This window comes from Schistocerca americana, chromosome 4, assembly GCF_021461395.2.
Source record: "Schistocerca americana isolate TAMUIC-IGC-003095 chromosome 4, iqSchAmer2.1, whole genome shotgun sequence".
Taxonomy (NCBI): Eukaryota; Metazoa; Arthropoda; class Insecta; order Orthoptera; family Acrididae; genus Schistocerca; species Schistocerca americana.
Genome location: NC_060122.1, coordinates 449888785 through 451042217, shown reverse-complemented (window position 1 = coordinate 451042217; position 1153433 = coordinate 449888785). Strand labels below are relative to the sequence as shown.

The 1153433-nt window shown below is 42.8% G+C and overlaps 4 protein-coding genes across 6 annotated transcripts; 2 read left to right on the top strand and 2 right to left on the bottom strand.

The window, feature by feature from the left end:
- Window positions 1-25917: 25917 nt before the first annotated feature.
- On the top strand, window positions 25918-184466 carry LOC124613541 (photoreceptor-specific nuclear receptor-like). Its single transcript, XM_047142253.1, has 7 exons — window positions 25918-26363; window positions 56985-57088; window positions 126309-126423; window positions 149994-150094; window positions 158700-158968; window positions 167601-167844; window positions 183281-184466. Exons 1-7 carry the CDS (start codon window positions 25918-25920, stop codon window positions 183517-183519), a joined length of 1518 nt encoding a protein of 505 aa, XP_046998209.1. The 3' UTR covers window positions 183520-184466.
- Window positions 184467-286966: 102500 nt separating this feature from the next.
- Window positions 286967-681895, bottom strand: LOC124612299 (putative glycerol kinase 5). The gene is made up of 11 exons (XM_047140412.1): window positions 681562-681895; window positions 667234-667327; window positions 525333-525502; window positions 481641-481730; window positions 408134-408448; window positions 374995-375121; window positions 359150-359254; window positions 333878-333972; window positions 319890-320053; window positions 312644-312777; window positions 286967-288684 (listed from the first exon to the last, which is right to left on the bottom strand). Exons 1-11 carry the CDS (start codon window positions 681661-681663, stop codon window positions 288524-288526), a joined length of 1557 nt encoding a protein of 518 aa, XP_046996368.1. The 5' UTR covers window positions 681664-681895; the 3' UTR covers window positions 286967-288523.
- On the top strand, window positions 593055-1067365 carry LOC124612298 (endoplasmic reticulum metallopeptidase 1-like). Of its 3 annotated transcripts, XM_047140410.1 has the most exons (15): window positions 762945-763076; window positions 824555-824767; window positions 986195-986741; window positions 1004597-1004724; window positions 1011944-1012075; window positions 1012481-1012601; window positions 1012681-1012986; window positions 1013550-1013779; window positions 1015800-1015980; window positions 1019633-1019817; window positions 1021402-1021557; window positions 1044931-1045145; window positions 1045362-1045477; window positions 1058309-1058484; window positions 1059548-1067365. In XM_047140410.1, exons 2-15 carry the CDS (start codon window positions 824765-824767, stop codon window positions 1059707-1059709), a joined length of 2658 nt encoding a protein of 885 aa, XP_046996366.1. In that variant the 5' UTR covers window positions 762945-763076; window positions 824555-824764; the 3' UTR covers window positions 1059710-1067365. The 3 variants fall into 3 exon arrangements, with proteins under 3 accessions (XP_046996365.1, XP_046996364.1, XP_046996366.1); XM_047140409.1 differs by lacking the exons at window positions 762945-763076; window positions 824555-824767 and adding an exon at window positions 593055-593102; XM_047140408.1 differs by lacking the exon at window positions 824555-824767 and having other exon boundaries at window positions 762942-763076.
- Window positions 705417-762485, bottom strand: LOC124612300 (trimeric intracellular cation channel type 1B.1). Its single transcript, XM_047140413.1, has 8 exons — window positions 762239-762485; window positions 749629-749785; window positions 745598-745693; window positions 741235-741323; window positions 738964-739051; window positions 738178-738298; window positions 730957-731122; window positions 705417-706144 (listed from the first exon to the last, which is right to left on the bottom strand). The coding sequence occupies exons 1-7, from the start codon at window positions 762357-762359 to the stop codon at window positions 730967-730969; spliced, it is 828 nt and encodes a 275-aa protein (XP_046996369.1). The 5' UTR covers window positions 762360-762485; the 3' UTR covers window positions 705417-706144; window positions 730957-730966.
- Window positions 1067366-1153433: the final 86068 nt, after the last annotated feature.

Here is a 1153433-nt window from a genome sequence, read left to right as displayed (position 1 = left end):
TAAGTCACAAGCAAAAAACACACATTTGTCCTTCCGCAAGCGAAGACCATTTTGTCGCAATACCTGAAATAATGTTCGTAGGTGTGCTAAATGCTCGTCTGCCGTCTTTCCGGAGATCACAATATCGTCCAGATAGTTCGCAGCAGTAGGGACCGACGCACAAACAGTTTGTAAATATTGCTGAAACAATGCAGGGGCGGATGCACACCCGAATGGCAGTCTTTTGAATCGGTACAAACCAAGATGCGTGTTAACCACCAAGACGCACTGGGATTCGGCGTCCACTGGGATTTGCACGTACGCATCTGCTAGGTCCAACTTCGAAAAGTATTTACCCGGGCACAGTTTATCAAAAAGATCTTCCGGGTGGGGTAAGGGAAAAGTTACAATCACGAGTTGTGGATTCACTGTTGCCTTGAAGTCCACACAAAGTCTCGTTTTCCGGAAGGTTTTGGCAAAATTACTAAGGGTGAGGCCCAGTCAGAAGCTTGCACACGTTCAATTACACCTTGTGATTCTAAATCGTGTAATGTTCTTGCGACCTCATCACGCAATGCGTGAGGAACATTGCGCGCTCTGAAAAATTTCGGTTGCACGTTGACTTTCAGTTCCAAATGTGCTTCATAGTTCTGAGCGCAACCTAAGCCCGGTGCAAAAATGTCTGCAAATTCTTCACACAGGCGAGAAACACTGTCTGAAGGCACAGTCTGATTCACTGATAGGACCTGATTTACTATAGACATGTTAAACAATTGAAATAAATCAAAACCAAACAAGTTCACTGCAGTAGAAGGACGAAGAACGTAAAATGACACAGGTTTTGTTTGTCCCTTGTATGTTGCAAGAAGAGTGCACTGTCCTAACACAGGGATATTCTGACCTGAATAACTATTTAACTTAACATTTGCGGCACGCAACGGAGGTTTGCCCAGTTGTTTGTACGTGTTGTGATTGAGCAATGAAACTGCAGCTCCGGTATCGAGCTGGAATGGTATGACCTTGCCATTAAAGTCCAAATCTACAAAAAGTTTATTGTCCTGCCGACGACAAGAGCGACTGTCTCGTGCAATTTGAACCGACACTGGTACAGAAGCACTTGCGACTTGACGCTAGTTCCGGCGACGTCGACGCACAGTATTTGTGGGACGAACACAGTCACTGTTAGAGACGGTGGCACTGGACGAAGTGGAATTAACTACATGAATGTCCATGGGCGAAGTTTCACGAGCCTGAGTATTCGTGGTTCGATTCCGGCGCGAAGCAAAGGGCCTGGAATGGTTGTGATTGTCTGATCGGAGCTTTTTCTGGCAAACACTTTGACCATGTCCTTTTTTATTACAGTAAAAACAAATAGCTTGGCGTGACGGGCAAGTGTCACGCGAATGTCTAGTAGCACACCGCGGGCATGATTTCACTGCATTTGTATGCTGACGCGGCACACCTGGTTTAGAGTGTGGCGGCAGCTGTGTGGACGTGCGCGAGGGCAGTTTACCGGTCCGCGCAGCGCGCCCGGCGCGCCAGTTAATGTTACACACGGCTGGCGAAGTTGCAAATGATTCCTGAGCAAAGTCAAGCGTGTCTTGTCTATCCAATATGTCTATCACTTGTTGAAGGGAGGGATTGACGAGTTTCAAAATCTGTTCCCGTATGTGAACATCAGAAACGTTCTGTGCTATTGCATCATGTACCATAGTATCTGAATAATGGAGTCCACATTCACACTCAAAAGCACAATCCCTTGTAAGGCCTTGCAATGTTGCAACCCACTCCCTATTAGTTTGACCGGCCGTACGTTTTGTACGAAAGAAAGTATACCTTTTTGCCACTACATTAACTGTTTCCTTGAAATAGGCATCTAAAGCAGACAAAATTTCTTCGTAGGACAGAGTCGCTACGTCGCGTCGGAGAAATAATTTCACTATCGCACGGTACGTTTGCACCCCTACACACGCCAATAAATGAGGCTGCCGCTCGTTACCTTGAATTCTGTAGGCAGCGAGATGAAATCCAAACTGGCGTGACAACTCCGTCCATGTTTCCTTAGCTGGGTCAAATTGCCTGAACGTGGGTGCAACTGCATCTTGTGGCTGCGGTAGTGAAGCGGCGGCGGCCGCATCGTTTTGCATTGCACGTTGACCCTGGACGAGCTGTCCAAGGGCATCCAATAACGCCTGCGTCTGCTGATTCTGCAAGCGATAAAATTCGGACAGTACATCTGGCGAATCCATGACACAAGTAAATGTAAGCAATGAGAAAGAACAAGACCCTTTGTTGACTCGTCGCCAAAAAATGTTGTGTCTAGACAAGACAGCCTAGACACAATGAGAGGAAGCCGAAAGGCACGCTCTAATTTAAAGCAGGATGGCGTGAGGTCTGAAACAGGATACGTAATGAATGCTATAAAGAAAAGTACGTATCTTCTGGAATACTTAACTTTAATCCATCCTTTTGGTACATCTGGAGATTGTGGCGATACAAGTGAGACTCTTTAGATACATGCAATGTTACTAATGGCGCCTTGCTAGGTCGTAGCCATTGACTTAGCTGAAGGCTATTCTAACTATCTGCTCGGCAAAGGAGCGAGGCTTCGTCAGTGTAGTCGCTAGCAAAGTCGTCCGTACAACTGGGGCGAGTGCTATTCCGTATCTCGAGACCTGCCTTGTGGTGGCGCTCGGTCTGCGATCACACAGTGGCGACACGCGGGTCCGACATGTACTAATGGACCGCGGCCGATTTAAAACTACCACCTAGCAAGTGTGGTGTCTGGCGGTGACACCACAGGTAGAGTCATGGGTCGTAACACACCTGAAATGTAACGTCCATTGTTCAAAGTGCCGTCAATGCGATCAAGAGGTGACCGAGACGTGTAACCAATGGCACCCCATACCATGACGCCAGGTGATACGCCAGTATGGCAATGACGAATACACACTTCCAATGTGCGTTCACCGCGATGTCGCCAAACACGGATGCGACCATCATGATGCTGTAAACAAAACCTGGATTCATCGGAAAAAATGACGTTTTGCCATTCGTGCAACAAGATTCGCCGTTGGGTACTCCATAGCAGGCGCTCCTGTCTGTGATGCAGCGTCAAGGGTAACCGCAGCCATGGTCTCCGAGCTGAAAGTTCATGCTGCTGCAAACGTCGTCGAACCGTTCGTGCAGATGGTTGTTGTCTTGCAAACGTCCCCATCTGTTGACTCAGGGATCGAGACGTGGCTGCACGATCCGTTACAGCCATGGGGATAAGGTGCCTGTCGTCTCGAATGCTAGTGATACGAGGCCGTTGGGATCCAGCACGGCGTTCCATGTTACCCTCCTGAACCCACCGATTCCATAGTCTGCTAACAGTCATTGGAACTTGACCAACGCGAGCAGCAATGTCGCGATACGATAAACCGCAATAGCGATAGGCTACAATCCGACCTTTATCAAAGTCGGAAACGTGATGGTACGCATTTCTCCTCCTTACACGAGGCATCACAACAACGTTTCACCAGGCAACGCGGGTCAACTGATGTTTGTGTATGAAAAATCGGTTGGAAATTTTCCTCATGTCAGCACGTTGTAGGTGTCGTCACTGGCGCCAACCTTGTGTGAATGCTCTGAAAAGGTAATCATTTGCATATCACCGCATCGTCTTCCTCTCGGTTAAACTCCTCGTCTGTAGCACGTCATCTTCGTGGTGTAGCAATTTTAATGGCCAGTAGTGTAATTGTGTTTTGCTAATGTTGATGTTTGTTGATAAAAAAGAATTAAGACTTGTCTGTCCTCAGACGAGAATACATTAAGGAAAGTGTCTGTATGTCCATGCATCATATTGGAGTTTTGAGCGACTTCGGTCGTTCACTTATGTAATGAAGCGGAACACATACAGCCGTCCTTACGATTTTATTTATTGTATGGCTACCAGTTTCGGTGCTTCAGTGCACCATCTGCAGGCCTTAACTGATGCTGATGGGGTTAATTCCAGTCGTATAACGATTGCAGTTAATCCCATCACCCTCACTTAAGGACTGAAGATGGTGCACTGAAGCACCGGAACTGGTAGCCATATAATAAATAACATTGTAAGGACGGCTGTAGGTATTGCACTTCACTACATCAGAAAAAGCGTTTTCATTGTCCCAGGCAGCCTCCCGGAGTTTGTTAGATTAATTAATTTTCATCCAGAGGAAACTCCCTCTACTGGTTTAAGAAATCCTCATCGGTAAACGGGAAAAACGCTTGCTTAGTTGTCTCGTGCAACCTCCCAGAGTTTGTCGGTTGAAATAATTTTCACATTGTATAGTCGGATTCACGAACGAAGGATGCCCGCACAGGACCGGCCCATCTAATACGTCCACAATTAATCTTCTCTGCCCTACTGTAAAATCCACATGCTTGTTCGCACACAAGAAGTTTACCTGCCGTCTGCAGAAAACGAAGCAGACGTTACACCCCTGACCAACCACACCACACCTGTTCCACCGTTTTCTGCTTCGGACTTGAAGAAAGCGTATATTCTGTAACTTACGTCTCTCTCTTGTTTATGTGGAATTTGTCGCTTAGCCATGACAACTCGCAACAAACGAAATCAAATGTTCACTAACGCGCTATGATCACGTTTAATGCTCGCACTGTCTACGATTTACGCCGCGGAGCGCTGAGAAAACTAATAAATGCTCACTGGCTATCAGAGAATTCGTGATGTCAGATGCGCAAAACGAGCCTTCGCTCATCACTTCGATTACAACAGCGTGATTAAAGTTAGAGTGATAAAAGTTTGTTATCGTATACGCAGCCAACTCGTACAACCTTTAGTGTTCGTTGATTTATTTTGGAATGTCGCTTCTGTCGTGTGAGGGCCATCATCGCTCAGAGAACTGAAGCAGAGGGACGGCCTCTGGCTGGGAACAATGTGTCAGTTGTGCGTCGTCCTCACAGGCGGGTGATCTCCCCAGCGCCAGGGCGGCAGCGGCAAACCTCGTTAGGTGTGCCGGAGTGGAGCGCAGCTGTCGCCGGCACTCTGCTAAAACGTGTCACAGCCGCGGGCGGCGGGCGCCCGTGTCGTGACCTCGCGCAACTCTCGCACGCCACAATTGCGAAAACAAGTGCCCACTGCTGCAGCCCAGCCCGTCACTTGTCAAAGCAAATATCAGCTAAGCGGAGCGAAACTGGTCACACACACCGAGGGAACGGCCTGTGCTGTAATTGTAGAAGAGTAGTAGACCGATTACCTCATCAGTATGGTGGAGATACGATCCTGGAGAAATGACCAATGGACGGTGTCAATAAAAACACGAATATTTAATAAAATAAATGTGAACGTTTGCACTCGGGAAGCTGCTCAAGTCTCGGCTTCCACTGAGGTCCACGAAGATCTACAGGCCTGTAATACAACCTGTGATCCCATACAGAACAGAGACTCTGACCCAAAATGTTGAAAGAAAGCTCCATACATTTGAGAATGCTATTCTGATATTGATTTTAGGAGCAGTGAAGGATGGAGACGACTGGAGAAAAAAGGAAAAACCGCAAAGTGCAGGATTTGTACAAATCGCTGGGCATTAAAGAGACGAGTCCGAAGTTTTCTGGGCACGCGATGTGTAGACCACCAGGGCGGGTGGTGGAAGGAGACATTATCTAGGCGCTCAGTCCGGAACCGCGCGACTGCTACGGTCGCAGGTTCGAATCCTGCCTCGGGCATGGGTGTGTGTGATGTCCTTAGGTTCTACATCTACATTGATACTCCGCAAGCCACCCAACGGTGTGTGGCGGAGGGCACTTTACGTGCCACTGTCATTACCTCCCTTTCCTGTTCCAGTCGCGTATGGTTCGCGGGAAGAACGACTGTCTGAAAGCCTCCGTGCGCGCTCTAATCTCTCTAATTTTACATTCGTGATCTCCTCGGGAAGTATAAGTAGGGGGAAGCAATATATTCGATACCTCATCCAGAAACGCACCCTCTCGAAACCTGGCGAGCAAGCCACACCGCGATGCAGAGCGCCTCTCTTGCAGAGTCTGCCACTTGAGTTTATTAAACATCTCCGTAACGCTATCACGGTTACCAAATAACCCAGTGACGAAACGCGCCGCTCTTCTTTGGATCTTCTCTATCTCCTCCGTCAACCCGACCTGGTACGGATCCCACACTGATGAGCAATACTCAAGTATAGGTCGAACGAGTGTTTTGTGTTAGGTTTAAGTAGTTCTAAGCTCTAGGGGACTGATGACCACAGATGTTAAGTCCCATAGTGCTCAGAGCCATTTGAACCATTTTTTGAAGGAGACATTAGTGGTAACAGACCGAGAGGAAGACAAAGGCTGAGATGGATTGACGGGACCGGAGAGGGCGTGCGAACTATGTAGCTAGCTGGAGATGAATGTATGGATCGAGAAAGATGGATCAGGCTGATTGGCGAGGTCAAAGACGTACTGCGGTTTTCGTGGCAAACCTAGTAAGTGCCTAAGTAAGTAAACTAATGTGGCCACGAAGATAATTCGAGATGGGAGGAAGTGGATGGGGGGTTGGCCGTGGATATACTTGTCATCAACAATTTCAAACATATTAAACTCTGGAAACTACTGAATCGCCCTTGGAGAAAAGAGCCTTTCCTTCATCTTGTACCTACACAACAAAAGGTTGGTTATTACTCATTCGTTGGCTTCACCAACTCACAATCGAACCATGACCTTTCAATCTAACCTAAACCTCGAGTTAAGCTAAAGATCAATGTGTCACCACAACCTACGTTTAAAACATTTTGACGATTCTGCCATCACTGGTGAAAGCGGAGAATAGTACCGCGATCTTCAGTACATCTGCCATCTCTAATAGATCTATAAAGAGCGATTGTTCTAAATGGAGACAAACTGCAGGATACGATCCCTGAGAGGATAGAGAGAAAAAAAAGGATACATGGCCGGAAGCGCGTTCCAAAGCGAGTCCATCGTCTTGAATTTGGAGATAAAAGATCTTTGACAGTATTGGTTCCAGTTATTGAAAGCACACGCAAGAATGCACCAGGCAAATGGGAATATTCTCTATGTACTAGTGTTTCAGTAGTAACGTGACAGCGAACCATCATCACCCATTCAGCATCAATGTGTGGTCAGGGTAGATGTCGAGGAAGTGAGCTGGAACGCTATCATGCAGAGCCACGTTACCCTTCGTGCTACCAAAGGCACGCCTTCCAGCAGAGAAAACAGGGTTACCTGCAGAATGTGCAGATATGCCTCACCTCTGAGGCGTTGTCGGAAGATGTCTGGTCCCACGAGGTGGTGACCGATAATTCCCGCCCACACATTGACGCTAAACTGTTGCTGACGGTTCGGTGCCATCGTACGACTAAAATACTACTACAGAGAGAAAATTCCCGCCTGTCTGATGTGTTCGCACGTATGCTTTCAATCACTGGAACCTACACTGTCAAAGATCTTTTATCTCCACTTTCAAGTGGATGTAGCTCCCATGGAACGTATTTCCGGCCATATGTCCATATGACCTTTTTTGCTCATCATTCTTTCAGGGATCGTTTCCCACAGTTTGTTTCCATTTAGGAAGATCAAGCTGTGTACATCTAACATGCAACACGATCCAAGCGATCGCCTCCTTAGTGGATCGTCATCTCCACGAGAAACAAAAAGTGTAGTAACCAACGTCATGCAAGGCACCAACCACAATATGTATACAAAACAATCGAAGATCATCTTCAAAGGCTATATACAACCATTACCGACGCAGACGCCATGACCTCATGCTTTGAAGTATGTATCGACGGTTCGTGATCTTCACTAGGTTAATTAGATTCAAAAGTCTCGTTGACAGTAAGGTTATGACAGGAGTAGCGCTGGCTCACTTGAGGGACAATGAGGACTCGGTTGGGCTGTAATCTTATCAAAGAAAGAATCCTGTCATTTTCCGAATTTTTCCTGATCACGATGGTCAGACAGGGATTTTAACTCCACTCTTGCGGACTACAAAAATAGCATCACTAGCTTAATAATCTTTCAGGTATAGCGCAGACTTGGGTTTGGCAGGCATACTGAAGAAAATCGGTCGAAAGCGCTTCCTGTATTCACTTGCACTGATTTACAGGAACAGTGAAAAACCTGCGCGGGTGGAATGAAAGTGTAAAATACCGAATTTTTACTTGAAATAATGCACATTAGGATGTAGCTGCCTTTTAGGACAACGCACTTTCTCGACCGTTTTTCCACCAGGTCGTCCTGTCTCTGAAATGTAATTCTGAAAGATATACTAAATACTTAACTCTGGCCACCATTACTCCCGATTTCAGTTGGTAAGAGCTGACTGGAGGGTTCAAGTGTGACGAAGCTACGGACCCAAGTTCTCAACAAGACACAGTGTAAGCTGATGGTGATTCCATAATGGTGTGCGGCCGTATTTACACGGAATCGACTGGGTTCCCTGGTCCAGATGAACCGATCATTGACTGGAAATGGTTATATTCGGATACTCGGAGGCCGTTTGCAGCCATTCATGTTCCCAAACAACAATGGAACTTTTACGAATGAGACTGCGCCATGTCATCAGGACACAACTGTTCACGATTGGTTTGAAGAACACACTGGACAGTTCGAGCGAATGGTTTGGCTACCCAGATCGCCCGACATGGATCTCGTCGAACATTTACGCGATATAATCGAGAGGTCAGTTCGTGCCCAAAATCATGCACCGGCAACACTTTCGTATTTATGGACGGTTATAGAGTCAGCATGGCTCAATATTTTTCCAAAGCACTTCCAGCGACTTGTTCAGTCCATGCCACGTCGAGTTGCTGCACTACCCTGTGCAAAAGGATGACCGACGCGATATTAGGAGGTATCCTATGACTTTCGTCACCTGAGTAGGTGGTAATCACAGTCGATCGCAGGGCCTAATTATCCTACCAATGTAGTTCTGTACCCGAAAATTGGCAGCCAGCACGAATTCGTACTTCAAGCAGCACGACCCTAGTGAGTTTCAAATTTATGGCTTTGGTCACTTGCAACCGTTATTGCTGCATCTCAGTATCGTTCATGTTCTACATGTGATCGTGGTGTGTGTGTGTGTGTGTGTGTGTGTGTATGTGTGTCTGCGTGAGTGTGCATGCGTGCTCTGGCGACTTAGCAGCGCAGGTGCGCCCCTAACGGCGCAATCGGAAAGTAATTAGCAGGCGGCACGCTAAAAACTGCGCCTGCAGCGAGCCCCTGCTTCATAATTACACACGCGCAGCGCTCCCTGCTGGAAATTCCATTATACACGACGCTTCGGCGAAACCACAGTTAATTAAATCTTTATAGCCTTTTTTTTTTACAAGTAACAAAAATGTATGTATAAAACTGCAGCGCTGCCGGTCGAGAATGCCACGTGTTGAACGACGCTGTAGGATGCTGCAGGACATTCGTTTAACAAATTTAACATCGCCAGTAGTGCCACACAGGAAGCCTCAGTGTTCTCAAACATGTCAAAATGTATACAAAAAATCTTTTACGGCATAATAATATTTTTATTGTTGTTTATCTTGAATTTTCTGTTTAAAGTGAGGCGGTGTAGACAGAACGCCAACGAAGAGACCACAGCAAGTGCCATAACCCGATTTCCCAGAAACTTCGCTCATTTGAGGGACGGATCAAATTAAGCGAACACATGTCTCGGCTTGTCCGTAGATACTCGATTCTTTATGGGAAAATGACAGTCAAAGTTTTCAAGATATTTTCCAGGTATTGCCTGTTCCCTATAGAGCGCGATATCGTCATAAAAAATGGTAGCACAGTGATTGGCATCGCGGCTTCTTAATTTTGCGCCCCGTGTTCAAAACCCGATTGTTATTTTTGTTTTTCATTTATATACCCATATCAGTGGAAGGTTAGGCCGCGCAGGGTAGCCGAGCGGTCTATGGCGCCTTGCACGGTTCGCGCGGCTCTCCCCGTCGGAGGTTCGAATCCTCCCTCGGGCATGGGTGTATGTGTATTCTCCTTAGAGTAGGTTAGTTTAACTTAGATTAAGCGTAAGCTTACGAACCGATGACCTCAGCAGTTTGGTCCCACAGGACCGTACCACAAATTTCCAATTTTTTTCTGTGGAAGGTTACCACACGTTCTCCTTATTCGTCTACTGACTGACAGATTAATGAATTTAAAAAAAAGAGAAAATTGTTTGAATTTTGGAGAAATTCCTGTAGTGTATTTTGATTTATTGTCAATTGCAAACTCCAGTTCTCGGAAAAGTGATCCGTTATGCATCGTTTGCAATCAAATTATTGCCAACACGAGAAATCTTCTCTTGTGTTAACGAGGCTTCTCCCCGAGTGAGACTCATACCAAGAAATGTGGCAGACCTGTTCGGAGTATCTGTGGTTCCAATGTTTCTACGATCGATATCATTTACATCTACATCTACGTGATTACTCTGCTATTCACAATAAAGTGCCTGGCAGAGGGTTAAATGAACCACCTTCAAGCTGTCTCTACCGTTCCACTCTCGTCAGGCACGCAGGAAGAACGAGTACTTAAATTGTTCTGTGCGAGACCTGATTTCTCTTATTTTATCGTGATGATCATTTCTCCCTATGAAGGTGGGTGACAATAGAATTTTTTCATAATCGGATGAGTGAACTGGTGATTGAAATTTCACGAGAAGATTCCGTCGCAACGAAAAACGCCTTTGTTTTAATGATTTCCACTCCAATTCACGTAACTTGTCTGTGGCACTATCTCCTCTTTTTCGCGATAATACAAAAGAGCTGCCCTTCTTTGAACTTTTTCGATGTCATCCGTCAGTCCCACCTGACGCAGATCCCATACCGCACAGCAATACTCCAGAATAGGGCGGACAGGCGTGGTGTAAGCAGTCTCTTTAATAGACCTGTTGCACCTTCTAAGTGTTCTGCCAATGAATCGCAGTCTTTGGTTTGCTCTACCCACAACATTATCTATGTGATCGTTCCAATTTAAGTTATTTGTAATTGCAATTTCTAAGTATTTTGTTGAATTTACAGCCTTCAGATTTGTGTGACTTACCGCATAGTCGAAATTTAGCGGATTTCTTTTCTTACTCATGTGAATAACTTCACACTTTTCTTTATTCACGGTCAATTGTCACTTTTCGCACCATACAGATATCTTACCTAAATCGTTTTGCAATTCGTTTTGGTTATCTGATGACTTTACATGACGGTAAATGACAGCATCATCTGCAAACAACCTAAGAGGGCTACTTAGATTTTGTCCTATGTCGTTAATATAAATCAGGAACAACTCCTTGGGGAACGCCGGATATTATTTCTGTTTTATTCGATGACTTTCCGTCTATTACTACGAACTGTGACCTTTCTGACAGGAAATCACGAATACAGTCGATTCCATAGGCACCCAGTTTGGTTAGAAGGCGCTTGTGAGGAACGGCGTCAAAAGAGTTCTGGAAATCTAAAAATATAGAATTAATTTGACATCCCCTGTCTGAGGTACTCATTACTTGATGAGTATAAAAAGCTAGTTGTGTTTCACAAGAACGGTATTTTCTGAATCCGTGCTGACTATGTGTCAATAAATCGTTTTATTCGAGGTACTTCATAATGTTCGAACATAGTATATGTTCCAAAACCCCACTGCAAATCTACGTTAGTGATATGTGCCAGTAATTCAGCGGATTACTCCTACTTCCCTTTTAGGGTATTGGTGTGACTTGAGCAATTTTCCGGTCTTTTGGTACGGGTCTTTCTGTGAGCGAGAGATTGTTTATAATTGATAAATATGGAGCTATTGTATCAGCATACTCTGAAAGGAATTTGACTGCTATACAATCTGGACTGGAAGCCTTGCCTTTATTTAGTGATTTAAGCTCCTTTGGGGGTTTCGGAAAACCGTGTTAATCTAAGGGAATGCGCTAAATCTTCCTGAAGAATAAACATACGAATAAAATATAAGAATTGATATGAGAATGAAAATCAGGAAATGAGAACTTAAAGAGATTGTAGTTCTTAGCCACATCGTACACATATACATAATCCAATAAATGTAGGACATTTGTTGTGAAACACAGCTGCAATTTTATAATTAATATAACGCCCTTGTCTCCCCAACTTTGATCAGAAGCAGTCTTGTAGTAACATTCTACGGACATGAGCAGATAACGAAAACAAAATAAAATTAAATAAAATAAAAACGATAACAGGATTTCGAACACGGGGCACAAAATCAGAAAGCCACGATGCTGACCATTGAGCCACTATTTTGCCTGGTAAACGGTATATAAAGTAGCTCGAAAATACCTTGAAATCTTTGACCGTCGTTATCTATGGATAAGCCGAGACACTTGTTCGCTTATTTTGACTCCTCTTCCAATGAGCGAAATTGGGTGACAGCAGTTGGTGTGTTCTCCTCGTAAGTCTTTCTTGACAACAGTGTATTGACATAGCCGTGCCACCGCCTATAATTACAGTGCTACAGAACGCAGAAATAAGCTGCGCTTGTTCTTTTTTCTTATGTATACCTATGCATCGCCAGTTGCCACTGAAAGTAACACAAGTTGCGAAAAAAAACAAATTTACAGATGATTCAATCATAGCTGCATTTAATTAGAGAAAGAAATAGCTTACCGCAAGGACAGCAGTCTGGAAATAAGGAAACGGATCATGAAAGCATCTCTTTGGCGTGTGGGCCGATATCAGTGTGAAACCTGGACAATAGAGAAGACGTCTAGATGCGCTGGAGATCTGCTGATTCAGATGAAGATCAACTGGCGAAATAAAGTTACCAGTGAAGAGGAACTGAGACGAGTACAGAAGATCAGATCTCTATGGATGCACACGTAAGTAAGACCACCTTTTAAGACACAATAACATCACTGGAAGAATAGTATACTCAGCTGCTGAGGGAAGGAATCGCTAGGAACGACCAAGGACGTCATTCATGCAGCAGATTATAATGACGTGGGGTGAGCTACGTATGCGGAAATGAAGAGGGAGGCAGGCAGAAGAGTGGAATGGCATATTGCAGCTGCAAACCATCCCCTGGGGTTGAGCACTGAAGAAGAAGAAGTAGCAAGCGCACTTTAGAAGAGTTGGGTTAACCAGTGGCAGAATGTGACAGAGTCAAGAAAGAGTGGTAGTGAAGAGTTTCAGATGTAATGTTACAGAAGTCTGAAAATAAATGGACTGACAAGATAAGAAATGAGAAGGTTCTCCACAGAAACGACGATGAAACGAATACGAGGAAAAGCATGATTAGAAGAAGGGCCAGGTTGCTAGGACGTGTGCTAAGAGGTAACTAAATAGCTTCCATGGTACTACAATGAGCCGCAGAAGGCAAAAAACTGTAGGGGAACAGAGATGGGAATAATTGAGAACGTTGGATGAATGAAATTAATGCGTTGGCAGAGGAGATAAACGACTAGCGCGCCGCAATCAGGCCACATTGGAAAAAATTGGCAGTATAGGTTTTTAATGGTAATAACACACATTCCGAGGCAGGTTGCAAAAACTTCAGGTCGATGTCGGCGTTATTAGAGACCGCACACTCACTTAGAACATGTAAAGAACCAAAACACTATGACCACTGCCCACCACGAATCTGAATGCCACCTGAAGGCATTGCGGACACACGACGCGGTAAGGAAATAACAGAATCGGGGGAGAGGCGCATTCTAGCGACGATACGAGCTGCAAATTCAGAAATTCACTGACATAAATGATTTTGACTAAGGCCAGATTACCAGGGCCCTGCGTATGGGAATTATCATGTCAGAAAGGGCTAGCCGGTCGGCTGTTTGCGTGCTACTATCGCGAACATCTACGGAAAGCGATTGAAAGCCGGCAATTCCACGAGTGTGCGACAAAGTGATGGACGTCCGCGCCGCATCAGCTTGATCGCTCTGTGAAGCACACAATGTCAAAATCTGTGGGAGCTCTCGTGACTGAGTACAGCGCTGGTGCACACACAAGTGCTTTGGAGTACACCGTAAAGCGCACAGTGTTGAACAAGGGACTCCGCCGTTGAGCACCCCTACGTGTTCGCTTGTTGATCCAACAGCATCGTTAATTACGACTCAGTGGGCATGGGATCATGGGGGTTGGAACGCAGGTCAATGGTGACATGTCGCCTGACCGGATGAATCACGTTTCTTGTTACACGAGGTCAATGGTAGTTTCTGGATAAACATTTGTCTAGGCAAACGGCTGCTCGAAACACGCGACGCACCACTGACGCAGGACGTTGGAGGGCAGTATTATACCGAGGGAGACATTCACGGGGGGGTTCCATGTCACCTGTGGTACCAAACAAAGGCACCAGGGCAGCTGTGAACTACGTGAATATTTTTGTGGACCACCTGCATTCTCTCAAGGGGATCTGCGAACAGGACAGCCGTCCGTGTCACAGTCCCAGAGTCGTGCTTCAGTGGTTTGAACAGCATGCGGGTGAGTTCGAGGTGACGTCTTGGGAACCTAATTAGCGTAATTTGAACGCGATGGAAAACATCGGATATTAAGAAACCTATTCGTAGACCTCTGGTTCTACACACCTCCGGAAATCTGCCAAGGACTTGTCGAATCCATGCCACACCGAATCACTGCTGTATTGCGTTCTATATGTTGAGCAACACGTAATTAAGCAGGTAGTCATACTATTTCGTCTTATCAGTGTATATTCCGCAAGCAACTGTACAATGAGTACATTATATCTCAAGATAACCTCATCAGAACTGCAACCAGTATCTGCTGCCCAGTTAAATAAAAGAAGAAAAAACAATTATAACATCCATCACGGTAGTCTCAAAAACGACAATAATGTGGTATTTTACGGTAATGACCTCACTGTCGACGGGATGTTAAGCCACAATCTATAGAACAACATCAAGCCGTCTAAAATACATTTTACACAATGAATGAATCAACAATGGTCTAATTTGAAATTTGAATGTACAAATAACCTGTAAACTGGTGAGATTCTGAGGGTATAATAGCCAGGCCTATATAAAAGCCAGCACGCTAGCGAACTTCAACTTTGGAGCCAGAAGAAGTATTTCATATTCATGTTTTGAGCTCAGTTCCCGTGCTTGCGTAAAAATAATAATTAATTAAGAATGGTTTCGCTTTTTTGCAAATACACAAATTATTGTTTTGTTTTGTCACCCAAACACGTTACACCACAGTTGTGGCATCCTCAGTGGGTTTTCTAATTTTACTTTCCTGAAATACATACATACAGATTATGTTTTGGTTAGAGAACATGATACCTCAGATTTTGTTGTTATTCAAATTATACATGCACTTTACCTTCTATTTCAAATTGTGTGTGTCTTGTGGCCGCCAACCAAAATGTCTAAATTAGTACACCGCATGTCTAAATTAGTACACCATGTTATCTGCAAACATAAGGGATGTTAGAAAGTCGACTGAATTCAATTTTTTTTTATTATCCAATCTTTAGAATGTATGTTCTGGTGAAACTCGTGACATATGCCCGTTTTTGGCCTTGTCATTGTAGTATTTGGCTAGTCCTGAGCTGTGACAAGTTTGTTTTTATGTACTAAACGTGTTTTTGTGTAGTTCAGCTGAACCTGTAGACATCGGTAAAAGTTTTGGTAGCTCAGGTATGGCGAACTAGTTCATGTACTTTGTTAATCATGGATTATGTTTCGTATTTTGGCAGTGTTTATGAGCAGCGGAAAACTGAGCCATTCAGGCAAGACTCACGGTCTACATTCACAGCGTCCGGTCCGCCACGCACAGGTTAAGTCAGACAGGAAATTTTGAAACAACGCACACCCAGATGCTGAGTGAAAGATTCGTTCTGTAAGCAAGTGGCTAAACCATTTCGCCGTTTTTCAGGAGACCAGGAAGGTTGAAGGAGAAGTTCTGCGAAGTGTAGGGTGTAGAGGAGAGAGATGAGCAGAAGTAAAGCTGAGAGTGCGGGTCGCGAACCTCTACATATTCTGTATTAACTACTGAAGTTCTGTTGTTTAATTTCTTTAACTTACACGTAGAACCAGTTCAAACAATATACAAGTATAGCACAAAGGAAACGTTCTGCAAGAAATATTTGCTTACTGTAAACAATTTCAAGAATGTGTTGGTAATGATTACGCTTTGCATCAACATTAGTGCAACGATGAAGTTCACTGCATTTCAATGCAATAAAAGACCTGAAAAAATTGCGCGGTTGGTAAAAGGATTGACCACGAAAAGCGAGGCTCCGGGTTCGAGTACCAGTCCGCCACATAATTTTAATCAGTCAGGAAGTTTTCAGAGTTGAATTTACTCTCTCTTTGTTCTCCGCTACTTCAGCAAACACATTAGTCACTGCTTGCTTACTTCAGATCTGTCTCATCGTTTTTCTTTTGTGTGTTTTTCCCACTTTACTGATACGTTCAGAATTCTTTTGGTACCTGAAATTGCAATTACGAGTCAATAAAAATGACAGCAAATTGATGTTTTAATATTTGTGGGGTTTAGTAAATCAATGAGTAAAATAAATGCGGGACCATTCAAAACAGCTGAGGCCACGTAGCTATTGTACGAATAATTACATGCATCTATGTATATATTTCGTAACATCTGACGCCATCTTTGTTTGGTAAGCGTCGCCACCGCTATCTACGTATTTATTTCGTAACTTATTACATCATCTTCGTTTTGAATGCGACGTCAGTGTGTGGGGAAGCAAGCACCTTAGCTGGCCAGCAATCGTTGTGAGTTAGAGAAAGAGTGCTTCCCCTACTTTACCACCGAACCCTTAGTTCAGGCCTAGCGGGCAACCTGCTTATTCGTGCGGTTGACAAAGGGTTATGCCATTCCGTAACATGAAATTTTGATACTGTTATAACAATGTAATTTGTTAGTAGAAGGATGTAAAGTATGTAAAAGTAAGGGGCCCAGAGTCTGAACATTACCAGATAAAGTTTCCCCAAAACTTGATACTTTACGAAATTATACATCCGGCTTGATTTAAAGATCTTGGCTCTGGCTCTGAGCACTATGGGACTTAACATCTGTGGTCATCAGTCCCCTAGAACTTAGAACTACTTAAACTTAACTAACCTAAGGACATCACACACATCCATGCCCGACGCAGGATTCGAACCTGCGACCGTAGCAGTCCCTCTGTTCCGGACTGAGCGCCTAGAACCGCTAGACCACCGCGGCCGGCTTAAAGATCTTGATTATGATAATTTGTTGTTAGGACAAGTTTTATAAAGTTTTTGCCAATAATTTTCGAGCTTTTAAAAGAAATGTAAAGTTCGGACTAGAAGTAAGAAAAAGATAACAAATCAGCCACTATTTAGGAACAAGCTAGAATGTGGAGGTTACAGTAGCATATTCTGTTTAGTCAATGGTTCCGAGGTATCTAGTTTCAAAGAGATTATTTTCTTTAAAAAGGGTACAGCGACGACTGAACGGACAGTTCATGGGGCAAAGATCACTTAAGTTCCATTTAAATATAGTATCAATTATACTTATTAAGATACAGAAATGAAACGGAAATGAAATGTTCTTTAACATAGATCTACGACAGAAAAATTAGAGAAGCCAAAGAAAACGCAATTGCGAAAATTATCAGTGATTTAGTGTGCCGAGAGGGCGCTTTTAGAGCACTCAGGCAGGTGCGCTGGGAGTTTACAAGTCCCGTTTCGTACCGAGGCTGCCTCGAGGACTCATTCCCTCACTGGCTTTTGCTGCCGTCGTTCAGCAAGTTGTACCGAGCTTTGCGATGGACTGCGCGATGCCCGATTGATTAGCAGCAATCGTAAACGGGAGGCTTGGACGGATGTGTACGCAAACCTTCTGAGAGATCGTGAGAAACTTTATTACAGCTGTCAGGAATGGAGCTTCCGTGTGAGCTGCAAGTACACTACTGGCCATTAAAATTGCTACATCACGAAGATGACGTGCTACAGACACGAAATTTAACCGACAGGAAGAAGATGCAGTGATATGCAAATGATTAGCTTTTCAGAGAATTCACACAAGGTTGGCGCCGGTGCCGACACCTACAACGTGCTGGCATGAGGAAAGTTTCCGACCGATGTCTCATACACAAACAGCAGCTGACCGGCGTTGCCTGGTGAAACGTTGTCGTGATGACTCGTGTAATGAGGAGAAATGCGTACCATCACGTTTCCGACTTTGATAAAGGTCGGATTGTAGCCTATCGCGATTGCGGTTTATCGTATCGCGACATTGCTGTTCGCGTTGGTCGAGATCCAATGACTGTTAGCAGAATATGGAATCGGTGGATTCAGGAGGGTAATACGGAACGCCGAGCTCGATCCCAACGGCCTCGTATCGCTAGCAGTCGAGATGACAGGCATCTTATCCGCATGGCTGTAACGGATCGTGAAGCCACGTCTCGATCCCTGAGTCAACAGGTGGGGACGTATGAAAGACAACAACCATCTGCACGAACAGTTCGACGACGTTTGCAGCAGCATGGACTATCAACTCGGAGACCACGACTGCGGTTACCCTTGACGCAGCATCACAGACAGGACCGCCTACGATGGTGTACTCAACGACAAACCTGGGTGCACGAATGGCAAAACGTCATTTTTTCGGATGAATCCAGGTTTTGTTTACAGCATCATGATGGTCGCATCCGTGTTTGGCGACATCGCGGTGAACGCACATTGGAAGCGTGTATTCGTCATCGCCATACTGGCGTATCACCTGGCTTGATGGTATGGGGTGCCATTGGTTACACGTGTCGGTCACCTCTTGTTCGCACTGACGGCATTTGAACAGTGGATGTTACATATCAGATGTGTTATGACCCGTGACTCTACACTTCATTCGATCCCCTATGTTTCAGCAGGATAATGCACGACCGCATGTTGCAGGTCCTGTACGGTCCTTTCTGGATACAGAAAATGTTCGACTGCTGCCCTGGCCAGCACATTCTCCACATCTCTCACCAATTGAAAACTTCTGGTCAATGGTGGCCGAGCAACTGGCTCGTCACAATACGACAGTCACTGCTGTTGATTAACTGTGGTATCGTGTGGAAGCTGCATGGGCAGCTGTACCTGTACACCCCATCCAAGCTCTGTTTGGCTCAATGCCCAGTCGTATCAAGGCCGTTATTACGGCCAGAGGTGGTTGTTCTGGGTACTGATTTCTCAGGATCTATGGACCCAAATTGCGTGAAAATGTCAGTTCTAGTATAATATATTTGTCCAATGAATACCCGTTTATCATCTGCATTTATTCTTGGTGTAGCAATTTTAATGGCCAGTAGTGTAGTGAAACTTCTCATCCGTTTCGGTCTAGCATGTTTCGTGCGCCGTCCGCATTCTAAATCCGCGTGGTGAGACGAGTATTAAAACTTTCCAATTTTAGGCGAGTTAAAATGTCTTTTAAAATACGCGAACAATTTGTCCCAGGAAAGGAGTTTACCAATAATGGAGCTTTGAGGAGATTTAGATTCTGAACTATGTGGAGGGCTGAGGAGATTATTTACATTTTTGTGATATGTGAAGAAGATGTGCGTGTTAAATAATAGATTTCTGAATATACATAATTCGTACAAGGAATGAACTTTAAATCTCCCTTGAAGAAGGAATTTATTGTTGAGCCACAGCGAGCTGAAATGTGGATATGGTTCAAATGGCTCTGGGCACTATGGGACTTAACTTCTGAGGTCATCAGTCCCCTAGAACTTAGAACTAGTTAAACCGAACTAACCTAAGGACATCACACACATCCATGCCCGAGGCAGGATTCGAACCTGCGACCGTAGTGGTCGCGCGGTTCCAGACTGTAAAATGTGGATAAGCGGACTGCGAATTGCCACTAACACACTTAGGACTAATTGCGAGTTGTTCATTTATATAATTTATAGGACACCATGGCGCAGATGAACTTCCGTTGTACGAACTCGACGAAGTATAAACAAATAAAAAGTAAAAGTAAATAGCGGCCTCCCCACAACCGTCACCCTCTTTGCTATTTCGAAACCAAGGAGTCACCTCGCTCTCCAGAGACGTCACGTGTGTTACATCGGCCTTGGCTGCTTTTTTTTCCGTACACCGACGACCGCCTCGTCAGGAGCCTGCTCCGGCGTGTTCCAGGGCAGGCGCCACCTGAGCCGCGCCGCTTGTCGGATTAGGCGGGGCGGCGCCGCGTCGCTGCTCTCGCGCAGGAGCCGAGCCGAGCGGGAAGGAGCAATTTGCGAAATTTCATTAGCATATCTATTACCGGCTAACGCCCCCGGCCGCCCAGAGGGGAAAGAGCGAGCCGCGAGCCCTGCCCCCCACCCCACCCCACTCGCCGCGCTTCCGGCTTGATTAAATGCTGGCCCGACAGAGTGCGCGGGGGAGCGCGGAACCCCATTGGGGATAATTAATTTTCGATTGCCCTCCAATCTTGGCACATGCACCGCAAATAAAGCGGAGCGCGCTGCGTTAGGGCGGCAAGTGCCGTGCGCTACTGCACGCACGCCTTCCCACTGCACTTGGGCAGCGACGTGCAGCGTTATTCGCCACCAATGCACAGCCCGTCGACTTGCTGGTTAGTCGTATTTTCCTCACGAGCTGAAGCACTGATTCCGAAGAAGAAGGAAGGGAGGAACATTAAGCTTAATGTCCCGTCGGCGACTAGGTCATTACAGATGGAGCACAAGCTCGGTCGGATTGGGGAAGGATGGAACAGAAAATCGGTCTTGTTCTTTCAAAGGAACCACGCCGGCATTCGCCTCCAAATGCGATTTAGGAAAATCAAGGATAACCTAAACCTGGATGGCCAGACAACGATCTGGACCGTAGCCCTCCCAAATACTGTGCCACCTTGCTCTGTGGTTTAGAAGTGACATAACGTCATCACAGTGTGTAATATTCTGCAAAATGTATAGATAAGTATGGCTATGACCAAGTCGAAATCCGTGTAACAGATTCAATTCTCCCATTCCTTCTCTCTCTCTCTCTCTCTCTCTCTCTCTCTCTCTCTCTCTCTGCCTGTCTCCCTCCCCCCCCCCTCCCACACACACACATACCGCACACAAAGAGAGACGGAGAGGTATAGTAAATGTGTTCCTAAACTATAACTAACATCGGGAAGAGAGAATGGGGCGCCAGTGTTTCCTATAACCAAAATGATAGACAATGTTCGTACTAACGTATGACGCACAAAGCGTTGTTACAGAGTTACATCCTACAGTGTTACAGGACGAAGCGTGACGACACCACACTACATGCTCAAAAAGATAAAGTCGCCTGTATTTGATTACTGGGAAACCCCCGAAGTGTTCTTTAGTCGCTTTTTCCTTAATCGCTCAAGATGGCACATTACCCTCGCGAAATTTATGTGTCGTGTCTTATTTAGTGGGTCCAGTGTATGTGACTTAGGTAAGCGCTTGTCTACAGTTTCAATTCAATTGAATGCATTGCCATAAATTTTGAATTTGTTATCCATAAAAATTAAAGAGGTCGTACATATTCAGTAACCATGATAACATTCAATACTTTATGTTTTATATAGCCTGTCAAACAACATGAAGCACCCATACGACATGCTCTGATGTTCATCTAACTTTACAGAAGTACACAGCATCGGCGGATATTAGAGTTGTAATCCTCTGTGACAGTAGAACGGCCACCAGAGTGCATTAGTCTCGTTACCGTTTAGTGTTGTTATCAGGCCTGGTGAGGTATATAATGGGCGTGAACATCGTCAAATGTTGGCTGATCATTGTGAAAAACACAGAGATGCCGTGTAGCCGTTGGACATAGCTTTAACTACACCTGACTTACTTTGAAACGGGCCTTATTGTGGATCTACAACTAGTTGGTTTGGCGAGTCGTGCAATATCCACATTTGTGGGACAATCGTATATAAGGGGCAGTGGCCGATGTTAAACTCTATGGGAACACGAAGGCAGCCACAGTCACCATCGAAATTCTGGTCGACCACGTCCAACAAACTTAAGGGTGGATCGCACCAAGCACTAAGCACATCTTAACCCGTTCACGTCTTCGCCTGCCATCCGAGATCGAGTAATGGACTCGCTGCAACATTCTGTATCATCCCGCGCCGTTGGTCGGAGATAGGCAGTAGCTGGACCAGGAAATTACCATCCAACGCGTAGAACGCCGTTAACACCACGTCACAATCGGCTGTGTTTCCAGTGATTCCGTGACTGGGAAACATGGACTACTAATGAACATTGTCGCAGAGTGTTCAGTGATGAATCGCAATTCTGCGCTATCCCAGATGACCACCGTCGGAGTGTATGGCGGCGATCTGGGGAGTGGTCTCAGTCTTCGAGTAGTATTTTGTAGATGTTATTTTGTGATGATATTCATGGCGTCACGGTCTCGGGAGCCATCGGATATGTCTTCAGGTCACGGCTGGTACTGACTAAGGCAACTATGACGGCACGAGGGAACGTCATGGACATCCTCCGTCCTCATGTGATTCCTCTCATGCGATAGTATCGCGGTACCATTTTTCGGTGCTTGTCCAAACCTGGCAAGTGTCGCTATTAGCTGTCTGCGTGATGTTGAGGTACTCCCGCGGCCATCAGTCACCGAACGTGTTTCCATTGACCAACAGTCCATGCTTCCTGATCACCGCACCACTTCATATGTAGCCATATGAGTTGTGGTGTTAACGTCAGCCTACGCGGGGACCGTAATTCCTTAGTCCGGCTGCTGGTAGTGTCCGATCTACGGTGCAGTATGACAGAGAATGTTGCAGGGAGTTCATTACTTGCCGTCGGATGGTAAGCGATGTGAAAGAGTTACGATATGCCTGATGGCTTGTGGCGGTCGGAGGTAGTCGAGGAGAACTTTAATGACAGGTATACCTGTCCTCACGTTCTTATGCATTCCAACATCGGACGACTGGCACATCCGAATCCCCCCAAAATATGGATATTACACAATTCGACGAACTGGTCAAGTGGAGGTCCACAATGAGGCCCCCTTTCAGAATCAGTCATTTGCTGACAACGTTGTCTCCCAATAGTATGTGTTAACTCCGTGACCTTCACAGCGATCACTCAACTTCTGACGCTGTTCACACGCTTTATACTGTATATCTTACCAGGTATGGTAATAACACTATACACGAACAACACTGGTGGACGCTGGTTGCCGTTCTATCTGTCACAGGGAATTGCAATTCTAATCACATACAAATCCGCGGATGCTGTGTGCGTGTACGAAGTTGCTTTGACAGCCGGCTGTGTCTTCTGGGTGCTTCACTCACAACTGTACCAACATATAGACCTATTGCCACCACAATATTCGTATAGCCCCACTGGTATGTGTGCACCTCGGCAGTCTTCACGCATATGCAAGCCCAAGCCAGTGACCATTTTTTTTGGTATAGTTTGTCAAGTAGAAAACCACAATATGCGGTAACAAGAGAGAAAATAGAGATGATTATATTACTTCAGCGAAACACGTCTGGATAAAAAGAAAATAAATGTGTTTGCTGAAGGCGGAACATATTCAATAACAAAATTTATTTGCATGCAAACACGGACACAGTAGTGAGCTCAATCTCAAGATGATGATTATTATTATTATTATTATTATTATTATTATTATTATTATATTGCTCAGGTACCATATAAGTTGTAATGTTTACTCACAGAAGAAGTCTAATTAGGAGTGAGAGAGAGCCTGAAGGCCCTTATGTTACCAGATGAAATAAACGAATAAGTAAGTAAATCATAGTCTACTTCCCTCGAACAGAAGCTAAGAGGTCCTCCCGCTTAACTTTCTCATCCAAAGGACGCGTCATCGTTGTACAGGGACACACACTTTCTTTTCATGAGATACGTCAGAGAGGTTCGAGATTTAAACAAGGGCACTGACGCAAGTTCTGGTGATCCGAAACTGTACGCTAGCAACTGTATCACACTGTCACTCACGTAATGGTTATGAAAGTTCTTTCACTACCAGGATTCGAAGCGGCCATCTCATTGTGAGCGGCATTGCAGAAGCGCAGTGTCGCCCATGGGCAACAGTCCATTTGTGGCGTCACCTTATTATAGAGATCTGCAGACCAACAAGATGACACCTGGATCTAGACGAACACCCGAACAAGCGTTATGGATACACTATTTCACGTCGTTGATGTCTTAACTGGAGTTTTCACATCTCTCGACAATTATCGATACAGTTCAATTAAGTCTGGAAACCATGCAGGCCAATGTAATCGATCTCCACATTTCATCTACAGTCTACTGACGTTATCACCTATAAAGTCGGTATACGTATAACTTGAAAAGCACTGTGGTCCAATCATGCCCGATCCACCTGGTGTAGCTTAATGCCGACGACCCATTTTCCAATAGTTCAGACAGTCTTTGTCACAAGCTCTTCCATGCACTCGCTGGGATAGATCTGGTAACAAAGGATAAGAACACACCAAACACTGAGTCAAAATCTGTGTTTATCATTAGTGACAAACGTACAATGATGATTAACACCTACCCGTTTGTGAGTGTTATATACGTTTATGATACCATTCGGTCCAAATATAGCCTCTTCTTCCGTCTTTTGGAGGTGGGATCTTACCTAGTTATAGAAAATGCGTGTGCTGCGTCTACCGAGAAGAACATTCCTGATGCTGTAGCCAAATTTGTTTCGTCCAGCTAAACATAAAATCTGTTGCACTGGAAATGTAGAAACATTACTGTATGAGACTTTATAACGCAACAGGCCCACGTAGCTTACAGTCGTCAATATCACATTCAGACGTGATGTTCAGTATGTCCCGATAATGGCAAGCAGGTGTCTGTCAGAAAATACGCACATATCAAGGACTTTTTTTTAAGGCATCGCTATGTAAAACAGCTCTGATACGATTTAGTGTGAGAAAGAATAAATCAACAATAGTTTTATGTTATACGTATTGATGAAAAGCTCATCTGTGAAAGATATACATTGTTGAATCTTCAGCCCTGACGATTACAGTACATTACTTAACTGGAGACTATTCGAGTACATTCTTCTTCAACAAATTTTCTGTGTTTTCTGTGTACCTTGAAACAGAGTGTACAATATCTTATCTCCATAACTACTTCCAACGTTCTACATTTTGTCGACTTCCAAAACATTAAACAGCATGAACTGATTTGCTGTGACAAGAGATTTATAGAGAGACTAATCCCAACAATATCCTTCAACGTTTCTAGAGAACCTCGGAAATCAGTTGCTCGAGATGATTATTCCTCCTAGATAAAGTTATAACTTCTACACTGCAGGGCTACACGGCTTTTTAGTCCAGCTGGGGGGCCGAACCACACATTAACCAAGGGTTCTGTGTGGGGCGGCGGTGGGGTGGGTGGACTGCTGTGACCTGTTGTGGGGTTGTGGACCACTGAGGGCTACGGCAGGACGAAGCCTTTCCTTCATTTATGGGCCCCTGGTTCGATACACAATACACAATCTCAACCACTGCGCCTCTGCCTGCGTAGATGAGGCGTCTGTCGCGATGGCCCTCGACTCAAAGGCAGTCCGTTTGAATCCTGGTGGACGAAATTGTCAACACCAGTATTTAGCCGGCAAGGGGAGAAGAGTTGGTGACGTAAGGTTCTTTTGCGTCAGTATCTCTCAGCACTGTGTCATGGACTAAGAGCACTGTTGACACCGAGGTGAAGAGGTTATGCTTTGCAGCCGCTTGTAGGGTGTCACCTATCTTCTCTCTCATCATCACACAATACAACCACACACACTGCGAGTAAAGGGACCACTGTGCACGGGGGAAGAAAACCGTTTTCGATTAGGCTTCTGACCTAGTCCGCGATGACAACCTACTATAGTCCGCGAGTCTTTCTTTCCATACCAATACGCCGCCTAACTCTGTTGTTGATGTCTTGTTACTACGCGCAGAAGACTGAAGTACGGCCAGGACCATAGAGAATGGTCATTCCACGCCCGAATGCCGCGCATTGAGCTTTGCCCTTCGGTACCGGCGCTGCTGCATGAGCGCGTGTCGTGTTTGGTGCGCAGACGGAGGGCGGTCGCCGAGCCCCGCAGGCGCGGCCGCGGCCTCGGCCTCCGTGTCGGCGCAGGTGGCCGCCCACGCCGCCGCCGCCCACGCCGCCCACGCCGCCCACGCGGCCGCGGTGCACGCGGCGCACGCAGCCGGCGTCTACTCGCCTCCGCCGCTCGCGCTGTGCCTGGCGCCGCCCGCCTCCGCGGGGGCCGACCAGCCTCCGGGGCCGCCCGCGCCGCCCCCGCAGCAGCAGCCGCCGCCGGGCCCGCCGCCCAGCTACCTGCTGGGGCCCTGCAAGCCGGGCAAGGCGGCGCTCGGCCTCACCTGCGTCGTCTGCGGCGACACCAGCTCGGGCAAGCACTACGGAATCCTCGCCTGCAACGGCTGCAGCGGATTCTTTAAGCGTTCCGTTCGCCGGAAGCTCATCTACAGGTACGTGCCTCGTCTGTCACACCGTTCACAGCTCTACAGGCTCTTCGTCGGTGATGCTCCTGCCACTATCTTCAGTGGCATCACCCAGTCTGTATAATATTTCTCTGTTCCCAAATAGCTTCAAATTCCGCTAGTTCCATCTATAAAAAGGCGCTTCGGGAATGGGTCGTTTAACACAAACATGTGAAGCATGTGTATAAAACGTCCAAACTACTTAGGGGGATGCAGCCGGGTGACGCCTTTGACGATAGCTGGTATTTCGGCAGATGAACACTATGTGATTTTCAGGGTAAGAATGCAATCACAGAACTCTCTGCACGTAAATTTAAAATCTCAGTATGCACTCGCGTTCTTGTGTCTGATTTGTTATGGTTAACTGAGGTTGGGTTTGGTGTTGAATTAACGAACCTATTTCGATATGTGTTCACTTCTACTTACTTTTTATCCAATGATCAGTCCTGTGAACAGAACTGGAGTTACGATGGGGAACATTTTGAATTTTTTTATCTATTGTTGGCAATCTACCTGTGTAACATTTCGAGGAACGTACCCTGGTGTTGATGAAATTGAAACTTGCATGTTTTTCTTGATATATACACGAGGCTTTTGTGTTTAGGCTCATGAAAGTGAGAATCTTTTTAGAACATATGAATACAATCCATCCGAATATTCGCTTCACAGTTGAGTTGGAAATGGATGATTGCCTTCCCTTGTTTGGTCAAGAGGAAGGTCGACCGTAGTTGGGCTGGGCCCTTTATAGAAAGTCTACTCGCCCCGATTTATACCTTCACGCTGATAGTAGACACAGTCTGACTTTAGGACCGATGTACTGAGCATAATAATCACAGACGCACACAATAGCCGAGCGAATCTGCTATTACATTGGTCTTTCTATGGGGAAGAACAGGGAGATTGCGGCATGCATTTCAAGTTTGTGGGACAGTGTTACTAAGGACGCAACTGAAATTGAATTTGCAAATGACTATATTATTAAAGTCGGAGATTTTTGCTTCAATTCTGCTTGTAATTGTGCACTCAAAAAAATGTTCAAATGTGTGTGAAATCTTATGGGACTTAACTGCTAAGGTCATCAGTCCCTAAGCTTACACACTACTTAACCTAAATTATCCTAAGGACAAACACACACACCCATGTCCAACGGAGGGCTCGAACCTCCGCCGGGACCAGCCGCACAATCCGTGACTGCAGCGCCCAAGACCGCTCGGCTAATCACGCGCGGCTCTGCCCTCAGAATTAATGCTACCACATGCGCTGGTAATTAATATTCACTATCAATATCGCCTGATATTGGTCATCTTTTTTGTGGTGGCACCAATGTTTACCGTGTTCGGGACCACGCGCACATGTGTGTGTGTGTGTGTGTGTGTGTGTGTGTGTGTGTGGATTCATTGCCTAAATTTTGGATGTGAAATAAGAATAAAGTTAGTGACTGTTCAGAAAATTTAATTAATTTGCCCTAAATAACAGAGCAGGTATTGAATTGTCTTCACTGTTCTTAAACGTGTGTGTTGGGGTCGTACCTGCCGGCTCGAGTTATTATGTGGAACGCTTATTTTCTTGGAGGTTGGTGTACTGATGCTACTGGACACAGTTCCGAGCCATACAAGGTGACTGGAAGTGTGAACAGGCGCCAGAGTCGCAATTTACAGTACATGATTAGCCCTTTGCCTATAATGAGAGGGTTCAGTCGAAATAAGAGCGCGCAACATTTTTTTGCAGCATTGACCATGTCTTTGTTCCAGGTATATTGTAGATCTGTTTGTAGGCCTAGCCGGACGGGGTGGCCGAGCGGTTCTAGGCGCTTCAGTCCGGAACCGCGCAACTGCTACGGTCGCAGGTTCGAATCCTGCCTCGGGAATGGATGTGTGTGATGTCCTTGGGTTAGTTAGGATTAAGGGGCTCCGGAACGCCCTATACTTGCAATGATAAAATAACGCTTATAAATTACATCTTTCCTCACAAAGTATTTGAGGTAGGAAGTTGAACTTTTTACAGATTATTTATTGGAATATGGGCTACAACTTAACACAGGGATTTTACAAAATTTTAGTTCAGTTATTAAAGATGATTTTTTTTCAATTGTAATGAAAATTCACAACATTTTTTTGCAATTTTTTATTTATATATTCAAAAATATAGAGTTTTTTGGAAAATGGCTGTGTTAAATTATGCAGAAGGTACTGTGTAACATTTACTGAAAGTTTGAAACAAATCTGTTTGGAAGATCCTTAGAAAACATGTAATTAGTATGAGAAAATAAAAGTTTTGGGAATCGAGCGACAAAGATTGGATTAACTTTTTAGTGCATTCCAGTTCCATAGGATGGATTATCTTCATCCTCTGCAAACTCCTCCTCCAGCTTCCTCTTGTTCCCCCTCCTGTTTACTCTTGCTTGTATTTCTAGACTCTTTACAGCCCTGTCTGCAGCCCGAAGGCGTTCCTTGTCTAAAGCAAGCATCGCTCGTTGTTGTGTTCGTAGATTTTGCTACCATTTTCTTCAGTTGCAGTTACTGCAACACTGTTCCAAAAGGTGGTCATGTATGAACACTTATCACATTTCAGTTGTATTTCACTAGCAAGTTCTACGTGCTTTATTATGGAGAGTTCCAGACTAATTTCACTACAATGAATACATCTTACACAGTTTGAAAAAATTCCTTTGAGAACCGACATATCAAATATTTCATTCACATCCGATTCGCCCATAAAACATTCATAGTTTTCACTCATTGAACCAAGCTTCTTCTTTGATGTATTTTCTTTCCCACTTTGACTGCTATGGGCAGGTGTACTTGAGAGGTTAGGTTCACTCACTTGGTTATCGTCTTTATTGTTTACAGTAATAACACATACCTTTGGCTTTCCAACATTTCTCCTTTTCTTAAAAGCCTTCAGAGGATTTCTAATAACTTTACTTTTACTCATTATTATACTTCAACATAACAGAGACTCAAGAAACAGAATTAATTACGAATATTTTCGAGATAACGACAGAGTAAATAAACATGAAACAAACGACAATCACACCAGCGATATATATTGAACCATCACAGGTTAGCCACAACACATACTTTATCTCACATCACTAAAATCTACCTGATGAACACGGACGTTAATAATAACACCATTTGACAGCAGTTTAACAGCGTCACAGTGGATCACGCCCATGTAGAACACATTTCAAAAAAAATTTAAAAATATTTGTAGTCTTCGGAATTGAATAAATTATATATCTATTAAAAGGTAATAGTCTGCAGATTCAGAAAACGCAAAAAAGTAAAAATTGAACTTTTCATGATTTTGAGCCTTTCCGGAGCCCCTTAAGTAGTTCTAAGTTCTAGGGGACTGATGACCTCAGATGTTAAGTCCCATGATGCTGAGAGCCATTTGAACCATTTTTTTGTAGGCCTAAATACGTTGACGAATTACGAAAAAGCGAATCCCGGCCACCAGCGGAGAACTAGTGGTCAGAAAGATTGTGCTTAACCATAAAATATGTGGCTTGGCATTTAGTCAGATTAATTTTGATATTATACGTGTAGGACGGCTGCGTAATTTGATCTAAATGCTGCTACAATTGTCGATGAATGAATACTGTTGAGTACAGACTGTTGGATGATTCTTACAGCGTTTGACAAATTCTGCTGGAGTAATCATGAGCGAGTAACAACTCCGTATTCTAACTTGACTGGTTCTCTGCGTTACATATTCAAACACCTCGTCGTATTCCTAAGCAACTGACGTCATCCTGTCAGAAGCCATGTGTAACCTCTATAAGGGATTCATGTAAGGACTGCCGTTAACAAGCACTAATTAGGAATGCTTATTTTTTTTACTAGCGGAGAAGCCCGGCGTTGCCTAGGAATTTATTAACATCTGTGCAGTCACGGCATGAACAATGGGAAAGTGGAAACTGATAAAAAAAAATTGCCTTTCATCTTTGGGAAGGGGACGTCAGCGATAAGAAATTCTTGAAAGTTTGAAATTATGTTGGAAGTCGCTAAACGCTCTCATTCTGCAATATTGGATGAATAAAGTCCGAGAATTCATGCGTCGCGTATTACGCTTACCCAACCATCCAGGGATCAAAATCTATCCAGAAGGTTAGGAGATATTGAACACATACACTCACGCGCACACACACACACACACACACACACACACACATACACACACACACACACACACACACATTCCTGCATGCATGCATACATAGATACATACATACACAAATACATACATTTTTATAATATGTATATATTTTCTCACTCAAACACACATGTAGAGTATAATACAGATCTGAAAGTTCGATGACACATCACTGCCAAAGATAAATATATTGAGATTTTAAAGTACTCTTCACACACTCCATAAAATGCCTATTATTCGTAGAAGTATACAGGCGCTCACGGTGAACTATAAGAAGCACGAAGTACCAGTGTGGTAACTACAATATAATCGTCTCACACAGACTCGTTGTACTATCGTTTCTAATCTTTGTTACTTAGTACAGTCGTAAAAGTAACTGCTGTAAACGTGTTATTACGAGCTTGGAGTACCGTGCGAGGGAAGATGCAGAAAATTATTGGCTAGAGCTAAAGACGACGTCAGTCTCGTTATTTGCAAACAGAAGCATCAAAATTAATGTGAGCTCTAATTACAGACAATGAAGTTGTACATCAACTACAATTACGAAAGCACCAGGAAAAGACATGGAGAGGAACTACAAGATGTTATAAAGAAAGAATATAAGAAAGAAGGGTGTCCACGTTGGCCTGAACAAACGTTGAATTTTTTGTCGGCCGTTAAACAAGTACAGACTCGCAATCATCACCTATTGCAGTTTCTCAACCATAATAGGGCCAAACTGTGGTTTTAGTTTTAAAAGGTAATTAACACATAGAACAAAGGTGATCAAGGAAAATAATGGACTCACAAAACGCATAGTTCGCGATATAGCCCCATGTGCTTGTTGTGAGGCGACCATAAAAATTCTTTAGTAACTACGTGTTCTTATCGCAAGAAAACGCAATATTTACATTCTCCTATTAAAGGATAGGTAGGCTGAAGGCCATTCGCAACATATGTATTGAATAGTAAAGATTCTAAATAGCAAGTTCACAGGTCGCTGCACTGCTCGGGACAGCTCTCCTCTACCACGGCTACCGAAAGAGTGAATGGGTGCTTGTAATCGTATATAAACCCATCTTTAATAATAAAAAGGAGACATGTACACAGTCAGAGCTAACGGTTATACCATTAACTACTGAATTAGAGATAATTCTTTTCTTAAGAAGTGTGTCCCCCTGCTGCCACATCAAATGGGATATTTTGGGGAATCATTTGGTTAGAACGTCATCAAACCTCTACTGCCTGTCGGAATGGCAGTCTAGAGCGGAATTGGCAAGAACCGCTTTATCAGCCCAGTTTATCGCAGCCAGATAGGGGGTTGGACCGTATGGGAACTTCATCCTGGCCGTGCAAGCACTGAGCTTTTAATGTACCACCGTGACAAGGGTGTACCGTGAGTAATTCGACTAGAGGAACGCCGTCGCCTTCAGAGTCAACTGAAGCGGACAACAACAGGTTGATGACGAAGACTGTCATCGACTATCGCAATTATAACAAATCACTCAGTAGTTCAAAGCCAGACATCAACAACAAGGGAGTATGCATATTATGCAGAACCAGTTCCTCACTGTGTTGTACAGAAGTCACCGCCCCACACGCGTACCTCTGCTCGGGACACGTCACAGAGCTCTAAGATAAACTTGGGCGCAGAGACATTGCCATTGGACGTCAGAAGACACGTTGGTACACGCCGATGACAGAATACCAGTGTCGAAAACCACATGCTGTAATCCACCCCGCTTTCTATGCGCGTGCCCTGAAGACAGGCAGTGAAAATATTCTCGTCTAGAGGATTATTAGCGATTAGAATCAGACTGCTGATACGTCTGCCGTAGTTCTTCTCCTGTGAACGTTGTAGGAACCTATTGTCCGAATAAATGCATCTGTTCACTTCTGATCCATTTGGTCCCACATTGTGTCAGGTTTGAGGGACATTCCACGTATAATGCCATGTGTATAGGGATCCTTGTGTGGCCCTCGAGTCATCTTATCTCAGCTCAGTTCATAAGACTGTGACGCCAAGTAGCGAGATGTGCACAGCTTTGATCCAGCTCTGATCAATCTCATAATTTGTGAGCAGCGACTAAACTGCCGTGAATCAGTCAGCCGTGCAGTGTCGGTGCCGTCGGTGAGAACAAAAGGGGTGATGTTACACGCCAACTATAGTACAATTTAAGTTAGTTGGCATCTGAAATATAAGGCCCGAAACCATGACGCCTCACAAGTACTGTATGCAAGAAGTCACCGCAGCGCTCCGGTCTCCTCGACGATGCAAAAGTGCTTTAAAGTCTCTATCTCCTACAAAAATCGCGTTATAATGTGAAATTCACCTATGGTACATGCTATATCTCTGTCATTCGACAGCAACATCGATACCCTGCGATGTCCGTTATCAGCGACTCCGTCAGCGGAGGGTAGGAGGTACCAGCGGTTCGTCACACAGGCCTGGTCGCTGACGTCGAGCCGGAGATAAAATTCCACCACCGGACGGCTGCAAGACACTTCGAATCCAGCTGGAGATAAAATTCCACCGCCGAACGTCTGCAAGACACTTCGAATCCTGTTGTGCTAAGATCTCTAATCCTGTTGTGCTAAGATCTCTACGTCACTTAACGCCATACATCCGTGTCTTGGTGCTTTACTGGATTTCATGTGGAATGCGTTTGTATTGCTGCGCTACGACTTACTGATAGATTTGCTTGATCCTGGACGATCTCAGTTACTCTTTTGGTGTGCTCTACAACTTATCGCGACCCTACACGGACTAGATTTATGAAATATCAAGCGATTACAGTGCATCCGTATCATCTGTGTAAAAACGAGTATGCTGCACTGTAACACTAGTAAGTTGGCAATGAGGATTCGAAATTGACATTCGTGTGGGGATAACAGACTAAGCAGAGGGATCATGAATCCGCAATTCATGGAACTGTGGCAGCAACAGCGGCAACTCCAAATGCAACAGCAGGCACAACAAGAAGAACAACGAAATCAACTATCGCTACTTCAGAAGCAAATTCTGGAACCACAACAGCAGCTCATCAAGCAAGAACAGTAACATCATCAACATTCGTCCCATTTCATCCAGAAGACGAAGACTGGAACTCATATTAAGATGTCCGCATCTTAGCTTTTAGATGAGTAGCATAACCGACGTTACTGAACAGAGTGCTTTCTGCTAACCCGCAAACATTGTGTCTTCTACAAAAATTACGTACTCCCACCAAACCTGAGTGTTTAGGTTTGTCTTAAATCCATACTTTTCTCTCTGAAAAACAAAAGCTCTTATGACTTTGATGGTATTTCAAAGGTTAAAACATGGATTTATTAAACTACTTCATAGTAAATGTGAAAAGATAGACTTAAGCAGTTATCGTCCAATTTCCTTACTGACATCCGTTTCCAAAATATTCGAAAACGTAATTTTACCTAGCATATCACAGTTTGATTCCAGAAAGCTTGCTCGACTGACAATGCTATTTATACATTCACTCATGAAATAGTACAAGTCTTAAATAATAATACATCGGCAGTTGGTGCCTTTTGTGACCTTTCCAAGGCCTTCGATTGTGTATATCCTGAAAAGCTCGTAGAAAAATTCATTTTCATGGAACTGATGGCTTTAAACATAGCTGACTTGAATTAAACTTGACAAACAGAATGCAAAGGATTGTGCTGAATAATTCAATGTCGGAAAGGTAGAAAATTTTATTGACTGGGATGAAATCACAAAGTAATTCCTACATGGCTCAATTCTGGTTCCACTACCCTTCCTTATATGTGTGAATGACCTTCCACTTAACAAACAACGAGCAAAATTAGTACTTTTTGCAGACCATACGTGTGGTATAATAAATCCCATTAGAAAGAAAGCAACAAAGAGTTAGTAAATGATATTTTTCAAAGAATTATTAAGTGCTTCTTTGAAAATGGACTTTCCATAAATTAAAAAAAAAACACACTACATTCAGTTCTGTACAACAAATAACGTCATAGCAACAATTGATGCAGGACATGAGCAGGAGTCAGTAAGTAAGTAGGGTAGAATGCTCCAGATTTTTGGGTGTACATGTTGATGAAAACTTGAACTGAGCTTCTCAATCAGTTAAGTTCAGCTTTTGTCATCGCATAATTGCTAACCTTGGAAACAAACGTATCAACCTCCTCACACATTCTACATATCTCCACACAATAATGTCGTAGAGAATAATTTTCTGGGGTAAATCATCACTTACACAGAAAGTATTGATTGCATAAAAGCGAGTACTAAGAATAATATGTGATGTTCACCTACGGAAGTTTTGTTGGTACGTCTTCTAGTAGCTAGGCATTTTAACAGCGTCGTCACAATACGTATTATGGCTAATAAAATTCGTCATAAATAATCCATCACAATTTGAGAAGAACAGTGAAGTACATAACTACAACACTAGAGGGAAAAATGAGCTTTTTACCCATTGTTAAAGTTGTTAAGTGGCTCAGACAGGAGATCAACATGAAGCAAAAACGTTTTTGATCATGTGTCCAATAATATAAAATATCTGACAGGTAGCGAAGCAAGTTTTAAATCTAATTTAAAATCACTTCTCTTGGACAACATCTTCTATTCCATTAACGAATTCCTACTTAAAAACTGGTAACCAGTAAAAAAATTGAAATTGTAGTTGCATGAGTAGGAATAAAATGATAATATATTCATTAATGATAGTGTTAATCATGTATACATATCCTGTAAACATCATTTCGATAAAAACATCGTTCAAATACTCTATGGAACATGTCACTAACTAACTAAGCTCTACGAGCAGCAAACACGGGCTGTAGAGAACAGACTCGCTTTTCTTCGTTGTCGCAAGAAGTCCCATCAGTCAAATGTTGCATGGGCAACTGATCTCAGACGATTGATCATGAAATGTCGATTGTTCCCTGAAAATTAAAACTATAAACAGTCCCACGCTCAGTCATTAGTGGGTGATATAATATTTACGTATGCACCCGACAAACATGTTTGAGCACAGGCACTGATATTATCAAATCCTGCTCCCGAAGAAGTGTTATCGATAGCAAAATCTTTTAAAATGTCGAATGTAGCACAGCACCTTTCCAGGAAAGCTGTGTATTTTCTGTAAAACCGCTTAAAATACCGAACACAGCACTGCAAAATTTTGAACAAAGTGAGACTGATTTCGTTAACCGGCATTCCTAGTCACACCATAGTAAGCGTGACCGGCACTCATCAAGTTCATCTTCGTGTTCCGCTTACATGGTAACGCTGATGTATTCCCCAAACTGCGATAAGGGCTGTAGGGTATATCATTCCTTCCCGGACATCAGGAAACGTTTGAGACTGAGCCATACCAATTCCAATGGTTGACTTTCTGACAGGTCACGGTCTTTACCGTGCGCTTTTACACCCCGTAGGCCGTACATGTGGGGAACATGGATCCCCAGAACACATCCTCGTTCACTGCCGCCGACACAAAGCAGCACACCAGACACTAACGCAATACGACAATGACATGGTACGGGCAATAAGAGACAAAGACGAGTGGGAGATAATAAATAAAATCGCTGATGGTGTCTCAAGGACATTACATGACGAATAAAGGCAAACATGGCTGTATAACAGAACACTGCAACAAACACGAAGCACGTAAGACAGTTCCAGTTCGTACACCAAGACAGACAGCAGTACCAGTACACAAACTCACTCAAACGGCAAAAACTTTCATCAACACGTACCGCAGACAACCTACACAACATCTAAAACAATTAAATTGTATTAGAATAAAACGCAAAGCAATCAACTCTGTAAACATGTTCTAATTTAAGAATAAACAGCAGGCATATCCATCCCGTGGTTATTATACCGCTGTTAGGATGTAACACTTGTAACTAAACACTTAGTATACGAGCGACGGAATTGTAAAATTCAAGACACATAATACAGGCTAGAAGTAGTTTCGAGGCTTTCAGTGTAGACTAACTGAAACAGGGTAATATTTCTCTTTCTCTCTTTCAATCCAAATCTTTCGTATCATCTAGCATCATATCTTCATAAAGTCTGAACATTTTTGTGTTTTTCTTTTAATTTCTAATGTACTTTTATATTATTATTACCTTCATTGTAAATGCTGAAAACTATAATTGCTGTTTGTAATATGAAATATGTTTTTTAATCAACATGAGAAGCTGTAAAATGAATGACCTGTCGTAAAATGTAAGGCAACAGGTCTCTAAATGAGCAGTAAATCAAATTCAAAATATTCGTATTACCTATGGGTCGGCCCCTCATTTGAATCTTGGGATACAATGTGCTTCCCAATCGTCGACAGCTTATAAAACTACCTCCAAGAGTTTCTTATCATTACATTTGTAACTGAGAGGGATACATATGGACGATGAAGACTGCTCGGTTATCATCTCGCCGCTACTGCACCGGTGTGTCATAAACTTTCTGCACCCTTACTACTGGGCGATGACAACATGCAATTGGAATGTATAAAGATTGGGACATTGTACGGGCACAGCTGAGCACCCCATAAACCAAACATAATCATATAACAACATGTATGGAGGCACTCGCAAGGCGTGCGCCTACTGCCTCGGCATCACGCAAGACATCGAGAGGATAGCCCAGTCCTACGAGACCTTCGCGTCGACGTGTACCCCCGCAACGTTACCTCGCATGACGAACGTCGCAGCGCCCATGGGCGTGCTCGGTGTGAACTTCGCTAGCCCCTTCCTCAGAAAATGTCACACACTCATTTTCCAAGACTCCTTACATATTGAACATGTCATGTATCACAGAAAGGGAGACAATAAGCATGTTGCAGAAAATTTTCACCCTTTCAAGTGGTGCCAGAAACAATCGTTTTGGACCATGGTCTTTCATCCAGTATGTTTCAGGAATTCTGCTCTCGGGACGCCATAATGCACCTGACAACGACTCAGCTGCACCCAGCTTCCAATGGTGAAACCGAGAGATTCATCCGCATCTTTAAGGTGTAGATGCGGAAGATGTTATCAGCCACACCCAAGGCCGAAGTCCCAGTTACCAGCCTCCTACAGGACCAAGTCGATACGGGGCCGCACACCGGCGAAACTGATCACTGGCCACCGACACTGGACACCGGACCCTAAGATCTACAACATGCCCATATCAGTGCAACCTTCGCCCTGGCTACTCGCTAGACTCAAAGGTTTGGGCTCCCACCTTCTAAGGGGGCCCAAGATGGGTACTAGGAGTCATCAGAGCCACCCAGGGACGACAAATGCTCACAGTGGACGCCATGCTGAAACGACACGCCAACGAGCTGCACCCACGCCCACCGGGTTCCTCCTCGAGACAACTACTGCTGCGCCCGTAGCTGGCTCAAAACAATTCAGATATCTGGTTCAGAGCTGGTCCCTCATGGCCGTCTTCAGTTATCAATTTCCAGCACGAAGCCACACACCAGCTCCAGCCGACTCTTACACCAGCACCACACACCCGGCACAAGCAGAGGGCTCAGCGACATCAGACTTCGAGATGGACTGCGAATGTTTAGTTGGCTTGTCCACAAGTAAGAAGCGCCAGCGGGATGCCACATAGGCCTGGTCGCTGAAGTCCAGCTGGAGATAAAAACCGAGTGTTGGGTGGGTGCAAGACACTTAGAATCATGCAGTACTAAAGGCTCTACCACCCTTACACCCTATTTTCGTGACCTACCTGTTCATTGGCTTTCAATGGACTACGTTTGTATTGCTGTGCTACGGATTATTTAGGGAATTGCTTGATCTTGGGCGACCTGAATTATTCTTTTAGTGTGTTCTTCAATTTACCATGATCTAACGTGTACTGTAATCGAAAACCATCAAGTGATTATAGTATATCCACATTTTCTGTGTAAGTAAGAGTGTGTTGCATCGTAGCAGTTGTACAAGGCTTACCATCTCTGTAGCGTCCTTAAACAAGTCAAAAATATGTTCTTAATTTTAATTAGGGATAGAGTCATTGTTCTTGAAATAGGCGAAATTTGAAGAGCACTTTGGGCCGGCATCTTTAAATTAGCTGTTTATGAGTATCAATGCGTAACAACTAACTGAATAAGTGAACGCAAATGGCCGAGATGCTAAATTCCAGTTGGGGAGAAGTGAGGGTCAAATCCACTCCCGGCTATTTAACTCACACCAGTTTTGTCCGATGGACAGCTGTGTGGCGGTTCATTCCACAAGGTTATGACCAACTTTTTTCCCAGTCCTTGACTAATTGATCATGTGCTCCTTCTTCAACGACCTTGAGTTTACCTAGGCATCATACCGACGCTTGCATAATTTAATATGGATGCATATTTTTTATTACGGGTACAGTTACCGTCGATAACAGTTTATTTCTCCCTCCGTCTACCTGATGTTAGCTCGAATTCTAACGTTTTGATCCTTTCACGGTTGTTGTCGAAACTTACAGAAATGCCGATGTCCTCTTCTCAGTCCTACCCTTAAATATCTTAAATATCTTGCCTATACAAATGTATTCCCGAAATTTCATTACATTACATTAAGTACTTTTTGGTGTAACTATTTTCTTCGATCAGTGTATCATTTATATCTGATAGTTACTAGAATATAAATCTACTATGCATCCGAGTATGACCATTAATTATTAGGTAAAAGTTTGTGTATTTCCAGAGTGAATACTTCACTCTGCAGCGGAATGCACGCTGTTATAAGACTGTAAATAGTTCCTAGACTCCAGCTGAGCCATTTCTTCCTCAACTCCTTTCTGTCAGGAGTTAAAACCAAGCGAGATATGCAGGAAACGTTCTGTAGGATTTGCAAGGTAGAAAGGAGGTAAAATGGATTCAGCCACTGTAACTCATTTAATTGTCAGTGAATGGATAGGTTCTGGGTTAGAGTGCCAGTACAGTACATATTCGTAGTTTCAGTCTTTCAGGAAGATTTATTTGTGTTTACATTGTTATGTGTAAGGAGTCTGTTCTGGCGTAAGAGAGAGCCAACAGGTCCTAATAAAGCGAATAAATAAAAGAAAAATATTTCGATCTGCTATTCCTGAGCCAAGTGTCGACTCGCTAGCATACATTACCGAACTCAGTTCTGGATATTAGTGGATACCACAGACGTTGCCTGGTTACTCATTTTTCGTGATCATTTATTAGATAGAAAAGAAAGTACTTCAGTCGGTTTTCGATTATTTTGACCTGTCCCCTCTTCATTCTCATACTCCACCCCTACACCAAACGACTTTTTTCCCCAGGCAGTAGTACAAGTTGGGCTGAAATTGCTCCAAATGTTCCAGAGTTATGTTTACTTATCCACCCCTTCCACACAAATAGGGATGTGTTACTCTGACACCAATATTTCATACATAATAATCCGTATGTGTAATACATGTGGAAGAAATTTCTCCGTGCATGACACCCTCTTCCCTTGCCTACCCCCAGCAGCATTCCGAGGAGTGCCAGTCGCCTCCTAGACCTATAGCGTTTTTTCTCAGTCATATGGATACCAAGCTTTGCTGAAATCATGCCACTCCTTCACATCATCTCCCTCTGCACATTGCTGTTACCATTCAGTTCAGAACCCCTAACAAACTGTGGATTCGATTATTTTTACATCCCCTTCACTCTCTTAGCTCAGCTGCCCCTCCGGCTAAGTATATCAGACGTATCTTACTCAAACATTGATTTTCCTATGTAGTAAGGCATGCACACTGATGAGCCAAATCCACTTTTACAACGTATTACAGCAGCGATTCTGCGTGGCATGGCTTTCACAATTCTCCGATAGCTTTCCACGGATATGTAGCAGCAGATGTTTACGCACAAGTCACTTAGTTCTCGTAAATTTTGCGCCAGTTGTTTGTATGTGCGTAAGAGGTGTATTCCGTAGGAGTTAAAATCCGACGAATTTAGTGTAGAAGATATCAACATCAGTTTACTAACACTCTTCTCGAAGCATTGTGGTATTATTCTGGCCCTGTGATACGGACAGTTATCCTCTTGAAAGATGTCATCACTATCGCAGAAGACATCAAGCATGAAGTGATGCAGATGCTCTGGAATAATGCTCACGTAGTACACAGCTGTCATGGTGCATTCGATTACTCTCACAGGTCCCGTGGAAGTAGGCAGTGATCATAAGGTTTTGGTTCATGAATGTAGGTATCAAGTTTGCTACAAATTGTTCCACGCGCTCCACAGTTATGTTTACATATTACCAGTTTCAAGTGCAGTCCTAAAAATTAAATACTACTGGTGATGTCTTACCCCTACGGTAATATTTCCTGTTACGTAAGCCAAATTGCACCAAGTTTGGTTGGAATTACTACAGGAATTCCAAAACTATGCTGGGAAAAACACGCACCTCCATTTCTACCATACACCCAAAGTCTTTAAAAAATGTACCTTATATTCCTTTAGGAGGTAGTGGTGGCAAAAAGTAGAAAAAAACCAGCGTTCCATCCCTGCTTTGCCAGGGTAGCACTAATCATCTACGGCCAGACGATTTGTCTGGCTCGGCGGTAACACTCGTAAACTATACACACCAAACCTTCCTCGTGAATCAGTCTATCTGTTGGTCAAAACTATATCAAAATCCCTTCATTACCGTGGTCCCTGAGGTTAGTCTTCATATACAGACAGAAAAAACGCGGCAGGGGGCCTTAATTTAGAAATATGTATAGATATCCCATGAATAAATGTATAAATATTTATTGAAAAACGCGCCATACTGGCTTATGACAGAACCTGTTGACACCACAGGTGATTTTCGGTGTGGTTAGCACTCACTCTTACACTTTCTGCAGGCCTTCGTCTCAAAGAATCTTAAACAACCCCGCTGCCATCAGATCTGGTTGCATGTGTAGGGACTCGTGATGCTACAAAGTGTGCACGTAGTCTGTCGGTGTTGGATAATCAATGCCTTTAAATGTCCGCATAACCAGAAATGTGTGGTTTTGCTCGTAATGGCAGATGGTTCAAAAATGGTTCAAATGGCTCTGAGCACTAGGGGACTGAACATCTGAGGTCATCAGTCCCCTAGAACTTAGAAGTACTTAAACCTAACTAACCTAAGGACGTCACACACATCCATGCCCGAGGCAGGATTCGAACCTGCGACCGTAGCAGTCGCGCGGTTCCAGACTGAAGCGCCTAGAACCGCTCGGCCACCGCTGCCGGCAATGGCAGATGAACACGCAGGCTATGCTACTTGATCTCATCCACCAGTCCATCCCTCACTAAACGTTTGTGTTAAGTACCGTCGTACAAAAAGTAGAACATCGTGGTGCCCCGTCCCAGGTAGCAGAATGCCACGACTGCCATTTTCCACGTAGAACGCTAATAGTCCATTTCACCGTTCACATTATTCACTGTCCACAGAATCACTAATCATATCCTGATGCCAATAACCTCAGAAAGACACGTACGGAAAGATTGACATAGGAGATGGCTATAAATGCTATGTCAAGCCTGAGAAATGAGTACAGTGACAAACCCAAAAAAGAAATGAGCAAAGAACGTTAACACAATGACAGCAAAAAAATGTTCAAATGTGTGTGAAATCTTACGGGACTCAACTGCTGTCAGCAGTCCCTAAGCTTACACACTACTTAACCTAAATTATCCAAAGGACAAACACACACACCCATGCCCGAGGGAGAACTCGAACCTCCGCCGGGACCAACCGCACAGTCCATGACCACAATGACAGCCTATACTACTCGACCACTAGGCACAGGTAAAAAGGCCCATATCTGAACAAGCGTTTGTTTCCGATCATATGCTTGTAGGTCTTTTTCTACTTTCAACGAGTACAATTCCTGTATAAAAATGAGACACCTACTTTGGACACTGTGTAAATACATTGGTTGGACAAAAACATAGAAAACCGCGAGAAATGCATGCTTGAATATAAATGCAGATACCTGCGGCTGGCGCTGTTGTGTTTGACCACGAAGAGCACCTGTGCCATGCCCGGAATACGTTGCAAGTGTCTGTTGTACTCAGAGCGGCGTTGTGTGTAACTATGAGTGCATTATGTCTGAGCTAAGTGAATTTGAATTGTTGGTGCTCGTGTGGAGGGTCCTTCCGTAAGCAATGTAGACTAAGTCTTTGGTATTTCAAAAGGCACCGTATCGAAGATTTATACCGCATACAGGAAAAGCGGAAAACGTCATCCGCTAAGTCACAATGCAGACGAAAGTGTGTATTGAGCGGTTGTAACAGATGGTCATTGAAGAGGACTGTGATGAAAAATGGAGAACGTCAGCTGTGAAAGTCAGCACTGAAGTGAATGTCGCAGTCGCAAACGCTGTCACCAGCAAAACAGTACTAAGGGAATTCCATAAACTGGGAATCGCAGGGCGAGCTGGAATTACTAATTCAAATTCCCGTAACAGGAAAACCTGGTGCTGAAGTAATAAAGCCTGGATACACGGCAATGCAAGAAAGTCATTTTGTTGGATGAGTTTTGTTTCACAGTGTTTTCAACTTATCGGCGAGTTTACATTACAAGAGTGAAACGTGGTAGGAGTTCGATAATGATTTGGGCAGCCATACCGTAGTATTCCATGGGCCTCCTGGTTACTCTGAAAGGTCACGTTTCTGAAAAAGATCATGCGTCGAATTTAGCTAACGAAGTCCATCCAATGGTACAATATTTATTCCCTAACGGCGATACTGTGTTGCAAGACGACAGGGCCCCAACATTGGCACTGGTATTCTGGATACGAGAATGAATTGTGCTTCTCCCCTGGCCGCCACAATTACTAGATCTCAGTATTATTGAGCCTTTGTGGTCCACTTTGGAGAGAAGGTTGCGTGAACGCTCCCACCTTCATCATCGTTACCTGAACTTGCCACTATTTTGCAGGAAGAATAGCGTAAGATTCGCTTGGAAACCACACAGGACGTGTATTTATACATTCCGAGACGACTGGAAGGTGTTTTGAATGCTGACAGTTTCCCTACACCGTATTAGCCATGGTAATGTGTTTTTGATGTTTACATATATTTGTCCACTCCCTTTATATGTGGTGTACCATAATTAACAGCGAAAACTGACTCGTCTGAAAGTACGCGATAATATAAGCGCAAATGTTCCAGTACACATGGGTTCGCAGACGAACCCTTTGCAAGTTAACCACGAATGTGTGGTTACGAGCAGCCATTGACTTCTGTATGAAATATCGTTCTACTTAGTAAAAATGATTAGAAATTTAAAATTTTCCATTTAGTATCTGCCTTATTGGCCTCAATTTTCATTAGCGTCCTGCCTTAACTAGACATACAATACTACTTCAGCACATTACAGAGTTAAGATATAGTGTACCTAACAAAGGAGGTATTGGAGTGAGTGACAATTATTTCGAACACTCCTGGATCATGTCGTAAAGCTTGCCAAGACTACAATTCGCTGCTTCAGTTCTTCACCCGTATCAACTGGATTACTGTTCGCTTCACCTTTTAGATGACCGCAATCAGAAAACTCCAGAGGTGCCAGACTAGATGAATCTGGAGCCATCACAGACCATATTGGCGCGATGTATGTCGTCTGACATCGGTTACCGAGCGAGGTGACGCAGTGGTTAACACATTGGACTCGCATTTGGGAGGACGGCGGTTCAATCCCGCGTCTGGCCACCCTGATTTAGGTTTCCCGTAATTTCCCTAAATCGCTCCAGGCAAATGCCGCGATGGTCCCTCTGAAAGGGCACGGCCGACTTCCTTCCCCATCCTTCCTTAATCCGGTGAGACCGATGACCCCGCTGTCTGGTCTCCTCCCTCAAACAACCTAACCTAACCTGACATCGGCAGCAACATGTGCTGGTGCCCCATCATACATCAGTCATATTCACCACCATAAACCATGGGTGAAATTTTAGCCCAGATAGATGGGGACTTGACCGTGAAGTTTACGTTTCAAATACATTTGTAGTAACTAGGTCAATGTTTCCTACTGCAGTCAGTGGCAGCTTGTAATCACTCACCCGTAGTGATCTAGCAAACGACTCGTTAGTGGATCTACGTTTACTGAATCATTTTTGCTTCTAGTATGTCTATCATGCAGGTAGAAACCAATGTTATTCATCTTTTCTATTTGAGTGTCCTTGTTTTTAAGTAAACATTCGATACAGTTCCCCACAGTCATTTAATGGACTATCAGACCAATTGTGTGATTGGATTGAAGAGTTCCTAGATAACAGAACGCAGCATGTCATTCTCAATGGAGAGAAGTCTTCCGAAGTAAGAGTGATTTCAGGTGTGCCGCAGGGGAGTGTCCTAGGACCGTTGCTATTCACAATATATATAAATGACCTTGTGGATGACATCGGAAGTTCACTGAGACTTTTTGCAGGTGATGCTGTGGTGTATCGAGAGGTTGTAACAATGGAAATTGTACTGCAATGCAGGATGATCTGCAGCGAATTGACGCATGGTGCAGGGAATGGCAATTGAATCTCAATGTAGACAACTGTAATGTGCTGCGAATACATAGAAAGATAGAGCCCTTATCATTTAGCTACAAAATAGCAGGTCAGCAACTGGAAGCAGTTAATTCCATAAATTATCTGGGAGTACGCATTAGGAGTGGTTTAAAATGGAATGATCATATAAAGTTGATTGTCGGTAAATCAGATGCCAGACTGAGATTCATTGGAAGAATCTTAAGGAAATACGATCCGAAAACAAAGGAAGTAGGTTACAGTACGCTTGTTCGCCCACTGCTTGAATACTGTTCAGCAGTGTGGGATCCGTACCAGATAGGGTTGATAGAAGAGATAGAGAAGATCCAACGGAGAGCAGCGCGCTTCGTTACAGGATCATTTAGTAATCGCGAAAGCGTTACGGAGATGATTGATAAACTCCAGTGGAAGACTCTGCAGGAGAGACGTTCAGTAGCTCGGTAAGGGCTTTTGTTAAAGTTTCGAGAACATACCTTCACCGAAGAGTCAAGCAGTATATTGCTCCCTCCTACGTATATCTCGCGAAGAGACCATGAGGATAAAATCAGAGAGATTAGAACCCACATAGAGGCATACCGACAATCCTTCTTTCCACGAACAATACGAGACTGGAATAGAAGGGAGAACCGATAGAGGCACTCAAGGTACCCTCCGCCACACACCGTCAGGTGGCTTGCGGAGTATGCATGTAGATGTAGATGTAAACACGTTTCGCCTGTTCATTCTAGACATCATCAGTGGTTTATATAAGAAAGAAAATTATGTCAGTATACAAATGAGTCCGCAGCTCGTGGTCGTGCGGTAGCGTTCTCGCTTCCCACGCCCGGGTTCCTGGGTTCGATTCCCGGCGGGGTCAGGGATTTTCTCTGCCTCGTGATGACTGGGTGTTGTGTGCTGTCCTTAGGTTAGTTAGGTTTAAGTAGTTCTAAGTTCTAGGGGACTGATGACCATAGATGTTAAGTCCCATAGTGCTCAGAGCCAGTATACAAATGAAATCGCAGTGTTTCTTGACAGCGGATTTAAATAATGTAACTATTTAAAGTTACAGAGTTGCGATTTGTCACTTGCTTTCATTATTTTCATGTATACATTCGTTCTTCTGTAGGACTACACGCACACAGTACCAGTTTCCAATTGGTAGTAGGTTGCTTTTACACATTTCACTATACACAACCTTTCCCTCTGTATACTGAAAATGACTTTGCTAACTTGCTGTAGGACTGACTGAGGGATCGTGGGAGCTGCAGAGGGTGAGAGTGGAGTGGCAGGTTGGATGGGGATGGACGGAGGGTGGGTGATCTGGTAACAAGGATAGTCTCTCTCTCTCTCTCTCTCTATCTCTCTCTGTGTGTATGTGTGTGTGTGTGTGCGCGCGCGCGCGCGTTTGTTTGCAAGGACAATGTTCTCAGTTACTCATGCTACTACAAAAAGATTATACAAAAAATTGTTTTAAAAATTATACATAAAAGAATAAAACACACACACGCACACAAACAGGGACTAACACACCTCCTTTACTCCCGTCCCAACCCATCCCTCCATTGTCAAAGTTACAGTTCCCATGATCCCTCACTCAACCCAACAGAAAGTGAGCAAGGCCATGTGCAGTGTACAGGAGGAAAAGCTTTCTATGTTCAAAAATGTTCAAATGTCTGTGAAATCTTATGGGACTTAACTGCTTACACACTACTTAACCTAAATTATACTAAGGACAAACCCACACACCCATGCCCGAGGGAGGACTCGAACTTCCGCCGGGACCAGCCGCACAGTCCATGACTGCAGCGCCTAAGACCGCTCGGCTAATCCCGCGCGGCGGAAAGTTTTCTATACTGAAATGGTAAGTGTGATATGCTGTCAGCTGGAAATCTATATTGTGGACACCCAGTGCCTACAGAAGAGCCAATCGAGACGTGAAAAGAGTAGATACATGAAAGTAAGTGATAAATTAGAACGACATAATTGTAAATAGTTGCATTATTGAAAACTCCTGCCACGAAACACTACATATATCCTAATAAAACATGTACACTTATACATTTTTATGTAGACTGCTGATGATGTCTAGTACAAATAGGAGAATCATGTTTAGTTGAAAACAAACGAAAGAATCAGTTTTAAAAGACGTAAGACACTTGTTTCTGTCGATGCGCTAAACATCATTGAAGTAGCAACTGAGTAAAATGGCTGCAGATATTAACAGTAATGCTTCCGCTGTCAGTTATAAGACAGCCCGTATGTTGCTGCAGCCACATTAAAATGAAGCCGTCACTCGGCACGGCAGCAGGACAGGACAAGACACGCGGCCCTGACGGCTGCTGTGATCGCACCGCGCCGGTCCCTGGCCCGCAGCGGCGCGCCGGGTGGGGCCGCCTTGTGGCGCAGTCATTAAAGCGAGTCCCTCGGCGTAATCCCGGCGCTCTCGAGCCGCGACCCGAGTGTGAAACCCAAATCAATTAGGGAGCGGGGGCCTAATCCGTAAGCCGGTTACGCTGACGCTTGACGTGAATCACTGCACGCTAAACGGGCGCGCCGCAGCCGGCCGCACAAAGCGATCGGCCCGGCCCGGTCCGGGGAAGGAGAAGCAATCGGCCGCCGCCAGCGGCGCAGATGAATTTCGAAAAGGCGGGATTTGGCGGTGTGGCGCGGCGCGGCGCGGCGAGGTCCCGGCTCCCGAGGGACGGCCATAATACGGCCGCCGGGATCCCGCGCTGAGCCGCGCCAGACACGCACAGCTGCCGCCCCATCGGATCGCGGCCGCCGGCGCCAATCCGCCTCCTCCCGATACTCGGCGCGGCGAGGCGCGGGGGAGCGTCGGAGATGAGATGAGATGGTATCCCTCAAGACGCTGCTGCTTCCTGGCTGCGGATAATGTCCGGTCCCCGAGCTCACTCCCAAATCACCTCCGTCCATTCCCTTCTCTCTTTCGTAAGCAGAACCCTCCACGGCATCATTAAATCACGTTAGCTGGACGTGGCGCATACGAATGTGTGTGTGTGTGTGTGTGTGTTCGTTCCACATCTCCTCGTAAACCACTCGAACGATTTCAACCAAATTTGGTACACATATTACGTACTATCTGGAAAGAAATGCTGCGAGGATGACAACCAGCACCCTCTTATTGGAATGGAAGTGTGATAGCGTGGAAAGAGAAGGGCGAGGAAAAAAGGACAGGCAGAGAGGGGAAACGAGAAGAGGGACAAAGATATGGGGGTGGAGGAGACGGACAGAGAAAGGGGGAGGGAAAATGGCAATGGAAGAGAAGAAGAGGAGATGGTTAGGGAAGTAGGAGAGGGAGATAGACAGAGGAAAGAAACAGGAGGAGATTAACAGACAGAGGGGGAGCAGGAGATGGACTGAGAGAGGATGAAAGAGGAAATGGACAGAAATAGGATGAGGAGAAAATGGACAGAGATAGGGGAGAGAAGAAACGGATGTAGAAAGGGAAGAGAAGAGGGGAGTAGGAGATGGACAAAGAGAGGAAGGGGAGGAGATGGACATACAGAATGGATGAAGGGATGAGGAGATGGATAGACAAGAGTAGCGAGGAGCAGATCGACAGAGAGAGCAGTCGAGCAGCAGATCGACAGAGAGGAGGGCAAGAGGAGATAGAGAGAGTGGGGAAGGAGGAGGTGGACAAAGAGAGAGGGGGGAGAAGGAGGTAGACAGTGAGGACGGCAGAGAAAATGGACAAAGAGAGGAAAAGGAGGAGGTAGGATAATAGAACTAGAGTAGACTGGTGAGCCAAAGCATTATGACCACCTGCTTAATAACTTGTTTGTCCGTCTTTCGAACGAAATACATCACTGATTCTGAGTATCAGGTTGATAGGTTAGTGGAGGTATATGGAATTAGATGCCTACGCACAGGTCATGCAATGTGCGTAAATGACGGGGCGCTGATTTGCGTACGCGGTGATGGCGGCTGACAGCGACCCAGATAGGTTCCATGGGATTTGCATATCACTATAATCCTCCTCAAAACACTGTAAGCACGATTCTGGCTCCGAGACACGAACAATTACACTGCTGAAAGATGACATCGCCGCCGGGGAAGACATCAAATATGAAGAGATGCAGGTGGTCCGCAGCTGTCAATGTGTCTTCGATTACTACCACACGCCCTATGCAAAGCGCAGGAGAATGTCTCCCATACCATAATACTGCACCCACCAGCCTGCGTCCGTGAGGCGCTACACGTTTCGAGCCATCGTTCACGTCGATGATGGCGTTTGTGGAGACGTCCATAGACGTAGTCTAGCAAAAATATCATTCACCCGAAGAGCCGACACGTTTCCAGTGATCGACGGTCGAATCCCGATAGTCCCGTGCCCACTGCAATCGTAATTACAATGTCCTTGGTTCACCATGTGGACACAGAGGCCGGCCGCGGTGGCCGAGCGGTTCTAGGCGCTCAGTCCGGAACCGCGCGACTGCTACGGTCGCAGGTTCGAATCCTGCCTCGGGCATGGATGTGTGTGATGTCCTTAGGTTAGTTAGGTTTAAGTAGTTCTAAGTTCTAGGGAACTGATGACCCCAGACGTTAAGTCCCATAATGCTCAGAGCCATTTGATTTTGAACACAGAGGGTGGTCTACTGTGGAGCTCCATGTTCAACAGTGTACGGTGAACGGTGTGCTCAGAAACACTTAGGCGTGAACTAGCATTCTGCTCCTTCCGAAGAGATGCCACAGATCATCATGTATCCTACTTTAGACAGCAGACAAGCCTCCGAATCCCACGTTCTGTAAAGAGTCGTGGATGTCCAACCATTTAGCGCCTAGTGGTTGTTACAGTCCTTATACCGCTTTCCGATGATGCTCAAGACAATAGCACCTGAACATTCGACCAGCTTCGTCATTTTCGAAATACTCGTTCGTAGGCTCTGTGTAATAATAATCTGCCTGTTGTGAAAGTCGCTTATCTCAGTGGGTTTCCCCATTTGCAACCCAGATCTTCGCTAGGGTGATGCCCCGTTCGTGTCTGCTCCACTTACATACTTTTCGTACCGCGTCACATGACTGCAACGCCACCAGGCGGCATCCAACGAGGCTGTGGGTAGTGGTCATAGTGTTGTGGCTTACCAGTGTAAATACATATCCGGGCAAGACTGGGCAATCAGCCACTGTATTATGAGTCGTAAGGCACTTTTTCTGTGGTATTTCTGAAGATACTTACAATTACGCGGTTTCGGTGTGTATCTTAGTCAGCCCAAACAAATGTTGCTCATCACGTCCTTCATGCGACGGGAAGTTTCAGTTTGTTTTCAATTACAAACACAATGATTTTTAAAGGGGGTTTTACATGCGCAGCCGATACAGTGGACCCAGATTAGTCTAGTGCGACGTTTATTTCATCAGTATATACACTACTGGCCATTAAAATTGCTACACCAAGAATGCAGATGATAAACGGGTATTCATTGGACAAATATATTATACTAGAACTGACATGTGATTACATTTTCACGCAATTTGGGTGAATAGATCCTGAGAAACCAGTACCCACAACAACCACATCTGGCCGTAATAACGGCCTTGGCACGCCAGGGCATTGACTCAAACAGAGCTTGGATGGCGTGAACAGGCACAGCTGCCCATGCAGCTTCAACACGATACCACAGTTCATCAACACTAGTGACTGGTGTATTGTGATGAACCAGTTGCTCGGGCACCATTGACCAGACGTTTTCAGTTGGTGAGAGGTCTGGAGAATGTGCTGGCCAGGGCAGCAGTCAAACATTTTCTGTATCCAGAAAGGCCCGTACAAGACCTGCAACATGCGGTCGTGCATTATCCTGCTGAAATGAATACACAGGGATCGAATGAAGGGTAGCGCCACGGATCGTAACACATCTGAAATGTAACGTCCATTGTTCAAAGTGCCGTCAATGCGAACAAGAGGTGACCGAGACGTGTAACCAATGGCACCACATGCCATCACGCCGGGTGATACGCCAGTATGGCGTTGACGAATACACCCTTCCAATGTGCGTTTACCGCGATGTCGCCAAACACGGATGCGACCATCATGATACTGTAAACAGAATCTGGATTCATCCGAAAAAATGACGTTTTGCCTTTCGTGCACCCAGATTCGTCGCTGAGTACACCATCGCAGGCGCTCCTGACTGTGATGGAGCGTCAAGGGTAACCGCAGCCATGGTCTCCGAGCTGATAATCCAAACTGCTGCAATCGTCGTCGAACTGTTCGTGCAGACGGTTGTTGTCTTGTTGACTCAGAGATCGAGACGTGGCTGCACGATCCGTTACAGCCTGTCATCTCGACTGCCACTGATACGAGGCCGTTGGGATCCAGCACGGTGTTCCGTATTACCCTCTTGAACCCACCGATTCCATATTCTGCTAACAGTCATTGGATCTCGACCAACGCGAGCAGCAATGTCGCGATACGACAAACCGCAATCGCGATAGGCTACAATCCGAGCTTTTATCAAAGTCGGAAACGTGATGGTACGCATTTCTCCTCCTTACAGAAGGCACCACAACAGCGTTTCGCCAGGCAACGCCGGTCAACTCCTGTTTGTGTATGAGAAATCGGTTGGAAACTTTCCTCATGTCAGCACGTTGTAGGTGTCGCCACCGGCGCCAACCTTGTGTGAATGCTCTGGAAAGCTAATCATTTGCATATCACAGCATCTTCTTCCTGACGGTTAAATTTCCCGTCTGTAGCACGTCATCTTCGTGGTGTAGCAATTTTAATGGCCAGTAGTGTATTAACAGGGGCAGTAAAACGCGACGAATAACCAGTACTCCAGCAGCGACAGCGTTGCTCTGGCCCGCGCTGACTGCCACTGTCACGCAGTAGTGCTGCTCAGTCGCTGATGGAGTACTGGTTATTCGTCGCGTTTTACTGCCCCTGTTAGTATATACTGACGAAATAAATATCGCACTAGACTAATTTGGAATCACTCTAACCAATAGGCACATAAAATTCCGCTTCCTGACAACACTGGGCGTCACATGAGAGATGTGGGCTGGCTCCAGCTACAAATCGCAAACGCGAAATTGTAGATATCCGCCGAAACATCAGAGTATATAATGATCCATTCGTCTTCGAAACTCTAGTTTCTCCAAAGCATTACGCGTAAAAATATGATCGATGCATGAATAGAACCATAAAATCCCCAAGTTTAAATTTTACTATGAGTACCCATGTGGTCACACGACACACGTCCTAGCGGTAGTCAAATTCGTTCCACGCCTTGTGTACCAACATCCTGTCAATGCTCATCACAGCAGACTTCATAGCACTGGGTAAACGTGTATTCCCCCAAAGGAAAGAGACACAAGGCATTAGGCCAGGCGACCTATGGATGGGGGAGTAAGCAGAGCCACATTATTGCACCACTACGGCCAATACAACGATGAGGAAGCTCGTCGTTTAGGTGGCAACAAACATCGATGCTCCAATGAGGGGGAGCCCCGTCTAGTTGGAAGATGAAATTCTGGGAATCATCAGTCAGTTGTGGAAACAACCACAAATGCAACATGTCTAGATAAGAGGCACACGTCACAATCTTCTCACAGGAGAGAAACGGCCCATGCAGCTTCGCCTGTGACATTGAACAGAAAGACTGGCCTTCGGCGAATTTTGTTTATGCTCCACAGTTTCAAGAGTATGTTCAACGCCCCAGTCTCTCACATTGTGGCTATTAAACTTTCCAAATCAATGGAAGTTTGGTTCGTCGCTGAATGTCGGGTTGGAGGTGCCACTAGAGTCGGTTCAAGAAAGCTTTATAAAGAATTATATAAGTAATTGGAGGAAGTGAGATTCCTCTGTATATGTTCCCATCTGTATTTCTCCTTTCTTATAAACTGGGCGTACAAGGCACTCTCCCATTATTTTGCGATTTTCTCTGGTTTTTTAGACTTTTGGTATGATTATGCCGCCCCCCCCCCCCCCCCCCCATGAACCATGGACCTTGCCGTTGGTGGGGAGGCTTGCGTGCCTCAGCGATACAGATAGCCGTACCGTAGGTGCAACCACATCGGACGGGTATCTGTTGAGAGGCCAGACAAACGTGTGGTTCCTGAAGAGGGGCAGCAGCCTTTTCAGTAGTTGCAAGGGCAACAGTCTGGATGATTGACCGATCTGGCCTTGTAACAATAACCAAAACGGCCTTGCTGTGCTGGTACTGCGAACGGCTGAAAGCAAGGGGAAACTACGGCCGTAATTTTTCCCGAGGGCATGCAGCTTTACTGTACGGTTAAAATGATGATGGCGTCCTATGGGTAAAATATTCCGGAGGTAAAATAGTCCCCCATTCGGATCTCCGGGCGGGGACTACTCAAGAGGATGTCGTTATCAGGAGAAAGAAAACTGGCGTTCTACGGATCGGAGCGTGGAATGTCAAATCACTTAATCGGGCAGGTAGGTTAGAAAATTTAAAAAGGGAAATGGATAGGTTAAGGTTAGATATAGTGGGGATTAGTGAAGTTCGGTGGCAGGATGAACAAGACTTCTGGTCAGGTGACTACAGGGTTATAAACACAAAATCAATTAGGGGTAATGCAGGAGTAGGTTTAATATTGAATAGGAAAATAGGAATGCGGGTAAGCTACTACAAACAGCATAGTGAACGCATTATTGTGGATAAGATAGATACGAAGCCCACATCTACTACAGTAGTACAAGTTTATATGCAAACTAGCTCTGCAGATGACGAAGAAATTGAAGAAATGTATGATGAAATAAAAGAAATTATTCAGATAGTGTAAGGTGACGAAAATTTGATAGTCATGGGTGACTGGAATTCGGTAGTAGGAAAAGGGAGAGAAGGAAATGTAGTAGGTGAATATGGATTGGGGCTAAGAAATGAAAGAGGAAGCCGCCTGGTAGAATTTTGCACAGAGCACAACTTAATCATAGCTAACACTTGGTTTAAGAATCATGAAAGAAGGTTGTATACATGGAAGAACTCTGGAGATACTAAAAGGTATCAGGAATGGTAAGACAGAGATTTAGGAACCAGGTTTTAAATTGTAAGACATTTCCAGGGGCAGATGTGGACTCTGACCACAATCTATTGGTTATGGCCTGTAGATTAAAACTGAAGAAACTGCTAAATGGTGGGAATTTAAGGAGATGGGACCTGGATAAACTGAAAGAACCAGAGGTTGTACAGAGCTTCAGGGAGAGCATAAGGGAACAATTGACAGGAATGGGGGAAAGAAATACAGTAGAAGAAGAATGGGTAGCTTTGAGGGATGAAGTAGTGAAGGCAGCAGAGGATCAAGTAGGTAAAAAGACGAGGGCTAGTAGAAATCCTTGGGTAACAGAAGAAATATTGAATTTAATTGATGAAAGGAGAAAATATAAAAATGCAGTAAATGAAGAAGGCAAAAAGGAATACAAACGTCTCATAAATGAGATCGTCAGGAAGTGCAAAATGGCTAAGCAGGGATGGCTAGAGGACAAATGTAAGGATGTAGAGCCTTATCTCACTAGGGGTGAGATAGATACTGCCTACAGGAAAATTAAAGAGACCTTTGGAGATAAGAGAACCACTTGTATGAACATCAAGAGCTCAGATGGAAACCCAGTTCTAAGCAAAGAAGGGAAAGCAGGAAGGTGGAAGGAGTATATAGAGGGTCTATACAAGGGCGATGTACTTGAGGACAATATTATGGAAATGGAAGAGGGTGTAGATGAAGATGAAATGGGAGATACGATACTGCGTGAAGAATTTGACAGAGCACTGAAAGACCTGAGCCGAAACAAGGCCCCCGGAGTAGACAACATTCCATTGGAACTACTGACGGCCTTGGGAGAGCCAGTCCTGACAAAACTCTACCATCTGGTGAGCAAGATGTATGAAACAGGCGAAATACCCTCAGACTTCAAGAAGAATACAATAATTCCAATCCCAAAGAAAGCAGGTGTAGACAGATGTGAAAATTACCGAACAATCAGTTTAATAAGCCACAGCTGCAAAATACTAACACGAATTCTTTACAGACGAATGGAAAAACTAGTAGAAGCCGACCTCCGGGAAGATCAGTTTGGATTCCGTAGAAATACTGGAACACGTGAGGCAATACTGACATTACGGCTTATCTTAGAAGAAAGATTAAGGAAAGGCAAACCTACGTTTCTAGCATTTGTAGACTTAGAGAAAGCTTTTGACAATGTTGACTGGAATACTCCCTTTCAAATTCTAAAGGTGGCAGGGGTAAAATACAGGGAGCGAAAGGCTATTTACAGTTTGTACAGAAACCAGATGGCAGTTATAAGAGTCGGGGTACACGAAAGGGAAGCAGTTGTTGGGAAGGGAGTAAGACAGGGTTGTAGCCTCTTCCCGATGTTATTCAATCTGTATATTGAACAAGCAGTAAAGAAAACAAAAGAAAAATTCGCAGTAGGTATTAAAATCCATGGAGAAGAAACAAAAACTTTGAGGTTCGCCGATGACATTGTAATTCTGTCAGAGACAGCAAAGGACTTGGAAGAGCAGTTGAATGGAATGGATAGCGTCTTGAAAGGAGGATATAAGATGAACATCAACAAAAGCAAAACGAGGATAATGGAATGTAGTCGAATTAAGTCGGGTGATGCTGAGGGAATTAGATTAGGAAATGAGACACTTAAAGTAGTAAAGGAGTTTTGCTATTTGGGGAGCAAAGTAACTGATGATGGTCGAAGTAGAGAGGATATGAAATGTAGACTGGCAATGGCGAGGAAAGCGTTTCTGAGGAAGAGAAATTTGCTAACATCGAGTATAGATTTAAGTGCCAGGAAGTCATTTCTGAAAGCATTTGTGTGGAGTGTAGCCATGTATGGAAGTAAAACATGGACGATAAATAGTTTGGACAAGAAGAGAATAGAAGCTTTCTAAATGTGGTGCTACAGAAGAATGCTGAAGATCAGATGGGTAGATCACATAACTAATGAGGAGGTATTGAATAGGATTGGGGAGAAGAGAAGTTTGTGGCACAACTTGACCAGAAGAAGGGATCGGTTGGTAGGACATGTTCTGAGGCATCAAGGAATCACCACTTTAGAATTAGAGGGCAGCGTGGAGGGTAAAAATCGTAGAGGGAGACCAAGAGATGAATACACTAAGCAGATTCAGAAGGATGTAGGTTGCATTAGGTACTGGGAGATGAAGAAGCTTGCACAGGATAGATTAGCATGGAGAGCTGCATCAAACCAGTCTCAGGACTGAAGACCACAACAACAACATGCCGCTTTTAGGTGTTAGGTCTTCGTGGTCCAATTTCCATAACTCTGACATAATCTCATCTTCGCCAGGTGCTCTATTGATTTTCAGTGATCGATTATGTACACTATTTCTTCGTGTGAGGGGGAAGCGAATCAGAATTTGGTGCTGGTTTTGTGAATCGGAGTTGTTCAGATGGTGCTTCGCAATTGATGAGTGTACTGAAATATTTGGCTAGAATTTCACATTTATTTTTTGTATTAATTTGCAAGAATCATCACCTACATATAAATCTACATACATACTACGGAAGCTGCCTTAGGTGCATAGCGGGGGGTACCTTGCTGCGCTACTAGCGATTATCTTTCCTGTTACACTCCCAAATGGGGAGAGGGGAAAACGACCATCTATGTGCCTCCGTACGATCCCTAATTTCTCGTATCTTCGTGATTTCTGCGCGAAATGTGCCCTGGCGGCAGTAGATACGTTCTGCTGCCACTCTGAAGTGCCTGTTTCTGTATTTTCTCAACAGTATCTCGCGAAAAGAACGTCGTCTTTCCTGCAGGAATTCGCATTTGAGTTCACGAGGCGCCGTTTTACGTACGTGTTGACCGAACTTACCGGTAAGAAATCGAGCAACACGCCTTTGAATTGCTTCGATGCATGTGCTAAAATACTTCTGTGTTCCTTTTCTTTTCTTTCTTGTCGACCAGTGTAGATTTTACATCTCTTAGCAAATAAGTAGCTTAGGTGGCTCGTGCTGCATTGTTTCCTACTGCGCTGGCATGCGCCCTGAGCAGTGTTTGTGTCGTGTTTGCGCAGGTGCCAGGCGGGGACGGGCCGCTGCGTGGTCGACAAGGCGCACCGCAACCAGTGCCAAGCATGCCGCCTCCGCAAGTGCCTGCAGATGGGCATGAATAAAGACGGTCAGTACACGCGCATGCGCAAACCTTTCTTTGTACGCCTTAGGCGCTCTACGCTGGAGGTAACGATTCAGCCGTGCCGAATATCTCGCATTCACTTAGCGATCACATTTGCTCTTCAGTATTCCAATTGACTAGTTCCTGTGGCATTACCGCTAGGCAAGAGTTATCTCAGTGTCTTTAATCCTGGAGGGACGGTACGTCAGCTCGATGGCGGCCAAGGTGTCACCACCGTCGCGAGTGCGAGGGGAGAGACGAATTGTGCGATCTCACCACCGAGTCAGGATTCTGTTACCAGAGCAATATCTGTCGAGACATCCTTTCTGATGGTCAAATGAAGCTGAAAAGTAACAAATCTTTTTAACTAGAGACAGGCGGGAATCCAGAAAGGGGAGTGAGGCTTAGGGGGTCATGAGATCTCCTCCTCCCAAGCGTTCATATTTTTACATATTCCAATCCCAAATTTCTCATCTAACTTTTGAAGAATAAAATAGTTTGAAAACTAAGAGTCTCCGTAATGGCAAGGGGTTCTACAAAATTACAAGCAACACTATGTGATAATAAGTATTCGGACACCCTTCTGTAATGTGGAATTGACCACTAGACATCACGAGAGGCGGTCCTGACAGTATAATAGGAGGTGGGGAGTACTGTGTTGTCAATAGACACGCAGTAACAGCAGAATGAGTCAGTCATGACAGCTCAGTGACTTCGAACGTGGAGTAGTAATCGGATGTCACCGGACTAACAGACCAATCAAGGACCTTTCGCCGGCCGAAGTGGCCGCGCGGTTCTGGCGCTGCAGTCTGGAACCGCGAGACCACTACGGTCGCAGGTTCGAATCCTGCCTCGGGCATGGATGTGTGTGATGTCCTTAGGTTAGTTAGGTTTAACTAGTTCTAAGGACCTTTCAGCCCATCTAAAGCTGCTCAAGTCGACTGTTGGTGATGTGATTGTGAGGCGGAAACGCAAAGGCACGACAACAGACTTCATGTACTGGCGGACAGGAACCGTTGAACATTGCGGAAGGTAGTTTTTAAAAAATTGCATGAAGTGAACAGAAAGAATCACTCGCGGTTTTCAGAGCACCACCACAAGTCCAGCTAGTGTGCTTAGGGATTTAAAACGAATGGGGTATAACATTCGAGCAGCTCCTCATGAACCACATATTTCTGTTGTCAGTGCTAAATGAAGGGCTTATTTCAATAGTGTTACAAGTCAATTTTTGTTCATTTTGAGATACAGAGTCCTAAAGTTAAATGAGAGCTGAAAAATCTGCAGTTGAGATACTAGACATATTCAAGCATATGGCTTCTTGATAGAGATGAACCTTTCTCTCTGTTCAGAAGCATTATAGGCAGAAAAGTGGAGGTAAAGGACTTGTACCACTATTGAAATATGCCCTTCAAATGACGCCTGAGGTGGTGTAAAGAGTGACGCACCGGAGTGATCCAGTATGCTATACACTGTGGAAATGCGGTGGAAGGGTTTGGGCTACCTGCTGTCATGTTTAGTGTCAACAACGAATTAAGGAGGTTCAAATGGCTCTGAGCACTATAGGACTTAACATCTTAGGTCATCAGTCCCCTAGAACTTAGAACTACTTAAACCTAACTAACCTAAGGACATCACACACATCCATGCCCGAGGCAGGATTCGAACCTGTGACCGTAGCAGTCGCGCGGTTCCGGACTGAGCGCCTAGAACCACGAGACCACCGCGGCCGGCAATTAAGGAGGAGGTGGTGTTACGACATGTAGGTGTTTCTCATAGTTCGGTTGTGGACCCTTATTGCGGTTCAGAAAACGCTAAATGCGAAAGGAGTTCAAAGAGTCGTTTGCTGCGTACAGTAGGGGAACAGTTCGTAGGCGACGACTGATTGTATCAGCGTGACTGTGCACCCTATCACAAAGCAGAATCTGTGAGGCAATGGACAGTGGACAACAACATTCCCGAAATGGACTGGCTTACCCGGAGTCCCGACATGAGCCGTTGCCAGTCCTTCACAGACATTTAGACACACCGCTGAAACTGTCCCCAGTACAGGTCAAGCCGCCATAAAGGCGAAGGGTGGACAAACCCGATATGAATGCCCACTACTAGGTGTCCGAATAGTTTTGGCCACATAGCGCACGTTCAACACAGCTAAACCGCTGCAGATAATATTACAGCCAGGTGAAGGCGCAATACGCAGGGTGAGCGTATTTACTGCGTACAACAAATCCGATACGGTTTGTGAGTCTACAGGGTACAACCTGCAACCACAGGAAGCTAAGAAGTGCAAGACAAAAGCGGAAAGACCCTCCACTACGATGGAAATACCACAAACTCTAAATTCCCGCACTCAGGTGGAAATTATGGAAACAGCATTCTCCTGATTTACACCCGCGTATAGTCATAGTCTACAGTCTGCTATGATACGAGGGGACTTCAAAAAGTGAGTTACATAGAATTATGGCAGGCCAAATAATTTTTATTAAATGCTACATTCACTTTAAAGAGACACAGATACAGGCCACTAGTTTTCAGCGTAGTCACCAAGTCTCTGTAAAGAAAAGTCTGAACATTCTACCAATCGTTCGATTCCTCGACCTTAGAAATCTGTCTTTCGTCAAGTAGCCACTTGATAGCGTGCTGGGACATGTATAGCTTACTTCCTGAAGTACCGATATCGGTGAGCGCACATCTCGATTTTCTATCGTGTAAATTAGTTGTTATCAAAGTTGTTAGAAATTTTTTGCTGTTTTTGTTCTTAAATAAATTGTGTGACACATTTACTTCTCAAATTTTCGGGCAAATGCTTCTTAAATTATGTATTTCCCTGCCTTGCAATTTCTTGGAAGTTACGCTAAAAAAAAAAAACACTGATGTACGCAAACGATTATTTTTTTATTGGTTTGGCCTACTGAGGACCACATGAAATAACTTATGTCTTTTATCTTTTCTCCTTCCTCCTTTTTTCCTTGTTGATCTTTTCTTTCTTTTGTCTATAAAGCGCCGGTGTTTTTCTTTGTCTTCTCCTGGAAGCCCCTGAGACTTAACTTTTACTATGAAACTTTCTCTTTCTCGTATTTCTTCCTTCATTTTTTCCATTTAACGCAGGCCTCTCTTAACTTCTTTGAATCGTATCATTGATGTTTTGGGTTTTTACAAAAAAGTTAAAATTTCTTTTCGTTTATCATTTTTCATTTAGGCCCTTAGATGTCCATAGAATACAACTCTTCTCTTCCTCATTGTGTCTAACATTCGATTTATTCTCTCATGAACTACTTCATTACTTCCAGTTTTTCCAGTTTCCACCGTCATATTTTGTTCCCAAGACTTTCCTGATTATTTTATTTCCCTCTTTTCTGTGTCACCTAACTGTATGTCTGCATAAGGCTTGAAGGCATTCTGCCCTAATGACAGTGTTTTAGTGTCGAAGTTTAGCGTTAATTCAGAAACATTTCTTGTTATAAAGGTTTTTTGTTAACAGAAAAACAACTTCCAGTTTCCTTGCTCTTGCTATGTTAGCGTCTTTGGCCAAAGCAAGTCGTTGTGTTATTTCACCGAGCTATTTAAATCTTGCTGCCCTTTTTATACTTCCATAATCAATTTCCACATATTTCGGTGCCTCCTCTGAATATGTCATATACTCTGTTGTTTCAAAAGGCCTGCTGTTGAAGCTTATTTTTGTTAGGAGATTGATCTGTGTTCTAGCATCTTCTATAGATTCGGTTAAAATGGCAAGATCGTTGAAAAAGCCGAACAATCAATTCTCAGTCTATCCCCTTTTCTCCAAACTATAATTTTTAAAATTCCTTCTTCTTCTGTTCTTTTCCCCATTTTCTGTTTACCTTTTCTAGTACACAATTGAACAGCAGTGGAAATAATCCATCTCTTTGTCTTATAGCAGTTTTAATCACAAAAGCCTTGGAGGTTTCACATAAAAATTTAATTTTGCATTTTGTTTATGTTATTGTTTATTTTATGATCTTTGTGATGTTATTACCATTATTATAACAACCTAGGCATATGTGGTACGATAAAAGTGGGCTACCGAAAATTTATACTTGGGGAGGCGTACAACAATAAGCTTTTAAACCTTCTCCCCGCCCCTGTTCCATCCTTTTAGAACCGAACCTCTTGCCCGCACCTTACTTGGGAGTTCTGCAGCTTGCACCTACAAAGCACACACTCAAAGACGACACGGTAATGGAGAACATCAAATGTACCAATTTCAAATAATGAACTCATAAATCGTTGGTTACACGGGGTCAAACGAGTTGTGGAGTAATTCATCCAATGGTATACGATAGAATTCGAATTGTTGTCTTTATGACGTAATAAATTCAGGCGAAAGCCTGAATAACACTGTAAGGCACATTTTGTAGAATGTTGCTTTTCTGGTTTAACAGCGCTATTTACGAGATTCTCTTACGTTATTGGTAATAGTTCTCACGTTAATCGTGCAGGTGCAGCGCTATAAGCGATGTCAGTCAGGTGTTTTACGCGCTATCCGCTGGAACAACGCTGGATACCGGAACATGACTGACTGCAGGAATGTGGGTCTCACTCCTCGTAACATAAAACGTGTAAATGACGTTCGATAAAGGAAAATTAACCCTGACCAGTGGAAAGGAATTAAAAGGAAAAGAGTGCGGGATTCTGATTTTGAACACGCGTCAGGACATCGGAAGTCAGCCGCGGTAGTTGCGCGGTCAGCGTGGCGGATTGCTAAGCGAAGGGCTTGGGTTCGAGTGTCGTGTGGGGTGAAGATGACTGAATAGGCTGGTCTGAAAGCCAATAAATAGGAAAAAAAGTGGGAATTTGGTCTCGACGAAACATTGTCTAACAAAGGCTTGTGGAATATTGCTTTATATGATGATTGTAATGATTTTATTCGTATTATAAATTTGTGTAATGCAGCAGACAGATACTGCACGCTTTGTAAAGAACACAGCAAATACCTACATACATGTAAGACCCTAACTTGAACATAACTGCAAGAGAGAAAAGTAATAAAACAGACATTGATACGAGATCGCGTTAACTTCTCCGCGTGCATGAAAACAAAACAAATAAATTACATCCGTTTCGAAGCTTGGTGGAACTCTTATTTCATTTGCGGTTTCGGGATTGAACCTGAAATCCTACTAACTGCTTCGAAATTCTATTTGAAGATACAACCTTGGAAGCTAAGTTACATACAGCAAATAACGTGTTAACATTTGTTTCGTTTTGGTGCAGTAAAACTGGAAGAATTAAGCTACCGACAATCGGCACTACTACGTCCCTTACAAAAATGGCGTGACAGGAACAAGTTGACTGTGTATCTAACGCCATATCGCTGTATTCGACAATAAGAAATATGGAAAAATCCTGTGTCCACGATTTGTTCCAGATCTCGAATGAAACGATATGTTTACTGTTACCAGTCAGTTTCATTCGATTTCAATAGTAGTCACGACAAAGGCTTCCAAAAAATATCCTCTTTTAAAATTCTACTATTACCATTTTATACCAAGAATATGTGACAGCAAAACGTTGCTATTGAACAGTTTAAGAGTAGAAATGAAGTGGAAAGCTTTCCAAGTGCCAAACCTCATATTTGTCCAGAGCATCAAAAAAAATCTACACTGGTGTACAAAATTAAAACAACAAATATCTGTTTCCCAGTCCTGCGTCTAATTCACGATATAATCATACAGATTGTTAATCAGATGTCCTTACGATCGTGTTCTGCACGGAATATCATGCCATTATAGTCATCAGACAACCATGACAACGATGACGTCAGAGCACGCATGAAACGGGGTAGTGTTTGCCAGGTAGACCCATATCCACAATCGCTGTGAACGCAGTCATAGGCGTGCAGTACGGCACAGCGAAGATGCCTACCAGACTCCCTGCGGTGGAGGGCCATAGAAAGAAAGGAAGCAGGACAGTCTCAAATTTATTTGGCCCGATGGCTTAATGGGAATCGTTCTATTATTTTTCGCATGTGTCGACAGTTTATTGAGACCGAAACTGTATCCCGAAGACTAGGGCATGCCCGACCACGTTTGACTTCAGAAGCGAGGACCGTTATTTGGCTGTAAGGGCACGACGGCACCGCCTTAGTCCTCCACGGCAACTGGCATATAAGATTTCAATATCCACTGGACGTGTTGTATCGCGGCAGACGGTGTGCAGAACTCTTCGGTAGAGTGGCCTTTATTGTCGGAGACCTGCTGTGTGTCTACCTCTAACGCGTCTTCACAGAAGAGAAGGTCTAGATTGGAGTCATTAACTTGCCACCTCGACGGTCGAACAGTGGGCCAATGTTGTTTTCACAGATGAGCCCCGATTTGGTACGGAGAGTGATTCTCGATGGATTCGCATTTGGAGGGAACGTGGAACACGATTTCGGGACCCAAACATTGTAGGAAGTGACCGATATCGGGGAGGATCCTTAATGGCGTGGGCAATGCTTACCACTCGCACCTCTCTTCATGAAATTGTACGAAAGAATCGGCAAGGTTTAACTGCTGTCAGGTACCGTGACGAGATCTTTGGACCTCATTTACTGTTGTTGCTATGTGCTGTCGGCCCAGACTTCGTAATGATGGACGATAATGCCCAAACTTATAGAGCACGAGAAGTTGATGTTTTTTTTGGAAAAGGAAGATATTGCACGCATGGCGTGGCCAGCTCGCTCTCCATGGAATCCCATAGAGCATGTCTGGAATACACTAGGGAGACGGCTTGCATCACATTGGCATCCACTAATCACTGTCCAAGACGGCGAGCAGCTCTGCAGGAAGAATGGGCATTGTTGCCTGAACATGAGACCGATGACATTATTCACAGCATGTCCCGTCGTTGTCGCTGCCAGATGTGGTCGCACCCTATACGGAGCACATTAACCAGTTGTCGCTGCCAGATGTGGTCGCACCCTATACTGAGCACATTAACCAGATGTCGGAATGTGTGTACAAATCCGTTAATTTGGAAAAACATAGAGCATTTTCGTCTACCTTTATGGATGTTGCAGTTGTTTAAGTTCTTCATTCTATACATTGTTTCTACTTTACTATCACCTATTTATACTGTTTTGTGGCAAAATAAAGGAAATCTTGCAGAATTTCCGTTTCTTGTTTTAATTTAGGACACCAATGTATACCTTTTTCCAACTAAGTTATTAGTATCCAAAAAATTGAGAAAGTATTCTGATACAAGAGAATTATGCTACCCACCTCATCATTGCAAAAAAAAGAGACAAAGTAGAAAATAAATAATTTATTAAGTTCTGACACAGCAGGAAACTGGCTGGTTCTATGTGCCAGTAGGAAAGTTTTTGTTTCTGTTGTCACTGATACAGAGGCGCTTCGTTTTGTTTGTGATAATACTACTATAGAAATACAATAGTAATATTTTGAATAGTAGAAATGACATCAACAGAAATCATTTCTCAGGTATTTTAGATTTTTTGCAACAGAATAACAAAATTAAATTAATGAAAAATATCTCAGTACTGACTAATTTCTTACACGACCCCACTCATGGGATCAGAGTATATTTTGCTGCTGACGAAGAAATGGCAACATCGTAAACAGGTGTGTCTGTTTTGCAACTGATAAACGTTGCTGGTCTTTCAGGAGCCCCGGGTTCCCGGGTTCGATTCCCGGCGGGGTCAGGGATTTTCTCTGCCTCGTGATGGCTGGGTGTTGTGTGCTGTCCTTAGGTTAGTTAGGTTTAAGTAGTTCTAAGTTCTAGGGGACTGATGACCATAGATGTTAAGTCCCATAGTGCTCAGAGCCATTTTTTTTTCTTTCAGGAGAACCACGGCATGCCGTACTCCTGCCATAGGCCTTCCTATTTTGAATATAATGACCGTCTTTCATTCTTCTGCTTCAGAGTAAAGCAGAGGTATCGGGCTGTAGGAGGTGGGTACAGCGTCGACGTTCCGCACAACCTTGTTGAACCGTACGTAAACTGCGGTGTGATACGCGACTAACCACACTGGCAGGGAATCACACACACGTCTGCGTTCCGTAGAACAGCGTCATCTTTCACAGACAATCCAAACGTTTCTATCTTTGCGCTGGCGGAAAAATAACGTTGATTTTATGTTTAGAGCGGATACGAGATATTTTAGGAGAAAGATTTCCTATGATAGGTAGAAAGGCTATGGATTCGAACCTTCCCTCTTCTGGTTATGAGGTTGTATTCTCACTTTTGGTTTGAACTACAAAGCCTTGCGGATCTTCCATGGTGCATAGCCCTTAACTTCAAAAGCTTTTTGGAGATGTTCATGTTATTCTTGTATATGGTCCTTATTAGCCACCATACATGCCTATACAAGCGTAATCAGCACACCACCGGCCTGCGCAGGATGACGATACCTGTCCGAATGCAGATACAGATAGTAGTACCGGCTTGCGAAACACACCATGTCGCAGGGTTATGTCGGTTTTACCATGCACCAAGACATCCAAGAATGGGAAATATTGGTCCTTTTCCAGCTCAACTGCATTTGGATTTTGCCTGAATGGAATTTAGAGGATTTAAGAATTCATAAAGGTTCTCCCCGCCATGAAGACACACTGCAAAAGTGTCATGGGCGTACCTCCAAAAGCTGACAGGCTTACAACATGCAGAGTCCAAGGTCTTCTCCCCAAAATCTTCTACATGGAATCTGGCCACGAAGCGTGGTAAGGTCTTCCACAGCAACGCTGACAGTTTAATGATCATATTCGTTATTGCATAAAAAAATAAGTTGAGGGGAGCAATTGCTGAAACAAGATCGTACACTGAAGTGACAAAAGTTGTGGGATACCTCCTAATATCGTGTCGGACCCCCTCTGGCCCGACATAGTGCATCATCTCAACCTGGCAGTGACTCAACAACTCGTTATTGAGCCATGGTGCCTCAGTAGCTGCCCATAATTGCGAAAGTATTGCCGGTGCAGGATTTTGTGCACGAACTGACCTCTCGATTATGTCCCATAAATGTTCGACGGGACTCATATCGGGCGATATGGGTGGCCAAATCATTCGCTCTAACTGTCCAGAATGTTATTCAAACCAGTCAAGAACAACTGTGGCTCGGTGACATGGCGCATTCTCGTCCATAAAACTTCCATTGTTGTTTGGGAACATGAAGTCCGTGAATGGCTGCAAATGGTCTCCAGGTAGCCGATCATAACCATTTACAGTGCATTATCAGTCCCATTGGACCATGTGACCTAGTCCACGGCACATAAACACACCCCACACAATTATGGAGCCACCACCATCCTGCACAGTGCCTTCTTGACAATCTGGGTCCATGGCCTCGTGGGGTCTGCGCCACACTTGATCCCTACCATCAGCTCTTACCAACTGAGATCGGGACTCATCCGAGCAGCTCACAGTTTTCCAGTCGTCTAGGATCCAACCGATATTCTCAGTATTTCAAGAGAGACGTTGCAGTGGATGTCATGTTGTTACCAAAGGTACTCGCGTTGGTTTTCTGCTGCCATAGCCCATTAACGCCAGATTACTCCGCACTGCCCTAACGGATACATTCGTTGTACGTCACACATTGATTTAACCGCAAGCAAGCGCCGCTGCTCTCGGTCGTTAAGTGAAGGCCGTCCACCACTGCGTTGTACGCGGTGAGAGGTATTGTCTGAAATTTGGTATTCTCGGCACACTCTTGATACTGTGGATCTCGGATCACTGAATTCCGTAATGATTTCCGAAAGTGAATGTTCCATGCCTCTAGCTCCAACTACCGTTCCGCTTTCAATTTCTGTTAATTCCCGTCGTGTGGCCTTAATCACATCGGAAACCTTTTCACATGAATCACTCGAGTACATATGACAGTTCCGCTAATTCACTATCCTTTCACATTTATACATGAGCATATCGCTATTCCACGACTTTCACCTCAGTGTAAACAAGTCACTTGATGTGAGGGGCAACTACAGCTGTGCTAACATATTTTAACTGATGACAACCGCAACAGTCTGTATTAAAACGATCTATTAATCACGACTAGTTTCATGACATTATAGTCATAAGTGTTGACCTTTCGACACATAATGTCCTTAAAATCTCCGTACAGGGAAATAATAGAAGTCCCCTGTCTTCCTGCACAAACTGGGTTCATTACTTAGGCCCCTGCAACAGCTCTGCAAGAGGCGCCTGCCGGTTCACTGCCCTATCTCCAGGTCACTCCTCGTGCACACACACAACAACATCAGTTGAATAATTTTTCATTCCCCAGCCAGATTTAGAGCCTAGTTCCTCTTCATTTTATGAACTATTTCAGCCACATCTTAGTCTATGACTGCACTATTATTGTGAGAGTTTTGCTGCTACAATTACTTATATCCACTGTCCTTGTTTTCACCGCCGTCTGTGAGATGATTATGAAGCTGCGCTTCTGTAGATTCCTTCGAACTTCTCGTTATGGTACCCTCCTGTATTGTGGAGAGAGAACAATTTAAAATCCTATTTTCACTGAAACGTTTTTATAGGACGCATCCCAAGACCTCGATTCCAGGTTCTCTTGAATGATGGATTATATCTCTCTGTTTCATACTGCTCTTTTACTTGCTTTTATAACAAGAGTATAGTTTTCTAGTTTGTTTTCCAACGACTTCGCATTGTTAGTGAAAGCTGAATAACTTTATGGTCGTTGGTTGTCTTTCCTGTGGTAATTTCCAATTCTGAATGGATCTATAAAGCTGACCTGCTTATTACGTAACATCTGTAACAAAGCTCCCTCCCGCCTTGTTTTAGGCAAGTGAATTTCTAATCGAATTCTTTACAAATAGTTGAAGCGCAATAATCGGTATTCCGGTTCAATGTCTCCATTGCCTGTTGTATCTTTGTGTCTTAGGACAGCGTTTGCATTCGCATTAACTTTGGATACAGTGAATTCGCTGTAACGAACTTTACAGATGTACGTTATGTTTTCAATGTGTGTCGCTATATTTTCAAGTAATAAAAAGCTTTTATGAACAATGTGAATAAATCCAAGGAAGACAACAATATTTCCACATAAGCCATTGATTTAGGGAAAATATTTTTGTTTCATTCTGACCTACCGATCGGTTTCGGCTTTTTCAGTAGTCTTAGGTGCACTTATAACGACGTACTCACGCAGGAAAAAGTCACAAAAAACATAATACTGTAATATTAAGACAAAAATGAGATCCTGTCCCTTTTGCCCGCTTTAATACTGCAAAATTGCATTCAAACTTAATAAATATTTTGACAGCCGAAATGTGTTGACCATTCTCAAATATTTCTATATCTTCTTCTATCTCTCTAAGACTCACTGAGTAGATTAGCTCAAATACCAGAGAATGGCACTACTAGTTCGACGTACAGCACACAGCATTTTTTTTTTTTTTTAAGCGACGCAATCTTTGAAAAAGTAATCGTACATTCCGTCTATTCTGCATTAAACTACAGTTTCGAAATTAAGTATTTTTAAAGTACATCTTTCGGAAAAGAATTGCTGCTCAGAATTATGTGAACGCCCTTCCTCGTCGCGAGTCCACATAGAATATATCGATCAGTAATCCTACAACAGCTCTGTGCTATTTTCTTCTCACTACTTCCGCGTTTGTAGTCGGCGTCAAATAAAAGTCTCTGGGGAAACCGACACTCAAGTGAGAGACGGCGAATTTTTTCTGGTGGAATCGTAAAAAGTTTCCCTAGCTGCTAGAGTTACTTTTACGCTGCTAGTTCTCGCTGAAGCTACTGGCACGAAACTGCTGTCAGTCTAGCAGAACGTTCGCTAAGCTGCAGAGATCTAGAGGGTAGCGGTTTCGTTGCTGTACGCAATGAGCGAATCTACAAGAACTCTAAGGGGAAAGATGGTTTACTTTGTAACCAGGAGCAGATCCCAGGGGGGTAGGGAACGAGAAGGGTGTCATGGAGGACATGATGTCTCTCCCCCTCCCCTTCAAAAAAAATTGTACGCTAGAATAATTAAAATTTTTAGATATTTCAGTTTCCAAGTTGTACAGTCGAGTTTCATAAAACAAAAAATCTCGAAAGTGTCAAGGAATTCTAAAATATTTCAAGTTGTTTCAATACATGACACTACCAAGTTACGTGCTTGAGGCCTTGCTCATACGGATGGTCTTGAGGTCTTGTAAGGTGTCAGGCAAATCCAACACCTTCCATGAAAACCCTGACATGATAAGCAAATCCAGCAGTATGTCACATAGCTCCAAATAAATCCTGACATTAAATTAACCAAAGTAATACGATCAACGAGTGAGCAAATGGAATACCACAGACTAACACAAGAACGCCTAAATGCATGTCATACCTTCCCACCGTGAAACAGACGCAGTTCCGAGGGGAGAAACGAGAACAGAAGCCGAGAGCAGAATCGTGTAGGCTAGGAGGCCCTACGATAAGGGACGAACACCCACGTCGCCAGCTGACCGCCAAAACCACCCCCCAGCCCATGTTAAAAGATAGAGCCCTCCAGACGAACAGTATAGATCTTACGATAACACTAAAAGGGCCACACCAGCTGCAAGTTTTAGCGTGAGACTTTTTCGCGTCTCTGTTACGTTGCAAACGTAAAAAACATTGCCCCACCACGAAAAGTATAACGTTTCTCATTGGACAGACAGAATTTTGTAGGCGGAGATTAAGGTTAACATTGAGACCCTGATTGGTCAGTTGAAAACACAGCCAGATAGCTTTTTTTAGACCAACTTCGGTAAATTGTAGTAAGGAGAAGTTAGAAGAGAGTTACTTCAGAGACGGCGAGGTGTGAGGAGCTGCGCAGCCCGCCGCCCCCTGACGCTGCCAAAACACCGACAAGGTAATGAACGCACGTGATGCCGCATTTTTGAGCGCATAAGGCTTCACTCAGAACTGCAGAAGTCTCATCTGTTACACCCCCGTTTTGCGTAATACTAGTGTCGATCGTCAATTAAAGCTCATGGTATTCACATTTGCTATGTGAAATTAAAATCTGAAACGCGATGATTTTTCTGTTATATAATTATTGAGAAGCCACATCAGCCACTGTAATTTACGACAAGTTAGATAAGTAATTAAAGATAATTGAGGGTCACTGTAGACCATTTTGATAGTTTTCTCTTTTATGAAACTTAACTTAAATCTAGATTATAGAGTGATATGTAGAACTTGGAAACCCATTCAGGGAATATTCGTTCACATTTTTGTTGAACGCAGTTGGTTTTTATCATCCTGTATTAAAATATTTCCTTTTATCAATAGTGCAATTTATAAACAATGTTTTATGAGTAGAATAAAATTTCCAATGGTAAACTTAACTGCTTTTTCGACGTTATTTTACCAGCTAACTAAGAATAGGAAAGCCTTGAACCCCTTCCACTAAATTTGGTTAGTATTAAGATTCTCTTACAGGGAGTGCAGTGGAGCTGACGCTGAAATCATTAAGTATTTGGTTATATCATCGCTAGTCTCACTGAACTCTTCTGAATTCTACATGTCATGTGTGGTCTGGCGTCTCCTTACCAGCAACAGGTCCCAGTTTCAAACTAGTCAATTCCCTAAAAAACATGCTCAGAGCGTCGTTGCGCGAAAGTGGTAGGGAGACACGACTTAGAACAAACAATCGCAGAAACCACGCAGAATATTAGAGTCTAAGCAAAAGAAAACTTTACAGATAAAAGCGCCTATCCACTAGCAGTCCGTACCAGATTCCAAAAACAAATTCGACGACGGTTCGCTAGTGTTCGATCGTCCATAGATAAAACCAGCAAACTTGAGGAAACTGGACTAGGCGAGACATAAGGGGACGATGCTTCTACGACAAAAAAATATATGTACATAAACTTTTACTGAACGTTTTCATCCGTGATTGCAGTTTTCTTCAGTGAATAATATTCAAGAGAAGTGGAGCCAGTTCAGCTGAAAATAAAGGAGCAGGCTTCTTATACATCTTCACGAACTTTGGGTAGCGATAAAACACCGAAACGGAAGTATTTTACTGCAGCATATAATTCCGATTCTTACACAAGAACAAAAAGCAGACACATCGTCTTCCGGACTGTATGACGTGGTCGAAAAAATGTTTCTACTCCTGATATTCCGTCCAGAGCTACGCTGCACGTCTTCAGAGGTGCTCCTAGTGACGCTAAGTCTTGCCGACTGACGAGTCGGACGGCGGAAAGCGACATAAATACCGTGTAAAGTGAACGTGGTCGATTTTACACGTGATCAGCATAGATAATTTTTGTCACAGGTAAAACTTAACTATCGACCGTCGCCTCTCAAGGACAGTTTTTATCTATGGATTCTGCAGAGCCACTGTTCACATATCACTAAGTTTTATGGCTTCTTCTTTTCTGTTAAAATTATCACTATGCTTATATATTTCGATGGCCTCCTTCTGTAGTCGTGGATAATAGTTTATCATAGAAGACAAAATTTTGATTTCGGAAAACTTCACATCATGATTTCCTGACTGAAGAGCATGCTCTGTTACAGCAGATTTTTGTGTTTTCCCTAGTCGAAAATAGAGCGGAGCCCCTCCACGTCACACCGGCATGATGGCCAACACAAAAGGTCGACTGCCATATCTGCATATTGGTTACTTTTTACTGAGTGAGGCCTCGCAGGTTCTGGGTACTGGGATGTTTGCATACGTCTGGTTATGATTAACCATTAATACGTGCTCATCTGGAGATAGATTGGGTCGAAAGTTGAATAAAGGGTAGCGGTTTGAAGGGCAAGGCAAGAACCAAGGGAGTAAAACCTCTGTGGTAGTTGGGTCGGCTTGTAAGAGCAATAGCGTATTCCGTGCTGCCTGCGACAGGTCACGCAAAGGTAGGTTCTGTTAGTAGTGGGTATCATGCAGGTACCTTTGACGTTGTGAGGCGTTGTTACTCGGCGGCTGCAGTTGGGTACCGGTGTTGGCATTAGCATTCCTGTAACAGTTGGGTTCATCATCGATTAGTGTCCGATAGGTCTCACATCGGATTCACAGTGTAGGGTAGTGTTGGCGGTTTGTTTGTGCGTTGGTATGCGAGCTTGTCGGTTTCCTCGCTGTAGCCTGTTGATCGGCTCTGATAGCAGCTGGCATATCCAGTCAGTGTTGCTGATGTGCAGGGGCTTGCCGATACTGTCGCTTGTGAGCGTATGTTAGCTCGCCATAGCTGGTTATGTCCTAGTTAGTAGTGGCCCTAGTCGGCAAAGATTTTTATATTCTTTCAGTCTTGTATTCACACTAACCGTGGTAGTTCCAATGTAAAGGAGGAGGAGGAGGAGGAGATAAGTGTTTAACTCCCCGTCGACAACGAGGTCATTAGAGACGGGCCATAAGCTCGGATTATGAAAGGACGGAGAAGGTAATCAGCCGTGCCCTATCGAAGGAACCATCCCGGCATTTGTCTGAAGAGATTTAGGGAAATCACGGAAAACCTAAATCAGGATGGCCGGAGACAGGTTTAAACAGTCGTCCTCCCGAATGCAAGTCCAGTGTGTTAAGCACTGCGCCACCTCCTTCGGTCCCAATAGAAAGCTTTCCACATACGGTATATTATATACTCCACTTGCTGATGCAGGAAGGCGTTTCTTCTTTACAGATCGGAATGCTTGACATATTTCCTTAGTTGGTCTAAAAATCGGTCTGATATCATGTTTTTGTAGAATCTTGCGACTTAATCAGCTGCTTTTTTGATAAAACGAAGAGAAACCGTATTCTTCCTTTGCTGTGTTTAATCCTGGTCCTTTTTCCTACTGATATTCGGCCGCAGAACCCTATTTACTCCCTTTTCTGATTTGTCTGAATAGCCATTCTTCTACTAAGCACGCTTCAGATGTTTTTATTCGGCGTCCAGGTGTTCCAGCGTGCAAATTCTTTTGGCTCTGTCAGCAAGACTTTTAATGGCTCCTCTCTTTTGTTGTGGAAGATGGTTGGAATTCTTATGAACATATCTATCCGTATTTGTGAGTTTCCGAAAACTTATATGTTTCAACCTTCCATCAGCCTGCCTCATAATTAAAAGATAAAAGGATATTGTCTTTTTTCCATCTCCACAGTAAACTGGATTCTTGGATTTATACCATTGAAATAACAAACGAATTCTTCTAAACCTTTTTTGCCGTACGACCAAACCATGTATGTATAATCGAAAAATCGATACCATCGACATGGTTTCTTATTTGCATTTTCAAGAACTAACTGTTCGAATTTTTCCGCATAAAAACTAGCGATCGCATTACTTAATGATTTACCCATTGTAAGCAAGCTGATTGTGTCACGATGGGTACTTTAAAGGCGACGTTAGCTACACTGTTCCATGGAATGACGTAAATTATTGCGCCGTATATATATCCTAACATAGGAAAAATGAAATTCCATTTACATAATTGAGCGATATATACCAACATAACGACAGCAAAAGTTCATTGAGTCACATTCATTTCTGAACTATTCTGAGAAGTTTTAGCCTTGTCTTCGAAAGTCTAATGTTTGTCGATTATTATCGTCGACAGTGGGGCCCCTAGTGAAAGAACTTGCGGGGATATGATGGTCCACCACCGGCCCGGGTGCGCTCAACTCTGGCGGAGCTCAAAAAAGTTGCGATGGTCCGGCGGGCAGATAATGCTGGCGGCGAGGGAGCACGGGATTAGGGGCCGCAACTTGGGAGGCGCCACCGTAAATTACCCCGGCTTAACCTCCCCCGAACTCCGCCGCGGAATAACAACAGCCGCCCCGCAAAAAGGTGGCCGCATTTTTGGTCCGCAGATTACGACGCGCGGCTCTAAAACGCATTAATCAGCCGGGTCGGCTCCGCATAAATCCTTCCCGCAGGAGGCCAAGTTGCGACAGGGCCTTCGATTTATCGTCGCGGCACGCAGCCGCCCACGAATTGACTCCGGGGACCTCCGGCGCGCGCCCCGCGGCTCGTAAATAAGACGCGCCAAAGCAAACGGAGAACCCGAATGTCGCACCGCGCCGCAACACACTCGCGTCGACTTGCTTGTTATTCATCCGCCTATGTCTTTGTGTCACTGTCTTCGGTAGGAGGGTTCGGTCAGCTCTCTTCGACTTTGTAACGACTCTTCCATGGTCATGAGGTTCACTGTTGGGTTTTTTAGTCCGCTGTTTCCTCTGCAGTTTATTTGTAATTCAGCTTTGTGGCCGGATGAACTATCTGCCTTATCAGTCGTCCAACAACCCACGAGTGGTAGTCATAAAGTTTTAATTGCCATCTCGAAGAAATAAACGTACTTACACTACTGGTCATTATAATTCCTACACCACGAAGATGACATACTACAGACGCGAAATTTAACCGACAGGAAGAAGATGCTGTGATATGAAAATGATTAGCTTTCCAGAGCATTCACACAAGGTTGGCGCCGGTGGCGACACCTACAACGTGCTGACATGAGGAAGTTTCCAACCGATTTCTCATACACAAACAGCAGTTGACCGGCGTTGCCTGGTGAAACGTTGTTGTGATGCCTCATATAAGGAGGAGAAATGCGTACCATCACATTTCCGACTTTGATAAAGGTCGGATTGTAGCCTATCGCGATTGCGGTTTATCGCATCGCGACATTGCTGCTCGCGTTGGTCGAGATCCAAAGACTGATAGCAAAATATGGAATCGGTGGGTTCAGGAGGGTAATACGGAACGCCGTGCTGGATCCTAATGGCCTCGTATCACTATCAGTCGAGATGACAGGCATCTTATCCGTATGGCTGTAACGGATCGTGCAGCCACATCTCGATCCCTCAGTCAACAGATGGGGACGTTTGCAAGACAACAACCATCTGCACAAACAGTTCGACGACGTTTGCAGCAGCATGGACTATCAGCTCGGAGACCATGGCTGCAGTTACTCTTGACGCTGCATCACAAACAGGAGCGCCTGCGATGGTGTACTCAACGACGAACCTGGGTGCACGAATAGCAAAACGTCATTTTTTCGAATGAATCCAGGTTCTGTTTACAGCATCATGATGGTCGCATCCGTGTTTGGTGACATCGCGGTGTACGCACATTGGAAGGGTGTGTTCGTCATCGCCATACTGGCGTATCACCCGGCGTGATGGTATGGGGTACCATTGGTTACACGTCTCGGTCACCTCTTGTTCGCATTGACGGCACTTTGAACAATGGACGTTACATTTCAGATGTGTTACGACCCGTGGCTCTACCCTTCATTCGAGCCCTGCGAAACCCTACATTTCAGCAGGATAATGCACGACCGCATGTTCCAGGTCCTGTACGGGCCTTTCTGGATACAGAAAATGTTCGACTGCTGCCCTGGATAGCACATTCTCCAGATCTCTCACCAATTGAAAACGTTTGGTCAATGGTGGCCGAGCTATTGGCTCGTCACAATACGCCAGTCACTACTCTTGATGAACTGTGGTATCGTGTTGAAGCTGCATGGGCAGCTGTACCTGTACACGCCATTCAAGCTCTGTTTGACTCAATGCCCAGGCGTATCAAGGCCGTTATTACGGCCAGAGGTAGTTGTTCTGGGTACTGATTTCTCAGGATCTATGCACCCAAATTGCGTGAAAATGTAATCACATGTCAGGTCTAGTATAATATGTTTGTCCAATGAATACCCGTTTATCATCTGCATTTCTTCTGGGTGTAGCAATTTTAATGGCCAGTAGTGTAATAACTTGTTATCTTCGGAAAATTCATTCTGGATACAATCCCTCAGGCTATAGCTGAGCCAATTATCCGCAGTATTCTTTCTTCTAGGATTGCTCGTCCTGCGAGATGTACAGGAGAAGTGCCGGGTTGGCAAAATAGGAGACAGGCAATGGCGGGAGTAAAGCATTCAGGGCGCGTCGTGAGTAATGAATGGATAGCTCACCATCTCTGATGACAGCGCTGTCAACAAGACGTTAAACTGTATCTTTCTTCCCTTTCTTTCGGATAGTTTAGGCGATGAGAGCGTTACCTGCGGAAATGAAGGTTCCTGGTTCGTGCTCCGATCCGGCACACAATTTTAATCTCCCAAGAAGTCTCAATGTTTTAGGGTTCCGTGCCTCAATCTGTAAAAACGGAGCCCTTATAGGGCTGCTTCATTGTGTGCCTGCCTGTCTCTCCGACCGTTAAGAACAGTTCTTGTCAGGAACAGATAGACACGTCAGACAAAATTTATATCACATAGTAAGATGTAAAAATTTCAAGTTTCTCAGTCACTTCAGTCAAAAGGTAAGGCCATTTATGGTAGATATTTTGATACTCGAAAACTCATTCATCAAAATATGTATGGTACTTCTCTTCGACCTAAAATTATGAAATTTGGCAAGGAGCAAGGTTTCACAGTACAAGTAAAGCAAAAACCCTGAAACTTGTTGTTTATATCAGCGCACACTCCGCTGCAGAGTGAAAATTTCATTCTAGAAACATCCCCCAGGCTGTGGCTAAGCCATGTCTCCGCAATATCCTTTCTTCAGGGAGTGCTAGTTCTGCAAGGTTCGCAGGAGAGCTTCTGTGAAGTTTGGAGGGTAGGAGACGAGATACTGGCGGAATTACAGTTGTGAGGACGGGGCGTGAGTCGTGCTTGGGTAGCTCAGTCGGTAGAGCACTTTCCCGCGAAAGGCAAAGGTCCCGAGTTCGAGTCTCGGTCCGGCACACAATTTTAATCTGCCAGGAAGTTTCAAATTGTTGTTTGTTTGCAGTTCTTGTCTGCAATCTTGGTACACACTGAAATATCCGCGCCATTGTACCGTAGTGCTCCGCTACAGTAGCCGCTGTTGTAAGGAGTACTATGGTACTATTTCAGTGATTCCCAGGACTGCTGAAATATTCTTGCAAAAAAAGTTTCATTTTCTGAGGTGATAACTCGAACATTAAGAGTTCCTCTCGTGTACTGTCGGTTAATAACGTTGGAGCGTTAGCGACTTATTACGAGGGCGTGCTGAAAAGTAATACCTTCTCATTTTTTATGTGAAAACTCTTAAAGTTTTTGAAATAAAACAAACTTTATTAACATTCTACATCTATATTCTTCATCTCTACATAATATTTATTTCCCAACGTAGTCATCCTGGCGACGAACACACTGTTTCGCTTCATTGACGGAGTCACAACCTCACCTCCGCTTACGCCACTTCTTCACTATCAAAGTGGACTCTTTAAATTTTGGAAGCAAGTGAAAATCGGATGGGACCATGTCGGGACTCTATTCAGGATCATCGATGACAGTGAACAGGGCGTCGCACTGCTACAGATGCCTCAATACTCGTGTGTGGTCTGTCATTGTCAGGCCGAAGGAGATAATGCTCCACGTGTGGGCGAATTCGTCGAATTCGTGATTTCAGTCTTCGCTGGGTCTCGCAGTACACCGACATAGTTACGTTACACACCGCCATGTTACAGCCTGCAAATCTGACCCGTCTACCGGCAGAGGGCTACAACTTGCATCAGCAAATCGGAAAAGTCGACCGGGTAACATGCATGACATGTAGTACTTAAACTGATCTTGTGAATAGAATAACTAATACGGAGGAATTACATTCCAGCACGCCCTCGTCGTTATTCATTCTTTCGCAAATTATGACGGAAAAGTCGAACTGAGCATACGCCAATATGTAAGTTATCACAACAAAGATGCGATCTATAGGGTGAACCGAGACACCGCCGACAAATTTTCAAAGGTTGTTCAGCAATAACGTCTGAATATTTTAATATAAGCGATGTGAGAGTACAAGCTTTGGCGGGAAATTACAGCGGCAGTTTCCCGCCGCAGAGCACGTGGCTGGCGGTTGCTACGGGGCCGTGGCGAGCGGCTAGCGTGTTCGCGGCGTTGGATAAACCTGAGTCGACGCTTGGCAGTGGCGCATATGGCCGTGTTGGCACGCTTGGAGAAACTTATATGCTAGAGAAGAATTGATAATAACAGAAGTAATAGTGACACGGAGGTGCGAGTTGGCACTCATGGACAGAAAAATATGTAAAACTAAATTATCTAGAGGCGCCAAAAAATTATATAATAGTTTAAAAGTTATTGTCGTCTTAAAAATTGTAAATTTATGGAAGTTCAAAAGCTAATATCTCGGCAATACTTTGGCCGATTAATAAGGAAAAAGCGTTTGCGGATGCGGCTAGTAGAGCTGCATCGAGCAAACATAGCCGATTTAGCTGAATATGTACCATTTTTTAATGCGAGGTCGGAATATTGGATTAGAATGAGAGAAACTGTGTTTTTGGTTATAGATAAATTTAAAGAGACGAAACTAGTGGCAACATTCTAGCGTTTATAAAGAGCTAGACGAGTAATTAAGTATGAATTTTTATTTGTTTATTTATGTTTAGTATCAAAGAATCCGGGAAAAGCAAAATCACGCCACAAGAACATTATTTGTGAAAAAACAATGGCAGATACAGAAAACTGGACTTTAAATTGTTATTGCCTGGAAATTTTCCATATTTTTCAATGTCTCATATGTGTTTTTGTGTTTAGTTTTAGAATATTCGTAATTCTTTTTGTCAAGCATTGTTTTGAGTTAGGCAGTAGTTTAGAGGGTGCATAGGGTGGCCATCTTCGGGCACAGTTGGTTTGAGCGACGCTAAGAGACGGACGTACGCCCATCTGGGGGTAGGAGTGGGTTGGTAGCTACGTTCGGGGACAAGTATGCATTTAGCGACGTTCGAAAGCGATCACGTGGAACGCAATATAGTGGTTTAGAAAAGCAGACAAGAGTGTATGTTGTGAATTGTGAACGGACTGTCGAGTGCCGTGATCGCGACATATGAATTTTACAGTCAAGTGTTGTAGCATCAGTTGTTAACGGCCGCCCTTTCGTAAGAGCCCCTCAGACTACATTTTAAGTGTTTAGTTAATATAGTGAAGAAAAATAAACTACTTGTTCAAATTATAAATCAACGTGAGTGACTCAATATTTTAAATTTCACCGCAATATCTGCCTGCATTTTTTTTTATATTCTATTTCAGCTTAAAAATTGGGTTTACCACAGGTGTGAGCTGGCACCCTATGTCTAAAAACGTAGTCAAACATTGAGACCAGCCACATCTCTGGGCCGCTCGAGTAAGCTGAGTGTAACAAATGTATATTCGTGCCATAGCACATGGGGGCTCGAGCCAATCTCTTCACAGTTGTAGGGACCAACGGTCTGCGGGGTCACATTATACAGCAAGACAGTGAGGCGAGAAAAGTCATAGGAAATGAAATGAGCGCATGGCATCGTTGGCCGGGAGGCCCCTAGCGGGAAGTTCGGCCGCCAAGTGCAAGACTTATTTCAAGCCGCGAGGAGTGGCCGCGCGGTTTGAGGCGCCATAGGACGGACTGCGCGGCCCCTCCCGTCAAAGATTCGACTCCGCCCTCGGGCATGGGTGTGTGTGTGTTGTTCTTAGCATGAGTTAGTTTAAGTAGTGTGTAAGTCTAGGGACGGATGACCTCAGCAGTTTGGCCTCTTAGGAATTCACACACACACTCTTATTTCAATCGACCTGCGCGCCGGTGATGAGGATGAAATGATGATGAGGACAACACAACACCTAGTCCCCGAGTGGAGAAAATCTCCAACTCAGCTGGGAATCGAACCCGGGTCCCCTTGCATGGGAGGCGTGCACGTTACCACCCAGCTAAGTAGGCGGACAAGTCACGAGATAGTGATATCCACATAAACACATGACAGTAATATCGTGTATACAAAATACGAAAGGGCAGTGCATTGACAGTGCTCTCATTTGTGCTCGGGTGATTCGTGTGAAAAGGGGTCCGGCGTAATTACGGTCGAACGACGAGAACCAACCGACTTTCAACGCGGAATGGTAGTTGGAGATAGACGCATGGGACATTACATTTCGGAAATCGTTAGAGAAATCAGTATTCCGAGATCCACAGTGTCAAGAGCGCGCCGAAAATACCAAATTTCAGGCATGACCTGTCACCACAGACAGAGCAGTGACCGAGGGCCTTCACTTAACGACCGAGAACAGCAGCTTTTGTCTAGAGTTGTCGGCTCTAACACACGAGCAGAAATTAATGTGGGATGTGCTATGAACGTATTTGTTAGGACAGTGCAGAGAAATCTGTCGTGAAAGGGCTATGGCAGCAGACGACCAACGCGAGTGCCTTTGCTAACAACACAATATCGCCTGCGACCATTCTCCTGGGCTCGTGACTATATCCGCTGGACGACTGGAAAACCGTGTCCTGGTCAGATGAGCGCCGATTTCAGCTGGTAAGAGCTGATGGTAGGGTTAGAGTGTGGTGAAGACCCCCTGAAACCACGGACAAAATTGTCAACAAGGCACCTTGCAAGCTGGTGGTGGCTTCATAATGGCGTGGACTATGCTTAAATGATATGGACTGGGTGCTCTGCATGTTCGGCTACTTGGAGAACATTGCAGCCATTCGTGGACTTCATGTTCCCAAACGACAATGGAATTTTTATGGATGCCAATGCGCCATGCAACAGGCCACAACAGTTCACGATGGATTTAAAGAATATACTAGAACACTTCGAGCGAATGATTTTGGCAGCCACCGAACATTTATGGGACGTAATCTAGAGGTCAATTCGAGCATAAAATCCTGTACTGGCAACACTTTCGCAATTATGGCCGGCTATAGAGGCAGCATGACTCAGCATTGCTGCAGGGGACGTCGAACGACTTGTTGAATCAACGGCACACCGAGTTGCTGTGCTACACCGGGCAAAAGGAGGTCCGACACGATATTAGGAGGCATCCCGTGACATTTGTCACCACAGCGTGACGTTATAATGACTTATTCGGTTTTTTCAGCAATTACGCTTATTTCTGTGAAAATACATTCAAAACAGTAATAACCAAAACAGAACACAGAGTAATGCAATAACCCTCAGACCCAACACTCCACCGTGATGTCGTTGCCGCCGCTGAAAGAACAGTTCAGCATAACGTCGCAATGGGCATTTCCATTGCATTCACTGATCCATACGCGAAATGCGTAACGGCCATCCCTTCTTCAGGAACTAAGCACACAGCTGTGTATTACGGTTAACGTACTACTAACGCTGCCGAAAAAAAACTCGAGACAGAACCGAGAAGTACTCAACACAAACTCGAAGTCGAAGATTAAAATGGGTACGATGGTTGTCAATAGCAGGCACCATGAGAGCATGGAAACAAGACACTTACCATCGAAATTTTCACTGTTGTGCACTATGATCAGTACAATAAAGATGCAAAGCTAATTGGGGCAGAAACCAAATGAAATTTAATAACTTTGTAACGAGTACCCGGAGGCCTCGAGTCGGTTATACGAGAATACTCAGAAGCTATCCCTGCAAAACATCTGAAAGTTTGTCGGTGGAGTTCTGGTTCACCATATACGTCCAGAACACCTTGTTTCAAACTGTTGGGTCTATGAAAGCTACTGTCACTGCCTGTCTGTCTTATAATTATTTTGTATACCTTTTAATTTGATGGGTGTTCAGTAAATAATGCAACACAGCTTGGTTTTATTCAGGATTCCAATACATAATATTATTACGAACTCTTTTGGCTACAAAAACCTGTTTTTCAACATAATCTCTGTTCAATCCGACGGTCTTGCGCCATCTTACTGGAAGGGGCTGTGTGCCTGCATGTACCAGTCTACTGGTCGAAGTCCGAACCAACGTCTTGCTGCGTCAATAACCTCCCCATCATACAGGTACTCGTTCCCGCGTAGTGCATCCTTCATTGGGACAAACAGATTGAAGTCGGAAGGTGCGAGTTCCGGGCTGTAGAGTGGATGAGGAAGAACGGTCCAGTGAAGCTTTGTGAGCTCCTTTCGGGTGCGCAGACGTGTGTGAAGCCTTGCGTTGTCGTGGAGAAGGAGAAGTTCGTTTGCATTTCTGTAGCGACGAACACGCTGAAGTCGATTCTGCAATTCCCTGTGGGTAGCACAATACACTTTAGAGTTGATCGTTGCACCGTAAGGGAGTAGATTAAACAGAATAACTCCTTCAGAGTCCCAGTAAACCATTGCCATGACTTTACCGGCTGAGACCGCGGTTCTGAACTTTTTCTTCGGAGGAGAGGTGGTGATTACCTCGCATGAGAGTGTCCGCACGTTCCAACACTGCAGGAGTCAGTTGTGTGGGGCTGGCCGGCAAGCGGGAAATAGGACAGATTTGCGCGACCTTGTCACGGTGATGAAAGCCGCCTCGCTCAACAACTCACCGTCGTTTTGTTCACTGCCAGGTCCCTGTAGTCATTCTACAGTCACCTATGAACATCTACGATACTCTGATTTTTCGCCAAAAGAAATTAAGTGACAGCTCTGTACCTGGGATACACCTCCGTTACAGACGCCAGGGTTCAAATGGTTCAAATGGCTATGAGCACTATGGGACGTAACAGCTATGATCATCAGTCCCCTAGAACTTAGAACTACTTAAACCTAACTAACCTAAGGACATCACACAACACCCAGTCATCACGAGGCAGAGAAAATCCCTGACCCCTCCGGGAATCGAACCCGGGAACCCGGGCGTGGGAAGCGAGAACGCTACCGCACGACCACGAGCTGCGGACGGTACGTATCGGAACCTGATAAAACTACAGGGGTTGAAGCGGGAATATTCCATCGATGCCCCACAACAATTTCCACATTATTTCACGTCAAATTGGCCGAGGAAAAGTGTGTTGCATTACTTACTGAACGCCTCTCCTACATACTCGTACTTCAGCTATCAGACTGGGTGCGACTATATTAATAAACTACTTATCTTTTCGAGGTGATGATTAAAATTTTTGTGACTACCCGTCGTAAAGCCTGTTTTGCACGAACAACTTTCTTCCATAAATCGGGTGCTCGTGATTTACGAGCTTGTAAAATTATTCGCCAAATATGTCGTGAATACGTCTGTGACGTTAATGATCAAGACACTGTGTCGACCGTAGACTTTCAGAATGCCGAATATGGCAAAGACTGAGCATGCGGAGAGGCAAAGAATGATAGCGTCGTCTACAAATGTCAGAATTTAACCAATTCTCGCCTCGCTCGCTCTTGTTATATTAATGGATTTTGTGTCTTCATGATCTTTATTTTATTGTGTGCTTTATTTCAGTGACAGAATGCAAAGGCTGCATGGCGATTTGATTACTTCCCTATTAGAGAGACCAAATATTTGAAACCAAAAATTATCTATGTTTTGCTCTACTTGACCGAAGAGAAAGCCAACACTGCGCATAAATAAGAACGTAAAGAGATGAAAGCTGTATCTTTTCTGAAATTGTATCCATAGTGAAGAAGTCAGCTACCTATACTGGGCACAAAAATAGTTCTAGCTATTATTTAACAGTGCCGGCCGGGGTGGCCAAGCGGTTCTAGGCGCTACTGTTTGGAACCGCGCGACCGCTACGGTCGCAGGTTCGAATCCTGCTTCGGGCATGGATGAGTGTGATGTCCTTAGGTTGGTTAGGTTTAAGTAGTACTAAGTTCTAGGGGACTGATGACCTCTGAAGTTAAGTCCCATAGTGCTCAGAGCCATTTGAACCATTTTTTTTTATTTAACACTCAAAAAGAACAATAACACCAATGATAAAGGAAAAAAGCAATACACAGTGCCTTCTCAGAGGTGTTTGATGTATTTGTTTCAATATACTCGATTTTCTAAAGCAAATCGATGTTGATTTTTGAAATGTTTGGACGACATTTTCGTTATTTCAGTTGTCAGTAAGGAGGAGAATTTACGATACGCTCTTTACCAGGAAGATTCCCTATGAATTTCCCTTTCGTCATTAATAAACTCCACTATCATTATTAATTCATCAATGCTGTTACTACGTTTGACTTCGTGTAAACAGGACTTCCCCTTATAATCTCACTTTCACCGTTCAGGGACCAAACAGCACAACAGATCGCATTCAGGAACAGAGGTCTACAAATTCTCCTTCCAGCCTGCCTGCCCATATCTCCGCCACAACCATTAAAGCACCTCAACCTGTCGCAACGGAGACACAAGAGTGTGTGGGTACTAATAATAATGGCGTGTGACGAGGCCCTCCCGTCGGGTAGACCGCTCGCCTGGTGCAAGTCTTTCGATTTGACGCCACTTCGGCGACTTGCGCGTCGATGGGGATGAAATGATGATGAGTAGGACAACACAACACCCAGTCCCTGAGCGGAGAAAATCTCCGACCCAGCCGGGAATCGAACCCGGGCCCTTAGGATTAACAGTCGGTCGCGCTGACCACTCACCTACCGGGGGCGTACTGTGTGGGTACTAAAGCATAGCGGTCAAAGCAGGCCAGCATGGATTTCCCGCAAGCCTGGCAATCTTCAAGGGACCTGTTCAGCCTGCTGCATATGACAACAGGTTGCGCTATCAATCCAACATGACTACAGGATAGCGAGGCATATGTTCGCCCTGATAGTTGCACTGCAGCTCAGCTATCTTAGAGGTGGGAGCAGGAAAATGAAGAAAAAGGAGATTGAGGAGGTATGAAGAATTGGAGAATGTATACACAAACAGAGCCCAAGTCCAGCATGGGAAAAGTTTGCGTGTGAATATGATGCAGCTTCAAATAAACCGGTAGGTCTCTCGCAATGCAAATTGTATAAAAAGCTACTAAACACTACTTCGGGAACCTCGAGTTATGTTAAGACATGTTTGTAAATTTCACCAGTAGTTTCCTCACTTCATAATCTATTTTAACGAGGCAAAGGCGTAGAGGCTTACAAGAATGTGCAAATGCATGCTAAGGACTTGAAACCATTTGGGAACACATACGCTTTCTAAGTTTATGGCTCAAGTCACACCAATACCAAAAATGGAAGTAGGAGTAAACCGCTGAATTACAGGCCCACATCACTAACGTCGATTTGCAGTAGGGTTTTGGAACATATACTGTGTTCGAACATTATGACGTACCTCGAAGAAAACGATTTATTGACACATAGTCAGCACGGATTCAGAAAATATCGTTCTTGCGAAACACAACTAGCTCTTTATACTCATGAGGTAATGAGTGCTATCGACAGGAGATGTCAATTTGATTCCATATTTTAAGATTTCCAGAAGGCTTTTGACACCGTTCCTCACAAGCGTCTTCTAACCAAACTATGTGCCTATGGAATCATCTCAGTTGTGCGACTGGATTCGTGATTTACTGTCAGGAAGGTCACAGTTCGCAGTAATAGACCGAAAGTCATCGAGTAAAGCAGAAGTAATATCCGGCGTTCCCCAAGGAAGTGTTAAAGGCCCTCTATTGTTCCTTATCTATATTAAAGGAGACAATTTGAGTAGCCGTCTTAGATTATTTGCAGATGATGCTGCCATTTACAGCCTCGTAAAGTTCATCAGATGACCAAAATGAATTGCAAAATGATTTAAATAAGATATCTGTGTGGTGCGAAAAGTGGCAGTTGACTCTGAATAAACAAAAGTGTGAAGCTATTCACAAGAGTACTAAAGGAAATACGCTAAATTTCGATTACGCGATAAGTCACACAAATCTGAAGGCTGTAAATTCAACTAAATACTTAGAGATTACAATTACAAATAACCTAAATTGGAACGATCACATAGATAACGTTGTGGGTAGAGCAAACCAAAGACTGCGATTCATTGGCAGAACACTTAGAAGGTGCAACAGGTCTTCTAAAGAGACTGCTTATACCACGCTTGTCTACCCTACTCTGGAGTATTGCTGTGCGTTGTGGGATCCGCATCACGTGGAACTAACGGATGACATCGAAAAAGTACAAAGAAGGGCAGCTCATTCTGTATTATCGGGAAATAGGGGAGACAGTGCCACAGGCATGGTACGTGAATTGGAGTGGCAATCATTAAAACAAAGGCGTTTTTCGTTGCGACGAGATCTTCTCATGAAATTTCAATCACCAGTTTTCTCCTCCGATTGCGACATTCTGTTGGCACTCACCTACATAGGTAAAATGATCATCACGATGAAATAAGAGAAATCAGTGCTCGCACAGTAAAATTTAAGTGCTCGTTTTTCCCTCGCGCCGTTCGAGAGTGGAACGGTAGAGAGACAGCTTGAAGGTGGTTCATTGAATCCTCTGCTAGGCACTTTATTGTGAATTGCAGAGTAATCGCGTAGATGTAGCGCAAACTTTGATTGAAATAAGAAAAATATATGGGTCAGTATATATTAAATACCACATTCTGGTGGTATGTATCGTAGGGTGAATAGAGCTTAGTATGAAAGAAAAACCCCCTTCTTTCAGACATGTACTGTTTAGATTAACATAATATAAAAAACGAATTTCATATTTACTAAAATGCATTTGCGGAATTTAGAAAATGCTGAAATGTATCTGAATTCCTAAGAGACCAAACCCCTGACGACATCGGTCCATAGACTTGCACACTGTTTAAACTAACTTAAACTAACCTATGCTAAGAACAACACACACACATACACCCATGCCCGAGGGAGGATTCGAACCTCCGGCAGTAGGGACCGCGCAATCCGCGACATGGAGCCTCAAACCGCGCGGCCACTCCGCGCGGCGAAGAATTTAGAATGATCTGTATTGGTCATTTAGAATGAATTCAGTGAACCCACAATACACATCCTGGAAAACTAATTAAAATTGTTATAACTGGCTTCATACTTGGCTGAAATACAGGTTACAGAAATTTAGACTTCCAAAACCTTACTGTAGTTGACATTGCAGTATAATACACATCTTCAGGCTCTTAAATGCAAAGAATCACGACGTTCTGAGATGGTTCTGCTTATTAGCTTATTACAAAAAACATTTATTAGAGGTGACCTGGTGATGACCAGAATTGAGAATGGCCAGTACTAGTCGAGAGGGTGAAGGTGCAGAGAAAACCGTTCATATGGAAGTAAATAAATAAGCTCGCAATATGCCGAAAAGGAAAAAAAAGGGAGAAATAAAATCCTCAAGTTTCTGGGCTACAAAGACCGAAAATAAATATATACAGTATTGCGTCTCTTCTAGCGATACTCGAGTAAAAAACGGCCGAACTCTATGCATAACACTACAGCGAAAGCGTACGGAATTAACTGCTTCGTAGCGTACCAGAGCGGGAAGAAGGGCAGGCAGGCAGGCAGGCAAGCAACATGCCTTTAGCTTCTTGGGTCAGGCGTAGCTTGGATTGGATGTGAGTAAAGCAGCCTGCCCGTTCGGCTGACAACATGCGGCAGCTTCCCTGCTTCGCTACCAGGCAAGCATGGGCAGGATAAAAGCTCTGCTCAGAACATACTCAGTCTTGATCTCATCTTGTAAACACAAACGAAGTAACAAGCGAGTTTTAGCACTGGAATAGTAGCTTCACTAAGGGCACTGTTGATACTCACTTGCCGGCCGAGGTGGCCGAGAGGTTCTAGGCGCTACAGTCTGGAACCGCGCGACCGCTACGGTCGCAGGTTCGAATCCTGCCTCGGGCATGGACGTGTGTGATGTCCTTAGGTTGGTTAGGTTTAAGTAGTTCTAAGTTTTAGGGGTCAGATGACCTCAGAAGTTAAGTTCCATAGTGCTCACAGCCATTTGAGCCATTTGATACTCACTTGTCACAAGCAGTCAACTGAAACAATAAAGTTGGTCGTCTAAAAGAGGCTTAGGGAGGAAAGACGAGTGTGCCACAAACCATGTACTATGTACAGTTCGTTCTGTGCTTTGTACTTTAAGCAGTCTGTGAATAGAGTTTTGCAAGATGGGAACTGGGAACCATCCTGTCAATTGCCTAAGCAAGCGTGGAAAACAGGTTAAGAACGGCTCTCGGACTGGTCGGCGAATTTGTAAGCTACCTCGTTGTCTGATCTGGAAGTATGCTATCGGCCCTTTGATCCGAAATGAATTAACTAGACAACCGCTACAACAATGGATTAGGAATTGAATCACTACTAAATAAAACAATAATCACCGTTTATTCGGTTTATTACGATGAAGTAATTCATAAATAATCTGACAAGCAATAATAATACTAAAGTACAGCCTTGGCGCATCTCCCGAAAGGATCTGGGGTGAGATTCTAGTAATCGCACACAAAATGAAACAAATGCAAGCGCGAAATTGTGCCGTGATTGTCGTGATATTAATACAAAAGTCAGACACCACTGGAGAAGGGAATGCATTGCGTCTGTGGCCGGAGTTGGCTCATTTGAATCTGAAAATAAGACTTCAGAGTGAAGCTTGATACCGATCTCGCCCGCGGAAGAAATGCGTGAGAGAGAGAGAGAGAGCTAGGCGCTGAAGAATTTTGTGGCTATCGCAAAACTTCGTAAGTAAGAAACAATGTTCATGATGCGTAAATTAATGGATGCATCTGAAGATGGCGTGAGGTTAAATGAATTTAATCTAAAAAACGCACTCATGTTTTGAGGCATATTTTATCGGCGTGACGTGTCAGGAAAGGGGTGCCATTCATATCGGTGCCTTACCCCATAAACATTAACGCCACGTACGCTGTAGTTTTGCATACATCCGCTAACAGCGCTGCTGTTGCCTTTCGTGATGAGGGGGCCCGTGAGCTGAAGTAAGTAAGTGAAATCAGGCCCGCGGGTCACCAAAGTTTGCCCATTCCTGAGCTGCATAATAGAGAAAAGTGCTGTCTGCTTTTTTTTTTTTTTTTTTTTTTTTTTTTTTTTTAAGTAACCTGTGCAGCAACTCTGTGGAAAATAACTAAATAAACTGTGTTAGTGACTCTACATAAAGAGAAATGTTTCCTACGTTTTCCTGTAGGTACTCCCGAAGCCATTTTTACATCTGACGACGTGTTTTACCATCGCACATGAAAAGATATTCCCCAGGGTTGTCCACAGCTGGTGGTCTAGTGGTTAGCATCGTTACCTCTACAGTGTGGGTTCCCCGATTCGATTCCTAGCCGAATCGGATATTTTCATCAGTCATGACTTGGATATTTGTATTGTCCCAATCATTTCATCTCAATTTCATCGCAAGGAAATGCAAGTCGCTGAAGTGCCGTCGAAAAGGAAGACTTGCACCAGACAGCCGAACGACGCCAGAGAGGGTCTCCTGGCCAATAAAGCTATACGACCATTTCTTTTCATTATGGGTTGGGCGCTGCTTCTGCTAATCCTTTACCGCTCAAGACAAGGGACATCCTCCATCCATAAATTTAGACAACATTATCTGTGGAAGGCAGTGATCTGATGCTATAGTCAGGTGCTGCCACGTGATACCGCGATCGTACACCAAACCGAGGAGCCGCCAGCACCAGCCATAGGGGGCCAAAAATTCTGAAGATGGCTTTGACATAAACTGAAAACGGTAGCTAAACAAATATTATTGAGACCTCGACTGTTCAGTTTAAAAGCTACGACTCCCCACGTACATCTACATCTATATAACAAGCTGTGTGACAGAGGATACCCTGGAACCAAGTTCATTTTCTCCGTTTCCTCTTCCGTTCAAGATACGTGCGCAGAACGACAGACCGTGTGTCACAACTCCATACGATCTCGAATGTTGAAAGAATGGGTTATATCCATTGTGATCGTATGTCAGCTTCTGCTTCGCTTTACGCCGACGATAAAGTGCTGTTCACCTGCAGCAAGAATGTCCAGGTGATGCGATGCCACCTCCAGATCTGGTCCACAGAGTGTCACTTGAAATTCGACGCAGTGAAGAGCCAGGCAGTAATCTTCACCCGAAGGATGCTGTCGCAAGATATGCCGTCTGTCAAGATCCTGTGAGGCCCCATCTCGTGGACGAAGACTGCGAAATAATGACCGTCAATCACAGACTTAGGTGGACTTTGCATCTACGTGATGTCAGCAGCAGAGCAGTAGGGAGCTAATGGTTCAAATGGCTCTGAGCACTATGGGACTTAACATTTGTGGTCATCAGTCCCCTAGAACTTGGAACTCCTTAAACCTAACTACCTAAGGACATCACACACATCCATGCCCGAGGCAGGATTCGAACCTGCGACCGTAGCGGTCACGCGGTTCCAGATTGAAGCGCCTAGAACCGCACGGCCACACCGGCCGGCCAGTAGGGAGCCTCGGCGCATTGTATACTATGATTAATCCTAAGTCATTGCTGCCTCCGCGCTACAGTATTACGCTCTGCCTAACCCTGGTCAGATCGGCGTTAGACTACGTGGCCGTGGTGTGGAAAAGCCGCCGACACTCACACCGCAGCGCTGCAGAGGATGCAGAATCGGGATCTTACAGTCGTTCTACGGCTCCCTAGGCTATATTCAACTCTTCTGCTGCACGAACAACAGTCATCCTGCTACTGCAGAACAGATTCCTGCAGACTGCTCGTGCTTTGTACGAGAAGGCGAGTCAATCCCGCAATCAGCTCATCCTGAAACTGGGCTACCAAAAACACCGCAGGCTGACAAGACGTCGGCCGGATCCGCTGCGAAAAGAATTTTCTGCGCAGCAGCTTGAGGAAAAAGACCTTCACGCCAACTAAGGCCAATCCAGCATGTCAAGTAATCATAGCACCACCGCAAGAGGTTCAGCAGAAATCACATTTTAATGTCTAACCTGTACACACGACGAGCAACGAATGCTCGCCAGATAAGCGACTAGCTACTACGTCACTAACCATTCGATGAATAAAGGCCGTTCGGTCCTGACTGCGGTGGAGCCCTCCACCCAATTAGGGAGGAGCAGGTTGGGAAGCTTAGCGGCTGAGGTGCAGAAAGTCCCCGTGGTTCCGGCGGGTGACGCGCGGCCGGAGGTTTTGCGTTTGGCGGTCGCCGGTCGTCGCTCGTTTAACCCTTCCGCGCCGGCGGGCGTGCCGCAGTAATTACGGGGCGGAGGTTGCGCCCACTCGGCCGCTCATTGGCCTCGTTAGCGCAAGACAGGAGGCGGCAGCTCGCGGCGACGCGCCGCCTCCACAAAGGAGCCGCCGCCCCCACCGCCCCCGGCGCCGTCTTCCCCGCCTGCGGTTGCCCAACTTCAAAACTGCGACCCGCGGCAGGGCACGCTCGATAATAGCCGTCTCCGGGGAGACGCGGAACACGCTAACAATGGCTTCTCGCGGGACAGCGGCGTGAACAGCCAGGGCAACCACATGCCGCGTGTCCGCGCCCAGGGGCGCACCCTCTCTCCCTCTGTCATAGAATTCCACACCCTCGCTGTCTGCTATGCCCTTCTCTCGGAGACCAGACGAAACTGGAATACCTACTAACATTACTCCAAAATTAACACTCTGGTATTGGATCACTCAACATATACATCTACACTACTGGCCATTAAAATTGCTACACCAAGAAGAAATGAAGATGATAAACGGGTATTCATTGGACAAATATATTATACTAGAACTGACATGTGATTACATTTTCACGCAATTTGGGTGCATAGATCCTGAGAAATCAGTACCCAGACAACCACGTCTGTCCCTAATAACGGCCTTGATACGCCTGGGCATTGAGTCAGACAGAGCTTGGATGGAGTGTACAGGTACAGCTGCCCATGTAGCTTCAACACGATATGACAGTTCATAAAGAGTAGTGACTGGCGTATTGTGATGAGCCAGTTGCTCGACCACCATTGACTAGACGTTTTCAATTGGTGAGAGATCTGGACAATGTGCTGGCCAGGGCAGCAGTCGAACATTTTCTGTATCCAGAAAGGCCCGTACAGGACCTGGAACATGCGGTCGTGCATTATTCTGCTGAAATGTAGAGTTTCGCAGGGATCGAATGAAGGGTAGAGCCACGGGTCGTAACACATCTCAAATGTAACGTCCACTGTTCAAAGTGCCGTCAATGCGAACAAGAGGTGACCGAGACGTGTAACCAATGGCACCGCATACCATCACGCCGGATGATACGCCAGTATGGCGATGACGAGTACACGCTTCCAATGTGCGTTCACCGCGATGTCGCCAAACACGGATGCGACCATCATGATGCTGTAAACAGAACCTGGAATCATCCGAAAAATGACGTTTTGCCATTCGTGCACCCAGGTTCGTCGTTGAGTACACCATCGCAGGCGCTCCTGTCTGTGACGCAGCGTCAAGGGTAACCGCAGCTTTGGTCTCCGAGCTGATAGTCCATGCTGCTGCAAACGTCGTCGAACTGTTCGTGCAGATGGTTGTTGTTTTGCAAACGTCCCCATCTGTTGACTCAGGGTATGCGTGTAACATGCCTGTCATCTCGACTGCTAGTGATACGAGGCCGTTGGGATCCAGCACGGCGTTCCGTATTACCCTCCTGAACCCACCGATTCCGTATTCTGCTAACAGTCATTGGATCTCGACCAACGCGAGCAGCAATGTCGCGATACGATAAACCGCAATCGCGATAGGCTACAATCCTACCTTTATCAAAGTCGGAAACCTGGTGGTACGCATTTCTCCTCCTTACACGAGGCATCACAATAACGTTTCACCAGGCAACGCCGGTCAACTGCTGTTTGTGTATGAGAAATTGGTTGGAAACTTTCCTCACGTCAGCACGTTGTAGGTGTCGCCACCGGCGCCAACCTTGTGTGAATGCTCTGAAAAGCTAATAATTTGCATATCACAGCATCTTCTTCCTGTCGCTTATATTTCGCGTCTGTAGCACGTCATCTTCGTGGTGTAGCAATTTTAATGGCCAGTAGTGTACATCCTACTCTGCAAGTCACGTTATTCTGTATGATGGAGGGTACTTCCTGTACCACTGTCACTTTTCTTCTTTCCAATTCCTGTCCGATTAGTCGGCTGCAAGAACGATTGTTGGTAAGCCTCTGTGTGAAATCACAGTAGCTGACAACCAGTACAATACCTTAAAGTACTGAAGGATTAAATTTAAATATTAATGCAAATATACTAATTTCCTCTGAAATGATACTGCTGTACAATCGCCTGTGTAAGCAGTATGTACCCTGTCTCATCGAAGTTGTACGGAACGTTCTATCTAAGCAAAACCGATCACGAGATGTCAGTATAAAAGGAGATGGGGAGTACTGTGTTTCCAGTAGAGACGCAGTAACAGCAGAATCGGTGGGTTAAGAGAGCTGAGTGACTTGGAACGTGGTCTAGTGCCTCGGATGTCACCTGACTAACATGTCCATTAGTTACATTTCAACCATTCTGAAGCTGACACAGGTCGGCTGTCCGCAATGTGATTGTGAAGTGAAAACGCTAAGGAACAACCATAGCTAAGCCAAGACCAGACAGACATCATGTACTGACAGAGCATTGCGCAGGGTGGTTGTAAAATTCGCACGAAATGAGCGGAAGGAATCATTCGTGAGTTCCAAAGTGCTTCCAGCATTCCAGTTAGCAGTATGACGGTACGAAGGGAGTTAATTAGGAAGGGGTACAATGATGGAGCAGCTCCTCATAGGCCACACATTTTTGTAGTCAAAGCTAAAAAACGCTTTAGTTGGTGTAAAGAGTGACGCCACTGGAAACGAGTGAACTGGAGTAATGAATCACGCTATACCCCATGGCAGTCCGATGGAAGGGTTTGGGTTTGGCGAATGCGTCGAGAACGTTACCTGCCATCGTATGCAGTGACAACAGTGATGTACGGAGGTGGTGTTACGGTATGGGGGAGTTTTTCGCTATTAAGAAAACGAGTAATGTGGAAGGATTTGAACACATTTTACAGCATTTTGCGCTGTGTACAGTAGAGGAACAGATCGAAGACAGTGATTGTACGCATCAGCATGACAATGCAATTTGTCATAAACCAGTGTCTTTGAGGCATTGGTTTGAGGACATCAACATTCTGAAAAGAACTGGCCTGCCCAGAACTCTGATCTGAACGCAATGGAACATCTCTGATGTGAATTAGAACGCCGAAGTCTCTCCAGACTTTAGCGTCCATCATAAGTATCTTCTCTGGTTTCGTCTCTTGAAGTAGAATGGCCTGCCGCATTCAGAAACCTCACTGAATTTGTCACCAGAAGACTTCAACCCGTCATAAAGGCGAAGGGTGGACACTCCCCATACTAATGTCCACTAAACGAATCCAGATACTTTTGATCAGTAGCCGTTCGAATTCTTCCACCAAGGAAATATTCTATGCAGTACTGGAAGGTGCCTCTGGGTCCTTCGCATGGCAATCACACTTGTTGATCACTCAGAGTATTCGTGTCGTTCTCTTTACGAACACTACAGTTGTATCAGTTCTACTCGTATGTCTGCTGTACTACTACTATTTTAATTACAATAAAACTGATACATTTTGAAAAAATTCTCATCCCCGAGCCGCAGTACGCACTACGTCGATACAGGAGCCTATTAAAATGGTGCATTGCAGTACTATTCTGGAAATGGGCTGCGTCTGCTTTTCTTGGCTACCCCAACAGCGTTCTATTGTATGTCACCGACTTGCACCAATATAAATCTTATATATGCAAGATTAATTATGTTCTCACTCTGCACTGCAAAGGCAGGCGACTGGAATGGTTGATGACCGTGACGTAATTCAAATACGTGTTGTCATAAGACGCGTTGATTCTTCCTCCGTGGCACTACCAATACTATAAGGGGCAATGAAAAAGTTCCCGTTTGAGAATATTGCTGCAGTGTATATGCAATGTAGCGCCACTCCGATGCGGGTATATAAGCACCGACGTCTATGCAAGGGATAAATGTGGCATTTCCGTCTTTCCGACGTGCATATGGTAAATGCATAAATGTGAACTATGGCGACATTACTACCAAATTCTTCCAATCGGGACCACACTTTTCTTGGCTGCCGAAGGATGAACACCGGAAGACATCAATCGGAGAATGAAGAATGTGATGGGGCAGCATGTCTGTCGAAAAACATCGACGAGGAGCACTGATGCTTCGTGATAACGCACCTCCCCATAGCGTAACAGTCGCAACGCGGAACTTACGCCAACTCAAGTGGAAGACACTCGAGCACCCGACCTATAGCATCGATCTCTGCCCATGCCATTGACACGCCCTCGTTCCCTTACAAAGACCCTGAAGGGTAGACGATTTCCGTAGGGCAAGGATGTGCAGTAGGCAGCTGCGGACTTCTTCAGGCAGCAGGACACGATGTTTTTTTCAACCGTTATCTTCAACCTGGTGCGTTGGTGCGATGATTGCCTCAATGCTCACGGCGACTTTGCCTGATTGGCATACCGACTATGGACGGTACGGCCTTCGAACAGAAACTCTTTGATCGCCGCTTGCAGAAATAGAGGATGATTATAATTAAACTTTCGCTGCTTGAGAGCGCACCCATGAAAAACGATTAATCGTAAGACAATGATACTTAATGGAAATATTTGTAAGGACATGCGGAATAATATAGCGAATATCCCATTGAAAGAACCACATTTTAATTTCCAGATGAGAGTGTAAAATTTGTTAATTTTGTGCCGAGCCTACAATCCAGGTTCCAAACATATCTCAGTATGACGATCCTCTGCATCCACGACAGCATGGAATTATGTACGGATACCATTTCACAATTGTTCGGAGCGCTTTTCGAACGGTGGACCGTGGAATGTTCAGCTGTCGTGACACAGCTCGTCCAGTGCTTGGAGATCGCACATTGCAAATCAAATGGTTCAAATGGCTCTGAGCACTATGGGACTTAACGTCTAAGGTCATCAGTCCCCTAGAACTTAGAACTAATTAAACCTAACTAACCTAACGACATCACACACATCCATGCCCGAGACAGGATTCGAACCTGAGACCATAGCGGTCGCTCGGCTCCAGACTGTAGCGCCTAGAACCGCACGGCCACTCCGGGCGGCTCGCACATTGCGTTCGCAATTCTCGGCCATGGCAACAGTTACTTCTTCAACAATTAGTGGTCCTTTCCCAGAAGCAGTTCCCAAATCGCTAGTTAATTCGAACTTCCGAATCATGGTCTTCAACCACGTTTCGAGAAGAGGACCTCTCCGCATTCCTTTAATGCGTCGATACAGCCGAAGAGCAGCAGTACTATTGCTGTTGTTTTGATAAAACAGCCTGCTCACCTTGTCTAAAAGTTGACTGTCTGTAATTGTAATGCATACTGGTGCTTGTGTTTCAACCCTACGTCGCCGTATCAGTACCGGCGCCTAACGGTCATAAGACTAATGCAACTAAAACGCAGATACTGCATCACAGTGTCTGAAAATCATTCCTATATAATTGGAAAACCGTAGGGTAATTAGTTTTCCGTCTACACTAGCTCAAGTAGCGAAAGTTTATTTACATCCATTCCGTATTATAATGTTCAATCAAGTACAACGCAACAGTTTCACGTGGAGGGTATGAGTGCTATTCTACTATTCAAAGTAATACAGTTCTCGTAGAACTTGATCTGTTCGAAAAAGTTACTTCAGGCTGTGCTGTTCACAAATTAATATTGTATACAGACTATAACCTCACTCACAACCAGAGCACATAAGTGAAGACTCATTTCTCATGAGCATAACCTCTCAATTCAACTTAAGTTATCACGATAATAAGTTGGCGATCAGCATACATCGCTCAGCACGATACTTTCGCGATTAAACCTCGAGGTCCAGTTTACGTTTCGATGGACATCGCGTAGTCAAGACACCGCGCGAAATGTTTTCAAAAGAAACACGGAAGTGCGTTGCCTGTCTCTTTCCGTGGCGTACTCGTATGCGCACCGGTTATTAATTACCCACTATCGCTCCAATAAAAAACTTTTCGACCACGCTCTGCACTATGTTCCGATGATCGAGCCAAGTCCCACAGGCTTTTTTTGCGCGGCTACCTTCTCCAAGCCCGCACAAACGACAAAAGCCTCGCTACCGGTGAAATATCGATAGGAGCGTACGACGACTACAAACAGCTCACTGGTAAGGTGGTGTGGGGATTTCAATGTATACCAGGACTGTAGACACTACATAAGTGCCGGGTCGGGGATTTTCTCCGCGCCAGGGACTGGGTGTTTGTGTTATCCTCACCATTTCATCATCATTCAGGAACGAGACTGGACAGTGCAGAGATAGGGAATTTGTCCGGGCGCTGATAACCACGCCGTTGAGCGCCTCCAAAACAAATTCATCATCATCATCATCATCATCATCGACATTCAGACGACGACGACGACGACGAAGATAATGATAATTGTAATGAAAACGACGATGACGATAATGACGATATTTGTCATATAATTTTGTAACCGACTACTGAAACAAAGTCAGTCACGATACATACAACAAACTTTTTTGGACCTAACCAAAAATTTATATCAAGTTAATTCAAATTCTGACCGATGCAGACTTTTTAAACAAAAGTGCCTGTTCTACGAGGATTTCTGCGAAACGTAAAATACGCACAGAGGAAAATTAGTCAGTGGTTCTCGGGACTACTAATCGCTGGTTCGAATGTCGTTTCCGTAATTATTTTTTTCTTTGTTTTTTCCATTCAATTCGAGTACCTACGCCATTTAAATATAAAATTCATCGAATATATACTACTTAACAGATATCTAATTATGACTGTTATGACAAATGCACGTCTTCTTATTTCTAATTATATATAGCACACAAAAATCCAGTTTTCACAGCAAAAATAAATTCTTAATTACCAATCTCTCATATAAAATTTTTGAATTTAAAAAAAAAATTACAAATTAAATGTTCTTCATCTTTATGTATTTTACTCCTCACGGAATACTAGTGGAACTTGAATTTTTGTTTACAAATTTATCACAGCTGGGAACTGAACGTGTGCTGCCCACAAGGAAGGCAAGGATTCTATCACAGAGCTAGACGGTCTATCGGAAAAAAGCTGAATTTAGGATATTTAAGGCGCTCGAAGAACTTCGAAGTCGATTTCCTCGGGAGTTTCTGAGAGTTGCTTTCCGTGAGTAATGCAATATCTAGTATCGTTGGTCTGGCCACCTGTCAAAAGGCTCAATAATCACCTTTTGCAGCACCGATCTGCCTAAAGAGAGTCAGTGAAGTTCTGGAAGCTACCGACAATGTTGTGGACCCATAGCGACTGCAGTGGCCACTTGTGCTCGGTCTCTTGACTGAGGATCCACGACGTAAACAGCCCGATCAAGGTGGTCTCACATATTTTCGACCGCGTTCAAATCTGAGGAGTTTGGTGGCCAGAGGAGTACGGGAAACTCATCCTGGCGCTCTTTGAACCACGCGCGTAGACTGCGAGCTGTGTGACACGTTGCATTGTCCTGCTAGTAGATGCCACCGCGCTGAGGAAAAAGAAACTGCATGCAAGGGCGGACACGGTCCCCAGGGATAGATGCATACTTGCGTTAGTTTATTGTGCCTTCCAGAATGATGAGATCACCCAGGAAATGCTACAAAAACATTCCCCAGACCATACCGCTACCTCCTCCGGCCTGGATCCTTGCAACGATTGTTGCAGGGTGTTTACCATCAGTCATACGGAGAATAAAACGTGATTCATCTGAAAAGGCCACCTGTCGCCACACAGTGGACGTCCAGTTGCGGCATTAGCGTGTAAATTACAGACTTCGTCGCCGATGAACTCAGCCATAATGAGTGCATGGACCAGGCGCCTGCTGCAGAGGCCCATACGCAGAAACGTTCGCTTAACGGTCTTGAAGAGACGCTGTTGGTAGCCCCTTGGTTCATCCGGGCGGTCAGTTACCCAACAGTTGTACGTCCATTCGCCCGTACGCGACTCCGCAGCCGTCGTTCACCCCTGGCATCTATGGCCCATGGTACGCCACAGTTGCCTCGGCAAGTTTTGGATAGCGCTATTTTGCCATGCACGGTATAAACCACGTTGGCACGCGAACAGTTTACAGACTTCGGCGTTTCGGAAATGCTTCCACCCTCAGCCCGAAAGCCAATGATCATGCCCTTTTGGAGGTCAGATACATCGCCCCGTTTCCACATGATGACAACGGCTGCATTGTTTTCCGCATCCCCGCAATACGCTTTATTACCCTCCACTGCTAGTGCTGCCATTTGCCGTCTGTGAATGGTTACTGCACGTTCACATCGAACAGAGGCGGTAGCCACATTACTGTGACTGAACCATGTATCTGAGTTTTGAATTTCATGTACCATAAATATAAAAAAATAGAAAAGTCCAGTTGCTGTGTGGTCTCTTTATACTGTTATCTGTGCGAATCTGGGGCGTGTCGCTAGTACCGACATAAACGAAAATGGAGCTAGGCGTCAGGGAGCTTACTTCTATCAGTAAATACATTTTTAAACTTTTTGTGACATCACGCCCTTTAAACTGGTGGGGAGAGGGATTTCTTGAAATAGGTTTTGGACAGATTCCTGGTGTGATCTGAGAGTGAGTCGACGTTTTAGTCAGTTACCCAGACCCGCAGTACTTTTAGTTCAAAAAAATGTTCAAATGTGTGTGAAATCTTATGGGACTTACTGCTAAGGTCATCAGTCCCCAAGCTTACACACTACTTAACCTAAATTATCCTAAGGATAAACACGCACACCCATGCCCGAGGGAGGACTCTAACCTCCGCCGAGACCAGCCGCGCAGCCCATGACTGTAACGCCCTAGACCGCTCGGCTAATCCTGCGCGGCCAGTAGTTTTAGTATTTGTGAATATGGACCAAGTGCATTGTTTTCTCTATTTTAATTATTGTCTTTTAGGACGTACCCATACAGCCATCTGAATAGCAGAATGTCAATTACGACGATAGAAACGTGAAAACGTGAGGTCAAGACAATCCCCACTCTCCGAGCGGAAAAAAATCTCCAACATGGCCAGAAATCGATCCCGGGCCAATTTGGTTAGCAATCCGCTGCGCTGACAGCGGAGTCACCGAGGCAGGCGCCCAAGCAAACGTAGGTTAGAAATTGTAAAATGATGTCCAATGTCAGTCGTAAGGGACCCCTGTGAGGTGTTTAGATAATAAGTGCTGAGCTATAGAGACATTTCTCGATTTATAATTATTTAAGTTGCACGTAGCTACAAAACTCGACAGCATAAGTGATTGTCGGGATCAGGGATCGACTGCTGCCATCATACTACACTAACGAAATCCACTAGTTGTATATGTGGAGTACTTGTGCTATATTGATTGGGGGCTCGATCCATTTATCGACTGCCGGCCGAAGTGGCCGTGCGCTTCTAGGCGCTGCAGTCTGGAACCGCGAGACCGCTACGGTCGCAGATTCGAATCCTGCCTCGGGCATGGAAGTGTGTGATGTCCTTAGGTTAGTTAGGTTTAACTAGTTCTAACAAGGGAACCTCACCATCGCAACCAGCTCAGATTTAGTTGTAAGTTTTCACAGTGGATAGCCCTTGAAAAACTGAACACAGATCAATCCAGAAAACAGGAAGAAGTTGTGTGGAACTATGAAAAAAATAAGTAAAATATAGAAACTGAGTAGTCCATGAGTAAGGTAGGCAGCATCAAGGTCGACGTCAGCTCAGGAGCGCTGTGGTCCCGTGGTTAGCGTGAGCGGCTCCGGAACGAAAGGTTCTTGGTTCAAGTCTTCCCTCGAGTGAACAGTTTAATTTTTTATTTTCAGACAATTCATTTGTTGCAGTTCATGTGACAAACTCAAATGTTTTCATCACTTTTTTGGGAGTGATTATCACATCCACAAGAAAACCTAAATAGGGCAAGGTAGAAGAATCTTTTTACCCATTCGCGAAGTGTACAAGTTAGGTGGGTCGTCAATATATTCCTGTCATGTGACGCACATGCCGTCACCAGTGTCGTATAGAATATATCAGATGTGTTTTCCTGTGGAGGAATCGGTTGACCTATGACCTTGCGATCAAATGTTTTCGGTTCCCATTGGAGAGGCACGTCCTTTCGTCTACTAATCGCACGGTTTTGCGGTGCGGTCGCAAAACACAGACACTAAACTTATTAAAGTAAACAGAGACGTCAATGAACGAACGGACAGATCATAACTTTGTGAAAATAAACTTTTCACTCGAGCGAAGACTTGAACCAAGGACGTTTCGTTCCGCAGCTGCTCACAGTAACCACGGGACCACAGCGCTCCTGAGCTCACACTCTCCTTGATGCTGCATATCTTGCACATGGATTACTCAGTTTGTATATTTTGCTTATTTTCTTCATAGTTCCACACAACTTCTTCCTGTTTTCTCGATTGATCTGTGTTCAGATTTTCAAGGCCTATCCACTGTGCCAACTTATAACTATATCTGAGGGGGTGCGATGGGGAGGTTCCCTTGTAAGTTCTAGGGGACTAATGACCTCAAAAGTTGAGTCCCATAGTGCTCAGATCCATTTGAACTATTTTTTTATCGACTACATAAACAGATAACGCCACTCCGTTCGAGTGCTTGTTGTGTCACAAACTCTGTTACGGGGAGTGACGAAGGCTGTGGTGTAGCGTCCAGTTGGCACCGACGTCATTATAACCAGGCACGGTGCTTGGGCAGTAGTGGACGGCGAGATTCGCACGTCCGAGACGGCGGCACGCGGCGCTTAACGAGAGCGGCAGACGGCGGCTGCGGCGACGGCGGGCGCCCGCCGCGGGCAGAGCGCGCCGCGGCTGGCCGCAGTTTAGCGGCCGGGCCGCGCGGCGCCTTCGTTAGGCGCTCATTTGCATGCGCGTGTGACGCTAACAAGCGCCGCGGCCGCCTCGCTCGGACAATTGGCCGCCCCCACGCCTCCGGCGCCCCCAGCGCGCACGCGCTCGCACACCGGCCGCCGCCGGCAGATGCGCGCCGCACTTTTTAACTCTTTGAGGTTCGGCGGCTCATAAAAATGTGTCTCCTGGTGACGCGAGCGGCTGGAAGAACCGCGTTAGCTGCCTCACGCGCCGCCGGCCGCCCCACTGCTCCGCTTCCGCCAGCTCGGCTCCCGTGACCGGGTTCTACTTTTCCAGCTCCACTTCTCCAAAGAATTAGCGGAAAACATTTTCGAACATTGACGGGTTGACTGCAGACCTCTGCTGAGTGACAGTCCTTTCTTAAAGGTCAGAAATTAAAGGCTAGAAAAATAAGGTTACGCGGCATCAAATTGATTATTAGCAATGTGATGGTAAAGCACTGTCGAAAAACCTTCACTTCCACCAAGGTCACATCTGTACATTCTACGAGGGGCGTTCAATAAATAATGCAACACATTTATGTCTCCGTCAATTTCGGTTGAAAAAAATGCTAAATTTGTTGTGATACAATGTGGAATATTCCCGCTTCAGCGCCTACGGTTTCCTATAGGTGGTGGCGCTATATGTAGCCTTCAAAATGGTCTCTGCAACGGAGGTGCGTTCCAAGCCGAGAGCTGCCATTTATTTCTTATAGTGGAAAAACAAAGCATCGCAGAATGTCTAAGGAGACCTAGCAGAGAACAAAAGCACGGCGAGGCGATGGGCGAGGCATCTGCCACCATCGCAACAAGATCGCGCATACCTGTCCCAGCTGCCTCAGGAAATTATACAAACAACCGCAGCATGTTCGTCTCCACAAGAATGCAATCGAATTACTTCTCCATGCCAACGCAAAGCGTTACATAAGTCTGTGCATCAGAGAGGAGCTGACAAACGTTCATTCGTTTGTTCTTCCTCATTCACCCGGATCTCGCTTCTTCCAACTTTCTGTTTGCCTCAATGAAGGATTCACTCTGCGGGAACCAGTACACGGATGATGGGGAAGTTATGGATGCAGCAAGACGTTGGCTCCGACCAGCATAGTAATACCATCCTGGCATTCAGGAACTCCCAAGAAGGCGGCGTAACGCCGTCGCATTGAACGGAGGTTATGCTGAAAAATAAGGTTTCGTAGCCAAGAGAGCGGGAAATAATATGCTGTATTGGAATCCTGGACAAAAGCAACCTCTTTCAGAAAAAAATGTCTTGCGTTACTTATTGAACGCACCACGAATAATAAGCTCGCCGGAAAAAACATTACTAAACTCCTTAATAGGCACACTAGTCCCTTTGGAGTGAAGTTGATGTTCCTGAACTGGTAGAAGGCATTCGTGTGACCCTCTCCTGGTGAGAAGTTACGGCAGTAAAGTAAAGTCGTATGGCATGAATGGCTGGGAAACTCCAAAAAAGAGCAGGTTTAGCCGCCTAATTGGACACGTTTTTCCATTCTTCGCACCTGCAGGCGCTTTCCCTTCGCAAAGTATGAGAGCCGCGTGCGTGAGTGTACCTGTTAATCGTAGGTCACTGTAATGTGTGTGTGTGTGTGTGTGTGTGTGTGTGTATGTGTAGTGCTGGCATGTTCCTGTTGGAAAAGATGGGAAATTATGAAAGAAGGGAGAAAGTGAAACATGGTGCTAGCACGTAGCCTAATCCTCTCAAAAAGCACGAAGAGGCAACCAAGTTTAACGTCCCTGAGATAGTGCGGAGAAATTTGCAATTGAATCCAGAACATTGACGCAAAGACTGGTGACCAGAAACTTTACGCCATCACATTTCCACCCCTTGATGGCCAAATACTGGCAGTGAAAATTTCATCCACGACCACGACTCGAACCAGCTTACCTCCGAATTGAGCGCCACCGTACAGGCGTGCGTTAGCGACCTCGGCTACAGAGTCACGGCGGAGAAATAGTGTGTATGCGCAGTCAGTAGTATGGTATCAGCGATGTAAGGTGGGTCGACTTGCAGACTTTACAAAATGTCAGGAAGGACCTACAGTTTTTCAAATGGTTCAAATGGCTCTGAGCAGTAAGGGACTTAACAACTGAGGTCATCAGTTCCCTAGAACTTAGAACTACTTGAATCTAACTAACCTAAGGACATCACACACATCCATGCCCGAGGCAGGATTCGAGCCTGCGACACTAGCGGTTGCGCGGTTCCAGACTGAAGCGCCTAGAACCACTCCGTCACAGCGGTCGGCGCTGTAGTTTTTAGACGCACTCACGCCTACACCGAGAATGAAGTTGCCCCATCCGTTGTATAGCAACGCAGATTCCCCAACGTGTCTTCAAGAACAGTTGATAACATTGTCTCAGACAAAAGCCAAAAAAGTCCCAATCCCCCAGTGCCGACGAAAGTAATCGTCCCAGACGTAATCCAGAATAGTCCCAATCCCCCAGTCCCGACGAAGGTAATCGCGCGGTTTCCCTCGGTTATCAAACGAATGCCGCACCTGTAAGTCCCTCCCAAACTTCGCAATTGGGATTCCCTCCATCCCATTCCCTGTCTACTGCACATTTGGCTACGTAGAACCACTCCTCTTCAATAGACTGGATCTCAAACATCTCTTTCTGGTCTTTGGAGTAGAGAATTTAAAAAAAAGACCTAACCTGCAGGAAGTGCAAATGAGTGTCATGTCTTTAACGCTGGTTCCAAAACTGACAGAAATTGCTGATGTTAGTGAATGCAGGTACACATCAACCAGTTTCCGAGAGAACATGGAGGCGGAAACGGCATCCAATGAATATTTGAAGTCGGGTACCTCACAGCAGGCAACTGCTCAAGATGCCACATAAAGCCTCACTTCTTCAATGGGCCGAACAGCACAGAAATTGGTCAGTAATTGGAGGCCTGTAGTGTGATTCGAAGAGTCGTGACTTTGCCTATTCACAAATGATTCTAGATGTAGACTGCACCGAAGGCCCAATGGGGTGCTTATTCCACAGAATCGGGAAACAATATCACAGGCTGCAGATGGACCTGTGATGGTTTGTGAGTGTTTTTGTACCATGACAGGGGCCCACTCATTCAAGCTACCGAGAACACGATTTAGGATGTTTATTTCACCAGTCTCGTCCTTTCTTCTACAGCTTCATGATGAGTACACTATTGATCTCCCTAGATTACGACAAGATGTTCGTATAGCTACACGCACACGTTCCTGACGTGAGCGCTCAACCCACCGTATCGCACTTCGACTGGCTCACTATATCACTCACCGGTAACCGTATGCAAACGTTCAAGATTATTTGGAATCGTGGGTGAAACCTAGTAATCAGCATCCCAGTAGCTCTAAGGGATCTAATCACCAGTGACTGACTTCAGCTAGGTATGGTCAAAATCAAATGATCAAATGCGTGTGAATTCCTAAGTGACCAAACTGCTGAGGTCATCGGTCCCTAGACTTTCACAATACTTAAACAAACTTATGCTAAGAACAACATACACACACTCATGCCCGAGGGAGGACTCGAACCTCCGGCGGGAGTGGTCGCGCAATCGGTAACATGGCGCATCAAACTGCACGGCCACTCCGCGGGGCGCTAGGTATGGCATATATGAAGAAATCGGTAGACTTTCTTCCTTGTCGAAGCTAGAGACGGTGTTAGTCCACGCTAGAGACGGTGTTACACGGTATCGTGTGAATAGTGTTAGATTCAATAGGACGAAATTAATCAGCAACAAATGTCAGTCGTCGATAAGACCGCAGATTTTGGTCGACTCTTTGCACGATTTCACCGCACTGGATACTGAGCCTCCCGTTACACTCTTCATGACCCATATTTGTCAGTCACTTTTCAGATTAGGATACCACTGTTTAACATTTTCTTTTTTCGTTTCCTTAGGTCCATAAAAATTAGGCAAAACCCCTAATGAATTTGAACTGCTTCGTGAATCGTTTTGCACTCAAATCAATAACAAGCAGTTCGAAACTGGCGGAAACAACGATTTTCGAAGCCATTTTGCTGCTTTCACGCACAGTCAGTCTCCTACTGAGGCGAATGAAACAAAATAATGATTTCTGTGGCTTAAAAAATCAATAGATGACACCGTGTTCATACTATTTCGTTCTCATCTGCCATTTTCGATCCTCTAGTTTGTATCTTCTTGTATTTCTGTATCTATACATATACTGGGTGTTTTGCGAATGACGTTTTAAAAATTTGAGTACGGATTCCTTACACCAAAACAAGAACAAATGTCCAGTATGCATGCGCTCTAAAATGCATACCTTAAGAGCTATGAGCACTTCTTTATCCTCGATATTGTGGAACATATCACTTCTATTGCAAGCTGTTTGCTTTCCGTATTTTGAGAGGTGGGCTCTAAAGTGTATACTTAGGAACTACACTCCTGGAAATTGAAATAAGAACACCGTGAATTCATTGTCCCAGGAAGGGGAAACTTTATTGACACATTCCTGGGGTCAGATACATCACATGATCACACTGACAGAACCACAGGCACATAGACACAGGCAACAGAGCATGCACAATGTCGGCACTAGTACAGTGTATATCCACCTTTCGCAGCAATGCAGGCTGCTATTCTCCCATGGAGACGATCGTAGAGATGCTGGATGTAGTCCTGTGGAACGGCTTGCCATGCCATTTCCACCTGGCGCCTCAGTTGGACCAGCGTTCGTGCTGGACGTGCAGACCGCGTGAGACGACGCTTCATCCAGTCCCAAACATGCTCAATGGGGGACAGATCCGGAGATCTTGCTGGCCAGGGTAGTTGACTTACACCTTCTAGAGCACGTTGGGTGGCACGGGATACATGCGGACGTGCATTGTCCTGTTGGAACAGCAAGTTCCCTTGCCGGTCTAGGAATGGTAGAACGATGGGTTCGATGACGGTTTGGATGTACCGTGCACTATTCAGTGTCCCCTCGACGATCACCAGTGGTGTACGGCCAGCGTAGGAGATCGCTCCCCACACCATGATGCCGGGTGTTGGCCCTGTGTGCCTCGGTCGTATGCAGTCCTGATTGTGGCGCTCACCTGCACGGCGCCAAACACGCATACGACCATCATTGGCACCAAGGCAGAAGCGACTCTCATCGCTGAAGACGACACGTCTCCATTCGTCCCTCCATTCACGCCTGTCGCGACACCACTGGAGGCGGGCTGCACGATGTTGGGGCGTGAGCGGAAGACGGTCTAACGGTGTGCGGGACCGTAGCCCAGCTTCATGGAGAGGGTTGCGAATGGCCCTCGCCGATACCCCAGGAGCAACAGTGTCCCTAATTTGCTGGGAAGTGGCGGTGCGGTCCCCTACGGCACTGCGTAGGATCCTACGGTCTTGGCGTGCATCCGTGCGTCGCTGCGGTCCGGTCCCAGGTCGACGGGCACGTGCACCTTCCGCCGACCACTGGCGACAACATCGATGTACTGTGGAGACCTCACGCCCCACGTGTTGAGCAATTCGGCGGTACGTCCACCCGGCCTCCCGCATGCCCACTATACGCCCTCGCTCAAAGTCCGTCAACTGCACATACGGTTCACGTCCACGCTGTCGCGGCATGCTATCAGTGTTAAAGACTGCGATGGAGCTCCGTATGCCACGGCAAACTGGCTGACACTGACGGCGGCGGTGCACAAATGCTGCGCAGCTAGCGCCATTCGACGGCCAACACCGCGGTTCCTGGTGTGTCCGCTGTGCCGTGCGTGTGATCATTGCTTGTACAGCCCTCTCGCAGTGTCCGGAGCAAGTATGGTGGGTCTGACACACCGGTGTCAATGTGTTCTTTTTTCCATTTCCAGGAGTGTATGAGGATTTGTTCGTCTTCGTTGGTGAACAAGTGTTCACAGCTCTTAAGGTATGTACGTTAGAGCCCGAGTTTGCTGGAGACTTTTTTCTCGTTTTGATATAATAAAGCTATCTTTAAATTTTGGAAAGTCATTCTGGAACACACTGTGTAAATTATAGCCCCTCGCCCTGGATTCTATCTGTATGCGAAGACTAATCTAGGAACTGCTGCAGGGATTTTGATACTATTTTCAATAACAGAAAGACTGACTCACGAGAAAGATTTGTGACGCATACTGTCCAATCCAGCGCCAAGTTGGCGTGAGCTACTACTACTAGGAGCCGAGTGTGAGCTCCCACCAATTGCTAAATGATCTAAGATGCAAATCGTATCACACATTATATCGATAAAAATGATTTTTGGCACAGTGGTAGTGTTTAAGAGGTGTGGAGAGAGATACAGTTAAAGATCACCCAGAAAATTGAGCTCGTGCCAGACTGGGGCTGGAGTCGGGTGACCACCATGTGGTTGTGGCTCCGGCCAAACTGATGTCACTGTCAGGAGGACTGGCTGGGGCTGTAGCTCGCAGCTCCCGTCATTGCCATGAGATGTCACTCAAAATGTCAATGGCATATAAGCATGGCTAGATGCGTCTCACATGTTCCATTAGGATCGCACAGAGCAATGTACCCTGTGCCATTCTGGAACCGATTTCTGCAGGGTGAGTCAGTCGGCAATTAGCTCTTCACCGGACTGCAGGTAGAGAGAGGGCTCACACCAGCAGCGGCAAACACACGTGCGCATGGCCCAGAGAACGCCTTGGTGCTTATTTAGATAGACATTTGATGTCAGTATAACACTCAAAGAACTTTAACTGTAGAGGTAACTTCGACATTCCGTCCACGGCACTCCTGCACTGGCTTGCATCCAGCAGTGGCTTGCAGCAGCATCGATGCGCATGTGCCCTTGGAGCATCTGCACTCTGCAAATAGCTCCAGTCACATCAGCAACACTGCCCAGGTAATTACGTATTTCGAGAGAAATTTCTCAGGTGTCAAGTATGAAAGGGATGCCGCCGTCTCATGCTTGAGGGACTCAAATGGACACCTGTGTATGGATAGGCCGCCTGTGTGGTAGCCTCCTGCGCAGTCCAGTGGACATGGGGTGGTGGGCTGTGTAGTTTACAGGTCTGTAGGCTGTGTGGTATGATCCCAAGCATGTCAGAGTGTGTGTTCAGTATCAGTGTGATAAATATACTATCTCAAATACATCCCTAAATAAATTGTCCCAAAATAAGTATATTACCTCCTGTCTCCAGCAGCCCAGCGCAGGCTGAGTTATTTTCTCCTCCAGATAGTGATCTTGGGTTATGTCATGGAATGGACGACATCACCCTCTGGTGGCAGTACTGTGTACTAGGTCAGATGGACTCTAGACCTTGTGGTAGACACACTGCCTGCAAAATAAAGGCTTATGTCCAGCACAGGCTGAGTCCTTTTCTGCCACTCTCCCCCACCATCTTGGGTTATATCACGGAACAGACAACAGCACCCTCTGGTGGCAGTACTGTGTACTAGGTCCAGATCTCGTGGGGAACACTGTTTCCCGACAAAATCCACCATCTTGGATAACAATACTTGCATCATCAGCTGATGTCATGGCCAACATCTTGGATTTCGTCATGGAATGGAATGGATGGTAGTGCCCTCTGGTGGTGGTACTGTGTACTAGGTCAGTTGGACTGTGGACCTCATGGCAAACACAATGGATGGCAGTAGTGCCTCAAATAGTTTAAATAAGAACTGGTGTATGATTTTGACAGTTGATGCTTAGCAAGCATGTTTTGCAGTCTTTTAGATGGATTATTATTTTGACAATTTTTACGAGTTGTTTGGCTCTCTGTTCAAAAATGTATTGCATTATTTATGAGTGATTTGCACGTCTGTAGGCTGTGTGGCATGACCCCAAGCATGTCAGAGTGTGTGTTCTGTATCACTGTGATAAATATACTACCTCTCAAAATCCATCCCTAAATAAATTGTCCCAAGGTAAATAGAGTACACTCCTTCCTCTCTCCAGCAGCCCAGTGCAGGCTGATTCATTTTCCCACCATTCTCTAAGAAGAGGTGGTGGTTGGGTGACTTAGGCTAGTGGAGGTAGCACAAGTGACCTATCTTCCCGCCATTTTCTTAGGCTAGTAGAGGTGTGTTGCATTGTCCTGATGGAATTTGAACTTCCCACCATTTTCTGTGGGAGGGGTAGGGATGGGGGGGTTAGGTTAGTGTAGGTAGCCCAATTGACCTAGCTTCCCACCAAAATTCAAACTTCCCGCCAAAATCCGCCATCTTGGATTACATCATCACATGACGTTACGGCCGACATCATCGATGACGTCATCACTGCCATCTTGGATATGAGGCCATAACCGCCATGCCCCCCCTACTAGTGTAAACTTTGTCAATACAGCATACGCCCATGAGTGAGTTTTTTTCCACAATACGACAGTTCCTGCAGTCATACAGGATTCATCCTTTTTTTTTGTTAAATGACAGACACAGTACAATACCGAAATTTGCAACGATCTTACAAGCATTTCTATAACAGTGTATTAGGTCGACAAATTAATCTGAAAACATTGTAGATACAAATGGTTAAACATTAAGACATATTCTAAAATCTGTTTTGTACAAATACTGCGAGGACTGTTGATTTTTTTATAAGCCTTTATAAACAGTCTAAGGTCCTCATAACAAGTTAAGTTTAAGTGTTTCTAGGTACAATTTCTGAATTTAAGACTGTAAAAGCTTTTATTGGTGGACTTATGAAAATGTGCAATTGACGCTCACCTCAGAAATTGTGCAGTCCGCTTGACGAGTTTTACCCTCATTGTTTATATTTTTTTTTTTTTTAAAAAAAAAAGAAACGCTATCATACTGGAAAATCGGCTTTCAGCTTATTACAACGACGTAGACAGCGAGTAACTGACTATCGGCGCCAAAGGCATTAGTATGCCTAGGCTGTTGGTACGTCAGAAGCCCTGAATATTTATTTACTTCCACTGGCACTTGAGGTACATACTACGTAGGCAACATCTTATTACATAGATGATTCATCCGATGGTTAACAAAATTTATGACGTGCAGAGCACTTTTAGAAGATACTTTCATGCTACGTTAGAAATTCTATGTTACTGCAGAGTAAAAGTGATCTTTGACAGAAAACAAAAACGGAGATAAAACGACCTAAGAAAAATATGAAACAAACATATAGAAAGAGCTCCATACACGAGTGATGGGTCGCAATGATCCATCGCATGGGTTGATCGCTGATCGCCCGAAAATGCTAGGCAGTCCAATGAATCACATGTGATTCGTGTACGCATTGTGGCTGGTTAGCAGCGGCCTGCAGCAATATGGCTGCGATTAGATTCTCTGTTTACTAAGCGTGGTGTGCAGTTTTGTTTCGTTTTGCTTTCCCCACGTTGAGTAAGAAATTAACATTAGAATTTATTGTTGTCCAAGATCCATGAACTACGATGAGAAGTTAGGTGGAACCCAACGTTACCATTTATACTAAGAAGTAATACAAAATACACCCTCCGATTTTGCAGTTATTAGCATTTTGAAGCTTGTGCTATGGAAGTGGAATTGATGGGATATTCATAGTGAAGCGGTCTAAGGCGCTCCAGTCATGGACTGTGCGGCTGGTCCCGGTGGAGGTTTGAGTCCTCCCTCGGGCATGGGTGTGTGTGTTTGTCCTTAGGATAATTTAGGTTAAGTAGTGTGTAAGCTTAGGGACTGCTGACCTTAGCAGTTAAGTCCCATAAGATTTCACACATATTTCAACATTTTTTAAATTCATAGTGACAGTCACGATACAGTGGTCTTTATCCTATGATTTTGAGTTATTTATGAAATAATTAAACGGATTATTAAAGTTTTAAACTTATAAACAGAATGACATACTGGCAGGTATCCATTGTGATGCTAAGACCACTTTTCCATTTAAATATTCAGGGAAAATCTGTTATACTGTTATAATCAAGTCCCTTGTCATTTCATATTGTCTAATTGTTCTGCATACAGTTTATAACAAAAGTTACAGTAATGAGTAGTGCTGCTATTGCCAACACCTCCATAGACATATCGAGTAAATTGATTAAATATTTGCAGTTAAATTATAATGCTAAAGAATAAAAAAGAAATTGATGACTAATAAATGTAAAACGAATTGTATTGGCACTCTTGGAAGTTTTACACAACCCGTTTGATGTCAGAGAAAAATGTAACATTTTCTCACAAAATAACCTACAGTTCCCAATAAAAGCATTTCAAAACAAGTTTAATGAATTATAATTTCCGATGATTTTAAATTTACGTTTTGCAAGTATTCGTGTGGATATGGAAATCAGATGGAACTGCTGCTAGACATAACAGTTAATTTTCCACGGCAAAACTTCTCGAAACAGTGACGTGTATAATATTGATCGAAATTGCTTGACAAATCGCTCGTCTGTGAATATAGAGGCGAGTGACCGATTGCACGCGATATCGCGTGCGACGGATCGCTGCGATTCTTCGCTCGTGTATGGCACTTAACATAGACAAATTTGAGTAGTGGGACTATACGCTGAGGTTACTTTGACTTCTACACGTACTTGTTTCACCGGTGTAAGATTACTTTCGTTCGCAAGAGAATAACACTTCGATTGCAAAATCTATAATTTGAAATTTTATTTTATTGTTGACCTGCACGATAAAGCCTTTCGAAAAAAACGTCAAATCACGCCTAGTGCCGATGTTGTCAGTTGAAAGTTGTTTCATAAAATAAGCAATTCCAGAGAAACACTGATAAATTTTTTATTTTGAATTTCTAAATTATGAACGCAATTTGTGAGCAGCGAACTATTTAACTGTTTATCTTTTTCCCCGCCGTTAATATGCCACAACTAAAGAACGTTATGCAGCTGTGATTATATGTCACCTAATAATGTTTTGTGTTGTATAGTGCTGTGCTTGAGCACGGCTGCAACTGCTCAAGCAATTTGACGTCACAACTCTTGAAACTTCGAATTCTCCTAGACCTTTCGATCGGCCCACAATCTAATGACTTTTCTTTGTACTGTCACCACGATCTGCGTTTTTAACGCTCTCCGTTTTTAACGCTCTACGCATTTTAACGATAAAAATAACTGTGAAACAGGGACTGAAATCTCTTGTATGGTTCAGGTTATATGTCACAAAGTAAACTAATAAAAAAAGATTGCAATCATAATTCTGTCCAACGCTCGAGCTTTTCCTCGTCCTGTGACCCACTGACGTCTGATGGCACTTCTTTCTTTCTTTCACTGGTGCTATGTCCCACACTGACGCAGGGTCGGCATTATCAGGAACGGATTTGGCAAGGTTAGTATGAAGGGGTGGCCGGATGCCCTTCCTGCCGCTACCCCGTACCCCCTGGGACGGAATTAGTGTGCCCCAGCTGTCTGCGTCTAGTGTAATTCATGGAATAGTGCGAACGTGTTCAGATGTCAGCGAATCGTGTAACCGAGGTGGAACGTGGGGACCAGCCCCATATTGACCTAGCGGCATGTGGAAAACCGCCTAAAAACCACATCCAGGCTGGCCGGCACACCGGCCCTCGTCGTTAATTCGCTGGGCGGATTCGATCCGGGGCCGGCACGCCTACCCGAGTCCAGGAAGCAGCGCGTTAGCGCTCTCGGCTATTCGAGAATAAGTAATGGGCCATCCCGCACTACTGGTCGGTGACTAGCAGGAGTCGGACTAGGCAATTGCCGTCCCATGCGTAGACTGCCGAAAACACCATAACATAAATGGCTGCGTTTGGAGTGGTACTGTGACCGGAAAACATGGACTGTTGATGAATGGCGTCGCATTGTTTTGTCCGGTGAGCTTGTAAAGCTACCAGTTAAAGATACAAAATCAGCTATTTAGTATAACTGTGGTAGCTTTCTTCAATGCAACGGATTCCCAAACAAGTTCCTTCAGTTGGCGTAAGCCAAGCAGTGTTAAGCAACACAGAAAAAAATTGTCTTCAATATGGTTTTCTAAGACCTGCACCCCTTGGTTATTGTATACTAAGACTTGTTCCTGCAAGTTCTCCTTCTCGATACGATCTGCATTACAGAATGAATGAAAGTACGGAATACGGATAAATTGACATCAACAACTGTTTATTGCATCCCGTGTGTCCTACTTAATTCCAACAACCAACACTATTAAGCCCGGGCCAAATGATCAATAAAAAAAAAGAACGTGAGAGTTGTCAGATTTTACCGACAAATGGGCACGCACCCTCTATCGCATCCTGTCTGTGTGGATCACCGGTTAAGCCTCCTACGCACGCAAGACGCCGCGAGCAACACAGTCTGCTGCTCTCTTCCGCCTCGCATATGTAACCTGCACTACCGATGCATTTCTTTTCTCAGTTTCAGCCTGTTCCCTGCGTGGAAAGCTGAGTACACACAAGTGTCAGACACTTGGCGGATAATTCCATCAGGTGAGACCTGCACTGATGAGGAAGGAACTTTTGACTCGCTGTTGACACTGCAAAGTCGTGGCTGATTGTGACGAGTCAGCTGTTGTTCCATTTCCGAGCGAAAAGTGCAGCTGCGTAAAGAAGCCGAGCGGTTCTAGGCGCTTCAGTTTGGAACCTTAGGTTAGTTAGGTTTAAGTAGTTCTAACTTCTAGGGGACTGATGACCTCAGATGTTAAGTCCCATAGTGCTCAGAGCCATTTGAACCATTTGATTAACGAGTCATACGGCAAATTCACTTTCTTTTAACTTCGTGGCTGGATGCCTGTCCTTTCGCCAGAGTCGGCAGTTCTCTAAGGAGGGTGGGGGAGGGAGGGAGGGAGGGAGGGGAGGGGAAGAGGAGGGAAGAAGGTCGCGTGAGCCATCTGCCTGTGACATGTTTACATTTTTTTGTGCGTATTATAGTATTTTAAGCGTGCCGATTTTCTGAGACGGAGCGTAGAAAACGGCCTAAAAACCACACCAAGCAATTCAGTGCACCAGATCGACGATCATTACTCAGCCTCAAGGATGTTCGAGAATAATCGAAAAGACAAAAACGGCAACTACGTGTCTGTAAGTGGAATAAATCAACTCATCGGCAAACGTCGAACATTCTTATTACGTTTCGTCATAATTCCGTCGCGTAAAAAGTGTAACAAAATAAATTCGGTAGCTTAATTATTTAATCGAATTATTTTTATAGTAAGCAAAAGTTAACTTCGTGACTCTATTCTTCCACAGGTCACTGGCCCATTGGTCAACTTTTGCTACACCCTCTTTCTTGTTCGTCATCGAATGTCAGCGTTGTGTGTATACTCGTATGTGGTGAGTGCAACGCTTCCATGGTCGTTAATGTCAGTTTTGCAGTCAGTTAGCTTCTCCGTTGTCTCCATGAGGCTAACTGGAAGCCGTTCGACTCCATCCACAGGGGAAAAATCCCTGACGGTACCAGGGATCGAATGCGGCCCTTTCGTGTAGCAGTTAGGCATAACGAACGTTCAGCAAAGTAGGCTGGCGTTCTTAGTGCAACTGCGACAAACTCCCTCGTCTTCCTTGCTTCGGTGATCCTATAATTTTTACTAAAGGTCATCTTATATATTTTTATTAATTTATGAAATCTTTGACAGATTAATTAAGTCATATAGCAGCAAAATTAAAAAGCTGTTGCTCACACATTATCTAATGAAAACTATTCGACTGACTGTGACAATACCTCTGCGCAACATCAATATCTGGATGGGAGCGTTAAGCAAGAAGTAGAAAACTGTTACCAAGATTATAAACAATAAGGGAGAATGGTACAAAATCACAAAAGGAAGGCCACTAGAACAGGTTTGTAACTTAGCGAAAGTGTCCGGCTCCTACGCTGCCTGCTTAATGCATCCAAACGGAACTTCTCCAGCAAGAGAGATATCGAAAGGAGCAAAGTCAGCGGGATGTATACTGACGGTTCAAATGGCTCTGAGCACTATGGGACTTAACTTCTGAGGTCATCAGTCCCCTAGATGGCTCTGAGCACTATGGGACTTAACATCTTAGGTCATCAGTCCCCTAGAACTTAGAACTACTTAAACCTAACTAACCTAAGGACGTCACACACATCCATGTCCGAGGCAGGATTCGAACCTGCGACCGTAGCGGTCGCACGGTTCCAGACTGTAGCGCCTAGAACCGCTCGGCCACCACGGCCAGTCCCCTAGAACTTAGAACTACTTAAACCTAACTAACCTAAGGACATCACACACATCCATGCCCGAGGCAGGACTCGAACCTGCAACCGTAGCGGTCGCGCGGTTCCAGGCTGAAGCGCCTAGAAGCGCTCGGCCACAACGGCCGGCCTGAGACAGAAAGTTTTACAAGATGAAGAACAAGTATCATATTTATCATTTACCATTTCTGTGGACATTTCTCACTCATTTCTGAACATCGTAAGATCAGCAACAAACACCTGACAAGGGTCTTCTAGAGGATGCAACAAGCTCTTCACGCCGGAATTTTTTCCCTTTTAAATACGAAATCTTTGTCCAAATGTCCAAATGTGTGTGAAATCGTATGGGACTTAACTGCTAAGGTCATCAGTCCCTAAGCTTACACACTACTTAACCTAAATTATCCTAAGGACAAACACACACACCCATGCCCGAGGGAGGACTCGAACTTCCGCCGGGACGAAATCTTTCGCAGATCTTGCAACAGAGGGCGAATCTGCGCGGGTTTGTACGAGTCCAGTATCTTAACGACATTCCAGTCATAAACATTCAAATCATTCAAAAAACGATGTTCCGTTTAAGGAGACGGTGATTGATTATTATAAGGTTTGTCACTTTTTGCCAGAATCAGTTTTTTGATTCAGTCATAACGGTTTCGGCCAGCAATTTCCATACTCAGATGCTACAATCTAGAAAGGAAGAGCTTACAGTAAGACCTGAAACAAGTGCAAATGTTTCCACTACGTCACTTGCGAGCCAACTGAAGTGCTATTAATATCCAATGGTTCGTACTTATATGCGGCATTTGGTGGAACAAAAGTTCACGCGTTGTCAACTAAACATATTATCGGAAAAAATGGAATTAAGTACATAAAACTAAGTGCACTTTTCCTTCCTTACTCTTTACGCTAGATGCACGCATCCTCTATAAGACAATCTTCAGTCCTGAAAACCATAAGGTGTGACAAATATTACAATAACATTTCGTTCAGTTAGACATAAAATATGGAAGTAGATTACCAGTCGTTAAAACAGTAAAACTCATATAACCTTAGATTAATAAACACTCGTAAAATTTACGTTTGCAGTAGGGTATAAAACATAATCCCCTAAGTAACATACCATTGGAGACCTAATAACTGTAATCAATCAATGCATAACCTATAAATTATGACATTCTTTGAATAAATTTGGAGCAACAATTTACGATGGGTGTAGTACCAATGTAACATTTCCCCACCTTTAGTGTTCTAGGGTTAAACAGAGTGAGATCTTTACAGTAAAAAGACAGGGTAGCAATCTTTATAGTACTTATTTCCAATCCTTGATGTTACGCCACCGTCTATACGCTTACGAGCCCCACGAGAAAGACAGGCCGTGACTAGTACGTCACACCACGTGACACCGCAGGTCTGACGAGTGCCAGCAGCCGTGTCCGGTGGAAAGCGAGTAACTATTTCAGACGAGTTTAATAATTCTTGATTGCGTGTTTAAATGCATGGAAGCTCTCGATAGCACACAACAAATTTAAGACCTTTTGTGGCTACTTTTTCAATTAAATATTGATTTCCCGTGTGTCCTGCACGGGGCCGAGCGCTCGCTCGGAAGAGCCAACTAGTGTGACTTCACAAGTTCGTTGTAGGGCCTGTGTACCTCGTTGTCCCCAGTAAGCTTGGGATAGACGACGCGAAATTGACGACCAGGGCAGTTACCTGTCACAGCTCGCTGGTAAGCCTTCTTCCGGCTGCGAGGTGTTTACGTTAGCTGAGCAGATGTCAGGAAGTGCAGACGCGTCCCGGACGGCACACTGCGGCACTCGTTCGCAGGGAGACCTATCACCAGCTGCATGCAGAACACAGTGATTACGTCAACTAGGAAAATTGTGATAAATATTAAAACCTGCATTAGTTGCAAACTCTTGTTGTTCATTTAAGACTTAACCTGGTTCCTTGCGTTTCGTAATGTAAATCTCTTGTTCTTTGACAATATCTTAACTGTTTACTTTTTTCAACATTAAGTAAATTTGTAGAATATTATGTCCCCCCCCCCCCCTTTGGCGTATATGCGTAACCTTGAAGTTGTTTTGTTGCTGACGTAGGTGTGCTCTACACTTCCCAACGTCTGTCCCGCTAAGTAAGAACCACGCTGCTGGAAGAGGAGTACCAGCGAGCTGCAACAGGGAACTGCCGTGGTCGTCCATTCCGTATCGTCTCTCCTCTGCTTATGGAAGTCAGCGGCGTAACAGTCTGTGTGCAGCGCCAGCAAAGATTGGAAATACCGGGTGATCAAAAAGTCAGTATAAATTTGAAAACTGAGTAAATCACGGGATAATGTAGATAGAGAGGTAAAAATTGACACACATGCTTTGAATGACATGGGGTTTTATTAGAACAAAAAAAACGAAGTTCACAAAATGTCCGACAGATGGCGCTGGACAGCAAATCGTCAGTGACTGCGAATGACAATCGTGTATAGCAAATCGTCAGTGACTGCGTATGACAGTCGTGTATAAAAGGGCCTGTAATGAGAGAGAGAATCAGATGCGCCAGCAGTCACAGCATGTTGACGTTACCTGAAAAGGCGCTTTTAGTGAAGCTGTATTATCAGGGTGCTAGTTCAGCGTTACGATCCTATCGCCATAGGAAGGGGATTCGAACGGGTAAAGGTCCGTTGACAAATGCAGAAGTGGCGAGAATGATTCCGAAGTTCGAAGCCACGGGTTGTTTGGACGGCAGATCTCGTAGTGGCCGACCGAGCACAAGGCGTAATGCTGCTGAGACAGTTCAGGAAGAAATGGAGACTGTAGCGGGTTCGTCTATGCACGGGGAAGTCAGCGATCGTGCAGTCGCACGTCGCACCGGCATTCCATACACTACTGTTTGGTTGTCACTTAGGCGTACCCTCCAATGCTATCCGTATAAAATCCATCGGCATCATGAACTGTTACCTGGCTTTGGGGTTACCTGAAGTCGCAACTGTATCGTGATCGACCGACATCTCTAGGGATGCTGAAAGACAACATCCGACGCCAATGGCTCACCATAACTCCGCACATGCTTTACAGTGGTGTTTACAACATTATTCCTCGACTACAGCTATTGTTGAGGAATGATGGTGGATATACTCAGCATTTCCTGTAAAGAACATCATCTTTGCTTTGTCTTACTTTGTTATGCTAATTATTGCTATTCTGATCAGATGAAGCGCCATCTGTCGGACATTTTTTGAGCTTTTGTATTGTTTTGGTTCTAATAAAACCCCATGTCATTCCAAGCATGTGTGCCAATTTTTACCTCTCTCTCTACATTATTCCGTGATTTATTCAGTTTTCAAATTTATACCGACTTTTTTATCACCCGGTATGTACCAGAAGGCTTTCCATTGTAAGATGTCACTCTGCTTAACCCTAGTACACTAAAGGGAGAGGGAGTTACAATGCTACTAAACCATCGTAAATTGTACGACTCCAACTTCATTAAAAGAAATTCATAATTTATACGCTATGCATTAGTTAATTTCAAAAAATAGTTCTCTAATGGTATGTTAAATACGGAATTAAGTACAAAATATCCTGTTTTATAGGCTACAACAATAATAAATTTCACAAGTGTTTAATAATGTAGGGTTATATGGGTTTCGCTGCTCGATTTTCTTTCATATTTTATGACTATCTGACCGAAATATTAGTGCAGTATTTGTCACACTTTATGGTTATCAAGCGTGAAGATTGCCTTATAGAGGACGTGTGCATCTAGCACAGAGAGTAAGGAGGGAAAAGTGCACTTAGTTTTATGTACAAAATTTCATGTTTTCTCATATTATGTTTAGTTGACAACATGTGAACTTTTGTTCCACCAAATGTCGCCTAAAGTATGAACCATTAGATATTAATAGCACTTTAGTTGGTTCACAAGTGAACGTATTGAAAATATTTGTACTTGTTACAGGTCTTAATGTAAGCTTTTCCTTCCTAGATTGCAGCATCTGTGGATGGACAGTGTATGCCGAAACCGATTATGATTGTATGATAAAAAGTGATTGTGGCGAAATTTAAAATACCTCATTCAGATAACTTCTTCGTAACGACTACGTGGAAGGATCGCAGCGCCGCTGGTTTTGCGTGGTAGTGGTAGTTTAGTGCTCTGTCATCATTTGTGCCAATAGCTTCATATTCTGCAGTGTTGTTCAGAGTCCGAGTTAAAGAAGCAGCCTCACCTCTTCTTTTAATTATATACGCATATCTTTTCTTTACTCTTCCTCCTTCTTTTTTTCCACAAGACCAGTGGCTGAATTCTATAAAACATTCCTCGGAGTTTCACGACTCTTATGGATTAGATAGCTAACGACAGCAAGCCTTCCATAAATTGAAGTCTCCCGCCCAGTTAGTAACATATTCCGGAAGCTTAATTTCAACAAGCTACTTAATCAGGCTGGCTCGGAAACTTTAAACCTGTTCCACGATGCTGGCGTTACTGTACCTAATTTCTTAACTGCTTGGAGACAGCAGATTTACTTTACGTGCTCTTGTTGCTCATATCTTTGATTATCTTCATACGACGTGTCATATCGCCACGATGAGCAGTATACTTTTTCAGAATTCTGTGTCGTCTTTAGCATTGTAAAGTAATACCTAAATCGTTGGTGAAAAGGTAGATATACTAAACGCCATGTTGTGTTCGTAGTCTATAAATTTTTCCGGTTTTTAGGCAGATATACGACTCCTACTTTTTCTCCTCGATCTGTCTGAAGCGTTGGTGGTTTTGCTCCAACGGCCGCTCGATATGGCGAACTGAATATCCATGCTTTTGGAAAACCGCTCTTAGATGTTGCAGTTCTTCGTCGCGATTTTTCTTATCTATCAGCGAATGAACCACAATACCCAGAAAGGAATTTTCCATGCTTTCTGTCAACGCAGCCACTTAAGAGGAGCCACTTGATTTGGGTGCGGAGGGGGGGGGGGGGGGGCATATAGCGAGGTCATCGGTCAATCTGATTAGGGAAGGATAGGGAAGGAAGTCGGTTGTGCCCTTTCTAAGGAACCATCCCGGAATTTGCCTGAAGCGATTTAGTGAAATCACGGAAAACCTAAATCAGGATGGCCGGACGCTGGTATGAACCGTCGTCCTCCCGAATGCGAGTCCAGTGTGCTAACCACTGCGCCACCTCCCTCGGTGGGAATATCATTGCAGATGAGACTTGTTATTAGAGCTTCTGCCCATGATGAGTTACACGTCGACCGTCTACCATTCTTTCATTCACTCTCTACTTTACGGAACCGAAAGTGGTGGCACCTTGATAAGACTTTGGACTCTTATTCGGGAGGACAGTGATTCAAAGCCCCTTGCTGTCACCCAGATTGAACTTTTTTGGGATTCCCCTTGACGGCTCGAGGCTAAAGCCGGAATGGTTCTTTTCAAATGGTACGGCCGATTTGGTCCTCTATTCATCCTTAAATCGTTCATGTGCTCTGTCTCCAACGACTTCGTTGTTAACGATACGTAAAATCCTAAACTTCCTTCCTTCTATTTTCTATAATCCCGTCGGGGCTTCGGGAAACAAATGCACTGTACACATAAAATAAAAAATAAAATACGATCGAGACCAGGTATCAAACATGGATATAAATAGCGTCGCGTTGCCAACAGTAGCTCACAGTCTAATTGGAGTCCAGACAGTGGAGACGTCTAAGACAATCGCTTGCAGTATCTAAGGAAAATTACTAGGTCGGTCATCAAATTAACGTATAGAATAATGAAATATTTAATGGAAATGGACAAATGCTACATCTCCAAGTACCCCGTAAATCCAGGAAGTTTCGAGACTGGATCAATAAAAAAAATATAGATATTTTAAGATGGTAGTTTTAATGGTTCAGGTATTCTACATTTTCTCTTTCTCCTCTCCCTACTCGGATGTCGTTCAACCAGGGTGTCATATGGGCTTGAATTTCGGTTATTTCGTCAAAGCGTTGACCCTTCATGTGACTTTTATGGGCTTTGTCGTTGTGTGGTAGGTTCGTTTTAATAACACCAAGTCTCGCCACCCGTGAGGAATTTTTACGGAAAACAACTATCCGCGTTAGCATTTCAATTGCGTCGCGGCAGGCGTCCATGCGTCATTGGTTTTGGCCTGGAGTCAAGGTGCGCGAAACAAACTTTCCACGCACTTTTCTCTTCTCCAAAACATTCTGGAGACTGTACTGAACACTTGATTTAGACGGGTTCAGTTCATTGTACCAGTGCGGTATGCGGCACAACAATGTTAACACATTACAGCCGTACGTACATTGATAAACACTGCTTGCTCACAACTGACTGGTTGAACGTTCATCGTAGTTGAAGCAGTCTCCGTAATTACTGCACCTACGTCACTTACACGCCAGGGGTAAAATCAGTCTCGGAACATTTTGGACGGACGGTTTCTGTACACACTGCACAAGACACTGTGCAGTACCCGACAGTTGATGCTTTGTACCATTGCTAATACTCAGTTCCACTCACAACTAGAGAGATGGGTAAATGATTGCACGTATGCCTCTGTACAAGCTCAAATCTCCTTTATTTTTCCCTTATATCTCCACACGAGATGAAAGTTGGAAGCAGTAGCATCGTTCAGGTGTCTGTCTCTAACGGTGCCCCTCTGAACTTTTGCGAAAATATCGCCTTCTTCTCACCAAGCACTCTCATCAAAATTCATGTGGCATTTACGTAGTACTAGCTTGCTGATCGAACCGACAGGCAAGAAATCCAGCTACAAGGATCTGTATTGCTTCGGTGCCCTTCTTTAAGTTCACCTCGTAGGAATCACAAACACTGAAGCAATATTCGAGAATGGCTCCCACAAACTTCCTGTATGCGGTCTCCTCAGAAGTCTTCCCTACAACTGATCTTACGTGCTCGTTCCATTTCACGTAATTATGCAACGTGACGCCTAGATATACAGGACAAACTGTAGGGACGGATTCCTGACTGGAAGACGAGGAAAAAAGGTCCTACGACCATGTGTCCGGAAATGCATCGCTACCACGATAGATGGCGCTGAAAGTTATTCTAACCACGTGCCGTGTCTTCCTTGTGTACTGTAAACAGCAGAATGGCCCGGTAATCATGTCGGGAACAAGTCAACATGGTGTTTGTGCCAGGCCAAGCAGATGGAAACAGTTGAGAGGCAGCATGGCTATAACAGAACAAGTACCCTCACATCCACAACCCACACCACACAGCATTTCAAGCCATTTTTGGGCGTTTGTGTAATCATGCGTCCTTTCATACAGACACCCAGAAATGGCTTGAAATGTTATGAGATGTGGTTGGTGTCTGTGAGGATACTTGTTTTGGTGTAGCCTCTCGACTGTTTCCATCTGCTTCGCCGTACTGAAACACCAACTCGACTTGTTCCCGACATAAATGCCAGACCATTCTGCTGCTTACAGTACGCTACGGCAAACACACAGCCTGCAACACACAAGGAACACATGGCACGTGCTCAGAGGAACTTCCACTTGTCAGCGCTATCTACCGAGGGAATGATGCATTTCCGGACACATGTACATAGAACCCTTCCACCTTCATTTTCAGTTTGTCGGTTTTATTAATGTTCGCCCTGTATAACTTACGACAGGGAATCAAGCAGCACACTATTAATATTGTAACAGAACATTACAAGATTATTTCTTCCACATGTCCGCATCAGCTTCAATTTATTCACATTTAAAGCAACCACATCACACAGACATTCTATTGAAGTCGTCACAGACCACCTACAGACTCTCGATGACGTCAGTTTCTTGTGAACAACCGTCTCATCAACAAATAGTCTCATTATCAGTTTACTGCTCTCCCTATCCAATAGACTTTACACACACAAAGAACAGTCACAGTTCTGTCACACATGCCTGGGGATGAGGTCTCTATACAGCAGATTTGCAACTGTAATAGCATGTGAACGTCAGCTTTACCTGACCCTCAGTAGGACATAGACGTTCTGTTTATAATAACAACAACAACAACAACAGAGACGCTTGAATATTGATTGCAATTAAATGGAAGAAAATGTACGAGGGAGTGCTGAAACGTAATGCCTCCGAATTTTTTATGTGAAAGCTCTTAAAGTTTTTTATATAAAAGAAACGTTATTAACATTCTACATCTTTATTTTCATCTACATACTTGCAGCCGTCTGCCGCTACAGGTCTCCGAATCCGAATTGTAGCGTCTAACAGAGCAGTGCGTTACGTAACTATGTCGGTGCGTAAGAAACAGCATGCTGCAAGCGATTTTCGAATTAGAAGAGTTCTTTCACACATGCAGCATCCTCTCGTTCAACATGACAATGCCAGACCACACACGAGCCCTGCGACATCTGTAACAATCCGATGCCTTCGGTTCACTCTCATCGATCATCCTCTATGCAGTTCAAACTTGGTTCCATCCGATTTTCATCTGTTTCCAAAACGTAAGGAACACCTTCCACGATTTTCTTTTGATGGTGATGAACTCGTGGAAGGAGACGTGAGATTGTGGCTCCGTCAACAAAATCAAACACTCTTCAGTGACGGTGTTAACAAACTGAACTCTCGTTGGGAGAAGTGTGTTAGTCGCCAGGATGACTAAGTTAGGAAATAAATATGTGAACATAGAGCATAAATATGTAGAATGTTAAAACGTTTGTTTCATTTAAAAAGCTTTAAGAGTTTTCACACAAAAAATTCGGAGGTATTACTTTTCAGAGCGCCCTCGTACCAATCACATAGTCAGTGTGACAAGATAGGCTTCACCAGGGAAGACGAAAGCCAGACTGTTTCTATCTTCTGGAAAGCTCGTCTACACGCAGTCTTCACTTGGTCAGCTAGTATGACATATTGTTTTTTTGTTACTTAATTGTGATGTGATCAACAACACCAGTATGCACATTGGATCTACAGGCAAATTTCGTGGCACGTCATATTGAAAACAAGTTATACGGCCAAATAAACCGTGACTTTTTCATGCAATGCTATGATTTGCTGGGGAATATTTCCTCATACCCCATCCACTCCCTTCCCCCACCCCCCTCCCCCCAACGCGCCACTCATCCCCTAGAGTCCCATAGTACCATGTCCCATTCGCAGAGGAAGCTGTTTCTTGTTTCTTGTGTGACTGTGCTTTCAACATGACGTATTGTGAAAGAAATTGTTACAATATTGGTTTAAAGAGGGGGGAAGGGACCAAACTGCTAGGTCATCGGTTCCGTTACAATATTGTTATTATCACACGTGACTTTGCTCTTAGATACTGGAATACGAAATACGGCCTCTTATTACTAGTACCTCAGCAAAAAAGGCGACAATTATGTAGAAACGTAGTCGTATGCAGTTAAAAATTAATCTTTATATTCTGTGTTCTTACAATTTTAACACTGCCCTCCAATAGAATCATTATATGAAAAACCGTACAGCGAACAGCGACTTGCGGAGTGGTACAGGGGATCCAAATTTGTACGCTATCTGATCGAAAGTATCCGAACACCTATTAATGGACAATAATAAGGGTGCGTCCACTCCTTGCCTTTAAGACGGCTTGCAGTCTGTTGGGGACACTTTCAATGAGGTGCCTGAATGTCTCTGGAGGAATGGCAGCCCATTTTTCCTAAAGAGCCGAAACCACAGAAGGCAGTGATGTTGGACCGTGACGTTTGGAGCGAAGTCGACGTTGCAGCTCATCCCAAAGGTGTTCCACTGTTTTCAAGACGAGACTCTGACCAGATCAATATATTTCAGGAATGTTATTGTCCATAAGATCGCCTCACAGATGCTTTATGAAACAGAGCATTGTCACGCTGATACAAACAATTATCATGTCAAGTGTTGCTCTAATGGGTGCAGTATGCAATGCTGTAAAGTGTGTTCATATACTTGCTCGTGTAGCGTTTTCTCGAGTGCAATAAGGGAATCAGACCATAACCACGAAAAACACCCATATTCCGAACACCACCTCCTCCGTACTGCACTGTTAGCACTGCAGATGATGGCAGGTAACGTTCTCCAGCCATTCGTCTCACCCAAACTCTTCAGTCGGATTGCCACAACACATAGCGTAATTCAGAGCTGTAAGTCACTTGTTACCAGTCACCCATTGCTCTTTACACCATCACAAATATCGCTTTTCACTGACCACAGAAATGTGTACTTCTGAGGAGCTGCTCGTCCGTGATATCGCTTTTCTTGACTCCCTGAGCATAGTCAGTGTGCTATCCGGACTGCTGATAGAACTTTGGAACACACGAGTGATTCCTTCCGCAGATTTCATTCGTTTTTTTTATAATCGCCGTCCGAAATACCAGACGGTACGTGTCCGTCAATGCTGGTCTCGGTTTAGCTGTGGTTGTTCCTTCGTGTTTCCGCTTCACAATCCAATCATCAATAGTCGACTTGGACACTTTTAGATGGGTTGAAATATCTCTGATGAATCTGTTACTCAGGTGACATCCAGTGACTCGTCCACAGTCGAAATGAGTAAGCTCTCCTGACCGACCGCTTCTGCTGTTACTGATTCACTCCTGACAACGCAACAGTCCCCGTCTGTTTTTATTCTGGTAGGGCCGCCGCTCGTGACATATAGTACCCAATTCCGAATTACATAGTGATACATAAGTACGATCAAACAGTGTACTCCCATTTTGTGTCATCAGACTGTGACTGTGTCTTTATCTTTTGTGGACCACTATGCTTAGGTCCGGAAACTGACGCTGATGAGTGTAGTGTGTTGTGTTGAGACGGTTAGAGTTGAAGGCGCGCTGCAGCGCTGGTGTGCCTGTCTGTGTGCGCAGCCGTGCAGAACGAGCGGCAGCCGCGCAACACGGCCACCATCCGGCCCGAGGCGCTCGTCGAGATGGACCAGGAGCGCGCCCTCAGGGAGGCCGCCGTCGCCGTCGGCGTCTTTGGGTGAGTACCGCCTCCCGCTCTCTCGCTCTTGCCTATCGGACGCGCTGCGAGACATTTGTGTAGCAATGCTCGGATGTGCACCAAATATCTAGCATACTGCCAGTAGAGTTAAGTATGACAGATTGGTCCAGAAACAGCCACACACCGAAACATTTGGTTTGATGATCAAAATAACTAAAGTTGAAGAACAGGACATCATTTCGATAAAAAACGAACTTCGTTTCGTTCTTACCATACCTCTCACTTGACGCTGCTCACATCCTGTATCTTCTCTTGGTACATTGTGGCCATCAGGTAGTCCTATTGGAAGATGTCGAGGGGGCCGAACTCTGTGAAGTGTGGAGACCGTTAAATTGATCCATGTTGGCTAATCCAATGGACAGAACACTCAACATCCAAACTGTCATTCACCCTCGTTGCTGGTTGAGTGGGAGCTGTCTCTATGTTGGTGGAGGTGCTCATTAATGTGTCAACTAGAGTCAGAACTCTAAGTGTAGCCGTTTTACTCAATATGTCTAGATACAAGTCGCCGTTCATTGTGCACTCACTGCAGATGACACCAGTCATGGGGGGATGATAAATTTTTGGGGGATATGATAAAAGTCCGTAACTCATTCAATGCTGTTGTATACAACATGCTGACTTTTTCAAAAAATCATTAATAGTGTTTGACAATTAGCTGTCAGTAATTAGCACCAGATTTTAATTTGCGAGTTATTGTGCCACCTTGATCGCTAATAGTATGTGTAAAATATGTACGTGTGTCGCGTCGACGAATGTGATGATCGTTTGTCCTGAGTAGTGTTCTATTTGTGTCGTAGTGCATACAGTCGAAATGAAATGAAGGGAGAGGATAAAATGAGGTACCGGCATATAGTTTCCCCTCTCAAATAGTTCGAAAGTGGCTGCAGGGCAAGAGGTCCCCTACCCTACGAACGCACCACCAATGTCAAATGGCCCAGTGCATGAGTCACTAGTTCAAAAGTTTCGGATTTAGCGCCGGGCATTGACAAAAGGCTACCACTACACAGCCACCTCTTCGTCCTCCCTGTCTGGTCACATACTGGCGATGAAAATTTCTTTCACACAAGGATTATATTCGCCTGCCTCTGTGTCGAGAGTTGCCAGTTAAACGCCTACATCTACATCGGTCCTTACGTGAAATGTACGTCTACTCTCCGCAGATTACCATGCAGTGTGTGTCAGAGGGTACTTCTGGTTCCACTATGTTTTCGCCGTTGCCGTTCGATTCGCGAGTGGCGAGTGGTAAATGATGGTCGGTAAATCTCCGTATTAGCCCAAAGTTTCTATTTGTGGTCATTTCGCGAAACGTTTGCGGGACGAAGTAGTACGTTGTCCGACTCTTTCCGGAACTTACCCTCTAGGAATTTCAATAGTAAACCTCTCCGCGATCCGCAACGTCTCCCCTGTAGCGTCTGCCACTGGAATTTGTTGAGTATCTGCGCAATTCTCTCGGGCCGACTAAATGATTACGTGATGAAACGTGCCGCTCTTCGCTAGGTACTCTCCGTCGTCTTCATTAACTCTTCTTGGTAAGAGTCCCAAACTGATGAACGGTACTCAAGAACTGGTCAAAAAGTATTTTGTAAGCAACTTTTTTCGTAGATGGCTTAAGTTTTCTTGAGATTCTCCCAATTAATCACACCCGGGCATCTACTTTTCCCACTGTTTGTTTCATGTGGTCGTTCCACGTTAGGTCGCTCCTGGCGATCACTCCTAGCTATTTTATTATAGTTGCTGCTTCCCTTGATCTGCCATCAAGATTGACATCGACTAGTTGTCTATTTCTTCACCTATTTATGCGGAGTACGTTACACTTATTTACGTCCAAGCGTCAGTTGTCAGTCCTTGCACAAACATCTGCTCCTCTGGAGATCTTCCTGCAATTGTCTACAGTCTTCTGATGTAGCAACCTTCCTACAGACGACAGCATTGTGTACCAACAGACTCGTGGTGCTTCCGACGTTATGCACTACTCACTTGCTATACACCGTTGTCTAACGGTACAAATTTAAAAAGGGGGCGTAGCGCCTTTGACAAGTGATAGAAACGTCCTCGGTCTCGGTTTCGATCCCAGCCATTGCTTAAATTTTGAATAAAAAGCATTAGCAATGGCGGCCAAAGACTTCCGACGTAAGCAGTCCCTCATCTTTCTGCGAACTTTCTTGTCAAAGAGGCGCAGGAGCGGAAAGAAACTCTGGGCACCCTCTTACTCGTGAAGTGGGAAACTGCACTTAGAAGGCGGAAGAATCGGCAGTGACCGACGGAATGATCTCACAGAAGACAGTGGAAACTACTGCATAAAAAGCTATGTGTATCAACAGTGACCTGTACTTGAAAAGGTGACACGAAGATCTCTCCATTAACAAAAAATTCCGAATTAGTGCCCCATTCGGATCTCCGGGACAGGACTGTCAAAGTGGAGGTTACCATGAGAAAAAGATTGAAAAACCAAACAAAGGGTAACAATCTACGACTCAGAGCGTGGAATATCAGAAATTTGAATGTGGTACGGGAGCTAGAAAATCTGAAATGCATAGGCACAATCTAAACACAGTTGGAATCAGCGGAATGAAATGGAAAGACGATAAGGATTTCTGGTGGGACGAATATGGGAAGAATTAGCTATAAATAGGAAGGTAGTGCAGAATGTGAGTTACTTTGAACATTTCAGTGGTACGGCAGGATATTGCAGCGCCTGTGTTATTCTGATTACAATACAAAGTTCCTTTGGACATGCGCGCACGCATGCATTGCGTCGACTACTGCCGTTATGAAGTACATTAAATGTACACGCAATTGCGAATAAGGACAACCATCTGCTGTAGAATGGAATGACGACAACGAAAATTTGTGCCGAAACTGGAACTCGGATTTACCGCTTATCGCGAGCGGTCGCCTTACCATTTGGCTATCCGTGCGCTACTCACGGCCAGATCCAAACTTCCACACGTCGTCAATCAACTCGCCGCAGTGACTGTCCTTCTGACATGCATATATTTCCGAAGGAACACTGCATCAAACTTCTGAAACAACACAGGCACTGCAATATCATATTCTATCGTAGTTATTCATGGTGGTGAGTTGACTGTATGAGACTAGAGACATAGCACCCGACTATCGGAAATACATCATCCACACAAGCCCGAAGATAGCAAGAGTGGATCTGTGTAAAAACCATCGTACAATCAGCATCAAAATTTTAGACAAGAATAATACACAACAGAGTGGAAAATAAAACTGAGGATCGGTTTTACCAGGATCAGATTGGCTTTAGGAATAGTAAAGGCACCAGAGAAGCAATTATGACGTTGCGCTTGATAATCGACGCAAGATTTCAGAAAAATCAAGGTACATTCATTAGATTTGTCGACCTAAAAATAGTGTTTACAATCTAAAATTGTGCAAAATGTTCGACATTCTTAGAAAAATAGGATTAAGCTACAGGAAAATACGGGTAATAGACGACACTGCCGCACATGTGATATAACATAGCTGTTAGCGTCGCTAGTTGCCGTGTTGTGAGTGGCCAGTCCATGCCAGACAACCAACAGTTATTTGTTACTCAGTATTTTTCATTTCTGGACGGTTCCATAAATATCTTATGTTTGTAGTGTTTGTATATTCTATTCAATGTTTGCATAAACAGTTGCGCTCTCCGCCCAGGAGGTCAGATCTGTTCTGGGTGCATGTTTGTGTCGGTAATAAATGTGTTTCAGTTTTAAATGTTGTACTTCATTGACGACCCTGTCTTTACATTTGGATTTGATTGTGATTTTGACATGAAAATATGTATAAGAACAAAGAAGGGACAATAAGAATGGAAAACCAAGAACAAAGCACTCTGATTATAAAGGGTGTATTACAAGGATACAGCCTGTCTCCCTTACTGTTCAATCTGTACATCGAAGAAGCAATGATGGAAATAAATCATAGGTTCAAGAGTTGCATTAAAATTAGTGATGAAATAATATCAACAATTAGATTCGCCGATGACATTGTTATCCTCAGTAGAAGCAAGAAAGAACTAGAAGACATACTGAACGAAATGAACAGTCTGTTGAGCACATGGTATTGGCTGACATTAAATCGCAAAAAGACGAAAACGATGGGGAGAATCAGAAATAAGATTAGTGCTGAAATTAACAAAACACCTGGGGACCACGAAGTAGACGAAGTGTAGAAACTCTGCTGCTTTGGAAGTAAGATAACTCATGGCGGATGAGGCAAGGTGGACATAAAAAGCAGACTACCACAGGCAAAGAGGGTATTCTCGGCCAAAGGAAGGCTACCAGTATCAAACATTGTTCTTACATTGCGGAAATAACTTCCGAGAATGTACGTCTGGGGCACAGCATTATATGGTAGTGAATCATGGACTATGGGGAAAGCTGAGAAGGAGAGAATCGAAGTGGTCGGCGTGTGATGCTACAGAAGGATACTGAAAATTAGGTGGAATGGTTTAATGAGAAATGAGGAAGTTCCACGCTGAATCGGCGAAAATATAAACATGTAGAAAATATTGGCTAGAAGAAGGGACAGGACGATAGAATGTGTGGTAAGACACCATGAGTAACCTCCATGGTACTAGAAGGAGCAGTGGAGGGTAAAGTGCTACTCTGAGATGAATGTATTGGCGGGCCGCATGAAACCAGTCATTAAACTGAAGACACCTCCTAAAAAAAAGTATCGTATAAAGGAACGCCGTACCACACTTCCTTGAGGAACTTCTGAAATTAGCTTAATATGTATCGCTTTTATTCGATTTTACGTTGATGGCCACGAATACGATGATAAGATGTACATCTTTGGTAAATGGGAGAGGAATAGGGATGAATCGTGTTGGTATTAACCCTCTATGAGCAAGTTCGACAAATTTGTAACGCTTACGATGCGTTGCTGCATCTGCATAGCGGGGTGCGCATTCTCGCCGTCGTCGTGCGTAGCAGATTCATAAAGCTTCAGACTAAAATTATAGGAAGTGCACTGCGAGAATTATCTGGAGACAAAATCATTATTGTAGACATTATTCCGTAATTTGTGAGACTTTCTTTAAACGTTCCAAATTTGGCAATTTAGGCATTCTCAAGCAAACTGTTCTTTTTTTAGATGATGAATCCTGCAGTGTATTATGGAAAGAAGAGGAGTGTTGCCGGTCGTGAGACCACGATGACTGTTTCATCAGTGCCTCTTCTAGTGATACCACTAATTAAGCTCAACAGAAAGGACAGAAGGCCGAAGAACAACCTCAAGTTCTCTGTCCATCAATTTTTCTTCTCTACAAAGAGTGGATGTTTTAGATTCACTAATTGCATTATACAGAATCAACATCAGGCCAAAGAAGTGCGGTTCCTTGATATGATGGTAGTAAATGCATGGCTGTTGCACAGGAGGCACTGACTCTCTTCGTGTACCCAAAAATATGGCGAGGCCTCTTCGTCAGTTCAAAGCTGAAAAGCTGATGCCCTGTGCAAAATTAACAAGGACGTAAGTGGGAGAGAGAAAGATTCAAAAATGGCTCTAAGCACGATTGGACTTAACATCTGAGGTCATCAGTCCCCTAAGACTTAGAACTACTTAAACCTAACTAACCTAAGGACATCACACACATCCATGCCAGAGGCAGGATTCAAACCTGCGACCGCAGCAGCAGCGTGATTCCGGACTGAAGCGCCTAGAATCGCTCGGTCACAGCGGCCGGCAGAGAGAAGGGAAGATCTTCAAGTGTAGATGCTGAATATCCAAAGAAGAAGAAAATACGGCATGCATCAAATCCAATTACCCAAAAGGTTGTTCGTCAGGGCAATGTTGCACATTGGCCAGTTGTGTCTGAAAAGAGAGGTACGTGGAAGATGGCAAACTGCAAAGGAAGTCATCAATTATCTACGAGAAATGTAATGTTAATTTGTGCATCGAGAATAAAATGAACTCTTTACTGGACTTTCATAAAGAACAAATGCTATGAAGATCAAAAGTTTCAAATTCTTAAATATTTTTATATGTCAGAAAAGTATATATGTAATTATTCACAAGCCAAAATTTAATTCATTTATATCCTTAAATGCCTAACGTAAGAAAATATATGACATAAACATGATTAATGTATTATTTATCAATGTATGTTTATTGCGACCCTAAAGTAACACAAATGTAACATTTATAATTTTTTGTCTTTATTGCTTCATAATTGTGTCCATAGAGAGTGTTGGTATTAAATTATCCGCGAAAAGTTGAAAACGTAATGCGCGGCTCCCGATGTCGCGCCGCCGGCTGTTGTCAGACGGCGAGGCGCGAGCCAGACAGGTGCAGAGCTATTGATTCAGCTGGCCCATTGACGTCAGCGGCAACATTTGCCACGGTGCTTGTTGACGCGGCGTCAAAGATGTCGCGGGCTGGCCGGCTGGAAAACGGACGCGCGCCACGCGTCAGCGACCAAAGGCACTCTTCAAGCCGACCTGTCTGCCTGTCGCGGCTTTAAGCGACGCCGACAAACACGGCGCCGCTGCCAGCTCTTAGCCGTGGCACGCGCTGATACTGCCTCCTCGGGTTACGAGTTTGGGCGTACCCAGAGGAGGGGCTGGGGGTGGGGACAGCTGACCCATCCCAGAGAATAATGATCTTCACAGACCGAACTCGAATCCTGCCTCGACACACAGATGGGCGTATCACTTCAGTATCAGTTTCCAGAAACGCCTACCCTATATTGGATGTTGACTAGTAGCAGCTGTTCCCAGAACATTTTGTCGTGAAGAGGTATGCCCCTCCCTCTACCCCCTCATCACACACACACCCTTCCCACCATCCGGCTCATCCGTCTACCCTAGTGCAGATCCTCAGTACACTCTTTGCTGTGAGCCAGGTGCTTTGTATCTGTGGTATGCACACCTGCCTAGCTCTAGTATCCATCCTTGTTGCTGTAATCATCAGTCCGAAAACTGATCTCCTCCAACTCTTCACAGTAGTCTACCTTGTGCAATTGTTTTCATATCTGTATAACTACCGCACGCTGCCGCCATCTGAAACTGTTTACTGTATTCACCCCTTAATCTCTATCTACAACGTTTTTTAATCCTCGTCCATCGTGTCCCCGCAACTACACACACTTATCTCCCTTCAATAACAAATTCTCTATTCCTTGTGGCCTATGATGTGCCTTTCAAAATATCCTTTCCATTATGCACGTTAGACCGCCTCTGTAGCCAAATGGTTAGCATCGTTGCTTTTGGTTCGGAAGGACTCCGGTTCGATTCCCGGTTCCTCTTTCGATTTTCTCTGAAGTAGAGAGTTCTGAGGTCTGGAACAGGGTCCACTCAACATCATGGGGACAAATAAGGGGCTGTTTCAATAAAAAGGCAGCGGCACCATGAGGATTCACCTATAGGCAATAAGGACTAGAGGATTAGCGACATGCTGGTCACCTGCCCCACTATCACAGATGACTCCCCGTACTGCCTTGAAGGCGGCAGTCGGCCATTCGGAACAGATCTAATCCGTGAGTAGTGTTTATTAGGCTAGTTTTACCATAAAGCTTTTACCCCACTCCCACAGTTCAATACAATTCAGTACTTGTCCATTATTTACTCTTCTATGCATCTAATCTTCAGCATTCTTCCTATGGCACTAGATTGCAAAAGCTTCTACTCTCTTCTTGTTTGAACTGTTAATCGTCCACGTTGCAGTTCCATACAAGGTTGCACTCCAAAGGAATATTTTCATAAAAGACTTCCTGACACGTAAATTTGCATTCGATGTTAAATAAATGTCTGTTTTTTCAGGAGAGCTTTTCTTGCTATTTCCAGTTGTTTACACCCTCTTTACTTCTTCCGTCGTCAGTCACTTTTCTCCCCAAATTACAAAACTGTTCCACTAAGTTCTATGTCATACTTTCTAGTTTCCCACGCATCACCTGATTTAAATCCACTACTCAGCGTTACGTTTATTTTACTTTTCTTGGCGTTCGTCTTATACTTCCTTTCAAGACAGTATCCGTTCCGTCCAACTAGTCTTAGTAGTTCTTTATCGTATCTCACTGAACTGCAGTGTCATCGGCGAACCTCAAAGCTTTTCCCTTCCGTGAACTTCAGTTCCCTTTATAGATTTATTTACTATTTTCCTTTGCTGCTTGCTCAGTTTACAGACTAAATAATATGGGAATTTTTAACCCTCTATATAAAGGGCAGTCAAGTGAAAACGACACGGAAAACAATAAGTAAACTGTCAATTATTTCAGGAGTAATCATCATAATTGTTAACACAGTTATCACTGTGAGACTTGATAGTCGGCGCCTTCATGGAAAAATATTTGCGGCTGCTACGGAACCATGGCTGTATCCAGGCATGCGCCTCTTCGTTTGACTCAAATCGACAGTTACGAATGTCTTTCTTTACGGCTCCAAAAATATGGATATCAAATAGAGAGAAATCGGGACTGTGTGAAGGATGTGCAAGGCCTTTCAAAGAAACTTTTGTAGCGTAGATGAAAAATCTTGGCAATCTGTGAGCAATGTCTTTCTTCAGGGCACCAAAAGTACGACAATGGCATGGGGAGAGGTGGAGAGGTGGAGACTACATGTCAATGATGATGAAATGATAATGAGGACAATACAATACTCAGTCTCCGAGCGGAGAAAAACTCCGACCCGGCCACGGATCGAACGTGGACCCGCTGCGTGGCAGTCAGACGCGCTGACCACTTAGTTAAGGAGGCGGACTTTGTGTTGGTACCCACTCTGATCAAAAGTAGCGGGTCACCCCTAAAGTGGATAGTCGTATGTATGGTGCCATTTCAATACCATCTTTATGCCTCCAAAGCGACAGATGTGCACTATAATATCTTATCCGTTGAGCTTATTAGCTTTCTTTTGGCCACATGACTTTCTCATTCGTTCCATAAACGTTTTCGTGGCTTTGTACGATATAAACTCTGGTCGATTCGCTCCAATGCATTTGGCACACTTTGCGTTAGTGTGATTATGCATTGCAGAAGAACGTTATACAAACGTGTGAAGTTGGTTAGGTTCGTCAGTTTACTCTTGTGTTGTTATCAATATTCTGCATAAAATTAAAAAAGTAGAGACGCTTCCTCTCACTGTCGTCTCTTCGATTTCGGTTAACATTGCCGCTGAAGTAGATCCAGGGAATCAGTCGTGCAGGATACTGCTCTTGGCCTATAAAAGAACTTGTCGTTAATCTGGCTGATACAGGACTTCCCCTGTTTTTCTCTTTTTTTGGGTCTAACTTGAGTTTTAAATCTACAGAATATATTTGTTTGTATGAGAAGCCTTTTTAAACAGTATTTTGTATTCCATATTAAAGTTTATTAAGTAGCTTCGTCCTCTTTTATCAAATTATAAATTACTTGGTTTACAGAAAAACAACGATTTGTACATTATAACAACTCCCCATTTAGTGTACTAACTTCATACACTGACGGAAAAAATTGCAACACTAAGAAATAATTAATGTAGAGTAACGAAATTTCGGGAATATATTTGTCTAGGTAACATATTTAGGTGATTAACATTGCAAGATCAAAGGTTAATTTAAACGCGATGTAAGCCGTTGCAAATGTGAAATGCTGGTACATTAATAACCGGTGTAACTGCCAGAATATTGAATGCAAGCATGCAAATCTGCATGCATTATGTTGAACAAGTGTCGGATCTCAGTTTGTGGAATGGTGGTGATCCATGCCTGTTGCACTTGCTCGATTGGAGACAGATCTGGTGATCGAGCAGGCCAAGGCAATACGTCGACACACTGTAGAGCATGTTTGGTTACGACAGCCTTGTGTGGGCGAGCGTTATCCTGTTGGAAAACACCCCAGGAATTATGTTCATGAATTCAGTCGGATCACCAGCCTAATCACCAGATTAACGTACAAATATGCAGTCAGGGTGCGTGGGATAACAATGAGAGTTATCCTGTTGGAAAACACCCCTGGAATGCTGTTATGAATGCAGTCGGATCACCAGCTTAATCACCAGATTAACGTACAAATATGCAGTCAGGGTGCGTGGGATAACAATGAGAGTGCTTCTGCTCTCATACGAAATCGCAGCCCAGACCATAACTCTAGGTGTAAGCCCGGTGTGCCTACCACACAGACAGGTTCGTTGCAGGATCTCAAGGGGCCTCCATCTAGCCAACACACTGCCATCACCGGCACCGAGGCAGAAAAAGCTTTCATCACAAAACACGAGACCTCCACCCTGCCCTCCAACGGGCTCTCGCTTGACACCAGTGAAGTCGCAAACGGCGGTGATTTGGTACCGATTTATGACAGTTCGTTGTGTTACTGTGGTGCCAACTGCTGCTCAAACTGATGCAGCACGATGCGCCAGAGCCATACAGCGAACACGATGATCTTCCTTCTCGGTAGTGCCAAGTTGCCGTCCGGAGCCCGATCTTCTTGTAGCCGTACATTCTCGTGATCACCATTGCCAGCAGTCATGTACAGTGGCTACATTCTTGCCAAGTCTTTCTGCAACATCGGAGGAGGAACCTGCAGCTTCTCATAGCCCAGTTACATGACCACGTTCAATATCAGTGAGGTGTTGATAAGGGTGTCTTTGTCGCCTTAAAGGCATTCTCGACAAAGATCAACCCACCACGACCAGTCTCAGCGCTCAAGACCGTTACAGCGTGTATTTAAGGCAAACCAATAGCGCCACTCTCGTTGGACTGGCGCGAAATTTGAATAGACATAATCTTTCAGATGTAGAAACACGCCTACGAACTTTCGTTTATGTCGCACTACTCCCGTGCTTCCAGGCGCTGTTGGTACTCACAACAGACTCAAAAGCTCGACAAAATGATCCCGTTCGGCTCAGTTCCTAAATGGATACTTTTGTCTCTTCTTGGTCTGGCACCTTTTTCCGTCAGTGTACTACGTGTTTCGAAGCTTCATACGTCATCACGAGGTGCATGTTTTCTGCAGCTCCTGCTTTCGTGTTCGTACGCGCGATAGAGTTTTGATATGGTAGTTTTGTAAGACTCAATTCCTGCACTGCCGTAGGAATGTATTCAGGCTTCCCGTGCAAAACACGGCTGTTGAGGGCTGTCTGCTGCGACGTTAAAGGGAAGAGCACCTGCAGGCGTGACCTTGTCGCTACACGGCTGCAGTCTCCACGCCGCATCGGTCCCATAAGTGAATAGTCGAGTGGTTGCACTGAACTCGGTACTGTTTCGTCAAACATTGAGTTGTTGATTCACTTTTTGCTTCTTAACTAAAACTTCTTATTTGGCAAATGTAATTACTAAGATGGTGTGTAGATCGAGCCATTCCTCACTGAAACAGCGTGACTTCCCAAACTCGTACCTTATTTTACCATCATTTGCCCAAATTATTATATGAAATAATTACTACAAGCCCAGGATATTTCCTCCCAAAGAATTATGTGACCTATTTAAAAATCAGTTATGAAATCTGCATCAAAGGAATATAATGAAACTAGACGACGTTCCTTCCGCAATATATCTAATTTGAATGGAGACAGATCTTAAACGAATTACAAATTCCAGCAAAGCAGGAAGTGCAGTATAAATTAATTGGTTAATTACTTTAATTAAATATGCATTAAAGAGCTGTTATATTAGTTAAACATAGGTTTTTGTCATTCGGTAAGTGTGCTTGGTTAAATTTAAACCTGCAGTAATAGTGCTCGATTTTAATAACCCAGAGAGTGGTGCAATGGAAAAACAATCGACTCACTCGGGAGATTAGCAGTTCTAATCCCCGTCCGCCCATACAGATTTAGGTCCTTAGATCACTTAAAAGCAAAGTACTGGATGGTTCCTTTAAAAAGGGATACGGCCGAGTTCGTCCACCAATTTGAGCTTGTACCCGGTCACCAACGATCTTGTCATCAACAGGACATTAAACCTAATCTTCCTCCCTCCTCCTTTTTATTAGCAGTAGACACCCACAGTCCATTAAGTATTTGCTTAGGACAACTTATTCTCATATATACGTCAAAACAAGCAAGAAAACGTAGCTTAAATATGAGGTATGGGAACGGCAGCTAGTATGGGCCACTTAGGCGATAATTTGCTTAAAACTTCTGCTGTTGTTTGGAAGTCAGGTATAAGTCCATAAAATGTCTGCTCCAGTATTTGTATTTGTGTAAATGAGGAGAAAAGATTTATAACCAAACCGACACAAAGCGAGAAAACAAAGGAACATCACCAACTTAACCTCATAATTTAAGGAGAAGATAGCACACTTCCAAGATTTTAGCTCCAGCAATCGATCCAGCGCGAAAATTTGCGCTATAATTCTGATAGTACGCAGTTATGACCCGAAAGCACAGCTATTAAAACTTTTGCGCACACCGGTTGTTGGTTATTCGCTCCGAAACACTGTAGCCACCTGACGCCCCAGCGCAAAGTACTGACTGTACACCAGAGTGACAATCCGCGCCCTCCTATTCACGGAACGTTGAAGGCAAAGGAACAGGAGGACTTAGGGGGTATGAACCCGTTTGTACAACGCGTTATGAAATCTTGTTCGAGAAATACAAGTTATTTTACGCGAAAAAGAATTAAGTTCATTGAGTACATAATATATCAACCTCACACGCACATGCTTTCAATATGAAGCCAATGATTTTCGTTTAACAACTTAATCAAGTCAATCACGCTACAGAACAGAGCGTCCCCTGCAAATGCACTTCACCTTAACAATGCCGGTCCGGAGTGGTCGAGCGGTTCTAGGCACTTCAGTCTGGAACCGCGCGACCGCTACGGTCGCAGGTTCGAATCCTGCCTCGGGCATGGATGTGTGTGATGTTCTTAGGATAGTTAGGTTTAAGTAGTTCTAAGTTCTAAGCGACTGATGACCTCAGATGTTAAGTCCCATAGTGCTCAGAGCCATTTGAACAGTGCCGGCTTTAAAATTCAAAGAAAATAAACCGCAACAGAGGTATTAGTAACTAAATAGCGCTAAGCTACTTTTTAATAACGCAATCATTTCACTAATTTACACTGTATTTCTGAATCGCAACATGAAAGTGTTCAAAACAATGAGATTACCGGCAGCAGCTACAGGCTACAAACTGTGCACTTTGTCACAGTGAACTAAACATTATCGCTTGTTGGTTCACGGACATTATGAGCAAGAACCTCTTAATGCACTCCAATGTACAGCATTTCGCGCTCGGCAATAGGCGGTTGTGGTGGCGTGGGGTGAATGACCAACAACCGGGCACACGGATGTTTTAAAACTGTACTTTCACAAGCTCATAACTGCATTGTGTCGGAATAATGGGCCAGATTTTGGCGTGAGATCGATTGCTGGGGCTGATATCTTGCAGGTATGCTGTTTTTCTCCTTAAACTATCTGGTCAAGGTGGTGATGTCTCAATGTAAAACAAAATTCGAGATTGATTGGCGACTCCATGGAGTGTTCTGTGTACCACGACCAAATAGTGGATAGAACTGGAAGGAGAATCAGCATTGGCCGTATTTTTGTTTTTTGTTTTATTATCCGCAAAATCGATTTTCGGTCACTTAGTGACCATCCTCAGTGCTCAGCGCTCTAAGCTTGTTGATACCAGTGCCTACCAATTGTAATTGTATATTACAGCACTGAGGAGGGTCACTAAGTGACCGAAAATCGATTTTGCGGATAATAAAACAAAAAAATACGGCCAATGCTGATTCTCCTTCCAAAATTCGAGATGTTACGAAAACTGTTGCGTAGTAGAAACTATACGACAAACTACAGGTTTTTAAATAAAAAAGTTGCTTCTGTGGTTCACAAACGGGTTAATCTGTATGATTCTTCAGTTTCTCCCGGCGTATTTCATGCTCGAACAGTCCACGGATGTACTGCCGGTCCATAGTGTCCAACGGGCACAATATTTCGGCGATCAGACATGTCGCCATCGTCAGGTGCGCTGACGAACTGAGCTTCTGAGGGTGGGCGGCCGTCCTAAATCCCCTCCCCCTGCGAGGCGCTCTCTTTGCGGTCCGCACCCGCGGCCGCGCGTCGGCGGTCGCTGAGAGGCTGGCGTCGGCGTCTGTGGTGACGTCGGTGTAACTGCCTCGTCCGCCCTGGTCGCCCGTTCGTTTTCTTTGCTGAGCGTCTTTTTAATTAGACTCAATGCTGGTCCCCATCCCTTGCTGAGGTTATAGCCGCAATCTCGGTTAATGCGTCCGTCCCTAGTATTAAATTCAATAGCCTCTCTAACGACGCTGTCCCAGTATTTAGATGTCTATGCCAAGATCCTGGTATGTTCAAACAGTGCTCTGCGACCGCCGACTTGTTGGGGTACCTAAGTCGAGTGTGCCTCTGATGTTCTCGGCGACGATCTTCGATGGTGCGCACTGTCTGTCCAATATAAGTCTTCCTACACTGACACGGAATCTGGTATATGCCGGGCTTCTGCAAACCAAGATCGTCTTTGACACTTCCCAATAATGCTCGTGTTTTATTGGGTGGGCAAAAGACAGTTCCTACTCGGGGAAAATAGGACGAATATTGAGGAAACACCGAGTAGGAACTGTCTTTCACACACCCGATACTATTAGTAAAGGCATGAAGACTGTCATAGTGTTTCCAACAGCACAGATTCGATATTTATTGCGAAAGGCGAAACACGTTTAATGGAGCAGTTAAGTCATTAAAAATAAGAGCATTTTCTTCTGAATAATGTACTTCGTTCACGAGACAACATGACTGACATAAGGGGGCAACAAAGTTAACTTGGTAACATTTCAGTATTTTGTTGCTCTGTTACTACACGTTGCCTTCAAAAAGATCAGTAAGAACAAAAGTTATTTAAAAGTGTACTAAGTTCTTTTATTTATATCTATCTGACAACGGAAATAAAGTGTACAGAACAATTCAGTCTATTTACAACAATTATTACAATTATTTCGAAAGGTTTCACACACAAAAATATACGCTTATTAATGTTTAACTATGTATTACAGTACTTTATACACTTTTTTCGCTTTCAGTCACGTCATGTAATTTTATTAATCTTCTCTGGAAATAACAATCACACAGCTAAAGTTTATTTTTTATTTGAAGTAAATATAAATTCATTTTAAACACAAATAAAACAATGTTATGAAACCGCTGTTTTCGGAAAAATACTGTATCATCTGTGCACTGATACATAAAATACTCCTTCTAAAATGGTGGAGGAAGCCATGAGAAATATTTCCATCACTTTATAATACATATGACAGAAAACGTTCCTCATGATACGTTAATTGTAAGGTTACGTAAAGGACCACGCATTGGTCTCCAAACTGTCACCTACCTAAAAATTAATGGTACGCTCAGGAAAATTAGTTGTTTGCAATACTTTTATGAATTTATTGCTTTAAAGGATATAAAAGCTTGTAACTGGGATGAGTGATATTATCCACAAACAACGTTTATCATCACGTCACTGCAGTCATGGACTGTGCGGCTGATCCCGGCGGAGGTTCGAGTCCTCCCTCGGGCATGTGTGTGTGTGTGTGTGTGTGTGTGTGTGTTTGTCCTTAGGATAATTTAGGTTAAGTAGTGTGAAAGCGTAGGGGCTGATGACCTTAGCAGTTAAGTCCCATAAGATTTCACACACATTTGATTATTTTCATTACGTCACAGCGCAAGAGAAAATGAAAACTGCAGCACGCTGTCTTCCCCACAATGTCACGGTATGCTAAGCAATAGCAAAGGAAAGAGAGAGAAAGAAAGACTGGCAGCACCCTCAGTCATATGAAAATCACACAACTGACGTGGAAGACATGGGGACATTCCATCAAGTTGTAGCTCGTTTCGGTTTACCATTTGTTATTTTTTATACTGGTCTCTATCACTGTCACAACAGAGGTAACGTGAAAGCTTTTATACGGTTCAACATCTTCTGACTCGATTATGCCAGTAAACCATCACAGCCGATTTTTTAAATAATCGAGATTCCACGTGTAAAACGCCAAATCTCCGAAATCAGGTGTTGTACAATGATATAATTTTACCCGTACGTTCTGTAGCATATGTGGATACTGTCTGGAAAATGTGTTACGAAATTAGTAGTAAACTAGTAATAAATTAAAACGTCATGACTGATGCTGCAGTTTTACTGCATGAACAGCGAAAATGTGGTGCGCTGTGTCTTTATTTTGTGAGGGATGTCAGCGAGAGAGAGTTTTGTAAAGATTTTAAATTACGTCTAAGGTTTTTTGGAAGTCGCTAAGTGCTCTCATTCTAAAATCCTGGATGAAAAAGTCTTCCTAATTTGCGCGCCTTGCATTATGCAGCCTCAAGACACACACACAGTTTCTAACTGTAATACTTAACTTGACTTTTAACACGAGGATTCGCTCTTACCACATTATGGCAGCATTCTAAATTTTTAAATTAGCTCAATAATTGCACGATACGCCGGAAATCAGATTTTTGATGCCCCTGGAAGCGTTACACAATGAGGTGACAAAAGTCATGGGCTACTTAATACTATCGTGTAAGACCTCCCTTTGCCCGGCGTAGTGCAGCACCTCGTCATGGCATGGACACATTAATTCGTTGGCAGTCCCCTGCAAGAATATTGACACAGGTTGCCTCTATAGCCGCCCGTAATTGCGAAGGTGTTGCCTGGGCAGGCTTTATTGACCTTTCGATTATGTCCCATAAATGTTCGATGGGATTCACGTTGGGCGATCTGGGTGGCCAAATAATTCGCTCGAATTGTCCAGAACGTTCTTCAAACCAGTCGCGAAGAATTGTATCCCGGTGGCCTACTGCAGTGTCCTCCACTAAAAAACCAGTTTTTATTTGGGATCATGAAGTCCATGAATGACTACATATGGTTTCCAAATAGCCGAACATAACCATTTCCAGTTAACGACCGGTTTATTTGGACAAGAGGGCCTAGTCCATTCCATGTAAAGATAGTCCACACTATTATGAAGTCACTATCAGCTTGGGCAGTGCCTTGTTGACAACTTGGGTCAGGGCTTCATAGGGTCTGCGCCACACTCGAACCTTACCATCAGCTCTGAAACGGAACTCATCTGACCAGGCCACGGTTTTCCAGTCGTCTAGGGTTCAACCGATATGGTCACGAGCCCGGGAGTGGCGCTGCAGGCGATGACGCGCATCGGTAGTCTGCTGCCGTCGCCCATTAACTCCAAATTTCGCCGCTCTGTCCCAGTGGAAGATCGTCGAACGTCCTACATTGTTTTCCGCGGTTATTTTGTGCAATGCTGCTTGTCTGTTAGCACTGTCACATTTATGCAGACGCAGTTGCTCTCGGTCGTTAAGTGAAGGCCGTCTGCCACTGCGTTGTCCGTGGTGATAGATAGTGCTTGAAATATCGTATTCACGGCACGCTCTTGACAATGGCCGCGCGGGATTAGCCGAGCGGTCTGAGGCGCTGCAGTCATGGACTGTGCGGCTGGTCCCGGCAGAGGTTCGAGTCCTCCCTCGGGCATGGAAGTGTGTGTTCGTCCTTAGGCTAATTTAGGTTAAGTAGTGTGTAAGCTTAGGGACTGATGACCTTAGCAGTTAAGTCCCATAAGATTTCACACACATTTGAACATTATTTCTTGACACTGTGAATCTCGAAATGTTGAATTCCCTAACGATTTCCTAAATGGAGGCTCCCATGCGGCTAGCTCCAGCTACCATTCTGCCTTCAGAGTCTGTTAATTCACGTCGTGCATTCATAATCACTTCGGACACCTTTTCACACATGTCACCTGAGTACAAATGACAGCTTCGCCCATGCACTCCTTTTATATCTTGTTTATGCGATACTACATCCTTTTGTATATGTGGATATCGCTATTCCACGACTTTTGTCAATTCAGTGTATAGGTAACCCGGGTTATACCTTTAATATCATAGATGACTTGGAAAGAGAGGAAACTTCCAGTTTAACGTCCCATTGTTGATGATTTCAGTAAAATTGGCGCGAAAGCTCGAAATGAGACATAGATGTGGAGGAAAAAAATCACCCAAATTCTTTTAAAAGGAACCGCCGCGGAATTCAGGCTAAGCAGTTCATGAAAACTATTGAAAATCTAATGGATCGCCCATCGGGATATGAAGCCCGCCCCCCACGAATAAGTTCTTAGAGCCTTTATCATCACGACCTCGTTCGGTCTGTACTACCAGGGGGAGAGGTGTACGTTTGTATAACTAACACGACCGCACACGCTTATATTAATACAGAAAGGTCGACCGTATGCGGAGAAATACCCACAATAGCCAAGTCAACATACTGCCTTGCTCACACAAACAAATGGAAATATATGTAAAAATCTTCTGCAGTCGTAATAATACGCACTTGGGTGAGGGCAAACGGCGTAATCCCCGACGTCACAAAGGCAGTGAGGTATTGGCGAGCGCGATATTAATCTTGCACTTACGACACGCTGATCCTCGCGCGGCTTGGGCGTGCCTGCAGAATTACGCGTGTCACAACTGCAGGAAGAATAACCGCCCCCGCCCCCGGCCGCTGCTAGGGGGAGACATGTGGGCTCACCAGCAGCCACCAGCCACCAGCTGCGGCCTCATCTGGCGCCGGGCCGGCTTACGCCGCCACCCCTGCCAGATCAAGCGGCCCTTGTCATGCTAATCGCCGCTAATGGCTGCACAATGGCCTTCGCACCCAGCACTCTGTGCGTCCTAGCATCGGTCAGCACCTATCCTTTGGCCGTTCTCCCACGTAAATCGATATCAAACTATTGGGAACGTCTTTCATGCTCTGGATACTACAACACTTTCGATTTTCGCGCTTGCAAAGAGAGTATCAATGAAAACTCCACTTTGCACAAGTACATTGTTTCTTTTAACTTTACCCATTTGTGCGATTTTGCGATAGAGTTGTCACCTTTCAGTTTGGGTCATGTTAACTGGACGTATGTACTACCCCCCCGCCCCCCCAAAAGTAAAGCATCCGAAAGGAAGGGGGTAGGAGGGAGAAACATAGAGAATCTTCATCGGTTGAAAGGCTATGTGATGGTATTTCATTGATTACAAAATCAAGTCAGATTTACAGAGAAATCGGATATGAGCCCACTTATCAGTATGACCGTGTACCCTGTCTGGCATGGGCGGATGCACGGATTCTGTTGGAAAGGGTGACATAAATTCATTGTATCCTCTCATAAGGCAAGCTGACCACAAGTGTTACAACTAGTCCTCGAGATCCTGGATACTAACACCTGGATAGAGCTGTCATCCGAGTTGGTCGTAGTACACATGTTCTGTTGGGGACAGACCTGGCGATCTTGCTGGCCACAGGAGTACTTCACCATCTGGCAGACAGTTCATAGCGACACGTGCCAAGTATGGACAGCATTGTCCACTTCAAAAATGACACCATAGTTCTGTCGCATGAGAGGTAACACACGAAAACGCAGAATGACCACGAAGTACGTTGTGCTGTCAACGTTCCCTCAATCACTACCAGCCGTGACCTGGTATCACACCCGATGACACCCCACTCCATGGCGTCAGGACTAACGCGGCTGTGCCCATCCAAAACAGTTCGAGAACAGGACCTCTCCCCAAGTCGCTGCCGTAATGGTCACCGATGGTCATTTTGGGGTAGTGCAGAATCGCGGTTCATCGGGAACACAATGCGACGCCGTTCATCGGTAGTCCATGTTTCCCGATCATAGCACCACCTCGAACGCAACCACTTGTGTTGTGGTTTTAACAGCAGCCTACGCATGGGATGTCGTGTGACTAGGGCCTCCCGTCGGGTAGACCGTTCGCCGGGTGCAAGTCTTTCGATTTGGCGCCACTTCGGCGACTTGCCCGTCGATGGGGATGAAATGATGATGATTAGGACAACACAACACCCAGTCCCTGAGCGAAGAAAATCTCCGACCCAGCCAGGAATCGAACCTGGGCCCTTACGATTCTGTCGCGCTGACCACTCAGCTACTGGGGGCGAACTATGCATGGGATAGCAGTCCCTTAGTCCGGCTGCTGATAGACCCTGACCAGTGGTGCGGGATGACACAGAATATTGATGGGAGTCCATTACGTGTTCTCGGATGGCGGGAGCAGATGCGAAGGGGCTATGAAGTGTTTGGTGCAAAACACGGCGACTGGAACCTTGACGACTCGTATACGTGCCTCACGTTCCCACGCAGTCCAACAGGTTCCCACAGTCACATCCGAATGCCCCACAAATCTGGATATTGCATGATCCGACCAGCCGGCCTCCTGGAGACCCCACTTAGGCATCTTTCAAAGTCTGTCAGGTACTAATCACGGGTCTCACACAAGAGTGGGGGAATCTCCATGTCCTTCATAGTGATCACTCAATATCTAACGCTCTTCATAGAAATACACAAATATGAGAACAGCTTCAACAAGAAAAAAGAAAGCCTCAAAGTGAACGGATCCTGGATTCCCGTGCTGCAGCGAACGACTGTTACACGTAGCAAGGGGAGAGCCGCACCGGAAACCACCACGGAAAAGCCTGTGGATTCAAAATGGCTCTGAGCACTATGGGACTTAACATCTATGGTCATCAGTCCCCTAGAACTTAGAACTACTTAAACCTAACTAACCTAAGGACATCACACAACACCCAGCCATCACGAGGCAGAGAAAATTCCTGACCCCGCCGGGAATCGAACCCGGGAACCCGGGCGTGGGAAGCGAGAACGCTACCGCACGACCACGAGATGCGGGCAAAAGCCTGTGGACATTGGGCTTCAGGTACATATAGTCTGCGGCCACGAGCTCGACTCCAATCCACCACCAGCAATGAAGGGTGAAGTTTTGACAATGACAGCCACCCGTGCTGACGAAACGTTGGAAAAAGCATCAAACGAACGTCGGCCGAAGAACGGGATACAGCAGCCCACAGGCAGTGAACAACAAGTGGCCACGAAAGCCTTAAGAATTTTGAATTACAAGTCCAATCCTTTATTCCCTATGTACCCGCCGATCGTGTGTTCGGGTGCGGTTTTACATTGACATCCGACCATATTTTCTGAGTGCTTCTCTATTTTTTGTCAGGCAGTGCGATTTCAGTTAGGAATAGCTTCTAGATCTAATCAGTTAAATTGCGATACAACGTATCTAACAACATGACCGCATACAAGCATTACGAGATTTTTGCACACTACAGCGCGTCTGCTGCAACAAACTGCAAAGAAATTGTAAGGAGATTTCTAAGCTTCTAGGGAATGGCAAGCGATATTTATCACTCTGGAAGTGAACATCTTCTGTAACTCAAAAACACATACTTATATTCTTCGATGTAGTCCTTTTCAGGTTAAGTCCGCAGCTCTCGGTCTAGTGGGTAGCTTTGCTGCCTCTGGATCACAGGGTCCCGGGTTCGATGCCCGGTAGGTCGGGGATTTTCTCCGTCCGGGGACTGGGTGTTTGTGTTGTCCTCATCATTTCATCATCATTCAAGAAAATTCCGAGACAGGACAATGAAAATATTGGGAATTTGTTTGGGCGCTAATAACCACGCCGTCGACAGCCCCACAAACCAAACATAATTATCGTCGTCATTTTTCATGTCAATGTACTTTCTCTCACCTTATGCCACTCAGCACATTCCATCCCCAAAGAGCGATTCTGGATGACGTGCGAAATACTCATCTACGACTGTCTCGTCGTTTGGCTGAAAGCCTTTTCCGGGTATAAATTTCTTCGAATGTGAGAGTAGGAAAAGTTGAAGGCCGAATGTCAAAGAACATTCAGCTCTCAGTTTTGGGATTAATAAGGGGCCTTTGTGGTTAGGTTTTGTCCCCATGAAAGATGTTTTGTTCTTTTGCAATAAAGGTATCTTGTCGCGTAATTTTCTCATTTGGTACAGGTTATTGGCGTAGTATTCAGTATTTGCTGTTAAACTCTTCGCAAACCAACGAATAAAAAGTAGCCATATTGCTCCGTAGAAAACAGTGACCGTAACATTTCCGGCAGATAGAACTGGCTTTGCTTTTTCGTGGTCTCGTGATTTCTGATCGTTGTTTCGTTTGCTTCATTCTCATATAAACCCGTATGGTCTAAAGCACACCATGCCTACCTCTGCTCACATGTGAATGGCGTAAGGTATCCATGAAGAGCAAAACGCTCTTCAAACTGTACTGCGTGGCCCATGGACTTTGGAAATACATTAAGTATGTTCAGTGACCACATCAACTGTGTCATGGAATCGTTAGTCCACTGGACATTGGGGTACGATTGAAAAGAAATTGAAACAGGAAGCGTGAGAAAGGAATGTTCCAGCACTTTCCATCTCAAAAATATTGTTCCCTTCTTTAAGCGTCCGTTACTAAATAAAAGTAAGGAAGATCGTGGAGAGGATACCACCGCAAGTGCTACAAACGTTTCCGCGTCAAAAATGTTCAGCTTCAAGAGCTCTATTAAACGATGACTTTTCTTGCATCTACCCATGTTAAATTCTGAGATGATCTCATTTGCTTCAGTCAGAAAAATTACCAGTAACGATACATTTCCCATTAATTCGTCCTTAATGGTTCATCTAAAACGCACATTGCCCCGAAAGATCTCTGCACTATTGTTTACGAAAAGGTAAGGCTCACACAAACTGTATACAGAGTATGCCTCGATTATCAATACATACTTCATTCTGCAGTCGTATTTTAGATTTTCATTGTTCCATTACTCTTTTAAATGAGTTTAGGAAGTGACAAATCAATGGATTTTAGTGTGTGAGCAGTACTCGTGCATGCATGTGTGTGTGTGTGTGTGTGTGTGTGTGTGTGTGTGTGTGTGTGTGTGCGTGTGCGTGTGGATGCACGTTTTTACGCCATCGGTTTTTGGGATCAGAGATCCCGTAGTTTTTCGAATTTTTCGCCTTTAACCTCTGTGCCTCATAACTAATATTTATGGGTGCACTAAAGACATAGTGTCGTTCGCCCCATCAGACATATCATTATCGTTATCATCATCATCATCATCATCACTATCATGACCATCATCAAGAGCATGATCATCACCATCTTCGTTATTTGTTAGGGCGGATACATGTCGGGACGAATTTCATGGTTGAGTAGTGGCAGAGTTGAACTTATGGAGGGAGACGGTGGACAACGCATATTTGTGCGTGAGAGGTGGGATATGAGTCTAATGCCAGGGTACTTAGATTGAAACTAAGAGGGTAGGATAAGGGGTCCTGGGATTGAATTATCCGGTTTTCGTAGCGGATTCAAAAGTGCTGTAGAAAGACTGAGAAGTGAATGAGCTGGTATAGGTTGCGAGTGGGGACACCAAGCATGGCATCAATTAGAAAAAAGGCTGCAACAGACTGTGAACCACACAATCTCACTTTCGTGTCTGTCTGTGGAAGTGTATAATGGTAATCGTGGAATATCCAGTACAGTAGCACACAGCAGTAATTGTGGTGTGTCATCCAGAGCCCTGCAGACTTGAATCTCCTCACCCGCTGACTCCTCTCGCTCCATTTCCACTTGCATTTCACGCTGCTGCAGGCAGTGCTGGCGCTGGCGAGGTTTCTGTAGTTTAGCGAAGTGCTCTGGCGTGGCTCGCGGCTGCTGGCACGGTGAGTGCCGAGTACAGCGTGAGGCAGCGTGTACTTGTGTTGCAGGCCGCCGGTGTCGCTGGCGATGGGGCTGTCCCCGCGCTACCACGGCGCCGCCATGCTGGGCTCGCCCGCCGAGGTGCCGGCCAAGCAGGAGGCAGACGACGGTACGTACCTCACCCCACCCCACTGCTCCCTAACTACACGCATACCCATTTCAGTAACCTACACTCAACAGATACACTTGCGCACACAGCTCCCTTATCTCCCGAAGGGAAGGTGCCTGCGCGCGTGAATGATAGGAAAAACTTTCCAATTAGGCAGCTGAACCTGCCCGCCCCCCTTTTTTTTTAATCTCATTTTGTTCGTTTTCGTTCGTTGTATCTGCTCGGGGCGGACGTCGCAAGAAGACACCCGTTTCAGTTCGTCGTTGATCCATTAACTCAGTTTTTTTATTACAGAGGGCAGTTAACCCTCTGACCGAACACGCTGAGTTACCGTGCCGGCGTAAAATGAAATGGATTAAGAACACATATTAAATACGTGTGGCGCGACTAAGTGTAGCAGAGCCACGTTAAGGGATAAATTATGTTCTGGAGATGGTGAGTGAGGAGTGGGGAGTGGGGGGGGGGGGGAGGGTACTTCGAAATTAAACATAATGAGCCAAACGGATTCGATTAATAACAGAAGGGAAACGATTTTAGTGACCGGACGTGAAAAGTTATGGGGGGGAAGGGATTGGGTGGGAATGTTGGCCGGAGCCATCGAAAGGGTGCAGTCCCGGCATTTGCCTGGAGTGACTTAGGAAACCACGGAAACCTCAGTCAAGACTATCGGACTGGGAATTTAACCCAGGTCTTCCAGAATGCGCCTTTCGTGGTCACCTAGGCACTCATGCCACAAGACTTTAGTTTTCTTTTTTACCTCCACTTGTAAGTGGAGTTGAGGACGTCATACTGATACTGATACTAAGACTAGATCATGAAATGGAATGGACCGTGGATCAAAGGTGTTGAGGTATGTAGGGGATGAAGAATCTCAAAAATGGAAAAGCAGTGGGTTGTAATAAAATAACAGCTGAAGCTATAAAAGCCTTCGAAAACAGATTAAACTAATCTGGTTCATTTAGAAAAGAAATATAACAGTAAATAATGCGAGACCTATAGGACAATTAATTTCATATATCACTTTATAAAGGCCGTGAGCAGCCTCTCACTCAGAAAATTAGAAAGAAAAAACTGAACAGAACACTGGACGGAGTACCCGATTAAAATGCCCACAGTACGGTAGAAAGAGAGGAAAAGGAAGGAGTAGTTGAGAAGGAATTGAGACGCGGTTGTAGCCGCTCTCCAATGTTATTCAATCTGTACACTGAGGTAAGTGTCAAGCAAACCAACGAGAAATTTTCAAAGGGAATACAAATTCAAGGAGATGAAAAAAGGCTGATGAGATGGCAAATTTGTCAGAGACAGCAAAAGACTTACAAGAGCAGAAATCACACCGAACAGTACCTTTAGATGAGGTTATAACGTGAATATTAACAAAAGGATATCAAGAGTAATGAAATGTAATCTAATAAAATCATTTATTTATTTATTTATATGCTGATAGATTTAGAATACGAAATGAGATACTAAAAGCAGTAGATGAGTTTCGCTGTTTGGGCAGAAAAACTAACTGATGATGACCAAGAAAGGTCATAAAATGCAGACTGGCAATAACAAAAAAAGCGCTTCTGAGAAAGAGAAATTTTTAACATCGAACAAAAAGTCTTTTCTGAAGGTATTTTGTCTGGAGTGTAACCTTGTTAGGAAGTGATATGTGGGCCATAATAAGTTCAGGCAAAAAGAAAATCGAAGCTTTTGAAATGTAGTGCTACAGAAGAATATTGCAAGATTAGATTCGTAGATCGAATAACTAATGAGGAGATAGTGAATAGAATGAGGAAAAAAGAAATTTGTGACACAACTTTACCAAACGAAGGAATCGGTTGCTAGGACATATTCTGAGGCACCAAGGTTTCGTCACTTTGGCTATGGAGGGAAATGTTACGTCAGTTGTAGACAATGCAGATGGTCTATTTTTTATTTCTAGAACTCTAGGAAAGTGTAACTCATTTATAAAAGAGACCGCGTATGGAACTCTTGTGCAGCCCATTCTTGACTACCGCTCCAGCGTTTGGGATCCTCACCAGGTCGGATTAAAGGAAGACATCGAACAATTCAGAGGCCTACTGCTAGATTTCTTACCGACAGATTCGATCAACATGAGAGTATTACGGAAATGCTCAATGGGAATCCGAGGAGGGAAGACGACGTCCTTTTCGCGAAATATTATTGAGAAAGTTTAGAGAACCAGCATTTGCGTCTGCAGACCGATTCTGCTGCCACCAACGCGCATCTCGCATAAGAACAACGAAGCCAATACGAGAAAAATTAGGGCTAGTATGGAGGCAGACAGTTAGTCATGAAGCAGAAAAGGAAATTACTAGCAGAGGTACAAGGTACCGTCCGCCATGCACCATATGGTGGCTTGCTGAGTGTTATGAGAGTAGACTAAGATAAGAACTGCATTTGGAGACGAAGTCCGAATACAGCAAGCCCTTTCAAGTGTATGTAGGTCGCAGTAGCTTTGCAAAGATGAAGGGGGCTTGCACAGGATAGACTCCGATTGAAGACCACCATAACAGCAATAGGAAAAATAGAAGAGGCATGACAAAAAATACTAGAGTTATTCAGGTCGCTGTCCGCTTCCCTTTCTCTAGGTAAAGGTAAAGGTGAGACACCTACGCCCGGTATCGCTAGCTACGGTGGCACTGGGAGATTATGTGCCGTGGCGTGACAAGTGAAGCGGTCGCTCGCTCGAATTACCTCGGCTGTTCCCTCGTCTGCACACAATTAGCGTGCTGCCACCTCGCAGTATTTCCCCACCTCTCGCAGCTCGCCTTAGCTCTGAGACGTCTGCCTCTTCGCTCGAACTGGTGCGTAATTAGGGAGCTTCAAGTTGAGTCTGCGCGCCATATTTCGCGCAGCTTCTTAACAAGCAAAGTTGAGGGAGCGCGAGCGCTTCAATTAGCTACCCGCAACCTTCGTCGCGCATCAATTAGTGTACATAATCCGGCCCCCGCTTGGTTCTTCCTTGCTCTTAATTAAAATAACGCAGAATTTTAATTACTCTCTTTGATTAATTCGGTGGGCGCGAAAAGAAGGGGAGGTAAGAAGAGAGGTTAAGGACTGAAGCTACGACGCAACGGACGTAACACGCTAAGCTAGTCTGCTGCAGAGACATAGGTTTTTCCTGCCTTGTTTTCCAGTACAAGCGTGTAGTGAGCTAAACAATACACTGTTTTCCAGACAGCAGTGAAAGTGAAAACCACTGACATTAATTATCACGAGGACAATCCAGAAACCGACTCCTGTTTCCGTATTACACACCAACAAGGATTTCTTAGTGACATCTACTGCTCGATAAACATAGCACACTTCAACTTATTTTCTATAACGCCTGGTGGGTTATGCGTTAGTATGTAACATGAGTATTATTGCTTGTGTGAGTCACACACATGTAGGAAATTGCGAATTTTAAAGAAACCAGTTACAGGGACTTAGGAATTATGAACCGTATTTCGGCATTTCAGATGTTACAAGTTATTCAGAAACAAATAATTTTTAGCTTCGTCAGAATTTCGGAATAGGGTTGATCCAATGAGGGAAAATACTGGTTTATGTGCCTCCAAATTGAAAGCTGATTGTTATGTTGGGATTCAGGCAACCAGAAGCGAGAAATCTAGCACGCTTTAGGACTGGATGCGGGATTACGAGCTGGAGTCAAGAAGTCGAAGTCGGTGCTTAGCTCTTGTGACGATCGGAGGATTTGTTGCAATCAACTCTATAATAGTACCTAATCCTCAATAATCGCGAGGTTTAGGACATTTTGATGTGTCAGTAAACTTTTAAGAAGGTACGTGAAAAAAAGTTACGGAAATTCCGTATTTTTTCCTGTGTAAACTTTGATTTTATTTTGAAGATCAAAATTCCACGTGGCGTGCTGTGCAATCATAACCGATAAACTTCCTAAGTCTGAAACGAAAATGTGCAAACCGTATATGCGAGGATTCGAATCATTAAAATTAATATGTTTTCTTGGGATCGGGTCAGTGTCAAAACCTCAAACCTGCTACTAAAAACTGATTACTGTTTGTGCTGGTAGTACGAATGAATTAATACAGACTGTGTAAGGTTTCGTGCTTCATGCTGAAACTCATAAACTAGTGCGGACTTGGTAGCGGATATTTGTAAATAAAAGTTACAATATAACGGACATTTCATTCACTGACTTCCGCTCATTTGGTGGTTAGACATACCCAGAGCTTAAACTGTCTTGCACTCTTTAGAAGCGTATAGAACTACTACATTTTTTACAGTTTTTTATATTCAAGAACCACGCCAGGATTGGCGAGTGTCCGAATAGGCCACCAAAGATGGGAGAACTTCCTAATTTAGGACGGCAGATAGTACTGCCGCACGTACCTTGGCGGGATTACTAAAACTCGCTAAGAAGTGAGCTACCAGCAGTAGAAGTAGTAGTAGTAGTAGTAGTAGTAGTAGCAGCTTTATTAGTTTTATTCGTGCATAAATCTCTTTTACAACGATACTGGACATGTCGTGGTATCACAATTTAAGGACAAAAATGATAAAGTAATTCACATATTTAGATATTTACGTACTTACAGCTCTAGTATGACAATCATGGGTCTTATAGCAGGAACCATCCCGGCATCTGCCCGAAGTAATTTACAGAAAACACGGAAAACCTATATCAGGATGACTAGGTGAAGACTGTGGTCCGAATACAAGGTCACTCTATTGAAACCAGTGCTACCTCATTCAGTTTATTCCTACTACACAATAGTTTTTACAGAGAGGTTATTTAATAATGAAAAAGGTTAATGGTAGATTGTTCATTCATTTCTCACTCCCAGTCGCTACACACACGACACCCACTATACACACGTTGTTTCATAACACTACATACACAATACTGCATTAAATTTAATAGTGTCAATTTTCCTCTTCAAACTGAAATTCATGGCAAGATTTTTCCTTATGTTCAGTGTCACTTTATTGCTTATTGTCCAACTGACCAATTCCTTCACTGCTTCATTTGTGTTTTCTACTAGGAGTCCTCTATTTCCTCAGAGACTATAATAGCGTTGCCATCAGCAAAGCGAATTTTTTCTGCACTGTTAACACTAGTGTGAAACTCATTTATATATATCAGAAACAGTACTGGTCCAAAAATGCTACTCTGAGGAACTCCTATATTTATGTATTTTGGTTCTGATAAATGTTTTAGTGGAAGTATAGACGATGAATGTATGTCCTATAATTACCAGATTGATAGACGAAGATGAATAGGGAATATGCCCTCAAATTCACCAAATACCATCTTTTCTGTAACTACACTCACGGAAAAAAATCGCAGCCCCATAAAATACTTCATGTAGAGTAATGAAACTTCAGGAAAATATCAAGATAATACGTGTATTTAAGTGATTAACACTGCGATATCACAAGATAATGTACGCGCAGGACAAGCCATTGCAAATAGTAATGCTAGTACATTAATAATCAATGAAACCGCCTGAACGTTGAATGCAGCGTTGCAAAGCTGCATGCATTGAGTTGTACAGGAGCCGCATGTCAGTATTTGGGATGGAGTTCCATGCCTGTTTCTCTTGGTCGGTCAATAGGGGGACGGCTAAGGCTGTAGTGGATTACGTTGAAGTTGTCCGATGGTGTCTTACATGTGCTCGATTGAAGATAGATCTAGTGATCGAACAGGCCAAGGCAACATGTTAACACTGTGTAGAGCATATTGGTTACAACATGCGATCACTGGTACCGAGGCGAAACGAATTGTCATCGCCAGCCGTTGTGACCGAGCGGTTTTAGGCGCTTCAGTCCGGAACCGCACTGCTGCTACGGTCGCAGTTTCGAATCCTGCCTAGGCCATGGATGTGTGTGATGTCCTTAGGTTAGTTAGGTTTAAGTAGTACTAAGTCTAGGGGACTGATGACCTCAGATGTTAAGTCCCATAGTGCTTAAAGCCATTTGAACCAATTGAACGAGCTGACATCAAAAACACAAGAGGCCTTCACCCTGTCCTCCAATGAGCTCTCGTTTGAAAGCACTGAAATCGCAAATGGCAGTAGTTTGGGATCAATGGAATGCTACAGGGCATCTGTCTCGGCGCAGTCCTTGAAGTAACCGATTTGTAACAGTTCGTTGTGTCACCGTGCTGCCAACTGCTGCTCAATTGCTGCTGCAGATGCAATACGATGCGCCAGTGCCATAGGGCGAACACGATGGTTTTCGCTCTCGGTAGTGCCACGTGGCCATCCGAGGGCCGGTCTTCTTGTGACCTTATATCTCGTGACCACTCTGCCAGCTTCTCCAGCATCTCGTAGCCCAATCACAAGACCTCGTTCAAACGTACTGAGGTGTTGATTATGTTGCCTTTGCAGCCTTACAGGCATTCTAGGCTAACATCTACTCACTACATCCAGTCTGGAAGGTACACTAGTGGCCATTAAAATTGCTACACCACGAAGATGACGTGCTACAGACGCGAAATTTAACCGACAGGAACAAGAGGCTGTGATATGAAAATGATTAGCTTTTCAGAGCAGTCACACAAGGTTGGCGTCGGTGGCGACACCTACAACGTGCTGACATGACGAAAGTTTCCAACCGATTTCTCATACACAAACAGCAGTTGACCGTCATTGCCTGGTGAAACGCTGTTGTGATGCCTCGTGTAAGGAGGAGGAATACGTACCATCACGTTTCCGACTTTGATAAATGTCGGAATGTAGCCTATCGCGACTGATGTTTATCGTATCGCAACATTGCTGCTCGCGTTGGTCGAGATCCAATGACTGTTAGCAGAATATGGAATCGGTGGATTCAGGAGGGTAATACGGAACGGCCTCGTGTTACTAGCAGTCGAGACTACAGGCATATTATCCGCATGGCTGTAACGGATCGTGCAGGCACGTCTCGATCCCTGAGTCAGCATATGGGAACGTTTGCAAGACAACAACCATCTGCACGAATAGTTCGACGACGTTTGCAGCAGCATGGACTATCAGCTCGGAGACCATGGCTGCGGTTACCCTTGACGCTGCATCACAGACAGGAGCGCTTGAGATGGTGTACTCAACGACGAACCTGGGTGCACGAATGGCAAAACGTCATTTCTTCGGATGAATCCAGGATCTGTTTAAAGCATCATGATGGTCGCATCCGTGTTTGGCGACATAGCCGTGAACGCACATTGGAAGCGTGTATTCGTCATCGATACACTGGCGTAGCACCCAGCGTGATGGTATGGGGTGTCATTGGTTACACGTCTCGGTCAGCTCTTATTCGCATTGACAGCACTTTGAACAAGTGGCCGTTACATTTCAGATGTGTTACACCCGTGGCTCTACCCTTCATTCGATCCCTGCGAAACCCTACATTTCAGCAGGATAATGCACGACCGCATGTTGCAGTTCCTGTACGGGCCTTTCTGAATACAGAAAATGTTCGACTGCTGCCCTGGCCAGCACATTCTCCATATGTCTCACCAATTGCAAACGTGTAGTCAATGGTGGCTTGTCACAATACGCCAGTCGGCGGCCGATGTGGCCGAGCGGTTCTAGGCGCTTCAGTCTGGAACCGCGCGACCGCTACGGTCGCAGGTTCGAATCCTGCCTCGGGCATGGATGTGTGTGCTGTCCTTAGGTTAGTTAGGTAGTTCTAGGGGACTGATGACCTCAGATGTTAAGTCCCATAGTGCTCAGAGCTATTTGAGCCAATACGCCAGTCACTACTCTTGATGAACTGTGGTATCGTGTTGAAGCTGCATGGGCAGCTGTACACGCCATCCAAGCTCTGTTTGACTCAATGCCCAGGGGTATCAAGGCCGTTATTTCGGCCAGAGGTGGTTGTTCTGGGTACTGATTTCTCAGGATCTATGCACCCAAATTGCGTGAAAATGTAATCACATGTCAGTTCTAGTATAATATATTTGTCCAATGAATACCCATTCACCATCTGCATTTCTTCTGGGTGTAGCAATTTTAATGGCCAGTAGTACAACTACTGCTCACGACCGCTACAAAAAAATGGTTCAAATGGTTCTGAGCACTATGGGACTCAACTGCTGAGGTCATTAGTCCCCTAGAACTTAGAACTAGTTAAACCTAACTAACCTAATGACACCACAAACATCCATGCCCGAGGCAGGATTCGAACCTGTGACCGTAGCGGTCCCGCGGTTCCAGGCTGCAGCGCCTTTAACCGCACGGCCCGACCGCTACAGCGTGTATAAAGCAAACACGCTACTAGCGCCACTTTTGCGCGACTGTAGAAACACGCTTACCAACTTTCCGCACACCTCTTCTCGGTGTCACGATTTTTTTTTTTTTTTTTTTTTTACGTCAGTGCGCATGGCCCTCCTTCGTCTTTTATAGTCCGAATGGAGGTCAGTGTGGCTCGAGTAAACCTGTCGACACGTCGGTGGACGCCGCGTTTCAACATCTGTCAGCACTTTCCATTGTCTAACGCTTTTTCTAGACCCACAAATCCTACGTAAATGTCACGATTTTTCTTAGGTCTTGTCTCCATTACCAGTCGTAGGTTTTCGAATAACCCACGTAATCTGTAGTACTGCGACGCGATCTGCCTCTACCCGCCTGTGAAGGTTGTCGGCGCGCTGTTGCAGAGGACAGCATCGACGTGACGAACGAGGAGTCGCTGCCGCCGCTGTGCGGGAGTGCGGGGCCGGGCGCGGGCCCCACGAGCGCGGGGGGCGGCGGGGGCGGCGGGGGCGGCCTGCAGGCGCCGATGGGCCCGCGGCCGCCCGAGCCGGCGCCGGCGCTCTACCCGCCCGTGCACGAGACGCTGCACGAGACGGCGGCGCGCCTGCTCTTCATGGCCGTCAAGTGGGCCAAGAACCTGCCCTCCTTCGCCAGCCTGCCCTTCAGGGACCAGGTAAGATACTGTCGGAACTTCCGTGCCGCTTTTCGCGGATGATGCTGTAGTATACAGAGAAGCTGCAGCATTAGAAAACTGCAGCGGACAGGCACTTGGTGCAGGGAATGGCAACTGACCCTTAACATAGACAAATGTGATGTATTGCGAATACGTAGAAAGAAGGATCCTTTATTGTATGATTATATGATGGCGGAACAAACACTGGTAGCAGTTACTTCCGTAAAATATCTGGGAGTGTGCGTGCGGAACGATTTGAAGTGGAATGATCATATAAAATTAATTGTTGGTAAGGGGGGTACCAGGTTGAGATTCATTGGGAGAGTCCTTAGAAAATGTAGTCCATCAACAAAGGAGGTGGCTTACAAAACACTCGTTCGACCTATACTTGAGTGTTGCTCATCAGTATGGGATCCGTACCAGGTCGGGTTGACAGAGGAGATCGAGAAGATCCAAAGAAGAGCGGCGCGTTTCGTCACAGGATTATTTGGTAAGCGTGATAGCGTTACGGAGATGTTTAGTAAACTCAAGTGGCAGACTCTGCAAGAGAGGCGCTCTGCATCGCGGTGTAGCTTGCACGAATGTAAAATCAGAGAGATTCGAGCGCGCACGGAGGCTTTCCGGCAGTCGTTCTTCCCGCGAACCATGCGCGATTGGAACAGGAAAGGGAGGTAATGACAGTGGCACGTAAAGTGCCCTCCGCCACACACCGTTGAGTGGCTTGCGGAGTATAAATGTAGATGTAGATGCAGATGTAGTCCCATCATCAACTGCGGCGTTCACTGTCTTACACGAATTGTCAACAGAACAATGGAATAACTGATATAAGCTGACCTCGGGAAAAATATTTGTGTTACAGAGAAATACAGGATGTTTAAAAGGAGCAGTATTCGTCAAAACGGGACGAAAGTTAATGAGAAGCATACGTCCAAAGTAGTATATGCTGAGATATGGACCAATCTGTCTTTTCATTCCAATCGTCACGTAAAGGCAGACTATATGGGCAATGCTGCGTGTGATTATCACTCACCCTCGCACCTCCTCGGAGTGAATCATGCACTCTTTCAGATACATCTGACTCCATTCGGATGGCGTCACATGCACTGCTCACACATTCCTGTAACATCTGCACACTGTTGGTAGGCTGAGCATACGTCAATGCCTTTAAATGTTCCCACAGTCCGAAATCCAACACAGGGTGATTCGTTTCTACATCTACATGGATACTCTGCAAATCACATTTAAGTGCCTGGCAGAGGGTTCATCGAACCACCTTCATAATTCTCTATTATTCCAATCTCGTATAGCGCGCGGAAAGAATGAACACCGATATATTTCCGTACGAGCTCTGATTTCCCTTATTTTATCGTGGTGATCGTTCCTCCCTATGTAGGTCGGTGTCAACAAAATATTTTCGCATTCGGAAGAGAAAGTTGATGATTGAAATTTCGTGAGAAGATTCCGTCGCAACGAAAAACGCCCAGCCCAAATCCTGCATCATTTCTGTGACCCTCTCTCCCATGTTTCGCGATAATATAAAACGTGCTGCCTTTCTTTGAACTTTTTCGATGTACTCCGTCAGTTGAGATGTCAGAAAAGTAAAATGTTATGTACAAGAAACTACGCAAATTTACTGCTTGTTAACCGTACATACAAGCTTAGGAGAGTCTGGAGTTTGTGTCTAAAGTTTGCGTCGCAATACATAAGCGCTCAACATGTCCGCCATTGCGAATACGGCACATATCATACCTAGCGTCCACGTTGCGCCACATGCCACACAGAATTTTTACAATTATTTGCTGAAAGGCCGCTGTGACCTGTCTCCATAAATCGGCCCGATTCTGTGGACTTTGTGCATACACTGTTGATTCCTCGTAGCCCCACGCGATAAATTCCGTAGGCGTTAGGTGGGGTCTGTTAGGAGGCCGTGAGATAGGTTCACCACGGCCGGACCAGCGAGCACTGAATGTCTGGTTTGTTTCCGCACTATTTAAGCCCAATGCGGTGGAGCCCTGTCCTATTGAGAGAAAAAAAAATGGTTCAAATGGCTCTGAGCACTATGGGACTCAACTGCTGAGGTCATAAGTCCCCTAGAACTTATAACTAGTTAAACCTAACTAACCTAAGGACATCACAAACATCCATGCCCGAGGCAGGATTCGAACCTGCGACCGTAGCGGTCTTGCGGTTCCAGACTGCAGCGCCTTTAACCGCACGGCCACTTCGGCCGGCCCTATTGAGAGACAATGCTGTCCAGTAGCCCATCTTGCTGTAATTGAGGGACCATACACTGCTCGATCATTTCAAGGTAACTGACTGCACGAACATTTTCACTTAACGATCGAGACATATTGAGCGCGATAACTTTTGTCACATCCGTACAATGTGTTTCTGACATCTGGTCTTTGTGCTGTGAACTACGGGATTTGGCTTAACTCCCGGAGCATGGTCGCTCACTGTTAACTCACATGATTCTCGCGTACATTGCATAAAATTCCTCAGAGATATATAAATTAGCTTAATAAATATAACATTATACCTTTCTAATATCTCAAATGGATAACCCTATAGATTCAGGTTCGGTGAACGGGCAGTCCACGCTATTGGATCTTCTGGACGAATCCATCTCTCTGGAAGGGTAAAGTTCTGCTTTAGAGTTGATAACTCATCATACATAAATTGGTGATACACACCGTGTGTTAATCTCTTCGTTACAGTGTATACTCGTTTTAGTCCCTCGTTGACAATTCCTGCCCATGCATTAATACCCAAACGATCCTCATACCTCAACTCCATGATTGCTCGACGATTTGCATTTGTCCATGCGTTCGCACAGGTGTCATTTATTATGTATCTCTTGTCAATCACGCTTCATCTGTAAATACTACACGTTTCTCGTCACAAGTAAAACGACTGATATCCTGACAGCGTTGTGTTCGACATCGTACATAACGGTAAGGAGAGGTAGGCTACAGAATGATGTGGCAATTCCGTTACTAACTTTGATGCCTGTGGGGTGATATGAATATGTGATACCACAAACAGGTACTGGTTTCCAGTCATATAGTTATAGCACCTTTTCTTATATTTTCGACCAATATTACCTTCTGCAGGAATATGTGACACTCTTTTTTAAACACCCTGCTTAGGAATACCTGGTACTTTACTGATCCTGTGCATTATGTTATATTAGCTGTTACACAGAGCTGTGCTAACTTAACAGTAGTTTTGTTATTATGAGTTATGATGAGTGATGATGAGTAAGTAAGCTATTGTACACGCAATAGCGTCGTCTACCCTCACGCATCTGCCTGTTCGGATAAGCATAGCTCAAGATATGCCAACCCTCCCCCCTCTCAAGTTGTTTCAATGCACGATGCAGCAGCAATGCTGTCAAACAGTGCGTACAAAGATGCTTAGGCAGGAGTGTGTATTTATGCACTGTGCTACTGAAGTAGCTCTATGTTACAAAACATGTACATTATGCAACAAATTTATAATTTTTTAACATGGTTTATGTTCACAGATGAAGAATTGTGTCACATTCCCTACTTCACCTCAAAGGTGTCGACGTTTGTATACTTACTAAAATAGCCCGTGCTCGATCTCAGGATTCAATCTCCACACCAAACTTCATCCAAATCGGTTCAGCAGTTTAGTTGTGAAAACGTAACAAACAGACTTACTTTCGCATTTATTATATAAGTACCGATAAAACTTTACATTATGACATATTTTTTACATGATCCGATTTTGATGAAAAAAGCCTTATTGTTGCCCTGAGCTACGTTCAAGTTACCTGTGGAAACCCCATGAAAATTCGTCTAATAGTTTTGGAGATTAGTATGTTCAAACGGACAAACAGAGTGACACAACTATTTTAGATAAAACTTAAAATTACGATTCTTCTCGTGATACGACTTTCATGAAGCCTATATGTTACCCCAAGCTACGCTCAAGTTGCTTGTGACAACACCCTGAAAATTCCTCTAGTAGTTTCGGAGATCAGCGTGCTCAAATAGACAGACAGACAACTTCGACGGTTTTACATATTTATTATCAATGTAGATACAGATATTCATATAGAAGTAGGTTGAAGAAAGGCAAACCTATGTTGATACTATTTGTAGATTTAATTAAAGCTTTGGACAAAGCTGACTCGAAACCAGTCTTTGAAACTCTGAAGCTACCAGAGAGAATATAAAAAGAGCGAAGAGTTGTCTTGAACTTGCACAGAAACAACGCTGCAGCTGTAAGAACCGAAGGTCGTAAAACGGTAAATCAGTCATTGAGGAGGGAGTGAGATAAGTTTGTCGCCTTTTCCCGACGCCACTGAGTCTTTATATTGAGCAAGGTGTAATCCAAACCAAGCAGAACGTTGGAAAGGGAACTAAAGTTCGGGGAGAAGAAATAAAAACTTTAAGGTTTGCCGATGACATTGTCATTGTCAGAGGCGGCAAAAGTCTTGGAAGAGCAGTTAAACCGGGTGGATAGATTTCGAGAGGAGGTTATAACGTGAACATAGATAAAAGTTGAACAAGGGTAATTAAAAAAATGGGTCAAATGGCTCTGAGCACTATGGGACTTAACATCTGAGGTCATCAGTCCCCTAGAACTTAGAACTACCTAAACCTAACTAACCTAAGGGCATTATATACATTCACGCCCGAGGCAGGATTCGAACCTGCGACCGTAGCGGTCGCGCGGTTCCAGACTAAAGCGCCTAGAGCCGCTCGGCCACTTCGGCCGGCGGTAATTAAATGTAGTCCAGTTATATCATGTTATGATTGGTGGATTACATTAGGAAAGGAGACACAAAAAGTAGTCGATGATTTTTGCCATTTACGCATATGAGTAGCCTTACACGGAAGTACAACGTGGACGATAAACTGTTCGGAGAAGAAGAAAACAGAAACTTTTCAAATGAACTGCTACAGGACAGTTTTGAACGTTAGATGGGTGGATACGATAACTAATGAGGAGTTAGTGTATCGAACTGAAGAAGAAAGAAATTTATGGCACAACTTTACTAAAAGAACGGATCGGTTGATAGGACATACTGTAGCACCAAGGAAGCGTCTGTTTGGTAACAGATGGAAGTGAATGCGCGCGCGTGTGTGTGTGTGTGTGTGTGTGTGTGTGTGTGTGTGTGTGTGTGTGTGTGTGTGTGTGTGAGTGGATGGGGTGGAATGAATTCAATGATGAAGAGAGAGATCGTGGTTTGACTAAGGAAACACGTTGATGCAAGTTACAATATTTGTGCAAAAAGCAAGAGCCTGCACACGATAAACTAGCTTGGAGAGCTGCATCAAACCAGTCTTCGGACAGAAGACCACAACAACAACAACAGCGGCGTTGTAGCGTCGGCGGCTGTTTAATTGTTGTTCTCTAAATAATTACGGTACAGGCGAACTGAGCGTATAGTGAAACGTGTCATGATAAGACAGTGGCGATCTATAATCATCATGCCTTGGCACAAATTATCACACGTATGAAACCAATCGTCAGTACCTGCGTGTCTACTAACAAAGCCGAAACTTTCTAAATGAAAGTAGCTTATTCTTGTCTATTTTGATTGGCTATATTCTAATGTAAAAACACAATAGCTGTATCATCCCTCGTTCTGTACGAGTAATAGTCAATATTTAAAAAATTGATTTAACCATGTATACAGGGTGATTTCGTTAAATGGGAACAAACTTCACGAAAGGATTCCTGAAAGAATAACGAGCAAAAAAGGTGCATGGACATTTGGCCCGAAATGCGTTCCAGTGGTGGTATACGCACTTAAAGGTGGAGATGAAGGATGTCTGACACTGTATGTGTCAGTGATTGAAAACACACATGAGAACACACCAGGAAGGTGGGAATGATATGTTTGTACTAGTGTTGCAACTCCACGCTCAAGAGGGCAAAATGCTGTCAATGAGAGCAGCGCCTTCACACATAGGTACTAGAGGGCATCGGCCTCATTGCAGCTGTGACTCACTCTGGTGCAGACATGTATCATGCAGTGCAGTGCTCAGATATGATAGCCCGGTATACAAACCAGGAACAGACTGACATGATCTTTGCACATGGGCAGGTAAATGGCAAAGGCCGGGCGATAAGAGAAAAGTATCACGCCGATAGCAGCCGATCCATAAAGTGTATGCAACAGTGTTTCGTCGTTTGTCTAAGATAGACTTGTTTATGGGAAATGGCAACCATGAGGACGGGTGCGCCCAGTATGTATAAAGGCCTTGGAAGAACAAACACAGTAAAATGTGACCTCAGTGTCAGTACTGAATTGGTGGGGCACCTGCATGGCATGAGCTGAGGACCATGTGGAACATACTCCTTGATAACTGTCATTATCCATATCACTTACAAAGTGTGCAAGTCTTATTTGTTATGGACTTGCCTTGTAGCTGGTTCGTCACAAACACCATCATGGTGGTAGGATATTTGTCATCCAGCCCATCTGTGGACTACGAAGAAACCCCATGGTATGGCGGCAACGAGACATCGACACTGGTTCGGCTTCAGAGTGTGGGCGGTATTTATTGGTGACCGCCTTGTGGGACAAGTCATCCTTAACGACACCTCACAGGCGAAGTATATCTGAACTTCCTACATGTGACCCCATCTCCCCTGCCAAAGACGACATGCCTTTGTACCGCTAAAGGGTAATGTGGTGGCTACTACATGATTGTGCTCCAGTTCACTTCCGCACTTCCTTGCGGAGGCATCTCGACAGCATCTAACCCGGCCGACAGATCGGACGAAGTGGTCTAGTTGCGTAGCCTGCCCTGTTACCCGGTCTTAACGCTTTAGAATTCTACCTGTAGGGAGACCTGAAAGAATTTGCATGGGCGGAACCCATCCCGGACGTGCTTACAATGGGACAATGCATTCATGCTGCCTGTAGCGCTATTCGATTGCAGGATGGCAGTGAACGTGTGCGGTAGTCGTTGCTGCATCGTGTGCGCACACACTTAGAGGCCTGTGGGGGCCACTTAAATCACCTTTGCCAACCGTGGTCTCGTCACAGCATGTAGTGCACTGCATTGTACTTTACAGAACTGATGAACTAATGAAGACTCTGTAGTACAAACACCATGCATTTTCGGCCATACGTTCATACGATTCTTTTCGCTCCTTACCATCTCGGGGATCGTGTTTAGCAGTTTAACCTGTATGATTCAGATAACTGATCTAAGACCCACACACATTAGTACAGCATTCAATAAACGGACACAAAAGTGGAACACCTGAGATTCATCTACATCTACATGTACATGTAATGTATTGCGAATACATAGAAAGAAGGATCCTTTATTGTATGATTATATGATAGCGGAACAAACACTGGTAGCAGTTACTTCTGTAAAATATCTGGGAGTATGCGTACGGAACGATTTGAAGTGGAATGATCATATAAAACTAATTGTTGGTAAGGCGGGTACCAGGTTGAGATTCATTGGGAGAGTGCTTAGAAAATGTAGTCCATCAACAAAGGAGGTGGCTTACAAAACACTCGTTCGACCTATACTTGAGTATTGCTCATCAGTGTGGGATCCGTACCAGGTCGGGTTGACGGAGGAGATAGAGAAGATCCAAAGAAGAGCGGCGCGTTTCGTCACTGGGTTATTTGGTAACCGTGATAGCGTTACGGAGATGTTTAATAAACTCAAGTGGCAGACTCTGCAAGAGAGGCGCTCTGCATCGCGGTGTAGCTTGCTCGCCAGGTTTCGAGAGGGTGCGTTTCTGGATGAGGTATCGAATATATTGCTTCCCCCTACTTATACTTCCCGAGGAGATCACGAATGTAAAATTAGAGAGATTAGAGCGCGCACCGAGGCTTTCAGACAGTCGTTCTTCCCGCGAACCATACGCGACTGGAACAGGAAAGGGAGGTAATGACAGTGGCACGTAAAGTGCCCTCCGCCACACACCGTTGGGTGGCTTGCGGAGTATCAATGTAGATGTAGATGTAGATGTACATCTACATTTATACTCCGCAAGCCACCCAACGGTGTGTGGCGGAGGGCACTTTACGTGCCACTGTCATTACCTCCCTTTCCTGTTCCAGTCGCGTATGGTTCGCGGGAAGAACGAGTGCCGGAAAGCCTACGTGCGCGCTCGAATCTCTCTAATTTTACATTCGTGATCTCCTCGGGAGGTATAAGTAGGGGGAAGCAATATATTCGATACCTCACCCAGAAACGCACCCTCTCGAAACCTGGACAGCAAGCTACACTGCCATGCAGAGCGCCTCTCTTGCAGAGTCTGCCACTTTAGTTTGCTAAACATCTCGGTAACGCTATCACGCTTACGAAATAACCCTGTGACGAAACGCGCCGCTCTTCTTTGGATCTTCTCTATCTCCTCTGTCAACCCGATCTGGTACGGTTCCCACACTGATGAGCAATACTCAAGTATAGGTCGAACGAGTGTTTTGTAAGCCACCTCCCTTGGATTACATTTTCTAAGGACTCTCCCAATGAATCTCAACCTAGCACCCGCCTTACCAACAATTAATTTTATACGATCACTCCACTTCAAACCGTTCCGCACGCATACTCCCAGATATGTTACAGAAGTAACTGCTTACAAGGAGCAGTTCGGATGAGGTGGTTCGCGTGTGCAGGTGATCCTGCTGGAGGAGTCGTGGGCGGAGCTGTTCCTGCTGAACGCGGTGCAGTGGTGCATGCCCCTGGACGGCAGCCCGCTCTTCTCGGCGCAGGAGCACGCGGCTGCCGTGCCCAACGGCAAGGCGGCGCAGGTGGCGGCTGACGTGCGCGCCCTGCACGACACGCTGCTGCGCTTCAAGGCCGTCGGCGTCGACCCCGCCGAGTTCGCCTGCCTTAAGGCCATCGTGCTCTTCCGCTCAGGTGAGGCCCCTGACGTGTAAGGAGGGGCAGCTCTCTCCTGTCATACTTTATATGGAGTTTGTATTTCAGACAGCCTTGTTTCCTTGTGTGTGTGTGTGAGCGAGGGCGGGGGTCATCAGTCTGGTTCGATGCGGCACGCAGTTTCACCTGAAATATGACTCATCACACCTGTTGGAATATAGCAGACGGGTCACTTGTTCCCTACAATCCTATAGCAGTCACCGTTGATGATTTGCGAGGCCCTGTGGAAAAAAAAAAAAAAAAAAAAAAAAAAAAAAAAAAAAAAAAAAAAAAAAAAAAAACGTGGAGGGATATTCCATTGTGACATATCATGCCCTCTATGATGCCATAGAACCCCGTTTGGAGTCTCTTATTAGAGCATATTTAAAAATGTTACTGTAATGTTAAGCTGGCCGCGGTGGCCGAGCGGTTCTAGGCGCTTCAATCCGGAACCGCGCGACTGCTACGGTCGCAGGTTCGGGCATGGATGTGTATGATTTCCTTAGGTTTGTTAGGTTTAAGGAGTTCTAAGTTCTAGGGGACTGATGACCTCAGATGTTAAGTTCCATAGTGCTCAGAGCCATTTGAACCACTTGAATTTCAACTGTAATGTTAGAATTTTCCCTTGAACAAAGCAATGGTTCATCTCTCCCCTATTATTATGAATGAAACCTACACAACACTGGTGTAATATTCCACAATATTTATTGTTTGTTGCACGAACCCCATTCAGGCTCTCATGCCATCATCAGGTACATAGATAACTATATGGTTCAGTAAAATTTTCTTGGATCAAAGATTTTAAACTAGCGCATCTACAGAAAATGTTAATGTTAAAATGAGGAATAAAACAAGAGGGTTTATTTCAGTGCAAATGAGATGTATGACTAATTACCAACGATAAAATACAGGGTGACAGTTATTGAACTAAAAGAACGCAAATTAGTTACAAACTACGCCGTGCACACACTTTATTCAACATGTAAAAGTCTCTACAGATATTCTGATTTAGATAATGACATGTTCGATATGTCTGCCATCATTAGCGATGATGTGGCGCAAACGAATAGCGAAATTCTGCATGACCCGCTGAAGTGTCGGAACATCGATGCTGTCGATGACCTTCTGAATGGCTATTTTCAGCTCGGCAATGGTTTTGGAGTTATAGCTGCACACCTTGTCTTTAATATATCCCCATAAAAACGAGTCGCAAGTGTTCAGATCCGGAGAATATGGCGGCCAATCTAGGCCCACGCCAGTGGGCTCTGGGTACCCCACAGCCAGAATGCGGTCCCAAAAGTGCTCCGCCACGACATCAAACACTCTCCTGCTTCGATGGGGTCGAGCTCCGTCTTGTACGAACCACACCTTGTCAAAATCAGTGTCACTTTGGATAATGGAGATGAAATAATCTTTCCAAACCTTATTTTACCGTTCGTTATTCACCGTTCCATCAAGGAATGTCGCACCGATTATTCCGTGATTGGACACTGCACGCCACACTGTCACCCGTTGAGGTTGAAGAGACTTCTCGAACGTGAAATGCGAATTCTCAGTCCCCCAAATGCACCGATTTTCCTGATTGACGAATCCATCCAAATGGTAGTGGGCTTCATCGCTAAACCAAACCATACAGCGCATACTAATTCCAACAATAGACAAATTACAACAGTTGCACATAGAAGAAAGTAAATTGAATAATACACTTTGGTGACAACCAAAGACGTGGCTGAACAAAACAATCCTGTCTTTAATAGGTTCTAAATTACAAACAGGTAAGATATAATAGTGATATTAACCAGGTGGATGAAACAGCTGTGATTATACAAAGCAAAAATTGTTTGACACAACAAGAGAAATTACAGTAATTGAAATAAGGGAAAATGGGACATATGAGTAAGAAGGATAATTTACAACAGGCCTGGACGGGATTATGAGTAATATATGCAGGGTGGCGAGTAAGGGAACTGTTTCTGGTCATTCAGTACTAAGCTTGGGTTGATGGACATGTGTTTATTAATTTCCATTATTTCAAGACAATTCATCTTCCTTCCTTTACAGCCTACTTCAAGCAGGTAGCCTGCAAAACTAGAGTCTCCTTCGCTAAGTTTGCAACTTCCGTTGTGTTCCTTCGAGCGGGTGCCTATTGCCCTTCCAGGCTGACCTATATAGAATTTGCCACAATCGCAAGTGATTTTATATATTCCAATCTTTGCCAAATCTGGAACGCTGTTTTTACCATTGGACAATAAGTATGCAACAGTATTATGCATATATAATGATCTTTTTACGTTCTTGGATGTAAACTTTCTGTCTACATCCAGTGATACTTTTCCTATGTGTGGAATTGTGCACCATTATTGCGTTCTTGAGGTGGTGGTCAAGGACAGAGTAGCCTGATGTTTCCGCTTTTTATGCATTATGGAGTTCACTAAGGTAAGAGGATAGCTGTTTGGCTGACCGCATTTAATTCCATTTGGAAGTTGTCTTCACTCATGGGGATGGACATTAGATGATGTAGCACTAAATGAAACACGGGTCATTACTCCAATATTGTCACAAGGGCTGAAAGAACATGGTTCCTCCTCAGCAATAAAACGTCAGTAAAAGCACATACTATGACGTTTTCTAACTAAATGGGTTTGGAAGAAAGATTTTCCAGCTGCCTCTTGTCGTTACCGGATTTCAGTAGTTTTTCTTTGGATGGAACTATGAATGCCAAATGTACACGGCGTTCTCTTGCAACTAGCTCTCAGCAAAAAAAGACAACGAAATGTTGTGTGACATTGTTTTTTGGGACACTCCGAAGAGGAACGTTGGACAGCCTGATTAATTTAGTGTAAATATTTTAAAGTGCAAATTATGGTCAAAAAAGAATGGAAAAGGGTTCTGAAAATACATACAAAAATATGCAAAACAGGTGCTATTGAAACTACTTATTTGGGTTTAAACTAGCCCCCATGAAGCATGGACCTTGCCTTTGGTGTGGAGGCATGCGTGCCTCAGCGATACAGATAGCCGTACCGTAGGTGCAACCACAACGGAGGGGTATCTGTTGAGAGGCCAGACAAACGTGTGGTTCCTGAAGAGGGGCAGCAGCCTTTTCAGTAGTTGCAGGGGCAACAGTCTGAATGATTGACTGATCTGGCCTTGTAACATTAACCAAAACGGCCTTGCCGTGCTGGTACTGAAAACAACTAAAAGCAAGGGGGAAATTACAGCCATAATTTTGCCCGAGGGCATGCAGCTTTAGTGTATGGATGGTTAAATGATGGTGGCGTCCTCTTGGGTAAAATATTCCGGAAATAAAATAGTCCCTCATTCGGATTTCCGGGCGAGGTCTACTTAGGAGGACGTCGTTATCAGGAGAAACAAAACTGGCGTTCTAATGTCAGATCCCTTAATCGGGCAGGTAGATTAGGAAATTTAAAACGGGAAATGGGTAGGTTAAAGTTAGATGTAGTGGGCATTAGTGAAGTTCGATGACAGGAGGAACAAGACTTCTGGTCAGGTGAATACAGGGTTATAAATACAAAATCAAATAGGGGTAATGCAGGAGTCGGTTTAATAATGAATAAAAAAAGAGGAGCGCTGGTAAGCTACTACGAACAGCATAGTGAACGCATTATTGTAGCCAAGATAGACACGAAGACCACGCCTACCACAGTAGTACAAGTTTATATGCCATCTAGCTCCGCAGGTGACGAAGAGATTGAAGAAACGTATGATGAGATAAAAGAAATTATTCAGACAGTGAAAGGAGCCGAAAATTTAATAGTCATGGGGGACTGGAATTCGATAGTAGGAAAAGGAAGAGAAGCAAAAGTAATAGGTGAATATGGAATGAGGGTAAGGAATGAAAGAGGATGCCGCCTGGTAGCATTTTGCACAGAGCATAGCTTAATCATAACTATCACTTGGTTTAAGAATGATAAAAGAAGGTTGTATACGTGGAAGAGGCCTGGAGACACTGGAATATTTCAGACAGATTATATAATGATAAGATAGAGATTTACGAACCAGATTTTAAATTGTAAGACATTGCCAGGGACAGATATGGACTCTGATCACGATCTATTGGTTATGAGCTGTGGATTAAAACTGAAGAAACTGCAAAGAGATGGGAATTTAAGGAGATGGGACCTGGATAAACTGAAAGAACCAGAGGTTGTACAGAGTTTCAGGGAGGGCATAAGGGAACAATTGACAGGAATGGGGGAAAGAAATACAGTGGAAGAAGAATGGGTAGCTTTGAGGGATGAAGTAGTGAAGGCAGCAGAGGATCAAGTAGGTAAAAAGACGAGAGCTAGTAGAAATCCTTGCGTAACAGATCAGATATTGAATTCGATTGATGAAAGGAGAAAACATAAATATGCAGTAAATGAAGCAGGCAAAAAGGAATACAAACGTCTCAAAACTGAGATCGACAGGAAATGCACAATGGCTAAGCAGGGATGGCTACAGGACAAACGTAAGGATGTAGAGACATATATCACTAGGGGTAAGATAGATACTGCCTACAGGAAAATGAAAGAGACCTTTGAAGAAAATAGAACCACTTGTATGAGTATCAAGGACTCGGATGGAAATCCAGTTAAGCAAAGAAGGGAAAGCAGAAAGGTGGCAGGAGTATGTAGAGGATCTGTGCAAGGGCGATGTACTCGAAGGAATATTATGGAAATGGAAGAGGACGTAGATGAAGATGAAATGGGAGATATGATACTGTGTGAAGAATTTGACAGAGCACTGAAGGACCTAAGTCGAAGCAAGGCCTCAGGAGTAGACAACATTCCATTAGAACTAGTGATAGCCTTGCGATAGCCAGCCCTGGCAAAACTGTACCATCTGGTGAGCAAGATGTAAGAGACAGGCGAAATACCCTCAGACTTCAAGAATAATATGATAATTCCAATACCAAAGAAAGTAGATATTGACAAGTGTGAAAATTACCGAACTATCAGTTTAATAAGTCACGGCTGCAAAATACTGACACGAATTCTTTACAGCCGAATGGAAAAACTGGTAGAAGCCAACCTCGGGGAGGATCAGTTTGTATTCCGTAGAAGTCTTGAAACACGTGAGACAATGCTGACCCTACGACTTATCTTAGAAAATAGATTAAGGAAAGGCAAACCTACGTTTCTAGCATTTCTAGACTTAGAGAAAGCTTTTGACTATGTTGACTGGAATACTCTCTTTCAAATTCTGGGTCATGTACAGGCAGCGTAAAGCTATTTACAATTTGTACAGAAAACAGATGGCAGCTGTAACAGTCGAGGGGCATGAAAGTGAAGCAGTGGTTGAGAAGGGAGTGAGACAGGGTCGTAGCCTATCCCCGATGTTATTCAATCCGTATATTGAGCAAGCAAGTAAAGGAAACAAAAGAAAAATTTGAAGTAGGAATTAAAATCCATGGAGAAGAAATAAAAACTTTGATGTTTGCCGATGATAGTCTAATTCTGTCAGAGACAGCAAAGGACATGAAAGAGCAGTTGAACGGAATGGACAGTGTCGTCATAGGAGGATATAAGACGAACATCAAAAAAAGCAAAATGAGGATAATGGAATGTAGTCTAATTAAATCAGATTGTGCTGAGGGAATTAGAGTAGGAAAAAATGAAATGAGCGCATGGCATCGTTAGCCGGGAGGTCCCATCCGGGGAAGATCGGCCACCATGTGCAAGTCTTATTACAGTCGACGCCACATTGTGCGACTTGCGTGCCGATGGTGAGGATGAAATGATGATGAGAACTAAATGAGACACTTGAAGTAGTATATGAGTTTTTCTATTTAGGGAGCAAAATAACTGATGATGGTCGAAGTAGAGAGGATACAAAATTTAGACTGGCAATGGTGAGAAAAACGTTTCTGAAGAAGAGGAATTTACTAACGTCGAGTATAGATTTCAATGTCAGCAAGTCTTTTCTGAAAGTATTTGTATGGAGTGTAGCCATGAATGGAAGTGAAACATGGACGATAAATAGTTTAGACAAGATGAGAATATAAGCTTTCGAAATGTGATGCTACAGAAGAATGCTGAAGATTACATGGGTAGATTACCCAACTAATAAGGAGATACTGAATAGAATTGGGGGAAGAGGAATTTGTGGCACAACATGACTAGAAGAAGGGATCGGTTGGTAGGACATGTTCTGACGCATCGAGGGATCATCAATTTAGTATTGGAGGACAGCGCGGAGGGTAAATATCGTAGAGGGAGACTAAGAGATGAATGCGCTAAACATATTCAGAAGGATGTAGGTTGCAGTAGTTACTCGGAGATGAAGCTTGCACAGGACAGAGTAGCATGGAGAGCTGCATCAAACCAGTCTCTGGGATGAAGACCACCACCATCACAACAACAACAGCAACATTAACTTTCTTTGTTCCATTTACAAGGTTCTGTTATACTGCATTAGATACATAATTTCTATGTTTTTTTGTACTAATTCGCTGGTGCTTTGAGCTAAATAGCGCCTTATATATGAAGAAACTCCGCTCTACATCTACAGAAACCAATGGAGCATATATTGCAGCACGCTTAAAGGAAGTTGAGTCAAAGTTGCTAAGGTTTCCACATCTGGACTGTTCTCCAAATTTAATTCGAATTTGTGTTTAGTAATTCCAGCAAGGGTGTCCCTAACACTGATCAACTTCTTCCGCTGTTCCTTCTTCTCCCTACCTTCTTTTTCCAAACTCTGAATCACACCAAGAAAATAATTGTTGCAAACAGTTCGAACTCTAAGTCTTTGTTGTTGACGAATTGTTGGGCCTGAGCCGGCCGCGGTGGTCTCGCGGCTCTAGGCGCGCAGTCCGGAACCGCGCGACTGCTACGGTCGCAGGTTCAAATCCTGCCTCGGGCATGGATGTGTGTGATGTCCTTAGGTTAGTTAGGTTTAAGTAGTTCTACGTTCTAGAGGACTGATGACCACAGCTGTTAAGTCCAATAGTGCTCAGAGCCATTTGAACCATTTTGTTGGGCCTGCTTGATGGTTGCTGCGTTCGTTGACTGTAGGGTGCTGACGAAGTGTTTGATTTTTTCAAAGTTTTCACACAAGAAAAGTGCACATCTTATCCAAGTATCCCATCTTGTGATGACATGAAACTGTGGAAGATGGAGCCCTGTCATTTCTTGATATAAAACTTGAAGACTGGGATCCTTTACTAGAATCTTTTTCAGAGTAGCAATGAAGTCACTCACCCTGCAGGAATTCTCCCTCATACTTTCTCAAACTCTGTGTAGACCAGGTGCAATGTATGCCATATGGTTGAGGTTGAGGTACACTCGCTTCTATTGTTGGAAAGCCAAAAGCATGTAGCGTACTTGATCAGTCACCACAAGCCCGACATTTTCGTATAGTATGTCTCCTGGCCACAGGTTCATACATGATTCACTGAATAATTGTATTATCGTGCAGGCATTTGTATTTTAGGGTTGTTACATTTTAAAAATTATAGATTTTACCCGTTCACCAAACAATGGAAAAACCAACACATTCAAAATATATCTTTGCAGCACGTCAGTAGTTCCATCCAAAACGAGTCCCGATTCACGTTTACCGACCGCCTCTTCTATTTTCTCTAAAACGTTCTGATAAATTGGCTGTACATAACTTTTTCTCAGAATGCTCTCATCAGGTATTGACCTAGCTGTGTACTTCTCAAGAAATGATTTAAATGCAGGATTGTTTACCTTTTCGACAGGAATTCCTGATTGAATGCTACGGCAAGATCCGAACTAAACTCATTCGGTGACAGCTGCTTTTCAGAGCCTGAAGCGAAGGCGTTCGTCACAATGGTTTCCTTAGGTTTCCACTTGCGAAGTTCAATGTTCTTTAAATGTTTGCACTGGTTTATTCTGTTTCTTTGTTACTTGTCATCGATTGCAATATTACCTTCGCAGACGACACATTGCAGAATGATGCCAGTTTCAATAAACGGAGCCTTGAATTCTTCTGAAAGAGCACACAACTTCTCCTTCTTAGTTTCTCACACGATGTTAAAGTTGTGTTTAAACATTAACATGACCAGCAAGACAGTAACAGTCGATAGATAGGAACCGTTAAATTCGTATCAGCACGAACTGAATTTAGATTTCAACTGTTGCAGCAGCGTTGTTTAAATTTTATTTGATTTTACAGCTGCAGGTTGGCCATTGTTATAGAGGCTGACTTTTGTTGTTTAGGTTGGCTATTGTTTCTGGGGTTATGAATAATTATTGGTCTTCCCATAAATTATATTTTAATATTTAATTTTAATATTTATTACCCATTTTTTACTTTTGATTAAACAAAATCTTAAAATCCCTGTCAAGAGCAGAAAAAAATGCTGTCGAATCTACTAAAAACGCGGGTAAAAATTGGGGAAACGGTGCTTAAGCATGGAATAAAAGAGAAAATGTACTAATCCCACAAAAAGGTGCAACAAATTGCGCTTATTTTTCTTCATCTCATAGTCCCAAATGTATATATTGACCTATCTGTGTGAAAATAGCTACGTTTTTGGCACCTTAAAATCCCTTCTTTACTTATTATTAAAGTTCCCTTGCATCGCACATGATGACACTTTTCTTTCACGAAGTGAGGATATCGTCTCTTCAACGTATTCGTTGAGTATAGATGGCTGTGATGAAGCACATGTAGACTTGTGTGTTGCTGAGAGAGAGTGGGGGCAGGGAGGGGGGGGGGGGGGGGGGGATGTGAATCGAGGTGCTGGCACACAGTCTACTACTTGAGACATTTTGTAGATGTTCGGAATTTAACTCAGCGTAAAATCTAATTATCAAGAATTGTAAATCACAGCCTCTCCTCACTCTGCCGGCCAAACGCTGGGGATTAAAATTCCTTTTGCCACCAGGATTCGCATCAGCCATCTCCTCGTCAAGTGTTTTCATCCTCGAATATAGAAGAGGGTACAGTCAGTAGAAACCCACATTATGATGTTTCCCAAGTGAATGTCTTTGAAAAGAGAGACTGTCAAGCTACTCTAGCTTGGCATCCTATTCAGTTTGTAACGTGGCTGTCAAGAGTAACAGATGGAGAAATCGAGTATGGTGCTACGCCAAACAACGGTTCTGCAGACGCTTTCCGGAATGCAGTTGCAGATGCTGGTCTGAGGCATACGAACCTGCGCTTGTTGTTTCCCTCTACATCGGAACTAAATAGTACAAAGGAGACTGTCGAAGGACTCCTGTAAGCTGACGATTCGTCGGGACAAATATTGGCAAACTGAACATCTCTCGAGATAGAGGAAGAACACCTTCAGAGTCGGACATTCTCGACTAGTGTCTTAGTATGGGAATAATACAATTGTAACGAATGTTGCTACCATTAATTCGATTGGTGAGGCGAATAATCCGAGATGTCCAATCAGATTTAGTGATTTAGGAGAATGCAAGGGTCGACTTCGCAGCTAGGTTTCATGAGAGAAATTTCGCTACTAGGTCTGATGTTAGACATGGCAATAACTGCTCGGAGGCTGCTCAGTATTTTAGACTGTCTAGCAAGTGCCGTCAGTTCTCATAACCATTCCCATCCGGAAACAATATGGATAAAAACACCCAAGCAAAGGTCTATCTGCTCAAGTTCCAAGTTATAACTGAAACCCAGGAGAAGCAGCCCCTAAATACTTGTTAACACGATGGACAAATGATATTTTGCTTTCTTTAACTGTAGAACTGAAAAGACATTAATTGCATCATGCTAAGTATTCTAAAGACTAACTGCAATTAATATATCGGCGGTCAAAACACACGTATTTTTGTAAATAAAACAACTGAAACGTAGTCTATTTATAACGCTGCAAATGGTTCAAATGGCTTTGAGCACTATGGGACTTAACTTCTCAGGTCATCAGTCCCCTAGAACTTAGAACTACTTAAACCTAACTAACCTAAGGACATCACACACACCCATGCCCGAGGCAGGATTCGAACCTGCGACCGCAGCGGTCGCGCGGTTCCAGACTGTAGCGCCTAGAACCGCTCGGCCACACCGGTCGGCTATAACGCTGCAAATTGTGAACCTAATCCTTTTATTTGTTATAACTGCAAATGCCGCTCTTGGGTGCAATTGTTTCTTTTTTAATACATGTAAGGAACATTAATTAGCTTTACGCCATAGCGGACTAAACAGATAGCACCACTGCAAGTTTATTTGTTGAGTTTACTAAAGAGTAGACCTCTTCAGCATATTGTACTCATACCAGCTTCGACTTTATCGACCTTCTCCTCAGAGCACCAAACAGGCCGAAGTATCTAACATCTCTACACAGTCTGCGTCATATGTTGTGAAACCAGCTTAGAAATGTCTCAGTGCTGAGAATTTTACGCACCAGCTGACAAACGTGTGGCACATTTATCACATGTTTTGCGGCTACGTTACCCCATTACTAAGTATTTAAAACTTCCATGCCATTAGGCACCGTCAACGGTAAAATGCCAGCAGCTAACATGGATTATAAAACATAAAACTTTCCTTTGCATATCTCGTGATGGCCATCAAACTTGCACAAGGCTCAGCTGTAAACTGAGATCTTTTATGTTTGACAATGCATGTTTGCTGCTGTCTTTATACTCTTGACAACGCCTAATGGTAGAAGCTTCAGCACTTGATAATGGCATAACGAAGTCCAGAAATATGGTATGATACATACGTATTTCACACATTTGACAACCGGGGTAAAATTCTTAGCATTGACACTCCATGTCTTTTCCTCGGGGTAATTTCAAATGCCTTCTTCTCCTAGATCATGAAAGTATTCCTGAGATCTAACCACCCCATAAATTATAACCTACCCTGTGTATTCCTTTTTCCAAATGAAGACTCTATGCCACACTTTACCTGCACAACAGCAACCCGTCTGTTACCACCCCAAAACTCATCCTCTGTATTTTCTCAAAGCGTTTCCTTTACATTCCCATACGCATCCAAATCTGAGGCACAGAAACCATTACCAGGTGCCAACTCACAGCATCCTTCACTTTCAGGCCACATGCATCCACATCTCACTGAATTGTGATAACACTTTTTTACTCGCATCAGAATATTTTTTATTGTGCTCATTAAAAGCTGTAGAGTGGCAACTTGGCCGCTCCTAGCCGCTCCCCGCATACTGCTTCCTAATGGAGAATACAAATAACAATTAAAAAAAAAACAGCACAACGGAAGAAGATTAGGGTTTAACATCCCGTCGACATCGAAGTCATTAGTAATGAAATATGAGCTCGGAATGATACAAGGGCAGAAAAGGAAATCGTTCGTGTCTTTTCAAAGGAAGCATCCCGTCATTTGCCTGAAGAAATTTACGGAAATCACAGAAAACCTAAATCAGGATGGTCGGACGCGGATTCAAACTGCCGTTCTCCCGAATGCGAGTCAATTGTGCTAACCACGGCGCAACCTCGTTCGGTAAAACACAGTACACCTGCAGTTGGTGGGTATACTGTACAAGCAGAGGAATGCACTGAGTTGGTATATACGCAAACAGATACTCAAACATGCAACAAATCGTTCGCATTTTTTCTGTCCACGGCGAATGTTTTCGAGAAGTTTCTTTTGGTTGCCAGGCCAATACCAGAACTGGATATTCCCTCCCAAATATTTTCTGGGGTCACCTCTGCCTCACCAATCATCCTGCTAACTGCCTGAAAGGAAATGGATTCTTCAGTCTTTTTATATTTTTTACTATACTGCGATCTTCTTCAAAACTAACTCTTTATTAGCTTACAAATACACGAGTATTCACAAAATCATAGCATATTTCAGTCTTATAAATTGCTCAAAAAACAGCTATTAATGTAGTATTGCCACTTGAACTGTAATTTTTGTCTGCTACCACTTGCCCCGACTGAAGTTACCACTTGTGCGATGTTAGAACGGAGTACCCATTAGAATTTTCGTCTTGGCTGCTGCGGTGTTGTCTTCACTTGCTTTCTCAGCAAATTCTGCTGGTTTTTCTCGGTTCAGCATAGAATGTTTAAAAACATGTTCACTTGTGGCCTTCCTAGTTTCGGCTAGTGACCGCTCACAAGTATCAATGCCACAGCGTAAGCGATGAAAAACATCAACTTACCAAACTGATCAGGCACGGGCATGTCGCGCCCACCTCAAGTACTTCATTTATTTTCCTACGCAGCACGACGTCATAGATATTGCGCCCAAATTCAATGGAGGAACTACCAGCAGCAGTCAACCACATAGAAACTGCAAAGCAGCATTCTTGTTTTTATACGTTCCTTTTTTCTCTGCTTTAAGGGTTCTGTGCCTCAGTCTGTAAAAACGGAACCATTATAGGATCGCCTTGTTATCTGTTTGCTCGGCTGTTAAGAACGCTTTTTCTCAGTAATGTATAGATGTATCAATTTCAAATTTATGTCACGTATTAAGGTCTATGGCTCCTTGGCTGTGTAAACATTTTAAACTTCTAAGTCAATTCAGTCAAAAGATAAGCTCATTTATGTCACATATTTTAATGGTCGAGAATACACCATAGGGTACTTCCTGCTGACATAAAAACTATGATATTTGGCACGAAGCAAAGTTATACACTACAAATAAACGAAAAAATATGAAAATCGTTAATTTGTAATTACATGGCAAGAAAAAATATTTTTGTCATTTTTTAAACGTCTTGTGTTTGTCTGTCCGACCGTCAAAAACCTTTTTCTCTGGAACATTTTGGTGTATCAAGTTTCACGTCACATACTATGGTCTATAGTGCCTTCGCAGCGTAGTTAGTGTAAGCTTTGAAGTCAATGTAATCAGAAGTTACGATCGTCTGTTAAGGCATCTTCTTCGCAGGGACAGGTAGAGGTATGAAGTTGAAATTTATGCCAAATACTGAGGTCTACGGTCCTTAGGCGTGTAAAAAATTTAAGCTTCTAAATCAGTGCAGCCAATTATGTCACATATTTCGATACTCGCGAACTCATCCATCGGAACCTATAGGTGAAATATTTATATACACAATTAAGTTGGTACGGAACCCTCACAGCGAGAGACCTACTCGCAGTTGTACGGTTTTTTTCTTGTTTTCTTTTCTCTTCCTTCAATGGGTCGAATGTGAAAAATCAGGCCAGCCTTCCAGGCTAGAAAATGAATCGTATAAGGGATAGTCAAATGAAAATGAGACAGATGGAAAAAAGTAAATGAGCTGTTTTTAATTTGAAAAGTAGTCACCATAACGGTTAATACATTTATCTCAGTGCCTTCACGGAAAATTGTTTGCGTTTGCGTGCGGGACCATGATTGTCCCAGCCGAAGCAAATCGACGGTCACTAATGTCTTTCTTCAGGGTTCGAAGAACATGGATATCGCATGGAGAGAGATCAGGACTACACTACAGGCCATTAAAATTGGTACACCAAGAAGAAATGCAGATGATAAACGGGTATCATTGCACAAATATATTATACTAGAATTGACATGTGATTACATTTTCACGCAATTTTGGTGCATAGATCCTGAGAAATCAGTACCCAGAACAACCACGTCTGTCCGTAATAACGGCCTTGATACGCCTGGGCACTGAGTCAAACAGAGATTGGATCGCGTGTACAGGTACAGCTGCCCACGCAACTTCAACACGATATGACGAGCCAGTTGCTCGGCCACCATTGACCAGACGTTTTCAATTGGTGAGAGATCTGGAGAATGTACTGCCCAGGGCAGCAGTCGAGCATTTTCTGTATCCAGAAAGGCCCGTGTAGGACCTGCAACATGCGGTCGTGCATTATCCTGCTGGAATGTAGGGTTTCGCAGGGATCGAATGAAGGGTAGAGCCACGGGTCGTAACACATCTTAAATGTAATGTCCACTGTTCAAAGTGCTGTCAGTGCGAACAAGAGGTGACCGAGACGTGTAACAGTGGCATCCCATACCATCACGCCGGGTTATACGCCAGTATGGCGATGACGAATACACGCTTCCAATGTGCGTTCACCGCGATGTCGCCAAACACGGATGCGACCATCATGATGCTGTAAACAGAACCTGGATTCATCCCAAAAAATGACGTTTTGCCATTCGTGCACCCAGGTTCGTCGCTGAGTACACCATCGCAGGCGCTCCTGTCTGTGATGCAGCGTCAAGGGTAACCGCAGCCATGGTCTCCGAGCTGATAGTCCGTGCTGCTGCAAACGTCGTCGAACTGTTCGTACAGATGTTGTCCCGCAAACGTCCCCATCTGTTGATTCAGGGATCGAGACGTGGCTGCACGATCCGTTACAGCCATGCGGATAAGATGCCTGTCACCTCGACTGCTAGTGATACGAGGCCGTTGGGATCCAGCACGGCTTTCCGTGTTACCCTCCTGAACCCACCGATTCCATATTCTGCTAACAGTCATTGGATCTCGACCAACGCGATAGGCTACAATCCGACCTTTATCAAAGTCGGAAACGTGATGGTACGCATTTCTCCTCCTTACACGAGGCATCACAACAACGTTTCACCAGGCAACGCCGGTCAACTGCTGTTTGTGTATGAGAAATCGGTTGGAAACTTTCGTCATGTCAGCACGTTGTATGTGTCGCCACCGGCGCCAACCTTGTGTGAATGCTCTGAAAAGGTAATTATTTGCATATCACAGCATCTTCTTCTTGTCGGTTAAGTTTCGCATCTGTAGCACGTCATCTTCGTGGTGTACCAATTTTAATGGCCAGTAGTGTATTTGGAAGGTCTTAAGGGCTTTCCACCGAAACGTCTACATCGAAGTCGAAACAACAGGCACCCAACTCTGGGAAAGTCATGATGGCCTTTGTGTTTGAGTGGATGGGCCTGTTGCTCAATGACTTGCTTAAACACGGCGTCACAATTAAAGCACAGCGGCACGTGGACACTTCGCAAAAATCGAAGGGCGCCGTCAAGTGGAAACGTCCAGGAATGTTGACGGACGTAATCATTCTGCAGGATAATGCACGTACCCGTTGCTAACGTCTGCGAAGCCCTTCCTACAGCCCCGATCTCTCCGCATGCTATGTGCATATATTTTGGAGCTCTGAAGAAAAACATTCGCGACCGTCGATTTGCTTCTGACGAGCAGGTCCACGCTTGGGTTAATCTTGGCTCCGTAGGCACCCGGACACATTTATTGCATGAAGACACTCACCGTGTTTTCTAAAAGAACAGTTATAATGATTACTTTTGAAATAATGAACACTTTTACTCACTGTATGGTAATGCAGGATTTCTCGACGAATTTCGCTGATGAAGACTTCTTGCGTTATTAGCCGGGTCAAGGCGTCGTTCTGCGCCAACGTTTCTACAAGTTTCCTACTCGAAACGTTGCTGCAGAACGACGCCTTGACTCAGCTGGTAATACGAGAAGGCCACGTCAGTTTACATACTTCCACCTCTCTCGTGTTCATTTGCCTGCCCCTTATAATACAGAAGAAAGGAAGGGCACGGTGAAGTGTGGAACGGCGCGGTGTTGCAGAGACGCGCGGCCTGAAGGACCCGGGGCAGGTGGAGAACCTGCAGGACCAGGCGCAGGTGATGCTGGGCCAGCACACGCGCGGGCAGCACCCCGGGCACCCGCCGCGCTTCGGCCGCCTGCTGCTGATGCTGCCGCTGCTGCGATCCGTCTCCACGGCGCGCATCGAGCAGATCTTCTTCCAGCGCACCATCGGCAACACGCCCATGGAGAAGGTGCTCTGCGACATGTACAAGAACTAGGCCGCCGCCGCCGTCTGCCCCAACAGTGCTTTCTTCTGTCGCGCGGTGAGACGGAGTCACATGTAGTCGCGAATCATCCGTTTCTTCGGAGCATGAACTTGACAGCATTTTCCTTGAACGCATCAGATGTACATTGACCATAACCCTCTCCAGGAGCATCTCACGTCTCACAAACTCATTTCTCTTCATAGTACCTCGAATCAGGAACGAAATCTTGGATACATTGACCAGCACAGGTTCTCATCCCCTACAGTCCTATTTAAATCAGTTGGCATTTGACAGCGAAGGCGCTGGACTATACTCACTGTGTTGCCCAAAGCGTTGTGCCTGTTATTTCTCAAGTTCGAAGCTTCTCCCTACGTGAAACTTAGCATATTTCAAATAAAAAAAATTATGTCCGGCCCTAATCAAAATTAAGAACAAATTTTTGACGTATTTGAAAACACTATACACATCATACGTGAATTTCAGAATTTTCTTGTGATTTTTGTGTGAGTCGGAGACTTTAAACTTCACATTTATTACGAGTTACATATTGAACAAATTGCAGAAATTACCGTTCTCCGAAGCTTATACAGCGTGTAACTAAATTCGCTTTGTAGACTTTGAGCACACTTTCCTTACACCAAACAAGAAAAAATAATCTAGTAAACGTAGCTTCTAAAATGCATACCTAAACTATCGGCATTTGTTGATCTTCGATACTATAAAGCACATCTCTTCTATTGCAAGTATTTTGACTTACATATTTTGGGAGGAGCTAGTACGGACCAAATAAAGAAAAAAATGTCCAGTAAACATGGGCTCTACACCGCACACTTAAAGAACTGTGAGTACTTTATCAATAGAAGAGATGTGTTCCACAATAGCGAAGACGAGTAAGTGCTCATAGCTCTTAAAGCACGTATTTTACAGCTCATGTTTATGGATATTTTTTGTTGTTTTGGTCCATACTGACTCATTCTAAAATATGGAAAGCAAAGAGCTTCCTGTTGGAGAGATTTGTTTCACAGTATCGAAGACGAACAAGTGCTCGTATCTCTTAAGGTATACATTTTAGAGCCAATGTTTAGCGGACATTTATTTCTTGTTTTGCTATAAGAAACGTGTTTTCAAAGTCTGTAATGTGATATTCATTACACCTTGTACATATATAAAATACAGAGCGATACGAAATTTTGATAAGATCCGACGGTAAGAGAAATATTTTAGAAATCAATGAAAAATAATCTTGTTCCAGTCAAAGTAGTTGTTTTCGAGAAATGAAGTGTAAAAGAAATATGTTTTGAAACTAATATATCTTAAATGTTTCGAGTAGGTGACGCCTTACTACTCGTGAATTTTCGTGAGCGTGTACAGCAGATAGCGCTGAAATGTATTTCATGCTTCCTCTCCTTTGGTGTACAGGACACATGATAATGGACTGAAGCCTGAAACTGGCTGTAATGAAGTAGTTCATTTAGCAGCTGTTGGTGGTGAACTACGACGTTTCCTACAGTTTAAAATAGTTTCCCGGGCGGGAAAATTTCATCCGTTTCAGAAAAAATTATCATGACTCTTTACCTAATAAGCATTAACATCAGATGTTTTCCACCCTTTCAGAGCCTCCGCTTGATCTTTGTACGAGATAGAGACTTGAAGACCAATTTAAATCGTGGGAACTCTGTGTTCCCTGGCAGTAGACAGTAGTCGACGCAACAACATAGCAACTTCTGTCCTTAAATATCAAATGCCAATTAATTTAAATTATACTATAAGATAACTCTAAAACATAGCAATAAAGCACTCGTGCCACGTGAACTACAGACAAATCTTGTGCAATTCTTCTTTTCCTCCTCGAAGAAATATCTCACAGCCCAAGCTGAAAATTTTTGACATACCCAAAGACAGCTTCCCAACATCACCATCGTTGATTTTAGTGGTTGAGACAAAGAAAATAAGAAGCCCCTTTGCTCTCCTACTACTAGCTGGAGTTGTCTCAAACCACTTAATTCCTTGATACTTACGCTATCCATTAACTTCACCTATTATACTGTGTCTTTTTTTCTGAATTTCAATCTGTGGGAAACGTAGCACAAAAATAAATGTAAAATTCAGGTTTTCAACACGAATAGCCACAAGCGGACGAGATCTTTCCTATTTTGAGTATCCATTTGATAAATAATGTATAACAAATATTCACTGTCGCCATTAATTCCTGGTGAGGTGACTGCGACAGGTATTGTTCGGCTACTTCTTAATCCAACACTTCATGTCATTGTTTGATAAAAAGTAAGCAAATATATTTAAACATCGGTGATTCTCGATGAACGTTAAAAATAAGCGTTCATTGTACACTCGCACAGCCAATTAATGATGATTTTCTTCTGGACTGCAACGCATTTCAGAGAAATATCTCGCTCTCTGTAGGTTAAAACATGAACGTGAAAGATTATCTGTTGGTCAGAACTATTCTCACAAGCTTTCAGACCAACTGAGAGTTGCAGTAGCATGAATAACTAGGGCTTTTACCTATTTCTTTTATTGTCCATGATAATTTTTAAGAATTCAGTGGCTGATAACAAAATTATAGACAGTAATTTCCCATACTTGTTCAAGAAACTTTGTTTCTAATTTCGCGTTACATCCATATGTTTGTCTGGAGCGTATGGCTTACCAAGAAGATCTGCGCAGAGATGCAAACATGATTTCCACAAACTTTGTGATACTGCAGGTGATGGCCAACGCTAGCATAGGTCAATGAAAACCGCTGAGTTTCAAGGGCAGTTGCTACTAATGCAGAGTCCTTAGCGGCTGAAGTCGATTACTGCAAAACCATGACAGGCTCTTAACACATGGTTTCGCTCGTGGTGCTCCTACATCCTGTACCGAGAATTATCTCTTTTCGCCTTCCATGGCATTTGATTATGATGAAGTGCTAAATATGCGCACGCCTCACTGTCGTTCCTAGTGCAAAACTGAAAACATTGTCCCGATACCACTTGTTTCTATTACAGAAATGAGGTCGTGAGTTATTCTCTACAGCACAAAGTGAAAATCTCATAAATTATTCATGGTTCTTATGCAGTTAACGTATGTTACCAAGCAAATATTTTGTATTATGTGTAGTTAACTACATTTTCTGGTTCATCATTTTCTCATTTTCGATTAATAATTAACGAACTGGACTCTGGTTTTACTCCTTGTTTGGGCTGTCAGTGGCGTAGAATATAAACAGTGCACGAAGGCCCCGTACAGAAGGCAGGAACGCTTTGGTGAAGTGCTTGATTTTGATCTTCCGCGAATGTCAAGTGCTTGTGCAAGGGACAGAGAGTCCCGTGAACCTTCCAGTGGCGCTAGTGTAGCATAGGAAGCCGACTTTATCAGCATCTTTGATGTACAACAAATTTTGGATACAAGCGAGCATTTCTCTTCATGTAATATAGATCTTTTGCATTCGACGCACATATTTAAAAATGTTTCCAGGAGTTTTAGTACTGTAATTCACAATATCGTATGACATTTTTCATTACACAGATTTTCTGTAATTCTTTTAGGAATACTCTGACATGAGCAATGTGTTTAGCTGCACTGCATGCAAATTTCAGACGACTGTATCATCTGTAAATAACATTTATGTCGATTTTTGTCACTGTGAATCACTGTACCTCAAAAATAGAATCTCCGGCTTAAATTTCTGTATGTGCTATCTTTTGTATTTAAATTTTAATAAAGTGTTATATTTATCACGTTTCAGTTATGTCATTAACCTTACCTTCCTATGCAACTGAATATTACCCTTGGACATGGTACGATTGTTGCATTTCCAACTTTAATACGACTCAAGAATTTTTATACACGGCATACATAAGACACTTGCATACGTTATGTGCGTTCTCGTGTTTTGTTTTATTTCATTTCAAATGAGTCCTGGCAATGGCCAAAATAACCAGGTACAAAATCCAGAAACATAAGGCAAAACTACATTGCGGTTTCTGCTCACAAAAGACCTGAAATTTTTAGCATTTGTACACTTTGTTTTCGTGAATACCAAAACATTGATCACCCTGTCATTCAAAGTTATAACTTACCAAAAGCTACGAAACTAAGAAACCAACCGGGTGATCAGTAAAAACTTTAAGTATCATTAAAGATTTATAGGTATGGTAGTTAAAGAACTTCGAACTAAGCGCAGTGAGACATAATCAACAATTTTTAGGGTTTTCGCCACTTGTGCACCCCACAATAAAAAAATGCAACATATTCAACTTTACTGTAATCGCATTTTGGAGAGGGTATTCACTTTAGCACTTTGTCTCATTCTGTTGTTTGCCACAGTCTGCTAGTAGTGACGATCTTCTTCCGACGAAGGCCAGAATTAAGAGACCATGGGAGATGAGATGTGCTGTTGGTTAGCCCAGTACAAAGTACCTTTCCAGACAACGTCCTAACTACATAACGATGACCATCCTTCTTTTACCTTAAGTACAAGCCCTTGATAGTGATCAGAGAACGGAAAGGAATATTCTAATGCTTGGCAGTTGTTTGTTTTAGGCAAGCTTGTAAGTGCGTTGGTTGTCCGATATCCGCTGGAAACAGATCGATTTGTGGAGACATTCGGATCTCCTAAAATGTCTTACGATGTCCTGCGCTAGAGGGCCCGCAGCTTATCCCAAAGTTGTTATACGAGGGAGAACAGAGCAAGCATGGAATCGATACTTATCACTATTCTGTTGACTCTTAACTATGTTCTTCCCTCATACGAGAAGATCACATGTGAGAAACTCTCAGAATCCGGCCTCTAATTCATTTTAGTAAGAACTGCAGAATCATTTAAGTAAACCCAATCGCTATGTAAACTTCCAGAACTTTTTTTAATAGCAGTCGTCATCTTATCTGCACGTAATTGTAATCGTCACTGCGTTTCCTATGAAGCGAAAATTGCTTTTAAATAGCAATAAGAAACATCAACGTAATTTCATTACAAAACAATAACGTTCCCAGAAATTGGTACCAACAGGGCTTCCTGTGTCATCTCCAATTAATGAAAATAAACATCTTATCAAAACAGAGCCAAATGTTACAAACATAACTGAAAATATCAGTTTACGCCCCTATCAGCAATAGCAGGCGCGCTATAGATATCTCAACAACAGCCACAACTTAACAGATCTTACTTCAATAACTAACCCATGAAAAGGCATTAATGAAATACTCAGAATCTATAACCAAATAAAATTTTTTAGAATGATCCAAATGCGCACATAGTCAACGGAACGATAAATAAGACATCAAGGAAAATATTACATTTAATACATCGTGGAAGTTTGCAATTTGGTATTTCTGTTACTGAGTCAAACGAAAATTGAGAGTATTCTGAAGTTAATTATCACTTCTCGGAGATAGAATGAAAAGATTTATATACTTCTGCTGTCAGTATGACTTAAGTGTCTTCATAGAGCTACGGTCGCAGGTTCGAATCCTGCCTCGGGCATGGATGTGTGTGATGTCCTTAGGTTAGTTAGGTTTAAGTAGCTCTAAGTTGAACGGGACTGATGACCTCAGAAGTTAAGTCCCATAGTGCTCAGAGCCATTTGAACTATTTTTGTCTTCATAGATTATCAAGGAAAAAGGTTGCTGTTTCTGTCACACTCGCTAGTGAAACACAGCACACTCCTTGATGGGCGCTTTGCATTTTACGCAATTTCCTATCTCAAATTTAACATGTAATGCACAAACTCCTCCTCATATTTCGTCTTTGCTACATGTTATTTGTTGTCTGTGCTGAAGATAAAGATCACAGCGCATAATCAGTTTTTAGATAGCAATCGGAAAATTCACGTTAACACTTACGTAACGCTAGGCAACGACTGTCAGTTAAATTCGAGAAAGTACACCACTATGTATCGTACATGTTGAAACTATTATCTCGAAGGGTCCTTTTACCACAAAAATACTTAGCTCCAAATCCTTTTTTTGGTACTTTCTCTGAAATATGAACGGACTACAAAACAGTTTCTTAAGTTTGTATAGATCTAAGATTCCCCCAGCAAGGCACTATTGCGTGCGACATGTACGTAATTGTTCATCCACTAGGAATTGCGTCTGCACAGTAGCAAATTCCAGGAACTTCTACCACCATGCCAAGCTTCGACAACAATATTTCTGTAGCGCCTCTATTCACGTTTCCGGTACGTCTGCCTCCAAACGACTTAGGCCAAAGTCTCTGATGGATGACTACCAACCTAAGAACAAATATATAAGTACTACATTTTATGATCTTAACATGATCTCTGTAGTATTATTCATACAAATAGTTACGGCTTCTATTTACATTGCAGTTCACATATTTAATAATAGTACAAATTCTTAAGAAGGAAAGTAAGTAGTAGATATATGGCCAGATAGCAATTTAGTTGGCCAATGCCTCTTGCAGATCGTATTTTTTAAGTAACAGATGGCAGACTGAAGCACTATGCCGCAGTGTTATCAATGAATACGTAGTGACAGCTGAAAATTTGTGCCACTCTGATTCGAACACGGATTTCCTGATAACCGCAAGCAGTTGGGTTGTTTGGGGGAAGAGACCAAACAGCGAAGTCATCGGTCTCATCGGATTAGGGAAGGACGGGGAAGGAAGTCGGCCGTGCCGTTTGAAAGGAACCACCCCGGCATTTGCCTGGAGCGATTTAGGGAAATCACGGAAAACCTGAATCAGGATGGCCGGACGCGGGATTGAACCGTCGTCCTCCCGAATGCGAGTACAGTGTGTTAATGACTGCACCATCTCGGTCGGTCATCTTTAACTATTTCCTGTATCTTATGGAGGGGGGCCTACATCATCCCCGTACAGCGCTGCCTTCGCTTGCCAAAATCACCTTCATCGGGGTCGGCTGCTTCTACCACGGGACCTATTTCCAGCGGAGTACACGCAACAAAAAAAGAAAGAAAAAAAGAACTGCGCTCCACGATGGAATTTTCCGAATGGAACAAAATCGTTAGATATGATGTACATGTACAGTTGTACAGACAAACAGATGACTGCAATTTCTGAAAAATGGATGATTTATTCAAGAGAAAGTGCCTCACAAACTGGCGCTTATGCAAGCAGTTATTCGGCTTGGCATTGATTGATTCAGTTGTTAGAGGTCCTCCTGGGGGCTACAGCGCCAAATTCTGTGCAACTGGCGCGTTATATCGTCAGAATCCCGAGCTGATTGGACGGACCTGCCCATAATGTTCCAAACGTTGTCCACTGGGAAGAGATCCGTTGACCTTGCCGGCCAAAGTAGGGTTTGGCAAACACGAAGACAAGCAATAGCAACTCTCGTAGCGTGCGTGCGGGCATTGCCTTTCTGAATTGCAAGCCCAGGATCTCTTGCAATGAAGGGCAACAAAACGGGGCATCGTCAACGTACCGCTGTACCGTAAGGGTGCCGCGGATCGCAACCAAAGGGACTTTCTATGAAAATAAATGGTACCACAGACCATCACTTCTGCTTGTCGGATCGTATGGAGGGGACAATCGGGATGGCATCCTGCTGCTGTCCGGGGAGTCTCCAGACACGTCTTCGCCGGTCATCGAAGCGGGACTCATCACTGAAGACAATTCTACTCCAGTCAATGAGACTCCAGGCCGAAGATGTACATGGAAACGCCCCGGACAGCAATGGATACCCCGTCTGATTGTCGCCCGCCATGCGAACCGACAATGAGGAGCCATGGTCTGGTGTATCATTTCTTTTCATAGCAGGATCCCTTTGGTTGTCATCATCGGCACCCTTGCTGCACAGCGTTGCTTCGACGATATTCTACGCCCCGTTTTGTTGCCCCTCATTGCAAGCCATCCTGAGCTTACAGTTCAGCAAGATAATGTCCGTCAACACAAGGGGAGAGTTTCTACTGCTTGTCTTCTTACTTCCCAAACCCTACTTTGGCCGACAAGGTCACCGGGTCTCTCCCCAGTTGACCACTTCGGGATTTTGACGATCTAACGCGTCTATTGGACAGAATTTGGCTCTATATCCCTCAGGAGGATATCCATCAACTTGGCAATGAATGACAAACCGAATAACTGCTTGCAAAGAGCCAGATGTGGACCAACGCGTTACTGATTTGCTCAATTTGTGAAGCACTTTCTCTTGAATAAACAATACAATTTTTCTGAAATTGTAGTCATTTGTTCGTCTGTACATGTGCATCACATCTACTGATTTCGTCTCATTCGGTTAATTCCATTGGGTTGCGTCGTTTTTTTTTCTTTTGTCTTAAAGCGTATTTGCCTACGTTATTTAAGACTAAATTGTTAATCGTATCATATGCTGGAAAATAAAATTAATTGACAATATAAAATCTTTTGGGTATTAGGCTACGCCATTACAAAATATTAAAACAACTGAAATGCGGCCTTTCGACCGACTTTACAGCGGTCTTCTTCAGGGCGACTAACTTAGTCGAATCGTCGCATTTTAGTGTCTTATAATGATACCACCCTAATACGAAAAATTATTTTATTCAAATTGATAATGGCCTTGGAAACCTACGATCTTAAATTAAGAAAATAACGGAACTTTCTCTACCCTGAAAAGCTGAATAATTCTCTTTCTAAAGGAGCAAGACGATTTATTCAAAAAATGGTTCAAATGGCTCTGAGCACTATGGGACTCAACTGCTGTGGTCACAAGTCCCCTAGAACTTAGAACTACTTAAACCTAACTAACCTAAGGACAGCACACAACACCCAGCCATCACGAGGCAGAGAAAATCCCTGACCCCGCCGGGAATCGAACCCGGGAACCCGGGCGTGGGAAGCGAGAACGCTACTGCACGACCACGAGATGCGGGCAGACGATTTATTCTTATATAAATCATTAGGTTACCCGAGCACGCCTCTAAGCCTGACTCAAACTTTCATTGCGACTTACGTTTCCGACAAGGACTTCCGTAGCGAAACAAGTTCTACAAAAAGTAATTTAGAAGTAATTTAATTTAAAAAAATAGCATGGGCCTCTCGTTTATGCGTAAAAAACTTCGAATAACAGTGCACGATTCAAATTATAGGTCACAAGTGAGAACTAGTTCGAAACCTGTGTAGTCCTGTAATTACAGTGCCTGTCGCCTACCATCGAGTTAACTGAGCACGAAAAGACAATTATAAGTGCACTTCATGGTTCAGATAGAAGGTGAATAGGTAATCTTGAACGCCAAAGAAGAAATAACGCAGCTATCATAACGCCGTCAATTTAATGCGACCACGGTTTAGAAGAGACCACCAACTACTGAGTGTCTTAAAGTAATGGAAACATGATTTAGTTTTGAATTCATAACTTCTATAAGTTATTAACGGTGCAATTATTAACAGTTCGTCTACTGTTTTACAAGTGTAAAGTTCGTGTGGCGTCACTGATTGTGGTATCCCCTGTGCATGGAGCCACAGGAATCGGTACATCTTTCTTCCTTCACACCAGTTAGACATCTATCCGTTTTCAAAGCGTGAGTGCAATGTGACGACCTGACATTCCACTCCTTTTCTCTATCGTCAGAGCGCTGGCCGTTGTGGCCGAACTGCTCTAGGCGCTTCAGTCCGGAACCGCGCTGCTCCTACGGTCGCAGGTTCGAATCTTGCCTCGGGCGTGGATGTGTGTGATGTCCTTAGGTTAGTTAGGTTTAAGTAGTTCTAAGTCTAGGGGAGTGATGACCTCAGATGTTAAGTCCCATAGTGCTTATTTCTTACTACTACATCTTGAAGTTGGCCAACATTACGACAAATCATCCGATTCCGGTTCTAAGTTAGGTACTATTTAAGATGACAATCAATTCTATGGAGGATGGTTAGTTTTTGTGACAAGTTGAGCAAAAGATTACTCAAGGGTGCTCGAGTTCACAGTGGATGCCATCTAGTGAACCAACAAGTTTACGCCTCTGATGGCGGTATTTACCTTAGCTACAATGCCCTGTCGGCTGTATGGCTGCTCTCGTCCTCTGAAAGTCCTAAAAAAGCTAATCAAAATCTTTACTGATTTTATCAGCAGAAAATGTCCTATGTTTCTCGTTAGGCGAGAAAACGTGGACTCATCCCTAGTCTTGAAATATGGCGATATGCACGGGTATGGATGGAGCAGCATGCGTGTTACAAAGCCCTCTGAGTTCTCGCAAGAACAATTAACTGCATGGCTGTTTCGTTTCTCTGCTGTTGGAGCTCAATGACGCTACAGCTAATATCTGGCTGAAAGTCAGCCGAAGTGAACACAGTGTTCACACAAAATTCCTCCTTTGCATCGTACAGAGCTGTTCTGCACTTGACGCTTGTTCAGAGGAGAGTCCTCGAAATTTTCGGTCTTGTGTCTCTCATACCAAAACTGTCCTCCACCTGGGTCCTTTCGTGCTCCACGTCACGGCTTTTTCCAACCAATAGGAGCATTCCTTTCATCTTGTGGAAAGTATCTCTGCCAATCGCAAAAGGGCCTACCATCAAACTGCGTCGAAATTTCGGCACTTTACTCCATCCTAGTTCATTTCAGCCAATCGGACATTTTGTGCCCACTCCACACGCCTAAAAGTTACATGCGCACACCCTCCACGAGCGTACCACGCGCCTTTCACGTGATCAACTGTGTCACTGGTCTATTTGTGTCCACCTGGAAATTCCCCAATGCAGTTTTCTAAAGATTCTTTCTGTAGCACGCAGCGCTGGCCCGCTACCTGTTCTTCTCCATGCGTCGCCCAGCGCGTTCGTTGTTCGTCCGCATGGGTCGCCTTAAGAGCGTTTTCTTGTACTCGGACAGTGATGGCGCAACTCACGTCTGCCCCCACACTAAAACGTTTCCCCCAGCAGCTTTTCTCACCTCTTGCTCATTGACATGCAGGATTTAGGTTTGGTGTGTTAATATCGTTGACTGAGTGTCTTCCCTTTGCATTGCATAGAGTACATTTTAATAGGCAAATCTGCTTATTTTCGGCGAAGTATGTCAGGTGACATATTCTTCTTTTCGTTATGATGTATAAAATCTTTCATGTAAGGTGCGAAATTGACATTCATTTAATCTGCCACCTTACAACAGTTTCAGTGTAGGTATCTGCGATGGATGTGTTTGAAGTGTACCCTCGATTTTGTGTTGTTGTCGTAGATGATGATAGTTACAAAGAGAGACATATTATTGTCTTTATGTCGCGTTTTAATAGCCATTTCAGATGACTCATTTGGAACTCGAAAGTAAATGTGCAATTCATGTAATATAAAATTGTGTCAAGTAAGGTACCAGTAAAACAGTAACGCTCTTGGATTTGGTAGCTTCCAGCACCATTTGGTCTTACTCGATTACTGTTATTTTGAAGGAAATTAAGCATGAAATACAAGTTCAAAATTATGAAGCGAATAACAATTGAAAATTAATTGACAGTTATTTATGAATCTTGCTGAAGCCTACAGTTTGTAAACAACAATTAAACGTTAAAATTATATTAATTAGTTTTCACTCTGTCCATTCACCGGATAATGACTAAAAATTCATGCTTATAAATACATCTAAGTTTTTATTTTCGTCTGCGGGAAGAAATGTTACGGTTAAACGTCCCAGGTTAACCTGGGATAACCCAGGAAAGGAAATCGGCGGTATCCTGTTCAAATGAATCGTCCAGGCATTTGCTTTAAATGATTTAGGGAAATCATGGAAAACCGAAGTCTGTATCAATGACCATACGAATACGATCCCGTTGTCGAAGCACTATGACACCTCACTCACATCGTCTGCAGAAGGCTTTGTGTTAAGAACTCCGAGGATGGCCGTAACAGTTGCTAGCCGGACTTACGCAGAAGACTCTTAGGCGTGTTGATCATCGCCAGTACCAGCTCCACTAACTCAGGGCTTCCCAAAGTATGATCCACGGACCCCTTAGGAGTCCGCCGGCTCCTTCTAGGGGGTCGGCGGTCACCCGTCACCAAATCGTGTAAAATAATGAGTAAAATTATTGAATAAAAATGTAAAAATCAAATTCATCACTATTTTTTTCGTGTGAAAAACATGTGTACTTTTACTTCAGGTCGCTTTCCCAAGCAGCCTTTGCGATTCCTAAGTGAGAACGCATACACAGTTTAGTGCCGGAGAGTGCGGGTTCTCTGATCAGCTGTTTCGTAACAATACGGGGGTCAAGAAACTTCCTGGCAGATTAAAACTGTGTGCCCGACCGAGACTCGAACTCGGGACCTTTGCCTTTCGCGGGCAAGTGCTCTACCATCTGAGCTACCCAAGCACGACTCACGCCCGGCCCTCACAGCCTTACTTCTGCCAGTACCTCGTCTCCTACCTTCCAAACTTTGCAGAAGCTCTCCTGCAAACCTTGCAGAACTACCACTCGTGAAAGAAAGGGTATTGCGGAGACATGGCTTAGCCACAGCCTGGGAGATGTTTCCAGAATGAGATTTTCACTCTGCAGCGGAGTGTGCGCTGATATGAAACTTCCTGGCAGATTAAAACTGTGTGCCCGACCAAGACTCGAACTCGGGACCTTTGCCTTTCGCGGGCAAGTGCTCTACCAACTGAGCTACCCAAGCACGACTCACGCCCGGCCCTCACAGCCTTACTTCTGCCAGTACCTCGTCTCCTACCTTCCAAACTTTGCAGAAGCTCTCCTGCAAACCTTGCAGAACTACCACTCGTGAAAGAAAGGGTATTGCGGAGACATGGCTTAGCCACAGCCTGGGAGATGTTTCCAGAATGAGATTTTCACTCTGCAGCGGAGTGTGCGCTGATATGAAACTTCCTGGCAGATTAAAACTGTGTGCCCGACCAAGACTCGAACTCGGGACCTTTGCCATTCGCAGGCAAGTGCTCTACCATCTGAGCTACCCAAGCACGACTCACGCCCGGCCCTCACAGCCTTACTTCTGCCAGTACCTCGTCTCCTACCTTCCAAACTTTACAGAAGCTCTCCTGCAAACCTTGCAGAACTAGCACTCGTGAAAGAAAGGATATTACGGAGACATGGCTTAGCCACAGCCTGGGGGATGTTTCCAGAATGAGATTTTCACTCTGCAGCGGAGTGTGCGCTGATATGAAACTTCCTGGCAGATTAAAACTGTGTGCCCGACCAAGACTCGAACTCGGGACCTTTGCCTTTCGCGGGCAAGTGCTCTACCATCTGAGCTACCCAAGCACGACTCACGCCCGGCCCTCATAGCTTACTTCTGCCAGTACCTCGTCTCCTACCTTCCAAACTTTACAGAAGCTCTCCTGCAAACCTTGCAGAACTAGCACTCGTGAAAGAAAGGATATTGCGGAGACATGGCTTAGCCACAGCCTGGGAGATGTTTCCAGAATGAGATTTTCACTCTGCAGCGGAGTGTGCGCTGATACGGGGGTCGTTTGTGCGCCAGCTCATGGCGGTATATGCGCTGAAACCTTTTACGCATGCGCGGAGCGAGCTTTGTCGACCAATCACAGCGCTCGCTGGTACGTATGCGGTCCCAGGCATCATTAAATGTTAATCTTGCTTTGTCAGTGCACTACCTATTTCATACGTCGATTTTTGACCTTCAAGATTTTTTCATTCATCTCTAAACCAAAGACTATTGATACTTGGGGGAGGGGGGGGGGGGGGGAAGGAGGGTCACTGTGAACATGGAATTTGCATTAAGAACCTTTCAGTTCCCATGGGTTTTTCTCTAAAATTTAAAGTTACTGTGCACTTGACTGACTAGGGATCCGCCATGGATTTTCGACTGAAGAAGGGGCCCACCAGCTGAAAAGGTTGGGAAGCCCTGCACTAACTCATTCAGACTCTGTGTAACAAATACATCGCAGTATGGCTTCCGAACTAGTTCAGTGTTTACTCTTGACACTTCTATCCAGTCTTTTGACAATAAGCGCTGACGTGGTGGTGTTCGATATCGATCCAAACACTCATGAACATGAGAGCTGCAGTGTTGGATGGAGAGCGAGAGAGTGAGAGAGAGAGAGATAGAGAGAGAGCTCCTGTCGCCACCCTAAATGGAGCAGTTCGGCGTGGCACGTGGCTGATATGTCGTCCGGCCTAGAGTTGTCACTCGGCGTAACCGTCGAGTAATTGGCCGCAGTCAGACCGTTTGATGCCTGACGTCTGGGCCACTTGAGGTCACACAGTCATGGGGCTCTTCAGCTGCCATCATATCGAGTGTATTTCATATACCTCTGTTGCCACAGTTAACTGCCGTGGTCAACAGGTTTTTGTTAATAGAGGTCGTCGTCGAATATACGAGTACATTATCTGATCAAAAGTATCTGGACACCTATTAGTGGGCATTAATCAGGATGAGTCCATCCTTCATCTTCATGACTACCTCATCTTTGCTGCGAACACTTTCAGTGAGTTGGAGGAATGGCAACCCATTTTTCCTCAAGAGCCGAAACAAGGGCAGGCAGTGATGATGGACGCTGGTGCCTGCAACGAAGTCCAAGAACCATTGCCTCACATTTACTGGTTTATGATTATGACAGGGTGCGTTGTCATGCTGATACAAACAATCTTCGTCTCCCAACTGTTACCCTACTGGACGCAGTACAAAATGCCATAAAATGTGTTCGTATACTTAAGCATTTAGTGCTCGCTTCAGCGCAATAAGAGGATCACACCATGACCATGAAAAACATCCTGATACGCCAACACCACCTCCTCCATACTTCAGTGTTGGCAGAACACGTGATGGCTGGCCTAACCCAAAGCCTTCCATCGGTTTGCCACAGAGTATAGCGCCATTCGTCGCTCCAAATAACTCGTTTCCAGTCATCCACTTGTCCAGTGGCGTCACTTAACTCCATCCGCACGGTCATTGTGTTAGCTGGACTGCTGGTAACACCTTGGAACTCGGGCGTGAGTCCTTATGCTGAGTTCTTGCGATGTTTTGCGAACACCCTCCGCAATGCTCGAAATCGCTGTCTTCTGTACATGAGGTATGCCTGGGCTTGGTTTAGCTGTGGTTGTTCCTTCGTGTTTTCTCCTCAAAATCACATGATCAGCTGTAGACGTTTTTAGCTTTTCAAGGGTTGAAATGCTCCTGATGGAGTTGTTACTGAAGTGACATCCACATTCTAAGCCACTGAGGTCCCCTGATCGACCCATTCTGCTGTTACTAGTTCTCTGCTGACAACACAAAACTCCCACCTCCTTTTATACCTGAGTGTTAGCGTGTCGTGACATCGAGTGGTCAATTCCGCATTATGTAGGAGCGTTTCGATATTTCTGATCAGATAGTGTACCAAACTGTAACAGCGGATAGGGAGCTGCAACGCATCAAATCATTCGATAATGAAATGCGAGTAGTCCTAAAGTTTTGGCACCTTGAGGAAATCTGTTCTCCTCTACATATCCACCCTTCAGTGCCACACATTTTTTTTTCCAACGATGAGTGACTTGATGGAGATAAGCATTTCTGGCTCTTGGTGATATTATTTTATTCATAAACACTACACGTGAACTGAGCGAGGCTTTACTAACAGACAAATGACGTCAAAAAATGCAATGAGGCAACAATGACAAACGCTGCTAGAATAATGCAGCAATTGTGGGAATCTGCTCGAAAAGAAACTATTTGCGCTCTGATTGGCTGCTGTAGTGAGAGTTTGAGGTGATTATCCGTATATTAATAATCTTCAGACATACTCCTAAATAGTATGGGAGAACAAGTCAGTGCCTTACTATTATAACGTATTTAGAGAATCATGTTTATTTTAGATAAACATTTGACAAGAGTCATTCTCCATGCAGGCTGACTTTGCTAAACGTGGAAATCATACTTGTCAATAAACGCGCCAGAGCAATGCGATCTGCTAGATACCCAACGACACACTCACTCACTGCCACGCATTCTATTCCACAACACCTGCTTGAAGCAGGTGTGCGCCGTACTAAGACCATTTATTGGGACCAGAAACAAACAGCTCCACACTCAATAGGGCAGTGAGCTCGAGCCCCGTCAAATAGTGGCCACATTACCCTTCGTACCACCAAATACAGGTCTCCAGCAGGTGAGGCATGGTCATCCGCAGGTACGTCTCGCCTTTGAGGCACTGCGGAAGGATCACTGGTCACACATTGCGGTTGCCAACAACGCAAGCCCGCACACTGATGCTGGACTGGTGCTGATCATTTGCTGTCACCATACATGGGGATTCTCAGCGCCCACAGGTGGGTGTTGTGAAGATTGACGATATCGCCTCTCGTAAAGATAGGATGGATGCAAGTAATCCCAGCACAATGGTAGCCCCTGTGACGAACTAGTTCGTTAGTTAGCTACATGTTCCATAGATGATTTGAAAGATTTGAAATCACTGTTGTTCCCAAATTTTGATGAACTATTTATGACCAATTTCATTAGCGACTATATGTATTGTGTCGGTGCAGTTAAAATCTCTAGCTCCTTGAAGAGATACCCATATGAGGTCCGTGGATCAGCACCACATACTACGCTTACTACTCGCTTTTGTTCAATCAATACTTCCTAAGTAAGTTACCAGAAAATTATTCCATAAGACATTACTGAATGCCGCGCGAAGTGGCCCCGCGGTTTGAGGCGCCATGTGACGTACTGCGCGGCCCCTCCCGCCGGAGGATCGAGTCCTCCCTCGGGCGTGTGTGTGTGTGTGTGTGTGTGTGTGTGTGTGTGTGTATGTGTGTGTGTGTTGTTCTTAGCATATGTTAGTTTACGTTAGTCTAGGCACCGATGACCTCAGCTGTTTGGTCCCTTAGGAATTCACACACGTCTGAACATTATTGAGTGCAAATATGCAAAATATGTCAGAAGGTTAATTCGTTTGTTTCCGAGATTAGCAATAACATGAAGAGCAAAAGTAGCTGAACTTGGCTTTTGAGAATCTCAGTAACATGTTTCTTCTAGCTTAAGTTTTCATCAATATGTACACCCAAAAATTTCGAGCATTCTGCACTGTTTACTGAATTCTGCTCATGTGTTACATAAATTGGTATGACTATTTATTGTACAGAACTGTACACGGTGTGTTTTTCCAAAATTTAGGGATAGTCCATTCTCTGAGAACCATTTCATAATTCTTTGAAAAATATCATGTAGCATCTTCCTTTGATTTCTCCCTAACGGGATTTAACACAGCATTAGTGTCGTCAGCGAAAAGTACCACTTCTACAAGTTGAATGTTAAGTGAAAGGCACTTAAGTGTCCCAGAAACGTTGCGAAAAAATTGAGGGGTTGTAGAAGACGTCTTGAGAAACAAATCGAGGATAGGAACCCGTGTTCGGAAACGTCGTCCAACGACGCTACGGAGTGTCGATGTTATAAGCGTCGGCGCCCGTCATTAGGCCACCCCTTCAGCAGCAAACTTGAGTTTGTACGCTAATGGACCGTAGGTGGAACGTCTTGCAATGTTGTCTGTTATTCAGTGATCGCGACTGGTTCAGTGGAGAAGATGGGTCTAGTTATTGCATAGTAAGGCCTTGTCCGCTAGGAATGCGATGCGTCGGTGGATGACGGTTTCAGACACAGGTTCCCGTATGCAGTTTATTTTTCTCCTGGAACTCTCCAAAATCTCCGATGTTTTTCGAGATATAGGACAAAAATAAACTCCAGATGGAAACTCGTGTCCGAAACCATCATTTACCGAGGCAACAGAGCTTGACATTCATAGGAGACAAGGCCTGTCTACGGCAGCAGCTCGCTCCATCTTCTCCACGGGTGGGAATCAGTAAGCTACAATGCGAGACGTTCCGCCTACTATCCGTCAGGTACAAAGTCACGTTTTCTGCCCAATGGGTGGCGTAGTGACAGATGCCGGCATCTAAAACTTCAAAGCTCTGTAGCGTCGTCGGATGATGTTTTTGCACATGAATCTCCATCCTCTATTTGTTCATCGAGATACCATCTACAACACCTCGAATTTGTAATAATATTTCTGGGATACACAATACAAGGAATAGGAGTGGACTCAAAATTGAACACTGTGGGATACATTTAGTGATTTGTCACCAGTCACTTAAATATTCTGCACTTCCGACATTGCTTGAATTATTCAGCAGAACCTTCTTGATTCTGTTTGTTACGTATGATTCAAACCAGCTGTGCGTAAAGCCACACTTCCATAGAACTTGAGTTTTTGTAGCACAGTAATATGATCGCCAAAATCAAACGACTTGGAAAGATCCCTAAAAACACCAACTGGCGACATTTTAATTTTGTAAGGCTTGTAAACAGCATTCTCAGTCGAGCGATCAAACCGCCGCCGTGGAGCCAAGTCTGCAGATAATAAGGTCTAAATATACTGTATGTGCCAGTTGCGAAAAATCGTCGTCTGGCTTATCTCACACTGACGGCCAATCTGCCTTGTACTGATACTGGATCACTGTGCAACATTTTTTTCTCCATCATTTCCAGCCACATGTCCATTTGACGTTTATTGCTGCTTTCCCTCTCAGGGATAGTTTTCCGCTGTTTGTCCCCATTTAGAAAAACAGCCATGTTCAACGAACTACCGCCCACTGAAATGGTTCACGCGAACTATGCTGTCTAAAGTACGATGGCATCGGATTATGACGTGTGCGCTTAGGCTCGGTCATCTGTGAGCAAAGCAGAATATATTTAAGGGTTTAGGAATGTCTAAATTAATACGTGCTGTCCAGTAAGAAAGTGAAAAAGGACAAGATTTTGGCTTATGTGACTGTCAGATGATTTATCGTGTGACCTTATTACACGCACGCATTCCTACACAACACTGTAGAAGTTAGTCTGCTATTTTCTCTGACGATATATATTTATAATAAAATTATCTGGTATCAGTATAAGTTACCGATTCCATTATTTAGATGAAATAAAAGCCTTAGCCCGCTTCACTGTAGTTCCATACAGTCTCTTATCAAAAGCAACGGACTCAAGACGTGCGTGCTACTTCTGTGGTGGGACAACAACAGCACATGAAGACGCCAGGCTGGTGGAGCTATCAGAACTTCAGCATATTCTTCTGATGCAGCTAGGCTCCTGACACTTCCTGCTACGTCAGTACAAATGGTGGCAGTTGCCTGCGATCTGTAGTAAAACAGAGAAGGGAATAGCACATTGTTTCCATAGTCAGCAACGATTCATTATACATACATTTAATCTCTGCTGGGAAATGCTGTACTATTTATTCTGTACGAGACCTTGGTCGTAGAAGTTTGCTGTTCAGGACACATTCCGTCTCTAAAATCACATCGCCCTTAGTCTGTAAATGCGTCACGCAACGATTTCTTCACCCGCGGAAAGAAGTGACTTCGCGCCATATCAGGAGAATGCAGTGGCGAGGGAAAATTCGGTACTCCAAAGAAGCAGCAACTGAGACTGTGTCATGTTCAAAATAAGCTGGGTGGTTGCCGTGGAGAAAAAACATACACCTAGACAGATTTCTGCGATGCTTCGTCTTGACAGCATCCTGTAACCTTGTCAAAAGATTTCGGCAGTGCACTCCTGTGACGGTTTGTCCCTTACGAGCATAATCTGTCAGTATTACCGAGGCAGCCCCAAAAAAAATCTCAGCATCAACTTGACCGACGATGGCTGGATCTTCGCTTTTGTACGCGGTGGTGAATCCACGTACTTCCACATCGCGGCGTCGTTGTGATTCATCCGGCACTCTTTGACCATGCTGTTAGACGGCTGAAAACGTTACCTAGATTGTCCTGCATGGGTTGCAACATTTCCGCTGTAGCCTCGGTTCGGGAGACTTTGTGAATGGATATGAGCAGTCACGGAATCCAGCGGTAGGAGACTTCTATTGTGTTCAAAATGTCGTGCAAGATGTTGAAAACTGAGTCATGACTCCTGGATTGTAGTACGCCGGTCAGTGAACACCACGGCCCTGATCTTCACACAGATAAAGCCTTCCACTTCTTTCTGCGTCACTCAAACTTGTAGAACGGTTGACAACAGAGCAAGCATCTACATCACATAACCACTGTGTCATATAATGGTTATTTGCATCGTGCAGGTCCATCATATCAGGAAGGCTTTTTGCATCATTGCTCCCCTTCAAATGCAGAAAACGAAACACCGCACGATACCTTACTTTCTCAGTGGGATGCACAATTTTGTTTCGGCTGCTCTAGCGGCGTGCTGCTACACTATGGTGCGGGGATTTTAATGTGTACCACACTACAGATACACACATTCAGACAATCAAACAAAATAAAACTAGCCCTTGCACTGGGGCAGCCTGTGAGCAGTCGTAACATCCAGAACCACCTCCTCGATCTCACGTACGTCAGCAACTCGTTGCAGTGCACAAAGTTTGGCATAGGTGGAAGAAAAAGGTCACTGGGCCATCGAAAAAATCAAATGGCTCTGAGCACTATGGGACTTAACATCTAAGGTCATCAGTCCCCTAGAACTTAGAACTACTTAAACCTAACTAACCTAAGGACATCACACACATCCATGCCCGAGGCAGGATTCGAACCCGCTCGGCCACACACTGGGCCATCGAAGCACGGAAAAAGTTTTCCAGGAGAACCGCTGCACACATTGCTAAATGCCGATGGCAGCATACGAAATGTGTCGAAAACGACTCGCAGTTTATTCGACTTCCCAAAACACCATCGTTTAAGCAGGTGGTAGAGGCATTCTCGTGCGGCGATTTTTACTTGAGATAAAACGAGAGCCTTGCTACGCCTGCCAATTTTACCACCAGCAATGGATACAGGAACCGGCTGCCCTTCCATGTACACGTTCTTCTTTGCCTGTATCACCTTGAAGGTGTACTTCTGTTTCCGCGTTACTCTAGATCGCCCTCTGAATTGATAATGAGAGACTTCGCAAATGAGAGACTTTTCCAATACACAAACGCATCCACGTAGAGACGTGACAACGATCATTTCGTTCAGCCTTACAAAGAAAATTATGTGAGATAGTTAAATAATTTAAAATCCAAGTAAAGATTCGGATTGTAACAGAGATGAAAAATCGAATGACTGTAATAACGGGTTGATTGCACGCATATTTGTAACAATTAAGTCTGTAAACGAACTGCAAGTCTTCATTAATAGCCTTCGGCAAATTATAAATGTGCGATGGGCGGAAGTAATATCCAATTATGAATTGTGGGAGAGCAAACCACCGACCAGTACGTGTGCAGATAAAGGAAAGGAAATGGAGATGGATTGATCACACAATACGCAAACAACATGGAGCTTTTGAAATGACAGAACTGAATTGGGACCAACAAGAACACGTAGACGCAGCCGCCACGAAAAAGACCTGGAAAAGAACGATGGAAGTAGAAGCTCTGAAAACTGGTAAAACATGGAGTGAAGTGAAATGTTTGGCTGCCAACAGAACGAGATGGAAGGTTTTTTTGCAGCCCTATGATCCTTCGGGAACAGCAGGTAATAAGTCAAGTCAGACAAGCATGTATAATTAATGAACTGATAAATTCTAAAGGAAATTTTCACTTAATTCTCACAGCAGTTCTGAAACGATCGATGCTTTCTATTATATTTCCAATAAAAAGTAGTCAGAATAAAGATGAGTTGTTAAATTGCATTGCGCCTCAGAATACTTATTGTTATGAGGTGAGAATATCACAAAGGCTGCAGTGGGAGTGAAAATGATTTGTTTAGCTTTCAATTAAGAGATGATTTGAGCAAACTCCCACTGGAATGATCATATAAAACTAATTGTTGGTAAGGCGGGTACCAGGTTGAGATTCATTGGGAGAGTGCTTAGAAAATGTAGTCCATCAACAAAGGAGGTGGCTTACAAAACACTCGTTCGACCTATACTTGAGTATTGCTCGTCAGTGTGGGATCCGTACCAGGTCGGGTTGACGGAGGAGATAGAGAAGATCCAAAGAAGAGCGGCGCGTTTCGTCACTGGGTTATTTGGTAACCGTGATAGCGTTACGGAGATGTTTAATAAACTCAAGTGGCAGACTCTGCAAGAGAGGCGCTCTGCATCGCGGTGTAGCTTGCTCGCCAGGTTTCGAGAGGGTGCGTTTCTGGATGAGGTATCGAATATATTGCTTCCCCCTACTTATACTTCCCGAGGAGATCACGAATGTAAAATTAGAGAGATTAGAGCGCGCACGGAGGCTTTCAGACAGTCGTTCTTCCCGCGAACCATACGCGACTGGAACAGGAAAGGGAGGTAATGACAGTGGCACGTAAAGTGCCCTCCGCCACACACCGTTGGGTGGCTTGCGGAGTATCAATGTAGATGTAGATGTAGATGTAGCGGATTCTGCTCGTGTTCTGTTATTTTCCCCGTTATGATGAAAACTGGTCTAGAGATCGGTGCAGGAGAACGATAGGATGGGTGTTCGTTGACCGTGTTTAAATGTAGCACAATGCGATGAAATATATCGCTGCACACAGCAAGAGTATTCGGACTTCGTATTGCAAACAATTTAGACTATAGGTTCTAAGAGAAATGGTGCACACGTTTGGTAGCGCGCTGATAGCGCGTAATCGTCAAAGCAACAAACTTTCGCTTCCCGGAGGAATTACGCAGCTGAACCACGTAACAAGCTTGTACAGACAGTTAGTGATATTCAAGATACATATTCAATAAATAGTAAGTCATTCTAACTCAAGGCCAAGATTATTATTCATATTTAACTTAAATACATAAATTGGCGATCTTACGTTTGTCTAGACAGAAGAAGGAGTGGGAAGTACAGGGCTATTACACATGATTGAAGCAATTTCATAAATTCACTGTAGCTCCATTAATTGACATACGGTCACGACACACTACAGATACGTAGAAAAACTCATAAAGTTTTGTTCGGCTGAAGCCGCACTTCAGGTTTCTGCCGCCAGAGCGCTCGAGAGCGCAGTGAGACAAAATGGCGACAGGAGCCGAGAAAGCGTATGTCGTGCTTGAAATGCACTCACATCAGTCAGTCATAACAGTGCAACGACACTTCAGGACGAAGTTCAACAAAGATCCACCAACTGCTAACTCCATTCGGCGATGGTATGCGCAGTTTAAAGCTTCTGGATGCCTCTGTAAGGGGAAATCAACGGGTCGGCCTGCAGTGAGCGAAGAAACGGTTGAACGCGTGCGGGCAAGTTTCACGCGTAGCCCGCGGAAGTCGACGAATAAAGCAAGCAGGGAGCTAAACGTACCACAGCTGACGGTTTGGAAAATCTTACGGAAAAGGCTAAAGCAGACGCCTTACCGTTTACAATTGCTACAAGCCCTGACACCCGATGACAAAGTCAAACGCTTTGATTTTTCGGCGCGGTTGCAACAGCTCATGGAAGAGGATGCGTTCAGTGCGAAACTTGTTTTCAGTGATGAAGCAACATTTTTTCTTAATGGTGAAGTGAACAGACACAATGTGCGAATCCGGGCGGTAGAGAATCCTCACGCATTCGTGCAGCAAATTCGCAATTCACCAAAAGTTAACATGTTTTGTGCAATCTCACGGTTTAAAGTTCTTCTGCGAAAAAAACGTTACAGGACACGTGTATCTGGACATGCCGGAAAATTGGCTCATGGCACAACTGGAGACCGACAGCGCCGACTTCATCTTTCAACAGGATGGTGCTCCACCGCACTTCCATCACGATGTTCGGCATTTATTAAACAGGAGATTGGAAAACCGATGGATCGGTCGTGGTGGAGATCATGATCAGCAATTCATGTCATGGCCTCCACGCTCTCCCGACTTAACCCCATGCGATTTCTTTCTGTGGGGTTATGTGAAAGATTCAGTGTTTAAACCTCCTCTACCAAGAAACGTGCCAGAACTGTGAGCTCGCATCAACGATGCTTTCGAACTCATTGATGGGGACATGCTGCGCCGAGTGTGGGAGGAACTTGATTATCGGCTTGATGTCTGCCGATCACTAAAGGGGCACATATCGAACATTTGTGAATGCCTAAAAAAACTTTTTGAGTTTTTGTATGTGTGTGCAAAGCATTGTCAAAATATCTCAAATAATAAAGTTATTGTAGAGCTGTGAAATCGCTTCAATCATTTGTAATAACCCAGTAATTAGAGCTCTGAGCAACTTCATTTGTTTCATATAAAAGGTGTACGAAATTAGTTCCCAAGATGAAGGACTACCGAAGGAGGTGGTCTGCATGATTTTCAGTTTTCTAGATCGCACGTTAGTAAAATAGTCCCAAGATAGCGGATCTGCTAACAACGTCGACTTTAGCCGCTACGTTTGAACTTGGTTCGTGGACACGCTTCCCCGTAGGGAGAGTAGCTTTCTGCGAGAGTATTGGTTTGGCGCCTCCTCAGAAAGACCAAAGGAAAGCACCAAGGGTTCCAATTCGTCTGACCAGCCGCAGGAGGGACAGCAAACACTGCCTCCCTAGTCAGCTCGGCTGTATAGAAACACTCTTTCTCCGGCGCGGGGTAGCCGCGCGGTCTGAGGTGCCTTGTCACGGTCCGTGCGGCTCCCCCAAAGCAGAGGTTCGAGTCCTCCCACGGGCATGGGTGTCTGTGTCTGTGTGTTGTCCATAGCGTAAATTAGTTCAAGTTAGATTAAGTAGTGTATAGGCTTAGGGACCGAACACTTCAACAGTTTGGTACCATAAGACCTTACCACAAATTTTCCTAGTGTGTCACCTTCGAGGTAATAAAACTGGGAAACGCACGCCTCAGAGCCCCACTCTGAAGCGACTTCTCGAAGCGGTTGGTCGATTACGGTACGTCGGAAGACGGGCGTCCAAATTAGCCGCCATCATAATCGCAGCGTTTACTATACCTCATTACGTTCAACCCAGAAGTCTACAATAGACACGCAATTTGAATCTGGCTGCGTTTTCGGATCTCGGTGACAACACGCTTTCATTTCCAGACCTGCGGGCTGTCCGTCGACTGTTCTTCAATTCACTTGTGATATGCGACGAGTTGACGCACTCACGCCATTTTTTCATTGACTCGACGTCTTTCATGACCATTGATTGTGTGTTCATCTTCCTTTGATTGGTTCTGTCTTAATACTACGAGTATTTTTTAGGAGAGGCTGGACAAACTCCCACTATTATTTTCTTATATAATCCATGTGAATCTATGTGCAATTTAGAAAATGTACTCTCTTGCGCAATGTGCCATTCTTGTTACGCAGTAGTCTTAGCGTCGGAAAACATTTGTAACTTCCTTTCCGAAGCCCCCGTAATAAATTTCTTTACGTTCCTCGTCAGTGCGGTGGTTCTCTTTCCTGTTGAAAAATGAAATTTTTCGGAATATTCTCGCAATTTTGGAAAAAGCCAAATCTCCTACATATTCTGCTACGTGATTCCAGTAACCGCCTTTTCCACCGCAAAGAACGGACAGCAAATCTTTCATTTGGAAACTGTGCAAAACACACGAAGCTTTGTAGAGTCACTCTCCTGATCGTCTATGGCATGCGACTGGTGTGTTTCTAATATTCTAACTTTGTGGCACTTCACTTTTCCAGTTACATCTACACATTTACTTAAGCGGAAAGAAGCCTCATTACCGAACACTAGTGGCGAAAGGAAATTCTTGCCTTCGACCCCTACGTCCAGAATAAATTGTCAAAATTCTACATGTTGTTGTTTATCATCATCATGGATTAATTGTAGGAACTGAATCCTACAGGGTTTGCAACACAAACATCGCCGCAAAACACACCAGACAGACACGTTGGAATGGCTAACTCTCCGTTGGCACGACGAGTAGATTTCTGTGGACTACGCCTAAATGTCTATTATATGTGGTCTACGTTTTGAACGAGCACACGAGGACAATCTGCGGATTTCCCTTTACTTAAATAACAAGTGTACTGAAACTGCTGGTGTCACCGTCGAATGCGTTGAGCTGTAGAAGTTGCAGTGCTGTACTCCAGATAAAATTCACGCCTCACAGTTGCCACTAAATTGCACGTGTTGAAATGGCAAACGCAAAACCAGTTTTGTTTCCGTGCTATCGCCATCGACTCGAAGCACTGTGGCTCTGAACGAGTGAGCAAACGAGCCAGATGTATTAGGAAAACCTCCACCGGCAACCACATGAACGGGCAACATGAACTGGAGCCGAGGTAAAGTTTTAATTGCCTAAGTTAAAATTGAGCCCGTGTATCGTCTTCAACTTGTGTAAAAGATATGTTGTTTTTTCGATCGTCACCCGAATGTTGGCTTCGCTTCGTGCCAGTTTTCTGTCCGTGGCAAAGAATTGTCAAATCTAGCTCTTCTTTCCTTCCGCCATTGCCTTTTCAATACACAAACGAAGGATCGGTGATGACAATAAGCAAGCCGGCCTTACACATTCCCTAATATTAGTTTCTTGTACCTTTAGGTCAATGCTAGCTACTCGGGTTTGTTTCGCTTGAAGAGAGAGTATGACCCCTGTATCCACTCTGGCTAAGAAACGAAAATGTTTTATTCCAATTAGAAAGATCGAAAGTGTATTGTACACTGCTTAACATAAAAATGTGCAGCATCCAGAAAACACAGTCGGATGTCAATGTACACTCATGTTCAGAAAAAAGAGAACACCCTAAACGACTAGAGATAGGACGTTCATATAATCACAGGGTATGTACATTAGTGTGTCCTGCAGAAATGATTAGCATTTGAACCCTGTCAGATCACAGTTTCAAGATCAACATCGATATCGATATCTCGGCGCAATACCACCCACCAGTAAACTGTGCCTGCGGCTCTCGTTGTCGCTATAAACAGAAGGTAATGGATCTGTGTGACTTGATCAGGCGTACAGGATGTCTCGCAGACGTATGCGTGAAAAGTACCGTCAAATCAGTGAGTTTGGAAGAGAGCGCATTATTGGCATGAGAGAATGTGATGCATCCAACCAGGAAATTGCTGCTCGTTTGAGGTGAAGTGTTTCGTCAGTGCAGCGGATGTGTGCAGAACGGTCCACAGAAGGCCGTAGAAAATGATCAGATGGGTCAGGTCGCACTACACAGACCGGCACCGCACAGACCGCCCTCCCCCGAGAAGATCGACACATCCGAATGCTACTGCAAGACAGATCTGCGTCATCCTCGGCTCTGGTGCAACAGTGGAACTGTGTAACACGTCGTACACTATATGGGGTGACAGTCGTCGCAGCTTACTACGGCATGGGTTACGTGCGCGTCGCCCACTTCTTCGCCTACGTTTGATGAAGTGCACCAAATTGCTAGACGGTAACGGTGAATGGAACGACCTCACTGTGGACAGGAATGGCATGAGATGGTATTTTCGAACGAGTCCAGGTTCTGTTTGTTTGAAAATGATGGCCGCAATTCGGTTAGCCGCAAACACGGGGAGCAGCATCACAGTGACTGCATTCGCACAAGACGTACAGTACCCATCAAGACCTTATGGTATGGGGTGCTATTGGGTACAACCACTAATCACAGTTCGTGCGTGTTCAGGGCATTGTAACCAGTGTCACCTACGTGAATTACATCTTGGTACCCTTAGCAGTATCCTTTCTGCAGAACACCCCAAACACCATTTTTGAGCAAGACAATGCGCGACCACATGTTGCAGCACAAACACGTGCCTTCATGGTGTCACAGGATGTCAGCCTTTTGGCCTGGCTCACCAGATCACCAGACTTGTCGCCAATCGAAAATGTGTGGGATATGGTGAAACGACGGGTGCAGCGCTCTGACCCACCGCCAACCACCACAGATGAACTTTGAAACCAGATGAATATAGCATGGCTGGCTATACCACAGAACGCCATTCGCGTCTTATGCGCTTCGATGTCATCACACATGGAACACGTTATCGGGGTCCGTGGTGGATCCTGTGCGTACTAGGCAACAGGACACATGCTGAATCGAGATGACTGAAACGCCAAAATTTCTACAGAACATATTAATGTACATGTCCTGTGAATATGAACGTCTGTCTCTAGTCGTTCAAAGTCTTCTGTTTTTTCGGAACATCAATGTGACTTTGCAAACGTGACACGTAGAATGGCCACCACAGTGCGTTAGTGTTGTACGTGTTTAGTGCTTTTATATGCCTGGTACTTTATATAAGGGTAGTGAACAACGTTAGGGAATCGGTGATCGCTGTGAAGCTCACGTACTCGTGTGAGACGTCGTTATCAGCTCCTGAAAAAATTTGAAAGCGGATTCGATGTGGCTCTCCATTTGGTCGGCTGATCGAATCGTACAATCTACAGCATTGAGGGGCATTCGGATTCGACAGTGGCCTGATGTTGGACTGCATGGGAACGTGGGGTATTGGTCGACCACGTCTGACTACTACTCGTACTAAGGAGGATCGGAGTGTCGTGTACCAGGCACGCAGTAATCACTTCATTTCTACGCCCGCAATCGGGGAACAAGTAATGGACTCCCTGCAACATTCTGTAGCACTTCGCACCATTGCCCGGGGACGAACAGCAGAAAGACTAGGAATGACGTCCAAAGCGTAGGCTGGCGTTAACACCACAACGCAAACAGCTGTGTTTGGAGTGGTGCTATGACCAGGAAGTATGGGTTGCTGACAAATGACGACACGTTGCATTTAGCAAGAAACTGTGGTTCTGCCCTACTCCAGGCACCATGTCGGCTAGTACGGTGGCAACCTGAGGAGAGGACCCATTCTTCCAATGTTTTGGAGAGGCACACCATCGTTTCTCCTGGCCTCATGGCACGGAGAGTCTTCGGGTATGAAATCAGGTCACGACTGGTAATGACTGAGGGAACTCTGACGGACAACTGAGTGTCACGGACATCCTGTGTCCTCATCTGTTCTCTCTCATTCCACATTATCATGGTGTCATTTTTGGGCAGGGCAACGTTCGTGCATACACGGCACGTTTCTCTATTAACTGGCCGTGTGATTTTGAGGAATTTCCGTGGCCAACAATATCCCCAGATCTATTCCCAATAGACCATGTGTGGATCAGACGTCCATTCCGTCTCTGTGCCAACATCCACCATAGCAAGGGTCCGCAGCTCGTGGTCTAGTGGCTGGCGTTGCTGCCTCTGTATCACGGGGTCCCGGGTTCGATTCCCGGCCGGGTTGGGGATTTTCTCCGCCTGGGGACTGGATGTTTGTGTTGTCCTCATCATTTCATCTTCATCGTCATTCGTGATAGTGGCCTCTTTGTACGGGCGCTGATCTACATCTACATCATACTCCACAAGCCACGTATTGGTATGTGGCGGACGGTACTTTCGGTACCACTATCTGATCCCTCCAACCCATTGACCCAACTCCAATGACCGCGAAGTTGAGCCCCCCACAAACCAAACATCATCATCAAAACCATAGCAAGGACTAGTTACACCAGTTGTGGGCCTGATTGCCTCTGGAGAGGATACAACGGTTTCACGACAGCCTTCCCCTTTAAATCAGTGCATGTATCCTAACCAGAGGAAGTGCAACATCATACTTATAAACGGACTCTTTCAAAAATTTATCTTTACCTTGTAATTACAAGGATAACGTCACACAGAGTAGGTGGTGGTAAAACTCCACATAGGGCAAAAACCGGCACCGAGTTTTTAAATTGCCTACCATCGAATTAGGAGCTGAACCGGGTGGGAAGTTTGTTTCATTGTAGCTTATTGTTACATGAAAGTTCATCCCCGTATATTGCTCCAGAGATGAGAAAATGATCAATAACTGGAGAGTTAGGTCTGTGGATCGTTGGAGGTGTTCTGAGTTCAGAAAAACCAATTGACGAACTATCCAAAAAAATGTAGGTCAGCATCAGTAATAGAAGCACTACAGGAAAAGCAACCGACATAACAAATATCTTCACAAGTATTCCCAATTTTGGCAAAGAAGCACAAAAAATTGCTAACTTATTCAGAAACACCAATATTAAAATATCATTTTCCACAAACAATAAACTTGGACACCACTTATCTCATACAGCAAACACAAGCACCCCAATAACAGAACATAGTGGAATATACAGTATACATTACAATGAATGAATTACCCGGCATTTCTCATAGACAAAACAGGAGGAACTTCCCACACACATTCCAAAGAACACGCTGATGCTTTCAGATTTAATCACTTTGACAAATCCGCAATAGTCAGTCACTTGTACCTTAATAGACACAAACTACGTGACATCCCCAACAGCCTAACTGTGCTGCACACAGAAAAACATGGTAAAAAAACTTGATCCACTAGAAGAATTAGAAATGATGTTACACAAAAAAAGATCTTCTGAAAACATGTTGAATGAACAGAGTTTAGCAGCTACAGTTTTTTCAGTAGTCTTAAAATTTTATTTTTTCCTAAGGTTTTGTAAATGATAAGCTTGATAACTGATAATGGAATACCTTTGTAGCTTCGGTGAAATAATAAAGCCTGTGTATTTGTAGAAATGCAGCATTTTACATTTGCAATTCTTTTAGTTGTCCTGACTTGTGTTTTAAAGCGTGCTGTAGCACTAAAAGTGTACGTATGGACATAGATATGTTTGCTCATACTGTGCTTCAAAACCATATATCCATCACTACTAGGGTAATCCCAAAAGTAAGGTCTCCTATTTTTTATAAGTACATAGACTTGTTTATTTCTACAATGATTTACATCAGTTTACAGCTCGAAAATTAAGCTCTTTTTCGACATAATCACTTCTGTAGATGCATTTTTGTAAATGCTGTGGCAGTTTTTGTATGCCCATGTCATACCAGCTCGCCGCCATGCTGTTCAGAAAGTTATGAACCTCTTCTATCACCTCGTTGTCGGAGCTGAATCGCTGCGACCACAATTAACGCTGACAGGTACTGTGAGACTCTGAAAAAACTCAAACGGGCAATTCAGAACCGGAGAAGAGGAATGTTGAGCAAAGAGCGTACACATTCTCCATAACAACGCTCGCCCACACATCGCTAGGCAAACCGTCGCTCTCCTTCAACAGTGTCAGTGAAACATAATCACCCACCCACCCTATAGTCCTGACTTGGCGCCCAGTGACTATCACCTGTTCCCTAGGTTAAAAGAACATTTGGCCGGAAAGCGATTCAGCTCGGACAACGAGGTGAAAGAAGAGGTTTATAACTTTCTGAACAGCATGGCGGAGAGCTGGTATGACATGGGCATACAAAAACTGCCACAGCGTCTACAAAAATGCATCGACAGAAATGATGATTATGTCGAAAAATAACTAAATGTTCAAGCTGTAAACTGATGTAAACCATTGCAGAAATAAACAGGTCTATCTACTTATAAAAAAATAGGAGACCTTACTTTTGGGATTACCCTCGTAGATAAAGTAAGTTATTTTTTTATTTGTCTAATTTTATAAACTTATATTCACAGTTTACCACTATGATATATACCATTGTAATCTTACTAGGACCATGATTGACCTAAATCTGAAAAAAATAATCGATGTAGACTGTCAAAGTACCTAAAGATGAGTCCCCAGGACTCGAAATGTATCCTGCATTGAAATAAAATCACGGTTGTGACTGAAGGCGGTTGTTCTTTATTTTAGAAAATGTCGGTAATTAGTGTCACGTCAGTTTCAAACCCTACAGAAACGGTTGCTTTCAGTGAATGCAGGTCCATCTCAGTGAGATCCCAGGCCAACTAAAAAAAGTGAACAACAGGCAATGGACATTTGGAGATGAGTACATAGCAAAAAGCACGTAAAGCTTGGACCAAATAACACAGATACTGGACTTTAGCTCAACAAAGACGTGTAGCGTGGACCAACGTGTCGCGATTTGTTTATTTTCAAATGATGCAAGGCTTAGAGGGCACGGACGCCCTTACGAGGCAACTAATCCGCAGTTTTATCGCCTTATAATTTGAGCCCACTCATTCAAATGCTGTGAACACGAACCAGGGTGTTTATTTCAACATTTTCGGTGACAAAACGCTACATCGTCGATGATGATATTCTGTGGACATTCCTGTCTTCCAAAATGACAACAGCGGTGTTCACATAGCTACATGCATACGTCCTGGGTTGAAGGACACTCAGGCATTCTTCTACACCTCGATGGGCTAGCTAAATCACCTGATCTTAATCCATACAGGATATTCTGAAATTGAAATATCTGGTACAACGGGTAATACTACTGCCGCCAACATGCATTTCGCGAAAGGATCGCGAAGATAAGAAAGCGAAATTAGGGCTCATACGGTGTATCGACAGTCATTTTTCCCTCGCTGTATCTGCGAGTGGGTTGGGCTCTGAGCACTATGCGACTTAACTTCTGAGGTCTTCAGTCGCCTAGAACTAATTAAACCTAACTAACCTAAGAACATCATACACATCCATTCCCGAGGCAGGATTCGAACCTGCGACCGTAGCGGTCGCTCGGTTCCAGACTGTAGCGCCTAGAACCGCACGGCCACTCCAGCCGGCTCTGCGAGTGGGACAAGGAAGGAAACGACTAGTATTGGCACAGGGTACCCTCCGCCATGCACCGCATGTTGGCTTGTGGAGTATGTATGTAGGTGTAGGTTGGCGTATGCCGCATGGGAGTGAGATTTTTCTTCCCGTTCTCCTTATATTAACAACGGACTCCTCACGTACCATACCATGCAAACGCGATATACGTATAATACCAAGTTTTTCATGTTTCAAAGCTACCATCATACGGGAGGAAGGACTTCTGCAGAAATCTAAGAGATTTAAGTTTTTCTCAGAGCTTCTCTCCTTCAAATGTTGTAAAAATGTAGGTCAGAATGTAAAAAAGAACACATCCTGAATTTTGACGTACCAATAATAGACATACCTTCGTTCAAAAATCATATCGTTTCCCTATGAATGTTCTGAGGCATCTACGAGTTGTCTCCAAACTTATGATCACTTTCAGAGTAATAAAATTTGTTTTGGGCTAAAAGGTAAATTTTTTAGGTGCTGCACGAAGAAAACTGAGTATTAAAAAATATTTGTTTGAAAGTATATTCCATTTGCCGTCAATTGACGGCCCTTGGTCTGTACGCGTCTGCTTTTGTTCCCCCAGAGCTGGAGTAATGTCAAGCCGGTGCAGCGTACTTGCAGCAGTAAACACAACGGATGGAACTTGTCACGCCGAATGCGACGCGTAATCTGTTTTTGGAGCGGCAGGAGACGGCCAGTCACAATGGAGACACGTTAACTGTAATCTGCCTGTGGGCGAGCGCCGAACCGCCAACCCGTGCGCGATCATCCTGTCAAATGAATCGATACGGGTCGCGGCTGTATGCAAACGGCCGCCACTGTCAAACAGTCCGTCTGATTGGGGTGGAGTGGGGTCGCGCCGCGTGGCGCCGCCAGGGGGCAGCCGAATCGAATCAATGCCAGCCCCTCGCGTTGCGCATGCGCAGTAGCTGCTCTCCGCCATCACCGATCCACCCGCGATGCCCGCCCCACTCTACAATGTGGGCAGTGAGAGAACTTGCGCAGGGGAGCAGGATCAGAGTAAGTCGCTACCACGAAAAGCTGAAAGCATGGCTGATCTTCAATCCAACCACATCACGACAAGCCTTACCTTCGCGAATTCCTTCCGAAACTTATAGTACACATTGAAAATACAATTTCATGTCACGTCAGTTAAACTTCGAATAACCTTATACTACCCTTTATAAAATGGCTGTTGAAATCCTGCGACTCTAAAGCTATAGATTCCATTTATCATAAAAACATTTGCTGCCACGAGTGACGAATGACATTTACTTTATGCACAACGTGTTTCGAAAGATAATTATCATTGTCAGTTGTATTTTCTTATTACAATAGGACATATAAAATACGACTCCCGCTATGACTGAGCTGCTGCAGCATTCTAGTAATCACAATGTAATGCACACGCGCAAAAAATTATCGCTACTGGTGTTTCTTGTACTATAGCTACTAGAAAATGTGAAAGAAATTGTACTTACAGTAGTCTGAATGTCCTCATATGCAGAAATTGACGCTCACTGGTCATCACACGCAGTTTACCTGTAAATTCTTACTTAAACAAACCACGTTAGAATGTTCTAACCTCCGTGTAGACGAAACAGAAACAGAGATATAACATCATATATCGTCACTGGAGCAAAGATCTTACCTCACCAACAGCATCGTAAAAACATTACGTTAAGAAACTTGGGGATAAAACTATAAAATGAAAACTTCAAAAGATACCCAGCGACATTTTTCGTATCTTTCGATAGTATTCTTAACTAAATGCAAATAAGACAACGCTGAGCTAAGTGAATAACTACGTAACTGTAATACATGCAAATAATGTTTTGTTTTATGTTTTGCAAATGAACGCCGTACTGAGAAGTTAAAAGTCACGTCTTATGACAGTGTCAGTCTTCGTATCGCTGTGTCTTGTTTGTTAGTTTACATTGACTGGCGTGTGTTAGTTTGTGCAGTCAACATTCCGCAAATACATTTTACTTTAATATTTCCCTGTTGCTTTAGAAGTAGGAGCGTCAAAAGAGATACATTTTTGTCTGTTTGCACTGCAGTGAAATTTCGAGAAAGATGCATCAGTTAAGGCACAACAAACGTAACGCTTAAAATGTCGTAATGTATCAATACTGCACTGTGAACTGCCCGCCGTTGTGGCCGAGCGGTTCTGGGAGCTTCAGTCCGGAACCGCGCTGCTGCTACGGTCGCTGGTTCGAATCCTGCCTCGGGCATAGTTGTGTGTGATGTCCTTAGGTTAGTTAGGTTTAAGTAGTTTTAGGTCTAGGGGACTGATAACCTCAGATGTTAAGCCCCATAGTGCTTAGAGCCATTTGACCCATTTTTACACTGTGAATTATTTCCTGAAATACCTCCTGCATGTCACAAATAAAGAGTAAGCCAATAAGTATAGTGACTGACAACAGGAAATATTTTGATGGTAAAAGCAATACATCTAGCAGGAGGAAGTAATAAAAAATGTCCTACCGTTCTCTATAAAAACGCTCAGGAAATGTGTTGCGTATGCGCTTGTGTCTATACTTCCATCAACAGTTGAGTAGGGTTGTCAAGCACATACCAAATCAGTTCTAGATAACGCTCGTACGTTGTATGTAATTTGCCGACAGAGAGATAATGATGAGGTGGATTGTCGACAGCCCTTTATGATACCATCTCAGTATGGCGATTATTTTTTGGCAGTACGAAGAACATTCATTGCCTATTTTACATCATCGTAATCATCCTCAGGATTTCCTTCCAGTGAGCCGTGTAGTAATTTTGTGAACGATATGTCTCCATTGACTTCTGTACTGGTATAGCTTTCCTCTCTCCACCGCATCCCACGTTACTCCTGTCCTCTTGGGATCTTCATTTACCTGGTATTTCCACCTCTTCCTAGGCCGCCCAGTCGGTCTTTTTACTGGTACCTCCAACTCCAAATACTGATGCGAAGTCTGAGTCGGGCGCATTCGCATCACATGACCTAATCAGTTGAATCTTGCAGTACTCATTCTTTCACCCATGGTCAAGGTCACCTGCAGGTCTTTCCTTACATATTCGTTCCTGGTTCTGTCTCTCCTGCTTTTTTGTACAGGTTTCACATACTTTTACTTGACTCTCTGCTCTCTCATTTACAACACAGGTCTCCAGACTATACGTCGTGATTGCCGACAGATAGGTTTCAAACACGGTCCGTTTAGCTCTTACAGGGACTCCGTTGTCCCACATTAGGTTTCGTACCTGGTGGAAGAAGCTGGCCCCTTCTGCCATTCTGTTCAAAAGTCTAGCTTGGCACTTCCATCACATAATTATGAAACTGCCCAGATAACTGAAATTTTTCACACATTCAACCTCCACTACTTCAATATGATGTTCCACGGTATGAGCGTCCTACTCATCTTCATTGTCACTGTCTTGCTCTTACCCAAAGTCAAATTGAATTCTTTAAATTCTTTATTCCAGTAATCCGATCTCCTCTGAACCTCCGTTCATTCCCCAAGTGGCGACGTCGTAAGCAAAAGCATAAGCATTGAAAGCTTCATTTTCTATTTTCTCGATTTCTTTCATTATTGTGTCCATAAGTGTAATGAAGAGTAACGGAGAAAGCCAACTGCCTTGCTGAACACCTCTCTTTCAGTCTGGAACCGCGCGATCGCTACGGTCGCAGGTTCGAATCCTGCCTCGGGCATGGATGTGTATGATGTCCTTAGGTTAGTTAGGTTTAAGTAGTTCTAAGTTCTAGGGGACTGATGACCTCCGCAGTTAAGTCCCATAGTGCTCAGAGCCATTTGAACCAACACCTCTCTTTGTCTTAAATCATTTTGATCTTCCTCATCGTACTTATGCACTGCTTTCACAATCTTCATACAGTGTGTAAAACTAAACTGCGTCCGAACAGGCCTTGAAGGGTCAACATGACCAACCGACCGCCGTGTCATCCTCTGCCCACCGGCGTCACTGGCTGCGGATATGGAGGGGCAATTGGTCAGAACACCGCACTCCCAGAGGTAGTCAGTTTTCGTGACCGAAGCCGCTACTTCCCAATCAAGTAGCTTCTCAATTGGTCTCACAAGGACTGAATGCACACCGCTTGCCAACAGCGCTCATACAGTACCTGAACTTTTTAAATTAATGAATTAGGAATTTTATGTTTTCTCAAGCATCCCCATGTTTTACCCCTTGGCACAGTGTCATATGCTTTTTCTAAATCCAGGAACACTGCTATCAGGTCCTTTTTTTCCCAGTACTTCTCCATTAACTGACGGAGGGAAAAAATAAGATTTTTCGTTCCCCTGTTACTTCTGAATCCATGCTATTGTTGTTCAAACTGATGTTCTAGGATTTTCCTAAGTCTCATTTCTGTGATCATTTCCATTATCTTAAGGCAATGCGATAGCAGTGTGATTCCTCGGTAGTTGCTTCACTTATTTTTACTTCTTTCTTTGAACATTTTTTTTACAGTTACATGCTAATAGTTACTCATTTATACTAACTACTGTTTTAATTTTGTTTTTGTTAAAAACTCTAAGAGGATCATCTGAGAAGCTTCGCAGAGTCACTTCTGAGTTTATAATTTATTATTTTGACTACATATTTTTCTGAGTAAGTAATCAATCATCTTTGCTTTGCTAAAAATGTTTTCTACTCTCGCAAGGTTCTGTTGACGATCTATAAAATCGTATCTCTGTTCCTGGTTTGTTATACGTCCATTTTTGTGACGTAAACATGGACTGTGTAAGTGATGACAAATATGTAAGCACTCAACTGGGGACGAAAGACAGACGCCATCTCGATGTAAATGTTCTCTCTAATTCTTGCGCTCTGTAAATATCAAACTTAATTGGGAAATCATAATGGTTGACATCTGAGAATGGAATACTTTTAACTAGCAGCTATTTCACTGATGCCTGTCAACATATTGCCATCACAAACGCACAACACGACTTGTTAAGAATACCATACACCTCTGAACTTAAAGAACTAAGCTATTCAGATAAACATCTCGCTTCGTAAGTAGCTTCATAATAAACGCGGAACTTCAAGACGATTAAAAACATTTATGAGAATTTTTCTCCAGTTAACGTTATTGGAGTGGGCAGAGGACAGTTAAGTTTCATTAGGTCTCGCAGTAGAACATTTGTCGAATCGTACTGATTTGCACATCCGATGACGATGTCATTGGTCTCCTCTAGCCCGCATACCCACAGGCGGGATAGTGTAAGGGCGATGTGGTACAGATGTTTCTCGAAGCATCTGTGACCGACGTCTTGCCGTGCGATAGCAGTTCTGATGCTCCTTGCACATGGCAGATTGAGAACCGGTGACTCACTTATCACGAAGGGTATAAGTAACGTATCCTCTTTCACTGCTTCTGGAATATTCCTATCATTCTTTGTGTTCCACTTCCTGCGCTGTCGCACTAATGTTCTGAAGATTGGACAAAGCTCAGGCGTGAGTGTACAGTATGTAATGGAGACTATTTCGGAGGAGTAACATTGGTGTAGACGAGTAAATACAAGGGCTACTTTTTTCCAGGTCCGATCGATGGCGAAATTAAAACCACAGTCAGAATGCGATGGAGCTTTGCGCAGTGTCTCTAGCATGCCCGTCGACAGCGTCATGTCGCACTTTTCAGTTTTGAGCGCACAGTGAGCACGTAAAGATGCCTACAACAATACACTACTGGCCATTAAAATTGCTACACCAAGAAGAAATTCAGATGATAAACGGGTATTCATTGGACAAATATATTATACTAGAACTGACATGTGATTACGTTTTCACGCAATCCAGTTGCTCGGTCACGATTAACCAGACGTTTTCAGTTGGTGAGAGATCTGGCCAGGGCAGCAGCCGAACATTTCGCTTCCAATGTGCGTTCACCGCGATGTCGCCAAACACGGATGCGACCATCATTATGCTGTAAACAGAACCTGGATTCATCCGAAAAAATGACATTTCGCCGTTCGTGCACCCAGGTTCGTCGTTGAGTACACCATCGCAGGCGCTCCTGTCTGTGATGCAGCGTCAAGGGTAACCGCAGCCATGGTCTCCGAGCTGATAGTCCATGCTGATGCAAACATCGTCGAACTGTTCGTGCAGATGGTTGTTGTTTTGCAAACGTCCCCATCTGTTGACTCAGGGATCGAGACGTGGTTGTACGATCCGTTACAGCCATGCGGATAAAATGCCTGTCATCTAGACAGTTAGTGATACGAGGCCGTTGGGATCCAGCACGTCGTTCCGTATTACTCTCCTGAACCCACCGATTCCATATTCTGCTAACAGTCATTGGATCTCGACCAACGCGAGCAGCAATGTCCCGATACGATATACAGCAATCGCGATAGGCAACAATCCGACCTTAATCAAAGTCGGTAACGTGATGGTACGCGTCTTTCCTCCTTAGTTGAGGCATCGCAACAACGTTTCACCAGGCAACGCCGGTCAACTGCTGTTTGTGTATGAGAAATCGGTTGGAAACTTTCCTCATGTCAGCACGTTGTAGGTGTCTCCAACGGCGCCACCCTTGTGTGAATGCTCTGAAAAACTAATCATTTGCATGTCACAGCATCTTCTTCCTGTCGGTTAAATTTCACGTCTGTAGCACATCATCTAGCAATTTTAATGGCCAGTTGTGTAGTTCCATGCCAAGTGTGAAGTGCGTGCTGAGGGATTCCGCTCGATTTTATGCGTGTAAGCAAAGAACGGCAGTGGTGCAGGAACTTTGAATCAGGAGATACAGACGTTCATGATGCAGGCAGTCGAGGAAGGAAGCGAGAATCATCCGATGATCTTGTTTAGCGAGTGTATCAGGCGATTCGAGAAAATTATCTGCGAAGAGCAATTCAGAGTAAGCGAAGAAGAATGTTGTCATCAGGCATTGTCCTTCATCACAACGCTCGACCGCACCCTGCAGTTGCGACAAAGACGCTCCTGTAGCGTTTTCGATGGGCAGTGTTTGATCACCCATCATACAGCCCGGACATTAATTTTCACCTCTTTGTTCGCATGAACCGCTGGCTATGAGGATGGCGTTTTGACACGGGCAATGAGCTGCAGACCAGCGTTCAACATTGCCTTTATGACGAGCCTATTGGAATGTTGGTAACACCCCACGACAAATGACTAAGTCGTACCGGCGACTATGTAGAGAAGTAGCTAAATGTTGCAAATAATACATATTCTTCTGCTTCGCGACCGATGGCCTTGAAACAAATTGTTCTCGTAATTTTTTTCCCAAATAACAAAATTTCTCATTATTTTTTAACATTTCATATGTAGACTTGACGGTTCGCACAAAAGTCATCGCACTGAGAATAGTCTGACGTAACGAATCAAAAATTGTCATTTATGACAAGATAATAGGAAAGTAAAAAGTTTTAACTGTCACCATAATCAAATAAGCATCTGAATCAAGATGTAAATAAAAAACTTACATAATTATAATCAATTGGTGGCTCTGCAAATAGACGTTTAAACATTAAATCAAGGAAATAAGCTAAATTTAAATATAATCCAAAGCCATGAAGATCAACAACCAGTAAAACTAATGTTAATATTAAATTTTATAGAACTAAGGCAATTCCTGTACTTCTCTACTGCAGCGAGGCCGGGAAACTTACCAAGCGACAAATACGGTTCAAGCGTCTGAAATGAGATTCCTATGAGCGGTGGAACGATTTGCAAAAGTTCAACCAATAACTGGTGTAACACATGACTGTGGAGTTAAATGGAAGGAGCATGTGTAAAGAAATTCAGAGCCGTAAATATGTAGCACTTAGAGGAAAAATTCTTGGAAGACTCGTGAAGAGATGGCTTGAATAAGGCTAACCCACGAGCAAGAAAGATGCGTCACGCATAATCCCTGAGAGTGAAGACGGTGATGAGTTTCCGAGAGGTTGCCTGAGTTTCTCCTAGACCCGACTACCGATACAGCGACTGTCAACTGACAACACTCTTTGAATGCGGGTTATTTAATTCCTATGTACAGCCCTCGACGATCTCAAATAACGTAAATGAAAATGGATAATGATGACAAAAATTAAATCTGATCATGCATACCGCCTCTTTTCGTGTATCCAGCGTAGAGCGTGATGGTCTCTTCGTTGCGACGCCCCTGCAATTGACATGAATCCATTGTCTCTGTAGGCTCTATAACTTCGTCCTCAAAGTCGGACTGCGGCGTTGCATTTAACATACAGTCTCGAGCTCCATCTGCTGGCGGCTACCTGAAGTGCAACCGCTGTTTTGGAAAAGTTTTATTCCTGGGTACTGCCGGTCGTTATGGCAACTAGACAAGTCATTTAAGGAGAATGCCCTACGACATGTGGAGAGCAATGGACCAAATTTCTTCGAAGAACTGCAGACGATGCTCCTTCCCTATTCTGAAATTTCACTTGACATGACGTCCATTTAACACGTCTGTGGTATGGTTGGTCAGTAACTTGCTCGACACATTCATCTAGCGACCCCTACGTCTGTATTGTAGACTCACAAGCAAATTATGCGAAATGAGATCCACGAAAGATAATGTAGACCCTTTCCGATTTCATGCCACCATATTTAGAGGCTCAGGGACTTCAAACGGCATGCGTCTCTCAAGGTCAGAGATCTTGTATAGTTCTTTACTCCAGATCGTGGGTACACAATCCTTACGCTGTCAACAACAACACCAAGGATTAAACCATATCTGTTATTTTGTTCTGTCCACCTTTTCTTTGACCTACCGATCTTCCTTCTTCGCTGGTTTCGTTTGTATTTCAGCGGTGACTCTGGTATTCTAGTTCCTTCCATTCTTTCCGTTTGTGCCGTACTCTGCTGTTTCTTCATTCATATTAATGTGTTGAACTCTTTCCTGATATATTCATTTCTCACCCTATAAGTCTCTCTTTTTTTATTGGTACTGAAATCACAATTCTAAACGTGAGTAATGTCACATCCTAGGTCAAGGAAATTGTTAGCTTGCTCTTTTGTTTCGTCATTAATGACCGGTTTAGGTCCCTTCCTCTAAATGCCAGCACTTTTGTTTTTCATGTGGAGATATTTGAATTACACTTGTATGCTACTGTCTCGAGCAGGTGTAGTTCACGTAGTAGAACACCTTCTGTTCCGGCTAAAATCGCCTTGTCATCCGTAAAGAAGATTGCGTCTGGAGTAGCATTACTTGTAAGGGGCAGTCAAGTGACAGACAGAAAACAAGTAAGGATACTGTTTATGATTTCAAAAGTAATCGCCTTAACTGTTACGTGAGACGAGATGGTAAATGCCTTCGTGTAGAAGTGGTTGCTGCTGAGAGCCCACATGTCGCCTAGGTGGTTTCGACTGCATTGCAAAAGTTTCATTGGGAAGCCGTTACTCATCCTTCATAAAGTACCGATCTTTCTCCATGTGATTTACGTATTTTTGGAGCCCTGAATAAAGACATTCGTGGTCGTTGATTTGCTTCGCACGAAGAGGTGCACGCCTGTCTAAAGTCATGGTTCCGTAAGCAACAGCAGATATTTTTCAATATGGGCATTGATCGTCTTGTCTCACAGTGGCATAAATGTATTAAAAGTTATGGCGATTACTTTTGAAATAATGAGAAGTTTACTTCATTTTTTTCGCCCGCCTCGTTTTCATTTCATTGCCCGTTATATTTTAAAATATTTTGGTAGTGGAGTTTGCCATTTATTTATGACTTCGTTAACATATAAATTATTGTGTACCTAATTTTAGATATTATATTCATTTCAGTTATATGTGTCCTTGTTGGTACACTAAATTTCACAAACGTTAGCGCAGGGACTGGCAGTTGAACCTGAACGTAAATAAATGTAATGTATAGCAGATAAATAGGAGAAAAAGTGTAGTACTATTCAGTTAACACTTTCGGCAACAATTCAGTGGAAACAGTAATACTGTAAAACGCCTAAGAGTAAGAAAACGAAGAAACGCAAAGTTGGATGAGCATGTTAAACAAGTTGTGCGAAAGGTAGATGCCAGGATGTGAATGACTGGTAGAATCCTAAACAAATGTAATTGAGCCCCAAAAGGAAACACTTCATAGATCGATCTTTGAGTATTCAGTCTGAGATCCTCACCACGTTGAATTAATAGAAAAGACAGAGAAAATCCAACAGAGAGCGGCCTTTTCATAACGGGATCGTTTGATCGACGCGATAGCGTTACGATAATAGTCAACGAGCTCCAGGGGCGAGAGAGGCATTGCGCATCAGGAGAGGTTTACTATTTTCATTCCGGGAGAGAACTATTTTACTTATGAAGTACATCTCGCGAAATGACCATGACAAGAAAATCAGAGAGATTACTAATACCGAGCTTTTAGCGACAATCATCCTTCTCATGCGCCATTCGCGAATGGAACGGGGAAAGGGGAGGGCGGGGGCCAGAAAGATAGTGGTACCAGAAGTACGCTCCGCCACACATCTTAAGGTGGCTTCCAGAGTATATAAGTAGATGAAGGTTTGTGTACATCCAGAGAATACTTATAGCTTACAATATCTGTTGAACTTTTCAGAGCGTTGTACAATGATTTCAACTTTCTTGAAGCAATTTTCAGACATTTCCATTTGTATTTAGTGTATGCCTGATTACCTTCATGTAACCATTTTGCACACGACTGAGAGCGTCTGAGCGAGAAGAGCGTCGGCGTGGGCGGTGGGGTAGGTGGAGGCGCTGCCGGGCAGGGCCGGGGTCACCATTCCGGTCACGCGCCGGCCGCCGTTTATCGGGGAATCCCAATGAGCATCAGCTGCGCCAGCCGCACTATAAACTCCGGCGCGCCGTCAACCCCTCGCCGGGGCGAAAGCAGCCAGCGGCCTCGCGGAAAGTAGCGGCAGAAGGGGCCCGTCTCGCGTCGGACGTGGCCGTGGCAGGCGCACAGCCGCGTCCGCATACAGCTTATATCATCACCCGTCAGCCAACTCGAGAGCAGCGCTAGAGACAAAAGGCACCCAACTGCTTCAGAAAATTAACTGTTGGCGCAAAGAAAATAAATTAAAACCAGCTCCCAACAAAACTGTATATTTACTGCTCGGAGGGACACTACAGAGCAACCCAGTTCTAAAATTTGGCAGTACAAGCATACAGGGGAAGCAAGCCACACGTTATCTCGGACTGCATCTAGACGAAAAACGGACTTTCAACCATCATATAAAATTGACAATTGACAAAGCTTCCAAAATTATGCACAAACTAGCAAGACTAAACACAACTCAGTACAAATTACCTATTAAGACGATAAGGACCTACCACATTGCGATATTTGAATCAATCCCATGCTTCGCCGCAAGCCATTTGGCTCACAGACTGAACGTACAGACTGACAAGACTTGCAAGACGAGGTCAACGTAGTGTACTCCTGAGAATGAGCGGAGCCTTCAACACCACGTCACTAGAGGCACTTCACCTTGTGATGGGGACCTGCCCTATAGACATAACAATACGTTATAGAGCTGCACTTCACTTTTTTAAAGAGATGGAGCCCCTCCACTCCCACACCGCCATGATGGCCAACTCAAAAGGTCTACTGCCATCTCTGCATAAGGGTTAATTTTCACTAGAGTGAGGTGTCTCAGGATGTGGGTACTGCGATGTTTGCGTACATCCGGTTAAGGTTAACCATTAATACGCGCTCATCTGGAGATAGATTGGGTCCAAGTCGAACGAAGGGTAGAGGTCTGAAGGGCACAGGAAAAAAAGTGCCAAGGCAAGAGCCAAGGGATAAAAACCTCTGCGATAGTTAGGTCGGGTGGTAAGAGCAGTAGCGGATGTCTTGCTGCCTGCGTTAGGTCGTGCAAAGGTAGGCTTTGTTAATAGTGGGTATCATGCATGTCGATACCTTTGACGTTGAGCGGTGCTGTTGCTCGGCGGCTGCCGCTAGGTGCCGGTGTTGAACTCTCGATCAGCGTCAGCAACCTGCAACACTTAGGTTTATCATCGTTTTTGTATCCGACAGGTCATATATCCGATACACAGTGTAAGGTGGTGTTGGCGATTTGTTTGTGCGTCAGTGGGCGAGCTCGTCGGTTTCTCTGCTGTGGCCTCTTGGTCGGCTCTAATAGCAGCTGGTAATTTCCAGTCAACGTTGCTGGCATGCAGGGGCTTGCCGACGATTGTCGCTTGTTATTGTATGTTACCTTGCCATAGGTGGTTATGCCCTAGTGTCTTTGACCGCTTATGCTTCCAACTATGGTTCTGATCGTAGTTTCCCAGAGTGAGGATGAAAGGACTGTTCGAGTGTCTCGAGTTCCTGTATAGTCGTGTGGCGTGTTTTTTGAATACTTCCTTCAGGGTTTCAAGGCACTTTACTGGCTTAAGAGAGACAGGCTCGATAAAGTCACCGAGATTACGGGAACCAAAATTATGAACAAAACACAAATGAAACAATGGCGGATTCAAACATGGCAGAGAGGGTGGGATGCATCCGACAAGGCTCGCCGAGTACAGTCTTTCTTTCCTATTGTACACGAAAGACTACAACTGAAACATGTCGACCCAAGCCGGGGGATGGTCCATTTCCTGACAGGCCACGGGCCGTATCCGGTACATTTAAACCGTATGGGACTAACTAACGATGAAGTATGTGCATGCGGAGAAACTGGGACACCAGAATATGTCACACTGCTGTGCAACACGCTAGCACAAGTGAGACCTATACAGAACGACAATGACATCGCCAGAATAATACGCAATCCCGAGGACTGGAACATAATAAATAGCGTAGCCGATATTGTGTCCAACACTCTGCACGAAGAATACAAGAGCCAAAACCCATATGGAAGGAGACGTAGACAAGCACAAACAACACAACAAACCACATGGGAGGACACAAACACGGCCACAGATTCTGAAACCGAGGAAGGAACACTAAGTGAATATGAGTCAGAAGGGACCAAAATCATCTATGCATGACATTACATGCCACAACACAGTCACAAACAATACAGCAATCATAAAACAAATAAACACCGGCACCACATACTAAGACTGTAGTAATAAGGTAATGTCGCTTGGGAGGAGAAGGCTCGAAGAACTTTTATTCCCAGGCTCCTCCTCCCCAATGACATCCTGCATAGTGTTTAAAGTATACTGCACACAAGCAGTGATGTATTGCTCGTCTTACTGTGGGCAGTGAGAAGTATATTCTCTTCTCCATTCAAAGCTACAATCAATGAATTTTATATATCAGAAATGTATTAAATTATTTAAAGAATAATGCATTCAAGTATCAATGACCTATGTTCTGTTTCTACTAACAAGTTACAAACATAAGTGTATTTCCCATATAAAGCTAAAATTTATGTATTCCATGTATGAAGTGTTCAATCAGCATTTAATCTATATAATCTGTGTAAATATACATTAGCACACACCATTTCAGATGAGATTACCTCGAGGTTGTACCGAGACCTTCTCGTCTGAAATAGGTAGAAAAAGCCCATTATTAACCAACATGCTACTTAGACTGTATTACACATCCAAATACAGCATATCACTCCCCTCTACATACTCCAAATTATTTTCACTACGCTCATTGTGTTACATTTTCTTTTTCTTTATTTTTATTTGACATTGGCATTGTATAAATTATATTCTCTTCAACTAGGTAGTAACAAATTACATGGAGCCATTTTAACAGTTGTTAAGCATTCAATTCGCTGTAGCCTCAGAGAAATCTTTATATATTATGTTCTTTATATTATTAAAAAAAAGCATTAACAACTGTTTACCAATAAGACTGTAACAATGAGAATTCTTTGCTATTAGATTCAGAAGCATCCGACCCACCTTACATTTCAAGGCGGTGGGTTACTCTGCACTGTTAATGAAATAAATAAATAATAAATAAATCATCACCCATGTCTCGAAGTTTAAGGCTCTGAGTGCAAGCCACCTCGAAAGACATGCATATCTGTACACACAGGGTGCTTATACACTGAAGCGCCAAAGAAACTGGTATAGCCATACATCTTCAAATACAGAGATATGTATACTGGCAGAATACAGCACTGCGGTCGGCAACGCGTATATAAGAAAACAAGTGTATAGCGCAGTTGTTAGATCGGTTACTGCTGCTACAAAGGCAAGTTATCAAGATTTTACTGAGTTTGAACGTGGTGTTACAGTCGGTGCACGAGTGATGGGATACGGTATCTTCGAGACAGCGATGAAGTGAGGACTTTCTCGTACGACCATTTCACGAGTGTACTGTGAACATCAGGAATCTGGTAAAACATCAGATCTCCGACATCGCTACGACCGGAAAAAGATCCTGCAAGAACGGGACTCACGACGGCTAAAGAGAATCGTTCAACGTGACAGAAGTGCAACACTTCCGCAAATTGCTGCAGATTTGAGTGCTGGGACGTCAATAAGCGTCAGCGTGCGAACCATTCAATGAAACGTCATCGATATGGGCTTTCGGAGTAGAAGGCCCACTCGTGTAACTTTGATGACTGCACCACGCAAAGCTTTACGCCTCGCCTGGGCCCTTCAACACCGACATTGGGTTGTTGATGGCTGGAAACGTGTCGACTGGTCGGACGAGTCTCGTTTCAAATTGTATTGAACAGCTGGACGTGAACGGGTATGGAAACAACCTCATGAAGCCATGGACCCTCCATGTCAGCAAGGGATTGTTCAAGCTGGTGGAGGCCCTGTAATGGTGAGGGACGTGTGCGGTTGGAGCGATATGAGACCCCTGATATGTCTAGATACGATTCTTGACAGGTGACATGTACTTAAGCATCCTGTCTGATCACCTGCAACCATTCATGTCCATTGTGCATTTCGACGGACTTGGGCAATTCCAACAAGGTAATGCGACACCCCACACGTCCAGAATTGCTATAGAGTGGCTCCAGGAACACTCTGAGTTTAAACAATTCCGCTGCCCACCAAACTCCCCAGACATGAACATTATTGAGCATATCTGGCATGCCTTGCAACGTGCTGTTCAGAAGAGATCTCCACCCCCTCGTACTCTTACTAATTTATGGACAGTCCTGCAGGATTCATGGTGTCAATTCCCTCCAACACTACTTCAGACATTAGTTGAGTCCATTCCAAGTCGTGCTGTGGCATTTCTGCATGCTCGCGGGGGCCCTACACAATATTAGGCAGGTGTACCAGTTTCTTTGGCTCTTCACTGCAATTAAACTTTCGCTACTTCAGCCACTGTAGACGGAAAACTATTTACCGTATGGATATCTAACTTTACAGGAATGATGTGCGCTACAGGATTTGCGCTGTTTAGTAGTGTTAGTGTCATGACTTGTAGTTAAGAGCCGATCTGTGTGCACTGTAGTTGCAGACAGTCAGCATGAATCTGGGCAAGGTGAGTTGGGCTTTACTCGCAAGGCTGTTTTTCCAAAACAGCAGCAACAATGTCGTTCCTACTCGCGAGTATCGACGAGTTAAAGGAATACAGAGGTCCTCTTTCCACACCGGCGTTGAAGAAAATTATTCGGAAGTTCGAATTGACTGGCGATTTGGGAATTGCTCCAGGGAGTGGCCGACGGCCCGGTAAGCCACAAATTCTTAAAGAGATTACTGTTGCCGTGGATGAGAATGCTGTACGCACTGTGCGATGTCATGCAGTGCACGAGCTGTGTCAAGACAGCTGAACATTCCGTGGCCCACCGTTTGAAAAGTGCTGCGAACAGTTGTGAAATGGTATCTCTAGTGCAGTTCTAGGATGTTGTGGATGCAGATGATCGTCACACTGAGCAACGTTTGTAACCTGGAGTGTTAACAGGTACGCAATTAACAAATGTTACCCTAAAATGTGGAAATTAAAATGTATTTCTTTCAATTATTTGTCATTTCTCTTCTGCTTGTAATTACAAATGTTTCGATAACGTTTCATTGCCGTGCCGTCACTCGTTCTTGATAGATGCCCTCTCAAGAAGCGAAAATTTAATCATAACCAACCCGTATTATAAATTAAAGTTCCCAGCAGCGTTATTCTACCTGTATGTGAAGGTTAATCTCAGGTACTAATGTAGACACTTCGATACAGTTTTCACTAATAGACAGACTAATTCATGAGGACTATTTGTGTACCTAATGTATTGTTTATATTAATAATGAGTTTGTAATGTAAGTGTTGTTATTTGTTTCATATTTAATTGGTGTTTGTACCTACATATCGTGGCAATTATGGGAGCTACGGCCTGGTCAGAGGAGGGTCGGAATCTGACAGGAAAATCAGTAAAACAAACAGTCGCCGCAACTCCACAGGGCAATGAAGCATGACCACAATTCGCAAAAAAAAAAAGGTTCAAATGGCTCTGAGCACTATGGGACTTAACATCTGTGGTCATCAGTCCCCTAGAACTTAGAGCTGCTTAAACCTAACTAACCTAAGGACATCGCACACATCCATGCCCGAGGCAGGATTCGAACCTGCGACCCTAGCAGCAGCGGGGTTCCGGATTGAAGCGCCTAGAACCGCTCGCCCACCGCGGCCTGCACAATTCGTACATCTGCACGTATCTTGTATAATATTATAAATTAAAGCCCCCTCTGGCGTTTTCTACCTGTCGGCTGATCTCAAGAAATATTATATGGATTCTGAAACAGTTCTTCACTAATTGATAGACTGATTCACAAGGAAGGTTTGTGTAGGTAATTTGTTATCACTATGCAGAAAAGTCGTCCGGCGGTTCACACTTAGCGCTACCCGTATGAAGCCGTTACGGGTCGCTAGGTAAAATTTCAGTAGCGTATTACAGAACTTAAATTATCAGCATGCATTTCTGAAAGGAAGGAACGAAGATTAGTTTCTAACGTCTCGTGGACAACAAGGTCATTTGAGACGCACCACAAGCTCAGACTAGGAAAGGGCCCTTAACAAAGGAACAATCTCGGCTTTGGCCTTAAGCAATTTAGGGAAATCACAAAAAAAACCTAAATCATCATAACCGGTAGGTTATTTGAACCATCGTCCTCCTGAATGCCAGTCCAGTGTGCTAACTGCTGCACCACCTCACAGCCGGTACGCATTTCAAATATTTTCAGTACGGTTTGAAATAATGGCAGTTTAGAATCCGACAGTGATTTGGATTCCTGATCCAGCCCGAGTGTCGATGTACGAGGGTGGTTTGCTAAACCTGCTAAATTTTCATGAAAGAATGGAACATTTTTGTTGCGCCTTCATGGTTGGTAAGCTTGATTGTTCCAATGATCTTATAAAGAATCTCAACAACCTGAAGCGTACGCTTCATTGTTGACAACCGTCTGAAATGTTCACTTTGTCGGCTGCGACTGAAAATGAAGAAAACCGAGTTTTGTGCTGTTACTATACATTTTCTTTTGATTTCTTAGACTGACGCACAAATCAAAACAGAATTGGATGAAGTTCATGTAGACTGTGCACCATCCTTAAATAATATTTTCTTTTGGATTAACGAATTTGAACATGATCGGACACCGAAGATGAAGCGCACTCTGGTCGTCCAGTTGAGGTCCCCACAAAGGCAACCATGGACAAAATGCATGATGTGGTAATTGAGGACCCACTAGTATAAATTCGTGAGATTGCTGATACTGTAAGCATCTCAACTGAGCGAGTGCATAATATCCTGCAAGGAGAATCAATTACGAAGAAACTGTATGTGAGGTGGGTCAGTGAATGGTCACAGTCTGTCAAACGCGCGTCTGGCACAACACTTCAAGACAATGTATGGCGATGTTCAATCGCAATCCGCAGGACGTTTTACTCCGATTTGTGTCTGTTGACGAATCCTAGATCAATCATTTTATACCAGTGTCCAAATAGCAGTCAAAACGATAGATGAAGGCGCGTGAGAGTGCATCGAAGACGGCAAAGACCATTTCGTCCATTGGAAAGACGATGGCCACTGTTTTTTCGGGAATCTCAAGCAATAATCCTCATAGATTATTTGTAAAAGACAGAACCATAACTGGAGACTATTATGTTTCATTGTTGAATGGTTGGAAACTTGCGTTGGCTAAAAAAAAGGCGAAGATTGGCACGGCTAAAGTGCTCTTTCACCAGTACAATGCACCAGCCCACACATCAGCGGTAACAATGGCGAAAGTTCATGAACTAGGCTTCTTCATCCACCATTTTCACCAGGTTTAGCCCCAAGTGACTTCTTCCCGCGCCGTAACTTGAAACATTGGCTTGCTGGGAAGAAATGTTCATCAAATGAGGAAGTGATAGTTGCAGTCTACGAGTATTTTGCAGGGTCTTTAGCACAATGGACTCGCATACGGGAGGACGACGGTTCAAACTCGCGTCCATCATCCTGATTTACGTTTTCCGTGATTTCCGTAAGTCGTTCCAAGCAAATGTCAGGATGGTTCCCTTGAAAGGGCACGGCCGACTTCCATCTATCCGAGCTAGTGCTCCGTCTCTAATGACCTCGCTGTCGACGTGATGTCAAACCTAGTCTTCCTTCTTCCTTGCAGAGTTTGACAAAACTTATTTTTCTAATGGGATGAAAAAACTGGAGGGTCGCTGGACGAAGTGTATATGCCTCAAAGGAGACTACGTCGAGAAGCATGGTGAGTTGTTTACGAAACAAACGCCATTTCTTGTATTTTACCAGGCTTATCAAAGCGCCCTCGTATATAGCAGTGCTTCACAGCAAACGTGCACGGCGAGCAGACGCCGAGCACAGGCCTACGAGTACTGCGTCCCCTGCGCCACAAGGAAGAAGAGTGGGGAACCGTGTGGAGACTTGAGAAAATCATTCCTGAGGCAAATGCTTGGAAAAATTTATACTCTCTTTATATTCCCTATCGTATTAGACATAAACTGATTCATATTTCAGATCAGCGCGAACTGGGTACTGGGAGATTTCCATCTTCCCATTTGTTGCGCTAGGAATCCTAATTCCTTTTTCCAACATGACTGGCGCTCCGTTTTTAGACATACAAATTAATAAATTCCGTGGCAAACTTATATTTTCTACACTTTCTTCAAGAATCTAAGAATGTCACATCCAGCTGTATGCCTGCGATAACTACACTTTTATAGAGCGCTAAAGAATACGAGGTCTATTCAAAAAATTCCGGAACTTTGTCCATAAAATTCGTCTACGCTTACCTTTTACTTATTGTGCATGGTCTCCTTCGAAATACTCTCCACCACAAAAATTGATACATCGCTCGCAACGCCGTTTCCACTTCCAGAAGCAGTCTTGGTATGCCTCTTGCTGGATCGCTCGAAGCGTCGTCTGTGAATCTTCTCTTATCTCGTCTGTCGTTGCAAATCTTCGTCCTGTCAACCGGGTTTCAACTTTGGATATGAAAAAACTTCGCAGGAGCCAGGTCTGGAGAGTATAGGGGGTGAGGCAGCACAGTGATTTCGTTTTCTGTGCAATAATGACGCACCTATAGGACTGAATGTGCGGGTGCGTTATCGTGATGCAAGAGCCAAGAATTGTCTCGACACATTTCAGGCTGTTCCCTTATCACATTTTCTCACACGCGTCGGTACATGCCTAGATTGACCATCGATTAACAGTCTGTCCTTGTGGCACGAATTCATGATGAACTCCTTTAAAGTCAAAGAAAAGTATAACATTTGACCTGACCCGCCGAGCTCTTTTTGGTCTTGAAGAACATTTTCCGACCGATTATGAAGATTGAACCTTGGTCTCAACATCATAACTATAGACCCATTTCTCATCACCAGTTATGACTCTCTTAAGGAACATGTCGTTCTCATTTGCGGGACCCGAAGGCTCTTTGCAGATTGGGAGGCGAAGATGTTTCTGGTGTTGACTCATGAGCCATCGGACGAACTTGGCGCCAACACGATGCGTTCCAAGATGCTGGTAAGGATTTCATGACATGATCCAACTGAAATTTTACATTCTTCTGAAACCTCTCGGACAGTGAGTCATCGATTGGTACGCAGTTTCGTTGACGTTCCTAGTATGAGCGTCGTCGGTAGACGTCGAAGGGCGTCCTGAACGAAAGTCGTCTTTAACTTCCGTCCGGCCATTTTTAAACGGTGTGAACCACTCGTAACACCAACTACGGCTTAGGCACTCATGACCGTAGATTTGTTGCGTCATTTGGTTTGTCTCCGTGACGGTTTTCTTCAATTTCACTCAAAATTTAATGCAGATGCGTTGCTCTTCTACCTCTCGCATCTCGAAATTCGTAAACTGTACGACACAACGTTCAACTCAATACAGCACTGAACAATAATTAGCATAAAACACATGCGTGTGTAGGGATGCCAACCGCATTTCGCTTCAACACGCGATTGGCACGAAATTACGAATGTTTCGGAATTTATTGAACAGATCTCGTATGCAACGATTTAATAAGCTGGCTCTGAACGTCGTTCACTATAAGCCTGTGTGAGACGTATTAGTGTAAGGTTTGCTAACGGCGCCTCACGAAATTGTTGTGCCTGGAGTGGACGTAAAGGTTCAACTGCAACGACCGAGAATTCCTTTATTACACCCAATCCGTGAAATGGCGCACAGACTTTGCTAAAAGTGATGCAGTTTTGTAACTCATCCGCACAGCACAATCATTTTATTTTACTTTCTCTTCTTCCTTCTCTTCAGAGAGCTTCCTTTTAAGTTTTGAAACCTCTTGCTCATACTCAGGTTATCACATTTCCAATTTCCGTATTCTTTGACGTGGTAAGACCTGTAGTGCCTCAAACTGAACTTCTTGCAAATAGTCAGTGTCTTACGTTACACTAAACATTTGAGCTGCGGAATGAAGCGCGGAAACATTGTCTGTGTTAAACAGTGTCGATTCGCCATTGCCGCTAGATATCAGAAACAGAGCGAGTACGGATCTAATGTTCGGGGGGTCTGCCGCTGTTACATGAGAGCTAACCGGCTTCCTTCGTTCATTCCGCAGCTCCGTGAGTATGAAGAGTGATTGCGAGAGCCGTGGCGCTGCGGTCGCTTGCTACACGTCGACTCTTTCTCTCTTACTTGGGAGTAAGGCTAGTCGCGACTTTAGAAGGGAAATTCCCCATCGCACACCCATCAGATTTGGTGGTAAGAGGGCTCGTGGACAACCAGTGAAAAACTGAACACAGATCAAGCATGAGAACAGGAAGAAGGTGTACTGAACTGTGAAAAAAAGTAAAGTAGAAACAGTGAACGATCCAAGAACAAGAAGTATAATATAGAGAAAACTGGAAAAGTAACGGCGTCGTCGTTAAGTGGTCATGGTGTTGGACTGTCAAGCGGTTGAGCCGTGTTCAAACCTCTCTCCTGACAATTTTTCATTTTTGTTATTTTATTTTCGCTGTTGGTCCGTTTGCAACGGCGAGGTATAGGGTAGGGACCTACAATAACAGTTGATTCTGCACAACTACTCAATTGGCAGCCGAAATGAAGTGATTTTCGAATGAGAACCGCAAACGTTTGATGACAAGGCGACAAGTCAACAGAGTCCTCCACCGGAAAACACGTCTGGCATGTTATACACGGCTTTAGTGACATTATGTGTGTCATATGATAGGAATCTCGTATCGAGTGCGCCTGGTTAAGTGAGTGAGATATGCCTCCTTGCCAGATTTAGGTGTCCATATGAATGTGAAAGTGGTCACTTTCAAGGAAATTATGAAAACATAATAGTTTGTCACAAAAGCTGCAACAAATTCTGTCAAAACATGTTTTTAACGTTTCTGAAGTTGCGTTCCGTTTTGGAAGTCTTGATTCTTGAATTCCTTTGTTGTAACATAGTTCACACCCGTTTAATTATTGTTTTCATTTCTGTGAGACGTCTATGTGATATATCGCCTGCTCTCACTATTGATCACATTCACTGGCGGCGGCAACGTATACTTGCCACATGACTCACATTCCATAACCGATGTACAATATGGCAACTGCCAAGTCTACAGAAAGAGAACTAAAATCCCAGTGACTGGACGAACAGTTCATAAAGCTGAGAAAAACTAAAAATAAATGGGACGACGGATCTTTGAACAGGACTCATTCAGTTTAAAGCCTGCACCATGACCACTTAATCAGGATTCCGTGATTGATAGTATTCCCTCGATATTGGACTTGTTAAGCTTGGACTGTTCACTGTTTTTGTTTTGTCTTTTTTTCCTTTTTCACAGTTCAGCACACCTTCTTCCTGTTCTCATGCTTGATCTGTGTTCAGTTTGTGACGGGCTATCCACTGGGCCATTTTACCACTAAATGTGAGGGGTGTGCGATGGCGAGTTTCCTTTTAGTACGGAAGTGATTGCATTATCTTACTGTTGAGAAATATAGGAGTGACAGGGCGAAATGATCGATTGTCAGGATCAGATGACCTTTAACGAAGCTGTGTTTTGTGAGACTGTGGAGGGTGTAAGACGAAAGCTAATTGTTGCAAAGTACATACGTGTAATTGTGCTCCTTTAGAGGAGGAGTGATATCTGGATTAAGTTTCTCGCTGCAGTCCGAGCTTCAGGCGAAAAACATATAAATTTCGTCCAATGCTAACAAAATGGCTGTATTCTTGTGTATTTCACCTCGATCATGAGAAAACATATGTGCTGTGTCAAGCGAAAACTGGGCGCGGATATCAAAGCCACTGTTATATCACTGCGACAAAAAAGCGCGCTATTTCTGTATTCATTTGGTCATGGTGACTTGTGTTTATGGACTAACAGTGAGTTTTGAAGCTTATCATTCATTTCAGTAATTTATTTTAATAATTAATCATTACTTAATGATTGCGCTTCATCCTCATGTTATGTTTTCTGGTAGTCATTACAGATTCTGTAACTCCTTGAAAGTGTATTGTGCATGTCAGGATGTGGCTGAGGTGGAAGTGGGGTCTAAAAAAGAACAAGTGTTAATTTTTCAACTCCGGTCGGCAAAATGCCTCCCGTTTATTGAGAAAGCATTTACTGATTGACCTAGCCGGGGTACATTATGTGAGTTTAGCGGCCCTAAGGCGCAAACAGATTGAGCCGGGGCTCGAAAAGTGCACAGAGGCAACCGGCCAATGCGTCCGATCTCGTCGGGGGCCTATCAGTAAAAAGCGGTCCACACGCCTCGTCCGCGCAGCTCGGCGCGGTGTGTGCTCACACGTGATCTCCGGGACCTATCTGACTGGCTGCTGTAGGAGCTCTGCCTAGGCAAACGACGCTTCCCTAAGCGTCACCCCGTCAGCAGAAAGGTTGTTTGTTCGTTGAGCACGTGAACAAGCCGTGGAATAGCGGCACACACTGGAAAAATCTGATGTGTCGCCAACCCAGGGCCCGTGCACAGCTTTCTGAAGATCCATTGCCATCCATAGAGCTCACGCATTTTTTAAAAAAAAAAAAAAAAAAAAAAAAAAAAAAAAAAAAAAAAAAAAAAATCCCTTATCTTTTATTGAAAATAAAGGACTCCCGTACTCAGTCTGTCAGCACCTGTACAGTATATATCCAACGTAAGTGTTAAACATCCTCTGGGTAGATATTAAATATTAAAATATATTTACGGCAGTCTTCGAAAAAGTTTTATCTATATAAATGCGTGTAAAAGCAGAACAATATTCACTGCTAACCTATCAGTCGTTATATTGATATACAGGGTGATTATAATTAAAATTTCCGTATTGAACACGTTATAACACGGAAACTAATTGCCGTACGTGTACCAAACTTGGTAGCATTAACGTCCAGAGAATGGGGTGCATGATTTCCACGCGTTACAGCGCCACCGTCCAGTTCCAACCATGGCCACCAGGTGCTGTGTTCAGTCATCGTCATTCATAGTCTCACATAGCTGACCAGCCGCACTTGCTGACGTGCCAACACGAGCTTGGGCAAAAGGAGCAAGGCATTATTGGTGAAGCTCTATTATCAAAACAACAGTAATGCTGCAGTTGCACTTCAAGAATATCGCCGGCTGAAAGATTACGGAAGGGTCCACCTTCTCCACCTGCTGTACAGAGCATGATGAAGAAATTCGAATCAACTGGAGAGCTGAGCGTCGCTGCGGGAAGAGGCCGACCACTGGGTGCACCACAGGCGGTTGATGAAGTCGCTGTTGCTGTGGCAGACAACGCTGCGCGCAATTCCCGATCGTCAGGCAGTGCACGTGCTGTGTCACGACGGTTGAACATCCCGTGGTCCATTGCACGAAAGGTGCTTCGAACCATTCTCAAATTATATCCGTACAAGATAAACATCATGCAGCAGCTTGAACCACAGAACACACAACGTCGTGTTGACTTCGCTCTCCACTTTCTCGCAAGGACTGAAGTTGACGAGGGCTGGCATTGGACCATCCTATGGACTGACGAAGGTCATTTTCCTCTGGCAAGTGAGGGGAGCACACAGAATTTCCGAGTATGGGGATCTTAAACCTAGTCACTGTGCATGAAGTTCCTCTGTATGGTGAACTTGTCATCGTATGATGTGGTGTCATCGCTACTTTCATTCGCCCATTCTTTTCTGAACAGGTTGGCGCTCAAGGACCGGAGAGGTGCAGTGTGAGTGACCAGCGTTGCTGCGATATTCTTCTCCAGAATGCCATACCAGCCCTACAGGAGAGAGACGCATTGAACTCTACAGCTTTCCTGCAAGATGGGGCCCCACCGCACATCACTCGTGAAGTTCTCCTACTTCTGCGAAACAAATTTAGAAACGATCGAATTATCAACCGATCGTTTCCAAATGCTTGGCCAGCACGATCACCTGTTCTCACTCCCTGTGATTTCTGGTTGTGGGGCTACCTGAAGGACAGGGTTTATCAGGGAAACATTCACACATGTGCTGATCTGAAGCGCAACATATCAAGATAGGTAGCCAGCATACCAACGGACATGCTTCGTTCTGCTGTGCAGAATGCAATCCTGCGCTTTTAGACTCTTCTGGACAATGATGGGCACCATATCGAGCCCCTTTTGTAGCTCTGATGGTACTAGTATGTACTGGTATGATGTAACGTAGCAGCACATTAAAAGTGTTTCAATTGAATTGATTTTGCATTATTTGTCTTCCCCATGTCCTTGACGTTAACGCTACCATGTTTGGGCCTCTTACTGTGATTACTTTCCGTGTTATAACGCTTTAAATAGGGAAGTTTAATTATAGTCACCCGGTATAACCTACTTCTGTCAGTTAGGCAGGTCGGGCATTCTGTGACATGACAACTTGCCCTTGAGAATCGCTAAGGTATTGCCAAATGAGACGGAAATCGGAGTCAATATTGCGTTGGTCCATCTCTGGCCCTTATGCAAGCAATTATTCGGTTTGGCATTTATTGACAGAATTGTTGGATGTCCTCCTGATCGATATCGTGCCAAATTCTGTACAACTGGCGAGTTAGATCGTCAAAATGTCGAGCTGGTTGGAGGGCACTGCCTATAATGCTCCAAACTGTATCAGTTAGGGAGAGATCCGGCGACTTTCTTAGCCAAGCTAATGTTTGGCAAGCATGAAGACAACCACTAAAAACACTCGCCTTGTGCAGGCGGGCATTATTTTGCTGAAATGTAAGCCCAGGATGGCTCGCCGTGAAGGGAAACAAAAAGGGGCGTAGAATATCGTCAAGGTACCGCTTTTCTGCAAGGGTGCTGCGGAACCAACTCAAAGTGTCCTGATATGGAAAGGTATGGCTCCCCAGACCATCAGTCCTGGCTGTCGAGCCTTAGGGTGGGTGACACTCAGGTTGGTATCCCACTACCGTCCGGGGCGTTTCCATAGACGTCTTAGGCCTGAAATGTCACTGACTGGAGTCGAATTGTCTTCAGTGATGAGTCCCGCTTCGAACTGAGCCGCTAGGACCGGCGAAGACGTCTAGTGTATATTAAGTAAAGTAGTCTTCACACCCACTCTGGATCATGTGGACGCAATCAATAACTTACTAGCCCCCAAGAACCTCAAAGAACTGCAGTTGTTCCTGGGCAAATTACTATGAGAAATTCATTCTCAGCTTGGCCCAGATTTCCCACCCACTTAATAAGTTCTGCAGAGTTAATTTTTTATTATTAACATGCCAGAAAACGTTCTTGCAACCAAAAAAGTGTCTTAGGTCAGCCACTTGTGTAGTGTGTGTTAACTGTAGGACGGCAGAGTTGTGAGGGGAGTGCGGGGAGAGGAGGAAGCAAGCATTGGCCGGCGAGGGGAGAGGAGCCGTTGGGGGACACGAGGCACGCCTACCAGTTGCAGTGCTGGCACTACAAATTGCGCATCATGCTTCCACGAAACCAGACGAAAGGCTTGGAAGGAAAACTCGCTTTAAATGTTGTTCGTAAACGAAACTGAAATCGTCATGTACATTAATATCCATATATATAAAAATGTATGTATGTATGTTTGTCTACTATGCGCTCACAAACCATTCATCCGATTGCAATGAAACTCTGGTGAGTTGTTCTCCGAACGCCCGAAAAGAGTAATAGACAATGTTTCAACAGTTAGGTTACTGTTGCATGCGTAGCGCAATTGATTAGGTAAAGGCTTGTCATGCAGCGGACCCGGGTTTGATTCCCAATGCTCGCATTTTTTTATTTCATTCCCCGCAATTTTAAACTATTAACTATGAAATTTAAATGTACGAGGCCTGTTCAGAAAGTAAGCTCCGATTGATTGCCAAATTGAAACCACAGTGAACATCAGAAATGTTTTACTTGTAACAATTAGCTACACCTTTCAGCTACTTCTCTACGTAGTCGCCGTTCTGACTTAGACTTTTGTCATAGCGTTGTACCAACTTTTCAATAGCCTCATCATAGAAGGCAGCCGCCAGTGCTTTCTGCCAATTCTCCACGCTGGCCTACACCTCGTTGTCTGTGTCAAAATGTTGTCTTCAAAGACAGCGGTTCATGTGACCAGAGACAATTGCGGACTGTATTGTGGGTAATCTCACATTTCCATTTCAAAACGATGCAGGAGCATCTTCATTGCCCCTGCAGAATGCGGCTGAGAATTGTCTTGAAGAAGAAACAGCGCGACAGTTATGTAATGTTAGCTGCATAGCTTCAGGCGAAATTTCTCACCAGGCCCTCGTACTTGGCGGCAGACACTATTTTCTAGACATCTTTACGCACTCACTGCGAGCTCAGAAATGAGAAGAGCGACGTGATGCTAACTGGGGTTATCCTAGAGACACTACCCAACACATCTGTGCAAAGCTTTATCGGATTTTCATAGTCGTTTCCATTTCGCGACCGATCGGAGCTTACTTTCTGAACGCCCCTCGTACTTAAACAGGTGATATAGTATAACGTAACTGTCAGTCTCTATATATACAAATGAATGTATGTATGTCTGCCCTCTGTGCGTTTTGAATTTGGAAATGTACTGTAATATGAATGTGTTTCGAAATAATACAGTAACCAGTGGTGTTCCCATACAAAGCAATACGGTAGCAAGGAAAAATGAAATATAAGGTAATTCGGACGAAATAGGGGGCTCCTTCAAAGTGATCGCGAACAAAATATCTGAAATGAAAACTCACCTTTTCTTGCTAGGCGTTTGTGGCGATAGGCCAGGATGATTCTTGGAAAACTGTTTGAATCTTCCAATGCTACGCATGCTTTGTCCTGTGTATGCAGCAGCTCTCACTGAAGATTTGTAAATGGGGTGAAGCAATTTTTTCTGCTCCCTTTCTCTTTCGCAGCATTCAATCACACGAAATATAATTTTGCGAGCATCGCTACGTAATACTGGTTTCCTTCTAACCGTAGGCCTACCGGTAGGGATTGTTGGCGACTCCCGAGATGGGCCAGCAACTGCCTCTTCACTCATTTTGATAATGTTTAGCACAACTGCACAATAAAAACACGCAGAACAGTACAGCGCAAAACAATAACTAAGCAGACGACAATGGCTACCTTGTACAACACAGTCAGCTACGTAATGTTGGCAGCAGTCGAAACTGCGTGCCTACCGAAGCCTCCGGACGTTTACCGACTTCTACCGATTCAGGACTAGGGAGAGGTCTGCCATCTAAAAGTTTACACACAGTAGCAACGTTAGTCCAGGCAAACACCTAAAGCTAGCCACTGATGCTGCAGATTGCTGCAGTGACGCAGTGCTGACTCATAAACACTCCGACGGCACAGAACAACTCACTGCAGTTGCATCAAAAACTGAACGAGCACAGCGGAGTTACTCGCAAATAGAGACAGAGGTGTTACCTATCTCATACCGCATCAATAAGCCTCAGCTATCTCATACCGCATCAATAAGCCTCAGCTATCACATACCGCATCAATAAGCCTCAGCTATCACATACCGCATCAATAAGCCTCGCGTTTATCTCTATGGTACTAAGTTTCACTTGATCACTCATTACAAGTCCCTCATTTCAATATTCCGATACCAATCCAAACTTCCCAGTAAGATGATGCAGTAACTGCAACGTTTGGCGATGTTCCTCAGCAACTATAACTATGAGACCTGCCACACTGCATTTACACACTGACGCTCTTTCCCACTTGCTGGGTAGCCCAGATCTATAATTTGACAGGCAAAGAGTGCTGTGTTTCGCCTTGGACACCAGTCATCAACAATCCTCGACGAATTCCCAAAGTAGCAACAAAAACATGCTGTGTTCCGCTACTCACAAGAATGTTGTCTGCTGTACAGTGGGGTAGAACGGAGCACCTGCATAACAGCTAAGTGCTAGTTCTGCCCCCCCCCCCCCTCCTCCCAATGCTGAAGCTCGTACACACAGCACATTGGGAAATATTCACAATTAGGCAATAGCACAGCGTCATATGTACTGTGCCGATGTCGATACATAGAGTCCAGAACCGCCAGACCTTCGCCAACAAGCAGTTAGATCCAGTGCAGTGTTTCAACCTTTGGCCACACCCTGGCCACCCCCGGGTGAGAGTATATATTCATTTCGCTAGGCCATTTGGAAAAGCAGTGTGGTTGCTAGTTGTCTCTAATTCGGCACATGTGGCACAGATGGCTACCACCACACACAGCAACTACCGTCTGTACCTTCTCCATCATATATGCAATAAATCGCGCACCTTCCATCCTCGTTTCTTACCACAGCCCTCAATATATACAGCATGTGTGTTTTCAGGATTTTTGTAAACGCAATGGTATTGAGCATCTGACCACTGCCCCTTTCCATCCAGTGTCCAATTTGGAAGCCGAGTAGATAGTCAGGACTTCAGAACTTAGATGCATAAGGTAATAGCGACAACCAATACTGGAGAAGTGCTCATCAGTTTCCTTGCAACTGTAGCGCCGCCGCTATTTTTCGGCGCTACTAAGTGAAACAGCATGGCAACGCAGACCAGTTGCCACATCTTCTGGCCCCAACCTTGTTCTGGTGGAAGTGGTTGGAATCGATGCCTTGGAACAACTGGGCACCGAACTTGCATAAATAATCTTAATTTTTAGCCAAAGGCATCTCAGTCCGTGGGTACCTACTACAGTGGGAGGTCCATGCCAGGCGGCAGAAAGACGTGGTATTGCAAGCTCCATAACTAGACTTGAGCTCCACCACCGACGAGCCGATTTCTGGTTCTAAGCCCACTCCCACTGACTTGGCGCCTTTCATCTGGTGGGTCACCTCAGGCTCACGAAAGCTCAGCTGGACTTCTGCCTTTGAGGACAGTCGTCTGTGACTGAGACCATTCTGCCGCCCTTCCGCCTGTACTTGTGCAGGCAAACACACTGTTCAGCTCTGCTCACAAGGGGGGACACCACCGCCATGCACTGAATCGCAGAGTCGCGAAGGGATGGTGCAAGTTCTGCAGTGAGCATCCCAAGTCATCATTTCTGCTCCGCACTGACGTCAAGACAGCCACTGGCTGCCTGTTGCGTCAACAACCAGCACACATCAAGGGACTGTAAATGTTACGGAACGACACTAAGAGTGCTGTAGTAGTTTTCTAATAAAAATGTGTGACTGTTAGTGCCGCTTTCTTGAGCCATCATTAGTCAACAACCTGACGTCAACCCACCACCTCATCTCAATCCTGCCACAGTAGAGGCCACCCACCCCAGGCCTCTACATTCAGTATTATCTCCGAGACTGTCATCGGCAGGCAGATCCAGCAACACGAAGCATCCGCAGCGGTTAGCATCGAGCGTTACAGTGGGGTGAGTAGACGAAATGTTTTCTTTTTCTGCTCTCACTATTATGAGCAGAGGTTGAATTCTTTGTAGTACTGTCGTCGTAACTATGAAAGTAGTATTTATGAAGCCTGACAAGCCGGTTGATTTGTCAGAATTTCATGGCACTTCCAAGGATCGCTATTTACAACCAGTGAGGTGCTCTCGGTGTAACCTATTAGGGCACAGTGTATCGTGTGTTGATTCGGTATCGGTGGGTTGCCTTACATGCCGCCGTAGTGGCCATACTGCTAAGCAGTGCACTTAGTCGAAGTGGCTTCATGATTAGATGCAACGTGTAGACTGGTATTCTTTCATTATAAGTGGGTGTTGTCCAAGTACTGTTGTTTTATTGTTCTTGGTTGTGTATTGGGAATAAAATTTTCACAGCGACAAGAGTCTGGAAGCAGGGTGTTTCTGGACAGGATGCGGTTCAGTCGTTAATAAATCATAAAGCAATTATCGGGGGAAAAGCAGAGGTGCATAGGCAAATGGTTGCAATGAAAGCAAATAGAGAATCATCAAGTTTATTTACTCCATCGGTGGATTCAGCTATAGCTAGATTGATTACTCCCTTTCCTGGCAAGTCATCTATGTATGTATTGTCCTTCCTGGATGGTCTGGAGGCAGCAGCGGAGATTGGGTTTTGGACAGATGATTAGGTACAACAAATGACTAAGTTGCAAGTGACAAGAAAGGAAATAGCGTCTGCGGGGTATGATGAGGAGTTGAATAACGCACTGACGTGCGAGCAGTTTCGACAAGCAACGCTATAGAAAAGAGAGCAGCCCGAATTTTTTCTGTAGCAGTAGAGTGGACTGACACAAAAGCTCAACGAGTCCATGGAAATTTTCGGCGTAACGAATTAATGGGAAGTAAGGAAGCGAATGTGATTACCCTTCAAGGAGCGGAGCACAAGGCTCTAGATGCTTTCCTGAGGGGCCTGCCACCTGATATGTCTAGTAGAGTTCGATCATGTACCCTGAAAGATTTGAATGCTCTCGTGAGGATATCACAGAGCGGGAGGAGATAGGCATAGCAACAGGAGTGCGCAATAGGTGGGGTATTTTGTCAGCTGGCGTAAGATGTTATAGGTATGGTATGCAGGGCACGTCTAGTGACAGTGCCATCAACCATAATGAGACAAGTTTGGTGTGTCTTGACGCCAGTGGTGGGAATGTAGAAGCAAGATGCGGGATGTTCAGGCATTAAACAAAGTGTGTACCCCAAGTCTTCCAGCTGGTATTCTCATTAAATGCTCCAGAAACGTATGCAGGGGCGGAATGTGGCATAGTAGGATTCATAAGGGGTAAGAAGAATAAATTTGTTTTTGGAAGCAGGGTCACATGTGTCAGGAGCAAGTCTGGACCTTGTAGGTATGAAAAGGTTAAACTTTAAGACACTGGGTTCAGCGATATTAAGACTTCAGGTTGGGGCAGAACGAATTCAGGAGTGTGTGGGTGTGGTGCCACACGTAAGAGAAGATTACTGCGCAATCTTGGGGTTAGACTTTTTGTTCAAGCATAATGCCAAAACTAGCCTTCGGCGACATACTATGGAACTCAAGGGGACAATGTTCCAACTGGGGGATATGGTCACCAGTGAAATACTGTCTCAAGATTCACCATCTTAAGGGACAAACAAGATAAAAGTGGACAAAATCACTAAGGGTTAATTCGCACGATATAGTGCCAGAAAGCACCAGAGAACTACTTGGGGTGAGTATAGGGCCAGAACTACCTGTTAATATATTATGTGTGACAGAGTCACCAGAGGAGAATTATGTACTGGATGTGTTACTATGTTGCTCTTATATACTTTTTGTGTACAGGAAATGGACACCGAAGCAGTGGTGCCTATCAGTTTAGATAATTTTGGCATCAGTGAGGTAAAGATAAGCAAAGGATTGTTGATAGCAAGTGTAGACATTTTGAACAAAACGGTTTGGCCACATCATTTGTGGACCGTGATCATATGCAAGCTGCCACTACAGCTGCTTCGTGTTCAAAGACAGAGCATTTGAAGAGAACACAGAGTACAAATGGCAGAATTATTACTGGAAATCAAGGATCTATATAATCCTCAGGGCCCATTGCCAATGACACCCATAACACAACACAGAATCCCAATGGTTAACAAAGCACCTATGTACTGCAAACTTTATCATACACCACAGCTTTTACAGCCAATTATGGAGGATTCATCAACCAAAAGTTGAGGGATCGAATAACAGAGGGGAGCAACCATCGTTGTTGTACCCAAAAGGTTAGCAAGTGGAACAAAGAAATGTAGATTTTGTTGTGACTATCGCCACCTGAATAGTAAAACACCAACAGATGCATCCCGATACCCAACGTTGTGGAGATCCTTGACAATTTGGGTCAGTGGCTGTACTTCTCTACGATAGATTATCATTAACTGGAGGTAGCCACAGAGGACCGGCCAAAAACTTCGTTTTCAGTTCCTTTGGCTCATTACCAATATCAACAAATTCACTCATAATGAAAAATTCACTAGTTATGTTTCAGTGGTTGTTGGATGGAGTACTGAGGGGTTTGAGACCTAGGCAATGTATGGAGTACCTTGATGATATAATTGTGTTTTCAGGAGATATGAAGGGGCACATATGGTGGTTGATGGGGAGCATTTAGTAGGTTACGGACTGTTCATCTTACATTAAGTGTGGAAAAGTATCATTATGCCCTGGAAGAGTTATTTGGAACATGTGATTAGTTGGAAAGGGGAAAAACAGACGCAAAACTGATGCAGGCAGTGCAGGATTTTCCAGCTGCGTGGATATGTAAGGAGATACAATCATTCTTGGAGTTGGCCAGTTATACAAAAATTCATGAATGGCTTTGCAGACATTGCATGGTCATCTGTGCAATTACTAAAACAAGGTGTAAAATTTCATTGGGCATTGGAGTGTCAAGCCACATTTGAAAAGCTGAAAGAGGCTATAATACTGAGTCCATCTTCCTGTACTTTGAGGAGGATTTTGTACTATCACGTGATCCTTCCAACTAGGCAACGGGGTGGTTTTTGAGTCATGTGATACATGATGAGGAACATGTGGTTTACATCTCAGGGAAGATGAAAAAGACCAAGATAAATTGCACCACAACAGAAGAGGAGGCGTTAAGCCTGATATACGAGTTACAGAAAAAAATTCAAAGAGGTAACTGAACGTGCAGCGTTGAAGTGGTTGTGGGCTTAAAGGATCCTTGAAGCAGAGTTGCAAGGTGGGCATAGCGAGTTTGAGTTTCAGGTAGTCCATAAACAAGGCAAGAAGCACGGAACATAGACAGTTTGAGCAGAAATGTTATTATAGTATGGGCAGTGTGTCACAGTCTTGTAGAGTTGCTGACAGCACAGGCCGCTAATGCAGACTGTAAGCTCCCTTGATGCAGCTGCAGTTCATGGTGCACAATGGGTTGTTATGTAGGACAATGAGACTGGGGCTGCTTAGTAAAGCCTACTAAGCTGAGGGAAGAAAGTGTTGAAGGAGGTACCCAATCAAAATCTATCTGGGTATGGAGGCAATTGGGCTATGGACTGAAGAGTGGCAGAGTGTTACTGAGGGAGGACAAGGAAAAGATATATACGTCAGTATATAAAGAACTTCAAAAGTCCTGTGCACTGTGCATGCATGACAATGTGCACAGCGAGCAAATCTGAGCTATAAGCAACTACCGCTACAAAGGCTACCAGAGGCAACCAAATCTTTTGAAAATATAAGAATAGATATTTTAGGACCTTTTAGCCAAACATCAATAGGAAACGATAACTTTCTGACTACGAGGGTAATTTCAAAAGTCCTGCACACTGTGCATGCATGACCATTACAGTGACATAATCAAGTTGAAATTCATGTCAGTTATGAGCGAGACTTAAGGCGTGACGGTCGTATATGTGTTTGCTGTTTCACGTGACTGTGTTGTCAGTAATTCAGTTTTAAAATGGAAGCTGAAACGTAGTCAGGTGGAATTACAGATAGTGACGAGCATTCCTCCATCAAAATCGATTCCCTATGTGGAAAGAACCCACCGAAAATTTACAACTCTTTGAGAAAGGTGTGTGGGAATAGTATACTGGATCGTAACACAGCCTCACGGTGGTCTGCTTCTTTCTGTGGAGGTCGGGTAAGCGCTGAGGACAAACACAAGAAGTGGAGGGCCATCTACTGCAACAAACTACACCTATCAGGCTATTGTTAATGACATTTTCAGAAAGGATCGACAAAAAACAGTGAAGAAATTGCGTGTGAGGCTAGAATGTCTGTCACTTCAGTTTACGGAATCATAGTTGAAAAGCTAAAGATGTGAAAAGTTGCTGCCAGATTGAGTTCTGTCTGATCTAAGTGAAGAGGAGAAAGCGGGTCGCAAAAGAGTTCCAGAAAAATTGCTTCAGCGGTATCTAACAGAAGGAGGACACTTTCTGGAAAGGATTGTTGCACTTGATAAAACCTGGATACGAGATTTTGGGCCAGAAGTGAAGTCTCACTGTTCGCAATGGGAATTTTCCGATTCTCCATGCCCGAAAAAATTCCACTGCCAACAATCAAAAGTGAACTGATGATGATCGCATATTGCCCTACCAGTGAGAGAAACCCTCGACAAAAAAGGATTGGAAATACTTCCCCACCCACTACACAATCGTTGGAAAACTTCTGAATACTGTAGGATAGAACTGAAGAAAATAGTTTATTTTAGAGAATACCTTTATAGGCCTTCAATATAACCTCCAGTCTTGCTTACGACAGCTTCTCAACGTTATGGCTACTTCTCCACCTCGGATAGGGCACCTCCTTTGTTGAGCTGCCTGATCATTCGGGTCACCTCACTGGAAGCTTCATCAGTTGTATCAGAGCGTTTCCTATCGAGTTGTTTTTCCAGTTTGAGGAGACAAACCAAAGTCTCGTGCTCTCATTTCATGACTGTATAGTGGGTGGGGAAGTATTTCCCATCGATATTTGTCGAGAGTTTCTCTCACTGGTAGGGCAGTATGCGGTCTTGTATTATCGTGTAAAATAAGGACACCAGTTGAAAGAATGTGAGGCCTCCTTGTCGAATTTTCGGGTACAAAACATTTTGTTGAAACAGCTATAGTACGCGCCTGTACAAACGTCCCCTGGGGCACTCTACTTGTAGCTATGACTCCAGTCATGTCATACGCAATGATCATCACCAGTTTCATCTTCGATGATTGGTGGCGGAATTTTTTCGGGTGTGGACACCAGGAACTTTTCCAATGTGAAGACTAAGACTTCAGTTCTGGCCCAAAATCTTGTATCCAGGTTTCGCTCGCTGTGTTTTTTAGACTTTTCTGTGCGTTGAAGGCGTTTAGTAAACTTCGTGCGATAGTTTTAGCTGACGTTTCTTATTGTTTCTAATGAAATATTTCAGTAAAATTTTCGTTCACTGTTTTAACTTCGCTGAGTGTCCCAGTGGCCGATTGAGTTTTTTGTTCTTAGCTAGTAAAATTTGTGAAGTTTTTTTTTTTTGCTTTGGTATTAGTTGATGTTTAGTAGTATTAATAAAAGTTGTTGCTTCCTTAGTAGAGAGAGATTTTCGAGATCACTATTGTTAGTTCTGTAAATAGTTCTACTGGTGTAATTCAACTTAGGTAGCGTAGACGTTTAGTTTTTTTTTTTTTTTCAGTAACTGTAAAATTTTACCGTAAGTGAGAAGTGTGGGATTTGTCGTAGGTTTGTGAGTAGTGGGTTACGGTGTGGGATTTGTTCAAAGTATTTTCACTGGGAGGAATGCAGTGGGGAAGCCAGTGGCCATTCTAGCGAGATTCTCTCCTGGGAATGCAGTTGATAGAGGAGTAGGAGCGTAAGATCTGTGCCCTGCAGGTGCAGTTACAATACGCAAATGGGGAACTAGATAGGTTAACGAGGATGAAGGGTGTTGGGGAATGGGAAGTGGCAGTTGACAAGAAGACAGTTAGGAGGAAGAGGTATTCACACAGTTGTACCTTGCTTATAAGCAATAGGTTTGACCAGCTGTCAGAGTTGAGTGGAGAGAAGCCCCTTGTAGCTGTAGGTGTAGGAAACAGGCAGCAGTCCTCAGCAGTTAGGAGACCTAAGTCAGTCGCAAAGTCTAACAGAAAGAAGAACGTTCTACTGCTAGGAGGTTCGCACGGTAGAGGTGTGGGCCAGCAGTTGCAGGAAGTATCGGGGCGTGAGTACCAGGTCACCAGCATTGTGAAGCCTAGTGCAGGGTTGGCTCAGGTGACTGACACCACAGGGGAGTTATGTAGAAATTTTACGAAAGAAGATCAGATAGTGATAGTGGGTGGAGCAGGGAATAGTCTTGATAAGAACGGGCATTATGATGTAGGTGGAGACCTGGTAAAGATAGCTACTCAAACAGGTGGCACTAATGTGTATTTCGTGCAACTGTCTCAGCGTTATGATCGGCCCCACCTTAATGCGGCTGTTAGGCGTGTTAACATGGGGCTGGAGAAGGCACTGATGGCAGAGGGCATGGGTCTCATTGCAGTGGTGCCAGTTGAGTCTATCAGTAGATCGGGTTTCACTAGGCATGGTCTGCACCTCAATAGGTATGGGAAGAGGAGGCTAGCAAAGTTTATTGGTGACAGTGTAGTGGGTGGTGGTGGGTTCACTCATGGAAAAATTCCTGTAGTAGTTGGTGTTACAGCTGCACCTTTTTTAGACTGAAGTCAGCTGACAGGTATACCTGCTTAAAGGAAACCCCTCTAATTAAAGTATCACCTTATGAGGAGGTCAGGTATCCAAGTGGATCATGACACTGCACTGAACAGATATTTGAATGTTGTGCAGGAGGAGTTGAATTTATTGAAGCTAAACTTCTAATTGTTGTTGTTTATAGGTCCCCCAACTCTGACTTCAGAGCATTTCTGCTCAAGTTAGAGAGGGTTCTTGGTCCATTTTATAGGAAGTACCAAACATTAGTTATATGTGGTGACTTCAGTATTAATTTTGTTTGTGATTCTGCAAGAAGAAGGATGTTGGTAGAGCTCCTAAACTCATATGACCTGATTCAGACTGAGTTTATTTCCAACTATGGCGCAGGGGAACAATAGCACAGCCACAGACAACATTTATATTCATTCTTCATTACTAGATGGGTATTCTGTTAGTAAAAGGGTGAATGGCCTTTCAGACCATAATGCAAAAATTTTAACTCTGAAAGGCTTTTGTACTCATACAAATGTCATATGTAGGGAATCTGATACAACGGCAACAGGTAGTTTTTTAAACCTCGTTAAGGAACAAGAGTGGCAGGATGTTTATGGTGCCGATAACATAGATGACAAATATAATGGTTCCCTTAACATATTTATCATGCTCTTTGAGAGTTGCTTTCCATTAGAACGTTCTAAACGGGGCAGTAGCAGTAAAAGGCAGCCTGGGTGGCTGATTAGTGGGATAAAGATATCATGTAGAAGAAATCAGAAATTATATCAAAATGTTAGAAGTAGTCACAATCAAGCTACAGTAGCTCGTTACAAACAGTATTGTAAGGCGCTTAAAAATGTTATTAGGAAGGCAAAGAGTATGTGGTATGCAAATACACTCCTGGAAATTGAAATAAGAACACCGTGAATTCATTGTCCCAGGAAGGGGAAACTTTATTGACACATTCCTGGGGTCAGATACGTCACATGATCACACTGACAGAACCACAGGCACATAGACACAGGCAACAGAGCATGCACAATGTCGGCACTAGTACAGTGTATATCCACCTTTCGCAGCAATGCAGGCTGCTATTCTCCCATGGAGACGATCGTAGAGATGCTGGATGTAGTCCTGTGGAACGGCTTGCCATGCCATTTCCACCTGGCGCCTCAGTTGGACCAGCGTTCGTGCTGGACGTGCAGACCGCGTGAGACGACGCTTCATCCAGTCCCAAACATGCTCAATGGGGGACAGATCCGTAGATCTTGCTGGCCAGGGTAGTTGACTTACACCTTCTAGAGCACGTTGGGTGGCACGGGATACACGCGGACGTGCATTGTCCTGTTGGAACAGCAAGTTCCCTTGCCGGTCTAGGAATGGTAGAACGATGGGTTCGATGACGGTTTGGATGTACCGTGCACTATTCAGTGTCCCCTCGACGATCACCAGCGGTGTACGGCCAGTGTAGGAGATCGCTCCCCACACCATGATGCCGGGTGTTGGCCCTGTGTGCCTCGGTCGTATGCAGTCCTGATTGTGGCGCTCACCTGCACGGCGCCAAACACGCATACGACCATCATTGGCACCAAGGCAGAAGCGACTCTCATCGCTGAAGACGACACGTCTCCATTCGTCCCTCCATTCACGCCTGTCGCGACACCACTGGAGGCGGGCTGCACGATGTTGGGGCGTGAGCGGAAGACGGCCTAACGGTGTGCGGGACCGTAGCCCAGCTTCATGGAGACGGTTGCGAATGGTCCTCGCCGATACCCCAGGAGCAACAGTGTCCCTAATTTGCTGGGAAGTGGCGGTGCGGTCCCCTACGGCACTGCGTAGGATCCTACGGTCTTGGCGTGCATCCGTGCGTCGCTGCGGTCCGGTCCCAGGTCGACGGGCACGTGCACCTTCCGCCGACCACTGGCGACAACATCGATGTACTGTGGAGACCTCACGCCCCACGTGTTGAGCAATTCGGCGGTACGTCCACCCGGCCTCCCGCATGCCCACTATACGCCCTCGCTCAAAGTCCGTCAACTGCACATATGGTTCACGTCCACGCTGTCGCGGCATGCTACCAGTGTTAAAGACTGCGATGGAGCTCCGTATGCCACGGCAAACTGGCTGACACTGACGGCGGCGGTGCACAAATGCTGCGCAGCTAGCGCCATTCGACGGCCAACACCGCGGTTCCTGGTGTGTCCGCTGTGCCGTGCGTGTGATCATTGCTTGTACAGCCCTCTCGCAGTGTCCGGAGCAAGTATGGTGGGTCTGACACACCGGTGTCAATGTGTTCTTTTTTCCATTTCCAGGAGTGTAGAATAGCTAATTCACACTATAAAATTAAAACTATATGGTCAGTTGTGAAGGTAGTGTCTGGTCAGCAGCACAAGGTCGACGATATAAAGTCAGTTAGTAGTAAAAATATTTCTGCTACTGATAAGTCAGATATATGTACAGTATTTAACAATCATTTTCTGAGCGTACTGATGAATTAAATAAAAGTTCTGTTTCTGCACGGAATCATATAACTCTCTTGGAAAATGCCTTCCTGAGACTGATGTCTGAAATACTCCTCTGTGATACTGACAAGGGGGAGATTGAGTCAGTAACTAAATCACTGAAGACTAAGAACTCTCATGGATTTGATGGAGCGCCTAGCAGAATATTAAAGTACTGTGCTGCACATGTTAGCCCTGTACTTAGCCATATTTGTAATTTTTCCTTTAAGATTGGTCAGTTTCCTGAACAATTAAAGTACTCAGCAGTAAAGCCGGTTCATAAAAAGGGAGAAAGGGATAATGCAGACAATTTTAGACCTGTTTCTGCGCCATCAGTGTTTGCTAAAGTTATTGAAAAGGCTGTGTACGTAAGGGTAATTGATCATTTTATATGACATAATTTGCTATCAAATGTACAGTTCGGCTTTAGAAGACGTCTAACAACTGAAAATGCTATATTCTCTTTTCTCTGTGAGGTACTGGATTGTTTCGAACGCTAGGCATATTTTTTGTTTAAGTAAGGCGTTTGATTGTGTTGATCACAAAATATTGCTCCAGAAGTGGGACCATTATGGAATACGGGGAGCAGCTCACAATTGGTTCACCTCTTAGTTCAACAACAGACAGCAAAAGGTCATTATTCACAGTGTAGAGGATGGCTGTGATATAGGGTCTGAGTGGGGTACAGTCAATTAGGGGGGTGCCCCAGGGATCAGTGATGGAGTCACTCCTGTTCCTTATTTATATAAATGATATGCCCTCTAGTATTTCGGGTAGTTCTAAAATATTTCTGTTTGCTGATGACAGTAGCTTGGTAGTACAGGATGTTGCGTGCAACATTGACTCCGTTTCAAATAGTGTATTTATGACTTAAGTTCATGGCTTGTAGAAAATAAACTAACGCTAAATCACAGTAAGACTCAGTTTTTACAGTTGGTAACACAATTCAACAAAACCCGACGTTTTAATATCACAGAATAAGCATATGATTAGTGAAAATTTCCAGGTGTTCCGATAGATATTAAACTGTCGTGGAAAGCCCACGTTCAGGATCTTGTTCAAACACTTAATGGTGCCATTTTTACTATTCTAACGGTATCTGAAGTAAGTGATCGTTCGACACTAAAATTACTTTGTTTATTTTCATTCGCTTATGTCGTATGGTATTATATTTTGGGGTAACTCTTCCCATTCTAAGAGGATGTTTTTGGCTCAGAAACGGGCAGTTCGGTTAATAAGTGGTGTAAATTCGCGAACATCTGGTCGACCCCTGTTCGATAGTATATATATATATATATATATTCTTTACTGTCGTTTCTTGTTAACAATATCAGCTTATTCCCAAGAATCAGCAGCTTTCACTCAGTTATTACTCGACAGGTACCCGGTCTGCATTTGGATCGCACTTCCTTAACTCTTGTGCAGAGAGGTGTGCAGTGTACTGCTGCAACCATTTTCAATAAACTACCACAAGAATTCAAAAATCTTAGCAGTAAACCACGCGCCTTCAAATTGAAACCGAACTGTTTCATCATGGGTCATTCCTTCTATTGTATTGAGGAGTTCCTTGAAAAATCAAGCTGATTCTTACGTTATATTGTTGATTGCTTTTTCTTAAACTTATGGCTTGACTTTTTTTGGGTTCATAAAGATTTTATTTTTTATCGGTTATTACCTTTATGTTGTAATTTCATGTACTGACACGTTCCATCACCATGGAGATTTGCTCCTCAAATTGGTCCTATGGAACTAGACATGTAAATAAATAAATAATAAATAAATAAATCAAGTGCATCAATCCTTTCCACAAACCGTTTCCGTTCAGGTCGATAACGTCGAGGCAATTCTTCTGCGATTCCTTTGCTACCTGCTTTCTGCTCTTCTCTCAGATCATGCAGGACCTACCTGGTAGCAAGTTTTCTCATCACCTTTTCAGTTATGGTTCTGTACACTTAAGTGACGACATTCCGGCATCATGCGCAGGTCCCTTAGATGTTTTTCGTCCATCCTATTTTAAAATGTCATTAACAATGACCTTACCGTCCGGTGTGGCCGTGCGGTTCTAGGCGCGCCAGTCTGGAACCGCGTGACCGCTATGGCCGCAGGTTCGAATCCTGCCTCGGGCATGGATGTGTGTGATGTCCTTAGGTTAGTTAGGTTTAAGTAGTTCTAAGTTCTAGGGGACTAATGACCACAGATGTTGAGTCCCATAGTGCTCAGAGCCATTTGAACCATTTTTTGAACAATGACCTTATAGGTGTAGTCTGACGCAGTTGATGGCATTCTTGCGTTGTTCCCAGTGCTATCTTCACGGAAACGTGGTACTGTGCTGCGATCCAGTACACTATTCCCACACACCTCTCTGAAAGCGTCGTAAATTTTCCTTGCGTTTTTTCCACGTAGGGATTCGATCTTGACGCAAGTATCCTTCTCATTACACGTAATCCGACGTGACTCGGTTTCAGCTTCCATTTTAAAACTGAATTACTCACGACACAACCTCGTGAACCAGCAAACACATATATGACCGCCACTCCTAAAGTCTTACTCACAACTGGGATGAATTTCAATTTGATCGTGTTACTGTAACGGTCACGCATGCCCAGTGCGCTGGACTTTGGAAATGATTCTCGTATATTTCAAACTTTTTTTTCCAATTTCATTGCTCTTCACTTTCGTTTTCAAAAAACTTTCTGTTCCTTATATTCTGTCGGCCTTATTACCTCCAACAATCGATACTAATTGTGGAACCTTACCACGGTCTCTCCTGTAGTTTACTAACACCATCTTAACATTTTACCAAGGGTGGTCAGAAAGAGTCTGGAAAGCTTATAAAGGTACTGCAGAATAGTTTGGGCTGAGAGACAATTTTTAAGAAAAAAATCGATAGCCCGCCATTTCCGAATTAATTAGCGCTGAGGCGGCTGCTGTGGCCGAGCGGTTCTAGGCGCTTCAGTCCGGAATCACGCGGCTGCTACGGTCGCAGGTTCGAATCCTGCCTCGGGCATGGATGTGTGTGCTGTCGTTAGGTTAGTTAGGTTTAAGTAGTTCTAAGCCTAGGGGACTGACGACCTCAGATGTTAAGTCCATTTGAATTAGCACTGAATTTAGCCAATCAGGCCGTTGTCGCGCAAATTCAAACGGCCCGCCATAGAAATGGCGTCGCCAAACGTGTTCTTCATTTGGTTTCCTAAAACCGAACAAGACAGCGATGCAAGTAAAGCACATAGGACGGTAGTAAGGACCAAACACAAGCCATAGCCCGAGCAGTCTCGTGCGCTGTCGTCTACACTACGAGAATAACTTAACGTTGCCGCGCGGAGTGGCCGTGCGGTTTGAGGCGCCATGTCACAGATTGAGCGGCCCCTCCCGCCGGAGGTTCGAGTCCTACCTTCGGCATGGGTGTGTGTGTTGTTCTTAGCATAGGTTAGTTTAAGTAGTTTGCAAGTCTTGGGACCGATGACCTCCGCAGTTGGGTCCCTTAGGAATTCACACACATTTGAATAACTGACATTAATTGTACAGGATGACAATTATTGAAATATATGAAAAAAACGTAAAATAATTACAAAATACAGCGTGCACACACTTTGTTCAACATGTAAACGTCACTAAAGATATTCGAAATTAGGTTATGAGTTATGACATGTTCAATATGCCTGCCATCATTGGCGATGGTGTGACGCAGACGAATAGCGAAATTCTGTACGACGCGCTGAAATGTCAGAACATCGATGCTGTCGATGACCTCCTGAATGGCTGCTTTCATCTCAGCAATGCTTCTGGGGTTATTACTGTACACCTTGTCTTTAATGTAGCCCCACAGAATGAAGTCACTTGTGTTTAGATCCGGAGAATATGGTGGCCAATCGAGGCCCATGCCAGTGGTCTCTGGGTACCCTAGAGCCAGAATGCGGCCCCAAAATGCTCCTCCAGGACATCAAACAGTCTTCTGCTTCGATGGGGTAGGGCTCCGTCTTGCAAGAACCACATGTTACCGAAATCAGGGTCACTTTGGATAATGAGGATGAAATCATCTTCCAAAACTTCATGTACCGTTTGGTAGTCACTGAGCCATCAAGAAATATCGCATCGGTTATTCCGTAACTGGACATTGTACACTACACAGTCACCCATTGAAGGTGAAAAGATTTCTCGATTGTGAAACGTGGATTCTCAGTCCCCCAAATACGCCAGTTTTGCTTATTGACGAACCCTTCCACATGAAACTGGGCTTCGTCGCTAAAGCAAACAATACAATTCCCATCATGCCCCGCGGCCAACCGTGCAGTTTGAACGTCCTAACGCCAACTGTTCAGAAGTTATGACGATTTGATGTAGGAACACGCCTAATGACTTTCGTTAAGTCGCACAACTCCTGCTCGGTACTGCGATTTTTTTTCGTCATTGTATAATCCTACATTCTTCACTTAAAGTAGATTCTACACTCATGCTCATAAATTAAGGATAATGCTGATACATGGTGAAACAACGCTCTGGTGGGCGGTTTGCGGGTCTAAATCACCTCGGGGTACGACTGTGCGGTGCATTTGACCTGCGGTCGTCGCACGGTGGCGCTGGCAGCAGTCCACATACAAAGAGGTGTGTTGGTGCATTTCAGAGTACGGTGCAGCGAGTAAGTGTGCAGACGTCTTCTGACGTGCTGATGGTGACTGTGTGTTGAAAATGGCTCAGAGAACACATATTGTAGACGTTATGAGGGGTAGAATACAGTGGCGTAGCGTGAGGGGAGACTTTGAGACTTAGTCTCCCCTGTATTCGTGCTTAAAAATGCTGTAATAGTAATTCGTAACAGAAATATAAACAACTTTCTACTAAGAGCACTAAATGTGCGAAGACATCAGTTCTGTAGCCCGCGCCGCCGCACCCTGTGTATTGGTGCATCTGCCTGCTTGAGACTCGACTGCTCTCAGTCTCTGCCTTCCCTTCCCTTGCCTGGCTGTGTTAGTGGCATTCTCGGCTCCCCGCCACTTCCCCTCTTCCACGAAGCCCGGTGCGCTGCACTGGCTAGCAGGTATCGAGACTAGTCTCTGCCGCTTCTATGCTGGCTTTTAACACGGAAGTGAACAGTCGCGCGGTTTGTGTTCATAGTCATTCTTGTGTGATTTTAGTGCACATTTTCGTTGTGTCGCTAACATGAGTGAGCCAGCAACTGAACACCTTATAGAATTTTTATTAAAATGCCTTTTTCTACGTTAACGTACGAAAAATGTGCGAATTGAAGGACAAACGACCTACTCCTATACTCAGTGTAGTTTTAGGTGAAGCCAAACAAAAACGCACTTTTCAGACAACCTGGTACGAAAAGTATGCTTCGCTGACTGCGAATGCAGTTATAACATATTATATTGTTATATATGTCTTCTGTTTGGTGGTGAAAAGGAATGATGCAATGAGGGCATTTGTACAGTAAAGAACTTTGACAGGAAAACACAAAACTATCAGATATCAAAATGATACCTGCAGAACAAAGAATCATTTCAGCTATTGGGCAAAAGTAGAATTGAGCACGCCCTTTCTGAAGCCGTTCGTCTCACAGAAATAAAATACAACAAACAAGTTGCATCCAGCAGGAGAGTATTGGCTGGCCGGCCGGAGTGGCCAAGCGGTTAAAGGCGCTACAGTCTGGAACCGCGCGACTGCTACGGTCGCAGGTTCGAATCCTGCCTCGGGCATGGATGTGTGTGATGTCCTTAGGGTAGTTAGGTTTAAGTAGTTCTAAGTTCTAGGGGACTGATGACCTTAGAAGTTAGGTCCCATAGTGCTCAGAGGCATTTGAACCATTTTTTGAGAGTATTGGCTCGTCTTATTCAGGCAATTTTATTTCTTTGTAAACAAGAACTCGCCTTTCGCGGCCATCGAGAAGACGAATCCTCCAGCAACAAATGTAACTATCTGGAATTGTTGGATTTACTAGCTCAAGAAGAGCAGTTAATCCGAGACTATCTGTCATCATCTTCAACCTTCAAAGGAACTTCTCCAGATATACAGGATGATGTAATAGAAATGATAACTCTGGCAGTTAATGAGAAAATAAAATCTGAAATTCAGAACTGCAATTTCATTTCGATTCAGGTTGGTGAAACATTAGACGTGTCATGCAAGAGTCAAATGAGTATAATCTTCAGGTAATGTATTGCAGACAAAGTTGAGGAAAGATTCGTTGGATTTTACTATGTTTCTGGAGATAAAACTACCGAAGGTTTGTCAAACATTATTCATGCAGTATTGAAAGAATGGAATGTGGAAGGAAAAGTGGTTGGTCAAACATATGATGGCGCTTCAGTAATGGCGGGCAGAGAAAGAGGACTACAACATATGATGAAGCAGTTCTGTCTCCACGCGCTGTTTATTCACTGTTACGTACACCAACGGAATTTGGTACTGTTACATGCCTCCAAAATCATACGACAAGTACGCATGTTTGTAAGTGATCTTACTGCATTCCATCCGTTTGTCAGCAAATCATCAACACGAACTGTATTGCTAACTGAGAAAGCATTTAAATTGCCACATGCAAGCAACACTCGCTGAAACTTTCGTTCCAGGGCAGTTTCAACAACATCTAGTCATTTCTCAGGACTATATAGTGTTTTTTAATTATATATTTGATGATACAGACTCTCAGTGGGACCCAGAATCTTTGAGCTGTGCTGTGGGAATGAAAGGACGGATGGATGATCCTACGTTTGTCTACTTGCTTTGCTTCTACCGAGGGTGCTTTATTTATGTTGATCATCTCTTTAATGTTCTTAAGTCAAAATCTGTCAGTATAGCTGCTTGCCACGACGAAATAAGAATTGTTTTGAGAAACTTACGACAGTTAAGAACGGAAACAATCGTTGATGAATGCATTGAATACAGCTTGTGTTTGAATGGCAACTTATCATTTTGTGACAGTCAAAAGATATCTCTCAGGGCACTAACTTACGAGATACTGGATTTGCAAATTGTTCGGATGGAAAGAACGTTTCAAGACTTTCCCCAAATTCAGTTTGTTGAACTTTTGAACGAAAAGTGTTTCCCGAACTATCAAAAATAATTCCTAAAGTGGAAACTGCTTCAATTATTACAACAGTACCCTTTTTTCAAACAAGAACAACTTGAATATGAACTGTGTAACATATACGCTGATGAGAAAAAACACTTATCTCCAAGAATCCTCTTAAAGTACATTGTCAACAATGATTTAGACTCCGTTTATGAAGAAACAAAGGAGTTCCTGCGTTTGGTTTTGACCCTACCCGCAACTGCAGCAAGCAGTGAACGAAGCATGAGAACTCTTAAACGGGTGAAGAATTATTAAAGAAATTCAATGTCCAACATCCGGCTGTCGTATTTGAGTACGTTAGCAATAGAAAAGATGCTATTTGGAGAGCTATCCAGTGATCAGATCTGTGTAGATCGAGGCATAGACTTATTCGTGGAAAGAAAAGACTGGCGCATTGCACTTGTGTACAAGAAAATATAAGTGCTTCTTCTCTTGCTACTTGAGTTCTACAAATTTGTCTTCGTTTCTTGAACAAGTTATTAGTAGTTAGTTAGTTATTAGTTAGTTATTAGTTAGTTATTAGTAGTAGCGGATGTAGTGGTAGTGGTAGTAGTAGTATTAGTTGTTGTTGTTGTTTGATGCAATTGGTTTCATTTGTTTAAATTATTGTACTACTTTGTCTCCCTGTAATAACTGCAGTCTCCCCAACCTTTACAACCACGCTACGCCACTGGTAGAATACTAGGGCGACTGGAGACCTGGTCAAACACAGCAGGTCATATCACGGGCCCTCCGTGTACCACAAAGTGTGATCTCAAGATTATGGCAACGATTCCAGCAACAGGAAACGTGCCCAGGCGCTACAGTGCGAGACGTCCACAGAGTACAACATCACAAGAAGACCGATATCTCACCATCAGTGCCCGCAGACGTCCTCGGAGTACTGCAGGTAGTCTTGCTCGGGACCTTACCGCAGCCACTGGAACTGTTGTTCAAACAAATTTCGGGCTTGCAGCCGGTCGTCGTTCAATACTTCGCACGCTATTTCAACTGGGCACCTGCCAGTCATTTTCAGGTGAGCCGTCGCAGACTGGCGAAAACGTCCTCCGTTCCGCAATATATAGCGTACTGTAACTATTCTGCGCATGCGTCGAAAACTTGATAGTTGAACCACACTGCCCGCCGGCAGCGCCCTCGCTGGTGGAATAGCGGAACCCAGTCGCCCTCAGCGTTGCTGTATGCCACGGCGGTCGTCTTCGATTTGAGCAAATCGTGGAGCTGATGGGATTCCATGCACTGTCCAGCTGGTAGCCGCTGTCACGGTTTAACAGATTTTCCGCCAGTCGTATTTCTACGGATTCTTTAATAATGGAGTCCCAGAAAGACGTTGCTGTGGACAAAATCATTGTTTTCTCATACTCCATTGAATGTCCAGTAGAAATACAATGTTCAGCAATAGCGGACTTGCTTGACTGCAAAAGGCGGGTGTAACGTTGATGTTCAGTGCAGCGTTCTTTCACGGTGCGTGTGGTTTGACCTATGTAAGCCATACCACATTGGCACGGTATCTTGTAAATTCCGGCCTTTCGTAGTAACAGATTGTCCTTAACTGATCCCACAAGGTCCGCAATCTTCGATGGTGGGCGGAAAACCACTTTTACCTGAAATTTTCGGAGGATTCTTGCTATTTTAAACGAAGTGTTGCCAACGAAAGGAAGAAAAGCTAAAGATTGTTCCGGCATGTTCTCCTCTTTATTCACTTCCTGCTTCTTAGTTTTAACTGTTAGTGCCCTGTTAATCTGCCGGATGGAATACCCATTTTCGCTGAATACTGTCTTTAGATGGACGAGTTCTTGAGGTATGCTATCTAGATCTGAGACAGTATGAGCTCTATGAACAAGTGTTTTAAGCAAACTCATGGTTTGCGATGGGTGATGGCAACTCGACGTTTGCAGGTACAAATCAGTATGAGTGGGTTTCCGGTAAACTGAATGCCCTAGAGAACCATCATTCTTCCTTCGAGTTCCTAGGCGCGCAGTCCGGAACCGCGCGACTGCTACGGTCGCAGGTTCGAATCCTGCCTCGGGCATGGAAGTGTGTGATGTCCTTAGGTTAGTTAGGTTTAAGTAGTTCTAAGTTCTAGGGGACTGATGACCACAGATGTTAAGTCCCATAGTGCTCAGAGCCATTTGAACCATTTCTTCCTTCGAACCAGGACATCCAAGAAAGGCAAACAACCATCTTTCTCTATTTCCATGGTGAACAGGATGTTGCTATGAATGGAGTTGAGGTGATGTAGAAACTCCATTAATTTATCTTCTCCATGAGGCCACACTATGAAAGTGTTGTGGTTGGCAGGAGAGCCAACACCGTGTTACTAGAGGAAGCCGAAAGGCACGCGTTTTAGCTCACGCAGGCTGGCGTGAGGTCTGGAACAGGACAAGGAAATTAGAATTTAGAAAAAACGGACGTAGCTGGTGGAATACTTAACTTTAATCCATTAATGGTGAACGTCGCTCTTGACGGTACATGATTCAGTATCAATAGTAACTGGTAATGGCGCCTTGCTAGGTCGTAGCAAATGACGTAGCTGAAAGCTATGCTAACTATCGTCTCGGCAAATGAGAGCGTATTTTGTCAGTGAACCATCGCTAGCAAAGTAGGTTGTACAACTGGGGCGAGTGCTAGGAAGTCTCTCTAGACCTCCCGTGTGGCGGCGCTCGGTCTGCAATCACCGATAGTGGCGACACGCAGGTCCGACGTATACTAACGGACCGCGGCCGATTTAAAGGCTACCACCTAGCAAGTGTGGTGTCTAGCGGTGACACCACATTCCTCTCCCGCAAATCGGCGTACGGTTGTGGCATAAGGCTTCCGCCCGCCGTGGGGAGGACCCCATGTTGACGTATGCGACGAGGTGGGGAGCCTAACAACAGGCGAGGCTGTGCCACCCGCACCCTGCCATTCGAACCGCGGGGAGCTAGGAAACGCCTGAAAACCTGCTCCAGGGTGCACGCCAACATGCGGTGTATGCGCCCGTAGAGAGACAGGAGGGGCACCCGACGGGCGAAGACGACATACGGTCCGGAGCGGGCAAGAGTTCCATGTCGGAGGACAACTGGTCACGGGAAGCGATCGGCGGCGCGTGACCCAGGGAGGCGCCCGGCGGTTGCAGCGACGCGTCCACTGCGGACGTCGCCGGCGGGAGAACAGGCGGCGGCGGCGGCGGCGGCGCGTCGCCATGGGGCAAAATGGAAGGCAGCGTCGGTAACACCTGGGGCCGAGGCGAGCCAGTAGATGGGTCCCCAGGGCGCTGAGCGGACGGCACCGTCGCTGAAAGCGGACTGGGAGCGGCAGATCCCGTGCGACGACAGAGGCGCAGCTGATTGAGATGCCGACGCACCTAACCCGAGGCCCCCAAAACCAGATACATAGCGCGGCCGAGGCAGCGAAGAATGCGCCCTTCGAGCCAACGCCGTGAACCTCGATAGTGGCGGTAGTAGACAACGTCGCCTGGGGCAAAAGCAGGTGTCTGCCGCTGCACAGGAACCTGATGCGGCGGATGTAGCAAAGACATCAAGATTCGATGAGGGCGACCGTGGAGCAACTCAACCAGCGAGCGACCATCTCGGGGCTGAGAGCGATACGAGGACAAAAAGGGCAATAACGCGTCCTCCCGAGAATGCAACTCTTTCAACTTCAACATCAGTGACTTGAAAGTCCTGATCAATCGTTCAGCGGCACCGTTTGACTGTGGCGAAAACGGCGCGGACTGAAATTCTGCGGACATGAATTGTGGGCCATTGTCGGAAACAATAGTCTATGGAAGACCTTCAATGCAAAAGATAGCAGATAACGCTTGAATGGTGGCAGATGACTTGCTGGAAGACATCCGGACAACAAAAGGAAAATTACTGAATGAATCTACCACAACCAACCATCGAGCATTCCAAAATGGACCAGCAAAATTGATGTGTAAGCGTTGCCAAGGGGAAGTGGCATTTGGCCATGCAAAGAATTTCCGCGGTGGTGCTGATTGTTGTTCGGCACACAGCATGCAAGAAGAGCACATATTCGTAATCGCGGCATCGATTCCGAACCAAGTACAGTGCTGACGAGCAAGTTGTTTCGTTCTCACTATACTCCAATGTCCTTGGCGGAGAAGCTGTAAGACAGAGGACTGTAACGAACATGGGACCACGACCCTGGACTGATCATTATCAGAACGCAACAGCAAAACACCACGTCGTACAAATAGTCTCTCCTGATGAGAAAAAAATCGGCGAACCAACGGATCCGCGATCCGTGACTTTGACAAGGGCCATTGCGTAGCAACAAAACGCAGAACGGTAGCAAGGACAGGGTCGGCAGCTGTGGCTGTAGCTACAAGACGAAAATCAATCGGAAACGATTCGACCACGTCATCGGTTTACGAATCAATGAACATGCAAGCAAGTTCGGAGGAATCGAATGCTCTATCCTCAGCAACAGGCAAACGGGACAACGCATCTGCGTTTCCGTGCTTAGCAGTGGACCGATACAAGATATCGTAGCGGTACTGCGAGAGGAAAATAGACCAGCGAATGAATTTCTGCGCTGTATGTGGAGGTATAGGCTTGGTCGGATGAAAAAGCGATGTCAAAGGTTTGTGGTCTGTGATGATGGTAAAGTGACGACCATACAAGAAATCATGAAACTTTGTAACACCAAAGACGAGAGCCAATGCTTCTTTCTCGATCTGTGAATAATTGCTTTGCGCAGACGAGAGCAATTTGGACGCAAAGGCAATAGGACGAACGTGCGATCCATCTTTGTGTGCAAGCACAGCACCGATCCCGAAATCCGATGCATCCACCATCAATCAAAAGGGGCTTCCGGGCATCGAATGGCGTAAGGCAAGTATTGGAAAGCAACGCCGATTTCAACTGGCGAAAGGCGCGTTCGCATTCCGTCGTCCAGACGAACGGAACACCTTTACGTCGTAAGCGATGAAGCGGAGCTGAAATGGAAGAGGCATGCAGCACATATCTATGATAATAGTTAATTTTTCCCAGCACACTCTGTAGCTGCTTCAAATTCTGCGGCGAAGGCAAGTCTTGTATGGCACGGAGGTGCTCGGGACTGGGATGTATGCCTTGGGCATTGAGTACATGTCCCAGGTAGGGCACGTCACGAGCAAAAAACACACATTTGTCCTTCCGCAAGCGAAGACCATTTTGTCGCAAGACCTGAAATAATGTTCTGAGATTGGCTAAATGTTCTTCTTCCGTCTTTCCGGAGGTCACAACATCGTCCAGATACTTTGCTGCAGTAGGGACCGACGCACAAACAGTTTGTAGATATTGCTGAAACAATGCAGGGGCGGATGCACACTCGAATGGCAGTCGTTTGAATCGATACAAACCAAGATGCGTGTTAACCACCAAAACGCGCTGGGATTCTTCGTCCACAGGTATTTGCAAGTGTCCGCAGCTCGTGGTCGTGCGGTAGCGTTCTCGCTTCCCGCGCCCGGGTTCCCGGGTTCGATTCCCGGCGGGGTCAGGGATTTTCTCTGCCTCGTGATGACTAGGTGTTGTGTGATGTCCTTAGGTTAGTTAGGTTTAAGTAGTTCTAAGTTCTAGGGGACTGATGACCACAGCTGTTAAGTCCCATAGTGCTCAGAGTCATTTGAACCATTTTTTATTTGCAAGTACGCATCAGCTAGGTCCAACTTCGAAAAATATTTACCCGGGCACAGTTTGTCAAAAAGATCTTCCAGGCGGGGTAAAGGAAAAGTTACAATCACTAGTTGTGGATTCACTTGAAGTCCACACAAAGTCTCAATATTCCGGAAGGTTTTGGCACAATTACCAAGGGTGATGCCCAGAGAGAAGCCTGCACACGTTCAATTACACCTTGTGATTCCAAATCGTGTAATTTTTTTGCGACTTCATCACGCAATACGTGGGGAACATTGCGCGCTCTGAAAAATTTAGGTTGCGCGTTTACTTTCAGTTCCAAATGTGCTTTATAGTTCTTAGCGCAACCGAGGCCCAGTGCAAAAATGTCTACAAATTCTTCACATCGACGAGAAACACTGTCGGAGGCACAATCTGGTTCACTGATAGGACATGATTTACTACAGACAAGTTAAACAACTGAAATAAATCGAAACCAAACAAGTTCACTGCAGAAGAAGAACGAAGGACGTAAAATGACACAAGTTTTGTTTGTCCTTTGTATGTTGCAAGAAGGCTGCACTGTCCTAACACAGGGATATTCTGACCGGAATAGCTAGTTAACTTAACATTTGCGGCACGCAACGGAGGTGTGCCCAGCAGTTTGTAAGTGTCTTGATTGTTCAGTGAAACTGCAGCCCTGGTATCGAGCTGGAATGGTATCACTTTGTCGTTAATGTCGAAGTCCACAAAAAGTTTATTGCCCTGCTGACGAAAAGAGCGACTGTCTCGTGCAACGTGAACTGACTCTGGTACAAAATCACTTGCGACTTGACGGGAGTTCTGGCGATGTCAACGCACACTTTTTGTGGGACGAACACAGTCACTGTTAGAGAGAGTGGCACTGGGCGGAGTGAAATGAACTATATGAATTTCCATGGGCGAAGTGTCGCGAGCCTGAGTATCCTTGGCTTGATTCCGATTCCGGCGTGAAGCAAAGGGCCTGGAACGGTTGTGAGTGTCCGATCTAAGCTTTTTCTGGCAAACACTCTGAACATGTCCTTTTTTATTACAGTAAAAGCAAATAGCTTGGCGTGACGGGCAATTCTCACGTGAATGTCTAGTAGCACACCGCGGGCATGATCTTAGCACTGCATTTGCTTGCCGGCACGGTACACGTGGCTGAGAGCCTGGCGGCAGTAGTGCGGCCGGGTGCGAGGACTGTTTACTGTTCCGTGCAGCTCGCCCGGCGGGCAGTTAATCTGACACACGGGTGGTGAAGTTTCAAATGATTCCTGAGCAAAGTCAAGTGTGTCCTGCCAATCCAATATGTCCATCACTTGTTGAAGGGAGGGATTGACTAGTTTCAAAATCTGTTCCCTTATACGAACATCAGAAACGTTCTGTGCAATTTCATCACGTACCATAGTATCTGAATAAGGGATTCCACATTGACACTCAAAAGCACAACCCCTAGTAAGGCCTTGCAAGGTTGCAACCCACTCCCGATTAGTCTGACCTGCCGTAAGTTTTGTATGAAAGAAGGTATACCGTTTGGCAACTACATTGACTGAGTCTTTGAAATATGCATCTAATGCAGACAAAATTTCGTCGTAGGACAGAGTTGCTACGTCGCGTCGTGGAATTAATTTGACTATCACACGGTACGTTTGTACGCCGACCGAAGACAACAAAAATGGCTGCCGCTCGTTACCTTGAATTCTGTAGGCGGCAAGATGGAATTCAAATTGGCGTGACCACTCTGTCCAGCTTTCCAGTGCAGCATCAAAAGGACGAAAAGTTGGTGCACCTGCGTAAGGTGGCTACGTTAGCGGTGGAGCGGCGGCTGCCGCGTCGTTTTGCATTGCACGTTGACCCTGGACGAGCTGTCCAAGGGCATCCAGTAATGCCTGCGTCTGCTGATTCTGTAAGCGATAAAATTCGGACAGTACATCTGGAGATGGTGGCGAAGCCATTACACAAGTAAATCAGGGCAGTATAGTTAAGAACGCGGTATTGCCTCGTCGCCAATGTTGTGGGTTGGCAGGAGATCCAACACCGTGTTACTAGAGGAAGCCGAAAGGCGCGCGTTTTAGCTCACGCAGGCTGGCGTGAGGTCTGGAACAGGACAAGGAAATTAGAAATTAGGAAAAACGGACGTAGCTGGTGGAATACTTAACTTTAATCCATTAATGGTGAACGTCGTCGCTCTTGACGGTACATGATTCAGTATCAATAGTAACTGGTAATGGCGCCTTGCTAGGTCGTAGCAAATGACGTAGCTGAAAGCTATGCTAACTATCGTCTCGGCAAATGAGAGCGTATTTTGTCAGTGAACCACCGCCAGCAAACTCGGTTGTACAACTGGGGCGAGTGCTAGGAAGTCTCTCTAGACCTGCCGTGTGGCGGCGCTCGGAATCACTGATAGTGGCGACACGCGGGTCCGACGTATACTAACGGACCGCGGCCGATTTAAAGGCTACCACCTAGCAAGTGTGGTGTCTGGCGGTGACACCACAGAAAGTGTCATCCATACACCGCCAAAAAACCGTTGGCTTCAGGGCAGCTGATTCAAGCGCTCTCTCTTCAAAATCTTCCATAAAAAGGTTGGCCACCAAAGGAGACAGGGGACTACCCATGGCGACACCGTCAGTCTGTTCAAAATATTCTTGATTAAACATAAAATAAGTTGAGGAAGGAGCGTGCGTGAACAAAGCAGTGATATCAACAGGAAACATGTTACCATTCAGTGTCAAAGAATCTGCAAGAGGAACTTTTGTAAAAAGTGAGACCACATCAAAACTTACTAGAAGGTCTACACTGCTAAGACGAAGAGCCCCCTGTCTATTGATAAAATCAGCTGAGTTTCGTATGTGGTGTGAGCACTTGCCTACGAAAGGTCTCAGTAAGGAAGCGAGATGTTTAGCTAAATCATATGTAGGAGCTGCGATGTTGCTCACTATTGGACGCAGAGGAAGACCCTCTTTATGAATCTTTGGTAGGCCATACAGTCTTGGAGGTACACAACCATGTGGTCTTAACCTCTTGATGGTCTCTTGTGGCAAGGAGGAGGAATTTAATAGTGCTGAAGTTTTTCGTTGCACACGTCCTGTAGGATCGTAATCAATCCTCCAATAGGTAGAGTCACTTAGCAGACCATACATCTTATCTTTATACACACCACGAGGTAACAAAATAGTTGCATTACCTTTGTCAGCTTTCAATACCACTAGTCAGGGTCCTCTCTCAGATTTCGTAATGCAGCCCTTTCTGCAGAGGTTAAATTACTGCGTTGAGTAGGAGCCTTCAACAGAGCACGGCAAGTTTCCCTTCTTATTTCGTCTGCAGCATCCAAAGGAAGACGTCGTACAGCTTCTTCAACACCACTCAAATTACTTATTAATGGCGGTGCTGTAGGTGTAGGTGCAAAATTGAGTCCCTTGCTTAATACAGACAGGTCCAATAGTGAGCAACATTGGAGCTCCTACATATGAGTTAGCTAAACATCTCGCTTCCTTACTGAGACCTTTCGTAGGCAAGTGCTCACATCACATACGAAACTCAGCTGATTTTATCAATCGACTGGGGGCTCTTCGTCTTAGCAGTGTAGACCATCTAGTAAGTTTTGATGTGGTCTCACTTTTTACAAAAGTTCCTCTTGCAGATTCTTTGACACTGAATGGTAACATGTTTCCTGTTGATATCACTGCTTTGTTCAGGCACGCTCCTTCCTCAACTTATTTTATGTTTAATCAAGAATATTTTGAACAGACGGACGGTGTCGCCATGGGTAGTCCCTTGTCTCCTTTGGTGGCCAACCATTTTTGGAGGATTTTGAAAAGAGAGCGCTTGAATCAGCTGCCCTGAAGCCAACGGTTTTTTGCCGGTATGTGGATGACACTTTCATAGTGTGGCCTCATGGAGAAGATAAATTAATGGAGTTTCTACATCACCTCAACTCCATTCATAGCAACATCCTGTTCACCATGGAAATAGAGAAAGATGGTTGTTTGCCTTTCTTGGATGTCCTGGTTCGAAGGAAGAATGATGGTTCTCTAGGGCATTCAGTTTACCGGAAACCCACTCATACTGATTTGTACCTGCAAACGTCGAGTTGCCATCACCCATCGCAAACCATGAGTTTGCTTAAAACACTTGTTCATAGAGCTCATACTGTCTCAGATCTAGATAGCTTACCTCAAGAACTCGCCCATCTAAAGACAGTATTCAGCGAAAATGGGTATTCCATCCGGCAGATTAACAGGGCACTAACAGTTAAAACTAAGAAGCAGGAAGTGAATAAAGAGGAGAACATGCCGGAACAATCTTTAGCTTTTTTCCTTTCGTTGGCAACACTTCGTTTAAAATAGCAAGAATCCTCCGAAAATTTCAGGTAAAAGTGGTTTTCCGCTCAACATCGAAGATTGCGGACCTTGTGGGATCAGTTAAGGACAATCTGTTACTACGAAGGGCCGGAATTTACAAGATACCGTGCCAATGTGGTATGGCTTACATAGGTCAAACCACACGCACCGTGAAAGAACGCTGCACTGAACATCAACGTTACACCCGCCTTTTGCAGCCAAGCAAGTCCTTTTTTTTTTTTTTTTTTTTTTTTCCTTTTTTTTTTTTTGTGGTGGTGCTGAAGTCTGATCAACTTCGTTGATTTTTACTTCTGTAGGGAATGGAAGGGGTAAAAATTTTCTCTTTATTTATTTATTCTTCTTTCAGCTTTAGTTTGGGCACACAGAAGGGTCCTTTAACTCGCTGCTTTTGGTGTGTGTTTGAAAACATGTGTGTAGAAGTGCTAAAGGACGATATGTCCTTAAATTATGGAGAATTACGTAGGGATATCATTTACGGAGGTTCAAATACTATCGCCTTCGGTACTTTATATTTGTGGTTGCGTAAGGGTTCTACCGCCCCTACTGTGGTGAGTTGTGGTGTACTGTCACGTATCATGTCCAACTTCCGAAATAAGGTTCGTGCCTTCTCCTTGACCTTGTCTGAGAGGTAAGATTCGCTTAAGGCTCGATGAATGTCTTGATTTCGGATCCACCATTGGGCTCCTGTGATCCATCGCAGGCATCTGCTTTGTACAACCTGTAACTGCTTGTAGTTCGTGGCACACGTAGTACCCCAAGAGGTCGATCCATACAAAATGGATGGTTCGACTGTGGCATGGTACAACTGGAGTTTCGTGCGTTGGCTGAGGTATGAGCTCTTCAAAAAGGGGAGGAGAGCTCCCAGCATTTTGAGGCCAGACGTCTTCTTCTCCATAATGTGATGACTATACAACAGTTTGGCGTCTAGATGCACTCCCAGGTATTTTACAGTTGTTGCCCAGGGGAGTGGCTGGTCTGATATTCGCAGGCGGTCATTGACGATGGGTCTCCGACGTGTGAAGACAATAACTTTGGTTTTTTCCGCATTGACCGTTATTTTGTTCATGTGGGTCCAGTGGTCCACTAAATCTAGTTGGCGCTGCATCCGTGTGACGAGGTGGTCCATTCTGGTGCCTGCAGTCAGGAGCGCTGTGTCGTCGGCATAGAAACTGGCAGTAACATGTGGCACCGTCGGGAGGTCGTTAATATATAAATTAAACAGCAGTGGAGAGATGACCGATCCTTGTGGAAGTCCTTCAAGGACAGGCCGTGTTGTTGAATTCTTGTCATCAATGCGAACATATAATCTGCGATCCTGAAGAAAATTGTCGAGAAGTTTTAAATAGCAGTCTGGTAGGGGAGTGGTACGTCGGAGCTTGACGATCAAGTTGCGTTGCCATACTTTATCGTAAGCCTTCTCTATATCGAGAAAGACTCCAATAGTATGTCGTTTCTTGTTGAAATTGTCCTGGATAGATTCCGTGATGCGCAGTAGTTGTAACTCAGCCGATAGCTTCGCCTGGAAGCCAAATTGCTCCGGTCGGATGATGTTGTGTGCCACAAGGATGTCCAGCAGGCGTTTCAGTAGGACACGTTCCAGTACCTTTCCCAGCGTCGACAGTAAACTTACGGGTCTGTAGCTGCCAGGGTGTGAGAGATCCTTGCCCGGTTTTGGTATTGGCACTATTCTGGCAATCTTCCATGCCTCTGGGAAGTATCCAATCCTGAGGCAGCTGTTCACTATCCGGGTGAGAAGCACAACAGGCTTTCTCGGGAGGTGTTTCAATTCCGTATTGCTGATTCTATCTGCTCCAGGTGAGGTGTGTTTGCTATACTTGATAATCCTCCGAATTTCCTCCGGGGCGTCCCGAATAGCTCCCCATTCCGCCGCTGTGGCCTCCTCTGCACGGTGGAGTGCATCATCTCCATCCTCCGTGGGGGGCGTAGTCATCTGTTGTTGGTATGTATCCGCATACAGCTCCGCCTGCGCCAGTGAGTCGTACAAGAGGCCATGGGGTCCTCGAATTGCCCTTTTGGGGGGCTGTTGCTGTCTGAGACCAAGCAAGTCCGCTATTGTTGAACATTGTATTTCTACTGGACATTCAATGGAGTATGAGGAAACAATGATTTCGTCCACAGCAACGTCTTTCTGGGACTCCATTATTAAAGAATCCGTAGAAATACAACTGGCGGAAAATCTGTTAAACCGTGACAGCGGCTACCAGCTGGACAGTGCATGGAATCCCATCGTCTCCATGATTTGCTCAAATCGAAGACGACAAAATACTTCGACGGCCGTGGCAAACAGCAACGTAGAGGGCGACTGAGTTCCGCTATTCCACCAGCGAGGGCGCTGCCGGCGGGCAGTGTGGTTCAACTATCAAGTTTTCGACGCATGCGCAGAAGAGTTACAGTACGCTATATATTGCGGAACGGAGGACGTTTTCGCCAGTCTGCGACGGCTCACCTGAAGATGACTGGCAGGTGCCAAGTTGAAATATCGGGCGAAGTATTGAACGACGACCGGCTGCAAGCCCGAAATTTGTTAGAACAGTCAATTCGCCGGGAAAATTTTAAAATTCATTGGAACTGTTGTCTCCTGACACACAGCCTACAGACGACTGAACAGACATGATTTATTCGTCCGGAGACCTCCAAGGTGCATTCCACTGACCCCTGGTCACAGGAGAGCCCGTAAAGCCTGGTGTCAAGAATACAGTACATGGTCACTGGAACAGTGGTCCCAAGCTATCTTCACAGACGAGCCCAGGGATGGTCGAGAGAGATTCTCGCCAGTTTTTCATCTGGCGTGAACCAGGAACCTGTATGGAGGTCGTGGTTTGATGGTGTGGGGTGGGATTATGATTGGTTCACGTACACCCCTGTATGTCTTTGACAGACGAACAGGTTAGATGTATCGGGACGTCATTTTGCACCAGTATGTCCGCCTTTTCAGGGGTGCAGTGGGTCTCACCTTCCTCCTGATGGACAATAACGCACGGCCCCACAGAGCTGCCACTGTGGAGGAGTACCTTGAAACAGAAGATATCAGGCGAATGGAGTGGCCTGCCTGTTCTCCAGACCTAAACCCCATCGAGCACGTCTGGGATGCTCTCGGTCGACGTATCGCTGCACGTCTTCACACCCCTAGAACACTTCTGGAGCTTTGATAGGCACTGGTGCAAGAATAGGAGGCTGTACCCCAGCAGCTGCTCGACCACCTGATCCAGAGTATGCCAACCCGTTGTGTGGCCTCTGTACGTGTGCATGGCGATCATATCCCATACTGATGTGGTGGTACATGCGCAGGAAACAGTGGCATTTTGTAGCACATGTGTTTCGGAACGGTTTTCTCAACTTATCACCAATACTGTGGACTTACAGATTTGGGTCGTGTGTGTTCCCTATGTGCCTGTCCTATTAGCGCCAGTTTTGTATAGTGCCACGTTGTGTGGCACCACATTCTGCTATTATCCTTAATTTACGAGCATGAGTGTAGTTCGATAATTGTCACCCTGGCGGGCCACTTGGATTTGCCGCACAACGGGCTGACTGCTAATTAAATCGGGAACGGGGCTACGTATCCAATATTTTTCTTTATAATTATTTCCCAGCTTAACCTACCCTGCAACACCCTTAAGAAGCTTTTCAGGTCGTTTCTAACCTCTCTCTACATCCAATTTTCATGGACGAACGTTCTCTGAAGATAAGAGAAGAGCGCCTTGGGGGTTCTGGCAGTCGGTTTGGCTCCCAGCAGAGACGGCGTCTTACGATATCCGAAGCTCACCAGCACAGAACAAAATAATTGTCTGTAGGCACACTCTACCACCGTCACTCTGAAGCTCGAAATATGGCGCAAATGACTAGCTAAATGTTCGTAGGCTATCGTGGACAATTTGAGACATACTTACAGGGCGTTAATGAGAGTGCAGTTCAATAACATCAGCTTCGTGTAATACAGCAGTAGCAGTGGTGTGCTTCAAGGTCGTTAGTTGAAGCGTTATTTCCATTACATGCACAGTAGTCCGATAATCGATCCAGTATAACTTTCCCCTATATGATAAGTAGCTTATATCGGCGTAATGCAAAAATATGTCAAATTGCCTTCTAGCACTACTACGGGAGGGGCAGTTATGTTACTGAAAGTGGTAAAAATTGAAATTGACATTTTGTATGATCTTGGCTTTTGGCATCACTGACGCGAAAAAAATACGTCATTAAATGGAACTTCTTTTAATAGCGCACATTTTGATGATTAAATTTTGAATATAAACTGACGGAAAAAAGTCGCAACACCAAGAGGGAGTTGTGCGACGTATGAAAGAATTTCGCAGCAGGCGCGTAAGAGTGGCGCTAGCAACGTCATTACGAGGATGCAAATCGGGTTTGCTATAAATACACGATGTAACGGTGGTGAGCGTTAGTTACCTTTGAGATTGGACGTGGCGAGAATTCATTTAAGGCGACAAAGACTCCATTATCAACACCTCACTGACTTTCAACGGGATCGTACAATAGGGATACTGCAAAAAGACTTCGCAAGAATGTAGTCACTACATATGATTGCTGGCAGCGGTGTCAGGAATTTACCGTCGTGAGAAAATCGGGTTCCGGCACTAGCGAGAGGGAAGGCCACCGTGTTCGGTGTACGGCTCAGGGGCATCTTACTCCATCTGCGGCAGCAATCTGAACAGCAGTTTGCATCACTTGACACAACCAACTCTTACAAATCGGTTACTTCAAGGGCAGCTACGAGACAGGCGCCCTGTAGCGTGTATTCCACTGAACCCAGACCGCCGCCATTTGCGACTTCAGTGTTGTTAAGCGAGAGCACATTGGAGGGCAGGGTGAAGCTCCGTTGTGTTTTCTCAGAAAGCTGGTTCTGTCTCGGTGCCCGTGATGGCCGTGTTAGGAGGCCAGTTGAGGACCTGCAACCAATCTGCCTGCGTGCTAGACAAGCTGGACCTATACCTGGAATTATGGTCTGGGGTGCGATTTAGTATTACAAGGGAACATGCTCGTGGTTATCCCACGTACCTGACTGCAAACCTGTAATTCAGTCCAGTGATTCGCCCTGCTGTGCTGCCAGTCATGAACAGCCTTCCAGAGGATGTTTTCCAACAGGATAACGCTCGCCCACATAGCGCTGTTGTTACCCGTACAGAGTGTCGACATGTTGCCTTGGCCCGCTCGATCACCAGAGCTGTCTCCAGTCGAGCACATATGGGACAATTGCAGCGTTATCCACAAACTACGTTAGCCGTCCCTGTATTGACTGGCCAATTGCAACAGGGATGGAGCACCGTCCCACAAACTGACATCCCTGTATGTCTTTGACAGAGGAACAGGTTAGATGTATTGGGACATCATTTTGCACCAGTATGTCTGCCTTTTCAGGGGTGCAGTGGGTCCCACCTTCCTCCTGATGGACAATAACGCACGGCCCCACCGAGCTGCCACTGTGGAGGAGTACCTCGAAACAGAAGATATCAAGCGAATGGAGTGGCCTGCCTGTTCCCAAGACCTAAACCCCATCGAGCACATCTGGGATGCTCTCAGTCGACGTATCGCAGCACGTCTTCACACCCCTAGGACACTTCTGGAGCTTTAATAGGCACTGGTGCAAGAATGGGTGGCTATACCCCCACAGCTGCTCGACCACCTGATCCAGAGTATGCCAACTATGATGTATCATGCAGCGTAACTTGCTGTGACAGTGCGAGAGAGAGACAAAGATATTGTTTATTACTCTGTGGCGGTCAGCGCTCACATAATTATTCTTAGGATATAGATTTTTTTGTTCTGGTTAAGAGTAATTTTAGTAGAGGAGAGCCATTCTTGTGATGTAAAAAATCAACGCCATTGCGAGTTTTGATTCACATTGTAAAATATAAGTGCATATGGAAGGAAATCAGTTAATAGAACAATAAAATATTGTTCATTTCAAGAAGGTACGTCTTATTATACACCCAGCGATGTACTGCTATTGTGATTTACTAATAAACACCAGCTGAGAACAGTTCCGACGGGAGCGTTCAGTTCTAGTGAAATAGTTCGATGTTTTCTTCGGAAAAGAAATCACTTCATGGATCATTCAAATCCACAATAGTAACTGGACATTTCTCAGAACTGAAAGCAATCTGATTGCTATGCAACAGAGCCCCGAAGAATATTTCTCCGCACTTTGGTTACCACTTTCAGCTCAACACGGTATCTGCAGCATCTGGAGCAGATTTCTACAACAGCGGAAGCGTGTAATCGCCATCAGTTTCACACACCGCCCTGTGTACGCTGTATGTATTTACCCACAACAGTGAACATACAGTTACTCACACAAATAGAAAGACAATACTAGGTGGTGTGGGGAAACATTTCAGTATAATGGCCCTGTAGAGCTAAACAGTAATTAGCCTAGTAAGAAATGGAGTCGTTATACAACCTGTTGTTTGGCTTGTGTATGTGTGCATGGTGATCATATCCTATATTGATGTCGGGGTACATGCGCAGGAAACAGTGGCGTTTTGTAGCACATGTGCTTCGGGACGGTTTTCTCAATTTATAACCAATACCGTGGACTTAAAGATCTGTGTCGTGTGTGTTCCCTATGTGTCTATGCTGTTAGCGCCAGTTGGGTGTAGTGCCACATTGTTTGGCACAGCAGTCTGCAATTATTCTTAATTTATGAGCATGAGTGTAGAAAGTTTCTAAATAAGTTTTCATGAAATAGTTTGGGTCCATCTTCAAGTGTCTGCCAGTTTAGTTCTTTCAGTGTCTCCGTGACACACTACCACAGGTCGAACAAACATATGACAGTTCATGCTGCCCTTCTCTTTATACTTTCAATATCCCCCGTTACTCCTATTTGGTACGGGTTCCACATACTTGAGTAATATTCCAGGATGGATCGCACAAATGTTTTGCATGCAGTCTCATTTGTACACTGATTGCATCTACCTAGCATTCTATCAATGAACCACTGTCTGCAATCTGCTTTACCTACGACTGAGTTCCATTTTATATCCCTACCAACTATTACATCCAGGTATTTGCATGAGTTGACCGATTCCAAGTGTGACTCATATTCATATTATAGTCACAGAATACTGCGATTTTTTTGTTTTCCAAAGCACCCAGTTTTATACTTCTAAACATTTAAAGCAAGTTACAAATCTTTGCACCACTTTGAAATCTTATCAAGATCTGACTGAATGTTTACGCAGCTTCTTTCAGACAGCATTTCATTACAGATAACTGCATTGTCTGCAGAAAGTCTGAGGTTACTATTAATGTTGTCCACGAGGTCATTGGTTCAAATGGCTCTGAGCACTATGCGACTTAACTTCTGAGGTCATCAGTCGCCTAGAACTTAGAACTAATTAAACCTAACTAACCTAAGGACATCACACACATCCAAGCCTGTGGCAGGATTCAAACCTGTGACCGTAGCGGTCGCTCAGTTACAGACTGTAGCACCCAGAACCGCATGGCACGAGGTCACTAATGTACAACATGAACAGCACTGGTCCCACCACACTTCCCTGGGATGCACCTGGAGTTACTTCTACATCTGACGATGACTCTCCATACAAGATAATATGCTGCATCCTCCCCACCAAAAAGTCCTCAATCCAGTCATAAATTTCACTTGATACCCCACATGATAGTACCTTTGATAACAAGCGTAGATATGGTACTAAGTCAAATGTTTCTTGGAAATCGAGATCTACTGCTTCTACGTGACAGCCTTGATCCATCGCTTTCAGTGGGTCATCTGAGAAAAGTGCGAGTTGCGTTTCAATGATGAATGTTCTGAGAGTCTGCAACATATGGGTGTCAAGCATATTGTATGGTAGTTTTGTGGATAACTTCTGCTACCGGTCTTGTAGAGTGGTGTGACCTGTGGTTTTTTCCAAGAACTGGGCACAGTTTTTTGTCCAATGAATCTACGGTAGGTAATAGTTGGAAGAGTGGCAGCCGCAAATTCAGTGGAGCTTTGTTGAAAATTAAATTAAGCATTTCGGTTTTTGGTTTGCTGCCATCAATTTCAGTCCCCCTCTCGCCCATGTGCAACTGGACACTAACTTTGGTGCCACTAAGAGCTCTTACAGATTACCACAATTTGTTCGGTTTTCGTGAAGGATCTGTCAGCAATATTCTGTTAGGGTAGTCGTTAAAGGCTTCGTACATTGCGCTCTCAACAGCCAAACATGTTTCACTCAGGATTTATCTTTCTACTACAGCCCTATATACTACGTTACACACATCTCATGCAGTCGTCTCCATTTGTTTTGAAGTTCCTTTTTAATGACTGTATACAATGGAGTGTCCCTTCTGCCATGAATTATTGTACTGGGTACATGTCTCTTCTTTTAAAGTTGAGGCATAGCTCCCTTATATGCTCCAGTCCTGAGCTAAAACTAACAAGGTGGGCGGTTCAAACCTGTGGCCGGCCATCCTGATTTAGGTTTTCTGTGGTTTTCCTAAATGTCTTCAGGCAAATGCCGGGATGGTTCCTTTGAAAAGGAACGGCTGACTTCCTTCCCCATCCTTCCCTAATCCCATAGGACCGATGACCTCGCTGTTTGGTCCTCTGGCCCCAAACCAATCAACCAACCTAAGCTAAAAGTTTCAAGTTCCTCATTGAAATATGGAACTACTGCTTCTTTATCTAGTTCACTAAACTTATAAATCTTTCTTCTTGTTTCAGTTGCTCTTTGTGTTTCGGTTAACCATTTTTGCTGCAGCTGTCTCACAGTCACTGATACCAATGAGGATGTGGACGTTGTCGAAGAGGTCATGTCTATTTGCTGCTTGCTGTTACATCTAATACATTTCCATGATGAGTAGGGTGCTGAACCGTCTGTTCTAGGTAATCTGCAGAGAAGACATTTTAGTAATGTTTCACAGCATGTCTCCTCAGGACTACCCCTAGCAAAATTGTAATTAATACAACGAGAAACCATTCATTTAACCTTGAGTCATCCTTGTTAGGTTAAACAATATAGTCATCACGCTTCACACAGAGATCTGTGTGTTTCCATGTCCTCTTTGACACCTTGCAGATATTTTGGATGCACTACCTCTGTTGTCACATATCTCAGCACTCTCATAAGAAATTAGACCAAACCTCTCTGTCCCAGGCAATAAAAATTCTGCTGCTTCTCTCTGAGATCGCTTCCTGAAATTAATTTTTAAAATTTTATGGCCACGTGTCTGCATATTATTCAAATGAACGGGTGTCAGACTTTGGATTATTTTGGTTACTCAAATTTTTCACTTATCAGTCTACATAATTTAGTGCTAAAGCACATCAGCAAATGGCTTTTAATTAGTTTTTTTAACAATGAAAAGCAAATAATGTCTGCCAACAGTACTGTGGTGCAAGTTTATAATAACAACAGCAGACAATGGAACAGGATATGTAAGTCAGTCTTGTACCAATTTTTAATACATAAAATGTGATTTAATGAAGTAGAACTGTGGCAGATATATTCTTGTAAACATACACAATCTTCCCAGGATGAGATTTTTCACTCTGCAGCAGATTGTGTGCTGATATGAAACTTCCTGGCAGATTAAAACTGTGTGCCAGACCAAGACTTGAACTTGGGACCTTCGAGTTCAAGTCTCGGTCCGGCACACAGTTTTAATCTGCCAGGAAGTTTCATACAGAATCTTATCTCAATTATCCATTGCTTCCAATATTTTAAAAATGCTGCATAATCATGCAAACATAATCCTAAACAGCATTATTATTTACAATTTAATAGTTCTAACAGTTAATTTTCCCCAAAAATCTGGGTAGTATGACTGCAGTACCTCTGACAGCCCAGAACCCATAGTATGTGCTACATAGATAAACTGCCTCTGTCTGTCAACGACATGGGAAGATTCATATGATAGCACCAGTGTTCTTGCCAGGGCAGTGTTGGTTAAGAGTACACATATATAAATGCATGTGTTTCCTAGAGCTGCTGTGACATTCCATGGTGGTAACATGCTGCAGAGGAATTTCTCATGGTACATTCAGTCCTACATGCATCTGATAGGCGATAGTGTCCAGTTATTTAACCATTGAACCTGATGGGTGGTTATTTCTGAGACACTGTAGGATATAGTAATAGTTCTGAATGACCAACATGATTACATAATAACTGGTACTGTAAGCACTGATATGGTGAGGCTTGTTGAAAGAAATATCTTGTTATAGAGGAATAATGCCCTTTTAAAACAGCAATGGATTTGTGTGTGAGACTCATACTCCTTCCACCTGGGAGCTGGAGCTGCAACTACCTTCAGGTCTGGACATCAGTAATCAGTGCTGATTAAAACAATAAACTGGAATGTGTTAACCAATTTGGTATTGCTATGTTCATTTGAATGTCACTCACTTTCTACAGTGTGCAGAAAAGTCTCCATACTCTTAGGTGAAAATAGTATATTGAGTCATCATCATCATCATCATCATCATCATCATCATCATCATCATTTAAGACTGATTATGCCTTTCAGCGTTCAGTCTGGAGCATAGCCCCCCTTATACAGTTCCTCCATGATCCCCTATTCAGTACTAACATTGGTGCCTCTTCTGATGTTAAACCTATTACTTCAAAATCATTCTTAACCGAATCCAGGTACCTTCTCCTCAGTCTGCCCCGACTCCTCCTACCCTCCACTGCTGAATCCATGAGTCTCTTGGGTAACCTTGCTTCTCCCATGCGTGTAACATGACCCCACCATCTAAGCCTGTTCGCCCTGACTGCTACATCTATACAGTTCATTCCCAGTTTTTCTTTGATTTCCTCATTGTGGACACCCTCCTGCCATTGTTCCCATCTACTAGTACCTGCAATCATCCTAGCTACTTTCATATCCGTAACCTCAACCTTGTTGATAAGGTAACCTGAATCCACCCAGCTTTCGCTCCCATACAACAAAGTTGGTCGAAAGATTGAACGGTGCACAGATAACTTAGTCTTGGTACTGACTTCCTTCTTGCAGAAGAGAGTAGATCGTAGCTGAGCACTCACTGCATTAGCTTTGCTACACCTCGCTTCCAGTTCTTTCACTATGTTGCCTTAGTCCCCCTTAAACATCCCAACAACCACCACCACCACTATGTTGCCATCCTGTGAGAATATGCATCCTAAGTACTTGAAACCGTCCACCTGTTCTAACTTTGTTCCTCCTATTTGGCACTCAATCCGTTTATATTTCTTTCCCACTGACATTACTTTCGTTTTGGACATGCTAATCTTCATACCATAGTCCTTACATTTCCGATCTGGCTCTGAAATATTACTTTGCAAACTTTCAATCGAATCTGCCATCACAACTAAGTCATCCGCATATGCAAGACTGCTTATTTTGTGTTCACATATCTTAATCTCACCCAGCCAGTCTATTGTTTTCAACATATGATCCATAAAATAATATGAACAACAGTGGAGACAGGTTGCAGCCTTGTCTTACCCCTGAAACTACTCTGAACCATGAACTCAATTTACCGTCAACTCTAACTGCTGCCTGACTATCCATGTAAAGACCTTTAATTGCTTGCAAAAGTTTGCCTCCTATTCCATAATCTTATAGAACAGACAATAACTTCCTCCTAGGAACCCGGTCATATGCCTTTTCTAGATCTATAAAGCATAGATACAATTCCCTGTTCCACTCATAACACTTCTCCATTATTTGCCGTAAGCTAAAGATCTGGTCCTGACAACCTCTAAGAGGCCTAAACCCACACTGATTTTCATCCAATTGGTCCCCAACTAATACTCGCACTTTCCTTTCAACAATACCTGAGAAGATTTTACCCACAACGCTGATTAAAGAGATACCTCTATAGTTGTTACAATCTTTTCTGTTTCCATGTTTAAAGATTGGTGTGATTACTGCTTTTGTCCAGTCTGATGGAACCTGTCCCGACTCCCAGGCCATTTCAATTATCCTGTGTAGCCATTTAAGACCTGACATTCCACTGTATTTGATGAGTTCCGACTTAATTTCATCCACCCCAGCCGCTTTATTGCACTGCAATCTATTGACCATTTTTTCAACTTCCTCAAATGTGATCCTATTTCCATCATCATTCCTATCCCATTCTACCTCAAAATCTGAAACATTACTGATCGCATTTTCCCTACATTGAGCAACTCTTCAAAATATTCCCTCCATCTGCCCAAGGCATCCACAGGATTCACCAGCAGTTTTCCTGACCTGTCCAAAATACTTGTCATTTCCTTCTTACCTCCCTTTCGAAGACTGCTAATTACACTCCAGAATGGTTTTCCAGCAGCTTGACCCATAGTCTCCAACCTGTTTCCAAAGTCTTCCCACGATTTCTTCTAGGATGCTGCAATTATCTGTTTGGCTTTGTTTCTTTCTTCAACATAACTTTCTCTGTCTACCTGGGTTCTGGTTTGTAGCCATTTTTGATACGCCTTCTTTTTCCTTTTACAGGCTGCCTTGACTGTATCATTCCACCAAGCTGTTTGCTTCATCCTACTTTTACACACTACTGTTCCAAGACATTCTTTAGCCACTTCTAGTACTGTGTCCCTGTACCTTGTCCATTCCTTTTCCAATGACTGTAATTGACTACATTCAACTAACTGGTACCTTTCTGAGATCGCTGTTATGTACTTGTGCCTGATTTCCTTATCCTGAAGTTTCTCCACTCTTATCCTCCTACAAATGGACCTGACCTCCTGCACTTTCGGCCTCACAATCCCAATTTCACTGCAGATTAAATAATGATCAGTGTCATCAAAGAATCCCCTGAATACACGTGTGTCCCTCACAGCCTTCCTGAATTCCTGATCTGTTATTATATAGTCAATAACAGATCTGGTTCCCCTGCCTTCCCAAGAATACCGGTGAATGTTCTTATGTTTAAAAAAGGAGTTTGTGATTTGATTACTAAGCCCATACTGGCACAGAAATCCAAGAGTTGTTTCCCGTTCCTGTTGGCCTCCATATCCTCTCCAAATTTACCCATAACCTTTTCATACCCTTCTGTTCGATTTCCAATCCTGGCATTAAAATCCCCCATGAGCAGAACACTGTCCTTGTCCTTTACTCTAACAACTACATCACTGAGTGCCTCATAAAAACTATCCATATTATCTTGATCTGTCCCTTCACAATGCGAATATACTGACACAATCCTAATTTTCTTGCTAGACACTGTAAAATCTATCCACATCAGTCGTTCGTTTACATACCTTATTGCAACTACGCTGGGTTCCATTTCTTTCCTGATGTAAAGCCCTACACCCCATTGTGCTATTCCTGCTTTGACTTCTGACAGGTAGACCTTGTATTCTCCCACTTCCTCTTCTTTCTCACCCCTTACCCGAATGTCACTAACAGCTAAAACGTCCAGCCCCATCTTACTTGCAGCCTCTGCCAGCTCTACCTTCTTCCCAGAGTAGCCCCCATTGATATTAATAGCTCCCCATCTCATTACCATTTGTTTGCCAAGTCGTATCTTTGGAGTCCCTGGTTTGTCAGTTAGAGGTGGGACTCCGTCACCTCCAAAGGTCCGAGTCATTTTGCTCTGATTGTTGCCAGCATCATATTTAAAGTACCAGGGAAGCAGGTTGCTAGCCTTACTTGCCCCGAGTCCCATTGGGTTTTACCCCTAACAGCTAAGGGACTAACCGGTGGATTTGGTACTCTTTGCCGTATGAGCACAAAGGTGACCACGACTCAGAATATGTCCGAGATGCTCAGCCTTATTCCAAAGTAACTGGTATCCCGACTGTCGGGACCACTTACTTGGCCACTCATACATTGCCCGTGGTTCATGAACTAGGACATGACTACAGGAACCCACACCATGAACCACAGTATATTGAGTACCTACTTATAAAAACTGAGAATCCAGGAGATATGTATCTACATCATCATGCTTCACACAGAGATCTGTGAGTTTCCATGTCCTCTTTGACATCTTGCAGAGCATCTCAGGACTTAAACTTCAAAAGGATTCCTCAACATTTTTTTGCAGTTTTTCCATTAATCTTATACCAACATTCAGCCAAGCCACATTTTCAGCTCCTTATTTCCCAAGTTCTAATCTGATGTCTTAACTCATACACCAACTCATGCTGGAGAAATATAATGCTGCGTAATGAAGCAAACTGCACAAGTTTGATAATAACAGAGTCCAAGACAGTGTTAAGTATCCAAATTAATTACTGTTGATGACTGATGCCTCTGCGTCAACTTCAAACTGGATTTCCACGTGGTGAAAAACAAGTGTGGCATTAAGTTGTTTCGAGGCAGACTAGACAGAATTTTTCTCATGCTAACAAGTGTGTCCAATATTCTGGGGGTTTAGGCCATTTATACTATCAGAAACACTAGCGACACATTTCCAAGTTAGAGCACCTCAAAGAAAATGCTATTAATGATTCAGAAAACGATGACTCCTTCTGTTCATACAGATTTGTGACACTGTGGTTATATCCTGACATGTGGAAGACTGCTTTCATTGCAGTATCCCACATTTTAATGCATATTTGCAGCTAAATCTGTGCTGATTGGCCAGATATGCCACTCTCAGAAAAAAGTAGAAACTAATATAACATAAGTGCACAATGTTATTTTTGAGATATGGATCTCTCTTCACCCCTCCCCCCATTTCCTTCTTTCAGAAAGCTGGTGCTGTCCTAATACATTTTAGTATCCTATTCTCCTGGTATGTTTCCACTTTTCGGTTTTTTTAGACTGTCTCCTGCAAAATGAAGACATAGGCAAGAATGAAATATAAAATTTAACGCTTAAATAAGCTTTTACAATGACAGATTACAATAAAAAATGATAAAACAAAGCAAATATACAATAACAAATGGTAAAACAAAGCAAATAAAGATATTTTTTTATTCTGTAAACAAGTATAACAATATCAAAGAACAAAGATGTATAAACGAGAAAAATACTGTCTTATTTTTATTAACAACAACAACAATAATGAGCAATACGGTATTAAGAAACCAACTCCAGTTGCTTGAAAAATTCATTAGTCAGTTACAATGTTTCAAATTTCCGTTTTTGAAGTTATACTGACAGCTGAATTTTATTTCACCTCAACAAAACATTTTAAGATGAAACTTAATTGTGTTAATGTCAAGACATAAACAAATTCAGCCATTGCTGTACCTACAAAGAATGAAACATTGTTAGTGATTAATAAATCATTCATCAAAATTTTACAGTCACACATGTGAATCAGAATAAACATAGTAATGAGCAAGATTGAAAAATCTTAATTTGATTCAATTAAAAACACCCAAGAGCCCCATAAATATTATGGAGCATATTCAACAAGGCATATAAAATATTCAACAATTGTGAAACTTGTCTAGCACACATTTGCACTCACATATGCAGAAATTAACAATGACAAAAACGGACGCTCCAAAGTGAACAAACATATGTAACAAAAAGTGTGTCACAGTTAAACAAATACATAAAATACTCTTCTAGTGAATGAAAATCTAACAGGTAATATTGTCATTAAACAATCATTACTAATTCTTGCTCTCAGTAAGTGGACATAGTTAAAATATGGTCCAGGTCGAACTGTAAATATAAAACATCAGGCTAAAAACAATAAAGTTATACTTATCATTTTCAGTTTATCACTGGTACTTGGACTATTTAATCATCTTTTGGGCTTCAACACAAAATATGTATGGCACAATACTACTTCACACTGTTTATTTAAGCTTACTAAAAGACTATTTTGATTTCGAGAGGCTTTTGCTCAATGCAAAAGGGACAAATATAAGAAAAATAAATCCGTTCTCATACTTTAAGATATATATGACACTATAACTCACATGTTTATCAGGTAAACAACCAGGAAACTGCATGAAGGAACACATGGGGTACAGTGTCATTTGATTACATCTTTCCTTTCACAGTTGCTGACCAGAATTCACTGTGTTTTTAGATTATGTATATTCCTACCAGGGGATTTTGAACCAGTCATGTACTAAGAAGAATACCACTACACAAAGCATGTGGACATTACAGTACTATCAGAGCAGCAGGAAGTGTTCCTTTCCTTTGAAAGCTCCCTATCTGATAACCAACAGCATTTAATGATTTATTTACACAAACAAAACATAAATGATTTGATTGGACTGTGTAAATCTCATAATTGGCATAATATCTTTAAGATTTTCAGTACCAGCAAATTCATTAATTTGGTTTGTACTGTACTAACCTCCACAAAATTCATCAAAGTGTGTCACATAAAATATAAAATACCAGACCTCCAGATGATTATTAGTGTAGAAAAATAGTTTGTTTTTTACATAATATTTTAAAACTATTCAATCTGCATTATCAAAAATAATTCACATCTTCATGGCAGTGTAAAATTATTCAGTCTGAGTTACATGTCACCTGGAAGTTATAATGTGGGAAGCACAACATATTGCAGACGGACAAAACATCACAGCCTATTTATTGCTTGGTAATGGATACCAATCTAAGAAACGTTCCATAGCATCTCTCCAGCGAGCTAAAGTGTTTTCATATCTTCGTCGTACTTCTTGCCTTGGCTCGAAAACATCTCTGACTTTCCTAAGTTTGCAGAGGTCGTTCTTTGACTTCCATACACCTAAAACAGAAAACAAAATTTGTCCTTTCTGTAGTTAAACAAAAAAAAAGAAATTCAAAGAGCAAGTAGCACCAAAACCATTGCACTATGAGGGACAGAGAGATGAAACAGTCCTGGTTAAAATGGGACAGATGAAGAAATTAATAATATGTTCAATAGGTCATTTAAAATCATTCATTGCATCATACTGAACAGATGGCAAAATAATACTCTCATTTAAACCAGAGGTTAGGTATCAGCAAACACAGAAATATGACAAGCCCTAACTTCACCATATTAAACTATGGTCATTTAAAATCATTCATTGCATCATACTGAACAGATGGCAAAATAATACTCTCATTTAAACCAGAGGTTAGGTATCAGTAAACACAGAAATATGACAAGCCCTAACTTCACCATATTAAACTATTCAACACATGCCATCTACATGCAAATCACTCTTATGCAGGGCAAGTAAGTTCCCTATCGAACCCATCTGAGAGGAAAACTGAAATGAACACAGATAAACTCTCACAACACTCATCATAATACAGACAACATCCACAAAACTTAGATTACGGATTAAAGAGATAAAGTACATAAACTATTCTGGAATAAAACATTAAAATTTGTTTCTGAAAAGAAAATACGAAAAGGAAAGAGAAAGAGAAAAGAAACGAAAAATACAGTACGGTAAGAGACGGGCTGGTAACCAACCTCAATCAATCAGCTTAAAATCACAAAGTTTGCCCATTTTTTTAATGAACACAAGTCAACCATCAAGCTCTAAATCAGCCAGGCAAGCAAGAATATTGAAATACAGTAGAGCGTCGATTATCCAAAGTAATTGGGGGACATGGGTGTTCGGAAAACTGGTTTGTTCGGATAATCGAACTGTACATGTTTATTTGCCAAAAAAAAGTACTGAACAGTAAATTTATTCATAAAAAACAAGCATCTCTTTTAGTATTACAAAGTAATATACAAAGGCAACTTCAGTAGGAATATATAGTAATAATCTCGTACTTGTCCCTCATAGAAAGGACAACACGTTTACATTTAAGCATTTTGTATCGTCAAGTTCACTTCTTCACGCAGCAGCACACAAGTGGTCGTAACAGAGAACAGAAGGTGACTGTTTGCACCGTGAGAAGCTCTTCTTTGGGGTGCGCAAACCTTCAAACTGCGTGGAGCGGCATGCCTCAACTCTAAGCTCGCGCAGCTGTTGCTGTGAACAGCTTTGATACTGCCGCTACTTCTACTGCCATTGCCAAGCGGACAGAAGTGTGCTGATTGTTGAAACACAGCGACTGGCGGCTTGGGCGGTCAGCAGCGCCTTGTGAAGGCCCCATTAGAAGCAATGTTCCACCAGTGGTGCCCAGTGCGGCGACTACTGTGGGAAACTTGCTTTGGGATTGAGGGGGATGATGGATGGTAGGGTGGGAGAGTAACAGGTGCAAGCAAGTACACAGTTCGGTTAAGCGGTCGTTCGGTTGACCAACATTCGGATAATCGACGGTCTACTGTATTCCTCAAGAAACCAATATTACAGATACAAAAGCTTAACAAATCACTCATGGTCACACACATCAGAGGGTCAAACAATAGTATCACAGGAAGAAATTCTGCAGATATTAAGCTCTCAAGAAATTTAATGAGAGGCACCTATCTAGTAGCATGTAGCACTCTATTTCATCCTGATGATGGGAGTGATGCATTATGGTCTTGTTTTCACAAGGATTGTCAGCTGTCCAGATCCTTGATTGGGCAGCTAATAACCAGTTCCAAACATATGTCGCAGATATTGTACACAGCGTAGAGATAAGAGAAAAATAAGTCTGAACTTCCAAGGAAAATTTTCAACTGGTCCATGTGGGATAGAATTATACCAAACACAAAGAAAATAAATGTCATGAATTTCAGTTTGAAGAAGGAAAATGGCAATGTCAAATTAAGTTGAACTGGTACCTATATATATTGTCTAACAAACACAAGGGTTCTAGAAACAAACACTAATTGTCCATTGAAGTATTGAGAATATGTAAACATCCTTGTGAACAGACCATCATTATCACATTAATATTCTTAGTTTCATGTTGTCATTGTTAATAGCCAGTGCCTTTCAGTTATATACTTTTCATAAGCAGGTAACATACAATTCTTAGCTATGGAATTCTTTTTAGAGGAACAAATGCATAAACTATTAAAATGTTTTCAAATTACATTAAAGGGCCATAAGAATACTAACTAAAACAGTCATTAGGCTCACTGCAAACGTCTGCTAAAAACTTTTGGGAGTTTAACTACATCACATAAATGTGGTAATGGAAAGCTTTCCTACATGAGACCTTTCACAAGCTTATCCCATTCTATCTGGGACAAGGCCACCTGTGAAAGTAGTCATGTCATATACCAGCTCTGCTGCAATTTCTGTGCAACATTTTACATGGAATACATTTCTCTTGGTAACATATTTAAGAGATTAACACTGCATGTTTACAGGTTAATGTAAGCGCAAGATAAGCCACAGCAAATATGAAATGCTGCTACATTAATAACCAGAGTAGCCACCAGAATGTTGAATGCAAGCATGCAAATGTGTGTGCACGCATTGTGTTGTACAGGTGCTGGATGTCATTTTGGGGAATGGAGATCGTAAGAGATGGAAAAGACCCACCGTGGTTCAACAACCAAGTTAGAAAACTGCTACGGAAGCAAAGGGAACTTCGCAGCAAAATAAACATACCCAAAGTCTTGCAGACAAACAAAAATTACGCGAAGCGAAATGTAGTGTGAGGAGGTCTATGCGAGAGGCGTTCAATGAATTTGAAAGTAAAGTTCTATGTACTGACTTGGCAGAAAATCCTAAGAAATTTTGGTCTTATGTCATAGCGGTAGGTGGATCAAAACAAAATGTCCAGACACTCTGTGACCAAAATGGTGCTGAAACAGAGGATGACAGACTAAAGGCCAAAATACTAAACGTCTTTTTCCAAAGCTTTTCCACAAAGGAAGACTGCACTGTAGTTCCTTCTCTAGATTGTCGCACAGATGACAAAATGGTAGATATCGAAATAGATGACAGAGGGGTAGAAAAACAATTAAAATTGCTAAAAAGAGGAAAGGCCGCTGGACCTTATGGGATAACAGTTCGATTTTACACAGAGTACGCGAAAGAACTTGCCCCCCTTCTTGCAGCGGTGTACCGTAGGTCTCTAGAAGAGCGTAGCATTCCAAAGGATTGGAAAAGGGCACAGACCATCCCCGTTTTCAAGAAGGGACGTCGAACAGATGTGCAGAACTATAGACTTATATCCCTAACGTCGATCAGTTGTAGAATTTTGGAACACCTATTGAGTTCGAGTATAATGACTTTTCTGGAGACTAGAAATCTACTCTGTAAGAATCAGCATGAGTTACGAAAAAGACGATCATGTGAAACCCAGCTCACGCTATTGGTCCACGAGACTCAGAGAGCCATAGACATGGGTTCCCAGGTAGATGCCGTGTTTCTTGACTGCCACAAGGTGTTTGATACAGTTCCCCACAGTCGTTAATGAACAAAGTAAGAGCATGTGGAGTATCAGACCAATTGTGGGATTGGATTGAAGAGTTCCTAGATAACAGAATGCAGCATGTCATTCTCAATGGAGAGAAGTCTTCCGAAGTAAGAGTGATTTCAGGTGTGCCACAGGGGAGTGTCGTAGGACCGTTGCTATCCACAATATACATAAATGACCTTGTGGATAACATCGGAAGTTCACTGAGGCTTTTTGTGGATAATGCTCTATTACAACGAGAGGTTGTACAATGGAAAATTGTACTGAAATGCAGGAGGATCTGCAACGAATTGACGCACGGTGCAGGAAATGGCAATTGAATCTCAATGTAGGCAAGTGTAATGTGCTGTGAATACACAGAAAGAAAGATTCCTTATCATTTAGCTACAATATAGCACGTCAGCAACTGGAAGCAGTTAATTCCATAAATTATCTGGGAGTAGGCATTAGGAGTGATTTAAAATGGAATGATCATATAAAAATGATGGTCGGTAAAGCAGATGCCACACTGAGATTCATTGGAAGAACCCTAAGGAAATGCAATCTGAAAACAGAGGAAGTAGGTTACAGTACACTTTTTTGCCCACTGCTTGAATATTGCTCACCAGTGTGGGATCCATACCAGATAGGGTTGATAGAAGAGATAGAGAAGATCCAATGGAGAGCAGCGCACTTCATTACAGGATCATTTAGTAATCGCGAAAGCGTTTCGAAGATGATAGATAAACCCCAGTGGAAGACTCTGCAGGAGAGACACTCAGTAGCTCGGTACGGGCTTTTGTTGAAGTTTCGAGAACATACATTCACTGAGGAGTCAAGCAGTATATTGCTCCCTCCTACATATATCTCATGAAGAGACCGTGAGGATAAAATCAGAGAGATTAGAGCCCACACAGAGGCATACCGACAATCTTTCTTGCCACGAACAATACGAGACTGGAATAGAAGGGAGAACTGATAGAGGTACTCAAAGTACCCTCCACCACACACCGTCAGGTGGCTTGTGGAGTATGGATGTAGATGCCCATGCTTGTCACACTTCGTCAGTCAATACAGGGGCAGCTAATGCTATTTGTGGATGACGCTGGAGTTGCCATCCAATTATGTCACGTGTGTTCTCAATTGGAGACTAATCTGGGGATCAAGCTGTCCAAGACAACATGTTGAAACTCGGTACGGCATGTTGGGTTGCACAGCGGCATGTGGGGAAACATTATTCTGTTGGGAAACACCCCTCTGGAATGATGTTCATGAATGGCACACAACCGGTTAAAAGACCAGATTGACATACAAATTTGTTGTCATGGTGAGTGGCGTAACTACGAGAGTTCTCCTGCCGTCATACGAAATTACATCCCTGACCGTAACTCAACATGTAGGTCCAAAATGTCTAGCATGCAGACAGGCTGGTTGCAGGCCTTCAGCTGGCCTCCTCCCAACCAACACATGGCCATCACTGGCACCAAGGCAGAACCAGCTTTTGTTGGAAAACACAACAGATCCCCATTCTGCCTTACACCATTGAAGTTCCAGGTAGCGGTTTTAGGCCAATGGAATGCAGGCTACAGGACATCTAGCTCAGAGCTGTCCTTGAAGTAACCTATTAGTAAGAGTTTGTTGTATCAGTGTGGTGCCAACTACTGCTCAGATTGCTGCTGCAGTTGCAGTACAATGCACCAGAGTCATACACCATACATGATGCCCTTCCCTTTCGGTAGTGCCCCGTGGCTGTCTGGAGCTCGGTTTTCTTGCGACTGTATATTCCTCTGACCACCACTGCCAGCAACCATGTTCAGTGGCTACATTTCTGCCAAGACACTCTGCATTATTGCAGAAGGAACATCCAGCTTCTGATAGCCCTATTACACAACCTCGTTCAGATTCAGTGAGGTGTTGATAATGGCATCTTTGTTGCCTTGAAGGCAACTTGCCAGTTCAGTCTCAAAGGTAACTAATGCTCATGCCTATTACAGTATGCATTTAAAGCCAACCTGATTTGCATCCTCATAGTGGTGCTACTAGCACCACTCTTATGTGACAAGCGTAAAATTTGAATAGACATCATCTTTCAGATAAACTTTTGTTTATCTCGCACAACTCTTTCTTGGTATTGAGATTCTTTTCTTCCATCAGTGTATATAGATGGGAGGTGTCCTGCAACAAATCTTCCATTCCCAAATCTTTCTGGCCTTGGTCTCTGCTAGCCCCCTGCCCTATTCCTTCCCCACCCTGTCTGAGGACCCTAACTTCACTCATCCTGCACCCAAGCCATATTTCCTTCCTCTCTTTGTCACTCCATCCAATCAATTCCTCTACATAATCATCATTGCACACTGTATGAACTTAGCTGTGCTAGCGCACCTGCTGCCTCCCTCTGCACTATCAAAGACTGGTTCCCCTCTCTCCCTCCCATTCCAACTTCTTTGCTCACCCTGTCCACCAAACACAACCCCTAGCCCCAGGCAAGCTGCATTACTGCAGTCCTTGTACAGAGTGTTCAATCGACACAGCATAGCTGAGCAGGTATGCATGGGTGTGTGTGTGTGCGTGTGTTTGTGTACTCTAGCCTAAAAAAAGGATTTGTTCAAACACTAACAAAGTTTTCAGTTTCTCTGTGTGCATGTTAACAACTACAAGTCTCTACTATTTGGTGAATTGTTACCTTTATTCATGTGTTGTTGTTGTTATTGTGGTCTTTAGTCCCGAGACTGGTTTGATGCAGCTCTCCATGCTACTCTATCCTGTGCAAGCTGCTTCATCTCCCAGTACCTGCTGCAACCTACATCCTTCTGAATCTGATTAGTGTATTCATCTCTTGGTCTCCCTCTATGATTTTTACCCTCCACGCTGCCATCCAATACTAAATTGGTGATCCCTTGATGCCTCAGAACATGTCCTACCAACCGATCCCTTCTTCTAGTCAAGTTGTGCCACAAACGTCTCTTCTCCCCAATCCTATTCAACAACTCCTCATCAGTTATGTGATCCACCCATCTAATCTTCAGCATTCTTCTGTAGCACCACATTTCGAAAGCATTTATTCTCTTCTTGTCTAAACTATTTATCGTCCATGTTTCACTTCCATACATGGCTACACTCCATACAAATACTTTCAGAAACGACTTCCTGACACTTAAATCTATACTCGATGCACTCGGGAGGACGATGGTTCAATCCCGCGTTCGGCCATTCTGATTTAGGTTTTCCATGATTTCCCTAAATCGCTCCAGGCAAATGCCGGGATGGTTCCTTTGAAAGGGCACGGCTGACTTCCTTCCCTAATCCGATGAGACCGATGACCTCGCTGTCTGTTCTCCTCCCCAAACAACCCAACCCTATACTCGATGTTAACAAATTTCTCTTCTTCAGAAACGCTTTCCTTGCCATTGCCAGTCTACATTTTATATCCTCACTACTTCGACCATCATCAGTTATTTTGCTCCCCAAATAGCAAAACTCATTTACTACTTTAAGTGTCTCATTTCTTAATCTAATATCCTCAGCATCAGCCAACTTAATTCGACTACATTCCATTATCCTCGTTTTGCTTTTGTTGATGTTGATCTTATATCCTCCTTTCAAGACACTATCCATTCCGTTCAACTGCTCTTCCAAGTCCTTTACTGTCTCTGACAGAATTACAATGTCATCAGCGAACCTCAAAGTTTTTATTTCTTCCCCATGGATTTTAATACCTACTTCGAATTTTTCTTTTGTTTCCTTTACTGCCTGCTCAATATTCAGATTGAATAACATCGGGGAGAGGCTACAACCCAGTCTCACTCCCTTCCCAACCACTGCTTCCCTTTCATTCCCCTCGACTCTTACAACTGCCATTTGGTTTCTGTACAAATTGTAAATACTCTTTCGCTCCCTATATTTTACCCCTGCCACCTTCAGAATTTGAAAGAAAGTATTCCAGTCAACAGTGTCAAAACCTTTCTCTAAGTCTACAAATGCTAGAAACATAGGTTTGCCTTTCCTTAATCTAGCTTCTAAGATAAGTCGTAGGGTCAGTATTGCCTCACATGTTCCAATATTTCTACGGAATCCAAACTGATCTTCCCCTAGGTCAGCTTCTACTAGTTTTTCCATTCATCTGTAAATAAATCGCGTTATTATTTTGCAGCTGTGACTTATTAAACTGATAGTTCGGTAATTTTCACATCTGTCAACACCTGCTTTCTTTGGGATTGGAGTTATTATATTCTCCTTGAAGTCTGAGGGTATTTCGCCTGTCTGATACATCTTGCTCACCAGACGGTGGAGTTTTGTCAGGACTGGCTCTCCTAAGGCCGTCAGTAGTTCTAATGGAATGTTGTCTACTCCCAGGGCCTTGTTTCGACTCAGCTCTTTCAGTGCTCTGTCAAACTCTTCATGCAGTATCCTATCTCCCATTTATCTTCATCTACATCCTCTTCCATTTCCATAATATTGTCCTCAAGTACATCACCCTTGAATAGACCCTCGATATACTCCTTCCACCTTTCTGCTTTCCCTTCTTTGCTTAGAACTGGGTTTCCATCTGAGCTCGTAATATTCATACACGTGGTTCTCTTTTCTCCAAAGGTCCCTTTAATTTTCCTGTAGGCAGTATCTATCTTATCCCTAGTGAGATAAGCCTCTACATCCTTACATTTATCCTCTAGCCATGCCTGCTTAGCCATTTTGCACTTCCTGTTGATCTCATTTTTGAGACGTTTGTATTCCTTTTGCCTGCTTCATTTCCTGCATTTTTATATTTTCTCCTTTCATCAATCAAATTTAATATTTCTTCTGTTGCCCAAGGATCTCTACTAGCCCTCGTCTTTTTACCTACTTGATTCTCTGCTGCCTTCACTACTTCCTCCCTCAAAGCTACCCATTCTTCTTCTACTGTGTTTCTTTCCCCCATTCCTGCCATTTGTTCGCTTACGCTCTCCCTGAAACTCTGTACAACCTCTGGTTCTTTTAGTTTATCCAGGTCCCATCTCCTTAAATTCCCACCTTTTTACAGTTTCTTCAGTTTTAATCTACAGGTCATAACCAACAGATTGTGGTCCGAGTCCACATCTGCCCCTGGAAATGTCTTACAATTTAAAACCTGGTTCCTAAATCTCTGTCTTACCATTATATAATCTATCTGAAATCTGTCAGTATCTCCAGACTTCTTCCATGTATACAATCTTCATTTATGATTCTCGAACCAAGTGTTAGCTATTATTAAGTTGTGCTTTGTGCAAAATTCTACCAGGCGGCTTCCTCTTTCATTTCTTAGCCCCAATCCATATTCACCTACTATGTTTACTTCTCTCCATTTTCCTACTACCAAATTCCAGTCACCCATGACTATTAAATTTTTGTCTCCCTTCACTATCTGAATAATTTCTTTTATTTCATCATACATTTCTTCAATTTCTTCGTCATTTGCAGAGCTAGTTGGCATATAAATTTGTACTACTGTAGTAGGTGTGAGCTTCATGTCTATCTTGGCCACAATAATGTGTTCACTATGCTGTTTGTAGTAGCTTACCCGCATTCCTATTTTTTTTAAATTCATTATGAAACCTACTCTTGCATTACCCCTATTTGACTTTGTATTTATAACCCTATATTCACCTGACCAAAAGTCTTGTTCCTCCTGCCACCGAACTTCACTAATTCCCACTATATCTAACTTTAACCTATCCATTTCCCTTTTTAAATTTTCTAATCTACCTGCCCGGTTAAGTGATCTGACGTTCCACGCTCCGATCCGTAGAACGCCAGTTTTCTTTCTCCTGATAACGACATCCTCTTGAGTAGATCCCGCCCGGAGATTTGAATGGGGGACTATTTTACCTCCGGAATATTTTACCCATAGGACGCCATCATCATTAACCATACAGTAAAGCTGCATGCCCTCGGGAAAAATTACGGCTGTAGTTTCCCCTTGCTTTCAACCGTTCGCAGTACCAGCACGGCAAGGCTGTTTTGGTTAGTGTTATAAGGCCAGATCAGTCAATCATCCAGACTGTTGCCCCTGCAACTACTGAAAAGGCTGCTGCCCCTCTTCAGGAACCACGCGTTTGTCTGGCCTCTCAACAGATACCCCTCCGTTGTGGTTGCACCTACGGTACGGCTATCTGTATCGCTGAGGCACGCAAGCCTCCCCACCAACGGCAAGGTCCATGGTTCACGGGGGGGCTTTATTCATGTAAGTACAGTATTTCTATCAGTTAGTTTTCCACATAAAAAACTCTCATCATTACTGTGAAAACAGACCAGTTGGTGAGTGTGGAACAAGATCCAAATTGAACTTACAGTTGCAAAAGGGGACTAAATATAAAACTCGAAAGAGCATTTTCTATCAAGAAATAAAATTATACATTGAATTGCCAAAGGATATTAAATAAATTACTAAAACAAACTTATTTAAAAAGTCAGCTGAAAACTACCTCTTAAGCACATATCCTATACAGGGAAAGTTACTTAGGTAACACAGTGTAGAGTTTTGGTGAAAAAAAAGCCAAATAAGCAAGTAATAATGAAGCACTCCTATAATTTTACAAAACGTTTTTGCTCTATTTCTTTCTCTTTTTTCTGGAAAATGTTACACTAAATCTCTTCAAAGTGTTATACTAACATCTTATCCTGTATCTGTGGACATCATCTCACTCATAACAGAGGGATACTGACTAGGCTTTACAGGCAAAAAACGGATAGTTGCATTGAATGAAACTGGAATGGAAGATCTTCGTCTAGGTCCTGACATTAGTTAATAGTGTGTACAAAGTGTGTGTAGCACATGCAGTGATTGGTATTCAGAAATAGTAAACAGTGAAGAACTAGCCATTTCCTTAATGAAATATGTGCACATAAAGCATACAGTGACTGATGTTGAGAAATGAATGAACAAAGTATTACTAGCATTTTTACATGCACTGTTTTCAATGCACTGCCCCAGCAGCCAGAGACACTTGTTGTGTGTATGTGTGTGTGTGTGTGTGTGTGTGTGTGTGTGTGTGTGTGTGTGTGTGTGAGCTACATTTTTTTTGTAATATTGTCTTTATTCCATCCTGTATTTTCCATTGTTTGATTCGGCCCTGTATTTAGTAGGATGGAGGCTCTAAAACTGCCATCCAGGCATCCTGCTTTAGGTTTTCTGTAGTTTGCCAAAGTTACTTCAGGCAAAAGCCAGGATGGTACCTACTATTAGGCTACATGACCTATACTAATGAAACTAGACCCGTAAGTAAGTAAATGGCTTTATATATAAAGTACAATTTCATTTCTACAATATAAGCCATGACATGTCCAATATCCTTGTAAAAGTGCCCCATGGATACATAAAACAACAACTACTACTACTACTCCTGCTGCTGCTGCTACTGACCACTCAATTATCCAAAACTTACAGGCATTAAGTGAAGATGGGTTGAAAAGTGCTCATGTTGCTTGATGACTTCCAAGATGTGCTCAATATGATTAAAGGTGTGTGATCTTTGTGGAGTGGGGAGCAAGGGCAGAGTGGTAGGAGCAATGGCACACAAGTGCATGTGAAGTTTCCTTTGTAACAATGTTATGAGAAGGAATGTTGCTACTCACCATATAGCTGAGATGCTGAGTCACAGATAGGCAGAACAAAAAGACTCTCACAATTAAAGCTTTCAGCCATTAAAGCCTTCATCAACAATAGACACATATGCAAACACACACTCACGCAAATGCAACTCACACTCATGACTTCAGTCTCAGGCAACTGAAACTACACTGCAAGCAGCAGCACCACCGCATGATAGGAGTAGCGACTAGGTGGGGGTACGAAAGAGGGTGGGGCGGGGAGGGGGATAGGCAGTATGGTGGGGGTGGCAGATAATAGTGCTGCAGGTTAGGTGGAGGGCAGGGGAGAGGTGGGAAGGGAGGAGGGAAGTAACGGAAAAGGAGAGAAATAAAAAGACTGGGTGAGGTGGTGGAGTGATGGCTGTGTAGTGCTGGAATGGGAACAGGGAAGGGGCAGGATGGATGAGGACAGTGACTAACAAAGGTTGAGGCCAGGAGGGTTACGGGAATGTAGGATGTATTGCAGGGACAGTTCCCACCTGTGCAATTCAGAAAAGCTGGTGTTAGTGGGAAGGATCCTTTAGAAAAGCTGGTGTTGGTGTGTACCATAATCTCAACTGAAAACACTGTGTGAGGAGTTTTCAGACTTGTTTTTGGAAGTTATAGGGTGTGCTATGAATTTTTCTCCTCAAAGTTCTTTGAAATCCACGGCCTGGCATTGCTTTTGTCGTGCACATCTGATTTCTGTTGTCCTGAAAGAACAAGTGCAAGCAGAATTGGACAGTCTTCAATCTCTAGGGGTGGTGCAATCTGTTATGGCTAGTGAATCATCATCTCTGCTGGTTGTAGTTGAGAAGCCATCAGAGAAACTTCACCTCTATTGTAACTTCAGTACTATGTCGACAAGCAGTCGATCATGGATACTTATTATCCTCTCCCATGCCAGGAAGAACTGTTGGCAAAAATATCAGGTGGCCACTATGTTTCTAAAATTGATCTGTCTGAAGCCTATCTGCAGGTTCCTGTGGACCAAGAGTCTCAGCAAGTTGGTCTCTATCAGTATTTGAGCCTTCCTATTTGGAATGGATAGCGCGCCTGCTATTTTCCAATGATTTTAGAGCAACTGACTATGCTTGTCACAGGTTGCATTAATTATCTGGATAATAATGTTGACGTGGGCACCTCCAAAGCCAATAACTTGAAAAATTTGTGCACTTTGTTTTCTGTCTTACAGTCCGCAGGCTTATGGTGTATCTGGAGTTTCTTTTAAGCTTCTATTGTTTATTTGGGGTTCATAGTCTCCCAGGATGGGATGTGATCTCTACCAGACCACATCTCCACTGTTACATCTATGCCTCGTCCCTCATCCATGAAGGAGCTTCAGGCCTCCTTTCGTAAGATAACCTATTACCATGAATTCCTGCCTGGGGCAGCCACATTACCCCACCCGTTACGTGCCTTGTTATACTACAATACTGGCCATTAAAATTGCTACACCCCGAAGATGATGTGCTACAGACATGAAATTTAACTGACACGAAGATGATGCTGTGATATGCAAATGATTAGCTTTTCAGAGCATTCACACAAGGTTGGCACCGGTGGTGACACCTACAACGTGCTGACATGAGGAAAGTATCCAACCAATTTCTCATACACAAACAGCAGTTGACCGGCATTGCCTGATGAAACATTCTTGTGATGCCTCATGTAAGAAGGAGAAATGTGTACCATCACGTTTCCGACTTTGATAAAGGTCGGATCGTAGCCTATCACGATTGCGGTTTATAGTATCGCGACATTGCTGCTCGCGTTGGACGAGATCCAATGACTGTTAGCAGAATATGGAATCGGTGGGTTCAGGAGGGTAATACAGAATGCCATGCTGGATCCCAACGACCTCATATCACTGGCAGTCGAGATGACAGGCATCATATCCGCATGGCTGTAACGGATCATGCAACCACATCTCGATCCCTGAGTCAACAGATGTGGACGTTTGCAAGACAACAACCATCTGCACAAACAGTTCGATGATGTTTGCAACAGCATGGACTATCATCTCGGAGACCATGGCTGTGGTTACCCTTGACGCTGCATCACAGACAGGACCACCTGTGATAGTGTACTCAATGACAAACCTGGGAGCACGAATTGCAAAACGTCATTTTTTCAGATGAATTCATGTTCTGTTTACAGCATCATTCATGTTCTGTTTACAGCATCATGATGGTCGCATCCGTGTTTGGCAACATCGCTGTGAATGCACATTGGAAGCATATATTCGTCATCACCTGGCGTGATGGTATGGGGTGCCACTGGTTACACGTTTTGGTCACCTCTTGCTCTCATTGATGGCACTTTGAACAGTGGATGTTACATTTCAGATGTGTTATGACCCGTGGCTCTACCCTTCATTCTATCCCTGCGAAACCCTATATTTCAGCAGGATAATGCACGACCGCATACTGCAGGTCCTGTACAGGCCTTTCTGGATACAGAAAATGTTCGACTGCTGCCCTGGCCAGCACATTCTCCAGATCTCTCACAAATTGAAAACATCTGATCAATGGTGGCCGAGCAACTGGCTCGTCACAATACGCCAGTCACTACTCTTGATGAACTGTGGTACCGTGTTGAAGCTGCATGGACAGCTGTACCTGTACACGCCATCCAAGCTCTGTTTGACTCAATCCCCAGGCATATCAAGGCCGTTATTACGACCAGAGGTGGTCTCAGGATCTATGCACCCAAATTGCGTGAAAATGTAATAACATGTCAGTTCAAGTATAATATATTTGTCCAATGAATACCTGGGCCTGGGTCCTGAACTACAAAAGTTCTAATCAAATGTTGAAATCCAAACTAGTACTGAACCCTTGTTTAGATGTGTGTTCTCCCGACCAGCACATAGTTTTGGCGACTGATGACTCTCAGTATAGCATCGGCATGGTCCTAGTGCACTGATATGCTGACAGCTGTAAATGACCTGCTGCTTTTTCCTCTAAATCTCTGACTCTGGAGCAGCAGCGATACACTCAGGTGGAAAAATGGCTCTTGCCATAGTTTACACTCTCCAGAATTTTCATGTTTTTGTATGACTCCAAGTTTCATCTTATCATTGACCGTAAACCCTTGGTTTCCATTTGTAACCCTCATACTTCCTTGCCTAACATGGCAGCACACTGCCTACAATACTAGCCGCTGTTCTTGTCTCACTATAATTTTGAAATCCATTTTCAACCTATGTCTAAACATGCCATTGCAGATGCCTTGTCCCACCTTCCTGTGGATCCTGATCCCAATTTTGATAATGAAGAATTGCCTTGCTTTCATCTTGATATTGAAATGCAGGCCACAGTCGAGTGTTTCCCAATTATAAGCTCATGCATAACAGACTGCTGTTACTGCTGATCTGATTCTCCGCCAGCTACTTCAGTTTGTTCAACAGGGCTGGCCAGGTAAACCACTTGGTTGGGCTTTGGACACACTGTCTTTCCTTACGGTATCTCCTCTCTGTTTTTGATGGTGTTTCACTGTCACCCACAGAAGACCTCTCTCCCAGGTAGTCATTCCCATCACATAACAGCACGCAGTTCTATGCCATCTCCATCGGGGCCACTGGGTAGTTTGGCGCACTGAACTGTTAGCTGGGAGACATGTTATTTGACCAGGGACTGATGGCAAAATTGTCCATTTTGTCACAGCTTGTGAGCAGTGTGCCCCACAGCAGGCAGCTCGGGGATGTCTCTGACCCCTGACCCACTCCACAACAGCCTTGGGAATGCATTCATGTAGATTTTGCGGGTCCCTTCTTGAATTGCTATTGCCTCTTGGTTGTGGATGCATTTTGCCTTTTCCTTACTTTTTCGGTTGTGTGCTGATATCAGCTGAAGTCACAATTCAACTGCTTTTGGGGTTTTTTCTGTTGAGTGGTTGCCTTTTACCTTAGGTTCCAATAATGTATCCCAGTTCATTTCTCACACCTTTCATTTGTTTTGTTCCTGTCACAGCATTCCTCATGTTATGGCTCTCTCATTCCACCCTCAATCAACCGGTAAGGTGGAACAGCTAGTGCATATATTAAAGTCCAAAATGAATAATTTGGTTGTTGAGTCTTCATGCAACTGCTGTGGCTGGGTTCATCTGGCCACTTCATTCCAATTTCACCAGTGTGGGCATGAGAGTTTGTGCACCAGCCCAAGTGGATACCGACCACTGTTGTCCACCACCATGGACGCCATATTTGTGACATCCATATAGCCAACGGGCTGGTGGTGCGCCAGTTTGTTCAGTTGCACTCCCGCTCGCTGCCAGAAGCTACCAGTTCAAGGGTGTGGCCCCCTCATTGCAGTCTGCCCCACTGCCTTCTGCCTAAAGCCCATTGTCACCTGCTGTGGAGGCACCCCTGTCCCACTGGCTGCCTCTTCTATGGCAACACCCTGAGGTTTGAGCTTCCTGGCAAAGCACACCAGTCTGTCTCTGGCCTCGGATCCATTGCCGCAGCCTGCTGTTCCAATTGGGCTGCCTCCCCAGTCCCCTCGCCATCATCCCCAGCAGACCCATTTCCATCTTCTCTGCACTGGGACCTGCCTGCTGATGATGATTCAGAGATGCCAATGGCACCCTCCTCCCTGGTGCTGACAGTGGGCACCACATATGCCCTCTGCCCTCGGGCATGCCCGTGTCTCCACACATTCCAGCCCTATGCTCTGGTGTTCACCCAGCATCTCGTCCTGTCCTTGCCGACGCACTGGGTTCCACCACTTTGGATTTGATGCATTTGTCTATCATAGGCACACCAGCATCTTCTTCATCGCCTGGGCACACTATTCACATGACGGAGAGGACAGAAAGAGATCAGCTTTTAACGTCCAGTTGACAATGTGGTCATTAGTGACAGGGCTCAAGCTCAGGTTAGGGAAGAACAGGGAAGGAAATCGGTCATGCCCTTTCAAAGGAACCATCGCCGCATTTGCCTGAAGTGATTTAGGGAAATCACGGAAAACCTAAATCTGGATGGCTGAATGTGGGTTTGAACCATCATCCTCCCGACTGAGAATCCAGTGTGCTAACCACTACACCACCTTGTTTGGTACGAGGGAGAGGTGTGCTCTATCCTGTTACTAGTGCATGTGAGTGTAAGTGTATGTTGCCGTGCATATGCACTTAAAATCAACTGCCAACTGTATTAGTGCGGGCCAGCCACTAGAGGCTGCAGGAAGCATGCACATGACTCAAGTCTCACTGTGTTCTTTTACTTTGGGCCACTCACATCATTTGTTCTGTGTATCACTTATGTTGACACTTCAGTATGATTCTTTTGTCTTGTTACATGTGGAGTAATGACAGCAGGATGTATACGTGGATGAGGAAAAAAAATTCCCTGATTGTTCCCGGGATTCCCGGTTAAAAGTACACTTCCTCCCAGGTGAAAATACACTTTTTCTGTGTTAAGTGAGAGTATACTTTTCCTCGGAATAGTAAAACTTATGTCTTTTGAATGGTTACGGTTTTACACATCGGCGTAGAATTTCCCAGCAACTCAGGGAACAAAACATGTTTTGGGAAAATGTCTGACGTGCAGCAACATGTACACTGGTGGAATTCGAATTTATACTTTTGTAATATGAAAATATGCAAACATCGCACATTACTTTCCGAAGCATTGAAATCAAGATTGCGATGCGCATGTGTAAGCCAGTCGTAGCTCTCATCACATGATCTTGCCAGCCAACAACAGTGGATATTCAGAACATAGGACACGTGATGTAGTCAGCCGATAGTAACATTATTGTTAAGAAGAGCGAACACACAAACAGGAAAAGTTAATGGTTTAAATTAATATACTCAGTGTTGCTACAAGAAAAAAAAGGTTTCACATATAATATTGCCCCTTTTTGCACGTGTTACACTTTAAGATACATCACACAAATGTGCCAGCAAAATTTTTAAGAACAACATAAATGTCAGATGTTCTGGGCTCGAAATTATTCTAAATCATCATACTAAACGACCTGATTTTTAAATGAGAGTCAAATGCTCTGTGATTTAAGAAATTCATTGTACATTCTCACACATAATTCATCTTACGTAAAAGGAAATTTACTTTGAAAGCAACACTTTGCAAACCACTATTCACAATATTTTCCTGCGAGCTGTTACAAATAGGTTTGTTTCAGCAGTTACCAGAGAGTGCCAGATACCAAGCGTTACCACACTTGCGCAGCTACAATGACGCAGGAAGTCCGTATGTCTGTATGTATAAAACATTAAAAGATCTTACATAATGTCATAAAAGAAACACAACATAAGAGGATACTCCAAGAGTACGGGAATTTTGTGAACCATGCTACAATGCATAATTCAGCTTAAAGTGTACATTCGTATGTCCAGATTTTGATGTAAATTTTTTTGAAGTACCTGTACTGTATTATCTCATGTTTGGTTCTTCATTATGGCATAATGCCACAGATGCTAGAAGTTGAAAACATGCACTTGAAATGCAGTGAACAGTTGAAACTAGCAAATAGTGTGGAATTAAATGCTCTGTTTCAAATAAATTGGCTGGCTCAGTGGAAAAGATTAATTAAAGCTAAATTTCTTTAGCAAATCGACAAAAATAACTTCATTGTTCTGTAATGCAATTAATGCTTGACTGTCAGAAAGGGGAATTAAATAAAATCTGAAACTAATAACATATTTTAGCCTTCCATAATTATGTGAATGTCTTTTAATTCCCGGCCACAGAAATCCATTTTGTTTTCATTTGAAGTGAGAGCAATAAACGAAAAGGAAACAGCAAAATCACTAAACGTAAACACGGCTCACATGAGACTACCCACATCCCCATTACAGCTGTGTATCAGCCTCGGATTGATGATATTTCCAAACCGGGGCAATACCAGATAATGGTGCCCCTACTCCCTTGAGCATTTGAGGTAGGAGGCCAAAAGTTTTAAAAATCAACTTTTCACAAATATGTCCATTTTGTAGTGCAAGTCTTTCTGAAGAGTCAGGTAAATAAAATGTATGTGTTTGACAAAATGTAAGACATGTTATTTGGTCTTAAATATACCAAAGTGCAATGCCACGACTCTTCACACAGCATTCTTCTATCACATGTCACTGTATTTTGCTCTGTGGAACTCAAACGTGTAACATTTTGTAATGGGTGCCATCATACTATATTCAGGACAGTGGAAATTACAAAGTCCTGTGGTGCCTCTCCTGCACCCAGTCAGCCAGTTTGACAACCTGCCCCTGTCTAAAAAAACTCACAAATACTGGATGGGATTATTTGTAACTGGGAGAACAGGAACTCTTCACAAAATTTGCACTCTTTATTGCCTATTAGCTAATAACTTCTACTTCTACATCTACATCTACATCCATACTCCGCAAGCCACCTGACGGTGTGTGGCAGAGGGTACCTTGAGTACCTCTATCGGTTCTCCCTTCTATTCCAGTCTCGTATTGTTCGTGGAAATAAGGATTGTCAGTATGCTTCTGTGTGGGCTCTAATCTCTCTGATTTTATCCTCATGGTCTCTTCGCGAGATATACATAGGAGGGAGGAATATACTGCTTGACTCTTCGGTGAAGGTATGTTCTCGAAACTCCTGCAGAGTCTTCCGCTGGAGTTTATCTATCATCTCCTGTAACAAAGTGCGCTGCTCTCCATTGGATCTTCTCTATCTCTTCTATCAACCCTATCTGGTATGGATCCCACGCTGGTGAGCAATATTCAAGCAGTGGGCAAAAAAGTGTATTGTAACCTACTTCCTTTGTTTTCGGATTGCATTTCCTTAGGATTCTTCCAATGAATCTCAGTCTGGCATCTGCTTTACCAACGATGAACTTGATATGATCATTCCATTTTAAATCACTCCTAATGCCTACTCCCATATAATTTATGGAATTAACTGCTTCCAGTTGCTGACCTGCTATTTTGTAGCTAAATGATAAGGGATCTATCTTTCTATGTATTCACAGTGCATTACACTTGTCTACATTGAGATTCAATTGCCATTCCCTGCACCATGCGTCAATTTGCTGCAGATCCTCCTGCATTTCAGTACAATTTTCCATTGTTACAACCTTGATGTTTTGTGTGACATAAAATTAAATATATGATACATAAAACCAGCAAAGACAATAGACAAGCAATACGGTACACATTACTTCAATCTTTAAGTCCTAGCATTGCTTTTCTCACTAACCTCAGTATAGCTTTACATGGCATGCTGAAATTTAGAAGAATTTGCACTTACAGTTTTCTAATGGTAAGTACAAATTGTTCTAAATTTGGCCACTAACTTCACAAAAAGAATTGATACCCAACTAAAAAATTACGTGTTTCTTATGTAATGCAGCAAAAGTCAACGAAATGAAGCAGACCCACACACACTGACAACATCAAAAGAAATGGCTTAATACACACAAAAAACGCACTTGAAAATGGGAATTATTTCTCGAAACGCATCGTGTGAAAAGTAAAATAAAGAAACATTGTGACTGGTAGCAGAAGATTTATTTATTAATAAACAAAACTATTGTCTGCACAGAAGCTGCAACTGTTGATTAGCTCATTTTTGGCTGAGATCTGTCAGAATAAAATGTGCAATTTAACTTCAAAGTGCTTTTCAAGTTTTATTCAATAGATTTTCCCTTCATATTCTGTAAATCAGATGCAGTCATACTCCCAATAGAAATAACTCAGTAGTATTTTTTCTAGTAAGCAAATGTAAACAACAACATTCTCAATGACTGAACAGACAAAGCTAAGTACTGTTGATTATAATGTGAAATCTCCTGTTACAAAAAATAAATTAGACTTGCAAATAAGTTTTGTATTATATATGAAACACTTGTGAAATAATAAACTGAAATGATTAAATTTTATAATAATTTATTGTTACAACAATACTGATACCATTTTGTTGCTTCTCAGTATTAATGATCCTGTTACCTTAGAAGTTATATCATCATTAAAAAATAAAAACTCTGCAAGAAGGGATGGGATACCCATTACAGTGATTAAAACAGTGTCTGACATACGAGGTGGAATCCAAAATTTTCAGGACTAGTGCTGCCATCTGCAAAGTAGGAGTGGTAGATCTTTGCACCACTAGGAGGCAAGAGCTGCGTATCTGATGAGTCAGTGTGCAGAGTGGCATTCAGCTGGCAGGACGTCTTGCATGTCCACAGTGATTTCCATAATACTGTGTGTTTGGTATGTGGCGATTTTACTATGGATCCGCGAACAGAACAGTGCATGTGTATAAAATTCTGTGCGAATCTCAGGAAAAGTGCTACGGAGACCCTTGCAATGATTCAACAAGTGTTTGGGGGACAGAGCATGAGAGCAACAATCATCCCACTGGAATAGCCCGGGCTCTCCAACACCCAAAAAAGCGAGACAGGTGAAGAGCAAAGTGAAGATAATGATCATCGTTTTCTTTGATACCAAGGGAATTGGGCACAAAGAATTTGTCCCACCCAACCAAACAGTGAATTCTGCTCCATGAAAATGAGCGGCGATGACAGCCTGAACTTTGGCGTCTAGGGAAATGGCTGCTGTGTCATGACAATGCACCCTGTCACATGTCCTTGTTCACCAGGACCTTTTTGACAAAAAACAACATGGCGGTTGTACCCCACCCACCGTAAACACCCTCCCTGTGACTTCGCGCTATTCCCAAAACTGAAACTCAAGTTGAAAGGTCATCGGTTCGACACTCTAGAGAGGATTCAAGAAGCATCATTGGTGGTGATAAACATTCTTAAAGAAGAGGTCTTCCAGAAAATGTTTGACCAGTGGCAGAAGTGCTGGGACCAGTGTATATGTGCGGATGGGAACTACTTCGAGGGTGATGGTGACTATTAGTCCAAAGGTAAGGTTTACAACAGACGGCAGCACCAGCACCAAAAATTTTGGATAGCACCTCCCCTAACGAAAATATTCAACCGATCTTTTGAACAGGGATGCTTCCTTGGTGTTTTGAAGAATGCTGAAGTCAGATCTCAGTTCAAGAAAGGGCCGAGGGAAGACATCAAAAACTACTGCCCTATTTCTATTCTTCCAGCCCTGTCAGAAGTGTTAGAGAAAGTAGCTGCAAACCAGATCAAAAATGTTATTGTAAAAAAAAAAAAAAAAAAAAAAAAAAAGAGAGATTATTTTAAATAACCAATCTGGATTTCAACCAGGAAAAAACACTCTGGATGCAGTGAACAACTTTATTGTAAAGATATGCAAATCATCGGATCAGAGGAGTAAAGTTGCAGATATCTTCTGTGATCTAATAAAAGCATTTGACTCCATGAACCACATGCTTATCTACAAATTAGAGAAATAAGGGATTACGGACAATGCTCTAAATTGGCTCTCATCATACTTATACAACAGAAAACAAAGGGTATTTATCACTTCAGATTCAGTGAATTATTATTCTAAGTGGAGTACAGTATCTCAAGGTGTTCCTCAAGGGTCCATTTTGAGGCCAGTCCTATTCCTATTCTACATAAATGACTTACCCCTAAATATAAATTCCCCATCAGTTCTATTTGGAGATGATACTTCTGCTTTAATTGAAGACAACAATACAGTAAAAATTCCGAGCTCCATCACAAGCACACTGGATACCTTGGAAAACTTGTTCCACTTAAATGGGTTGAAACCGAACATTGCAAAAACCCATATGGTACATTTCAAAACCTAACATTCAAAATGTGTGGAACTTAAAATACAACATAACGATCAACTTATGGAAGAAGTTGACACAGTCAAATTCCTAAGACTAAATATGGACAAGAACATAATCTGGAATACACGTTATTGACTTCCTGTCGAACAATTTTGCAATGCAAATACTAGAAATTTCTGCTGGCTTGAGTACACAAAAAATTGTTTATCACAGTTATTTTGAATCTGTTATTAGATATGGTATAATTTTCTGGGGAAGTTCAAGTAGCGTATCTCGAATACTGAAACTGCAAAAGAAAATTGTCAGATATATGTGTATTGCACAGGAAACAGAGTCTTGTCACCCATTATTGTGGAAACTACAAATCCTAACTGTTCCCTCCTTATACATTTATGAAATTATGATATCCCTACACAGAAGACAAAAGTTCGTTGAGGAGATTCATTTTAATTACACTTATAACACAAGAAATAAAAATAATTTTTTGCTACCCACACACTAGTTGAAATTATATGCACAGACTCCACTGTATATGGGGATGACAATATATAACAACTTAATGGGCAAAAACATATTTAATATGAAGTTGGAAATTTTAAAAACAAGGCTACAGCAGGTTCTGTGGGAGAAATGAAGAATTCATAGAGGATGAAATGATAATTTTGGGAAGGGGTAATTAAGTGTTAGATTTTATTATATGTATATATAACAAAATTCTATTATTATTATGCAGTTTGTCAAATTCAGCTGTTTTGTGTTTATGGTGAAATTTTACTGCAATTTTGACGTGTCTCCTGAATCTGAAGCAAAAGATTCAGATTATGTACATCATGAGACAAATAAACCACAATTCACAATAATATTTCCAGTACATAAGACAATTTTATTCTAACTCTGCTGGTGTGTTTACATAAACACAGCCCATAAACAGAGATGTCTGAATAGTATGTTCTGCTTTAAAAGTACTGTCTTTATACTTAGAAAACTCGTAGCATCATGAGTGGAAGAACACACATTGGCATTTTCTACCATGTTACAATTCTCAAGGGAGGAGGCTTTATCTCAGTACAGCTGGGCCTATTTGGCAACATTTTTGCTGAATAAAGGATTAATTGATTTTGAAAGTCCAGGAAGGAATAACAACAAGATGGAAAGAATAGATTACTACTCATCACATGGAGGATGCAATAGGTCATAGAAACAGGCACAATGAAAGAGATTGCTAAAATATTTAAGCATTCAGACAATGTTCCTCTTCTGAAGTAGAAAACAGATACACATTCACACAATCATAACTAACAACTTTTCCTACCTTCACAACAAAAGTAAATTCGGTTCATCCTTCAACTTTAGCTGAAAGGGTAGTCAAGCAAATAAAACCCACTGGTGATATAGATGCATCCATTGTCAAAATGTTATTGTATTTTATGATTTAGCCCAATTTTTGGATAACGTACATGTTTCAGATGATATTACATACCAGCTATTGACAACCCACAGGCTTAAGTTTTTTATTCATTTTAAAAAGATTTATCCAATTCTAGTAAAGATAAATGATAGTTTCAGAAGAGGTGGTTGGATGCATTTTCCTGGTTGGTACATCTCTTATCTTTCAAAGGAGAAATTAGTAAATATTGTGTATTGTTTAGACAAAATTTAAAAGAGGTGTTTAGGTACCTTTCTGATCAGTGCTGAAAAAGGCTTAAAATATTTCCAAGAAGATGCAACAGCATGTTCCAAATCCAATTTACACCAAGAAGTAGCAACTGGTGTGATTCATTGTCCACAGACAACTGATTTGCATGCAGTCTCCATGGACAGTTTCAAAATCTCTCTGAATGACACCAGTATTATGTATGCCACACTGAACATATGCTGATAAGAAAAAATGGAGGTGCTGAATAAGCAGTAATATAAATGGTTTTAGAGCCTGGTTCGCACCATTTCATGAAGTTCCCTAATGTATGATATGAAACCAAGATTAATTATTTTCTAACTGATCACCTGCAGTGGCATAAAACATTCCATGTTCAGTATTTTTTAGGACCATCTCATTAAGGCACTTATTCAGTTATAAGAAAGAAGAGCTGTAAACAATACCGGCAGTTTCTCACACACACAACAAAGACAAATTTATGGCACTGGGAAATGTAAATTTCCTTACATCACTTTTATTTATACAGTAACACACCTGCAGCAAGTCCAGCAAGGAAACCTGCCCCCAATGCTGATGTGTCTGCTGTTGTTGAACGTTCAACTTTGACACCTGTGAGGTCAGCTAGCATTTGAGCCACAAATGTGTTTTGGGACACACCACCATCAATTCTGTAAAAAGAAAAACAATTTATGTGTGATTTTAAATTTTCCCAGCAGAGGAAGATTTTGAATTTTCTTCATTATTCAGCCAGGTGGCATTGTTCAGAAGAATTGATATTTCAGCAAGCTGTCTTCTTGCCATCTTCAGTTTGATGACTGGCAGTCTTCTGCAAGGTGCCATACTTATATCCCCTCCCCCTCTCCACTGGCAGCCTCTAGCCAGATGTCTCTGCGTGAGTATCTGTGATGAGGGAAGCATGCCGCCAGGGCAGAATCCACTGTACTCACTCCTGCTACCATCAACGCTGAATGCAGGTCTCTGCCATCACGATGTGTCTGGTCTTTTTCATGTCATGATGGGAGCGGATTTCCCCAGACTGTCACTGTGCTTTAACTGTGCTCACAGCTGGTCTCACACCTTGCTTATTTAAATCTGCTGTCAAATGTTCATTAGTTCATTGTGTAGCCAGATCTCTGCTGCCTCTTTTAGAATACAATCCCAGAAGGTGTTGGACCGTTGTGACAGCTTGCTGCCATTTTAAATCAGCATGCGCCCATGGAAGGCTAGACAATCCAGATGGCACAGGAGAGATGCACAATGAATAAATCCCATACAGACAACGAACAGCCAACAAAGGCTGCTGTACCAGAGCACTGCATTTCCCACTGGAATTTCATGAATTACAATGGCACTAAGCTGTTGCAACTATCTTACTTCTCCGGGGATTGTATCCTAAAGGAGGCTGCAGAGTTCTCGCTACACAATGAACTACACTGGTTTTCATTTACACGAGGCCTGGGGGCCACCCTCAAGCATGATCAAAGCACAACAACAGTCTACGTGGAAATCTGCTCCCACCATGGCAACTGAAGATGATGATGACATGCTGTCACCACATCAGAATGCCTGAAAATAACAAGAAGTTTCATTGCCAAAATTTTGCACCTTCTGGACAACACCACCTGGATAAATACCCAATAAATACTCAAGTTAATTTATTTTATTAGTTCAATAATTTATCCTTGAATACCAGTTACCATATTGACTTTTTTGTTATGAATTGCTGACAGAAAAAAGAGAATTTAGTTTCACTATAAAACAATTATTTGGCAATCACATTACATATCAATGACATCATTTCTATGCAATGGCTACATTTAAATTCCACAAGGGCTGCAAGATTCATTAGCTAAATATCATTGCCATTCTTGTGTAGAAAATGCATATTTTGGCATAACTAAGTTCACTACTTCTTTATCAGTCAACTGTTATAAAATATAAATGTTATAGGAAAGTTCTGGTAGGATGTAAATAATTATGGATTAAAGGAGACCACTCTTCAAAAAGCACAAACATTGAGTCATCAATAGCTACATTCAACTTACTAGTTTTCAGAGCACTTCTTTTCCAAGCTAGAGTAAAACACACACACACACACACACACACACACACACACACACACACACACACACACACACACACACACACACTTTTTTTAATCTTTTTTTTTAACCGGGTGTGTGTGTTAGGTGGGGTGGGTAGAGGGAGAGAGGGGCAGAAGACAGGAAGAGTGATTGGGGTTGAGTGGATAGTGCCTCAAAGGAAGGCAGCCAGTTTGCTGGCTACGAAGGTGGGGGAGGGAGGGGTTGCATGTACAGGGGTTAACCATGTGATGGACAGTTGTTGGAGCCAGCAGGGCAAGGTGCACACTTAAGGTGATGTGGGGACATTAATTGGGAGGGGGTGACAGGGCAGAGGAAGAGGAAACTGTTTGGTGGAGCACGTGGAGGTAGTGGGTTGCTAGAGGCCGAGGCCAGGATGATTACAGAAGTGGAGAATATATTGTAAGTGTAACTCCCACCTGTGTAGTTCAGAGAAGCTGGTGGTGTAGGTAAGAATTCAGAAGGGTGGTCATCTTTGTTCTTGGTAACAGTTTCGCAGTGGCCCTTCATCCTGGTAGACAGCTGGTTGGTGCTATGTTATATGACATGGCTTGTTGCACAAGTGGCTCAGCCTCTGGTGGAGTAAGGCAAGCCTGTGACAGGACAGAGGTACGAGGTGCTGGGTGCGTGGATTGGGCAGGCCTCGCGCCTTGGTCTACCACAGTCCTGGATCCCTGTTTGTCACTGTTAGTGCTACCTGCCTATACACCAACATCCCTCATGTCCGTAAACTTCCCACTATGGAACTCTACCTCTCCCAATGCCCTTCAGACTCCAAACCCACCACCTCATTCCTTATACACCTTACTACCTGTACCCTGACACACAATAAACACAACTACTTCTCCTTTGAAAAGAAGATACATAAACTAATCTGTAACAAAGAGTACCTGCATTCTGACAGCTGCCATCCCTTTCACACGACACCAAAAAGCCTTCACATACCACCTAGCCACCTGTGGACTAGCCACCTGTGGACAACGTACCTGCAGGGATGAGAAATTCCTTGCCCACTACGCTGAAGGTCTCATGAAAGACAAGCATTACCCCCAAACCAAGTCCAACTCCACCCATCCAGCATCTCCTACTACAATCCATCATTTGCCTATCCTACCTTATCAGAGGCCAGATCACCTGCAAGAGCAGCCACATCATATACCAACTCTACTGCATATGCTGCACAGCTTTTATGTCAGTGTGACTACCAACCAGCTTTCTACCAGGATGAATCGCCACCACCAGACTGTTGCCAAGAACAAAGTTGGCCAATTGGGGATACAACAAGCAGCTGAGCCCAACATGCCCAATTTCAATGGCTGCTTCACAACCCAGGCCATGCCGATCCTTCCCTCCACCACCAGCCTCTCCGAACTATTCATGTGGGAGTTACCTTTACACATCCTCCACTCCAAACTTGCCAGACGTCCATAATTCTGGCCATTTTAATTTGTGCATCTGCTTGCTGGCTCCAGACTTGGGGGAGGGGGGGCACTGATCTACAGCTAGCTGTGAGGCAGTAGCGTAAGTGCCCTTTCTGGTGGACAAGAGGTGCACATTTGCGATGAAGAGAAAGCAGTCAGCTCTGTGATTCGGTGTCCATAGACCTTCTGGTTTGATTGCTGAAACAGCATTGTGGGGCTTGGGCATAATAGGGCAAAGAGTTAATGGTTGGTGCCTGTAACCAAATTGTTGACCTGCAGCTTTCTCAAATATTAATTCCACACAACTCGTCTGAGTTATCAGTTTGAAAGGATTGCATTACACAGTGTGTGGGTTTGTTGATCCAAAATGCAGATACCCAGTTATTGAGTGGACGCTGTTCTTGTACGTTGGTTTGTCTTTTATCATAGGTTTTTTTTACGTTTTTTAGTTAATGCCACAGCCATACTTGGCAGCTGTCTTGTGTGGGCATGGTCTCATGGGTGAAACTTTGGGTGGCACGCAGGTGGATCTTGTTCCATTATTGCTGTAACCATGAGCACTTCATTTCACTTTTGTGCCAAGTGTTCACTATTGGGTTATAGAAAGAATCTTGTAATGAAGAAAGATGGTGTTGTGTGTAAAGCAACCAGGACTGGAATTGTGAGGAAACACTCAGGCAGCAGGCACCACAACCTAAACTATGGACTTTGTGTGCTGGGTTATGGGCACTGATCAAGGTCAATGTTGTTGAGTTGATGTGAAGTGTTTGCACAGGTTGCAGCCTATGTCATACATTCCAGCAATGTACTATGGTACTGCTGTTGTTCAGCTTGTCTTGCTTGAGTCTACAGCAAGTTGTTAGTTGTTCATTTTCTTTAACTCCGTGCTGATTGCAATAACGGGTTTATATTGATATTTTACACCCTTGCCTGGGTGTGTGAGTCCAGAAATTATGCATATGTGCTGATCATTCAAGACTTTATTTATTTGGAATTCTTCTTGAGATTTTTATTTTCTTGTGTCACATGTGCAATACAAGTGAGAGGTTTGCTTGTCAGCAGTAGTGCTTCTGAAAGTATTATGCACCTCCGGCATTCTGGTGAAAAATGCCAGGAAGTATATTTAAGGTTTTGTGACAGCAAGTGTGAGCAGAAAACTGATAATTTTCTAAGTTTTGATACAGCACAGTCTGCATGGCTTTTTTTATACTGGTGATCACTGTTGTATTTAATTCCAATCACAAGCACTAATATTAAAAGAATTTCCTTGCATCTCAATAGAACTATCCCTTAGTTTTAAGTTTAGATGTGGTGCAGCACAATCCACTAGGCTATTATACTTATTAGTTATGTAGCATAAGGAAACCTCTGAAAACCTAAGGGCTGTTGTGCTGGTCTCCTTTAGAATATATCTATCTTAAGGCATGCTAACCTACCTAAACTGTCCTGCATGAGAAATGAATTTCTTGGGCTGCTGATGTTTCGGCATGCAGCAAGTGTATTGGATAACACTGTGCAGCCAAATTGGTGCATCAGGCACAAGTAGTTCCATGTTACATGTTTTTTATCCAGTGGCGATAAGGGAATAGGGTTCATTAATTGCTCTAAGCATCATGGTGGAGTAATTCTTGAGGCAAGGACAAACAACATGACCTATGGATTCACTTGCTTTGGTTACTGTATTGCGCAAGCCTGTTGACAGGGAAACGTGATCAGTGGCATTAATTATCAAAAGCTGAGTGAATACTATTACATCACTAAAGTTCAATTTTTTAAGTAATGACAACATTTAGAGTCAGTTTTGAAATTTCTTTTTTCAAAGTGAGAATCTGTAGATTTTGGAAAGATTTTTTAAAATATTTTATTTCTTCAGGGCTATATAATTTTGTTAATACTGTATGATTAAACTTTAATCTTTTGGCATCAATTTCGAAATTTTTAAAATGAGAATTTGTGTATCTTAGAAAGTTTTTAAGACTACAAAAATTTATTAATACTGGTTATGAAACTTTAAAATTAATATCCCTTCTGAATGTTATTGATGTAAAATTGTCCTATCATTCCATATTCATCTCACATGCCATGCTGTGTGCCATGTGTAAGAGATTGATGATGTGACTGGGCAGTGGTTCTTACACCAAACTCAGTTACAGGTCTTTGACCATTACTGGAGGATCAGTGGTGCCCGACATTGACTTCCAAGCTGTTGGTCCTGCAGCCATGACGGAATATCTATGATAGCCTGAAAAATTATTGAACTTGCCACACACAAATGTTTCAATAAATGAGATACAGCTCAACCTAGTTAGTTAATAGAAGTCCAGTCCTCCATTCCTAACGACTAAAATTTCAGTTCACTGTAACTGTCCTGGCCTCAATCTCCATTCTTCCTCCAACCTATCACTCTCTCCCAATTAACATCCCACATTATCTTCAGCAGGCACCCCCCCCCCCCCCACCACCACCACCACCAGCTCCAGTGACTGTGTATCATATGACCAGCCCATGTACCTGCCACTGCCACCCTTCTCTCCCGCACACCTAGCTGGGAAAGTGCCTACCTCCCTCCGAGCCACTAGCCACCCACTCCAATCCCTCTACCTGCCTCCACCTCTCTGTCCCCTCTACCCATCCCATGTGACTCTACCCCCACCACAACCTAGTCCACCTGCTGAAATGCAGCACTGGCACTGTTTGCCCTGCTGGAAACATATAGGGATATAGGCAGGTGCATGTGTTGTACTCTTGCTTGAAAAAGGATTACTCTGAAAGCTAGTAAGTGTTCTTTCTTTTTGCCTATTGACAACTTAATGGTTCTGCTTATTGGTAAGTGGTCTCCTTTAATCCAAATGTGATATACAGGGTCATTACAAATGATTGAAGCGATTTCACAGCTCTACAATAACTTTATTATTTACAAAACCCCAAAAAGTTTTTTTTAGGCATTCACAAATGTTCGATATGTGCCCAGACTCGGCGCAGCATGTCCCCATCAATGAGTTCGAAAGCATCGTTGATGCGAGCTCGCAGTTCTGGCACGTTTCTTGGTAGAGGAGGTTTAAACACTGAATCTTTCACATAACCCCACAGAAAGAAATTGCATGGGGTTACGTCGGGAGAGCGTGGAGGCCATGACATGAATTGCTGATCATGATCTCCACCACGACCGATCCATCGGTTTTCCAATCTCCTGTTTAAGAAATGCCGAACATCATGATGGAAGTGTGGTGGAGCACCATCCTGTGGTACGTTTAGCTCCCTGCTTGCTTTATTCGTCGACTTCCGTGGGCTACGCGTGAAACTTGCCCGCATGCGTTCAACCATTTCTTCGCTCACTGCACGCCCGTTGATTTCCCCTTACAGAGGCATCAAGATGCTTTAAACTGCGCATACCATCGCCGAATGGAGTTAGCAGTTGGTGGATCTTTGTTGAACTTCGTCCTGAAGTGTCGTTGCACTGTTATGCACCATTTTGTCTCACTGCGCTCTCGAGCACTCTGGCGGCAGAAACCTGAAGTGCGGCTTCAGCCGAACAAAACTTTATGAGTTTTTCTATGTATCTGAAGTGTGTCGTGACCATATGTCAATGAATGGAGCTACAGTGAATTTATGAAATCGCTTCAATAATTTGTAATAGCCCTGTAATATACTAATTTCTGGATAACTTTTTACTTCTGCAGGTCTAGTTTTATATCATACACTAAAATCCAATACTGAGTGCTAAAATCAAGTCAAATTTTAATTTCATAATTTGCTAATACATAATAGAAACATATTGATGTGATTTTCTACCAGTTTAATATATGAGAACCTTGACTTCTATCAGTTTTCTTAGTAACCTGATAAGAAAACCCATTTTAAAATTTTTCTTGGTACATATTACATAGCAGTTAATCAACTATGAACTACTGACTGAGTGTATCCTGTAACAATAGCTATGGCCCATGAGTGCACATACTGCACTAAATGGTGTAACAAGAATCAGAGCAGCTATTACTTCTCTGAGGATTACCCCTCTCCATCATCATTTCATGCTTAAACATGGCAGGCCTGTGTGAGGCTAGGGGGTGATGAACCCAAAACATCAAAGTTTGGTGTTCATGATCCCAATAATTTAAGAAAAATATGACTGGAATGACAGTCACTGATGTGTTCTCACCCATGAACAGTGCTACTCAACCAGAGCCCAAAGAACCATTCACTAATTGCATGGGCTATTAAAGTCATATTTTATCACACTTACTTGTTGCTACTTACCGTATACTAGTACATGTGTAATTGGCCTCTTCTTTCAGTGCTTCATATAACTGCAGAACTCGGAAAACCAAGCTTTCCAAAATGGCTCTAATTATATGTGCTCTTTCTGTTTGGGGAGTTACACCAAGGAATCCTGCAGTTGCTTGAGGATTGTTCACTGGTGCCTACAAATTATAATGGTTTGGAAACTCATTATACAATTGCAAAGAAAAGTATTGATTTACATCTAGCCTATACAGTGTAATATGCTTTAGAACTACAAACACTGACATTGGCGACCATCAATCAAGAGACTCTTAATATAAAATTAATAATGGTCTCTGATGAGTCCAACAAGAGAGTAAAGAAATGTCTTTTAGTTCATGAATAACAATCCATCATCTCTCTGTACTCTTGCCTTTTAGGTTTGTGTTACAGTAAGTATTACAGAGTGAAAGCTCTATCATCTGTATTATTGACATCAAAATGCTGAACTTTCATTGTACACAATATTGTTAGACTCAAACACAAACTTCTGACAACTGCGAATATGACTCAATATCACAGAAGTACTTCTGATTTTTCTCAAAAACATACAAGGTCAGTACTTATGGACCTCTGACAACTGACACTTCACCATACATGGTGCATTCCAAGTAACTGATAGCTGATAAAGAATATCAAAGACTACAGCTCACCGAAGTGGAATTTGAGACATAGTGGTCCTAGTGCATGTTCATGAAAGTAATAATGTATCTGAATAATATTAAGTTCAGTAAAAAAAATATGAAGGAAAATTATATCATCTTCACTAACATTCATTTTGAAATTACAGGAGGGAAGCTTTCAGGTGTGCTAATATGTTTATTGGAGACCATCAGCATTACGATTTAGTTAAAATATTGAAATTATATGATTTAAAGAAACAACAGCTTAGTTACAGATTTATTTTTTATTTATAAATTAGTAAGAAATATTCTTAGTTCGATTGGTTCTAGTGGTTTATACCAATAATGAGTTTTGTGTCTGATTTGTAACATATATTTGTGAACTTGGATATTACTATGTGTTTAATCAGTGAGGTACACTGTTATGTTCATACATAATGTCAGCCAAGAAAAAAAAAAAAAGAGTTATACTGAAGTAACTGGGTGTGGCATATGTTTCATTTTGAATTTATAAGTAATTAGAACATTATTGGTTATAATATGAAAATAGTATTACTTTAAATACATGCAACACTTCAAAAAACCTTATACACATGTCTCACAAGGTAATGAGTGCTATTGATAACAGACTCAAGTTGACTCCATATTTCTAAGATTTCCACAAAGTTTTTGACTGTATTCATTAGAAATGACTTCTAATCAGGTGGCTTGTTATCAAGTACTGTCTCAGTCACGTGACAGGTTTGTTGGAAAATGACAAATTAACATTTGTGTTTTTATGTGTCTGTAAATTGTTTGCCATCATAATGTTGGCATAAGAGCATTACTATGTTTCGGATGTAGCAAAAAAAGAAGGTTGTTACTCTAATGTTATTGTAATTCAACTTTCTTTGTGTGCAAGAAAACAATATACAATAAATGGAAAAGTGTGAGTTAAATTGAGTTCTTAATTACCATAGTTCACAACAAATTGGTGATTCCGACATGATTGGTGAGATGACAATATTTGGAACATGATTTGTTTCAAAATTTTTAATGTAACAACGAAAACAATCAATTATTGATAAAATTATTTAATTGTCAAAAAACAAAGATGATGTGACTTACCAAACGAAAGTGCTGGCAGGTCGAAAGACACACAAACAAACACAAACATACATGTGTGTACGTTTGTGAACTTAATATTATTCAGATACATTATTACTTTCATGAACATGCACTAGGACCACTATGTCTCAAATTCCACTTCGGTGAGCTGTAGTCTTTGATATTCTTTATCAGCTATCAGTTACTTGGAATGCACCATGTATGGTGAAGTGTGACACACAAACATACATGTGTGTATGTTTGTGTGTCTTTTGACCTGCCAGCGCTTTCGTTTGGTAAGACACATCATCTTTGTTTTTTGATAAATTTTTCCCACATGGAATGTTTCCCTCTATTATATTAAAATTATTTAATTGGATAGATAAAAAATCTACTCATCACATAGTGGCAGAACACACACATAAAAGACTGTTATGATTGGTAAGCTTTCGGAGCCAGTGGCTTCTTCTTCAGGAAGAAGGGTTGAAGGGCAAGGAAGAAGGGTGAAGGAAAAGGACCGGAGAGGAGGTCTAGGAAAAGGGGTAGATTTTGGGAAAGACACCCAAAACCGTGGGTCAGGGGAGACTTACTGTACAGGATGAAAAGGAAAGACTGATTGTTGGAAGAGATTTGAAAACCTTTTCAAATCTCATCTGATGCAGTCTCCAACAACAGTCTTTCCTTCTCATTCCGTACAGTAAGTCTCCCCTGACTCACGGTTCTGGTTGACTTTCCCAAAATCTACCCCTTTTCCTAGACCTCTCCAGTCCTTTTCCTTCACCTTTCTTCCTTTCCCTTCAACCCTTCTGCCTGAAGAAGGAGCCACTGGCTCTGAAAGCTTGCCAATCACAACAGTCTTTTATGCGTGTGTTGTGCCTCCACTTTATGTATCTTCTACTAAGCTCCTGATGATGGTGCTGGTAGAACAGTGCAGAGACACTTCAGTCTCAGATAAAACGCCGTTTCATAACAACTCAGCACGTAAAGAAAGCAAAAAATGTGATTAAAGGCATCCTATGTGTGAAATGTAACTTCTGGTTACATGAAAAGTGTACAAATGTGAATCTCAATTTCATAAATTATGATATTAGGTGGTCATGTCATAACTGTATTAGTGATGAAAGTGAACATTTTCTCAACACAATAAATTCAAAAGACAAAATTATCAAGTTACTGAATAGTGACATTGAGATGCTCAGAAAAGAAATAATACTCTTGAAGCATGAAAATGCGAAACTATTAAATAAAAAATCTTTATGGATTCATGGAAACAGTGAATCAGTGAAGGAAAATGGCCAAATGAAAAAAAAGGTCAAATTCAAACCGTTAAAAGTGATATGCAGACCAAGAAAAGTGATAATATTGATGAAGATTGTGCACAAAGAAATACAAAATATGTTGAACCTAGAAATAAATGTAAGTGCATTGCAGTAACACACAAAAACAAAGTGAGAAAGCATGACATGTGAGACAAACAAAGCACTGGAAATGACTTCTCAATAATTGGCAATTCACTAATTAAAAACATTGCAGTACCAAATACTAAAATTGATGTCCGCCCAGGGATAGGTGTACATCATGTAAATAATCATTTCAAGGACATGCAGACAACAAAACACAAGGCATTCCTGCTGCTAAAATTGCAATGAAAACTATAAAGGTCTTTTCATCCACAAGGGAACGAACTCGCTACATAACAACAGTGAAGAAGAGCTCATTAACGAAGCATGAAATCTAATCCGGACAGCAAAAAATGTGTACCCAGCATCAAAGTTAATTATAAGTAGTATCCTGTGCAGAAGGTCGGTAAGTGAGAAATACATAGACAGGATAACGAATCCCATCAGAGAGCAGTGCAACAGACTTGGTGCAGTTTTCATTGATTTGAATAAGTTTATCAATCATAAATATTTAGGGCAGCATGGGTTGCATCTGAACAGGCTAGGATCAGCAACATTCAGCAATATGTACAGTGGTATTTGTAAGATCATACTTAGTAAGGGAAACTAGCATGCAGAGATGGGGGTGTAAAAACTGATTACAAAGTTGAAACGAAAATACAAAAAGTGTGTTTCAAAACAGATGTCATTAGGGATATTCAAAACACTAAAAATATGATTGTAATGCAATTGAACATAAATGGGTTAAGTTCAAACTACACAAATGGCAGAGAAACAAACTTAACGAGTTGCAAATCATTTTGTCAGAAATACCGAATATCAAGGTTGTACGTTCAAACTAAAACTGGATTACAAAGGATAGTATCAAAATCTTAAATAACCTTGATAATTTTTATGTTGCCAGCAGCTTCTGTAGAAGTAATTGAACATGAGGAGGATTGTGCATACTTGTGGAAAGATCAATGGAATAGACAGCAAGATTCAATTTCAATTTCCTTGTATGTTTGAAAGCTGCTGCGTAGTGTTAGGGCAAAATATTGTAATTTTATCTGTGTTTATAACTCCAAGTGCAGAAATAACAAAACATTTTTTGTTGAAATTCCAGTGTCTACTGCAAAAACTTCAAAAAGAAACCAAGAAAACAGCCATAACTGCTGATTTCAACACAGACCTAGCCAGTGAAGCCAACAGTTCAACAAATTTCATTGGTGCGATTCAAATATCAAGTTTCAGTGCTAATTTTGCTGATTTTACTTGAGTAAACGAAATGTCAGCAAGTATAGATACTATTTTAACCAACTATACTTATACTGAGGCAAGTAAATTTCGTTTAGATTTAGGACTTTCTGATCACTGTGCTCTCTTTATGGAGTTACCAAAAACAACAGACCCTTGCTTGAAAAAAACCTACACCAGACACCAGTTCAGCAAGGAAAATATGAACTTATTCCATCATACATTAAATAAGGTGGAGTGGGCTATAGCTCATAGTATTTCATATTCTAAAAACTTTGCTACTTTCTTGGAGAAGTTCCTACATGTTTTTAATGAAACCAGTCCCTTACTGTACATCATAATAAAGTAGGAAATAAAGTAAAGTGGATTACTGAAGGAATAAAAATCTCAAGAGCACAAAAACAACAGCTACATAAGGAAATAAAGCCCTGATTTTGTTTCCTATGTAAAAAATTACAAAAATGTTTTCGGAAAAGTTGTAAAGGCTGCAAAAGAACTGGCAAATAATAGATTTATTCTGGATGGTGAAAACATATCAAAGGCATAGTGGTCCGTCATCAAAGCTGAAACAGGTGCCACAGCTAGAGGCCAAGATATTCCTGCAATCAAGATGCAGAACAAAACTATTGTAAATCCTATTCAGATTTCTGAATGATTTAATGAATTCTTTATAAATGTAAACAAATCAAACATCAATGTAGCAGAATACCCAGATAAGGTAAATTTCTTCTACAGTGAGCAATTCAAAGGCGAACTTTTCAGAACATCCAAAACTACTGTAGAAGATATAGAAAATGTTATACTATCACTAAAAAGTAAAACATCAGCAGGATGGGATTGGATCCCAACAAAAGGGTTAAAAACAGTTTCTACAATAACTGACAGCCACTATCTACAGTAGTTAACCACCCCCTTCAAGAAGGTTATTTTCCGACACACGACGACGGGGACTGTATCTTCTGTAAGGCATCTTGGCAGCGTTCAATGCAGTTGCCTGTGCAGCGGCAGCAGCGCGAATGATCCGCTATGCGGGCAGCGCTCGCTTATACAGGCGCGCACTGGCGCGGCGAAAGATAAGGGACTTAGAAAATTTCACAGTGCCAGCCGAGTGTTATCCCGGACGCGGGCACTAGTAGCACTAGGTGCCCGCGTCCGCTGCCAAGATGGACTTCAGCCGCCTTATCGGCGGGATCAAAGGTCATGCGCTCAGAGAGCTGACGTAACATGCTGTTGCATACTCTATGTCGACAGATCCTAGATGTACTCTTGTCCGGTTCTCAGCTACGCTACAGATCAATTTATTTATGAAAATACAAAGTACAGTCTCCAACAAATTTTACATATTCACAAGTACCTTTCCCTTTAATCCAATTAATTCAGTTTCATTTACAGATATCTTACGTCTATTACGTGTATACAAGGAAAAGGGTGAGGGTGACATGTATGTTGCTTTGCCAAAGTCTTTATTTGCATTTTCACCTCGTACAATTGCAACGGTTAGCCAGCCGTTGCCATGAGAAAATGTATCATTCAGATCAATACTGAAATTCAGTCTACATCCACAGAAGACAGCAGGTCCATCTAGTAGAGAGTGTGCAGCGACAGATTTTACAGTATTTTTCTTCTTGTCAGCGGCGGATGTTGTCATTTCGACGTCTTCAATTGTTTTATATATATATATTTTATATATATAAAACAATTGAAGACGTCGAAATGACAACATCTGCTGCTGACAAGAAGAAAAATACCATAAAATCTGTCGCTGCACACTCTCTACTAGATGGACCTGATGTATTCTGTGGATGTAGATTGAATTTCAGTATTGATCTGAATGATACATTTTCTCATGGCAACGGCTGGCTAACCGTTGCAATTGTACGAGGTCGTGCAAGACAGACAATATATAAAACTATTGAAGACGTCGAAATGACCACATCTGTCGCCGACAAGAAAAAGAATACCATCAAATCTGTCGCTGCACACTCTCTACTGGATGGACCTGCAGTGTTTTGTGATTGCAGACTGAACTTCAGCATTGACATCAATGATTCGTTTACCCACGGTAACGGATGGTTAACAGTCGCTGTTGTACGTGGTGGTACAGGCGTACCCAATGTATCCGGACTGGAAAGCTTCGTTGATCGTGACATCATAGCCTATCGAACATATCATGTCACTGAAAATGCAAATAAAGACTTTGGCAAATCAACATATATGTCACCCTCACCCTTTTCCTTGTATACACGTAGTAGACGTAAGATATCAGTTAATGAAACTGTTTTTATATGGATTAAAGGTAAAGGTACCTGTGAATATGTTAAATTTGTTGGAGATTGTACATTGTATTTTCACAAATAAAGTGATCTGTAGCGTAGCTTAAAAACGGACAAGGGTACATCTAGGATCTGTCGACATAGAGTATGCAACAGCATGTTACGTCAGCTCTCTGAGCGCGTGACCTTTGACCCCGCCGATAAGGCGGCTCAAGGCCATCTTGGCAGCGCGCCAGCTACCGAAGACTGACAAACAGAAGATATCGTCGCCGTCCAAGACAGACAATATATAAAACAATTGAAGACGTCGAAATGACAACATCCGCCGCTGACAAGAAGAAAAATACCATAAAATCTGTCGCTGCACACTCTCTACTAGATGGACCTGCTGTCTTCTGTGGATGTAGACTGAATTTCAGTATTGTTCTGAATGATACATTTTCTCATGGCAACGGCTGGCTAACCGTTGCAATTGTATGAGGTGAAAATGCAAATAAAGACTTTGGCAAAGCAACATACATGTCACCCTCACCCTTTTCCTTGTATACACGTAATAGACGTAAGATATCTGTAAATGAAACTGAATTAATTGGATTAAAGGGAAAGGTACTTGTGAATATGTAAAATTTGTTGGAGACTGTACTTTGTATTTTCATAAATAAATTGATCTGTAGCGTAGCTGAAAACCGGACAAGAGTACATCTAGGATCTGTCGACATAGAGTATGCAACAGCATGTTACGTCAGCTCTCTGAGCGCATGACCTTTGATCCCGCCGATAAGGCGGCTGAAGTCCATCTTGGCAGTGCGCCAGGCATAAAAGGACATATGGGAAACTATCACCCAGTCTTTCTTCTTCCAGCACTATCAAAAGTATCTGAAAAGGTAGTCACCATACAAATTCAAAATTTCATAGAAAAATTTAAAATAACTTAAAAAAATCGGTATAGATTTCAAAAAGACAAAACTACAGTATCTGCTATAAACCATTTTGTGGACAAAATTAGCTCGTCTCTAGACAATTCTCTGCATGCCACAGGAATTTTTTGTGGCCTATCAAAGGCCTTTGAGAGTGTGAACCACTCCTTGCTACACTACAAACTGAAAAAGTATGGAATTAGGGGCATGGTATTAGAATGGTTCACGTCCTATCTAACCAAACAAAGACAAAGAGTGGTTATATCATCAGCGAGGGGAACTTATATTTCACAACAGAAAACCATGTCACAAGGAGTACCCCAAGGTCCTGTCTTAGGTCCCACTCTGTTTCTGTTTTATATAAATGATTAATGTTGTCTGCCCCCGGCAGCTGAGTGGTCAGCGCGACAGACTGTCAATCCTAAGGACCTGGGTTCGATTCCCGGCTGTGTTGGAGATTTTCTCCACTCAGGGACTGGGTGTTGTGTTGTCCTAATCATCATCATTTCATCCCCATCGACGCGCAAGTCGCCGAAATGGCGTCAAATTGAAAGACTTGCAGCAGGCAAGCGGTCTACCCGACGGGAGGCCCTCGTCACACACCATTATTATACTTAATGTTGAGAGTCACACAGTTTTGTTTGCAGATGACACATCTGTAATCATTGAAAGTAACAGTACTGACCAAATTCCCCAAACTGTATTAAATACTTTAGAAAAATTAGATACATGGTTCAATTTAAACGGGTTAAAGTCACACATGGAAAAGACTCAGTTAATGCAGTTTAATACAAACAAGCAAAATTAAATGATATTCAGGTCAGTCACAGAAGCCAAGATTTACAGAAGCTAGCTCTGTGAAATTCCTAGGAATGCAACTAGATAAAAATCTATCATAGATCTCACATGTACAGTACCTGCCAAATAAATTAAATAGCCTAGCATTTGCAATGAGGATATTGTACAATGCTACCAGTATGGGCATAAGAAAAGTAATATATCACAACTACTATGAGTCAGTATTAAGATATGGAATTGTATTTTGGAGTAACACACACCATGTGCATCGAATATTAAATCATCAGAAAACCATCATTAGAAATACGCACAATGTAGGATGAAGAAAATCATGTCACCCACTCCTAAAAAAATCTAAGTATATTAAGTGTTCCCTCACTATACATCTATGAGCTGACTATCTTTGTACACAATGACCCTGATTTATTTGTAGCAAATCATTGTCAACATGATAACAACCAGTTAAAACTTTACGCCCAAACTCCACATTATGTGAGTACGAAAATTTATAACGAAGTGATAGAAAGAGAACTGCTCAGCATAAATTTAGAAACACTGAAAAAAAACCTTATATGAGAAACTAGTGCAGAAATGTTACTATTCAGCAGAAGAATTTATGAATGACAACCTGAAAATTTGAGCAAGAGAGCAAGTACTTAGGACCGTTAATTTTTTAAAAGTTTGTTATTTTTTAAGAAATATTATTAATTGCTTGGTTAATTAATTATCCAGTACAGTATATTATATTACTGACACTATAAGAAAAATTGTAAACAGTTATTTTGTTTTGATGAGTCTCCTGTACATTATGTCAATGACATGAAATTGTATGTTACGAGACAATAAACTTCTATTTTATTCTGTTGACATGTCATGTGGATGTTTCCCACACATGTTGCACGTAAGTATTGCAATATGTGCTGTGTTAACTTGATAAACTATATTTAATAGTTTACTTTAACATATATTTATCAGAATGGAACAGTAGCAGTCAATGAGACTTGCTTGTTAACATATACTGCTGAACAAAAATGGCTAGTTCTTCATCAAAGGATTAAGGAGCTTTTTCTGCTGGTGCGAAATTCCATGTCATCTCATCTCAGCATTCCATATATATTATTTCTGAATACACACTGTGAATACAATGTTGATTCCAGATTGACACAATACATGTAGTCCAACCGATTATGATGCTAAGAATTACAATGTAGCAGGATCCCTAGATGAAAAATTTTGGGGTATTAAACTCCTAGTGGACAAAATGTGAATACAATTGCTGAATGTATAATGCCTAAGTTTGATAAACTTTTGAAAAAAAGCTGTAAACTGCTACCAGAAATTTTCATTGGTACAGCAGTAATGAGTACTGCCATCAGCTGAGTGCAATCTTAAGTGAGAGAAGCAAAACCTAGCACACATTTAATTCACCATTTATTTCATCAACTACATTCTCATCCATACAGAATATTGGTTTTAGGTGTAAACTATTTTATCAAAAGTACCCGGGCTTGAACTCTGCTGGGGACCCTTTTAGCGAGATGTTTGAATGTCTGTAGAGGAACGGCATCCCATTTTTCCTCAAGAGTGAGAAACAGAAAATGTTGTGATTATTTATTTCTTACACTGTAGCCTGTTACCTGTAAGTTAAACAAAGGACATATTCATTCTTACAAAAATTATTCCTATCAACAGCAATATTTCCCCTGTAAGAAGGTAGTGATGTTAGACACTGTGGTCCGGAGCAAAGGCAACATTCTAACTCATTCCAAAGGGCAGGCCACCGGCAGGGCAATCCATTTCAGGTAAGTTATTGTCCACAAACAGCTGCCTCACAGATGCCACTTTATAACAGGGAGCACTGTCATCCTGATACAAACTTCATTGTCTCTGAACTGTTCCTTTACTGTACACAATAGACAATGCTGAAAAATGTGTTCATATCCTTACATACTTAGCATTTTCTTAAGCATAATAGAGGATCACACCCTAACAACAGGGTATATCCCCATACTGTAACACCTTGTCCTCTGTACTTCACTGCTGGCACTGCACATGACAGGAGAACATTCTACAGGGATCCACCAAATCCAAATACTTCCACAGGATTGGCACAGCATGCAGAGTGATTCATCACTCCAAATCACTTGTTTACAGACTCCACATCACACCACATTAAGCAATATCTAGCATTGACTCCAAAAATGTGTGGCTTATGAGGAGTTGCTCAACCAATGTACTTCATTCTTTCTATCTTCCTAGACCATGGTCACAAAGCTACCTGGACTGCTGGTAGTACTTTGGAACTCGCAAGAGATTCCTTCCACTAATTTCATATGAATATTTATAGCTGCTTTCCACATTCCTTGATAGTCTCTGTTAATCAGCAGATAAGGACCATCCAATCTTGATTTAGCTGTGGTTGTTCCTTTGCATTTATAATTAACAATCACATCACCAAAAGTTTATTAGGGCAGCTTTGAAGGGGTTGAAATGATCCTGATGGATTCGTTATTCAGGTGGCATTTAATGACTAGTCCACAATCGAAACCACTGAGTTATTCTGATTGACCCTTTCTGCTGTTGCTGCTTCTCTACTGACAACACAATACGCCCCTCCTGCTTTTGTACTGGCTGGTCTGCCTCTTGTGCCATCTGGTAGTCACTTCTGCATTACATATTGTTGTCTGGATACTTTTGATCAGACAGTGTATATGCCACTCGATTGGTTGCTAGCAGTATATCAACTAGATAGAATTTAAAATCAAGCACAGCTGATGTTACCTGTATCAGAAGAAAATTCTATAAGGTAAATTAATAAATTATGAGACAGATTTTCTGGTCAGTGCTTACTTTCAGAAGGCAGGATTTCTGGAGACAAGCACATACAAAAGTAAAAGACAACTGCCTAGCTTTTGTAACTAATAGAACCTTCCTGGGGAGAAAAGTTGGATCAACTGGGGCAGGTTAAAAGAAGAGCAGGTCACTTAGACCCAAAGACAGGAAGGACCCCACCAGTAGTCTTTGTCTACCCTTGTCCTCACTAGCTTATTTTAATATGTGTTTTCTCTTGAAGTTTTCCGAAATTCCTTCACCAGGGAAGACGAATGGAATATTCCAGAATTTGAAACACGAACAGCTGCTAGCATGAGTTTCTTAGAAGTAGATACCTTAAGGGTTGTGAAGCAACTCAAATCGCTTGATATGGGCAAGTCTTCAGGTCCAAATTGTATACCGATTAGGTTCCTTTCAGATTACGCTGATACAATAGCTCCCTACTTAGCAATCATATACAACCACTCGCTCACCGATAGATCTGTACCTACAGATTGGAAAATTGCGCAGGTCGCACCAGTGTTTAAGAAGGGTAGTAGGAGTAATCCATCGAACTACAGACCTATATCATTGACGTCGGTTTGCAGTAGGGTTTTGGAGCATAAACTGTATTCAAACCATTATGAATCACCCCGAAGGGAACGATCTATTGATACGTAATCAGCATGGTTTCAGAAAACATCATTCTTGTGCAACACAGCTAGCTCTTTATTCACACGAAGTAATGGCCGCTATCAACAGGGGATCTCAAGTTGATTCCATATTTCTAGATTTTGACACCGTTCCTCACAAATGACTTCTAATCAAGCTGCGGGCCTATGGGGTATCATCTCAGTTGTACGACTGGATTCGTGATTTCCTGTCAGGAAGGTCGCAGTTCGTAGTAAATCATCGAGTAAAACTGAAGTGATATCAGGTGTTCATCAGGGAAGCGTCCTGGGACCTCTGCTGTTCCTGATCTATATAAATGACCTGGGTGACAATCTGAGCAGTTCTCTTAGGTTGTTCGCAGATGATGCTGTAATTTACCGTCTAGTAAGGTCATCCAAAGACCAGTATCAGTTGCAAAGCGATTTAGAAAAGATTGCTGTATGGTGTGGCAGGTGGCAGTTGACGCTAAATAATGAAAAGTGTGAGCTGATCCACATGAGTTCCAAAAGAAATCCATTGGAATTCGATTACTCGATAAATAGTACAATTCCCAGGGCTGTCAATTCAACCAAGTACCTGGGTGTAAAAATTACGAACAACGTCAGTTGGAAAGACCACATAGATAATATTGTGGGGAAGGTGAGCCAAAGGTTGCTTTTCATTGGCAGGACACTTAGAAGATGCAACAAGTCCACTAAAGAGACAGCTTACACTACACTCGTTCATCCTCTGTTAGAATATTGTTGCGCAGTGTGGGATCCTTACCAGGTGGGATTGACAGAGGACATCGAAAGGGCGCAAAAAAGGGCAGCTCGTTTTGTATTATCACGTAATAGGGGAGAGAGTGTGGCAGATATGATACGCGAGTTGGGATGGAAGTCATTAAAGCAAAGACGTTTTTCGTCGCGGCGAGATCTATTTACGAAATTTCAGTCACCAACTTTCTCTTCCGAATGCGAAAATATTTTGTTGAGCCCAACCTACATAGGTAGGAATGATCATCAAAATAAAGTAAGAGAAATCAGAGCTCGAACAGAAAGGTTTAGGTGTTCGTTTTTCCCGTACGCTGTTCGGGAGTGGAATGGTAAAGAGATAGTATGATTGTGGTTCGATGAACCCTCTGCCAAGCACTTAAATGTGAATTGCAGAGTAATCATGTAGATGTAGATGTAGAAGTGATTTGGAAAAACCCACATCATGATGGCAGGATAATGACCTGAAATCTAATTCTGAGAATGACATTCCACTTTTACACTGCCTAATTGAGTCATTCATGTTTCAATTAGGACACTGAGAAAGCATATCCATTATTGGTATGCTGTAAAAGTGCACAAGAATAACAGCACTGTAGAAATCTATTCCTTGTAATGTAAAACTACCCAAATTGGTCATTGATGGTAAGAAGCACATGTGTTTGTCATTTTAAGATTATCTACAGGTCTTGTTATGAAGACCAACAACACATCCAAGTTAATTACTCTGAGATGTAAAACTAGTGCAGGCTGAAATGCTCCAGACCCCCACCCATCACACCCTCAAATTTTGAAAGTAGGCGCTAAACACGTCAATGTGTATTACTCTACAAAAATCCTGTGAAACATCATTCCATAAAAAATGTTTTCAGTGTTCCAGTAACACATACTACTTCTCCATACAATGCATACAATGGCAGCTAGCATTTGGTTACGCAATTCTCAACTTCTGGAAGTTGGTCAAAATAACCAGTCCCTCATTCATAACAATTGTGGGCATAAACGTATACCCAGAAAACTATGGAGCATGTCTGTTAATATGGTAATTGGTGATTCCATTGTCTCTCTGTGACTCGTCAACAGCAATATATAACATACAGTAGATGAAGTCATTATGTCTACATAATTGTTTCCTCATTGGTGTCCATAGGTTTTATGATGAGGAAGTAATTTTTAATTGTAGAATTAAAATATGAAAGATCGAAACAACTGTTCAGTTTTAATACAACTGGTATAAAATCAAAGCAGGAAACATCATTTTATTACCAGCATTTTATGTACCATACAAGCCAAAGGGGCTCTTTAAGGCCTATCCTGACTATATATGAAACATTATTATGAAGAGAGTTACTTTTTTTCAAAGTCAGGTAAGAATGTTAACAGTCCTCTCTATTACCTGCAACCCACTGAAAGCGGGTATAAAGAAAACTCCACCTGAATCCTTAACAGATGTCGCAAGCTGTTCAGATTCCTCTGGACTTTTCAACCAACCTACAAACAACAAAACAACAACAACAACAATAACAATAATAATAATAATAATAATAATACAATAATAATAATATTACCAAGCAACAAACCTAGGAACCAACACAACTGGATACAGATCACAAGTATACACAACATTTATTACCAGATACCCAGAATTAAAATTTTTAACAGAACAACGACTAGCTGATCAGATCCATGTAATAATAAAAAATAACAGGATACCCCAGTCAGAATTAGAAAACATCAAACAACAAGTACAACAAATACTGGAACAAAATAATGTGCAATCAGAAGAAGAAGAAAATACAGTAATGGACTCAAACATCCCAGAGAAAACAAAGAACAAAATGCATCAATTACATAATCAGAGGAAAACGAAATCTTAAGACAGCCACCAGAACAAGCACAAATAGAACACAAAGTGACACACATATTAGATATAGAAGAGAAATTTCAGCTGACATATATAGAATACAAAGACACAAATACAGACATTAGACCATTCTTGCATTGACCCCCAAATAGCCCACAAGTCGAAACAACAATATCAACTATCAACACAATCATACACAACAAAATAAATGAAAATACAACTATAGAAGAGTTACAACTACTGGTTTATATAGGAGCACTCACTACATTAGATATACAAACTAGGCAGAGATCAGAACCAACCAACACACAGAAGAAACCCACAAAACCAGCATGGCAACACAGGCTACAGATCAGAATAGAAAAACTGAGAAAAGGCATCGGACAGCTAACACAATTTATAAGAAATGAAATGTCAGAAAAGAAACGAAAAAGGTCAGGTAAAATCTCACAAGAAGAAGCGATAGAGCAATTAGATGAAAAGAAGCAGAAATTACAAGCACTGGCCAAACGACTTAGAAGATACAAAAAAAGTGATAATAGAAGGAAACAAAACCAAACATTCAACACAAACCAAAAGAAATTTTACCAAACAGTAGATAACACACACATTAAAATAGACAATCCACCAAACATAACAGACATGGAACACTTCTGGGGCAATATATGGTCAAACCCGGTACAACATAACAGGCTTCCACGGTGGATACAAGCAGAAACAGACTCATATTGTGAAGAATTTTAACAGTTGCTGCTGCAGCCATGTTTAAAATCTTGAGACTCATACAAGATGATACCACAAATGCCTGAAGTGATAATTTTGCAACATGAAGTCACCCGAGCAATTAATTCTACGCACAATTGGAAAGCCCCTGGAAATGATAAAATAGCAAATTTCTGGCTAAAGAAGTTCATCTCAACACATTCACATCTAACTAAATTATTTAACAGTTACATTGCAGACCCATACACATTCCCTGATACACTTACACATGGAATAACTTATCTGAAACCTAAAGATCAAGCAGACACAGCAAACCCAGCTAAATATCACCCCATAACATGCCTACCAACAATCTACAAAATATTAACTTCAGTCATTACACAGAAATTAATGACACATACAACACAGAACAAAATTAAAAATGAAGAACAACAGGCTGCTGCAAAGGAGCACGAGGATGTAAAGAGCAACTGATAATAGATGCAGAGGTGACATATCAAGCTAAAACTAAACAAAAGTCGCTACACTGCGCATACATTGATTACCAAAAAGCTTTTGATAGTGTACCCCACTCATGGTTACTACAGATATTGGAAATATACAAAGTAGATCCTAAATTGATACAGTTCCTAAACATAGTAATGAAAAACTGGAAAACCACACTTAATATCCAAACAAATTCAGATAATATCACATCACAGCCAACACAGATTAAGCGTGGAATATACCAAGGAGACTCATTAAGTCGTTTCTGGTTCTGTCTTGCTCTGAACCCACTTATCCAACATGCTAAATAATACAAATTATGGATATAATATTACTGGAACACACCCACACAAAATCACACATTTGCTATACATGGATGATCTAAAACTACTGGCAGCAACAAATCAACAACTCAACCAATTACTAAAGATAACAGAAGTATTCAGCAATGATATAAATATGGCTTTTGGAACAGACAAATGTAAGAAAAATAGCATAGTCAAGGGAAAACACACTAAACAAGAAGATTACATATTGAATAACCACAGTGACGCCATAGAAGCGATGGAAAAAACAGATGCCTATAAATATCTAGGATACAGACAAAAAATAGGAATAGATAATACAAATATTAAAGAAGAACTAAAAGAAAAACATAGACAAAGACTAACAAAAATACTGAAAACAGAATTGACAGCAAGAAACAAGACAAAAGCTATAAATACTTATGCTATACCGATATTGACCTGCTAATTTGGAGTAGTGAAATGGAGTAACACAGACCTAGAAGCACTCAATACACTTACACGCTCACAATGCCACAAATATAGAATACATCAGATACATTCAGCAACAGAAAGATTCACATTAAGTAGAAAGGAAGGAGGAAGGGGATTCATCGACATAAAAAACCTACATTATGGACAGGTAGACAATTTAAGAAAATTCTTTCTAGAATGAGCATAAACTAGCAAAATACACAAAGCAATCACTCATATAAATACATCGGCTACACCACTGCAATTTCATAACCACTTCTACAACCCTTTAGATCACATAACATCAACAGATACGAAGAAAGTAAATTGGAAAAAGAAAACACTACATGGCAAGCACCCATATCATCTAACACAGCCACACATCGATCAAGACGCATACAACACATGGCTAAGAAAAGGCAATATATACAGTGAGACGGAAGGATTCATGATTGCAATACAGGATCAAACAATAAACACCAGATATTGCAGCAAGCATATTATTAAAGATCCCAATACCAGAACAGATAAATGCAGACTTTGCAAACAACAAATAGAAACAGTAGATCACATCACAAGTGGATGTACAATACTAGCAAATACAGAATACCCCAGAAGACATGACAATGTAGCAAAAATAATACATCAACAACTTGCCATAAAACATAAACTAATAAAACAACACGTTCCTACATACAAGTATGCACCACAAAATGTACTGGAGAATGATGAATACAAATTATACTGGAACAGAACCATTATAACAGATAAAACAACACCACATAACAAACCTGACATCATACTCACCAATAAAAAGAAGAAATTAACACAACTAATCGAAATATCCATACCCAATACAACAAATGTACAGAAGAAAACAGGAGAAAAAATTGAAAAATACATCCAACTGGCTGAGGAAGTCAAGGACATGTGGCATCAGGATAAAGTTGACATTATACCAATTATACTATCAACTACAGGAGTCATACCACACAATATCCACCAGTACATCAATGCAATACAGCTATAGCCAAACTAATATATACAACTACAGAAATCCGTAATTATTGATACATGTTCAATTACCCGAAAGTTCTTAAATGCAATATAACATATTCCATACAGTTAAAAGGAAGTCACGCTTGATCAAGGTCCGCGTCACTTTCCATTTTTGACCAGACATAACGTCTGAGAAAAGAAAGAAATAATAATAATGATAATGCAAAACATTTGGCAGCAGCAAGTGGGGGAAAAAAGATACCAGAAAAAGCCACTCAATGTAAGTTTATATGCCAAACAGTTAGTTGATTGTGCGGAAAGCTTTAGACAATTTAAATACACAATTTTGGGCATCTAGCCAGGTTAATAATTCTATTCTTCTGCACAGTTTTTCCACAACTATCACTATCTGGGCTCTAACTACACAGTACTATATTGTTTGCAACATGACAACATACCGTCATATCCATTCTAACTCAATTCCCTACACTGGTCATGTTCCTCTTTACATGCATTTGTCTTTTGGTCATGGCATCAGAACACCACATTGTAACTGGTCCATGGCATTTCCTAACTGACAGATATACATTGATATCAAACAGAGTTCTGCATCCCACACCTTGCTTACAATGAACTCCAGGTTTTTGTTTATGAAGGCTTCCAACACATAAGCGGATTTCACTAAGAAAAATGTGTTTTTGCAAACAAAAAAATGGTTTTTCTAACAAAAAATAAAAACACACAAAAAATTAACATGAAATGGAATAATAAATGTCCTGGATTATATTCAAATTACACAGAAATAATGCATCATAGTTCAGCTTTAAACCTGATCAGAATTTCTAGTGATTACAGGATTGTAGCTATAATGAAACTAAAGACCAAATTAATGAGAGCTGAACATCTTGTTTCACTGCTTCAGGGAATTTACATACAAACAAAGAAAATAAACAACAAGGTAGTTTAAGACTCTAAAGAATGAAAGAACTGCACCCTTAAATGTGAGATACGAGATGGTATTACAACACAGTTGAACAACCACAAAGGAGCTATAAATAATTAAAACATAAAATGACAAAGTTTTCAGAAGAAACACAACAATATTGACTGAGAGAAAAGAATTAAGTACCTTTGAATTAAAGAACACCACACACCAAAAGGCGGAAGCACTGAGTTGTGCCAGCTAGAGTAAAAATGCCACATTTTAGCAGGTCGACTATGTTGTGGTGGATGTAGTATCAGGAAGGTTGGGTAAAGGGAGAGAGAGGTGGGAGGTAGGGAGAGGGATCGGGGTGGGTGGCTAGTGGCTTGGAGGGAGGTAGCCAGATTGCCATCTAGGAGTGTGGGAAGGAGACATAGCAGGTAAACGGGCTAGGTATCTGATGCATAGTTGTTGGAGCTGGTAGGGAGTGGTGCATGTTGAAGGTGATGTCAGGATGTGAATTTGGAGGGGGTGACAGGACTGAGGAATGGGAAAATGTTAGGTGAAGGGCTATGTGAGACAAAGTGGAATTGGAGATTGAGGCCAGAATGATTACAGGAGATCAGCATGTGTTGTAAGGATAATGCCCAGCTGCATAGTTCAGAGAAGCTGGTGGTGAAGAGAAGGACCCAGATGGCCTAGGTTATGAAGCAGCCATTGACATTGGGCATGCTGTGCTTAGCTGCATGTTGTGCAGTCGAGTGGTCAACTGTGTTCCTGGCAACAGTTCGACGGTGGCTATTCTACCAGTTGGACAGTCAGTTGCTAGTCATAACATAAAAACCTGGCAGTGTTCATAGCAGAGTTGATAGACGATGTGGCTGCTTTCACAGGTGGCATGGCCTCTGACTGGGTAGGATAGGTCAGTGAGAGAACTGGAGTGTGAGGTGCTGGGTGGGTGCATTGGGCAGATCTTCCACCTTGGTCTTCCACGGACAAGGTCTTGGGAGTGGGGGCGGCATAGGGATGGACTAGGATATTGTTTAGGCTGGGTGGTGATGGAACACCAATTTAGAATGTGATTACTTTTGTATTAAAGGAGGCCACTCATGGGTTGTTGATAGGCGCACACAAAAGAAATAATACTTAGTAGCTTTTGGAGTAACCCTTTTATGAGCTAGAGTAAAACACACACACACACACACACACAGTGCTGCATTTTGGCAGGAGGACTAGGTTGTGGAGGGAGCAGTGTCAAGTGATGTCTGTAGAGGGAGAGTGAGGTGAGAGGCAGGAAGTGGGCTTTGGGGGGATGGGACAGTAACAGTTTGGAGGGAGGCAGCCGGTTCGCAGGCTAGGAGTGTGGGAGGGAGGGGTAGCAATACAAGTCAGGCATCTGATGCATGGCTGCCAGAGCCAATGGGGAGTGGTGCATGGTGAAGGTGACATGGGGATGCAAATTGAGAAGGGATGACAGGATGGAGGAAGGACAAACTGTTGGGTGCAGAGACAGTGGCTACTGGAGATTGAGGCCAGAATGATTACAGGAGAGGAGCGGGTGTTGTAAGGATAATTCCCATCTGCACAATTCAGGGAAGCTGGTGGCAGAGGGAATGATCCAGATGGCCAGCATTGTGAAACAACTGTTGAAACTGGGCACATTGTGCTCAGCTCATGTTGTTCCACCGGTTCATCAACTGTGCTATTAGAAACACTTTCTGGTGGCCATTTGTCCTGGTGGGCAGCTTGTTGGTAGTTGTACTGATGCAAAGAACTGTGTAATGTTTGCAACAGAGTTGTTATATGACATATCTGCTTCCACAGGTGGCTTGGCCTCTGATGGGGTAGGATTAGCCTGTGACAAGGTGAGTAGGGGCACTGGGTGGGTGGATTCGGCTGGTCTCGTAGCTTGGTCTGTCACAGGGATCGTAGGGATTTGATCCCTGCAGCAAGAATTTTGCTATGGGAGAGGCATAGGGATGGACTAGGATGTTGTATAGGTTGGGTGGATAATGGAGAACCACTTTGGGATGGGTGGGTAGTGTCCTAGGTAGAATGTTCCTCATTTCAGGGCATTATGAGAGATAATGAAAGCCTTGGTGAAGGATATGGTTCAGTTGTTCCTGTCCAAGGCAATACTGGGTGTCAAGGGCAGCACTCCTTTTTATCTGATTCTTGGGGGTACTGGGAGGTTTGGGAGTGTGTGAGAATATGGCATGGGAAATTTGTTCTTGTCACTGCGTATGTCATCCACAGGGGTTGTGAGTTTTGAGAGGTTAGATGGCCCGTAAACAGTTTCATATAGGTGGGTGCCATATAGGTGCCCCTGGCTAGGTGTTAGTATGCAATTGTTATGGTGTATAAGGAATGAAGTGGTGGGTGTGGAGTCTGAAGGACATTGAGAGAAGTAGAGTCCAATAACAGCAAGGCGAAGCACATGCAGGATGTTGTTGTATAGGGAAGTGGCATCAACAGTAACAAGGAGGGATCTCAGAGGTAATGGGATGAGGATGGTGGAGAGTTGGTGATGGAGTTGGTTAGTACCTCTGATGTGCGAGGCTAGTTTCCAGGCAATTGGTTGGTGGTGTTGGTTAATAAGAGCAGAAATTCTTTAATGGGGTGCACAATTTCCAGCTACAAAGAGACATCCAGTATTGTTGGGTTTGAGGAGTATGTAGAAGGTGGATGTAAGGGGTGTTGTTGGGGTGAGGAGGGAACTGGACTCAAGAGAGAGGCCCTGGAAAGGGTCTATGGAGTTCAGTAGGAATTGGAGTTGTGTTGGACTTCTGGGATGGGACCATTATGGCAGAGCTTGTAAGTGAGTAGCCAGACAGTTGGGGGAGTCCCTGTGGCTCCTTGCAATAGTAGTGGAGCCATTGCCTGCAGGGAGGATGATTAGGTCAAGACCGATTTTTGGGTTGCGTATGGTTGTCCTTTTGTCTGTTGAAAGGTTAGTGCTCTTGGGAAGGGATCTGGAGAAGGACAGTGAAGCCAAGTTGGAGGTAAAGAATTACTGGAAGGTGACCACAGGATGGTTAGGTGGAAGGGGCAGGTTCATGGTTGGATGGTGGTATGGACTGGGAGAGGCAAGTTTCACTGTTGGAGCTAGGATGGCTTTGGTTGGAGGGATTGGTGGCAAAGACGCGTTTACACTGGAGGGATTGGGCAAACGAGAGAAGGTCTTTGACAGGTTCTACATAATTAAACTTGAGCATGGAACTGAGGGACAGGCCTTCAGATAGGACCAAAACTTCTGTGGGACTGTAATTTTTGGTGAAAAGTTTAACAACAGTGTTTTGGGTTTGCTTGGGTCCTGTGTTTTGTAGGATTTTGCGAGGGAATTTTGGAGGATGTAGTAAAGTGAAGAGGTCAGCTACGTAAGGTCTGCGTGCCATGAGGTGTTGGTATGGGAGTTCACTGTGAATAGGATGGGTGTTGATAGATAGTAGTGCCCCAAGACAGTAGTAGGATGTTAAAAGGTTGGACAGTTTATGGAAGTGCTGTTCAGAATGCTTTTCCAGTTGTTGGAGTATAACGGTTTCAATTTTGGAGATGTTCTGTATGTAGTGAGAATTGCCCAGTAACAGTATCTTGTGGAGGGAGTAGACCTGGTTCTGGAATGCCTGTACCATGGAAAGGTGTTTGTTCAGTATCAGATTTGTGAGGGATAGGGATTGGCAGAATCTGAAAAAGTGAAGGTCATTGTAAAAGGAGGGGTGGGATCCAGAAAAGGGGATTTTTATAGTTATGCTGTTGGGGGCAGCTTCATGCCTTAGACAGCATTTAAGGAATAGGATGTGGGACTGTTTTAGCCAGGCAAAACATTACTTCTTGAACTGGTGCAGATAGATGGAGCAGGAGTCCACTATGGTAGGATGCTATTAGGAAATGGTGACACAGGGCATGGGTGAGTGGAAGCATTAGGTGGTAATAAGAGAAACTGGATAATATAGCATAAGTTTGGGTAGCGAAAAGGATGGAAGAAACTGTGCTGGGAGCAATAGATGGCCTTGTAACCTGATAGCATCTGATCACATGTAAGTTGTTAACACACTTGGGCAAGAAGAAGGAAAGACCTAAATTTCTGACAGAGCAATGTGTGAGGAGGTATGGATGGATTCAGTGGTGAAATGTAGTGGTTACTTGTTGGGAAAGTGTGATAACTGTGATCTGGTGGATGGGTGGTATTTAGAACAGCATGCAGCATAGTCATACCTAATCTAATCATCCTCCCTGCAGACACAGGTTCCACCACTGTCATGATGAGTCACAGTGACTACCTGACAGAAGGCATCCACTAACTGTGTGACTACTCCACCTACAAGCTCTGCCATAGTGACCCCATCCCAATATCCACCAAGCTTCCAGTCCCTACTGAAATCCATAGGCCCCTCCCAGAATGCCTCCCATGAGTCCAGTTCCATCCTCACCCTAACGACACCCTACATGCACACCTTCTACATTCTCCCCAAAACCCACAAATCCAACAATCCTTGACATCCCAATATAGCTGGCTATTGTGTGCCCACTGAAAGAATTTCTGCTCTTGTTGACACACACCACCAACCATTTGCCTGAAACCTAGCCTCCCACATCAAAGATACCAACCATCCACCATCCCCACCTCTTTATGTCCTGGATCCCAAATTGTCACTGCTGATGCCACCCCCCTATACACTAACATCCCTCATGCCCATAGCATGGCTGCTACCTAACTCTACCTCTCCTAACATCCTTATACCTCTTACCAACAATATACTGACTCATGACTACTTTTTGTTTGAAGGGAAGGTATACAAAGAAATTCACGGCACAGCCATGTATGCCCTCATTTGCCATCCTGTTTATGAGTCATACAGATGAAACCTTCCTAATCTCTCAAAACTCCCAACTCCCAAACCGATATCAGTTTCACTAATGATATCTTCATGATTTGGTCTCGGGGCCAACACACCCTATCCACATTTCTTCACAAACTCAACAACTTCCATATCTGCTGCACTTGGTCCACCTCAGCCCAATGTGCCACCGTCCTGGATGTTAACCTCCACTTCTCTGAAAGCTACATCCATACATCTGTTCACTTTAAAATGTCTAACCACCAGCAGTACCTGCATTTCAACAGCTGCCATCCCTTCCACACCAAAAATTATCCATTCTATAAAGCCTAGCCACCTGTAGATAACACATCTGCAATGATGAGAACTCACTTTCCCAGTATGCTCAAGGTCTCACGAAGGCCTTCACAGGCAGGCAGGCAGGCACTCCCCCCCCCAACCTAGTCCACAAACAGATTACCCATTCCATATCCTCACACACTCCCAATCCACCCACCACTCCCAAAAAACAGCTACAAAGGAGACCCACCTCCCCAATTCACCCCTCCCCAGTCACCCAGTATCACCCTGGACTGGAACAACTGATCTATATCCTTCACCAGGAATCTGAGTGTATCTCATCATGCCCTGAAATGAGTAACATCCTAACCATGGTCTTTCCTAGAACAGAAAAGAATTAAAAGACTATATCATATGGAATTTTTGCAGAATTTATTGACATAAACCAAACTTCTGTCAAATGTTTACTTGGGGGATCATAACAGAAATACGAAAAAACTTGAATTGAGACACGCTATAAGAGAGATGCAAATTATCCTGCAAAAACCTTTTAACAAAGTTACAAGAATGAAGAATCTAGGAATATATTTCTGTCTCCTACATATCACTCCCAATGAGTCTAAAGAAAAGGCTGTTCAAATTACAGTGCAGACACTGATAACCTGCTTTAACTGTACAGGAATGATGAATTGTGTGCTTCACAAAATGAAAATAATCTACATCTAACTACATTAATGATTCACACTTAAAATCAGTCAACTCATTCAGATATTTTTGTGTAACATTTTGTAGGGACATGAAATGGAATGATAACATACGTTGAGTTGTAACTAAGTCAGGAAGCAGACCTTGGTTTATTGGCAAGGTACTGGGAAAATGCAGCCAGGCTAAAAAGGGGACTATTCACTGGCATCCCCAATCTTAGTACATTGTTCAGTTGTGTGGTACCCATACTAAACAGGACCGACAGCAGATACTGGAAGTAAACTAAGATAGGCAGCAGGAAAGATGACAGGTTTGCTTGACTTTTGAGAGAGCACCATAGCAATGTTTTAAAAATTTGAACTGACAGATTTTTGGAGATAGGTGCAAATAATCCCATGAATGGCTACTTACAAAATTTCAAGGACTAGAGTAAGTAAACTTTAGTAGCCCCATCATGTATAAACGGAAATACAGACGCACTGATACACATGCCATCACTCATGTCTGGGAAGGGCACCTTCTACTAGGGAGCCACCAATATCACAGGCCAGTTATATGAAATTCTGTAATGGACAAATACAAGGCCAAACAGAGGTTGACGGGATCTCAGTTTTTCTTTCACTAGCTGCTATCTGACTCTGCCTCTATGAAGTAAATCATGACCACCACTGCTGTTTCCAATGTCTGACATGTTCTGTTTATTATTCAACTTTTTTTCCAACAAAATCCATGTGGTAGCAGCAAAGCTACATTTTTTACATCACTGCAGATCACATGCTGTAAGTTATTAATTTTGGATTCCAGATTTGCAGGAGATGAATAGTAAACATAAATTCGTGTGTGTGTGTGTGTGTGTGTGTGTGTGTGTGTGTGTGTGAAATATCACAATTTGTGCAACAAACTTTTCCAGCAGACTTTGTTCACATGTGGTCCAGAACTGTACTGATACAGTGCCATGCATTTACATAAAAGACTCTAAAGTGGTAAACAAAATCCATTCCGCAGCAGCCAACTGGCACTATTCTCCGCTGATCTGGGCTAGTACCAGGCTCCATTTGCAATGATACAATTTGTTTCCAAGTTGCCTTGTTAGTTTATCCTTGGATTCCAGATGGGAAAGTTGACATTATGGGGATGAGTGCTGTAAGTGTTTACGCAGAGGTCATAATGCAGAAGCATATCATAGTGCTGTGGGCACTAGGCACTGGCTACAGCCAGTTCTTTGTTACATGCAAAAGTGCAAGACATTCCAGTGACTTTTCTTACTAATACCAGCACATCAGTCTCAGTCATTAACCAGTCTGCTTACTTTAATATGGGCACTCCCTTGCTCAGCAAAGTGCAGTCAAAGTTGTGGGACTGTGGCTGCCATGAGGTATCACCACTTTTAGGTTTGTTCAGCAGATATCACGTATAATTAGGTGACTTGAATGTTGTCATTTTGGGTTGTGACAGATCCACTGATCAAGACCATTCTCTCCTTGGTGTACTCTGCCTTTGGATTTTCATTACTTAATGAAATGTACTTATTCTTGTTGGTACCCTGTGAAGCCATTTGATGTATTTTGTATGTGATATGTGCCATTGTGGGCCACATTTGGGGACAAAGGGTGACTTTCAGGTCCACACTGTCTTAATTCAACAGCAAGTCCACAATTCTGTAAATCTCACCCAATTCCATGGACCATTAAGGATAAAGGTAAGATTGAACTTGATAGGAATATAATAGAGGGAAACATTCCACGTGGGAAAAATATATCTAAAAACAAAGATGATGTGACTTACGAAACAAAAGCACTGGCAGGTTGATAGACACACAAACATACACACAAAATTCAAGCTTTCACAACAAACGGTTGTTTCATCAGGAAAGAGGGAAGGAGAGGGAAAGATGAAAGGATGTGGGTTTTAAGGGAGAGGGTAAGGAGTCATTCCAATCCCGGGAGTGGAAAGACTTACCTTACCTTAGAGTCTGCGTCTGTGTATGTGCGGATGGATATGTGTGTGTGTGTGTGTGTGTGTGTGTGTGTGTGTGTGTGTGCGCGCGAGTGTATACCTGTCCTTTTTTCCCCCTAAGGTAAGTCTTCCTGCTCCCGGGATTGGAATGACTCCTTACCCTCTCCCTTAAAACCCACATCCTTTCGTCTTTCCGTCTCCTTCTCTCTTTCCTGATGAAGCAACTGTTGGTTGCAAAAGCTTGAATTTTGTGTGTATGTTTGTGTGTCTATCAACCTGCCAGCGCTTTCGTTTGGTAAGTCACATCATCTTTGTTTTTAGATATATTGAACTTGATAGATTAGAAACAACAGATTTTGTTCCCTATTTCACAGAGTCAGTGGGCTTCAACATTAATTATGGTTAGGAAGCCTGGGGAATCTCTTTGGTTGTGTAGAGACTTCAAGTAAACCATTAACACAATGTAACAGGTTGCCTTTTGGCATAGCCAGTGCCCTCGCCATATTCCAGAGGTTTCTTGAACGGACTATTGTCAGAATTCTGTGTTATGAAATTTTCTTTAACATTGTTCTGGTCATCAGATGTACAACAAATGAATAACTGTGTAAACTTCACTTGGTTTTTGTGACCCTTGCCCAGAAAAGACTAAAGTATATTTATTCCAAATGCAACTTCTTTCAGCTAGCAGTCACTTATTTAGGTTACATCCTCAGGGCACATAACAACAATAGCCACAGTAATAGAAAATGTCACATACAGGTGTTGGAAACAGTCAAACACATTCTAACATTGCTACCCACTTGTTTAGGTAAAAATTGTTATTCGATTTTGGCAGAAATAATATGTTTTTAATTTGCAGGTGATTTAATTGGAACATAAACCCTATACATGTAATGATTAGGGGAGGATAGGAAAGAAGATTGAGGGGAAAAGTGGAAGTTGAGTTAATAGAGGAGCAGTTTGGCTTTTCAACATGGCCAATGAACACTTCCTGTATGTCTGTCCACAGTAGACAACAAAAATGGCCATGGTGGGAGACTTCGACTAGATTTTCACAACAGAGGATACATCCCACATGCTGGTTACTGACAATGCTCCCCAATTCACAACTACTGATTTCAAAAGATTTTACACCCGTAATGGAATGAAATCTCTTTCCATGTCCCCCTTCCATTCAGCCTCAAACAAGCTGGTAGAACAGTTTGTTGGTACATTAAAAATTCAAGTCTTGAAATCATTAGGGTCTGCTAAATTGGCTTCTACACTAAATGCCTACCTAGATTCTGACAGGTCTATGCCCATCAATGATCAAAGCCTGGCAGAGCTCCTTCATCCTCCTCTGGATTGCCTGTTTTGACATGCAGCATATAAAGTGTATGCACCCACACAGTTCCATGTGGGCTGCACATTTGGGAGGAATCAAGGGTGGATCCAGGGATCTGAGGCAGAACAGCAGGGGTGCCAGGTGGTGTTACTGACCACAATACCTGGGATGCTGTACCAGTAGTGCAACCAACTCTGGTTGAGGCACCCTAGTGAGTGACTTTTCTCTTCAGGGAGTCTACTGTCGCTGCTGACAGAACCATAAGGCAGTACTGACCACTCATGGGTCACAGAATGATGACCACTTGGTCATCCCATATGGCTAACTCTGCCCTCAGCAGCTTCTAGGCCTACCCAGGATGTTCTGCATCCATCATCATCATCACTGGTGGCCGGAGATGTCTCTTTGACCATGACATTTCCAGGATTCCAGCCCCTTCCATCACACTGTCCTGCCCTAACCCATCTGGGAGGTTCTGTCCCTACATGCAAATTTAAGGGAACATTTTGTAACCCTTGAAAATGTGCAAATGGAGCATGTGGATGTATCGGTATGCATAACATTGCCCATGTCCAGTGAGGGCATATTTGGTGGGGAAGCTGCCAACATAACAGGTCAGTCACTTGGAGTTCCTTAGCTAGCTGCTATTATCTGATTGTCTGTATGAAGTGAACATAGCACCACTAGTGTTTATTTGGATTGGATTAGACTTATGTTTAGATACTGACTGCTGTGCTTTCTGATTTACTTCATGCCTGGTGTAATGGGCCAGTTACCTGCACTCCACAGGCTGGTATAACATTTCCATGTAGCCATATAGTGCTTCTATTTGATGCGTGTTGGATTTCCCTCACCATAAGATTTATTCGGAACTGTGCTTAGTACTATAATTGGTATACATATTCACAACAAAGTAGTTGTGGTGGGACTTACATAATTTCAATCAGGAGCTACTACTGTTTGGTTTTGTGGACTGATAGACAATAGAATGTCCAATTTATTTTCAATAAACATTTGTTGTCCCTAAAGCTCACATGTTGAAGAATCTAGAAGTATTCTTCAACCCTCTATGTATCAGTCCATCAATAATCATGAAGACAAAATTAAATTAACTACAGTGTGCACAGAGGCATTTAAGCACTCATTCATCCCACAGTTTATATGTGAATAGAATAAGAAGAAACCTTTACATTTGAAATATCATCTGCCATGCACTTCATAGTGGTTGTTTAGAATCTCGATGTCAATGTAGATATACACTCCTGGAAATGGAAAACAGAACACATTGACACCGGTGTGTCAGACCCACCATACTTGCTCCGGACACTGCGAGAGGGCTGTACAAGCAATGATCACACGCACGGCACAGAGGACACACCAGGAACCGCGGTGCTGGCCGTCGAATGGCGCTAGCTGCGCAGCATTTGTGCACCGCCGCCGTCAGTGTCAGCCAGTTTGCCGTGGCATACGGAGCTCCATCGCAGTCTTTAACACTGGTAGCATACCGCGACAGCGTGGACGTGAACCGTATGTGCAGTTGACGGACTTTGAGCGAGGGCGTATAGTGGGCATGCGGGAGGCCGGGTGGACGTACCGCCGAATTGCTCAACATGTGGGGCGTGAGGTCTCCACAGTACATCAATGTTGTCGCCAGTGGTCGGCGGAAGGTGCACGTGCCCGTCGACCTGGGACCGGACCGCAGCGACGCACGGATGCACGCCAAGACCGTAGGATCCTACGCAGTGCCGTAGGGGACCGCACCGCCACTTCCCAGCAAATTAGGGACACTGTTGCTCCTGGGGTATCGGCGAGGACCATTCGCAACCGTCTCCATGAAGCTGGGCTACGGTCCCGCACACTGTTAGGCCGTCTTCCGCTCACGCCCCAACATCGTGCAGCCCGCCTCCAGTGGTGTCGCAACAGGCGTGAATGGAGGGACGAATGGAGACGTGTCGTCTTCAGCGATGAGAGTCGCTTCTGCCTTGGTGCCAATGATGGTCGTATGCATGTTTGGCGCCGTGCAGGTGAGCGCCACAATCAGGACTGCATACAACCGAGGCACACAGGGCCAACACCTGGCATCATGGTGTGGGGAGCGATCTCCTACACTGGCCGTACACCACTGGTGATCGTCGAGGGGACACTGAATAGTGCACGGTACATCCAAACCGTCATCAAACCCATCGTTCTACCATTCCTAGACCGGCAAGGGAACTTGCTGTTCCAACAGGACAATGCACGTCCGCATGTATCCCGTGCCACCCAACGTGCTCTAGAAGGTGTAAGTCAACTACCCTGGCCAGCAAGATCTCCGGATCTGTCCCCCATTGAGCATGTTTGGGACTGGATGAAGCGTCGTCTCACGCGGTCTGCACGTCCAGCACGAACGCTGGTCCAACTGAGGCGCCAGGTGGAAATGGCATGGCAAGCCGTTCCACAGGACTACATCCAGCATCTCTACGATCGTCTCCATGGGAGAATAGCAGCCTGAATTGCTGCGAAAGGTGGATATACACTGTACTAGTGCCGACATTGTGCATGCTCTGTTGCCTGTGTCTATGTGCCTGTGGTTCTGTCAGTGTGATCATGTGATGTATCTGACCCCAGGAATGTGTCGATAAAGTTTCCCCTTCCTGGGACAATGAATTCACGGTGTTCTTATTTCAATTTCCAGGAGTGTAGGTGTAGAAATATGAAGACAAATAAACAAATAGTAAAGCTGTGAACATGTATTTCCCATCCACCAAAATGTCAAATTGCATTGATATAAACATGGAGAACATTTTATTGGTTCTCAAAGACTTCTGCAAGTTCATTAAAGAAATGGAAATGTAGCAATACACTGTGTGAATAGACATCATCTTGAAAATAGATATATTTTAATGTCTCGTTAAGAAAGACAGATCAGTAGCTTAGAGTGGATAGTAATAGCCTCTTTCATGATCCTCCAAGCCAACCACACCCTGGCCCACACTTATTTCACCTTCAAAGACCAAATTCTGTTAGCAAATCCATGGTACTGCCATGGTTACTTGAGTGGCAGCATCCTATGTCAACTTTTTTATAGGCTATGTGGAAGAATTCTTCCTATGTGTCAAAATGTGAGACCCATTTTGTGGTTCAGATTTATTACTGACATTTTAATTATCTACACTAATGAAAGGGACAACCATTGCTCTTTTTTCCACAACTTCAACATCTACTCTCACATTCCTTTCACCTGGTCCTTCTCAACTCAATGAGACACCTTCCTGGATGCCGATCTCCACCTCTCCACACCTGTTCATATCAAGTGTACCAACCACCAACAGTACCTCCACTTTAACAGTTACCACCCATTCTATGTCATAAGTCTCTTCCTTATCACCTCGAAATATATGAACACCACATCTGCAGTGGAAAGCAGGAGCTGTCCAAGTAAAGTGAAAACTTAACCAGTAACTTCATTGACGGGCAGCATCGTATCCATCTCATCCACAAACAGATCTCCAGTGCTGTCACCTCCTCTGTCACTAGTAAACCTGTTAACCAGCAACCATCTAGCACTCCTCTGATCACCCAGTATCACTTTAGCCCTGAAAATCTCAGTCACTTTTATCACCAGGGCTTCCACCACCTCTTGTTGTGCCCTGAGATGAAGACTACTCTTCTCAAAATCCTATCCAAATCATCCTAAGGAGTGTTCCTGCCATCTAAACCTACATAATATCCTTGTGCATCCCTACTCCAAAGCTGCTTCCATGGGTCACTCCCTTTTGGACGATCCAGGTACAAAACCTGCCCCAAACACCCACTCTTCACATCCCATTGCAGTCCAATCACAGGAATTTCCTACCCTATAAAAGCCAAGACCACATCTGAAAACAGCCACGTTGTACATCAGCTATGCTTTGATTACTGTGTATCATTCTATATGGACATTACAAGTAACGAGCTATCTAGTCACATGCATAGTCACCACCAAACTGTGGCAAACCACACACTGATCATGTAGGTGCATAAAACACTGTCCAGCACAACACAAATGACTTCAACAGCTAATTCACTGTGTGAGCCATTTAGATACTCCCTTTCAGCACTGATCCTCTAAACTACGCAGGTGGGAATTTTTTGGAGGTATGTTGACGACATGTTTGTAGAGTGGCCCCATTGTGAAGACAAGTTAAAAGAATTTTTAGATCATCGGAATTCCATTCACGGACACATTCAGTTCACGGTGGAAAACGAAGAAGATGGATGCCTTCCATGTTTGGATGTCTTGGTAAGGCACAAAGACGATGGCTCTTTTGGGCATGAAGTATATCAACAACTGACCCATACGGATTTATATTTACGTGCAAATAGCTGCCACCATCCTTCACAGACGATGAGTGTGCTCAGAACTCTAGTACACAGAGCACATGTCATTGCTGATGAGAGCAGTCTGGAGTACAAGCTTCTACACCTGAGAAGAGTTTTTGAAGCCAACGGGTACTCTCCACAGCACACGCATAAGGCACTAGAAATGAAACCAACTGAGGGTATAAGAAAAGCAGAAGAAGACAAGGACAGTTTTAAATTGATGACTTTTCTGCCATAAGTGGGAAGCCTATTGTCAAAAATAGGATGGATCGTCAGTAAACATAAAGTGAAAGTGTTTTTTCTCCCTCCACCAAAGACAGCAGCATTACTGGGTTCCATTAAAGATGATTTGGTGCTGTGGAAGCCTGTGGTTTACAAGATCCCCTGTGATTGCAGCTGTTCATACATTGGACAGACCACACATACTGTCCAGGAGAGATGCACAGAGCTCTGCAGGTACACCTGGATCTTACAATCTAATAAATCTGCAGTGGCAGAGCAAAGTATTGACATTGGGCACTCTATGGTGTACGATAACGTCGAAATTTTAGCCTCGACTACATCTTTCTGGGACTCAGTAGTGAAGGAAGCAATTTGAATTTGGATGGAGATGAATTTAATTAATAGAGATAGCGGCTTCAGCATGGACAAATCATGGAATCGCGCCATTTCTTTAATATAATCACAAAGATGTCGCAACAGCGTAGCTCACAGTAATACATCGATATCACTGTGTGTATTGACTGCCCAGCCATAGATCTATTTCCATACATATGCCATACCTCTTTGCCGCCAATTAATGTCTCTGGTGCCTTGTGTTTCTGCGGCCGTATGCACACTGGTGTGGTCCACGGGTTTAAAAGGACAGAGCAAGTGCTGGAGCGTCAGTCACCTTGGCTCACTCTGAATATGGCTGGACAGCATTCAGCCGAGGTATTAGAAGTTGTTGTTGTTGTTGTTGTTGTTGTTGTTGTCTTCAGTCCTGAGACTGGTTTGATGCAGCTCTCCATGCTACTCGATCCTGTGCAAGCTTCTTCATCTCCCAGTACATACTGCAACCTACATCCTTCTGAATCTGCTTAGTGTATTCATCTCTTGGTCTCCCTCTACGATTTTTACCCTCCATGCTGCCCTCCAATGCTAAATTTGTGATCCCTTGATGCCTCAGAACATGTCCTACCAACCGGTCCCTTCTCCTTGTCAAGTTGTGCCACAAACTCCTCTTCTCCCCAGTTCTCTTCAATACCTCCTCATTAGTTATGTGATCTACCCATCTAATCTTCAGCATTCTTCTGTAGTGCCACATTTCAAAAGCTTCTATTCTCTTCTTGTCCAAACTATTTATCATCCACGTTTCACTTCCATACATGGCTACACTCCATACAAATACTTTCAGAAACGACTTCCTGACACTTAAATCTATACTCGATGTTAACAAATTTCTCTTCTTCAGAAACGCTTTCCTTGCCATTGCCAGTCTACACTTTATATCCTCTCTACTTCGACCATCATCAGTTATTTTGCTCCCCAAATAGCAAAACTCCTTTCCTAATCTAATTCCCTCAGCATCACCCGACTTAATTCGACTAAATTCCATTATCCTCGTTTTGCTTTTGTTGATGTTTATCTTATATCCTCCTTTCCAGACACTGTCCATTCTGTTCAACTGCTCTTCCAAGTCCTTTGCTGTCTCTGACAGAATTACAATGTCATCGGCGAACCTCAAAGTTTTTATTGCTTCTCCATGGATTTTAATACCTACTCCGAATTTTTCTTTTGTTTCCTTCACTGCTTGCTCAATATACAGATTGAATAACATCGGGGAGAGGCTACAACCCTGTCTCAATCCCTTCCCAACCGCTGCTTCCCTTTCATGCCCCTCGACTCTTATAACTGCCATCTGGTTTCTGTACAAATTGTAAATAGCCTTTCACTCCCTGTATTTTACCCCTGCCATCTTTAGAATTTGAAAGAGAGTATTCCTGTCAACATTGTCAAAAGCTTTCTCTAAGTCTACAAATGCTAGAAACGTAGGTTTGCCTTTCCTTAATCTATTTTCTAAGATAAGTCGTAGGATCAGTATTGCCTCACGTGTTCCAACATTTCTGCGGAATCCTAACTGATCTTCCCCGAGGATTCATCTGTAAAGAATTCGCATTAGTATTTTGCAACTGTGACTTATTAAACTGATAGTTTGTTAATTTTCACATCTGTCAACACCTGCTTTCTTTGGGATTCGAATTATTATATTTTTCTTGAAGTCTGAGGGTATTTCGCCTGTCTCATACATCTTGCTCACCAGATGGTAGAGTTTTGTAAGGACTGGCTCTCCCAAGGTCGTCAGTAGTTCCAATGGAATGTTGTCTACTCTCGGGGCCTTGTTTCGACTCAACTCTTTCAGTGGCTCTCTTTTCTCCAAAGGTCTCTTTAATTTTCCTGTAGGCAGAATCTATCTTACCCCTAGTGAGATAAGCCTCTACATCCTTACATTTGTCCTCTAGCCATCCCTGCTTAGCCATTTTGCACTTCCTGTCGATCTCATTTTTGAGACGTTTGTATTTCTTTTTGCCTTCTTCATTTACTGTGTTTTTATATTTTCTCCTTTCATCAATTAAATTCAATGTTTCTTCTGTTACCCAAGGATTTCTACTAGCCTTCGTCTTTTTACCTACTTGATCCTCTGCTGCCTTCACTACTTCATCCCTCAAAGCTACCCATTCTTCTTCTACTGTATTTCTTTCCCCCATTCCAGTCAATTGTTCCCTTATGCTCTCCCTCAAACTCTAAACAACCTCTGGTTCATTCAGTTTATCCAGGTCCCATCTCCTTAAATTCCCACCTTTTTGCAATTTCTTCAGTTTTAATCTAAAGCTCATAACCAATAGATTGTGGTCAGAGTCCACATCTGCCCCTGGAAATGTCTTACAATTTAAAACCTGGTCCCTAAATCTCTGTCCTACCATTATATAATCTATCTGATACCTTCTAGTATCTCCAGGATTTTTCCATGTATACAACCTTCTTTTATTATTCTTGAACCAAGTGTTAGCTATGATTAAGTTATGCTCTGTGCAAAATTCTACCAGACGGCTTCCTCTTTCATTTCACTCCCCCAATCTGCATTCATCCACTATGTTTCCTTCTCTCCCTTTTCCTACTCTCAAATTCCAGTCACCCGTGACCATTAAATTTTCGTCTCCCTTCACTACCTGAATAATTTCTTTTATTTCATCATACATTTCATCAATTTCTTCATCATCTGCAGAGCTAGTTGGCATATAAACTTGTACTACTGTAGTAGGCGTGGGCTTCGCGTCTATCTTGGCCACAATAATGCGTTCACTATGCTGTTTATAGTAGCTTACCCGCACTCTTATTTTTTTATTCATTATTAAACCTACTCCTTCATTACCCCTATTTGATTTTGTATTTATAACCCTGTATTTACCTGACCAAAAGTCTTGTTCCTCCTGCCACCGAACTTCACTGATTCCCACTACATCTAACTTTAACCTATCCATTTCCCTTTTTAAATTTTCTAACCTACCTGCCCGATTAAGGGATCTGACATTCCACACTCCAATCCGTAGAACGCCAGTTTTCTTTCTCCTGGTAATGATGTCTTCTTGAATAGTCCCCGCCCGGAGATCCGAATGGGGGACTATTTTACCTCCGGAATATTTTACCCAAGAGGACGCCATCATCATTTAACCATACAGTAAAGCTGCATGCCCTCAGGAAAAATTACGGCTGTAGTTTCCCCTTGCTTTCAGCCGTTCGCAGTACCAGCACAGCAAGGCCGTTTTGGTTAGTGTTACAAGGCCAGATCAGTCAATCATTCAGACTGTTGCCCCTGCAACTACTGAAACGGCTGCTGCCCCTCTTCAGGAACCACACGTTTGTCTGGCCTCTCAAAAGATACCCCTCCGTTGTGGTTGCACCTACGGTACGGCCATCTGTATCGCTGAGGCACACAAGCCTCCCCACCAACGGCAAGGTCCATGGTTCATTAGAAGAAGAAGTTGAATTTATGCACCTGCACACCCGAAATTTTATGGATCAGTCTTTACGCTGCAAAAATATAAATATCTTGTTTTTTTATAACTGTAGTTTACTACAGAGCATCAAGGAGAAGTGTCAAAATAAATCAAATAAATTAAATGTATGTTGAGTACCTAAATTCAGGGAACATTATTGCCACCAGATGTAACTGGCATGGGCAATAACATACTTATGACATTGTGTAGTGTCAGCTATTGAGGATTGTAACAACAGATAGATAGGCCACAGTGCAGAAAATCACTTGCCAGTCAATGCTGGACAGCAATAACAAGAACAAGAACAACAACAACAAAGACAACTGGTGGGTAGTTATACCATCCAGAACCACCTCCTTACTGTGTAATACAGAAGCCATCATCAGGTATGTGTCACTGCTGTCGACGATATATAGAGCACAGAAATTAATATGGGCACAGAAATATGGTCACTGGACTCTCAAAGTGTTGCACAGACATGTTCCAGTTATTAGACTAAATGATTATTTTGTGATTCTCCTAAGTTTTCTACTGTAAAAATAGGAGAGAAAAGTGTAATAATTGATTTGTTTTAATGGCTTGATTGATGTCACAACTCACTGATCCCTGCCAAGCAACTCACTGATCACTGAATTTTTCACCTTCGTAACGTATGTAATTTTCCCTCCAAATCATGTTGGTGTTAGTTGTCTGTGTACATGGATTTAAAATGTGTTTACAGTAATGTTTTATGTTTCTGTGGTATACTTCAGCTTGTTATTTATTTTGTCAACTTCATGCAGCATTAACAAGACAGTATATAGCTTGTGAACCTACACAATTTTAGCTTTTGGAATAAATTGTGGAGTTTCCAAAGAAAGTGAGGTTATGGAGAAGACAAAAGGTGTTTCACTTTGGAAAGGTATGCCTGTGATACCACTTCTTGCTGAAAATCGTTGTACATGGCAATAAATTGCTGACAGAATGAGAATAACACAGAAAACTGTCAGCAGAATCAAACTTTCAGTGTAGAAAGGTGTTGAATATAAGCCAAAGGAATGTAAAATGTTGTATGAAGTCTGACCCCTGAAACATTTCACAAAAAAAAAAAAAAAATCACTGAAATGACTGCTGAGCCAGCTGCAGTATCCACTGTTGTGATGTGTTTATGTGTACAAGGTGTGCCTCATTAATTCATTAATATATCTCTCTCTCTCTCTCTCTCTCTCTCTCTCTCTCTCTCTCTCTGCCCCCCCCCCCCCCCCACACACACACACACAAACTGGTGTGTGTGTGTGGGGAAGGGGGAGGGGGGCAGGGGGGGGAGGACAGGGGGGGGCATCCAAACCACCTTTGGTAGGAAGAGGCAACTGTTCTCCCTGAATTCATTGCTCTCATATGGAGAATGTTAGCATGATATGAAAGGGGACCCCCTAATACATCTACCAAAGACTCTCATTGGTGGATCAAACAGTTGCATCTGTTTGTGCACCTACAGTTCCTTACAGATGACCAGTGCCTTCAGCTAAGCTAAAGCCTCAGTCAGTTACTGCTGAATTGCCTCAGAATAGTTTGAGGAACTCGTTACGGACTCTAGAATGCTTTGTGATCCCTCCACTGAATGTCACTGAGCAAGATGTGTACACCTAGGGCTTTGGCCTAGCTCTTTCCAACCTGTTTAGCGGTTGAGTGCTTACAGGGAACCAATGCTTTTAGTGTCTCATTGAGTCCAGAACTTGACATGTTGGCACCGTAATTAGAATGAAAGTCGGTACTATACACCATTAGGTAGGTGCACAAGACAATTTTTCATGAGTATAAGTTTTCGCTTCATAATTTTCCGATCACCATAAACAACAGAACATAATTTTCTCATTGGTTAAGTGAAGTGACACTGAACATGAACATGTTTTCCTCATTTGATTATAGTGCCACAGATAGCAAGAAATACTGAAGCACAGATATCTGAGTGTTCCTTTACTTGGTGACATGTCACTTTCCCTAAGGTATTTGACAGCTCTCCGACAGCAACCCTGTTCTTCTTTGTCATGGATTAATCAATATTCATTCCATGCTGCTATAGCCCATGAATATTTTCATCTTTGAAATTCCGCACAAAAGATAGGAAGTCGTAAAAGCAATTTCTTCATTTTTCAGGTAACTAACATTTACTCAGTAACTGTCTAAACAACTGTAGACTCATCACTATGTCTGGCTATTTTGTGACTCACACTACTAAATTTTCTTCATGTTTTGTGTGTACCATGACATTCACAATATGGCAAACACGATATATGTTACGGAAATTTAATACAGCAGATATCTTGGTGTAGTCAGTATGGCACTCATGCCCCTACGCCTCCAATTAGGAATTCAACATTTAAGCACAAATGTCACCTTCTGAATAAAGTTTCGTTAAGACTTAATGATTATAAATAAACTGATTATTATAACAGGAACCACAAGAAGATCTGTAAGTGTACTAACATTGTCCATCACAAGATCCTTTATGAGAATAGCAAATTTTTTTTCTTTCTAACCACTGTCAGTTCTGATAAGAGGTTCATCATCTGGCACTGACACACACACAATTAAACAATTTCATTTTATTTTCTTTGAAGGAGAATCTACTACAAAACATTTTACCATTTTAATTATTTTACAAATGAAAACTCACAAAACCATGTAATATTTATATAGCACTCAAATGCAAAGTTTTTGTTACAGTTAGTAATAATGCCAGACTTGACAATACAATATCCTGTTCTTCTGACATACACGGTGCCCAGAAAGTTGCAGTTTGTCATATGCATGTAAATTCCATGCTTGTAATTTATAAAACAAGAACTGAGTGTGGTAACTTATTTTTCCTCCGAAGAAAACATATTATGTTAAGAGTGAGTCACTGTGACAGTGCCTCATACAGAATTAGTTTCATTGTGTTTTCAGTTACTTCATTGTCAAGAACAGTTAGCTACCTACTGAAACCACACAAGACAGTCAAGTAGCAAAACCAGTTATCAGTACTGGGAAGACAACACGAGGTCAACTGTACATTCATGAAATTGAAACTAAATGTTATGGAAATAATAGCCTCATAAAAGGGTATAAAAAACTGGAGTACAATCACATAAGTATCAGAAACATTGAAATAATGTGCTGGTGTAGGGCTATGGGATGGAAGCAGTGGCACTGGTGCTGTTTGCATCTCGATTCTAGAACTTTTAAAATAGATTATTATGTATTCATAGCAAAAATGACTGTGAAACCAAACAGGAAAAGTTAACATAAGTGTGGTATCATATTAAATTCTGGTACACAGACTTGTGTGGTAAGCAGCTATAGTAAAACATAGATTACATGTTAAGATATTTCTTTTTTCAACCTGAATATTCACATTTGCAGTAAACTATCAATCTTTTGTAATTTATTTCAGCTGCCAAATCACGTAACTTACCAACAGTTTGTGCCCAGTTAATTAGGGATCCTGTGTCATTTGAAGCCCCCTCTACTATGTATGTAATTTCATCATCCAGTTTCCAGCCAATAAGTGGATATAATCCTGGAATAAATAAATGTTATTTTCATTCATAGAGTGTTTCTCTTGACATTTAGATTCCACATTTATATTACACAACTACTAGTTATGTGCAAATCTGAGAAAATCTTATACAACTACAATTCTCTTTAGTGCAATGCAACTGCATCAGACATGATTTGCAAAAATGAAGCCAGTCAACTGAAATTAATAATAATTTACAAGAAAAATGATTACCATAAACAATATTCAGAATGGCTTATGGGTGATGTAATTGTAATTTTTACAGTGAACAAAGCAAATTAGAACACTATGCTGGATTTTATATTTTATCTCTAGTTGGACATTTCCCAAGTGTCTAAGCCTGTGAGAGATATCAGTGGATAATTCAAGCCGATCACAGTAAATAGTCTCAAAGTGAATGGGATGTTTGTTTTCAGCATTTTTTGTGACTTGTGGTCCCATCATTTCTTTCCCGTCAACAGATAGTAATTTTGGAATGAATTCTAGTGGATAATTTTTGCCACAGCATTGTATGTCTGTTTGTAATCAGTCTGAGCAATCTTTTTGCAGCAGCTCAAGATTTGGTCAATGGTTTCCTCAGCTTCTTTGCATAGTTTGCATTTTGAGTCTTCTGACGATTTCTAGGTTGGTTCTAATGGCATTAGCTTGAAGACTTTTTATGGTGCCGCAAAAATCAGTCACTCAGTTAAGTTCTTTAGGATTCCATTGCTCAGCCAAGACTAGGTCTTTCTCTTATCTATTTTGCTTTAAATCTTCTCCACAAACTGCCCATGTAATGCTTTATTGGATGAACTGTCAATTATACTGCAGTTGTAACATAACAGGCTAAGATTTTTTACAGGAGTAGATGATACACAATTTCTAGTTAAATACTTGATGCATTGCATATTTTATTATGTTATCACATATTTACATATGTGTTTATTGCTTTCACATTTATTATTCATTATCTAACACTATTTGGAATAACTGTATGTCCTATAAAAACAGTTTCATTTGCAAGATTATGATAATTTGGAACACATTCTCATTCTGTTCAAACAATAATTTTTAATTCAGGAAGATAATAATTCACTCACATTAGATACTTTTGTATGAAGTACACAAAATTAATTAACAGAAAGCTCTAGACTCTGAATGCACTCTTTCCTGACCACATTTGTTTCAATGCCCACACTTGATGTTTTTAAGCTGCAAAATGCATACATAGCTTATCTATACACAAGCCTCTGGCTGCTGGCACATCATAGTTTGCCCATTTGATATTTCATGCCTTCACTTTCTGAGATTTTGCCCTTCTTTAGCATCAGTGTAGTACACTTGTCTAAGCAGAATTCCATGTGAATGTCACTGCTGAAGACTCAACCTGCAATCATTAGAGCGGATTTCAATTTCTGGTTTTCCATAGAGCTTTAAGAAATCCCTGTAGACCAGATGTGTTATTTTCTGAAAATTTCTCACTTTTCAATAGCACAGGTTTGTTTTCTGTAAGATGGTTGACAGTGCGATTGAGGTGATGATGGACAGCAGTGGGGACAAGTGCCCCCCGGAAAATATATCTCTTGGTGTCAACTAGTCCGTAACATTCATTTCCAACATCACTATCCTGTAATTTTCATTGCTGATGAATAGTGATGCTTCCTGATGCTCCATCACATTTTCTATGAATCTGCTAATGTTTTTCCTGGTTTCCAGGCACTTTATGGTTCAACTGCATGCAGTGAGTCAAAGGCCTTTTTTTTCAGTCAATCCAAGTCATGTGCAGATTTGTTTCCCCAAATTTGCAGATATCCACATAATTTTGTCAATCATGAGCTGATCTTTCGTGCCCCAGATTCTTCACTTATTACCTTTTTGTTCTGCTGGTATGAGGATGTTTTCTTCCCGAAAGTCCTGAATTTTGCTGGCTATAATGCCTATCAGCAACTTGAAAATGATTGGCAGTCATAATACTGAACTGCAATTTATAGATATTGCCCCTTTAGCTGTGCCCTTCTAAATGAAATACTTTTTCCAGTTGTTTGCCATCCACTGATGTTTCCCACCTGTAGCATTGTATTAAAGTGTTGACCTGTTTTCATATGCTGATTGGTCACTTGTTTGAGCTAGAAGTCGTGCAGTTATTTGTTGCAAAGACATGTCTCATTCTTGACTTTCTTCACTCATTTCAGATATGATCTCCAGCTGTTGCATTCCATTCTTAGAAAAGTTCTTCTCAGATTCCCTTATCCACCAAGCAGTTTTGTTGTACTCTTTTTCAATTTCCCAAAGACCTTTCCAGAACTGAGTTGTTGCCTCTTCCTTTTGTCTTTCATCTGTTGAGTCTGCTGATTCATGCTTCGGTGGAAATGCATCTGACTGGATTGGAAAAGATTATTTTGCCTGTACTGAATGATAGTGGCCTTTTAACATTCGATTTTTCTGAATGTTGTAGTTACTTATTGCTTCACTTGCACAATATTTCAGCATACTACTATGTTACCAGCATCAGTGCTCTGACGAACTGATTACCTATGACCTGATGCAGGGCTTATATCTCCTATCCCCTTCATCTGACCTGGCATTCTGCACCTGGTCCATGTCCAGAAGCGGGCATTCGTCCATCACCCCGCCCCCCCTCCTTCCTCCTCCCTCCATCAAGTCCCCTCTGTCCGAAATTCGCCCTCAGGGATGTCTGCTGAGAGCATCTCCACTGCTGCTCTGCCTTCCCCACCAAGTCAGTTCACTGTGGGACACCGCTCTCCTCTTATCACTCAAGACCCAATGTGGGTCCCCAGGCATTACTAAGGACATAATTACTATTGCAATTCATCAGCAGTTTCCTTATTTGAATCTCAATGGATTCTTTAATGACACATTCCAGCAGTTTGATGTCTGTGTCAGAGTCTTCAGAGTCTTAGCATGGTCCTAATCCATTTTGTATAATTTTGATAGGCAATGTTCTGTGACTGCCAACTTGTTAGGCTGTTGAAGTCTGGTGTGCTGTTGGTATTCTCAGCAATGATCTTTGACAGCACACACCGTTTGATCTATACAAGTCAGGCCACATTTGCAGGCGATCTGATAGACCCCAGATTCCCGTAGTCTGAGGTTGTACTTAATACTACTAAGCAGTGCTTGTGTTTCACTTGGTGAGTGGAAGACAGTCTTCACTTGATGTTTTCGAAGTATTTGTGCAGCCTTTCTGTATAATGTGCCACAAAATGGATTAAATGCAATGGGCATTGCAGGAACACCGTCCTCAGATTTTCAAGTTCTTGGTTGAGGCTCTCAGTGCTGGAGAGGATGTGACTTCTATGTACCAATGTTTTCAGCATTTCATTCCTCTGCACCAGGTGGTGACAGCTGTCTGGATGCAAATACAGGCTTGTGTGTGTCACGTCTTCTTATGCTACATGCTATGGCCCAATGTGCCATCTGCTCCTCTTTTTTACCAGGACATCCAGAAATGGGAAAACTTCTTTCATTTCAACTTCCATGGTAAAATTGATGTTCTGATGTATGGAATTCAGATGTATGAGGAAATTATTTTTCTTGCCTCTTCTATGTGGCCTTATGATGACAGTGTCCTCCACTAATTTGAGGGCTTCCTCATTAATGTTCCACTGGTGAAAGTGGCATCCCATGGCTACTCCCTCTGTCTGATCCCAGCAACCACTGTTAATGTCAAGACATGCCTATAAAGGTCTGTCAAATTTCTGGCCAATCAGTTCCAAAGATTTGTATACAGGTACTCTGGTGAAAACAGAGACAGTGGCAAAGCTCACAAGGATGTCACAATCACTAAGCCTAAGGTAAACTTCAGGAGGATGTGACCATTGCATTTATTCTATTTTGTGGTGCATTATCTATAAAGATTGAATTCATAAAGCCGGCCGGTGTGGCCATGCGGTTCTAGGCGCTTCAGTCGTGAACCGCGTGACTGCTATGGTCGCAGGTTCGAATCCTGACTCGGGCATGGATGTAGGTGATGTCCTTAGGTTAGTTAGGTTTTAAGTAGTTCTAAGTTCTAGGGGACTGATGACCAAAGATGTTAAGTCCCATAGTGCTCAGAGCCATTTGAATTCATAAACATCAAGTGAAGATTATCTTACACCCACTAGCTAAAATACAGGCACTGCTTGGTACTGTCAAGAACAACTTTGGAGTATGGAAATCCAGGATCTATCAGATCCCCTGCCAATGTGGCATGACCTACACAGGTCAAATGTGCTTAGTGTCTATGATCATTGCTGAGAACATCAACAGCACACCAGACTGCAGTAGCCTAAAAAGTCGGGAGTCATGGAACATTGCCTTTTGGAATTAGACAGAATGGAGTAAAACCATATTAGGGTTCTGACACAGATGTCTTACTTTTGTGACTGTGTCATTAAAGAATCTATTTAGATTTGTGCAACAGAACCATTGATAAATTGTGACAGTGACTACATTCTTAGTGAGGCCTAGGAATCTACAGGGAGTCTGATAAGAAGAGCAAGGTGATGCCTGACAATGCATTGGCTCTGGGGGGCAGGCAGAGCAACAGTGGAGGTGCCACCAGCATGCGTCCCTGGGCACAAACCTCAGACAGAGTGACTTGGTACTGGGAGGAGAGAGGGAGGAGATGCTGGACGAACCCCCACACCAGGACACGGACTGCATGCAGAACACCAGTTAGGAACAAGGAGGGAAGAGCTATAAGCTTTATACTAGCTCCTAGTCAATCAGTTCACCAGTGCACAGGTTGATGGCAATGTCGTCAGTTGCTGAAATGCTGTGCTCAGTGGACAGTGATAAGGAGCTGTTCACTCATGAACTTTTTCATCAGAAATTATACTGGGAGCAGTTGAAGAATCACGTTACTCAAGAGTAGTCTCACACGTAAGTAGAAATAACTTGCCTAGTACATCACAGTCTGGATTCCACCAAGGGTTGCACAACTGAGAATGTTTTCATACATTCAATCACCAAATATTACAAGCATTACATAATAAAATATTACCAGCTGACATTTTTTGTGATCTCTCTAAGATGCTGCACTGTGTAGATGTTACAATCCCAGAGAAACTTATGTTTTTATAGAATTGATGGCTTTACTCACAACTGGGTTGAATCATACATAATTAACAGAATGCAAAAAGTTGTTCTGAATAATCTGAATAATGTTGGAATGAGAGAAAATTTTTGTGACTGGGGGAAAAAAATCACAAAAATAGCCCACAGGCTTCAATTCTGGCTCCACTCCCCCACAAGCTCATCATCCTTCTCCCTCTTCTCTCCTGCTCTTCTTCTGAGATCTTCCTTCAGTATCCTCTTTTGTCTGCTACACTGGTGACATACTATCCTTTCCGTACATCCTTCTATGTCTTCAGTCCCTGGCATAGCGGTCAGTTTCTACTTGTTTCTCCTATTCTCCTTCCCTTCCACTTTGATCCCCAATTCCAAACAATCCTCCTTAAGTTCAGCAACTCATTTGGTTTCGGTTTTTTTCTCGTCCTCCCTATTTTCTCCCATACCCTTTTCTTCATTCTATCCATGTTCATACTGATTACATGTCTGGCAAATTGTGTCCTTTTCCATCTGATTTCTCCTAATATTGTCCTAAAGCTTCAGTACTGCTCCTTCCTAGTTCTTTGCATCTCTCTCTCACCAACTATTTTAGTGCCTAGTCACCTATTTTAGTGCCTAGTAGTATCCTCAGTATTTTTCTCTCGTTTTCCTACTTGTTCTGCAGCATTCCTCCTTAGTATTATCTTCTCAGCTGCATACAGTACCACATTCCTCACCATTGGCTTGCAGTATCTTCTCTTTGCATCTGTGGATATAGTCTCTTTACAGTACATATTTCTGATCATACAGAAGCCTGACATCATCTTCTTCACTCTCTCTATTATTCCCTCATTTTTCTTGTTTCTTACTTTTATATATTTTCCCAGATATTTAAATTTGTCCACCTTTTGCATGGTACCTTCCGGTGTTTTCCAATCTCCAGTGGTATTCAATGCCTTTGTCTTGTTCTAGGCAATCCCCAGCCCCAACCTTTTGGCTGTCTGACATAGTTTGTTAGCTCTATCTCTGCATCTTTTTCTGTCTCACTTAATACTGCTATGTTATCTGTAAAGGCTAGGCAATCCTCTTGGGCCCAATTATCCTTCTTGCATGTCTTTGGTATATCCATTTTCTCATTTACTGCTCTCCACATTGTCTGATCACTTCATCTATGCTATGGTGAACAAAACTGACAACACTCCATCTCTGTGTGTGACACTGACTTTTATCTAAAACTCTTCCACGAGTGCTCCTCTGAATCTCACCCATGCCTTTGTGTCTGTCAGAATTTCCATTATTATTCCTCATGTAATACCACCTAGTCCTTTGTTCTTTAGGATCCTTCTAAGAGTATGTTTATCGAGTTACTATTGTTTGTGTTTTAAGGCCCTATGTTCTATCAGTTGTTTCAGGTTAAATATCTGTTCTATGCATTCTCTTTCCTTCCTACAGCCTGCTTGATCATCTCCAAATGCACTTTCTATGTGTTGTTTTAATCTCGTCAGGAGAACTTTCAACAGTATCTTGCAGCCAACCTCTAGTAGTGATATTCTTCTTTAATTTTTTGCTTCCCTTTTGACCCCCTTTTCATGTTTTGGTGCTATAATCAAATCCTCCCATCCTTCTGGTAACTTCTTTGTCTCTAAATCTAGCAGAAAACCTCGGTCATGCTGTCTACTGTCTTGACGCATCCCAACTCTATCATCTTATCTGATACTCCATCTTCTTCAGTTGTCTTACTATTTGGTAAATCACCTACAGCCTGTTCAGCCACATTCCTGATTGGAAGGCATGCCTCTACCCCCCCTTCCCCCTTCCTCTCCTATTCTGTGCCCGTTACCAATTCCAGCTCATCTTCAGGTGGTTTGCAGTTCAGCAGGTTGATTAAGTACAATGCAATTATCCTATAGTTCTCCTTCGTACTAATGGCCAGACCTCCTTTAATATCTTCTACAAACATTTCTCTACCCCTGAAGCCGATCAAAATCTCTTAGAATTTCCTGATATTGTCCCTACTGTTGAGTTTCCTAAACTTGTTCTAAATTTCGTCCTGTTCCATCTTCATCCCCTGTCTTCTGGTCCACCTTACCTGTTCTGGCCGCTTCCTTCCTTACTCTGAAGAAAATCTCCCATTCTTCTGGGTTGTTCTTTCTGCTCGCTCCCATCTTTCCTGTTCTTCTCTACTGCTTCCCCACCATCTTTGTTCCATGTACCAGTGCTTTTTTTTCTTTTCTTCTTTCACTCATAGTTCAGCCTGCTTGCCATGTTCAGCTTCATGATTTCCCTTTCATGTATGTTCCACTTCTCCCTTGTATGTGTCTCAACTGAGTCTTAATTTATATCTGTCTATCGTAATGCTTCTTATTATCTGATAGGACAGATAAAAAGTCTACTCACCAAGCAGCAGCAGAACACACACACATAAGTAGGCTATAATTAGGCAAGCTTTCAGAGACAGTGGCTCCTTCTTCAGGCAGAACAGTTGAAGGGGAAGGAAGAAGGGTGAAGGAAAAGGACTGGAGAGGTCTAGGACAAGGGGTAGATTTCAGAAAAGTCACCCAGAACCACATGTCAGAGGAGGCTTACTAGATGGGATGTCTTTCATTCTCATCCTGTCCAGTAAAGTCTCCCCTGACGTGTGGTTCTGGGTGACTTTTCTGAAATCTACCACTTTTCCAGGATCTCTCCTGTCCTTTTCCATCACCCCTCTTCTTTCCCTTTCAACTCTTCTGCCTGAAGAAGGAGCCACTGGCTCCAAAAGCTTGCATAATTATAAACATTTTTTATGTGTGTGTTCTGCCACTGCTTGGTGACTAGATTTTTTTATCCATCCAGTTATATTACACAGTCAAAAATGGATATTTTCATTGTTTAATGTTTCTTATTGCCTTATTCATATGCACCTATGGCTCTCCTCCTTTGTTTGGAATCCGATGCCACTTGACTTTTGTAAGATAGTGATCCGAGTTTTGTGCTCTTCCTAGCCTTGATGTTCATTATCTCTCCAGTGTTTGTCCCACTGGCTGCTACAGGATCAGTCTGTAATTCCCCGAGGTGGGTGCATGAGATTGTTCATGTCTTTCTCTTACCCACTTTGGCCCTGAAGTGTGTTGTCATCAATCTCATTTTGTGTCCTCAACGAAGTTCAGTTAATCTTTCCTCATTTTTATTTGTCCTCTGGTGTGCTGAATATTCGCCTACTATTCCCTTACATTCCCCTCCGGTCTGTACATTACAGTAGTGGAAATCAGTATAAAGGCAGGGTTTCTACAACAGTAATAGTACAATGTCTGTAGCATACTGTATTGAATTTGACATGAAAGGAGTTGATACATGTAAGACATAAACAATTATCACGAAATTACATAGTTTCTTTCATGACATGAGTACCAAAATAAGGTGTTTGTATTTCATGGTTAGAAACTGTCCTGTTGTGTTATTGCATTGTTGGTACTTTGTCCGATTTCCATTCCTCGCAATTGCCTCAAAAATTCTCTTCTGCGTCAATTTTGTTAGGTTTTGTAGTTCTTACAGTGAAACTGTTGCCCCCTCTTCTCGTATCGCACTTTTCAGCTCACGTACGACCTCAGATTGCCTTCTATTATGATAAACATGCCTTGCAAGTATTCCCCAAAGGTTTTCCATGAGGTTCATATCTGGACTACATGCAGGCCAGGGCAAGACAGATATCTTTATCTTCAAATGATTTTTTGGTTGCAGCAGGAACATGCACAAATGTATTATCTTGTTGGAACATTAGACTTCTGTTCCCTAGGTCCTCATACATTCTAATCAGTTATGTCCCTAGCATCTCAGTGTGCATGTTAGAGTTCATTGTAGTGTTCAGTCAACAAATGCACGATTTTCCTTTAGTGCAGAAGGCTGCCCAAATCATAACACTTCCACCACCAAAATTTTTGCTCATTCTTACCTGTGCTCTGTTCTCAGATCATGCCAATAGTACTGAAATTCATCAAGCCCATATAAATTAAACTACTTCTCTTCAGTGAAAATCACTCTATCCAATTGTACGCCCAATCTACTGAAATTATCAATCGCTGTGCTTGAACAGTTCAACTTCTTGGTTATTTGATGGTTAGAGAGGCCCATTTCCATGTACACACTGATTCTTGCTTTTTCATCTCGTAATCACTGTTTTACATGTGGCATTCTACAGTCCTGGTTTATGCACACAACACGCACTGTCACTAATGGTGTCTGTTTCCTTTCTGCAGTAGAGGCACATGTGCACACACTAACAACACAAAGAGCCAACTGCCTTTATAATGAGTTTCACCCTCTACTACCTGAATTGCTGGTATACTGTACTACTGACATTAAATGCAATACCATTTGACTGTGTTTGTCAGTATACTGGATTTGATACTATTACATGTAAACTGTGTACAACTGTTCGAGCTGACAATGTTAATTTTCCTACAAATATCCATGCCTTTATACTGATTTCCACTACTCTATAATTGCCTATGATTATCTTCATTTGTCTGTGAGGTGTGCTTTTCAGTACAGTCCTATTCCCTATATATGTGAGTGAGCTTCCATATAATATTCATCAAGCAGAGTTGGCACTTTCTGCAGACAACATTAGTGTTATAATAAATCTTATTAGAGGGAAAGCAACAGATGGAATTGTTAATGATGTTTGATAAATTATTAATTAGTTCTCCAAAAACAGACATGCCTGAAATTTTGAGAAAACACACAAAACTACATCCAGTTATGCACAACAAACAGAGTCATACCAACAATTCATGCAGCACATGAACAGGAGTTAGCAAGCAGTGTAGAATGTTCCAAATTTCTGGGTGTACATATAGATGAAAACTTGAACTGAGAGAAGCATATTACTGCACTGCTCAAACAATTATGTTCAGCTACTTTTACTCTTCATACAATTGCTAGTCTTGGAAACAAACAAATCAACCTCCTAAAATATTTTGCATATTTCCTCTCAATTACAGCTCATGGAATAATTTTCTGGGATTACTCATCACTTGGATACAAAGCACTGAGTGCTCAAAAGTAAGCAGTATGTGACATTCACTCGCAATCATTTTGTATGTATCTCTTCATGTAGTTAGGCATTTTAACTGCTCTTTTGCAATACATGCAGGATGTAAAAAGACTATGCATATAAAAGTTTAGAGTATTTATAGGAGGATAAAAAGAAACAAATTCTTGTGTGACAAAAATGTTACATGTGCACTGTTTCCCCACTAGAGTCCATGAAGGTTTTGATAATAGCGATGTTCAGAAATGCTGTTGAAACTGCCACGTGATGGAAACTGTTTTAGGGATGAAACTTCCTGGCAGATTAAAACTGTGTGCCCGACCGAGACTCGAACTCGGGACCTTTGCCTTTCGCGGGCAAGTGCTCTACCAACTGAGCTACCGAAGCACGACTCACGCCCGGTACTCACAGCTTTACTTCTGCCAGTACCTCGTCTCCTACGTTCCAAACTTTACAGAAGCTCTCCTGCGAAACTTGCAGAACTAGCACTCCTGAAAGAAAGGATATTGCGGAGACATGGCTTAGCCACAGCACTTGCCCGCGAAAGGCAAAGGTCCCGAGTTCGAGTCTCGGTCGGGCACACAGTTTTAATCTGCCAGGAAGTTTCATATCAGCGCACACTCCGCTGCAGAGTGAAAATCTCATTCTGTTTTAGGGATGTTGGTGGAGATGTTGTCTGTTTACATTAATGCACAACTGACACCTGGGCGCTGATCATTTTGTAACATGCTCAAAACAACCAAGTATTTCACGAATAATGACTGCACTTTCAGCCAAAGAGGCAACCAGCTCTTCTCTCTTGGTATCTTGTACACCAAGTGCTTCATCTCCCCACAACAAAAGAAGTCCATAGGTCAGCAACCTCTCTAAAACAATATTCATCACATGGCAATTTGAACACTGTCTCTGAACATCACTAGCATCAAAACCTCCATGAACACCTAACAGGGAAACTGTGCACCTGTGACATTTTCATCACTCAAGAAAAGTATTTATTTTTCTCTCCTCTAAATACACCATAATTTTGTGTACATATAGTTTTTTACACATTATATATTTACTAACAAAATTCATTTTAGTAATCAATCACACTTTGACAAGTTACACACTACCTAGCTGTCAGAACTTTCAGATGGACGTACACAAAGATTGAGGGGTAGGTGTAAAAGAAAGTAGGTCAGAGATGAGACACTGGTAAGCAATATGTCAGCTTCGGTGCCGAGATGATAAGGACACAGTGAGGAGTAAAGATACACCAGGGACAAGAGAGATGAACAGTGCTACTAAGAACTGGGAAATGGAACAAAAATCATAATAAATGCAGTATAAAGGATGTCCAAGGATGAATATCAATATTCATGGATGTAACAGGAATGACCATGTGAAGCAAAAATGTATAGTAAACATGGGTTCTAAAATGCATACCTTAACACCTACGAGCATTACTTCATCACTGATATTGTGAAACAATGCACTTCTACTGCAAGCTCTTTGCTTTCCATATTTTGAGAGATGGCAGTGTGGAACAAAACAAAAAATATAGTTCACTAAATATCGGCTCTAAATAGAATACCTCAAGAGCTTCTTCTGTGGAGGAAGTGCTCATAACTCTTAAGGTATGCATTTTAGAGCCCATGTTTAATGCACAATTTTTTTCTTATTTTGATCCATACATCCTTCTCCCAAAATATGAAAAGCAGAGTGATTGAAGACGAAGAAGTGGTCATAGTACTTAATGCGTTTTAGAGTCCATGTTTAATAGACGTTATGCTTTGAAAGATCATTCGTGCCATGTTGCTGAAGGTTGACCATTCCTCCTAGAACACCCTGTATGTGTATATATATAGTAAAAAGTATAAATAAGTAAGAGAGGAGGGATATGATAATGGAGATCAAGCACAGGAGTCACTGGATGGAATGATGTGACATTTGTATGTGTGTATCAACAGTACTACAGATTTCACCTCCTGAGGGTATGAACTGGATAGTAATTCTATCTCATAATTTATGTCTGTTTCATTGAATTCTCCTTTCATAGAATTACATGAAAATCTTCTGCACAAATTGGATGAAAAGATGTGCACAAAAATACCTGGATTGCAGAAGGAAAATTTTGTAACTTGTGTGGATGATGCACCTGCCCACAAAAGTGTTTTGGCAATGAGAAGAAGTAAAGTATATAGTGTACAAACTGTTGGTACATATACTATATTCACTGAATTTGGTAACCTCTGAATCTTTCTATTCCCATGTCTAAAGAAATTCATGTTTTGACAATGTTTTGAATTTACTAAAGAGATACAGCAGTGGTAGGCAGGTATTTTGCAGACACACTAAAATTGCACTTTAGGGGCTGAATATATGCAGTGGAAAACTCTTACAAAGTACATTAATAAAAAAGTTGACTGCCCAAAAAAAAAAAGGCATAAAAAATACAGTCTTTGCTGACAGAATGAGGAACTTCCTTCTTGGCCTCATACAGGGAAGTAACAATGGAATAACAGCGAAGAGACAAAATCCAAAATAATAATGAGCAGTAGATGCTCAGTTTGACAAAAATGGGAATGACGGATATAAACAGAACAGAAATGCTTAGGAAATACAAGCAACAATGTAACTATTCTGACCGTAGATGGGCCAACTGGGCCTGATCGACAGTCATGTCATCCATCAGCCAATGGCATCATGTGAATGCAAATTGGATGGAGGGGGGAGGGAGAAGGGGGGGGGGGGGGTTCTCATCATCACACTCCTGACCATTGTCATGTTAGCAGCTACCACTACTACTCAACCAAGTATCTTCTCATCTGACAGAGTGCACCCCATTCCAGTCCTCCCCTCAAGAAAAATTCCCTGGCAATACTGGGAATCAAACCCTTGTCCCCCATGTGGCAGTCAGCTACATTTACCACTCAGCTCCAAGGCCGACAAGAAATACAAGGATCTAATGGAAATTAAAAGTCTGTCATTTCAAAACGGATATAGGAAGAAAATAGAGGAGAGTGCAGCAAGAAGTATAACAATAATTAGAAAGTGACAGGAAAAATCAGGGGGAGAGAAAAATGAGGAAAAAAGAATGAATGGCTTTGTACATAAAGGGACAACAGAATACTGACAGAAACATAGGTATAGACACAAAGAAAGAATGGCAATTTAGAAGAAAATAAATAAAAGAGAGGAAAAGGATGTCATTGGACAAGAAATTAGGAATGAAGAAAATTACGATTAGTGGAAGGTAACTGAGCAGTATGTGTTCATGAGCTGTCTCCCATATTTGAACATCATATACATAGGTGTTGGAAGAGATTGTCCACATAATTTCTGCAGGGGAACAGGACACCAATGCCCTCCTGTTACATTCCACAGCATGCTCCACTGTTGCTACTGTTTATATTTTGACCTCAATTTAGATCAATAATTTACATACATTTATCAACTAGATGTGTTGCCAACAACACTGCTTCTTATCACACTGTGTAAATAATCACTTGCTCAAATCGGAATGCTGGCAGATAATATAGTATTTCCAGAAGTCAAGTCACAATTTCTGTATTTCGAGCCAGGTACTCATTCTGGTAATTCCTTTCATCACCTATACATAACCATGAATCAGTAAATTTTTCACCTTGGATGTTTATATTTGCACTGTGATTAGTGTGAATATATTGGAAAGGTCTCATACTTGTTCTACTGGGCAGTATTATCATAGTTTTCACTAAATAAGATGATAGGATGTTTCATTACAGTTAAAATGTCTCCAAAATTTTTTAATGAAGGGTAGCAAAATTTAAATAGCAACCATGTCCCTAAAATCCAGAAACCAGTGTAAAAACTGTTCATTTGAGCATAGTATCACTGTCTAAACTGCTTAGGTATAGAATTCATAAATACATGGCCTTGTTCCTGCCATGTAACTGACACAGAAGTAGCATAAAATTAATTATACAGCGTGATTTTTCCACTGTGTTCAAACTCTAGGGTTTGACAAATGAGAGGACACAGAATAAAAAAGTTATAGTGAACTTATGTTCAGAATTTCATAGGTTCCATGGCAGAGACTATTTATTCAACCATACTTTGTTACTGAGACTGCAGTCTAATATGCACTGTACCATGCAGCCACAGCTACAGTATACATGACTTCCTCCTAGAGGGTGGTACTGTTTGTCATATGCCATGCCCTAAGACTGCAGTCTAATATGCACTGTACCATGCAGCCACAGCTACAGTATACATGACTTCCTCCTAGAGGGTGGTACTGTTCGTCATATGCCATGCCCTAACACTGTCTTCTGCCATAGTAATCAGTAATGTTGTATTTGATTCACTTCTGTTGCTGACTCATGACTCACCTTGCAATGGCTGTGATACAGTGTTGTACACAATGGTTCCATATTCCAGTCAAGAGCTTGTCGACATAGTGTTTATGTATGGAAAGACAAATGGCAATGGGTGGCGGGAAGCAAGGTTGTATCAAGACACCTATCCCTGCTGACAACAACCACAGCATTCATTGTTTGCGACAGTGTTTCACCTTTTCTCTGAGACTGAGTCATTTCAGTAAGCAGGAAACCATAAAGGATGTACCCAAAATGTTCTGACACCTGACTTGGATGAAAATGTGATTAACAATGTGGAAGGCAGCTGCCACGTCAGTACAAGGCAGTTGGCCCATGAGTACAGAGTAAGCCAGAGGACTATGTGGAATATTCTCCATGACAATTGTTACAAGCCTTATCACTTACAGCATGTGCAGGGCTTACTAGCGACTGACTTTCCACATCAGGAGCAATTTTCTCTCTGGTTTCTTCACCAGGCAACCATGATTCTTGCATTTGTGTCATCCATCCTATTAATAGCTGAGTGGTATCTCCAACTTTCATAACATTCATCTACGGGATAGTATGCAGAACCTCCATGGTATGGTGACAGCGAATCATCAGCATCGGTGCAGCAGGAGTGTATGGGCTGGGATAACTGGCGGTAGTATTTTGGGGCCAGTCTTCCTTCCAAGTCGCCTAACAGACCGGAACTATTGGTGTTCCTTGTGGATGACTTTGATTCCATCTTGAAGAAGTGCCATTGATGACTCGAAGGGTTATGTGGCTGCTACATGATGGTGCTCCAGCCCATTTCACTGTTAGCATCCTGACGCATCTCAGTTATGTCTTCCCTGGTCAATGGATTGGATGAGGGGGTCCAGTTGCATGGCCCGCTCATTCACCGGATCTCAACAAGTGCAATTTATGGTTATGGGGTCATCTCAAAAGTATTGTGAATGCAGAGCCCATTCCAGACATGGAGACACTGGAGCAGCATATTCATGCTGCCTTTGAGATTGTTCGGACGCAGCCTGGCCAATGTGAATGTGAGAGAAAGAACACGCTATGGCACATACACACGTGTTGAGGCACATGGAAACCATCTTCAACACATACTATAGCTGTGGCTTTGTAGTACAGTGTGTATTAGACTGCAGTCTCTGTAACAATGTATGATTGAATAAATGGTCTCTAGTATGGAAACCATGTATATTCAGACACAACTTCATTAGGCAATTTTTGTTCCGTATCCTCTCATAGTTTGTACACAGTGGAAGAAATCAACCTGTATAAAAATTTATTATAACAGAATTGTTAACAGCAACAGCAGATAATGTGTGTGCTCATAATATTACCTGCTACAGATGCATGTGGTGTTTGTCCAGTATTTACATTAAGGAATGTTCCAGTACCCAAAGTAACCTTTGCATCCCCTCTGCTAAAGCAGCATGACCCAAATGTTGATGCTGCCTGATCAGCAATCTGTATAACAGGTGAGTGATACCAAATAAATATTAAATAGCAGAAAATGTTTAATTAAATCTGTAAAAATTGTGTGTCAGTTACACATATCAAAACTGACGTGTGTAATCTGAGTAAAACTGATTTAGATACAGATCACTAAGAATCTAACAGAGTTTATGTAATTAAATGTGTCAAGATTTTAAACATGGCTGCAGCAGCAACTGTTAAAATTCTTCACAATAAAGGATGGCAGCCAAAAACAGTTGCAGGATAGATTTTTTTTTTTTTTTTTATTAAAATTAAATGGGCAATGTTCATGTTGATAGAAACTTGAGAAAGAAATCAAATTTAAAATAACTTACTATCAATCACAAAGGCCACTATAGTCATGCTTGTGACATCACTCACTGCAGAACCTGAAATGAAGTATTACCAACCCAGTTTTTGTTATGTGTCTTATAATTCTCATGGAATTTCTTTTGCAATCTTTTTCCTGCAATTACTGGATATGGTGGACAGTTTATGAATAAATGTATGCAACACGGCAGAATCTACTTTTCATTCTCTTAATAAGTTATTTATTAATGCTAAATTTGGTTTGTATAATCAACTTTCTTTTATGTATGAAAATCAATATTATAATGCGGATCAGTATCCTTTACCAACTAGGGGAAGCATCACAATGTTCACAAATGGCAATGATTGGCTTAGAACACCACTGTATGCTTTCTGAATACAGAATTGATAATACAGACTCACTATAGATGTAATCATTTTAATTACCAGAAACTGACTGCTGCTTTGTGCATGATTCCTATTTATAGACATGCATGGCACAGAAATTACAAAATGGTAAAATACAGGTTTATTACATTTTAGACATTAACATGAAAGATAAAAAAGGTGAGAGACAGAAAAATATAACAGGCAGTTATGTTGATTCATTTGACCAAAAGCTGTACAATTAGAAAATGACACAGTAATAGGTCTTATTTTATGAGAAAAGAAGTTTTCATGTACACTTGGATTCCAAAGTTCACCAAGAATTATCTGGTAAATTACATTTCACAAGTTGAATAATTAACAAACAGACTTTTTTTTTAGTAAAAGTATACATTTTTGGAAACAGAAAAATCAGGGGTACAAAACTCTAAATATGGATTTTGGAAAGAATTACATTTTAAGCTTGGAAAATTCTGGAACACAACAAAATATGAATATAAATAATTTGAGATCTCAAGTTTTGGAAAAAATAAAACTTTTGTTTCAAAGAAAAAATAAGAGCTTTCAAATTAGCTCTGACAATCTTAAAACCAACAATTTTAGCAGGGTGGCCCCTTGATATGTACTCTGTTTACTGCTGTCGCACTTTATGAACATTTCTTTAAATAAAATGTTACCACATGAATTAAATATAATATTGTTGTTGTCAGCCATTTGTAAACTACACTGAATAATTGGAGAAATTAAACATTTTTAAATGTTTAATGCCAAAGCTGCTATTTATTTACTAGCTGACTAGTTTTAGGTTTGCCCATATTCACAAGCCACCTATTACAGAGAACAAAATTTGTTACTAGTGTATATGTCTAGTGTATACAATAAAGATATCAGGAAAAATATGTTTCATTTGGTAACTACTAACATAATTTGTACTTTGGATATTTTTATTTTATTTTATTTTATTTTATTGCAAGTTCTGTTGATCCTGATAGCAATGGAGTTGCAAGAATATGGAACGAATCAGTATTTTTACAATGTTAATAATACAGCAGCACACAATATGGTTAATTCATGACAAAACTCATTGTAACAACATGGGGCACTAGAAGAAATAAAAAACATATTACATACATCAGAATTAACACTTATATGTACACAGTCAGATTAGCAATATCAAAGTATTTGAGCAACAATATAACATTACAGCAACAAATAGTTTCATTTATGCTTACATTGCATGGCTAACTTGGTTGTATGATAAAAACTTGCTCCTAAGTACTAAAAAATTCACTAATTGAATGACTTTTGTATTAGGTATTCCTTCAGTTTGCTCTTCAACTTTGGTGTTTCAGAAGCAAGACTCTTAATGACACTGGGTAGAGCACTGTAAATTTTGATGCCTGTATAATTTACTCCTTTCTGTACAAGGGTATAGTTTGACTGGTTACTATGAAATTCATCTTTTGATCTTGTGTTGTGACCACGATATTCACTATTGGTTTTGAAGAGAGAGCGGTTTTTATTAATGAAACATACAAGGGAGTATATGAGTTGAAATATCGTTGTAAATACCTGTAGTTTCCTAAAGAGACTCCTGCATAAGTACATTGGTTGCACACCACTCATATGTACTTCTGAGCAATAAAACTTTTTTTGCCAAGGGCTGGTTGCCCCAAAAGATGATTCCGTAAGCCAAAAGTGCATGGAAACATTCAAAATAATCAGCTCTTATGGCTTCCTTATGTGTGGTTGATGCAATTTTGCATAAGGCAAATGTTGCAGAATGTAGCCATTTTTCTAGATCTGGGGCATGGTTGGACCAATTTAGCTTGCAGTCTATGTACAACACCCAGAAACTTAGCTGAGTCGACTTGCTTTATTTGTTCCAGAACGAGATTTTCACTCTGCAGCGGAGTGTGCGCTGATATGAAACTTCCTGGCAGATTAAAACTGTTTGCCGGACCAAGACTTGAACTCGGGACCCCTGCCTTTCGCGGGCAAGTGCTCTACCAACTGAGCTACCCAAGCACGACTCATGCCCCATCCTCACAGCTTTACTTCTTTATTTGTTGTCCATTACATTCTATATTTATATCCCCCAGTTCTTTATGTGCCACGAGAAACTGTGCATAATGAATTTTTTTTATATTTAGAGAGAGTCCATTACAGTTAAACCATTTCAGAATGTCATCGAATGCATTGTTCACAGATGTTTCCCGGTTGTTTCCTGTTGCTTTGTCAACTAGAAGAGAATTATCATCAGCAAATACGGTGAAATTGCTCAATGATGTCGTGTAGTGTGGGAGGTCATTTATACGCATATCAAAAAAAGTTTTGCATCACCCTGGTTCCCAGAACTCCTGAAGACAGATGTCGACTGTGGATATTGTATCACAGACACAGTCCCTCTGACTGTTCACATATGACATTAAACCCACCCAAACAGGATGAACAGGCCTAGTACTTTGTCTGACATCTTCATGGTGAATGTGGAAAATATATTTGACCTGTTGCTTCAGTTAGAAGCTGGAGAGCCTCAAGCAGTTGCAGGTGTATATGGGGCACAACAAACGTTCAGCAGCAAATTGAAAAGTAAGAATGTAGGGAAATCAGTAAAGATAAAGAAAATGTTGTTGTTAGGTGGTTCCCATGGAAGAGGTGTTGGTCAACTTTTGCAGGATGAACTAGGATCAGAATACCAGGTCACCACTGTTTTAAACCTAGTCCTGTCTGGAGCAGGTGACGGATGATTTAGGATCACTTTGCAAGGATTTTCCTGGGTGGGACAGGTAATAGTATTGACAGAGAGCCTGGGTGCAGTATAGAGTGTGACATGGCAAAGATTGCATCAGCACCGAAGCATAATAGTGTTGAGTTTGTATCTGTTCTTGGGTGCCATGACCGACCTCATTTGAACTCTTCCGTCAAGAGAGTTAATTTGGAGTTAGAACGGTTGCTTATGTCGGGTGCACAGTCACACATTGGTGTGGTTCCTGTTGATTCTCTCAATAGGTGGGATTATACTAGGCATGGCCTTCACCTCAACAGGAAAGGGAAGGGAAGGGTAAACTGGGTGGGAAAATAGCAGGAAAGTTGGGGGGGGGGGGGGGGGGGGGGGGAGGAGGAACTGTCATGAGTGATAAAATACCAGTGGTTATAGGGTTCAGAAAAGACCGTTTTTTAGGGTAGGGAGGACAGAAAGAAACCAAGTTTTAAGAGAGGTTAGGAGTGATACAAACCTTCAGTTTGAGAAAGAAACCAAAAAACATAATTCTAGCTTATTACATCAGCATAAACAGCTATCGGTTAAGAATTTTCAACAGTCAGCAGATATTTCAATTCTACCCAATTTTAATTCAGTCAGTGTGAAATGTCAGCTATCTTTATTGCATCAAAATGTTTGAGGGCTGAGAAATAAAATTAATGAATTAATTGTCTGCATAGATGAGTTAGAGTCTTCAAACCCAACTGACAATCTGCCTCTCTGAACATCATGTGACCACTGGTATAGAACTTTTAAGTGTTACAGGGTTTAGGTTAGCAGTTCACTTTTGTAAAGCAGAAATGGAGAAAGGAGGAGTTGCCACATTCATCAGAAACTGTCATAAATTTAAGAACATAGACATTCACAAATTTTGCCGAGTACAGCATATGGAAGCATCTGCAACAGAAGTAGAATTTCACAAAAATCCTTCATACTATTAAGTGTATACTGAGAACCTGCAGGTAACTTTAATCTGTTCATAAACCACCTTGAAGCTGTACTGGCCCATTTAACTACCAAAAACAAAGATAGAATTTGCTGGTGATTTCAATGTAGATTTCCTTAAAGACTCTCCCAATAAGAACTTATTTGAGTTAGTAACACTATCATTCAACTTAATTCCCACTGTAAAGTTCCCCACTAGGGTAGCCAATTGATCACAAACAGCCATTGATAATACCTTTATAGAAAACTCCAATGAACAAAATTATATTACAAAACCAATAGTCATTGCACTCTCAGATCACGACATGCAGTTCCTTCTGTTAAATGTTAATATCGAACAGGATATAAAATCTGTTAAATCTGAGGTCAAGAGGGTAATCAATAAGCCAAAAATTGATTATTTTAGGGCACTCCTCAGAGGCATTCACTGGACTTATGTTTACTGTGCTCATGGCATGGATGAAAAATATAACACTTTTGCTAATAAAGTGCTTACCTTATTTGAACACTGTTTTCCCCCAAAACCCAAAACTAATGAAGGTTAGAGCAAAGTCCACAAAGAAACCATGGATTACTCAAGGAATAGGGGTATCTTGTAAAACAAAAATAAAACTGTATCTGTCAATCCGAAACAGTTCTGATGTTGATGCTAAAGCACATTACAAGAAATACTGCAAAATATTAAAGACTATAATATGGACATCAAAGCAATTATATTACAAGAAAAGATAGTCATATCAGATAAGAAAATAAAGACAATGTGGGATATAGTGAAGGAGGAGACCAGTAGAACCAGACATGAAGAGGGACAAATAGCATTAAGAGTAAATGATACATTGGTGACAGATGTGTATAGCATTGCAGAACTTTTTAACACACATTTTATAACTGTTACTGAAAAGATGGCGTTGTCAGGTTCTGTTGATGCTGCTATGGAATACCTCAGACCAGACATTTCAAGTAACTTCCATAATATGAATTTGACCCTCACTACCCCAGCAAAAATAATGTCCATCATAAAATCTTTAAAATCAAAGACATCTAGTGGGTATGATGAAATATCAAAAGAGTTAATTAAAGAATGTGATTCTGAGTTAAGTAACATATTAAGCTATCTGTGTAACCAGTCGTTTATCAGTGGAATATTTCCTGAATTGTTGAAATATGCAGAAGTTAAGCCACTATTTAAGAAGGGAGATAAAAAAATGGCATCAAATTTCTGTCCAATTTCCCTTTTGCCAGCATTCTCAAAAATTTTAGAAAAAGTAATGTACAATTGGCTTTATAACCATCTTATCTTAAATAACATACCGTCAAAGTCGCAGTTCGGATTTCTAAAGGGTTCTTATATTGAGAAGGCTACCTACACTTACAGTGAACATGTGCTTAATTCATTAGACAAAAAATTGCAGGCAACTGGTATATTTTGTGATCAGCTAAAGGCACATGTCTGTGTAAATCACAATATCCTTTTAAGTAAATTAGAATATTATGGTGTAACAGGAAATGCTGCAAATTGGTTCAAATCTTATATCTCTGGCAGGAAACAAAGGGCGTTATTAGGAAAGAGACATGTATTAAGATATCAGTCATCATCCAACTGGTAACTAATTACATGTGGGGTCCCACAAGGTTCCATTTTAGGCCCTTACCTTTTCTTGTGTATATCAATGACCTTTCATCAGTAACATTACCAGAAGCCAAGTTTGTTTTGTTTGCCAATGATATAAACATTGCAATAAATAGCAAATCAAGTGTAGTCTTAGAAAGATCGACTAATAAAATATTTGTGGACATTAATCACTGGTTCCTAGCCAATTCTTTGTCACTAAACTTTGAAAAACACACTACATGCAGTTCACAACTTATAAGGGGTGTTCCATGAGTATATGCCTGACATACGATGACAAGCAGATAGAAGAAGTGCACAGTGTTAAATTCTTGGGATTACAGCTCGATAATAAATTCAACTGGGAGGAGCAAACTACAGAACTGCTGAAGCGTCTTAACAAATCTCTGTTTCTAATGCGAACTGTGTTAGACATAGGGGATATAAAATGAAAAAGCTGGCTTACTATGCTTTTCAATAACTTCCCAGCAGCCATAAAAAGCTTAACAACCAATGAAATTCAGTTTAAGAGAAGCCTAAAGGAAAGTACGATATAACTTCTGCACAATTTCAGTGTAGTAATGTGTTCATTGTAAGTAAGTATTATAGTAGTTCTATTACATGTTTATTACCTTATAAGTAAAAATTTCAGTGCATTAGTGTTTGTAAAATGATTCTTTCATATAGTGTTCATTAAAAAAAATTATGATCATTCCACTTGGAACATGTGAAATGGTACATTAGCTTATTTGTTTTAGTTGTAAATATTTGTCATGTTCTACATCCTGGAGGAACTCCTCACTATGGATCAGTTGGAATGAAAGTAAATCTAATCTAATTAATCTTGTAAATGACTTCCTTCAGGATAATGACATCGTTTGACTAGAGTGGCCAGCATGTTCTCCAGACATGAGCCCTATCGAACATGCCTAGGAGAGATTGAAAACGGCTCTTTATGGACGACACGATCCACCAACCACTCTGAGGGATCTATGACAAATCGCCGTTGAGGAGTGGGACAATCTGAACCAACAATGGCTTGATGAAGTTGTGGATAGTATGCCACAATGAATACAGACATGCATCAATGCAAGAGGACGTGCTACTGGATATTAGAGGTACCGATGTGTACAGCAATCTGGACCACCACCTCTGAAGGTCTCGCTGTATGGTGGTATAACATGCAATGTGTGGTTTTCATGGGCAATAAAAAGGGCAGAAATGATGTTTATGGTGATCTCTGTTCCAATTTTCTGTACAAGTTCCGGAACTCTCGGAACCTAGGTGATGCAAAACTTTTTTTGGTGTGTGTAAATATAAGAAACAGTATGGGTCCCAGTACTAAACCTTGAGGCACTCCAGTGTTGATTGTGCCCCACTAGGATAAAGCTGGGATTCCACTACTGTCAGAAATTATTACCCTTTGTTTCCTATCTGTAAGGTAGGATTTAATCCATGTTCCCATTATTCCACTTAACCCATAGTAGCCTGCTTTATTTAGCAGAACTTCATGGTTGACACAGTCAAAAGCTTTGGATAGGTCACAAAGGATTCCAATTGGTGCCAATTTTTTGTTAAGAGATTCGAGAAATGATCAGTGAAAAAGCAAATAGCATCATCAATTGATAGGCCTTATACTTTCTGGTATTATGTTAACTGATATGCATAATATACATTTCTCTTAATTGTGGTACCTTCATTATCCAGAATGATGTGATACAAGTGACAACTATATATTATATGTAATGGAGAATTGTACTCACTGGATTACCTGGTGTCTCATGCTCTCTTATTTAATGTAGGTGCCATAACAATTTTGACAGATGTTGATGTGAATAATTTTTATTGTAAGCTCTTATATAATTTCTGATGCATTCAGTTTACTTCTTGATGTACTAATATCATTGACTATATTCAGAGTGAGAGACTGTGTTTCATCACATCACAGTAGTATAATACATTTTCCATTTCCCTTTCAAGACTGTTTAAGAGGAAAATATTGTTTCATTCATGTTTCACAGTCATTCACATAAGAACATAACAATACTATGGTATGTGGATCCCATTGACACACAAATGAAACAATATGTTCCCTATTACATAGTGCTGAAAAGGAAATGAAATTTTTTTATACAACTGTGATGTGATGGAACACTGTCTCTCATACTGAATACATTGAGTGGTGATAACACATCACACAGTAAACTGAATACATCAGAGATTATATAAGACCTTATAATAAAATTCTTTGCATAAACATCTGTCAAAGTCATGACCATTAACATAATATAGTATAATAAGGTTTAAATACAATTGTGACATCTTTTAATGCAGACCTGAGTAATTTTAATTGTGATGACATTAATAGAACTGTCCACTCCAAACACATCCTAAATACAGAATACATAAGTACTTACCCTGTGAACCATATTATCATCAGTACCTTAATATTCCACATTTGACACATCTATTCACAAAAAATTTTGTTCTTTGTAAGAGATGGACTTGTAAAAATGGGGACAGCCCAAAACTAGTCAGCCAGTAAATAAATAGCAGCTTTGGTGATAAACATTTAGAGATGTCTTTTCTTCAACATTTGAGAGCTGCAAGAAGCAATACACTGAAAACGTTTATATGTTAATACTAAAGTTTAATAAAATATAGCTTGAGTAGAGATTTAACAATTTTAGGTACACATTATGTGTACGCTGGAAAACAAAAATAATACTCATTTATTTAAGAAGCAGAATTAGAGCAAGTGAAGTGATGCAATCTGCTACATTTCAAAGGTAATACATTGCTGAAAATTGAAATTGCAACACCAGGAAAGATAATGAAATTTTAATTACTATGCATATAGTACATTAGGAAGAATGATACACAAGGTACAAAATTTAGTAATGCAAACTGTCACCTCTGGCAGCAACAGTGACTCTACCTCAGCTGGGCATCAAGTCAAAGTGAGACTGGATGAGAAATATGGGTAACTCACTCCATGCAGCTTCATTTCTTCATCAATCAGAGTGGCTGGCAGGTGGTGGAATGCTAACTTTTCAGCACTCCATGTTCATATGTTTTCATTGGATGAGAAACTTCGAGAACATGCTGGCCAGGGTAACTGTAGAACACCCTTGTACCAAGACAGGTCAGGACAGCAGAAGCAACATGCAGACTCACATTATCTTGTTGGAAGATAATGTCATGGAGACCTCCAATATAGGGGACAGCCACCACATTAAATGTCAGAACTGTAATTCCTGCTGTCCAAGTTACCAGCCATGTGAACCAGAGGTGAAAACATTGTGTACCCAATGGCACCATACACCATCACTTATATGCTGAGCCCAAGTTATGATGGTAAATGCAAATTGGCAACTTTCATTCTTCTTGGAGCCTCATAAATGGGTATATTCATCCTGATGATGTATGCAGAATAGGGATTCATCAGAAAAGATATGTGGTATCACTCCTGTGTGCAGTGTTGTGACTGGCTGTACCATTGTCAGCATGCCTCTCTCTGATGACACTGGAAGAGAAGTCGCAATAATTTTTGTTGTGCTGACAGTCTGTGGTGCTTCAGACATTGTCACATTGCCCATGTGGATCCTTGTCTTGTTGTAAACAAGTCCATTTCCTGATTCCAGGTACTTCATGTGGACGGAAGACTTGGCACTCCCAAGAAACAATATACCAGTCCTCTCGGACTTATCCATGTGTGGTCAGTGAGATGCTGCATGCTGTTGAGTATGATCCTCTTGAATCCACTGACAGGGCCATTTCGAGAACATTTTTCCACACAAGTGACATATCATTTGATGATCCCCCCTCTCCGCCACAAACATTAGTTGCAGTTCATTGTACTCTTGGTAAGACCTTTAAAAGTGTATCTAAATACAGTGATTGTGAAAACTGGTTGTTTTTTCTTTTAAAATAAGTACTACATTGACACTCCTCTGTAACCGAAATGTATATCTTAATCTTATTTTACTCCTAAATATTAAAACAACAACAACTCATCCCTCCAAAATTTTATATGTACAGGGCAGAAATATGATTTGGCAGTATGACTCAAATTTATTCTATAGGCTTACTGCTTTTTAAAGGGTATTAATCTTGACAGCTTCAGTTTATGACCATTGATTTGTTGGTTCAGAATGTTGAGAAAATGATGTTTTCCTGCCATGAACAAGTCTGTCATCAAGGTATATTGTAAATCATCAGGGTTTGGTGTTGTGTTACCTGCCACTAACAAGGCTTTTCTCTCCATTTGTGACATACCAAAGGGTTGCAATAACTTATGAACTTTGTTATCCTTGCAGTGGGGGGAGCTCAAAATTTTCTGACGATGGAGTTAGTTTTTGTAAGATATCCTCCAAGACACGCATCCCTATCAGCTCCCTTCATTTAGTCGCATTCTTGTTGTGGTAGCAATTGATTTTAGGCCATAGTTCACCACTCGTGTATCTTTGGTTAGTTTAGAGCAATATTCTTCCCAACCTTTACTTTTCTTCTTATTTTTCAACAGTGGTTTTCATTTTGCAACTATGTGTTTCAGATGTAAGTAATTTTCTAGTGTTAACATTTTTCTTCATTTAGTGCCTAATGGCGATCTTTCATGCAGTCACTGTGATTTGACATTCCACAAACCACCAAAAGCAAGGTAATTGCTGTAATGGTCTAACTATGGTCTGTTCTGTGATTGTTTTTTCAGCTCATTTTCTACAGCCTCAAGACAATCATTGTAGTTACTTCTTAAGTCCCCACTGTTTTCAGTGTCAGATTATATTTCTTCCAATTTGTCTTTCTGACATTCCATTGGTATATGAGTACATGGCTGAAAGGATGCTTTAAACAGGTGTGAGAGGGATTATGATTGGAAAATGATCACAGTTAAGAGTGTCCTGTTGTACATTCCAGTGACTGATCTCATCAATGAGTCTTTGCCGACTGGCATTGCTGAGGTGGACTAATGTGAGAGGGGGTTTAATCATTCAGAAGTAAGAGATTTTCTTGAGCCATTAGTTCCATGAATAATCTACAAATCTACTGCTGTGCCTGGAATCCCATGCTGGATAAGGGGCTTTGAAGTATTGTAGCTGATGTCTGATGTATTATTATTCATAGTGATTCTGTATTTGGTGCCTTGTTGAGTGACCTAAGAGATAACATTTCCAGGAAAGTATCAATTTGAATTGCACATGCCTCAGTCCTCCTGGTATGTTATTTATATTAACATAAATGCATGTGATACCCCTGCAAATAAGCAGCAGGTCCTCCAAAACCATCTGTTTTTGTCTGCTTGGACAACTTGGTAACTGGGAAATGAGAAATTAGCTTTTGGCAACATCAAGGATTCACTAATTATAAATTGTGGAATAGATTTGGGTTGAGCAGGAGCCGTAAGAGAGATTTTATTGCCCTTTGTGAACCTTGCATTCCACTGTAACACTGTATTCCCTGATAATTTTACTGACAAAGGAGGTATGGATGAGTAGCACTGACTTAACCTTTCCTCTGGAAGTTATTTCAGATAGCAAATACTCAATGTTTTGCCTCCCTTCATTCGTTCAAAAATTCATGGAATGAGGTCATCCCGATGTTCAACATTAGTACCTGGTGGTACTGGTTCTCTCATTTACTTTCTTGGGTGTGGTAATGATTGATGTCTATTGCAGTACAACTTAGGCCACCAGGATCATTTTTGTATTGAGGCATGGGTGTATATCTGCAACCATTCTGGTGATTTGCGATTCCATTTCTTCTCTGAAGTCGTAATTCATTCTCAAGAAAATATGTAATTATTGTATGAAATTCCAAAGCTGATGCAATGGCTGTATCTTCAATGCAGTTTGGGTGTGAGTAGGAATTTTACTGTACAGGTGTTTTCTACAGGTCATCGTGGTAAATCTCATGCATTCCATGAGTAATAGCTATCTGTTTACACAGGTGAGCCTTCCGTAGGCATAAACAGTTTATGACAATGTATCCTGACTGCTTGTGCATATGATTTTTCTCTGAACAGCTTCAGAAGCATCTCTGACATGTTGTGTAATGCAGTGAATTCATGTATTTGTCAGTGTCGTTCATACCCTGCACATAGTTTCTTGGTTGTTGCCAAGTGTGTCTGTCCACATCTGGTGCAGTATATTGGGTCAGAGCTGCACAGGTGTACAAGTGGGGACTGCTTTACATGGCAAACCATGTACTGTTTGTTTATATGTCCGAGCTTCAGACTGTTATAGTAGATTCTAACTGATAACACATATGATGCACTGCAAAATGTTCCCATGCTGACAGAGCTAGTAAGGAAGTTATTTTCCATAAAATATCAGAACACATACACTACTGGCCATTAAAATTGCTAAATGCAGATGATAAATGGGTATTCATTGGACAAATATATTATACTAGAACTGACATGTGATTACATTTTCATGCAATTTTGGTGCATAGATCCCGAGAAATCATTACCCAGAACAACCACGTCTGACCGTAATAATGGCCTTGATATGCCTGGGCATTGAGTCAAATGGAGCTTGGATGGCGTGTACAGGTACAGCTGCGCCTGCAGCTTCAACACGATACCACAGTTCATCATGAGTAGTGACTGGCGAATTGTGAAGAGCCAGTTGCTCGGCCGTCATTGACCAGACGTTTTCAATTGGTGAGAGATCTGGAGAATGTGCTGGCCATGGCAGCAGTCGAACATTTTCTGTAGCCAGAAAGGCCCCTACAGGATCTACAACATGCGGTCGTGCATTATCCTGCTGAAATGTAGGGTTTCGCAGGGATTGAATGAAGGGTAGAGCCACGAGTCTTAACACACATGAAATGTAACATCCACTGTTTAAAGTGCCGTTAATGCGAACAAGAGGTGACCGAGGCGTGTAACCAATGGCACCCCATACCATCACACAGGGGGGATACGCCAGTATGGCGATGACGAATACACGCTTCCATTGTGCATTCACCACGATGGCGCCAAATATGGATGCGACCATTATAATGCTGTAAACAGAAGCTGGATTCATCCAAAAAAATTATGTTTCGCCATTCATGCACCCAGGTTCGTCGTTAAGGACACCATCATAGGTGCTCCTGTTTGTGATGCAGCGTCAAGGGCAACCACAGCCATGGTCTCCAAGCTGATAGTCCATGCTGCTGCAAATATCATCAAACTGTTCATGCAGATGGTTGTTGTCTTGCAAACATCCCCATCTGTTGACTCAGGGATTGACACGTGGATGCAGGATCCGTTACTGCCATGCAGATAAGATGCCTGTCATCTTGACTGCTAGTGATACAAGGCCATTGGGATGCAGCACGGCATTCCGTACTATCCTCCTCAACCCACTGATTCCATATTCTGGTGACAGTCATTGGATCTCGACCAACGCGGGCAGTAATGTCGCGATACAATAAACCGCAATCACAATAGGCTACAATCTGACCTTTATCAAAGTCGGAAACATGATGGTACGTATTTCTCCTCCTTAGACGAGGCATCACAACAACATTTCACCAGGCTACGCCGGTCAACTGCTCTTTGCATATGAGAAATCGGTTGGAAACTTTCCTCATGTCAGCATGTTGTAGGTGTCGCCACCGGTGCCAACATTGGGTGAATGCTCTGAAAAGCTAATCATTTGCATATCACAGCATCCTCTTTCTGTCGGTTGAATTTCACGAATGTAGCACATCAACACACACACACACACACACAAGATCTTGACAATGAAAATTTGAATGAAGACTTTGAGTTTTCTGTCCTCCAGTTGCCAACATTATGCTGTCACTGCAATGGTTGCAACTTTTTTCCTGTCAATTTTGTGTTGACTGTGTGACCAAGTAACCCAGATATTTCTTGATGCCACAATTTTCCTATAGTTATGAGGTGGATGTTGCGAATATTTGACACTCTTCCTTTTACAAGGATAAGTGTGATCAAATATCTGTCATCTTATAGAAATTGATCTTGCAGATACTGTGTCTGATCGAACTCTAATTCTATGTGCTGTAATCTAGTGCACTGTTTATTTTATGTCCTAGCTCCAATATTGTCTTAACATTTTGTACATCTTGCTTAGTTGATACATTTGCACTGCCAAGTATTTTTCTGTGCTGTTGCGTACTTCTTCCTTGCTGAGTCTTAATTTAGTCAAGACGGTTTCAACACTCTGTGAATGTAAGTCATTTCAACATCCATCATTTTTGTGATGACTGACAGCAGCAATGCTCCAGTTGGTCACTGTGCATAGCCCTATTCCCTTGTTGTATCAGCCACTGTTCATTCTCGGTGGTGGCTGCAATTTTGAAGCTAAGCTGCTACTCTCATTAGTGGGCACCAGAACTAGCCACTAATACTGATTCAACTAGCTGACAATCAAATACAGATTGTTCACTTTCAGGCAGGCAGGTGTAGCTCTAGAATTTGGGTCTTGAGGGGTCATGGTTTGTTATTCTACACCTCCCCCCCTCAGTCCTCAACACCCAAAATTCAACTTGTCACATATAATAATAATAATAATAATAATTTTTGATAAGCATAGACGCCAAAGTAATGAATTAAAATTTAAGCCAAGGCTGGTACTTGAAGCCGAGTCTCCTGCCTACTAGGTAGATGTGCTATATACTACACCACCCCAGCATTACAGCTAATACAGCTGATACAACTGATCTTGGGCTGAGATGTGAATTGAAGTTTCCATTAGGGAGGATAGTCTATGTAGTTATGTTATCCACAATGCCAGGGATGTGCCTAGCAAGTGGGAGACCTGGGTCCAAGTCCTGACTTTGGTACAAATTTTAATTCATTACCTCATCCTCTATCCCTATCAAAGATAAACTGAGACTCAAAAGATCTTCATGAAACTGTAATTCCATCAGATCATTAATAATTTGTTTACACCAGTGCTGAATACATGACTTTAGTGTAACTTCTAAGAAACTGAATTCAGAGAATAACAATTTTTGGAAAGTGTTCATCATAATATTTTAGAAGTACATGTGTCGTGCAATATTTCGATAACTACACTACTGGCCATCCAAAATGCAACACCAGGGATGACGGACACATCACAGACAAATTGATTTGGGAGATAACACATTGTTCAAAGATAAAGTAATTCAAAATACAGCCCCATGTGAAGAGAGGAAGATGATGAAATCAGTACTGAGTGTTGTCGCTATTGTTAGCTATTAACGCTGCTACATGCCTTGTCACTGAATCAAAGATGGTCTAGATGAATTATTGAGGTACTGCAATCCATGCTGCCTCCACAAGTTGCAATAGTTAATATCGTATGACAGCAGGTGATGTATTCCAGCCCGTTGTTCCGCAATCATCGACCAGCCATTTTTGATAGGTGATCGGGAGAACAGGGAGGTCAAGGCAGCAATGCCATCTAATGGGCAATGAAGAAGTCTTGAACATTGCATGCCACATGTGGTCACACAGTATCCTGATGCAATGCGGCCACTGTCAAGCTCTGAAGGTATGGGAGGACAATAGGCTCCAACACTTCAGAGATGTAACAATGGCTGGTTAGTGCACTGACAATGCATAATAGGTGGTGCAGGAGTGGAATCCAGCAGCAACCCAAACCACAATACCAACAGCAGGACCACTATGGCGGTGCAGAAGACAACAGTTCAACAGTCTCTCACTACAGTGTCTTCAGACTATAATCCAGTGATTGTGGTAGTGCAGGCAGGATTGGGATTCATCAGCAGAAACAATTTTGTTCTATTTTGTTGTCTGTGTCCATCATTTATCCCACCACTGCCAGTGCAAACACCTGTGGCATTCACTCAATGGTAAATACAGCAATGGACATGTTTCAGACAGTCGACACTCCTGCACGTTGAATGGTCAAACTCTGACACGTGCTCACTGTCTTCTACAAGACACACTGAAGCTGTTGACGCAAAACAATTGCACGAAAGAACAATTCCAGTACGTCCACACGGTCGTTTTTCCCACTTTCTATAGCGACTGCAGGTGGCGCTATTGGCGCCTGTGATGTGCGCCTGCAACGAAATACTAATCAAGTGCACCTCTCGTCGCCGCAAAAGTATGCCGCAAATTTCTGCTGATTTGGATGCATCCTTTGGGGTGTTGGATTTTGCGTCGCCAGCAGTGTATAACAGCAACAAATTCTCATAACGCTGACATCAAAAGTTGCACTATATAAAATCTAAGAGTGTAGTCATTACTATGAATGTTTCACTGAACACAGGTCTGCAGACTAGGCTATGTGGGCATGTAAAAGTGAGGAATGTTGTTTCAATCAGTCATTTATGCCTACGCTCAAGCAAGTCATTTTTTCTTTTACATCTTCTTGTGTGTGTGTGTGTGTGTGTGTGTGTGTGTGTGAATGAGGGGGCAGATTCTTTCCACATTGATTCATGCAATTTCTTGTGGTTTATCAGTCCAATCTGTGGACTGTCAAACCCTCTCTGGTAGATCGTTGACAACACATACAGGGTTATTACAAATGATTGAAGCGATTTCACAGCTCTACAATAACTTTATTATTTGAGATATTTTCACAATGCTTTGCACACACATGCAAAAACTCAAAAAGTTTTTTTAGGCATTCACAAATGTTTGATATGTGCCCCTTTAGTGATTCGGCAGACATCAAGCCGATAATCAAGTTCCTCCCACACTCGGCGCAGCATATCCCCATCAATGAGTTCGAAAGCATCATTGATGCGAGCTCGCAGTTCTGGCACGTTTCTTGGTAGAGGAGGATTAAACACTGAATCTTTCACATAACCCCACAGAAAGAAATCGCATGGGGTTAAGTCGGGAGAGCGTGGAGGCCGTGACATGAATTGCTGATCACGATCTCCACCACGACCGATCCATCGGTTTTCCAATCTCCTGTTTAAGAAATGCCGAACATCATGATGGAAGTGCGGTGGAGCACCATCCTGTTGAAAAATGAAGTCGGCGCTGTTGGTCTCCAGTTGTGGCATGAGCCAATTTTCCAACATGTCCAGATACACGTGTCCTGTAACGTTTTTTTCGCAGAAGAAAAAGGGGCCGTAAACTTTAAACCGTGAGATTGCACAAAACACGTTAACTTTTGGTGAATTGCGAATTTGCTGCACAAATGCGTGAGGATTCTCTACCGCCCAGATTCGCACAATGTGTCTGTTCACTTCACCATTAAGAAAAAAATGTTGCTTCATCACTGAAAACAAGTTTCGCACTGAACGCATCCTCTTCCATGAGCTGTTGTAACCGCGCCGAAAATTCGAAGCGTTTGACTTTGTCGTCAGGTGTCAGGGCTTGTAGCAATTGTAAACGGTAAGGCGTCTGCTTCAGCCTTTTCCGTAAGATTTTCCAAACCGTCGGCTGTGGTACGTTTAGCTCCCTGCTTGCTTTATTCGTCGACTTCCGCGGGCTATGCGTGAAACTTGCCCGCACGCGTTCAACCGTTTCTTCGCTCACTGCAGGCCGACCCGTTGATTTCCCCTTACAGAGGCATCCAGAAGCTTTAAACTGCGCATACCATCGCCGAATGGAGTTAGCAGTTGGTGGATCTTTGTTGAACTTCGTCCTGAAGTGTCGTTGCACTGTTATGACTGACTGATGTGAGTGCATTTCAAGCACGACATACGCTTTCTCAGCTCCTGTCGCCATTTTGTCTCACTGCACTCTCGAGCGCTCTGGCGGCAGAAACCTGAAGTGCGGCTTCAGCCGAACAAAACTTTATGCGTTTTTCAACGTATCTGTAGTGTGTTGTCATCATATGTCAATGAATGGAGCTACAGTGAATTTATGAAATCGCTTCAATCATTTGTAATAGCCCTGTATTATAGGTAAGAACACAAGTCCGGCCAGGGACTGAGCTTGTTGTGAGTCCAAAGTGGGTGGCAGACAGTGGTGGGTTCGCGTGTCACTGGGCGGAAGGCGGAAGGTACGAGGTGCTTCCCTGTGTTGTTGATAACTCTAAGCCAGCACGGGAGACCTTTCCTGTTGGGCTAGCAGTCGATTTTCCTGCCCAGTCCGGACAAGTACAGAGAGCGGGTATGCTTGTCACTGGGAGCGCCAATGTTAGGAAGGTAATGGAGCCCCTCAGGGAGATAGCAGGCATGACGAGAAAGAATTCCAGTGTGCATTCAGTATTTTTGCTGGGAGGTCTCATCCGTGATGTGGAGGAGGCCCTGCCGGCGGTTGTCGAGCGCACAGGGTGCAACCAGCTGCGTGTAGTGGCACATGTCAGCACGAATGACGCCTTCCGCTTGGGTTCTGAGGCCATCCTCGGCTCCTTTCGGCGGCTGGCAACTAGCAACACACGCGGGATGCAGGCTAAACTGTCTATTTGTAACATCGTATCCAGGGTTGATCGCGGTCCTCTGGTTTGGAGTAGAATGGAAGGTCTAAACAAGGGGGGTTCAGACGGCTCTGTGACGGTACCGGATGCGAATTTCACGATCTCCGCTATCAGGTGCAGTACTGTAAGATTCCCCTTAATAGGTCAGGCGTGCGCTACACGCAGGAAGCGCCTACTAGGGTAGCGGAGTACGTGTGCCGTGCACATGGGGCTTTTTTAGGTTAGAGTACCCCTCCCTTGGGAGCAAAGGCGATTTGTCTGTTAAATCAGCCGCAGCGACCTAGGAGAATCTTGGTCTTCGCAGATCAGAGATAGAAAAGGTTAATATGATTTTAGTAAACTGTAGAAGCATCCAAGGAAAGGTCCCAGAATTAGTATCGCTTACTGAAGGTTATATTGGGAACAGAAAGCTAGTTGAAGCCAGACGTCAATGGCAACGAAATCCTAAGTTCAGACTGGAATGCTTATCGTAAGGTTAGGTTAGTCGCCAATGGTGGCGGCGGGTTTATTGCAGTAAAAAATTACATAAAATCTAGCGAGGTTATCACAGATTCCGAATGTGAATTAATCTGGGTGAAATTGAGTATCAAAGAATGGTCAAAAAAGGTGATCGGATGCTTTTATAGACCACAAGGGTCAGGATCTGTAGTTGTAGAGCGCTTCAGACAGAGCTTTCAGAATCTCATTAGTAATCTTCCTGATCTTGCCGCTGTAACAGGGGGTAACTTCAACTTGACAGGTATAGACTGAGAGTGTTATGCCGTCAAAACTGGTGCCAGCGACAGGGAATCGTGTGGTATTATTCTGGAGGTCTTATCCGAAAATTACCTTGAGCAGATAGATAGAGAACCAACAGCAGATAGATAAAGAACCAACTCGTGAGGGTAACGTCTTAGACCTCCCGGAAACAAACAGACCTGAACTTATCGAACCGGTTAACGTAGAGGAAGGTATCAGTGATCATAAGGCTGTGACATCATCTATGACGACGGGTCCTACAAGGAATGTTAAGAAAGGTAGGAAGATATATTTGCTCAGGAGGGGTGATAGGATCTCAGCAATCAGCATCAAATATTCGGTGATGAAGACGAAGTTGTGGAGAACAAATGGAAAAAAATTCAAAGGCATTGTTCAATATGCACTAGACAAGAATGCTCCGAGTAAGGTTTTAAGGGATGAGAGAGAGCCACCATGGTTTAATAGCCGTGCTAGGAAAGCGTTACGTAAACAAAGAGCACTTCATCTCAGATTCAAGAGAGGTAAAAACCTAGCTGACAAATAAAAGCTGAACGAAGCGAAAACGAGCGTAAGGAGAGCAAGGAGAGAAGAGTTCAATGATTTTGAAAGTAAGACATTGACAATCGACCTGAGTAAAAACCCTAAGAGATTTTGGTAGTATATAAAATCAGTAAGTGGGTCAAAATAATCTATTCATAAACCGGCACCGAAACGGAAGATAACAGAGATTAGGCCGAAAAACGGAATTCGGGCTTCCGAAGTTGTTTCACCGCGGAAGATCGTAACACCGTCCCTCCTTTCAATCGTCGTGCGAACGTCGAAATGGCACATATTGATATAACCGATAGCGGAATAGAAAAGCAGCTACAATCGCTTAGTAGTGCAAAGGCTTCAGGACCAGATGAGATACCTATAAGATTCTGTAAAGATTGTGCGAAAGAACTTGCTTCCCTTCTAGTAGCAGTTTATTGTAAATCGCTTAAGCAATGAAAGGTACCTAACGACTGGAAAAAAGCGCAGGTCATTCCCGGTTTTAAGAAAGGCCGTAAGACAGATCCACACAATTATAGACCTATATCATTGTCGTCAATCTGTTGTAGAATTATGGGACATGTTTTTTGCTCAAGAATTATGACGTTCTTGGAAAATGAACATCTCCTCTATAAAAATCAACATGGATTCCGCAAACAGAGATCCTGTGAAACTCAGCTCGCCCTATTCCTCCATCAGATCCACAGTGCAATGGACAACGGCGCTCAGGTTTGATTTTAGTAAGGCATTTGACACTGTCCCGCACTGCCGTTTAATGAAAAAAATACGAGCTTACAGGCCTGCGATTGGATTCAAGACTTCGTTGCAGACAGAACTCAACACGTTGCTCTTAACGTGACTAAATCGACAGATGTAAAGGTAATATCCGGAGTGCCACAGGGAAGTGTGATAGGACCGTTGCTGTTTACAATATATATAAATGATCTAGTAGAAAGCGTCGGATGCTCTTTAAGGCTATTCGCAGATGATGCAGTCGTTTATACCAAAGTAGCAACGCCAGAAGATAGTAAGAATTTCTAGAACGACCTGCAGAGAATTGATGAATGGTGCAGACTCTGGCAGTTGACCCTGAACGTAAATAAATGTGACATATTGCGCATACATAGTAAAAGATATCAACTACTGTACAGCTACACTATTGATGACAAACAGCTGGAGACAGCGTCTGCCGTAAAATATCTAGGCGTAACTATTCAGAGCGACCTTGAGTGGAATGACCATATAAAGCAGGTAGTGGGAAAAGCAGACACCAGACTCAGATTCATCGGAAGAATCTTACGGAAAATGTAGCTCATCCACAAAAGAAGTGGGTTATAAGGCGCTTGTTCGTCCGATTCTTGATTATTGTTCATCTGTCTGGGATCCCTATCAGGTAGGACTGACAGAGGAGATAGGAAAGATCCAACGAAGAGCGGCGCGTTTCGTCACGGGATCGTTTAGCTGGCGAGATAGCGTTACGGAGATACTAAACAAACTCCACTGGCAGACGTTACAAGAGAGGCGCTGTGCAACACAGAGAGATTTACTATTGAAATTTCGGGACAGCACTTTTCAGGAGGAGTCAGACAACATATTACTTCCCCCCCCACATACATCTTGCGTATTGACCACGAGGAGAAAAATCGAGAAATTAGAGCCAGTACAATCATTCTTCCCACGCACTATTCGCGAGTGGAACAGGGTTGGAGGGATCAGATAGTGGTACCGTAAGTACCCTCCGCCACACACCATTACTTGGCTTGCGGAGTCTGATGTAGATGTACATGTAAATGTACAACGCTTTCACTACTTTTTTTCCTTAGTTTATGGCCGTTCAATGGCAACGTTATCAGTGCCTATACGAAAGTTAGTGGGAAAGAATGTGGTTAAAACAGCTTAACCGTCATCGAATAATAAGGAGTTCACCTACAGAACTACATTAACTGACTCCAAATCTCACTCACAGAATCACTTGTGGGGAGGGGGACGGGGGGATGATGATCGGCATGGCAACCCCCTGTACTGCGATTACTACCAAGGCTGTACGACGCACTTCGCTACATGTTCACTCCGAGAGCTAGTAGCAAAACTGTAGTTAAGTTTCCATTAATCATTGTCTCCATTCAATGTCAAACAGGTTTCATTAGCACTTCCGATGCATTTCTTTAGTTTCCTTATCTTGAACTGGTCACCAAGAACACTGACTTGCTCGTTCCAAAACAAACTGCAGCTGCTGTCTTTAATTTACGACATCGCTATCACTGGCAGGTTGAGCTTTGGCCCACTATGTGCTACATGGTCCTTCGGACGACACACCTGTTGCTGTATGACACGTCTAGCGCTGACTTTTGCTGTTCCCAGAGCCCGTGATACACGTAGCAAGAGCGAAAACTCGCAGTGGTGCAGAGTGCTAGCGTGAATGTGCCTAATAATGCATGGGAGACTCTGGAAGAGATCTATTGCCAACAGCGAATGTTCAATAGCTAATTATAATAACGATGTCTACATTAGAATAGTGAGTATAAGATGTTCCTGGTTTACTCGTCACGTCAACTTCCTACAGGAAAGTAGTATCACACGAAAGTTGTGAACAGATCAATGAGGAGTTGAGAAAAATAAATGCGTGGTGTAATGACTGGCAATTATCTCTCAATATTAGTGAGTGTAACCTACTGCGTATAACAAGGCGAAAATTATCATTAATGCATGAGTACAAAATAAATGATCAGTCTTTGGAAGCGGTAACATCAGTCAAGTATCTGGGTGTGACTATTCGAAATGATCTCAAATGGAATGATCAGATTACACAAGTAACGAGTAAGGTGAACTCTAGATTGCGGTTTATTGGTAGAATCCCGATGCGATGCAGTCCTTTAACAAAGGAAATTGCTTACAACACGTTAGTTCGTCCAGTCTTAAGGTATTGTTCGTCTGTGTGGGACACAGACAGACGACGCGCCGAACAGTAGGGGCTGCTCACTAAATTCCGAAACACAATCTTCGCCGAGGATGTGGAGCATATACACTCCTGGAAATGGAAAAAAGAACACATTGACACCGGTGTGTCAGACCCACCATACTTGCTCCGGACACTGCGAGAGGGCTGTACAAGCAATGATCACACGCACGGCACAGCGGACACACCAGGAACCGCGGTGTTGGCCGTCGAATGGCGCTAGCTGCGCAGCATTTGTGCACCGCCGCCGTCAGTGTCAGCCAGTTTGCAGTGGCATACGGAGCTCCATCGCAGTCTTTAACACTGGTAGCATGCCGCGACAGCGTGGACGTGAACCGTATGTGCAGTTGACGGACTTTGAGCGAGGGCGTATAGTGGGCATGCGGGAGGCCGGGTGGACGTACCGCCGAATTGCTCAACACGTGGGGCGTGATGTCTCCACAGTACATCGATGTTGTCGCCAGTGGTCGGCGGAATGTGCACGTGCCCGTCGACCTGGGACCGGACCGCAGCGACGCACGGATGCACGCCAAGACCGTAGGATCCTACGCAGTGCCGTAGGGGACCGCACCGCCACTTCCCAGCAAATTAGGGACACTGTTGCTCCTGGGGTATCGGCGAGGACCATTCGCAACCGTCTCCATGAAGCTGGGCTACGGTCCCGCACACCGTTAGGCCGTCTTCCGCTCACGCCCCAACATCGTGCAGCCCGCCTCCAGTGGTGTCGCGACAGGCGTGAATGGAGGGACGAATGGAGACGTGTCGTCTTCAGCGATGAGAGTCGCTTCTGCCTTGGTGCCAATGATGGTCGTATGCGTGTTTGGCGCCGTGCAGGTGAGCGCCACAATCAGGCTGCATACGACCGAGGCACATAGGGCCAACACCAGGCATCATGGTGTGGGGAGCGATCTCCTACAATGGCCGTACACCACTGGTGATCGTCGAGGGGACACTGAATAGTGCACGGTACATCCAAACCGTCATCGAACCCATCGTTCTACCATTCCTAGACCGGCAAGGGAACTTGCTGTTCCAACAGGACAATGCACGTCCGCATGTATCCCGTGCCACCCAACGTGCTCTAGAAGGTGTAAGTCAACTACCTTGGCCAGCAAGATCTCCGGATCTGTCCCCCATTGAGCATGTTTGGGACTGGATGAAGCGTCGTCTCACGCGGTCTGCACGTCCAGCACGAACGCTGGTCCAACTGAGGCGCCAGGTGGAAATGGCATGGCAAGCCGTTCCACAGGACTACATCCAGCATCTCTACGATCGTCTCCATGGGAGAATAGCAGCCTGCATTGCTGCGAAAGGTGGATATACACTGTACTAGTGCCGACATTGTGCATGCTCTGTTGCCTGTGTCTATGTGCCTGTGGTTCTGTCAGTGTGATCATGTGATGTATCTGATCCCAGGAATGTGTCAAAGTTTCCCCTTCTTGGGACAATGAATTCACGGTGTTCTTATTTCAATTTCCAGGAGTGTATTATTACAAACCAACTTCCAAATCGCGTAATGATCATCATTCAAAGATAAGGGAAATAAGAGCTCGTGCTGAGGCGTTCAGACAGTCGTTTATCCTTCGCGTGATCGGCGAGTGGAATAGAGCAGGGGGGGGGGGGGGGGGGGGAATATGACTGGCGCGAATTGTGTCCTCCGCCACGCACCGCTTGGTGGCTAGCGGAGTATATAGGTGAAATATTGAACTTTAGACAACATCCTCCGTCGTCTTCATGAGGAACAAACGACTTGATAAGATTTCAAAGTGGAGACAAGATTCGCAAATCGCTTTAAATGTTTGTGCACTATACAAAACAAAACAAAAAAGTTGTTTCCTGCGACTACGATATCAATGACACACAGTTGGAATTGAGCAAGTCATACAAATGTAGAGATACAACATGTAATGATCACACATGCCCAGTTGTAGGTGAAGCAGACAGAATACTAGGGAAATGCAACCCGTCTACAAGGGAGATTGTTTGCTTGTGCGATTCACCCTAGAAAATTGTTCAAGTCTGTGGGATATTAAACGCATATAAAAAAGGGCAGCGTTAATGGTCACCAGTTCGTCTGACCCACGAGTGAGAATCACAGAGATGCTGAAAGACTTATTACAGTGCACAGTGAGACATTTAAGCGATCATTCTGTCGTGAAAAATACATGAATGGAAAGGAAAAAGCTCTACCATCTGGTATAGTGGGAAATTCCTTCTGCCATGTACCTCAGTCAGACAGAGGGTAAGTAAAGGGGGAGGCAGAGGTGGACTGAGAGAAGGGGGGGAAGGAGATGGACAGTGACGGAGCAGAAGAGGGCAGCGTCAGAGAGAGGTGGACTGAGGAGTTGGTCAGAGAGGGAGGGAGGAGTGTTCGACATTGAGGGCGTAAGAGATGAATAAAGAGAGGGGGGAGGAGGAGATGTGGGGGAAAGGGGTAGTGTACCCAGCCCCTGCTGTACGTTACCCAGTAAGGCACAGGGCAAGACGATTAATTACTGTGGAGTTGATTTGTGATCGCAGTGTTTCTCACACGGACAGTTGTACGCCACATGCACTAGGGTGTGTTCACAGCACAATTTATTTATCTCTGTGCCAGAAAACATAACAATGAATACTACATGCAAGCAAATCTTACTGTAAATAAATAATCCGTTACAAGTTTTGTACTGCATTTTACTGCCACATTATTGATTATGTACCAGCATTTATCTCATTTTTACGGCGATTAAATCTTTCATTAATTCCGAATGTCTGCATTGCAGTCTATTCAGTGTCTTTGACTGAGAGAACATAGGTAATATGACGTTCTGACCATAAACAAATTGGACAAAGTAACCTCTACAGCTAGTCTACGCACACACTGTGCGTGAATGGTTCAAATGGCTCTGAGCACTATGGGACTTAACATCGGAGGTCATCAGTCCCCTAGACTTAAAACTACTTAAGGGGGGTAGGACGTCAAACGGTCCGACTTGGAGCAGGAGAGGCATCACAGGACATTTTAATAACCAGTGTCCATACTTTTACAAATAAATTCATAAAACTTTGCCAGCATTACCAGGAAGGAATCCTGATTCACTTTCATAGCAGTGGAAGTTCGAAAACATACGTGTCAAATTTCATCGTCTTTTTCACTTACTAATGGCAGCATTTGTTGCTATAGGTACACTTTTCTTCATATGTCAGAGAGATTCTTCGATGAATTTTTCACAGCGTACATACCATACTTACAGGTGTACGAAACTCCAGAATTTATTTAATTTATGAAAAAACGAATGAGCTGTTATATTTTAAACTTCATGTTTAGAAGAAACACAAATTTTATAGTTAATTACCTCAATTTTTACCACAGTTTTTAATAGATTTTGAATATTCTAGAGTTTCATACATCTTTAAGTATGGTTTGTACGCTGTGCAAAATTCATCGAAGAATCTCTCTTACTTCTGAAGAAAAGTGTACCTACAGCAACAAATGCAGCCATTAGTAAGTGAAAAAAATGATGAAATTTCACATGTAAAAAAAAATTATTTCGTTATGTTTTCGAAGTTCCATTGCTATGAGTGTGAATTCTGAATCCTTCCTGGTCATGCTGGCAAAGTTTTATGAATTTATTTGTAAAAGTATGTTGTTGTGGTCTCTCCATGCTACTCTATCCTGTGCAAGCTTTTTCTCCCAGTACCGCAGGATTCGAACCTGCGACCGTAGCAGCAGCGCGGTTCCGGACTGAAGCGTCTAGAGCCGCTCGGCCACAACGATCGGCAATGTGCGTGAAGAAGAGGTGGATATAAAGAGGCAGTAGGCTAACATTTGGCAAACACATACGTGGGCGAAGTTGTATTTGGAGAGTCTTTGACGACACTAAAAACTTGCCCACTGCTTCAACATACTGGGATTCTTGTATTAAAGAAGCAGTGAAAATTATAATGTCCAAGGACAGCTTCAACCAGGACAGCAGATATGGTTGTAGTGGTGTGTGGAAGTGAGTTCTCGACGCGGTCAAGATAAAGAGAAATTAGCTGAATTTTTTACATTCTTACGAAGGGGCTGGAACCACCAGTGCAGACACGGACACAATCTCTGGTATCATCATGCAATGTTAACACACGCGGACTTATAGCAAGTTAACTACGGACAATAAATGGCCACCACAAAGGCAGCCATGACAATCGTTTGTTCCTGACGAATATGATTAACGACTTCGTCGAAAGCTCTAGATTTTATCCAGTTTCAACATGACAAGAAAACTGAGAATGTCTTATTCTCAGTATTCTCATTTACATTATTATGGACAATGAAGACTTGATCATTCCATCGTCATTATCATAATCTATCGGACTACCTGCTAAACGATCATGTCAAGTATGATATTGCGTCGCTTCTGGGATTTGGAGAGAGAATCCAGACGCAAATCAAGGCTACCTTGCGGATTAATAACGGGGGCCGCTGAGTCGGCCATCCAGGATGTAACTTTTAGTCGGTTTTCCACATCCATCTAGGTTAATAACGGGCTGGATCCCACATCTCCTCTCACGCATACACTACAGAAACATTTAGAAACAGGTTCTGACACGTGAACAAGCGATTTACTGCAAGGCATAAAGGTGCAGTGCACAGGTGGATCTGTCATTTGCACTGACGAGGTTCATGTGAAAAGGTTTCCTACATGATTATGGCCGCACGGCGGGAATTAACATACTCTGAACGCGGAATGATAGTTGGAGCTACACGCACGGAACATTCCATTTCAGAAATCGTTAGGGAATTCAATAACCTGAGGTCCACAGTGTCAAGACAGTTCTGAGAATACCACACCTTATGGATTAACCTCTCACCACGGACTACGCACTGGCCGACGGCCTTCACTTAACGACCGAGAGCAGTGGAGCTTGCATACAGTTGTCAGTGCTAAAAGACAAGCAACACAGCATGAAATAACCTCAGAAATCTGTGTGCGACGTTAATGGGGTGTGGGAGCCGACGACAGACGCGAGTGCCTTTGCTAACCGCAGCGCCTCTACTGGGCTCATGACCATACCGGATGGACCCTAGACCGTGGGTTAATCAGATGACCAGTTGGTAAGAGCTGCAGCTGTGACTAGAGGTAGCGTCTTTGGTTAGTAATCAAAATGTTCTTGGTCCTGGGTTCGAACGCCGCAACTGCTTAAATTTCGAAAAACAATCAGCATTGGCAGCCAAAGACTTCCATCATAAAATGGTGGGAAACTACCCATAAAGGCGGAAGAATTAGCAGTGATCAATGGCATGAGAATGCAAAATGCAATGGAAACCACTGCATTAAAGACACGTAACGTGTATCCACAGGACTTGTGGCTTGTCATTGAAAAGTGCCATGATGATCTCTCCACTGGCAAAAGATTCTGGAATAGTCCCCCATTCAGATCTCCGGGAAGGGACTGCCAAATCGAGATGACCATGAGAAAAAGACTGAATAACCAACAAAAGGATAACGTTCTACGAGTCGGGGCATGGAATGTCAGAAGCTTGAATATGGTAGAGAAGGTAGAAAGTCTGAAAAGGGAAATGTGAAGGCTCAATCTAAACATACTGGGGTCAGTGAAGTGAAATGGAAAGAAGACAGGGCTATGGTCAGATGAGTATAGGGTAATATCAACAGCAGCAGAAAATGGAATATCAGGAGTAGAATTTATAATGAATAGAAAGGTATGGCAGAGTGTGTGTTACTGTGAACAGTTCAGTAATAGGGTTGTTCTCATCAGAATCGATAGCAAACCAACACCGACAACGACAGTTTAGGTACAGTATATATGCTGACGTCGCAACCTGAAGATGAAGAGACAGAGAAAGTATATGACGATATTTAACAGGTAATGCAGTACGTAAAGGGAGATGAAAATCTAATAGTTATGGGGGACTGGAATGCAGTTTTAGGGGAACGAGTAGAAGAGAGAGTTACACGAGAATACGGGCTTGGTACTAGAAATGAGAGAAAAAGAAAGACTAACTGAATTCTGTAATAAATTTCAGCTCTTAATAGTGAATACTCTGTTCAAGACTCACAAGAGGAGGTGGTATATTTGGAAAAGGCCGAGAGATACGGGAAGATTTCAGTCAGATTACATCATGGTCAGACAAAGATTTCGAAATCAGATACTGGATTGTAAGGTGTACCCAGGAGCAGATATAGACTCAGGTCACAATGTACTAGTGATGAAGAGTAGCTGAAATGTAAGTGATTACACAGGAAGAATCAGTACGTGAAGATGCGTGAGGCAGAAGTACTAAGGAATCAAGAGATACAATCGAAGTTCTCTAAGGCTTTAGATACTGCAATAAGGAGTATCTCAGTAGGCAGTACAGTTAAGGAGGGGCCATCACAGAAGTTGGAAAGAGAAACATAGGTACGAAGAAGGTAACTGCGAAGAAATCATGGGTAACAGAAGAAATACTTCAGTCGATCGATGAAAGAAGAGAATGTAGAAATGTTCCTGGAAATTCAGGAATAAATAAATATAAGTCACTGAGGTATGAAATAAGTGGGAAGTGTAAAGTAGCTAAGATAAAATGGTTGGGTGAAAAATGTGAAGAAATCGGAAAAGAAATAATTGTCGTAATGACTGCCTCAGCATATAGGCAAGTCAAAAGAACCTTCGGTGAAATTGAAAGCAGAGGTGGTGACATTAAGAGTGCAAGGGGAATTCCACTGTTAAATGCAGAGCAGAGAGCGGCTAGGCGGAAAGAGTATTTTGAAGACTGAAGATCAAATAAGGCAGAAGGCATTGGTAACATTCCATCAGAATTTCTAAAATCATTCTGGGAAGTGGCAACAAAATGACTACTCACGTTAGTGTGTAGAATGTATGAGTCTGGCGATATATACCATCTGATTTTCGGAAATACATCATCCGCACAATTCCGAAGATTGCAAGAGCTGACGAGTGTGAGAATTATCGCACAATCAGCTTAACAGCTCATGCGTCCAAGCTGCTGAGACGAATAATATACAGAAGAATACAAAAGAAAATTGAGGGTGTGTTAGATGACGATCAGTTTGACTTTAGGAAAGATAAAGGCGCCAGGGAGGCAATTCTGACGTCGCGGTTGATAATGGAAGCAAGACTAAAGAAAAATAAAGGCACATTCACAGGATTTGTCAGCATGGAAAAGCGTACGACAATGTCAAACGGTGCAAGATGTTGGAAATTCTGAGGAATATAGGTTAGTTGGTTGATTTGGGAGGGGCCAAATAGCTAGGTCATCGGTCCCAGAGGATTAGGGAAGGAAGTTGGCTGTGCCCTTTCAAAGGAACCATCCCAGTAAGGAAAATAAGGGTAAGCTATACGGAGAGATGCGTAATATATCACATGTACAAGAGCCAAGAGAGAATAATAAGAGCGGAAGACCTAGAACGAAGTGCTCGAACTAAAAGGGTGTAGACAGGGATGTAGTCTTTCGCCCCTACTCTTCAATCTGTACATCGAGGAAGCAATGAAGGAAATAAAAGAAAGGTTCAGGAGTGGAATTAAAATACAAGGTGAAACGATATCAATGACATGAGTCGCTGATGGCATTGCTATCCTCAGTGAACGTGAGGAAGAGCTACAAGATCTGCTGACTGGAATGAACAGCCTAATGAGTACAGAATAGGGAGTGAGGGTAAATCGAAGAAAGACGAAAGTAATAAGAAGTAGCAGAAATGAGAACACCGAGACACTTAGCATAAGAACTGAATGTCACGAAGTAGATGAAGTTAAGGTGTTCTACTACGTAGGCAGAAAAAAACCAACGTCGGACGGAGCAAGGAGGACATAAAGCAGACTATCACTGGCAAAAAGGGCATTCCTAATCAATAGATGTCTACTAGTATCAAACATAGGCCTTAATTTGAGGAAGAAATTTCTGAGAATGTACGACTGGGGCACAACATTGTATGGTAGTGAAACATGGACCGTAGGAAAATCAGAACGGAAGAGAATCGAAGCATTTGAGATGTGGTGCTATAGACGACTGCTGAAAATTACATGGACTGGTAATGTAAGGAATGAGAAGGTTCTGCGCAGAATCAGAGCGGAAAAGAATATGTGAAGAACACTGATAAGAAGGGACAGGACGCTGCTACATCTGTTAAGACGTCAGGGAATAACTTCCATTGTACACGAGGGAGCTGTAGAGGGCAAAAACTGTAAAGGAAGACAGAAATTGGAATATATCCAGCAAACAACTGAGGACGTAGGTTATAAGTGCTACTGTGGGATGAAGACGTTGGCTTGAGGAGTTCGTGTCGAGCTGCATCAAACCAGTCAGAAGACTGGTGGCAAAAAATAACAAGCTGATGGTAGCGTTCAAGCGTGGCTCTGACCCCAAGAAGCCGTGGACCGAAGTTGTCAACACTACAGTGATTGTGTCAGCTGGTGGTGGCTCCATAATAATGTGGGCTGTGTTTACGTGTAATAGACTGGGTCCTCTGGTCGAACTGAACCGATCAAATGGTTATGTTCGCTTACTTGGAGACCATTTGCAGCAATTCATGGACTTACATGTTCCCAAATAACGATGGAATTTCTTATAGATGACAATGCACCGCCGGCCGCTGTGGCCGAGTGGTTCTAGGCGCTTCAGTCCGGAACCGCACTGCTGCTACGGTCGCAGGTTCGAATCCTGCCTCGGGCATGGATGTGTGTGATGTCCTTAGGTTAGTTAGGTTTAAGTAGTTCTAAGTTCTAGGGGACTGATGACCTCAGAAGTTAAGTCCCACAGTGCTCAGAGCCATTTTTTTTGACAGGAACTTTTTGACTTCCCTTAATGCATACTGCATCCTCTGTAAATATTGGAACCTGTTCTAATATTTACACAGGATGTAGTATGCATCAAGGGAAGGAAAAAAGTTCCTGTCAATATACAAAGTGACAAACTATATGAAAAAAAAACTAAATCAGTTACAAACTATGGCGTCCAGGCACTTTAATCCACATGTAAACGTCACTATAGACATTCGGATGTAGGTTATGATATGTTCGATATGCTTGCCATCATTGGTGATGTGGCGCAGACGAATAGCGAAATTCTGCATGACGCACTTAACTGTCGGAACATCGATGCTGTCGCTGACTCCTGAATGGCTGTTTTCAGCTCATCAATGTTTTTGGGGTTATTGCTGTACACCTAGTCTTTAATACAGCCCCACAAAAAGGAGTCGCATGTGTTCACATCCGGAGAATATGGCGGCCATTCGAAGCCCATGCCAGTGGCCTCTGGGTACTGCAGAGCCAGAATGCTTATTTCGTGAGATATTTGGCCCGGTCACGATCAAAGGACCACCCTATATATATATATTGTGGGTGTATGCATGTGCGTGTTTGTTTTTTATGTACTGTGTTATTTGTTACATTGTGTTTAGCAATTAACTTATATCTCATTTTTAAAATGTTTCATGGACTTTATAACTACCCTGTACCGAGCAGAAACTTTTCTCTAGTTTCTCAGTGTACCACGGGCCCTTAGAATGGAAAGGCTCACTGCTAGAAGATCCGTCACGTGAATGTTTTATATGAGGCTTGTTCGCGAGAACCTCGGATCACACAGAGTATTTATTTATTTATTGCCATATTATAGACCTGTTACCTGATGTTTGAAACGGGTCGTACATCTTACAATTTTCGTTTTTCATCATTTTACTGTTATCGGCAACATTTACAAAGAATGATACTTTTCAAAATAACAATAATTTAAGGCTGAAATATAAATAAAATTTTGTTGTTTTTTAAGAAGAACATAAAAAGAAGATAGGATAGAGGAGAGATTTCATAGTAACATCACCGAATGTGACTGACGGTGAATACCTCGGAATGGTTTCTTCGAGCCGTTGACCGCCAGTCATATACACACACACACACACACAAATGGTTATTAGTAGAGAAATAATGTTGCTTATCCTATTTATTACTAATACTATGTATTAATTACTTTCGGTGCCCATCTATGTACCGTATTTGGTGATTTCTTGGCTAGATCGCCAGCACCTTATGCTTATTTACTGTCACATCTCTGCTTCCTGTTCCTCCTCATTGTCACTATTTTCGCTGCCATTGTGGGTATCGCTGTCCACCCTCTGGAGATTGTTGTTACGCTGCACATAGGCATGTCTGTAATGTCGGGTCCGTATGTACTCTTCATGTGTTGTTTTTGAAATACTGGTTGTCAGTGCATTTAATTGTGCCCATTGTTCTTCGTCTCTTATTGCTGTGTGTATAACTATGTCTGTATGTGTATAGTCTAAGTGTAGTGTATGTCTATCGTCCGCGCATTGCCCGCAGAAAAAGAGAGTGTGTTCTGGGGAACCTTCTTCCCCGCATGTGCATGTAGGTGTCTGCCTCAGACAGATCACACAGAGTAGCGGAAAGCTTTTGGGAGAGCGACTGCGGCGAAAAATAAACTCACGAGGCATCGGATGGGGACGGCCGCGCCCAGTATGTCCGGCGCCGTGCAGCCGAAGTCCGCGGTGGCCTCGCAGACGCGGGGCAGCATTGCGGCAGGGATGCCGAAGTAGCCCTCGGCCAGGGAGGACCACTGCACGATGAAGGGGTCGAAGAAGCCGGTGGCGGCGGCGGCGCTGTGGTCGGTGAGGTGCGCGGCGCCGGCCGTCAGCCGCCACAGCAGCCACGAGTCGACGCCGCCGTAGAGCGCGCGGCCCGCAGACGCCGCCTGCCGCAGCGCCGGCACGCGCTCCAGCGCCCACAGCAGCCGCGGCGTCACCTGCCGGCACGCACGCACAAGCACTCCCTGAACCACCTCTCTGCAGACTTTTCCAACGCACATTTAGAAATTTTCATTACTTTGTACGCGGTATCAATTACAATGAAGCACGACGAAACCAAATGTCCAGTGAGATAAAATATACACTGAGGTGGCAATAAGTTATGGCATAGCGATATGCACGTATACCGGTGGCGGTAGTATCGCGTACACAAGGTACAAAACGGGCAGTGCTTCGGCGCAGCTGTTATTTGTACTCCTGTGATTCACGTGAAAAGGTTGCCGACGTGATTATGCTGCACGACGGGCATTAACAGCCTTTGAACACGGATTGGTAGGTGGAGCTAGATGCATCGGACATCCCATTTCGGAAATTGTCAAGGAATTCAATATTCTGAGATAGATGCACGGTGTCAAGAGTCTGCCAAGGATACCACATTTCAGGCATTACCTCTGTTGCGGCCACATGTAGTAAGCGTTGTTTCACGCAGTGGAGAATGGCTAAACAGAGGCACACCGGCGACCGAGGCGTCGCAAAGTAGGCAGGCACAGATAGCCTCGCTGACAGCAGCAGTCTACCGACAGGTTGACGCAAGGACGCACATGGAGCGCTGTGCAGAGCCTGGAGAGTGCTGAGTAAGGGGAAGTGAGGCCAGCACACTAAGTTACGCTGCAATATACTGCGGGAGTAATAACAAAAAGCTACCACCGAGGATAAAAAACGTCCTCCTGCCACATACAAATAGTGGAGCGCAGGCAGCAACAGACAGAAGCCATTAGGAAGCAGTTCGGATCTGAGGACGGACGTGGTCCGTGTCCGAATGTTCAATCTTCGTAGGTGACGATTCCAGAAGTCTGTTCCAGCTCGCAGGAGTCATCCGTTCGCCGCCAGATGTCGACTTCAGCTCTGGAGGTCGGCCTGAGTTCGGTCGGCACCACGGCTGACTAACTACAGCGAGAACTTCCAGCAGGACCGGCCGCAGCGCGATCTCGGTCACAGGCGCCGCCGGGGACTGACGCCCGGACTTCACGGCAACCCGGCCCCACGGCGCGTGGTCCGTCCGTGACGGGACCTCGCGGATATCGCGACTGACGGCTTCCCGGCCGCCGGTGCAGCAGGCGTCGGCAGCTGACCTCACGTACTGGGGCACCGAGCGGCGACGAGTTCATCTCAACCACAGGGCATCCTGGCTTCAGTGGAGAACTGGTGGTCTGAGGCTCCCGAATGCGATCAGCGGCGCGCGTTGCGCGCATTGTCGGAGAATCTACACAGCAGCAGCCAGGCGGAGGGATCCGCAGGGCTGGGCAGCGACGACGAGGGAGAAATTGTAAAGAAAGTTCAATAAATAATAGTAAAACACGCAGTCTCAGTCTTTGGCGCAGCCACTGGGTCTGCTGCTAACAAGTAGTGCAGAAGCCGTAACGCCTCTCACAACAGACAACACCGTGCCTGGCGGCCTCCACTTAAAGACCGAGAGCAGCGGCATCTGCGAAATGCTGTCAGTGCTAACATACAAGCAACACCGAGAGAAACAAACGCAGAAATCAATGTCGGACGTACGATGAACGTATCCGTTAGGACAATGCGGCGAAATTTGGCGTTACTGGTCTACGGCAGCAGATGACCACCGCGAGACTCTTCACTAACAGCACGACATCGCCTGCAGTGCCCCTCCTGGGCTCGTGACCATATTGGTTCGACACTAAACTATTGGAAAACCGTGGTCTCGTCAGCTGTGTCGCGATTTCAGTTGCTAAGAGCTGGTGATAAGCTTCGAGTGTGACGCAGATCCCACAGATCCATGGACCCAAACTGTCAACAAGCACTGTGTTTACACGAAATGTACCGGGTGCTCTGACACAACTGAACCGATCATTGACTGGAAATGGTTATGTTCGGCTATTTGGAGCCCGTTTTCAGTCATTCGTGGACTTCATGTTCCAAAACAACGTTGGTATTTTTATGGATGACCATGTGCCATCTCAGCGGGCCACAGTTGTTGGCGATTGTTTTGAAGAACATTCTCGACAGTTCGAGCAAATTGTCTGGCCAGCCAGATCGTCCGACATGAAGCCCATCGAACATCTATGGGACATAACTGAGAGGTAAGTTCGTGCACAAAATCCTGCACCAATAACACTTTTGTAATTATGGACGGCTATCGAGGCAGCACGACTCAATATTTCTGGACGGAATTCCAGAGACTTCTTGAGTTCACGCCTCATCGAGCTGCTGCACTACGTCGGGCAAAAGGAAGTTGACACGATATTAGGAGTTATCTAATTACTTTTTTTCGCATCATTGTAAGAACTATATATATTGACAATAGATGACACAGACCACATTGACAGGGCAATCATAACCATTTTCAAGAATTCTCATCGATAAATGGCTTAACATAACCTAACATATGATACAGAACGTGAAATATAACTCTCTAAGCTTTCTTTCTTTCTTTCTTTCTTGCTTTCCAAAGTGTTGCCACCAAGTTAGTTTGCAAAACCGGCATCAAACAGTGCTGCATCAAGGTGGTCCTGTGCCTCTGGCAGGAAATAAGAAGCTGCACCGCTGCTCCCGACCCACACCACAAAATATCTTTCTCGAAATTTTTTATACAGATTTAAGAAATTTTGTAATTTTTAAAGTATATTTATTACAAATGATTATTGAAAAATACGGGGTGTTCCAGAAATGTTGCGACAGCCTTCGAGAAGTTGTAGAGTGTGTCCCGAGCAACGAATCGACAACAGGAACCCGTGTCCGGAAACGTCATCGGACGATGCTACAGAGCGTTGAAGTTACAGGCGTCCGCTCCTGCCAGTAGGCCACTCCTTCGGCAGCAAATGAGACACTGCACGCTAACACACCGCAGGCGGAAAGTCTCGCAATGTTGTTTGTTAGTCACTGTCACGATCGCCAGCGAAGAAGATACACTAGCTGCTGCGTAGAAAAGCCTAGTGTCCAAGGAATGTGATGCTCTGTTACCACGGTGGATAATGGTTTCGAATACGGGTTTCCATCTGCAGTTTATCTTTCCCAATATACCGAAAAACACTGGAGATTTTAGAGAGTTCTAGCAGAAAAATAAATTGTGTATGTAAAACTACACTCCTGGAAATTGAAATAAGAACATCGTGAATTCATTGTCCCCGGAAGGGGAAACTTTATTGACACATTCCTGGGGTCAGATACATCACATGATCACACTGACAGAACCACAGGCACATAGACACAGGCAACAGAGCATGCACAATGTCGGCACTAGTACAGTGTGTATCCACCTTTCGCAGCAATGCAGGCTGCTATTCTCCCATGGAGACGATCGTAGAGATGCTGGATGTAGTCCTGTGGAACGGCTTGCCATGCCATTTCCACCTGGCGCCTCAGTTGGACCAGCGTTCGTGCTGGACGTGCAGACCGCGTGAGACGACGCTTCATCCAGTCCCAAACATGCTCAATGGGGGACAGATCCGGAGATCTTGCTGGCCAGGGTAGTTGACTTACACCTTCTAGAGCACGTTGGGTGGCACGGGATACATGCGGACGTGCATTGTCCTGTTGGAACAGCAAGTTCCCTTGCCGGTCTAGGAATGGTAGAATGATGGGTTCGATGACGGTTTGGATGTACCGTGCACTATTCAGTGTCCCCTCGACGATCACCAGTGGTGTACGGCCAGTGTAGGAGATCGCTCCCCACACCATGATGCCGGGTGTTGGCCCTGTGTGCCTCGGTCGTATGCAGTCCTGATTGTGGCGCTCACCTGCACGGCGCCAAACACGCATACGACCATCATTGGCACCAAGGCAGAAGCGACTCTCATCGCTGAAGACGACACGTCTCCATTCGTCCCTCCATTCACGCCTGTCGCGACACCACTGGAGGCGGGCTGCACGATGTTGGGGCGTGAGCGGAAGACGGCCTAACGGTGTGCGGGACCGTAGCCCAGCTTCATGGAGACGGTTGCGAATGGTCCTCGCCGATACCCCAGGAGCAACAGTTTCCCTAATTTGCTGGGAAGTGGCGGTGCGGTCCCCTACGGCACTGCGTAGGATCCTACGGTCTTGGCGTGCATCCGTGCGTCGCTGCGGTCCGGTCCCAGGTCGACGGGCACGTGCACCTTCCGCCGACCACTTGCGACAACATCGATGTACTGTGGAGACCTCACGCCCCACGTGTTGAGCAATTCGGCGGTACGTCCACCCGGCCTCCCGCATGCCCACTATACGCCCTCGCTCAAAGTCCGTCAACTGCACATACGGTTCACGTCCACGCTGTCGCGGCATGCTACCAGTGTTAAAGACTGCGATGGAGCTCCGTATGCCACGGCAAACTGGCTGACACTGACGGCGGCGGTGCACAAATGCTGCGCAGCTAGCGCCATTCGACGGCCAACACCGCGGTTCCTGGTCTGTCCGCTGTGCCGTGCGTGTGATCATTGCTTGTACAGCCCTCTCGCAGTGTCCGGAGCAAGTATGGTGGGTCTGACACACCGGTGTCAATGTGTTCTTTCTTCCATTTCCAGGAGTGTATGTCCGAAACGGTTATTAAGCGAGGCAACAGAGCATCGAATCACAGAGGGCAAGGCCTTTCTACTCAGCAGCTGGCTCCATTTTCTCCAGTGGCGATCGTGGCAATAAGTCGCGATCACTGAATAACAAACAGAATTGCGAAAAGTTCGCTTACGGTGTGTTTGCGTACAGTGTCGTGTACTCCGCCGGACAGGTGGCCTAGTGACAGGTGGTGGCACTTATAACTTCGATCCACTGTACCGTCTTTGGATGAAGTTTCCGGGCACGGGATCCCATACTCAATTTGTTCCTCAAGACACCCTATACGACACCTATAATTTTTTCGCCACGGTTCAGGAAAACCCTGTATTTTTTAAATGGGCTACATAGATAATAAATAATGCACACAACTAATGAGATCCATCACTGAAGTACATAAATCAGAAATTGTATAAATCTTCCAAAGGAATTTACATTACAACAAAATCAATGCCTTACTGTTTATGGCAGCTACTATATTTTTTTATGAGCTATAATATAAATCCTCACCCCATGAACCATGGACCTTGCCGCTGGATGGGAGGCTTGCGAACCTCAGCGATACAGGTAACCGTACCGTAGGTGCGAACACAACAGGGGGGTATCTGTTGGGAGGCCAGACAAACGTGTGGTTCCTGAAGAGGGGCAGCAGCCTTTTCAGTAGTTGCAGGGGCAACAGCCTGGGTGATTGACTTATCTGGCATTGTAACATTAACCAAAACGGACTTGGTGTGCTGGTACTGCGAACGGCTGAAAGCAAGGGGAAACTACAGCCGTAATTTTTCCCGAGGGCATGCAGCTTTACTGTATGGTTAGATGATGATATCGTCCTCTTGGGTAAAATATTCCGGAGGCAAAATAGTCCCCCATTCGGATCTCCTGGAGGGGACTACTCAAGAGGATGTCGTTATCATGAGAAAGAAAACTGACGTTCTACGGATCGGAGCGTGGAATGTCAGATCCCTTAATCGGGTAGGTAGGTTACAAAATTTAAAAAGGGAAATGGATAAATTAAAGTTAGATATAGTGGGAATTAGTGAAGTTCGGTATCAGGAGGAACAAGACTTCTGGTAACGTGAATATAGAGTTATAAATTCAAAATCAAATAGGGGTAATGCAGGAGTAGGTTTAGTAACGAATAAAAAAAAATTACATGAGCCCGGGTAAGCTACTACGAACAACTCAGTGAACGCATTATTGTGGCCAAGATAGACACGAAGTCCACACGTACCACAGTAGTACAAGTTTATATGCCAACTAGACCCGCAGATGGCGAAGAGATTGAGAACATATGATGAGATAAAAGAAATGATTCAGGCAGTGAAGGGAGACGAAAATTTAATAGTCATCGGGGACTGGAATTCGATAGTAGAGACGGAAAAGTTGTAGGTGAATATGGAAGGGGGATAACGAATGAAAGAGGAAGCCGTCTGGTAGAGTTTTGCAGAGAGCATAACTTAATCATAGCTAAACTTGGTTTAAAAACCATGAAAGAAGGCTGTATACGTGGAAGAGGCCTGGAGACACTCGAGGTTTCAGATAGATTATATAATGGTAGGACAAAGATTTAGGAATCAGGTTTTAAATTGTAAGGCATTTCCAGGGGCAGATGTGGACTGACCACATTCTATTGGTTAAGGACTGTAGATTAAAACTGAAGAAGCAAGACAAGGTGGGAATTTAAAGAGATGAGATCTGGATAAACTAAAAGAACCAGAGGTCGTAGAGAGTTGGAGAGAGAGCATTAGGGAACGATTGACAAGAACGGGAGAAAGAAATACAGTAGAAGAAGAATGGGTAGTTTGGAGGGATGAAATAGTAAAGGCAGCAGAGAATCAAGTAGGTAAAAAGTCGAGGTCTAGTAGAAAACTTCGGGTAACAGAAGAGATATTGAACTTAACTGTTGAAAGGAGAAAATATAAAAATGCAATAAATGAAGCAGGCAAAAAGGAATACAGACGTCTCAAAAATGAGATCGACAGGATGTGCAAAATGGCTAAGCAGGGATGGCTAGAGGTCAAATGTAAGGATGTAGAGGCATATATCACTAGGGGTAAGATACATACTGCCTACAGGAAAATTAAAGAGACCTTTGGAGAAAAGAAAACCACTTGTATGAATATCAAGAGCTCAGATGGAAACTCAGTTCTAAGCAAAGAAGGGAAAGCAGAAAGGTGAAAGAAGTATATAGAGGGTCTATACAAGGGCGATGTACTTCAGGACAATATTATGGAAATTGAAGAGGATGTAGATGAAGATGAAATGGGAGATACCGTACTGCGTGAAGAGTTTGGCACAGCACTGAAAGAGCTGAGTCGAAACAAGGCCCCGGGAGTAGACAACATTCCATTGGAACTACTGACGGCCTTGGGAGAGCCAGTCCTGACAAAACTCTACCATCTGGTGAGCAAGATATGAGACCGGCGAAATACCCTCAGACTTCAAGAAAAATATAATAATTCGAATCCCAAAGAAAGCAGGTGTTGACAGGTGTGAAAATTAGCGAACTATCAGTTTAATAAGTCACGGCTGCAAAATACTAACGCGAATTCTTTACAGACGAATGGAAAAGCTGGTAGGAGGAGGATCAGTTTGGATTCCGTAGAAATGTTGGAACACGTGAGGCAATACTGACCCTACGACTTATCTTCGAAGATAGATCAAGGAAAGGCAAACCTACGTTTCTAGCATTCGTATACTTAGAGAAGGCTTTTGACAATGTTGACTGGAATACTCTCTTTCAAATTCTGAAGGTGTCAGGGGTCAAATATAAGGAGCAAAAGGCTATTTACAAAATATACAAAAACTAGATGGCAGTTATAAGAGTCGAGGGGCATGGAAGGCTAGCAGTGGTTTGGAAGGGAGTGAGATAGGGTTGTAGCCTACCCCCGATGTTATTCAATCTGTGTATTGAGCAAGCAGTAAAGGAAACAAAAGAAACATTTGGGGTAGGAATTAAAATGAACAGAGCAGAAATAAAAACTTTGCGGTTTGCTGATGACATTGTAATTCTGTCAGAGACAGCAAAGGACCTGGAAGAGCAGTTGAATGGAATGGACAGTGTCTTGAAAGGAGGATATCAGTTGAACATCAACAAAAGCAAAACGAGGAGAATGGAATGTAATCAAGTTAATTCAGGTGATGCTGAAGAAAGTAGATTAGGAAATGAGATACTTAAAGTAGTAGATGAGTTTTGCTATTTGGGGAGCAAAATAACTGATGATGACGGAAGTAGAGAGGATATAAAATTTAGACTGGCAATGGCAAGGAATGCGTTTCTGAGGAAGGACATAGAGGACAGATTAAGTGTCAGAAAGTCTTTTCTGAAACTATTTGTATGGAGTGTAGCCATGTATGGAAGTGAAACATGGATGATAACTAGTTTAGACAAGAAGAGAATAGAAACTTTCGAAATGTGGTATTAGAGAAGAATGCTGAAGATTAGATGGGTAGATCACGTAAATAATGAGGAGGTACTGAATAGAATTGGGGAGAAGATGAATTTGTGGCAAAACTTGACTAAAGGAAGGGATCGGTTGGTAGGACTTGTTCTAAGACACCGAGGGATCACCAATTTAGTATTGGAGGGCAGCGTGGAGGGCAAAAACCGTAGAGGGAGACCAAGAGATGAATACACTAAGCAGATTCAGAAGGCTGTAGGTTGCAGTAGTCACTTGGAGATGATGAGATTTGCGCAGGGTACAGTAGCATGGAGGGATGGATCAAACCAGTCTCTGGACTGAAGATGACAACAACAACATAATACAAACAGATTTTATTTTCCATTTCCTAGTGTTCAGCGAAGCAATCTCGTTGATTACGTCACCGATGTCAAATTTAGGTGCTATGTCGTATTCTACAAACAAAATAGCAGAATTTGTTTCACGTATATTCGACATTAAGTAGATTTTTATAATCTTCAGCTTCCTGAAACTGCATTGAAAAGATGCTGCAGTCACTAGAACTGTCATAACTATCCTCAAAGTTATTTCGTTGTTTATATAAGATTTTGTAATCCATATTTTGAAAAAAGAAAAAACTTCAAAAAATCGATATCGGAAGATGTAGTGGTATTGTCCATTAAGCTAGGTGTGCACGCCAGAGTTTTTCCCTCTCAGAGAGCTTTTTCGAGTAATTCGTGCAGCGTAAACAGCGTCAAGAGTCAGTTAGCTGGTAGTGTACGGGAGTGGGGCAAGATCTCAGATAGCCGCGCTCTGCGATTTTAGGTGTCTCGGGTAGACGACAACATCTATCTCACAAGCGCTGCTCGCCGTAGCTTTCAGACAAGGAAAACTAAAAAGACTATATTGGCATTGTCGGGAGAACAGAGTATTTCTTGGTGAGTGCTGAGCAGCCATATTGAGCTCAGGACTTGTACCATTTTTTGCGCTACATCTTGGTAATATATTTTGCCGTGCTCATGCACATACAGGGTGGAGCAAGTAACAGTGGCCTGGACGAGTGAATACGACTGGACGTGAATGTATGTATACATCCACACCCCATGACGCGCATACCACTTGTACGCCTGCCATGTGATCAACACCGGTTCAGAGCGTTGTGCGGGCTGTGTCGGTGTAAGTGGAACAGTGAAAAAGGGACGATGGTACAGTGGAGCAGCGGGTGTTCGTTGTAGAAAGATACGTCACAACAAATTCGTAAAAACGGCGTGGTCAGATGTTTGCAGAGAAGTTTAATCGTGTCAAAGAGTGCCATGCAACGCTTAGCCCGAAAATGGTGTCAGACACGATCTGTTTTGAAGAGGTCACAAAACATCCCGAAATGTGCCCGCACACCAGAAAATGTGGCTGCAGTTCACCAGAAAATGCTTCAGAGTCCTACCACATCAACACGACGCCTGTCGCAAGAGACCTGCATATCACGTCGATCATGCTGACGAATACTCCACCTGGACCTGCAGATGCATCGCTATCGAGCGTTTGTTGTTCATGTACTAAACCCAGCAGATGCTCCTCAGCGCCTCCAATTTTATAAGTGGCTATTCGCTTATATAACAATGAATGGCTTCAACATAGACCTGTTCTTTATGTCTGATGAAGCCTGGTTTCACGTGAGTGGTTCTGTCAGCTCACAGAATCACAGCTTGGGGAGAAGTGGAGAATCCGCTTAACCCGCACGAAACACCATTGCACGATCAGAAGGTTGGGGTTTGGTGTGCAGTCTCTGCACACCGCATTATTAGTCCCACCTTCTTTCATCACACGCTGACTTCGATGTGTTACATTGGCAACAGTTTGAAACCATTTGTGGCAACACATCTACTTCCAACAGGATGGAACAGCTGCCCATACAGCCGGCCGAACCTTGGAGCACATTTACACAATCTTCACTTGACAGAGTTGTTAGCAGAGGTCGGTCTGGTTGCGGCCCTAACTGGTCAGCCACATCACCTGATCTGTCGGCGTGCGATTACTTTGTATGGGGAGCCCTCAAGTATAAGGTGTAACGCAACAGCCGGCCGCGGTGGCCGAGCGGTTGTAGGCGCTTCAGTCTGGAACCGCACGACTGCTACGGTCGCAGGTTCGAATCCTGCCTCGGGCATGGATGTGTGTGATGTCCTTAGGTTAGTGAGGTTTAGGTAGTTCTAAGTTCTAGGGGACTGATGACCTCAGATGTTAAGTCCCATAGTGCTCAGAGCCATTTGAACCATTTCTGTAACGCAACAAACCCTATAGTCTTCAAGAATTGCAGCAGAAAATTTCGGATGAGACTGCAGCCACTCCAGCACTCCATCTTCCATCCACCTTCAGCAACTTGCTGACAAGGGTCCGAAAGTGCCAAGAGCTGAATGTTGGTCACTTTCAACATCTGATGTAGTCAGGTTAGTACTGTATCTCCTTTCCTCTGCTGTGTTTCTTTGTACCCTAGAACTCTATTCTCCGGGCCACTTTTATGTGCCCCACGCTATATTAAATGAAAGTACTCACGAAACTGCGTGCTTTGAGCAAAAATTTCTGGCTGTGGCGTTTATCTAAGCGAATATATCGCCCGTTTTACCTCCTACACGAACAGCATGAGTAGCTAGTCTATTTCTAAGCTTCTAACCTTAAACAATGCAACGCAGCAAAGAACTTATATAAACAGCTTAGAGATATTGTATAGAGCTAGTAAAAGAAAAAAAAACAGTTAATGAGGAGGAGAACCAATTCTACGTTAATGAGAAGCTAGCGCTTTATCCATTGCGCCATATATAGACTCTGCAACTAACTGATCTATAAACATGTACAGGCATTGTTGTGACAGCTGGGACTACTCTTACGATGGACACACGCAACAAAGTGAATGTCCGCGAAGTGCTGGCAAAAAAAGAAAAAAATTATGAAAGAAGCTACCCGAAAATCGACTCAGGTGGAAGTCGTGTACTTGATTAGTTTATAAGAGGAGAGGCTGGTGTTACGGAATGTACAGTCGCTTGACTGCAGGAACCGATATAAGAAGCAAAGTTTGTTGACTGAAATGGCTAGACTCAAACACTTCCACAGATGAAATTTACCAGAACATCCGCAATTTAAGGAATCAGGCGAAACAGTTTTATGACATAGATTAACTCACAGAAACAAGTAAAGATATGTTTCAAAATAATCGTTTTGTAACTCGGATCGTTTAACTTCAGTTAATACACCCGAGTCTACAAATTTTTTGACGCGGTATTTACTGGTTATTATACTGGGTGTTGAAGAACAGACATTCAAATATGTACGAGTAGTTCTGGATCTAGAGAAGCAGGGGATACAACCCGTTGGCTTTGACGAATGACGTCATACATTACTCATAGATAATAACGTCTTCACTTTCAGCCATAGATAAAACAACAGTTCTGTGTTCCGGATAAGCGCTATCATTATTAAAATAATTGAATGTGATTTTAAAAGAGATCGCTACATATTGCTCAAAATATTCTTCGTGTGCATTTATTTAAATAATTGGTTGTTTGCAATTCATTCGGTACCTAATTTAAAAAAAAATGATTCAAATGGCTCTGAGCACTATGCGACTTAACTTCTGAGGTCATCAGTCGCCTAGAACTTAGAACTAATTAAACCTAACTAACCTAAGGACATCACACACATCCATACCCGAGGCAGGATTCGAACCTGCGACCGCAGCGGTCGCTCGATTCCAGACTGTAGCGCCTAGAACCGCACGGCCACTCCGGCCGGCACTTAATTTCATTCTTAGTGATATTGAGGTAATTTGGACTATTAGTTTCTTATTTTAGGACAATTTTTAGCATTCATTTTCGTTTGTAGGTATGGATTTATCTGTGCCGATGAGCCTGGGTGATTTGAGAGAGGCTATGCGCGTAGCCATGTTGGCCACGATTTGTTTTTTACAAATGTGTGGTCTCGTTGCCGACTGTGTTCGATGTCGTGAGTGCGGCGAACATAGCGCCTCACAAGTGTATCTCGTCGCCGTACTCACGACTTATTCATATGGCGGAGCAGCCAAGATCGGTTGTGGCGGTCCATTAGACGAGGGACGTGGCTCGAAAAATCTAAGCTCGTCTTGAGAGATATTATGAAAATTACGTACAGTTGGTGTTTGAGATATCCTGTGCGGCTGTGTGTGCATGATTGTCGTGTGAGTAAGTCTACAGTTGTGGATTGGCACTCTTTTTGTAGGGAAGTTTGTGGGGCATACATGAAATACAGAGGGCCGTTGGGGGAGGGGGGGAGCGGTGTTATGGTCGAAAATGAGGAGTCGCATTTTGGCAAAAGAAGTACAACAGGGGGGAACCTCCGGTGGATTATGGGTTTGGGAGGCTGTAGTTTCATCTAAGGAAGGAAGTTTTGGTCAGCGTAATTGAAGATCACGTTGCAGAGGGTTCCATTGTGATTTCAAATGGTTTTTCTTCGTATAGGGATTTAGGGGAAAGGGTTTATCAGCACCTCGTATTTAATCATAATATTGAGTTCAGATCATTAGCCACAGGGGCTTGCACAAATGGCATAGAGGGTTACTGGTCAGCTGTGAAATCTCTTGTAGGGAAAGGGAAACACCGGATTTCCACACTTCAAAGTCACTTACACGAATATTCATGGAGGTGTAGTATTCCGCAATCATATTGCCCGTTTAAATGTTTTGTTAAACGTGTTGGGCAGATGTACTGTCCGAAATATGTTAGGTAATTTCACATTAGGATGGTGGGTGGGTGGGTGGGTGGGGGTGAATATATGTGTGTGTGTGTGTGTGTGTGTGTGTGTGTGTTTGGTAATGTTTTTTTTGTTGTGTATGTGGGTATGTGATTGTTGTGTACATAGTTCCGCGTAGTCAGCGCGTACGCAACTTTCCCACTAGAGCGCGCCCCTCTAAGCACAACAGCGCAGGCGCAGCGCTCGTCTGTCTCCGCACTACGAGATGGTGCTCTGCCATAGAGACGGACCAAATTCTGCTTCCGCCGATCCGCGTATTAATATATAACGCAGCCAAAGAGATTGCTGCTTACGTAGAACCTTTTCTCCTTGCTGATCACACTAGCGCAGTGATACATGAACGCGCGAAGTATTATAACGAATGTACAGACCTCCGATTAGGTAGTCTGCATCACTCTGTACCAGCCTGCATTTGTCTGCATCAGTCTGTACGAGTTCTACATTTGTCTGTACCAGTCTATAGTCAAGTTTCAGTCTGTGCCTAATACGATTACCATATCCCTGTACATAGCCACGAAGATAAATGTATAGACACTTTTGTCAAGTATCAGAGATATATGTGAGAATGAGATTAACATACCAATACCAAAGGAACTTCAGATTGTCAATTGTAAATAGCATCCAGAACCAAGTTGAGTAATTTTTATGCTTGTTATTATTTTAATAAATGTGTGTGAAAATTAATCCAGTTCTGTTTAAAGTTAGTCACCGTCAATCTGCTACTCTAAGCGTGCAAGTGGCATTTCTATCGTCTGACCTAATGGCAGAAGATAAACACGCCACGATAAGACCACGAGACATATTGCTGACACTCGCCTACTTCATTAGAGCGACAGGTCAAATAATCTGATGGTGTGTGTACTGAAGGTCTTACAGTATGCACACCACAGTGATTTTTGCTGATGTATTTCTAGGCGAGCTTCGGTTCTTTTAAGAAGTTCCTGTGGGGTAAGTTCAGTTTTCCATTATTTTCTTTTACAGCATTTGTCTATTTTGACGTATTTCATTGTTGTACTACACCATTACGTATGTTTTCGTATACTCCACTACGTAATAGGAATTTCGCAGCTGTCGTTCTTCTTTCGTTTCCCAGCACGAGTATCAGTACGATTTTTTCGAATCTGTAGTAGTAATATTAAAGGCGAAACGCCCGACACAACTAAAATTTGTATCCCGTCCTTCAGTTGACCTTTATACTGACACTATCTACTCGAAAAGAACGACGTATGTAAGATTTATGAGATTTACCTACATATGTCAGCTGGAGAGCAGGATACAAATGTTGTGTATAGCTATATAGCTCAACTAAAGAATGGGATACTATTGTCACTGCTGTGATCAAAACTATAACTTTCAGTCGATCCTATTAGCATCCTAGGCGAGAACAAACTGTACCCCATAGTGAACTACGGGATACAAACTGTATATGTGTCGTCTTATTGCCTCTTCGAGTAGTTCAACTGAGATACAAGTTGCAAATGTAAAGTACGTTTACGTTAGCCGTGTACATATATATAGGCCAACGGAAGTACGGGATACAAATATTATGTACGTAGCTCCTTCTGCCATCGGTAGTGGTACTATCAACGTAAGAACAGACTATCACTGGCAGCGGAGGCGAAGGAAACAACACATGTAAAATTTGTATCCCGTACTTCAGTTGACCTATATAGTTCAACTGAACAACAAGATATTATTGCTAACGAAAACGAAGAAATCGACGTACGCTAAACTTGTATCCCGTACTGCAGTTAGCCAATACACCGAATGAATTTCAAACAACCAATTATTTAAATAAATGCAAACGAAGAATATTTTGAGCAATATGTAGCGATCTCTTTTAAAATCACATTCAACTATTTTAATGTACAATGATAGCGCATGACGTCATTGGTCAAAGCCGACGGGTTGTATCCCTTGCTTCATTAGACCCGTGGTTCTTTAAGACAACACAAGCAAAAACGTTCAAATAAATATACGTCTCGAAATTTTTAGATACATTATCTGCCTATTTGGCTTTTCAACGAGTATGGGTATCAAGTTGTTATCAGGTGTAACGTTATTTCATTGTAGTTGTTACTCTACCAACTGCTTAAGAGAGTAAAAGTACCAGATTCTAGAAATCTTAGTGTCACAAGCACTCTGTCTTTAACAATAATTGATTTGCGGATAATGGTATCCAATCTCCATCGCTATCATTCTCGTAAAATTTCGATGTTGTAGATCTTCCATCACCAGCCCTTCAATAAGATTCTTTCATGCTCCAAAATCATCCCACAGCTTAATTCACGCGTATCCAACACGAACACGGTCATTTACGTTTTTTCTTTTCAATTAGAAGTATTAAAAGTGCAGCTGCAGCCCGACATTCTCCACCGCACGCTCTTCCTTCACGCACAGAACTACGACTGAAAAGTCTCGCGTAGAGTGATATCTCAGCTCTCACTGACTCTTTCAGCCTGCTGTCTGTAAACGTTTCCGACATCTTTTCTCTTAAGACTCTCAGACACTTACTGAAAGTACTCGCAAGTGACTATCATACAGCAACTAACAGCGAAAATCCGCCCCTATAGTTGATCACTGACAGTCGCAGTGGGCTGGGTGCAACTTCGTGCAACGTAACGTTATTTTGTAAACGTCTCTATGGCAACGCCTCAGTATTCTCACAGCTCTGTAGGCGACGCTGTTTTCGCCTGCAGCCGTTAGCCCTTCGCAGTTGAAATCTTACACCAGTTCTGCGACTATCGGAGCTCATCTTACGCCGTCTCGGCTGTAGTGTAAATTATTCTGGGAGTGCTATCTGAAAGTACCAAACTGACAGAGCAAAAAACTCCCACGTGTATCCTAGCTATCGGATTTTTCTTCTGGCAATGAAAGCCGCTATTTCAATAACTAGCTCAGCTGTATCGGTAGTTCTGATATATTTGGCATCAAAATTTGCTATAAACTTTTCAAAACAAGATACAGAGCTCTCATTTAACACATCCCCGACAGGAAATTGAAATGAGATGAAATGGTGTGTTAGACATGAGAGCTGTTTCCCATTTCACTTACAATTCTGTCAGCTACTTCCAAGTACCCTAGCTTAAACAGATGCACTCTAGTCCGCAGCAGCCAGATATCGGCTGAAATCGGAAGCCTTCGGTCAAACAGCATACATATTTGCTTTAGCTCACTAAACTTTGCGACCCCACAATTCCCGTAGCGAAACAGTCCATTGTTAAAAATGAGCTAGCTGTGTAGCAGGCAGCTGTATCAACCAAGTGGACCGTTGACACATAATGGTACGAAGCACTGTGAAAAAATAGCATTCGCATCTTAACACATACTCCTAAATGTCATTCATAATTTTGCACCACCGGAAAAAAATAGTACACATGGAAAGATGGGATCGATTTTGATCCGATGACGGCATTTGCCAACAGCAGGATAGTAGATGTATTGATAATGGATCCAACGTCGTCCGCCGACAGATAGCGTAGTGTCATAGTTACCAGAGCGCCATCTGTGTCTACCGTTCATAGGGAATGCTCACAGCCAGAAGGCTGAGCGTGGTGCAAAGTTGTGAAGCAAGCAGACAACCATGCCATGGGGACGCACTAGTGCTTCCTATAGCCAACCAAACGGGTTAGAAAGGAGTCAAATTGTGGCCTTCTAAGTGGTGGAATGGTGCTTTTGAAGAATTCCCACACAAATTGGGCGTGCTATGTCAGTTGTGCAACGATGTTGGTATCAGTGGTCACGTGAACATTCTCACACCTGTAGACGAGGTTTTGGACGCCCACTCAGCACAGACGCTCACCAGGATCGTTGTATTGTAAGGGCAGCAGTGGCAGATCATACAGCTACCACAGCACTGGTAAGAAGGCTTGTAGCCCAGATGTGCTAACACAAGACTGTTGCGAATCAGTTATTAGCAGTGAGACTGTGGACACGCACATCTCTAGCCTGTCTTCCATTCACGCCACAGCATTGAAGTGCACGGCTTGACTGGTACCCTCAGAGGATTATTTGGAAAATGAAATGGCGCGCTGTGGTCTTCAGCAATGAAAGCAGGTTCTGCCTGCACGCAAGTGTTTGTCGTTTGTGTGTACGATGGAGTCCTGTTGAACACTGTCTCATAGAGTGCATGCGTCCCACACACACTGGCCCCGGCCGTGGCCTTATAGTCTGGGGTGAATAAGCTGCAACTTTCGTTCATCTTTTGTGTTTCTGTAGGGGACTCTAACCAGCGCCAGGTACTTGTAGAATGTAGTCAGACCTGTTCTTTTGCCGTTCTTACAACAGAAAAGTGATGTGTTGTTTCAACAGGACAATGCTGGCCCACACACTGTCCATGAAACTGTCTCCGACCGAGCACATGTTAGATGTGATGGGATGAGAAGTGACTGGTGCGACTCGTCAACCAACAACTCTTACAGAACTTCGTGAATGGGTCGAGTAGGCGTGGCATAACGTACCCTAGGACAGTGTTCGCCATATGTACGATCGACTGTCTGCATCGCCGCACGCGCAGTCTACACCATGTAGTAACATGGGTGTTTCAGCATGTGTCAATATCGTTACCTCAAACAGCCTGTGTTATTGATCTATAATTGTAATCATTTTATGTACTCCATGTGCACTGTCGCCACAATAAATCTTGAGTGAACTGGGAACATCTAAAAGCAAGTATTTTTTCCGGCAGTGTAGATAAAATATCTCTAAAAGACATTACATGTCCCTTAGCATTAAATTTCTTCATATCCTTCATTCTTCGATCATTTTATTGTCCGTAGCCTTTTATGGAAGATTTCAGTTTATCTTTTATCGATATGCTAACCGACTGGTCAAGTTTTCTGTTCTTTTCAGACAACGAAAGTAATGCACCAAGGCAATATTAGGTACAGACATCGTATCCAATTGCCGCTCTTTTTCTGTGACAGAGTATAAGGATAAAGGACTATACTAATGTGCTTATGATCTAACAGAACAATAACAACAAACACAAAACTGTGTATTTAAGTTTCACTAAATAGATTTACGGTATTGTTTGTGAAAACTGCAACACCCAGAAGGAGTGGGCTAAATCAGTCCAAAATCAGAGGTTGTTTAGAGAGTGGAACCATAACAACTAATTAAGATAGCGGAGAGATGTCGTGCACGTAGACTCAGCAATTCTCTCTTTTGTGTGGTCGGACAAGTCAACTTCAGCCATGTTCAGTCGGTGCGGAGCCGTCCAAATGAAGTGGAAACGTGCAAGTAAGTACCGGTTTGGCTCGTCTGTAGCTTGCTGAATATTTATGATTGTTACATATTTGCGCTTTTATCTTTTATAAACTCGTCTGTAACTGTTCATATACATGATACGTCTCATGTTGTCTCATGTACTCTGCAAATATGTGTAGTAATAAGAGTAAGTAAGGTGAAATTGCCTCAACACAAATATTCACTTGTATCAGCGTAAACAAATAAGAATAAACATTTGCGCATACACAAAAGGAACAGTAAAATTGAGACGGTGTAAATCTTATCACTTTACAGATAGAAACAACGAACCTTTGACAATACAGAAGGAAGACACGTTCCCGATTCTCTATCGAGCTTTTACATGTAAATATGTCCATAGCACACGGTAGAGTAATTCAAGATTGAATTACATTGTATTATTTTTTTCCTTTGTCTTTTTACAAAATATTTTTTTCTTGGTAATGTAATCATACTCTCCACTGAAATATGGGTCTGACATATGCAACTCTATTGCAGCTTCTAAGTAGGTACTGTAGAAATTCTTCCCTATACGCTGTGGAATGTAGTTACAGGTGTAGACTTGCAGAATTCTGATGAAGGTCGTGATGTGCAGTGGAGAATTGACTAAATAAGGTAGGTCCCTTTGCCTGAAATAGGAAAGAACCTCGAATTACCCTAAATAAACTTTCAAATTTTCTTCTGTCCTTAAAACAATGTAACGTAAAGAAGAGTGGCGCGTCGAAAGTCCTCGCCTTCTTTAAAAATTCTGGTTCCAAAAGGTTTGTGATGGAAAGAGTATGCAGTACGTTCAAATGGTTCAAATGGCTCTGAGCACTATGGGACTTAACAGCTGAGGTTATCAGTCCCCTATAACTTAGAACTATTTAAACCTAACTAACCTAAGGACATCACACACTTCCATGCCCGAGGCAGGATTCGAACCTGCGACCGTAGCGGTCGCGCGGTTCCAGACTGTGGCGCCTAGAACCGCTCGGCCAGATTATGGCTCTGACAAGAAAGTGAAACAGTCTATAGTGACACCATCAACAAACTGGTCTCCCGTTGGGAGAAAAGTATTCGTCGCCACGGTGACAGATAAATACTGGTTTGGATAAAACGTAGTGGCAACAAGGTTACGATTCATACCAGACTGTACGACAGACGTTCATCTTATTAGACGCCGTCAATATAATCGCCCCACAATTTCCCCCACAGAGACAGAAGGCTTCGTACACCATCAGCACATCCGTCTCTGTCGACTTCTCGCACGGACCGACCCATGGCACGGATGACGTCTTCTGTTGTCTTGTGCCACGCCCATGAAGAACTTCCTTCACTTTGGTGAACAGGTCGTAATCACACGGACTCATAACGGATGAACACGCTGAATGTTCCAGTACCTCCCATCCCTATTCACGCAGAAGCTCTGCACAACATTCGCTGCGTGGCATCATGGATTGTCGTGAAGGATAATGGACTGCAGTGCCAGAAGGAAACATTGTTTGCGCTCCGACCATGTGCCTTTTCAATCTTGATGCACAAATGTTGTTCGCGTTTCCTAAACATACTGTTAGGGTACTTGAACTAGCCTCCCGCACTTTCAGACAGCATACAAAGCAGCTGATCCAAACACAGCCATCGCCGCTCATACACTACTTCCACCAACCCTCTGCTATCAGCTACATACAGCGGGCATGCCTTGTGACTTACATCCTTAATGCTTCAGCAGTGCTGCCTTTAATTTTTGTCCGACGCATGGGTTGTCTCATGAAGAATAGAGATGTAGAATGTAATAACGTTTGCCTTATTTAAAAAGCTTTAATAAGATTTTTCACATAAAAGAATCTAAGGCATTACATTCCGGCATGCTCTCATACAATGTCCTTAGTAAATTTTACAGTTTATCATAATACAGGGTGTTTCAAAAATGACCGGTATATTTGAAACGGCAATAAAAACTAAACGAGCAGCGATAGAAATACACCGTTTGTTGCAATATGCTTGGGACAACAGTACATTTTCAGGCAGACAAACTTTCGAAATTACAGTAGTTACAATTTTCAACAACAGATGGCGCTGCGGTCTGGGAAACTCTATAGTACGATATTTTCCACATATCCACCATGCGTAGCAATAATATGGCGTAGTCTCTGAATGAAATTACCCGAAACCTCTGACAACGTGTCTGGCGGAATGGCTTCACATGCAGATGAGATGTACTGCTTCAGCTGTTCAATTGTTTCTGGATTCTGGCGGTACACCTGGTCTTTCAAGTGTCCCAACAGAAAGAAGTCACAGCGGTTCATGTCTGGCGAATAGGGAGGCCAATCCACGCCGCCTCCTGTATGTTTCGGATAGCCCAAAGCAATCACACGATCATCGAAATATTCATTCAGGAAATTAAAGACGTCGGCCGTGCGATGTGGCCGGGCACCATCTTGCATAAACCACGAGGTGTTCGCAGTGTCGTCTAAGGCAGTTTGTACCGCCACAAATTCACGAAGAATGTCCAGATAGCGTTATGCAGTAATCGTTTCGGATCTGAAAAATGGGCCAATGATTCCTTTGGAAGAAATGGCGGCCCAGACCAGTACTTTTTGAGGATGCAGGGACGATGGGACTGCAACATGGGGCTTTTCGGTTCCCCATATGCGCCAGTTCTGTTTATTGACGAAGCCGTCCAGGTAAAAATAAGCTTCGTCAGTAAACCAAATGCTGCCCACATGCATATCGCCGTCATCAATCCTGTGCACTATATCGTTAGCGAATGTCTCTCGTGCAGCAATGGTAGCGGCGCTGAGGGGTTGCCGCGTTTGAATTTTGTATGGGTAAACTCTGGCGCATGAGACGATACGTGGACGTTGGCGTCATTTGGACCGCAGCTGCAACAAGGCGAACGGAAACCCGAGGCCGCTGTTGGATCACCTGCTGCCCTAGCTGCGCGTTGCCCTCTGTGGTTGCCGTACGCGGTCGCCCTACCTTTCGAGCACGTTCATCCGTCACGTTCCCAGTCCGTTGAAATTTTTCAAACAGATCCTTTATTGTATCGCTTTTCGGTCCTTTGGTTACATTAAACCTCCGTTGAAAACTTCGTCTTGTTGCAACAACACTGTGTTCTAGGCGGTGGAATTCCAACACCCGAAAAATCCTCTGTTCTAAGGAATAAACCATGTTGTCTACAGCACACTTGCACGTTGTGAACAGCACACGCTTACAGCAGAAAGACGACGTACAGAATGGCGCACCCACAGACTGCATTGTCTTCTATATCTTTCACATCACTTGCAGCGCCATCTGTTGTTGAAAATTGTAACTACTGTAATTTCGAAAGTTTGTCCGCCTGAAAATGTACTGTTGTCCCAAGCATATTGCAACAAACGGTGTATTTCTATCGCTGCTCGTTTAGTTTTTATTGCCGTTTCAAATATACCGGTCATTTTTGAAACACCCTGTATATGAAAATTAGTAACCTCGTTCGTTGTCTTGAATTCTGTATTCCCTAACGTTTCGTCAGCGCCAGTGGCCGGCCTCCTAGGAGCTGTCACCGGCCATTGCCGGTGGCAGGCTGCAGTCGGGCTCACGGCAAGAACGTACAATTAAGTGGCGACATTGGGACTTCCGCTTGTCGCTAATGACATGGTTTCTCCGCTTCTCTGTTGCAACGGCCGTATGACGTGACGGGAGAATCTGTGCCCTGTATTGTAACTCTCTTCCTAGCTGAAGCTGCTGCGGTGCTGCTGTGTGTTTAGCAGTTCACCGGACAGCCAGAAGCCAAAAGTGGAGTTACCGCGTGGTTATAATTAAAGTACAGCTACTCAAAACGTCCAGCGTGGGCTGTAATAATCATATGGCTGCGAAGCTTGGTAGATATTATAATGCGCTGCTGTGGAACCGATTTATGCTGGAAAAAATTACTTACATTTTGCCACCAGCTGCAATTCTGGCGCTGTGAATGCAAGAAAGACATATAGAAACGTTTCCATATGTAATCGTCTAGGAACGGGACGACGGCAGTAAAGGTAAAAAAAGTGAGAAAGGCATTATGTTGACGTTATTATAAACCGCTGCCTACACAATTTGTCAAATACGAGCACCAGACACGTCGACGAGATGCTGCATCCGTAAAACTACGTGATCAAGTTTCTCGCAACATTTCCCGTGGAATCTCAGCAGCGTGTTCCTGTATACTGCATACTAGCCTTCACTCAGATACAGACTGAACGTGTCCCTGGTAAACGCGGTTCTTTTAGATATGATGATGATGATGATGATGATGATGATGAGTCCCATACTTCTTTACAGAGCGTAGGGGAGCGACGCGGGAGAACCGCGCCGCCTTACTAGGCAAGGTCCAGGCAAGGTCCTTGTGGAGGTGGTTTGCCATTGCCTTCCTCCGACCGTAATGGGGATGAATGATAACGATGAAGACGACACAATAACACCCAGTCATCTCGAGGCAGGAAAAATTCCTGACCCCGCCGGGAATCGAACCCGGGACCCCGTGCTCGGGAACCACGAGGGGCGGACTCTTTTAGATATACCGAGAGCGAAAAGTCACATGGATTCAGATCAGGTGATCTTGCAGGCCATGCATAGGGAAGAACCTCTGCAGATAACACTTGTGTGGAAGTTTGCATTACACAGATCTCCCACTGGACGACATGAGGCGTTGCCCCATCTTGCACGAGAACAGTGGTTTCTACACAGCTGCGTTCTTCCAAAGTAGGAATCACATTTTTAATAATCATTTTCTAAATGTTGTGGATATATTAGGATCCAGGTGTTCATTAGAAGACGCTAGGCTGTTAATGGAAGAGGCCATACCTACGAAATTTGATACAATTGAAATCTCACCCACTTCTCCCTCTGAAATTAGGAAAATAATAAACTTGCTTAAAAGCAAAAACTCACATGGAATTGATGGCATTTCCAGCAAAATACTAAAAGCTTGTTCTCAACAGATAAGTAAGATTCTCAGCCACCTGTGTAATAGCTCTCCGGAACAGGGCATTTTCCCTGATAGACTGAAATATGCTATTGTTATACCTTTGCATAAAAAGGGGGATAGATCTGATGTCAACAATTACCGTCCAATCTCCCTTCTAACAGCTTTATCTAAAATTTTTGAGAAAGTAATGTATTCAAGAGTAGCTTCACATATCTGTAAAAATGAAGTACTAACAAAATGTCAGTTTGGTTTCCAGAAAGGTTTTTCAACAGAAAATGCCATATATGCTTTCACCAATCAAATTTTGAATGGTCTGAATAACCGAACAGCACCCATTGGGATTTTTTGTGATCTCTCAAAGGCTTTTGATTGTGTAAATCATGAAATTCTGCTAGACAAGCTCAAATATTGTGGCATGAGTGGGACAGTGCACAAATGGTTCAATTCGTACCTAACTGGACGAGTGCAGAAAGTTAAAATAAGCAATTCTCATAATATGCAAAGATCAGTAAATTCCTCAATCTGGGGAACTATCAAGAATGGGGGTTCCACAAGGGTCAGTCTTGGGTCCTTTGTTGTTCTTAATATATATTAATGACTTGCCATTCTGTATTCACGAAGAGGCAAAGTTAGTTCTCTCTGCTGATGATACAAGTATAGTAACTACACCTGACAAACAGGAATTAACTGATGAAATTGTCAATAATGTCTTTCATAAAATTACTAAGTGGTTCCTTGTAAACGGACTCTCACTGAATTTCGATACGACACAGTACATACAGTTCAGTACAGTAAATGGTATGACACCATTAATAAATATAAACGTTAATCAGAAGCATATAGCTAAGGTAGAATATTCCAAATTTTTAGGTGTGTCCAGTGATGAGAGATTAAATTGGAAGAAACACATTGATGATCTGCTGAAACGTTTGAGTTCAGCTACTTATGCAATAAAGGTCATTGCAAATTTTGGTGATAAACATCTTAGTAAATTAGCTTACTACGCTTATTTTCACTCATTGCTTTCATATGGTATCATATTTTGGGGTAATTCATCACTGAGGAATAAAGTATTTATTGCACAAATGCGTGTATTCAGAATAATAGCTGGAGTCCACCCAAGATCATCCTGCAGACATTTATTTAAGGATCTAGGGATATTCACAGTAGCTGCTCAGTATATATACTCTCTTATGAAATTTGTTATTAACAACCAAACCCAATTCAAAAGTAATAGCAGTGTGCATAACTACAATAATACGAGAAAGGATGATCTTCACTATTCAAGATTAAATCTAACTTTGGCACAGAAAGGGGTGAACTAAAGTCTTTGGTCACTTAGCAAATAGTATCAAAAGCCTGGCAGATAACCAACAAGTATTTAAGAAGAAATTAAAAGAATTTCTGAATGACAACTCCTTCTACTCCATAGAGGAATTTATAGATATAAATCAAGAAAAAAAATTATTAAAAAAATTAAAAAATAAAAAACAAAAAATAAAAAAGTTGCTATATTAACTTAAGTATGTTATCAAATTAACTTAATTATGTCATGTATTGGAAAATTTGACTCGTTCCACATCATTACGAAATATCGTATTCATGATCCATGGAACTAGTATTACTCTAATCTAACATGCGTACAAGGTCTCGATAACGTACAGACGTCACGGTACACCTGACAGGCCGTCTGGCTGTATGCTCTTCAAAGAAGAACGGACCGAGGTGCTTGTGAGTCCACACCACACACGCACAGTCACATACGGCGAGTGGAATAGCTCTTCATGCATAACATGCGGCTTAACAGCACCTCAAAGTCGGCAGCTCTGTGCATTCACTACATCCTATAGTGAAAACCCAACGACATGTCATCAACTGCGATCCGTGCCAGAAACCGAAGAGCAAATTCAGAATGTTCCTGCAGGTCATGAGATTTCAGTTGTTGCACCGTCTGTAGTTTTTGCGGGCACCACTGTAATATAGACCGTAAAACTTTCCGTACTGTTAGGGATCCGTCGCGATGTATGGGGACAGTCACCATTATGGACCTTCCTGTCCCGACATCCCGACAAGATCCAATTTTGCCTCGATTTTGCAAAATACTGTTACGAGCTTCGCTAAAGTAATGCCATCTGTTAACGCAGCATGTGGGTGCAGCCACAGTTATTGTTCTCTTTGTGTCAACAAATTTATGTTGAGAAGTTCGTCTCACAGACGGCGTTGCATGTTGCGTATCCTTCATCGACGATGCATGCACCTTCTGGATCTCGCGCCATCATTCGAGAAAATACCAGATTTCTCCATTAGTGTGGGGCTGGGACTGCTTAAGCAGCGCCACGCGGAGGAATCGGGTCACCCACCCTTTTTCCCCCCCTCATCCGTCCGGATTCTCCCCCCCCCCCCCCCAATCAGCTTTAGACTGGGAGGCTGTGGTGTGTTATCTTCGTCTCTAATCTCTGTTGCAGTGTTTAAGTGTTCAGTGTTGTGTGCCCCCTTTTTAAAGTGTTGCAAACAGAAACCATACTGTCGCCGTGTTTCTTAATTGTGCCTATGTACTTACTGTGGGTCTTCATTTGCATCGTCAACCCCGTGTTTTTTCTATTTTAACTTCCGCAACTTTCCGCCATTTTACTGTTTTCACCGAAGTCACCGTTTTATCGCCTTTACATATTGTTTGTCATCTTCCCATTATGTTTTTTTAACTCTTCTATCGGCTGTAGAGCGGCGCATTAAGATGCTGTCAGCCCCCCCCCCCCTTTTTTTGGAAAAAAAGAAGAAGAAGAAGAATCGAAAAGGCCCCATCTGAACAGCCATCTGATAACACGATCCTCTCTAAACGGAAGCAAAACGTGTAAAGAGCGTAGAGAAGAATGAAGTCTCGATAACTGAAATGAAATAAGAAACATATTAATCGACACTCAAACATGTCTTAATGAAGGGAAGACTGTCAATTTTATTGGCATGCACACCAAGATGAATTTGAATAAATTAAAGAATGAGAACCCTAACTAAGAAATAATTAATCTGATTTCGATATCTGAGAAAGAGACAACGGCTTTCCATACCATAACATTTGATTACTTACAAGGGAACCTCCCCATCGCACCCCCCTCAGATTTAGTTATAAGCTGGCACAGTGGATAGGCCTTGAAAAACTGAACACAGATCAATCGAGGAAATAGGAAGAAGTTGTGTGGAACTATGAAAAAAATAAGCAAAATATAGAAACTGAGTAGTACATGCGCAAGACATGTAACACCAAGGGCAGCGTCAGCTCAGGAGCGCCGTGATCCCGCGGTTAGCGTGAGGAACGACTTAACAAGAGATCCTTGGTTCAAGTCTTCCGTTGAGTGAAAAGTTTACTTTCTTTATTTTCGCAAAGTTATGATCTCTCCGTTCGTTCATTGACGCCTCTGTTCACTGTAATAAGTTTAGTGTCTGTGTTTTGTGACCGCACCGCAAAACCGTGCGATTAGTAGACGAAAGGACGTGCCTCTCCCATGGGAACGGAAAACATTTGATCGCAAGGTCAGGTCAACCGATTCCTCCACAAGAAAACACGTCTGATATATTCTATACGACACTGGTGACGGCATGTGCGTCACATGACAGGAATATGTTGTCGACCCACCTAACTTGTACACTTGGCGAATGGGTAAAAAGGTTCTTCTACCTTGCCCGATTGAGGTTTTCTTGTGGATGTGATAATCACTCTCAAAAAAGTGATGAAAACATAAGAGTTTGTCACATAAACTGCAACAAATGAATGCAACAGTTTCACAGTCGCACAGTTTTCCCTGTGCTCTGTCAAAACATATGTTTTTAACGTATTCAAATTTTTCCGTGTGTAGACAGTCAAATCCTGCATATGTTCAAGCAAATCTGAACACGTCCTGGAATTTTGGAGAGCGAAGTTGATTATGTGTGAGTGCCTGAACTTTGATAATTGTCTGAAAATAAAAAATTAAAATTTTCAATTCAGGGAAGATTTGAACTTGTTCCGCAGCTGCTCACGCTAACCACGGGACCACGGCGCTCCTGAAGTCCCAGGATCCTTGATATTGCTTATCTTGCCTATGGACTACTCAGTTTGTATATTTTGTTTCTTTCTTTCTTAGTTCCACATAACTTCTTCCTGTTTTCCCGATTGATCTGTGTACAGTTTTTCAAGTCCTATCCACTGTGCCAACTTGCAACTAAATCTGAGGGGGGTGCGATGGGGAGGTTCCCTTGTTAGAGAAATGGGCTACTTCTTTTGCTAAATATCAAGTATTTTGATGGATGACGCTACCTGAAACCCCAGACTACGTGATGACTGAAAACACTATTGTATACCTGACTAAAGGCGGTACGAAGGTTTTCAGTAACAAATGTATCTGAAGAGCTTTATAGAAATCAAGCGTAACTCGGAAGAATGAAAGTCTAAACGCTCTGTGGAAAAAAGATGGATTTATCCTGAACGCAACATCTGAGAGTATTTATTTTCTATTTCCGCACACAACGCTACTCTGGAAAGAGTATTTTCGCTGATGCCGGTCCATTGGAATGATGAAAGAAACCGACTGCTGCCAGGGACGATGAAATACATCTTACAGTGCCAGTTTTTAACTACAAGCTGACTAGCATAGGGTTTTATAAATACGTAAAACGGAAAAAAGACTCGCTGAAAAAGGCGAAACCTTCCGAAAGATATGGTGCACGAGCTACTTCTGCCGAAACAAATTGCAACTGTACTCGGGCTCATTCACTACCTATTTTACACGTGGCCCATCTGCAAAGAGGGTTCGTAGTGAACGGTTGCATTTGCGCCCCTAGTACTGAGTCATATATTGGCAACAAAATTGTCTATACCACAACCTCGCGCATAATGAGGTACACTACACAAGTTCAGATGGAAACTTATTTATATATATACGAGGGTTATTCCAAAAGTAAGGTCCGATTCGCCGTAACTATTGAAATTTGGCGCCAATGACAAAACACGCATGCGCGCCGACTCCCAGCAAGCCTTGCGCGTCAAACGCCACCATTCGCTTTGTTACTGTTGCTGAGTGTAGTTCACAGTGTCACTTTACAATGTTTAAGACAATTGATCAGCCCGCCGATTGTGAAGTAAGGGCAGTGTTACGGTTTTTGTCTGCAAGAAACAATTCAGCGGCGGAAATCCATCCGCAGATTACTGAAGTGTACGGTCCTAACATAATGAGCGACAGTAAAGTGCGCAAGTGGGTGCGAGCTTTTAATGAAGGACGGGATAATGTGCACGATGAACCACGGTGTGGCCGACCATCAGTGATTTCAGACGATTTGGTCAATGCGGTTGACAAAAAAATTCGTGAAGATCGCCGATTCACTATTACAGACGTAGACATGCATTTTCCGAATGTGAGTAGAACAACTTTGTACAAAATTGTGTCTGAACATTTGAAGTTTCACAAATTGTGTGCCCGTTGGGTTCCCAGGCTGCTTACTGAGCCCCAACGAATGAAAAGAATGGCTTTTGCTCTTGATTTTTTGGAGCGATATCATAAGGAAGGTGACAGTCTTTTAGACAATGTTGTCACAGGGGATGAGACATGGGTTTCTCACATCACTCCAGAGTCTAAACGTCAGTCAATGCAATGGCGTCACACGTCATCGCCAGTCAAGGTCAAGGCAAAGCAGACAATCTCAACACGTAAGGTTATGGCGACTGTGTTCTGGGATAGACGTGGAGTATTGTTAGTCAACTTTATGGAGAGAGGAACAACGATTAATAAAGCCGCCTACTGCGCTACCCTGACTAAACTTCGACGTGCAATCCAGAATAAGCGACGTGGTCTTTTGTCGTCTGGAATCTTGTTGTTGCATGACAATGCCAGACCCCACACTGCAAATGAAACGCAAGCTCTGATCAAGAAATTTGGATGGGAACAGATGGACCATCCTCCTTACAGTCCGGACCTGGCGCCAAGTGATTTCCACCTGTTCCGTTACTTAAAGGAGTTTCTCGGCGGCAAGCGCTTCGACACAGATGATGAAGTGAAAGAAGCAGTTAAGGACTGGTTATCGTCACAGGCGGCCGATTTCTATAACATGGGCATTCAAAAGCTTGTTGAACGATGTGACAAATGTTTAAATAAGTATGGAAGTTATGTAGAAAAATAGATAAAGATGTAAGGAATGTAAATAAAACAATTGTTTTGAAAAAAACATTTTAGTTTTGATTTTTTTTTTATAACCGGACCTTACTTTTGGAATAACCCTCGTATATAAAAAAAAACTTCTAACTTTGTGGCCATGCATATTAAAGATTACAAATAAATCCGATCTGGATAAGTGATAATCGGTGCAATTCGTACACATGGTTCATTGTCTCGCACCTACACTCTTTCACGTTGTTTCTTCACGGCTTATTCGCTTACACTGGCGTCCATGCTTACAGTCGCGGCACTTTGCCGCTTCGAACTTACCACCACAACGGACAACGACCAATAGTCCCACTTTCACTCTCATATCCCCAGTCGGGTCACGCGACACTACATTAATCAAAATAATTCTTAAACATGGCCACAATTCGTTTACAATTTTATAAGATTTAAATACTTAAACCTAAACACATTATAAAATTTTACACACATTTATCACCACATAATTTTATAATTCGTTGCAATTAAAAACAAACACTATGCAACGGAACTACGAGCGCACTTCGAAACACAAAACAAGTCCTTTCATGTCCATTTTGCATTACATTATTTTCTCTCTACATTTAATACATAATTTTATACTTAAGCACGAAAAATTAAAATCAATACAAATGTATGACATGCTATCAGATTTACATAATTAGGAATAACTCCATGTTCTGGCAGTTTCACCCCTCTCCCTTCATTTAACGACGTCTTTGCACGAAAAATGAGACATACAAATACTTGTCTGGCACTACAAAGATCGAAATTGAATGATGTCTTTATAATAAAACAATGACTTACTTTGCAGCTGTTCTAAACATTTTTGTAACTTAATTCTACAAAGAAACGTTTGGATCGAAGTATACCAGCCCAGCATATTATTTCTGCTGCTGTGCTTTAAATTTAAACTACGAACTACTTGGAAGAACTCGTTTTCGCATGACTTCTATTTCAATGATTAGGTATCCAGCAAATCCAAGGACTCACATTACAAGCACACCCTAGATTATTTACTTAAGTGCAGAGTCATGTACAGTAATTATATGCAATTATGTAATCAAGTAATTTTAACCCCTACCTACCATACTGCTGAATGCTGCCTTCTCTTTATCAGGGAAAGATGAGTCTATAAATGTCCATTTGCCCATAGCAGATATTTCTATTGCCAGCAGAGCTGCTGTATGGCCGTATTATCCCCAGTTACCTTACGTACTGTTGACCATGGGATAGGCAGTTCACGCACTGCGTGGTCAGTTGCAGCAACAGCGACCTCGCCAGTAACTTCCACTGTTACAGGATGCCGTCCTCTCGCAGGTGCCACACTTGTGTTTTCGAATTTCATTATCTTCTTTAAACCATTTAGTGACATGTGGACCTCTAATCAGACCTTTCATACTCTGTCAGTACAGCACTGTAATTGTTGCCGTTCACATAAAACAGTTTCACTAACAGCGCACGATTTCTCTTCTCAATAGCCAAGTTATGGCTTGCCACGTGGCAGCATGGATGTCACACCACCATACAAACGGCATACGGCGCCAGCTTTGCACCTGGTGGCCACAACTGCAATTAGTATTTTTTTTTTTCAGCGTAAATCGGTTTCGCATTAACGCATTAGCATACCTACCAAGTTTCACTGTCGTACGATAATTACAGCCCACACAGGAAATCCCTGAGTAGGTGCACTTTAATAATAACCATCAGGCACGCAAGTTAGTCGTAAAGTTCTAATTATCACCTTGAAAATATCAAACTCCCACCACAACACTAGGTGATGGTGTCAATCCTCCTCTACATATTCACTCTTCAATGCTACACATTTCTCTCAAAGATGGATGACTTTACCGAACCTTGGTTGTTGTAATATGAATTTTGGCAGTTAAAGAAAAGTTCCATCTCGAGCACCACCAGGTCGTCGTTCCGGTCTTCATTAGAGAAGAGAGGAAGAAGTCACTGTGTGCCAAACGCGCCCATACGCTGGGCAAGGGAAAGGAAAAAATATAGTGTAGTCAAGTGTTTTCCTTTCAAGAAAATTATTTAAAAATCACTATTACACCGGTTTTAACAGAGTAGGAATTTGAACTTTTAAATGGCTCCTTGCAAGTCGCCACTCGTCTTCCAAAATATTAAAAATTCCTCGTACATACAGGTTTAGCCACCCCCCCCCCCCCCCCCCCCTACAAACTACCGTATTGGCGCCCTTGCTGTGTGCAATGTCAGGAGAATAACTGGGAGGGGCAAAATTATTGGACTCAAAGAAGCTACAAGTGTGACTGTGACCTTTGCAGAATGAACTGGAGTGTTGCCGTGGAGAAAAACACGCTGTCGTGGATAGCTTTCCAAGACGCTTCGTGCAGCCGGCCGTGTAGCCGAGCGGTTCTAGGCGCTTCAGTCCGGAACCGCACGACCGCTACGATCGCAGGTTCGAATCCTGCCTCGGGCATGGATGTGTGTGATGTCCTTAGGTTAGTTAGGTTTGTTCTCAGTTCTAGGGGACTGATGGCCTCAAAAGTCCCATAGTGCTCAGAGCCATTTGAACCATTTTTTGAGCGCTTCGTGCTACCAGCCTCATGCAACCTCGTCAGGAGATTTCGGCTCCTGTGAGGGTTTACCTCTTACGAGCATAACCTGTTAGTACTACGCCACGGCAGTCTCAGAAAACACCATCACCTTCATGCGCGGCCCTTCCCGCCGGATGTTCGAGTTCTCCCTCGGGTGTGTATGTGTGTGTGTGTGTGTGTGTGTGTGTGTTGTTGTTGTTGTTGTTGTTGTTTTAAGTTAGGTCTAGGGACCGATGACCTAAGCAGTTTGGTCCCTTAGGAATTCACACACACACACACACATCACCTTGCTCGATGATGGTTGGGTCTTCGCCTTTTTCGGGGTGATGACTGCACTCTATTTGGTTTTTTTCTTTGTCTCGGTGTCATTGTGAAAAATCCAGCTGTCGTCCACGGTGATTCAGCATCTACCGAAGTCATCTGAATTGGCCGGACAGAGCGGCGACATTTCCGCTGCTGCCTCAGTTTGGCGGGTGTGAGCAGTCGTGGACGTATAAAGCAACTCCTCTGTCATGTTCAAAATGAGGGGCAAGGTGTTGGAAACCGATGTTTGAGCAATTTTCGTTTTTTCACCATCGCCTCGTCTGTGAAACGAGGACATCTTCGTCTCTTTCAATTCTCAGTTCTTCACAAAGAGACGGTCTGTCACTTCATTTTTCATCACACATACTTTCATGACCACACTGAAAGCGATAGCGCCTCCTAACCACTTTCTCATCTGAAGGTGCATTGTTGCCGTACGCTTCCACCAACACAGAATCGATTGCTGCAGTGCAGCTCTTCTGCAAATACAGAAAACGAATTACCTCGCGATAGTTCACTTTATCAATGGCACGCGTCGTTTTGTATTAGGTCCTCTAGCGACGAGCTAAGGTACTGTGACGCACGAATATGAACGTGTACCAGGACTGTAGGCATGTTTTTGGAAACACGCAAACAATTACATAATTGCAGTGATTCTTCAGTTTCTCCCGGCGTATTTCTTGCTCAAGCAGTCCACGGGTGTACTGCCGGTCCATAGTGTCCATTAGTACTACGCCACGGCAGTCCCAGAGAACAACCACTTCGAGCAATTACATTATTAACTTAATTTATCGACGTGATCCCAACAACTGTCAGTCTGACACGAATCTGTTCTTCTGACCCTATTTTCAGCCGTTCTGCGAATTCCCCAGCATTAACTGCTAGTAGCCAAAAGATTCATTCTCTTTCCGACCGCCTAGCCGCGAGTTACAAACTGGACTGCGAGAATCTCCCTCCCACGTGCTGCGCAGTTGCCGAATTTTGCGACAATGCAGTTTCATTCATAGAGCGACGTAATTATTCATTCAGATGTCGATGTTACTTTCTTGTAGCAGCATAGCTGTGAATGTGTATCTGTAAACGTTTTAGTGCGGTTTCCAAACGCGACGGCAATAAACGTGAAGTTCCTCACAAGCAACTTTACTTAAATTGTGTGTATATGGAGTATCGTCTTAGTTGTGCGACTGAGTTTGTGACTTCCTGTCAGAAATGTAATCCGTGGAAAATCATCGAATAAAAGATTTAAGAGACAATCTGAGCAGCCCTCTTAGACTGTTTGCAGATAATGCTGTGACTTACCGTCTTATGAAGTTATCAGAGATTACAACAGATTAGAAAACGACTTAGACAAGATGTCTGTGTGGTGAGAAGAGTTGCAATTGACTCTAAATTATCAAAAGTCTGAAGTCATCCGCATGATTACTAAAAGTAATCCGCCAAATTCGGTTTACAGGATAAAACATACGATTCTAAAGGCTGTGAATTCAATTAAACACTTATGGGTTACAATTACGAATGACTTAAAATGCAACTATCACATGGATAACATTGTGTGAAAAAGCAAACTAAAGACTGTGATTTATTGGTAGAACGCAACAGGTCCTCTGAAGAGACTACTTACACTATGCTTTTCCGCCTACTACTCGAGTATTGACGTCAAGTGTGGGATCCATACCAGATAGAATTGATCGAAGAAGTTCAAATAAGGGCAGGTCGTTTTGTATTCTCGCGAAATAGGGGAGAGACTGCCACGGATATGATACGTGAAGTGGGGTGGCAATCATCAACACAACGTCGTTTTTCGTTGTGGTAGAATTTTCTCACGAAATTTCAGTCACCAACTTTCTCCTCAGGGTGTGAAAATACTTTGTTGGCGCCCACCTACATAGGGAGGAATGATCATTATAATAAGAGAAATTACAGTTCGCAAGGAAAGACAAAAACGTTCGTGTTTCCTGCGCGCTATTCGAGAGGGGAACGGTGGGTCTATAAACGCCCTGCGAGGCACTTAGTTGTGAATTGCATTGTTATCATGTAGATGTAGATGCTTCACAAGCAGTCGAGGAGGATTAAGTACATCATTTACAACATCTTCAAATTTGAATCTGAAACCGATACTTCTTTTTTTGATATTTTCAAGACTCAAGAACGAACTGCAGAAGCACTGTACAGAGGATAGTAAACAAGTGTCTGAGCTGTACAGAGAATAGTAAACAAAAGTTTCGGAGCTGTAGAAAACTCAAGAAAATTTTTTTTCGTGTCGCCTGAAAGTCATAGAAATCGCAAGAAACCTGTGACACAAATAGACGGTTTTGACAGCGAGGTTTTAAAGCGCCCCGTCTTTGAAATGTATATAAGAAGCGAGCACCCAACATCACAAAAACTTGTTGGAATTATGCCTGAGCAAATTGGCTTCAAAGGTAGCGTTTCATCAATGTAAATAAATTTAAAATATATTGGTTTTAAACATGTTAAGAAGAGAGTTTCTCATTAAAAGAAGTGATATAGAAGCAGCACGAAGCACGTCCGTTACAAAGATGCACGATACAAGAGGAGGAGGTAGTTCTACATTGTATTACCTTGATGAAACATGGGTAAATCAGAATCATTCCATGAATACCTACTGGAAGATGAGTGATGGTACTGGCGGTTTTAAAGTTCCGTGGGAAAGGTTCTCGGATTCTTATTCTGCATGCTGGCTCTTCTTCTGATTTGGTTCCTGAGAGTAAACTTGTATTTAGATGTAAGAAAAACAGGAGTGACTACCGTTCGGAAATGAGCGATGTCACTTTCAAGAAGTGATTCACTGAACAATTCTTACTATGCCTAGCTTCGAAGTCGTCATTGTAATTACCGTGTCAGTTATCATTCAGCTGTTGCGAGAAATGAACAAGTACGAGCACCAGGAACGGGGTATTGTGCTGTGGCTGAAAAATGAAAATAATCCGGACAATATAAGCCAGACTCGTGCTGAATTCTTGCAGCTCGTTAATTTAGAAAAGCCACGTGACAAAATGCACAAATCTGACTTTCTTGCGTGAGAATGTGGTCACACAGTTTGGCGTTTACCCACATATTACTGTCAGAATAATCCGATAGAATCAATTTGCGCACAGGTTACAAGCTACGTGTGGCGGGGGGGGGGGGGGGGGGGGGGGGGGGTCGAAACATTCAAGATAAAAGACATTGAAAGGCTTGTGCTAGAAGCAATAGACAGCATCCTCTTTCGGCACACTGTGTGTCACGCTGAAAAGTTTTAAAAATAAGTCTTTCATATGGAGGTGAAGATGGATAAAAGCCTTGGACGTATCATCCTAAATTTACAATCAGATGGTTCGGACATGGACTGAGATAGTAGATGGTATTACGATGTAGACTTTGAAACAAAGTAATCATCTTTCTTGGCTTTAAAGACTCATGGTTTAAAAACGTTTTTGACAACATATCAATTGCATACACTGTACACGAAAACTTCCAGCTTTTATTGATTAGGAATCTGTAGCCTGTGAAATATTCAGACTATAATGTTCAATACATTGCCCAGCCTGTTTTATTGCTTGCGAGAATGTGGCTTGATAAATTCGTCACAAACTCCTGTTCAAATGGTTCAAATGGCCCTGAGCACTATGGGACTTAACATCTGATGTCATCAGTCCCCTAGAACTTAGAACTTAAAAACCTAACTAACCTAAGGACATCACACACATCCATGCTGGAGGCAGGATTCGAACCTGCGACCGTAGCGATCGCGAGGTTCCAGACTGAAGCGCCTAGAACCGCTCGTCCACCCCGGCCGGCCGAAGTCTAGTGTTTCGACAACTACAGCCCTGTCATTTTCATAGCACGAATTGGAAAATGCCTTAAAATGAAAGGGAAACTGTCGATGTATCGCTTGTTTTCGACGTAATCGGTCAGCATTCCATCGAGTTAAATACAGAAGATGGTTAATTGTTAGCTTGTTCAATGGCTCATAAATGCGTTCTCCCACTGTAATGTCGAACAAGTTAGTTTAAACTCATAATGCCTGCTGACACCGAAAAATATGATAACGTACTGACAATTTTTACAATAGTCTTTTGCACTAGTGTTTGCCACCAGTAATTCTTTTTTACAGATGGTGATTTACACTGAACAGCAGCGAAACACACCAAAATACGCGCATTATACACGATTAAAAAATTATATGCAGTAGAAGCAATTACCAAAGAAATATAATGATTTCGGTTTGAGTTTGAAGTTTGTTTTGTTTCGTATTACATTTTTACTCATAATACAGTCTAAACAGCAATAAATGGCAATTATTGCAATTATTTTCGATGATCTTGTCGTTAGACAATCGTGGTTTTGAGAAAAATTGTTCCTGACGTCTTCAGAAAGCTGTATCGGCTTTTCTCGCCTTCCGACGTCATACAGACAATTGCTGTGGAGTAATAGACACAGCCTCAAGACCCATAAGTAAGGTTCCTCTCATGTAGACGAATGATCGAAATCGGTTTTAAAATGTGTTATTCCCTCGTAGATTTGAAGGTGAGCCGGCCCGAGCGGCCGAGCGGTTCTAGGCGCTACAGTCTGGAACAACGTGACCGCTACAGTCGCAGGTTCGAATCCTGCCTCGCGCATGGATGTGTGTGATGTCCTTAGGTTAGTTAGGTTTAAGTAGTTCTAAGCTCTAGGGGACTGATGACCTCAGAAGTTAAGTCCCACAGAGCTCAGAGCCATTTGAACCCTAAGGTGAATGAACAGGATTGTTGTCCGCAGCAACACAGTTCAGCAACACGGACTTCGTTTGCCCGCTCTCTGCCGCCACGCACACTCAAACCTCATCCCCTCCACGCCTTCCTATCGCTCCGCATGTACGCGCGGAAGCGCCGTCTTACGTGAAGCGGGCTGTAGTACGTTGTGAGAAATGAACTCTGGAGTCAGATCGGGCCTCGAATGTGTTTTTTGCTTATCGCGAGTAATCGCCTTTGGCCATTAAGCCATCCTCTTATGGGGCGTGGAAACGCTCGTGGACGAGGAGCTGTTGACGTCATAGTGTGGAATTGCACGTTTCACTACACTCATACAGTACGTGGTATGAATATATTCTGTTTCAAAGCATCAGAAAACTGAGGACCTCTCAAAAACTGGGCTTATTAGGCACGACTTGTTATAAAAAATGACAGTAAACAAAATACGGGTAGATCAAGACTTCTTCTAGTTGCTTTTAGTGTTATACCTTGTGTGCTATGAAAGTATACCGTTTGTGTACTAAGGCACAATGATTATCTATCAAAAGCGAATCTTTTTGGTACAATTTGCATATCAAATACCAAACAATGACATTTGTAGATACAGTGTTTGCAGATTTTAGACCACATAAGAAGACGTGACTGCAATATCGAAACTGTAGCTCAGTGGATAGCGTCGGGGGCTGTGAGCTGTGGAGAGCAAGGTAACAGGATCGCGTCCCCGCTCATATAAACTTTTTTCCACCTTTTCTTTTTGAAGGGATTCTGGGACTCCTTTATTCATTTAATAGAAGTATTATCTCAAAAATCGATGTTACTTATTACATCTAATGTACTTGCTGCAATTCTTCATGCAAAGGGCAACGACTGGAATGTTTCCCTAGTGGCCAGAAATACATTTCTTATCTTGCCAGTAAATGTCTTTTTGGAAAAAATTTCCGCTTCCATTCGAATGAAATTACGAAACGAAATTCGACCAAGATCTGTATGTGATGAAGTATGTTGTTTCAGAGTGTTGCAAGCAAATGCAACATCGAGAATATGGATATTACGAATGCGCGAGCTGACATTAGACATTATACTTTAACTACATAACCGAAAATGGGGCGAAAATTCTATCGGGTTAACGAAAAACTTATACCAGTATGTATCTCAAATCGTGGTAGAGCATTAGGTATTGTTCCTCTACCGGAAATTCACTATTCAATCCCTCGACGAGTCCTGAATCTGCTATGCAATTTTCTTCGCTCTTCTTCGACAATCACTATCAGAATTAATGCACCTTTTTTACACGCGTCCATTTTTGTAAAGAAATATATATATATATAGTGTGTAGTGTGGACTGAAGAGATCATCCTTGATGACTTATTCTTCTAGGATGGGACGTAAGGATAAAAGGAAAACACTTTATTTATTACATATTCAGTTAGGCTTGGGCACGCAATGGGTCCTTTAGCCTGCTGTCTTTGGTGATGTCTATCTCCTGTGGAGGGTGAAATGTGTCAAGGCTGTTATGTGTGACTGCTTCCTCGTGTTATGACGGATTGTCTATGGGGGGTGCAACGTTATTGACTTCGGTACTCGATACTTCTGCCATCTTGCAGGGTTTACCGTTCCTACCGAGTCTAATTGTGGAACTTCGTCCCTAAGGGCATCGGTCTTGTCAAACTCGTAGAGCCTTGTCATGGACCTTCTCTTGTATAGTGGTTTCGTGGAGTGCGGTGCGGATGTCGACGTTTCTTGTCCGCCATGGAGCTTCTGTGATCCATCGATAGCAAATGTTTTGCAGAGCTTGGAGTTTGTTGTAGTTGGAGATGCACGTAGTTCCCCACGAGGTGGAGCCACACAACATTGTGGGTTCCACTGTTGCCTTGTACAATTGGAGTTTAGTCTTAGGGTTGAGATCCTTACTCTTCAGGAACGGAATCAATGACCTGGCCATTAAAGAGTAATTTTTTGTCAAGGTAGACACCGAGATACTTCACTCCCGGCGACCATGGGATAAATTGGTCAGCTATTTGGAGTCTGTCGCTCAGAACTGGTTTCCTCCGGGTGAACAGAACGGCTGCCGTCTTCGTCGGGTTGATCGTTATCTTATTTTGCAGCGCCCAGCGTTCTATTACAGCAACTTGCCGTTGCACCCTAGCGATTAGCTGGTCCAAGTTGTAAGGGGTCCGTAGGCCCTTACTATAAGTTTGCACTCGGCACAGGTCGATAGGGCAAACAATCGATAGTGTCGGGTTGCGAGAGCGAGTAGAGTTGAGTCAGTAGTTCCCAGGTTGCGGGCCGAGCCGTGCGGAGGCCTGTTGCTGTAATGCAAGGCTTTACCGACAAAGGGAGTGGCCATCGCCGCTGTTTAACCCCTTTGTGTTAGAATAATACGGGGAAGTGAAGAAGTATAATTACGATAGTGATCAGTGATATTCTGTGCCGATATTTTTGGTTTCGCGTCTACCGCGCCGGCATCATTTGGATTGCAGTGTTGGATTGCAGTGTTGGATTGTATTAGCGTGTGACGATTATGAATAACGAAGAAGCCTGTGCTGAGATTAGCCGTAATTAAATATGTATGACGAAGGCAGTGGCTGTCTCCTTCCTTTTGTATTTTTGAGACGAACATAGGTCCTTGATTAGTGAAGCTGTGTTGGCGTTTCTTCTTGTCACCGGACATTTCATTATTACAGCATTTGAGAAGGACAAAATGGAATGTAACAACTCCGCAGCAGTCCATTCCGATTGCCAGCCCCATTAGGTACACGGTCACATTAATTAATATTTATTTGGGCTGCTATTCAGATCCCGATCGAGCGGGATACATAAATCGGAGGTGTTACACCCTTGGCGTACCGTGAAAGAACAAGTGCAATTTTCGGACGAATCGTAAAGAACGATAGGTAATTTTATCTTGCTTAACGCGAGAAAATATTTTTCAATGTTGGATTGAGACAGAGCATAAACTTTGAAATCGCGATAAGAAACAGTGCATTTTGAACAATACGAAGTAATAGCATCTTACAATTGTGACTAAACTTTCTTTTCTTGCCATATTAGATAAGAATAATAGTGTCGATAAACTGTGGTATAATGTGCAAATGCGTAAATCTGCGCGAAAAACTGTGAAAAGTGAACACTAAAGAAAGAAACGTGTGAACTTTAAAATAGCAAAACGAGCCAAGAATTCGTCACTAAAGCTTTTACAGAAGTGTTTAATAGTAACATTGTGACTGGAATTGCTTTTTGAATAGTGAAAAATCGGACAGCTTCATGTGGACCCATAAACTGTTATGCAGGCGACAATTTATTGTGGCGACGCAATTGTTGAGTGGCGTCACGCAGACCAGTGTAGCAGTTGCGCCAAAGAGCTTCGACCCGCGACGTGATTTCACACGTCATCCCGACTACCTGTGCAAGGAGTAGGTCAAGCACAGACGCACTACACCGACGGTCTTCAGCGCGACTTCGAGACACCGAGCGCCGACCCGGCATCTAGCGGCCAAACTACAACTACGCCCGCCTGCAGCGCTACGGAGCGGCCGACGGAGAACTACGACGACTCGCCACAGATCTTCAGCACGACTTCACGCGGCTCCGGCAGCAGTACAGCGCCACGCCCACTTCAAATGTCAAAACATCGCGACTCGTGGTAATGTCAGTTGGTGAGTGGAGACGACTGGTTAGCATAATATTAAATTGCAGTGTACTGTTTTCGCGGTAAATAAACAATGGTAAACGGAATTTCACATTAGGAAAAGTGCCCAATTACAGTAATTCCCGAAAAGTTTGCGAAACATACTCTGAAATATAGCATACTTATTTATGCACACTGCGCTGTCTAAATGGTAATTATACAGATATGGCCATTGTTTTTGGGGATTTTACATTTATAGATTTTATGAGTGGTGTGATTTATCTTGTTTAGAACATTTTACATAAGCTGTGTATGTGAGAATTGATATTTGAAGTTATTAGGTTTTGAGAGTTGTTATGTTCGGTATTCATACGTATTGTATCAATTTTGGGATTAACTGAAAATACTGCAGGTACTGTTTGGTTAGTTTCATGGTAATTAGGAGTGTTTTGGGTTATTAGAGGTTATTCTGTGTTACTTGCCTGTGCATTAAAAATAAACCAAACATGTCTACTGAAGATAAGCAGGTTTGTGAGGCAGTAGTTGAAAGGAAAGGGATAGGACAGGAAGACAGAGAGGATTCGGGAATCAGTGATTATGGAGTGTCATTAGATAGCCCATTAGCACATTCAACTAGTTATCCCAAGACACCGGGACAAACGATGAGAAATAAGTCAGTTTCAGAGGATGCAGATAAGTGGTCGATGTTGGTAGACTTGATAAAGGAGGCTAACGCATCATTAAGGAAAGATCTACAAGAAACTAGGGAAGAGGGAAGAATATCCCGAGAATCATTAGAGAAAGGTCTCAGAGAATCATTAGAGAAAGGTTTACAAGAAACAAGAGAATCACTAAAGGGTTTACAAGAAAATAACGCATCATTAGAGAAAGGTATACAAGGAGCTAGAGAAAGGGAAGAAATATTCCGCAAATCATTAAAGGAAAATTTACAAGAAACTATAGCACAAGAGATCAAAACATCGCAGATGAAGATGGAATGTAATCTGAAGAAGGAAATGCAGGAGTTACAAGAATGACTGAAGATGGACATCGATGAGAGAGAGAGAGGAAGCTACAGAAGAGCGTAGACCAAGTCCAGGGAGACGTGGAGAAGATGGAAAAAAAGTTGACAAAAAAGATAGAAGACGATGTTGAAGAAACTAAAGCCGAATTGGGAGAAAGGATCGCCGAGGTGACGCAGATGCAAAAACAATGCAATGATGCAGTTAAGGGGATAGGAGATAGGCAAAACCAACTGGCTGTCAATCTGAGAAATGCTATAGCCGTGCAACGAGAAGAGGATAACAAGAGGGTTGCAATGAAGGTCAGGCAATTACAACAGGGAGTGCAGCAATTGGAGAGCAAGACAGAAGAAATTGATAAACGAATTAGCAGTGCCACTTTAACCGTTGGCGAAGGTAGAGTCGTTACCTTAATGAGCAGTGATAATCGGTACGTCCAAAATAATACAGGGCAGAAATTTAAACTGAAAGGAGGGTTGCACCCAATGATATTTATGAAATGGTTAAAAGGAGTTTTCCCAGCACATCTTAAAGACTCAGACAAGATTCAATTTGCAATAGATAGAATGGAAGGTGAGGCCTTCACTTGGGGAGTCAGGAAGAAGGAAGGGACTACTAGTTATGATCAGTTTGAAGAGGAATTCTTTAAGAAATACTGGTCCAAAAGTCATCACTGTCCAGCAATTGAGGACCTACTCCACCGCAAGTCACTCAGTACATGGAGAGGAACGTTGAGAAAGTTTGCCGAACATTTGTGGGAATTGAACGAGACCTTGGAACAACCCCTGAGTGATGACGTAATGATATCAGCGATAAAAAGAAGAATGAGCCGGAGAATGCAAGAAACTGTATCCGGGAGCCTAATTAAAGATAGGGAGGTTCAAATGGCTCTGAGCACTATGGGACTCAACTGCTGAGGTCATTAGTCCCCTAGAACTTAGAACTAGTTAAACCTAACTAACCTAAGGACATCACACACATCCATGCCCGAGGCAGGATTCGAACCTGCGACCGTAGCGGTCTCGCGGTTCCAGACTGCAGCGCCAGAACCGCGCGGCCACTTCGGCCGGCAAAGATAGGGAGGCCTTGATGGAAATACTGGAACAGTTGGAATCTGTTCGATCACAGGAACACAATCAAGCTAATGAACAAAACCGATGGTGAAGTAATGACCCAAGGAATCATTTTGGTAATTTGTCTAATTAGAGGAGGTGGCCATAGGTACAGGAACCATGGTGGTGAACGGCAATGGAGAAATGATTGGAGAAGGAGTGAAGAACCAAGAGATCATGAAAGAGGATGGGATAGGCGAATGAATGACACAGTGCATATAGAAGAGGCAGAGAGACCGGAAAACTGAATGACACTCCAGATGAGGTCCGGTCAGGAGTGAGAGCTACAAGGACCAGAGTAAACCTACTAAGACACGACAATGGTGGAGATCTGAGAGAAGATCTACTGGAGGAAAGAAATGGGATTCCCAAAGAACCCATGCTACCCATGATAGGGATCAAGCTATGTGGACTGAATATTGAGGCATTAGTCGATACAGGAAGTGAAGCATGTGCAGTATCCAAAAGGTTATATGAACAGATACTAAAAGCAAATATTAGCTTGCCTAGTTTTCCGGTGAGTGGAGTGAGAATTGTGAATGCGCTGGATGCAAGGAGTAAACCTATTAAAGAACAAGTGTTGATTACCTTCGAGATAGAGGGAGAAGAATACGAAGCAACATTTTTGGCGGTGGCCGGATTGAACACATCAATTATTTTAGGCATAGATTGGTTGAATGAAGTTGATGCAGTAATGAGTTTTGATGAAGGTACTATCAAGGTCAAAGGAAGAAAGAGAGAAGAGAAGAGGTTAAAGTTTGCTGAGGGGAGTGCAATCGAAGAAGAGGAGGAATTCAGAAGAATAAATTTGTGTCATGAAGAGGAACCCACCATGGGATACGGGGAAGAGGAACTAGGAGAAGAAGTGTTGATATACCTTGAGGGATTAGCACGAGAGGATAGATATAAAGAGGATAAGATCAGTAAAAAGTTGGAGGAGATGACACGCCTAGATGAGGGGACTAAGAAGAAATTAGCCACAGTATTATACAGGCGTTGTAAAGTATTTTCTCAACGGCCAGGTATCATGAAACGGGTGGAGTGTAAGCTAAAGATAAAGAACCATAAACCGTTCAATATAAAACAATATTCCATTCGCCAGGCGAAACGAAGAGCAGTAGATGAAGAGATACAGAGGATGATGGACCTTGGTGTTATAGAAAGGGCCAACAGTCAATATAACAACCCCCTATTTGTTGTTGATAAGAAGGATGGAAAGGTGAGGATAGTCTTGGATGCACGAACAGTGAATAAAATCATCGAGCCGGAGCGGGACAAACCTGAGACTATAGAAGAACTGATTCAAAAATTCCGAGGAGCATAGGTGCTTAGTAGTATCGACTTAACTGCTGGTTACTGGCAAATACCATTGGCCACAGAGTCCCACCAGTATACAGCATTTACTTATGGAGGGTGGTGCTATCAATTTAGAGTGTTGCCATTTGGGCTTAATGTGTCAGTGTCTGAATTCATAAGAGCGATGGATAAGATACTAGCCGAGGAGTTACTTAAAAAGGTCACCGTCTACGTGGATGACCTCTTGATAGCAAGCGAATCATGGGAAGAACATTTGAGTAGACTGGATGCAATCTTGGCAGCTTTTGAAACCGCAGGGGTAACTATAAACCTGGACAAGTCGGAATTTGGCAAATCAAAGATAAAATTCCTGGGCCATATAATATCCGAGGAGGGTATCTATCCTGATCCCAGTAAAATGGAGGCTATTAGAAATTTCCCGACCCCCCATAGTAAGAAACAGTTGCGAGCATTCTTTGTGGTTTGTGAGTTTTATAGAAAATTTGTCAAAGGATCTGTACTTAATGCCCCGAGTATGAGGGAATTGACCAAGGCGAGGATGCCGTGGCATTGGAGTGCAGAGTGCCAAACCGAGTTTGAGAATATCAAGGAAGCACTATATAGTGCAGACATATTGTACCACCCGGATTTTTCCAAGGATTTTTATTTAGGAGCAGACAGCTCTGATTATGGACTAGGAATACATCTGTACCAAATAGAGAGGAGCGGAAATGTTGAGAGTGTAAGAACAATAGCGTTCGGTAGCAGAAGTTTAAATGCTTGGGAGAGGAAATATTCAATTACTGAAAGGGAGGCATTGGCAATTGTGTGGGGGTTTAAGCGTTTCCGGTATTATTTGGCCGGGAGGCATGTGAAAGTAGTGACTGACCATAAGGCCCTTACATTTCTGACCACAAGCAAGTTGAGGCATAGCAGGCTAACGCGATGGGCCCTGGCATTACAGGACTATGACTTCGAGATAATTTATGAACTAGGAGCAACACATGTAATACCTGATGCTTTGTCAAGATTACCAGCTGACTCGAGAGGAATGTTGGTGGACAGGCCAGAAGGAGAAGGAGTTAGAATTAACCTGATGAAGGGAGTACAGTATGAAGAATTCATAAGGAAATTCCTATAGAATGTGTACAGGGAACAGAACGAGGACGAGAAATTAAAGACAATTAAAAACAAATACAGGTGTGCAGGAGAGGAAAGGATTCGCACATTTTATTATATTCATAATGGGATACTTTATAAAAGAAACAAGGAGAGTGAGGAGAACTGGAAACTCTGTGTGCCTGAGCATGTGGTAGAAAAATTAATTTGTATACGCACTATAGTAATGTGCATTATGGACCAAAAAAGTGTCTGGAAAAGTTGAAGTTAGATTGTGCATTCAACAACATGGGAATGCGTATACGTAAGATACAGAGTACATGTGACACCTGTCAAAAATCTCAAACGACTACAGTACAGCATAAAGGATATATGCATCCAATTGTACCAACAGCAATTAAGGACATAGTTGCAGTAAATCTCTTTGGGCCACTTCCTGCCTCACGAGGGAATTACACACAAATCTTGGTAGTGGAAGAACTGGTTCCCAAGTACATAAAATTTCACCCGTTGAAGAAAGCTACTAGTAGAGCCATCATTAACCATTTTGAGAAAGACTATTTTCAAAAGGTGTGTATTCCTAAGTGAATTTTGAGTGATAATGGGTCACAATTTAGGTCAAAGCAGTGGACAGAGATGGTAAATGAGCACAAAATAGAGCAAATTGCCATTTCTAGGTATAGGCCAGCTTCTAACCCAGCAGAACGAACAATGAAGGAATTGAACCGTTTATGACGAACATACTGTCATAGGAAGCATGGTTCATGGAAAGAATATCTGGAAGAATTTGAGTGGGTCAGGAATCACCTCCCACATGATTCTACAGGGTTTGCACCATGTGAAGTATTGCTCAATCAAGAACCCAACAGTATTTTTCGTGAGTTGGTAGTCTACCCATCAGGAAGTTCATTGACTTGGGAAAGTAAATTGGAGTTAGTGGAATTAAGTATGAAGGAGAAGGCTAGAAAAAGACAGGAAAGACACGACAAGCTAGTGAAACCGATAACTTACAGAGTGGGAGACTTGGTACTAGTAAAGGTTCATGCAAAATCAAAGAAAATAAACTCTGAAATACATAAATTTAACCACGTTTATAAGGGACAGTACAGGATTATAAAAATTGGTCATCCTATCACTGTGGAATTGGAATATGCACGGACAAAGAGAGTGCATGGTAAAGAACATGTGGAAAACATAAAAAGGTACTACTCACACGAGAACAGGGATAACCCACAGGAGGAAAGGGAACTCGATTAGGGCGAATGTCTGAAATGAGAGCGTTCAAGCTCCTTGATGTAGTTAGGTAAGATATGTTTAGAACATTTAGTTGTTAAACGGACATTTGAAAAAGGGAAATGTTTATTTACATTGTGTTTTCTGATGTATTGTAAATAGAACTTCATATTTCATATCGACGATTACCTGAGAATGGATGTAAAAACCTGTAACAACTAATTTGTAGTATAATAATTCATATGTCATATGTTCACGCAATAATTTTTGATTGTATATTGTGTGTTTCATTCAATATTGGACTATAGAGGACTATTGCTGTTTGATATAAAAAATTGTAATTTGGACAATGCCATCTTTATGAGATGTAATAACCTTTTGTAGAATATTGTTGTGGAGGCAGCCCACTAGCGGAGTCGAGGGATTATTTGGTGAATTGTAATTTCATTAGTTATTTACACTATGTGTTTTGTTCAGATGTAGCAATGTCTAATTCCCTTGCCGATTCTTTTACGCCAGTGGCTCCAAAGAAGTTTTCGAGGGCGGGGATGTAAGGGGTCCGTAGGCCCTTACTATAAGTTAGCACTCAGCACAGGTCGATAGGGCAAACAATCGATAGTGTCGGGTTGCGAGAGAGAGTAGAGTTGAGTCAGTAGTTCCCAGGTTGCGGGCCGAGCCGTGCGGAGGCCTGTTGCTGTAATGCAAGGCTTTACCGACAAAGGGAGTGGCCATCGCCGCTGTTTAACCCCTTTGTGTTAGAATAATACGGGGAAGTGAAGAAGTATAATTACGATAGTGATCAGTGATATTCTGTGCCGATATTTTTGGTTTCGCGTCTACCGCGCCGGCATCATTTGGATTGCAGTGTTGGATTGCAGTGTTGGATTGTATTAGCGTGTGACGATTATGAATAACGAAGAAGCCTGTGCTGAGATTAGCCGTAATTAAATATGTATGACGAAGGCAGTGGCTGTCTCCTTCCTTTTGTATTTTTTAGACGAATATAGGTCCTTGATTAGTGAAGCTGTGTTGGCGTTTCTTCTTGTCACCGGACATTTCATTATTACAGCATTTGAGAAGGACAAAATGGAATGTAACAACTCCGCAGCAGTCCATTCCGATTGCCAGCCCCATTAGGTACACGGTCACATTAATTAATATTTATTTGGGCTGCTATTCAGATCCCGATCGAGCGGGATACATAAATCGGAGGTGTTACAAAGTGTCGTCCAGTTGTCAGAAAGGCCGTATCGTCCGCATAAAAACTCGCTGTAACAAGGGGGACTGTTGGGATGTCATTAATATATAAGTTGAAAAGCAGAGGCGAAATGACAGAGCCCTGCGGAATTCCTGCGGAGATCAGTTCCATTTCGGAGTTTTTATCGTCGACTCGGACATTCAGTTTCCTGTCCTGCAGAAAGCTGTCTATGAGTCTAATGTAACAACCCGCAATAGAGGTAGTGCGATGCAGTTTGGCGATAAGGTTGGGCCGCCACACCTTATCGTAAGCTTTTTCGATGTCAAGGAAGACACCAATCGTGAAGTGTTGCTTGTTGTATCCTTCTTGTATCTGTTCGGTGATCCGTAGAAGTTGAAGTTCGGCAGATGACTTGTCCTTGAAACCGAATTGTTCGGGTCGTATAACATCATGCGCTGTAAGCGTGTCATGGAGCCTCTTCAACAGCACTCTCTCGAGCACCTTGCCAAGGGTCGGCAAGAGGCTAATTGGCCGGTAACTGTTGGGTTCTGCTGGGTCTTTACCTGGCTTGGGTATTGGAACTACTCGAGCCGTCTTCCATGCCGTAGGAAAATATCCCTGCAGAAGACAGCTGTTGAGAATTCGGGTAAGGAGCACAGTTGGCTTCCTGGGCAACTGTTTCAAATCGGTGTTGCTTATGTAGTCGTTGCCCGGCGCATTATTCCGAGTCTTCCGGATATTTTTACGGATCTCTGCTGCTGTGGTGAGTTGTGGGCGGCTCTGCACAGGCGCAGTACAAAAAGCAGTCCATTCTGCTGTAACGACGGCTTCCTGTTCTTGCAGGCGGACGTCGTTCACGGGGGTCGCTGGTGTAGACATCTGTTCTTGGTAAGTCGTAGCATACAGTTCCGCCTGGGCGAGTTCGTCATAGAGGAGGCCATCGGGTCATCTGATGGCTCGTTTAGGTGGCCGCTGGTGTCGTATGTTCTTGACTACCTGCCATTCGTTCTTGGTTCGAAGTAAGAATTCATCCATCTTATCTTCCCAGACCTGCTGTCGCCACTCGGCCACTCTCCTGTGCAGTTCTCGTGTTAAGACGTGTGTTTCTCGTCGATCGATCGGGTTTCTATAGCGGAGCCAACGTCGCCTGCTCCTGTTTCTCTGTGTCTTCAGTTCTTGGAGTAGAGGCGGGAACTCGTCGAAAGCTACTACAGGGTAGACCGTGTGAGTAGTTGCTCTCCGTTTGGCTACCTCTATTTTCTGCGTCAAAGTTTGTACCGCGATGTCGATGGCTTCCGCTGTTGAAACGTCCTGCGTCAGGCAGATATTGTTGTCAAGATATGTCCGAAATTGACCCCAGTTCAGAGTTTGTGAGGTTGGGGGCGGAAGGTTGGCCGTCACGTTTTCCACGATTCTGATAACAGGTCGGTGGTCAGACGAAAGATCGTCGACGGTGCGGAGCTGGAGGTTCGTCTCAATTTTTTGATGATAGCAATATCTAGGACGTCTGCTTCTTGCCTATCGACGTAAGGAATCCGTGTGGGCTCTCGTGGGCCATGGACTGTGATGCCCAGTTCTTCTTCCATGGCAATCAAAGTTCGTCCACGAGGGTTCGTACGCCGGGAATTCCGACGTGTTTGCTGTTAAGGTCACCTCCTAGGAAGATTTTGTCAAGATTGGTGAAGATACTCCGTAGGTCGTCTGGCACCAGGTTTTTACCGGGGCTGTTGTACGCCGCAATGAAAGTGATGTTGCCTGCCGCCGATCGAACCGTTACTGCTGTTGCCTCCAGATGTTGGAGGTGTGGTAGTGTTTCATGATGGTGCCGCAGTTCCCTTTTAAGCAGAACTGCGGTCCCTCCACCTCGTTGGCCTTGTCTGTCCGTTCTATAGACGTACATGTTACGAAATCTGAGCTCAGTTGTTGGACGAAGGTGCGCCTCCGATACAAGTGCGATATCGATTTTGTGACGTTGTAAGTGAATTCTGTTTTCTTGTGTTTCATTCCGTTGGCGTTCCATATACAGATTTTCAGGTTTCTCGTGGTCCCAGGGCGATCCATCTTAAGGTATTGCAGAGGCCTTCAATACACTTTCGATTAAAGAAAGTATCCCCACTAGTTGTTGCTGCACGGCGGTGAGAAGTTTCGCGACATCAGAGAGAGCTGGTGAGACGTAGGTTTCCGGTTCCGGTCGGCGTGATGATGCTGCGTGGGCGTATGAATAATGCTGGCGGTGCTGTCGAGGTGGAAGTGCTTCAGGAGGAGGCTGTGTTACTGGCTGCCGTGTCGCCGCCGGCTGTTCTTGTGGCGTTTGCTGACGGTGGGGCGGAGGATGTGGCGTCAGGTTGGAGTTCGGTATTACACGAGTCCTCCGTTGAGAGGGCTGCGGGGAAGACCGTCGTCTGTATTTCCTGATAAGTTCCTGGTACTTCTGGCAGCCACGCCATGTGGCAAGATGGTCCTTTTCACAGTTAGCACATTTCGGCGGAGCCCCTCGGGGATGAGTACATGCTGAAGATCGGTATTGCCCTCCACAACGAACGCAGCGAGCAGGCAAGCTGCAATAATTAGCCGTATGTTCCAATCGCTGGCAGTGGCGACACTGAACAGGTCCTTCTTGTCTGTTGTAGGTTTCAATAACGACTTTAGTATAGAGAAGGTATTTGATGTCGTAAATCTTGTAGTTTTCCTTTTGGGCTGGCAACGTGACACAGTAAGCATCTTGAGGTCGTAGTTCCTTCGTGTTGTCGTCTCGATTTTTAAACTGGTGGACGTTGATGACAGGGAAACCCTTCTCTATCAGTGCGTCTTTCAGTTCTTCCTCCGTAACTTCGGCAGGTAGACGTTTGACAACCACTTTGACGTCCTTGTCCTCTGCGGCCTGGTGTGTAAAAAAGTGGATGTCATTCGACACAAAGAAATTGATGAACCGCCGTTGATCTTCATAGGAGTCAAAGTGATATTTGATCCTGTCTCGTTGGTAGATGACCTTAAGACTGCCGTCAATACTCACTTTCAGCGCCTTGTTGAGTTCCATGTAGTTCTTGGTATGGTAAATAGTAACGGCCGGGACTTTGCGTAGTAAGTTCCGGCCAGAGCCATCTGTCCCCTCTTTATCTGCTTCGAGATTGACGTCACTCGTCTGGTCCATACGTTCTGGAGCATCCGTAGTATCTTCCGTCGCAATAGCCGCATAACGGTTGGAAGTTTTCAGTTCTTCTGGACGTTGTCGCTTCCGAGAGTTGTTCTGCTTAGGAGAAGCGTTGAGTCGTTTTCTTTGGCGAACTAGTGTAAAATCGCCCTCTCCGTCGGTGGGCTACATGGTCCAAACTTCTTCAGAGGAGACTCCCGCCATTTCGTCGTCGTCTTCTGGAGGAGAAAATTGTTCCACGTCGTCTACTTGTTCTTCAGGCTGTGAAGTAGGAACTGTACTAGTGCGGTTGTCGTACACTTCCTGACTTTGAAGAACCATGTGTTGTATTTCACGTCTTAGTTCCCGTTGTTGCAGATCGTTCTGTATTAGCTGATGTCTCTCGTCAGAGGGGTTTGACGTATGTTGGCCTCCGCTCTGCATTCGCATACGGCTCGTCGTGGTCCTGTCCTCATTATCTTGCCTGTCAGAATCCGTTGTCGTTACAGGGGTCGACACCATTGTACCCGTCCTGTGGGGAACGGCCGGCGGGGCAAGCCCCACCGACCGGCCAGCGGCCGGCCCGGCGCGACCGAGCCGGCTGGCTCGGACGCGCGTGTTCCGTTGCCCGCACTCATCGGCATCGCGCGCTCAACTGTGAAAGAAAGTGTGTGGTCTGCGAGCCACATAATACCTACAACAGCCACTGGAGAGCGCTGAGAGCGTTGATCACATTAACCAACGCCCCATGTGCCGGCAGCGCTGTCTCTCGTGAGGTCGAATGTCGACAAACTCTCCTCCTGATATTGCATCTCTTGACACTGACGAGTTCTGTATCGACACCAGTCATAAACGGCGAACTGTCTTGTGGTTACTTTCATGACAATCCGCGATATCTTAAACTTCTATTGCTAGTAAAATGTTCTACACATTCTCAAAATGTGGGTCAATTGGAGCTACTGTTTCTGGGTGCTGTCATTTTCATAAGTTTTTAAGTGAACACACCGCTATTTGACTATTGTTGTTTATTTAATTACGACACAGATTTCGACCTTTTATGCCATTTTCAAGGTATTGAGTTTATGTCATTAACATACACTCCTGGAAATGGAAAAAAGAACACATTGACACCGGTGTGTCAGACCCACCATACTTGCTCCGGACACTGCGAGAGGGCTGTACAAGCAATGATCACACGCACGGCACAGCGGACACACCTGGAACCGCGGTGTTGGCCGTCGAATGGCGCTAGCTGCACAGCATTTGTGCACCGCCGCCGTCAGTGTCAGCCAGTTTGCCGTGGCATACGGAGCTCCATTGCAGTCTCTAACACTGGTAGCATGCCGCGACACCGTGGACGTGAACCGTATGTGCAGCTGACGGACATTGAGCGAGGGCGTATAGTGGGCATGCGGGAGGCCGGGTGGACGTACCGCCGAATTGCTCAACACGTGGGGCGTGAGGTCTCCACAGTACATCGATGTTGTCGCCAGTGGTCGGCGGAAGGTGCACGTGCCCGTCGACCTGGGACCGGACCGCAGCGACGCACGGATGCACGCCAAGACCGTAGGATCCTACGCAGTGCCGTAGGGGACCGCACCGCCACTTCCCAGCAAATTAGGGACACTGTTGCTCCTGGGGTATCGGCGAGGACCATTCGCAACCGTCTCCATGAAGCTGGGCTACGGTCCCGCACACCGTAAGGCCGTCTTCCGCTCACGCCCCAACATCGTGCAGCCCGCCTCCAGTGGTGTCGCGATAGGCGTGAATGGAGGGACGAATGGAGACGTGTCGTCTTCAGCGATGAGAGTCGCTTCTGCCTTGGTGCCAATGATGGTCGTATGCGTGTTTGGCGCCGTGCAGGTGAGCGCCACAATCAGGACTGCATACGACCGAGGCACACAGGGCCAACACCCGGCATCATGGTGTGGGGAGCGATCTCCTACACTGGCCGTACACCACTGGTGATCGTCGAGGGGACACTGAATAGTGCTCGGTACATCCAAACCGTCATCGAACCCATCGTTCTGCCATTCCTAGACCGGCAAGGGAACTTGCTGTTCCAACAGGACAATGCACGTCCGCATGTATCCCGTGCCACCCAACGTGCTCTAGAAGGTGTAAGTCAACTACCCTGGCCAGCAAGATCTCCGGATCTGTCCCCCATTGAGCATGTTTGGGACTGGATGAAGCGTCGTCTCACGCGGTCTGCACGTCCAGCACGAACGCTGGTCCAACTGAGGCGCCAGGTGGGAATGGCATGGCAAGCCGTTCCACAGGACTACATCCAGCATCTCTACGATCGTCTCCATGGGAGAATAGCAGCCTGCATTGCTGCGAAAGGTGGATATACACTGTACTAGTGCCGACATTGTGCATGCTCTGTTGCCTGTGTCTATGTGCCTGTGGTTCTGTCAGTGTGATCATGTGATGTATCTGACCCCAGGAATGTGTCAATAAAGTTTCCCCTTCCTGGGACAATGAATTCACAGTGTTCTTATTTCAATTTCCAGGAGTGTATATGGCACGACAGATTTTACATCTGGCATTTCGTGGGGTGCCAATAGTTTTCTTCATTTATGGCCAATTTCAAGCTTGAGTCCTGCAATATATGTTAATGACATAAACTTATTAACTTGAAAATGGCATAAAAGGCCGAAACCTGGGTCGTAATTAAATAAGCAGCAATACAGTGAAACGGCGGTGTGTTCATTTAAAAATTATTGTATGACTGTAGTTTTGTACTTGTCATCCTCTGGCAAAGAGTCAGGATCATGTCGGAAGCTGCCATTATCCGTTTCCGCTCGCATCTTTCCTCAGACTTTCCCGTTCGTTCCTAACGCCCTAATCAGGGAACGCGCCTACGATTTTTTGATAATATGTCTTCTCAGGCTGAGATGAGATGGAAGCCTCAGTGGGTCCCGGGACTCGACACGCGGCCACTCCTCCTCCAATTTCACCCACACGGCCTGGGACTCCCACTTCTGAAAGCTCTCTATAGCTGCGCCTGGTGCGATTTCGGGAGATGAAAGATAAGACCCGAAAAGGATAAAAAGCTATAATATTCCCACTGTCAGCACCCATCACGTATTTCCACCTGCACGTGTGTTCTAGCCTCTTGTGCCCTCACCCCTCGTGCAACCACCTCTACTAGGTTAGTACGCAGTTGGCCATTAAAATTGCAGCATAAAGAAGGTGTCACGCAACAAACGTCAAAGTGGCATGAAATATACTAAATGCTTGGATATGCAAGTAGGTAGCCTTTCAGCATAACCGCGTATGGCAGTTAGGAATAATGCCCTCTGTATACAGAGTGATTTTGCTAGATTGGGACAAACTGCACATAGTGATCCTTGAGAGGATAAAAAAAAAAAATCTGGCCGGAAATGCGTTCCAAGCGAGGTAGTAAGGTACACCCGCTTGAAGGCGGAGCTATAAAAATTTTGACAGTGACCACCGTGACAGCACCAGGCAGGTGAGTCCGCAAGGATGGGGTCAGTCAGACGAGCGAGTGGAACATTCTTCACGACTACCACTATTCATTTCACTTATAAAGCGCGCAGGTCTTAGTATCTACGGACTTGGCTTCGCGGCGATGGTTTTGTCACTGGTTCTTCGCACAAGCCACCACAGTGGGGGAATTTCTGTCATCCATCCTATTCACAGATGGGGCTTCCTTTGCGAGGGGCGATCCTCAACCTTCACAAAATCCCCTTGTGAGCTTCAGAGAATATCCATGACACTGTGGCGACGAACCACTGCGTCGTTTCAGCCTCAATGTGTGAGCGGGGATTATTGGCGACCGCTTTGTGGGACTATTCATCCCTCCACAACGCCTCACAGGCAAGGCATTTTTGCACTTCCTCCTGGTGACCCCGCTTTTCCTGCTGGAAGTCGTGCCTTCAGTGGAACGAGGGGTATTGAGGCTACTGCAATGTGGCGTTCCAACTCACTGCCCTCTTCAGAATGGAACTAAAACACTGATACAGACAGAATATTCCAAATTACTTGGTGTGTCCTCGTGTGTGCTTTCAATCATTGAAACCCAGAGTCTTAAAGATCTCTCATCATCGCCTTCAAGTACGTGTACCTCCGGCAGGACGCATTTCTGGCTATATGTTGCAGTGGAACTGATCAGTGGACCACCTTTTTTTTATATACATATAGGGTAGTACTCGATATGATCAAAGAATTAGAGCACCCGACATACAATTTATTGAAACTTCCTGGCAGATTAAAACTGTGTGCCCGACCGAGGAAGTTTGGAAGGTAGGAGGCGAGATACTGGCAGGAGTAAAGCTGTGAGTACCGGGCGTGAGTCGTGCTTCGGTAGCTCAGATGGTACAGCACTTGCCCGCGAAAGGCAAAGGTCCCAAGTTCGAGCCTCGGTCGGGCACACAGTTTTAACGTGCCAGGAAGTTTCATATCAGCGCACACTCCACTGCAGAGTGAAAATCTCATTCTGGATACAATTTATTATTCACAGATTATAATAATTTTGCTTTTCATTTTATGTAAAAAAGTTGTAAAGTAATATCCCACCCTTTCCTATTCACAAAAAATTGTACTGAATCGCTCTTAAGTAACGAACCAAGTATACTAGAAAGTTATCTTACGATTTTTTAGCAAGTGTTTGGAATTATTAGTTACTGTTACTGCCATTGTCGTTATTTCTGCAATTATTCTGCATAATAGTTCAAAATAATTTGTAAAATAAGTAATTAATCATATGTAAACTCGCTGGATGTAAAAAGTCTGTACTTTGTAAGATTGCTGTTTTAATAGTTGTTTTATCTTCGTTCTTCTTGAGTTGTTACGCACTGAGGTGGCAAAAGTCATGGGATACCTCCTAATATCCCGTCGGACCTCCTTTTTCCCGGCCTACCATAGCAACTGGACATGGCATGGACCCAACAAGTCGATGGAAGTGCCCTGCGGAAATACTGAGCAATGCTGTGTCTACTGCGGTCCATAATCGCGAAAGTGTTGCCGCTGCAGGATTTTGTGCACTAACTGACATCTCGATTATGTCCCACAAATGTTCGACGGGATTCATGTCGGGCGATCCAGGTGGCCAAATCATTCGCACGAATTGTCCAGAATGTTCTTTAAACTAATCGCGAACAATTTTGTTGCCCGGTGACACGGCACATTGTTATCCATAAAAATGAAGTACATGAATGGATGCAAATGGTCTCCAAGTAGCGGGGCATAACCATTTACAGTCAATAATCGGGGCAGTTGGACCAGAGGATGCAGCCATTTCATGTAAGTCAGCACTCACCATTATAGAGCCACTAGCAGCTTGCACACTCGACCCCACCATCAGCTCTTACTACCTGAAATTGGGACTCACGTGACCAGGCGACGTTCTTCCGGTCGTCTACGGCTCAATACATTTGGCCAGGAACCCGTGAGAGGCGCTGCAGACGATGTCGTGCTGTTAGCAAAGGCACTCACGTCGGTCGTCTGCTGCCATAGCCCATTAACGCCAAATTTCACCGCACTGTCCTAACGGAAACGTTCTTCGTACGTCTCACATAGATTTCTGCGGTTATTTCACGTGGTGTTGCTTGCCTGTTAACGATGACAACTCTGCGCAAATGCCGCTGCTTTCGATCGTTGTCTGTGGTGAGAGGGAAGGCCTGAAATTTGATATTCTCGGCACACTCTGCACCCTGTGAATTTCTGAATATTGAATTGCCTAACTATTTCCGAAATGGCATCTCTCATGCGTCTAGCTGCAACTACCATTCCTCATTCGAAGTCTGTTAATTACCGTCGAGCAACTGTAATAACGTCGGATACCTTGTCACGTGAACCACTCGAGTTCAAATGACAGCTCCGCCAATGCACTTCCCTTTTATACCTTGTGTACGCGATACTTCTGCCATTAATATATGTGCCTACTGCTCTCGGTGACGTTTGTCACTTCAGTCTGTTATGGGGCGAGTTGGTAATAAAAATACTTATGTGAAGTACAAAAAATGAAAAATCCGACGGACAAAATCAAATGGTGCAATGTTCTTGTCTGAACTAACAAATCCAATCAAACTTCCAAGATTAAAAATTATTCTTACAGGGAGCCATGTTTTTCAGCGAGCCACGTTTTCGACGAGGAGCTACAACAAGCAGAAATGTAAAGTGTGTTTTATCATTGTTCTATCTTCCTTCTCGATTACTATGATTGCGCTATACTGGCGAAGGAATGGGCAATGAAATGCACTCGATAATGGTTCTTCGTAGTAATCGAGGGGGATGGTCGTAATAATGTTCATATAACCTTATTTGCTCCTTATCTTCCCAGCGATCGTTTCCTGCAGTTTGTCCCCATGCAGCAAAATACCCTGTGTACGGAAAACTAGAAGTGCTGTTCACTTGGCCATGCAGAATCTTTCAGTCACGTCATATACTTTGACAGGAAATGGGCTCTTTTGGAGCAGGGGCAGTATCCGCAAGGACAGTCGCCGACGTCTGAAGCCCCAAGTCCTGTGAGTATGACAACCATTGTCGACTGCTTGAGGCGGCAGTAGCTAACAGTGGTACGCCGAACGATACATTGGACAAAGGACACATGCATCAGACCATGTTGCCTTGTCAGATGCGTGCCGGTTCAGCGTACAGCATCACAATGGACGTATCCACAACTGGAGGCTCTGAGGAGGATAAGTTCAGGAATTACCACAACCCATTACCTGGTTGTGATAATTTCTGAAAACTTGTTAATATTACAGTTGCAGTATCCACATCCACAATGGATAAAATTTTTATTTTTCTTTCATCAATTTCATCCGGGCCTAGCACCTGCCGTGATCATCTCTGGTCCGCATGAACTTGGACAGGAGCCGTTATATTCCTGACGTGTTAAGGCCGGTGGACAGGCCCTATCTCCAAGTCTTCTGACGTTATCTTTGAACAAGATAACACAAGACTGCCACATGTGCTGACTTTATCTACCTCTAACAGAGGGCGTTCGAGCGCTGCTCTGACCAGCACGTTCTCTCCAGATTTCTCACCCAATAAAAAGATCACGTCACGGGTGGCAGAGAGACTGACTCATCACCACTCGCCACTCGCCACTGTCACTGATTAATTCTAGCATGGAGCTGAAGCAGCGTGGGATGACGTACACGTATCTGTCATCCAACCTCGTGTCGACTCGATACCCAGCCGGTTTAGAGCAGTTCTTGCTGCCAGCGGTGGCATCCTTGTGTACTGAATTTCACATTCACTACACCTAGAAAATGTATTGATGTATTCTTCCTGCAATACTGCATACATACAATTTTGTACCTTTCCTAGCGCTGCAGTTTTAATGAGCAGTGAAAATACAGGGTGGCCCACGAGAAACCGGCTCCGAGTAGTAGACTGCTCATTGTCGCCCGCCTATTGTCATCTATTAGCTCCAAGTTATTGCGACTGCGTTCATAGTTGGCAACCGTATGGACATGACCCTATGCGTAGGGACTTTGTGACTTTTTCTTCCACAATGTGGGGATGGCTTTCCGACCTCTCTGCAAAACGTACGGACTTTTTATTGCCGGCCGGTGTGGCCAAGCGGTTAAAGGTGCTACAGTCTGGAACCGCGTGACCGCTACGGTCGCAGGTTCGAGTCCTGCCTCGGGCATGGATGTGTGTGATGTCCTTAGGTTAGTTAGGTTTAAGTAGTTCTAAGTTCTAGGGGACTGATGACCTTAGAAGTTAAGTCCCATAGTGCTCAGAGCCATTTGAACTATTTTTTTTTTTTTTTTACTTTTTATTCAAGAAAGAAAAATTGAATCGTTTATTCTAGAAACCAGTCAAGCACCAAGTTTGTCCATTTTGGGAAAACGCAAAAAACGGTCTACCATCATACTAAATGTTTCGGTAGTGACTTCGATATCTGTTTTCTGGAAGTAGTATATATTGCAAATCATTGCATCAAAGAGAAAATATTTTGGGTTATTTAACAGTGGTGTCAATGGAACGAAAAAAACTTTTACTGAACTGTTTTCTGCAGTAAATGAGTAGAGCAAACGTAGTTTTATGGTATAATTCTCCATATTTTTAGGATTTACAAATAAAACTCCTATACTTGAAAAAAAAAACAGTATTTTTAATGATATTGAGACTATATTACTAAATACACAGATGAAACAATCAACTACTTCAATCATCATGGTAGGAGCTACTCAATGCTCATAAACAAATTCCACAGCACATTCTGCCTCTGTAGTAGCCATTGTAAAATGCTGTCCTAAATTTTTTCATACCCCACCAGGTAAGGTGTTAGGGCATTTAGGTCTCGCGGCTTCTGGATATTGATAGAAACCTAAAATAATAACGAAGGAATTAGGGTTCAGACCTAAACACGAATGGAGAATGGCCAAAAAATATATTATTTCAGACTGCACTACATTATTTCAGGTAAACGTTTGAATGAAAGAGAATAGTTACACCTAACAGTAATTTTTGTGTAAGTTGCCCAATATATTATATTATTTATAAACTTGCTTTTCCTTAAGGATAGGACAAATTAGTGGATAAGGCAGAAGCAGGCTCTGTTTACAGCAGTGTGAAAGTTGACTGAATGATTCAATCAATATGTGGCTTCACTGCCACTTTTTCCGGGTGTATTACTGTTGTAGCAAAATTGTTTGTATGTGGATACCTTGAAATTCTCCTTTTAGTCTTTAGGAACACGTCTACTGGAAGTTTCGTCTGAATTTGTAAGCTTTTTGTATGCATGACGCCACCATGTTTTGAAACTTCTTATGCCTTGCAAGGTAACTTTCAGTATATATTGCTCTGGTGTATAAATTCGATCCACTTTTTTCACGACACGCTTTATAGCCCCAATGTGTCTGTCACATGGTGAATGCGAGTGACCACGAACAGGGAAGTTGTGGGTGATACTGTCAAATCGCCCTTTGTCTAAGAGGTTCACCAAAACCTAACAACTCTGTGGTTCTTGTTCTGCCCTGATGGACCATCACTAAAAAGAGTCATCTCTTTACGCTGCTCGATGTCTCAGTCTCTATGTAATTCAATAAAAACTGCACACCTCATCTGGAGACTTGTTACCTTCATAATAAAGGTAGATTTTGGACTCGTTGCTTTTCAAATCATGGATACTAAAAACGTTAACCGATAACTGCCGCGTGTAAAAAAATTCCTGAACAGTAATATTCGGGAGCGGAAGTTTTGCACAATACACAAAGCGGCAGTTTCTTCGTCATAATTTTGAGACACTTCTTTCATACTCATATAAAACTTTTTGGCCCTCTTCTTGTGTACAATGAGCTCTGCAGTTGCCGTACGTTTAGCATTATCGTTCAAGGATTTATCCTTCAGTTTTGCGTTTAGGCTTTCACATTGACCCCATACATCAACCTGTGGTCGACCGAACGAGTACCCAAAGTTCTCATGAAAATAAGAATAGTAAAAATGGTACTTGACAGTATCTTTTAACTCAGGGATGTCATTAACGAACAACTCTAAGTTTTGTGACATTTAAACGAGCATCCAAATACTTTTTGTGTTGCCCACCATAATGGGTCTCTTTGACTTCAAATTTTTCAATATGATCGTGGATACGTACACAAATGTTCAGGAAGAGCATTGCCACTCCTGCTCTGGCCCCTCATGTCTTTAAGGGTAGTATTTTGAAGTAATAATTGACAAATTCTCCCTAATCTGTTATGTGATATACCATGGATTTCCATAAACACATCCTTGCAAACATGTTTTAGTAAACCGACAATCTTTAGATTATATCTGTAAGAGTGATTTCTTTTAAAACTGCTTTCAGTATGCCTACCACTTTCTTTGCCCGACCTTTTGTCTGGACCATGTTGTCCACGTCTACGCTTAACTTCATTAGCCATAATCAAAGTATTGATATAAATATCTTGACAGTTCTTATTTTCAAGAGATTGAAAATATCTCCACGTTTCATTAATGACGTCCTGGTTAATGTTTAAATTAACATTTGCATTGCACTTACAAATGATACTGCTGGGCTTCTTTTTCGTAGGTACTTCGTTGCCAAAGTAAGAAACATAACCTTCACCTTTCACTCTAGCATTCCGAATACGATTACGTTTGTACGAGTCATCGTTTCGTTTTGTGTTGAGGTTCGTCTTCTGCACTTGCAGACATCTCACTTTGATATAGGCTTACTGTTATCACATACTTATGAACACTGGAGAACAGAATGGGAATTATTCGAAAAGCTCAAGCTACCTGACCAGTGACGACAGTGAAAACATATGATAGCTGACTGTTGTTCATTCAGAACACGAGTACCAACTAACAACAAAGAAACAAAGTGTCCCCACAGTTTACTGCAGAAACCAGACAAACGGAGTCGTTTGACTGGTTTCTGATGTAGACGCGAAATTAACGTCATGCCAGACAACAACAGTTGGAGACATTTGACTGCTTTCTGCATTGAAATGTGCAATTACCCTCAAAGACAAATATGGCGCCATTTACTCGTTTTTTCTGGATTTGGCGCTTGACTGGTTTCTGAAATAAACAATTCAATTACGAAATAAGAAATTAAAAAAGAAAAAAATTGCAAAACTGTATGTTTTAAACAATACACTCGTCTACCACCATTGCGTACGGTAAGTTGGTCTGTAACGGCCTGCCTCAGGGACGAGACGAAGTGCAGAAGAAAAGTATTTTAGTCATTCTCTGGAGAGGGTACATGACAGTGGAAATACTGACGTGTTTGATTCTTAGCGCTACTCGTGCCGATAAGCTGCTGCCTCTAAATTTCTCATGGAAGTAACACAGATTAGGTAATGCGCGTTAAGAGACAATCATTTTCAAATTCGGTACTTATTTGTAACAAAGAAGAAAAAATAAAGTTGTTGCAATACAACGCAGCGATCAGAAGAAAAATGACCAATGTTGAGGAAACCCTGACGCTAGCAATAATCGTGAGTAGAAGAACGCGAAGTGCTCCGAACGAGGCCGACATGCGACGACCGAAATAAGGGATCCATCAGCCAACTTTTAGAGCGTCTACTGTAATCTTTGCACCATAGTTACTTCCACAGTTATATGCTTAACTTCCATGGCGGCGATGTGGTTTTGTCTTTGTTCTGTGTTCACATGCTGAAAATAAACAACTCGAGTAGATCAGTTCCTTAAGCCTTGCCATAATCTTCTACTATTTCTTTTTTGGGGTGTGTAACTGTAGTATTATTATTCTTTTTATTATAGCTTCAACACCGAAAGAGTTACAAAACAGTGACAGCCAAATCCGAAAACAGACATTTAGGGAAGCTTTTGCAGGGCGTATGATATTAGTTTGTGTGCAGGAAGAAGCGAACTTTTGAAACACGCATATCGTGGTTGGTTGGTTGTTGGGATGTTTAAGGGGGACTAAACAGCTAAGGTCATCAGTCCCCCATGCATATCGTGATTCTCACAAAAGTCGAGTGTCACAATTTAATAAACAATCAGTGCTTTCATCGTGGGTACAGCAACCTACCACAAGCACCGAAAGTCTTGAGCTTGAGGACACCAAAGGTGCTGAAATAAGGTAGGCGACAGACCTTCCTGGGCACTCAATATCGTTGTCAACGATAGATCACATAGGTGAGCTCATAAAAGACAGTTTTGTCGATTCTAAAAGTGCTCAAAATCTGAAAATTCATAGAACAAAATGCACATGTATTTTGTTTGAAAACAGTGACCGTTCAGTGTACAAAATTGTTAATAAAGGGGAAATGTTACTATCCAATACGTGATCAGCTCTTTTTTTTCGTCAGTCTAGAATTTTTAGACGTCCGTAGGGCCTTCCTAGGTGAATGCAGGAACTTTTCACATGTCGTGTAGGGACATGGTCGAAAGTGCGTTGGCAACACTGTTGTCAGTACGAAGGGCGTTGCGACTTGGTTAAGACGTGTGAAGTTAATATTTCAGCGAGATGTATCCTGTTCAAGAAACAATCGCAATAGTGGAGGCGTACGTGTCTATCGTTTCATTTAAGGAAAAAGCGGGACATTTTTGCGGAGAAGTTTCCATACCAGCAGAGAGCTACACAGGATTTTCTGATAAAGTGGCGTACTACAGGGACAGCAGCATACGCAAAAAAGAATCGGGGACCGTGCGTTCGTACACCTGCCGTGATCGCGGATATTCGAGCACGAATGATCCACAGTCCAAAGAAGTCGACCCGTAAATTGTAGCAACAAGTGAACGTTTCACGTAGGTCTTGTCAACGTTTTGTCCAGCAGGGTTTCCCACACTGCGCTCCGTGAACACTGGTGATGGAAGCGCTCAGCAAAAAACTGTTAATAACGTGGCGTTCTTTTTCCCAGACATGTTGCCAGCAATAATCACTTTTTAAAATTTTTTGCGATATCTGTGTAATTAGTTATGCTCTACAGTTAAAGTAATCGCTGAATAAAAAACGTTTTTCTCTTTTCTTAAATTGTATTAAGTTCCAAAATAGACAAGATGTTCCATCAAAGTATCACGATTCTCGAAGTGTTCCGTCGAAGGAAAAATTTGAGTTCCCCTGTTTTAGACTATGTACGGATGAAGCCCTGTAAAATGGTATGTGACCAAGAACTGATGGATGATAACGCAAAACGTGTGAATTACTGTACGTGGCTATATCAAGCAATTGAGAATGCAATGATGGATCCGCTGTTGTATTTCATGGGTGATAAAGCTTGGTTCCATCTGACACTACATGTGAATTCCCAGATACTGATCAACAAATAATCCCTATGCAATTAATGCGCGACCTCTTCACGGTGAAAAAATTGGAGTGTGTTGTGCCGTGTCAGCAAGTAGGATTGTGGGTCCCCTATTTTTTACGCAACAGCAAACACTGCTGTGTATATGTGATTCTTTCAGGAATTTTACGCACAGTTGACCCCCATGAACGTACTTACGCTGTCTTTCAAAAGGATGATTGGATGGTTGATTTGGGGAAGGGGACCAAACAGCGAGGTCATCGGTCCCATCTGATTAGGAAAGGGTGTAGAAGGTAGTCGGCCGTCCCCTTTCAAAGGACCCATCCCGGCATCTGCCTGAAACGATGTAGGGAAATCACGGAACACCTACATCAGGAAGACCACACGCGGGTTTGAACCGTCGTCCTTGTGAATGCGAATCCAGAGTGCTAACCACTGCGTCATCTCGCTCGGTGAATTGGATGGGGCGACATGTCACATTTCACACGCGTCAATCTCACGAATTCATTAAATATTCACAGAAGAAAGGACTGTCAGCAAAGGATTGTGTCCGCAGCGTCCGCCGGACCAAGCTACTTGTGACTTTTATCTGTGGGCAGTCTAAAGTCATAAGTGTACGCAGACAACCCAATAAAGTAAGAAGACTTGAATGGTCAATGCTCGTAACGGAATTTTGAGAACTGCTGCTGCAGAGTAGCACATAGTGTACACTGATCAGCCAGAGCATTATGATCACCTACATAATAGCCTGTATGTCCGTCCATCTTTGGCGCGGATAACAGCGGCGACGCGTAATGACATGAAAGCAACGAGGTCTTGTTAAGTCGGCACCGCATCTGCACACACAACTCACCTAATTCTTGTAAATTCCGTGGACGGGGGCGATGAGCTCTGACGGCACATTTAATCATATCCCAGATGTGTTCGATCGGATTCAGATCTGGCATGCTGGGGGACCAGTACATCACTTGGAATTCGCCGCTCTGTTCTTCAAAACACTCCGTCACACTCCTAGCCCTGTGACTCGGCACATTATTTTCCCGAAAAAGGCCACTGCTGTCAGAAAATACAATTGTCGTGAAGGGGTCTTATGTGATCTGCAACAAGTCTACGATACTCCCTGGCCATCATGGTGCCTTGCACGAACTCCACTAGACGCATGGATGCCCATGTGAATGTTTCCCAGAGCATAATGGAGCCGCCGCCAACTTGTCTCCATCCAGCACTACAGGTGTCAAGGAGCTGATCCCCTGGAAGACGACGGATTCGCGCCCTCCCATCGGCATGATGAAGAAGGTATCGGGAATCATCAGACCAAGCGACGCTGTGCCACTGCGCCAACTTCCAGTGCCGATGGTCACGTGCCCATTTCAATCGCAGTGTCCGCTGTCGTGGTGTTAACACTGACACATGCGAGGGTCGTCGGCTGCGGAGACCCATCGTAAGAAGCAGCGACAGCATTCTGGTTGTTCATCAATTTTTAGATTCTGGTAATTTGAGAGTGTGAAATTAATAGCATCTGCGGAGTAGCAGTTACGCTTATGAACTAATTTTTACAACCACAGCCAGTGCCAATAATACTAATACTACTAATAGTAATAATGCTAGTAATAATAATAACAATATGCATTACTTATCTGACAAAAGAAAGAATTGTTTTTGTGTAATTTTGTTGTTTTGTACGTATTGAAATACAGTTTACGGCAAGAACAAAGTAATCTGTAAGCTTTCGTTATTCTCCGCTCGCGTTTTTGTATAAGTGAGAGTTTTGTGCTCCTTGTACAAATGTACAATATCCGTAAGACTTGTTGAACTATAAGGGACTGAAGCAAACTGACATCGATCCCATATTTAAGTCAATATCAAAGAAATTGACATAGTCTTCGTTATTGTTCACACCCGTGTATACAATGTGGGCCTACAGCATAGATAAATCTGACTCACCGTAAGATCAATGGATGTCCGAAGCATGAATAAATGCTAGTCTCACAATCGACGATCATGTGCTGTACAGGGTGGTCCATTGATCGTGACCGGGCCAAATATCTCACGAAATAAGCGTCAAACGAAAAAAACTACAAAGAAAGAAACTTGTCTAGCATGAAGGGGAAGTTGGCCCGCTAGATAGCGCTGCCGTAGGTCAAACGGATATCAGCTGCGTTTTTTTAAAATGGGAACCCCCATTTTTTATTACAAATTCGTGTAGTTCGTAAAGAAATATGAATGTTTCAGTTGGACCACTTTTTTCGCTTTGTGATAGATGGCGCTGTAATAGTCACAAACATTTGGCTCACAATTTTAGACGAATATTTGGTAACAGGTAGGTTTTTTAAATTAAAATACAGAATGTAGGTACGTTTGAACATTTTATTTCGGTTGTTCCAATGTGATACATGTACCTTTGTGAAGTTATCATTTCTGAGAACGCATGCTGTTACATCGTGATTACCTGTAAACACCACATTAATGCAGTAAATGCTCAAAATGATGTCCGTCAACCTCAGTGCATTTGCAAATACGTGTAACGACATTCCTCTCAACAGCGAGTAGTTCGCCTTTCGTAATATTCGCACATGCATTGACAATGCGCTGACGCATTTTGTCAGGCGTTGTCGGTGGATCACGATAGTAAATATCCTTCAACTTCCCCACAGAAAGAAATCCGGGGACGTCAGATCCGGTGAACGTGCGGGCCATGGTATGGTGTTTCGACGACCAATCCACCTGTCATGAAATATGCTATTCAATACCGCTTCAACCGCACGCGAGCTATGTGCCAGACATCTATCATGTTGGAAGTACATCGCCATTCTGTCATGCAGTGAAACATCTTGTAGTAACATCGGTAGAACATTACGTAGGAAATCAGCATACATTGCATCATTTAGATTGCCATTGATAAAATGGGGGCCAATTATCCTTCCTCCCATGATGCCGCACCATACATTAACCCGCCAAGGTCGCTGATGTTCCACTTTTCGCAGCTATCTTGGATTTTCCGTTGCCCACTAGTGCATATAATGCCGGTTTGCGTTACCGCTGTTGGTGAATGACGCTTCGTCGCTAAATAGAACGCGTGCAAAAAATCTGTCATCGTCCCGTAATTTCTCTTGTGCTCGGTGGATGAACTGTACACGACCTTCAAAGTCATCGCCATACAATTCCTGGTGCATAGAAATATGGTACGGGTGCAATCGATGTTGATGTAGCATTCTCAACATCGACGTTTTTGAGATTCCCGATTCTCGCGCTGTTTTTCTGCTACTGATATGCGGATTAGCCGCGACAGCAGCTAAAACACCTACTTGGGCTTCATCATTTGTTGCAGGTCGTGGTTGACGTTTCACATGTGTTTGAACACTTCCTGTTTCCTTAAATAACGTAACTATCCGGCGAACGGTCCGGACACTTGGACGATGTCGTCCAGGATACCGAGCAGCATACATAGCACACGCCCGTTTGGCATTTTGATCACAATAGCCATACATCAACACGATATCGACCTTTACCACAATTGGTAAACGGTCCATTTTAACACGGGTAATGTATCACGAAGCAAATACCGTCCGCACCGGCGGAATGTTACGTGATACCACCTACGTATACGTTTGTGACTATTACAGCGCCATCTGTCAGAAAGCGAAAAAAGTGGTCGAGCTAAAACATTCATATTTCTTTACGTACTACACGAATATGTAATAAAAAATTGGGGTTCTTATTTTAAAAACGCAGTTGATACCCGTCTGACCTATGGCAGCGCCATCTAGCAGGCCAACCATAGCGCCAGTAGAGGGATAACCTATGTGCCAAATATATTCAAGATGTCGGCGATGACGTCATCCAAGATGGCGGCATGTAGACTTGGCAACATCGCATGACATCATCCAAGATGGCGGATTTTGGCGGGAGAATAGTCCCACTGTGCAACGTCCACTAACCTCAAGAAAAAATAGCGGGAATTTTGAATTTTGGCGGGAAAATAGACCAATTGTGCTACGTCCACTAACCTAAGCCTCCAGAAGAAAAAAAATGGCGGGAAGTTTGAATTCCAACAGGATAATGCATGCAAAAAACCTTACTTTTCTTTATTATTATTCATCATCATTTATTAACATTTATTTTCATCATTGTCATTTATTATCATTCATTATCATTTATTATCATTCATTATCATTTATTATCATTCATTATCATTCATTATCATTCATTATCATTTATTATCATTCATTATCATTTATTATTATAGGCCTACCTCCACTAGAAAATTGCGCCACATTCAAATTCCAACACGATATTGTCTCGAAAACTGTACTTCTATTTATTATTATCATTTATTCAAGATGTCCGATTTTCTCAGTGAGAAAGCCATTTTCCTTGCATCCATAACAAAAATCTATCACAAGTTCAAATCCCAATACCATAATTGATCACATGTACGAGCTTTCTCCGTCACTTATCTTTTTTCACTGGTAGCCTATCATAATCGCGTCAAATAATAAACTGCACTTATAGTTATGTAAGTCACGTCCTTTGATTTTGCAGAGGGAAAGGGACTGAAGATTTTATTTCAAGCACTACGGTCATCACTTCTTCTCCAACACAGTCAGCACACACATCTTTGTTATCGCAGTGCAGTCACCACGACGTCCGCGCTCCAACTGAATTAGTTCAAATCCTCGCCACCACCTGGCGTATTCGTCCCCTCCGCACGTTTCCCACCAAAATTCTCTGCCTCGCAGCTGACTCACACAACGGTCGACGGTTCGCTGCCACACGTTTGGCGCCAGGTTCAAACCTGTCGATGCCGACCGCTCACCGACCACCACGTGTCCATGTGCGAGCAAGAACGCAGTTCTACACTTTTGGCGGCAAAGTTTGCTCGACAGTGGAATCCGCCATGACTATATGACAGCACGTTTCGACCGCACTAGAACGCCCGCTAATTGACTCGCTCTCGCACGCACGTAATATCTGTACAATCGCTCCACTGCCGCCCCGCGCACACACCCTCCATACACGCGACGGACATAGCCTTCTGTAAATACCTGGAAAATGACTCTTCATTTCAGACATTACGATCATGCATGTGTGTTCCAACTGATTTCTCCATGATGCTGACACAGCGAAACTCCAGAGCGCAGCTGAGATACGCGCGGCCGGCTGAGCCCGCTCCATCGGCAGCTCCCTGGCCGGCTGACGTCAAGCGACCAGCGGTGCCCGCACACCCCCATGGCCAGCGCGCCAGGTGGGTGGCGAGCGGCGCCTCAGGGTCCCGCCACAAACGGTCAGCTGCGCTCGTCTCAGAGTCCGACTACGTAAACGTCTTTCCGCGACCGCGAGCACTTATCACCGGACACGATGGAACCTGTCGACCACGTGCCGCACAAAGGATACGTATGGCGCCAGAGTTTGACCGACACTGAAATCCACCATGACCGTATAACAGCGCTTTTGCTCGTCGCGAGAACGCTCGCTAATTCACTCTCACCACCCCGCTACATTAAATACTTGAATTTACAATTTCATATACGTATGCAAACGTGTTCAACTCCCTAATTTCAACTACTTTTTGAGGACCAGACCGCCACCTCTTCCTAGGAACCAGCGCCAAGTTTGAAATCTGCCAATAAACAAAGCTCACTTGCGCTTCCGCCACCAACGTAAGAAAATTGTTTCAAACTAAGCCAACAGCACTCAACCTCTTCCTACACGTTTCTTGTAAACGGACTCACCCTGCACGAGGTCCATGAATGGAGGAACGAATTTACTTTATTTAGGAATGGAGTATATGTATCACACCGACATGTCCCACATCATACAGACCTGCAAAACACTCCTACATAACTCGTCTATAATGTTCTAGACACACGCTTGCTAATTGTAAACAGTTAAAAATAACTTATAGCACAGCCTACAGACATGCGAACCGCTCGTAAATAATACAAAACATTTACCTCCAAATAGCCAAACAACTGCTAATTTTCGGAAATAATTTCAGTGCATAGGCTGATGGAAGGAGGAACGAGTGTACTTTATTTATTTGCGACATATCTTTTTGAAACTTTTACTTCTCATAGGTTTCGATATGTAACGCTCACATAAGGCAGTTTCTGAACTCCAGTAGTGCACTACACTTGGCAACACAACCACACCCATCAAGATATTCACTCCAGTCCAGACCTGTAACTCCTCTACAGATATATTTGTCTAGTTATTTTTCTACTCACCCACATTCTGACCAGATTGCCGTTATTGTGCAAAAATAGCTCAGACTGTGCTGTGCTGCTTGGGGAAGTAATGAAGGGCTGCACTCTATTTATTTGGAGCCCTTTTATTTAGTCGTGGAGTATATTTGTCACAAAACACCCCCACTGATCCCACTGTGGTCATCTGACACAGGCCACAAACACGTAAGCAACTCCTAATTTCACCACACAATAGCAAAATGGTTCAAATGGCTCTGAGCACTATGGGACTCAACTGCTGAGGTCATTAGTCCCCTAGAACTTAGAACTAGTTAAACCTAACTAACCTAAGGACATCACAAACATCCATGCCCGAGGCAGGATTCGAACCTGCGACCGTAGCGGTCTTGCGGTCCCAGACTGCAGCGCCTTTAACCGCACGGCCACTTCGGCCGGCCACACAATAGCAAACAGCTCTTAAATAATGCAGTACACAATATCAGCAGACGAGCTCTGTACTCTTAATCTCTCCAAATAAAGCACCGCACAGTGCACAGACATGCACGCAAAATAGTGCAACAGACGCGCCCAAACATCACCAGCTGCCAAACCGTCCAAAAGTCTCTGCTCGGCCTCCCCCAAACATGACCTCAACACAGTCGCATTCGCACCTATCACCGGAGAAACTGATATCGCCTATGCGCCTTAGATTAGGCTCCAAGGCAGGCCGCATGTGCGTGCGGTCGGCGAGGAAGGGGATTCCAGAGTCTCCAGCCAAGTTCAGCTTCCGAGCGCTCGTGACAGCCAACACATGTGAAAGCTGCATTGTTCTTCTCATGTATACCGCTGGCGTCTCAGGTCTGGACCTGCCTTCAGGTCTATTCTCAGAATAGCTCATAGCTCGTTGAAACACTCGATTAACGAGGCCGGGAAAACATTTACTACTCGCATGCAACCGAGATGGTGACGGAAAACCAATCACTCTGATCTGCACTGCAGGCGCGTGTAATCATTGAGAACACTATTTATTTTTTTCGAACAACTTATTTAACCATACAGTGTATCTATCACGCTATCACAAAACACCAATACCAGATGTGCCCTGGGCCATGTTGCACAGCCCACAGACACGCACCCAATCAGTATTGGACTATTCTCCCGCCAAAATCCGCCATCTTGGATGACGTCATGCGATGTTGCCAAGTCTACATGCCGCCATCTTGGATGACGTCATCGCCGCCATCTTGAATAAATTCGGCAACAATGCAGCGTGTCTTGATGCATAGGTTGTTCCTCTACTACTAGCGCCATCTGGTTTCCCGCTTCAAGCTAGTCGAGTTTCGTTGTTTGTAGTTTTTTCGTTTGATGCTTATTTCGTTAGATATTTGGCCCAGTCACTATCAATGGACCATCCTGTATTCGCGTATGGCTCTCGGCGCCTCAAATGGGTGACTGTATGATAAATTCAGAACTTAGTATACTATAACTCATTCAGAAACCCAAAAGATACGTTTTGCTATAAGTGTAACATACACTGCTGTCCGATCTATGTAGTAGGTGAACTGACATTTCTGAGGAATATGGTAGCGCCTAGCGGGATTCATGTCAACAGCAAGGGGATAAAAGTCTGCTGCAGTGCGCTCCCACCTGATGGCATTGTCGTAAACTTGTAGTTGAATAGTAGGGACTAGCTGGGCACTCCATGAACCGTGCACATTGTACATCAAATCTGTATGAATTTCATCCGTAAGGCAAGTACGTCAAGCCAGTTGCGCATGCGCCAAAGCTCCTTAAAACACGCACAAATCAAGATGTACTCGCGGCCATGATGCCAGCTTTCACGGAGACTTGAGGAGTAGCAACGTAGCACAGCGCAGTACATTAAGTGACGTATAGTTCAGATCATCGCATCTACGTTACGTGTAACAGCATTCAAAGAAAATTAACCAATTAACACGCAACGTGTCAAAAATTAGGGTGTTCAAGTGCTCCTGTGCTGTTACATAGCAGCTGCCGCTAGTTAGGAGTGTTCTGTGCACTGTCTGTTCAGACACACTTGTACTCTGCCAAACATTAAAGTCTGATGTTAGTTCCGCGACAGCTGACCGTCTGTCCTGCTTTACCAGTGCATGACGTCCGACATCTGTAGTGAGGGGTGACCGCCCATCCCCACGTTTAGACAAGTCGTGCAGTTTCGAAATGCTCGTGCCGAGCCTCCAGGCCATCACAAACTGCCCTCAGTCAAACTCAGATAGGTCGCGCGCCATACCCATTCTACATACGGACAGCACGCAGTCGTTTCTCGCCAGGTGAAGCTGCTATCGCCTGGACTGGTTAATATCGATAGTAGGTTGGTGGTCATAATGTTCTGGCTGATGAATATTTATTAGCATGTTAGGGCACGCGCAAAAGTGCATTGAAATACAAGATTATTTTCAGCATTAAACACAATGTAATGTAAAAGATAAGATCAATTCAGTACCTATACATCTTTGCATTACCTTATTTTTTATTTATTTATTATCTAATTTTTACATGTTTATCTATGAGACAGGAAAGGACCTGGAAGAACAGTTGAACGGCATGAACAGTGTCTTAAAATGAGGACATAAGATGAACATCAACAAAACCGAAACGAAGATAATGGAATTTAGTCGAAATAAATCAGGTGATGCTGAGAGAACTAGATTAGGAAATGAGACACTTAAAGTAGTAAATGAGTTTTGCTATTTGGGGAGCAAAATGACTGATGATGGTCGAAGTAGAGAGGATATAAAATGCAGACTGGCAATGGCAAGGAAAGCGTTTCTGAAGAAGAGAAATTTGTTAACATCGAGCATAGATTCAAGTGTCAGGAAGTCGTTTCTGAAAGTTAAAAAATGGTTCAAATGGCTCTGAGCGCTATGGGTTCAAAATGGCTCTGAGCACTATGGGACTCAACTGCTGTGGTCATCAGTCCCCTAGAACTTAGAACTACTTAAACCTAACTAACCTAAGGACATCACACACATCCATGCCCGAGGCAGGATTCGAACCTGCGACTGTAGCGATCGCGCGGTTCCAGACTGTAGCACCTAGAACCGCTCGGCCACCCTAGCCGGCTTTCTGAAAGTATTTGTATGGAGTGCAGCCATGTATAGAAGTGAAACATGGACAATAAATAATTTAGACAAGAAGAAAATAGCAGCTTTAGAAATGTGATGCTACAGAAGAATGCTGAAGATTAAATGGGTCGATCACATAACTAACGAGGAGGTACTGAACAGAATTGGAGAGAAGAGGAATTTGTGGCACAACTTGACTAGAAGAAGGGATCGGTTGGCAGGGCATGTTCTGAGGCATCAAAGGATCACCAATTTAGATCAAATGGTTCAAATGGCTCTGAGCACTATGGGACTTAACATCTGTGGTCATCAGTCCCCTAGAACTTAGAACTACTTAAACCTAACTAAGCTAAGGACATCACACACATCCATGCCCGAGGCAGGATTCGAACCTGCAACCGTAGCAGTCGCGCGGCTCCGGACTGAGCGCCTAGAACCGCTAGACCACCGCGGCCGGCCATCAATTTAGTATTGGAGGGCAGCGTGGAGAGTAAAACTCGTAGAGGGAGACCAAGACATGCATACACTATGCAGATTAAGAAGGATGTAGGTTGCAGTAAGTATTGAGAGATGAAGAAGCTTGCCCAGGATAGAGTAGCATGGAGAGCTGCATCAAACCAGTCTCAGGACTGAAGACCACAACAACAACAACAATGGTTGAGGAGTCTGTACTCGGGCTTGTTTTTCGTGGGGAGTCCTGTACAGTTTGGCTTGCGGTGTTGCCAGTTATCATTTAGAAAGGAACAGCAGAGACGGGCCTCGCAGCAGCACACGGGGCGATTTGCCCAGCCACTCACCTGCGTGTTCATGAGCCGCAGCACGCTGGCGGCCAGGTAGCGCCTGCTCCGGCTCACCGTGTACAACAGGCGGGCGCCGAACCGCATCGCCTGCGCAGAACAATGACAAGCTGACACACAGCACGGTACAGCACAGCTCAGCCTATATATTGCTCCTGCAAAAACATTCCAAGCTAATCAACTTCATTCATGCAAAAAGCGGCTTCCTTCTAGTGGAGCATATAAAATCTACATTGTTTTTTCAAAACCACAGTTACGGTGCACAAATGATGATTCACATTTCTTTGTAGCGAAAATAAAGCTTCGAATAACGTCAAAAGTTCAGTACAAATTATCCGCAATGCACTGCGGATCGTAGTTCACACGTTGCTTTGATGAAGTTAACGGTAACGTGATTACGCTATAACGCTATCTGCTGCTGCTATAGTGCGGACATTTTAACGTGAGTGTAAACGAACGAGAACTTAGACCGTTTGGGGGAGAGAAACGGTCCGATGGGAACAAGGCCCGCCTTCCTCTCGCAGTAATGATAATCTACACCCGTGATTTGTACTCTCGCAATAACAGGACTGATACGTCGCCTTAGGGGGGTCAGCGGTCTTTTCTGGTGTCGACAGAGTCGTTCTCGAACCCCGTAATCGACCAGGTTTAGTCTCCTCACAGACTTCAAAATGAGAAAAGAAAACAACGAGCAACACGCACACACTAAGTAAAGCGGAGAACACAAAGCACTCGCCAACGGCTACCGCGCAATCCCGTGGTGATGTCGGCTGTGTCGTGAACGAAAGAGTACAGGCCAGACATCGGCCGGTATCATACCGAGTCATCGTTCAAAAACAGCCTCGCTAAACCTGCCACGAAGAAGTGTGCGCACTATACAATTACTACTACTACTACCACCACCACTAAAAACAACAACAACAATTTAATTTAACGGGCATACCAAGAGAATTCTGGATATCCGACAAACCAAACAGATATTGGAGTACACGGAAAGCATTAAGAACATGAAGCGGATCACCGGTGTCAGAAAAGAAATGAAGGTTGCTGCCATAACAACCTCACAACAGATATGCAAGACATACAAACATCAACTCAATACTCAAGTGGAAAGTGTGGCAAGAAGCCAAGAAACTGAGGACAGAAGAATCTTCGCCGGAAGGAAGGAAGAAAACGCACAGTGAAGTATGAAAGAAACGTGGAGCCTGAAAACAGACAGGTGTCAAATAGACGTTCGCTTGGTCCTCTAGCGTCCTATGCGTGTATAACAGTAAGTTTTACCCCATTGGCCATCTAAGGACCACGGTATTGTAGCTGCATTTTTCCTTTTCTTTGTGCCTGGACTTAACAAATCGACAATTATTGAACTATATGGAATAAAATCGTCATAACTTCCGAACAGTTTGCCTTAGGACGTTCAAGCTCATGGTTGGCCGTGGGGTATGATAAGAATTAGTATGCGTTGTATGGTTTGGCCCACTTTCATTTGGAGGTTAGGTTGGTGGTGTTTAACGTCCCGTCGACAACGAGGTCATTAGAGACGGAGCGCAAGCTCGGGTTAGGGAAGGATGGGGAAGGAAATCGGCCGTGCCCTTTCAAAGGAACCATCCCGGCATTTGCCTGAAATGATTTAGGGAAATCACGGAAAACCTAAATCAGGATGGCTGGAGACGGGATTGAACCGTCGTCCTCCCGAATGCGAGTCCAGTGACTTTCATTTGGATGGGTTCGTCAATAAGCAAAAGTGACTCGTTTGGGGGACTGAGAATCCCCACTTCGCGATAGTCTCTTCTTCCTCAACGAATGACTGTGTGCAGTCACGGAATAATCGGTGCTATATTCATTGATTGCACGGTGACTACGGAATGGTACGTGACGTTTTTGGAAGATGATTTCATCCATATTATCCAAAGTTACCCTGATTTCGACAAGATGTGGTTCATATAAGACGGAACTCGACCCCATCGAAGTAGGAGAGTGTTTTGATGTTCTGGAGGAGCACTTTGAAGACCACATTCTGGCTCAGGGTAACCAGAGGCCACTGGCATAGCCCTGGATTTTCCACCACGTTCTCTGGATGTGAATACATGCGACTCCTTTTCCGGAGGATATATTAAAGACTAGGTGCACAGCAATAGCCCCAAAACCATTGCAAAGCTGAAAACAGCCGCTCAGGAGGTCATCGATAGCATCGATGTTCCGACACTTCAGTGGGTTATGCAGAATGTCGCTATTCGTCAGCGCCACATCATCGCCAATGATGGTACGCATATTGCACATGTCGTAACCTTAACGAATATCTGTAGTGACGTTTACACGTTGAATAAAGTGTTGTACCTAATTTACGTTTTTTTCATATAGTTCAATAATTGTCACCCTGTAACTTTAGCCCAATAAACCCTCGCAATAGATTCACATGCAGTTCCTTCTTCCCTTTTGTCCTCGTATTGCAAGTTTTAACTTTTGGCTTCTCTTTGAAACCAAGATGCTCTAGGAGTTTCTTCTTGAACGGAATATATTTTTGTAAATCCTCCCGTGCTATTCAAACTTCTTGCCAGTACTTTTTTATATGCCGACGTGTTCTCTTGGTCTTTTAGTGAAAAAGTAGCGGAAGACATGGTTGCTCAAACCTTCAGGTCTCATATGAATAATGTGGCAGTAGGATAGAGTTTGTCATTTTTTTCTCCATGTTTATACAGTTCACAGTAATGTCGACTCCCAAATTCACTATTTGTTTTGACTGACATAAGATTTTCCCTGTGATCTGTGTTTCTCTAAAGGGCTCCGTTCCTCAATCGGTAAAAACGGAACCGTTACAGAATCACTTTGGCGTCTGTCCGCACGATTGTAAAAAAAAAGTTTTCTCAGGAACGGGTAGACGAATCAAGCAGAAATTTATGTCACATACTGAGACGTATGGTCCTTTGGTGTTGTAAAAAAGGTGAGCTAACTGAGTGCAGTCAAAGGTACAGTCATTTATATCACAGACTTTAATACTCGCAAACTCACTCATTAAAACCTAGAATCATGAAATTTAGAAGAAGCAGGGCTACACAATACAAGGAAAAAATCACACGAGAAATATCTGTTTTATCAATTTTTATCCGATTTCAAACTTGAAGTTAAAACATCCTCGAAAGTCTTGGAAATCCCGGGACCGATACGTTGCCAGTATCAACGCCGATAACAGGAAAAATCTTCGAGATTCTCGATTCCCGAAATGGATGAACTGTCTGTATACATAATTAAGTTTGTACGGAACCTTCAGAGCGCAAGTGCTAGTCGCATCTGGCCAGCTTTTTTTTTTAATTTGCCTATACGATTTTTTTTTATTCGTAGCAGGGCATTGTGCATCACACTCGGCATCCGGTGTGCCGTAGTGTTGCGTCTTACTGTTACTAGATATCTATTTCTTGTTGTAGACACTCTTTGTTAATTGGTATGCCGTTTCCACTTTCCTGATTTCCAACACAAAGGCTTTTTTCTTGGAATCTGTCCACTCTCCTAAGTGACCTGCCGCTGTTCGGTGTGCCTCCTGACACGTCGTTGCTGGACATCGGGGCTCAGTTTGAAGCGGGAATCATCACTGAAGACAACTCTGCGCCAGTCAAGGAGATTCCAGGCCGAAGACGGGGTCTGGAGACGCCCAGGATACCAAACTGACTACCACCATACGGCCAGACAACCAGGAGTAATGGTCTGTGGTGCCATTTCTTTTCAAAGCAGAAACCTTTTGGTTGTTATCCGCGGCACCGTTCTTATAGTACGATATGCTCCGCTCCGTTTTCTTGCTTCTCAGCCCCGTTTTGTTGTCCTTCATGGCAAACAATCCTGGGCTTACATTCCAGTAAGATGATGTCCTCCTTCCGCCCCCCACCCCCCTCGACGACACGACGAGAGTTTCTAGTGCCTGTCTTCGTGTTTGCCAACGCGTTATTGTCTTGCTCAAGTTGTGAAGCTCTTTCTTTTGAATAAATGAAGCTCTTTCTCTTGAATAAATCGTACAATTTTTCTGCAATTGTAGTCATTTGCTTATCTGTACATGTACATCACATCTATCAAATTCGGTTCCATTCGAATAACTCCTTCGTTGTGCGTCGCCATTTTGCCTTAGAGTGTAGTTTTTGAAACGGCAGCACGCCATCAGATGCGATGTAACTATGTGACACAATATTAAGCATTTATGCATTTTATATGGCATGTAAACTTAATTGTAAATGTTTTTAAATATTTTTCCTCTCAATGTCATGTACACATTGTGCTTGCTCTTTCATGGCAATTATGGTTCAAATGGCTCTGAGCACTATGGGACTTGACATCTGTGGTCATCAGTCCCCTAGAACTAAGAACTACCATGGCAATTATGTTCCATTTAACAGATGTTCTGATGATGGGTTATGCCCGAAACGCCTAGGCAGATATAATTTTCAACAACAAGTGAGCTGTTAATTTCATCGATCTAATGTAACAGTTATATAAGACGTGCTCAGAGATTCCATCTTTGTCAAATCAAATCATAATGGTCTTGCTTGATATCCTTATATTTACAGATTCTACTGACAGTGAGAGTCGTTATTAGAGTGTGTGTTTTTTTTTTTTTTTTTTTTTTTTGCAGTTTCTAACAGGATGTCAATCTGAATGAAAAAATATAATGATATCGCAGCCCTGGAATATCCGAAGCTGATATGGTAGAAACTGTGAATGACCTTGCTCAAAATGCGACCACAGTCGTTCTGAAAATATATGCTGTGAAGGCTAAGTCATAGTGCTATTTGGAGAAGCAGTGCAGAGGGACCCAACTGCATGTTAGAGATTCGAGTTTGGTTAGCGAGAAAGCTTCAAGTATCTGAGCACGTAGTTTAACGATCGCAATAACTTGGCGCTTCAGACCCAAGACATATATTGCAATAAGAGTCCCTTTGTCATTACATAGAAACAGAGACTTCGAGTACCATAAAAGTGGACGACGCAAACTTTTAATGTCTGAACGAAAAATTTTGTGCATAATCTTTGGTGCAGTGCGAGGTAGCGATCGCTGAAGAAAACTGTACGAAATGATAACACAACCAAATTTTGTCAAGGAAATGAAGGAAATGAGAAATTAATGGACAGAAAATGACATTCCATTTGAATCATTTATTTTTAGCCATGAATTTTACTCTAATATTTCTAGGCTGCCACTGACAGCGTTACTCTTGTATCTGTTGATTTTAAGTTAATGTAGCTATCCCCTTCATCTACACTACTGGCCATTAAAATTGCTACACCACGAAGATATCGTGCTACAAACGCGAAATTTAACCGACGGGAAGAAGATGCTGTGATATGCAAATGATTAGCTTTTCAGAGCATTCACACAAGGTTGGCGCCGGTGGCGACACCTACAACGTGCTGACATGAGGAAAATTTTCAAACCGTTTTCTCATACACAAACAGCAGTTGACCGGCGTTACCTGGTGAAACGTTGTTGTGATGCTTCGTGAAAGGAGGAGAAATGCGTACCATCACGTTTCCGACTTTGATAAAGGTCGGAATGTAGCCTATCGCGATTGCGGTTTATCGTATCGCGACATTGCTGCTCGCGTTGGTCGAGATCCAATGACTGTTCGCAGAATATGGAATCGGTGGGTTCAGGAGGGTAATACGGAACGCCGTGCTGGCTCCCAACGGCCTCGTATCACTAGCAGTCGAGATGACAGGCATCCTATCCGCATGGATGTAAAGGATCGTGCAGCCATGTGTCGATCCCTGAGTCAACAGATGGGGACGTTTGCAAGACAACAACCATCTGCACGAACAGTTCGACGACGTTTATAGCAGCTTGGACTATCAGCTCGGAGACCATGGTTGTGGTTACCCTTGACGCTGACGCTGCATCACAGACAAGAGCGCCTGCGATGGTGTACTCAACGACGAACCTGGGTGCACGAATGGCAAAACGCCATTTTTTCAGATGAATCCAGGTTCTGTTTACAGCATCATGATGGTCGAATCCGTGTTTGGCGACATCGCGGTGAACGCACATTGGAAGCATGTATTCGTCATCGCCATACTGGCGTATCACCCGGCGTGATGGTATGGTGTGCCATTGGTTACACGCCTCTGTCACCTCTTGTTCGCATTGACGGCACTTTGAACAGTGGACGTTACATTTCAGGTGTGTTGCGACGCGTGGCGCTACCCTTCATTCGATCCCTGCGAAACCCTACATTTCAGCAGGACAATGCACGACCGCATGTTGCAGGTCCTGTACGGACCTTTCTGGATACAGAAAATTTTCGACTGCTGACCTGGCCAGCAAATTCCCCAGATCTCTCACCAACTCAAAACGCCTGGTCAATGGTGGATGCATAGATCCTGAGTAATCAGTACCCAGAACAACAACCTCTGGCCGTGATAACGGCCTTGATACGCCTGGGCATTGAGCCAAACAGCTTGGATGGCGTGTACAGGTACAGCTGCCCATGCAGCTTCAACACGATGCCACAGTTCATCAAAAGTAGTGACTGGTGTATTGTGACGAGCCAGTTGCTCGGCCACCATTGACCAGACGTTTTCAATTGGTGAGAGATCTGGAGAATGCGCTGGCCAGGGCAGCAGTCGAACATTTTCTGTATCCAGAAAGGGCCTTACAGGACGTGCAACATGCGGTCGTGCATTATCCTGCTGAAATGTAGGGTTTCGCAGGGATCGAATGAAGGGTAGAGCCACGGGTCGTAACACATCTGAAATGTAACTCTACTGTTCAAGTGCCGGCAATGCGAACAAGAGGTGACCGAGACGTGTAACCAATGGCACCCCATGCCATCACGCCGGGTGATACGCCACTATGGCGATGACGAATATACGCTTCTAATGTGCGTTCACCGCGATGTCGCCAAACACGGATTCGACCATCATGATGCTGTAAAAAGAACCTGGATTTATCCGAAAAAATGACGCTTCGCCATTCGTGCACCCAGGTTCGTCGTTGAGTACACCATCGCAGGCACTCCTGTCTGTGATGCAGCGTCAAGGGTAACCGCAGCCATGGTCTCCGAGCTGATAGTCCATGCTACGGCAAACGTCGTCGAACTGTTCGTGCAGATGGTTGTTGTCTTGCAAACATCCCAATCTGTCAGGGATGAAGACGTGACTGCACGATCCGTTACAGCCATGCGGATAAGATGCCTGTCATCTCGACTGCGCCGTTGGGATCCAGCACGGCGTTCCGTATTACCCTCCTGAACCCACCGATTCTATATTCTGCTAACAGTCATTGGATCTCGACCAACGCGAGCAGCAATGTCGCGATACGATAAACCGCAATCGCGATAGGCTACAATCCGACTTTTATCAAAGTCGGAAACGTGATGGTACGCATTTCTCCTCCTTACACGAGGCATCACAACACCGTTTCACCGGGCAATGCCGGTCAACTGCTGTTTGTGTATGAGAAATCGGTTGGAAATTTTCCTCATGTCAGCACGTTGTAGGTGTCGCAACCGGCTCCAACCTTGTGTAAATGCTCTGAAAAGCTAATCATTTACATATCACAGCATCTTCTTCCTGTCGGTTAAATTTCGCGTCTGTAGCACGTTATCTTCGTGATGTAGCAATTTTCATGTTTGGCTGAGCGGAGGGGGACGAGACACCGCTGCCCAGGTAACAACAATGGCGAGCCGGCTTTCGCTACCACGCTGCTAGCGGTTCGGATGGTAAGGTAAAGCGGCCCTGTTGCCACACCATGAATAAACATTAATTACCACATATTGACACACATCAAAGTTTGTCAGCTCTCTTTATAGAGTCGTATTTTCTCGCTTTGAAATGTTCTGTAGTCATCAGGTATTGTGAACAAGTGTTTCGTGTTGGCGTTGCATTAATAACAACAGTGCAATACATCTGAATACGAGATATGCAATAAAATTGTCGTCCAAGAACACGTTCACTGGCTGACAAGACAACGTTCTGTTGCAAAACATTCCTCGCAATTCGACAATAGTAACGGACAACACCCATAACACGTTGTTGCGATGCACATAGCTTCAACACCGCAGTGGACAAAAGCTAATATTTTGCTCTGGGTACAAAGAAATGTTCCGTGAGATAAAGTTTAACGTAGCGTGTAAAAGGCGAAGTTAATGGAACAGTATTGTACAAGTCAAAACTCCATGCTACAAGGTCGACGAAATGGCTAACGGTAATGCGCATAGTTTCAATATGCTCTCTCCGTATCAAGCACATTTCAATCCGACTGACAGTATATGGGCCTAAGATGAAAAGTACTGTGGCTAAAAACAGCAAGACGTTTACGGTCATTGATGTTGAAATTCTGACAAAAGAAGCTACTGCAAATGTTACACGACAGGACAGGTCTTGTGTTGTCAGTCATACCAGGACGGTAGTTAAAGAGGAGCCATTCATGAAGGACTGTGACTATTTCTGGGGAATAAGTAACTTCTCTTGTTGCTATGTTAATATCTGCTTCTTTTGTCAGAACACGGCAGAATTTAGAAATATTCATCTCACTAAATTGTAACGCAGTTGAAATTGCGACAGAATACCGAAATAGTGTATTGTTAAACTAACAACTGCGTGCAAGTAAGGTCAATAGTTTACAAAACAGATCATTCTCAGTATAAAAATAAACGTGTAACTTCATCTCTTATATTGTTACAAAATCTACAGCAGTTCTCGTTTAACCAGCTACCGATCGCCCTCATTAATTACATTATTTGATTGAAAAAATCTGTAGTCTCCTGAAAATAGCGGTAGATATGTAAGTTTCGCACATTAATCATATGGCAAAACACTCTCGTCTCTGCGCAGTATCATTTGCCAAGATCTTGTTTCGATATGTCAAAACATTTAAAAGGTACGAAGAATTTACGAATATTTCATTCTAGCTTTTTCACCGACACGATTTCGTGAAGGAGCGCTTTACATTTATTCCATTTTCTCGAGATTGGAAACAGACTGCTGGATCCTTACAAATATAAAGAATAATTCAATATGTTACCTACATTTAATCCACACGAACGTCTAACCTAACACGCACCACACACAAATTCACAGCGACACCTGTTTTTCACTGCAAACTAAGAATTTCTTGCATTAGTTTACGTATTATTGAAACATCGCAACGATCATGACCATTAACGGAATGATACGCGGTTCATCACAAAGCTGACGAATTAAACTATAAAATGTGGGAGAATGAGAGTTTACTACCGAATAGTTTCTTGAAAATCGTTTCAGAAAGATCGCAGATCGGATGGCCGGCTGTTCACGCAGTCAAACGACCCTGCCAGATTCCGCGCCGAATAGGATTGGCATTATACTGTGGTCACCTGCACCCGCTGGCAACTACGCTCCCCTCCACTCTCTCCGTACTGAACTGTCAAAAGTCGCAACTTATTTTAAACGTACTATAGTTACCCATCGTGTAACGTAAACATTTTCATTCACAAGTATTTTAAATGATCTCACTTAAGTTATGTTTCTGCGAATGTGACTGAAGTAGTGGTGTTGACTAAGTTTGGCCGCACCTATAATTAAAATTTGTTGTTTATTTTGAAATCGTGGGCTTCATGAGCAATGTTCGCTTTTTTCAATTCTATTTACGATGTATATTTGTGCTGTAAATGCGAACTGATAATTAGTGTCCATTAAATTTCGGGCATGCAGCCACGGAAATTTAATTTCTTCCACTGATATTTCGGCCGCATATCGTCCGACCACACTCAGAGTGGGTCGCAAAACTGTCGACAAGGTTCCAAGCGCGGCCTTATACACTACGTGATCAAAAGTATCCGGACACCCCTAGAAACATACGTTTTTCATAGGTGCATTGTGCTGCTACCTACTGCCAGGTGCTCCATATCAGCGACCTCAGTAGTCATTAGACATCGCGAGAGAGCAGAATGGGGCTCTCCGCGGAACTCACGGACTTCGAATGTGGTCAGCTGATTGGGTTTCACTTGTGTTACACGACTGTACGCGAGATTTCCACACGCCTAAACATCCCTAGGTCCACCGCGTCCATTGTGATAGTGAAGTGGAAACGTGAAGGATTGCGTACAGCACAAAAGCGTGCAGGTCAACCTCGTCTGTTGACTGACAGAGACCGCCGACAGTTGAAGAGGTCGTAATGTGTGGGAGGTGCGAAAACTTGGATTTCATGGTCGAGCGGCTGCTCATTAGCCACACATCACGCCGGTAAATACCAAACGACTCCCAGTTTGGTGTAAGGAGCGCAAACATTGGACGATTGAAAAGTGGAAAAAGGTGGTGTGGAGTGACGAATCACGGCACACAATGTGGCGATCCGATGGTAGGGTGAGGGTATGGCGAATGCCCAGTGAACGTCACCTACCAGCGTGTGTAGTGTCAACAGTAAGCCGCCCGCTGTGGTTGAGCGCTTCTAGGCGCTTCAGTCCGGAACCGCGCTGCTGCTACGGTCGCAGGTTCGAATCCTGCCTCGGGCATGGATGTGTGTGATGTCCTTTGGTTAGTTAGGTTTAAGTAGTTTTAAGTTTAGGGGACTGATGACCTCAGATGTTAAGTCCCATAGTGGTTAGAGCCATTTGTATTTGAGCCAACAGTAAAATTCGGAAGCGGTGGTGCTATGGCGTGGTCGTGTTTTTCATGGAGGGGGCTTACACCCCTTGTTGTTTTGCGTGGCACTATCACAGCATAGGCCTACATTGATGTTTTAAGCACCTTCTTGCTTCCCACTGTTGAAGAGCAATTCGAGGATGACGATTGCATCTTTCAACATGATCGAGCATCTGTTCATAACGCACGGCCTGTGGCGGAGTGATTACACGACAATAACATCCATGTAATAGACTGGCCTGCACAGAGTCCTGGCCTGAATCCTATAGAACATCTTTGGCATCTATTGGAACGCCGACTTCGTGCCAGGTCTCACCGATCGACATCGATACCTCTCCTCAGTGCAGCACTCCTTGAAGAATGGGCTATCATTTACCAAGAAACCTTCCAGCACCTGATTGAAGGTATGTCTGCGAGAGTGGAAGCTGTCATCAAGGCTATGGGTGGGCCAACATCATACTGAATTCCAGCATTACCGATGGAGGGCGCCACGAACTTTTAAGTCATTTTCAGACAGGTGTCCGGATACTTTTAAGCACATAGTGTATGCTCCATCGCGGCGGTACGTGCCTGCGAGTCGCAGACGCTTGTCGGCAACAAAGAGATCGCTTACATACGCATATCGCGAAGGCGCACAGACATTCGATTCGGCTTATCGATGTATGTTCGGCGGCGATGACACCATGACGACTTCATTGCAGTTTAATTTTCCCAAGAGCCGAATTCCACGCTCTGTCCAAATTAAAACCATTATCTTTATTTATTAAATTATTATTAACTAATCTGTACAGCTTCCTTGAAGACAGAATCCCAAAAGGAAGAGGTGGATGTTAGAATCTTCACATCACTGTTGTTCATGGAATGCCCTGTATCGGTACAATGTTCGGCCATAGCTCACCTGTCTGGTTGTGGTAAGCGTGTGTATCTTCCATGATCCACACATCTCTCATGAAAGGTGCGTGTTGTTTGGCCTACGTATGACTTCAAACAATTTCCGCAAGGAATCTGATACACACCCTACTTACGAAGCAATAAATCGTCCTTTACAGAGCCGAGTAAAGCTGCAATCTTCGTGGGAGGCCGAAAGATCACCTTAACACAATGTTTCTCGAGAATACGGCGTAACTTCGAGGAAAGAGCACCCACATAGGGCAAAAACGCAGTTGGTCTGAAGGAATTACTATCTTCTTCCTCATCACATACCTGCATTCGCGGTTTTACATTGAATGGTCTACGAATTTGCTGCGGAGAAAATCCATTCGCTTTAAAAATGCTCTTGAGGTATGTGAACTCTTCTTGCAAATTATCTTCATCGGATATACAGTGCGCCATATGCACTAAAGTCTTAAGGAAACCTATGGTCTGTGAAGGGTAATGGCAGCTACTGACGTGTAGATACATATTTGTATATGTAGATTTACGATATAAGGCATGTCCTAGAGTGCAATCAACTTTACGGCGAACGACAACATTCAAAAAGGGTGGCAGCCGTCTATTTCTATAGTAAATTTTATACTAGCATGAATAGAATTCAGATGCTCAAGAAATCGATGTAATTCAACCATCCTGTGTCGTCCTCCAGAAGACCGTTGGTTTAAAACTCGTTCAGTCCAGTGCCTTGTCCTCGAAGTCTTTCATAAATAAATTAGCTACCAGACGGGACAGGGGGCTTCCCTATAGCAGCTCCATCAATTTGCTCATAAAATCCACCATTAAACCGAAAATAAGATGATAAAAACACATGTTCTTATCAAAATGTTGGCCGATAAGAGATAAAGAGTCCTTTAAAGGTACCTTAGTATATAATTATACCACGTCAAAACTAACGAGCACATCCGTACTGCCGGCCAGGGTGGCCGAACGGTTCTAGGCGCTACAGTCTGGAACCGCGCGACCGCTACGTCGCAGGTTCGAATCCTGCCTCGGGCATGGATGTGTGTGATGTCCTTAGCTTAGTTAACTTTAAGTAGTTCTAAGTTCTAGAGGACTCATGACCTCAGCGGTTAAGTCCCACAGTGCTCAGAGCCATTTGAACCATTCGAACATCCGAACTATTTAGCCTGACATTTCTAAGTCTCTGAAGAAATCCACAGAATTACGAATGTGGTGACTACATTTTCCTATCAATGGTTTTAATAAGTCGTCAGTCTTGCGACTCTCTCTGACGATGGCCGGACAATACGCGACTGAAATATCAGAAGAAGAAATTTTATTTGCACGGCTGCAAGCCCGAAATTTAACGCCGCGAAAAGTTGAAACTGTTAAATAGTGGTTCGTATGCTACAGGATAGCTTGATGTATCTTTAGTTTATATTGTGGGTCCAACTAAAAAGGGCTGGGTACGATAAACGCCGTTACTGAGAGCTCTATCTCTCTAGTGGCGATCGCCATCCACAGTTATGTGAAGAAAGAGAAACTGCTTGGCTCTGCAACCTCCAATTGTGTCATCTTTGAATTTAATGTTGTCAGGTTATTCAGCTTCCTTGGAACCAGTGGTCTTCTCTCTAATTCTCTGTAAACAGTCACGTGAGTCGGCCGAAGTGGCCGTGCGGTTAAAGGCGCTGCAGTCTCGAACCGCGAGACCGCTACGGTCGCAGGTTCGAATCCTGCCTCGGGCATGGATGTTTGTGATGTCCTTAGGTTAGTTAGGTTTAACTAGTTCTAAGTTCTAGGGGACTAATGACCTCAGCAGTTGAGTCCCATAGTGCTCAGAGCCATTTGAACCAGTCACGTGATAGTGGATGGCTGATGATAACGATTTGTTAGCTATTTTCAATATGTTTTTGAAACTCGTAATGTGGAATATGAATGTTAATTTTATAGACTTATGATCTGATTAGATCTCTGTGCTAAACATACATTGATTTTTTTTAAACTTTCGTTCTCAAATAATATTTTGTGAAATTTCTGTCATTTCTGAAAGTTAAGCAATATCTACCAACGGTTGTGTTGTTGGAAATTGATTTAATTTCGGGGCTAGGTGCTCGGACTGCCTAGCATCATTTTTATGTTTTAGTAAATATGTTAAAAAATTTGTGGGCCAGTATCCTTCCACTCCACACCAGCTCCCTCCCACATGGCAGTTATGTCTGAACATCAAGCCAAGCAATGATAATTGGAATACCGGAAGGAACAAATCCAGCTGGCAGACTAAGGAAGCGACAGATGGACGAAATCATGAAAGATCCACGACAGCGGGGAATTGAATATAACAGGTTACAAATAGGTCAAGCGTGCACTCAATTCAGGAAAGAAAGAGGGAAGATTGGTTTCAATGTTCTGTCGACATTGAGGTCATTAGAGACCCAGCACAAGCTCTAATTGTGTCAAGGATGGGGAAGGAAATCGGCCGTGCATTTGCATGGAGCGATTTAGGGAGAACGTAAATTTGGATGGCCAGAGGCGGTATGAACCGTCCTCCACCCGAATGCAATCAATTCAGGCGGATGCTGAGGTCAGCACATTATCTTCAAGGACGATAAGCGGCTGATAAGTAAACAAACGGTGTACTTTGGAGTACCTTCTTTATCTTCAATAAACATCTCAAAACGCTTCTCGCTGGATAGGGAGAGAATGAAAGGAGGAAACATAAGCAAGTAAAACAACGCTAAAGTAGACATACTAAGGTCGTTCACATTCGATATGATAATACACAAGAAGCACAGAGCCAAAGACATTACACTGTTATCTTCATACTTCACAATGTATGTATTTCTGAAATTGAGTGGTCACATGAGACATCAATCACTTGATAATCACTTGGTATAATAGTCTAGTATAGCTCATGCTGATAGACTTCTCCTTATATGTTGTTGTTGTTGTTGTTGTTGTGGTCTTCAGTCCTGAGACTGGTTTGATCAAGCTCTCCTCTCCATTCTACCCTATCCTGTGCAAGCTTCTTCATCTCCCAATATTTACTGCAACCCACATCCTTCTGAATCTGCGTAGTGTATTCATCTCTTGGTCTCCCTCTACGATTTTTACCCTCCACGCTGCCCTCCAGTGCTAAATTTGTGGTCGCTTGATGCCTCAGAACATGTCCTACTAACCGGTCCCTTCTTTTTGTCAAGTTGTGCCACATACTCCTCTTCTCCCCAATTCTATTCAATAGCTCATCATTAGTTATGTGATCTACCCATCTAATCTTCAGCATTCTTCTGTAGCACCACATTTCGAAAGCTTCTATTCTCTTCTTGTCCAAACTATTTATCGTCCATGATTCACTTCCATACATGGCTACACTCCATACAAATACTTTCAGAAACGACTTCCTGACACTTAAATCTATACTCGATGTTAGCAAATTTCTCTTCTTCAGAAACGCTTTCCTTGCCATTGCCAGTCTACATTTTATATCTTCTCTACTTCGACCATCATCAGTTATTTTGCTCCTCAAATAGCAAAACTCCTTTACTACTTTAAGTGTCTCATTTCTTAGTCTAATCCCCTTAGCATCACTCGACTTAATTCGACTACATTCCATTATCCTCGTTTTGCTTTTGTTGATGTTCATCTTATATCCTCCTTTCAAGACACTGTCCATTCCGTGCAACTGCTCTTCTAAGTCCTTTGCTGTCTCTGACAAAATTACAATGTCATCGGCGAACCTAAAAGTTTTTTTTCTCCTCCATGGATTTTAATACCTATTCCGAATTTTTCTTTTGTTTCCTTTACTGCTTGCTCAATATACAGATTGAATAACATCGGGGACAGGCTACAACCCTGTCTCACTCCCTTCCCAACCACTGCTTCCCTTTCATGCCCCTCGATTCTTATAACTGCCATCTGGTTTCTGTACAAATTGTAAATAGCCTTTCGCTCCCTGTATTTTACCCCTGACACCTTTAGAATTTGAAAGAGAATATTCCAATCAACATTGTTAAAAGCTTTCTCTAAGTCTACAAATGCTAGAAATGTAGGTTTGCCTTTCCTTAATCTTTCTTGTAAGATAAGTCGTAATGTCAGTATTGCCTCACGTGTTCCAATATTTCTACGGAATCCAAACTGATCTTCCCCGAGGTCGGCTTCTACCAGTTTTTCCATTCGTCTGTAAAGAATTCGCGTTAGTATTTTGCAGCTGTGACTTATTAAACTGATAGTTCGGTAATTTTCACATCTGTCAACACCTACTTTCTTTGTGATTGGAATTATTATATTCTTCTTGAAGTCTGAGGGTATTTCGCCTGTCTCATACATCTTCCTCACCAGATGGTAGAGTTTTGTCAGGACTGGCTCTCCCAAGGCCATCAGTAGTTCTAATGGAATGTGGTCTACTCCCGGGGCCTTGTTTCGACTAAGGTCTTTCAGTGCTCCGTCAAACTCTTCACGCAGTATCATATCTCCCATTTCATCTTGTCCACATCCTCTTCCATTTCCATAATATTGTCCTCAAGTACATCGCCCTTGTATAGGCCCTCTATATACTCCTTCCACCTTTCTGCTTTCCCTTCTTTGCTTAGAACTGGGTTTCCATCTGAGCTCTTGATATTCATACAAGTGGTTCTCTTTTCTCCAAAGGTCTCTTTAATTTTCCTGTAGGCAGTATCTATCTTACCCCTAGTGAGATAAGCCTCTGCATCCTTACATTTGTCCTCTAGCCATCCCTGCTTAGCCATTTTGCACTTCCTGTCGATCTCATTTTTGAGACGTCTGTATTCCTTTTTGCCTGCTTCATTTACTGCATTTTTATATTTTCTCCTTTCGTCAATTAAGTTCAGTATTTCTTCTGTTACCCAAGGAGTTCTACTAGCCGTCGTCTTTTTACATACTTGATCCTCTGCTGCCTTCACTACTTCATCCCTCAGAGCTACCCATTCTTCTTCTACTGTACTTCTTTCCCCCATTCCTGTCAATTGTTCTACATCTACATCTACATTGATACTCCGCAAGCCACCCAACGGTGTGTGCCGGAGGGCACTTTACGTGCCACTGTCATTACCTCCCTTTCCTGTTCCAGTCGCGTATGGTTCGCGGGAAGAACGACTGTCTGAAAGCCTCCGTGCGCGCTCTAATCTCTCTAATTTTACATTCGTGATCTCCTCGGGAAGTATAAGTAGGGGGAAGCAATATATTCGATACCTCATCCAGAAACGCACCCTCTCGAAACCTGGCGAGCAAGCTACACCGCGATGCAGAGCGCCTCTCTTGCAGAGTCTGCTCTCCCTGAAACTCTGTACAACCTCTGGTTCTTTCAGTTTATCCAGGTCCTATCTTCTTAAATTCCACCTTCTTGCAGTTTCTTCCGTTTTAATCTACAGTTCGTAACCAATAATTGTGGTCAGAGTCCACATCTGCCCCTGGAAATGTCTTACAATTTAAAACCTGGTTCCTAAATTTCTGTCTCACCATTACATTTCCTTATATACACAAAAGTAAATACAAATACAGTAATCTATCTTCGAAGGACAGTGACTACATTTGTGACAAAATACGTTGGTTAATAAGTTGCAATACTTCCAGAATGAGATTTTCACTCTGCAGCGGAGTGTGCGCTGATATGAAACTTCCTGGCAGATTAAAACTGTGTGCCCGACCGAGACTCGAACTCGGGACCTTTGCCTTTCGCGGGCAAGTGCTCTACCAACTTTTTTTTTTTTTTGTGTAATCTTTATTATGGAACAAACGGAGAGTACATATATATATACACAAAGCAAAAGTTCTTCAAGGTACCAGTTAAACATATACAAAGGAGTGTTAGGTAAACAAATTATTAGAATAACATGAAATACAACAAATTAGAACATATCCTGTTTTCCCTTTTTTTGTTTTTTTTTGTTTTTGTTTTTGTTTAAAAATTTGTATTGAACAAACTAAAGGTACATATATGCAAGAGTTCTTCAAGGTACCATTTAAAAATATACAAATGACTGCTAGTTAAACAAAAAAAATATTAAAAAAGAAAAACATTAAATACAACAAAATATAACATATTCTGTCTTCTTCCTTTTTGTAAAATAAATAAATAAATAAAATTGTGTTTGTTTTTGGTCGATGCATGAGAACGTGGATAAGGGTGTTGCATCATGTGACAGGTAGGCATGGTACACCCCAACTTTGAGGGGGGTCAAGAAAGACGCTGCGGAGATAACCGGCAAAAGTTTGTCGGTAAGATGGTTTTCGGGTGAGGGTGCTATGCGCGGTCACAACTTTGTACCAGAAGTCAAGGACTGTATGCGGACCACTCCGAAAGAGATATTCTAAAGCCTGTCCTCGAAACCAGATTAGGGTATGGTGCTTAGCAAGAGGGTAGTGAAATGTCTGGGGCAACAACAGGAAATCCGGGGTTACCGTCGTTGGCGGGGCACGGAGGTAAAAGCCCACGATTCGTTGGATGAGGAGCCATACGTTTTGTTTCAGGGGGCACGTAAGACGGTGCTCGTCGGTGTCTTCGAGCTGACAGTCAGGGCAGAGTGGGGAGGTGGCCAGTCCTATGCGGTAAAGTCGACTATTAGTCGGGAATTTCCCATAGACTAAAACATACCAGAGTGCAGACACAGACGACGGTAAAAAGGGTGCATGCACACACCCCCAAACCGTGCGCCAGTTAATGTCAGGATGCTGTAGCACCATGGGGTCGCAAGGGTTGGACAGCATAAACAAACGATAATAATGTTTTGTACGGGGAGGACGGGTGACTGGAAGATCGGCCCGAACGTAGCTGAGTTCTATGAAACAATTGGCGACGTAGTACAATAATGGAGAAATAGGTGCCACATTGATCGGTGGATCGAGAGAAGCTGGTCGGAGGATATCTAAGAGACAGCGTGTTAAAGACGGGACCGGCCCCTGCCAGTGCCGCAACAGAGTGTGGACAAAGAGTGCAGAAGAGCGTGCCCGCACGTTGATGAGTCCGAGGCCACCTTTTGCAGGAGGCAGTGTTAGAGTGTTGTAGCGGACTTTGAAAAGTTCCCCTGCTGACACGAAATATCCAAAGGCTGATTGGATGCGGCGGCCAAGGAGTAACGGCAGTGGGAGGATCTGGGCGACGTGTACCAGTTTAGGGGCGACATAGATGTTTACATAGGACACACGTTGGAGTTGGTTTAAGTTACGGTGCACTTGACCGCGGACATGGTGCCGAATCGACTGCAAAAGCCGCCGGTAAGCCAGGGCCACTGTGCGGTGTGTGGAGCTCGTAAATTCGATACCCAAGTAACGAAGGGTGGCACTAACTGGGAGTGGGGTCGGCACCATAGCCGGGAGGCCGCGTCCAATGTGCATCATAGTCGATTTACGGACATTAAGAATGCTACCAGAAAGACGTCCATACTGCTGGATCCATTGGATGGCGTCATTGAGTTCCGTGGAGGAGCAGGTGAGAAAGAGGAGATCGTCCGCATAAGCCCTACAGTGAAAAGTGTGGTCACGCAAAGTGAGGCCCTGCAGTCTAGAGGTAAGTCCAGTGATGAGGGGCTCAAGTGCAATGGCATACAGTAAAGTAGACATAGGGCATCCTTGACGCACAGAGCGGCGTATAGGAATCGGTCCTACAAGCCTCCCATTGACTTGTACCATCGAGACCGCGGGAAGGAGTAACCGGCGAATGGCATCGACAAAAAGCAATGGGAACCCCATACGTGTCGCCACCATGAGGAGGAAAGGGTGTCGAACGCGATCAAAGGCACTCGTGAAATCGACGGATACCAGTGCTGCACGAAGGCGACAAACCGACGCCAGTGCAATGAGGTCACGGCATTCTCCCAGGGCTGTTTGTAGGTGGCCCCACAACCACGTGCAGTCTGCTCAGGAGAAAGGACCGTAGGTAAGACGGTGCGTATGCGCGCTGCTAAGAGGCGTGCATAGATTTTATAGTCTGCATTCAGTAGTGTAAGGGGGCGATATGCAGAGACATGAGACCCTCCCTTCGGTTTAGGCACAGGTAGAAGAATGCCAGTGACGAATTCAGGTGGAATTGGGAAGGACGGAGTAAAGAGTTCCTGAATCATTTCCGTCCAGCGAGGAAGCATTAACGTGGTGAACGCCCGGTAAAACTCCACTGGGAGACCATCTGGTCCGGGTGATTTGTTGATCGCTTCTACCACCTCTTCTGCGGTGATTGCAGACATCATGGACGTTGACTCCGCTACGGTGAGGGTCCGTTCAGGGGAAGGACGGAGATCATCAGGAATGGGCGTCGCCATCGCTTCATCATCATAAAATTGGCGATAATGTTCAGCAAAGGCGAACACGACCGCCGCCTGTGTTGTGTGGTGAACACCATCGGAGGTCGTGATGTTGGGGACGAAAAGCCGACGTCGACGACTATGGTCGGATGCGGCATGGATTGTGGATGGGGTTTCGTCGTGGAGGAGGTCTTGTCGTCGGGAACGCACCACGACACCATGCAGTCGTGCACGTTGAAGAGAGAGGAGACGAGCTTTAGTACGTTGTCGTTCCCTGTGGGTGTCAGGTGATGGAGGGAGCGCATCGAGCTCACGGAGGACGGCGTAGTGAAAATTTGTGGTGTCTCGATGCCATGCTGCTGCTTCCTTGCCACATTGTATGAAGGCCTTTCTGATCGCAGGTTTGGCACATTTGAGCCACCAATGGAACGTGGATGTGTACTGCGGAAGGCGTCTTTCGCAAGACGCCCATGTAGCGGCAATACATTGTCGGCAGTGTGGATCATTAAGGAGGGAGGTATTAAGCTTCCAGTAACCTCTGCTGCGCCACACTGACTGAGGTGGCAGAGCCAGGGAGCAAATGACGGCGCAATGGTCCGAAAATGCAAGGGGCCATCGTTCAGCTTGGGCGACTTCATTGCCGAGGTGAGCAGAGACATAAAACCGGTCCAGTCTGCTCGCAGAATGTGCTGTATAATGGGTAAAACCGGGGGTATTGCCATGAATTTTCTCCCAAACGTCCACTAGATGAAAATCTTCGATTAAGGTGAGCAGCGCCGGGCATGGCGAATAACCAGGTACTTGGTCCTGCGGATGGAGGACACAGTTGAAATCGCCTCCCATGATAAGGCGATCATAGCGTCCAGAAAACAGGGGCGCCACGTCATGTCCGAAGAAAGTGGACCGCTGCCGACGGTTCGTGGAGCCAGACGGAGCGTAGATATTGATGACGCGCGTGTCGAAGATGGTAACAGCCATGCCTCTTCCACAGGGAAGGATTGTCGTGCCAGTGAGTGGGATTCCTTCGCGTATGTAGAAAGCCACTCCACGCCCTGATTCATCACATGTGGACGTGTATGAGTCGTAGCCGTAGACTGGTGGTAGTGTGGCAACGCGTACTTCCTGAAGAAGGGCGACGTCGACGTCAGAGGCCCGAAGCATGTCACATAGGAGTTGCAGCTTGGGTGCAGTGCCGACCATGTTGATGTTCAGTGTGGCAAACCGGTATGTTTGTTTCAGTGGTGGTGGACGCGCATCTACCGTCACCAAGGGAAGTAAGAGGAGGGCACCGACAGGAAGTCCCGTCCCATCAGCTGCAATGCCTCGCTTTTGATGTTAACAGGCAGCCTCGTCCGGCGGAGGTAACTCATCCGGAGGAGGGGGCGTACCTTCCTCAATGTCGTCGGCCCATGCTCCTGTGCCGTGGGTCTGTCCAATGTCCATGGGAATTGCGTCGTGGTGAGAGAGATCTGGAGTTGTCGGCGGGGAGACAGGCGTCTCAACCGGCGCACCGATCGTTACATTGTGCGTGGCGACCTCCATAGTGGTCCCGTCCTGCGAAACGTCTTGTTCATCGTGAAAGTTGTCCGCCGACCTCTGCGTGGAAATGTCGGCTGCTTGGGTGTCGTCTTCGTCGTCGCGGGTGGCAACGCTCTGAGAGCCCGTGGGGGAACGGCGACGGCGTTTGCGCCTACGTGGCGAGCGTTGTTTGCGCACGTGTTCCTCAGTGTCGGACGACGGCAAGGAGGAGCGTCGACCTGGTTCGAAGGCGTCGGTGGGTACAATGAGATTGTCAAACAGGTGTTGTGAAGATGTACTGGTCTCCTCAGCGTCCGGTGCGGGAGCCTGTTCGGCGGCAAGATTGTCAGGTGGGACGTCTGTACCGTCCGTTGGTGACTGGGACGGTGGGACGTGCCGACCAGAAGGACCGGGCGACGGACTGGACGAAACTGTAGACGTGGCAAGAGCCGCTGCGTAAGTGACCGGTAGGGCGGTCATCGTGGGTGTGACGGACGCTTCCGACAACGGGAGCTGCGCGACACGTCGTTGAATGCATTCAGACCGTAGGTGACCTTCTTTCCCGCAACCGGAACAGGTCCGAGGTTGGCCGTCGTACATTATAATGGCACGGCAGCCTCCGATAGGTAGATAGGAAGGCACGTGTTTCTGCAACTCGATGCGGACCTGTCTAACACCGTTTAAAACTGGATAGGTCTGAAATTGGACCCATCGTTCGGCAACATGTTCCAGAACGTTGCCATAGGGACGGAGCGCCTCGATGACGACGTCTGCAGGTAGTTCGAACGGCAGTTCGAAGATCCTTATCGTCCGTGTGCCGAGACCTGCGTGATCGACGGTAACGGGTCCGACGTTGCCGTCGGAATGACAGAAGCGCAGTCCACGTTTTGCCTCTTGAAGCACCTTGTCGCACGCCGCATCGTTGATCATTTTGACGTAGACGGTACTGCTAACTATGGACAAGTGGATGCCAATTAGATCCGTTGGTGGTATTTTAACTTCATCGCGTATAAATCGTTCTACCTCCAGGGCCTTGGGTCGGGCGAAGTCGGAACAAAAGTTGAAACGTAATGTCTTCTTCCGATAGTTGTGCGCCATGGTGGTCTAGAAGGAAAACGGCACTTACAGCGGCCGAAGTAAACACAAACACACCGTGCGCGCCTCGCCCGCAGCGCTCTGGCGCGTGACCGCCTCGCAGCACTGCCGGCGGCAGACTGCCAACTGAGCTACCGAAGCACGACTCACGCCCGGTACTCACAGCTTTACTTCTGCCAGTACCTCGTCTCCTACCTTCCAAACTTTACAGAAGCTCTCCTGCGAACCTTGCAGAACTAGTACTCCTGAAAGACGAGGTACTGGCAGAAGTAAAGCTGTGAGTACCGGGCGTGAGTCTTGCTTCGGTAGCTCAGTTGGTAGAGCACTTGCCCGCGAAAGGCAAAGGTCCCGAGTTCGAGTCTCGGTCGGGCACACAGTTTTAATCTGCCAGGAAGTTTCAAGTTGCAATACTGTTTTGTTTGCGAAAGTGAAAAACGATTTCATTGCAAAAAGCGTGAGAGTATTGTTTTGTTGCATATGAAACTATCATTTAAGTGTACAACACATTAGTCATTGAAATGTCTTTTCATAGATATCATAACTGAATAAATGTGCATTGGTGATTGTAATGGTGAGTTAAAACTTGACTAAAATATTAAGTCTACAACTTTGCTTCCGCTGTCTTGCAACAGACGGCAGTAGCGGCAAGTGGGGTTCAAGTGGTTGGTGATAGGTGTAATACAATAAGCTTAGGCATCTGTAAACACAATGCCATAAAAATATTAGTCAATTTGTAATTGCATGATAAGGTTATTCTCGATTAAGTACGTGAACTTACGTATCCATTTCTCGCGATTTGCGGGAAGTTTTAATCTTCTACTTCAACATGAAGAAATCTGCGGCTGTGGCTCTTGAAGTGCTGCGAAAGAGCAATGATGAGGGAACTATTAGTGGAAGAACGTGCGGAGAATGTTTTCAACGCCTTAAGAACGGTGATTTTGATGTCGAAGACCGGCATGGCGGGGGAAGACAGAACGTTTTCGTAGCTACTGACACAGACGAAGACAGTCACAGGACATCATTATCGAAAACAATTGATGCGTTGGAGTCCAGCACTGAAACACAAACGGCCACAATACAGCGTTAGACACGTAAAGGTAATTTTGCAGCATGTCAGTGCTCGACCCCATGTCGCAAAACCCTTCCAAATATACATGGAAACGTTGAAATGAGAAGTCCTATCCCTCCCGCCGTATTCTCCATTTGTTGCTCTCTCTGACTACCACCTTTTTCGATCAGTGGCATACAGTCTGGCTGACCAGCACTTCCGATCACATGAACAAGTGCAAAACTGAATCGATTCATGGATCCCCGGCCGGCCGGAGTTGCCGAGCGGTTCTAGGCGCTACAGTCAGGAACCGCGCGACCGCTACGGTCGCAGGTTCGAATCCCTCCTCGGGCATGGATGTGTGTGATGTCCTTAGGTTAGTTAGGTTTAAGTAGTTCTAAGCTCTAGGGGACTGGTGACCTCAGAAGTTAAGACCCATAGTGTTTAGAGCCATGGATCCCCACAAATGACGCCCAGTTCATCCGTCACTGGATTCATATGCTATCCGAAAGATGGGAGAACGTAGTGGCCAGCTATGGGTAATACTATGAACCATATTTTTTTGTAAGGTTTACACAATAAAGCCCAGAATTTCGAGAAAAAACGGCGGAAGCAAAGTTGTAGGCCTAGCACCTATTACCGATCGCGCAAAATTGACAAATGAAATTGATAGCGTGTAGGGGCATCAGTATGGATGACTTACTTATGTGGCCTTGTAACATTAGCTCAGGCTTAGCTGTTTGGTCCTGCGAAGCACAGGAAGCAAGGGGAAACTAAAGCCATTATTTTTCCGGAGGGCATGCTTCTCTTTTGCATAATGACCTAAGGCATATCACTTACCCAAAACAGGAGTAAATGCCCCTGCTGATCTACATAAATACACATACTCGGCAAGCCACCATACAGTGCACGTCGGAGGATCCTTTGTACTACTAACAGCCACTCCCTTTCTTGCTTCACTTGAAAATAGAGCGAGGGAAAGACGACTACCTACGTGCTTCCGTACGAGCCCTAATTTTTCTTATCTTGCTTTTGCGGTCATTGCGCGAGATGTCCGTTGGTGGCAGTAGAATCGTTATGCAGTCTATTGAAAATGCCGGTTTTCTAAATTTTGTCAATAGCGTTTCGCGAAAAGAACTTCATCTTCTCTCTACGGAATCCCATTTGAGTGGTGATCGAAGCTGCCATTAACAAATCTATAAGCACGCCTCTGAGCTGCTTAGATTTCCTCCATTAAACCGACACGGTGGGGACGCCGAACACACTAGCAGTACTCAGGAATAGGACACACAAGTGTTCTATATGCACTACGTTTTTCTAAATTTCTCCCAATAAACTGCAGTTAACCATTACTTTCCCAACTAACGTTCTTAAGTGCTCGTTCCATTTCATGTCGCTTTGCATTGTTACTCCTAGATAGTTCACCGACGTCAGTGTGTGAAGCAGTACACCATTAATATTGTATTCGAAAATTACAGGACTATTTTTCCTGCTCATTTCCGTTAAATTAACCATCTGTTAATAGGGAGCATTATGTGCCACTTTTCGCAGTATCCACATGTACTGACGCGAAAAAAAGAAAAAAGAGACGTAATACCAAGAAGGAGTTGTGCGACATAGACGAAAGTTGGTAGGAATGTTTCTACATCTGAAAGAGGTCTGTCCAAATTTCGCGCCAGTCGCTAGGAGTGGCGCTAGTAACGCCACTATGAAAATGCAAATCGGGTTTGCTTTAAATACACGCTGCAGAGTCGTGAGTATGAGTTAGCTTTGAGATTGGACGTTGTGAGCTGATATTAGTCAAGAATGCCTTTAAGGTGACGACGATGACGTCACTATAAACACCCCACTGAGTTTAAATAGGGGTCATGTAATGGGGTTACGAGAAACGAATATTCCTTCTGCGATACTGCACAATGACTGGCAGGAACGTAGCCACCATACGGGATTTCTGGCAACAGAGGAAGAAGCCCGTGCTCTGGACGGCCAAGTGACACTGCAGAGTGGAAGATCATCATCTACTGCGTCTGGCTCTGGCGCATCGTACCGAATCTGCAGCAGCAATTTGAGCAGCAGTTGGCACCACTGTGACACAACGAACTGCTGCAAATCGGTTACTTCAAGGACAGCTCCGAACCAGACGCTCTGAAGCGTGCATTCCACTGATTCCAAACCACCACCATTTGCGACGTCACCGATGTCAAGCGAGAGCTCAGTGCAGGGTGGAGGTCTGTTGTGTTTTCTGATGACACTCGATCCTGCCTCGGTGCCAGTTATGGCCGTGTGTTGGTTAGAAGGAAGCCTCTTGAGGACCTGCAACCAAGCTGTTTGCCTGCTAGACAGACTGGGCCTACACCTGGGGTTATGGTCTGAGGTACGATTTCGTATGACAGCAGGAGTACTCTCGTGGTTATCCCACGCATCCTGACTGCAAAGTTATACGTCAGTCTGGTGATACGACCTGTTGTGCTGCCATTCACGAACAGCACTCCAAAGGGTGTTTTCCAACAGGATAACGCTCGCCTACACACCGCTACTGTAATCCAACATGCGCTACAAAATGTCGACATGTTGCCTTGGCCTGCTCGACACCAGATCTGTCTCCAATCGAGCACATATGCGACATCATCAGATGACAACTCCAGCGTCATCCACAAGCAGCACTAATCGTCCCAGTATTGACCGACCAAGTGCAACAGGCATGGGAGTCCATTCCACAAACTGACATCCGGCACCTGTACAACACAATTCACGCACGTTTGCATGCTTGCATTCAACACTCTGGCGGTTACACCAGTTATTACTGTACCCGTATTTAATTTTTGCAGCGGCTTATCCCCTGCTGACAATAACCTGTGATCTTGCAATTATTAATGACTTAACCATGTTACCTAGACAAATGTATTCATTACTCAACGTTAACTATTGCTTGGTTTTGCGTTTTTTTTTCCACCAGTGTAGTTGTCAAGCCATTCTATTCAAAACGACTCCCCGTCTCCAGTGTAGCTGTGTAGATCCTCCTATCGAATAACACCAATGGCCCGCCGATCTTATTGTCCACAGCCAATGTATGGAGCTCAGGCGACAGTATCACTCAACCAGACATTGCGGGGGGATTTGGGATTTAAGACAGAACAGTGCCACACAGTCTGGTGAACAGAAACTTCGCGTGCACAAAATCCCAAAGATGAAAACCTCTTACACCACCGGATTTCGAATAGCGTAACTTCGATCTCAGCACCTATACACTAGCGTTATTTAGCGTATCGGATCTGGACGCGTCTGGTTTCCAGTATCCGTGAGATAGTGCTGAAAAGTGCACAGGCAGCCGCTGTGCGTGATCCAAGAATTTTTTTTTTGCTGGCTTCAGTAATGGCGGCAGCCAAGCTTGTCGATCGAGATTACACTCACGACGAGAGAAAATTAAAGGTTTCTTCCCGTGCCTGGTTGTAATAAGCCGGTATTTCGTGGTACTGAACATCTCTGGTAAAATCTTACCTTTTTAGGAGCATTGTTTCTTCTGATATTCTCACAGCTGTTGCGCGATAAGAATCGAAACGAAGAGCGTGAGAGTGTCGTTGATTAATCTGATTTGAAATGTTTTGTATCAAGTTACTCTTAATAGGACCTTGACGACAGACTCAATTAAATCTATAATGAATGCCACAAGCTCAATGCACAACATGAAAATCCAGTTAATATCGTAAATAGACATAGCGCCACGTCTCGAAGCGGTTCTCTTCTTCTTCTTCCTCTCCTTCCACTCCTCTTCCCAGAATCCCAGAAGCGGCGTGTTAAGGCACTCGTCTATTGGACGGGTCACTTCTCCTTGCGATATATCGATCAAGAATTGCGGTGATATGTTATATCATCCCTCACACAAGATATACTGAGTGACGGTTACAAAAAATTAATTCTCTTAAATTAATTCTTTTCACCAAAATACATGAAAATTGCGGAAATAGAAGAAAGTTTTTTTTGGTTAGTTGGTTGTTTTGGGGAAGGAGACCAGACAGCGAGGTCATTGGTCTCATCGGATTAGGGAAGGAAGTCGGCCGTGCCCTTTCAGAGGAACCATCCCGGCATTTGCCTGGAGTGATTTAGGGAAATCACAGAAAACCTAAATCAGGATGGCCGGACGCGGGATTGAACCGTCGTCCTCCCGAATGCGAGTCCAGTGTCTAACCACTGCGCCGCCTCGCTCGGTTTTTGGTTCTAAATGGATCTGAGCACTATGGGACTTAACATCTGTGGTCATCAGTCCCCTAGAACTTAGAAGTACTTAAACCTAACCAACCTAACGACACCACACACATCCATGCCCGAGGCAGGATTCGAACCTGCGACCGTAGCGGTCGCGCGGATCCAGACTGTAGCGCCTAGAAGCGCTCGGCCACCCCGGCCGGCCACTGAGGTGATTCATGTGAAAAGATTTCCGACGTGATTATGAGCACTCAACGAGAATTAACAGAATTTGAATGCGGAATTGTAATTTGAGGTGAAAGAAGTAATAAGTAGCAGATGAAAATCCTAGGACTGCCAGATGAAAATCCTAGGACTGCCTAGGAATCGTATGTGGGACGCTTTTGGATCCGTGTTCTGTCGCTTTACAACCGAGCTACCTCACTACACCTTCTACTTGCAGTAGTACCCTGTCAGCAAATCAGCCAGTACTATGTTGATAAATTATCCGTTGTAGAAGCTCAGGACTGAGCAAGATAAATGATGAGCCATCCCAGAATTTTAATGTGCTTTCTCCTAATCTACGCTGGTCGGCTATAATCACGTCGCGGCATTCTAGAAGTTAGTAATCGGAGAAATAAAGACAGTTACTTTAAAAATAGAGAATGATCTTGGTTGGGGGAGAAAAGAATGGGTTAGAAAGAAACAGAGCGAATCGGCTGGGCAGTGAGGCAGGGGGGGGGGGGGGGGGGGGTAGAGAGTTATAAACGATATCGCTAAGCACCTGTGTTTATAGCTTATATGCGGTAGTCACTAAAAGGTATTCGTGAACCTACTAGGTAATTACGGGATTCACACACTGCTCTGAAAAGAAAGCCGCAGCTTTTCGAGTGGCTTCGTGCATCTAGCCGAAGGTAAGCATCAGAGCTTGATCTATACTGCTATAGATCAAATACCTTTGCAACAGTACTGGCAGAAAGCTTCATAAGAAACAGTGAGACTATCCCGAACGAATTTCCTTGTCATTCTATTGTAATAGGGCTAAAAAATGGCTCAGAGCACTATAGGACTTAACTTCTGAGGTCATCAGTCCCCTAGAACTTAGAACTACTTAAACCTAACTAACCTAAGGACATCACACACATCCATGCTCGAGGCAGGATTAGAACCTGCGACCGTAGCGGTCACGCGGTTCCAGACTGAAGCGCCTAGAACCGCACGGCCACACCGGCCGGCAATTTTTTTTTTCCTTTATTGTTATTTCATCCCCGTCACCCCACTGGAGCACTGCACTTTCACTTGGCAACTGAAGGACCTGCACTGGATGAGAAGTATTGAGGAAAGAGAGAATATGATCCACAGAGGTTGAGGGGTGTGGGTAAGGAGATAGTGGTCCGTTAGGTGGGGAAACTATAGAGATGATAGGTGGGAGGTGAAGCGGATAGTGGGAATACAGATGGTGGGAAAGACAGGACGAGGAGTATGGTATGTGTGGAGAAGGTAGTGGTATAACAGGAAATGGATAGGGGTGGATGGAGAGGAAAAAAGAGAGAGCAGCCCTAATGTGGGGTGGGATAGTTATGGAAGTGTTAAAGTTGGTAGGAGAGATAAATATCAGGGCGGATCTCACTGTCTGGGAGTTGGATGAAATTGGGTGGAGATATTGAGTGGAGCGTGTGTAGGTGTAAGGACGGAGGGATACGTTGGAAAATTGCTCTACACTTGTACTGTTCGAACACTGTGACTGCGGAAACAGAGTGAGATGGTGGCACACGAACAAAGTTTAACGTGGTGCCTACTCAACGCTCACTGTTCTTTTGCTAGAATCCTAACCAGGGCCGGTTGAAGGCGCAGACGACACAAGCGGTCGCTTGAGGCGCCAAACGGAGAGGGGCGCCACAGCCGCGGAAATGCAATATTTGTACACCAGAGCGAAAACTAACACGGGTGGAAGTGTACGTGGGTACAAGCGCAAACGTTTCGGTAAACGCGGGTCCGCAATCGACACGTTTGCAAGATGACTGCGAACGTATTTTTACAGATACAGGTTCTCCTTGAGTATCGATATCTTTACCTTACACAGAACGGCCTAGCGCAGCAACACTGCCGCCAGGGGAACCCCCCAGTGGTCGAGAAGCTCGGTTTGGCGCAAACCGTAACGGGTGGCGCCGAAAGAAAGGGGTGGTGGGGAGTCGTATCTGCAAGTTACACGGGGTTGGACAATACAGGGCCGCATGCCGTAAGAATTTCGATAGATCCGCTAAATGTTGCAGTGTTCGTGGACGGGATTGAGAAATCGTCAATATCAGAAGCGAGTCGTTAGCAAATATCGGTAGAAGCAATGGTTGCCTCAGAAAAGTAGTATTTGGGTGATTATAATTAAAGTTAAGCTTTCAAAACGCTGTAGAAATAACACCACTGGTCAGAATGACGTCAAATTGCAATGGAATATTATCGGAGAGGGGGGAAAACGTATGGCAGAAGAAAAAAATAGTGTGACAATTGATCAATAGATGGCGTTGTATGTGTCAGAATACGTAAATGAAAACATGCGCACAGCCTATTGAAATTAGTATAAACAGGCCGGGTACACGCCTTTTCCTCCTTTCGCGTCTGCGACGTTCGCCATGACTGTCTCAATGCAGGATCGCGCTCTGCTTGTACAGCTGCATTACAAGAAAGATGACTGTGTACACGTCGCTCCGCAGAAGTTCCGCACACTGAACGATTTGAAAAAAGGCGTTCGTCCGATGACTGCAGTAGGTTTGGAGAAAATGATTCGGAAATTCGAAAAGACGGGTTATTTTGGTGTGCAACCTGATAGAGGGAGGAAACGAATTGATTCGACGTCAGTGGAAGCAGTAGCCACAACAGTGCAGGAGGAGACGAGTGGTGGTGTGCAAATGTGTACTGCACGGAGAACTGCCCTAACATTGGGCATACCCGTGAGCATGGTGCGTAAAATCCTACGAAACATCCCTTTTTGCTACCTAGTCAAAATTACCCACGTACAAAAGTTGCTTCCTGTTGAACTGCCAGCAAGAGAGACCTTTGCTTTAGGATTTCTTGCTCGCATGGAAGTGGACAACGATTACCTGTGGAAGATTTTGTGGACAGACGAAGCCCACTTCCATCTGACAGGGTACGTCAATACACAGAACTGTCGAATATGGGCAACAGAAAATCCACACGCAAACCAACCAGTACAAATTCATCACGAAAAGGTCACTGTGTGGTGCGGGTTTATGGCATCATTTATCACAGGGCCATTTTTTAGGACTATGCACTCGTCGCTCTGCAGGAGTTCCGGACAATGAAGGGTTTAAAAAAGGCGTTGGTCCGATGACAGCCTTGGGTCTGGAGAAAACGATTAGGAAATTCAAAAAGACGCGTTCTTTTGGTATCAACCTGGTAGAGGGAGGAAACGAATTGATTCGACGTCAGTGGAAGCAGTGGCCACAGCAATGCAGCAGGAGACGAGTGGTGGTGCGCAATTGCCCGAACATTGGACATACCCACGAGCAGCACGGTGCGTAAAATCCTACAAAACATCCTTTTACTTCCTGTTAACTTGCCAGCAAGAGAGACCTTTGCTTTAGGATTTCTTGCTCGCATGGAAGTGGACAACGATTATCCGTGGAAGATTTTGTGGACAGATGAAGCCCACTTCCATCTGACAGGATATGTCAATACACAGAATTGTCGAATATGGGCAACGAAAAATCCACACGCTAATCAACCAGTGCCATATTTTTTCGAAGAGACAGGTGCCCCGGTCCTGTTACCTGTACCATCACTGGTAAGCGCTACGAGTGTCTTTTGCGCAACCACGTCATTCCAGCTCTCCAACAGAGTGGATGTGTGTAGATGGGATCATTTTTACGCAAGATGGCGCACTTCCGCACATTGCAAATTCAGTTAAGCAGTTGCCGAAGCACCATTCCGGAAATGCTAGAATTCACTCACTACAGCCTGGCCGTCCCGGTCACCCGATCTTAATTCGTGTGACTTCTGGCTGTGGGGCTGTCTGAAAGATGTTGTGTTCAGTGTTTCGATTACAAACTTAGCTGCACTGAAGGCACGCATTGCGCAACACATTCTGAACGTGACCCCGGAAACACTTCATCAGTAGTGGAACATGCTGTCATTCGATTTCAACTTGCAGAAAACGGTGGACAGCATATTGAACATGTTTTGCGTCAGTCACGCGAAAATTAATAATCCGATTTCATTTTCAAGGATGCTTTTTATCGGTTTTTGGTCTCAGGACAATTAAAAACCATGTGATTGATGCTTTTATGCGTTCTTTGGCCTCAGAACAATGAAAAACCGTTGTGAGTGATGCTTTTTAAGCAGTTTTTGGCCTCAGGACAATTAAAAACCAATTTTTACCATCCGATGTGGTATGACTTTGCTGTGGTGGATGGGCTTACGTAACTGAACGCCCATGCGCACTGGGTAGTACAGGTTGTTGAACGTCAGTCGTACACCTTACGCACTGTTGTATGATTCATTTGTCATATTTAGTCGACCACTATAAAATTACGAAGCTTACAGCGCCAGCTATTGCTACATTTTGTAACTATTTATTTTTCTTCTGCCATACGTTTCCCCCTTATCTGATAATATTCCGTTGCAATTTGACGTCATTCTGACCAGTTGTGTTATTTCTAATTAATCATAAGCACCCTGTACATCTGAAATTACAGTGAAAGTCAGTACGTATGTGTAGAAACGTTACGAACGTGTACCGTGCCTTGCACTATAGACAATGAACCTTTCAGTTCTATCGAGTCAGGTTCTCCTTTCGAATCATATTAGTATCTATGAGAATTAACTGAGTGTGGAGATTTTTAATGCACGTAAGGTGATTTTGATAGGTCTAGTACCGATAGGCACACGGTTCCGGTTTTAGTCTTCAGGTGCATGATCGTTGGGAGTAACATGCTCACTGAAAGCTGTGGAGCATAAACATCAGACCGAGCACCGTGGTTACATCAACACAGTTGGTTTTAGAGAGAAACTTGGCCGTGACAGGTACGAATAATGGGGTAGGATCTTACAATGCAACTGGCTTCAGTATCAAATACTGTTCTAATGGGAGTTCAATAATAGTTTCCATTAAAAAAATACATACTAAGACAATATTTCATACTGAAATCAGCGGTGGCTCGTAATAACACATTCGCAATCACCTCACGAACGGGTCGTTCGCGGACAAATGTTTACTGGGAAGTTTTGGTTTCTGTTGAATACAATGACGTGTGTGAATTTTCATTCACTGTAATCGACCCTGCACACAGGTTGAGGCAGCAAAGACAGTCTACCCCAAATGTATACAGACTAAATAACTGTATCAAGGTGTGATTTTCGCCAATTTATAGCGGACAATACGGGAAATTTTCCGACGTTGGAAAATAATTTTCATCGTTTATGGAGCCGAATTACGACACTGGCTTCGTTTCTTTTTTTTCTAATGGGATTATATACATTTTTCTGCGACATTTGAAATAAGTTTTTAAGAGAACTTCAATAACACAACATACGTGGAACTTGATCAAGTATTATAAGATAGCCGCAAACCGTTAGCCCGCCGTTAGGAGAATAGGTTCCATGAACGTCTGCCCTATTATACCAAATGTAAGCAAAGACGTAACTCAGCTATGCTTCTTGTGTTCAACTGTGCGCTCGAAGCCGACCAGTCTTTGTTCTGCTGTTGTAGCAATCCGATAGCCTGCTCGTAAAGCTACTGAGACATTCAGAATGTATACGCTACTCGAAAAAGTGAATAACGTTAATGGCGAACGTTGCCCAACTATCAGAGCAGCGGTGCGGTCGTATGCTGAAGAGATCCAGATAGTGCCAAGTACTCACGATCAGTCTTTGCAAACTTTATAAAAAGACAGTTCTAGAAACTGGAAGTGCGGAGAATAAAATACGCCAAGATAAAAGAGGAGCAACTGATGAAAGAAGTGAAACTAACAATTTAGCATCTTATCACGGGCGCATTTGGCCCTGACTTCATTTTTACGGATGACAGTGTGTGATCGGATCGAATTGGGCAGGTGGATGAGCTCTTGGAACGAGAGGATATTCGACAAATGGGCTGGCCTGTGGCCTGTCCGTCCCCCGACTAAAATCCCATCGAGCAGGTGTGGGATGCGTTGTAGCTCGTCCACATGCACCAACCACCCCCCAGCTGTTGTGAACCGCACTGATGGAAGAATGGGACGCCCCACCACAATAACTCTGTACCGATCTCTGGAGGAGCACGTTGCAGAGCATGTATTGCCGTCCGTGGTAAACACACACCCTACTAAGAACGATGTCCAGCCTTTTGAAATATCCAGTGGATCATCATGAATGGCGATGACTTCGGCATCATTATTATCTTCAAATTTTAGTGTCATTTCTGTTCGTATCAGTACGTATATCTTTCAGTTACCTTCTATATTATACTATAGCAATTCTTTCTATGTGTGGTCCAAGTTTCATCGAGCTATGTAACTTGGCAGTGACACGTCATGTAACTTGGCAGTGACACGTCATGCATGCTATTGTATATCATCTCTGGATCGGTGTCAGTATTGGCACTGAGCGACAGAACAGATGTTTTCGATCCACTTATTGTGTTCACCTGAAATCAATACTATTTGGAATTTTTTAGTAAGATTACTCGTCAAAAACTTACTTTAGAATTCATTGAACGCTTCTTACATTTCTCCCCTCGCCCTCGTTCTGGCGTCGTTCACATTTCATTTGTTAATTAGGCTTTGACTTCCCTTGAATCGGAGATGAAGGTTTCTTTGGTTTCGTAGCAAACCGAACCGCGGCGCGTCTTTTTCATCCCTCACACTTCTGTTCGGCACATACTCGTCTGAGGTATATTGTACAATGACTTTGAATGTTATCAATTTTTGTTGCCTACTCAGACATTCTGCAGTTTGTTTCCTGCTCATTCGGAGAGAAAAAGTTTTTCTTACAGACTTAATATTCATTTTAAGACGTCTGGTCAGTGAAGCTGTAGTAGTCTTGTGGCCACTGATTCCCTCCTCTCCTTTAACGGATTCTTAAAGTTTTGTGTGTTAGTTAGAAAGGGATCTAGGCCGTTGCTCTCACAAGTTACTCGAAGTTAATTTTCAGAAAAGACGTCCAGTGCGATCTCACAAGGATCTCTCTCCCGCGAGCAGTTTTAATCTCGTGACTCTCGCATTCTGTAACTGGTTTATTGAAGCCTGCCCCTATTATACGAGCGGTTCTACGCGCTACAGTCTGGAACCGCGTGATCGCTACGGTCGCAGGTTCGAATCCTGCCTCGGGCATGGATGTGTGTGATGTCCTTAGGTTAGTTAGGTTTAAGTAGTTCTAAGTTCTAGGGGACTGATGACCTTAGAAGTTAAGTCCTATAGTGCTCAGAGCCATTTTTTAGCCCTATTACAATAGAATGACAAGGAAATTCGTTCGGGATATTCTCACTGTTTCTTATGAAGCTTTCTGCCAGTACTATTGCAAAGGTATTTGATCTATAGCAGTATAGATCAAGCTCTGATGCTTACCTTCGGCTAGATGCACGAAGCCACTCGAAAAGCTGCGGCTTTCTTTTCAGAGCAGTGTGTGAATCCCGTATTTAGCTAGTAGGTTCACGAATACCTTTTAGTGACTACTGCATATAAGCTATAAACACAGGTGCTTAGCGATATCGTTTATAACTCTCTACCCCCCCCCCCCCCACCCCCACCCCCCCTCCCTCTGCCTCACTGCCCTGCCGATTCGCTCTGTTTCTTTCTAACCCATTCTTTTCTCCCCCAATCAAGATCATTCTCTATTTTTAAAGTAACTGTCTTTATTTCTCCGATTACTAACTTCAAGAATGCCGCGACGTGATTATAGCCGACCAGCGTAGATTAGGAGAAAGCACATTAAAATTCTGGGATGGCTCATCATTTATCTTGCTCAGTCCTGAGCTTCTACAACGGATAATTTATCAACATAGTACTGGCTGATTTGCTGACAGGGTACTACTGCAAGTAGAAGGTGTAGTGAGGTAGCTCGGTTGTAAAGCGACAGAACACGGATCCAAAAGCGTCCCACATACGATTCCTAGGCAGTCCTAGGATTTTCATCTGGCAGTCCTAGGATTTTCATCTGCTACTTATTACTTCTTTCACCTCAGGCAATGTTTTCAACGTCGCAGCACGAATCGGAGGCAATATTAGGCTGTAGCTCCCCTCAAAACTAACCGGGATTTCTAAGGTCGGAAAGACGGCAAGGGCAATGGTATAACCCACCTCCAACAGGGCCAACTTCTGAGTTGAAGACAGCTGTACTTTTCATAAATTCACGTAAGAGAAAAGAAATTTGCTTTGGAAATCAACTGCAAACGCAGCTTTACAAGTATACCTTTAACAGTGAAACCATACGCGCGGCTAGGCTACGGTAATCGCTCGGTCTGATGAACTAACCGCTGCGTGAACGCGGATAGCTGGCAAGGCGCCAGGAAGCAGATTAAATTTCCTGATGGAGCACGTGGTAGACATAGCTCTCTGAGAGCAAACTCACTTCGGCCTTGTTATTTATTTGGCGCCGCGCGCGGTAGCCGCGTGGTCTGGGTGTTTTGTGACGGTCCGCACGGCTCCCTGCGTCGGAGGTTCGAGTCCTCCCTTGGGCAACGGTGTGTGTGTGTGTGTGTGTGTGTGTGTGTGTGTGTGTGTGTATGTGCGTGTGTGTGTGTCGTCCTTAGCGTAAGTTAGTTTGTGTGTAGGCTTAGGAACCGAAGACCTCAGTACTTTGGTCACGTAAGACCTTACCACAAAAAAATTTTATTTGGCGTGGCGTCCGCCACGTTGTGTCACTAACAGAACCTGCTCTTGCGATGTTGACGGTGGCGCTGCTTCATTGCCGAATCACGACTATCGCAGTCAAGTATGAAATATCGAATAGATCGTGCCTTGCCTTTTGCACGGGAAAGGTTCATCGTGGCAGTACTGTAACAAGACGCTGGTCGTAGAACTGTGACACCGTTGAGTATAGTATGCAGAATGCAGCGTTTGGTGTTAGTATGGAAGTGGGGACTGCGCCGTTCCGTGTAGCTGCTCCACCGTTCCTAATGTGTGAGTTTTGTTGTGGATGAGGACGATGAAAGTTCAGGCTCTTTTCTCGAACAAAGCCTAAATGTTTTGCTGACGCCAACGCACATTTCGCGGCTCGCTCCATTTGCGTATGCACCAGAAAAGGAAGTGACTAGTAGTGGTAAACGGTATTCTCCGCTACGTACCACATGGTGGCTTGCGGAGTATGTATGTAGATTTATCTAAAGACTCCTACATAGTTTAGTAAAACTGTAACGTTATCTACTGCACCTCCTCCACTGCGAAATTACAATACCGAAAATGATTCGTGACGTATTCTTCGAATAACAGAGAACTATTTCGTGCACGTAATAATATTCGCACTAGTTTACAAGTTTCTTACGTTTCCAGTTGGGTTATTTTAGCTTCATGCAATATTTTGACTACTTCCCTAGGTGTCGAGTACAGAGTTAGTTGCTCTCTGTTTGGACTTTAACTTAACTGTAGTAGTAGTAGTAGTAGAAGTAGTATAGTTTTATTCATCCGTAGACAACTTTCCCAAAGATACACTACTGGCCATTAAAATTGTTACACCAAGAAGAAATGCAGATGATATTCGGGTATTGATTGGACAAATATATTATACTAGAACTGACATGTGATTACATTTTCATGCAATTTAGGTGCATAGATCCTGAGAAACCAGTACCCAGAACAACCACCTCTGGCCGTAATAACGGCCTTGATGCGCCTAGGCATTGAGTCAGAGCTTGGATGGCGTGTACAGGTACAGCTGCCCATGCAGCTTCAACATGATACCACAGTTCAGCTAGGGTAGTGACTGGTGTATTGTGACGAGCCAGTTGCTCGGCCACCATTGACCAGACGTTTTCAATTGGTGAGAGATCTGGAGACTGCGCTGGCCAGGACAGCAGTCGAACATTTCCTGTATCCAGAAAGGCCCGTACATGACCTGCAACATGCGGTCGTGCATTATCCTGCTGAAATGTAGGGTTTCGCAGGGATCGAATGAAGGGTAGAGCCACGGGTCGTAACACATCTGAAATGTAACGTCCACTGTTCAAAGTGCCGTGAATGGGAACAAGAGGTGACCCAGACGTGTAACCAATGGCACCCCATACCACCACGCAGGGGGATACGCCACTATGGCGATGACGAATAGACGCTTCCAATGTGCGTTCACCGCGATGTCGCCAAACACGGATGCGACCATCATGATGCTGTAAACAGAACTTGGATTCATCCGCAAAAATAACGTTTTGCCATTTATGCACCCAGGTTCGTCGTTGAGTACACCATCGCAGGCGCTCCTGTCTGTGACGCAGCGTCAAGGGTAATCGCAGCCATGGTCTGCGAGCTGATAGTCCATGCTGCTGCAAACGTCGTCAACTGTTCGTGTAGATGGTTGTTGTCTTGCAGCACGTTGTAGGTGTCGCCACCGGCGCCGACCTTGTGTGAATGCTTTGAAAAGCTAATCATTTGCATGTCACAGCATCTTCTTCCTGTCGATTAAATTTCGATTCTGTAGCACGTCATCTTCGTGTTGTAGCAATTTTAATGGCCAGTAGTGTATTAAAAATTTATTAATTTTTGACTCTTCATTCAAAGATGGGAAGATGCAATTAGTTTGATATTTTACACATGAGATTTCCTTAATAATTTTATATATAAGTAATCACAAATCATAGACTTAATGTGACATTTAACTCTGAATTTGGGAAACTTATGTATACATCAGCTTCGATTGAAGTGGCTGCAATTCTCCGAGTGTCCTCAAGGTGTTCATCTGAGCTTCTGGCTCTATTTTATTCTTCCTGTGCTTTACTCTTCAAATTAAATATTCACAAACGCACATTCTTGCAAAAAAGGATGACATATATGACGCATGGCTGTCCAGAAAGGGGCATTTGTGACATATGTAACGCCTTACTGTGCAAAAAGTGACATTTGTCGCTGGGTAGCTATGATTTGTAAAAATCAAACGAAGATACAAGATGAAATTTTTCTTTCAGTTGGATATCAGACTGCAACTTGACGCATTCCATTTGAAAGTCTTCTGGAAACATATTGATATTATTTGTAAAAGATGTCGCATAAATACAAAAGTTTAGATTATTTTTTCGAAAATCTTGAAAATGATTTTCACATTCTTGCATCAGATCGAAAAATGAGGCTGCGTATTTCATCCCGTCTTTAGGATTATGTCTCTAAATCTTTTGTTTCGCAGTTGAAACTAAAGTAGGCGTAAGATAACACAATAGTGTGTCTGACGAACTGGGCGGTTAAAAGAACGAGACTTCGGGGGTTCAGGCATAGCACAGGCGGAAATGTTAAGAACGGGGTGGGCCAATGAGAAAATAACATTGTGTGGCGATAGTTACAATTTTAAAATATTCAGTTTAGCACATCTTCACATAATGAGAATAGTGTGATAGATGTCCATTTCTTCAGCCTCATTGGTACTTGCTTTGGGGCGTGCAGCCGGCGGGTTGGGCACCCCCGTATTACAATTTAAGAAAAAAAATAATAGAAAAAAACATACTTCATGTTACAGGCATTTACATACTTAAGGTCTGGTTTAACAAGGATGGAACAGGTCGTCTGCCGTGGACTTAAAAGTGAGAACGATTCCGGCATTTGCTTGCCTCACCGACCGACAGTGATATCTCTCCCCAGTGCAGCACAACGTGAAGGATGGGCTGCCATTCCCCAAGAAACCTTCCAGCACCTGATTGAACGTCCGCCCCCGGTAGCTGAGTGGACGCCGGCACGGTAGCTCAGCGCGTTCGGTCAGAGGGACGCCGGCACGGTAGCTCAGCGTGTTTGGTCAGAGGGATGGCTGCCCTCTGTAATAAAAAAACTGAGTTAATGGATCAACAACGAAGTGAAACGGGTGTCTTTCGACGTCCGCCCAGAGCAGATACAACGAACGGAAACGAACAAAATGAGATGGAAGCTGTTTCAAGGCTAAGGGTGGGCCAACACAATATTGAGTTTTTTTACCGATGGAGGGCGCCACGAACTTGTAAGTCATTTTCAGCCAGGTGTCCGGATACTTTTAATCACATAATGTATCTAAGAACTTATTCCACATGCTTGGATCTTCCGTAACAGTCTGTAGTGGTGCACTGTGCCAAACACTTTCTGAAATCTGGGAATTTGGAATCTGTCTGTTACAATTCATCCTTGGTTCGGTGAACGTTAGGCAGGAAAAGGCAAGCTAAGTTTCCAATTCCCTATGGGTACTTTCGAATTTACTTTTACGTCTGAAGATGTTTCTCTATCAAGTTTTTGCATTAATTAATGCTACCTCTATCAGAAATAATGATGTCCAGCTTCTCCACAAACTAAAGCATTTGTCAGTTGACCTTGTCTTCCTCTATAATATAAGTGGAGTGTTTAGCACATTAGAGGATACAGAACTGTGGCTACTGACGATGCTAATGTGGGTTGTACCTAAAATCAGATACCATCATACGATACACAGTGGAGAGAGAATACTTCCATCATTTAATATCTGTCATACTTGTCTATCAAGAAAAGCAATCCACTTCCACCATGGGTAAGAATGCTTTCACAACATACATTAAGAGTGATTACTGACACTGGTCGTGAGCCTACAGAGACTGTTGCTACTTCTACATTGCATGCCAGACGCGACCAGCATGATCTTCACTTTACAATACAGTGACCATCATTCCACGAAAGCTGCATGAGAGGTCGACATTAGTTCTGCTGCATCGGCATACAGATCACACTAATGCATGCTTAATAATAGCCCCTCAGCCAAGGCAGCACAGACAATTGTGCTATATTATGGATCATAAGGTCCTCTTTTTCGATCCAACATCAGTCAGTCGCAGGATTTGTATCTGCCACTTCCCTCGACTTTAGTAATGTTCATTATATGTAGAGTCACACACTGAAGTCACAAATCGAAGTTCAGTACTACATTCTTCTTTCTCCAGGGGCCTTAACCAATTGCTTCCCAGTTGTTAGATGCATACTATGGTATTATGAATGCATTGTAGAATGTAGCACAAAATACTGCTTGTTAGCATGAAAAATGCATAGTACCACTGCCATAAAGTTGTAAATGTCTGTCATAAATGTCTCTCATGCCAGAGGTATCATGCAAACTAATGCTTATTGCCACATGGTACAATCACATTAATCTGGCCACCTATGTTCGACATAAGCTCCAGTAACCACTCACAGATGGCAGAAGTTAGCACCAGTAGTGGAGGGTATGTACAGTATTTTGAGGGGTGTGGAAAATAGTGCAATCATTACCTTAATACACAAACGGAGCGATTTATCTGATGTCCAAAAGGACATGATTATTTCCTGTTGGGTCAAGGGTGGAAACGTTTTGGAAACGACTAAGATAGTTAATTTGTTAGTGTCGCCAAAGACAATTTTAAGTATTGAATCAGATGCTTGCCCTACAGCAATTCTGCACATATTGAGTAAATGTGAGTTAATGTCGTTGGTTATCCGGATTGCAGTGAACTAATCACCACTAGAAACAAGTGCTTTACATTTATCACACCAATTGAGGAACTGTGTTGAACAATATGATACTTAACATGATACGTATAACAAAGCACTCAAGTTGCTCCGAGAGTTTCTTATATTACCTGTTCAAAAGTAGCTGGCCCAATAGGGAATTGACCACTACATGTCACGAAAGGCGGACCGGCCAGCATAAAAAGAGACATGGAGTACTGTGTTGTCAGAAGAGAAGCAGTAACAGCTTGATGGTTTGGTCATGAGAGCTCAGTGACTTTGAACGTAGATAATCATTGGATATGACCTGAGCAACAAATCATCAGCGACATTTCACACCTCCTAAAGCTGCCCAGGTTGACAGTTGGTGACGCAATTGTGAAGTGGAAACGCGAAGGAACTGTGCCAGCTAAACGAAGAGCAGACAGAGGCCATGTACTGAAGGACAGGGACCGTCGAGCACGGAGGAGGGTATTTGAAAAAAAAAATGGCATACCAGCGAAAAGAATCATTCATGAGCTCCGAAGTGCTACAAGCAGTCCAGCTTGCGCAATGACTTAGCGTAGGGGGTTCAAAATAATGATGGAGTAGCTCCTTATGAGGCACACATTTCAGTAATCAACGCTAAGAAACGCTTGAGGTGGTTTTAAGAGCGATGCCACTGCACAGTGGATGACTGTGAAAGAGTGATTTGGAGTTACGAATCACCTTATACCCTATGGCAATCCGATGGAAGGGTTTGGGTTTGGGGAACGTGTAGAGAACACTGCCTGCCATCATGTGTAGCGCCAACACTGACGCTTGGAGGAGGTGATGTTACAGTAGAGTGGCGTTTTTCGTGGTTAAGGTGTGGTTCCCTTATTGCTCTTAAGCGAACGCTTAATGTGAAACGATAGGAAGACATTTTGCAGCACTGGTACTGCACACAGTAGAGGAACAGTCCGGAGACGATGACTGTTTGCATCAGCATGAGAATGCATCCTGCCATACAATTGCATCTGCGTGGCAATGTTTTGCGGGCAATAACAATCCTGAAATGGAGTAGACTGCCCAGGGTCGCGACCGGCTGCCAATGGAACATCTTTGGAATGAGTTAGAACGTCGAACTTGCACCAGTTCAAATGGCTCAAATGGCTCTAAGCACTATGAGACTTAACATCTGAGGTCATCAGTCCCCTAGACTTAGAACTACTTAAACCTAACTAATCTAAGGACATCACACACATCCATTCCCGAGGCAGGATTCGAACCTGCGACCGTGGCAGCAGCGCGGTTCCGGACTGAAGCGCCTAGAACCGCTCGGCCACAGGTGCCGGCACTGTTCCAGTATCCAACGTCCAACATCACATCCTTCTCTAGTTTCGTATCTTTAAAAATAATGGACTGCTATTTTTCCATAGACTTTCAGACAACTCCTTTAAATTGTCCCCACCAAAGCTGCATCATAATGCGCGATGGGTGGTCACTTCACATATTAACGTTCACTAACAGATGACACTTTTACTCAGATGATATCGCCATGAGGTTTCCCATGCAAGTTGGCTTCTGGAGAGGGTGGTTTCTCGGCAGCGACTTACTCATGGTACGTTCTCAACACAGTGACAAATGACAGGCCCAGTGCCTGTACGAGCTTGGAGATGGACTGTCCCAAGAGTCTGGCGCACACATTGTGACTGCTATCAAATGAACCGATATCGCGAGTCTCGCATTACTCCTTTAGACTGTCACGCCGTCTGCCAGTAAAAGAGCTGATAACATCCCAGAAGCGTGACAGACCATACTATTCCATTTCCAGTGACGAAGAGGCTGTGCATTCTGCAACACAATAGCTATCTCTAAGTGAACTGTTCACGACTGTAATTAAATTCATAGCGCAAGCTTGTGGTCATATCATTGCATCTACACATGGTCCCAAATCAGGGACAAGAATAGTGTCTCGAACAGAGGTTAATGCTTTTCGTGGACAGTGATTTACAATCTCAAATTCCCACTTCTATCTCCTGTTTTCTGCATTTCGTGAGAACCTCCAACTAACCGATACTGGTCTAGTTAGCGCCCCTAGAGGGGAAAAGGACTACCTTTTAATGCCTGTCCTACAGAGACCACTAGAAAAGACGTTTGTGGAGCATGGAAAACAGGAAGATCTATACACTGATTCAGGGTAATGTCTCCCACCATAAACACTGGTCGTACCACAGAGAACTGATGATTGTAATTCGAGATCCATATCAGATCTCAGATCATTCCGAAATTTTATTGTGGGCATATTCCTCAGCAGATGTGAAAGTTGACTGATTTCTGCTAAGAGTCTTACTCTTACTACTGCCGCCACAACTATTACCTCCCTATCAGCAATCACTGACACCAATGATGCCGCAATAACAACACTTGCTGATATCGTTAGTAATTTTCAGCCGAGGCTACAGTAACAGGTACAAATAGCGGCCGTGGAGCTTGGCCTTACAGACTTCTATAACACTTAAACCGCTAACTGAGGTTGCGCTTCAGTTGCAGATGTTGATGTGCTTACCTTCATGGAGAACGAGTCGTTCCACTGTCGTACGATGGAATCTGCACGAACGTCTTTCCACGTGATGAAGTTGTGGAAGGGCTGGCCAGTTTCCCGGTCCCACGTGATGAATGTGCATCGTTGGCTTGATATGCCCAGCGCAACCAGCTGCGCTGCTGACAATCCAGCATCTGCAAACACGGAAATTGCACGCTGCTAGAAACTGCTAATACAAAAACGAAACCAAGAGCGAGAGAGGAAGTGAGACAGAAGGGAAAGGAAAGAGAGGGGAAGGGGAGAGAGAGAAGGTATGTGTGGAAGTGAGATAGAAGGTGGTGACAGACGCAGAGGAGGAGGACAAAGTGCGGAAGAGAAAAGGAAAGGAAAGGAAAGGAAAGGAAAGGAAAGGAAAGGAAAGGAAAGGAAAGGAAAGGAGAGAGAGGGGGGGGAGGGGGGTAGAAGTGAAGGAGGAAGGAAGAGGGAAAAGATGGGGGGGCGAGAGATAGGGTAAAGAGATGGAAATGGAGAGATGGAGACAGGAAGACACATCCACTTTAATACAAGTAACAAAATGTCCGATACTTTCACACTAATCTTAAAAATCTAATGAATGGAAATTTTACAGAAGTATCATATAAAATACAGCATGTTCGCAATTCTCTTGAAGTGATCTACGCAAAGCAGATCGCTATGATAAGCCACAAATGAAAACACTGATAAAGGCACAAAACGTGGATTAAATGTAAATTTGAAGTAGCTGACGTCATCGACATATCAGAAGAAAGAATAAGATACATCTTGCAAAAAAAATCCCACAGTTCATCCTTTGTGTAAGTTGGGTGTTGTATTATTGAATGTTGAGAAAATGCTAATCTGAATATGGCTCTTTCGACTGTTTTAATAAGAGTCCAACTAATTTTATACGCCCACTCTTTGTTTACTCAAGTAATTAAACTGTTTTCGAAGCGTTCGGTGGTGTCGGTGACACTGTGACAACAAAAGTCGACTTCAGCTGCCGGAGGTAATGGCCAGTGTTTTCTGCGATCTTACTGATTGCCTTTAAAAGGATAAAGTAACAAGTGCAGAAAACTACGTCAGACATCTGAACCAACTGAATGAAAACAAGCACGATAGGAGGACTGAAAAGAAAAAAGAAATATCATGTTTCATCCATACAGTGCATTTCCCTATAAATTTGTTTTGGTAAGAAGAAAACGGACAGATGAAGTACAAACTACACATTTACCCCCATTTACCAGATTTACCACTCTTTGATTTCCATGTATTCCTGTGTCGTTAAATTTGTGGCTAGAAAATGTTCTGCGCGCGATAAAGAGGTTATAGCACCCATAGATAGGTATGTGTAGACCATCTAGGATCACATTTCAAGCAAGAAATCATCACTCTACTAAAATTCTGAACAAAATGCAGTGACCAAAGAGAGAGCAAATAGACGAATGTGAATATTTTTGTCCTAAAAAACATTATTTCAATGTCAGGCGGAGAAAGTTTTACCTTAGCCTCGTGTAACAACCATCGTTGTGTGAAAGTAAAAATTTCTTATTTTGGGACAGATTCATGACATTCGATAGTTTTTAGCGTGACTGAGCGACTTCTGTCCTGCCAATACTTCCGCTGCCTTTTATTTCGAGGGTAACATTGCAGAGATGTTGCATCACTTTGAAAACAAAGCCAGTTAATAGAGCTACTCACATTATACAGCACTAGTGGCAACCTCTGGTAATTGATTAAGGAATAACTGTGACGATCAAGAGAAAACGATTAAAACTACAGGCAGATGGTCTTTCCCGGGCAGTAGTGTTAACAGACTGAGCTACCCGCACACGACCCAATAGGTGCCCGCAAAGAACAGGCGCTACCAGTACATCCTTCCTTCTTTCCAAACTTCACCAACGCTCATTTGCACACCTTACTGCAGAGGGAAATATTCATGCTGGAAAAAATTCCCTGGACTATGGCTGACAAGGGGAATATCACAGAAACAGTCAACTGATTAGGCTCATGTTATGCAGGTCCCTTGTGCACCGCCTAAAATGAAGGACTCTAAGATATTTTAGTTCATTGCCATCCCTGTGTTTTTACAAACGCAACCCTAAAATTTTTAACGTGCAACAGGCTCAGAACTGGCGGAATCGACAAATAATGAAAACCGAGCACTTTTAATAATCATTTACGGGGTCCGAGGAATCGAGAAAGGAAACTTTCACGACTAGGACTTGTGTACCAATACAGGAAAGTGTCGCTGGCCAAACGACCAAGCGAACTGACCGGGAAAGCGGATGAGCGGTGTCCATTCCTGTAAGTGTTCAGAAGTTTATTGTAATACGTGTTTTCTTAAAATAATTTTCAGATTGCAAGGCAGAACATGACTGGGTAACTTTGAGAGACGAAATAACGAAGGTAGCAGAGGATCAAATAGGTAAGGAGACAAGGGATAGTAGAAATCCTTCGACAGAACAATATACACTACTGGCCATTAAAACTGCTACACCAAGAAGAAATGCAGATGATAAACGGGTATTCATTGGACAAATATATTATACTAGAACTGACATGTGATTACATTTTCACGCAATTTGGGTGCATAGATCCTGAGAAATCAGTACCCAGAACAACCACCTCTGGGCGTAATAACGGCCTTGATACGCCTGGACATTGAGTCAAACAGAGCTTGGATGGCGTGTACAGGTACAGCTGCCCATGCAGCTTCAACACGATACCAAAGTTCATCAAGAGTAGTGACTGGCGTATTGTGACGAGCCAGTTGCTCGGCCACCACTGACCAGACGTTTTCAGTTGGTGAGAGATCTGGAGAATGTGCTGGACAGGGCAGCAGTCAAACGTTTTCTGTATCCAGAAAGGCCCGTACAGGACCTGCAACATGCGGTCGTGCATTATCCTGCTGAAATGTAGGGTTTCGCAGGGATCGAATGAAGGGTAGAGCCACGGGTCGTAACACATCTGACATGTAACGTCCACTGTTCAAAGTGCCGTCAGTGCGAACAAGAGGTGACCGAGACTTGTAACTAATGGCACCCCATACCATCACACCGGGTGATACGCCAGTATGGCGATGACGAATACACGCTTCCAATGTGCGATCACCGCGATGTCGCCAAACACGGGTGCGACCAATCATAATGCTGTAAACATTACCTGGATTCATCCGAAAAATGACGTTTTGTCATTCGTGTACCCAGGTTCCTCGTTGAGTACACCATCGCAGGCGCTCCTGTATGTGATGCAGCGTCATGGGTAACCGCAGGCATGGTCTCCGAGCTGATAGTCCATGTTGCTGCAAACGTCGTCGAACTGTTCGCGAAGATGGTTGTTCTTTCAAACGTCCCCATCTGGTGACTCAGGGATCGAGACGTGGCTGCACGATTCGTTACAGCCACGCGGATAAGATGCCTGTCATCTCGACTGCTGCTGATACGAGGCCGTTGGGATCCAGCACGGCGTTCCGTATTACCCTCCTGAACCCACCGATTCCATATTCTGCTAACAGTCATTGGATCTCGACCAACGCGAGCAGCAGTGTCGCGATACGATAAACCGCAATATCGATAGGCTACAGTCCGACCTGTACCAAAGTCGGAAACGTGATGGTACGCATTTCTCCTCCTTACACGAGGCATCACAACAACGTTTCTCCAGGTAACGCCGGTCAACTGCTGTTTGTGTATGAGAAATCGGTTGGAAACTTTCTTCATGTCAGTACGTTGTAGGTGTCGCCACCGGCGCCAACCATGTGTGGATGCTCTGAAAAGCTAATCATTTGCATATCACAGCATTTTCTTCCTGTCGGTTAAATTTCGTGTCTGTAGCACGTCATCTTCGTGGTGTAGCGATTTTAATGGCCAGTAGTGTATATTGAGTTTAACCGATGAATCGCGAAAATACCGAAATGCAGCAAATGAAGTAGGCGGAAGGGAATACAACGTCTAAAAATGAGAGTCAAAGTGCAATACGGCTAAGCAGTAATAGCTAAAGGGCAAATGCAAATCTATTGAACCATGTGTAACTAAGAGAATGATAGATACCACCCACAGGAAAATAAAAGAAGTCTGTGTAGAAAAGAGTAACAGCTGTACGAATATCAAGAGCCCATATGGAAAAACAATGCTATGAAAAGACTGCAAAGCTGAAACGTGCAGGAATATACAGGCTGTCCCAGGAGAAATGGTCAGTATGTAGGGACACGACAGGAACGATAATTCAGAGCAAAAAAGTCTAATAAACATAGACTCTAAAATGTATATCTTAAGAGCTATAAACATTTCTTCATCTGAGATACTGCGCAACAAATATCTTTTTACTGCAAGCTCTTTGCTTTCTATATTTTGAGGGGCGGTAGTATGGACCAAAACAAGAAAAAACTGTCCAATAAACTTGAGCTTAGAAGATAGGTTATGAATGTAAAACCTCCATATATAGCTTCAGTAGACTTATAGCAAGCTTTAGCCAATGATGACTGGTATACACTCTTTGAAATTCTGAAGAGAGTAGGGAGCGAAAGGCATTAAATGGAAGCAGTGGTTGAGAAAGGAATGAGACAGGGCTGGGCCTATTCCCCATGTTATACAATCTTTACGCTGAGCAAGTGGTATAGGAAATCAACGAACAAATTGGAGAAGGAATTAAAGTTCATGAAGGGGAGATTTGCCAGTGACATTGCAAATTTGTCACAGACTGCAAAGGACTTGGAAAAGCATTTGAATCAAATGAACAGTGTCTTGAAAGGAGGATGTAAGATGATCATCAACAAAAGCAAAACAAGGCTACGGAATGTAGTCGAATTACATCAGTTGATGATGAGGTAAATAGATAAAGAAATGTGACACAAAAAGAATTAGATATGTTTTACTACTAGAGCAGTAAAATAACTGATGATAGCCGAAATAAGGATGATATAACATGCAAACTGGAAATTGCAACAAAATCGTTTTTGTTGAAGAGAAATTTGTTAACATCAAACACAGATTTCAGTGTTAGGAAGTCTTTTCTGTAGGTTATCAGCAGCGTGGCCTTGCACGGGAGTGAAAGGAGTGAAACGTGGACAAGCAGTGCAGACAAGAGAAGAACGAAAGCTTTTGAAATGTGATGCTGCAGAAGAATGCTGAGGATTTGATGAGTAGATAGTGTAACTAATGCGGAAACGCTGAATAGAATTGAAGAGAAAAGAAATCTAGGGCATAACTAAACTAAAAGAAGAATCGGTTGATAGAACATAATCTGAGGCATGAAGAAATCGTCGGGCAGCCAAATGAAAATGAGAACAGATGTAATAAAAGTAGGTAAACTGTTTATTGTTGTTGTTGTTGTTGTTGTGGTCTTCAGTCCTGAGACTGGTTTGATGCAGCTCTCCATGCTACTCTATCCTGTGCAATCTTCTTCATCTCCCAGTACCTACAGCAACCTACATCCTTCTGAATCTGCTTAGTGAACTGTTTATTATTTCAAAAGTAATCGTCATAACTGTTGACACATTTATTCCATTGTGAGACGAGAGGGTCAATGCCTTCGAGGGGAGTTGTTCGCGATTGTCTACGGAACCACGATTGAACGCAGACGTGCAACTCTTCGTCCGACGCAAATAGACGGCCACTAATGTCTTTCTTCAGGGCTGCAAACATATAGAAATAGCGTGAAGACAGATCTAGACTGCTGGAGAATATGTAAGGGTTTTCCAGCGAAACTTCTGCAGCGTACTTGAATAAATGTTAGCACCACGTGGGCAGGCCCATGAAAGCATTGACCGTTATGTCCAACAGTGGGATAAATGTATAAACAGTTATGGCTATTATTTTTGAACTTTTTTCTTTCTGTCTAGTTTTAATTTAACAGCCTCTTGTAGTATAGGAGAGACAGAGTAGCGTGGAGAGCTGTATCAAACCAGTCTTCGGACTGCATATTACAAGAACACGTACTTTCCTGCGTATCAAAGCTGGTGGGACAGGAGGATTAACAAGGTAAAGAAATCAATCACAAATGCTGTATAGTTAATAATAACGTAGATAAATAAATTTCTAAAACAACTTGTATTAGTGAAAGATTAACACGTTAATCCTGGTCGTTTAACGATCTGTCTTTAACTCACTCTGTTACATATCTGCACAGTCACCCGAACAACAGTATGCGTGGTACGTATCATAGACTCGAAGCAAATATATTCGCGGCATCAATACGATCTAATGAATGGAATCTTGAGCAGCTATATCGTTCCAGCCCAACATTATGCAGAAAACAAACTTCCTTTGCATTTTATAACACTTCTTTTTCGAGAGTTGACTTTGATGCATAGTACACACATGATAAAATCGCGTGATAAATCGATGATGGAAAGTTAATCATGAATAATGCTATGGATCGTTATACCGCCCGCCCGGTTGTGGAATTCCCTCTGGGTTTTCACAAGTGAACTGCGATTATGAAGCCTCGAAACAAAGCTGTCAGTGCACCCTAGAGGCGAAGTCGGAACAGTCATTCTAGGAGTTTCTTTCATATGACGAGGATTAAAATCATAATTATTCACTAATCGTAGTTGTTTGAAGAATTTATTTACGTCTGTATCTTCCCATAATTGCTTATTTATTACCTTATTAACCAAGCTATTCCTACAATTTAGATACGAAGAAAAATGTGTATGAAAAAAACCTTTAGAATCCACGTAGGAATCTAGCGGGGTCCCTCTGCCCCCCCTACTAGTTGCCTTTGTCAGTCAGCCAGTGCTGCTTCCGTGAAGGGCTCTATCCTTATGAGAACATAAGGGCTTAGTCGCAGAAGTAGCTTTACTCGAATTAAAAAAAGAAACACACACAAAAAGCTTTTGCAGACTTCATAAATACTAATAAAAATGCCCAATATGTAATTAGCTATCGATACTGTCAGTTTTGAGAGCACACTACATTGCAGACTGAAAGATTCATTCTGGATGACAAAAGATTACCGATACGAGCTCGAAACATCAACGACTCAATGAATAGCTGTACATTACCATGACCACATCTACTTGCAGCGTGTCTATATGAGTTGCTAACTTTTTTTTTTTTTTTTTTTTCGAGTTTGTGTCAACACATATAATTCTCCCTGCAACGTATCATGACATCGTAATGAAATATCAAGTTTTCTAGAATACATTTAATGTAGCACGTAAACAATTCGTCCCGCTTACCTATGAAGTTGCTTTTGTTCATCGATAATGAGTAAGCAGAGACGATATCAGACTTTATCGAATTTTTATTAGTAAATAACTGTACTTTACTATCCTGAATCGAAAATAATAACAACAATATTAATAATAATCGAATTACAACTGAGACATAGCCTACCAGATTTAGGACGAACAACGGGAAACGTGATATCCTTTCCACACTGGCGACATTTATTTACTTATCAGTCATTAGATATAATTAATTGCCACGTGACACATCAATGCATATTGGCACTGTAATTGTACAGTTTTATATATTTATGGCACTTTACAACTGATTCGTATATATACACAACCAAATATAGAATGACAAACATATGACATAAGCAGCATAGCTTTTCTTAGAATTATCTAAATGTCTTTTAAATATAAATTTCTTTGTCTTCACCATCTCAAACGTTTGGATTATCTCTTCCAGTAACCAAAATATTCATTTAAGCAATCAAGTGGACTCTCTTCCAACACGTGTTTAACATTATATTCAAAAACATAAGTCTTTTCTATATGGGTAGCAATGTTTGGAAGGCAATTGTACGGGCATACCCCGTATACGTTACACTTCTCTCACAATGACCTGTCTGGATCACGGGGTCCCAGGTTCGATTCCCAGCCCGATTGTGGATTTTCTCTGCCTGGGGACTGGGTGTTTGTGTTGTCATCATCATCATCATCATCATCATCATCATCATCATCATCACATCATCATCACTCGTGATAGTGCCTAGATTGGATTGTGTAAAAGAAATTGGACTGTGTAAAACTTGGGACTTTGTACGAGCGCTGATGACCGCGCAGTTGAGCATCCCACAAACCAATCACCATCATCACAATGACCTGTCGAGTTAATAAATTTTACTACAGTTAAAATGTTTAGCAGTTTGAATTTTGGTATGTAACTCTCTCTCTCCCCTCCTCATTATATTGATTGCTCTTATCTGTACGATATTTTTATTCTTATTTATAGAGCTTTCTCACGGCTCTGAAATTGTGAATTATTCTTCTGACGTTCTCTGCCCAAGTTGATTTACGTATAAGCCAGATGAAGACCCCCCAAAAAATAAAAAAAATAAATTTGCTGCTTGCTGAAGTTCTTCGTCTTTGGTTTCCTTTGGTTGTATACAAAAAAAACTCTTGATTTGTATACACGAATAATGTTCCTAAGAAATGAGTACTCAAATCGTCAAATTCTGCGGGAGTTCCAGTTAAAATCAAAAACGCTCGAGAAAGAGGTTGAGATTGACACAGAGAGAAATGCCAAGAATCAGTTATCTATCTTACTCTGACCAAATATTCGGAAAATTTGTTAGACACCTATAGTTAACACGAAATTCGGTGTATTTCGCTCCCGTCGACAAAGATGAAACATCGTCTTTGTAATATTAAATACGAGCTATGTCTCCGAGAGCCATTCCATGCGAAAGTGGCATATTCTTACGTCGAGCAGACTATTACAACAGTCAAGGACAGAGGTAAGGTACATCAGCGGCACACCCGACTAACAACAACCAAGAAAATCAGTTGACGCCGAGCGCTGCCTCGAATACAACTATAAAATGAAATACAATGAGACCAGTATAATGGTTTAATCGCCAAGTTTCTTGGACCCTATCGAAATGAAGATGTCAAGAAATCTAAAGAAGAGATATGGTCGTTTCAATTTAAACAAGGGTTAGGGTCCGCCACTCAATTTATGAAGATATTGCAGACCACCATATCCACTAGATATGGGAAAAGCTGAAGGAATGTGCGTTACACGGAATATCAGTGCGGGCTCTGAAAAGCAAATAAATATAAAAGGGCGTAGATCGTGTCTGGAGACGAACCGTGTTATAAATAGTCCGCAGTCTGATTAGGGGTGCAGGCACATAACAGGAAAACTCTCAGAACCTGAAGAACTCGACTGGGTTGGTCGTCGAAATATTATGCGTAAAATGGAGACGACAACTCAGCTGAACACCGGAAAGCACACAAATGGTCAAGTATAGGGTTTCATCAGTTTGTGCGCATTGCCTCCAACCCTACACACTGAGATGACAGAAATCATGGGATACCTCATAAATCGTGTTGGACCACCTCCTGCCCGGCGTAGTGCAGCAACTCGACGTAGCAAGAACTCAACAAGTCGTTGGAAGTCCTCCGCAGAAATATTGAGCCATGCTGCCTATATAGCCGTCAATAATTACGAAAGAGTTGCCGGTGCAGGATTTTGTGCACAAACTGACCTCTCGATTATGTGTCACGAATGTTCTATGGGATTCACGTCTGGAGATCTGGTTGGCCAAATCATTCGCTCAGATTGTCCAGAATGTTCTTCAAACCAATCGCAAAATAATCGATTCAGTTGGACCAAGGAGCCCAGTCCGTTGCATGTAAAACACAGCCCACATCATTACGGAGCGAGCATCAACTTGCACAGTGCCTTGTTGACATCTTGGGTCCATGGCTTCGCGGGGGTCTACGTCACATTCGAACCCTACCAGTAGCTCTTACGAACTGAAAGCGGGACTCATTTGACGAGACCACGATTCTGCAGACGCCTACGGTCCAACAGATATAGTCACGAGCCTAGGTGACGCGCTGCAGGCGATATCGTGCTGTAAGCTAAGGCACTCGCGCTGGTCGTCTGCTGCCATTGCCCGTTAACGCCAAATTTCGCCGCACTATTCAAACTAATACGTTCATCACACATCCCAGACTGATGTCTGTGGTTATTCCACGCAGTGTTGTTTGTCTGTTAGCACTGACATCTGTAGGCAAACGCCACTGTTCTCGGTCGTTACGTGAAAGCTGTCGGCCACTACGTCGTCCGTGGTGAGAGGTAGTGCCTGAGAATTGGTGTATTCTCGGCACACTCTTGACCTAGTGGATCTCGCAATATTGCATTCCCTATCGATTTGCGAAATGGAATGTCCCATGTTTCTAGCTCAAATTACAATTCCGCATTCAAATTCTATTAATTCTCGTCGAGTGCTCATAATCACGTCGGCAATCTTTTCGCATGAATCACCTCAGTGGCCGGCCGGGGTGGCCGAGCGGTTCTAGGCGTTACAGTCTGGAACCGCGCGACCGCTATGGTCGCAGGTTCGAATCCTGCCTCGGGCATGGATGTGTGTGATGTCCTTAGGTTAGTTAGGTTTAAGTAGTTCTAAGTTCTAGGGGACTGATGGCCTTAGAAGTCAAGTCCCATAGTGCTCAGAGCCATTTTGAACCACCACCTCAGTGCAAATGACAGCTCGGCCAGTGCTCTGCCGTTTTATACCTTGTGTCCGCTATACTACTGCCGTCTGTGTAAATGGAAATCTCTGTCGCATTTTGTGTATTATCACGTGTAAATAATCTGCTACTGTAACAAGGCATGTCTGGCTGCGAGGCCGGAAGCAAGAGAGAGTCGGATATGTTACGTGGAAGGCAGGAGTGTGGTGTACCACAAATACACAAACCACTAGGCGTGCGTGCTGGAAGAGCTCCGCACGAGGCGCAGCGGGGGCGAAGGTCAGGACGCCCCGTAAATAGACAACCTGTCGCGGGAGCGAGACACAGCAGGCGCAACAAGGAGGCGTCCCTGAACGTAGACCGCTCAAAAAAGTTGTCGTCTAACCGTTTTCCGCCTCAACAGGTTTTCGCGGCTATCAAGAGTCACGGAGGCAGCTGAGCAAGGCTTTTCACACACTCAGGTTTCCACGAGGGGAGGCAAGAGGGGGCACTCTCCGCCTCCAGGAATCTGAGATAGACCTTTTATTAATTTCAGAATTCTCGCGTATTTCTAGAAACGTGCTACGTTCGTAATTAGGCACGGGATTATTTGGCCTTGGATCGGGCTAAACTTTGGTATAAGGATCCTTGATTGGCAAGCCTCAGAGCCCTCCTATGTAACATTTATTTAACAAACAACCAAGTCAATTTGCATACATTGGTACCTAACAAACAGTTGCATAGCGTCATTAATATTCAAATGGTTCAAATGGCTCTGAGCACTACGGGGCTTAACTTCTGAGGTCATGAGTCCCCTAGAACTTAGAACTACTTAAACCTAACTAACGTAAGGACATCACACACAAACATGCCCGAGGCAGGTTTCGAACCTGCGACTGTAGCGGTCGCGCGGTTCCAGACTGTAGCGCCTAGAACCGCTCGTCCACCCTGGTCGGCCATAAATATTAACAATTAAAACTTAGTACAGGTACTAAGCACCAAAATTTTAAGAAATTATAAAAAAAACAGGCAGTGTAAACAGACACAAAAATTTGGTTTGTTTAAAAACCTGCAAATCTTAATCCCGAGACTGTAATGACAACCAAGCAAAACTCGATGATTTAAACTGAACTTCGAGTGGCATCAAATTACACAATACTTTGAAATTCAAAATTCTACTCAGCTCGCCACTCTGCGTGAAAATCAGAATCATTAGAAATTAAGAATAGATAAAATAAATATTATGTAAACTGAAGGTGCAAGGGCGGGGGAGGGGGGGGAGGGGAGGGGGAGAAAGGGAAAGAGTTCTTGATTCAGCTGCCTCGGGACATTATCTTCTTCCCTTCCCTTCCCTTTCCTTTCCTTTCCTTTCCCTTCTTTTCTTTCCTCCCACCCCGTCCACCTTGAGTTTGCATAATACAGAGGGGTCCATAAAAATGTATCCAATGTTTAAAAGTCCATAACTTGCAAACTAATAGACGGAGTTGTCTCATTTTTGGTGAAAATGTAGCTTAAAGTCCAACTTAAAGATATCACTGTACGTGTGCGAAATGGTCACCACTAACTTCCACACACAAACGATTCCGCCGAACTGCAGCACGAACTACTGACTTCAAGTGTTCAGTTGGATATTTTCACATGAATGTACGATGGATTCTCGAAGTTCATCCAATGTGCGTGGCTTTTGTCGATAAACGACGTCCTTTAGTGTTCCCCACAGGTAAAAGTCCAGAGGAGTTGGGTATGGGGAACGTGGTGGATACTTCACAGCACTTCCACGGCCTATCCATCTTCCTGGTAGATTTTCGTCGAGATACGCCCTAACACGATTTTGGCAGTGGGCTGGGGCGCCATCTTGTTGAAAGTAAACTCTTCCGTCTCCATACAAGTCTCGGATGGCAGGTAAAATGTATGTCTGGAGCTTCTGAAGGTACACCTCACCGGTAACTGCGCCGTCAAAGAAGAATGGCCCAATCAAACCCCGGTAAGACAACCCACACCACACATTTACTCCTGCCAAATTCACGGCTTTGTCTACATGGACGTTCGGATTTTCGACGGCCCAGTAGATGCAATTGTGGCGATTTACTGTACCTCACTGAGTTTCAACTGTGCCTCATCAGACCACACAATCATCTCTGCAAACTCTTCATCGTTGCGCACCATGTTAGTAAACCACTTGCAGTACTCGATTCCACGATCTGGGTCGTCCTCGTTTATTGCATGTAGCAATTATGGGATGTAGAACTTCCAATTTGCTGTCTTCAAAATTCGCCGAACACTTGAGCGACTCACTCCAGTTTCACGGCCACACTGTCTCACAGACAGTTGCAACTAAGAAAAAAACATCTACATCTACATACATACTCCGCAATCCACCATACGGTGCGTGGCGGAGTGTACCTCGTACCACAACTAGCATCTTCTCTCCCTATTCCACTCCCAAACAGAACGAGGGAAAAATGACTGCCTATATGCCACTGTACGAGCCCTAATCTCTCTTATCTTATCTTTGTGGTCTTTCCGCGAAATGTAAGTTGGCGGCAGTAAAATTGTACTGCAGTCAGCCTCAAATGCTGGTTCTCTAAATTTCCTCAGTAGCGATTCACGACAAGAACGTCTCCTTCCCTCTAGAGACCCCCACCCGAGTTCCTGAAGCATTTCCGTGTGATGATCAAACCTACCAGTAACAAATCTAGCAGCCCACCTCTGAATTGCCTCTATGTCCTCCCTCAGTCCGACCTGATAGGGATCCCAAACGCTCGAGCAGTACTCAAGAATAGGTCGTATTAGTGCTTTACAAGCGGTCTCCTTTACAGATCAACCACATCTTCCCAAAATTCTACCAATGAACCGAAGACGACTATCCGCCTTCCCCACAACTGCCATTACATGCTTGTTCCATTTCATATCGCTCTGCAATGTTACGCCCAAATATTTAATCGACGTGACTGTGTCAAGCGCTACACTACTAATGGAGTATTCAAACATTACGGAATTCTTTTTCCTATTCATCTGCATTAATTTCCATTTATCTATATTTAGAGGTAGCTGCCATTCTTTACACCAATCACAAATCCTGTCTAAGTCATCTTGTATCCTCCTACAATCACTCAACGACTACACCTTCCCGTACACCACAGCATCATCAGCAAACAGCTGCACATTGCTATCCACCCTATCCAAAAGATCATTTATGTAGATAGAAAACAACAGCGGACCTACCACACTGCCCTGGAGCACTCCAGGTGATACCCTCACTGACTATCTGGCGACTGTCATCTGACAAAACAAAACAACGCAATATAACGCTTGTGTGGCGATTGCCGGAACTACCCACTATTACACTACTAAAGATGAGACAAGTCCGTCAATTAGTTTGCCAGTTTGGACTTTTAAACAGTGGATACATTTTTTTGAGCCCCTCTGTATGTATCACTGCTGCGGATTCCGCGTGGTGTCTGTTCTTTCGGACATGTCCGAATAAAAACAGGCACCACGCAGTCACTTAACTTATTCGCCTCAATGGGCTATGAAACCACCACCTTCGGTGCGAATGCACAATCACGACCGACGTTCTGCGGGAATCTGAAAGTAGCGAACAGAGGTGACATGGACGGGGACTGCAGATACGTGGCGCCAGGTGGAAGTGTGGGTCGGCCGAGAGGCGTGTCTATGCAGTCCGCGCAATTGCGATAAACAGTTTCCGAGTGGCGCAACTGCAAAGTAAGCTGGAGATCCCGGGTTCGAATCTCGGTCCGACAAGTATTTTCGCTCGTTCCGCTGAGTCCGCATAAAGTCCCGATGCAGCCGATACCATGAATGCCTTACCTTTCTTTTCCTCGTCTTCCCCCCTCCTTCCACATTAAATTTACATAATGTGTATCACAGCTCCGGATTCTGTATGGGCCGGCCGGTGTGACCGTGCGGTTCTAGGAGCTTCAGTCTGGAACCGCGTGACCGCTACGGTCGCAGGTTCGAATCCTGCCTCGGGCATGGATTTATGTGATGTCCTTAGGTTAGTTAGGTTTAAGTAGTTCGAAATTCTAGGGGGCTGATGACCACAGTTGTTAAGTCCCATAGTGTTCAGAGCCATTTGAACCATTTTTTATTCGGTATGATACCTCTTCTTTCGGGCATGTCAGAAAAGAAAAACCAATAACAATAAATGCAACAGTAGTCTTAAATTACATCTGACGTTGCCTTTACCCAAACGTACAGATGATGTCCAAGTGGTACGCATTCAAGAAAACGAAGTCGGCTTTGTCACACCTGGTTGAGGTAAAACGTGAGCTATTCGCACACCCGCCAGAATGCTACGTCTCGTGCCAGTTACCTTATCACACAAAATTGTAACAGACTTCTACAACAGAGAGAAAACCAGAATTAATTTACGCATTACCATAATGCAAATCAATTATGCATGAATGCAACAAATCGCCCAACACAGGCACGCAAAAGGCTGAATCAGTCAGTGCGAAAATTTGACACTCTAGTAAATCTCGGCTGCATTATTTAAGACCTGACTATAAATAAGACAACTGAGCAGACTATCATAGTCCAGCGTTCAGAGAGCGCATGCTGGCAGCTGTGTAGCTGGGAAACATAATGTGCAATTCCACTCTTTAGTTTACACGCACAAGTTTGTTACTGACATGCCACTTAACATCCTAACCACCTAGCCAAATTAAGAATACAGGTAATCTGGGGAAACAGTCCAAATGCAATGTCCGGCAGATTCACACCTTAATCAGACGGCAGAGAGGTGGTTAGGACAGCAGCCTTGGAGATGATCCAGCTGTCGTGCCCTGCACACAACCATTCGAGCCAACTACAGCTAGCTGCGCTCTCAAGTATCTCTTCCGGTCGGCGGCGGCTACAAGACTCCCTCCCAGCTGACCATCCGCCTCCGAACTGGCGGTCGGCATGTGACCAGTACAGACTGTGGTGTCGCTCTCGGCTACCGGCGGCCCACTCTATGCTCGACAGCCAAACACCGGGCACAGATAACTTTCCCGCTTGCAGGCGTCCGTAAGACCCTTCCCAAGGCAAAGAGTGCACATGGTATCAGCGGGAGGTCTAAGCTCTTTGCGTGAGCGATACTTACCCGTGTAAGAATCGATATACATATATGAAAATGATTACCTGTTTCGCCGGCCTAGTGTGGCCGAGCGGTTCTAGGCGCTACAGTCTGGAGCCGCGCGACCGCTACGGTCGCAGGTTCGAATCCTGCCTCGGGCATGGATGTGTGTGATGTCCTTAGGTTAGTTAGGTTTAAGTAGTTCTAAGTTCTAGGGGACTGATGACCACAGATGTTAAGTCCCATAGTGCTCAGAGCCATTTTGATTACCTGTTTCTATTCATCCGTAGATTTAGCATTGCTGAATGCAAGAGGATACTGTGGCTTTCATAATGAAGAAAACCTGGTTGTCAGATTGTTCACCGTTTTATTTTCGTGCTGGCGGTTCCGATACCGCGTTGCAGTCCTGGGGAATTAGAACCTTCCCAGAACATTGGCGAAATAGAGTACTCATGTTTCCTCTGTTGCTTCTTTATACAGCCCTTGGCGAGCTTTAGAAAGAGACAGTTCCAAGACCCAGCACAGTACAAACGCGGCTGCACTGTACCTAGGCGACAGACACCCGGTCCCCAGTTCCCGAAAAGAACAGCCGCTTCGCATGCTGCTATTCTTAATTCCAAAAGTGGGATTTCATTTGACATGTCAAGGCTGACCGAGACTTCATTCAGTTTTACAAGGCAGAGCGATTGTATCAGAGTACGAAGAACACTACCTTGCCGGTGTATTCACTTATATTTCATCTCTGGACCCAATTGCAGATGACATACGATTTTTTGCGCCGAAAGGAAAGGTGAATGAAATGTTGTTTGGATCTACTGAAACTGTATGATTCTTAAACTATGAGAGCGCACTGAAAAGTAATGCCTCCCAATTTTTTATGTCAAAACTCAAAACTTTTTCAATAAAACAAACTTTATTAATATTCTATGCCTTTATTCTTCATGTCTACATATTTATTTCTCAATACAGTCAAACCTTGCGACGAACAGATTTCTTCAGACGAGAGATCAGTCTGTTGAAAACGTCAATGTAGAATATTTGGCTCTGTTGACGGAGCTACAACTTCACCCCTGCTTGCACCGCTTCATCATTATCAAAATGAAGTCCTCGAAGGTGTTCCTGAAGTTTCGAAAAGAGATGAAAATCGAATGAAGCCAAATCGGGACTGTATGGAGGGTGTACGATAACAGTGAACCAAAGGCGTCGGCTTGTTGCCAACGTCACAGCGCTCGTGTACTGTTTGGCATTGTTATGCTGAACGAAAGGGTGCTCCATATGGTGACGAACTCTTCGAATTTATGCTTTCAGTTTTCCGAGAGCCTCGCGGCACCTTGAAGAGTTTATAGCGGCGCCTTTAGGCATAAATTCCGAAGGCTCCACACGTTGACCATCACAGAACACTGTAAGCATGACTTTGCCTGCTGATGGCAAGGTCTTGAACTTTTTTGGAGTCAGTGATACTTCGTGACGGAACTATAATGATGATCTCTTGTTTTCGGGGTCCAAATGGTGCACCCAGCTTTCATCACTTGTTGCAATGTTGTTAAGGAACCCGTTACTCTCACGCTCAGAACATAAAAGAAATTGTTGACGGATGTCCATTAGCCTCAGGAGTGAGCATTCGAGGCAGCCATCGTGTGCACAGTTTTCTGTACAGCAGTTCTCGTGAGACACCATACTTACCTAAGAGCTGTGTCCGTGTTATCAGACGAATTTCTCTGATGAGTTCATGAACCAGATTCCGATGAGTCTCGTTCGTTACTGTATGCTGTCAACACCGAGCTCTGTGATACACGCTGACGTTAGCACCACCGTTTCCTGCATTACGAGCACGAATAAAACGTCACACATTCCGCTGTCGAAACACCCATCCTACGGATTTTTATTGGAGACTTGTTTTACGCTGTTAGAAACACGATTACAGCATACTGTTTCTTACGCATCGACATAGTTACGTTACACATCACCATGATGCACGCCACAATTCGGAGCTTTCAAGACACAGTGTTGCAACTTGCATCACCATGTGCGAGAAAGTCGATCGAGTGATATGCATGACATGTAATATCTCAACCGACACTGAGAAAAGAATAAAAAATTTGGAGGCATTACTTTTCAGCACAGTCTCGTTTAATGCGTGCAATCCAGCGCCACATCGCGCCCCGAGTTCTGCAATCCTGTTGCCTTGGTTACACATTCACATGGCTAGCCTGGGTGTTCTACGTCCTTAAGACTTTTTTTAAGCGACCAATCAGATGTCCGTTTTCGTAGGTTCCCTACATCCAAATTCATATTAATAATATTAAAGGATATATTTCTAAAATACCAATGAAATAGGCTTGCCTTCAAGATATAACAGTAATCTGCCTTAAAAAAATACTGACTGGATATCAAACGTTTATGGTACAATAAGCTTTGTGTACTTCCTGTCAAACTTATTTCTTGAGGCACGAGATGTTCTCAAACTCAACTAATTAGTTATATAAAAAATGACACTTTTGGAATCTTGCCTCCTCTTGGATAAATTTCTGCGGACACCCATGTTCTTACACATAAGATGTCTGAAGAGCTGAACTAACAGACCTGGAGGCACTATAGATCATAGTCACCTATTTTCTCATAACAAACATTTATTTCTTGTGATTGTTTAAGCTTCTCGATGAATTTGACGATACCGAAATGCCTAGGTTTGCAGCCGAGTTCTACGTCTACATCCACGAGCGGCTAATGTTCTTATCGGAGCAGAAAAGGGTAATCATGATCCTGTTTAAAAGATTGACTGAGAAGTGGTGAAACAAATGCCTCATTCTTTCTTCCTCGGCACCTTTAAAAATTTTCCCAAAAATCGCTGTAAGTCGCTCATACCCGTCCATTCCTAGTTACCACCTCTCACTCACTCATTCAGCCCAACTCACTGTCACTATCTCTTTGCGACTCTCTGTGCCTTCTGTGTCACAGCCACAGTCTCCTTCGTTCTGCCAAAGTGTTCTCTCCTCTCACTGTCACAGTCTCCCTCTTCTTCTTTCTCTCTTACTGCTACTATCTCATTCAGTTCTACCCACTGCTGCTGTCTCTTCTCAGTGTCACTAGATTCCCCTTCCTCGTTGTCATCGTCATAGACACTGCCTTTCATTAGCACTGGCTCTGAACCACTTCCACTTTCTCCTTCTCTTTATTCCTCTCGCACTGGCACTGTCTCCTTCACCCTTTCCCTAGCACTGTTCTGTCAACTATGTTCCACTGCCACTGTGTCTCTCACTGCCACTGTCACCTACTCTCTTTCTACACACATCAAAGAAAGTTTTGTATCACCCCGGTTCCAAGAAATCCTGAAGACAGATGTTGACTGTGGATATTGTATCACAGACACAGTCCTTTTGACTCTTTAGGGATGTCACTAAACCCGCCCAAAGATGTAAACAACCATGCAAGAGTAGCGCCTATTAGACGGAGGGGGTCCGTCAGGCGATCAGTTCCAGTCATTCCACCGCGAAGGAGGTACACGGCTCGTGTTGTCTGTAGTTCAACCATGCCTAGACGGTCAATACCGCGTTTCGATCGCGTCCGCGTTGTTACGTTGAACCAGGAAGGGCTCTCAACAAGGGAAGTGTCCAGGCGTCTCAGAGGGAACCAAAGCGATGTTGCTCGAACAGTCCACAGGTATACTGCCGGTTCATAGTGTCCAAAGGGCACAATTTTTTTGTCGATCAGTCATGTCGCCATCGTCAGATGCGCTGACGAACTGAGCTCCTGAGAGCGGGCGGCCGATTTAAATCACCTCCCCCCGCGGGCCGCTCTCTTCGCCGTCCGCGCCCGCCTCTGAGAAGGGTGATGGCAGCTGTCTGCACGCAGCTGTCTCCATACATCCAAACATCAAATTCACTGTGGAGACCGAAGCAGAAGGAAGATTACCATTCCTGGACGTCATGGTCAATAGAAGAGCTGATGGTACACTGAGCCACGGTGTGTTCGGGAAGAAAACGCACACTGACCTGTACCTGCATGCAGACAGCTGCCACCACCCTTCTCAGAGGAATGGAGTACTAAAAACACTAGGACACAGAGCGCGCAGCATCTCAGACGCAGAGAAACTGCCCGAGGAATTGGAACACCTCAAAACCATGTTCCGAAAAAACGGGTACTCGGAATGGCAGATCAGACGCGCTCTCTGTCCCACCACCACAGGACAACCTGTGGAGACGGATGAAGTCACGGAAGAAGAGGTAGCCACTGCCTTTATTCCGTACAATGGCGCACTATCGGGGAAACTCGGCCGTATATTAAAGAAATGCCGAGTTAAATCCGTATTTTGCCCGCCCAATAAAACACGGGGATTATTGGGAAGTGTGAAAGATGACCTCGGTTTGAGGAAGGCTGGCATATACCAAATTCCCTGTGAGTGTGGGAAGACTTATATCGGACAAACAGTACGCATCATTGAAGATCGTTGCCGAGAACATCAAAGGCACACTCGACTGAAATATCCAAATAAGTCGGCGGTAGCAGAGCACTGTTTGTCCGAGAAACACGAGATGGATTATGAGCGTACCAAGATCCTGGCTCAGACCTCTAAATATTGGGACAGCGTTATAAGGGAGGCTATCGAAATTCGCACCAGGGAAGATCTTATCAACCGAGATTGCGGCTACAATCTCAGCAAGGCTTGGAACCCGGCATTGAATGTAATTAAGAAGACTCTCAGCAAGAAGTACGAACTATCGACCAGGGCGGACGTAGCAAGCACATCGACGCTACGACAGATTCCGATGCCACTGTCGCTGTCACGTAACCATACGAGTCTGCCCTGACTCGTGAAGAGGGTAGGCTAAGCATATTCTGCTATTCCTGCATAAACCTATTTTTGTGGAGTGGCTTCCTCTCGGTCCGAATTGGCCTGAGGTGTTTTCTGGGGGGTGTTGTCCTTGCTCTGTCACATTACTCTCGTAACAGAACAGGCCAACGCGTGGTTGGCCTGTGGTGAATAGGCTGGCCCAAATCCCTAATGAGCCTATTGTCGGACCGTTCGGCCTGCTCATAGAAGACGCGCGCCGATTGTTTAAATCGGTCGCGGAGTAAGGGGATGTCTGCTTGCTGGTGTAGCCGAGCAGTCGAATAGAGCCTCGGCAGGCACAGTGCGAGCTTGAGCGCCCTGTTCTGCACCCTCTGCAGCTTGCTGATGTGCGTGTCGGCTGCGTTGCCCCACACCACAGCCGCATATTCCAGCACTGGACGAACCAGTGCCAGGTACAGCGTGATGCCGTGGTGGGGAGGGAAGGCAGACGACGGGTTGAGCAGAGGGTACAGAACGCGTAGGCGTCCTATTGCTCTGCCCCTGACGTCCTCGATGTGGGCCTTCCACGTCAGCTTCTGGTCGAGGGTGACTCCCAGGTAGCGGCCAGTCTTGCTCCACGGGACGGGGCTTCCCATGACGGTGAGTGGCGGAAGATCGGGTGGCAGTGGTCTTCGTGTGGACACCACTGCCTGACTCTTCGCCGCATTCTGTTTCAGGCGCCACTTACTCGACCACGCACCAAGGGCCGCACATCCACGCTGGAGCAGGCGGCGCATCTCGACCGCCTTCATACTCCGCACGAATAGCGCCGTGTCGTCTGCGTATAGTGCCAACTTCACTGGCGCCACGCGCGGAGCGTCGGCGGTGAATAGGTAGTAGAGCAGTGGGCCGAGAACGGACCCCTGCGGCACTCCAGCACGGATGGGTCGGTGCGTGGACGTCCCCTCTTCCACCCGGACATGGAAAGTCCTGTCGGCCAGATACGATCGGAGTAGGACCCCGTGTGACGTCGGGACCCCGTGCACAAAAAGTTTGTACACGAGACCGTCGTGCAACACGGAGTTGAATGCCCTGGAGACGTCGAGGAACACCGCCCCAAAGTATTCCCGAGTTTCCAGGGCGCACATGGCCTCTTCCACCAGCCGCATCAGCTGATGAACCGTGGAGTGTCCCCTCCGGAAAGAACGCTACGACAGATTCCGACGCCCACATCTTCGCGACCGCCGGCGGACGGCGAAGAGAGCGGCCCGCGGGGGGAGGGGGGGGGGAGGGGATTTAAATCGGCCGCCCGTCATCAGGAGTGATAATATATCTTTCTCTCTTTGACAGCAACCGCAGGAATGACAAATTTTGTCTAAACTGCACCACCTCGAGCCAAGGATAGGCTCGTATTTTCAGCGACATCGTCTCAGGAGCTCAGTTCGTCAGCGCACCTGACTATGGCGACATGTCTGATCGCCGAAATATTGTGCCCGTTGGACACTATGAACCGGCAGAATACCCGTAGTCTGTTCGAGCAACAAATAGACCGGGAGAAACTGAAGAATCACAAAGCGATGTTGTTCGGACATGGAGGAGTTACAAAGAGACATACCTTCAGGTCGCCCAAGGGCTACTACTGCAGTGGATGACCACTACCTACGCTGAATAATGCTTTTCGTGTAGCCACAGGACGTCCTGTCACGATTCAAACTGTGCGCAACAGGCTGCATGGTGCGCAACTTCACTCCCGACGTCCGTGGCAAGGTCCATCTTTGCAACCACGACACCATGCAGCGCGGTACAGATGGGCCCAACAACATGCCGAATAGACCCCTCAGGATTGGTATCACGTTCTCTTCACCGATTAGTGTCGCATGTGCCTTCAACCACACGATCGTCGGAGACGTGTTTGGAGGAAACCCGGTCAGGCTGAACGCCTTAGACACTGTCTAGCGAGTGCAGCAAAGTGGAGGTTCCCTGCTGTTTTGGGGTGGCATTATATGGGGCCGACGTACGCCGCTGGTGGTCTTGGATGGCGCCGTAACGGCTGTACGATACGTGAATGCCATCCTCCGAGCGAAAGTCAACTACACTCCTGGAAATGGAAAAAAGAACACATTGACACCGGTGTGTCAGACCCACCATACTTGCTCCGGACACTGCGAGAGGGCTGTACAAGCAATGATCACACGCACGGCACAGCGGACACACCAGGAATCGCGGTGTTGGCCGTCGAATGGCGCCAGCTGCGCAGCATTTGTGCACCGCCGCCGTCAGTGTCAGCCAGTTTGCCGTGGCATACGGAGCTCCATCGCAGTCTTTAACACTGGTAGCATGCCGCGACAGCGTGGACGTGAACCGTATGTGCAGTTGACGGACTTTGAGCGAGGGCGTATAGTGGGCATGCGAGAGGCCGGGTGGACGTACCGCCGAATTGCTCAACACGTGGGGCGTGAGGTCTCCACAGTACATTGATGTTGTCGCCAGTGGTCGGCGGAAGGTGCACGTGCCCGTCGACCTGGGACCGGACCGCAGCGACGCACGGATGCACGCCAAGACCGTAGGATCCTACGCAGTGCCGTAGGGGACCGCACCGCCACTTCCCAGCAAATTAGGGACACTGTTGCTCCTGGGGTATCGGCGAGGACCATTCGCAACCGTCTCCATGAAGCTGGGCTACGGTCCCGCACACCGTTAGGCCGTCTTCCACTCACGCCCCAACATCGTGCAGCCCGCCTCCAGTGGTGTCGCGACAGGCGTGAATGGAGGGACGAATGGAGACTTGTCGTCTTCAGCGATGAGAGTCGCTTCTGCCTTGGTGCCAATGATGGTCGTATGCGTGTTTGGCGCCGTGCAGGTGAGCGCCACAATCAGGACTGCATACGACCGAGGCACACAGGGCCAACACCCGGCATCATGGTGTGGGGAGCGATCTCCGACACTGGCCGTACACCACTGGTGATCGTCGAGGGGACACTGAATAGTGCACGGTACATCCAAACCGTCATCGAACCCATCGTTCTACCATTCCTAGACCGGCAAGGGAACTTGCTGTTCCAACAGGACAATGCACGTCCGCATGTATCCCGTGCCACCCAACGTGCTCTAGAAGGTGTAAGTCAACTACCCTGGCCAGCAAGATCTCCGGATCTGTCCCCCATTGAGCATATTTGGGACTGGATGAAGCGTCGTCTCACGCGGTCTGCACGTCCAGCACGAACGCTGGTCCAACTGAGGCGCCAGGTGGAAATGGCATGGCAAGCCGTTCCACAGGACTACATCCAGCATCTCTACGATCGTCTCCATGGGAGAATAGCAGCCTGCATTGCTGCGAAAGGTAGATATACACTGTACTAGTGCCGACAATGTGCATGCTCTGTTGCCTGTGTCTATGTGCCTGTGGTTCTGTCAGTGTGATCATGTGATGTATCTGACCCCAGGAATGTGTCAATAAAGTTTCCCCTTCCTGGGACAATGAATTCACGGTGTTCTTATTTCAATTTCCAGGAGTGTATATCGGCAGCATATTGGCGAGGCATTCGTCTTCATGGGCGACAATTCGCGGCCCCATCGTGCACATCTTGCGAATGACTTTCTTCAGCATAACGACATCGCTCGACTAGAGTGACAGCATGTTCTCCAGACATGAACCCTATCGAACATGCCCGGGATAGATTGGAAAGGGCTGATCATGGACGACGTGACCCATCAACGATTCTGAGGGATCTACGCTGAACCGCCGTTGAAAAGTGAGACAATCTGGACCAACAGTGCCTTGATGAACGTGATGCCACGACGAATACAGCCATGCATCAATGCAAGAGGACGTGCTACTGGGTATTAGAGGTACCGGTGTGCACAGCAGTCTGGGCCACCACCTCTGAAGATGTCTCTGTATGGTGGTACAACATCCAATGTGTGGTTTTCATAAAAATAAAAAGGGTGGAAATGATATTTATGTTGATCTCTATCGAAATTTTCTGTACAGGTTCCGGAACTCTCGGAAGCAAGAAGGTGCAAAAGTTTTTGTGATGTGTGTATAATACAATCACTATTTGCCATTCCAGTATTTATTAATTTTCCATCTTTTTTCACTGCCACTGTCTCCTCCTCTCTCAGCATAAAAAAAGTGCGAATATGTTCGCACGGCAAAATTATTGTGGAAATTTTTAAAGATGCTAAGGAAGTTAGAATGAGCCAGACGGTATCCCACTTTTCAGTCAGAGTCTTTTGAACATGAGAATATTCCCCCTTTTTGTGCTCCGACAGTAGCATTTGCCGCTGGTTCCCTTCTTTTCCCTGCTAAAGCAAGGCATGTCACTCATATGAAAATATATGTGCTAGTCTAAAAAATGTTGATAGCTTACTGATGTGAAATTGAAATAATGCAAAAGTAAGAGTAATCTTACACCTCAGACCGGATTTTACATGCACAAGAATTTTACTTGTGCTTCAGTACTACACTAGATTATCACAGACACACTTTACAACATATTTCTCCGTACTACGTCACTCTATAAACTTCGTTTTCACCTCACACCAAATTTTACGTGCGTATTTTACGTGTACAAGTAGGATAACTTTGAACTCTACATCTCGGAAACGAATGAATATGTTTATTAGTTTACTAATACTGAGTACGAAGGAGTGATCTGTATTTACTTTCTTAGGAGAGGAAAATCTTCTTAGCCAAAATCGCAATAAAACACTCTATTGTGGATGACCGGCTCGGTAAACTTTGTTACCATCATGAAAAAAATTTTCGACATTTTTCGAGATCGGGATCTTATGAATATATCGCAACAATTATGGCCATTTGCTGTGCGCAGCCGTCTTGGAATCCGCGGCTCGATCTAGATACCCAACGGATAAATATTTTTGGAAACGGGAAGATAGGACTTATACATAAATGCCTAGAGAATATACCGTTGAAATTTGAGCAATTTTCTGCAGTTAGTTATTTAGGTATCAACTGGTGAAGGTGAAAAAAAATGGTGAAAGCGAAGTAACGGTGAAAAACGCCTTTTTCGGGATTTTCTCTGAAATCGTCCGTGAACTACATGGCACCTCCATAAGCCCCTTAAGCCGCACCGTGGACCACATCTAATGCAAAAAGAACCAATCAATTTGCTCTATTTGCCTAAGCTGGAGGCACTGTGTAATATTCAAACATGGATACTGTGCTGTAGGATAGCTACAGTAAGACGACTCTTCTGACGGGTAAAAAAATGATCGCTAGCCCAAGCGCTATCCAAAACACTTGACCCTACCTTTTGATCACCAGTAGATCAAGAGGAAAGCGCCTATAAAATCCGTTTTTATGTGCGGCATTTTGGAACATATTGCTAGGCATGCTGTCGTATGAGTAGTGACAATCCGCAAGGTATCTTAATGTGTGTGCCATAGTGTACTTCTGGTACCAGTGTCTTCTTCTCCCCCTCCCCCCGCCACTTCCCCTCGCTAAACCCCTACTTGGCGCGTGAGAATAGTGGTAGTCGGTAAACTTCCATATGAGCTCTAATTTCTCGAATATTCTCGTTATGGTAATTTTGCCAGACACATGTGGAAGGAAATAATATAAACTTGAAAGAAATGATCCCTCGGAAATGATATGTTGCCCGACTCTTCTACATGTGCATCTACACTCGGCAAACCACTGAGAAGTGCTTGACAGAGAGTGGATCCCATTGTACCACTTATGAACGTATTCTCTCTGTATTTCAATTGTAAACTTCTCCGAGAATCACTACGCCTCTCTTCAGAACGCAGTTAAGAGCCAAAGGACATGAAAGAGTACGCAGTCGAGATGAGAAGCGGACGGGCAAACCGAAGAGAAATTTGGAATTGGAATTAAAACTGAAAAAGAAAGCACAAAATCTGCTTGATTTTCTGGTTACATTTGTAACGGTCAGAGACGGCAAAAGACTTCGTAATCAGTTGCCCGGAAGGGACAATATTTTTACAAGAGCTTGTAAGACGAATATGAACAGAAGTACAACAAGGGGAATCGAATATAGTCGAATGGAGTCATGAGATATTGAAGGAAAGAGATTAGGAAATGAGATAAAAAATAGTAAATTAAATGCACCGTTTCGGCAGCAAAATAACTGACGATGCCCGAGATACAAGGGATATAAAATGCAGACTGCCAATGACAAGAAAAACGCTTGTAGGAAAAAATGTAAGTATAAAGATGCTCAAACGTATTATTTAACGCTATTTACGGGATATTGATGATGACTGGTCAGCCGAAATCGATACATATATTAAACATTTTATATACGTACTGACAGGAGGAATACATACTAACGCTCTGATAATAGTATGGCGGACGTGAACAATATAAATTTAATTGACAGGAAATTTTATCTGAAGGTATCTATGTGTAATGTAGCCTAGAACGGAAGTGAAACGCGTGCGATTAACAGGTCAGACAATACATCTGGGAGGTATATGAGCTGGATCTAATGAATATTAAACATACTCAACAGACTAGTGATAATTTAGTAGCAATCTTAGTAACGAAAATAATATTTAATATGAATTATTTATATGAATTGGTTGCAGTTTATAAACACTGCTGGTCATTCAAACTGTAGCTCCAACAAAGGCAAAAAATAACGAAATGTTAATTACTGTGTGTATACAGTATAGAAGGAAAAATAAACGACAAATGTTTTACGTGATTTGGGAATAAACTGTAAGGTGAAAAATTTAGCACATAGAGCTGCCAACTCTGGCAGCAACAATGTATCTACCTCTGCTTGAATGAAAGAGGCGGGTACTTCATTCCGTGCTTCTCCAGTTCTATGCAAGAGCTCAACAATCATACGGGTGGCGGCAGCTGGCGGGTGGTTTAGTGAGTGAGAGATGCGAAGAACATGCTAGCCACGTCAACAGCTGAACACCCTCTCTATCGAGGTAGATCAGGACACCACGTGCGACATCCTGTCTTGCGTTACATATTTCTAAATTAATGTCACGGAATCCTCGAAAATAGGGCCATAGACACAGGCCTTAACACATCAGAAATGTAACGCCTGCGTCCTTAATTTAATAGCTACGCAACCAAAGGTGACCATGTTGTGTTCCAGTAGCATCCCATACCTTCATGCGAGGTGCTGAGGCCGTATGAATACGTCCACAGTGAGGCTGTACGCAAAGAAATGACCAAACAGACGATGTGGTGGCACCTCTGCGCTCTGTTTGCACAGTAAAATAAATAAAAAATGAAACCCCACAAACGACTCATCACATAGGAATTATACGGATGGGATTGATAGCCGGCCGAAGTGGCCGCGCGGTTCTGGCGCTGCAGTCTGGAACCGCGAGACCGCTACGGTCGCGGGTTCGAATCCTGCCTCGGGCATGGATGTGTGTGATGTCCTTAGGTTAGTTAGGTTTAACTAGTTCTAAGTTTTAGGGGACTAATGACCTCAGCAGTTGAGTCCGATAGTGCTCAGAGCCATTTGAAACATTTGGGATTGATATGCGCAGATGTGATGTACATGAGCAGACAAAAATGATTACTATTTCAGAAAAATTGTATGATTTATTCAAGAATAAGAGCTTCACAAATTCAGCAAGTTGATAACGGTTGGTCCACCTCTGGCCCTTATGCAAACAGTTATTCAGCTTCACAATGATTGAAAGAGTTGTTGAGTGTCCTCTTGAGGGATATCGTCGCAAATTCTGTCCGATTGGCACATTACATCGTCGAAATCCCGAGATGGTTGGAGGGTCCTGACCCTAATGCTCCAAACACTCTCAATAGGTGAGAGACCTAGCGAATTTGTTGCTCAAGGTAGGGTTTGGCAAACACGAAGACAAGCAGTAAAAACTCTCGCCGTGTGCAGGAGGGCATTAACGAGCTGAAATGTAAGTCCAGGATGGGTTGCCAAGAATGGCAACAAAACGGGGCGTAGAATGGAGTTGATGTTCCGCTGTGGTGTACGGATGTCGCGGATGACTGTCAGGTGGGTACCCCACTGCTGTCCGAGGCGTCTCCAGACACGTCCTCAACATGCAATCTCATTGACTGGAGTCGAACTGTCTTCAGTGACGAGTCCCGTTTGGAAGTAAGCTCCGATGACCAGCGAAGATGTGTCTGGAGGCTCCACAGACAGCGGTGGGGTTCCGACCTGAATGTTGCCCGGCATACAGACCGACAACTAGGAGAGATGGCGAATGGACCCATTTCTTTTCATAACAGCACCCCTTTCGATGTCATTCGCGGCACCCTCACAGCACGGCGTTTCGCGAACGATATTATATGCCCAGTTTTGTTGCCTTTCATGGCAAGCCATCCCGGTCTTGTATTTCAGCAGGATAATGCCCGCCCGCACACGGCGAGAATTTCTACTGCTTGTCTAAGTGCTTGCCAGTCCCTACTTTGGGCAGTAAAGGTCGCCTGATCTCTCCCCAACTGAGAACGTTTGGAGCATTATGTGCAGGGCACTCCAAATTTTGACCACCTAACGCGCCAATCGCAAATAACTTTGCAAGACACCCCTCAGGAAGACTTCCAACAACTCTACCAATCAATTCTTGCGAAACGCCCAGAGGTGAACTAACGCCTTACTGACTCGCTCAATTTGTGAAGTTCTTTCTCTTGAACAAATCATATACGTTTTGAAACTGTAATCATTTGTCTGCCTGTACATGTACTTCATATCTATCGATTTCCATCCCATAAGAATAATTCCTTTATGGTGTTTTTTTTTTTTTTTTTTTGCCTTAGCGCAATTGGGTGCAGCACCGTCGGCGCACCTTTCTGCTACCGCGTCAAGAAAAACCGTAGCAATCGTAGCGGTGCTGACACTTCACAATGTTGTACATGTAGCAGCACTGTCCTAGTGGACACTTTGCCTTGTTGCAAACAACCCCACATACTGAAGTGGCGTGCCTCTACGATCCTGCACAGCAGAGCGAATAATACACACTATCTGATCCAAATGCATCCGCCGACACGCGTATGTAACGCGGAATTGATCACTACATGTCACGAAGGACAGCTCCGCCTGTACAAGAGGGGGGAGAAGAGTACTGTGTTGTCAATACAGTAGCAGCTACAGCAGAATGGTTCGGTCAGGAGAGTTCAGTGACTTCGAACGTGGAATAGTCATTGGAAGTCAATTGACTAACAAATCCACCAGGGACATTTCAACCCTTAGAAGGAAGCTAAAGCCGACTACTGGTGATGTGACAGTGACGTGGAAACGCGAAGGAACAACCACACCTAAACCAAAATGGGCAGACGTAATGTACTGAGATGGTAGTTTTGAATCAGCAGAAGGAATCACCGGACGGTTCCAAAGAGTTACCAGTAATCCAGCTAGCACGATGAATGTGCGTAGTGTGGGAGGGGGGGGGGGGGGCAGATGGTTTTCATAATTGCTATTCGTCGCCGTTTTTACACGAGCCTGTAAACTACACTCCTGGAAATGGAAAAAAGAACACATTGACACCGTTGTGTCAGACCCACCATACTTGCTCCGGACACTGCGAGAGGGCTGTACAAGCAATGATCACACGCACGGCACAGCGGACACACCAGGAACCGCGGTGTTGGCCGTCGAATGGCGCTAGCTGCGCAGCATTTGTGCACCGCCGCCGTCAGTGTCAGCCAGTTTGCCGTGGCATACGGAGCTCCATCGCAGTCTTTAACACTGGTAGCATGCCGCGACAGCGTGGACGTGAACCGTATGTGCAGTTGACGGACTTTGAGCGAGGGCGTATAGTGGGCATGCGGGAGGCCGGGTGGACGTACCGCCGAATTGCTCAACACGTGGGGCGTGAGGTCTCCACAGTACATCGATGTTGTCGCCTGTGGTCGGCGGAAGGTGCACGTGCCCGTCGACCTGGGACCGGACCGCAGCGACGCACGGATGCACGCCAAGACCGTAGGATCCTACGCAGTGCCGTAGGGGACCGCACCGCCACTTCCCAGCAAATTAGGGACACTGTTGCTCCTGGGGTATCGGCGAGGACCATTCGCAACCGTCTCCATGAAGCTGGGCTACGGTCCCGCACACCGTTGGGCCGTCTTCCGCTCACGCCCCAACATCGTGCAGCCCGCCTCCAGTGGTGTCGCGACAGGCGTGAATGGAGGGACGAATGGAGACGTGTCGTCTTCAGCGATGAGGGTCGCTTCTGCCTTGGTGCCAATGATGGTCGTATGCGTGTTTGGCGCCGTGCAGGTGAGCGCCACAATCAGGACTGCATACGACCGAGGCACACAGGGCCAACGCCCGGCATCATGGTGTGGGGAGCGATCTCCTACACTGGCCGTATACCACTGGTGATCGTCGAGGGGACACTGAATAGTGCACGGTACATCCAAACCGTCATCGAACCCATCGTTCTACCATTCCTAGACCGGCAAGGGAACTTGCTGTTCCAACAGGACAATGCACGTCCGCATGTATCCCGTGCCACCCAACGTGCTCTAGAAGGTGTAAGTCAACTACCCTGGCCAGCAAGATCTCCGGATCTGTCCCCCATTGAGCATGTTTGGGACTGGATGAAGCGTCGTCTCACGCGGTCTGCACGTCCAGCACGAACGCTGGTCCAACTGAGGCGCCAGGTGGAAATGGCATGGCAAGCCGTTCCACAGGACTACATCCAGCATCTCTACGATCGTCTCCATGGGAGAATAGCAGCCTGCATTGCCGCGAAAGGTGGATATACACTGTACTAGTGCCGACATTGTGCATGCTCTGTTGCCTGTGTCTATGTGCCTGTGGTTCTGTCAGTGTGATCATGTGATGTATCTGACCCCAGGAATGTGTCAATAAAGTTTCCCCTTCCTGGGACAATGAATTCACGGTGTTCTTATTTCAATTTCCAGGAGTGTATTTTTGCGGTCAGCCAGAAAGCGATGAAGAACATACTGACCATAATTTCCATTCTGCAAGCCCACATTATTCTTGTGCTCACTGAAAGAAAATGTTCCTGCTTGCCATCCACTCAGCGGAATCAGGAACTATAACTATAAATAAAAGTTTTGAGTTCTAACTGATCAATATATTCAGTAAAAGTTCACATGCACAAACATAATAATAATAATAATAATAATAATGCCCCTATAGCCACAAAAGTGGACAATTGTATCACCACTTGCCACGCGGTTCTGTCAACATTACGGGTGGCACACAAATCAAAATCTAAGCAATCCAGGACGGATTCACTTCCTACTTTTACCAAAAATGCGTTTGGTAGCTGCTGGTTGTGACGTCATCAGGGACACAGCGTACGTCGCTGTTTGACTGACGCAGATGGATTGATAGCTCAGTGAGAAGTGTCTTTACCGCTGCCTCCATGGCCGTATTTGCGTATATGTGAGCGCAGCGGACCGCCGAACCGAACATCTGCTATCAACCGCTGAAGTCAAGGTAGCATCTAAATGACCCCTATCTATATTTATTAGTATCTCTAATGTGAAACAATTTACAATCTTCGTAATTTTTTATATAATTAGAGTTATGTTAGCTTTAGTTACTGAAAAAGTTTTAACTCGATTGCATTTAAAGTTTGCCGGCAAGAATTTTTAGAACGGAACCAACAGTAGGACATAACCATGGAACTACCTTTTTAAGAGTCAAATGCTTCAAATGTCTCTAAGCACTATGGGACTTAACATCTGAGGTCATCAGTGCCCTAGACTTAGAACTACTTAAACCTAACTAACCTAAGGACATCACACACATCCATGCCTGAGGCAGGATTCGAACCTGCGACCGTAGCAGCAGCGCGTTCCGGACTGAGGCGCCTAGAACCGCTCGGCCACAGCGGCCTGCTGTAGGAGTCGTAGTACTGATTGTTATTTACACTAATGTCTTGAAACTTGGTACAGTTCAATTATTTAACGAATATAACAAGTGCTGTAATTAGAACTTTCTATCATAAATACAAATGATTTTTAATTCATTATGAATAAGGATGTTTCTGTTCCAAATTTGATTTTTTTTTAGTGCCGGCCGGAGTGGCCGAGCGGTTAAAGGCGCTACAGTCTGGAACTGCACGACCGCTACGGTCGCAGGTTCGAATCCTGTCTCGGGCATGGATGTGTGTGATGTCCTTAGGTTAGTTAGGTTTAAGTAGTTCTAAGTTCTAGGGGACTTACGACCACAGCAGTTGAGTCCCATAGTGCTCAGAGCCATTTGAACCATTTTTTTTACTTTTTAGTAAATAACTTGAAAACTAATAGAGGTAGCTTAATGGAGTCACATAGTTAATGTTTTTATGTGAAATTGGGGGCTACATAGGAGTTTTCACCTATCTGAGCCTAAAATTTAGCGCCTTCAATTTTTCGAAAAAAAAAACAACGCTGATTTTGGCCAAAACATTGCTCCGATCAAGTTAAGGTTTGTAGTTTTTGATTGTGACATACATTTGCACATTATGAACTATTTTTTGGCTTTCTAGATTTATTATTTAGCGCCACTTATTTTTCTCTTAAAACAGCGTATATATTTAGTGAAATATATTTATTAAATCATACTGAGCCTTCACAGTGTTAAAATAAATGCACTGAAGCATACATTCACAAAGTTTGGGAAAGTTACTTTAATTTTTAATTTCATACTAGATTATGGCGCAATATTCTGTATGCTACGCACAGGCGGATTATGATGACGTGGCGCAAATGCCAGTGAACTGGGGTAAGTCCCAGCACAATCGCTCGCCTCTGTCTCTACAGCAGGAAGTTAAAAAGAAGAGAGGAAAATGGTCCAGCTTGCGTAGTGACACTTGAGGGTGTTGTAAAGGGCGACACCTCTAGGCAGTGACTGACTGGAAACGAGTGACTGGAGTGATGGCTCACCCTGTGGCAACAGATGGAAGGGTGTAGTTTGGCGAATGGCTGGAAAATGTTACTGCCATCAGGTGTAGTGCCACAGTGAAGTACGGAGGAGATGGTGTTGCAGTATGGGAGTGTTTTTTGTGGTTAGTGTGCGGTCCCTTCATTGCGCTTAAGAAACGCAAAATGAAATGAAACATCGTACTGTGCACAGTTCAGACGATGTTGCTGGTATCAACATGACTAGCTACCCTGTCAAAAAGCAGGATCTGTGAGACAACGGTTTTTGTACAATAACATTCCAGTAATGGACTGGCCTTCCGAGAATCCCGTTCTCAACCCAACTCAACTCCATTGGTATGAGTTAGAACGTCGACTTTGCTGCAGATTCCAGTGTCCAATATCAGCACTTTCTCTGATTTCGGCTCTTGGGGATAAATGGGCTTCTATTCCTCCACAGAGATTCAGACAGCTCACTCAAAGGGTCCCCTGCAGAATTCAAGCGGTCGTAAAGGCGAGAGTGGACAGACCCCATATTAATTGTTCACTAACATGGCGAGAGTGGAAAGATCCGTTATTAATGTTCAGTAAAATGAGCCCAGATAGTCGCGTGGAGCCATTAAGATCCTGTCTGACGCGATGTATGACCGTCCCGATTCCATCGATTGCATATTTGCTTGACAGTCGTGGCGTCCAGACCAATGCGAGTAGCGCTATCATGGAGTGACAAACCGAAGTCCTGACACACGCCATTATCCTGCAGCTTTCTAATTACGACACGTGCTGGTAGGTAGGAGTTTCTGTTTCTCACTTGAAGCATGGCAAGATCTTGTCACGAACGAACAACATTCGAATTAAGTGATTTGTGAATGGAAAGTCCACCGCGTAATCTTTCCACATAAACAAAAATGTGGGTAGCGTTATTCCTTTGTGCAATTGACCTGAAATTCTACGAGGGCACGCTGGAAAGTAATGCCTCCGAATTTTTTATGTAAAAACTTTCAAAATTTTTAAATTAAAACAGACGTTATTACTTTCTACAACTCCATTCTTCATATCTACATATTTATTTCTCAACATAGTCACTCTGGTGCCGAACATATTTCTCTCAACGGGAGACCAGTTTGTCGATACCGTCACTGTGGAATGTTTTACTTTGTTTACGGACCCACAACCTCACCTCTCTTGCACCGCTTCATCACTAACAAATTGAAGTCCTCCAATGTGGTCTAAGTTTTGGAAACATGAAAATCGGACGGGGCCCAGTCGGTACTGCTTGAAGGAGGATCGATGACAATGAACCGAAGGTTCAAAAATGGTTCAAATGGCTCTGAGCACTATGGGACTTAACATCTATGGTCATCAGTCCCCTAGAACTTAGAACTACTTAAACCTAACTAACCTAAGGACATCACACAACACCCAGCCATCACGAGGCAGAGAAAATCCCTGACCCCGCCGGGAATCGAACCCGGGAACCCGGGTGTGGGAAACGAGAACGCTACCGCACGACCACGAGATGCGGGCTGAACCGAAGGCATCGGTTGGTTACAGACGTCGCAACGCTCATGTGTGGTCTGGCACGGAAAACCAATACTGCCATTAAGACAAATGACGAATAGTAATTAGTACATCTGCGTAATCATACAATGGTTATTCTTAAACTGTTTGAGGTAACCATGAGCGTTGGGTGCCTTAAATTATTTATGCATACGAGGATAGCATTATCGGGGTTTCACAACCGTTGGATTGACCGAAATAGAAAATCAATTATTATGTTCAGCGTTAATAATTGTGAACCTGAAACTGCAATAAATATAATAAAATCAATAGAGCAACTACCAATAAATCTCAACAAAATCAAATCAATAAAAATAAAGAGAAAATAGTTGGGAAGGATGGGGAAGGAAGTTGGTTGTATCCTTTCAAGGGAACCATCCCGGCATTTGCCTGGAGCGATTTAGGGAATTCACGGAAAACCTACATCAGGATTTCCGGACGCGCGTCTGAATCGTCTTCCTCCCGAATCCGAGTCCAGTGTGCTAACTATTGCGCCACCTCGCTCGGTAATTGAGCATGTTATATGGACATATAATCAATAAACTGAAATTAAAACTACGGCATGGCTTTGCACCTGGGACAGACGAGTTCTCAGCAACAGGATAGCATAATATTACAAGTCAAGACTACAAGAAAGAATACACAGACGTGCAAAGACGCTGACGTAATCTGCATAACTTCTCTTTTAACTTGCAAATGTGCTTGTCTTGTAGACCTGGGATGGCCGGTATCTTCTTACAGAAGTTATTGTCATTATGCAGAACAATAAATTATTTTCATAACTAGCAATTACTGTGCTTCTCCAGTTCAAAAGAAATATTTTTCTTCCCAAAAAGAGCATGTAGTGCAGGGGTTAACAACTCACTGATTCTGAGCGTGAGCACTCGCGTTTGCTCGCGAGTTGGGCAGTTGCCGCGTGGTGAGTAGTTAGGGAAATGCGCGAGAAGCATGGGGTCCCCACAACACGTGGCGCCAACTGTGAAAGAGGGGGAGGGTCAGTTTTAACAACGGTGCCATCTAATAATAGCAATGGCGACTCGGCATTTGTAACAGTAACAGAGTCTTCGTATTTCAATCCGCAGTAAAAGGAATCTTATTATACGCAAAATGATGGCTTCGCAAAATATTTAGTGTATCATAAGAAGCTGAATATCCTCAGGAAGGCACCGTACGTCTAACCCCGTCACTCAATACGGAAACGGAAAATACGAAGGACTCGAGCGTGTACAAGAGGTCTGAAAACCTACAAGGAAGGTTTCTGAAGAGGAAGAACAAGAAGAAGAGAGTGCTGTTCAGCTGAGCTACACAACTGCATTACTTTTAACGAAGTCCTTGCTCCCTTTCACGGACGGTTTTTTAATAAAAGACTACTTGGTACTTGCAGCGGAGTATTTATATCCATTTCAAGTAGAACAGTTTCCCGTGGTGCCGTTATCAAACATAATAGTCACGCCATCCTCACAGATTATGGCAGACGCTCAAGCACACAGCTGTGACATTGGTAGCAGTCTTGAAGAAAATGTGGAAAATACGAGGGTGGTTTGATAAGTGTGGTTAATTTCCATGCAAGAATGGAACATTATTGTTACGCCTTCATGGACGGTAAGCCTGATTATGCCACGGATCTTATAAGGAATTTCAACAATGTACAGCGCACAGTTCATTGTTGACAGCCGTCTGAGTTTGTTAGTGTGTTGACTGCAATTGAAAAATGGAGAAAATCGTGTTACGTGCTGTTATTAAACATTGCCACTTGAAGGGTTGGAATGAAGTTTAGGGAGACTCTGCACCATCAATAAAGCTATTTACTTTTGGATTAATGAAGTTAAACGTGGTTGAACCAGCACCGAAGACGAAGTGTACTCTGGCCATCCAACTGAGGTCACCACAAAGGAAACCATTGACAAAATCCTAGATATGGTAATGCAAGACCGCCGAATAAAAATTCATGAGGTTACTGCGACTGTAGGCAATTCAACTGAGAGAGTACATAATATCCTGCGAGCACATAATATCCTGCATAGAGAACTGGATATGCAAAAGCGGTGTGCGATGTGGGTGTCATGACTGCTCACAGTCGATCAAAAGCGCATCCGGCACAACATTTCAGCACAATGTCTGGCAATGTTTAATCGCAATCCGCAAGACTTTCTACGCCTATTTGTGCTAGTTGATGATCCATGGATTCATCATTACACACCACAGACGGTGAAAGTGCACCAAATGAGGCAAAGAGCATTTTGTCATCCCCTACGCTCTGTAAAGAAGCATGGGACTTCATTTCATTTTCAAAAGGATACCCATTGTTTTTTGGGATTCTCAAGGAATAATCTACATCGACTACCTGTAAAAGACAAAACCATATCTGGACTCGTCAAGTTTCAATATCGGATAATTTGAAACTTGCGTTGGCTCAAAGAGGACCAAGAATGGCCGGCACAAAAGTGCTGTTTCACCAGGATAATGCACCATCTCACATATCAGCGAAAGTGCATTAACTGGGCTTTCAATTGGTTCCTCATTCACCAGAATTATCCCCAAGTGACTTTTTCCTGAAACTTTGGCTTTCTGTGAGGAAATTTTCATCAAATGAGGAAATAAAAGTGTCAATAAATGATACTTTTGCAGAATTTGGCAGAGCATATTTCTCCGATGGGATGAAAAAGCTGTAGGATCGCTGGACCAAGTGTATGTCCCTCAAACGAGACTATCCTGAGAGGTAAGGTGAGTTGTTTACGAAACAAACATTTTTCTTAGTTTTTTATCATACTTATTAAACCACCCTTGTACAGGTTTGTCACTGAATTTGTTACGTTTGTGTATCCACAGACGGACCGCCCATCCTGTTTGTAGGTGGGGGGGGGGGGGGGGGGGGGGGAGGAGGAGGAAATCAGGATTCGTAGCGCAACTGAACGGAAAAATGAAAAAGTTAGTAACAGACGAAAAAGCTTGCATTACTAAATTAGCACTGATCTGCAGCTTTACGCAGTTAATCTGTAAATCGACAAAGAATAGATAGAGGGTCTAGATTTTTCCCAAAATCTGCCTCAGGATCGATTTCCTCGTTTGTACTAGTCTCCCCCACCCTGTTCCCTGTGACGATGGAGGGGGTACAGTACCCCCTGCTCGCACTCATGCGCTTACCGTCTGCTTGCGGAGCACATTTCTTGTGAAGCCTAGTTCTAGTGTACTAGACATGGGCAAACTGAAACACATAACTGTTTCGAAACTCTGTTTCGAAACAGTGAAACAGTTTGTGTTTCGTAATTGTATAGGCCTACACATTATATGATATTGAGTGTCTACTGTATAAACATTGTCATATAAACACAAATGAGGTGCGAGGGCGCTAATCAGTTTCGTATTTCCTGCAGCAAATGCTGCTTTCGTGTTATGTGACTTTCATATTTTCCAATTGGCTGAGGTCTGAGTTTGTATGATTGACATTACAGATTTTGCCAAACTCGTTTCCTTGTATTCTAGTGCCTAATTTTGATAGGTTTTGTAAGTGTGCGCTTGAAAAGGCATATCATGGAATATAATTTATTGAGATAGCATTCTGGGAAGCGAGGCACAGAATTAACATTTATGAGTGTGCCACTCCCACTTTTCTTACTCACAGTTAAATTTTACCTTGTTTTCGGTATGTTCCCTTGAAGTAAAATCCAGACTAAAATTTAAAACAATTCATACAGTGTAATGCCTTGATGATACCTATATCATGGCAGATCTGGCTCTATTCCACTTACAGTTCTTGATAAGGAAGTTTGTTTGATGTACAGGTATGTCGAGTTCCCTCAAGTACTCACAGGAAGCAGATATATTATCAATTTATTACAAACTTCCCCAGGAAATCATTGATAAGTTGCTGTTGAAATGCAATTTTTATCACAGTATCTGAATGCCAAAAACAAAAGTATCAAAGTACCGTTGTTGATTTGCCTGAGAATTATCTATGATACATAAGTATTAAGATGCCTATATTGTGTAATAACCAAACATAGCACATTTACAACACACAAACATATACATACATAAATCAGATAATTATTCACGAACACACAAATAAACATATCCAAAAAATTAAACTTACTGAATGGTCAGCAAAAACGTGTCTTCTGCGTGCAACAAATCTGAGAAAACTGTTCTTGTAAGGCAGCTTCATGTAAGATTTAGTGGACTAAACAAAATACAGTCAAATACAAATTCAGTGCACATTGGCCAGAGAAGAACAAAATCATTTGAAATTTTAATGTTTAATTTCTGAGTTTATCTACTGTACCTATTCTAAGTTGTAATTTAGAAATATCATTTTTGATACTTTTTAGCTTGAAAGACGGGAACGTCTGTCTGTCATTGTTTGCCCCTGCTTTGAAATTATGCGCTCACATGGAACGGAGGTGGCCATAACAGACGTTGTTTCATTATTTCAAATAGCGTAGGAAACAACGCATGATTTTCTTTCTACCACACTAATGGATCTTGTGATCTGTGTATCAATGGCATCTTCATATATTTATCAAGCTCGACATTAGTTGCAGCACCTGTATGCTATGAGAGATGTGTTATTTGACTGAATGTTTTTCGCACTTTTATTATTTTGAATGCGAATAGTGTGCGTTATTTTATTGTTTGTTGGTGTTTATAAAGCAGATATTACTCCATTTCCGAATAGGGCAGTCAATTAGAAATGAAGTTTTATTTTCGGAAACCTTAAGCTTCGTGCTGTTGTGTGTCAAAAAGATTTCGACACACGTGAAAGTGTTTCATGAAGTGAGATGTTAAATGTGTTTCAGTATCTGTACCGTGCCCGAATCTCGTCCGAGACGGAGCGGAATGAAAAGTCACTGTTTCGATACATATAGTCCGTTCCAAGCATAAGTGGACTGAAACAGTGTTATTTTGAAACAGCGATACAGTATCTGTGTCTGCCTCGAGATCGAATCTGGTCCCGGTATCCGAGACACCACTGTTTCGAAACAGTGAAACATAGCCGTTTCGAAACACTGAAACAGTTCCACGTATCGATACACTGTATCGAAAAGTAGAAAGAGTGACCAAGTCTATAGTGTACAGTCAGGATGACATTAAAACGCAGATTAAATCGTCCCGGTGCCGAAAGCTACAAACAATACTGTTACCAGTGGAAATCGCGAATAGGACAATGTATCTATTGTGGTGAATTAAAACTTGTATGAGATCCAATAACACTGACATTAGTGTCATTTGTCACGGACTTAAAACTTAACCTCAACCTCTGTCCGCCGCGTAAACAATGATTAAAGAAATGCATCATCTCTCTTTCACTGCGGACGATAAGAATACTTTTTAGCGTATTTCTGAAATATGACTTTATATTCTGAAGAAACTGTCCTGCAGCTCGGGAGACTTTCAGAATCCAAAAGAGAGCCATTAAAAGTGTTACATGGATCTCAACTAGTCAGGCATACAAACCACTATTTAAAACGCTAAAAGCGTTGCCACTGGCATGCAAGAGTTGTTGTTGTTGTTGTTGTGGTCGTCAGTCCTGAGACCGGTTTGATGCAGCTCTCCATGCTACTCTATTCTGTGCAAGCTTCTTCATCTCCCAGTACCTAATTCAACCTACATCCTTCTGAATCTGCTTAGTGTATTTATCTATTGGTCTCCCTCTACGATTTTTACGCTCCACGCTGCCCTCCAATACTAAATTGGTGATCCCTTGATGCCTCAGAACATGGCCTACCAACCGATCCCTTCTTCTAGTCATGTTGTGCCACAAACTCCTCTACTCCCCAATTCCATTCAATTCCTCCGCATTAGTTATGTGATCTATCCATCTAATCTTCAGCAATCTTCTGTAGCACCACATTTCGAAAGCTTCTATTCTCTTCTTGTCCAAATTACTTATTCTCCACCTTTCACTTCCATACATGGCTACACTCCATACAAATACTTTCAGAAACGACTTCCTGACATTTAAATCTATTCTCGATGTTAACAAATTTCTCTTCTTCAGAAACGCTTTCCTTGCAATTGCCAGCCTACATTTTATATCCTCTCTACTTTGACCATCATCAGTTATTTTGCTCCCGAAATAGCAAAACTTCAAGTGTATTATGGACATATTAAAGGGGTCCATACTAGGATCAGGGAAAATAGTGACAAACATAATCACAATACAAGATTAAAAGGAAAGTTGAAATTAACTCATCCAATACAAGTTTGTATTATAACGGTACGTTCTGCACGGTAATAAAATTGTTCAAAAACTGCCACAAAATATAGACTGTGTAGCGTGATTTCCCTAAATCATTCCAGGCAAATGCCGGGATGGTTCCTCTGAAAGGGCACGGCCGACTTCCTTCCCCATCCTTCCCTAATCCGATGAGACCGATGACCACGCTGTCTGGTCTCCTTCCCCAAACCAACCAACCAACCAATAGACTGTGTAGTAAATAAAAATGCATTGAAAAGATCTATTAGATGATATGTTGAGTACTACTGCTTGAATTCAGTAAGTGAATAAATGAATTTCTAGTACAAGTACATATTTTTCTTTCTAAAGGCTAAACTTGACGTAAATGATCGCTGCTATGTACTACATTCTGCTGCATACCGTCAAATAGGCTAAAGATAATAAGTAAACGGCCCATCAGCACTAGTGGCTAAGTAGTACTGACGAACAATAAGAGACACAGGCTTCCATTGCCGATAGCGGAGTACAGCAGAACTCTTTCGTTACAAATAGACAGCAACGACTTTCAGTGTAGGCCCCATCAGCATCGTACTGGATGTTTAATGCCGTTTCACCTACCACTAATAGCGAACTTTCGCTCGACGCAGCACTCAAGTAACTTCGCAACGGAGAAATCAATTACCTACTTATTTCGTGTCCGCGTTCCTTGTGTCTAACGAGGATATCGTGCTTGTGAATACCTTTTGTTTTCGTAGCGGTTGAGGTGGTGCTGTGGCAGATCACCGAACTCGAATTCTGGAAGAGAACGGGTTGAATGCCTGTACGGTAACCAGATTTAGTCTCCGTGGTTTGACCACATCAGTGGAGGATTTTAGTAATTTTTTTGTTTCAAGTAAAATGACGTATAATGCTAAATATGTTGATACAATTTTATTCATTTCACTTTAAGATATAGTTTTTGTGTCCACATCGGACGTTACTTGTAACCGCTGCACCAGGTGGAAACACCCTGAATCAGCCAACTACAGAGGTAGATGTTAGTCCTGTTAAGAACTGTGGTCAGTGAGGTCGAGTCATAAGCTCTATCCATCGAGAAAGCGCAGAGAAATTACTTAAGCTATGGATGAATACACTACAGCAAAACTGACCACACTCTTCAAAGTAGAAATTCCATCTTCAGAAGAAAATGAACCAAAGCACTCTTGCACTTTTTGCCAGAAATTTCTCACAAATTTCAATTCAGCTGTTGAATATTGTGAATCCTACAGTGAAAAGGTGCAAGTTTTAACTATTATTCCACAGAAATTTTCAAGGAAAACGATTTTGAACCACGTTCCATCAGTATCAAAGTACATGGTAGACAAATCAAGAAATGTGAGGTCTGTAAAAGGAGTCTTTGGAAGACCAGATCCCTATTATGGTCATCCTGTAGAAGCAGCTCTAGTTCAAGTAGTGCGGTCATTTTATCGGGAAGATAAATGGGACTGTTCTCGCCAGAGTGCCAACAAAAAAGACACTATAACTGTAACAGTTGAAGGTCAAAAAGTTGTGAAAGTGAAGAGGTATATGACTCGCACTATTAAAGAAACTTCTTCAATTTATAAGAGCAACTATACAACTTCACATATTGGAAGACCAAATTTTACGTTTGTGGCATGTGTGTATGACTGGTGAGTTGCAGAGATTATAGACACCAGTTATGAGTTAAACGAAATTGTTGTGAACTTTATACTACCACATGGACCAGCTGCTGGATATATGTTTCCAGCTGAAGGACAGCAACAACGCCATCAGTGCTCACTTCCTGTTCACAATGTTTTGAACCATTTGTTAAGTACTCCAGTTCCTATTGGTTCAACAAGAAGGCATTACTCTATGGAACAGGAAGATAATGAAGCAGTGAGACACATTTTTAGTTCATTGACTGGCTAATTTCAATACAAATCAGAGCGCACAGAAGTTGTATAAATTGAAACCTTAAAGTATTTGGACCTTTCACATACATTTTGAACCATTTAAAATGTTAGAAAAATGAGTCTGTTAATCACCTTTCAAAACAAAAATTATGTTACATAAGGCTAGGTTGTGATTTTTATGAGCCTGTTATGTGATAATGTGGTAATAAAACAGGTTTTATGTATGGCAAAAATTTCAATTGTTTGTAAAGCCCGCTCAACCTAAAAGTGGAAGCTCTCCTTTTCATGGAATGTAGAACTATATGGTACTAATCAACAGAAAAAAAATCAAAATTTTATGGATTCGCATTTTTGAAAAAAAAATTCCATAAATCATAAAAAAAGTTTCAGAACGCTTTGGCAAAAGAACTTTGATAGATAAGTCCAAATGGAGGATTTCTTTGTAATCATAAAGCTTTCAAATAAAAAAACCCCAACAAAATATCTAGAACTTCCAGAGATACAGCATTTTATATTTTTTTCCAAAATTCGCATCTTTAAAATGGTATGCGCAGTGTCGTCTTTGGAGGGCTGTATCTCGGAGCAGAATTTTTTTTTTGGAGAAAACAAAAAAAAAAAAAAAATACGCGTTGCTTACTTAGTCCTTCATTTTAACATTTGCTAAATTCAATAACATCCGAGACTATGAAGGTACGATTTTTTCCTAGCCTGCCTGAATTGATATGGACTGTGCCATGTTAAATGAAACAAAGTTTTAATGGGAAATAGCTTTGACTTTTTTACCAAACCACGTACTAATGTAACTAATTTTATTGAAACACACGGTTCTGAAGGTATGTGTATTGTCACAAAGCTACCCCTCTGATCTACGGAAATAGCTCTTTTCGTTGTCAAATGGCTGAAGAATTTTTTTGTAAAATTTTACTCTCCTGTGTAAAATCTGATCGGCACAGATAACTTGTTTATATCAAATTACTTTCAGTTAGTCAGCTCTTCAGAGTTATCGGCAGTAGTAGAAAGTTTGCAGGAAATCTACAAACAAAATTTTGTGCCTTGTCACTAACTCAAGTGTAATGCACGTCCTTGTAGCCTCCATTAAAGCTCTGCTTTAACCTCCATCACTAATGACAGCGCTCTGTTGTCACAAAGTAATACCTCAGCCACAAGGTTGCCAGCTTTCACGGTACTGAATTGACAAAAAGAGAAAATTTACAAAGGAGCTAATGAAGCAGATAAAAAAATACAGACGTCTAAAAAATTAGTAAGCCAAAATACGCAAAATGGTATAGCAGGAATATAGCTAGAGCAGTGAGGGGTCTAACAAGGAACGCCTTAACTGCTTTGTTAAGGAAGGCCAAAGATGTTTACGGCATTCGACGCCCCTTATAGCTGGCCCGTGTGGCCGAGCGGTTCTAGGCGCTTCAGTCTGGAACCGCAAGACCGCTACGGTCGCAGGTTCGAATCCTGCCTCGGGCATGGATGTGTGTGATGTCCTTAGGTTAGCTAGGTTTAAGTAGTTCTAAGTTCTAGGGGACTGATGACCTCAGATGTTAAGTCCCATAGTGCTCAGAGCCATTTGAACCAAGGCCCCTTATATTGTCTACCATGCGACCACAACACTAGCTGCTAATGGCAACAGGGGATGGGTATAGAGGTATCCAACAGTGAGTACAGCATGAGGCTACGGTGCGTCGCTGAAATGCTTCGTCAAGGAGAAACTGGCTACCGAGTTACTGGTGTTGATACAAAGCAGAGCAATGACAACGATAAACAAAGCAAACATCGCATTATACCAACAACAGTTGCTGAAGTTGACATTTCGTCAGAACGAATCCAAGAAATTTAGCAGAGTGAGAAAGAAGTGGCAGATGAAATATTAGCGTTTCTGCAAGATGAGTCAGTGAATGTGCGGACAATGAACATGAAAAGTACAATTATGACAATACGTGCTTAACAAGAGAAAGTGATACTGAAACAGTTGTCGAACCATGTGGTTCATCACCCTTGTCGGTCAGGAGCCAAAAATCCCGTCTCCAGTGAAACGCAGCGTAGGAAATCGTTGTCAATGAAGCGGGACCTAAACATAATTACATACATTGAGGATCATTCGCAGCATAATAAAAAAAACCTGTAAATAGATTTCGAAAAAGTCTGCAGCAATACGACCGTGCAATGCATAAGGAAAAACTACGGGCATTCAATGGAGGACAAGGCGCACTTGTTACAAAAACTGGGGTTTGCGCGTTTCACGGATGCTCGATAAAGTTTACAAGATGTCATGATAATGATTTACTACTAATGAACATGAAATTGCACGCGAAGTAGATTACAGTGATTTCAAGAGAAGCAAAGAGGTACGATAACGAAATTTCAAACAAAGCATCAACTTTACTATGCACAGCAAATTGCGGAATCGGCCCGAATCTGTAAATGAGATAAACAAAATTATCCCACCTTTTAGTAAGAAATTTGTTTTCAACTCCGATCAATCGCGATCTGAAGATGGAATCCTTTCATTAGAAAGGAACTCTGGAAATTAGAGGTACCAAGAGCGTTGTATCAAGATCAACCATTATCAGTGCCTTAAAACATTTTTATGCAATTGTGGCGACTTTTCATCTGGATAGTAAATAGGCTGAAGAATTATTTATTGTGCTGCGAGATGTTAGAGATGCTCTGGCCCATAAGAGTCGTTCTCATATGCGTGATCTTGCAAGGGTAGTAGGGAATATTTACGTATCAGTAAGCAAGAGTAGGAAAATGGGCATAAGAAAACTATATCTATGTTATGAGCACTGCTTTTGGCCAATAGCTGGTCAAAATAATTTGCTTTTGCTTGATTTATGGTCTGCTTATGAAAATCATATGCCTTCAGAGGAAACTATCCCTAGTGAAAAGTGCATGACATTGCAGTTCATACTACCTTAACCACTGGACAAATTCAGCCTCTGGATGTTTGTTTTTTCCGGGCCTATAAAACACATAATCGCAGTATCTGCAGCTACACCTTGAACGATAGCCAGTTTCACGATAAGCTCCATGACAGACTGTTTCGCATTCGGTTGCATGCCATCACATTCAAGGAGTTTTGATCGCCTTGTTACACCAATATGATTGTGCACAGAAGAGCCAAAGAAGCTGGAACACCTTCCTAATATCGTGTAGTGCCCCCGTGAGCACGCAGAAGTGCCGCAACACGACGTAGCATGGACTCGACTAATGTCTGGAGTAGTGCTTGAGGGAATTGACACCATGAATCCTGCAGGCCTGTCCACAAGTCCGTAAGAGTACGAGGGGATGCAGACCTCTACTGAATAGCACTTTGAAAGGCATCCCAGATATGGTCAATAACGTTCATGTCTGGTGTTTGAACTCAGAATAGTGTTCCTGGTGCCACTCTGTAGCAATTCTGGGCGTGTGGGGTGTAGCGGTGTCCTCCTGGAATTCCCCAAATCCGTAGGAGTCCACAGTGAACACGAATGGATGCAGGTGATCAGACAGGATACTTACATATGTGTCACCTGTCAGATAGTATCTAGATGTATCAGGAGTCCCATATCACACACACCAACTGCACACGTCCCACACCATTACAGAGCTTCCACCAGCTTTAACAATCCCCTGCTGACGTGTTGGGTCCATGGATCCATGAGGTTGTCTCCCTTCCCGTACACGTCCATCCGCTCGATAAAATTTGAAACGAGACTCGTCCGACTAGGCAACATGTTTCCAGTCATCAACAGTCCAATGTCGGTGTTGATGGACGTAGGCGAGACGTAAAGCTTTGTGTCGTGCAGCCATCAAGTTACACTAGTGCGCGTTGGGCTCCGAAAGCCCATATCGATGATATTTCGTTGAATGATTCGCACGCTGACACTTGTTGATGGCCTAGCATAGAAATCTGTAGCAATTTACGGAGGGGTTGCACTTCTGTCACGCTGAACGATTCTCTTTAGTCGTCGTTGGTCCCATTATTTCAGGGCAGTTTTCGGCCGCTGCGATGTTTTACCTGATAGTGCCGAATGGCATGTCTTCTAGTGCAGAGACGATGAACTGGACTTGACACGTCTGTTTCGCAAAAAAAAAAAAAAAAAAAAAGGTCCTGACGTTCTCAGTCTATATGATTACAAGGCGCGGCGATGGAAGTGAGTAACAGATATGAACACCCATAAGATAGACAGAGCTCCCCGTTATACGCCACCTTCCGTTGTTTTCATTTGCTCTGCTGCAGTAGAAGGGTTACTTTTCAGGATTAAAAGCGGCTATTAATCAAACTACGTGCATATGGAGTATCGTCTCAGTTGTGCGACTGGATTCGTGATATCCTCTCAGAGAGGTCACAGTTCATAGTGATAGGCGGTAAATCATCGAGTAGAACAGCAGTGATATTTGGCGTTCCGCAAGGTAGTGTCATAGGCCCTCTGCTGTTCCTGATTTATATAAATGATCTAGGTGATAATCTGAGCAGTCCTCTTAGATTGTTTGCACATGACGCTGTAATTTACCGTCTAGTAAAACCATCAGACGATCAATTCCAATTACAAAATGTTCTAGAGAGAATTTCTGTATGGTGCGAAAAGTGGCAATTGGCACTAAAAAAAGAAAAGTGCGAGGTCATCCACATGGGTACCAAAAGAAATCCGACAAATTTTGGGTATACGATAAATCGCACAAATCTAAGGGCTGTCAATTCGACTAAACACCTAGGAATTACAATTACGGACAACTTAAATTGGAAAGTCCACATAGATAATATTGTGGCGAAGTCGAAACAAAGACTGCGCTTTGTTGGCAGAACTCTTAGAAGATGCGACAAACCCACTAAAGAGACAGCCTACATTACACATGTCCGTCCTCTGCTGGAATATACTGCGCGGTATGAGATCCTTACCAGGTAGGATTGACGGAGGACATCGAAAAAGTGCAAAGAATCGCAGCTCGTTTCGTGTTATCGCGCAATAGGGGTGACAGTGTCACTGATATGATACGCGAGTTGGGGTGGCAGTCACTGAAAAAAAGGCGGTTTTCTTTGCGGCGAGATCTATTTACGAAATTTCAATCACCAACTTTCTCCTCCGAATGCGTAAATATTTTGTTGATATCCACCTACGTAGGGAGAAATGATCATCATAATAAAATAAGAGAAATCAGATCTCGAACGGAAAGATTTAGGAGTTCCTTTTTCCCACGCGCCATTCGAGAGTGGAATGGTAGAAAAGTAGTATGAAAATGTTTCGATGAAACTTCTGCCAGGCATTTAAGTGTGAACTGCAGAGTAACCATGTAGATGTAGTGATATTCACGGTACACTCGTGAAAAGGTCATACGGGAAAATCACCACTTCATCGCTACCTCAGAGATGCTGTGTCCCACCGCTCGTGCGCCGACTGTAACATCACGTTAAAACTCATTACATCTTGATAACCTGCCATTGTAGCGGCAGTAACGGATCTAACAACTGCGTCAAGCACTTGTTGTCTTGTACAGGCGTTGCCGACCGCAGCGCTGTATTCTGCCTGTTTACGTTTCTCTATGTTTGAGTACGCATCCCTGTACCAGTTTCTTTGACGCTTCAGTGTATATGCATTCTTCAAAAGTAGACACCTAGGTGAACGTCCTGCACTGTTTGTAACTTTCAAGGAGTTCGCCGTCAATCTTGATGGTGCGAAACTTGGTGATCACTGTGGCGCGCCATTTTTCATTCGACGTTCATGGTGCAAGTTAATAGTCTGTTTTGATCAGTTCTTGAATGTCGACGATGTCCATTTTGGGAAGTGTAATACCTAAAAATGTTCAAATGTGTGTGAAATCTTATGGGACTTAACTGCTAATGTCATCAGCCCCTAAGCTTACACACTACTTAACCTACATTATACTAAGGACAAACACACACACCCATGCCCGAGGGAGGATTCGAACCTCCGCCGGGACCAGCCGCACAGTCCACAACTGCAGCGCCTGAGACCGCTCGGCTAATCCCGCGCGGCAAGTGTAATACCTCGTATATCCCCTAGAAGGCTGATCTTTGCATATCATGAACACTCATTTTCTGTCGCTCTCCTGATGCAGTTGTGAGTAATTAGCAGTTAATATTTTTCTTGTGAGAATTGTTAACACAACACTTCGAAATGAGCCATACAAAAGACTGAAATCGCGACCCCGCATTCAAGGAGTTCCTTGTAAGTCGAAACAAGACATGAATGTTACCGAACTAACTGTTTAATAAGTCATGATTGCAAAATACTGACACGAATTATTTACATAAGAATGGAAAAACTGGATGAAGCCGACCTAAAGTAACACCAGTTTTGGTTATGGAGAATGTCGGAACACGTGAGTGAACTCGGACCCTACGACTTATCTTGGAAGATAAGTAAACCTACATTACAGCATTTGTATACTCACAGAAAGTTTTTGACGAAATTGACTAAAATATATTCTTCGAAATTCTGGAGGTAGCAGAGGTAATACACAATCAGTGAAAGATTATCTGAAACTTTCACACACACTAGAGTGCAGTTATTGCAGTTATAAAGAGGCAAAGAACATAACAGGGGAGAACAGTATTTGCGTAGGGAATGAGAGAGAGTTGTAGCATAAGTCCGATTTTCTTCATTGTGTACACAGGGCAAGCAGTATTGTACACCATGGAGAAAACAGAAACGGAAATATAAGTTCAGGGAGAAAAAAAACTTTGAGGGTTGTTGATGACATTGTAACGATCTCGAAGATGGCAAAGGACTTGAATGATCAGTTGGACAGAATGGGTAGTGTCTTGAAAAGAGATTATAAGATGGAAAACAACAAAAGTAAAGCACGTGTCCGAATGAAATCGGGTGATGCTGAGGAAATTAGAGTAGGAAGCGAGACACTAATAGTACCGTAGTCTATGAGCTTTGCTATCCGGATATAAAAAAAACTGATGGTTGGCGATGTAGAAAGGATAACAAAACGCATACTATTTATAAATTTGAATGTTGCGAAGTTTTTTTGTTAAGGTATTTGCGTGGAGTGTGTATGGAAGTGAAACCTGTACGATAATCAGTTCCGATAGAAGATAAGCTTTGTAAGTGTGGTGTTACATAACAACGTTGAAGATTAGGACGAAAGAGATTCAAGCAACAACTTAATTAAAAGACTGAACCGGTTGATAGGAGATATCCTGAGGCAACAAAGAACTGTCCATTTTGTAATGTAAGAAATAAGGGGGAAAAAAGATTGTAGAGGGGATGCAAGGCCGACTGAGTAAGGAGTTTCAAATGCATATAAGTTGCAGTGGGTGCGCAGAGGTACAGGCTTGCTCGGGATGGACTAGTGTGGAAAGCTGCATGAAATCAGTGTTTGGACTAAAGATCACAACAACTAAAATTGTTAAAGTTATTAATTTACACAAATTATACTTCACAGAACATTTACAAAATATGTATCTATGCCAATAATAAATCTCAAACTGTCGTGACTGTCCATCTGTCTGTCTGAACACACTTCTCCAAAACTACACACATCAAAAAAAGTTTTTCATCACCTCGGTTCCGAGAGTTCAGGAACCTGTACAGAAAATTGGAATAGAGATCAACATAAACATCATTTCCGTCCTTTGTACTGCTCATGAAAACCACACATAGCTTGTTGTACCACCATACAGCAAGACCTTCAAAGGCGGTGGTCCAAATTGTTGTACACACCGGTACCTCTAATACCAAGTAGCGCGTCCTCTTGCATTAATGCATGCCTGTATTCGTCGTGGCATACTATCCACAAGTTTATCAAGGCACTTTTGGTCTAGATTGTCCGACTCCTCAGTGGCGCTGTCTCAGAGTGGTTGGTGGGTTACGTCGTCCATAAACAGCCCTTTTCAATCTATCCCAGGCATGTTCGATAGAGCTCATGTCTGGAGAACATGCTGGTCACTCTAGTCGAGCGATGTGGTTATCCTGGAAGAAGTCATTCACAAGATGAGCAAGATGGGGGTGCGAATTGTCGTCCATGAATACGAAACCTCGCCGATATGGTTGCACTATCGGTCAGAGGATGGCATTGACGTATCGTATAGCTGTTACGGCGCCTTCCATGACCACCAGCAGCATACGTCGGCCCCACATAATGCCACTCCAAAACAGCAGGGAACCTCGACCTTGCTGCACTCGCCGGACAGTGTGTCTAAGGTGTTCAAATGGTTCAAATGGCTCTGAGCACTATGAGACTTAACATCTGAGGTCGTCAGTCCCCTACAACTTAGAACTACTTAAACCTAAGGATATCACACACATCCATGCCCGAGGCAGGATTCGAACCTGCGACCGTAGCGGTCGCGCAGTTCCAGACTAAAGTGCCTAGAACCGTTCGGCCACATCGGCCGGCCTAAGGCGTTCGGCCTGACCGTGTTGCCTCCAGACACGTCTCCGACGATTGTCTGGTTGAAGGCATATGCAACACTCATCGGTGAGGAGAACGTTATGCCAGTCCTGAACGGTCCGTTCGGCATGTTGTTGGGCCCATCTGTACCACGCTGCATGGTGTCGTGGTTGCAGAGACGGACCTCGCCATGGACGTCGGGAGTGAAGTTGCGCATCATGCAGCCTATTCGCACAGTTTGAGTCATAACAGGACGTCCTGTGGCTGCACAAAAAGCATTATTCAACATGGTGGCGTTGCTGTCAGGGTTCCTCCTTCCTGGCACAAAGTAACAATGTGGACGCGATCGAACCGCGGAAATGACCGTCTAGGTATGGTTGAACAACATGAGCTGTGAACCTCCTTCCTGGTGGAATGACTGGAACTGATCGGCTGTCGGACCCCCTGTGTCTAATAGGCGCTGCTCATGGATGGTTGTTTACATCTTTGGGCGGGTTTAGTGACGTCTCTGAACAGTCAAAGGGACTGTGTCTGTGATACAATATCCACAATTAGTATCTATCTTCAGGAGTTCTGGAAACTGGGGTGATGCAAAACTTTTTTGATGTGTGTATTACACGAATTTTTATGGGGTTTTGAGCAAGGCTTGGGGCATTACATAAGGTTTATGATAGGTGCTACATGATGCGATTCAAAGTAATGAATACGACACTTATATCACCTTCAATGCGTTTAATTCACACTTCCACACTATTTGTTGCACAATGTACTCGCTACTTCAATAGCACATTGCAGAGATGGGCGTTCCTGCGCAAGCCCCTCTGTACGCACTGGTCGGCAGCGACTCTGGCTGCGCATGCCGATGCATCGTGCGTTGGGTCAGCTTGGGAGGGGGAGTATGACACACATCGAGAGTTATCCTTACTCAAGCAGGCAGACATGCGAGGGCAGCTGATGTTATTGCATGTACAGTAGCTTGCTTACTCACCATCGCTCATTATAACAAAACTACTGATATGCGAGTGTAGCCACAGGTAACAGCTAGTAATAAATAATTTTGTGGATTTCTGTTGTGTAACTGAATAACTCTTAGTACGATTTTGGTTGTTATTGTTGTCGTTGTAATCAGCAGAAAGAACTTCGTTGCATCCCCTTACAATAGTGTCAGTCGATTAACTGCACTCATCTTGAGTCATCCGTTCACGGAAACTGTTGCAAAATTCCGTCTGAAACATTCGGCATACTGTCTACAGCTTTTGTTTCAAATCTTCTAATCTGCCCGACAAAAAATGGGAAGCACCCACAATGGGAGCAGGATGCGAGATGGAACTTTACAGACTGTGAGGATATGAAATGTTAATGCAGTGACTTCAAAATCGAGTCAAATTTACGAAAAACTTGGCAGTATGAGCCCACTTGTCAGTGTGATGTTGCACACACTCTGATCTGAATACATGCACTGATTTGGCTATGAATGGTGTAATAAAACCGTTATATCCCCTACTGACGTAAGCTGGCCCACAATTGTTGTAATTGGCCCTTGATATTGCAGATACTGGCACTGGGATAGAGTTGATGCTCCACACATGGTCTGTCGGGGACAGATCTGAGGATTTTGGTGGCCACAGGAGTACCTCAGCATCACGAAAACATTTCAAAGAGACATTCACACGTGTGGACGGGCATAGTCCTGTTGATAATGGCACTACAAGTCACTTGAGAAGTAATAACATGAGCACGAAGGAAAGACTTAACGCACCGTTGCGCCGTCAGAGTTCTGGCAGCCGTGACGTGCAGTTACACCCGATGGCCTCTCACACCATGATGCCAGGAATTATTTTGCTCTGCCTCCACAAAACAATGGAAGAACCGGACGTCTCTCCAGGTCGTCGCCATGCTCTCATCATCCGAGGTAGTGCAGAACCGCGATTCTTAGCGGAAGACAATGCTACGCCATTCATTAGGAGTCCATGCTTCCCGGTCGCGGCATCACCACCCCAAACGCAACCGTTTGTGTAGTGGTGTTAATGCATGGGACAGTGATTCCCTTGTCCAGCTGCTGTTAGTCTCCAGCGAATGGTGTGGGACGACAATGAATGTTGCTTAAAGTGCATTACTTGTTGCCTCATGACAGGCGCAGATGTGAAGTTGTTACGTTGTCTTCGGTTCACAATACGGTGGTCCTCCCTTGAAGTGGTCAGCAATGGTCGACCGGAACTTTGACTAGTATGCCTACCCGCAAGTTCCCATCCAGTTCAATAACGGGGCACTGTCACATGCGAATGTTCACAAACCTTGACACTGAACGATTCGACCAGCTGGCCAAATTAAGCCCCGTGCAATGAGGCCCCTTTCAAATGCAATCACACTGGCGTACACGGCACCTCAGTGTGCTTCACCCTTATATGACCTGCCAAGATTTGTAACCGCAGAAAAGACGAACAACAGTAATCCACTCTGGTAGCCATTCTACCTGATACGGAGAATTGCAACTCTAATGATTTACACATCCGCTAATGGTATGTCAATGTACGAAGTTACGTTGACATTCGATATAATATCACATTCCGCCGTCTGTGATGTTTCTTGGCAAAAAAATTTACAGATCGTTGTTTCAGCACTTCCACAACAACCAAATCGCCCAGCAGGTGAGGAAGCACTGACAAAAGTAAGCTCTCCTACCTTAAATGACCCTTCCGCACGGACGACTGTTGATCAGCTGATTCATAGTCAGAGTGTAGTTTTGTAGCATACACACCTAGCAAGGGATCCGTCGTTACTGGCTCTCTGCTGTGATACAAAAACACCATCCCATGCTGTGCTCGCACTGCATGGCGAACAGACTCAAAACCGCTAAGTATGAATAAGGTAGTTAGGTGGCAAGATCTCACTCAACTCTTTCTCTCTGCCCGCTGCCTGTAAACGCGCGCTGTTACCACAGCGTCATATCTACAGTGTCGCTTCGTCCACGTAGCATTAAAAAGAAATGATTTCAGACACGTCTATTGCTAACATAGTTAATGTTGCAACCATGCGCTTGATTTAGACGTATGACGTATATACAGCTGTCTCGCATTCAACAACGTTCTTGTTGCTGCTTCACTACATTATAGCAGGATCTTAAAAGTGAGCGAACAAGGGCTGAAATAAAAATTCTATTTGCCCGAAGACTTCCGATTGCTTCCTATTTCTGCCGACTGACTGAAGCGAGATTGAGCTAGAGTGCTTTGAAGTATTTGATAGAATACTCGTAATAAGAGAGCTGACATATATCAGAACCTGTAATATGACTTTAATTTCCGGTCACGAATCGCGTTGAATGATAGCTCTGTATCTTATCTTGAAAAGTGTGCAGGTGGTTTTGGCGCCAAATACTGCAGAAGCAGTGACAGAGCGGTTAAGGTCCAAGCTCCAAGTGGAAGAGCTAATGAAGAGCATAACACACCTTCCCATTAGGATATTTTGAGGACGACTTTTTTTCAGAATATGAGGCAAGAGATGCTTAACCAATAACTCAAACAGCTTTCAGGGTATTTGTGACAATTACAATGATTGTAGAATTTTGTGGACGCAGTTTCAGCAAATTAAAGATGGAGAAAGCTGCTTAATGTGGAGTATGGGTGAAAATAGACTGTTAAATTGAACTATCTTGCTGATAGAATACGATATGGCTGCTAAATTTGTCTTCAATGGGTTACTTACGCCCAAAGCAAGGAAAGTTGAAGTCAACTTACTACAGATTTTGCCTTTTATACAATTTATAATTTATTGAATATACGTAACTCCTTGACTGCAACATATTTCATAAATAGAGTTCATTTCTTAATATTTTTCAATAGCGCCTCATTTTTTAAACCTAATCACAAAATTATAAAATTTGTTCCACCTGAGTAGAAAAAAACTGCAGTAGTTAGTTTTACGAGTGGGGGTGGGGGAGGTGCAACTTCGTCAGATCTGCTAGGGCCACAGCATAATCTTGGTACGGCCGTGGGTACGACCCTCTTCTATCCACTGGTTCCAGACACCCAACACTCTTGGTGCATCAAGTCCAGCACAACTGTCACGGTATGAGAACAGGCTTCCAGGAGATCAATCATTTTTGCTTTGTTAGTATCCAGTCACGCTTTGGCTTCCAGGAGGCATATTCCTAATTTCTTTCTCGCTGCCTCTTCATTTGATTTCTCTTCACTGCCTACGCTCGATGATACATAAATCGTTCCAGTCACGTTACAGCACGCTACTGAGCTTGCTTAAACTTCATTTCTCTCCATTCTTAATAATCTATTTATTTTAATTGTATTTATTTAGCCTCTCGATGCCCATTATTTGGCCAACTACGTTGTTCTTTTAATATGTTTACAATTACTTATTAATTTGATATGTTTACAGTTAAGTTTCAATACATCAGTTTCTTTTTCTTAATTACATAATGTTACCCCAAACAACATAAATATATGAACTTTTTTCTTCCAAGTATCAGTGATGCTGCTGTCTTGTGCTGAGGACGTTACAAACCAACAATCTTATTTAGCTCATAACAAGCTGTATGAGGTTCATTACTGGAAATAAACAAGTAATAGGGCTAGGAATTGACACTGTGAGCAAATAACCATTTAATGAACATTAATGGACACGTTTTCTTCTTCTGGCAACAGCAGAGGTTGTGCAGCTGAGGAGTCAATCATGTAATACGGTTGCTGTGGCTCGCTGTATTGTCATCTTGGACTTGAGAGATGGATGTTCATTTCTTGAAAATAACTAGTGACATGTGTGGTGTCACCGCCAGACACCACACTTGCTAGGTGGTAGCCTTTTAAATCGGCCGCGGTCCGCTAGTATAAGACGGACCCGCGTGTCGCCACTGTCAGTAATTGCAGACCGAGCGCCGCCACACGGCAGGTCTAGAGAGACGTACTGGCACTCGCCCCAGTTGTACAGCCGACGTTGCTAGCCATGGTTCACTGAGAATTACGCTCTCATTTGCCGAGACGATAGTTAGCATAGCCTTCAGCTAAGTCAATTGCTACGACCTAGCAAGGCGCCATTTATCCTTTGCTATGTATCTAATGAAGCATGTACAGTGACAAGACCAATGTTCACCAATTGTGGATTAAAGTTAAGTATTCCAGCAGCTACGTACTTTTCTTTATATCATTCATTACGTATCCTGTTTCAGACCTCACGCCATCCTGCGTGAGCTTATAGCGTGCATTTCGGCTTCCTCAAACAACACGGTGTTGGCACTTCTGCCGACACTTCAACATGGACAAAGATTTCCGGCTGTCGAGCACGGTTCATGATCCCTGTAGGTAGTGCGAGCTGTGTCACGACTGCCATACGGAGTTTGGCCTGCTGACCGGCGTATCGGGGATATTGGAGCGGTAGGTGCCAGTTGTGAAGAAGGGTATTTACATAATAATGGGGAGCTTAAAACTCTTACTTAATGTTGTTAATTGTTGACAGTCTTGCTTCCGTGCCTGTGCCACCTTCGTAAAAACTTTTGTTCTGTGGATATGTGCAAGGTAACAACCCATCCCATGTCTCATTCTTACCGTTGATGTTATACGATGTGCAAGACTGAACTCTGAATATCATGTTCTTTTAGGAATGAATGGTTGTATCCTTACAAAGTTACATAATGTCATTATCTGAGAGGTTTCACAAAATCGGTACCCCTTACCAGATACCCCTTTCGTAACAGTAGTTACAAAGTCCGTAAAGGACAGAAACATACGGAAAGGTATTGCTAATTAGTCGACTGTTTCGTTGTCTATGGTACCTGAATGTTCTTTCAATCAGGGAAGCTGCACTCTATTGTGGTGTCTGATACATTGATGAACTAGTTCCTGTACATCAAAGAGATAATAGTTCCTTTCGAAGTTCCAGGACTGATGTTCTCGTCTTTCGAAAAAAAAAAAAAAATGGTTAAAATGGCTCTGAGCACTATGGGACTTTACATCGGAAGTCATCAGTCCCCTAGAACTTAGAACTACTTACACCTAACTAACCTAAGGACATCACACACATTCATGCCCGAGGCAAGATTCGAACCTGCGACCGTAGCAGTCGCGCGGTTCCGGACTGAAGCGCCTAGAACCGCTGCGGCCGGCTCGTCTTTCGAGGACGCTGCGAGAATATATATTGTTGATATTATGTAATGAGTTTTGAGCGTATCTTTTATTGCTAGACGCTCGGCATGGGGTCGTTTGAAGTGGAAGCTTGTAAATGTCTCTGGTTTCCACAGTGGGACGGAAATAAGCAAATACTGTTCCTTCTGTCACTTCGGACCCGTCAGAGTACTCTATATTGGGCTCGCTGTCGGACACACCGTCAGAACGGGATTCAGAAAGTGTCGTTATTGCAATACCCAACCAGCTGTTCATTCAAACGAAGTAATGAGTGCTACTTACAGGCGATCTCAAGTTATTCAATATTTATATAGTTCCAGAAGGCTTTTCACACAGTTCCTCACAAGAGACTTCTAATCAAGTTGCGTTCCTGTGGGGCATTTCAGCTGCGCAACTGCATCCGTGACTTCCTCTCGTAGAGGTTACAGTTCGCACTAATTGACAGGAAGTTATCGAGTGAAAATAAAAGTAATATCTGGGGTTCCCCAATTAAGTGCAACAGGCCATCGGCAGTTGATCTACAAGGCTGGAAAAAGCAACATTCTCGAAGATTGTGTTCAATGACACCAAGGTACAATATGTGCGTACTATAGGGTAGTAGTGTTAGTGAGTCATTTGTCACGGTCTTTGGCGCTCCGGAGACTTGTCTGTGCACCCTCTGTTTTGACCATGTTTCCAACATTCATACAAATACGCCACACCGACGAGGATATAGTCCTGCCGAACAGCAACAGGGTCACATTGTGCGCCTGTGGTGAACTGAAGGGATGTATCGTCGGATTTCTGCATACGACGGACGCAGAGTATCTGTGGTGTGTCGATGCCTTCAACAATGGTCTGTGGGACATTCCCACACCTACAGATCAGGGTCTGGACGTACGCGTAGTAGAATCGTAGGTCACAATTCACGTATTGGTGGCCGACTGAACATCATGCAGGTATGAAATCTGAGCACATGTTGCACTTGCTGTGTCATCAGGGACCACTGGGAATTGTCTGGTTGCACCAGTATTAAGAACACGTGTGAATTTGGCCGGGCTACCACTGATACCAAGACACGCTAATAAAGGTTTCTCTGGTGTCATGAAAGAGTTGACAGGAGGGTGGAATGGCTCTCTGTTGTCTTCAATGATGGGAGTAGATTCTGTCTGTATGCGAGTGATGGACGTACACAAGTAAGGTGCAGATCTTGTGAGATGCCTGTTCCAGAGTGCATTCGCCTACAACACAGGTCCCATCCCAGGTATAGTGGTGGAGGGGCCATCAGTCACAACTCACGGTCAAATTTAGTGTTTCTGCACAAAAAAGAAACCAGTGCGCACTACATAGCACAGGCTGCTATACCCGTGCTACTGCCACTTCTTCGAGAGGAACGTGATATGTTTTTCTTTGTCAGCAGGATAATGCACGTCCAACGTGGTGCGCAACAGCTGCCCTGTCCAGTAAGATGCGACTGTCTGGGCAGACTTTACTGTTGTACGTTTGTTTACTTTAGTCTGAGCTTGCTATCATATATTCCTACAATAGTGAACTACCTGTCACCTCACTTGTCAATAAAACAACCTTCTCCTTGAGCGTGTTACAGCCAAAGCTGAGACAGGAGCAATGAACTTTTCCAGAAGTTTCTCGAACATACTAGACGACACACAATAAATTTTACCGCCATTTAGTATTCAGTGATGGAGATTATACATGGCTAAACTCAATCACAACTCTCACATAGGATCTACTGAACTGATAAGATATTAGCAGTGCCTAGCTGTATTCTTTCAATGTCCGCTGTCTTGCCTACGAGATAACGACTCCAAAGACTAGAGCAGCTCTACAGAAATGAAGATAGTCACACAGTGCACATTTCAAAAAATCCTAGGGAAATACGCTCAACGAGCAACACTCACAAAAAAACACCAGTTCCTTGAACATCTATCACCCCGTTATTCACTATTTCTTTTAATCCTCTGAGCATTCAGGGCTTTATTAGCATCTGTAGTTTCATTCCAAAGGCACTGGTACATCACAAGAAAATGAATAACACCTTGGTTCGCGGTAGAAACCACTGGTATTCACATGCTTAAGACACTCTTCAAATTCGAAGCTATATCAATATATTTATAAACTTGGTCTTGTAAGCAGTTCACGACAAGCGAGCAGGCATGTCTCTTCGGCCCGTGACAATAAATCCACAGCGAACTTAGCGTAAATTAAATTTATTCGCAATTACAATTACATTTGTGCCGAAACAGGACACGAACTCGGATTTTCCGTTTATCGCGAGCGGTCGCCTTACTATTCGACTATCCGAGCAAGGAACCAAACTTTCATCGTAGTTAGGAATAACAGAGGCACTGTAATATCGAACTTATCGTAGTATTAACCGTAGGCTTAACGTACTGCAGTCTTGAGATGTGGTATACGGTTCGGCTTCTAGTGAGTTTAGTGTCGTCTTGGTTCATGTCTTATCTGAGGTTAATTCTACGTCGGAGGACGCTGTCTACCGATGGAGTAGCGCCACTGGCTGCTTGTAGCTGTCGTGGTTGTCGTTTCTCCTCCGAAGTTGACGAATGAAGGGGTTCTGGGAACGACGGGATTTGGTGTAGAGTCTTCTCGCTCCGCGCTGGCATCTATCAAGGGCGTAGGGCTCGCCAGCCGCGTCGTGCAGTTGGTGTGCCGGAAAGTCGTAGGCCAGATGGAACACTTGGCGCAGCATTTTGTTCTGGATGGCCTGCAGTCGCTTGACCGACTAGGAGCTGCCTATCCCCACACTTCTTTGGGGGAGCAGACTGGCCGAATGCTCATTCTTTAGGTATAGAGACCACAACTGACCGACAGTGAAGACCTCTCGTTGAACAGTGGAGATAGCACGGTAATTTGCTGCCCTGTTTGCTTATGCACATGAGTAATGTGCTCCTTCCCTGTGAATTTCTGATATAAGAGGGTCGCCAGGTATTTCGAGGATTTGGTTCATTCAATGATCACGAGGAGAAAATACAGAGACTTACCAATACAGAGGCTTACCGACAATTATTCTTCACATGCGCAATTCGCTAGTGGAACGGGGTTGGAGGGCTCAGTTAGTGGTACAAGAAGGACCCTACGCCACACACTATTAGGTGGCTTGCGGAGTATGACGTAAATGTAGATGCCCAAGGAGCACAACACTGGCAACCGCTGGTGGACTACGCTTGGTCAGGATCATGCCTCGGTTTTCGGCGGCATTGGAACCGACCCTCAAATTCGCAGCCCATTCACCAAGGTGATGGCCGGCACCTTGGGTGTGGTTCACATTGAGGCGGTAAAATATGCTATACGATAAGCGATACAATATGTGATGCGATGCGATACAGAAGCAACCCGCATGAGTGGAGTGCACAGAAACAAAATGGAAGTGGCTAAACTGGTCCACACTGGGACAACAGCGATATGACACCGATATGTATCTCTATCGCATCACCTGGCGTCACAGGGAGTGCTCGTCGCTCCACACAACTACTATCGTAACATATGTAAGGAGCGAAATTTTGAATCAATCAGTTTACCTAGAAAAATTGCTTTACGTAGATTAAGCAAAGCTACATCCATCTCTGTATTTAGTTTCTCGGTGAAGCTTTACTTTTTGCGAAATAATAAAAACCACTGTGTTGGGATTCGTGTGCGATCTCCGCTACACAGTTTTTCTCATTCGATTTTGATGAAAATATCCCTTTAAAAAATTAATTTTCCGCATATTATAGCCCCACATCACAGCATAATATTAAACTGGTTTCCTTTTCGTTATTGGCCTTAGTTACTGCGATACTTCGAAGTAAAGTAAAACATCTAACATATTTTGAAAAGTTTGAAGTGAAAAATGTAGTTGCTGGCCTGTTTACGTTCGGTGCGTTTTACAACGTACATTACTGCATGTGAATTATTGCTAAGATCTAGAAACTGTTTTTAACGATGGAAGGAGACCATACCATACGAGGTCTGCTCAAACAATTCCGGAGTATTCGTAATTTCGTGCGAATGGTGTGTTGGGGCGAAATGCGGTTGACACCCCTGCACACGCCTGTGTTTAATGTGTGATGCCGGAAGTTTCAGTGCTGTATATCTGTTAGCTATTGTTCAGTGCTGTATTGAGTAGAACGTTCTGTCGCAGTTTGCGAATTTCGGGAGGCAGAGTTCGAGAAGCAACGCGTCTGCATTAAATTATGCGTGAAACTCAAGTAAACATTTACAGTCACACCAAATGTTGCAGGATACCTACGGTGATGATAGCTTGTGCCTTATCGGTTTTTACGAATGGTTTACACGTTCTAAAAATGGCCGGACGGAAGTTAAAGACGACCCTCGTTCAGAACGCCCTTCGACGTCTACCGCAGAAAGACTGACTGTCCGATACATTGCAGAAGAATGTAACATTTCAGCCGGATCATGTCATAAAATCCTGACACAGCATCTTGGAATAAATCATGTTGCCGCCAAGTTCGTCCCACGGGTCATGAGTCTAGATCAGAAAGATCTTTGCTTCGCAGTCTGTGAACAGCTTTTGGATCGCGCAAATGAGAACGAGATGTTCCTTAAGACAATCATAATTTGTAATGAGACACGGGTTCTGTTATTTTGAGACCAAGGTTCAATCTTCACACTGAGTCGGGATCCTTTATTGTATGATTATATGATAGCGGAACAAACACTGGTAGCAGTTACTTCTGTAAAATATCTGGGAGTATGCGTACGGAACGATTTGAAGTGGAATGATCATATAAAACTAATTGTTGGTAAGGCGGGTACCAGGTTGAGATTCATTGGGAGAGTGCTTAGAAAATGTAGTCCATCAACAAAGGAGGTGGCTTACAAAACACTCGTTCGACCTATACTTGAGTATTGCTCATCAGTGTGGGATCCGTACCAGGTCGGGTTGACGGAGGAGATAGAGAAGATCCAAAGAAGAGCGGCGCGTTTCGTCACTGGGTTATTTGGTAACCGTGATAGCGTTACGGAGATGTTTAATAAGCTCAAGTGGCAGACTCTGCAAGAGAGGCGCTCTGCATCGCGGTGTAGCTTGCTCGCCAGGTTTCGAGAGGGTGCGTTTCTGGATGAGGTATCGAATATATTGCTTCCCCCTACTTATACTTCCCGAGGAGATCACGAATGTAAAATTAGAGAGATTAGAGCGCGCACGGAGGCTTTCAGACAGTCGTTCTTCCCGCGAACCATACGCGACTCGGGGTCAGGGATTTTCTCTGCCTCGTGATGGCTGGGTGTTGTGTGCTGTCCTTAGGTTAGTTAGGTTTAAGTAGTTCTAAGTTCTAGGGGACTTATGACCACAGCAGTTGAGTCCCATAGTGCTCAGAGCCATTTGAACCATACGCGACTGGAACAGGAAAGGGAGGTAATGACAGTGGCACGTAAAGTGCCCTCCGCCACACACCGTTGGGTGGCTTGCGGAGTATCAATGTAGATGTAGATGTAGAAAGGTTCTCCAAGACTAAAAAAAGCTCGGCAGGTAGTTTTCTTTGATTTTAACCTGTCGAGCTTTTTTTAGACTTGCAGAACCTTCAGGACTCATTGTGAAGATTGAACCTTGGTCTCAACATCATAAGCGTAGACCCGTACCAATGGTGTGTTGGGGCGAAGGAATAATTCATCAGAGAATTTTTTCCACAGCGACAAACTTAATCGATGGTACTATAGGGACGTGTTGCGCCGTCTGCAAGAAAATGTGAGAAGGAAACAGCCCGAAATGTGGCGAGGCAATTCATGCCTCTTGCATCAGGATAACGCCTCCGCACACTGATCCCTGTTCTTGTCTGACTGTTTCACAAAAAATGAAATCACTGTGCTGCCTCATCCTCTAAACTCTCCAGCCCTGGGCCCTGCGAACTTTTTTTTTAATTTCCAGAAGTGAAAACCTCGTTGAAAGGACGGATTTGCAGTGATAGATGAGATAAAAGAAAATACGCAGACGGTGCTTCGCTCGTGCAAGCAAGATGCCTACCAAGACTGCTTCCGGAAGTGGAGACGTTGTTGGGTGCGGTGTATCACTTGCGCAGGAGAGTATTTCAAAGGAGACCAAGCACAAGGTAAGCGTGGAAAAATTTTGTAGACGAAGTTCTGGAATTTTTTTGAACAGACCTCGTATTGGAGCTTGTCCGCGACGAGGTTAGCAGCTAGGCGCCCCAAGTAATGCTGCCTACGCCTACTATACTTGAGCGCGGAGCTGCCTCGTGTTTCTCTTTTTCGTATGCTGCCGATAGAAGCTGAAGCTGGAAATGATAAATGTACTGAAATGAAAAGACACTGGGCATCTTCAGCTGATGATGCCGACCTGATATTTTTTCAGTCTATGTTCCATATTGCAGGAATCCTTGTGACACGTGTGAAAGAGATCTGAAATCTTAATTCACGTTACTTCAGACCGAGCAGCTAGACGAGGCCAGGACCCCCACGGGATCTTTAGTATCAGCATCGGCTGCTTCCATTTCTTTAAAACATTTTCTATCCCTACGCAGAGTTCACTAACCACCGCTCTGTCATTGATGGTGACCGATTATCTTCAAATCCAGCAATATTTCTTCTCAATACTTCTCAAATTGAGTTACATACAACTTTGCGAGACTGAACAGTTGTACAAACATTATGCTAGTTTTATTAAGCTGTAATAATTATTTATATTTTTGAACAGTTGTACGAGTACTGTCCTAGTTTTATTAATTTGTAACCATTATTTATATTTATTTATACCTGTATCACATTAAGAGAAGTACCATACTAGGTGGTCTTACTAAAAATAAACTTTTCATACTAGCATTTTTAACGTCTTTCAAACACTTGCATGAAGTCACCTTTTGTAATGAGTAGCTTCTCAGCAGAAGAAGTAGTAAGTCGAAAATGTGTGTTGTGTTTTGTCAGAGTAGTTGATACTAGTTGCTCCAAAAAGTTGAAACTATCTAGGCGCTTTCAGTGAAATTTGAAGAATTTACGTCCGCGTTGGGAAAGCTCATGAGAAACCACAGCCGAACCACATTTGATGTTTATATCACCTAGCGCTTCCTTTTCTCTTTTAGTTGTTTGAGCTTTAAATACTGCTAATCCACAATAACGTCCTCTTCAGAAGAGCTCATGAATGCAGCTGAGCCAGAAACGTGATCCGTGCTGTCTTGTCCTAACACAGGTCGCATCATGTACCACGTACGAGGGGCGTTTGAAAAGTCCGTGCAAAGTCCGAGATATGGCACCCACCAGCGCGTATCGAGGTCATGTTTAGTTAGTAGCATCTTTGGAAGGAACGCACACCACGTTTCAGCCAAATTGGTCTATTTCTGTGTGTTTGGCATTCGTGTGAATAAAGGAAATCGAGTGATTGTCAAAAAATGGACGAAGAATTTCGCGTGGTGGTTAAACATTACTTTATGAAAGGCAAAACGCCTCAGGAGACTAAAGAAAAGCTTGATAAACATTACGGTGACTCTGCGCCTTCGATTATAACAGTTTATAAGTGGTTTCAAAATTTTCGGAGTAGCCATATGGGCACAAGTGATGCTGACGTTCTGGACGCCCTGTGGAGGTTACGACTCTAGAAATCATTGATAAAATCCATGGTATGGTGATGGATGACAGAAGAGTTAAGATGCGTGAGATTGCTAGTGCTGTGGTCATCTCAAATGAACGGGTACATAATATTTTGCATAAACATTTGAACATAAGAAAGCTATCTGCAAGATGGGTACCGCGATTGCTCATGCTTGACCAAAAACGGAATCGTGTGAAGTGTTGCAAGGATGGTTTGCAGCTGTTCAGGAAGAATCCGCAGGACTTTAAATCGTTGTTTCCTCACTGTGGATGAAACATGAATACATTACTATACTCTTGAGACCAAACAACAATCTAAACAATGAGTTACCAAGGGAGAATCTGCACCAAAAAAGGCGAAGACCAGTCCTTAATTCTCGTCGACTACCTGGAAAAGGGTAAAACTATTACAGGTGCATATTATTCGTCGTTATTGGACCGTTTGAAAACTCGAGCTGCAAGAAAAGCGCCGGCGATTGGACTGCAAAAAAGTCATTTTCCATCACGACAATGCAGCAGCATACACATCAGCAGTTCTGGTCGCAAAATTAATGGAAATAGGATTCAAACTCGTTTTACATCCCCCCTATTCTCCAGACTTGGCTCCCTCGGACTACTATTTGTTCCCCAATTTGAAGAAATGGCTGGCGGGACAAAGATTTTAGTCAACCGAGAAGGTGATTGCAGCAACTAATAGCTATTTTGCAAACTTGGACAATTCGTATTATTCGGAAGGCATCAACAAATTATAACACCGTTGGACGGAATGTGTAAGTCTAAAAAGAGACTATGTCGAAAAATAAAAAAGATTTACCTCAAACACGTAAGCAGTTTTTATTTTTGCATGGACTTTTCAAACGCCCCTCGTACTGTATAGCTACGGTATCGTCCCTGTGGGAACGAAAGCGCGTTGCACAGATATGCGTCACGTCGCGCTCTCTTTACTATAACGAATCGTATAGCATACACTGGTCAACCATGCAAAATTTCAAGAATGGAAATGGGTGTTTCTTATACATTTTACCCCCCAATAACGAAAATGTTTTTTAGCAACCTCAGTTTTAAAGTACTGAATTGCATTAGAATTGTTATAAAAAGCAAGTTGGTACATTTCTTAAGAAATGCAACCTATTACGGCCGCCCTCATGACGAGATTACCGAAAAGTTTTCCTACAAGGAATCTTTTACAACAGGGCAACAGTGCGTGTGACTCATTGGCTCAAATGGCTCTGAGCACTATGGGACTCAACTGCTGAGGTCATTAGTCCCCTAGAACTTAGAACTAGTTAAACCTAACTAACCTAAGGACATCACAAACATCCATGCCCGAGGCAGGATTCGAACCTGCGACCGTAGCGGTCTTGCGGTTCCAGGCTGCAGCGCCTTTAACCGCACGGCCACTTCGGCCGGCCGTGTGACTCATTGTCTGTTGCTTCTGAATACAATGTTTTCATCAGTCGCGAAGAAATGCTTCCATTGTTTGGCTGTGCATTCACGAGTGTTAATCAGCGCGATATAAATATACCTTGTGCTGAGTGTTTCGTTTTGCTTTGGTGGTGCATTATTGTTAGTGTTTGTACAAAGTCAACGGGTTTGTTTAAATCAACCAAACAACTTTTGCTACATCTGTGGGGAGTACACTATTAAATCATGCAGCCGACGTTATGACACCCGTAGCGAAGAACTTTTGTGATCTTTATGTCGGGTGCAAGTTAGGTGAGTAAGACCGAAAACGGGCACAACATTTGTTATCTGTTCGTCTCGTCCTAATGGATGAGTGAAGAAAAAAGGTAAAGTTGCAATGCCTTTTGCTATTACGACGATGCGTGGAGGGAGCCAATCAATCACGCAGATGACTGATAATTCTGCATGGTTGAAATAACAGGGATGAAGTACAAGGATAGAAGGACGATCAAGTATCCCTCCATCAAGTCAGCTATTCGACCCGTACCGCACAGTTCTTCCTCCACGTTCCTCCAGACACGTGGCCATTGGAAGTTGAAACCCAGGCCCAATATAGAGCAGACGCAAGGAATGCAAGCTCTGATTTCGATGACGAAGAAACGTCGCCACATCTCCTGACATAAATAAAAGATTTGAATGACCTTGTCAGCGGCCTGAATCTTTATAAGCTACAGACTGAACTCTTGGGTTCGTGTTTGAAACAGTGGAATTTACTAGACGAAGATGCTAGAATTGGTTTCTTTCGACGTCGCCAGGCTGCCTTCGGACCATTCTTCGATATAAAGAGTCAATTACTGCAATGACGTGAATTGTCTGTTTAATTTTATGGTAATGAAACATGTATCAGTACAATGGCGACTATTCGTTGATGGCACCGAAACTAGTTCCAAAGCGGAAGTCCATCACAATAGCAATGTACAGCCTCCTGTTACCGTACCATAAGTCACTATTTTGAAGGAAACGTACAGCAGTATGGAACTTTTATTTAATAAAGTTCAACATAACAGTAGGTTAGCGCAGCGCTTGTTGGCGTCTGCCGAGCGCGAGCCGTTGAAGCGGCAGAACTGGGAAATCCCCTTACAGACTTGCAAGGAAAAACAACGACAGAAGCAGCGCAACGTGCGTCTGTCAATACAAGTTATACACAATCGTCAAAAGATATCAAATAAATGCTCTTGATAAACTTCTAGTCGCTCATTCAATATATGATACAGCGTTCTTTTGTTATAACTCCAAATTTCTAACCCATTCTCTCCATCTTGAAAATGTCGGGTAATAGTCTGAATACTGTAACGTAGGGACATCCTGGCTTTTAACACGCAGCGCCTGCTTCAATGTAAGGAGCGGCAGTTCACGGCCTTGTCCCAGGCGGTCAAGGTCGCTCCATGGTGGCCATGCGGGCGCCGCACTGCAGATAAATCGCTGCCGATAAACGATCTGCAGGTGACCACGCCTTAAGCTCAGCTGTGGACAAGCATCTTCCTCAGCAGCGGCGGCGACACTTGTCACTATCACCAACCAGCAGCGGCAGCTAGGACGTACGGCATGCAGATCTCGGTGAGTACCACACTCGCCTGCCATACCTTGCGCCAACGCGTATTGTGCTGTTAGTTTTTTCTGCTTTGCTATACACCATTCGCACAAATTAGACACTGCTATCAGTTCCGTAAGGTCTAATCAAGTGTCAGGGAAACCTGTTTTTTCGATTGTTTACGTTCTGCCACGTGACTGTTACGTAGACTACCTGTAGTCACATCTACGTTTTCGTTCCGCGGCTGAGCAGATCGGTTATGGAGCTACAGTTTGATTTTAATTGGTTAATTAGTTATCATCTGACGTTTAAGATTGAAAGTTACGACTTTGTCGTAGTCTGCAGTTAGCCACCACATCTTTCCGCATTCCGCAGTGATAGAAAAACGTTTTACAGTCTCCGTCTCCTAGAAAAATCACGAAAGAAACCTGAAATACACTATCTGATCGAAAGTATCCAGACACCTCTACATAATGTGGAATTCGTCACTAGATGTCAGGAGAGGCCAGTAAAAAAAGGAAGTGTGGAGCATTGTGTTGTCAGTAAAGAAGCAGAATCATCAGAAGACGTTGGTCAGGAGAGCTGTGTGACTTTTGAACAAGGACTAGTAACAAATCCACCAGGACATTTCAACCCTTCCAAAGTTGAAAAAAGACAGTTGATAGTGATGAGCATGTGAAGTGGAAAAGCGAAGGAACAACCACATCCACATATACACAATTACTTTGCAATTCACAATTAAGTGCCTCGCAAAGTGTTCATCGAACCACTCCTAGTTCTTTCGGCGCGAGCTCTGATTACTCACTTTGACACTCTGGGGAGAAAGTTGGTGATTGAAATTTCTCCTATCGCAGCGAGAAACGCCACTGTTTTAATTTAATGACACTCCGTCGTCAGGCCACGAGTGGCCTACCGGCACCATCCGACCACCGTGTCATCCTCAGAAGAGGATGCGGATAGGAGGGGCATGGGGTCAGCACACCGCTCTCCCGATCGTTGTGATGGTATTCTTGACCGAAGCCGCTGCTATTCGGTCGAGTAGCTCCTCAAATGGCATCACGAGGCTGAGTGCACCCCGAAAAATGGCAACAGCGCATGGCGGCTGGATGGTCATCCATCCCAGTGTCGGCCACGCCCAACAGCGCTTAACTTCGGTGATCTCACGGCAACCGGTGTATCCACTGCGGCAAGGTCGTTGCCATTGTTTTAATGACTGCCACCCCAATTCGTGTATCATATCCGTGGCACTCTCTCCCTTATTTCGCGATAATACTCGTACAAAACGAATTCCCCTTCTTTGAACTTTTTCGATGTCCTCTGTCTATCCTGTTTGATGTGGATCCCACACCGCACAGAAATGCTCCAGAAGAGGGCGGACAAGCTCGTATAAGCAGTCTCTTTAGTAGATCTGTTATATTTCTAAGTGATCTGTTAATAAATCGCAAACTTTTGTCTTTCCCCACAACATTTTCTATGTGATCGTTCCAATTTAAGTTATCCGTAGTTGTAAGCCCCAAGTGTTCAGTTAAATTTTCAGCTTTTAAATTTGTGTGATTTATCGTTTAACTGAAATTTGGCGGATTCTTTTTAGTGCTCACGTGGATGATTCACATTTTTCATGATTTAGAGTCAATTGTCACTTTTTGCACCACGCATACGTCTTTTCCAAATTATTTCGCAATTCGTTTTGCTCATCTGATGACTTTACATGACGATAAAGACAGCATCATCTGCAAACAATCTAAGAGGGCTGCTCAGATTATCTTCTAAATCGTTTATGTAGATCAGCAGCAACATAAGGCCTATACCACTTCCTTGGAGAACGCCAGATATTGCTTCTGTTTTTACTCGATGGCCCCATCAATTATTACGAACTGTGATCTTTCTGACAGGAAACCACGAATCCTCTCACACGACTGAGACAATGCTGCTAGGCACGCAATTTAATTAGAAGTCGCTTACGTGAGGAACAGTGTCGAAAGCTTCCTGGTAATGTAAAAATATAGAATCAATTTGACGTTCGCTGTCGATAGCACTCATTACTTCGTGACAAAAGAGAACTAGTTGTGTTTAACAAGAACAGTGCTTTCTGAATCCGTGTTGGCCATTTGTCAATAAACCGTTTCCTTTGAGGTAATTCATAATGTTATGTTCGAGCACAGTATATGGTCCAAAATCCTACAGCAAATCGAGGTTAGTGATATGGGTCTGTAATTCAGCAGGTTACTCCTATTTCCTTTCTTGGGTATCAGTGTGACTCGTGCAACTTTCCAGTCTTTGGGTACATATCTTTCTACGAGCGAGCGGTTGTAAATGTTTGCTAAGTATAGAGCTATTGTATCAGCAGTCACTGAAAGGAACCAGACTGATATACAATTTTTCGACCGGAAGCCTTGCCTTTCTGAACTGTTTAGCTGCTTCGCTATACCGATGACATCTAAGTTACTCGTGTTGGCAGTTGTTCTTATTCGAGTTATGTAATATTTACTTCGTCTTCTTTTGTGAAGGAATTTCGGAAAACTGTGTTTAGTAACTTAGCTTTAGTGGCAATTTTTACCGCGCAATGGCCGTATTGATTGCGTCTTGCCACTGATGTACGTTACATACGGCCAGAATCTCCTTGGGTTTCCTGTCACATTTCGAGACAGAGTTTCACTGTGGAAACTATTAAAAGCATCTAGTCCAGAAGGTCGCGCTTCTGTAAAACTTCGCCAATCTTGGGGATTTTGCGTTCTTTTAAATTTGGCACGTTTTTTTCATTGCTTCAGCAATAATATTCAGATCTGTTTTGTGGACCAGATCTTATTTGATACATATCTCTCAACTGCCGTCGATACTATTTCTTTGAATTTAAACCACATCTGATCTACAGATCAACGGAGTGTGCGTTTATATGAAACTTTCTGGCAAATTAAAACTGTGTGCCGGGCCGAGACTCGAAATCGGGACCTTTGCCTTTCGCGGACAAGTGCTCTACCATCTGAGCTACCGAAGCACGACTCACTAACCGTCCTCACAGCTTCAATTCTGCCATTACCTCTTCTCCTACTTTCCAAACTTCTCAGAAGCTCATTTGCATACCTTGCAGAACTAGCAGTCCTGGAAGAAAGGATACTGCGGAGACATGGCTTAGCCACAGCCTGGGGGACGTTTCCAGAATGAGATTTTCACTCTGCAGCGGAGTGTGCGCTGATATGAAACTTCCTAGCAAATCAATCCTTTCTTCCAGGAGTGCTAGTCCTGCAAGGTATGCAAAGAGCTTCTGTGAAGTTTGGGAAATAGGAGACGAGGTACTGGCAAAATTGAAGCTGTGAGGGCGGGTCGTGAGTCGTGCTTCGGTAGCTCAGATGGTAGAGCACTTGCCCGCGAAAGGCAAAGGTCCCGAGTTCGAATCTCGGTCCGCCACACAGTTTTAATTTGCCAGGAAGTTTCACATCTGATCTACGCTTACATAGTCAGATTGGAAGGAGAAGAGACTGTCTTATGGGATTTCAAACAATTATCTGTTTTCTTAAACAGATGAAGCTAAACCAAGCCCAGGCAGACCACATGTACTGATGGACATTGACCGTCGAGCATTGTGGCGGATGGTTGTAAAAAATCGCATCAAATCAGTCTAAGGAATCACTCGTGAGTTCCATAGTACTATCAGCTGTCCGGCTAGCTGCTAGCACAATGACTCTACGCGGTGAGTTACAAGGAAGAGAGTACAATGTTCTGAAGCTTCTCATGAACCATATTTTTCTGTGGCCATTGCTAAGCGAGGCTTGACGTGATGTAAAGAGCGACGCCAGTGGACAATGGATATCTAGATACGAGTGATTTGGACTGACGAATCACGCTGTACCCTGTGGCATTCAGATGCAGCGCCAACAGTGAAGTACGGGAGATATGGCATTAAGATGTGGGTTAGGGTGCCATCCCCTTATTGTGCTTAAGAAAACGCGAAATGTGGAAAGATATGAACACATTTTCCTGCAATGTGTACTGGGTATGGTAAAAGAACGGTTCGGAGATGACTGATTTCATCAACGTGACAATGGTCCCTGTCATAAATTATGTGTGGCTATGGTTTATCGACAATGAATTAAATGGAGTGTCCTGAAATGGACTGGTCTGCCCATAGTCCCAAACTGTACCCAATGGAACACTTTTGGGATGATGGTACGGGCGTGGTGGTGGTACGTATAGCGTGCTCAGCAGTGAGGTCGTCATTGCACCTTTGAGATGAGTTAGAACGTCGACCAGACCGCAACGTCCAACATAACTACCTTTCCCGGTTTCGGCTTTTGAGGTGAAATGGGCTGCCATTCCTCCACAGACATTCACAGACCTCATTGAAAGAGTACCGAGTAGAATTTAAGCCGCACAAAGACGAAGGGTAGACACCCCTCAAATTCATGTTCTCTAGCAAGTGTCCGGATACTTTTGATCAGGTAGTGCAGATCTCTGTAGTGCCTCCAAGCAGGTAAAATATTTGTTCTTACTTTTAATTATGGCAAGAGTTAAGTTTTGAAAGAGGTGAAATTACCCGGTACGGGAAACCCCTAAAATAACTGAACTCACTTACGTGATTTCTTTTTTCATTGGTTACCAAACCACTTCCCTTGGCAACGAATCTTTCCGAAGTGGCGCATCAAGGTGTGTTCGTCATCTGTTGTTGTGACTGGAAGATCTGTGCGTTATCTTTAAGTGTTGCTATCGGTCGTCACCTACTGTAATGTTAACGATGAAATTTGGGATGGCTGTGTGTTCTGTGATAAGGACACCTGCATTGGGCTCGGCTAATTGAGAAAATCTCCGGAAATGGGACAAATCCCAAGGAACTATGCCGAAATTCAGTAGTTTCGTATTTTGATAATTGATGAATAATAGGGCAATTTTTAAGAACGGAGGATGTTTTAAAATAGTAGTAATAACTAGCTTATGCCGGCCGGTGTGGCCGAGCGGTTCTAGGCGCTACAGTCTGGAACCGCGCGACCGCTACGGTCGCAGGTTCGAATCCTGCCTCGGGCATGGATGTGTGTGATGTCCTTAGGTTAGTTAGGTTTAATTAGTTCTAAGTTCTAGGCGACTGATGACCTCAGCAGTTAAGTCGCATAGTGCTCAGAGCCATTTGAACCATTGATAATCCTGTAATCAATATAAAATCTGTTCCTCAAATTCCACGGGGGGAGGGGCAAGGGGCAAGTGCTCCCCTTGATCCTTCCTCTTCTCCCCCTTGCGGTCGCCTGTACTAAGAAAAAATTGAAAAATGAATGGGAATTTTTCTTCATCCCCCTTAGAGTCATAATCTAATGCTGAATGACAATCATCTTTTGAGATGTCTCAAGTACAGGCTTTAGATCTAGTTGGTTTGAGGAATGTAAGCAAGTGAAAATATCAGTGCAAAAGTGGCCCAAACTAGAAGTGACGGAATTAAACGCAAGTTTGAAAAATCTTGTTTCACAACAGTTTGAAAGGGAATGGTTATTACGCACAAAAATAAATACGTAAACTTTTCAATAATAAAGAGGTTTGTCATTTTTCATTGGTTGCTGAACGGTGGTTATTTCTGAAGCGCACCTCGTATGTAGAAGAATGTCGTAACAGCGTCTTTGTAACCAAAAGTTCGGCTGAACACGAGGGAACGTCAGTCGAAATCTTTCTCGTTATCTCACACTGTGACCTTGAAGCCAAGAAAGTTGCGCCGCCACTGCAGCCGAGGTCGTAAATGCACGCTAGCGCCGTATCGTTCGACCCGGGGCAGGGCCGTACCGAGGCGATCCTGCGCTTGCCCCTCGCAGAACTGTCAAAAATCCGCTCTCGCACCCCCTCTCTCCTCCTACAAAACCACCTTTCAGTAATTTTTTTGCACATTTAGCAAATTTTATAATACTGCAAGTGGGTTTAATAAAACTCAAGTATTACTGAAAAATATTACCTAAATGAACCGTACTAATCGCAAATACTGCACCAACAAATTAGAATAAAAAAAAGCCGCAGGTCATTCCCGTTTTCAAGAAGGGTCATCGAACAGACGCATGAAACTATGTGCCGATATCGCCGGCGTCGGTCTGTTGCAGAATTTTGGAACATGTTTTTTGCTCTCGTATTATGACATTTCTATCGAGACTGGTCATCTAGTGGTAAAGTGCGAGCTTGGAAACCGTAAGGTTACGAGATCGAATCCCGGTAAGACACCGGAATTTTTTCAGTCTGCCTTTACGCTCGGCTCCACATTCCAATGATGTGAAGAAATGTCAAGACGAGACGTGGGGCGCACAAATCAAACTACAAGAGTCACAGAGCTTGAAGAGTCACAAACTGAAAGAACTTGTAAAATCATGTCATACCAATGTATCTACTAGAGACAAAGTCTCCTGTGTAGTAATCAACATGGAATCCGAAAACAACGATAATGTGAAACACAGCTCGCTTTGTTCCGCCACGAGACCCAGAAAGCATCCGAAATGTGTTCAATACAGTTCCGCAGTACCACCTAATGGACAAAATCCGAGTATAGGAAATATCCGACTACCTATGAGATAGAGCTAACAACATCCATCCATCTTAGACCAACACGAAAATTTAATGTTTCTCACATCAGATTGTAGAGAAAACAGTCATTCAAAAATACCCGCAAGCAAAATGGTATACCATCTGGCGAAATATCCATAGCTCTGTTTACATTGTATCTAATCATCAACGACAAAGTTCCAACCACAGAGAAACCCCAAAACGTCCACACGAGCCTCACGCCCGCCTGCACGGTATGTGGTCACGTGGACGCCTTAATTCATGGGTTCACCTGTGGTACAGCTGGACTGATCACGGCACACATGCGAAGCAGACTGCCGATAACTGGCAAATTGTTCAAATAGCTCTGAGCACTATGGGACTTAACTTCGGAGGTCATCACTCCCCTAGAAGTGGGAACTACTTAAACCTAACTAACCTAAGGACATCACACACATCCATGCCCGAGGCAGGATTCGAACCTGCGACCGTAGCGGTCACGCGGTTCCAGACTGAAGCGCCTAGAACCGCTCGGCCACTCCGGCCGGCGATAATTGACCACACGGTTGCACACAACGTCGACATCATGGAATTAACCAGACCAGAAAAAATACGATATCCCCGCAGGAAGCAAAATGCCGCCATTTGGATTTTAGGTCAACTGCTGCTTATATTATCAATCATCGTCATACAACACTTGAAGAATACTGTGCGTATATGGAATACGAACATGTAAAGATAAGAGGACAAAGGGATTACATCGACACGTATGGTAGCATGTTGAAAATTATGGTGCAGATGCAATCAACTATTTAGTGCAAAACAATGTATCACAAGAACATGGAAAAACCAGCAAAACTTACAGAACTATCCAAGTTAATATAATAATAATAATTACTATTATTATTTTATTTTATTTTTTTGCTGGCCGGAGTGGTCGAGCGGTTCTAGGCGCTACAGTCCGGAACCGCGCGACCGCTACGGTCGCAGGTTCGATCCTGCCTCGGGCATGGATGTGTGTGATGTCCTTAGGTCAGTTAGGTTTAAGCAGTTCTAAGTTCTAGGGGACTGATGACCACAGCAGTTAAGTCCCATACTGCTCAGAGCCATTTGAACCATTTCTTTTCTTATTTTTTTTCTTAGTTTGGCAAGCAGCCAATTTTAGTTTCGACATGAAGACATTTTCAGTCATCAGAAGATTACTTGTCATCTATCTGAAGACAGATATCACTTGTCATACAAAAGTGGCACTGTTCTTTTTGTTACGGAAAAGGGTAAGAAAAATACAAGAAGGCAAAAAAGAAAAATTTCTGTTCCACAACTATGCAGGAGAAGATTATTTTGTGAACAATAGTAGGGAATTGCTTAAAATTTAATGGCTCCTGTCTCCACCATTACAAATACCAACATCCTATATTTATATGCAAGGCCAATAGACTTTCAACAAGAACATTTCAAGATTTGAAAATTAAACAGCCCCTTGTGGTTCAGTGTACTGGTGGAGTAATATTAACAAAACCGCTATTTCATAAGATCCATGTGTTGCCGTCTGTATACAAGTTAATTAATTTATCCTGTGGTTCAATGATGGAAATGGAACAGTTTACTACAAGATTACTTAAAGTACTGTTTAACATAAAACTATTGGCTCAAGTGCAAAAATAAATTTGGTGAAGGTACTTATTCTTATAAACTGTTAACTGTATTGCGTTTAGCACGTATGTTCACAAATAAAGAAAATTTTCTTATAAAGTAAACTAAATTGCAGTTTGCACATTTAACTAAAAAATATTTCCGTTGTGAATCTAGCACTTATTGTTCAAAAATGTTAATTGGGTGCTTATTCATGTACGTATGTATTAAAAAAATACACAAGAAGACTTTATAGCAAACAGAACTCAGCATTTCATTCTTAAATGAGAGAAACCCTAAGACGTAAAAATAGCTTCGCAAGTGCCCCAAGGGAGGGTTAAACACCGTAACTGTCACAATATATATAAATGACCTACTGGATAACGTTGAAAATTCCATAAAGCTTTTCGTGGATGATGCTGTTGTATATAGAGAAGTACAACGCAAAAACAAAAACAAAAAAAAGCAAAAAAAATGTAGCAAAATGCAGGAAGACCTGCAGAAGATCGGCGCTTTTTTTTCTTGGTCTGGACGGACGTCATAAGACATTGATTCCTTTACCCAGTTTTTTTTATTACAGAGAGCAAACAGCCCTCTGACCGAACACACTGAGCTACCGTGCCAGCATGCTTGGTGCAGGGATTGGCAATTGACCCTCGACATAAAAAAAATATAACATGTTGCGGGTAGATAGGCAGAAAGATCCATCATTGTATGCTTGCATCCATTACATATCTAGGAGTATGCGTATGTTGTTTTTTTTATATACTAATATCATGCAACGCAGACGCCGTACTGAGGTTCATCGAAAGAATCTTCAGAAAGTGTAGTCCATCCACAAAACAGGAAGGAATTATCCCAATGGAACGAAATCGGTAGATGTGATGTACAGACAAATGATAACAACATCAGAAAAACTAGATGATTTATTCAAGAGACAGAGCTTCATAAATTGAGCAAGTCAATAACGCGTCAGTCCACTTCTGGCCCTTAATCAAGCAGTTATTCTGTTTGGCATTGATTGATAAGAGTTTTTGATATCCTCCTGAGAGATATCGTGACAAATTCTGTCCATTTCACGCGTTAGATCGTGAAAATGGCTCACATGGCTCCAAGCACTATGGGACTTAACATCTCAGGTCTTCAGTCCCTTATACTTAGAACTGCTTAAACCCAACTAACCTAAGGACATCTCACACTTCCATGCCCGAGGCAGGATTCGGACCTGCAACCGTAGCAGCAGCGTGGTTCCGGACTGAAGCGCCTAGAACCGCTCGACCAGTACGGCCGTCGTCGAGAAAATCCCGAGCTGATTGGAGGGCCCTGCCCGTAAAGCGACAGTAAAGTTGGTATCTCATCACTGTGCGGGACGTCTCCAGACACATCTTCGACCTCTAATCTCATTGTCTCGAGAAGACTTGTCTTCAGTGATGAGTCCCGCTTCTAAATGAGCCCCGATGACCAGCGAAGATGTTATCTGGAGGCGTCCAGGACAACGGTGGGATACCATTCTGACTGTCGCCCGTCATATAACCCGACAACTTGGAGTGATGGTCTGGGGTGCCGTTTCTTCTCGTAACTGGACCTGTTTGCTCTTCATGCGTGGCACCCTTGCAGCAGAGCGGTACGTCGACGATATTCTACGCCCCGTTTTGTTGCTCTTCGTGGGCAGCCATCCTGGGCTCACAGCAAGATGATGCCCGCTCGTACACGGTGACACTTACTGCTGCTTGTCTTCGCGTTTGCCAAACCCTACCGTTGCTACCAAGTTCGTCGGATCATTCCCCAATCGAGAACGTTTGGAGCATTATGAGCAGGACCCTCCAAATATCTCGGGATTCTGACCACCTAATGCGCTAATTGTGCAGAATTTGGTACGATATACCTCAGGAGGACATTCAACAACTTTATCAATCAATAACAAGCCGAATAACTGCTTGTATAAGGACCAGAGATGGACCATCGCGTTACTGTCTTCCTCAAAATATGGCTCTGAGCACTATGGGACTTAACATCTGAGATCATCAGTCCCCTAGAACTTAGCACTACTTAAACCTAACTAACATAAGGACATCACACACATCCATGCCCGAGGCAGGATTCGAACCTGCGATCGTGGCGGTCGCGCGGTTCCAGACTGAAGCGCCTAGAACCACTCGGCCACACTGGGCGGCTGTCTTGCTCAATTTGAGACGTTCTTTCTCTTGAGTAAATCACCCAATTTTTCTGAAACTGTAAGCTTTTATTTGCCTGTACATGTAAATCACATCTACCGATTTCCGTCCCATTCGGGAAATTTCTTCGTGCTGCGTCGTGTTTTTTTTTTCTTTCCTAGAGGGTATACTGTCCAAGAGTGTGTGTGAAGGTACTGTACATTGCTTTTAGTATGATATGTTATGAAGAGCAGATTTAATTTTCTCCCCATAGGTTATTAAAAGTCCTCAGTCAGCAGAAATCAACAAAAATTGAGAGTCGCATGCCTTCGATGAAACAGCACATTTGCTTCATCATAGGTTCGCTGATCTTTGAGATCCTATTACACAGTAGAGCAACAGCAGCAAGATGACCATTACTGAACGTGAACGAGTTGTGCAGGCGGCAGCTGTGTGAACCAAGCGCACTTTTTCCATATAAACCACGTTTAGCGGTAGACGCCTGTTCGGCATCAGTCGTTTCCTTAGGATGCTACTCGGAAGAAATAACACCGAAACAACAGTTTGCAGCAGCAAGCCGAGAAAATGGCGTTGTCTTATGCAGAAAACAGGTAGCGAGGAATAAGGGAACTCACTCACCTCTCCTAGTAACATAAAACTGTCTTGTCGTCTTTTTGCGGCTCCTCTGTGTCTGCGCCTCACAACTCCCTCTGTACGGTTCGGCTGGTGATAGCTGGTCCTTAGTCAGCCGACTGCATTACTGTACATGTAGAAATGTTGATACAATAATCCACAAAACTACTTGTGGTCACGCAGGTGATATGTGGAATTCCCTGCGTCAGAAAATGGCGGCGATGGACAGGACAACTCCTGGAAATGAAGATATAACCCCGAATCCCATATTTTTCTACGAATTACCCTCCCACATTATGCTTATCCCACAATCATAGCCGCCTGAACCAAGTATCTCCATAAACTCTTTAACTATCCCAAAGGACCAATATACCTTCCTTCTCCCCATTCAAAGACAAAGCAGTCTCATACTTACGTAAATAGCGTAGGGGAGCAGATGCAGAAATCCTGCTTCGCCTTTGTGGGCAGCGTCTTATTGAGGGAGGTTTGCCATTGCCTTCCTCCGACCTGTTATGAAGTGCCAATTGTGTATCTGTGTCGTATGGATGAGTGCTTGTACAGTATAGTGATGGGTTCGTGTTGTTGCGGATGGAGGGAAGGGGACTTCACTTATCGACTACACTTCTCGAACTGCACCAAGGGACCAGCCAAGCTTAACGTCTCCGTCCAGTGGATCACCATCAACAGCGTCAAATAGCCTCATTTCATGTAACACTGGACAATCGGCGATCAAGCACTTTATGCCGCCTCCACCTCTCCTCCATTTGTCACCAAATACTGACACTGAAGATTCTGCACCACCAGCATACATCCAAGTCGACTGCCACCCCAGACGCGTGATAAGCGTCCTCGGCTACAAAGGTAGGTCCCCTCCCTATGACTCATACCAAATGCAGGTGCCTCCGAAGAGCCATTTAAGTCCAAGATACGCATATAAAATATTGTCAAACATTCAAATATTGCAATTTAATACTAATTACTAGGTGAATTACACAGCAGGTAATAAGGAAGTTCTGATTAGAAGCTAAGGATTATTTTTGTTGACACTGAAGCCTCTTCTTAGCTAAATTCTTTAAAGACTACCAATGTTCACAATAATTTACATTTGCCTCATATTCTGTTCGTATTGATTGCATTATTTCAAAGTTTGCAGTATAATATGTCAGCAACATCGTTTGTAGTTACAAGAAATTATGCAGTCGTTTACTAAAAATGTAAACATATACTGATTTTCAACCCTAGCAATCATTTTGAGCTATGTGGCTACTATTAAATGAAAATATATTTAATTTGTAACTTTAATTTACGTCAGGAAAACGACTCAACTTATATTTTGCTTATAAATTAATCAAATCTAATTCGCATTTTTAATTTCCGTATATTATCTTGTTCCACGCTTATAAATTGTTTATTGCACCAACTACCTACACGTACCCATCAGATAATGATGTACCTAAATTACGCTGTCCACAGTTTCTCTCTGCGTATTAATTTTCTTACGTAAGTTGGTAAATACTACTGACTGTTATTAAAAGTATAAACAGAGTGCAATAGCATTGTCATTTCACAGACTGTAGCCAGTTAACATAGCCAAGACGTAGTCAGCTTGTATCGTCAATTGTTTATTGCTACACACCACCTACGCAGTAATAAAAGAATTCATTGCAGTTCGTAAACTTCCATTGATGATTTCCATGGTGTGGCAAGATTGCTACGACTTCTTACAGCAACATACACGGAAGAACCAAAGAAACTGTTACTTCTGCCTAATATCGTGTAGGGACCCCGCGAGCAAGCAGAACTGCCACAACACGACGTGAAATGGACTCAACTAATGTCTGAAGTAGTGCTGGAGGGAACTGACACCATGAATCCTGCAGTGCTGTCTATAAATCCGTAAGAGTACGAGGGGGTGGGGATCTCTTCTGAACAGCACTTCGCAAGGCATCCCAAATTTGCTCAATAATTTTCACGCCTGTGAGTTTGGTGGCCAGTGGAGAGTTTAAACTCAGAAGAGTGTTCCTGGAGCCACTGTGTAGCAATTCTCAACGTATAGGATGTCGCATCGTCCTACCGGAATTGCCCAAGTCCGTCGGAATGCACAATCGACATGAATGGATGCAGGTGATCAGATAGGATACTTAGGTACGTGTCACCTGTCAGAGTCGTAGCTAGACGTATCAGGTGTCCCATATTACTCCAACTACACACGCCCCCCACCAGCTTGAAGAGTCCCCTGCTGACATGCATGGTCCATGGATTCATGAGGTTGTCTCCACACCCATACACGTCCATCCTCTCGATACAATTTGACACGATACCCGTCCAACCAGACAACATGTTTCCAGTCATCAACAGTCCAATCGGTGTTGACGGGCGGAGACGAGGCGTAAGGCTTTGTGTCATGCAGTCATCAATGGTACACGAGTGGGTCTCCGGCTCCGACAACCCGTATTGATGATGCGTCGTTGAATGGTTCGTACGCTGACACTTGTTGATGGCCCAGCATAGAAACCTGCAGGAATTTGCGGAAGGATTGCACTTCTGTCACGTTGAACGATTCTCTTCAGTCGTCGTTGGTACCGTTCTTGCAGGAAATTTTTCCGGCCGCAGCGATGTCCGAGAATTGATGTTTTACCGGATTCCTGTTATTCACGGTACATTCGTGAAATAGTCGTACGGGAAAATCCCCATTTCATCACTAACTCGGAGATGCTGTGTACCATCACTCGTGCGCCGACTATAACACCACGTTCAATCTCGGTTAAGTTTTTAAAACCTCCCGTTGTAGCAGCAGTAACCGATCTAACAACAGCGCAAGATACTTATATAGACGTTGCCGACCGCAGCGCCGTATTCTGCCTGTTTACATATACCTGTACTTCAATATGCATGGCTGTACCAGTTTCTTTGGCGCTTCAGTGTATTACGGACAACAGGGCATCAGCAGCAAGAAGATCGAAAAGTTAACTATTAAATGCTACCGTCGCGTTCAGATCACCCACAATATTTATTGACTTTTTAATTATTATTAGTTTCAGTCTAAATTTTCGGTATAAGCACATCTTGTTCTGTGCCTGGCGGAAGAACATTTTTTTATTATTCATTTTTGGTGAGACTACTCAATGAAATTTCAAAGTCAACATTACTATTTAGCAGTTCTAAATAATTATATTTACTCACATTCCGAGTTCTCACTATTTTTAAATACCAGACAGCCTCTCCTGGGTGTTATTTTAAGTATCATGAATTAAAAGCGTCTTTTAAAGTATTTCAAAAAAACATCTGTATATAGTTCATCGTTTTAAAATTTTATATTCCATCTTTGTACCGACTCTATGCCTGGGCGACCCGTCTAGCGTAGCGGTAATTTTGTTTATGGGCCACTGCGTAGAGCTATGATTGAAATTCGGAGAATAACGTTACGTAACCGAATAGGAAGTCCAAATTCTAGATAACCTAAACGAAAGAAGCAGTGCACGTCAGAGAAGTTTTCAGGAAGCGCGACTTAATCAACAAATAACATGATAGTTCAACTAATTTGCCTGACGTATTCATAAATTACATATATAAACCTTCCTCGTGAATCGGTCTATGCATTAGCGAAAACCATATGAAAATTCCTAAAGTAGTTCCTGAGCTTAGCCTTCACATACAGGCAGAAAAACGCGACAGAGGACTTCAAATGGCTCTGAGCACTATGGGACTTAACTGCTGAGGTCATCAGTCCCCTAGAACTTAGAACTACTTAAACCTAACTAACCTAAGGACGTCACACACATCCATGCCCGAGGCAGGATTCGAACCTGCGACCGTAGCAGTCGCGCGGTTCCAGACTGTAGCGCCTAGAGAAGGATGACCTCAGCAGTTAAGTCCCATAGTGCTCACAAGGGAACCTCCCCATCGCACCCCCCTCAGACTTAGTTATAAGTTGGCACAGTTGATAGGCCTTGAAAAACTGAACACAGATCAATCGAGAAAACAGGAAGAAGTTGTACGGAACTATGAAAAAAATAAGCAAAATATACAAACTGCGTAGTCCATCAAAAGATAGGCAACATCAAGGATAATGTGAGCACAGGTGCGCCGTGGTCCCGTGGTCAGCGTGAGCAGCTGCGGAACGAAAGGTCCTTGGTTCAAGTCTTCCCTCGAGTGAAAAGTTTTAATTTTTTATTTTCACACAATTATTATCTGTCCATCCGTCCGTCCGATGCGATCACTTTTTTGGGAGTGATTATCACATCGACAAGAAAACCTAAATCGGGCAAGGTAGAAGAATCTCTTTACCCATTCGCCAAGTTTACAAGTTAGGTGGGTCGACAACATATTCCTGTCATGTGACGCACATGCCGTCACCAGTATCGTATAGAATATATCAGACTTGTTTTCCTGTGGAGGAATCGGTTGACCTATGACCTTGCGATCAAATGTTTTCGGTTCCCATTGGAGAGGCACGTCCTTTACTAATCGCACGGTTTTGCGGTGCGGTCGCAAAACACAGACACTAAACTTATTACAGTGAACAGAGACGTCAATGAACGAACGGACAGATCATAACTTTGCGAAAATAAAGAAAGTAAAATTTTCACTCAAGGGAAGACTTGAACCAAGGACCTCTTGTTCCGCAGCTGTTCACGCTAACCACGGGACCACGGCACTCCTAATCTAGCACAACCCTTGTATTGCTTATGTTGCACATGGACTACTCAGTTTGCATATTTTGCTTTTTTTTTTTTTTCAGAGTTCCACACAACTTCTTCTTGTTTTCTCGATTGATTTGTGTTCAGTTTTTCAAGGCCTATCCACTGTGCCAACTTATAACTAAATCTGACGGGGGGTGCGATGGGGAGGTTCCCTTGTCAGAGCCATTTGTAGCGCCTAGAACCGCTCGACCACCCGGACGGCAGAGGACTTCAATTTAGTACCATGTAGTAATACCTAGTGGTAGAAAATAGGCATTACAGTTTGTGACATAGGCTGTCTATCGTTTGCTTTCGCGTAACGAAGTGGTGGCGGTCGTGACAGTAGTATATGGTGCAGTCGCATTAACGTGACCATCGGTGCAGCGTTAGACGTGGAGTGTATATAAAGCGTGTCGGGGGACGCGCACAACAGTGTGGTTGTTAGCGTATTGCGGAAACGGAGCTGTTTATCTGGCGACCAAAAGAGCGTAATTGTTGGCTTTCGGTGCCAGGGTGAAAGTATTTCCGAAACTGCGCAGTTTGTGAACTGTTCGCGTGCCGCCGTGTTTAAGGCAGACCGTGTATGGCAAGATGGCGCTACCCAAAACCGGCGCCGAGTCAGCTGCGATGTATCACGGGCCATAGATAATAGGGGTGGACGACGGTTCCCGAGATGTATACGAGCGAACAGACGTGCAACTGTTCAATAACTGACCGCTGAAATGAACCAAGGGACTCTAACTCCCATTCAGCGAATACTGCTGCGCATGAGCCTCCACATCAGGCATCCGTTCATGCATCCATGCTGACTGCTATTCATCGGCTCTTGGCTCTGAGCACTATGAGACTTAACATCTGCGGTGTTTAGTCCCCTACAACTTAGAACTACTTAAACCTAACTAAACTAAGGACATCACACACATCCATGCCCGAGGCAGGCTTCGAACCTGCGACCGTAGCGGTCACGCGGTTCCAGACTATTCCTCGGCGACGAATGCTTGAGTTTGTACTCCAGTATCGCAACTGGACGTCCACTGAGTAACGATAGGTGACCTTTTCAGATGAATCATATTTTACGCTCCGTCAGACAGATGGCCGTTGGCGTGTACGGTGTGAAACGTCTGAAAGCAAGCACCCTGCAACAATCGTCGGGAAGGTTCAGGCAGGAGGAGGAATGTTTTCGTGGTGTTCCCTGCGTGATCTCGCTATTCTGGAACGCACAATGGGTCAACACAAGTAAGCATCTATTCTTGGAGACGATGTCCACCCCTACATGCAGTTTGTTTTTCCTCGACACGACATCATCTACCAGCAACGTGTCACACAGCTCGCAGTGTACGTGCGCGGCTCGAAGAGCGAGAGGATTAGTTTACCATACTTCCGAGGCCGCCACACTCCCCGGATGTAAACCCAATCGAGCATATGTGTGTCCACCTTGATCGGACTGTACGTGCCATGAATCCTCAGTCGAGAAACCTAGCGCAACTGGCCACAGTACTGGAGTCACCATGGCTCCATATCCCTTTTCGCTACTTTCCAGAACCTCACTGATTCTCTTCCTGCACGTCTCGTGGTGGCCTGCGCTGCAAAAGATTTTTGAGAGGCAATCACATTGATGTGACTGGACAGTGCAGTAATCCTAGGTTTCAGCGATGGCCTTTTTTGAGTGTGGAGGGATACGCCTCATTATCAAGGAGATTACAACAGCGTATCCGTTGACCCCTGCTATCAGAGACGGCAAAGAAAACTTCATAACTTCTGCCGGATATTCGTTTCCGGGACTTTAATTCGCCTGTTCTTGTCGATGCGTCTTTGTTTGAACTATAAACAGATTTAGTATGGCACGTGTGTGTGTTATCACATCACCGAAAACGCTAGTGCCTATCGCTGATATATCGCATGTGCAGATAGCTACTTCCTTCGGACTTCGGCACCTCATCAATCAGTTTTTCTACACAATACTTCTGAAAGCCGCGGGAAAACATTCCACTCAGCATCTGGACCATGGCTATCGGCTTTGTTAATCCCTGTAATTTAATCAGACAACGGCGATATTGTCCAGCGTCGGAGAAAAACGTCAACAGGAAGGGAACACTTTACAGTGAACAATACCTGAGAAAAATAAGTATAACGAACCAGCGGGAAAACGTTCCTATTGGAGCACAAAAAATGCGAATACGTTCCTGTTTATTTAGAGGAATCATAAAAGTGGTGTACCTGACCCTCATTCTATTTTCCTCACCACCCTTTAAAATGTTCCCAAAAATTTTGGCATGCGAACATATTCGCGCTCCTTTTTATTATGCAACTCCGACAAGCTCCTCGAACTGTCACTAGCTCATGCCCATTAGTCCATCACTAGAAGCCGCTCCTACCCATCTGCTACCACTTGCCTAATCTCACTCACTCATTCAGCCAATTCATTATCATCAGCTCTTTGTTTATCTCTATCTGTCACCGTCTCGTGTCCCACAGTGACAGACTACTTCGTTCTGTTCTCCCTCTTGCTGTCTCTTACTGCTATTATCTCATTCATTCATTTCCACTGCTGCTCTATCTGTCTCTTCCACGTTGTCACTGTCTTACACTCCATCTCTCATTATCACCGGCTCTCAACCATATCCATTTCCTCCTTCTCTTCATTCCTCTCCCAATGGCACCGTTCTATTAACTCTTTTAGTAGTACTGTTCTTTCACTCCCTACTATGATCGACTGCCACTGTGTCCCTCTCTTTTTCTCACACTGCCATTGTCTCCTTCCCTCTTTCTGTACCACAAACATTGTCTACTAGCTTCCAATATTTATTACTTTTCCGTCTCTTGCCCACCGCTACTGTATCCTCTCTCAGCATAAAAAAGCGCGAATCTGTTCGCATGTCAAAATTTTTGGGAAATTTTTTAAAGGTGCCGAGGACGTACAATGAAGCAGCTTATACCCCACTTTTATGAGTCTTTTAAATAAACAGGAACACATTCGCATTTTTTGTGTTCCGATAGAAGCATTTTTCTGCTGGTTCCCTTCTTTTCCTCGCTGCAGCAGGGCATGTCAGTCATATGGATAGAAATATATTGGTCAGTAAAATTCTGATAGTTTACTTATTTTAAACTGAAATAACGTGGAATTCTCAGACCGAATTTCATGTGCAAAAAAAATTTGCGTGTGCTTCAATACTACAATATGGGGTTTCCAAAACCCTTATCATGATAACGGACACACTTTACAGCATATTTCCCCTGCTGCTTCACTTTATAAACTACGTTTTCGCCCCACACCGAATTTTACGTGTACACACACGTAGGGTAACTTTTAACCTCTGTACCTCGGAAACGAATCAAGATATCAACAAAATTTTCAAGCTTGTTCGAGATTTTAGGTATATATCTTAAAAATTACAGCCATTTTCTGTGCTTAGCCGTCTTTGAGTCCATGCCTAGGTTTTGGTACCCAAAAACCAAGTTTTTGTGTTTTTTCAACATTTCTAGATAAATGCCAAGACAATATACCATACTAATCTGAGCAATCTGCTGGTGTTTCTTATTGATTTCGTCTCATACCGGTTTGTACGTGCGTATTTTACGTGTAGAAGTAGGGTAATTTTTAACCTCTGTATCTCGCGCACGAATGAAGATATCAAGAAAATTTTCAAGGTCGTTCGGGAAATATATCGTAAAAACTGCAGCCGGTAGCTGTGCATAGCCATATTGGAATCTGCGGCTCGGTTTTTGTATTCATGGGTATTTTCCACTCTATAACGCTGCCTGCAGTTTTCACACTCAAGTACCATGTTAAGTTATTCCCAGACATCTTAAAACATGTTATCATCCTGTCCCTTCTCGTCAGTTTTTTTAAAAGTTCCTCGACACGCTGATTCCACGCAGGACCTCCTCATTCCTTATCAGTCGGCGTAATTTTTAACATGTTTCTAAAGCACCACGTTTCAGACGCTTCTGTTTTCATTTCCGATTTCCCACAGCCCATGATTCATTTCCATACAATGTGTCCTTCAAACGCTCATTTTCTGGCACTTTTCCTCAAACGAAGGATGGTGTTTTATACTAGTAGACTTCAGTTGGACAGGAATAGCCTCTCTGCCTGCGTTAGTTTGCTTCTTATTCCCTGCTTGCTTCGTCCGTAATGCATTATTTTTACTCCATGGTAACACAATTAACTCACTACTTCTACTATGTTCTACTGTGAATATCCCAATTTTAATGTAAAATTTATCGCTAGCCTCATTTCTGCTATTCCTCATTACGTTCACGTTTTCTTAGGTTTGCCCTCAATCTACAATATTGGCCATTAAAATTGCTACACCACGAAGATGACGTGCTACAGACGCGAAATTTAACCTACAGGAAGAAGATGCTGTGATATGCAAATGATTAGCTTTTCAGAGCATTCACACAAGGTTAGCGCCGGTGGCGACACCTACAACGTGCTGACATGAGGAAAGTTTCCAACCGATTTCTCATACACAAACAGCAGTTGACCGGCGTTGCCTGGTGAAACGTTGTTGTGACGCCTCGTGTAAAGAGGAGAAATGCGTACTATCACGTTTCCGACTTTGATAAAGGTCGGATTGTAGCCTATCGCGATTGCGGTTTATCGTATCGCGACATTGCTGCTCGCGTTGGTCAAGATCCAATGACTGTTGGCAGAATATGGAATCGGTGGGTTCAGGACGGTAATACGAAACGCCGTGCTGGATCCCAACGGCCTGGTATCACTAGCAGTCGAGATGACAGGCATCTTATTCGCATGTCTGTAACAGATCGTGCAGCCACGCCTCGATCCCTGAGTCAACAGATGGGGCCGTTTGTAAGACAACCATCTGCGCGAACAGTTCGACGACGTTTGCAGCAGCATGGACTATCAGCTCGGAGACCATGGCTGCGGTTACCCTTGACGCTGCAGCACAGACAGGAGCGCCTGTACACAACGACGAACGTGGGTGCACGAATGACAAAACGTCATTTTTTCGGATGAATCCAGGTTCTGTTTACAGCATCATGATGGTCGCATCCGTGTTTGGCGACATCGCGGTGAACACACAATAGAAGCGTGTATTCGTCATAGCCGTACTGGCGTATCACCCGGCGTTATGGTATGGGGTGCCATCGGTTACACGTCTCGGTCACCTCTTGTTCGCATTGACGGCACTTTGAACAGTGGACGTTACATTTCAGATGTGTTACGACCCGTGGCTCTACCCTTCATTCGATCCCTGCGAAACCCTACATTTCAGCAGGATAATGCACGACCGCATGTTGCAGGTCCTGTACGGGCCTTTCTGAATACAGAAAATGTTCTACTACTGCCCTGGCCAGCACATTCTCCAGATCTCTCACCAATTGAAAACGTCTGGTCAATGGTGGCCGAGCAACGGGCTCGTCACAATACGCCAGTCACTACTCTTGATGAACTGTGGTATCGTGTTGAAGGTGCATGGGCAGCACGCCATCCAAGCTCTGTTTGACTCAATGCCCAGGCGTATCAAGGCCATTATTACGGCCAGAGGTGGTTGTTCTGGGTACTGATCACTCAGGATCTATGCACCCAAACTGCGTGAAAATGTAATCACATGTCAGTTCTAGTCTAATATATTTGTCCAATGAATACCCGTTTATCATCTTCATTTCTTCTTGGTGTAGCAACTTAAATGGCCAGTAGTGTATATCCTGTACTCATTAGACTGTTCATATCATTCAACAGGTTCTATAATACTTCTTCACTTTCAGGGAGAACTGCAATGTCATCAGCAAATCTTGCCACTCACATCCTTTCACCCTGAATTTCAATCCCGCTTCTGAACTTTTATTTCGTATTCGTCAGTGCTGTTTCTATATACAGATTGAGGGGAGAGATACTGCATCCCTATCTTACAACCACTTTAATTTACATCTCCATATCTACATCTACATATATACTCCGCTAGCCACCAAGCGGTGTGCGGAGGAGGACACTATTCGCACCGAAGATATTTCCCCCCCCCCCCCCCCCCCCTTTGTTCCACTCGCGGATCGCGCGAGGCAAAAACGACTGTCGAAACGCCTTGGTACGAGCTCTGATTTCCCTTAGCTTTGAATGGTGATCACTGCACGATTTGAAAGTTTGTGGTAGTAATATATGCTCTACATCCTCGGCGAAGATCAGATTTTGGAGTTTAGTGAGCAGCCCCTTCCGTTTAGCGCGTCGTCTTGTCCCACTTCACACTTTCTATGAGATTTGTAACGCTCTCGCGGTGGATAAATGTACCAGTCACGAATTTTGCCGCTCTTCTTTGGACCTCAGTCTCTTGTATCAGACCCAACTGTAAGTGTCCCATACAGACGAACAATACTTTAAGACTGGACGAACAAAAGTATTGTAAGCAATTTTCTTTGTTGAAGGCCTGCATCGCTTCAGGATTCTACCAATAAACCGCAGTCTAGAGTTCGCCTTACCCATTACTTGTGTAATCTGATCGTTCCATTTGAGATCATTTCGAATAGTCACACCCAGATTCTTGACGGATGTTACCGCTTGCAAAGACGGGGCATTTATTTTGTACTCGTACATTAATGGGGATTTTCGCTTTGTTATACGCAGTAGGTTACTAATATTGAGAGATAACTGCCAGTCATTAAACCACGCATTTGTTTTCTGCAAATCCTCACTGATTTGTTCACAACTTTCATGTGATGCTACTTCCCTGTAAACTACAGCATCATCGGCAGACAGTCTAATGCCGCTCTTATCAACCCGATCGTTTATGTAAATAGTAAAAAGCAACGGACCTATTACGCTGCCCTGGGGCACACTACATGTTATTCTTGTTTCTGTTGATGTCTCCCAATTCAGGACGACATACTGCTCACTGTCAATTAGAAAACTTTCTATCCAACCGCATGTCATCGGAAAGACCGTAAATGCGCACTTTTACGAGCACTCTCTTTTTTTAACATGTTATACCATTTCTCTGGAAATTTCGAACGTCTTATACAATTTTACGTTGTCAAAAGCTTTTTCTTGATCGAGAAATCCTAGGAATAGAATAGGTACAATGGCTTATATTCGTTCCCAGCAGGCACTGTGTGAAGTGCCTTGCTGCAGTGCATGAGGCGTGATTAAAAAGTAACGGGAATTTTTTTTTAATTTCGTGTGCTCATACATCCGATTTTTTATCTTGTACAAAATGTTCCTGAAAAGGTTATACGTGTTTTCGAATGGTCGGAGTATTCTTACTTTCGGAAAATGTGGATCAAAGAGTTTGCATTGAATTTTGCGTGAAAAGTGGAATAAAGTGCAGCACCGCATTTAAATGTTGACTGTGGCTTTTGGCGGATCTATCATGGCTAAGACAAGAGTTTACGAGTGGAACAAACGTTTCTAAGAGGATCGAGGGAGCATTGAAGAAGACGACGATAGCCTTGGACGCCATAGCACATCAATTACTAACGATAATGTGGAAGAAGTAAAGAATTGGCAAAAGAAATCAGTCATGATCTTTGAAAGAAACCATCTCAGCACTCACCTACAGCGCGTTAGGACAATCGCGGAAAACCTAGATCTGGATGCTCGGATGGGGATTTGAACAGTCGTCTAGTGTCTCACCCCTGTACAAACTCGCTTTGTCTGGGTGCAAATAATCGTATAACCGTAGTTTTCCGTAGTTTCACTAAACCCCTTAAAACGAATGCCATGTTCCTTTGAACGGACGCGGCCGACTTCCTTCCCCAAACTTTCTCAATCCGAGCTAGTGTTCCGTCTGTTATGACCTCGATATTGGCAGTCGTTAAACACCGTTGCTCCATTTTTCGTTTTTACTCAACGATGTAGAAATTCTTTTTATTGTTGTCCCCTTTCAATAGCACTGGGTCGTTGACACAATTTGGAAAAGGGATAGGCATTACATACACAGGGTGTGTACGAGGACTAGGAAAAAAATTCCCGGATTTCTCCCAGATTTTCCAGTTAAAAATACACTTTCTCCCGGGTGAAAACATACTTTTTCGCTGTTAACTGACAGTAGTTTTTCTCTCGGACTGTATGACTTATAAGTCCTTTGAATGATTATGGTTTTATACATGGGCATAGAATTTCCCGGCACTTTGGAAACCTAATCACAGAAAAAAAACGCGTTTTGGAAAGATCTTTGATGTGCAGCAACATGTATGCTGCATATTTTTGTATTGCGACAGTATAAATTCGAATTCCACCAAATACTGCATGTTACTTTCCGAAGCATTGAAATCAAGATTGCGATGCACTTTTGTAAGCCTGACATAGCTCATGCCACGTGATCTCGCCAGCCGATGAAAGCGGGTATTCAGAGCTTAGTACACTTGATGTAGTCAGCCAATAGCAACATCACTGTTAAGTTTTCACAAACAGAAAAAGTTAATGGTTTAAATTAATATACATAGTGATGCTATGCGAAATGCAAAGCTTTCACATATAATATTGGTCTGTAAGATTAATATGCTGCAAGAGAAGCTAATCTTTCACATATAATGTTACTCTTTTATGCACGTATTACAAATTAAGATATATCACACAAATGTGCCAGTAAAATTTTCAAGAACGACATAAATGTCTGATCTTCTGGGCTCGAAATTCGTCTAAATGGCTCGTCATCAAATAGTTGATTTTTAAATGAGAGTCAAACGCTCTGTGATTTAAGAAATTCATCGTAAATTATCGCACATAGTACCGGTGTAACTGCCAGAATGGTACTTTGATGGCGACGCTTTTCAAACCACCATTCGGAATATTTTCAAAAATGGCTCTGAGCACTATGGGACTTAACATCTATGGTCATCAGTCCCCTAGAACGTAGAACTACTTAAACCTAACTAACCTAAGGACATCACACAACACCCAGTCATCACGAGGCAGAGAAAATCTCAGACCCCGGGAATATTTTCCCGCGACCTGTTAGAAATGGTTCGTTCCTGCGGTTGCCAGAGAGCGCCAGATGACAGGTATCATCGCTCTTGCGCAGCTACGATGTAGTAAGGCAGGGGTCGGCAAGTAGTTTTCAGTGGGGTCCGGATTCGGTGTAAAAATTTTTATGGAGGTCCAGAAAACAACTAATAATTAAAAGGTACTGTTTTTTATTTTGTTTTCAAGTCGAGTTAGTTTCCAAAAAAAAAGGTAAACCAAGTAAAACAAGTAGTTATCAGTTAATATTGTAATACATTCAATGTGAGAAATTACATCGACGGTCTTGAGTCAGTTTTTTAAAGTTCAGTGAACGAGGGGTTCAGCAAATGCGAAGTATGTCTTCGAGGTGGGCGTCCGTCAACCTTGACCGATATGTGGTCTTGAAACTTGTTTACCCCAAAATTCTTCAGTCGATACAGTTTTATACATTTGCAAAGAAATATCTTCTTGCAAGTCGATTATCTCCACTTGAAGTGAAGACTTTGAAACGCTGAACAACTTAGCAGCCACCTCAGTCCATTCTGGCGATGCATCAACTTCATAAGGAAATTTTAGGAATTGAGACAGCTTTCCAATATCTGTAAAGTCTTGAAATCTTGTAGCAAATCCGTCCCTTAGATCGGACAGAAATCTTACAAACACTGCAATGTCTTCTTCAGAATTCTGTTTTTTGTACTCAAGAATTGTTGGTAAATGAATAAATTCGTGCCTTGCAATATCTTTTTCAAAAATATCCAGCTTACGACGAAAAGCAGACACGCTTTGTATCAGATCACATATTAATTTCCCATTCCCTTGTAACTCTATGTTGAGCGCATTTACATATTTCAGAATATCCTTCAGAAAAGCCACAGCTAGCATATTGCGCTCGTTTGTTATGAACTCTAAGTGCTTCTTTGCTCCCTGCGTATCCAAGATTTGCAAGGAGGTTAATTCTTCCTTTATTAGCCAGACACGTTCAACAACTTGACCTTTACTTAACCAACGAACATTGTTGTATTGCAATAAGCCAGAACACGCTGCATCACATTCTGAAAGAAACTTCTAGAGCTTTCGGTGTTGAAGAGAAGAATGAGATCTCATAAAATTAATGAACTGCACCAAGCGGTCCATTACTTCTTTCAGTGTAGCACTGAGTTTTGCACAAAGGGCAGTCTGATGATTATACACTGATACGATATTAGACCTGGATTCTGATCCCTGATTTTCTTTACTACACCCTTTTTCTTTGCCAATCATCGCTGGAGCGCCGTCAGTTGAAAGCGACACTATTTTATCATAACGAATGTTGGAATTATTAATACATTCGTCAATAGCTTTGAATGAATCTTCTCCTCGGGCAATATTGCGAACAATTCTTTCCTGAATATCTTATTTTCAATGTCGAAAAATCTCACGAAAATAGTTATTTGTTCGTCATCAACAATGTCACTTGATTTGTCAAGTGCAATGGCGTAGCATGGTGCCTTTTCCAAAAGTTCAAGCAGAATGCTTTTAATATTAGTAGTTAAAATTTCCGTTCTTCTTGTATTACTTCTTGCTGACATTGGAATACTTTGAATGCTGCGCGACAACATCCTTTTTTTCTTCAAAAAGTGCCGAGGCTACTTCCAACACACATTCTTTCATTATTTCAGAATCTGAAAATAGTTTTTGGTGATTACGAAGTGTCCAGCACACACGTAACGCTGCTTCTGCCGATTTTTCTTGCTCACTCATGAAGCGAACAAGCAATTTCGTGCTTTTTTCGTAAGAAGTGAGATATTCCTGTAATTTAAATTTATATTTTATCGTGATAAGTTTACAAAGCAGTTATTCATATCACATTTATACATTATCTAATAGAATTATATTACCTGTAGTTTTTCTTTACGAGCCTCACTGCCAAGAGGAAAGTTTTTGTGGAATTGTTGATGAGTTGTTTCATAGTGTCGCTTTAAATTGACACTTTTAATAACAGCGACGGTTTTATTACATATTAAGCAAACTGGAACCGCTTGAGGCCTATCAGGCAGCGTAAAATAATATTGTTCAGTCCACTCAGTCAAAAATCTTCTTTTTCAGTGCCCTCTTTTCGCTTTTTAGGACCCATTATTAATGTAGGTATGTATGTACGAAAAGGACTTTCACACGACAAATTGTAAATTAAATGAATAATTGCTCTGCGGCCTGCGTGCGATTGAAGAAACGAAGTGAAGACCAACCGCCCTCTGTGCTCTCTTTGACTAAAACGACAGGTTCGGACTCGTTTAACAAATGAACAAGTAAGCAGTGACGCGTGGTGCGAGGCGCTACTCGCCGAGAAAAATAGAATGAAATGGATCGGCTCGACTAAATGATTTGCTAATCCACTCGACTAAATTTTTGTTTTTCAGGCACGTTTAGTTGCTAAATTACTCAGTACTCGACTAAATTACTAGCCTAGTGCGAACGAGATGCGTTATTATACTTAGTTGGACGTCGGACTGTATTTAAGAATATTTGGCGGTCCGAGATTCGACCTTCCGCGGGCCGTATACGGACCGCGGTCCGCCTGTTGCCGATGTCTGTCATAAAGAGCCCGTATGTTCGTAAGTGTCAAACATTAAAAGATCTTACATTATGTCATAAAAGAAACAAGGCATCAGAGGATACTCCAAGAGCATCGGAATTTCGTGACCCATACTAAAATGTGCACATTTAAAGTGCACATTTGTATTTCCAGATTCCCAGGGAAGTAGGCCACGACCTGATATTAAGCTTTCCAATGTGGTTTTCGGGATGTAAATTTTCTTGGAGTACCAGTACTGTGTTATCTCATGTTTGGTTCTTTATTACGGCATAATGCCATACGTGCTAGAAGTTGAAAACGTGCACTTGAAATGCAGCGAACAGAGTGTGGAATTAAACACTTCGTTTCAAATATATTGTCTGACTCAGCGGAAAAGATTAATAAAAGATAATTTCTTTAGCAAACCAACAAAAATAACTTCATTGTTCTGCAAGGCATTTAATGCTTGACTGTCAGAAAGGTGGAAATAAAATAAAATCTGCAACTAATAAAACATTTTTGCCTTCCGTAATTATGTGAATGTATTTTAATTCACTTGATAGCTCCCGGCCACAAAAATCTGTTTTGTTTTCACTTGACGTGAGAGCAGTAAACGAAGAGGAAGCAACAAAATCACTAAATGTAAACATGGTTCACGTGGAGACTACCCACTTCCCCACTTTAACTCAGACTGTTCAGCGCATCAGCCCCGGATCTACGATATTTCCGAACGCGGGACAATGCCCCGCCACTCCCTAGGGCGTTTGAGCGTCAAAAATTTTAAAAATCGAATTTTCAAAAATATGTTCATTTTGTAGCGCACATCTTTCTGAAGAGTCTGATGCATAAAACATATGTGTTCGAGGTTATTGGTCGTAAGTGTGCCAAAGGACAGTGCCTCGCCTCCTCACACAGCATTCTTCTATCGCACGTCACTGTATTTCGCTCTGTGGAATTGAAACGAGTAATGGATGCCATCAAACCATATTCACGAGAGTGGAAATTGAAATGTCCTGTGGTGTCTCTCCTGCTTACAGTCGGCCGGTTTGACATACTGTCCCTCTTTTTTTAAAAAAAGAAACTCTTCAGAAAATTTGCACTCTTTATTCCCTATCAGCTAATAACTTGCTGCTTTGTGTGACATAAAATTAAGTATAGGATACATAAACCAAGTAAAGACATGAGACATGCTAGGCAATACACATTTCTTCAAGCCTTAGCTCCTAGAACTTTTTTTTCTCTCTAATCTTGCTACAGCTTTACGTGGTGCGCTTTCCTTTCTGCGAAAGAATCAATTACCTCATCAAAGTTCGTCAAACGTTTTGCTACATGAAAAGTCGAAATGTCACTGTCTAATACTGAAAAAGCTGTTAATACAAATAGGACCCAAGACTGGTGTGGTTTCCCGATCTGATTAAGTCTATTTTGTCACTGTCTGCTACATAAAAAAATAGGCCTTTCTAACACTGCAACAATTGCAATACACCCCAAACAAACGAGACTGTTTTGGCACAAAGGGTCTTTTTTGGAACGACAGAATATAATTCACAAAGTACCAATATCAAATGCCTATTACGCCTACTACAAGCAAAAAGCTTTACGTTAGGAAATAGTTTCACACTTCATTCATACTCTCCAGTTTCTCAAGCATGAGATCGAAAAGTAGTAGCACGAAAATTTTATACAAACTTGGAATCATCATATTGTTCCATAATTTGTGTGATGTTCCCGTTTCTTCTCCTTCCTCGCTTTAACAAACAGTCTTGTTATCACTAATTCTGTAACTATTCCTGCCAATGTCAAAGCTTATTCGCTTATTCTATGCCAGAATCACCGGTTTAGTTATCCCGCGATTATTCTCCGGTCAGGCGTTGTTACATGTTCGTACAAGGCGTTTCCGCGGTTCTTCCAGAATAGATCTTAAAGCGGCTGCTAGCCGGGGACTGTACAACTCGCCCTTAGTAGTATAGCGATCTGGATAAAAAATTTCTGTCAAAATTTCATTTTTTTGTGCACACCGAGAAGGTAATACGTAATCTTTCTTACCTGTTATTCGTTTATTTCCACCCCTGTAGTCTGGATCTATGGATTTCGCTAGTAATTATAACAACGCTCATCATCTGCAAACCCAATCAATCACACAGTCAGACAGCGGTTGGCATTCATCCGTTCGGTCTTACTCCGCTGAGCTCGTATAGCCCCTTTTGTCTGTAGGAAAGTTTGTTTCTACATGCGACGAGGATTCCCCTAACAGAGACATCTTGTACACTAAGCACGCATTCACAAATCAACTTATGGTTCATTCAGAAATCAACTTATAATGTTTTCAATAATGTTCAAAAACCGACAGGGATGCGTTTCAGAGTAATATGAATAATCGGTAGACTAACGTGCGCTGGATGCTAGTCGCTTTGTGAAACAAAGTTTTTTCCCCTCAACAATACGAATTTGCCCCCCTCTCCCCCCTCCTAAAGCTGGGCCTGCTGCCCATGCATCTATCTGGCAGCTTGGGCACTCCAGTAAAATTTTTCCCGGTAGCATCTAGCTGCTTGCTGCGACTGCTTACACATTCTGTAGCCAGAAGCGGGAAAAGGTACTACTCTGTTGCGCCTGCGCATGATCGCGCTCGTAACTGCTAAAACGAATCTAATATAAACAGTTTTGTCGTCACGGTCATCGGAGGCAATTTGTTGTTACGGAGCATTGCATAGTCTTCCTAAAGCCTTTGACACATTTTGCTGCAGGTGGACGCTTGTATGAGCACTGTGTTTTGTTACTGTATATGGCGCATTTCCTTTGCAATTAAAGTTTCATTTTCGTGTTTTTCTCTCGTTCATGTTTTATTGCTGCAGTATTATTCTGCAGTAGCGGGATACAGGAATATCCTTTGTTAGAGTATCGATTCTTACCAGTCAAAATTACAAAAATTTAACTGAAAACATAAACAATGAAAAATTCCCGGAATTCTAAAAAATTCCCGGGTTTTTCCCGGATCTCCGGGGTCGTATACACCCTGATACACCCGCCGCGACTCATGACATCACGCAGTTAAAGGAGATACTCATGCAAATATTGACTGAGTTAAGATTGTAAACTACCAAAAAGCTAATACACATCTACAAAGCAACAAAGAAGTGACCAATGCAGACGATAATACGAAGATTAATCATTAGGCTTTGACTATCAACGCGAAAAATAAAGTTACGTAATTATTTCAGAATGAAATTTTCACTCGGCAGTGGAGTATGCGAGACCGAGTCTTGCCTTTCACAGGCAGGTAGGTGCTCTACCGACTGAGCTACCCAAGCACCAGTCAGGACCCATAAAAAAAAAAAGGTTCAAATGGCTCTGAGCACAATAGGACTTAACATCTGAGGTCATCAGTCCCTAGAACTTAGAACTACTTAAACCTAACTAACCTAAGGACATCACTCACAATCCATGCCCGAGGCAGGATTCGAACGTGCGACCGTAGCGGTCTTGCGGTTCCAGACTGAAGCGCCTAGAACCGCTCGGTCACAAAGGCCGGCCAGCACCCATCCTCACAGCTTTAGTCTCCTATCTTCATAACTTCAGGGAAGCCAGAGCCTGGGGATGTTTCCAGAATAAAATTTCACTTAGCAGCGGGGGTACTGGCGGAAGTATAGCTGTCAGGACGGGCCGTGGATCGTGAGTGGGTAGCTCATTCGATAGAGTACTTTCCAGCGAAAGGCAAATGTCCCGAATTCGAGCCTCGATCCGGCATACGGTTTTAATCGGCCAGGAACTTCCACGTAATTATTTTTTTGTTTGTTTGTAGATTTTTGTCTACAGTCCCGGTACACGTGAAATCCCCGTGCTATGGTTCCGTAACACGGCACTACAGCAGCCAAGAGAAAATGGTGCAGGCCATTTTGTCTTGGCTGTTCTAGGGGCCTGCTATCGAACTATAGCTCAGGGATTTCAACGTATACCGTGACTGCAGATATGTACCTCCAAATAAACAAGAAATTAATTACATGACCTTATTTTTTCAAGGTGACAGTTAAAACTTTATGTCTATCCATAGTAGTTATGTGTCCCATCACGTAATGATTGCTAGACCACTGTACTACTTCCTTGTTCTTGGTCCTGTTATTATACAGTTTATGAAAGGCTTCTGAAACAATGTAAAGAAAATGCAATTTACCTACAAAATAGGTTATAAGGAGCACTGGTAAGACCTACACTGCAATACTATTCGAATTTGTATGATGTATTTGCGGTTGGACTGAAAGTGGACACAGAGCCGGCCCGGCCGAGGTGGCCGAGCGGTTCTAGACGCTACAGTCTGGAACCGCGCGACCGCTACGGTCGCAGGTTCGAATCCTGCCTCTGGCCTGGATGTGTGTGGTGCCCTTAGGTTAGTTAGGTTTAAGTAGTTCCAAGTTCTAGGGGACTGATGACCTCAGAAGTTAAGTCCCATAGTGCTCAGAGCCATTTTTTTGGACACAGCTCGGCACAAAAAAGTGCAGCGCAAAATGTTCGTAGGCTTAGCTGATAGGCTGGAGAGCGTAAGAGGAATGCTGAGAAGTCTCAACTGACAGAGATTGTAGTACATACAGAATCTAGTAAATACAAAGAGATTTGTAAGTAGCGATTTCCTGAACGAATATACTTCATGCGCTACATACATCTCGCTTACAGGCCATTGATATGAAATAACGCTAATAAATAGTTTACACAAAGAAATATATGCAATCATTTCCCAAGCTCAAGTAGTGTATGGTGAGATTACTGTGTTTTCATCGTTGCTTTTGGTATGTATGAAACTTTTGTTGTACATCGTACAGTGCAGCAAAATGTGCGAGCCTTTTTTTCTCCTAAATTGTTGTAATAAATTGTTTAGCAATATGTCTATCAACGTTCTCAGTAAAAAAACAGTAGTCTTAGGCAGTCCTCAAAATTGACCTAGAAATGCGCTGCGCCGCACGAATCGTGACACTTTATTGTATTATTACAATAATATGTCACAATCTTAAGAGAGAATTCGTTTGTGCATCATGGAATCTCTTTTTTACATATGCACTTTATTCCTTTATTTATTTTGTCACAGCCGGCCGGTGTGGCCGTGCGGTTCTAGGCGCTTCAGTCTGGAACCGCGTGACCGCTACGGTCGCAGGTTCAAATCCTGCCTCGGGCATGGATGTGTGTGTGTTGTTCTTAGGTTAGTTAGGTTTAAGTAGTTCTAAGTTCTAGGGGACTGATGACCACAAATGTTAAGTCCCATAGTGCTCAGAGCCATTTGAACCATATTTTGTCACAACAAGTTTAAAGTCCGAAGTCTCATTATCAAATGCTCCTTTATAAGAAATACTTAAAGAAATGCAGTTGACATAGAAATACAACGTTTACGCAAAAGCAATTAAACTGAAGCAGCACGTTACTGGTAATAATTAAAGGACAGGAAAAAAAAGCGATCAAGTGGTACGCGAGTCCTTAAGTAATGGATATACGAGTATGGGAATAAAGCATGTACAACGCAGTAAAATTTTCAGGAGAGAATAAACAATAATAAACCGCATAAATACAAGGAAAAACGTAAAATCAACACAATTATTTCACAGTCAAAACCATATGTCATAAACATCTACTTCATACAAAGATAAAAATAACAACGGGCCAAATATATCCAAGCTTAACATGAAGCATAAACAGTAAAATTCCCTCTCAAAAAATGGAGAAGTTTATAAACAGCCGTGCGCCATTCTGCCACATGTTCATCGGAAAGCCCTCCTCGCACGATATCCAAGGTGATCATATCTGGTTTCAGATGTACATTTATTAATTGGAACCAATGATATCGAACATAATCCAAAGCACACGCAATTGCATATTCCATGCACAGATGTCGTCGATAAAAACGACTATGTTCTTCTGAATGTATATTCATTTCTAACGTCATGCTGCTGCATACTTTGCGCAACATACAGTGTCGAAGGAATGGTCAATGTTCAGGGATATGACAGGAATGACCATTCGAAGCCAAACTGTCTACTCAACGTGCGTACCTTAAGATCTGTGAGAACTACTATATCTTCGAGACTGTGAAGCAAATCCCTTCTACTGCAAGCTCTTTGTTTTCCACATTTTGTGAAGTGGTAGAGTGAAAAAAAAAATGCCCAGTAAATAGGAGCTTAAAGAGCACACCCTAAGAGATGTGAGTACTAGTTCAACTTCGCTGCTGTTAATCAGCCCTTCTACTGAACAGGTACTTGTAGTTCTTAAGACGGGCATTTTAGAGCCCATGTTTACTAGATCTCTTTACAGTGAATGGTTATTCCTGTCACGTCCCTGAATACTGACAGTTCCTTCCGGGAAGCCCTTTATAGATTGCAGGGAGTGATGGAAGTACAATAAAAGAATAATAATAATAAATTTTTACAAAACCTTAGCAAAGTCAAAAGAAAAATGGGGTTTGCAAAGTATTCGACAGCGTTCTCCGACATCGAGAAGTCATCTGACCACACAGCGTACAGGTATGTTTGCAAAACACGAAATTGTTTTTTTATATCGTTTCGCTACGATCGTGATAGCTAAAATACTTGGAAAAAAAAGGATTTTAAAGTATTTCACGAAAAATTGCCTCCAAAATTCAGGTGCATCTTATACTCTAAATTAATATAAAAATGCCCAATTAAAATTTCCGCCAGTCTTAAAAATGGCCATATATTCGACGCCGCGTGAAACCTATCTCTATCTAGCAACGCTGGGATCAGCAGCAGTGCACCGATGCGACGAACATGAGTTGCGGTGATTCACAGCGTCTCTGCCCCGCCATCACAAACCCAGAACACTGATGCATCATTGCAGTCTACGTTGCCTACTGGATTTGAAACCGATTTGTGTTATCAGTAACAGTACAATATTTTTGTTAGTAGCTGGTTTCGTAATGGAAAAAAATAAAAGGCATTCATATGATGCTATAAATTGAAAGTAAAAGCATATTGGAAACGACTGAGGAAAATGTGGTCTCAAGAGGACTGACAAAAGTCTGCTGTCTTTCCTCATTGTTCTTTAACACATACCTGGGCAAAATCATCGAGAACTGCTCAGCAGGACACGTGGAGTTTATGTGGGAGGAGAGAGAATAGAATTGTACCATTTATGGATGATATGGTGCTGCTTCCGCCATACTCAGTCAGTGGGTTGTGGAGCTATAAACATAGATGTACGCTGAAGAATTACATTATTAAGGGGTGTGTCTAGTACACACAATCAGTTTGCAGTACGCGAGGTATGCTCGAAAAGAAACTGTAATTTTGTAATTTTGCCCTTGCGTTAGTCCGAGTCGCGCGTTTTATCCGTTGTTGTGTTGTTAAACACGTGTGAAAAGAATCTTTACCGCGTTAGCCACATAAAATAGTCTGTTCTAAGCTATCGAAAAGGTTACATACGTATAGCTAACATCGGCCATTATTAATTTTGTATAAAAATGAGTTTGCATATAAATATAACAGAGTTTTAGAAATGTAAAATATTTTTATTTGTGAGTCTGCTGCGACTAAATCTAGGGCTCACGGGTAGTGTTCGGGTTTCGAAGAAAACTATGAAAATGTTGAGAATGACTAGCACTTGGACGCTCGTGTTGAGGATGAGTAGCACCTTGGACGATCAAGTACACGATCGACCGATGAAATCGTCGAAAAAGTGAAATAAATTGTTATGGACGATCGCAGAGTCAGAATCAAAGAAGTCGCTGATGATGTTGGAATATAAAGTGGCTCACACCATGAAATTTGTTTTGGGTATGAAAAGAGTGACAGCAAAATTTGGTCCAGAACTGTTTTCATTTCGAACAAAAACAGCGGCGAGCTCAAGTGTGCCAAGAATTGCTAGATGAAGTCAACAAAGATGCAGGACTACTGATATCTTTGATAACAGGTAATGAAACACTGGTTTCCGATGTTGTTGTTGTTGTTGTTGTTGTCTTCAGTCCTGAGACTGGTTTGATGCAGCTCTCCATGCTACTCTATCCTGTGCAAGCTTCTTCATCTCCCAGTGCCTTCTGCAACCTACATCTTTCTGCTTAGTGTATTCATCTCTTGGTCTACCTCTACGATTTTTACCCTACACGCTGCCCTCCAATACTAAATTGGTGATCCCTTGATGCCTCAGATTATGCCCTACCAACCGATCCCTCCTTCTAGTCAAGTTGTGCCACAAATTCGTCTTCTCTCCAATTCTATTCAATACCTCATCATTAGTTATGTGGTCTACCCATCTAATCTTCAGCATTCTTCTGTAGCACCAAATTTCGAAAGCTTCTATTCTCTTCTTGTCAAACTATTTATCGTCCATGTTTCACTTCCATACATGGCTACACTCCATACAAATACTTTCAGAAACGACTTCCTAACATTTAAATCTATACTTGATATTAACAAATTTTTCTTCTTCAGTAACGCTTTCTTTGCCATTGCCAGTCTACATTTTATATCCTCTCTACTTCGATCACCATCATTTATTTTGCTCCCCAAATAGCAAAACTCCTTTACTACTTTAAGTCTCTCATTTCCTATTCTAATTCCCTCAGCATCACCCGACCTAATTCGACTACATTCCATTATCCTCGTTTTGCTTTTGTTGATGTTCATCTTATATCCTCCTTTCAAGACACTGTCCATTCCGTTCAACTGCTCTTCCAAGTCTTTTCCTGTCTCTGACAGAATTACACTGTCATCGACGAACCTCAACGTTTTTATTTCTTCTCCATGGATTTTAATACCTACTCAGAATTTTTCTTTTGTTTCCTTTACTGCTTGCTCAATATACAGATTGAATAACATCGGGGACAGAATACAACCCTGTCTTACTCCCTTCCCAACCACTGCTCCCCTTTCATGCCCCTCGACTCTTATGACTGCCATCTGGTTTCTGTACAAATTGTAAATAGCCTTTTGCTCCCTGTATTTTACCCCTGCCACTTTCAGAATTTGAAAGAGAGTATTCCAGTCAACATTGTCAAAAGCTTTCTCTACGTCTACAAATGCTAGAAATGTAGGTTCGCCTTTCCTTAATCTTCCTTCTAAGATAAGTCGTAGGGTCAGTATTGCCTCACGTGTTCCAACATTTCTGCGGAATCCAAACTGATCTTCGCCGAGGTCGGCTTCTACCAGTTTTTCCATTTGTCTGTAAATAATTCGCGTTAGTATTTTGCAGCTGTGACTTATTAAACTGATAGTTCGGTAATTTTCACATCTGTCAACGCCTGCTTTCTTTGGGATTGGAATTATTATATTCTTCTTGAAGTCTGAGGGTATTTCGCCTGTTTCATAAATCTTGCTCACCAGGTGGTAGAGTTTTGTCAGGACTGGCTCTCCCAAGGCCGTCAGTAGTTCTAATGGAATGTGGTCTACTCCCGGGGCATTGTTTCTACTCAGGTCTTTCAGTGCCCTGTCAAACTCTTCACCCAGTATCATATATCCCATTTCATCTTCATCTACATCCTCTTCCATTTCCATAATATTGTCCTTAAGTACATCGCCCTTGTATAGACCTTCTACATACTCCTTCCACTTTTCTGCCTTCCCTTCTTTGCTTAGAACTGGGTTTCCATCTGAGCTCTTGATATTCATACAAGTGGTTCTCTTTTCTCCAAAGGTCTCTTTAATTTTCCTGTAGGCAGTATCTATCTTACCCTAGTGAGATAAGCCTCTACATCCTTACATTTGTCATCTAGCCATCCCTGCTTAGCCATTTTGCACTTCCTGTCGATCTTATTTTTGAGACGTTTGTATTCCTATTTGCCTGCTTCATTTACTGCGTTTTTATATTTTCTCCTTTCATCAATTAAATTCAATATTTCTTCTGTTACCCAAGGATTTTTACTAGCCCTCGTCTTTTTACCTACTTGATCTTCTGCTGCCTCCACTACTTCATCCCTCAGAGCTACCCATTCTTCTTCTACTGTATTTATTTCCCCCAGTCCTGTCTATTGTTCCCTTATGCTCACCCTGAAACTCTGTACAACTTCTGGTTCTTTCAGTTTATCCAGGTCCCATCTCCTTAAATTCCCACCTTTTTGCAGTTTCTTCAGTTTTAATCTACAGTTCATAACCAATAGATTGTGGTCAGAGTCCACATCTGCCCCTGGAAATGTCTTACAATTTAAAACCTGGTTCCTAAATCTCTGTCTTACCATTATATAATCTACCTGATACCTTCTAATATCTCCAGGACTCTTCCATGTATACAACCTTCTTCTATGATTCTTGAACCAAGTGTTAGCTATGATTAAGTTATGCTCTGTGCAAAATTCTACCAGACGCCTTCCAATTTCATTTCTCTCCACCAATCCATATTCACCCACTATGTTTCCTTCTCTCCCTTTTCCTACTCTCGAATTCCAGTCACCCATGACTATTAAATTTTCGTCTCCCTTCACGACCTGAATAATTTCTTTTATCTCATCATACATTTCATCAATTTCTTCATCATCTGCAGAGCTAGTTAGCATATAAACTTGTACTACTGTACTAGGTATGGGCTTCGTGTCTATCTTGGCCACAATAATGCGTTCGCTATGCTGTTGGTAGTAGCTTACCCGCACTCCTGTTTTTTTTATTCATTATAAAACCTACTCCTGCATTACCCCTATTTGATTTTGTATTTATAACCCTGTATTCACCTGACCAAAAGTCTTGTTCCTCCTGCCACCGAACTTCACTAATTCCCACTATATCTAACTTCAACCTATCAATTTCTCTTTTTAAATTTTCTAACCTACCTGCCCGATTAAGGGATCTGACATTCCACGCTCCGATCCGTAGAATGCCAATCTTCTTTCTCCTGATAACGACGTCCTCTTGAGTAGTCCCCGCCCGGAGATCCGAATGGGGGACTATTTTACCTCCGGAATATTTTACCCAAGAGGACGCCATCATCATTTAATCACACAGTAAAGCTGCATGTCCTCGGGAAAAATTACGGCTGTAGTTTCCCCTTGCTTTCAGCCGTTCGCAGTACCAGCACAGCAAGGCCGTTTTGGTTAGTGTTACAAGGCCAGATCAGTCAATCATCCAGACTGTTGCCCCTGCAACTACTGAAAAGGCTGCTGCCCCTCTTCAGGAACCACAAGTTTGTCTGGCCTCTCAACAGATACCCCTCCGCTGTGGTTGCACCTACGGTACGGCCATCTGTATCGCTGAGGCACGCAAGCCTCCCCACCAACGGCAAGGTCCATGGTTCATGGGGGTAGGGTTTTCCGATAAGATGTCGAAATTAAGGCTCATTCGTTCCAATGCAGGCATTCTGGGTTGCCAAGACTGAACATAACTCCGAAACTGCAGTTAAATGGTTCAAATGGCTCTGAGCACTATGCGACTTAACTTCTGAGGTCATCAGTCGCCTAGAACTTAGAACTAATTAAACCTAACTAACCTAAGGACATCACACACATCCATGCCCGAGGCAGGATTCGAACCTGCGACCGTAGCGGTCACGCGGTTCCAGATTGAAGCACCTTTAACCGCACGGCCACAGCGGCCGGCCTGCAGTTAAATGTGAATGTAATGTTCACTGCGTTCTTACATTTTTAGGGCATAGTGTAACATGAGTTCTTGCCACAAGGAAGAACAATCAATACGAGTACTTCTTACTTCTGCAATGCCGTCTGTGTGAAGAGATCCGGAAAAAAAATAAAAAATAAATAAAAAGCGCCCCGAGAAGTGGCGAAAGAATGCATGGCTTTTCCACCATGATAATGGACCTGCTCACATTTCGTTGCTTGTTCGAAAATTTTTGGTCCAAAAAGTACTTTAATAATCATATTGCTGGCATCGTAAGCTCCTGCTGACGTTTTCTCAGCGTTTGCGAATTACATTTTTTGGAAAGATTTTTATCGATTCGTCTAATTAACGTTAGTAAAGCTGGGGATAATTTATAAAAAGAAGACCGAACGCTAAAACGTAAAGTACACGAAGAAAACTGATCAAGAAAATATAAGTAAAAAGACTAATATCAAAAGAGACGGACAGTTTCAAGCAATTTTATATTGGCACTAAAAGTGTCTGTTCTGTTCTTCAGTCTGAAGGCTGTTTTGACGTATCTACTGAAACCTACAGTCATTTGCACTCATTCGAACCTGTTTCGAACATTCCAGTATTGGTCTCCTTCTGCCAATTTTTCTCTCCACACTTCCCTCCATTCGCAAACTGACGATTCCTCGATGCCTCGGAAAGTGTTCTGTCAACCGATGCCTTGTTTTAGTGAAATGTTCTCACATGTTTCGTTTTTACCCTATTTGATGGAATACTTACCCGCTAGTTACTCGACCTACCACCTAATCTTCCACATTATTCTGCAGCACATTTCAAAAACTTCTATTCTCTTCTTGTTCCGACTAATTCTCATCCATGTTACACTTAGGCACAAAGTTATGTTTCAGACAAATACCTGTAGAAAAGCACTTCCTAACACTTAAATTTACATTCGATGTTAAGAAATTTCTCTTCTTCAGAAACGTTCTATTACACTAGTGGCCATTAAAATTGCTACACCAAGAAGAAATGCAGATGATAAACGGGTATTCATTGGACAAATATATTATACTAGAACTGACATGTGATTACATTTTCGCGCAATTTGGGTGCATAGATCCTGAGAAATCAGTACCCAGAACAACCACCTCTGGCCGTAATAACGGCCTTGATACGCCTGGGCACTTAGTCAAACAGAGCTTGGATGGCGTGTACAGGTACAGCTTCCCATGCAGCTTCAACACGATACCACAGTTCATCAAGAGTACTGACTGGCGTATTGTGACGAGCCAGTTGCTCGTCCACCATTGACCAGACGTTTTCAATTGGTGAGAGATCTGGAGAATGTGCTGGCCAGGGCAGTAGTAGAACATTTACTGTATTCAGAAAGGCCCGTACAGGACCTGCAACATGCGGATCGTGCATTATCCTGCTGAAATGTAGGGTTTCGCAGGGATCGAATGAAGGGTAGAGCCACGGGTCGAAACACATCTGAAATGTAACGTCCACTGTTCAAAGTGCCGTCTATGCGAACAAGAGGTGACAGAGACGTGTAACCAATGGCACCCCATACCATAACGCCGGGTGATACGCCAGTATGGCGATGACGAATACACGCTTCTATTGTGTGTTCACCGCGATGTCGCCAAACACGGATGCGACCATCATGATGCTGTAAACAGAACCTGGATTCATCCGAAAAAATGACGTTTTGTCATTCGTGCACCCACGTTCGTCGTTGTGTACAGGCGCTCCTGTCTGTGCTGCAGCGTCAAGGGTAACCGCAGCCATGGTCTCCGAGCTGATAGTCCATGCTGCTGCAAACGTCGTCGAACTGTTCGCGCAGATGGTAGTTGTCTTGAAAACGTCCCCATCTGTTGACTCAGGGATCGAGGCGTGGCTGCACGATCTGTTACCGACATGCGAATAAGATGCCTGTCATCTCGACTGCTAGTGATGCCAGGCCGTTGGGATCCAGCACGGCGTTCCGTACTATCCTCCTGAACCCATCGATTCCATATTCTGCCAACAGTCATTGGATCTCGACCAACGCGAGTAGCAATGTTGCGATACGATAAACCGCAATTGCGATAGGCTACAATCCGACTTTTATCAAAGTCGCAAACGTGATGGTACGCATTTCTCCTCCTTACGCGACGCAACACAACAACGTTTCACCAGGCAACGCCGGTCAATTGCTGTTTGTGTGTGAGAAATCGGTTGGAAACTTTCCTCATGTCAGCACGTTGTAGGTGTCGCCACCGGCGCCAACCTTGTGTGAATGCTCTGAAAAGCTAATCATTTGCATATCACAGCATCTTCTTCCTGTCGGTTAGATTTCGCGTCTGTAGCACGTCATCTTCGTGGTGTAGCGTACTTTCAGTGTCTCATTTCATTATGTAATTCTACTTGCTGGTTTAGCTCGACTACATTTCATTAGCCTTGCAGTGTACTGGCGGGACGGAACAATCAGCTCGTCATACAATAGCCGCCTGAGAATGGAGCGACAGACGTTTATGCGGCTTGGGGTCGCAGGCCAAGCAGGGACCTAGGGCGTTCACCCAGGTGCTGTTGTATCTCCCAGACGGAATCGGGACATTTGCCAAGGTGGAGCGAAAGACACTTTTGCAAACGTGAAGTCAGAGATGACAGGCAGCAGTCCCATCAAAGTCCGCCTGTCAGTTCCGTTTGTCTTTTAGCAACAACGATTTAAACAATGGTAACAACACTGACACTCGTTTTATTGTCAAAGTGCATATTATTATTTTATTTCATTGATAGTGATGGAAAGAGATTGGTATTTGCTATAAAACTCGTTAAGCGTTTACATTAACAATCTGTAACACTTTTATCGGAGGTATTTTGAATCCGTCTTCGTTATTTAAAAAACGTGTATTTTTGTTACTAAAAGCGTTTCGTTTTATTGAAATAAATGATCATCAGCGATCTGCAACGAAAAATGCACTACTCAAAACAGTTAGGGGAATATGAATTTTGGTGTCCGCCATATTCGACTCACAAGGGAACCTCCCCATCGCACCCCCCTCAGATTTAGTTATAAGTTGGCACAGTGGATAGGCCTTGAAAAACTGAACACAGATCAATTGAGAAAACAGGAAGAAGTTGTGTGGAACTATGAAAAAAATAAGCAAAATATACAAACTGAGTAGTTCATGGGAAGATAGGCAACATCGAGGACAATGGGAATGCAGGTGCGCCGTGGTCTCGTGGTAACGTGAGCAGCTGCGGAATGAAAGGTCCTTGGTTCAAATCTTCCATCAAGTGAAAAATTTAGTTTTTTATTTTCAGTTTATGTGAGAAACTCTTATGTTTTCATCACTTTTTTGGGAGTGATTATCACATCCACAAGAAAACCTAAATCGGGCAAGATAGAAGAATCTTTTTACCCATTCGCCAAGTGTACAAGTTAGGTGGGTCCACAACATATTCCTGTCATGTGACGCACATGCCGTCACCAGTGTCGTATAGAATATATCAGATGTGTTTTCCTGTGGAGGAATCGGTTGACTTATGACCTTGTGATCAAATGTTTTCGGTTGCCATTGGAGAGGCACTTCCTTTGGTCTACTAATCGCACGGTTTTGCGATGCGGTCGCAAAACACAGACACTAAACTTATTACAGTGAACAGAGACGTCAATGCACGAACGAACAGATAATAACTAAGCAAAAATAAAGAAAGTAAAATTTTCACTCCCGGGAAGACTTGAACCAAGGATCTCTCGTTCTGCAGCTGCTCACGCTACCACGGGACCACGGCGCGCATGTACTCATATCCTCCTTGATGTTGCATATGTTGCCCATGGACTACTCAGTTTCTATAGTTTGCTTATTTTTTCATAGTTCCACACAACTTCTTCCTGTTTTCTCGATTGATCTGTGTTCAGTTTATCAAGGCCTATCCACTGTGCCAACTTATAACTAAATCTGAGGGGGGGTGCAATGGGGAGGTTCCCTTGTCAGCAATAATTGAGAACTGGTTATGTTACCAAATTACATATTTATGGTTCACAAATTAAGTACACAATAAAACATCATTACACTCTCGTTCCTTACATGACAAGAACTGAAATTTCTGACAGGTGTCGAAAACCAAGTGGAGACAATCATTCATCCCGTCATCCTGGATGCTTTTCATTGAAATTCGGGTGCTTCACTAACTTGTATGCCCTTCGTGAGCGTTGATCTCTGCCTTACGTGCTCCGTTAAGTCTGCAGAGGTCATCCTGTGGTAGCCGTTCCTGTTCTTCAACGATAGCTGTTGAGAGTTCTTGAAGAGTGGAAAAGGGCGACCGTGAACGCGTCTATCAAGTGTGTCTCACGCATTCTGGGTGGAGTTTAGGCCGGGACGCCATTCCTTTGCTTCACTGTCCAGGCTTCGCAGGGCACCCCTCGTGAAGCCCGCCGTATGGGCCCTGACATTATCGTGCACGAGGAGTTCAGGACGACCACCGTACTCAGCAGCCACCACACGGTCCAACAGGACGTGTTCGATGTACTGCCTGGTGGTAAGGCGACCATGGACAACGACAAGATCCGTACGGCTGTCAACACTGACGCCTCGCTACACTTTCACAAAATCTTGACCGACTCTGTCGATTTCCTGGACAAAATTTGGCAGGTACCACCAACACCGACTCGAAGGAAGGCCTCGGCGCTCGTTCGTGACGTCACGTCAGCTAGGCACGGCAAACGCCAGGTCTGTTGCAGGCATACTCATAATGGTGGTGCCTCCCTCCCTGACTCAGGAAAATGTGAAACTATTGGCGTTAGTTGACCAACACACATTGTTCTGAGAGATTTCTGCAATCAGTTAATTGTGAAATTCATTACACTTATTAACATATAGCGTACTCAAAAAAATGGCTCTGAGCACTATGGGACTTAACATCTGAGGTCATCAGTCCCCTAGAACTTAGAACTACTTAAACCTAACTAACCTAAGGACATCACACACATCCATGCCCGAGGAAGGATTCGAACCTGCGAACGTAGCAGTCTCGCGGTTCTAGACTGAAGCGCCTAGAACCGCACGGCCACCGCAGCCGGCTATAGTGTACTCCTGAACTTAAATTTCCACCTGTTTTAAGGATTGACATACAAAAACAACTTCATGGTCCAGCAGCAACAGAATTCGTGCTTCTTTACCTTATTTGTAAATCTGAGGAAGTTACGTTTGTACTGGGTTGCTTTTACAAGAAACTGTGAACATATTGGTGCTCTTCTTTAGGTATCTTGGTTGACTATGGGTGAGGAGCACTGAATGTTAATGAAATATCTTGCGATTGTACACGTTGGGGGAGGGGACAGAAGAAGAGGCAAAAAGAGAGATACTTGTTTTAAAAATTAAATTTTTATCTTATAAAGTTTCTCCCTTCAGTTGCAAGAGGGGAATATTTATCTTTTCTAATGTGCATGTTTAAAAAAGTTTAAGCTCAGCAGTATTTTCGATGTATGAAGCTATTTTGTTTCCTGTTTAGAATTCCTTTCGTTGAAAACGACTATAATCTAATGACTGGGAACAGTTGGACATTTACACATGTAACATTTCCAGTGACGATGTCAAACGAAAATAAACAAATAAAAGAAACGAGTTAATTGTAAGTGGGTTGGGGTAAGTTTCGATAGCAAAATGGATCAAGTATATATAGTTACTTGAATGTAAAATTTCCGAAGCTTGCAATGGGGCAAAGCATCTTCTCATATTGATCTACGTTTGTTTCGACAGGATTCAATAATACAGAATTACGTCTTCATTTGTAGCTTTACGATAGTAAGAAAATCTTTCATCTAAATAAAACTGCAGAATCCAAAACAATACCAAACATTTTGTCCAAAAATAAGAGATTTATAGTGATAAGCACGCCCAGGCGTTTCTGCCTGCAACAGACCTGGCGTTCGCCGTGCCTAGCTGACGTGACGTCACCAACAAGCGCCGAGGCCTTCGTTTGAGTCGGTGTTGGTACCACACACCACCGCGTTAGCGCACACGAACACGAACACGACCGTCGTCTAGAGTCAGGGGATATCTGGACTCGTCTGCGAATAACACGTTTCGCTACTGATGAAGTTGCCAGTTGACAAGGGAACGGCAGAACTGAAGGCTATCTGCGAAATGCTGTCGTGTATGTGCGGTACTCAAACAGGACATCTGTGTCTTAATGTCCTTTCTCGCAAGCTGTTCCTTACGGTCAGATGTGGAGTTAAATTCATTTTACGTTCACTCCATCTTCAGACGTTTACATTTATGTACGTCTCGTCATATTGTTTCTTTACTTACAACGTTTTACAATATCTGTCTGAAAGCACTTCTATTTCAAAATTCTGCAACGCTGTTAGTAAAGAATCAATGCCCCCGACATGAAAATAAATGTAAACATATGAAGATGAGATGCCTGGCGTCTTGAAATGTTGTTATGAAAACATGAACTCCTATAAAACAATTAGTTGCAGCTGCTTCATTAAATTACCTTCAGTTTCCATAGTAACAGTGTTGTAATACGTACACCACGGATAATAACTATTTATTTATGTCAACAGGGGGAAGAACAGAGAAACAAAATACAGAAATGAGACAAGCAATTCCAGTCGACAAGCAAATAGGAGTAACGTCGAGATTTTTTGCCACAGGCACATCATTCCAAAGTTTGCAATTTAATATGCTAATATCCACAATCACTATCAGCAAGCATTTTTTAAATATTTGTCCAAAAATGCATTTGATAACTGGTCGCACAGGTATGAGCTGTTGCTGTAAACTGTAAATAACGTGAGTTGTCAGCTCTGGTACAGAGGCGAAAATCCTTCTCCCCGCACACCTTCAAGTCTCTCCCATTCTCTGCACGCACATGAACACATGGGCCGTAATTTCGCGCTCAGATAGGATACGTGGTTCTCTGTTGTGTAAATCCTGCAACAATGAAAGGGCATTCTGCTTGCAGGGAGTAAGTAAATCTTCAAGTAAATCCTCTATTGGTCTGTAAACCCGGGACGAGCCGAGCGCCGGCTGAAATATTCGAAAATGAATCCCCGGCAGAGTACAATACGAGCGCCTCGCTTTCTTTTCTGCAAATTTCTTCCGCGGTCCGGACTTCGCGGGCCGTTGCCCACCCTTGATGCAAGGGGTGTTGAAATGAAAAGTAACAAAACGTCTTAACAACCAAACCGGTTGAAACTGGCATATCCGCCATGGGATAACATATCTAGGAACTCTAATGTAGTGTCTGACGTACTTGAGCGCATGCGTCGTCACATCCCTTCAGAAAATTAAAAGCTGTGGCCTAGGCAGGCAAGGTGATGCTGTCTTTTTCGCAGTGCGATAGTCATCGAATTCCACGAGCACGGGACAACCATTAACCGTGGCGTGTAGTGTGAGACATTCCGTAGCGTATGCGAATTCATCAAGAGCAAACGGCCTGGAACGCTCACAGAGAGACTGATTATGCTCCACGATAATGCGCGTTCACACGCGTCGAAGGTCAAATGTGTGTGAAATCTTATGCGACTTAACTGCTAAGGTCATCAGTCCCTAAGCTTCCACACTACTTAACCTAAATTAGCCTAACGACAAACACACACATGCCCGAGAGAGGACTCGAACCTCCGCCGGGTCGAAGGTCACACAAAGTGTCATTGCCAGATTCAAGTGCGAGCAAATTGAGCATCCGCCATGAAGCCCGAACATGTTGTCCTGCAACTTCCATATGCTTCGTCCGCTGAAAAAAAAAGAAAAAAATGCTGAAAGGGAAGCACCTCAACTCGGACGACGAACTGAAGGACACAATGTAGGACTGGTTCCTGTCACAGCCACAGGAATTTTGGGAACAAGGAATTCTTCGGCTCGTGACACAGTGGGATAGTTGTGCTCAGGCCTCTGGTGATTACTTTTGAATCAAGGCTTCAGTTAAACTCACAGCGTTGTTTCGTACTTTTTTCCTTTGAACATCGCTCATAGATTCTGATCGGAAGCGAAAAATGTTTGAAAGTAAAGGGTGTCATAATTTAGTAATATATTGGCTTAATGCACAAGCTCGTAGCGTTTTTCTCTCAGTTTAATAAACACAACAGATACACATAACAGAGACTTGAGTCATCAGTAATATAGTATCCTCCACTATTTACAAGTCTGCCAACGATGGGGTATCTTTTCGATTCCGCGATTGTAGAAATCACATGGTTTTGAGACGAAGAACTCGTCAAGCCATATTCGGAGCGCATTTTCATCCGGAAAGGAAGTTCCTTGAAGATTGTTCGATAGAGAGAGGAAAAACTGAAAACCTGAGGGTGCAAGGTGAATGCGGAATGACTTCCCAACCCAACTCCTGTATAGTGTTTTTTGTCAGTCTAGAGAAGTTTGGGTGGGCGTTAGCGTGGAGTAGCATCAATTCACGCAGTCTTTCTGGTCGCTGTTCTTGGAGTGCGTCTGCAAGACGTCACAGTTTTTGACAAAAAATGTCAGCAGTATTGCTTACATCTCGGAGATGCAATTCGTCGTACACCACAACGTCTCTGTTCCACCACATGCATAACATTATCCTTTGTGGATGCGCGCAGGTTTTAGTACGGGAGGTTGCTACTTCCGTTTGGGTTCAACCATTCCTTTCTTTTCCCTAGGTTAGCATAAAGACACCATTTCTCGTCACCAGTAACGATCCGAGACAGGAAAGGCCGGTATGGTTCACGAGCCAATTGATGACTAGCAAGCAGAGATGCATATGTGGCCATCCACTGATTTTTGTGATTTTGGCTTAGAGCATGCGATTTTTGAACATTACTCATTGTACACAAATGTCGCACGATGGTGGAATGATTACAGTTCATCAGATTTATCAGTTCCCGAGTACACTGACGTGCATCACTGTGGATTAATGCGTTATAGCAATCTTCATCAAACCCCAAAGGTCTTCCTGAACGTACAGAGTCACTACCGACAAAATCATCTTCCTTAAAATGAGAAAACCATTTTCTTGCCGTGCTTTGTCCAGGACATTATCCCCGGGTCAAATGCTTTTGGCTGCCTCCGATGCTGTCACCCCTTTACTGAACTCAAACAGAAGAAAAAAATGGCTCTGAGCACTATGGGACTTAACTTCTGAGGTCATCAGTCCCCTAGAACTTAGAATTAAGTAAACCTAACTAACCTAAGGACATCACACACATCCATGCCCCAGGCAGGATTCGAACCTGCGACCGTAGCGCGCTTCCAGACTGTAGCGCCTAGAACCGCTCGGCCGCCCCGGCCGGCTCAAACAGAAGAATATGTTGGAAACGTTCAGATTTCTCCACTTGGTACTCCATTTCTTAGTGTCCACAGCTCCACACACTATCTCTAAATAACAAAATGACAATACAAAAATCCAACCAGCAACAGTAAACTACAAATAGAAAATGAAAATCGATAAATAAAGCCATAGCGAACGGAATAACAACATGCAAAATAGAAACGATACGAATTTACACGATAATCTAATAAAACTTGCAATCTGTTTCAAAACGTGAGGAAGGTGGTACAATATCGATGGTAGCGTTGAATTCCAATATCGAGTAACGAAAATATGGTACGAGATTTTTACAGTTGTATCCAATCCTGACCGTGGGGGCGGGAAATTCTTATAAGCTGGTATTTTGTTTATGAAGTCTTGGAGGTGATGGAGTAAAAGATGTAAGAGGAATATAGCTTTGGAAGAGAAGCGTCGTCGTCGGTATTTAATGACAGCACAGGGTGTACTGAAGTGAGTTGTTTTTGTGGTGAACGAAAAAAAAGTAATGGTTGCTCAATAGAAATTACTGAAATATCGGCACGTTTTGGGATATTGCACTGATAAGAATTTAGTAGTGGGGATGCACTGTGTGTGTGATGGATGGCGTCAGAATATGAAAGAGTAGACAGTTCCTAAAAAGTACATCGATTTCTCGACAGACAGAAATTTAGTGACGGAACGAACAAAGAAATTATTTCACATGCCGCAACACAAGATATTCCTATGATACAAAGGGCGTTCAAAAAGTTTTGCACAGTCACCTCTAATTTTTTTTATTTTTTGCTACATTGCGTAGGCTCAGTGCATAGCTAAATGTTCCAAGTATGTTCACAAAAATTTCATTCTCCTCCTGGAAAAAATAATAAAATTAGAGACGACTGTGCAAAGCTTTTTGAACGTCCTTTGTAACAATACTGCGAACGAAAGGTTGTGGAAATGTCACGAAATGAATTGCAAAGGCTCATAGACAGTTTCTACGAAAATCCGATAAAAATGTGTAGGTGTGAGCGTTTGCAGAAAGAGATGATCATAAGAACCACAAATTAACCGATGTATAGAGAAAAGAAATTTTAAAGTTATTCCGTTCGTGAATCGAGACATAAGTTTTCTATCTGTGATTCGGCTACACGAGAAAATTGGAAGCTTCTAGGTAATTAATATGACGGATTCTTTTTATTAGAGCATTTTCTTTTATGAAAAGTGGTTAATTTCAAGTAGGAATGAGACAGCGTTGTAGTTAATGATAATTTGTACATCAATGATAGGAATGTGGTAAGTTTCGTTGCGTGAAAGTGATGGACGGATGAGTCGACGATTGCAGAGAACTAGAAGGGCGAAGAACTTTCACGACTGGTGAAAAGTGCACGTTTTGATAACAGAATGTGGACTAATAAACAGTTCGAGTGAGCTAAGGTGCAAAGGCCATTGTGCATGAAAAAGATATTTTTTATACGCGGTAAACAGTGAAAGGACTGTGATACCCATGTCGCTTGTGTTTATAGACGAGAGTGAATAATTACGTTTCTCTATCTGAATTACTTTGCTTTTTTTATTACGTTTAAAACTTTGCTGCCGATGTTTTTCTCGAAGTTCGAGGCTTTATTGTGAAAAACCTACAAAAATTAACGATTCAAAGTGTTGGTCACAAATGGCCACTTCCGTACTTTCTCCCATATTTCGGGCAGCATACGAATCCCGTGGCGGAAGAACTGGACATCTTTTGAAGAGATACATAATCGATCCAATTTTGCACTTTTCATGTGATCGGAAGTGCTGGTCAGCCAGGCCGCGCGCCATTGATCAAAAAAAGTGATAGTCGGATGGAGCAACGTTCGGAGAATTCCGCGGGTGGGGTAGGACTTCGCATTTCAACGTTTCCCAGTATGTTTTGACGGGTTTTGCGACATGCGGTCGAGCAATATCAAGCTGTAAAATCATCTTTTCATGTCTGTCGGTGTATTGTCACCGTTTGTCTTTCAGTGCTCGGCTCAAACGCAGCAACTGCTTTCGATAACTATCTCCTGTGATTTCTTCCGTCGGTTTCAGTAGCTTCGAAAACTTTCTTTCTTCCACCGCCATGTCGGTCTTCGACGTCAAAATCACCGTTCTTAACGCGTTGAAACGTTTCCCCGCACGTTTTTTCAATAATAGGTTCTTGATCATAGGTCTTCCCAGGCATGTGATGAGCGTCAGGCGCAGATTTCTTCATGTTAAGGGAGAAAATTAAAACTTCCCGCAAATGACGAGAATTGGGCTCGGAAGTTGACATATCGAGAATAACTTTTTATGCAATCACAAATATACTAATTTTTGATGGCGTCGGAAGTAGATCTAATATAGTATAACGATGTGTTTTCTGTTACCTCTATACTTGTCTCAAGCAAATACGTCGCCAAAATACACTAAAATATTTGTATGCAAAGTGCACGTACACTTTGGAGTACGGAAATGGTAATTATTTTTGTTTTCTTATTGCATATATTTTTATAATGTTTTTATGTACTTCTGCAGATATTTGCCGCCAATACGATCGACAGCCCTCTTATATATTTTTGCAGTTGAACGTAAGAGTATATGTAAAAATTTTAAAAGTTCTCAGAATGTTCAATTTCTATATCACTGTGTAGGTAAAGGTATCTTTTTTTTTTTTTAGTTGTGTAAATATAGTAATAGGTGCTCAAGATTAGCAACATATTGATACAATGGTTATGTTAAATGCAGCCCTTGATCATAGTGACGAACAATGAGTACACGTATGCAAATGTGAGACTGCAGTCACAATAGCCGCCTGGGAACGGTGACGGCAAGCACCTGTGCTCTTTGGAGCAGCACGCCGGAGACGACCCAGGGCATTCACCCAGCCACCATTCTATGTTCGGGCAGGATTCAGGGTGGTCGTGAGCCCGAATACACACACTGTCAACCAGAGTGAAAGCAGATTTTGCAAATGTAAATGAACTTCTGTAAAGTTTGGAAGGTAGGAGACGAGGTACTGGCAGAAGTAAAGCTGTGAGGACGGGGCGTGAGTCGTGCTTGGGTAGCTCAGTTGGTAGACCACTTGCCCGCGAAAGGCAAAGGTCCCGAGTTCGAGTCTCGGTCCGGCACACAGCCGAGCGGTCAGGGGCGCTGCAGTCATGCACTGTGCGGCTGGTCCCGGCGGAGGTTCGAGTCCTCCCTCGGGCATCGGTGTGTGTGTTTGTTCTTAGGATAATTTAGGTTAAGTAGTGTGTAAGCTTAGGGACTGATGACCTTAGCAATTAAGTCCCATAAGATTTCAGACACATTTGAACATTTTTGAACAACCCCCCCCCCCCCCTCCTGCCCCTTACTCAGCCTTCTTTGAAAAGTGAACAAGGTTTAGGTAGTGCTAAGCACAAATTTCTAAAAGTGTCAAGTGGTAATCAGAGACAAAAAAATCTGGGAACCCCCTGTACCAGAACAAGAGCTGTGGATAAAACAATGGACACATCCACACGACTTCAGCTCTTAATGGGTGACATACAGTTCGCGAAGCGAGGGAATGCAGTGCACGAATAACTTTATCGTAATAGTACGCGGTCTTTTCGCTGTGAGAATTGTGGGTGGTACTAAATACAAGCCTTGGACAAAAATATGGAAAAGCCCTGACGAATGTGTGCTTGAACATAAAAGCAGATGCTAGCCAACAGCAGGCTGTGCTGTAGTATTTCACCACGAACAGCACCTCTGCAATGTTCTCCATACGTTGCAAGAATCATTTGTTGTCAGAGCAATGATCTGTGTAGTTGTGAGTGCGCTACGTCGTAGTTAAGTGAAATTGAACGTGAGCACATTGTTGATGCTCGTACGATGAGTGCTTCCGTAGCCGGAGTGTTCGATGGTTCACGAGGCACCGTATCGTCGAGTTGTAGAGCATACAGGGAAAGCGGAAAAACATCGTCCGCTACGTCAAAACGCGGACGAAGTATGCACTGCGTGATCGTGACGTATGGTCAGTGAAGAGGATTATGACGAAGAATAAAAGGATGACAGCTGCAGAAGTCATTGTCGAACTGAATGTCGCACTCGCGAACCCCCTCAACACCAAAACAATGGAATTGCAGAGCGAGCTGGAATTACAAAAGCACTCATCTATGATGTAAAAGTCCGTAATAGGAAAACGTCGTGCCGAAGCCATAAAACCTGGGACATGTAGCATTGGAAGACAGTCATTTGGTCAAATGAGCGTTGTTGCACATTGTTTCCAACTTCAGGCCGAGTTTACGTCCCATGAGTGAAAAATGGAGCTGTTCTATGATGATTTTGGATTCCATTTAGCGACATTACACGGACCCAATGATTACTCTGAAAGGTCGCATTACTGCCAAGGACTGTAAGATCATTTTGGCTGATCAGGTTCCTGCCAATGTACAATGTTTGTTCACCAGTGATGTCCCACGAAGACACGGCCCCTCTTCACACAGCTCGCATCGTCCAGGACTGGTTTTGTGAGCGCGAGGATGACTTGTCGTATCTCCCCTGGCCACCACTGTCACCAGATCTCAATAGTATTGAGCCTTTGTGGTCTACTTTTGAGAGAAGCGTGCGTTATCGCTATCTATCTCCATCATCGTTACCTGAACTTGCCATTATTTTGCACGAAGAGTGGTATAACACCCACTTGAAAACCATACAGGGCCTGTATTTATCCATTTCGAGACGACTGGAAGCTGTTTTCAATGTCATCGGTTTTCCTGTACCGAATCAGGCATGGTAATGTCTTGTATTTTTGATGCTTCCATATTTTTTATCCACCCTCTGTAGTTAACAAGGGCGTTTGAAAATAATTTGATTGGGCAGAAGAAGAAGATAAACTGGTCAGTCAGGGAGAGAGAGATAGAGAGAGAGAGAGAGCTCTGTGGAACGCTAAGAGACCGTCCTGGTGAGGTAGAGTCGACTTGCGCACTCCAAAGGAGACGCCTTCGAGCGAGATTCGGTAGGAGGCGTCATATGGAGACGCCCGAGTAGAATAATCGATTATGGCCTTAACGAGACTTGGCTTCTGGTCAGCACTGCCGCTAAGACAGACTTCCAGCTGAAACCGATGCCAAAGAAACACACCGCGCCACCACTGGGAGATACTGGTAGCCGATTCCAGCACGTATTGACGTCGCCAGCAGTCTGACCGTCGCCCACTACAGCACTCCCATCAAAATCGGCTTGTCAATTTAGTTTGTCTATTGGCAACTACAAACAAACCCTGGTGGCGACCCTGCGAATCTTTTTATTGTTAACTAGCTGTCCCCGTCCACGCGCTACTGTGACTCAGTCTGGTTAAATGAAAAAGAAAGAGCAGAGAAATCTCCCGTGTTTAACACGTTTGGGGACCGGATATGCGTCCTGATCGCATTCTGCCCCCTGTCTCTGTCGTATCCTCTCCCCCCTCCCTCTTTGACAATCTCCTGTTTTCCCCTCTCTGTCCATCACCTCCTCCCCCTCTCTACGTCCATCTTCTCCCCCCCCCTCACCATCTCCTCCTGACCTCTCTCTCCGTCCATCTCTTACTTTCCGTTTTCGTCTCCATTTTCTTCCACCCTTCCGTCCATCTCCCCACCTCCTCCCCCTCTAACTGACCACGAACGACCCTTGTTCATTGTTATTGCACATAAAGATTCTATAGTAGTATTCTAATCACAAACCAATAACCCATAAATAGAACATAACTGTTTGCTAACAACGTTCCACTAATATCCATCCGAATATCCATTAGAGACGTGTTTAAAAATTTAAAGGAAATATTTCAAAAATACACTCCTGGAAATTGAAATAAGAACACCGTGAATTCATTGTCCCAGGAAGGGGAAACTTTATTGACACATTCCTGGGGTCAGATACATCACATGATCACACTGACAGAACCACAGGCACATAGACACAGGCAACAGAGCATTCACAATGTCGGCACTAGTACAGTGTATATCCACCTTTCGCAGCAATGCAGGCTGCTATTCTCCCATGGATGTAGTCCTGTGGAACGGCTTGTCATGCCATTTCCACCTGGCGCCTCAGTTGGACCAGCGTTCGTGCTGGACGTGCAGACCGCGTGAGACGACGCTTCATCCAGTCCCAAACATGCTCAATGGGGGACAGATCCGGAGATCTTGCTGGCCAGGGTAGTTGACTTACACCTTCTAGAGCACGTTGGGTGGCACGGGATACATGCGGACGTGCATTGTCCTGTTGGAACACCAAGTTCCCTTGCCGGTCTAGGAATGGTAGAACGATGGGTTCGATGACGGTTTGGATGTACCGTGCACTATTCAGTGTCCCCTCGACGATCACCAGTGGTGTACGGCCAGTGTAGGAGATCGCTCCCCACACCATGATGCCGGGTGTTGGCCCTGTGTGCCTCGGTCGTATGCAGTCCTGATTGTGGCGCTCACCTGCACGGCGCCAAACACGCATACGACCATCATTGGCACCAAGGCAAAAGCGACTCTCATCGCTGAAGACGACACGTCTCCATTCGTCCCTCCATTCACGCCTGTCGCGACACCACTGGAGGCGGGCTGCACGATGTTGGGGCGTGAGCGGAAGACGGCCTAACGGTGTGCGGGACCGTAGCCCAGCTTCATGGAGACGGTTGCGAATGGTCCTCGCCGATACCCCAGGAGCAACAGTGTCCCTAATTTGCTGGGAAGTGGCGGTGCGGTCCCCTACGGCACTGCGTAGGATCCTACGGTCTTGGCGTGCATCCGTGCGTCGCTGCGGTCCGGTCCCAGGTCGACGGGCACGTGCACCTTCCGCCGACCACTGGCGACGACATCGATGTACTGTGGAGACCTCACGCCCCACGTGTTGAGCAATTCGGCGGTACGTCCACCCGGCCTCCCGCATGCCCACTATACGCCCTCGCTCAAAGTCCGTCAACTGCACATACGGTTCACGTCCGCGCTGTCGCGGCATGCTACCAGTGTTAAAGACTGCGATGGAGCTCCGTATGCCACGGCAAACTGGCTGACACTGACGGCGGCGGTGCACAAATGCTGCGCAGCTAGCGCCACTCGACGGCCAACACCGCGGTTCCTGGTGTGTCCGCTGTGCCGTGCGTGTGATCATTGCTTGTACAGCCCTCTCGCAGTGTCTGGAGCAAGTATGGTGGGTCTGACACACCGGTGTCAATGTGTTCTTTTTTCCATTTCCAGGAGTGTAGGTGTATAAAAACAGGCACATATTCGAATGCAACATTGTGTCAAAATTTCGAAGCAATCGGCGAAGAACTTTAAGACATTTACGGTTTTGTACAAAGGAGCATTTCCATTTTTACTGATTTCGCCTGTAATTACTACATATATATTTATAACTCATACTTAGCGCTCTAGTAGGCATATAAAAACGCGCGCGTATTCGAATGCAACTTCGTGTCAAAATTTCAAAGCAATTGACGATGAGCTTTCGCAGAGGAGATTTACGATTTTGTACAAGCAAACATGTACATTTTTAACAATATGCAAGTAAATGTTCCTTTTTATAAAATCGTAAATCTCCGAAAGCTCTTCACCAACTGCTCAGAAAATTTGACACAACGTCGCATTTGAATATCTTTATACACCTACTAATGCGCCATATGGTATATAAATATACGTTATATATACACTCCATTTTTATTACCCACACACATTTTCCATATGGCGCTCCAGTAGGTACATAAAAACACACGCGTATTTTATTTGAATGCAACGTTGCGTCAAAATTTCTAAGCAATGGGTAAAGAACTTTCGGAGAGCTACGATTTTGCACAGACGAACATTACGTTTTTTAAAAATTTGTACAGAAAGATAGAAGGGCATGTTATCATAATATTTAATTAGCAGTAATGGAAAGGGATCAACTATTTGTAGGAGGGAAATCCAATAATTAAAGAACAAACTGATGTGGAAAAAAATTTTGTATTTTAACCAAATGAGACTCTTACTAGCACTTAACATAATCCCCACCAATATTAATACACTGTCTCAAATATGAAATAGTTTTTTTTTAATATCTGATGCAGAAAAGTCTTTGTCTTGTTGTTTGAACCACTTTCCTACATATTTTTTGACCTCCTCGTTGTCGCTCAACTTTTTTCCACGTAATGCCTCGCTGAGTGGCCCAAACAATGAAAATGCGAGAGAGCCAAATCTGGACTGTGGGGAGGATAAGGTTGTCTTTCCCAATACATTTTATCAATGGTTCATCATGTCAGCTGGGCAGTGTGAGCGCGTAGCAATATCACGCTTTTCTTTGGGATCCGTGGCGTTTCTCTCTCACTGCCGGCTTATCTTTGTTCATTAATGCCTAAGTAGTAAGTAGTGTTTATTGTATGGTGATCTCCCAAAGACGACACATCTTGGGCATCCCAAAAACACGATCCAATTGACTTTTCCCGCTGACGCTGAATTTCCTTCGAACAGGTGAGCTGGTGTGCTTCCATTCCATGCTTTGATTATTGGACTCTGGTTCAAAATGGTGAACCCAAGTTTCATCACATGTTAAAATAAAGTTCAGAAAAGAATATCCTCCCTTTTCATGACGTTCTCTCGAGTCTGTACCCAACTCTTCTGAGTCTTATTTCCTTGTGTTTATAACTCTCTCGGAATTCACCTTGCACTTGTTTTGCTGTACTCGAGCTTATTGCTGACAAAGTTATCAAGTGTGCTAACATTTCTGCAACTGTTTCTTGCTGTATATTTTACTGTAACACGTCGGTCTTCATGAGTGAGGTCAACGCGTGTTCCAAACGTAGTTGACCCTTCAAGCTGTACGGGCAGAACGTTGCTCGACGGTCACTGAGGTACGCACGACCGTTCTACCCACTTACAAAAATTTCTGCGGTTCATAAAACTTTCACCATACTGTAAAATAATTCGAAAAAATATTTTAGCCGATTATTCACCTTCAGTAAGCACTGAATATTGTTTAGGTAATGTGGAAACTTCAAGCGGGCACGTCATCCTCAAATAAAATATTGAGATTATAAACAAAACAATTTTTATCCGTCAGCTGTTCTCGGCTCATCCCGATGATTTCAGCCTAAAAGTCGTAAAATTCCCCATACAAACCGTTACATTTCCTACATCAATTTGTCTCTTTAATTGTTGAATGTCCATCGTATATAAATTTATTAAGCATTTATAGCCGCAGCCCGTAACGCTTTTGTTTGAGGAAATGAATTTTTGTGACAATCTAATTGCATCCTTATGGTTGGTGCCCCCATTCTCATTATTTAGTATGCAAATGCCGCGCTCAAGTGCAAATAAAATTAAACTATTACAATTAGTAAGTCCCAAATCGATCAAAACACTCTTGTTTTACTTTTGGTAAAGTTCATCCTATAACCACTTTCGGGGTACTATTGAATTTCAATACGTTCAATAGTCTTCCAAACACTTTGCGGTTCCTGGAAGAATTACAATGACACCGACAAAGCTAAAAGGTTCCATTTTCAGAATTTCCCCTTGGTTTCCTTTACTGCCCGTTCAGTGCGCAAACTGCACGATTTCAGCGATGGGTTACGACACTATATCTCTCCCTTCTCAACTACTGCTTCTTTACCATACCCTTCGAGTGTTACCAAATGTATGTGGTTTCTGTAAAAGTTTACATAATCTTTCGCTCACTACATTTCATTCCTGCCACTTTCATAATTTCGAAGAGTATATTCCAGTCAACAATGTCAAAAGTTTTCTCTGGATATGCGAAAGCTACACACTTTGGGTTTGCCTTTCTTAAATCTTACTTCTAACAAGGGGAGGCCGCCAATTGTGAAATTCAGATTCGATTCATACTGCGCATAATAAAAGCTCATGGCCAGAGGTGTAATGTGGCAAAGCACCAAGATGCACTTCTTAGCTGTTGTCGAGAAAATCGACAGTTAAAAGAAACCGTTGCGGTGAAATATTCTCTACGATTAAAGGTTTACTACAGCGTCGTGGCGCAGCGGTAAGCGCTCGGGTTAGTAATCCGATGGTCGCAGGATCGAATCTCGCACCATACAATTTTTTTTTTTTTAGTATTTGTTTTTTGTAATTCAAATATATATATATATATATATATATATATATATATATATATATATATATATATATATATATATATATATTTCCCGGCAATCAGTTGCAACAATTATGCATACAATAAGTTGTTGAAAGTCGTATGTCGTGGAAAAACTGGCGACTTGGAACATCATTATGTTTTCCGCAAACAAAGTTGTATTTAACAAATGTTATTAATTGTCTTCATAATGTTAACCACGTATAGTTAACGGAAGACGTAGAAACGATATTCCGAAACGAATACGTATAGCGTACGTCAAACGTTCGATTTAGAATAGAGACCCCACGAACACAAATTCGCTGTGGCAGGTATGAAATATAAACTCCGTTACTCGCTCGTTACACATGAAGGACAGATGTTGAATGGGCCGAAACGAGCCGCCGCATAACAGCGTAGTTACCTGACAACTTTGAAAGAAGGTAGATGGGGTCCCTAGCGCAACTTATAACATCGTCGAAAATCAGTGCGGACGGGAGAGCTTTGGTACACCCTGTTAAAAAAACGGAAAAATGGAGGCGGTACAATTGGAGAGCTATCCGCCTTCACCAACATGCAAAAGCAATGCATTAATAGTATATATATATATATATATATATATATATATATATATATATATATATATACTCCTGGAAATTGAAATAAGAACACCGTGAATTCATTGTCCCAGGAAGGGGAAACTTTATTGACACATTCCTGGGGTCAGATACATCACATGATCACACTGACAGAACCACAGGCACATTGACACAGGCAACAGAGCATGCACAATGTCGGCACTAGTACAGTGTATATCCACCTTTCGCAGCAATGCAGGCTGCTATTCTCCCATGGAGACGATCGTAGAGATGCTGGATGTAGTCCCGTGGAACTTGCCATGCCATTTCCACCTGGCGCCTCAGTTGGACCAGCGTTCGTGCTGGACGTGCAGACCGCGTGAGACGACGCTTCATCCAGTCCCAAACATGCTCAATGGGGGACAGATCCGGAGATCTTGCTGGCCAGGGTAGTTGACTTACACCTTCTAGAGCACGTTGGGTGGCACGGGATACATGCGGACGTGCATTGTCCTGTTGGAACACCAAGTTCCCTTGCCGGTCTAGGAATGGTAGAACGATGGGTTCGATGACGGTTTGGATGTACCGTGCACTATTCAGTGTCCCCTCGACGATCACCAGTGGTGTACAGCCAGTGTAGGAGATCGCTCCCCACACCATGATGCCGGGTGTTGGCCCTGTGTGCCTCGGTCGTATGCAGTCCTGATTGTGGCGCTCACCTGCACGGCGCCAAACACGCATACGACCATCATTGGCACCAAGGCAGAAGCGACTCTCATCGCTGAAGACGACACGTCTCCATTCGTCCCTCCATTCACGCCTGTCGCGACACCACTGGAGGCGGGCTGCACGATGTTGGGGCGTGAGCGGAAGACGGCCAAACGGTGTGCGGGACCGTAGCCCAGCTTCATGGAGACGGTTGCGAATGGTCCTCGCCGATACCCCAGGAGCAACAGTGTCCCTAATTTGCTGGGACGTGGCGGTGCGGTCCCCTACGGCACTGCGTAGGATCCTACGGTCTTGGCGTGCATCCGTGCGTCGCTGCGGCCCGGTCCCAGGTCGACGGGCACGTGCACCTTCCGCCGACCACTGGCGACAACATCGATGTACTGTGGAGACCTCACGCCCCACGTGTTGAGCAATTCGGCGGTACGTCCACCCGGCCTCCCGCATGCCCACTATACGCCCTCACTCAAAGTCCGTCAACTGCACATACGGTTCACGTCCACGCTGTCGCGGCATGCTACCAGTGTTAAAGACTGCGATGGAGCTCCGTATGCCACGGCAAACTGGCTGACACTGACGGCGGCGGTGCACAAATGCTGCGCAGCTAGCGCCATTCGACGGCCAACACCGCGGTTCCTGGTGTGTCCGCTGTGCCGTGCGTGTGGTCATTGCTTGTACAGCCCTCTCGCAGTGTCCGGAGCAAGTATGGTGGGTCTGACACACCGGTGTCAATGTGTTCTTTTTTCCATTTCCAGGAGTATATATATATATATATATATATATATATATATATATATATATATATATATATATATATATATTTGAATTACAAAAAACTAATAATAAAAAAAATTGCATGGCGCGAGATTCGATCCGGCGACCTTCGGATTACAAACCCGAGCGCTTACCGCTGCGCCACGACCCTGTAGTAAACCTTTAATCGTAGAGAGTATTTCACCGCAACGGTTTCTTTTAACTGTCGATTTTCTCGACAACGGCTGAGAAGTGCATCTTGGTGCTTTGCCACATTACATCTCTGGCCATGAGCTTTTATTATGCGCAGTATGAATCGAATCTGAATTTCACAATTGGCGGCCTGCCCTTGTAAGATAAATCGTAGGATCACTACTGCCTCACGTAGTTCTATGTTTCTCCTGAACCCGAACTGATCTTCCCTGAGGTCAGCTTCTATCACTTTTTTCCACTCTTCTGTAAATAATTCCTGGCAGTATTTTGCAATCGTGATTTATTAAAGAGATAGTCCGTTGACAGTTACACCTGCCACCACCTGCTTTCTTTGGAAATTGAAAGTCTGAGGGTATTTCGCCTATCTCACACACCAGGGCGACAGACGTCATGGGATAGCGATATGAACGTATGCAAATGGTGGGAGTATCGCGTATTCACGGCACAAAAGAACCATGCACTGAAGGGGCTGTGGTTTGTACTCAGGATATTCGCGTGAAAAGGTTTCCGACGGGCTTATGATCGCACGACGGGAATTAACAGATTTTGAACGCGGAATGGTAGTTGGAGCTAGATACATGGGGTATTCCATTTCGGGAATCGAAAGGGAATTCAATATTCCGAGGTCCACACTGTCAACGGTGTGACGAGAATACCAAATTTGAGGCATTACCTCTCACCAAGGACGACGCAATGGCTGACAGCCTTCACTTAACGACCGAGAGCAGCGGCGTTTTCGTAGAGTTGTCAGTGCCAACAGATAAGCAACACGGTGTAAAATAACCACAGAAATCAATGTAGGACATACGACGGACATATCCGATAGGACAGTGCGGCGAAATGTGGCGTTAATGGGCTACGGCAGCAGACGACCGACGCGAGGGGCTTTGCTAACAGCGAGACATCGGCTGCAGCGTCTGTCCTGTGCTTGTGGCCATATTGGTTGGACCCTTGACGACTGGAAAACCGCGACCTCGTCAGATGAGTCCTGATTTCCGTAGGTAAGAGGAGATGGTAAGGTTCGGGTGGGACGCAGACCCCACAAAGCCATGGACCCAAGTTGTCAGCAATGCACTCTGCAGGCTAGTGATCATAATGGTACGGGCTGTGTTTACATGAACTGGACAGGGATCTCTGGTCCAGCTGAACCGACCATTCGCAGTCATTAATTGACTTCATGTTGCAAATATGCCACCAGGCCACAACTGTTGCCGAGTGGTTTGAAGAACATTCTGGAGAATTTGAGCTAATGATCTGCCACACAGATCGCCGACATGAATCCCACTGAACATTTATAGGATACGATCGAGAGGTCAGTTCGTGCACAAAATCTTGCACCGACAAAATTTTCACTATTATGGACGACTATAGAGGCAGCGTGGTTCAGTATTCCTGCACGGGACTTCCAGCGACTTGTCGACTCTATGCCAAGTCAAGATGCTGCATTGCGCCAGACAAAATAAGGTCCGACACGATGTAAGGAGGCATTCCATGACTTTTGTCACTTCAGTGTATTTCTAGCACATCTGGTGGAATAGTTCGTCATAGCCGGCTTTCCCAAGGATTTCAGTAATTTCGAGGGAATTTCGTCAACTCCAGGGGCGCTGATGTGACTTTAAGAGCTCTTTCAAATCCTTCCCACAGTATCATATCTCCCATCTTATCTCCATTTATTTTGTCTGGCCTTTTATAATGCTGCTTGAAGTTCACTTTTCTTGTATAGCTCTTCTATGCTTCTTTCTTGCTAAGTACTGGCTTGTCATCTGAGTTCTTGTTATTTACTCACGTGCTTCTCTTTCCTCCAAATATCTCTTAATTATTCTAGAGGCAGCATCCACGTTTCTCACGGTTACGCATGCTTTTACAGCCCTGCATTTGTCCTCTAACTGCTTAGACATCTTGCACTTTCTGTAATTCTGATTATGTAGACAGATGTATCCCCCTTTGCCTTTATTTGCTGCATTTTTATGTTCTCTCTTTTAATCTATAAAATTTGCTATGTCAGTTTACTTTTGTTGCGTGACAATTTAAATTATAATTAACAATGAGCTTTTGGTACGAAGTGATTTTACGTATAGTTCGAGTTCTTGCAATCGATCTTCGATTTTCGAAAATGTCACTAGGACTCTCATGAAGACTGGTAACTGAGGAAGTGCTTTAACAATAACGGTTCTGGTACGACGCGGCTTATTCGTTGTCTTCAGGATGAAGGAATCAAATCCTATTGGACAAAGTTAGAACAAGTGATGGTTTGCTTCTAGCGCGGTCCCGTTTCGCACAGGACGTCTTCATCTGCTGCCAGAAGCCTTCATAAATGAGGTCGCTTATATGCATTTCCGATCTCGCGCGGTTGTGTGCCGTTGTAAGGCCACCAAATTGTGCCTTTTCTTCTGAATGTAGCACAAAAGGATAAATTGGAGTTAGTAAACAACTACTTCTTCAACAGAAATCCGGGCAGCACTACACGTGTTACATCGTCAGTCAGACAGGTAATACGAATGACTTTATTGTCGACGACTAGGAACATTCAGAAGGGAAATGAATGGCAGCCAATATTAAAGAAATGGTACAGGAAGTAGATGAAGGTGAGATGGGAGATTTGGTGCTGCGGTAACTATCTGAAAGAGGACTTAAGAGAATTACTGAGATCCTTGCGAGAGACGGCTATGACGAAACTATTCCACCTGACATGCAAGATGTATGAGACAGGTTAAATAGCCTCAGATTTCAGGAAATATGTAATAATTCCAATTCCAAAGAACACAAGAATAGGTGTGAGTGCTACGGAACTAGCAGTTTTGTAAGTCATGGTTGCAAATAATAGCAGGAATTACTTACAGAATTATAGAAAAATTGGTAGAAATCGATCTCGGGGAAGATCAACTTGCGTTCCTGAGAAGTACAGGAATATGCGAGGCAGTACTGGCACTGCGAGTTATCTTAGAAGATGAGTGAAAAAAGGAAAAAAATACGTTTATGGCTGATTAATTTCCCATGGACTGCGTTCACTGCCATGGAGAATTTTTGAAGGACGTTATATTCGCCGTTGACTTTACAATCAACGGCGGATACGATGTCCTTTTACAAAATACGTTTATGACATTTGTAGAGCCAGACTCTGAAGGGTTAGGGATAAAATACAAGGTGAGTCAGCTGTCCCTACCGTTGTCGTTTTATGCAGCCCGCAATGTTACAGCTGGTCTTCATAAACAACATCCGAAATTTTGATATTCTCTCGCTCGCTACGCGCAAATTATTAGTCCATTCCCCCCCCCCCCCCCCCCCCCCGCAAAAAAAAAAAAAAAAAAAAAAAAAAAAAAAAAAAAAAAATTCAAAGGATCTTTTTGTAGGAAATTTAATGTAGTTAAATTTTATACTGGATACGTTTTCGCTAGAGGCCGTAGTTTTCCACTTATACAGGAGTAAACGTACAATAGTGACCTTCAAACGCACCTCCAGTTGCACACACTGACCCCCCGGTCAGGATTTCTAGTATGTTATTCATGCCACTCCCTCTTACTGCTGTACTCCTGTACAAGTATTTGCGACTGCACGAATTATTTCCCCACATCCGACCTCTTTTGGTCTTTATTGACTGGCCTTTTTGAGCCACCAGTGTTTAGTTGAGGATTTACAAATCGTAAAAGTTATTAATGTGTAAATTTTAGCTAACAGTTTTGTGAATTTCCACAACATAAAATAAACAGCTAAATCGCCGTAATCGCCAGGCCTTCTGACAACGAAACTGCTGGACCTGTAAGGATTAAGTTTGGACCGAATTGTCTATGTTATTAGTTTTAGCGTAACGTTTACAAAAGTCGTTTTTCGTTCATTACTCTATCGGGTATGTTTAAGTTAATAATGATAAAGAAATAGCGCAATAGCCCAATCAATAGACACCAAAGAAGTCGATTATGGGGAACTGTTCCTGTAGTCTGAAATTTTTGTACAGTGGTAGGGGAGTGCTACAAAGAACATGCTAGAAATCCTGACTATAAAGGATGACTATGGAGCCACTGTTGTACGTTCTTCTTGAATAACTGGCAAACCGTGGCTTTCAGCGAAAACGTATCCCAATACAGAATTCAGCTGCATTAAATTTTCTAAAAAAGGCCCTGCTCGTTCTTCCTGTAGGACTAATTCTTTGAGCGTAGCAAGAGAGCGAATGTGAAATCTCAGGTGTCGTTTTGAAGGCCAGCTATAATATTGCTGATTGTATAAAACGACAGCGGTAGGGGCAACCGAATCACCTCGTATATGGAGCGAAAATTTACCTACAACTTGTACAAAAACCATGCTGCAGTTTTAAAAGATGAGGGGCATAAATGGGAAGCAGTTGTTGACAAGGGAGTCATTCAATTTGTACACTGAGCAAACTGTAAAAGAAACCAAGGAAAGATTTGGAAAGGGAATCAAAATTCTGGGAGAGGAAATAAAAACTTTGAGGTTTGACAACGACATTATAATTCTGTCAGAGACGGTAAAAGACTGGGAAGCGCAGCCCTAACAAATGGATTGTGTCTTGAAAAGAGGTTGTAAGATGAATGTTAACAGAAGTACAACAAGGGTAATGGAACGTAGTCGAATTAAGTTATGCTATGCTGATGGAAACATTATAAAATGAGGCACTAAAGTAGTAAATAGGTGTTGCTGATTGAGCAGCTAAATAACGCGATGGTTGGGGTAGAGAGGATATTGTATACAGACTGGCAATAGCAAGGAAAGTTTCTGAGATTTGTTGGCATCGAATAAAGGAAGTCTTTAGTAATTAAAACTTTCGGGCTAAGAGGCCGTGGTCCAATAGCAGAAATACTTCTCCCTGACGTTTCGTTGCCAGCTGCGGGCAACATCATCTGAGGTGAGTCTACGACTGGCTGCTAGGCGCGCGCACTCGCACATTTAAGGAGGGAGAAGTCCTCGACTGTGAACGAAGTTGTAGCGCGCGAGGCGCTTCTCCTTCTGACATGGTGGTTTGGGGAGAGAAATTCTTGGCTTTATGGTACTGTTTGACTTTGTGCTTTTTTTTATATACAAATAAAAGAAAGATTAAAGGATAGTGAGAGGGACAGTGAGAGAAGTAGAAAGCGAACGGCCTAAACGGCTGGCCGGTGGTTTCAGCAAGTCTCCGCTACGTCTGGTGATGGCCTCGCATGATCGTCACTGAACTTGGCCCTGTTATTTCCCTAATGTATAACATTCCCTGTAGTTGTGGGAAGGTTTACATTGGAACCACAAAAAGAAGTATCAATACTCGCCTAACTGAACATAAAAGGAACTGTCGACTGGGACACACGGACAAATCGGCTGTAGCGGAACATGTTTTTGAAACGGGTAACCATGAAATAAAATTTAGTGAGACGAGCGTGCTAGCTAAGACATCGCATTATTATGCACGTATGTATAGAGAGGCTGTAGAGATTTTTTAACACCACAATAATTTTAACAGGAAAGAAGAAGGCTTGAAGTTAGATAAGATATGACGATCGACTCTGTACCAAAGATGTGACAATCGATTACCTTCGATCGAGAGTAATGACGCCAGCCAGAGATAGTTTTACTGTTGACAACACGTGACGAGTGGTGGCGCCCTCTACACGCTCTATATAAACAGGACCTCCACGGCCTAGCAGCCAGTCGTAGACTCACCTCCGATGATGTTGCCCGCAGCTGGCAACGAAACATCAGGGAGAAGTATTTCTACTATTGGACCACGGCCTCTTAGCCCGGAAGTTTAATTACTTAAGACGCCTGCCGTGAAAGCCTACACGCTATGAAACGAAGTCTTTTCTGAAGATAAGAGGGTTGCCCAGAAGTAAGCTCCGATCGGTCGCGAAATGGAAAACACTGTGAAAACCAAAAGGTTTTTATTTGCAACTGTCAGCTACATCTTCCCACTACTTCTCAACACAGTCGCCATTCTGATTCAGACATTTGTCATAGCTGTGTGTCAACTAACCAACACCCTCGTCACTGAAGGAAACCGCCTGTGCTTTCTGCCAGTTCTCTAAGCTGGTCTGTGGCTCGTTCTCTCTGCCAACGGCTGATGTGAGGGGGCCGAACCGCACAATGACCCTGGGTTCGGTGTAGGGCAGCGGTGGGGTGAGTGGACTGCTGTAGCCTGTTGTGGGGTTGTGTACTACTGAGGGCTACGCCGCTGACGAAGCCCCTCCGTCGTTTCTAGGTCTCTAGATCGATACAATACAATGCCTACGACGGTTGCAGCGCGTATTTAAAACAAACCTGCATCCTGTATTTATGCGACTGACACGAAATTTGAATAGATGTTGCATTTCAGATGTAGAAAGAAGCATACCAACTTTCGTTTATCTCGCACAAATCCTCCTTGGTGCTGAGATTTTCTTTTCGTCTGTTTTATACTTTACAAAATATTTTGTAAGGAATAAGATCCATAACGATATTGGCACTTGATGCCGGATGGTAGACACGATGGGCAGTTTTAATTTGGGCTGATTCCATTACAAATACCTAACTGAAAATATTTCCATAACTACCAAAGATAGCGTTCTGACGTCTATCATGAGACACCTGATACACGGCTTCTGCAAGTCAGTCATTAGCTGTTTGCCTGTTTCTGATACGCAGGATGGTCAAAACTAAACTGGCCCGGAAACTGGGCACCAAATTGCAATCTTGTGCAAAAACTGTTCAAGGTACTGACGCATGACGTCATGTGTTCTTTGAGTTCACATAACACGATATAATAAACTAACTCTCTTCGGAAAAAAGAAATTGGTGTTTTATTTCTCGTCGACAGCCAAGTCATTAGAGAAGGGGCACAAATCCGGATATAATAAAGATGGGGAATTAAATCTGTAGTGCCATTTGAAAGGAACTATCCCGAAATTCACCTTAAGTGATTTAGGGAAATTACGGAAAACGTAAATGTGGATGACTGAATGTGGATTTGAGTGTATGTGATTTTTTTTTTTTTTTTTTTTTTTTTGCAGATGTCCTATCATCCTGTCCCTTCTCCTTATCAGTGTTTTCCACATATTCCTTTCCTCTCCGATTCTGCGTAGAACTTCCTCATTCCTTACCTTATCAGTCCACCTAATTTTAAAAAATGGTTCAAATGGCTCTGAGCACTATGGGACTTAACATCTATGGTCATCAGTCCCCTAGAACTTAGAACTACTTAAACCTAACTAACCTAAGGACAGCACACAACACCCAGTCATCACGAGGCACAGAAAATCCCTGACCCCGCCGGGAATCGAACCCGGGAACCCGGGCGTGGGAAGCGAGAACGCTACCGCACGTCCACGAGATGCGGACCCTAATTTTCAACATTCGTCTATAGCACCACATCTCAAATGCTTCGATTCTCTTCTCTTCCGGTTTTCCCACAGTCCATGTTTCACTACCATACAATGCTGTACTCCAGACGTACATCCTCAGAAATTTCTTCCTCAAATTAAGGCCGGTATTTGATATTAGTAGACTTCTCTTGGCCAGAAATGCCTTTTTTGCCATAGCGAGTCTGCTTTTGATGTCCTCCTTGCTCCGTCCGTCATTGGTTATTTTACTGCCTAGGTAGCATAATTCCTTAACTTCACTGACTTCGTGACCATCAATCCTGATGTTAAGTTTCTCGCTGTTCTCATTTCTACTACTTCTCATTACCTTCGTCTTTCTCCGATTTACTCTCAAACCATACTGTGTACTCATTAGACTGTTCATTCCGTTCAGCAGATCATTTAATTCTTCTTCACTTTCACTGAGGATAGCAATGTCATCAGCGAATCGTATCATTGATATCCTTTCACCTTGTATTTTAATTCCACTCCTGAACCTTTCTTTTATTTCCATCATTGCTTCCTCGATGTACAGATTGAAGAGTAGGGGCGAAAGGCTACAGCCTTGTCTTACACCCTTCTTAATAGGAGCATTTCGTTCTTGATCGTCCACTCTTATTATTCCCTGCTGCTTGTTGTACATATTGTATATGACCCGTCTCCCCCTATAGCTTACCCCTACTTTTTTCAGAATCTCGAACAGCTTGCACCATTTTATATTGTCGAACGCTTTTTCCAGGTCGACAAATCCTATGAAAGTGTCTTGATTTTTCTTTGGCCTTGCTTCCATTATTAGCCGCAGCGTCAGAATTGCCTCTCTCGTCCCTTTACTTTTCCTAAAGCCAAACTGATCGTCACCTAGCGCATTCTCAATTTTCTTTTCCATTCTTCTGTATATTATTCTTGTAAGCAGCTTCGATGCATGAGCTGTTAAGCTGATTGTGCGATAATTCTCACACTTGTCAGCTCTTGCCGTCTTCGGAATTGTGTGGATGATGCTTTTCCGAAAGTCAGATGGTATATCGCCAGACTCATATATTCTACACACCAACGTGAATAGTCGTTTTGTTGCCACTTCCCCCAATGATTTTAGAAATTCTGATAGAATGTTATCTATCCCTTTTGCCTTATTTGACCGTAAGTCCTCCAAAGCTCTTTTAAATTCCGATTCTAATACTGGATCCCCTATCTCTTCTAAATCGACTCCTGTTTCTTCTTCTATCACACCAGACAAATCTTCACCCTCATAGAGGCTTTCAATGTATTCTTTCCACCTATCTGCTCTCTCCTCTGCATTTAACAGTGGAATTCCCGTTGCGCTCTTAACGTTACCACCGTTGCTTTTAATGTCACCAAAGGTTGTTTTTACTTTCCTGTATGCTGAGTCTGTCCTTCCGACAATCATATCTGTTAGTGGACATTAATAATCCACATTTCGCCTTTGTGACGGCTTGAAGTCTGCTGCGGACAATTTCAGTGAGGTGTTTGAATATTATAATTCATCAGAAAGGCGTGCCATTGAGTTGAGGTCGGGACTCTCGTCAGCCCGACCATTGCAGGAATCTTACTGTCCACAAACCACTGACGCACAAATGCTGCTTTGTGACAGGATGCACTGCTTTGCTGTTAGAATCATCGTCTCAGAGCTCTTCCTCTATCATAAGCTTTACACAATGCTGTACATCATTCTTTTTAGTGCAATAAGGAAACCACATCCTAACCGCGAAAGGGATCCGTATACCGTAACACCACTTCCTCTGTACCTTACTGTTGGTACTACACATGATGGCAGGTAACTACACTGGAGCGCCAAAGAATGCGTATTCAAATACAGAGATATGTAAACAAGCAGAATACGGCACTGCAGTCGGGAACGCCTACATAAGACTAAAAGTGTCTGGTGCAGTTAGATCGTTTACTGCTGCTACAATGGCAGGTTATCTACATTTAAGTGAGTTTGAACGTGGCGTTATAGTCGGCGCACAAGCGATGGGACACAGCATCTCCGAGGTAGCGACGAAGTGGGGATTTTCCCGCACGACCATTTCACGAGTGTACTGTGAATATCAAGAATACGGTAAAACATCAAATCTCTGACATCGCTGCGGCCGGAAAAAGATCCTGCAAGAACGGGACCAACGACGACTAAAGAGAATTCAACGAGACAGAAGTGCAACCTCTCCTCAAACTGCTGTAGATTTCAGTGCTGGGCCATCAACAAGTGTCAGCGTGCGAACCATTCGACGAAACATCATCGATATGGGCTTTCGGAGCCGAAGGCCGATTCGTGTACACTTGATGACTGCACGACACAAAGCTTTACGCTTCGCCCGGGCTCGTCAACGTCGACATCGGACTGTTGATGACTGAAGACAGTTTGCCTAGTCGGACGCGTCTAGTTTCAAACTGTATCGAGCGTATGGACGTGTACGAGTATGGAGACAACCTTATGAATCGATGGACCCTGTATTTTAGCAGGAGATTTTTCAAGCTAGTTGAGGCTCTGTAATAGTGTGGGGCGTATGCAGTTTGAGTGATATGGGACCCCTGATACGTCTAGATACGACTCTGACAGGTGACATGTACGTAAGCATCCTGTCTGATTATTTGCATTCATTCATTTCCATTGTGCATTTCGATGGACTTGGACAATTTCAGCAGGACAATGCGACAAATACACATGTCCAAAATTGCTACAGAGTGGCTCCAGGAACATTCTTCTGAGTTGAAACACTTCCCCTGGCCACCAAATGCCTCAGACATGAACATTGAGCATATCTGGGATGCCTTGCAACGTGCTGTTCAGAGGAGATCTCCATCCTCCCCCCCCCCCCCCCCCCCCCGTACTCTTACGGATTTATGGACAGCCCTGCAGTATTCATGTCAGTTCCCTCCAGCGTCACACATTAGTCGAGTCCACGCCACGTCGTGCTGCAGAACTTTTGCATGCTCGCGGGAGTACTACACGATATTAGGCAGGTGTACTAGTTTCTCTGGCTCCTCAGTGTATATCCGCGCATTCGCCAAACCCAAGCCCTTTCCATCGGATTCCCCAGGCTGTAACGTGATTCATCAATCTTTCCCAGACATCCGCTGTGCAGTGGAGTCGCTCTTAACACCGCCTATAGCGTCGCTTAACACTGACTACAAGAATGTGTGGTTTATGATGAGCTCCTCGAACATCGTACCCCATTATTTTTTACTCCCTACTCACAGTTTTTGTGTCAGATGGACTTTTGTCTGTACTCTGTAGCTCACGAGTAATTACTTCTGCTGATTTCATGCGATTTTTGCAGCTCCCTCCGCGAAACATGACGAACACTGTCCGTCAGTAAAGGAGGTCTGCCTGATCTCGGTTGGCCTATGGTTGTTCCTTCGCGTTTCCAACTCACTATCGAATCACCAGCAGTCGGCTTGAGCAGCTTGAGAGGGGTTGGACTGTCCCTGATGGATCTGTTGCACAAGTGACGTCCAAGGACTCGATCGCATTCAAGGTCACTGAGCTCTACTGACCAACCCGTTCTATTGTTACCGCTTCGCCAATGACAAAACCATACTCCCCGGTTCCTTTTGTACTAACGGATCCGCCTCTTGTGGCATCTAGTGGTGAATTCCGTAATACATAGGGGTTTCTGGATACTTTTGATCAGATAATGGCCGGCCGCTGTGGCCGAGCGGTTCTAGGCACTTTAGTCCGGAACCGTGCGACTGCTACGGTCGCAGGTTCGAATCCTGCCTCGGGCATGGATGTGTGTGATGTCCTTAGGTTAGTTAGGTTTACGTAGTTCTAAGTTCTAAGGGACTGATGACCTCAGATGTGAAGTCCCGTAGTGCTCAGAGCCATCTGAACCATTTGATATGATAATATATTACCACTGAGCCACCTTCCTCGTTCGTTTCTGAAGACATCCAGAACAGGAGGTCTAGACAACTGACAGTACTAAAAAACTAGTACAACCACGTAAAAAGGGTGCCACCTGAGCGCCTGCCTTGGCAAGCACTACCTTTCAACCAAACTAGAAAACGGGATATGGGACGTTCAATGAAGAGACAGAAACAGCAATTTTGTTAAATTCTTTAGGTTCAGAACGGACCAACATCCATTCCTTGATATGGAAGAAGAAGAAGAAGAAGATATCCAGATGTTCCGTTATCACTGTGTTCAGAAACCATCGCTGAAGTGGCAAGCAAGGGTTGGACTGACAGCTTGACACTGAGGTGACAAAAGTCATGGGATATCTCCCAATATTGTATCGGACCTCCTTTTGCCTGGCGTGGTGCAGCAACTCGACGTGGCACAGAATCAACAAGTCGTTGAAAGTCCTATAGCTGTCCATAATTGTAAAAGTGTTGCTGGTGCAATATTTTGAACACGAACTGGCCTCTCGATCGTGCCCCATAAATGTTCGACGGAATTCATGTCGGGTGATCTGGCTGGTCAAATGATTTGCTTGAATGGTCCAGAATGTTCTTCAAAACAGTCACGAAGAATTGTGGTCCAGTGACATGACACATTGTCACCCACAAAGATTCAATCATTGTTTGGGAATGGCTGAAAATGGTCTCTAAGTAGCCGAACATCCAGAGGACCCAGTCCATTCCATGAAAACAGCCCACACCATCATGGTTCCACCACCAACTCGCACAGTACCATGTTGACAACGTGGGTCCATGGCTTCGTGGGGTCTGCGCTACAATCCAACCCCATCATCAGCTCTTATCATCTGAGATCGCGACTCATCTGACCAGGCCAAGATTTTCCACTCGTCGAAGGTCCAACCGCTACGATCACGATTCCTGGACGGGTGCTGCAGACGATGTCATGCTGTTAGCAAAGGCACTTGTGTCTGTCGTCTGCTGCCACATCTCATTAACGCCAAATTTCGTCGCAATCTGCTTACAGATACTTTGGTCGTGCGTCCCACATTGATTTCTACGGTTATTTCGCGCAGTGTTGCTTGTCTGTTAGCACTGACAACTCTTCGTAAATGTCGCTGTTCTCGGTCGTTAAGTGAAGTCCGTCAGCCACTGCATTGTCCGTGGTGAGAAGTAACGTCTGAAACTTGGTATTCTCGGCACACACTTGCCACTGTCGACGCCGGAACTTGAATTCCCTAACGATTTCCGAAATGGACTGTCCTATGCATCTAGTTGCAACTACCAATCCGCGTTCTAAGTGTGTTAATTCCCGTCGAGCAGCCATGAACACGTTGGAAACCTTTTCACATGAATCACCTGAGCACAGATGACAACTATATGCGAATCGCTATCCCATGACTTTTGTCACCTCAGTTTACCTCATCCACAGCATAAAATTTGAAACGATAGAGATGCAGGTCCTATTTGATAATATTCTCACACGACAATCTTCACCACTGATTACTGCCTAACGAGAGATCGAATGCCGCCAGGTGGTGCTGCGGGCACCAGATTCAATGACGAAAGTATACAAATGGAGCAGAGACGAATGGGGAATCATTCTAGCGACGATACTAGACGCGAAAGAGAATCCACTGACACAAACGACTTTGATGAAGGGCAGATTATTATAGCCTGGGGCCTGGGAACAAAGCACCTTTGAAACGGCGAGGCTGGTCAGCTGTTCGCGTACTGCCGTCGTGAGTATCTATGGAAAGAAACTGAACGACGTTGGAACTACGAGTACGCGACAAGTGTTGCATGTCCATGCCTTATCACGGAACGTAAAGGACGGAGGATTGCCCGCTCTATAAAGTAGAATAGGCGGCGATCTGTGGCAGATCTTACGACACAGCACAGTGCTGGTGCAGTGTTCCGGAGCACACGGTTTACTGCAAATAGCTGAATATTGTGCTCCGCGGTAAATAAACCCAACGTGTTTCAGTATTGACCCAATGACATCGCCAATTAAGATCGGAGTGGGCAAGGCGTCATAGCGATTGGATCGTGCATGAATGGAAAAGTGTCGCCTGGTCGGATGAGTCGCGTTTCGTGTCACACAGCGTCAATGGTGAAAATACTTTTCTCGCCGTATTTATTTTGGTCCCCCTTGATCTCTTCTTCAAATGGTTCAGATGGCTCTGAGCACTATGGGACTTAACATCTGAGGTCATCAGTCCCCTAGAACTTAGAACTACTTAAACCTACTAACCTAAGGACATCATAAACATCCATTCCCGAGGCAGGATTCGAACCTGCGACCGTAGCGGTCACGCGGTTCCAGACTGAAGCGCCTAGAATCGCTCGGCCACAACGGCCGGCTGATCTCTTCTCCCTAGCAGTTTTGAGAGGTAATCATTCACTTCTCATTGTCCAAATCTGTTCAGTGAACTTTGCTATGATGTCCCTTTTTTTCTCATCCTCTTTAGGTTGTGCTCCTCAGTTTTATAAAAGGCATTTTCATGCATAGCACCACAAAGCTGCTAAAATCTTTGTTACGGACAATTTATGTCATCATCTGATGAACTTGAGAACAAAATTTTGTAAACCACAAGTCCATTATTAAAAAAAAAATGTACATATCTACTTTCTACTGTGGAAGCAACTGAATTGTAGGAAACTATGCAATTAGTTCTGGAAGGAGGAAGACAGTGACATCAAAGACAAGCGTTGTAAAAAAAAAAGTTGGCGCTTAGGTAAATATTTCTCCGGCTGACGGCAGCATCCAGTGAAGCGTCAACGAAAAATCAACTATACTATTTCTGAAGATAGCAGAGTATTTTATAGCCTGACCTGTTAGAGCACCCTTGAGGACACCAAGAACTGCATCCCACAGCGTTTCGGGGTCGATTTCCACGTAGCCTGGCTCTGGATACAGTAGCTCCACCTGACCACAGAAAAAAAAAAAATCCAGAATTGGTAGCGGCTAAATCGATACCATATCATACACGTCAGGACCATGCTATGTCTGCTTATCTCTGTAGCTTTATTCCAAACAAAAGCTTTTTGTGTTTCTGGTACCACTTCCCGAGTCTCTAGAATCAATTTTATTTTCTCTCTATCGAGACAACTCAGGACACATTCAGTGCTATGAATAATTGTCTGTGCTTTAGAAAGTAGAAGAGGCACTGGCAGTTTGAAGCTTTGAGACGAATGGTGAGTTTTCAGCGTAGTTGTTACGAGCATTGTCCACCGAAGACGAGGCCCAGGTTCGATTGCTATTAATACATCTACCTTTATAATCCGCAAACCACTACATGGTGAGCGGTGGACGGTACTTCGTGTACCATACACTTTTCCTTTCCCGATCAGCCGCAAATGGTGCGCAGGAATAAAGCTGGTATTCGTTAAGTCTCAGTGCGAACTTCAGTATTACTGATATAACCAACATGATCTTTTCGCGAGATATATACACACATACTAACTTGTAGCCCTCTGCTTCGCTCGTGTAGACTGTACGGTCTGCACAGTTTTTTTTTTTTTTATTTTCCTTTAATCGAATTTTATATTGTTCAAAAATTGGACCATCAACTAAACTTTTCATCCTAATGAAGGACATGGAAGCATGGTCTTTTCCGAATTGCTGGAGTCGGAGGTCTTTATTACCGATAATGCTGCCTTTGAGTTCTTGTGATGATACTTCCATAAAAACTTTCATCCCCTAAAGTACATTTATTTACAAGTCAAATGCCAGGTTTCATAGATTTAGCTTCAAATATGTTTCAATGTAATGAAATATTTTCAGAAAAATTTTCATCCCTTATTTCACCCCCTTAGGAGTTGATTGTCTAAAAAACAAGGAAACACGTATTTTTGTAATTGTTAACTGGGAAGCCAAATACAAATTTTCTTAGTTTCAAAAACGCTTTCACAATCAAATATTTCTATACAAACTTCCATCTCTTTTTTTACACCCTTAGGGGTTGAATTTCTACAAACACTTAAATGCATATTATTTACTAGGGTTGTCCAGAAAGTAAGTTCGCGAAATAGAAACCACAGTGAAAACCAGAAACGTTTCATTTGCAACAATTAAGTACACCTTTCTCCTACTTGTCTACATAGTCGCCGCTCCAACTTCGAGACACTGGACTCGCATTCGGAAGGACGACGGTCCAATCCCGCGTCCGGCCATCCTGATTTACGTTTTCCGTGATTTCCCTAAATCGCTCCAGGCAAATTCCGGGATGGTTCCTTTGAAAGGGCACGGCCGACTTCCTTCCCCATCCTTCCCTAACCCTATGAGACCGATAACCTCGCTGTTTGGTCTCTTCCCCCAAACAACCAACCAACCAACTTCGAGGTTTGTCGTAGTGTTGCATCAACTTTCCAATATCGTTGTCATAGAAAGCAGCCGACTGTGCTTTCGACCAGTTATCTACACTGGTCTGCAGCTCGTTTCTGCGGAAAATTTTTGTCTTCATAGCCAGTGGTTCTTGTGAGCAGAGATGAGACTCAGTGAGAGCCAATTACGAACTGTATTGTGAGTGATCAAACACTTCTCACCGGAAACGCTGCAGGAGCGTCTTCATGGCCCCTGCAGTGTGCGGCCGGGAACTGGCTTGAAGAAGGAACTGCTCGACAGTTGTGTTATGTGGGCTGCATGACACAGGCGAAATCTCTAACCAGGCCCTCATACTTGGCGAGAGACGCTATGCCCTATGCATCTTTACGAGCTTACTGTTCACTCAAAACTGAAAAGAGCTACGCGACACGATCGACAGGCATACTGGAGATACTGCCCAACACATCTGTGCAAAGCTTTACCGGATTTTCCCAGTGGTTTCCATACGCGACCGATCGGAACTGAATTCCTGGACAACCCTCGTATTTCTAACCGAGAAGCCAAATACAGAAGTTCTTAGATTTAGCTTTAAAAATGCTTTCATAATAAAATATTTTCAAAACCATTTTTCCCGTATTTCATCCTCTTAGGGGCTGAATTTCGAGGAACACTAAAACTCGGATTTTCTTTATACCTAACGAAGGAGTCAGATACCAAATTTCATAGATGTACCTGTAATGGACTGACAAGGCAGCCAGTCCACAGTGACGGGTAGCCGAAAGAAAGGCACGCGTACACACACGCCGACTGGCGTGACTTCTGGAACAGGATAAGTAGTGAATTCTAATAAGAAAAGTATGCAGCTCCTCGAATACTTAACTTTAATCTATTCTTGTTGTATACATCGTTCTTCTTGAGACATTTATACGATAGCTATCAAACTATGTAAGGCTAATGGCGCCTTGCTAGGTCGTAGCCAAGGACTTAGCTGAAGGCTATTCTAACTGTCTCTCGGCAACTGAGAGAAAGGCTTCGTCATTGCAGTCGCTAGCAAAGTCGTCGTACAACTGGGGCGAGTGCTCTTCCGTATCTCGAGACCTGCCTTGTGGTGGCGCTCGATCTGCGATCACACAGTGGCGACACGCGGGTCCGACATGTACTAAATGGACCGTGGCCGATTTAAGCTACCACCTAGCAAGTGTGGTGTCTGGCGGTGACACCACAGTACCTTTACAAATGCTTTTTTGTTGTTGTGGTCTTCAGTCTGAAGACTGGTTTTATGCAGCTCTCCATGCTACTCTATCTTGTGCAAGCCTCGTCATCTCCTAACAACTACTTCAACCTATATCCCTATGAATCTACTTAATTTATTCGTCTCGTGGCCTCCCTCTGCGATTTTTACGCCCTGTGCTTCCCTCCAATACTAAATTGGCGATCTCTTGATGTCTCAGAATCTGTCCTGTCAACAGATCCCTTCTTTTAGTCAGTTTGTGCCCCAACTTTCTTTTCTCTCCAGTTCCATTCAGTACCTCCTCATCAGTTACGTGATCTACCCATCTATCTTCAGTATTTTTCCGCAGCACATTTCAAAAGCTTGTATTCTCTTCTTGTCTAAACTGTTTATCGACCCTGTTTCACTTGCGTATATGGCTACACTCCAGAAAAATACCTTCACAAAAGACTTCATAACTTAGTCTATATTTGATGTTGACGAATTTATCTTCTTCCTTGCCATTGGCAGTCTACATTTCGTATTCTCTATACTTCGGCCGTAATCAGTTATTTTGCTGCCCAAATGGCAAACTTTATCTACTACTTTAAGTACCTCGTTTCCTGATCTAATTTCTTCGCCATTACCTGATTTAATTCGACTACACTCTATTATCTTTGTTTTGCTTTTGTTGACGTTCATGTTACATCATCCTTTCAAAACACTATCCAATCCGTTCGACTGCTCTTCCATCTCCTTTGCTGTCTCTGACAGAATTACAACTCCATCGGCAAACCTCAAAGTTACAACTTCTTCTCCTTGGGCCTCAACTCCTACACCAAATTTTTTCTTTGGTTTCTTTTACTTCTTCCTTAGTGTACAGATCGAATGACATCGGGGATAGACCACAACCCAGTCTCTCTCCCTTTTCAACCAATGCTTCCCTTTAATGTTCCTCGACTCTAATAACTGCCGTCTGGCTGTTGTACAAGTCGTAAATAGCCTTTCGTTCCCAGCATTTTACCCCTGCTACCTTCAGAATTTCAATGAGAGTATCCCAATCAAGACTGTCAAAAACTTTCTCTAAGTCTACAAATGCTGTAAACGTAGGTTTGCCTTTCCTTAGTCTACCTTCTGAGAGAAGTCGTAGGATCAGTACTGTCTTGTGCGTTCCTACGTTTCTCCGAAACCCACACTGATCTTCCCCTGAGGTCGGCTTCAACGAGGTTTTTCATTCTTCTGTAAAGAATTCGTGGTAGTATTTTGCAATGATGACTTATACTCGCACCTGTAGGCGTCGGCTTTCTTCGGGATTGTAACTCTTATGTTCTTGAAGTTTGGGGATATTTCGCCTGTCTCATACATCTTGTGCACCAAATGGTAGAGTTCTTCATGACTGGCTCTCCCAAAACTATCAGTAGTTCTTACGGAATGTCGTCTACTCCCAGGGCCTTGTTTCGACTTAGGTCTTACAGTGCTCTGTCAAATGGTTCAAATGGCTCTGAGCACTATGGGACTCAACATCTCAGGTCATAAGTCCCCTAGAACTTAGAACTACTTAAACCTAACTAACCTAAGGACATCACACACATCCATGCCCGCGGCAGGATTCGAACCTGCGACCGTAGCAGTCCCACGGTTCCGGACTGCGCGCCTAGAACCGCGAGACCACCGCGGCCGGCAGTGCTCTGTCAAATTAATACAGTATGTCCCACCTCATCTTCATCTACATCCTCTTCCATTTCTCTAATAGCACCTCTAAGTTCATCTCCATTGTATAGACCCTCTATATACTCCTTCCACATTTCAGTTTTTTCTTCTTTGCTTAGGACTGCTTTTCCACTTAAGCTCTTGACACTCATACTTGTGGTTCTCTTCTCTCAAAAGGCCTCTTTAATTTTTCTTTAGGTGGTATCTACTTTTTCGCCACTGAAGTATGTTTCTAAATCCTTACATGTGTCCTCTACTCACTCTTGTTTAGCCATTTTGCACTTCCTATCAACCTCAGTTTTTAGACGTTTGTATTCCCTTTCGCCTGCTTCCTTTGCTGCACTTTTATATTTTCTCCTTTCATCAATTAAATTCAATATCTCCTGTGTTATCCAAGGATCTCTACTTGGCCTTGTCTTTTTACCTATTTGATCCTATGCTGCCTTCACTATTTCATGTCTTAAAGCTGCCCACTCGTCTTCTACTGTATTCCTTTCCCCTGTTCTTGTCAACCGTTCCTTAATCATCCCTCTGAAACTCTCAACAACCTCTGGTTCTTTCAATTAGTCCAAGTCCCACCTCCTTACTTTCCTATGTTTTTGCAATTTCTTCAGTTTTAATCTACAGTTCAGAACGAATATACTGTAGTCTGAATCCACATCTGCTCCTGGAAATGTCTTATAATGTCTGGTTCCGAAATTTCTGTCTTACAATTATATAATCAATCTGAAACCTTCCGGTGTCTCCAGGTCTCATTCACATATACAACCTTCTTTCATGATTCTTAAACCAAATGTTAGCGAAGATTAATGTATGTTCTGCGCGAAACACTTTAGAAGTTCTTTAATAATGATTTATTTAAAAAAAGTTTCACCCACTATTTCGCCCCATAGGTGCTAAATTTAAAAAAATGCTGAAGCACTAATTTCTTTCTTTCTGACAGAAAAACCAAACACCGATTGCCATAGTCCTAGCTTCAAAATTGCCTTAATAGCGACATATTTTCAAAAAAACTTTTCATCCGCTATTTCACTCCCTTAGGGTTGGAATTTTGAAAAAACTCTTCTTAAACCACGCCTTCAGTATAAGATCAACGCCCTCTCCAAACTTCATGTTTTTATAGTAGCGATTTGCGCTGGGCGATGGTGGGTCAGTCAATCAAGACATTCCCTTTTATACAGGGTGTTCGGCGATTCCCATTATAAACTTCTAGGGATTGTAGAGGGGGGGGGGGGGTGAGTAGATCATATTTTGAATTGGAATCCATGCTCGGAAACGCACCGTTTCCGTGCTACAACCACTTTAAAAAGGGTTGGTAACGCGACTACTTTTATAGGTAATTAAATAGCCGCAACACAGTACATCACTCGTTTTATAATTCTACTCATTCATAGCCAAAGAAATCGCTCGCGTACTCGTTGATGCGTTTCCTTCTACGTGATACAATACGGTTTCTTCCAATTCGGGTGTGCGGCGTCTCCTTGGAGCACAAGTCACGTCTGCTGACGGTGGTGAAGTTACCCTTCCTCGAAGCCGTTGCGTAATTGTGGCGAAAAGGGTATGCGATGGAATCGGGCGTTGTGGAGAACGATCTTCATGAAGGTGACGAGCAGCTCTTCTACTCCCATGAGCTTCGCCATTCAAAAGGATCATGTCGGTGTAATCTGCAAACGTGTACTCAATCATGTTGCTCTAACACTCACAGGCACGTGAACTAGACTCGAACCAGGTCAGAGACGTAGAACAGATGCCAAAAAACATAAGCCGATCCGATGTAACCCCCTCCCTCCATGACTACCCTGTTGCCTACCTACCTAGCAAACATGTTTTCAAACGGCTGTAGCACGGAAACGGTACGTTTCCGGCCATGGTTTCCTAGTCAAAATATTATGGACTCAGCCCCTCTACAAGTCCTATAAAATTCTAACGGAAATTTTAAAACACCCTGCCTACAGGAGTAGTACGAAGCAATAATTTGATTGACTTTTCCAGACGCTCTCAGAATTTTAACAGGAAACCGCAACATAATAAATAATAGGCTCTTGCAGCGTCTACCCCTGGTTTTGGGTGAGCATTTTCGTGACGCTTTCGCACTTATTAGACGTACGTTTGACGAGGAGCAACTCTTCTTTGGGTCTCTTATTGATTACTGTATCAGCCCTCCTCGCTTCCCAGGAATTCTTCAACGAGCCGCCTGGCATCTGCCTATCCGACAGTTAGTTTTACACTGAAGCGCCAGAGAAACTGGTACACGCATGCGTATTCACCCCAGAGGATACGGCGCTGGGGTCGGCAATGCCTGTATAAAACAACAAGGGTCTGGCGCAGTTGCTAGATCGGTTACTGCTGCTACAATGGCAGGTTATCAAGATTTAAGTGAATTTGAACGTGGTATTATAGTCGGCGAACGAGCGATGGGACACAGCATCTCAGAGGTAGCGATGAAGTGGGGATTTTCCCGTACGACCATTTCACGAGTGTGCCGTGAATACCAGGAAACCGGTAAAACATCAAATTTCCGACATCGCTGCGGCCGGAAAAAGACTCTGCAAGAACGGGACCAACGAAGAACTGAAGTGTCAGCGTGCAAATCATTCAACGGAACATACGGCTTTCGGAACATATGGGCTTTCGGATCCGAAGACCCACTCGCGTACCACTGATGACTGCACGACACAAAGCTTTACGCCTTGCCTGGACCGTCACCACCGACATTGATCTGTGGATGACTGGAAACATGTTGCCTGGTCGGAGGAGTCTCCTTTCAAATTGCATCGAGCGGATGGATGCTTACAGGTATAGAGACAACCTCATGAATCGATGCAGCCTGCATGTCAGCAGAGAACTTTTCAAGATGGTAGAGGCTCTGTAATGGTGTGGGGCGTGCGTAGTTCGAGTGATGTGGGACCCCTGATACTTCTAGATACAACTCTGACAGGTGACACGTACGTAAACATCCTGACTGATCACCTGAAATCATTCATGTCCATTGTGCATTTCCGACGGACTTCGGAAATTCCGGGAGGACAATGCGACATTCCACATGTCCAGAATTTCTATAGAGTGGCTCCAGATACACTCTTCTGAGTTTAAACACTTCCGCTGGCCACCAAATTCCCCAAACATTAACATTATTTAGCCTATCTTGAATGCATTGCAACAAGCTGTTCAGAAGAGATCTCCTCCCCTCATACTCTGACGGATTTATGGACAGTCCTGCAGGATTCGTGGTGACAGTTCCATCCAGCACTACTTCAGTCATTAGTCGAGTCCATGCCACGTCGTGTTGGGGCACTTATCGTGTTCGCGAGGGCCTAACACGATATTAAACAGGTGCACCAGTTTCTTTGGCTCTTCAGTGTATTTGGTGGTTCCACTTGATATACGGCTTTGTATGCATATTTCCACATATGTAGTGGATGTTACTGCTTCCAGCAATTGTTCGGCAGTCATATAATCATACAGTACCTTAAAATCCGAGCACTACATCTTCGATACTGTGCAATAAATCTCTTTTACTGCAAAGAAGCTATTTGCTTTCCATATCTTGAGAAGTGATAGTCTGGAGCAAAACAAGAAAAACTGTCCAGTAAACATGGGCTTTAAAATGCATACTTTAAGATCTATGTGCACTTGTTCATCATCGCTACTGTGAAAACATCTCTTCTCCTACATACCCATAGCTCTGAAAGTATAAATTTCTGAGCTCATGTTTACTAGACACTTTTTCCTTCTTTTGGTCCATATCACCTCCGCCAAATACGAGGCGTGTTTTTTAAGCAAGTACCGTTTTGAAATTTAAAAAAGACGTGGTAAGATAACCCAATACCTTTATTTTTACATGAAAGCCTGTACCTTAATCAACTTTTCTACATAATTTCCGTCAATATTGAGGCACTTGTCATAAAGTTGTCCCAGTTTTTGAATACCCTCCTCATAGAAGTCTGCCGCCTGACTTGTTAACCACTGCATCACCACTGTTTTGACTTCGTCATGAAGACGCTGACCGCCCAGTTGTTTCTTCAAGTGCAGGAACAGATGGTAGTCACTGAGCGCAAGATCGGGGCTGTACGGAGGATGATTTAGAGTTTCCCATCGAAAAGATGTGATGAGATCTTTGGTCTGATTCGCCACATGCGAACGGGCATTGTCTTGCAGCAAAACAATGCCCTTGTTCAACTTGCCACGTCTTTTCTTCTGAATTGAACGGCGCAGATTGTGCAATGTCTTACAGTAAGCTGCTGCATTGATTGTCTCATTACGAGGCACAAATTCCACAAGCAGTACTCCTTTTCTTTCCCAAAAAACTGTGCACATGATTTTCCGGGCAGAAATTGTTTGCTTAAACTTCACTTTTCTGGGTGAATCTGAATGCTGCCATTCCATAGTCTGTTGCTTTGATTCTGGTGTGACGTAGGCCACCCATGTTTCATCGCCCATAACAATTTGGCTTAAGAAATCATCACCGTCGTCGTGGTACCGCTCAAGGAAAGTCAATGCACTGTCTAAACATTTGGTTTTGTGCACACCCGACAACATTTTCGGTACCTAACGTGAGCACAATTTTCGGTAATTCAAGTGCTCGGTCACAATGCTACACAAAACACTACGAGAAACCCTAGGAAAGTCATCCCGCTAGGAGGAAATCGTAAGGCGTCTGTTTTCTCTCACCTTATTGTCCACTTCCTGCACCAAACTTTCATTAACGATCGAAGGACGCTCACTCCGTTGTTCATCATGCACATTAATGCGGCCATCTTTAAATGCTCTCACACACTTTCTTACCATTCCATCACTCAATGTTTTCTCCGTAAACTGCATAGGTCTCACGATGAATATCGACCGCTTTTAGGCCTTTAGCACTAAGAAATCTTATAACAGCCCGTACTTCACAGTCGGCGGGATCACGATTATCGGAGGCATCTTAAACACTCAGTACACAACGTAAACAAGGAAGAATCAGACTGTAATGGCGTCAGTGCGTAGACAACAGATGTAGGTACCCAGTGCGCATGCACAGAACACCGACCGCAGAGCTGCGGCCGCGGCGTGGCAAAACGGTACTTACTTAAAAAACACGCCACGTATATGGAAAGCAAAGAGCTTGCAGTAAAAGAGATTTCTTTCACAGTATCGAAGATGACGATGTGCTCATAGCTCTTCAGGTATGCATTTGAGAGCCCATACTTACTACATTTTTTTGCTTCTAATGCTTGCTCCTGTCTTATCCCTGAACACTGACCGTTCCTCCTGGGACAACCACTATAACAGCATCACTTGCTTGCCATGAGAGGCAACATAACAGGACGTAGAATATTGTCGACCTACCACTGTGCTGTAAGGGCGCCACGGCTGATGACCAATGGAGTCCTGCAATGAAATGAAATGGTACCCAGACCACCACTCTTGGTGTCGGGCCGTGTGGCGGACGACAATCAGGTTGGTACCGCATTGTTGTCTGGAGCATCTCGCGTCTTCGCTGCTCATCAGGGCTCAGTTCGAAGCGGCACTCATCGCTAAAGACAATTCTACTGCACTGAATGAGGCTCCAGCCAGAAGTCGTGCGGAGATGGTCCGGACAGCTGTGGGGTAGACTCCTGTTAGAGGATAAAACTCTTTCACAAACTATGTGTAATGTCTTATGTGTACCCCTCAAGCCCACTCACCTTTCCTCTGTTCAGCTACTTTAGTTGATTTTCTATAGTGCGTCCGCTTATTTTGATATCTATCAGTCCAGTCTAGTAGTCACTTTAAATTTATCGGTAAGTTTCATAATTCACAGAATCAAATGGAGAAAGTTTCATTCCTGAATCATTTCGTATAGATGAGGACCATCTTTGGGACTGAATAAAAGAATTTTAACAGATGTGCTTCTCGATATTCACATTCGAAATATATGCAGTGGTTGGACAACAGTGGAATGTGTAAGACAGTGCTAAGCTGATAAACACAAGCAGAGAATCATTTAAGATATCTCGATACATTTTCGGAAGGGGGAGGAGGGGGTATTACTCTTTTACACGTCCAGTTTCAAGTACAAAGTGTCAGTACTACCGTAGGAAGAAGAATGAGGCCACTCCACTCACACACGAGACTAACACGCGTGCGCACTTTTCGGCACCCTCAGAGGCGCCGCAACGTTTCAGCAATGTGATTCGTCAGAATCTGTACTATGCACGAGCCATTTGCAGGATAATAAAGTGATGGCAATCTGTAAAGCACTCGCAGATAGATGATTTTACGACGCTAGTAGCGCATGGGTTCCAGATCCTTCGATATTATGTTTTGCCATACCCTAGTACCGTAAACGACTTTTTACCATTTCTCAACGACAGTTCTCGTCCCTATAATGCTTACTAGTTCATGTCCATGTGCAACAGTGTGAAGGAATTGCCTGATCACGTCTATTTCAGTCAAGAAATCAATTGAACATGACTGCAAATCGCTTAGAAGATATATCGTAGATGGCCGACATGTTATTAACTTGCAGTGATAAGAGTTATACGACACACTCGTGACATTTCAATATCATATACCGAATCTGAAAGATATTTTCTAATATGTGACATCGTAAAAGTAGACCCCGTCCGTGGGCCCACCGGTAGGGCCTACTGACAGATCGCCGTGTCAACCTCTGTCAAAGGCGCCAATGGATGCGCCATGGCATCAGCAACACACCGCTCAACCACTACTACCCGGTCAAGTAGCTCCTCAGTTGGCCACACGAGGCTGCCACCCCAACACGCACTCCCACCGAGGAGGAATTCCTGGCAGTACCGAGAATCGAACACGGGTCCTCCGCCAGGAGGTCAGCCGCGCTGACTACTCAGCTACGGAGGCGGGTGAATATATGACATCAGACCAAAGTAATTTCTTATTTGTAACCTATATTTCATTATGTCTCATCCTGTAACTGTTCTGAGCAGCGTACGTGAACATAGTAAAAAAATCCAATAAAGAACAGTTTATACCTAAGGAGAAAAACGACAGTAAAATGTTAAACCTTATTGAAAATACGTGCGCCAGAAGTTGTTTACAACCAAATCAGTATAAAACTTAAATTCCACAATTATTTCAAACATATACTTTTTCAAGAGAAACAGTCTTGGCTGCAAAAAAGGCTATATTATTTTATATTTGGGAGGCCAAAACCTGCACAACTACATTTCTTACTTGTTTACATTTCGTGATGCATTTCTTTAGGCCTGATCCTACTTTTGATATCCTTTCGACTCCGCCATATACTCTACAAGGTAATCTACAGTCTCCTTACTTTTCAGTACATAACTTAAAAGAGACATAAGCAGATTACTCGCCTTGAATGCCGTTTTGGTTATCTTTTGGTTTGTTTTACTTTAATAGGGCACTCGACAAGGGCTACTACCTGGTGAGACTTTATGTGTGTTTTAAACGTGACTTCCCGTGTAATCAACACTATTTTACATCAGTAGATTGTTTTAAAATATTCTGTGTCGTGTCTATTGGTGTCTTACGAATAAGAATAGTTACTGGCTCCTGAATACCTTCGGTTATTATATTCCATTTCCTTTTATTTTAAGGGTTACCACGCAATGTTCTTAAAACACTGACAATAGCGCTTGTCAGCTAAGACATTTGCGTGGACGGCAGCAAATGCATTTAGCATCTGTTAAGTCCAAAAGTTATACTAAATCGGGTTCGTGGCATTTTCTAAGAAAAGTTTTTATTTTTCTTTGTAGGTCAATCTGAAGATGCCTCAAACAAAGCGAAACACGTCATTGGCAAAATATAAAATAATAAAGCCCGTTTTGCAACCAAGACTGTTTCTCTCTTCAAAACATTTATCACTGGTTGTTGTATCATACCGCCATGAATTGGAAAAAGTTCCATATACTTTTTCAATTACTTTCAATCATGTTTCACAAGGGACTGAGAATTCTTCGAAAACAGATTAAGCGGAACGTTGGTCTCAAATTAAAAAAAAAAAGAACACTTCAGCCAGACGACGAGCACGCTTGGAAGCATAAATTACAATTTATTTATCTTCACTTGAGAATGTTTCACTTGGTACTTCTTTCACGCGTCCTTTTGTTCCACATGCCCTGACTACAGAAACTCTTTCTTCATTCAAATGAAAACGAGAAGTAAGCAAACTATTATTTAAAAAATACTAATAACTGTTAATACATTTATTCCACTGTGAGACAAGGAAAAACGTTCGCCATTGTCTACGGAACCCGGGCGTGCAGCTCTTAGTTCGCAGCAATCGGCAGCCGCGAACATCGTTCTTCAGGGCTCCAAAAATATGAGAATTGCATGGAAAGAGATTGGGACTGTATGGAGAACGTGTAAGCGCCTCCCAACCAAATTTTTCAGCCTACTCGAGACAACCTTGGCAACACGTGGGCCCGCCCACGCTGTAGAAGTTCCGCTGGGAAGCCTTTACACATCCTCTATACAGTCCCGAGCACTCCCTCTATTTTTGGAGCCCTAAAGAACGATATTTGTGACAGGCGATTTGCTTCGGACGAAGCACAATCATGGTTCCGTGGGCAACCGCAAACATTTTTTCATGAAAGCATTGACCGTCTTACTTCACAGTGGGATACTGGGATAAATGTATTAACAGTTACGGCGATTACTTTAGAAATAATAAGCACTTACTTGTTTTTTTCCCATCTGTCTCGTTTTCATTTGGCTGGCCCTTATATTTAAACTCAGTTTGGGGAGAAGAATCTAACTGCAATATGTTTATGGTCATAATCGTCACTATACCGTAGGCTTGCTTTTATTGTCGGTTTCAAGCCCTAGCAAGAAGTCAATGGTTTATGTTTCTTAGCGCTACATATCCCACAATGCTCCTTTATGGTGTGCCTTGATGCGTTTAGAAGCTCAAATTTGCAAAGTAGCTACTGGTGCCGTGGCTTCCAAGTTTTCTCAAAGGAGTTGTGTAATGATTCTTTCCTCTTTGATATAGCTACCATATGAGATTAATTTAGAACATTGCTCTACGTTATCGAGTGCGTTACTAAATATAACTGCACAAAGGGAGGAAGGTCCCAAAGGCGGCGAAGTCATCGGAGGCTGCTCACAGGTGGGAGGGTAAATCGGCAACGGAATTTTTCCCGTCATTCGCCATAATCGGTGTAAGGAAACCACAGGAAAACTAAATCAGGATGACTGGGTGGAGTTTTGAACAACGCACCTCTCGAACGCGAGTTAATTTTTCTAAGCACTGCGCAGCTTATCTTTACATTCAACAGGTGGATTCTACGTAACATTCATGTCGGATGTAGTGAGATGGTTTTTTTGCAGCAAAAAAACTAATCACTTTTGTTAAGATGTTATGCGTAAACTTTTACAACTCTGGAGAGTAGAATTTTTTGGCGATATGAAAATGAAAGCTTTTATCAGAGTTCTAGCTTTAAGAGCAGCGCGCTGCGATTGACCTTTTATCATGTCTCACGAAGAGTGAGATAAGAGCTAAATAAATTTGCTTTCTGCCCAACTGAGAGACAGGAGCTGTACAGTTACGATTGCCGCTCACCATTATTCTGATAGCGCTCTACCAATTCCAAAAATCAGAAAAATTAATAAGCGATTTGGGTTATTAAGTGTGAGATCACAAAGTGTAAACCAAGTATATTACAAAATAAAATCTATCTTTTTTTTTCTTATCGTTGACCTATGATGTATGGAATAAAGATACGTAAATTACATGGCGTTGACTTCGATGTATGCAATTACAAGTACAGGGATATCAAAACGTGATCATGTATTATTAAAAAAAGTAACAGGAAATGTCTCAATCCGTAGTGTTTAAAATTTCGCGCTACGGCATTGTTGGACTGAATCCCTGCAGGCGTCGCGAAACACACTGGAGTCTCATGTATTGCTAGCATTACAAACGAATCCTTTGAGTAAGTTACCAACTCACCTGTCTGACAGCTGTACCAACTACCGATGTGGTTTCGTCAAGAATGTGACAGCGAATAGTTGTTGTGCCCACGTCCAAAGCAGCAACAAACAACCCGTCCATCGCGTCAACACAGCCAGGTAGGTAAATACAACTTGTAAGCTACCTTATATGTAATGATCTCTGATCTTTGGGGTCAGTTCCACTTCTCACTTTGGACGTATTGCACAGTATTTTCAACTCACTGTTGCCTACAATCTTGCACATTGAGCGATATCCGCACTTCCCTGCAACGCCTGACTGCTCACGCCACGCTACTCCTGTCAACCGACTAATCCATGGCTATGAAACAAGCGCTCGCCACTATTCAGCTGTTTCTTCGCGCATGCGCAGAGCGGCAGAGGTGTTTCTTGTGAGAGTGATGTGAGGTGCCTGTTAATCAAATTTCGCGTAGCGAGTTTGAGTTACAGGGCATTGTAAATACCAAAAGAAATTATATATTGAGATAACACTGTTTTGGAATTACTATACGTGACGCCGGCAGGTTGCTATCGTTGCCTGGTCTCCAGTAATGTGTAATTTTATTCATCTTTTGATCTCGGTGTAACTGTGTTATCAAAATAGTGAAGTAACGTCAAAGGGGTTAAAATTTTAAATTTCTTCCAGTTGACCTAGGTATCCGTAGCAGAAAAAATATTAGAAATATAAGATATATTACTTACATACCAGCCACTACCTCTCGGCGTAAAAGCAATCGTACACTCCCTTTCTTTCATTACAATATGTTAATGTTCTCGCGCAGACAAAGCATGGAACTATACCACTTCCATGGGTAAAATTGCACTAACGTTGTCGGCACCAACAATTTCCGAAAATCAAACCCCTACAACGAGTTCTCAGTTCGAGATACTGTTGCAAGTATATCAGTGTGGTATGTGACTACAGTTGCATAAACCATGATGATTTAGCTTGCGTAAATTTTGTAGACATCAATCACGTTGACCATAGTGAAGTTCAAACGTGTAATCTTCATAGGACATGTGTACAGTGAATTTAAGGAAAGTACTCGCGATACCTTCCAATTTGTTCTTATAATTATAAATTAAGTGTGGCATTAAAGTTGACAACTAGCTGCACTACTGAACAGTCTGTTACCACAACCACTGAGTTCATGTTTGTTGGCTAGACCAACTCCAACCAAATTGCAACCATCCATCCTAACATAGGGCTACGCTACAGATCTATGTCGGACCACTATGTAAATTTCCTGGGAAAAGTGAGAACATTACCAAGCTAGCCATTATACAGTTATGAATAGCTGTTGAAGTAGAAAATGCATACAATCGTAACTCTTACACTCTTTGATCTCCATTAAGCCATATGTCTTGTTGTTGGCAAAGGGACTATAGTGTGCTATTGGCAGCCCCCCCCCCCCCCCCACTCCCCCAGAATCTCATAATCTCGACTGGCTGATCTGTGGTGTAGCCCTAGGTATAGCTTAGATTGGAAAATAATTTCGTTGAGAGTTGGTGAAGCCAACAAATGTGGATGCCAAATGAAGACAAGAAAACTGTACCTTAGCCAATGAATATAGTCATGCTATATTTAATGCAGTTTGCCATATTCAACACACTTAATATGCATGTATATCATACGTAAAATATGCAAAATTCTGGAGGAGGTGGGGAAGGGGGTCTGTTACATAAGTTTTATCAGCAAAGGGAACCAAGTAAGCAGTTGGAAAAGAATACGTAGTGGCAAGGAGGTATACAGAAGAAGTGCAGAGGATTACGGTCCTACATCACTGAGGATTAGGATAGGCCAATAGTGTAGCTATGTTGTATACTGATTCATCTTAAAGGAAGTAAGCGTTCTACAAAAGACTATTTATGGTATGGGAAGTAGTCACATAACCTTAAAGCATAGGCAGCTTGTGGATCATCTGGAAATGAATATAAGGTGCATGTATGTTGTAACTGGTCACTGAAGTCTTGCTTTACTGCCTGTGGTAAGATATTTATGCTGAGGCTGTACGTTAAAGGAATCATCATTTTTGACCACCTACACAATGAAACAGAATAACTGCCTGTGACTTAACAGCAAAGTTAAATTTGAAAACAAACTGAAAATATGTTTCTCGTTAACTACTCCTTCAATTCTGTATAAGAATTTCCATTTTTGTAATCTGTGAAGAGTCTGCTTGTAGTCGTATTTACATATGAATGTGTAACGTGACTGTAAAGTGTTTTGCTCCACATCATTACAAATAATTATACAAATAATCTGTGGAACTTGAAACTAACTAACTAATGAAGTTAAGAAGGTTTCGTAGTCTCTCAGCTGGCTTTGTCTCGGTAATTATGGAACCAATGATGATTCTTCGACTGCATTGCAACATTTCTATGCAGTTGGTATACTGTATTCTATGAAGACATGTTCCCCAATTAGGCAGTTAGCATGTTCAATCACAGGTGAAGTTTTACTTTTGCCAGTGTAATACTTGCAGATATATAGTCATTTGTTTGATCCCATTGTGCATCTTTCAACAGTGCAGCTTTTTCTTGAAAGGAAATAGACTAGGCCTCTTGTACAACTGTTTGCATTGTCTTAAGTGAAATAATAAAAAAAAAAAAAATAGATTTTGTGAGCAATTTCCAAGCAGAGAAAAAAATAGGTGCTAGAACAAATGTGAAGTTTGGCTTTTTATATCTCTGGAAGTAAGTGCAGGATAAATCTGACTCTGTGTATGTAATAACTTACCAATACAAGGTCATAGAATATAAAACATAATTCTCATACTGCTTTCCATTACTTATAAATTGAGGGAAAGTTGACAGTTTTTGTAAAAAATGTAACAGATGAGTGTTATTAGCTGACTTTTACAAAAATGAGTTTTCTGTAAACTTTTTCAAATAATTTTCATTAGAAAGACCATGTTCTAAACCACCTAAAAACTAGATTTCATTTTGTACTGCAAGCATATAAGGGACTGGAAAAAAAAAATGGCAAGAAGGAGGCGCATTGTAAATATGCCCACATTCTGCTGATACTCAAATTAAATCTGTCATTTTATTCTGTTCTACAATGTTTAGTATTTCCTGGGCCCGCATCTCGTGGTCGTGCGGTAGCGTTCTCGCTTCCCACGCCCGGGTTCCCGGGTTCGATTCCCGGCGGGGTCAGGGATTTTCTCTGCCTCGTGATGGCTGGGTGTTGTGTGCTGTCCTTAGGTTAGTTAGGTTTAAGTAGTTCTAAGTTCTAGGGGACTTATGACCACAGCAGTTGAGTCCTATAGTGCTCAGAGCCATTTGAACCAGTATTTCCTGGGCAAGTAATATCGCAAATCCTGGTGACTAGGAAGTCAGACTGAGTCAGAACAACTTGAAAAAATTTAAAAAGGGGTGTCTTTTCGCACACCCATCACGACATATTTCAGTCTGTGTTTCTGCTATAAAAACTACACATTTAACATGCTTAAAACTTCAAAATTTAACTGTGCATTACCAAGGTACTGGAGACCAAGATAGTACAATTGTTGCATAACAGCTGCAACACACATCATATAAAACTGCCTTAAAGTTTTATACCAATGTCATGTTCTGAAAGTTTTGGTCAAGTTCGTAGCAGCCTGGCAGACAGTTTTTGAAAAGATTTCACGTTACAGCCACTGGCTGGGTCTGTCGGGAACACAAGCCTCTCCATCGTGTTCTGTCTTTCCACCATTCCCCCTCTTCCAACTTCGTCCAGTTCTCTCCTCTTCTCGTCACACATTCCTTCACTCCCTTCACCCATCTATCTCTTGGTCTTCCCCTGGGCCTCTTCCCCTCCAGTTGCAGATCAAACATCCTCTTTGGAATTCTTCCCTCATCCATTCTCTTCATGTGTCCATACCACTGCAGTCTTGATTTTTCTATCCTGTCCTGTACTGGTTCCTCCTTTAGTCTTTCCCTCACATACACATTTCGCAATCTGTCTCGTCTTGTTACACTCAACCTGCTCCTCCGGAACTTCATTTCACTACCTTGTATTCTACTTTTGTCGCTTTTGTGCATTACCCATGTCTCACTTCCGTATGCCAATATGGGGACAAAGTAGGCTCGGTATATAATTCCCTTGGATTTCTGTGGCACCTCCTTGCTCCAAATAAGCCCCCTAATGCATTTGAAGAACTGCCCTGCTTTTCTGCACCTTTCATTTATTTCCATTGCGTTTCCCCCCTTACTTTCAATCATGCTTCCCAGGTACTTGAAGTTCTCTACCACTTGTAGTTTTCCCCCTCCACAAGTTATATCCACATTTGGCCTATTCTTCTTCCTTGTTGTGACAATTATTTCACTTTTCTTTGCAGAGAAATGCATTCCGTATTGTGCTGCCGTTGCCTCCCATACATCTAACTGCTCTTGCACCTCCTTCTCGCGATTTCCCCATAACATCAGGTCATCGGCAAAAAGCACTGCTTTCATTTTATGATCTCCAATTGCATCTGATACTTGCTGTAGGATTTCATCCATAACAATAATAAACAATAAAGGCGAAAGTGCACTTCCCTGTCGCAGCCCATTTTCCAGCTTGAACCATGCAGTACGTTCCCTCCCCACTTTCACACAACTCTCACTTCCCTCATACATTTTTCTGACTTTTCGTGTTATCTCTTCATCTATCCCTTTTGCGTTCAGCACATCCCAGAGCTTGTCCCTATAGATGCTGTCATACGCCTTCTCAATATCTAAAAAGGCCATGATTAAGTCCTTCCCGTACTCATAGTGCCTTTCCTGCAGTTGCCTTGCCGCAAATATGAGGTCCGTTGTTGATCTTCCCGGTCTGAAACCATACTACTCCTCTTGCAGTCTACTTTCAATACTGCTTCTTATTCTCTTCTCCAGGATCTTTTCATAGATTTTTCCACAGTGGCATAGCAGGGTGATTCCTCTGTAGTTCTCACATCTCCTTTTATCCCCTTTCTTGAAGATCGGGACTATAATTCCTTTCTTCCAATCCTCAGGAATTCTGTTCTCCTTCCACACCACCCTCAGCACTCTGTATAGCCACTGGGTTCCTACTTCTCCTGCTGCTCGTATCATATCCACTGTTACTTCGTCCCAACCTGGTGCCTTGCCCCCTTTCATCCTCTTTATGGCTTCTTCCACTTCATTCTAAGTTAGATCATCAATTTCCCCACTATTATAATCGTCTGCTGCCTTAGGCTCTCCATCGCTGTTAGTTACCCGCTTGACGGCATTCAACAGATCTTCAAAGTACTCCTTCCAAATCTTTTTGAGCTCATGCATTTCCTCCACAACTCCTCCATTATTATCAATGATCCTCAGGCACTCGCTTCTGTCATTCCTCTTATTTCTTACCATGGTGTAAAGTACTTTTTTGTTCCCTTCACTGTCCTCTTCTAACATTCTTGTCCATTTTTCCATCCACTTCTTCTTCTCCGCCCTTACTATGGTCTGTGCCGCTTTCTTGCTTCCCTTATATTTTACCCTAGCTTTCTCTTTTCGGGTCTGGAACCATTCTCTGAAGGCTTTGTTCTTTCGAAGTACTGCCTCTTTACATATGTTGTTCCACCATGGGGTTCTTCTGCACACAGTCTCAGCTGCCTCAACTAGAGCCCTCTTAAAATCTCCCCATTCTTCTTCCACTGTTCTCTGATCTTCCTTTGGCAGCTTCTTCCTGATCAGTGTCTGGTACTGGGTCCTCCGTTCATCCTCTTTCAGCATCCATGTCTTCAACCTTTTCTCCTGTATGTCTGTTGCCCTCCTATCTTTTTTCTCTCTCAGGGTGGCTACCAATAGCCGATGGTCACTGTCTAAGGCCTCAGATGGAATGACCTTAACATCTGTGAGGCTGCTCATCATCTGCCTATCCACTAGTACATAGTCTACTACTGAAGTTTGGGACCAGTCTCCACTGTACCAAGTTATTTTGTGGCTACTTCTCTTCTTGTACCAGGAATTTGCGATCGCCAGCCCATTCCTCTTGCAGAATTCCAGCAACAATTTTCCTTCTCTATTTCGGTTCCCCCAGCCCTCTGGTCCCATTATCTCCTCGAATCCTTTCCTGTCTGTGCCAACATGTGCATTGAGGTCCCCTATTATAATCTTTTTACCTCCATTTAGCTGCTTTTGCATGTCATCTTCAAATTCCTCCTTTTCCTTTTTTGTACACCCCACCTGTGGGGCATATGCTTGGATGATTTCAATGCTTTTTCCTTTCACTCGTACTCTGGCTTTTATCATTCGATCATTGATACCTTCCACCTCCTCCTGCAGACCCTCTCTGACCACTATTGCCACTCCATTTCTTCCCCTCTCATTCCCTATCCAGTACAGTTTACATCCTTTACTTAGGTTTTTCACCAACTCCTCTCCACCTAGTCTCAGCAAGTCCCAAGATGTCCAATTTTCTCCTTTCCATCATTTCTACAATTTCTTCTAACTTCCCAGTTAGAGTCCTTACGTTTAAGGTGCCCAGTCGTAAACCATCTCGTAATCCTTTTCCATTGCTTGGTCGGTTTCCTTTAAATCTGTTCCGTGATCCGAGGCATGTTCCCTTTTTGAAAGCAGTTGATTTATCCACTACTGGCTTGCTAGGCCTATCGCAGCTTCACCAGAGCCCCGTTAGCCGTCACGTTTCAGGGTTCCCATAGGGCCTTCCCAGCTACCGTAGCGGTCCTGGGGCACACGAAGTCCCCGCTGTACATCGCCCCTATAGGCAGTCCCCTACTTTGTGCCGTTGCCCATCTCCCACGACTTGGACGAGGGGTTGGACTTATGGGAGATGTCATTTTATCACTCAATGTTATTGATGTGCTAGTTTAATTCCAATTTAAAGTACAGCTTATTTTGTGTTCACAAAGTTTGCATTTTATTTGGAAATTTAGTTTACTCCTAAAAAATTATGTAAGTATGTTGCTAAGGTCCATGGTGACTTAAACACTGCTGGTTTCTTTTAAAGTGAGAAAACCAGCATTCCCATCTCCATAGGGGCCACGCCCAATAACTGTGCAAAGCAGGCATGGGTGGGTTTCTTTACCACAGGTTTTGAAGCTGATAATCATTTTTTTTTACACAGGGCCCTAAGTCGGACTCTACATTTCTTAAAGTGTCAGAGGCCAAAGCTAGAAGAAGTCTCTTTTAGGACCCTAAGCTTATGTTTCTTCAAGCTACTTGAATTTTTTACTTGTTTCATTAATTTTATGTTCACTGTCCAGCCAGATCCTGTCACTGATGGTGCTGGAATAATTTTCAATAATGTGCTGTTCCAGAGTCCAGATTTGTCACTCCTCTATGGCCATGAAATAAATTTGCTGGGTCATGTGGCTGCATAAAGCTTTTTAAAGTATTCTTCTGCGCAGCAACTGTCTGAAAGATCTTTCCAATCAACCACTCTTTGTCATAAAAGCATGCAGTATATTGTCCTGACCGGAGATCCAACGTTGATATGTATCCTTCATTGATGTCACTAATCTTGTCCAGAAAAGATGACACATCATTTGAAAATCTGCTGACATGAATTTTTGTTTCATCAACAGGGAAAGTAATTGTGACATTCTCTAGCTGCTGAAAGAGTATGCCCATGTTTAAACCTGTCTTCTTGTAATGCTTCATTTTGTTCACTTCCTTGTTTGCTGATGAAAGCAAATTTAATGCTATTTCTTGCCAATTGAAGAAATAAAAATTCATGACAGCAGAGTTTCAAATGATGCATCATCTTTTGTGGCCAAAACTAGAGACAGCAATGAAGTACATGTATTAGCATCAGACCTCTGGCCGGGACAATATGCTGCATACTCGTAACATGTAGGCTTTCATGGCCGGTGTCTTTATTAGTTAAAACTTCTGGGCTGAGATAGCCTTACGGTCAGCCCTACGTGGTATATGGTGGTGCCCTCTATGCACTCTATATAAACGGGACCTCCACGGCCTGGCAGCCAGTCGTTGTCTCACCTGGGAAGATGTTGCCCGTAGTTGGCAACAAAACATCAGGAAGTAGTAGTTTTACAGATCGACCATGGCAGTTTTAACTGATGATGCTGCATACTTCTATGAAAAAAGTGTGGTGGATTGGAAGTATCTGTGAGACATTTGCTGAGCAGAAGAATGCTTTAATAAGCTCTATGCACCCATTTGACCCAACAAATTCATATCTGCATCCAGCGACACATGTAGGCTGAGGATGACATGGCAGCTGGTCAGTACCGTTGGGCCTTCATGGCCTATTGAGGTGGAGTTTAGTTTTTTAATAGTGGTTAAGTCACCATGGATCATAGGAACACATTTACACAATTTTGTAAGAGTACACCAAGTTTCCAAATAAATCACAAACTATGTGAACACAAAATAAGGTATACTTTAAACTGGAATTTAACCAACTTGTCAGTAGCATTGAACAATAGACATACTCAGAATTCCTTATAACATGAGATCTTTCCAGAAAATGTCAGCTAGACTACTATGTACGTGACCAAAAATTTCACAACATGAAATGCTGTAAAGCTTGAAGGCAGTTTTATATGATGTGTGTTGCAGCTTTTATGCACAATTGTACTATCATGGTCTCCAGTTCCTTGATAATACTCAGTTAAACTTTTTAAGGTTTATAAGCAGTTTAAATCTGTAGTTATTATAGCAGAGAAACAAGTTGAAATATGTCATGATGAGCTGTGAGAAAAGAGATCCTTTTTTTGAAGTTTTTCCAAGTTTTTATGACTCACTCTCACTTCCTAGTCTTCAGGACTTCTTGATGCTCTCTTCACTAGAGTATACTATGCATGGTAGAACAAATAAAATGTCAGATTTGTTTGAATCTATGGGTGTATTTTCAATGCCGCTTTGCCTTGTCATGGTTTTTTTTAGGGTCTTATAAGCTCACATTGCAAAACCAAATATATTCTTTTAGGTGATTTGGAACATGGTCTTTCTAATGAAAATGGCTTTAAAGAGTTTGTTAGTAAGACTCATTTTTGATGTTTTTACAAAAATGGTCAACTTTGCCCTCAGTTTGTAAACTATTGGAAAATGGTAGGAGAATGATGTTTTATGATCTAAGACCTTGTATTGGTAAGTTATTATGTACAAAGTTTCAGATTGATCCATCACTTACTTCTGGAGATATAAGGACACATTTTGAAGGAGACTGTGCTTCAAATTACCCATACTAAAATTGCTGAAGAAATCTGTTTTTTATTCTTATTTTGCTGAAGATAGTGCAAGATGTTGTACAAGATGGGCAAGTTTATTTTCTTTCAAGAAAATGTTGCTGGAGATAGTCTCTAAGTTGTCAAGAACTGTGCATTGTTGAAAGCTGTGCTACAGGGTGAAACAAATGACTATATTTGTGCAAGTATTATGCTACCAAAAGTAAAACTTTACCTTTGTTTATTCATGATAGTCGCACGTTCAATATATTAAAAAACAATGGTCCACCTATCTTCTCCCACGATTTAACTAAAAGACATTGATCCACCTACCTCCTCCCATGATTTAATTAAAACATTGATGCACCTAAATCACTGCGCTCATGCAGATAGATTGCATGTTGCCAAAGTTAGCACACTTTGCTGCTGCTGCCATGAGTAAAATTTTACCTCAGGAGCATGTGTGAATGTTCACACAAAACTTCAGCAAAATCTGTGGTGGTGATGCAGGAACTTTTTCCAAAATTAGACCACTTGGCATAGAATGGCCCAGCTGTCATTCTAATGTAGTGGTCACAAGCCCTTACAGACCAGATGCTATGATTTGTAACCACATATTGCTATCAAAAGCTATTTTTTATCAATGTCCTGATTTATGCAAAGTTTCGACACCTCTAGTTACGTGATCTTAATGCCATATTTGAAACCTTCATGCTGCTTTCAGACCGTACTATTCAACCATTGACAGTGACACCTTTTTGGGAAATACTAGAGGATGCCTATGACACAACAGTGAAGGTCATTTAATAGGCTGAGTTAATAATGAAAACAGTTGAGCATACGACTGCATGGGATTTCCTGGTGTAATAATTCTTGTTAGTTTCCTTGGGTTTGCTGGTAGATCCTAACATCAGGTTGACTGAACTTTTCAGAGAGCCATCTGTCCACCATCTTGAGGAGAGATGATGATGATGCTGCTGCTGTGTCCCACTGAAAACTGATGCTGAGACTGGAAATCATCATCCTATAAAGGCCCCCAATACCATACATGGCGCATGCCCCGTCCACCACCAGTAATGCCCCAGGATTGTGTTTGCAGCACCACCCTGGTGTTCTAGAGATACGTTGACAGCATGTTTTTTGTCAGACCCCTTGAGTGTAATCGTCTTATTTGATTTTCAGCTGTCTTTGTCTCAGCTTTACATTTACATGGGGGTTGAAAGTGATTGGAAGCTTTCATTTTTGGAAGTAATGGTTTACAAAAAACATGATGGTCCTCTGGAAAATAGTGTTCACCAAAAACCAACACATACCGACACATGTCTTCATTTGCATCTACATGTACATACGTAGTATGCGAGCCACAGTATGGTGCATGGAGGAGGGGACCCTGTACCACTACTATTCGTATCCTTTCCTGTTCAGCTCGCTAAAAGAGAGAGGAGAAAATGTCTGTCTTATATGCCTCCATATGAGCTCTAATTTCTCATATTTTATCTTCGTGGTCCTTATTCAAAATGTGTGTTGATGGCATTAGAATTGTTATGCAGTCAGTTTCAAATGCCATTTCTGCAAATGTTCTCAGTAGTGTTCCTCGAAATGAACTTTAACTTACCTCCAGGGTTTCCTGTTTGAGTTCCCAAAGCAGCTCCGTAACACGTGTGTTGTTCAAACACACAATAATAAATGTAGCAGCCCACCTCCAAATTGCTTGGAAGTATTTCTTTAATCTGACCTGGTGTGTATCCCAGGCGCCAGAGCAGTACTCAAGAATGGGTCACACTTGCATCCTATATGCAGTCTCTTCTACAGATGAACCTCTCTTTCCCAGAATTCTCCCAATAAACCAAAGTCGACGATTTGCCTTCCCTATCACAATCCTCCCATGCTCATTCCATTTCATATCGCTTTGCAACATTTTGCTCATATATTTAAATGACATGACTGTGTCACCTAATAAGTTTTAGAACAGTTAGTCTAATTCTGAAGATGACGCTCATAGTAGCGTCGAAACCTGGTCAATTTTGACGTAATATTTGTGACTGAGGGCTTATTTGTTCTAATATAATTCTGAAACGGTCACTGAACCTTAGCAGCTATGTTCAAAGTTGGTTTTTTTTTTCTTTTTTTTTCCGCATGGTGTTATTTACACTCGCCTCCTTGATGATATGACTGAGGCCAAAATCCAATTTTACCTCCTTGATCTGGATGTCATTGCCGTTCATCAGGTAATGAAAAAGGTAGATTCCTCGTTAGCGCCCATCCACACTCTTTTTGCTACCTTTGATAGAGTGGTGCTTCCATCCAAGATCAAAGCAGGCTAAGAAATTATCACAGTCCGACCATACGTTCTGAACCCAGTGCGCTGCTACCCGTGTCATCATTTCAACCACACTAGAACATCCTGTCGACATCCAGCCAAATGTGTGACCTGGGGTACAGATGCGCACGAGGGCGATTGTCCGCCTCCTCCTCCCCGCTATATCAACTGCGACGGCAGCCATGCCGCCTGCTCTCAGGATTATCCTGTGTATCTTGATGAGCAGGCTGTCCAAGAGATCCGGGTGAAGGAAAAAGTGCCTTACCCAGTTGCTCGCAAGTTTCTGGCTAGTCTCAAACACTGCGTTCTCCTGTCTGGCACCTATAGTTCTGTTCTTGTCACCCCTCGCTTCGTGAAGGACATTGCAATGTAGACGTGCGGCCTCAGATTCAGCTCCGAGGTTGTGAAATCACCCAGTGTCAAGGTAGCATCAGTATCTCCCCGTCCAGCTATGCAACAAGCCATCAAACTCTCGCCTCAAGGGGCAAAGCCACCAACTACACAACCAGTAGGCCAGAAAGGACACAAGGATTACACCCATGAAGACTTCCTACACTCTCCAGCCAAACACCTGAGTCTTCCTCCATTAACTGGCAAGGATCAAAGATCTCCAACAAAGGCAAACTGTCTTCTCCTTCGCTGACTTACAGATCCTCTTTGATGGTGTTTCCATGTGATACCTTAGCTCGGCCAGCCTCTGTGTCACCTGTGCACACCAACAACCGGTTTTCTGTGTTGGACTCCACAGACTGACAGCACAAGCAAGCCAATGCTTCTGTGGACCTCATGGAGCAGGATCCTCCTGCTTCTGTGCTCTGTAGTGGCGACTCTTCGCCGGATGTCACTCGGCAGCTGCTGAGGTGACACCCCCTTCATCTCTTTCTCCTCAGGACTCTCCTTCAATGGAACATTCACAGCCTCCGGCCCCACAAAGAGGATCATCCAGCATCCCCTTGTTTTCTGCCTCACGACCGCTTTGAGCTTTCACATTTCTTCTTGGTTCGTTTTGACCTTCCCCCTGAAGTCGGCATTCCATCTCACGGGGGCGTCATGCTGCTCATACTGGATGACATTCATAGTCAACCCATCTCCCTGACTACCTATCTTCAAGCTGTTGCCGTTAGCCATTTCCTTCCTCACCTGCTTTTTTCTCTCTGTACTATTTATGTCCCTCCATCACTTGATGTCACCAGGGCGACTTTCTTCAGCTTACTGGGTAGCTACCTCCCCCATTTCTGCTACTTGGTGACTTTAATGTGCATCATCCCCTTTGGGGTTCTCCCAGAACCTGTCCGAGAGATGCCTGATGTTCTTAATCAACTCAACCTCTTCTACCTTAACACTGGAGCACCCACATTCCTTTCTGACTCTTTGCACACCTATTCCCATTTGGACCTATCCTTCTGCACTGCCTAGCTTGCCCATCATCTTGATTGGTCTGTTCTTTCTGACATGAGCGACCATTTCGCATGTGCTATTCGCTTGCTGACTCATACCCCATCTGCGTGCACACCCTAATGGCAGCTTACTAGGGCTGACCAGCAGCTTTACTTCTCCCTGGCAACCTTTGAAGAGCAGGATTTCCCCATTTGTAATGACCAGATGGACCATCCCACAAACATATCCTTACTGCTGCAGAACATTCCATTCCTCGCACTTGCTCTTTACCACGCCATGTCCCCGTCCCTTGGTGGACTGAGGCATGCCACGACACAATTCGTACCCGGAGATGTGCTCTCCATGGTTTTAACAGTCATCCTACGGTGGCAAACTGCATTCTTTGTAAACAGATGCATGCAAAGTCTTGACACATTCTTCAGGATAGCAAAAAAAGCTAGCTGGATTTCATTCACTAGTCCTTTTAATAGTTCCACCCCTTCCTCTGTCGTGTGGGCCAACTTGGGATGGCTCTCGGGGACTAGGATCCATTCGCTAATTTCTGACCTGACAGTAGCATGTGATATTATCATGGGCTCTGTTGCTATGTCCAACACCTTTGGCCACCATTTTGTGGAAATTTCGAGCTCTTCTCACTATCATCCTGCCTTCCTCCATCGGAAACAAGCAGAGGAGGCTCGGGTAATACCCTTCTCTTCTCAGAATCGTGAGTGTTACAGTGCCATCTTTACTATGAGGGAGCTCGATCATGCTCTCAATTCATCCCAATCCTCGGTTCCGGGGCCAGATGCTGTCCACATTCAGATGTTGCAGCACCTTTCTCCATGAAGCCAACATCATACCATATCTAAGCCTGGTAAGGACAAAAACCTTCCTTCTAGCTACCACCCCATCTGTCTCACCAGCAAGGTGATGGAACATATGATTCAACAGCTGGTATGGTGGCTCGAGTCTTGCCTTTTACTAACGACTACACAGTGTGGATTTCGAGCACAGTGTTCTGCAGTTGAACATCTCGTTACTTTGTCCACCCATGTCCTGAATTGTTTTCTGTGGGAATCCCAGACTGTGGCTGTGTTTTTCGATTTGGAGAAGGCCTACGGTACCTGCTGGAGAACTGGTATCCTCAGTACTCTTTACATGTGGGGCTTCTATGGCCACCTGCCCTGTTTACTTCAGGAATTTATAAAAGGCCGAGTTTTCAAGGTGCATATGGGTTCTGCCTTGTTGGACACCTTTAATCAGGTCCCTACTTTACATAACATATGGAAAACTTTGGTTGTCGTTCAACTGCGGTTCAACTAATGTCTTAATGTGAATGGTTTGATCGTATGTGTCTTCTCTCTCTCTCCCCTTCACAAATATCCTTCACTAGGGTTTCTCAATGCTTAAACTCAGAGGCTTTTAACTTCATGAAGTGACAATTGTTCTCCGCTCATTTTATCTGACAAGTATTACTTAATAAAATCAGTATTTCCCACCCCCCCCTCCCCCCTCTTGGGACTGGACACACCTCATTCCTTCAAGTGTTTGCTTCCACTCACACAGTACCTGCTGTCATGCAACTTTAATGGGATGAAAGAAGGCAGTTTCTAAAGGTTGAGGTGAGATGAGTCGAGTTTGGTGGAAGACACACAAAATGAATGTCATTTTCTCTACATGTCTGGAAAATTTGGATGTTCAAATGTGTAGAGAGATTGTCAGAATTCACAACTTGGTTTCCTTCCAGTTTCTTCAGCTTGGGCAGCAGTATGGTGTCAAACCAGTCACTATAGGACAATGCATCAAATCATCCTGAACTTGAATGATTACATCTGCATCCCTTCAGACTTCCCTCCATCTCTGTGTTCCACAGCTGCCCAGACTTGTAGATGACATAGGGTGACAAAAGTTCCCACGCTGCACTGCCACACATCCTAATGGAGCAACTAGATTTAGAATAGTTACAAATGCTTTCTGGGCATTTTGCACATCAGCGACAGATAACTCTGCTTTTACCAGGATCATCTGTGAGATTTGTCTCATCTAGATTCCAGATGTGTGGTAGTGTTACATCTCTCATCACATGGAACAGATTTTCAATGTATTTACACAAAGTGGTTTCATCAATAGCTGCCCTGCTGCATTTGATGTTGGTGGCAAAAGTTTCAGTCAGTTGAGGATGTCATTGAAAGAAACCTTTTTTCCAATCTTTCCCTGGTATATTGTTAGAAAATGCTGGCACATTACACCCTGTTCTATCCAGGTAAGATATAACTACATAATGCAGATCAACAGAATTTAAGAGGAAGCCATAATCACTCATGTTTTCTATATACGATGCAAACGCATTCTCATCATCTCCATTAAAAACAGGCTTCATTCCTGGGGTATTTGGGTGTTTTTGTTTAAGTTTGTTTAAAATCGTACATCCCGGGATTTTGAAGTGATGTGCAGCATTTCTTTTGGAAAATGTACCATTCTTGATACTTTCCAGGCATTGCTCCAACTGTTGGGGTGAATAATCGAAGTATCGACATGGTCCTTGTCTTCTCTTATATTCGCAAACCATATCTATGAGAAATAATACAGAAATATAATTAAAATACATTTTATAGAGATGAGTGGGTTGGTTTGCTCCATTTTATGAGTGGTTGTGGAAAATGTAACCTCACTTACTTATTTTTGAAGAAGAGAAAAACAAAGGCAACTGCATTATTAGGTGAAGTAAATTTTAATTCACCATTAAATCCTACAACAGATGATCATATACTTACGCTTTCAGTAATAAAATACTGTTCTGTAGAGAGAACTTTTAAAACACAAATTTCGGTTTAATAAATAAGACTTCAACTAAACACAAAATGGCAGACCCAGAAAGTACTGGAAAGAAGACTGTGATGCCATCTATGATTTAAAGCTGAAAGCTATTGATTTTAGTTGAAGATTTCTCCCCCAGAGGGCTCTGAAACGTTTCCCATTTCTGGAGCAAAGTAATCCCCATAGGAGCAATGTAGCCCCAATTTGTTGTACATGGACAAATACTTGTTCTGGCAGTTGTTCCTTAGGGAAAGTCTTTCTTTTAAGAATCAAAAGTGGCTGCAATTTAGTCTCATCAACAGAGCAGGATAAAACGAATCATTAATGAATCTTTTTGTGCCCTGAAGTTTTAACCATAATGCTTTTTGTGCCCTTGGAATCCAGAGTTCTATTAGAAGGCAAATCAGAGGTTAGCAGAGTCTCATCTACGTTTCCAGTGTTCAAAAGTTCAAACTTTTCTCTTTCCTTTGCATCAATGACTAACTGATGAAATTCAACAATTTGTTTTGTCTGGCATCAACTGTGTAATTTTGTCTTGGTCTGCATACATAGCTGATACCTCTTCACAAATCTTGAACACCATGACATTGATGTTGATCCAGTAAAGTCAACAATCCCTGTGTTACTGGATATTGCTTTCACTTGATGAATTATCATTTTCATAGAAACTGAAATTTCTTCTTGTTGGTGCTTTAAAATTCAATTGTTGAGTTCTGCTTCAAGTTCTGGCCATTTAACAATTCCGCTTCTCGGATTATGTTTACTGTAAGGTGCACTTCCTGATTCTGCCAAGTTTTTGTCATTTTTCAGTTGGAGGTGGTCTGAAATGCCTTTCTGCAGACCTGTTTCCATGCTCTGTGACATGTGCAATCACTTGCAGCTTAAAAGCAATAGTATAGCAATGCTGTTTTTCAGCCAGTTTGCAAATAAAACCACAATATAGGTACGACACAAATGGATATCCACACAAACACAATGGTAATTGAAACTTGAGCAAACAGTTTAAAACAATTTACAATGGCGTACATGCATCCACTGAACTCTATATAATTGGAATGCTCAAAATCTGCAAGGAAGCTAACAATGAATTTGCTTCAAGTAGAAACATAGAAATTTTGAAGAAATGGAGCTTACAGGTATCTATCTTAACTTGCAACCAGCGTGTAAGAAACATCCAGTTTTTGGGCCTATTTTCGAAGGAAAAAAAAGCGTGTCTTATATTGTGTCAAACATGGTAACTCTTACCAATAATGCTGCTTCTAAGGATGTTTTGACTGAGGACTTGCAGTAAATGTTCTAGGATTGTAATGTATGTGACAATTTTTTGTTTACTTAGAGGTAACAACTGAAGTAGGAGGAAGACTGGTCTTGTGGACAGCATAAGCCAATGGTATATTCTTTCAGATGTGACATTGTACATCACAAGATGGCATCTTTATGGTTTTATTTGTGTGTTTCAGTTATTGACATGCTTGTGTTTTGTGTACACGATGTCATTTAGTCCTTATGTGTGGTGGCTTAGATCATGTTTTGGTACATGATAGTTACTAACATCTACATTTCTTTACAAACATCTCACATCTGTCCAACACAGAAAAGGGAATGCAAACATTTAAAAAATTAGGTTGACAGGAAGTGCAAAATTGCTAAGCAGGAATGGCTAGACGACAGATGTAAAGATTCAGAAGAATATAGATAGATAACACCTACAGGAAAATTAAAGAGGCCTTTGGGTAAAAGAGATGCAGCTTTATGAATATCAAGAGCTCAGATGGTAAACAAGTCCTAAGCAAAGAAGGGAAAAGCTGAAATATGGAAGGAGTGTATAGAGTGTCTATACAAGAGAGATGAAGGTAATATTATAGAAAGGGAATTGGTATGAAGATTTGATTGGAGATACAATACTGCAAGAAGAATTTGACAAAACAATGAAATACCTAAGTTGAAACAAGTCTCCGGGAGGGGACAATATTATATCAGAATTCCTGATAGCCCGGGGGAGCCAGCCATAACAAAACTCTTCTGTCTAGTGTGCAAGATGTATGAGACAGGCGAAATACCCTCAGACTTCAAGAAGAATGCAGTAACTACAATTCCAAAGAAAGCAGGTGCTGACAGGTGTGAAAATTACCGAAATATCAGTTTAATAAGTTGTGGTTGCAAAATACTAAGACGAATTTCTTACAGAAGATTGAAAAAACTGGTAGAAGCGGACCTTGGGGAAGATTAATTTGGATTCTGAAGAAATGTAGGAACATGCAAGACATTACTGATGCTACGACTTATTTTAGAAGAGACGTTAAGGAAACACAAACCTACATTTATAGCATTTGTAGACTTAGAGAAAGCTTTTAGATTACTCACTTTGAAATTCTGGAGGTATCAGGGGTAAAATCAGGGAGTGAAAGGCTATTTACAACTTGTGTACAAACCAGATGGCAATTATACTGGTTGAGGGACATGAAAGGGAGGCAATGGTTGAGAACAGAATCAGATGGGGTTGTAGCCTATCCCCGATGTCACTCAATGTGTACATTGAAGAAGCTGTGAAGGGAATCAAAGAAAAATATGGAGTAGGAATTAAAATTCAGGGAGGATAAATAAAAACTTTTGAGATTTGCCAATGACATTGTAATTATGTCAGAGACAGCAAAGGACTTGGAAGAGCAGTTGAATGGATTGGACAATGTCTTGAAAGGAGAATATCAGATGAACATCAACAAAAGCAAAACAAGGATAACAGAATGTAGTCGAATTAAATCTAAGGGAATCAGATTAAGAAATGAGACACTTAAAGTAGTAGATGAGTTTTAATCTTTGGGCAACAAAATAACTGATGAATGGACGAAGTAGAGAGAGTACACAATGTATATTGGAAATGAAAAGAAAAGCATTTCTGAAGGAGAAAAATAGATTTAAATTTTTTGTGGTCTTCAGTCCTGAGACTGGTTTGATGCAACTCTCCATGCTACTCTATCCTGTGCAAGTTTCTTCATCTTCCAGTACCTACTGCAGCCTACATCCTTTTGAATCTGCTTAGTGTATTCATCTCTTGGTCTCCCTCTATGATTTTTACCCTCCACGCTGCCCTCCAATGCTAAATTGGTGATCCCTTGATGCCTCAGAACATGTCCTACCAACTGGTCCCTTCTTCTTGTCAAGTTGTGCCACAAACTCCTGTTCTCCCCAATTCTATTCAGTACCTCCTCATTACTTATGTGATCTACCCACCTAATCTTCAGCCATGTATGGAAGTGAAATGTGGACAATAAACATATTAGATAATAGAAGCTTTTGAAACGTGGTGCTACAGAATAATGCTGAGTATTAGATGGGTCGATCATGTAACGAACGAGGAAGTACTGAATAGAACTGGGGAGGTATGAAATTTGTGGCACAGCTTAATCAAAAGAAGGGATCAGTTGATAGGACACATTCTGACACATCAAGAGATCACCATTTTAATATTGGAGGGAAGTTTGGGAGGTAAAAATTATAGTTGTTGTTGTTTGGTCTTCAGTCCTGAGACTGGTTTGATGCAGCTCTCCATGCTGCCCTATCCTGTGCAAGCTTCTTCATCTACCAGTATTTACTGCAACCTACATCCTTCTGAATCTGCTTAGTGTATTCATCTCTTGGTCTCCTCCTATGATTTTTGCCCTCCAATGCTAAATTTGTGATCCCTTGATGCCTCAGAACATGTCCTACTAACCGGTCCCTTCTTTTTGTCAAGTTGTGCCACAAACTCCTCTTCTCCCCAGTTCTATTCAATACTTCATCATTAGTTATGTGATCTACCCATCTAATCTTCAGCATTCTTCTGTAGCACCACATTTCGAAAGCTTCTATTCTCTTCTTGTCCAAACTATTTATCATCCATGTTTCACTTCCATACATGGCTACGCTCCATACAAATACTTTCAGAAACGACTTCCTGGCACTTAAATCTATACTCAATGTTAACAAATTTCTCTTCTTCAGAAATGCTTTCCTTGCCATTGGCAGTCTACATTTTATATCTTCTCTACTTTGACCATCATCAGTTGTTTTGCTCCCCAAATAGCAAAACTCCTTTACTACTTTAAGTGTCTCATTTCTTAATCTAATTCCCTCAGCATCACCCGACTTAATTCCACTATCCTCGTTTTGCTCTTGTTGATGTTCATCTTATACCCTCCTTTCAAGACACTGTCCATTCCGTTCAACTGCTCTTCCAATTCCTTTGCTGTCTCTGACAGAATTACAATGTCATCGGCGAACTCAAAGTTTTTATTTCTTCTCCATGGATTTTAATACCTACTCCAAATTTTTCTTTTGTTTCCTTTACTGCTTGCTCAATATATAGATTGAATAACAACGGGGAGAGGCTACAACCCTGTCTCACTCCCTTCCCAACCACTGCTTCCCTTTCATGCCCCTCGACTCTTATAACTGCCATCTGCTTTCGGTACAAATTGTAAATAGCCTTTCACTCCCTGTATTTTACCCCTGCCACCTTTAGAATTTGAAAGAGAGTATTCCAGTCAACATTGTCAAAAGCTTTCTCTAAGTCTACAAATGATAGAAACGTAGGCTTGCCTTTCCTTAATCTTTCTTCTAAGATAAGTCGTAAGGTCAGTATTGCCTCAGGTGTTCCAATATTTCTACAGAATCCAAACTGAGAGGCAGATCAAAAGATGAGTACAATAAGTAGATCCAGAAAGCTGTAGGCTGCAGTAGTTATTTGGAGATGATGAGGCTCACACAGGACAGAGTAGCATAGAAAGTTGCATCAAAACAGCCTGAAGACCACAACAACAACAACAATAATAAAATAATAAGATAGCTCTTTTCCTGAGGCTCGAATCTTTGCCATGTTAATGATGTCATTGGCCTATTGACGCAGTATTGCGGCGTTTACTAATCCTGGAAAGGTGACATTGCTTACTTTCAACTTTTTTAAAGCATCAATGACTTACGAGATGGAACTAGCTGCCTGCCATGAAGTGGAGACTAATGACTTTAATAAAAAGAAAGCTGTTACCCAATTCACAGATTATATAGCCACTCATTTTGACCCATTCACAAATGATGTGCTAATTCTCTCATATGCGTACATCAGACACACTCAGCATCACTTTTCTAATCTGTCTGATGTATGCTAATATCGGTCTTACTATATGAATTGTCATTTCTGTTGCTCCTTTTACTGCCAGGTTAATTGTTCTTGCAAGCCATTAGATGTATTTTGCTGTGTTATCAATTTTCTGATGAGTGTTCTCTTCCACTGTCTGTTCTTCCTGTTACCCCTTCCTTCCCTATTTTATTTGCTCTATAATTTGAAACATTGTCCTGTAGCACCAGACTGCAAAGTTTCCAGTATCTCTCTACCCCCACCCCTCCTCCTTTTCATAGCATATTGCTCACTTTCAAACAATGCTTTAACTGAATATTTACTCCTTCGATAGCAAAAATCTCTTCTTCTTTCTTCTTGTCCTTTGCCATGTGTTTTATTGGTATTGATGCCTGGATAGTTTCTGTTTCTATTCTGACTCATCGTCACTATTGTATTCGATTTATTTATTAATAAAGCAAATGCTCATCTTTGTTGGATGGTTATTCCAGTCCACACTACTTTCAGGTCTGTCTGTGCTTCTGGCTGGAATGCCTGTGTTCATAACAGGCACCTTAAGGCTACATGAGGATTTTTTTTAATGTTGCGAAATAGTCTTACAGGTGAAATCTACAGGAACTCATGGAAATTGATCAGAGTTGAGTTGAAGGCAAACACGTGTCACTCAGCAACATCAAAGATGTGGGTAGGATTGAAGTCAGGTTATGTGGAATGAAGCAGAGGGCTTCAGGGGACACAAGTACCCTTATGTCCAGGAACCACTCAGCAAACAATTCTGAAACAGTGATGTGATGAATTGTCTTGCTGAAGATGACATCTCTGGGGTGCTGTAGGCGAACGAGTGGATGCACCTAATCAGAAAATGGTTCATCTGTCTTTCCACTAGTGAAAAATGATGGCACATTTCAGACCTCATTTCATTCTGCCTAAGCACCCCTCTCCCCTGTGTGACAAAGCCTCTACCATGTGCCTGAATGGTGCTCTGTTGGCAAGTGGACTCATCACATCATGTGGTTTCATACTTATCCTCATGCTCTACTGTCAGCATGTACCAAGAGTTACTAGTTCATGTGATCTTTTTCCATGGTTTGTGTTTACAGTGGTGCCCATGATAATCTCTTTGCTCTATGACTGCTCCAGCCAAGTTGTATGGTTCTGGGAGGTATGGCAGCCAACCATTTGTTGTTGACTACTATTTAATTTGTGAATAATTTGCTGCACTGGGCCCATCAGTGTGCTGCTATGATCAACAATAGTCAATGGTGACTGCTGTTATCAACATTTTGTTGCCAATGGCAGTGGACTTATTTCCCAAATGAAGTTAATAGGAGTACATCCTTAACAGTGTCACAACCTCAGAGCTGGAATGTACTATGCCTGACCCTCCCATGATTGATACATGAACAGATTTGTTTATATGGTGCATCTTGCTCATTCTGAGCCAGACTCATGATGAGAACCAGTACAAGGACTGACTCACCTCATTTGGATGGAGTCTTACCATCTTTAGAGAAACCAAAGGCTCACATGGGCAGATCTCACCACTGGAAAGAAATATAACTTTCAATGCGGGAGCATAAAGTATGGAACACCACAGGGTTTGGAATTAAGTCCACTCCTGCTCTTGACATAGAAAAGATTCTAGAAACTGCTGAAAATGCTTCACTGTGACATATTAGTACTAAAGAAGGTCTGCAGCTCAACCACATAAGAAACAGCCCAGATTATAGCTGAAAAGGCTTGCACCTGGTTCACAACAAATACACTGCTGGTCACCCAAAATGCAACACTAAGTAGGACTGGTGGGGTATCACAGCTTAATTGATTTGGGGGGGAGAACGCATTGCACAAAGATCACATGACTGAAAATACAGATCCATGTGAAGTGAGGAAGATGATGAAATTGGTATTGAGTGTTGCTGTCATTTTTGGCTACAACCACTGCTACACGCCTCGGCATTGAATCAGAGAGACCCTGTGTGTGTTGTTCAGGCATACCAGTCCATGCTACTTCGAGATATTGCCAAAGTTGATCTGGTTTAGCGGCGGGTGATGTATCCCAAGCCAGTTGTTCTGCAATCATCAACCAGACACTTTCAATATGTGAGAGGCTGGGAGAACAGGAATGCAAGGCAGCGATGGAATCCAATGGGGAACGAAGAGGTCTTGAACATTGCCTGCCATGTGTGATCATGCATTATCCTGTTGTAATGTGGCCATCGGCACTTCTTGAAGATGTGAGGATGAAAGGCACCAACACTTCAGGGATGTAATGCTAGCTGTTAGTGTACTGGCAGTGCAAACAAGGGAGGGTGGGGGGTGGAAGTGGAATCCAATACCACCCCAAACCATATACAAGGTGCAGGACCAGTGTGGTGAAGTGTAATGCAACAGTTCAACAATCTCTCACCATGGTGTCTCCAGACTCTAACCTGCCCATCATGATGGTGCAGGCAGAATTGGGATTTGTCGGTAAAAACAGTGTCATTGCATTTGGTTGGCAATGGCTGTCATTCACTGCACCATTGCCGGTGAAAATGCCTGTGGCATTGACTCAGTGGTGAACACAGCAATGGATGCCTAGCGAACAGTCCACTCTGCTGTAAACCGTATCAAATACCACGTGTGGACACTGCTTGTAGCGCAACAGATGAAGTTTGTTGTGATATGGTTCATGATGTGGAAGAGCGATCCGTTCCTGGCGCCCGCGCAATATGCCAGTCATCACCTGCAGTGGTGCAATCAGTCCTGTTGGTCTGTTGTTCCCTCCTGCATCCAGCAATTAAAAACACCTATTTTATCTAGAAACGCATTCAAAGATTAAAGAGAAACTGATCAATGATCCTGCTATTGATTGTCTTCACGCGATAGGTATTGTTTTGCAGGTGCATCACACATTTTAGATCAGGAATATTTTTCCACATAATACTTATTATCTCTTCAAATATGTGAGAGTCGTACGACAAATGTGGAAGGAAAAAATATTTGGTAAAATAACTTTTGTCCCTTTAAAAAAATGGTTAATAGTGTGGTACTGTGTCATTAAAGGTAGATATAGATAAAGGATGGTTTTTAGAGAAGGATTCATAGAATTTACAAATATATTCTAGTTGTACAGTGCCTTTATTTATATTTTTTTAAGAAAAATGGAGTTTGTGAGGTTTTCTCATTGTATACGTGTCAAATATTTACAAGAATCTCTTGTAATAACTGTCTGATAGATATTTAAACATGAACCATATTTTTTGTAACAGTACAGGTAAAATAGTCTTAAAATATATATTTCATTTAATTCAATAACATTATCACCAAAAAATTTTGCCATCAGTTCCGTGTCTCTAAACTGCACCCACTTGGTTCAGAAACATGGCTAGAACTGACGGTTAACAGGTCATTGAATCTTGTCAGTTGGTGTACGCTTATTGATTTAGGCAAGACTTACATATATCTTATAGCACATATGACTAGTTTATGTAAATGAATAATGATCATGCAGTAAAATGGTGTATACAAAATTCTTCATATAAATATCAAAGAGTATGGTGAAAAATGGCATCATAGTTATCATCACACAAACAAACAGGAATCACACTCTTGGAACTGTGTTCAAAAAGCAAACATCACAACAGTCAAATCACAACACAGGCATAGGTGCACTTATCAAACAAAGTTGACTAGTTCCATTATTTGGTTCTTTGAGAGAAATATTCACTTCACTCTGTATCATCCTCATCAGCTGCATCAACATAATTGTAATTAATTGTCTCAGGAGCAGCATCAGCAGTTGCATTGGCAGCAGCATTGGCATCATTAGAGTCATCACCTGGTGTGTCTGTAATAAGTTGTGCAAGTTATAAAGCAGGAAATATACACACATTTGCATTTATATTCATTCCATATTTGTATATATGTAATCTGTATTAAGTCACATGAATGATTAAAACAAGTTTGAAAGGTATGGTTCGATTTATAGCACATCCAAAAGATGAAACTGAATCTGATGATACAGTATAATCTGTGTCTGCTGTTACCAGCATACTTTTTATCAAGTAAACTCTATCAAGTTACTAATAGTTCTTGCAGTTCACTTATGGTATGATTTTAAATGGCACTCAGCAAGAATTGAGTTACTTGGTTGCTGAATGCAGTAACAGAATAGCAGCAGGTTACAACTGGTGTGTGAACACCATTGACTGACTACTAAGAAATACATACTCTACAGAAATTACCAGAAGCAACAGCTCACAAAAAATGGTAATTCACTGTTGTGCTGACATTGGTAGTAAAGCATTAACCTACAATACTGATTTCTAGGAGATCACTGCAGCTGTCTTTGCAATCTGTCACTAACTCAAAGCATATTTTTAAGAGATTTAAACTTGCAATAATTGCGGTCATTTATAAAAACCGTGGAAAAACGAATCACTTCCAATACATCCAGTTCACTGAGCCCAGTCTTCTCCAAACCGTTTGATAAAGTGACCTATGTAGCAAACAGACTTCATATTCTGAAAAGAGCTTGTTCACTATCTTCAACTGGAGAGAAATTCATATGTTACTCATAAATTAAATCCTGATAGGGAGAAACAAGGAAAATTATCCCTTGGTATAGTTTGTGGCTTCACTAAGGCCCTCAAATGTGTGGACTAAAAAGTGTCCACACAGCCATCTGTTCCATCTTTATATAGCACTTGCAGGTGGCACTACAAGAAATACATACTCTACAGAAATTACCAGAAGCAACAGCTCACAAAAAAGTGGTAATTCACTGTTGTGCTGACATTGGTAGTAAAGCATTAACCTACTAATATATATATATATATATATATATATAAAAAATCACACACACACGAGGGTTGAATGAAAAGTAATGTCTCCACCTTCATTAATTGAGTTTGGATGGGAATGTTTTAATAAATCAAGTTCATAAATCCTTAGAATGTGATATTTAATTAACAGTATTCACTTTGCCACATAATCACCAGCCAATTGGATACATTTCTGCCAATAATGAACAAGTTTTCTGAAGTCTCTCAGTTCTCTCAATGTCTTCATCAGAATGATGACCCTCCCTGCAGATTGTCTTTCTTTTCAGGAACAGATGGAATTCAGATGGTGCTAAATCTGGACTGTATGGAGGATGCCGTACGGTGGTGAGATTCAGTCTCTGAAGTTCTGCTGTGGTGCCACGTGAAGTGTGTGGTTTGGCATTGTCATGCTGCAGGAAAACATTTCCCTTTTCCTTTTGGACTCTCGTTAGCTGTTGTTTCAGTGTGATGTAATGCTCTGAGTTTACTGTTGTTCCACGATCAAGGAAATTAAAATGGATAACATCATCTGCCTCCCAGAACACTATGGCCACGATTTTTCCAGGTGAGGGCTGCGTCTTGAATTTCTTTTTCCGGGGTGACTCTTTGTATCGATATCCCACAGACTGATGTTTCGTCTCTGGGTCGTAATGGTGTACCACATTTTGTCTCCTGTCACAATTGAATGGAGAAAGGTGTCACCTTCAGTCCCATAATGCGAGAGGAGTTCCTGGCAAATTTCAGATCTGTGCACTTTCATTTCAGGAGTCAGCATCCGGGGTACACATCGTGCACAGATCTTCCGATAGCCAAGCAAAGCCATAATGCGACCCACACGTACTTGTGAAATGCTGATTGTGCTTGCAATTTCTCTCTGAGTGATACGACAATCGTCCTGAATCAATCTATCAACAGTTTGCTTCTGAAACTCGGGGGTTGATGTCACAGAATGACCAAATCTTTGTTTTTCATGCAGGTCAGATGTCCCTGCATCAACATCTTTAAACTTACTCACCTCAACACAATCACCATAAACTGCTTTCATTCTCTGATGAATCTCCTTTGAAGTGACACCTTCTGCTGTCAAGAAATCAATGGCTACATGTCACTTAAATCGCACTGACTGACCGTCTGCGCAGTATTCCATACTTTACACTGTGACAACACAACCATTCAATGCTAAGGCTTCCCGCCAACTGGAACTGTACAGAAGAGGCTCCGAAACAAGCCCGTACCTACTGCATACCAATGCTGCCAACTGTTGAAGAGTAACGAAGGTGGAGGCATTACTTTTCAGTCAACCCTCGTATATTCATTCCATAAGTTATGATGAATAGAATAATCAATATATATGGGATCAGAATGAGATTTTCACTCTTCAGCAGAGTGTGCGCTGATGTGAAACTTCCTAGCAGATTAGAACTGTGTGCCAGACCCAAACACGAACTTGGGACCTTTGCCTTTTGCGGGCAAGTGCTCTACCAACTGAGCAACCCAAGCCCAACTCACAACCCATCCTCACAGCTTCAGTTCTTCCAGTACCTCCTACCTTCCAAACTTCATGGAAGCTCTTCTGTGAACCTTGCAGGAATAGAACTCCTGGAAGAAAGAATATTGCAGAGGCAAGACTTAGCCACAGCCTGGGGGATGTTTCCAGAATGAGATTTTCACTCTGCAGTGGAGTGTGCAGTGATATGAAACTTCCTGGCAGATTAAAACTGTGCGCTGGACCGAGACTCGAACTTGCAACCACAGTTTTAATCTGCCAGGGAGTTTCATACAGGGTGTTTCAAAAATGACCGGTATATTTGAAACGGCAATAAAAACTAAACGAGCAGCGATAGAAATACACCGTTTGTTGCAATATGCTTGGGACAACAGTACATTTTCAGGCAGACAAACTTTCGAAATTACAGTAGTTACAATTTTCAACAACAGATGGCGCTGCGGTCTGGGAAACTCTATAGTACGATATTTTCCACATATCCACCATGCGTAGCAATAATATGGCGTAGTCTCTGAATGAAATTACCCGAAACCTTTGACAATGTGTCTGGTGGAATGGCTTCACATGCAGATGAGATGTACTGCTTCAGCTGTTCAATTGTTTCTGGATTCTGGCGGTACACCTGGTCTTTCAAGTGTCCCCACAGAAAGAAGTCACAGGGGTTCATGTCTGGCGAATAGGGAGGCCAATCCACGCCGCCTCCTGTATGTTTCGGATAGCCCAAAGCAATCGCATGATCATCGAAATATTCATTCAGGAAATTAAAGACGTCGACCGTGCGATGTGGCCGGGCACCATCTTGCATAAACCACGAGGTGTTCGCAGTGTCGTCTAAGGCAATTTGTACCACCACAAATTCACGAAGAATGTCCAGATAGCGTGATGCAGTAATCGTTTCGGATCTGAAAAATGGGCCAATGATTCCTTTGGAAGAAATGGCGGCCCAGACCAGTACTTTTTGATGATGCAGGGACGATGGGACTGCAACATGGGGCTTTTCGGTTCCCCATATGCGCCAGTTCTGTTTATTGACGAAGCCGTCCAGGTAAAAATAAGCTTTGTCAGTAAACCAAATGCTGCCCACATGCATATCGCCGTCATCAATCCTGTGCACTATATCGTTAGCGAATGTCTCTCGTGCAGCAATGGTAGCGGCGCTGAGGGGTTGCCGCGTTTGAATTTTGTGTGGATAGAGGTGTAAACTCTGGCGCATGAGACGATACGTGGACGTTGGCGTCATTTGGACCGCAGCTGCAACACGGCGAACGGAAACCCGAGGCCGCTGTTGGATTTCCTGCTGCACTAGCTGCGCGTTGCCCTCTGTGGTTGCTGTACGCAGTCGCCCTACCTTTCCAGCACGTTCATCCGTCACGTTCCCAGTCCGTTGAAATTTTTCAAACAGATCCTTTATTGTATCGCTTTTCGGTCCTTTGGTTACATTAAACCTCCCTTGAAAACTTCGTCTTGTTGCAACAACACTGTGTTCTAGGCGGTGGAATTCCAACACCAGAAAAATCCTCTGTTCTAAGGAATAAACCATGTTGTCTACAGCACACTTGCACGTTGTGAACAGCACACGCTTACAGCAGAAAGACGATGTACAGAATGGCGCACCCACAGACTGCGTTGTCTTCTATATCTTTCACATCACTTGCAGCGCCATCTGTTGTTGAAAATTGTAACTACTGTAATTTCGAAAGTTTGTCCGCCTGAAAATGTACTGTTGTCCCAAGCATATTGCAACAAACGGTGTATTTCTATCGCTGCTCGTTTAGTTTTTATTGCCGTTTCAAATATACTGGTCATTTTTGAAACACCCTGTATATCGGATTTATACAGTTTATCTTACATTTGGCTCATTGTCTCATTACTGAAATAATTGACAATGGAATAGTTTCTTATTACATAAATCTAAAGAGGGAATATCTGTGGTGAAATCTTCCTGCAACACACTGCAATCTCTAAGCTACAAGTATATACCATAGGCTAGACATTAAACTAAAAGGAAGGTTTACATAAAGGAAGAGACAAATTTTGACACACTATCTGAAACCTCAGCTAGGCATTATGTAAGGTTGATATGAACAGTGCAGTGTTTCATTTAGCATTGTCATCATATTCATTTATCTTCATCTGCACTGAACTTCAGTTTACTCAGCAATTTGACCTACAGGTTAACGCAGAATTCAAATTGCAGTGAAACTTTTCATTCTTGTGCAATTGTATTTCCAGAAGTTAAAGTTGTCAAATCATAAAGTCCTGAGGCCAACCACATCTTTGAACTCTTAGTCTCACTCATACTTGTTGAGGCTTTATGCCACATTCCAGAATGAAATTTCCAGTCTGCCGAAGTGTGTATGTGAAAGTAAACGTCCTCGGCATTAAAACTGTGTTGGACTGTGGCTGAAACCCAGACACTTCCTACCAACTGAGGCAACCAAGCATACAGCTTCAGTCTTGCAGTAACTCTGTCCTACTCGCACCCTAAACAGGGTGGCTGATTTATTTATCATCATATCCTTGCCTGTAACCCTGTCTGAAGTAAGACAAGTACATTTTTATTACATAGATATGCTCGAAGAGAGAATATAATTTTATTCTTGTTTTGAGGCAGAATCTGGAGTTTCTTTTAGAATCAAGTCAACATGTTTTAAAAATGTATTTTCAGATATTCATGAGAAGCACTCGCGCATGCTTACGTCTCAGTTCAGCACATCTTTCATAGTGCAGTAAAGTAAGACTAATTTGCTCTCATCAAATGATCTGCATCAATCTCTCCCAATTTTTTTGATGTCATCCAAGTATTTATTCTGTCTTTTCAGTTTCGTTCACTCTGTATAAGCACTACCAAATTGCTCGAGCTTAGTCTCAAATGAAACAGGTTAACATTACAGAAATTTAAATTCCATTCATTGTGTCCAATGGTTTCATTCTGTCCAGACTTCTATCTCGGGTGTGTTTACAATCCAGATATTTCTTTCGGATTTTCTCTGTAGGTTTTATGAGCAAGTCTTCAGGGTCCAGAAGCAGCAGTATTAAAATCGTATTTGTGTGTTTCTTCCAGTTTATGTGTTTTGTATTTATTATTGTCCTGTCTGGACTTTCACATGTTTGAATACCAGACAGTTAAGAAGGTATCTCCTGTCATTCAGGAAATAAAAGTTTTGTCAGTAAACACCAAAACAATACTTGGTGAAGTGTTTGATTCACATGAATTTCAGATGCTAACAATCATGCAATATATAGGGTACAAAAGTCTGTCCTGAATAAGTGAAAGCAGAATTTTTTTTACATACAATGATTGGATAGCACTTATACAAGTTGAGAAGTAGAAACAGCTCACCATATATTATCAAGCTGCTGGCACTCATTATTTTAGCTTCTTATTGCCACAGATAATTTATGCTGGTTGCATTCCAGTAAAGCAGCTCTCCAAAACATTCTTTCTTTTTTTTTTACCTTCAGCCTCACTGGACTGCATGTTTCTTTTTGTTTTCAGTTACATTGTTTCCATCACTAGTTGAACATTATGCACTTTGAATTAACTGTAATTTCTTTCAAACAGTTTTTGTCGACACTCAAAAGATTTTCTTCACATTTCCCTAATGTCTTAATCTGAGAATATCTTGGGATACAGCTATGCAAATTCTTCAGAAACCACAAATACTTAGACAGCTAAACCTCCAGTCATTTTCAAGGCATGGACTTCTGCCTAACCTACTGGTGCTCAATATAAATCCTGGAGGTTTGAGGCTGTACTCACCCAAGGACCAATAAGAGGCCATGCAAGAAGAAAAATAGGCCACACATAATCAACACTAATGCCATGAAGTAAATGCTTACAACATGTAGAGAAACTAAACACTGGCAGACTGATGAAAGTGTGGTGCTGACTTAAACTTTGTACTTTTTCACTAGATAAAAATGGACCCCATGTAGAATTCAAACAAAACCTTTCATCACTATTTATAAGGCCATATGCTAGTAAATTGTCATTACAACACTATCCCAACAGTCGGTTGTGGATGACAAAATATTCATGTTATACTTCATGCAGTGACCACTGCTGATGCTGTGTCCAGCATTTGCTGATTTGCTTCGTTGTTATGGTCTTAAATGTTCATGACCAATATTTGCCAAGCTGTACTGCAAGGGAACTGGTAGACACATGTGCCTTGCAGGAACCTAGATTGTCTTCCACAGACCCTCAAACTCCAGAACTTGGAGGAAGGTTGAAAACATACTTAAAACACATTTCTTGAAGACCTGAAAAGTAGGGCAGAGGAGCCACTGACACAGGAGCTGACTCAACTGTCACTCCTCTGAACTTAAGCAATTCAGTAGAATCATTGAAGACCGTCTAAATATCTTATGTTCTACACAACAAACTAGTTACTGTAATGAGAATTTATTAGTAATCTCTCTGCCTCAATGGAGTGCCATTCACAACCACGGAAATAACTTTGGTTGTACCTCTGGGAAAGTGGTAGATCTCGACTCTGCAAGTCGGCATAAGGTGTAACAGAGGGTACATGATGGATTAGGATCATCATCAATGGCGTCATCATCATCATCATCATTTCCATTTCACCTCACCCCTCCTCAAGACCATCTCGGTCCACACCATTCACAGAAGGTGTGTGAAAAGTTATATACTATTTAACTAATTGTATGCTGAGGGTTGGCTTTCAGAACTCAAAATCACATTTTTTGTGATTTAAAGCAGATGTTTTTCCTTTCGTATTTTACATATATTATTTTATTCTGTCATTGAGACAATGACAATGTAACTGGATTCAACCACATATTGGTCATCTTAAATGTTATTTGCACATGGTGCTCACAATGTGTTGTCATTAAAGTATGCTGTGATGTGTGCGTTTGGAATTTGTGTGGCTGAAACATGTTAAGTATTGAAATATTAGTGTGATTATGTAAGTAACACAATGAAAGAATACAACAGTGTTAAAAGAATACCATTTTCTCCAAAGTAAAAAGGTTTTAGTGACACTCTGTACGTGTAGGCATTTCTCTAATTTTACTCTTGAGGTCATGTATATCACATACAAGTGGTCATATATTGGTATATGACATCTCAGAATTTTCACAGTTCAGCTCTCAAGGATACACAATATCTTTATTGTATAGCATTCATGTAATGCTCTCACACTATCTAAACTAACCCATGATGAAGCACATAGCTTTTAGCCGTTAATCCAATTCAGTCATAGACTAACAGTACAATACTGCATCTTTTCCTTTAATCCAATTTTCTGAACATTATATACTCACTAATAATATTCTACTGTCTACAAACTTCCAGATCCCGTAAGCAAATATGTATCGCAGAATTTCATTTAACCAATGCAGGTGACTCAACTGTCAATAGAGCACTCAAGCAACATCATTATGAAATAAACTTCCATAATTCAGCAACTTCACAAATAACTGCACATATTCCATTCAACTTGCTAACATATAAATAAATTCTGCAAATCCCACTTGTATGTGATGAACATGACATCAAGAGTAAAGTTAGAGAAATGCCTACATGTACAGAGTGTCACTGAAACCTTTATACTCTGGAGAAAACAATATTCTGTTAACACTGTTGTATTCTTTCACTGTGGTACTTACATAATCCCACTCATATTTCAAAACTTAACTTACCAGAATGGATATTGTATTGGAAAGAGGTTACAAGATGAACATTAACAAAAGTAAAACAGGTATAATGGGATGTTGTGCTTTTTGAGCAACAACATAACTGATGAGGGCCTAAGCAGACAGGATATAAAATGCGGACTATATATACACTCCTGGAAATTGAAATAAGAATACCGTGAATTCATTGTCCCAGGAAGGGGAAACTTTATTGACACATTCCTGGGGTCAGATACATCACATGATCACACTGACAGAACCGCAGGCACATAGACACAGGTAACAGAGCATGCACAATGTCGGCACTAGTACAGTGTATATCCACCTTTCGCAGCAATGCAGGCTGCTATTCTCCCATGGAGACGATCGTAGAGATGCTGGATGTAGTCTTGTGGAACGGCTTGCCATGCCATTTCCACCTGGCGCCTCAGTTGGACCAGCGTTCGTGCTGGACGTGCAGACCGCGTGAGACGACGCTTCATCCAGTCCCAAACATGCTCAATGGGGGACAGATCCGGAGATCTTGCTGGCCAGGGTAGTTGACTTACACCTTCTAGAGCACGTTGGGTGGCACGGGATACATGCGGACGTGCATTGTCCTGTTGGAACAGCAAGTTCCCTTGCTGGTCTAGGAATGGTAGAACGACGGGTTCGATGACGGTTTGGATGTACCGTGCACTATTCAGTGTCCCCTCGACGATCACCAGTGGTGTAGGGCCAGTGTAGGAGATCGCTCCCCACACCATGATGCCGGGTGTTGGCCCTGTGTGCCTCGGTCGTATGCAGTCCTGATTGTGGCGCTCACCTGCACGGCGCCAAACACGCATATGACCATCATTGGCACCAAGGCAGAAGCGACTCTCATCGCTGAAGACGACACGTCTCCATTCGTCCCTCCATTCACGCCTGTCGCGACACCACTGGAGGCGGGCTGCACGATGTTGGGGCGTGAGCGGAAGACGGCCTAACGGTGTGCGGGACCGTAGCCCAGCTTCATGGAGACGGTTGCGAATGGTCCTCGCCGATACCCCAGGAGCAACAGTGTCCCTAATTTGCTGGGAAGTGGCGGTGCGGTCCCCTACGGCACTGCGTAGGATCCTACGGTCTTGGCGTGCATCCGTGCGTCGCTGCGGTCCGGTCCCAGGTCGACGGGCACGTGCACCTTCCGCCGACCACTGGCGACGACATCGATGTACTGTGGAGACCTCACGCCCCACGTGTTGAGCAATTCGGCGGTACGTCCACCCGGCCTCCCGCATGCCCACTATACGCCCTCGCTCAAAGTCCGTCAACTGCACATACGGTTCACGTCCGCGCTGTCGCGGCATGCTACCAGTGTTAAAGACTGCGATGGAGCTCCGTATGCCACGGCAAACTGGCTGACACTGACGGCGGCGGTGCACAAATGCTGCGCAGCTAGCGCCATTCGACGGCCAACACCGCGGTTCCTGGTGTGTCCGCTGTGCCGTGCGTGTGATCATTGCTTGTACAGCCCTCTCGCAGTGTCCGGAGCAAGTATGGTGGGTCTGACACACCGGTGTCAATGTGTTCTTTTTTCCATTTCCAGGAGTGTATGTTGTTGCTCAAAAAGCACATCATCCCATTATGCCTGTTTTACTTTTGTTAATGTTCATCTTGTACCCTCTTTCCAATAAAATATCCATTCCCTTCAACTGCTTTTCCAGGTCCTTTTCTGTCACTGACAGAATTACAATGTCATCAATAAACCACAATTTTTATTTTTGTTTATTTAACATTAACTCCCATTCCACATTTTTCTTTGATTTCCTATACTGCTTGTTCAATATACAGACTGAGTAACATCATGGAGACGCTGCAACCCTGTTTGCTCCTTTCTCAACTACTGATTCTCTTTCGTACCCTTTGATTCTTGTAACTGCAGTCTGGTTTCTGTACATGTTGTAGATAACTTTCTGCTCCCTTTATTTTATCCCCACTGCCTTAATAATTTCAAAGAATGTATTCCAGCAAACATTTTTAAAGCTTTTTATAAAACTATAAATAATATAAAAACAGGTTAACCTTTCTTAAACCTGTCTTCTAAGATAAGTCGTAGGATCAGTATTGACCATAATCTTCCTGCGTTTCTCTGGAACACAAAATCATCTTTCCCAAAGGCAACACATGTCAGTTTGTCTACTCTTCTGTACATGGTTGGTGTCAGTATTTTTACAACCATGACTCATTAAACACATTATGTGGTATTTGTACTTGTCAGCACCTGCCTTCTTTAGAATTTAAATTACTACATTCTTCTTGTAATCTGAGGGTATTTTGCCTGTTTCACATAACTTGCACACCAAGTGAAATAATAATGTCATGGTCTGTTCTCCCAGCAATCTCAATAATTCTGAGGGAATGCTCTACTCCAGGTGCATTGTTTTGATTTACATCTTACAGTTCTCTGTTAAATTCTTTTCATCATATCACACCTCTATCTCATCTTCTTCTTTTCTTTCCATAATCTTGTCTTCAAATTTGTTCACTTTGTACAGCTCTTCTGTACAGTCCTCCCATCTTTCAGGCTTCCATTCTTTGTTTAGTGCTGACTTGTCATCTGAGGTCTTTATACTCATTCAGGTGCTTCTTTAATTCTCATATATGTGGCATCTGTTTATCCAGTATTCATGACTGGTTCTATAGCTTTGCATTTCTTTTCCAGCTGTTACTGCTTTGGAATTTTTCATTTCCTGTCAGTCTCATTCTTCTGACATCATGTCTATCTTTCACCTACTACATTTCCTAGGTTTGATCATTTCACGCCTAATGTGTTAGCCAGTTGGGGTTTGCCTGTTTGATAATGTGCTGCCTTCACTGCTTAATCTCTCAATGATCTCCATTGATCTCTATTGTACTCCTTACCAGTAGCAGCTGACTTGTGCAAAATTTTAGTCAATGTGCTCCAGTGTGGCAGCTTGTAGCCTTTTGACTTACAAAGGTAGTAATTGTAAATAAACTCAATATATTAAGTTTTATGTATATAAACTGAACTGTTTAAATGTATTTAAATTTTATAATTAATAGTTTAAAATGGCAGGTGGGAGGGAAGAAACCGAGCCAATGAATTGCCAATCCGTGCGCTAGACCATTCGGCTATGTTGCAGTCGTGCCAACTGCTCCTCAAAAATCCCTCATACTCTACACTTGCACAATATATTACTCGTAATTTCAATGAAAAATACTGACCTGGTGCTGTGAGCCACATTGTACTCACAGTGTCGGAAGGGATAACATCGCATCAGAGAATGCACAGATAAAAACATACAGCTGCATCCCTTCTCTGAGTTGACTGTAGCATGGCTGACCACAATTTCAACACACTACACTGGTTTCTACTTATTGCGGAGAGGCACTACAAAACATGTTTTTGTCCATTTTTTTGCATACCAGCACACACTTAAAGAGAAATGACATAACTTTCGTGCATTTCCCAACTTCCATTCAAAGATAAATGGCACAATTTTAGTTGGATATTTACAACGTACTGGAGTGCAGTAATACATGATAACCAGCCACCACTGCTCCTTTCCTTGCTTCATCTGTTGCCTAATGCTCTCTTTGAAGCGCAGAACATCTATTCTTTCAAATTATCCATACATCTCCACAATTTTTTTTTTTTTTTTATTTGTAGTCCTTAACTGATTAATTATGGTTCAAATCTGCATCTGGAAATGTTTTGCAGTTAAAGTTTATTTTAAGGTCTCTCACAGCCTTCTCTCATGAGTCTTAAACCAAGTTTCTATAATGATTAAATTATGCTCCGTGCAAAATTCTGAAAGAAACTTAACCTTCCATTCATTTCTCCAGTCAATTAATTTTTTTATTGCATCATACGTACCAAACTAACATATGGTTCCTGAAGAGAGGCAGCAACTTGTTCAACAGTCGTAGGGGAAACAGTCTGAATGACTGACTGATCTGCTCTTATAACATTAGCCAACTTAGGCCTTGCTAGTATAATATTACGAACAGCTGAGAGCTAGGGAAAACTACAGCCATTGTATTTCCTGATGACAAGCAGCTGTATTATATGGTTCAATGGTAATGGCATCCTCTTGAGTAAAATGCCCCACAGATAAAATAGTCCTCCATTTTGAGGTCTGGATAGGGACTACTCAGGAGGATGTTGCCATTAGCGAAAATAAATTTGGCATGCTGTGGTTTGAAGAGTGGAATGTTAGTTCCCTTAATTGATTAGGCCCTTAGTAAGTTAAAGAACTTGAAAAAGATAAATGGATAGCTTGAGGTTATAGTGAGAATTATAGAAGTGCAGTGGCAGAAGGTACAGGATTCCTCATCAAGTTAGTTCAGGTTTATCAGCACAAAAATCAACAAAAAGTAGAGAACCACCACAATAGTACAGATATACCAAATATGCCTATTGATTCTGGAGATGAAGAACAGACTGAAAGAATGTATGATGAAATAAAAGAAATGAAAGTTCTGGTTTGTATATTTGATAGGCTTATTTGTTAATCAACACTACAATATACATATATAATCAATCAAATTTAGAGTTACATTTATCATATTTTCTTAAAAAAACATTTGCTATTCTGAGAGATTTCAGCAACATCATTCCTCAATGCATGCAAGCTGCAGTAAAGCAAGAAGTCATCAGAGTTGGTATGAACCGAACAAAATCAGCAATTATTTCGTATTTAATGTCCCATTTTCTTGTGGTTTTGATTCATTTTGAAATGGTAGTGCTTTATTAGACGATTAAGTTTGTTTCAGTGTAGGGCACCCTTACTTATTCTTGAACAAGATAAACCTTGCAAAGAAAAAAATAATAATCTGATTTTTATACTGCTTCAAATAACTCTCTTATTAACCCTGAATTATTGGTCCATAATTTTTTTTAAAAAAGAAAAGAATCAGACGAGATTCTCCTTGAACAATAAATCAAAATAGTTTCACATACACAATGTCAAAATGAAAAGCACTTACCATGAAATATAATTAATTGTAGAAAGATAAAAATTTTTTATTTCACGAGTAGGCTGGAACTTCAGTACATGCTCTTAGGTATTGCTAAAACAAACACACACACACACACACACACACACACACACACACACACACACACCTACCTTCTGCATACAGGAAAGAGCAATTAACTGGATCAACATCCGTAACTTTTGTTGACATTTGTATTTTATCATGCCATACATGTTTCATCTTAATTTTTTGCCAGGCATCATTAGTGGTAAGGTTTGTAGCTGTTACTCTACATGAGTGCTCACTTTGCTGGTGTTTTGCTTTGAGGTGTGGGGAGCAGATCAATCAAAACCCATTGGAGCCAAACACATATATCAGGCATAGTTAGGCTCTAGGAAAGGGAGCATTTGATGTGCATGAATGTGAGATGCAACAAGATGGAGATCAAGGTTCAGGAAGACGGCTTGATATTTGAAAGGACCAGTTGAATTTGAGTTGAGAAAGGTTTTTAGCTGAAACTGGATGACTTCTTTAAAATGAATCCAGACCACAAAGATATGAGAAATGGAACTTAACCTGCTTGTTGGAGAGAGGGGGGGGGGGGGGGCAGGGAAGGGAAGGGTGGGAAGTATTCAATTTTTGGAGAGTTTGATGAGTGATTCTACCATGTATGCCATGAAAAATTTGGCACAGGATGTGCTTATCATGGTTTTAAAATCGTCCCAACTGATTGGTTTATAGGTCTGGCTGTCAATGGTAAAGAAGTATTGATAAACAACAAAGATCGTTAATATCACAGTAAATAGTTTTTTTGTGAGTGTGCTGAACAGCAGGGAGGCCATGTGTATGCAGGATGTTGGGGTAGAGTGAGATTGTATTCATGGTGGCAAGGAGGGTTTGAGGTGGCAGACAGGTGGGAATGGATTCCATCCACTAAGTACCATATATATACCTGAATCATCCAAGTAACATTTTTCCAAATTTAAGAACAAAAAACTGAGGTGGATGGATTCATTGTAATAAGGTTGGTGCTGCTCTGCCTCTAACAATAGATACTATTATACTATAGTAGTGTTGTGGCCTCAGTATGTGACATGTCAGTAGCACGTTAGAAGTGGAGTGAAGCATCCGGACATCAAACAAGGCTCTGTAATTATGTATAAGGTAAGCAACAATATGGATGCATGGCGAGTAGTAAAATATGCAAACTCAAAAGCATTTGCTTTAGCCAGAAAACTAGGCATCACCGATTAGAAAGCTAGCCAGGGCTGGATATCAAGATTGAAATCTATTAGGCTTCCGCGGCAGAAATATCATCGCTCAATGGCTTCCAGAAAATTACGAGGAAAAAGTAGTGAACTTTCATCGCTACATGATATATCTGGGCTGTGAACATTCCACATAAGAGGGCTGACCACCAAAGCTTCTATGTTAGTTACCTATCTGAATATTTGATAAGAGTGGGATCATTATATCAGTAGGTTGGTAGTAATGCTCAATTTTGTAGACGCACTAAACAATGGATGCGATGTGAGAGGAGCAGTGTGCCACAATAAAATTCTGTGTTTGTTTAAACCATACATCCACTAAAACTTAAGAGAAGCTGCAGCAAGCATATGGTGGATACCTGGTGCCTCATGTAACAGTATGTACACTGTTCAAGGACTTCAAAGAATGCTTACTTGTGTATGTTAAGCAAGGTAGGCTTCGTGTTTTGGCTTCTGCTGTGACTGAAGTCATCAACGTAACTGCTGTAATTATCCACGAGGATCGGTGGGTAACATAACGTAACTTCAGTGAAGTTTTGAGAATTTCATATGGCAGTGTTCGTACCAGTAGGGAGCCACATCTGTTGACTCCTGGACAAAAGGCTGTTTTAATGGAGACAAGCTGTGAGGTGCTGAATCTCTTTGCTGATGGAGGGGACGCATTTCTGGAATTGATTATCACCTATGATGAGTCATGGCTGCATCATTACGATCCTGAAGCAAAACGAGCCAGCACAGTATGGAACTCGCCAAGTTCTCCAACACCAAAACAGGTGACAATTGCTTGATCTGCATGGAAAGTGATGGTGATCGTATTTTTTGACTGTCATGGAAAGATTTACCAGCCTACACTTACCCCTCGCAGTACTGTTACAGCAGCATACTATATGTCAGTACTGGCTAAATCATGGAAGAAAATTGCAAGGAAACACCCAGCACTTCCTTGGACTGGGTGGTGACTTCATCATGCCAATGTGTGGCCTCAAGTTCCAAATCAAGTCATGTAGTTTCTGGCTCAATTCAACATTACATGTGTACCACATTCACCTTATAGAGCCGATCTTGCATCATGTGAATTTTTTTTTTTACTTCCCAGCACTAAAGGCAAAGTTCAGGGCATCTGACTTGAGAACTCTGAAGCAGTGTTCAAGAAAAGTGATGTGATTCTCAGGGAACTGACAAAGAACGGCCACCACCATGCATTCCAAGACTGGTAGACACACTAGAAGTGCATTCAAGTAGGTGGGAAGTACTTTGAAAAATATCATGTAAACATTGAAATGGAGTAATAAACATCTGTGAAAAAGTCAGTCTTGGTCTTCATTGATTAGCTCTTGCATTATCGCAAATTGGTAACATGGATCAAACACCAGTCCTTTTTGAGATGCTGCTCAACACCATCCTGAACTGGAAAGGGGAATCCAGCATCACTGGTGGCAATGAACAGCAAAGGTATACAGTGATGATGTATACAACTGCTGATTGATAAAAGCTACTACCTTAAGTGGTATTTAAAAAGAAAATATCAGTGACATATATTGATGAGAACGAATCTGAAAGGGTTGATGGACAATGACTTTGTGGTTGACTGGGCGACATCACCCTCGTGCATTACTGAAAATATGTAACATGCTGGTCCTGGACAGTTTCCGCAGACATACAACTGAGTAAGTTGAGACAAGTTATGAGACGGAAAAGCTGACTTGCTCATTATCCCTTGAGTCCTAACACCCATCCTGCAAACACTAGATGCGTGTAGAAATTGGCCGTTAAGAGATGCACTAAACAGTTGTATACACAATGAATGGCCGATGAAATTCCCAAGTTCACGTCGATTGGAGAAATCAGAAGGCCAGATTGGTGAGTGGGTGAGATGTGAATGGGACTCCATTCTGCTACCACTGGCGCAAAAATCCTTCAAAAAATGTGATATCACAAGTTCACTGAATGGAACCAAAAACAATGCTGTATTCTTCTATGATTGTGATGATGAACAGAATCATTACATTAGAAGACTTCAAAAAATTAAAGCCAATATTTCTTCTTTGTTTTACTTTCTCAAAATTAAGGTGTGCAGATTATTCAGTGGTGTGGATTTTTCATGTATATATGGTAATTGGTATCTTTTATATAAAATAGGAGCCTCTAGATAATAGGTCAGAGATGTTTTTCTACCAAAGTTAATTTCATTTGAAATTCAAAACCTGGTTAGAATTCCTTATTTATTTTTGCTATCAGGAAGAAGTGTGTGAATTAGGAGGGGAATGAGTACCATGCAGGCAGTTGTAATAACCTGTGAGGACCCTAGGTCTTTCAATTATATTTTTTGCTGCACACACTGAATCAAAGGAATTGGATCATGTGGGTCAATTTTGCTTGTCCAAGTGTCTAAAAGTTGTTTCAGTGACAGAGTGGCCTGATTTCAGGTAACAAATATCATAGGACATAGCTGGAGTAAAGTTTGAGGTTTCTGAGGTGTTTTTCATGAAGGACTGGGATGCAATACTGGAAGTGAGGAATTTTTCAAAAGCCTACAAACAATTGTTTTTGGGAAGAAGACAAGGTTCTCTTTGACTTAGGGGGCAGAATTTAGTGCTTGTTCTGTAGTTTGTAAGTTGAAACTCCAAATAAATGAGAGCTGAAAATGGACTTTTTGGCTGAAACCAGTAATGATCTTAAAAATAAAATTGAAACTGCTGCTGAAATTTGGTTACAGTAGGTCAGTGTTTTTAAATGCTAGGTATCTATGAGGCACCGAAGGTTTGAGATGTGAAGTTAGGATAGTGAGATGCCTGCAAAAGACGAGAACTCTGGTTTGGCCCAGATGTTAAGAAGGGAAGCCAAGCTGTGTTTGTTGGATGAGAACAGTTTTATGGATGGTGTTGGGGAAGAGGCTGACCGCTTTCGAGGTACTTGATCAACATGATGAATAGGTAGTTTCCTTTGATGAAGCAAGGCATTTCACTCGAATTCATGGCTGGTTTCAAGAAGATTCAGAGGATGAAAGGTAAAGGATTTTAAATAGAGATGGGAGGTGCTGAGAGTGTTGGTTGGCAGAGGTAAAGTACAGGTCATGGTTAATGTGGATAATGGACAGGTGCTTCTCAAACAGTATCAGGTGAAAAAGATGGGATTTCAAAATTACCCTCTGTGAACATTCAGATGCTCCAAGGCTCTCAAAGTAAAAGAAAGTTGCTCTTGGCTTGTTCTTGGGCACATCAAATTCATGATCAACCTATCCAGCAACAAATAAAATACATATTACAGTGGCAAAAGGAATTTGGGATTTCTTCAACCTGGTAAAGCAAATAAATTATTCTACTCACAATGTTCAGTTCTTGCAACAAATACTTACTGAACCTCTGAGTATCTACTGCATCCAACATCCACTGAACCTGATTACTGTATTCATCTTTTGGTCTGCTCTAAATTTTATATGCTCTCCACTTCGTATGTTACTCCACAAATAGCAAAATACACCCACTACTTGTACTGTCTCCAATTCCCTCAGCATCAAATGATTGTATTCAACTACATTCCATAGCCATGTTCTGCTTTTGTTGATGTTCATTTTATATCCTCCTTTTAAGCCACAGGCCATTCTGTTCAACTGCTCTTTCAAGTCGTTTGTTGTCTGTGACATAATTACAATGTCATCAACAAACTTCAAAGTTTTTATTTCTTTTCTCTGAACTTTAATTCCTATTGCAAATTATTCTTTGATTGAGGGAGTGTTGTCTACTACAAAGGCCTTGTTTTGACGTATGGCTTTCAGTGATTTGTCAAATTCTTCTTTCAGTATCTTATCTTCCATTTCATCTTCACCTGCTTCCTCTTCCCTTTCTATAATGTTGCCTCCAGCTTCATTTTCCTTGTATATTTCCTCTATATTTTCCTTCCCCACTTCAACTTTCCCTTCTTTGCTTAGTACTGGTTTTGCTTTTGAAATCTTAATATTCATAGAGATGTCTTTTTAATTTTCCTGTAAGTAGTATCTATCTTTTGCCTAGTTATACATACTGTCTGAGACTGTGATCTGTCATCCAGCCGTTCCTGTGTAGCCATTTTGCACTTACTGTCAATCTCATTTTTTCGACATCTGTATTCCCTTTTGCCTGCTTCATTTGCTCCTTTTTTTTTTTTTTTAAATATATATATGTTTTGTCATTTCATTATTTGAATTCAATATATCCTGCAATATTCAAACATTTTTACTAGGACTTGTCTTTTTATTTATTTAATCGTCTGCTGCCTTCACTATTTCACCTCTCAATGCTACCTTTCTGTGATATTCCTTTCTCATGTTGGTTTTCCTAATGCCCTTTGATACTGTCAACAACCTCTGGTTCTTTCATCTTATCTAGGTGTAACCTCCTTACTTTCCTATCTTTTTTGGAATTTCTTCAGTTTTAATCTACAAGTTCATAACCAATAAACAGTGGCCATCCACTGGAAATGCGTAATAGTTAACAATCTGGTTCCAAAATTGTCAGCTCACTATTACGTAGTCAATACGAATCTTCCAGTGTCTCCAGGTCTCTTATAGGTCAACCTTCTTTCATGATTTTTAAACCAAATGTCGGCCATGTTTAAATTAAGCTCTGTGCAAAATTCTATGAGGTCGGCTCCCTCTTTCATTCCTTTCTCCCAGTCCATATTGACCTACTATTTTTCATATTATCAAATTCCAGTCTCCCATCACATTTAAATTTTCCTCTTCCTTAGCTGTCTGAATAATTTTGTTTGTCATATGTTCCTTCAACCTCTATCATCTGCGGAGCTAGTTAGCAAATGAACGTTGATTGTTGTTGTGGGTATTGGCTTTGTGTCTATGTTGATTACGGTAACACATTCATTATACTTTTCATAATAGTTTACAAGCATTCCTATTTTCTTATTCATTATTTGACCTACTCCTGTATTACGTCTGTTTGATTTTGTAATTATAAACCTGTGCACTTCTAACGAGAAGTCTTGTTCATCTTGCCACTGTACTTGATTAATTCCCAACATTTCTGTTTGCCGTTTCAAATATTCTGTCTTACCTACCAGATTAAAGGATCTAACATTCTACATTCTGATCTTCAGTATACCAGTTTTGTTTTTCCTTTATTATCTGAGAAATATTGATTTACTACATTTGCTAAAGTGTTGTTAAGACTTGTTTCATTATAATTAGAAATCGTCTGCAAACAATATTAAAATCAGTATCCTCATTGTTGCAATGCACCACATTGTGTAATGGTAAATATACAACCTCTCTCTAAAGTATAGACATTTGGCTAATATTCAACTTTTATAAAAGTTAAGTGGCTGTGATAGGGAATTTTCATCAGGAACAAGAAGCAAACATCAGAAAAAGCATGAGACATGGACGTGTGCTCTATCCCCTCTTATATTCAATGCTTAAATCCAAGAAGCTATGACCAAGTTTGCAAAACTACTGAGGTGGGTACCAAAAATTAATGGGCAGAAGATAGACATGGAGCACAATGCAGATGATACTGCTGCTGTTGTCACGGAGATGGGAGAAGATGTACAGAAGGTCCTCACCACAAGGGAAAGGATTTTTGTTAATCAGTATGGCATGAGACTAAACAAGCAAAAGATCAAAGCGGTTGTATGGAGTACTGAAGAAGAATATGAGCTCCTAAGAATAAGAATTTCAAGAGAGGAACTAGTTGTGATTGAGAAATTTGTCTAATTGGAAAGCAGGATCATGAGGAATGACAAAGATCAAAGAGAAATGGTGAGCAGAACACAGCAGACCAGAATTGCATTTAATCTGAGAAGTAAATTGCTCACCAGCAGTAACATCAGTTTGGAAATAAGGAAACACATCATTCATTTGGAGTGCAGCCTTCAAAAAGAGGAAAGGTGGTTGGAAGCCCTTGAGATTTGGTCCTACATAAGGATGATGATCAACTGGAGAGAGTGGGAGATTTACCAATGAAGAGGTGTTGAGAAGAGTGTAGGACACAATATCAGACATTCTTTTAGGATGCATTTTAATATACAATAATATCATTGAAACATTACGAGAAGGGCCTTGTGAGGGACCTTGGATTTTTAGGACCTCACAATGGCTTCCATAGACTTACTCACTCCACCTGAGCCACGTACCCCTACCTTCTACCTATTACCCAAAATCCACAAAGAGATCCATCCTGGCCGTCCCATTGTGGCAGGCTTCAAAGCCCCAACCGAACGTATCTCAGCTCTGGTAGACCAGCACCTCCAACCTATCACCCGCAGACTCCCATCCTACATCAAAGACACAAACCACTTCCTAGAACGCCTCAAGTCCATTCCCACTCCTCTCCCACCTGAAACCTTTCTTGTCACCATAGATGCTACATCCCTTTACGTAAACATCCCACATACCCATAGTCTCTCTGCCCTTGAGCACTACCTCTCCCAACGCCCACCCGAAGATCTTCCAAAAACCTCGTTCCTTATCACACTTACCAACTTCATCCTCACCCATAATTACTTCACTTTTGAAGGCCAGACCTACAAACAAATCAGGGGAACGGCCATGGGAACCAGGATGGCTCCGTCCTATGCCAACCTCTTCATGGGCCGCATGGAGGAGGCTTTCCTGAAGACCCAACAGCTGCTTCCCCTGGCCTGGTATAGGTTTATAGATGACATCTTTGTGGTCTGGACTCATGGTGAAGAAACACTCCTTAATTTCCTCCATAACCTCAACTCCTTTTCGAATCTGAATTTCACCTGGTCCTTCTGCAAAACCCAAGCCACCTTCCTGGATGTTGACCTTCATCTTGTTGAAGCTCACATCCACACCTCTGTCCATATCAAACCCACAAACAAACAACAGTACCTTCACTTTGATAGCTGCCATCCTTTCCACATCAAACGCTCCCTTCCCTACAGCCTAGGTATTCGTGGCAAACGTATCTGCTCCAGTGACGAATCCCTCAACAATTACACCAATAACCTGACCAATGCTTTCCTCTCCCGCAACTATTCTGCAGACCTTGTCCACAAACAGATTTCCCGAGCAATACATTCCTCCCCATCCAACAACAATGTTCCTACCCCCAGACCACACAGAAGCATCCCCCTTGTCACCCAATATTATCCTGGCCTCGAAAACATCAACAAATTACTTTCTCAAGTCAACCCCTGAAATAAGATCATCCCTTGACAAAATTCTCCCCACACCACCCAGAGTTGCCTTTCGTCGCCCCCCTAACCTCCGTAACATCCTTGTTAAACCCTACAATATTCCCAGACTACCTTCTCCACCCAGCGGTTCCTACCCCTGTAACCGACCCTGCTGCAAAACCTGCCCCATGCATCCCCCCACAACCACCTACTCCAGCCCCGCTACTGGTAAAACATACACAATTCAAGGCAGGGCCACGTGTGAAACTACCCATGTCATTTATCAACTGACATGCCTGCACTGCACAGCCTTTTACATCGGCATGACAACAACTAAACTGGCTGAGCGCATGAACGGACACAGATGAACTGTCCGCGTAGGAGATGCCCAATACCCAGTAGCGGAGCATGCCCTCCAGCATAATTCTAGGGACCTAGGAACCTGCTACACCGTATGTGCCATTTGGCTTCTCCCACCCAACACCAGTCCCTCTGAACTGCGGAGATGGGAACTTGCACTCCAACACATCCTTTCATCCTGTCATCCCCCTGGACTTAACCTACGTTAAACAACCTCAATCCCATTTACTCTTCAGTCTTCTCCTCTTTCCCTTTCCTCTTTAGCCATTCACGCATCTTTTCATCCTACATAGTTGTGTTTATCTTTATACTATAAACCTCTTTACTTCTGTATGCATCCTCTTTGGTTTGAAGCTGGCACAGTACTTACAGTAGAATATCTTTGGCTTCCCTCTGACAACCATGCCTCCATCCTTTCCCTGTTGCTTCATAACCTGGGTTGTGAGTAACTGAATCTCCTTTCCCTTCTTCCCTTTCTTTCCCCTCCCCGATGAAGGAACATTTGTTCCGAAAGCTAGGAACGTAAATTTTCAGTTCTGTTTTATGTGTATCTATCAGCTGTACTGAGCTGAGGTAAGTACTGGCCAGCCCCTCTATACCGTATTTTACAACAGACAAGGATACACAGCATTAATGCCAAATTACATATTGTATATAAGAAAATAATTTTTGAAAAGGGCTCTTTCCTTCTCATCTTGCCCAGTAAGCCTTCCCTGACCCAGGGTTTTGGGCAACTTTTCTGACCTCTACTCCCCCCCCCCCTTTTTTTTATCTCACCAGTCCTTTTCCTTCATCCCTCTTTCTTCCCTTTCAGCCCTTCTGCCAGAAGAAGGAGCCACTGACTCCAAAAGTTTGCAAAGTTTAATACCTTTACGTGTATGTTCTGCTGCCACTGCTTGATGAGTAAATTTTTTTATCTAATCAATCACATTATATTTTCAAAAATGATATATTGTGTAATACAACTGAATTTAATCTTTAAGTAAGCATTTCTAATTGGAGATACAACAGATGGGACCAAATTTGGTTGCAGAATGTTATGCGAAATGAAAACAGAAGGTAAATTGAGTCATGGGACTTCCTATGACAAAAATGTTTAATATGATGATAATAACAAAGAAATACATTGTTTTTTTAAATATGATCATTGTTTTGTGCAATATTCTTTTATTGCACAAATGTGTACTTGAGAAGTTACTTACCAACTCAAAAACGTTATTTTAGGTGAAAAAACTTTATCTTGCAAACATACTATACTACATTAGATTTAGGTTCTCACATTTGTTCACGAGATTTTGGAGTATTTGGTGGTTTTGAGTTTATGTTGTAAGTTACATAATCTTTGAAGTAAATGAAGGTACTCTTAAAAACAGTTTGTGAGTAGCCTTCCTTTTTAATTGCAGATGACAGCATAAATTCCCAGCATGCTTTCAGTTACCATTCAAAGGCTTAGGGAAAAATTTGTGACACCTTGTATTTTGAAGTTGGTACTGACAACCTAACTTTAATATTAATTGTGGATTCTTCATAGTTTTTCCTGTACTAGAGACATGACAAAATCTGTTTAAAATTAAGAATCTCACTGGACATGATAATTATGCAAGTTGTAACTCGTGTTTACAAAGTGAGGAATTTTAGGACTGTGTGCAAGTTAACACTAATCGAAAGAGAGAATATACGCAGATTGAAGTTGGTTGTCAAATCCATTGAGTTATGTGCTTATACAAGACACTTACAGTTAATGGTAAACTGGAGGAAATTAGATGAAGCTGGCATAGCTCTACATAAGACTGTGAAGTAAGTGTGCACACAGCTATTCTGTGGCACTGGAGGACAGGACTCACGAATTTTACAGATGCGAATAAGCTGCCTGATTATATCAAGAAAGTAAGCTCAGCTTTCTGATAATCAGTAAAGATCCTGTCAAATACACAACATGTCTCGAAGCAAAGCAAACAGAACAGCCATTGAATAATATTAATTCTAGAGCTTTACAAGCATTACACCCAATTCACACTAACATAAGTGGGGCCATGGAACCGGCATCACTAGGCGGTTTGGAATATTTCATTGCTTTCATAGACGATTATTCCAGAAACTTGTAATCATCTTTTGTACATTATTGTGGGTTAGGATATTTTGAGGCTTAACAAGCCTAATGGAAAATGGAATTTAAAAAAAAAGATAAAAATCATTTCCTTAGACAAAAGTTAAGGATGACTGCAGCAAATCGTATGAGTGCTCCTTACTCTCTTCAGCAGAATGTTCTTGCACAGCACATAAACAGAACATTGAATGACAAAGTTAGCTGTTTCCATCAATGTTGGTTTAACTAAACAGTTCTGGGTAAAAATAAGAGTAGAAGCTGCCTTTTGCTATCAACAGGTCAGCTGCCAAATTGTTCGATGGGTAATCATTCTGGTGGAACTGCTAGATATCGGGATGCAGATAATTTTATGCTCTCTCAGTTACTCATGAGATTACAGAGAATTTGTAGGTAACTATGTGTTGCGAAGTTTTATGAGTAGTGTAATGTTTAAAGTAAATGAAGTTATCATTTTTTTCTCACTGTACTTAACAGAGAGAGTTTTAATTGTAAGTACCTGCTAACTTTACTTCAAAACATTATTACCCACAAACAATACAGTAAGTAAAAAAAATATGTTATAAAAACATAAAAAGTAAAACCAACACATATAAAAGCCTGCAAATTTTTGTGGCTTGTTGCCTCTCACTGAAGTTGTATGCTAGCGTTTGTAAGTGAATGAAAACTGAAAAATATGAGGTGAAGGGATTAGGAAAATTTCAACACAGTTAATTTACAAGGACAACATGCATTGTTAGTAACACAAGAGCACTTTTCATGCAACATGCACTGTCAAGAATTTCCATAGAAGCCTTTGACAGACACATGCTGAGTAACAATGCTGACTTCCTGCATTACATTTGTTGTCTTAATCCTTCTTCTTTGAATCAGCCTTTTCATCTTTGTTCCCACCTCGGCCAAGGATTCTGGCAAGCGAATCCCATATTCCACCAAGGAACAGCGCACAGAACAAATTTTCAAATGGTACAAATGGATCATGTATACCAAGCAGCACTGATGAAAGCTGAAAAAGAGTGGTTACAACAATTAGACATATTGGATACTTTCCATGAACTAAACACACCATAGAAAGACAGTTGCACAAACAAGCAACCAAAATAATTGATAACAAGATCAAATCGAAGAACACTACTGGCGTGGTGGCTTATGGGAGTTCTGATTCGTTACAAATTAGATGACATAAATTGGTGTTGATTGCTTTCTGGGTGCTGTAAACATTAGCTAGTAGACATAATTGTGTTGGAGTGTCCATATCTACAAAATCAGGAGTGACAATCAGAGTTGAGAATCACTGGAACACAGTGAGTAACTTACTTTGAAATTGTCTTGTTTATTGATGTGTTGGATGGATTAAGCTCTGTATCATCTGCTAGCCAACAGAGGTGGCAACCAAGCCCCATTCATTATTGATCAATGTATTTAAATTGCTAATGATGTAATTACTTCCATCAGCCACAGTGCAAAGAATCCCCTCTGAGTGTGGAAATAGATTTGCACTTACATATCATATGACCATGATAAAATGCATTTTGAAGTGAGTAAAACTTATCACCAACACTGAAGAAGTCAGCTTTTAATGTTTTGAAGGTTATTTTAAAATGATTGCTTTACATATCTATTTCATTCAGTTAAGAGTAACTTACAGGTTACACATCTTTCAGCGAGGCACGAAGTTCTAAATTTCATGTCTTCAACTGTCTGTCAGCTGTCAGTGGACGTAATGACTGTAGCTGAATAGTGGAAATGCACAAATATTTTCTTTTATAATGGGCATAAGAATACTAAAATATGTATTTTTATTTTCAGAGAATTGTTCTTGATTTTTTTAAATACGGTGCAAATGAAGGAAAAAAGCATGATGAGAGAACTCTTTGTAAGATAGGAAATGATGTGCACATTGTTTGAGACAAGTACGTATTGTTGCTAGTGAAGTTTATTATTATTATTATTATTATTATTATTATTATTATTATTATTGGTATTTCAAGATCAAGCACTTCTATGAGGCACTGACTCTTAAACAAAACAGTAACAAACCATGCATTCTTTTTCTCTCTCTTTCTTCAAGTAATCCAACTTCATAAAGATCACAGACTTATGAGCAAACTCAAGAAATAGTTGGGTGAGTTTTTTTAAGCTCCTTCTGTGAACAAATTACAGTTTCTCAGATTCCAATGGATCTTATTCTAGCATCTGTTTTCTACACAAATAGATGTATGTGGTTATTCAACTTCAAATCAATCTGGATGGATTCAGATACATATTTGACAGTAGTGACTAATTATAGTGGCAGAAAAAAGATGGCATAATCAGGTAGCCTGTTTTTCCACCAATGTTCACATATTCCATTGTATTTGCTTCTGTTGAGGGACAGTAGCAAGTTTCTGCACCCATTATTGATCATCTTCCAGTCTGCCTGCATTCTACAACAATGTTCTTATGATTGTTATTGTCCTCTACAGAATAGCATCAGTGTAATATGTGAGCTACCAATGTTATCTACTGCATCTTCTATACACTTTGGGAATTACAATAATTCTGCCCAGTCACAGCTCATGCAAAATTTTATCAATGTGCCACAGTGTGCTGGCCTAAAATAGCCTTTAGAAGTACAATAGTAGTAATCATAACTAAATTGAATATATCAATTACATGTATATGAATTGAACTGTTTAATTATAATATAGAAATATATTCAATCATTTAACAATGTAAGTGGGGGAGAGGATGGCAGCAGTGGGAATCAAACCTGAACTGACAAATTGTCTGTCAGTGCATTTAACTATGCTATCACACCATTACATGAACTACTGTTCATAATGCAACTCTACACAGAAATGTTTAGAGAGTGTTTTACGTTTTCCAATGGCCCACACAAGCAAAATAGTTTAGGAACTTGAAAGAGCCATTAACATGCTTCTATTCCCATAGTTTTATAATATCTGTAGTTTCTGTCAATATAATCAATGGCCTTTTGGAAAACAACAAACATCTTTTGAATTCAGTAATCTGTGGCAAATGATTGACTTCAGATTAAATAGTTGTTCAGAACATGATCTACACTTCCTAAAAACCACCATCATATTCACATAAACTACTCTCCAGTGTTATGTCTATTCTGTATAGTATAAGCTTGGAACATACGTTTTGTGCAACTAGCTGCAAAGAAATTCCTCTCAAGTTAACATCTTGTTTATTTCCTTTCTTACATACTGGATGTATCAAGACCACCCTCCACCCACCAAAGAGTTTTTTTCTGTTTTCCAGATTTTCTCAAAGATTAATTTTAGCCCATTTTTTATTTTTGGTAGAGAAAATTTCAAAAAGTTTGTTGTAATCGAATCTCCTCCACTAGCTTTATGTATTTCTTTGATATTGGGGTAAATCTTCTTCCCGATTTTCATGAGTGTTTCAGAATTAGATCTTTGGATTGGTTCTAGACAATTAAGAAGCTGATCAAAATATTTTGTAAGCATTTCGAAATTTTCTGTGTTGTATAACACAAATCGGTATGCTTCCCATGCCCTTCTCTAATCAGATTTAAATCCAACTTTTACCTCAAAGACCTATAGGAAAAGGGCTCCTTTATCAGATCATCTACAGACAGCAATTCCATACAAAAATTTTTTACCACTATCCAGCCCACAGCCTTTGGACTTACAAGGGTAGTAAATTGTAACTAAATTGAATATGTTAATTTTCATGTATGAATTGAACTGTTTGAATACATTTAAATTTTATAATCACTAGTGAAACACTGTGAGAAATGAGGGGGGAACGCTGTTGCAGAGGCAACGGAAAAAGCATGCGAAGTCCAGAAGAACGCGAAATCCCGAAGATTGGCTAAAATTTACAGACGCGCGAAATTTGGCTCCGACTTCAATGCGAGATGCCATTAATAGGTTCCACAACAAACATTGTCTCGAAATTTGGTAGAAAATCCGAAGAAATTCTGGTCGTATGTCAAGTATACAAGCGGCAAGACGCAGTCAATACCTTCGCTGCGCAGTGCCGATGGTACTGTTACCAACGACTGTGCCGCTAAAGCTGAGTTATTGAACGCAGTTTTCCGAAATTCCTTCACCAGGGAAGACTAATGGAATATTCCAGAATTTGAAACACGAACAGCTGCTAGCATGAGTTTCTTAGAAGTAGATACCTTAGGGGTTGCAAAGCAACTCAAATCGCTTGATACGGGCAAGTCTTCAGGTCCAGATTGTATACCGATTAGGTTCCTTTCAGATTACGCTGATACAATAGCTCCCTACTTAGCTATCATATACAACCGCTCGCTCACCGATAGATCTGTACCTACAGATTCGAAAATTGCGCAGGTCACACCAGTGTTTAAGAAGAGTAGTAGGAGTAACCTATTGAACTACAGACCTATATCATTGACATCGGTTTGCAGTAGGGTTTTGGAGCATATACTGTATTCAAACATTATGAATCACCTCGAAGGGAACGATCTATTGATATGTAATCAGCATGGTTTGAGAAAACATCGTTCTTGTGCAACGCAGCTAGCTCTTTATTCGCAGGAAGTAATGGCCGCTATCGACAGGGGATCTCAAGTTGATTCCGCATTTCTAGATCTCCGGAAAGCTTTTGACACCATTCCTCACAAGTGACTTCTAATCAAGCTGCGGGCCTATGGGGTATTGTCTCAGTTGTGCGACTGGATTCGTGATTTCCTGTCAGGAAGGTTGCAGTTCGTAGTAATAGACGGCAAATCATCGCGTAAAACGGAAGTGATATCAGTTGTTCCCCAGGGAAGCGTCCTGGGACCTCTGCTGTCCCTGATCTATATAAATGATCTGGGTGACAATCTGAGCAGTTCTCTTAGGTTGTTCGCAGATGATGCTGTAATTTACCGTCTAGTAAGGTCATCCGAAGACCAGTATCAGTTGCAAAGCGATTTAGAAAAGATTGCTGTATGGTGTGGCAGGTAGCAGTTGACGCTAAATAACGAAAAGTGTGAGGTGATCCAAATGAGTTTCAAAAGAAATCAGTGGGAATTCGATTACTCGATAAATAGTACAATTCTCAAGGCTGTCAATTCAACTAAGTACCAGGGTGTAAAAATTACGAACAACTTCAGTTGGAAAGACCATATAGATAACATTGTGGGGAAGGTGAGCCAATGGTTGCGTTTCATTGGCAGGACACTTAGAAGATGCAACAAGTCCACTAAAGAGACAGCTTACACTACACTCGTTCGTCCTCTGTTAGAATATTGCTGCGCGGTGTGGGATCCTTACCAGGTGGGATTGACGGAGGACATCGAAAGGGTGCAAAAAAGGGCAGCTCATTTTGTATTAGCAAAAAAGGGCAGCTCATTTTGTATTATCACGTAATAGGAAAGAGAGTGTGGCAGATATGATTCGCGAGTTGGGATGGAAGTCATAAAGCAAAGACTTTTTCGTCGCGGCGAGATCTATTTACGAAATTTCAGTCACCAACTTTCTCTTCCGAATGCGAAAATATTTTGTTGAGCCCAACCTACATAGGTAGGAATGATCATCAAAATAAAATAAGAGAAATCAGAGTTCGAACAGAAAGGTTTAGGTGTTCGTTTTTCCCGCGCGCTGTTCGGGAGTGGAATGGTACGGAGATAGTATGATTGTGGTTCGATGAACCATCTGCCAAGCACTTAAATGTGAATTGCAGAGTAATCATGTACATGTAGATTGCCAGTCCATGTGCTAGACACCTTTGCCATGGTGCAGATTACAAAAAAACGGCTTCTCAAAAATCCCTCATATGCTAAGCTTGCGCAATACACAGTCATGAAATTACTTCAACTCTTCACTATGGGTATCGTACTCTTAGCTTTAGATAAACCTTATTTCCGACAGTTGATTACATTACAATAGCCCACCAGGACTTACAAAAGTGTACCCCGGTGCACTTGTCAGTCCGAGTCCGATACAGAAATTGCATCAGTCTTCCCCCCCCCATCACAACTCTAGTAAATTATTCATCCTTACATCACCCAATGACTCCCTCCTTTGTCTCACAACATAAATTACATAAACACATATATAAGCTCCAGTGCCTGGTAGAATCCCTATCAGATTCTATACTGAATTTTTGGCTGAGTTGTCCCTCTTCCTACTATATTCTATTATAAATACTCTGAACAAAAATCCCTACCCTGTTCTTGGAAAAAAGCACAGGTCACGCCCATTTTCAGGAAGCATAGCAGAAGTGATCCAATATCCTTGACATCAATTTGTTGTAGGATCTTAGAACATATACTGAGCTCAAACACAATGAGATACCTTGAAAACAATGACCTCCTCCATGCCAACCAGCATGAATTCTGAAAACATCGATTATGTGAAACCCAACTCGCACTTTTCTCGCATGACATACTGAAAGCTTTGGATCAAGGCAACCAAGTAGATGCAGTATTTCTTTACTTCTGAAAAGCACTTGACTCAGTACCACACCTATGCTTGTTATCAAAAGGATGGTCAAGTGAAATTTGTGACAGAATTGAGGACTTTTTGGTAGGGAGGACACAGAGTGTTATCTTGGATAGAGTGTCATCATCAGACATAGAAGAAACTTCAGTGTGTGACAAGCAAACATACTGGGACCATTGCCGTTCATGTTTTATGTTAATGACCTTGCAGACAATTTTAGTAGTAGCCTCAGACTTTTTGTAGATGATGCAGTTATCTATAATGAGGTACTGTCTGAAGGAAGCTGTATAGATATTCAGTCAGACCTTGATAAGGTTTCAAAGTGATGCAAAGACTGGCAGTTTGCTTTAAATGTTAAAAAATGTAAAATAGGCACGCCACAAAATGGGAAAAAAAACATAGTAACCTACAGCCATAGTATCAGCAAGTCACTGTTGGAATCAACCAACTCATACAAATACCTAGGTGTAAAACACTATAAGGATATGAGATTGAATGATCATATAGGTTCTGCCATGGGTAAAGTAGGTGATGGACTTTGCTTTACTGCTAGAATACTGGAGTAGTGCTATCAGCATACGATGGAGATTGCTTACAAATCACTTGTGTGACCATTACTAAAATATTGCTTAAGTGTGTGGGACCTGTACCAAATAGGATTAACAGAGACATTGAATGTACACAGAGAAGGGCAGCATGAATGGACACAGGTTTATTTGATCCATGGTAGAGTGTCACATATATACTGAAGAAATTGAACTGGAAGACTTTTGAAGACAGATGTAGACTATCCAAGAAAGTTTACTAACAAAGTTCCAAGAGCTGGCTTTCAATGGTAACTCTACATACTACAACCCTCTGTGTACTGCAACAATATTATGAAAAGGATAGTTGCTACTCACCATATAGCAGAGTCACAGAAAGACACAACAAAAAGACGGCGCGCGCGCACACACACACACACACACACACACACACACACACACGGATCATGAGGATAAGATTAGAATAATTACAGTGTGCACAGAGGCATTCAAACAATTATTCTTCCTGTGATCTATATGTGAATGGAATGGGAAGAAACCCTAATAACTGGTACAATGGGATGTACTTAGCAGAGTATAGATATAGATGGAGGGGATAACATAGTCACTCCGAAAGGCAAGATTAAAAAGAAATCAGTCAGTTTTATATGTTAACAGATTCTCTTTTCAAGGCTCAAAATATCATCACATCCTATCACCAAAGAATTCAGAAACTCTCATGTGTCCAGTGAACAGTCTCTGTAAATGGGTACTGTGACAAATATTTTCCCACTGAGTTTCTCTCTTTTCCCACTCAAAATTGAGGGCATAGCTTATATCTGGGGAAGTGTGGTAATTTACAGAAACTTAAAGCAGTGTCAAGATGTGGATTTTACACTCAATATTTCCAAGTACAACATAATAGCAGAGAAAAAAAGGTGTAAAAGGTGAAAGTATAATCATTTGTTGTGAAAGATCAATGGCAGCGGATGGAATGCGTAAAATTCAAACACAAGCAATTTAGTGCCCTTTTATTTCTGCTGTGCTGTTTGTCAAATTAGATTGTTATCAAAAACAAATATTATTTGTATTTCATTACTAACCTTAAAGTAAACAAAGAAGATTACAATTCCAAAGTAAACAAGTGCATGTGGAGCTGAAATTATGTCCGTCTTTTTGTCCAATACGAAGATGACTGATGCCACTATGCATGCTTTTGTTGGGCTGTAAAAAAGAAAAAGAAAACATGAAGGGGTATATCAGTAACAGCTGAAAAATATTATGTTCAAGCAACCAATATATATTTGTGCTTGTTTGAGTGGAGAACTTTAGAACTACGGACAATATCACTGAAGATGTCTGCACAGAAATTCGAAGTTAGTTTTTCTTACTACTAGGTCAACAATTTACTGTTGAATATAGGAGAACTAACAGCACAGATCAAATAAAAATAGCTTTTTCACTTCACTTCTATATCGTAGTGTTTGCTGAAAATGATACATGAAGGTAAAGCATAAAAATTAATATAATTTTATATTACATATTTATCATCAAAAAACTACTACATGAAATTAGCATCATTTATTTAGAGAATGTACCACAAAGTTCATAAAAAACAAACTAATTCTTTTTTTTTCATTTTTATTAACTAGACGTAAATAAGTATTTTGTTAACAGGTTTCAGAATATTACCAAAGCAGCAATAAATATTCACAAATTTCCAGATCACTAACAACTTTGTGGACTTGATCAATTCCATTGCAAATAGAAAGTAGTGGCAGTAGCATACTTTCAGAATTTTACTGTTGAATTTTAAGAAGTTTTAAATTCGGAAAAACGAATTATTTAAAAAATTAACAGTTAATCGTAACAACAGAACTAATACTTACAAACTTGGTTGCATGAATTCCATAGCTGTTGGTGTCCACACTCCTCTAATGAGGCGTTCAAAGAGTTTTGTAAATCCTGCTCCATTTCCTATAAAATAATAAAAAAGTGTCGCTAAACTGTCATATAGGAAACCATTTCCATTTATTCAGGTCAAAAATAAAGTGATTTTCAAAGAAAATGTACAAAATGAAATTCACTAGTGTTCATGAAAATTATAACATCAAAACAGACGGTATTCGACTGAAACAAACATATATTTCCTCTAACTTTGGCAACTGAATTTAGTGTGAAGTTCTACATTGAAATTTCAGCCTCTAAGCACTGAAGTGTGGAATTAAACAGGACCTGAATATGGTCATGCTAAAACTTCCTTCCTTCAGTTTGTACATGGGTGCACAAAGATTCAACAGTAGTTGCACAAGGACCATGACTAACAAGTTGCTGACCAACCATAGTCCACACAATTTCATGGGTAACGTGCCAATGTGCAGTATCAAGAGTGGACTAATCCATTGTCTTTTAATGAAGGTTGCAAACTTTATACCACCTGCTGCGTACAAAGTCCTGTTGAAATTTGTGGTGTGGAGTTGCCTGCAGGGCAGGCAGTATTTGGGGTCTAAAATAGCCTCTGTATAGTGTCTGTTGTCCAGACCATCCTCAATAAATAACAGTCAATATTACATGTTGAATCCAACATAGCATCATACCACTAAACATGGCATTTTTCCACGTGTTACTGAACAACGCTGCCATCACTCCAGGACAAATTGGAGGTAGAGCTATCAAGAAACACTACGTCTTGCAGTTCAAGATGTCAGGGACGACATTTACATACCCTTGCAGTCTGAGGATTGGGTGGTTTTTGGACAATGGAAGTCAACACTAATGCAGGCCACAGAAGACAGTATCAAACAGCTGACACAAAAGCTGATACTCATTTCAGTCCTCTAAATGTTGAGACAACACTATGAATTAAACTTTACAGTCTATTGAAGCCATGCAGACAAGATGGGAGTCATCCTGTGCTGTGATCATGGAACAAGCTACAGTACTTGGTCATCACTGCATATAACCTTATTTTATTCACTAATTTCTCACGCATTTTATTTTTACAATAACATGTCTTAAAGGTGCTGAAATGTTATGACAAATCCATTTCTTTGAAACAAATCATTATACACATTCAAACCTTTCAACCTCCGAGAGTTATACAGTTTACACTTGTTTTATTGTTTTCATTCAACCGATTGCTCTCCAGTGCCTGCAGTCAGCACTAGGTGTAACACTGACGCCTCCTGAAGGAGATGGTTGGTTTGTGCTTACACTTCTCTGCGGTCAAAATGACTTAGTGTTTTACATATCATAAAAGTCGTGATTCACCGATAACTGCAATTTTCACAGATGCTGGTGTAATATAGACTTGATATCTGATGTGATAAATGCCAAGGTGGAACACGATTCAGAGACCATATCAAATTGTAGGTCCCATTACAACTAGCTGGGCAAGTTAACCAACTCCTGCTTTGAAGACAACTTTCCATCATTATAAAAACTGAAACTGAGTTCAATGAAAACTGGGTAACTTCAATAAAAAGTTAATATGATTAAAGTATTTGTGTGACCATCTTATCTCAAAGCATCAGAAGAGGTAAAAAAAAAAACACATTAGCTATTCCAACAACATTACTGTGTACAATGAACGCAGAAGTTGGCATAAAAATGGAAGCAACTCAAAATGTCGTTTAAGAAGCTCCAGGCCATACTATTTGAGAAAAATTGAGTAGTTCTACAGCTACTTCCATGCTGCCCAGATAACACAACTAACTGTATTAATAAGTAAAAGTCAAGTCGATGGCTGTTTGCCTGGGGGGGCTCAGCCACCTAGCTGGAAAGGATTTTCTTCTGCCACACAATTGGTCCCTTTTCATGTGGATATGAGATAGTTGTGTCTTTTATGTTATGAGTGTAACGGAACTATGTATAATGTGGTGTTATGTTTCTGTTGGATGATGATGATCAAACCTGCTGCCGGCATATAGCATACCCTTCTCAAATATCACCACTAAGACCATCAGGCTTAATGTTCCCATAATATTAAATTATGCTATGACATGAACGGAAGGAGACTAGTGATTGTCTTCTTCTTACAATTCATTTAAAATCTTCTCACATTCATGAACACACATACTACTAGTATTAATTTTCTCTCTCTCAGAAGAACAGTGAGATCTTTGGTATATTAACTTCCTATGTTACATTGTTGTACTCACCTTTCAATGTCCCAATAAGGATCATTATGATATATGCATTTGGGTACAGTTTGGCAGCATGTGTGACCCCATCATGTACTTTTTTACACCTGGAATGAAATATATTTTGTTATTTACCAAAATTTCATTGTCTCAGACAAGTGACTAAGTAAAGTAAATAAAGTATTTGTTGATGGTTAGTGAAATTACAAATTACATCCCAGATTAAGCATGATTATTTTCAGTATAGCAAAGTCACAACTCTGAAAGCAGATACCAGTGAAGAGACTACATGGATCACATTAATCTACTTGATAAAATAGATCTACAGACAGATTAATGAAGACAACATAAATGTGTGTGTGTGTGTGTGTTGTTATGTTGGAGTAATTCTGCTTAAAAGACCAAGCAGTTGTAAGCATCCCACTTACATCATGAATGGACACCATTTAGTTCCAGTATGATGGATGTTGAGAAATTATGAATAAAGTTTGAACGCATCGTAAATTGCACGCTGAAGACATATGTGCCAAGTAAGTGGGTTAAGGATGGGGATGATGATGATGATGATGTAGAAGCACACCTCTGAATTGCTTCGATGTCTTTCTCTAATCTGACTTGGTGGGAATCCCACACATTCAAGCAGCACTCACGAATGGGTCACACTATTGTTCTATATGTGCTCTCCTTTATAGATGAGATCGACTTCCTTAAACTACTACCAATAAATCAAAGTCAACCATTCACCAATTTTACTACTGTCCTTACATGCTCGTTCCATTTTGTATCACTTTGCAAAGTTATACCTGAATATTTAATCAACATAACCATTGAACAGCACAATAATAATCCTGTATTTGAACATTATGGGATTGTTTCTCCTACTCTTCTGCATTTACTTACTTTTTTATACATTTAGAGCAAGCTTCCATTCATCATACCAACTAGAAACTCTGTCTAAATCATCTTGTGTCCTACAGTCACTCAACTACTACACTTTCCCATATAACTCAGAGCCATCAGCATACAGCCACAGATTGTTGCCCATAGAGAACTAGAAGAGTACTTTTATGCTTCTCTGGGGTTCATGTGATGCCTTTCTCTGTGATTAACACTAGCTGTCGAGGACAACATACTGGGTTTTATTACTTCAGAAGTCTTCAAGCCACTCACATATCTGGGAAACTAATCAATATGCCCAGACCTTTACTAACAGTCTCCATTGTGACACCTTCCAAAAATCTAATTATATGGAATATACCTGTTGCCCTTATTCTGTGGTTTGCAAGATTCATATCAGAAAAGTGCACAATGAGTTTCACAAGAGCAATGCTTTCTAAATCCATGCTGATTTCTGGACAGAAGTTCTTCTGCCTCAAAGAAATTTCTTATTTTCAAACTCAGAATATTTTCAAGAATTCTGCTGCAAACTCATGTTACGGATATTGATTAGAAATTTTGCAGTTCTGTTTTTCATCCTTCTCATTAACAAGAGTCACCTCCACTTTGTAATAATTGCTTGCAGCCTTGAGCTATGTGTGTGATTCATGATAATTGGAAGCCAAGTCAAGGGGCCAGTGCTGTAGAGTTCTCTTTGTAAAACCAAATTGGGATTCTGTCCAGAGCTGGCGACTTATTTGTCTTCAATTCTTTCAGGTGCTTCTCTACACCAGGGATGCCCATGACTATGTGCTCCATATGGGAGTATGCTTGTAGGATCCTTCTATGTGAATGGTTCCTTAAACACAAACTTTAAAAGTTCAGCTTTACTTTTGCTGTCTTCAGTTGCCACAACAGACTAGTTGATGATTCACTGAATAGCAGCCTTCGACATGCTTAGTGATTTTACATAGGACCAGAATTGTCTCAGATTCTCAGCAGGATTTTTCACTAAAGTTGTTCTACACTTCGTAAATTGATCTTTTTACAGACATGTGATCTTCTACAACATTTACCTCTTTGCATTTGCATATTATTTTTTAAACCGTGTCCAACAGTCTCTGGTTCCTCAGCATTTTCTGAACTTGGTTATTAAATTGTGGTGGGTCTTTTCCACCCGTGGTGTTGTCTGCCAATGTCCCATCCCGTCGCACCCCATCGTCTCACTTTGTGACCGATACATCATGCATCAGTGGGAGACTGAATGATTGAAGATGTCAGAAAACAAACTGCGGTCATTCAAATTGACCACATAGGCATGGCGGACTTCATGTCAGCCTCACTCCTGGAAGGAGTTTGTTCTTACCATGCTTTGCATCGGACATAGTATTTTAACACATGGCTTCCTCCTCGGGCAGGTGGTGGTTTGAGTGTGGCACTTTCAGTTCAGCATATTTTGGCAATGTGTGTCTTATACACTGGTATCGGGGCAGTCCTCAATCTCGATGGAGATCTGCCCACCGTCCTTGTCAATACTGATTCCAGTGTTACAAGAGTGGCGACATTTTTTACGTGGTCAGGCCTCATCCCTAAATTGGTGCAGAAGGTAGCCAGACTTTAATGCATTATAAACTGCTCTGCATGTGGGGACAGCCTTCCTCCCCGCCCATGAGATTGGCATGTTAACTTTTTGTAGGGGCACTGATGACCATGATGTTGAGTGCCCCAGTAGGTTCAATCAACACCCAAGTATTACAGAGATGTTTTGTGAATTCAAATGGGAATCCCTGGAGAGAAGATGATGCTCTTTTCACGAAACACTTCTGAGAAAATTTAGCGAACCAGCATTTTAAGCCGACTGTAGAATGATTCTACCGCCATCAACATACCAAGCACATAAGGGCCACGAGGATAAAATAAGACAAATCAGGGCTCATACAGAAGTATACAGACAGTTATTTTTCCCTTGCAAGTGGAACGGGAAAGAAAAAGACCGATAGAGGAACAAGATACCTTATGCCATGTACCACTGTGGTACATGTATGTAGATATAATACACACTGCTTGTAGTCAGTTACTAAATTCATGTGTTAAATACACATAAATTTGAATACAAAGTGACTCGTTCCTAAACCATTAGCTGTGAATGTACTAATTCTATTTAAAAGAAAATGATTTGTCAGTTTATCATTCTGTGCTATCAGTTTCCACAGTTCTTATTTAGTTTCTGTGTCAGATTCATATATTTAAGTGGACTATCATATAAACTGTGTGTGATATTAAGTCATTAATTAAAAATCACTAATCTAATGAAAAAAACTTTATACACTGAAATAAGCAAGTAAAACTGAGACTTTTATCTATGAATAAATGAATAATTTAATTTAGTGTCAGCATGACAGAGACTGTTACTATTTCAAAATCACCAGAAAATCAGACGCATTTGAAGCACTCTTCATCTGACACTTTTGCATAGTTTCACAATGAGAAAATTAAAGAATACTGTTTGGCTCTTGGTGTCTTACTCAATAAAAAAGTAACGGTTAGATACTTTTAAAAGAGGACACACAAATAAACAAACAAACAAAACAATATAGTCCACATACTTCAAATCCCAAATTTTGCTAGTTTTCTATATGTTAAGAACTGTGCTGCACTTTACTAACAAATCTCAGTTAACATACTAATGTTCTGTGGCACAGTCGAAATGTATTGTTTGGCTATCTTCTCCTGTCAAGTATTTTATGTCTATTGAACATGCCAAATAATTTACAAATTGCATTAATTTATTTCCAGTTCAGGTGATGATTAACAGATTAACTTGTACTATGAAGTACAAATTATCTACCTTCGTAAGATCTCTGCTGATGTCCGATTTCAACCATGAGACAACAAGGAAAACCCTGAAACTGTTGTAAGCTATTGCCTTACACTGTATTACATTAAATAATTTTACGGCTGTTACTAAATGTAAATATTTATTTGTATTCTGCAGATAAGCTTTTGACAATGTTAACTGAAATACATTCTTTGAAATCCCAGATGTGACAAGGATAAAATAAAGTAAACAAATGATTATCTACAACTTGTATAGAACTCTGACAGCAGTTATAAGAGTCAAAGGACATCAAACACAGGCAGTAGTAGAAGAGAGAGTTAGAGGGGAGTGTACCCTATATACCCCATGTGGTACTCAATCTGTACATTGAGCAGACAGCGAGGAAATAGAGGAGAAATGTTGTTAAGAGATGGGATAGATCGATGGGGAAGAGCCAAGAATCAATAACAATGCAGATGAAGGGACTTGCAGATGAAGGGACTTGCAGATGATAGAATAGTGTGGAGATTTGCATCAACCCAGTCTTTGGATTCAAGACCACAACGATAATGGTCCCCAGAGCTATTGCCTTTATTTTTAGCATGATATACATTTGCATTTAACCTTAACATTATACGTATATTTCAATTTGTAAAGTTTCTGGTCATCAAGGTGAAAGAAACTTACCTATAAATTTCCTTCATAGCTGCACAGATTAGCTTCACAGGCAAGAACTTGACTGCTTTGTACCCAATATCAAAAGGTGTATAGAATACAATGTACCTGAAAAAGTGCAAGAATTAATATAATTTCTTCAGTTTCCGAGCTAGTCCACATAATTATTTCTATGGTCTATTTATAACATTAAGGTGTGTTTCCCCTCTCCCAGCAAGAACTGAACCAATAAGCGTAAACAGAGTTATTTATTGTTAAAACACACTAATCCTTAATTATCATAAAAAAATGATAACATGAAAATTATGAATATCGCACTTCACAGAAAAAAGATGAAGTCGCTTGCTTGCACTAGAAATGTACAAATGCTTAAAACGAAAAGAAAAAAGAAAGAAGTCTGTGACTTTTGTGATATTTTCACCCATATCCCTGTTGTTTTATCACTTGCTCATTCCTACTGATCCTATTAAATTATTTTTTGTTCCTTCCAATTGACGGCATCTGCCCTTTTTTCCTCTTCATTGTTCTCACATTCATTATGAAACCTTTTGCTGATGAGCAAAGTCCTCTAATCTTGTATTCATTTCTTTCTTAAGTATGCAAATTCCTTTTTCCAGTGCCTTGTTTTGGTTTTGTATATTTCATTACCTGTTTCAGAGGTAACTGCAGTGGCTACCAAATACAAAGCAACAGTTGTGTGTTAGTTTTCTACTAAACTGGTGTACCAGTAATACTCATCGTAAGGCAAAATCAAACCGTTCAGCTTAACATTTATCTCCATAAATGTAAAACAGTTTGTAAGTAGATGACTGAAATTTCTTATCTCAGCAGTTTGTTGACGTGTTATACACTTCAACGGAAATAACAGTGATCAAATATCAGGCAGCAGCAAGCCAGAAATGCATTAGTGAGTCGTGTGATGCAGTGGGTAACATAATGATCTCTACTAGACAAGAGTGGGATTTTTTCTAATCATTCTGATGCAATGTTTTCATTTTTTATAAACCACTTAAAATTTATGCCATAATGGTTCTTTAAACAACGGCATCAAGAATTCATTCTTTCATCCTAGTCAAACTCAGGAAGTTCTTGGTCTATCAAAACTTCATTATTGGTGGGAAAACCTCCAGTCTTCCTTCTTTGTAGATATGTCTCAGATGTGTGACTGGAGATTTAAGTTAGAAGTTAGTTTATCCAATGAAATACAAGAAAAGTCAGTTCATGCAGGGTAAATAATAGAATACATCTATAACAGATTGTCACCAGGAGTAATATTTGAAATGTACCATGGTTATGAGTATAACTGGGAAGATGATACATGTCAAGACACCAACAATTTGTCTAGGGTGAAATACAAGGTCCACTGCATGAGTTGCATTGGGACAGGGCTTGTGCTGCAACTGATCATATGATAAGTCACTTCACTTGCTTTTGTGTTTTGCCGCTAAATTGTGGATGTCAAATTATCCCACCTTTTTTGTTCCATTACTGCTTGGAAGTCCAACTCATCACCATCATTACCCATTTTTTTCAAATTTTCATCAGATCCTCCCCAGCTAGAATCACTGTTGCATTTGTTAGTTCATCTTAGTTTGATTTATTCTTGTCACATGTAGTATCTGCTGCTCTTAATGTCTCTTTTTTATTGTTAGAATTATTGTAGCAGATCTGTCTACATCAATTCAAAAAATGACCATTCACAGCTAGCTAAAGCTGTTATCAAAATTGCATGAGCTCATGTTGAATTTTCTTACTATTCTACATCTGGAGACCATCTCCCACAAAAAAAATGAATGTATATGCAGTTCAGCTTCCCTGGAAAACATAGGTACACATAGACCCTTACACAGTTCGAAAAAAAAAAGTGGAACCAAATTAAATACAGTTTGGAGTTTGTGTAACAAGAACAGCTACATTACACCTCAGAAAAACCCATTTTTAAAGACAGTTCCGAAAGAATTTTCCAAGTGGTCCTGAGCAGCTATATACAACAGAGAAGATGGATAGTTTCCAATCAGACTCCGATTTATAAAATGACGATATTTTCACCATGTGACTGACTAAGGTATGATATTTTATTTCATTATTGATTTTGACCTACAGCCATTTTCGGGTAGTTCTGCAATATCTTGACACATTAAAGCTGTACATGAAATTAGAAATTAAAATCCAATTAAAACACTTTGTGATGTTTGAATACTAATTCTTTTATTAATTTTTGAGCCCACATCTCGTGGTCGTGCGGTAGCGTTCTTGCTTCCCACGCTCGGGTTCGATTCCCGGCGGGGTCAGGGATTTTCTCTGCCTCGTGATGGCTGGGTTTTGTGTGCTGTCCTTAGGTTAGTTAGGTTTAAGTAGTTCTAAGTTCTAGGGGACTGATGACCATAGATGTTAAGTCCCATAGTGCTCAGAGCCATTTGAACCATTAATTTTTGATAGTATTGTAGAACCATTTGAAAGTGACTGTAGGCTGAAATAAATACTAGAATTAACTGATTATCATATCTTAGAGAGTCAGTTTGTTTAATATGTGTATATTTTTCTCATACTTTAATCTTATAGTCTGTAATATAGAAAATTTGGACCTGTTACCCAAAATGAATGATAGAAATGAAAATAAGCAGATTTCTTCTCTGTTCCTTTTCTTGCCCCACTGTGCTATTCTGGCCTCTTTGGTTGCCTCAAGAGCTCATTATAATAACAGATTAATGTGAAATGTGAATTATTCATCTCGTTACATACAATCTTCAAATCATATGATTTGATTTATAGGAAACGTGTCAAGATTTGCAATAAGAAACATTTTTAAAAGAAATGTAAACAATAATATACATAAACTGGAAAGAATAATGGTTTTAATATTATTAATAATACATTTGCTGTTGCCTGACATAAGTTTATTTGTTAAATTTGGCTTGTGCGCAACATATTGCGGGAAATAACTCTGCTCATCGGATACATTTTTTAAAATTTGATGCACATGATAACAAATTTATGCTTGTCATTTTTGAGAGGCTTCATATTTATTCCATCAAATGCAATAAAAACGAAGCAGAAAAGCACTTCTTAATGGAAATTATTTCACACAATGCGTTGTGCAGTATTAGTTAAACAATTAAAAATCTTTAGTGATAGCACAATTGTTTTTACAACAAAAACAAAAAAAAAAAATTGACTTTCACAGGTTGCACAACAATTTCATAACAAATAAAAATAAATAAGAATATTCGTTAATTTTCTCTGTAACAAGAGCTGAAAATAATACTATAAGGGGCAGTCAAAAGCAAACGAGACACATGGGAAAAAAGTAAGTAAAGTGCTTATAATTTCAAAAGTAATTGCCATACCGTTAAAACATTTATCCCATTGTGAGACAAGTTGGTCAATGCCTTCATGGAAAACTGTTTACGGTTGTCTACGGAAACATGATTGTACTCAAATTTGCTTGAAAGAAATAGACAGCCTCAAATGTCTTTCTTTAGGCCTTCAAAAACATGGAAATTGCATTGGGAGAGATTGGGATTGTATGCAGGATGTGCAATGGCTTCTCGGCGAACTTTCTGCAGCATACATGAAACAATTTTGGCAACATGTGGGTGGGCACTTTGTTAGTAGGTTGTTTTGACTATACTACTGGGAAGCCCTTACAGATTCTCCATACAGTCCCAACCCCCATGCAATTTCCGTATTTTTGGGGCCCTCAAGCTAGACATTAATGGCTGTCAATTTGCTTCAGACGAAGAGGATCACAGATGGGTAAAGTCATGGTTCCACAGGCAACCGTGAAAATTTTTCCATGAAAACATTGTTCTTCTTGTCTCACCATGGAATATCTGCATTAATAGTTATGGCTATTACTTTTGAAATAATAAACAGTTTATTTACTTTCCCCCATCTCATTTCCATTTGACTGTCCCTTATAAAATAAATAAATAAAAATTTAAAAAATGTGTGTTGCAGGTGGTGTGGTCTTTCAGCTGAATTACTTTTCACTTTATAGAAACAGCAATAATAATAAAAAACATAAAAATAAAAATGCATACCAAACAACTGTGGCTACAACAACTTGAGGAGTGTTTTTTAGAGGGGCGAGGATGGGCTCTCCTAGAAGACCATTACAGAGCATTCCGCCAGCAAATACTACAAGCATAGTTGACAGCCAGCAAGACATTGGATGTTTCCGTGAAAAGGCATGTGCACCTGTAACAAAAATTTGTGAGATAAGACTCTTTGTGAAAATGTTTAGTATTTGACAAATGGTAACCCAAACTTCATTATGCAATAAAATAGATAGTTTCAAGGTGTTTATGTATTTTAGAGAGTATTTCAATTAACATGCTGTGTAAAATTTAACAACAAAAACAATGAATTTTTGACAGTAAGTCTTTCCTTCTCATCCCGTCTGCTAAGCCTCCCCAGACCCACGGTTCCGGGTGACGTCTGAAACCTACCCCTTATCCAAGACCTCTCCAATCTTTTTCCTTCACTACTCTTCCTTCCCCCTCAACTCTTCTGCCTGAAGAAGGAACCACTGGCTCCAAAAGCTTGCTTAATTATAACATTTTATGTGCGTGTTCTGCCACCACTTGATGAGTACATTTTTATTCACCCAATTACATTATATTGTGTAAAATTTAAGATATTCTACATGCACCCAAATACCAGATACATCGTAATATACATGTTGTGAAGGTAGCTTGTTATGACACAAAAATTTTCAGTCAAAAATATTTGATACAGCCTCTATTTCACATGGCGAAGAGACAGAGCATAAAAATCCAATAAAAATGGCATAAACAATGACACAAAAGATAGACATGTGGGCTGATAGCAGAAAAAGAATAGCAATAATTTGTAGATCTCCAGATAGTGCCTGGGAAAAAATTGCATAGCATAATAAACTAATATATCAAACTTCCATGTATACTAAATATCCTCTCATGAGGAAAAGTCTAGTTACTTCTGTACCTTCAACTTATCAACTTTTCAAAATTATGTCTTATGACGATGATGCTGTGACAGCATATCCTGACGGTTCAACAAACATCAGAAGCCCCATCATCTCTCTCTCTCTCTCTCTCTCTCTCTCTCTCTCTCTCTCTCTCTCTCATTTGTTGACTGTACCATACATGATATGACTATTTGTATACTTCAAGCTCTGCATTGCTTATTGTTGTGTATATCATAAACCCTAAGGTTGGTTTGATGCAGTTCACAGTAGCATGCCGCCTATCCTCTTCCTTGAAGCAAAATTGCTGCCTCCCTCATCTTTGCTGATCTGCTTTATCATGTCCAGCCCTGCCTCTGTGATTCTTTAGTTCCACTATCTCTTCAACTACTGTTTTCAGAAATGACTCGTGTTGTAATTAGTGTGTCCACCCATCCCATCTCTTTATAGGAAGTAAAAATGCATGCAGCTAAAACAGCTGCTTTAAATTACAACATTAACTTAATTTTAACTGATTTTCATATGCAGATTGTAACGTATAAAGATATTCTAAATTTACTCCTAAGCATTGGCAGATGAAATTTTCTGTTTCCGGCTGATCAAAATTGAAATATAACAAATGAAGGGTTAAATATTTACTGTGGTAACATTTGAAATTCCTTAATAATATTTTATGATTTATACAAAAAAAGGCCTGAAAGAAGTTGGGACTTCACTTATTAGCATTTGGAGAAAATGTATCTGCCAGTAAAGTGTCTGCAAAATGTTCTCTTATTCTGAGAGAGGAAAAGAAAAACCTTGCATTTTTACCATACTGCATTAATATTGGTCATTAAATGGATGCAGAGACGAAAATCGCCGTTTTCTGCAGGTATTAAGAGGGAGGTGACATCGATAATGTTAACTTATAAATAATGGAAGAAGTGAGAGTCTCTACACAGCAGTGGCGTAGCGAGGGGAGAAGGAGGGCAAAGGATTCTATCATGCCCCAGTGCCATGTGCAGAAGGTTGCCGAATGGTCTTTAAGACAGACAAGATTTTTCAGAAAATGCTATACACTATATTAATACATGTGTTTCTAGAGAAGAGGTGCCAATAAAGTGTAGTGTTGTACCCTGGCTACTGAGGAGGTGGGGGCAGGGGTACCAATAAAGTGATGTGCCTTGGGTACCAATGGAGCAGAGGGCCCCAATAAAGTGTTTTGCCCCACATCAGTTATGTTCACTACGCCATTCCACTTCCTCTTAGAATAATCTTAAACTGAAAAGATCTGTTTAACCACAACAAATCTGTTAACAAAAGAATAGATGCATCAGTTTTTTTCCTACTACAATCACTTGTCACATACTTTACTGTGACAAAGACGCCTCAGTAAAAGTACATGAATATTATCAGCTCTTTTTTGCTTAGAAGGTAAAAATATACTGAACTACTATTTTACCCATGTCAAAGAGTACAGCACCTGAAAATGATACTGGTTGCAAATGTGAAGACACAAACTTGTGTGTAATAGTGCCCTTATACTTCTGATTTTTGTTTTCCGGTTGTTTGTTACATGTAAAGAGTATTCACTGGATAAAAAAAACACCTGAGACAAATTGTTTACAGGGCTCTACTGTATGTTATGCAGGCTGTGGACCTCTCGATCTCACGTCTTCATTTCAGAAACTATGTACACATTAAAACCACAACCGAACACTACCTTCTAGCACTTCAATATGCACCATCCCTTTCACTCTCCCATTTTCTACAGTGTTATTCGACAGGAACAATATATCTGCTTTCTTGGTCTCCCTCTAACCTCTTTTTTGTATATATGTTCCCTGTAGACACCGTACTCTGAAGGAAATTCATGTATACATGTATTGTGTATGTTACTGACATGTAGAAACCATGAATTCAGTTTCACAAGAATTATTTCCATTTGGTACATACTGACAGTGAACATTAAAATAAATACTGCAGTTGATGGAAAACAGGATGTTATTTAAGAAAGTCAATAAGAAAGTAATCTCAAAACAAATACAATTGTGCCATGTCAGCATATTCAAATCAAAGCTCACTCAGCATTGACTACATTGAAGCACAATATTACTTTCAGTATTGACTCTGATTTGGGGGCCTAAAATGAAATCCTCCCTTCCTTCCTTTCCTTGGCCCTTTTCCAGCCAATGGCAGATCAAGATTGGTATTGTACTTTCTCAGTTCTGAGGAGAACCAACTCTACCTGTATGTAGGTTACTGATAAATGGGGTCACCACTGTCAAAGGTGTTTTAAAACTACTGCCAGCACTAACCTGAGAAGGAATCCACATACCCCTTGTACTGTGTCTAGTGCAATCAATGGTCAAATGTGACATTGTTTTTCGAATTGTTTGTGCAGCGTTTATCTTCGGATGTGGGAAATGGCCCAATATTTCCCTCAGTGGATGTGGAAAACCACCTAAAAACCACACATAGGCTGACCAGCACACTGGTCCCAATTGTTAATGCATGAGGCAGATTCAATCCGGGGTTGGGTTGTGTTCTGGAAGCTGGCAGTTTAACACTGTCGACTATTTGTGCAGGCCACTAAAATGAAGTCTTACTCCATAAATAAATCTAATTATGCCCTGAAATGCAAACCATCCCACCAAAAATCTTTCTTAGACTCCCCACAGAATATGTCCATAAGCAAGGAAGGAACGCCTGAGTTTCAAAATTCATCAAATTTGAGCACTAACTATGACGGAGGAGAAAAAGAGAGAAGAGAGCTCAAAGCAATTGCAACTTACTCGTATGTAAGGAACCATTCCATACAGCAGGCGTAATTATCTGTGAAGAAACTACAAAAGGCTGAAATTAGGTTGGCCACATGAGGATTTAAATCTCACTCCTAAGAAACATAAATCCAGTGTATTAACCAACCAACCATTTCAGTTAGGGTTCTATCAGCCACCTAGCTCATATTTGTTAAATTCCCCCTCAACATCATTGAACCATTCCTCCACTTGAATGATAAATTCGCAATGATCCTGGATGCAAACTTTCTCCATGCACTTAGGCATAAGTAACAACTTAATCACCCATAATTCGGAATGGTGACCCTATAAAGTTTACTGCATGGTGATTACAATCATCAAACTAAGATAGAGAATGAATAGTCACTGACCTGCTCTCTCTGGGGCAAGAAAGAATTTCTCATGTTTAAACATTTCTTCTTCTCAACAACAAGAATCTTGGTCGTTCCTCTACTGACACTGCTTTATATACATCTTCTCCTCACACATCTAGGCTTTGCAGACAAGACTCGCATTTTCATTAAACATTTACTAGCCCCCATCTTTATAATTTTTAGGGATGAAAAAATAAGCAGTTTTCCGAAAAAAATTTCAGCATTCACCTGTACTGATTTAAAGATCATCACAGAAAACCAAAACTAAGATTGCCTGATGGAGATTTGAACCCCGTTCCTTCTAACGAATAGTCCAATGTCATGAACATTAAGCAACCTTGCTCAGTTTGAGGAGGGATAGGTAGGAATATAATTAATTAAAACCAACTCTACAAACTTTTTTTTACAGTTCAGGAATATAATCTTTGTTGCTTTCTTTTGAGTTTTCTGGTATTTTTTTTTAAATAAAGTAATCAGTCATACCAAATGAACACAGTCTCTTTCTTGCTTATGGAATAAAAAATCTTAGCAGATCCATACACCAATTTAGTAAATATTTCCAAAAGAGACTTCACTAAATAATGGTACATTTGTAGCATAAACCTTAATTTGTATCTATTTTCTTTGACTCCATTCTTCCTCAGACAACATAACTGCTATTACTGTGGGTTCACAGTAACACTGGCTTCTTTCTAAACAACCCATTTCCCTGGTTACTGGCTCAGATCTCCCAGTATGAGGTTCTCTTGTGGACGTGATGTTTGATGTTCTAGTGGGTAAACCACTAAGATCCAGAGCCGGGTGTCATAAGTTCAATTCCAGTTTGGGGGAGGGGGGGGAGGGTGTATATTTCCTAATTGTAATTCCTCAAGGTTGGCCCCATGCCCACTCAGCCTACTGTGAGAATGAGTACTGGGAATCTCCCCTTGGGGAGAGGGATAAAAGGTGGCTAAAGAGAAGGACATGCTCTCCCCCTCCTAATGCCACGGCGGAACAAAGAATTTACTTTTACCCACTGAACGAACCATAAGCTAAGTATCCTCAAGGAAAATACTAATGTCTCTTCCAGTAACTCCATGAATCTGACAATATATACATTAAATTGCACTTAATGGTGTTGAAGGCTCTTGCATTGCGTGCTGCGGTTAGCAGTTTGTTTCATTGGTCATAGCCACTCAGGTGATAGTACACAGTAGCCAATGAGAATCACTAAATCTAGACTGTAATGACTTGTTTTGGCAGTAGGAGATCTGAATTTAATAGTTTTCTACATGAACGGCATGATACGGTGGTTATTGATTGGGCTATTACGTATTGTGAGGTTGGTCACTGGATTTTGTTTGTATGTCTTGTATCCTATATTTCTCAGATATGACAGAATTTCTTGGGATATTGTTTCATATTCCAATGTGCTGGGATGTGAGTTGGTGGAGCCAACGGATGTGGCAGGAGGAAAACTGGCTGTGGTGACAGACTGACCCGTAGTGTAGCCCAATGATCATTTAGAAAACTTTGTGGGGTATTTTTGAAATGTCCTGATTTCCAAGGTTGTGGATATGCAGGCCTCAATAGTACAGTTTAAAATACACAGAATATTATGTTTTATATGACAACATTCTGCACAATACATTCCATTCTGCCACCGCATAATTTGATACTCAAACATCATGACGACGTTTATGGAACACTATTTCCTCTCTGGTTCCACATCTTGTCTAACCATCCAGGCATCAGTCGTTAGGGGGTAAAAGACTGTTTTACTTAGAAACAAAAAAACACAGTTTTTCAAAGTAAAATAAGACTCGCCTGGTTTCTGCACTTCTACTTCTGCAAGATTATTACAAGAGAGTTCACTCCCTTCTACTCAAAACACAGTTCTTCTTCAGAAAAGTATGACAGTAAAGAACAAACAACTGCTTGATCAAGTCATAGAAGAATGTAATTAGAAATTGTTTATCATTTATTTTAGTAAATTTCTGGGGAAACTGAGCCCCTATGTTGCAGACATAATAAAACATAATGGAGGACAGAGTTTGCGTCAAGTCTTGAGAGACAGAAAATGCAGCAATAATTAGTTTTGATGGGCTTCATTACAGGTATGCTCCAGTATAAACTAAAACTGGTGACGGCAAATATGTTCTGGGATTATGAGATTCCAGCCAACTATTCTGTCATATATCTGCCCATGTGTCACTAAGTTGGAATTTTGGTTTGCGCATTGTCCTATTCCTTGTTAATGTCAACTTCCACAAACTGAAAAAGAAAGTTAAGATCTAATGCCCAGCCAACAATAAGGTTGTTCGAGATGATGCATAGATGGGTTGGTAAAGCACTGGAAAGGGAATTTTGCGTATCCTTTCGAAAGGAACCATATCAGCATTCGCCTTGAGAGAAGTGTGGACAATCTTACTTGGTGGAGGAAGGACCGCTCTGTAACGGATGAGAGCATACCGTTACTCATCCACATATGTTAGTTGCAATTTCACTTTATTTTTTTTGATGTCCACTGTGGGGTCAGGGCATGATGAAACGTATACTGGTACGTTTTTCTGCCGTCATCACTATTTAGTTCAGAGAGAAATTTGTAGAACAGCGATCTGTTACGATTTTTAACAAGAGTTTCAAGTAGCGCTATTCTCTCGACAATCTGCATCATGTTTATCTGAGCGGAGTTTTATCTCAGATCTGTTACCCGTTAAGTAGTCGCATGATTGACAGCGTCCTCTGCAAATCGAGCCATTTGGTTCAAAGGCGACGGGATGTCGTCTATCAGCATGGGAGAACTTCGGCCTCATGTTAACGGCGATGAGCGGACTCGTCGGTTACTGCGTTTCTCAGCTGGTCGCGGATGTGTTTGGGCGTAATAGCGCGGAGAATGCGTTCGGCTTTCAGCCAAAAGAAGTTTGTCTGGATGTCACCGTCCTAGGTCCTGCATGTCCCAGACGGAAAATAATCACACTGACATAACAACACCCCCCCCCCCCCCCTCTCCCCCATAGTAAAATGGTCAGCCTTTGCCGGAAGTATCAACGATTGTTTCTTCTGGTGACTGAGCATCGAGGGGTGCATAGAAAGAGTCCTTTTATTGTTCCTGGATCCAATAATAATTTGTTGTGAAAAAAAAAATTTCTGAGTACCTAACCTTACAGATCTGTAAATACGCATTTATGTATTTTCTCTGTTCAGTCATTTATGTATTTTCTCTGTTCAGTTATGTGTACTACGTAAACAGGTGTTCTAGATGCCCAAATAGATTATAAACTCCGGAAGCCAAATACAAGAAAAATACCTCTTTATTTACGATCTTTTATATAGTTTGGTACATTTAAATATTCTTGACTATATACGCAATTAAACTGATTGAACACGTTAATCCTGGTCTATATTGTGTTGCTAAACCTTGATGCCTTTCGTAGACATCGCACTTACAACAGCTGAAAACATAGTGGAAAATATGGAAAAGTAATAATGCCTAAGGATATGACATGTTTAGAATGTCGTGTTACGATTAATAACGCAGTACAGGCGCAGACGACAGGTCTACCCTCCGTAAGGTAGTGGTAGTAGATATAGTATTTTGGTTTATTTTAGTATGCTTCTCTCTCACTTCCCAAAATGCTTGCGAGATCTGTAGTTCAAGAAATGTATATGGACCTTTGTGAATTACATCATTCGACAACAGCCCTGGGACGTGAATCATGAGACTGGAGATAAAAAAAGAACGAAGACGATGCTTACCACCTCCACCGCTTGGTTGTGAACATCAACAATCAACAGTCACCACTGGGAAACAACAAAAACATTCGCCAGTAATTATTTCAGTTATACATATGTAACGTCAAAAACAGCAGCGAGTGCTGCTGCAAATATCACCGCTCTTGAAATATACATAATCGGAGACAGTAACGATAATGTGCCGCATACAATAAAAAAAAAAATCCAATACATGTCTCAGAGTGGTTTGTAGCCTTACTGAACCGTTCACAGCTTATGTAGACGCTCTATGACCTCTTTTTGACGACTGTCCCTGTTTTTATGCTGTAAGGAAACTGTTGAGGCATAAATTTTGTCTTCGATTAATGGTTATGACTAGTTCTTTTACTGACCGAAGGAAAGTGATTCAATCTCTGATGTTGATTGATATTATGCATATGGATGTGGGAACAACGACTCTTAATTGAAACTTTAACCTGAGTTTCAATTTACAGACATATATTTTCATTATTTCTTTTAAAATCTGCCAAGAATAGTGATAGCCTATATAGTGCCAAACTGCAAACACACAACAGCAGTCGAGAACCCCAAAATGTTCAACCTCTTGTGTGAAATGGAGACGCCGTGAATCTGTAGATCAAAATGCCACAAATTACAAGTATCAATTGTAGTTGTTGCGGTCTTCAGTCCAGAGACTGGTTTGATGAAGCTCTCCATGCTACTCTATCCTGTGCAAGCTTCTTCATCTCCTAGTACCTACTGAATCTGTTTAGTGTATTCATCTCTTGGTCACCCTCTACGATTTTTACCCTCCGCGCTGCCCTCCAATACTAAATTGGTGATCCCTTGATGCCTGAGAATATGTCCTACCAATCGATCCCTTCTTCTAGTCAAGTTGTGCCACAAATTCCTCTTCTCCCCAATTCTATTAAGTACCTCCGCAATAGTTATGTGACCTACCCATCTATTTTTCAGCATCCTTCTGTAGCACCACATTTCGAAAGCTTCTATTCTCTTTTTGTCTAAACTATTTATCGCCCACGTTTCACTTCTACACATGGCTACACTCCATACAATTACTTTCAGAAAAGACTTCCTGACAAATCTATACTCGATGTTAACAAATTTCTCTTCTTCAGAAACGCTTTCCTTGCCATAGCCAGTCTCTACTTCGACCATCATTAGTTATTTTGCGCCCCAAATAGCAAAACTCATTTACTACTTTAAGCGTATCAATTCGTAATCTAATTCCCACAGCATCACCCGACTTAATTCGACTACATTCCGTTATCCTCGTTTTGCTTTTGTTGATGTCCATCTTATATCCTCCTTTCAAGGCACTGTCCATTCCGTTCAACTGCTCTTCCAGGTCCTTTGCTGTCTCTGACAGAATTACAATCTCATCGGCGAATCTCAAGGTTTTTATTTCTTCTCCATGGATTTTAATTCCTACTCTGAATTTTTCTTTTGTTTCCTTTATTGCTTGGTCAATATACAGATTGAGTAACATCGGTGATAAGCTACAACCCTGTCTCACTCTCTTCCCAGCCACTGCTTCCCTTTCATACCCCTGGACTCTTATAACTGCATCTGGTTTCTGTACAAATTGTAAATAGCCTTTCGCTCGCTGTATTTTACCCCTGCCACTTTCAGAATTTGAAAAAGAGTATTCCAGTCAACATTGTTAAAAGCTTTCTCTAAGCTACAAATGCTAGAAACGTTGGTTTGCCTTTCCTTAATCTATTTTCTAGGATAAGTCGTAGGGTCAGTATTGCCTCACGCGTTCCAACATTTCTACGGAATCCAAACTGATCTTCCCCGAGGCCAGCTTCTACCAGTTTTTCCATTCGTCTGTAAAGAATGAGATTTTCACTCTGCAGCGGAGTGTGCGCTGATATGAGACTTCCTGGCAGATTAAATCTGTGCGCCCGACCGAGACTCGAACTCGGGACCTTTGCCTGTGAGTACCGGGCGTGAGTCATGCTTCGGTAGCTCTGATGGTAGAGCACTTGCCCGCGAAAGGCAAAGGTCCCGAGTTCGAGTCTCGGTGGGCACACAGTTTTAATCTGCCAGGATGTTTCGTCTGCAAAGAATTAATGTTAGTATTTTGCAGCCGTGGCTTATTATCAATTTTAAAATGGTTTTTAATCTGGTTGATATAATTCAAACGGGTAAGGAGGAAGACGTTAATGTAGTAAATTCAGTTGTTGATAATCTATTAACAAAGGTACACGACGGAATGATGGGCGGTAAGGAATTGCCTTTTTTGATACCATAATTAGCTTTCACTCTGTAATATGTGCTTCGCCAATTGAATACAGGTTTATCGAGCTGTACCAAAAACAATTACTACTTGAAATTGACTGTAGCTGAAGCATAATCTCGAGACGGTCGATTTGGGTTTGATGTGCTGTGATCGACGAGCTCATTCGAAGGAACACAAGCTCGGAGAGGGAAAATTTGCCGTGTCCTTTCAAAGGCATTAACCTTAAGTGAATTACGGAAATCAGGGAAAACCCACATCTGAGTGGGCGGAGTATTTGTCCCACCTTAAACACGAGTCTTTACCACCTCGTAAGCTCGAAAAAATGTCATTCGGCTGAAACTTGTCCTCCTCCTCACGCTGACCACGAATTTGAAACACCAGTACAAATCTGTCCGTCTTACCCTTCGTCGACCAACGTGCTTTGAAAGGGAAATATTTAAATCTTACTAAATTTCCCGATAAAGTCGCAAATCCCGGTAAGTATTGCTGCATATCCAAAACTGTCTAACGCTTTCCTCACAAGCTCACTTGCTTAGAACTTTACAGTGAATTCTAAATGATCAAGAGGCAGAAAATAGTTCACACATTCTAGGTGATCTTCTGAAAAAACAGTTTGAAAAATAAGAAACAAATTAGATAAGTATCTTAACAAAAATGTTCGTCTTATAAAGCAACCTGGTTGAGAGGTAAATAATTCATTCTAACAAATTACAAACATTTCCTTTCTCATTCACTCTGTTGAATGTATCTGTCTATTTCTTAAAAAAAAAAAAAAAAAACCACACACACACACAGAGAGAGAGAGAGAGAGAGAGAGAGAGAGTGGGATAACTTTGGTTTGGATTTTGAAGGAAAGTATTGCGCTGTCTGCTTCTTACTGGTAGCAGTTTTCCCTTTGGTAAATTCCAATAACGCAAAAGATTTGGCTGAAAAGTTCGTTCACAATGTTCTGCTCTGGAGATGATTAATTGTTGGCTTAATATCTGTTGTAGGCAGCGTCAACTCCACTCATGAACGGTTTCTTGTTTCCTACCAGAACATAAACATATCTCCAGTTTCGCATTCGATTTTCAGTAAACAGGAGATTCTGTCGCAGTGTATTTTAAAAACGATCTGATAACCCCCTAACACGAATCTACACCTCCAAATCTTGATTATTAAACATCTACGGATTGCACGTCGCTGAAAGTAACACTACTAACATAAATCGTACAAACAAACCACATTGCAAGGCATGCGCAGAAGTGTACTAATACCAGGATAGAGTTCAAGAGTTGATTATTTTTTCCGTTACTTACTGCCCTCGAACACTCAATCCACAGGCCCTACATTTTAAATTTCAAATATATTTAACTTTGAGACTTGTCGAATAAATAGACTGACATGTCAATTATCTTTCAGATACATTACGTTTCTAAAATTGCCGTACTTCTTTTTGTCGTAAATGTTAAGCTGCGTTTTATTAACGTGCATTAGGTTAATCAAATTTCGGAAGCGCTATAAGATGAAGTTTTTTTATGAGTATTTATCTCATGTTAAGTTTCCTTCATAAATGTTGACTAATCGATTGCTGTTAAATGTTTAAAAAAAGTTGATATTTATACTGGTGCACAAATACTTCACAGCTGATTTTTGTGTGATTGACTATAAATATTATTTGAGCACGAAAATCGTCCCTGTTCCAGCAGTGATAAGTAAAGTAATCGGTCACTACTGCATGTCGAATCTTATACCATACGAGTCTATCGTGTATGTACAGCAAAACTGAAATATTTGCCAAATTGCACGATACTGAACTTTAAATCAGGCGTGTGTTTTGCATGTTACTACTCAGTACGAGGCAACGCCATCTCCCATGAGCTGTTGCGACCTGGGGACACGATCAAAAATATCTCGAGACCGCCCTTTCTACGCCCAGCCACGCCGGTAACAGAAATAAAAATCGCTCCGTAGGACGACCGCCAGATGTCTAGTAAAAGAATGCGTTCGTAGCAACGCCATCTTCTAACAGAATACATTATCATTTGATATGCCTTTTTTCAGTGTCCCTTAATACAATAGAAGGAATTATTTTGGGTTTACCCAAGGCAGCAGCTGCTCTTAACACTACAAGGATGCGGTGTTCTATTTACATCGCTGTCGTACAAAAGAATGTAAGTGGTATTTCTGTGCTAAAATGGTCTCTTTAGATTTCTATATCCGTGTCTACAAAAACAGATAAAAATTAAACAAATCACAAACACGGTTACGTTTCGTGTACGTTCGAATTCGCTACAGGAGTTTTTTCCACTGTATTTCATAAAGGCAGCACGGTGAACAGTATGGAAGGGCAATTCCGTCAAAGACAATGTAACAAAGTCAATGAGCAACCAAGCAGAAAAATCAATACTACTAAGCTCAAAACTCCACGTTGCCCGATGTTGTGTTTGTTGTATCCGAATGGATGACTCAAATATAAATAAAAGTAGCATTTCTGAGTGAAACTTCACCAGGGCAGAATGGTCTGGTTCAATAATTAAGAATCTGTCATTCACATGATATTAAACGTAAACAATGATTAAATTCTCTTACCTGGTCCCAAGTCTTCTCTGACGTGAAGTGCACACAGCACGGAGTGTGCTATATCAAAATACGGGAACATTTTCAGTTTCACAACTTGATTTGCTAAGTCTAGGAATGCTTCGGGATCCATGGTGCTGCTGCTGATGTTATCACTTCTCTTACAGAATTAAATACGTTTTCCAACCACCAACCAAGCACCCAAGCCTCGCCCCTTAGCGCTGGCCCCTGCTGTTAGCAGAAGACAGACTGAATTGAATAGTATCGAAAGTTACCGCCAGTGGCAGCACATGCTAGCGAAAGTATCAGAGGGTCTCCAGTACTGACATCGAAACAGTCTTTATTAATATACTGTATCGATATCATGGTACAACTTTGGGTCTAATTTTATGGCTACTTCCAAGAATAAGTAAATTGTAACTTTTTTTATTGCTCTTTCCGTCTGCTTATACGCTTTAACTTAGTTTGTCATAAAAATTTTGAGCTTTCATCGACCATTTAAACGACTAAAACATAATACTAAATCGCTAATTTGTATGATTATTTGCTATACTTGTTGATACAAATTTATTTTTTTCTATCGAAAAACACCATTTTACTGCTAAGCAACAGCGATAAAAAGAGTAGCGATTCAGTATCGATACCAAGTATCGATATCTCAGAACTTCAGTGATAAACTTGGTTTCTGCTAAATTTTTGTTAGTCGGTGATATGTACTGCGCGCTAAAGCCAAAGTAGCACCAGTGAAGGGCGGAAAGCGGTGCGTTACAGGTTGTTTGTATACAAACCTCCCCCGCGCCGCTTGAGTACAAAACATCTAATTGCAGTTATGCGTAATAAAGAGAAAGAGGTAAGACCATTTTAATTTCACAAACTTTCGATTAATCAGTAGAAATGTTAAACTTATTCTTTCTGTGGTTTGTGTCGAAGAAATTATATATCCGTTTGCAAGGAACGATGAAAACTGTTTCGTTTCAGACGTTGCTTACCTCATGAAAAAGCTATATATCATCGAAATCATGTTGTTATGGAGACGACTAATGTCGTCTGCACGTACGGACGAAATAGTTAACGTGTGTGTATTTCAGTATGTATAAAGGAAGAAAGAATGTGAAAGGTTTTGTTTTGGCAGCCGCAGAATATTTCTGTATCGTAAAGACAATTATATGAAAACAGTTCTCAATATCAAGCAGTTCTGTATTCTCCCAAGTTGGTTGGGCTATAGCTTCAAGTTAAGTTGTGTTCTTTGATACATAACCATTTTAATGCTGGAAAACAAAACAGGTTTTGCATACCAAAATTCTAAAGCTTTCTTAGGATATGACCGAAAAATGCTGTCCATATGTAGATCATTATTGTATAATCACATAATTTTAATAGTCAAACCTAATTACTTTTTTATTTTTCATAATCTCAACATGTTTCCCCGTAGGAATGTGCTGATTCAGCTAAAAAATTTTGAACTCTCGTCGTATGAAATCACTGTTGCTTAAATAGCAAAATTCACTTTCTTGCTAATGGTTGTAGGAGATTTTAGTGTATTAACTAAACGAATAACTTTTGCATTCTGTGTTAGCATGCTTTTTTAGTGCAACTGAAAAGAGTAGTTATGATCTGTTTAACTATGAAGACGCCGCCGAAGGAAAAACATATTAGCGAATAATCGGTAAAGTAGGTGTAGGCAATAAATTTTTAAGAATAATCTGGAAGATAATGGGAGGAGATCAGATGTAAAGGCACGGCAATAATTTCAGCGTGAACTGTTGCTTGAAGCCCACTTCAGGTAGCTACTGCACTCGGTTTTTCTACTTGCAGAAACTTTTTTGTTTACATATGATTTTATTTACTGTGCAACACTTAGCTGTTTTTTTTTGGGGGGGGGCTATTAATTGTTAATAAAACTTCTGAAAATGATTAAAAGTCATCGTCACATATTAGTCCATTTTGATCTATTATATTTTGTTAATAAGACAAGGTCAAAAAAACTATTGGTCGGAATTGTGCGTGGGGTAAGTTATATAAACGGTTAATTTTCAGTCTCTCTTTGGATACAGTTTTGTTTAAAAAAAGAATTACTGGTCCCTTTCTGCTATCAACTGAAAAAGTTTTGGCATTAATCTGCTAGTTCTTAGCATTCATGAAAGACACTGTTAGATTGTGTAATATTGTAGTTTCTCTAGCACTGCTTTCAGTCCTAAATCATCACCAAATGTTCCTGTCTGAACTTTCAGATAGACTTCTTTCTGAAATGTGCAGTGTATCTTACTGTAAATTTAATTAACGCATTATTCGCTTTGTTATGCCGAAGCGCAGTACATGACTGTACTGAAACGATCCACCGCTAAAGGAAAGAAAAATAAAAAATCGCGAAGTACTACCAGTCGCCACCCATTGGCATCTAGATTGACGGATTGAGACTTCTTGTAGTGCATCCAACGATTTTGATTATGACGTTATGGATATGCACGTTTGATACTTTTACCGCTCATCAGATAATTGTCGTTTGTTCTGATACTCGCATAGTTTGGCAAGGCGCCTCTGGTGGTTTAGTGTTGTTGTTGGTAATTCGTTATACAACGTCGTACACAGTGTACAAAGAGAACTTACTGGGATGGTTTCTATAGTGACTGGAGAATTTGATTACTGTTCCAGCGGTACTGCGAAAGGGGTCATTGCTGTCAGCAAATAAAAGGTAATACAGGTACATTAGAGCCTTCCACACCTCCGCCGATGGAGATGACGCAGTCATTGACACACTGTGTTCTATCGTCGCACCAAACCATTCAAGGCAATCACAGGGAATTCCTTTTAATAAAAGAGTATAGGAGTTCTGCTTCGCCACTCCTAGCACAGTCCGGTCTTGTTTCATCTCTAATAGTGCTAATAGAAAGTTAGAGCTGGACGTCCACTGACGCCTTCGCAATAGTTTTTAGAAGGAGCACGAACTCGTGTAACAGTAAAATATGATACACTCAGATTGCTCTTTATTACAAGCATCTCGTTCTCGACTGTAGTCATCGCCAGATTTTGAAAGTTCTGTGAATGGATATTGCAATTTTGCCTTAGGCCAAGACACTGACCATTTGTTCTCATTATTATATAATGGGACAAAATTACCAATCTTAAAGAATTCCTTTGGCAGAAAGCACCGTTGCACCACTAAAATTAGCGATTTGTGTATGCTACTGGCAGACGTAATGTTTACCAATCAACTGAATTTAGTTTGCTTAAGTTGACCATGACTGTCCAATCTATATTAGAACCATGTGTGTCCACCTGGGTGTCACCCCAAAAACTTTTGCTCAATGCCGAAGCCATTACTGGCGTCATCGTCTATTGCACCTCCGTTATCTCGCAGCATAGGTCCCAGTTCATTAAGTGCCGTGTGATCCAAAAGTAATTGTATTGATGTCTGATGTGCCCAGAATTTATTGCTATTTACTGAGGAAAAAGTTACTTTCAAAATAGCTAAGTGTTTAGTCAGGTACTGCGCTGTAACGTAGAAGTTTCTGTCCATCTTGAAGGTGATTTTTGCTATATAGCAAATAGGAGAGGCAGGGGAGAGGGAAGCAGAGCACCTCAGATAAATGCGAAGACCTGATCTGTACTAGGCAACTTCACAAACCACTGATTAAACTGAGTAACTGTTCTGAAATTTTTTCATTACAAAAAATCTGAATTTCCATAAAATCAGCATCGTAGTACCAGCAGTACTTTTTCCCAGTCTCTGCTTATCAACATTTTTCTTACTTTGTATCACTCAGTATACCTGCATAAATCGTGTCGTCTTGAATCTTAATTTCTAATACAATTCCTCCTCTCAATTTTTAGCATCCACTTTCCTTCCATTAGCCAATACGTCACTTTTTAAATTATTTCCGAGGTAGACCGCGCTTGAGATTTCCACAGACGGAAAAGTGACTTATCACTTCATCCTCCGCCACAAAATATATTTTCCTGTCAACTTTTAAGTGCGCTCGCGAAATGGTATTTCTTTTTACATAAAAGTAGAGTTCTCATACTGCAGAGTGATCGTCGAAGAACCGTGGGTGTCGAATTTCTGAGAGATTAGTCATAAAAAAATTCATAAGCACGTTCCATTTTATTTCCTGTTTCTTTGTATTACCTTCGTTCAAATTTACGAGAGCAATGATGCTTCGCGCGCAACTCCCAAAGTCTTTGAAAGTACCGCAGTCAAGGTTTTTGACATCTGTCCTGAAGTTATTGTAAATTGTGGTTTTTGATACTGTTTGGTCATCTGATTGTGATTAATTTTCCTTAAATGACCACGATCATTTCCTTTTATTGGTTTCCACACACGTTTACGCAATGTGCCTTTTTTGTTAAGCCAGTTCCACGTTTAAATTACAAATTTGTGCGTGGCCCATGCACAATTTTTTTTTTCAAGAGGCAAATATTATTAAATAGCTATTTTTTTTAAATTGCATGACTGATTCAGAATTAGAAAACGTTTTGTGGCCCAAGAATTAAATTTGACAATAACTTATGTATCTCAAACGATTTTCGGCTAATTATTATTTTTGGTAGTTTACTATGATATCTTAACAGTAAGAACATTCAACTGAACGTGCGAAGTACAACTTTTATGTTATTGGTAAGAATATAGGTGTCACCGCTTTGTTTACCCAACCTAAAACTTCATCCTCGTATGATAAAATGCAGCGTGTCCAAGGTGTACAGAAGTTGTTTTTAGACCTACAATGTAGTCGTCGTGTGAGTAGGGCCTCCTGTCGGGTAGACCGTTCGCCGGGTGCAAGTCTTTAGATTTGACGCCACCTCGGCGACTTGCGCGTCGATGGGGATAAGGTGATGATTAGGAAAACACGACACCCAGTCCCTGAGCGGAGAAAATCTCCGACCCAGCCGGGAATCGAACCCGGGCTCTTAGGATTGACATTCTTTCGCGCTGACCACTTTTTATATATAAAATCATTTTGTTCTATATTGTTCGTTGAATTTGTTCGGGTCGGACGTCCGATGTCACCCGTTCAGTTTCTTTGTTGATTCGTTCACTCAGTTTTTTTATTACAGAGGGTAGCTAACCCTCTGACCTAGCACGCTAGCTACCGTGCCGGCACCACTCAGCTACCGGGGACGGACTATAATATAGTATGAAACGAAAACTGTGACACAGAAAAAGATGAGAACGATTGAGAAAATTCTGCTCGTATCAGCAAAGAATAACTAACGTTAATACCCCTTGAAGTGGGGGCTAAGGCTGCAAACATAAAAAAAGTATTTGATTTGATGGCATCTACAACAATGTACTTGCTTACGAAATACATCTGATCACGTTAACGGTTTTATTTCATCACTTCATTGCTTTCTCTATTTTTTTTATACTTACTGGCGTAACTTAAACGAAACAAAATGTTTTGTAAAACTACATTTTGTGACTCGCTGGCGTGTAGTGTAGTCTAGAACCTACGACCAGCTAGATAAACGTGAATAATCTTCAAACAGGACACTCAAATTGGACGGTAGAATCGACTTTTAACAGCAGAGGACTCTACCAAAGCAGTTCTAATCTCGCCATATTGTCACATTATTGTGCACTCACCCCAATTTCCAGCAGAATTCGTAGCTCTTCGTAGACCGCGTTTGGCGAAGTGTTATACCTTATAGAGTTGACTCCAATATCTGGAGAGGGCATATTGTTGACCTCTAAAAATTACCTCAATGCCCTAATGGAAAAAAATGGTTAAAGTTCGATGGGCACGAAGTTAGCGACTACTCTTAACATCTGAATGTGTTTTACGCAGTATACTCTACGTCTAGGTAATCAAAATGCACAATATCATCAGTGAAATCGCACTCAATCTTCTTGACTCTGGGCGGGGTAGCGGAAGAGCTGTTGATGCTCCATTCCTCATTTTGCGATCGCGACTGGCTTTCTTCGTAGAAAAATGGTTCACCATTTCATCGCCACTTGCCCCAAATATTTTGGCAATTGAATCGAACTGTGCACTGCATTCCACGCAAGGACCCGTGCCATATGGTCAGGGATAATTATTACCCATTATGTTCTACCCGTCCTTCCAACATTCTGTACAGTAAGGCGAGAGATCACAAACGTGTACTTCGTTCTCCATCTTTCGTGGCGACAGCTTCCGTCTAATCAGCTTTGGGTCCGCGACGTTCTTTACTTTGGCTGCTAGTTCTCACTCGTAAATTTCTCTCCTTCCTTTTCTTAAAGTTGGATTTAATGCAACCTGAAATGTCCCCCCAAGGAAGTTTAACAGGCAGCATGCATGCAGGTTGGAACTCAAATAGGCTAATGTTAAAGGACAGTGGATCATTGCAAGTTACGAATGCGAGTAAGTTTGTCACACTCCTCTTCAGGAGGAGGAAGAAGAAGAAGAAGAGGAGGAGAGTAGAGCCGAGTTATACGTGTTGTCGATGGTAACATACTGCCAGCTGAAAGAACTTCCACTGAAGTCCATGGAACAGACGGAGACGGAATTTACATCCACCGCGATGTGTATTCTGTGAGAAGTCGACAGACTTTTAATAGTGCGAACAATGGCGTCGTTCGAGGAAAGTAACTGCTACCCCCAACGTTCTTTTATTCTACGGGTTTTTCTCTCACTTCAGTCTCTCAGACGAATTTTAGGGCACAACTCGAGTGAAATAACCTTGAAATTTCCACGTACTAGTCTTACATCAAAGGGTCATTAGACTAATTATTCTTCATGATAATTGTAATATTACGAAAGTAACAGACCTGTCGCCCAAAATTCGAAGAATTGTCGCAGTATGACGTGCTTCGTGGGATTGTTACATTAGGTGCTTTTCCAGAATTGTGCATGAAATGCAGATAACACTTCGAAATTACTTTTATCTTGGGAGCGAAGCAGAGCTCTTCCGGCAACCAGTGATATTTGGTAACTGGTGACAAGCCGCGAACGGTAAAATCATTAGTAAGCCATGCTGAATTTGCATAACTATGCGTTGTGAATCTATCGATGCAAAAATCATTTTTAATAACTATATCTTTAGATATTCTTCAAAAGAGGTTGTAGACATCGGAAACAGTTGGAGAACTTCTTTGAGTCGTTTTACAGTTATCGACGAAGATGAAACGCTCCTCTGGCGACACAAAATTTACAGATATGGTGTATTCCGTCTCTCCTTTTGTGGGAGAACTGAACGTCACGTGCGGACGCCAGCTCTGTGATTGGTGGGCAGGGAGAACTCTCCCGACTGGTCGCTGTCTTCCTCCGATAATACGGCAACTATCACTAGCAACAAGTTGCCGATAATAGTTCTTGCGAAAACAGCGTTTTACACAGCATGGGCTCTGGTTAAAGGCAGAGGAAACGAATGTTTGTTCGTATGCTAAAGGAACTAGTCAAACATGCGCCTGAAACGAAATGTCCCCCCCCCCCCCCCCCCCAAGGAAATTTAATAGGAACGCTAGTGTTACTATTACACACGATAGATTTATCGTATAGGCCAGGAAGACTAAATTTATTAGCTGACAATGCTGTGTTTGCAAGAAAGTATCTTCATGGGGTGAGCGTAAGAAAATGCAAAGTGGAGAAAATATAGCTTCTACTAAATGACAGCTGTGTATGGATGAGAATATATGGTCGCAACCTAGAAAAAGTTCAGATAGTATCCGGCACAGATAAGTTTTAAACTTGTGGAACCTGTTGCATTTTGTGGATAACTATAGCTAAGAAACGATATGGAATGGAATGAACACGGAAAATCTGTAGTAGGGCTGGCGAATGTAAGATCGCGATTTCTTGAGAGTTCAGCGAGAGTGCAGAGAGACTCCAGAGAACACCGCGTACCAGATACTGGTGTGATCTACTCTAGGGTAAGGCGTCAGTGTTCTATGTTCATATCAAATGGATGCGACAGGAGTCATCGAACGAATTCAGTGACCACTGCTAGGATCGTATCTGGTCGGTATGACCCATATGAAACCTAGTAGTGATGCTCGGGCAACGTAAATGGTAAACTTTGAACGAAAGGCGACGTTGTTCTCGCTTTAAGATTGCTTTTTCAAATTTAGGGTACTTCGTTTAGAGGAAGACCGCGTGACAGTTCTATCTTTATCGTAATATCGCATAAGGATAGTGAAAATAGCAGAGATTAGGTAGACGGCGCCATATAGTAATTTCCCCGTCGCGCGTTACGCGAATGAAGTATGCTATCTGACCAAAAGTATCCGGTCAGACGTACATGATGCGGAATTGAAGACCAGACGTCACGAGAGGCGGAGTCGCCACTGTAAAAGGAGGCGGGAGTATACTGTTCTAAATAGAGAAGCAGTAACAACAGAATTGGTCAAAGCTCATTGACTTCGAACGTGGGTTGTCATTGTATGTCGCCTAAGTAACAAATCCCTCACGGACATTTCGACCCTCCTACAGCTGACCCAATCGACTGTTGCGGTTGATTCAGGTGGAAACGCGAAGGAACAACTACGTCTGAACGAAGACGTGGCAGACCTCATGTAGTGACTGATAGTATTTAATTACGGAGGGTGGTTGTAAAGTGTCTCATGCAGGGACTGTGCGTAGGGAGTTGCGTAGGACACAGAGCAGCTACCCATAAGCCGGACATTCCTCTAGTCAGTGATAAGCGACACTTGAGGTAGTGTAAAAGAGCGATTCCACTGGACAGTGGATGACTGAAAACGAGTGATTCAGTGTGATGAATCATGGTATACCAAATGGTTCAAATGGCTCTGAGCACTATGGGACTTAACATGAGGTCACCGGTCCCCTAGAACTTAGAACTACTTAAACCTAACTAACCTAAGGACATCACACACATCCATGCCCGAGGCAGGATTCGAACCTGCGACCGTAGCGGTCACGCGGTTCCAGACTGAAGCGCCCAGAACCGCTCGGCCACAGCGGCCGGCATGGTATACCATGTGGCTATGTGATGAAAGGGTTTGAGTTTGAGGAATGCTTTGAGAACGTTACCTGCCGTCTTCTGTAGTGGCAACAGTAGGACACGGAGGAGGTGGTGTTCCTGTATGTGACTGTTTCTCGTAGTTAGCTTGTGGTTTGAATAATGAGCTTTAGAAAACGCTAAATCCGGAAGAATGTGCACGCATTTGAGCATTGTGAACTGTTTATAGTAGAGAAAGAGTTCGCAGACGATTAGTGCTTGTATCAGCATGAAAATTCGTCCTATCGTAAAGCAACATGTGTGAGGAAATGGTTTATGGACAGTAACATCCCTGAAATGAACAGTCCGCAGTCCCGATCTGAACCCAATGAAACATCTTTGGAATAAATTAAAACGTAAACTTCGCACCAGACACCAGTGTCTAACATCACTACCTTCCCTGGTTTCGGCTCTTGAGGAAGAATGGGCTACCATTCCTCCCCAGCAGAGGTAAAGCCGTCAAAAAGGCGCGTGATGGGCACAGCCCAGATTAATGTTCAGTACTGGATACTTCTGATGAGACAGTGTAGGACAGAAAATTGCCAATATTGGTATGAGGTACTCTATTCAGTGTAGTGTGCTGTGCCTTCCTTGTGTATATGTATGTAAATGTAGATCAGATTCATGCAATGCAGATAGCTCGGTCAGGAGGGCCAGTCAAATTCGTACCTCCAAAAAAGTTGACCCATGACTTAAACGCGGCACAACTTCTATAGGTTGATGTTGCCGTTGCCTTTTGTCGCTGCGGCTCGAATAGGAAAGACTAGTTGATTATCAGATTTGAAGAGTCAGAGGTAAGGGCTTATTACCTAAATGATAAAGCTTTACTTATCAAGCTTGTAATATTCAGAATAGCTTATTTGTCAAAGACTTTGTAAATTAGGGCACCTTTTGCCCGTCGTACTGTCATTTTTACTAGAGCACCTGACAAAGTGCCTGAGATAAGGGCCATAAAAGACGACGAAGTGTGATGTTTGCACTGCTCTAAGGCAGCCGTCGTGTGAGATGAGTAGCCAGCTTTACACATTGCCAGATATTACACCACGAGAAGCTACGGCGCAGGCGTCAGTCATAAAAAAAAAAGTTATACGTTTCGAGCTGTGTAGTGAAAGGGAATGTTAGGAAATCTTACGCTGTGAACTTGATCCGAAGGAGCGGCGAGAAGGGAACATGAAAAGATATCCAGTTCATCTCAATGAACTGTGTAAGCATTCTCAGCAAAAATGTTTATTGCAAATAAGTTTCTTCCTAATCTCTTAAAATCTGAACGCTTCTCTGTGTAACGAATTGAAATTATGGGCTCAAACCAACTTAGGTATTAGGCAATTATCGGTTAATAAGAGATAAATGCTATGAATACAGTGGAAAACAGAAAATTGTATACACGCGAAAATTGTATATGCGCCAGTTTCTATATAAACATGATTAGACACATACGAAAGCACTGTTAAATCTGTAGGAATAGCTGTGGCACCACAGGAAACAGGAATAAATGATTAAACTGAGGGGGCGAAAGCGACAAGTGGTTGCAAGTTACGAATCTATCATTACATCATCCCATTGACGGATTAGACTTGCCAAATGTTCCACACCACAAGTCCACCTCTTTCTTAGTGGCTGCGGGCTACTTCTTCCCGCTGGCTACCACGCGAGAGCTAACTGTGGCAAACGATGTTCGTCCACTGGTAAGTGTCCGTAATTACATTGTCTACAAAAAGTTTTTATTTCAGGAAGCGATTTTTTTTAATTGTTTGGAGCCAGACAAATTCCGTACGTCTGTAAAATGTAAGAAAACCTTTCGGTTGGCTTTTTCTGATAAATTTTTAAGCAAATTTCGATTTTTGCGTGCCTGCTCTGAGTCGACCAGAATTTGTTTAATGCTTCGCACGTTCTTACACTGTTGCGTAATACGTAACCAACATGATTACCGCTGTCGCATGTAACTTTGCATCCGAGATAGAGCTTTGGATGAAAATATGGGAACACAGCGAGATATGCATGCTTGAAAGTAGAAGGCGTTGCCAGCAAAGCCTGCAGGTTGCACTCGTGTATTTGACCGTGCGCGGCGCCTGTGCAGTGCCCTCAATACGTTGTCAGTCGGGATCAGGACAGTCTTCTGTAAAGTTGTGACTGCATTACATGATTTCGAATCTGGGCAAATTGGTGGTGTTAGTATGGTGAGTGCTTCTGTAACCAAGGCAGCTGAAGTGTTAAGTGTTTCAAGAAGCACCGTACTGAAGACTTTAATATGCAGGGCTATCGGAAAAAACATCAGCCGATAAGTCACAACAAAGACGAAGGTGTGCGTTGAGTGATCGTGACGGACGAATAATAAAGGACGAGAGTTGTCACTGCAAAACTGAATGTCGCATTCGCGAACCCTGTCTGCACCAAAACAACACTAACGGAGCTCTATAAGCTATGACCTGCAGAGCGAACATTAGTGATGCAAATGTCCCTAACAGGAAGACACGGTGCCGAAGCCATGAAATCTGGACTCTGGAAGAGTGTCATTTGGTCAGACGAATCTTGTTACAGGTTCTAACTTCTGGCCGAATTAACGTCACGAGAATAAAACATGGCGGGGGGTTCGGTGATTAGTTAGCCAGCTATATCGTGTTTTTCTGTGGGATCCATGGCTACTGGGCAATTCCGCATCACTGCCAAGGATTATGTGCCTGTCTTGGGTGATCAGACCCCTACCAAGGTACAGTGTTTGTTCCCCAATGGTGATGCTGTGTTCCAAGACGACAGGGTCACTGTTCGCATCGCCTAGGACTAGTTTCATGAGCGGGAAGATGAAATGTCGCACCTTTCCTGGCCACCATAGTTACCAGATCTGTTTCATTGAGCGTTTGTGGTCTGCTATGGAGAGAGTGTAATCGCTATCCACTTAGTCATCGTTTGCTAAACTTGCACTATTCTGCTGGTAGAGTGCCAAAAGACTACTAATGTGTGTTTGGTGTTTCCCTATTTTGTCCAACTCTCCTGTATTTGTGTGTGGACTTACTTGAATATCAAATTATCTAAACCTACATTGCCTCTTGTCTTCGAAGTTAGGCACACGGCTGTTGATGTCCAGTATTTAGCAGTTATGATTCACAGCAAAGTTACTAATCAAGTGGACAAATTACTGACTGCGGGTTTGAGATAACGACGCGCACACCCACACCCCTTAGTAAGATATAAATGTAGAAGCCGATCAGTTGCTACTTATGTTGTGTTGATTTGGTCTAATGAGAAGTTTCATTCGCTTAGGTGAAAAAGAATACTTTTTAGCTAACTTTTCGCGCTCAAATTTAACAGGTGCTATCTCTGTCAACAGCAGCGTTTGTTGCGTCTTACGGTCAGATTTTCATTGATTTATTAGACTCTCGACTGTGAGTTAATTTTCACTTGAGGGGTCAGTAGTCAGACTACAGTTCCAAAGGTCTTGGGTTCTATGCCCGTTCAGTCCTAGAATTTTTGTCTGCCCTTCTATTGTTAATGTGAAAAATGTCAAGTTGCACCGTTGTAGAGAACGAATGGTAAACTTGATGTCGCCCTGTCACTGCCTAGGTATGTCAGAACGAAGGTCGGAGGAAGGCCCTTGCACATAACATTCAATATGACATTACCTAGCAAAAAAACTTTGGTATCCAAACTAACCTTGGGTCTGATAGTAGCTTTTCTTTACTTAGCCAACCTACGCTTTATCACGCAGTCTTCAGACGTGCCGTATGAGGTGTACTGCAGATTTTTAATCATGATCCCAACCCCTTCCCCCCTCTGTCAGCATAGTGAGTAATTATCCATAGAGGTTTGTTCATGCCTATCACCTACTCCTATTCGAAATCAAGATGGAGCTTCAAAGAACCAGCTGGTCTGAATTTTCCAATCAAACAGATGCCAACGTAAGATGGATAAAACGCACCTTCAACAATATCTTTACGGTTGTAACAGTCATCATTGTGGTGAAAACGCGCTTGCCTAAGAGTCTAACTGCACGCTTGTGTAGTAGCGCTCGACTGCGAGGCATCCCGTTCAAATTCAGGTTTGAAAGAAACCTTAATCGGTAGTATTTTGCGATTCGCAAAAAATGGCGTCACCTATGAAATCGTAGGCCGCCATTGTCAAGAAAGTTACGTTTGAAGCAGCACACTTGTGGTATTAGATACGTAACAAAAGCGTGCCAGCAGCGCTTGAGATATAGAATGAGAATGCTAGTTTTCTTCTAAATTAGCTAAAATATCATCGTACAGCGTACTTGCCTCAAAACAGTGATGAACGTCAATCGCAGCAGTACTAACGGTTAGTGTTCACGTTAGACTGGTTTGTTGCGTGGCATGGAAAGAAATTTCTACTGCTTCTGCAGCCGTATAATTTATTTTTTTATTATTAGGAAATAAATATGTCTTTCTGAGGATGGAACAAAACCTCAGAGCTGTTGCACATTTCGTTTCTCATACTCGTCGCTTCTCATCTTCGTTGGGACTTCGTAGGTTTGTTTTCAATCCGTTGCGTGAGAACAGCTGCGAAGTATTCGTTCCCATCGTGAACCCACAAGTTCCATCCAAACCTCAATAAAAAATGTGGTACCCAATAAGAAAAAGGTTTCCGATGCACTGGTCGAGACACTTGACTTGCATTCGGAAGGAGCCGGATACAAATTCGAAATAGCCGTCCTGATCGAAGTTTTCCATAACTTTCCTAAATCATGAGTTTCCGGCCGACCTCTGTGCTTTTGAGTTAATGCTTCGTCTGAAATAACGTCAACAAGATACCGAATTCTTACCTTCCTTCATTTATGCAGGAACATTTCCTCCAGTGAACTACGGTAGAGTGCTGCCTGTCCATGGGAGCGTTCTCGAGTCCCTTAGAATATTTCGGTGTCGTTATGACAGAACAATGTGGACAGTCTTTTCCAACTGTAGGGGCATCTCCTCGAAAACATTGTAGCTTTCAACTGCAAAAGTAATGAAAAAGAGCTCCGTCTGGCTTAATGATTAATGCCTTACCCATTATATTACCCAAAGGCCTTCGGAAAGGTGCTTCATAGTCTGTATATTGTGGTGCGTCACCTTTACGCCCGTTTGTGTTACTTAAATCCGAACATATTCTGTTTGGTAACTGTGATCGTCTCATTATGGGTGGTATGTGTTCAGAAGAGAGGAAAGCCAACAGCAGTATATCGCAGCTCCGCCTCTTACACAGCGCGCGTTCTACCATTGTTTCCAAACTGCAGTGGCTTTAGATATTCAATGAATATTATTCAGAACGGCACTGATGTTTGAATTCCTGCCATATTCCGTCATCTTTTATACGCTTCAACTTTCCTAAAGTACGTAATTTATGGTGTACACGAGCTGGTGGAAGCTCACGAAGTGCTGACTCGACCGATGAGCAAGAGCTCTAAAGACTAGCAGCACTGGTCTCCATTGTCTCAGCATTTCCTGTGTACCTTACCCGGATGTGCTTTCGTGGAGAGCTCACTAACGGTGACAGTTGTCAGACACCCGTAATCCAGAAGTCACGGTCGGATATGTTTCATGTTGTTGTATCGAAACAAGAACAAACATGAAACGACACAGTAGCTGTAGCAGTAACCGTATTTAACAGAAAAGATACATGTAAGAATGAAATAACACAGAAACGAATATTCTTACATACACTGAGGTGACAAATCGTGAGATACCTTCTAATAGCGTCTTGGACCTCTTTTGACCGGACGTTGGCCGGCAACTCGACGTGGCATGGACTCGGCAAGTCGTTGCCAGTCCCCTACAGAAATACTGAACCATGTTGGCTCCTTAGCCGTCCATAGTTGCGACTCGAATACTCTGTTTAACATTCTGAGCGTGTCAGGGGTAAAATATAGGGAGCGAATAGCTATTTACAACTTGTACAGATACCAGGTGGCAATTAAGAGCCGAGGGGGCATGAAAGGAAAACAGTGCTTGAGAATGTAGTGAGACAGAGTTGTAGTCTGTCCCCGATGTTATTAGGTCTGTACCTTGAGCAAGCAGTAAAGGAAACAAAAGAAAAACTTGGAGTAGGAATTAAAATCGACGGAGAAGAAATAAAAACTTCGGGTCAAGACAGCAAAGGATGTGGAAGAGCAATTGAACGGAATGCACAGGGTCTTGAACGGAAGATATGAGATGAACAGCAACAAAAGCAAAACAAGGATAATGCAATGTAGTCGAATTACATCAGGTGATGCTGAGAGAATTAATTAGGAAGTAAGCTGTTTGGGCAGGAAAATTACTGATGGCCGAAGTAGAGGATATAAAATGTAGACTGGCAATGGCAAGGAAAGCGTTTCTGAAGAAGAGCAATGTTACCATCAAGTATAGATTTGTCAGGAAGTCTTCTCGGAAAGTACTTGTATGAAATGTAGCCCTGTAAGGAAGTGAAACATGAACAATAAACAGTTTAGACAAGAAGAGAATAGAAGCTTTTGAAGTGTGGTGTTACAGAAGAATGCTGAAGATGAGATGGGTAGATCAGGTAACTGAGGAGATACTGGATAGAATTGGGAGAAGAGTAATTTGTGGCACAACCTGACTGTAAGAAGGGATCGATTGGTGGGACATATTCTGACAAGGGAAACACCCCTTCGCACCCCTCTCAGATTCACTGGTAAAATGGCCTTGTGGAGAGCACGTCAAAAACTTGAACACAGAAAAGCATGAAAACGGGAAGAAGGTGTACTAAACTGTATAAAAAAAGCAAAATCCAAACAGTTAAGGGTCCAAGCTCACGATGTGCAGCAAAGAGAGGAACACAGTAAACAGATTCAGAAGGATGTTGGTTGCAGAAGTTACTCGGAGATGAAGAGGCTTGCGCAGGGTAGAGTAGCTGGGAGAGATGCATGAAACCAGTTTTCGTACTTACGACAAGAGTAACAACAATTGCATATGTGTTGCTAGTGCAAGATTTTTGTGCATGAACTGACTTCTCGATTATGCCCCATAAATGTTCGAGGGGATTTGTGTCGGGCGATCTAGATGGTCAAATCGTTCGCTCGAATGTCCAGAATGTTTTGACATGGCGCACTGTCGTTCATAAAACTTCCATCGACACAATTGCCAGGCAATGATCGCTTCAATTGGATCAGGGGACCCAGTCCGTCAGCTCTTACCAACTGAAATCAGGACTCATCTGGCCAGGCCACGGTTTTCCAGTCTTCTAGGTCCAACCGATATCGTCACGAACCCAGGAGAGGCGTTGCAGGCGATGTCGTGTTGTTAGCAAAGACACTCACGTTCGTCGTCTGCAGCCATAGCACCACTAGCGCCACATTTCTCCGCATTGTCCCAACGGATACGTTCGTCGTACGTCCCACACTGATTTCTGCGGTTATTTCGGGGAGAGTTGCTTGTCTGTTAGCACCGAGAACTCTACGCAAACGCCGCTGCTCTCGGTCGTTAAATGAAGGCCGTCGGCTACTGCGTTGCGGGGACAGATTCAGATAACTTATAAAGCGTATTGTTGTCATTGAAGCCAGCAGTTGCGCCGAAATGGAGGAGAAAACTGGCGAGAGGCAGGGATATATCAAAACTAACTTCAGACTGATACCCAATGCACAAGCAGTATTCAGATAAATACGTATCTTGTAATGGTAGGAAGTGTCTGTGCTCTACTCATAAAATTAAGACAGAGAAAGTGGCGGGTGAAGTATTCGGTACTTTCAGTAATGCGAGTGCCGTCAGAAAAGTTCTGGGCCTCGCCCAGCGAGTGCAGCACTAACGTCATTTTCTACACATACGTTGGTACATGCATTAGTAGACGACACGTAATACTTCAAGTCTTTCCAGGCAGCACAGCTAACTGTAGGCAGCCGTTGGAAGCAGTTGTGGTGCCGAAAATAGAACAAATAAAATATCGTGCAGTGATTAAATTCTTCGTAAAAGATGTTCTAATACCGACCGAAATTCATTCGCGGATTGTAAATGTGTACGGTGACGGTCAAATTTCTTCCGTGAAGAAATGAGCAATAGAGTTTAAACATGGCCGTGAAAGCGTCCAAAATGATCCACGCGATTTACTTACGAAAAGTGCAAGCACGCCGGGAATCAACAAGGGGCACGATATTATTTAGAAATATCGGGTTATAAAAGTGCGTGAAATTGCGAATGGTCTAGAGATATCAAAGGAATGTGTTGGTCACATCTTGCACCAAGAATTGAACATGAGAAAGCTTTGCGGAAGATGTGTGCAGCATATGCTTACTGCTGATAACAAACGCATCTACATCTACATTGATACTCCGCAAGCCACCCAACGGTGTGTGGCGGAGGGCACTTTACGTGCCACTGTCATTACCTCCCTTTCCTGTTCCAGTCGCGTATGGTTCGCGGGAAGAACGACTGTCTGAAAGCCTCTGTGCGCGCTCTAATCTCTCCAATTTTACATTCGTGATCTCCTCGGGAGGTATAAGTAGGGGGAAGCAATATATTCGATACCTCATCCAGAAACGCACCCTCTCGAAACCTGGCGAGCAAGCTACACCGCGATGCAGAGCGCCTCTCTTGCAGAGTCTGCCACTTGAGTTTGTTAAACATCTCCGTAACGCTATCACGGTTACCAAATAACCCTGTGACGAAACGCGCCGCTCTTCTTTGGATCTTCTCTATCTCCTCCGTCAGACCGATCTGGTACGGATCCCACACTGATGAGCAATACTCAAGTATAGGTCGAACGAGTGTTTTGTAAGCCACCTCCTTTGTTGATGGACTACATTTTCTAAGCACTCTCCCAATGAATCTCAACCTGGTACCCGCCTTACCAACAATTAATTTTATATGATCATTCCACTTCAAATCGTTCCGCACGCATACTCCCAGATATTTTACAGAAGTAACTGCTACCAGTGTTTGTTCCGCTATCATATAATCATACAATTAAGGATCCTTCTTTCTATGTATTCGCAATACATTACATTTGTCTATGTTAAGGGTCAGTTGCCACTCCCTGCACCAAGTGCCTATCCGCTGCAGATCTTCCTGCATTTCGCTACAATTTTCTAATGCTGCAACTTCTCTGTATACTACAGCATCATCCGCGAAAAGCCGCATGGAACTTCCGACACTATCTACTAGGTCATTTATATATATTGTGAAAAGCAATGGTCCCATAACACTCCCCTGTGGCACGCCAGAGGTTACTTTAACGTCTGTAGACGTCTCTCCATTGATAACAACATGCTGTGTTCTGTTTGCTAAAAACTCTTCAATCCAGCCACACAACTGGTCTGATATTCCGTAGGCTCTTACTTTATCAGGCGACAGTGCGGAACTGTATCGAACGCCTTCCGGAAGTCAAGAAAAATAGCATCTACCTGGGAGCCTGTATCTAATATTTTCTGGGTCTCATGAACAAATAAGGCGAGTTGGGTCTCACACGATCGCTGTTTCCGGAATCCATGTTGATTCCTACATAGTAGATTCTGGGTTTCCAGAAATGACATGATACGCGAGCAAAAAACATGTTCTAAAATTCTACAACAGATCGACATCAGAGATATAGGTCTATAGTTTTGCGCATCTGCTCGACGACCCTTCTTGAAGACTGGGACTGTCTGTGCTCTTTCCCAATCATTTGGAACCCTCCGTTCCTCTAGAGACTTGCGGTACACGGCTGTTAGAAGGGGGGCAAGTTCTTTCGCGTACTCTGTGTAGAATCGAATTGGTATCCCGTCAGGTCCAGTGGACTTTGCTCTATTGAGTGATTCCAGTTGCTTTTCTATTCCTTGGACACTTATTTCGATGTCAGCCATTTTTTCGTTTGTGCGAGGATTTAGAGAAGGAACTGCAGTGCGGTCTTCCTCTGTGAAACAGCTTTGGAAAAAGGTGTTTAGTATTTCAGCTTTACGCGTGTCATCCTCTGTTTCAATGCCATCATCATCCCGTAGTGTCTGGATATGCTGTTTCGAGCCACTTACTGATTTAACGTAAGACCAGAGCTTCCTAGGATTTTCTGTCAAGTCGGTACATGGAATTTTACTTTCGAATTCAATGAACGCTTCACGCATAGCCCTCCTTAAGCTAACTTTGACATCGTTTAGCTTCTGTTCATCTGAGAGGTTTTGGCTGCGTTTAAACTTGGAGTGGAGCTCTCTTTGCTTTCGCAGTAGTTTCCTAACTTTGTTGTTGTACCACGATGGGTTTTTCCCGTCCCTCACAGTTCTACTCGGCACGTACCTGTCTAAAACGCATTTTACGATTGCCTTGAACTTTTTCCATAAACACTCAACATTGTCAGTGTCGGAACAGAAATTTTCGTTTTGATCTGTTAGGTAGTCTGAAATCTGCCTTCTATTACTCTTGCTAAACAGATAAACCTTCCTCCCTTTTTTATATTCCTATTAACTTCCATATTCAGGGATGCTGCAACGGCCTTATGATCACTGATTCCCTGTTCTGTACATACAGAGTCGAAAAGTTCTGGTCTGTTTGTTATCAGTAGGTCCAAGATGTTATCTCCACGAGTCGGTTCTCTGTTTAATTGCTCGAGGTAATTTCCGGATAGTGCACTCAGTATGTCACTCGATGCTCTGTCCCTACCACCCGTCCTAAACATCTGAGTGTCCCAGTCTATATCTGGTAAATTGAAATCTCCACCTAAGACTATAACATGCCGAGAAAATTTGTGAAATGTATTCCAAATTTTCTCTCAGTTGTTCTGCCACTAGTGCTGCTGAGTCGGGAGGTCGGTAAAAGGAGCCAATTATTAACCTAGTTAGGTTGTTTAGTGTAACCTCCACCCATAATAATTCACAGGAACTATCCACTTCTACTTCACTACAGGATAAACTACTACTAACAGTGACGAACACTCCACCACCGATTGCATGCAATCTATCCTTTCTAAACACCGTCTGTACCTTTGTAAAAATTTCAGCAGAATTTATCTCTGGCTTAAGCCAGCTTTCTGTACCTATAACGATTTCAGCTTCGGTGGTTTCTATCAGCGCTTGAAGTTCCGGTACTTTACCAACGCAGCTTCGACAGTTGACAATTACAATACCGACTGCTGCTTGGTCCCCGCATGTCCTGACTTTGCCCCGCACCCGTTGAGGCTGTTGCCCTTTCTGTACTTGCCCAAGGCCATCTAACCTAAAAAACCGTCCAGCCCACGCCACACAACCCCTGCTACCCGTGTAGCCGCTTGTTGGGTGTAGTGGACTCCTGACCTATCCAGCGGAACCCGAAACCCCACCACCCTATGGCGCAAGTCGAGGAATCTGCAGCCCACACGGTCGCAGAACCGTCTCAGCCTGTGATTCAGACCCTCCACTCGGCTCTGTACCAAAGGTCCGCAGTCAGTCCTGTCGACGATGCTGCAGATGGTGAGCTCTGCTTTCATCCCGCTGGCGAGACTGGCAGTCTTCACCAAATCAGATAGCCGCCGGAAGCCAGAGAGGATTTCCTCCGATCCATAGCGACACACATCATTGGTGCCGACATGAGCGACCACCTGCAGATGGGTGCACCCTGTACCCTTCATGGCATCCGGAAGGACCCTTTCCACATCTGGAATGACTCCCCCCGGTATGCACACGGAGTGCACATTGGTTTTCTTCCCCTCTCTTGCTGCCATTTCCCTAAGGGGCCCCATTACGCGCCTGACGTTGGAGCTCCCAACTACCAGTAAGCCCACCCTCTGCAACTGCCCGGATCTTGCAGACTGAGGGGCAACCTCTGGAACAGGACAAGCAGCCATGTCAGGCCGAAGATCAGTATCAGCCTGAGACAGAGCCTGAAACCGGTTCGTCAGACAAACTGGAGAGGCTTTCCGTTCAGCCCTCCGGAATGTCTTTCGCCCCCTGCCACACCTTGAAACGACCTCCCACTCTACCACAGGTGGGGGATCAGCCTCAATGCGGCCAGTATCCCGGGCAACCACAGTCGTAGTCCGATCAGGGGATGCGTGGGACGAGCTGGCCGTCCCCGACAAACCCCCATCCTGACCCCCACAGTGATGCCCATTGGCAACATCCTCAAGCTGTGTGACCGAAGCCAACACTGCCTGAAGCTGGGAGCGAAGGGATGCCAACTCAGCCTGCATCCGAACACAGCAGTTGCAGTCCCTATCCATGCTAAAAACTGTTTTGCAAAGAACGTCTGAACTAATCTACAGAGAGCGCAAACAAATCGACAAAATTTAAACGGTTATTAAAATACAAGATTGCCTAGTAAATGCAGTAATGCTGCTACTTGCGCACTGCTGACACTGCTCGGCGGCGGAAGGAGACTAAGCGAAATTACACTATTCAGGTACTAAAAGGCGATGTTACACTCTCAAATACTATAATACGCCCGAAATTTATGAATTAAACAATGCAAGTACCAAAAACACGCAAAGAAATTAAGAATTAAACTATGTAACAAATGAGTGAGCTAGGAGTATACGACTTGCTGCTCAGCTGCTTATCCAACGGCGGCAGGGAGCATTCGGACGACACATTTCGAAAAGCGTTTCGTGCTTTTTTTTTAAAGTTACTTTTTGGGTTGCTACGTGACAATGCATGAAGCACTCACCGCTACCACATCTGAATACAAACACCAGTCTATGCAATGGACAGAAGCCAGTTCTTCAGCTCCAAAGAAGGCAAGAACGGTGCCGTCGGCAGGAAAGAAAATAGCATCGGTGTTTTGGAATCGAAAGGAATTTTGAAAATCAGCCAACCAGTCGCAAATAAAGGTTAATTAGCCCTTGACGTAGGTTTCGATACTAGTAAAAATATCTCCCTCAGAAACGGAGGGCCTTGAAGATATTTTTACAAATATCGAAACCTAGGTCAAGGGCTAATAAACCTTCATTTGCAACTGGTTGGGTGATCTTTCAACCTTTTAAGATTTTGAAAGGAATTTCGTTGAACCATCTTGAAAAAGGTAAAACTGCAACTTGAATACTAATCTCAGCTTCTAACGAAACTGGGCGCAGGCTCTTCGTGAGAAGACACGGCTTAAAAACGGAAAATAGCCTTCCATCAAGACAATAAACCGGCCCACAGAAGTGTCGTTGCAAAGGGGGAAATAGAGGGACATGCACTGTAAAGCGCAGGAACATCCATACTATTCCTCAGATTTGGCTCTAGCGCTTTTCGTCTAATAACAAAGCCATAGTGACTGTGGATGGGTACTTCGCAGCTCTCCCGGAGGAGCGACACAGGTAGGGAATAATTGCATTGCTACACCGCTAGATGAAGTATATTGACATTAGAGGAGATTGTTGCAATATAAAACTTGTTCAAAGTATTTTCGTTTTCACTATCAGGCCGAGAACTTTTGAGACCGCCCTCGCAAGTGCAAGATAATACGAAAGATCAGTACAATATTCGTTATTGAGAATAGAGATGACACCCGCCAAAATTTTGGAACTACACCAGCATTTCTGTCAACTGCTTAGATACGTCCTCAGTTACTTAATATTGTTGGCTGCTACTGATAAGAATGTCGACCGTGACTGTACTTCAAATTCTGGAAGGATATTAGTTACCTAGTTGTAAGAATATAAACGAAATAAAACGTGAAACTTCCTGGCAGGTTAAAACTGTGCGCCCGACCGAGACTCGAACTCGGGACCTTTGCCTGTGAGTACCGGGCGTGAGTCGTGCTTCGGTAGCTCAGATGGTAGAGCACTTGCCCGCGAAAGGCAAAGGTCCCGAGTTCGAGTCTCGGTCGGGCACACAGTTTTAATCTGCCAGGAAGTTTCATATCACCGCACACTCAGCTGCAGATTAAAAATCTCATTCTGGAAATAAAACGTGATTTTCAATTTTGAAAATAAGTTTTATACTTGGTGGACGTTCGAAACCTTTGTTGCCAGACGACCAAAACAAGCACACAGAATCGTATGTAAACACCTTCTGTCGATGACTATCGGCCGATAAATTTGTATCTTGTTACAAGTTTTGTTATCTACTGATCTTACGTAACATTTTCCTAACAAAACGGTATTGTGTTCGGCACGGAAAAATATCCTTCATGCACGCCTAGCTTTAGGCCTTGTTTTGCTACTGCTCTCTTAGTAAGGCGGAATATGGTCGGTACTGGAGACGTTCATGCACGAATTAACGAATTAGGGTAACAATCAGAAAAATATCGTGTACGGTAATTAATAGGTTCTGTTGGGCTTAATTTTTCGACATTTATGAAGTCCTATTTAATAATCAATAAAAAGTGGGTGCGTAGTCGCATACGACTCAGTGAGCAAACTATCGGTTTCTGAGCTTTGCCTCAGTTAGCTGCATGGTGCTGGCGTCGAATTCCAGAAACCATGTAGTAAAGAAGATAGCCCAAGTAGGTGTCGGATAATTTAATCAACAGGGACATAGGCAAGGGAGATCTGCTGTAAACACACCCGAGACAGTTTCGGAAGCTGTTTAATGATCGAGAGCAAAAACACCGTCCACACGAGAATCTGGATATCACTGAAGAAACGTAGAGCACGGCCGTATCCCAACTGAGTACTTTGTGTTGGTGTTCATTACTCAGAATTTGACACATGTTCAACGACACGGAACAATCAAAATGATTTCTGCGGTCAACTTAAGCCTTCCAGAAATGTTGTTTGTTCATATTCGGAAAATAGTTTGTTTCCATCGTAGTCTGAAGTCGACATCATTTCCTCAATATACACCCATCAAAAAAAGTTTTGCATCACCCCGGTTCCCTGAGCTCCTGAAGACAGACGTTGACTGTGGATACTGTATCAGACACACAATCGCTTCAACTGTTCAGAGATGTCACTATATCCGCCCAAAGTCCGCCCCGGTAGCTGAGTTGTCAGCGTGACAGACTGTCAATCCTAACGGCCCGGGTTCGATTCCCGGCTGGGTCGGAAATTTTCTCCGCTCAGGGACTGGGTGTTGTGTTGTCCTAATCATAATCATTTCATCCCCATCGACGCGCAGGTCGCCGAAGTGGCGTCAAATCGAAAGACCTGCACCAGGCGAACGGTCTACCCGACGGGAGGCCCTAGCCACACGACATTTCCATTTTATCCGCCCAAAGATCGCAATAGCCATGCATGAGCAGCGCCTGTTACACAGAGGGGATCCGACAGCCGATCAATTCTGGTTATTCCACCAGGAAGGAGACTCACGGCTCGTGTTGTCTGTAGTTCAACCATGCCTAGATGGTCAATACCATGGTTCGATCGCGTCCGCATTGTTACTTTGTGCCAGGAAGGGCTCTCAACAAGGGAAGTGTCCAGGCGTCTCGGAGTGAACCAAAGCGATGTTGCTCGGTCATGGAGGAGATACAGAGAGACAGGAACTGTCGATGACATGCCTCGCTCAGGGCGCCCAAGAGCTACTACTGCAGTGGGCTCAAGATTGGCGTAACGTTGTCTTCACCGACGAGTGTCGCATATGCCTTCAACCAGGCTATCGTCGGAGACGTGTTTGGAGGGAAGCCGGTCAGGCTGAACGCCTTGGACACACTGTCCAGCGAGTGCAGCAAGGTGGAGGTTCCCTGCTGTACGCAGCTGCCGACGTACGCCGCTAGTGGTCATGGAAGGCGCCGTAACGGCTGTACAATACGAGAATGCCATCCTCCGACCGATAGTGCAACCATATCGGCAGCATATTGGCGAGGCATTCGTCTTCATGGACGACAATTCACGCCCCCATCGTGCACATCGTGCAAATGACTTTCTTCAGGATAAAGACATCGCTCGACTAGAGTACCAGCATGTTCTCCAGACATGAACCCAATCGAACATGCCTGGTATATATTGAAAAGGGCTGTTCATGGTCGACGTGTCCCACCAACCACTTCGTGGGATACACGCCGAATCGCCATTGAGGAGTGGGTCTATCTGGACCAACAGTGGCTTGATGAAGTTGTGGATAGTATGCCACAACGAATACAGGCATGCATCAAGGCAAGAGGTGGCACTGGCTATTAGAGGTACAGCAATCTGGACCACCACCTCTGAAGGTGTCGCTGTATAGTGGTACAACATGCAATGAGTGGTTTTCATGAGCAATAAAAAGGGCGGAAATGATATTTATGTTAATCTCTACTGAAATTTTCTGTACAGGTTCCGGAACTCTCGGAACCGAGGTGATGCAAAACTTTTTTTGATGTGTGTAGATGGAATTTTGGAAGTAATGTGAAGAGAGAATAGTCAGATGTCAAATCTGTGAGAATATGCTAGGCAGTTTGTAGCTTGTATAGCACATGGACTATTTTGTCAGCGGATGTATTGTCTGGATAAGAGAATCTTTTTGATCGTCATGTGTGGAGAGTCTGAAAACAATCGCTTAAGGTATCATAGTGTCACGGTGATAATTTGTTTCCCGTCCTGGGTAATATAAAAATACGTCATCCGAATCCGCAAAACCATTAAATACTTCTCGCATTACACACTACTACAGTAAGCATTACTTCTGTTTAAATAATTTGATATAACATTCAGCAATCATTTTTCTTTATTTTTTGGACTACTATAAAATTTTAAAGCTTTTTGAGAAACGGAAGCAACACGAATTCAATGAATTTCCAATAAGTTGAAAGTTAAATGTAGTAACAAATCAGATTGTAAAACGTGCTAGGATTAATGAAAACTACAGTGCAAAAATTCAGCAATGGCACGACACTGTCATTTGAGTGCAGATATCGTAGTCGTCGTAAAACCCGTATCACTAGCACGTTTTTGTAACAAAACGATACTGTGATCGGCCCCAAAAAATATCGTTCATGTACACCTAGACACAGGTCTTGTTTTGCTACTACTTTCTTAGTAAAACGGCGGTAAGTGCAGGTAACAGATTTAAAATCACATGTATTTCCACGTATCATCGCACTTGACTTACACGTTATGGTAGAACGACGGTTAATGGGGGCGTTGCACTACAGAAATGCCGCTTAACAGCTTCTGTTAAACTACGCTGCACGCGCGCACGCGCGCACACACACTCTGTGCTGGTGTACTGTACAAAGAGCCATCATGGACAAAGATGTCTTGACACTCTACTTCCTTCGCATAGTTAGCCGTGATGGGATAGGTTAAAGTGACAAATTGTGTAATTTGCTAGTCCAGTAAAAATAGTCATCACTTTTCAGTAGTAAACTATGTTCTCATAAATGGGTGCTGTTCATCGTTAGAAGTATTAATATTCAAATGTTTCTCATTTTCTATTAGCAACAGAGCTAATCAGTGGAAACAGAAAGCTTTAGGTTTCTCCCCCTTAGCCCATACTGCTTGAATGTTTCCTTTGAAATGGACAAAAGATCGGTCTACAAAAAATGGTTCAAATGGCTGTGAGCACTATGGGACTTAACATCTGTGGTCATCAGTCCCCTAGAACTTCGAACTACTTAAACCTAACTAACCTAAGGACATCACACACATCCATGCCAGAGGCAGGATTCGAACCTGCGATCGTAGCAGTCACGCTGTTCCCGACTGAAGCGCCTAGAACCGCACGGCCACGGTCGGTCTACAACTGAGAATCTTGGGCACAGAAGACTACCGTTGCTCTTGACTCTTCAAGCTCATTGATCAAATAAGTTTCCAGAAGTGAAGCGTATTGTAGGTCTCATTCCTTTGCGTGTGGAATAAGTAACTCGTACCGGCAACTCATAAATTGGCCAGATAATAAAAAGCCCACCCAATTTTTCTTATGTAGTGATAGCTAAATATCTAAACTAATTCCGAACAGGCCTTTGAAGGTCCAACGGTACCGACTGGCCGCCGTGTCATCCTCCCATAGGCGTCACTGGATGCGGATACGGAGGGGCATGTGGTCAGCACACCGCTCTCCCGGCCGTCTGTCAGTTTACGAGACCGGAGCCGCTGCTTCTCAATCAAGTAGCTCCTCAGTTTGCCTCACAAGGGCTGAGTGCACCCCGCTTGCCAACAGCGCTCGGCAGACCGGTTGGTCACGCATCCAAGTGCTAGCCCAGCCCGACAGCGCTTAACTTCGGTATCTTCGGGAACCGGTGTTATCACTGCGGCAAGGCCGTTGGCCAGAGCTAAATATCTACGGTTAATCATTTGAACAGTGACAACAACTACGTAGCAGGAAAAAATTAAGCTACTGGAAAATGAAGGTTAAATGTCTTGAAGCAGTTATCCCAAACTAAGCTTTCTTCCCATAATACAACGGTTGTACACGTTGTACCACAGTCATGGAACCATGCAAACGTGGACAGATTAAGAGGGTCGTTCAATGAGTAATGCAACACGTTTTTTATTCTGAAAGCAGGTTGATTTTATTAAAGATTATACGCCGCACTTCTGACTACAGACCTTATTTCTCAACATAACCTCCGTTCAAAGCGCCGGCCTTATGCCACCGTATTTGCAGGGCCCATATGCGCACAGTGTTACCGCTTTAGCGGTCGACGTCGGAGCCAACGTCTTTTGCATCAATAACCTCTCCATAATCAGAGAACTGCTTCCCGCGAAGTGCATTCTTCATTGGGGCAAACAGATTGTAGTCGGAGGGTGCGAGGTCAGAGTTGTAGGGTGGACGAGGAAGAACAGTCCACTGAAATTATTTGAGCTCCTCTCGGGCGCGCAGACTAAGGTGAGTCCCTGAGTTGTCATGGAGAAGGGAAACTTAGTTTGCATTTTTGTGGCAGCGAACACGCTGAAGTAGTTCCTTCAGTGTCCTCAAGGTAAGACAATACACGCTGGAGTTCATCATTTCACCACTAGGGAGGACAGCCAAACAGAAAAAAACCCTTCAGAGTCCTAGAAGACCGCCTGAAAGTAGGACTTCGAACTTTCTTCGGAGGAGAGATGCTGTGGCACAAATCCATGGATTACCGTTCTGTTTCAGTTTCGAAGTGATAAAACCATGTTCCATCGCCTGTCACGATGTTACACAAAAGTTGTCACCATCAGCTTCGTAACGCGCAAGCGATTCCACACAGAAGGTCCTTCATTGCTTTTCACGGTCTTCTGTTAGGCGACGAGGAACCCAACGGGCACACACTGTGCAGCGTGGTCCTTGTTCGTGATTCGTCGACCACCTCGAAACACGTTCCAACTCTGCAGGAATCGGCTGTGTGCGGCAGGCCGGCCGGCACGCGGGAAATCGGACAGGTTTGCGCGACCTTGCTGCAACTCCTGGCGCCAATTTCCGAAGAGGAAATTACACTAGCCCTCTTATCCGGCAAACAAAATACTGCACCTGGCAGGGACAAAATTACCAGAAAAATGCTCTCGGCCACGCCTCGCCACATGCTCCTTCCAACTCTAAGCCGTCTCTACAACGCTGCGCACTGTCTAGGGATAGTGCCGAAGCAATGGAAAAACGCAAACGTTATGATACACAAACCTGGAAAGCCGATTAATAAACCTACTTCATATCGCCCAATCTCGCTTCTACCAGTAATAGGAAAAACATTTGAATCCATTCTAAATAAAAGGACCCACAAATTCATAAACAAATTAAAGATCCTCCCTCCAGAACAAGCCGGCTTTAGACAGGAACATTCAACCATGGACCCTATCATCAGACTAGTCAGCACAACAACAGAAGCCCTAAACAGAGGTGACTGCGTATTGGCACTGTTCCTAGATATCGAGCGAGCTTTCGATAGGGTGTGGCACTGCGGGCTGGCGTATAAAATGGCCAAGCAAAATTTTCCACCCCATTATGTACGCCTCATTCTCGACATAATTTCCAATAGAACTGCAACAGTATCGGTCGGTAACCAACTCTCCAAAAAATTCTCTCCTGCTGCTGGAGTAGCGCAAGGTGCTGTCCTCTCACCCACGCTCTACAGCTTACGCACCGCCGACATCCCTCGCCCCAACAAGTGGAACGAACACTTCGCCCTCTACGCGGACAACACCGCCTACTGGTGCACGGCGCACTCGGTAGAGGAAGCGAAGAATGTAATAGCTTCCTACACACCCCAACTAGAACAGTGGATGGCCAAATGGCACATCAAACCCAATCCAGCAAAGAGCCAGCTGCTACTTTTCAGACACCGCAACCAAACGCAAAGTGCCAGACTAAAACAGGACGACCTCCACATAACCCTATGGCAAAAGAGTCAACCCTGTACAGAGTGCAAAATATCTAGGGATGACTCTCGACTCCACTCTATCATGGAAGCACCACACCGAGAACATCATCAGCAAATGTAAACAAAGAATGAACCTTGTGAAGCTAATCAGCTCAAAATTCGGGGGCGCCAGCCCAGATGCAGTGCTACACACCTACAGAACATTTGTCCGACCTATCCTAGAGTACGGTGCCTGTCTGTGGACGGCCTCCAGAGCGCAGTATGAAAGAGTTGCCGCGTTTGACCGCCACAACTTGAGACGAGCGGGAAAGCTGCACTACACAACCGCCAACGACCTAGTCTATGCGGGCACCAACACCCGCTCTATATTAGACAAGATCACTCCTGAGGTAGCCAATTACGGTCGGAACAGAGTGAGAACAGATGGGATAATGAAAGACGTGTTATGCAACCCAATTCACGAATACAGGATCACCCTATTTAGATACCCTTACCCCCCCGACTTCATTGCCCATGCAATTCAACGAACATTCCCGAACAACAAAGAACTCATAGATAAAATTAGAAAAAGAAGAGTGTAGCAAATACAGTGAAGTGGCCCATTATCTCCCTCCAACTCTCTCCAACCACCCCAGTGAAGTGAAGTGCAACGACCCTCCACAAACCGTCGAACCCATAGCTCAGAATAAGTTGGAATAAGTTAGTTTAATTGGTGGATTCTATTCCTATTAGTCAGACACACTCTAAACTAGAGCAGTAGGTTAGATATAAATAGCTCTAGAACAAAACTCTAAACAGAGATAAAACAATCTACCAATAAAACATTACTTAGTATAAAAACCTAGCATAATAAACACATTTCAACAGACGATAACCCAGTGCCATCCCGACTGGGGTTTTGGTGGTTTCCCCAAGTTGTAAGGCGAATGCCGGGATGTGGAATTCCACCACTTAGACATAAGAAAACTGACTATAAAATGGCTTGAGCCAAATCATATAGAAAATCCAAGTAGGCAGGTTTCCCCACTGAAACTAATAAACAGCGCCCCAACAGCATCAAACAACCCCAGGCTGAGAAGGACCCGAGTCCTCAGCAGCCGCCACTACCCGAAAGGATATGGCAATCCTTAAAAACAAAAACAAAAGAAAGACAGACGCCTCTCCCAATGACTCGCTTTACTTTTGTTCACTGGCAGGTCTTCGTAGACGTTCTACAGGCGCCTATATCTGCGATGCTCCGGCTTTCCGTCAGAGACTCAATGACTGCTCTCTGCTCTGACGGCACGTCCGTTACAGGTGTCACTTTGAAGTCTGCGTACATCGCTGTCCCCTATCGGAACTTCATAAAACTATAGAGGCTGGCGGGAATATTCCACAATGTCCTGTAAGAAATTCCGTATTATTTCATCCGAAATTGGCAGCAAAAATATTGCATTATTTACTGAAACCTCTTCGTATTTCGGAGATCATCTTTACGTTCTCTTGTTACAATAACGTTCTGCAATCGTGCGTAGATGCGTTCCTGGAGGAGGCTGGACATCATTTTCGGAAACAATGTTTTATCTAATTTTCATCAGTCGCCCTAATTAGGTAGATGTTTGTAATTCTGAAGTTTGGACCAGATGCCGTTCGATGTCACATAGACAAGCTCCGTGGTCGTGTTCGTCTAGGAAATTGACGACCGTCATTTACAACGCATTAAAGGAGCACGTATACGAAGTTGCAATACTTCGAAAGAAACCTTATAAAATCCAAAGTTTTCAATGCAGTGTAACTAAGTTTGGCACAGTTAAGGAACATTATATAGATACACATACGTTTTCATTGCTATTGAAATTACACGGTTTAGTTGTAAATAACTCAGTTTTTCAAACAAGTAGAGTACAAATGGTCTTTTATTGCAAAATCTGTCAAAATGGAATTACTGCATTTTTGTACAAAGTTTGATATACCGTTATTACAAATATCTGTGGAAGAGAATATTGATATCTTCTTGTTTAGATTTTCACAGATTTTCAAATTTTTGTGAAAAATATACCGTATCTTAGTGCTTTTAATAAATGCCTTACTAATGTAGTAAACAAAAATGCGTTCCGCAGAATGTATCACAGTGGTAATGACTAATTGCATGCCAAATTTTAGTGCTATAACGACAGTGGTTCGTGATGAAAAAGGTACATAGAGTTGCGAAAATGTAAGTTACGGAAGACCCGAATCAAAGATTCGAAAATGTTTTTATTAAGCCTTGGTTCACCTGGGTGAGCTAGTGCAAACGAGATACAATCTCCTCTTCACACTGCAGCAGCCTTTTCTTTACTTGTCCTCTTGATTTTCAGACTGATCGCAAATATTAGCCGCATCAATCCACCTGTTACCGATTCCCGTAAATGTCGACAGTGTGAAAGCTCCTGGATCGGCAGGGTCCGTAGTCTACCAGGATTAGCAGAGTTAAAAACTAAAGAAACATGATATGCTGTAACTTCATTAGCAGTTTTGGATACAAATGTTGTCTTGGGGCACGGTTTTCCTATTAAGGCAGTATAACTTTCATTAGGATTTTGAGTTTTTCCACGCACACACTTTCGTAGAAGTTCTGGATCTGCCAAACACAAAAATATTTCCCACACTGTGATTGCATAAAACTGGAAGAAAACACTGCAGGAATAATGAGGAAATAAAAAAAAACAACAGAAAACAGAGGCGTGGCCCTGTGCAAGCTTCAGTTGATTACTTTCATCTCGCTTAGGAGTGTAATTGGAACATTATATTCAGGAAATTAAATTCCAATACCATGTAGTAAATGAAGATAAAATAAATGTTTCACAATTTTGATCGCTTGACCTTACCATTTACGGTAAATACTTTTGAAATAAAGTTTACTTTCTTTTTCCATCTGTCTTGTTTTCGTTTGACTGCATCTTATACATCAACAGCAAGGGTTCAGACATACTTTCCTGTGTCACACCTAAAGTTTTTTACATGTGTCGCGTCTCCATCGAAGATAATTTGTTACTTCCTGTCTACCAAGAAATCATCAATCCACTGGGAGAGAGCTTGGCGATAGTTTCGCATATTCGTAGCGCATCTTAAAGCAAACCGTTACCGATGGCTTTTGAAAACACTTGTGGTATAGCGCTGGATCTGATTTTTTTGCTGCGATCGCCGTGCCACCAGGAACGGCTGCTCCCCTCTCAAACCATGAATTTGTAAGTGAAGCTGTCCTCAACCAAAAGAGAGGATTTTCTTTTTTCCACGGCAGTGCTTAATTGGATATCTCCTATTGGTACTTCCTTCAGATTTTCAGATTAACAAATCAGTGCCAAAGGGGACATAAGCGATAAGTGACTAAATGGCTAAGATCGACCGATCTAATACCGGACCACTGAGCCCCCGCGTCACAACCGTAACTCTGCGTGTAGCTGCAATCGGGAAACAGGATGACGCATGAGATGACCCTGGACTACCAGATTAACGTCGATGCAATGCTGACCGTTCGCGTGCAGTGTATTGTACCTCTGAGTTCTCAACTGAGACCTCGCTGAAATTCAATTAATTGTACAAATTGTGCTCGTTGGCGCCATCCTCTCAATAGCACGTTTCTCACTTGGGCAATAAGAGGCTCTTCACGGATGACTCTCAGTAAAGAGTGGTTGCTATGAGCTCAGCGTTACAGTTCGCAGCACAATGATTTCAATCGTTGCTTTTTAAAAATTCTCATTCACCGTCTCTCGAGGTATTTCTTTTTATTCCCTGCTAGCTTATTCCACACCATAGAAGTAATTCGCATACCGGAATCTTCCAAATCGAAATATCCGTTCAATAAATGGAATACCATACTGTGATAAGCGCCACTATTAAAGCCGAGTCATTTCGAAACTTATTTAACTGGACACAGGGCACTCATTTTTACTTTTCGGCCTACGTATGGAAAAAGGTCTCCGAACATAGGTAAAGTGTTGAAATAACTCCCTCCGACACACATCGTAAGATGACTAGCGAAGTGTAGATGGAGGTGGAATTATGCTGTAGCACACAATTATATCTGGTTAACAGGGTGTGTTTGTCTAAATATGATAGGGTGCGATACCACTCGGGACTCTTAAAAGATCAAAATGGACGGCCGTTGTGGCCGAGCGGTTCTAGGCGCTTCAGTCTGGAACCGCGCGACCACTGCGGTCGCAGGTTCGAATCCTGCCTCGGGCATTGATGTGTGTGATGTCCTTATTTTAGTTCGGTTTAAGTAGTTCTAAGTTCTAGGGAACTGATAACCTTACATGTCAAGTCCCATAGTGCTCAGAGCCGTTTGAACCAAGATCAAAATGTACGCCGTGAGGTTGTTCAGCTTACACAGGGTGAACGTTAATAAAACCGACAAACTGCAGGGACGGAATCCTAAATGGAAATGTAGGAAAAAGGTTCCCGTGAACATGTCCAGATATGCGTCGTTGCCACGGAAGATGGCGCTGATGTGGTTTCTCTGACCACATGCCGTGTAGTTATTGTGTGTTGCATGCTGTGTGATTGACGCAGCGTGCTGTAAGTAGCAGAATGGTTCGGTATTGATATCGAGAACAAGCCGAGATGGTGTTCGTGTACAGCTAAGCAGATTGAAATGGTAGAGAGGCAAAAGGGCTATACCAGTACAAATATCCTCACGGACACCACACACATGACACAACATTTTAAGCCCCCTTTTGGACGTTTGTGCGATCATTGTTCCTTTCAGAGGGACCAACGTGCAGGGAGGCGGCGGACTCTGTGTACACCAGATTTGGAGGACTGGGTTCTTCAAGATATTGAGACCAGCCCTAGTACAAGCTTCAGGCAAGTGGACCGGCAGCATGGTGTAAGCCAAAGTAAGATCATGGGTATCCTGCATGACAACCTTTATTATGCCTTTCACCTGCAACGAGTGCAAGGATCATCAGTTGCGAATTTCCCTCTACGAGGGGGATCTTGTCGACGGTTTTTGTACCAGACCATGACAATTTGGGGATTTCTGTTGTCAGTCCTCTTTACCAACGAAGCAACTTTACCGGAACTGACTTATCAATCTGCATAATCGCTATCTGTGGTACAGACACGACACGTGGTCAGAGGAAGTTTCATTCGTCGGCGCGGTCTAATGTGGCAACGATGCATTTCAGGACGCATGTTCATAGGACCTTCGTTCCTCCATTTCCAATCACGAATCCGTCCGTGTAGTTTGCCAGTTTTATTAATGTTCTCCCTATATAACTGTTTCCACGCGAGTAACACTATGCCTTAATAATGTTACTAGTTTACGAAAGCAATTTTCGACATAACATTGACCAAAATTGCCTATAAGAAAATTGAGTCCTCCTTGATGAACTCTCCCCGTGCGTTAGGCATTCGGCTTTTTTATTCCGGTCCTCCTTAACTTGTTCTGCCTTTACATTTGATTGGATACAGTCGTTGGCTACTCAGTGTTAATGCGTTCGATCTGTTTTCATGGATTTTATTTGCTAATTTGTAAATGTTCGCTTCATTCCGAATGTCGTCATTCTTAAATTTCCGTGATCTACGAGAAATCTGATTTCTGCTGGCTGAATTCTGCTGTCTTGTTCTCACTCGAATAGGAGTGAATTATTTCTCAAATATGTCGTAACACCAGTGGGCTTACAAATTCCACTCGTTTGTTTACCTCGAATCTGTTTACTGTTTCACGTATATTTGAAAAATTTGCTAGTTTGTCCCATGTACCATCATTCATATGACATCCTAGGCAGTTAAATATTTAACTTGTCCTAGTATTTATCAACAACAGTTTTTGATTATTTGGGATATTTTCTCTCAAAAGCCGTAGTTTCTTCTCATATTTTAGGCTACGTTGTTTACATGTTACTTGCAATAAATTCTTGTTTGTATGTCGTCTTTTTGTGAGTAATGTCAGAAACAGAATAAAATGTTTGTCAGAACATGCACGTCAGACTTCGCTTATGTCTCGAGTTACACGTAAAGCTATCTGAAGCGTGGATGATGCACAAAACTCTTGTTTACAGAACATCTACTATACTTTTTTTAAAGTTAAAAGTAACCATGCTAGTTACACATGTGTTCTACTGCTTCGGAATTTATTTTTTCGTAACGTGAATTAGTAACAATTTTGATGTGTCTTTTAGCATGCAGCCGAAGATGGGCAAACAGCCCCACACTGGTTGGCCAGTACTGTGAATAATTATTCATATTACTCAGTCTTCCTCGATGCTATCGTACCCTAAATGTCTGTATCCAACATATTCAAGCTGTTGAGCACCAGTGTTATAAAGTAATATTTCTGGCTAGCTTTGTAGGCCATCATGCCAAGAAGCGAGACAAAATTTAGTTGCTCTCTGAAAGAACTTTAACAGGGTGATATGTGCACGTCATCTTCACAGGTGTTTCAAAAAAAGAAAAAGGTTAAAACGTCACAAAAATGTGAACTTTGTCACCGTGTTCGCTACACTTGCTGGAACTGCTATGACAATACCTTAAACAGTGGTTCTTGTAGAACATGTTTTTAGAACGTGCTCAGAAAAACTGACTCCTGTCGTCACAAACTGTGCGAGGTACCGTGTATAGAATAGATTTTTTGTTATGGGTCTGCCCCCTCCCCTCCCCGCCACGCGTTGTTCTCAGACACGCTGAAGGTCACCCTCATATTCTATACACGGGAGCGTGGTCGGCAGCTTTTCGCTTCCGGGAATAAACGACTGTATTCTAACGACTTCCTATCTCGGAAGAAAATTGTAGCAGCAAACAGCTACTACTTAGAGGTGTCGTGTCAGTGCGGAAAGCGCCATGTAAGCACCACTGTGGAAATTCGTTTCTCATTAAGAAGAATGCGCCAGCTACCGTTGAAAATGTTAAAAGAAATTGGAGGTATGGCGGGAATGTAAAAATTCGCACAGGCTCACATCTTTAACGATGGACAATCAAATTAAACTGAAGACTCAAATATACCTTTTAAGGACTTGTAATTCCACATCGGATACTTCTTCTCTCGGTTGAATGTACCAACTTCACATCGACAGCAAGCACAAGATGAGTGGTGAATATTTATCAAAGATCCTTAGAACACTCTGCGGATGTAGTAGTAATGCACAAAATTATCACAAATGATTATTACCAACTGATATGAATTAGCGGTTGCAGTGAATCACCCTACAAACTAGTTCTGGTATTCCCATTTATGTCAGAGATACCTTGAACTATAACGTACTTGAATAGGATACAAATGGAAGTATTCTTTTCCTCCATCGAACATGATAACGTTGTGATTGCAGTCGTAAGCACACCACACAAAATACTTCCTTAAAGGAGCGCACTGTTCGCTTTGTGCATACGACTTACGAAATGACAGAAAGGGTTACTGTGTTTGGACGTGTCCGTGAGCGCACCGTGAATGAAGTTAGCCGATTTGTGAACGCGGTCTCTCCATCGTATCTACAAGAAGTGGTGGATCTCTCGCAGGCATGCGAACAGGTGTACGAATAGTGGTCGTAAGAGGATTCTACCGCTATGGCCGGAGACAAGTGCCACGCCTTGTGGATGATGAGCTACTCATATTCGAAAAGAACTGCCGGCATCAGTGAATCCAGCCCTATCTTAAACGGTTTTTGAGCGACCATTGCGAAGGAACTGCATGCTATGGACATCTGGGAGACAGGTACCTCGCAAAAAGCCGTTACTCACAGCAGCACGCAGAACTACACCCGTATGATCCTATCCAAAAGTATAGCTGGACAACAGCTGACGGGAGGAGTGTGTTCTAGTCAGACGAGTCGCAATTTTGGCCGATTTTTTTTAATTTTTATTTTATGATATAACGTGCAGAGTGCGCTGACGGCTCAATGAGACGTTCAATCCATAAAGTGTGGAGGGTGTAATTCAGGCCAGAGGTGGTTCTGTGAGGTTCACTGATGTTCTGGGGGTATTTTTCGTTCCATGACTTGAACCCACTCAATCAGGTCATCCTAAACGTGAACGAGGTTGTTAATCACATTCTTTGTAACCAGCTGTTATCCTTTCTTCTTCCTGCAGATAATGCGTGTTCTGCAGACAGACCCGTCTTCCATCATGAAACAGCTGTGTTCATAGGGCTGCACGGGTAAGTTCCCTGTGTGACAAAGACTCGGTTACCTTATCGTATCTCTCTTGGTCCGCTAAAATACCCTTTCTTAATGCCATAAAAAACCTCTGAAAGTATTTGGACTCGCGGATGAAAAGTAACAATAAACATACTTACAATTTGCTAGCTCTTTGGTCCTAATCATCATTCGGTGAGGTAAGCTGAATATGAGGTAAGTGAAGGTACTTGGGCTCCAAGCCGCGCCGAATTGCAACCATTACGAAGGTCACAAGCGGTGTTGCACGGTACTAGCGTGATGTCTTCTGGATGTGACTTTTTTGTTCAGGCAGTTTGCAAGATACCATCAGATAGTGTCTGCACAAAACAATTCCTGGAGACTTAGAGCTACCAGTGAATAAATAACTATTCACCTCTCGTGTTCTGCCTGTTCTAATCTCATGGCATCTACTCTAATACGCTTACATGCACGAAACAGTTTCCTCCGAAGTTAACAGATACATTCGTCAGTTGATCTCTAGACTGCAGTTAAGTGGTCTGTACCCATACTTTGAGGGAAGTTGTAAAAGGGTTGTTGGAATGCGGATGCATTACATGCTATTGGTGTCCAAGAACTTCAGGTAATTAACAAAAGTTTGTAGAGCTAATAAAATCATCGAAATTTTCGAAAGGATTAAGCCTCCGATTGAAATGTGGGATAGTGTCTACTTTCTGCTGAATAAAAGGAAGAAGCTACCTAGGAAAAACCTATCGAACCTACGTAACGCTGGAACAGAGAACGGGTCATCAGTAGTACGTAACGTCAACTTCTTGCATTCTAACAGAAAAGCATGGTCTTGTATTTGCAGACATGGGCTGTCTGGGAATTTTGTGTGTGTGTGTGTGTGTGTGTGTGTGTGTGTGTGTGTGTGTGTGTGTGTTTACATAGGCCTTTTTCGCTGTGGTGTATGAAAATTGTAGCCGTACTTAGGATAATGCCTTTGCTTGTTTCCTTTTACAACGTAATTACAGGAGTGTGCGAAAGTGAGGATACACCGTTAGGGTATATAGCGTGTCTGAATAAGTAGTTACTGATGTGGTGTACCGAGACGTTAGTAGCAATCTTAATCGTAGACGATACCCCGTAGTCGCTATTCACCCTGTATAACTGCACCAAACGCTTACTGCAACTTGATGCTGAACCTTTGTTGGCACATGTTGTAATGAATGCGTGACTATTGGCCTGTAGTATTAGGGAGCAGGTTTCGTTGGCATAATTTTGCTCGCTTTTGGCAGCCGCATGCCCATCACGTGACGAACATCTCCCGAATGTATTTATGCTATCACACTGCGCGAGTACGAGTTGTGTTAGCAGGGTGTGTGTTTGGTACGGTTACATATCTAACAGATTGCAAGTAGCAAGTGATTTCAGTAGCAGCTGTTAGACTGCCACCTGCGAGGAACAAAGGACCAAACACATTGCATTCGGCCTATTACTGCCAAGGTATTCTATTGAGGCAGCAAAAGTCGTCCCTTGATACGCAGAATTAGGAAACCTTTTCGCAGCAGAACATACACCATTTCTTCGCTGCTGTGATTCAAAATGTTCGCGTTTATAAACGGAACTTGCATAAGGTCATGGGAAAGCATCGGTAGCCTCCAAACCATTAACGGTACACTAATGACTGGAATCTAAATAATTTCGTCAGAAACATGGAAAGCACATTACTGATTTGATGCTATGCCATACCTTTCCAGCAGTAACGTGATTGTAACAGTCAAGCTTTCCGTTTTAGAGTAGTGTACATTAAGAATGAACCCGTGATTATGAAACCATAGCCGGCGGTTGTGGCAGAGCGGTTCTAGGCGCTTCAGTCTTTAACCGCGCGACCGCAACGGTCGCAGGTTCGAATCCTGCCTCGGGCATGGATGTGTGTGATGTCCTTAGGTTAGTTAGGTTTCAGTAGTTCTAAGTTCTAGGGGACTGATGACCTCAGATGTTAAGTCCCATAGTGCTCAGAGCCATTTGAACCATTTTATGAAACCATATATCTAACAACACTACCAACAGTAACAATATTTGAAATTTTGACTGTGTGTTAGTCACTGAACGGAGAAGATAAGAAATTGTAATATGTTACCATTATTAACCCCCCCTTTTTATTACTGAGTCTTTTCTATTAACTTGCATTATCTGATATATGTATGCGGACACACATTGGTGGACACTGATATGGATGTCTTCACGCTCCGCCTTTGTGACAGCTTGGAACTATATTGGGGCACTTCCAATGACATGTCTGAATATCTGTGGACGAATGGCAGCCCAGTCTTTCACAAAAGCTGAGACCTGATCAAGTAATGATGTTGGACCTGGAGTCTGAAGCGAAGTCGACATTCTCATACCAAAGGTTTTCAGATCGGGACTCTGACCAGAGGAATACATTTCAGGGATGTTACTGTCCACAAACAATTGCCTCACAGATAATGGTTTATGAGAGGGTATCTTTGTCATGCTGAAACAACCATTGTCTCCGAACTGTTCCTGTACCACATTCAGTACACGATGCTGAAATGTGTTCATCAGAGGGGAGGAGATACAGCTCCCTACCTATCATAGACACATCATCGTAAGCGATTTTTTCGCGCCCGAAATACGTCACTAACAACCCATCACATTGCGGAAACAATGACATACTAAAGCATACGTCATCCCAGTGGTAGCATTGACCACAGTAACATAGACGTAGGGCCTCTTTCCGACCTAGGTGTATTGTCTCTAAATACGTTCCTCGGCTAAGAGGCCAAAACGGGGCCGGCGCTGCGCAGATACACGAGTATGTTTGGCTATCCTTGGAGAACTCTGTAATCATGTTCTTGGGATACCCTGACCGCAGCTTCTTGCATACTGCAAGCAGACGGAGTGATACTGGATCTGTCAGTTAGCTCTGTTTTTGCATGCTTCCTGTTCATTGTTAATGCACATGCTTCATTTTGCAGCGTATGGCGGTGTAGTATACAGGCATGTAAATATGTATGTGGCAATTGCTTGTGAGACATGTAACTTGTAGCCCTGTCGTCACTCATTTGGTCTTCAGAAGCCACACTGCATCCTGAACCTGTTGTTGGCACGTAAAATGCACATTTTTGCGCGCGCGTGGTCGGCTGGTTCTTAAAAAATCATTATTTCAAAATCGTGGTAAAAGTCGTTTACATCTTTCGAGTAATTTTACACAAATGGCTTGCTCTGTTTACTGTGCCCAGTTACCCCTGTACCGGTTCTTGTATGGCAATAATAATCCATTACTGATTTCCTTAACTGTCACAATTTGTGTGCTGGAGGCTCTTCATTTACAGTTCAGACACTTGTACGGGAAATGATAGTGTGTCGTGTCCTGTTGAGCACTTTGAACAGTAATTTGTTCATAATTAATAATTCTGCAGACATACGGAATCCATTGGAGTAATGGTTCGTGGCTCGCATGTAGTCGCTATTCCTTGCCTTTTTACTTTCAAAGACAACGCCATAACACCTGTGTTTGTATTACGTTATGTCCTGGATGACAGGGATATATTTTTTTTCTTTCGAAAATTCCCTTTTTCTAATTCGTATCAAAGACTAGTTCACTTACTTGGTGTTACCGTGCGCTCTCAGGTACAACCGCCATCCTTTCTCCACGTACTTAGTTAATCACTACAGATATGAGCGATTTTATAAGAGGATTACAATACGAAGCAAACATTCGATGAAGAATGAAGCGTTTTTAATGGCATCCGTGTTCCGGGAAATTAAGTGCACATTCCATTCGCCCTGCCGATTCATTTTTCAGAGCTGACGCAGTCCCTTTGAAGTTGTAATACCAACTTTATGCTGCATGTTACAGAAATCGGACCACTGCAGCCAAATTGGGAAAACATCAGAAATTCCTCTGAGCAACTTTCAAACTAATTATTTTTGTACAACCATGTTTAATTTCGTGTTGCTGGTCCCACGACTGTCTGACAGAATGACAATATTGCCTTTAGGCAGTTGCCCTTGTACATGCTACTCAGTGTACATGAATGCCACGACGAACTTCGAACTTACTTTTTATGTCTTCCTCTATTTCTAAGTATATACATGAGTTGATTAAATTTTCATTGGGAAGTTGTAGAAACTTAGTTTCTCACTGCAGTCAGAACCGCGCCACACACCTCTAACATAATGGACGTATATTGCACGCGCAGAACTTTGGTGTGGTCAGGAACACACCGGAAATTCCCATCTGTTATGTCGAACGCAATGTTTACCTGAAGACGTTTGTAGCTGAAAATTAAAAGAAAGTGGCCCAAGTAAGGACGTAAATGAAACAGAACAATGGTAGAAGATCACAGTTAACGTGCTTTAAACATGAAACAGGGCGAGAGAAATCGAGCAGAGCATAGGGGTAACGGCGGTCTTAATGACCCCGGACAGATTTGTCGGTGGCATAATCATAGTTTGGTACTCAGAATATCAGTTCGGTGCAGATGTCGAACTACAAAATGCTAAAAAAAAATCATCACAATAGATATAACATGGCCTTTAGACGCAATTTCGTCATAATAGGTATTACGCGAAACAAGTTTAAATTTTACGGTACTGAGAAGTACCCACTCACGACAGCACGAAGGCGTGACACGTGTGTGGGCACTAAAATGAAGAATTGTTCGCTTAAGGACTTGAAAACCCGTAATTCACAAGTGGAAACTTTAACAATGTTGGCCTGTGTAAAATCAAAGGGTGCTGAGTTTTCACGTACTAAAGAGGCAAATTCCCTTAAGTTACAGTTGTCAACAATTTTTAACAGTCTGGATAGTTACAGAACTGAGTTGCTGCAAGTATAAATCATAGATCATGCTGGTACTTGTAAAAGATTTCGTCATCTCCAGAGGGTCTGAAACAAGTAATCACATATTTTGGAGTACATCGTAGGAGTTCAAAGGAAAGTGTTGCACGTCTTGTAACACGTCACAGTGACGATTCGTTAGCTTTATCAAGAGGCTGGGTGCAAAAAGATTGCCGGATCTGCTCGAGAGCTTTGCCCGAGTGTGTGACATCCGACTGAAATTCAATAAACGCCGGATATGTAGACGTGCTGGACCAGCGCGACTGGCATAACAATATTCAGCCAGCGAGAGGTTCTGTCATTCAGTTAACATTGCACACCATTTTGCTGAAAAATATTCTTCTGGGAAGGTGGTTGTAAAATTGCAAAAATATTTCATTTTGCTCCAAATAACAGAAAATATTGCTGCGCGATCACAGCTCTCACAAGTTTTGGAATTTAAAATCCGTGTGGAAAATAATCTGTAGATCGAAAATGAATGTTGTATGCAATAAGTTGTGTTATGAGAATAGCGAACATCAGTAGAAAATTGTTAATCTACTGCTAAAATATATGCTTCTACTCCCACTATCCGTCGACAAAGAACATAATTTCGCTCTGAACAAAATTTCACAACTGGCTCGGAAAAGGCATTATACCAAAGAACGAATCATGGAATTAGATGTCATTCTTTGTCGCATGTCGACGAAAACTGAATAATGCAATTAATACAATGCATATTTTTACCTTCACTGCTGTGAAATCCAGAGATACAAACGGATGTTTTGTCATATTAACGTACGGAGATCACCTCTCAAAATTCGCCACGTCTTTTGCAATAGACGCGGTAGAGTCTTCACTGTAAACGCTGAACGCTATCCGAAGTTGGATCCATATCTCGTCCTTAAGGCATAGCGTGGGCGGTATATATGGATTTATAGACATTCTGGTAACATCCTCAATGCCATTCACTCGCAACCACCCTGTGACTGATGAAGTCTGACGCCACGTGCACTCACATCCCAGATGCGTCCCATCGGGTTAATATGTGGCGAGTTGCGGGGTCAGCACATCAGTTGGAAGTCGTCACTGTCTTCCTCGAACCACTCCGTCACACTCCGGGCCTTGTGACATGACGCATTATATTGTTCAAAATGTCATTGCTGTCGGAAAACATGGTCATAAAGGGGTGTACATGGTCTGCAACCAGAATACCATACTCTTTGACTGTCATTGTGCCTGCACGAGCTCCACTGGACTCGTGGATGCCCACGTGAATGTTCCCCTGAGCCTAATGGAGCCGCGGCCAAGTTCTCCCTGACCCGCAGTACAGCTGTCAAGGGGCGATCCCCTGGAAAGATGACGGATTCACGCCATCCCATCAGCATGATGGAGAAGGTATCGACTCATCAGACCACGCAACGCTCTGCCACTGCGCCATGTCGAGGGCTACGTGCCCATTTCAGTCGTAGTTGGCAGATGTCGTAGTGTTAAGGTTGGCAGGTGCGTGGGTGGGTCGTCGGCTGCGGAGCCCCATCGCTACGGAGCACTGTGTGTTAAGACACACTTTTACTCTGCCCAGCATTAAAGTCTGATGTTAGTTCCACCACAGTTCGCCGCCTGTCCTTTACCAGTCTGCTCAGCCTACGACGTCAGACATTTGCATGAGAGGTGGCCGCCCAGCCCCACAGTGTCTGGACGTGGTTTCACCCTGGTTTCGCCACGTGTTGAAGACACTCATCGCGGCGTTCCTCGAACACCGGACAGGTCGTGCAGTTTCGGAAATGCTCGTACCGAGCCTCAGGGCCATCACAATCTGCCCTGGGTCAAACTCACCTAAATCGCGCGGCTTCCCCATTCTACACACGAACAGCCAGCCCACTGGCACTATATGCACCGTGCGTGTGTCTGACGGCAGTCTTTCCTCGCCAGGTGACGCTTCTATCGCCTGGATGGCTGTATATCGATAGTCATAATTTTCTGGCTGATCTGTGTACATCACGTGCGGAATTCATTATTATAAGTCCCATGAGCTGCTTTCTAAATAGTGTATTTTACAGCCAATGTACATTTAGGAGCATAGTTTCATCTACAGGACTTCAGTCGAGTATTAAAGGACCTAAATTACGATGTTAATACAACAGAATCGTAAACCTGTGAATCTGACTTCTGTTTATACGTTTCATGCTGCATGAATATACACTGACGAACAAAATACGCTAGCAAAAAGAAAATTGACTGCCATTATTAAGCTTTCCACACATTTCGCGGTCTCGGTTTTGTTGAAAATGGCCACTGTTGCTACCATGAAATTCATTGTGTATACTCCCACTGCACTACGAATTTCCGAGGTTGTTTTCGTCACTCCTTCTGGAGGGAAAAGAATGATCTCAGGAACCCTGGCTCGGTAGAAACAACCAAACGCCAATAGATTAGCGCTGTACAGTGTGCAGACTACACTGGCTGACAAAGTGAAGCACCCAGAATGGGAGGAGGAAAGGAAAATGGGTTCAGAGTGGGTGTGAAGTTATTTTGCTGTTTACAAAATAGCTTTACATTTACAAAGAACTTGCCAGTATGAGCTGGCTTATCAGTATGACGTCTGGGGCCCTATCCTGTATCTTTCCACCATTTTGACGACCGGTTCGGTACGCGAGCGCACCGAATGGTCTTGTTTTCGAAGTAGAGCCCCAACATGATTCTGTAAGAATTTTGGAAGCGATACCGCGCGTTCGTAGCGAGCCGAAACGCTGTTGTCAGTTCTCCTCGCGCCAGCCAATCAAAAGCAATCGGCCCCCACATCAGCGCATGCGCACTGCAGCGCCACGAACCCGAAGCGACTAGCAGCCAACACAGGCACACTACTGTTCACAGTACGGAAAAGTGTGTTTAGAGTACGCAATACCGTTCAAGTTTCGCTGACAACGTGCTTCTGTGAATGCATGATAATGGTAGAATATTGACTGTGTTCTCGAAACTGTCATAAATGTCACACTATGTCATTTTATTCTCATTTACATCGTCTTGTTTTGGATTTTACGTTTCGGAATAAGAATTAGGAATATAGCAGTACCACATTGTACAAAAACATGTATAGAAACACCCGAAAAATTCGTCATTTTTTCTTAGTTGCTCCAGAATTCATGGAACTACGTTTAGTCTATACAACTAATTAAGGAAGTTTGTTTATTGCTATACGTGTTTCGCTTCTTTTATTCGTGAAGATGCCTTCAATTAGTTGCATAGACGGAACACATCCGTGCGGTTCTAGGCGCTGCAGTCCAGAACCGCGGGACTGCTACGGTTGAAGGTTCGAATCCTGCCTTGGGCATGGATGTGTGTGATGTCCTTAGGTTAGTTAGGTTTGAGTAGTTCTAAGTTCTAGGGGACTGATGACCTAAGATGTTGAGTCCCATAGTGCTCAAAGCGATTTGAACCATTTTTGAACGGAACACATCACCACGAACCAGAAAAATTGTTTAAGAGAATGTCAAAGAATAAGAGCATGCATAGAATGTGGTTGTAACTCGCTCCTAGAGATACAAATGATGAAGTAGCCTACTTCCCTACATGATACAGCAACGATTTAGTTCATAAAACCAAAATTATGAAATCTCCTTTTCGAGAGCTTGAGGCGAGTGCAGCTATAGAAGTTCGTTGTAGTTCATATCGTGCATCTGATGAATCAGGATGTTTCATACATGGTGGTATAGTCGAGAAATATTGCGGCGGGAATCTTTCATCTGCTGTTATGGATTCGATCGCAGAAAAATACTTGACAAGCTGGAGTGTAAAGACGATTGCTGCTAGCTCCATTCGCAGTAATTTGTGCTCTTAGATTCCTGTCTGACCACACTCTCGGGAATCGCTACGTTTTCCGAAAAACATGCTGAATTACTTGTGACAAGAAAAAGTATAACTGTCACTCTTTTGTTTCACACACAACAATTTCATCTTTTATTTCTTAAACATATGGAAGTTACGAAATCGGAGATACTCGTTAGCATATTGAGAAAGCGCGCTCTTACGTTGTAAATAACAACAAATATATTAGAAAAATGCTTAACTTTCACTGTCAAGTCTCAATTTTTTACAAACACGAAGAAGAAAAAAAAAAGGCTTTGGTGCCAGGCGGTATGCGAACATATGACCTTATACACGGCAGATCGTTGCTTTACCCAGTGTGCCACTACAACTCACTTCCCTTCAGCGCTTTATTCCACGTAGTTCCACTCCAGAGAGACACAGATTGACTTTGTTGCCGAATTATGCAGGTGTAAGCCGTAAATGCATGAAATTTTGGAAGTTTTTCTCTATCAGGCTTCACAAAATTCCTTTGCATTGTTACATAAGTTTTAAATGCGTTTTGATAATTAATAATTAAACGATTTGCGTTAAAATGTACGCAAAGCCACTAGTAATTTCAGCTAACACTCACGTGATACACATAAGCAGAGCCGACCTTTTGAAATTTAATGATTTTTTAAAACTCTTAATTACGTAAAAAATAACCGGTATTTTGTGAGAATATCGACGGAAATTTGTTACAATCATTCAAAGTAACGATACAAACCATATTTCTAACAAAGGAAAATAGTCTATTATGAACTCACTTTCCACCTGGACTCGTCCTGGTGATTCTTTAATAAGACAATCACTAAATCTGACGCTTAAACCGCTCAATATGTTTAAAATAACAAATTCTAGGTGTAAATAAATCACACCAAACCGAACAAGAGGGCCATACCGTAATTCAAAATCTCTCAGTACAGTTGTCGAAAAATCGGCTGGAGGACCGATCGGTAATGGGTGTCAGCTCACAGAATAGTAACCGAAAATGACATCACTACCGAAGCTAACCTACAGCACCGATCGGTATGAAAGTGCATAATAGGGCCCCCGGTCTAGAACTTCTCCTAAAACAAGATGGCCCAAAATGGCTGTAACTGGTTCTGGATACGGGCACTACAATGGAGCTGACATCTGAGGTTTCCCATTGGTGACAGATGGCGGGGGGGAGGGGGGGGGGCTCTTGTTGGTTTCGAAAGTCATAATCACCACGCAGTCAGAAGCACATGCCATGTGTGGACGAACACTCCTCTTGTTGAAAAGTGAAGCCACGATACTGTCGCATGAGAAGTAACACCTAAGGACGCAAGATGTCCCTCTGTAACAAACTGATGTGCTGTCAGAGTTCGTTCAGTCACTTGCAGCTGTGATAGTCACACCCGATGGATTTCCACACCATGACGCCACGAATAACAGCAGTCTACCTCTCCAAAACATTGAAAGATTGGGACTATAGCCAGGTCGCCGGCGTATTCGCTGACGTTGGGCGCCAGCCGGAGGTAGTGCAGAACCATTATTTATCTGTGAACACAGTGCAACGCCATTAACTGCAGTCCATCCATGCTTCTCGCTCACAGCACCACTCCAAACGCAGGTGTTCGTATTGATGACATCCTATGCATGGGATGCTAATTACCTAGTCAGACTCCAGCTGGTCTCCGACCAATGGTTCGGATTGAAATAATATTGCAGTGAGTCCATTACTTATCGGATTGGAGGTGCAGATGTGAAGGGGTCAAGGTGTGTCCCGGACACAATACGGCGATACTCCCTGTTAGTGGTCAGATGTGGTCCACTGGAACCGTGACGAAAGTTATGCCAGCCCCCACACTCCTAAGCAGTCGAACATCGGAACACTGTTACATCCAGATATCCTACAAATCTGGTATTGCACGATCCGTCCAGCCAGTCAAATGGAGACACCTTTGAACTCTGTTAGGTGCCGATAACACTGTCTCACACGAGGACGCGACATCTCCATGTCCTTTATTGCTCATTCAACGTACGACGCTTCCCTATACATCCCACCAGACATAGTAAGAACAATAGACGCGAACAATAATGCACTTCTGTGGCCGCCCTACCTGCCAGAGAATTGAAACTTACTTACCTGATGATGGTGTGTACCTGTACAGAATTGCATTAACGTCCGACTGTCTCTTTTGGGTGTTTGTTTTGTCTTGCTGTATATGTCTTCATAGTTGTCTTATCATGCATTGTACCCTCCTAAATCGATCAAAGTGAATGTGCAGTATCAATGACACTACAGCGTACGATATTTTTTTCTTTTAAGAAACTTCCACAAAAGTATTGATTCAAAGTCGTGAGATGCAAAGTAGCAGATATCTTTCCAAGGCCCATTTCAGGAAATGCTTAAAGATGGGAGCGCACTGCTAGCGTAATGTGAAGGCGCACCATCCTACTGACAGTTTGCGGTAGCAATCAAAAAATTACGTAATTTCGTCTCGTGTCCACACATGGTGCCCCAAGAGAAACGGTCAGTAGTCACATGTATGACGGGAAAAAACATTCTAAGCAAAAAGTGTAGTAAATCTTGGGCTCTAAAACGCGTAAATTCCTACCTGAATACCTATGAGCACTTCCCCAGTAGAAGAGATATTTAACAATAGTGAAGATGAAAAAAAGTGCTCATCTTTTAAGGCTTACATTTTACAGCCCATTTTTCTTAGACTTTTTGGCTTAAAACGAACGTTCGTCATAGCCATGAATATTGACTATTCGTCCTGGGTCACCATGTATATATGCTAACGTGGTCCTTTGTTCGTTCACCCACAACCCAAGAGAGGGAGCCAAAGTGAGACCCAACCAGCATACCCTCCTGTGGGCCCGGGGGTTAGAATAGGCCCGAGGTATTCCTGCCTGTCGTAAGAGGCAACTAAAAGGAGTCCCACCATTTCGGCCTTTGGGATGGTCCCCTGTAGCATATGACCACCATTTTTCAAAATTTTTCCAATGAGCGAGCCAATTGGGGAAGGGCGTCTTACATGGTGCTTTGTGTCCATCGTGCATTGAAATGTTTAGCCCACTTTCTCGTCGTGCCTTTGCAGTTCGCTCATTCTCTACTTCTTGAGCGAGGACACACTGCTGGGTGCATTTTTCCCCACCCACTATGCAGTGTCGCTTTCTGCGCCGGCGAGGACCATGGAATTCATTGCACCTCATATTCAGCATGGTAGCCAGTCTGTTGTGATGAGCCCGCCATGTACCCTGTTGGCTGTAGCCCCCAGAGAACACAGGGATCACTCTGCTGATGCCTGCACTGTTAACGCTCCACGTATGCCCCATCACCCTGGGGCATCGGGACTCCAGGCAATGGCCATCCTGCCAGATGGCCCTTTCTGAGGCTGGGTGGCGCCCGTGGGAAGGGCCCCTGGTCGGAGTGGGTGGCATCAGCGCAGATGACACGCCATCAAGCGTAGTCCGTCATCTCCTGCTGGTGGTCAGCCATCAGCCGTCTCTAAGAGGGCAAAGTCTAACTTCAGTGCCAACAAATGACCCCAAATCGTTCCCCTCCCTGGCCACACCATGTGAGAAACACCAGGCCAAGGATGGCAGTGTAGCTTATTCGCCCTAGTACTTCATATGTACGAGAGTTGATGGAGAATCTTTAATGTCTATGAAGCCTCAGTTTTTTGTGGAGCATTTGGAGGCCAACTTTGGGTAGGTGGAGGGCTTGTCCTAAATGCGCTCTGGGTCAGTCTTGATAAAAACAGCATCCACTGCCCAGTCACGGGCATTACTCGCTTGTGACAAGTTCGGGGATGTTTCTATTACCATCACACCCCCATAAGAGCTAAAATATGGTCCAGGGTGTTATATTCAACTGGAACCTTCTTTTGCAGTCTGACGACGAGCTGCGCGCCAATTTAGGTCGGCGTGGTGTTCATTTCGTCTGGCCTGTCCATCGTGGTCCTAGGGATGAGGTTGCAACTGGTGCCTTCATCTTGGCCTTCGAGGGTAAACGCATTGCCCGAGAAGGTCAAGGTGATGGTCTACCGCTGTGACGTCAAGCAATATATCCCTCCACCGATGCGGTGCTTTAAGTGCTGGAAGTTCAGCCATACGTCTTTCCGCTGTACTTCCAGTGTTACATGTCGAGAGCGTGGACGTCCATCACATCCCAATACTCCATGTGCCCTGTCTCCCATCTGTGTCAACTATGGAGAGCGTCGTTCACCTTGCTCGCCAGATTGGTTGGTTTAAAAGAGGAGGGGAAGAGACCAAACTGCTAGGTCATCGCTCCCTTGTTCCGAATAAAAACAATGCCACAAGGGTGAGAATGAAACAAGTAAGACTGACAACACAAAATGGAGAGAAAGAAAAATTCACAAGAACGACAGAAGGGCAACAAACACTTAAATGAAGAAAAGGGGAGAAGAAAACCACAGAAACGCAAGAAACAGGTAGAAGAGATCGAAACGACAAAACACATTACTATGGCTGGCTGATCATGAGAATAAAAAGAAGCCAGCCACTCTGCAACACGAGACACTCTGCAACACATTAAAATGTACATCCCAAAAGCACTAGGATGGAGGACACAGGGACAAAGGCCATGCGCTAAAATTTAGATCAAATGATAAAACCCACCCTCACGAATAACAAGTAAAACCAAATCAGCCGATGAGGCGTTGTCAGATAAAACTAGCGGCAACGAGTCTGATAACCAATGATTTCGTCACAGGGCAGTTCAAGTGGGACAGTGCACCAGTATATGGGCCACTGTCAACTGGGCGCCGCATCGACACTGAGGCGGGTCTTCACAGCGCAGGAGGTAACCGTGGTCGCCCAAGCGTGGCCAATGCGGAGCCGGCAGAGAACCAGAGTCCCTGTGAGAGGCCCGCGTGGAGGACTGCCACACATTCTTAGTCTCCTTAATGGCATGCCATTCCGTCTCTCCCAAAGCCGAAAAACCCGGCGACGTAAAAACGAACGCAGGTCAGTTATTGGAATGCCGATCTCCATAAGCGGTTTCCGTGTAGCCTGTTTGGCCAGCCTGTCAGAAAGTTCGTTGCCTGGGATTCCGACGTGTCCTGGATCCAGACAAACGCCACTGAACGACCGGACCGTTCCAGAGCATAGATGGACTCTTGGATAGTCGCTACTAAAAGATGACGAGGGTAGCACTGGTCGATCCCTCGTGGGCTGCTCTGGGAGTCAGTACACAGAAGAAACGACTCCCCAGGGCATGAACGGATGTGCTAAAGAGCACGAGATGCAGCCACCAGCTCTGCAGTGAAAACACTGCAGCCTTCAAGCAAGGAATACTGTTCATTATGTCCTCCATGGACATACGTGAAGCCGACGTGACCATCAGCCATCGAGCCGTGTGTGTAAACGACTTCATGGCAGGAGAACTATATGTCAAGAATCGAGATGAAGTGACAGCAGAGAGCCGCAGGGTGAACAGTCCTTTGGGCCATGTGAAAGGTCCAGGCGAAGTCACGGCCTAGGTGTACACCATGGAGGTGTACGCGATTGGACCTAGAGTATAGGTGGTAAAGGCAAGCACTCCAGTTCATATAGAAGAGATCGGACGCGAGCTGAAATTGTAAGCCCTGACCTGGGTGGGAAAAGGAGACGTTAATTCGGATGCACGGGAGAACTACGAACGTGTCCAACGTAACTGGGTGAGCAGTTGTGCACGCCTGACCTGCAATGGAGGGACTCCAGCCTCTGAAAGGGTTCGTCCTAAAAGCTCCTGTCGCTAGTCGAACGGCACAGTGGTGAACTGGGTCCAGTAAACGCAACGCTGAGGGCGCCGCCGAACTAAAACCACTCCCGTAGTCAAGGCGGGATTGAACAAGGTCTTTGTATAGCTGCAGCAGCGTAGAGCGATCTGCACGTCCTTCACATGCCAGTACTCCATGTGCCCCGCCTCCCATCTATGTCAACTGCGGAGAGCATCATTCTCCTTGCTCTCCAGACTGCACGATTTTCCATAAATAGAGGAAAATCACGCAAAACAAGATGCTGGACCGACTGACCTACACTGGGGCTAATAGGAAATTTGAGCGCCTACATCCTGTGGCTATGACCTTTTACGCCGCTGCTACGAGAACAGTTGTCGCCCCCATCAATTACTCGCATACCTGTCGCGTCTCAGAACCAGAAGACTACACCTGCCCCCTTGATGGTGGGAGGCACTTCCCTCTGTTCTCCCGCACCACCTACTTCAGGATCCACCCCCCCACCCCCCCACCCCCCATACTCCTCCAACCATCAGGGATATCAATCTTCTAGCAAACCCGCAAGAACCTGTCCCAGAAAGGTCTGATAATTAGCTGCGGTCTGTCGGGACGGCGAAAGTTGTGGCCAAATTTAGTCGCCAACCAAACACGCACACGCATTAACTGTGAGCGACATTTGCCGTCTAGTGCCGCACACCGTGAGGGTTTCTGGTGCCCACAAATGCTGATTGTAATGCTTTAATACGCCATTCCTAGTAAAATTGGCCTTATCAATGAACAACACATAAGCTGGGAAATGCACATCTCGGCCACTTCGTTGCAGAAACTACTGAGCGAAACTATCACGTGAAGGATGGTCATCGGGGTGCAATAACTGCATCCTTTGGAGATGAAAGTCGTGTAAGAACTCGTGTTCGAAACATGCTTGAGAATGTTAGGAGCAAGTCAGAGATAGTGGCACTATTACGGTGCTTGCTAAGTCACCAGGGAATCCAACAGACTTCCTTTACTAACGACCGAACGCGCCGATCATGGCCTGCCCTCACTAGCCCTGCCACTTCTGAATGACCTGTAGTCTCACAAATTTCGATGCAGACGTGCAAACTAACTGTGGTGAGGTTGATGTCTGTCTGGGGAGCGTTCTCGATAAATGCGTCTAGCGGCTCTTCCATTGCACTCAGCTATTCCATACAGTAAGTGCATGCCTGCAGACTCACCATTCGTATACCGTCCTATGCTCCACGTGTGCTGGCTAGCGCTCGAATGAGGAAATCTTCACGCTCATTTAAAGTACTCTCTTTTAAAGCACCGCCTAGCGGCGTACGTCGTAATTTTCGGCCATGTGTTGCGACGAAATTGTGTCTTTATTACGGCATGTAATAAGTTTGCCACAACACTTTCGCGATGCCGTTATAAATGTTATGTCCATGGAGCTCTACCAGTAAAGCCGCTATTTATGTTATCTCCTTACCGTTCCTTTCAAGACCCCCACAAAGCTTGTCTCACCCTGCTAAGTGTTAACGTCTCCAGAAGAAACGACGCAGCTATTTCAAGATACTAAGTTTCGTTTAGTTTCTCGTAGCGTGCGGTTGTTTTTGCTGGCAGCAACCTGTTAGAAATACGCACAGCGTGCATGATGTACTTAAAAATTTGCGTAGTTTCTCTTGATCTAATTCCCAGAGTGGCTTCTCTGTTAAGTTTCTTAACTCGTGGTTCTAAGTGTTTGCTGTTGCCTCACTCATTGTCTTAACCCTTTCCATCCAGAAAATATTTTTCAGTGTGCAAGAACTGCAGGTAACATTATTACAGTGTCCTGATGTCCTTGATTACAGAAAAAATACTGAAGATTTGTTTCATGTATAATTATGCAATAAAAGCACTAGCATGACCGTGCAGGTCAGGTTTTAATTAAAAAAAAAAATGGCTCTGAGCACTATGGGACTTAACTTCTAAGGTCATTAGTCCCCTAGAACTTAGAACTACTTAAACCTAACTAACCTAAGGACATCACACACATCCATGCCCGAGGCAGGATTCGAACCTGCGACCGTAGCGGTCACGCGGTTCCAGACTGTAGCGCCTTTAACCGCTTGGCCACACCGGCCGGCAGGTTTTAATTCAGTAGAAAGTTCATATGATCTCATGCTGTTGCCTTAGGGAAAATTTTGAAGTTTGGTGTATAAATTGCATCATAGCTATGTTTTATCTTCATATTTAATTACAAAACTCATCAAAAATATCACAATCATAGCAAAAAGGTATCACAAATTATGAAATTTATCAAAAATATTACAATCATTGCAAAAATGATTCAATAATTAAAAATTACATCACAAAATCAAACATTATTTTTTGTTAAATGAGTTGAAATAGTTTTTTCCTTGGATAGACATAAGTACTGATCTCATTTGACACATTTAGTTTTTGTCCTGCTGTTGCAGTACTCAAACTGGCAAGTCCTTGGGGAATAAATGTCATCCACTGTTGGCCAGTGCTCATAGCCATCATACCTCTTGTTCAGCCCTGGTTTTGAATGGGGTTTGTAAATTTTTGCCTTTTTAGGTGGAACTACTTCACTCTCTAATTGTACTTCACATTCTTCTGCCCTTTTCCTATCTGTACATGACAATAGAGCCTCGGCCAAAGACATCCTGAATTTCAGCAAATCCATTATTCTTGTTTGGAAGTTGCTGTTCCCTGCAGTGCTGTCTATACGTAAAACAACTTACAATGAGGTCTAGAAAGTGAAGTAAGCACTTAAGGGTCCAGTTTTTTGTTGTGAACCATGTCCGATAGCATTCAATTTATTCGTCATTAATATCTACTCCACCCATATTAACATTGTACTTCTTAATGACAGAAGGACAGTCTATTTCTAAATATTTAATTCTTTCTTACTCCACCTTTGGACTTTGCACTTTGGCTCTATGCCAGCAGAAGTGGATACCACAACAGCAGCCCTAGACCTCGGTCGGTTTGTAAAGCAGAAAGGGAAGAAAGTAGCGAAAGAAGAGACAAATTCTACTGCAGTCTCTGTAGCATTATCGTATGGTGCTTTCTGTGTGTAAAATCCTGACTTTCAGATATCCTACATAGCATCACAAAATTTTGTCGTACAAGGTTGCTGTTTGCGGATCTAATAATCACTCTGTAGGCGTCTTATTTTAGTGATAATGTTTTTATTAATCCGAGAATAGAAGTGATCAGAGATTCCCTAAAGGGAGCATGCGATGGAAGGTAGCGTGTCAAGACGTCTCATTGTTCGTAACAAGGACCACAATTACGCTATCGATTGACGACTCCATCCGTGGAAAAACGAGCTTGGCGTTTACGGATATAGCTCGTTGCCATAATTGATGAGCTGCGGCAGTAACTACTACCCCTTACGCCGCCCCCGCATCCTCTGCTTGCGTTCAGAGGTTTCACGCAAGTGCTGTTATTAGAGGGGAAACAGCTTGCCCTGTCACGAGTTGTTACTTCTGGATCGACATAAATGCACACCGGAACAAACTTGGTAGGTCAATAACTGTGCTGTCTCTGCCAGTGACTTGTGTTTTAATCAGTTTTAGAGTAAGTAAAATGTCGTTTTTTATCTTTATCGTCCTTCGCTTTTGAAAATACTTTTCATATTTTCACATCACTTTCAATATCTCGATAAGAAGAAATCTCAACATCCATACATTTTTCTGCGCAGTCAAACAAATTATTTTCGAAAGATGAAAGAATTGGAACTATGCACTCCAGTCTTACAAGCATATCCTAAAAAGTAGCCAGAGTGTTAGCCGCAGTATAACGACCATGCAGCCACGTAGTCTCTGTAGAGGAGTTTACGAAGATGCAAATCGTGGATTCCATGGAATCGGAAGCAGAGTCCCCTACAGCGAGTACTGTCCGGTGCTGGCTCTTCTGTGAAGGCTTTGTACCGCTGATCCATGGAAAAACCGGGTGTATTCTGAATGTCAGTTTATTCAGAAAAGCGAATATTGTAAAGAGCTCTATACCACAAAGTTCTCTACTTCGCTCATCGCTTTCCTCGATACGTCATTAGTAATCGTGCCGCTAATTCAAATTAATAATTCCAAAATTTGAGCCGGCCGGAGTGGCCGAGCGGTTATAGGCGCTACAATCTGGAACCGCACGACCGCTACGGTCGCAGGTTCGAATCCTGCCTGGGGCATGGATGTGTGTGTGATGTCCTTAGGTTAGTTAGGTTTAAGTAGTTGCAAGTTCTAGGGGACTGATGACCTCAGATGTTAAGTCCCATAGTGCTCAGAGCCATTTGAACCATTTTTGAACCAAAATTTGATTATTTACAGGTGACAACTGTCAGTGCGAAATGTAGTTGAAGTATTAATTCAGCAAATGGGACAGCCAGTGACACAAAGGCCTGGATTGCAGACAACAGATTGTTGCTTAACTTATCAAGATAAAACTCATGTAGTTACTCAGAGAACTCCCCTAAAGAAACATTTAATTATTACAAGTTGATCAGTTAGCGAATTAGCACATTTGAATTATGCCTGAAGACAGTTTTTCATTTATTTTCATATATAGTGTATGTTAAAAACTATGTAGCTACTTTCGTATTCAGTAGGGGATCGCAGACATTGAAGTAAATCGGGCAAGAACTTTCGGAGATTTTTAGTGACAACATTTCCCCTTTATTTGTTGCGTGCATACATAAATGTTTCATGTCAGATACGAAATCTTTTGTAGACAGTGACCTTTCTCTTGACTTCAATGTAACGTGGGCAAAATCTCATGACGATCGGAAAAACAGTAGATTTACATAAATTAGATAGGACGAGTCACGTAAACAGTAACATCCCTTTTATTTCGTGAACAGTTACACTTATCGGAACGCGGTTTTCAGCAAATGTTAGAGCGTCGATGTTTTTTAGCTCTGGTATCCACTGACATGTTGACGTACGTTTAATATTTTTTACCTGTAGTCGGTAGGTCATGTAAATACAATTACGGTGGTACAGCGTAAATGAGCATGAACGTGCTCTAAAGTAAATATGTAGATCATTTGTTATACTGACAAACGCTGTACGAACTATCGTGAGAAATTTTTAAGACAGTGTGAATGCAGACGATGGGGAATTTTGTATCATAATACGTTAAATAAGTTGCAGTAGACGTCCACACTTGTCTTTCTTGAGGTAGCCAAAGATATGAAAATCCCACGGTGAAAGATCAGCCTTCGTCTGAGTGGAAGTGTGGCGCGGGACGTTATCGTCAAACAGGATGCTACCTCTGCTCGTTGATTTCCTCGAGCGTGGAACCATGATCAGTGCGAAACGCTACGAAGACACTTCGCAGAAACTGCGACGCGCCATAAAGTCAAAACGCCAGGAATGCTCCCGGATGGAATCTTCGTGTTGCACTGTAACGCCGGCCCCTACACTGCCAGTCGGACGCAGGCTGTGATTGAGCGATTTGGTTAGGAAACACTGCAACTTCCACGTCTTTGACGACCTCAAGAAACTGATGCCTGGGCGTCGGTTTTAGTCGGACGAGGAAATGCGGTTGTCGATCCTTCAGCTCCCGACCGCGTTCTAAGGAACAGAAATTGATCGTATCGTCTCTCAGTGGGATAAATGTCGTAAAGCATGTGATAACTTTTGAATGGAACCATTCCATGATCCCGTTGTGGCGGGTGTTGCTTTTCATTTCACTACCCTTATAGCTGGACCTTTCTACGTTATAATTAGAGGAATGATGATACTATATACCTCGTCGACTTGCTCTAAAAGAACTCTAAGCTCAGAGAGCTAACATTTTCCAGGATTTTCCCCTATCGTAGGATTTAAAATAACTACGGTTGGAGTCACACGAAAATAGTCAAGATATGCTGCAGCAAATGTTACTTGGTATGTGAGGGCTGTACGCAAGGCATTGCGTCACCCTCATAGCCCGCCACAGGAACGAGAAGACATTCAAAGTTTGCATATATTAAAAATGGTGCTCGTCCCCTGTGAGTTTAATTATCAAAGCTTAAGAACTCTTGCGCTCAGGAGGCATGTCTGCACGTACTGTATCCTCGGTACAGCAATCCATCCTCTTCTCTGTCCACTGATCATTTATACGAGGAGGGGGGGGGGGATCAAATACAAACCGGATTTTTGTTTCTGATCTGCTATGCTTAGGCGGGACCGTTAGTAGTGAGGGGAGCGTGCCGTTAGATATTTCTCGCCGTTTCGTCAGTAACGCTCACGATGTCTGAGCAACAGGCGCACTCCTCCATTGCGCAACGCATAATTATTAAGTTTCTTGCTAGTGAAGGAGTTACTGCGGCGGAAATTTGCCGAATATTGACTGCACAGTTCGGTGGTAAAACATCGTGTGTTCGCCTGGCACAAAAAGTTCAAGGAAGGACAAGAACGTGAGGAAAATCAGCAACACGATCGCCGTCTTTGAACCAGCATTACAGACAAAAACATTCGTGCGGTTAAAGAAAGAAAATTGATGACGATCGACGGACGAGAGGATCGGAAATTGCACAAAAAGTCGGAATCAGCTATGGGAGCTGTCAAGCAATCATTACAAACTACCTACAGTTCCGTAAAATGTGTTCCAGGTGGGTCCTTAAACTTTTGACCGAAAATATGTTAAGACGATTGGAAGTCTGTCAGTCTTACAGCAAGGTTTGCGGAAGAAAGTGATGCATTTTTGAGTCGGACAGCCACCTGCGACGAAAGATGGGTTCACCACACACTCCAGAATCCAAACAAGCCAGTAAGAAGTGGCGGAGGAAAGGGGAGGCAGCACCAGTGAAAGCAAAGACTCGATTGTCAGCTGGCAAGGTTCTTTCTACCGTTTTTTTTCGATCAGCGAGGCATTTTGCTGATTGATTTTTTTGCATGAGCGACACAAAATCAATGCTGCTTACTACTGCGAACTGTTGAACAAGGCGAGAGTTGCATATCGCCGCAAAAGACCAGACCAATCGATTCGACAGGTCATCCTCCTCCATGATAATGCGCGACAACATACTGCAGCTCTGTCTCCAAGCTACAGGAAATGCACTGGACTACACTTGATCATCCTCCTTGAAGCCCGGACATACCGCCCTGCAATTTCCATTTATTCGGACCGCTTAGAGAAACTCTAGGAGGGCGACGATTTGAAGGTGAGTGTGCGGAAGACTTCGTGTGCAACTGGCTGGTGACACGACCCAAGCCTTTTTATGATGAGGGCATGAAAAAGCTGCCCATACACTGGGACAAATGCCTTTCCAAAGCAGGAGACTATGTGAAAGACAGATAATTGCCTTGAGTTTTCAATAAATGAATTTAAAAAGTAAAATACAGTTTCTATTTGATCTACCCTCGTATAAAAAGCATTGTCACCTTGAATTAATACATTGTGCATCCTTCTTCGCGATCAGTTGGAAGGAAATGTGGCGACACGTGTTTTTCATGTGACAACAATGGTTACTAATGCCATCAGATGGTTCAAATGGCTCTAAGCACTACGGGACTGAAAATATGAGGTCATCAGTCCCCTAGACTTAGAACTACGTAAACCTAACCAACCTAAGGACATCACACACATCCATGTCAGAGGCAGGATTCTAATCTGCGACCGTAGCACGCCATCAGAGATAAGCAACAAATTACCACGTTTTGTAAGTTGACTTGCCATTGAGGAGTAGTGGAAGAATCTGACGTGGGATGCTCGACCTTCTTATCTGCAGATCGTGCTTGCCAGGCTTCTCTACCTCTCGAATTTTGCAACATGTTGCAGTCTGACGTGGTACAGAACTCGATCGGTTTGTGATACCCATAAATATCATGGACAGGTATGTAGTATTTCCTTGTACATTCTCCATGTTTCTCAAAATTCCTATCGGAAGTCAGAATAAACTGAGCGAAGCAAATGCTGTTGAAAATTTACGCACGCGCGCGCACGCAGACTGTCGCCTTGAATTTTTACTCTACCATTTTAACTTGGAAAATGTGGACTAGATCCTCCGTCTTGGAAAACAGAGGTGGGGGATGGCAGGCGGTAGGGGTAGGGTGACGGTGGCCCTCATAACACTGACATGACTATTGTCTAGTGTTGAAACACCCTTTGTCCACTAATTACTTAGTCTACCAGAGGATGGTCACTAGGATATGGACTGTTACTACACGAACTTTCTTCAGGTTTTTTCCCAAGTTACTCCTAATTCTGATAATGTCATTCCTGGGATTTATGGTTTATAATTCAGAATAATTGAAGGAAAAAATTGGGACTCTCGCACAGGGATGAAAACTAAACATTAAATTAAATTGCACTTGCATAACAATTTTTAACCACTGTACAAAGAAAAGTGCGTTGTCTTGTAGTAATCTGTACAATACATTTCAGTAGATTTTCAGTATAGCTGATAGCAGTGCCTCAAGATAATCAAATCACTATTTCGAGGATCCCATTTGGCATACCCCAGTGTTTAAAGCTTTTCACTCTGTTGTTACTTAAATGTATCGACACACAGCACTACCCCTTGCTGTAGCGAGGCCCATTTCAATATTTATTTGGACTGCTGTACCTAGCTGCTGATTGCTAGAAATGGTAGCATCACCCAGTTTAACGCACGATACAGTGGTGTTAAAACTGAAAGCAGATGTCAACTTAAAACAGGTTGTGGTTAGCGAGACGGGAAGCTGTTCTGTTCCCTCTCACACCAAACTAGTTTCGGGCTGCGTGGAGCAGGCGGAAGTCAGAACATTCCTTAGCAGAGAAGCATTTTTAGCGTCAAGCTGGTTGTTCTTAAGAGGTTGCACTTGCTGTTTATGTTGGTTGGTTATAAACAGAATAAATATGATAAATTTGGGATTTTTCAGCGTCTGCGTCAAGACCTCTATTTCTTGCGGTCCATTAGTCTTTATTGTTCAGATAAAACACACACAGGTCGCACAGAATTCGATTTGCTATAAGCGATTTCGCTCGTCAGACGCGACCGTCATAAAATCTGTGGAGATTTGAGTATTTAGCAAGAAGATCAGATAAAGATTACGAAAATTCAGCTTAGAATTTATTAAGCTATAATCATTGACCTGCTGCCGACATGTTATTGGGTTGACCGGGTTAAAAGTGCCGTTTGTTACTACAGTCATACATGTAGTGGTGTGCGTCAGATCTGTAATGTTTACTGTAATCTCATCGGTTGGATACATGATCAAATTAATTTTGACGTAGTTATGTGAAATGTACAAATCAGGTATTAGCATACTCAGCTCATCAAACAAGCGGAAAATTCAAATTTAACTATTTATTCATTGCGGTGTTTTTCTTATTCCTAAACATCTCCATTTCATGTATCACATTCAACAACCAGCCTTTAGCTGCTGTGTCGATTACGCTGACGCTGCCCTCAGTTTGTTCTGTGGTGTGCTTGGTTTTTAAAGGTTTATCTGATGCCGTACGATTAGAACTTAGGTTACAGTGTTGTTATAGCGAACTGGCGACCTACCTCGGCTTCCCAGACGACGATTTGCTTGTGATATGTAGTGATACACACAAACCTTCGTTCGCATTCGGGAGGACGACTGTCCAATCCCGCATCCGGCCATCCTGATTTAGGTTTTCCGTGATTTCCCTAAATCGCTCCAGGCAAATGCTGAGATGGTTCCTTTGAAAGGGCACGGCCGACTACCTTCCCCATCCTTCCCTAATCCGATGAGACCGATGACCTCACTGTTTGGTCTCTTCCCCCAAACAATCCAGTCCAATCCAAACCTTCGTCGGGAATCAGTCTACCTATTAGTCTAAACCGTATCAGTACGCGGCGGGGATTTTAATTTATAATATGTATATATCTAATTGCATTCCTGTCTGGCCCATACATACGTGCTTCCAAAATCTTTGTAATGGATTTTGTAGACTCCTGACTCAGCGTATTTATTTCTGGGTAAATTCTGTGTTTTAAGACATGAAGAAACAAATTTAGTTCGAAATAATACAGTAAATTTCTGCGGAGGAAATAGTCTCGCCATTAGGTCATGTACAGGACCTAAACGCCACGTAAGGCTAGTTTTCGTTTCGGCTGTTTGTCTGTTGTGCTCTTTTAACACTTCACTTGTGGTAGAGTGCAATATAATATGGTTGGATCACTTTTATGATAACTGGTTCATAACGAACACCCAGAAGTAGTTTTAGAAAAGTCCAAAACGAAGCTGAATCATTGGAAGCAACCGAAACAAATATAATTCATCCAAAAGAGGCGGCTTGGAAAATACTCGTTCTGTTGATTGCTCCTCGCCTTGGGCACTTACCTGGCACGATTAATTAAGGAGATAATGTACATCCAAAGATGCGGCGACACATTTTGTCAGGGCTTCGTTGAGTTAGCGTGAAAATATTAGGAGACGTTTATCGAACGCATGTGGCAGGTGCAACAACAGCTGTTATTCATGCAGAGGTATATTGTTAAAATTACGAGAGCGCGCTTTCGTAGAAGGGGCGGGCAGCATACTGCCTTCCATATACGTCTCGCGAAATTAACACTATGGAAAAATTAGAACTCGTACTGAAGTTTAACGATGGTTGTTCGTCGCACGCGGTATTCGTAACTGGAACAGATGAGCTGGTAGCTGCAACAAGCCTCACACCGTAAGATGGATGTAAATGTGGATGTGGGTTCTCAGGTAAAACCAATTTGAATGTATTTTACTAATTTGAACGCCTGGCGATGTTGAGATAACGAAGAACGCACATAGTACACAATAAACCATGGCAGCAAGTTTACGATCTTTCGACCTCTCTGTAGTGCAGTTGACGTATAAGTAAATTTCGTGGACGACTCGTCCCCTTATAATTCCTTCGTAAAGATTCTGGTCGTACAAAATCGCGTTCAGTCTTCAAAGTACACCGACCAGTTCTCGGCCAGCCCATGGTTGTCACGTGCTGCTGTCCTGCTTATGGCGTCCTTGCTGTACATGTTTCAGGTCGCGCGTCTGGAATGTGGTTCTCCAGTCGGGAAATAGGCAATCGCTGCTTGTTCACAGAAGTGTGGGATGCCAAATAAACCACCAACGTCGAAGTAATCAAACGACGTTTTCAAGTCGACTCGTGTGGGCGTGTGTTCACGGACGACTGAAGATTCTTCTAGCCTTTCCACTGGTGAGGCGTATGCCCTCAAGTTCACGCTGCGCAAAATGGTAAGACTGCTCTAGCGCACAAAAGCTCAACTAAATGCTATCGCAAATTGATTTCTGTGGTACCTACAGTCATTTCTCATTATAAACAGTCAGTATAATTCTGTTAAATATTGCGCGAGTTGTGTTAGAAATTGTATTCTGGTATCAGCTAGCATTGCATCATTGTCGCAGTATTGTCAAAAATTCTTTCTGTAATTAGAAAAAGCTTTTGACCCAGGTCGGACTTACTTTACTTTGTCGTGTCCGCAAACTACAATCTGTTTGCCCAGTATTGGGCAATGTCCAATGCTTCTTCTTTAGCCAGCCATAGATCGTAGAGGGTGAGTCTGTGGGGGTAGGCAGGGCATTGTAGATGTTCCATGTCCTGTCGAGTGCCGCAGTCGCATTTGTCGCCATTTTCGTCCAACACACCCCATTTGATCAGATTAGATTTCACAGGAGCCACCCCAGTTCTGATGCGGTTAAGCATTCTCCAGGTTTTCCAATCACCAGAAACGCCGCTTGGTGGGTCCTCTCTTAGTGGATAGTAGATGGGGGGGCTCATCTAAGGCGCAACTTAGGAAACGGCGTCTGGATTTGAGTCTGCTGGGGCCACACTCTAGGGCAAATATTGAGTGACGGGCATCAAAGGTTTGTTTTAGCTTCTCTGTATGTTCATGGGCTTTCCTACGTGAGTCAAGGTTTGTGAAACCTGCGGCCCTGTGAAGATTTTCTATGGGGGTTGGTTTCATGCAGCCTGTCACTATGCTGCATGTTTCATTCAAGCTAATATCTGCCTTTTTGCATGGGCGGATCTGCACCATACCGGGCAGGCATATTCGGCAGTTGAGAAGCACAAAGCTTGGGCTGAAGTTCTGACCACGGTAGGTTTAACACCCCATTTGCTATTGGGCAGCTTTCTTGTCAGGGAATTTCGTGCTTCTACTTTTTTGCGTGTTTTTTCGCAATGATATTTGTATGTCAATGTTCTGTCCAGCACGACGCCAAGGTAGGTGGGAGTATCGGTGTGTTCTAGTAATGTCCCATCCCAGGTAACATTGAGCCTGTACTTTGCCTGCCTCGAGTTCAGATGGAATGCACTCACCTGAGTTTTGGAGGGATTGGGTTTTAGAGAATTCTTTTTGTAGTAGATTGACATTGTAGAAAGGGCGGTTTCTAGTTTCTCCTCGATGGCTTCAAACCTGCTGCCTTGAACTGTTATTGCCAGGTCGTCTGCATATACAAAAGTTTTCGTTTATAGGTCGGAAAAGCACCATACTAGATTTAAGGCCATAAAACCGTAGCTAGTCAGCGATGGGCGCGCGAAAAGAGTAGACAATGCATGTAAACAGACTTCCGCCAGCCAATATTTATGAGGGGCATTCAAATGATAACGAGACAAATGGAAAATGAGTAAACCGTTTACTATTTCACAAGTAATCTTCATAACTGATAATACATTTAACCCACTGTAAAACAAGACGTTCAGTACCTTCACGGGAAAATGTTTGCATTCCCTATGGAACAAGGATTGTATCCAGACGTGCACCTCTTCGTTCGAAACAAATCAACGACCGCAAATTTTTTCTAGAGGGCTACAAAAATATGGAAATCGCATGAGGAGGATGTGTAAGGGATTGCCAGCAGAACATATGCTACGTACTCGAAACTACCTCAGCAACATGTGGGTGGGTGCATGAAGGCGTTGACTGTCCTGTCTCACAGTGGGATAAATGTATGAATAGTTATAGCGATTACTTTAGAAATTATAAACAGTTTACTTACTTTCCCATCTGTCTCGTTTTCATTTCACTTACTCACATTTTATTTTCAAAAGCCCAGTTACTGAGTAAATTAGATAATTACTTGCTATCCACTTTGGTTTGCTTACACGCGATAGTTCAATAATGCTAACTGTGTGAAGCTAGAGTACATAAACGATGCTCGTTGCGGTTTCAAGGCACTGATTACAATAAGGAGCACTACAGAAATAGCAGTGCAGTAAGATAGTAGACACAATATACTAAAAAATGCAATATCTTTAATAATATGCATAGCCCACGCATCTTAAAGTTCGCTACCTCATGGAACACATGAATGAACTTCTATTTTGTGAAGTACATCAGCACCACTAAACTAAGAAACTGAAATTACTGCCCCCAACAATGCAAAAAACTTGAAATCTCTGAAAGAATGATTGGTTCGTTCTCTAGAGAAATTCGTGTCGCGACCTAAAAAATTGCGACCAACTCTACAAGGATGTAAGCTTAGACACACTAGTCATTGACTGGCTGTCTTTTTGTGGTCGTGGCCCCAAAACGGTGCATTTCTGACTTAGTTATCTGGAAAACATTCCTGAATTGAATATCCTCTTCTTTGATCGGACGCACTTAATGCGCTGCTGTTGTAAAAAGAAATTTATAGTATTTTTTTGTTTTCCGTCGTTCCTCAATTGCTTCAAAATTCGTGGAGGTACGTTCCGTCTGTGCAACTAATTGAAGGCAGTTTGTTTATTGCCATACGCGTATCTTTTATTTGTGAAGCTTGGGTAGTGGCCTGTAATACAGGTTTCGTTTTGTAAATATAACAAATGTATTATGTGGTAGTCATAATGTGTTCTATGTTACATTTTGCCATGTTTTTCTGTTGTTTTAGGTTAGAATCAACTTTTGTAGCACAAATTTCCGGAAGTGAAATTATCTTTCATTGGTGCTTACGGTTTACAAATGGTTCAAATGGCTCCAAGCGCTATGGGACATCTGAGGTCATCAGTCACCTATACTTAGGTGGCTGGCATGTTGAATAATAATGGACATAGTGTGAAAATTCATCAGATGAATTCGCAATTACGAATAATTACTATCACCAGCTGTAGAATGGAATGACGATGGAAAATTTGTGCTGGACCGGGACTCGAACCCGGGTTTCCCGCTTATCGCGAGCGGTCGCTTATCGTATGGCTATTCATGTACATCTCACGGCCCGGTCCGGCACAAATTTTCATTGTCATTCCATAATACAGCTGACGGTGGTCATTACTCGCAATTGCTAATTCATCTGATGCTTCGTACCAGCTGTAGTCAAATGGCTCTGAGCACTATGTGACTTAACTTCTGAGGTCATGAGTCCCCTAGAACTTAGAACTACTTAAACCTGACTAACCTAAGGACATCACACACATCCATGCCCGAGGCAGGATTCGAACCTGGGACCGTAGAGGTCGCGCGGTTCCAGACTGTAGCGCCTAGAACCGCTCGGCCCAGCTGTAGTCACCGTAGTACATTGTTATCAGAATAACACAGGCACTGCAATATCGTAGTGTGAAAATTACTTCTGTATATTCTTTGACGTTCATCTGTCTTTAGACGTCACGCAAAAAAAAGGTTGGGTGACAGTTGCTTCGCATCTGCCAGTGTAACATGTGCACCCGACGCAGCGGCTGGCATGAAGGACGTGTATAAGTTATTGTTTCATTCAAAGCCGATAAAGTGAAGGACAAAGAGATATCGTGACGGTTGATAGTGGAATCTATCCCTATCAGATAATTAAAAATTTAGTAAAAATCAACCAACAACGTGATTAGATATTCCACTCAGAAATTGTGCTGAGAAGCAGATTCTTCTGCGATAACAAGGAACTAGCACTGCTTCTGGGGCACGTGGTGAATGGTTTAGTCGCAGTTCAGTTTCCTTTCTAAATTGCAAGGCATGCAGATGCCTCCTGCAAATAATACTTGATCCGTAGTGCAGATGCATCATTAATTTGTTGATGCTACAGAGTGAGGATACAAGTATTCTGCTACTTCGACTGTTAACGTTGATACAGATGTCAGGTACTTGGATACACATGAACTCGGCCACCTGTCAGACTTAAAATGTTTTACGGGTAATCAAGTGGTGTTATAGACTGAAGTAAGAGAACTGTTTCATCTCATTCTAATCCCCGAACATCAGGTCTTTTCGCAGAAACTTTAAAATATTTGACATTATTAGATAATTAATGTTAGTACTTAATCTAATGTTTCATAAGTAGTGCTGTTATATTGCACTTATGGAAAATGTGTATCCTTGTTTTCTTCCTAAATCCCAGAGATTCTCTTTGTGGGGCTAATGTTGTATAATCTTGTATGCGGTGGCAAAGAGTTAGGGCTCTCATGCTTCTAATGTCTTCCAAGTCGAGGAATTTGGGAAACAGTAGAACGACAGCATTTCGACTCTAATTACAGATCACAGTTTCAGCTCTTGAGTCGGCTCCACACTTACCATAACCACCTCTGTAGCCGATACCCCTAACGCACGACTGTACAATGGTGCTCGTGTCTGAGGCAAGGTGGTACAAATCCTGATGGTGACCAGCAGTAGGGCAGAGGGATGGTGGCGTCAAGTTCCTGATCACCTAACCTTCCGCCAATATCTACATCTACATCTACATTTATACTCCGCAAGCCACCCAACGGTGTGTGGCGGAGGGCACTTTACGTGCCACTGTCATTACCTCCCTTTCCTGTTCCAGTCGCGTATGGTTCGCGGGAAGAACGACTGCCGGAAAGCCTCCGTGCGCGCTCTAATCTCTCTAATTTTACATTCGTGATCTCCTCGGGAGTTATAAGTAGGGGGAAGCAATATATTCGATACCTCGTCCAGAAACGCACCCTCTCGAAACCTGGACAGCAAGCTACACCGCGATGCAGAGCGCCTCTGTTGCAGAGTCTGCCACTTGAGTTTATTAAACATCTCCGTAACGCTATCACGGTTACCAAATAACCCTGTGACGAAACGCGCCGCTCTTCTTTGGATCTTCTCTATCTCCTCCGTCAAACCGATCTGGTACGGATCCCACACTGATGAGCAATACTCAAGTATAGGGTCGAACGAGTGTTTTGTAAGCCACCTCCTTTGTTGATGGACTACATATTCTAAGCACTCTCCCAATGAATCTCAACCTGGTACCCGCCTTACCAACAATTAATTTTATATGATCATTCCACTTCAAATCGTTCCGCACGCATACTCCCAGATATTTTACAGAAGTAACTGCTACCAGTGTTTGTTCCGCTATCATATAATCATACGATAAAGGATCCTTCTTTCTATGTATTCGCAATACATTACATTTGTCTATGTTAAGGGTCAGTTGCCACTCCCTGCACCAAGTGCCTATACGCTGCAGATCTTCCTGCATTTCGCTACAATTTTCTAATGCTGCAACTTCTCTGTATACTACAGCATCATCCGCGAAAAGCCGCGTGGAACTTCCGACACTATCTACTAGGTCATTTATATATATTGTGAAAAGCAATGGTTCCATAACACACCCCTGTGGCACGCCAGGGGTTACTTTATCGTCTGTAGACGTCTCTCCATTGATAACAACATGCTGTGTTCTGTTTGCTAAAACTCTTCAATCCAGCCACACAGCTGGTCTGATATTCCATAGGTTCTTACTTTGTTTATCAGGCGACAGTGCGGAACTGTATCAAACGCCTTCCAGAAGTCAAGGAAAATAGCATCTACCTGGGAGCCTGTATCTAATATTTTCTGGGTCTCATGAACAAATAAAGTGAGTTGGGTCTCACACGATCGCTGTTTCTGGAATCTATGTTGATTCCTACAGAGTAGATTCTGGGTTTCCAAAAACGACATGATACTCGAGCAAAAAACATGTTCTAAAATTCTACAACAGATCGACGTCAGAGATATAGGTCTATAGTTTTGCGCATCTGCTCGACGACCCTTCTTGAAGACTGGGACTATCTGTGCTCTTTTCCAATCATTTGGAACCCTCCATTCCTCTAGAGACTTGCGGCACACGGCTGTTAGAAGGGGGGCAAGTTCTTTCGCGTACTGTGTAGAATCGAATTGGTATCCCGTCAGGTCCAGTGGACTTTGCTCTATTGAGTGATTCCAGTTGCTTTTCTATTCCTTGGACACTTATTTCGATGTCAGCCATTTTTTCGTTTGTGCGAGGATTTAGAGAAGGAACTGCAGTGCGGTCTTCCTCTGTGAAACAGCTTTGGAAAAAGGTGTTTAGTATTTCAGCTTTACGCGTGTCATCCTCTGTTTCAATGCCATCATCATCCCGTAGTGTCTGGATATGCTGTTTCGAGCCACTTACTGATTTAGCGTAAGACCAGAACTTCCTAGGATTTTCTGTCAAGTCGGTACATAGAATTTTATTTTCGAATTCACTGAACGCTTCACGCGTAGCCCTCCTTACGCTAACTTTGACATTGTCTAGCTTCTGTTTGTCTGAGAGGTTTTGGCTGGATTAAATACCAGATCTCTTTCCAGTGTCCTGTGAAGTGAGAACATGCGACACTATTGGTAGTGATCCGCCTGTCGGACGGGGATGTTGAGCCTGGTGGCTCCCTTACTGCACTTCCGAAAGAGCAGCTTGCGTGCCAGCGCCAGGTTTCATTCTTTCCATTTTCCTATCGCACTACACAAACAAGATCGCACGTCACACACCAGTAGTCAACCGATATACGTAGAACACAACACTTAAAGCACTCGAAGGAAAGGAGCAATTGTGAACGAAGGAGAAAAGGACCTTTCCAGTTAGGTGGCTGAACCTACCCCTCGGTGACTCCCAGACATTCGTGACATCATCAATCAATCAGTCAATCAATCCACCTTTATTACGAAGTCATACTTTGGACAAGGGAATTACTAATAGGTAGAACAGTGTTTTTCGAATACTCAGAGTAACACAAAATTCATTTCTGTAGTAATAAATTGTTCTTTAATATGTTTACAAACAGAATAATCATCCTCAGAATAACACGCTCTGTTTTCCAAATGAAAAACACAGCCTTATTCGAAGGATGCTCATAGTTGCCAGTCGTATGGCACTGGTAAATTTTGTGGGATCTAATTATTGGAGATAAGTTCCCGATGCATATCGGGGTTAACACTGAATGCAAATAATCGGTTGGAGGTGACTGCAGACGGTTTGTTCTTCTGGCAGAAGCTGACCGTTGAGCACGTGAGTTGAAGACAAATAATGAAATTGTTGTGTCTCGGTGTCTTGTCTTGGAATTCGCAGACGATTCTGTTACTTGAAAATATCTGACGTAGTGGACACAGAGTTCCGGCTGTACAGCGAGGTTAGCGACACTCGTGGGTAAGGAAATTTCATGTTTGACGACTGCATTTTACAGTTTAGTCAGCCGAGAGGTGGGCAAGTTAGATCTGCCAGCTCTGAAGGATGATTTTCGCAATATGGACCCTTGGCAGACATCTGGCCAATGCCGCGTAGCACCGCCTCTATCGTTGGTAATGGCCTCAACTGGGCGACGAAGAGATTGCTAAACTTCATTAAAGGATGCTGTATCCATTTGAAGCCACTCGTTGGTCATTAGATCCCGTAGAGCCACCAAATTGCGGGGATCATTGCTGCATTTCACGTGCTGTTCCATATACTCAGACATTTTCTGTGGGATTAAATCGGGTGACTTCGGACGCCAGTCAACATGGCATAGAGGCATAGTGCTGTGTTCGTCACACCGGGTACGTATGTGAGGAGTCATAGGAACTTCTTGTTTCCATGTTGGAAGCTGGGATACACAGGAACATATTCGTCATAAAGATGTAAAAGAAAGTGCAACACTTGGTCGCAAAGAATGTTGAAATAAACATCCTGGTTCTAATTTGTGGTAACCTGAGTGGACCCAGTACAGTTTGAAAAACACCTGGAAAACATCAAAGAACCACCTCAAATCTGATCGGAACTGAACCGTCAACGAATGCGAGTTGGACTGTAGGTGCCATCGACACCTTCCAAAACTTAGAAATAGGCAAAATCGCGACTCGCCGGACCTCACTACACGCCAACAGTTGGTCGACTGAAGACGCGTAATTTTAGTGAATTTTCCGGGCTCTGTGAACAGTTAACTTTTCCGCGATACCAGATTTCAAATGTCCATTGCATGCAGTTCGATTAGCCATGTCCTCTCGGGAACTGGCCGAAATGGACGTAAATTCGCTGAGAGCAGCAATTCTTGTCGGGTTTGAAATTGTCATTGTCCGTTCACTGTCGGTTAGGATACTTGTGTGACCACATGTTAGTCGGGTGCTAGTGGTACACGTAGAAACGTTAGACAGTCAGAGTTGATACACCAACATATTGGGAAGTTAATTCACCATGTCGTCCAATACACGCCCAAACACGGCAGCTCCCTTCTCCAGCTTGTCACCCATCCAGCAGTAGGCACGTAATGCATACGTATCACGGCTCATTATTAGTTGAGTCAGTATGATCTCGTAGTTCACGTTACTGGAAATAAGTACAGACGATTTCATCTGTGACGCTCGGAAAACATCCATCGATAAGGAGCGTGGATTGTGAAGACAGTTCAAATAAAATGAAGAAAACTAAAGCTTAGCAGACTGTCATCTCTTAGATTTTAGTAGAGTTGGAGAAAAAAGTGTTTCAGAGAATACACTAGATATTTCATAAGAACGAATAAGAAACTGAACATGTACATTTTTTAACTATTAGATACACAAAATTTAGTTCATTTAAATAAGATTTTAGTCAAGGTACCCCATTTGTTTTTTAAATCTAGTGGTAGTTGCCCGTATGTGTTCATAAGTGTCTACAAATTTGTCACAAACACTGTTAACATTTCTTCTCGCTTGTGTTGCATCTGTTGTACATGCCCTGAAAGCCAAAGTAGTCATTACCTTCAAATTGTATTACTTACCTCGATCATGGGTAACACCATGAATACACGTGTTTCTATAAAGCGTTCTGCAGTTTGTGGAGTCACAATCGGAGTCCAGTGAAATGTTCTTTGCTCGTTAGCAAGAAAACCGAAAGTACATTCGATGTATAAGCTAGGTGTACAGAGGCTGTAGTGGAAACACTTTCTTTGTAACTGATAAGAAATTCCTTTTTTGGGGAGGCAGTAAGAACGTTCGGCACTAACGTTCACACAGGGAAGATAATGAGAGCCTTCATGGAACTGCGTGATTTGAGGACATAATTGTTATCAGTTGTCTTAATATAAACACAGTAAGTGTTTAATCTGACGTTCTTCCGTGTGCACCACCGCCAACGAATATGAATCTGTACGGGAATCGTACCTTGCTGGCAACATACGACAATTTTTTTGTACCTGTTATAAAGAAATCCACTATAAAGTGGCTTAATGACACGTATTTATCATCTATAATCGCCGTACATTTGGGAGAAATAAGCTGTCCTTCCTTGCGGAAATGAATTCATCGAGAATTTCCTTTTAAATTTGCCCTTTCTCGATATGAGAAGTAGCGCGACAGTCTCCTCATTAGACTCCATGACAGATGCGAAACACGGCGGACCAGCAGTAGCATCACAGAGGCACGCGGCGGCACAGTGTAAAGGGTCGGAGCGCTGCGAGTGTCTTTCGGTGGCGTCTCGTGAAGCCATCCGTGTCTACGGCCGCGATTGAGCGCGGAAGAGGCCAGCCGCCACCGACAAAGCGACAATACGGCTGCTCGGCGGTTCGCTTTAAAAAAAAAAAGAAATAATACCAGTGGCTACGTGACTTCGTGGAGAAACAAATTTAAACCATCCGTGCGATGAAGAGCTCCCCCCGACTCAACGCCAGGAAAACAGGTCACCACCAGCTCCACAACGTGCTGCCGAAACTGTTGCCGCCGGCTGCTGTAAGCATCCTGAAGACAATCGTGAAACAGTATCGTGTGGACCAGCCGCTACCGTCACGCGTACAATCTTTCAGAACTGGTGACCGCATTCCAGAAGCTGACCTGTCAGTGAGGCCTAAACAATCCGCCGGGAGACCGCGGACATATGGACTGATCATACGATACACGTTCAGTTGAACGTACGTCTGTGATCATGAACCCCCCTCTCCTCATTCAGCGATAAAGATGGGTTAGTAATTCTTGCTTCAATTATGTCAATAGAGAATAAGTGCTGTAGAATGACAGCTGAAGAGATAACATATATGGTGAGAGAAATGCAGTATATTATCATTAACGACTAACAGCAATACTGACTTTCCTAGCTACGACGAGGCATTTAGAGGACCTTAAGTATACTACTACTACTACTACTACTACTACAACTACACTACAGGCCATTAAAATTGCTACACCAGGAAGCAATGCAGATGGTAAACGGGTATTCATTGGACAAATATATTATACTAGAACTGACATGTGATCACATTTTCACGCAATTTGGGTGCATGGATCCTGAGAAATCAGTACCCAGAACAACCACCTTTGGCCGTAATAACGGCCTTGATACGCCTGGGTATTAAGTCAAACAGAGCTTGGATGGCGTGTACAGGTACAGCTGCCCATGCAGCTTCAACACGATACCACAGTTCATTAAGAGTAATGACCGGCGTATTGTGAGGAGCAAGTTGCTCGGCCACCATTGACCAGACGTTTTCAATTGGTGAGAGATCTGGAGAATGTGCTGGCCAGGGCAGCAGTCGAACGTTTTCTGTATCTAGAAAGCCTAGTATGGGACCTGCAACATGTGGTCGTGCATTATCCTGCTGAAATGTAAGGTTTCACAGGGATCGAATGAAGGGTAGAGCAGCGGGCCGTAACACATCTGAAATGTAACGTCCACTGTTGAAAGTGCCGTCAATGTGAGCAAGAGGTGACCGAGACGTGTAACTATTGGCACCCCTTACCATCACGCCGGGTGATACGCCAGTATGGCGATGACGAGTACACGCTCCCAATGTGCGTTCACCGCGATGTCGCCAAACACGGATGCGACCATCATGATACTGTAAACAGAACCTGGATTCATCCGAAAAAATGACGTTTTGTCATTCGTGCACCCAGGTTCGTCATTGAGTACACCGTCGCAGGCGCTCCTGTCTGTGATGCAGCGTCAAGGGTAACCGCAGCCATGGTCTCTGAGCTGATAGTCCATGCTGCTGTAAACGTCGTCGAACTTTTCGTGCAGATGGTTGTTGTCTTGCAAACGTCGTCAAACTGTTGACTCAGGGATCGAGACGTGGCTGCACGATCCGTTACAGCCATGCGCATAAGATGCCTGTCATGTCGACTGCTAGTGATACGAGGCCGCTGGGATCCAGCACGGCGTTCCGTATTACCCGCCTGAACCCACCGAGTCCATATTCTGCAGTCATTGGATCTCGACCAACGCGAGCAGCAATGTCGCGATACGATAAACCGCAGTTGCGGTAGGCTACAATCCGACCTTTATCAAAGTCGGAAACGGGATGGTACGCATTTGTCCTGCTTACACGAGGCATCACAACAACGTTTCACCAGGTAACGTCGGTCAAGTGCTGTTTGTGTATGAGAAATCGGTTGGAAACTTTCCTCATGTCAGCACGTTGGTGTCGCCACCGGCGCCAACCTTGTGTGAATGCTCTGAAAAGCAAATTATTTGCATATCACAGCATCTTCTTCCTGTCGGTTACATTTCTGGTCTGTAGCACGTCATCTTCGTGGTGTAACAATTTTAATGGCCAGTAGTGTATAATACTACCTCAGGCACTTCGCGAAAATTTTACCTGAAACATGTGAAACCTTGTGAAAGCGAGTGGAAGATTTCGGAGTTTTGGAATGGTTTTAGGAAAGTGCAGTGCAGTACAGTGCAGTGCATCTGCAAAGGAAATACCATACATATCGATAGCTAGTGTTAACGATTAAGAGGGCTCCTCCAGCGTTTGGAATTTTTATCAGTGAGGTATGACGATAAACATGAAACGAATTCAGAAACTTGCTGCCGTGACCGTAAAAGGGCGGTACAGCGTTTGTGGAAATGTAACAAAATGCCTAGCGAACTTAAATGGGTACTCCATGAAAGACGGTGTAGCCCTTGCGAAAGCTTGTCGGCTAAATTTAGGGAACCTGTATCAGAGGAACACAGTGCGACCATTCTGCTGCGTAGGTGGTGTGGCTTTAAAATAACGGGACTATTGTTGCAAAAAAAGTTTATTTCAAAACATAAATTTGTCACCCTCGATATAATACTCTGCTTCATCCCTCCAACGGTCTATGAGACTTTTTCATTGATTGAAACACTTTTTGAACCCACCTGTGAGCTCCTTGATGAATTGTTCCACTTTTTCTTTCAGTGCTTGAACGGACTGAGGTCTTGTTTCTTTTAATACAGATTCGACGTTGGAGCTGAACAGTTGAAGTTAAGATTGTCATTTATCTAAGAGATTGGATGCAAAAACTTTCAAAGCAATTGAGGAGGAGAAACCATATGGAGAATATGTAACTGTAACGTGGGCAATAGTGAACAGGTAGGAGGCTAGGATGACTGCAAACTGCATACCAGGAAAAGAAATTGGAAGGTGGCGGAGGATTAGATGGTAAGAATAGACTCTCAGAATGTGTCATAGATGAAATCCAAAATTATTCAGGAATGACCATCGGGCAAAATGTTAGCAGCTTACAAGATACGAGAAAAGTTGTATGGGCAATTCTATTTCGCCTTCCTTCAAAAGACGGTAAATCCAAGCCCTCTAAGAAGTCATTCACGGTGCAAATACAACACAGTAGAACAAAATGGCTAGCAGTTTATTCAAAAATCAGATTTGCCTTTTGCCGTAGGGGATGTCTTCAAAGAAACTTTCGAAGACTTGTTAGATTAAGGCTATTGAACAAATATCGTCATAGCCACACTCAGAATCCTAGAGTGTCAGTGAAAAGCTTAATCTGGGACAGAATCCCCAAGACAGTGTTTGTTTCAATTAAAATACACTGTTTCTTGGTGTCTTTCAGGAAAGGAAATGGTGCAAGGTATGAAAGTCTTGAAAAGACTGCTACGAATTTATTGTCGTTTCACAGTGAAACATTTTAAATTTAGGTAAAGAAAAAGTTAAGGCATCAGGGGGAAGTGTTACAGACCTTGAAAGAAAGGCAAGACAACGCAGACGAGCTAGAAAAAGGACATTGCAAGATGAGATGGAAGAGGATGCGGACAACGCATGTTATGGAGCTAGAATGCATTGACAACTTTAATGGCTGTTTCCTGTAAGTTGTTTTTAAGCATAAAATGTACTTCTTCTCAGCTTCTACGTGCCAGAACTTCTTGAAAATCACGGGATACATTAATCGTAGTATTGTGCATATTTTAAAACAGAGGTTTTTCCTGTTTTGTAAATTTCAAACTGATTAGAGTCCTACGTGCACAGAAAAATGTAGACAGTTTCTTATTTTGGTGGCCTAGTCTCTGATAAAAGGTACCTTTCATTAGTACAAATTTTACGTTATTTAAGATGAGTATAACCAACCTTCCCGGACCGCTTCACACTAAGACTTAAGAGGTAGGTACACTCCACCACGCAGTGTCTTATGGAGTGTGTACGTAGATGGTAGTAAAGCACCACTCAGTAAAAGACTCGGGGTGAAAGTTTGGCAGGCAGCTGGCCGCCGCCGCCCCCCCCCCCCATCCCCCTCCCCCCTCCCCCCTCTCACCCGTCGCCTGAGCTCACACGCGGTCCGGCGCTCCTGCACACTCGCCAGCTCGGTCGGCTGGACGAACAAGTACGGCCGCCGGGATCAGTCGGACTGTATAGACGGAGACGGGGCAGCCACACCCCAGACGCGTTCCGGTGAAACTTGGCAGACAGGCCTGCTGGAGCCTGTATGGGACCCTTCAGAGTCTAAAGCAGGGGTGTCCGACATTTTAGCTTACCTGAGCTACTTTATAAGACGACAAACTGTTTTTGGCCGCACATAATACACTTAATAAGCGCCGGAAAAAAGTGATGGACTAATGAGAGAAGAGCAATGTGTGGCTGGAGTTTAATTTAAAATATACGGTTTATCATAAGTTTACATCAACGGAATTTCGTAGTTCGTATTTATTTTTTACCGGTCAAGTCATAGATGGATAGGGTATATATGTGTATGCAGTAAGCATAGCCTACTGCACATTTTCTCAACATCAAATCGGACTTGTCACGTGGTTTTGGGACAACTCTACTTGCGTACAATTTGCGGTAATAGCGAAACTTGAATATTAGACGAATTCACCCTGTTTTATATAAGTTTCTGCACGTCCTAGTTTTAATAATCGCTATGCTACAGTATTGTCGCGGCTACGGATGTAAAGAGAAGTATGTGAGAGGAGGACCAGTTGCTTTTTATGCTGTACAACAAATGTATAATCATAAACGTCATACTTACATGAGGTACTTCACATGTTGAAATATATCGAGGTGCAGTGTTATAAAATCTTGTACTGAATAGGTTATTTGTTACTTTGTTTACCGTACAATTACTAGATAAATTTCCAAGTGTATTTGAATAAACTGAGTCAGTGTCTACGTATTGGTGCTGAGTTACATGCAGATAAAATTTATATGTGCCACAGTAATATAAATTCGGAGTAGGGGTTTAAATCCATGGAGAAGCAATAAAAACTTAGTTTCGCCGATGGCATTGTAATTCTGTCAGAGACAGCAAAGGACCTTGAAGAGCAGCTGAACGGAATGGACAGTGTCTTGAAAGGATATAAGATGAACATCAACAAAAGCTAAACAAGGATAATGGAATGTAGTCGAATTAAATCGCGTGATGAGGGATTTAGATTAGGAAGTGAGACGCTTAAAGTAGTAAAGGAGTTTTGCTACTTGGGGAGCAAAATAACAGATGATGGTCGAAGTAGAGAGGATATAAAATGCAGACTAGCAATGGCAAGGAAAGCGTTTCTGAAGAAGAGAAATTTGTTAACATCGAGTATAGATTTAAGTGTCAGGAAGTCGTTTCTGAAAATATTTGTATGGAGTGTAGCTATGTATGGAAGTGAAACGTGGACGATGAACAGTTTGAACAAGAAGAGAATAGAAGCTTTCGAAATGTGGTGCTACAGAAGAATGCTGAAGATTAGATGGGTAGATCACATAACTAATGAGGTACTGAAAAGAATTGGGGAGAAATTTGTGGCACGACTTGACTAGTAGAAGGGATCGGTTGGTAGGACATGTTCTGAGGCATCAAGGGATCACCAATTTAGTACTGGAGAGCAGCGTAGAGGGTAAAAATCGTAGAGGAAGACCAAGGGATGAATACAGTAGACAGATTCAGAAGGATGTAGGTTGCAGTAGGTACTGCGAGATGAAGCAGCTTGCACAGGATATACACTCCTGGAAATGGAAAAAAGAACACATCGACACCGGTGTGTCAGACCCACCATACTTGCTCCGGACACTGCGAGAGGGCTGTACAAGCAATGATCACACGCACGGCACAGCGGACACACCAGAAACCGCGGTGATGGCCGTCGAATGGCGCTAGCTGCGCAGCATTTGTGCACCGCCGCCGTCAGTGTCAGCCAGTTTGCCGTGGCATACGGAGCTCCATCGCAGTCTTTAACACTGGTAGCATGCCGCGACAGCGTGGACGTGAACCGTATGTGCAGCTGACGGACTTTGAGCGAGGGCGTATAGTGGGCATGCGGTAGGCCGGGTGGACGTACCGCCGAATTGCTCAACACGTGGGGCGTGAGGTCTCCACAGTACATCGATGTTGTCGCCAGTGGTCGGCGGAAGGTGCACGTGCCCGTCGACCTGGGACCGGACCGCAGCGACGCACGGATGCACGCCAAGACCGTAGGATCCTACGCAGTGCCGTAGGGGACCGCACCGCCACTTCCCAGCAAATTAAGGACACGGTTGCTCCTGGGGTATAGGCGAGGACCATTCGCAACCGTCTCCATGAAGCTGGGCTACGGTCCCGCACACCGTTAGGCCGTCTTCCGCTCAAGCCCCAACATCGTGCAGCCCGCCTCCAGTGGTGTCGCGACAGGCGTGAATGGAGGGACGAATGGAGACGTGTCGTCTTCAGCGATGAGAGTCGCTTCTGCCTTGGTGCCGATGATGGTCGTATGCGTGTTTGGCGCCGTGCAGGTGAGCGCCACAGTCAGGACTGCATACGACCGAGGCACACAGGGCCAACACCCGGCATCATGGTGTGGGGAGCGATCTCCTACACTGGCCGTACACCACTGGTGATCGTCGAGGGGACACTGAATAGTGCACGGTACATCCAAACCGTCATCGAACCCATCGTTCTACCATTCCTAGTCCGGCAAGGGAACTTGCTGTTCCAACAGGACAATGTACGTCCGCATGTATCCCGTGCCACCCAACGTGCTCTAGAAGGTGTAAGTCAACTACCCTGGCCAGCAAGATCTCCGGATCTGTCCCCCATTGAGCATGTTTGGGACTGGATGAAGCGTCGTCTCACGCGGTCTGCACGTCCAGCACGAACGCTGGTCCAACTGAGGCGCCAGGTGGAAATGGCATGGCAAGCCGTTCCACAGGACTACATCCAGCATCTCTACGATCATCTCCATAGGAGAATAGCAGCCTGCATTGCTGCGAAAGGTGGATATACACTGTACTAGTGCCGACATTGTGCATGCTCTGTTGCCTGTGTCTATGTGCCTGTGGTTCTGTCAGTGTGATCATGTGATGTATCTGACCCCAGGAATGTGTCAATAAAGTTTCCCCTTCCTGGGACAATGAATTCACGGTGTTCTTATTTCAATTTCCAGGAGTGTAGTAGCAAACCAGTCTGCGGACTGAAGACGACAACAACATGACAGTCTGATTAATTTCCTCCAGTTTGTTTATTTCTGCATGGGACGGTTTCCTATATACTGTCATTGTAACGTAATTAACTAAAACAGTTACAATATGAATCAGTGCAACAGAAAACGCAAAAAAAATGTTGTCGGCTGTCACTTTTATTGCTTCAGAATTCCAACATTGATACTGCATTTTTTGTGTGTAGTGTATGATATTACTTTTCTGATGAGCCGGCGAAAAAAATGTTGTACATATTTTACTCTTCTGTAAAAACTGAAGAGTAAATATAGAAAAACTGAAAATAACAATGGACAAGCAATTAGTGGAAATCGCTTACCGTATTTACTGTAACAATTTCATAGTTCCAAATGCGTTGTTTTTCGTGACACATCGGCGCCATCGACGGTCATTGTAAGGCAAATAAGAGGTTAGAGAATGTGAAAGAGTCACATAGCAAACGTAAAAAGACATTGTTGGCTTTCACTTCTTATCCTTTACCTATACATCGTAAACAGCCGAATCTCATCTATGATACTGTGGCGAAAACGAGCAATTCCATTGCTCTTCACATCTTACAACAAACTTCAGTTCCTGATATCAAATTGTTAGTGTTTGTGAAACGTGTTTGCAAAGTTTCACGGTACTTCTGAAGAAGATTTGTTTCTAAGAGCGAAGTCATAACACTAATAATACATTAAGCGCTATACCGGCTAAAATGCGCCGTCCAGACATGACGTGACTTGAGCTGCAGATGATGTTGCCGATAGAATTCTGGTTCTGCACATCCAAATGCTCAGTCCATATTTATGCTTTATGGGCCACAAGGATACTTGTTTTGGGGGCGCGGGTTGGACGCCCTTGGTCTAAAGGAGCCTCCTGACATGCAGTCTAAAAAAAAAAAAAAAAAAAAAAAAAAAAAACCTGTTCGCACAGTAAATGCCTGAAGTACAGGATGGCGACGATCGCACAATACGTAGAGATCTGACCGGCAGTGCTAGATGTGGCCCGAAGGAAGTGATAACGAAAAACTAGCTCACTGTCTAAGCGCGTTGTCGTAACTCATTGAATCAGAGTTCACTTCTGCCACCTGGCCAACATTTTTGTCTCTGTCCTGGTAGCTGCCGACAGCCATTTTGTGAAAGCTTCTCTTGTTTCGATGGTTACGACGCTGCTGCATAGTATTTGTAGTCTTTAAGAGAACAGTTGTAGTACGAGCTAACAAAAACTGTATCACAAAACTCAAATAATTCTAAACGAAATCCGTTACTTTAAGGGCATTCGTTTTATACGAATGAGAAAATATTGACGTGTAAGTTACTTTTGATAAAAGTTATTGCAAAATTTTATCTTTCACGAAGTTCGCATTTCGGATTTAGGACAGAGTAACTAAGTGCATAATTATTCAGTTCTTTGGCACGAATGAAACTAGCAATTATGCACTCTTTTTGATTTATACACTCAGGCCGGCCGGAGTGGGCGTGCGGTTCTAGGCGCTGCAGTCTGGGGCCGGGCGACCGCTACGGTCGCAGGGTCACATCCTGCCTCGGGCATGGATGTGTGTGATGTCCTTAGGTTAGTTAGGTTTAATTAGTTCTCAGTTCTAGGGGACTGATGACCTCCGAAGTTAAGTCGCATAGTGCTCAGAGCCATTTTATGCACTCAAATGTAAGCGCCAAGAACAACAGTCCTTTCGTCATTTTATTTTGGTACACTAAAATTCACTATCACTCTAAATTTCGATAAGTCTGCCCCAAGTTAAGTTACCGATGAAGAGTTCTGTCTGACACATAGAAGTGCTCGCAGAAGTAATAGATATCACGGAAAAGCAGAGGCAGCAAGAAAAGTCGTTAAGATAAAATCGAGTGAGAGAGAATAAATATTTAATAATGAGCTCGTAAATATTGGTTTAGAAGTAAAACTACTGCTCGGGAAGAAGGGTTTCAATTTTTCGGCATCTGAATAAGAAGTTTAAATTCACACAACCTGTATTAGAATCCGATAGGACGTGTATAATCCCAAAGAGAGGGGGTGGTACGAAGTAGCACGACCTTCCAGTTAGTAGTAAAAGCATACAATATTGTTTTCCAACCGAATTTACAGTTAATTTATTCCTAATGTACAAGGAACATAGGACTCGGTTTAGGAGCCTGCGGTTATGAAACTACAGACGACAGATGACGGAATTCATTACGCTTTGCCCTGCTGCAGTTAGAATTCAATTGAAGAACACTATTTATGTTCTGATTTCACATTGATTTTAATTTACTCGAGTGATATTACTGAAAATGATTTTGAATATAAGGGAAAGGCAGCCATTACGGGAGAGTTAGCTAATGAGGCAGCTAGATTGTGACTCAGCTCTGTTGAGGGGATCAGAACTTAGTGCTCTCCGCACCTGAGGTATAGAGCAGTGACAATAAGACCATTTCAGTGCCGGATATTGTCGAGAATCCTTGATTTTAAAAGTGCTGCAATTTAAGTTTTTTGGTTGTATATGCTTGTAGAGATCTAACATCTCAATTCGAGTAGCTGTTGCAACAATATTCGTATGGTTAAGTTTTTCACAAAGATCTCTTTCAGTCGCTGCAATGAATTCTTCCAATCAGAGCAGCGTGACTAAGTAAGAGGCTAGAGATGTACTACAAGATGGCTAATTCCTGATACGCGACACCATCGGTGTCCTAATACGCGATAGTGTCGCGTAAGAGGACACACCATCTGATATTACAACAACTTCAGCTAGCCACCTTAATAGCTGTACTCAGACTCATATTTCGAATATGTCGCTTGATAATTTTGTGAAATTTGTGAAGCCATCTGGTGATCCTGTGGTGCTAATACCTGATGGGCATCATATTACGTTTGTATGATGGACAAAACAAGAGAAAGTCGTGTCTAAACCATATTCATCATCGCATTCCACGCATAAAATGCAGCCCCCTGTGTTTAATTCATGGGCCTATTTAAAACACATTATTCTCCAGAAATAGAAACCTGTTGGGCAAACAATCCAGTTCAAGTAGTAACCTAATTTTTAATTACAAGGGTATTTGAACCGGCATGCTTGAGAACAGTAACAATAAAACAAGTATAAACGGCCTCTGCAAAACGGGACTCTTCCCGTGTAACAGGCGTACACCTGAAGACAATGACTTTGCAATATACCAGGAGTTAGACATGCAAGATGCTAACAACGGAGTAAATGCAAGTCCAAATAGTATCCGGCCACCTTCCGAAATCGGCAAGGCACATCAAGAGCCTCCTGATCTCGTAAAATTAGCACGTTCTGAATCTGTAAATTGGCGAACATCGTCTCTGTACAGGAAACGTTTGAAACAATTCAGAGGTGAAAGCTGTAGCGGAATCAAAGGAATTGGAAGCGCAAGTTTTGAGCTTGAAAAAGAAAAAGGAAACACTCTTCCAGTTATTCGGAGTATGATTGAGGATAGCGTGTCAGATGAATAATTTGAAGAAGACACTAGATGCATATTCTTGAGTGGTCGCTCCTCTGAAGACTAACAGAGAAATGGGCACAGTGCACAGAATGTTACCCTTGGGCTCCAAAATATAGCTTGAAAAAGGTTTTTTATGTGCACTGAGTGCACTTCTTCTGCACAATAAACGAAGGAAATGTTGAAAAGACAGAAAAGAAGAGAATGTTATTTTAGGGTTTACATGTTCTTCTGTTAATCGACATGCGGTGTTTTCTCTGTCTCCATAGTAGGACACCATTTATATTTAGATTCAGATTGCCTTTTTGTGTGTGTTTCAAATTTCCTGTATAAAGTGATAAGTAGCACTAATTCAATAAATATAATGTAAGTACATCGATTTCATGTAGATTTCCAATTAACAAGCAGTTACATCAAATGTAATATGAAGTGTGGTAATGTGAGACGAGGAAAGTTCGCATCAAGAATGTGGCTGATACGAGATTTACCCGCTGTTTCTCTCGTCCGAGGAGCCATTGAAGCGGGCAGCCTCTAGAAATGTCTCATAGTCCCTGAGACTCTCTCGTGTATCCAAAACTGGTACCTGTAGTTGAGCAAGTGTGCATGGGGCTGGTGTGGGCCAGTGTAAGATGTGACGCTTTATTTTGCCCACAAATGGCCAGCGGGATTAAAGTTCGTCGCTAAAACAGGCCACTCGATTAGGTCGAAGTCAGCCTGTTGTCAAAATCGTTTCTTTTTACTATTCGACTCGTGTGAAGCTGTGATATCGCATCTTCACACTCGGCACCGTAGTACGTTTCATTTTGTGCACATACTGATGCGCGCTGAGACATTCGATGAAGTATCCTTGCCCGTATTTGATGACGTCCGCCCTCGGCACGAGACTGTGATGCGACCAACACGCAAATGTTGCGTCACGTAGTGTAGGTGTAACGGGCACCCCGTTAGTCGTAACGGGCTCCCTGTGGCCTGTAGACTATCACTGGACCCTCATTCACTGACCCAAATATTAACTCCTCTGAAAAGATGATCAGTCATTGTGTACATTCAGTTAAGCGCAGGCAAGCCTATAAAGTTTGTGATCGTTAGAGAGGGCCTCGTTATCAGCAGCCCTATGGAATCTAGGGCCAGCATCCTTTGAGCGGTTGCGAACGATTTACGAGCATCCAGGGGAAACTGGTCTCTTTCATGAGTTGGACGGGCGTTCCCTACAGATGACAGTTAATACATCGTCTTGGTGATGCGTCGACACCTTTGGTTAGCCGGACCCTCGAAGCCGGCCACTTATCCCTGTCTCGCGCAACCACTTTATCCACTTCTGGACGCAGCGAGGCTGAACACCGCACGTGGCTGCCGCTTCACGCATACTGAAACCATTATACGACACGAGCTCCAGGACGGCCTCTCTCGTGGCTTACGTATGCTGAGACATTGACAGTAAATGACTGTCATGTACCAGTCTGTGATGCAGTGTATTATCATACTTACGGTATATCTCGGCTATATTCGTCCGTATTTAGCTTGCAAGACACCGACAGACAATACGATGCAAAAATAAAAAATAAAAACTTAAGTGTCGAGGGGGATGCTAACCCTGCGTGTTACATGTGGTGGTGTTGCCACTGACTGTGTGTTGCATTACCACTGTTGCGAACTGCACACAACCGAAGATACTCCAGCGTGAATAAAGTCATGCAAACAGTTTTATTTTATCGAAGTTACTTCACAAAATCGATGGAGTCTCCATGCTGTGCGACTGATTAGTTGACTGCGATCTCATGTCGTAAGAAATTGCAAGACCCACGACCTGGGAAACCGGATCCCCTTCCTTCCGCTGACAAAACTACCATGCCTGCTTAGGGAATGAACCCACCCTGCAGCACAGAATGACGGAAAAACAACCACTCGTCCCTCACGCCATGTAGAAACAAATATCAAGATGATACCACCATGACAATGTGCCGGCACGACACACAGGTGCTTGATCTGCGCTACCACGAAGACCAGGAGATGGTGCGACGAACGAGTAAACTGACAGTAGAGGGTTTCCATGAAGTCCCGCTATCATTAAAAAAAAAGTAACTTGGAAGCTACTCGCATTAGAACTAGATAATCGTGCCTGGTTGCAAAACGTTTTGCAGATTTCAAAGATTTTTCCTTTTTCTTGTGGCCTTTGTTACAGATATGACTTGGAATATCGAAATGGCGAGACTCCAAGGAGAAGGCGTAATGTGTCATATGGTACACAGTATCCAAATCTGTGATATGGCACTACGGAATCATTGATGCCAGTACGGGAGCGTACCGTGAGCAAAAAAAAGCTTAATGAGGTTATTCAAAAACTTTAGAGAGACAGGTAGTGCCAAAGACCTTCTGCAAAATGCGTATCCCTTTCATCTCAAGCACGTGTTGATAGAGTGCTACCTGCTACATTTCAACGCAGCCTTCAAAAGTCAATACGTCGTACGTCACGCGAATTGCAGGACACAAGATCAATTGTCCATATAGTGTTATGTAAGCTGTTACGCCTTTTTGCATACAGTACTACAAAGGGCAAATGTTGAAGCATTGCAGCCAAACAATCGTACTCTGCGATATGCATTCACGTGTTCCTGACCTACATAGCTGCTGACAATGCTTGTCTGAGAGAGTGCCTGTTTCCAGATGAAGCAATGTTCCACATTTACTAATACGTAAAACCAGATACACAATGCATAGAGCAGACAAAAATGGTAATTTAGGTTTCCATAGATGAACAAACAGTAACGGTAGAGGCCCACGAATATTAGACACTCTGGGCAGCTATCCCAGAGTCACTTTCGCTTCAGAGAATTAACTGGTAACGTACGCCTTACGCCTTCTAGGCGCTGTAGGGCGTCACAGTAGACGATGGTCACAAAAGCCATGTCGTAGCGTAGACAGCAAGCTCGGCACTTGCTCTTTAGAACAGTAACTCCAGTGGGTTTACACAGGTTAGAATGAGATGGGAAATAAGTGCTGGAACAGTGGTCCACACTCGAGAGCCCTCAGTTTTAGGCCAAGAGACGTGAAACATTGTTGTTGGTAGTCGTAACAGGAAGTTGAGTGACTTTCAGCAGAACTTGCGTGCCTATGGAGCACGGTCTGTTACGCGACTGGACTCGTAATTTCCTGTCAGAATGATCACAGTTCGTAGTAACTGAGAGAAAGCCATAGAGTAAGACAGAAATGATATCCGACGTCCTACGACCAAGTGTTCTGCTGTTCTTATCTACACAAACGATTTAGGATACAATCTGAACTTAGAGTACACTATAAATCACACAAATCTAATGGCTGCCAATTCAACTAAATAACCGAGGGGCTACTTAACCTGGAATGATCACACAGATAATGTTGGGCGGAAGGCGAACCAGAGATTGCGATTTATTGGCAGAATACTTAGAAAATGTAAAAGGCTTATGAAAGGGACTGTTTACGTAAGGTTTCTTACTCCTCTTCTAGAGTACTATTGCACGGTATTGGATCCTCACAGGATAGTATCGACGGATGACATCGAAAAAATTCAAAGGAGGACAGGCCTTTTTGTATAATGGCGAAATAAGTGAGAGAATTTCGCGGATATGATATCAGAGTTGCGATGGCAACCATTAATTAGAAGCGTTTTTCGTCGCGGCGAGATACTTGTATTTTCATGAAATTTCAGCTACGAGCTTCCGTCTCGGCGTGCCCTCCTACATACGGAGAAATTATCATCGTAATGAAATGAGAGAAATCGGAGCTCGCAGGGAATGATTTAAGTGTCCGTTTTTCCCGTGTGCTATTAGAAAGTGAAATAAGAGACCAGTCATTTAGATGGAGATCTACCACAGGTGGAAGAATTGTAGCTGTCCATTTTATAGCATGATGGTGCATCCCCACATTGGAGTTTGAAAGTGCGCGATGTGCCGAGTGATAAATTTCCTGACGTGTGGAAGAGTGGTGGTGGTCCCATCACATGGACATTGAGCGTTCATGATGTCAAGCCATTATACTCCTTTTTGTGCCGTAAAACGTCAAGCATGACGTGTACACAACACTAGTCAATGAGATTATTACCCACGAACGACTTTATGAATATCCTACATACTGTGTGAGGGTGTGGTTTCTTCGAGGGGATGGTTCTGAGGCTACCGTACTCGACGACGGCTGTAACTATCCGTTTTGTAGGACGAGGAAACCCGCCGTGTGCAAGACACCTTTTTCGGTTTTGTTTTACCCAGACGTGAATGAATAATTTTTGTAAAATATTAGACATCATTTGTCCATAATTCAGTTGAGTTACGTATTAACGACCTGATGCACTGTGTGTTGTTTATAACGTTATATCTTATGTTCTAGTTACAGCTTAATTGGCAAAAGAGTGAAGGTATGAATTAGTTTACATACCTTACGTGATACTATTGGATATTTATGTAGGTAGCTAGTCCGGAGCATCAGGTCGTTAGTACGTATCTCAGCTGAGAACTATGAACAAATGTATAACATTTTACAAGAATTATTCATTCACAATTGTAAATATTATATACCAAAAGTTTCGCTAAATGTTAATATGTAACAACAATTTTACAGTAAGGAAATAAAAAAAAACACTGAAGCTAGCACAAAAGTGCTGAAACATGTCTTGGTAAAACAAAACCTTAAAAGGTGTCTTGCATAGGACTGAATTCCTCGTCCTATTTTGCCGGCCGGTGTGGCCGAGCGATTCTAGGCGCTTCAGTCTGGAACCGCGCGACCGCTACGGTCGCAGGTTCGAATCCTGCCTCGGGCGTGGATGTGTGTGATGTCCTTAGGTTTAAGTAGTTCTAAGTTCTAGGGAACTGATGACCTCAGATGTTAAGTCCCATAGTGCTCAGAGCCATTTTCCTCGTCCTATTTTCATAGCAAGCACGGACATCAGAAGAATTGCAAGATGATTATCCGTTTTGTTTTGGAAGAATGTTTCAACTGATTGAGACACTATAATACGTTTCAAATTTCCGGCTTACAACCAGTATGAGTGACTCTTAATACCACGTATACCTCATACTGTTAGACATATTGTGTTAGTGAAGAAGGTAATCGGTAAGACATAATAGACAGCCTCTGAACTAACAAAATGATTGGTTGACCGTAAGTTGTTTACCGCTGAAAATCGGAACAACGTGGTAGTGTTGGAGTCCGAACAGGTTGGACGCAGAGGGGGGGGGGGGGGGGGGGGGGAGGAAGGTGAGAGATGTTGGGGGATGAGGATAATGAAGAGATGTGACAAGCACTTGAAATGATTGTTTCGCAATCGAAAAAAGACAAAATAGTAATTTCTCGAGTAGACTGGCCGGGACACGTGTGGCAAAATTAGAACAAGCTCGACAAGTATTGTGAGGAGCTGTGCTCATATATGGCTTTGAATTATGCGCGGCCGCGTTATCCGTTCAGCGCCGGGGTGAAAGCGAGCGGATCCCAATTGGGATACGCAAGTTTAATCCGCTGCTGAAGTTCTAATCCAGCGGCGGTGCCGGCCGGAATGGAGGCAAGTACACAGAGTGCTTAAAGTCTGCTGGGGAGCTAATGTCGCGGCCGCCTCTCCGGCATTTTGGTTTAGAGGGAATCTGCATCAAATTATACACGCATTCGTCTTAGATGAATCGCGGCTCAAAATGTAATGGCCTTTCAGCTAGAATATGTCAGATGTTTCATATCTCTCCCCTCACCTTTATATATATAATCTCCAAGAATTTATTGTTCCACAGAGCCGGCCGGTGTGACCGAGCGGTTCTAGACGCTACAGCCTGGAACCGCGCGACCGCTACGGTCGCAGGTTCGAATCTTGCCTCGGGCATGGACGTGTGTGATGTCCTTAGGTTAATTAGGTTTAATTAGTTCTAAGTTACAGGGGACTGATGAACTCAGAAGTTAAGTCCCATAGTGATCAGAGCCATTTGTTCTACAGAACAAGCTTTCCTGATTTGCTGTACGAAGAACCACTTCTTGGATTTCACAAAGAATAGGAGCTTCGGACACTTCGCTGTCTCCTAAACGTAGAGCAGCGAGCTAATTATTAGGTGATTGGACTGGGCGATTATCGCTAGTAATGAGATAAAGTTGCAGGATATGTGTTCCGGTAAGTTCCTACCAGAAGTTCCAGTCCGTCTGAATTGTATCGGGGTCAGTGTGTGAATGTGTGTTCTGAAAAAGATAATTCCAGGTCTCAGCTTGCCACGTCGCCACTTTTCAATGACACATCTATTTAGAGTCGGTTTTAGCTCCTCCTGTGTTCGCTAAATGAAATCGGTGGAGATCTTACTTAATCAGAAAACACAGTTATCGTATTCCTTAGCCCATAAATTTTCTTAAGTTGTCGGTATGGAATACTCCTTAGAATCCCCAAGAAATCCAAATTCCGTCGTCAGTCAGGAAGTAAAGGAGCCATTTATTTCAAAGAATGTAGAAATGCCATTACCTTTTAGTATGTAGTATGGTTAGTAATTATAGTCTACTGATTTTTTGAATTCGGTGCGTATTGCTTGAGACACGCGTGCAAATTCGTTTGGTAGTAAATATGAAGTGTAGATTTTTGTAATGCTTTTCATTCGTCGTGCCCTGCCTGAACACTTGAAATTGCCATTTATTCACTGTGTTCTCCCTCCCTCCCTCCCCTAAATAGGACACGGTTGCCTTCCCATCGGTTACTCATTGACAATGGACTATAAATGACATCTCAGCTTTATTACGCACTCTAGCATTGTGAAGTCACCTCGCTCGCCGATAATTGACTTGCACAACAGTATGACACTTTGTTCCTCTCGTAAGGAAGACTTCTACACGTTGCTGCACATTCTCAAGTTGGGACTAGATACTAGCATTTTCTCGCTACTTGTTGCACCTCGTATCTCTTGTCAGCTATTGCATTAATCTTCCTCTTGTAGTCTCTGATTAAACTGTCTTCACAACTCTAGGTCATCTTATCCTGACTGTGTTGTAAGTAACGGGGTTATGGCGATAAGAGCACTGTTTCGGGTCTGTCTACTTCAGTGTCATGAGGGTTTAAGGGCCAGCCCCTAATCGCCCCTCTCCCAAATCCCCGAAGTAGAAACGGTCGTCATCCGCGAATGATACCTCGAAACATGCACCACAGCATGGACGCAGGCAGGTGAGGGCAGTCTTATACTATGGGGTAAATTCAGATGGGCTTACATGGGTCGTGTGGTAGTAATGGAAGGCACCATGACAGCTGTGGACCAGGTGGACATTATTGTGGCCACCTGCATCACTTCATGCTTGGTGCATTCCCTGACGGCGTCGACGTCTTGCAGTGGCAAAACTGCCCATGTCACAAGGCCAGAGTCGTGCTAATGTTCAAATGGCTCTGAGCACTATGGGACTTCTTAGGTTATTAGTCCCCTAGAACTTAGAACTACTTAAACCTAACTAACCTAAGGACATCACACACATCCATGCCCGAGGCGGGATTCGAACCTGCGATCGTAGCGGTCGCGCTGTTCCAGGCTGAAGCGCCTAGAACCGCTCGACCACGTGCTAATGTGGTTTGATGAGCACGACAGTGAACTCGCATAGTGTCTTGGCTTCCAGATGTTTCTGATGGAACATCAGGGACACCATTGGGTGCCAGCTCCGCGCCAACAAGCCGGCTGTAATTTATGGGAATTAAGTGAATTGAAGTAGTCATCTTGTTCCCCACACTTCTGGAAACCTACCAAAGGCTTGTAGAGTCCGTGCCATGCAGATCCGCTCTTTCGTTGCGTCGTAAATATGTACCTATTCACTGTTAAACAGGCGGTAATGATCTTTTGGCTCATCACTGTATACTTTGATCTGATGGTGCCTCACCTGTTGCTTGGATCATAGATAATACATGAAGTTATCACATGGTTCGTGCATTGCCACATTTACCATTATATGTAGTGTATGCATATCAGCGTGTTCTACTTCTGGCAGTTGTAGGTCTTAGGTCACTGGACGAACGAACTGTTCCAGATGATCAAAGAGATCCAGAATATTGTAAATAGCGGCGCAAGGTTGATTTCGTGTACCGTTATCGCGATATACACTCAGTACAGTTCCAAACTTCAGCTCCTTCACTGAAACACGAGCTCCTGGAATGTAGGACTGGCTGTGTGACTGAAATCATGACATTCTTGCAGACAGGACTCAACATGTCGTCCTTAACTGGGCGTCATCATCAGAAGTAACAGAATCTCTGGGTTTAGTCAAAAGCCTATTATCGGGCTGTTACTGTTCACAGTAACTATAAATGTAATGAACACATGCTTAATACTGGTTCATCAGGTCACGAAGTATACACTTCATGAAAGGTTCTCAGGTTTCCAGCCGAGTGGCAGTGTTAAAAGTAATGCGACGTTTCGAAGAGTGTCGAGATATTGCTGATGCCGTAATATTTATACTAGCGGAGTGACCCCCTCCACCTGGATATGGGCGGCAGGATACTATCCGGCCGCCGGTGGGCGGGGAAGGTGTAGGTTGGCAGTTGGTGGGGTGAGGCTTAATAGCGAGTGTGCATTTGCATCTCTCTTTTTGGGCATTCCGGCTACGTCTTGAGAGTTGGACGGTGTCGGGCGCCCTCTCGTTGCCGCTGACGGTGGGTTCCATGGCGCACTCTGTAGCCTTCGTCCCTGTTAGACTGATTCTCGTGAACCCCAATTGCTCAGCATAGCACCTTGGTGTCTTGAAAGCCAAAGGTGTGGTTTTCCTAGACGTTGTAATTGCTATCGCTAATTTCTGTGTACGTCCCAGTCGGACATGCTTGATATATTCCTCGCAACATTTAGAAATAAGAGATCTGTTACAAAATACCAGAACTTTGTCAACAAACTCTTTCTACGCTTAACTTCTACTTATCGTGCATGGTCTCTTTCCGGAAGCAGTCTTCGTACGCCTCTTGCTGGATCGCACGAAGCGCCGTCTGCGAATTTTATTTTATCTCGTCTATCGATACAATTCTTCGTCCTTTAAACGGCGTTTTCGACTTTGGAAATAAAAAGAAATCCGCAGAGGCCAGATGTGGAGAGTGCGTAGGATGAGGCAGCACAGTGATTTTGTTTTTTGTGTAATAGTCGCGCACCAACAGATATGAATTGGCGGAAGCGTTATCGTGATGTAAGGGCCATGAACTGTCTCGCCACATTTCAGGCCGTTTCCTTCTCAAATTTTTCTCGCAAGCGTCGCAACTCGTCCCGATAATACCATCGATTAACAGTTTGTCCTTGTAGCATGAATTCATGATGAACTAATCCTAAAAAGTCAAAGAAAAGTATCAGCATGGCTTTGACATTTAACCTGACGAGCTTCTTTTGGTCTTGGAGAACCTTTCCCGGCCCATAGTCTCAACATCATAACCGTAGACCCACATCTCATCAATAGTAAAGATACTGTTAAGTACCATCCCGTTCTCTTATGCGAAATCCAAAAACTCTCTAAAGACTCCGAAGCGAAGTCTTGACTCATGACCCATGGGACAAACTTGGCGGCAACACCTTGCATTCCTAGATGCTGTCAGGATTTCATTACACGATCCAACTGAAATATTACTTCTTCTGCACTCTCTCGGACAGTCTGTCTTCGATTGGCATTCACAATTTCGTGGACGTTCCTGACATCAGCGTCATAGGTAGACATCGAAGGGCGTTCTGTATGAGGGTCATCTTTAACTTCCGGCTAGCCATTTTTAAACCGTGTGAACCAGCCGTAATTCTAAGTACGGCTTAGGCACTCGTCGTGGTAGGCTTCCTGCATCATTTGGTGTGTCTCTGTAAAGGTTTTATTGAGTTTAACGCAAAATTTAATGCAAAAACGTTGCTCCTCTAACTCTGCCATCTCGAAATTCGCAAATTGTGCGACATAACGTTCTACCTAATAAAACGTAGAACAATAACTAACAGATGTAAAACAATGAAACTTCCGGCAGTTACACATTACTCAGGCGTGTGCAGGTATACCAACAGCATTTCGCTCGGACACATTATTGGTGCGAAATTACGAATATTCCGGAATTTTTTGCACAGCGCTGCATTTGCCCAATTTACTTCTGGCCACATTAGCAGGTGATGCTCCGAAGTCCAAGCGTGTTCAATTTCAGTTGCTCTTTCTTGGAGCCAAGCCACGCATTCGCATTAGGCAGTGGTCGGAAGACTGCACCGGAAATATCTCGACAGTTCTTCAGAAGATGATGTAAGGCACTCTTCGAAACATCACGGTACTTAAACATTGCCACGCGATTGGAAACCCGAGAGCTTTGGATCAACAATATACGCCGAGGTCTAAATTCACTCAAGTATCTACGTGCTGTAAAAGCTTTAACACGTTTCAACATGGCCCATGATCAGAAAATTTGTCAACAAAACATCAGTTTTCATACAGTCACAAATGAGAAACGACTATAAAATGAACGTTGAAGGCTCAGAGAGGCAGTTAGTGGGTGATGCTGTTGCGTGTTTAATGTGAAATTAACAGCGCGAGAAGAAAGTTGTAGCGAAATGCAAAAACACTTGTAAGAGGACGGACGGACGGACACTTCGTTACAGACACTTTCAGGTGACAGTCATCTTACACAAATGTAATGTATTGCTCATAAGTAGATCGAACGTTATTTGATTACTTTGCTGATGGCGAGTCACTGAACGCAGTAACAGTCGTAAAATCCATATGTGTATACGTCCATAACGACTTCAGTGGAACGACTGCATAAAACAAATTGCAGGGGAAACAGACCGCAACGAAAGTAAATTGGAACATGCCTTTCGAAAGAGGTTGCTTATCAAAACCGTTGTTCACCGAGTCTGCAGTACTACTAGTTAGTCTTACACCCATGTCAAACAGTTTTAATAGAGTGGAAGCTTCAGTTTTTCACAGTACAAAACAATTGTTGTACATCATTTAGAGGTTAACTGTTAAATTTTGAAGAGTGTACCTCCCAAGAACAGTCAGGATACGTTCTAATTCCTTCGACATAGGTCTCGCGAATGACTGTGGCGGTAAAATTCGATGAATTGGGCAAATACGGAGGATTCTTTGTCGCATTTCCTTGTCACCATTTGCGAATGGCGTAAAAAGGTGAGAAGGGGAGGAGGAGGTGATATGCGGAATTCGTTCTTAGATATTTCAGTATTGTGTAGGCCACAGTGCCTCTCTGTATCATAAAGCTCGCAATATGTCATTCAAATGTGGCTTTCTTACTGCCGTCATTTCCTCATTCGTGGTTTATTCTGTGACTATAAATATCCTACTCCTTCACCACCACCACCACCACCACCACCTCCTCGTCGTTTTGATTCATACCTGTCAGGTACTTTAGATTATCCCACTATTTATAGCTACAGGAAGTTTCAGGTACAAAAGTTTTCCTCAAAGTCTTCTTATTTTCTCTGTGTGTAGTTATAAAATTAATTCTGGAAGAATGGAAAAGGAAACAATGCACGGAAGTAAACGACTGAAACTTTCCAGGAACGCCAGCTTGACTCCATACAGTCCGTTCGTTGTTTTTAACTCTAGATTAATAAACCCTCGCAAAATTTAAAGTTGCAGTTGCTACCAATTCGCGGTTCCCACTAATCTGCTATTGTGAGTATAAGGTGTAAACCAGGACATTTTGTATTTTGTAAGTGACGTACCATTGGACACCATGTAATTATAATTAACCAGTGCATAGATTACAAATTACGAATTCCTTTCAGTAAAATGTGGGATAGTAAAACTTAGGATGTTTCAGTAACTTCTCCCCCACCCCCGCTTCTGTGTTACGTGGTAAAAATGGGCGCAGTGTGTAAGAGTAAGTTGATCAGATCACTGAAATGGTACACCTTGCCATTAAAGCATTCATTCAGTATTTTCAGATCAGTTTAGCTTTGGCTTTCCCGAAAATTGAATCAAAAGTAATTGTCTACTAAAAATAGAGGCGGCGAAGGTAGGATGATTTGAAAGACCGGCATCACTCGCCATCCAGTGCAATAATTAGGAAAATTATTACTTCGATAAATCGTTTTACTCCGCCATTCGGCGGGATATTTGTGAAATCGAGAAGTAGGTGGCTGAACGCGTTCGGTTGTATTCTGCAATTAGGACAATCACTAAAAACATGACGCGGTATGCTCGAAGACATACAGTTTATCAACTTTTCTGACACAATCTGCCAGCTGACTTTTATAAGGCAATAAAATGTAATATAATTGTGCGAGAATGGGCGATAAGTCCCCGTAATTTATTTCATCTTCACCCATCACTCAATTGAACACATCGCAACGTTAATCTCTCTATAGAGTTCCACTCGGAAACAGTTTGAGACGTAAAGTTACATAATTTCGTTAATTGGAAATTTAGCTGCCAAAATTGCATTAAATGAAAGTCTGCAAAGAAAGTGTAATTGGTCAGTTTCGCGTATTATCAAGTTTAGTCGACGGAGAGAAGCTGCGTGTTTAGGTGCAAGCCTGGCCAAACAGCGCTCAGAGTGCAGGGGCGAATGGAACTTGGGGTCGGGGACTGTACAGGGTGAATGGACATCGTGAACCAGGCTGTGCGTGTGAATGGATGCGTAAGACCTGCCGATGATTGCGTCTTACAGCATTTGCCGCCATATATCACTCCGTAGCTTTCGTAGTACAGAGGTGAATATTACATTCAAGAATCACACTCTTGGCACTTAATGTTTAACATGAATAAATCAGAACTGCTCACGGGAGACTGAACATTTTAACGTTGTCGCTTGACTGAAGGTGGCTACCCTGCTAACGATTCCATTGACTCGGATACCTACATCTAACCCCTTTTCCAAGTGAGATTTGAGTAAAGTCTTTACAACTGTTGTTCAGTCAGGAGTACAGTTCAGTTCTAATGCTACATACTCCTGCTGATAACTGAAATGAAGGAACCAACCGAATGTGTGTAACATTTGCTGCGATATCATAAGGACTTCGTAGATTCGTCGGTGCTTGAGAAACAATGCTTTGATCTTACAGAAGGGGCTAGCCTCCTTGTGACACTGAGTGAAACCGGAGTAGGATGGCCGATATATCTTGCCTGTACTAGTGATCAAATCACTCCCAGCTTACCCGTGACTCGCGGTCTGCGGCGTCGTCACGATGGCAGCACACCTGACTTAACGCACTGCTAAACACTTCGTGCTTGCGTTATAATCGGCCAGAGATAGGACGCAAGGAAAGTGTCGTTAATTTCCGGTCAGGCCTCCGTTGTAAGGTCTTTCAGCCGTCTAGATGACTGAAGCTCTGAATGGTTCCATAAAAAAGAGATCGTTTGATTACATGCCCACTGATGGCTTTTCGAACAGACCTTACAGCGTAGTTAGAAGAACGCGTTCACAATACTACCGTTTTTAATCAAGAATCTTCAGCGGGCTGTTCTATGCTGTGTGCAGTAACTGCAGGCCATGATGCTCTAGAAAGATAATTAGTTCTCGCCCTGAGATAAAAGGATTTAGTCAAAGTTGGTTGCAGAGAAAAACTCCGACAACAAATTAAAAATATGAAATATTATCAACAGTTCAAACCCGCGTCCTGTCGTCTAAATTTAGTTTTTCTGTGTTTTCACTAAATCGATCCAGCCAAATGCCGGAATGGTTCCTGTGAAAGGGCACGGCAGGCTTCCTTTCCCATCCGTGACCAATCCGAGCTTGTGCTCCGTCTCCATGGCATCGATATCGACGGGGCATTAAACACCATTTTCCTTCCTTCCTTCGAAGGATTATATAAAACTTATAAGTACTTGGTAAAGTTATTTGAGAGAATTTCTGCAAATGCTTCGTTAGAGAAACCATATTAATACACAGAGTAGGCGTCAGATGAAATCTATTAGTATTAAAATTATGACTTCGTGCTAAATACCATGCCGACTTACATAATGAACGTTTCACTAACTGGGAACTGCCTCACGCTCTTAGCTCGTTACACGATGCAGCTCAGCCCTCAGGTTACAATCATAATTAATAATGTGGTCCAACATCTAAATGTTACTCAAAGACTCCATTTTCTCCTGGTCTTCAACAGTATTTGGCTCATAGGTGTCTTCCTTTGCAATGGCGAGGAAGTGTCATCATACCTATCATTAAACTGGGCAGAAACCCAGTCTCCATCGACAGCTACCACCATCCCCTGCAAACCGCTAAAGCAAGATCACCCGCTGATTATGCTGGGTTCTCGAAACAAATGGATTTCTGTCTCCCTGTCAATGTGGTTTCTTTGATGCGCGAACCACAGCTGACCATCTATTGGTTGGAAACAGCATTACGTACTTCCATGAGCGGCTTTCGAGGCTGCCTACCGATTTTTATTACTCAGTTTTTATCCGGGTGTTGCACGTTAATTGGCACATCACTCAGCTTCCATTGGGTCCAAGAGAAAGGTGTCCCTCAGCACTCTGTGTTGAGTGTTACACTATTCCTCATTGCCATCAGTGGGCTAGTGAACTATATCTGATCAGAGTTGACCAACACACTGTATGACGACTTCTTTTGCATTTAGTGTAGCTTCCAAATTATAGCCTTGGCTGAACGCCAGCTCAAAGATGCCATCAGGCCTACATTTTACGGTTCCCTTTGGCTTTCTAATCTCCCACGAAATCGTGCATTCCTATCGTACCATGGGTCATCCTGACCCAGGGATCTGGTTGGGTGTTCAGTGCTCGAACGTTGTTACACAGTTCCGAATTCTGGGATTTGGCTTTTCCGACTCCTCTTTGATAAAAATCTGTCTTGGGGTCCCACATTCATGAACAACACTATACACACGCGGAAGCTGAACACCCTTTGCTTCCTTGCCCACTTCACTTGGGATATTGATGACACTTTCCTCCATATTCACTGGACCTGGGTCACGTCCTGATTGGACTATGGTTCCCATTTTTATGGCTCAGTAGCACCTTCAGCTTCGGAATTGGGCCTGCTTGACGATCGTGGAGTAAAACTGGACGTTGCCGTTGTCTGGGCTAGTCGCATAGACAGTCTCCTTGCCGAAGTGGGAATCTTCCCTCTTCATTTCCCATGCTGTTACCTCTCCCTCACTTACGCAGTCTTCGTCTATTTCCCAGTCAGCGAATTTACCAATTGTTGTCGCATACAAGGGGGCATAAATACCCTGGTAAATGCCCTCGGGCGTGTTTACCAGTTGGAATGCGCTTAGAGACCCTCTGTCAGGAGCTCCTTCTAACTTCATTGCAGTGTGCTCCCCATTTTTTTCCTCGCCCCAACTCCCCCTTCCTCCCTCACGCCACTCATTTATCACCCAAACGAGGAATAGGGACGATCTAATTGAAGGACTAAAGCTTGTCGATCCCATAACCCTTCGGTATGTCTTCCTCTGTTCTTCAGGAGTGTGGGGTCCTGCCCACTCGTCTCTTACAGGGTGCCTACAGGATACTGCGTACTCGGAATGCTATACAATAATTCAAGCAAATAACATTGATAGTTTTTATTACAAATAAGCAGAATGAGAATACTTGTATTTACAAGAAGTGTCGCATGCTATGGGCGACAAGCAAACAGTAATGTTCTCCGCTGTAGACAAACTTCAAACTAGCAATGGATATGGATGACTAATAACTGTTCTGCAGGTCTGAAACTATGCTAATACTGTTCCAATGCTGAGCGGCCGAGGCTGGCAGGAGCGGCGCTTACATTCTCCTCTTGTAGAGGCCGCTTTTGGCGTAGTACGGTTCTAATCAGCACACCATTGGGCGATGTCTTTTCACCGTCTTCTCTTCCGTTCTTATACTCAGAACAGGGAGTATCAGAGTGCTGCCGTCATTTACAGTGAAGCCTCTAAAACAATACCGAAGACTAAATATCCTTTCACATCTATCGCCAGTCAGTAACGACATACCTTGTTGGAAACGTGTACCGTCTTTATGACGGAGCTGACACCCAGTAAGGAACCCTACTTTTAATTTTACATCCCTCCTTCGGCCGCGAATTAATTTGTAATGACTTAGTGAGCAGTCTACAGATTCTTGAGAGATATTACCTTCATGTTTTTTCACCCTGTGATACGTGCTATTCACGACTTTTTCTTTGACCTTAGTCATACTGCCCGATCATATATCTTTCTGAGTCCCAACTCACTTGGATATTCCAGGAAATGAACTAGCCGACCGTTTGGCTAGAGAAACGGCTAGTGTCCAACATTCGCTTTGACGGTCCCAGATGCGGGATTTTGTGTGTCAATAAGACGTCTCTTCACTCTGACATGGAGCAACATCTGGTGGGCTACTGCCCACATCTAATATACTCCCTACTACTGATGCATGGCGCTACTCCTTCCCTTCCTCCCGGAAGGAATTGCCATCCTATTTCGCCACCGAATCGATCATATCAGATTAACTAATAGCTTTATCTAACGAGCACTCACGCGTTGTTACTGCAGAGCCTTACAGACAATAGCTCAGGTCCTGATGGTATGCTCCATCCTTTTGGTTCACCATTCTTTCCCGCTGTTACTGACGGACGACTAACATACAGACGAAATACGTTTTTTTTTCCCGTGAAAGTGATTGTTTTCAGATACAACACTTTGAACTACTTTGGGGATGGGGACGGGGTGCTTGCGGTTGTGGCGTCTCTGGCCACGCGCCGGGTCTAAGGGGGCCCTCGACCCTAGCCAACGCCACCTTCTCGCTAGGTGGCGTTGCCCTAGCGCTGCCAGCTGCCCTCGTTATCCCTCTTCTACTCTGTTTTACTTACTTTTGGGTACGGTTAGAGCCTTAATCTGCCGCACCCAATGTTACGTTCTAAGCATAGCATCGCGATGAGTAGTGGGTGCTTTTCCCAATTTTATTGCTTTCCTGTAGTGGGTCAGGGTGAGACGACTGTTGGAGAGTAGGCTCTCTTGATGTCTATTACGGTTTTAGTCTTTCCACTTTTACTATTGTGAATCTCGTGGGTAGAAGGCATTTTGCAGTCTGTAACTTCTACGCCCTTAATTGGGTTGGTGGGACGGAGGGTGGGGGTCAGATGCGGGTGGGATTTGTCTCGCCACTGGTAAGCCCTGGGAACGCGTCGTCTAGTCTGACCTACGTACTTTCACGTCTGTTCTAATTATTTCTCGGCTTTGTCGTAAATATTGATTTCAAGGCCTCTATTTTAACACTTCTCATACGCCGACAATTCCATCTAATTTCTGGCTTTGACTTGCAAGTCCAGATACATTGTATTTTGACTGAGGAACTGATGAACTCGCTGACAGCTGCTTAACTCTCAACCAAGTAAGTATTGAAGATACAAAAGTTTGGGCTAGAATAGACTTAATTTGTTTTTGTATATGTGATATAATCGCCGAATTATTGCCTCATGGTAAACACGGATTAACTTTTTGGCAGTTATTATAGCCAATTTACTGCACTACCATTCGTTTGATTAACTACTGCTCGTTAGAACTATTTTAGCATTTGGACCATGGCTGTTTATGTACGTCAAGAGTTTTCGTACGATGCTCTACGTGTGTCGATAAATTACTTGTGCCGATGAAAATTTCATTTTGTTAAAGACGATCAAATTTTAAGTAGTCATTAGCTAGCTGAATCGCCTGAAGATTTTGTTCTTACTGTCAGCAGTCTTGGCCCAGTACACAGTTATCCTCCAGAAAGTTTCGAATGATGGTTTCTTGCCCAATTATGTAGTCGCTCCAAATGGATACAGACTTCAAGGTACTTGGTAGATAAGGTAGGTAATCTTGAATCTTGAATGGAGGTGACTAGCTTTTGAATGTTACTGATAGATAAGAAGTATCAAAATGCTTAACACGCTTTTGTCTGATGTCACCTTCTCACACAGATATATTTAACCTTGGAATGTTCTAGCCTTAAAAGTAAAGTGAACAGATCGAGGAAACTACATATCAACCGGTAAACACCAAGAAATCCTATCAGTCTATTCCGACACTTAATTGTGAACAGCGCTAAATTGTAAATGTTGAAATTTGGTCTGTTCGCATATTGGTCAATATGAAAAACCACAAGTCAGAAGCTGAGCATTGATTGTAGTGCGTTACTGTGTTGCTTCCAGTGGCAGTTGTATTAGTTAGTATGTTTAGTTCCCTGTCTATAGAGGAGAGCAAAAATACTTCATAACCTACTCGTTGTTGTTGGTGTCTCGCCGCTATTTAGATGAGCTCGGCTCAGTAGTTCAGTCTGCTTAGAGTCAAGGCAGCGTTACACACAACAGTACAACTCGCAGTACCTTAAGCAGAAGACATCCTTGATCGTAGAAATATCGTATGTAAAATGGAAACAACAACTCGTCTGAAAACCTGGAGGCACACTATTAATCCACGCCGAGAAAACTATTGAACACAATACGTTAGTGAACAGGTCTCACCTACAGTGAGTCATTGTTTCGTAGAGTTGGAGCATGCCACAAGGACACTTTTCAACGTACATGCGATGACGTGGAATTCATCATTCATTTATTTTTTCTTTTTTTTTTGGGGGGGGGGGGGGGGGGAGTGGTTGTCCTGGAGGTTTCTCAAACATGGAACGTGCTGAGTAGTGTACACGTTTCTGAACAGTGCATAGGGAAGTGTTACATAAGGAGACCATAAAGAAACGCTGTCATTTTTCAGAAATCGTAACTCGTATACTATTAGATACAGAGCATTGAGGTTTGTTGTAAAAGCTTTAGAAGCTTTCAGTTCTTTCTTGTTACGCCTGAACGTCAATGTGTGCGCCACTCGTTGCTCGCAAGTGACCAAGACGATATTAGAGTTCTGCCCGTGTACAGGTCAGCCGTGCGACATCAAAAACTGACTGCTTCACAGAGAGCAGCAACGTCGTTGGCTGGTCTTGTGTACCCGTGATCGTCGACGTAAGCCCACAAAAGGAAGTCCAATGGCGTGGCGTCAGGAGAGCGCGGGGTCCGTGCGATGCAAGCATGCGACCCACCCACTTCTCAGGAATCTTCACTCAGCACATTCCGCAAGTCAAACCCCCAGAGTCGGGGTGCACCACCCTCCTGTAAGATGAACCAAGGCGGCAGCCCTTCGGCCTGTAGTAGCAGGAACTACTAAAGACTTTAGAGGTAAACATTTCCCGTGAGCTTTTCTCTGCGACCCTATCCTGCATTAAACCACACCAATCACTAAGCTTCAGAGCTGTCACGGGCGTGTTATGGGGGGTTTATCGGAGCCACAGGTCCTAATTTTACGATGATTCACGTGTCTAGAAATGTGGAACGGTGCTTCAGCGGAAAACAGATACCTTTTCGGATAGTTGTTGTTAACCAGCTTGCTTGGGAGTGTCACCGATCTTACTTGTGTTAGTTTCTTATGAATAAATGGCAATGATCGCAAAATTCCATTTCTTTAAAATGACCTGTTTCGCCACGTACAGTACGCCATCTTAAGATTGCAGCATTTGCTAGAGCTAGCGACGTGCTGAGCAGCTGCGTGTTGTCTAGACGATAACTGCAGTTATCCCCTAGAAAACACGCAGTTGCTCAACACGTCACCAGAAAATGCTGCAATTAATCAGAAGATGGCCTTCTGTATGTGCCGAAAGAGGTAACTTCAAATAACTGGCATTTTGCGACCAAGACCGTTTCTTCATAATTGTTAGTCATTGTTAGCATGTACTGAGACCAGCGACCAACACACGGATGCACATCGGAGAAGACGATTGTTGCCTGCAGTGCTTGGACTGCATGTACTTCGCACGCAGAAAGTCATTGTCACTTATGTAGCACTTTGGGGCAGTTGCTCGTGCATCGTGCGATTCGCGTGATGCACGACGTATTGACTTCTGGGGGCTGCGTTGAAATGCAGCTTTGCACTCTGTCAACACATACGTGGACAGCCATACCAAAATAGGTCTTTGACACTGTCTGTTTAAAGTTTTGGAACAACTTCGTGCCAGTGGTTCTGTTCCACACTGCAGTCGATAATTGGGCGGTACAGTTCTCTCATATTTCGATTTTGTGTACAAGATGGCAATGCGACTTCTCCTGGTCTGTCGCCATTTTGAGAAATTCGAAGTCAAATGTGCAAGAACGGACAAAGAAAAAAAAAAGCTTTGAGATTTGATAAATTTGATAAACGTTTTACAACAAACCATGATTCTGTCTGTCTCTCTCTCTCTCTCTCTCTCTCTCTCTCTCTCTCTCTCTCTCTCTCTCTCTCTCTCTCTCTCTCTCTCCCTCTCTTTCCCTCCCTCTCTTTCCCCACGCCTTCTCCCCTCTCCTTCTCCCCTCTTCATCTTACGATTTTTTTAATGATAGCGGGAATACACGGACACCCTGTACACGCGCATAAAAATCGCCAGTGGCCGGGTTTTCACGTCTGTTAATATGTGATGTCTGCTTTCACATTTCATAAGACTTCACGTTTGGCTCTGGAGCTATAAATAAAAGGGCAGTCAAACCATTGTAGAAGGTAAAACTACAATCAAATTTGCACGTTGGCACCCTCGTAATCAACTAGCGAAAAATGGAACTCGCCCAAAAACAGTTCATATAAAAGTAAAATGCAACATGTTTGTGCTCTGTCGTGCATGCACGAACTTAGTAACGAAAAAGAGTTCATAAAGTCTGACAATGAAACGATCTCTTCACGCAGCACTTGTCGTACGGCCAATCACACATACAGCAGGCAGTCGCCGAGCTTGATGGGATTGCACGATTTCCTCGCTCTCCGCCTTTCCCTTACAGGCCTTTTTCTGAGTCGCCTAAACTACGTGATGCGACCAGAAGCCACATCCCACACAACAACGTGTACGGGGTTACATAAAGTCCAGGAACACTTTATTTATTGCACAAGAACCAGACATAGTACAGATATCGTACTGTGTCCTTTTGAAGAGGAAACCCTGAAAGTTTTTTTCGTGTATACCGTCACAGTGTAGTTTGGTAATTTGCCGATAGTCAGGGCTAGTTGCAAACAAGGCGAGTTGAGGTGCGGAGCGAGCTTTCTATGTGTTGGAGTTTGACCAAAAAAAGTGTGCTACATCTGTTCAACGGATGTTTAGAACAAATTACCGTAAGAAGCCACCAACAAGGGAGGCCATTTACCACTGGCACAACTGTCTCCGGGAGAGAATACAGGAAGCGACTGCCACAATCGACGATACCATGCTGGGACGGGTATGGCAAGAATTCGATTACCATATTGACGTCTGCCGAGTCACTCCTGGTTCGCATATCGAATGTTTGTAACAAAAAGAAATATAAACACTTTCAGGGTTTATCTTCAAAATGCAATATGTATGACATCGGTACAATGTACAGTTATTGTGCAGTAAATAATTGAGGTTCCAGAACTTTATGTAAACCCTGTGTGTTACGTACACTAACTGGTAACCTATTACTGGGTATTAATAAGTGGTGTGCTCGCCTTTTGCCTTTATGAAGGCTTCAGCTCTGCTCCTGACACTTTCAATGAGATAAGTCTGCGGACGAACGGGTGCCCATCCTTCCTCAACAGCCGAAAACAAAGGCGGTAGCGATGGCGGACGCTGGGGTGTGGATCAGTCTACATTCTAACTCGCCCCCACAGGTTTTGCATTGGGCTCATGTCGGGGCTTCGGGCAGACCATTACAGTTCAGGAATGTTATGGTCCACAAATCATTGCCTCACAGATGCAGCTTCAAGACAGGGCGCATCATCATGCTGATACAATCATTCATCGTCTCCGAACTATTCTGCTACTGTACGCTGTAAACAATGCTATAAAATGTTGTCGTATTCCTCTGCATTTGCCGTTTTCTTAAGCGCAATGAGACCTCTCCTTAAACACAAACTCGCAGTTACCGTAACACCACTCCCATTGCACTTAGCTGTTGGCGCTACACATAATGGCAGGACAAATCCAACCCCTTCCATCAGATTCCCACAGGATACAGCGTGATTCATAACTCCAAATTGTTTCCAATCATTTACTGACCAATGGCGTCACTCTTAACACCAGGTCAAGCGTTGCTTAGCATAGACAACAGAAATGGGTGGCTTAGGAGGAGTTGCTCAACTTTTGTATCGTATTAGTCTCTTCAACGCAGTCATCGTGATAGCTGGACTACTGGTAGCACATTGGAACTCATGGGTGACTGCTTGCGCTGGTACCATACAACTTTTACAACCACGCTTCGCAACGGCTCTGACCATCAGGACATAAAGTGTGCCTAGTCTCGGTTTATCTATGATTGTTTCTTTGCCTTCGCACTTCATGATCACATAAACAGTCGCATGGGCGGATTTAGACTGGTTGGAATGTCCGTAATAGATTTGTCAGTCAGAAGACATCCAATGACTAGATAACGTTCGACGTCAATGAGCTCTCCTGACCGATCCACTCCGCAGCCGATGCGTCTCTACTGGCAGCGCAATACTCCCAGCTTAGCCTCCTTTTATATTGGTAAGTCCGCCTCTCGTGACATCAAATCGTCAGTTCCGCAGTATATACGGATGTTCGGATACTTTTGACCAGATTGTGTAGATACATGTTCCTATACACATCAAAACTTATTTTGGATAACGTCGTCCCGAATATAAACTAAAACAGTCTCAATCACCTAGTTCCAACAAAGGTTCTGGGAGTTTCCTTTCGTTGTCAGGCGAATGCCGAAACTGAAAGTCCTCTTCTATATATGCGCATTTGCGATCCCAATTGCCTCACTTCCAGCCTATTTGGATATTGCCTGAAAAAGGCCGCGTCTCATACATGGGCCGTATTTCTCAGCACGCTCTACTTTTTGGAGCGGCGTGAAGACAAAAAGCGACCCGTGTACCGGTCATCGCGTGAGGTAAGTGGTCATCACTAAATTTACGTGAAGGACCATTCTCTTAAGCAACCAGTTCTGTGGGGGCATGCAAAGTGACAGCTGGTATGCTTTAAACTGGTAAGAAGTGGGAACGCGTTACCCTCAGTTTAACAGCCATGAAAGGGATGAATTCGAATGAAGCGAATATAAACGCGTGTGGAGGTAGATCGTGAAGCAGACGCGCAATTTTCGTCTTCGGACTTTGCACTATGATCGCACATTTCTACAGAGGTATGAAACATCGATGCTTCTGAACTACTCCTTTAGGATGAAAATGTCGACTAATGATAACGAAGACAACATTCTACCTAGTAGAGCTCACCTATTGCGCAAATACCAACAGCAAATAATTCAATGCACGAAGCGGTAAACTCTATATTCCGACCTGAATCCTGTAGCGCAGGCGTGTCCAATCTTCTAGCTTACCTGGACTACACTGAAAGAAGAGTATTCCTTGGCCGTACGTAACATTCTCAACATCAACAATAACCCATGAGAAAAGAGGGGGAGGGGGCAGGTGCGGTCGGTAAAAAAGATGAGCGACGGTCGGAGGTATATAGTTCCACACAATATTTAACACATTCAAGTAATTTACATCGCAAGTGCTACCGACAACTCCTCGGATACGAAAGCTAACTATCCACGTGAGGGTACACACTCGTTACAAAACATACTTCCTCTGCATTAGTCCTCCCCATTGCGGCACTTGTTTTACCTGCGCTCTGCAACCCCATTTAAAATGAACCAAGCAAAAATGTGTGCGCTACTGTTCGTAAATCACTTGACTGCTGCACTCCTTACTTCTGAACCGCAGAAATTGGAAGACTTCTGGCAGCTAATGCTAGGTGTCTGACCACAGCCAATAAATTTCTGCACTACTGCAAGTACTGTGTACAATTCGGAGACCTCATTTTCTTGAGATATTTAGCATTTGTTACTTATGTCTCACTTTCATCATCAGTGGTGTACGGGACAAAGCATAACGTGTCTGTGTAGTGGGCAGAACGAATCTGTAACCGCCACTGCATTAATGCTACTAATTGAGAGAAAGTAGTTACTGATAACTTATGTAATCATTATTAGTCTACAAAATTGTGATAATAGTAATGACCTACAAACTAATTTAGTGTGGTGACTGAAAAAGAATCTAATAGTTTACTTCTTACCCCTGAGTAAACTTTATTTTACCCCTCAGAGGTAATTGGCCCCCCCCCCCCCCCCCCCCCCCCCCCCGGTGGGGTACCACTGATGTAGAGGACTCTGGGGATGCACTGGGGAGCAGTGTTACTACTCGAAACCCATCCTCACCACAAAAAAGTGCTTAAGGCTCCACGGCGAGTGTCGATTTGAATAAAAACATTTTCTCCTATTAAGCTGCGGTTTTATGGGACGCAAAAAACTATAAAACACTGCGTTGACGAAAGGACTAGCAACTTTATATTAAATTACTGTTTTTTCAATTTTCTGACTTACGAGCGTTCAGTTTTGAGTTAATATTGAGTGGTTTCAAACATCTTTATTTTTAGACAGTTACCGGACTCACTCTACGTGACTGGTGGAAATTTATACGTTCCGAGCGATTCTCACTAGTTTATATTTCGATATGTATTCCGTGTCCTTGATGCTGGTAGTAGGTTCGGAAATGTTCTCTTAACACTTCTTATTTCTTCGTTTTCCCAAAAAAAAAGATCTGGAAAGGTCCGCCTGGACTGCTGAAGACGGGTTTGGTGATGAGGAAATTCGTTGCCTGATGCCTTTCCAGGGGGCAGCATTTAAGTTTATACTCTGCAGTATACTAACACGTGTTCTTTGTCGAGGACTTTAAGTACACATTTTGCTGAAACTGAATCAACGATGTTTGTATTTGTGGGACCGAAACGATTGGCAGGACGCAAAACATTAGACACGCAGTTTGTTGCGTAGCATTTTTGGTTCCCTGCATATAAAATAACAGCGAAATCTGAGACAATCTGAAATGGAGGTATCCGGAGATCGCAGAGAAACCTAAATCTAGAACGCCCGCTTTAATCCACTCGACGAAAGCTTTTTTGCTATATAGTTGTTGAAATCCAGGGTCGGGGGGGTCGCGACGTGGCGTGCAGCTCGGCACGGCCGCTGCGGTATGGGCTTCCGGCCGTAATCTGGAGCGGCAATGCAGACAGCTGTTGTTTGTAGCGGTGGTGGATCTGTGGGACAATGGCCCGGGTTTTCACGGCTCGCGAAGCCCGATAAGCACGGCGAGTGCCCGCAGCGCGCCGCGCCGCGCCGAACACCCTGTGTCGCGGCGGGTCTGCTGGCGCCTGTCACCAGCCGTGCATTAATATGCAACCTATGAGTGCCCCCATGCCGTGCACACTCGAACAGGGTGAGACGTGGTTGCATCACCGGAGGTGTCGTGCGGTCCGTCTAACTGACAAGAGAAGCATACACCTAACCGATCAGAGTTTGCTGATCTTTCGTACGTACTTACAAGGGGAGGCCGCGACGTTGGGATCACGGATTTACCGGGTGATCAAAAAGTCAGTATAAATTTGAAAACTGAATAAATCACGGAATAATGTAGATAGAGAGGTACAAATTGACACGCATGCTAGGAATGACATGGGGTTTTATTAGAACCAAAAACATACAATTCAAAAAACGCCAGGCAGATGGCGCTTCATCTGATCAGAATAGCAATAATTAGCATAACAAAGTAAGACAAAGCAAAGCTGATGTTCTTTACAGGAAATGCTCAATATGTCCACCATCATTCCGCAACAATAGCTGTAGTCGAGGAATAATGTTGTGAACAGCACTGTAAAGCATGTCCGGAGTTATGGTGAGGCATTGGCGTCGGATGTTGTTTTTCAGCATCTCTAGAGATTTCGGTCGATCACGATACACTTCCGACTTCAGGAAACCCTTAAGCCAATAATCGCACGGACTGAGGTCTGGGCACCTGGGAGGCCAAGCATGACGAAAGTGGCGGCTGAGCACACAATCGTCACCAAACGAAGCGCGCAAGAGATCTTTCACGCGTCTAGCAATATGAGGTAGAGCGCCATCCTGCATAAACATCGTACGTTCCAGCAGGTGTTTATCAGCTAGGCTGTGGATGATGTGATTCTGTAACATCGGCGTACGTCTCACCCGTCACGGTAGCAGTTACAAAACCAGAATCACGCATTTCCTCGAAGAAAAAAGGCCCGATAACGGTAGATGTGGTAAACCCAACCCATACCGTGACTTTCTCGTCGTGCAGTGGAGTTTCCACGACAGTTGTAAGATTTTCGGTAGCCCAAATTCTGCAGTTGTGGGCGTTGACAGACCCTCGGAGCGTGAAAGAGCTTCGTCGGTCCACAGCACGTTACTCAACCAATCGTCATCTTCCGCCATCTTTTGAAACGCCCACACCGCAAATGCCCTCCGCTTCACTAAATCACCAGGTAACAGTTAATGACCCCGATGGATTTTTTACGGATAGCATTGGAGGGTACGCCACAGTGCCAACCAAACAGTAGTGTATGGAATGCCGGTGCGACGTGCGACTGCACGAGCGCTGACTTCCCCGTGCATAGACGAACCCGCTACAGTCTCAATTTCTTCCTGAATTGCCTCTGCAGCACCTTGTGCTCGGTCGGCCACTACGGGGTGTATCGTCTAAACAACCCGTGGCTTCGAACTTCGAAATCATTCTCGCCACAGCTGGTCAACGGACCTTCACCCGTCCGAATCCCTTTCCTATGGCGATAGGATCGTAACGCTGAACTAGCACATTCCCCATTCTGATAATACAGCTTCACTAAAAGCGCCTTTTCAGGTAACGTCAGCATGCTGCGACTGCTGGCGCATCTGATTCTCTCTCTCATTACAGCTCCTTTTATACACGATTATCATGCGCAGTCACTGACGTTTTGCTGTCCAGCGCTATCTGTCGGACATTTTGTGAACTTTGTTTTTTGTTGTTGTTTTTGTTCTAATAAATCCCCATGTCATTCCAAGCATGTGTGACAATTTTTACCTCTCTATCTACATTGTTCCGCGGTGTATTAAGTTTTCAAATTTATACTGACTTTTTGATCACCCGGTACTTCAAACTTCGTACACCTTAAGTAGTCCATTGACACAACACAATGTGCAAGTAGTAAGCTGCACTACTCTGGCAATTCCGAGAAAATAGCAAAAGATGTTGTACCCGTCTACTATGTAACTGATGTATCTGTGCGTAGATGCCGTACGTTAAGAGTTCATAGTGGTAAAGTGGTTAGCGTTAGTTTCGTAAGACGCACGTGTGTGAGGCGACGGCTCGACTCCCGCGCAACCCTTCAGTTTTGTAGTAAAAGTGTAAATTCTGTGATATTAAAAAAATATGCACCTACGCTATTCGTTCTTGCAACTTCAGCAACGTCTCACCGCGACGCAGGTAAACTGCCAAATGGGGTCCGCCTCCGTGTCTGCAGCTCGAAGCATCGACGTACATAGTAGCTCCGGGTACCTTACCACATCGCATGTAAAAGGGATTTCGCAAATCATGACAGTCACACGTTTTCAGAAAAACTCGGAGTTTCTTTAGTTACTTGTTCGAAACGTTTGTTCGAATAACCAAATTTAATTAAAAGTAGTAAATAGTTAAATAACATGAAATTCACTAAAACTTCATGCAAATACACTTGGTTTTTAAATTATATTACCTCTCAAATGCCATATAAATTGTCATACAAATAATATGACCACTGATGAAAAAACGTAGATTAACATTTAAGTTTCAGCAGGAGTGGAATCGTCGGCTTTTACACGTTCGTCTCTCATAGCTCGAACGCTAACCACTTGACCACCATGAGCTCTACCGATCAGCACCTACCCATGGATACACCACCTACATAATAGACGCGTAAAACATCTCTCGTGATATTTTTTTTTTCGGAATTGCCTGACTAGTGCACCTTAATACTAGCACATTGTTGTTTTTAATGGCCTGCTAAAGGTGTACAAAGTTTGAAGTAAATCTGTGATACTAACGCCGTGACCTCCTCTTGTTAGATTTAACAAGTAAAGCTCTAGGACGCTGCGCTTTTCAAGCATTCCTGAGAAATCAAGGTCAACATTTAAGAACCTGTTAAATGGGCCGACAGGAACTCCACAGTTCAGAAACGGTCGAGGATAGATCCACAGAGCCGTCTACCCGATTTCCTAAGTTGCGCGCGAAATAAACAGGATGTTAAAAATGTTCAAATGTGTGTGAAATCTTATGGGACTTAACTGGTAAGGTCGTTAGTCCCTAAGCTTACACACTACTTAACCTAAATTATCCTAAGGACAAACACACACACCCATGCCCGAGGGAGGGCTCGAACCTCCGCCGGTATCAGCCGCACAGTCCATGACTGCAGAAACAGGACGTTAGTGTTCCATATTTTGAGAGGTGGTAGCATGGACGAAACGAGAAGTGTGTCCAGTAAACAAGGGCTGTAAAATGCATACCTTCAGAGTTATGAGCACTTTTCCATCTTCACCGCTGTGAAAAATCTCTTCTACAGCAAGCTTCCATATTACGAACGAACTATAGAATGCAGTAAACAAATGAGAGCGTAGTATTCTTTTACTATGACACAGCAGAGGTTCTTACGTAACCTGCTTGCTGTTACGTACGACCTTCACTGGCGAGCCATTGCTGATGAAGGTGCTCAGTGCAATATCAATTCACAGTAAGACGTCATACGGAACCAAGCATTCCCTCAAAAAATTTATGTTGGCAACGAAGCGCTGGCTGGCATTTACGACGCGTTCCTGTAGTTTTTGTGTGTCATTGATAGGGCTTGCATGCACCAAATATTTCAGTTGTCCCCACAACCAAAAACCGAAGGGATTAAGATAAAGGGAACGAGCTGATCAACGTAATGGACCTCGCCGACAAAACCATTCCCCATTAAATGTCTGTGTGAGTTGCTCAACATTTCAGAGAATTGGCTCAGATGGTTCAAATGGCTCTAAGCACTACGCGACTTAACTTCTGAGGTCATCAGTCGCCTAGAACTTAGAACTAATTAAACCTAACTAACCTAAGGACATCATACACATCCATGCCCGAGGCAGGATTCGAACCTGCGACCACAGCGGTCGCTCGGCTCCAGACTGTAGCACCTAGAACCGCACGGCCACTCCGGCCGGCTCAGATAAGTGGACCGGTGACCCGTCATGCATCAACCGCATCTTCAGCAGTTGTTTAAATGGTAGCTGCTCTAGCAGGACATGAAAGTCGTCAGACAGGAACTGAAAGTATCTTACACCTGTCAATCAGTGTGTTAGTATGAGAGGTTCTATTACTACATCGCCAATAATTCCTGCTCACGCATTAATTGAAGATCTTCTCTGTAATTTCCCGTGTGGGATAATAGGATTACATTATGCTGGTGAATAAAAAAACTGCAGTGTAAAAGCATTTCTCAAACTTAGGAAAAACATTGTTCTACTAGCACTAATGTAAGAGCAGCAGTTACCCAAAATTGTGTACAGGGATTGTAGGCACACTCACTGATGTTTACTGAATGCAGTATCCGTGGAAAATAAGGGGAATGTTCCCACATTTATTGCGTTCTGCTGGTCGTTTGTAATAGCAAATACCTTGCAGTGGGAGAGATGTGTCGCAGTAGCGAAATGAAAAAGTGCTCAGAGTTCTTGAGGTATGAATATTAGAGCCACTGCTTACGAGACATTTTTTTCTTGTTTGATTCATACCATCACTCAAAATATGGAATACTTAAACACTGTGTATGCTTGGGTTAAGTCCTCGTCGCTTCGAAGAACGACAAATACATGCGAGAGCTTTCATTCTAGTTTTAACTGTTTGTTTGAATCTTCTCATGTTGACAAACGGTTTCCTAACTTAAGAGCACAATCATTCTTACTTTTGGCTAAATAGTGTGTTTTTTAACAGTTTTTGGTTTGAAACCCGAGCACAAAGAAAAAAGCTTGCGACCAGAAAAAAACTGCAGTGGTGAAACGGCCAGATCGCGCTTATTCACATGTTTTCTCATAAAGCTTAAATATCTTCAATCATCGCTAAAACGAATCACATTTGTCGATAAATTCATGCACCTATTGCAATGAAGTAATACCCTGTAGCTGCTTCGAATAATATACATCGTATGTGTATTACTTCAGGAGCATCAGCAGAAAGTAGCTGTGTCCCCTACCATGGTATGGGCCATGGTTGGCTGCTTACTTGGTGTGCTAGGACGTTCATCCGTTACTGTGCACTGCAAGATGTTTTATGGTTTTTTTCCATCCGCTTTCAGAATCTTAAACGGTGGTTGGATTATTTGTTCGACTTGCTGGTCGAAGATTGGAAGAAAAGAAATGTTACTCGGACGCAATGCGGGTAGAGTTACACGAGGAGTTCGACGCATTATCCGGTTGCACTAACGCCGTTGTTAGACGGATGACGCTGTCGTATGATATTACACATCGTTACTTTTTAAAGCTCGATTTCCACGAGAAGTCAGAAGCGCATCATGCCAGGGTAGCGTTCGTTAGATTAGTGTGTACTACGGTCATGTTAGATGGCTCTAGTTTTCACCAACAGTTCGGCCTGCTTAGGTGCGGTGGCCGTAGGGGCTTCACTGTTCGGTTTTGAATAGTTTCTTCTTAGATGTGAAGTCATAGATAAACAATACTTTTCCTTCATAAACGCTCATCCCAATTCCAACAAATAAGGGCTGTAGGAGAGTTAAGTGTTCAAATTATGCTGGGCAAACTATAAATAAAACAAATGTAATCAAACAGTGACTTGTATAGAGCATAATTTCTGACAAGTTTTTCCTAACAAGAGCGGAAAAGAGGAATCTTCAACATACAAATGATAATTACCAGCAGCCCAGTAAACTCATCCACGATCTTTACTTCGGCGGAGCTATAGGATATTCTTACCGATCGTCAGTGAAAATCGGTTCTTGAAAATTTAAAATAATTTTTCTTGTTAGTGTAAATGTAAGATCGTTCGTTGACTTTGGGTCAACCAGGAGATATGCGATCTGATGATTTTTTTTTTTTGTGTTAGGTACTGAAAAGTACATGAAATCCTCTTTATTTTGATTACTTGTTTCAGCTGGCAATGTAGCCTTTTTCATATTAAGAAACCGTTAAGTGTAGATGCCAATATGGCTTCACACATCGTTAATTATTTCTTAAAATGGCAACATTCATACGCCATGTGATGAAAAACAGCTTTTCATCTTTGGCGGCCAGTGTAATTGAACGGTGGTCATAAAACGAAGGCGCTTTGCCGTTACAGCTTACTGACACAATCAGTGTTTACGTCATTTCATATATATTGCTGTCACTTGCTACGCGTAACAGCTGCCATACTATTCAGATTTACCACCTCACAGCAACATATATCTCATGATATGTTTCGAAATGATGCAAATACTGATTGTGTCAATAAGTTATAAAGGCATAACGCCTTCGTTTTATGACTGTCGATCTATTACACTGACGACGAACGATGAAAAACATATTTTTAAATATGTCATGTATGGATATTGTCATTTTGAGAAAGATTTTAACGATGTGTGAAGCTTTAATGGCACCAACACGAATCAAGAACGTTATACGATCCGAAAAGGGCTAGATTGTTAGCCGAAACCAGCAGTCAAACCAAATAAGGAAGATACCATGGGCGATCTTGACTCAGTGAGTTTGAATCCCTTACATAAATAAATGGAAGACAATATTCAGTATTTTCGACGTTTTTAAGATAAACTGCTGCAACTAGGGAATTTAACGAAGATCTCTGCCGGAAGGCCTCATGTTTAAAGACCGACTCTTAATGCTGTCTCATACAAATCCGACACGCTGAAATACTTCGTAAGTACAGGCCGGGGAAAAACATGAAAATACATAAGTGCCTAATACGGTGTAGGAAAATCGTTGGCATCAAAACAGCTTCCAGTCGTCGGTGAATGAATAAATGCAGGTCGTGTATGGCTCTAAAGGTAGTCTCACAGCACTACTCCTACAAAATAGTGGCAGGTTTAGCTAACGACGACGGAGATGGATAGCCATTACGAGCCATTAGCTCCAAAGTAGACCACGAAGTCCCAATGGTTTTAAGTTTTGGTCACTGTGGTGGCCAGAGGAGATACAATAAATAGTTACCGTGCTCTCAAAACCAGTCCTGGAATATGTGAGCTCTGTCGTCTTGGCACATAACATAACCATTAGGGAGCAAACGTTGGAGCGTGGGATGAACATGATTAGCCAGAATGGTCAGATAATCCTTGGCAGTAATGTGTACTTCGGAGAATAACCATGCGGCCCATGGAATACTGTGCAGTGGCTGCCCAGTCATCACCGAAGCCAGGCCAACAAAGGAGGCGGCCACGCAGACTTGCGACCTCACCTTTAGTGCCACGGTCGTCAGATCGGCCAGCGGAAAGATCGCCCGTTCAACCTCACCACTTTCGCCTGCCCACTCTCTGGCTCACCCTTCGTCGAGTTCTGCTAAATCTCGAGCCCAAAAGTCAGACACCAAGACTTCGAAACAAGAGCATACTCGTGAAGAGTTTTTACGTACCGCAACTTCCCAACCATCGGTTCCTCCTTCATCTAAACATCATACTTCCAAGAAGGCTACAAAGAAACCCAGTTCCTCTCCTTCTCCGCCAAGGCGTGTCCCATCTACAGCACCACCTTGCGGAAATCGCACTCGGCCGTCTTCTGTGTCGCCGAGGCGCACTGCTGGCGGCCGATCAACCGGCCGATCGCTGGTGGCAGGAGCTGCTCCTGACCAACCTATGGATCAGGATCTTCTGCGTTCGGCTGAATGCCATTCCATGCTGTCGGTCGCAAGCTCTGAGCAGTCGTTGAGTTGACAGCAACCTTGGTCACATTCCTCCATTTTCTGTTCACCCTATGTCCATTATCCACTGGAATATCCGCGGTATTCGAGCCAATCGGGATGAATTGTCGATCCTCTTACGATACTACTCGCCGGTCATCTTCTGTCTTCAGGAAACAAAGCTGCGTCCCCATGACCGCTTTGTTCTCCCTCATTTTCAGTCTGTCCGATATGATCTCCCCTCTGTTGAAGGTGCTCCAGCACATGGAGGACTCACGATTCTTCTCCATGAAACTCTCCATTATCACCCAATCCATTTAAACACTTCCTTCCAAGCTGTCGCCGTCAGTCTTTCCCTTTCCGGATACACGTTCTCTCTTTGTACTGTATACATTCCATCGTCCACACCAATGGCACGAGCTGATCTCCTTCATCTTCTTGGTCAGCTTCCACCCCCCTATTTGCTGGTTGGGGACTTCAATGCCCACCACCCGCTTTGGGGATCTCCACATCCTTGTCCACGTGGCTCACTATTGCTAGACGTCTTCCACCAAGCCGATCTAGTTTGCCTCAACACTGGGGTCCCTACATTTTTGTCTGCCTCCACGACAAATTTATCTCATTTCGACTTTGCGGTCGGTACTGTTCCGCTAGCTCGGCGCTTCGAATGGTTCGCCCTTGATGATACACACTCGAGTGACCACTTTCCATGTGTCCTTAGACTGCAGCCTCAACTGCCATACATGCGCCCGCGACGCTGGAAGGTTGCCCAAGCTGGTTGGACACTTTTCGTCTCTAGCGACATTCGATGACCGTCACTTTCCCAGCGTCGACGATGAGGTCACACATATTACCGACGTTAGTCTTACAGCTGCGGAATATTCAATACCACGCACCTCCGAATTGCCCCGGCGCCCCCCAGTTCCTTGGTGGAACGAGGAATGCCGTGATGCAATATGTGAGCGGCGACGTGCTCTCCGCGTTTTCCGCCACCATCCTACTTTGGCCAACTGTATCCGCTATAAGCAGTTCCGAGCGCGATGCCGTCGTGTCATCCGCGATAGCAAGAAGGCAAGCTGGAAATTCTTTATTAGTTCATTTAACACCTTCACACCCTCCTCGGAAGTTTGGAGTCGGCTTCGACGTTTCTCAGGCGCGCCTGGTTTCTCCCCGGTCTCTGGGCTCACTGTCGCGCATGACACTTTAGTGGACCCCGTCGCAATTTCTAACTCGTTGGGTCAGCACTTTGCTGAGATTTCGAGCTCTTCAAATTACCCGCCAGCGTTTCTCCCGAAGAAACGTGCAGCGGAAGTGCGACCTCTTGCTTTCTCCTTTCAAAATCGCGAAAGCTACAATACTGTTTGCTCCATGCGGGAACTCCAACATGCACTCTCTTCTTCTCGCTCCTCCGCCCCAGGACCGGATGGTATCCACGTCCAAATGTTGCTGCATTTATCAACCCATAGTCTGCGTTACCTCCTTCGCCTCCTTTGATGTAGGGTATGCAGGCCGCCCCTCCTCCCTACTACCACCGGGAGTCCGCTACCGTCAACTGCTCCATTCTCTTTCCTTCCGCTTTCCTAAAACCACCTTGACAACTTGGGGTACAGCACCGCCTTGGCTCCGTCCCCGGATCTGCCTGCTCCGTGACCTTTGTCGATTTCCCAAGGATGGTACCCCTTCACTTGTTTATCGTCGGGCATTTGCTACTCTATGTGCACAAATGACGGACGCCACATTTATTTACACCGACGGCTCAAAAACATCGTTAGCTGTAGGGAGTGCCTATATTGTTGGCGACACCCCAAATCACTTTCGGCTTCCCGACAAGTGTTCGGTTTATGCTGCGGAGCTTTACGCTGTTCTCCAGGCTGTCCACTACATCCGCCGCCATCAGCGGATACAGTACGTTATCTGCTCAGATTCTCTCAGCTCTTTCCTAAGTCTCCAAGCTCTTCATCCTGTGCACCCTCTGGTCCACCGGATTCAGGACTGTCTGCGCTTGCTCCACCTGGGGGGCGTCTCGGTGGCGTTCCTCTGGCTCCCGGGACACGTTGGTATCTGTGGAAATGAGGCGGCCGATATTGCAGCCAAGGCTGCAGTCTCTCTTCCTCGGCCAGCTATTCAATCGATTCCCTTCGCCGATCTACGGAGCGTTTTATGTCGTCGTGTTGTTCTTTTTATGGCACACGCATTGGTCAACACTTACCCATAATAAGTTGCGGGACGTGAAAGCTCTTCCTTGTGCTTGGACCTCTTCCTCCCGAACGCGTCGTCGGGAGGAGGTAATTTTAGCTAGACTCCGGATAGGGCACTGTCTTTTTAGCCATCGACATCTTATAAGCGGCGATCCTCCTCCACTCTGTCCCCACTGCTCTCAGCTGTGGACGGTAAGACACCTTTTAATTGAGTGCACCTATTTTAATCCGTTACGCTCCCGTCTACAGCTATCGCCTGATATATCGTCGATTTTAGCCGATGACACGCGCTCAGCCGACCGCGTTCTCAAGTTTATTAGTGCCAGTGAAATGACGTCAGTCATTTGAAGCTTTTTTGGGGACAACCAACCCCTTTCTGTAGTGGATTTTTAAGCCTTCGTTCTGTTTGTAGTTTCTCCAATTTTATAACTTTCGTTCCCATTGCTGCAGGTTTTCAATTTCTTTTTTTTACTGTTTCCTAAGTCACGGACCGGGCGCTAATGACCATAGCAGTTTTGCGCCCTAAAACTAAAACAATCAAAAAAATCACCGAAGCCCCGCCATGTTTCACTCTTGCGACGTAAACTCGGCCAGAAGTTGGAAACGGTGTGGAACAGGACTCATCGTACCAATTCCATCACGCCATAGTCGAGGTTTTATAACTGTGGCACCACGTTCTTCTATTACCGTTTTTACATCGCTGACGAGTGGTTTTGGAAACCTTGCTCGCCGTGAAATTTCCTGCTATTTGAGCTCGTTTGGTGGTACTGTGCTGACAGGATTCGCGAGTACGACATTCGGTTCTGCAGTGACTTCTAATGCTGTTGTCTTACTTTTCTCACAATCTTCTTCAGTGATCATCAGTCGCTATGAGACAACTCAGACTTTCGTCCGCGTAGTGACTTACTGGATGAGGTTTTTCCGCTTTCCCGGTACATCTTCGATATGGTATCTCTTGGAACGCAAAAAATGTCAGCTCCCTTGGTTACAAATGCATCCATCGTAAGAGTTGCAACAATTTCCCCGCAAATTCACTTAGCTTCGACATAATGCACTCAAATGGAATACGGCAGACACGTTAAACGTACTGGAGAAACTGAACAGGTTCCGTTCGTGGTCAAATACAACATTGCAACTTGCAAACTTCGCTAGCATCTGCACATACTTTAAAGCATGCACAGTAAACACTTCAGCATTGCAATCGCAAGGTCGCCGTGGTATCGTTATCACGGCAGTAGGCGATCCAGCTAGGTCAAGTCCAGTGGAACTCGGTACCAAGTACAAACAATAAAAACACGCAAAGATGATAAAATTGGAATGTTCAAGCTTATCTGAAGAATTAGCTTAAGATTGTGCTGCTGTAATCTGACACGTGCCGTTTTCCCTAGAATTCAAAGTTCAGAAGTGGAGATCTTCATCTACATCCAGACTCCACAAGCCACCATACGGCGCATGGCGGAGGGTACCTTATACCACTACTGGTCATCTTCATTCCCGTACCACCCTCAGATGGAGTTGTTGATGGGGTCTTCAGTCCGAAAACTGGTTTGATGCAGCTCTTCATGTTACTCTATCCTGTCCAAACATCTTCACCTCCAGCTAACTACTGCAACAACTTATATCCTTCTGAATCTGCTTACTGTATTCATCTCTTGGTCTCCCTCTACGATTTTACCCCCTTCCAACCCCCTCCCCCACACACACACACACACACACACACACACACACACACACACACACACACACACACACACACACACACGCACACACTCACTCTCTCTCTCCCCCCTCCACTACTAAACTGGTGATCAATTGATGCCTCAGGATGCGTCCTACCAACCGATCACTTCTTCTTCTAGTCAAGTTGTGCCACAAATTTCTCTTCTCTCCAGTTCTATTCAATACCTCCTCAATAGTTATATGATCTACCCATCTGATCTTCAGCATTCTTCTGTAGCACCACATTTCTAAAGCTTCTATTCTCTTCTTGTCTAAACTGTTTATCGCCCATGTTTCCCTTCCATCCATGGCTACATTCCATACAAATACTTTTAGAAAAGACTTCAAGACACTTAAATCTATACTCGATGTTAACAAATTTCTCTTCTTCAGAAACTCTTTCTTTGCCACCGCCAGTCTACATTTTATACCCTCTCTACTTCGACCATCAGTTATTTTGCTGCCCAAAGGGCAAAGCTTATCTACTACTTTACGTGTCTTGTTTCCTAATCTGATTTCCTTAGCATCACCTAATTTAATTAGACTACATTCCATTATCCTTATTTTTATTTTGTTTATGTTCATCTTGCATCCCCTGTGAAGACACTGGACAATCCGTTTCAACTGCTCTACAAAGTCCCTTGCTGTCCCTGGTAGAATTACAATGTTATTATTTCTTCTCCCTGGACTTTAATTCCTACTCCAAATTTTTCTTTTGCCCCTTTTCCTGCTTCCTCAGTATACAGATTGAATAACAATAGGGATAGGCTACAACCTTTCTCACTCCCTTCTCGACCACGGCTTCCCCTTCATGAACCTTTAATCTTAAAACTGCCTTCTAGTTCCTGCACAAATAGCATTCAGCTCCCTGTATTTTACCCATGCTATCTTCAGAATTTCAAAGAGAGTATTCCAGTCAACGTTGTCAAGAGCTTTCTCTAAGTCTACAAATGCTATAAATGCGGATTTGCCTTTCCTCAACCTTTCTTCTATGAGACGTCGTATGGCAGTATTGTCTTGCGTGTTCCTGTGTTTCTCCGGAATCCAAACTGATCTTCCGAGGTCGTCTTCTACCAGTTTCTCCATTCTTCTGTAAAGAATTCGTGTTAGTACTTAGCGACCGTGAGTTATTAAATTGATAGTTCGGTAATTTTAACATCTGTCAGCACCTGCTTTCTTTGGAATCGGGATGGTTATATTCTTCGTGAAGTATGGGGGTATTTCACCTGTCTCACATCTTGCTCACCAGATGGTAAAGTTTCGTCATGGCTGGCTCTCCCAAGGCTATCAGCACCTCCAATGGAATATTTTTCATTCCCGGGGCCTTGTTTCGACTTACGGCTTTCAGTACTCTGTCAAATTCTACACGCAGTATCATCTCTCTCGTTTCATCTTCATCTACGTCTTGTTCCGTTTCCAAATACTGCCCTCAAGTACATCGCCCTTGTATAGGGTCCATTTCCTTAAATTCCCACCTCGTTGCAGTTTGTTCAGTTTCAATATACAGTTCATAACTAATAGATTGTGGTCAGTCCACATCTGCCCCTGGAAATGACTTACGCTTTAAAACCTGGTTCCTAAAACTCTGTCTTACCATCATATAATCTACATGAAACCTTCCAGTGTCTCCAGGCCTCTTCCACGTCTACAACTTTCTTTAATGATTGTTAAACCAAGTGTTAGCTAACATCAAGTTACACTCTGTGCAAAATTCTGCGAAGCAGCTTCCTCTTTCATTCCTTACCTCCCGTCCATATTCACCTACTACTTTTCCTTTTCTTCCTTTTTCCTGCTATCGAATTCCAGTCTATTCCAAACTATTCAATTTCGTCTCCCTTAACTATCTGAATAATTACTTTTATCGCATCATACATTTTTTCTATCTCTTAATTATATGCGAAGCTAGTTGGCATATAAACTTGTACTACTGTGGTAGGCATGGGCTTCGTGTCTATCTTGGCTACAATGTGTTCACTGTGCTGTTCGTTGTAGCTTATCCGCGCTCCTATATTTTTTATTTACTATTAAACCTACTCTTGCATTACCCGTATTGAATTTTGTATTTATAACACTCTCTTCACCTGACGTTTATGCACATCATCGAACACAACACTGAGTAGGCAAAACGTACTGCTAAAATTTTCAAAATGTTTTGTTGGCGATTAAGAAAATTAGAAGCTTGTTTACACCAGTTAACAATCTTCTCTGGCAGTAAAGAAATGTTTTGGCGAGCTTCCACCTGTTAGCAGACCATGGCCTACACAGGAGTTGGATTGTAAGTTAAAGGCCTATTCCTCGCCATTGTCAGAGTTGCAATTTATACGAACAAAGAAATGTTTCCTGTGAAACAGTTGCCGTGAGCCCATTTACATATAAGGCACTGGAACCATTATTGATATTTCTTTGACTGGTTCTGCAATTTCGAGCAGTAAATACAAAGGCAATTTTCATTCTCTAAATTAGATTGCTGCAGGTTATAAGAGAAAAGATGAACTGGTTGAGACAAGAGAGCTTGCTAACAGACGTTTTAGGACTAGTTTATGAGAGGGGATTGAGAGAAAGGGAAAATGCAGGATGATAGGAGACATAAATGGTAGCGAAAAAGACGCGAACATGAAGAGGATGACGGAAGACAGGAGAGCATGGAGAGTTTTCATGTGAAAAATCTACCCTCTGGCAAAACACTGATATCAGAAGTAGGGCTACCAACGTTTTTCCTTGTTCTTAGAAATTTCTTACCTTTATCAGTCCTTGCTCCCATAGGATTTACGGTTTCTGCTTGAGATTAGTTAGGTTCAAATAGCTGTTTTTAGGAATTACTACCTTTTACTGTCGAGTCCCTTAATTTTTTTAGATTGCGGTTCCAACTGCTGTTATTAGTTTCCTTCACTGGAGTATCAGTAAGGATGGCATTGCAAAATAATGCGTAAACTTGCCACATCGCCGTGTTTGAATTCTGTAGTTTCGAAACTGCAGTAGTAACTTTCAGGTCTTCAAATTGTAGAAATTTACCGTGTGAAGTAGAATAGCCTCCAGTAACCGAACATTCATTTATCTATACTCAGTTACAAAAGCTATGCTCCGCAAGAGTTTCTATGGTTACCAAAATTTACTCACCTTGCGCGAAAACAGAGATATGTTCTTCGCGTTAAGACGTTCACTCAGGTTCTGCCATGAAGTCTAAGAGGGTCCTCAGTAGATGGCAGTATTAACCTTCCACTGTTGGTAGCGCTCTAGCAAGGATGGTTCCCGAGAAAAGTGCTCTGCGTAAACGTGCCCCGTGCGCAAATGTGCCCCGGTCTCCTATTCTTCGGTCCTCGGGGGCAGGGAAAGTTCCCATGGTCTATTGTCGGCTTGTAGAAAGCTAAGGGGCTCTGGAGTGTTGCGTCGAGGCTTCGTGGAGATTGAAGTTCTGTTCCAGCAGGTCGCTATCTGTTCTGAGTGGGTGATGTCAGGAGCGGAGTCAGGTGATTCAAATAGCAGGTATGTCCTCAAGAATTGGCAGCCGCTGGTTGTTGCAGATGTTCCTATATTCCCTCAGGAGACGATTCTTTCTTCTCAGGCTAGGTGTTGGAAAGCGGCTTAAGGCAGCTAGCCGGAATACTGGACTTGACTTAACTGTACTAGTAACAATCCACATTTTTTAAATTTAGTTGTATATCTATGAGCTTACTGCAGATGCTCTTTATCTAGACAGGACCGCAATATTCCCCTGTTACGTAGACAAGGCGAAGGGCGGATGATGTTAAGGTCGAAAATGCTGAACCCCATGTTGTATCTCATAACTTACGCGGAAATTATTTCTCGACCTCAATTTAGCTGCAGTCTTTGTTAGGTGCTGTTTAAATGAAACCCTTCTGTCACGTATAACTCCAGGGTACCGTGGATATTTGTTACGGACCATTCGGTTACCCTCTAAAAATTTGTCCAGGTCACAGTTGGCTAGGATATTACTCAGATAAAAACGAGTGGATTAAAACAATCGCTGCGGAAATGGCAATGCAGACAAAAATGTCTCGCTTACTGATTATTTCAGTATATAGAACACTAACTCCGTCTGAACAGACTTCTGAACATCGACCGTTATCGACCGACCGCTGTGTCATCCTCCGCGAAAATGCGTCAGAAATGTTCAAATGTGTATGAATTCCTAAGGGACCAAATTGCTGAGGTCATCGGGTCCTAGACTTAGACTACTTAAACTAACTTATGCAAAACACACACACACACACTATATATATATATATATATATATATATATATATATATATATATATATATGCCCGTGGGAGGACTCGAACCTCCGGCGGGAGGGCCCGCGCAATCCGTGACATGGCGCCTCTAACCGCGCAGCGAGAGACGGGTATGAAGGTGCATATGGTCAGAACACGGCAGGATTATTCTTTTTCATTCTTGTGAGCAGCCAGCCACGGTCATCTGCTCTGTTTTAATCCCTTCTACCTGTTTCATGCGTCTGTCTGGCTTTTTGTCGTATTTTGTCCATTGAAGTGTTAGTTGTCCTTCTGTAGTTCCTGTGGTTCTTCTTTTCCCCAGTTTGTGTGCGATAAGTCTCGTTTGTTTTATGCCTTCCCTCCGTGGACTTTTTATATGAACAAGGGACCGCTGACCAAGTAGTTCGGTTCCTTCCCCCGCCCCCAAACAAACAATCAAACCAACCAACCACACCGTCCTCTCGGCCGTTTTCAGTTTCCCTGACTAGAGCCGCTGCTTTTCAGTCAAGTAGCTTCTCAGTTGGCCGCACGAGGGATAAGTGCATCCTGCTCACCAAGAACGCTCAGTAGACCCGAATGGTCACCCATCTAAGTGATAGCCACGCCCAACAACGCTTCACTTTGATGGCTGGTAGACTTCGGATTATTGGTAGAGTACTGGTAAGTGCAATCAGGCGAAAAATCACTCGTTCGACCCATTCTAGAATATTGCTGAAGTGTGTGGAACCCGTTTCAAATAAGACTAACGAGAGACATTGAACGTATGTAGAGAAAGGCAGCACGAATGGGCATAGGTTTGTTTGACCAATGGGAGAGTGTTACAGTGGTTCTGAAGAAACTGAACTGGTAGACTCTTGAAGACAGACATAGACTACCCCGAGAAAGTCTACTAACAAATTTTTAAGAATCGGCTTTAAATTATTACTCTAGGAATATAGTACAACCCCCTACGTATTGCATGCACAGAAGGATTCTGACCATCCTTAATCCCACGCTCTATGCGTGAATGGAGCGGGAAGAAACCCTATGGGATGTACCACCTCCTATGCGCTCTGTGGTGGTTTACAAAGTATGGATGTAGAACCGGTGTTACCACTGTGGCTAAGCCGTTGGCATATAAAACTGCGTGGTCCTTTTTTTCTCCAGTTTCTAGTGGACAGAAACCCGCATAATTTGGTTGTCTACTTGAAAATAAATTCAACGTGTGTTCATGGCATTTAATCCAGGTCGTCGAAAATTTTATTTGTAGACTTCCGGATTTTCGATCGTTCAGATAAACTACCGTTCCATCTGTTCCGGATAATGAGTTTCTACAGTAGACGGAGACAGCGCAGGCTACTAGACGTACGCTGTGCAGCTGTCCTTCCCCCCCTGCCAGCAGCTATCCATCGTGGAATAAGGGCGGTGCGGCTGGCGGCCGGCGCGGCAGCGGAGCACGCGATGTGGTATCGACCCCGGGCGTCCCCGTTTCTTCCTCTCAACCGCCCGAAGGCCCTTGCGGGCGGAGGGGCGCGCTGCGCTGCGGTACTCTCATCTCATCTCTGAGGGCCTTTCACGTCGCCGCTGCTGCAGCCCCCGCGAGGTAGCCGCCGCGTAAACAAACGACAATGGCCTCCGTTGTAGCTGGCTCAATCGCTTCCTTAAGGAGCAGGTTTAACGTCGCTTCACACTAAACGTCAAGCACCGCAAGGGGAGGGACCGTCAAACGGCAGTTTGTCAACGTCATCAGTATTGAACGGTGAATATGAGTTACAGCTACCGTCAGGGATGTGACGTCTGCTCAGTAACTACGGTGGTGGCTTGAACTAACAACTGTAAACAATAGATGTGCATTCGACAAGTAGGTTGTGAGCAGACAGTGTTAAGTAGTGGGCGTGCGGCCCGTACTACACTGAGGTGACAAAAATGATGAGTTACCTCCCATTATGGTATCGGACCTCCTTTCGCCATTCGTGGTGCAGCAACTCCACATCGCAAGACTCAACGAGTCGTTGGAAGTCCCTGCAGAAATATTGAGCGATGCTGCCTCTGGAGCTGTCCAAAATTGCGAAGGTGTGCATTTTCTGCACTAATTGACGTCTCCATTGCATCCCGTAAACGTTAGATAGGATTCATGTCGGGCGATCTGTGTGGCCATATCATACGCTCGAAGTCTTTAGAATGTTCTTCAAACCAATCGCGAACAGTTGTGGCCCAGTGATATCATTGTTTCGGAATGGAAGTTCATGGATGGCTGCAAATGGTCTGAGTAGCCGAACGTAACCATTCCTAAATAGTGATCTGTACAGTTCGACCAGAGGACCAAGACCATTCCAAGTAAACACAGCCCACGCCATTACAGAGCCACCACAAACTTGCACAGTGCCTTGTTGACAACTTCGGTCCATGGCTTCGTGAAGTCTGCGCCACACTCGAACCCAGCCATCAGCTCTTACCGACTGAAATCGGTACTCACCTAACCAGGCCACGGTTTTCCAGTCGTCTAGGGTCCACCACAACAGACGCTGCAAGCTATGGAATGCTGTTCCTCTGCTGCCATAGTCCATTGACGCCAGATTTCGCCGCGTTGTCCTAACTGATTCGTTCGTTGTACGAACCACGTTGATTTGTGTGGTTATTCCGTGCAGTGTTGCTTGGCTGTTTGCACTGACAACTCTATGTAAATACCGCTGCTTTCGGTCGGTATGAAAGCTGTCGACTACCGCGTTGCCTCTAATGAGAGGTAATACATGAAATCTGGTATTCTCAGCACGCTCTTGACGCAGTGGATCTCGGAATATTAAATTCCTTTACGATTTACGAAATGTAATGTTCCAACTGCCACTCCGCGTTCAACGTCTCTTAATTGTCGTCGTGCGGCCATAATTATGTCGGATACCGTTTCACGTGAATCAGCCGAGTACAAATGACAGCTCCGCCAGTTCACTGCCCTTTTATACCTTGGGCTAAGATCATTGTGTTGCCAACACGAACCTACGACAAAATGCAGAAATTCATATAATCAGAGTCAGCGTAACATGTGGGTTGAGATTATTCCAAAGAAGATGTTTTGTGACAGTTTCACGTGGCTGTACGATCGTTTCGTAAGTTGTACTTAAATAGGGTTTGGGGGGAGGGGGGAGGGGACGCCAGCGAGATAAAGATGTAGAGTACGGGAAACAATGAAACGGCCATCTTAACCTTCCTTTAAACTTTATTTTAAATCCAGCCTCCAAACTATTTGGACTGACGGGGTATAACTACAGAGATCGAGGCGCATGGAGCATAACGGTCATTACTAAAGGAACCAGTGGAGTATCATTTTATACTGTATAATATGACTTCAGAAATCAACGAATATAATACTCAAACAGATTCAATAATTTTTTATAATTATGTAGCAATATAGATTGCAATTTATTTCACACACTTACTAACAAAAGAATAAGAGCGGCAAATTGCTTACTATCTAAACCAATAAATATAATTTAACATAAAATGGGTGTCCTATTTTTTTTAATAATACACATTTTTACCCTGAACTCCAAAACAGTTACCAAAAACTACTTTAAGCAAAACCAAATTTTACCAGTTCGCCGATGGAGGACCCCCAACTCTCTTTTTGTTAAGCGATATTCCATTCCCCTAAAACCCCTCCCCCCCCCCCCTCCCTCTTGACCGAATTCTAGAATCGCCCCTGAAAGGAACTATCGCTGATGGTAGCTAATTATGCAAACATGATTCTCCCCTGAGCAAACACAAATAAGACTCTTCTTCTTTGACAACGGAATGTGTTTCGGTGAAGCTTAAGCTTCGCCAGTGGGTTTATTAAATTCCTGTGAAACATCTAAAAATTTTACATAGTATTATTTACAGGTTTATAACTATGGTATTACGCTGTTTACGTTCATAACATTACAAATAAGAATATACACCTTACGAGGGAAACTCCCCATCGCAGCCCCCTTAGATTTAGTAGTAAGGTGGCCCATTGGATAGCCAATCAAAAACTGAGTACAGATCAAACATGAAAATAGGAAGGAAGTGTACTGAACTGTTAAAAACTGAGCAAAATAGAAAAAGCGAACAAAGTTAATATGTGCAATATCGAGCAATGTTAACGACAGGTGTGTCGTGATAGTGTGGTCACGCTATTAGACTGCGTAGTATATCCGGGTTCAAATCTACCTTGTACCACTTTTTTTCCCACAAATTTACAAAGTGTCCGGCCAGTCATTGACATGTCAGTTCGCTGTGTACATATTTTTGTATGTGCTGTGGCGTAATATCCGTCAGCAACAGCAACGTGTAACGAAGAGACCTCCAGACGTACGTACCTCCTATTTGTTTTACACAGGAACCACATGTTACGCCTCTTGCGTTCCGTTTTGGAAGGTTCATTATTGAATTCCTTCGTTGTAACAGTGTTCACGCCCGTTTGTTTTCATTTCTGTGAGAGGTCTATGCGGCACCTCGCCTGATTTCACTCGTCACCACATTTACTTGCGACGGTAATATATTCTTACCACACGTCTCATAGTCTTTGACGAATAGTGAGAATCGAATCACTGCAGGTCTATTTTCATTTCGCTACAATTTTCTATCATTGCGACTCCCCTTTATAAAAGAGTATCATCTGAGAATAGGATCACGGAGATTCTGAAATCAGCCACAAGGTCGTTTACATTGGGTGCTTAACAATTCATGTTACACACTTCCAGAGGTTGTAGAGGAGACTTAGTAGACCGTTTTATGCAGGAATCCATATCCAGAAACGTCATTCAACGACCTACAAAGCTCCAGATATAGGTGCCGGCGCCTGTAAGTGTGTGTGTGTGTGTGTGTGTGTGTGTGTGTGTGTGTGTGTGTGTGTGTGTGTGTGTGTGTGTAGGGTGATTCCGTGATGTTACAAACTTTATAGGATGATGGATAAGGATAAAAGAATCAATTTGAATTAATTGCCCCAGTACCGGAATCGAACGAGTCTAAAGTTAAACGCGAAAATCGTTCTGATACCTCTAACAGTGGTAGACATAAACTTGTACTATTGTTGATAAAACTGTATGGTAAGTTACAGAAGTGGTTGTGTGAATCAAAACAAGAAAATATTCTAAAAAAGGCTCTAAAATGCATACCTACAGAGCTATGAGCACTCGTTGAATAGAGATGTTTCACCGTAGCGAAGATGAAAAAGTGCTCACAGTGCTTAGCGTATGCATTATAGAGCCCATGTTTACTGGACATCTTTTCTTGCCTTGCTCCATATTACCACACTGGAAAGTTGCCTATCCTACAATTTTAGAAACAACAGTGCAAGTATATGTCTGCCACTGTTAGAGGTATCAGAACGATTTTCGCGTGTAACTTGAGACTCGTTAGATTCCGGTTTTGGGACACTTAATTCAAATTCATCCATTTATCCTTCTCCACCATCCTAGAAAGTTTGTAATATCACTACAGAATCACGCCGTATATACACTGTAATCAAAAGTATACGGACACCTGGCTGAAAATGACTTGCAAATTCGTGGCGCCCTCCATAGGTAATGATGGAATTCAATATGGTGTTGGCCCACCCTTAGCCTCGATGACAGCTTCCACTCCTGCAGGCATACTTTCAATCAGGTGCTGGAAGGTTTCTTGGGGAATGGCAGCCGATTCTTCACGGAGTGCTGCACTGAGGAGAGGTAGCGCCGTCGGTCGGTGAGCCCTGGCATGAAGTCGGCCTTCCAAAAAATCCCAAAGGTGTTCTATAGGATTCAGATGAGGACTGTGCAGGCTAGTGCGTTACAGGGATGTTATTGTCGTGTAACCACTCCACCACAGGCCGTGCATTATGAACAGGTGCTCGATAGTGTTGAAAGATGCAATCGCCATCCCCGAATTGCTCTTAAACAGTGGGAAGCAGGAAGGTGCTTCAAACATCAATGTAGGCCTGTGCTGTGAGAGTGGCACGCAAAACAAGGGGTGCAAGTCCATCCACGAAAAACGCGACCACACCATAACACCACCGCCTCCGAATTGTACTGTTGGCACTACACACGTGGTCAGGTGACGTTCACCGAGCATTCACCATACCCATACCATGCCATCGGATCGCCACATTGTGTACCGTGATTCGTCACTCCAAACAACGTTTTTCCACTGTTCAGTCGTCCAATGTTTACGCTCCATACACCAAGGGAGGCGTCATTTGGCATTTACCAACTTCATGTATGGCTTATGAGCATCCGCTCGACCATGAACTCAGTTTTCTCACCTCCCGCCTAACTGTCATAGTAGTTGCAGTGGATCCTGATGCACTGTGGAATTCCTGTGTGATGGTCTGGATAGATGTCTGCCTATTACACATTACGACCCTCTTCAACTGTCGGCAGTCTGTCAGTCAACAGACGAGGTCGGCCTGTACGCTTTTGTGCTGTACGTGTCCCTTCATGTTTCCACTTCATTATCTCATCGGAAACAGTGGACCTAGGGATGTTCGCGAGTGTGAAAATCTCGCGTACAGACGTATGAAAAGTGACACCCAATCACTTAATTATATTCGAAGTCTGCTGAGGTCGCTGATAAGGAATACCGGGCAGTAGGTGGCAACACAATGCATCTAATATGAAAAACGTATGTTTTTGGAGGTGTCCGGATACTTTTCTTCTCATAGTGTACATACATTTATAGGCGCCAGTGCCCTAGAAATTTGACACATTTCCGGGCATGAGTTCCTATCTAAAGCTCGATCGACTAAGTCGCCTCTGCAACCTTTAGAAGTGTGTATCATGAATTATGAAACACCGTGTATGTGTAGTGAACAGTGATGGTCGTATACCTTTCCTTGGGGTACATGCGAAACTACTTTCACTTCTGAAGATTTCTCGCCGTAAAGACTGGTATGTCAGTATTTATTTATTTTTTCATGGCACTGTTGAATCCCGTCACAAAGCTGGTGTGGCATTTCGTACGAACGTATTTTGTTCATTAGGCGTCGTGCGGAACTGTGACGATCGCTTTCCGGAATTCACGGAACACAGCATCAACCTGAGTGCCGATATCTTCTTCAAGGCGGGTCTCCTGAACAGAAAGAGCGAGCTGTGTTCTACACGATCATTGTTTGCGGAACATTTGTTGATTGTTATGAAGATTTTCCGTCACCAGAAAATTCATAATATGCGAGCATAAACCGTGATCCATAATTCTGCGTGACCTCACTCTGTTATCTGTAAGACGGAAACTGAGAATATGTTTGGGGCATTCTCTTGGAATTCGTCAAGCTGTAACGCGGAACAACTTCACTTGGTTGACCATTTCTGATCTGTACCGAAGAAGAGCTGGTGTGTATGCCTTGTTTCCATCTCCAACTAACGCATTTCCGACAAGTAGGGTTAGCAGTGCGTGGAACGGGTGGCGGTGCCGAAAGTGCTGAGAGTGGTTCCAGGAAGGAGTGGTCAGCGCGCAGCTATCGACGCGCTACCTCCGCTGCAGATAAGGTCGAGTGCCCTGCTGAGCAGGCCTTTCCTCCGCAGGGCGTCCTGTTACTGCTGCTTGCTAGCGAGAGTGCGGCACGTGTGTGTGTGTGTGTGTGTGTGTGTGTGTGTGTGTGTGTGTGTGTGTGTGTGTGTGTGTGTGTGTGTGTGTTTCCCACGTTTCCAAAAGCATTACTCGGAAGCTGAAGCCTCAATATATGGTCCCTGATCGTGCCGAAGACACTAAAATTCCGAGCGCGTATGCCATTGTATGCCACATGGCGCCCAAAACAAAGGTTCAGAATTTTACGGACTGCCTCTGTACGTACTAAACAGATACGTAGCAATTACTGTGAATAGCTTCCCTGAGTATGCTATACGTGGAAAATGCCAGATTCGTGATTTAGATTGCAGGTAAAAGATGGGCAAGTTCAAGTCGTGTATAAAGGAGAGCGCAACACTTGGGCGGCCCGTTCTTGAGTACTGCTCCGAGTGTTTGGGATCACCACCAGCTGGGATTAAAGGAAGACCTCGAAGCAATTCAGAGGCGTACTGATAGATTTGTTACCTATGGGATCGATGAAGACGCGAGTGTTACGAAAATGGGACTCCCTGGAAGGAAGACGACGTCCCTTTCGTGGAACACTATTCAGAAAGTTTAGAGAACTGACGTTTGCGATGGACTGCCACTAAAGAACATCTCGCGCAGTGGCTAAAAAACAAAGTAAGTAAACGCTAGTACGGAAGCAGGTAGGTCGTATACAGTCGTTTTTGCACTTGCTCCATTTGTGAGCGGAACAATAGAGAATGATTAGCAGTAGTTTAAAGTACTCTCTTCCGTGTACCGTATCGTGTCTTACAGAGATGTGTAGGTTGCTTTGATTTCACAGAATGACTGTTTTTAAAGAATAACATAACATAGCTTAATGAAAATTAAAACACAAAGATAAACCTTACATTATGAGCGTATAATATTACAAATGAAGTTAACAGATGTAGAACCAGTTTGCATGAATGCTACTTATATGGTATTATGTAAATACTGTGCTATATGCAAGGAGCAACATTGAGGTAAGATAAAATGAATAATATGACAGTAACAATTGCATTAACATCTATGGTGCACTGAAATTTTGAATCTAGTAACAGTAAATTTTTCTTTTTTTTTTTTTTTCAAGAATCAAGGTAGCATTAAAAGTACATTACAAATCTTTATATTGCAAAGAATACCATATTCAGTGAGCATTAATTACAAATAAATTGGGAAAATGTGATGGCCACTTGTATGAATGTCACTCGAGCAACGTTTTCTTGTGTTTGAACTCTCTTCGGATAGTTCTGGTTTTTACTCCCTACAAAACTCATATCGTGCCATTTTTGCATTGGAGATCCTCCAAGAGGTTTTGCCAAAACATTTCTACTCGTAAAATCTTGTGCAGACAGTTCCGCGCAGGTCTCCCATGAATTGTGTTCCGCATAATACTCGATAATGAACACTCGCTGTTTTATCGTGACACCATTTAGTGTTGCTTTCAACTGGTAACGAAATACGTCTCATTCTCTCGCTCACTCTAACGTAATAACACAGCGAAGTACTCGGGACAGAGCATGCGGGAGACGGGGATGTGCAGACAAGTGACAGCAATTGGTTGGTGCATCAAAATCATGGGTTCCAACAACTTCTATGATGGGCAGTTACAATCTTTAACAAGGGTCAATTCCGCGTACGTCTTACAGATATTTGCGGGGCCAGTTTTAGTTTTCCCCACACCGTAGAAGAGGCGAAAATCCAGGACTGTGAGAAAGACGTAGAATATCTTGTGAAGAACCTTTATCCGCAGCTGAAAACTGTTGCATAAAGTTTCTAAACTCAGTCTGTAGCCCTAAGTTGTCTCGTATTCTTGTATGGTTTGTATTTTTGTCGTGATGTTCACCATTTCTCAGTTGTAGGTTTTTTCTGTCGTTATTGCTAGTATCTTCATACGGGGTAGCACAGGGAGAGTTAATTAACATTACCAGCTTGTTAATGATTGCACTAATGACCGATATGTACTAATGCGCTATGTTGATGAACTCCCAACAACTGTTCATGAAGCAGCTCAACGGAATCGTATTTAGCAGCATTTTCAGACCACAAAAAATGGTGAAATTAATCTGACAAATTTAAGCACTTGCATTTGTCAAGCTGATTTTTTTACACAAGGAGTATATGTTCGATACAGGATTACTCTGTCTGAGGTTAATGACTACATTGTATTGTCCAAGATATGAATGATAGCTGTTCGGTTTCTCATAATACTGCGCTAAGAAAATAACATATCAAGCAGAATAAATTTTAATAAACAGCTTAATGGTTTAATGATAAGTTATTAGAATTTAACGCCTACGCCTTTTCTTTTTTCGTTTGTATGTGAAGGAAATAACAGTATCTGCAAAAAAGAAAAATCTGTGAAAGGGTCCGGCCCGAATACAAAATTTAAGTCACTACAGAACTTATTTATTTAGTGTTTGATTGAAAGATGCTGTGTTTAATTTGTGAACGTTCTGAGGCTGCACACTGCCTTTACGTGGTTTGCAAGTGATTAAGAATAACAAGCTGAAGACATGGCGACTGGACTGGAACTGTGATACAACTTACATGTTGTAACTCAAGTATGTCAAAGGCATTACATAGTTGGAGACCTGTTGCGAGAAAGTAACGCAATATGCAAGTATGATGTGAACGAAGGAAGCTCTACCGAAATTTTCCTATGAAGAAACAGTGAAGAAATAGGTGGCGAACATTGAAAAGAACAATGATCTAAATTACAGCTCTCGTAAGTTGATATCTCTCTCTCTCTCTCTCTCTCTCTCTCTCTCTCTCTCTCTCTCTCTCTCTCTCCTCTCCCCCCTCCCTCCCTCCCTCCCTCCCCTCTCGTGTGGTACTAGCGGTCAGTAAGAAAAGTACTATTGTATTGGTGTGGAGGAAAAAAAATGATTATACTGCAACATAGATCACCAGATACGCATAGCGGTTTCCGATAACCTGCTTTTGGATCTCATGATAGTTGCACCATAGTCGCGGTTACTCCTCGGAGGACGGATATTTCCGTCGGGACTTGCTGACCGCGACGAGGCATCCTCGAAAACACAGAAAGCGTTTTCCGTCGCGTTTCTGGCACTCTCTCAGGCGTCATTATGGCTCATTTTCTTCCAACTGCGCGCATCGGCGGCCCTTCCTCGCAACATCATTACGAGGTTCCTCGTAATTCACTGCCTGTTAACGTGTTTCTAACCATCGGCGGGTGAAGCCACCGCGCCAGCCGGCGCACGAGGAAGTTCTCCGGTCCAGAATCATACTTCAGGATCACTAACTCACTAAGTGCACACTTGTATTAGACCTGGAGGGTGATTGACCGTAGGCCTGAACTTGTTGACGGACATCTCATACGAGAATAGCCCACCTACACTGCTTGACAGGAAAAAATGATACATCCAGAAGACATTGTCGGACCTTAATGGAGCTTTGTACGTTTGTACACCATGGGCAGTTAGGCAGACGATAAGGGTTGCAATTATCTGTGATATGTGTAACATCCACCAGAGTAAATTGGTGGTTTTACCACGTCTGGTAAGGTATAGAAGGTGCGTGAACAGCGTCAATTGTTGAGTGGTTACTGTGAAGCGCTGGAGATGCAGCGTGGTCCTGTAAGGTACGATAATCAGCACATGACAGTTCGGAAGGAGCCTCCATTTGGCCAGCTTGTCGATTCGTGCAATATCCAAATTTGGTGGGCATGGGGATATGACAGTGGCCCGATATTGGACTGCTTGGAAACGTTGCGGCAGGCATCCTTATCGTCAAGATTCTGGTCGACGACGTTAGACTGCCAGAAGAGATCACAATTTTGTGCACCAAGTAGATCGTTACTCCTTCACATCTATGGTTAAGATTCGAGAAGAAGCAATGGACTCCAGCGACACTGTGTGCCATCCCATACCATTCACTGGAGACTAAGTTCGATCCACGAATGATGGCGCTTCGCGCAGGTCGAGGCACGGACGGGGATTGCATTGTTGACGATTCCAGGCGACAGTTGCGGTACGCACATGCGCGTTTTTTCCGCTTGAAGAAAGCGTGTATTCCGAAAATTACGTGTCTCGCTTGCTTGCGCAGAATTTCACTTACCCCTACAGTCAGCAATGACAACTCGCAACAAATGGAATCGAAATTCGCTAAACAACTCGATACGATCATGTTTAACGCTCATATTATGTATGCCAGTCACGGCAGAGCGCTCAAAACGTTGCTGAACGCTCATTGGCTGTCGGAGAATACGCGACGTAGGTACGCCGAATAAGTCTAAACTCGACTGCCATCATTCGTGACTCCAACTATAGGAGCAGCCGAATTAGACATCTTCTGTCTCATGCGTGGGTTGCCATTAACACGGCGTACAAGTGGCTCTGTTTGGAGTGGTGTCGTGTCGGGAAGCGTGGAGTGCTGATGAATGGCTCTACATGGAGTCCAGTGAGGAGTCAAGGATCTGCAGTAGCCAAGAGGACTATCGTCGGCGAATATGGCGGCGACCTGGAGAGGTCAAACTCGTCCAACGTTTTGGACATCAACTGCAGTGTTACTCCTGGCGTCTTGGTGTACGATGCTTTGTTTATGACTTCACGTCACGACTGGAAATGAATGAGGAAACTCTGACGGTACAACGGTACGTCACAGACATCCTGCGTCCTTATGAGACAGTATTGAGGTAATTCATCAGCGTGGCAAGGTTCGTTCACTCAAGGCACTTGTCTCTATGACTTTGAGGTACTCCAGTGGCCAACAAGATCCCGAGATCTGTCCCAGATAGAACATGCTCCAGACAAGCACGGACATAAACTCCGGCCCAGTCACATTATCCAGGACAACAACGACCAGTTAAAATAGTCGTGGGCCAGATTTCCTCAGCAGAGAAAACAACGGCTTTGACAAACTTCCCAACCGAATTAGTTCGTTTATGCAGGCCAGTGAGGGTTTAACGTCATATTGATAAGTCGGCTCATACCGCCATGTTCTCCGTAAATTTTACTCTATTTGTAATCGCTTAAATAATATCAAGTACTTAATCTGTGAACTTTAATTTTGTTTCTCGCGTCCATTGTGCGTGCTTAACTTCTTTTGTCTGGCAATGTATATGCATGAACGGTTCACTATTGACAAGCAGAATGATGCACGCGGTTTTCCACATGCTCGCAAGGGAAACTCCCTATCGCACTGCCCTCCGATTTAGTGGTAAAATGTACCAGTGGGTAGCCCGTCCAAACATGAACAGATCAAGCATGAAGCCAGGAAGAATGTATATGGAACTGTGAAAAATGAAGCAAAATAAAAGCAGTGAACGGTCGAACCTGAAGATGTGCGACATAGAGGGGACACCTAGAACAACGGTGTAGTGGCTGTGTGGTCACGGTGTTAGACTGCTGCAAGGGAGATCCGTGTTGAAATCCCCGTTGTGGCTCACCCCTTCTTTCTTTTTCACAAATTTGTGAACTGTCTGTCAGGTCATTAAGGTGTCTATTCTCCTTCCGTACCCGTGGCGATTGTCATACTGTACACTGGTCATATGAGTCATGTGGTAAGAATGTATAACGGTCGCATGTAATTGTTATGGATAGTAAGAGCAGGCGCAATGCCGCATAGGCCCCTCACAGAAATGAAAACAATAAATAAATGGGTGTACTGCGATGTTACAACAAAGGAATGAAAGAGTAATTACATGTGGTACTTCTGTGGAACAATAAGAAAGTAACAGACGACTGGACGTCTCTTCCTTACACCTCGCTGTTGGAAACGGACGTTACACGCACACATTGAATACAGCAGACACACGTCAGTGACCGGACGGACAGTTCATAATTTTTGCCAAGAAAAATAATGAGGTACGAGGGAGAGTTGTACACAGATCTCCCAATTCGCAGTCGAGCACTTTATTTTTATCGTTGGGTTTGGTCGTTGCGGACGTCACATGACATCCGTTAAAGTTCGTTTGTTGATCCTTCCACTCAGTTTTTTTATTACAGAGGCCAACCAGCTCTCTGGCCGAACACGCTGGGCTACCGTGCCGGCTAAAAGTTGACCATAACATCCTTCACACGCTAACATCACACAACGAATCACTCAACACACGCACCTTTCCGCACTCGTTCAAATGGCTCTGAGCACTATGGGATTTAACTTCTGAGGTCATCAGTCCCCTAGAACTACTTAAACCTAACTAACCTAAGGACATTAGACACACCCGAGGCAGGATTCGAACCTGCGACCGTAGCGGTCGCGTGGTTCCAGACTAAAGTCCCTAGAACCGCTCGGCCACACCGGCCGGCGGCACCTTGACCACACAACCGCGACGCATTGCCTGTTCGAATGCGCTCGATTTCCCTATGTTAAGCTTGGACCGTTCACTGTTTATATGTTGCTTCTTTTTTCACAGCTCAGTACGCCTTCTTCCTGTTTTCATGCTTGATCTGTGTTCAGTTTTTGACGGGCTATCCACTTGGACATCTTACCGCTAAATTTGAGGGGTGTGCGATGGCTTGTCAGTACTGCGCTGGGCGTGTGCCAACGTGCATGGTGACCCATCAGTCCAGGAGACATTTTCCCCTGCACTGGCGTCCAAAGACAGTGGTCTTGCGTTCTTGCTAATATTTGTGCGTCGCATCAGAGGAGTCGTTCTGAGGGAATAGTTACTATCCGGCTGAACTGGCAACAGTTTACGCCTCTGCGACCCTTACATCCGTTTTCACAATATTTGATAATGCACTGCGGCCACCTGTCAACACTTCGCTGTTGACTGTTAACTCTGATGCTGTCCGCACCCCTCCTCTCTCCCCCCCCCCCCCCCCCCCAAAAAAAAAAATCCAGTAATGCTTACAACATTGACGTGGTGATACGTCGGATATCAACACTTCAGAGGTGAAGTGTGCATCTGTGGGTCAATCACGGTATACCCACAGTTTAACTCTGTGCTACCGCATGTTTCGCCTGTCCTGCTCGACTGTCACATTGACGGCTACTAGTACGTCTGATGACACCCCCGTCACGTGTACAAGTGAATATGCTTCGTCAAGGCATTCAAAACTGGATAACAGCTGACCACATCGCTGAAGAAGCGAATGTTTTTACCTCGCAGAAAGGAGGTAAGCGTGGTATGTCTTCTTTTGCTCCAAATGTTCCTAAATAAGCAATTATTCCGATGACCCAAACAGCAGCTACGTTTCTGTCGTTCATGCTGAGAAAGAGGAGTGTTGTGGTGAAGTATTTCCTGTTATGAACGTGTTTAATCAGTGACGCTCAGCTCTTTCTTTTACTGTAGCGTTAAAGACACGTGCTTAGAAAAATCTGATATCAGCATGACAGGCAGTATATGCCTGCCGCAAACAGTATAACATACTTATAACAGTAATTAGCCAAACTATGAGCTAAACTCTGTGGCTGTCCTACAGCCCGAGCTGATGAATTTCTCGCGTGCTCGGATCACCAGTTCTGATCAAATTCATTAGAGAAGAGGAACAGCAGTGATTATTACAAAACAGTCAAGACTGATTACGGTAAAGTAATGTGTCGATGATCTACCGGGAGCATTCTAAGTTAAGTAGAAGCTGCAGCAATAGTGTTAAGCGAAAGTGTTCAAGCTGTTTGACGATAATTATCGTGTGCAATTTGTTAGATGCCCATGCGTGACTGGAGTGTGTTAGAGATCCCGTCGACAAATCGAGCATCCGTTTAACGCTGTTAGCAGGGGCGGGTTGCTGTGCCTCGTACACTGGTCTATAGCTAACTTTCGTGGCTGACCAGTCAGTGTGTATGAGTCTCACACGATGAATATGGGTTCTCGATATCTGCTTGGTTGGTGACTTGAAAGAGTGTCTCTTCAGTATCGTGGCAACAAACGCGTAGATAATTAAACAAGTGATGACTCAGACAGCATCAGCGGCTAGGAAAGCCACCTACCTCCTGTTTTACGTCGAGAAAATACAGACACAAATGTTTGCAAAACAAACCTAAAGTATTTCCAGCGATTCTGTTTGCGTCTTTTTTCATTACCTTGCGATTAAATAAGAGAAAAAGCAAAATTGGTTCCATTCCATGGTACGTGCCTGTCACGGCAACCGATAATAAATTTCTTGAAATAAGACAGTCTTGTTTCCAAATTGTTTTCTCTGTTTATTGGGAATGACGCATTTCGCTATCTGAATATACTCCACAAGGGCGCAACGCGTCATTGCCAATAAATAGATGAAACAGTTTCGAAACAAGACAGTCTTATTTCAAGAAATTAAAAGCAAAAGAAAAAGATTAGATTGATGATGAAATTAAGTTGCTTTTCAAAACCTTGTTTCACTTCTTGTTCTCATTGTTCCGCGGTTTTTTCAGTGAGGCGATCTTGCTTGGTAAAATCAAATTCACGGGCTCGATTTACGAGGGGCAATTATTAAACAATGCTCACTAATTTTTTACGTACAGGTTTATTCATTTTTCAGACTCTTTAGTCCTTCAGTTTAGTCTCTTTGCGTTTGTGACTAAATCCCAACGTCTCGGAAGCTCTGTTACTTCATACAGGATACTACTTCCGTTCATCTGTCTGTTCGGGTAACAGTGGTAGAAAACTAATCCAGGGGAAGATAACTATGTCCACGCATAAGTTTTTCAACCTCGGTAACAAGTCGATGTCTGGTGCACTGATGCACTGGTTGTGGGAAGGGTGCACCGACACTTCCCACCCGTATTCGCGCAGTTTTTGGACTACAACGTTGCCGATATGTGGGCGAGCATTGTCTTGGCCCAGCCTCGAGCAACTGAGGTCGGGTTTTGTGCATTTTCCTGCACAGGATTCGCATGAAATTACGATAGTATACTGCTGTGTCACTTGTTCCATGTAGGACTCTGTTATGATTATTCCGTAATGAACATAAGCAAAAATCATTTGCTTGAGCTTTGATTCAGCGCGTCGAATTCTTTTTGGACGTGAAGAATCTGAAGCTCTCCACTCATTGGACTTAGGTTTCAACTCCTGTTCAAAGTATCTAATTAATGTTTCATTAACAGCGACAATTCCACTCAAGAATTCTTGACCTTCACGGTCGAATCATTGTTCGAGCAAAGTTGCAATGTCCAGGCTTGTCTGCTTCTCTTCAGCAGTCACAATGTGGGACCTGTCTCGCAGAAATGTCTCTTCTTCTAATCATTCGTCAGAATACGGAATACTGATGTTGGGGAGAATTCCCGTGGCTTCAGAGCGTTCATCAGAAGTCGCACTGCTATCTTTTCCTAGAGCATCTGCCACAAGTAACACACTTGGTTCATTTGTTGATAGTTTTGACTTCCGGGTCTTGAATCATCATCTATGCTCACACGATCACGACGAAAACTGTTAACTCAACGTGAAAGTGTTTTACTGTCCACTGTAATTCCACCCACAAACTTCACTTAACGCACTCTGGTTTCCTATCAGGTTTGTTCCGCGTAAAGTTGAGATTTGAATGTACAGCCTCTAGTCTCAAACAGGCACAGTACCCGAGAACTCTGTAGGGTACATTTCTGCTCTCGCCAATTTTATGGTAAACAGCGAAAAAACACACACATTCTTCTTCCTCAAGCTCCTAATTACATCTGACGTAGTTTTCATTGTTGTTGCATCAAGTAATCCACAGTAGTAACAATCTGTGCATTATTTATGAAATGTCCCTCTCACATCCATATAAGTACTCATATGAAATGCCAGAGGCTTTTGCCCTCCATCTTGCGCATTTTAGTCAACACTTTCATTAAGTTTCATTTTAAAATAAATCCAGTCGACAGTCGATTTAATCACGACATGCTAGATATAACATTTCTCCCCCCATAACTTAATGTCAATGGTAGTAATCTTAACGTTAACAAAAGTTATTAAAATAATACATTCTTTTATTGGATTTGCTAAGTCTTTTAATAATAATAATAAAATTTCTGATTATTTTTAACAATTTAATTATATAAAGAATAACAATCAGCGAAATACCGTCGATCCAACATGAAAAGGGTGCAAGAGCAGTCTGCAAACATATCACACACGGGTAGATGTGTGTACTTCGTTTGAGTTTGACATATGTTTCGCGTTCAGTGAATTGGTCACAATTTATACAGTGATTTTCAGCATATAAACATGTACATTAATGTATAAACACCTAAAGATGGGCGCAAGCCCGAAACCGGTCGTATGATCAATAACCTTTTATTGTGACTGGTAGCGAAAATTTTTCTACATTCTATAAAGGAACAGTCACGGAGTTAAACAGTATCCACTATGGATAAAATTCATTGGTCACAATATTGTACTTATCCTACATCAAACCAAATAGTGGAGCATCTCTACTTTTTCAAGACTAAATTCCTATTTTCGGCACACGAGATGCCGGAGATGGATACGGAAAAAATACAGCAATGCGTTTGACGAAAACCATGGAGTTTGTGAGCGCTGCATACGAATCGTAGGAAAACTGCCATGACGTAGGGACGAGGATGTTGTTGTAAAGCTTTTAAATATGAAGTGATTTCTGCCAAATTAGGCGGACACAGTGACACTTCAGCACATACGTGGTAGCTCTGCAGTGAAAAATCTGTTCTATAATCTCAGCATATCCGTCCCCGACATAACGTATGTCGAAATACCAATGTGATCCCCGTTTTTTAATCTTCGATATGTGCATGTACAAATCTCTGTAGAACCAAGTGGCTAGGTTAAGTCACCTGAAACAGCCGAAGATTGGTTGTGTACCTCTTTTTTTCTTCTCCTCCTCCCCTTTTTCCTACTGCTGAAATTTCCAGTTATAGGTTTATCACTTAGTCCCCACGTTTCCCACATACCTTCCCAATGAATTGTAATGTAAACCTCAACTTGATTAATTTTTGGGTCCGCAGCACATGCCATTCTCTGTAAGTAAATTCTGATGATAAACAATGTTTTGTCGATCTCAGGAACTTAATTTCGGATGGATTGTTTGCTGCAGATGTATATTGCATGGGACCGACTACTCTGAGCCTTAAAATTACTTGGGGGGACTGCCTTCAACTTACAGAACTTCATTACGGTCTTTCTCTCTCGCCGTTCTAGGCGCTTCAGTCCGGAACCGCGCTCCTGCTACGGTCGCAGGTTCGAATCCTGCCTCGGGCATGGATGTGTGTGATGTCCTTAGGTTAGTTAGGTTTAAGTAGTTCTAAGTTCTAGGGGACTGATGACCTCAGATGTTAAGTCCCATAGTGCTTAGAGCCATTTGAACCATTTCTTCTAATTATCACACAGAAGGGATCGAAAACGACTTCCCTCGTACGTTATCCGATGCCGATCTTAAATGCAAGAAGGGAACGTTATTGCTTAACGGGCCGCCGACGAAAAGGCCAATAAATGCCCAGCACGATTTCTAATTGGAAGACGATATGAAAGAAAATAAGCCCTGTACTTTGCCGTGACGTCATCGTGGCATTCTGACGTCATCGTGGCATTCGCCTTACTGCAGCTAGCCCTGTCTTTTGAAAACACATTCACTTAATTCGGTTTACAATGATGATGCCTCGTCACAGAAGACAACCGATTGGTTATCTGTGGCTCGAAAATAGACATTAATATCTAGGAGTAAACAAAGACGTCATTCGTCGAAGCCGGCGGGTTATATCCCATTCCTCAGTTGACCCTTCTTTTGCGCTCGTTACCAGGTGTCCAATACACGTTAGTGTCATAGTTGAATGGACTCAAATTCTATCTTTCCCTTCTCACTCTGCAGTACTAAACAATATTCGGCACTCCAATATTGCTAACTATTTCTATATGAAACTGGTGGCTGGATACGGAATGAATTGGAATAGTGAAATTTTATCTTCGATAAAAGACGAAATGTATCGTAACCCATGTAGAAAAGAAAGATATTGAAAGTCTGTCAGTAGTGATTGTTTATTTCGAAGGAGATAGGACATTAGAATGAGATTTGATTTGTGTCTTCATTGAAACCTTTAAAAAATACTACACTAGAACATTAGTAATACAAGTATACTAAAACAGTGTTAGTTCTTTTTGTAATGCTTACGAGATGTTTCTTTCTCTTTCAACTCTGTACCCAAAATGGCGACTTAATCGCGCGTAAACAGTATTCTTCTCCTGCTTGGCGAATGTCTAAAGTTACAATTATGTCAAACTTCGTCGTTGTGTATAAACTTGAAATCGGCAAGCAAAAGCATACTCGATGGCTGAGAATTGTATAATCGGTGTTGTTTGTCTGGTATAGCGAGCATACACATCCAGACTGAATTCATAATTTACTTCCTCGTCAAGTATCTTTCTTAAAATATTAGGTGAGACGCTACAAATCAAGCATCTGGTCTCTTTGCTGTAAAGCATCTTTAAAAGTCGCTTCGAAGGAAACTGGTAAGTTAAATGAAGACAATTTCATAAAATATCATCATAAATCTTTTAGTAAGAGTAGATGATAAAGGCTCCGCACTTGCAGTAAGTTTCTGTTCTTAATATTTCTCATTATTGATAATTAACGGGCGCGTGATCTAATGTCTATCATTAGAGAAGAAAGAGTCACACTGTGCTACCACGCAGTCTAGCGATGGACAAAGAAGCAGAGGAATGCCACGAAGCTACCGAAGATAGGGAAGGGCTCTTCGTGCAGCAAATTGCGACCACATACTTCAGTCGCTTTAACGCCGCACTGCCACACAATTATGCGGTCTGTGGTCGTTCCGATTGTTCTATTCCAGTAGATGGGGATATTCAAATGTAATAAGTTTGCTGCATAGCAGTAGTAGAAAGAGTTTTCTAATGTCATTTTATAAGTTTACAAATAAGAGTAGGCAGATGGGGTCTTCGTGGGAGCTGTGAAAGACACTTCAGCACTTAAATAGTAAACTTCCAGGAGTTCAAATGGTTCATATGGCTCTGAGCACTATAGGACTTAACTGCTGAGGTCATCAGTCCCCTAGAACTTAGAACTACTTAAACCCAACCAACCTAAGGACATCACATACATCCATTCCCGAGGCAAGATTCGAACCAGCGACCGGAGCGCTCGCGCGGTTCCGGACTGTAGCGCCTAGAACATCTCGGCCACTCCGGCCGGCTCCAGGAGTTCAATCGAGTTGTTGGTTCCATTTATCTGCACTGAAATTTCTTCTGGGGCAGGCTATCCGACTAGAGAACGTTGTAGAACATCACTATATGGGGAAGATGTGTTCCACAACCAGCACACGTTCGATAACCTCTGTCAGGAAAAGATAGTGCAGAAAATGGAAACAATTTGGCTGACACGCGAAACTGCATCGTTGAGTAACAATGGAAAACGTGAGAAATAGCACTTTCGCACCCACTGTTTGTTTTGATTTTGATGAAAATTGAAGTGCACAAATGTTGAAAATGACTTCGTATATCTCTAGAAGTGAACTACTGTTATGAATACAGTAGCCTGTGCAAAGTAAGCGGTCCCCAGCTTCTTTGCACACCGCACCCTGGCCAGAAAAGTGAACCAAATCGAAAACTGTCCATCGCAGTTAGTCAGTGAAAAATACGTGTGAAGTGTCCCAAAGTGCACTAAAAACATAATGAATTTATTGCCAATAATACTGACCTGAAATTTAAAGAACGCTTGTAAGAACGTAAACCTCCCTAGTTAAATGTGATGAAAGGAGGAACCGCGTGATACGCGACGTACAGCACGTATTTCAGTGTTAAGTTTTACAGAATTAATTCTTTAAGTAGAGTTTTCTGTAATGTTGCCAAATAGTAACCTGCAACATAAAAAAAATCCAGACACCTAGCTCAGATATATTTTTGTACATAAGGCAAGCAAGCCAGAAAATTAAACCTCGGGAAATTTAATTCAAAGATATATTTGAACTGTGACTCGCCTCTTGTTCCTAATAAAGTCCAGTTTTCTAATCTTTGTGGTTTACATCGTCATCTTGTGTCTTTTTCTTGCTCCTCCTTGTTGTTCGGACGTCTTTAGCTGTCTCAAGAACCCACTTTTCACCTCCGGCACTCTCATGGAATAAATTACTAACAGTGGCTCTCTCATATTAAACCCAGAAGATATTCCTAGCAGCTTTCGAACTTCACACCTGCTATCTGCCCCCACATTAAAACGAACTTCAGGGATAAGAACTTTCGGGAATGACAAACTAGGAGGAACTCAAACTACAGAATAGTTCAACAAAATCAACGCTTGAAAACCAAATATACATCTGGGATATAAAACAGCGTCGCAAAGCAGCATCTTTTAGCAGAGCTGCCAACTTCAAAAACATTTGTGTTCTACGTTTTTCTGGAACAGTAGTCTAATGGAATCACTGACGTGTGAAAGCAGCAGAAACAGGGGTGTGGACGCACAATGAGAAATCAAGTTTTTAAAAACATTCCTGATGTCCAATGTAGTTATTTTAACGACCATTATATACAAAAAACTGTAAACATCGATTTAACATGAAAGCAAGAAATGTTTTGAAACGGGTGGACAGGGAAGTTACCTTAAACTGTTGGTCGCCATGCCCCGGTTGATAACTGGGTTAGGTAAGGGGCACGAAAGTCGCTGGAGTGGCGTCCAGTAGAAAGACTAGCAGCAGCCCATTAAACCACACGTCGTCGTCGTCGTCGTCATCATCATCATCATCATCATCATCATCATCATCATCAGTATACATAATTTGACGGCACCCACAGAGTGCAAGTCTGCTCGCGCTAGTTCGGTTTTTACATTTCGTCAACCAGGTCGCGGGAATAAGATCCGAACTGCTGTACTGTTGGCCTACAGCGGTAGCAGCTCTTGGCACCACGCTGATGAGTAATGCTGCACCTGCCCACCTTTAAGAACTGCCAGATAATTAACTCGCCCAGACAGTTGTTGGCATGACCAGTGTCAAAAATTGGCGCAAGCCCAAGTCTCCTCCTTCCGAGTTGAACTCACTGAAGGCATGAAAAAGCCGTATTCATGATATGTCCTGCTTGAATGCTGTAAATACCAATTTTTAATGCTGTACCATTCATAAACTCTCACACAATAGATACCATACAGCTTCTGGTTGCGTCCATAGCTTTGAAAGATAGGAGTACTAGCTTCTAAACTTTTCAGTACAGAGAATAAATACTACTTATTTCCTTCATTATTGTTTATGTCCAGATAGTTTTTCTTTTTCTTTAACGAAATTTTCGCTCTGAAGCAGAGTGTGCGCTGATATGAAAGTGTCTGGCATATTAAAACTGTGTGCCGGACCGAGACTCAAACTTTGCCTTTGCCTTTCGCGAGCAAGCGCCTTACCGACTGAACTACCCAAGCACGACTCACTAGCCATCCTCGCAGCAATACTTCAGCCAGTACCTCTTCACCTACCTTCCTAACTTAACAGAAGTTTGTTCTGGAAACATCCTCCAGGCCGTGGTCACTCCATGTCTCCGCAACATTCGTTCTTCCAGGAGGGCTGGCCCTGCAAATTTCGCAGGACAGTTTTTGTCAAGTTTTGGAAGACATGAGCTATTCGTGGAAGTAAACTGTAACGCGAGTCGTGAGTCGGGCTTGGGTAGCTCAGTCGGTAGAATACTTGCCCGCCGAAGGCAAAGTTCCAGAGTTCGAGTCTCGGTCCGGCACACTATTTTAATTCGCCAAGACGTTTCAACTGTATTCATTGTTCACTGTTAAGTGCAATCCGATTCAAAGCCATTAGCTGCATCGCTAGGAACACATTGCGTGAATCGATGTATTACACATCATACAACCATAACGCAGCATGTGTGCATCAAGGGATGTGCTACAACACAGTTCGGCGACGTGATACACTTATTGGTGTAAAAGATATAGATTCACGCTCCGTAAGCCAGAGGATGGCATGTGGCTTGTAAAATCGATTGCAGTTATTGGAAAAAATAAATGGAGCTTATTGACATCAAAACACTAAAAAAAGAACAAATAATAATTTTCCATAGTGCAAAAACGACCATGCGATTTCGTTTGTGGTGCTAACCCGGCACAATGTAAAACACACAACTTGCACCATTATAGCACCATTGCTTTAAAATGCTATAGCTTTTATTCTTCAGCAGTTTAGTATTTACTCGCCCCCTTTCGTGGCCGGATTTTCTGTATTCAGTTTTCTGATTATTCCCAACATACGTAGGTACGTGATAGCTGCCCCTGTGATGCATTGGACCAACCTCACTTGAAATGCTGTCCGTGCCTGGTAATGACAGAGCACCGTGTTCAGTGTCTCAAAGAAGGCCGCGTATCTGTAGGTCGGAACTGTATGTTGCACATTAGAGTACTAAGATATAAAGCTACGTATCCAGTGGATCTCTCTGTGCACCGTCCGCTCCCGTTAGCTGAGTGGTCAGCGCGGCGGAATGCCACGCCAAGGGGCCGGGGTTCAATTCCCGGCTGGGCAGGAGATTTTCTCCGCTCTGGGACTGGGTGTTGTGTTGTCCTCATCATTTCATCCTCATCTCCGGCGCGCAAGTCGCCCAGTGTGGCGTCGAATGGAATAAGTACTTGCCCTCGGCGGCCGAACTTCCCCGAATGGGGACCTCCCGTCCCACAATGCCGTACGCTCATTTCTTTTCTGTGCACCATCTTGCAATATGCAATGATCTAATCATTTGCATGTCCTTGACATCCTGCTGCGCATTTCAGGAGTTTTGCTTCGAAAGTCTTACTCATAACTTAAGCTGAATCTTCATTAATCTTGTACCGACGTTGAGCTACATGGGACTTTTTGTCTATACCATTTCTCTGGCGTTGTTAGTTTGCTGGAGATGCAGAAGCATACCCAATTCAGCGTCTTCGAAACTGCTCATAAAGGATCTCACCCACCCGAATAAACTGTACTGGAGCTTCGTCTTGCTGGATTCTCTTGTCTTTAAGTTGAGGTCTTAACTACGTTTGCAAAATTTCCGTCTAAGAATTCAATTGTGCACTTCCACAAAAACAAAAAAAGAGTAGAATACGAACAGGTATCGCAATGACAAACCATCCCGTATTATAAGGCAGTTTTCTTTTCAACCCTTACAAATAATGGTTGCTTTCCTTAGATCATAAAACCTCATTCTTCCTGTTCCGTAAAAAACAACGCTCTTGGATGAGAAATGGCATTTGGAAATTTTTGCCAACAAGAGCACAGAAGGCAGCAACTCGTTACTTCACCTCGTTCAGGTAATTCATTCAAAATCATCGATCTAAATCTTTTCATTTTAACATATTTTTCAGGGTGCTCACTTCCTGCGTTGTTGACGTCGGTACTGGAAATTAAATTGCTCTTTCACGATTTCGTTAAACTCTGCTCAACTGATAAAGCGACAGTGCCATGCGTTTACAAAGGTCCTTGCGGTACTAACTTAGTCTGTCTGTGTCACTACCTGAAAGAAAAGCGCCTTTCTCCTAATCAAGCAGGGATGCTTTACGAGGTGCAGCGTAGCCAAAGCGACCAGTAAACGCACTCATTGTTTGCCCCTTAGTGTGGATGTTTAGGCATCCACACACACGACACTAACCGCTTTTCAATAGTGTAACTGTCTCCACACATATCAGATATGGCTTCACTGATGATGATGATGATGATGTTCAGACGCCCTGTGCATGATGGGTTTAAATGCGGCGCCTTAATATTACCACACTATAGAACTGAGAAGTGTGGTCCCCGGTGTTAGAGAGAACGTGTGGTGCTGGCGTGGCACCGCCCTCGGCTGAACAATACTCGGAGCCCAGCCAGTGTGTCAATAACCGAAAAGTAGCGCAGCCGGACAGGCGATGCATGTTCAGACATTCGCTTGTCACGATCGCTTGCACCCGCGACAGCCAGATGCTAGCCACACCGTGCAAATCATCACGTATCGGCAAAGTGGGGCGCGCAAAAAAATAAAAAAAATTACCAAGCCTGCAACTCGAGTTTGTGAGTAACCATTTCGGCATTTGACGTAACTGATACTGAAATCACAGAAAATCTTAATGTGGATGATCGGACGGGTATTTGAACCTCGCTCGATCTCTAAGACTGTGATTAGCCGACTTAAAATACATTTCAAGTCACTCGTGTGATACTTACCTATTACGTAGCATGCTTCATGTCACACGATTTACCCCAGAAATATATGGCATAGGCTGTTGATTTCGAAGTAAGTATTGTTAAGGTAGTGTGTGAATGTAGTTGTTTACTATTCTACATAATATACCAACGCTACTGTGTTGTATTTCATACTAAGATGGTTGCTTTAGATGGAACTAGATGCTGTACGAGGTAGACTATTTCTTTTCGATCATATATGAGTGAAAGATACAGAAATTAGTGTCAGTCACCGAAATGCTGAAAAACCGGAACTGACGGCAAACTAACCCGTGAAAGCCTAGTTACAAAGTTCCAAGAACTTGGCTTGACTAAGGAATCTGGGAATGCCTACTAAAACCCTTTACGTATACTCCGATGGGGGCCGTGGAGACAAAATTTGTTTAATTACAGCGCGTGGAGAGGCGTTTAGTCATTCTTCCTAGCCTCAACACATGACTGGGACGGAAAAAAACGGTTATAAATTGTGCAATCGAAGTGCCTTCTACAACGCACTTAAGGGTTGTTTGCAGAGTGCAGATGTAGACAGATGTATCCTCTACAGGGAAACACTTCGTGTGCGAAACACATTAGTCTGTTCAAAAAAACACTAAGATATTGAAATAATGATTCCTCAAATTATCTCGTGCAAATATTGATATTCGACACTTAAAATCCCCAACGAAACCGAAAGATTTCTATACATTGCAGTTCTTTTGAACGTTGTTAGTTTGTGGGGAAAAAACGGTTCGCAAAATTCCCTGGAGAGTACACTAAATGTAAGCACCAGATCTTCGAATGCAGAGCACTGTCACTTCCACTGCCTCGTCGATAATGCATAACGGGTTCCTAACTGACGGTTTTATCGTCATGTCCAGAACAATTTGACTATTTCACTGACACTGTTAAAAATAGTTAAATCAGTGTACTCTACTTTTATTAGCTCTGGAATGCGATTAACAGAGAGCACGTGCATTAGTCTATTTAGAGGAAATTCGCTTCTGCGTTGTCGTAGATAAATGAACATCAAACGTGTAACGAAATACTAACCGCCCTCCGTACTGTAGTCGTCAAAACGTGAGTTGTTTGTGAAATATTAACGATGTTGACTATACGAACAGCAGCGTAGTTGAGCTTTGCTTTCATATTGTAACAAGTGGTTATTAATGACTGCATACACTTAGATATGGAACGTAAGGTAAAATCTTTACTTCATCTGTGTTGCGAGCGTTTCGTAGAACGGAGGCGCCTAAGAACGAGTGAATTTGCCGTCATTACTGCTATGCACACAGATTCAGTGGTTCCATTCGTGGGACTTGGGCATGTCTCAGGTAGCATGGTCAACAACAAATTATTCCGTGCTAAACAGAAACGCTACGGAGTCGTGAGAACTTAACTTTGACTATACGAGTCAATGAAATCGACATAGGAGGACGGTTACTATCTAAACCTACCCGTTTGATTATTCGATTTAGGCACCATGGACAGATGGATCGGGATTTGGAAGTTACGGCAGGGCTCATACTGTCAGTTTGCATTTGGGTGGGAGGAAGATGCAGTTCCGGGGGACGTCGAGGCCGTTAAAGACGGAGCAGAAGCTCGCTGTAGACAAAGGGTAGAGAGGGGAAACCAGCCATCCTGTTTCAAAAGACCTATCCCAACATTCGCCTTCAGCTGTTCGTGGGAAGGTAAATTTGGATGGCAAAAGGGGGGGGGGGGGTTTGAATCGCCGTCCTCTCGAATTCGAGTCCACTGTACCAACGACTCCTCTAAATCACTCCGTATATGCCAAATTATTCAATAAATTGCAAAAGAACCGTCGAAGTTGCACTATTAATTTTCTTTATTGACGACTAGTTTCGAGCCCTAAACTCACTATCAAATCATACACTGAGCTGTGCAATACCATCCATTACGACAGCCGTACACTTATTCGTTTTAGTTAAACACTTGTGAAGTAGAGCAGAACTGAACCTCATTCACCTAACTAGTTAGTAATCCTGCACTACTTTACATGAGTTTAACTGAAAAGTAAAAGCATATGGCTGTCGTAATTGATGGTATTGCATAGCCTAGTGGATGATTCGATAATGAGCTTTGGCTTCAAAACTAGTCATCACTAAAAATCATTAATATTAAAACTCCGACGGTTTTGGTGGTAGTTTATTGCATAATTTGGTAAGCCATACAGTCGCGGACATCGTGCCTTCCAGCATACTGGAAATTACTGAAAACTCTGCGTTTCGATTGGAATTAAAGGAGCAGCATGTATATTAAGACGTGTCGAAACGGAATATTGCCGCGGGCAGCGGTGACACAAATAAGTTATTGGTACACTCGAAAACAATGTAAAAGTGACATTAGAAATAAGAGTAAGATATGTCTTAATTTAGGGATGGTCGTGTATTGAACTACATAAGCTCATGTTGTGGAGGAAATTGTTGGAAACACCTGCAGCCATTGGCCGCAAATTAGGTGAAATTCTTTCTAAAGATCTGCTGTAACAAAGTCTTCCATATAAGCTGTTTTTTTACGGATTGTGGATTTCTAATGATGGTAGGGCTTAAAATTATACGTTTCAGTTAAAAGGGCTGGAAAATCTGGCACCTCTCTTCGCGTGCAGGGTTCCTGGCTGGCCCTGGCATTCGAAGTACGGCGTAGCGGCAAAACCGTTTGCCGTGAAGGCTGCACGAATACGATGGTTGGCCGAAAGCCCTTTCCAGTGAACTGTACTTTCTCCTTTATCAGATGTCTGCACATGAAGTGTGTCGTGAAACTCCAAAAAGCAACAGCTGCTCCTGTTGCTATTCGTTGGTTAACTAGTCAGCATTTTCAACGACTTTGGTTAACTGTAACGGAGACCTGTCGAACACAAATAAAACGGGTATAAAATAAAAATGCGAAGGAAATTCAGTGCCCTATCTACACTGTACCTTTGAACTTCTTCACAATTTTTTTTTTCAGTTTGGGGGGGGGGGGGGGCGGCTATGGGACCTTAGGTCGAGGCCCGATCCAGCCATTCATGTTTGTTTCCAGCGGTTTCACTAAATGATTTTAGGTCAAAGCAGATACAGTGTCTCTAGATAAACCATTTCGGTTTTCTTTCCCGATCATAATCTAACTACTTGTGACGTATATCTAATGTCTTCTATGTCGACAGGAGGTAGAGCTTTTGTCCGCAAGGGATGGGTTGGGGATGAGGGAATAAGAGGGGCATTTGCATCCCTATCGCCTCTTCCCCCCTCTGCCCTCTCCCCCACCCCTGGTATCTGGAATACAGACTGTTTATTCATTACAGAATTCTCAAACACTTCCAAAAGTGATTTTCCGTGATGCCACTAAACCTCTCGTTTAGCTACTTGCAGCATTAATTGGGTGATAACACTATGGCTTTAGCAATTTCTGTATTATGTTCGTAGAATCTTGGCCTCCCCCCCCCCCCCCCTCCTTCATAAATTTCTACGGACGCCCAAGGCTTTAATTTACCATTGCCTTGCTGTTAAATGAAGGGACATGTAATTTAGCACTGCAGACGATTTTAAAATCTCGCTCTGGGAGCCCTGCCAGTTACTTTATCCTTGCTAAAGCTCCCTCTCATTACTTTATGAAAAGTGAAATTACATGACCTTTGTTCTGTGGCGCTCCGGTTTCCATCGTTACCCATTCTGCTCCGTAATGTTTGTAAAGTTATCTGTTTAAGTCCCGTGTATGAAAGATGTAAAGTGTGTAAGGTATTGGCAAAGTGCCGAAGTTATTGTAATTTAGTCACGACTACCAACATTACACAATTGTTTCTTTGTATTACCATACACACTGATAGATTGTTTTCAATATAAGGTATAGTTAATAGAATATGATAAGGCATAATTCTGTGCCCTATTCTGATTATGAAGTTACATACATTTAAAAAAAAATTTGCATCACCTCGGTTCCGAGAGTTCCGGAACCTGTACGGAAAATTGTAATAGAGATGAAGATATACATAATTTCCGCCCTTTTTATTGTTGATGAAGACCACACACATTGCATGTTGTATCGTCGTACAGTGAGGCCTTCAGAGGTGGTGGTCCAGACTGCTGTACACACCGGTTCCTCTAATACCCAGTAGCAGGTCCTCTTGAATTGATGCATGCCTGTATTCGTCGTGGCATGCTATCCACAAGTTCATCAAGGCACTGTTGTCCAGATTGTCGCACTCCTCAACGGCGATTCGGCGCAGATGCCTCAGAGTGGTTGGTGGATCACGTCGTCCATAAACAGCCCTTTTCAATCTGTCCCAGGTATATTCAATAGCGATCATGTCTAGAGAACGCGCTGGCCACTCTAATCGACCGCTGTCACAAGATGTGCACGATGGGGGCGCGAATTGTCGTCCATGACGACGGATGCCTCTCCAATATGCTGCTCATATGGTTGCACTATCGGTCGGAGGAAGGCATTCGCATATCGTACAGCCGTTACGGCGCCTTCCATGACCACCATTGGCGTACGTGGGGCCCCACATGATGCCACTCCAAAACATGAGAGGACCACCACCTTGCTGCACTCGCTGGTAAGTGTGTCTAAGGCGTTCAGCCTGACTGGGTTGCTTCCAAACACATATCCGACAATTGTCTGGTTGAAGGCATGTGCGACACTCATCGGTGAAGAGAACGTGATGCCAATCCTGAGCGGTTCATTCGGCATGTTGTTGGGCCCATATGTACCGCGCTGCATTGTGTCGTGGTTGCAAAGACTGACTTCGCCGTGGACGTCGGGAGTGAAGTTGCTCATCATGCAGCCTATTGCGCGCAGTTTGAGTCGCAACACGACGTACTGTGGCTGCACGAAAGACATTATTCAACATGGGGTTCTTCCGAGTCATAATCCATAGGTAGCGGTTATCCACTGCAGTAGTAGTCCTTGGGCGGCCTGAGGGAGGCATGTCATAGACAGTTCCGTCTCCCTGTATCTCCTTGTCCGAACAACATAGCTTTGGTTCACTCATTGACGCCGGGCACTTCCCTTGCCGAGAGCCCTTCCTGGCCCAAAGTAACAATGTAAACACGATCGAACCGCGGTATTGACCGTGTAAGGCATGGTTGAACTACAGATATGAGCTATGTACCTCCTTCCTGGTGGAATGACTGGAACTGATGGCCTGTCGCATCCCCTCCGTCTAATATGTGCTGCTTGTGCATGGTTGTTTACATCTTTGGGCGGGTTTAGCGTCACCTCTGAACAGTCAAACGGATGTGTCTGTGATACAATATCCATAGTCAACGTCTATCTTCCCCAGTTCTGGGAACCGGGGTGATGTAAACTTTTTTATTTATGTGTGTATTTTTGTAATTAGCGGTGGCCTCAGTTACTGTACTAGCTGACGATTGTGTGAACGATAGGTCGGCTTTCTCGACCGACCGCAATTTCATTATCTAAAAACAAGAACCTGCTTGATTCATTAGTAATATACGAAGTCCGATATTTATAAAGGCATCGCAGTGCAAAATTTACGTATTTCAACGCGGTCTTAATGCAACTATGCAGATCCGATGCTGTTTCAGTAACTTTGACTTGATCCTAATAAAAAGGAATAGCAAAGGCTAATGCATGTAAAATTCTTATCATAATTAGCTTCTTAAAAGAAAGCTTTATTTAAATGAATTATTTTCACTCCCACTATTCAGCGAGGCAAAGACCATACAGAATAACAGTATCAGTATTTTTACAAGTTGGGGAATAAAACTTTTTCTCCTGTAGTGTTACAGAAGGCAGTTTGAAATATGTCTGCATTTCGTGCATGTAGACTACATGAGGGTAAGTTTTTATCAATAAGCAGAAACGACTATTGTGTCGCGTCCCATTTCACATTCGCAGATTCCACAAACTAAATTCCCTGCCGAAGCGAAGGGTTCCTTTAGGCCTAACTTCCGCAGTAAAACCTGTCTTTCTCCGCAATGTTGTTGAAACTCAAATAATGAGTTCTAAAAGTGCGATCGTAGACTTACTTAGTCGGATTCAAAATATAAAGGAAACGGTTTCAGGGTCAAAACAGCAAAAAAAGTCTGCTTCTTAGCGATGGAAGCTTCGTCACAGCTTCCTGTTCCAGGGGTAGTCCTAACATTAGAGAGAGAGTCGTTCCAAGAGAAGTTGTCTCCTGATTTTCATTGAGCAGCTACAGTTAGTGCTTACTCACATCGTGCGTGAAGTTCCACTACTCCCCTTGCGGATCCTCACATACACTTGGAGGTCGCCGTAGACAAACGGACACTGTTCTTTGTCAGTAACATAGCGCCTTGTGCTAGATTTTAGGTCGACGTCCATTCATCTAATGTTTAATTGCTGCTCATTCAGATGACAGACTTGCAGTAGCTGTAATCAGTTCAGATTTTCGTGGTATGGACCAGTGTGCTAGTTCCTAAACTTTTACTCCAGAGTGCAATCAGACATTAGCTAGTAACCCCGCCATTTATCATCCCTCCCCCCCCCCCCCTCTCCAGCCATCTGTCCCCCACCCCGTCCCTTACATTATCTTCAATTTCAGCACCTAAATAAACTGTAGATTGAAAGACTTATCTATTTTTAAAATGATGAAAACTGGCGTGTGTGTGTGTGTGTGTGTGTGTGTGTGTGTGTGTGTGTGTGTGTGTGTGTCTGTCGTAATATTACATTCACACCTTCCAAGAGGGACGTTTTCAATTGTATGTATAAGGAAGTCTTAAATCCATTCTCAAATGTGGTCAGGTGCTCGATAATTTCGTAGTTTTGTCACTAAACGACAGTGCGACACTGTATCAAATGTCTTCCCGAAATCAACGAACACGGAATCACTCCGAGCGCCGATGTCGACAGCGCCGTGGATCTCGTGGAGAAACAAAACGAGCGGAAAATGTTGAAGAAACTGAACAATAATGAACATATTAGTGTTAGGTACTACACGTCTAACTACAGACACACTTAAATCTCGCTTTCACCAAGCTACATGTGCGACCACATTGTAATTAAAAATTAGTGTAAGGAATAGAAGTTGTCCAAAAGAATGACTTTTACGGTACATTTAAAATTTGCTTTGCTAATTGTAAGCAAACTTATTATATTGTTAACATGCTTACAAGGGAACCTCCCCATCGCACCCCCCTCAGATTTAGTTATAAGTTGGCACAGTGGATAGTCCTTGAAAAACTGAACACAGATCAATCGAGAAAACAGGAAGTAGTTGTGTGGAACTATGAAAAAATAAGAAAAATATACAAACTGAGTAGCCCATGCGAAAGATAGGCAACATCAAGGATAGTGTGAGCTCAGGAGCGCCGTGGTCCCGTGGTTAGCGTGAGCAGCTGCGGAACGACAGGTCCTTGGTTCAAGTCTTCCCTCGAGTGAAAAGTTTACTTTCTTTATTTTCGCAAAGTTATGATCTGTCCGTTCGTTCATTGATGTCTCTGTTCACTGTAATAAGTTTAGTGTCTGTGTTTTGCGACCGCACCGCAAAACCATGCGATTAGTAGACGAAAGCACGTGCCTCTCCAATGGGAACCGAAAACATTTGATCGCAAGGTCATAGGTCAACCGATTCCTCCACAGGATAACACGTCTGATATATTCTATACGACACTGGTGACGGCATATGCGTCATATGACAGGAATATGTTGTCGACCCACCTAACTTGTACACTTGGCGAATGGGTAAAAAGATTCTTCTACCTTGCCTGATTTAGGTTTTCTTGTAGATGTGATAATCACTCCCAAAAAAGTGATGAAAACATAAGAGTTTGTCACATAAACTGCAACAAATGAATGCAACAGTTTCACAGTCGCACAGTTTTCCCTGTGCTCTGTCAAAACATATGTTTTTAACGTTTTCAAATGTTTTTAACGTTTTCAATTTTTTCCGTGGCTAGACCGTCAAATCCTGCATATGTCCAAGCAAATCTGAACATGTCCTGGAATTTTGGAGAGCAAAGTTGATTATGTGTGAGTGCCTGAACTTTGATAATTGTCTGAAAATAAAAAAATAAACTTTTCACTCGAAGGAAGACTTGAACCAAGGGCCTCTCGTTGCGCAGCTGCTAACGCTAACCACGGGACCACGGCGCTCCTGAGCTCACACTATCCTTGATGTTGCCTATCTTTCGCATGGACTACTCAGTTTGTATATTTTGCTTATTTTTTCATAGTTCCACACAACTTCTTCCTGTTTTCTCGATTGATCTGTGTTCAGTTTTTCAAGGCCTATCCACTGTGCCAACTTATAACTAAATCTGAGGGGGGTGCGATGGGGAGGTTAGATCATTGTGGCTGCTCACGGAACTCATTTCTTCAGCATTTATATATTTAGTAATGAATTCTATTACTGCATTAGCTGTCATCAGTATCCTCGTCAAATTATGGTGGATTATTTGCCTAATTTCATTAGTAATACTCATGTCATGAAAGAGCAGTTGCAATGTGTAAGTCCTTGACTGGGCGGCTGCAAGCTGACTCTAAGGTGAGCACCACGTATTCTTCTCCCCGCTCGCTGAGTAACGCCGAGTAACGCCAGAAAAGACGTCTTTTAAGTAGCAGGGGCTACGCGGAACTTGCAGTGGGCGTGTTCCAGTTAGCTGGCCAGACCTTTAGACACGTCCAGCGCGGCATGCGGCAAGCTTTTATCAAGGAACGTGCCGCCCGGCTCCTGCCTCGCTTGTTTGCTACTAAACTTAAGCACCGCGGGCGAAATGCCCTGCAGCGCTCTTGTTTTCGTACTGCTTAAAGTTGTTGGCATAAGAGATCAGGCTGGTGCTGGAAATAACAGCTGTGCTGCGCGTTAAACTGGTGGGCATTGCTTTATACAGGCTGTTCGTCTGCTAAAGGTACAAACCAACATGGGCCAGTGGAGGACAATGAAACATGCAAATAATCCTAATAAACATAGTTCCAGAAACCAATGGTTCCCCTGATACGCCCATATCGGTATGCATGCGACAGCTTGCTTACTGACATTTTCAAAAAAAAAAAATACGTCGAATAGAAAAGCTGAATTTTCCAGTGCTCATACCTCGATGTATATCCAACAGAAAGATCGTCTTGGTGTCACTATCGTACAGTACAAGGTCAAACTACGAATATTACACACTTCCTTCTACTTAGGGAAGTGCAGCAAATCGGCTGGTTCTTTTTGCTTTTGATGTTGAGTTTGAGATGGGGCTTATGAAGCCACCATTAATTCATGGGCGGTTCGTCGGAAAACCGCACAAAAAGGTGTTCTGTATTTTCGCCGTCACCAGAGGACCAAAACTCAGTCGAGCATTCAAAGACGGCTATGAACCGCAAATCGCTGTAATTTTTACAATGTGTTTCTAAGATCCCAGTCTCGAATAACCTTGAAATTTTTTAGCTATTCCTGTGCGCTTTCGAGATACAGAGGTTCACAGTTACAATACTTGTGCTTGTAAAATACGCACCTAAAACGTGGTACGATGCGAAAACGTAGTTTATAAAGTGACATGGACCGGAGAAATATGAATTCCCTCCTTTTTCATCAGAAGCGTTCTGGGAATCCCATATTGCAGTACTGAAACACATACAAAATTCTTTGGTGAGTAAAATCAGGTCTGAGGTGTAAACTTTGTTTCGTATTACTTCAGTTTCACACAAGTAAACTATCAAAATTGTACTGATCCATTGTGCCAGGGTAAAGAGAACAAGCGGAAAAATTGTTCTGTTGGAGTAAAAGAAAAGAATATGCTCATTGTTAAAAAGATTCTGACTGAAAAGTCGGGTAAGAATATTGGCATGCGAACATACTCGCAGCTTAAGCTGAGAGAGGACAGTGGCGGTGTTCGAATGACGTTGCTGTGGTATACGCTGATTCGACGGACAGTTTTCCGCTCTGTTAGTCCTCTTTCATGTGCAATGTCAGTGTGGGCACGGTCTTAACAGAAAGCTTGAAGTGGCACTTCAAAGAATCGATTGAAACGATAAGTTTTACTGTCGCCAGTCACTGTTCATATCCACAACGCATATCGAAAGTTTCTACTTCCATCAGGTGGACTTCCTTGGATTAATATGGCATGTATGTGTTGCGTTAAGACTTTACTCTAACCTGTGACGTGTCGTAGAGAAAAGTAAAACATTATTTCAGTACATGGTTCGCAGTTTTGTGGAGGTCTTTGACTAAATTATGAAAGAAAATATAAATGGGAATGTAGAGAATAAAAATACGCCCACTGGTCGCAGGCTTCTTTCCCTGTGGTGATACATCCGTGTGGTAGTGTATATAATGCATACGGCAAGAAATGAGCCTATGGCAATGGGGGTATTTTTATTTTATTTCTTTACTCTGTCGTATTTTCGTTCGTCATTCAGTTAAAGATGTCTGCAAAACTGTGAGCTATCTACTACAATAGTAGTCACAGGTGACGCCACAGTCGTAACTCAATTCAACACAACACAACACATACATGCCATATTAATCCATAAATCCACGTTATGACGGAGGTTGAAACATTCGAAACGTACTGTGGAAACTGTGACTGGTAACAGTAAAACCTGCTGTTACATTCAATATCAATAATAGTCACGGAAAAGGCTTACCAAAAAAGTTGATGTTTTAAGAAGTGTTGACAAAACGAACAGTATATTGTACACAAATCGCACTGCCCGGCTCACAACTAAGACAACCGCGGGCAGCTGAGCCCCTCTAACAACGAGACTACTTGCGAATCGGATGCTTGAAGTTCAGAACTCGAATATCAATTTTTCCAAAGCATTTGGATGCAACTTTTAGGAATTCTCCATAAAATAGACTAGAAAAATGTCTGGGGACCTGTAGCATACTAAAGAGATGTCCATGACTGGGTACCGTTTAATAAATAGATCGCTGGTTCGAATCTCTCCAGGGCCTTTCCTTTTCGTACAGTTCGAGTACCTACAAACACTTAAGTATAAAATTCCTCAAATATATATATTGTGAGTAACACATATCTAAACATAATTTATTATGAGAAATACACGTCGTCTTGTTTCTAATCACATTTTGCACACATTACAAATACAAATTCTTAGTTTTGATATTTTATAAAAAAGATACATAATAAAGATTATTTAAAACGGAAAGAATTAAAAATTTGATAAACTTTTTATAAAATATCCATAATTAAGAATTGATATTAGTAATAAAAGCTGGAATTTTGTGTTCAGTATGTGATTAGAAATAAGAATACGTGCATTTTTCATAAAAAATTTTGTGTATGTTAATTAGCATATTTTGATGAATTTTATACTTAAAGGTTGTTGGTATTCGAACTAGACGAAAAAGACCATAGCAAGATTGGAACCAGCGATCCATTTATTACCCGGTTACGATAATCCGATGATACCGAGAGCGCCAAACGGCCTGTCGTGGAAATAGCTTCAACTTTAGTGTATATGTGCGGTGTCTGGCCTTGCGGACGTCCCCAAAAAATATAAACTACGGCGAGGCGGCCCAATGGTCACTTCTAATGCATATCCACAAACACGCTCGAACTCCTGCGGGGAAACAGCGAATCACTCCAAGTAGCTAGGGTAATGGGCTGGGGCACGACGTCAGTAGTGTGTGGATAAGTTGGAAATTTGAGTCGGTCAGGGGCCGTGTCCGGATAAAGCGAGGCGGTCAAGGTGGCCGTTCTCGAAAAATGGAAAAATCCTAGTTTGATTGTCGGTCCAGCACGAATTTTCGGCTTTCCCGACTGATCTTTTTCAATAAGAACTAGTGTCTTTATTTCCTTTGGAGCATTAACTTTAAGGGGGTTAGGATGTCAGACGGGCCGACTTGGAGCAGGAGAGGCACCACAGGACATGTTAATTTCCACTGTCTGTACTTTTACAAGTAAATTCATAAAAATTTTAGAATCACCAGGAAGAATTCAGGATTCACACTCATAGCAGCGGAAGTTCAAAAACATAACAATTTTTTTTTTTTTACATGTGAAATTTCATTATTTTTTCACTTACTATTGGCTGCATTTGTTGCTATAGGTACACTTTTCTTCATAAGTAAGAGAGACTGTTCCATGAATTTTGCACAGCATACTAACCATACTTACAGGTGTCTGAAACTCTGGACTCGATTTAATTTATGAAAAAATGAATGAGCTGTTACGTTGTCAACTTTGTTTAGAAAAAAATCAAGTTTTGTAGTTAATTACCTCAATTTCTACCGCATTTTTAATAGATTTGGAAAAGTCTAGAGTTTCATACACCTGTATGGTTTGTATGCTGTGCAAAATTCATCAATGAATCTCTCTTACTTGTGAAGAAAAATATACCTATAGCAACAAATGAAGCCAACAGTAAGTGAAAAAATGATGAAATTTCATTTCTAAAAAAAATTTATTTTGTTACGTTTTTGCACTTACACTGCTATGAGTGTCAGGCCTGAATCCTTCCTGGTCGTGCTGACAGTTTCATGAATTTATTTGTAAAAGTATAGACAGTAGAAAATGGAATGTCCTGTGCCTCTCCTGCCCAAAGTCGGCCCGTTTGACGTCCCCCCGCCCCCCCCCCCCCCCGCCCCCCCCCTTAAAGAATGCCGAGTAACTTTAGAGGATTGAAGTCTATTTTCTTTAGCATTTTTCAGTGTGGCCTCAAACTGCTTGTCTGAGGACAGGTATCTGAGTTCTGAACTTCGCGTACCGTAAATACAAAAAGTTACGGAAATAAGATTGGCGGGTGGTCAGTGTAAGACTACAGGCTTACTTTTTACCTCCGTTACAGAGCGATACCCTGTACTGTAGACTATTGAGAAAGAGGTTTTCGATAAAAAAAAAATTGCGAAAACTGTGCAAGTCGTGGGAGTTGTACAAAACCCCGACAGCGGAATCAGAGCTGTTAGCTACCGGAGCTGGCAGCCTGCGGCAGAAAGGGCAGCACGTGGCCTGCGCCGGGCCACTGCCGCAACCTGCTGCATGCGCAGCGTCTGCACTCTGCTGCAGTCTCCTGCCGCAGCGCGAACGGGGGCGCCACTGCCTCGCCGCGGAGTGCGCAGCTGCTGCTCACACCACGCCGTACCCCGCGACCTTGTTCATCCGAGGAACAGCAACTTCTCGGGCTCGGCGAGGCTTCATTTTTATCACCCGCTATAAATCCATTTTCCACATCTGCATTCCGTAAAATTTTAGTTACGCAATGTTGGCATTCTGAAACAGATTGATGTGGCGTAATGGTAACACATTGGACTGGCATTCGCAAGCGGGCTGTTCAGAATCTCAGGCGCCCATAGAGGTGTAGGTTTCACTTGATTTCCCTAAATCCTTACAGATGAAAGCTGGATTCGTTCCCTCTAAATGGCACAGCTGATCTCCTTCCCAACCGAGCTTGTGCTCTCTCTAATGTCGTGTCGAGACGATAAACAACAATCTTCCGACCCTGAAAATACAAAATTAACTGCTTTAAATAGACGGAGCTGAAGGTAATTTACAAATTGTACAGAAACCAGACGACAGTTAACGATAGTTTGAAATAGAAGGGAAGGAGTAAGTAACGAGGGAGTGACACATAGCTGAAGCCTGTCCCCGATGTTACTGAACATGTTCAGTGAGAAAGCAATAAAGGATACAATGCAGAGCTTGGGAACGGAAATCAAAATTCTGGGAGATGAAATTAAAACTCTATCGCTTGCCGAAGACCTTACACTGAATGTATCAAAGTAGAATAGATACTGTATTAAAAGCGATCACGTTGTCAAAACTATCGATCTCAGCGCCACGGATCTGTTACTGGAGGAACGAATACATTGTGTAAATTATATTGATTTCTGCTAGATGTGGGTTGTTTCTGTTGGTCTAGTTACCGTCGCAAGTTGCGAATTTGCTACTCCGCAGCAGAAATAATTCTCTGTACCCGACTTCGCGAAACATTATTCCATGATTACAGTGGAAAGACGTTTCAGGTTGAGATACCAAACTGATACTCAGAATCCATGAACATTCGCAATGGTATAAACAGTCGATAGACACAAGATGTGTATGGAAACGAGAGAATTCTGGTCGCCCACGTATTTCCAACGAAAATGCCACACAAATTCAAACCGCTTTCTAACACAGTCCTATAAAATCAACTCGTTGTGCCAGTGGGGAGTTGAAAGCGCCTACAGTAACAGTTCATGTACACTATGTGAGCAAAAGTATCCGAACACCCCCAAAAGCATACGTTTTTCATATAAAGTGCATTGTGCTGCCACCTACTGGCAGCTACTCCATATCAGCGACCTCAGTAGTCGTCAGACATCGTGAGAGAGCGGAATGGGGCTCTCCGCGGAACTCACGGACTTCGAACGTGATCAAGTGATTGGGTGACATTTCCACACAGCTAAATATCCCTAGGTCCACTGTTTCCGAAGTTATAGTGAAGTGGAAACGTGAAGGGACACGTACAGCACAAAAGAGTACAGGCAGACCTCGTCTGTTGACAGACAGAGACCACCGATAGTTGAAGAGGGTCGTAATGTATCCAAACCGTCACATAGGAATTCCAAAATGTTTCAGGACCCACTGCAAGTACTAAGACAGTTACGCGGGAGGCGAGAACTTGGATTTCATGGTAGAGCGGCTGCTAGTAAGCCACACATCACGCCGGTAGATGCCAAACGACTCTTCGCTTGGTGTAAAGAGCGTGGACATGGGACGATTGAGATTGAACAGTGGAAAAACGTTGTGCGGTATGACGAATCACGGGACACAGTGTGGCGATCCGATGACAGGGTGTGGGTATTGCGAATGCCCGGTAAACGTCATCTGCCAGCGTGTGTAGTGCCATCAGTAAAATTCGGAGGCGGTGGTGTTATGGTGGTTCGTGTTTTTCATGGAGGGGCCTTGCACCCCTTGTTGTTTTCCGTGGAACTATCAAAGTACAGGCCTACTTTCATGTTGTGAGCACCTTCTTGCTTCCCACTGTTGAAGAGCAATTCGTGGATGGCGACTGCATCTTTCAACACGTCGAGCACCTGTTCGTAATGCACGGCCTTTGGCGGAGTGGTTACACGACAATAACATCCCTGTAATGCACTGGCCTGCATGGAGTCCTGACCTGAATTCTGTAGAACACCTTTGCGATGTTTCGGAAGGCCGTCTTCGTGCCAGGCCTCACCGACCGACATCGATACCTCTCCTCATTGCATCACTCAGTGAAGAATGGGCTGCCATTCCCCAAGAAACCTTCCAGCGCCTGATTGAACGTATGCCTGCGAGAGTGGAAGCTCTAATAGAGGCTAAGGGTGGGCCAACACCATACTGAATTCCAGAATTACCGATGGAGGGCGCCACGAAGTTGTCATTGTCAACCAAGTGTCCGGGTACTTTTGATCACATAGTGTATGAAGCCTTGCAAGTTACAGCTGTTACAGGCTTAAAGTCGTGACGACAAATGCAAACGTGTGGCATTTTCTGATGGGCTTTAGAGTGGTACTGACAATGATAATACTTCTACACAACGCATCGTGATAGGTGATGAAGCAACTTTACACCTTAGTGGGAAAGTAAACAAACACAGAGTTTGGGGCCTATAGAACCCACATGCACACAGTGAACCTGTATGAGATACACTCACAGTCAATGAAAAAAAAAAAAATAAATAAATTGGAAATTCGTGGTAAGGTCTTATGGGACCAAACTGCAGAGGTCATCGGTCTCTAAGCTTACGCACTACTTAATCTAACTTAAACTAACTTACGGTAAGGACGACACACACACACACACACACACACACACACACACACACACACACACACACACACACACACACACACACACACACACCCTTGCCCGAGGGCGGACTCAACCACCGACGGGGGTAGCCACGCGGACCGTGACAAGGCGCCTTAGAACGCGCGGCTAATGTGTTTCGTCTGATATTTCACTCTCCTTTTCATGCCTGTTCTTCTTTGATGGAAACGAAATTGACAGTCGGCAGCATTTTTCTATGTTACAAACCTGATGGTTTCCGAGGCTGAACGAGAACGACTTCATTTTTCAAAAACACTGGAGTCACGAAGTGCGTGAATTCTTGAAAAACTCCACCGAGCCGTTGGATTGGTCTTCCACGGTCACCGGATTTGACGCTCCGTGACTTCTTCCTTAAGGTTTCAGGGACAATGATTATGCACAAACTGTGCCACAGAAACGAGAAGAGATCAAGAACCGGGTCCGTACTGCCATAACAGTAGTGACGATGTATACACTTCCCCGAGTACGTAAGGAATTAGAGTATCGATGTGATATGGTTCGTATCGTTGGTGGAAGACATATTGAACATATGTAAACTTAAGAGATTCCTAAATATGTGTCCCAAATTTTTCAACTATATGTAATTCAGTTTAATAAATATATGCGTTAGAAATACGTAGATCCATTTTGAAACATCCCGTACACTGATGGGCCTTCACATCATGACTACCTTTTCAACAGCGTATTGGTCAGCCTTTGAGAAGCAATACTGCAGCGAGTCTGTCTGACGTGGATCAACAAGTCTTTGATACGTTTACGGAGGTAAATGCCACCATATGTCTAAGCATAGGTCGCGCAATTCCCGTAAATGACGGGCCTGTGTTTCGTGGGGGCGGAGTTAGCGCCTGGTGGCATCAGATGTCATTCTTCACGTTCACATCAGGTGAATTTGTTGGCCGAGACATAAACGTCGGTTCACTGCTACGCTCCTCAAACCACTGTAGTAAGATTCTGTTCTCGGCGCGGATAGTTAACCTGCTTACTGCAGAAAGACATGTCCACATTTCACACCTATACAGTAGACGAAAAACTGAATAAAAGAGGCTTCATGCAGTTTCTCCTGGCATGTATTTCTGGTTTCTGTATGATGGTATACTCTTATTATTTTTTTTTTTTTTTTTTTTTTTTTTACATTTAAAAACCAAATATGACGTGAGGGGAAAGAGGATGACGACTTCGTTGGTGTTGGACATGCTCCCCTTCAGCAGTACATTGCATTTACAAATTAACTTTGGGTTAAGTTACTTCTCGTAAAATAGAGTTGTACATATAGACGACTTTTATTGTAATAAACATTGTTCTGAATATCTGACGTTTTGCATCGTTGCATTACTCAGTTATCTTCGTCCCCATCACGAGATGAAGTCGTTGTCGGTCATAATGTGACGGATTTCCAAAACTGCATCACGTGTTGAAGGATGTAGACGAAAGATATCTTGATGTAATCCATTTTGGGGTTATTTAAAGGCAGTACAAATACGGATTTCTTTGAAGGGAGTTCCACATATTGTACTACTGTCTTCAGACTAAAAGTGTCCCATCGTCAAGATAGCGATATTCGTATTGCACGTACCACTATGCAGATTTTAAGCTGAAAAGATTATCTCATGTTATTTTTAAATAGTGACAAACTTTTTAAGGTGTTCACTAAGGACTTCACCATCGAATCATCGCTCAGACTGGTATTTTTATAGAATGTACGCCACCAGAGACTGTAGTCCATGAAAGAATCCACCTTTATTTGAAGAACAGAAAACGTATAATTTTTTAAGGGTTTTGTTATGAGCTGAAAGTCATCCTCCTTCAACATATCAAGTCTAGTTCCAATATGCAGTAAACGTAAAATTGAAGGCGTTGCCAGACACGTGTTATCGTAAACAATACATTCGTCCACTCAGAACCATAATCACAAAAAGAACAAAATTTAAGAGCATATCTTTCGGACTAGTTGTCTTTCTGCAGTAAGCGATTCAGTTATCGTGCTGCAAGGTATTACAGTAGGGAAAAACATCTAGCCTGAAGGGATGCAGGTGGTCCTCAATAACGTTAGCGTCGTCCACAGTTGTCGTGGTGCCTTTGATTACTAGCCAGGTTCCTATGAAAGCCCAAATGACTGTCTTCCCCCCCCCCCCCCCCCTCCCCACCCTTAGTATAATAAGCCTCCGCCTCCACCCCCCCCCCCCTCTCGCCAGGCGTGCATACGTGGCGTGGTGCAACTATCAAACATCCGTTCGTCTGGCTGACGGCATATCCGCACACGACCGTTGACGTAGTACAACAAGAAATACGATCCATCCAACTGAAAGATAAGTTTCCTTTGATCCACGGTCCCATCGTGACGATCGCCTGACTACTACATTATAGGGCGCTGATAACCACGCAGTTGAGCGCCCAACAAACCAATCATCATCATCATCATCACTACATTATAAATTCACGATGTCGTTCAGTCATCAGGGGAACACCTAATGGACGTCTGCTCTGAAACACTTAGGCCTGCACCAGCATTGCATAATCGCCCGATACGCCACGTATCGCCGTCTATCATGGTTAACAGAGCGAACGAGCCTCCGACAACTACGCATTGTGATGAGGCGTGGATGTCACACTTTGTCGCCTACACTTAGTTTCACCGCCATTCAACTACTTTCCGTGGAAGATCACGAGAGTAACACCAGAATAGTCGACGACCTTCGGTGTTTGGGAGGCACTAGTTCAAAGAACATGGGCCACAGCATTTATCTCAGTGCATTTTCCCATTCACTGGTCATCTCGTCGCTAGAATGAAGCCTAATTTGTCTCTGCTCTGCTTATCTAGTTTTCCTACCGTGTAACGTTCCAGCAACGCCAGAAAGCGGCGCTCAGTCTCACTGTGGACACACTGATTTCGCTCATCAGTGACAGACTACAAAGGACTAGCAGATAAGTTGACCGAACTTGATACAATCTTCAAGAGAGTTAAAAGATTAGCATCAACATTGGTAGGAAAAAGTGTAGTGTGGTCTAATCGAATTAAGCCAAGTGATATTTATTAATAACGACAGGTTTCAATGACTTACGCACCATCATATATATAAAATATTTGGCTACGAATTGATGTGAACTGTAGTATCAAAAGCAGCGGACTGTGTAATACGTTCGAAGTAGTAAAGAGTTTTCCTACTTAAGCAGCAAAATAACTGAAGCAGTACACTGAAAAAAAGAGACTGAATGTAAATGTCTTTGTGCTGGTTATGCTAGGCAGCGACAGATTCCTATCAGATGGAACTAAAATGTGATGTTCAGTGTATGTAAAACATTGCAGCACACGAGGGCGCGAATTTCTCTCCCAGTGGCGGTATATTGATAAATCTCTACCCAAACCGACAAAAACAGTCGGCCTGCCGAGGTTTCATACGACAATGGATTGCGATGCGACATCCGTACATTATTATCTTCTTTCCTTTCTCAGACCTTAGGTCTGGTTAAAAATGGAAAGTGACGCGGACCTTGATCCAGCGTGACTTCCTTTTAACTGTACGGTATATGTTACATTGCATTTAGGAACTTTCGGGTAACTGAAAATGTATCCATAATTAAAGATTCCTGTAGTTGTATATATATAAGTTTGGATGTAGCTGTATTGCGTTGATGTACTGGTGGATATTGTGTGGTATGACTCCTGTAGTTGATAGTATAATCGGTATAATGTCAACTTTATCCTGATGCCACATGTCCTTGACTTCCTCAGCGAGTTGGATGTATTTTTCAATTTTTTCTCCTGTTTTCTTCTGTATATTTGTTGTATTGGGTATGGATATTTCGATTAGTTGTGTTAATTTCTTCTTTTTATTGGTGAGTATGATGTCAGGTTTGTTATGTGGTGTTGTTTTATCTGTTATAATGGTTCTGTTCCATTATAATTTGTATTCATCATGCTCCAGTACATTTTGTGGTGCATACTTGTATGTGGGAACGTGTTGTTTTATTAGTTTATGTTGTATGGCAAGCTGTTGATGTATTATTTTTGCTACATTGTCATGTCTTCTGGTGTATTCTGTATTTGCTAGTATTGTACACCCGCTTGTGATGTGATCTACTGTTTCTATTTGCTGTTTGCAAAGTCTGCATTTATCTGTTGTGGTATTGGGATCTTTAATAATATGCTTGCTGTAATATCTGGTGTTTATTGTTTGATCCTGTATTGCAATCATGAATCCTTCTGTCTCACTGTATATATTGCCTTTTCTTAGCCATGTGTTGGATGCGTCTTGATCGATGTGTGGCTGTGTTAGATGATATGGGTGCTTGCCATGTAGTGTTTTCTTTTTCCAATTTACTTTCTTCGTATCTGTTGATGTTATGTGATCTAAAGGGTTGTAGAAGTGGTTATGAAATTGCAGTGGTGTAGCCGATGTATTTATATGAGTGATTGCTTTGTGTATTTTGCTAGTTTCTGCTCGTTCTAGAAAGAATTTTCTTAAATTGTCTACCTGTCCATAATGTAGGTTTTTTATGTCGATAAATGCCCTTCCTCCTTCCTTTCTGCTTAATGTGAATCTTTCAGTTGCTGAATGTATGTGATTTTATATTTGTGGCATTGTGATCGTGTAAGTGTATTGAGTGCTTCTAGGTCTGTGTTACTCCATTTCACTACTCCAAATGAGCAGGTCAATATCGGTATAGCATAAGTATTTATAGCTTTTGTCTTGTTTCTTGCTGTCAATTCTGTTTTCAGTATTTTTGTTAGCCTTTGTCTATATTTTTCTTTTAGTTCTTCTTTAATATTTGTATTATCTATTCCTATTTTTTGTCTGTATCCTAGATATTTATAGGCATCTGTTTTTTCCATTGCTTCTATGCAGTCGCTGTGGTTATCCAATATGTAATCTTCTTGTTCATTGTGTTTTCCCTTGACTATGCTATTTTTCTTACATTTGTCTGTTCCAAAAGCCATATTTATATCATTGCTGAATACTTTTGTTATCTTTAGTAATTGGTTGAGTTGTTGATTTGTTGCTGCCAGTAGTTTTAGATCATCCATGTATAACAAATGTGTGATTTTGTGTGGGTATGTTCCAGTAATATTGTATCCATAATTTGTATTATCTAGCATGTTGGATAGTGGGTTCAGAGCAAGGCAGAACCAGAAAGGACTTAATGAGTCTCCTTGGTATATTCTATGCTTAATCTGTATTGGCTGTGATGTGATATTATTTGAATTTGTTTGGGTATTAAGTGTGGTCTTTCAATTTTTCATTACTATGTTTAAGAACTGTATCAATTTAGGATCCACTTTGTATATTTCCAGTATTTGTAGTAACCATGAGTGGGGTACACTATCAAAAGCTTTTTGGTAATCAATGTATGCATAGTGTAGCGACCTTTGTTTAGTTTTAGCTTGATATGTCACCTCTGCATCTATTATCAGTTGCTCTTTGCATCCTCGTGCTCCTTTGCAACAGCCTTTTTGTTCTTCATTTATAATTTTGTTCTGTGTTGTATGTGTCATTAATTTCTGTGTAATGACTGAAGTTAATATTTTGTAGATTGTTGGTAGGCATGTTATGGGGCGATATTTAGCTGGGTTTGCTGTGTCTGCTTGATCTTTAGGTTTCAGATAAGTTATTCCATGTGTAAGGGTATCAGGGAATGTGTATGGGTCTGCAATGTAACTGTTAAATAATTTAGTTGAATGTGAATGTGTTGAGGTGAACTTCTTTAGCCAGAAATTTGCTATTTTATCATTTCCAGGGGCTTTCCAATTGTGAGTAGAATTAATTGCTTGGGTGACTTCATGTTGCAAAATTATCACTTCAGGCATTTGTTGTATCATCTTGTATGTGTCTGTTTCTGCTTGTATCCACCGTGCATGCTTGTTATGTTGTACCGGGTTTGACCATATGTTGCTCCAGAAGTGTTCCATGTCTGTTATGTTTGGTGGATTGTCTATTTTAATGTGTGTGTTATCTATTATCTGGTAAAATTTCTTTTGCTTTGTGTTGAATGTTTGGTGTCCTTCTATTTTCACTTTTTTTGTATCTTCTAAGTCGTTTGGCCAATGCTTGTAATTTCTGCTTCTTTTCATCTAATTGCTCTATCGCTTCTTCTTGTGAGATTTTACCTAACCTTTTTCGTTTTTTGTCTGATATTTCATTTATTATAAATTGTTAGCTGTCCGATGTCTCTTCTCAGTTTTTCTATTCTGATCTGTAGCCTGTGTTGCCATGCTGGTTTTGTGGGTTTCTTCTGTGTGTTGGTTGGTTCTGATCTCTGCCTAGTGTGTATATCTAGTGTAGTGAGTGCTCCTATATAAACCAGTAGTTGTAACTCTTCTATAGTTGTATTTTCATTTATTTTGTTGTGTGTGATTGTGGTGATAGTTGATATTGTTGCTTCGACTTGTGGGTTATTTGGGGGTCAATGCAAGAATGGGCTAATGTCTGTATTTGTGTCTTTGTATTCTATATATGTCAGCTGAAATTTTTCTTCTATATCTAACATGTTTGTCGCTTCGTGTTCTATTTGTGCTTGTTCTGGTGGCTGTCTTAAGATTTCGTTTTCCTCTGATTGTTTAATTGATGCGTGTTGTTCTTTGTTTGTTTGCTCTGGGATGTTTGAGTCCATTACTGTATTTTCCTCTTCTTCTGATTGCACATTATTTTGTTCCAGTATATGTTGTACTTGTTGTTTGATGTTTTCTAATTCTGACTGGGGTATCCTGTTATTTTTTATTATTGCACGGATCTGATCAGCTAGTCGTTGTTCTGTTAAAAATTTTAATTCTGGGTATCTGGTAATAAATGTTGTGTATACTTGTGATCCGTATCCGGTTGTGTTGGTTCCTAGGTTTGTTGCTTGGTAATAACAGAACATGAGGTGTCGATTAACTTCATCTGACCATCTCATCCTCTGTCTTTGTTTTCCTTCTAGGGTGGTTGCAGGAAGCATATCCTGCAAAACACCTCTATTTGGATTTAAATCATTTTCCAGTTGGCTAGCAGTGTCGTTACCATTGTGGGCGGGCATAGGGTTCAAGCGTCGTCCCCGACCATGAGGGCGCTTGTCGGAGGCTTCTTTAGTTCTGTCCTGAACCAACTAATCACATTAAAAGGGTGGTTGCCCCTATTAGTGTTTTGTTCTTTTCGTCGCCTTTTACGAGTGGCAGAACATACCGGAGGCCTATTCTTTTCCCGGACCTCCACGGGATTTATTATTATTATTGTTATTGTTATTATTATTAATCTACCATCCTGTAGTCATGCTATACGGGTTGGTCAGAAACGGTGTGAGAATCTTGTTAAGGTGTGCAGTGGAAGTTGTGCTGAGAAAAAATTTGATACGTTGCGCAGTTTCCGAGCCACTTAGCACTGACCTTACCAAATCAGGTCGTCGCTTGCGCAAATTCAAGCACTTGCACGCTCTAAAATGAGGTAATGCAGAGACGTTTGTGGGTGCTTGAGTTACCAAATCTTCAAATGCTCATTACCAACTAAAATGTGCTTTTTTCGGAAGTGATAAATTTAAGCCAGCCGAGCAAAAGCTACATTTGTTCGGTTTACCAAATAACTCGGAAACGGTGAAACGTATTGAATCTCTTTCTTAACAGCTGCTTTTCAGCACACCCTATCCTGCAACACCCATACAAGCTTTACAGACTGTTTCTGACCGCCCTGCATAATCTACATTTCAATGTCTACCCTCGCAAGTCTAGTCCGGTCAGATTACTACGCATCTCAGCCATCTTGAATATATAAAAAAGTCTTTCAGAGCTTACTCTTAATGAATTTAGTTTTCTCCGTAGTAAGTTACCTATGTATGAGTGACATGCTTACACATAATCTAAGCCTTCATCAGTCCATTGTTGTCTCTGGTGTCTTGCGAGTTTCCTGAACTAATTTCGCTGTGACACAAACCGAGGTAGCGGCAAGTTCTACTGTTCCCGCGAGAATGTGACATCACTTTGCCGCTGCTGCTGTTCGAAACATTAATCTTAACAGCGACGGCGAACTTGTGCTGAATTAATGCTGTGACTGCGCGCTAAGAGAGACACGGGACAGGGAAACTAATGACCTTGTTACGTGTGTTACATCGCTTACGTCACAAGGCAGAACTCGTAAAAGGGGCTGGTAGTTTGCAAGGCAGATATAACAGTGACTTAAAGACATAAGTGTCAGCGCAAGTTAAGGTGATAAAAAGTTTCCTTTAATTGGCATGCAGAAATGCAGGGAAATCATGTTATGCTCTGTTCGCAAGTATTGACGTATTTAAGTAGTCCGTTAAATTTTCCATACCTTCCAATAAACCATTATCGCTAAACATAGACGAATACAGTGCTAGACGGCTATCGTTGAACCTACATCACTTTCATGGTAGGATAGATGACGTAAGATCTTCTTTCTCCGCCACAAGTACAGTATTATCGTGAAAATTATGAACATTCTGCGCTGAAGAGTAAATCAAGGCATTAAAACAGAGTATACACAGTACGTAAAGCAGGAAACACATTCTTCCGTCGCGGTTGCCAACAGAATAATGGAATATTGTTTTTAAATCGCTTACTAATGTATTTATAACGAACTGGTATGGTAGGATACAAACTTTGGTTCTAAGGTTGGAAAGTCGTTTCACGAGTCGCTTTCTCACCCGCGCATGTTCTTTGTTCGTTGAAAGCTTGCCGCAAACAATGTAATAAAATATCGCTGACAAAAATTAAATTTTCTGCATGCCGTGGCGTCAATACGCCTATGACAGACAGGAAGATTGATGCCAATAGACTGCGTGCTCTTCGGGTATGCGAAGCAGTTGGGATAACTTCCATAGTTAACATTGAATGAAACACCACCACTCTAAATTTCTACTCGATGTATTTGAACTATCATCAAAGAGTGTATCACAGTTGTATCTTATCGGAGTTAGAATACTTCGCATACAACTGATGGCCTTTCGGAAGTGCAACTGCTTATGCCAGATGGAGGGCGAAAACGTATGCCTAAACTGTTTCCATCGACATCACTGGTTGGCAAACACAAATATCGAAGCAACCGTTGGTTTATTTCGCTGTACTGCGATGTATTCTACAGGGTCAAACGAAATTCGCGCACTCGGGCTTCGCAGCGCGACTCCTCACATGCCAGTGATAAAAAAAAAGTCACAAAATTTCGTCCGGCGAGTACGTCCGGCAGAAAAAGTACTATAAAGAGTGGCAATCTGGCAACACTGCAGCCACATCTATGGTAACTACCTCTATCAGCACATACTAGTTGCCCTGTACAGTTGGTGCAGTAGATAGTTTTGGGTTAGCATGGAGGAGGTCGTGGGTACGATCCTGGGTTGGGCGGTTTTTTTTTTTATTTGCTAATTTCATTCTGACATTTCATTCTGACATTTCATACTGTAACATACACCGTTTCTTAGGTCACATATATCCTAAATTTACAACTTTTGTAACGCTGAACATAACAAATACATGGTTAGACAAAAAAGAAACAGAAAGCTGAAAGAAATGATCTGTCATAGGACAGAATAACCACAAGAAAAATACAAATTTCGAGATGCTAAAGATGATAGCCCAGTACAACAACACATCTACTGCTCATTTATACTGCATGTAACATGAGCGCTCAGATGTCGCACATTAGCAACCAGTGACAGTAATAATGTCCATATTAATGTCTGCATGATCCTCGCAACAGAATACTTTTTCAGAATCATACAGCTTCGGACCCGTAGCAGCAAAGTTGCGTCCACAGTAACAAGAGTGGCATGATCACGAGCTACCAATTTTTCCACATTAGTCGGCGGAGTAGAGTACACATGTTCCTTAAAGTGTCCTCACAGGAAGAAATCAAGGGGATTTAGGTCAGTTGAATGCGGTGGCCGTACAACTGGACCTCCACATCCGAGCTATTTCCCAGGTAATTTTCTGTCCAGGTACTGTCGCACATTAATTCCAGAGTGTGGAGGTTTACAATTAGAAAATTGCATATGTTTACGCATGCACATTGGAGTGTGTCATGGGCGCGTTACCCCGCTCGCACCTAGTCCCTGTCTGGTGGACAGCGCATACAGCATAAACACGCAGTCAGTCCGAAGCACTGGTCTACGTAACGCGCATTACCCCTCTGACACATTGTTCTGCATGGTTCATCCCGATACCGCTAACTGCGAAATGTTCGGTTATAGACATGATGTTTCCACAGTCCCATCGATAGAATAATAATAATAATAATAATAATAATAATAATAATAATAATAATAATAATAATAATAATAATAATTTGAGATGTATTAAACAGCATACGGTTACCAGACTGTGTTGAAAGGCATAATTAATGGGACTTCTGTGATAACACGTACAAATATGAGAGTGTTTAGACATTATTCGCAAAGCACATTGCTGCCATACCGGTAACGTAAGGCCCTAATGAAATGTAATGGATCTGAACGAGGCAAGAATAATAGTCGGTACTAATCTATGGGACCATTGGAGGAGGGTACAAAAAAAAAAACAGGTTTCGCATCTAGTAAATGAAGTGGTGCGAATAAATTCATGCCCACGACGTGGAAAGGGCTCCTTTCAAAGCTGACCAGTCTTCCGTTCCTAAGATCTTAGTATGTAGGTGCAAATGCTTTCTAGAGGACCCGGTGCCATCGCTGTTTACGATTAAGTTGCCAGATACCGTACCACCTGGACTGCATTTACCAAATAAAAAACATACGCCTCAACTCAGAATCTAACCATCGACCTCCTGTATGCTAACCCGAAACTCTAGCCACTGCACCAACTGTACTGCACAACTAATATGTGCTCACAAAGTTATCATACATGCGGTTACAGTGTTGCCAGATTTCCGCTCTTTAACGTCCTTTTTCTGCCGGATGTACTCGCCGGACGAAATTTTGTGAGAAATTTTTTTTTTCCCCCCTTGCTGGCATGTGAGGAGTCGCTCTGCGAAGCCCTAGTGCGCGAATTTCGCTTCACTCTGTATGTTGTTACGAATCCCTAATATGGACCGATATACACGGTTCAGTCACGTTAATTTGACCGCCGCCTATGTTCTTCCGTAATGCGGTAAGATGTATTGGACATCCAAGAGGACATAATCATCGGCTTTCGGACCAAGGCCGGAAGCATTTCCGAAACGGCCAAGTTTGTAAACTGTTCGTTTGCTGCCGTGGCGATATGCAGAACCGGCGCCGAGGCAACTGTGGTGTACCACGAGCCATAGATATCAAGGGAGAACGAAGCCTGCGGAGTCGTACGGACGAACAGACGTAAAACTGTAGAGCAACTAAACTCTCAAATGAACTAACAGTCTACCAGTAGTATCCCCTCAACGACCGTTCAGCGAACGTTGCTGTGTATGGGCTTCCGCGGCGGACACCTCGTTCATTCACACATGCTGACTGCTGTTCATCGGTGAGGAAGGTTTGAATTCGCTTTCCATACCGCAACTGGACGTATCCTGAGTGGCGACAGGTGGCCTCTTCAGATGATTGAAGTTTTGTGCTCCATCGCACAAATATCCTACGACGTGTAGGACACGAAGCGTCTGAAAGCAAAGACCCTGCAACTAGGAGGGAACGTTACGGTCTGGACAGTGTGTCCGTGGCAGGCCTTGGGTGATCTCGTCATTCTGGAAAGCAAAGTGGACCAACACAACTATGCATCTATTCTTGGGGACCACGTCAATTCCCACATACAGTTTGTTTATGCATCTAGCTAAAGAACAATGGTTTCACACAGCTCGCAGTGTACGTGCGTAGCTTGAAGAGAACCAGGATATGCTTACTGCACTCTACTGGCCAACTAACTCCACAGATTTAAAACCTCAATGGGTTTGTTCGCGCCATGCATCCTCAACAGAGAAACTTATCGGAGCTGCTCAAGGCACTGCGGTCGGCATGGTTCCACATACCTGTTGGTAGCTTCCACTACCTCACTCACAGAATCTTTCTGCATGTCTCGCATCGGTCCACGTTCGAAAAGGTGGTTATTCCAACTTTCGATAGGTGTTCGTTCACATTAATGTGACTTAACAGCGTACATCTTCGTGCGGAAGATGAAATCAATGCAAAAATAAATGAGCTCTCAATGCAAGAGGTTACAATGGGGCTAGCTCAGTGACCTTGGATGTCAGAAGGTATTAATACATGCAGTGGCTTCTTCACTAGAGCTTGAAATGTGCTGATAACCAAGTTTCATTGAAAAAATGTTCAAAATGTGTGTGAAATCTTATGGGACTTACTGCTAAGGTCATCACTCCCTAAGCTTACACACTACTTAACCTAAATTATCATAAGGACACACACACACACACACACACACACACACACACACACACACACACCCATGCCTGAGGGAGGACTCGAACCTCCGCCGGGACCAGCCGTACAGTCCATGACTGCAGCGCCCTAGACTGCTCGGCTAATCCCGCGCGGCTTTCATTGAAAACCAAGGCACCTCCGTACCTTACGTAGAAAAGAGTTCGTGGTGAATTTTATAGAACAGTGGGCATCAATGTCTGAGGGAAGAGATCAGATTCTTTTGCATTTGAGATGCGTGTTTTGAAACATACAAAGTGGAATGCTTAGATGTCGACTTCGGTTGATTTACGAAGGCGTGCTCTCACAATCTGTCGTGTGCACTCTCCAGGTGAATCGGAATTTCGAGAGGCATATTTAAATTTGTTGAAAGCATGCTTATAACCCTGATTAGTAACCCAACTGCTGCTTCATAGACATAACTTGCTTTTCAAACCTTTGTTTTGATTATAAGTTTCGAATTGTGACTCGCAGAGTTACACCTAAAAAGTAGGTCTCTCTCTCTCTCTCTCTCTCTCTCTCTCTCGTGTCGGACTAAGGTGGGGCAGTGGTTAGCACACTGGACTCGCATTCGGGAGGACGACGGTTCAATCCCGCGTCAGGCCATCCTTATTTAGGTTTTCCGTGATTTCCCTAAATCGCTCCAGGCAAATTCCGGGATGGTTCCTTTGAAAGGGTACGGCCGACCTCCTTCCCCGTCCATCCCTTAACCGATGAGACCGATGACCTCGCAGTTTGGCCTCTTCCCCCAAAACAACTCCAACTCTTTCGTGTCGGACCTCCATTTGCCTAGCGTAGTGTAGCAATTCGACGTGGCGTGGACTCAACAAGTCTCTGGAAGTCCGCTGCAGAAATATTGACCCATGTTGCCTCTGTAGCCGTCAATAATTACAAAAGTGTTCCCAGTACAGAATTTTGTCCATGAACTCGCATCTGGATTATGTACCAAAAATGTTAGAGGGTATTCTTGTCGGCGCGATGTGGGTGGCCAAATCATTCGCTCGAATTGTCCAGAATGTTCTTCAACCCAATCGCGAACAGTGTGGTCTGGTGACATGGTGCATTGTTATACATAAAAATTCCATTGTTGTGTAGGAAAAAGAAGTATATGAATGGCTGAAAATGGTCTCAAGATGGCCGAACATAACAGTTTCGTCAATGATCGGTTCAGTTGGACCAAAAGACCCAGTTCATTCCATGTATATACAGCCCACACCATTATGGAGCCACCACCAGCTTGAACAGTGCCTTGTTGACAACTTGTGTGGCCCGCGCCACACTAGAACACTGCCATCAACTCTTACCAGCTGATATCGGGACTCTTCTGACTAGGTCGTCTAGGTTCTAGCCGATATGGTGACGACACCTGGAGACGCGCTGCAGGCGGTGTCGTGCTGTTAGCAAAGGCATTCGCGTCTGTCCTCTGCTACTATACCCCATTAACGTCAAATTCCCTTACTTTATCGGAAATTGAATGCCTCATGCCCGTAGTTCCAATACCATGACGCGTTCAATGTCAGTTAACTCCCGTCGTGCGGCCGTAATCACGTCGGAAACCTTCAGACATAAATCACCTGAGCACAAATGGCAGCTCCGCCAATGCACTGCCCATGTATATACCTTGTGTATTCGGTACTATCGCCATCTGTATGTGTGCATATCGCTATCCCAAAACTTTTGTGTTTTTAGTGCACATCAAACCAGTCTTCGGTCTGGTGATGTTAAACAACTGCAGCACTGTATCTCCCGACATGCCGCGTACGTGTCTGCATTACAAAGCACTGCGGAAGTGGAAATGGGTTCTGAACAAAACATACTAGATTAAAATGCTGCCAGCGGTTTGCTACGCTTTAGAGGTAATTATTCATAACAAATCAACCACTGGGCAAAGCGAATGAGGTTAGTTTTGGTTCGTGTGGCGCTGAGTTTGTAGGTGCCCTAAAAGACCTGTGCGTCTGCCTGCGCAGCAAGTGCGTGCGAACACTCATTTCGACGATTTGGCAAATTCTGTGCAATAAAAGTGGTAAAAAAATGGTTGTCCTGCGGCGGTCGGCAATGGAGCGCGCCCGCACGCCGCATCGATCGCTACAGGAGCAAGCAGCAGGCCGCATTGTCCGCATGCCTTCCTGCATAGCCTCTGCCCTGCCTTCCAGCCCCCGTCGCTGCTCAGTCATTATTTGCTCTGTCCGCACCGACGGTTAGGAACGGAACGGAGCGGTAGCGGGAGGGGGAGGGGGGGGGGGGAGGCAGACGGGGCAGGTTTCTGCGCCGAGAGCCCATACATCACACAAAGCATCCATCTGACACAATTTTAAACGTTCATAAAAACATGTGAACGTGAGAAAAGAGCTAAATTTAGAAAAGTTTATTTCTTACTGTTGTAACCTAATTACCGAAATTGGAGCTTGAACAGAGGACCAAGTTTTAGACCCAAACTGTAAAGGTGACGTGTCAGACATAGTGGAAGAAATGAAGCATTTGAAAGCAATTCAAATTGTCAGTCTACATGATGGACTCCACTTCAAATCGAAACAGAATGCGTGAGCAAGGACGGAGCGCACCCTAAAGAATAAAGAACGTTCCGAGATCCGCAATGACGTAAAATAAATTACCAAACTTTGGAGTAGTTGCTATGACATTAACACATTTTCGAAGAAAAAGGAAACCCATTTTTATGAAATTAGCAATCATAAAAAGTATGTATGAAATACATTTACAAAAATATTTACCAGTATATTACGTGTTGAAATATACGACAAGCAGTACATCGTGTGATTATGCCGTGGAATATGACGTAGGCCCCACATCGTACATAATTCCCTAATCTTAGTTGCTTGCTGTTGGCGTATTGTTATACTCAAGTAGCGTACTATACACGCTGGCCAAAAACTGTGAAAAGCTTGTAAGAATGTTGCGGGGTAGATTGTGCTGAGAAATAACCAGGAAAAAATTCGTTGAGTTCCTCCTTTTCCGATCTGATTATTATTCAAGTTAGCCAATCAGATTTTGCGCACGCAAATTCAAGCAGCCTGCCGGAGACAGTGTCACCAAACATGTTATTCATTTCGTTTTCTCAAACCAAACAAACGTAGCTTTGGTGTATCTGGCTTAAATTCATTATTTCCGAAAACGGCCCATTGTAACCGGTAATGAGCATTTGTCCAGGAGGCAACTCACGGTTCCACTGACTTATTTGCATTATGGCATTTTAGCGCGTGCGTGGTGTAGGTATACTACAATAAGGTGAGAGGCTCTGAACCATAGTGATTTCTCGTTCAGAAGTGATTTGCCTTCGTAATCCATGCCAATGAAATGATAGCATTGATGGTCAGGAATTTCCACCTGGGTTAGTTCGGGCGCCGAGTAGAAAGCCTTACAGGGGACGCCACACTGAGCGATATGGGCATGGGTATGGGTGGTGGTGGTGGTGGTGGTGGTGGTGGTGGTGGTGGTGGTGGTGGTGGTGGTGGTGAAATAATGAGTGGCCGGCCGGGGTGGCCGTGCGGTTCTAGGCGCTTCAGTCCGGAACCCTGCGACTGCTATGGTCGCAGGTTCGAATCCTGCCTCGGGCATGGATGTGTGTGATGTCCTTAAGTTAGTTAGGTTTAAGTAGTTCCAAGTTCTAGGGGACTCATGGACTCAGATGTTAAGTCCCATAGTGCTCAGGGACATTTGAACCATTTGAAATAAGTCCCTGGAGGGAAAGAATCTCCAACCTGGCTGGGAATCGAATTGGGGCCTACTGCATGGCGGTCAGACATGCTGACCACTTAGCTGAGAGACGGACTCCATGCCAATATTCTGCTGTCATGCACCAAATGGAATGGTAGCAAACCTATTAACTGGAATAGAACTACAAAAGACCTTTTGTCTAATTAAACATAAGCGTATTCTGTGTCCACTTATAGTCAGCAAAATTGAGCTTTCGTCGTGCTTACAAGCGCACAGCACTGGAAACAATTAAGCTGGAGCGCGTTCCCGTCCAACCTGCTATCAAAAGTTCTCCTATTCAATTCTCTATTGTTACGTACATCCCCTTAGCAGATTTTTTCCTTTGATCTTCGTGTAGATCAGACGGCAGGCTGGTCTGGCAGATCAGAAACGGAACGAATAAGAATCTGATCTTGAGGGTTGCATGCATCAGAAGGCGTCGGTGGCATATCGGCTTCCTTCCTTACCGCTGGAGCTCAGTGAGTTTGACGAGTCTGAGAAAGGTGACGCTGAAGTCGCTTCCTACTCGTAGACTCATTAGGTTCACGGGGGCGAGTAGCTAACGTTGACGTGCACACACAGCATATCCAACTCACGAGACAGCGCCGTCGGCACTCGGCACTGGCTGGTTAAAGCGAGATTGGACTCTAAGCGCTCTAATGGCAGTTGTCGGCTTTATTTGGCTCCAAAACCACACACTACACAGTTCATTCAAGGAAATGGACGCACGTAGAATTCTATGTTAGCACTGTTAAAAAGCACATTTCCTTTCTTGACCATGTGCAAGTCATATTGTTATGTCTCCGGTGTACATAAATAAAAAGTTCAATTTGCATGAACGTGTAGTAAGACAAATGAAAGAAGTGAAGAACAGGATAACAGCCGCCATAACTTCTGTAAAAGCAGATACATGTGTACAGTTCATGAAGAATTTAGCTGTCGTCTAAGTTTTGTTCGTGCTGCAGCATTTGTAACAGCATAGCTAAAATTTAGGAAAAAAGTGGTTCATATGACTCTGAGCACTATGGGACTTAACATCTGAGGTCATTAGTCACCTAGAACTTAAAACTACTTAAACCTAACAAACCTAAGGACATAACACATCCATGCCCGAGGCAGGATTCGAACCTGCGACGGTAGCGGCCTCGCGGTTCCAGACTGAAGCGCCTAGAACCGCTCGGCCACACCGGCCGGCTCCCGAGTTTCACCCAACACATCTTTCTACTCAATACAGCATTGAACAATAAGGCATAAAACAGTGAAACTTCCGGCAGTTAAACATTAAACACAGGCGTGTGCAGGGATGCCAACCGCATTTCGCTCCAGCACACTGTTGGCGCGAAATTACGAATGCTCCGAATTTTTTTGAACGGACCTCGTACATCACTGTTTACATTATGTAATTCAGACTTCGTTGGCCTAATGATGTTTTTTGTTACTTTCTCTGTTTATGTAACTGGTTCAATTTTTGAATTGGTGTGTAATTTTGTTCGGATGCCAGACTGATCTTCATTGGAAGAATCCTCAGGAAATTTAATCCAACAACAAAGGAAGTAGTTTTAAGAAATACTCGTTCAACCAATACCTGAGTATTGCTCGTCAGTATGGGATCCAGGATCCGTACTACGTGGAACTGATAAAAGAAACCGCGAAGATCCGAAGAAACGCAGCACCTGTCGTCACAGGTTCATTTAGTAAGAGCGAGAGAGCCACGGAGATGCTCACCTAACTCTAGCGGCAAACGCTGCAAGAGGCGTTCTGCATCACGTTGTGGTCTACTGTTAAAGTTCAGAGAGCGTCCATTCCTAGAAGAGTCACAGTATATTGCATGCTCGTAGATATATCTCGTGAAGATAGAGATTCGAGCCCACAAGGAGGCTTACCAGCAATGACTCTTCCCGCGAACCATATGCGACAGTAACAGGAAAATGGGAAAGTGACACGGCGCACACAATACCCTACGGCACATATCATAAGGTGGCTTGAGGAGTATAGTAGTAGATGCAAACATTTGGAAATGACGCTGGTGGCCGAAACCTTTCGCGCTGTTAGTTGCAACTGGAGCTGTAATCTGCTTTTAACGCACACAGTTCCTGGTCACCATCACACGCACCACCTCCCATTAACTGCCAGTTCCCTCCGCTGTGCCCCCTGCGGGTCCGGGGTAAGAATAGGCCCGAGGTATTCCTGCCTGTCGTAAGAGGCGACTAAAAGGAGTTTCAACCGTTTCGGCCTTCTATGTGATGGTCCCCCTTGGGGTTTGACCTCCATTTTTCAAAATTCTACAGAAGTACGAGCCTTTTGGGGAAGGACACCTTACATGGTGTACCACTGGTCCTAAGTGCACTAAGACCTTGGCACTCAGCATTGCACAGGCGTTGTCACCATACCCATTATTCCTCAAATTGGGCCTAAACGCCTGATGGGTTGTCCAAGTTACGCCCATAGTGCATCTCCATCTGCACCAGCGATCATGATGGACTTTCCATGGCACCAGGAATCCAGCACGGTAGCCAGCCCGTTGTGGTGGGGTCGTCATGTACCCTCTAGGTTGTAGCCCCCTGACAACACAGGGATCGTACTGCCGATACCTGAGCTGCACCCTCCCCACGTTGGCCAAGGAGTAGATGCCCGTCTCCTTGGGGCATCAGGACTCCCGGCAATGGTCATCCTGCCAGGTGGCCCTTGCTGCGGCTGGGTGGCGCCCGTGGGGAGAGCCCCTGGTCGGAGTGGGTGGTATCGGGGCGGACGTTTCGCACATGAAACGTCAACACGTATCAGGTCGCTCTGCGGCCGAGTCTTCCAAAAGAAAAGGTACCGTTTCTAGTTTTGGTTCTCCTGCCCTTTCCCCCTTGGCCACTCCATGGGAGGAGGGACAGGCCCGCCGGCTTGGGGCGAAGTACTTCCCCCGCTATTTGGTCTGTTCTCGAACAGATGGGGGGACGTTCGCCACCTCCAAGCCCATGTTCTTTGTTCAGCACATTGAGGACGTCTTCGGGGAAATCGAGGCTCTCAGCAAGATGCGATCAGGGTCCGTTCTTATCAAAACCACCTCTGCCACACAGTCGGCGGCACTCCAGGCGTGCGACCGCCTAGGGGACATCCCAGTATCCATTGTCCCACATCTGGCACTAAATAGGACGCAGGGGGTTATTTTTCATCGTGACCTCCTGCTACAATCTGATGAGGAGCTCAGGGCCAACCTGGAGCGCCGCGGCGTGCATTTCGTCCGGCGAGTCCAGCGCGGCCCCAAAGACCGTCGCATCGACACCGGGGCCTTTATCCTCGCCTTCGAGGGGGACGTTCTCCCGGAGAAGGTAAAGGTGATGTGCTACCGGTGCGACGTGCGACCTTACGTCCCGCCTCCTATGCGCTGTTTTAGGTGTTTGCGCTTTGGGCACATGTCGTCCCGGTGTGAGGCTGAGCCCCTTTGTGGCGACTGTGGACGTCCTCTTCATGAGGAACATACTTGCACCCCACCACCTCGGTGCCCTAATTGTCCTGGCGTCCACTCGCCTAGATCCCCAGACTGCCCCGCCTATCAGAAGGAGAAAAAGATACAAGAAATCAAAACTTTGGATCGGCTCTCTTATTCTGAGGCCAGGAAGAAGTATGACCGCCTTCATCCCGTGTCACTGGCCACTTCGTTTGCCTCAGTTGTGTCCCCTCCTTCCGCTGTATCCTCATCTCTATCCTGTCCCCCCTCCGCCTCCTCTGCCCATCAGGGGGCTCTGCCTCCGCCTCCCAAATCCCTCCCTTCCACATCCTCCTCCCCCGCGGCCCCCACCCCCCCTGCCCCAGGGGCCACCCTTCCTCCTCCTCCTCTCCCCACGCCACCTGAGAAGCGATCCTCTTCTCAGGCGTCCATCGGGGAAACGTTCCGGACCCCAGCTTCCGAGGTCCGGCGTTCCAAAATGGACCCCGCGCGTGAGGACCTTCTTCGGGGTCCAGCCCACCATCCCTGTGCCTCCTCGGCCTTCCAAGAAGGCCTCCAAGAAGAAGTCTCTATCCTCCCCTCCACCCCGGCGCGTTTCATCTGACGCTTCATCCGTGAGTCGCTGCTCCCGGCCGTCCTCAGTTTCGCCGGGACGCTCTGCTGCCAGGCGTTCCGCCGGCCTTTTGTCGGCAAATGATGCGGCCCCTCCTACACAATCAGGGACAGCGGCCGCAGCTGGCGACGAGTCGATGGAACAGGATCCGCCTGCCGTCAGTTGTAGCGTTGTTGCCTCGCAACCTGGCCCTCCGCGGCCATCGAGGTGACCAGCTCTTCCCCGTCTCGTTCCCCCAACTTTTTGACTAGCAATGGCGTTGTTTCATTGGAACATAAGAGGTATTCGATCTAATCGGGAGGAATTACAACTGCTCCTCCGCCTGCACTGTCCGCTCGTCCTTGGTCTCCAGGAAACCAAGTTGCGCCCGACTGACCGTATTGCCGTTTCCCACTATACCTCGGAGCGGTATGACCTCACCCCTGTGGACGGTATCCCAGCTCATGGTGGGGTCATGTTGCTCGTTCGGGACGATGTCTATTACCATCCCATCCCATTTACCACCCCACTCCAAGCAATAGCTATCCGCATTACTCTTTCTGCTTTTACTTTTTCAGTTTGTACCGTCTACACTCCACCGTCATCTGCTGTTAGTCGGGCTGACATGATGCACCTGATCGATCAGCTTCCCCCGCCGTTCTTATTGTTTGGCGACTTCAATGCCCATCATCCCCTTTGGGGCTCTCCTGCATCCTGTCAAAGAGGCTCACTCTTGGCGGATGTCTTCAACCATCTCAATCTTGTCTGCCTCAATACCGGCGCCCCGACTTTCCTCTCGGACTCTACTCATACATACTCCCACTTGGACCTCTCGATCTGTTCTACCACTCTTGCCCGTCGGTTCGAGTGGTATGTCCTTTCTGACACCTATTCGAGCGACCACTTCCCCTGTGTCGTTCGTCTCCTGCACCACACCCCATCCCCACGTCCTTCGCGCTGACTTTACTCCTCCCTGGCGACTTTTCCGGACCACGATTTTCCCAGTTGTGACAGTCAGGTCGAATACCTCACGGCTGTTATTATCCATGCTGCCGAACGTTCCATACCTCGTACTACTTCTTCTTCACGTCGCGTTTCCGTCCCCTGGTGGAACGAGGCTTGTAGGGACGCTATCCGTGCTCGACGACGTGCTTTACGCACCTTTCGCCGCCATCCTACGTTGGCGAATTGTATTGAATACAAACGACTCCGAGCGCAATGCCGTAGAGTCATCAAAGACAGCAAAAAAGCTTGCTGGGCCTCTTTCACGAGCTCCTTTACCAGTTTTACTCCCTCTTCCGTTGTTTGGGGTAGCCTGCGCCGGCTGTCGGGCATTAAGGTCCACTCCTCAGTACCTGGCCTGACCTCAGGTAATGAGGTCCTTGTTGATCCTGTGGCTGTCTCCAACGCCTTTGGCCGCTTTTTCGCGGAGGTTTCAAGCTCCGCCCATTACCATCCTGCCTTCCTTCCCAGGAAAGAGGCAGACGAGGCTCGGCGACCTTCCTTCCACTCGCTGAATCTGGAAACTTACAATGCCCCCTTTACTATGCGGGAACTCGAACGTGCGCTTGCACTGTCCCGGTCCTCTGCTCCGGGGCCAGATGCCATTCACGTTCAGATGCTGGCACACCTTTCTCCGGCGGGCAAAAGCTTCCTTCTTCGTACCTACAATCGCGTCTGGACCGAAGGTCAGGTCCCCATGCGTTGGCGTGATGCCGTTGTTGTTCCTATACCCAAACCCGGGAAGGATAGACACCTTCCTTCTAGTTACCGCCCCATTTCTCTTACAAGCTGTGTCTGTAAGGTGATGGAGCGCATGGTTAATGCTCGGTTAGTTTGGATTCTCGAATCTCGACGACTACTTACTAATGTCCAATGCGGCTTTCGTCGCCGCCGCTCCGCTGTTGACCACCTTGTGACCTTGTCGACATTCATCATGAACAACTTTTTGCGAAGGCGCCAAACGGTAGCCGTGTTCTTCGACTTGGAGAAGGCTTATGATACCTGTTGGAGAGGAGGTATCCTCCGCACTATGCACAAGTGGGGCCTACGCGGTCGTCTGCCCCTTTTTATTGATTCCTTTTTAACGGATCGAAAGTTTAGGGTACGTGTGGGTTCCGTATTGTCCGACGTCTTCCTCCAGGAGAACGGAGTGCCTCAGGGCTCCGTCTTGAGCGTAGCCCTTTTTGCCATCGCGATCAATCCAATTATGGATTGCATTCCACCTAATGTCTCAGGCTCTCTCTTTGTCGATGACTTCGCGATCTACTGCAGTGCCCAGAGAACATGCCTCCTGGAGCGCTGCCTTCAGCGTTGTCTAGACAGCCTCTACTCATGGAGCGTGGCAAATGGCTTCCGGTTCTCTGAAGAGAAGACGGTTTGTATCAACTTTTGGCGATATAAAGCGTTCCTTCCGCCATCCTTACATCTCGGTCCCGTTGTTCTCCCATTCGTGGACACAACTAAGTTTCTAGGGCTCACGTTGGACCGGAAACTGTGTTGGTCTCCACATGTCTCTTATTTGGCGGCCCGTTGTACACGTTCCCTTAATGTCCTCAGAGTTCTTAGCGGTTCATCTTGGGGAGCGGATCGCACTGTCCTGCTTCGCTTGTATCGGTCCATAGTCCGATCGAAGCTGGATTATGGGAGCTTCGTCTACTCGTCTACTCGTCCGCTCGGCCATCCCTCTTACGCCGGCTCAACTCCATCCACCATCGGGGGATACGTCTTGCGACCGGAGCCTTCTACACTAGTCCTGTCGAGAGCCTTTATGCTGAAGCTGCCGAGTTACCATTGACCTACCGGCGCGACATACTGCTGTGTCGGTATGCCTGCCGGCTGCTGTCTATGCCCGAACACCCCTCTTACAAGTCCTTCTTCGCCGATTCTCTCGACCGTCAGTACGGGTTGTATGTGTCTGCCCTGCTGCCCCCCGGAGTCCGCTTCCGTCGCCTGCTTCGACAATTGGATTTTGCCCTCCCTACCACCTTCAGAGAGGGTGAGAGCCCGACACCACCTTGGCTCCAGGCTCCGGTTCGTATTTATCTCGACCTCAGCTCACTCCCGAAGGAGGGTACTCCGGCTGCAGTGTATTGCTCACGGTTTGTCGAACTTCGTGCTCGACTTGCTGGTCACACCTTTATTTACACCGATGGCTCCAAAACTGACGATGGTGTCGGCTGTGCCTTTGTCGTCGGGACCGCCACCTTTAAATACCGGCTCCTTGACCAATGTTCCAGCTTTACGGCCGAGCTTTTTGCTCTCCATCAGGCCATTCAGTATGCCCGCCGCCACCGCCATTCATCGTATGTACTCTGCACTGACTCACTCAGTGCTCTTCAGAGCCTTGGGGCTCCCTATCCGGTCCATCCCTTGATTCAACGAATACAGCAGTCCCTCCATTCTTTCGCTGATAATGGCGGTTCTGTCAGCTTTCTGTGGGTCCCCGGACATGTAGGAGTGCCTGGGAATGAGGCTGCGGATGCTGCAGCCAAGGCTGCAGTCCTCCAGCCTCGGCCAGCCTCCCATTGTGTCCCGTCATCTGACGTTTGTGGGGATGTATGTAAGAGGCTTGTGTCCTTGTGGTGGGATGCTTGGTCATCCCTCCAAGGAAACAAGCTCCAGGCAGTAAAACCGCTCCCAACTGCTTGGACAACTTCCTCCCGACCATCTCGGCGCGAGGAGGTCCTTCTGACCAGGTTGCGGATTGGGCATTGCCGGTTTAGCCACCGCTACCTGCTCTCTGGTGACCCAGCCCCGCAGTGCCCTTGTGGTCAGGCATTAACGGTGCGCCATGTTTTATTGTCGTGTCCCCGTTTTAGTCAATTTCGTGTTGTCCTGTCCCTGCCATCTACCTTACCGGATGTTTTAGCTGATGACGCTCGAGCAGCTGCTCGTCTTCTGCGTTTTATAACTTTAACTGGCTTGACCAAAGACATTTAACCTTTTTACTTATTTAATCTGCATCTTTGTCAGGTCTTTTTGATGTCCCCCCATCCCCTTGAGTTTTAGCAGGTTCCTTGTGCTCTAACACCAGTGACTGGGCGCTAATGACCTCAGCAGTTGAGCGCCCTTAAACCCTACCGAAAAAAAAAAAAAAAAAATCCCTCCGCTGTGTTCCAACGAGTAGAGGCATAGCAGTTTGTTGCCTGGTTGTCCGTTCATCCCACGGGGACGGTGATCTCGGAGGCCCTTTCGGTGAGTCTAGACAGAAGTATGGTACAATCCAGCACAGCGTAACGTTGGATTCCTCCCTTTCGTTTCAGCACTCATCCATCACAACACTGTACTGCAGAACTATTCGTCGGTCATTCACTTGATACATATCCACATTTAAATCATCCCCAGGTGGGAGTAAGATGATAAACCATATTCACTAAGACTAAAAAAGGAAAACTATGTGGTATGTTTGATCTCGCCATGCTCACTAGCAAGTAGTCTGACATGCGCTTTAATTAATGTAAGATTTGTAATTGCCGAGCATGACAGAGAAAAGTTTCAAGGTCTACATCGCTATAACGGTTGTAGTGAACTAATCTCAATCGTTCCAAGAAATATTTGGAACTGGTAAAATTGTACATAACAGCTTATTGGTCTAGATGTCGGAAACTGAATGGACGTTGCTTATCACAGTATGCCTTGTAAATGACTGAAAATGGATTCTGCCTGATTATGAAAACTTTTTACGCAATATTTTGTGGAACGTTTCATAATTACTCAATGATGGTCGTCATTTACACGGGGAATTTCATATTACCAACAAAATGTCTCACGAGAGACCAAAGACAATACGTCTGTACGATGGCAGTTTTGGTAGATAATGATACTTAATATTGTTATATGCTATTTTATTACGTAATACATATTTAATACTTTTATTATAATTAGTGATAATTTGCTTACTTTTAACGGCTTTATAATAGTATAGACATAAGAATGTCAAAGTGTCTTGTGTTGACGGATGATTAATGTAATTGTCAGATAAATGTTTAGTCTCATATTGTAGTGCCTTCAAAAGAAGGAACAAATATTTTTGTTAAATTTCTCTCAATGTGTTTACATTACGGAGAACCTTGTCGCACTGCGAACTGCTGGAAGACAAACTTTGGTAGAGAAGACTCGTGTGGGGATAAATGTGAAAAAGATCCTCCGAACCTGCATCCAGTAAGGCGAGCGTTTTGCTCTCAGTTCATCCCGGAAATCAGATTGGATCTCATACCAGTCTGCTTCCTGTAGCGCAGGAAGTCAACTTTTTACCCGCACGGTATAAAGTGTCGTAGGAAATGTTCATTTTAATTTTAATAGCAGCTTCCGATATGCCTTTCTTCATTCTTTCAAACCACTCGACAAAAAATATTTAAAGTGCGACATTTCAACCGTTCCCAATGTATGGACGGTTTCATGGAATTTCGGGAGACTTGCCGGATTTCAGTAACTTATTGTCACGATACCACTACGAACAGTCTTCTGGCCGTCTTTTGTGCATTTGCGAAAGTACGCCGAGCTTCTCCGTTTAAGAACCCGCTGGTGCGTGAGTGGTGTACTCTCAAGTCGGCGCGCTAACATTGCTTGAGCGCATGCACTTCTACTGTAAGACTGCGATGTCCCTAGCACCTTCCGCGATAAAATCCCGCCTTATCGATATCATATCGATCTTCTTTCTTCGGTAAAATCACTGAAACACAGCGGTTACGTAGAGGACGAAGTTTCCCAATGACAGAATTCTGTGTGGTGTCCAACTGGTAACGTTGACCCGATTGATGATGTCTTCACGCAGCCGTATTTACGCTGGTTCTTTGATGGTAGAGTCCCAAGACTGTAAGTATGGGACGTAATTTTACTTTCAGAGAAATAGCATTCAGCAATAGCTGATGTGCTGGCTTGGAATAGTATGCCGTTGTTTCACAGTGCGCGTCTGAATCAGCATTGTTGCTTTCCCCTGTCTCACATTTGCCGCATTCGATTTTACGGAACGGACAAGATCGATCTGTTATCAAGGTGAGCGGTCGCCACGGAGGGTGTGGTTGCAACAGAAGCACGAGCGTTTAAGTAATACCTGCGGAACGACTCAAGAATGCACCACTCGTGCGCCGCTGGGATCTTGAATGGAGAAGTTCAGTGTCCTGACGCCAGTGAACGCCTGAAAATTGCAAGACTAATCTGCACTGAAATATTGCGGCAAAAAGATTTGATCTCTGGCAATTTTCCCGATATGTGGAACAAAATGTCTTGTCAGCTGACATACTCATCGACTTGAGTTCATCAGCAGTTAACAGAATGTAGAAAATGAAGGCTCTCCCTGCCGATTTTTCCTTTGCAGTTATGTCAGTTGCAAGAGACAGTCCCAGCTCTACAATGGGAGCATTTAACAACGTTGACAACTGCAAGTTAATAGTGCTCCGCTGCCTCGGATCCCCGAAGATTTTAATATTTTCTTATAACAATGCTTGGAACAATAACTTCATCCAGGATGTACACCACCATTGTTTCCTTGGTTTTAATAAGAATAAAAAAAGTAGTATATTTGCGATTATTGCACGCTCGTTAAAACTGTTCCATGAATAGTTTCATTTATAGGTTCTAACTGTAGAGGTAATGATACCTTTATACTCTATGATAATGTTATTTTGAAATTTTACAGGTGTTTTCTCTGGGCCTTTTATACTCAAATTCCGACTGGTTTCCATACGAGTAAAATTGTATTCAGCATAAATTTCTTAAATATTTTAGACATTTGTCGCCATCTTATATATATATATATATATATATATATATATATATATATATATATATATATATATATATATATATATATATATTTTCAATAAAATCAGATCGAATCTTCTAAGACAAGTGTTAGTCGCATCAAATATATTCAATGTAACATAGCTGATTAGTATACAGATGTCCGTATGTTGCACATATGTATATTCTCTACTAACAAGGAGACCGCCTCTACTCGTCATCACAGATTTCATCCAGATTAGTTGTATATGCAGAGCTTGGCCAGAAACGAAAGTAGCAGAAATGGGAGCTCCAGATGGTCAATACGTAAAAAAAAAAAAAAAAAAAAAAAAAAAAAAAAAAAAAAAAAAAATTTTGGCGCGGGTCGGAGAGCCATGAGCCATTTATGTTAGTTTCCAGGCAGCCGATGGCGCAGAGGGGAGAACACAGAACGGTAATCAGAGGGTCATAGGGTCGAGACCAGATGTGAAAACACTTCTCAGTTTATTAATATTTTCACAATATGCGTAAACATAAAGGGCAAAGGAAAATTTTGGATTGGAAATAAATTTCCACGAATGGATAAACGGCATTCAGGAGAACTTAGCAAATAAAATTAGATACTTTAAAGTAATGAAAGTTGATAATCTACACATGCTGGGTTGATGTTCATCGTAACAGCAGGGAAGCAGTAATTTTCTCGACACGTTGGGAACGTTATAATCGCAGCATTTTTAGTATTACATCGTTATTTTAAAGATTGTATACAACACCAAACTTGGCATACGTATAAAAGGTTCTCTCTCAGCGCACGGTTTGGCAGCAAACCACGTGTAACACATCCATTCGCCAAAAATTGGAGAGGAGAACTGGTGATGCACAATGGAATGTGATTCGATGCAGTCTTTTCGGGGTGTTTTTTTCCCATCTCCACTATCTCGACGAGATAAGAGCAACTTTGAAGCGTTTTGATCAAATTCTTTACCTGATGATAAAATTACTTATCGCGGAGTTACACGATGGGAACACATTTGATGGAAGTCATTAATACTACACGATGGCAACATTCTATCTTTAAAAATCACGTCGTATAATCATGGATTTGTCTGTCTTCCCCACGTGTCAATTAGCAGAAGAATTTTGTTATCCTGCGCGTAGGGCTTCATCACATAAGTCAAATTTTTGTAGTTCGCCCAGTTTTTGACGAAGGAATGACTACACTCTTGTGTTTTGCCGCATACTCATCTATAGGTTTTTTAATACACCGTGCAAAAGAGCATACATAGACTACTGGCAATAATTTTCCAGGACGGTTTATAGCGTAAGCGCTGTGTGCATGTGGGTTACTTCGTTCATTATCGGTTTCTTTGCAGTGTAAGTAACGTAAACATTGAATACAAACAAGCACAAAAGTTTCCACATTGGGACTAGATTCTACGACCCTTAAATTATCGTCTTGTACGCTTTCCACTGCGCCAACTGCCGTCTAACCTACACGGCCCAGTCACATTAATGCGACCACTGCCTATGCTCTACGTCAGAGAACTACTACTAGAAGGCAGGTGGCAGCACTAGCAGTTGAGGGTATAAAAAACTTGTCGGACGGGGGAGAGAAGGGGGATGCGGAATTCAGTGCAGTCATTTTGTAATGCGGAAACTGAGCGATTATCTGACGTCCAACAGGTAATGATAATTGCGTTTCAGGACAAGGGTGGCACGACTTCGAAGAGGCTGTCTGTAAATTGTTCGCATGTCACTGCGGTTAAAGTATAAAGTGCATGGCAAAATGCTGTCCAAAACCGCGACACGTCAACTGTGACGCACCACGGGCCATAGACGACAAGCTGCGAATATTTGTACAGGCGAATAGGCAGGCGAATTTCATGGTCTGGGGAATGTTTGTCACATTCCTGGGGTGATCTCGTCGTTCTGGAAGGCACAATAGCTCATCACAAGTATATAACTATCATTGGGAGCAATGCCCACCCCTACGTGCAATTTCAAACAATGGAAAATCCAGGATGGAATGTTACAATATTATGAAAAGGATAGTTGATACCATATGGTGGAGATGCTGAATCGCAGATAGCCACAACAATAAGACGGTCAGTGTTTTTGCTGCGCCTATCTGCGACTCAGCATCTCCACTAAATGGTGAGTAGGAACTATCCTTTTCATAATATTCCTACATGCAGTTTTTTTCCTCGGCACATTTGCGTCTACCACCAGGACAATGGAACGTATCGCACAGATCTGAGTACGTGCTTGTCTCAAATAGCAAGGGGATAAATTTACCGTACTCAGTTAGGCACCAGTCTCCACGGACTTAAACCCAACTGAGAATCTGTAGGACAACCTCGACTGTGCTGTTCGCGCCATGTGTCCTCAACCGGAAAACATAGAGGACCGGAGTTGGTAAGGCTCCACATTCCTGTCGCCACCTTCCAGAACCTCACTGAATATCCTTGGGCACGTCTCGTAGCGGTCCAAGCTGCGGAACGTGGTTATTTAGGCTTTAGAGAGGTGGTCACATTGTGAACTGACTGTAAATCAATAGTGCGTCACCCGACCAGCGCCAAATTGCTATTTTTTTCCAAACGATTGACGATCTCGAGCTCGCACTTGTCACTTCCATTTCTGGCCAAGCCCTTGATATACCATAGATTTGGATGAAATCGATGACGACGGTTAGGCGCGGTCCCATTAAGAGACTGACAAGGAAGCGAACGTTTTCCACATGACACATTAAATGATCAATATTAATCATTTAGTTATAGTAACTAACGCAGTGGAGCCAGAGGTCTAAATTTGAGCGGCGGGATCTTCTTGCGATCGTGGCTGGCGTATGAAACACACAAATTTACCTGTTCAGTCTTTCCACCCGTAATCGCTAAGGCGGACAATAGCACAGATTTCTGAACGCCTTGATTTCGTGTCGCAAAATTCAGGTGAAAATATGCAGTTATTTCTGTATAGTGAAACGTCGTAATATAACCTTAACCCAGTTGTTTCCTTACTGACAGACTTACTATTGCAATACCGATCGAGGTGGCGCAGTGGCTAGCACACTGGACTCGCATTCGGGAGGACGACGGTTCAATCCCGCGTCCGACCATCCTGATTTAGGTTTTCCGTGATTTCCCTAAATCGCTCCAGGCAACTTTGAAAGGGCATGGTCGAGTTCCTTCCCTAATCCGATGAGACCGATGACCTCGCTGTCTGGTCTCCTCCGCCAAACAATCCAAAAATCCTATTGCAACAGCGTTCTTCTTAGTTATTCATGAAGTACTTCAACTGAGCTGCTGCGTCGTCTGCGCTGATGTTATCCCTGTGGAACTCTGATAACTGTCCACATCGATCCGTAATACCCTGCTGGCTCCAACCTCTCACATTATAAATTATTCCCTTGTAGCACTTACCGATAGAGATCCAGAAATGCTCTGCACCACAAAAATGCTCGCCAATGCCATTCTGTCCACAGTGACACACGGTGATAGTGATAATCAGGTATGGCTGAACTGAATAAAGTTGTCGATATGTTGACAGAAGGGTGAAGTGTTAATATATGTACTCAACAACCCTTGTCCTCGTATATCATCAGACTGCAAAATTTACCTAATATCAATTTTAGTGCGGTTAGGGAACTGCCTGACGCATACGTTACGGGAGGAAGTTAACGTCCGATGGTATAAATCACCATGTGCGTAAAGTCTTCCTGAATTTTAACTTACTTCATCTGTTTTGAAACCTTGCATGTATCGAAACAACTTAGTCTCACCGTGGGTGGGATGCTACCAGAGTATTGAGATAATCCTACTCGCTGTGTAAGCTGGTTAATAGGCCAGAAAAACGCAGGGGCTTCACCAGCGTTGCAAATACTTCACCAGCGTTGCAAATACTTCATCACTTGGACACTCGGCGTAATACAAAGGTAGTTTGGTAACAATATACTGGCGTACCCTGCCTGGAACTCCACCGCCTCCTCTTACGTTCAGGTATATGAGCACACTGATCATTTGTATCTTGCTAGCGAAACACTGAGACGCAACACTGGACGCAGCATAGTTTAGCACGTCGGTTTGGCTATTTTTTTTACTTCCAAATAATACGAGCATCTGAAAATACATTCTCTCGTGGACAACCTGTCGTTGCCGGTATAGATTCGGCATACTTTTTAAAACAATATGCCAACGTGAGTAATGAGTATTTTACGTTTGTTTCAGTCTAACGCGATTTTCACATCTGCTTCATTTTGACACCACCATTCGCCCAAGAAACATTTTAAGTGTAAGTGCAGTTTGTAAATATTTGACTAATCTAGTTGAAAATTTCATGGCCTAATGAAGATAGCTGAAGGAGACGTAGTGTCGAAAAAATCCTCAAACGTAGTGCTTGAAAATGGAGATGCGGAGTTGTAGCTCCGAAACGCGTTAGACTAAACAGCAAAATAACATTAAGACTTAAAACAGCGTATCACTAACAAAAATATTCCTAAGCTATAAGATATAATCATGTACAGTTCTTCACGAAATTTCTGTAAATATTGTAGTTTACCATACACTGCAGAGACATTCACGGTTGCCTATGCGAGGAAATGTGCAATCCTTCGAAAACTACGGATTGGAGACACTCCGAAATTAAGAAACAAGGAAATTTCATCTGCCAGTCCTGTTAGGCACGGACAGTAATTTGATGTAATGAACGGTTTATCGCGGAAACGCCTTGCACAATGTTTCTGATGTTACAGGGTGTATCCACCGGAATGAAGAAAACATTGCATCAGTTCGGGACATCAGTACAATGCATGTGGCAGGCGGAGCGTGTTTTTTTTGTGTAACAACTTGACAGTAGTATCGGCAGCTACCTGAGGCAGAAAAATTACGATGCGAACAGATCGCCTCAGTCGATACTCCAGCGTGACTGACGTTCAGACACGGTGGAGTTCATTGGCAAGCGGTCGCGCGCACACGTGTGATGTGTTAGCAGCGGGCTAAATAATGCTAGCAGCGGGCTAAACAATGCTGGATGATTCACTCCCGGCGTCGATGACTCAAACGCATAACAAACGCTCTGTTTATTCAATACTCAGAATGTGCGAGTTCGTAAACATTTAAACAGCGCATGTATTAGTAGTCCCTTCCCCCAGCCCCACCACCCCCTGATTCTCCAGATCTGTTTTTGTATAATTTTTCGGTGCTGAAGTGAACGTCTGATTTTTCGAAATAGTCTTAAAAATGTTTTTATAACAAACAAGTCGCGTTAATATGTTAACAGCAGGCTGGCGACCTTTGCTCACAATTTAACCAAGTGAAGAAAAAGTGTAGGGAATTTCGATGGAAGACATGGCTCTTGTTGAAACAAAGTACGCTGAAACAATTATCCCTCCAGCTTTTTAACCATCGTAGTCCTTAAACAAGAACCCCTGTTAAAAAGAAAAAGAAAACTATATTCTAATACGCTTTCTCGATTGCGTTTCATTCACTATTTACAATATCTCCAAATATTGAATGTGTCCGACCATGTGTGGTAAAGAGGAAGGGAAATAGAAAGTTTTATTATGTTTGCTGAATATTTTGTTGTGGTTAACGAACAAGACGTTATACTCCTCGGCTTACTTCTGGCACGTATATGCTTTGTTTCTCTGCTGAAGATAATATCAAAATGTTAAATAACTGTCTCATGTGAAGGGGCGATAAGAAACACATTTGCGCTGCAACTTGTGCGGTGAATAGTCCCGCGTGACTGGAAAAGTGTGTGTTTCCTACTTACAAAAAGGGTAAAACTTCGTGTGCACAGAATTACTAAGGCATAGTTCTTATTGAGACGATGCTATAAGAGATAGAATACGTGATGCGACTTGCGATACGATGCAGAAGCAACCGGCATTGGTGGACCGCGTAGAAACTTAGTTACAGCGACTTAAATGGTTCACACTGGGATGACAGCGATACAACACCCTGCGACCACAGAGTTCTGTTTGTCCCACCCAACTGTATTGTACGGTACAGAAGGGATATTTAAAGTCACCTTATGTGCCTCACAAAATGTGTAATGTGGGTAAAGCAATACTACATGAAACCATTGTTCCGGGATTCGCACGTGTGCTCCGCTATGCTGACTTCCTCACTCCATTTTGAGAAAATTATTAAGTACAAAAAAAAATTTTTTCGCTATCTTATATTCTTTGACAGCACAGCTGGATAATGAACTGGTTATACAAGGTGCGACAAAGTAATGAGACTGATGTGGGGAAAAAAATGTTGCTTACCGTTATAGTAAAGTTTAGTGTTGCCTTCCTCAAAGTAGTTCGCTTCTGATTGCACACACTTTTTCCAGCGCTTCTGCCACTGATGGTAACATTTCTGGAACTCATCTTCCATAATATCCTCAAAGACCCTCTTCACAGCTTTTTGGACATATTGTGTTGTTTGAAAATGGTGTTCCTTGACCGGCGTTTTGACTCTTGGAAATAGAAAAAAGTCACACGGAGCGATATCTGGTGAATAAGGTGGCTGTGGTAGTACTGAAATTTGTTTTGAGGTTAAAAATTGCTGTACTGACAGAGCAGTATGGGATGGCGCATTATCGTGATGTAGAATCCAATTATCAGCAATGTTGGCACGGACACGAATAACTCTATTTACCAAGTCTTTCTAAAATTTCTTTGTAGTTGTATTGGTTAACTGTTTGTCCAGGAGGCACCCACTTTTTATGAACAATTCTCTTGGAATCAAAGAAACACACAAGCATGCATTTCGCTTTTGACTTTGACATGCGAGCTGTTTTGGCCTGGGTGATCCCTTTGAGCACCATTGAGAACTTTGGCGTTTTGTCTTTGGACCGTACTGAGAAGAAAAAAAAACTTTAATCACCAGTGCTAACATGGCTCAAAAATTGTGGCTTGATTTCCGTTTGCTCTAACAGATCGGCTGCCACATTTTTCGGTGTTTCTCGTTGTTGTGGTGTGAGATTTTTGGGGACCGTTCAGTTACTATTAGACGAACCGTTTCTCGATTAATGTTCAGTTAGTCTGCAATGATTTTCACGGATAATCCTCGATCAGATCGTAAGAGTTCACGCACCCTAGCCAAGTTGACATCCGTCCGTGAGGTTGATGGTCGTCCACTGCGGTTTTCACCTTCAAGATTCGTTCTGCTTTCACTAAACATTTTATGCCAACGAAAAACTTGAGCTCTTGACATAACCTCCTCTCCAAAAGCCTTCTGAAGCTCACCGTAAGTTGTCATTTCATTTTCACCCAATTTAACGCAAAAAGAAATGGCATACCGTTGCGCAATATTATGTGGTTCAATTTCCGTGACGAGACACACAAACACATGTTAACTTGTTACAGCACAGTTCACGACTAAGCAGCTGCATCGCTGTGCCGCTTGGACTAGAAGCAGCTTATAGACCAAGGTCAAAGATATTGTGCCTACGCAAGCCTGTAGGGTTTCCACATCTTGCAAAGAAAGTGAGTCTCATTACTTTGTCGCACCTCGTAGTTATTACCTATAGTTGTGATATTCGAAGTAAAACATCGCTGATATTTTGAAAAATTTACAGTGAAAAATGAAGGTGCTGACCATTTCATGTTTAATGCATTTTGGGTCATACACTGCTGCGTAACAAATGTAGCTAAGATATCGAAATTGTTTCTAACGCTGGAAGGAGGACCACCTCTCTTCCCAGTCTAAAGTAGGTACGTAACATTTTTGGGACGTTGCCGACGATGAGGCTGCCTGCACCACGCCACACGCGAAGCTATTGCCGCCTACTGTGTCTCGTTGCCATATCGCTCCTGTGTCGCGTGGATAATCGTCGCACAGTGCGGCCGTTAGTGCAACGTGTCGTATCGCCTCAGTGAGAACATCGCCTAATATCGCCGTATCCGTCTGAGCTTAGAATATGTTGTAGGATCGTTAAACAACCATTAAGATGTTTTGGAGGAAAACAAGCTTCTCTCAGAGAGCTAACACGGATTCAGGAAAAAAGCCATTCGTGTTAAACACAGCTTGCTTTAGTCATATACGAATCTTGCAGACAATCGATACAGGTGGACAGGTAGACACAGTTTCCCCAGATTTCCGAAAGGTGCTAGACACTCTGTCCCAAATCGTCGACTACTAACAAAGATACGTTCGTGCAGAGTATCTTCGCAAATATGTGGCTGGCTTGAGAAATATTTGGCTAATAGAAACCAATACGTTATAATGGACGACGAATGTTCGACGAAAGTAACATCTGGTGTGTCTCAAGAAGCGTAATAGGACCTTCAAAGTTCTCAATTTAAATAAACGAGTTATCGGATAGATTCAGCAGCACTGTGCTTGTCAGCTGACAATACGCTTGTGTACAGGAAAGTATAGTTACCGAAATCTTAAGAAACTGCTGAAAGACTTGGGCAAAATTTGCTCTGGGTGTAATGACTAGCAGCCATCATCAAATGTCGTTAAGTGTAAGGTAATGTCGATAGGAAAGACAGGAACCATGTGGCATCTGATTAAAAAATACGCTAAGAGTTTAGGCTTCCTAACATTTAAACTTACATCTGATGTTAAAATATCACTTTTTTCAGAAATTGTTTACTTCCTATAGCCGTTTAGCATTTGATATCCACTCTACTGCAGCCATCGTCAGTTCTTTAGCCGCTCAAATAACAAACCTCATATACTACTTTTGGCGCGCCCTTTTGTAATCCAACTCCCTCTCAGCTTCGGATTTAATTCGACGATACTGTATCATCCTTGTTTTACTTCCGTTGATGCTCATTTTATAATGTGTTTTCAAGACACTGTTCATACCGTTAAACTGCTTTTTGAACTCATTTGTTCTCAGGTTACCTTCCAATCTGAAAGTGGTTGCACCCAGCGACTGTTACATGACTTATAAATTACAGAGTGCAGAAATCAGTCGTCCTTTTTTAGATTTAATAACGCAAATCCAGATTTCGGCTAGTAGCTAGCCATTCTCAGTGCACTATTTTCTATTCTCAATGCATGTAAGTCGCTGTTCGGACGTCAGTCATAGTTCTTTGAACTGGATATTCAAAGAACTGTGACTGACACCCGAACAACACAATTACGATGTTGCAGGCAAACCGTACAGTTTTTAATTCTTCTCCCTGAACTTTAATTTCCCCCCCTCCAGCTAGCTCTTTGCACTAATTTAATAACTGGGGTAGGCTAAAAGTCCGTCTCATTCTCTTCTCAACTACTGCATCCCTTTCATGTCCTTCAGCTCTTACAGCTGGAGTGGTTTTTGTACAGTCAGTGTGCAATCTTTCTCTCCTTGTCTTTCATCCGTGCTGCGTTCAGGAACATCTCTACTTTTAGCAGTTTTCTGACACGGAAACGCTAGATGAAAATGAGAACAATAATAAGAGGAAATTAATCACTACGAACAGTAAACAAGACGTATTGCGTCCCCGTTCGAGCTGGTGTCATACACAAATTGCTAAAGTCATTCACCCGATCTCACAGAGTGAATACATTCATGTTTTAAGCCAGAGCAATTCAGTGTAGTGATAGCGTTCTGTATCCTATAACATCTCTTGCCATCAGTCATATAACAAACATGTAAGGTTTTTTTCCCTCTGTCGCGATTCGAACAGACTTCTGTCTGATAATGTCATAGCCCTAGCGTGTGGACTACAATCTCAGCTGCAGATACACGTTATATCGTTATATTTATTATATTTTATGATTTTAAAGACAAGACTAGCATGATTCTTGGTTTTCAAATGGTGTTGAAATGTCTATTGAAACTAAATTCGCCTTTGTGTGTGTGTGTGTGTGTGTGTGTGTGTGTGTGTGTGTGTGTGTGTGTGTGTGTTTTATCGTGTGGTAATACGTTGGCAAAGAGCAGATTTCTTGTTGCGTGCTCTTGAGTCCGTTGTCAGTCGCCGTGTTTATTTGCGCGTTTGTTTGCCAATCTCCCAGTAGCTCTCTAACTCCACGTTGACGTAGTGTAACTGAAACTTTCTATAGTAAATAGAATGACTAGAAAGAGCAATATTAACGTTAGTCTCAACTAATTATATATCATAGATGAGCACTCGTTTATTTCCTGCTATAGATTGGTAATATGTAATATTTACAGTTATAACTTCCCTTCGACTTTATCAGAGCAAGAACAAAATCGAAGACGATAATGTTACATTCAACAACAAGAATAGTAAAAATCTGAGATAATGCAGTGATAATTTTCGCTTTTGTTATGCGAAGAGCAAAGTCTTTGATTCCTACACACAGCATAATATGACACAGTTATTTCCGTAATAAAATGTGACATTCAACATTATAAAAGTTCCATTATCTAAAAAGAATTACTTCGTGATGGAAGTTCGTTAAGCCTCTTGCACTTTCTCTCTAGCCGTTTTTCTGGTATAACGTGGTAAATTATTCAGCTTTCCAGCCGTTTATTGCCTTTCTGCCGCCAAGATGGAAGTTACCGCCGGATACGACTGCCAGCTGCGTATTCAACATTAGTCACTGCATACTAGCCGAGAGTGAGTACTGGTAGGCTTGATCATTGTTTCCGGATAGTTTCCTACGTCGTCCTGACTTTCCACGCGCCAGTCTCATGTTCACAAGTTATGAACGCGTCCAAACATACACGACGTGAATGGCATTTATACAATATTACGTGTCCCAGTGAGGAAATAACTGCGTTACCAGAGTTGAAATTGGATGAGTTGGCGTGACAGGGGTCTCCGTGTCCATTAATGGAGAATATAGTTACATAAGGGACCTTTGTTTGAGACACATTGCGTGCACGACCGCTGTTTTCGCTAGGGTATAGCCGACGCCCGTCTGAGGCTATACGGAACAAACATGTAATCACACGTTTAATCGAAAAAATCAGCTCCTTTCGCCACTAGCATATCTTTTCTCCCGACATCTCCCTAAGACGCTAGTGGTATAATTACCCGTCTGTCGCCCTGCAGTGATCCAAACGAGTTGTACATTGCTATCATCCTCTATACAATACGCTGTGAGGAAAATAAATTCCTCTCTTCCGCATCAACTTACGCTGTTGTCATTCCTTTTGGGTAATTTAATCCATACCACACATGAACAGGATGCCCGCTACTTGCTGACATAGACTTTGCATCATAAACGCCAACGACATTAATAAATACGATGGGACTTTCCTAAGATCTAACCCCCCTCCCCCGCCACCCTTCTACACCCCACCCCTCTCTCTCTCTCTCTCTCTCTCTCCCCTCTCCCTCTCTCTCTCTCTCTCTCTCTCTCTCTCTCTCTCTCTCTCTCTCTCTCTCTCTCTCTCTCTCTCTCTCTCTGTGTGTGTGTGTGTGTGTGTGTGTGTGTGTGTGTGTGTGTGTGTGTGTGTGTGTGTGTGTCCACGTTTCGCACTTTCTTGTAAAGTAGGCGAAGTCTGTGTGTACCCACGTTCTCTCCTGTTACACTGCATGAATCGATTAATAACAGTTAATAAGGGCGCCATGTGTATGTACGTAGGGGACTTTCAGATCGAATAGGGGGAGACGGGGAGTGCTTGAAGACAAAGTTTGCCGCTTTCAGTGCTTTGATCGATGGCTGTGTGTGTTCTTTAGCGTACATGAAGGTTACTATTTCAATTCAAGAAGGGGTTAGTTAGAGCTGTGAAGTGGGCTAAACAATAATTTGTGATTAATTCACGCATCTCTGAGCAGGAATTTGTTGATATTTTCCAGGAACAAATTTGGACGAGTAGTGGGCTGGATTCTTCAGTTCATTTGTTTTTACAAAGCGCGAGTAGAAAAATACACAAAAAGCACATTTATAAGAGATCATGAAGAGGAATACAATAAGCCACGCAGAAAGGCAGGAACTTCTACGGCGTTTTAACATTTCGCTAGAAGAATAAACGAATTTCTAAAGTACTAGGCTGCGATTTCCTTTCACGATAATTCAAATACAGTTTTCAGCAATCAATTTCTCCTTAAATTCGCTATGTACTTCATTGGAGATGGTTTTTATCGTTTACTCTTAGCAGGACGTACTCATTCCTTGTTAGATCACTCTATCAGATCAACGGTCTAGTGTGCCACCACACTTCAAAAGGCTTCTGTCTTTGTCATTTTCCACGTTTCGCTCTTTTTTCTTGTAAGGTAGGCGAAGTCTAGGTTTTATCGTAGCGATTCTGCGTGGCGTGGATTCGACAAGCCCATGGTAGGTTTCCCCGAGGTATGTGGCAGCAGATGCCTAGGCACAGGTCACATAATTCCCGTGAATTACCAGTCTGTAGTTTCTGCGCGCGGAGACGGTGCCTGAAGCCGTCCCAAATGTGTTCCATCGCGTTCAGATGAAACTTATTTGGTAGGCACGACATCAGTGTGAATTAACTATCATGTTCCTCAGACAACTGTAGAACATTTATGGCATTTCCACAGGGATAGTTACTTGATGGAAGTATCACCTCCACCAGGAAAAACAAAGTATGAAGGGGTGCACTTGGCAACAGTAATGTGTTATGTAGTCCACAGCTGTCGTAGTGTCCTCCATTACTACCAGAGATGTCCAGGAGAATGTCTCAATAGCGTAAATATTGCCCCCACTGCCATGCGTCTGTAACACGCGATCAGCCGATCATAATCTCCATTTTTTCGAGATGCTCCTTCACAGATGTCGGGACATAACAATCTGCTCTTTGTCAAAATCGATTACGCCTGTGATTCTTCTGTTTTGCGGCTCCTATAGTCACTAGAATGATCCCTATCGGTCTCTGCCCCTCTGACGTAACTGAAGACATGAAGTCTGTATATGAGTCCGCGATCTTTTTATTTTTAGCACTTTTATTTTCATAAGTGTAAAGAAATCTTTATGATAAAGATGGACGTGTGAAAATAAAAATAACGTTCCTTTCCACGTAACACGCCCGCATCGCTACAAGGCGGCATTCGCACTCGCCTTGGTCAGTAGCTTTTAGCTCATCAGTCGCCACGGTTGACAGATGCTTCAGTTCATTGTCCCCAGCTTCAGACAACGAAAATCACTCTCGAAGATATGAATATCGTAAAACGAAGTAAACGTAGACTTTTGTACCTTTAATGCAATGTTCCATGAGTCTCGTACTACACATAGTATGAAGCAGTATTTCACGTTCGTGACTGAGTGGCAACGACATGTTATTGGATATGAACCCGGACCGGGTAGCCGAAGCAATGAACTTCGTTAAGTCAGTAAGCAAACAGAACAAAAGTTCCCATGTGCGTAACTGTATGAACAAACATAATAGTCTGTGTGTAACCAGTACAAGTTCTGAGTCTGTCACTGTACGCTGCGATATGTTGGCGGGTAAGGGGATCCGCCAAGAGACGGTTCTCAGGATCGGCGGAGTACACTGCATGTCGGGATCTGCCGAGAAGTGCTGCTTCGGGATCGGCGCTGGTCCCGGAAAGTCTGCAGATGCGTTGCTGCTGCTCCCGGTAATGGGAGCTCCGTATTCAAAGTTCGCGGACGGTTGGCGCCTGGCCACACAGCTACTCCACGTGGCAGCTGCCTTAGATCGGCCGAGCGGCGACCTATATAGCTGCTGTAAGCCCGAATGGCCAGCCAAGCAATCGCTTTGCGTCACATTTTCATTTCCTTTTCGACGCTACCATAGCTCTCACATTCGCTTGGCATTGGACTTTTTAGGCTTTTGCGATGCATTTCGACGCGAACATTCTTCTGAGTTTTCTATAACTCTGAGCCATTTGCGAGTCATACGAGACTTCTTATTATTTTGTAATTTTCACTTTAGAATCGATGTTTACTTACACACTGAAGAGCCAGAGAAACTGGTACACCTGCCTAATATCGTGTAGGGCCCCCGCGACCACGCAAAATTGCCGCAACACGACGTAGAATGGACTCTATTAACGTCTGAAGTAATGCTGGAGGGAACTGACACCATGAATCCTGCAGGGCTGTCCATAAATCCGTAACAGTGAGGGGATGGAGATAACTTCTCAAAAGAACGTTGCAAGGCATTCCAGATATGTTCACTAATGTTCATGTTTGAGGAGTTTGGTGGCCAGCAGAAGTGTTTTAACTCAGAAGAGTGTTCCTGGAGCCACTCCATAGCAATTCTGGACGTGTGGGGTATCGCAGTGTTCTGCTGGAATTGTCCAAGTCTGCCAGACTGCACAATGCACATGAATGGATGCAGACGATCACCTGTCAGAGTCGTATCTAGACGTATCAGGGGTCCCACATCACTCCAACCGAACACACTACACACTATAGCAGAGCCTCCATCAGTTTAACAGTCCCCTGCTGACATGCAGGGTCCATGGACTCATGAGGGGTGCCTCCATACCCGTACACCTCCATCCGCTCGATGCAATTTGAAACGCGACTCGTCCGACCAGGCAACATGTTTCCATTCATCAACAGTCCAATGTCTGTTTTGACGGGAGCAGGCGAGGCGTAAAGCTTTGTGTCGTGCAGTAATAAAGTGTAAAAGCATGGGCCTTCGGCTCCGGAAGTCCATATCGATGATGTTCCGTTGAATGGTTCGTACGCTGATACTTGTTGATGGCCCAGCACTGAAATCTGCAGCAATTTGCGAAAGGGTTGCATTCCCGCACTTTGAAAGATTCTCTTCACTCGTCGATGGTCCCATTCTTGCAGGATCTTTTGCCGGCCGCAGCGATGTCCGAGATACGATGTTTTACCGGATTCTTGATACTCACGGTATACTCGTGAAGTGGTCGTACGGGAAAATCACGACTTCATTGCTGCGTTGGAGGTGCTGTGTCCCGTCGCTCGTGCGCAGACTGTAACACCACGACCAAACTCACTTAAATCTTTATAACCAGCCATTGTACAGCAGTAACCGATCTAATTGCACCAGTACTTCAATACGCATGCCTGTACAAGTATTTTGGTGCTTCGGTGTATTTCGCAATTATTTTTGTCTCACTTCGGGTCCTAGTAGTGCTCCGCAAGGTCTTCACAACGTCAACCGACTCAGTGTTTAAGCTGAAAGGGTTTCGAAGAACGTCATGAGGCACTGGCAAGAACTGATCATAAATTTTTTTCATTGAATAACCAGTTTCGGTCCACAGACCAGCATCAGGTTCATAAAAGCATTTACATCGTACTGCACGATACAAAATCAACGGCGTTAGATGATAAAATCCACGAATTCGTCACTAGTGTCACATATATCGTCAGTCATAAAATATGCCAGACAGTGTGTAAGGTGTCAGGCAAATCCAACACCTTCCATGAAAACCCTGACATGATAAGCAAATCCAGTAGTATGTCACATAGCTCCGAATAAATCGTGACATTAAATTAACCAAAGTAATACGAGTAACGAGTGAGCGAATGGAATACCACAGACTAACACAAGAATGCCTAAATGCATGTCATACCTTCCCACCGTTAGACAGACGCAGTTCCGAGGGGAGAAACGAGAACAGAAGCCGAGAGCAGAACCGTGTTAAGCTGGAAGGCCCTACGATAAGGGACGGACACCCACGTAGCCAGCTAACCGCTAGGACCACCCCCCAGCCCATGTTAAAAGCTGGAGCCCTCTAGAAGAACAGTATAGATCTTACGATAACACAAAAAGGGCCACCCCAGTCGCAAGTTTTAGCGTGAGACTTTTTCGCGTCTCTGTTACGTTGCAAACGTAAACAACATTGCCCCACCATGAAAAGTATAACGTTTCACATTTGATAGACAGAATTTTTGTAAGCGGAGCTTAAGGTTAACATTGAGACCCTGATTGGTCAGATGAAAACACAGCCAGATAGTTTTTTTTAAACCAACTTCGGTAAATTGTAGTAAGGAGAAGTTAGGAGAGAGTTGCTTCCGAGACGGCGAGGTGAGCGGAGCTGTGCTGTCCGCTGCCCCCTGACGAACAGCGACAAGGTAATGAACGCATGCGATGCCGCATAACAGCGCATAAAGCTTCACTCAGAACTGCAGAAGTATCATCTATTACACCCCCTTTTTGCGTAATACTAGTGTCGATCGTCAATTAAAGCTCATGGTGTTCACATTTGCCACTTGAAGTAAAAATCTGAAACGCGATGATTTTTCTGTTATATAGCTATTGAGAAGCCACATCAGCCACTGTAATTTACGACAAGTTAGATAAGTAATTAAAGATAATTGAGGGTCACTGTAGACCATTTTGATAGTTTTCTCTCTTGTGAAACTTAATTTAAACCTAGATTATAGATGTGATATGGCACAGGTCATCCTTCGATCCATTGTAGAACTTGGAAACCCATTCAGGGAATATTCGTTCACATTTTTGTTGAACGCAGTTGGTTTTTATCATCCTGTATTAAAACATTTCCTTTTATCAATAGTGCAATTTATAAACAATGTTTTGTGAGTAGAATAAAATTTCCAATGGTAATCTTAACTGATTTTTCGACGTTATTTTACCAGCTAACTAAAAATAGGAAAGCCTTGAACCCCTTCCACTAAATTTAGTTAGTATTAAGATTCTTTTACAGGGAGTGCAGTGGAGCTGACGCTGAAATCATTAAGTATTTGGTTATATCATCGCTAGTCTCACTGAACTCTTCTGAACTCTACATGTCATGTGTGGTCTGGTGTCTCCTTACCAGCAACAGGTCACAGGTTCAAACTAGTCAATTCCCTAAAAAACACGCTCGGAGCGTCGTTGCGCGAAAGTGGTAGGGAGACATGATATAGAACAAACAGACACCACGCAGAATGTTAGAAGTGCACTCACTAATAATCAACAATCAACATTAAAGGTACGAACGCAGGGATCTACATACTCAGACGCGTTTCAACATTGCATCAGTTTATGACTTAATTGAAAGCTAATTCGCAAAAATCACTCATTGGCTGCTGACGTCACAGGCAAAACCAATGCTACTCATCAAACACGGTACAGACATGGTACATCCATTGTAGGCTCAACCATTATTTACGCATTATTAGTGTCTTAGTTATTATCGATTATATGACGGTATTTTGTCACACTAGAAGGTTCAGCCGACGAGCGACTGGACGTTCTCACATAACAAAAAGTAATACTAAGCAGGTTGCTTCAGCGACATGCAAACACCGGATCATTCAAATCAAGGACAGTGGATCGCTCGGTGAGCTTAACACAGTTCGCACGCACGGCGTCAAGTGTCGCCCTATACGTATAATGTTTTGTTTTAGACTAGTTTCGTTTCATAAAGACAAAGCCTTCGCTGATCAAGAAACCACTGAAACTGTTGATTCTTCGTAGTCTTAAGTCTTGACACTTAAAGAAATGTGGAAGATATTTAGTACAGTCTCGCTCCTATACAGAAGCTACTGCTTTTAGTCAGACGTTTTGGAAAAGCTTTGTACGATGTTACGCTGTACGTTGATATAATCCTCCTAAAGTGTTAAAATTTATACACTGTACCACTTGTCCCTTGCAGTCCCTCGCCAGGCTGTGCTTGGTCAACGATGAACGGTGGCGTTCATACAATTTCCCTACTTGGGTTACAGCGTTTCACAGCTGCCTCCAGGAAATATAGCCGCAACTCGTGAGTTCCTGATTCGACCAAGAGGAGATGTTAGAGGCACAGCATCCTCGATTTTCACAAATGGAGGCATTCAATAATGGATAGCATTCATCAACTGTTTGTTATCTACTTTCATCAAGCCGCTGTGGATGACGGGCACACTCTAGCTGGTGTACGTTGTTTCTCAAAGCGATCTTGTTATCGCGGTCGTTGGTTATGTTCACGTTTATTGAGTTTTAACTACTTGTTTTGATTGTATTTGAATTCATAATGACGGGACAATGCATTTATTTGATTAACTAGTTTCCTGAGTCTGGTATCTGACTGATTTTCGGAAGGGGAGTAGGCACTGTTGCCCGCGATGGACGCCTAGAGGCCAAATTGATCGCGTGGAGTCGGTTGCGTACTGTCTGGGTCGACACAGCTCTTAGTTCCTCCAAAAAGACAGCTCAGTTCTGTTACCCTCTTCTCGGGGTACCTAAGAGCCGTCATAAATTGCAGGCAGCGGTCACCAGCTGATGTAAATTGCTGTTGACCACTGCGAGGCATATCTTCGATGTTCTATGTCATGCCACTGGTCGGGTGTTCGAATGACGCCGTTGTTGCGTAAGTAATTTCGGCGGCAACGTCCCAAGCCGATTACGCTTCTTGCCTTAAAGTGACAATTCGCTCACGCAGCAAGATAGAAATGATACTTCCACGCAGGCTGACAGAATAAATATTGTACATAAACCGATTCACGATTGGTGACACACCGAACATTGCTAAACCACACTCAGAATAAAAAATAAGCTTGCATCTGTATTACATAGGTGCCTGAACATATCAATTTTACATTGTTCAAAAAAAGTTTTCGCTATGTAAGTCATTAGGGTAGCTCCAAACAATTTTTTTTATTTTTTTTTTCCAGCAGCTGAGTCTGATAAGTGATCTCGTCTTCAATTTTTGTAATCCTGTCGTACTCAGCTGTGTATATGTACATGTTATAGTATATTGATAATTTCCACTTTGTAAACAGTCTAATTACAACTGAATGATACGGTTTTTGTGCCATGCACGTTTCGCCTTTATTTTTCGCAAGGCATCTTGAGTGGCAGAGTTCGTGGACGCTGATCTACATACACTAAGCGACAAAAGTCATGGAATGCCTCCTAATATCGAGTCGGATCTCCTTTTCCCCGGCGAAGTGCAGAAACTCGACGTAGCACCCACTCTAAAATTCTTTGGAAGTCCCCTGCAGAAATACAGAGCCATTCTGCCTCTACAGCCGCCCATAGTTGCGAAAGTGTTGCCGATGTAGGATTTTATGCTCGTACTGATTTATTTTATATTCCAGAAATGTTCGATGGGATTCACGTCGGGCGTTCTGGGTGGCCAGATCATTCGCTCGAATTGTGTAGTGCGTTCCTCAAATCAGTTGTGAATAGTTACGGCAAGGAGACAGGGCGCATTGTCATCTATGGTCTCCACGTAGGTGAACATAACCATTTCCTGTCAGTCATCGGTTCAGTTGGACCAGAGGACCGGATATATTTCATGTAAACACAGCATACACCTTTACGGAGCCACCACCAGCTTGCACTGTCGGCTAACAGCCAAAATCGGGACTCGACTAACCTGACCAGGCCACGGTTTCCCAGTCGCTTGGTGTTCAACAGATATGGCTACGAACCCAGGAGAAGCGCTGCAGACGATGTGCTGTTAGCAAAGGCACTCGCGTCCATCGTCTGCCGCCATAGCCCATTAACGCCAAATTTCGCCGCACTCTCCAACGGATACATTCGTCGTACGTCCCACATTGATTTCTGCGTTTATCTCGCGCTGTCTTGCTTGTCTGTTAGCACTGAGAACTCTATGCAGATGCCGCTTCTGTTGGTCATTAAGTGAAGGCCGTCGACCACTCCGTTGTCCGAGGTGAGAGGTACTGCCTGAAATTTGGTATCCTCGGTACTCTCTTGACACTGTGCATCACGGAATATTGAATTCCGAACGATTTCCGAAATGGGCGTCCCATGCGTCTAGCTCCAACTGCCATTCCACGTTGAAAGTCTGTTAATTCCCGTCGTGCGGGCATAATCACGCAAGACACCTTTTCAAATGAATCACCTGAGTAAAAATGACAGTTTCACCCATGCACTGCCCTTTTACACCTTTTGTACGCGATACAGCTGCCATCTGTACATGTGTATATCGCTATCCCACAACTTTTGTCACCTCACTGTATTGTGCTCTTGTTCCTTTGTTACATATGTTTCTCTCATAACTGCTATATGCATTTTCCTTTCCTCATTTCACTCTTTTATTTCCAAACACACAGAGAGCAAAGCAAAACTTCGATCTGATGAAGTCGACTATATCAGTAATTGAAATATTCCGCAAAAATAATTGAGTCGTTAATTCAACTATAAGCACAACAACATGCCGTAAATCAGCCACGCCAGGAAAACGACAAAAATAAAATCCTTAACGAGATCCTATTTTGTCAGTTGCTATTCATCAAAAATGTTAATTTTCTGGAACTGTTCATGAAGAAATTCAGTCCGGAAGTCTGTTTTGGCACATGCTATACTTAAGTGATGATTGATATTTAGACCAAATGAACACAGGTGCATCTAACGCTAAATTATTTCAGTTTCGAAGTTACCTTCACTTGAATCGATCTTGCGTGCAGACTACTGATAAAATCACCGACGTTCGCGGTTCTAATGAGTCTTCAGCTTATTGTGAAGTCATCGGCGTATTTATGCGGGCAGTAAAAGAGACGGTACTTCACTGGAATTGGAAGAAATCATTTGTGCAGACTGACAAGGAGCTCTTCAGCTAGTGTATTCAGGACGGAATTGATGAGCTATGTCCTTCAGTTCCGCAAGCTTGTTGCTGACGTGCATAACCACGTGTCATGAACGAAGCTCTTGCACACGCTTGACGAAATCGGCTCGTCAGACAGGTTCCTTAATTGGGTGTTTTTTACCTTTTACAAGTCGGCGGACGACGACTTGAGGTTTGATTTGTTACGGGAAAGGAGTGCTGCAGTTAACAGGGTGCCCTTACCCACTTGAGTAGTTTCCTGTTCCGGCGCTAGATGGGAGCAGGAGGAAGCAAGAGAGGCAGAGAGGGGAGCATGGGGAAGAGTGTGTGCTATTAGTAGGCTCGTGGGTAAAGCAGTCTTAGTTAGCAAGAAGATCGTACTGCCTGAAATATTCATTTCCAATCAGTTGTTCCTTATCTCAAAATAAAATTTCGGAGCCTCAATGGTCTGTGAAAGTTTCGTTGTAAAATTTTGTGACACTTCGCAACAGCCAATGACGTACTGTACCTGCACTTAAATCTGTTCGTGGAGCAAGATTTTAACAGAACAAAGGAGAATTTTGCAAAGAGAGAATAGACGGAAAAAATGGTTTGCTGATGGCAATGTAATTCTGTTAGAGACTGTAAGGGATGTGAAAGAGCAGTTGAATTAAATGTTTCTTGAAAAGAGATTCTAAGACTAGCATTAAAAAAAGTAAAATAAGGGTAATGTAATGTAGTCGGATTAAATCAGGCAGTGCTGAGGAAATCAGATGAAATGATACACCAAACGTACTCAACGCATTTTGCTATGTGGGTAGCAAAATAACTGATAGCTGAAGTAAAGAGGATACAAAATGTAGACTTACAGTACCAAGGAAAGCATTTCCGAAGAACAGAAATTTTAACATCCAATAGAAATTTATTCATTAGGAAATCTTGTGCGAAAGTATTTATCTGGAGTGAAGCTCTGTATAGAAATGAAAAGTTGGTGATATACAGTTCAAGTAAGAAGAGAACAGAAGTTCTTGAAATACGGCCATATAGGGTAACGCTGAAATTAGGTGTCAGTAACTGAGGTAGTACTGAATCAGACTGCTGAGAAAAAGACACTCCTGGCACAACTTAACCAAAACAAGAATGTGTGGTGGTGGTGGTTGTGGTGGTGGTGGTGTGATAACAAGGGAACCTCCCCATCGCACCCCCCTCAGATTTAGTTATCAGTTGGCACAGTGGATAGGCCTTGAAAAACTGAACACAGATCAATCGAGAAAACAGGAAGAAGTTTTGTGGAACTATGAAAAAAATAAAGTATACAAAGTGAGTAGTCCATGTGGACATAGGCAACGTCAAGGAAAGCCTGAGCTCAGGAGCTCCGTGGTCCTGTTGTCAGCGTGAGCAGCTGTGAAATGTGAGGTCCTTGGTTTGATTCTTCCCTCGAGTGAAAAATTTGTTTTCTTTATTTTCGCAAAGTTATGATCTATCCATTCGTTCATTGACGTCTCTGTTCACTGTAATACGTTTAGTGTCTGTGTTTTGCGACCGCACCGCAGAACGGTGCGATTAGTAGACGAAAGGACGTGCTCTGCAATGGGAACCGAAAACATTTGATCGCAAGGTCATAGGTCAACCGATTCCGCCACAGGAAAACACGTCTGATATATTCTATACGACACTGGTGACAGATAATAATTGTCTGAAAATAAAAAATTAAACTCTTCACTCAAGGAAGACATGAACCCAGGACCTCTCGTTCCACAGCTGCTCACGCTAACCACGGGACCATGGAGTTCCTGAGCTCCCACTTTACTTGATGTTGCCTATCTTGCACATGGACTACTCAGTTTGTATATTTTGCTTATTTTTTTCATAGTTCCACACAACTTCTTCCTGTTTTCTCGATAGATCTGTGTTCAGTTTTTCAAGGCCTATCCACTGTGCCAACTTATAACTAAATCTGAGGGGGGTGCGATGGGGAGGTTCCCTTGTAAGTATTCCAGAGAGATAGTGACAGAGTGTAAGCAGGTTCAAATGGATGTAGGTTGCTGCAGTTACGCAGAGATGATGAGACTTGTACACGATACTCCAGTGTGGAGAGTCTTTGGACTGGAGAACACATCATCTGCGCGGTTAATTATATACCTTTTATACATTTGTTAGTGATGTTGCTAGAGTTTGTCTGGACAGAAAATACTTTCTTACTTCCCACCAAGGTAGGTTCTGCTAATCTTTATTCCACGTGTTTACCTAGTCTTCTCGCCATTGTTAAAGAATGACTGCGTCACGACCAATTGCGTAACAGCAGTTCGTTGCTTTCCTCGTGATTCATATAGTGGTATCTTCTCTGCCTTGAACTACAACTCAGCTGACAACGTAAAATGACATACGTCGCAAATTAAAGACAATAGACCTAAAATCTGGAAGTAAAGGATACGCTGACGCCCATAAACTACAGTGTATCACTAACGATTTCGGAAACAGCGTGTCTCTTGCGTGTAGCTCCAATTACCACTTCGCGTTCAAAGTCTTTTAATTCCCGTCGTGCGGCCATAATCACGTAGGTAACCTTTCCACATGAATCGCCGGTGTACAAATGATAGCTCCGCCAATGCACGACCGTTATACACCTTGTGTACGCGGTACTACCACCATCTGGATATGTGCATATAGCTATCCCATTACTTTTATCAGCTCAGTGTAATTTAGAGAATAGCATAAGTCAACAAGGAATTGCCAATGTTCTTAGCAAGCTGTTCTAACTGTGTCTGGGTAGGGGTGAGGACTACGAGCAGCAACACGCCATCGACGATGAAATTGTAGGTTTAAGACAGGCTATAGCCAGCACCATGTGCTTTTTAACTCTGACTGTTGAAATTGGTAATGCGGCAGACGAACTATCTGTGATCGACCGTTGGCCTCTTGTAAGCTACGCATCGCCAGCGAATCACAGAAATGGTGCACAAGTACCGATTTGATATGCTGCAAGATATCAAAGTTGTACTCGTTGGGGCAACAACAATAATTAAAATACAATCGTGAATGGAACAGGGAAAGAGGTAGGGCGAAAAGATTTTGGTATGGTATTCTTTCTTCTTTCTTGTTTTCCGCTAGACAGAGGTACATACATTTTAGATTACGCTTTGGCGCCGTTCCTGAGTTTCGTACTGCTTCCGGCTTCCCAACAGCTGAACTGCTCCGTAGCATTTTAATTTTTGTTAAGTACAGATGACGCAAACGAATTGTAACTTGGCTGGTATTCATGTGGTGGTTGGTTTCAGCACTTCTGCAGCAAGAACATACTTGAATTCTTTCAGTAGCTTTGTTTTCCAGTGGTATTCCTTTGTTTATAACTATCCTTGGGGAGTAATTAATCTGGCCTGTTCACTTCAGTACATATTTGGATTTTGAAATGCTTGCTAGGCAGGAACTACGTGGTACGAAGTGTTAGCGCTGGCGACAGGCGGCGTGAAGTATTCTTGTGCCCTAAGCACGGACGACCGGCCTGTGTCAATAGAGAGGTGCACCTAGTTGACTCCTCATTCTATTGCCTGCGACAGCAGAGATACGGCGTCCATGGCCAGATCACGGCGCAGCGCCGAAGTGGGAAACACTGTACGTTTTGCGCAATTCTGAAAGCGGTGGCGCGTAATGGTTAGATAAAACAAATACAATAAACCTTAAAACACTCTTTAATACCATGGTGCCATGACGATGTTATACACCGTCGCGGCTCGTGCAAACTTTTACCACTATGCTACAATATTGTGGCGTGTCTTTCCAAGTTCAAAATGGTTCAAATGGCTCTGAGCACTACGCGACTTGAGTTCTGAGGTCATCAGTCGCCTAGAACTTAGAAGTAATTAAACCTAACTAACCTGAGGACATCATACACATCCATGCCCGAGGCAGGATTCGAACCTGCGACCGTAGCGGTCGCTCGGTTCCAGACCGCAGCGCCTAGAACCGCACGGCCACTCCGGCCGGCTCTTTCTGAGTAAATTGAACTGTTTGATGCATTTAAATTTTATAATTAATATTTAACATTGTGGAGATTAAAATAGGATGGAAGAAAAAGATTGGTATCAGTGATCATTGAACGTGAGCCAAGGAATAGGCTGCCCATGCGGTAGACAACTCTGACGCGGCACCGTCATGCCAACTGTTTCTCAAAAATCCCACATAAACTACTGTTCAACAATACGTTACACACACAGTCTAAGAAAAATAAAGACGTGGCGCTCTGAGCAACGTAGCACTCATAGCACCGGAAGGGTTGACGTCACATCAGAGCATGCGCAGTCGGAAACAGTCTCTTCTCTGAGTTGAGTTGATCGTGATGTGGCTGACAGTCATTCCAGCACTTGACACTGATTGCTCGGTATGGCGCAGAGAGCGCTACAAAATACGTTTTCGTTTGCTTCACTTGCATACCAGAATTCGAAGACAAATTGCGTAATTTTAGTGCAATTTCCGGCTTGCACTCGTATAGGAATGGCATAATAGTAGTGCGATATTCACAGTGTGCTGTAGCACATTATCACGTAACTGGCTGTCACTGAATACACATTTTGTAACTGGGGAAAAATACTGCAGGCGGGTGGAAGGGGCAGTTGAAAGAAAATTTATTAAATCTATAGACTAATAAATCATCCGTTCTACCAAGCTACCTAATGACGTGTGGGGAATGCCGTTGGAGTCGGAAGATAATTTCTCGCTTACTAGACAAGACAGTGACGAAACGTTCCGCTCTTCGTTGGATCTTCTATTAATATAGACCGATAAGAGGCCCAGACTGATAAGACACCCAAGAATCGGTTGGGTGAATGCTTTGTAAGGAACATTATGTGCGGGTGATATGAATTTCCTTAAAAAATGTATCGACGAATCTCGGCCTGGCACCTGCTTTCCCTGAAACTTATTGCATATGGTCATTCTACTGAAGGTTATCACCAGATATTTTACGGTTGTTACTGTTAGTCTTGGTAATGATGTCATCTTCGGTTCTTTATCCGAATTTCCTACTCAGTAAGCTTCTGAGACCTGTTACCGAACGCTCCTCCTGCCGATTTTTCGACAACTGTACCGAGAGGTTTTGGATTTCAGTATGGTCCTGTCGTTTAATTACACCTTTAATTTCTTATTTTAAACATATTGAGCGGTTTAAGCTTTGGATTTAGTGATTGTGTTACTAAAGAATCACCACAGGCCACGTCCGGTTGGAATGTGAATTCATAATAGACTATTTTCCTTTGTTAGAAGTATGGTTAGGTTGTTACTGTGAACGATTACAACATAAAAAAAGTTTCCAATCAATATTCTCTCAAAATACCTGTTACTTTATGCAATTAAGAGTTCAAAGATCATTGAATATCAAGACATTGGCTCTGCTTACGTATATTACATGAGTGTTAGCTGAAATTACTAGTGACTTCCCGTACTCTTTTCCGCAAATGGTTTACTTATTAATTATTGACACGCGTTTAAAACTTTCAAGTAGCAATGCAAAGGAATTTTGTGAAGCCTGATACAGGAAACCTTCCAAATTTCATGCATTTACATCTTACGCACGCATCATTCGGCAATGGAGTCAGCGTGCGTCTCTCTCGACGGGAATTACATAAAGTAAGCAACGGTAGCATACAAGCTATGGTAGCGGAATTGGTAAGGTTGCGAACTACTGTGACAATGGATGTAGGTTCGTATACTGCTGGACGCATAAATAAAATTTTCCTCTTCGTGTTTGCAACGCATTCCGAGACTTCGTTAATCGTCAAAGTAAAACATTTTTCTGAAATATTCGTTGTAATTTACACACAAGAACATGCTATCTCAGTAACGAGTATCTCCGATTTCGTGACTTCCATATGTTGAAGAAATGAAAGATAAAATTACTATGCGTGAAACAAACTGACAGTCACATTTATACTTCTCGCCAAAAATAATTAACTCTTTGGCGCTTTCCGTGAGTGTGGTCAGACAGATATCTAAGAGCACAACGTAAATTACTACGAATGAGACTAGCAGTAATTATCTTTATACTTTAGCTTGTCACAAGTATTTATCTACGATCGAATCGTTAACAACAGTAAACAGAGATGGAAGGTTCCCACCACAATATTTTCAGACTATACCGTCATATATGAATCATTTTGATTCATCAGATGCATGTTATGAACTACAACGAACTTCTATTGCTGCACTCGCCACACGCTTTCGAAAAGGCGATTTCTTAAATTTCGTTTTGTGAACCAAATTGTTGATGTATCATAGCCTACAGGGAAGTAGGCTACTACATAATTTGGATCTCTAGGAGCGAGCTACAACCACATTCTATGCATCTTCTTCTTTGACACTCCCTTAAACAATTTTCCTGGTTCGTGGAGATGCAACTAACTGAAGGCAACTTATTCCCATACGCGTTTCGCTTCTTTTATTTGTGAAGCATCATCACGAATAAAGAAAGCGGAACGCGTATGGCAGTAAACAAACTGCCTTCAAAATTCATGGAGGTACGTTCCGTCTATGCAGCAAATTGAAGTAAGGAACGACGGAAAGCACAAAAATGACGAAGTTTTCGGGTGTTTCTACAGAGGTATTTGTACAGTGTGGTACTACACTCCATTCCTAACTCATATTCCGAAACGTAAAATCCAAAACAAGACGTCGATGTGAATGTCAATAAAATGACATAATGTGACATTTACGACAGTTTCCAGAACACAGTCAATATTCTATCGTTATTATGCATTAATGGAAGCCCATGGTCAGCGAAATTTGAACAGCATTACGTACTCTAACCACACTTTTCGGTACTGTGAAGAGTGGCATGCCTGGGTCGGCTGCTAGCCTCTTAGAATTCGTGGCGCTGCAGTGCTCATGCGCAGATCTGAGGCAAATTGCTTCTCATCGGCTGGCGCGAGGAGAACTGACAACGTTTCGGTTCGCTAGGACCTTTCGGCATCGCTTTCGAAATGCGTACTGAATAATGTTGGGGCTCTGTTTCGAAAACGAGACAGTTCGGTGCGCTCACATACCGAACCGATCGCAAAATGGCGGAAAGATACAGCATAGGCCCCCAGGCCCGGGATCGAATCCGCCCATTGGATTAATGACGAAGGCCGGTGTGCCGGCCAGCCTGGATGTGGTTTTTAGGCGGTTTTCCACATCACCGTAGGTGAACACCTGGCTGGCCCCACGGCCCGCCTCTGTTACACGACTTGCAGACATTTTAAAATATTCGCACTATTTCACGACTTGTCCTCCCTTCACAATACTGTACATATAATCATGCTACATAGTCACACTCATTTTAACACATGTTTATGTACCTGATGATGTAACGAATACCGTGTTGTGATATCGTGTTTTTACAGATCAAGTTGGATGTTCAGGTCTTCCAGGTGATGCTGGTTACGTTGAAGCTAGGTTCACGATAAAGTACACTAGACGCAGACAGCTGGGATACACTAATTCCATCCTGGTAGGGCTTCTGGCCACCCTCTGGATGATGATGATGATGATGATGATGATATGGGTTTGTCTGCCTGTTTGTGGCGTGTGAGGAGTTGCACTGCGAAGCCAGAATGTGTGAATTTTGCTTCACCCTGTATATGTATGGTTGTCACCTTTGTCCTCCCTTCACAATACTGTACATATAATCATGCTACATAGTCACACTCATTTTAACACATGTTTATGTACCTGATGATGTAACGAATACCGTGTTGTGATATCGTGTTTTTACAGATCAAGTTGGATGTTCAGGTCTTCCAGGTGATGCTGGTTACGTTGAAGCTAGGTTCACGATAAAGTACGTCTATTATGTAATACTGGTAGCAGCTTTTTGGCCATGTAAGAACGCCTTTCATAATTCTGTAGGTCCACGAAGTCGAAAAATGGGGACTGTGAACAAGTGTAAAAGAACTTAATGAACTGTCAGGCCTCATCCATAAAGTGCGGGTCAGGGGAAAAGACTGGCAACTTGGCAACCAAACTTCTCCACATGGGAATTTACGGGCATCATTTGGGGAGGGAAAATCGGCATGCTCTGGATGGATACCTAGCCAGGCAGTTACGTATTTTTACTAACCAACTTTCAGTAGGACTGGCTCCAAGGATTTTTCCGCCTCGTGCAGAATTTTCAAGCGCCCGGTATCGAGAAGGTGTGCTTTTCGACAGGCCAAGACCATTATTTATTTATCAAAACAAGCAGCTACTTAAGCACTTTCCTTCATTGTGTGAAAAGCAATACTTAAATGCTAAATAAAGTTGTTGAAACGTAAACCGGATGAAATACGATAAAATTGGATAAACAGTTCATGCAGTGCATTTTAGTTGCTTCAGCTCCAAAAAAAGATTTGACAGGTTTTTTCCACATTACCTTAAATATTCATTGATTATGGCTTTAACGCCGAGATAAAAAAAGGCAGTGAGGGAAAATGAAGTTACAGAGGTCAAAAATTAAAGGACTGTGATAAGAGGAGGTAACTGCTGGCAGATCCAAAGAAGAGGTAGTGGTGGGTGGGAGAAAATACCCCTTAATCACAAAGTCTAAATTTAAAATGTTGAATTTAAAAGACGGACATCACGGTTAGTGCATAGTTTCATTTTTCCTCTATTTATTACAAAGTGTTTTTCTCAGCAATAACCCTATAGGTATTTAAGGAACTATCAGGCCATCATATTTTGAAATTTATCTTGGTTTATTAGGTAGTTTCTCGCTTTTGTAGAGGCTGTCAAGCTGACACAGGTACATTTCATGTGTTATGTAGGTGAACGGCAGAAACAGGTGCAAGACTCCCAGTTGCGATCATTGCTATTTTAAGATTTGACAAACGTGACCAACCCCAGTGCTTACTTCATCAATCTGTTTCACAATACCGTAGATAGTCCCCAGTAAAACATGAGATTTTATAAATGATTTGTATTTCCAACTTACTCTCACACATCTTCATCTTTACAACCCATCGTTGTCTTGTTTTGATTTGTCCTTTTGGAACCGTATAAAATCTTAATACTTTGCCACTGCCAAAAGCCTCTCACCCTTGGCAGTGGCATGGTTTGCTCCTGGCCCTGGTTTTAAGTGTAAATGTGTTGTGAGTCATGACGGATGTCTTGTTTTTACAAGTGCTAAGTGGACCCTTAAGCATTAGCATGAAAGTGAGAGTACTCTGGGGCACGCACCAGGACCTGCTTCCATGCTTCATTAAAACAGTCCGTACATGGTAGGGACCATCTTACACTCTGTTTTCCAATAACAGTTAACCATTTAGTTCATAAGAGACTATCGACCCATGTAAGATTCAGACTAAGTACCTACAACCGAACAATTTGTGTGGCATAGTGGAAATAAATTAGGCTTAAATACAAAAAACATTCTAATGAATTAGTCTATCTGTAAGTGAAAACTGTATCAAAACCCCTACACCTAATCCTGAAATTAGCCTTCGTATACAGAAAAAGGTGGTGGGGGACTTCATAAGATTTGTCGGTTAACACCAGAAGAAAGAAGGTGAGGATTGAGATTCTGGTTGTGGTGGGAGGTACAGTTTGTTGCACCCCCTCTCCTAATATAATTTGCAGACATGCTTACTGTTTAACAAGCCATAGGTGACTAACATTTTTAAAATAACAACATAGTCTGTATTGAAATACGGAATGGCTATTTGATGATAATTTGCCTCTGTTGGCTAAATTATTTGAAGATGATAATTAAGACTTTTCCCCCACAACAATGGAGCCACATGTCACACAGCTGTAATTGATAAATAGTAATCAAAATAATCCTTGACTTAAATCACATGGACACTTGAAACTGTACATTAAGAATAGGAGTCAGTTGTTGGTGTTTTGCACAGCACACCACTTTATAGGTAAGAAGCTTTTACCAGTTGTTAACTGCAACTAGCTTCTTGGAATCCTCCTTGTTGTCCTATGCTTGATCTATGTGACTTTGCCTTATTACCACAATTGAAGACCCATGTGGTTTTTGCTTCCTTTGTCCTATGAGCCCAGTCAGCTGTAAGAGATCTGCATTTTAACATGGAACCAGATTGCCACATCATGGACAATAGTAAAATTAAAATGAAGCTGATGGGCATAGTCTGCTTACCAGAACAGTGCTCTCGGCATTTAAATATTCAGCACAGTGTGACTAACATTTTTAAAATGATAACAACATAGTCTGTATTGAAATACGGAATGGCTATTTGATGATAATTTGCCTCTGTTGTTTGATACAAACAAAACAAAATTCTATGGTACGTGAGAGTGAAGAGTGCTCTGCATGGTTGTCATAGATATGAATATCCAAATCTCAGAATATAACTACTACTGATGCCTAATGCATTAATCATGGATGTTACACTTGTTATTCCCTAGATCCTTGAGCATATCAATGGTTGTCATACATTTACATATTAGTCTTACACATCGCTGTGTGCAAAAAAATAGTTTGTAATGAAGACAAATAGCATTAACAATGAAATTCAGTTAAATACACTACTCATTTACAATGTTCTAAAATTCCCAACATGTGTAGTGTGCAATCACTGATAGGAAACTTGTTTTGATGTTAATGTCATAAGGTCATTTGCCACCTCACCTCCTCCTGCGTTCCATTCCACGCCCTCCCTGCCATCTTTCAAGCAGTCATTAGATGTAACAAGTTAATAAATTTGATGGTCCTTATGTAATATAAATTGACATTAACTCTGAATGTTGGTATCCTATGATGATCTGCCTTCACTTTTTGGCCATTTTGACAGTGGACTGGGGCAGATAGTGTTAATACTTTCTGTTGAGTGAAATGAATTGTTCACAGGAATGACAACAAATGTTAAAGATTGCTGCAGGAGCATATAATGTAGTTTATTGGAATTTAGAACTGGCCATGTAGAATTCCCATTCTGCCTGAAGATGGAATGGTGTTTCACAAGTAAAGATAAATGAATGTTAAAATATTATAACATAAAGCAGGAAGGATATGCTCTGTGGAAAATTAATATAATCACATTTACAGATTAGTTCAGTGCACTGGATGTTAAGAGGTACCATGTCTGAGAGATACGTCGTGCAGTTTAAACATCTCGACAAAACATCTGAGAAATCGCACTTGATTCTGTACTGTCCTCCCTGTAAATCAATGTTACAATTGTGAAAGTAACATTCAGTATTTCATTTTTGTCTGCTATTCTTTTTTTATGCTGCAAATGTATTGGAATGAGAGTTCCTGATTTATTATTAAAACTCTTCTGATAGACTAGATCAATCACTTGGTGGCTTACTGTTAGTGGGCAATGCTCTTACCTTCTGAGCTATACAGGCATGACTCATAACTGTACACAGAATGGCTTCCCATGGAAGCAATAGACCCATGTTTGAGTCACAATTCAACATGTAGTTCTGTTGCCAGGAAGTTTAACAACAATATTCACCACACTGTTTAGTGAAACATTATAGTGAAACATTATAGTGAAAATCTGTTGTAATTATTGAGAATTTCAGGTGGAAGCTTGTACAGTATTAAGGTAGTATGCTCCTCTTAACTACTAATTTTGTTCAGTTACTTGTCCAACCATCCTGATATAGGTCTTCCTCATTACTTGTTGAAAATGAGAGGGGGCAAGAGGGTGGTTGGTTTTTGGTCACTGTTAGCAATTTCTTACCACATCCTTACTGACCCACAGCAGTGCTCGATATGGGCTGCAGTTTTTTTATATCTTTCTGATCTGCTCTTTAGAAGTTACTCTCTGAACCTTTAGCTTTGTGTAGTGTTTACCACGTAGCAGTACATAGTTTTAAGCTTAAGTTTTCCTTTACCACTTCGTAGTGTGAACTGTCTGGGACGTTTGAAAGTTTCAATGTGCTGGTGTCCCCTAATTATCTTTATTAACTGATGTGATACTCAGAGTGAATTATTGTATATTTGCAACCTATTTTTTTGTGCTTGAGAATTTCTTTCTGTGAGGTTTTGTGTATAGAAGAAATATTATTCAGAGAAATAAACCTTTAGGGTACAAATTTTGAGCACGCACAGTCCTTACATACTCCCACGTTAACACTCAACTATTTATATTTACTTTGCAGGGAAATAGATGGGAAGAAACAAAAATTGGGAAAATCTTACACTTTGCCCATGAAGTTATGTAATAACAACTACTTCCTATTAATTTTGTACAGAGATATGTTCAATTAAAGTGATCAATTCCATCATTTTAACTGAAATTGAATAATATATTGACTGTAACACCTTGTATTTCTGTAAAATTATCTTTAATATTGGTCTTCACAGCTTCAGTGAAGATCTCATTGATGCAAAAGCTTTGCTTTAAAAATTTTTTGTCAATTTTGCTTGCTTGTAAATGATATATTTGCCCAAATTAACTAAGTTTTTATTTTTATTTTATTTATTTTTTTCCAGAATGATCAGATGGTCAGACAGCGCGTAAGGAATCACAATCGTGATTTCCTACCACAGCACCATGGGACTCGAACTCGGAACAATAAGTACCTGCTACCAACACCAACTTCACATCTAGTCATAGTATTAGCTCTTCTTCTAGTCCTGTGTTTGCTCATCACTTATCTAGAAAAACAGTTACCGACACCACTTATGGAAGAAGATGCTGCCACACATCCTGGAAGATTCATATCTGAAAGAGCCATGAAAGATTTAGTCAATCTCACAAGCATTGGACCAAGACCAACAGGGAGCTATGAAAATGAAGTGCTTGCTGTTCGGTGTTTAGCAACAAGAATCAACAAAATCATTAAAGATGCAAAGTCCTCTCATAAAATCTGGCTTGACCTTCAGAAGACAAGTGGAGCATTCCCCCTTTCATTTCTGGATGGGATGACTAATGTTTACAGAAATGTACAAAATATTATTGTTAAAGTTGGACCTAACAGTGGAAGTCATCACAGCTTGTTGATGAATTGTCACTTTGACACTGTGCAGGACAGCCCAGGTAACACACCTTTCAGATAGAATTTTAATTTCTTGTAATATGTCCTGCGTGCTAAGGAAAAAAAAATGCAAAAGGAAAAATAAGTGTTTCATCTTTGTGTTGTGTATACCTTTTTTGTTATTCTGAAACAACACAATATTTAGTGTGACACGAGGTCTGTCATTGTGAGTGACACATATTTCCTTCTAATTATTTATGATGTGTGTTCTATGTTCACTTTGAGTGATCATTTAACAAATCCTGGTAGTTCGTAGTTTTTCTGTTTTAAACATATGATTTACTTGTCAAAAGTATACATCCAGAGCTATAGCTCCATATAGACAGACAGAAAATATGTAGAGAGAGAGAGAGAGAGAGAGAGAGAGAGAGAGAGAGAGAGAGAGAGAGAGAGAGAGAGAGAGAGAGAGAGAGAGAGAGAGAATTATGCACAAAAATAGTATACAGTGCTTGCACGGCATGTTTTGATATAGACAGACACAGGTGTCAGAAGAGAGAATCATTCACTAAATGCAACATAGTTAGTTTAGTTAGATAATTAATTTGTAATGATGTAGAATGTGGTAGTATGCAGACAGCCAAGGTAGTTTCCATTGCTGCATTTGTATGATGATGCTTACAGGAAACAGATAATGTGCAAATGAGGGAATAAAAAGAAACATTCAGAGTTGATAAAAAGTGAACCAAGTCATTTAGAAGTAATTGAGGTGATATTAGTGTAACCATAGTTCCTTGATCACCATGTAGTTTGAAAATATTGCTGATATCACCAAAGTTGTAATATAAAATTCTCAAAAATATGTAAATATCTTTCTCTACTGTTGGATGTAGTCAGTGATGTATTTATATATACATAAGGGAATGTCTGGATAAAAGAACCCAACTAGTGTCAAACATCAGCCTTTTATTAATTTCTGAGAGTGTATCATAGCATTGCATGGGAGCAAGTCATGCGCAGAGGAAAAACCAGACAAGAAGAGAATCAAAGCATTTGAGATGTGGTGCTTTAAAAGGATGTTGAAATAGTAGATGGACTGATAGGATAAGTAATGAGATGGTTTTCCACGGAATTTATAAGGAAAGTAACATACGGAGAACACTGACAAGTAGGGACAGGGTTATAAAACATCTGTTAAGGTGTGAGGGGCTCTAGAGGGAACTGTAGAGGATAAGAATTGTAGGGGAAGACAGAGATTGGATTATATGCAATAAATAATTAAGGACATTTGATGCAACTGCTACTCTGATGTGAAGCGGTTGGCATAAGATCGGAAGTAGTTGCAGGGTATATAAAACCGTTTAGAGAGAAGGTAGAAAGGGTAACATAAATTAATATTCACTGCAGCATTACTTGAAACATTGTGGGAATATACGCAGTCTCTAATTTCAGTTGCTTGTGTAACAAAATTGTAGAGAACAATGGACAATCTGCACACTGGGTGGCAGAATGGGCTGTGGTCAGGATGCCTGCAGTACACCACCCTAGATGTTACTACAGTGGTATGATGTGGAGGACTGGTCTCAAGTGGTTAGATGACATCCCTCATGGAAATAGCATTCACGAATACAGCTAACATTGCTGGCAGCTGGAGAGTAGAGCTACCTGTCTAAAATGGGTAGTATTTGTACAGGTGTGACTGATTTATGTCTAGCTATGACATTGTTCCCCATATGTAAGTCACAACAGTCAGACCTCGGTTGTGTGCCAATTGAGCTGCCAATGCCACATTGGCTTTTGCCTTTATGCTGTGTCAATGACTGCTGCTCTGGCTTCAGTGTCAGGGCTTGAGTATGTGGTAACTCCCCGATGTGGTGGCAGCATTGCTTGCAGTATTAGCAGGTATCCCCTGATATAACCACACCAGGGCAGCTTCCTGTCAGACCTGTTTCCATTGTGCTTCTTGTATAAACTCATGGGATGTGCCTTCACTTTTCTTTAGCCATGTCAAGTACAACAATTGTGGCATAGCATGCCTCCCCTCTCTGGGAGATCTGGCCACCAGATCACAGATCATGGGAATCTTGAAGAGGCTTGGCGAACACATTACGGTTCAACAAATATGTAAAGAACATTGTCTGCTTTGTTGCACTAATTCAGCTTAAACTGTAGGATTCAGTAGCTGATTACTTAGTTAATTTTTACTTCCTAATTACTATTTTCCAAGGTGAACTCGGTCTACTGACAACTGATGCACTGGAAGTTCACATGGGTGGATATTTTCTGCTTAAAACAGATGCAAGTTGCACAAAGTAGACTCAGTGACACAAAGATCCAGAAATTGAGACAATAATCATTATGAATTTGTTGTGTCAATCATCGTGCTACTGTTGCATGTATACTGAGGAAAATGCCCGACAGTAATGCGTACTTTGAGTCGCTTCAAGCTCATTGAGCAAATGGATTAAGTAGAGTTTCAAGGTGTCAGTGAGATACGTCAGGTTCTGGACTGGGATGACTTCCAGTGGTTTCTGTGGCCAGTACAATGAAGGCTGTGTCACATTCACAACGGTGGTATCAGTCTGTGATCCCCAAAGTTGTCTTTAATTAACAACCTAGTACCTTGTAGCTCTAATTCTATCATGCCACTAGGGCTATCTCATTTAGAACAATTAGCAACAAACACTGCAGATTCCTACTTGTAATAGGTCCAGTGCATGCCTGCCCTTTGATAATAACCTTAGAGCACTTCAATATTGCATGTACATTGTTCCCCATTTTGCCTAAAAATATCTGATCTTGCATGCCTCGGTGTTTGGCCTGGACTACCTGGGTCAGCTGTATGATGATCCACATTCCCTCTCTCTGACAGTGATGAAGCTCATCCACAGACATTAACAGGAAACTCCCAGCCTCCTTGGAAATGAACATCATTCATCTTTCACTCTTATTTATGTATATTTCCCTAGATTTTCCAATTTTACTGTGTAAAGGTGGAATGTAGAATATTTGCACCATGCATTGGCACTTGCCATCAGAAAGTGTACCAGCACATATAAACAAGTACGATCAGTGCTGATTCCGATCGCTGCAATGTGATATGACAGGATCTTTTCATACAATGGTGTGATGAACTCTAATTCAGTTGATGGTTCCTTCTGGACCTCCCATAGGCCAGCTAGAAATTGCTCTGGAGGTAAAAACGTGGGGATTGTCCATGCGCCACATGATGTATGGTCTTTTGCAACCACTTTACTCATTCATCCACTATGGTGACCGCTAATGACTGTAAGAACCTCACTAAAATTACCCTCGTGTCTAAAAATTTTAACCTGATCTATACAATGCTATGATCCAGAATTCATCACACCAGCAGCCGCTCTCACATAACCCGTTCATTTCTCCATTGGTTCCTATATGGCACGAGCATTGTTCAGTATGCCCTGCTTCAAATTTGCCAGTTGTGTAGTGTGCCACACACTTATTGCTTTGTTACTGTCATTATCTGTGGTCCCGAGTACTGCCTTAAACAACATACCCCATGTCCAGTCACCTTCTGGTAAAACACTGCGATGTGCTTGGTACTAAATCTGCCTCATGGTGTAACTGCTCGTGGAGACTTTTGTAGGAAAGACGTAACCCTTTGAATTACCCTTTTGGTGATATCATTTCATCCACTTGGTATGACCCTCTGATACTGTGTAACGAACATATTTGTCTTACCCTTCTTGGTAATGAGCCTGTTAACAAAACCCATTGAACTATGTGGTAGTCTGGTAATTCATCCCTTCAAATGCTCAGCTTTATCATGGCACTGGTGACTTCATCATGGCTAAGTTCAACGCTTCACCTGTCCAGATCATGTTTATGTTGTTGTTGTTGTTGTCGTTGTTGTCTTCAGTCCTGAGGCTGGTTTGATGCAGCTCTCCATGCTACTCTATCCTGTGCAAGCTTCATCATCTCCCAGTAACTACTGCAGCCTACATCCTTCCGAATCTGCTTAGTGTACTCATCTCTTGATCTCCCTCTACAATTTTTACCCTCCACACTGCTCTCCAGTACTAAATTTGTGTTCCCTTGATGCCTCAGAACGTGTCCTACCAATCGGTCCCTTCTTCTCGTCAAGTTGTGCCACAAACTCCTCTTCTCACCAGTTCTATTCAATACCTCCTCATTAGTTATGTGATCTACCCCTCTAATCTTCAGCATTCTTCTGTAGCACCACATTTCGAAAGCTTCTATTCTCTTCTCGTCCAAACTATGTATCGTCCATGTTTCACTTCCATAAATGGCTACACTCCACACAAATACTTTCAGAAACGATTTCCTGACATTTAGATCTATACTCAATGTTAACAAATTTCTCTTCTTCAGAAACACTTTCCTTGCTATTGCCAGTCTACATTTTATATCCTCTCTACTTCGACCATCATCAGTTACTTTGCTTCCCAAATAGCAAAACTCCTTTACTACTTTAAGTGTCTCATTTCCTAATCTAATTCCCTCAGCATCACCCGACTTAATTCGACTACATTCCATTATCCTCGTTTTGCTTTTGTTGATGTTCATCTTATATCCTCCTTTCAAGACACTGTCCGTTCCGTTCAACTGCTCTTCCAAGTCCTTTGCTGTCTCTGACAGAATTACAATGTCATCGGCGAACCTCAAAATTTTTATTTCTTCTCCATCGATTTTAATACCTACTCCTAATTTTTCTTTTGTTTCCTTCACTGCTTGCTCAATATAGACTGAATAACATTGGGGAGAGGCTACAACCCTGTCTCGCTCCCTTCCCAACCACTGCTTCCCTATCATGCCCCTCGACTCTTATAACTGCCATCTGGTTTCTGTACAAATTGTAAATAGCCTTTCGCTCCCTGTATTTTACCCCTGCCACCTTCAGAATTTGAAAGAGATTATTCCAGTCAACATTGTCAAAAGCTTTCTCCAAGTCTACAAATGCTAGAAACGTAGGTTTGCCTTTTCTTAATCTAGCTTCTAAGATAAGTCGTAGGGTCAGTATTGCCTCATGTGTTCCCATATTTCTACGAAATCCAAACTGATCTTCCCCAAGGTCGGCTTCTACCAGTTTATCCATTTGTCTGTACAGAATTCGCGTTAGTATTTTGCAGCCGTGACTTATTAAACTGATAGTTCGGTGATTTTCACATCTGTCAACACCAGCTTTCTTTGGGATTGGAATTATTATATTCTTTTTGAAGTCTGAGGGTATTTCGCCTATCTCGTATATTTTGCTCACCAAATGGTAGAGTTTTGTCAGAAATGGTTCTCCCAAGGCTGTCAGCAGTTCTAATGGAATGTTGTCTACTCGTGGGGCCTTGTTTCGACTTAGGTCTTTCAGTGATCTATCAAATTCTTCACGCAGTATCATTTCTCCCATTTCATCTTCATCTACATCCTCTTCCATTTCCATAATGTTGTCCTCAAGAACATCGCCCTTGTATAGTCCCTCTATATACTCCTTCCACCTTTCTGCTTTCCCTTCTTTGCTTAGAACTAGGTTCCCATCTGAGCCCTTGATATTCATATAAGTGGTTCTCTTTTCTCCAAAGGTCTCTTTAATTTTCCTGTGGGCAGTATCTATCTTATCCCTAGTGAGGTAAGCCTCTACATCCTTACATTTGTCCTCTAGCCATACCTGCTTAGCCATTTTGTACTTCCTGTCTATCTCATTTTTGAGACGTTTGTATTCCTTTTTACCTGCTTCATTTACTGCATTTTTATATTTTCTTCTTTCATCTATTAAATTCAGTATTTCTTCTGTCATCTAAGGATTTCTACTAGCCCTCGTCTTTTTACCTACTTGATCCTCTGCTGCCTTCACCACTTCATCCCTCAAAGCTATCCATTCTTCTTCTACTGTATTTCTTTCCCCCATTCTTGTCAATTGTTCCTTTATGCTTTTCCTGAGACTCTCTACAACCTCTGGTTCTTTCAGTTTATCCAGGTCCCATCTCCTCAAATTCCCACATTTTTGCAGTTTCTTCAGTTTTAATCTACAGTTCATAACCAATAGATTGTGGTCAGAGTCCACATCTGCCCCTGGAAGTGTCTTACAATTTAAAACCTGGTTCCTAAATCTGTCTTACCATTATATAATCTGATACCTTCCAGTGTCTCCAGGCTTCTTCCATGTATACAACCTCCTTTTATGATTCTTGCACCAAGTGTTAGCTATGATTAAGTTGTGCTCTGTGCAAAATTCTACCAGGCGGCTTCCTCTCTCATTTCTTACCCCCAATCCATATTCACCTACTATGTTTCCTTCTCATCCTTCTCCTACTATTGAATTCCAGTCACCCATGACTATTAAATTTTCGTCACCCTTCACTATCTGAATAATTTCTTTTATTTCATCATACATTTCTTCAATTCCTTCGTCATCTGCAGAGCTAGTTGGCATATAGACTTGTACTACTGTTGTAGCGTGGGCCTGGTGTCTATCTTGGCCACAATAATGCGTTCACTATGTTGTTTGTAGTAGCTTACCTGAACTCCTATATTTTTATTCATTATTAAACCCACTCCTGCATTACCCCTATTTGATTTTGTATTTATAACCGTGTATTCACCTGACCAGAAGTCTTGTTCCTCCTGCCACCGAACTTCGCTAATTCCCACTATATCTAACTTTAACCTATCCATTTTCCCTTTTTAAATTTTCTAATCTACCTGCCCGATTAAGGGATCTCACATTTCACGCTCCGATCCATAGAACGCCAGTTTTCTTTCTCCTGATAACGACGTCCTCCTGAGTAGTCCCCGCCCGGAGATCCAAATGGGGGACTATTTTACCTCCGGAATATTTTACCCAAGAGGACGCCATCATCATTTATCCGTACAGTAAAGCTGCATGCCCTCGGGAAAAATTACGGCCGTAGTATCCCCTTGCTTTCAGCCATTCGCAGTACCAGCACATCAAGGCCGTTTCGGTTAATGTTACAAGGCCAGATCAGTCAATCATCCAGACTTTTGCCCCTGCAACTACCAAAAGGGCTGCTGCCCTTCTTCAGGAACCATACATTTGTCTCAACAGATACCCCTCCATTGTGGTTGCACCTACGGTACGGCTATCTGTGTCGCTGAGGCACGCAAGCCTCCCCACCAACGGCAAGGTCTATGGTTCATGGGGAGGATCATGTTCATATAGAACCTCAAAATAGGCAACTAACACCAGTTTTGCCAAATCCATGTCACAAATCCAAAAAATTGTTACCAGGGATGGGAAATATCCTCTTACTCTCTACTTCCTGTACACAAACTCCACTCCTGCTTGTAAACCATTGTGATATGGCTAATTCACCATTATCGTTCAGTGGTTCTACCACAAAAAATATGTCAAAGAGTTCCATTCTTCTGTTCACCCAAACTAATTACCCTGTACCTTGCGACATCTTTTTTCGCGAGTTGAGTCATAATGTCTTTGCATGCAGTTTAATTGGTTTGTTCCTTGTGAGGCATGAACTTGTCACTGTGTGTCACTGACAACGGTTTCCCCCAAGGGGAACAAAACCCCAGATCAATTTTTGCATGATTTTTATTTAGGAAATCTAACTTTAGGATCTTGTCGCACCCTTCACCCCCACGGGGCAGAACTTCCATACTCTTTTGGATGTGATTTGCTTGAACTTAAAAACCTGACTTTGCTGAGCCATTCGATTCATAATGATTATTCCCTGCCTCTTAGAACCTAGAATGTGGAGGTTTCAACTGCCTTTTACCCAAGAGCTCCAGACTTGCCAGACACGTGAGCCCCTGTGTCTAACAATAACTAATACTCTCTAACATCTACTATAAAAATTAACATTCACTCTCTTTGCATACATTTCTGTAAGCATGGAAACATACTGGGAATGCCATCCAGCAGATTTGGAGTTCCCATTGGTGTTCAATGATGATACCCTTGTCCTTGTCCATCTTACTCCTACAAACCTGCTCTTGATACCCAGCCACTTAACATTTTGTTCACTGTGATTGGTGACACTGCCTTAGAATGTGGCTGAAACATCCACATCTTCTTTTATCCTCTACTCCCATCACTGTGTCTCTCTTCAAGCTCTTTGGCTACCCTGATGTCAGCAGCTAGGTCCATTGGGCTCCTGCATGCACCCACCCCTGTGGGTTCTGGGTAAGAATAGGCCCATAGTATTCCTGCCTGTCGTAAGAGGTGACTTAAAGAAGTCTCCAACATTTCGGCGTTAGTGTGATTGTTCCCTAAGGAGTTTGACCTCTACTTTTCAAAATTTTCTGTTAGTGTGTACCATTTGGAGAAGGACGCCTTATGTGGTGCATCATAAATCCATCTTGCCTTAATATCTGGCACACTCGATATGGTCATGGAGTTGGACTTGCACCGAGCTTCCGGCCATTTTGGCTGCAGTGTGTTCTGGGTAGCATACATTCCCTCCATTGTGCGTTTCTATCTTCACCCTCATGATACAAATGGATATTCCATACCCAAAATCCAGCACAGTAGCAAGTCCGTTGTGGTGGGGTCGTCATGTACCCCTCTTAATGGTAGCCTCCTGACTACACAGGGATTGCACTGCTGATGCCTGAGCTGCTACCTCCACACATATGCCAAGGAGTAGATGCCTATCTCCCTGGGGCATCGGGACTCCTGGCAAAGGCCATCCTGCCAGGTGGTCTTTGCTGTGGCTGGGTGTGCCCATGGGGAGAGCCCCTGGTCGGAGTGGGTGGCATCCGGGTAGATGACACGCAGTGAAGCGTGGCACATGTTCTCTTGCTGGTGGCCAGCCACCAGTAGTCTCTCTCACTTAAATGTGCAGAAGTATGACCCCCAAATCGTTCCCTCCCTGGCCACACCTTGGGAGGAACGTAGGGCTTCAGAGTGACAGGATCCTTATTCACCACATTATTTAGTTTGCAGTAGAACTGATGGGTATTCCTTTCTGGAAACCAAGCCTCTGTTTTTTGTTGAGCACCTGGAAGATAAGTTTGGGGAAGCGACAGCACTATCCAAAATGTGCAGTGGGTTGGTTTTGATTCAGGCGGTATCCCCAACCCAGTCCATGGCATTACTTACCTGTGACAAGCTGGGTGATATCCCTGTTTTGGTCACTCCCCACAAAAGCCTCAATATGGCCCAGGGCATTATTTTTCACCACGACCTCCTGTTACATTCTGATGATGAGCTACATGCTAATTTAGAATGACGGGGTGTTCATTTCATCCGGCACGTTTACAGGGGACCAAAAGACAATTTGGTTGCCACCAGTGCCTTCATCTTTGCCTTCGAAGGTGATTCATTACCTGAAAGGGTCAAGGTGATGGTGTACCGCTGAGACGTCAAACACTATGTCCCTCCCTTTATGCGGTGCTTTACGTGTTGGAAATCTGGGCATATGTCCTCCCAGTGCCCTTCCAGTGCCACATGTAGAGATTGCGGATGTTCGCTTCACCCTAATACTCAATGTGCGCCTCCTCCCACTTGCGTGAACTGTGGACAGCCTCACTCCCCCTGCTTGCTGGACTGCCGGTACTCCAAAAGGAGTGTAAAATAATGGAGTACAAGACCCTGGACAGGCTATCTTACCGTGAGGCTAAACTAAAATTTTAAAGGCTTACACTCTGTTCCCATGGTCTTTTCTTATGCAACTGTCGTGACGGCATCGCCATCAAAGACTCTGTTCTGCCCACCATCTAAGGCTGCTCCTGTCGGCCCTCAGGGCCACCCTTTTTCTTTCCCCCTGCAGTTGGCTGGGGGAAAGGCTTCTTCTGATACTCCCAGAGCTTCTACTTTGGGAGCATAGCCCCCCAAAAAGCCGGGGACACTTGTCCCCCCCCCCCCCTCCCCCAACCCCCCCCCCCCCCCCCCTGATGTCTGCTCCCCACTCATGTGTGCTCCAGCTCCCATCCTGCGGAAGGAGTCCCTTGGGACCCTACCTTCCACAATCCCGCCCCCAGTGGTCCAGCAGACACCAGCAAGTGGCTGAAAGAGCCAGTGGCTGCTGGTCGAAGGGCTTCAAGATCTTCGTCTGTCCCTGTAGCTCTGTAGCTACTTCTGAGAAGCCCTCCCAGCAGGCCCCTGAGGAGCAGCAAGAGGGCAAAACTTCAAAGAAAAAGTCTGCTGAGGAACAGGAACCTCTTGTGCCCCCCTATACCAGCATTCTCCCCACGGCTCTGCGTCCGAGGATGAGGTGGAGATTCTGGCGTCCCCTGAGGACCTGGATGTCGCCGATGCCTCGGATGCAATGGTACTAGACGCCAATACTCAGCAAGTGGCGACAGGTGCTGCTGAGGCCTAATTTGCCTCCTTGGTCAGTCCATGCTGCCCCACACGACAGAAGCGTCACTCTCCAGTGGAACTGCTGTGATTTTTTTCTCCCTCCTGGCTGAGTTGCGTCAACTCTTAAGCAGTACACCTGCCTTTTGCATTGCCCTTCACGAGACCTGGTTTTGCGCTATGCGGACCCCCGCCCTTAGTGGCTACCGATGGTGCTACAAAAACCATCCCACCTGTGACAGTCTGTCAGGTGGCGTATGTGTTTTCGTCCTTACCTCTGTCTGTAGTGAACCTGTGCCCCTTCAAACACCATTAGAAGCTGTTGCTGTCAGGGTAAGGACACCGCAGGAAATTACCATCCGTAACATCTACCTCCTTCCTAGATGGTGAAGCACTACCCCATATTTTGGCTGCACTCATTTTGCAACTGCCCCAACCTTTTCTCCTTCTGAGTGATTTTAACGCCCATAACCCTTTATGGGGTGGAGCCAAGGTTAATGGCGGTGGCATAGTTGTTGAGGACCTCCTTACTCGCCTCAACCTTTGCCTCCTTAACACAGGTGCCCCCACAAATTGCAGTGTGGCACATGGCACATATTCGGCCATTGATCTATTGGTATGCAGTCCTGGTCTCCGCCCTTCTATCTACTGGAGAGCACATGACGACTTGCGTGGTAGTGACGACTTACCACTTTTCCTGTCCCTACCACAGCATCCCTCATCTCAACGCCTGCCCAGATGGGTTATTCCCAAGGCTGACTGGAACACCTTTACATCCGCTACCAACATAGTATATCCATCGCATGCTGCCATCGATGAAGTGATCCGTCTCATCACTGATACCATCGTCGCCGCAGCTGAATCAGCAATCCCTCAATCCTCCAGTTGCCCCCGGCAGAAGTCAGTACCTTGGTGGTCACCTGAAATCGCTGCAGCCATTAGAGACCATAGGCGGGCCCTCCAACGACATAAGCGCCACCCCTCCCTGGAGGACATCATTGCTTTCAAATGGCTACGAGCACAGGCTCGCCTTATCAAACAAAAGAAGCAGGAGTGTTGGGAACACTGTCTTCACCACTGGAACAGGAACCTCCCTCTCTCAGATTTGGACTAAGCTCCGCAGACTTTATGGCTACCAGAACCAAGCAAGAGTACTGGGCATTTCCTCAAATGGAGCTGTATCTGCCGATCCCGACGTAATTGCAGAACATCTTGCTGCGCATTATTCTCACATCTCTGCATCAGCAAATTACCATTCCACTTTTTGTCTCCTCAGAGGGTGGAGCGACACCACCTGTCTTTTGCTCCACTCCACCCTGAGCCTTACAATGCTCCTTTTAGTGAGTGGGAATTCCTTAGTGCCCTTGCCGACTGTCCTGACACATCACCTGGCCCAGATCACATCCATTCGCAAATGCTGAAACATCTGTCACCAGATTCCCAACGCCGCCTCCTGGCTGTCTTCAACCGCATTTGGAGCGAAGGCGAATTCCCATCACAATGGAGGGAAAGTGTCATCATTCTGGTGCTAAAGCCCAGGAAGAACCCACAAGATGTTGACAGCTATCACCCCATCAGCCTCACCAATGTCCTGTGCAAGCTGTTGGAAAGTATGGTGAGCCAGCAGTTGTGTTGGCACCTTGAGTCTCGGGACCTCCTGGCTCCGTCTGTGCAGTTTTTGCCAAGGATGCTCCACCATTGACAACTTGGTGTACCTGGAGTCTGCCATTCGGTCAGCCAGTTCCTGGCAATAACACCTTATCGCAGTCTCTTTCGATCTCACGAAGGCCTACAATACCACTTGGTGACACCACATTCTCGCTACTATGCATGAGTGGGGTCTTCAGGGCCCCACTCCTGATTTTTATACAGAAATTTTTATCATAGTGCACTTTCAGAGTTCGCATTGGTGCTTCCCATAGCGCACCCCGTACGCAAGAGAATGGGGTCCCGCAGGGCTTTGTGCTGAGCGTCCCACTCTTTCTAATTGCTGTCAATGGTCTTGCGCTAGTAGTAGGATTGTCAGTCTCTCCCCTCCTATACGCTGACGATTTTTTTATTTCTTTCTGCTCCTCTTCTACTGTTTTAGCTGAACGCCATCTGCAGGGAGCTATATGGAAGGCACAGTCATGGGCCCTCAATCAAGGCTTCAAGTATTCGGCTGCCAAAACTTGTGTGATGCACTTCTGTCGTCATCGTGCCGTCCACCCCCATCCAGAACTTTCCCTCGATGACCAACTACTAGATGTAGTGGAGACTTACTGCTTTCTGGGGCTGGTGTTTGATGCCCGTTTCAGTTGGCTTCCCCTTATTTGTCAGCTTAAAGACAAGTGGTGGTGGCATCTTAATCTACTTTGATGCCTAAGCCATACCGACTGGGGTGCTGAACGTCGTACACTACTGCGGCTGTACCAAGCTGTTGTACAGTCCTGTGTTGATTACGGAAGTGTGGTGTATGGTTCAGCTGCCCCTTCTGTGCTGAGTCTCCTAGACCATGTCTACCACTGTGGAGTTCACCTCACTACTGGAGCCTTTCGATCTAGCCCTGTGAACAGCCTCCTCGTAGAAGCTGGTGTTCCTCCATCGCGGCTCCGGCGGCAAATATTACTCGATTAGTCACTTACTATACCGCACACTCAAAGAACCATCTTCTTTTCCCCAACACAGCGGTCCATCTCCTGCAACGGCGGCCCAGAATTGGGAATCCCTTCGCTGTCAGTGTCAGGTCACTTCATGACCTTGACGCTTCCCCCCTACCACCTTTCCTGCAGACTCGCTTCCATACCCCTCCATGGTCCATACCTCAGCCACAGCTTCGGCTGGACGTATTGGTTGGCCCCAAAGGCTCAGTCACACCTGATGTCCTCTGCTGGAATTCTCTCTCTGTTCTTGGCGAGTCTGGGGACTCGGACATCATCTACACTGATGGATCACTGGTCAACGGTCTTGTTGGCTTCACTTATGCTCACATTGACCATACAGAACAACGCTCCTTGCTGGTTGGCTGTAGCGTATTCACTGCAGAGCTGGTTGCCATCTATCACGCTCTTGAACATATCCACTCCTGCTCTAGTGAGTCCTTCTTCATTTTTAGTGACTCCTTAAGCAGCCTACAAGCCCTCGACCAGTGCATCGCTAGGCATACTTTGGTACTGTTAATCCAGGAGTCTCTTTATGCCCTCTACAGGAGTGGACACTGTGACCTTCATTTGGACCCCAGGCCATGTTGGGATACCAGGCAATGAACATGTTGGCCACCTGGCCAAACTGGACACCAATAAACCATCTCTAGACATTGGCCACCCAGAGACAGATTTGCGAGCAGTCTTCCACCGCAAAGTTTTCGCGATTTGGGACACTGAATGGCGCAACCTGAGCACACCAAATGAACTTTGTGCTGTCAAGGAGATGACGAATGTGTGGCAGTAATCCGTGAGCCACTCGCAGGGAATCAATTGTCCCTTGTCAGCTTCGCATTGGCCATACGTGGCTAACATATGGCTACCTTCTCTGTCATGAGGACCCACCTCGGTGTCGCTGTGGCTCCCTTTTGACTGTCGTGCACATCTTGCTTGACTGCCCACTTTTAGCTGCTCTATGGTGGACTTTTAAGCTTCCCAGCACCCTACCCTGCGTGTTGCGTGACAATGCATCAACAGCAGATTTAGTTTTTCATTTTATTCATGAAGGGGTTTTTTTATTGTACCATCTAAGGGCAGGTGTTTGGCCTTCTTTCTGGGGCCTCCACCCTCCCTCCCTTCAAAATGTCACCCTTTGCTTGCATTCGTTCGTCTTTGTGTTCGTCTTTTCCCTACGTGTATTCATCTCGCCTTGCCTTTTTGTGGTGAACATTTTAAAGTGTTGCAGAGTGGCTGGCTCATCCTCTTTTATTTTGTGATCAGCCAGCCCAGACCATCTGCACTATGTTTTAATGCCTTTTTCTACTTTTCCTTATGGTGTATGTCTTCTCCAGTTTTTTGTTCATGCCATTCATTTTCTTTTTGAGTGTGGTTCCACATTCCTTTTCCCCCCTTTTACTTTCCCAACTGTACTTTGGGAGTTGTTTTACCCTGTGCCTTGTTTGCATGAGGAACAAGGGACTGATGACCTTGTAGTTTGGTCCCTTTATCCCTCAAACCCACCAACCAACCAACCTGCATGCACCCTCCTTGGCATATCAGATGGCAGTCCTCTTAGGAAAGTGTCCAGCACTCTATGCTCCACTTCTTGGAGAAAGTCTTTGTTTGCTTCATCATGCTTGTTGGTATTCACATAATTCTTTCATATTCTGTGAACACAACTTCCTACTGATTTGATTCATCCCTGCACCACCCCATTCAGCTGTATATAAAAGGATCTAGAGCTATTTTGCTTCATGTGGCACTGCAAAAGACATTCCTTAAGCCGTTTGATTGTAAGTACATTTCATAAGTCCTTATGATACACCAGTAAGTCTTCCCTTCTCCCATTAAGTGCAATTTGGTCGTCTGTAATGACTGTTCATCTGTCCAGAAACAAAGCCTTGGGGCTGCCTCTAGGTCATTTATAAATACCAACACATCCTCTGTTGTCTAGCCTGACACAGGCATAACCCACCTGGTGACAACTGACTCTAGTGAAGGAGCAGTTAAAATGGACAGGGACCAATCTACTAAAGTACCTACACATGGCACAAACACACAATCTGGGAACAAAGCATAGACAATCACGAACAGAGTACTGCATAAAATCAAAGGGCGTAAGTGAGAAAGTCAGTGTCCAAAGCAGGGCTGATGTTTGAATAGCAGTTACGAAAGATTTAATGAAGCTCATGTGGCATGCTAAACAAGACTGACGGAGGTCCACTAGCAAAGCTCTGTGCTGCTATTGGGTCAGCCCATGTGACCCTGTGATTGTGCATCTGGTGATGCTGAACAAATACTATCTGTATGCCTCAGATCCTTTATCAGTATCTTCCAGTGGTGGGGTCATTAAATCTTCTCCCTAGCACCTAGCTCCCTATGCATCTGTGTTGTCTTTTCTTAACTGAGCTACTTAAGTCACCAAAAATGTAATTACTTTCTGCCCAGTAACATACTGTGTCTGGCTCCTGACACTGTAGAACTCCTGAATCTCGACTCAGTAGGACATGTACCCACCATATCACAACAGAGGAAGAGAAAACAAAGAACATAGAAAGACACCACCAATACAGGCAACTGTAATAATAATATTGCACTACTACTACTCCTTACGTCTACTCATGAGCCATCGTGACTCAGTATACTGTTCAGTAAGATGGCTGTAACAATGGCATATGTGACACTTCATTGGTATTGACTCAGTGCACAGTACACAGTGGCCTAACATGTTCCACTGTGTGCATCCTACCAGACTCATACCAGCATAATCCTTGCTAGTGTTCCCAAGGAACTGTGACAGATTGGCAGGTTCTTCAGGCTTTTAAACTCCACCCTCAAGCTTCTCTGGTAGTTCTGTTTCATATCACATGCCTTGCACATAAGACACAAAAGGAAAAGCAGTCCATCCACTCACCTCCCATTGTGTTACCAATATTGCAAGCTATGGCTAGATGTGTCCCTGGATTCAACTGCAGATGTGACAGCTGTGGATTTGACACCACATGTTGAGGCAGGGGGTGGATGAGATCTATGGTGGGTGATGGAGCCGGACTGCTAGTGGTCAGGAGGCCTACAGTCCACCACCCTAGGCATGGTTGCATTGGTGTGGTGTAGTGGGTTGGGTTGCTGCCAGGTAGTTACACATCATCCTGTCACAGAAAGAGCATTCACTAATAACTGTTTTATTCCAAGCATACGTACACTAGTCATGGAGGTACTAGGCAGTTGTCAGTTCCCCAGTGGGACACGGGTGAAACAGCTGGTGAAGCATGTTCACTCAGCAATGACCTGCTGTCACGACCAGCTGGAGGCAGGCAAAGCTGTGTGGGTAGCACTCTCATGATACTAAGTCAGGCCCAGGGCTGTGTAATGTGTGGCAGCCAGTGAAAGTGGCAGCAACATCAGGTGCTGATGTACAACTCGGTGCTAGATGCACTGGGGCATGCAGTGCCATATGGTGGACTACAGTGCAGACAGCAGTGACAGCAGCAGTGGCATGTGTCCACACAAGTGGTAGAGGACAGCAGCAACATTTGCTCACATAGGGGAATGAACAGAAACAGTTTCTACCCACACAGGTGGTGACGGTTAGGCATCTGGGTGAACCAGGCTTGAATGGTGGTCCACTAGAATGGACGACCAACAGTGTTTGCAAGTTATCCATCAGGTGGTCCACTGTTTGGATGATGCCAGGTCAGCAGCATTCAGACTTGGCACTGATGGCAGGCACACAGCTAGTGGAGACATCCTGGCAGTGGCAGCTCTCTGGCCCAAATTCAATCATAGACTGGCATAGACTTCCCCTTTCAGCTAGAGACTTTCAAATGAAGTGTTGCCTGTCTAAAATGTGAAGTAGTTATACGGGCTTGGCTCATCTCAGTTTTGCCAAGGCATTGTTTACCATCAAATAAGTCACAACAGAGCCACGACTCCATGTAGCAATTTGGTCACTAACACCACAGCAGTGTGTTTGTGTCTGTCTTGCTGCTGCATCAGTGATATAGTGGCTCTGGCTTTGCTATTGGGCTCAAGTATGTGGCATCTGCCCAAACACTGTGGTGACAGTAACAGCAGTACCAGCAGGTAGCACATGATGTAACCATGTCCGGCCAGCATCTCTCTGACCTGCTTCTTGGCATTTCTTGTATTTCTCATTAGTTTTATATACCCATGCCAATTAAAACAGCTGCAGTACACCAAGAGATTCTACAACAATTTTTTTTTCCTTTTGCAAGAAACAACTCGCATATTGCATGCCATAGTAGTACAGCCTTTAGATGGAGGAAATGATTCTGTTCATTCCTAGTGCCTGTGGAGGCAAATAAGCATATTTGTCCAGTGACTTTTGTTCTCCATCTTAAATCCAGTCGACCATCTTCTTCTGTACCATTGTTTGAAGGGAGTATTAATGAGTAATTAATTTTTTTATACTTTCCTTATTCATTGCTTCAACCTGGTATAATTAAGATATTTCTTTTCGGACTCTGCTCCCTGACAGGTGAGAATATAAAAGACTGTTATGACACATGCTGCTGACAGTGTGTTATCTTGATTAAAGAGTCATAGACAGATGTAAAAGTAATGTCAGATGTGCCCCAGGGAAGTGTGTTGGATCCTCGTTGTTCATGTTGCGTATTAATACCTTGCAGAAAACATTAACAGAGATCTGTTGTACACACCTTCCTCTTTCTGCATGCCTACTAAGACTAAAACAAATTTTCAACTACAGAATAAAAGATTACAATTCATCTTGAGATGAGGTGTGAATGGATTACATTGAATACTAATTCTCAGATAACTTTGGTTCAATCTATCATATTTATTTATTTCCTACTCCTCCAATCATCATCATAGGCTGGCAAATGTTTCAGTTATAGCTAATTTCCTGCTTGAGAAACTATTTCTTTTTACAAATTTGCTGTAAGAGTATGTAGTTCTTTAATACTATAAAATGCTCAAACATAAATTGTTGAAGATTCAGCCATTTTTTGAACTATTAAGACTAAAATTGTATTATTTTGATTTTTAACAGGAGCCAGTGATGATGGAGCTAGCTGTGCTGTAATGCTGGAAATATTTAGAGTAATAACACAGAGAGATGAACCTCTGAATAATAATTTAATTTTACTGTTTAATGGTGGTGAAGAAAATCTTATGGAGGTATTCATGTCTAATATGATTATTAATAATATTTATAGCAGTACCTGTATTTTGTGCTGCACTTAAAAAAATTAGAAGTTAAATATGAAAAGTTAATAAGAGATACTAACTCAAACTGAATAAGACACACATTGAAATGTACCTAGACTCATGAAAAAAAATAATCTAACACGATCCTTTGTTGTGATCTACTGCTATGTTTTCAAAAACTTCCCCCCACCCCCCCACCCCCCACCCCTCCTTCAGTTGCCTTGCCCCATTGCACCTCCTCATCTGAAAGGACATTTAAACTACTTTCCCTTAAATTTAGTATTCATTCAGATTCTTTAGTTTTATACGACCTTGTTGGCATTATGAATCTGCAAATACTAAAAGACCATACATTGGCTATAAATCTGTCACTAGCAATTTAATTACACAAAGGCAAATTTAGTGCAGTACTGGCCGATTTGATGATAAGATAATTGTTTGGTAGTGGATACCTGAATAAACGGTAACAGAAATGAGACAAGTCATTGGTCACATGTTGTGGTCCAAGATGTTACTACAATATTTCAGATTATGTAATGTCACGATCTCAGTTAACTGAGTACAGCATCTGTTGCAGACTATTTCTGAAGGATAATTAAAAATTAATTGTATGAAATTAAAAGATTATTTTCTGACCAGCACTTTCCTCCAGGAGGCATATAGAATACTTCCTGAAGAAAGTAGCACAGAACCCACTGCTTTGAAAATGAAATTACTGTTACTTTATCAGTCTATATTAAGTCATGTTTAAAAACATAGCCTTGCATGGTTATTCATTTATGGTTGTACATCAGAGTTGGTACACATCAAATTTAATTTTGACTTATAAAGCTTCATTTTGTGCAACATTTGTAGTAGTATGAATGGAGACTTGAACGAAGAGGTTGTCTGCATCACTAATACAGGAGAGAGCTGTAGAGCAACTCACATTAAGAACCTTGCCTGCAACACAGTGTCTGGTTTTATGGTTTGTTTATGGTCATGGCATAACATAAGATAACCAATAATTGTACACATCTAAAGTGATATTGTAAATTGTTACGAATAAGTGGGATTCAGGGCATGAAAACTCGCTTCCCTGCACTATGTCCCATCAAAATTACTTTTTCTGTGTGTTACATAGGAATGAAATGACTTCAAGCACATGTAAGTGAAAGGTTCTGGGGAGCGAGAGAATGCATGATGTTCTTGATCAGACTTAAGTCGCCCATTGTTTTCAAAAGGAGTTTGAAAAGGGTGAGTTAAAGCTTGATGTTCTTGAGCTGCAGCAAGTCTCCCCTCAAACTCTTCCTTAGGTTCTTGAGACCACATAGTCATCAGTCTTTTTAGCCATTCTGGTATATTAAGAGAGACTTGACTGTTATTTGCAGGCAGGCTCAACAAAAGGACATGGCTTTTGGCCAAAGCCTTTGTCAGAAAGGGGAATGCACATGCAAACATTCATTCACACAAGCAAGCACATTTCGTGCACATGTGGCCACTCTCTCTAGCAGCTTGGGCTATTGGAATTCTGGTCTGAGCTGCCAGAGCTGGCATTTCTGCGTGCATGTATACGTATGCGCATTTCCTTTTCTAAGACTTTGGCTGAAAGCTGCTATGTAAGGTGTTTTTTTTTTTTTTTTTTTTTTTTTTTTTTTTTTTTTTTTTTTTTTTTTTTTTTTTTTCGACAACTCAGTATCATCTTCATGGCGAGTAGAAATCTATCTTTCCCTTACATTGCTGATATTTCAACCAGGCGTTTCCATAGTTTGATCATTTTTAGGCATTTTTACTCATAAATGAAAAAAAATCAAAATGAAATATTTAGGTACCCAAATCACAAAGCAAACTTAATTCGTTTTGCATAGCAAAGGGTGTAAATAAAACCTATTGAAAGAAGCAAAATAATGCCGTTTAGTTTTCAACACACAAAATGAAATCGGTAAATCCTTGTACCCTAACCAAATAAATTTGCTGTTCATTTGTATTTGTAAAGTTAAGATGTGACACTTCATTCTTTCACCGACATAAACTTTCAAAATACATCTGTCACAAAGTTAAAAAACTAACAGTGTCAGCTGTTGGTTCCTTGGTGTACTACACTGTGATGATTAAAACATCCAGACTACTAAGATGAGATAAATCTTTAAAGCACAATATATTTTTTCTGTTATAGGATTTTCGATGAAATAAAGCTTATATGTTGCTCCAAAGGTTCATTTAGATCATCTGTGAAACCCCCATGAAAATTCATTTAGTAGTTCTGGGGATAGCATGTTAAAGCAGACAAACACACAGGCGCAATGGTTTTACATTTTTATCGATAGCATAGATTAGTGAAAATGGCTAGAAACAAAGGAAAAGAGAGTACAGAGAATATGGAAAGCAATTTCAAATTCTCCTTGAGTGGACGAGGAGGTAGTGATTTCCGGTATGAATACAATAGAATAAGACCTTCCATAAGTAGAAAAAAACACTGAAACTTACAATATTTTATGGATTATAAGACACACCTTAATTTTTAATCAATTCTTTAAAAAAAATAACATTCTTACCATTTGTATTATTAGATTGCAAAGCAAGACTTAAAAAAATTCTCGGTTTGTAAAACCAAACTGACCTTCAAAATTCCTGAAAATTGTCATCTGCACCTTCTTCTTAGTCTTCCTTCAAACGAAAGCGCTGGCATGTCGATAGACACAGAAACATATATACAAAATTCAAGCTTTTGCAACCAACAGTTGCTTCATCAGGAAAGAGGGAAAGACAAAAGGATGCGAGTTTTAAGGGAGAGGGTAAGGAGTCATTCCAATCCCGGGAGCGGAAAAACTTAACTTAGGGGATAAAAAGGACAGGTATACAAGCACGCAGACACAAGCAGACATTTGTAAAGGCAAAGAGTTTTTGCCTTTGCTTTGTGTGTGTGTGTGTGTGTGTGTGTGTGTGTGTGTGTGTGTGTGTGTATATACACACACACACACACACACACACACACACACACACACACCTGTCCTTCTTTCCCCCTAAGTTAAGTCTTTCCACTCCCGGGATTGGAATGACTCCTTACCGTCTCCCTTAAAACCCACATCCTTTAGTCTTTCCCTCTCCTTCCCTCTTTCCTGATGAAGCAACTGTTGCGAAAGCTTGAATTTTGTGTGTATGTTTGTGTTTGTTTGTGTGTCTATCAACATGCCAGTGCTTTCGTTTGGTAAGTCACATTATCTTTGATAAAGATGGTCTTCACAGGCACTTACGCTGCACTTTCTTAAAGGTTTAACAATAATGACTCTTCTCATTCTATACCATGACTTCATCCACTTGTTTGATTGCAGTTCATTTTAAAGCTCCATTCAGCATGAATTTGTTGGGTTTCATCCATTTGTTCTCTCTCTCTCTCTCTCTCTCTCTCTCTCTCTCATATACACTTTAAATATTTTACTTATTGAGACATCAAGATGTTGCAGTTGTGAACCAAGTCCTCCCGGAATAACAGCAAGTTCTGTATTTCTCTGTCCCAGTTTCTCTTTCATAGAATTTTTTAAATGATTATTAAGTTGATCTAGCACAAGAAGAGAGAACTTCTTCAATAAAGCACCTTTTCTTCTCTCCCACACTCTGTTAATCCATAATTTCATTCCAATCTCATCCATTCAGTCCTTGTTATGTACATGAACACTACCACCTGCTGGTATTTCCAAAGGTTTTGGCATTGCTTTGCACTTGAAAATGATCATTTGATTAAGCTTAGGACAATCAGCACAACATGAAAGGACAACAGTGAAGTGAAAGTTTCCATGTGCACATGTTCTGGTTCTCTTTCAGTGTTGAATAATAAAACAATGGGGAGATAATATTTTCTCTCCATATTCTTCTTGCATTTTCTGAGATACTTCGGGTTTGGTTCACATGCTAAGTACACTATGCTTCATAAACTTGTAGCACCAACCAACTCCACCCTTAAAGTCTGTTAAGCTCCACTGTAGTGCTAGCTTACAAGTGTGTATTTGAATCATTTTTGTGTTAATTCCAGTGCCATTTTGACAGTGTCCTTGAATCCATTTTAATACGTCGTCTCCCAGTTTTGGCCAGTTTTGGATTCAGTTCTTTATTTGCACATTTAGTCTTTTCACTTTTCCTGTTCCTCTTCACTATCCCACCAATTGTGAATAGCTTTTTTTCTGTTGGAGGGCTGAAATGCCACTCAGGTTCTCTTCTGCATAGTCTACTACTTTAAATTTATATACTCCATCATATGAATACCTTTCATTTTTTTCCATTTCAAGACTAGCTACTAACAAAAATATTGCACAGTTACCAATAAGGCAGCTCCCTTCCAATTAAAATTCGCTGGCACCATATACTGCAGTGACACATAATAGGCTAGACAGTGTTCTGGGTTTGTGATGACGGGGAGGGAGGAAGACAATATTAGCAAGCTTGTGAATCCCTGCAACTCAAGTTTGTCGCATCAGTGCACTGCTGCTGCCAGTTCAATCCAATGTTGCCAGATCGAAATCGGTTACCTGCAGCATCAAACGTGGCAATTTTTAAGACTGGTGGGAATTTTAAATCAAACACTCGACTTTTTATATTAATTTCAAAATGATGCAGCTGAATTTTGGAAGTAATTTTAAAAAGGAAAAAAGTCTCGTAGTCCTTACAATACCATACCTGATTAAACATACAGTCTGATATTAAACAATGGAGCAATACTCTCAAGATACATACCGACTCTTTTGTTTAAAAGAATGTTGCTTTATGTATAGCAAAGGAAGATGTGTGGAGGAGGAGAAAACAATTAAGTGCAAGTAAATGTGATGTAAAATAATCATCAGCTTAATTCACTGCCATAGAACCAAATAGTTTAGATCGTAGAAGCCAATGAAATGCTGCAATATAAAATGATATCGTTGACATATAGTCATAAATGTTGAACCTAGCTGTATAATGAGTACATTGACAGAAATGAAAATGAGTTAGACTGAGAGATAAACCTAGATTTCACCCAAGGAATTAAAGATTTGGTATTAAACACACCATCACCACCACTCCCAGTGCCACATCTACCATTGCTTTATCTTCTGCATCTGAGGATGTAAAATCTATTTATAACTAGTGATCTTAATATTTCTGTTGTGTAACCACTGTTAGACGTAGTTGTCAAATTTCTTACAGTGCCGTAAGTGCCATTGTTATGCTCTTACGTTATTAAATATTTTGTGGCTGTACTCAGTATTGTGTTAAACAGTTCATTTCCTCTAGTACCAGGTGTCCGGCTGTTGCAATTAAGGAGCCAATAAAGTTAGCAAACTCTGTTCTCTATCTGTTGAGGAAAATGTCAACCATACATAGTAGTCTCATCCCCATACTGCTGGACAGGAAGCCTGCTTGCCAAACGTGCAGTGTAAACAGAGCAAAAGTCAAACACAGCTGCTGTAAATTGTTAAAGATTGCAGTTGTATTTCACATGTCCATGGCGTTAGAGCAACAAAGTGTGATGCGTTTTCTATGGAGCAAGGGAAGAATGCCCATTGAGATCTACTGGAAAATGCAGCCCACATAAGGTGTTGTGAGTCTGACGAAGGCTGTGAAGTCTTGCATGACATTGAGCAGTTGGGGAGGCAACATTCATCACTGACTGACAACATTTCTCTGTGGATGCAATGGTGAAAGTAGATCAGCATGTGCATGTCATGGCCATTTCCCAGGAGGTTGGCATATTGTATGGGAATGCTTATAACTTGATTCACAGCTCCTTATGGTACTGGAAGGTTTCATGATGGTGGGTGCCCAAGGAGTGGGGTGACATGATGAAAGGCAAACTAATGATGTCTTCACTGAATCATCTGGAATGGACTTAAAGAAGGGTGAAGGTTTCCTGACCTGCATTGTTACTGGAGATGAAATGTGGATATTTCATTCCATGTCGGAATCCAAGCAGCATGGTGTGGAAATATCTGGGTTCTCCTGTGACAAAAAAATTCTGTTGGGAAAATATGTTAACGGCTTTCCGGGATTGCGTGGACCGCTCCTGCTGGATTTCATGCCACAAGGTGTAACCATCAATGCTGACGGTTATTGTTCCACACTGTCACGTCTGAGGGCTGCCATCTGGCATAGGCAATGGAGGATTCTTGATATGAACAACAGGATTCTGCTCCACAATGATGCAAAACCACATGTGGCAATCAGAACTGCCAAAAAGCGTCAAGCATTTCACTGTGAGATTCTGGACCACCCACCATACGGTCCAGACCTCGCCCCTGGTGATTCCCACTTTTTCAGACTGCTGAAAGAATTCCTGGGAGGACAGTGATTCATAAGTAATGATGAAGTCAAGAGAGCAGTCCAACAGTGGTTCCATAGTCAGCCAGAGGAATTCTATCGCAGGGACATCTCAAATGTAATGCTGCAGTGGGACAGTTGAATGAACCATTGTGGAGAATATGTGGAAAAATTGTGTAAAGTATGTAGAATAGGATGTATATTTGTCATTACCAGTATATACCTTAATTTGGCTAGTAAAAATAGGGGCAAAGACTTTGACTTGCCTTGTATAACACAAGCTACATAGCTTTTTGAGATATCACAAGTAACAGAATGTTGATGGTAATCATAATTACAATATTCCTGCACAATTCCTTGTAAAAAAAACTGACAAAGAATATGTAAAAAGCATAATCTATGGCTACAGGTTGTTGATTCCGATAAGGGTTTAATACTTGGATAGGAGAAATTCGCGAACACAACTCTCGCACACAACTGCAGCCTCAGGCAACTGAAACCACACTCTCACTTGTTACACACCGAAACACTTGTTACATCCCATCCAGGATTTCCCATTGTGTGATTTTGTAATATTTTTTATTGTTTTTCGGGAGACAGTTATGAATGTATAGATTAGCCTGCAGTTAATGGCTGAATTTGAGTAGATGGAATCAGTACTATAATAAACTAGAAGCCGTTACATTATGATTGTCGTTAAAATCGCTTGTCCTACTATAAGACTTAAACATGTATGACTCTATATGCAGGAGGTTTGTACAGCATACATCATAAGTGTCTTAAGAGCATATTCTTGACTTGCTATCGATAAATTTTTAGATACTTACTTGTTACATTGATTAAATGTATCCTCCTATAAATAAGAATTACAAACAGATTATTCTTTACTGAATTCATATTAACTTGGTAACATCCTTGTTTATAGGCTTCACATGGTTTCATCACCAAACATAAATGGGCAAAAGAGGTCAGAGCTTTCATAAATCTTGAAGCATGTGGTGCTGGAGGCAGGGAGGTTCTCTTTCAAGCAGGCCCAAATAATCCATGGCTAATGCAGGTATAATAATTGTAATATTATACATTCCTTAGGATTTTTGTAACTCACATGTCTTAGTAATAAAAATCTCAGTTCTGTAAGGTCAGATTCTACTGCAAACCTTCATGTGTGCAAGATGTTGACAAAACAGTAAAATGTGAAATAACACGTATATTTGAATGGAAATTTCAAGCAGCAGTCATAATTTCTTAGAATTTGCCATACCATCGACTGTCCTGCAGCCCTTCTTAGAAAATAATACTGTAAAAAAGAATGAGTACAATAACTGAAGTTAATATTTATGTATGAAAATTACATTTTGTTATCTTTAACATTTGCTGCATGTCATTTGAATGCACCATTATTTGTTTCTCAGTGTCATTTGTAGTGACGTTTGGCACTCACAAGACCTATCTTCCTCAACAGAAGTACTCTGAATCTGTTCCATATCCATATGCTTCATCATTGGCACAAGAAATATTTCAAAGTGGTATTATTCCTGGTGATACGGACTTCAGAATTTTCAGGGATTTTGGGAACATTCCAGGTAACACAAATTACAGCATTAAATTTGACTGTTGGCAATTATCTGATGGACTGACAAAATAAGTTTGGTTGTTTTGTAGGTCTCGACTTCGCATGGTCGACAAACGGCTATGTGTACCATACTAAATATGACAATGTGGAACAAATTCCATTGGGTACTCTGCAGAGAACAGGTGACAATATTCTGGCTCTTACTCTCAATATGATCAACAGCCAGGAAATTGTTGAGGCAGAACTACACAGTGAAGGAAACTTAATATTCTTTGACTTCCTGGGAGCATTCATTGTGCGGTGGTCTCAACTGTTGAACAGATTCATGAACATTATTGCAGTTGCTTTTTCGGTTTATACTGTGAAGCAGAATATGATAGCTGCCACTGATCATGGTAAGAAGGATATTCACATAAGAAGCAAATAACATTTTCTAAAAATATTTTCACATTTATTAAATGCTGTAATGAATGAAACTTCATCAATGTGTTTTTGCTCCAGTAAATTCTTAAAATGATAGTTCACAAGTGCTCTTTGTTGTTTAATTATCTAAGCCCATTGACTAGATTTTTGTTAAATGTTCAAAATTACCAAATGAATGTTATTTCAGCCAAATTTAGAGTTCTCAAAAATCTTTATTTTTTTCATATTTTAAATTATGTTGTGAAATGAGCTGAATAACTATATAATTTAATCAGTGTCAAATGTCAGTAATTTTAGTAGTAATTTTACTATGGCAAAAAATGTGCCATAACTTTAACAAACAAACGGTAAGGATATTACAGCTTTCTGAACCAAAGATTTGTTTTAGTTATTCTAAATATATGAGATTGAAAATCAAAGTATTAAATATGAGAGATTGAAAATCAAATTATGTGAGATGTATGAAAAATTGATGACTGTTTCTGAAGAGAAACAACATAACTAAATTAAGCTAATTTTGTAATTACTGTTACAGATGTGAAGAAAAATGTGTACTGGAGACATCTTTGTATGACTGCAGTGTCTGCTATATGTTCATGGCTATTAGGAATTTTGGCATGTATAACAATAGCTGTTATTCTTACTTCAATAGGATGTACTATGAGCTGGTATGCTAGGCCAGTGTGGATTTTTTTCTTGTACATAAGCCCTGCACTTGCTGTGCCAATGGCTTTTATCCTTGGCCTTAGCCATATTCAGAGAAAGGTAAGCTTAAGTGTTCTTTAATGACACACAGAATTTGAACCATAATTTTGATCCAGAGTTCTCATTTTTTTAAAAATGAGAATAAATATGATGTGCTGAAAGTAAATCTATAGTATAGGAACCAAGGGAATTTAGTCAGCAAAGACTACAGTTACAGTGTACATGGTACAAAGTCAATTTTTGTCCTTACTCCCACAAAATAATGCTTAAACAATTAAGCACTATAAAAATTGTATAAAATTACCTGTTGTGTAGATTCTAAATTTAATCGCCATGAATAAATGGCAGAGAAAAGTGTAACAAAATATGTTCTGTTGCCCATAAAATGGAAACAGAGTATATAGTAGTAAGTATTAAGCAACTACAGGTACAAAAACAGATTTTCAGACACAAAATATCACTTGCCTTAGAGATGAGGCACAGTGCTGAAAAATATCCATATCTGTAGAATTATCTGAAGTACTGTGCACATCCATTCTCTTCAGTCAAACAGTTCATTAAAGTTGTATGGATCTGGAGATGACAAAGTGGAGGAAAAAGTTGTTGCAATGGAAAGGGAAGGGAGACAGACAGACAGAGATATTAAAGTAATTTCCATTTTTTGTGCTCTCATTTTTGTCTGTCCATTTTTATTGAGCTAAACTTTTCCCTGACAGACTATGGTACTGACTAGTGAAAATCAAGTAAAGTTAAATGGTAATTTCAGAGAGGCAGTATCTTCACAGTAGAAAAACGCTATTATCCTACATGCTAGTTTAGCCATTGTGCAACAGGCTCCAACTGACAGACCTTATGAAAATGGCATCTAATTTTAAAGAAAAAAATTTAATACAAAAATGGTATCTGGCAGAGCACTTAAAGAATAAATGAAACATGCAAGCTGTGATGGTTCTTCAGTATTTATTCATTTTGAATTGTTCTGCAAAAAATGTGTAATCTTAGATAATGATTTTCAGCTGCTGTCTGATGATGGGCTTGTAAACCAGAAACCACTTAATGAGACCAGTAAGACTGTCAGCTATTCACAACTTGCAATTGTCAGTAACAAGACACGTAAGTTATTGTATGTGAATTTACTGGACCAATACTTGCAATAATGGAATACAGTTAACATCGTTTTGATTCTTGAGGAAATTGGCTGTGTGAATGGTGACACACACAAAGTTCTTCAGAAAGATTGGAAAGTGTCAAAAATATTTTGCCTGAGGAGTTTGATACTGTACAGTTACTTTTCCATGGCAGATCATATTCATACCAAATACTGCTAACTTTCTTCTGATGTGGAACATAAGCGTTCACAGTACCAGCAAATGTTAAATAAGAACTGGAATCTCATTTGGGACACGGGATTTTCTTTATATAACCCAACCTGCTCATTATCCATTAACAGTCAGTTTGGGTTGAAATATGCTTATTTTTGCTCTTTGAAGTACATGCTGAAGAATAGAAATGAGTCTTACACATATGCAGATTTAACTCTATTACACCATTTTATTCCAAATAACAGTAAGAGTCTTACACATATGCAGATTTAACTCTATTACACCATTTTATTCCAAATAACAGTAAGTCATTTTCATGTCTTTTGATTATAATCCTAGCTGGCATAATTTGTGAGTAGCCATTACTTTCTAAATATGTCTGAAAGGAGGCATCCTATGTTTAAGGTAATTAGAGATTCATCTACTTAGGTGGTTTCATATGACCCAACATAAGAAACAGGATTTAGATTAATAGAGCTTTTAGTTGCTTGTATGGAGAAATTGACACTGTAAAGAAGTCTCTTTTGCATGGAAATGGCAATAGCTTTGATGGCTTTTATTTGCATCCAAGGCAATGAGTAATAAAAGAAATATTGAATGGCAAATTCTGTCACTGTCTTAAAAACAGAATTTTAGATATGTTTAAGTCTCATTCAGTAATTTAATAAAACAGTAATATAAATGTTATTTCAAGTCCATGTTTGCGAAACAAACAGCTCTCGCCTGCTGCAGCCCTCAACAGAAAGCTATTGTTTCAGGTGTTCTCCTCTCCATGGACAGTTTTCCAACTGTATTGTGATGGTTATCAAATTGCATGGACTTCAATACTCACATTCTGCACTTTGCTATCAGTGCGCAGTGGTTTTGTTGCCTGGATGTGGACATTTTTTCCATGTATTGTGAGTCTGTTGCAGAGAATAACCTACCGTCGTTGGAGAGGTAAGTGTTCCTCTGAAATCTTAACAGTCTGTTTTCCAGTCCATAAAGAAAATGGTTGTGTGCAAGAGAATTTATTTTATGTTAATCAACATAGCCAGTTAAAATTGTTTCACACCAGTTACCACTGTAAATGCACTAGTTTGAGAGTGTTAGTAGCATTTCTAGCCTTCACAGGAACATGTACTTCCCATGTTTTGTCAGATTGGTACGACCCACAGAAAGCATTTTGCAATTTTTTATATCTCCTCCCCATTTTGCAACTACTCCTGACTTGTAGAATGAAGTTTTCACTCTACAGCGGAGTGTGCACCGATACGAAACTTCCTGGCAGATTAAAACTGTGTGCCGGACCGAGACTCGAACTCGGGACCTTTGCCTTTCGCGGGCAACTCCTGACTTGGTTTTCCAGTAAATCCTTTGTGTAGATTCTCATTTGTATCTGTGAACAGAGGTAGGTGAGGATACAACAAAAGTGATATGGAAAGACAACTGTATGACATATTGTAGACACACAATTAAAGCTGTTACCATGTTATTGACGCATTTACGTACTGACTGGACACTTATGAGCTGAAATTAAGGGATGAGAAACTGGGATTGTGAAGAAAAATTTTGTTTTATCAATTGATATGCCTTCATTATCCAATAATAGAGAGATGAATGTGTAAGTTAAATCTTGTTTTGTTGTAACTTGTACCTGATTAGGTTGGGTAAAGGTTTTCTCTCATGTTTTTTGTTGTTGTTCTTTCATTGCTCCCAATAAACCAGGCCTGTAAAATGTTTTATTATTTTCAACATCTGGTCAGCTCTTTGACTTCAAACTAATTTTAAGCAGTAACAGCTAATGTGTTTGAATCCTGTGTAAATAAAAATGCAGATATGAATGAAACATTACCACATTGTTTGCAGCCCACTCCATAATTTATTCATCCCTCCTCTGCTCCTCCCCTCACTCATTTAGCTGACAATCATCATTGATTTTTTCAACCAATGTCTCATTAGTTTATCATCATCATCATAATCCTTATTATTGACATAATTACACAAGATTGAATTATATACATGAACTAATCACAATGAAAAACTTAAAATGTAATGTAGTACATGGTTCAAGTAAAGTGGTAGTCTTGTAGACCTAATTTAATAAAGCTGAATAAATGAATTAGAACTTGGTGCGTGTGGTTTGTGCACACTCGAATTTTCCTTCCACACACACACACACACACACACCTGTAGCTATATACAGGATGTTACAAAAAGGTACGGCCAAACTTTCAGGAAACATTCCTCACACACAAAGAAAGAAAATATGTTACGTGGACATGTTTCCAGAAATGCTTACTTTCCATGTTAGCGCTCATTTTATTACTTCTCTTCAAATCATGGAATGGAAACACACAGCAACAGAACGTACCAGCGTGACTTCAAACACTTTGTTATAGGAAATGTTCAAAATGTCACCCGTTAGTGGGGATACATGCATCCACCCTCCGTCGCATGGAATCCCTGATGCACTGATGCACTGATGCAATCCTGGAGAATGACGTATTGTATCACAGCCGTCCACAATATGAGCACGAAGAGTCTCTACATTTGGTACCAGGGTTGCGTAGACAAGAGCTTTCAAATGCCCCCATAAATGAATGTCAAGAGGGTTGAGGTCAGGAGAGTGTGGAGGCCATGGAATTTGTCCACCTCTACCAATCCATCGGTCACCGAATCTTTTGTTGAGAAGCGTACGAACACTTAGACTGAAATGTGCAGGAGCTCCGTCGTACTTGTAAAGGCACATGTTCTAGCATCACAGAGTATCCCGTATGAAATCATGATAACGTGCTCCATTGAGCATAGGGGGAAGAACATGGGGCCCAATCAAGACATCACCAACAATGCCTGCCCAAACGTTCACAGAAAATCTCTGTTGATGACGTGATTGCACAATTGCGTGCGGATTCTTGTCAGCCCACACATGTTGATCGTGAAAATTTACAATTTGATCACGTTAGAATGAAGCCTCATCCGTAAAGAGAACATTTGCACTGAAATGAGGATTGACACATTGTTGGATGAACCATGCGCAGAAGTGTACCCGTGGAGGCCAATCAGCTGCTGATAGTGTCTGCACACGCTGTACACAGTACGGAAACAACAGATTCTCCCGTAGCACTCTCCATACAGTGACGTGGTCAACGTTACCTTGTACAGCAGCAACTTCTCTGATGCTGACATTAGGGTTCTCGCCAACTGCACAAAGAATTGCCTCGTCCATTGTAGGTGTCCTCGTCGTTATAGGTCTTCCCCAGTCGCGAGTCACTGACTGGATACAAACGTACCGCGCCACGGCTATTGCCCCGTGGTAATCCATACATCAAATGGGCATCTGCCATCTCTGCATTTGTAAACAATGCACTGACTTCAAAACCACGTTCATGATGAATACTAACCTGTTGATGCTACGTACTGATGTGCTTGATGCAAGTACTGTAGAGCAATGACTCGCATGTCAACACAAGCACCAAAGTCAACATTACCTTCCTTCAATTGGGCCAACTGGCGGTGAATCGAAGTAGTACAGTACATACTGACGAAACTAAAATGAGCTCTAACATAGAAATTAAGCGTTTCCGGACACATGTCCACATAACATCTTTTCTTTATTTGTGTGTGAGGAATGTTTCCTGAAAGTTTGGCCGTACCTTTTTGTAACACCCTGTATATGCACATTTTCCAAGTAAATTTGTGTGCTACTAAATAACTGTATTTAAGTAGGAGTGGTTTTGGTGATTGTTCAAAAATTACAGTTCTTGTCCTCTAGCATCATTCTGTAAAACATTCCACCACAATCATAGTCATTTAGGAAGAAATACATGCTGAAACACTTGTCTCTTTGTTGATACCTTTAAAATTTTACCCACATTATGCTCTGTCCAGTTAAGTCCTTATTAAAGCACTGGTATGTAAGATACATTAATGACAATAAAAAAACATGAAAGCATAACTAAACTTTTTGGGTGAATATATAAATATAGACTGTTGTACATTACTTCTGAACTATAATTTTTTAATAATCAGTTTGTGATAAGTGTGCAGTGATTTGATTTCATTAACATTGACAAGATTTGTCATTTTTTTTTAGAAAATAAGCATATAATCATACAGTTACTCTAAATTTTATTTATGAAACAGTAGAATGAGATAATAAAGTTAATTTGTTTGAGTTGTACTGTATTCTCGCTGTAGTTATTATTTAATTTTTTTTAATAGTCTGCTCTTCAAATCATTGTGGTGCTATGTACCCATCCACTCTTTCATTTGGAACTCCCAAATTTCCTGCCCACCTCCACCCACCTATAGTTTTTTATTTATTTATTTATTTATTGTGTGTGTGTGTGTGTGTGTGTGTGTGTGTGGAAGAAAAGAAATGCAGATTGCATATCTGCATCAGCCGGTTGATGAGGAGTACCTTTTAAGTAGTTAGCTATGGAAGAACATGTGTATAGTTATTTATATTGCTGTTGAAAAAACAGCTAGTGTTTCTTTGTTTGTGTGCGCGCATCATTATTTCCTTTTATGCATGTTTAGACCTAGTATGAAGCAACTGTGCCTTTATACAAAATGGTATTTAGAAACTCAGTAAATCATTCTGTTGCAGACTGGAAGTGGCTTGTCCTGCATGTTGGTGTCATCCTTCTACCATTTTGTCAGTGTTTTTATTTAATACTTGGTGCAATGGGTCTGTACATACCCATCATGGGACGTGCTGGTTCAGGCAACTATTCTGAAATTGTTCTGGCTGGCATCACTTCAGCAATGTTTGTTTTGTTGTTCAGTTTTATAGTAAGTTCAGATATATCTCTTCTGCTTGCATTATTTCCTCCACTGATTTGTAATTTTATCACTATTGATATTATTTCTCTTGCAGATGTCAAGTTACTTTTTTGTTCATAATTAAGAAGAAAATTTCTTTAAAATCATTGTAGACAAGAACTGTAGTTAGCACCTTTGTAAATAAGAACGATGCTTCAGAGCAACAGCTCATACAGTACTGAATTATATGCAGTTGGTCACTCCACGGGCTTTTTCTCGCCACTGTATTTACAGTCTCTTGTTTGGGTCTTCTTTTAAGCTGGAGTTGTTAATAATGAAATGGGTATTCAAATCTTAGTGTTAATAGCCGACATTAAATTCTCAATAAGGGTTCTCATTAATTTGTTGGAAAAAGGAAAGGAACGGCCTTCAATCATTAAGACTGTTATGCACATTATAGAAGCCTTAATCATGAAATTTTGTAGCTATACTGCAAGTTTAATGTTCTTAAATTTTTCTTTCATTTTGTTCAACAATTTGATTTGTTACATAGTGACTTCAGTGACTTGTGCATGTTTGTATGAGGGATTGGTGTGTGTGTGTGTGTGTGTGTGTGTGTGTGTGTGTGTGTGTGTGTGTGTGTGTGTGTGTGCGTGTGTTTTGCGTACAGTGAAGTTGATGCATGTTTGTATCATATATAATTATTCAGAGCTATTGTTACGGTTAATTGTTTATTGTAATATGGTTTTGCATAAGGTCACATTCAAATTAATTTTCTTACTATACACCGAATAAACTAAAGAATACATCTTCTTGGGTAGGAAATTCTTACAGTGGGATTTAGTTCTTGACTATTTTATATGGAATGTTTTTGAACAGCATGTGTATCTTAATTTCTTTGCTATGTTTGTTACATTCTCCATTACCTTAGACAGCTTGATTTTCTACTCTATTATGAGCATGCACTACAGGAAAGTAGTAGATAAATTTCCTCAAATATGTTGAAATGAAGAAATGTTTCTTCTAGTCACTAAGTTAATGTTTGTGTAGACTCGGATCTATTTTTAATGAATGGATCAACCCTGTATCTGCTACATTTAAGGAACTACTCTGGAGGTACAAAATCCCACCACATAGTGTTCATAGGTCTTCCCCAGTTTATACGAAGAAAGTGAATTATATGCATGAATTATGTAAAACTTCTTAAATTTCTTTGGTCTTGTATTGTTTTATAGTATGACACAGTGACTCTTGTAATTACAACAAGTTTGTTTACATAATGTCTGTTTTCTTTTTTTTTTTCATTGTCCTGTACTTGTCTCAGTTGTTTCAGGTTTGCTATTAGGTTTGTATTTTTTAACATTACAGTTTGTGGTTATTCAATGTTGTGAATTCTGTGTACACAATATCAGTGTTTTTTCTTCTGTGAATTACAATTGAGTACCTGCTACATTAATATGAAGCCATCAGCTGGGTGGTGGTGGTGGTGGTGGTGGTGGTGGTGGTGGTGGTGGTGGTGTTGTGGAGGAATATAGTTATGTATTTATTTTTTTATCTGTAGTAGCAATTAGTTAACATAATGACATTCTATATTTCCTTATATTTCTATTATAGACTCCACTTATACTACTAGTGAGAAGACCAACAAGGATACTTGGTCTTTTTGGAGGCCTCTCTCTCGTGGCTATTATTCTTTTAATTTTAACACCTCTGGGCTTCCCATATTCAGGGGATCCAGCTTCTCCTGCCCCACAGAGATTCATGATAGCAGTAAGTACCATTTTAAAGCACTATCAGCATCATTGTTTTTCTCTATTTTTATTGGTAGTTGAAATTATATTCATAAATGTTATTTTCAGCAATTTGAACTCAAAATGATTGTTCATACTTCATATCACACTAATTTTGTGGAAGAAACACAAATTAAATAGATGTAGAATCATATGCTGCTGCTGCAGCAGAAGCAGCAGCAGCAGCTGCTGCTGCTTTTCTCGTCCGTTTAGCTTCACATTAGTGGAAAAACGTAACGTCTTATTCTATGACCAAAAGGCTGTTATTTTTCTTCCTCTACATCGTCAATCATCATCATCATCAGTTTATTTCAGTAACCAATATTGCTTTTGACAGTGAAATGGCGTGCAAGATCTCTAGTAAATCTAACATTGGTTTGGAAATGAACTAAGAATACAGCTATGAAAACTGTTTAAATCTGTCCTTAGAAATAAAATATTTGTCCTAACATTATGTGTGAATGTGATTTACAATAAAAGTAGTTAGGTAATTAACTGGCACACTGTTGTTTATCTATTTCGGTTTGCTAATAAATTAGTTACTATTCAGTGCTGATCAAAAGCAGGGGTAGTTAGAGACCCATTTGTAAATCAAATCAATGAGAGCTTATTCTAATTGTATACATTTCTGTGAATGAAATCAAAACTTCTACTCTTAACTTCTGGTGACTGGGAAAGAGAATGGTTACTAAATTAGACTGTGTACTTTATTCCAAATGCATGGTGGCTCATAATTGCCTCTCATATGTTTTACTGGTAGCCTGTCAGAGTTCATTGGACTACAGTAATCAGGGCCGTTTTAAGGCACAAATTGGTGCAAGTCACCACATGGGGCACCAAGCTAAGAATGGCACCAGAGAACAGCTGTAAGAATTATGTGCAGGATATATTACAATAGGTAGTGGCCATGTGAGGTGCCAGGGATGCCTAAGTGCAAGATTTGTATGTAATGTGTATTACATTCGATAGCAAAAACTGACGCTGGTAAAAGTCTTAGAGTGGAGAAAAGGGAGAGGGAGGGTGTCAAATAAGTATTTTCTGTGTAAAAATGTTCTCGAACCACCCCTGACAGCAATGAATTTTATTTCAAAGTATAGATACTAGTGAATAGTCATTTATTCTTGTTGTATCTTACATTTGTTAATAATTTAATTAAATTAAAAGACACACTTAAGCTAATAATATAATTAGCTTGCATCAAATTATAGATAATAAGATGGAGTAATGTAATATTTTAAGTTTTTCTCTGATAAAAAATAGTTACATTTACATAAAGAGCTAATTATCAACAACAACCTGCTTAAAATGTCAGTTCATCCTTAATTAAATCTGTGACCAAGCAGTAATATTTCCGTACCTGTGTATCACGTGTATTATTTTGCAATACACCTAACTACATATTCTTGAAGGCTACTGTCCTTCAGACTGTTCATGATCTTCATTCCTATACATTGGGAAGTTTGGGCATATAAGTTTAATAAACAAACAAAAGTCACAGAATTAAATTGGTTCTAAAAAAAATCAGGGCTAGCCACAGCATGCCAAACTTCGCACAAGCATCGTGTGTGGGCCGCGGGTGGGCCAAAGCCCTGCCTGTCGAGGAAGTACCCCCCAAATAATGCAACATTTCATGTAGTATTTTGGTGCGGGATTTTTTTGTTCGACCCAACTCTCTTCAGTTTGGGTGAATCATGGTGACAATACTGTTTATCGTTCGCTATTTGTTTGGGGCATGAAGGATATTCACAGGTGCAGCAACTGCTTGCATAAAAAGAGGCAGTTTAGTGATCTATCATCACATACCTTCAAAATTGAATGAGAATGACAAGAGAGGGATAATAATTATCTGTATGCATTATGCGAAAGTTATGAGTCTCAGCCACAGACAATTCTTCCATCAGTGCCACAGTTCCTAGTTGTTTCTCGGTCTGACGAAGGTCAAGACTTCTCCACAGTCAGTCCTTTCATTATTCAGAAAGGTGTCAATGCAATGGCAGGTCCTGTAAAGTCTTGTTCCCGATTACGAAATGGCACCTTGTTGTTAGAAACATTAGTGTCCTCCAGGCACAAAAATTGCAGTGAACTCCACTGCTACACACCTTCCCTGTCTGGGTGGAAGCGCACTGCACTTTAAATTCATCACACAGGGTGGTTTATACATGCTCACTCGATGGATTGCCCAATGAGGAAATTTAAAACTACCTGTCTGACCAGGGCGTAACAGCTGTGCAGTCATGAAAAGAGTTGGCAAGGACTTGGTACCAACCCATACTCTCTTCTTGACATTTGACAGAGTTCAACTTCCATCGAACATTAAAGTGGGATCTGAGATAATTTCAGTTCGCCCTTACATCCCCAACCCTACGCGTTGCTATAAGTGTCAGTGGTTTAATCATACCAGCCAGTCAAATGCATTAGATGTGGCTGGGGTGCCCATGATGGTGATTGTCCACCTCCATCCCCTCGTTGCGTCAACTGTGTGGCCAACCATGCTGCTTCCTCTAGAGATTGCCCCATTTTCAAAGACAAACGAATTATTCAGGAAATTCGAGTGAAGGAAAAGGTGTCTTCATTTGCTGCTCGTAAGTTATTCGCCAGTCGAAAGCTCACTGTGCCCCCAGCAGGTAAATATAGTACTGTCCTTGCATCTCCTCTAAGGAGGCAGCCATGCAGACTTGCGATCTCACCTTCAGTGCCATGGTCATTAGATCGGCCAGTGCAGAGATTGCCCGTTTAACCTCCCCACTATCACCTGCTCACTCTATGGCTCCCCTTTCATTGGCTCCTTCTAAATTACAAGCCCCAAACTCGGACGCCTGGATTTCCAAAAAAGGTCCTAATCGCGAAGATCTTTTACGTACCCCAACTTCACAACCACAGATTCCTCCCTCATCTCAACTTCCTGCTTCCAAGAAGGCTCATAAGAAACAAAGTTCCTCTCCTTCTCTGCCACAGTGTGTCTCATCTACAGTGCCACCTGGTGGTAACCGCCCTCGGCAGTCTTCAGTGTCGCTGAGGCACACCGCTGGTGGCGGATCAACCTGCCAATTGCTGGTGAGAGGAGGTGCCCCCGAACAACCTATGGATCAGGATGTTCTGCCTTTGGCTGAATGCCATTCCAGGCTGTCGGCCGCCGGCTTTCAACGGTCGTTGAGCTGACAGCAACCATGGTAAGATTCTTCCCTTTCCTGTCCACCCCATGTCAATTATCCATTGGAATACTCGCAGCATTCGAGCCAATAGGAATTAATTGTCGATCCTCTTAAGATCGTCTTCTATCATCAGGAAACTAAGCTACATCCTCAAGATTGCTTTGTTTCCCGTCATTCAGTCAGTTCGGTTTAACCTCCCCTCTGTTGATGGCACTCTGGCACACGGGGGTCTCACGATTCTTCTCCATGATATTGTCCATTATCACCCCATACCCTTAAAAAGTTCCATCCAAGCTGTCACTGTCTCTCTCTTTGCCTATCTGGGTACACCTTCTCTCTTTGTACTGTATACATTCCATTGTCCACACCTATGGCAAGAGCTGATCTCCTTCATCTTCTTGGTCAGCTCCCACCCCCCTATTTGCTGGTTGGGAACTTCAATGCCCACCACCCACATTGGGGATCTCCACATCCTTGTCCGTGAGGCTCTCTATTGATTGACCTCTTCCACCAAGCAGATCTTGTTCGCCTCAACACTGAGGAACCTACATTTTTGTCTGTCTCCACGACAAATTTCTCTCATTTGGACCTTTCGGTCAGTACTGTTCAGCTAGCTCGGCGCTTTGAATGGTTTGCTTTTGCTGATACACACTCGAGTGACTATTTCCTGTGTCCTTGGATTACAGCCACAACTGCCATCTATGCGCCTGAGATGCTGGAAGTTTTCCCAAGCCGATTGGACACTTTTCTCCTCTCTAGTGACATTAGGTGACCACCATTTTCCTAGCACTGACAATGAGGTCACTCATGCTACAGAAGTTACTCGTACAGCCACGGAACGTTCAATACCTTGCACCTCCGATTCGCCCCAGCGCCCCCCAGTTCCTAGGTGGAACAAGGCATGCCGTACTGCAATATGCGAGTGGAGACGTGCTCTTTGCGTTTTCCGCCACTATCCTACTTTGGCAAACTGTATCCGCTATAGGCAGTTACATGCACGATGCCGTCGCATCATCCACGATAGCAAGAAGGCAAGCTGGGACTGCCTTAGTAGCTCCTTTAACACCTTCACTCCCTCCTCAGTAGCTTGGAGTTGAATTCTATGATTATCTGGCTCATCTAGTTTCTCCCCGATCTCTGGGCTCACTGTTACGCTTGATACCTTGGTGGACCCAGTCGCAGTTTCTAACTCATTGGGCCAGCCTTTCTCCCAAAGAAACATGCAGTGGAAGTGTGACCTCTTGCTTTCTCCTCTCAAAATAGCAAAAGCTATAATACTGTTTACTCCATGTGGGAGCTCCAACATGCACTCTCTTCTTCTCACTCACTCTTCCACCCGATGACGTCCACATCCAAATGTTGCTGCATTTATCATACCATAGTCTGCATTACCTCCTCCGTCTCTATAATCAAATTTGGACTGACCGTACCTTTCCCAGAAGATGGCAGGAAGCTATCTTCATTCCTGTTCCAAAACCTGGAAAGGACAAACATCTCCCCTCTAGCGATTGCCCCATATCTCTCAAGAGTAGTGTAAGTAAGGTTTTGGAGCATATGGTGAATTGCCATTTAGCCTGGTGGCTGGAGTCCCGAAAAAAAATTTTCTCAGGAAATGCCAAATGACAACAATGTTTTTTGATCTGGAGAGAGCATATGATACCTGTTGGAGGATAGGCATCCTCCGCACAATGTTCTTTTGGGGCTTCCGAGGTCAGCAACCCCTTTCTATTCGTGAATTTATGACAGCGCGCACATTTAAAGTGTGGGTGAACATTACTCTCCCCCGTACTTTCTCCCAAAAAACAAAACGGGGTGCCCCAAGGCTCCATGTTCAGTGCTGTACTGTTTTCCATCGCCATAAATCCAATTAAGGATTGTCTCCTTCCTGATGTCTCAGGCTCCCTCTTTGTCAATGATTTTGTGATTTACTACAGCTCTCAACGGACCAGCCTTCTTGAATGATGTCTTAAAGGATGTCTCGATTGCCTCCACTCTTGGAGCATCGAAACTGGCTTCCGCTTTTCTTCCAGTAAGACCGTATGTGTAAATTTTTGGCATCGTACAGTGTTTCATCCACCTTCCCTATATCTAGGCCCTGTCAACCTTCCATTTGTGGACATTTCCAAATTATTGGGACTTATATTTGACAGAAAACTGTGCTGGTCCTCCCACATTTCATATCTTCGGCATCTCGACTATGTCCACCACCATGGGTTGCATTTAGCATCTGAAGCTTTTTACACCGGCCCCAGGGAAAGCCTTTATGCTGAGACTGCTGAACCTCCGCTGTCCATTCGGCAAACTGTCCTGAGTCGTTATGCTGGTCATCTGTCTTCCATGCCTGCTCATCCGGCCCATGCCCTTTTTTTACGATGCCTCCTTCGATTTAGGATATGCGGGCCACCCTTCCCCTCTACTACCACCACCGGGAGTCTACTTTCGTCAACTGCTACGTTCTCTTTCCTCCCACTTTCCTAAAACCACCTTGACAACTGGGGGTACGGCACCACCTTGGCTTTGTCCCCAGACCTGCCTGCTCTGCGATCTTCGTCAGCTTCCCAAGGATTGTACCCCTCCTCTCGTTTATTGTTGAGCATTTGCTGATCTATGTGCACAAATGGAGGATGTCACATCAATTTACACTGACATCTCAAAAATAACATTTGGTCATTCAGAGTGCCTATATTGTTGACGACACCCCTAATAGGTTTCGTCTTGCCGACCAGTGTTCGGTGTTTACTGTGGATCTTTATGCTGTTCTCCAGGCTGTCTAATACATCTGTCGGCATAAGCAGGTACAGTATATTATACGCTTGAATTCGCTCAGCTCTCTCCTGAGCCTCCAAGCACTTTATCCCGTCCACCCTCTGGTCCACTGGATTCAAGACTGCCTCCACTTACTCCACTTGGGGGGGCATCTCTGTAGCATTCCTCTGGATCCCAGGGCATGTTGGTATCCGTGGAAATGAGGCAGCTGATATAGCGGCCAAAGCTGCAGTCCCTCTTCCTCGGCCCGCTGTCTGCGTGGTTCTTCCATTTTAGCAGATGACACTTGCTCAGCCGATAGCGTCCTCGAGTTTATCAGTGTCAGTGAGATAACATCAGTCATTTGAAGCTCTTTTTTTGGGGAAAACAACCCCCCCCCCCCCCCCCCTTGTATAGTGATTTTCTAAGCTGTCCCCTTCCCCCCCTCCCCTCCCCCCTTCATATCTGCAGTATATTATCAGTTTCTTCAAAAATCAGAGCCGTACCTTATTGCTGATTGAAAATAATACTAGTGTGAAATTTTTAGTTTTTGCAATACCAACAGCTGTTGTATGTCTGTTAAACTCTTGGGTGTGAACTTTGATTTCAAATTAACTTTGAATCTCCACATAGATTGTATATGCACAAAATGCTCAAAGATGAAATTAATAAATGAAAAAAATATTGTGCGTCCATATCAACTACTCGGAATATTATTTGAATTACAAATGTAAACCTGCTACTCACCATATAGTGGAGATACTGAGTTGCAATGGGCACAACAAAAAGATTCACACAATTATCGCTTTCAGCCATTAAGGCCTGTGTGTGTGTGTGTGTGTGTGTGTGTGTGTGTGTGTGTGTGTGTGTGTGTGTGTGCGCGCGCAGTCTCAGACAACTGAAACCACTCTGCGAGCAGCAGCACCAGTGCTGCAGCACGCATTGAAACTCTTGCCCTGCAAGAACTCGAGCAACATGCACACCACCACCTCAAAAAGCTCTCCATTGTGCTCATTTCTTTTTCCAGCTTCGGAGTACCACAGTCCACCATGTCTACAACCGCCTCCAAACCTTCCCCACGTCCACTCATAGCTGACGAGCCCTGTCTTGCAGACCTACTACGCTTCACCCACCCTCCAAAACTCCCTCCCACAACTACACAGAACCCAGAACCTAAACAGACCTGCAACAAAGTAATGAACCTTTCCTCCAGAAGCCTCACTCCCACAGAAATATCAGTCCTTTCCAAGGGCATCACCTTTTGCCCCTCTCCCAAATTCAATCATGCAGGACTAGTTAAAGACCTTCTCCCCTTCTCCCGGTCCCTAAAGTGAAAACACCTTTTCGCCACCAACCCTACCAATCAGACTCAACCAAATACCAATATTGAACCTTGCCTAACTCAGTTCAATCCTCTATCCAACCGTGATCCACCCTCACTGTCTCCAAACCACCCCTGTTAACTTTCCATAATTTCTTAACCTCGAACCTTGCCTCACCCTCATTCCCCAAATCCCTCAACATGCAAATTAACCTTACATGAGCAGAAAGAACTGCAGTCAACCATCTAAAAACTAATCCCAACCTTACAATTCTACCTGCAGACAAAGGCTCCACCACCTTGGTTTTTGACCAAGGATTACGTGGCGGAATGACTGTCAGCTGTCGGATACTTCCACCTACAAACCTTGCCACAGTGACCCCATTCCAGTAATCCAGCAAGATCTCCAGGCACTACTCAAATCCTTAGGCTCATCCCAGAACCTCTCCCCAGAGTCCATCTCTGTAATTACCCCTACCACTCCCCACACTCCCAGCTTCCTAAAGTCCATAAACCGAACTATTCAGGACGCCCCATTGTGGCTGGTTACTGTGCCCCACTGAGAGAATCTCTGCTCTCGTAGACAAACACCTTGAACCTATTACCCAGAACCTGTCCTCCTATATAAAATATAGCAACCATTTCCTCGACTGACTCTCCACAGTTCCTATCCCTTTACCACATGGTGCCCTGCTCGTCACTATTGATGCCACCTCTATGTACACTAACATTCCTAATGTCCATGGCCTTACTGCTATCGAACACTACCTTTCCAAATGCCCTGTGGATTCCAAACCAACAACCTCCTTCCTAGTCGCCATGACCAACTATGTCGTCACCCACAATTACTTCTTTGAAGGCATTACCTACAAACAAATCCAAGGTATGGCTACGGGCACCCACATGACACCATCCTATGCCAACCTATTCATGGGCCATCTAGAGGAATTTTTTCTAAACACAATGAATTCTAAACTCCTCACCTGGTTCAGATTCACTGGATGTGAGGACGCCCTATTCACATTCCTCCAGAACCTCAACAACTTCTCCCCCATTTGCTTCACCTGGTCCTACTCAATCCAGCAAGCCACCTTCCTAGATGTTGACCTCTACCTCAGAGATGGCTGCATCAGTACCTCCGTCTATATCAAACCTACTAACCTCTAGCAATACCTCCACTTACACAGCTGCCACCCATTCCATACCAAGAAGTCCCTTCCATACAGCCTAGCCACCTGTGGTCATCTCATCTACAGTGATGAGCAGTCCCTCTCAAAATATACCAAGGGTCTCATTGAAGCCTGTACTGACTGCAATTATTCTCCCAACCTTGGACAAAATTACATCTCCCAGGCCTTATCTTTCTAGTCTCCCACCACATCCCAAAGTCCCACAGTCCAGCCACAGAGGAGCATTCTCCTCATAACTCAGTACTATTCGGGACTGGAGCAACTTAATTACATTCTCTGCCAGGGTTTAGATTACCTCTCGTCATGCCCTGAAATGAGAAATGTCCTGGCCACTATCCTTCCCACCCCTCCTACAGTGGTATTTGCAGTCCACCAAACCTACACAATATATTCGTCCATCCTTACACAACCCCTGCTCCCAATCCCTTACCTCATGGCTCATACCCCTGTAATAGACCTAGATGCAAGACCTCTACATCTACATTTATACTCCGCAAGCCACCCAACGGTGTGTGGCGGAGGGCACTTTCTGTGCCACTGTCATTACCTCCCTTTTCTGTTCCAGTCGCATATGGTTCGCGGGAAGAACGACTGTCTGAAAGCATCTGTGCGCACTCAAATCTCTCTAATTTCACATTCGTGATCTCCTCGGGAGGTATAAGTAGGGGGAAGCAATATATTAGATACCTCATCCAGAAATGCACCCTCTCAAAATCTGGCAAGCAAGCTACACCGTGATGCAGAGCGCCTCTCTTGCAGAGTCTGCCACTTCAGTTTGCTAAACATCTCCATAACGCTATCACGCTTACCAAATAACCCAGTGACGAAACGTGCCGCTCTTCTTTGGATCTTCTCTATCTCCTCCGTCAACCCGATCTGGTACGGATCCCACACTGATGAGCAATACTCAAGTATAGGTCGAACGAGTGTTTTGTAAGCCACCTCCTTTGTTGATGGACTACATTTTCTAAGGTCTCTCCCAATGAATCCCAACCTGGTACCCGCCTTACCAACAATTAATTTTATATGATCATTCCTCTTCAAATCGTTCCGCATGCATACTCCCAGATAGTTTACAGAAGTAACTGCTACCAGTGTTTGTTCCACTATCATATAATCGTACAATAAAGGATCCTTCTTTCTATGTACTTGCAGCTCATTACATTTGTCTATGTTAAGGGTCAGATGCCACTCCCTGCACCAAGTGCCTATCCGCTGCAGATCTTCCTGCATTTTGCTACAATTTTCTAATGCTGCAACTTCTCTGTATACTACAGCATCATCCGCGAAAAGCCGCATGGAACTTCCGACACTATCTACTAGGTCATTTGTATATATTGTGAAAAGCAATGGTTCCATAACACACCCCTGTGGCACGCCAGGGGTTACTTTAACATCTGTAGACGTCTCTCCATTGATAACAACATGCTGTGTTCTGTTTGCTAAAACTCTTCAATCCAGCCACACAGCTTGTCTGATATTCCGTAGGCTCTTACTTTGTTTATCAGACGACAGTGCGGAACTGTATCGAACGCCTTCTGGAAGTCAAGGAAAATGACATCTACCTGGGAGCCTGTATCTAATATTTTCTGGGTCTCATGAACAAATAAAGCGAGTTGGGTCTCGCATGATCGCTGTTTCTGGAACCTATGTTGATTCCTACAGAGTAGATTCTGGGTTTCCAAAAACGACATGATACTCGAGCAAAAAACATGTTCTAAAATTCTACAACAGATCAACGTCAGAGATATAGGTCTATAGTTTTGTGCATCTGTTCGACGATCCTTCTTGAAGACTGGAACTACCTGTGCTCTTTTCCAATCATTTGGAACCTTCCGTTTCTCTAGAGACTTGCGGTACACGGCTGTTAGAAGGGGGACAAGTTCTTTTGCGTACTCTGTGTGGAATCGAATTTGTATCCCGTCAGGTCCAATGGACTTTCCTCTGTTGAGTGATTCCAGTTGCTTTTCTATTCCTTGGACACTTATTTCAATGTCAGCCATTTTTTCGTTTGTGCGAGGATTTAGAGAAGGAACTGCAGTGCGGTCTTCCTCTGTGAAACAGCTTTGGAAAAAGGTGTTTAATATTTCAGCTTTACGTGTGTCATCCTCTGTCAAAATGCAATCATCATCCTGGAGTGTCTGGATATGCTGTTTAGAGCCACTTACTGATTTAATATAAGACCAGAACTTCCTGGGATTTTCTGTCAAGTCGGTACATAGAATTTTACTTTCGAATTCACTGAACGCTTGACATCGTTTAGCTTCTGTTTGTCTGAGAGGTTTTGGCTGCATTTAAACTTGGAGTGAAGCTCTCCTTGCTTTCGCTGTAGTTTCCTAACTTTGTTGTTGAACCACAATGGGTTTTTCCCATCCCTCACAGTTTTACTCGGCACGTACCTGTCTAAAACACATTTTACGGTTGCCTTAAACTTTTTCCATAAACACTCAACATTGTCAGTGTTGGAACAGAAATTTTCGTTTTGATCTGTTAGGTAATCTGAAATCTGCCTTCTATTACTCTTGCTAAACAGATAAACCTTCCTCCCTTTTTTTATATTCCTATTAACTTCCATATTCAGGGATGCTGCAACGGCCTTATGATCACTGATTCCCTGTTTTGTACATACAGATTCGAAAAGTTCGGGTCTGTTTGTTATCAGTAGGTCCAAGATGTTATCTCCATGAGTCGGTTCTCTGTTTAATTGCTTGAGGTAATTTTCGGATAGTGCACTCAGTATAATGTCACTCGATGCTCTGTCCCTACCACCTGTCCTAAACATCTGAGTGTCCCAGTCTGTATCCTTTGACTTCTTTTTCTCATGTCCTGATAATTTTTTCAAGAATGATATTAGAGTAATGTTGAAAGTCAGTCACCCTGTCGAACTCTAGTTTGGATTTCAAATGATTCCGAGAGATTGCTCTTGTCTTTCTGTCGATGCTGAATTCTTCCAGTGTCTTGCAGAGCGCTACTCTGTCCATTGAGTCATAGGCCTTTTTAAAATCTACAAAAGTAACCACTGTGTTTCGGGTGTGTCTCATCTGGAGAATCATTTTCAGATTCCAGATCTGCTCTATGCATGATCGTCCCTTGCGAAAACCAGCCTGGTATTCTCCTATTTGTGGGTCAGCTTGTTCTTCTAATCTATTCATGAGAACTTTTGATAGGATTTTATATGTGACCGGTACGAGTGAGATACCCCTGTAATTATTTGGTTCAGTTTTGTCCCCTTTCTTGTGGAGTGGATGGATGAGTGCGCATTTCCATTCAGAAGGGATCTGTTCTGTTTCCCAAATGTTTAATATGATTTTGTGAATTTTTCCTGTTAATCTTTCATCATTTAGTTTCCATAGTTATGCAATAATTCCATCTTCTCCTCGGGCTCTATTGTTTTTCAGTGTCTTTATAATTTCTACTATTTCGTTGGTTAGCGGTTTAGTATCAGGATTTGGTGTAGACATCTCGTAGTGAATATCCTCTGTAGGTCTTTCACAGTTGAGAAGTTCGTTGAAATAGTCTGCGAGGATTTGGCAGTTATTCTTCGTGTTAGTTTCTAGTGAACCATTCGGTTTCTTGAAACAAAGATTGGGTGGCTGGTATCCTGCAATATGTTCTTTAAACGTCTTATAAAAATTCCTGGTGTTGTTCTTCTTAAAATCTTGTTCTATCTCATCTAGTCGCCGTTTGTCATAATTTCTTTTTTCCCTCCGAATAGTTTTCGATGTTTGTTTTCGGATTACTAGAAATTGTTGCCATTTTTTCTGATGTTTTGTGACTATTGAAGTTTTTCCAGGCATTGGTCCTTTCTTCTATTGCTTGGTCACGTATTATATTCCACCACCTGTGTTTTCTCCTTCTCGGGGGGTGACCCAATTTCATCGTGGATTTGAGGACGTCCACAAGTTCTGTCCAGTTTGTGGTGTTTGTCTGACTAATTTCCTGTAAGATGTTTTCCTTGTTGAGTTTTATGTATTTGGGGTCTGGTCTCAGTACTTTGTTTAGTTTTGGCTTTTTTCTATTGGGTTGTAATCTGGTCTTTATCTGTAGAAGATGGTGGTCTGAGTCAAAAAATCCTCTTCTCGTTTTCACATTCAGAATTTCTGCTGTGTTACTCTTGGAGATGGCCACATGGTCTATCTGGAATTCACCCAACATTGTGTTGGGTGACTTCCAAGTATACAGTTTCTTGTTTGGTTTTTTGAATTGTGTTGACATAATTACGAGGCCGAAATTTTCGCAAAAGCTTATCAATCTCTCCCCATTCTTGTTAGTTCTCTTGTGAGCTGTATGGATTCCGGTGATTTTTCCTGTATTTTTTCTCTTTACCTAATTGTGCGTTAAAGTCGCCTAACAAGATTATTACATGGTGTTTGGCAATTTTGTTTGTCGTCTCTTCAAGGTCATTCCATAAGGCATCCACTTTCTGGCGGTTCTTCTTGTTATAGTTATTTGTAGGTGCGTGTGCGTTGATCATGGTATATGCTTTGTTGGCCAATTTGACGGAGAGCGTTGATATACGTTCTGAGGCAGACTGGAAGTCAATAACAGAGTCGCTGATAGATTTGTGGACTGCAAATGCTGTGCCAAACTGTTTGAGTCCTTTCTCATTAGTTTTAACTGCTGGTTTTCCTTTGTAGATCCTGTAGTTGTCTGTATCAAAATGGTTTTTGTCCGTAAATAGTGTTTCCTGGATTGCAAGGATTTTGATCTGGAATTTTTGCAGCACGTCTGTAAGTTGTTTGAGCTTGCCCAGTTTGAAAAGAGTATTAGTATTAAGTGTACCGATGAAGTGTCTTTGTTTTGTGTGTAATAATTTGGACGTTGTCTGGTTCTCAACCTTAGGCATAACATGATTCTCCTGGTGCCCCAGAATCCAATGACCAGGTAAAGCCAGCCTTGCGACTGGTGCTCGGGGTAGTGGATTCATTCCTTGTGTTATCATCATGTTTGGTTTTCAAGTTGAAAACTAACTTGGTGGTGGTTCTTCCGAGGAAATATCACGAGGAATACGACTTGATTGTTGAGATCAAGAAGGTTGCTGCAGCCGCACCATGTAGGCAAACAGACGCTGACCCCTAACCGCTGGATACCAGGCAGATGTTAGTGGATTTTGGTTGATAGTTTTGGTCCACCCCGGTGTTTTATTTCCCCGGTACCCTCCATATCTGGAGAGCATTCCCCTATCTGCCACCTGGGGAGGTGCCCGATGGGAGACTATCAACTCCACACGGGTTTATTATTATTATTATTATTATTAGCCTGTTCCATACCAGTGTTGATTTCAGAACTAATGGAATTTTCAAGTTATGTATCACTCCCTATATGGCAGCAAGTGTTAGTCTGTTCAAATTTAGATGAGAATTATCGTCAGCATCAAAGTGATCACTGTAACATGTTAATGAGATTCTTTATTCTAATTGAGTAAATGGTTTTTTCTGTGATATGTAGTAAGTTGTTGTGTGTGATGTATGTGCTGGGGCCATTCCGTCCCGTCCATTCCTGTGTAACATTTATTTCGGCCAGACTGGTTGGTGGAATGTACAACCATTCCCACAGAAGTGTTGCCCTATGAGACAGTGGTGAACAAAGATATGTAATTTGTAAAAGTATCTCCATTTACATGCTAAACAGTGGAGTGTACCAAATGTTTTGTTAAGGTTAGCAGAATAAAATATCACTTTTAAAGTTGAAATTACCTTCCTGGAGAAGTCATTGCTTTATCATTTTTTATGGTTGAAAAGCTTCTCCCAGCTAAGGCAATGGCTGCAGAAATGTTCAAAATAAATTTGAAGAGTCTTACAATTTTATAGTATGTAGTTCAGAGGAATATATTTGATAATAAATTTCAGTACAAATCACCAACACTTTCATGGCCTATTACTCCAGAAATATGTGCAACCACTACGTGTGATCTTAAATAGGATCACACAACAAATAATTCTTAACAGGCTTTTTTTGATTTTAATGCAAGTTCAGGGTAACACTGTTTCTTTTTGGGTCAACTCTGTCCAATCCCCCCCCCCCCCCGGTACTTCCTCATTGTCTTGCGTTGCTGCTCCTTTCCTTCTTCCTCCCCCCCCCCCCCACCCCCACCCCCCACCCGCAGTGAATTCTTCCACATAAGAAATGATCCACAGGATGTTTAATTACTGGTTCATCTGTGTATTTGTCACCAATGACTCTTTACCATATTATTTCAAATCTGTCACGATTGATTTCCAACATTGCTTTAATTTTTATTACACATTAGCCTATATCATAAGCTCTGGCTTGTAACACATCAGATAAGGTGTCAGTGACGGGGAAAACATCTGCAAAAGTGTGTGAAAGAAATTGAATCTGACGTATTACATCATGATTTCCTAACCACAAGGAGCAACATAGTCCTCTTTCTCCACTTATCTGGATCTATTATTTTCTAGAAAAGTGACACCAGTTAGCTGCAATAAAAGATTTTCAGCAAACAAGATCCAGAACTACACTGCATCAGACAGTAAAGTGTAAAACAACTGTTCTTTTACTTCTTCACCTAGAGCATTGGATGTTGTGGTTATCTTGGGAAAATATAGCAAGACCATTCAGAATGAGGGGGGAAATCTGTATTCCTTGATTTGTGGTATGGTCTATGATAGCACTGAACTCAGCTAATGAGAGAAACTATGAACAAACATTGCAGTAGAAAATGTGTTTATTACTCTTAGTTGTGATCCATTCAAATATCAAGCCATACATGCAGTTCCAGGGCAACTATGAAAATGTCCATGCATTTTAAAAACCTTCCAGGGACCAACAGTTGTCACAGTGAAGTACTGACGAGACTTGCAAAAAAATAAGTCAGTTGGTGCAACCCCAGGAAACCTGAGACTAAATTTGATTCAGTATGATCATCCCAGCAGAGTAAAACCAACTCTCTGTGGTAGTTAATAGTCTTGTGTTATCTGATCAGTCTGCCCCAGTGGTCTTTCTACTGGCACAACCACTGGGGTTGCATGTAATGCACTGACACATGTGGCAGCTGACAAAAGAGTGCTGTGCGAACCTAATACCACAAGCGTGATGCTGTTAGGTGTTGTGAATGTCAGGGGTGACCCCAGTAGTGTGCTTTCTACCTGCACTTCCAATAGTAGCAGCGGACCTGGCATAGGCTCATGAGCTACACCTGCAAACTTATCAACTATCTTAGATTCTAAGATACCTTGTCCACAATCATTGTTTCAGGTTCTTCTAATTTCCCCTCTGCTGATTCAAAACAGTACTGAGCATTTCAGATCATCATCATCATCATCATCATCCCACCATAATTGATGGGTCAGAAAGCAAAGTTTGTGCATAAATTACCTGTCACAGGTATGTCCACTCAGCTCGATGTCAGATTTCACTCTGTCCTTCTACCTGAGTTTTAGGCTTCCTTTGGGTCTTTCATCTCTTAAGTGTCAAATCATACATTACTCTTGGTAACCTGTTAATTTCCATTTATTGATACCATGTCAGCCATTGCAAGGTTATTTTGTCTTTAACTAATACAACTTGGGCCTGTTATTGGACTTGCACATTTTGTGCTCTATCCCTCCGCGTCTTCCAGACCATGCTATGGACAAAACCCATCACAGTTGCGCGAGTTCTGTGGTTGTCTTTCTCATGACCCATGTTTCACAACCATACATCAGAAAGGGAATGTAATAGGTTGTATAGATGACACACTTACATTTTTTGCAGTTCTTTCTTATTCCACATTATGTCTTCAGTCATTTGATAGAAGTTACTACATGCTTGCATTTTGTGATTTCTTTGCCTATATAATCAATATTAGAGGCAACACTACCAAGATATTTAAAATAAATGGTTAACTGTAACTGTTTCCCTTCATTTCAACATGGTCCCATTGGTTATCCATACCTTTTTATGGCCATTGTCTCACTTCCCTTCTAGATAACAATGAGACCATATACTTCAGCAGCTTCTGAGACCATATACTTCAGCAGCTTCTGCCCAAGTGTTTAAAAGGTCTTTAGAATCTCCCCACAGACACTAGTCATCAGCATATAATATGGATTTTATTTTTTCACCTCTACTTGTTTGGCATACTTTTCCTCGAATCTCATTCGTTACAGTGCTGGAAAGATGAAGAGACAGAACTCCACCTTGCTTAACCCAGATTTCGTATGAGTGGCTACAGTGCCTATGGGTGTTTTGACCTTAATGTGGGCTATCACCATACAAATTCTTGATTCCGTGTACAGTTTCATCCTGTATTCAAGTGTTCTTCAGTGTTTCCCACACTTCTTTCCTTCTCACAGCATCAAATGTTTTCTTTATATCCAGAAAGTCTCACCACAGGTCTCAGTCGGTTCATAGTATTTTTCCACTAAGGAGTGGAGAGAAGAAATTAAATTAGTTGTCTGTCTCCTCTTCCTGAATCCATATGCTTCTCTCAAGGGTTTTTTTTTCCAGTGTGGATTCTGATCTTACTCCCTGTAGTTATTTAATAAAGTTTACCAACTTGAGATGTTACAGTGATACCTCTATAATTAAAGAATTTGTCTATCAACTGTCTTTAAAACTGGAATTACATGCCCATTTTTGGAACAACAGTTACCTTCCCTTCTTTCTATATCTACAAGAGTGTCTGTAGATCCATTGATGTCTTGCAGATCCCATGGCTTTGGTGATTTCCCCATTTACTTTCTCAATACCGGTGTAATTTTTTCCAGTTTTGATGTATTTTCAGGCATATTAGACATCATTCAAAGTTCTCTCTGTCGTATTGTCAGAGCCAAAAGGATGTGACACAGCATTGTCGTCTTGTGTATGCTGTACATAATTCACAGCTCATCAAAGTAGACTTCAAAGTTTCTTAAATCATGTAATCCATGATGAGATTTACGTTGGTATCTGTCAGATACTTGGAATGTTCCTTATCTCTCTATTTTTCATCATTCCATATAGCATTTTCTTATTTCCATTAACATCCTCTCTCTCAGTTCATCGCTCAACTTGTTAGGCCACTTCTCTCTTTCTTCTGTAACAACTAATCTTGCTTTATTCTCAAAGATTCTATATGGTTCCATACTATGGTCTGTCCAGTCTGTTAAGTATGTTCTAAACACAATCTTCTTGTGTACGCCAACAGTTCTTGTTCTTTCATTCTATCATAAAGTTCCCTTCCATTCTCTTCTGCTGCAGATTAGTCTACAGACTTTGTTGGTTATTGTAATAAGATTTTCTTTCAGACCTTTTCATACCTCCCAAACTTTATATACATATCTGCCCTACGAAATGCTGTCTTGATGTTGTATTGGAATTCTACTAGTTCATCACTGGCCTTCAGTTTCCACATCCTGAGTGGTTTCTCCTGTGCTCTTCTTAATTCTTCCAGCTTACTGAAAAGCAGACTATGATCAGTCTGTGATCACCAGGGATCACTTTAACTTCCAACAGTCTATTTTGCACCAACAATCTCTTTTGCAGTTGTTTCTCAATCTATAAGTCTACAAGGGATTCATATTTTCCATCCCATCTGTACCTTGTGATCTTAGGTTTTTTTGTTTTTGACACCGTAAGTTCTCTGCTACAAAACTGTTAGTCATTTGGAAGTCAAGGAGTCTCTTACGTTTGGAGTTTCGTGGCTCCCACCCATATGATCGACCCTAGAATACTCTCATAACTATCTCTTACAGTCCCCCACATGGGCATTCATGTCATCTATGATAATTGTTCCTCCCCTTCTTCAGCTTTCCTCATGGTCTTCTTCAAAATTTTCGTTTTGTCTGTAGTGCATAGCACTCAATGATAGTGATATTCTGTGAAGATTTTAATTTTAGTTAGATGTGAAGAATCCATTCAGAAACATTTTACATCTACTACGTGATCTTTCATTCAGTGATCCATAATAATGGAGACTCCATTTTTGGTTTAGGTTCCTCTGAACCATGCTAGATGGTATACCTCTCAAAGTTCTTTCAATCCTTGTCCCTTCTTTTTGATTTTGCTGAGTCCAAGTACATTGATTTTCCTTGTTTATATCAAGTCTAAACATTCCACTGTTTTGCCACCTAGCATCCAAATATTAAATTGCCATATTGAAAAACAATATTGACTTTTTTCTTTTCAATCCCCTTGAACCTCGCATCTGTTGAGCCGAGTTTTGCTTCTTTATTTTCGAATGGTACGGTCTAGCATCTCACTCTGCTTTCGCAAATCAACCGCCTTTGCATAAAGACAACTCAAAAATTCCTTGCTGTGGATCTGAAGGGTCTCTGCAGATAAGTTCTTTACTGCTTCTATGGCTCACAATAGCATCTCAAATTTACCTGAATTTCTAGCTTTGTGTAGGCAAGTACACACTGTGCATGTCTAATTTTTATTTTATTTTTGTACACATTGTGTGCACAACTCCATATTTTGTGCTGCAACTGCGGCCAGCAGCTGGCTCAACATAGCTTGTCACATCTGCAACAACAATTGGTTACAAAGCAACACTTACCTGGTTGTGATTGGGGTCTGGAAGTGGTGGTGTTGATGATCATGTGACTGTCTCTGCAACACCATCTTGCAGATGGTTGTCAGTGTCAGTGTGGGCTCCGCTGGTGTCAGACTTGGTGTCAGCGGCGGCACTTGGCTCATCACTGGGTGGTGCATTGGCACCAGTCAGTGCTGCAGCCAGTGGTGCCTTGAGAGCCAGGGCCCTGAGGTGGTCAGCCGATTCATCCTCTTTGGTCACGGACTGTCAGTGTGTCACTGTACTGGGCACTACACTAAGTTTTCTTGTGATTCCTGGGAGAAAGGGACTGTGCACCATGTGGAGCTTCTGACATTTATCCTTCTTTGTCCACCAGACTACTTGTTTTAGTATAACGAGTTTCTCAGAACTCCACAGGTGGGAGTTAGCACGACATCCTGTCCTTGGTTCTTGCCACCCACCTGGCCTTAATTTATGTTAATTTCTTCAGTCTCAGCTTTTCTTCACTGTAACTACTCTTTGCTTCACTCTGTTTTAGTTTTCTACAGCTTTCAATGTGTTTCTCATCTATTTGTCACTGCCCCCTCCCACTTCTGTTATGTGCAATGCACTTCGCTTACTCACTTTTATTAACTCATGCTCTATGTTTTAGTTGTAATCTGTCTTGTATATTACCCTGTCTTCCACCTTTAAGCTCTCAGGTTTTCAAATCTTATCTGATGTAGTCCCCAACAATCAGTTTTTCCTTCTCATCTAGTACGGTAAGTCTCCTCTGACCTGTGGTTCTGGGTGGGTTTCACCAAAATCTACCCCTTTTCCTAGACCTCTCCAGTCCTTTTCCTTCACCCTTCTTCCTTTCCCTTCAACTCTTCTGCCTGAAGGAGCCACTGGCTCCAAAAGCTTGCCAATCACAACAGTTTTTTTGTGTGTGTTGGTGAGTAGATTTTTTATCTGTCCAATTAAAAAACTGCCTGTTCTGCTTCCTGAGTGTTCTCACATGGTTGAGGTGTTGGGTGTTGTTAATTGCAGTGAAAATATATATATCTCGCATGCTCTTGGTGAACGACTGGAAACACATGACCATGATGACTAAAATAATTTCATGACTATGAAATCTAGTGTTCCTATTGCAGTTGTCACAACTGTTGCTGTTCTATTGCTACACAGACTGTAGAGATGAAATAAATGACCTTTGGAGGCACACTAATCATCACTATTCCCTAACAGATCATTAATTTGCTGATCTCCTGTCCCTGGATCATACCTAGGTCAGACTCGCTCTCCTACTCCCAGTGTGTTGTCACATGGCAATGGATTAATTGAACAAAAGAGTGACAGGATGGAAGCTACACACCAATGAAAGTGAGTAGATACCAGTAATGAAATCACGTATTCAGAAATTAGCATACAAAATTGAGGTAGCCATGTCACAATCTCTTCCTTCAAGCATTGCCCACAAATAATAGCCTCGTGATGAGCAACTGACTTGCTGTATGTCAAGTTAGAAATTACAAATAATTCCATAAATAGTTAAACTAAGAGAATAAATTCCAATCCCTGGACAATGTGGAAAGTAAACCAAATTTCAACATGTTAATGAAAGAAGCCAGTCATGGGTAACAAGTATAATAACAGAAAATAGCGTTTGGACAATAAAGCTTACCACAACTACAACTTGTGGAATTGCAATGCCAGCATCTTGTGGTGCAGATGTTGTGATAGCACTGTCATAATCACCACAAATGCAGTGCACTTCTTAAAATGAGTCGTGGCAAACCAGTAACGGATGGCTGAACACAAGAATGCTTCCAAAGTGATGGAAGGCAACACTTGCAACAAAAGGTGGTGAGTGCCATGTGATCAATCTCATGTATGCCTGTTAAGAAACATCAACTCAGTGGGGTTGAAGAGTAGCTGTCTGTGCTACCTATAATCTCGGATGCCTCACCTTGGTGTCCATCCACAGTTAACGACTAGGTTCCTGCGGCCAACATAAGAGGCAGTAGAAACGAACTGTTAGTGCAGCCTCTCTCTGACAGGCATACTCTCTTTGCCTCTCAGGCTGGGACCCCTTTTTGAGTGCCAAATCTTTAAAAGTTGGAGGAACTGGAATGCCTCCATCGCAATATGGCTTCAACTTAACTTTGAAATAACAGCCAGGGAAATTTGCTAGACTTCTCTATATTAGGGATTTTTTATTTTAATTGAAGTGGGTACATTAAAATTGCCCCACCCTCCACTCAACCAATGGTCCTCTGTGTAGGCAAGACATTGGTGGTGCCTGGTTGCTTTGAAAAATTAATAGTGGAAAAAAATGACAATGAAGGTTTTAGATTGATTAATTAATCAATGGAGTGGTTAGAGTTTAATATCAAATTATTCAGAATGTAGTTAGGAGTCTGAATCTGTTACCAAAATTGAAGTAATTTTATTTCTCTCTTTTGCTTTGTGGTGGGAGCTAGTCTAGACAGCTGCCATGGCCTCACCACATGCTGCATCTATGCCTATATACATCATTGCATTACACGTTGAAGGGGTACCTGTTGGTGTTGTGGTCTTCTCCCCTTGGAAACTGAGGACAGCAAAGTGCCACATTCACACTAGTGCTGCCCTGCTTGTATTTCCATGATCTGGGCACTCAGCAGTATAATATGCAAAAAATTTAGTTGCTTACCTTGCTGCCAACAGCGGTATCCCTTTGCAACTCGGGTTACACACTGTTAAAGCTGTTAATTGCACTGAGATAACTTTAAAATGTTTATGACATATGTAAGTGGCCATTTTTCTCAACCATGTGCACATTTTCTGTAGCAATCAATAAGAAATTAAGTTTTAGTGACTCTAACCTCACACCAAGACCCACACGCAGACTATGGGACCTGATGACTGGGGGTAGCAGCTAACCATGCTTCCCAGAACTTAGGTGGCCACTTGTATGACCCATACAGAGAACTCAGTCCTTGATTGCATCATAATGCATAACGAGCATCATGAAGTTTGCTGATTGACTTCTCATGAGAAAAGTGAAAAATCAGAACTGTTAGCCCAAAAATATCACACTTGTCAACCCATGTAAGGAATGCTTTAAACATATCTGTTGTTTTATACCAGATAAGCAGTGCTTACCATGTGTCCATTAAATATATGCCTCTAGTACATTTTGTTTGTTTCTCAGTATACTAATATTGCTTCAATCAGCACCTTATTTCTAGAGGGCCAATACTAGGAAGGTATTCAAATTGTGTCAAAAGCATTTCTCAATCAATTGCAAGTCAGATAAAGGCTAATTCTGGCACTTTGCTCTGTTCTAAAAATGGTTGACTGTACCATATCCACTTTTGAAGTTGACTTTTAGTTTTGCCTGACTTATGTTTCTATGCCATTAGTAATGATCTTACTAATTATTTGGTGCAGTATTGAAATAAGACTGCCAGGTCTGAAGTTTCATCTTTCATGTCTCTCTCTCTCTCTCTCTCTCTCTCTCTCTCTCTCTCTCTCTCTCTCTCTCTCTCTCTCTCTCTCTCTCTCATAATCTGGAACTGTTTAGAGAATTAACTTACATGAAGATATAATGGCTGTCACTGTATGAAGTTATATTTTCATTAGCTTTTTTGAATTTGCATAACATTACAATTTCTGTACACCATACCAGCATGTTACCAACTTCTTTCACTCTTTACTTGTTCCAAAATTGACAAACAGGAGTCCTTTATGATGCCTCAAAATTAATATGTAATCAAACCCATCATTGCAAGCTCCTTCCCAGTGTTCAACATTATAATGTATTTTGTTCAATAGTTTCCATTGCACTCAATATTTCTCCTTTCATCACAAAGTTTTAAAGTTACTCCTTGCTTCGCTCTGCAGCTGCTATTTTTCTTTAAAATGTGAATTCTCATAATAGATTCAAAATTCTGTCACATTTCATTACATATTGCAGGAAAAATAGTATTCAGAAATGTTTGTTGTAAGTGTTGTACATTACACACCGACAACTGCATTGTCACTCATTCAGCCGATTGTGACGGAGCCGCACCCCCCCCCCCCTCCCCCCACCCCTTCTTCTCTGGCGTGTCATTTATCTTTAAATACTACTAGTTCCACTACTACTATGAGTGTGTTTGATCATTTGTGATCATCTTTTGCACTATATTCTTGAGCTTGAGGGGCCACAAAAAAAGCATATTCTTTCAATTTTTAGCTACACGTTAATAGACTGTGTCATTTAAACATTAAATGGGGAGGAGGAGAGTGAAAACAGATTAATTTGTATTATTACTTTCAGCAGTAGATATGATAATGCTTATGGTATGTTGTTTCTAAAAACTGGTTAACTTTTTATGGCTTAATGTGTCACAATTGTTTGATTGTAGAGCTTCTTTGTGTGATGAGATAAAATGTTCAATTTATGTCGGTGTGCAAAAATTTCTATGTACTCAAAACCATTTTTGTTTAGAACTTATTTAAATTATATTTTGCTTCCCAGCATACGAAACAAGTATTCCACGATTCATCAGGCAGAGAGTATCACCATGAGTCTGGTTATTGGCTAGTTGACATGGATGTGAACAGCCCCCAGTCTGTGAAATCCATAGTTCCTCACATAGAACAAGCAAAAATGGTACATACTTCAAGTGAAGAATGTCGCCGCCAACTATATTGTGGCTTCCCATATCTGCTACCTGTCATTACATTCCTGGGGTAAAGACTTAATACAATCATCTTAAAGCTGATGTCCTTTCATTAGAATTATTCTGAATATCTAGTGATTGAAAATTTCGATTGTTCTAGCTAACCGTATTGTATTCTTACACACAAGTCAAATGCTAGACATATAAGTTTGCACCACTATTTCACAAATAATTAACAGTGCCCTATCTTTTTAATATTTTGACCACATTTAAAATTAATTTTCAGGAAGACTCACTGGATTCCTGCTCCAGATCCACCAGTTCCAATACCGGTAACACTGAAACTTGTATCCAAGGAAAATATTGGTAAAAATTTGCTGAACATGACATTTACAATAACAGGTAAATAAGTTACTAAACACTGTGTGTTGTGTAAAACTGCTGTGTCTTAACTATTAAATCTCCAGTGTGTAAGAAATGTGTGAATTTAATCTAGAAAAAAATTAAAGCGGCAGTTTCATACTTTGCATATGAAATGTACGTGTATGGGTAAGTGGCAACATACCAGAAATGAGGATGACATGGATGCACCTTTCTGAGTGTGTGATAGACACACTTAGGTGAGGAAACAGCCCATTGTATGAACTTTTTGCCACAGGAGGTAGTATAGGTAAGAAGAGTGTGGTGAGGTTATGGGGTAGGATGGGAAGAGGGAGTGAAGTTAGTGCTGTGAATATGGAAAGAGATTTTTATATTGAAAAGAAATTTCTGGCATATGCTGAATGTTGCATAATGAGGGAGTGTACTTATTTCATGTCAGGGTGTAAAGGAGAGCTTTTGCTAGTTACTATACTAATCAGTTGTATTTATAATTAATTGAGATTTCACACTGAAGAACTATGTTACTTGATCACTTTTCTTTAATTAATGGTACTGAAGTACTTCTATTTTCTTAGAAGATCGATGCAGAAAGCTTAGAGTCTGTGGTTTTAAAAGTCTTAAGATTTTCAAAAAGACTGTATTTGTTGGCTACAACAAATGTAAATATGTAGGCCAGAAATACAGCAATGCCTTCTTGAAGTAGCAACATTCTTTTTACCATAGTATTTGGCATGAAGAAACCACATCCAGTGTGATTTCACACATCCATTTTCCCCCCCAGGGGGTCCACAACTCTTTTGTGGATACGTGCGTAGCAAGCACGGGACCCCGAGCTAATGTGGCCCTCCTTCCTTTCCAGGCTGCATACCTTCCTTTTCCGCATCCTTCCCTATCCCCCATCTTCGCCCCCCCCCCCCCCTCCCGTCACCTCTGGCTCTTTCCTTTCCTTTCTCTCCCCGCCCCCCCCCCCCCCCCCCCTGGGAGTATGGTTTGTGCCTACGTCTGGAGACGGACACTAGAAAATGTAACACATTCTTCGCTTTCTCTGCTTGCATGTCTTCATCCTTCCTTTGTCCTTCTCTTTTCCTTACCTCTTCTCTTTACCATTTTCTCCGCTGCAGCGTTTGAGACCTCTCTTCTTTCCTTTCCCTTTCTCTTTCTTCCTCCCTGTGTGTGTCTGAAGGCCGACCCACGCATTTTCATGCGTAGCCGGTGACGGGGTAACGTGTAATTCCCCGCCCTGGGTAGACAGGTAGGACACGTACGTACCCCCTGGTAATGGCCAGGCCCAGGGAGGGGTGATTACCCGAGCTGATACCTTCCGAAAGGGCCGATTGGTCCCTCCGTCCGTTTCTCGGGAGGTGTGAACAATCACCTAAGGCGGGAGTGCCCTCAGACAGGGCCCCCACAAGGGAGGAGTGCGCCATCGGAGACACCGGTAATCATGGGGGATACTTCCGCAATGGTTTCCTCATCTTCCACTATGTCTGCTCACAAGCGTAAGTTCACTGAGTCTCAGCCACAGACAGTTCTTCCATTGTTGCCACAGTTCCTTGTTGTTTCTCGGTCTGACGAAGGTCACGACTTCTCCACGGTCAACCCTTTCATTATTCAGAAAGGTGTCGACGCAATTGCAGGTCCTGTAAAGTCTTGGTCCAGATTACGGAGTGGCACCTTGTTGTTAGAAACAGTCAGTGCCCTCCAGGAACAAAAATTGCTGCGTACTTCACTGCTCCACACCTTCCCTGTCTGGGTGGAAGCGCACCGCACTTTAAATTCCTCACGTGGAGTCGTTTATACACGCTCTCTCGACGGATTGTCTGACGAGGAAATTCAACACTACCTGTCTGACCAGGGCGTAACGGCTGTTCATAGAGTTACGAAAAGGGTTGACACGAACATCGTTCCAACCCGTACTGTCTTCTTGACATTTGACAGAGTTCAACTCCCATCGAAAATAAAAGCGGCCTATGAGAATTTCCGTTCGCCCCTACGTCCCAAACCTTACAAGTTGCTATCGGTGCCAGCGGTTCAATCATACCAGCCAGTCCTGTTCCAACCAGGCCAAATGTGTTACGTGTGGCAAGGATGCCCATGAGGGTGCTTGTCCACCTCCATCCCCTCGTTGCATCGACTGTATGGGTGACCACGCTTCTTCCTCTCGAGATTGCCCCATTTTTAAAGACAAAAAGCTCATTCAGGAAATCAGAGTGAAGGAAAAGGTGTCAACCTTTGCTTCTCGAAAATTATTCCCCAGTCGAAAGTCCACTGTGCCTCAGACAGGAAAATACATCACGGTCCTTGCCTGTCCTCGGCCAACAAAGGAGGCGGCCACGTAGACTTGTGATCTCACCTTTAGTGACACGGTCGTCAGATCGGCCAGCGCAAAGATCGCCCGTTCAACCTCCTCACTTTCGCCTGCTCACTCTATGGCTCACCCTTCATCGGGTTCTGCTAAATCTTGATCCCAAAAGTCAGACACCCGGACTTCCAAAACAGAGCATACTGGTGAAGATTTTTTACGTACCCCAACTTCACAACCATCGGTTCCTCCTTCATCTAAACATCATGTTTCCAAGAAGGCTAATAAGAAACCCAGTTCCTCTCCTTCTCCGCCACGACGTGTCTCATCTACAGCACCACCTGGTGGTAACCGCCCTCGGCCGTCTTCTGTGTCACCGAGGCGCACTGCTGGCGGCTGATCAACCGGCTGATCGCTGGTGGCAGGAGCTGCTCCTGAACAACCTATGGATCAGGATCTTCTGCCTTCGGCTGAGTGCCGTTCCACACTGTGGGTCGCAAGCTCTGAGCAGTCGTTGAGTTGACGGCAACCTTGGTCACATTCTTCCATTTTCTGTCCACCCTATGTCCATTATCCATTGGAATATCCGCGGCATTCGAGCCAATCGGGATGAATTGACAGTCCTCTTACAATCCTACTCGTCGGTCATCTTCTGTCTTCAGGAAACAAAGCTGCATCCCCATGACCGCTTTGTTTTCCCCCATTTTCAGTCAGTCTGATTTGATCTCCCCTCTGTTGAAGGCACTCCAGCACATGGAGGACTCGTGATTCTTCTCCATAATACTCTCCATTATCACCCAATCCCCTTAAACACTTCCTTCCAAGCAGTCGCTGTCCGTCTTTCCCTTTCTGGATACACCTTCTCTCTTTGTACTGTATACATTCCATCGTCCACATCAATGGCATGAGCTGATCTCCTTCATCTTCTTGGTCAGCTTCCACCCCCCTATTTGCTGGTTGGGGACTTCAATGCCCACCACCCACTTTGGGTATCTCCACATCCTTGTCCGTGTGGCTCATTATTGCTAGACGTCTTCCACCAAGCGCATCTTGTTTGCCTCAACATTGGGGACCCTACATTTTTGTCTGCCTCCACGACAAATTTCTCTCATTTGGGCCTTCTGGTCGGTACTGTTCCACTAGCTCGGCGCTTCGAATGGTTCGCCCTTGATGATACACACTCGAGTGACCACTTTCCATGTGTCCTTCGACTGCAGCCACAACTGCCATATATGCGCCAGAGACGCTGGAAGTTTGCTCAAGCCGATTGGACACTTTTTTTCATCTCTAGCGATATTCGATGACCGTCACTTTCCTAGCGTCGACGATGAGGTCAGTCATATTACAGACGTTATTCTTAAAGCTGCGGAACGTTCAATACCTCGCACCTCCGAATTGCCCTGGCGCCCCCCAGTTCCTTGGTGGAATGAGGCATGCTGTGATGCAATACGTGAGCGGCGATGTGCTCTTCACATTTTCAGACACCATCCTACATTGGCCAACTGCATCCGCTATAAGCAGTTCCGTGCGTGGTGCCATCGCATCATCTGCGATAGCAAGAAGGCAAGCTGGGACTTATTTACTAGCTCATTTAACACCTTCACTCCCTCCTCGGAAGTTTGGAGTCGGATTCGACGGTTATCAGGCGCGCCTAGCTTCTCCCCAGTCTCTGGGCTCACTGTCGCGCATGATACATTAGTGGACCCCGTCGCAATTTCTAACTCATTGGGTCAACACTTTGGTGAGATTTCGAGCTCTTCAAATTGCCTGCTAGCGTTCCTCCCGAAGAAACGTGCAGCGGAAGTGTGACCTCTTGCTTTCTCCTTTCAAAATCGCAAAAGCTGCAATACTGTTTTCTCCATGCGGGAAGTCCAACATGCACTCTCTTCTTCTCGCTCCTCCGCCCCAGGACCGGATGGTATCCACATCCAAATGTTGCTGCATTTATCATACCATAGTCTGTGTTACCTCCTTCACCTTTATAATCTAATTTGGACCGACAGTACTTTTCCCATACGATGGCAGGAAGCTATCATCGTTCCTGTTCCGAAACCTGGAAAGGACAAACATCTTCCCTCTAGCTATCGCCACATTTCTCTCACGAGTAGTGTATGTAAGGTTTTGGAGCATATGGTGAATTGCTGTTTAGCTTGGTGGCTGGAGTCCCGCAGTCTCTTAACACCTGCCCAATGCGGTTTCCAAAAGCATCGTTCTGCAGTTCACCATCTTGTAGCTCTCTCCACTTATATCATGAACAATTTTCTCCGGAAACGCCAAACAGTAGCAATATTTTTTGATCTGGAGAGAGCATACGATACCTGTTGGAGGACAGGCATCCTCCGCACACTGTTCTCTTGGGGCTTTCGCTGTCGGTTGCCCCTTTTTGTTCGCGAATTGATGGCAGAGCGCACATTTAAAGTGCGGGTGAACACTACTCTCTCCCGTACTTTCTCCCAAGAAAACGGGGTACCCCAGGGCTCCATGCTAAGTGTTGTACTGTTTGCCATTGCCATAAATCCAATTATGGATTGTCTCCTTCCTGATGTCTCGGGCTCCCTCTTTGTGGACGATTTTGCGATCTACTACAGCTCTCAACGGACCAGCCTTCTTGAACGACGTCTTCAAGGATGTCTTGATCGCATCCACTCTTGGAGCATCGAAACAGGCTTCCGCTTTTCTCCCAGTAAGACGATTTGTGTTAATATTTGGTGTCGTACGGAGTTTCTTCCACCTTCCTTTCATCTAGGGCCTGTCAACCTTCCATTTTCGGATGTCACTAAATTCTTGGGTCTTATGTTTGACAGAAAACTGTGCTGGTCCTCCCACGTTTCCTATCTTTCGGCTCGCTGTCTGTGATCCCTCAACGCCCTCCGTGTCCTGAATGGTACCTCTTGAGGAGTGGACCGAGTGGTCCTTCTCCGCCTCTATCGCGCCTTAGTGTGCTCAAAATTGGACTATGAAAGCATAGTTTACTCCTCTGCTCGGCCGTCTATTCTTCGGCGTCTCGACTCTATCCACCACCGTGGATTACGTTTAGTGTCTGGAGCTTTTTACACCAGCCCTGTGGAAAGCCTTTATGCTGAGACTGCTGAACCTCCGCTGTCTAATCGGCAAGCTGTCCTTCTAAGTCTTTAAGCTAGCCATTTGTCTTCCATGCCCGCTAATCCGGCCCATGACATTTTTTTCGACACCTCCATGGATTTAGGGTATGCAGGCCGCCCTTCCTCCCTACTACCACCGGCAGTCCACTTCCGTCAACTGCTCCATTCTCTTTCTTTCCGCTTTCCTCAAACTTTCTTGACAACTTGGGGTACGGCACCGCCTTGGCTCTGTCCCCGGACCTGCCTGCTCTGTGATCTTTGTCAGTTTCCCCAGGATGGTACCCCTTCACTTGTTTATCATCGGGCATTTTCTGCTCTATGCGCAAAAATGAAGGATGCCCCATTTATTTACACAGATGGCTCAAAGACATCATTTGGTGTAGGGAGTGCCTATATTGTTGGAGACACCCCAAATCGATTTAGACTTCTCGACCAGTGTTCGGTTTATACAGCGCAGCTTTACGCTGTTCTCCAGGCTGTCCAATACATCCGTCGCCATCAGCAGATACAGTATGTTATCTGTTCAGAGTCTCTCAGCTCTCTCCTCAGTCTCCAAGCTCTCTACCCTGTCCACCCTCTGGTCCAGCGGATTCAGGACTGCCTATGCTTGCTCCACTTGGGGGGCGTCTCGGTGGTGTTCCTCTGGATCCCATGATACGTTGGTATCTGTGGAAATGAGGCCGCCGATATAGTGGCCAAGGCTGCAGTCTCTCTTCTTCGGCCAGCTATTCTCACAATTCCCTTCGCCGATCTACGGAGTGTTTTATGTCGTCGTGTTGTTTTTTTTATGGCATGCACATTGGTTGACACTTCCCCATAATAAATTGCGGGACGTGAAAGCTCTTCCCTGTGCTTGGACCTCTTCCTCCCGAATGCGTCGTCGGGAGGAGGTAATTTTAACTAGACTCCGGATAGGGCACTGTCTTTTTAGCCATCGATATCTTTTAAGGGGCGATCCTCCCCCACTCTATCCCCACTGCTCTCAGATGTGGACGGTAAGACACCTTTTACTTGAGTGCCCCTATTTTACTCCGTTATGCGCCCGTCTACAGCTGTCGCCTGAAATATCGTCCATTTTAGCAGATGACACGCGCTCAGCCAATCACGTTCTTGAGTTTATTAGTGCCAGTGAGATGACGGCAGTCGTTTGAAACTCTTTTTGGGGACAACCAACCCCTTTCTGTAGTGGTTTCTTAAGCTTTCCTTCTGCTTTTAGTTTCTCCAATTCTTTGAGTTTCGTTCCCATTGCTGCTGGTTTCCATTTTCGTTTTTTACCTTTTCCTAAGTCACAGACCGGGTGTTAATGACCATAGCAGTTTTGTGCCCTAAAACAAAAAACAAAAAATTCCATTTTATAACTTATTTTTTAGTATCACCGATCCACTTATCCCCAGATGTAGTGTACGTGACAATTTCTCTTATCCTTGTGTACCTCTGGATGAATGTACATATGTTACTGGAATATTGTTTTTATTAATAAGATAAATGCATACTTAACTACAGATAACAGAATTAAGTGTTGCTTCAAAGTTCATGATACTCATCCACAGGAAAACTCCTTGAATGTTGTACATGACCAGGGAAAGCTCACACATCATCTGTTCAATTTCCATCATCTATTTTCAGGGTGAGTGCCGGAGTGCAGGGAGGGAAGAAAGGAAACTCCACTGTGTGTGTGTGTGTGTGTGTGTGTGTGTGTGTGTGTGTGTGTGTGTGTGTGTTTGGTTGACACTTCCCCATAATAAATTGCGGGACGTGAAAGCTCTTCCCTGTGCTTGGACCTCTTCCTCCCGAATGCGTCGTCGGGTGCCATGTAGATTTGATGGAACAAACACTGCCCTCTGTGTTACCAACAAGAGGAATATGCTGCACATTTTGTTCTTTGTGTGTAGATTAGGACAGATGTACAGGTTTGATCAACATTTCAAGCTTGCAATTGAAATGATGTTCCTTATAACTTGATAAGTCTACATATTGATGTAGACAATGATCATGTAAGGCATTATGCCCTCTCATTCATTAAAATTGTGAAAGTTGTAATTTTTACGTTGATTTTAGTGGCCAAGACGATGCAGATGCACCTGTTACTGTATGAGAATGAGCTTACTAAAAATATTTCAAATACATGATAAGGTTTTTACTCCAATGAATAGATTTTATGGGAACCACTGTTTTCTTTCAACTGATTGGATCTGTTTGGCTTTACAAACACCCAAAATTTAGTGTAGAGAAATGAAATGCTAGATATCACAGTATAATTTCAAAGAAAATCTAAGGGAGGAAACTTCTAACACTATCTACCATCTGCCACATGCAGCATAGTAGCTTGCAGATGACAGATTATTGTGCAAACGTGTGTTGCTTGAATGTGGTCATTCCCTTTGACTGGTAATTGGAAGTGGTCGTGTCTGTGTTGACATTATGTAAATTGCTGGTGGTGTATGATATATTGGAGGGCTTGGTCAGAAATAAAAGTGATAGAAGTCAGAAGCTCCAGATGGGCAATCATTTAGAAAAAAATGACATTTTAGGCATAGTTCTGTGATACTGTAGGTGTACTATTCCCTAGTGTTTTCTTTCCTTGGTAGAAGTCACCTCAAGGGAGATCAATTTTTGTTCTATCTGTTGTTTTTTTCTTCTGTAAATAATTTTGTCTCCATGACTAAATAAACTAATTGTTTGGTAGTATTCACACCTGTCACCAACTGTTTCCTTTATAATTGCAATTATTGCATTCTTCTTGAAGTCTGTGGGTATTTAACCTGTCTGATTTATTTTGCAAATTAGGTGGATTTTTTTTTGTGTGTGTATTCTCCAAAGGATCTAAATAATTCTAGGAGAATCTCACCTACTGAAAATGCCATATCTCCACTTTGATCAGGGCTTCAAATCCAACATACTCTGCAAGCAGATGACAAATGCAGACGTGTGAACACTGTACCACCTCAAACGTCATGGAGTGGGGAACCATGCAGAGACTTCAGAGGAGACAATCTAGATAACATTTACTTCTTAGACTAACTAATATTGCAACAAGAAACACAAAAGGCATTTTAAAGAAGATTGCACTGCAATAAGTTTAACAAATGAACTAAAAATTTAATGCTTCCACAAAATGTTACACTGAAATAGTTATATATTTCTCATTCTACTTAACCATAAATAATGAATGTAATGATTTTAATCAGTTTGTGCACTCTTTATCTTCTTACTCTTTTTTTCTGTATTCAGTGAAATGATTCATGTGCTTTGTAGATGTAGTGTGCAGTTAAGGTTACAGTCTGACATTTTCACGTAGGAATTTTAAAGCTCTTTGGTGTTGGAAATACTTCTTCAAAGATCGATGTGGAACAAAATATTCATATTATGCTTGTAGCCGTCTTGTGTAAATGAGGAAATCAATCTTGATGGAAGTCCTTGCAGAAATCTAGAACATTTGCCTTGTTATTAAATTTGTCATTGATGTCCATGTACATAAAGCTGCAGGTCAGTGCAAATGTCAGCAATATTCACTGAATGCCCTAGCACACCTCACTCTTAAATCAAAACTGGAATTCTTCCTCTATTATGTAGAACTGGTTGACAGTTTTTGTCTGTTTTAATACTGGAGTCCTTCAATGAAGATAATTTTACAAAAGAAATTGCATTTCCTTTGTCAAACTGATTCTTGAAAAGTGAGAATTTAATATTGAATGCTTGTATATGGTCAGTGAAATGTTCCAGCTGACCCTTACCCAGAAGTGAAGACTCTGTTGCTGCTGGTTAATAACTTCAGGAGAGATCTAAAATTGGCACATTCGAAGTTCATGCTCCATTATATTATCAATTGTAAAAGCACCACCACACATATATTTTGCTAAAGCGACATTCCTTGCACATAAATTGGATACCTCTGACTACATTGGGTATTGGTTATGGGAAGCTTTTTTCATTTTCTCTTTCACTTCTGCAAGGAATTCTGATTTATTTCCAACAGGGTTGGCACTGCTGCCTGCAGTCACACAAACTAAGAAGTTCTGTGATGAACCTATATTTTCTAAACTTCCTTGAACTTTATAATTGTATCCTTCATTGCTAACTACCTCCATGAGCTTTTCTCTGACCTCACTGTTCGCACCTTCTATAAAAATGTCCTGGTGTGCCATAACAAACTCCTTCCAAAGATATATAGGATGGCTCTGTCCGTTGTCTGCCATATCCTGTATGTGATGCAGTAGTGTCATGTTTAATGGTACCCTATAAGACAGTTACATCAGAAAACTACTCCCAGTGCAGATTGAAATGTGGAGACAGTGTCGTTGGGACAGCATTGTGTATCATCATTATTGCTTCTAGGTGCCACAGCTGTCAAAAATGATCCTCACCTGTCTCTTTCCTTGTGTTGTCATGACCACAATGTACTGTCATTCCCCGTGGCCTAGATAAACAGAATTGTGATTAAATTGCATTTATTCCCTTTAAAATTACACAAGCCGTCTTACCACCAGGCCGCCGAGTAAGTGACGCCAGAAACCATTTCCAGAAAGTTAAGTGATTTAGACAGGAATATAATTTAGTTTAACGCCGACAATAAATTAAATACGTGCATTAGTGTATCGTTTAGTCTTGCCGTTAAAGGTTTGACTTTTCTTTGCGTATTTTTGCAGAAAACACGAAAAGATCGTAACTTCGCGAAGTCGCGCTTAGGCTTAAATTTTGTAAACGTGTTTGTTTCTTGTTTCACGGTAATTTAACTAGTTTCTCGGTAACAAATAAGTAAACTACCGTAAATAGCGTATAACTTCATTGTTTTAATACAGATTTCAGAAAAACAGCGTAACTTTATATCAGAAACTTGCCTATATACATTTGTTTATAGGCCTAATTCTCGTAACGTTTTTGGAGAATCAAAGTTAAAGTATCTCGTTTAATTGTCCTTTTTTTCATTCCATCGAGTGAAATATATAATAAATAGCGTATACCTTCGTTGTTTTAATACAGATCTCAGAAAAACAGCGGAATTTTAAATCAGAAACTTGCTTATATACATTTGTGAATAGGCTTAATTCTTGTAACGTCTTTTTTGATTTTCGGTAATTTAATTGATTTATTCTAGCTAAAGTATTATTTTTGCCATGAGTGAGAAGTGCCTGACTTGCCGTAGAATTGTTAGTTCCGGGGTTTGGTGTGATGGATGCAGTAGTTTTTTTCACTGGGGGGACTGCAGTGGCGTGGGTGTTGGGAAAGTGGATCAGGCTCATCAGTGGTTATGTAGGATTTGCAGCAGAGATAGGAAGATAGTGGAACAGGAGGGGAAAATTGCTGCCCTTCAGGCTGAGCTAGATCAGGCTAGGGAAGATCTGGACAGGTTAAGGAGGGAGAAGGGCAAAGAGAGGTGGGAAGTGGCAACAGGTAGCAGAAGGAATAGGCCTAGAACTAAGTCTGACAGTTTTGTGGTGAATGTCAAAAATAAGTTTGACCTGTTGCTTCAGTTAGAAACTGATGAGCCTCAAGCAGAGGTAGGTGTAGACAGGACACAACAAACTTTCAATAGGAAATTGAAAAAGATTGTAGGAAAGTCATCGAAAAGGAAGAAAGTTTTGTTGTTAGGCAGTTCTCATGCCAGAGGTGTAGGCCAACTTCTGCAGGAGGAATTAGGACCAGAATACCAGGTCACAAATTTTTTCAAACCAAGTGCTAGTCTGGATCAGGTGACAGAGGATTTAGGTTCACTCTGTAAAGGATTTACCAGGGAAGACACCGTGGTTATTGTGGGAGGGCCAGGGAACAGCATCGACAGAGATCCTGGGTACAGTATAGAGTGTGACCTGGTAAAGATTGCGTCAGCATCGAGACACACCAATGTTGAATTTGTATCTGTCCTGAGACGCCATGACCGGCCTCATTTGAGCTCTTCTGTTGGGAGAGTTAATTTGGAGTTGGAACGGCTGCTTGGATCGGGTTCGGGGGCTCATATTGGTGTGGTTCCTGTTGATTATCTCAGTAGGTGGGACTATACCAGGCACGGCCTACATCTCAACAGGAAAGGGAAGGGGAAACTGGCTGGGGTAATAGCAGGAAATTTAAGGGGGGGAGGCACTGCCATGAATGGGAAAATACCAGTGGTTACAGGTGTTGGAGCAGCACCTTTTTTAGGATAGGTAAGACAGAAAGATGTCAAGTTCTACGAGAGGTCATGATTGAAACAAATCTTCAGTTTAGGAAAGAAATTAAACAGCACAATTCTAGCACATTGGATCACCAATCACAGCTATCAATTATAAATTTTCACCAGTCACCAGAAATTTTATCTCCACCAAGTTGTATCTCAGTCCTAGGTAATTCCATTGATGGATTAAAGTCACCCAACCCAGTTGACATAATCTGCCTCTCTGAACACCATGTGACCACTGGTATAGGAACTAGGCCTAAGCACAATGAGAAACTCAGACAGGAGAGTACTGCAAATGTTAGAATAAGGAAAGGTTCTCATAAAAGTATAATTAAAAGTATAATTACCTTAGGGGGGAAAAGGTAAGTCTTTCCGGTCCCGGGATTGGAATGACTCCTTACCCTCTCCCTTAAAACCCATTTCCTTTCGTCTTCCCCTCTCCTTCCCTCTTTCCTGATGAGGCAACAGTTTGTTGCGAAAGCTTGAATTTTGTGTGTATGTTTATGTTTGTTTGTTTGTTTGTGTGTCTATCGACCTGCCAGCGCTTTCGTTCGGTAAGTCACCTCATCTTTGTTTTTATATATAATTTTTCCCACGTGGAATGTTTCCCTCTATTATATTGATATCATTAATTTGTGTCTATATACTGTTTTACTTGAACTGTAGTTCAATAAATGATTAGAGGTGATGAACACAGGTTAAAAAGAAAATTTGGAAAATGTTACATTTGAAAAATGTTACTTTGAAAAATGTTAAATAAATGAGTTAAAAGAGAAATGAAATTTATGATGAGAATGGTAGTTGTGTCCCTGTTTCCATAGGACTCAGTTCAAGATAATGTAATAATTAAATAACTGCATTTTACTAAGACTCCAGCTGAATTATATTGTTAAATGTCATACAGACATGATGAGCCAGTCATACATTTCACATATCAGCAATTGAGAAGTCTTTCATTAATGTAAATAAATCTTCACAAAAAAGTTGGTACTTTACTCATTGTATTTATATCTTTTTCTGTGATTGCACACTACATAACTTGGAATGGGCACCAGGCCACTCTGTTATGTGTAATGCTTTGCAGTATGGTTATTCCAGAAGCAAATAAATATTGCTTTTTCTCTCTCCTTGTGTCTGACATACCACTTACTGTGGACTGTATATGCTTGCAACTTTAATTTATTTCCCTTTTCAATATGTCTTGAATAAATACAACTGTATATTATGTGTGTGACTAGATACTATCAAATTTTACTGTATTAAATAGCATTAAATTTTATTTTTCTCGTCTTTTTCAGGACCAGACCATATGGGGATAATGATGGCTCCTGCCAATGGATTTCAGCTCCAAAGCTGGAGTTTTGTTGAAGGTGAGCCACTTGTAGGTCCAAAGTGGAATGAGAGGGATACATACTTTATTTATTATGGCTGTGCTTCAGATCCAGTTCCTTGGACATTCTGGATAATTCTAAAGGTAAGAAAACCTCAACGAGTGCTGTCAGAGAAAAATACTGTGTTGTTCCTTTTCTAGTTTACGCTAATGAAATAGAAAGCCGAAACAGGCATAACCCTGTGATTTAGTTTGCTTGTATTAATAGAAATCCACATTCACACATTAATACTTTCATTCATTTAATGATAGAAATTGGAACCACTCAACTAAATAATTGAAAAATCCAATGTTGAAATAAAGACCGACTTGCGGCTATTGCATCACCCCAGGTACATCATAATAATAATTAAAAAAAAAAACTTTAAGCAAAAATACGAATTATCTTCAACATCATTATTTTGCAAATTTAATAATACATTTTATTATGTATGCAACATACACCAATAAGTGTGTTCAGATTAAAGTGAATGCAAATGAAATGATGTTGGTGGTGGAGAAACCAGAAGACACTCACCCAGTGTGAGTGCACAATAAATGAAAGGAAGAAACATAAACTGTGTGTGTGGCTTTTCACCCATGGGTAGTAGAAGCTGTGAATGCCAGAGCAATATAATGATAGCTTGACCAGCACCATCCATTGAGTGAATGGGGTACCCCTGATTGCTGAAACTGAACCTTTTAACCATATGAAATGTGCATGTAAGACAAACTGACCAGAACAAGAAATATACACATAACCAGAAACAACTAAAAGCCCATGACAATGATAATACTAAGCATATATTTCTCTTAAAATTCAGTTTTTCAGTGTTTCTTCATGCAGAACTGGTTTTCTATTTAGTCTTTCTCCTTTGCATTATCAGTAACTTCATGTAGATTTGTCTAAATTACATAGCAAGGCAGCACACTCAAAATATTTGCTTGGTGAGTATGATGTTCTTTCTTTCTTTCTTGCATGTATTTTCAGTATATTTGTAAGAGTTTCAGTAGAAATACTGGGGGCCACTACTGTATTTTACATTAGTATAGTATGTGAGGCTATAATGTTCTGCAGGATTCAGCTGACTACAATTTAATGGAGTTCGTGTCCCTGCAAAACAAACTCGCTCAGTTTTTTGCAGTCATGGATTTTATTTTTGTTTAGGGTGAAGGAAGAATTAACGAAACACTGGACATAGCAGTGACAAGTCATTTTCTACATGGACTGCACAAGACTTCACCAGGACTTGACCAGCTTTTACAGTACTTCCCATCATGGACAACTGTATCAGCCTGGGTTGCAACATACTCCTCATGGAAATTTTGAAGTTCTGAACTGTTAAACACAGTATAGACATAATGAATGAATCAAGCTGCACAGGACTTGGTTCATGGATTTTATTTTGTCTCCTGTAGGAGACACGTGGTAAATGTACAGTTTTGTAATACTTTTTTAAAACTGGAAGGGCCTCTGCTGTTATTGCTGGCACTATTTTACCAGAAATATTTTTTTTCCCTGTTAAATATTCATTTTTGAGTGACACCATTAGTTTACAGAATGTATTTTTAAGAACAGTATTTACTTAATTTTTTTATTCCTTTTATATTACATTGATCTCTCAGGAATCAGTAGTAATCTTTGGAATATTTTGTGTCTATATATGAATTTTGATTCCTGTACTGTCCATAAACACATGGCCCACTTCGGCCTTAATTAACACTAAGAGTTATATGTTTATTTGAAAAGCTTTTTTACAGTTATTAAGTACTGGTAATATCAGCAGAATGTAATAAATATTATACAACTACTGTTTGGTATCAATCCTACATTTTAGTCGGGCAACATAAGCTATTTGTAACTAACATTATGTGAAAAGACAAAGATGTGTGATATGGCAATACATAGGAGAAACACATACATAACTCATTTGCAAGTATTGAATATTGTTTACCTATAATTTGTAACTTGTATTTAAAATTTTTGTAAGCCCTTTCAAGTTGGATAGGAAACAATTTTTGAGCAGTATTTTTTTAAGTGTGCTGTGTTATCATATAAAGCGTTGTTGAGATTGAATATTAGCTATTAAGGCTGTGTAGAAAAAAGTGTAAAAGAAATGGGCAGATAATATCTACCACTACAATCATTAACATATCTACAAAATGTTTTTTTAAATGCTAAATTTGTTAACATTGTTGAGAGAGTATAGTTTTTTATAGATGTTTTCGTATTGGACATTTAAGAAGGGACATTATTTGTTTGCTTTGCAGCAGTTGCTAATTTTGTTGTTTGAACAACCTATTGTCTAAGCGATCATAGGTTTACTATTCATAGACAAGCTGTTAAAATGTGTTGTAGCAGAGAAGAAATGTAGACAGCTTTCATCCCGGGAACAGTGTCTGTATTATCTTTTTGATACAGATCCTTAAAAATCAAGTTTTACGTGACAGTGATAAAAATGTTCAAAGTATTAACCAGTACTTAAGTATACATGTTGCATACAATAGTTGTGTGTGGATGAGAATATTTATGATGAAAATGGAAGTGATCTGTCCGTGCAAGTCAAATTATTGCTGTTGTTTTTTTAACTGCTTTTAATTGTGATAAAAGTGTGCATGCTTATCGAAATAAGATTCAAAGATACGAATTTTAGAAATTCGTATGTTTTGTTAGTATGTTCAAGGAAGTTGAATGTGAGTCTAGTCCTGTTTTTGTGATCTGTTGTGTTTGTTATTACAACAGAGTGTTCTACACAAATGTTTGTATTCACAGCTAATTACATTTATTCCATGGTTTGAAACTTTGTTCTTAAGAGGATGATAAAAAATTGAGGTTGAGAGTTTCTTGCATTATGTGCTGTTTTATTGTTGTTTTGTATTTACACACATAAGTCTCATACCATCACACTACATAACCAGCATTTTTAATAACTGTCTTTCCTTCCCTTCTTCATCCCTCTTCTGCCAGTCTTTCTACTTTAGTAGTTTCCAATAAGCTATTGACACTACCCACTAAGTTATACTGATTTCAGTTGTCTCTTTTTGCGCCACTGTTTTTTACTGAAAGTATATAATATCTCTCATCGTAGTCAGATTTACACTTAATGAATATGTGCAGTTCACAAATTGGGGAGGGGGGGGGGGGGATGCATATATCACTCAATTAATGTGTGTTCGAGTGGAATTGCGATGCTAATTTTCAGGAAACTTGTGTAATCAGTTATATGATTTAGAAATTGTCAGTAGGGTGTTCTCAATGATCATATTTTGTTTATGTGCCTATAAACAGCATTTGAGCCGCATGCCTGATTCAGTGATACGAAATAGTAAACTGACATCTCTTTAAGGCGCTGAGAATTTGTGACTGTATGTGGAAATGCTTCTGCTCAGTAGTATGGTGTAAACTCAGAATTTTTAATCAGTATGAGCATCTACATGTGTGTGCACTCGGTATTCATGTAACAACAATCTTAAATGATTATCATTGTACAAAATCGTTGAGGCCTTCCTAGCCACTTGTTGACATATTGCCTGTTGACTTCCTTCTTGCATTCTTCATCTAATGTTTTGTCATAGATTTTTCTGACATTTTGCAGCCACTCACTGTGGTGAAACATTTTAAAAAAATTGTACAACATTGTCCAAAAAATCTGAAACGGAAACCATCAGGCAGTATACCAATTATTATTTTAGCAGCACTGAAATAATCTTTCCATATTTCTCAAATTGGCAACATACTGGTTCAAACATAAAATTTCAACACTGTTATTGTGGTTAATAATCACGAGAACTGCCACATCCATGTCAGTTATCACCCTGTAATGTATATTTTTACCATTGTGTACAAAATGATAAATTATTCCACTTCAGGTTTCAAAATCAAGGTTTGACAAAATATAATAATGGTTGAAGCAGGTGCTGAAACATCCTACCACATGCTCATAAAAATAGAACATTCAATGTATAACTATGCCACATGCAGTTTTGCAGGTAGTACAGTTATCAGCTAAAGACTTCTTGGTTTCAAAAAAACATTCAGTTTGTGTTTTCATTTGTTGGTAACACATGTCCTGAAATATTATTTCTTTCATAATGCCTAAAATCAAATTAGTCATACACTTTACCTAGATTCACTCAGCTGGTACACTATTTAAAACAATATGGCAGCTGATATGAAAGTGTACTTGTTTCATGCTCATGGTTACTATCTTTATTTCAATGTAAGTTAATTTTGCATGTAGAATACTCAATAAAATACTGTTATGGGTTTACCTGTTTTATAAACAAATATTTTGTTTCTTCCCTTACTAAATCTGACACGCCTGCATTGAGCTGTTTGTTCACCCCCAAGTCTCGCATATTCTGTGTATTAGGTTATGTGGACTGGAGAAGTTGTGTGTCAAAGATGTTTATGAAACTAAGATGATACTTCTGCAAGTATCCTCTGCCTTTAAACTACAGATTTACATTGTGTGTGCACAATTTGATTATTTTTCAGCAATCACTAGCATGTTTGTATTTCATATACAGTAAAACTTGCTCAAAATTGAATTGTCTGGAATTGAAATAATTTTCCAAATTGGACAAGTTTCCGAATTACACAAAACTCACTTGGGCTATGTAAAATTTGTCAGGTATCGTGCACAAAACTACAATAGAAACTTCTAATTATGCATATACTGTATTTACATACCTTCAATCCATCACAGTAGATGTTCATTTACTGTATATTGGACAATAGAACACTGGACTATTATACTAACTGATAAATAACATGGCATTTCTATATTTTTACCAGAACTTTAAATTTGTTTATTATGGTGTGTACATACATATTACTCTCATGTTTATTTGCTTTACATTTCACATTTTTCACCACATATCAAAGAGGAAAACTCATTTTAATTTCCTGTCCAAAACTGTTTTTTTTTCCCCTCTAGGCAATTTTTTGCACCATACAGTAGTTCCAACAACTTGGGAGAATTTGTGTGTGCTGCAAAATGCGTAGCATCGTTTATGCATGCAGTGGCTTCATCATCATCCTGTGTGTAGCAGATTTCTCTGATGTGAAAGTGGAGTGAGTTGACAGAAAGTCATCACTTTGAATGTAACCATTTGCACTACGTGAAATGTTTCGCATTTTCATTAATTCAGGAATTGCTGATGCATTTTCTTGAACTTCAATGGCCACAGAAGCATCTTGTTCTTGACCCCCAAACCCCACTTTGTTCAAGCACTGCTAAGCCAATCCAATTTACTGCATCCAGGACAGAAACTGACCATGCAAGAACACACACACTTTCGGCTTCTTCAACACTAAGAATAAGAAAATGCATCAGTAATCACATCTAATGACACTTGAATGTATAAATAACACCCTGATCCATGGGTTGTGTGAGGATAGTTGAACCTGGAGGGAACCAAGCCAATTTTAAGTGTGATAATGTTACTTTCAGGTGGCAGTTTGCATTGCCTAGGAAAAGGAGAAATTAGTGATTTCCTTTTTTCATTTTGGCATTGAAAGAGCCCAGCCATTCTTTCAAAAGACTACTCACCATCCACACCTTTGTATTGCTTCACCTTGTGAGTGGAAGCTTACTGACGTCTGTTTTCGAAACAATGCGGTTTTGCCATCTTTCCAATTGACAGTGGCTTCTCCATTTCACCCAACATGTTCCCACACAGAAGTACAGCTAGTATTTCCTTGGACATTTTCCTGATGGTGCACATTTCACCTTGAACTGGTAGTTATTTTGAAGGCAGCCTGTGATAACACAATCCCACTTCATTGGCATTGAACACATTTTTCAGGTCATAATTCACAGTTAAGTTGGACGGTATTGTCTTCCATTCTGTTCCTGCACTCCTTAACTTCCCCACACACTTCATTCCACACAATGTTGTGCCTAGCTTTGAAACTGTGCAGACTCCACAATTCCAAGCTCTTTAGCGACTTCCAGAACTCGCTCTGCAACAAGGGTCCAGATAAAGGAAGTTTTTTGCCTGCGCACTTATGAACCATTCCCACACTATTTCATTAATTTCTTCATTTCCAATCTTTGCCTTTCTGTTCATCTGCCCATTCCCTTTCAGCCATTCATCCTGAATCTTATCCTTGTTTCTTAAAGCCTCATAAATTTGTGTTTTACTGCATTTGAAACGCAACATAATTTCGCGCTCAGAGTTTGTCTTTCTCACTCACATCGATTACATTAATCTTTTTGTTAAGTGTTAATGACCATTTTTTCGACATGTTACTGTAGCTCTTTAAAACGCTACTAAGGCAACTGAAATTGGCAGAAAATAATGATCCAGACAGGTAAAACTATTGTTTAACGGAACAATACCCACCTCTTTCACTGCACACATTGCAGCAGGATGTTGGTAAATGCACAACAGTGTTCCTGTATGTGCCGGTGTGCGTCAATAATGAGGAAAACGAGAAAGCCGACAGAGTGCCGATGAATGAAAGATTTCCTTTGATTTACTGTTCTGACACTTAAAAGAACTAATTTGTTGTTGCACAGAGCGGCGCGGTTTTGGGTCCACAACAGCAGTGTCATGCTGCACTGGACCTCTCTTGTTGGGTTTGCACTGCTTAACAGAGGTGGTGTAAGCTCAGGGACCTCAGCAGTTTGGTCCCATAGGAACTTACCACTACGTACCAGTAACATCCTTGTAGAGTCGTGAATCTCTAATGAACCGTAATATGGTAGTACAGTATAGGCTCTTTTCCTTATTATACAATGAATTATTATGTATTTTCTAAGATTTGCTTTCCATTTCCGCGTTAGGCACGTTCCGCTTTATACAAAAAGTCAGCCTATAACAGTGCACTGAATGCATCAGGATTGAAATAATTGTACAGTTTGGGCAGATTTCCAAATTATAGATGTGCCAGTTTGAGCAAGTTTTACTATAACAAGTGTCAAAATGAAGACAATGTGATGGTTGCCACCTAGAAGCTGTATTGAGTAGCTTGTGTAGCGCATTGACAAAGTAGTCATAAGGTGTATATCACTCTTACAGAGGCCTGTATGTGTATGCTAAAATTGCTGTAGAACATCGAAGATTCATTGGTACTGACACAACTCCTCTTCAGTTGTTAAATAACTTAATGTCACATGCAACTCTTTCTCTTCAGTATTTATTTCATTGGACTGAGAATTATTTGGCTATAGAGAAAATAACTTGAAAGTATAGTGTGTCCACTGTTGTTGAGCATGTGTTGTCATGACACTGCACACATTTTATGGTTTTCATTTTCCCCAAATGTATTTTGAATGGTTTAGTGTTTTTATAAGTTCTCACAATATGGTGTTTGATAATTCTGACATTTACCAGCATTCAGACATAGAACCTTGGTCATACCAGATGACAAGACCAGTATGTCTTTTGACAGTACAGACAAAATGTCATGTCCAGGTGATAAGGAAAGCCTACATTTGAGATATTGTGTTCACTCAAAATGGTAGCACCAGAGCAATAATAATTTGCACAGAGATTTAACTGATAATGGTACTGGACAATGTGATGTAGGGATGCATGAACATCAGACTGTTTGTTCTGTAAAATGTTAAAATGTCCACTGAATATGATGCAGCATACACATTAGGTATTTTATCCTAAGAATAAAGTTGGTTGGTTTGTGGGGGTTGAAGGGACCAGACTACAAAGGCCGTCTAAGAATCAAGTAACTGGCCATACAAAACCTGATGTTTTTAATCTTCTTCAATGGGACTTGTCTATGGACTCAGTTACAAATCTTTTTCAAATGCATGCCACTGTCGCACCCCGCCCTCTGCCCCATCATGTAATTTTCCAGTGAACTAGGTCACAACATCTGACCTGTTCTTGTCTGAATTCAGTACCAATGCAGCAATAAGCCGAAACAGATTGACATTGGATGTCAGCACAACGCACAGGTCCCTCCTCATTGTAAAGTGCAAGGTCCTTTTTACCATATAAATATGGTTAGGCTGCTAGAACACTGGCAGTAGATCTTGCAAAAGGGGAAGGGAAAAGAGAAACTGTCTGTTTCAAAATTTTCTTACTTGGCAGTTTTACACATGGTAAATATATTGCTTCTTAAGTATCATGTATTAATCATAATTATTCATTCTCAATAGGTTTTTAATAAAACAGTAGGAATATTTTTCACATATTCAGCTACTGGCTCACGTTCGTATAGTGTGTGTGTGTGTGTGTGTGTGTGTGTGTGTGTGTGTGTGTGTGTGTGTGTGCATCTCAGATTTATAAATGCTCTTTCAAATAGAACATCTTAAGAATACATTTTTTCTCATGTACTACTGCACAGCCAAGAATTTGATTGTTAGAATATTTAACAAAGGCAAGATAGTCCAAAATAAAGCTTCACTGAAACCACTAGCTAAACAAAAAGTTAAATGGATTGCAAATGTGCTGAATGAAGTGCTACTTCAGTTGTAGAAGTAAGTTTTAAATTAACATTAATGTTTATTAATTGAATTGTCAAAATTTAGTTTATGTAAGCAGAATCTCTGTTTACATCAATTTGTTTTGCATCCCCAAAATTTGTTATATTACTATTTGTAGGACACGATGTATAAATGAATGAAAGGAAACAAAACTGAAAAGTTGGAAATTCACATAGACTATATCATCTTTGACTGATACTCTTTCTACTAATTTACATGTAGAGATTTTGAATTGTCACTACTTAGAACCTTATTGAAAACATTAATATACTGTGATTTATTTACTATAAAACTGTACTTGATACTGTGTTCTTCCAGAAATAAATCTTTAACTCTGAGGAGATTTTACGGTACTCGAAACACTGTGCAAGCAATATTTTACATCTGAGCTGTACAAATACATCTTTAAAATGGTATGAAAGGCTGTCAGTTGTTGATGGAATTCATGCCACAGAGTAGTAAAGCACACAGCATTATTTCTTGACAAAACATTTGTCTTGACATTAATAAAGTGCCATACTTCTGAACTACTACTGCATGTAATAAAAATGATAGTTCTCACAAGCAGACATTTCCATGTGTCTACAGCAGTTTGGAACAAAAAGTTTTCCAGCCTTACTGAGGTTTTTTTTTTTTTAAAAGCAAATATCCCATAGAAGTTAATATGTTACTGGTGCAGCTATCAGAAAATATTTTATTACTTAAGACTGTAATTGGCAAGACAAAGCAGATCTTACCAGATTTGATTACTTTACAGATAACACATTACAATGGTCCTTTCAGATACGATCACCATATGTTCGTCACTTGTCACCAGTAATGTTGAATAGACCATAAACATTCCATTACATATACCTAATTTGTAATTTATCTGAATTCATTGCATCAAAGGCATTTAAGAAATTACATGCATTTCTGTAACTATTTCTCATTTGGCAGTAAAAATTCATTCACAATCTGTTTTGTCCATGGTAATGATGAAGCCTGTGAAGCAAGAATTTTGTGCACACTCACAAACTGCAAGTGTTGAAACAAATATTTTTTGATGGAGTAATGGCAATGAAGGAAGATAAGAAAAGACAAAACTGACAGTCAGCAATTAAGTTAATGTGGATGATGGAAAACAGAAGCACAATTTACAATGGTGGAAACAAGGCAAAGAAGAAAAACACACAAGTGACAAAGAATAGATAACAAAAGACATTACTGTAAGTCAAGGTCTTATTGATGATAGAACTATGCATACACAGAGTGATTATAATTTAACTGTCACTACCTGAGAGGCCCTCCTAGGAAAAAAACTGGCCATAGGACAATGAAACTTTGTGGAAATGTTCCTAAGGACCCGCAGAAGAGAAACAATAAATAAACAAGTGAAACAACATGTTTTTATTTCCACACACATTAGTAAATTGTGTACTATGTTTACATTCCAGATTACAAACATCGCTCAGTGTGATGACCATTTGCATCCATGACAGCCTGGACCTGCACTAGAGATACTATTTCACAATTGTGCATGCACTTTTTGAACTGTTGACCATGGAATGTTTAGCTGTCATGACACAGCTCGTGCACTGCTAGGTGATCGCACATTGCGTCCAGCATTCTCAGTCATTGTAACAGTAAGTTTGCCAACAATTGGTGGTGCAATTGGCCACCCCTCCCAGGAGCTATTCCAAAAATCACCAGTCAGTTCGAACTTTGGAATCATGTTCTTAAACTCTGGTGTGAACAGAGGACTGCTCATTCATTTAATTTGCCAATACCTGAGAAGAGCAGCTGCACTATTGCTGCTGTTTTGGTAACATAGCTTTACCCTGCTCACATTGTCCAGACCTACATTGACAGTCTGCAACTGTAATGCATATTTATATACATTCCCATAGCAGTGCTGATGCCTAACAGCAAGTCCTGACACTTGCACTGTTAACAACACAAATCCTGCAGTGTACGGTCTAAACATTCCTATGAAGAGTGGTACAAATGTACTAAATAGTCTTCCATCCAGCAAAAGTTTAATTAAAACTACCCTGTACACATCAAGTTCTTGGCTTTAAAGTTGACATGCTGGTAAACAGAGTTTAAGCTATCTTTTAGTTTCTTGTAATGTATGTTTTACATAAATTTATGGTGATAGCACCTTGTGTGTAGGATGGACATTGGTTGCATGCTACAAATTTAGTGAATTACACCTACTTCTGTTGAGGCTGAATTAGTTGTGCATGGTTAGTTTTTCAGCAGAAGACATGTTATAGGTATGAGTTCTAAAGCTTGGAAATTATTTGAAAGGAAGGAGGAGGATTATGGCTTGTCTCACAAGGATTGTCAATGGCAGAACACTAACTTCCTACAGCAAGGAAAAACATTCTTTCCAAGGTATATTGTTCCAGCTTCTATCTGATTAAATTAAAATTACAGGAAATTACTGTTAAGCCCATTTAGTGCAGAGGTTTGGGAGCCATGCTAAAAATCTCTAAGAGACACTCTGATTCATTTGTAGATGTTGAGACAAGGGTATATGGTTGTTCCATAAACATGAAAATGCACAACAGGGGTATATGGCGTCAGTGAAAACTGCACTTTAACTTAAGATTGCTTTCTTGTCAGTTTTTCTAAATGGTTTTTCTGAAGTAATATAGAAATGCAGTTTAATCCAAATCATCTGATACAATTTACTGCCCTTGCCAGAAAGGCTATGCAATAAGGTCTTAATTTTTGTGCAAAAGTTGCCCATGTAATGCATAGCATGATACTTCCAGTCTAGTATATTGTCTTGCCTCATCAGGAAAGAGGGAAGGAGAGGGGAAGACGAAAGGAAGTGAGTTTTAAGGGAGAGGGTAAGGAGTCATTCCAATCCCGGGAGTGGAAAGACTTACCTGGATATGTGGGTGTGTGCGAGTGTATACCTGTCCTTTTTTCCCCCTAAGGTACTTCTAGAACGTACTTGAACTGAATATAGGAATTAAAATTGTACAGTCCAGGTGAGTTTTGTCATTGGTCCTGCATATTCCGCCTCCTGATGACTGATTCTCACCCTGGTGGTGATCTCTTAGAACTTATTTTGCCGCTATGCTCTTCGTCACCTTTCTGCTTGTTGCCTGTTGCTTGAGCTTCGAATTTCCCAGAGCTGCAGGATCCTTATAGGGCTTCATTCGAAGGACATGGACCGTATCTCTGATCTTTCGTCGTCTTGTGTCGGGGACAAAATCTTCAACTTCATAAGTAACATCAGACAACTGTCTTACAACCTTATAAGGTCCAAAGAAGTGCCTGAGGAGCTTCTCGGAGAGACCAACCTTCCAAACAGGAGTGAGGAGGAGTGAGGAGGAGGAGGAGGAGGAGGAGATTAGTGTTTAACGTCCCGTCGACAACGAGGTCATTAGAGACGGAGCACAAGCTCGGATTATGGAAGGATGGGGAAGGAAATCGGCCGTGCCCTTTCGAAGGAACCATCCCGGCATTTGCCTGAAGTGATCCAGGGAAATCACGGAAAACCTAAATCAGGATGGCTGGACGCGGGATTGAACCGTCGTCCTCCCGAATGTGAGTCCAGTGTGCTAACCACTGTGCCACCTCGCTCGGTAACAGGAGTGAAGATCCAGACAATGTCACCAGGCTGGTAGACAACAAGCTGGTGGCTCACGTCATACCTTCGGCGATGGTTTTCTTGAGCCTGCAGCATGCAGAGTCGAGCTAACTGCCGAGCATCCTCAGCTCTGGTTAACACCTGGCCGATGTAGTTGTCGTCTGCGTCATCAGGATGTAACGGAAACAGTGTTCATAGTCGTATTCACCTCACGCCCATGTGTCAGGAGAAATGGTGTAAATCCTGTGGTGTCTTGTTTGGCAGTGTTGTAGGGAAACATCACGAAAGGTCGCAACTCGTCCCAGTTGCTCTGCACAACATTGACGAACATTGATAGCATGTTGGCCAAGGTCTTACTAAGGCATTCAGTAAGCCTGTTAGTTTGTGGATGGTAGGCAGTTGTCATGAGATAAGTAATGTTGCACCAACAGTTTCTATCTGTTACAAGATGCGATTGAAAACTTTTCCTCATTCCGTAATTAGCGACCTTGGGGCACCATGTTTTTAATACAATGTCTTCAAATGGCTCTGAGCACTATGGGACTTAACATCTATGGTCATCAGTCCCCTAGAACTTAGAACTACTTAAACCTAACTAACCTAAGGACAGCACACAACACCCAGCCATCACGAGGCAGAGAAAATCCCTGACCCCGCCGAGAATCGAACCCGGGAACCCGGGCGTGGGAAGCGAGAACGCTACCACACGACCACGAGATGCGGGCTACAATGTCTTCCACGATGAATTTGGCTACCTCAGATACTTCAGCTGTTTTCACGGTTTTTATAATGGCATAGCATGTCAGATAATCAGTGCAAACAACAATCCATCTATTGCCACTAGCAGACATTGGAAATTGTGCGAGGTGGTCAATCCCAACATGCTGCGAAGACGTTTCAGCTGGTGGAATTGGTATGAGTCAGCCAGGTAGTTTCTGAGGAACTGCCTTTCTCCTCTGGCACTCTCGACAGTGTGACACATAGTGACGGACACTTCTAAATAAACCTGGCCAGAAAAATCTCTTGCGGATTCTATCATATGTCTTAATAAATCCTAAATGTCCGGCCTCAGGTGTGTGATGGAATTTCTGTAGAATATCTAAGTGCATGTGTTTAGGAATTGCTGGTAGCCACCTGTTTCGAAAAAGATCAAAGTTTTTCTTGCAAAGTAATCCATTAACTACCTTAAATTGTCCTTTCACATCCTCTGATTGATTTAAGGCAAGCATAATTTGAGATATCTTGGCGTCCTCCTCCTGCTCAGCAGAGAGATACTGGAGTGCAGCGAGACAGTCACTATCTTCATCAAAGTCTTGACGGCCTTGCACAGGGTTTCTTAGGAGACAGACAGCACCTTGGTGTTTTCTTCCACTTTTGTACACTATGGTAATGTCACACTCTTGAAGACGTAGTGCCCACCTGGTGAGTCATCCTGTTGGATCCTTAAGACCTGTCAACCCTCAAAGTGAATGATGATCTGTAACAACTGTGGATGGCCTTCCATAGAGATAGTGTCGAAACTTGCACATGGCCCAGATCACAGCAAGACATTCTATTTCTGCAGTTGAGTAGTTTCTCTTGTCTTTTGTAAGTGTCCTAGAAGCATAGGCTATAACCTTCTCTTTTCCATCTGAAATTTGCACCAGAACAGCACCGATCCCAAAACCCGCTGGCATCTGTGTGTAGTTCTGTAGGTGCGCTCTCATCGTACAAACCCAGTACAGGGTCAGTCGTCAGAGCTTTTTACAGCACATCAAAAGGATCTTGCTGAGCTCCACCCCAGATAAATTTATCATCAGCTTTTAACAACTCTTGGAGTGGCTGGCTTTGATACAAAAGTCTTTGATTAAATGATGGTAATAAGAATATAATCTGAGGAAGCTTCTCACATTTCTAATACTTTTAGGAATAGGAAATTCTGTTATAGATCTCACCTTTTCTGGGTCTGGCCGCACACCTCTGTTTGACACAAGGTGTCCAAGTATTTTGATTTCTTTTGCTCCAAAGAGACACTTCTTGGATTAAGTTTCAGTCCGCTTTGTTGGAGACACTTAAGAATGGTTCTCAGTCTTTTTATATGTTCCTCAAATGTCGCTGAGAGCATTATAATGTCATCTAAATAACAAAGACACATTATCCACTTCAGGTGCCTTAGAAGATTATCCATCATCTGTTCAAAAGTTGCTGGTGCATTACACAAACCAAACGGCATTACCTTAAACTCAAACAGACCCTCAGGGGTGATGAATTCAGTTTTCTCATGGTGAACCTCATCTACTTAAATTTGCCAGTATCCCAAGTACATGTCCATGGTTAAGAAAATCTTAGCCCCCTTCAGACAATCTAGTGTATGGCCAATTCGTGGAAGAGGGTAAACTTCCTTTTTAGTTATCATATTAAGCTTTCTGTAATCGACACCAAAGCGCCAACTGCCATCCTTCTTCCTGATGAGGACCACTGGTGATGACTGTGGGCTATGGGAAGGCGAAATGATGTTATTCTTCATCATTTTCTCTACCTCATGAATTATTCCATGTTCCATTACTGACACACGGTATGCTCTCTGGTTTATTGGTTGATACTCTACAGTGCTGAACCGGTGCTTCACCATTGATTTGTCTAATTTGCTCTTCACCTGCGGATTGAAGCATTCAGAGAACTCTTGAAGAATGGCAAGTAGCTTCTTCTGTTGTTACTTAGTGAGATCTGGTGATAGTCGAGCTAGAAGATCTTGTCTCGTAGTGATAGCGCTGATGTCGCTCACAGACTCGGCATGAGAGGTTTCTATGGTGCTCAGCTATTCTTCAATTAACGGCTCAGCTTTTGCTATGCACATGCATCTTGGAAGGGTCTGCAGTTCTCGGTGACAGTTAACTATTCACAATTCACCAAATCTGTTCTTAAACGAGATAAGAGGCTGGTATGACCAAGTTAGTCTTCAGTGGTATGCTTCTCTTACATTCCACTAAAAGATCCATGAGCTGATGCATGGCACAACATGTGACAGTTACCTTTCTAGTGCTGACTGGAGGAATGATCACTTCATCCAGCACACATAGTCTCTCGTCTAGCACAATCTTTGAGCGACCACAATCTATAATTGCCTGAGAAGCTTTCAAAATGTCCCATCCGAGAAGGACATGACTACACTCATGTAAGACAATGAATTCTAAGGGCTGTGTATGGCCACTTATACTCACACGAATGACATCTTCCTGTAGGTTTTACATATTTCCCATTAGCCACCTTCAGCAGAGATGTTTTGTTGTTGATGAATACAGTTTTCTGCAACTGGCAATGGTATTTCTCCAAAATAACTGAATATGATGCTCCAGAGTCCGCAAGAGCTTGGGCTGGTTGGTCGTTCATGAGGGTATCGACATACCGTAAAATGGGGTGACTTTGTGACAAGTTTTGCATGTTTTCACTCGTACACTGATCAATTTTTAACATAAACTGAAACGGATGGCATCATAAGATAGCTACAACCTTCCTTTACAAGATTATGTCTTCAAAAAATTTGTATCTTTTTTATGAACGACTATATAGTGGGAAAACTCTGTCACAAAGTCACCCCACCCTGTGGGGTGACTTTGTGAGAACATTGTTTTTGGGTTACAAAGTATGGGAAAAAAATGTCACAATTTTGACCAATCAAAAAGTATATTTAATCAATGTACAGGTGTTTGATGCTTTGGTAGAGCTACATCATTTTTACAAGTGATGAAGAAGGAGCTCCCTAATCTAGATTTTTCACCTCAAAGAACCCTCGCTTTCCTACCGGTCTTGGGGGGTCGATAGTGTACAAAACTTCTTCTTTGGAGTACAGAATAGCATCTTCTTTAGTAGGCCACTTCCAGAACATCTTGGTCCTCTCCATAACGCTGACAATGTAGCCCTCTTGTTTTTCTTCAGTCACCCTTCCTGGAAAAAGTTTCCCTTCAAAGTTCACCACTACAAAATTATCCACTTTGAAAACGTTTTTTTCAGGAGCCATGCTGTAGATTCCCAAGACGTCTTTATCATTTGGAATCACTTTTGTGGGAGACATTTCATGTTCTGAATCCTCCAAAAAGCTGAAAGATTCATCCAGCACGTCGGGGTCGCTGGGATCTTCATCCGTCCAGTTCCTCTCTCTGCTGTTATCTTCATCTGAAGAGCTTTCTTCAGACATCTCACCTGCCAGTACAGCCTTTTCCTTGGATCCGCTGGGTCTGGAGGAAGTGCTGGCTTTTGTGTTCTTCCCTTTCGGCTGTTCCGCCCTACTGGCTTCGATTTCGGCACTGGAGATACTTCTGCCTGCTGGAACAGTGAGCCTTCTCCTTCTCTTGGGGGCCCGGCATCCTGTAACCTCTTCTCTCTTCTTCTGCAGTTCTTCTATGAAGATCTCACCAACCACTCCTGATAAGGACTGTAGGCTCTCTTCCAAGATGGCCTTCGGGAGTCTTTGGAGGACTTCCATTTTGTTAAGCGGAAAAATCCCAGTCTTCCTAAATCCTGACTGGAGATTTTTTATGATGTTCTCCTGCAGCTTGTCCATCATTTTCTTTAACAGACCAGGCAGTTCATCTTTTGGAACTGATGTGCACCAGCTACCAGATGTCGATTGCTTCCAATTTGACAAAATTTCACGCCAAATCAGTTTTAGAACTCTGAATATGGCAACATCTAGCGGTTGCAGTAGATGTGTCGCATTTGGTGGGAGTGCGATAAATTTTATCCCATACTTTTCGCAGAGTCGAATAACCTCTAGGTTAATATGCAAACTCAAATTATCGCCAATAAGAACTTTTTGGCCATCTTGTTGTTTCAGTATGGGGAGCATAAGATTGATTGAACCAGTCCTCAAACACTTGGTGATCAAACCATCCAGATTTAGTACGATTGTAGCGGGCTCCTTCAGGTCCATTTTCGGTCCAGGTCGACCACATGTTCTCGGCCTTGTAATTTATGTATAGTGGAGCCAACTGTCCTGCGGCATTCCCACAGACCATAATCGAAGTACACGCTTTGGAACAATTTTGTATCCGCTCTGGATATTTTGCTCCTCTTCTGACCAACACTTTTTTGCTTCCTGGATCGTCCTGGACGTTCGTTTCGTCGTAATTCCAAATTTTTTCTGGCGGAATACCCTCTAACTCCTTCTCTAAATGCTCAAAATATGAGTCAATCACTTCAGTATCAGTCGCAGATCTTGCATATGTGATATTTTTGGCGACACGTTCGGAGAGAACATACTTATGCCGCTTCATAAATGACATGGCCCACTCTCTCCCAGGAAAGTTTCCATTTCCAAACACGGGAACGTTTCTTCCGGTTCGATCTAGATATGATTTGACGACACAGCGCAAATCAAGTAATGTCATTGGGAAACCATAAGATGCCATTGCAATGGAATGAGCAACGAATGTATCCTCTTCTTCTTTTGTAAAAATAGGTTGACCCCCATGCTGTCTTTTAGGTTTGACTGTCTCTGAGTTTGAGGTGGTCGAACGTTTTATCTCTTTGGTTTTGTTCCACAATGTGTTTCGATGAATATTGAACCTAAAAGCAGAGAAAAAGAACGTATAAAACATATATACCAGTATGGTATAATTCAGAAAAAAATACCATACCTTTTAAAAGATGTTTAATAGAAAAAATGCCAAAAATATCAGAATTTTACGAAGGTAGGTTTAAAATTTGCATAAATGCTTCCTTTACAAATGCCAGAAGTTGCAAATTGGTGTAAAAACCCGTTTTATGACAGTAAAGTTTGTAACAAAATAAAGGAATGTAGGTAACTTCCTGGTGTACATAGCTGTATATTGCTCCCTATTCAAGCAGAAGAATTTGCTTAAAAACGCCAAACAGATGGTCATCTAAACGTCTATTTTAGCCTTACAGTATCCAATAAAATGTTTACTTCCTGTGTGACAGTGTATGAAAAATTAAAGAACTGCCACTAACCTTTCAGATGCTGCTCGCAGGGTCATTTTCTTTGTTAAAACCAATTTAACGGCTTTATCTAACGTCTCTGGAGAGTAATTTCTATAGGCTCTTGCACCCAACTTCCTTTTATAAGACCTCATCTTCTTTTCAGTGCTTGAAAGACAAAAAAACGTGATAAAATATAACCTAAAACCATGGTGGGGTGACTTTGTGACAAGTTGGGGTGTCACAAAGTCGCCACACAAAGTGCGTGCATTTCAGTTTTTGTCTCATATGTTCAACAAACATGGCTAGATTTAATCGATATTCTACAATAATTTGCCCAACATATTAACAAACAAATGTACATACCTGTTTTAGTTGCGTCCTTAACGTAAACGTTTTCACAATATAAAGTTTCCCTTGTTTTACGAAAACGTAAATAACAGCGTTTCTAAGCAACGGCGTGGGAAGGAACTATGCGTGTGCAGAAGCTTCACCCTGCTGCCGCTACGTGGCGTGGCATGTCTGACAAACGAAATGCGTGGTTCAGCTCTTTCCTGAGACGAGCGGTCGCGGCGCGAGATTTAAAATACGAAAACTCGATCCCTTGTCACAAAGTCGCCCCATTTTACGGTAGTTTCCTATCATTTTTCTAGTGATCGACGGCGGAGGATTTTTCTCTTCTGTGGCCTCAAGGAAAGTCGCACCCTTCAGTTTTGCAGGTTGCAGCAGCTAGGTGATCGACTGGAAGTCGGGGAGTGTCCTCTCCAGTGGCGAGCTTGCGGCGATGGTGACCTATGTGGTCCTGCACCCACAGCTTCCTGTTCATCTTCGTCGTCCCAGAATTGGTGTCGGCTAAGATCGGTCTGCTGTCTTCTGACACAGGCATCATCAAATATCCGCCGCCTTTCTTGACAATAGCACACCACATGTCCCGGTCATCCACAGTGGAAACATACTGGTTGGTTATACTGGGTCCTCCTGACGTCAGTCTTCCTTGGTGCCCAAACAGGTTCCTCATGCGGCATTGTAGGAACGTAACTCTGCCTGCGTCTCAACTTTTTCACTGTTTTAAAGGAAAATGAAGGATGAGAGATTGGGTTCAATGTCTGTTCCACTTTCTCCCTTAAAACCTCTTGAAGGGTCTCACTTTTTTGCTCGCTGTGCAATCCAAGGGCCTTCTGAACTTCCTCTCTCACTATCTGACGAAGAACACTTGTGAAGTCAGTTGCTTCCTCCATTAAAGACAATGATACGACATTTGGAAGCCGTTCAAACTTCTTGCATGTAATTCTTTTTTGATTGCATTGTCTCGATATTCTGGCACAGTTAAGGGGACCACACGGTGGTTCAGGTCGGGGGGGGGGGAACAGATTTTTGGTTTATCATATTTCGATAGATTAAGGTTTTCTTTAAGTACTTTGAAAAGGATTTTGCTGAATTTTTTTTTTTTCGAGCATTTAAAGAGCATTTTCTTACCACGTGTTTATGTGCCACGCCCACTTTTGTTACCCACTTTTCTGCATATATTTCAGATCTTTATATCCCCTACAATGCACATTAGGTGTTTTTTTTTTACTCCAAAGTGTGTTGGCTACCCTTGGAATGCAACGGTCAGTATTCTTTTGTTTCTGCTGTTTGTAAACAACATGCTTTCAAACACACGGTTAGTTTTGTTCAAGTGTGGTTGCGAGTAGTTGTTATACTTACGTTTGCAGTGCTTGTTTACATGTGTTTTGTTGTGTTTATTTAAGATAACAAAACGTAAAGGGATTTTGAAGAATGACAATTTAGAGGAAACAAGTTTAGAAAGCTTTCTGTAGAAGAGGTTATGTCGCCTGGCAATGATGTTTCTAATTGTAATTCTTCAACAAGTGCATCATCAAAGAAGCTCTCACCATTTCAAGAGAGTTACAACAAATTTACTGTAAGTGACAAGGGGTGCAGTAACATTATTATAAATTTGAGACTATTATCCAATGTAATTTCAAAATTTGTACAATGTAGGTAGTGTGGTGTGTCACAGAGTGTGAAAATTTGTGAGTGTGCCAGTGAGAGAAAAAGGCCTAGCAATTTCTTTGGATTTAATTTGCACTAAATGCTCAGCTGTGATTTCATTTATGAGTTCTTCAAAACCAAATGCAAGTGGCCCTTATGAAATCAATACTAGATTAGTTTATGCCTTACGATCCATTGGCAAGGGCATGGCTGCAGGGAGAACATTTTGTTCAGTGATGAACTTACATCAACCACCAAATAAATTTGAAAAACTGATTGCAATATTAGAAAAAGCTGTGTGTGACGTCAGTGAGGAAAGCGTGAAACTGGCTGCTAGGGAAGCAGTGGAAGAAAATGATGGATGTTCGGATATTGCTGTTGCACTTGATGGAAGTTGGCAGAGAAGAGGACATACTTCTCTGAATGGAGTAGTGACTGCCACGTGTATAGACACTGGTAAAGTGTTAGATGTGGAGATAATGTCTAAATATTGCAAATGTTGTAAAGTCAGTGAACATAAAGAACACAACTGTGTGGCTGATTTTAGAGGAATAAGTGGTGGTATGGAAATTCATGGAGTACAACAAATATTTCATCGCTCCAAGGCGTACGGTACACCAAATATTTGGGTGATGGTGACAGTAAGGCATACAACAATGTGGTGAACTCTAAACCATATGGAGATACCATTATTAGCAAAATAGAATGTGTAGAGCATGTTCAAAAACGTTTGGGAACAAGGCTGAGAAAACTAAATGTTGATATGAAAGGAAAAAAATTAGAAGATGGAAAATTGTTGACCGAACAGGGTCGGTTAACTAAAACTGAAATACAAAACTTGCAGGTATACTATGGACAGGCAATTAGGAGAAATAAAGAAAATCTGGAGGCAATGAAAAGATATGTTTGGGTCATATTCTTCCATACGTCCTCTACTGATGATAAGCCATGTCATGGATTGTGTCCATCAGGAGAAAATTCGTGGGGCAAATACAATAGGGCTCAGGTAACTGGGAATATAATTCTCATGAGCATTCTCTTCATGCTACTGTTATTACAGCAATTAAACCTATTTTCAGATACTTGGCTCATCCTGACCTTCTAAGGAAATGTCTGCATGGGCAGAGACAGAACCCAAATGAATGTTTCAACAGCATAATTTGGAACCGCCTTGCTAAAACTGTATTTGTAGCCGTGCATACAATGAAACTAGGAGCTCATGATGTTGTTATTACATTCAGTTGTGGAAATATTGGAAAGTGTTGAGTACTGAAAAAGCTGGCAGTTAATCCTGGTGAAAATATGATTACTGGGTTGCAACATGGCGATAAAATAAGGATAGCCGATGCAGACGGTCTGCATCTAATATGGTCAGGAAAGCAAGACAAGCATTCAGGAAGGTGAAAAAGAAGGTGGGAGATTTGCTAGAGGCCAAAGAAGGGCCATCATATGCAGCAGGACAGTTTTAATTAACTGTAAGCAACAAATTTCAAAAGTTTTTTTTTTTCTAAGTCAATTTCCCGCATATTAAAATTTTAAGTACATATGCCCCATTATATCAGAAAGTATCATAGATAAATGAATGAAATTTTCAGAGTCTCTGCATAACATACAAAGCCACCTCTGGTACTAGATTCATTAATATTCCCCCATTAGGGAGTTCACAAAAAAATATTTTCTGCAGAAAAAACTTAATATTTTTTGTTAATAAATTTAAAGAAGTATTTCTTAAAAACTATAAAATGGATAAAGTAGATTTTAGTACAGCCTCTATTAGCATCATGTAACATACAGTAAAAATATTAACGTCCTTTTTTCAGAAATAGGTCAAATACTCGCCTAAATTAACATGGATTAAATAGGCAGGGTGTGGTGCCCTTAAGACACTTACGCAAAGCTTTCGGCCACAGCCTTCGTCAGCAAAAAAGGAACATACACCATTCATAAACACAAGCAAGCACATCATGCACACGGCTGCCGATACCGGTGGGCCAGGATACAGCTATCACATGGGACGGAGGCAGCAATCTGGAGGTGGCGGGGAAGGGAAAGAAATAGTAGTGTACGGGTAGGAAGGAGAGAGGAATGCTGTCTAGTGGAATGTCCCCCAATCGTCCTATAACTGAAAGAAATATCCAAAAAGGAGTACCCCATTTGCCACCCAGTACCACACTAGACTGGAACAACTGAACCACATCCTTTGATCACCTATCATCATACCCTGAAATGAGGGATATCCTACCTGAGGTCCTCCTCAATCCTCCTAAAGTGGTGTTCCTTAACCCACCCAACCTCCACCACATCCCAGTCCATCCCTATGCCACTCACAACCCCTACCCTTTGCCACAAGGATCATATATATCCCTGTGGAAGACACAGATGCAAGACCTGCCAAATCCACTCACCCAGCACTTCCTATTCCAGTCCTGTCACAGATTTGTCCTACCCCATTAGGATCCAGACCACCCGTGAAAGCAGCCATATCATTCCAGCTATGCTGCAATCACTGCAAAGCCTTTTATATTGTTATGACCATCAGCCAGCTGTTCACCGTGATGAATGGCCACTACAGAACTGTGGCACAACATGCAGCTGCACATAACTGGCTTGATTTCAATGGCTGCTTCACTACCCAAGCAATGTGGATCCTTTCCTCCACCACCAGTTTTCTGAACTGCACAGATGGTAGTTATCCTTACAATACATTTCCACTCCTGCAATTATTTCGGCCACAAGCTGCGGTACCCTCCATCTAACAGTTTCTACCTGCTCTGTTCTGTCATCTCTTCCCCATTCTCGTCCCCCACTCTCTTTGTTTGCCTCCCTCTGCCAACACACCTGCCAATCTTTCCCAGTTTTGTATCCTTCCTGGAAGGCAGCGCGTGGGTCTGCTCCTGAAAACTGAAAGGTTGGCCAAATGACGAAAGCAAGTTGGAGCAGGAAAAGGTGAAAATCTCACGGTACTGCAGTGTGAATTAAAATCACCTTTACTTCAGCAAGAATATGGATACATAACTTTGCACTGAGGTGCGAAGCCTTAGACCCGTTGTAAGTAGTGCAAAGTCTCTAGATGAAGCGAAGTGTCGCAGCTGTCTGCTCTTGATCAAATGGGCTGAATCCGGAGTGACACTCATAGAGCTCCACAGCCCCGGCTAGAGGGTGCTGTCATTGGTGTCTCATAGTGCCAACTTATAAACTTGCATCTACACCGTGGCATCATTGCTATCGATACCACATCCCTCCCCCCTGAAATGATGCACTGTCATTGAGTATGGCTTCCAACGGCAGGTAGAGGGACCCAAGGGCGGCGCAGCTGAGGGGCAGACAGCAGAACTGCCGGGGCGTGCTGTCCACCCACAACCCCGAATTGCTTGCGAGAGGGCGAGGATAACGCCCTGTGCAAAATCTGCCTGGGGCCATGCACCGCCACTGGGTATGCTTGGATGAGGAGGCGGAGCAACGACCTCCATGGGCAATGTCGGTGGCGGCGTGACGGCAGCCTCAGCATCCATCAGTTGTGGCACAGCAGAGGGACACGGTGACAGTGGTGACCGGCCGGAGGTGGGGCCATGGTGGCGGCGAGAGGCGCCTGTCCGCTGCAGGTGACCAGACCGGCAGTGACGACAATGACGGCAGGCGCGGCCGCGGCGGAGGCGCGAGTGGCGGAGGTGCCGTTGGTGGAGTCGTGGGCTGAGGTGGCAGAAGTCGCAAAGCCTCCAATTCTGCCGGAAAACAACCAGCAGCAGAAAACCGAGGACAACACAAATGGATCTGGTTCTGGTGTCTCTTGACAGTGCCGGAGGGACCAAAAATGACAAATAAGGCACAGCCCAACTAGCGAAGAATGTGCCCCTGCTCCCAGTCCTGCCTGCCAGAGAAAACGTGGTTGAACACCAAATCATGTGGCGCCAAGCCAGAATGAGGTGAAGCAGCGGGAGCACACAGCAGCAGGTGCAATAGCTGCAGGAGCGACCGATGGGCGTAGCTATGAAGCAGTTCCACTGCGGTATGGGTGCCACGCGACTGTGAGCGATATGAAGCAAGGAAAGTCCAGAGCCCGTACTCGTGAGAGTGCGTGCCGCGAAACTTGCTCATCTGCAACTTAAACGTACACACAAAGATTTCAGCCTCACCGCTCGACTGGGGGTGGAATGGGGCTGATGGTGAATGCCATTAGCAGCACAGAACGCTTCAAACTCTGAGGACATGAACTGGGGGCCATTGTCAGAAACAATAACTTCAGGAAGGCCCTCAATGCAAAAAATAGACGTCAAAGCCCGAATAGTACTGGCAGATGTAGTAGAAGACATAGGTACAACAAAAGGAAAGTTTCTGTATGCATCAATAACTATCAATCAGCGGGTGCCCCAGAAAAGACCTGCAAAATCAATATGAACGCGCTCCCATGGCGCAGTAGGAGTCGGCCATGCAAAGAAGTGCTGGTGGGGAGCAGATTGATGTTCCGCGCAAGAGCGACAGTTAGCAAGCAAATTCTCAATACGTTTATCAATGCCGACCCAAGTGCAGTGACGACACGCTAATTGCTTCATCCGCACTATACCCCAATGACCAGCGTGCAGTAAACGGAGGATTTCCGACTGCATGAACGAGGTACAACCACACGAGACTGATCTTTGTCAGTTCGTAACAAGATAACACCGTGGTGTACAGACAAGTTTTGACATTGCGAAAAGTAACATTGAACAAGTGGATCACGAATCTGCGTAGCAGACTGAGGCCATTGCAACTTTTGTGTAGTAAGGGCCGGAACTGGCTTTGATGGGTGGAATGACGACGTCAAAGGCTTATGGTCAGTGACCAAATAGAATTTGCGACCGTACAAAAACTCGTGAAACTTTGTCACTCCATAGACAATAGCTAAAGCTTCTTTCTCGATTTGAGAATAGTTTTGCTAGCAGAATTGAGCAACTTAGATGCAAAAGCGATCGTGCAATCGACAGAATTAATGCAGTGTGAGAGAACCGCTCCAATGCTGTGAGAAGATGGATTGACAGCCAAAACAACCGGTTTGGAGGGATCGAAAGGAATCAAACAGTGATCACTTAACAAAGCAGATTTGAGCTTTTGGAAAGCAGCATCACATTCCGAAGACCAAACAAAACGAATGTTCTTATGCCAAAGGCGGTGCAAGGGCACTGCAATCTACGCTGCATTTCGTATAAACCAAAAATAATATGTAATTTTGCCCAACACAGACTGAAGTTCTTTCAAGTTCCTGGGTGCTGGCAAGTCTCTAATCACACTGAGATGTGACAGTGAGGGGTAGATAGCCTGTCCATTAATCATATGTCCTAAATACTAAATCGCAGTTTGAAAAAATTTGCACTTGTCTCTGTTACACTTGAATCCTGCCTGCAAAAGTACAGTGAACATGGCACGCAAATTCTGCAAATGTTCATCAGGGGTGCAACCCGATACAACTATATCGTCCAGATAATTGGAACAACCAGGGACAGTGGCACACAGCTGCTGCAAATAAGACTGAAAAATAGCAGGAGCCAAAGCACAACCGAATGGAAGGTGGTAAAACTTGAACAATCCAAGGTGGGTGTTGATCACAGAATAGTGCTGCGACTGTTCGTCAAGAGGAATCTGAAAGTATGCGTCCCGTAAGACAACCGTGGAAAAGAATTTTCTCGCATCAATCTTATCAAAAATGTCTTCAGGACGTGGTAAGAGAAACATAGCTACCACTGTCTGGGGATTTACTGTAGGCTTAAAGTCAGCACAAATACATAGATGACTGTTTGGTTTCTTCACACACGCTATAGGCGAAGCCCATGGTGAAGCAGAAACAGGTTCAACTATACTACTGTCTTGCAAATGCTTAAGTTCAACAGCTACGGTGTCGTGCAGTATGTGTGGTATTGGGCGTGTGTGCCGGAAAATAGGCATGGCATTGTCTTTAACTACAACATGTGCTGCAAAATCTGTGCCACAACCAAGGCCATCAGAAAAGAGTTCAGCAAATTCATCGCATAGTGCAGCAACACTGTCTGCATGGTCACTAGCGTTGATGCAAAGTACATTGTCCTGAATTGTGAGGCCAAAAAGTTCAAATGCGTCCATGCCAAACTTATTCGTAGCATCACTAGAGTGGAGCACATGGAAAGACACTGTAAGTTTTGTAGCACCATACATGGCTTGCAAACTACACACACACCGAGCACTGAGATTTCCTGTCCAGTAAATGCAGTCAGCGTGGAATGCGAACGACAAAGCGGGGGCAAACCAAGCAAGTCATACGTTGATTTGTTCAGTAAAGAAACTGACACACCAGTGTCTGGCTGCAGGCGAACAGAACATCCACAAATGTGCAAGGTCACAAAAAGTTTCCTCGCATCACGCCGAATGTGAGAGGAAGTGTCTGGCAAAACTTGATCCACACGATGAGCTGTTGATGCACGTAAAGCAGAAGGCTTTGAATAAATGGCATTAATGTCCATAGACTGATGTGAATCATAATTACTGTGGTTTCCGTTGCGGTGACACCTGCATGAGTCACACCAACGGGAGACAAGTTCTTAATTAGACTTTCTCTTACTACACACGGCTTGCACATGTCCTTTCTTATTACAAAAATAACACTGTGCTTGACGGGATGGGCAACTGTCCCGTGGGTGGGCACGAAAGCAGTTTGGACATGATTTCAGTTTGGGAGTAGGTGCCTGGCTCGAAACATGTTGACGTGCACGCGAACGGTGCGGCGTGGCTGGCCGTGCTGGGGCGGGGCAGGAGGGCACATGTTGTGCCGTGGTAACAGTACACACACCCGGGGTCACGTCGAATGAGGAAGTAGCCATGTCGAATGTATCTTGTCTGTCTAGCAAGTCCACTACGTCCTGCAAAGATGGGTTTTTAAATTTGAGAATTTGCTCACGGATGCGATGATCTGCCATATTCTGTGCAACAGCATCTCTAATCATTATATCTGCATATGAGTGTCCACACTTGCAATTAAAGTCACAATCAGAGGTTAGTCCCTGAAGGTCCACTAACCAAGATTTACTGGACTGAGTAGGACCACGCTGGAGACGAAAGAATTTGTAGCGTGCAGCTACCACATTGATACTATCACGGAAGTGGGAATTCAAAGCGTCAATCACTTCGTCGTAAGTTTTAGTTTCTGGGTGGGTAGTGGGAAACAATTTCATGAGCACACAGTACAACAGAACACCCGTGTTGGCAATGAAAAAGCCAAGCCGCTCTGGCCGCCGCCACCTTATAACGACTGGGGGAAGCAGTCATACACCCACACGGGGATATCACAAAAAAGCTAAAGCAGTACTGAGCAAAAACAGAAATGATAGGAGAGAAAAGGGGAATCCCATCCTAGTCACCAGCTTTTGTATCCCACCTGGAAGGCGGCGCGTGGGTCTGCTCCTGAAAACTGAAATGTTGGCCAAATGACGAAAGCAAGTAGGAGCAGGAAAAGGTGAAAATCTCTCGGTACTGCAGTGTGAATTAAAATCACCTTTACTTTAGCAAGAAGATGAATACATAACTTTGCACTGAGGTGCGAAGCCTTAGACCCGTTGTAAGTAGTGCAAAGTCTCTAGATGAAGCGAAGTGTCCCAGCCGTCTGCTCTTGATCAAATGGGCTGAATCCGGAGTAATGCTCATGGAGTTGCACAGCGCCGGCTAGAGGGCGCTGTCATCGATGTCTCGTAGTGCCAACTTATGAACTTGAACGTACGCCGTGGCATCATTGCTATCGATACCACACCCAGCTCCTCTACTTTTTCCCCACATCTCTGCCCCACAATCTCAGGACTCCCCAACTGTTGCGGTTGTACAGAGTGGTGCACATAAAACCGGCCCTTGTGCTGAAAGGAATATGAATGAAGAAAATAAACTTACATCACTGCTTTCTTACATTTTTTTATTTTTCGGTTTCCTTATTAATTATGTAATTAACAATTTAAGTAACAGATTTATTTTTATTAGTTCAATAAGCATATTTTAGAAAGGAATTTAAAGTCTGTGTTCAAAATGTTCTCCATCAACATCGATGCAAATTTGTACACGTAAAAGCATGTTAAGGAAAACACATTTCAGTACTCTTTGAGGAATATTCAAAATTTCTTCACATATTTTGTTTTTTAATGTGTCAAGTATTCTGGGTTTGTTGCGGTAGACTCCACCCTTTAGAAATCCCCAGAGGTAAAAGTCACATGGTGACAAGTGGGGAGAGCGGGGTGGCCACAAGCTCTCTCTAATTATCCTCTCTTCTGTAAAATCGGTATGCATACTAGCTAAGGACAAATCCAACGCATGAGAAGTTGCCCCATCTTGCTGGAAATATGTGTAACATTTTTTGTTAGGAGTTAACAGCTGAACATTCATTGTAGAGTTGCAAGTAAACAAGTGTGTTGACAGTTTTGTTGAAGAACAATGGCCCGATAATTCTGTTACCAGATACAGCACACCATACACCAATTTTTAAATCGTGTAACAGCTTTTGCAGTATGTCATGGAGATTCTCTGTACCCCAATGTCTTGTATTTTGTGAACTAACATAACCCCCCAGATGAAACCAAGCTTCGGCTGTCAAAATAAGGAGGAACTGATCAAGATGTCCCCCCAGCAACATTTTCCAGCAACTAATTACAGTAATGTTTACACTTACCCTTGTCTGCTTCTTTTATTTGCTGAACAACACTCACATGGTAAGACTTCATTTTTAAGCATGAAGGATGCGCTGACACGGCCTGCGAGATATTCCACATTGCTGTGATGATGGTCGTGTTGACTTGCAGGGACTTCTTTCAATGCATGCATGCCGTTACGTTTGCCACAACTTCAGGTGTACGTACAGTCGGTGCCTTATTTCTCTTTGAATTAACAACACTGCCTGTCGAATGCCACTTTCTCACTAGATCCTGAATCGTTGATTTTGCAGGAATATTACTTTCAGGAAACTTTTCATGAAAAGTGTCACAAACAACTTTAATAGATTCAGACTGCACATATTCTTCAACAATGGACAAACGTTCTTCAATGGGGTAAGGCATGACAATGAAGTATATGGTTTATGATGACTACTTTCCGTATGAACTACTCACATGCTACTGCTGTTGGAAGGTGCCAAAGAAACTGACAAGCTAGTAATGCTACTCACGTGCATTCGCAGTATGGTTCAGGCCGGTTTTATGTGCACCACTCTGTAGTTCCTGCACACTCTGCCAGACAGCATTCCTCTCCAACAAACACATACATCCATGCCCGAGGGAGGATTCGAACTTCCGCCGGGACCAGCCACACAGTCCATGACTGCAGCGCCTTAGGCCTGTGTGAGGTGTGCTTGCTCGTGTGTTACAGTGGTGTGTGTGTGTGTCTCTTTTGCTGATGAAGTCTGTGTCCGAAGGCTTTATGTAAGTGTATTTTGATTGTGCCTATCTGCAGCTTACTGTCTTCTTTATGGTAAGTAGCAATCTGTCTTTTCCTACATTGTTAAAATTGGGTCATTCACAAAGAACTTGTATATATGAGCCCACTTATCAGTTTGATGTTGCAGCACCTCTGGCCTGAATGCATCCACTGATTTAGTTGGGAGGGAGATATCATAAAGTTGTTGTAGCCTCTCCTGAGGAAACCTGGCTCACAACTACAGCAAATAGTCTTTGATATAAGGATACTGGCTCTGGAATGGAGTTTACATCTGAATTGGTCACATAAATTCTTTTATTGTGAACAGTTCTGAGGAACTCGTTGGCCACAGGAATGGTCCATCATGCATTTGTAGAGACACTTCCTAGGTGTCGACGAGCATTGCCCTTTTGAAAAACAGAACCAGTACTGTTGTATGAGAGGTAATACATAAGGACACACAATGTCCATAATGCACCATTTTGCATCACAGTATGAAAGGGTACTCAGGCCTCAGTAGCAATTTGTGCCAAGAACTTATCGCCATTCATGAGCAGTATGTTACCTATCTAACCGCCAGATGATGAGTACTTAACATTAAACTTGAATGTTGTGTATTTGAACAAGAGGGGGTTGGCCATGCAATGTTGCCCTAAGTCTATGTAGAAGCACAGATCAATTGTGAGGCACTATGATTAACACAGGCATTATAGAGGAAAAAAGCAATATTAGTAAGAGGATTGTGAATATCGAAGGAAAACCCTAAGAACATGATCCAGTAGAATAATAGTAATAGTAATAATAATAATAATAATAATAATAATAATGGAAAAAACAGATGCCTATAAATATCTAGGATACACACAAAAAATAGGAATAGATAATACAAATATTAAAGAAGAACTAAAAGAAAAATATAGACAAAGACTAACAAAAATACTGAAAACAGAATTGACAGCAAGAAACAAGACAAAAGCTATAAATACTTACGCTATACCAATATTGACCTACTCATTTGGAGTAGTGAAGTGGAGTAACAGACCTAGAAGCACTCAATACACTTACACGATCACAATGCCACAAATATAGAATACATCACATACATTCAGCAACAGAAAGATTCACATTAAGCAGAAAGGAAGGAGGAAGGGGATTTATCGATATAAAAAACCTAAATTATGGACAGGTAGACAATTTAAGAAAATTCTTTCTAGAACGAGCAGAAACTAGCAAAATACACAAAGCAATTACTCATATAAATACATCGGCTACACCACTGCAATTTCATAACCACTTCTACAACCCTTTATACCACATAACATCAACAGATACGAAGAAAGTAAATTGGAAAAAGAAAACACTACATGGCAAGCACCCGTATCATCTAACACAGCCATACATCGATCAAGACGCATCCAACACATGGCTAAGAAAAGGCAATATATACAGTGAGACGGAAGGATTCATGATTGCAATACAGGATCAAACAATAAACACCAGATATTACAGCAAGCATATTATTAAAGATCCCAATACCACAACAGATAAATGCAGACTTTGCAAACAACAAATAGAAACAGTAGATCACATCACAAGCGGATGTACAATACTAGCAAATACAGAATACCCCAGAAGACATGACAATGTAGCAAAAATAATACATCAACAGCTTGCCTTACAACATAAACTTATAAAACAACACGTTCCCACATACAAGTATGCACCACAAAGTGTACTGGAGAATGATGAATTCAAATTATACTGGAACAGAACCATTATAACAGATAAAACAACACCACATAACAAACCTGACATAATACTCACCAATAAAAAGAAGAAATTAACACAACTAATCGAAATATCCATACCCAATACAACAAATATACAAAAGAAAACAGGAGAAAAAATTGAAAAATACATCCAACTGGCTGAGGAAGTCAAGGACATGTGGCATCAGGATAAAGTTGACATTATACCAATTATACTATCAACTACAGGAGTCATACCACACAATATCCACCAGTACATCAATGCAATACAGCTACATCCAAACTTATATATACATCTACAGAAATCTGTAATTATTGATACATGTTCAATTACCCGAAAGTTCCTAACTGCAATATAACACATACCATACAGTTAAAAGGAAGTGACGCTTGATCAAGGTCTGCGTCACTTTCCATTTTTAACCAGACTTAACGTCTGAGAAAGTAAAGAAATAATAATAATAATAATAATAATAATAATGGCCTACAACAAAAGGGTTCATCTTCATCACATGTTTATTCAAAACTCATACACACCTATTCTGAATGGTGGCCTCACACAGGACATTGGACACAATATAAAAACGAGAAATCAAAATGATTGACTTTGCAGATGAAATTGTGTTCACAGGCAGTAACACATAGTAAGATAAAGCCATGGAGCTGTGCATCGAGTAACTTGAACTGCATCAGAATTCTAAAGTGCGTTTATGTCTTTATACAATAAGAAAATTGACCTCAGCTGAAAAGTTCACTCCCCGACAGTCCTGCTATGAGTCTGTGTTGACTAGCACTCAATTCAAAAATATTCCTAAGTCCTCAGGTCATGCTCATTGAAATATTTTTAAGTTCTGAGAAGCACATAAGCCAGAGAGGCTGGCACATCACATAAACCTTACTAAAACCAGCATCAGCAGACAGAGATGAAAAACCATAGACCCTGCTCTGCATGCCTATTTAAAAAAAGTCTTGTAACTCACTGCTTGGCTCAGTGCAGCATCTTACAACTGGACCACCATTTGTATAAGTACATATTATAACATCCTTTTGCTCGATTAGTGGTTTGATATTACATTATCCAATTTTATACATAACTAAATAACTGGCTATATTTAAATATTATACACCAGAAACAGAACTGCAGGGTCCTAGTCAAGTGGATGATTTCTTCAGCTTGACATTGCAGTCCCATATTATTTAGTGCACTATGTTACAAACCTTTGTTACTAACATTATGTTACCAAAATTGTCAAATAACATCACAATAATGGCATAGTGGGGCAGATCACTCATGCTGGCAATAATCATTTGTGCACATGTGGAGAAATTGTTGTTTTGGCATTATTCCATGAATTATCCAATAAATTATTTATACAAATTTATGTATTAGTTGAACAATAATAAAAACATGGTCATTATCTAGCTGTGTGTGTGTGTGTATGACTTTAGTGAGTTGTTCTCATTATGCGTTCAACACTTTCTTAAGATTTTTGTATCATAATTGGAAATAGTTGTAGTGGTTGCATTAAATATTCGAAGTTTGTTTTAACATGCTTGGTTCAGTTTCTAGCAATATTGTTTCACTTAAGTATGTAGTGGCTCCTCCTCCATCACCACTATGTCCTCCATCTTGGGGCTTTACAAGTTGCTAGGCCACTGTGGCAAGTCAAGTCGTTCCCAATCTCCATTCACAGCTCGATGCAATAACTTAGGTAGGCTGCCCAGCACACGCTGACATACCTGGCCTGTTCACTACACATTAACTTGCCAGCAACATATCAATCAACCAAACATTTTGTTTTTGAATGCAGTTCCTTAGCTGACACTCCACTCATAATGTCATGAATTGTCTCAACCATTACCAGCTGTGACCAGTGACATAGTTATACCTGGCACCAAGATGCACCAGGAATAAAACCCCTGTGCCTCTTCAAAATATTGGGAGACTGAATCCTCTTCCAAGGTCCCCACCATACATGCCGACAATAGTCACCCCAGGTAATGCAGAACTGCACCTTCTTTGCTGTATGATATCATTCATAAGTAGCCAATGCTTCCTGGTCATAGAACCACTCCAAATGCAGCCATTTGTACTGGATGTTGATGGCGGCCTATACATGGGACAGTAATTTCCTCATCCAGTCGCTGCTAGAATGATCAATGGTGTGGGGAGTCCATTACTTGTTCTTGGATGGCAGATGCAGTTGTAAAGGGGTTTACAATGTCTTTGGTGCACAATGCAGTGATTTTCCCTTGTGGTGATCAGACATGATTGACCAGAACCTTGTTGACAATGTGCCTGCCCTCACATTCGCATGCAGTCCAAAATCAAGCCATTGTCACACCTGAATGCTCCATAAATCTAGATATTCCATGATTTGACCAGGCCCCTTTCATACTCTGTCAGGTGCTGATATCACTGTCTCACAAGAGTATGCAGCATCTCTGTGTTCTTCGTAGAGATCATCTAACATCTAATGTTGATCTGTTGATCTCACCCTTTACATGCCCTACGAGGCCTGTTACAAACACTAAGCATGATCAAAACTAATGCACTTTGGTAGCCATTCTGCCTCCACAGATAATTGCATACCTGATGATGATGTGTACATATTAAAAGTTACATTGACATCTGAGCAGGTCTTCTGCGAGCTTTACTTTTATTTTTCAGGCAGAGAGAGAGAGAGAGAGAGAGAGAGAGAGAGAGAGAGAGAGAGAGAGAGAGAGACCTTCAAAACAACTGAAGAAATCCAAACTTCTGATCTAGACATATTAGCCAATACTCACATAAATTGGGGTTGGAATCTGGAATCAAACCCAAATAAAACAGAAGTTGCTTGTTTCAATATGGTACATCTGCTAAGCTTAAAACCAGAAATAACATTCTCCATATGCACTGAGGCACTAGTTGGGGATCATCAGCCTGTCATCGAGTATTGGTACTTTGATCAGTGTACTCAACAGCAGAGAACTGTGCAGTTGTCTTGCTTAATAGTCCATCTGTGAGAAAAGATAGGTGTACTACTTAACAAAGCCATGCACATTATTTAGTATGTCAACACAATCAACTCCTATTGAGTCACATGCCACCACCTGTTATCAGAAGGATGAGTGTACTACTATGTGAACATTGGAAGATTGTTGATACCCTGACCTTCCAGTATTGAATGAATGATGTATAGTATTCTCTGCAGAGGGGGTAGAAAAAACTGAGTCCACGACATCCCACTTTCATCACAGCCAGGATTCTTGCTTATGATTAATTCAGTGCTATCCATTAATCGAAATCCTGCTGGCAACAAAACTGTCCTCCACAATGGACGAAAATGTCTTGCATCCAGGAGAAACACCATAGACTGAACCAGCCTTGGGCAATTTGGAGTACTCTGAACCACATCCAAACTGGCCATGGAAGATGGGCAGACATGCATCAAAAATGGGGAAATCTTTGTTACTGTCTTGTGATTGTGGTGCTAAATAACAGACAGTTGTTCATGTTGCATCAACATGCCTTGCATCTGCCTAGAAGGGTCCTTTGTAAGATTTCCTGACAGCGATGAGTGAAGTGATAAGCTTTGTAAAGAACATTGATATTCATTTTTAACTGTTGTCATTTGTATCACATTATACTGAAGAGCTGTGTTACAGTTTTGATATGTGGTAGTTCATGATTCTTTTTATATGTACAAATATGATAAGAAAAGATATGGCTGGATGTAAATACTTTGGGAGTAAAGGTGGCAACTCATTGAATAGTAGAAGCACTGAATTTCACACGCGCACATACGTGTAAGGGAGGCACAGGTGTAGGGTGGGGAAGGCACATGGAAATATGAGTTCATGTGGGACACAATGAGGAGTGAATTGGGAAGTAGTGCAGGTCAGAGGAAGGGAAACTGTGTGTGTGTGTGTGTGTGTGTGTGTGTGTGTGTGTGTGTGTGCGGGTGTGTGTGCGCGCGCGCGCACGCGCAGTGGATTAGTGGAGATCGAGGCCAGAAGGGTTATGGGAATGAAGAATGTATTGCAGGGATAACTCTCAACAATGTAGTTCTGAAAAGAAAAGCTGGGGGGGGGGGGGGGGGGGATCCAGATGGCATGGGTTGTGAAGCAGCAATTGAATTGGAGCATGTTGTGCTAAGCAACATATATTCTGCCTCTGCATGATACATATCTCACACTATCTATATTCATCAATAATATTTAATGTAACCCTTGTCTATCACTGTTGTGCATATAATTCAGTGTCCACTGAATAATTTCTATTTTATAACACAGATTATAAATGAAGCACAACATTTTATCTGTTCTAAATATGTAATATCAAATTTTTAAGTTGAAGGAAAATGAATACTATTTTGAGACTGCCATATTCTACTCTTTATGGAGAAGTAACTCTCTTGTATTTCAGGACATGGGGATCGTAACATGTACCATTAACAGTTATGTAAGAAATATTTAAACTCCTGTATCAACTGATGTAGATTATGTCATGTACTTGATATTAAAAACTCTGATAAATACTTTTCTTTAACTTCTTGATAAATCAGCACGAAAGTCTAGGCAGAGTAGAGAGTAACTGAAAATTATTCATAATTATATTATTACTGATCATTTACAAGAAACTTTATTAGGGCTTATTGTTAATTACTACTTATTTTTTGCTGATACGAGACATGTGGCTTTTATGAACACATTTACTTTGCATGTAAGAGAGACACATGGAGGCATTGTAAGGAAGGGGTTACTTAAGCTCAGAACATCATTCACTGAAGATTGTATTCTAATATAAAATACATAACTCTATTTTCATATGCCAACAGTAAAAAACCGTACTGTTATTAAATGGCAATTTTATCCAGCTTTAATACACAGACAGCCACGGGCAGAGTGATTATTTTTGACCACCAAGTGATGGCAAAGCATGAGGATCTGCTGAGGCTTCATGATAGTCTCTCTCTCTCTCTCTCTCTCTCTCTCTCTCTCTCTCTCTCTCTCTCTCTCTCTCTCTCTCTCTCTTAAAAAAGTGCTGGGCATGAAATATGTAGAACAGAGGAGAGCTTGCTCTTGAAGCATTCAGTTTTTCCCCCTGGCTTCCACTTAAAGCACCTGTTTCACAATATTGTAGCGAATAAAGTAATGCATTTATATTAACTTATCGGTTGCTTGATTTAAATTATCTGAGACTGCAAATAAAGTGATCTTATTGGCTGAAATGGTTAAGAACAGTTCCAGACCTACAACAATTTGCAGACATTCCATTAATAAAAATAAAGTTTTGATGGCAGTTTTATTTCAGTTACTCTTTTAATGCCTGCTCTTACTGAGTTTTCATTTTGTTTTCTTAACTGTAACTGTTATTTGGGTGTAATGTAGTAGTTTATGAAAACTGCATCACACTGAAGTTTCACATAAATTGCTTTGAAGATCAGCAATTTGTCATCTATGATCAAAGTCTACATAGGATATTAAACCATAAGACATACCATTTTCTTTAATCCTGTGAATCTACTGTTAGCTGTAACTACTAACTTGGTGAAACAAGGGACACTGTTGTTGTGTAAGGCATTAGTCATCATAATCTGTAATCTTTACCAATGATAAAATTGTTGCACAACATTGCACAATATAAAGGATATATCATAATTAATGGTATAAAACTGAAGGTATGTAAAGCTGAAAGTATATGATATTGGAAGCTCGAAAGTCTCTGTAAATATTTGTCCTCAGAGAAATCAATTTGCAAGATAATTGTAGCTTCATGATTACCAGCCAGTACTGACATGATTCTGTGTAAACATCACACACCATTCCATGATGTGGCCTATGTTTACATTTTTGGGACATGGAGTTGTAAACAGAATGCATACGACAGCAGAGCACTCAGCTCACATCACTTATTTGTGAAGCATCAGTTGTGTTGTACCAGTGTTGGTGGTAACATGGAATATTTCAGTAATGAGGAGTATGTGGATAAGTATGTGCACAAGAGGCTGCACATTTGTACCAAGAAGCATACCCTACCCAAAGTCACCCTGAGATTCAAACTTTTAAACGGTATACCAATGACCCGGAGCTGTGCTGTGGGAGCAAGTAGGGCCTGGACAAATTACACCTGTGCTTGAAAATGATGTGCTGGAAACTGCTGAACACGCATTAGGAATCTCGACAAGGAGACTTGCCGCACACATTCCTGTAATGAGCAGCAGTGGTGTTTGGGAGAATAATACTTTGCAATACACTGTATCATACCAACTCCAACAAGATCTTAATGAGGCATACTTTGGTATTAGACTAACATTCTGTCAGTGGATGCAAAAACAAGTGGTATGACAGACTTTTTTGCTTCTAGTATCGTTTACTTTCAACTGTATGTGTTCATGCCACAAATTGTGACACATCCTGTAAAGATCACTAAGCATCCTTTATCTAATTCGTTTACCTTAGTTCTGCATTTTAAAAGATTGGCAATGGAAAAATGCAAGGAAGTGGGAGATAATCTACAAACCAATGTGACTGACACAGCCTACAAAACAGTTACAAATATTTCTTGTTAATTGTAAGTTGTAATGGAATAAAAGATGAAGATGGAAGGTTAGTGTATAAATACGAAAAGATGGCAAAGAGAAAATGTGTGGTTGAAAATTCCTACTGTAGAGAGATTTCTGAGAGAAATGGACTTGTAATTGAGGATAATAGTCCACCAGCAGTTTTGTTGTGCTGTGCTGTGGGAGCAGGAAAAAATACTTAAAGTAGCATTCCCCAGCTTTATAAATAATTAGTACAATCAAATCTTTTTCAGTCACCAAGAGAACTAGAATTCACTTCCTGAGCATGATGCACATTCTGTTTGGCAATGATGACCACATAATTTACTGACAAAAACCCTCTCCTGGCCCTTCGTATAGATGACTGGTGGTTTCATTGACTTGCAGTAATTCAAGGGAGAGTGCTATTTGTAACAGGCCACATGTGGAATCCAATTTTTTGACACCACATATTGTCAGCACTGCATTGCCATCACTGAGATATAATTAAACAATGGAATGTCCACCACATAGAGGAGGTGTTGAGTAGCAGATGGACCTAATGAAAAGACTAGGCTTTTCTTCACATCTGATGTGAGCAGCAATTCAGGGTGGGTGCTGGGGGGTAGGAGGAGGTGTGGGGTGGGGAAAGATGCTCTGCTGCTGTGGAAGTGAGCAAGAAAATGGTGGGGACAAGAATGGGATTGCTAGGTTCGGCATCAGGCAGGAAGACAAGAGATGTAGAGAAGAGGAAAATACTGCTAGGTGAGTTGGTGAAATGAGGCATGTGGAGTGCTGGAGTGGGAGGTTTACAAGAATGAAGGCTATGTTGGAGGGAAAGTCTCCATCTGTGCAATTGAGAAATTTTGATGTTGATAGAAAGGATCCTGTCGGTGCAGGCTGTGAAGCAGTCATTGAAATGAAGCACATTATGATGGGGCTATGGTCATCAACTGGGTGGTCCACCTGTGTCTTGGCACAATGGTTGCAGCTGAAGGTAGGAACTCTCCCTACAACATATCCTTCAATCACGTAAACCCCCCCCCTTCCCCGGCCTTAACCACCACTAGTCCCTGTCCACCCCTTCCCTGCTCCCATTTCACTACACTATACATGCCCTTGTTTCACCAATACACGCACTGATCTTTTCCCTTTCTCTACATCCCTCATCTCCCCCTCTCCTCTGCCCCCTCCTCTCCTCTGCCCCCATTTCTCCTGACAACTTTGTAACTAGCAGTCCTATCCTGCCCCACTTCTTGCTCCCACAGCAGCAGAACATCTTCCCCCCAGCCCTACCCTGTTACTCCACCCCTCCCCACCCCATGCCTTCTCCTTGCCCTACCACCCATCTCGGACTGCTGCTCGAATCTATCCTTGTTATATTGAAATTATTGAGGTAAGATGCAGATGAAAGGATTGACTGGCCACCTGTTGGACATGAATATATGGTGCTACTGACTGCCTTGTTCATTTCTGACAAGACTAACAAGACATTCTGCATCAAATAGTTTATATACAAGTGTTCTGGTGACCAGTCAATGCCTGAATCTCAATTTTCATGGGCACTTCTTTGATATGCTGTCAATTAATTCCCTAAATTTCCTGACATAGGGTCTATTACCACTGGGGCTATAACAGCCTCCACGATGAAGATTTATACAGTCAAATACATGCTACTGTATCTGAGAATGGTCCAAAATTGACAATCCAATATTTTGAACTTGTTTGCAAACAAAACTGAGTGCAACAGCTCTCAGTGCACCCATTCTCCCACCAAACAATGTTGTGTGGGCACATATCAAAGGCAATACAAGGTAAATCCCTGGAAGCAGAACCTTGTGAGTTCATACAGATCCCCAATGATAGATAAAAAGATCCTGGCAGAGCTCCTGCAGGGATGATAGCACCACACCCTCCTGCACTCTATAGCACTCCTATTTTCAAACAAGAAATAAAAAATTACTACAAATTTCTAATTGTAAATATAATTTTCCTTGGAAATTAATTGAGGAGTCTCAAACCATAGAAGTTTTAGAGCAGCAGATATCACTTTTTTATTTATTACTTATCTTTAAGAACTCAAGGATGATATCCACTGTTGCCCATGTTGCGGCAGATGTCCTGGTTTCATTACTTTTTTGGACAATGCTGGATTCTTTAACAATCCTCACAGGGGAACTTTCTGAGATAGAAAGATCTGACACAGATATACTGATATATTTTCTTCATTTATTAATTCCAGCACCGTCATCAGCAACTGACATGAACCAACTGATAACTGACTTGAACTGACAACTACACTGGCTCTACACTGGCCAGCCTGGGTGGCCAAGCAGTCCTAGGCACTACTGTCTGGAACCGCGCGACCGCTATGGTCGCAGTTTCGAATCCTGCCTCGGGCATGGATGTGTGTGACGTCCTTAGGTTAGTTAGGTTTCAGTAGTTCTAAGTTCTAGGGGACTGATGACCTCAGAAGTTAAGTTCCATAGTGCTCAGAGCAATTTGAACCTTTTTCTGACTCTACACTGGCCTTGTATCAGGCAGTATATAAAAACATAACCATACACGATCATAAATGTGAGACGGAAAGCAAAAAGCGATTTCTTGAAGAAAATTTTAGATTTTGAGCTAGTGCAATTTTTACACTCAGCATTAGATGCCACATAATTTGAAAGAATAAATCAGTAAATAAATAAAAGAAATCTGTTAAGAAATTTTAGTGACTCATGATAAGTTGAATATTGGTAATAGAAAAAGATGTTTTGAGATAATGTGTTTTCAAGTTTCACTTTATTACCATCCAAAACCACAAAGGAATTAAAGACATTTGCTGCCAGTGGCCACTGATTTTTATCAATTGGCAAGCAGAAAATTTGTGCCAAAATGGGATTCCTCAGGTCTCATGCTTACTAGACAGATGTGCTGATCACTATGCCATCTGGTCACAGAGGTCACCACTACTGCATGGACTACCCTAGTACATCTCCCATCAGACCCAAATTCCTAACCTATACCACAAACTACTGATGTAGTGCTCCTGCTCATTATCTTCATTACTCATGGCATCTCGCCGATTCCCGTAAGAGTTTAAGATTGGTGCGCATCTGCACTGAATGGATCGTGGTTATCATTGCCCTAATCATGTATGTGTTGTCTGTTCTTTTGGACATGTCTGAAAGAACAGACAGCACATATATATTTATTACCATTGTTTAATTTGCCACATTTAAAAATCAAATCCTCCATATATACTGTCCATAAAATGTCCTTTGTCAAGTGGTACAGGAGTTAACATTACTTACTTACTTTCTTTCAGAAGGGAGGGAGGGAGGGAGGCAAAATATTGGTATTTTAATTCTGAAGCCATTATTGACCGTAAAACAATCTAAAATTTCTGATTCATGAAACCCTCCAAAATAGATTACCGAGATCTTATATTTTACAGAGTCCAAAGAATTTGATCTTCTACTTCTAAAATACCTGTGTCCAAAGGGGTTTCAGGTCATTCGCAAACAGTGTTTTTGCTTCTCCTCCTTTGGTTCTAGAATATCTGGCTGATCAGATTCTTTCTTACGAACGTCATTGTCACTGACTTAAGATTCTGATTCTGGTTCTATTCGGGACACAGGATGTCTTTTCATTCCTCTTTCCAATATGTCCTGATGTTTTTAAAAAGGTAATCTTTTCATTGTCTTGTCATCTCTGCTGGAAACTGCACCAGGAAACCCAACAGGTCGATCATCAGGAAAGATACAGTGCACAAATTCATTTTCATTGTTGTCCTTTTTGCGTATCACTAGCTTCATAGCTAACTGTCAACTCAAAGAGGATATATTCATTTATGTCAGGCACTTTGTTAGCATTACTATTCTCCAAGACATTTTGCCAGTCATACGTATTCGTAGCAACTTCTTCTCTTCCATTTCCAGTCAGCTGGCATTTTAGGGCTCCCAGTTGGAAATTGGTAACATCTGGAGACATCTGTAACCATCACGTAAAAAAGGACCACTTGTCTTGCTTGTTTGACATTATTGTATTCACAAAACATTCTCCTTCTATATGAAGCTATTCTGAGCCCCATAAATGGCTACAAAAATTAGGATACTATTTTGTGAAGCATTGCTTATGCAGCTGTGAAATTTAGAAAAGAGACCTCTTGTCAGGCCAATATTATTTCTGCATAACAACAATTGGTCTGTTCCCAGAAGACTGACATCAAATATGCCTTGAATGGTGTTATTGACTCCTGTTGGATTCAAACAACTTTACACACACACACACACACACACACACACACACACACACACACAGGGTGTCCCATTTATCTTGACCACCCTAAATAACTGTTTGTCCAGATGAAAATTACAAAATGTTTTAAGCAAATGTTTAGGGGGACAACAATGGACATGACTGCCTATTGCCTTCATTGCAGCTTTGTTTTTTACAAAGATATGAACAGCGGTATGACCTTTTTAAATGGATCCCTGTATTTTTTATTTGGTAATACATTTCCTCTCCTAAAGACCCATTCAAAAATGTATCACAGTGTACCATTCACTGAAACACAATGTTATTAAGTACATAAGACAACACTGACGTTGGCCACGCTGACTGAGGCATCCTCACACATTAGCGTAAGTCAGTGTAAGTTAGATTAAGTACTGTGTGAGTTTAGGGACTGATGACCTCAGTAGTTTGGTCCCATAAGATCTTACCACAAATTTCCAAAAATCTTTCCATAAACATTGACACTCCCAGCGTTTAGTGCAGGTACTCGGGGTAATGGAACACATCCACGAGTTGACGTTGACAGAGGACAAATGTAAACATAAGTAGAATGCACACCCATCATTCCATCAACCATCATCAGTTGAAGAGTTGTGTGACTAGAATGTACACCAATGAAGAGAAGGTACAAATGCTACCCATCTATGGGGAATGTAAGTTAACAGAACAGTAATTGCAGTACTGTTTTATTATGTACAGGCACATTTAGTACAGTAGTTTAGTCCTTTTAAATACTGTTGTGTAGAGTAAGCATACAGTAAAGGCTGCATCGACATAACGTTTCTTTTGTTGTCGTTGTTGTTGAAGGTAGGTGAAATGGTACGCAGGCAGTGGAATGTACAGAGAGTGATATCCTGGCAAGGGCCCCTTCCCAATGGAGGTTTTCTCATCTTGCTGCAATACATCAGGAAATGGGAAGTTTCAACACACGAAAACGCAACTGTCGTAGCACTCGCACAGACCAAGCTGCTGAAGTTACTGTTCTCGCTTCCATTGCTATGAATCCACATGTGCGCACACGAAAGCTTGAACATGAGATTGGCATTCCTAAAACCAGTGTACATTGTATTCTTACATGTCACTGGTTCCATCCTTACCATGTATACCTACATCAAGAATTGCATGGGAATGGTTTCCAAAATCACGTAGAGTTCTGTCAGAAGTCATAGCAGCAAATCCTCGCCAACCTGAACTACTTCTCCAATGTTTTATTTACCGATGAATGTTCCTTCTCAAACAAAGGACAGGTAAATACAAGGAACCTGCATTATTGGTCCAGTGACAACCCACGATGGCTTAGACAGATGGAACATCAGCATCAGTGGAGAGTTAACGTCTGGAGTGGGATGCTTGGTACTACAATTATTGGCCCTTATTTCATCAATGGGTCTAAATGGCACAGCGAATGCCAACTTCCTCAAAAGAATTCTTCCTCCTCTTCTGGATGAAGTGCCACTAAGAATGAAAATGCTTATGTGGTATCAACACGATGGATGTCCAGCACATAATGCCTTCCATGCACATTGTGTTCTGAATCGACGGTATACTGCCAGATGGATTGGTCGAGGAGGAACAGTTACTTGGCCTGCTAGGTCTCCTGATTTAAATCCTCTGGACTTTTTTTTTCTTCGGGGATGCATTAAAGACATTGTCTATCATGATATTCCAACAACTCCAGAGTGCTTGCTTTTAATTCTCTTCAGCAGGCAACACTGGAAGCAGTAAATAATTTTTTCATTCAACGAGTGCACCAGTATATCAGTGTCTCGGATCACCACTGAGCACCTTCGAATGCTCTACTCCTGAGCAAAGGTAGAGGAGAGTCAAAGTCAATTTTGTGTTATGTTTTTACTTTGTTTTCTGACAACTCCAGCAAGTGGATGAGTTTGTGATCCTGGGCTCAAAGTCAATTTTGTGTTCCAACCATTATTCCCCAAATCCCTCAAAATGCAAGTGAACCTTACATCTGTAGAAGAAACTAAAATCCATCACTTAAAAACCGAATCCCAACCTACAATCCTACCCATTGACAAAGGCTCCACCACCGTGGTTTTGAACTGCAAGGTTTACCTAGCAGGACTCCACCAGCTGTCAGATTCATCCACCTACAAATCCTGCCAGTGATCCCATTCCAGAAATCCAGTAGGATCTCCAGTCTCCTCAAATCCTTAGGCCCATCCCAGATCCTCAGCTCACAATCTCTCTCTGTATTTACCACCACCACTCCCCACACTCCTACCTTCTACATGTTCCCTAAAGATGATAAACCCAACTGCCCAGGACACCCTATTGTGGCCAGTTACTGTGCCCCCACTGAGAGAATCTCTGCTCTTCTAAACCTTTGGCCTATTACCTGCATTGCTGGCCTGTGTGGCCGAGCGGTTCTAGGCGCTTCAGTCTGGATCCGCACGACTGCTATGGTCGCAGCTTCGAATCCTGCCTCAGGCATGGATGTGTGTGATGTCCCTAGGTTAGTTAGGTTTAAGTAGTTCTAAGTTCTAGGGGACTGATGACCTCAGCTGTTGAGTCCTATAGTGCTCAGAGCCATTTGAACCATTTTTATTACCTGCATCCTACCCTCCTATATCAAAGACACCAACCATTTTCTCCACTGACTCTCCACAGATCCTTATCCTTACCACTCAGTGTCCTGCTTGTCACTATTGATGCCGCCTCCCTTTACACTAACATCCCTAATGTCCATGGCCTTACCGCTATTGAACACTACATTTCCCACTGCCTGGCAAATTCCAAGTCTACAACCTCCTTCCTGGTGACCATAACCAACTATATCCTCACCCACAATTACTTCTCCTTTGAATGCATCATCCACAAAAAAATGCAGGGTACAGCAATGGGCACCCACATGGTACCATCCTGATACATCTCTGGTTCTAAAGCTTTTGGAGTACAGGTTCATGACTATGTTTCATGAGCCACCTAGAGGAATCCTTCCTAGCCACCCAGAATCCCAAACTCCACACCTGCTTCAGATTCACTGATGACATATTCGTCATCTGGATCAAAGGTGAGGACACCCTATCCACATTCCTCCAGAATCACAACACTTTCTTTCCCATTTGCTTCACCTGATCCCCCTCAACCCAACAAGCCACATTCCTCGATGTTGACCCCACCTCAAGATGGCTGCATCAGTACCTTTGTCCATATCAAACCTACCAATCATCAGCAAAAATCACCACTTCGACAGATGCCACCCATTCCATACCAAGACGTCTCTTCCGTACAGCCTATCCACCCATGGCCCTTGCATCTTAGTGACGAGCAGTCCCTCTTGAAGTATATCAAGGTCTCACTGAGGCCTTCACAGACCACAATTACCCTCCCAACCTTGTACAGAAACAGATATCCTGCACTTTATCTCTCCAGTCACACACCACCTCCCAAATTCCCACTGTCTGGCCACAGAGCATTCCCTCATGACTCAGTACCACCCAGGGCTGGCACAGTTGAATCACATTCTTTGCCAGGGTTTTGACTACCTGTAGTCATGCCCTGAAATGAGAAATGTCCTACTCACTATCCTTTCCACCACTGTCATAGTGGTATTCCATGGCCCACCCAACCTATGCAACATATTCATCCATCCCAACTAACCACTACTCCCAACCCTTGCCACATGACTCATATCTCAGTAATAGACCCTGATGCAAGAGCTGTCTCATACATCATTCTGCCATCACCTACACCAGTCCGATCACAAGCATCACCTACCCCATCAAAGGCAGGGCTAACTGTGAAAGCAGTCATGTGATTTACAAGCTACGCTGCTACCACTGTGCTGCATTCTACATGGGCATGAGAACTAACAAGCTGTCTGTCCACATTGATAAACTGTGATGAAGAAACAGCTGGACCACTCAGTTGCTGAGTTAACAACATTTCAGTGGCTGCTTCACAGCATATGCCATCTGGATCCTTGCTCCTAACACTAGCTAGCTTTACTGAATTGCACTGGTTGGAACTCTTCCTGCAATGTATCCTATGTGCCAATGACGCTCCTTGCCTAAACCTTCATTAGTCACTGTCTTTCACCCAGCTATCCCCTTCCCTGTTACCATTCCAGGGTTACAGAGGCTTCTTTTCCATCAATACACCCACAGTCTTTTTATTTATTACCTTTTCTGCTCCCCCCCCCTGCCCCCCCCCCCCTCCACCCTCTGTCTAATCTCCTAACAGCACCTAGCTGCCCTACCCTCTCTCCACCTCATCCTTGTATGCTCTCACATGCTGCACTTTAGCCTCCTGCACCCTTACCCTGGTATCCCTCCTGCTCCTCCTCCTTGCTCCAGCCTCCTCCTTACCCTTTCCTCCCAGATTGCTTCTCTCATCATGCACTATTGCTCACAGCCTGGCCTCGGCAGACGGAGACAGCGGTTATGCATATATGTGTGTGTGTGTGTGTGTGTGTGTGTGTGTGTGTGTGTGTATGTGTGTGTGTGTTTTATCTAATTCAGAAGGCCTTTTTGGCCAGAAGCTTACTTCTTTAGAAATCTTTTTGCTGTGCCTGTATATGACTCAATTTCTCCACTATATGATGAGTACCAATTTATACTTTTCATAATACTGACAAAAAACGAAAGTAGATATTTTAGATATTATTGAACGTTTTTGCTTTTACTGAAAATTTTATTTATCTGACACTTTTCATCTCAGAAACATACTGATACTGTTACTTTTGCAAAGTTATAATGAAAAATTGTATATTCATGAAAAACTCATGTAACAGAACTTTTTACATGAATGAAGAAAATGTTTGATACAGTTTCTTTTGTTAAATAGTCCATTTTCATCCAAAATTTCATAAAACATATATTGCAAACAATTACTTCTAAAAGATACAAATTTCTGCTAAATTACTTAATTGTTTTGATTACTAAATGCAGCTACTGGACTCATGAAGTGTCAAATTTACTGTCCTCAGGACACATGTCTTACCATTTGAGGTATAATAAATTCAGGTGTCTGTCTGTTTCTTGAAAACAATACTCCACATGCATTGATATCGCCTACAACTTTATGAAAACCACATGAAATCAGTAATCTTAACCATGTAAAATGGTGGTGTCTCATAAATTCTCAGACTTGATTGCCAATGTTTCATCTCCACAGACACATTTTCCATTCAACAAGTTACTTTGTATATTATGTTACATATTACTAATCAGTCTTGACTTTTGATGATGACTGTTACCTTCTAGACAATAAGTTTTTTTAAAAAAATAATGATATTATTAATTAAAAAGTCAGTATGTTATATCAGTGAGTTATTATTATTTTTTTAATTTGACAATTCTGTTTAGCTGAATATAAGCTTGTAAATACATTGTGGCAATTATTGAGATTTGTAACTTTGATAATTACATGATGTGTTTAGCATCAATACACATATGATCTGCGATTGTTCTAAATAATAAATGTGAATGTAGTCACATAATAATGCAATACTCAGTACAGTATATCAGGTAATACACTAAAACTTGTATCATATACTCCTATACAGAATCATAGGCTGTTACATTAGAACACAAAGCCTCCTCAACAACCATCTTGGCAGGTTAAGCTTCCTAATCAGTTATCAAAGTGTTGATTCTATTTTAGCTTGTAATCTAGCTGGATCACAAGGAACACAATGCATCGTGTTTCATGTAGTGCATGAACATTTATGTTTATTTACGGCACGAACAGATGATTTTTATCTGTCTGCGAGTGCACAATTTTTATACATGTGCTAGTCGTGAACAGACAGTACAGTATTCACTGTTCAATGTTCAATCTGGTGACATACCTCAAAGGGTCATTTCAATCTTAGACCACCCACTCATTATCACGTTACTGTATGAAGGGTTGTCAGCATGGGACATTACCCACCAATTTGGTCCATACCACAACAACTTCATTCCAACATTCAGTGACCACCGTGTTTCATGTGTTTCATATGTTTATTTATTAGCCATTCAGCATGTTTACCACCCAATTGGCTTTGTCAAAATACATTTTACATATTTCATAAAAGTATAGCTGTTACTAATTTTTACATTATACATTGTGCATACATATTTTTAGTAGTTAGTAATTTTTACATTTTACTCACATCATCATTTTACATATACATTAATACATATAAATACATAAACTTCTTACTAATCAGACAATTTCAGCAATAATCATTATACAGTTAATGTGCAAGAATTAATTATATGGTTTTACACATTTAGTTAATGATAGTTACATTATTTCATTGTTTATACATTCCTTTCAAATTACTTCCAAGATATTCTTCAATTGAGTAATTGGCTTTATTTTTGAGCCATGTGTCTAATACCTCCTTAAATTTAAAGTGGGTGAGGGTTTTGATGGATTGTGGCACTTTATTATATAACTTTAGACTTAGGTGTTTGTGACTGTTGTGTGTCAGTGACAGCCTAGAGTACGGTATATCAAGCACGCAGTTGTTTTGATTGCTATGCAAATGTAAATTCATTCTCTGTGTAACTTGTTGTATATTTCCTTTTATGTATATTAAGCAGTTATACATATAAAGACTTGGGAGTGTCATTATGTTTAATATACTGAGTGCTCCTTACAGCTTTCTCTTAGACCCAATCCTTGTACACATTTAATTGCTTTTTTTTTTTGGCATTTGAATACACAGTTTGTGCTTGGTGAATTACCCCATAACAGAATCCCATATTGTAGCTGTGACTGAAAGAATGCATAGTAGCAAAGCATCAATAAACTTTCACTGACAGAATATCTTAGTTTATACAGCAGGAATATTATGCGTGCAAGTTTGCCTGTCAGATAGCTTATATGGTCATCCCATGAGAGACTTTGGTCTATTTTTAGTCCCAGTAGTTTGACACTGTGATTCTCTGCTTTCTGTACCTTCAGATTAAATTAAATTTCCTCTGTTTTTGTGTTTGTTTATACATAACTTGTTAGCAATGCACCACACCCTACATTTTTCAAAAAGTTCATTATTTTTGTTTACCTCCTCTTGCATACTCTCACCTGTGGAAATCATGGTCATATCATCAGCATATAAAACATTTTTGACATGTCATTAACTTAGATAATAAAGAGGAAGGGTCCAAGAACAGAGCCATGTGGAATTCCTCTCTCAATTTTCATTAGATCTGACCTTTCGTTGTCCACATACACTGACTCTTGCTTGTTATTTAGGTATGACTTAAACAAATTAAGTGGTTTGTCTGCAATACCATAATATTCTAATTTTAACAATTAATTTTTAATGATTAACTCATGTCATACTGAATCAAATGCTTTGCTTAAGTCTATGAGTGTTACACAGGAGGTCAGTTTCCTTTCAAAAGCGTTGTGGATTTCATTTATCAGGCTTTCAATAGCTCTTGTGGTTGACTGATTAGTTCTAAATCCAAACTGGCTGTCATTAAGTAATGTATTGCTCTCAAAATACACGTAAATCTGTGTGTGTGAGCAGCTCTATGATTTTGGCGAGTATAAGGACAATTGATATTGGTCCATAGTTATCTAGCATTTCTCTGTCACCCTTTTTATATATGGGGAGTGTAACTGTAATTTTAAGGCAATCAGGGAAAATGCCATCATCAAGGATTTTATTTGCAAGGTAGAGTAGAAGAGTTCTAATTTCCTTAATTATAGCCTTTATTACAATGTTCTTGAATCCATAGTAGTCTTCTGTTCTACAATTGTTCAACTCGTTTACAGAGTTATTTATATCTGTAGCAGCTATTCTACTCCAGTTAAATATTTTATCTGTTTTATTCTGTGATTGCAAAAGAAAAGCTTCCGCATCAGTTAAATCATCACATTTTGGTGCCTGGGCATTTACTGAATTTATGAAGTGTTTGTTGAACGTGTTGCAATTAATTGGGTTACCGATTTCTTCTTTCCCCATGGTTATCTCACTTTTAACTATGTTCCAGGCAGCTTAACATTTGTTTTCAGAATTTGAAATATACTCCTAATTTGCTTTCATTTTTGCTGCTTTAATTTTAGATTTGTATATTTTTCTTAAGTTTAGATATCTATTCTTGTTTTCTTGATTGGCTTCAATTTTGTCCTTCAGTATGAGTAGAAAGATTCTAATTTTATTGAGGTGCAGGGTGTGTTGTGGTTAATGCATATTGCTATAGTTACATCTCTTAGTAATAAGAGGGCAGTTACTGTCTAATGTATCTTTTATATTGGATATGAATGCAGAGATGCTTTCATTTATATCTTTGTCAATGGTTAGTATTCTAGCCCATTCTAATCTACTCAGTTCATTTCTCATTACTTCAATGTTCTCTTCCTTATGAGCTCTATATGTAGTTAGCATCCTGGTATCATCAAGTGTCAGATTTCCAATTTTGAGCCATATGCCATCATGGTAAGATAGTCCTAATTTGATGGTATCCCATTCTACTTGATTCCTACACACATTGCTAATTATATTGTCAAGGCATGCCTCCATTCTGGTCAGTTTTTCATTTAAGCAGTAGTAATTCATTGATCTTAAGATATTTTGGATGTATACCACAGTTTTTCTCTTTACTCTTACATCTATATTAATGTCTCCTGTGATAAATGTTTAATACTGCTTGTATTTAGTAGTCAGTAAGATTAATTCAGAGAGTTTTTCTGTAAATATCTCCTCATCAGAAGCTGGTGGTCGGTAAACTGTTGCAATTATGAGTTTCTGAGTGTGTATAACCAAGGCAGGTGCTTCGAATAGTCCATAAACACACAGGCTTGTGGGGTCTATGATTGAATATTTTAGATTCAAGTTTTTGTTGATATAAATGGACACTCCACCATGGGCATTGTTTGGTCAATAGTAGCTTGTTGCCAGTGAGTAGCCAAATGGTACAAATAGGCTTATTTCCTCACTTTTAATCCAGTGTTCATTCACACAGAGAATGCCACACTGAATTTCCTCCAGCCAGTACTGTAGTTCACTGACTGTTTCTTAGGGACTGTACATTTATATTTAAGAAGATTAATTCATTTTTGCTGCAAGGTGGTACATTACTTATGCTGGACTTAGTTTGATTATTTAAGTGTGTTTTTTGTATTAAGCTCTAAAGCTCTTTGTTTTGATCAAGTCTGACACATTTCAGGCTTGGTCACCCTTATATGTTTCCCTGATCTGGTTCTGAGTTTTGAGACATATGTTCCAAATTGTTGATGCAAGATAATTTGTTATTTACCATACTAAGTATTTTTGGGGCCAGCAGTGTCTTTCCTAAACCACTTAGGCCTTGACCATGTCTTGTACGACAAGTTCTTGAGCAGTTATAATTGTCAGAGGGTTGATGGTTACAACTTATACATTCCTTAATATCTGAAAGTATTACATTTTTAAACTGTTTGCAAATTGTTTCAAAATACTTGTTAGCTTTGGTTATTTCTCTGTTTACACGTGATGTTTCAATTAAATCATAACGATGATATATTTTAAATAATATAACATTTGTGTTTGTCAACTTTCCTAGTGTTGTCTTCAGAGCTGCTGTTGCTGCAGCTGTTTCATTGTGAATACATCATTGAAAGCACCTATAAGAACTACAACGTCACTCCTTGTCAAATTACTGCAATCTTCAGTGTTGGAGAGGATCTGGTTGAATCTTGCTCCACGTTTCACTATGTCTTTAATTTTAATGTTTTTTTGAGTTGTCAGGGTCTTCGTTTTTTTTTAGCCATCCCTCTTCCATAACCATCAGAGTAGATTCTGATGTATGTTGTCTTTTCTCTTGGTATTTCTTGACTCTGTGTTCCATCCTGTTCTTTATCTGTTGCATTTGATACAGTGTTTCTTTTATTCAATTTCATAACAGGCATCATCAAATCTGGGTTGCTGCAAGATTTTTTGCTATGGTTTTTATTCGATGATTTACATTTATCTGCACTATTTGTGCCACAATCCTTGTCATTCTGCTTTGTGTGTTTGGCTTCAGATGTGATTGTGTGAATTTCATTATCTTCAGGTCCATTATAATCACGTATGTTACATAGTTTAAGCCTAATAGTTTTTGACCTACATTCATCACAGTTCCAGTTTTTTATGGTTGTCTCCTGCCCCTTTAGTGAGGGATCTACTTTTCCACATAGAAAATGAAATATGTTTCCACATTTTGTGCATTCAACACCACTTCTCACAGTTTTATGGCATTTTTGACAATCTTCATTGGTCCTGTCACCTGTATTTTTACTAGTCAAATTTTCTATTATCACATCACTGTACAATGGAGATTCACACTGTTGTTTTTGTTGTTTAAGTTCATCAATTTTTAGTATTAACCCACGAATTTCATCTAATAGAAATGCTATAACATCATCTTTAGTGTCTTTGCTGTTTACATTTTTGTGTGTTTTGTCCTTACAGCAATTCAAACAGTACCAAGTCTTTTGTTTTGAACTTACGTTTGCACTCTTATAGTGGTAAACTCAGAACATTGATAATTTGCTTCATAGTAACTGCCCTGATGAAAAATGCCATCTGATGACTGCTACCTACAAATTACAGCTTATAGGTACCCCAAGGAAAATACAACAGAAAACTATGTGCTTTATAAGCAATCAATTTATTCTATAAAGAATGAACCAAAACTCCATTGGTAATACATACATCAAAAAAGTTTTGCATCACCTTGGTTCTGAGAGTTCCAGAACCTGTACAGAAAATAGGAATAGAGATCAACATAAACATCATTTCCGCCTTTTTTATTGCTCATGAAAACCACACATTGCATGTTGTACCACCATACAGCGAGACCTTCAGAGGTAGTGGTCCAGATTTCTGTACACACCAAGACCTCTAATACCAAGTAGCACATCCTCTTGCATTGATGCATACCTGTATTCGTCGTGGCATACTATCCACAGGTTCATCAAAGCACTGTTAGTCCAGATTGACCCACTCCTCGAAGGCAATTCGGCTAGATCCCACAGATTGGTTGTTGGGTCATGTCATCTACAAACAGCCCTTTCCAATCTATCCCAGGCAAGTTTGATAGGTTTCATGTCTGGAGAACATGCTGGCCACTCTAATTGAGCGATGTCATTATCCTGAAGGAAGTCATTCACAAGATGTGCACAATGGGGGTGCAAATTGTCATCCATGAAGATGAATGTCTCGCCAATATGCTGCCGATATGGTTACACTATCGGATGGAGGATGGCATTCACAAATCATACAGCTGTTAGGGTACCTTCCATGACCACCAACAGCATACGTCAGCCCCACATATTGCCACCTCAAAACATCAGGGAACCTCCACCTTGCTGCACTCGCTGGACAGTGTGTCTAAGGCATTCAACCTGACTGGATTGCTTCCAAACACATCTTCAATGATTATCTGGTTGAAGGCATACGCGACTCTCAGTGGTGAAGAGAACATGATGCCAATACTGAGCAGTCCATTCGGCATGTTGTTGGGCCCATCTGTACTGTGCTGCATGGTGTCACGGTTGCAAAGGTGGACCTCGCCATGGATGTCGGGATTGAAGTTGCGCTTCATGCAGCTTATTGCGCACAATGAGTCATAACACAACCTCCTGTGGCTGCACAGAAAGCATTATTCAACATGGTAGCATTGCTGTCAGGGTTCCTCCTAGCTATAATCAATAGGTAGCGGTCACCCATTGCAGTAGTAGCCCTTGGGTGGCCTGGGCAAGGCATGTCATCGACAGTTCCTGTCTCTCTTGTATTTCCTCCATGTCCAAACATCACCACTTTGGTTCACTCCAAGACGCCTGGACACTTGTTGAGAGCCCTTCCTGGCACAAAGTAACAATGCAGATGAGATCAAGCCACAGTATTGACTATCTAGGCGTGGTTGAACTACAGACAACATGAGCCACATACCTCCTTCCTGGTGGAATGACTGGAACTGATCGGCTGTCAGACCTCCTCCATCTATTAGGCACTGCTCATGCATGGTTGTTTACATCTTTGGGCAGGTTTAGTGACATCTCTGAACAGTCAAAGGGACTGTGTGTGTGATACAATATCCACAGTCATTCAGAAATTCTTTTAATTTCTTCATAACCAACAAGTATTTAAGAAGAAATTAAAAGAATTTCTGAATGACAACTCCTTCTACTCCATAGAGCAATTTTTAGATATAAATTAAGAAAAAAAGAAAAAAAAACAAAAATATTGAAAAAAAATAAAAAAATAAAAATAAAAAATAAAGAAAAACAAAAAAACACAAAAAAATAAAGTTGTTATATTAACTTAAGTATGTTGTTAAATTAACCTAATTATGTCATGTATTGGAAAATTCGACTCATTCCACATCATTACGAAATATCGTATTCATGATCCATGGAACTAGTATTAATCTAATCTAATCATCTGTCTTCAGGAGTTGTGGGAACTGGGGTGCTGCAAAACTTTTTTTGATGTGTGTATTTCACAGATGTTCAGGGGCATTTTCTGATTATTTTTGTATAAGGGACCTTTGGACTGTGGTGGCTCACTATAGGGAAATTGGATGTATTTTGATTGATTTGCCTGGTTACAATTTTATCAGTGTTGTACTGAAAATATCTGCATGGTAGTGCAAATGTCAACTGCATGCAGTTAACTTGTTTGTAAACAAACTTGTTTATTTTGCTCAGTGCACTTGGTTTTTATGACAGTAATCATCACTTTCCTCATTGCTATGCATTAATTAAGCCCTTCTTTCATTTAGTGATCAAATCCTTAATACTTTTAGCAACAGCAATCATGTTTTGGTCTTTTTTGTCACTTAGTATTGGAGGCATTTCAGTCAGCAGTTTCAGTGTTATCTCACAGTAGGAGACCAGTAGTAGAAATATCTGGTAAAGATGCTAATACAGTTCTACCCAATGAAACTGTGATAATGGTGGCCCCTTAGTGCTCAGTTCTTGGCCCCCTACTTGTCCTTTTGTTTAGCAGAGACCTGCTCAAAGCCTTGCCTGTACTGTTTGCAGATGATAGAAATCTCCTTTTCTAAAATATATAGATATAGCCATTGAGAGAGGAATTAACTGATTCTATGAAAAAAAGCTAAATAACAGCAAAAAAGCACATTTTTCTATTCAGTACCACAAAAAATTGCCCTAGATGTATGTACCCCATGGTTGGTTGCAAGTGATGAAGCAGTAGAGCAAGTCAAGCAATTTCTTGAGGTAAGGATAGGCAACAATTAAGCCAATATTCAGGGAATTAAAAATATTACCTGTTGTCTGTATTTATATATTAGTGACTATGACCTTTGCTAACAGGAACCTGCATTTGTTGGAGACTAGTAAGTCTCTTCACAAATACAATACATGGACCAGTGCAAACATTGAAGTTATGAGCCAAAGACTGACCAGGGATCTAGCGGGAGTAAGGAATTTGAGCATTGTGCTGTACAATAAATTACCCTTATCAGTATGTGAAAACAGCAAACACCAACATAGGAAACCACATACTGCTGCTTACCATAAAGAAGACACATCCAGTTGTAGACTAATGAAGGGTGTGGCCGAAAGCTTTATGTTAGCGTCATAATTGTGCCTCAGCATCCCCGCTATATGGTAAGTAGCAACTATCCTTTTCATAACATTGTTACATTCCATTCTCGATTTTCCATTGTTTAATACATTTAGAAATAAATTTGGGACTGTTTCACTTATACACACACTGTTTATTCACTTCATATAGATCTAAATGCCAATTTGAACTAACTACTTGAATTTTTAATAGTCATTGTTAGTATTATAACTAATATTACTTTGAATGTTATAGCATTAAGTTGAGTATAAGTCTGGCACACAAGTTATGTGATGTTTGTTGAGCTGTGCTATTTAATTGTATTATTATAGCATGTTACTCTACTTTACCATATTCTTCTGCCATGTTGTTGCATTTCTATGTACATGACCTGCCTGTATCTCCTGTGCATTATTCAAGATAAAATTCTGGACACCAAAATAAATAAATAATAAGATATAAGGGGAAGTCAAAGGAAAACGAGATAGAGAAATGAGACAGATTGAAAAAGTAAGATAACTCTTTACTATTTCAAAAGTAATCACCGTAACTTAATACATTTATCTCATTGTTTGTGATTGACTACAGAACCATGATTGTACCCAGGCAAAAACCTCTTCATCCAAAACAAATTGATGGCCATGAAGGTCTACACATATTCATCAGCTATAAAATGGTACACAATGCAATATGTGAAATGTGCAACAGGTGAAGTCTGTAGTGGGCTTCTCACATGTACAAGTTATTACAGTGTTAAACTGTAATAACTTAAAAGTGAATAAAGTTAAATGTAACACTGTTAAAAGGAAATGGTTAAATGATATATTATTTGAGATGTTCTTGTGGTCATTTTAGATAAAAATAACAACATACACAAGAAAAAGTTTATAGAGCTAATAAAATCATATAAAGTTGATAAAATAACTAGGGGAAGAAATGAAAAGGATGAAAACAAAAGACTAAAGTAAGTAATGAACAACATCTGTTGGCAAAGGTGCCAGAAGGCAGTGTACACAAGAAGTTGGAGAAACTTAACCATGGAGGGCCTCACATACGTGTGACTCGCTCTTTCAGGATAAGTATGATAAAATATTGTAACAGTCACTTAATAAGATTATCTTGTTAATGAAATGTATTACATAAACAGAAAAGTGGCAATAAATGTGAGAGTAAAATGAACAACTTAAGAAAATGGAGCGAACATACGGTTCACTCTATACTATATAATGACAGGGCAAGACATAGATATTCAATAATTAATGTAAAACACTATCAAATAGAGGAAAGTACCAATTGGACACTTGTGCTGGCTCCTGATTTTTGTCTGTAAAAATTTCAAGCTGTTCCAACGAAACAAGATCATGGTCTTTTGCACTTTGCAGGGAATATGCATATTTTTTTCCTGTGCTTGCGATAGTATGGCCAGTTTGTGATAATTGTAACCCAAATGCAGTTTTGTTACTTGGCTGTAAATGCTCCTTAAACCTAACATTAAAAAAACAGCCAGTTTGGCTGAAATAATACTTACCACAATTATTACACTCAGTCCTGTTCACACCATAGCCATCAAACTGAAAAAATTGACTGCGACTAGTGCCATGCATGGTTACAACAGAGTCAAAGTGCTCTTTAAACTTAAGCAGCAAACTAGCACTGAGGTAGTGAATATTAAGTTCAACAAACAGTGGCTTGCAGCAGACATCACACAAAACTATGCAAGAGTGAAAATTAAACAGCGTCCAGCCCTTTACTTATCAATAAAGCCAAAAGCAAGAACAACTGGATTAGGGCCAGTTACACGATTCATATAAATGTAAAGACTACATAAAGAGTTGTTCTACATCTACATACTCTGCAAGCCACCCAGCGGTGTGTGGTGGAGGGCACTTAACGTGCCACTGTTATTACCTCCCTTTTCTGTTCCAGTCGCGTATGGTTCACGGGAAGAACGACTGTCTGAAAGCCTCCGTGCGTGCTCGAATCTCTCTAATTTTACATTTGTGATCTCCTCGGGAGGTATAAGTAGGGGGAAGCAATATACTCGATACCTCATCCAGAAACGCACCCTCTTGAAACCTGGCGAGCAAGCTACACCGCGATGCAGAGCGCCTCTCTTGCAGAGTCTGCCACTTGAATTTGTTAAACATCTCTGTAACGCTATCACGGTTACCAAATAACCCTGTGACGAAACGCGCCGCTCTTCTTTGGATCTTCTCTATCTCCTCCGTCAACCTGATCTGGTACGGATCCCACACTGATGAGCAATACTCAAGTATAGGACGAACGAGTGTTTTGTAAGCCACCTCCTTTGTTGATGGACTACATTTTCTAAGGTCTCTCCCAATGAATCTCAACCTGGTACCCATCTTACCAACAATTAATTTTATATGATCATTCCACTTCAAATCGTTCCACACGCATACTCCCAGATGTTTTACAGAAGTAACTGCTACCAGTGTTTGTTTCACTATCATATAATCATACAATAAAGGATCCTTCTTTCTACGTATTTGCAGTACATTACGTTTGTCTATGTTAAGGGTCAGTTGCCACTCCCTGCACCAAGTGCCTATCCGCTGCAGATCTTCCTGCATTTCGCTACAATTTTCTAATGCTGCAACTTCTCTGTATACTACAGCATCATCCGCGAAAAGCCGCATGGAACTTCCGACACTATCTACTAGGTCATTTACATATATTGTGAAAAGCAATGGTTCCATAACACACCCCTGTGGCACGCCAGGGGTTACTTTAACGTCTGTAGACGTCTCTCCATTGATAACAACATGCTGTGTTCTGTTTGCTAAAACTCTTCAATCCAGCCACACAGCTGGTCTGATATTCCATAGGTTCTTACTTTGTTTATCAGGCGACAGTGCGGAACTGTATCGAACGCCTTCCAGAAGTCAAGAAAAATAGCATCTACCTGGGAGCCTGTATCTAATATTTTCTGGGTCTCATGAACAAATAAAGCGAGTTGGGTCTCTCACGATCGCTGTTTCCAGAATCCATATTGATTCCTACAGAGTAGATTCTGGGTTTCCAAAAACAACATGATATGCGAGCAAAAAACATGTTCTAAAATTTTACAAAAGATCGACGTCAGAGATATAGGTCTATAGTTTAGCACATCTGTTCGATGATCCTTCTTGAAGACTGGGACTACCTGTGCTCTTTTCCAATCATTTGGAACCTTCCATTCCTCTAGAGACTTGCGGTACATGGCTGTTAGAAGGGGGGCAAGTCCTTTCGCGTACTCTGTGTAGAATCGAATTGGTATCCCGTCAGGTCCAGTGGACTTTCCTCTGTTGAGTGATTCCAGTTGTTTTTCTATTCCTTGGACACTTATTTCGATGTCAGCCATTTTTTCGTTTGTGCGAGGATTTAGAGAAGGAACTGCAGTGCGGTCTTCCTCTGTGAAACAGCTTTGGAAAAAGGTGTTTAATATTTCAGCTTTACGCGTGTCATCCTCTGTTCCAATGCCATCATCATCCCGGAGTGTCTGGATATGCTGTTTCGAGCCACTTACTGATTTAACGCAAGACCAGAACTCCCTAGGATTTTCTGTCAAGTTGGTACATAGAATTTTACTTTCGAATTCATTGAACACTTCAAGCATAGCCCTCCTTACGCTAACTTTGAGATCGTTTAGCTTCTGTTTGTCTGAGAGGTTTTGGCTGCATTTAAACTTGCAGTGAAGCTCTCTTTGCTTTTGCAGTAGCTTCCTAACTTTGTTGTTGAACCATGGTGGGTTTTTCCTGTCCCTCACAGTTTTACTCGGCACGTACCTGTCTAAAATGCATTTTTCAATTGCCTTGAACTTTTTCCATAAACACTCAACATTGTCAGTGTCGGAACAGAAATTTTCGTTTTGATCTGTTGGGTAGTCTGAAACCTGCCTTCTATTACTCTTGCTAAACAGATAAACCTTCCTCCCTTTTTTTATATTCCTATTAACTTCCATATTCAGGGATGCTGCAATGGCCTTATGATCACTGATTCCCTGTTCTGCACTTACAGAGTCGAAAAGTTCGGGTCTGTTAGTTATCAGTAGGTCCAAGATGTTATCTCCATGAGTCGGTTCTCTGTTTAATTGCTCGAGGTAATTTTCGGATAGTGCACTCAGTATAATGTCACTCGATGCTCTGTCCCTACCACCCATCCTGAACATCTGTGTGTCCCAATCTATATTTGGTAAATTGAAATCTCCACCTAAGACTATAACATGCTGAGAAAATTTATGTGAAATGTATTCCAAATTTCCTCTCAGCTGTTCTGCCACTAATGCTGCTGAGTTGGGAGGTCGGTTAAAGGAGCCAACTATTAACCTAGCTCGGTTGTTGAGTGTAACCTCCACCCATAATAATTCACAGGAACTATCCACTTCTACTTCACTACAGGATAAACTATTACTAACAGTGACAAACACGCCACCACCGGTTGCATGCAATCTATCCTTTCTAAACACCGTCTGTGCCTTTGTAAAAATTTCGGCAGAATTTATCTCTGGCTTCAGACAGCTTTCTGTACCTATAACGATTTCAGCTTCATTGCTTTCTATCAGCACTTGAAGTTCCGGTACTTTACCAATGCAGCTTCGACAGTTTACAATTACAATACCGATTGCTGCTTGGTCCCTGCATGTCCTGACTTTGCCCTGCACCCTTTGAGGCTGTTGCCCTTTCTGTACTTGCCCGAGGCCATCTAACCTAAAAAACCACCCAGTCCACGCCACACAACCCCTGCTCCCCGTGTAGCCGCTTGCCGCGTGTAGTGGACTCCTGACCTATCCAGCGGAACCTGAAACCCCACCACCCTATGGCGCAAGTCGAGGAATCTGCAGCCCACACAGTCGCAGAACCATCTCAGCCTCTGATTCAGACCCTCCACTCGGCTCTGTATCAAAGGTCCGCAGTCAGTCCTGTCGACGATGCTGCAGATGGTGAGCTCTGCTTTCATCCCGCTAGCGAGACTGGCAGTCTTTACCAAATCAGATAGCCGCCGGAAGCCAGAGAGGAATCCTCCAATCCATAGCGACACACATCATTGGTGCCGACATGAGCGACCACCTGTGGATGGGTGCACCCTGTACCCTTCATGGCATCTGGAAGGACCCTTTCCACATCTGGAATGACTCCCCCCCGTATGCACACGGAGTGCACATTGGTTTTCTTCCCCTGTCTTGCTGCCATATCCCTAAGGTCCCCATTACACGCCTGACATTGGAGCTCCCAACTACCAGTAAGCCCACCCTCTGCGACCGCCCAGATCTTGCAGACTGAGGGGCAGCCTCTAGAACAGGACGAGCAGCCATGCCCTGCCGAAGATCAGTATCAGCCTGAGACAGAGCCTGAAACCAGTTCGTCAGACAAACTGGAGAGGCCTTCCGTTCAGCCCTCCGGAATGTCTTTCGCCCTCTGCCACACCTCGAGGCGACCTCCCACTCTACCACAGGTGAGGGATCAGCCTCAATGTTGGCAGTATCCCAGGCAGCGACAGTCGTAGTCCGATCGGGGGATGCGTGGGACGAGCTGGCTGTCCCCGACAAACCCCCATCCGGACCCCCACAGTGATACCCATTGGCAACAGCCTCAAGCTGTGTGACCGAAGCCAACACTGCCTGAAGCTGGGAGTGAAGGGATGCCAACTCAGCCTGCATCCGAACACAGCAGTTGCAGTCCCTATCCATGCTAAAAACTGTTGTGCAAAGAACGTCTGAACTAATCTACAGAGAGCACAAACAATTCGACACAAAATTTAAACGGTTATTAAAATACAAGATTGCCTAGTAAATGCAGTAATGCTGCTACTTGCGCACTGCTGACACACTGCTCGGCGGCAGAAGGAGAATACGCGATTTTACACTATTCAGATACTAAAACGCGATGCTACAACTCTCAAATACTATAATACGCCCGAAATTTATGAATTAAACAATGCAAGTACCAAAAACACGCAAAGAAATTAAGAATTAAACTATGTAACAAATAAGTGAGCTAAGAGTATACGACTTGCTGCTGGCAGCTGCTTATCCAATGGCGGCAGGGAGCACACTGGCTGTGACCAACCGACACTGGCCATTCAAAACAAAAACAGAAGACAGACAACTAAGCGAATTTACACTATTCAGGTACTAAAATGTGAAGCTACAACTCTCAAATACTATAATACACCCGAAATTTATGAATTAAACAATGCAAGTACCAAAAAACACGCAAAGAAATTAAGAATTAAACTATGTAACAAATAAGTGAGCTAAGAGTATACGACTTGCTGCTGGCAGCTGCTTATCCAACGGCAGCAGGGAGCACACTGAGTAGAGAAGCTTTCAAACTACGTTTGCAGTTAAGTAACACAATCACTAGTACTCAGTTCCGGTTTGCGTAGAAAGGTATTTCAAACATGGTCAAGAATGATGTGGACAAAAATTGAAAAGAGGCATAACAAAATGTCAGATAAACTGATCAACCCCAGAAAGCAAATATTGAAAAAAGTAACGTTGGCAGTGGACAATATTGCTTTAATGACAAGATAGCTAACTTACAAACATTGAATTGAGTGATTTGTATTTGTATATTTGTTGATCCACTCAATCATTCAATGTACAGAAGTGTACAACATTATATGGGACAAGCCAAAAAATGATATGAGAAGATAAATAGACATAGAATGATTTCTTATAGTGTACATCTCGCTGAAGATATATTACATGGGTATTCATGGTAATACCAGAGTAAGAATACTTTCAAATAATAATGATGAACAGAATCAAACAGCAAAAGTTCATAATGGACAACAGATTATTTTTGATGATACAGTTTGATTTTGAAACACAATAAAAATATGTAACTTACTTTATGATGACAAAAATTAAATGATGACAAACATACAAGGTGACATTGCTCCAAATGCTAGTGAGGAAAATATTGAGTTATAGTTGAGACTAAAATGGCATCTAAAGCAGCTAAAATGACAAGACTTGAACTTGCAGGCACAGCTGTTAAGGTCAGTGAAGCTTCATCCAGTCAGAATAGCTCTTGTAAGGTTGTAAATAATCAGAGTTGAGTTTTTAAAAAAAAAGTTAGAGCAAGAGAAAGCAATGGTTATTTGGACAGATAGGGGAATATAGCTGCAGTTTTACATAAAGCTGACAGAAACTGAAAGAAGGTGCATAAATATTCAGTCACATGTTGATAAGATTTTAACATAGTACAGAGATTCACAACTTGCTTTAAATGTTCAGAAATGCAAAATTTTGTGCCTCACAAAACGAAATCAGTAGTGTCCTGTGACTATAATATCAATGAGCCACTATTGATATTGGCCAACTCATATAAATACCTGGGTGTAACACTTTGTAGGAATATGAAACAGAATGATCATATAGCTTCAGTTGTGGGAAAAGCAGTGGTATATTTCAGTTTATTGGTAGATTACTGGGGAAGTGCAGTCAATTTACAAAGGATATCGCTTAAAAGTCAGTTGTGAGACTGGTTCTAGAATACTGGTCAAGTGTGTGGCATCTGTACCAGATGGGACTAATGGGAGGATATTGAGCACATACAGAGAAGGACCATAGGTTTCTGTTTAAACCTGTGGGAGTGTGTCAGACAGATACTGAAGGAACTGAACTGGAAGATAGATGTTCACTGTCCTGAGAAAATCTATTAACAAAGTTTCAAGAACCAGCTTTAAATGATTATTCTAGGAATATACTACAATCCCCTATATATCACTCACATAAGGATTATGAGAATAAGATTAGAATAATTACTGCATGCAGAGATGCTTTCAAACAATCATTCTTCCCATGTTCCATACATGAGTGGAACAGAAAGAAACATAAGTAACTGGTAAAATGGGACATATTCTCTGCCACCTCACAGTGGTTTGCAGAATATAAATGTAGAGGCAGAAAAATTCTTTGCAGAAAACAGTGTAACAAAAGTCCACAGAGACCCAACTGACATGTTCCAGACTGATCCAGGTAGGAAGACAGCCTGGTCCTAAGTTCTTCTCATTGAGTACAAAAAGACATCACTTAAAACAATGAATGCTAAACTGCCCCAACAGACATCTCAAGCTAAGATTCACAAAGAAGGAAATCTGATTTACCCAATTGGGAACAATATACCACCACCATACCATAAACTAAATAAGTTTCTTAACAAAGTGAAATTAGTTTACACATTTAGTACCTATATGGGGATTACAAACAGTTCTAAGCTAGTATATGCAATCATGGACATACATAAACTGAATGATGAAAACTAGCATCCCTGGACATAAGAAAAAAAAATCTCTACAGTAATGTCCTAACGAAAGAAAGTATTGGAATTAGAAGGCATAACTTGCTAACCCATAATAAGGTTAGCACTGCAGAATGTACGTAACTAATTGAATTTTTATGGTTTGTTTTGGCATACAAGTTTTTCATCTTTAATGGCAAAACATTTTATCAAAATAATGGTCCTGGGATGGACAACAGTATGGCTGGCACCTTAGAATATATTTTTCTGAATGATTTAGAAATTAAAATTTTTCCAAGTTTCCACAGCTGCAAAGAAATGCTATTTATCATAAACATTACTTTGATGATTTTTATTGCTTTTACAGCGAGACACTAATGAGATTAATGCATTTGTCCAGGCAACAGGCAGAGGGCACCCAAAAATAACTTACTACAGAAGCAGAAGAAGAGAACTCCATTCATTACTTAAACCTTGTTATTAAGGAAACTGACAACAAACGAAGTTTTCATTGTCAGAGAACCCACATGCACAGGTACTCTCATCAGTGCCAGTTCATGCCTTTCTCCATGAATTAAAAACCCTTCTTCACTTCAATGATTCACCGACTTTTTGCTTACCTTTGACTGACAATGAAATATGTAAAGAACTTGGTATTTTAAATCAGGTTGCAATACCCAATAGCTTTTATGTAAATGATGTTATGCACCCTTACAATTGGGTAAAGAAACAAAAAACAAATAGTAGACAAACACAATCTTAGACAGAATACGGTGCTAATAAAGAAAGAATGAAAGCTATCCCAGTGCAATTTCACAGAAATGAGTCCCAGCAAACAAATGTTTCAGAAAATACAAAATCAGTTGCGGTTTTCAAGTTAATAACACCCTACAGCATAACATCTAACAAATTTGATTGCTATGGTGTATGAAGGATCAAGTATAATAACTGAATCAATCACAAAACAACATCAGCATACCACTATAACATCGCAACTGTCACATCTCTCGAGTTGCTAGCAGTTGCAAAGGTAAGACAGTATACTGATTTTTCCAATATGTACCTATCAGAACTAGGATTCTCTAGCTCATATTCCCTAGACAAGCAATTAAACTGCATAAGTCACCAAATATCCATTCTATTAATTAGTAAATAAGTAGCCAGCTCATCAGTATTGTACATACAATAAAACTGTAAATTGGCCTTGTTTCTATGTTTAATTGAGTCACACCAGAGATGCATATAACACCAATAGAAGCCAAATCATTGGTTTTTGAAATTTTTACCTGTCTGGAGGTTTTCGTGGACAGGCACCATGAGAAAACTATTAAATTAAAACTGAACATGGCACAGCTTCCAGAGTAACTTAAGAAACAATGTTTATTTAATTAAATTTTGAAAAATTGTGAGTGTCACACTACGTTCACACATAACTCGCCATAACCCTATCACCATACTTTTTACATATTGCCTTCTTCAAAATTACCAAAACCAATTAAGAACAAGTAAAAATACAATCCCTTAGTGTTACAAGAACACTACAAGACCAATCTTTACATTGTGTTTGTATTTGGACTTTGTTGGTGGAAAGGGTTGGAGAGAGATCCACAATGTTTTGTGACCTTGATTAACCCTTTGATAGAAAGTTGGGGTGCAGTACACCCCAAGGACCAGACTTTTATGTATAACTATGATATGGAGGCACAATCACTGCTGAGGTTCTGAATAGCTGTAAGTGGCATTTACCCATGTGTGCTCTGCATGTTTTCCTCATTTGTGTACTAGAACTTGACAGGTAAACATCTTTGTTCTCTCTGTTGGGGTTTACTGCATCCCACCTTCCTGAGCTTGTTGTCTAGATTTTCAACATTGCTGCGCCAGATGTAATTAATAGATGCTTTGTAGACCTGTAACATTATATCATAATACATGTATACAACAGTCTTTACTTTCTGATTTAAAGAACAATTGTTTTATAACTGGGCCACTGGTATTCGTCTGTTTATTATAATATAATTATTTGATTATAGTATATTATAATTATGCATATTATATTATTATATATATTTAGATGTCGTCGTATTGATGGATAGGCACTAGGTTGAAGGAACTACTGCAAAATGTGGACAAAGAGGAGAACCCAAGAATGTGGAGGATCATCAACTGCATGAACCACTTCCTGTTGATGACGTGGGCCAGTAGTCTGATGGTCAAACTGCAGAGAGTGAACATGACACTGACTCAAATGAGGATGCCAGTGACAATTGAATTGATGGACATATAAAATGTGATGACTTCTAACTGGGAAAGGATGGCATCACCAGGTGGATGAAGAATTCCCCAAGCTGCAGAAGTTTAGGGCCAGATCTTGGAAAATCATAAAACAAGCTCCAGGACTGATGGGAAATGCAAGGAATGCAAAGACCCCTGAGTAAGCCCTTAGTCTTTTCATTACACCAGAGACTGTCCAGATTGTTGACTGCACCAACAAGAAGATAGAGACGTATACCAAAAACTGCAAGACAGACAGGTAGCCTGTATTGAAAAAAGGAAAAACCTGAGGTCATGGCTCTCCTTGGGCTTCTCTATCTAATTAGGGGATTCAGAGCTGGATTAAGGAACCTTGCAAGCTTCTGGGTCTGGTGTTGAGATCTTCCTTCTGACAATGACCGTGACTCGAGTGAGATTCCTTGTGTGCCATCTCAGATTTGACGATATCAATTCCCGACAGGCTCAGTGTGCATGGGATAATCTCTGTCTAATCCATGAGGTCTTCAACAAGTTCAACAAGGGCTGCCAAGACAGTTATATCCTAGGATGTAACGTTACAATTGATGAGAAACTAGGGTGTCTCCGTTGCTGATGCTCTTTCATTCAATACATCCCGACAAAGCTGGCCAAGTATGGCATCAAGATCTTTGCTATGTGCAACTCTGAGGTGCTCTACACATCCTGCATGGATGTGTAGATCAGAAAGCAACCTGATGGAGCTTTCCATCTGATGTGATTGAATGCCTCATAGTCAAGATATCTGGATTAGGAAGAAACCTAACAATGGACGACTGGTACACCAGTGTTCCACTGGCTGCTGCACTCCTACGCAAGCACAGGATGCCCCTGGTTGGAATGGTTAGGGAGGAGAAAAAAAAAACCTAAGGCTTTCACTGAGACCACTGGCCACCCAGTCTGCAGCAGCATGTTTGGATTCAGTAACCAGATCACATCCTACATTCCAGAAAGGATGAATGTTGTGATTTTTTCTGTCCAACTTTCATCATGATGATCATATAGACAAATTGACTGAGGATAAGAAGAAGCCTGAGGTGATTACCTACTACAATAATACTAAAGCTGGTACTGATACCTTTGATCAGCTGTCCAGAACTTTCAGCGTGAGCAGAATGTGCAGAAGATAGCACTCAGGATTTTCTTCTTGCTACTCGATGTCGGTAGAATCAATGAGCAAGTGACCCACTTCTGCAACTTGCCTTGGGGGGCAATCATTAAACGTCCACAATTTCTCAAAACCATCGACCTCACCCTTCTTCGAGGTCAGCTTTCCAAGTGCCAGGAGGCATCTGGGCTCCTTGCTAAACAGTTGCAGCAGCCCCTCAAGGAATTCATCCCTAGTTCCAGCAGCCAAGTCTTGACACCTTCCACCAAAGCAGATGAAGAAAGAATTGAAGATTTGGGCCATGCAGCTGCAAGGAGGACAGATAGACGAACTACGTTTGCAAAGCCTGCTGTCAGTATATTTGTGTCGCTGAACGTGCAACATTCCTTTGTCCTGACTGTGTCCCTGATGCTGAAGCATCTGTCAAGTGAATCCATCACTGTTGTTAGGGATGAACACAGGCACAGATATAGAACTTTGACGTCCGTTGTATATTGGATTTATTATGTAAGCACTAATGTGTTCATTGTTAAATATCATAAAGATAAATAAGTTGTTCATTGTAAAATGTTATCAAGATACGTCATTTGTTTTTGTGAAATGTTCTAAAGCTATAATGAAGTGTGCAAAGAAACAAAATGTATAACAACAAAGCAGTACAGGTCATACACAGAAAATCAATGAGGCAGGGTAGTTTTAGGCCTTTGGCTGGTAGGACGGGTGGTAGGGACAGAGCATCGAGTGACATTATACTGAGTGCACTATCCGAAAATTACCTCGAGCAATTAAACAGAGAACCGACTCGTGGAGATAACATCTTGGACCTACTGATAACAAACAGACCCGAACTTTTCGACTCTGTATGTACAGAACAGGGAATCAGTGATCATAAGGCCGTTGCAGCATCCCTGAATATGGAAGTTAATAGGAATATAAAAAAAAGGAGGAAGGTTTATCTGTTTAGCAAGAGTAATAGAAGGCAGATTTCAGACTACCTAACAGATCAAAACGAAAATTTCTGTTCCGACACTGACAATGTTGAGTGTTTATGGAAAAAGTTCAAGGCAATCGTAAAATGCGTTTTAGACAGGTACGTGCCGAGTAAAACTGTGAGGGACGGGAAAAACCCACCGTGGTACAACAACAAAGTTAGGAAACTACTGCGAAAGCAAAGAGAGCTCCACTCCAAGTTTAAACGCAGCCAAAACCTCTCAGACAAACAGAAGCTAAACAATGTCAAAGTCAGCGTAAGGAGGGCTATACGTGAAGCGTTCATTGAATTCGAAAGTGAAATTCTATGTATCGACTTGACAGAAAATCCTAGGAAGTTCTGGTTTTACGTTAAATCAGTAAGTGGCTCGAAACAGCATATCCAGACACTACGGGATGATGATGGCATTGAAACAGAGGATGACACACGTAAAGCTGAAATACTAAACACCTTTTTCCAAAGCTGTTTCACAGAGGAAGACCGCACTGCAGTTCCTTCTCTAAATCCTCGCACAAACGAAAAAATGGCCGACATCGAAATAAGTGTCCAAGGAATAGAAAAGCAACTGGAATCACTCAATAGAGGAAAGTCCACTGGACCTGACGGGATACCAATTCGATTCTACACAGAGTACGCGAAAGAACTTGCCCCCCTTCTAACAGCCATGTACCGCAAGTCTCTAGAGGAACGGAGGGTTCCAAATGATTGGAAAAGAGCACAGATAGTCCCAGTCTTCAAGAAGGGTCGTTGAGTAGATGCGCAAAACTATAGACCTATATCTCTTACGTCGATCTCTTGTACAATTTTAGAACATGTTTTTTGCTCGCGTATCATGTCATTTCTGGAAACCCAGAATCTACTCTGTAGGAATCAACATGGATTCCGGAAACAGCGATCGTGTGAGACCCAACTCGCTTTATTTGTTCATGAGACCCAGAAAATATTAGATACAGGCTCCCAGGTAGATGCTATTTTTCTTGACTTCTGGAAGGCGTTCGATACAGTTCCGCACTGTCGCCTGATAAACAAAGTAAGAGCCTACGGAATATCAGACCAGCTGTGTGGCTGGATTGAAGAGTTTTTAGCAAACAGAACACAGCATGTTGTTATCAATGGAGAGACGTCTACAGACGTTAAAGTAACCTCTGGCGTGCCACAGGGGAGTGTTATGGGACCATTGCTTTTCACAATATATATAAATGACTTAGTAGATAGTGTTGGAAGTTCCATGCGGCTTTTCGCGGATGATGCTGTAGTATACAGAGAAGTTGCAGCATTAGAAAATTGTAGCGAAATGCAGGAAGATCTGCAGCGGATAGGCACTTGGTGCAGGGAGTGGCAAACGTAATGTACTGCAAATACGTAGAAAGAAGGATCCTTTATTGTATGATTATATGATAGTGAAACAAACACTGGTAGCAGTTACTTCTGTAAAACATCTGGGAGTATGCGTGTGGAACGATTTGAAGTGGAATGATCATATAAAATTAATTGTTGGTAAGGCGGGTACCAGGTTGAGATTCATTGGGAGAGTGCTTAGAATATGTAGTCCATCAACAAAGGAGGTGGCTTACAAAACACTCGTTCGACCCTATACTTGAGTATTGCTCATCAGTGTGGGATCCGTACCAGATCGGTTTGACGGAGGAGATAGAGAAGATCCAAAGAAGAGCGGCGCGTTTCGTCACAGGGTTATTTGGTAACCGTGATAGCGTTACAGAGATGTTTAACAAATTCAAGTGGCAGACTCTGCAAGAGAGGCGCTCTGCATCGCGGTGTAGCTTGCTCGCCAGGTTTCGAGAGGGTGCATTTCTGGATGAGGTATCGAATATATTGCTTCCCCCTACTTATACCTCCCGAGGAGATCACGAATATAAAATTAGAGAGATTAGAGCGCGCACGGAGGCTTTCAGACAGTCGTTCTTCCCGCGAACCATACGCGACTGGAACAGGAAAGGCAGGTAATGACAGTGGCACGTAAAGTGCCCTCCGCCACACACCGTTGGGTGGCTTGCGGAGTATCAATGTAGATGTAGATGTAGATGGGTGTACTGCACCCCACCGTTGTGTTGGTGGTAAAGGATCAACCTTTCTAACGGAGGGTTAAAGCTGAACAACACAGCTAGATTATCATTAAACAGAGGAAACACTTACCACTGCATAAAGTAGCTCATAGAAAGCACTTATATGCAGTAATGGTATATATATTTGTCTTAGTATGCTACCTATATTACATGTTACAAGGGAGTGCAAGTACACTAGAATTCACCGAGTTAATATAAACATATATTTACTAGGAAGGCTTTTAACTTCCTTTGGAACAGCTTTGGTTTACAAGTTTTCAAAGCTTGTGGCAGTCTGTCTAACAACTTGATTGACATCCAGTTGAACGACACTATGCGGTTAATAATTGGGACAATTTGTTCAATGCCCATTTATTGGCTTCCTCTGCTGAGCAACATCAATCCACCCACACACTGTAAAAGCAAGGCCTTGCTTAGGGAATACTGCACACTACAGGAGAACATGGAATTATCCATACAGGAAGACATACCAAGTCTACAATGGAAGAGACTCCATTCAAGAAACCTAATGTTATGGCAAGCAGAACAGTCTCAATTCATCAGTCATCCCTAACACACGCAGCTCATTGGTTCTAACATACATGATCACAAATCAGTATTACTACTGTGTGAAATTCCAAGCACAGCAGCTGATCAGCACAAGGCACATACACTGGTGATTTATTAGCACTGCGAGACAAACAAGAAAGCATTCTCAACAAATGGATGATCATATTCTCCTGAAAGAAATGGGGAGTAAATTCTTGCTTCAATCCCATACTCTTACTGATTTCAGTTTTCTTTTTGTCACTTCTAACTAAATCATAGTGACAACCATGGCTCATTTTTCTGATGATATGTAACATGACATACTGTAATCAACATAATGTAATTCTTTTTTTTTTTTTTAAATACTGACATAAAAATATTGGATTCCTTCGTATGTCAGTATAGGTGGCACAAGAGAAAATTTCTGATTACACTGGGGAAAGCTGGGTTGAAAGGAGTAAATAGATGGGCAGTTGTGACCTGTAAGTAAAGACGTGCATGAAGAGATATCAGCAATCCAGGCTCGGTGCTGTCACCTCATACTAGGACACTACTCAACGCGAAGCGTGTCTTAAACCAGTTGACTGCTGTGGTATAGATTTCGCATGGAAGTAACAAATTTGTGAACATGTATTATACAAATGTTCCTATTCAGGTGCAGTACTCATTAGCAGCAGGGAACACAACACTACATAATAGTATTACAGTTAACTTTGACATTGATGTACAGTCCTACAACAGGTAGGTCCCTGCCATTGGCAGTAATGGCAAAAAAGAGAACAGCCAACAAGAGGTGGTCTGTAAGGTTCAAATGGCTCTAAGCACTATGGGAGTTAACATCTGAGGTCATCAGTCCCCTGGACTTAGAACTACTTAAACCTAAGGACATCACACACATCCATGCCCAAGGCAGGGTTCAAACCTACAAGTGTAGCAGCAGTGCAGTGCCGGACTGAAGTGCCTAGAACCGCTCGGCCACAGCGGCCAGCTGGTCTGTAAGGAAATGATATGCGACAAAACCAAACTACAGGCCCATTATTCTTGTGCCAACTATATGCGTGTATTGAGGTATTGCATTTTTCTCAATTTTATATTGTATATAGTTGAATAATGAGTGATAATGCCCTACACAAATTATTCCTTTTCCAAATATTTCATTTATTAAAAGGCGACAACAATTTTACCTAGTCACAGCTGGGGAGGCCTCGTTGTGCCCCTGCATACTTGGCGTCCACATACAAAGCATACATTGCACACATGGATATACCGTTTGAGGAACATAACATGATACACGACACATTAATGGATACACACTGGAAAGTAGACACATACTGAGACTGAGCAAAGTAAAGACACTGGAACATAAAAGCAGAGACATACAAAGATCACAAGAACCTACAGATATTCATGTGTGAGCTTTTGATTGAACTAAATATCCCCACTTCAAAACATTCAAATGATTTTCTTAAAAATATCTTAATCGATGCAGTTCATATATTCATAATGTTTTTCTCTTCTTAATTCTTCTGTCATTATGTTTACTGGCACAACACTTGTTTGTAAATACACCGTATTTAAAACTGTGTTAGATACAGCTTCCTGTACATAATAATGTCTAAAATCAATATGCTTTAACCTTTTATGATTTGAAGGATTAACAGACAAATTTAACACACTATCATTATTATCAAATAAAGCTGCACTCACTCTATATAGCCTTTCAGTTCATACAATAAATTTCTTAAATAAATGGTCTCATGACAAACCCCAGAAACGGCCATAAGCTCAGCATCTGTGCTAGAAAGAGCAACAGTCTTCCACTAAGCACTTTTTTCCATGAAACTACAGAACCACATACTTAAAAAAATGTACAAAACCACTAATTCAAAATTTTCTTTAGTGAACAACATTAGACAATAAACCTTAGTCTCCTAAGAATATCTCAAAATTCTCTTAGCATGTTACCAGTGCTCGTTGAATATGAATTATTAAACGTGCTTAAATAGCTCACTTGATAGAAATATCTGGTCTTATAAATGCAAACAAATACATTAAGCTGCCTACTTGGGTTTGATAATGATCATCTTCAACCTTGTCAATGAAATTCTTCAAGTTTGGCACCATTGTCAATATATAAAATTCTCTGACGTTTCAGCCAGTGTTGCAAATGGTCTGCCTCAGGGTGTTTCACTTATGTACTGCTGAATAAGAAAAACTGTTTCTTATACACTAGTGGAAGAAGCTGTTTTCATGACATGACAGGATATTGGGGATGAGGAGGAGGGGTGTTACATGACTGATTGGCATTTGCTTTATTTCATGCCATTGGTGAAAATAGGCAAATGAGAGACAGTCAGTAGTTGTGACATGGTGGTGATTACTTGCTACCTGGTGCTGGCTGAGGCTTGCCAGTACTTTCAGTACCTGCAGCCCCTGTGGCCTTCTGCATGCCCCTGTAGGTTGCTTTGTGAGAGCTGTTGTCCTGCAGCACTATTACTACTGACAGCCAAGCTGCTGAAAGTCTGTACATGTCTTATCTATTCATGTTGGCAGGTCACGTGGCTATTTGCCCCTCTAATCTTCCCCCTCGAGGTAATGGCTATTTCAACGGCATAAAGGTTTCTTGAAATATTTGATTGCCACACTCATCCTGGTGTTCCACCACTACAGACTTGGTCACCTCATGTTCAGATACCCATGTGCTAATTGTTCATCAGATGGGACAAATATAATAGACAAAAATATGGTGACAACGGCCTAAGGCAATCAGGAAGAGCACAAGGAAACACAGAACACTTCCCCATTACCATGTATAAAAGGTGTCACAGAGTGTGGACAAAATTCTTCACCAAGCAGGTATCTAGGCAATTTTATGAAGTACCAACAAAGTAAAAGATGTTCTTGGTTCAATGAAAGACTTCGTCAACAAGCTACATACTTATGGAGTCTATGACATCAACTGCAACTGTGGACTAGGATATGTAGGTGAGACGGGGCAACCAATTAGCACTCAAATGGTTCAAATGGCTCTGAGCACTATGCGACTCAACTGCTGAGGTCATCAGTCGCCTAGAACTTAGAACTGATTAAACCTAACTAACCTAAGGACATCACACACATCCATGCCCGAGGCAGGATTCGAACCTGCGACCGTAGCGGTCACGCGCCTTTAACCGCACGGCCACACCGGCCGGCTATTAGCACTCAGGCATATGAATTGAAAGATACATTTGTCACAGATGACACATCAAGAAAGTGGTGGCAGATCATCGGGACGAGTTGCAGTACACAGACAATATTTTGAGAAACCCGTCTACTGGTGAAATAGACACTTACCTTGAGGAGCAAGATTAGAGATCGAATAGAAATAGCCAAGCAACCTGTCAACATGAACAGAGAAGACGGGTACAGACTTCCAGTGCCTTGGCTGCCAGCAGTAACAGTGCTACAGGACAAAAGCTCTTGCAAAGCAACCAAAATAGGCACATGGGAAACCACAGCAGCCATAGCTATGAAGCAAAGTACTGGCATGCTCAGCTGGCACCAGGCAGCAAGTCAACAGTGCTATGTCACAGCTGCCAACCTTTTCTCATTAGCCTCTTTTCACCAATGACGAGAAATAAATTGAATGCCAATCGAGGACATCTCTTTCCACCAATAACAAGACACAAAGCAAACACCAATGAAAGACGTATAACACCATCCTCCACATCCTCAATACCTTGTTAGATCATGAGAGCGGGTTCTTTCAATAGTGTGTAAGAACTAAAATAACCAGCAACCAAAACACCTCAGGGGTAGGCTATCTGCAACAGAGGCCAAAACATCAGAAAATTTTATGTGTTGACAATGTGGTCTGATACCCTGAAAAATTTTACTGACAGTGTTTTTTCTCCAGAAACCTACACTTATGTCACCAATCTTATTTTCTTTTTCAATTACAAAATGAAGTTTTGGGCGAAGGGGGGGGGGGGGGGGGGGGCGGCGAGGGTGCACACACGTGTGACTGTATGTCTATCTTTTGTTGGTGATGGCCTTAATGGCCAAAAGCTATAATTGTGGGAGTCTTGTTGTGCCTACCTGCGACTCAGCATCTCTCCTATATGGTGAGTAGCAACTTTCTTCTCATAATATTGTTACATTCCATCCTGGATTTTCCATTGTTTGTTATTCTACATTCAGTTTTTGTTTCCTTTGAGATACACACTAGCTCCTGAATCAATGTACCAGTCATCTCCATTTGAAAGAACCACTTAAAAACACTGTTTTGTCATATATCATTAACCTCACTGTTAGGGCACTTATTTTTAAAATGTCAGTTTTTTTGCATGCATATAACTTCTTTGCTGCTTTGATGTTTGTGTCCCATACAACTTGACAACATATGTTCAGTGTTATTTCTAAGGAGACAAGTCCCATTTTGGCAATAAAACCTTTGCTTGTTTTGCCAACTTTTAGCTCTAAAAGCACTGCCAGTGTAATTTCTTCTTTGTATCAAGAAATTTGTTTTTAATTAATTGTAATGGACATTCCTGAGTGTTTGATGGCTGTCATAACTGGAGACTATTTTTCCAGTTATCCTGATAACAATAATGAACCAATCCATTCATCACTAATGACAAAACCAGTTCCGTATAGTTTTTGACCATTTTGTACTGCCTGATTTACATAAATTGTCATTGAATCATATTTTCTAGATTTTCTGACATTAATGTTCTCAATAATTTTATTATTCTTTCAAAATCAGGGTCATCAAATAATTTCAGTTTCTACCACAAGTCCACTGTCATCACTGCTTCTTTTACATGCACGTATAAAGATGAATCAATAGTAGGAATTATTTTCACTTTTGTCTTGCATCTTTGGATACAATTGCTTCTGACATACATTTTGCCAGTCGTTTTAGAATTGGCATGTTCTCAATTGTAAAATCCCAGTCTTTGTAGTTTCCACATCCTTTCAGCTTTGGCACAGTAATCAAACAATTTGTCATCATATTTGTTGAATAAAACAATTCTTTTTAACAACAGTATCATGGACTCGGCCAGTGACATGTTGAGAGTTCAAACAAATGTAGGTAGTGCCAGTAAATTGCTTTTATCGAGGACACTGTTGAACATGTCACTGTACACTTTCTTAAACCATTTCGGTCAAAAAAAATAAACATATTATACTGCACTTAATGCTATGTACCACACTGTGTGAGGAACATAACATGATGCACGACAAGACAAGACATGACGACAATAATGGGTACACACTGGCAAGTAGACAGTCAAGTGGACACAAACTGAGCAAAGCAAACAAACTGGTACATAAAAGCAAAGACATACAAAGATAACAGTTCGCAGATTTTGACTACACTCAACTTGAGATAAATACTTCATAAAATTAGAAACCAAGCAATAAATGCAATGGTGCAAAATAACAAACACAATGGTGAGATTAGAGTAATTATTTCTAGTACAGTGGTGAACACCAAGAAAAATGTGTGATGTCAGCACACAGTCTGAAGTGATAGCCCCACGAGACACCCTTTTCTTTATAAAGCAAAAGGAACACTCCATGTACATTAATTCTGATCTACTCAAGTGATTTAGTCTTAGAAGTAATGCCTGGATTACATTCTGTTGCAGAGTCTGGATGAAGTTCTGGGTGCAGGTGTATGTATATGGTGAAGGGAGGTATTTGAAAAAGAAAACACAAATTAGAAAATTAGGGCATTCAATTAATTGCAAAATTTTTAAATACGTAAATGTGATGAAACATTTGTGCCACTAAAGTTGAAGTGAAGAAGACAAGGGGACTGTGTTATGAAACTGGGCCCTATTTTTACCATGGACTGGAATATACAGGGTGCCACAGCATAACTTTCTAATTTCCAAGTGCAGTAAGACCCATTTTACGAAAGATTTTTCTATTTTTTAATAATTTAGGTACATATCTAAAGTTTTGTTCTACATAGTTTTGAAAATCATTTCAGGTAGGTGGCATCCCTCATTACCCAGGTGCAGCAGTATGACTTCATAGCTAGATATGTGCGCTGTTGCCTGGGTGCTGCAGCATAACTACCTCGTTTTACATGTGTGCCATTCAGGCTGTAGCAGTCATAAAGGGGAAGAGTGGTTTCACCAGCCACAGTTCTAAAGTGTTGTTCTCTTCTGGGTCAGTCACCACCGTGTCTCTGAACAGAGAGGAGCATGCATTTGCTGTGAAGGCCAACTTTTTGCCCAAGTACTCTGTGATCGCAGCCCAGTGTGCCTTCTGTAATCTCTTCATTGTAGTCCCATTAGGTCATGTCCTAGACTGGAAATCTATTGTTACATGGGTATCTAAGTTCAGCCAATTACAAGTATGATAAGATGAAGAACTGGAGTCCCTCGGTCCAGCAAATAATGTGGGAACATTGAGACAATGAGGGCCTCAATCTCGCAATACCCATGGTGTTATGTGCACAGATATGCATCTGCCTTTCAACTTTCCACAGTAACCTACACTACCATCTGCAAAAGCTGGAAATGGTGCAAGAACTCTCCGAATGTGACTTCAGTTCTCAGAGTAATACATGTGGGGCAAACATCTCTAAAACATTCCTGAGGTCACAATTGCTTTTTTTTTTTTTTTTTTTTTTTTCGGTGATGAAGCCCATTTTTACTTTATTGTATGCATCAACAAACAGAACATGCACTTCTGGGCTGACACCAATCCTTAAGAATTGGAACAAAGAGTCCTCTGCAGTCATCTAAAGTCACAATGTGGTGTACAGTTTCCTCAGGTAGGATTGTGGGTCTCTGGTTTTCTGAAGAAAATGAGTTGATGAGCTAGACTTTTAGGGGATATTTGTTTCCGACAGGACAGAGCAGCAGCTCACACTTCAAGGGTATCAGTGGCTGTTCTGAGGCAAAACTTCCCTGTATGCCTCATCTCAACAGGGTGCAATTTGCAGTGGCCAGGCCACTCCCCCAACTGGGACCCCCTTTTTTGGGGTGGGGCTGGGAACTTTCAAATTCCATGTTTATGTCAATCATCCAGGGACAATGTTCAGGTAGAAACTGCCAACATACCTGCTGCTATGCTGGTAAGGGTCATGAATAAATGCCAGAAACTGGCAACTGTGTGGGGGCAGCTCACCTACCTGATATGATTTTCGAAACTGTAAAACAAGACTTAAGGTATGTACCTACATTATTAAAAAAATAAAAAAGTATTCAGATTCATAACATGGGTTTTACTGCATTTTGAAATCTGGGAGCTATGTTGCCACACCCTGTATGATAAACTCAAAGTACCCAGTACATTCAAAAACATGGTGTACTTGATCCACAGACTTAAAGTTTACCTAAATTTTACCTTTTGAGTGAACAAATACTCAAATATTTTATTTGTATTTAGATATAAAGATTTATGATCAGACAATGAATCTAACAAATATTACTAATATTTTTTAAACATAATTACTCTTCATACTTTTGATTAATTTCAAAATTTTAATTACATTTGAAATTATTGACTTAATTGTTATTTCTACAATTTATTCTGGATAACTTTTTGAGAAACATGTGTAGAGGAAATATTTGATAATATAGCATGATTCAGCTGCCCCTATTGCTGGGTTTTATGCAGTCTGCACCACCTTCAAGTACCATTCACAAATTTTGATATTCTCTTGCTCGCTATACACAAACTATTAGTCCTACGTAAAAATGATCAAGCCTTTTGTAGGAAATTTAATGCAGTTAAATGGGATGTGGTTTTGCTAGAGGCCATAGTTTTTGAATTATTCAAGATAAAAAAAGCTGACTTTCAAACATGTTTTTCTCGAATAACTAAAACTATGGCCTCCAGTGAAAATGCATCTTTGTATGTAGAGAGAATATGAAAACCTTGCATGTGGTGTTTGAAGGCATTATGGGCTGCATAAAACTCAGAGGTTGGGGACAGCTGAATCATTCTGTATATACATTTTTCTGGCTGTAAAAATCTGTGCTATCTAAGATCGCTGGGCTATGAAGTTTTAAATCTCAGGTCATCTTGGTATGACCCTGTTTTGGCATGTCTTAATGATAGTCTAGAGTCTTTCATGTTCTGCTGTATTGTAAAATTGAACTGGATATGTATTTGGTGGGAGAGTGATGTAATGGAGCTTATTGCCATGTTGAACAGTTGTAATTTTGTCATTGTGGAAATGTAAAAATATTACAATTTAACTGCACAGTGTTCTTATTTCAAAAACAAAAACCTGGATCATACAACCTAGATGAAATATTATTCTTTCAGTGAGGCAAATTTTTGGTGAGGGGGCACAAAAAGCTTGAGTATAAGACAATGTCAGTATTATGAGAACAATAGATTGCTACTCACCATACAGTGGAGATGTTGAGTTACAGACAGGCACATCAAAAAGATGGGCTGTGCCAGTCTGTGACTCAACTCCACTATATAGTGAGTAGCAATAAATCTTAATCACAATACAGTCATTATTCCATCTTGGATTTTCCATTGTTTGAGTAGAATATAATTATTATTGTATAACCCTCTGTCTTAAAAATTTATTAACTGCTCTATACAAGCATTGTAACTGCTAAAATGTGCACTTTATTTGGAATCAAATTTCAATATTTTAATAGTTTTTCACAATAATAGAGGAAAGGCTCATCACAACTGTCACATAATATGAGAACCAATTCCTTGTGACCTAGAAGGAACAATATAGGGACAAACTTTGAAAGAAACACCAGGATTGGCACTTAATGCAGGAGTTTGTAATTATACAGGAATGAAGAAATTAGCATCTAATAGACCCAAAAGGACAGCTGCACATGACACTACAATTTTATTAAAAGGGGAATGCAAGGAATAGTTACTACATTCAGTAAACACTGTCACAAAACAGCTTACAGCTGAGCACAGAATAAGGAATTCTTAATAAAAATGAGGGTTTTTCTTAAAATAAGGTTCCCAGTTATTTTTCGCAATGAAATAATATTTATTGGCATTGAATAATACATGTGTGGAAAGCTTAGGCTTAACTATTTTTCAATATAATCACCGTTGAGTGTACTATCTTCCATATGCCTCCATTGAAGAACTCTCCTGCAGCGCCACAAAGGTAGCTCAAAACCTTTTGTTTGAGCTCCTCTCTGCTTGTGAAATGTGTCCCACCAAGGCGTTTCTTCAATTTAGAGAAAATATGGAAGCCACCTGGGGCTATGTCTGGGCTTTAGGGTAGGTATGTGCAGTGTCCCATCCAAATTTGTTGATGTGATTAGTTACAACATGGGTGATGAGGGGACAAGTGTTGTCCTGATGGAAACTCACTCCCTTCGTGAGCATGCCTCTCCTCTTGTTTTGGTTCATGTGGCCAAGGTTCTTCAATGTTCCACAGCAGTAGGCCACACTGTTGTACCAGCAAGCAGGAATTCACTCAACAGTAACCCTTTCCTGTTCCAAAAGACTCTTGCCATCACTTTTCAAGCAGACAGTGTTTGTTTAAAGTGCTTCAGCAATGCTGGGTGTTTCCATTGATGGGATAGTTTTATTTCTGGTGTGTAGTGGACCCAAGTCTAATCCCCAGTGACAAGAGAGTCCAGGAAATCCTTGCCATTAGTTGTGTAGGTCTGAAGAAATTCATGGGCCCCTTCCACATATTTCAGTTTTTGGTCTTCTGCAAGCATTCTCGGAACCCACCTCACACAAACCTTCGCATACTCTAAATTTTCTATCAAAATTTTGACAATGCTGGTATTGCTGACATCAGGGATCATCCTGAACTGTCACCCATCGATCATTCAGTACTGCTTCTTCCATTTTCACAATCATTTCGGCTGAAACCATGGACATCAAGAACACACTGTCATGGACATCTGTACATCCATCTTTGAATTCTCTGCACCATTTACCTACATGTTGTAAACTCATACATGTTTCTCTATACACTTCAGAGTTGAGAATGAATGTCCACTGGTGCAGTCTTTTTGCACACAAGAAACGAATCACAGAGCATAATTCACACCTTGCATGAAAAGCGAGTGGGAGCTTCATCTCTAACTGCTGCCAAGCCAAGATTGAGGATCACAGATAGCTTGCTGATACAGGTAATGGTAGAGGGAGAATCAGGCTACATATAAGTGCTGCCGGATCAAGTGTAACAGCATTCCTGATGACTGCAAGTCCTTGTGAACCTTATTTTACAGAAAACCCTCATAGTAAGAAAACTATCGCACTACATTTTCGCAATGATCTGGGCAAGGACACATATATCCATTTCCTCCTATCAATAATGGAAACAGCACAAACCAAATGCTTAGTATTTTGGCTGCAAAACAAGGTCAAATGGAATAAGTGTGTAGCAAATCATAACACAAAATTGAGTAATATCTGCTACTTTCTTTGTTCACGAAAAACCTGCTGTTGTGATAAGAGTGCAGAGTGCATATCATGCCTACTTTCATTCTCGCCTTATATGTGGGGCCACATTTTGAGGAAACACTGAAGTGGCTGTCAGCACTTTCGAACTATGAAAAAGACCATTAGAATAATGTTTGGATGCAAACCTAGGGACTCATGTCAAGCTCTAAGATCTCTCTTATTTTTCCTTTACCACGTATCTAAATTATGGAAACCCTTACATAATTCAAAATAAATTTTATAAGTAAGAACAGTAGTTTGGAGAAAAAACTAATATTCATCAGCACTTTAAAGGACAAAACAAAAATTTATGTATGATCCAAATCAATACCTCCCTGTGCCAGAACGGTACTTTCCACATGGGAGTTAAACTATAACAAACTTTCTGAAAACGTACAAGTGAATACTGAGTTAAAACGTTTGGAAAATCTTTAAAGTTGTGTTTACAGCGTAAATGCATTTGATCCATTGAAGAATATTTAAGTTTTTCATGTGTGTTATACAAATATTTAACTGCGTGAAGTGTAATATTTGTAATTTTAAATGTGTTGATGGAAATCACTTTCGCCTGTATACATATAAACTGACTTGTTCAATGTCTTATTCATAAGCTGCTCTTTTAGACTAAAGAGCCAATAAAAATACGATACCATGAAATGAAATGACCATATGACATTATTGGCTATTACCCTGCTAGGAATTGTTCAGCTGCCTGATGCAAGTCTTCCTAGTCGATGCCATTTCACGTCTTTGTGAAGAAGATGAAATGAGACGATTACAACAACACAAACACCCAGTTCTTGAATGGAGAATATTTCTGACCCACCCTGGAACTGACCAGTAACACAAGTATCTAGAGGCAGCAATTAACCACTAGACCACGAGCTATGGACATACAATAAAATTCAACGAACTGAAAGATTGATAATTATGAAGAAGAAGAAGCTGAATTGCCCTTCTCTTATAAACAATAGATACATGAAATGTAGATGTCTCAAAAGTAATCCAAATCGTCTTTACCCTTGAAGTTTCTTTTCAGAATGATTACACGCGATGGGATAGCTACCATAGGGCTAAGTGGGGCAGTGCCCTGGTGGCCTCGAACTCAAGTGGCTCCTCGGCCTATGTGAACGACGTTCGAGAAAGTTGTCTCAATTGAATGTAGAACTTTCGACTTAAATTTTTGGTCCTTTACCAACAAGCCTCGAACGGCACAAACTGAAATCAGAAAACTTTCTCCCAGCTCTAGATCATAAACTTAACAGTCTGTATTGTTTGTCCACGAAAACTTCGACCCTGCCGCCGTTCGGATGTTATCGGTTGGAGTCTGAGTTGCCATGGCTGCCAATCTTTCCGAACTAACAGTGAGTGGCGCTGAATTACTAGGTGTGATTGACAATACAGTGTACGACCACATTTTTAATACAAAGTCTACTGAACATTGTTGCTACCACGCATCATTTCTAACGTTGAAAACGATAGGTATCGCGCGCGAAACTGCAGGCCCTACGAAGCACCGGCCCGGTCCTAGATTTCTCGGCACGTCGTAGTGGACAAGCAATAATACGGCACCATAACTCAACTGTTTGAGTAGGGAATTATTCTAAGCCTATGATCCTTAATCATAGATTCCGATAAAGTGTTGTAACCAACTGCTCTCTGAATTTCATAAAAGAGAAAATGTGGGTTTTCGCCTTGGATGGTTTTGTGGGTTGTGCTAGTGATCGACTCGTCATCAGAATAGCAAATAACAGCTTCACTGGTGACCTATATAGCTGTATCTGTCGGATTCAGTTATCGAGGGAGTTTAAAGATTACCGGATGAGTTAATGTCAATAATGGGTTAGCTGTCACGGCTGCTTATAAAATTCGGCGGGTGAGAGATTTTTCGGTCTTTTTGGCGACATTACAGAACAGCTTCGCTTATCTTTCTTAAGTGAGCCGGCCGTAGTGGCCGAGCGGTTCTAGGCGCTATAGTCCGGAACCGCACGACCGCTACGGTCGCAGGTTCGAATCCTGCCTCGGGCATGGATGTGTGTCATGTACTTAGGTTAGTTCGGTTTAAGTAGTTCTACGTTCTAGGGGACTGATGAGCTCAGATGTTAAGCCCCATAGTGCTCAGAGCCATTTGACCCATTTCTTGAGTGAACTCGAAAGGGCGGCTTCAAGTTCCACGTATCGCCGGCCGAAGTGGCCAGGCGGTTAAAGGCGCTGCAGTCTGGAACCGCAAGACCGCTACGGTCGCAGGTTCGAATCCTGCCTCGGGCATGGATGTTTGTGATGTCCTTAGGTTAGTTAGGTTTAACTAGTTCTAAGTTCTAGGGGACTAATGACCTCGGCAGTTGAGTCCCATAGTGCTCAGGGCCATTTGAACCATTTTTTGAGTTCCACGTAAACAACAGCGAAATGAGGTAACAGCAAACATGGAAGTATACACAACACAATGTTTGCATCTGGTTTATTTTTACCAGCGTATCAAATCACTTCAGTGCAGTGAAGTGAGTATTCGACTCGAGCACATATGGGCAACCAAGCATTAGGACTGTGTGTTTAGTTTCCAAAGCTTTTGCTCAAGTGAACTAAGATCCAATAACTGCAGTTGAAAATACCGCCGGCCCAGACGACGCCACCTATCATGACATCTGCGTGGCATTCAAAACTGGGAAAGAACCGTAGATCTACACACTCTTCGAAAAGGTAAATAAAACTTGCTGACATGGGAAACGTCACGAACAATGAGTGATAAGGAAAAATGTCTGATTCTTCATATGGGACCATTACAGCCTTAAGGACCGCTCCTGAAGATCCCCACGAGAACTGGTGTTTTTCAACATCGTACTATGTTTCAGAGTTCAAGTATGGACCAGTTAATTGATTTTGACAGTGTTACTCCAAAATTCTACTTGCTACCTATTGTCAACGTTGCTGGTTGTTTGCTTCGCTGAGAAATAATGTATGGTGAACGGGTAGCCGGGACTGGAAGCACATAACAAATAATTAAAGAACAGAGTCTCGAGTAGCCATACGGAAACACGTGCTGTGTACAAAGTCTGAAAAAAAGAATGATGCTATTGACAAGGAAACAGCAAATGAAATTCATAAAGAAACATCATTTTGGAAAATGGTTCTTACAAGGTTATTCGATACCACACTTACTTTAGCAAAAGGTTCATTGACTTTCAGAGGACATCGAGTAAACGTAAGTCAGGAGAAAGGATACCACGGCAATTTTCTGTCCGTTTTAGAGCTTGTCACCCAGTATGATCACATTTTGCAGCAAATTTTGGATTTAGCCAAAGATAATCATTTTCACCTCTAAGAATTTTTTTAGCATTTTATTTTTGTTTTTTCAATTGCTTACATTTGAAAACATTTTAAAAATCACACCTTTTTGCTTTTAGGATGTACACGTTATGTGAGTCCAGCAATTCAGAATGATATGATTGAGTTCGTAGGGAACAAACTTGAAAATAAGCTGCTAGAACAAATTAGAACATCACTGTTTTTCGCTATCGTAAGGGGCACTACACAGGATATACCTAAGGTAGATCAGCTAAGCATTGTTGTGAGTTGTGCACTAATAATCAGATAGGATATAGAAGTAAAAATTATTTCTAGGCTTTTATGCAGTCATCAGACATGGCGTAGCAGATTTAGTGACTCAGCTGATTAAAATCTATTTTACTGAACATGATGATGGACGGATGGCATTGTTGGCCGAGAGGCCCCATTGAGGGTAGTTCGGCCACCGTATTGCAAGTCCTTTTTAGGTGACGCCACATCAGCGACTTGTGAGTCAATAATGTTGAAAATGATGGACATACAACATCCAGACCCCTGCCGGGAATCGAACCCGGGCCCTCTGCGTGGTAGGTGGTAACGCTACCGCTGTGCTCCGGACGCCGACTCTACTGAACAAAATATTGATTAAAAAAAACAGGTAAAAAAATATTGATTTAAAAAAGTGTGTCAAGGTTACGATGAGTGGTGTTGATAATGGTATTTAATAACAGATTAAGAATATTCACCCAAATGAGGAGTATGTATATTGGGCCAGTCGTAATCTGAATTTAGTGATAAATGATACCGTTAGCAGTTGTGTCTAAGTGCAGATTTTTTTGCAACAATGCAACACTTGCAAAATTTTTCAGGAATAGCGTTAAGCGTTGTGATCTACTGTCGAAATTCACTGTCGAATCACAAACCACTTAAAAAAAATTAAACCCGCTTAGATGCTCTAGTCGAGTAAATACGATATCTGCAGTAAAACTTACTTTTTTGATATAAACAAGGCATTATTAGAAATAGTACTGGAAAGTCCCAGTAAAGATAAGCATAGCTAAGCGGGAAGTATTAAAACAAAAACACTATATTTCGAGTTCATATTCCTTTGTGAATTCATGCACCAAATATTCAGTGACATTTACGCATCCAAAATTTTAGGAAAACGCGTAATCGATTTAGACGTGGCAAGTAGAACTTTAGTAGATTTTAAAACAAAATATATTTTATAGAAATGATATCGAATCGTTAAGTGCAGAGCCAGCGAAGCTGGAAAAATACCTAGATCTCAATTTCCACGAGAAACGGCATATGAAAGTTAAAATACATTTTGATGAACTAGCTTGTAACCACAGATTTCGAAACAGAGTAGAAACATTTGAAGTTACTATTTTCAAAAATGCACCGGACACAGTAATAGCTCAGTTAAATACAAGTTTTCCTGGCATGAATTCAGTCTGTCATATTTAATTTCATAACACCATTTTTGCTCAGTGTAAATGAAGCAACTTTTATTACAAAAATGTAATCAGTTCCGAAGTAATTATGTTGGTATGAGAGGCCCTAATTTTTCACTTAAATTTATTAATACTTACCACATTTCACCTAACTGATTCCGACATGAGCCTTACATAATTGGTGAACAATTATGTAAGGAGATTATAACTACATATGCAATACTAGAATGCGAAATTTTGGAGATGTTGACCGCAATTTTATTATTTTATACGACACCCGTCATTTCTGCGATAGCAGAAAGATCATTCAGAAAATTAAAAATAATCGAAACTTATTAAAGGAACTGTATGGGTCAAGCCGACTCCGACATTTGGCACTCTTAACAATCGCAAGCAAGGCCGCATGAAGTCTAGATTTAACGGTCCTTATTGATGATTTTGTAAAAGCTGAAGCCAGAAAAAGATCGTAGAAATCGTAGAATAAGTTGTTAAAATAAAACTGTCACTCTGTTTTATTATGTACCTGTATTATTAACTGTAATGTTCTACAACCACGAAAAAATGGCCCCTGCTTAGACGCTTCCCGACAATTACCGATTGGAAATTTTAGCTCTAAACGAAATCAGGCTGGCCGGTTTGGCATCCTAGCGCACTAGTGATTTGCCGGCACTGACAACATCCCGCCACCCCGCTTCTATGCCACAACCGCCGCCCAAGTCCTGACTTGACTGTTCCCAGCGTGCTTCGCGGTAAAGGGCCCTGTTTTCGTGGCTGACTTCGCAGGCCTAGTATGGACCAACACTGAAAATTACCCCCGGAATCCTTTTACCAGTATGAAAATACCCATGTCATACCCAAGTCGAACTATGTCCTTTGCAAAAGTTCATCCAAATCCAGCCAGTAGTTTTTGCGTGAAAGCGTAGCGAGCAAATTACTTTTAACATTTATAATATTATTATAGGAAGTAAAATTAAATATTATCTGCTGCATTACACATAATAATTTACTTAGAAATAAAGTTTGCCTTATTATGCCATCCAGTGATGGTAAAGAGCTGGTGATTTAGTTTTGTATCTGTACAGTATTTAGTTTAGTTTAGGGCCCCAACTTTCATTTTTGTCCCGGGGCTCTTGGTTACGTAGTTACGCCACTGATTACATATGACTGCCAAAGACCAGTTTTCACCTCTTGATTAGCTTTTCGCAACTGGTGTGGCCTGATTGTTTTTTTACAGGAATCCATCACACGCAGAAAAAAGGTCCTGCAGTAGCTCTAACATTTTTTAATTAAGTATGAGAAAACTTTGCCTGGTCTAAGGCGCTGCAGTCATGGACTGTGCGGCTGGTCTTGGCGGAGGTTCGAGCCCTCCCTCGGGCGTGTGTGTGTGTGTGTGTGTGTGTGTGTGTGTGTGTGTGTGTGTGTGTGTGTGTGTGTGTGTGTTTTTGTCCTTAGGATAATTTAGGTTAAGTAGTGTGTAAGCTTAGGGACTGAATACCTTAGCAGTTAAGTCCTATAAAATTTCACACACATTCGAACATTTTGAAAACTTTGCCCTCACACAGCGCATACAGTTACGCTGCAATCTCTCTTTCTGTCAAACTTACTGGAACCCTCATTAATATGACTGACAACATACATGTTGTAATTGGGCGGTTTTCAGCTATGTGAGAAATTTAATACTTTAATTTTAGACATTTGTTTGGTTTGCTGCTTACTGAACAACTAAACTACTCTAACACTGACAGTTACATACTACATTATTTACAGTTGTAAAAATTTCCTTTTAATTTGCAGAGAAATAGTATACTTACTTATTAATGTGTAAATCAGCTTAATCCCACAATCAAGCAGGAATAAGTAGGCCAGCTGCATATGTTTACTTACTAAAGATGAAATGTCAAATCAGTGGTCTCTGACTGTTGAAATTCCAGAAGTGAAAGCTGGCTTGATGTGACATAGCCGGTTACTATTAAAACACTTCAGCTATGCCGACATCTTGCCTTCTTTGCCTCTGGTATAGATGTCACATTTTGTCTTCTTTACCTCTGGTTTAGATGCCACATTTTGTCTTCTTTACCTCTGGTTTAGATGCCACATTTTGTCTTCTTTACCTCTGGTTTAGATGGCATTCAGAAGATCCACTGGAGTCCCATGACCCACAAGAAATTTAAGACAGTCTTTGCCCAGGTTTTAAACAGCAGTAACAATTCTAACACTTAGTGGACTATCTAAAAATGACCACAACAAAGTAAATGAACAAATTTATCTAACACCAATTAAATATTTTTCCCAAGGTGAATAATGTAAATGAAGTTAACTATCTGTTAATATTAAAATTACAAACATTTTCTTGGAACAATTTGTGAAGCAAACACTTATTCTTACAGTGCATAAATATTTGAGCTTCAAGTGCAAATTAACACTTTGGAGGCTAAGCTCGAACTGTTAAAAGACCACACCCGGGTCTAGGTCGGACCTCAATTTTTTGTTGTTGTCGATTTCTAGAATTATTTCAAAAGAAATATTACCAAATTTAACAGGTCCTGTCACGAATGGCTGAGCCAAAAAATGGTTCAAATGGCTCTGAGCACTATGGGACTTAACATCTATGGTCATCAGTCCCCTAGAACTTAGAACTACTTAAACCTAACTAACCTAAGGACATCACACAACACCCAGTCATCAAGAGGCAGAGAAAATCCCTGACCCCGCCGGGAATCGAACCCGGGAACCCGGGCGCGGGCTGAGTCAATATGATTGAATTGATGTAATTACCTGTGTGTACTCGTTAGGTTTCACAATTTGCCGTAATTCTGCAACAAATATTTCACATTTGTTGAGTAAGCAATAAATTTTGGAAGCTGAATACAAAGAAATATTCTAACTCCTTGGGAGGATAAATATACAGGATGCGGCAGTCAAACCTGCATTTATTATTAGTGTCCGGAAGTGTAGGGGAGCGAGTAGCCAAGGTCGCCACTGCGTTCCCCAACACAAAGCATTTTGCCGGCCGGCGTGGCCGAGCAGTTCTAGGCGCTACAGTCTGAAACCGCGCGGCCGTTACGGTCGCACGTTCGACTCCTGCCTCGGGCATGGATGTGTGTGAATCCTTAGGTTAGTTAGGTTTAAGTTGTTTTAAGTTCTAGGGGACTGATGACCTCAGATGCCCCATAGTGCTCAGAGCCATTTGAACCATTTTTTGAACAAAGCATTTCAGTAGCCAGGGAGCAGTGGACAGTGCAAGAGAAACGAAGGTCATTTGCGGTGAAAATTTTCTACCAAAGCGGTAGCTATGTAGCCGCTCTGTGTCGTTTCCTGGCGCATTTTCAGATTAATCGTAATAGGTCGGTGCCTTCGGTTAACTCAATAAAAACTTGGGCCGAAAACTTGGAAAACGTCGGTGAAACAGCGAGGAAAAGAGGTGGCAGAGCGAAGACAGTGCGTACTCCTGAGAATGTGGAACATGTAAGAATTGCTGTGGGAAGAAGACCCTGTAGATCAGCACGTAGACAGAGTTGTGCTTGGAATTTCTGACAGGGCTGTCCGAAGGATTTTGAGGTTAGACTTTACATCACCACCCATACAAAATCCAAGTGGTTAACACTTTGAATAATAACGACTTCGTGGACCAACAGCATTTCTGTTGAAGTCTTTTGCAAATGACTGAAGAAAACGAGAAGCTTGTTCACAACCTCTGGATGAGTGATGAGGCAAATTTTCACCTCTATGGATATGTGAACAAACAGAACTTTACATATTAGAATCATCAGAACCCTCACCAACTACATGAAAAACCCCTGCACTCAACCAAGGTAACAGTTTGGTGTACTGTATCCTCATTGGGAATAATAGGTCTTCATTTTTTTGAGAACAAAAGAGGCCAATCTGTTACTGTGAATGAGTGCTGAGTGCTATTCATCTACGTTACGGGCATTCTTCATACCACAGCTTTGTCAATACGCAGTGGACGATAAAACATTATTTCAGCAAGATGGAGCAATAAGTCACACAGCCTACGTGAGCACGAATGTTCTCAATGAAATTTTTTTCCTAACTGGGTGATTTCCAAGAATGGAGGGATTGCTTGGTCTCCAGCCCCCGCTCCCGTTCACCTGACCTTACAGCTTGTGATTTTTTCTTATAGTTAACCTTAAGAGCAAAGTGTAAAGACCTTATAACATCATCAGTGATCTCAAAGCAAGAATCTGTGATGGACAGTGTCGTAAATAACCTGCAAGAATGCCATGATCGACAAGGATGCGATCTTGGTTATGTTACTTTCAAGCAATGAAAAAAGAGTGTTGATGTTTCTTAAATGCTTTTTAATGAAGAATAAGATTGTATGAATAAAATTTTGATATCTGCATCCGCGTTTATTTTACACTTATTTAAAAATGCAGGTTTGACTGCCACACCCTGGATTTTCTGTCATTTTAAAATTTCTGATCTATCAAAGAAATAAAGTAAATGTGAAAAATAAACCTTGAAGCTTGGTCCTTTTTAGCATCTTACACTTTTGCATACATAAATTGCATATGTTCCAGTAACACTTTAAATAATGGCATAAATGTCCAGTTTCCTAGGTCCGATATTCTTCTGAGTGGCCAGTTTCCAAACAGTTTAATTAGCTGCATGTTGAGTTTTGAGGGTCTTATTTGAAACTTTTATCTTCAAAATACAATTCTCTCCAGCTTGTATTGCTTATCTGCCAACTGTAGAACCAAAAGATAGTTTTCTTTTCATATTATATGTTTACGTGAGAACTTTTGCGGCTGATCAGATTTGTTGATTTTAACATTATTTACACATGTATTAACAAAATACATAGCTTTTATTTCTGACTTTCTTGGAATTATTGTAACAGAAGTAACTGTGTGTGTGTTTTTTTCACCTATGCAACTTGCAGCTAGTCGCCATGTGGTTGCAGCTGTGAATGGGATCACCAGAATAAACATGTTGTCGAAGAGACATGCAGCCTACAAATGTGCCTCTGATTGCATGAAGGGGCAAGCACAATCGCACAGCAACTAGGTGTAAAGCACCTAAAGAGAGAGAATATATATGTCCTGGCTATAAGTGTAATATGATATTAATCATTAATAACATTTCAATAGAAACTGGCTAACAAAAAGAGGACATGATCATAACACGTGGTTGCCACTTGACCATCAAAGGCATTTGCAGTTTATTACTACACCTGCTGTGGTGATATTAATCTAATAATTGCTTCCTGAATGTTCTTTGGAAGGTGTTGAGTAGATTGTTTCAACAATACCCCACCTGATTCTCCCCCTCCCCCCTTTTATATCCTTGTCTAAAGTATAACGATTTCAGTGTCCATTGAATGTTAAACCCTCACTTTCTTCTAAGAAATTATATATTTTAGAATAAATTTATCAGATTCCGAAGGCAGTGAATAACACTGTCATTTACAAGAATCTACATGCATGAAAACTATTTCAATGATAATCTGCAGAACAACTACCAATTTCTGTAGGCACAGCTACTAGACAAACTGGACAGTACTCGCATGAGAATAAGTACCACTTAAGTATATAGGACTACCTTGTGTGCTGTGCTTCCCACGCTTATTGACAGTCATAGCAGAGGATTACACTACAAACAGGACAAACCATGTGGGCATATAAATGTTTACTTACATTAAGTGACATCTAATATGGGAACTAGGGAATCATCTTTGTGCTCTCCTAGCCAATTGTGAGCATTTCTGATCATGTGGTAAAACACATTATCCTACTGAACAATCTTATTTCCAAGAGAAAGACTTACTATATACTGTCATGAAAAATTGGATCAGAGATTATTGGCAGTACTGCAGAGAAAGCATGTATCTGTTGCTATGGCAAATGAAACAGTTTGCCATGTCAATTGTCTGGGATGTCATCAGACCATGAAACAATTATTGACAACAGTTGAGCTCAATGTGGGCAGGAACACAATGTTGACAAATTTGATGAAGGCCAGATCATGTGGAGCTGGAGCTTAAATCACTCATCATTACTGGATAACAGAAACTGGTTAACAGCCATGCCCCACAATCATCTTTGTACTATGGAGTAAAAAAACTATCGCCCCATAAATGTATCTGCGTTCACTGTACATAATTAAAATAATTTTTGGCAATATAATTTAATTGGATAAATAGAAAGATCTATTAACCAAGCAGCAGCAGGAAAACACACACATAAAAGAAGGTTATACTTATGCAATCTTCTAGAGTGAGTGGCTCCACTTACAGTAGAAGGGTTGAAGGGGAAGAGGGGTAAAGTGAAAGGACTGGAGAGGTTTAGGAAAAGTGGTAGATTTCAGGAAAGTCACCCACAACCGCCAGACAGGGGAGACTTACAGGATGGGAGACTTCTGTCTGGCAAGTCTCCCCTGACCAGTGGTTCTGGATGACTTTTCTAAAATTAACCCCTTTTCCTAAACCTCTCTAGTGCTTTTCCTTCATCCTTCAACCCTTCTGCCGGAAGAAGGAGCCACTGGCTCCGAAAGCTTGCGTAAGTGTAACCTTTTATGTGTGTGTTTTCCAGCCAACACTTGGTGAGTAGATCTTTTTATTTGTTCTCTGTACGTCACATTGCACAGATACGATATGTGGCAGAAAATCACCTCTGGATGCGCAAAGCACACAGATGACATTTGACTTAATATTCACAGTGGACACATGCTGATGGCAGTGTACAGATCCCATCACTCATGGGTTTTGTCAAAAGGTCTGAGGAATATCCCACGAAGATGAACATTCTTAGCCCTAGCCCCATATCACCTGACTTCATTTCAGCCAGGCGCGTCAGGGATGGTACCAAGTGAGGCACTTCAAGTCCAAGACTCTGGCCACTCTCAGTGACTCAAGCGGTGATTCAGCTGTAATGGATCACAATGCTTCCCGTATACTTTCGGTGTCTAACAGATTCCACGCCGTGGCACATTGCCACTGGCATCAGGCAGACAGAGAATGTTTTCACCATCAAGTAGTCAAACTCAACTGATCTTGAATGACAGTTGAACAAGCTCTGAGGATTACTTTCTATGTTAATGATTGACACTGAAAAATGTTACAAAAATATTCGCTGTGCCATGATATCTCCACTGTTCGAGTGTAGTGCAGAGCCCACAAAGTCATGGACCCAAGTTGTCAACAAGATACTGTGCAAGCAGGTGGTGGCTCCGTAATGGTGGGGTGGTGTTTATACGGAATGGATTGGGTCCTATGGTCCAACTGAACTGATCATTGACTAAGTGGTTATGTTCGGCTACTTAGATACCATTTGAAACCTTACATGGACTTGGTGTTCCAAAAAACGATGGAATTTTGATGGTTGACAATGTGCCACGTCACCAGGCCACAGCTGTTCGCAATTGGATTGAAGAACATTTGAGAGAATCATTTGGCCACCCAGATCGTCCGACATTAATCCCATCGAACATTTATGGGACATAATCGAGGCACCAGTTTGTGCACAGTCATGCACTGGCAACACTTTTGCGGATATAGACGGCTGTAGAACCAGAATGGCTCAGTATTTCTGAAGGGGGACTCCTAACGGCGAGTCCATGCCACGTCTAACTGCTGCGCGACGCTGGGCAAAACGAGATCCGACACGATATTAGGAGGTGTTCCCTGACTTTTCTCACCTGAGTGTATTCTTAAATATAACAGCTAAGACAACTACAAATACTGCCAGTAATGTACAGTGTATGGCAGAAGGTACTTTGCATCAGCATTTACCACTCCTTTATATATTCCATTCACGATTGGACGATGAGATTAAATGCTATACTGACCTTTTACAAGCCACAAGTGTGCCTGTGATTCCCTTGCGTCTGATTTAGCCGCGCGGGGTAGCGGCGCCGGTCTAAGGCTAGGCGCAAATTGAGAAGCGTATAGCACGTGTGACGTGACACGACACTATAGTGTGCAACGGGCCTAAGGCGTGTTGTCACGGTCCGCGCGGCTCCCCCCGTCCTCCCTCGGGTGTGTGTGTGTTGGTCCTCGTCGTCCTTAGCGTGTTATTTAAGTTAGATTAAGTAGTGTGTAAGCTTAGCGATCGATGACCTTAGCAGTTTGGTCCCGTAGGACCTTACCACAAATTTCCAAGTTTTTCTGATTTCCTTCGGCGTTTGTTGTCCTATCTACATAAGGAACTCCAACTATGGGGCAGTACTCAAGAATTGGCTACACTTGTCTTAATGTGGTGGTCTAAATATGCACTTTGTCACTCTTACCAGCAAATCTAACGCTCTTACTTGTCTAAGTTAGGAATATTTTAATTTCACATTTTACTTCTATTTCATATCGGTTCATCATTAGGGATATAAAGAAGTTGTGATTGGATATAGTCAGAGACGTCTGAAAAAAAAAAAACTAAGTTCCGATCGGTCGTGAAATGGAAACCACCGTGAAAATAAAAAAATGTTACATTCGTGACGGTTAGCTACTCCCTCCAGCCACTCCTCTACACACTCACCGCTTCGATTTAGACATTTGTCGTAACGTTGTACCAACTTTCCAGCACCCTCGTCATAGAAGGCATGCGCCTTTGCTTTTCACCATTTCTCTACGCTAATTTACAGCTCCTTGTCTCTGCCAAAACGTTAATTTTTTATAACCAGCAGTTCATGTGAGCAGGGATGAAATTCGGCGAGAACCAACACGGGCTGTATTGTGGGTGTTCAGACACTTCCTATCGAAAACTCTGGAAGAGCCCCTGCAGAATGCGGCCAAGAATCGTCAAGGAGGAGGAACAGTATTACAGTTGTTATTCGGACTGCATGACATCAGGCGAAATCGCTTACTAGGCTCTCATACTTGGAGGGAGACTGTTTTCTAGGCATCTTTACGTGCTCTCGTGCGCTCAGAACTGAAAAGGGCGACGTGATGCGATCGACAGGCGTATTAGAGACACCGTCCAACATATATGTGCAAAGCATCGAATTTTGACGGTGGCTTTCATTTCGTGTCAGATCGGAACTTACTTTCCAAATGCCCCTCGTATATGCCTCGATGATAATGATGATGATGATGATGATGATGATTAGTTTGAGGGGCGCTCAACTGCACGGTCATCAGCGCCCGTACAAAGTCCCAATTTTTACACAATCCCAATTAGCCTCGCTCGAATGATGATGCTACTATGAGGTAAACATAAACACCCAGTCCCCAGGCAGAGAAAAATCCCCAACCCGACCACGAATC

What these genes read in the sequence shown, in the direction of transcription:
- LOC124612299 (XM_047140412.1), bottom strand. Translation starts at nt 681,663, where the DNA reads ATGGACGGGTTGTTTGTTGCTGCTTTGGACGTGGGCACAACAACTATT. An exon ending in TTGGTACAGCTGTCAGACAG is followed by an intron (nt 667,328 to 681,561) that starts GTGAGTTGGTAA and finishes TTCTGTGGTCAG; the next exon opens with GTGGAGCTACTGTATCCAGA. An exon ending in CCTCAAGGGTGCTCTAACAG is followed by an intron (nt 525,503 to 667,233) that starts GTCAGGCTATAA and finishes CCGTGTTTGCAG; the next exon opens with ATGCTGGATTGTCAGCAGCG.
- LOC124612300 (XM_047140413.1), bottom strand. Translation starts at nt 762,359, where the DNA reads ATGGATCCCGAAGCATTCCTAGACTTAGCAAATCAAGTTGTGAAACTG. An exon ending in CAGAGAAGACTTGGGACCAG is followed by an intron (nt 749,786 to 762,238) that starts GTAAGAGAATTT and finishes TTTTTGTTACAG; the next exon opens with GTGCACATGCCTTTTCACGG. An exon ending in TCTTCTTTGTTTACTTTAAG is followed by an intron (nt 731,123 to 738,177) that starts GTTAGTAATGAA and finishes ACTCTTTTTCAG; the next exon opens with CTTTCATCAGTGCTGCTTGG.
- LOC124613541 (XM_047142253.1), top strand. Translation starts at nt 25,918, where the DNA reads ATGAGCGCGTGTCGTGTTTGGTGCGCAGACGGAGGGCGGTCGCCGAGC. An exon ending in CGCCGGAAGCTCATCTACAG is followed by an intron (nt 26,364 to 56,984) that starts GTACGTGCCTCG and finishes GTGTTTGCGCAG; the next exon opens with GTGCCAGGCGGGGACGGGCC. An exon ending in GCCTGCCCTTCAGGGACCAG is followed by an intron (nt 158,969 to 167,600) that starts GTAAGATACTGT and finishes TCGCGTGTGCAG; the next exon opens with GTGATCCTGCTGGAGGAGTC.
- LOC124612298 (XM_047140408.1), top strand. Translation starts at nt 763,056, where the DNA reads ATGCGTAATAAAGAGAAAGAG. An exon ending in TTTTGTTGTTCAGTTTTATA is followed by an intron (nt 1,019,818 to 1,021,401) that starts GTAAGTTCAGAT and finishes TTTCTATTATAG; the next exon opens with ACTCCACTTATACTACTAGT. An exon ending in CATGACATTTACAATAACAG is followed by an intron (nt 1,045,478 to 1,058,308) that starts GTAAATAAGTTA and finishes CGTCTTTTTCAG; the next exon opens with GACCAGACCATATGGGGATA.